The following is a 1,126,333-nucleotide window of genomic DNA, read 5'->3' as shown; positions in this document are numbered from 1 at the left end:
CATGCAGCTTGGACTCTTGGGTGGCTTGGCTCTAGTTATCTATACCAGTAATTAACCATTATTGTCCTCATTTTTTGTTGCCCATTGGTCTCGTGGATCTGCAGAAAAGGAGGGTCAAAACCCAGAATGAGTAAGCATCACCCCTTTCCAATTAAAGAGGCAAAGTAGGAGTAGCAAGTCATAGTTGTGTGGTTCTTCACAGAGATACCAGAGCCACAGTGCAGATGCTTGTCGATAAGCTGACACAGCAAAATGTCACTGATCTTGTCACCTTCCAGTGAGCTGATTGACATCGAAGTGGGTTGGAGAAGGTTAGAGAAGACTCTCAGTGACCTGGCTTTGGCAGGCATTATGCATCAATTTATCCTGCCAAACCATATGAAGAATGATCTTTATGGTTAAGAGGCTGAAGTGTGCAGCTGAATAGTACATTGAATGGGCTGCACAGAAGATCCCTGCTGGTTCAGCTCCGTGCACCAGTCTCACACTGATACTGGCACCAAAAATTATGCAAATAAGCATTGCCAGAAAATGTCCATGTATCTCCCTCTAGAGGTCATAGCAGATGTAACACCTTTTCTTGAGGCAACTGCAGTTGAAATCACCACTAAAGGAATTCTAGGATCAGTCTACTCTGGTCTTACACCAATGCCTGTACTGATGAGTACGTAAATGAGCAGGCCCAGGAAACATCCCCTCTCTAGAGGCCACTGGTGGTTGTGACATTTTTAAATGTGCAACAGTAATGTAAATCACTTTGAGATAACTCTGAACTGCAGTGTTTAGGACATTTCTCCAAACAGTTCTTCTTCATGGTATGGAACTTCTAAGCAAGCCCACATGCAACATGTAGGACCAAGCTGTGAGGTGGATTTCTTTTAAAAGAGAAAGCAGCTGCAGGGAGATCATATCAAACAACTTCATGTACCTTGGAGGAAGAGCTAGCCTCACAGTAAGTGTGCCTCTTTGCCCAAACATGAGACCCAGATTATGCAGGTTGTGATTAAGAAACCTGATATTCATTAGGAAACATAAATGCCTATAACAATCAATAAGTGGCTTGCATGGGGCAGATGGTATCGTGTCATCCTACAATGCCAAAGACAATTGCCTGTCATGTAGTTGAGGAAACTCAGACTTGGAATGACAATGGATGGAAGATATTACCTAGATGCCAAGTGGAGAACATGCACTCATACATCCAGGGTTTGGTGCTTATTGTGACTGGACTGCAAAGGGAATGAGTTGCTGCAGTAGCTCCACACCTGAACTAATGGAAGCAACATTCAAAGGATTATCTGAAACAAAAACAAAAATTGCTGGAAAAACTCAGCAGGTCCGACAGCATCTGTGAAGATAAAGACAGAGTTAACGTTTCTAGACCATATGACTCTTCTTCAGAACTAAAGAGAAGTAGAAAGATAGTGAAATATATGCTGTTTAAGGGGGGTGGGACAGGTGAAGCTGGATAGAAGGCCAGTGATAGGTGGAGGGATTGCTAAAGATGTCATAAACAAAAGGTCCAAGGGGTGTTGATGGTGGTGATAGTGGCTAAAGGAGGTGCTAATGGTAACATTAATGTAGAAGGCAGGATGAGCATGTTACAGATGGCCCAAGTGGGGGTGTGGTTGGGGGAGGGGACAGTGTGGGGAAAAAAGGTTGACTGGGCTAAAATATGGGGATAAAACAATGAATGGAAATAAATTTTAAAGAATAATAATAGAAATAGGTGGGAAAAATATACGTATATAAAAATTTTAAAATAAATATTGAAAAAAGGGGATCAGAAAAGGGTGAGGATGGAGGAGTGAGTTCATGGCCTGAAGTTGTTGAACTCAATGTTAAGTCCAGAAGGCTGCAGAGTGCCTAATCAGAAGATGAGGTGCTGTTCCTCCAGTTTGCATAAAGAAATTTTGCCTTTATTCAAAGGAGTATAGTGTGTCAGAAGAATGGTTGTAATATACCTGCTCACAAAAGTCTTGAGTGCTATTAATAATGGACTAGCTATCTTAGCTCATTAATGGATTCTGGGGGAATGGGCCTAATAATGAAGGTTAAAGATAATTCTGTAAGTCAATCCATTAATGGTAAGGAAGTGAAATGTTTACTTGTCCTGAAAGGTGATGCTACCAAGTGGCTTAAACTCCAGCAGGACAAACTCTGTTCCAAAGCCTTGACTTTGCCAACCTACATCTAAGTTCTCTGGAGTTGAGCATGTGGATGTGCCCACACAGGGAGAATGTAAGCACCATATCAGGCAAACAGAAATATAGATTTCTCTACAACGTGGTTTACTGACTCTTAAAAATCATGAGTTTCCTATGGTTTCAGACACCCAGCTGGTGAGAAAAACCTATTATACCTCTGCAGATGGATCACTTTACAGTCTATAATTTTAAGTTTATGAGATTCTCCAAGTCCCTCTCCTTAATTTTCAGCACTTCACTGCTTTCTTAATTTTCTACCCTTCAGCTCCTTCCCTGTCCTTCTTTCTCCTCGCTCTTCCATCTACCTTCACTTCCTCTTCTTAACCTCCTCCTTATATCTTTCTCTCCTCTCCTAGTACCCCATCTTCACCATCTCTACTTTCTTCCCTCCTACTGCTTTGTAGTTGCAGTACCCTCACAAAGTGTATTTACCCACCAAAGAATAATTCTAAGAAAATAAAAGCAAAATACTGCGGATGCTGGAGATCTGTAATAAAAACAGAAAATGTTAGAAAATTCCAGGTCTCGCCGCATCTGTGGAGGGAGAAGCAAGAGTTAATGTTTCGAGTCCAAAATGGCTGTCCTTTGGAACTCATTCTGTAATTCTAAGAAGTTGTGCTGAAACTCAACAAATGCAAATTTGTCTTACTACAAATTTGTATGCTCAGAAATAAAAGAAAAGGAGTAAGACATCCTTTTACAAATGTGCTTGGAGCTCTAACACATATTTTTCTATGTGTGGTGATTCAGTGTTCAGCCTTAACAAGTACTAAAGAAAATCCCGCAAATATTCAACCACTGCATAGTTGGGCCTTATTCTATGTATCTCAATATTTGAATTGAGAATAGTTGGATATTGAAGGATCTAGTAACCATTTATTAATGCAGTTTACACTACAGTGGCCAGTATCCATGCCAGCCAATCAGCTCTGTTCACCTTTGGATCTGTTTGTACTCAACCTTCACTGAGTTCTTTGGCTTCAGAGAAATAACTTTACATTTTTCAGTAAGCACCATTCTGAATATCAACGTCTGTGGCCTGTTTCCCTTTTAATTGCTTCCCAAATGCCATGCTTATGCTTAACTATTAAACTACTAGCAGTCTTCAAATCTAATAGGATTACACAGTACATATACCCAGCTACTTACTGGCTGGTAAAAGAAAAGGCTAAGGATGATTAAGGACTTATTATGGGAGCCCTAAAGATACATATTACACAGAACAGGCGTTAATGTGCTAAAGAGAAGGATATCAGAGAGGAGTAAACTCTTAATTGATTGAGAGCAATATTGTGATGGGAAAAAGGAAACTGTTAGTCGACTTAAAGGAAGAAAAACCAACAGGGTCCAATGAAATGCATGTTAGAGTGCTGAAGGAATTGAGGGAGAAATTTGCTAGTGTCCTCGATTAGAAATTAGAAATCAACCGAGTGTGGATGAGTGCTGGAGGACTGGAGATTGGCCAAGGTAATACCCATTTTTCAAAATTTGGGTAATTAAAGTCCAAGCAACTTAAGTAAGGAAAATTTTAGAGTCTTTAATTAAAGATGAAATTATGCATCTTAATAACAAGAAAATAGTTAAAAATAGCCAGCACAGATTCCAATAGGGACAATTATACTTGATAAACTTCATAGAATTCTTTGAGGAAGTAACAGGCAGAGTAAATGGATATAGTGCCCATAGACTTTAGGAAATTCTTTACATGGGATTACACACAATAGGATACACAGCATAAAAATGGGCCATTGGGCACAAGCAGTCCATGCTGGCATTTATGCTCCTCTCACTTTTCCTCATCTAAATCTATAATCTCAATCCTCTATTCCTTTTTCCATCATATGCTTGTCTTGCTTTCCCTCAAATGCATCAAAACTATTTGCTTCAACTACTCACTCTGGTAGTGAGTTCCACATTGTCACCAGTTTGGTTAAATAAGTTTCTTCTGAATTCCGTATTGGATTTCTCGGTGACTATCTTATATTGATGGCCTCTAGTTATGCTCTTCCCTACAAGGGGATTCACTCTATCAAAACTTTTATAATTTTAAAGATCTCTGTTAGGTCACCCCTCAGCCCCTTTGACAAAGTACCTCATGTCAGTTTGCCAGAGAAGATTAGGAGATATGAAATTAGGGAGAGGAAAGCAAATGTAATTAAGTTACTGGGGTCTGTGAGTGTGCAGCTGGATTCTATGGCCCAGGAGAAATGGATGAGGACCTGGATTTAGGGCACTGGGGAAGTTTGAGATATGGAAGCATTGAAGTGACGGCCTGGGCCTGACCTTGCCAAGTGGTTGTAGGACCAGGAGAATCCAGTCTGACTCACTCCTGCAAGGTTCCTAGTTGCTACAGCACCCCACAGGTGCATTTAACAGCTGTCAACTGTGTTTAGACCTAAAACTGATTCTTAGCACAAAATGACATTTAAAATTGTGCTTCCCAACAGTATTAACACATACAGTTGGCTAATACAATAGTAAACTGTATTTTTTCAATGCAAATTGCCCTCAAGCTGGAATGGAGTGGCAGGAGAGATGGGTTGCCTTATGAGGAAAGGTTGGATAGGATAGGCACACATCCACTAGAATTTAGAAGAGTAAGAGGTGACTTGATTGAGACATATAAGATCCTGAGGGGTCTTGACAAAGTGGATGTGGAAAGAATGTTTCCTCTTTGGGAAAATCTAGAACTAGGAGTCACTGTTTAAAAATAAGGGGTCGCCCATTTAAGACAGAGATAGAGAGAATTTTTTTCTCTCAGGAGGTCATGAGTCTTTGGAACTCTCTTCCTCAAAAGGCAGTGGAAGCAGAGTCTTTGAATATTTTTAAGGCAGAGCTAGATAGATTCCTGATAAGCATGGTGGTGAAAGGTTATTGGGGGTTGGTGGGAATGTGGATTTGAGGTTACAATCAGATCAGGATCTCATTAAATGGCGGAGCAGGCGGAAGGGGCCAGTGGCCTTCTCCTGCTTCTAATTCATGTTTGCTGAACCTGCCTGTGGGGAATGAACCAGGGGCCGACTGGTAGGGTTTGATGGGTGACAATAATATTGAGTGGTCTGGCAGGTCAGCTAGGATTGCAGAGTGGGTGTAAATCTATACAGTTTGCAGAAGGTAATGATGAGTCAGGAACAGGTAATGAACTGACAAACCTCAAAACATGATGCCCTGTGAAGTTAGGCCTCAAGGCATAGAACTTATAGATGCATTTCTATAAGTATTTATGACATTTTATGGTTAAGTTAAAATGTTCTAGTAATTCTTATTTTTACACATTATAAGTTGTTGCCTTTATTGACATTACATTGTTAGGGCAGAAACGGGCCATTCAGCCCAACAGGTCTACGCTGGTATTTCACACATTTGTTTCCACTGAAGAAAAAAATGGTTGATGAAAACAATTATGTGTTTTTTGAGCAGCTAGTTTGGTCTATATTATCCTTTATTTATTGTCCTAACTAAATATTTGTTTGTTTCATAAGTCCTTAGTAGTTATTCATTGGAAGTTTAGTTGGCCACTTCTTCATGTTCAATTGGGTTTAGTGTCCACATGATCGACCGATTTACTGCTTGTGCTTATCAGGTGCAAGTGTAACCTGGGGTCAGATTTTCATCCCTCTTTATCAGATGTAAGGGGGCAGTAGTACTGGGAAAATGGCTGTGCACTATTTACCTCATGCTTCTGCTGCTGAGCTGCCTGAACTTTTTTCCATGCAGTCCTGGAAGTGTGCTGCCAGAGATTGATTCAGGCAGGTGCCTCAGGAATGTCGAAATATTGAGTTCCTTTGTTGAGGAGTAGTAAGTGAGCCCAAAGGAGGCTCACAGAGTAACATACAAAGCATATGTGGTCACACACAAGCTGGGAATGGGGAGTAATAAGAGCTTCATTGTTTACCAAAGTTGCCAGTTATTTCCCCTACCTTTAGATGAAGAGCTTCAGGAACCAGATGTTTGGGTCCTGCACTTAAAAGAGAGATTCTAGCAAAGCATTAAACTTAACATCCAGGTAATGGAGATGGTGTCCCAATATGTGCCACAGCTGAAGGCTCAATTGGACCAGTCTGCCTCCATGGTTCCATAATGGATTTGAATCCAGAAATGAGGTTTAACTCTGAAGCAAATGAAAACTACAGAACAGCATACACTCAATTTATTCAGGAGAGAAAAGAAGAAAATAAGAGGTAGGAAAAATAGAAAAACCAAAATATGAGGAATACTAGTGTATTGAGAAGTTGGCACATAAAAGAATCTTGTAAAAGCAAATTCCACTAACATGAAGCTGGAGAAATGAAATGTTTTACAAAAAGCAGTTGGTAAGGTAACAAGTGAAATAAACATTTATAACTTAGAAACTCCTCCGTACTGCATGTTAACTATGTTCTTAAGAAAGGAGGGAAAAAGTGTGCCACATTTGTTAGATGAAAATCTTGAAACTCCTCAAAGAATGCAATGATATCTATCATTGTCATTCAACTGTAAATCAAATGAAAAAATAACAAAAACTTTTAATTCACTGCCAAGTGGAATGGGAAGCAAAGTCAGGGAATGAGATAATGGATGAATAAGAAATGTTGATGGATGTTAAATATTATACTGAGTGGTAGGGAAAGTATAATGATTCCCACATAATAAAAAGTAATTGGGATCAGGAGTAGGTCATTCAGCACCTTGAACCTGTTCTGCCATTCAGTTAGATTATAGGTGATCTGTATTTTAACTTAATTTATCCACTTTGGTTACCCAAGATTTAATAATGTATGTTAACATACATATGTTGCTTCTAATTGATGAAAATAAAATAATGTTTCATAGCAATACTGCCCACTTATAATGACAATGGAGTATTAGCCTCATAATGACCATGGAGGATTAAAATAAATTGAATTAAGCAAATGTAGAAGGTTTGAAGCAGAATTTCAATTTGTTGGGTAATTTGTTTCGTTATTGTTCGTCATAATACTGATCTTGTTGAATTGATATGACAATAATAGGAAAACTGCAGCCTTGTCTGGGGTAAATGTGAATTGTGCAGTCACACTGGTCTCAGGGTTCACAGCAGTCTGAAGGAGCCTTAATATTCAGTACTGCATTATGTTTAAGTGAGTCTTGCATGTGAACCTCCAAAAGATGAACTCCTGATCTTCAGAGTCTTGATGCTTTCTGACAAGCATAGCGGGGCAGTTGTATAAGTGAGCTTCCTGTCACCTCTGCCCACACTCTCCAGATGCTGTGGTGGATTCTTTAGAGGTGAGTCACAGTTTGAGAGCAAATTCCCATGGTTAGGGAATGTGGTACATTATAGGTAAGAACCTAAAATAAATGCAAAAAAAGACTTGTGCAATTAAAAAAGATGAAGCAGAATCCCTAGGGCCAACTTTATAGCATAGTATTATGTGTACCATGTGGCTGTTAAGGTGTTATTTCATGCAGCCTCCATGCAGTTTTTACAGTCAGGTCACAATAGAAACTGAAAACTTTGGAACATATGTACAACTCACAGACACTTCCTCCTACCTCTCCCTGGACCATGATCCCACCACTGAACATCAAGCCATTGTTTCCAGGACTGTCACTGACCTCATCTCCTCTGGGGATCTTCCTCCCACAGCTTCCATCCTGATAGTTGCCCAACCTCGGACGGCCTGCTTTTATCTCCTACTCAAAATCCACAAACAGAACTGCCCCGTTAGACCGATCGTCTCAGCTTGCTCCTGCCCCACAGATCTCATTTCTCGTTATCTTGACTCCCTTCTCTCTCCCCTTGTCCAGTCCCTTCCCACCTACATCCATGATTCCTCTGACACCTTATGTCACATCAACAACTTCCAGTTCCCTGGCCCCAACCGCTTCCTCTTCACCATGGACGTCCAATCCCCCTCTACACCTCCATCCCCTACCAGGATGGTCTGAGGGCTCTTAGCTTCTTCCTCGAACAGAGGCCCGAACAATCCCCATCCACCACTACTCTCCTCCGTCTGGCTGAATTTGTTCTCACATTGAACAATTTCTCCTTTAACTCCTCTCACTTCCTCCAAATAAAAGGTGTAGCTATAGGTACCCGCATGGGCCCCAGCTATGCCTGTCTCTTTATGGGGTATGTGGAACATTCCTTGTTCCAGACCTACTCCGGCCCCCTTCCACAACTCTTTCTCTGGTACATCGATGATTACTTCGGTGCTGCTTCATGCTCTCGGTGGGACTTGGAAAAATTTATTAATTTTGCTTCCAATCTCCACCCCTCCATCATTTTCACGTGGTCCATCTCTGACCCTTCCTTGACCTCTCTGTCTCAATCTCTGGTGATAGACTGTCCACCAATATCCATTACAAACCCACCGACTCCCACAGCTACCTCGACCACAGCTCCTCACACCCCGCCTCCTGTAAGGACTCCATCCCATTCTCTCAGTTCCTTCACCTCCGTCGCATCTGTTCCGATGATGCTACCTTCAAAAACAGTTCCTCTGACATGTCCTCCTTCTTCCTTAACCGAGGTTTTCCACCCACAGTCGTTGACAGGGCCCTCAACCGTGTCCGGCCCATCTCCCGCGCATCCGCCCTCACGCCTTCTCCTCCCTCCCAGAAACATGATAGGGTCCCCCTTGTCCTCACTCATCACTCCACCAGCCTCCGCATTCAAAGGATCATCCTCCGCCATTTCCGCCAACTCCAGCATGATGCCACCACCAAACACATCTTCCCTTCACCCCCCCCTATCGGCATTCCATAGGGATCGCTCCCTCCAGGACACCCTGGTCCACTCCTCCATCACCCCCTACTCCTCAACCCCCTCCTATGGCACCACCCCATGCCCATGCAAAAGATGCAACACCTGCCCCTTCACTTCCTCTCTCCTCACTGTCAAAGGGCCCAAACACTCCTTTCAAGTGAAGCAGCATTTCACTTGCATTTCCCCCAACTTAGTCTACTGTATTTGTTGCTCCCAATGCGGTCTCCTCTACATTGGAGAGACCAAACGTAAACTGGGCGACCGCTTTGCAGAACACCTGCGGTCTGTCCGCAAGAATGACCCAAACCTCCCTGTCGCTTGCCATTTTAACACTCCACCCTGCTCTCTTGCCCACATGCCTGTCCTTGGCTTGCTGCATTGTTCCAGTGAAGCCCAACACAAACTGGAGGAACAACACCTCATCTTCCGACTAGGCACTTTGCAGCCTTCCGGACTAAATATTGAATTCAACAACTTTAGGTCTTGATCTCCCCCCTCCATCCCCACCCCCTTTCTGTTTCCCCCTTCCTTTTGTTTTTTTTTCCAATAAATTATATAGATTTTTCTTTTCCCACCTATTTCCATTATTTTTCAATATTTTAAATCTTTTATGCTCCCCCTACCCCCACTAGAGCTATACCTTGAGTGCCCTACCATCCATTCTTAATTAGCACATTCGTTTAGATAATATCACCAACTTTAACACCTATGTGTTCTTTTGTCCTGTTGTTTATGACATCTTTTGATGATCTGCTTCTATCACTGCTTTTGCCTACAACCACACCACCCCCCCTCCACTTCTCTCTCTCTCTCTCTCTCCCCCCACCCCCCAAACACCTTAAACCAGCTTATATTTCAACTCTTTCTTGGACTCGAACTCAAGTTCTGTCGAAGGGTCATGAGGACTCGAAATGTCAACTCTTTTCTTCTCCGCCGATGCTGCCAGACCTGCTGAGTTTTTCCAGGTAATTCTGTTTTTGTTTTGTATAATAATAAAGTTTGTCTCTCAGCCTGTTCAGAAGAAAAAGAAGATAAGTATTAGAAAAATTGTGAAGAAAAAGCCAATAAGTTTACGCTTATTTGACTAATAAGAGATTATTAAACTAAATTAACCACAAACATTCCCGACCGAATATGACTTTGTAAACAGACTGACCTAGCCTTTGGATTGCATAGATAGTTAAACAATAAACCAAAGAAGATGAATAGTACTGAAGTAATGTGAAGCAACATGCATGCAAAGTGAGAAAATATACATTGGTGTTCTTTGGAAGAGTTGAGCACTGCACTCATGCCTAGAAAGGCATTTCTCTCACATTTCTGGATATATTAATGGAAACCCTATTGTACTTGTATCTTTTAACCTTTAGTTTTCTCTCTTTTTCTCCCTTCCTTTCTTCGTCTCTCTTCAGGAATATATTTTCTATCTCTTTAATTTATTAGCATTATTGTAATCAGTACATCTCTGGACTTTCAGGAGTGTTTTTAGCTTTTTGATCCACCAGGAATGGGGGGGACCAGTCATGTTCAGGGAACCCTGAAGCTGGATATTCCCTGCATGCACGCATGTGACATCACTGACAGGTTCTGTGCTGCAAAGTCAGCCTGATTAACAGGCTTGGCTTCCATTTAAGTGGAAATGCTGGAAGAGAGGCAGCATGATCAGGTAACCTCAGTCCTAGCCAGGTATCAGAGGCCTCGGGGGAGAGGTCAACCTGTAATCTCAGAGATGGGGGGAGGGTCAGAGGCTTTGGGGGAATGATGCATTCTGGAGGGGGTGGTTTAGAGGTCAGAGGCCTTGGTTTGGGGTATCATAGGTGTTAGGGGTCCATTTAGAGGCCTTGGGGAGGGTGGCAGAGTGATTTGAGGCCTTAGGAGGTTAGTGTGAGCCTAATATACTATTTAAATTGCCAATCACCTCCTGGGAGCAGGTTGGCTACCAATTCCTGTCCCTCTTCCATTGAAACTGGAAGTGAACGGGTTGGAGGCAGGCTGAGGTGAAGATTCAGATTTTTAACACTTTAACTTCTCAACTGTTGCAAGCCCACCCATATTTCAGGTTGAAAGCAGCCCCCCCCCCACCCCCCAACTTTATCCTTTGTTCCTCATAAACTGCAAAAATGTCATACTTGAAGAACAACTTTGTTACCTCCTCTGTAAGTTGAAATCACATCTTGTTGTGACCCACTTTTCTGCCTAACTTGTTTTTTGCTCCTGACAGAGTGATTTGGGAATTTTTCTGAAGACACCCAGAACTACGGTACTAAAGATAGATGTATTCTATAAAAAATCATGGATAAGAGATGTATGCCTTTAATTGATGGATGCCTTTAACTGCTGCCTGCCCTGTTTATACTTTACATTCATGGTGCTGTGTTCTTGGCTCTGGCAGTACTCCCCTAGAGGGATGATCGCCCTCACTAGGTTGGGGGGTGGGATACACACAGAAAACCCCTGCACTATATATCTGGCCCTGCTTGACTGCCTGACACCCATCCAGGTCCTCTCTGCCAACACACCTTTAAGCTGTGTCATGACCACATCCAGAAATGCAGCCTTGTGGAAAAGATTTATGTCTTTTAGGGAAGAAAATCTGCTGTCACTACCTGTACTGACGTATATGACTCCAGATCCACAGTGATGAGAATGAGTCTTGACTGCACTCCAAAATGGTCTAGAAAGTCACTTCGTTGTATTCAAGACTGTGACTCACCGCCACATTTTCAAGAGCAATTCAGGATGTGCAAAAATGTTGGAGTTGTCAGCAATGCCCACATCCTGTGATTGAGTGAAAAAAAAGCATTGGAATGAACAAGCGCTAACTTAGTGCGTATATATCTGTGTAAATACATATTCTGGGTAAGTATAGCTGTTCTATGTACTTTAATGGTAAATCTGATGGTGAGATTATGGTGCAGCTTTTGGAGAAGCAGGATATGTCAGACAGCAACTTCCTGTTTTATGTACTTAACGGCTGGAAGATGCTGCCTGATTTATGTGTTAATAACTGATAACCTCACAGTTATTTTACTGTAAAATTGAGCCCAAATCTTTGCTATTCTCCTCTAATTCAATAAAGTCCAAAATGAATACAAACTAATTGACTCTTTCCTCACACTCTGCATTCCCTGGGTGAGTAAATGTCTTTTTCTCATAATGCTTTTCCTCTGGTCTCTGGACCTATATTCCCACTGATTAGTTGGGTGAGTGGTCTAATGGTAGCTATCAGATACCGTTTGCCAGTCTTCCTTTTACCTGATCTAACTAAACCATTTTCCCGTCATCCCCAATACTTATTTCCCTTCCCACTGTAGCGATCCATGCAAACAAAGACATAGGGCGGGATTTTCCGCATTCCGCCACTGGGATCTTCCAGTCCCACTGCAAGTCAATGGACTTCTGGCTGGGGTGCCGCCTCGCCCGCGGAGTGTCCCACCCGCGACAGGGCCAGAAAATCCTGGCCATAGTCCGAGTAATTCCAGGCCCGTCAGACCTAACCTCAGTGGTGGCAAAAATATTGCGAGAGATGACATAAATCATCATTTAGAGAGGCAGGGATTAATCAAGGACAGTGTGCATGAATTTATTAAGAGTGTTTCTATCTTAATTGAATTTTTGAGGAGGTGACAAAGAGGGTCAACGGGAGGGTTTGATGTAGTCTATGTAGATTTTAACAAGATTTTTGACAAGGTCCCACACAGCAGACAGATCACTAAATTTAAAGCTCATGGAATCCAAGAGAAATGTGGGAAGCTGGACCCAAAATTGACTCAGTGCAAGGAAGCAAATGGCTATTGTCAACAGGTAATTTTTGTGACTGGAAGGCTGTTTCCAGTGGGGTTTCACAAGGCTCAGCACTGGGCCCTTTGCTACTTATGATATAGATCAATGATTAAGGCATAAATCTCGGGGGCATGATTAAGATGTTTGCAGATGATATGAAAATTGGTGTCCAGTTGAGAGTGAGGAAGAAAGCTGTAGACTGCAGGAAAATATAAATCGACTGCTCTGGTGGGTGGGACAATGGTAAATGGAATTCAATCTGGAGAAGATGAGGCAATGCATTTGGGAGGGCAAACAAGACAAGGGAATATACACTAAATGACAGGATATTGAGCAGTGTAGAAAAGCAGAGACCTTGCAGTGTGCCCTGAAAGTAGCAGGACAGATAGATCAGGTGGTTAAAAATGCATACGGGATACTTTCCTTTATTGGCCGAAGCCTAGAATGTAAGAGCAGGGAAATTGTGCAAGAATTCTATAAAAAACCTGGTTATTCCCAGCCAGAGTATTGCATACAGTTCTGGTCATTACAGGAAGGATGTGATCACACTAGACAGGCTACAGAAGAAATGTACTAGGATGTTTCCAGAAGTGGAGCATTTTAGCTATGAGAAAAGATTGGATAGGCTGGGTTTATTTTCTTTTGGATAGAAGAGGCTGAGGGGAGATTTAATTGAGGTGTATAAAATTATGAGGGACCTAGATAGAATGGATAGGAAGGACCTATTCCCATTAACAGAAAGGTCAATACCCAAGGGCATAGATTTAATGTAATTGGTAAAATGATTAGAGGGGAATTGAGGAATAATATTTTCACCCAGAGGGTGGTGGTATTCGGAACACATTGCCTGAAAGGGCAGTAGCGGCACAGGTCCTTCTTTGCATTTAAGAAACACTTCACTATGCACGAGGTGCTGCAACCTAGAGGGCTACAGACCTAGCGCAGGAAGGTGGGATTAAACTTGATAGCTCTCTTTTAGTTGGTACATGCACAATGGACTAAATGGCCTCCTCCTGTGCTGTAAATGTTTCTATAGCCAGGATTTTACCGTCGGCGAGCGGGGGGCGGGGCCCGCTCACTGACATGTAAAGTGACCCGCATTGACGTCAGGCAGAGCTCCCGACGTCACCGCACCCCATTTAAATTTTTTAGGTAACAGGGGCTCAACAAAATCAGCTGTGCGCCTGTCGACCTGTCAATGGCCAATTGAGGCCATTGACAGAGTCATTTCAGTAATTAATGGAGCTGCCCATCCAACCTTAAGGTTGGCGGGCAGGCCAGGAGCCATGGGCGGGATGAGGTTTCATGTAGGTCTTTAAAAATTTAACTAAAGTGTTTTTAAAAGTTGTGGACATGTCCCAAGTCATGTCACAGTGTCACATGAGGGAACACATCAGGGATTTTTTTTTCTATTTTTAATATTTTTTACAGTAGAGACGATCTCCCTGAGGCAGCACTTAGCCTCAGGGAGATGAATGTGCTCTTTAGTGCGCATGCCCGAAAGAGCGCACTCTCAGGTTTAGGGATTTCCCACCCGCCCGCACATAGCACTTCCTTATTGACATCATGCTGGGCGGGCCTTAATTGGCCCACTCACGTAAAATGGTGGCGCACTCTCAATTGGGGGCGCCGATAGGAGGAGTGCCTCTGCCCGCCCGCTCTTCAACTTCCCCCCCAACAGGGGGAAAATTCTGCCCTATGTTCCAAAGTGAACCAGAAGTGTTTTTACTACAATCCCTTGGTTATGTGGTCATACACATTGATACAAGCTTTACTTAGAAAATTGAATTTAAATTTTTCAACTGCCATTGCTGACAGCCAACACCCTGCTCTTGCCCCCAATTCCCCGCACCCACTCCGGCAACCCCTCCCATGACGCCCATCCCACCTATGTCCAGGAATCCAGTGACACAAAGCCCTTGGAGCATCTGATTGGCTGGCAGCTCTCGGTGGGCAGGATTTCGGCCCCCCACCCCACCCCATCCCCACCAATCCACCCACTCCCCTCCCCTTTCCCGGTCGGCGTGCAGGGAGGGGGGCAGGACCCGCACACCGACACATAAAATGATGTGGGATGACGTTGAGCAGAACTCCCTATGTCACCTCGTATCATTTCAATCTTCAGGTCGGTGGGGGTGCAGCCGAGTCAGCTGTGCGCCCACCGACCTGTCAATGGCCAATTGAGGCCACTTAAAAAGTAATTGCAGGAGTTAACGGACCTGCCTGTCCAACCTTAATGTTGGTGGGCAGGCCAGGAGCCATGGAGGGCTTCAGAAAAAGCATGAAACTTCATCCACGGGCAGGATGAGGTTTCATGTAGGTTTTTTAAAAATTTAACAAATGTTTAATTAAAAGTGATGGACCTGTCAGTGAAATTTTATTTTTCTTTATTTAACATTTTTGAATTTGGCGCCGATCTCCCTGAGGCGGCACTTAGCACTCGCGCATGTGCGAACGAGCGCACTCTCAGCTTAGCACTTCCTGGCGGACGTCACGCTGTGCGGGACTTAATTGGCCCGCCCACGTAAAATGGCAGCCTGCCCCCAATCGGGGGTGCCGATCGGAGGCACGCCTGCATGCACCCGAACATCACCACCACACCACCCCCCCCCTCCCCCGCCAACACCCACAGAAGCAACGCAAGGTTACCACTAGTTCTCCAATTGGGGGAGGGGGTGGTGTTCAGACTCCTGTTGCCCATATTAAGTCACAGTCTATGAGCAAGGGTAGCCTGCATTAAGTATCAAGCAATGCTGTTCATTTGTCGCTGAATGCAAAATCCGGCCCAGCATCGGATTGTGCCCCTGTGAAGCACATTGAGACACTTTATTCTGTTAAAGGCCAGTTATAAATGCATTGCTGTTCAGAATATGCATTTGTCATATCTTGTTGTTTACAGTTATGGAGATTAAAGTCATAGAAGAAAAGGTGTTGCGTTTTTTATCCTGACGTATTCAATCGGATGATCATTGATGGCATGCTCAGGTAAGGGCAAAGATGACTGATGCTTCGGGATGAAAGAAAGATTTACATTTATGTAGCACCTCTCAAACACTTTAAAGCCAATGATTAAATTTTTTGTCACTGTTGAAGTCAATGCGACAGCCAATTTGTGCACAGCAAGCTCCGACATACAGGAATGTGACAGTGACCAAGTCATCTGTTTCTAAGAGTTAGTTGAGAGAGAACTATTGGTTAGGATATTTTATAAAACATAACAAATAATTGAAGATCTAAGAAGGATTCAAAGATTACTTTTTAGAATGGAATCACGTTTTATTATGAATAAACTTCCTAAAGTGTAATTATCCTTCATTCACGTAGCATGTTTTATAACATACTCCTTAAATACCTGACTGCAGCATTTATGATGCTGCCTGCAAGATCTTCGTCAATGTAATTAGCTTCCGGCTACTTTGGATGTTTGTGGCAGACCATTCAACAAACTACTTTGGATCATTACATAAATTGAGGTCTTCCTGAGAGGGACTTATTTAGCATTAAATTATCATGCATGTAATTATTTAATAGACAAAGATATGCTATATACAAAACATTTGATCAATGTTAAGTAAATGAAATGGGGATGTGGGTCAGATTTGATATTTTGTGATGCTATATTGAATGTTGGCACGTACAATGCACATAAGACTGCACTTTGTTGGGTAATCCCTAACTAGGCTGAAGGTCAGGTATTCTGCAGAGGAGACATCTGTAACTGAATGCAGCTTGTTTGACAAACATGCACTGCAACAGCAAGCTTAGTAAGAAATCAGATACGAAGAAATATTATTGTATATATTGAATTACACTCCTCCTTTTCAGTCAGTGACAATTATTGAAACCGATGTCTTTTCAGGGTTTGCCACATTTTTAAAAAAACATTCACCATTTTTCTCCACAAGATTTTGAATGTTATTGTACAGAAAACTAACCCCGTGCAAATACATTGGGCACAGAATTCATTGTCAAGCAGGCCTAGCACTGTTTTTCTGGGGTTTGTTGCATCAATGGTCAATTCCTGTGAATCCCATGCAGCATCCTATAGAAAAAGAGCATAAGTGGAGACAGCCCAATCAGCTGGTGTGGTGCCAGGATACCAAATTTGGACCTCGCACGTCCAGGCATTGAGCTCATCAATCACTTACAGCAAACAACAAACGTGAAATTGCAAGATGGGCCCTGCACTAGTGTTCCTTAAAGCGCTAGGCACTCAAATTGCAGGTAGCCTATTTTTTTGCCAGAGTGTTGCTGCATTCTCGCAGAGATAGCAAGGGAGTAGGTGAACTGTGTAGGTTACAGTGCCTCTGGGACTTCAGCGCAAGAGGGAGATGCAGCAGAGGCTGCAGAGAGGGAAAGTTCTGCCGACCTGGAGCCAGACTTCTCCCTGCTCTTGACAGTGATGGGAGGCTGTCTAGCAGACCAAATAATGCACGTAGCATTTAAGTGTGCATGCCCATGAGCGCTTTCCTGTATGCTGCCCCATTAAGGTTCTCATCTGAGTCCTTTGCAGCAGAATTTGTCTGTGACTTTACCCTGTGGGGACAAGGAAAATGAGCCGCATTTATCCCCTAGCCTGGCTGCAGCCCACTTGATTTCGCATGACTCACTACATACTGATCCCACCTCTATACTAGCCTCCAAGGAATGTAAAGGGCCAGTATCTAAACTGGTGGCTGCAAGTGTCAGACCGAATGATGGAGTCCCTTTATTGGTGCTGTGTCATTGCTCACTCTCCTCAGGCTGCTGTGGCTGGGCAGCTGTCAGTTCTTGGGTGTCTGAAAGCAGGAAATCAGAATGGTGTGGTGAGAAGCAAGAGGTCCATGGCCTCATCATATGCAGCTTGCACTCAGGAAATGCAAACATCCTGCCCCCAAATGGTTCTACTCAGCTTCCTTCTATTTAGTGACACTTTGTCCTGCAAGAGAGAGAGGACGGAATGTCAGTGATTGTGTAGCAGTGTAACTGGGTGACATTGCTGCCATGGCTGAACAGCTAGAGGTATGTGGAGGCAGTGAGATGCGGGTGTGAGGCTGGCAGTATCAGAAGGTGCATGAGGATGAAGTGGAGTATCTGGGGATGTAAGTGTGAGTTCTAAGTGCCAGGGATTGCTGCTGGGTGAGTGCTGTGAGTTTGGTGCATTGAGCAGCGTGAAAGGCTGGTGTTATGGTGAGTTCGAGATGTCATGTGAAGATGTATTCACTAACCTTGATAAGAACTCTTGTAATACTGCTGCCAGGTCCTTGGTCCAATGTCAGGCGTTAACGTCCCTGTCCACTTGCTCTCACTCCATTCTGAGGACGGTCTTTGAGAGCCTCCTGGCCACTTGCAGAACCATGGCTCACTCCTGCTGCCCTGCTCCACAACTAATGCCTCTAGATCCACATCCGTCACCCTGGAACCCTATCTCTGCTATGGTGTTCAATTTTCCCTCAGCTAAGTTCCACCAATATTAATCAATGCAGCTTCCCTTTAAGAGGGACAGCCTGCCTTTAAGCAAAGCAGGCTGACTACATCATGTGTTATCTGCACAACACTGTCTGACCCCCTGCTGCACATAGAGACAGCTGGCAGCACAAAGCAGAAGGAAACAATGCAGAACCCGTCTGGTCACATATCATGTAGATGTAGTTAGTGCACCAAATTTAGGCACTGCCAACCGCGATTGGAATTGATGCAGACAACCATAACCCTAAAAACCAAGCACACAAATTTCTGTGACTTACACTCATTGGATACCGATATTTCCTGTAAGCTGTGCAGTGGTGTGCTTGCACAACAACCTGAAAGTCCCTGTGCAGGCCATGCCTATGTCAGCCCCTTTAGGTCACTGTGGCCACACAAAAAATTTAAAGGGGCCACACATTTAAATAAAATTAGCCACACCTCAAAAAAATTGAAAGGGAACGTTGTTGGCTGCATCCATAACATATCAAGTTACCATATCAGTTGGATTTCCAAGTTTAACCAGTAATCCCATTTAATCAGCCAAATTTGGATTTTATTTATTAACACCGATAAAATCTGGCAAATTGAAATTTGGAAACCTGTATTTCTCTGTCTTGTTGTGTTGGTATTGTGATGTACATTCTATTCTTAATCCAAAATTGTTTAATCCAAATTATCTATTAATTCAAATCATATTAAACATGTTTCTATGCTGTTTTATTTAAACTGCTTAACGCTGCTGGATAATTTGAATGTCTCAAATGACAAGTAATTTTGATTAACATGAGCTGATTGTTGCTCATTAGAACTCAATGTAGTTCAACAGCAATGACATCTTTGCTCTATTCAATCAAATTTTGAAAGCTGAACTTCAAGTGAGCGCAGCAGTATGGAGAGTGAACACCACATTCGTGTTAACCATTTAAGTCTGCAGTTCTGCCTTGACTTCTGAACAGTAAAGGAAGTGGTTTCTGTTGCTCAAAATCCAAAGGACCAATGCCTGAAATCATTGGTCAAGGAGAAGTTTTTGAGGGGCAAATTCATTATGTTATCAAATAAAAATACCAATAAAATTCTGATTTAGTAAAAGTCACACTCATAATAACAGACAAAACATCAAATGGCCCAAAATACATCACATAATAATCAGCATAGAAAGCCTACACATAAATTTACCTGCCTTGGGGAGGAACAACTCATAATATTAACTAAATTAACCAGAGATTATTTCCATTGGAATATAGAAACAGGAGCAGGTCATTTAGTTCCTTAAGCTTGTTCCACCATTCAATGAGATCATGGCTGATCAGTGACCTAATTCCATTGTGTCAGCTCCCCATTAGATGGAATTCAACGTGTTCTGATATTACTAAAATCCCATAGTGTGATATTGCCCTCTACTGGGTAATCTTCAAATAATCTTTTTTTTTATTTTCCAAGGACAAGGACCTGAACTGACTAAATACAAAAGCAGTATTTGTGAAAGTTTTGCAAATATTCTAACTAGGACTGGTTTGAATGCAACCAGTGCATCTCCAACAATGATAAAAGCAAAAAACTGGAAATCCAAAATAAAAATAAAAATAAAAATACCTGGAAAAACTCAGCAGGTCTGGCAGCATCTGCGGAGAGGAACACAGTTAACGTTTCAAGTCTGTATGACTCTTCAACAGAACTAAGTAAAAATAGAAGAGAGATGAAATATAACATCTCCAACAATGTTTTCTCTCCCTGCCGCTACATCATCACTGCCAGCATCTCCTTAAGGTCTACCCTTGCCTCTCCTGCTGTCCCTTGATTACATGCTGCCTCTCAGTTATATCATTCATAGGTACAGCTTGCATGTATATGCTGATGATATCCAATTCTGCCCCCTCTACAATGTCATTAGCTATCTTTCTGCAGTCAGACTGCCTGTTGCATTAAAGGTGCTATATACATATGTAATGTGATGGTGTCAAAAATAAACTTTCCTTCCCCATCCTTCTTGACCTGTGTGTAGCCTTTAACATGGTTGAACACACTATCCTTTACCAACCTCTCCACTAACATCCAGTTAGATGGGACTGCTCTCACCTGGTTCCATTCTTATCTATGTAGTATTGAAGATTGTCACCTGCCATGGCTTTGCTTCCTGCTCCCACATTGTTCCCTCTGGTCTGCCTCAAGGATCTATTCTTGATCCCGTCTTATTTCTCATCTACATTTCTACCCCTTGGTGACATCATCTGAAAGCACAGCATTATTTTTCACATGTATGCTAATGACACTCAATCCTACCTCATCACCGCCATCTCCCTCAATTCTTCAACTGTTACTAGATTACCAGACTGCTTATCCAACATCCAGTATTGGATCAGCAGAAACTTCCTCCAATTAAATATTGGGAAGACTGAAGCCATTGTTTACAGTACCTGTTCTGAACTCCATTCCCTAGCTACTGATTCCATCCCTCTCCCTGGCAACAGTCTGAGATTGAATAGTCTGTTGACAACCTTGGTGTCATATTTGACCCTGAGATGAGATTCCAACCAGTTTGCACCACGACTAAGGATGCCTATTTCCATCTCTGTAACTTCACCAAACTTTGGTACCTCTCATCTCATCTGCCACTGAACCTCTCATGCACACCTTCATTACCTCTAGACTGGACTATTTCAACACAGTCCTAGCTGATCTCCCACATTCTACTTTCCAAAAACTTGAGGTCATCCAAAACTCAGTTGTCCGTGTCTTAACTTGCACCAAGTCCTGTTCCCCTATTACTCCTGTGTTCACTGATCTACATTGGCTCCCAGTCAAGAAATGTCTTGATTTTAAAATTCTCATCCTTGTTTTCAAATCCCTCCATGGCCTCGCCCATCCCTATATCTGTAATCTCCTCTAGCCCCACAATCTTCCAAAATATCTGCGCTCATCTCATTCTGGACTCTTGAATATCCCCAATTTTAACTGCTCCGCTATTGTTGACCATGCCTTCCATTGCCTCAGCTCCAAGCTCCCCCTACAACTCTCTGCCTCTCTACTTCGCTTTCCTCCTTTACAACACTCCTTAAAATGTACATCTTTACCAGGCTTTCAGTCATTTGTCGATGTCATAAAAACTCATCTGGTTCACTAATGTCCTTTAGGGAACAAAACCTGCCATTCTCGCCTCGTCTGGCCTACATGTGACTCCAGACCTGTAGGAATGTGATTGACTCTTAAATGCGCTCTGAAATGGTGTAGCAAGCTACTCAGTTGTATCAAACCGCTTTAAAGTCAATAAAAAGAAATGAAACTGGATGGGCCACCCGGCATCAATCTAGGAATTGGAAACGAAAATAGCAAACCCAGCCCCATCGACCCTGCAGAGGGCTCCTTATTAATATCTGGGGGCTAGTGTCAAAATTGGGAGGGCTGTCTCACAGACTAGTCAAGCAACAGCCTGACATAATCATACTCATCGATCCATACCTTGCAGATCATGTCCCAGACACCATCATCACCATCCCTAGGTATGTCCTGTCCCACCGACAGGGCAGGCCCAGCAGAGGTAGCGGTACAGTGATATACAGATGGGAGGGAGTTGCCCTGGGAGTCTCAACATTGACTCCGGCCACCATGAAGCCTCATGGCATCAGGTCAAAAATGAGCAAGTAAACCTCCTGCTGATTACCACATACTGCCCTCCCTCAGCTGCTGAATCAGTGCTCCTCCATATTGAACACCACTTGGAGGAAGCACTGAGGGTGACAGGGGTGCAGAATGTACTCTGGGTGGGGGACTTCAAAGTATATCACAAAGAGTGGCTCAGTAGCACCACTACTGACCGAGCTGGCTGAGTCCTAAAGGTCATAGATGTTAAACCGGGTCTGCAGAAGGTGGTGAGGGAACCAACAAGAGGGGAAAACATACTTGACCTCATCCTTACCAAGCTGCCTGCTGCCGATGTATCTGTCCATGACAGTATCAGTAGGACTGACCACAGCACAGTCCTTGTGGAGACAAAGTCCCATCTTCACATTGAGGATACCCTCCATCGTGTTTTGTGGCACTACCACATGTTAAATGGGAATGATTTCGAACAGATCTACAACTCATGACTAGGCAAACATGAGGCACTGTGGGCCATCCACAGCATCAGAACTGTACAAAACCTGACACAATCCGTAACCTCACACTCTACAATGACCACCAAGCTAGGCATGCAACCCTAGTTCAATGAAGAGTGCAGGAGGACATGCCCGGAACAGAACCATGCATACCTAAAAATGAGGTGTCAACCTGGTGAAGCTACAGCACAGGACTACTTGTGTGCCAAACAGCATGAGGAGCAAGTGATAAACAGAGCTAAGCGATTCCACGACCAATAGATCTGATCTAAGCTCTGCAGTCCTGCCACATCCAGTCATGAATGGAGGAGGAAGCACCACAAATATCCTCATCCTCAATGATGGAGGAGCCCAGCACATCAGTGCAAAAGATAAGGCTGAAGCATTTGCAAAAATCTTCAGCCAAAAGTGCCGAGTAGATGATCCATCTTGGCCTCCTCCGGAAGTCCCTAGCACCACAGATGCCAGTCTTTAGTCAATTCGATTCACCCCATGTGATATCAAGAAACAGTTGAAGGCACTGGATACTGCAAAGACTGTGGGCCCTAACAATATTCCAGCAATATTACTGAAGACTTGTGCTCCAGAACTTGCCTCACCCCAAGCCAAGCTGTTCCAGTATGGCTACAACACTGGCATCTACCTGGCTATGTGGACAATTGCCCAGGTATGTCCTGCACACAAAAAGCAGGACAAATGCAACCTGGCCAATTACCACCCCATCAGTCTACTCACGATCATCAGTAAAGTGATGGAAGGGGTCATCAACAGTGCTATCAAGCAGTACTTGCTTAGCAATAACCTGCTCACTGACAGTTAGTTTGGGTCCCGCCAGAGCCACTCAGCAGCTGAACCTCATTACAGCCTTCGTTCAAACATGGACAAAAGAGCTGAACTCCTGAGGTGAGGTGAGAATGACTGCCCTTGATATTAAGGCAGCATTTGACCGAGTGTGGCATCAAGGAGCCCTAGCAAAAGTGGAGTCAGTGGGAATTAGGGGGAAAGCTCTCCACTGGTGGAGTCATACCTAGCACAAAGGAAGATGGTTGTGGTTGTTGGAGGTCAATCATCTCCTTTCCAGGACATCACTGCAGGAGTTCCTCGGGGTAGTGTCCTCGGCCCAACCATCTTCAGCAGCTTCATCAATGATCTTCCATCAATCATAAAGTCAGAAGTGAGGATGTTCGCGGATGATTGCACAATGTTCAGCACCATTCACGACCATGTCCAAATGCAGAAAAACTTGGACAATATCCAGGCTTGGGCTGACAAGTGGCAAGTAACATTCACACCACACAAGTTCCGGGCAATGACCATCTCCAACAAGACAGAATCTAACCATCATCCTTGACATCCAATGGCATTACCATCGCTGAATCCCCCACTACCAACATCCTGGGGGTTACCATTGACCAGAAATTGAACTGGACTAGCCATATAAATACTATGGCTACAAGAGCAGGTTAGGGGCTAGGAACAAAAACAGAAATACCTAGCAAAACTCAGCAGGTCTGGCAGCATCGGCAGAGAAGAACAAAGTTGACGTTTCGAGTCCTCATGACCCTTCAACAGAACTAAGTAAAAATAGGAGAGGGGTGAAATATAAGCTGGTTTAAGGTGGGGGGGTTGGGGGAGAAGTAGGGAGGGGTGGTAGTAGGGACAAGCAAGCAGTGATAGGAGCAGATAACCAAAAGATGTCACAGACAAAAGAACAAAGAGGTGTTGAAGGTGATGATATTATCTAAAAGAATGTGCTAATTAAGAATGGATAGCAGGACACGCAAGGTACAGATAGCTTTAGTGGGGGTGGGGTGAAATACGACTAAAGGGGCATAAAAGGTATAGATTTAAAAATAATGGAAATAGGTGGGAAAAGAAAAATCTATATAAATTATTGGAAAAAACAAAAGGGAGAGGGAAGAAACGGAAAGGGGATGGGGGTGGAGGAGGGAGTTCAAGACCTAAAGTTGTTGAACTCAAAGTTCAGTCTGGAAGGCTGTAAATTGCCTAGTCGGAAGATGAGGTGCTGTTCCTCCAATTTGCGTTGAGCTTCACTGGAACAATGCAGCAAGCCAAGGACAGACATGTGGGCAAGAGAGCAGGGTGGAGTGTTAAAATGGCAAGCAACAGGGAGGTCTGGGTCATTCTTGTGGACAGACCGCAGGTGTTCTGCAAAGCAGTCACCCAGTCTGCGTTTGGTCTCTCCAATGTAGAGGAAACTGCATTGGGAGCAACGAATGCAGTAGAATAAGTTGGGGGAAATGCAAGTGAAATGCTGCTTCACTTGAAAGGAGTGTTTGGGCCCTTAGATGGGGATGACAGAGGAAGTCAAAGGGCAGGTGTTGCATATTTTGTGTATGCATGGGGAGGTGCCGTAGGTGGGGGTTGAGGAGTAGGGGATGATGAGGAGTGGACCAGGGTGTCACGGAGGGAATGATCACTATGGAATGCCGACGCGGGGGTGAAGGGAAGATGTGTTTGTTGGTAGTATCATGCTGGAGTTGGCGGAAATGGCGGAGGATGATCGTTTGAATGCGGAGGCTGGTGGGGTGATAAGTGAGGACAAGGGGGACCCTATCATGTTTCTGGGAGGGAGAAGAAGGCGTAAGGGCGGATGCACGGGAGATGGGCCGGACACGGTTGAGGGCCCTGTCAACCACCGTGGGTGGAAAACCTCGCTTAAGGAAGAAGGAGGACATGTCAGAGGAACTGTTTTTGAAGGTAGCATCATCAGAACAGATGTAACGGAGGCGAAGGAACTGAGAGAATGGTATGGAGTCCTTACAGGAAGCGGGGTGTGAGGAGCTGTAGTTAAGGCAGCTGTGGGAGTCGGTAGGCTTGTAATGGATATTGGTAGATAGTCTATCACCAGAAATTGAGACAGAAAGGTCGAGGAAGGGAAGGGCAGTGTCAGAGATGGACTATGTGAAAATAATGGAGGGGTGGAGATTGGAAGCAAAATTAATAAATTTTTCCAGGTCCCGACAAGAGCATGAAGCAGCACCGAAGTAATCATCAATGTACCGGAGAAAGAGTTGTGGGAGGGGGCTGGAGTAGGACTGGAACAAGGAATGTTCCACATACATCATAAAGAGACAGGCATAGCTGGGGCCCATGTAGGTACCCATAGCTACACCTTTTATTTGGAGGAAGTGAGAAGAGTTAAAGGAGAAATTGTTCAATGTGAGAACAAGTTCAGCCAGACGGAGGAGAGTAGTGGTGGATGGGGATTGTTCGGGCCTCTGTTCGAGGAGGAAGCTGAGAGCCCTCAGACCATCCTGGTGGGGGATGGAGGTATAGAGGGATTGGATGTCCATGGTGAACAGGAGGCGGTTGGGGCCAGGGAACTGGACATTGTTGATGTGACGTAAGGTGTCAGAAGAATCACGGATGTAGGTGGGAAGGAACTGGACAAGGGGAGAGAGAAGGGAGTCAAGATAACGAGAAATGAGTTCCGTGGGGCAGGAACAGGCTGACACGATCGGTCTGCCGGGATAGTCCTGTTTGTGGATTTTGCGCAGGAGGTAGAAGCGGGCCGTCCGAGGTTGGGAGACTATCAGGTTGGAAGCTGTGGGAGGAAGATCTCCAGAAGAGATGAAGTCAGTGATAGTCCTGGAAACAATGGCTTGATGTTCAGTGGTGGGGTCATGGTCCAGGGAGAGGTAGGAGGAAGTGTCTGCAAGTTGACGCTCAGCCTCCGCGAGGTAGAGGTCAGTGCGCCAGACAACAACAGCACCACCATTGTCAGCGAGTTTGATGACAATGTTAGGGTTGGACCTGAGAGAACGGAGTGCATTAAGTTCAGAGAGAGACAGGTTAGAATGGGTGAGAGGAACAGAGAAATTGAGACGACTAATGTCACGCCGACAGATCTCAATGAAAAGATCAAGAGAAGGTAAGAATCCAGAGGGAGGGGTCCAGGTGGAGGGAGAATATTGGAGGTGGGTAAAAGGATCCGTTGAACGGGGAGAGGACTCCTGCCCAAAGAAGCGAGCACGGAGAGGAAGACGGTGAAAGAAAAGTTCAGCATCGTGCCAAGCCCGAAATTCATTGAGATGAGGGCTTAAGGGTATGAAACTAAGTCCTTTGCTGAGCACTGAACGTTCAGTGTCGGAGAGGAGAAGATCAGGGGGTATAGTGAATACACGGCCGGGGCTGGGATTGGAAGATGGGGTGGGGACAGATGGACAGGCAGGGGTGGAGGGTCCTAGATGGGTGTTGGTGTCGATGAGTTGTTGGAGCTTGCGTTCCTTAGCACTTGAGAGAAAGAGAAAAAGTTTCTTGTTGAGGCGTCGGATGAGACGAAGAATAAAATGAAACTGGGGGCACGCGCAGCTTTGAAAAAGGGTACGGCGGTGCTGCTGGAGGGAGAGGTCGAGTGTGTTCATATGGTGGCGCATGGCACTGAGTGTGGATCTCAGAATGCGACGGGAACAGCAGTACAAGAAACGTTTTATGTCCCGGAGATACCTGTAATCCTGGGCGGGTTCGAAACATGAGGGATGGAATTTCAGTTGAAATCCACATGGGGTAAGCCGGAGACGGAGACAGTCACTGAGAAAGGAGATATGGCTGTGAAAGCAGGTTTTAGTAAACACCTTGTCAAACACCAGGAGAGAAGTGGAAAGCAATGAAGGTGAACAAGGCAGGAGAGAGATTCGAAAATCCTGACGGAGAGTAGAACAAAACTTCTTCAAGGTAGGCATTTCTTGAAGAGAAGTGGCAGTCAATTAAACACAGAGATAAAAACAAAAAACTGCGGATGCTGGAAATCCAAAACAAAAACAGAATTACCTGGAAAAACTCAGCAGGTCTGGCAGCATCGGCAGAGAAGAACAAAGTTGACGTTTCGAGTCCTCATGACCCTTCAACAGAACTAAGTAAAAATAGGAGAGGGGTGAAATATAAGCTGGTTTAAGGTGGGGGGTGGGGGGAAAAGTGGGGCAGGTGGTTGTAAGGACAAGCAAGCAGTGATAGGAGCAGATAACCAAAAAATGTCACAGACAAAAGAACAAAGGGGTGTTGAAGGTGGTGATATTATCTAAAAGAATGTGCTAATTAAGAATGGATAGCAGGACACGCAAGGTACAGATAGCTCTAGTGGGGGTGGGGTGAAATAAGGCTAAAAAGGCATAAAGGTATAGATTTAAAAATAATGGAAATAGGTGGGAAAAGAAAAATCTATATAAATTATTGGAAAAAACAAAAGGGAAGGCTAGGAATCCTGGGGTGAGTAATTCTCATGACTCTCCAAAGCCTGTCCACCATCTACAAGGCACAAGTCAGGAGTGTGATGGAATATTTTCCACTTACCTGGATGAGTGCAGCTCCCACAACTCTCAAGAAGCTTGACATCATCCAGGACAAAGCAGCCTGTTTGAGTGGCACCACATCCACAAACATTCACTCCCCCCACCATCGATGCACACTAGCAGCAGTGTGTACCATCTACAAGATGCACTGCAGAAACTCACCAAAGCTCCTTAGGCAGCCCCTTCCAAATCCACGACCGCTACCATCTAGAAGGACAAGGGCAGCAGATACTTAGGAACACCACCATTTGGACGTTCCCCTCCAAGCGACACACCATCCTGACTTGGAAATGTGTCACTGTTCCTTCATTGTCGCTGGGTTTAAACCCTGTATCTCCCTCCCTAACAGCATTGTGGGTGTACCTACAGAACAAGGATGGCAGCAGTTCAAGAAGGCACCTTATCATCACCTTCCCAAGGGGAATTAGGGATGGAGAGTACATGCTGGCCTAACCAGCAATGCCCACATCCCATCAATGAATTTAAAAAATCTACTTGTGTGGCTTGGAGTCATATTTTGTTTTACAATGCTCCTTGAAGCACCTTGGGATGTTTCATTATGATAAAGGTGATTTATAAATATAAGTTATTGTTGTATTAGAGAAGTTTTGCAAACATTTGGACTTTCAAGGGGTTTGTGCTAGATTTTGACTAGGAGATCAGAGAAGTTAAAAGCCTTGTCAGGGGAAAGGCTGCTTCACTAATGAAGGCATTAGTTGCAGGAATGTAACTCTTCCTGTGAACCTTAATTATTGTAAGGATTCAGTCTGACTCACAAATTTGTGTTGGTTGGATCAGGGCTTCCTAAACTGTGGGTTGTGACCCCCATTGGAGTCGCAGGATGAGCAACTGGGGTCACAAGCACTGAGATAGAAATGGCGCCAGTGAAGCAGAGATTCAGATTTAACGGTCCTGGGATTGGCTGCGAGGCCTCTTTAAATGTGCACTTTTTTTTTGCCTGTGAATGTGGCCGAATCCAAAAAGCTCTGAAGTCTGATCGCTTATACCAGCAGACCCTGCAACATAGTAGGTATCTTAGTTTTTTTTTAAGCCTGTCTCCCTGTTGTTTGAACCCCCACTTTGCTCAACACTTCTGCCCCAACACCTGCACCCCCCCCCCCTCAATTTTCACACTGGGGGTCGCACCAAGTGTGAAGCATTAAAAAAGGGTCAGAGCAGGAAAAACTTTGGGAAGCACTGGGTTAGATGCTTAAGGTTTTATTGCAACAATCAATACAGAAATTAATCAAAATGCACATAATTGATTAGTAGTAATCAAAATAAAAGCAAAAAACTGCGGATGTTGGAAATCCAAAACAAAAACAAAAATACCTGGAAAAACTCAGCAGATCAGGCAGCATCTGCGGAGAGGAACACAGTTAATGTTTCGAGTCCGAATGACCCTTCAACAGAACAGTAATAATTAACAGTTGGGTTTAGGCACTACCTGCATTTCGACTGGACAGGATAGCATGTGCAGATAAGTTTAGAAGGCGTTAGGCTTCTTTATTAGTCTGCATTAATGACCACCTTACAGAAGCTCGGAGACTCCTCTTGCTGGTGTTGATCTTCTCTGATTCCCCTCTCCTACGCCTTTCGCTAGAAATCCCCTTTTCCTTATTACCTTTTTCTTCGGTCTTTTATCTTGTTTCCCTGTCCTTTTGAGCCTTGTGGTCTTAGCTTGTCCTGGTCTAATGATCACCCATTGTGACAGTTATCAACTTAACTTAGCAAAAATAAAAGCAAAAAACTGCGGTTGCTGGAAATCCAAAACAAAAACAAAAATACCTGGAAAAACTCAGAAGGTCTGGCAGCATCTGTGGATAGGAGCACAGTTAACGTTTCGAGTCTGAATGACCCTTCAACAGAACTAAGTGAAAATAGAAGAGAGGTGAAATATAATCTGGTTTAAGGGGGGGGGGGGGGGGGCGGTGGGACAAAAAGAGCTGGATAGAAGGCCAGTGATAGGTGGAGACTTAACTTAGCAGTTTGTTTGTCACAAACAATGGTAGCTGCTTATAATTTGATCATAAGTACTTCTCTAAAAATAATCAATTTGTTTGAGCAATGGGTTTAAAACAGACCTCTGGTCAGACTGGTAATTCATACTTTGAAAAGATAATTCAAGCTGCTGTACCTTTAAATTTACCCAAACCATAACTTATGCAAACAATAAAACAAACATTATTGAATTGGATAACAAGATTATTTGCAGACAAATTAATTATGATAGCCCCACAGGTAGTCTCAAACTGCAGTTATTGATTTAGTGACCTAACGAGGTCAGGAAAGGCAAGTGCATTTATATATTCCCCTATTACTGTGTGCATCACCCTAACCCTTCACTTTGCCTTGTCAAGCCTATTCCATCACATCACTCCTCATACCCATTTATTTTATTCATTTTTTTAAATTATTTTTATCTCGCACGTGCACCCATCATCTCTTCACATTCCTATCTATTCACTCACCACCGCTACCACTCTTATTGGAACATAGGACTTAGGAACAGGAGTAGGCCATTCAGCCCTTCAAGCCTGTTCCACCACTCAATAAGATCATGGCTCATCAGGTTGTGTCTGAACTCCACTGACCCTTATAACCATTGACTCCCTTGTCTCTCAAAAATCTGTCTAACTCTGCCATGAGTAAATTCAATGACCCAGCCTCCACTGCTTTTTGTGGAAGAGAATTCCATTCATAGATCTGTTCTTTCCCTCAGTGCAAGAGAAGAGAGCACAGAACATGAGGAGAAGGGAGTGAACCAGAGAGAGGCCTCCAAAGATCTTGCTGGTCACAACTACAGTGGAGAAAGCAGTGGAGGTCAGTAGCATTTCAGAGCCCCTGGCCATTGCAGAGGGGATCACCAAGATATCAGGTGACAATTAAATATTGGTGACCAACATGTAATGCAACGCTCAGTCATGTTGACTTGACTTCAACAGCAAGTGAAATATAATCCCTTCATAATGATAAGTTGCACCCTTCTTCTCTTGTCAGTACTAATTCATACCTTTCATCTCTGACAGGGCGTTGAAGTGTGCAGCAGCAGTCATTGGATGTCATGAATGACAATTCCTCAGAGGAGCTAAACCTTTTGAGGGTGCACTGTGACAGAACTCATGCATACCATGCACCAACTCAGCTACTAAGTCAGATAGTTGGAATTTCACCTAATGACTCACACTTCACAAGTGAGCAAGAGCAGGTGGTGGTGGCAGGGACAGCAATGGGATTGGGTGTATGAGAAAATGTGACATTGTGAAGTTTCTGCTCTTTTGTTCAATCGCATACATTTTTTTCCCTTTGCACTACTTGTTCATCTTGCTCATTGTTGGTTGCTGGGTGGCAAGTCCCTATCTAACTTGTTTGATGATGAATGGGGGGACAATAATTGTAGAAGATCAATGGAGTAGAATGTGCAAGGGGTGGTTGATTGTTTGCAGCATTGCTTTATGTTTGTAGCACTGGGGAGTGGGGGTGGCAGGTGCAGAGTGGGCAGTGAATGGTGACAGGCATGGAAAAAATGGCCTTGGCAAGAAGTTCTGACATTGGTCCCCTGGCACAACTTAAGTGAACTTGCGCTAAGTGTTCTAGCATCTTGGAATGCAAGGCGAGCGGCATGTACTGCATTGCCCTTATCACCTTTCTCCTTCTCCTCCTTGAAATCACCTGAAGAGGACCTGATCCTCTATGCCTTGTTCCTCCTGCAGGTCCAAACCTCACTGCTATGCACCATGGCCATTCCGGAGACCCTAGCCACTGCAAACTGAGGGACACTTCCAGGTCTGTCCTTGTGTCTGAAGTACATCTTGAGCAGGCTTGTAGTTTGTTCAATTACACATTTGGTGCTGCAATGTCTTCTATTGTAGTGCTGATGGGATTCATTGGTCAGGTTTCCAACAGATGGCATCAGCCAAATTTGCAGTGCATATCCTTTGTTTCCCAGCATCCACCTCTTATGTGTGTTTCCAGCTCGGAAGATGCCAGGAGCTTGGAATGCCACAGGGTGAGAACATTAGGGCAGCTCCCTGGGAATCGTGTGCACACCAGCATAAATAACTTCTTGCACTTGCACACCAACTGCACTTTGATGGAATGGAAGCCCTTGCGGTTTATGAATAACCCTGGTTGATCTGAGGGGTTGGGGGTGGGGGTGGTTGTCTGGATTGCCATTCGTGTGCAATTAATGATACTTCTACAAAGCCAGCCAGAGACATAAACCCGAGTGTCTGTTATTTCTGAATGGCAGGCAAAGTTCACATATTTGCCAGCCCTGTCAAGCTGTCAGTCACTTATCTTATACATTTGTGGGCTGCTGACTGGGAGATCCTGGATATGTCTTTGACAGAACCCTGGAAGGATCTGAGGCAAAAATGTTGAGACCCGTGGTGGCTTTGACAGCCACTGGTAATGCATGGCCACCAGGTCTAGAAGGGAGGAGGCCTTCTCCCAGTAGGCTGTAGATATCTGTCATCACCTGACACAGTCTGAGCCTCCTGAAACACTGCTGTTTGAACACATCAAGGAAACTCAGCCTCCGTCTCTAGACCCAGTGTCTTGGGTAGTACCTGCTGTGATATGCACCCCTCGGCTGCTCCCCTCTCTGCTGTCCAGCTACATTTTCCTCAAGAGCACACTCCTGTTGCTGGTGCTGGTTCCCCACCTGAACTGCAATTTAAGACAGGCCCGTTCACCATGATGCAATTCAGAAAACCTCCAAAGTGTAGAAAGCAAACTCAGAAAAGATACTGTTAAAGAATCCTTTCCCACTCATAGTTAAGAAAGCAGCTGCGAGTACTGAATATTTATTGCAGTATTTTCCTGAGTTTGAATTAGGCCTCTCAAATATCGTTGTGTTCTCACCTTGCTTTTACTGGCGAGTTTCAGGCTGCCTGGGAAACCAGTGGATGCACTGTTAAATTTGAAAGTGAGGTGAAATCATGTTCTAATTGAGCAATTCGCTGATGCTAATAGGTAACCTGCCTCTCCCGTGCAAGAAACCGAATGTGGAAAGCAGCAGGTTGGAGATTTCTCAATACGTTCTCACTTTCCTCAATTTTCAGCACCAATTGCACTCAAAACCGTGCTCCTCCAGGTTAAAAATACCTGTTGTTTTCAGTCCCTGCCTTAAACAACATTCTCATTTCACTCTATTACACTCTCTGGCTACAATTCAGACCATATGAAGCCTTAACATCCTTTCAAAACAGGGCTCTACACCCTATCCAACGCCAAGACGGCTTACCTCCACCTCGACATCACTTGCACCTGTCCCCTGCCTCATCCCTGCTCCTTCTGATATCTGCACTTTTGTCATCTCCAGATGCAATTTCTCCAAAATCATTCTTCTCAACCTCCCATGCTTCATCTCCCTCACCATATACTCTGTAATACCAAATTGTTCAAAATTCAGCTGCTTATTTCCAGTGGCCCAGTTAGTCCCTCTCACCTATCTCATACATCAGCATTGGCTCCCTGAAAACACAACGCACTGAATCTAAAACCCTTGGGCTCATCAAATCCCTTTGTGGTCTTGCTCTGCCCTAACTTGACAACCTGGCGCTTTACATCAGTCCTGCACCTGTCAGTCCCTGATTCTTGCACCAGGTCCCATTCAGCAATCACTCTTTGGCTCCCTGTTTTGGCAATGCCTCGATTTTAAAATTCTTATCCTTGGGTGGAATTTATTGAGGGTGGCAGGAGCCTAATATCTACCACCAAATCTGGTGGCAACCCTGATGACCAATTTCCGGGAGCCCTGAGGGAATTAAGTCCCGAATAGGCAGCAGAGGCTCCCAGCTCCACAGTAGGCATTTAATTCTAGGACTTCCAGCTATAGGGCAGAAATCTTACCCCCAGAGCTGACAGCCAAGCCTGTAATACACTTGGGCCTTCACCAGGGATCATCATAGAATCCCTGGAGAAAGGTAAGTGAGGGCCATTGAATGTCAAGGGGAGATGATTGGATTCTCTCTTGTTTGAGATGGTCATTGCCTGGCACTTGTGTTACTTGCCACTTATCAGCCCAAGCCTGAATGCTGTTCCGATTTTACTGCATTTGAACATGGATTGATTCAGTGTCTGGGGAGTCACAATTGGCATTGAACATTCTACAATCATCATCAAACATCTCCACTTCTGACCTTATGTTGGTGGGAAGGTCATTGATGAAGCAGTTGAAGATGGTTGGGCATCGTACAGTGCCCTGACGAACTCCTGCAGCAATGTCCTGGGACTAAGATGATTGACCTCCAACAACCACAACCATCTTCCTTTGTGCAAGGAATGACTCCAATCACTAAAAATTCTTCCACTGATTCCCATTAACTTCAGTTTTGCTAGGGCTGCTTGATGCCACTCTCAGTCAAATGCTGCCTTGGTGTCAAGGGGAGTCACTTTCACTACACCCAATCTTATAAAACAGATCCCCCAATTAAGGAAAGACTTTGACCAATCATGACCATTTAGCAAGGTTTTCTTCCCTGGGATACATGAGGCCTATGACTTAAGTTGATTTTGACAGTTATATAAATTTCTTTAAAATTAAACAGAGTTGTCTTTCAAGGGAAATTAAATGATCAGAACCAAATTTGAAGCATAAAGAGGAGGGACCTCATGACAATTGACAAACCACCCTTGTACATAAGAAATTAATTATGCAGTCTCAAAAAACTATTAAGGAGCAAACTGGATGAGTCAGATTCATTTGACAAGCTAGGGGTAATGTTCATGTAACTAGCTTAAAGTATCTCTCACTCACTTAGGGATTAAGGTAAATGTTACTTTAATATTTGATGGATACCCTTGTTAAAATATCTTATTGTAATGATAATTAAAATTTAAAACTGGATTCTCTTTTTCCTAGAACCTATCTAATGTTGCAATTTAGTTTCCACCAAGACTTTGAATTGCATGTTCAATTCTTTAATAAACCTTTTATGTATTTTAGAATTTACATTGTCTTACATAGTCTTCTGTATCATTAACTTAAGAACACAACTCCATACTCTCTTCATTGTGGAATTTTTACTCAGCCATTTATAATTTTGGGAAAATTATAATCTGGCTTTAATTTACTAAAAGATTGTCTAGAGTACAATAATAATCTCAGCTGACATTTTCCTTTGGGACTGCGATAGATCAGTCCTTTGGGCTCATTTAAACATCTCTGGGATCAGTCTTTCTCAATTCTACATTGAAGGGAGTCATCTGAGAGGTATGCCTGATCTCAGATTGTCCAAAAAGAGGCTAAGACTATAACACACCACAACCTCTCACCTTTTCTCACATTCCACACAAACTGTCCAACTAACATTGACAATCACATGTATATTGCTATCACACAAAGCTCACTAACTTCAAGATCACAGTCCACCTCCAGTCATCACTAAATTTACTTCATCATATATGTCACCTGTCTGACCTCTAAGACACCCTCCAGCTCTTTCACTTCTCTTAACTGCTTCACGCACTTAAATTGAAACTTCCATTGATCCACTAAATAACTAATTTAGAGTACTCTTAGGGCAGAATATTGCACTTGTCGGGCGGGCGCGTGCCCAACCCAAATGAGCGTAAAATGATGTGCGATGATATCGGGCAAGCGTCCCAATATCAGCATACACTCACAAGATATTTCGGTTGACGGGCACACGCAGGAGTCGGCAGCATGCCAGCCAACAATGAACAGGCCTATTAAGGCTATTAAAGTAATATTTAAATGAAATTTTTCACTGCCCTTCCAACCTTACAGTTGACAGGTAGGCGAGAAAGCCAAGCGGCCTTTGGATTTTTTAGGAAACCTCATCCATGGGCGGGATAAGGTTTCCAACAGTAAATAAAAATTAAATAAAAATATTTAAATTTCATTCATAACATGTCCTTTGCTCATGTGAGAGAGTCACATGAGGGGACATGTTTTTATCATTGCTTAAGTTTTTAATTTTTAATTTTAAAATTCTCCACAGAGCTGCTTCAGGGAGCTTTTACTGTGTGCACACACATGCATGCGCGAACTTCAGCACTCGCGATCCTCCTGCCCCCCACCCCGGCAGCGCTGCAGCACATGTTTCATGCTGGCTGGCCATTAATTGGCTGGCCAGCGTGAAATCACGGTCGGAGCCCAATGGCGGATGGCAGTCAGCTTCCTGGCCACTCCCGGGTCTGTCCACCGAGTCCGCCTGACCACCTGAAAATCCTGGCCTTACAGATGCTCATGTCCACCAACTTCTAGATGGTCTCTTTCTGGCAGTACCCTTTGGCTAAAAGGCTACGTCTAGAGTCTCAAGCCTGTGAATCACAGACAAGATTGCACATGGCTTATAATCAGCCAGGCTATCCACTATCAAATGTTATTTAACAATCTCAGACACTAGCAACTCTCACTCAAATTCTTCCATGACTATAGGATCATTGCTAAACCACTTTTCAATACCAGGAACATTCTCCTTTAATGTTGTGCTCCCACAGCCTCCATTCTCATCTCTAACTGTAGATGTGAGGAGGATCAAAATATCTAACAGGACCAGAAAAGACCATTGCAGTCTATCTAGCTAGTCCCAGTGCTTAGGAAATACAATATCCCACAATATTCTTCTTCACAAAATTTTTGATAGTTACTTATCCAACTATCTGTTGAAGGTGCTTATACAATTGATTGAGTGAAGTGATTAAATCTTATTTGTCTTTTTACCATCCTTTCTCAAATTTGGAGGAAATGGCCCCTTGTAGACTCTATGCTTATATTAGGTGCACCGAAGTTTATCTTAACTCCTCAACTTTTTCTATCACTGATCATCAAAATGCAAAAATAAAATCCATCACAATATAAATATTCCAAACCAAATTGACAAATCAAAACATGTTATATTATGCACAATGTAAACTAATCACCCATGTGCATTCCCACAAGCCCTGTCTTCTGTGTACCTTTGCCTGTCCTAGCGCTCCTTCGCAGGGCTACACCAGTGCTGCAGCATGGCTGATCATCCTGGAAAGCAAAGGTAAGCCCCCAGCTTCTTCTCTCTACTGAAAACCATCTTCATAAATCCCTCTCCCCTTTTCCCTCCACTCTCACCTCCAATAGTAAGTGCGAGGAGCTCTTGGACTTCTTTGGCACTAGGATTGGGATAATTTGATCAGCTTCCTCTGTCCTTCCTTTTCACTCACCACCTGGCTAAACTTCCTGTAATGCTCCCCACTGTCCTTGCCCTGAACTCGCATCTTTCTCTAGTTTCTTTCCTATCTCCCCTCATGCAATCTCTGAGCTCATCTTGTCCATGAGACTCCTCTCTTGCTTTTTCGATCCTATCCCCATTAAACTGCTGATCATCCAGCTTCCCCTTTTGGTATCATGTTTGGCCCCAAGATGAACTTCTGACCTCATATTCATGCCATCACTATGACCACCCCTTCCACCTCCGGAACATCGCCCGACTTCACTCCTGTCTCAGCTCATCTGCTGCTGAAACCCTCAGTCATGCTTTCATTACCTCAAGACTTGACTATCCCAACGTACACCTGACTAGTCATCCCACACTCTAACCTCCATAAATTTGAGATCACCAAAAACTCCGCTGTCCTTGTCTTAATGCAGACCAAGTCCCATATAGCTGTTACTCTTGTGCTTGCTGATGTATATTGGCTCCTGGTCAGGCAACGTCGATTTAAAATTTTCATCCTTGTTTTCAAATCCTATTGTGGCTTCAGCCTTCTTTATTTCTGTAATCTCCTTCACCCCTCTAAACTCTCTGAGATATCGGCATTCTTCTACTTCTGGCCTCTTGAACACAAGAGCAGAAGGAGATCATTTGGCCTGTCAAGCCTGCTCCAACAGTCAAATGATCCATAGCTGATCTTGGGCTTCAACTCTACTTTCCTGCCTGCTCCCCATAGCCCTTGATACCCTGAGAGACCAACAATCTGTCTATCCCAGCCTTAAATGTATTCAATGATGGTGCATCCACAAAGCTGTAAGGCAGAAAATTCCAATGATTCATAACCCTTTGAGTGAACTAACTTATCCACATCTCAGTCATAAATGACCAGCCCCTTATCCTGAGACTGTGCTCCTGTGTTTTAGATTCTCCGGCCAGTGGAAACAATCTCTCAGTGTCTACTCTATCAAGCCCCTTCAGAATATTGTATGTTTCAATGAGGTTGCCTCTCATTCTTCTAAACTCGAGAGAGTATAGGCCCAATTTACTCAACCTCTCACCATTGGACAGCCCTCTCATCCCAGGGACCAATGTAATGGACCTTCACTGTACCACTTCCTTAAATATGCAGACCAAAGCTGCACACACCATTCCAGGTGTGGTCTCACCAAAGCCCTGTGCCAAGACCTGTAATCCTGTCATGTCCAGTGAAGGCATGTCCTATTCATAGCTTTAAACATGGACTGCATCAGTATGTAATTTTCTGGAACTGTCTTTTATTTAAAAATTGACACTAACAAGACTGTTAAGATGGCTGCTGAAGGTCAGGTGACTTTTGCAATTTCTGCCTCAAGTCTATGGAAAATTTCCAATAGAATAGCCATGGCTGGGAGGCTTCCCCTTTGAATGGACATACCAAGAAGTAACCCATCAGTGGGATTTACATCTGCTATTGTTTGTGGTTTACCCAAAACTCAAGTTCAAAGGCAACTAGAACGACCATCTCTGAGCTTTATATTTAACAAAAGAGAGCTGCAGAAACCAGTTAATCACAAGTAGGCATGAATGGCCATCATCAATCTCCCATAGCCTCGCAATGGTTTCGAAATTCAAAATCATTCTGGGTGGACAATAGCAGTTGATAATGAGACTGAAGCTGACTTTAGATCACAAATTCTTGTATCCCAAGGGCCAGAGAGAAACTGGCCAGTCCACACAGAAAAAGGCAGTAGACCCATGACTTTTTAAACCTGGAGCCTGCCACACGTTAAAATTCTCTTAGCCTGGTTCCTATTCCAAGTCCATTTGTACAGAAACTTGACTTCCTGGTAAGAAAACCACAAGTAACCAACTTCGAGACCTGCTGGAAATATCCATCTCTTCGACAGAATCCTGCAACAACGCTGATATACAACTCCAGCCATTGAAACCACCTACTCTTTCACCCTTTCAGAGTAAAAGCACCATCTTCAATGGGCCCGCAATGACTGTCTTTCCTACAATGAGCCAAGCACATGAACTATGAAATATTCTCTTGTTTACAACTTGTAGAAGTGCACTACCCTCTTTACCTCTAACTTTTCTTGTGTGTGTGTGTGTGTGTGCGTGTGGCTGAGTACTGTGTAATTGAGGTAGTGTTAGTCTTTCCGGGTGACTGTGAGAATAAATAATCCTCTTTATTTAAACCCACAAAAGCTTGCTGCTGATTATTCAAAAATTGACCACAAACTTAAGGGTTGAAAAACATGCACACACCTTCCTTTCCAATAAAACATAATGATTATGGATGGTAAGGGAATTGAAGCCTCAGTTCTCTCTCATACCTATCTGCAATAACTCTAATCCCCTTACAATAAATACCAACATGCCATTCAAAGGTTGACCACAAACTTTTGGTTGAAGAAGAGTCAAACAGACTCAAAACGTTACCTCTGTTTCTCGTGCCACAGATGCTGCCAGACTTGCTGAGTTTTTCCAGCATTTTCTGTTTTTATGCCATTTGCCTTCCTAATTGCTTGCTGTACCTGCATGAAAACTGTCTGGCCAGAATTTTTCCGTCCCTGCACGCCCGTGCATAAAACGGTGCACGGTGATGTCGGGCGAGTGTCCCGACGTCACCGCGCAACATTACGATATTTTGTTGGGCGGGCACGTGATGATATCCGATGCACGCCCACCATTAATTAACGGGCCACTTAAGGCCCTTGAGGCACCAATCGATTGCGATTTTTTTGGCGCCTGTGCACTCTTCGGGTCGGTGCACGGGCGCAACGGGCTAGGCAGGTAGGACACATTTGTATAAGCCTCAGCCATGGGTGGGATAAGAGGGCTCAGTGGGGTCACAAGTGTGCTCTGTCAAATGTTGGTGGTTCAAAGTTACTGATACTTGCCTGTGTGATCTTCAATATCAATCTTTGCGGTATCTCCCAATCAGCTGTCTACACTTGTGTCAAGCAGGTTACAGACACTCTGTTCAGGTGTGCATTGACCTTCATCCACTACTGTTGGGACCAGGCAAGCCAGACACAGTGAGCCAGAGGCTTCGTGGCCATTGCTGGCTTCCCCCACGTCCAGGGTGCAATAGACTGTACACAAGTGCCCATCAAGGCGCCAGCAGGTGAGCCCGGTGCCTTTGTCAACTGGAAGGGCTTCCACTCCATGAATGTGCAGATAGAGTGTGATCACAGGATGCTGATTCTACAAGTCTGTGCAAGGTACCCAGGCAGCGCCCATGATGCCTACATCCTCAGACACTCGCAGGTGCCAGAGCTCTTCAGTGCTCCAGCCCGGCTGGATGGATGGCTGCTGGGTGACAAGGGCTGCGAGGTGGCTCATGAAGCCTCTTTGCCACCCAAGAACAGAAGCTGAGCAGTGGTACAATAAGAGTCACGCCTCCACAAGGGCTGTGGTGGAGAAAGCCATTGGTCTTCTCAAGATGTGCTTCTGATGCCTGGACTGCTCAGGGTTGCACTCCAGTACCCCCAGGTCATGTGTTGCTGATAGTGGTTGCATGCTGCGCTCTCCACAATCTTGCACTGGAAAGAGAGGACGCTGTGGACTAAGAAAATGTAGACACTGTGGCAATGAGTCCAGCAGTGAGACCAAGGATGAGCACACAGAGGGAAATGCTGAGGGGGTAGACGCTGACTCGGGCATACTCCAGGGAGGCAGGGACACCTGGGCGGCTTTAAACCAATGATCCTTCAGCTAGCACACCACATATGGACCTCCAGGACAAGCCTGGGCTGCAGGCTCCATACTCAATACCTAAGTGCAAGATATGCCTGGATAGGAACATTAACTAAGAGCCTTATTAATAAAGCTGAATGTCCCACAACTCACTCATAACATTATTGGTAACCATCCACCTGCAGAAGAAAAGAGGCACTCTTAGCCATGGTGAAATGTCTGAATTTAATATTACAATTTAAGGAACTTAAGAAAACAAAATGACAAAAGTGTTAAATATCACACCAACTCATAAAGACCTCATTGCGGGCCAACACAAAAGCATCAGTGATAAACCCATTGGTGTGCCTACGGTGCCTTATGTTTTCATTTCCGAGTTCTGCATCTTGGTGCCGCCCCTCGCTGGAGTGGCATCTGAGATAGCCTGCAGACTCTGCTGTTCTGTTGGCCTTGATGACCTTGGCGGCCATCCTCTGGCCCATGGAGCCTGTGCTGGCTAAGCCTGGGAGGGATCTGCCAGTTCCACAGTTGGCATCTCCTTGGTCGTTGCAGTCTCACCAGTTGCAACAGTCACTGGCAGAGGGGCGGAGGAGCTGCCGCCCTCATCCAGAGCGTCCTGAGAGGACCCCGCAGAGATGACAGGCAGCTGCTGCGCTGACGTGAGGTCACTTCGGACCTCCCTCCTCACCGTGGATGGATGGGCACCGAGCTGGGAAACTTGGTGCCCAGACCATCTCCCACACTGGCACTGACCAGCTGAGGTCAATGCCAATGTGAGGGCTTGCTGGTCTGAGGGCATCCCCAGGAAGCCCTGATGGGTCTCCTGGAGGAGCCTCTCCATGGAGGGTGCATGGCGCTCGGCCATGAGGCCCATTGCACTGGCAATCATCCGTGTAGGCTCCTCCACCACGGATACCAAGCGAAGCATAGCCTCATGTATCTCCCCCGATGCTCCTGCCTTGAGCGTTCTGAGAAGAGGGCAGCAAGACAATCGTGAGAAAAACGAGGAGCACAGTGCCCCCCTGGCCTACCATGATTTGCAGCCTTTGAAAGGCTGCAGCAGCTTTCTTAAAACAGGCCGCCGGGTCACCATTGGATCTGGTGCTCATTGCAATCCCACCACCGCCTGCCCACTCCCGCTGCCCTCGGGAGCTGCAATTCATGCTGGGGGGGCCTTAATTGGCCTGCCTGCGCAAAATGGTGGCGCGGGCCTGATTGTGGGCAGCGATCAGGTCCGCGCCTCCCGTGCCCACTCCCACACCGCCCATCTGATAGGCAGAAAATTCTGCCCTTTGTGTTCCTTGTACGACCGCACCCAGTTCTCCTTGAACATCAACATTTACAAGTTTCACACCCAATATTTTAATCGCACCAATATTGGTGGCTGTGCCTTCAGTTGCTTAGGCCTTAAGACCTGGAGTATCCTCCTTGTACCTCTCCTTCTCTCTCTCCCTTGCTTTACTCTTAAAAACAATTCTTAAAACCTACCTCTTTGACCAAGCCTTTGGTCATCTAATCTAATATCTGCTTATGTGGTTCACTATCATACTTTGCCTTCCAATGAACATGTGAAGCACCTTGGGATGTTTTATTATGTTAAAGGCGCTATTTAAATTAAGCTGTATTTGTTATTGTTGAGACAACACATAGCCCTGGAGGATGCTGTTGAGCAGTTCTGGACCTTGGTGGCCTGGGTGTGTGTTGTACCTTCTCAGCCTGGGTTGCAGTAGTCTGAGCTGGTTGGCTGAAAGACAGCGGTTTAGTGGCAGAGATGGGAGGACAAATGTTGTCATCCTGAGAGAGGGCAGCAAGCTTCTGCTCCATGAAGCCACTGCCACTTTCACAAGAACACAAGAAATAGGAGCAGGCGTAGGACATTCAGTCCCTGATGCCTGCTCCGCCATTCGATAAGATTATGGCTGATGTGACTACGATCTCAACAACACTTTCCTGTCTGCCCCCTCATAACCCTTGATTCCCTTGTTGATCAAAAATCTATCTAATTCTGCCTTGAATATATTCAATGACCCAGCCTCTGCCGCTCTCTAGGGAAGAGAACACTCTGAGAGAAACAAATTCTCCTAATCTCACTCTTAGCTGGGAGACCCCTAATTTTTAAACAGTTTCCCCTAGGTCTAGACTCTGCCAAAAGGAATATACCCACTTGGCATCCACCCTGTCAAGACCCTCAGGATCTTATATGTTTTGATAAGGTCAACTCTCATTCTAAGTGCCAATGGGTATAGGCCCCCACCTCCTCAACATTTCACATAAGCTAACCCCTTCATACCAGGAATAAATCAAGTGAACTTTCTCTGAAAGGCTTCTAATGCAATTATATCCTTTCTTAAGTAAGAAGACCAAAACTGTACACAATACTCCACATGTGGTCTCACTGAGTCCCTGTACAGCTGTAGCAACACTCCTTACTTTTATACGCCATTCCCTTTGCAATAAACGGCAACATTCAATTTGCTTTTCCAATCACTTCTTGTTCCTGCATACTAACTTTTTATTCATGTACCAGGACACCCAGATCTTGTTCTATCATAGAGTTCTGTACTCTCTCCATTGCTCTTCTATTCTTCCAAACAAAGTGGAATAGTTCACATTTTCCCACATTATAATGCATCTGCTAAATTTTTGCCCACCCATTTAACCTTTCTAAATCCTTTTGTAGACCATTTCCGTCCTCTTGTCAAGTTACTTTGCTACCTATATTTTATGTCATCAGCAAATTTAGCTACCATACTTTCATTCCCTTCATCAAAGTCATTGATATAGATCGTAAACAGTTGACGCCCCAGCACTGATCCCTGTGGCACTACACTTGCTATAGCTTGCCAACCCAAAAATGACCCATTTATTCTTACTTTCTCATTCCTATTAGCTAACCAATCCTCTATCCATGTAAATATGTTACCCCCACCCCCACACCATGGCACTTATTTTGTGTGGTGACCTTTGATGTGGCACATTGAGCCTTTTGTAAATCACCTGGGGCAACACCTCAGCAATCCTAGAAATCTATTGGAGAGCAGATTGCTGGACTACTGTGAGACCCTGCAAGTGGATTTGCACATTGGTATCCACAGCCATGATGGCAGCAATCTGAGTTTTGATAGCAGCAAGCTGACCTTTCATTACAGCAGTCTGAATTTTCACAGCAGTGCTCTATAAGGGGTTCGATCAGTGCTCATTTACCCTTACTGTTGGTTCTTGACTTTAGGATTTTATAAAATACAAACTCACAGGGATACAGGGGTTTAGGCTCAACCACAAACTCTTGTGGGAGACACATCTGGGTATACTGTTGCCCTAAATGTGAACATGTGTTTGTATTGGTCTTCCCATCTTAAAGGGATGGACCAAAACCCATTGGCTATGTGCAACATGGTGAATGTTATCGCCTCCGCAGGGATATTCCCTATTAAATCTGCCACTGCTGCTACAGCGGGTGAGCAGGCAGGGATGTTCTTACTGAGTACCTGGTAGTCCATCGTGGCCCTCCACGGCTGGTCGGGCTTCCTAACTGGCCACAGGGACAGTTTACATGGTTTGCTATCATCCGCTGTATCCCCTGCTCCACCAAGGAGTTTAATGTTATTTCCAAGTCTCTCTCTGCTGCCCTGGGGAAACTGTACTGCTTCTGAAGTTGTGACATCGGATCTCCCTGTATCCACACCACACCCCTGCTACCCTACCGCAGTAATGTCTGTGGGTAGCGAATACAGCGAGATTGTCTCGCACACACTTTTGATAAACGGTCAGGGTGTTTTGGACTAATTGATCCAAATTGTAGCTGCCCCTCAGCTGCATGGAGCAAGCACTACCCATCACCTTGTCCTTGGGAATGACAAAAACCTCTTCTGACTCGTGTGAGTCCAATGCTCCCTGTAGATAGTGGTTTTTCATGTCTACAATGGGCCAGCATGAGGTCGGGCTCCAGGAACCCCCCACCTGTCTGTTCCCATTTCACCAGAACACATTTCCACTTTGTGACAAGGGGTCCTAACTCTATCAGCAAGGGGTTTGATATGGTCCCAGCCTACTCTTTTACCGTGAAGCCCATTAACCTAAACAGACCGGGGAGAAGTGGTTGGGATGGGCACTTGTGCTACTGTGCTGGACGCACTGGTATCCACTAGATACTCCCCCCTAACATCTTGCACCCTCATTTCTACACAGGGCCTCCCCCACTCTTCGTATTTGAGTAGGCACAGATGCTCAGGCTGGGCACGGCTCATTCATTGGGAGGGGGAGGGGGCGGGAGTGCTAGGCTTCTCACTGCCTACAACGGCATCTAGATTCCCCTGTCCCATGCCTATGACCTGCTGTAATGTGGTTACCAGAATTTTTACTTGGTCGTCTGCCTTCTCCCTCTCTGCTTCCTTTTGCTGAGGCTCCACCTCTGTTTCCTGTGGCTTCAACCCTGGGGAACTCCCTCTTCTTGGTTTACCCTCTTTTGGAAACTGACACTCCTTGATTCAGTGTCCCGTCTTCCCACAATTAAAACATGCTTTGTCCATGTTAGTCCCTTCCTGCTTCCATTCCCTTCTGCCCTATTGGCCTCCCTTCATCTCATGCACTTTACCCTTCTGCTTGAAATCTTCCCCCCACTTTAAATGCTGGGGTCAGCTTCCTCAATACCCCTGCCTCTGTATTCGTCAGGTCCTCGGGGTCAAACCATTGTTATAATCTGTGGCAGGCAGTGGGATACCAGGGTCCTCAGCTAATGGTACCTAGCGACCCCTGCTAGTTGTAACTGACTTTGGTTGCTTCCTGTAGCCTTCAGATACACAGGCCATAACCTGTCTGCAAACATGTCCAATGCCTCCCCCACGAGCTGCCAGGTCAGTTCGACCTGCAAGAACGGGTTACCCTGGCCGTGTCCCAATACAATCAAAATCTCATCCATCAATCTGATCGCTTTTCCACTCCCCATCTTAGTAGCTGCCAATAAACTCTGATATAACTTCCTGTCCAGGGAGAACAAAATCTGCTTTTCATCTTGTCCTCATCACAGTTGTTAATTCCCCCTATCTGTTCTATACTCGCGAAGTGAACAGAGGCATCCCCTACGGGTTTTAACTTTGACACGTTGACCAGCATCTCCTGCAACTTGAGGGTTGTATATGGGACAACATAGTCACTTTGCAACGGTGCCGGACCATCGCCTACTGGAGATGGGTCAAACTTTTGCTGTCGCAGAGGGCACATCGGTCTTGGTGGACAAGGTGCTTCAGGAGCCAGTCGACTCATGCTATACCAAGTTCCATTATTAGACTCTTTCCCCACTTCATTCCTGTCTATACCACATTCTCCCAGTGCCATGAGGTTGGCCGGACCACTGACCCCGATAATGTTAGGGTCAACTTCCAGATCTTTTCCCTACAGGGTCTGTGGTCAGCCTCTTCATGTGCCTGACTCTGCGCTACCTTGTCAGCTGTCTTAACATCTTTCAGCTGCCCCTCAGCCTTGTCAGCTCTCTCCAGATTCCTGGCACTGTGTTCCCATTCAGCCTAGCATTCCCTCTTACTTTCTGTAGCCTGGCATTGCAAATATTCCACCATGCTCCTTGAAGCCTCCTCCTGCACTCTCCTCTCCTGCCTTTCACTCCTTAATTCTGCCACCAGCTCATCCACCACTGCCTCCTTGTCGTTTGTCCTGTTCTCTCACTCCTCCTTTTCCTCCTGCACTTGCTTAAGTTTCGCTGTTAGAATTTGGTTTTGTCTCTGCATACACAGCAGCCAAACTGCTTTTTCTTTTGAGTTCTTGTGGGAAGTACTACACACCCACTCCGCTACCTTCTCCTCTGGGCAGGCAGCACTCATCAATTCCTGCACCCACGCTGCAGAAAAGTTCAATTTACCTCCTACATATTCTGTTTCATTGAAGGCTTCTTGCTCTTAGTCCCATCCATAATTTGCCCTTAACCTTAAAACCCTGTCGCAGTAGCCAGATGTGTAAGGGGTTCGATCTGTGCTCGTTTACCCTTACTGTTGGTTCTTGACTTCAAAATTTTATAAAGGACAAACTCACAGGGACACAGGGGTTTAGGCTCAACCACAAACTTATTTATTGACAGAACACCTCCACTGCCCCTAATACAAGAGCTCTAAGCTAGTGTAATAACACTACCCAACACACTAAACCACAAACTAATTTCTAAAACGCCACTGAAAAGTAGAACCACAGGCAAAACCCTACGTTTCTGCCCAAAACTTACTCAGTCCAACTCAAACCCCCATTCAGGATTTAGTTATTACCCTTAAAGCTTTCCTTAATTCTCAGCCCCAAATTCCGTGGATCTGGCTGATACTTACAGCTCCCCACATGGTTGGTTGTTCCGGTGCCAGCTGTAGGTCCATGAATCAGGATGACTGTTCCTGATCCTCCTTGGTGATTGCATTGCCACAGCCTTGGACTTTTTATTACAAACCTTGTTTATAATATCAAAGAACATTTACTAGAGCATATTCTATTTGGATGGTTGGTGCTTAGCACCCCTTAATTTCTTTAGTCTGGCTCCTGCCTTGGTTCAGACAACCCATCCATCGCAATGTTGTTTCCATGACTGAAACAATGGACCCCATCCCAGTGTGATGTCTCTGGATCTCAAGTTAATGTGCATGTGATAAGGTCCATTTCTCCTTATCTGTTGTCAATGTTTGTTTGTGTGATGGTTGTTTGGCTGTTGTCTGGAGCCATTTGCTGTGATGGTTTCCCAGTTTCTTTATTTGGATTGTCTGATGGCACCTGCTTTGTGTCTTTGAGAAGATAATGTCCCAGTAACTTTACACATTATTGATTTGGTTTTGATATTTACATGTTTGAAGATTAACCCCTTGCTGTACAGCCTGGCTCTGTGTTGAGGTTTGGCCTGTTTTGTTTTGCAGCTTTTATATCCATGAAGCGATGCCTCTGGGGTTTTTATATTTAATAAATTCCAGTTGGAGGGGTTTCTTATCCTACAACTCAGATGTTGGGTGACCATTCCAAATGGAAAATGGAATTTGTAATAACAGAATTCAGACACTGCATCATGGTTGAGATTGCAACTGTGAAAACAGAGTTGGTCATCACTCCCATGTTGGGAAAGGAGGGCTCCAAGTGCTGTGCAAATCCCCATGCCAAGTTGGTTCTGGACTTCTCCAGGCTCCTTGACATTGAATGCAAACTTTCTGTCTGGCCTCCCAATGAACCAAGTGTTTTGTTCTGCACATCCATCCACATTCTTCCATCGGCTGCTCCAACAATTTCTTCACCTGAGCCCTCTGCAACAGAACCAGTGTGTGACCTTGCCCTCTGACAAGCTGCTACATGTGCTATCCTTGCTCCCTGCCCTGGTTGCAGCTTATTTGTGCGCTATGCCTCACCAAGTGCAGATCCCACTTCTAATCTATCCTCTAAGATATGTGAACTGTCGGTATATGAAATGGTGGCTGTGAGTGTGAAATCAAGTGACAGTGCTGTGTCTTCATCGTCGTTCTCTTGTTGGTGTTCCCATTCTCTTGTTGGTGTTCCTCCATTGCCAAACCAAGTTGTGCCACTTGGGTATCTGAAAGGAGAAAGGCTTCACAGTAAGGTTGTCAGACGTGGTGGTGGGGAGGGTGTGTGAAAAGTAAGGCAAGCTTGCTTACTTCACCTTGTACATCAGAAGAAATTGTGGGATGAGGAGCAAATGGGATTTGAGAAGGAGGACTGGGAATGAGGATGCCTTAACCCTTGATGGTTTCAGCCCTATCTTGACCATGGCCTCAGCAATAACCTTTCTAACAATGGCCAATACCATCTCCTCCATCAGTGTTAGGGCATGCAGATGTGCTGTCCCCCTCAAGTTAGTTCCTATTGCCTGTGGTTGTGTGTTACCATGTCTTGAAAGAGAGAGGGAAGTGGGTGAGTGAACGTTGTGCAATGTGTTTGATGATGTCGGTGTCTGGTTAAATATTTGGCAGTATCTGCCAACTGGGAGATGGCGGGTATCAGGTTTGCAGCAGTGCTAAGTGGGTTAGGGTGTGTTGAAGCATATGAATGTTAGGTATGATGCTGAATAATAGAGATTGTTGGCAGCCGAGTGAAGTGGGTATGGTAAATTCAGCAGCGGCCAATAGTAGGATATGGCATTTGAAGATGCATCCCTTGACCATGATCACTCATGTGAGATGATGGAGCTTGCGACACTGCATTCAGGTTTTGACTCCTGGCATTGAACCCCATGACTATCTGCTTCCACTGGCTTTTGAACATGGGGTCTGATTTTAACTCACTCAAAATGCATTCACTTACAACATTGTTAAAATTGAGCACCATGTCCTTGGAGTGCCTCCTGGTTCCCTGTAGTAATACAGCAACTAGCCTCCTCTCCTGCCAAGACCTCCAGTGCAGTGTCTGAAAACCATGTAGTCCATGCTATCCCATCTTGTGTCATTTTTTACTGTTTCCCAGAACAGATTCACTTCCTGCAATCAGCACCTCCTTCAGCCAGAATGTACCAACACTTTAAGAGTTACAGGTTAGGTTTAAGTGGTGCTAAGAAGTTAAGATTTTAGGCTCCTTGGTATGTGCAGCCATTCAAAAGTGTGGTTAACATTGGTTGCATGTAGAAATCATTCCAAGGAGCAGGCAGTATGAAGTTGGCCTTCAGTTCTGAAGAAGAGTCATACAGACTCGAAACGTTAACTCTGTCTTTCTCTCCACAGATGCTGTCAGACCTGCTGAGCTTTTCCAGCAAATTTTGTTTTTATTTCAGGTTTCCAGCATCCGCAGTATTAAATTTTTATAAAGTTGGCCTGTTTACTTGTAAGAATAACCTGGCCCTCCAGTTCCTACTGTTATGGAAATATAAAATTTTCATAATATTATTGAGATTTATTGTAAAAGTGGGTTAATAGTGGGGTTTGGATTAGTTTCATTGTGTGGATGTGTGTGTGCGGGGGATTTAATTAAATTGGAGACAGCTGGTCTGGAGGTTTTGAGTTATCAACAAAGAAGCTAAGTTTGAAATGCTAAATATGTAAATGTGGCTGAAGTTTTAGAATGTAAGGTGTGAGGAAAATTTGCATTTATAGATAAATTAGGTTAGTCTGAATTTCAAAGAGATGGTAATATATTACACCTAGCTAAAAGAAACAAAGTCAAACAGTGCATTTATTTTTTCCAAAGGTTATTGATAAAATTAGTACGACGGAAGATTTATATTATGAAAAAAGTAAAATTGCAAAAACATATGGGAACAATGGAATTTGCATTAAAAGGGAGAAACATGTATAAAGCAGAAGAGGATATGTATAAGGTGAAGACATTCTAAGATCTAACACTAGTGTGAAAAGCCTTCAGCCTCTGTGTGTTAAGTTGTTGTCTACAGAAGCTGAAGCTGAGAAAACTAATGTTGAATGTGACTGTCCAGGGTATTGTGTTACTTTGCCCGGGGCTGTTTAAATCTATTTGTTTTTACTGTTGTATTAACATAGGTGTAGCTGGGAGCCAGATTAATTAGGGATTTTAGGAGTTATAGTAGTAATTCGTAGACCTATGTATGTGCTTGAAATATTTTCTTTTGTTCATAAATGTTTAATTTAGTTTTCTAAAAGCCTCTGAAGGTGTGGTATCTTATTATGTCTGAAGTCAAGGCACGCATCTCGAAATAAAATACAAATTGAAAAATAGTTGTGACCGCATGATCGAGTTTCCCTTGTGGATTTGATCTGCCTAGCACACGTCATCTGCCATGTCATAACACTACCTCTTGCCCACATACTTCAAACTGCTCAACTTCTCTACCTAACCACATCCTCATATATTATCACATACACTATTTCTTTCTTGTTTGATTATCCCTGCCTAATTTAGGCAAATGTGCAAGTCAGCACATTCCCCCACCTCTGAACTCCTCAAGACCCTTGACCACTAGCAATCTAGCAGACAGTTCAAGGAAGTTCTAGAATCAGGCAATTCAAGAAAGACGATCTGGGGACGGTCATCAAGTTTGTTCACACAGGAAGATAGTGTTAGAATCAGATGATCTAGTTAGTGGTTAATCTTAATGCAAACTGGTACAATGAGTCAGCCTTGCAAAAGGATGGATTGAAAAATATGTCAGTCCTATCACTCAGGTAAGGGGCATCTGCTCATTTCAGCAGTCAGTATATATAACAGTTTTTGCTATGCTTTTAACCATTGGGGCTGAAATTTCCTGACCCTGTGATATTGGGCTTTTAAAAAAAATTCTTACATGGGATGTGGGTGTCATTGGCAAGGCCAGCATTTGCTGTCCATCCCTAATTGCCCTTGGTCTGAATGGCTTGCCAGGCCATTTCAGAGGCCTGTTAAGAGTCAACCACATTCCTATGGGTCTGGAGTCACATATAGGCAGGGCCAGAGCTGGCAAGGACATTAGATTTCTTTCCCTAAAGGTGAACCAGATAAGTTTTTACAATCAATGGTAGTTGTCGTGGTCACATTACTGAGACTAGCTTTATATTCCAGATTTATTCATTGAATTTAAATTTCACTAGCTACATAGTGGGATTTGAACCCAGAGCATTAGTAAGCCGCTGGGTTACTAGTGCCATGACATTACCATTATGCCATCATCTCCCTCCCTAGCCCCCCATGCCCACCCCATAGTGGGATGGGAATCTTGGAAAATAGAGGGAAGATCGATAATGATAGCTCTCTAATGCATTCCTGTCACCAACGAATTTTTCGAGAAGTGGGCTGGGAATCAGATTGGTGTTCAAAAGTGAAATTCTATGGGCATAGTGTAGACATGTCCCCACAAAGAAACAGGGTGGTACAACCAAATCTAGAGCCCTCTGGTTATCCAGAAGCATACAGGTGAAAATAAAGCAGAAAAGGTAAGCTTATTACATCCATAAAAGGCTTAATACTGAAGAAAGCCTAAAGGAGTATAGAAAGTACAGTGGTGAAGTAAAAATGGAAATGAGGAAAACAAAGAGAGGATTAGAAAAAATATTGGCAGGTAAAATCAAAGAAAATCGTAAAATGTTATACCAGTACATTAAGAGCAAGAGAGTAACTAAGGGAAAGGTAGGGCCTATCAGAGATGTACATGGTAACTTGTGGGTTGATGCAGATGTGGGCAGGGTTTTCAATCAGTATTTTGTCTCTGTCTTCACTAAGGAGAGGGATGCTGCAGACATTCTCGCTAAAGAGGAGGACTACAAGATATTAGATCAATAAGCATAGTGAGAGAGGAAGCACTGGAGGGACTGGCATCATTGAAGGTGGATAAATCACCAGGGCCAGATGGATTGTATCCCAGGCTGTTGAAGGAAGCCAGCCAGGAAGCAGCAGATACTCTGAGGATCATTTTCCAATCCTCAATAGATACAGGTGAGGTCCCAGGGGATTGGAGGTCTGTGAACGTTGTACCGTTATTTAAAAAGGGTGTGCAGGATAGGCCAGAAAATTATATGCTGGTAAGCCTGACTTCGGTGGTGGGAGAGTTATTGGAAACAATTCTGAGAAAGGCATGGATTGATCAGGGATAGCCAGCATGGTTTTGTCAGGGGAAGGTAGTGTCTTACTAACTCAATAGAATTTTTTGAGGAAGTAACAAGGAGCATTGATGAGGGTAGTGCAGTGGATGTTGTCTAGATGGATTTCAGTAAGGCATTTGTCTAGGTCCCACATGGCAGACTGACCAGGAAAGTGAGATCTCATGGGATACAGGGGAAGGTGGCAGGTTGGATCCAAAATTGTCTCAGTGACAGGAAACAAAAGGTAATTGTTGATGGATGTTTTTGCAAATGGAAAGCGGTTTCCAGTGGCGTTCCATAGGGCTCAGTGTTGGGGCCCTTGCTGTTTGTTGTATCTATTAATGATTTAGACTTAAAGGTGGGAGGCATGATTATGAAATTTGCAGATGACACAAAAACTGGCCATATAGTTGATAGTGAAGCGTATACCTGTTGTCTCCAGAATGATATCAATGGTTTGGTTGAGTGGGCGTAAAAGTGGCAGATGAAACTCAATCCAGAGAAGTGTGAGGTAATGCATTTGGGGAGGGCAAAGAAAGGTAGGGAATACACAATAAATGGGAGGATATTGAGAGGAGTAGAGGAAGTGAGAAACCTTGGTGTGCATGCCCACAGGTCCCTGAAGGTAGATAAGGTGGTTAAAAAAAGCATATGGAATGCTTTCCTTTATTGGACGAGGTATAGAATACAAAAGCGGGGATGTAATGCTGGAACTGTATAAAACGCTGGGTAGGCCACTGCTGGAATTTTGTGTACAGTTCTGGTTGCCACGTTACAAGAAAGAAATAATTGCTCTGGAAAGAGCATAGAGGAGATTTACAAGAATATTGCCAGCTATGAGGAAAGATTGCAAACGCTGGGGTTGTTTTCCTTGGAAATGAGAAGGCTAAGGGGTGACCTGCTTGAAATGTACAAGATTATGAGGGCCCTAGATAGAGTAGACAGTGATGCCCTGTTTTCCCTAACAGAGAGGTCAATTACCAGGGGACACAGAGTAAGGTGATTGGTAGAAGGAATAGAGGGGACATGAGGATAAACTTCTTCACCCAGAAGTTGGTGGGTGTTTAGAATTCACTACCTGGTTTGGTGATGGAGGTAGAAACCCTCAACTCATTTATAAGGCTCTTGGATCTGCACCTAAAGTGCTGTAACCTGCAAGGCTACGGACCAGCTGCTGGAAGGTGAAATTAAAATGGACAGCTTGTTTTTTTCTTTTTCGGTCAGCACAGACACGATGGGCTGAATGACCTCTTTCTGTGCTGTAACTTTTCTATGGTTCAATAGTTCTAAAAGCTGTGCTTGATCAAGAATGAACAGCAAGCTGCCTGTTAGTAAAAAAGGACAGCTGATCATTTATGACTTACTACTTAACATCTGTCTATCTAGTTTCATTCAATTGTTAGAGACTTGCAACTACAATGTGACAGGATAAAGATTTTTCCAACATAAAATGTTGGCATGATAATAAGAGTTTTCAACATAACAGTTGACTTTAAAAGCATAACAACAAAAAATAAGAGTTGCAGACACTAGGTGCAAGAACTTTAATGTCATTACAAAGATTCTTATGAAGGACAGATCCTCAAAGCTGTCGCTCAACTGTTAGATTGTTTCTCTTGCAAAATTACTTATTTGGAAAACCCAAAGCTGTAAAGAATCTAAATCAAGGGGTATTAGAAAATCTTTTGCCCCTTTTCTACCACCTACACCAGGAAAATGGGAGATTAACCACTCTTTTAATTGAATTGTTAGAGAAGACACTTCTCCAATATCATCAACTGCAAAAAGCTAACTAAAGCAATCTCCAATGTGGACATAAACAATAAAACCCAAATGATACAAAGCAAGGAAACTTAATAAATTAAAATCATAATATTATTTAGTGCCAAGCAGTGCCTGTCAGGGAACTGTTGTGCTACTATTCAAGTGTTACAATCCTGAATTACATTTTGATGAAGCTGCTGGGCTCTGGTTCTGATGATACCACTCTGATGTTGTAACCTAGATTATTTTCTTTTTGGGAGCTACTTCATCATTTATCTGGTGATATTGTTTTTGTTCTGTTGGTATTATTTTGGTACCTATAATGCCATTTTTTTTGCTAAGTCACTTGTAAATGTCTTTGGATTATTTTCTGATAACTGCTAAATTATTTCTCTGGAGTTGCAAGTCAGGGTCTTTTAAAGAGGGGAAAGTTTATTTTCCAAAAATTTGTAAAAAAAATACATTACAAAACGTTTCAACATGACATTTAAGGGAAGTGCCATGAAACTCGACTTGTCTCCATACACGGTGTTCCAATCTCAGGTGTCTCTATATAATTGTAATTCTTTTGATATTTTCAACATACATTCCCAATAGAGGCAAGACATTCCAAATTGAAAATTACAAAAGGTGCAATTTAATTCGATTTTCCTTTACACAACGTGTTTCTCTCTGAGGTGCCTCAATGCAATTTCAATACTTCTGTATTCATATTCAATGTCAGGCATAGCAAGGGCAAGTTACTTCTTCGCTCCCTGCCTATTTCCATGGTTGTTCAAATAATGACCTCCTTGCGCCAGCCGCCCCTTTTATACGGTGTGCAGCCAGACGCTCGCTGATTGGCTGTCGGGCCGCAGAGGCTCCGCCTCCGTGTGCGCGAGGAGAAGAAGCGGAGGGAGCATGGCGCAGGGAGATTAGAGAAGCGGCAGCACTGTTCACAGATACATATACACAACTGCCTTCACTTGGTTATAAAATGGCTTCTCATAGCGACACTGAGGAGAAAGGGGTCCCGGTTCTGAAAGAGGACGGTCGGGAGAGGCACCCGAGCAGTGAGAGCGGTCTCAGAGCCGGCGGCAGGGCGAAGCCATCGTCTCTCCTCCGAAACGCCTCGAAATCCAAACAACAAAATGGCGAACAAGCAAGCGGCGGCCCCGGGCTGCTCCGAGCCGATATGGCTCCTGCTCCTCACCCATTCGCTGCAGAAAGCGAGGAGCATGGAGCCTCTGCCGTTCAGAAAACCGCCGAAGATCATGTTCGGAAGAGTTTTCAGATCCCCAAGAAGAACAAAGAAAAGAAAGGTGCTTTAATATGTTAACACGCAGCGCAGTTTGCTTCTTGATGCAGCTAGCCAACAATTCATTTGCTCGTTGCTGGGAAGTGGCAGGGAACCATTTTTTTCTTGATAGGGAACGTTAGCAAATAAGAAAATAAATACTCAATCTTTATTTCTACTTCTGGCCCTTGGAACAGGTAAGTGGACCATATAAGGCCAGCATGTGGTCTGTGGTCAGAAATGTGGAATTCGGAACTTAGCATGGTTACCTGGCTACCTGACCTTCATTGCAGCTCCAAGCCTATGGGGCGCTTGTACTTGCCTTTATGCAAGGTCTTCTGGAGAGACTCTGACCTGTTTATTCACGCTTCAGATTTCATCTTCATCCACATTGATGCAGTGGAAAGTGGGGCATTATTGACCCCCTTTCACTCGGTTTTATTTGACGGAACATCCATTTCTTTGTCTTGTTAACCCGACCATATGAGTTGGGATAGTTCGTCCCGGCCTTATGTAGGGTTTTGGGCCAGGTGGAAGACGCTGGAAGTATGTGGTTATTTATTATTATCTTGAAAATAGTTCCTTTTTGCATTTCCAAATGCCGTTGGAATTGACTGAGCTTGGATGGGATGCTACTAGTGGTTTCCTTTATAACAAATATGCACCTTTGAAAAGCTACCAAATTTGGGAGGTCAGCTTCAGTTTTGTAACACACACTGTGGTGTACTGCATAAAGTCTAAGAGGAAGTGCAACTTTCTTATTATTTGGTCTATAAACTACCTCGTCACATCAGTGGTATACAAAATGTAGTTATGCAATCAATGGACTTAAAGCCATAATAAAATGTTTTGTGTACAGTTGACATATTTCACTTGAAGAAATTATGATTACATTCCGTTTCATTATTCTTGAAATCACTGCACGAAGGGAGGCCAATTGTCAACGCCAGCTGTTTGAAGAGTTGCCCAACTCATCTCATACTACTAGTTTTTCCCCATAGCCCCACAAATGTTCCCTTTTCAAATATATATTCAATTCCCTTTCGAAAGGTATATAATCCGTTTCCGCCATCTTTTGTAGTGGAGGCAGTATATTACAGATCATAACAGCTTGCTGTGTCTTAAAAAAAAAACCTCATCTCCTCCCCCTGATCCTTTGCTGTATCTGTTACAATATCATGTATTATCTACTGAACTGTGGTCTTGGACATAGTTGCCTGCACGAGGTTCATTGCTTAGGATCTCCGTGTTGATTTGTGGAGTAAGTAACTGGAACTTTATACTTGACCAATTGATAACTTGCAGCATGTGTACTGCTACTAGTATCTGGACTGATTGGCTTCCATAATTGCTAACTAGTTGGCTGAGACAAAATGTCATGGAGGTTTATTAATTAAAACCTATCATCACCCCCCCATACTCCTGGGAAAAAACTTTGACCCCACACACACTTTGCAAGTTACTGTCCCCAGCTGCAATCTCCCTTTTTTTCTGCTATATTTTCTGGAACTGCATATTTGAATCCTTCAAATCAGGTTTCTCCTGCCATTACCGAATTGGTTCTTAGAGTCATGAATGTGACTGGCAGAGAAACTTTGCTCTCCTCCCCCTTAGCCTGTCTGCAACCTTTGATCACACCATCCTCCCCTGACACCTCTCCTGAGTGGGACTCCTCTCACTGGGTTCTATTAATGATCTAGTCATAGCCAGAGCGTCACTTTCAATGGCTCCTGTTCCTGCCCTTGCAACTCTGGTTGTCAAGGATCTATACTTTGTCCCCTCCTAGTTCTCCTGTACCTCACCATTACTACCTTTTGTGACTCCTCCATTGTTACTAACTTATCAGATTGCTATCCAATATCCAGTACTGAATGAGCAGCAATTTCTCCCAATTAAATATTGGGAAGACTGAAGCTGTTGTTTGGTTCCTGCTCAAAACTTCACTCCCTAGCTACTGACTCCATCCTCCTCCCTGGCAATAGCCTAAGATTAAGCCAGTCTGTTCACAGCATTAGTGTGACATTTGATTCCAAGATGGGCTTCTGACCATCACTAAGACCTCCTATTCCAACCTTCATAGCATAGCCCTGTCTCAGCTCATCTGCTGCAGAATCCTACGTTCGTGTCTTTGTTACCTCTAATCTTGACTATTCCGATATACTTCTGACTGGTCTCCCATATTTTAACCTCTTTAGACTTGGGGCCATACAATCTTGCTGTCATTCAAAACTCAGTTGTCCATTCTTAATTTGCACCAAGATCCATTGCCCTATCATGCCTGGGCTCGCTGACCTACATTGGTTCCTGAATCAAGTAACACCTTGATTTAAAAATTTTAATTCTTGATTTCAAATCCCTCCATGATCTCACCCTCCCTGTCTGTGTAATCTTCTCCAGCCCCACAACCCTCCAAGATAACTGCACTTTAATTCTGGCCCCTTTTGTCATCCAACCTTAATGTAATTCAAAACTCTACTGCTCATTCTCAACTTGCATCAAGCCCATTACCCTGATTTACATTGATCAGCATTAGTGGTTGTTGTCTTCAGTTGCCTATGCTCTAAATTCTGGAGTACCTTCGCAACAACTCTCTGCTTCTCTACATTGCTTTCCTCCTTTATTGTCTTAAAACCTACCTCTTTGACCAAGCTTTAATCATTTTACCTAATATCCCCTATGTGGCTTAATGTTATACTTTGCTTTTTAACGGTCCTATGAAGCACCTTGTGACCTTTTATTACTCAAAAGGCTATGTAAGTGTTATAATCTCATTTTGTCCAAAGCAAATCTGCTTTTGAAGTAAATTATCATTTACCCATAATAGGGTGGGCTGTTAGCTAAGAAATAATGAACGTTCCTATTTCCCCAGTTACCTGATTAAATTCCATAGGATCCAATGGAATTAAATTTTAATGTGTTGCCCAACTCGACAGCAGTGTAATAAATGTGCAAATAAAGGTATGACTTCCACTCATCAACCACATTCCATATCCGCAATGTCCGAGAGCTCTTCAATGAATCATTTTTTTGTAACAAGTAACTTCAAAGCAAGCTTGGCAGTCGGTTTATATGTTGCAACAATGGCCTTGAAATTGGAAAAATAATGATGCGTTCATGGTGCATTTTTTTAAAAAAAACAATGTGGTGAGGAAGAGATGTATGCCATAGGAGTTGTGAATTGCCACAAATCGTTGGCCAATGTGCTACGCTTTGTCATATGTCTGGGTGTACAGGTCCACAGGTTACTGAAAGTGGCAACGCAGGTCGATAAGGTAGTCAGGAAGGCATATGGCATGCTTGCCTTCATCAGCAGGGGTATTGAGGATAAAAGCTGGGAAGTCATGCTGCAGCTGTATAGAACCTTGGTTACGCCACGCTTGGAATATTGCAAGCAATTCTGGTCGCCACATTACCAGAAGGATATGGAGGCATTGGAGAGGGTGCAGAGGAGGTTTACCAGACCAGAGGAGCTCTGGTCTAGAGGTTATTAGCTATGAGGAGAAGTTGGAGAAACTCGGATTGTTCTCAATAGAGCGATGGAGATTGAGGAGCGACTTGATAGATGTTTACAAAATTATGAGTGGCATGGACAGAGTAGATAGTCAGAAGCTTTTTCCCAGGGTGGAAAAGTCAATTACTAGGGGACATAGATTTAAGCTGAGAGGAGAAAACTATAGAGGAGATGTGCGGGGCAAGTTTTTTACGCAAAGGATAGTGTGTGTCTGAAATTCGCTGCCAGAGGAGGTGGTGGAAGCAGTTACGATAGTGATGTTTAAGAGGCAGCTTGACATATACATGAATAGGATGGGAATAGAGGGATATGGACCCTGGAAGTGCAAAATGTTTTAGTTTGACAGGCAATATGATCGGCGCGGGCTTGGAGGGCCGAAGGGCCTGTTCGAGTGCTTTACTTTTCTTTGTTTTCTTTGTTCTTACAAAACTGGGAACTCCGAGTGCTCAGAAATAGCTTGATTTGCATTGTAAATGTAGACGAATCTCATCAGACATTTAGGGCTGGTATTTTATTTCATAAGGACCCTGTTAATAATGGGATTTATGTGTCTCGACGTTTCCAACCTTGGAAGCCTAGAAAACGAATAATTGAAGCGCTAGAATTGCATTCCTGCAGGCAATCACTTAATTCCAGAAGTGCTTTTAAAAAAAATACTTTGTCTCTTTCTCTCAATCCAGTCTTCCTTTCCCTCTTTATTTCTCTTTCTGCATCTAATTTGATTTTAATTTGTCCCGGTTTCTGCTGATATTCAGTTTGTCTATTCTTAAGCTTAATTAGTTACGGAGATGGACAGTTGAATCCAATGCTCATGAGATCCCAAGTGCCCTGTTGACATTGCCATGCCATTATCAATTTGCATTCTTTGCATTTTGTGGCAGAAAAATAACACTATCTGAAAGGTCAGGAAATAAAAATCAAATTCATGGTGCTTTGTGTGAGATATGCTGCTCGAACAAATTCTGGGCCATTGAATGATCAGTTGATTGTCTTTGGTGTTGAAGGATGAATGTTAGCCAGGATACCAGGATAACCCCCTGCTCGTAAACAAATTAGTAAATACAATTTGTGCTTGATTGCTGACTGCAACGAAAGAGGATCATATATTTCAGCTAGCTGCTTGGAATCTGCATAAAACTTGAAGTCTTAATGCTTTTTTGTTTTGATTGCGTGTGAAATGATTATAGACCTTGTAACGTACCCGAGCCAACTTTGATTTTTTGGTTATAATTTGTGTTGTTTGTATGCTGGATAAATTCTGGTGTTTCTAACCAATATTGTATATCTAATTAAATAAAAATAGAAAATGCTGGAAAAACTCAGCAGGCCTGACAGCATCTGTGGAGAGAGAAATAATGTTAATGTTTCGAGTCCGTAACTCTTCAGAAAGAAAAAGAGTCATATGGACTCAATGTTAACTATGTTTCTCTCTCCGCAGATGCTGTCAGACCTGCTAAGTTTTTCCAGCATTTTCTGTTTTTTTAGATTTCCAGCATCCACATCTTGTACATCATCTACTTGATGCAATATTCTTGAAAATATAAAGTTATCTAGCAGCTAGTTTGTTAGCCTTCAAAGTGCTCATGAAATTGTACTGTGGTTATTACCTAACACTCAGTGACTGTTTTTGCTTATCATTCCACTTTTTCAGAGCAATTCTTTAGGTAATTTGATAAGTGTTTGCTAACGTTTGTCACCACTGTCACAATTTGATTATGCAGGGATAGTGTCTCAAATCTGGCTGCCTGAAAACCAGACATTTTTATAAGCTGCCATGCATCAATTTTACTTATTATTAAATTAATAAAATAGCTTAGCAGGACAATTCAGCTAGGTACTACATTGGTGCAGCGCTGCACTGGACTAGTTATCAGCTTTGTGTGCTGGTCTTTTCCCATGTTCCAAGTGATCCTTTACCCCACCCATCCAAAGCTGCGGTTCTATGGTACCTTTACTAGCGCACTCGTACTTTCAATCCAGCACAGCCTGTGAGTCAGCCTTCTTTACCTTATTTAATTTTTTTCAAACGTTATTTCTTCACTGTTATGTATTCCTTCAAACTTTAGTAAAAAGAAACTTATTCATTTGATTTCATATGCCTCCTGCTAATTGAATTAAAGTTCCAATTTTTTTTCTCCAAAAGTGGCAAGATCTGAAATTTAGATGGACTTCGTCCTGAGATTGCTGGTCTGAGACACTACCTATAATTAATGTTCAACATCATGATACCAGCAGTGCATTTAAATTGAGATTGAGGTGTTTCTGAACTTGGTTTAATGTAAATTGCTTGCCATTTGGCTACCATATTTGCCTACAATAAAATGAATGTATTCATTGTAAATATACTTTGGTTGGAAAATGTTTTGGGATGCAATATGAAAGTTGTTGTATAAAAGTGTGTTATTCCTTTATTTCTGTTAGCAGTTGTTGGTGCATGCACTATAGCTTAGTAATATGTGCATTATAAAACAAAGTATGATAGTTAGAGTTACAGGAGGAGATATTAGGTCAGATGATCAAAAGCTTGATCAAAGAGGTAGGTTTTATGGGGTGTATTAAAGGAGGTAGTGAGGCAGAGAGGCGTGGGTAAAGAATTCCAGAGCATAGGGCGTAAGGAACTGAAGGCACGGCCACCAATTGTAGAGCAGTTATAATTGGGAATCCACAAGAGGCAAGAATTAAGAGAAACATTGATATCTCTGAGGGCTGCAGGGCAGGAAGAGATTAGAGATAGGAAGGGGCAAGACCATGGAAGTAGTTGAAAACAAGGATGAGAGTTCTAAAATTAAGATGTTGCCTGCCTGGTGGCCATTGTTGGCCAATGAACACAGGAGGTATAGGGAAACGAGATGCTGTGAGTTAAACACGCAGTAGAGTTTTGGATGACTTCAAGTTTATGGAGGGTAGAATGTGGGAGACCATCCAGGAAAGAATGCGTTGGGATGGTTGAGTCTAGAGGTAACAATGAATAAATGAGGATTTTGGCAACGAATGAGCCGAGACAGGTGAATTTGAGCGATGTTAAGAAATAGGCGGCCTTAGTGATGACATGAATATGAGGTCGGGAGCCGGCCTTGGGTTCAAATGTGACACCAAGGTTGCGAACAGACTGGCTTAATCTCAAACCATGGCCAGGGACTGAAAACAAGTGATTCTCTGGCTGTGATTAGAAAGGAATGGAACTAGGTGAGAACTGTCCCACTGAGCTAGACAACAGTGGAGAGGTGTTGGAGGAGGATGGTGGGGCCAACCAGGTCATCGGCTGCAGACAGGTAAATGAGGACTCCAGTTTCTTTTTATTACGGTCACAGGATGTCACTGTGACTTTCATAAAAGCTGTATTGGTACTGTAGCAGGGGCAAAAGCCAGATTGGAGTGGATTCAAACATGGGAGTTCTGGGAAACCAATTTGGAAGATGACTACACGATTAAGAACGTTGGAGAAGAAAGGGAGGTTGTAGATTGGGATTCAAGGATTATTATTTGGAGGGAAGGGGCAACAATGGCAGATTTAAAGAGGAGAGGAACAACACCTGAAGAGAGAGAACCATTTACAGTATCACCTAACTTGGGGTCTAGAAGAGAAAATTGGATGATCAGTTTAATGGAAAGAGGATTGGGAAGAGGAGTTGGGCGCCGTGGACAAGATGTTCTCTGAGAGAGCATGAGGAAATGGAAGAGAGAATCTAGAGAAAGATTCAAGTTCAGGACTAGGTCAGTAGAGAACATTATTGGAAGTTTGACCAGGTGTGCTGGTGGAAGGGAAGTATATGGCAGAGGGAGCTGATCGGATTATCTCAATCTTGGTGACAAAGAAGCTCGTGAGCTCCTCACACTTTTTGGAAGTGACATTTTAAGAAGTTTTCAGTTGAGAAAAGAATTATCTTTGCATTCTAGGATGACCCTGGAATAATCAATTTTAGCAGACGAGAATAAATGGCACTACAAAAATTGGGGAAAGTATTGCTGTACAATCTACTATATCCACATCATTGTATTAAAAATTTTGTAAGCTGCAACATTTGCAAAATTGTTTTGCACCAATTTCCAAGCTTAAGATGTACCTACTGTGACCAAGACAATTGAGTTGTCACCTGATGTTCAAGCTTTGTAGCTATTTGTAGATGCCTTAGAATTAATTTGAAAAATCGTCTTGTAGAATCTTGCAACACAAGAGTCTATTCGGTCCTTTGAAAGAGCCACCCATTTAACCCCACTCCCTGCTCTTCCCGTAAAGCTATAATCTTTTCTTCATGTATTTATCCAATAACCTTTTGAAAGTTACAATTTGATAACTTGCTGCATTTATTAAAAATGCTCACCTCTGGCTCTCTTACCAATTGTTTTTTTAAATTTATCTTCTGATTACCGATCCTTCTACAGTGGAAACAGTAAACAAAGATATTATCAAAACCTGTCATGGATTTGGATCCCATTATTATATTATCCCACTATTAGTATTGCAAACTATTTGGTTCTCAACGGAACACCCCTGTTTCTCCAGTCTTGTCGCCACCTCCAAAAACAACACACATTACCTTTCAGGCATTTGCATTGCTCCAGAGGGTCTAGATGTATTCAAATATAAATGGCTGTAGCTTACATTTTCAATTCAAGTGGTACAGTAAGGTACAGTTTGATATATTGATACAACCAACCGTAAAGAGAATATCATGATGCATTTTGATTTTGATTTGTGCACTGGAGGCAGCACATGTAAGCAGTTGGCTGTTTGCCTGAGACTTGATGGCTAGATATCTTGCTTGGTAGTCGACTTGAATAGGGCATGAAGGACAGTATGTTGCCCACTATAACTTTTTTCATATATACAGTTACATGGGCACCCTTTTAATATTTATTTTAATTGAGCTGTACTGATGTCAAGTAAGGCATGATTGGATAAATAAAGGTGAAGGCAGACCAAGATCAACAGCATTATCTCAATATAGGCTTTTAAGTACACTTAGCCCTAAATCAAAATGAAAATTAAGAGGGAAACTTCAAAAACTCTTTCAATGCCATGAATGCCAGGTTACATAATGAAGGTTCCCATAGCAAAATTAAAGAGAAATGTTGACCAAAAAAGCATTAAAAAGTCTTGACAACGAAGTTTAAGTTTGTAGATATGAAGTGCTTTGCACAAGAGTTTGAACATTGTATTAAGTGGATGAATATGCTAAAAATAGTAAGCTTGTAAATACAATTTCAGGTAATGTTCATTCAGAAGCGAGCCTTAACTAGAAGCCTGTTGGATTGCACCAGTAATGAGATAGTTTTTGAGTGCTTGGGGGAGGGTCAATTGTGTGGTCAAGTTGAAGGACATCTAGTCAGGCTTCTTTTGTCCAATATCTGGATCAACATGTGCAATGTAGAAGAAATGAAAACATGAAATGGGGCCCAGTTGCATTGTCGGAGCAATGTGGTAACTCCAAATTTCTTTGCACCACACCTGAGTTCTGAGTGAGACTACCAATTATATTAAGTTACAGAATTTGCAGCAACAAGACGTGGGCTAAATTTGTTTGCGTTTTTTAGCATTCTTTACATTTGGCTCAGGAGTGATTGAAATCCATCATTAAACTGTCCTTTTAAAAGTTTGACATATCTTAGCACAGAGTTTCCCAAACCGAGGGTTGCGAGATGAGATTTTGGGGTTGCCATGGAGCTTGGGCTAAGTGGTAACAGCTGCTAGGCCTGTTTAAATCCACACGTTTTTTCCAATGGTGGACATGGCCTAACTGACCATTCTGAGGCCTGATTCGTGCTCAAAAAAAGCCAGTGAAAAGGTAGGTGATTTTGTTTTTAAAGCTCAGTAGTTTAAACTGTGCCCCCATCCCCCCCCATTCTCATACCCACCCCCGCAACTAGTTCACTCACATTCTGGGGTCATGGAACTTTTCAAGCTTCAAAATGTGGTCACTGAGGAAAAAATTTGGGAAGCACTGCCCTAGCAACATCAGGATCTTCATTCCAAAAGGGAGAAGAGATTAGGTGTGTGATTTAAAAACGGAAAATGCTGAAAATACTCGGCAGATCAGACAGCATCTGTGGAGAGAAACAGTTAATGTTTCAGGTTTATGATGATCCTTAATCAGTTCTGATGAAGTCATCATTGACCTAAAATGTTAATATTCTCTCCACAGATGCTGCCTAACCTGCTGAGTATTTCCAGTGTTTTCTGTTTTTATTTCAGATTTCCAGCATCTGCAGTGTTTTGCTTTTTTAGGTGTGAGAGATATGTTCTGCTTAAGATAATTTTGGAGACCAGATCATAGATTATTTTAATAATGGCCTGGTTTTAAATGAGAAATTAATTAGGCAGGATCTGAACTGAAATCTTGGGCTCAGATTTTCTATAATAGGCCACCCCTCTGGTAATCCAAGGAAGACTAGTATTGAACATTGTTTTATGCAACTACTCAAAATTCAGTGGCCTGCATACCATGGCTTCACTTGACAATCTTCATTCCGGTGTTACAGGGAAAAGTGAATAAGTGGATATAGCCAGGCATTTCTTGTTGCCTGTTTCAGGGGCATAATTTGTGGCACTGACTAGTCAAGACTAATGACTTCTGAAGTACAATTTCAGTTTTTGTTGGTTTGTAATTTTGTGACATTACTTGAAAATTCACCGATACTTTCCTCTATTATTTGAAAATATGTCCAAACAACCGCTAGTACAAAAGTACAAAAGATGTGTTTTGCATCAGCTAGGTTGAGGAGGAAGATTTTAGTGTTAGCATTAGTGCTTTTTAACATTTTTAATATGCTGGTACAGAAGGGTTATATAAAGCTGATGTGTGGAATTAAGTAAGCAAGAGTCCCAAGCTGTAGTTTTGTTTTCCAGTTATAGGCTGTGTAGCTAAACCTATCTTTAAACTCATGTCCTTTAAACTTTCAGAGGGAGGCTGATAAAGCAGCAGGCTGCTTTTCAATCTACCTGCTGAAAAGATTTCACTCAAAATAGGTGCCTGAAAAATTGGTTTAAAAGTGACTGTGTTCAAGCTGGATATATTTGTGGATGGTGTTCTGCTTTGGATAATTCCACAGTGGGCAGTGCGGCTTGCATTTGCAGTATAAATTCACTATTGGGCAACATTGAAGAGGTTTAGTAGTGAAACTTTGCATTCCCTAACAGTGAGTAAATTGCAGCTGTTTCACAAATGAGAAGTGCATGGGTGAGAGGGTAATGGAACTTAATACACACCCATCTCAGAATAAGATCTTGAATGCTTGTAACTTCATCATTCAACCCACTTATAATGCACAGTGAAGGTTGTTATATCTGCCCCATAAAAGTAAATTGACCAGAGACATTAAATTTCTGCTTGCTGCACCAATATCTCTAAGGTCTGAGTAAGATTACGAAATTCTATGCTGTAGTCTTATCGCAGCAGCTCTCCAGACTCAAGACAAGATTTGCATAGTCAGCAAAGGAGTTTTTCCTTATGTCATTACTAGATTTGTCCTCTTTCCAAAGATTGTGCTCATCCCATTATTTGAATATTTCTAGAGCAATTGAATGGAACAACTTTGATGTTATGTTAAACCTGTACAGAGCTTTGATTAGACCTGATAGGTGCCTTTAAAATTATAAAAGGGCTTGATGTGGGAGTCATGTTTTCACTTGTTGGGAGGTCAAAACTAGGCATCATAAATATACTGTAACCTCTCCGGTCCAGAAATTTTGAGCAAGGGTTCCTTCTGTCAATGGCATCATTTTAGTATGGTACTTTTTGGGTGGAAATACGAAAGATACAATATTTGGATAATAGAATTGCTACGGTGCAGAAGGAGGCCATTTGGCCCATTGTGTCTGCACCGGCTCTCCAAATGAGCATGATGACTCAGTGCCATTCTCCTGTCCTTTCCCTGTAACCCTGCAAATTATGCCAATTTAACTAATCATCTAATGCCCTCTTGAATGCCTCGATTGAACCTGCCTCCACCACACTTCCAGGCAGTGCATTGCAAACCCGCATCTCTTCCTCTCTTCCTTGATCCTTTTCTCACTATCTACTCTGTCCTGCCCCCGTCATGATTTTGAACACCTCTATCAAATCTCCTCTTGGTCTTCTTCTTTCCAAGGGAGCAGTCCCAACTTCTCCAATCTATCTTTATAACTGAAGTTTCTCACTCCGGAACCATTTTTCAAAACCTCTTCTGCACCCTCTCCAATGCATTCACATCCTTCCTAAAGTGGCGCCCAGAACTGTACACAATACTGCAGCTGAGGTGTAACCAATGTCCTATACATGTTCAACATAACTTCCTTGCTCTTGTGCTCTATGTCCCTATTAATAAAGCCTAGAATACTGTATGCTTTATTAACTGCTCTCTCTACCAGTCCTGCGACCTTTAATGACATGCATGTATGCACCCTGGTCCCTCTACTCCTGCACACCCATTAGAGTTGTACTCTTTATACTGTCTCTCCATATTCTTCCTATCGAAATGAATCACCTCACACCTTCATTGAACTTGATCTGCCATCTATTTGCCCACTCCACCAACTTATTCTATGTCCTTTTAAAGTTCTACACTGTCGTCCTCACAGTTTACAGTGCTTCCAAGTTTTGTATCGTCGCAAACCCCTGCAAACCAAGATCTAGATCACTAATATATATCAGAAAAAGTAAGGGTCCCAATACCGACCCTTTAGGAACTCCACCACAAAACTTAATCCAGCCTGAAAAATGTCCATTAACCATTAGTCGCAATTTCCTATTACTTAGCTAATTTTTTATCCATGGTTGCTACTGTCCCTTTTATTCCATGCGCTAGAGCTGCTCACAGGCCTATTGTGTGGCATTGTATCGAATGCCTTTTGGAAGTCCTATTCACTACATCAACAGCATTACCCTCATCAACCCTCTTTGTTACCTTTTCAAAAAACTCCAAGTTAGCTAAACATGATTCTCCCTTAAATCCATTTCGGCTCTTCCTAATCAACCCATGTTTTTCCATGTGACTTAATTCTAACCTGAATAATTGTTTCTAAAAGCTTCCCCACCACCGAAGTTAAACTGTTTAGTCTGTAATTGCTGGGCTTATCCGTACAACCTTTGATGAACAAAGGCATAATGTTTGCAATTCTCCAGTCCTTTGGCACCTCCCCTGTGTCTAGGGAAGACTGAAAGATTATGGCCAGTGCCCCTGCAATTTCCACTCTCACTTCCTTCAATATCCTTGGATGCGTTTCATTCAGTCTCAATGTCTTGTCAACTTCAAGTAGCTACAGTTTATCCAATACTACCCCCTTATCAATTTTGAACCCTTCTAGTGACCAGAGTTTCCTCCTCTGTCACCATGGTCTGGGTAGCACCTGCTTCCTTTGTAAGGACAGATGCAAAATATTCATTTAACACCTCAGCCATGCCACCTACATCCATGTATAAACCCCCTTTTTGTGCCCTAATTGGCCCGACGACTCCTCATCACCCTTTTACTATTTATGTGCCTATAGAAGACTTAGGGATTCTCCTTTATGTTAGCTGCCGGTCCTTTCTCATAAGCCCTCTTCACTTATCTTATTTGCTTCTTCACCTCTCCTCTGAACTTTCTGCATTCAGCTTGGTTCTCAATTGTGTTTTCTACCTCACACCTGTCATAAGCACTACTTTTTCTTCTTTATCTTAATTTCTACCTATTTTTACATCCAGGGAGCTCAGGATTTGTTTGCTCTACCTTTCCCTTTTTGAGGGAAGATGCCTTGATTGTGCCTGAACATTTCTTCTTTGAAGGTAACCCATTGTTCAGCTACAGTTTTTCCTGCCATTCCCATCGTGCCCATTGCAGTCTACTGTCTCCCCAGTTAATTATTCTTACTCTGGATTGCCCTTTTCTACCATCATCCTAAACCTTAGGACACGATGATCACTGTCTCCTAAATGTTCCCCCATTGACACTTGATCTACTTAGCCCACCTCATTTCCAAGAACCAGATCTAGCAGTACCTCCTTTCTTCTGAACACACTAGAAACTCTTGCCCCTCCCTGCCCTTTATGGTAACACTATCCCAGTTTACAGTTATAATATAAAGTCCCCCAATATAACTATATAATGTTCGCACCTCTCTGTAATCTCCCTGCAGATTTGTTCCTGTACGTTCTTCCCACTAGTTGGTGGCCTATCAATTACACCAAGCAATGTAATTGCACACTTTTTGTTCCTTAGCGCTAGTCAAATTGATTCTGGGACCCTCTGGGATGTCCACTTTCTTCAGCACTGCAGTGCCCTCCTCCTTTCCTTCCTGACCTATCTTTCCTAAACACCTTGTACCTAGGAATATTTAGTACCCAGTATTGCCCTTCCTTGAGCCAGGTCTCTGTTATGGCTACAACGTCATAATTCTGCAAGGCAATCTGTGCCTGTAATTCACCAATCTTATTTACTATACAATTTTTCTCACTGCTTTATAATGCTTTATCAGTAGTTTCAGGTGAGTATTTATATCTACAGTGTTTTCTGGTTCCCACACTGTGGCTAGGCATTCTAATATTCTATAATGCAGAACACTCAATCCAGAAATGATTTGGTCCCAAGATTCTGGATTGGAGACGTTACAGTGTATACGATAGTCACTGATAAATATAAAATTCAGGAGAAACCTCTTTACCTATGGATGGCTAGAATTTGGAATTTGCTATTACGTGGAGTAGTTGAGACAAATAACATCAATGCACTTTAGGGATAAAACGTTTCTCGGACAGCTGTTCCCGTCACATTCTGAGATCCACACTCAGTGCCATGCGCCGTCATATGAACACACTTGACCTCTCCCTCCAGCAGCACCGCCGTACCCTTTTTCAAAGCTGCGCGTGCCCCCAGTTTCATTTGATTCTTCGTCTCATCCGACGCCTCAACAAGAAACTTTTTCTTTCTCTCAAGTGCTAAGGAATGCAAGCTCCAACAACTCATCGACACCAACACCCATCTAGGACCCTCCACCCCTGCCTGTCCCTCCGTCCCCACCCCATCTTCCAATCCCAGCCCCGGCCGTGTATTCACTATACCCCCTGACCTTCCCCTCTCCGACGCTCAATGAATTTCGGGCTTGACACGATGCTGATCTCTTCTTCCGCCGTCTTCATCTCCGGGCTCACTTTGGGCAGGAGTCCTCTCCCCGTTCAATGGATCCTTTTACCCACCTCCAATATTCTCCCTCCACCTGGACCCCTCCCTCTGGATTCTTACCTTCTCGATCTTTTCATTGAGAACTGTCGGCGCGACGTTAGTCGTCTCAATTTCTCTGCTCCTCTCACCCATTCTAATCTCTCTCTCTCTGAACTTACTGCACTCCGTTCTCTCAGGTCCAACCCTAACATTGTCATCAAACCCGCTGACAAGGGTGGTGCTGTTGTTGTCTGGCGCACTGACCGCTACCTCGCGGAGGCTGAGCGTCAACTCGCAGACACTTCCTCCTACCTCTCTCTGGACCATGACCCCACCACTGAACATCAAGCCATTGTTTCCAGGACCATCACTGACCTCATCTCTTCTGGAGATCTTCCTCCCACAGCTTCCAACCTGATAGTCGCCCAACCTCAGACGGCCCGCTTCTATCTCCTACCCAAAATCCACAAACAACACTGTCCCGGCAGACCGATCGTGTCAGCTTGCTCCTGCTCCACAGAACTCATTTCTCGTTATCTTGACTCCCTTCTCTCCCTTTGTCCAGTCCCTTCCCACCTACATCCGTGATTCCTCTGACACCTTACGTCACATCAACAATTTCCAGTTCCCTGGCCTCAACCGCTTCCTCTTCACCATGGAAGTCCAATCCCTCTACACCTCCATCCCCCACCAGGGTGGTCTGAGGACTGTTAGCTTCTTCCTCGAACAGAGGCCCGAACAATCCCCATCCACCACTACTCTCCTCCGTCTGGCTGAATTTGTTCTCACACTGAACAATTTCTCCTTCAACTCCTCTCACTACCTCCAAATAAAAGATGTGGCTATGGGTACCCGCATGGGCCCCAGCTATGCCTGTCTCCTTATGGGGTATGTGGAACATTCCTTGTTCCAGTCCTACTCCGGCCCCCTTCCACAACTCTTTCTCTGGTACATCGATGATTACTTCGGTGCTGCTTCATGCTCTTGTCAGGACTTGGAAAAATTTATTAATTTTGCTTCCAATCTCCACCCCTCCATCATTTTCACGTAGTCCATCTCTGACAATTCCCTTCCCTTCCTTGACCTCTCTGGCTCAATCTCTGGTGATATACTGTCCACCAATATCCATTACAAGCCTACTGACTCCCACAGCTACCTCGACTACAGCTCCTCACACCCCGCTTCCTGTAAGGACTCCATCCCATTCTCTCAGTTCCTTCGCCTCCGTCGCATCTGTTCTGATGATGCTACCTTCAAAAACAGTTCCTCTGACATGTCCTCCTTCTTCCTTAAGCGAGGTTTTCCACCCACGGTCGTTGACAGGGCCCTCAACCGTGTCCGGCCCATCTCCCGCACATACGCCCTCACGCCTTCTCCTCCCTCCCAGAAACATGATAGGGTCCCCCTTGTCCTCACTTATCACCCCACCAGCCTCCGCATTCAAAGGATCATCCTCCGCTATTTCTGCTAACTCCAGCATGATGCCACCACCAAACACATCTTCCTTCACCCCCGCGTCGGCATTCCATAGGGATCGTTCTCTCTGGGACACCCTGGTCCACTCCTCCATCATCCCCTGCTCCTCAACCCCCACCTATGGTACCTCCCCATGCCCACGCAAAAGATTTAACACCTGCCCCTTCACTTCCTCTCTCCTCACCGTCCAAGGGCCCAAACACTCCTTTCAAATGAAGCAGCATTTCACTTGCATTTCCCCCAACTTAGTCTACTGTATTTGTTGCTCCCAATGTGGTCTCCTCTACATTGGAGAGACCAAACGTAAACTGGGCGACCGCTTTGCAGAACACCTGCGGTCTGTCCGCAAGAATGACCCAAACCTCCCTGTCGCTTGCCATTTTAACACTCCACCCTGCTCTCTTGCCCACATGTCTGTCCTTGGCTTGCTGCATTGTTCCAGTGAAGCCCAACGCAAATTGGAGGAACAGCATCTCATCTTCCGACTAGGCACTTTACAGCCTTCCGGACTGAATATTGAATTCAACAACTTTAGATCTTGAGCTCCCTCCTCCATCCCCACCCCCTTTCTGTTTCTTCCCCCTTCCTTTTGTTTTTTCCAATAACTTATATAGATTTTTCTTTTCCCACCTATTTCCGTTATTTTTAAATCTTTTATGCCCCCCCCCCACCCCCACTAAAGCTATACCTTGAGTGCCCTACCATCCATTCTTAATTAGCACATTTGTTTAGATAATATCACCAACTTCAAACACCTGTGTTCTTTTGTCCGTGACATCTTTTGATTATCTGCTCCTATCACTGCTTGCTTATCCCTACAACCACACCCCCCCCTCCACTTCTCTCCCCCACCCAAACCCCCCCTCCCCCACCTTAAACCAGCTTATATTTCACCCCTCTCCTTGGATTCACCTAGTTCTGTTGAAGGGTCATGAGGACTCGAAATGTCAACTCTTTTCTTCTCCGCCGATGCTGCCAGACCTGCTGAGTTTTTCCAGGAAATTCTGTTTTTGTTTTGGATTTCCAGCATCCGCAGTTTTTTTGTTTTTTATCACTTTAAGGATAGCTAGATATCTACAATAGAAGGATATGCTGATTAGTTAGATGAAGTAGGGTGGGAGGAAGCATGTGTGGAGCATAAACACCATCATAAACCGATTGTCTTGTGTTGTAAAATTTATGTAATTTAATAAATCCTAGTTCAGTCATATTTATTAACATCTCAAGGATAAATGCTGATGTGCTACATTTGAAATCTTTAATGCATTTTACATTATGACTAGTAGCGACCAGCTTAAGCCTGCAGGTTCTCCTGTGGATATTAGTTGTGGTTGCTGCAGTCATATGTTCATGGGTACAGATATGGTCAACTAAATTTCACTCAAAGGAAATAAGTACTTGTATTTATGTAGCACCTTTCATGCCGTAAGGATATCTCAAAGTGCTTTGCAGCCATTTAAGCATTTTTGAAGTGTAGTGATTATTTTAAAGCCAAACAAGGTGGCAGATTTTGCACACCCACAGGTCCCAGATCATTTATTAACTGAAGCATAAGAGCAGGGAGGTTTTTTAGAACTGTAATACACCACTAATTAGGCCACAGAACATTGTGTACAGTTCTGGTCACAGCATTACAGGAAGGATGTGATCACAGTAGAGTGTACAGAGGAGTTTTATGAAGATGTTACCAGGAATGGAGAACTTTAGCTCTGAGGAAAGATTGGATTGGCTTGGCTTGTTTTCTTTGGAGCAGAGGAGGCTGTGGGTAGGTTTTTAAAATTGAAGAACCTAGATAGTGGACAGGAGGGACCCATTTTCTTTAGCAAGGAAGCCAATGGGGGCTGGGGGTGGGGGCCACGCATAGATTTAAAGTAATTGGCAGAAGAATTTAGAGGAGAGTTGAGGATGTAAAATGTTTTCACCCAGAAGATGGTGAGGATCTAGAACTTACTGTCTGATAGGCTGGTAGGGACTGAAGCTCTTAGTGCATTTAAGTAGTACTTGGCAAAGACATAATGGGCTAACTGGCCTGCCTAGGCAATGTCAATCTTGGTGTATTTTTTTAATTACGTTTTAACGAAGTAACCAATCCCATCAAAAATTGGATGTATAATACAAGATGAAGGGTAAAGTAAGGTAATTTTGAATTTTGCCTGGTTTTAAACTGGAGGGCCTTGGCTAAATGTTTTCTTTAGAAGATTAACTTTATATGATGGAGCTACAGTTAGATAAAGTGGGCTCTGTGTGGAATAGGCCTTTTCTCCATCTATATTTTAACATCTTTTCTAAAATGCAATTTGTGACAAGCAACAGATTTTTAATATTACAACTTAAAGTCCCTCGAAACAATACAGATTTAAATCAGATTCTGTCTGTTCAGTTGCAAAGTTGACTTAAACGTAGTCACTGAATTTTTTTTAAAATTCAGTGGCTATGTTTAAATCAAAGTCAGTTAAGTTAAAATTCATTCATGAGATGTGGGCATCACTGGCAAGGCAGCACATCCCCAATTTCCCTTGAAGATGGTAGTGTTCTGCTTTCTTGAGCTACTGCAGTCTGTGGTGAAGGTACTCATGCGATCCCGTTAGGGAATTGTAGGATTTTGACCCAGTGATTGTGAAGCAACAATGATATAATTCCAAGTCAGGGTAGTGTGTGACTTTGGGAAATCTGCAAGTGATGAGCTTCTTTCTCTTTTCCTAGGTGGTAGAGGTCGCAGATTTGGAGGTGCTGTTGAAGCAACCTTGAGTTACGCCATATTGCAGTGATGGCGGTGTATGGAGTGAATGCTTAAAGTTGTGGATGAGGTGCCCACTAAGAGGATTGCAATGTCCTGAATGGTCTTTGAACTGCTTGACGAAGCTGCACTTATCTGGGCAGATGGAAAATATTCCATCACATTCCTGACTTGTGGTTTGTAAAAGGTGGACTTTGGGAGCTGTCAATCAACGTATAATACCCAGCTTCTGTTACGAAAGCAAAATACTGCAGATGCTGGAAATCGGAAATAAAAAGTGCTGGAAAAAGTCAGCAGGCCTGGCAGCATCTGTGGAGACAGAAACCGAGTTAACATTTTGAGTCCAAAATGGTGACTTTTCCTTAAATAAAAGTGCAGGGATATTAACTAATATGATTGAACTAGGATTTACTTGCATATTGGACTTGAAGTGTTAACACTGTTTCTCTCCCCACAGATGTTGTTAGACCTACTGAGTTTTTCCAGCACTTTGTTTTTATTTACCCAGCCTCTGACTTCTTGTAGACACAGTATTTATATGGCTGGTCCAGGTAAGTCCCTGTTCACTGGTGACCCAGAGGATGTTGACTGGGGGGGAATTTGCGATGGTGACGGGGTTGAATGTGTGGTGGTTACCATTTTCCTTGTGGAGATGGTCATTGTTTGGCACTGGCAAAGATGTCACTTATTAGTCGAAACCTGAATGTTGTGCAGGTCTTGCTGCATTTCAACATGGGTTGCTTAATTATTTGAGGTGTTGTGAATGGATACTGTAATCGTTAGTGAAATCTTCCCTTTTGACATAATTATGGAGGGAAGATGATTGTAGCAGCAGGAGATGGTTGGGCCTAAGACACCCCCCACCCCGCCTCAGGAATTCTTGCAGCGATATCCTAGAACTGAGATGATTGACCTCCAACAGTTACCAGAGTTATCATCCTGTGTATCTCCAGCCAATGGAGTTTTCCCCCAGTTCACATTGTTGCAGTTTCACTGGGGCACCTTAATGCTATATTTAGTCATGCTTCCTTGATGTCGAGGGCAGTCACTCTCACGTCACCTCTGGAATTCAGCTGTTCTGCACGTAGGCACCTTGGCTGAAATGAGGTCTCAATCTTGGTAAAACCCAAACTGACTATTTGGTTGTTACTGAATGGCGATTAATAGAACTCGAACCTTTTTGCCCTTGGCCTGCTGCAATGTTCCAGTGAAGCTCAGTACAAATTCGAGACTGGCACTTCACAGTCTTCTGGACTCAACATTCAGTTCAGCAATTTTGGATCGTAATTTTTTTGTTCCTGTTTTCCATTTTTCTTTGGTTTCTTTTTCTCTTTCTCTCTCATTTATGGATGTGGGTGTCACTGGCGGGGCCAGCATTTATTGCCTCTTGTTCAGAGGGCATTTAAGAGTCAACCACATTGCTGTGGGTCTGGAGTCACATGTAGGCCAGGTAAGGACATCAGATTTCCTATGAGTTTTCACAACAATCGGCAATGGTTCATGGTCATCAGATTTTTAATTCTAGATTTTTATTGAATTGAAATTCCACCATCTGCCATGGTGGGATTCCAACCCAGGTCCCCAGAGCATTACCCTGGGCCAATGGATTACCAGCCCAGTGACAATACCACTATGCCACCACCTCCTCATTTCCTTTACTTTGCTTTTGGATAGCAACTATTCGGGATCCTGTCATTCACACCGCCTATAGACATGCCTTTGGTTTCTTTTCTTGTCCCATTACTATTTCCATTTCTTTGCAACATTAAAGCTTTTGTCATTAAATCCCTTCTGTCTTCCATCCTATTATAGACTTTCCCTTTTGTTGTTCTTCCTACCCTCCTCTTTCACTTAATTAAAACATATTACATTTCTTGTCCAGTTCTGATGAAGGGTTGCAGATCTGAAATGTTAACTGGTTTCCCCTCTGCAGACGCTGCCAGGCCAGCTGAGTATTTCCAGAATTTTCTGTTTTTATTTCAGAGTTCCAGCATCTGCAGTATTTTGCTTGTGCCATTAATAGCATTTGATGGCATGTTCCATCACAGTTGCTGATTGAGAATAGGCTGATGGAGTGGTAATTGGCTTGGTTGGATTTGTCCTGCATTTTGTGGACAGGGCATATTTAGGCAATTTTCCACCTTGGGCAGATGCCAGTGTTGCATCTGCGCTGGACCAGCCTGGCGAGAGGTCTGACTGGTCCTCAGCACAACAGGTCAGATGTTTTTGGGGTCTATAGTCTTTGCTGTCCACAGTGTGCTTGGCTATTTTGGACATTACGTGGAGTGAATTAAATTGGCTGGAGACATGCCTTTGTTGTGGTTGGGACCTCAAAAGGAGGCTAAGATGGATCATCACTTGGCACTTCTGGCTGTAGATGTTTGCAAATGGTGCTGGGCTCTGAGTTCATGGAGCCTCCGCTTCCTGTTTGTTACGTAATTGTGTGCCACCCTTCAAAATGGATGTGACGGATCTGCAGAGCTTTGATCCATTGATTGTGGGATTGCCTAGCTTGTCTATAGCATATTGCTGCTATTTAGCCCGTGCATAATCCTGCCAGTGTTTGGCATCTACCCAAGTCAGAAAATTGCCTAAATACGCCCTGTCCACAAAATGCAGGACAAATTCAACAAGCCAATTATAACCCCATCAGCTTATTCTCAATCAGCAACTGTGATGGAACGTGGCATTAAATGGCACAAGCAAAATACTGCAGGTGCTGGAAATTTGAAATAAAAACAGAAAATTCAGGAAATACTCAGCTGGCCTGGCAGCATCTGCAGAGAGAGGAACAGTTAACATTTTTAGGTCTGCACCAGGTCAGCACCTCATTTTAAGCCGCACCTGATGCTGCTCCTTCTATACCCTCCTTTACTTCCCGTTGAATTACAGTTGGTCCCATGGCTTAATGGTAATGGTAGTTTGAGGGATTTCTTGAGCTATGAGGTTACAGATTGTGGTGGTATACAGTTCTGCTGTTGGCTCACAGCATCTCACGTTTTGAGCTGCTAAATCTAATCTGAATCTTGTCCTATTTAGCACAGTGGTTGTGCCACACAATACGAGTCTCTGTACTACTTGGGTATGGATGCATAATGTACTGCTAGCTAGTGACTGTTAACTAAAATATCTGGTCTGGTCAGCTTAAACAGTGACTGTCTGCGTGCTCTAATTGTGTAAACTCAGTCATACCAGAATCTGTCTCTAGCAACCCATCTTAAGCTAGGGCTGTTACATAATACTCTAGAACAGATACACTTACAACTTGTTTTCTTGGAGACCTGAGGCTGGATTAAAGATGTCTGTTTGAAATTGGCTAATTCAGCATAGTTTGTGGCTGTTTAAAGCTTTTCTCATGGGTCATCAGATTTTAAAACCGTTTTTAAACTGCTTTCTGAACCTATCATGGTACCAACAGAGATTTATATATATATAGACCTCCAGGTGTTTCTGTTCCTGCACTCTCTTTAAAATTGTCATTTGGTTTATATTGCCTGTCTTCCTACCAAAATATATAATTCCACACTTCTATGCATTAATTTTCATCTGTATGCCTCCCATTTCAATTGGAAATTATACCTTGTAAATACATAAAATAGTGACCCCAATACTGATCTGGGGAATACCACTGTATTTATCCCTCCAGTCTGAAAAGCAATTGTTCACCACTACCTGCTTTCTGTCCCTTAGTCAATTTTGGATCCATACCTTTAACTCCAAGAACTTCAGTTTTGCTAACAAGCCCATTGTACTTTTTGATCAAGTCCATAAATGTCTCAGTCCACTTCATTACATCATCAATGAACTTGATCAAATCAGTCAACAAGATTTGCCTTATGGCATACTTTTCCAAATTGAAGTTAATTTCTGTCTTTGTTATGGCTCAAAACTTTCCACTACTAAAAGTGTTTGAGTAGATATCTATCTTCTCTGTTAAAGGCTTTTGTTCCCCCTGCCTTTGGTTTTAAAAAACCCAACAGGTAACTTATTTACTTCGCATTATTGTGTGCAAAATGAACAATATGACATTTTTTTTCCCCTGTGGCAGTGTGCATCTTTTTGGTAGTATGGCTGATTTTAGGAATTTAGCTTGTGGAGATCTTTGGATGTATGCAGCAGCACATCTTGCATATCGAAGTGCTTTCACGATAACTCAATGATTTGTACATCAAGTCTTTTAGCAAAAAACAAAATACCTACTGATACATTGCAGTCTACAGTAACAAAAATGTTCACAATACAAAGTAACGGAAAAATAAAGTAACACTGAAAATGTGCTGTTGTTGTATTAATTGAATAAATTTGTTTTCAGAGCTTTGTCAACTGGTGCCAGTGGGCTCCAGGGAATTTAAACAAGACATCTTGAAAATTCTCAATTCATCTTGCTTGGATGCTTCATCCAGTTCTAACTTCAACTATGTGAAAGCTAGTATGGTTCACAATGAACGATTAGAAAAAGAGGTTAGTAAATTTCATCATTTTGACTTAATTTGTTACATATGTTCTTTCCAGGTTGCACCCATTTGAGTTAAATGTTTTTTTTAAAATTCCCAGTACATGGAAAAAAGGAAGGAGCTGAGAAATGAGGGTCGAACCGAAAAGGAGTTGGTGGAATCATATGCATTCTTGCTCCTTGATGCTTCACAGGTACATATCACATCTCTATTTTGTGAAATGTTTAAAACTAGCCTGCTGGGTGCTGCTTTTATGTTGCCCATGTTGTCAACTGAGCCACTTATCAACAGTTGATATTTGTGCAACAGGTGCTTTTGCCTATGTTTAGCTTCCAACACATTCATATGAATCATGTTAAATCCAAATATGCCTGAGTCAATGTTGGACTTCAGTCACCATTGGATTGCACCACTCCATAAATTGCACGTGATAGCTTTAACTTAAATTTGAGAATTTTCTTTGTTCTAATTCTGTCCTCTGATGCCAAACGAATTCATAAAAGTATTTGCATATAATTCAAGCAGTGTGACAAAACTGAGTGCAAGTCTGCACATGCCAATTAATGACTGCTGCCAACAAGCTCAAGTGTCCACTCTGGAAATTTTTAACAGTTAACATCCAGGATCTCTATACTTATGTATTTATTGTTGTCTGTTAGTGCAGTGTTATTCACCTAATTGAAAATTTGGAATTGCATACCAATTACTATTCATTTAAGCAGCCCTCACACTTTGTAGGGGTGAAGCCAAATTTGATTGGTTCTGCAGAAGTCAAATGCTAAGCATGTAAAAATGTCATGACATTGCAGTTAAGAGGTGTTAAGAGGTTTACCCATGTTTTATATGAAGTCCAGGTCCAGTGCCGTGATGCCAGCTTGTTCTCCAAGCACAAGTTTACATTTGCTGCTCCTCTTGTTGCTCCCAAATTCCCTCATGTTTGGCAACATCAATCTGTCATAGGCCAATAAAAATATAAATACTTCTTTAAAAATGGATTTTCCACCCTGCTGTTATCTTCCTTCTAAAGTCATAGAAAGCATTTTTGCTTTAATCTCATTCCATTTACTCCCTGTTGTGAGCTTCCAAGATAAACCACCTTCCCCACCCGCAATGCTAAGACCTTGTTGATTGAATTTAGTAATATCCAGAGTGACCTACATTATGAATTGCTGTCCCTTCCCCAAATCTTTGACTTAATTTCAATTGACAACTCCATCCCTTGGTTTCACTGCACAGCAATGACACTGCTGTTTTGTGGTTTCACTCCTCTTGAGTCATAATTACTATATGTCCTCTAGTGCCATCATGTCCACATCTAATATAGCTTTGGAGTCCAAAATTGGAGAACCACTTAGCATCATAATTCAGAAGGGTGGCACCTGAGTTGACCGAATTCTCCATCAACTCCAGGGCTGTTGTCATTCTATAATTGGCTATCTGGCATTAATATATGGATGAGCCAAATGATCCTCTAGTTAATTTTTGTCAAAACTGAATACATCCATTTCAGCTACTGAAAGTACCTGCATTCCTTGATTGACTTCTCTGGCCACCACCTTGCAACAAGCCTAAAGGTGCTCATTCCTAGACTTGACTCCCTGCATTGTTTTCTTTTTCTCCTCTCTCTGTCTCCAAAGGTTTGTTCCTCTCCCTTGCTCCAGTTCTCTATGTGTCATAAAATAGGCTTCAAAATCTTTGTCCTTTCACCTCCTCACCCATAAACTGTCTAATCATGTGTCCCTTTGCTTCCATAAAACTTGCATGTTTCTTTTTCCATTTATGGCTGCTCCCTTAACATCATGCTTCCCCTGCTTTCAAAAGTCTGTTAAACACCCTTAATTTGGCTATGCTTTTACTCCTTCCTAATTGCTCTGCTCTTTCCCTGTTGCTTCTATATTGCTGTGTTAAGTGTTTTGAAGCATGTCTGTGACATACTACAGAAAAGTATTGGTCACTGATCCTTCAGAGGAACAAAATTAATTTCAGCATGCTGCTGGTTCACAGAGAAGGTCAATCGTCACAGCACAGAAGGTCGCCGTTTGGTTTACTGATTTCATGCTGGCTCTTTAAAGCAATCGAGTTGGTGCTCTGCTGTATCCCCTGGCCCTGAAAGTTGATTTCTTTCACGTGCCTGCCCAATTTTCTTTTGAAATCATTGATCATCTCCACTTCTACAACTGTCTGACCTACAGGTCATTACCATGTGTCGCATTTTTTTTTAAAGTTTTTCTCTTATATCCTCTATCTCTTGCTCAAACCTTAATTGGCTTAGCAATGGGAACAGGTTTCTTAGCCTACCTTGTCTAAGCCTGCCATAATCTTGTACGCCTCTAAATCAGTGGTTCTCAAATTTTTTTCATCTGCGGACCATTTAGGCAATGTAAAAGCTCCTGCGGACTGCTTACCAGTCCTACCCCACTGGCTTTCGCTTGTCACAACAACAAAAATCCTTTAGAATTAATGGGAAGAATGGTGCTGCTTTTGATGAGGTGATGTATGGTTCTAAGCTGGAGAACTGGAGTTTCATGTCAGACTCTACATTCAGCCAGTTCTTCCTCTTCGATTTCAATGTCATATTGAAAATTTGATCTTGCAGATGTATGTTGTTAGGAACAGGGGGAGGCGAAGGTGCACTGGCAATGTCACCGGGCTAGTAATCTAGAAGCCCGGGCTAATGTTCTAGGGACATGGGTTCAAATCGCACCACAACAGCTGGTGGAACTTAAATTCAATGAATAAATCTGGAATATAAAGCTAGTCTCAGTAATGATGACCATAACAACTACCATCAGTTGTAAAAAGCTGCCTGGTTCCTTTAGGGAAGGAAGTCTGTCATCCTTACCTGGTCTGGTTGACTGCTATTGCCCTCTGGTTTGCTAAGCCATTTCAATCAGTTCAAGGGCAATTAAGGATGGGGAAACAAATGCTGGCCTTGCCAGTGACACCCACGTCCCATGAAAGATAAAGAGAAAGGCACCCCAGAGATGTGCGCTGAGTCTAGGACACTCGGGCCATATTTAAAACCAAAAATTCATCAAACATTCCTCACCGAGTACTTCAGTGGCTTGCATTTTGTACCAGGCTGTGAACCACACTGAAATGCCCTATCAGATCTGTTTTGCTCCAAGGAGTACAACCCCAGCTTCTCCAAGCTGACCTTGTAGTTAAAATCCCTCATCCCTGGAAACGTCCTGGTAAATCTCCTCTGCACAGAACCAGGGACCTTGACATATTTCCCAAAATATGGTGACCAGAACTGTGCATTACTCCATTTGTGGCCTAATCAGAACTTTTTAAAGATTTCGTATAACTTCCCTGCTCTTGTACACAAAACAAAAATTGCTGGAAAAACTCAGCAGGTCCGACAGTATCTGTGGAGAGAAAGACAGTTAACGTTTTGAGTCTGTATGATGACTCTTCAGAACCTTTGAGTCATACGGACTTGAGGCGTTAACTCTGTCTTTCTCTCCGCAGATGCTGTCAGACCTGCTGAGTTTTTCCAGCAATTTTTGTTTTTATTTTAGATTTCCAGCATCCGTAGTATTTTGCTTTTATTCCCTGCTCTTGTATTTGATAGGTCCATTTGCGAAACATTCATTACAAAAGCAGGTTGGTGGAGAAAGCTAGCAAACCTATAGACCTAATCCTGTGCTTCCTAAACCCTTGAGGGAACATTAACCAGGCAACTATGAGATCACATAAGAGGACAGTAATGCGATGCCATTTAGTACTGATCCACAAATATTTTTTAAAATTTAAATATTTGTCTCCACATTTGGTTCAGCATCTTTCTTCCTCCCTGTACTTGGGATTTATGTAAGTTTGAGGCAATAAGCCTTTCTCATTTTTGTCCAGTGTTTGTGGTTAGTGCAAGTTTTTTATTAATTCATGGGATTTGTACGTCGCAAGGTCAGCAATTGTCCATCTCTAATTGCTCTTGAAGTGGGTGGTGAGCTGCCACCTTAAACTTGTGCAAATCCTTATGTAGACACACCCATGGTGCTGTTAGGGAGGGAATTCTAAAATTTTGACCCAGCGACAGTGAAGGAGTGGCAATAGGACCCTGGACCACATTGAAACAGATACCTTACCTCTCCAAAAGGTACCCTGGCTATCCAAACAAATCCACAAACATCAGAGCTTCTATCAGGTCTAATTTGCACATGTTGGGTTTTAGACACTGCTCACACAAAAACCACACGAGTGGAGGCAGCTTCCTCCGGGAATGGGCATGTGCGAATCCCAACCTGGCCCCATTCCTGCACCTGTGAAAATGATAGGTGCCCTGTTTGGGGGGGGGGGGGAATCGGATGGGCGACTTATGGATTCAGGCCTCTTCTGCCATTTTCGCAATGACAGAGAGGCTCTCTGAGAATGTTACCGTAGCTCACTACATGAACTCCATTCCCTTTGCCAGGATGTATTATGTCCATATGTGATCAAATAATCTTTATGGATTTAAGAATGTCCCAAAATAGATCTGTTTGCACTGTAGACAAAATTTCTGCTTGAAAATGAAGGCTGCCTCAGCTTGTAAACCCAATGGTCTCCTCTATCGTAATGCAGTCCTGTAGGCGAGGTGATAGTGACTGCCTTTGACATCAAGGCAGCATTTGACAGTGTGTGACATCAAGGAGCCCTAGCAAAACTGGAGTCAGTGGGAATCAGGGGCAAACTCTCTGCTGGTTGGAGTCATGCTTAGTGCAAAGGAAGATGTTTATGGATATTGGAGGTCAGTCATCTCAGTTCCAGGGCATCACTGCAGGAGTTTCTCAGTGTAGTGTCCTAGGCCCAACCCTCTTCAGCTGCTTCATCAATGACCTTCCTTCCATCATAAGGAAAAGGTCAGAAGTGGGGATGATTGCACAATGTGCAGCACCATTCACAGTGACTCGATACTGAAGCAATCCATGACCAAATGCAGCAAGACTTGGACAATGCTCAGGCTTGGGCTGACAAATGGCAAGTAACATTTACACTAAACAAGTGCCAGGCAATGACCATCTCCAACAAGAGAGAATCTAACCATCGCCCCTTGACATTCAGTGGCATTACTATCGCTGAAACCCCTACTGTCAACATCCTTTGGGGGGGGTGGGGAGGTGTGCCATTGACCGGAAACTGAACTGGACTAGCCATATAAATACTGTGGCTCCAAGAGCAGTTCAGAGGCTAGGAACCCTGCAGCAAGTAACTCACCACCTGATTTCCCCAAAGCCTGTCTACCATCTACAGGGCACAAATCAGGAGAGTGATGGAATACTCTCAACTTGCCTGGATGAATGCAGCTCTAATGACACTCAAGAAGCTTGACACCATGCAGGACAAAGCAGCCTGCTTGATTGGCACCCCGTCCACAAACTCCTTCCACCACTGACGCACAGTGGCAGCAGCGTGTACCACCTACAAGATGCAACTCCCAAACCCATGCCTGCTACCACCTAGAAGGACAAGAGCAGCAGATGCATGGGAACACCAGCACCTGGAAATTCTCCATCAAGCATCACACCATCCTGTCTTTGAAATGTATTGCTTTTCCTTCACTGCTGTTGGGTCAAAATCTTGGAGCTCCCTCCCTAACAGCACTGTGGGTGTAGTTAAACTACATGGGCTGCCGCGATTCAAGAAGGCAACTCACCATCACCACCTCGATGGCAGTTAGGGATGGGCAATAAATACTGGCCTAGCCAGTGATGCCCACACCCCAAGAATGAATTTTAAAATGGCATTTTCTCTTGTTTCAAATAATAAGACATTTGAAAGATTCACGCAGATGATGCAATTTTGGTTTCCTTGTTTCATTCCTGCAGCGTATCTTGTAACTTGTCTTTCAGTTTCACCTCGGCTCAAAATAGATAGGTGGAGGCCCTGGAGCGTGTGCGCTATAGGAGATCGCATGTGGCCACGCCTACTTACAATGTCATGACAACATTTATATGTGCACCCACAACAGTTAGTGCCCTCAGAATCAGCTAGGGAAGTTTTTTTTCTATATTGTGGAGGATGCATATGGTGAAAAACCTATAAAGTAGGTGCTCTTATTTTTTATTTTATTTATATGTTCAAAAATGAATCGATGACTTTTCAATAACCACTTTTTTTCCTGCTAGATTCCCATTATTTGTGAGAAAGGGTTGCCTGTGGGGCACTCCAAAGTAACAATTCTCGGAAATCCTACAATGGGTAAAAAAAATTTCTTCACTGAAACAGTAATTGGTATTTTTAAAGATGCATAGTGTTGTAAATTACCTTGCTTAATTTCTGACTGAAATTTTTGAACATTGAATTTTTTTCTCATTAACCTAATGAAAGTTTTTAAAACAATGACTGATGATTTGATGATTTCCACCATCCCCCTCCAGGTATTTACCTTTCAAAATACTGTGATGTACTTCAGCCCAATCCTTTGGATAGCGGAAGGAAGGCAGAGATGATAATTTTCAAAATTATAAAGGTAAAGTCTGACTCCATTTCTTCTAAGGCAGCTGTTTTTTCTATTTTGTTTCACTTCTCTTCTCCACCTACCCCAACCTCAGTTCATTCCTTTACAATGAAATACACTTATTCTATCTGTTTTACTGTTAGTTTGCAGGAGATCGAGGAATTAAGATTCCAGAGTTAAAATACAAAATTTTGTAGTGGAATGATCATTTTAATTTCTAATGTGGCACTGAATCTTTACTTGCTGAGGGAAGGCAGTAAGTGGAGGCTAGTTTGCTGGTCCTAGTCCTTGTATAAAGGGCAGGTCTGTGAACAGTTTGGAGCAGCATTGTGAGAGGCTGTGAATTGATCCCTGCCAAATTGCTCATTTGAAAATGATGCACTATATGATGCCTTTAACACACGTCTGATTTTGAATTGTTTACTTTTTCAGGGAAGGGTAAAAGCTGTTTTTGACAACACCACCAAGAATTTCACCCCTCCAACCCCAAAACACGATTGCCACGTTTTTAGAAACCTTAACCGGGTCATTTCGCTGTTCACTTACAGAGCATTTGACCTTACACAGGTACCTTTTGAAAACTTATGTATCTTAAAAGCTATGCATTGTAACTTCCAGTCCTAAAATGATAAATATTTGACTTGATTTGTTAGTACTTTTGGAAGGCTGAGAAATCAGTTTACTGTTGATGCCATGTGATTGAAAGGAACAGACAAATGCTTCATTAGTTTATTAATATTGTCACTTTCATTTTTCAGTTTTATCTCTATGAATTTGGAAATGAAGGCATAAGACAGTATCCAAGACATGTTTGCCCGTATGCCGTGGTATCCTTTGTTTACAAGGAAAATAAAATTCCCAAAATACCCAAACCACTTGTGCTTAGGTAAGGCAAGTGTGTGTGAGTTTTTATACTGTCAATATGAAAAGGGACTTCCTAGAGAGTAAGGCACAGTGTCAGCTCACGTAGTTAGGTATTTTGCAATTTTATTTGCGTGTTTTGGTTTCATCTGTCTGGAAAAATATTGATTTAGATGAGATCAACTGAGTGAGCACAGATGTGAGATTGAATCTTAGATTTCCTTGTGGCTCAATATCTCATAGACTGGTGAATTAACACATTAGGATAGGTTTATGGATCTCCAAATTATACTTCCTTTTATCTTGCATAGCTTCTATTGCCAGTTAGCCTCCTTAGTCTAAAACTAGCATTGCTGTGAAATGAATGATATTTTGGAGTGCAGAATTCTCTGGGTCATAGAATTTAATCTTCCAAAAACACCAATTAGTTCGTAATTTAAACAACAAACACCATTTCTGGTTCACCAGTCTTTACTTAAAGATTCTTACTAACTACTAACTGGCAAGTGATCAGCCTTGCAACAATTTTACAGAAATGGTGGACTAAGACGTTAGTGCTCAGGTTTGTTTTTGTTTAAGTATCAAGGTTATTGATTTGAAATATTTTATTAGCCTAATTTCAAAACTAGTGAGAAATTTCAAGCAGTTTAGCAAATTCGCATACAAAATTCTTTTAGATTTACACGGAAATTGAAGCACTTGTTAAAAATGAATAGTGTGCGCACCAACCAAGTAACTTAAGTGTGAAATGTATTTAAGTCTGTAAATATTTTCATATGCTAATCAGACCCACTTTACATTCTTGGACTGTCGTGAGTATTAATTTTTAATATTAAAACCATAAGTATAAATGAGACAGAACTGGGTGGAAAGTTGAAGATGCTGAATAGTTGGGTTTAGTGACAGTGACGGTGCTGCCTTTAGAAGGGAGGGAAAAAGAGAATCAAGTGCAGAAATGTTCCTAGTTTTGATGAATTTTCTTTTTAAAAAAACTCTTGCAGGGTATCTGATATTCCTTTTATAAGAAGCTTTAGTTGTTTTCAATGTTGGAGTAAGATTAAAGTAGCCCCCACTGCCATTGGAGGTAATAGGTCCAGAAGGCACTTGTAAGTCACAAAATGGCCAGGACAAAGGTAACCCTTCAGGTAACAGGCTACACTGCACAGTATCAACAACTATATGTACATCTGGTACCGGTTTTGGTAAAGTAGATACAGAAAGCCGATCCTCTCTCATGGTTCTGTTTCCTTATGGTTCTGTTTCTCAGCTAGTGAAACCCACATCCTGTGAATGAATTTTAAAAAAAAAAATTTTTTTAAAAAGTGGAACATTTCTCATGTTTCTGAAACCTCCTCTGTGTTCCGACAAAATAATGGAGAATGCAGTTAACTGTGGGACAGATTTTGTGCTGTGGTGAATGAACAATGTTAGCCATTCATTCCACTTTCACTTACTCACTGATTTTTATGGAGTTTTGCATTGTAACTTGCTGTAAATTAAAGAACCAAAATGGTACAGCCCCCTACAGGTGATCTGGGATTTGTGTGAACAAGGCAAGCAACTATGTATCTCCTTAACCAGTCAGATTGAAGAATTGTTAATGAGCATAGTCTAAACGAGGATAAAAGCAAAATACTGCGGATGCTGGAAATCTGAAACAAAAACAGAAAATGATGGAAAAACTCAGTTCTGGCAGCCCCTGTAGAGGGAAAGACAGTTAGCTTTTCAAGTCCCTATGACGACTTCAGTGCTGAAGAGAAGTGGAAATGTGATGAAATTTATACAGTTTGAGGGGGGTGGAGCAGAGATAGATAGGCCAGCGATAGGTGGGGACAGAGGAGAGATTGACAAAAATTCAACAACTTCAGACAATGAACTCTATCCTCACCCCTTTTTTGAGTCCTCCTTTCTACATTCATTTTTATTTTTTATCCTTTTTTATCCACTTATTTTTATTCATGGTCTTATCCCTCCTCCTATCCCATTTTCTATCATTTTTGAGTTGTTTTGTACAACATTAACTGTTTTCTGTAGTCATTCTTTCATAAAATATCAATATCTCCCCTCATACTCCCATACTATAGCTCACCCAAGTGGCCATTACTTATGACAGAAATGTCAGCAACTGCTCTGGTTTCTTCAAACATCAGTATGACCTGTAAAGTTCATAAGACAGGCTGCATTTCTCTTCCAATTCAGGCTATTTGTGAGGTGGGATTGCTAGTTATGTATAGTAATATGCTTTTCTTGCTCTTGCAGCATTGACGGCACCCAATCAGGTATGTTCATTCTCATTTGTATGTTTGGAATGGAAAATATCATATAGCAATATGTACTTGGTGGGTTTCCTTAATTTGGCTAGAACCAAAGTAGAATCAGATTTTTAACTTGAGGGCAGCCATGACCACATAAATCTAATAAATTTTCACAACTCGTAGCTTTGTCTTCAGTGGTAACCAGATTTGTTGTGTTGCATTTAGTGCTGTTCTAGTCACACCGAGCTTGACATGAGTCTTTAGCAGCTGGCAGTGGCACCAAAAGAACATTTCTGGTTTGCTAAGGCCAGGAAGACATTTTTAAAACAATGGATCTTATCAGTGAAATGAACTCAATTCATTTACTTTGTTGCTACTGACTGCAAGGGCCATGTATTGAGCTACTGAGGTGAAGTACAACATAAATGCAACTGTAGAATGGTTCAGTGAGCTTCATTACCATTTGAAAATTACGTCCACATTGGCAGCCTAATTATCAATTATTTAGTTCCTTATCTTGTAAGGCCTATGCTTAAAATTTCCAACTCAAACATCCGACTTGTGTTTCCCTGTCTGATCTTTCTGGTTGAATCTCAGCAGGGCTGCTTTGAGTATTCCATGCAGTGGGTTAGGTTCTGTGAAGAGCATGCTGACTGTGAGCTCATTTGTAAATACAGTCTTGTAATGAGCATTGCGCGCAAGATCTCTGGTGTTTGGTGGAGAATTTCTTTTCTCTGTGTTGTTTTCATTACATTTGTTTTTCAGGCGTTAAATTTGGGACATACATATATGCAGTCTTTAAAGTTTGCAGTCATTTTCTTAGGATATCTAATCTATTCCTTTTATTATTAGTAGTAAGCATTCTTTCTGTGCTTTTGTAATTACAGTAGTGGCAAATCAAGCCATTCTTTGTCTTTTCTCTCTTTCAAAGGCTATTATGGGTTCTTGGTTGCACTTGTTAGGATTCCACATTTCAGAAAGGAAGATTGCAAGATCTCTTGGCATCTTTAAAGTCGCCATCCTATATGCAGCTTTTTCATCTTTTTCAGAGTTAATTTGACATGTTTGGCTGCAGACTTTGGTTTCTTGCAGCATGGTTCTGAAAAGTGGTATACATGGTACACATGCACCTTTTTATTGTGAGACTCTTGAAATAGTTTAATTTAGTTGGTACAAAGGATTTCACACACGAAACTTGAGACCACTCTTTGGTTATAGTCAAATTAATAACATTTAGCACTGCACAGCTATATTATGTTAACTTCATCACTTTTTGCAGCAAGATCACCTTGTCCGTTGTTTACAGGATCGGTCACATTCTACTCGATGCTCTAAATTTTTATTTACTTTGAGTGTGTAATTATCACAGATGTTTGTAACAAAGATAAAATAACTTGCATCTAATATTTGATCACCCATATACTTCTGTACCCAATTTTCATGCTATGATTGATATGTATTTGAATTTGGGTTTAGTCAGCATTTCCATAGCACCTAATATAAAAACAAAATGCTGTGCATGCTGGAAATCTGAAAGAAAATCTGTGCTGGAAATAGCAGTTCTGGCAGCATCTGTGGAGAGAGGAACAGTTAACATTAACTGGTCAATTCTGAAGAAATCATATTTGTCTCAAAAATGTCAACTCTGACAACAGATGCTGCATGACTTGTTAAGTATTTCCAGCACTTTGTTTTTGCTTCTAATGTACCTAACCAGCTAAGCATTTAAGACTGCTCATCTCCTGGGAGATGAGCAATGTTTGAAAGTAACTTTTAGTTATTGGCCCCTCCACTACCTAAAGCAAATCTATTCTTTTATTTACTAGTTTTGTTGATCCTGTGTTTTTCTCATGTCCACCCTTGACCCAGCTTTCTGAAATTATCATTCCTCCTTTTGGTTTTATGAAAGTTTTCCTGGCCATTACAGTTATCGCATTTCAGACACAACCCTTCGTTCTTGAACCTTGATCACTTAAACTCCTCATCATCTCACTTGGGTTTATATCTCTATATTTTTCTGAAATTTGCTTTTTCTCCATGGTTAGCATTAACTAATTGCTCATCAAATGCTTAACTTTATTTTTTAACAGAACTTTTGAGAGTTAAAGGTTTTTGTCTGTTTAGGAAAGTCTTACACCATCTGGAAAGGACAACTAATGAACAAGGGGAGGTTTCTGTGCTTTGGCTTGTTACGATCAGCTACCCAGCCATTTATGCCATTCAAACTGTAAGTAGCAATGCTTTTATGCATTTTAGTTTTTTTTTCAATGGAGAAGTTTATGAATTAACTGAGAATGACCATATAGAATGATGAAGCCTAATTCTGGTCAAAAATAGAGTAGTATTTCAATTTCCTAAGCTGCACTGTTTTTGAAAGGGTTCCCTGGAAAGAGAAACTACAAAGCAGTGAAGTGCAAAGATTTTGTAATGGGTAAGGGCAGAAGAACTTGCTAATATCCTAATTCTGGTATGTTAAGTAATTTGTAGCTCTGAAATGTTAATTTTTAAAAAAGTTTAAAACCTGTCAAGAATGGTGTTTTGAGGGCACCCTATAATGTGCACATTGTAGTCATGGTGAAAAATCAAAATTATACGGTTCTGCAATAATTTATTAAGTCAGTTCAAAATGTGTCACTAAATCCTTTAGGCAATTTGAAGACTTTTACTATAACTGCCATTGTACAATGTGGGTGCACAAAGGTGGGATAATTTAAGTAGAAAAAGTCCTAAGTACTTCGACATAGAGCATACCATGCAGGAAATTGCAGTAATGGTTAAATGAAGCAAAATGGTGAGTGCTTAATAATGGATTGCTTCTGTAATGAGTCACAACGATGCAGCACAGATGGAGGCTGGTTAATTATCTTTTGAATGTTAACTATTGATCTTGTTCCACTGCCACTTAAAGCAGTACATTTTAGATCACAACTCACTCTGTAAAGAAAATGTTTCCTTATGTTGCCTCTGGTTCTTTTGCCAATTGCCATAAAAATGTGACCTCTGGTTACCACTTTTCTGCCTCTGGAAATGGTTTCTTTTCATTTACTGGTACTCTATCAGAACCATACGTGATTCTGAATACCTCTATCAAATTTCCTATTAATCTTCTCTTTTTAAGGAGACCAAACCCAGCTTCTCCAGTATCTTTATCTAACTGAAGTCTCTCATCCCTGGTACCATTCCAGCAAATCTCTTCTGCATCCTTTTCGAAGTCTTGACACCATTCCTAAAGTGTCCAGATTTGAACTCTAGTTGGGGCCTAACCAGTTTGAGGGTTTGGCATAACTTGCTAGCATTTTGTCTTCCAGTAGTAAAGCGAAGGATCCCAATGTCTTAACACTCTTTTCAACTTGCCCTGCCACCTTCAAGGATTTGTGTACATGTAACCTCAGTTCTCTGTCCCTGCATCTTGTTTAATATTATACAGTTTAGTTTTGATTGCATCTCATTCTTCATTCAAAATGCACTGCTTCACACTTGTGTTAAATTTCTTTTTTTAAAATTTGTTCATGGGATGTGGGCATTGCTGGAAAGGCCAGTAGTTTTTGCCCATCCCTAATTGCCCTTGAGAGCATTTGAGAGTCAACTACGTTTGCTGTGGGTCTAGTCACATGTAGACCAGACCAGGTAAGGATGGCAGGTTTCCTTTCCCAAACGTCATAGTGAACCAGATGGATTTTTACAACAATCAGTGGTTAGTTTCATAGTCCCATTAGTGAGACCATTTTTCAATTCCAGATTTTTTAATTAATTGAATTTAAATTCCACCAGCTGGCACGGTGAGATTTGAACCCATGACCCCAGGCCATAAGCCTGGGCCTCAGAATCACTAGTCCAAAGACATTACCACTGCACCCCTGTCTGTCGTGGGTCTGTCTCCTTGAAGTCTGTTACAATCCTCCTCATTGTTTACTGCATTTAAGCTTTATATCATCTGAAATTATTCCCTGTAAACCAGGTCTAGGACATTAATAAATGTCAAAAAGAATAGTATCAATCCTAGGGAACACCTTCCTCCGGTCTGAAAAACTGTTCACCACTACTCTCTGCTTTCTGTTTCCTAACCAATTTTGTATCCAGTGCTTCAATTTTACTAGCAAGCCTATTATGTGGTACTTCTGTCGAAAGCCTTTTATAAGTCCATATACACAGCATCAACTGCGCCACGCTCATCAGACTTCCCTTTTACATCATCAAAGAACTCTATTGTTAATCAAGTACCATTTAGATTAACAAACCTTTGCTGACTTTCATTTGTTAGTCCATACTTTTTTTTAAGTGCCAGTAAAATTTGGCCCAGGTTATTGCCTCTGATGTCAACAGTGGGAAATATTTTAAATTGACCAGTCTGTAGTTGCCAGGTTTATCCCCTCCCCTTTTATAAGCGGCGGTTTTAACATTTGCTGTTCCCCAATACTCTGGCACTGCACTCCTATCCAAGGAAAATTGTGGCCAGTCTCAGCAGTTTTCACCCTTGATATTCTCTAATGTATAGGATGCATCCCTTCTGCAATGGGTGACGTTTTTAATTCGAGGGCTGCCAACCTTTTAAGTTCTTCCTCTATCTGTTTGTATCCTATCTAATATCTGTGATGCCTCCTCCTTTTGCTGCTACATGGGCAACACTCACTTTGTTAATGAAGATGGATATAATGTATTCCTTCCATACCGTAACCATGCCCACTGCCTCCTTGAGAACACCTACTTTTTGGCTCCTAATCAAGTCCACCATCTCTGATTTATCTTTTTACTCTTTGTGTTTATAAAAGATTTTTGTTCCTTTTTATGATAGTTGCTGATCTATTTTGTCCTCTTTTTCATCCTATTCCATCTGTTTAGATCTTCTCTGTACTTTCTGTATTCAGCTTGGTTCTCTGCTGTATAATGAACCATACAATTGTCATACACCTCCGTTTCAGTCACACTCTTAACCTTTTCTATTTAGTCATCCAAGGGTCTCTAGTTTTGGATACCCCACCCCTCATGGGAATGTATCTATCCCTTACTCAAACCACCTTTTGAAGGCCTTACTTCAATGTGGGCATAGACTTCATAGCATGTTCAATTACTGTTGTACTTGATTGTATCTCATCCTTTTCCATTGCTATCTTAACCCGGTATAATGATTATTCTCTTAATGTTCTCATTGAAACATGTCCCACTTCATTTCCCAGGATTGGATCTGGCAGTACTTCCCCATTGGGCTGGAAATACACAGATTGAGAAAGTTCACTTGTACCCATTTCAGGAATTCCTCCTCCTCTTTGCCCTTTACACTGTTACTTACTATAACTATATTAAGATAATTAATGTTCTCTTTATCACGACTCTTAATATTTGCATCTTTCTGCAATTTTCCTACAAATTTGCTCTTTTATCTCCTTCCCACTGTATTGTGGCCTGTATAATATGTAGTTGTGCAGTAGCTCCTCTTAGTTCTAACCCAGTAGACTTTGTTTTTGACCGCTCAACTATATTATTTCCCTCCAGCACTACAATTGTCTTTTAAATCAATACTGTCCTTCTCCTCTTTCCTTCCTGAATATCTTGTAACCAGGAATATTAAGTTGCTAATTTTCTGTCCTTTGAGCCAAGTCTGCTGTTGCTAATGTTTCATATTCCCACATGGCGAATTGTGCCTGCAGCTCACCATCCTTGCTTACCATTACTACCTTTCATTCCCAGACAGGACAAGCTATGATAAATGCCAAATGTTATCTTGGAACTGACAATGTTGGATCTTAATCACTTTTCACAGCCTTGAATGTTGACACCATATACAACCAAATTTAAAGTGATTATCCTTTTATGCTTGTTGTGGTCTGTGTTTATAATGAAGAACTTGTCAGAACATAGTATCTAACTGTTAAACTGGGATAATTTCCATTAATGTAGAACCAAATGGTTAAATGTTTTGTGCTGATTAATTTAATTAAATGGGGCAACTGATATTTATGCAGATATCACTAGTTGAATTTGTAGGTTGTGCTTTTTACCAAGTAGATCCTCTTTCTTTTTTAAGGCCTGAAAAACTTGACATTGCAACTGTTATGAGTGTTGATAGCTTAAAAAACAAGGTACCAATGACAGTGTTCCGGAAAGCAACTTTCGCAGGGACAAGAGAAGGTGAGAGCTTAGCCTGTGATTAAACATTTTATTGACCTTTTATATTGTTAGAATTTACTCTCCTGTCTTTTGTGGATTGCAAATCATTTAAGTAAATAATTTGAGCTGATGTGGCAACTCAGCTGTATTTCTAGACAGTCGCCAGCTCCTCAGTGTGCTGTCTGTTGCTGTGTAATTGGATGTGGAGAGGGAGAGGATAGTTAACCAATGTCTATTTCTTGCTTTTCCCGTTCAAACGCTGCCGGAGTGAAAACTTACATGTTTGCTTTTTCCCTCTCCCTCTCCCCTCTTTCCCCACTCAAAGCAACCCACAATACAGGCACTTCAAATTGCCTGCTCTCCTTGAAGTGAATTCCCTTGTAAATGTGTCTCATTTATTAAAATGTCAGGCTAATAAGTTCTGCTAAATGATGTTTAGAGTCAGTTTATTTGTTTTCTCCAGCACTGAAGAATGGATTGTATTATAGCTTGTATGAGTTTGTGGAACAAGGAAAAACAGGAAGCAATTTGGAGTCTCTGCTTCATAAACTGGAAGAGGAAAAACTAGTGAGTTACAAATTAAATCATTCACCAAACCTCAAGTGCGGAATTCTTTTCAGTAATTCCATTGAATAAAATGCAACCATCATTTGTAAATGTTTGCATCTTGCCTACAAAGTGACCATAATGATTGAAGCTCAGCTCATTTTGGTTAGTTCTTTCAGCTCAAGCATCACTGCTCTTCAGTTACAAACTGAAGATTAATGCTTAAAAGTGTTATGCATGTTTGCTGTCGTTCCTGCTCATGTACTTGCGTGCCCAGCACCCTGGCATTAACACTTCCTCACACCTGCCAGCCCCAGTTCCATTTCCCTTGGGCCAATCCCCTTTTGTTCATATTTGTAGCACTTTAAAGATTTAATATCTTTATGCATAGGTTCTCATCAAACCGTTGGGTGATCGAGGATTTCTGCTTTTATTTTCTCCATTAGAGATGGTCGATAACAGTAAGTGTGATTGCTCAGATTTCTATTAAATATTTTAACTGAATTTGAATTTTTTAAACTTTAGTACAGCTACAGTGTTTCATAATTCTCATTTATGAATGTATTTTTTTTAAATCAGGTTCTCCAAGCTCAAAGCCCAAGTTTCTTCAAGCATTATTTTTGTTTCCAGAGTCTAGACTGATTGGTGGTAAGTTAATTCAGTATGGAGTAGTGGCAAATAAGTCCAGAAGCAATTTATACTATGAATATAATAAGTTAAGTCCTCTTAAGTATGCATGCTGGTTATAATAAATTGTTATTTGAGTGTTATCATACTCCGTACTTATTTTAGTTATCTTTGCATTTTACTCTGTTATCACCATGTCAATGAAAGTAGAAGTTCTGTGGTAGCGTGTAGATGGGCTGAATGCAACAGCAGTAATTGCTTGGCCTGTCTTGGGAATTAATAGGTGAAAATACTTCCCTTTAATTAGATTTTAGATCACCTTTATGCAATTAATCAAATGAGGACAATTTCCATGTTGCACTGTAAATTGACATGCATCTTAAAACTATCTTTTCAATGTAAATATTGCTTCACTTAAGTTTTTAAGCAGGCAGTGTAAAGTGCAATTTTAAAAAAAGCATAATAAAATTTGACACCTTGTGAAAATTGTTTCAAAAGCATTATAAATTTGGAGAAATTGTCCTCAAATTTTCTTTTCCTTTCTTCAGTCCTGCATTTTTAACCTGTTAGCCTGTTATGTAAATGTGCCTAATAAGTTGGTGGCTGTTTGTGTTCCTTTTGTAGATGAGATTAAGAGAAATGCTGAATCTGTGTCAACTGTATACAGTGATCCAGAGGTTATGCCGCAGTTATCCAAGTTTATACCTGCACTGTACTTTGCTCTGGATAAAATTCGAAAAGAGCTGCCTGGTAGTTTAAAGAATTCAACCATGGATGCTGCATTTGAAAATAATGTAATTGGTTACCTGAAGAATTCCCAAGGAAAAGAGTCTTGTGCTGAAAATGGAAAGCCTAGTCAATTTATCATTCCCACTTACGAGGAGAAAAGGTTCTCTTCAGCCAGGCAAAAGAGATCAAATTTATCAAGAATTTTGCGCTCTTACTTTTTTCACCCTCTTCGGTATCAGTTTGAAGTTTCCAAAGCTAGAGAAGTGTTAGACCAATATCCAATTTCTGATACCGAGTTGCTCAGCTCCCCTGCCACATGTGCTGCAGAGGAACAGAAATTTGAGAATCCAATGCCAGAGATCGCTGCTCAGGAACCAGTGGATCCTCAAACGAGTAGCATCATAGCTGATGGTAACTTTGTGATGCCTTCTGATAATATGGCTGATTATGATCCTGATAAAATCCAAGAGCTCATTGACTTGATATACAGCAGGAAAAGGCATGGCCCAGGGGAAGCTAGTGTAATGAATATTGAAGGACTTGCACATTGTATATCTGACAAAAATAACCTTGGATTGAAGAGGAAGTTAGAATCTGTTTCTGAGAGGAGCCACAAGCATATGAAGACAACTCAAGGTAATAGACCACAGTATTTAATTTAAATAGTATTTAATATTAAACTTCATACAGTTGTATGGGTAATATGGTGGGTTAAATGACTTTTCACTTTTGGGCAGAGAGTTAACTTGAATGTAACCCGAACCAGTGAGATGAAAATTCGCTTCCCTGATGAAGGATTCTGTTTGAAATGAGTTTGGCTACTTTCAAAGCCAGTTACTTAAGATATGTGAGGACAAAAAGCACCCACTTGACATGAGTTAGCTGTGATTGGTTTTGTGATGCATAAGGACCATGTACATGCAAAAAAAAAATACTGTTTATACTTCAGATTTCTACCAAACTGCCAGTTTAAGTGAACTGAACTAGCATTGATTGAAGGTTCACTAACCTGAGCTCCTTAAATGTAGAGTACATTGTCCTACATGGGAAAACTTACTACTGCAGTGCCAGCATTTTTGTTGGAAATTGGGACAGATTTTGTTTTTCTCCAGTAGGACTCTTGGCTTTTCTCTTCACCTTATTGCATAGACATGATTATTCATATAGTATTCATTCACCAAGTGTGATGGAGCTAATGGATTGAGTGAAGTGGAACAATCTTAAGATTTACTTGGTGTTTTATTCAAGAGAGCCAATGGTGAAGGATAAAACTGGACCCTTATCTTGACACACTTCGTAAACTTTTATTTACAGAGATGAAAATTGCAAACATGCACCTCCAAACCCAACAGTTTGTCTACTCCTATAGGAGCAGACATAAATGAATTTCCAGTTAATGCCCACTATTGACATATAATTAATGAATATGCAATTAATGCAAGGCTCTTTTTTTTAAAAAAGGTAATCTCTTTGCAGGGTCAGTGGCAGTGGATGAATCAAGGTTACCTGATCCAGCTCCTCAAGTAATAAATGGGCTCGGCTTCAATGAAACCGACATAAGGCAACGTGAGCCTGCCACGACGTTGGCTCCAGATACTGACAAACTGGTTGGCTTGTTGCTTGAAGTATTTAAATCTTCCACTTGTCAGAGCTCTAACTCAGTTTCATTAAACCAGGAAATAAGGATGCCGGTTTGCTCCAGTGGTGATAATCTACAAAGCAACAATATGGGTTTTTGCTGGGACCAAAGTAATGCTTTGATTAATGAGAAATCACAACTGAATCAGAAAAGCATTGATGACCACACCCCACACAATGAACCAACAAAACAAGAGCACTCCCAGGAAAGCTTTGTACCTGGCCTCGAGCAAGAAAGTCCAAGTTTATGTGGAAGTAGTTCTGGTTTAGCATATGTTGATGACATTCATTTCAGAATAAAAACAATTGACCAGCCTTCTGGAGAACATGCATTACAGTACAATTTGAGGGAAGAATACCCAGAGGTAAGGACTGCCTATTCCATGTTTCAGTAGCTGCCTACTGCTAGGAAATTTATGAAGTAAGGAAAGAGTTCAATGATCTGGATTTTGCAGTCAACTGCAAAGCAAGGGTGTTCATTGCTAACCTCCAAGGAGGCTGCCGACAGAGATCTAGCAATCTCTGTGCTAGGGTTTTCTGCTTTATTGACAGCAGATAAAATCTGGTGCAAAGTCAAGGGGATTTTTTGGTGTGGAGAAACAGTGATGTCAGCAAGCAGATAGAGGGCAATCACAATGACATATTCACACAGGAATCTAGCAAGTTAAAACCATTGAATCCCTTTACTTTTAATTTAAATCTTTAGATTGTGAAATAAGTGGCAATGATTGGATTAAGATGGAAGCTAAAACGGAGAAAATGTTTAATATTTTTAAATTGAATTTTTTATGGTTGAAAAATTTGATGTTCCAGAAATAAATAGGTTTTCTCAGCCTATTAGTGTGTTTAGCAGTAATTGTGAAGTTAAAAGCACAATTACAACTCATTCAGCAAAGTGTAACTTTTTCAAGGGTTTTTCCTGCAAGATTGACAGTGTATAAGAGGTGGACATTTTCATGATTACAATGATGATTGTAGTTTGTGGGAACCTTGACAGTGCATCCTTGGAGAAGCATAGACTCACTGATAGTAACTTCTGGGTTTCTTCCTTCAACTGCGCATGTGCAAACTCCTGAAGTTGCTGTCAGTTTTAGTGGAATAATGATTATGAATGCTGTCAGTTTTGCCAAAATCCATGTCATTCTATATGAAAGGAAGATCTAATTTATAATGGGATTTTCAGAATGGTAGGGTTGTAATTTATAAATTGGTGCTAATTTGAAACAGTGTGCGGTGAGAAAAGGAGCAATTGCAGTTGTATCTCATTCTATTTGTTTGATTTTAGTGCTTCAAATCACTGCCACCACTGACAGACCAGTAACCAACGTGTACATGGTCCCTAACATCATACAGATCAACAATCATCATCTTCCAGACACACTAGATGCCAACTTTCAGAGTCATTGTACATGTGAGCCAGACTTGATACTGGGTTACATGTTCTCCACAGTCCTAACATTTGTACAAACTTGCAAATCATTCCCCAATATCATCTGTGTCATTAATAATAGATGGTAAACAGCAAAGGCTTTAACATTGCAAACTGATTTCCGAGCAGTTCCAACTTTCTGCCCATAGAATGCAGCCAATTAATCCATTCTATCAGCTTTTGAATTAGTCTACAAGATTGATAATGCCTTGGGATTTGCTGCCTATGAGAGTGGAGATGATGAATGATTTCATAAGGAAAGTGGATGGGCACTTGAGTGAAATAAACTTACATGACCAAGAGGTTAGAGGGGGTAATAGGGCATATTGAAATACTGTACACAGATGCAGCATGGACTCGGGTGAATGGCCTCCTCTGTTGTAATGATTCTTATGATTCTATCTTGTGGAGTAACCTATTCCAAGGTACCTTTTTTATAAAATGTTTTATGAAAATTCAGTTAGATAATGTAGCTACCCTGATGCATCTACCTAGTGATGAATTCAAAACATTCACTCGAGTTGGTACAGTAGGACTGTATTTTCCGTAAGCAGTGTTGGGTGCCCTAAGTGATGACTGCACTGTCAGGGTGATCATACAGAGAATTTCATGATCCCTTCAGGAATCATTCTTGAGGGCAAAACAATAGCGCCCCAGGACTAATGCCTTGTCTCGCTTGGGTGGATGTCCTTTTGACTAGCAGTTTGATTTGTTTGAAAGTTTAAGATGGTATCCTCACCCATGATAAATCCATGATTGTAAACAGCACAACTGTGTGATAGGTGAGTGTTGTCTTCAATACAAATGGCTAATGCAAAATAGTTATTTAACATTTCTTATCATTTCCTGGGAATTCATTCCGTCCTGTATCTGGGTACGTTCAGTAGCCCTGTACAGTCTTTACAAAACATAAGTCTGTTAATGTAGCTAAAAAAGCTTTTTACCCATGCTTTTGCTGTCTACTATCCTCTTCTTCAGTGACTTAGTTGGTCCAATCGCAGTTTTGTTTTCTTTCAGTGGTGCGCAATGTGTATATTCCTGAGAACTACATATTTTAATCTACGAAAATGCTTTTTAATGTCTAATTTACCAGTCAGGCACCTTGGCTTTATCTTTACATGTGCCTTTGCAACTAATGCACGCATTAGTAGAAATTACTGTATATGATTAGTGTTGGATAATTAATCTGGCATGTAATAAATTGAGAGTAAATGATGGGATCTTTTCATGCCCGCAATTATTTATGGTCTTATTCTGGATTACTACTTCAAACCTTCTGCAGAAAGTTGAGCTGCTAAATTGCGGAGTGGAATCTTCAACTCATCTAGAAAAGAATAAACTCTCCCAAGAACAGTAAAAATGTATTAATGTAATGTCAACTTTAATCCAGATTAGTGAATTTGTTCTAACGCTCATCGTCTCTTGCTAAGGAGCAGAGTTTGGGAAGTGTAGGCAGTGCTGAAAGTTGTAGTCCATGTACAAATGCCTCCCTTGAACAGCTGTACAGCAAGAAGATGACCACTTCCGATTGTCCAAGTGATAGTGAAATTAACTGGAAACTTATTCCCATAACTGGTAAGACATTGTCTAATTGATATTTGAGAAACACTGTATGGTCATTGTGTTTGTGGTGTCTTACTTCAATGTATTAAATGCTTAATGTCAGGGAGGGGAATTAGATTTTTCAAGAATTCTCTTTCCTCCCAAGTTTCCACACTTCTTGATTATCCTGTGAACCTTCTTACTTAATAACAATTTTTCTCATCTCTCTTCATGATAGTTAACTCCTTGAGACTGACGAGATTGGAAGAATTAATATAATCTTTCTGGTGATTAAAAAATAATGTTCCAGCATCATATGATGGAACTCATTGTTTTGAGTTGTTTAAAGGAGTTGAGATGAAGATAATGTACTCCTTTGACTGTAACTGGATTATCAATAATTACACACTGCCATGTTGCTTGCCATTACGGCTTTCTTTAAAATTTACTGGAGTTGTACTACCGCAAAGGTTTTGAGCAAATGAGAAGGTTCTTGGATCCTGAAGGAATTAATTTAGAACTCCTAATGAAACATTGACACCCGTTCAAAGCACAGATGCTGTCTCTTATTCCAGCTTATATTCATTGGGATGTTGATTTTAAAATTATAGTCTGTGCTATTGGTGTTCTGATTGAATAACAGTGATTAACATCAAATCTTAAGACACCTGGTGTGTCTAGTTTATAGAATGTGCGATAATAGTTGTCTTCGTTTGTAGATATGAAATCACGGATTGAACAACTGTTCTATTTACCACCAGAGGATTCATGTCCTGATGATCCACGGGTCATAAATCGACAGTCGAACATTAATCATTATCAGTCGCCTTCAGACTCTGGCACTGGACTAGGCAACATTTTTAAGGATTTCCAACAGTATTTTGCACCTTATGAGACCAATGGCCATCTGTTTGATTTGAAAGGTGATTCAGCTTCAGCAATTGAAAATACTGTTCTGTTGGAGTACAGCAAATTCTCAGACAAAATGAAGCAATTGCTTAAGAAGGAAAAGGTCCGATATGGTCCTGACAACAAACGGCCAATATTTTATGCTCCACGAAAGATTCTGGCACTTTCCAGGTATTCAAATGCCCAGTCACACCAAGTCTCTGTGCAAAGTTATATCCATAAATTACGCAAGAGGATGAACTGTGTAATTGCTGATGCATGTTCTGGTCTGTCTCATACAAATTTGCATCTTTATCCATCACCGCCTCCAGAGCTACTAGTTCAGAGGATACAAGAAGAGATTGTAACCTGCAGTAGAGTCGTACAGGAGCCATTCCTATTCACAGGTTCTCAATTAAATACATTAGTGTGTACAACAGAAGAGTCTAACCACTGTGACAACTCTGTGTATGAAGAACCGATTCCCTGTGAAAAGTCTCGGGGATCTGAAAAGGATTCAAAAACTGGTGCTTCCCTGTCTGAGAGTATAGTGCAATCAGAAACATCTGGACAAATTTTGAGCTCAGTCAATGATTCAGATTCCATAGCTGCAGTAGGGGAGGACAAAAGCTTATCACCAGAGCAAATACCAAGCTTTGGGAACCAGCAGGAGATGATGCATCCATTGCAAGAAACCACTGGAACTGTCGGACTTCCTGGAACACAGCCGTGTTTAACCAACTTAATTCAGCAGTTAAATCCTGAAGTTTTTTGCAGCTTAGTTGAAATTATTAAGGATGTTCAGAAGAACACGGTGAAGTTTTACATTTATGAAGTGGAGAAGACTTCTGTCTGTGCAGAAATAAAGGTACAATGACACTCATTATGTCAAATTAAACTGAAATTGGTTTTCTCATGTTTTCAATAAATGGGTTAACCAAATGTTGACTATCTTAAAAGAATTTTAGATGTTTAATAAGAATTTGTCTCCATTTCTATCATGGGTGTACAGAGTTGTACAAAGCCTTGGCCTAACCCCATCTGGAGTACTGCAGTTAGTTTTGGGCACAACATCTCAGAAGGGGGTATTGTGCATGATCACTCAAATGATACCAGCAGTTAATGGGTTAAGTTATAAGGACTGGTTGCACATATTTGATTTATTTCTCCATACAATGGCAAGTTGTATTTATAGAGATCCTTTAAAGTAATGAAGTGTTTCAGGGTGCTTCGCAGAAGCAATATAAAATAAAACTCGACACTGAGCTAAATGAGGCCAAAAGTTGGCCAAAGAGAGGAAGTTATAAGAAACATCTTAAAGGAGGAAAGAGAGAAGCAGAAAGGTTAATGGAGGGAATTTTTGAGCTTGGGGCTTAGACAGCCACCATGGCAGAGTAGTTAAAATAAAAGCCTAGGGTGCTTTATGCTTTATCTGCTCTTTCAACCTTCAATGTCACCTTCAATGACTTGACGTCCATGTACACTCCCTCTGCTTTTGCATCCTGTGGTCAAAGCTTGGTTTTTTGAGTAGGGTGTGATAATTGCAGGTTTAAGGGATAGAGGGGCTGTAACTGAAGAGTGAATTGTTCAACAATATCAGCCAAAATGGGGTCCAAAAAGGGAAGTTTGGATTGTCAGTAGTTTAGTTGGAATATGGTTGAAGGAGCAGAAGGTAACGAGATAAGGTTGGGAATTGGGGGAATCTAGAGAAAGGTTGGGCTCAGGATTAGGGTATGGGGGAGCTTTAGAGGAAGTTTGACCTGGTGATGACATGGAAGATAGGGCAGCAGAAGGGGCAGTTGATTGTTTGGCCTTAGAGGTGAAAGTGGAAGAGATGGGGACAGAAGAGTTTAAGATGACAATTTACAATAGAGAAAAGAAGCTGGGGGTTATCTTTGCATTCCAAGATGATCCTGGAATAGTGACCAGTTTTAGGAGATGGAAGTAAGACCTGGTGGTGCTTTGTGCTCTAACCAGATCTGGTGGTGAATGACTAAACCAGTTGTTTGCCATATCCATTCAAGTTTCCATCACTTGGACTTGAGGAAGAGGAAAGTAGGGCCATAATGGGGAACAACCAGGATGAGTGGGGGTAATAGTTTTCATTGGGGACTCTGGCATCAAAGGTGGAGGTGAGGGTGTGGTTCTGCAAATCAGTAGTTGCAAAACTGTTGTAGAATGGAGGGCCAAAAGCTAGACAGTTAGGATTTTGGAAGTGTAGTTATACCTGATTTGAGGGATAGTTTTTTTCCCACCCTGGATTGGACATAAACTAGAAGGTGATAGATTTGGGGCATGCAATGGGTATGTGGGTAGAATGATACAAAGAAGTGATCAAAAATGGCTTTACCTTTGATGTGATGGGAGTAGCAAGACCACGTGAGATGGCAAGGCTAAGTAATGGCTGTGGATTGGGGAGTGTACATGGAGATTTAGGGAGGATAAGAGGGCAGTGAATTCTGGTGAGAAAGCATGATGAGTTGAGATGGGGGTTGAAACCACTGAAAATGAAGTTGTTGTTCGGTGCAGAGGCTAGGAACAAAACAATGAAGATATCTCAAAAATTTTATTGTATTTGGGTAGTAGAGAATGAGGATTTTAAATGAAAGGTGAGGGCTGTGGAATAAGGACCCACTGGTTTAGATAGTTGAGGGGTGGTTTAATTAACATGTCAAAATCATGGACGGATTTGATAGGATATGGAGAAACTATTTTCTTTGGATTCCGGGAAGAAAGGAGACTATCTTAAAATTAGAACTCGGCCATTCAGGAGTGAAATTGGGAAGTACTTTTCCCATGCAGTGGATGATGGAAATCTGTTCTCTCCCCGAAAAGTCTGGATTCGGGGTCGTTGGAAATTTAAAATTGATGGATTTTTAGTCGTACGGATATGAAGAGATATGGAACCAAGATGGGTAAGTGGAGTTAAGATAACTAAATAGCCATGATCTAATTGAATGGCAGAATAGGCTAGAGGGGCTGAATGATCTACAAATGTTCATTGGAAGCATTTACTGCATAAAAAGTCTATATAAATACAGGTTCATATTTCCAAATACTGTACATAAGCAGAGTAGACCGCATGGACCCTTTGGTCTGTTCCACCATTATGTATGATCATGGCTAATGTTCTACCAATTCTAATTGTACTTTGGGTTTATCAAAGTTGAAATGGATATGGTATGGAAATACACCGAAATCTTACTGTTAACACTAACTCTTATCTCACTGAGCAAAAAAGCAATTTGCACCATTGTTTCACATTGCTGCTCCATGTAATGGGCTAACTATATCCATTGAAACTTAGAATTGAGGTTCGTTGATTGGCAGATTCACAAGATAGGCAGTCCTGCAACTTGCATCTGCCAAAAACGTTAGTGGGAAGCAGCTGACCTTCCTCCCCTAGGCTGGTTATTCTAGTTTACTTTATTTAATTCAAGTTACTAGCTGTTCTCATAACATAATAATACCTCTTGAAATACACAATATTCTTTAAAAATTTGTTTAAAATCACCTTGTATTTCTGTGTTTAGCAAATAGGTTAGTTGCACTGAAACATAACATTCCTGCAACTACAAGTGATGTTTCTGCAAACTATCTCAATCTGCTGATGTGATATTGTGATGCACTGACTTCCTGTACTGTTAACTAGTGGAAATTATATCCTTCCCCTCAAACTTCTGGTCTTCTCCAAGCTCTCTGGGCAATGCTGGGACATACAAAGTCTTTCCTGGAGAGAACCAATGGGGAGCCTGTAAATAACTCAAGCTCTAACACCTATTTGTGTTCATTTGGGGAATGAGTGTTGAAGTTGGAAGAAAATTGACGAACTTTGGTCACCAAAATGAAATGAAAGGGGAAATAAGTTGCCTCATGCATGCTCCATCTTGAATTTATTGATTGAGAATGTTCTTGTTCTGTTTGTATAACCGTATCATTAGACCTGTTGGTGCTTTTTGTGATTTTTTTATGTACATAGGAGTAGGAAAATTATAACATTCTAATGTTTGCAAAATGTTCACTTTTTAAAGTCAGTGTGCTTATTATTGTAATTAGCTGACATTAGTAAATTGGACTTCTCACATCTCTTTGCCAATGGTATCTGCAGTCAATGTGAACAATACAGAACACCTGGTGTTAGTAAAAGACCACTTTGAGCATAGAGAAAGTGGAAGAATATGCTCACAGGATTTGTTTGTATTGGAATTTCGCTTTAAGGTTTTCTGAATTGTGACACAATGTGAATAACTCTTTAATTCTGAATCATGCAGGAATATTTGACTGGATTGGGTAATAAGGAGTGTCATCCAGAGGAGTTTTTGAAAAAAAAAGATGGTTCGATGGATAAATTACTGATTATAATTCAAAATGAAGACATTGCATCTCACATTCACAAGGTGAAGGCATCCCTTTTCAAAAATCTTTTTGCAGTCAATGGTATTTTCTACTCCACTGAAGAAGTGCAACCAGATATAAATTGTGATCAGTTATCTAGGAAGGTTTTCATTACACAAAAATGAAATACTGAGATGTTCCATGTTTTATATTTTCATATTTCTACATAAGTAATGTACTGTTCTGAGGTATTGAATTTATTGCAGAAAGTCTCCTTCGTCATGTATGTAAATGCCATGCTTGTGATGTACATTTTGATGAAAATGAAACATCTCTTTCTTTAAATGAGTAGAAAACTTCCCGGACTCAATGAACAGACTGGCTTTGTTGGCATACATTTCTAAAGAACTCTTGTAGTATGTGTAGTCTGAGGGAGGTGTGTTTGTTTGAGCACACTTTTTATTTAGGTAATAGAGTTTAGCACTGATGTAAAGAAGCTTCTGTTTCACACAGGTGCTATATTTGCATTGTGTTAACTCAAAGATAATGCTCAGCTTGCAGTAACTCTCATTCATATTGTCCCAGTGTCTGTTCAGTCCCTGATACCAAACTTAGGCTGCATTTACATAACTAAGGTTATTTCAAATTTGCTTTCAGGTTTGTGTTAATATGGAAGTATTCATGCTTGTTTCTGAGAGGTACTTTTTATTTAACGCATTTAATTTAATTGCAGGTCCCATCCTTGATATCTTTAAAGAAGTTGTCTCGTGTCAGTTTTGCTGGAGTGGATAGCTTGGATGATGTACAGAATCACACATACAATGAGCTATTTGTGTCTGGTGGATTTATGGTGTCAGATGAAACCGTCCTGAATCCAGAGTGTATTACGGTTGGTAAGTTGGTCTGCTACAGCTCAATGTTTACTGACAATTTTAATCACTGAATTTTATTATGAGCAGGATTGTAATATAGGACTCTGAAGTAGAGTCATATAGACTTGAAATGTTAACTGTGTTTCTCCCCTCCACAGATGCTGCCAGACCTGTTGAGCTTTTCCAATGTTCTTGTTTTTATTGCACTATAGTATTGCCTGATAAGAGGTTAGGTGATAGTTTTAAATTAGATAGTAAAGAATTATGTTGTCTTCTAAAGGCTTCAGCTTGCAGGGCAAATAATGAAATTGACAAAGGAAAGTTTGAAAATGAATGGTGTGGTTCATTGCCTATCTGTGTCACTCTCCTTCCCTCTGCATCCCCAGCTTTCAAAGTCCTAGATGACATGGCTTGAGAACCTGAATCCTCTCACTCTGCTGTGCTAAGATCTGCGCTGACATTTTAGCATGTTTCTCTGTGGCAATCCCAAATACCTTGTTTTAGTTGCAGAAGTATTATTATTATACTTTGTTTAACAATACAAAACATTTTTTCCAGAAAAACTTCAGGTATTTCTAGAATTTCTTAAAGATTTGAGCACTCCTGAAAGCAAGTGGGTCTGGAAAGTTCACTGCAAAATATACAAAAAGTTGAAGGAGCTGGCAAGGTCAGTGTTGTGTCTTCGTTCATACAGTTGAACAATAACAAATCGATTATACTCCATTTCAATTACCATAGTTGAATATTGATTAAGTTTGACTCTTTTATTGCACAGGCCCTGTGCATCATTGAAATTTGTTAGGTAAACGTTTCCAGTAGGAGTTTTCCTGTTCCCAGGCTGACCCATCCACGCCTCTGTTTGGGCCAACTCTTCCTCCTGACTTCCAGTTTGAACAAGTTGCCCTGCCTCTATCGTAAGCCAGATAGTCCTTCATGGCCTCTCTTGGATCATAAGCAGAACAGCACCATTTCTTGGCCTTTGCTAGTAATTGACTTTTGAAAAATAAGTGGACAGGGCTCTCCCAGGGTATTGGAGAAAGAGCCCTGGTAATCTTTTTTAATAGGGCTTTACTGAATGTTCCGGAGAAGCATGTTAGGCAATCCTACGGATTCCAGTAAAGACTTGGAAGCCACTTCTGAATTATAAAAGGGAAGCTGTTCTCCTGTGGTAGAAATCCTTGTTACTTAAACAACAGAAACTTAAGTAAAAAGTTGTTGCCTATATCTGCAACTGCAAGATAATTTAATATTCTTGCTTTCCCTCCTAATACCTCCACATTTGCATTCTCCTTCATTTTCTCCTATTCTTACCTTAAACACCTGCCCATCCCTGCCTGTATTTCTCTTCTTGCCTTTTCCCTGCTCCCTACCATACCTACTTTAATTTTTGACTGTTACCCCTGGTTCACTGTCATAAAATTCAGCCTTTGGGTTCTTATGTTCTTGGGTTGGATCCCTTCCTAACCTATGAGGCATACACAACCTACCGGCCTGCAACCACTAGTCAGATGTCTTAAACACCATGCCTTGCACACTATCACCAACTACCTCCCAATCTAAAGGACACAATGAAACAGGAAAATATTTTTTAAATGTATTAAAATAACCAAAGTAAGATGTACAATCAGTAGAGGAAATAAAGAAGCTTCAAAATAGGAACTTGTACGAGAGCAAATGGATCTCTGCACAATGGTTGCGAGATCCATTGTGGTAAAATGCTTTGATATAAAGTAGAAGAAAATTGTTATATGTAATCAAGCAAATTTGAATACAAAACTGGCTACGTAAATAAATAACTTTCTTTCCCAATTAACATGTAATTGCTACTGTTCAGGAAAGGTGATTGACACGGCATCTTTCCTTCTAAGGTCAGACTATTTAACTTGTGATATAGTGCCGAATTATAGGTATAAAAGTAAAAATTACCAAACACCAAATGGAACTGGAGATTTTTAAATAAATGTTTTCACCCTTGTGGATGTATGTAACACAACAATGAAACTGAAGATTTTCAATGGTGCACATGGAGGTGCTGTCACAAGAGTCTACTGTCAGTATAAATATAATGTCCTTCATGGTTACTTGTTAGTGTGAACTGATTCAGTGTGATCAAACTATGGTGATACTTAGTAGTGTTTTTACTAGGTATTGTGAATAATGGAGCTATTTGTGCTTACTTATTATTACAGAACAAATACAGCAGCCTTCAATATTCTATCACTTGTGAATAAGTATCAGAAATGTAATTTAGTAGAAGTTCTATCTTACCACGACTGTGACTCCAGATCACGGAACACTATTGAATTAGATTGTTTAGTCAAACTTCAAGCTCAGACAATACAGCACAGACATGCTGTGTTCCTGACTGGTAAGCATTGAGCCCCAGCTATAATTTTTTACCTTTTGTACAAATAGAGTGTTACTAATATAGTATATTAATATAATTTGGTATTTTTCAGAGAAAAATATGGAGCCTCTTTCTAATTACTCAGAGTGTGGAGTGGTCGTGACCAGTATTGATGATCTTGTGAAAAACTTCAAAAACCTTATTGGCTACCATAGTTCAAGCATGGAAGATAAACAGCTGTTAGGATTAGGATCTCAAGATGCCCTGCAAGGCAAGTGAAATGTACTGGAACATCTATTTTAATACTACAGGAAATTGAATGAAATTTCATAAGATTAATCCTCGAACCTGTATTCTAATCTGCATAAATGACCTGAATTTAGATTGCTTGAGTTTACTGAAGACAAAAATAAGGAAAGCCATAGACTTGATGCAAGGCAAAGATTTACAATGGTTGTGAAATTGAGTAATTGTGTAGTGCGTTTTCGGGTGAAAAGTGACTAGTAGTAAATAGTAAATTAAATTCAAGTTATATCAATTATATTGGAAAATACCTGGGAATGCTGGGAAGATTGTTCTCAATGAATTATGTGGAAAATTACTTTGAAAGCTAAAAAGTATTTCATTAGTCTTATAGCACTTAGTATGTTCAGCTTTGATTAGCATGCCACAAAAGCATGTGCTTTAATTAGAATAGAGAAAAAGCAAGACATATCCTGCACAAATGAGGAAAGTTTAGAAAAGATGAGTTTAATATCCTGGATACAGTTAATCTCAAAAAATTACATCATACAATTTATAAAATAGAGCATTTATCTGCAAAACCAAAAGTTTGGTCCCAGCAGAATGAAGTTGCTGAAGCTTAACAACTGTCTGGAAATTTTTTTCCCCTTTAGTTTAAGAACATAACCCTAAACCAGAGAAGACTTCCTTGGAATTATTTCTGTTTAAATGGTATTTGTTTCCTAATTGAGGCAATTGCCTTGGAGTTCTGAGCCTCAACAGGCAACAGAGCTAAAGCAACCAACATGGTTGCTGAAACAGTCCTGAGACTGTTTTGTATCCTCCGGTGTCTATCACAATCAATAGAGTAAACAGGTTCATGTTCCCATAATTAATAGCCCTGTAATCTCAGGTAAGGCCAATTTCTGTAATGTGGAACTGGTTCTGTTTACTTGCATTCGACTTTTAATACAGAAAGCAGTATACCCATAGAGAGCGGCAGGATGCACACACAAGAAATTTTAATATCTGGCTTTGTTAGGTTCTAGTGGTATTGGCATTTCCTATTAAAATTGAAATTTCCCAGTAAATGTTGCAATTCTGTTTTAAAGAGGTACTGATTTAACCCCCATATAGTTGTTCAAATTTTGTTCTAAATAATTTGACATGTTTTCATCAGTAATTTCTACTGGCTAGGTACATTTTCTTCTAAGTCATTGGAATTGACAGAAGTGGAAAGTGTTGATGCAGAAAACTTGGGAAGAAGTGAAGGAAACAATGAAGAGGAAGATATGTCATTGGACTCTGAAGATAATTCACCACAGATAGAAATCTGTAGTAAGAAACCTGAAGATCTGAATATTGCTAATAACTCTCAAACTGAGGTACAGGGAGCAAAAGGAACACTGAGCCATTCAGAGGAGTCCTTACAGCAGGCATCAGGTGATGTTCAAATCACCCCCTCAGTGGATGTTACTTCTGAACTGACTTCAAACAATGTTCCTGCTTCCACTTTGCAATTGGTCAAAGGAGATAAAGATTCGGAAGGAGTAGAAGGATTTACTTACAACAGAAGTCCGTTCTACTCTCATTCACAAATAGAATCAGACTATAGGAACTTTAATGTAATTACTCATCAAAGTTTCCTAACAAGTGGAATTGGGCAATCATACATTCCTCCTCTGAGCCAGAATAGTCAAGACACCAGTAGTTATTTTTCAACTGGATACAATCAAAACTTACCATATAAAAATAACTGGAAAAATTCCTGGAATGCTGGTAGTGCATCAAGCCTGTCTTACCAGCAGCAGCAGCATAAACAACATCAGCAGCGCTATCACTAAATTCCAACTTGTACTACCTTTCATGGAGAACTTCGGAAACTTATGAAGGTGCTAACATTGAAGTGTACCTAGTTCATGTTTCCAGACACCAGTGTATTTCTGGATTTGTTCCTCATCTTTTGTTTGGTGCTGAAAGGACTTCTTCATTGGCTAACACGTGGCATACCCTGTATATGTTGGTTATATTGACTTCTGTTGTTTCAGATGGAAACAGATGGAGTTTGTTCCTTTTCATTTCTGGTATGATGACTACAGTTTCTTCTTGCAGTTTGCTCCTTAAATCATTTAAGACATTTGTTTTACGATTGCTTTTACTTGCTCAAAAGCAAGTTTATTTTGTTTCTGAACCACATTTCTGCTTTTTTTAAAAAAAAAGTCAAATCATTTTCTTGCATATTCTTCCTTTAAGTAAGAAATTCAGATCTAGCAGTCAGAATTATGCAAAGATCTGAATCTTGGCTACAGCTGCTGTGTTGTAACTGTTGGCCATTATACATTTAATTTTTTTTAAAGAGAAACTGAGTAAACTTCAGTACAACTGTACTGTAAGCACTTCTTTGAAGCATGTTACACTGATATACAATCAGTCTGTGTGTAAACTTTAAGTATAATGGTTATTGGCTGTTTGATCCATTTCATGTTAGCAGCCTGATGTATGTTAAGAAAAATCTGAAATGTATCTAAATTAACCTTTTTGGTTAAAAAGATATTTTTAATTTTTCAGAAAAATACCACAAAAATACTCCTGACTTGCAGTTAATCTTTTGATAGATTTAATTTATTTTGTACAAATGTTTCATGAACCATTGCTTTTTTTTATTCAAGTTGTGTGGTTGCTGTCTGGTAATAGTGTTTTATTTAATGGCCTTACAGCAGTACACTGAACTGCTTGTTAACTAAACATATTCATATACCTCATTTTCAAGTGTAGAGCCTATTTTGCCACTTGTTCAATTGAGCATTAAATAAAACACTTGCATACAAATTACTTCAGGATATTTGTGTATGTGTGTAAATATATATATATATAGAGAGAGATTAAAACTGTTTTTCTTACACTGTTGTATATTAAAAATTTAGACCTATCAAGCTAGTCTCATCGGTGTTTTTTCAAACTCTTAGAAATGTCACTAATCTCAAAGACATGAGAACCACAAGTGAAATATAAATTATTCTCTACAGTACTGTGCAATAGCCTTGAATTTGCAAAAATAGCATTTTGGCCCCAAGTGCTAAAAGACTGTTAATTTACCACTGAATGATCAGGGCATTTTTAAGATCAAAATGTTTTGGAGAATTCAGTGTGTGTGCCAAGTCCAGAATGATTCAGAATTCAGATTCTGAAGCAATTCAGCAGTAGTGCTATTTTGATCCTGTGAATTATATCACCATTCACTTTATTTTCAATTTTTAAAATGTGTGTTCGACTCAGTCCTGTTTTACAAGTTACCACAATTGGTTAGATGAACATTAGCAAACAGTACCATTCTGTTTGACTGACAGAAGATGATGATGATGCAGCAGTTGAAGTTGTCTGGGCTGAGGATATGCCCTAAGGAGGTGGTTCTTCTCAGGTCCTGGAATTGGCCTCTGATGATCATAATCATCTTCATTTGCACCGTTTTTCTCTTGCGACTCATGGATTTTGGTCTCCTTTTTACTATGAACACCCAAGCCCCACCAGGAGAGTCTTGAGAGCTCTCACCTTCCTTGAGCAGAGGCCGATCTACTACCACCACCCACCCTCTGTCTGAACTTGTTCTCATATTGAAAAGCTTCAAATCTGCTCTATTCTTCCAAAGAAAATGTGTTGCAGTGGGTAACTTCATGGGCCCTGGAACTCCCTCCCAAATGGCACTGGGACCGTATCTACACCACAGACTGCAGTGGTTCAAGAAGGCAGCTCAGCTACTCAAGGGCAATTAGGGATGGGCAATAAATGCTTGCCCAGCCAGCGACAGCACATCCTATGAATGAAAAAAAAAAATGTCTAGTCATCCATCGTCTAAACACATTTTGTTTCTTATCCCATGGCTCTGAGCCATGAAATCATTTGTCTTTAAATCTGTTCTGCCCCCACTCTTAAAATTGAGCTTTCCCTTTAGTTGTTTCCAAACTCCCCAACGCCACCACACACCCCCCCTCATTTTTCAACCTATTATCATTTCTCACTTTCCTTGACTCTGAAAAGTTACAGACCTGCAAGATTAACTATTTCCAATATTTTGCTTTGATTAATACTGTATTTTGTGCCACTTGTGCTCCAGTTATTTTACTGATGATTGGGAGGTGGTGGATATGGCAATAATTGGCCAGGTGGGTTGTGAATAGAACACACCAGTTTAGTCTTACATGTTACCAGATGTGTGTAGCTCTATTGGAACAGCTTAGCTAGGGGACTGATTAGCTCCAGTGCATGGCTCTTCACTACATGATGGACATTGGGCTCTTAGCCTTTTGTGTCTGTGCACTTAGCCAATTAAGGTCTTGCATGAACAATATTGGCTGTACAGCTATATTAATAATGATAGGAATCATGGAGGACAGAGGCATTCCTGTAGCACCTTTCATATTCACCAGATGTCTGTTTTACAGCCACAAGTAGTTTTGAAATGAAGTCTCATAGCAAATATGGTGGCCAACTTTGTCACAGCCAGCAACTATAGACAGCAATATGATAATTAGTCATTTAATTTTGCACAATGGTAATTGAGGTAAAATATTGATTAGGACACAGCAAATAACTCTAGCTCTTCTCAGCGTTTTTTTACATCCACCTGAGCAGGCAGATAGGGCCTTGGTTTATTTTTTTCCTGAAGCCTGCACCTCTGACAGTGCAGCACTGCCCTTGTCCTGCATTGGAGTACCAACCTTGATTTTTCTAAAGTCTTAGAAGGTTCTGCATGCAAATCCCAGTCCAACAGTAGGATTATCTATTTGATACTTCAGCCATCTCTTGTAATCATGTGTTTATGCTCCATATGGCAGGGCTGCAGACTTTGCTCTGATCTTTGAGCTATTTAGCTGCAGCTTTTACTGTTTAGCATGCAGAACAGCCTCACTCTGATTGCATTTCATTCTAAAGCCTACCTGATACCCTTGGCACACCCTTCTACAATCGCAGGTGTGTCATTGTTGGCCTCCTGGTTTGATTCCACAAAAGGCCAAATGCTTTTATGGAATTTTGTTTGAGACACTAACTAACAAGCCTTCAACATATTGATTTCATATCAGGAATAAAAATCAACTAGACTGGCTATTGTGGTTTCTGCTAGGCAGTTTCATGGGCTAGGCCATTAAGCCCCCCCCACCACCCAACCCACCCACCCCAAAGCTTGATCAGCCATCCATTGAGATCATGGTGATCTGCAACCTAACTCCATCCAGATGCCTTTGCCCCATATAGCATATCATCTTTGGATATCAAAGTCATATCAATCCCAGATTTAAAAATCAGTTGCAATTGCAGAAGAATTCCAAATTTTAATTCATCCTGTGTGTGAATGTGTTTCCTAATTTTGCTTATGAAAGGACTGACTCTAATTTTTAGTATTTCCACGGTCCTAGACTGCCCCCAACAGCAGAAATAATTTTGCTCTACTTACTCTTCCTGTTAATAAATTGAAAACTTCAATTATATCACTTCTAAATTCCAAGGAATACATCGTGAGTTTATATAATCTCTCCTTGTACTTTAACTGATGGAGGCCAGGTACCCTTCTGGTAAATTAATGCTGCACTCCCTCCCAGGCCAGTATACCTTTCCTAAAATGTAATGGCCAGAACTGCTCAAAGTCCTCCTGGTGTGGCCTAGCCAATATTTTGCACAGCTGAAGCAGGACTTCTATCCTCTTGTAATCTAATCTCTAGTTATAAAGGACCGTTTTCTATTAGCCTTTTTGATTACTTTCTGTACCTGCTCATGACATTTTAATGATCTATGTTCTTGGACCCACAAGTCTCTTTGGACCTGTTAGTAACTTAATAAATGGTGAAAAGCATGTTATTCTATCTTTTTTGGATCCAAAGTGGAGATGACCTCTAATTTGCTTACGTTGAAATCCATTTGCCCCAGTTTTTCCCCCATTCACTTTATCCTTCTTTGTAATTTTATGTTTCCATTTCCACTGTTTACAATGCTGCTTTGTGTCTTCAAATTAGGATAAGTGCCTTTCTATCCCATCATCTTAAATCCTTTTGTTTCTCAATTCTACTCGTCGTCTCTCCACTGTCTGCTTACCTTTTGTTAAATCCTCTCTTAACATTGAAGTAATTTCATCCTTAATCAACAAGGCTGCTCCCCTCTGCTATTTTCCTTATTTTTCCTGTTAACCTTAAAACCATATATTTAGTTCCTAACCATCTTGCAACTATGTCTCAGTACTGGCCATCACACTACGCTCTCCAAGTTGGATTTGCACCTGTAATTCATTCAATTTGTCGCTTAGACTTTTTGGGTCATTCACCCTAAGCTGTCCTTCAGCTTTAATGTTTTATACACACATTTCTTAATTCTCTTTCCTACAAACATCTTGTCATTTTCTTTTACTGAGTGTTAATGTTTTAAACTGTTACTTTTACTATCTTATCCACCAGAGCCCTCCCTATACTTCTATAATCCATTCCCCATTTTGATCTAAATTTTATTACCCTATTTTATGGCATAGATTTAATCTGCACGTTGTCACAAATGTTAAGGTTTCTTTTGCTGTTATCCTCCAAATAAATGTCAATGGCATCCATTACAACTTAAACACTATTAAAGAGAAAGTGTTTTAAGAACATAATACTGGAGGGGAAACATGATTCAAGATACACCATTGCTGCAAATCTCACTCCACTGAGATGACCTAATTTCTGCTTTGGAGAGACATTTGCAGAAACTTCTGCACAAAAGCAAATGGGGGGAAAAAAGATATCCTTGGAATAAAACACTAAATAAATAAATGATCCTTAAAGGAGCCTTAAAGAACCTGTTTTAGAGATCATTGGCACAATTTATTTCACTCGGAACAGTTAAAACAATGCTTGTACATAAATAAAACATTTGTAATTGAATCACACAAAATTGAAGTTCCCTTTAAATATAACATTTTATAAAACTGGTCATCAACACACATTTAATGATACCTTAAAAACTTCAAATTACAGGTAGTTAAATTGAAGATTAATGATTGAGGAAATATGCATCTGCCATTTTTATGCTCACCCAGCTCTTCAATCCCTTCATGACAGGCATCACTGCCTGGCTGAAAGAGCAGGTAAGCATCTTGTCCCTGAACTTTACTGATGCTACTCTGTATTTGGCTACTGGAACACAGAAGAATCTGATCCTAAATGATTATTTTCTCCCTGTAAATGCAAACCTTCGCCTTATTACTTCAAATCCACTTTATTTTGCCACTGGGAAACAATGAGTATCAATAATGTTCTAGCAATATATATATACCAATTAAGGGAAACATTTGGTATTTTACAAATTAAGGAGCACACAATAAAAAGAAAAATGGATTTTTGAGGGAACACAATTTTCCACGCTAATGCACTTTCATAGATGGAATCCAGCCATTTTTCAACAAACAGCTCATTCTAATAACATTGTATAAGCATAACACAAGAGCACCAGCAGTTCAAGAAAACAACCTTAGGGAAATCAGAGTTAGGCAATAAATCCTTCCAGTATTGCCCACATCTTGACAACAAGAGTGAAATATTTGGAAGCAATCTAATTAGCAATTCCCTTCAGCCTTTCTCACCACTTTACTCAAATTGGGAAAACAACCCAAGGGTACCTGGAAGCTGCATCCCTCTAAAATACTATCAAATAATGAAGCAGCCTTTCCGTCATTTGCATCAGTAAATGACGTACATGACGCTGGCGAACTTCCTGTTCAGCCTGCAAGTACTTGGTAAAGGTCAACAACATTTGTGTAAATAATTGTATGTGGAGTACTTTGGGACATCCTAAGGTGCTTTGTAAATGCAAGTTTCTTTGTGTAGTTATACCCAAGGGTACACAACTTTCTACATAGCACTCAGTGTACAACTTGACCATGGATACATCCTTTGCATATTGATATTTAAACTTTATAGATAACATCATCAAAGAGAACCTAAAGTAGCAGCCTACAATAATTTCCAACAGGCTACAGATATCTAGTGCTATCAAAGTGCTTTAACTATTTTGTCCATAAACATAAACTTGATTCATTGGAGGATATTATTTTGCAGCCTTGTGGTGGAGGGTGGGGAGAAGGGGAAGTCCATCTAAATGATCATAAATGTTGAGAAGGTACTGAATATTGTTCATCCTGATGTACAGGACTGGATGTTAGACCAGTTTCCAGCTCCCTTTGTTTCTGCATCAGGCCCTAAAAACAAAAAAAAAAATTGATTTCAGGCAATTATGGTCCTTGTACATTAATATTTAAAATGAACACTCTTCTTTGCAGTGTTTGTACCCTTTCATCTTTGCATTGGCATTATGGTCTCCAAACAAAAATACAGCATCTACAGCTCTCTACCATTCTTAAAATCAACACATATCGACCCTTAATTGTTGACTGCCAAAACCACATCTTCAGAATTTGTACCTTTCAAAGCACGTTATTTCATTAGCAGTTCATGTCAACTGGTATCATTAATGCACTCAGTCCTCTGATTCAATTCACTTACCTTTTTGATTAAGACTGCCATCCACTCTCCCGTTCAGCCATCATATCCTGGCCAAAATTAACTGACCTTTTCATGAGTTTTTCAAGAAGAGTCAAGTTTTATATTTTGCATTAATCTCCCAAGTTTGTTCCTGTTATTGGATATATATCACATAATTTCTCTTCCAGTACTTTATGGGTGTCACCAAATGACACAGTAAATCAAAAGAATAATTCTGTATCAATGGTTTTAGTACAAAAACAATCCAGCGGTACATATTTTAAAATAATCTTGCAGTTTAAAATTCTTCTATCATTTCAGTGCTGACTTATAGTCCGGGCTATTTGTTTTATGGAGCTCCCTCAGCTTACTCGTGGACATAGAGGACCTGTGATGGACTTGCCTAGAACCTTGCCCTGAGCCAGGGCTTGGAGTGAGTTACAATTTGTGGAGGGTGGAGGTGAGGAGACATTAAGTTTGTGCCAAGTAGAAGCACAAAAACTGAGAGTCAGGACTGGGAAGCCACAATTGTGGTTGGCTGCAGACACCGAGTAAGATAGTAACTAAAGTGCTGAATCGTGCATCACATCTGATTTTATTTGGTTTGACAGGAACCAATGAACTGGCAGTTACATAAGCAATAAGACTGCCAGAAATAGAAAATTCATACATACAATTTTAAAAATTTATACAGGTGTATCAATAGCTGCTGTATGGAATGAGTTACCTGGCGAAGTTCGGAAAGCCCTTTGAGAATAGCTTGCTGTCGTTCTCGGTTTCTCACCAGATCAGGGTTCAGAAGAGGATCTTTTGGATGGTCTGAACCATAGCTTTGATGCTGTCGGTGATCTGTAACTGAAAAAAGAGTAATAGAAAACTTGGATATGCCTATCAATACTGGACTTAATACAGTTTCCCAGATTCACATCTATCACCTTAAAGATGATTGAATAGTGCAGTGCATTCTTGCTGTAGACATCAATCACTGTGTGTGCACATGAACCCAAAAGGCTTACTCTCCAATTTAAATATGTTCTAAGGTAGAAAAGCCACAACAGCAATAGGCGGGTTGTTAAAAATGATTAATGGGTCCTTCTGAGATCCAGAATTTACTGCAAGTTGTGACAAAACCGTTTATATTTTAATGGATTTGTTGAAAGAATATTAAACTAAGAGGACAATAAGCCAAGAAAGGCACTTCAAACTGCAGCAGTTTTAAGAATGAAAGAGATTGAGAAATGGAAGCCATGACCCTAGCAGGTGTATGTGGCAAACTGTACCAGAGGTACAATACGTTTACCACTTTTTAAATGAGCTCCTAAATTACAAACAAGACTGCATAAATACCATTGCAATGTTTGTACTGTGGGTCATTTGTTGAAGGCCTTGACATTGGGGCATCAGGATCCAAATGGTACACTTCATCTGTACGCACATAAGGAACGAAGTTTGATGATGGTGGTCTGTCATTGTCTGGTTCATTAGCAGATAGAGTCCTTTGGCACCATTCACTTGCATTCATGTTTGGAACTGCATGGAGCTCCTTCCGCTCCATTTGAAGATACTTGTTCCTCAGTGCAGGAACTGGTGGAGATACACACCTAGAGAAAAAAGTTTATATTAAATCTGCTTTTTATTTCATTGTTTATGCTTGCAAAATAGTTTTCATTCATTATATAGTGTTACATGCTTTACTTCTGCTTCAAAATGGTTTTTATTTATTTTAGACATGGTTTAAATGTACTGTAGGCTAGATTACCAAGCAGAAAATATTTTACCATCAGCCCAACACTATACAGTTCAGTTCCTTCATAAATAATCTTAAATATCATGTGGATTGCATTTTTAGGAAAAACCAATCATCCTCACACAAAATGCAAAACTTTCAAGTTTGGAGAAAAAAAAACAGGTTCACCTTGAGTGCCTTTCTGCTATCCTAGTAATCATATTTCTCAATGGTGTTTCTTCTCAAAAGTACTTACCTGATGGTGCCTTCAAATGTCTAAATTACCTCAGTAAACTATCTCAATAACCAATAAAGGCTGCAGACAGGTCGAGAAGAATGAGGGGGACAGTTTACCTTTGTAAGTCACATAGAAATTGTCGTTTGTGACTTCGATAAGAGCCCTTTCAGTACTGAGACAGCTGTAAACTTAAATGGAGGAATTCAAACTTGGAGTTCCAGCAAACATGGGCATAGATTTGGGTCATGTCAACCCAATCAGGGTCTTTGGAGAGGAACAGGAGATTGGAGATGATGGCAGTATCAAGGGTTGCTTTTTGAGAAGAGGACAATGATGGGAGATTTAAAGGGATGAGAGACAGTACCTTAGGAGAAAGGACCATTAATAATATTGAATAAGCAACCAGGAAGAGAAGTTGGATGGTCAGCAGTTCAGAGGAAATAGGGTCAAGGGAGCAGGAGGTGGGTCTCATTGACAAAATGAGCTTGGAGGGAGCAAAAGGGTGGATAGGAGAGAAACTGGCAGTTCAGAGATAGGGTAGGGGAGAACCCTAGAGGAGGTTTGCCCTGGTCCACTAGAGGAAAAAGAGAGAGAAGCTGGTCAGATCGTCTCAATCTTAATGGCGAAAAAGTCCATCAGCCCCTTGCGTTTGTTGGAAGTGAGAGTAAAGGAGATGGGGAGAGGGGTTTAAAGAAGATAGTTTGCAGCAGAGAAAATAAGCCAGCGATTACCTTTGCATTCCAGGATGATCCTGGAAAAGTGAGCAGTTTTGGTGGATGAGAGAAGGACCTGATTAGTGCTTTATGTGGTCCAGCCAGATCAGTGAATAGTTAAACCAGTTGCCTGTCAGTCTGAGTCCCTTGGGCTTAAGGGAGCTAGGTAATCAAAGGTGGAGGTGAGGGTGCAGTTGAGCAGATTGGCAACTGCAGAAACATTGTGGGGAATGGAGAGCTAGTTGAGGTTTTTGAAGTACAACTGTAAGGAGATTTATCAGGGTGAACTCAGAAAGAAGTGGGGTGGGGTGGGGTGGGGTGGGGTGGGGAGGGGAAGGGGGATGTGGGTACAGTGATACAAGGAAGTGATCAATGATTGCCTTAACTGTGATTGACATGATAGGAGTAGCAAAACCATGTGAGATGGGTAGGTCAAGGAATAGTTGTGAATAGGTTGTAGAGTTTATATTAAGAGAGATTGAGAGGGTATAGGAGGACAGTGAACTCAGAGGAGAGGCAGAAAGGTGAACTGAGATGGAGCTTGAAATCAGTGAGGACAAGATATCACTCAGTGCAGAGGCTAAGAGGAGAAAGCAATGAAGATAGATCAGTGAATTAAAATCATTATTCTCTTAAGCCCATCTAAATAACATACATTTTCTCAGAGGTGAGAGGGGCGGAACAAGATGAGATGCTCAAAAGGAGAAGAAAGTGCCAGAGAATTTGGCAACAAACACAGTATGATTTGGTGGTAAAAGCTACATTGTGATGGTGACAGTCTGAGGAAAATGGCAGAAGGAGGCTTCATTTAGGGAGAAGGTGTCATCATCTCTCAGCCAAGTTTCCATTAAGGCCATGATGTTGATAAGACCATAAGACATAGGAGCAGAAATTAGGCCATTCAGCCCATCAAGTCTGCTCCGCCATTCAATCATGGCTGATAAGTTTCTCAACCCCATTCTTCTGTCTTCTCCCCGTAACCTTTGATCCCCTTACCAATCAAGAACCTATCTATCTCGGTCTTAAATACACTCAATGACCTGGACTCCACAGCCTGCTGTGGCAATGAATTCCATAGATTTACCACTCTCTGGCTAAAGAAGTTTCTCCTCATCTCTGTTCTAAAAGGTCTTCCCTTTACTCTGAGGCTGTGCCCTCGGGTCCCAGTCTCTCCTACTAATGGAAACATCTTCCGCACATCCAATCTATCCAGGCCTTTCAGTATTCTAAGTTTCAATCAGATCCCCCCTCATCCTTCTAAACTCCATCGAGTATAGACCCAGAGTCCTCAAATGTTCCTCATATGTTAAGCCTTTCATTCCTGGGATCATTCTTGTGAACCTCCTCTGGACCCTCTCCAGGGCCAGCACATCCTTCCTGAGATACGGGGCCCAAAATTGCTCACAATATTCTAAATGTGGTCTGACCAGAGCCTTATAAAGCCTCAGCAGCACATCCCTGCTTTTATATTCTAGTCCTCTCAAAATAAATGCCAACATTGCATTTGCCTTTCTAACTACCGACTCAACCTGCAAGTTAACCTTAAGAGAATCCTGGGCTAGGACTCCCAAGTCCCTTTGCACTCCAGATTTCTGAATTCTCTCCCCATTTAGAAAATAGTCTATGCCTCTATTCTTCCTACCAAAGTGCATGACCTCACACTCCCCCACGTTGTATTCCATCTGCCACTTCTTTGCCCATTCTCCTAATCTGTCCAAATCCTTCTGCAGCCTCCCCACCTCCTCAATACTACCTGTCCCTCCACCTATCTTTGTATCATCTGCAAACTTAGCCAGGATGCCCTCAGTTCCTTCATCTCGATCATTAATGTATAAAGTGAAAAGTTGATGAAATCATCCACAATAAGTTCATGGAAGGCAAGGGCTTTGTTCACAAGTGAACAATCATTTTGGAGGGAGGTAGGGAGAGGTGCAATGATAGCTGATCCACTGGTCGAGTCCACAGGGTCAACAATCAAAGGAAAGGAGATTGACGAGGTTAGCCCCAATGGACACACTGGGCAGGAAGGTCAACTAGAGAGTAGAATGGGGCCGTTGGGATTGCTGTTGCAAGGAAGCAATGATAAGTGCTTCAATGAGCCCTTTGAAGGATGCCCAGGAAGGAACAGGGGTAAGTTATAGACTTATCTAAAAGTAAGTCAAGACGAGGATGGCTGCAGGAGATTAAAAAGGTTAAGGAGTACTGGAGAGCTGGGTAGGGACTTGGGAGGTCAGAATACCTGACAGGGAAGAAATTAAACATGGGAGAGGGATAAAGCCCACATTTTTACCCTCCTTCAGTTTTGAAGAAGTCATATTGACTCAAAACATTAACCCTGTTTCTCTCTCCACAAATGCTGCTAGTTTTTCCAGTACTTTATTTAATTACAGATTCATGCAGGTGTTATGTTCCATATTAGCCTCCTCCCACAGCACTTCATCTCACCCCATCAACATTCTTTTCCCTCCTCCCTCAATGGTTATTGTACTTACAATAAACCAAATGAGCCAAAGATCACAGGATCGGTTGCATCTCCTCTAGTGTCCATTATGTTTTCACCCTCAGCTGGCATTGTGATCAATTCTGCAGCTCTGCCAACAAGGTGTGGTTTCAATTCATTTTCTGTTTGTTGGGTTTCCCAAGGTCCTTTTCCTTTTAATTCTGGGATCTGCGACAATGGCAGGCTGCAGAGGTGCAATGTCCGCTGTAGGCTGCAGAGAGCATTGTGGGGTGGGTAGAGGGTTGCTAGTAGCACATAAGTAGCTGACATATTGGTAGAATCAGATGCAGTGTTGCAATTCCCAGCTTTTCTTAAATGTGGGGTTATTTAGCATCCATAATGGCTTTCTCTGGGATAATGTAGTCAATCCAAGAGATAGCACCACAGAAACTGCTCTACAGGTGCTGGCCAAAGAACTCAGTTTAAGCTGCAAATCAGCTGCATTGAAGGCTGTCTACAATTTTTAGTTTGTGGTTTCAATTGCAGCTTTTGACTGGTACAATGCAAGCAATTTGGTGGCAGTTTGCACAGATGTTCCTGTCTTGAGAAATAAAGAATAAATACCAGGCTACTTTTTTCCTTAAATGTTTTCTGTATTACATTACTCTTCGCTCCATGGCTGAATAATCACTGTTCTCAAAATCTAAACACAAACTTCAGCAAAACTTACCTGTAACCTTTGTCAGCAGGTAATCTACTGTTTGAGTTGCTTCTTAGTGCAGGGTCATCCTGTAAATAGAGTTATTAGCAATAAAGTTAAACAATTATTTACACAATTTGAAAAATGCATAACTTTTGTTTTTGAACATTTGTGTGTGGACCTTCACAAATAGAGAATAAATTGGAAAACAAATTTACCCAATTGTTCATTTAAGGTTCATTTAATCTCACTGTACAATTCCTCCTTAAACTCCCCTCACTTCCTCCAAATAAAAGGTGCCGTTATAGGTACCTGCATGGGCCCCAGTTATGCCTGTCTCTTTATGGGGTATGTGGAACATTCCTTGTTCCATTCCAATCAGGCCCCCTCCCACAACTCTTTCTCCGGTACATCGATAACTGCTTCAGTGCTGCTTCAGACTCTCGTCTGAACCTGGAAAAATTTATTAATTTTGCTTCCAATTTCCACCCCTCCATCATTTTCACATGGCTCATCTCTGACACTTCCCTTCCCTTCCTTGACCTCTCTGTCTCAACTTCTAGTGACAGACTGTCCACCAATATTCATTACAAGCCTACCGACTCCCACAGCTTCCTTGACTACAGCTCCTCACACCCCGCTTCCTATAAGGACACCATCCCATTCTCTCAGTTCCTTCGCCTCCGTCGCATCTGTTCTGATGATGCCACTTTCAAAAACAGTTCCTCTGACATGTCTTCCTCCTTCCTTAACCGAGGTTTTCCACCCACGGTGGTTGACAGGGCCCTCAACCGTGTCTGGCCCATCTCCCGCGCATTCGCCCTCACACCTTCCTCTCCCTCCCAGAACCATGTAGGGTCCCTCTTGTCCTCACTTATCACCCCACCAACCTCCGCATTCAAAGGATCATCCTCTGCCATTTCCGCCAACTCCAGCATGATGCCACCACCAAACACATCTTCCCTTCACCACCCCCCCGGCGGCATTCCATAGGGATCGTTCCCTCCGGGACACCCTGGTCCACTCCTCCATCACCCCCAACACCTCAAACCCCTCTCACAGCACCTTCCCATGTAACCCCAGTAGGTGCAACACCTGCCCCTTTACTCCCCCCCTCCTCACCGTCCAAGGGCCCAAACACTCCTTTCAAGTGAAGCAATATTTCACTTGCACTTTGCTCTATTTAGACTACTGCATTCCCTGCTCCCAATGTGGTCTCCTCTACATTAGAGACACCAAACGCAATCTGGGTGACTGCTTTGCGGAACACCTTTGGTCTGTCCGCAAGCATGACCCAGACCTCCCTGTCGCTTGCCATTTCAACACTCCACCCTGCTCTCATGCCCACATGTCCATCCTTGGCCTGCTGCAATGTTCCAGTGAAGCTCAACACAAACTGAAGGAACAGCACCTCATCTTCCGACTAGGCACTTAACAGCCTTCTGGACCTAATATTGAGTTCAACAACTTTAGATAATAAACTCTCTCCTCTATCCCCATCCGCTTTCTGATCCCCTTTTTCCAATAATTTATATATAGTTTTCTTTTCCCACCCATTTCCATTATTTTTAAATGTATTCCCATCCATTGTTTTATCTCTACCTTTTACCCTATTTCAATCCCTTCCCCCCACCCCAACCCCACTAGGGCTATCTGTACCTTGCTTGGCCTGCTTTCTACCCTTAATGTCACCATTAACACATTTCTTAGATAATATCACCACCGTCAACACCCTTTTGTCTATGACATCTCTTGGTTATCTCCACCTATCACTGGCCCTCTATCTAGATCTACCTGCGCCCCCCCCCCCCTAGTTAGCCTCCAACAGTATGTACGCGAGGGGGCTGCAGGGCAGCTCAATCTCGCTCCAGCTACCCCTTCTCAAGGCACCCATAGAGAGGAAGATCAGCAGGTGCACACCCCAAGGCCATCCAGCCAGGTGACTCGGGGAGTATTTAGCCCATCCAAATCCCCTCTTCCTCTGACCCCAGCAGCTCCAGCTCTGCAGGCCAAGTAGGGTGCCAGTGCCACATAGCAGGAACCCTAAAGCAGGCCGGGGCCTTCCAGGTTTCGGCCCTCCAGAGGATGCCCACCAAGCTCATCACAGACAGGGCGTTGCAGTCAGCAGGCTGCCTCCACCTCTGCTGTGGATGTCAGGGGAGCACCAAGATATAGCAGCAGGGTTAGGAAGGCTAAGATGATGTAGAGACGGGTGTTAATCACTTGTACGTAATGTTCACTATTGTAAATAAATCCCCAAAAATGTCTCCCTGCCTATGGCTCCTTGTTCTGATGAGCAGTGTAATTGTCAGTCAGGATGTGAAATCTTGGTTCCTGCACAAGACAAAAGCAGGTATCTCAATCCATGGTCTCTTCCCTGTGTTTTGTGCAGCCTTCAGACCAAAGTGATGGTCCGGCCTCTCACTCACTGGTCACATTACTGATGCATCTTGATGGTACTCGTCATGCTGCCAGAATGTTGTGGGCAGGCACCACAGAGTTCTGTCATTCTCTCCATGTGCTCCCAGCACCTTTAAGGTGGGGCTGGCCCGCACCTCGTCAGCATCTGTGACCAGTGACACTGTGCTCCTGAAGGGGTCAAGTGCTGAAGGCTGACAAAGGATCAAGTGAATTTAAAGTTTCAAGGCTGCATCGCCATGATGTGACCCTGATCACAGGGCACAAGCGAGCTGCCCTTGGCCAGACAAGAGTCAGACATTCACAGAGGCTATGCAAAGATCTATGGAGCGTCTTCACTGCATGTCGTCATCATCCTCCTGCAATCGAGCGACTATTAGGCCTCCACTGCGTCTCCATGACAGAAGCCTTATCACACAGTGCACTGCCATCAGCCGGTCTGGACTCAAATGTTCACAGATGCAATGTGAGGGTCTAAGGTGTCTCCTCAGTGCATGTCGTCAACATCTTCCACAAATCTAGCAGCTATGAGGGCCTCCCGAGGGCGATAACCTTGTATGGCCAGTGCAATGGCCTCACTGTCATCATCGTCACCTTCGAGGACCTCCTCACTCTCATCCCTGTTGACGTCCTCCTCATTGGAGCCTTCCAGCTCCTCCATCTCCTCCTCAGCCAGCTACTCTCCCCATTGCAGTGCCAGGTTGTAAAGGGCGCAGCAGGCGACAACATGTGACACCCTCTGTGGACTGTATTGCAGGGCTCCACCAGACCGGTCCAGGCACCGGAACCTCATCTTTAGCATCCCGATGGTTTGCTCCACCAAGTTGCGGGCTGCAGCATGAGCCTTGTTTTACCTTCGCTCTGCTGTGGTCTGGGGCTGCTGCACGGGTGTCATTAGCCACGTCCTCTGCAGGTTGCCCTTGACCCTACCTTGTGGAGCCAACCCTGCAGCCTCTGTGGATCCTGGAAGACGTCAGGGATCTGAGAACGACTGGGAATGCAGGAGTCATCGACGGTCCCTGGGAACTGTGCACAGACCTGCAGGATTCATTTGTGGTGGAGGCACACCAGCTGAACATTCAACAAATGGAAGCCCTTGCGGTTGGCATAGTTTACCGCTTGTGGTGATGAAGATCTGAGAGCCACGTGGGTGGGTGGGGTTATAGGGGCAGAGAGACATAGCACGAGAGCCAATGCATTAAGCTAAATGTCAGAAATGAACAAGTTAGACAGAATGGCCCCAGGGCAGTCTCAGAAAAGTGGGGAGGCCTTTTATGGATGAGGGAGGGGGAGCAACGATGATAGAGCAGTTCCATAACTTCCTAATGGCACAGTAGAATTATTTTTTGGACTGTAGCTACCAAAGCAAACATGATTTAGAATAGAACTTGGTCCTACAGCTGGGTCATGATGTCTAAAAGGAACACAACACTAGCTGAAAAGGCATTTGGGGCACAAAAACACCTTATGAAAGAAAAAGAAATGTGAAAAAAGAACCCAGTGTTTTCTTTGTTGGGGAAAAGCAATCTAGATGACATGGAGAAGTTTCAGAATATTAACTGCACAGTAGAACCACCTGGTTGCCAAAGCCAGCAACTGCATATCAACATTTCTTTCTCATATAACACCAGATGTTATGTCATGTGTGCTCTGTCCAAAGGCACATTGGCTCACTGTCTGCTCATACGTCATCCTGAGCCATTTTCCTGGCAGTTTTTGTCAGTGTTGGTTTGCCATTGCCTTCCACTCTCACAGGCAGGGCAAGAAGATAGATCCCAAGTCAACCTCAGCTCGAACAGGAACTGAACCTGCACTATTGGCATTATTCTCAACAATATGGTAGCAATCTAGCCAACTGAGCTAGCCAGTCCCCACAGGTGTTATGTGGCAGGAAGGAATTAGGTGAGAGCTTTAACATTAAAAATCCTAACACAGTGCCACCAAATGATACAAGAGGAAAATATGGGCATTTATATAATAGAATTTCCCAGACAGATTGACTTGGGAGCTCAGTAGAATTCATGGCTCATGTACCAGATTTGTATATTACCAGTCAACCTCCCATGGAACTGCACACAGAGGGGTGGGGGTTATGTGAAGTAAGAAGAGAACTGGTAAACTTCAGAGTCCAAAATGACCGAATATCAAGATACAGTAGTACCTTTGTGGTGATATATGTCCTTAAGTGATTTATTTAGGTTCTTAGCCTTCTGTCTCCTGGCTTCAAAAATGCCATTTCAGACAGCCCAGTCATTAGGTGCTGCTTGCAGGCTGATTTTTGAAGATGATCTTTAACTTACTGAGGAGCAAAACCTTACAATAGAATTCATCATAAATACAGTAAAGAAGCAACAGGTTATGGCAATTTGACTTGAAATTTTAACCTAGTTGGGAAACAATGAATTGCTCAGTGTCAATATAATGGTGCTTCCATGTAAAGGTAAACAGAGTTCCAGTGAATTATGGGACGGTTTTGTGTGGGAGACTTGATGGCAAACTGTTAGCGTTTGTTATTATTACCCCTCTGAAACTGACCGGACATTCAGGATGTCAGGCCTGTGCAGATTAATGTGGAAATCCTAAAGTTGCAATAGTCACTCAGGTCTTTGCCACAGGTTGCCCTCTAGACTCCCCAGAGTCAAACTTAAACTTTATCGCTCCCACATTGCTGATTGAAATCACTTATTGAAAAATTGTGTTTTAACCATGGAGTGATATTAAAATGATTAATTAGTAGATTTATGTTAATCTTTAAAATAACATATCAAAATAAAGCTTTTTTGGAATACTTTAGCTTTTATTCCCAGGTGTTTAATCTTTAATTTTCTCTAGATAAAAAGTTTTACAATGATTTTCAGGGTGTTGAGAGATGGGACAAGCAGTGATCAGGGCAGGAGAAGATGGAGGTTTCAATGGAAAATGAAGTCAGTTGATGGAAGGACTAGAAGTAGCTTATGAGGGGAAGCTGCAGTCGGCGGGAGGGGGAGGAGAAGGGATGGAAGTAATTGGCAACTAACAGACTGGTTGGAACAAAAATTGGATGGAGGTGGTGGTGTTGGTAGGAGAGATGAATCCAGCAGTGATAATTTGCACTAGCAGACAGGGTCGAGCTCTGACAATGTTACTTGAGGATATTTAGGAGATGTGCTCAGTGTGCTGACTTGCCCCATGGCTAAGAGATGAAAACTTGATTGACAGTGGGTTGAGGGAAGTTAAAGCAGTGGGTGACGTGGCAGACTTGAATTAGAATTAGTTAGGTTTGCGTAAGCTGTTTTTCATTTATGTTGGTTATATTTGATGTTATCAGTTATGTCACCTTCTATTCCTAATTTGAGGATCAATTTAAAATACCGTTTCTACTTTCACATCAGATTGGCCCAAATCTTCTGTCCAGGGTCAGAACTCCTACTTCCAACCCTGATCAGACAAAGAATTACCCACTTATCTTCCTCTGGTTTTTCTGGGCAATCTTCTGATGGAGGATTTTTCCAAACTCACTCAGTGCAGGAAACGTCAGGGGCATCATTGAAGGGAATCCATGCAGAACCACATCCCCTTTTTACGCCACCAGCTGCCGTATTCTGGTAAGGAATGAGTTTAACTGTCCCAAAACTTCTTTGAAAAATTAGAGAGAAAGTAAAGTGGTACAGGGGGCGCAGGGCAGTTAAGGGGCGGAGGGGAGAGAATCAGGGCGGTTAAGGAGGTGAGCTAAGTGGCTAAGTGGGTGACAACTGGGTAGGGTGGTGAGGGCAGGTGAGGGTGGGTGTTATGGGGTTGGATGAATTGGAGGGGAAGTCAGGCGGTAAGGGCTTAATCTGGGGTTTGTGGGAGTCAAGGGGAAAATTGAGGAAGTCAGCGTGAGTGATTGCAGCAGGTGGGGTTACACAGGAGTTAGACGAGGGCTTTTCTATCTAACACTTCCTGGGTAACTACTCCGGTAAGTAAGTCAGAACTGTCCAAAATGTCCAATTCCAGTTCAAGGTTGGAGACTTTTTTGGAGGGTCCCAGGCAGCAGGGGAATTGCCCATCAGGGGTTCAAACTTCCCAGGCAATTCCTACAGAGTCACTGCATTGGGACTTCTGAGGGGTCCTTGGTGAGTGGAGGGGTACATCCATTCTTTTTTAATTCATTCATGGGATGTGGGTATTACTTTTACTGCCCATCCCTAATTGCCCTTGTTCGGAGGACATTTAAGAGTCAGCCATATTGCTGTAGGTCTGGAATCACATGTAGGCCAGACCAGTTAAGGACCCCTAAAGAGGATTAGTGAACCAGATGGGTTTTTACAACAATTGGCAATGGCTTCATGGTCATCATTAGACTTTTAATTCATCATTAGACTTATTGAATTCAAATTCCACCATCTGCCATGGTGGGATTTGAACCCTGGTCCCTGGGACTACTAGTCCATCGCTCCCCACAACTATCGTTCTCCAACTATCTGGAGGCCGGAAGATCTGGGACATTATCTGCTGTCCCCATTGTTTCCAATTTGTCATTTAACACTACATTGCCAACATCATCTAGCTTTGAACCTTTCTCAATTTATTAATTACAGTAATACTGAAACCCTTATGAAGTTCCTAAAGAACAGACATTACATTTATTTATTTCTATTTTTCTTTAGTGGTAGAGTTTTGACTTCAGCATTACTGTTCAACTAAATAAGCCTGAATTTCAACACTTCCAAAAAACAATGTAAACTGGGGTAATCCCCTGACTTTAGAGAGCTTAATGCTGTTTAGAAAATGGAAAAGTTTATGATAAAAAAGCTTCGTTTTCATGTTAAACTCTTCAGATTAGAAGTTACTTTTTTTTAAAAACCAGAAGTAAGGGTACATTGAGTGGCTATAACTGAACTTTTCACTAAGTTTAAAAAGTGATGTGAAAAATTAAATTGCATACAAACCTCATGAAGCCGACAAGATACTTTACCTACAACAGCAAAATTTCTCTATCGACTACAACATGCTTGCTGAGATCAGGTTTTCATTTTCCCTCCACTTTCTTCCCCTACTGCTCTCCTCTTCAGAATGTGTGACTTAGGTCGAGTTAAGCAACCCTCTCGTATACTAACCAAATGGTCATTCCTCAGTTGTGAGCTTGGACAGTGAATACTGGAAGATGGCTAACCTCTCAGTAGTAGGAGTTACTGGATAGTAATTATTAGCTGGAACACTGTCTGATTTTCTCCCACCTTAACCTGAGCATGTCACTAACCATATCCCAAATTTACCTTGGCTTGGCCAGTACTGTATACGTTAAGCATTCAACACAAGAACTTCCTGTTTGAATGTTTCAATTTCATATTGAGCAGTATTTCTCCCCAGCAGGGCATTAGGGGTCTTCAAATCATGTTTAACGTTTTAAAATTATTCTAATATTTATCACATCAGAAGTGCAGAAGCACGGAAATGACCACCAGTTTCTATAGAATGGGTAAAAAGTATCTAATAGTCATCTTAAATTGTTCTGAACATGTTGCTATAAAGCCATAAATTGATTTCATTACCTGTTGCAGAACAGATAGTCCTTGTTTTTCTACAGGCTGAGGTGACACACCAACAGCTACTTTTGCCTGTAGTGCTGGCACCACTGGCGATGGCAATCGCTCTGCTGGCGGCTCTTTTGATGGCTGCTTTTTCTTAGTTCGATGCTCTGGAGCATTCTTTTCCAACAACTGCAACAGTTCCATCTGTCTTTTCATTTTTTTCTCTTCTCTCTCTCTTTGTAACCCTTTAGGATATCGTTCTGAAGCAGGGACATATCGCTTGTTTGTTTTGTTTGTATTCCATTCTGGACGTTTCTCATTTTTCCCTTTCTTAGTTCTTGCAAATTGATTGTATGAGTCATCAGAGAGTAAAACATTTTCTTTTTCAATCACCACAATCTTTTCACTTGGCTTCTCTTTGGGTTTTTTTGTATTTGATAGTGTGTTGCATTCTGCAGCTGTATTCGGTGCATAGAACATCACGATGTGATCTGTAACTTGCGCATTGTCCTTAATTTTCCCAATCAACTCAAAATCCTCTAGAAAAACACAAAAATCATTGCAATTCTCTACTTCAATTAATGATTAAGATGGCATTTCCTATAATTACAAAATTATACTGTGAAAGAAAAGAGAATTGTATTATATGGAAGCACCAAACCAAAGTAAAATGAGCTATCAACAAATGCTAATTTAAAATTTAATTACGAGGCAAATAATTTTTAAAATTGAAATGCGTACCGTTTATGCAGTAAATATGCGGGGCAAGTAATTAGATGAATGAAACAAGTGATCTGCTATTGGTCAGAAGCTGATATCTTCACTCCCGTATGATACTCCGGCAGAAATCAGGCCAACAGTGGCAAGTATACAAATTCACCAGACTTCCTGTATGATGTCGTATTTGTTTATTATTATGAAACCCTACCCTTGAAATGATATTTCCAATAGTAGGGCATTGAGCATTATTTTCACAGGGAGTCTGCTCAATAATCCAGAAATAGATAAAATATTTGGTATTTTGTAAACCATTTTGCTACGCAAGTATCTATCTGAGAGATTTCACAACCATAAGTTAACACAGGTAGTTTCAAACTATATACAGTACGTTGAATTTTTGAATTCACAACCATGTTTCAGTTAGATAAAATTCATTCTGGATTTTATGCCAACACAAAATTTCATAGTGATTGTGTTTTCTTGTAAATATCAGTGTAAATCTGGTTTAATCTGTCATTTTAAAATGTTTTTGAAATTGAAACATTGGTTGACTTTTATAATCCTGTAAAGTTAATCAAGCTTTTTGATTGTGTCTTTTTAAATTCTACTCTGCAAACATGGATTTCGTGGCAATCAATGTCATTTCAAGTTAAATTACTAGAGGGAGCAATTAGTCATAAAATTGGTCTCACTTCAAAATATTAATCCAATTGGTATCCTTTTGTATACTCATTGGTGAAGGTATTAAATTACTAGTTGTCTAGCCATTTTTCAGGAAGTTAATAGCATTTTCTGAGCTTCTCCTTCACTCTCAACTCCACATGGAGAGAGAGAGAAAGAGAGAGAGAAAGCGAGAAAGTGCAGGAGTGGGCACACATCTGATTGGTGCCCCCCATCGGGGTTGGGCTGCCATTTTACGTGGGTGGGCCAATTAAGGCCCATCCAGCATGATATCTGCCAGGAAGTGCTATGTGCTCCCTGTGCGGGCGGGGAGGGGGTGATTCCCTCAGCTGAGCGCACGCTCTTTCGCGCATGCGCACGAAAGAGCGCACTCATCTTCCTGAGGGTAAGTGCTGCCTCAGGGAGATTGTGCATCTTTACCATTTTTAAATTTGGCGCCAAACAAAATTTCCCTGACATGTCCCCTCATGTGACACGGTCACATGAGTTGGGACATGTCCATCACTTTAAATCAAACATTTATAAAATTTTTAAAAACCCTCATGAAACCTCATCCCGCCCGTAGAAGCCCATCAGGGCTTCTGGCCTACCCGCCAACCTTAAGGTTGGACGGGCAGGGCCATTAATTATGTCAATTACTTTTCAAATGGCCTCAATTGACATGTTGGCAGGTACAGCTGATTCAGCTGCGACCCCGCCGAACTGAAAATTGAAGTGACGTGGGGTGACATCGGGAATTCCGCCTGACGTCATCCTGCGTCATTTTATGCATTGGTAAGTGGGCCCCGCCCACCAACCTAAAGGTCCTGGCCTATGATTCTGTGATAATTTGGCCCTTAGTGATGAATAATTAGTAAGTTTAGTAGATTGACTATTGTCAGCCATGGTTCAATGAGTGGTCCTTAGAGGGTTGTGGATTCAAGTCCCAATTAAATCTCACTGCATTGTTCCAGAGGTAGACAGGTGTCGTGGGTGACATTTGGCCCTAAACCAATACTAAAAAAAATTGTCTGATTATTGCTGTTTTGCTGTTTGTGGGATCACAGTTTAAGTGCCACGTTTCCTAAGGCAATGACTACACTTCAAGGGGTACTTTTTTATCAGTGAAACACTTTGGTACATCCCAATGTTCCAAAATGAGTTTTATAAATGCAAGTTCTTTCTTATCTTCAGGATGGTGACAATTATAGTACAAGACATGATTAACACAAAAGGATGCCCATTTCCAATCTGATCAATTGATAGAATATTCTACACTGTCAGATCAACCTTGATATTTGCAAAATTTGCCAAACCCAGCATTGTTGAAACCTACTGTTTCTTTCTATTCTTTCATGGGATGTGGGCATCACAAAGGCCAGCGTTTGTTGCCCACCCCCAATTCCTTTTGAATTGAGTGGCTTGTCAGGCTACTTCAGAGGGTGGTTAAGAGTCAACTATATCACTGTGGGTCTGGAGTTGCATGTAGGCCTGACTGGGTAAGGATGGCAGATTTCCTTCCCTAAAGAACATTAGTGAACCAGATGAGTTTTTAAATGACAAGTGACAATAATTTCATAGTTAACATGACTGATTCCAGTTTTCTATTCCAGATTTTATTAACAGAATTTAAATTCCACCTTGGTGGGATTTGAACAACACATCCTGAGAACACTTGCCTAGGCCTCTGGATAACTAGTCCAGTGACACAGACATTACCATCTTCCCAAAGTGGTGGTTAATCCTTTATATTCAATATAAAAAGACTAATATAACCATTGTTAAACATCCTGTTATTTAAAAAAAGTAAATGGAATGACTTGGAGAGTCCAGGGAAACCTGGCTGAGTGAAAGATGTAGCTCAGGTTGTGCAGTTTATTTTTTGAAAGTGGGTTTTTAAGCAAAATAAGTTACTAGAGGGAGATCATCATCTGGTGTTTAAATTTAAGTGAAAAGGTTCATGCAAGGAGACAAATGACAGTACAGGATTTTTTTTTTCATTCATTCAAGGGATGTGGGCTTCACTGGCTAAGCCAGCATTTAATGCCCATCCCTAATTGCCCTTGAGCTGGTGGTGAGCTACTTTCTTGAACCTCTGCAGTCCATGTGGTGTAGGTACACCCACAGTACTGTTAGGGAGGGAGGGAGCTCCAGGATTCTGACCCAGCGACACTGCAAGGTTCTTAAGAAAATTGATATAGGGAGTGACAAGGTATTGGAGGTGCTGGCAGGCTTAGAAGTGGACAAATCTCCAGGTCTGGATGATTTGTGTCCCAGACTGCTGAGGGAGGCAAGAAAGGAGATCACAGGGGTTCTGACCCAAATTCTTAATTCCTCTCTGGCCACGGGGGAGGTGCCAGAGGACTGGAGAACAGCTAATGTGGTTCCACTATTTAAGAAGGGTTGTAGAGATAAGCCAGGTAACTACAGCCAGTGAGTCTTATGTCAGTGGCAGGGAAACTACTGGAGAAAATTCTGAAGGAGAAAATCTATCTCCACTTGGAGACAAGGTTTGATCAGGGATAGTCAGCATGGCTTTGTCAGAGGGAGGTCATGCCTAACAAATTTGATTGATTTTTTTGAGGAGGTGACCAGGTGTGTAGATGAAGGTAATGCAGTTGATGTAGTTTATATGGATTTCAGCAAAGCCTTTGAAAAGGTCTCACATGGGAGACTTATAAAGAAGGCAAATGAACATGGGATACAGGGTAATTTAATATGGTGGACTCAAAATTGGCTTAGTTGTAGGAGACAGAGGGCAATGACAGAAGGATCCTTTAGTGACTGGAAGCCACTGTCCAACGGCGCACCACAGGGATCTGTGCTTGGTCCTCTATTATTTGTCATTTATAGATGACTATGTGGGAGGAGGATTAATAAGTTTGTGGATGACACAAAGATTGGCCGGGTGGTTAATAGTGAGGTTGAGTGTCTTGGGCCACAGGAAGATATAGATGGGATGGTCAAATGGGCAGATCAGTGGCAGATGGAATTTAACCCTGAAAAGTGTGAGGTGATACACTTTGGAAGGAATAATTTGACAAAGAAGTAGTCAATGAATGGCAAGGCACTAGGAAGTTCTGAGGAACAAAGGGACCTTGGCGTGTGTGTCCATAGATCTCTGAAGGCGGAGGGGCATGTCAGTGGGGTAGCGAAAAAGGCATATGGGACATATACCTTTATCAATCAGCATAGATTACAAAAGTAGGGAGGTCATGTTGGAGTTGTATAGAACCTTGGTGAGGCCATAGCTGGATTTATGTGTGCAGTTCTGGTCGCCACATTATAGGAAGGATGTGATTGCATTGGAGGGGGTGCAGAGGAGATTCACCAGGATGTTGCCTGGGATGAGACATTTAAATTATGAAGAGAGGTTGGATAGACTTTGGTTGTTTTCCTTGGAGCAGAGAAGACTGAGAGGCGACCTGATCGAGGTGTACAAGATTATGAGGGGCATGGACAGGCAGTAGCTGTTCTCCTTAGTTGAAGGGTCAGTCACAAGGGGACATAAGTTCAAGGTGAGGGGCAGGAGGTTTAGGGGGGATGTGAGGAAAAACTTTTTTACCCAGTGGGTGATGACAGCCTGGAATGCGCTGCCTGGGAGGGTGGTGGAGGCAGGTTGCCTCACATCCTTTAAAAAGTACCTGGATGAGCACTTGGCATGTCATAACATTCAAGGCTATGGGCCAAGTGCTGGTAAATGGGGTTAGGCAGGTAGGTCAGGTGTTTCTCACGTGTTGGTGCAGACTCGATGGGCCGAAGGGGCTCTTCTGCACTGTGAGATTCTGTGATACTGAAGAACAGCAATATATTTCCAAGTCAGGAGGTGAGTGCCTTGGAGGGGAACTTCCAGCTGGTGGTGTACACAGGTATCTGCTGCCATTGTCCTTCTAGATGGTAGTCGTTGTTGGTTTGGAAGGTGCTATCAAAAAGCGTTGGTGAATTTCTGCAATGCATCTCGTAAATGGTACATACTGCTGCTACTGTGCGTCAGTGGTGGAGGGAGTGAATGTTTGTGGATGGAGTGCCAATCAAGCAGGCTTTGTCCTGGATGGCGTCAAGCTTCGATGTTGTTGGAGCTGTACTCATCCAGGCAAGTGGGGAGTATTCCAATTCATTCCTGACTTGTGTCTTGCAGATGGCGGAAAGGCTTTGGGGAGTCAGGTGAACAGGCTTTGGGGAGTCAGGTGATGAGTTACTCACTGCAGGATTCCTAGCCTGTGACCTGCTCTTGTAGCCACAGTAATTATGTGGCTAATCCAGTTCAGCTTCTGGTCAATAGTAACCCCCCAGGATGTTGATAGTAGGAGACTCAGCAATGGTAATGCCATTGAATGTCAAGGGATGATGGTTAGATTCTCTCTTGTTGGAGATCGTCATTGTCTGGCACTTCTGTGGTGCGACTGGTACTGTTGCTGGGATATTGTCAGGGTCCATAGCCTTTGCAGTATCCAATGCCTTCAGCTATTTCATAATATCATGTGGAGTGAATCGAATTGGTTGGAAACTGGCATCTGTAATGCTGGGGACCACGGAGGAGGCCGAGATGGATCATCCACTCGGCATTTCTGGCTGAAGATTGTAGCAAATGCTTCAGCTTTATCTTTTACACTGATGTGCTAGGCTCCCCCATCATTGATGATGGAGATATTTGTGGAGCCTTCTTCTCCAATGAGTTATTTAATTTCCACCACCATTCATGACTGGATGTGGCAGGGCTGCAGAGCTTAGATCTGATCCACTGGCTGTGGAATCGCTTAGCTCTGTCCGTCACTTGCTGTTTATGCTGGTTAGCATGCAAGTCGTCCTGTGTTGTAGTTTCACCAGGTTGACACCTTTTTAGGTATGCCTGGTGCTGCTCCTGGCATGCCCTCTTACACTCTTCATTGAACCAGGGTTGATCCACTGGCTTGGTGGTAATGGTAGAAAGGGATATGCCAGGCTATGAGGTTACAGATTGTGGCCAAGCACAATTCGCTGCTGCTGATGGCCCACAGCGCTTCATGGTTGCCCAGTCTTAAGTTGCTAGATCTGTTCTAAATCTGATTTAGCATGGTGGTAGTGCCACACAACATGATGAAGGGTATGCTCAATGTGAAGATGGGATTTTGTCTCCACAAGGACTGTGCGGTGGTCAGTCCTAGCAATACTGTCATGTGAAATAATAATTGGAGTACAGTACTGAGCATTCAGTGCAGTTTCTGAACTGCTCGCTTTATACTGTGACATATGTGAATGCAAGTCTCCTGCAAGTTACCAATGATTAAATGCTTAAATTCTCAAATTCTGAAAATGAACATCATTTTTTTTTCATTTAAGAGGGGAATCGAAGCACTGGTGCACTTTTATGTCAGTGTGCATATTGTACCATTATCCTCGCTATAGCTAAGCTGTATAAGACAAGTATCCCGCGTATCCGCCCTCACGCCTCCTCCTCCCTCCCAGAAACATGATAGGCTCCCCCTTGTCCTCACTTATCACCCCGCCAGCCTCCGCATTCAAAGGATCATGCTCCGCCATTTCCGCCAACTCCAGCATGATGCCACCACCAAACACATCTTCCCTTCACCCCCTTTATCGGCATTCCGTAGGGATCGCTCCCTCCGGGACACCCTGGTCCACTCCTCCATCACCCCCTACTCCTCAACCCCCTCCTATGGCACCACCCCATGCCCATGCAAAAGATGCAACACCTGCCCCTTCACTTCCTCTCTCCTCACCGTCCAAGGACCCAAACACTCCTTTCAAGTGAAGCAGCATTTCACTTGCATTTCCCCCAACTTAGTCTACTGCATTCGTTGCTCCCAATGTGGTCTCCTCTACATCGGAGAGACCAAACGTAAACTGGGTGACCGCTTTGCAGAACACCTGCGGTCTGTCCGCAAGAATGACCCAAACCTCCCTGTCGCTTGCCATTTTAACACTCCACCCTGCTCTCTTGCCCACATGTCTGTCCTTGGCTTGCTGCATTGTTCCAGTGAAGCCCAACGCAAACTGGAGGAACAACACCTCATCTTCCGACTAGGGACTTTACAGCCTTCCGGACTGAATATTGAATTCAACAACTTTAGGTCGTGAGCTCCCTCCCCCATCCCCACCCCCTTTCTGTTTCCCCCTTCCCTTTTTCTTTCCAATAAATTATAAAGATTTTCCTTTTCCCACCTATTTCCATTATATAATAAAAAAAAAAACCCACTAGAGCTATACCTTGAGTGCCCTACCATCCATTCTTAATTAGCACATTCGTTTAGATAATATCACCAACTTTAACTCTAACACCTATGTGTTCTATTGTACTATTATCGTTGACATCTTTTGATGATCTGCTTCTATCACTGCTTGTTTGTCCTTACATCCACACCCCCCCACCTCCACCTCTCTGTCTCTCTATCTCTCCGCCCCCCACACACACACCTTAAACCAGCTTATATTTCAACTCTTTCTTGGACTCGAACTCAAGTTTTGTCGAAGGGTCATGAGGACTCGAAACGTCAACTCTTTTCTTCTCCGCCGATGCTGCCAGACCTGCTGAGTTTTTCCAGGTAATTCTGTTTTTGTTTTGGATTTCCAGCATCCGCAGTTTTTTTGTTTTTAAGACAAGTAGTGACTGGTTACTCATTTCTTTGACAGGAAAGTTACACCACAGTAACAGGCCATTCAGCCCAACCAATCCCTGATGGTGTAAACCCTCCACATGAGCAAACAGTTCTAATCACTTTACCCAACTTGTTAAAAATTCCTTCATCAATCTATCTGATCTAATCTCAAATGTTGATCGTTACTTAGATCTTTACCTTTCTCCCACCCACCTCAGCTAGACCTGTGTCCCCAGTTCTGGGCACCACAGTTTAGGAAGGATGTGAAGGCTTTGGAGAGGATACAGAAGAGATTTACTAGAGGGGGTCCAGGTATGAGAGATTACAGTTATGTGGGTAAACTGGAAAAAACAAGTGGTTAGGATTTGGAATGCAATACCTGACAGGATGGTGGCTACAGTTGCAAAAGTAGTTTTCAAAAGGAAATTGGATAAATACTTATTGGGGGAAGAATTTGCAGAGGTATAGGGAAAGAGCATGGGAGCGAGGTCAACTGGATTGCTCTTTGAAATTGCCAGCATGGACTCAATGGGCCAAATGGTTGCCTTCTGTGCTGTACTACTTTATCATTCTATATTGCCCCTCCTGACATTAACCATGCAACCTTTCTATGCTTGTTGAAAAGGAAAATGGGTACTTCAATATAGTACAGCTGAATATTAACTACAATGTTTAAATCTACAATACAAAAAATGCTAATTTTTGCTTTAAAATGATCAGCATATTGCATTTAGCACAAATAACTTGCAAGCAATGTTTCTACATCTATTACTATAGCAGACCAAGTGGGCTGAAGTACTTAGGAGAGAAAAATTCAGAGTTCTTGTAACCCAACCAGTCTCAGTGTAAAGATGGCATTACAGCATACTGACGCAGTCTTACAGTGTCATAAAATGCACCAATAGTTTTTTGCCAAACAAATACTGACCAGTTTGGATACATCTGTCTTTTCTTGGAGAATCTTTTTCCATCAAGACTTGACCCAGTACCTCACCAACTTCTTCACAAACAAGACTATTAGGTACAGTACAGGGGCTTATGCGACTTATGCTATCTGTCAGTCAAAAATAGTGTGTCAATTAAAAGTGAAAAAATGATGAGAACAGTTTTTGCTACATTTTTTGACAATAGAACAACAACCACAAACTCTAAAAGCTGCCAGCTGTTACGTGCCTTCTACATTCTTCTGAAGATTTGAAATGTCATGTCCTTTGCGAACCAGCTCTCTAATGCGCTGTTCCTGTTTCTGCCTTTGTGCCTCCTCTTGTGCCCTCTGCACAGTTTCATAAAGCAGATTGGTTTTCCGATTATGAAGCTCCTAGAAGATCAAAGATGCCTTAAGATCATATAATTTTCTTTAGTATTGCTAGCAGTGATCAAGGAGTCATTATTCCAACATGTTAACTAGAAATTCATAATTAATCAGTTTTGTCTACCAATTAGTGTTGTCAATGAAGGAAATGAGAACAATATTTTACTGAGGTTTACAATCATATTTTTCAGAAGTAGTGGCACTTCTCAATACATTTAGATTTGGGCTTTGATATAGGATGTACAATCTCAGATATTGCTGACAACACAAAGCACAAGGGAAGTTGTCTGGCACTATTTCCAAAGCACAGAAGCAAACAAATGGACACTTTAGCCTTGATTTTTCAATACTGTGGATGCAAGGTGCATATTTGGTGGATGGGAACTCCATGCGCCTTAAGGCTATATTCCTGACCTCGGCCAATTTATCCATAATCCAGACTATTTGTATATTTTTAGGTCAGCTCTATTCAGTGTTCAACTGGATGAGGGCCAGGATTGGCTGCAGCAGGTGTTAGAGGCCTTCCACACAATAGTGTATTGGTGGCCTGTCCACTACCTGCTCAAATTTTTGTAAAGCCTTTTTTTTAAAAAAAAGAGCTAAGTTCAATGAGCTATGCAAGCAATTACATTGACCTTTTGGTTTTTAACATTTAAATGGCCCAGAGCCTGATGCGCCCCATTACAATCAAAAGAAACATGATTTATTTTGTGCTTTTCATATTCTCAGTACATCTTCAAGTCCCCCGCAGCCAGTGAATTACTTTTAAAGTAGCCACCATTGTTTTGCGGGCACATATACCAACAGCTTTGGATACACTAAGATTCCATGCAAATGAAATGAATGACAGGTTAATCTGTTTTGGTAGTGCTGTTTGGGGGAACAATCTTTGTCAGAACACTAAGCCAACTCTCTCCATCTGAACAGGTATACAGGGCTTTAGTTCCATACCTTATCCTAAAGAAAATACAGCACTCTCACAGGACTGCACTTACGTGTGCACCAAGATTTTGTGCTCAGGTCACAGATTGGGGTTAGAAACCATGGCCATCTGACAGAAAGACAAGTGTTCCACTAACTGAGCCTTAGCTAACATTTGAAAACTGAACACTAAATTAAGTGTTGCAATAACAATACAATTTTAAGTCCGAGTATCAAGATCAGGAGGTGTTTATTACTGAGCAATATAATATTGCGAAAAGGATTAAAATAAGAAGTGTGTTTTGGTTCCAGCCAGGTAGTACCATTTAAACACAGTAAAGATATTGCTCAACTGGAATCTCCTCCAAAACATTAAATTAAATCATTAATAACACCTACTTCTTTTTCCCGTTGTACTCGAGTTTCTTCTTCATATTGTTGTCTCAACCTTTCTCTCTCCTTTGCCAAACGAAGTTCCTCTTTTTGTTCTTCTTTTCGTATCTGATCTTCTTCCAGTTGCTTCTGTCTGCGGCGCTCCTCCACCTGAATGGCTATAGCTTTCTAGAACACAAGATTAAAAGAAATATTAGCTATCATGTTATGAGAAATTGTAATCTTCCAATGATCCTCAAATATCACTGCATTGGTTTACATTTTTTGGATCTTGTGAAAACCTGAGTGATGAGACCTTTTTCCATTGAAATAAAAGGAAAAAATAAGCCATTTTAGTTTATTTCTCATATTGTTGTTTCACCTTTATCTCTTTTGCTAGAATTCCACTTTTTGTACTTTTCAATTGTGATCCCATTTCAGCTGCTGTGATTTGTAACACCCTTGACATGGATGGCTATGACTCTCGAGAGTAACCATGTGGTTTATATGCTCCTTGGTATCAGGAATGAATAGAGTGTACTTCAGATAACAGGGACAGGCACCCAAATGGTCTTTATCAAACCAACTTCCAGAAACTCTGCTCGTCGTAAGTAGGAGGAATGTCAAGGTTGTTTGAGTGGTGAGTCTGAGATATGACCTATAGTATGTAAGATTCAGAAATACCTCTCCAGGTCCAAGTAATGGGCTCAACTGCTGTATGAAGCTTATTGCTTGAAAAGGAGAAAATCATCCAAATGTACAGCCAGCAACATCTTCAGTTACGTGGAGAAACTAGAAGAACTGGGATTGTTTTTCTTAAGAGCAGAGAAAGTTAAGGATAAATTTAATAGAGGTAAACAAAATTCTGAGTGACTTTGATAAAGTAAACAAAATGTGTTTCCAGTGGTGGGTGGATCAGTAACCAGGGGACACAGGTTTGAGACAAATGGCAAAAGAGCCAGAGGGGAGAGGAGGATAACTGATTTTATGCAGTGAGTTGCCAAGCTCTGGAAAGTACTGCTTGAAAAGCTGGTAGAAGTAGATTCAATAATAACTTTCAAAAGAGAATTGAATATATACACCATCAATAACATCTACAAGGCACAAGTCAGGAGGGTGATGGAATAATCTTCATATGCCTGGATGGGGGCAGCTTCAATATCAATCAGGACAAAGCAGCCGATTTAATTGGCACCACATTCACCAAATTAAACATTTGTTCCCTACATCACCAGCACACAGTGGCAGCAGTTTGCACCAACTATAAGACGCACTACAGCAACTCGGCAAGCCTTCTTCCACAGCTTCAACCAAATGCACAACCTCTACCAACAAAGAAGAACAAGGGCAGCAAACCCAAGGGAACACCACCATCCACAAGTACCACTCCAAGCTGCACATCATCATGACTTGGAGATAACCTCACGCACCAATAGTAATACATACTGTTTTGTCTCTGGGATATGGAGATGGGTGCAGCAACCGAAGAAAAGAATGAGGGAAATCTGCTACAAAGTTCGATGCCCATAGCACTTTCCTGAATTCTTGCCCAATTCCGCAAAATGTTATTCTTTAATGTGATGCCATAGAGGAGTAATCAAAAGAAAATTCTACACATTTTGACAGTGGGAAATACTGTGTCAATAAACATTAGCAGAAAAAAAAAAATCAGCCTTAAAAATTTGTATAATTTAAATCATGTACATATGATATTATTGCTTATTAAAAACAAGGAAAATACTGGTTACCTGGTGTTCTCGTTGCTTCTTTCGACGTAAATCTCGCTCCTCAATCTGTGCTGGGTCCAACAAGGCGGTCATGGATCGCAGAAAGCTGAAATGTAATAATAGTGCAAAATTTCTAGTATCCTCTATAGAACATGAAGATGTTGAAACATTGGGAAAACTAACAAATTATATGCACCATCAGATAAATGTAGCACTTGACTGTCAGATTAACTGTGTCATTTTACCAGTAATAAATCTTGAGGCAGTATTTTTTTTAAAATGTCTATATTAACACTAAACCTTTTGGCTCAGTACAGCTGACCATGCTATTATAGTTGTTCTTTTGGTTGGACTAGTTGGATATTTTTGGCTGCAGATTTCTCTATTGCTGTCAGTATTGCCACTTGATGATCTGTCAGGGCTTGGGGGGCTGTGTGGGGGGGGGGGGGGGAGTGCATGTAGGATAAAATAGCCCCTTGCCTCCTCCAACATTGCAAACAGAATCATATTCCAACGTGTGATCTATTTCTAGAACAATAAACCTGATGGCATAGGTAGCTTCAGGATTTTGTCAATTGTTGATTTTGTTATTTCCCAACAATGATAAAGTTGTTGTTTGCACCAAATTCAAATACATTCTATTTTGAAACTAGTCACAAAACCATTGCTGATTTAACAACCAACGTATCTCAAAAAGATAAGGGAACAGCACTACAGATGGATAAATGCTTCTGTTGATCAAAATAACTGGAATAAACAAAAGCAGTATATCATTAAAAACTGAACGCCACCCACTGCCCTCATTTCTGATGCCCCTGCCCATCTCTATCCAGCAATCCCCACACTGCGACCCCAATCCTGCCCTCACTCATCTTTGGTCTGAGGTCCCAAGATGTTCTTGGGCTTCTGGTGGGTGCAGTGCTGCCAGCAGCCACCATTCCCGTTGGCAGCAATGAGCAGCTGTCGGCTTCTGATCGGCCAGCAGCTCTCAGCAGGAGACACTCAATCTTGGGGAGACCTGATAGTGGCCACTTAAGTGCTTGAAGGTCAATTGATTCTGTCAGGCCTCCCCATGGAACCAACAGGGTTTCCCCATCGGTTCTCCACCTGATGGGCAAGACCCCTGAGACCCCACAAAAGCCGGGTCAATAGAGTTTAATTTTCTAAACTGAAGATAGCAGCAGTGGAAATGTTGCAGTGAGAATGTTATGTCTGCCTGAATTAGGTACAGTCAACCTCAATGAATCTTCCAGAGGGAAGCTTTACTATACATTCACAAGCTACTGGTGGGCAATCTGTCAGTGAGTGGGAGCTCAGTTTTTGTACTAAATAATTAGTGGGAATGGATTTTTTCATGACAACAAGATTCACAACACTTGCTGAAAGTCAGCTTTGAGAATGGAGGAACAATAAGCCCACACATCAAAGCTTCCTGTTGCAAGTAGTAGTAAGAGTTACCCTTCTTTGGAACTGCAGGGCATCCTCTCCATAGCACCAAACTTCAAAAAGCCTGGGAAGAGGCGGCATAAAGCAATACTCAAAATGCATAGAACTACAGATGAGACAAGGTCAACCAAAATAAAGCTATCCATCATTATATCAAATAGGTCAGTAGAGTAAGCATACCATAAGGTGTTTCACCCACTCAGAGTCCCAAAGCAGCTATCTGAATTCTTCTGATATGCACTCATGCATTTACAGGGCACAAATTGCAACTAAAAATCTTGGCACCCTGGTTTTTTTAAAATACCTTTACTTAAAATTTTCTTCAACCAAAATTTAGTTTTAGGTGGTACAAATACATGTGTACACACCCATGAAGTGCATTAAAAAAATTACAATATGAGCACCATTATTCCTCAGGTCAATCCCAGTAGGTTCCCACTGAACTCAGCAGCCAAGCAACTCACTTATGCTTGCCATTAAACTTAGAAAAAAAACAAGATTAACAACAATGTGCATCTATGGAATACCTTTCATGCAATGAAACGTCCCAAGGTGCATCACAGGAGCATTATAAAACAAAATTTGACACTGAGCCATATAGAGATATCAGAATAGGTGACCAATGGCTTGGTCAAAGAGGTGGCTTTCAAGAGCGCCTTAATAGAAGAATGCAAGATTATGAGATGGAGAGGTGGGAAGGGAATACTTAAGTTGCAGGCAGGTGAAGGCATGGCCACCAGTGGTTAGCAAATAAAATCAGCGATGCTCAATAGATCAGAATTAGATGAGCATTGTTATCTTGAAGGGTTGTGGGGCTGGAGGAGATTACAGAGACAAAGGATAAAGCCATGGAGGGATTTGAAACCAAGGTTTTGTTCGATAGGGAGAGTGTGCAGGTTAGGGAGATATGGCTGGATGGGACTTATCGTAAATAAAGACATGGGCAGTAGAATTTTGGATGACCTCAATGACCTCAAGTTTACTGAGGGTAGAACGTGGGAGGCCGACCAGGGGTGTGCTAGAATAGTCAAAGTCCAGAGATAACAAAGACATGCAAGCATGTTGGTTTAAACAGATGAGCTGAGGCAGGAGGTGGAGTGAGGCAATGAAATATAAAGAAACTGAAAATGAACCTAACCTGGTCTTGTGTGTGTTAGGCAGCACATCAGATCCCATGTCAACACCTATACTCCCTGTATTTTCTCCAGTGGAAGATGTCGGATGACTGAGTACAGAAACAGCCTGGGAAGGAAACTGCTGCAACTCAGATAATGCACTTTGTTGCTCATGCCCTGATTCAGATGACCTTTTCAGTGTTGGTCCACAAGTGTTCACAAAAACTGGAGTCTGCTGGTCAGGTTTTTTCTGGTAAGAATCAAAGTGCATAGCCCATCTGTTGTGATCATCACCCTATTAAAACAGAAGGCAGGCAATGATTGATAATTAGAAAAGCATGGGAAAATTTTAACCCATCCCAGCTGTCTGTATCAAGGTGGCGCTTAGTTTAAAAAAAACTCAGCAAAGACTTACCGCCCATTCCTACTCTACTTCCCCATGCTGATATTTGAACTGAGCCATGATTTAATGCAGTGAAAGATTCACTCAGTTGGAGCCTCATTAATTGCTGCAAATCAGAATCCTGTGGTGTAATTAGGACTCAAAGAGATAGCAAAATGGCCTTGATCCACTCCCTGATATATTTTACTACCAGTAGATGGACACTGGGCTCTGCAGTTTTGACCTACCTGTAGCTAGCCAGCTGCTTCTTTCTGACCTTTTGAGTGCACAGCTGGCTGACTGGTTGTAAAGGTGACTCAGGAGTTAAAATTATCGAGCCTCAAACTGAAGACATTAAATCCTCCAACACCTTCTCAAAGCTTGGTTTTAGTTCAAATCCCCAATAATTTATTATGTATTAAAGCTGTTTGGTCAGCTATAGATTTATGTCCCAAAATACACTGAAAATTCTTATATAAGGCTTTGTAAACTAAAAATCAATTTTTAAAAATATCAACATTCACCTGTCATACAAATTACACATAGATGGTGCATACACTTATAAACTGTTAAAAGACTGGTCACATAATGTTAGTTTGGAAAATTAAATAGCTGATACTTGTTATGGTATTGTTTTAATGGAATATGTAAATGATGAATGTGCGTCATCACTGAAGGAAGTGATGTCACATAGCATGTGATAGCTGTAGTTGTGTTGATTGCCTGCCTAGTAAGATGTGCATGTAGAGCTCTCCTGTAACTTATTTATAATATTGAGAGTCTTCAGTGAAAAGAACCCAAAGCATTTGTTACCATTCATCCATGTGTGATTGGTAAGTTTGTGTTACCAGCCCAGTAGCACAACATGTGACAGCTGTGCATTTTGAACATTACATAAGTAAAGTTGAAGTACAACAGTGAAGATTGGAATCATGGTGATTGGCTTCCGGGTAGAGATCACCGAATAGAGCCATTACAAAGATTGGGAGAAGCCAGAAGTAAGAAACTGGGACAACACAAGCGGTCTGCTACAAAAGTAGACCTAATACTGTGAGACACTAGGAGATAGAAGTGCCCTTGCAGATTAGTGCTCAAAAAACAGTGAATAATTGTCTAGGAGGATAACTAGATCGGTGCTCAGCAAGAATATTAAGCTGGTTCAGGATCAGCCTGTGAAAGTCAGTTTGGAAATGAGCTGACAGGTTGCAAAGCCATTTGGCTGTCATGTTGCAGTTCTTGGCAAAAATAGATTCATGGGCTAGTCCAAAGAAAAAGCGCATGATACAGGCTACGGTGCCACAGAACCAAGCAATACAAAGCCACAGCCTCAGTACTTCAAAAAAAAAAACTGAACCCACAGTAAATCAAAAAAATCCTTGAGAAGCAAGCAGCATCAGAATGATGACTACTAAATTTCCTGTCATTAATTGGATACCCTATCAAAGTGTAAGCTTTATCACCAGAAAACAGAATTATGTTTTTGGATTTATCGATCGCTGAACCTGACAGACAGGCAGGGAAGATTAAAAAAACCATTGGAAACAAGGGACTCATCAAATTAACACATCAGGACTATCCAATAAGGATCAAAAAGACCTGGTGAAGCTCTGGAATACAACACTGGAAGATGAATTCAGTGTACAGATGAATTTCAGGATCCATTGGTTAGAGCTTAAGGCATTCAGGCAACAACCTAAAGAGTCAACTGATCAGTTTGTAAGCTGTGATAAGGGCAGAGGCTGTGATTTTCTGAAGCCCAGTTGTTAGTGAATTATGGAACTTGTCATTGCTTCAACGCCAATCAAAACCTCCCAGAGAGATCTATTAGAAAGAAAAAGCATGATATCAACACCTTGTTGAAAGACAGTAGGAAGTATGAAGCCATTGTGGCAGGAAAGCAACGTTCACAAGTGGTGGGTGTGGCTGCAAGTATTGGCAAAGTGCCCAAGGTGCCAAAACAGAATAAATCCTGTGGGGTTTGAAAGGCCAGTGGGCACATCTGTGCAGGAAATCTGGCTACGACATTGTGATCAGAGCTGAATAGAAAGCTACCATCAAAAAAAGTGTGTTCAGTGTACTGGCAGCAGCAATAAGAAGTGTACCAAAAGTCAATGCAAGCACAGACACATTAGGTCAGCAATAGGACAGACCAGGTGGAAAACACCATGAAGAAAGCTCTTAAACATTAAAGTGAGCCGGCTTTCTACACCATAAATGTGGCATGATGTGTGGATGTGATCACGTAGCTAGATGTTTTTGTCACAATCAACATTATATATCCGAACAAGAACAGCAAACATATGTTCAAAGCCAATGTAGACACCAGAGCTAGTACCAACATTCTGCCATTAAGAATCTTAAAAGACGTGCATCTTGACAAATGGGATTCAACGGTACAGTCTACAACAGCCAGGTTGACAGCTTACAATGGGTTACCAATCCATTTTATTGGTACACTGACATTAAAATGCAGCTTTGACAAGTCCGCTTTTCTACTTGGTAGACACAAATGCTCCAGCAATAGCAGGATTGACAGCATGTTGGGAGCTCAAAATTGCAACCATATGCGAAATCAACAATGCACCACTGGGGGAAGAAAATATTTTGAAATGACCGTATCTCGTCAGTTCATGACTTACAACTGAAGTCCCCAGGCAGGTTTGATGCTGTGGAGAATTTCAATGGTGATGCTATTTTGCATTTAAGGGAAGATGCAATTCCTTCAATTGAGCCACCTATCAAGTGTAGTGTACCTATTCAGGAAAAGCTAAAGACTGAATTAGATGATAAGGAACGAAATGGCATTGTTCGTCCAGTGCAAAAACACACTGACTGGTATAGCTCTATTACATGTGTAATAATTAAAGATGATACAATTCGGGTGTGTCTGGACCTGAAATGTCTGAATCGTGCACTTGGTGTCCACATAAAATTCCGACAATGGAAGAATTAAACCCAAGTTTTGCTTTATCACAGACAGTGAATAGTGCAGTGCCACAAAGATCAATGCTGGGGCCTCAGCTATTTACAATCTATATTAATGATTTAGATGAAGAGACAGAGAGTAATGTATCAAAGTTTGCTAATGATACAAAGCTAAGTGGGCAGGTGTGGGGGGGAGAGGAACACAGGTGGCAATGAGATATAGAGAGGTTAAATGTGTGGGTAATAAGATGGTGATGGAATATAATGTAGGGAAGTGTGAAGTTATTCGTTTTTGGTTGTAAGAATAGCAAAGCAGAATATTAATTAAAAGGTGAGAAACTTGTACGTGTTGATATCCAAAGAAAAGGGTATGCTTGTACAAGGAATGCAGAAGGTTAGCACACAGATGCAGCAAGCAATTAGGAAGGCAAATGGCATGTTGGCCTTTATTGCAAGGGAGCTGAAGTACAAGAATAAAGAAGTTTTGCTGCAATTTTATATGGTTTTGGTGACACCACATCTGGAATAGAGTGCGCAATTTTGGTCTCCACATTTAAGAAAGGAGATACATACATTAAAGGCAGTACAAGGATATGGGAGCTAGCAGGAAAATGGACTTGAAGCCCAAGATCAGCCATGATCATACTGAATGGTGGAGCAGGCTTGACAGGTGATTATGTCTACTCCTGTTCCTATTTCTTGTGTTCGTGCTGGAGCAAAGCTTTTCTCCAAATTAGATGTGAAACATGCTTATTGGTTCATGCATTTATCAGAAGGATCACAGGAACCAACTACATTTGGAACACCATTTGGAAGGTATTGTTTCCAGAGATTACCATTTGGCTTATCGGTAAATCAAGATTTATTCCAGCAACATATGTATAGTGTCACAACCATGTAAAAGGCATTTCCTTAAAGTGGTCCATGAGCTAAGAATCTGTGTGTGTGTGTGTATGTAGCCCCCTTTCAATTTCCCAGTGATTAAATTTAATAACCCAGCAAGCAAGCTTTATTCTTAAACAGGATACATGAAGTCCTCACTATAAGTTGCCTTGAAGTCATTTTGCTTTAACATCGTTTATTCTTAAGGATTTTTTTTGATTTACGTCGCCATTTTCGACTTTACATCGTCTGCACTCTGGCCCGCACACTAGCAAACACCCCCCTCCCCTCCCAGCACACACTCCCCTACCACCAAAACCCCATGCTGGCTCTGGGCAGCCACGTTCTGATGCCAGAGCCACCGCTGCAGTCACCAGAGGCCCACGATGCAGGAAGGGAGTGAGGCCCCAGATGTGGCAGCAGGAAAGCAAGGCAGTGACAGGAAGCTGCTGGCCAGTGATCAGGCGATGAGCTGTCAGTGACCTGGAGGGGAGGGAGGGATGGAGTCCTAGATGGTGTTGAGCTTCTCGAGTGTTGTTGGAGCTGCACTCATCCAGGCAAGTGGGGAGTATTCCATCTCACTCCTGACTTGTGTCTTGTACTTGGTGGACAGGCTTTAGGTGTCAGGAGGTGAGTTACTCTTCTGCAGAATTCCCAGCCTCTGACCTGCTCTTGTAATCACAGTATTTATATGTCTAGTCCAGTTCAGAATCTGTCCAATGGCAAACCCCAGGATGTTGATAGTGGGACAGTGATGGTAATGCCATTGAATTTCAATGTTAAAAGAAATACAGTTAACAGTAAATGTGTATTTCCTTCACTATCGATGGCATTGTCTGTAATTAAGCTGTTGACCTCTAGAAAGCCTGATAGCATTAGATTGAACATTTTCACGCATTCTGTAATCATATCATTAAAGCAAGGAAGAGGATCTTACGAAGATTGCAAGTGTTCAAATGTGGCTTATGCAAGACTTCATACATTATGTGTAAAAAAAAATGCCCAAGAATCTCATTGTTCTGTGAAGAAAAGTAATATTTTTTCTTCAGGCACCCATTTGTGATTGCAATTTATTGCGACCTAGAACTTAGAAAGTTGGTTGAGGAATAAATTGTAAGGAATTCAGAATTACTTACATCAACACTTCTGAAAACCAAATAACCCAATTCAGGCAGTCAAGCCTGAATATCTGGCAATATCTTTAAACTTACCTAAAAATAAAGTCTACCTAAACATGAAAATACTAAATGGAAATAATAAGCATTAGTAGGAAGGCATATACTACTAAAACGGATTACAAATGAAAGAGAAAAAAATGCTGTGCTTACAAATTGGGAAATCATTTTTATATCCCACTTGAGTGGGAACTAAATATACCAAAGTTGCCTTAACAAAAACTATGAAAAAGTAATAATTTACTTCTCTATGGTATTCCTCTCATACTTGAAGATATCTCAGAGTGTTTTACATTAGGGTCCAAGGACAGCATATAAAAGATGAACTGAGAAATCAGACAAGAGGTGAGGATGAATGGATGATTGTAGGTTATAATTTTGAGATCTTCCAAAGCATGGAGAAAGATGGCAAGATAGAGGGAGGAAGCTTCACTGGGCAGAGGCCTAACCGCTTAAGCAGCAGACACCATTAGTGGATAAGGTGGTGGAAACCACAAGTAAGCTGCTTAAATAATTCAAATTAAGACATGTTTCTAGGTAATATTGTTAAGGTATAGCACATGAAGAGGTCAATAATCAAGGATGGAACCCTGGGGTACATTAGAAAGGACTGTGCAGGGAGGGAAGAAAAAAACTGTTAGAGGTAATGTGTATGATGTATGACAAGAGAGATACTGGAAGAGGACAGAAACTGTCAAAAGTTTCACAGAGATCAAGGAGGATGAAGAGAAGAAATAAACAGAGGGCATAATCACACATGTAATTAATGACTTTGATGTGTTCTTTCAGTGGCATAAATATTGTATTTAGAAGGGAACATTTGGTCTTCAAGAGATGAGAACAAATAGGAATAAAACAAACATGTATACTCTGAAGGTATGTAAGTAGATATTTTCCATTTAAGTTAAATAAAATTCAAGTAGCATAGAATGCCCACATTGCAGCATAGCAAAAAACATCTTATTATTGCTGAAGAGAGAGACATGCTGTCAAAATTTTTCATCTTGCACTCATCAGGACAGATGCAAGAATGCCAAATTTAACAGGAAGCAACAATTTATACTGCATGAGAAAAGGGTGCTGATTGGTTGGCCAGTCAGCTTTGAACCAACCAGAGCTGACTGACCAACCAATCAGCAGACTTTTCTCATGCAGTATAAATTTTTGCTTCCTTTGAAATTGGTATTCATATATCTGTCCTGATGAATGCAAGATGAAAAATTTCAAAAGCATGTCTCTCTTTTCAGCAACACTCAAGTTCTGTACTACAAAGAGGATAGGCAAGATTTTTCCCAGTGTATTACTATGCTTTCCTGAAATATACCTCTGTATATTTTAACTTTTCTTGCAGTTTCCTATTTTTTTCTTCCTCTCTTTGTTTATCCAGTTCTTGGAGCCACTTCTTTTGTTGTTCACGTTTTATTGCGCTGAAAGGATGCTCTAATGGCACAGATTCCTGTGTGACATCAAAATGGAGCACTTCAAAATAACACTCTCGTAAGTTAAATTAACTCAAAGGCAGAAATCATCCTACTTGCAATTTGAATGTTTTAAGCTATCAAACTATATTGGCAATGGGATAACTAGTAGGCTCTCATTCTGCAATGGTTGCACTGATGCATATTTTAGTTCACTCCTGTATACACAACATAAATACACTGGAGCAATAACTTCAAGTAATAAAACTAGCATCTGTTGTTGTCTGAAGACAAGCATGATGGATCAAAGGATGCACTTTGGCATCAGTCCAGATATACATCATATAGGGAGTCATATTTCTGATATATCAATACAAAATATACAACTGTATCCTGAGTCAGAGCAGTGAATTTTCATAACACTTTAGACTGGTAGGTTTACACTGCAATGCAGAATATGCAATGAAATTGTATGGTATACAATGAAATTGTGGTATAAACGTAATAAAATAAACTGTAATATTTGATAGCAATTTGACTAACGACAACAACATGCTTTGATAAATGAAAGTAATGCATTGTTCAAATACTGAAGTAGGGAATAAGCTTTGGCTCCACATCAGAAGGCACAAAGATCAAGTCCCATTCCAGGCAGTTCAGGCAAGTGAAGATCCGCAATCCAACTCTGAACTCTAGCATATTCACATCCATCGGGAGTGAGAATGAGTGCCTCTGCTGCCACCCCAACTCTCCCTGCCAATTTATGGATTGTGGGAGCTCAAACCACTCCCATCATATGGAGCTAACCTGATTTTGAAGAATATTGGAAGTAGTATTCACGTACCTGTATCTCAGACTGTTAATCAGCCTAAAAATCCCTCCACTAATTGACAGTGCTCTCCAAAGAAAGAGTTTGAAAATACCAAAACAGTAACCTTGGTCTACTAGTTGTACTTAATCAAAAGCTCAACATACAATAGCAGGTCTGCTTTTCACTCTTCATAACAGCAGAAATGCTTTCTCAAATAGATTTTTTTTGCTGGCCCAGCTCAAAAATAATGATCTATTCTCATTAAGCAGAATTAGTCATTTGTGATTAATTTCTTCCTAAGTAATACTGTGCACTTCACCATTAGTGTTCTACAGCAAATGATACATTATTTTCTCATGTGACGTCAGGTGCTGGGAGGGAGCATGTGGAGAAAAAGTACTTCTTACCCCAAGCACAAAGGCTGAACGGATAGCAGCAGGTAAATCTGGAGAACTAAAGCTAGAAGCTTTACCAACGTTACGATCTGCAGGAACGGTTGTACTCGCAGTGCTCACCACAGTGGGGGCAGTGCTAATCACTCGACCATCAGTATATGCAGCCGGTAAAGTTGCTCGTGTCTAAGAACAATGAAGGCAACAATCTGCGTATTTAATTTCATTACATATAACAGCACAATACTAGATTAAGTCAGAAAGGTCTTAGTGTTAATGGTTACACAAAACTAAAAGAAAAAGATTCCTTCCAGATTTAAGAGAAATGCTTGACAAATACATTTCCACCTTAGAAGTTTCCACAACGAAGAATCTTTCACACACACTAGTTCAGATCCTGATCCATCAAAGTTTTAATGTATCAGGGGGCTATCTTTTCGTCAGAGCACAATTACAATGTACTTTACTGTTTAAGTTGTAAAAATCATTTTAAACTTCCAAACAAATATGAAATTTGAGCAATTATATAGTAAAAGTACCATCTTGGAAATCCAATTAGTTAAATTTAGGCCTAAAGAAACGGAAGTAGATTATGACATTTAATTATACAAATTTTGCCATCTTTCATATGTCAAAACAACAATACTTCTTCTGAGCCATCCTTCAACATAAGCTAAATCCCTGAAAACAGATGCTTAGTTTTTGTGTAGCAACATTCTACCAGAGTCAAACTAGTCCAGGCCACCTACTGACTGTGGATTGACTGCTGGCCTAAACCTCCTCAATTACAGAAAAACCCACATTATGAATTTTTAGGTCCAGTGTCCCAATCATTGCACTAATTTTTTTTTTTGTTTGTTTACAGGTCTGTCAAGCAAAACCATTGTTGCAGGCTGGCTTGGCTTTCTGATCTGCACGATCAGATGAGTTGGAACTACCTATTTAACTACTGCAAAGAGATGTCAGAGCAAAGGGCATCCATAAAGTATTTTTCAAATTCAGTAATGAGCAATTGCTGCACTGTTATAGCTGCCATATTTTGGGTGAGACGTTATACCAGGGCCCCTTTGTTCTCTTAAGTGAAGGTAACATATCCCCATAATACCATCTGAAGAACATGAGAGTTCACCCCTGTGCCCTAGCCATTATTCATCTGTCATCTATCACTAAAAAGATTATCTGGTCATTTATCTCACTGGTGTTTCTGAGACTTGTTGTGTGAGATCTGGTTGCCATGTTTGCCTATATTATAACAGTGATTACACATCAAAATTATTTAACTTTGTATTCTATCTGTAGATGCTTTGAGATGTCCTGAAGTTATGACAGGTGCTACATAAATGCAAGTTTTTTCTTTCATACATCGATTGACTATCAACTACTTTGAATACCAACAATGGCCAGTCAGTTGTCGAAGACACTTCACTTTGCAATCAGTCAACTTTAGCATGTTAAGCTCTCTACTACGCCAGGCAGCAGGTAAACGATTACTAATTTACATAGTCCATTAACATCCATACGGACAACTTACCTAGGTTCTAGCAACTGCACACTGCCTGGACATTTTCTGTGTGAACCTATTTTAACCCTTCATATGCTGCTACTAGTAATAAAGATTTAAAATTAATAATCTAATATCCACCATTACAAAATTCTTCCAAGTACCTCACCCAAGCAGCCCGGCTTCACAGTGAGTTACTCAACAATAGAGAAGCATCAGTAAAGCCTGATGCTGTCCTTACTTAATGTCTAATAAGTGTACTTTCAGCAGCAGCAGTCTATACAAAAGCAGAAATATGTTTTGTTTTGATGAGAAAAATGATATCATAACACTTTATGGACATGTAGTACCTTTCTCACAATGTTCCTCTTCTACTGTGACTGAAAGACTTCATTTATTTCATTTTTAGACAAACAGGGATCCTGCAAATCCATTTCCTGAACTTCTCAGTGTGACAAATAGGGAAAATATCTAAGAAATTGGGCAAAGTAACATTTTTGTATGTGTGCATGAGCACAACAAAATAGGTGCAGCAACATTATAAATAATATTGTGACCACTTAAGTCTGACTACAGATTTAATTAAAAAATAAGCATTTGCCTATTTTTCTTCAGTTAGAGATAAAACATGAAAAAACACAGGCAGGGAGAGAAAGAAAGAAAGGGGAGGAACAGCATGCAAAGGAGAGTAAAAGTGTAAACTTTTTTTTAAACTCCTACCTTTGCTTCATATGTTGCAAGTATCTTCTCTGTTTTGGATTGAAGGGGTGCCCCTGCACCAGGCCTTCCCCATGGATTCCACTCCAAAAATTCTGAGGCTGCATTATCTTTTTCTAACAGTTTCTTTAAAGCCACCTGTTCATCTGCAGATTTTCAATAACCAAAAATATTGTCAATTATGTCAGACAGTCTTATTGGCAGCAATATTGATTCTGAAAATCAACTTTATGACCATGGAACCACGGTTTAGTCTCCATTTTTTAAGATGGGAAGAGAAAAATATATTTTTCTCTTCAGGACAGTGGATGTAGTAATGGAAAACTTTTATTTAAATATTTTGTGTAAGCACTGATGGATACTATTTAAACCTCTATACAATATTCCAACAACTTGCTTTGGTTGCAGCCTCAAAACAATTAGCACAAATATCAAAGTCTGACATTTCCAGCTCTTAAAAACTTTTAGTAAACTGGCTAAAGTCCCATGATAAAACTATTTCAGTTTGTTAAAAAGGACTTGCATTGATATCACATGTCCCCAGAATATTTTAACAACTTGTATTTATATCATACCGTTCATGTAGAAAAACATCTCAAAGCGAGTCACTAAAACATAATTAAAATGGAATGGACATCAAACAAAGATATGAGGAAGGCTGACTAAAAACTTGAAGAAAGAGGTGGATCTATAAAGGAGATTCTTAGAGGAAAGAGAAGGAGTGCAACAGAGAAGTCAAGGGAGGAGCTTCTAGAGCTTACGGTCCCAATGGCTGAAAGCAATGAGAACAAGGAAATGGGGGATACACAACTCACCACAGTTGAAGGAACAGAGTTTGTGGAGGATTGCAGGGCTATAGGAGGTTCCAGAGGTTGGCAGGGAGTAATTTGAATTAAGGTTATCTTGTACCTTCTAGTCTAATCCTAGAGCAGTGGGTGTTTTATGCAAAGTTTTAAGACCCAGTAGAGCATTTCACAGTCTAGCCAGAACTGCAGGTGGGAAGTTAACTCATTCATTCACCAGGAACATTAAAATTTGCAACTCTTGGACTGGAACAGGTGAAGGTAAAAGTTGTAACAGGAAGGACTGGGGTGGGATACTGATTAAGAAGGAGGATGAAGGTAGAGGCAAAAGAGTCATCAAGTAAGTCAACAGCTGTAGAGTTATCATGGTAAAATCAAGGACCAACAGCAAGGCAGCTGGGAGTTTGAGTGCAACCATAAGCGACTTGGCGTGGAAAAGGAGAAAGATGCCTAAAGAGGTGAGGTTGAACAGATGGCTGGAAATATGTACAGGGGAGTTCATATGGATAAAGAAGTTTAGGAGGTCAGCAAATTCAGAAGACAGAGGGCAAGAGCAGCAGAGTTCAAGAATGAAATCATCAATGATAAAGAGTAATATAGTGCAGATGCTTAGGGAGGAAAGGAGAGTGGTATCCCAGGGAGAAATCAGAGGTTAAGGCCGGGAAGAGGTTGTAAGCAATTAGAATGTTAAAGAAAATGCAAGTACAGAATGAGATGTTCCATGGAAGCGGAAGTATCAGAGGACTGAAGTGGTGGGGATGGAGGTGGGAGAGATAGAGATGGGTAAAAAGGCTAAGGCATGACAATAGAAAACACATCATCAATGTGACAGTTTGGCAGGGAAGATGGTGCAAAGTGTTGGCTTGCAGAGAGGTTTCAGTAAGATGATAGGTGTCGCCACCTGTAAACCAGTTTTCAAAGCCCAGGTGTCAATATGTGCAACTACAAAAGATCATGGATGTCAATAGCCTCATTCACAAGTGAGCAGATAGTTTCCTATTTTTCTTACTGTAGCCCTTTGCCTGCCACAACTCGGTTTTCTATAGCAAATTGAATGGGACAGTATTAGTTGTAGATTATTCTAATCGTATTAGGTCAATATCTCTGATGGAAGATGAAATCAAGCTAACCACTACCATTATTTCCTTCTCCACAACATGAAAAATACAATTACAATCCTTCATAAAGGTTCACTGCTAGCCATTATTTCCAAGGAGTGGCATATGTATGTTACTAGGCCTATGACTGTTTAAGGACTATGGATTAGGATGAAGGACTAGGGACTAGGACTGTACTAAATGGAAGGGAGGCCTCAGGTGGAAAAGGTAACATAAATAACAGGTCAAAAAACAAAACAGAAGAGTGTAACAAGTAGAGTAACAAGTCAGAAATTGTGTTTTTAGGAACTCCAGGTAAAAGGAGGGCTAAAAAATAGTAATTAAGATAAAGTAATTAAACCAAGAGGGAGAAATAAGAAATGCATCAGTAAAAACTGTAGAGCAAAGTGACGGTTACAATGTATGGCCCAAATGAACATTCTTTACACAACTGCACGGAGTACAAGAAACAAAGCGAATAATTTGTGTCTGCAATTCAAATCTCAAGGGTATGACACGGTAGCTATTACTGAAACATGGCTGCAAAATATTTAGAGCTGAGAGCTAAATATACCAGGTTATAAGATCTACAGGAAAAGGAGGGGAAATGGCAGAGGCACAGGAGCAGCCTTTGTGATTAAGGATGAAATCAATTTGATGATAAAAGGTATGATGAGAGGTAAGCAGGAAGTAAAGACTTTATGGATAAAATTAAGAAATCAAAAAGGATTCAAGGCTCTAGTGGGAGTTGCGTTTCGGACTCCAGTAGCAGCTATGAAGTGGTAGATTGTGACACACTTGTAAATTGGGAAAAAATGACAGAAGATCAGTGGGAGATGCCCAAAAAGAATTTGACATGATACAGAACCAAATTACATCCCTAAGGGGCAAGAGCTCTACTTACCAAAAAAGGCAGCCATGGATAACTAAAGAGGAGAGACACCATAAAACTATAAGAAAAAGGATATAAAAATGAAAAAATAGCACAGATCCTGGCAAAAGAGATGGAGCTACAAAAAGGGAGTATGAAAAGAAACTTGCAAGGCATATCAAAATCAACAAAAACATCTTTACAATTACATTAGGGGAAAAAGGTGGTCTGAAGCAATGTTAACCTCTTAAAAACTGCTAACAGTGATATTGTCAATAAAAAAAGAAATTAAAGACAAGCTGAATAATTACTTTGTGCCAATATTTACAGTAGGGGAAGAGGTCAGCATGCCAAACATTCCAAGGACACTAATACTGAATGAGTCAGCGACTCGTCCAAATTAATAGAAGCAAAATGACAGTAATGAAGAAAACAGTGGCATGAAAGAGTGCCAAATCCCTAGGACCAGATGTTTTCCATCCAAGGGCTAAGGAAGTTGGTGAGAATGTTACTGATGCCCTAACTATAATCTTCCAACATTCTCTCAATCCAGGAACTGTTCCTTTAAGCCAGAAAATTTCACATGTCACTCCATTGTTTAAGGAAGGTGAGAGAAGGAAACCAGGAAATTATAGACCAATTACTCTAGTAATTTTCTGACAACAGATGTAGGCTAAGGAAAATTTTCAGCTGATCAGAGAGCCAGCATGGATTTTTATAGGGTAGACCATGCCAGATGCATTGGATTGAATTTCTGAAGTGGTGACTAAAGTAGTGAACAGAGGAATGTCTCTGAAAGTTATTTATATGGACTTCCAGAAGGCATTTGATAAAGACCCGAATACACAACTGTTCGCTAAAGTTGAAGGTCGTGGAATTGAAGGAAAATTCAGCTCCTTTGTCCACATTTGGCCCAACTCTGTGAAGGGGTCTGTAGCAGAGTGGTCCCAGTGTTACCTGAACTGTGCAGTGAGAAGGTTACTGAAACTGCCACTTGGTAGCACAGTCGATGACCCCAATACCTTGTTGATGATTGAGAGTAGGCTGAGGGAATGAACGGTAATTAGCAGAATTGGATTTGTTTGGCTTTTTGTGGACAGGACACAGGTGGGCAATTTTCCACTTTGTCGAGCAGATAGCAGTGTTGTCTTTGTACTGGAATAGCATAGATGGAGCTGCGGCTAGTTCTGCAGTGCAAGACTTCAACACTACAGCAAGGATGTTAATGGGCCTTTGCTGTGCCCAATGCACTTAGCATTTCTTGCTATCACAAGCCGTGAATTTAATTGGCTAAATACTGGCTTCTGTGATAATGGAAATCTCAGGAGGCTGAGATAGATCATCCACTCCGCACTTCTAGCTGAAGGTGGTTGCAAATTCCTCAGCTTTGCCTTTTGCACCCATGTGCTGGGCTCTGCCATCATTGAGGATGAGAGTGTTCTCTTTCGATTAGTTGTTTAATTGTCCATCACATTCACAACTGGGTGTGGCAGGTCCATAGAATCTAATCCAATGGTTCTGGGATCACTTAGCTCTGTCTATAGCATGCTACTTCCAGTGTTTAGCATGCATGTATTCCAGTGTTGTAGAGCTTTACCAGACTGGCACTTCATTTTCCAGTACGCTGGATGTTGCTCCATGCATGCGCTTCTACACTCCTCATTGAGCCTGAGTTAGTCCCCTAGCTTGATGGCAATGGTAGAGTGAGGGATATGCCAGGTCTCAAGGTTGCACATTGTACTGGAATACAATTCTGTAGTGGCTCTTGTGTCAGTGTCCATCAGTGGATGCCCAGTTTTGAGCTGCTGAATCTGTTCCATTTAGCAACATGATGGCAGCTATCCTGAGTGCGAAGGTGAGATATAGTCTCCACAAGGACTGCCAGTCATTACCCCTCGCAATTTCTTCATGGCCAGGTAGGTTAGTGAGGAAAGTATCAAGTAGGTTTTTCCCTCTTGTTGGATCTCTCACCACATCTCACAGGCCCACACTGGCAGCTATGTTCTTCAGGAATCCACCAGCTCAGTCAGTAGTGGTACCATCAAGCCACTCCTGGTGGTGGACGTTAAAGCCCTTACCAAGGCTTATGTCCTTGCTACCCCAAGTGCTTCTTCCAAGGCAACACAGAAGAGAACAGATTCATCATCAGGTGGTAATTAGCAGGAGGTTTCCCTGTCCATGTTTGACCCGAGGCCACGAGACTTCCAGGGCTTTGAGTCAATATTGAGGACCTCCAGGGCCACCATACCGCTGGGTGGATCTATTCTGCCAATGGGGCAGGGCATATCTAGGGATGGTGATGGAGGCATCTGGAACATTGGCTGAAAAGGTTATTCTGCACATATGATTTTGTCAGACTGTCGCTTGTCCGTTTTGAGGGAGAGTTCTACCAATTTTAGCTCAAGGCCTAGATGTTCATGAGGACTTTGCAGGGTTGACTGGGCTGGGGGATGCCTTTGTCCTGTCCGGTGCATAAGTCAATGCCAGGTGATCCATCCAATTCTATGCATTGTTTGTGAATGGCTTGCTTTTCAGTGGATAATTAAAGGCCATCCAGATTGCTGTAGGTCCGGAGTGACACATCGACCAGGGCAGACTTCCTTCCCTTTTATTTTTTATGGCAATCTGGTAGTTTCATGGTCATTTCATTACTGACACTAGCTTTGTTCCAGATTTTATTTAGCTAACTGAATTTAAATTTCCAAGCTGCCATGGTGCAGTTTGAACTCATATCTCTGGATGGTTAGTCCAGATCTTTATACTAGTGGTCCAGTAACTCAACCACTATGATTTCGCACAGTGTCACCATCACATCTTCTACGTGACAAATTCTCTCTGTTCTCTACGTTAACTCTTTTGTATTTAATCTGTATTTATGGTCCCTAGTTCAAACATTGGAAAAAATTTGCTTCTATTGACTCTGCCCTTTCCTTTCATCACTAACATCCTTTCATCACAGATTACAGGCATTGTGAATGAAAATGGACCCAAGTCTTTCTTTGTAATTACTTCCTAGTGAATATGCATTGTACCCCACTAAAGCCCCATTATTCTTCCAATGAAGCTGAGCACATGAGATACACAGCACTCTAACTGAGATCTTAAGATCCTATATAGACTGATACATTTTATACATTATACAACTTGATTTTTATATTTTATACTTCATAAAACCTGCAATTCCATTAGTTGATGCGTTCTGGTAAGTATTTAAAGGTCCAGTCTTTTAATGAATAGGAGTTAAGTGAATGGGCAAGTGAATGGTGACCAAGCGGTAGTTGGGGATTATTGGTGTCAGGTCAGTTGGTGGGTAGAGGATTGATAGTCAATCTGGTCAGTGGGTAGTGGGGTGGTAGTCAGGTCTGTATGGAGTTATAGTCAGGAGGATTGTCAGGGCTGATGGGCAAGTAGTCAGGTCAGGGAGTAGTTGGGTGGTCTGGGCGGGGGTGGGGTGTCAATTGTGGAGTTACCCAGGTGTTAGACCAGACTTTAAACTTTCTAAAATCTCCTGGGTAATTGTTAAGGTAAGTCCCATGGATCTGTTCCATGTCTCCAATACCAGCTCAGTCAGAGACGTTCGTGCAGGGTCCTGGAAAGTAGGGAGTTGCCCATCAGAAGTTTAACTTCCTGGGCAATTTCCACGAGACCACATGTCAAAGCTTCTGTCGGGCCCTGACATGCATCTGTAGACTCTTAAGATTTGGGCCATTATGTCTAAGGCCTCAGCAATTTCTTCTTTCATCTCCCTCAGGATGAATTACATTGGGCCCTGTCTTCCTTTAACCCAACTAATTTATGTAAAAATATCCTTATCTCCATCATAACACTATTCATTTTCCTATCTACCACTTCAGGTTTTACCTCTTTGCTAATCAGAAAAGCCTAATGCAAAGCTGTATTTGTTAAATATCTCCACCTTTTTTTAGACCATCTAAAAAAATCTTCCTCACCACAATGACTTCTATGATATACTAAATGAAATCAATCATAAATTTATCAAAGTAAATTAAAAATCACACCTACAGCACACAGGCTTACAACAGTTTCTTCAATAGATGAAGTTTAAAATATAATTAGCATGATTTTGGGGTCAATGGTGAAGGAATGGCTCTTGCCCTGCATCACGCTGACAGTTTCCCACTGAGTTTTCACAGGCTTTTGAACAGCAACTTGCTGTGATTGGGCACCAAGTCCATTGCGATGCTCTCAACAGGAGGTATGAGGCTCATAGGAGCAGGGCAAGAAGCAGCAGAGTTCTTCAAAGAACCATATTGAGGAATGCTCACTGAGATACACAAGGTGAAATTTTAACTCATTCAAAACTCGCCTACTTGCTCAAAGTTAAAATTGGACCAAAAAGTCTAAACCAGGAGAAATATATTAGGTTTAATTCAATGTAAAATCATGATAGAAAGCAAGCGAGATGTGGAAAGAGAGATAAACGACAGACAGAAAACAGTACAAAAAAATCATTTTTCCCTTAAAATCTCCAACACCAAGTTCTGAAGGAATGATTCTCCAAATTTACAAACTTAACTGTTCAGTGCTAGAAAGACTGCTTTGTAGTAATTACGACATTATAAGTTCACTTATGCCTGCATGCACAATTGCTAACTTTATTTGCATTATTTAATGGTTAACTAGGTACAGCACATACATGTCTCTACATGGATTACTCTCAATAAAGTATTGTTATAACACAACTTGCTTGCTGAGGAACAGAGGAACTTGGACACCAATTTCCACATTTCTGCGTTTAACCATACATGTGGGGAGATGAGAAGTTTCTGTCCTATTTACTTCATAATAATGGTGAAAGCCAATTGCTTCACCATTATTCACAATGGAGACCCCAAGGAAAAAAAAAGAAACAAATTTTTTCAAACATGGAACATCATATACCTAGCTCTTTTTTCCATTGGATTCGCCTGGCTTCCAGCTGATCCTTTTCATTTTCTCGCTCTCCAAGGTGCCTGAAAAGTCCATCTCGGACTTGGTTGGACGCACTATCAAAGTAATGCCGTTCACATAAAAAAGAAGCAGAAGTGTATTTTTTGCTACTTGTTTTAAAGAATTATAAACTTGCAATATAATTCTAAAATCAATGAAATTGCCTCTTTGTGGGCCATAATTGTATCACCATGCTATGTGACTAAATGTACTGAATCCAAAAAGCAATTCAATTTAGATTATTCACAGAACAACCGAATCACAGAAGAAGCCCTTTAGCCCATCGAGTCTGCACCGACACGTGAGAAACACCTGACCTACCTACCTAATCCCATTTACCAGCACTTGGCCCATAGCCTTGAATGTTATGACATACCAAGTGCTCATCCAGGTACTTTTTAAAGGATGAGGCAACCTGTCCCCACCACCCTCCCAGACAGCGCATTCCAGACTGTCACCACCCTCTGGGTAAAAAGGTTTTCCCTCACATCCCCCCTAAACCTCCTGCCCCTCACCTTGAACTTATGCCCCTTTGTGACTGACCCTTCAACTAAGGGGAACAGCTGCTCCCTATCCACACCCCTCATAATCTTGTACACCTCGATCAGGTTACCCCTCAGTCTCCTCTGATCCAAGGAAAATAACCGAAGTCTATCCAACCTCTCATTCATAACTTAACTGTTTCATCCCAGGCAACATCCTGGTGAATCTCCTCTGCACCCCCTCCAGTGCATACACATCCTTCCTATAATGTGGCGACCAGGACTGCACACAGTACTCCAGCTGTGGCCCCACCAAGGTTCTATACAACTCCAACATGACCTCCCTACTTTTGTAATCTATGCCTCGATTGATAAAGGCAAGCGTCCCATATGCCTTTTTCACCGTCCCGCTAACATGCCTCTCCGCCTTCAGAGATCTATGGACACACACGCCAAGGTCCCTTTGTCCCTCAGAACTTCCTAGTGCCATGCCGTTCACTAACTACTTCCTTGTCAAATTACTCCTTCCAAAGTGTATCACCTCACACTTTTCAGGTTTAAATTCCATCTGCCACTTATCTGCCCATTTGACTATCTTGTCTATATCTTCCTGTAGCCCAAGACACTCAACCTCACTGTTAACCACCCGGCCAATCTTTGTGTCATCCACAAACTTACTAATCCTACCCCCCACATAGTCATCTACATAGATTATATAAATGACAAATAATAGGGGAATGAGCACACATCTCTATGGTGCGCCACTGGACACTAGCTTCTAGTCACTAAAGCATCCTTCTGTCATCACCCTCTGCCTCCTACAACTAAGCCAATTTTGAATCCACCTTATCAAACTACCCTGTATCCCGGGTAGAGGCCAGAATTAGATGAGAGCAGACATCCTGGAGGGTGGTGGGGCCAGAGGAGAAAGGGAGGAACAAGGTCACAGCAGGACCCATAAACAAGGATGAGAATTCTAAAATCAAGAGGTTGCTTGTCCAGAGCAAATTTAAATGGGGGACCACAGGAGCAGCTGAACAGAGCCAGACATAGCCAAGACATGGGCAGCAGAGCCTAGGATGATCTCAAGTCTACATTCGGCAGAATGTGGAAGACCAGCCAGGAATGCATTAGAAAAGCCATGTCCAGAGGCAGCAGAGGCATGACTGAGGAAAAGCAATTAGGGATTCCACTCATGATAACTATTCAAGAACAAATTTCTACAGTTGAATAGTCAAAACTCATGACATAACACCACATATGAAAATTTAACAAGAGAGATGAATAACTGCGTACAAGAGAATAAGAGAGACAAGAGGACAGAAGGAATAATGCACAATGTTAATTGTTTACAAAGGACTTCTGAATGGTGTGCAACTCAAAAATAACTACTATTCTGAAATTATATATTTCCATTTATTCCACTGAATTTTACTAAACGAAGCAAACGTGGGCTTCAATTAATTCAATGACAATCAAATGCTGAATATTCCACGGCCAATAAGTTACCATGCATCTTCATCTATAAATGTTTCTAATGAATTTGGCATACTTTACAACTAACACCAGCATTACATTCTTTCCTGTGCAGTACAATCCTCGGATGCTACTTTTATGAGCCTCCTTGCTTCCTCACTCTGCTCCATCATTGGTGGAAAAGTCTTTCGTCATTTCAATCCTAATCCAAAACTCGTTTCCTAAACTCAATGCTTCTTTTGCTGTATTTGAAGGCTTTATGTCCAATCAAACTTTTCTACAATAAAGATACCATGTAATGATTGTTTCTATCAGTTAGATTGTCAGGGACAGGGGGAAGGCAGCTCACGAAAGCAAGCAGGAAAAATATCCCATGTAAGTAGCCAAATGGAGCAATTTTTCAATTCGAATTCTAATTTTCAAACCACTCCATGACCACACCCCTCCCTATTTCTGCAGCCTCCTCTAGCTCTACAACCCTCCCAAGATCTCCAAGTGCTTGCTGTCCTGGCCTCTTCAAAATCCATGATTTTAATCATTCTACCATGGCGTGAAAGGCTCAAGCTCCAGGATTCCCTCCATAAATCTCTATGCCCCTCTCTCCGCTTTAAGATGCTCCTTAAAACATATCTCCATGACCAATTGTGTCAATTTTTGTGCGCTAATGCTCCTGCAAAGTGCCTTAAAATGTTTTCGTACATTAAAGACGCCGCAAGATGACAGCAAGCTGTTGTTGTTGTAGAGCTACTAACAGCTAATTACAAAGCAGTATTGGTAGCACAGGTCACTCACTACAATAATTGGCATCATCAACGTTGCAACTGACCTTACAGGTGTATTATATCATAATACAGATCAATTGTGCAACCTTACACTGCAGATTATTATAATAGAATTGAGATTCTTGATTTATTTAGTGCATTCAAATGGTACTTAATTGCTTTATTTTCAATACCTACCTAATACCCACAGTCTTTTCAGTTTGCACAGGGTTTGATTGTTCAACATTTGCTCTGGATTTATTAGTTGCCTGTGGTTTTTGAGATGAACTTCTGTCCTGTGAGGCCTCATTATTGGCACAGTCAACACCAATTTTCAGGGTGGCATTCTCTTCCCCTTTAAGCTCTTTATGTGTGGCCTCAGCTTCTTTAACTTCTTTACCTATTAAGAAACAAAACATCAGCAGTTCAAAGCAAAAACTCTTGTTTACTACCTTTGTTGCATCTATCTGTCTTTACCAAAGAAGAAGATGCTATCCAAGCCATGGTAAAAGAAAGGTAATTCAGACACCAGATGGGTTTTAAATAGAAATGGTGATGGTATTGGATAGGTTATCTGTAAGTAAAGTTGATAAGGTACCAAGGCCAGATGAAATGCATCCAAAAATACGGAGGAAAGAGAGAGTGAAAATTGCAGAGGCGCTGGCCATAACTTTTCAATCTTCCTTAAACTCAAGGGTGGTTCCAGAGGACTGGAGAATTGCAAACATTACACCCTTGTTCAAAAAGATGTAAAGATAAGCCCAGCAACTACAGGCCAGTTTAACTTCAGTGGTGGGGAAACTTTTAGAAATAATAATTTGGAGCAAAATTTCACATGAACAAATGTGGGTTAATTAAGGAAAGCCAGCATGGATTTCTTAAGGGAAAATCATATTTAACTAGCTTTCTGGAGTTTTTTGAAGAGGTAGCAGAGAGGGTTGAAGAGGTCAATGCTGTTGATGTGTTGTACATGGACTTCAAAAAAGTGTTTGATACAGCGCCACACAACAGACTTGCGAGCAAGGTTTATACCTCATGGAATAAAAAGAACAGTAACAACATGGATACGGAACTGGCTAAACAACAGGAAACAGAAAGCAGTGGTTAATGGATGTTTTCATGCTGGAGGAAGGCATGGAGTTCCCCAAGGGTCAACATTGGGACCCTTGCTTTTCCTGATATACATTAATGACCTAGACCTTGGTGTACAAGGCACAATTTCAAAGCTTGCGGATGATACAAAACTTGGAAATATTGTGAACTATAAGGAGGATAGTGTAAAACTCCAAAGGGACAGAGACAAATTGGTGGGATGGGCGGACAGGTGACAGATGAAATTCAATGCAGAGAAATGAGAAGTAATTCATTGTGGTAGGATCAACACAGAGACAATATACAGGGTACAACTCTCAGAGGAGTGCAGGAGCAGAGAGACCTGTATATGTGCATAAATCATTGAAGGTGGCAAGACCGGTTGAGAGAGCAAATAATTATGCATACAGTATCCTGGGTGTTGTTAATAGGGGCAAGGAGTACAAGAGCAAAGAGGTTATGTTGAATTTTTATAAGTCACTAGTTCGGCCTCAGCTAGAGTATTGTGTCTAGTTCTGGGCACCGCTCTTTAGGAAGAATGTGAAGGTGTTAGACAGGGTGCAGTAAAGATTCACAAGAATGGTTCCAGGGATGAGGCACTTCAGTTATGAAGATAGATTGGAGATGTTAGGACCGTTTTACTTGGAAAAATAAGGTTGAGAGGAGGAGTGCAGCTGACTAACTGAGTGAAGACTTGGAGTTTGATGAGAGGGGAGGTCGGTGAAAGAGAAGAAGGAGTTGTTCGTTTCCTCTTTCTATCTTTTCACCCCATAGAAATTGGTTCTTGCTCTACTACAGGGAAAGGAGATAGTTGTTTGTTGAGTATCTGGTATGTATCCCTAAGGTTTAAAATAGTGCACAATTTGGTGGTAAAAATAAAAAATAAGAAAGCAACATAAATAAGTGATTAATATAATTCAGTAATTATGTAAGACACATTAAGGGTGGCAGGACAGGTGATGTGTCAAGGCTGCAGCCTGTGGGAGCTCCTAGATAACATTGTGATCCAGGGCAAACACATCTACAGTAAATGTTTGCGGCTTGAGGAATTTCGGCTCAGAGTCATTGAGCTGGAGGCTGAGCTGCAGACTCAAACACATCAGGAAGGGGGAAAAGTTACTTGGATGCTTTATACCAGGAGGCAGTCACACCAGTTAGGATAGGGTCTTCTGACTTGGTCAGTGGCCAGGGACAGGAGGATGTGACTGCGAGTGAGGCAGATAAGGGGACCCAGAGGGCAGGAGTGCAGGAGCGTGAGCCTCTGCAATTGTTCAAAAGGCTTGAGGTTCCCTCAGCTAGTTTGGATGAGTGTAGGGGTTGCAGGATGCATGAACAAACTGACCATGGTACAAGAAGCCATCCAAGTGAGGGGAGCAAAATGGAATGTAGAGGTAGTAGTGGACAGTATAGTAAGAGGGATTGACACTGTGCTCTGTAGCAAAGAGCGAGAGTCCAGATGGCTTTGTTGACTGCCAGGGTTCGGAACATCTGCTCAGGGCTGGAGAGGAACTTGCAGTAGGAGGGGGAGGATCCAGTGATCGTGGTCCATGTAATTACCAATGACACAGGCAGGATGAGGAAGGAGGCTCTGCATGGTCAGTATGATGAGCTAGGTGCCAAATTAAGAAGCAGAACCTCAAAGGTAATAGTTTCTGGATTATTACTTCAGCCATGTGCAAACTGGCATAGGACAAATAAGATTAGAGAAATGAATCCGTGGCTCAAAGACTGGTGCGGGAGAAGTGGGTTCTGGTTTATGGGTCACTGGCACCAGTATTGGAGAAAGTGGGATCTGTACTGTTGGGATGGTCTGAACTGTGCTGGAGCTGGTGTCGTGAACCGCCCAACTAGGAAAGTAGAGAGGGTTTTAAACTGAATAATGTGGGCAAGGGAATAAATTTGGGGAAATGTGGTAAACCAAATAATAGAGACAAGGCAAGAGAGACAGGTATTAATATGGGAAATGGTAAACAGACTGTGACAGGAAGGAACAGAGAGTATAAATCTAAGGGTAAATCAAGAGATAAGGCTCGATGCTACAAAAATAATCAAAGGACAAAACTAAAGGCTCTGTATCTAAACACACAGGACATTCGAAAGAAAAAAAGATGAACTTACAGCACAAATAGAAATAAATAAGTACAATCTGATAGCCATTACAGAGACATGGCTACAGGATGACAGATTGGGACCTGAATATTGAAGGATATGTGACATTTAGGAAGGACAGGAAGTTATGAAAAAGTGGATGGGCAGCTCTGTTAACTAATTATGGTATTAGCACATTAGAGAGGGATGACCCAAGTTCAGGAAACCAAGGTCTCGAAGTGGTTTGGCTTGAGATGAGGAATAATAAAGGCAAGAAGTCACTTGTAGGAGAGGTGTGCAGGCCTCCTAATTATAGCTACACAGTAGGATTGGGTATAAAATAAGAGATAATGGGAGCTTGCCAGAAAGGTAAAGCAAAAATCATGGGGGATTTTAATCTACATATAGACTGGAAGAATAAGGTGGGCAAAGGTAGCATAGACGAGGAGTTCATAGAATGCTTCCAGGATAGTTTCTTAGAACAGCGCATTCTGAAGCCAACCAAAGAGCAGGCTATACTAGACCCGGTATGAGCAATGAGATAGGATTAATTGATAAACTCCTAGAGAAGGCACCCCTAGGTAGCAGCAGTCATAATATGATTAAATTTTACGTTCATTTTGAGGGAGAATTGAGTGCAACCAAGACTAGTATTTTAAACTTGAATAAGGGAAATTATGAGGTCATGAAAGCAGAGCTAGCTAAAATGAACTGGCAAATGAGGTTAAGGGATAGGTCAATAGAGGTTTAGTTGCAGACATTTAAAGGGATATTTCAGAATACACAGAACAAATACATTCCAGCAAGAAAGAAAAATTCCAAGAGGAGGGCCCACCATCCGTGGTTAACTAAAAAAATTAAAGACAGTATCAAACTTAAAGAAAAAAAGCATATAATTATGCAAAGATGGGTGGCAGGTCAGGAGATTGGACAAAATGTAAAGAACAGCAAAGAATGGTGACAAGATTAGGCGACAAGGAGAGAAAATTTAGAGTACGATAGAAAGCTAGCTAGTAATATAGAGCTGGATAGTAAGAGTTTCTATAGATATTTAAATAAGAAGAGTTAACAAAACGAGCAATGGTCCAATGCAAAGTGTGTCTGGGGAATTGAGAATGGAAAGTAGGGATTTGGCAGATGAATTACACGGGTATTTTGCTTCGGTCTTCGTTATAGAGGGCACAAGTAGAATCCCAGAAATAGTTGCAAATCAGGAAATGGGAGGGAAGAACTCTGGAAAATGAAAATCACCGGGGAAGTAGTATTGAGCAAATTGTTGGGGGTGCAGGCTGACAAATCCCAAGGTCCGGATGGACTTCACCCTAAGGTCTTGAAAGAAGTGGCTAGTGAAATAGTTGATGCACTGGTTTTAATTTTCCAAAATTCCCTAGATTCAAGGAAGGTTCCATTAGATTGGAAAATAGCAAATATAACTCCTTTATTCAAAAAGGGAGGAGACAGAAAACAGGAAACTATAGGCCAGTTAGCCTAATGTCTGTCATAGGGAAAAAGTTAGAAGCTTTATTAAAGATGTTATAACAGGGAACTTAGGAAAATTCAAGGTCATCAGACAAAATCAACATGGTTCTGCAAAAGGGAAAAATCATGTTTAACCAATTTATTGGAGTTCTTTGAAGGAGTCACATGTGCTATGGATAAAAGGTGGATGTACTGTACTTAGATTTCCAGAAGGCATTTGATAAAGTGCCACATCAAAGGTTATTGCAGAAAATTAAAGCTCATGGTGTAGGCAGTAACATATTGACATGGATAGAAAATTGGATAGCTAATAGGAAGCAGGGAGTTGGCAATGAATGGGTTGTTTTCTGGTTGCCAGGGTGTGATGAGTGGTGTGCCACAGAGATCAATGCTGGGGCCTCAACATTTTACAATTTCTTTAAATGACTTGGATGAAGGGACTGAAGGAATGGTTGCTAAATTTGCTGACAATACAAAGATAGGTGGGAAAGTAAATTGTGAAGAGGATGTAAGGAGGCTACAAAGTGATACTGATAGAATAAGTGAGTGGGAAAAGAACTAGCAAATGGAGTATAATGTGGGCAAATATGAAATTGTTCATTTTGGCAGGGAAACTAAAAAAGAAGCCTATTATCTAAATGGTGAGAGATTGCAGAGCTCTAAGACTCAGAGGGATCTGGGTGTCCTAGTGCATGAATCACAAAAGGTAATTAGGGAAGCTAATAGAATGTTATCATTTATTGCGAGGGGAATTGATTACAAAAATAGGGAGGTTATGCTTCAGTTGTACAGGGCATTGGTGAGACCACATCTGGAATATTGTGTACAGTACTGGTCTCATTTAAAGAAATATGTAAATGCATTAGAATCAGTTCAGAGAAGGTTTACTAGACTAATACGAGGAATGGGCAGGTTGTCTTATGAGGAAAGGCTGGACAGATTAGGCTTGTATCCACTAGAATTTCGAAGAGTAAGAGGCAACTTAATTGAAACCTTTAAGATCCTGTGCGGTCTTGACAGGGTGATGTGGAGAGGATGTTTTCTCTTGTGGGAGAATCTACAACTAGGGGTCACTGTTTAAAAATAAGGGGTCGCTCATTTAAGACAGATGAGGAGAATTTTTTCTCTCAGAGGGGAAAGTGTCTTTGGAACTCTCTTCCTCAAAAGGCGGTAGAAGCAGGGTCTTTGAATATTTGTAAGGCAAAGCTACATAGATTCGTGATTAACAAGGGAGCGAAAGGCTATCTGGGGAAGGCAGGAATATGGGGTTAAGATTACATTCAGATCAGCCATGATTTTATTGAATGGTGGAGCAGGTTTGAGGGGCCGAGTGGCCTACTCCGGCTCGTAGTTCGTATATACTTGATAGAGGTACTCAAAATCACGAGATGTCTGGACAGAATAGATAGGGAGAAACTGTTCCCACTTTTTTTTTTACACTGAGTATTTTAGGTTTGGAATGCAATGCTTGTGAGTGCAGTGGGGGCAGGTTCAATTGAAGCATTGAAAAGGAAATTAGACTCTTATCTGAAAGGAAAGAACATGAAGGGTTAAGGGGAAAGGTGAGGGAATGCACTAGGCGAGTTGCTCATTCGGAGAGCTGGTGCAGGCACGATGGGTCAAATGGCCTCCTTCTGCACCGTAACAATTCTGTGATTGTACTGTTTCACCATCGATTGGTTGGGTAAAAATAAGTGTGATCAGCACAATTAAACTTGGTATTTTTGATTTTTTTGTTTGAAGTATTACATTTGATTAAAGGTCCAACAATTTTAAAAAGAAAATATTGATATTTTATTCTAATCCACAGTAAAGAGCAGCAACTCACTTTAGGACACTACTTTCAAAATCTTGTTTACAAGGATCCTCTACAAACATTGACATTCCTGGGAAACCTTGTCCCACTTCCAGCAACTTTATCAGTTACACAAAATAGAACTATGATTGCACAAAACAACAGGAATAACATGCTAATGAGTCAACAAATACAATAAACTACAAAAATCTGAGACTACATGAAATCCCCTCAGACCAGCTTGAAGAGTTATGCTTACATTTGGACAGTAAAATAATAGTATCAGCTCCTAAAAAGCTCACAGCTCTTTCGTAGTATGATACTGATTAGAAGGATTGCAGGTTTTGACCTGGTTTGTGCTAAGTTACCTCATTTCAGCCAAAGTGCTGATGTTTGGTGTTGCAGTTGGCCTCAGAGATCCTTAACTGGAAGGTAGGACAAACAGAATTCGCTGGGGGTCTTGCATTGAGTGAATCCTTCTCAAAAGGACATGTACCAATCAAGATCAAGTTTGGCAAGGTTTCCTTCCCTACCCGCCCCATAATTGAATTATCTCCTGACCCTCAATGCCCAAGTTCACGTGAAGAATTACCATTTGGAGAAAGTATCAGAGGAAAGCTAATACAAAAGCAAAACACTACGGTTGCTGGAAAACCAAAATTAAAAAATGCTGGAAATATTCAGCAGGTCAGGCAGCAAAGGAAAGCTGTTAATACCAATGCATACAGAAGAGAATTACAAGTGGAAAAAATAAATTGCTATTTAAATCTTTGACTCCAAAGCTATAGAGGCTCCTCCATGACACCTACCTGGCTTTGTACTTTTGACTCTTTGCTGGTTTTGGTTGGAATTTTCATTCACTTGACTTATAGATGCTAAAATTTGCTGGAGTTGCTCTTGGGTCAGGCATACCAAGCTCTCTTTTAACACCTCAGAGATCTTTTGCTTCTTTGGTGGCTGTTGCTTGGTTATGACAAGTGTCTTCACAGTAGCTTTAGTTCCAGGCTGACCATTTTTAGCTGTTTCACCATTATTTTTGGTTTTGTTATCTGTCTTTTTAACTGTAATCAACTGTTCTGCATTTTCTCCTTTCCCAGATGCAACAATAGAATTAGTTACAGTGTGTTTCAATAAAGGCTTCTCAGTCTCAGAATTACTTTCATGGGTTGAAGGAACTTCCTGTAAAACTTGTTTAGATCTCAGCAGCTGTGTTGTTGTCCTGTTCTTGTATTTTATCTGACAAATATTTAAAACTGTCAGCAGATATAGTATTAAAGGCTCCTATTTATGCAAAGTTTGAAAAAGCATTTAGATATTACACTGTAGAATGTCAACAGCTTACAAATTACATTTTCTTCTATAAGGCCAAGGTGAAGAGATAACACATTTCCAAAGTAAAAACACAAAACACTTTGAAGTTATATGCAGTTCAATTAATGTAAAAAAAAAAACTGGCTATTGGTTTCAATCTCTACCAAATCAACCACCCCCTCACCATATCTTTCAATCTATTCACTCTAAAAACACACCTAATTGTCTTTTTAACACATTTATTATCGCCTGTTTCAATATTTTTCCATGGTATCCATATTCCACAGGATTCTTCTGTGCAAAAATTCTGCCAACATACTCATTTTATGTTCCTACTTTTGTACCATTTACCTGGATTAGCTTCTTCAACTTTTCTGCATAATCTGAAAACTTCAATTCAGTCACCTCAATTTTTCTTTGGAAAAGAAAATAAACCTAACTTCCTTTCAACTTGCTCCATAATTTGAAATTCCTGTAGCACTGCCAAAGATTTGTCATCTATGCTCATATAAGTCTATAACTATCAAACCAATCTGTATATTTCCCTCAACACTAATATTGTTTCTGAAAACAATGAAGGGAAATAAAGGAAGGAAGAAAGAAAGAGGTGGAACTGAAGAGGGGGATAGGGAAAAAGGAGAGAAAGGGTGAGGGAGGAAGAGGAAGAACAGGGGAGACTGGAGTCAACATCTTAGTCAGTGGTGCTGCATGGTGCCACGTTTCCCTAATTTTTCGTATGGAGAATTCTGTAGGGGTCTTCTGCATCAACTGTGGTGTGGGGTGGGGTTTGTGTGTGTGAATACTTCTCATCCTGAAGATTTCTTCATTAAATGGGAGAAACTGCTGGGGAGTGACTTTGTCTCAGTTCAAGAGTCATAGAATGATACTGCAGAGAAGGGAGGCAATTGTTGCCTCAGCAGGAGGTAAGTCTCTGTGTCTGAGGCCGGAGGGGCGTAAGGGAGTACACATATTTTTAGATTCAGCAGGGTCAGCGTGTCATTGTGACTTCCAGGGTGGGGAGGTGAGTGGGAGGAATATGTGGGATCCAAATTTTGCCTCAGCTGAGATAATGGCTAATTGCTGTCATAACCAAGTAGGTGGTAGTCAGAACCCAATTTGTGGCATCGATGGAGAGGGAATGGAATGCTGTAATTACAGATCTTTTCTGATACAACAAAAGACAAATTAATTTGGACCACTTACCCTTTTAGCGTCTTTTGATGAAGCATCTGTAATAAGATTAGACCAACCATGAAAATTGTACAATAAAGAGAATGAATTTCCAGCTTAAATATATTCTACTGTAACTACACTCTTTGCAATCATGACACCATATTGTACTATGCAACTCTCCCTAGTTTCTCAATTATGAAAAAATGTTTTTCCCCTGAATTACGACTTTAACTGTTATTTTTCAGAAGAAAAACCATACAAGAGGAGCAAGTTGCATACACAAAACAGTCAAGTTTAACATGCTGACTTGGGAGGGGGCGGGGAAGAGTGTTAAAATATCACTGCCAGGTGTACAAATCAGGGGTGGGTGAATGGGCGGATCAGCCCAGTGTCAGGAAGATATAATAATTTCCATAATGTTATTGGAATTTATTCTAAAATACAGTAATAATGGGATGTGTCTACATGTGTGTGAGATTTAATTGAATTGGAGGCAGCTAGTTTAGGTGTTTTGAGGAGATGTTAGGATTGAAATGATATTAGGTAAACATGGGGAAGCTTAGAAACAGGTGTCAAGGGAATATTTGCATTTTTAAATAAACTAGACTAAATTGTTTTTAAAAGAGGGAGTGAAATATGTCACCTAGCCAGGCGAAGTTTAAAAACAGTGTGTTTCTTTTTCCCCAAGAATACTGGCAAAACTTAGTGCTGTGAGAGATTATCAGAAAGCTAAAGTCCAAAGACATAGTGAAACAATAGGAATTTGCATTCAAAGGGGGAAATATGTATAAAAGGAGAGAAGGCTGTTTGTAAGGGAGGCAGTCTGAGATTCAGCAAGCGTGAAAGGCCTTCAGCATCTATGCCTCAAACTGTTGTCACCGGGGGCTGAAGTTAAGAGAACTCACTTTGAATTCGACTTGTTCAAGGTATTATGTTTCTTTGCCTGGATCTTTTAAAATCTGTGCAACTTACTGTTGCCTTAACAAAAGTGTAACTGGGAGTCAGAACAAGTAGGAGATTTAGAAGTTATAATAGTGAATCTATGTATGTACTTAAAATCATTTCTCTTATGAATAAATGATTAATCTAGTTTTCTAAAAACCTATAAGACTTGGTGGTCTTATTACTACTGAATTCATCGCATCGCGAAATTTATACAAATTGCAAATAAGTTGTGGCAGTTGTTTCAAGTTTCCCTCTGGGATTTGAACAACTCAGCATTTATCATCTGCTGCGTCATAACACCAGGGAGATACCCAAGGTATCCTTTTGGGACTAGGAGGAGCACACCTGTTCCTATGGGTCACAAGAAGCCTTTAAAGCAAAATTAAAACCCATTTACCTGGCTTTCTGTGACCTGAATTTTTGCTGTTACCAGCTTTCACTGTTAAACTGGACACTGTGCAAATCTTAATCAGGCCCACTGTTAAAACAGTGTGCACACCCAATGATGCCACCAGAAGATAAGATTTCCAACTAATTTACACAGCCACTCCTCTGGAATTCAGGCAAGTAAAAATAGTAGGAAGGAAGAAACACGTATGGAATGCACCATGAAACTGGCCAGACCAATCGCACTTAGAAGAGGGTCAAAATTTTGAAAGGAGGAAATAATGGAACAAGGACTAAGGAATAAATCTTTCCCATTGGAGCTTCAATTATCACACAATAGTTGTAAAAGACCCTTTAAATTCTCTCTCCTTGTTAAATATATTGACAAATTTGGTGCCCCAATGGGAATGTCACCATCACCCACAAAGTGAAATAAACCAAAGAAATAGAAGACTTTCGATTGTACCATAATATTTAACAGCAGTAATAAATAAATTACATAGATGAAGTGTATTACTGGTACTGGTGGGTGGAAACAGGGTAATAGTATCCCTACAATGGTGGGGAAAAGCTTACCACCAAAATCCCACTCTGTATTTGGCTGATACCTGTGACGAATAACTAATTCATGGTTCATGTTAATATTTTAGAAGTTATGTTTAATTCTGGGAAGGTTATTTTTGTGAAGGTAGGGTAACCAAAATGCTGGGCTTTAGAGATTGCCAGAACACTTAAAAGAATATGGCAGTTCAGAAAGTTATCCATGTTTGTTTAATAGTGTCAGAGTAAAAGAGATGGAGCCATAAAACAACAGGTGGGCTTATTTAGCTGGAGAATTGGAAACATTATGTCTACACCGCTTGCTAAGAGAGGTATTTTGCAATCCAGAGAGGTATTTTGGTTTGGAAGTTACAGCTAAATTAGTTTAAAAACAAACAGTGAACCCTGAAAGGCTACATCATCATGGAGATGGTTGGAGTTTAACAAAGTTCTCTGGTTTCAATTTAACTGCGTGTTTACTGGGAGAGGGGTTTTGTTGCTGTTTGGAGTTGATGTGGTTTGCACCTCAGAGAAGCTTGGGGGTTCTTCAGTGCAGTTGGAACTGAGAAGCTAAGAAGGTAGCAGAAGGTTGCTGGCCCTGTGACAGGCAGTTAGGACTCAGAGAAGCCCAGGGAACCATATATATTTCGGTGCAGCCAGGGCACTAGAGTTTGGTGAAACCTACAGGCAGTGCCAGCTTAGTCTGCAAAAGAGTTGAAAGTGTGCCAGTAATTAGAAGCAAGAGTGCAGCCTCCCATGGAGCGCAGTCTCAGGAGAGACTGAACCATCAAGAGGTGAGCAGTCAATGAGGCAGTCGGAGTAGCTTTTCAGGAAATTCAGAGGCTAGACCTTCAATCCTCATGAGGGAAACAGAGTTTTAACAAGATTGCATGACCTGCTTGATAGGTACTCCATCCACCACCACAAACATTCACTCCCTCCATGACTGATGCACAGTGGCAATGTATACCATATGCAAGGTATAATGCAGCAACTCAACAAGGCTTCTTTGACAGCACCTTCCAAACCATCTACCACCTAAATGAAAAGAACAGCAGACAGGTGGGAACACCATCTGCAAGTTTCCCCTCCAAACCACACATCAGCCTGACTTGAAACTATATTGCTGTTTCTTCACTGCTGTTGGGTCAAAATCCTAGAACTCACTTCCTAACAGCACTGTCGGTGTAGCTAAACCAGAATTTTTTTTAAAATTCTTTGATGGGATGTGGGCGTCGCTGGTAAGGATGGTGTCAAGCTTCTTGAGTGTTGTTGGAGATGCACTCATCCAGGCTTGTGTCTTGTAGATGGTAGACAGGTTTTGGGGAGTCAGGAGGTGAACTGCTTACAGCAGAATTCCTGGCCTCTGACCTACTCCTGTAGCCACAGTATGTATTTGGCGAATCCAGTTCAGTTTCTGGTCAATGGCGACCTCCAGGATGTAGATACTGGGGGATTCAGCAATAATAATATCTTTGAATGTCAAAGGGAGATGGTTAGATTCTCTCTTATTGGAGATGATCATGGCCTGGCTCTTGTGTGGTACAAATCTTACTTGCCACTTATCAGCCCAAGCCTGAAGTTGTCCAGGTTTTGCTGCATAAGGACACGACTATTTCAATACCTGAGGAATCGTGAATAGTACTGACATTACAATTGAGTGAACATCCCCACTTCTGACTTTATGGAGGGAAGGTCATTGAAGAAGCAGCCAAAAATGGTTGGGCCTAGGACACTACCCTGAGAAGCACCTGCAGTGATGTCCTGGGACTGAGATGATTGACCCCAAATGCCCTCAATCATCTTTCTTTGTGTGAGATGGACTCCAACTAGTGGAGAGTTTTCATCCCTTAGCAAAACTGAAGCCAGTGGGGGCCAAGGCTACTTAATGCCACACTCAGTCAAATGCTGCCATTATGTCAAGGGCAGTCACTCTCACTTTCCCCCCCTGCCTAACTCAATCAGTAGGTCCCTTCACTATGCAAATTGAAAATCTGCCCTCTTCCAAAGCCCTGGGTCCATCTTGATGTGCTATCTTGATATGCAGTCCTGATACTTTGCTGGTCTGGAGCTGCAAAAGCATTCGCGTGGTGCTCACCCACAACATAATAATGAGGCTTAGCCCTCAAAACAGAGACAAGGTTTTCCTTAGCACCATCAGGTCAGCCAACAGGCTCCTCTCACCACCCAATAGTTAAAATCTGCCCAACAGAACAGATCTTTCAATTTCAACGAGGTAATAAAATAGGCAGTGGCAAATATGCCAAACATGATATGGCACACTGATTTCCTTTTCCACAAACTTCCAACAGTGCGTATAATGGGTCACCGATCAGCTTGAAAGTTTTGCCCATAGAAAATACAAGTAACTGGATTGCTCGTGATTGCACTGATTATATGTCAAGCCATTTGAGACTCGTTTGAATGGAGGTAACAGCCTTGAAATCAATTCCTTTACACAAATGTTTTATGCGTAATTTCTGAAATATTCTGTTCTTTTTCCAGGTGGCTTGCCTTTTATTTTCTCTCAGCAGCAAACGTCATGCAGGACATACACCAGGGAATTCCAAGATTTAACACAATAACATTCACATTCGGGTTACTATCAGATTAGTGCCAACAGGACACTTTTATTTGAATTGAATAGGGTCCTCCCTCAGATATCCGTTCAGATGCAGTGACCTAGTTTTTTTTTCTCAATCATCAACTCTAATAACAACCCACTTGAAATGCTCCTGGGATATGGAACAAGAGCTTGGGCTGAAAACTTAACAAAATAAAATGCAAAGTAGACAATCTTTTGCCTAGACTTATCCCACACTGGTTTTTAGCCCATTGCCTTCAGAAATCCACCTGAATTAATGGAACCTTTTTGTCTGGAATCAACTTTTGTGAAGTCTGGATATGGAACTTGGTAACTACAGTGCAAATAGAGCATGTATCTTCATAAATGACATGGGGAGAATGGAAATGAATTACAATTATCCTATTTCAACAAGGAAAATAAGGCCTTAATGAGTCCAAAATGGTGACTTGAATTTTGTAAGAACGGCGTACAATATACTATCAATTACTAAATTATCACTTACCATAAGATGCTAAAATTAACTTAGGTTTTCCATTCAAAAAATGTCTTTCAAGCTTCAAACCATCCCTACAAGCAAGCATAAATTTGTTAGTATGCATAACATTACACATCTACCAAAGCTGTCCTTATTTAGAATATAAAAACAGAAAATGCTGGAAAAACTCAGCAGTTCTGGCAGCATCTGTGGAGAGAAACAGAGTTAATGTTTCAAATGTGTATGACTTCTTCAGAGTTTGCTTTTATCTTAGTTAGAATACGTTCTTTGAAAATAGTTATTTACACTGAAATATCATCCAGGTTTACACAAAGTTATTTGCACACTTTCTGCAAATAATTTTTGTGGACCTGATATGGAGAAGCGTATGGAGCCCCAACCCCAACATTTAGATTTATTTCTTAATTCAAGTTTACACAATGAAGGTATGATTTTTTTGTTCAAAATATGTATTGTCTTCCTCCTGTAGGCTCCGTAATTATTGATCAACTCAGATGATCAGTTGTCTACTGCACCAGAGTTCTGTTGCTCATTTGCAAAGCAACTTGGGGAGAACATGGGGTGCGGGTGTCGCTGGCTAGGCCAGCATTTAGGCCATCCCTAATTGCCCTAGAGAAGGTGGTGGTGAGCTGCCTTCTTGAACCACTGCAAGTCATGCAGTCCATGAGGTATAGGTACACCCACACACAGTGCTGTTGGGGAGTTCCAAGATTTTGACCCAGCGACAGCGAAGGAACGGCAATATATTTCCAAGTCAGGATGGTGAGTGGCTTGGAGGGGGACTTCCAGGTGGTGGTGTTCCCATGCATCTGCTTCACTTGCCCTTCTAGGTGGTAGAGGTCACAGGTTTGAAAGGTGCTGTCAAAGGGGCCTCGGAGAGTTGCTGCAGTGCATCTTGCAGATAGTACACACTGCTGCCGCTGTGCGTTGGTGGTGGAGGGAGTGAATGTTTGTGGATCACGCCGACTGCTTTGTCCTGGATGGTGTCAAGCTTCTTGACTGTTGGAGCTGTACTCATCCAGGCAAGTGGAGAATATTCCATCACACTCTTGACTTGTACCTTGTAGATGGCAGACAGGCTTTGAGGAGTCAGGAGGTGAGTTACTTATCACACAATTCATAGTCTCTGATCTGCTCTTGCAGCCACTGTATTTATTAGGCTAGTTCAGTTCAGTTTCTGGTCAATGGTAACCCCCAGGATTTTAATTCAGTGATAGTAATACCATTGAATGTTAAGCGGTGATGGTCAGATTCTCTCTTACTGGAGAGGTCATTGCCTGGCACTGATGTGACATGAATGTTACTTGCCACTCGTCAGCCCAAGCCTGGATATTGTCCAGGTCTTGCTGCATTTGGACGTGGGCTGCTTCACTATCTGAGGAATTGCGACTGGTGCTGAACATTGCACAATCATCAGCGAACATCCCCACTCCTGACCTTATGGTGGAAGAAAGGTCATTGATGAAGCAGCTGAAGATGGCTGGGCCTAGGACACTATCCAGAGGAATATAAGAACATAAGAATTGGCGGAGTAGGCCATTCAACCCTTCAAGCCAGCTCCACCATTCAATGGATATATGGCTGACCTTCTGCTTTAACACCATTTCCCTTGATGTCTTTAATATGTAGAAATCTATCGATTTCAATCTTCAATATACTCAATAATTGAGCCTCCACATCCCATGGGACAGAGAATTCCAAAGATTCACCAACCTCTGAGTGAAGAAATTTCTCCTCATCTCAGTCCTAAATGGCTTGCCTCTGATTCTGAGACTGTGATCCCTGGTTCTAGAGCCTCAGTCAAGGGAAACATCCTTCCAGCATCTAAACTGTCAAGCCCTGTAAAAATTTACTATGTTTGAATGAGATCACCTCTCATTATTCCAAACACCAGAGAAGAAAGGCCCAATCTATTTAATCTTTCCACACTGACAATCCCTCCATCCCCTGAATTAGTTTAGTGAACCTTCATTGCACTCCCTCTATGCTTGTATATCTTTCTTTAGGTAAGGAGACCAAAACTGCACACAACACACCAGATGCAGTCTCACCAAGGCTCTATATAATTGTAGTACGACATCTTTACTCCTATTCACAAATCCTCTTGTAATAAAGGCCAACATACTATGTGCCTTCTTAATAGCTTGCTGTACCTGCATGTTAGCTTTCAGTGACTCATGAACAAGGACACCCAAGTCTCTTTGAAGTTCAACACTTGCCAGCCTCTTTCCATTTAAGAAATACTCTGTATTTCTGTTTTTCCTACCAAAGTGGGATTGCTTACATTTCACCACATTGTATTCCAAATGCCAAATTTTGCCCCTCACTTAGCATCTCCAAATCCTCTTGAAGCAGCTTTGCATCCTGCTCACAACTGACACTTCCACCTAGTTCTATGCCATCTGCAAACTTGGAAATATTACATTTAATCCCCACATCCAAATCATTGACAAAGATTGTGAATAACTTGGGCCCAAGCACTAATCTCCTTGCAGTACCCCACTAGTCACAGCCTACCAATCTGAAAATGACCCATTTAGTCCTACTCTGTTTTATGTCCGTTAACCAGTTCTCAGTCCATGCCAGGATATTACTCCCAATCCCATGTGCTCTAATCTTGTTTACTAACCTCTTGTGTGAGACCTTATCAAAAGCTGAAAATCTAAATATGCCACATCCACCAGTTTCCCCTCAACTACTCTGCTAGTTACATCCTCAAAAAACTCCCAACAGGCATGTTAAACATGATTTCCCTTTCATAAATTCACGTTGATACTGCCCAACACCGCATTTGTCCTGTTATCACATCCTTTATTAAAGATTCTAGACTTTTCCCTACGACAGATGTCAGGCTAACAGGTCTTTAGTTTGCTGATCTCTCTCTCCCTCCTTTCTTAAATAGTGGGGTTACATTTGCCACCTTCCAATCTGCAGGAACCATACCAGAGTCTGTAGAATTTTGAAAGATGAGCACCAATGCACCTATCATCTTTGCAGCTACCTTTTTGAACACTCTGGGATGTAGATCATCAGGGGATTTATCTATTTTCAAGTCTTTTTCTCTGCCATTTCCTTATTCCCCATTATAAATTCTCCTGACTCTGCTTGTAATGGACCCACATGTTTTTGCTAATCTTTTCCTTTTTACACACCTATAGAAGCTTTTACAGTCTATTTTTATGTTTCTTGCTAGTTTACGCTCATTTTATTTTCCCCTTCTTAAATTTTTTCATGGTCCTTTGCAGAATTCTAAAATTCTCCCAATTCTCAGGCTTACCTTTTTTTGGCAACTTTACATACCTCTTCCTTTGATCTAATGGAACCCTTGATTTCTCTTATTAGCCCTGGTTGGAACACTTTCCTTGCTGGGTTTTTATGCATTAAAGGGATGTATTTTTGCTCTAAACTATGTATTAGTTCTTTAAATGTTAGACATTGCAGTTCTTCCATCATACCTTTTAACAGTTTCCTAATCTACCATAGCCAATTTATTCCGCATACCTTCATAATTTCCTTTGTTTAGATTTAAGAGCCGAGTCGCCAATTGAACTGCATTACTTTCAACTTCAAGGTAAAATTCTATCATATTATGGTCACTCTTTCCGAAAGGCTCCTTTACAATAAGATTAATTAGCCCTTTTTCACTGCACAACACTAGATCTAAAATAGCTCATTCCCTCATTAGTTCCTCGATGTACTGCTCCAGAAGACTATCTTACATGCATTCCAAGAATTCATCCTCCACAACATTAATACTGATTAGGTTTACCCTGTATGTAGATTGAAACCCCCCATGATTACTGAATTAGCCTTGTTACATGCACCTCTAATTTCCTGGGTTATACTGTGATTTACATTATCACTGCTGTTTGGTGGCTATGAACAACTCCCAATGTTTTCTGCCCTTTGCTGTTGCTTAGTTCTATCCAAACTGATTCTACGTCTTGATCTTTAGAACTAAGGTCATCTCTCACTACAGTATTAATGTCTTATTTAATTAACAGAGCTATCCCACCACCTTTTCCCAGCTTCTTGTCCTTCCTGAATGTCAAAATGGGACCTGGATATTTAGGTTCCAGCTTTGGTTTCCTTGTAGCCATGTCTCGAAAATAACTATCAGGTCATATACATGAATTTCTATTTGAGCTGACAATTCATCTGTTTTATTGCAAACGCCGCAGGCATTCAGATATGGAACCCTTAATTGAGGTTTTTTTTAAAAAACTGTTTTGTAAACTCTGGCCCTCTCTGCTGCTGCAGCACTCAAGTTTGCAATCACTGTCCCTTTATGCCATACTCTGATTATCATGACCTTTATTTCTACCTTGATCTATTGCCTCATTTCCCTCTAACTTACTTAATCTTCCCCTACATGATCCCTTCCCCCTCTTAAAGTCCTCTCTACTTCCTTGCAGGAACCAGCACGGTTCAAATGTAGACTGTCCCAATGGCACACTTTCTCCAGTACTGTTGCGAGTGCCCCATGAATCGAAACTCATTTCTCCAACATCAATCTTTAAACCACACATGCATCTCTTCAATCTTATTTGCCCTATGCCAATTTGCGCCTGGCTCAGGTAATAATCCAGATATTCTTACCTTTGAGGTTCTGCTTTTTAATTTAGTGCCTAGCTCCTCATACTCTCTATGCAGAACCTCTTTCCTAGTATTACCTATGTCGTTGGTACCTACATGGACCACAACCACTGGATCCTCCCTCCCACTGCAAGTTCCTCTCCAACCCTGAGCAGACAACACAGCCATCTGGACTCAGGCTCTCAACTGCAGAGAACAATATCTAACCCCCTGACTATACTGTCTCCTATCATTACCGCATTCCTCTTTGCTCCCTCCACTTGAATTACATCCTTCAACATGGTGCCATGGTCAATCTGCTCATCCACCTTGCAGACCTTCTCCTCATCCACTCAAGTAGCAAGCACCTGTTGGAAAAAGTTTGGGGCTGAGGCTCCTCCATCAGTACATGCTGTTTCCCCAAACCCACCTGACTCTATTTTTATTCATTCTGGGATGTGAGCATCGTTAGTTAGGCCAGAATTTATTGCCCATCCCTAATTTCTCTTGTTAAAGAGCATTTAACAGTCAATCACATCGGTGTGGGTCTGGAGTCACTTGTCGGCCAGACCAGGTAAGGATGGCAGATTTCCTTTATTACAGGGCATTAGTGGACATTCATGGTCATCTGACTTTTAATTCCAGATGTTTTTATTGTCTTGGTGGGATTTGAACCCAGGTCCCCAGAGCATTACCCTGGGTCTCTGGAATACTAGTGCAGTGACAATACCACTATGTCTCCGCCTGACCGACGCTAAGGTTCTGCCTAACCCAAGTGGAGTGATTGCTTCCTAGGACAAAATGTCTAGTTAGCTCTTCCCCCCTCTGATGCCCCACAATGTCTACAATTCAACTCCAACTTGGAGCCAAAGTTGCCTAAGCTGTCAGCACTTTTTGCACATAACGTTGCCCGGGATTGCAATGCATTCCACAGGTTCCCACATGATGCAGTCATGGCACACCATCAGCCCAGCCATTTCTGTCCAACCTAATTTATAATTAATTAATAAATAATAATTAATTAATAATTTACACAGCTGATGTAATAGAAGGTTGCATTCGCCTAGCTTGCAGACAAGGAAGGAAATTAACCAACAGCTAGAGAGTGAAAAAAAGTAGAAAAAGGAGCACCTCTTTCCCCCTGTGCACCAAATTTCCAACTCCTCATTCAATGTATGTTTCACTCAGGTGTAGTCTGGTGTCCCTGTCAGGAGGGAGCACTGGCTTTCCTCCCTACTCACTCCCTGCCCTGTAAAATACTTAGGCTGCTTTGGCACCTTTTTACAGGTAACAAGGCCATGTAGCCAAGATCAGAAATAGTAGATTTTGTTAGAAAACAAAATGCTCAGAATTGTAGCTGGACTGCAAAGTTCCCTCACCTTATAGAACATAAGCTTAATTACAACCCCGCAGGAAATCATCTATCTAGAATTAAAAGGATCTAAAACAGCAAGCAATCCCAAAACCAATTCTAAATAGTGCTCCTATGGATCATGTGAAAACCAAAGACCAAAAAAGACCAGCTGGTTCATCGAACCAGTTGAATTTTTTTTGAGGAGGTCACAAATCACAGAATTCTTACAGCACAGGAGGCCATTCAGCCTATTGTGTCTGCACTCGCACCCCAAAGGAGCAATTTACTTAGTCCTATTCCCGAGCCTTCCCCTCACAGTCCTGTACATTATTCCTTTTCAGAAAATAGTCCAATTCCCTTTTGAATACCTCAATTGAACCTGCCTCCATCACACTCAAGCAGTAGACAACAGTAAGGTGGATGTAACTCAACTGGATTTTCAAAAGGCCTTCGATAAGATGTCCCATAGCAGACTAATAAGGTCAGAGAATGTGGAGTTAGGGGAAAATGGAGGAATAGATTGCTGGCTGGCTTCAAGATAGAAAGCAGAGTGGGAAATGAGCGTAGTTATCCAGAGTGGCAAATGGTGCAAAGTGGTGTTCTACAAGGATCAGTGCAGGGATGACTGTTGTTCACAATTTCTGTTAACAATTTGAACTTTGGGATCAAAAATAACATTTCGAAATTTGCAGGTTACACCAATTGGGGGTGTGGGGTTGGGGGGGCATGGAAGGAATCATCAGTACTGATGAGGACCTCAAAAAAATTACAGGATGACATTAACAAACTTGTAGAATGGTCAAATAAATACAGATAAATGTGAGGAAGTACATTTTAGTAGGAAGAATAGGGAGCTCACTTGGCAGGTGCAGTCATTATTCTGCCTGGTTTCAGGTTGAGGGCTTTTTCGCAAGTTCGGCGAACATGATAACCACCACACTACAGAAGAGAAACAAGGGAATCTCAGAGTACAAATACATCAGTCACAAAGTTGCATCACAGGTTAGCAAAACAAACCAAGCACTAGACTTTATTTCTAGAAGGTTAGAATTGAAATACAAGGCTATTATGCTAAATCTGTATCAAACCTTGATTAGGCCACACTCGAGTGCAGTTTTGCTTTATATATAAAAAGGACACAGAGATAATAGAGAAGGTGCAAGAGAATATTTACATGGTCAGGAAAGGGTTGAAGGCTGGGACTCCTCTCTTCAGTAAAATAAGACTTTTGGGTGCCCTAACAGAGGTCTATAAAATTATGAGAGATTTTGATATAGTAGATACAATGTTGCTTCTTGCAGGGAAGAGCAAACTAGAGGCCGTCAATATAAGATAGTACCAAGAAATCCAATCAGGCATTCAGAAAAAATCTCTTCGCCTCAAAAGCGGTAAGAACATGGAACTTGCTACCCACAGGGAGTGGTTCGAGCAATTAGCATAGATGCATTTAAGGGAAATCAGTAGAGTGCATATTTTTGCCATGCTGTGTGAACTCAACATTATTACAATTACTCAGGTCTTTGTTGAGGCTTTTGCCTGCCTGATGCTCTGTAACTAAAAAGGCAAAATAAAATCTTTTTATTCAGAGATTCTAGCTCACTGAGGTGGCTTCAGGCCAATCCACATCTAATAACTTGCCCCAAAAAATCTTCTCACATTTTCTGAAATAATCAACAACATTCTAAATAAAACAATCCACATTCTAAAAGTCATTTTGCCCTATCTTCCAATGTTAACAGATCCTTTAAAAAATTCCAGGATCTAGATCCACAGCTTTGGCAAAAACGAATCAGTTCTTCCTTGGAACATACCCTGTGTACCAAATTTCATTGAAGCCCATCTATTATTTTGAAAAATATGTTGTTTACAGACAAACAAACAAACACTGCTGAAAACAATAACTCTGCCATTGATGGTGGGCAGAGATAACGAGACAAATATATGAGGGAGAAGAGAATAGATAGTCATGATGGTAGGTTTAGGTGAGAAAAAATGGGAGGCGGCTGCATGGAACATAAACAACAGCATAGACTAGTTGGGCCAAATGTCCCTTTTCTGTGTCATATATTCTATGTAACCCTATGTTCCATATTTTCATGCTGCAAGTCACATATAAGATGATTCTCCCACACACAAGACATCTTCACAAAATAATAATTAATTAAACTTACTTTTTTGTGGAAAAGTAAAATGCATTTTGTAGACTCATAGAAAGGTCATATTTAATATCCTGACAAACTGTGCCATATGTCACTGCTCAAAATACTGACTAAATGTTAGCCATGTTAGACGTGCACTAAAGTGGTAATTAAGGGTCAAAGTCACAAAACTCAAAACCTATCAGCCTCCACTCAGTATAACTCTTTCCTCCAGCTCACAAGGTCATGGGTTCAATGCAACTCCAAAATCTTAAGAATATAAATAAGCTGACACTTCATTACATGACTAATGGAGTGCTTCACTATTAGAGTTACTGTCTTTCAGGTGAGACGTTAACCCAAGTTTCATTTGGTCTGAACATAAATGAACCCCTAACATTATCTGAAGAACAACAAGAGTTATCCTGGTGTCCTGCCTAACATTTCCAGTACCTGCAGCCAAACACCAACAAAACAAATAACTAGGTCATTTATCTTATTGTTAGTGGAATCTTGCTGTGCCCAGATTATGTACCGCTTTTCCTATGTTACAACATTGACTACAATTCAAAACTTCTTCACCAGCTGTGTAGTGCTTTGGGAATGCAAGTTCTTCCTTTAAGAGATAAGAACATTTTATTGTCAGGCCACATATTTTCACAGCCAGATAACTCACTGTTACTAGTCTGCTTATATTGTTTATACTAAACTACTGATTGAAGTTTTCTTCTAATGTGCTAATAGTTTTAAAGAGAGGTATACTTGCTCTCTTCCTTAATAGCAAAGTAAGATCCAGCATGATGCCACAGTGTACTGCTCACACCAATTACATCCCAAAATATATTTGGCAATTTTTTGCAGTATCATAAATTTTGCTTATATTTTGGTAACATCTGAATAGTTGCATAAAACTGACAATGGGATGAAGCAATATCTGAACATGACGCTTGACATCACTATTCAGTTGTTTTTTTTTAAATTTAATGTTCTCAAGATGCGAATGATGTTGGAAAGGCTTTATTGATTACTTTCCCTAGTAGTTTTTTTATATTTGTTGATAGGATGTGAACATCACTGGCAAGGCCAGCATCTATAGCCCATCCCTAACTGCCCTTGGTCAGAGGGCAGTTAAGAGTCAACCACATTGCTGTGGGTCTGGAGTCACATGTAGGCCAGACCAAGTAAGGAATGCAGATTTCCTTCCCTACAGGACACAAGTGAACCGGATGGGTTTATACAATAATCAGCAACAGTTTTGTGGTCATCAGTCTTTTAATTCCAGATTTTTATTGATTCTAACCCAGGTCCCCGGAGAAATAATAGTCCAGTGATAATACCACTACGCCACTGTCTCCCCTTCTGAAGTGTGCTGGACCTACATATGAAGCTTTGGTGTTTCAATAATCAAGCCAGTTAGTAAATTACCAAACATATTTATCTCAAAACCACAACTTATAAGTTAAGGAATTTTGACTCTCAAGCTTTGGATAACAAGGTCAGTACAGTAACTACACAACTGTTCCAATGTTAATCCATTGTAGCACAGGCCTGAAGTACCCATCAAGTTCATTATTCTTGCCCATTGCAGATTTCTATACAAATGTTGAAGTAGCTTCTTATTTGTTTCTCCCATAATACAGTCATGCATGGCAATGCTACTTACTTTACAAAGAGATATTTTTGCTTAGTAACACTTGATTCTTGATTTGATAAGTCAAGATCATTTACTTTATGGGACTAGTACCCACAAAACATTTTATTTTATTGCACATCAGAAAGTAGCTTATTGGTAAACTAATTAATAAACAGGCTATAGCGTGACTTAACTCTAATCTCTGAGAACATAATCAAGCTTAAAGAAGTAGTTCATCTTATTAATTTTCCAAAATAGTTCAACAAAGAGCATAAATATGGAAGTAATTATTGTTACCAATCATACCTGATGCCAATTCGTACTTGTTTTTAATCATTTAAAAATTTCAAATTTACTCTGCAGGTAACAGTATGGGAGTGTGGCTGGATTTTGAATGTACCACTATAAAAGCAAAGTCAACCAGTAATTCTTTATTCAGGAAAATTTTGATTAAATAAATTTATATGCATAAAGAACTTATCTGCATAGCAATAATGGCCTTCAGATGGATTCACATTTAACTTACATAGCTGATCATTATTTTTGCTTGAACTCATGATCTAACTAAAAAATAGGTCAATTCCACCTGATCTGCAAGGCCAGACTCCTGATCACACTTTATATATTGTATGACATTCCTTTAAATGTCATACTAAGTGGACAAAATCAACATGTAACTTAGCTGTACAGACCAGGTCATAGATTCAATTCTCAGTTTCATCTGAGTTTGTCAATCTCAGTAAGGAGGACAAGTTAGCTTCAGCAGTCTGACAAGAGGTGAAAAATACCTGTCAACGTTTCCACACCTGATCAGAATCTACAGATTCCTGCTGGGAAACAGGCATTGCCAAATGAGGGCCAGATGAGAACCAGAGTCCACTACCACTTATTGCCTCACATATGAACAATGTATGAGGTACCAGAGAATGTCAACATCCCAGAAATTTACATCATTTGGATTGGCGACAGGGGGTTGCAGAAGGTTTTGGCAGGTCAGAAAATTAACTAAACGAGAACACTTTTCTTTGTATTCTTCAGAAATAGCAATCCAAATGCAGAGGCAAGTTTTTATATGGAACTGTAATGGGAAATTCATAAATATCATTGCTTAATTCTATTCCATTGTAAGACATTGTTCCAGTTAAAACTATTGAAGGAAGTTACAGTAAACCAAATTTTGACAATGCAGATTGATAAATGTTCATGTGATTCTTTTAAAGATGAAAGCAGAAAGCAAATGGCCAGCAGTTTCACTAAACCTATACCTTTTTTTAAAATAGGAAAACTGAAAATAAATTGAGTGTGGCAGCGTCGCCATAATTTCCCAAATTTTGCACAACATATAGAGGGCGGAGCCCTGTCAGTCTCCTAGCTGGTATTCTTCTGCACAATTGGTCATCCATAAGCCTCTGCTCTTACGAAAGTGAACCAAAACTCTCTAAACTTAGGCAAGTGGCATATCCCCAAGACAGAGTGCCCATCAAGCCAGATGGGTTTTTATGACTCTGGATGATGGTTTCATGGTCACAATTACTGAGATTAGCTTTATATTCCAGATTTATTAACTGAATTCAAATTCCATGGTGAGATTTGAATCCATAACCCCAGAGCATTAGCCTGAGTTTCTGGATTACTACTTCAGCAACATTACCACGACACCACCATCTGTCTCCCCTATACTGCTTGATGAGTGTCTCAACAAACACGAAAAATAACTGGCCATTTATCTCCATTCATAGGATCTAGTTGGTGTGAGGCCATGAGTGGCAGGGTCTGAGGGCAGAAGGAGCAGGGGCCAGGCCAGGAGGGGCTGGGACTGAGCAAAGGCAGAACAGGATAAAAAGCAGAGCAGGCCCCAGACTAGGAGGAGTAGAGGCTGTGGGAGCAGAGCAGGATAAAAGGAACAGTAGCACATCAGGCTTGGGCCTGGAGGAGCACAAGCAGAAATTGAAAGAATAACGTCACAGAGCAATTAGACAGTGTGGAGCGGAAGGGGTAGCAGAACTCAAGGGAACTAAGACCAGTATAGAGGTATTGAGTACCAAGCATTGAACTAAGAATCTAAGTTAAGGAACTAGAATAATTAAATCCTGTTTTAAATCTTAAGTTTGTTTTAACAGTCTTAAGTATTATTTCTGAATATAATTTCAATAAATGAAGGGGTGGCAGGGCACCTCAGTCCTGTTATATACACATCCTTCTCCAAGTGGAAACACCAGGACACTTCTAATCTCCTGAACAACTACATGCGCAGGAATTGTCATTAGCTGGAAGAGCCTGAGCAGCATCTGGAGTCACTTCATGCATCCGGGAGGCTGGAAGTTTCGTAGATAGCACATTTTAAGAGGTTGTCACATCACAACTTAAGGACATGCAGGCAGAGAGGGAATGGGTGACTGCCAGACAGTCAAGCAGGACCAGGTAGGTACTGCAGCAGTCCCCAGGGTGTGTCTTGCTCTGAATACTGTTGGAGACGATAATTTTTCTATGGACAGCAGCCAGAACCAAGTGCTTGGCACCACAGAAGGCAGGAAGGAGACTGGGAAAGTAATAGCAATCGGAGATTCTATATTTAGAGGAACAGGTAGAGTGTCTGCAGTTGCAGACATGATTACAGGATGGCAGGTTACCTCCCTGGTGCCAGTGTCGAGGATGTCACTGAGTGGCAACAAAGCACTCTGAGGAGAGAAACGTGGAAGTCTCTGGATTACTCCCAGTGGCACACGTCAGAGTGTGTGGAAATAGGAGGATACAGCAGATGAATGCCTGGCTGGAGAGGTGGTGCAAAACGGAGGGCTTTAAGATTCCTCAGACATTGGGGCTAGTTCTGGGGGAGGTGGAACCTATACAAGCCAGGCGGGTTGCACTGCAACAGAGCTGGGACCAATGTCCTTGCAGGGCAGTTTGCTTGTGCAGTTGGGGAGGGTTTAAATTAAATTGATAGAAAGGTGGGAACCAGGATGCAGCATTAGAAAAGAGAAATAAGGTGCATGAAGAATTGGGAGAAACAGATAGAACTAGGGTAAGAAATAGGAAAGTATCAGGTGGGGTTAGACTAAGAAGGAATGCAATAAGGTCTAAATTTACAGTGCTTATATGTAAACATACAAAGCATGGTTAATAAGGTTGGTGAGCTGCAGGCACAAATATCCATATGGGAATATGATGTGGTGAAGAGAGAGATCTGGCTCAAAACAGGGCAGGACTAGGTACTAAATATTCTTGGATATTTAGGATATTTTTCCCTCTTTAGGAAAGAGAGGGAAGGAAAGGAATGAAGAGAGGTGGTAATATTAAGGAGAATATTAGTATACTGAAGAGAGATGATGCCATGGAAGGGTCAAAGATAGTTTCTATTTGGTTAGAGTTAAGAAACAAGAGAAGTATCATTATATTACTGGGTATACTCTAACATTAAGAAAGATACGATGGAGGAAATTTGGAGGGAAATTACAGAGATGGAAAATCTATAGTGGTAATGGGGGACTTTATTACCACCCCTTTATTAGGATAATTAATGTTAAGAGTGGAGAGGAAGTGAGAGTTTCTGAAGTATATTCAGGATAATTTTCTAGATCAGTATGTTTCCAGTTCAAATAGGGAGGAAACTTGAGAAAGAACAGAAAATGTTGGAAATACTCAACAGGTATGACAGCATCTATGGAGAGAGAAAGAGTTAACATTTCAGTTTGTGACCTCTGTTTCTCTCGCCACAGATGCTGGCCGACCTGAGTATTTCTAACATTTTCTGTTCTCATTTCAGATTTCCAGCATCTGGAAGCATTGTTGGATCTGGTTCTGGGGAATGAGGTGGTCAAACGGATTAAGTGTCAGTGGGGGAACATTTAGGAGACAGCGATCATTGTATTATAAGGTTTAGGTTAGCCATAGAAAAGGACAAGGAGCAATCTAGAGCAAAAATACTTGATTGAAGGAAGGCCAATTTCAGTGGGGTGAAAACTGATCGGTCCCAGGTAAATTGGGATCAAAAATTGGCAGATAAAACTGTAATGGAACAATGGGCATCCTTGAAAGAGGGGATGGTTCAGGTACCATCAAGGTACATTCCCAAAAGAGGGAAGGTAAAGCAACCAAAGCTAGAGCTCCCTGGAAAGTGATAGTGAGTTGGTCAAATGACAGAAAACATCAGTGGTGAATGGTTGATTTTCAGACTGAAGGAAGGTATGCGGTTGGGTTCCCCAGGGGACACTATTTGAACCAGATTTCCTTGATATATATTAATGACCTAGGCTTGGGTGTACAGGACACAATCACACAATTTGCAGATGACAAAACTTGTAAGTGTTGTGAACCGTGAAGAAGATTACGATAGACTTCAAGAGGACACAAACGGCTGATGGGATGGACAGAGACAAGGCAGGTCATATTTAATGCAGAGAACTGTGAAGTGATACATTTTGAAGAGAATAACAAGGAAAGGCAATATAAAGAAAGGATGCAACTCTAAAGGCAGTGCAGGAACAGATGCACTTGTGGGTATATATGCACAAACTGTTGAAGGTGGTAGGGCTGGCTGAGAAAGTAGTGAAAAAGGAATACAGGATTCTGGATTTTATAAATGATGGCATAGGGTGCAAAAACAAGGAAGTTGTGCTAAGCATTTATAAAACATTAGTTTAGCCTCAACTGGAGTATCGAGTCCAATTCTATGCACCACACCTTAGGAAGGATGTAAAGGCTTACTCTATTGTACAGAAAGAATTTTGAGAATGGTTCTAGGGAGGAGGCACTTCAGTTATGTGGGTAGGTTGAAGAAGCTGGGGTTGTTCTCCTGAGAGAAAATTAAGAGATTTGATAGAGATGTTCAAAATCATGATAGATCTAGATAGAAACTGTTTTCATTGGCGTAAGGGTTATGAATCAAAGGACACTAACTTAAAGTTAAATGATCTTTCACCAAAAGGAAAAACATTTTTACACAAGTGGCTAATCCATTGCTGTCCAAAGGGGTGAAGGCAGATTCAATTATGGCTTTTGGTAAGCACCTGAACAGAGAGGATTCGCAGGACTCCAAGGGTGGGAGGCGAGAACCAGACATGTTGTCCTTTTAGTGGGTCAATAGGGATATCATGGGCCAGGTGGCCTCAAACTGCGCTGTTAAGATTCTAGACAGTTAACGTTTCGAGTCCAGATGACTTTTAAGTCATCTGGACTCGAAACTTTAATTCTGTCTTTCTCTCCACAGATGCTGTCAGACCTGCTGTTTTTCCAGCAATTTTTGTTTTTGTTTCAGATTTCCAGCATCCGCAGTATTTTGCTTTTATCTGTTAAGATTCCAGGTGTGCAAACTGCCCACAGCAGTGCCTATGAAAAATAATTCATTTGGAGGCGAGACAGGCAATAAACTAAGCTAATCCATCAGCTGCAATATTATTACATGTCGCGATCCAGTTCATTAACGACAGTGACTCTACTCCCTGATAAGCAGCTCGCAGAATAACCTCGGCTGCCGGCCGCCCCTTAAACTTTCTCCGGCGGTTTTAAATCCCGAGGGCCCGGGGAGGGAAGATCGCTACAACAGGCGAGCTATTTGTTGGTAAGTAACATGATATATATCTTTTTTAAAAAGTCACAAATTACCCCAAATTCATGGCACAATCGACATGGGAGCTGATTGCAGATGGTTGACGACAGTCAGTTGGGTAGCGACTCCCTCAGTCCCGGATCCTGAACTCGGCTCCGTCACAAACTCCGTATCTCCGTTACCGGCCTCACACAACAAACCACCCTTTGATTGGTCATAGTTTCTGCACAACTCCCACCAATCAGCAACCTACTTACTCCCATGTCCAAGCGCGCATGGGCAGAGTTGGGGGTCGTGCTGCAAAGTGTGTGCTTTATATGGTCAGCGATGGCAAGAAGGTTACCAAGAACAGCTTTAATAATTTCCAAATACTTTCACTAGTCGTATTTACCCCCCACCCCTCTCATGTGAATGCTGCTGCTGTTGTTAGGAACTCGAGCATGAAAATCAAGGCAGACTTTCCAGTGCAGTACTGAGGGAATGCTGCACTGTGGGAGGCGCTGGCTTTTGGATGAGACCTTAAACCTAGGCCTCCTACAGTCTCTCGGGTAGCCGTAAAAAAAATCACATGTCACAATTTGAAGGAAGAAAGGGACTTGTCTCTGGTGTCCTTGAAAACACACCATCTGGTAATTATCATATTGCTATTTGTGGGAGCTTGACGTGTGCAAACTGGCTGCCGCATTTCCTACCCTACAGCAGTGTCTGTGCTTCATTGGCTGCAAAGCACATCTGCTGATCGGAGACATCCAGTGGTCCTGAGAGAAGCCATTCAGTCCATTGACTTTGGCTCTCTGGAGAGCAGTCCAACCAGTCCCATTCCCCTGCTCAGTCTCTGGGGCGCTGCAAGTTTATTTCCCTCAAGTGCCTATCCAGTTTCCTTTTGAAATCATTGTTTGCCTATCTTCTTCCACCTCACTCATAGGTAGCAAGTTCAAGGTCATCACTACTCACTGCGTAAAAAAAGTTCCTTCTCATATTCTCTCCACCCCTGCATCTTTCACTCAAAAACCTTAAATCTAACAAAAACAGAAAAATCTGGAAAAACTCAGCAGATCTAACAGCATCTGTGGAGAGAAAAACAGAGTTAACGTTTCCAGTCCATATGATTTCTTCAGAACTAAAGAGAAGTAAAAATGTGATGAAATTTATACTGTTTAAGAGGGTGAAGCAGGTGAAGCTGGATAGAAGGCAAGCGATAGGTGGGGACAAAGGAGTTGACAAAGATGTCATGAACTAAAGGACAAAGGGGGTGTTAATGGTAGTGGTCAGTGCTAATAAAGGTAAGAAAGCAAAATGTGTTAATGGTAGCGGTTAGTGGCATTAAGGTAAGAAAGCAGAATGCGATAATGGCAGGACAACGGTAAACACTCTGGAAAGAACAACATGAACAAGTGACAGATGGCCCTTGAGAGGGAAGGGACAGTGATGGTACAGTGAGCAAGGAGGAGGTAAAGGGGCAGGTGTTGCACCTTCTACAATTGCATGGGAAGGTGCCGTGAGAGGAGGATGAGGTGTTGGTGATGGAGGAGTGGACCAGGGTGTCCTAGATGGAATGGTCCCTATGGAATGCCAACAATCAGGGGTGGGGGGGGAGGGGTACGTGAAGGGAAGATGTGTTTGGTGTCAGCCCTGTTGGCATTCCATAGGGACCGTTCCCTCCGGGACACTCTGGTCCATTCCTCCGCCACCCCCAACACCTCATCCCCCTCCCACGGACCTTCCCGTGCAATAGCAGAAGGTGCAACACCTGCCACTTTACCTCCTCCTTCCTCACTGTCCAAGGGCCCAAACACTCGTTTCAGGTGAAGCAGCACCTCCTTCAGTTTGGTCTACTGCATTCGCTGCTCCCAATGCGGTCTCCTCTACACTGGAGACACCAAACGCAGACACCAAACGCAGACTGAATGACCACTCTGCGGAACACCTTCGGTCTGTCCACAAGCATTACCTAGACCTTCTTGTCGCTTGCCATTTCAACACACCATCCTGTTGTCATGCCCACATGTCAGTCCTTGGCCTGCTGCAATGTTACAGTGAAGCCCAATGCAAACTGGAGCAACTGCACCTCATCTTCCAATTAGGCATTTTACAGCCTTCCGGCCTTAACATTGAGTTCAACAACTTCAGAACATGAACTCTCTCCTCCATCCTCACCCACTTTTTTATCCCTTTTTACAATATTCATTTTTATTTTTTATCCACTTATTTTTATTTTCATTTTTTGTTCATTGTTTTATCCCCTCCTTTTATCCTTTTCTCGATCTTTTTTCCCACCACCATCCCTTCCCCACCCCACAAGGGCCATCTGTCACTTGTTCATCTTGTTCTTTCCAGAGTGCTTACCCTTGCCCTGCTATTGTCACATTCTGCCTTCTTACCTTTATGCCACTATCAGCACATTTTTTTTAACCACTACCATTAATAGCCCATTTGTCCTTTAGATCATGACATGTTTGTCAATCCCAACTTTGTCCCCACCTATCACTGGCCTTCTATCCAACTTCACCTGCTCCACCCCCTTTAACCAATATAAATTTCATCACATTTTTACTTCAGTTTAACTCTGAACAAGAGTCATAAGGACCTGAAACTTTGGGCAGAATTTTCTGCCTGCCAGGTGGGTGGGCCCAACCCAATCTCCAGTGGGTGGGGAGACGATCCCCGCCATAGAAGTGGGTCCCGCTGCCACTTTACGTGGGCGGGCCAATTAAGCCCACACAGTGTGACGACCGGCGGATGCGCTTCCTGTGCAAGCGGGGGGATTCCCCAAAAGCAAGAATGTGCTCTTTCGTGCATGCGCATGAAAGAGCGCACATGTCCCTGAGGCTAAGTGCTGCCTCAGGGAAATCGCTTACACTTTTAAAAAGATTAAAAATAGAAAAAAAATTCCATAACATGTCCCCTTCATATGACAATTCACTGAAACTTTATTAAACTTTTTAGAAACTTGCATGAAACCTCATCCCACTGTGGATGAGGTTTCATGTTTTTTCTATTGCCCGCCGGGGCTCCTGGCCTGCCCACCAACCTTAAGGTTGAACGGGCAGGTCCTTTAATTGTTTCAATGATCAATCGGCCATTGACAGGTCAGCAAGCCCGCAGCTGATTTTGCTGCGCCCCCGCCTTCCTGAAAATTTAAATAGGGCGGGATGGCGTCGGGGTTTCCGCCCGATGTCATCCCACGTCATTTGTCGCCGACGGCAAAATTCTGCCCTTTAACTCTGTTTTTCTCTCTGCAGATGCTGTTCGACCTGCTGAGTTTTTCCAGCATTTTCTATTTTAGTTTCAGATTTCCAGCATCCGCAGTAGTTTGCTTTAACCTTAAATCTGTTTTCCCAAGTCCTAATAGGAACAGCTTTTCTTTGTCTATCTTATAAGCCTTTCATAATAATGTACACCTTTATCAGATCTTTCCTCAAACTGTTTAGCTTCTCTAACCTTACCTTGTCACAAAAATCCCTCATTCCTGGAACCAATCTGGTAAATCCCCTCTGCACCTCCTCAAGGACCTTCACATCATTCTGAAAGTGTGACAAGAACTGGACTCAATACTCTGTAAAAATCTTTCTTTTCCTCGAGCTACAGCCATCTGGTACCTCAAGTGGCTACACACCTGGTTTATAAACAGGATTCGGTTTTGGAGCTAGTAACTTCAGATCTGACAGCTTCAAAACTCCTTGTATATTAAGGAAAATACACACTAATGTTCAAGCAGGTCTGCATGCAGAGACCACATATGCACAATCACCCAAAAGATCTTGGTAAAGACACTGGGGCCTGTTTACGGGCAAACCTAATGGAATGACCCCAATATTTCGCACAAGACTGGCTGAAGTTAATTTAGGGCCAATACATTTGAATAATATTGTTTTGCTTAGTTCTTCCCACTATGACCCTATTTTGAAACTTGAAAATTGCCATGCTCCCAGAGATGAGCAGAGAGGGAGAGGCGAGTACAGCTGTGAGAGCAGGGCAATGGTGGGTAGAGTTGTGAGAAGGTGCAATCCAGACTCATGAGGGCAAATAGGGTTGTGAAAGTGGGGTAGTGTTGGGCAGAGGTAAAAGTGTGAGAGGAGGGGATGTTGAAGAACAGGCAGCAATGTTTTTTCACCGATCGTTTTGCAGGCTCTGTTGACCAGGCCTTGGAGCTGATTTCATTAGGCCATGTACACTGGACCAAGGCAAGTAAAAAATCAAGCGCACGCATGTCAAGGGATCTCGGCACCAATCCCAAGACTGTCCTAACTGAGTCTCCACTCCACAGTCATCATTGCTGCCACGGAGGAGACGGAACTCGCCACCCCAATTGCAGTCACAACCGACAATTTGGGAATCCCTGCTTTAACATTTCCTGTTGTAAGGAGAATGATTGTACATAATATTCCAGCTGAGGCCTAAACAAAGATTTGTAAAGGGCAAGAATGAGTTAGCATGAGTTCCTTGTTTTTATATTCAATGCCATTATTTACAAAGCCAACAATCCCATACGTTTTCTTAACAGCCTTATAAATTCACAGAATCACAGTGCAGAAGAGGCCCTTCAGCCCATCAAGTATGCACCTTCCCGTGAGAAACACCTGACCTACCTACCTAATCCCATTTACCAGCACTTTGGGCCCAGTGACTTGTGATGTGTTGTAGAACTATTTCTTCTTATTGATCATGAATGGGTAATATTTAGAACTGCCACAGCCAAGGAAACCTGTTAAAAGGTATAAAAAATTATCAATTGATGAATTGGTACTTAACCATTTTTTTTTACTTCATTCATGGGATGTGGGCTTTGCTGGCTGGGCCCTTATTTATTGTGCGTACCTAGTTGTCCTTGAGAAGGTGGTGGTGAGCTGCCTACTGAACTGCTGCAGTCCATGTGGTGTAGGTACACCCACAGTGCTGTTAGGAAGGGAGTTCCAGGATTTTGACCCAGCGACAATGAAGGAACGGCGCTATATTTCCAAGTCAGTATGATGAGTGACTTGGAGGGGAACTTCCAGGTGGTGGTGTTCCCATCTATCTGCTGCAATTGTCCATCTAGATGGTAGTGCTCATGGATTTGGAAGGTACTGTCTAATGAAACTTGGTGAATTCCTGCAGTGCATAAGACCAAAGGATGTAGGAGCAGAAGAAGGCCATTCAGCCCATCGAGTCTGCTTCACCATTCAATGAGATCATGACTGATCTGATAATCCTCAACTCCACTTTCTTGCCCTTTCCCCATAACCCTTGATTCCTTTACTGACTAAAAGTCAGTCTACCTCAGCCTTGAATATACTTAACGACCCAGCCTCTGCAGTCCTTGGCAGTAAAGAATTCCACATATTCACTAGCCTCTGAGAGAAGAAATTCCTCCTCATCTCTGTCTTAAATGGCTGACCCCTTACCCTGAGATTATGATGCTAGACTCTCCCACAAGGGGAAACAACCTCTCAGCATCTACCCTGTCATGCCCCCTTAGAATCTTACATGTTTCAATAAGGTTGCCTCTCATTCTTCTAAACTCCAATGAGTACAGGGCCCAACTTACTCAACCTCCCCTCATAAGAAAATCTCTCCATACCCAGGATCAACCTAGTGAACCCTGTCTGGACTGCGTCCATTGGTAGTATATCTTTCCTTAGGTAAGGGGACAAAAACTGTTCACAGTATTCCAGGTGTGGTCTAACTAATGCCTTGTATAGTTTTAGCAAAACTTCCCTATTTTTATACTCCATTCCCTTTGAAATAAAGACCAACATTCCATTTGCCTTCTCTATTACCTGCTGAACTTGTATGTTATCTTTTTGGGATTTATGCACAAGGACTCCCAAATCCCTCTGTGCTGCAGCATTCTGCAGTCTTTCTACATTTAAATAATATCCAGCTCCTCTATTCTTCCTGTCAAAGTGCATAACCTCACATTTTCCTACGCTGTTTTCCATCTGCCAAGTTTTTGCCCACTCACTTAACCTGTCGATATCCCTCTGTAGACTCTGTCATCCTCACCACTTGCCTTCCCACCTATTTTTGTGTCATCCACAAACTCGGCAATAGTACATTCACTTCCCTCATCTAAATCATTAGAATATATTGTAAATAATTGTGGCCCCAGCACTGATCCTTGTGACACTCCACTATTTACTGGTTGCCATCCTGAGAATGCCCCCCCTTACCCCATCTTCTATTAGTTAACCTGTCCTCTATCCATACTAATATACTACCCCCAACACCATGGGCTCTTACCTTATTAAGTAGCCTTAGGTGCATTACCTTATCGAACACCTTTTGGAAATCAAAATATATTACATCTACTGGTTCCCCTTTATCCATCCTGCCTGTTACCTCTTCTAATTCTAATAAACTTGTCAGGCATGATTTCCCATTCATGAAGTCATGCTGACTCTGCTTGATTATATTATGTATTTCTAAATGCTCTGCTATTACATCCTTTATAATAGACTCTAACAATTTCCCAATGACAGATATTAAGCTAACTGGCCTATAGCTACCTGTTTTTTGTCTGCTTTCCGTTTTGAATAAGTGCGTTACATTGGCAGTTTTCCAATCCCCTGGGATTTCTCCAGAATCTAAGGATTCTTGGAAGATTACTACCAGTGCATCCACTAGCTGTGTAGCTACTTCCTTTAATATCCAGGATGCAACCCATCAGGTCCAGGAATTTATCGGCCTTGAGCCCTATTACTTTCCCTAATAATTTTTCTCTAGCAATAGTTATTGTATTTATTTCCTCCCCACCTTTCGCCCCTTGTTTATTTAATATTGTTGGAATACTATTAGTGTCTCCTACTTGAAGACTGATGCAAAGTATTTATTCAACCCCTCTGCCATTTCCTGGTTCCCCAATATTATTTCCCCAGCCTCGCTCTCTAAGTTCCCTTTGGCTTCTCTTTTCCTTTTTATATATTTATAGAAGCTCCTACTGTCTGTTTTTATGTTACTTGCTAGCTTACACTCAAAGTTTATTTTCTCCCTCTTTATTATTTTTTGGTCATCTTTTGTTGATTTTTAAAACTTTCCCAATCCTCTGGCTTACCATTAATCTTTGCCACATTGTATGTTTTTTCTTTCAATTTGATAGCTTCCTTGGTTAACCATGCTTGTTTTATCCCCTTCCTAGAATCTTTCTTCCTCCCTGGAATATATCTTTGTTGTGAGTCATGAACTATTTTCTTAAACATCTGCCATTGTTCATCAACCGTCTTTTCTGCTAAACTCCTTTCCCATCTTGTAGTTGGTACATACTGCTGCTGCTGTGGTGGTGGAGGGCGTGAATGTTTGTGGATGTGGTGCCAACCAAGTGAGCTGCTTTGTCCTGGACGGTGTCAAGCTTCTTGAGTGTTGTGGGAGCTGCGCTCATCCAGGCAAGTGGGGAGTATTCCAACACACTCCTGACTTGTGCCTTGTAGATGGTGGATGGGCTTTGGGGAGTCAGGAGGTGAGTTACTTGCCACAGGATTGCGAGCCTCTGAACTACTCTTGTAGCCACCCTTTTTATATGGTTAGTCCAGTTCAGTTTCTGCTCAATGGTAACCCCTACGATGTTGATAGTGGGCGATTCAGTGATGGTAATGCCATTGAACGTCATGGAGAGATGGTTAGATTCTCTCTTGTTGGAGATGGTCATTGCCTGGCACTTATGTGGCGTGATTGTGATTTGCCACTTCTTAGCCCAAGGCTAGATATTGTCCAGGTCTTGCTGCATTTGGACATGAACTGCTTCAGTATCTGAGGAGTCCCGAATGGTGCTGATCATTGAGAAATCATCAGCAAACATCTCCATTTTTGACCTTATGATGGAAGGCAGGTCATGGAAGAAGCAGCTGAAGATGGTTGGGCCGAGGTCACTATCCTGAAGAACTCCTACAGTGATGTCCTAGAGCTGAGATGACTGACCTCCAACAACCACAACCATCTTCCTTTGTGCTAGGTATGACTCCAACCAGTGGAGAGCTTAGCCCCTGATTCCCACTGACTCCAGTTTTGCTAGGGCTCCTCGATGCCACACTTGGTCAAATGCAGCCTTGATGTCAAGGGCAGTCATTCTCACCTCACCTCTGGAGTTCAGCTCTTTTGTCCATGTTTGAACCAAGGCTATAATGAGGTCAGGAGCTGAGCAGCCCTGGCAGAACCCAAACTGTTCATCAGTGAGCAGGTTATTGCTAAACAAGTGCCACTTGATCATACTGCTGATGACCCCTTCCATCACTTTACTGACTGATATCTGGCCTTTTGTGTACAGGACATACCTGGGCAACTTTCCACATAACTGGGTAAATGCCAATGTTGTTACTGTACTGGAACAGTTTGGCTAGGGGCGTGGCAAGTTCTGGAGCACAAGTCTTCTGTACGATTGCCAGAATATTGTCAGGGCTCATTGCCTTTGCACTATCTAGTGCCTTCAGCCGTTTCTTCATATCTCGTGGAATTAATCGAATTGGCTGAAGACTGGCATCTGTGATGCTGGTGACTTCCGGAGGAGGCCAAGATGGAGCATCCACTCGGCACTTCTGGCTGAAGATTGTAGCAAATGCTTCAGCCTTATCTTTTGCACTGATGTGTTGGGCTCCCCCTCATTGAGGGTGGGGATATTTATGGAGCCTCCTCTACCAGTGAGTTATTTAATTGTCCATCTCCATTCACAACTGGGTGTGGCAGGACTGCAGAGCTTAGATCTGATCCGTTGGTTGTGGGATCGCTTAGCTCTTTCTATCATTTGCTGCTTATACTGTTTGGCACGCAAGTAGTCCTGTGTTGTAGCTTCACCAGGTTGACACCTCATTTTTAGGCATTTTGCCTGGTGTTGTTCTAGGCACGCCCTCCTGCACTCTTCATTGCATATTGAGCCATCACTTGGAAGAAGCATTGAGGGAAGTACAGTCACAGAATATTGTCATGCCCAGTGAAAGCATGTCCTATTCATAACTTTAAAGATAGTCTCCATTCATATATAATTTCCTGGAACTGTCCTTTATTTAAAAATGGACACTAACAAGACAGCTAGGACAGCTGTCAAAGGTCAGGTGACTTTTGCAATTTCTGCCTCAAGTGTCTGGAAAGTTTGTGATTGAATAACCACGAGTGAGAGCAGCCAGACCTGCCAACCCCCAAATGGACATGCCAAGATGAAACCCATCTGAGAGGTTTACACCTGCTATTGTTTGTGGGTTCACCCAAAACTCAGTCTAAAGACCCTAAGACTCCTTGGCTTGGCCCTTGATAATCAACAAAACTGGCTTCAAGGTAGGTGTGAACAGACCCTCTGACCCCATATATTCTCCATTGTATAGTAATGACTGTTACCTTTGAACCATTCTGGGGGATAATGGAAGTATTTGATTAGGTGATCACCTGACTGAAACTGTCTTGGGACAACAAATCTGTTATCCCAAGAACCAGAGTGAAACTGGTCTGTCTACAGAGAACATGGCAAAAAACAGCAGCTGCAGAAAAAAGACAGTAACTTCTATGCCTTTTAAAGCCTGGAGACAGTTACATCTTTAAGTCTCCCAACTGTTCCTTTTCAAAGTCCACTCACGCAGAAACTTGACCTCCTGATGAGGAAACTAAGTGACTCACTTTGTGACCTGCTGAATATCCATCTCTTAGGTGGAATCCTGCAATAATCCCAATATATGTCTCCACCCACATTGAAACCACCTGGACTACCCATAAGGAGTAAAAATGCCTTCCTCAATGGCTCACAATGACTGTTTTTCACACAATGAGCGAAACGCATGAACTATGAACTATTCCTTTGTTTACAACTTATAATATCTTTTCTCCAGCACATGTGTGAGCGCTGAATGAATGACATAGTATTAGACTTTTGGGCAAATGCGAGAATAAATAATCCTCTTTATTAAACCCATGAAAGCTTGCTGCTGATTATTAAAACATTGGCCACAATGTTTTCAGTGGTTCAGAAACACACACATCTTCCTTTCCAAAAAAAAAATACACTGAATACAGAAAGTAAGGGAATAGAATTAGGAGCTCAGTATTCTCTCGTCCCTGTCTGTGACAATATATTCTGGATGGGGACTTCACCAAGAATGGTATGATAGTAGCATCATTGAGTGATTCGGTTGACTCCTGAATTATTTCACAAACCATTCAGTAGAACCTAAATACTCTGGTTACAGTAAAGGCTATAGGCCCTGACAACATCCCAACTGGCATTTTGCCCACCAGAATTAGCTTCTCCAGCTGTTATCTACCTGATGATGTGAAAAATTGCCCAGGGAGGTCCATAAAAAGCAGGATTAATCTATCCTGGCAAATTACTGACATCTCAGCCTGTCTCTATCATCAGCAAATAATCGGAGTCATCAATAGTGCCATCATGTGGCGCTTGCTCATCAATGACCCCAGTAAATTCTGCATCCAATCCAATAAATTTGTTTTATGAAAGATTTTTCCCTAAATTCACAAAAGTATGTAATTTATTTTTAAGGAATGCAAATTAAATAAAAACTCTCTCCTCACTGTCCAAGGGCCCATATGCTCCTTTCAAGTGAAGCAGCATTTCACTTGCATTTCCCCCAACTTAGTCTATTGAATTCGTTGCTCCCAATGTGGTCTCCTCTACATTGGAGAGACCAAACGTAAATTGGGCGACCGCTTTGCAGAACACCTGCGGTCTGTCTGCAAGAATGACCCAAACCTCCCTGTCGCTTGCCATTTTAACACTCCACCCTGTTCTCTTGCCCACATGTATGTCCTTGGCTTGCTGCATTGTTCCAGTGAAGCCCAATGCAAACTGGAGGAACAGCACCTCATCTTCCGACTAGGCACTTTCCAGCCTTCCAGACTGAATATTGAATTCAACAAATTTAGATCTTGACCTCCCTCCTCCATCCCCACCCCCTTTCTGTTTCTTCCCCTTTCCTTTTGTTTTTTCCAATAATTTTTATAGATTTTTTTTCCCACCTATTTCCATTATTTTTAAATCTTTTATGCCCTGCTAGTCTTTCCACCCCACCCCCACTAGAGCTGTACCTTGAGTGCCCTACCATCCATTCTTAATTAGCACATTCATTTAAATAATATCACTACCTCCAACACCTCTGTATTCTTTTGTCTGTGACATCTTTTGATTATCTGCTCCAATCACTGCTTGCTTGTCCCTACAACCACACCACCCACCCCCAACTTCTCTCCCCCCTCCCCCACCACCCTGCCCCCCACCTCTCCCCACCCCCCCCCCCCCCCCCCCCCCCCAACCCCCCACACACACACACACCTTAAACCAGCTTTTTTTAAACCCTCCCCTTATATTCGCTCAGTCCTGTGGAAGGGTCATGAGGACTCGAAACGTCAACTCTTTTCTTCTCCGCCGATGCTGCCAGACCTGCTGAGTTTTTTCAGGTAATTCTGTATTTGTTTTGGATTTACAGCATCTGCAGTTTTTTGTTTTTATCTATGTAATTTATACATTCTTCTAGAAGATTTATTTGGAGCCCTTCTAAGTTTTGTTTGACTGCAGCATATTTCTACCAGACCTTTATCCCCCATAACTAGATGTCGTCCTCATTCCGAGTGGTCTTAACCTCTCTTTAAATGTTAATGTACTTTTAATGTACTTCTAAATCTGTTATTACTTCCTTTTTTATCATCTCCAAGTCCATCTTCATATCATTTTTTACACCTTCAGATCTTCCTTTTCATCTTCCTGCTACATTTTCTATACAATATATCAGTTTAATATTGATCTCTATTTATCTAAGGAATTCTTTATATCTATGCACCTCCTCTTTGCCGAAAGAAATACATTTACTTTGTACTTTGAATCTTATATTTGAAGATTTCCCAGACTGATTTTGCAATGTCTTCTAACTTTTTGCCAAGACAATTAGGACTAAATCCCTTTTTATTTCACTGAACTTTATCCAATATGACACCATTACCTTTGACTTTTAATTATTTTTATATATTTCTTGAATTTAACTATTCGTGGCCATTCATTGCCAATGGTTCTCTAGCTCTCACATGAGTTTTTTACCCACTTCATTTCCAAGAGCAAAATTGAGCAATACTTTCCTTATTGGACAATAATCTAGGAGACATAACTGGATATATTCTAAATAGAATTCTCCACTGTGATTGCATGTATTACCTTTATACATACTTCCATTCATGTCCAGCAAACCTATTCATGTGTTTCAGCCTTAAAGTCGAAGTGAGTCTGAATGATGACAGTTATCTCAATTTATGTACGTTCATTAGAAATTGCGATTCTCAATCTGTATGATACACTTCTAACTGGAATTTTACAGTCACACATTTCCGTGGGAGGATTTACACCTACATCCACTGAAAGTGATTCTTGCAATCTCATGCAGGGAAAAGCAATACCACTGCCACTGATACATGTTACTAATCAACATTGAATGCAAAATAGTTCTGTGGTATTGCCTATATAAAGGCCTTAGTTCATTTTGTATACATTTTTAGTAGGCAAAGCGTGCAGCCACATAAACAAGCATGCTGGAAACCAAATTTCTTGGTATAGCCTACCAGTGGAAGTGGTCTCCTCTTAAGAGCCTGGTTTTGAATATCCACTGCAAATTCTGTTATAGATTATAGCTCAGTTGTTCAGCTTGTATAACTAAAGATTTATCATCTCAGGACACATGTCACTTCTATTCTGCTTTTCGCCAGTACAGACACAGTATGCAGCAGACTTGATAGCATCTGACTCCTAGTGAAGTAGAATTGCTGAAATGGAATGCTGAAGTAGCTTACGTAGGCAACAATACTATGTCTAGAGAAGGATAAATATTTCATTGCAATGCGCCAGAAAATTTTATCTGAATTACACTATCTCAACAATTCCACTTCACTGAGAGAGAACTTTTAATTTTAAGCTACAATTGGTCATACATTCTTTCAATAATTTTAACAAGAATGAAGATGAGATTTTAAAAAGGTGCAACATTGGTCGGAAGTAAAAGCTATTTATTTATATCTGGGGCTGAGGCTAATATTTTCTACTCCAAAAAAGACTAATGGAAACCAATTAATTTTTAATTTTATGCATGCTAATGATGAACTTGTGTAATGTAACATTTTTGAGTTTTTGATGTGGGGACATAGAGCACAAGAATAAACATGTCATGATTGATTAAAGCTAAATATTAGTTAGGCTACAATACAGTAATGTGTACAGTTTTGGATATTCCATTATAGGAAGGACATTGAAGCCATCAAGCACATTTACATTCCACATTCATTAACCAAGATGATGAGCAGAGAAAGCTAGGTGTTGATTTAATGGAAGAATCATGGAGAGTTTTGATAAAATTAATATGGAAATATTATTTCCTCGAGGTGCTCTGTGACTATTTTAAATTATCACTAGGGTGATTGTTGGAGCATGCAATGGTTAAAGCAAGAATTGGGAGGAACACATGGATTTCTTTGTCACTAAAATTGAGACCATCACTTAAGTTGCCTCTGTCACTTCCCTCCCTTCCTGATGCCCATCAAGCCAAACTTCCACTAAGATTCTCCCTGTCCAAGCCCTGAACTCATATCTTTCTGCCATATCCCTCTCATGCCCTCTCTATCTTGTCCATTAGACCCAATTGCTACTCCCTCAACCCTATTCCCATCAAACTGCTGACCATCCAGCTTCCCATCCTGGCCCTTATGTTAATTGGTCATTTTAACAGTTCCTTCTCCACAGGTACTGTCCACATCCCTTTACAACTGTCATCATCATCATCCCCTCCTCCCACTATTAGCTCCCCACCACTCTCTTGATCCTTCCACTGACTCCACTTTGTCACACTGCTTGTTCACTACCTAGTTTTAGATAAGCAGAAATTTCCTTCAACTAAATGTTGGGAAAACCAAATCAATTGTCTGCAGCCTCTGCCACAAATTCTGTTTCTACCCTCTGGCTCCATTCTACTGCCTGACCACTTTCTGAGGCTGAACCAGACTGTTGCAATCTTGGCATTCTATTTGACCCCAAGATGATCTTCTATCCCCATATGTCCTCCACCACCAAGACCACCCATACCCACCTCCATAATATCACATCCTATCCATAACATCACCTCTATCCACTCGTATCACATCTCATCTGCTGCTGAAACCCTCATCTCATCCTTTGTTCCCTCTGGACTCGACTCTTCCTTTGCTCTCCTGGCCAACTATCCACCTTACATTCTCTACAAACTTGAGCTCTTCTAAAACTCTGTCACCCCTATCCTACTTACACCAAGTCCAATTCATCCATGACCACAATATTTGCTGACATTGGTTCCTGCTTCAGCTTTGTCTTAAATTAAAAATTCTTATCCTTGTTTTCAAATCCCTTGATGGTCTAGCCTTTCACTTCCTCCATAACCTTCTCTGGCATTCCTGGCCTACAACCCTCTGAGATATGTGTGCTCCTCCAATCTGGCTTCTTGTGCATTCCTGATTTTTTTTATCACACCATCCATTGGCAGCTGTCCATTCAGCTGTCTAGGCCATAAGCTCTGGAATTGCCTCCCTAAACCACTCCACCTCACCACCTCTCTCTCTCCTCCTTTAAGACACACCTTAAAACTTACCTGTCCAATTCTTTTGACCACCTGTCTTAATGTCTCCTTAAGTGGCTAAAATGTCACATTTAGTTTTATAACGTTCCTGTAAAGTTTATCTATTCTAAAGGCGCTAAATAAATGTTTGTTTTTGTGAAGGGATCTTTGGATAAATATTCAAAGCAAAGATAGGTAGAAGATGATGGGGAGAGAGCAGATCAACAAAATTAGTTTTGGATTGCTTAAAGCAAAAGCCAGCATTGTTGACACAATGGCCTCCTTCTTTGTTGTAAGCTTATATGGTTCCCTAGTAATAACTGATGAACCTACAGTGTTGTCTATACTTGCATCAGTTGTGAATACGTACAACATAATAGCTCAAAGATATTTTAAAGATTCAGACTTTGATACATATATAGGGGAGATGGCATGGGAGGGTGTGGGAGGAGACAGTATGGGATGTGACAGCATTGGGGGGATGGTATGAGAGTGGGGTGGCATGTGGGCAGAATGGCATGAGAGAGGGAGGGCATGGAAAAGGGAAGACGACATGGGAGAACAGCATGGAGGCAAAGGTTTGGGATTTATGGAATGGGGGATGCAGATGTATGGTACTGGAGAGATAGAATGGGGAATAAGGATAGCATTGGAAGAATGGGCGTGATGGAAGATGGGATGGATATGGCACTGGAGGGATTGCATGAGTTGGGGATGTTAAATACTGTTGCAATAAAGATACTAATTGCCCCACAAATGTTTTGTGGGTGCCTGCTGGTATAAATCTATTACAATGAAATGCTATGTGACTTTTACATCATTTCAGTCATGATTTGTGGAAGTCACTTACGTAACCTGTGCAATACATCTTATAAATAAACAATAGCAGATCAGCAGGAAGCATGGTGACATTAAAATTTTAAAACAGCAAATGTTGATGATGGAAACTCAGTTGAAATGCTCTGAGGCATGGTGTGACTAATATATGACTAAAGACTGACTCTGAGGAACAAAATCTTCAATCTGATGGTTTTCCCAAGAGACTGTGAGGCATCTCTGAATATGCTTTTCTGAAGAATACCCTCACACTGTTGTGGGGTCCCAAGACTGTATCAATTGCTTCAAATTGAAAGGGTTTGTTGAACCTCAACAAATGGATTGTTACAAAAAAAGGATAAAAAGAAAGAATTGCATTAAATAGGGTACTCCATGATCACTGGATGTCCCAAAGCGCTTTACAGAAAATAAAGTACTTTTGAAATGTAGTCATGTTGTAATGTAGGAAAGGTGGCAGTCAGTTTGCACACAGTAAACTCCCACAAACAGCAAAGTGATAATGACCAGATAATTTGTCTTATGACGTTGATTGAGGGATAAATATTGGTCAGGACACTGGGGGTAACTTGCCTGCTCTTCCTCAAAATAGTGCCATGGCACCTTTTACATCCACCCGAGCAGGCAGGGGCCACAGTTTAAGTTCTCATTCAAATGGCGATATCTCTGACAGTGCAGCACTCCCTCAGTGAAGTGTCAGCTTAGATTTCTGTGTTTATGATCGAAAAGCTGATGTCCGCTTTTTCTAGATTCATGATAAATTGCAGCACAGTGGATGACCAGATGAAAAGTTTTGCACTTGTTAAGGGCATTTGTGGCAGCCTTTATGTGACTCTTACCCTAAATACAAGAGCAACGTTCTACATTTGGGCACATATGAAGTCAAGGAAGTTCAGATTCAAATATCAATGATCTGATTCATCAGAGCCAGAAGCAAACTGGCTGAATGAAAACGTTTAATTTCCTGAAAACTGACCTTTTAAGTCCTTGAGTTGCTTCCAGATGCGAGGTCAGATTCAGAAGTAAGAGCAACAAGCAGCTGACCCAAATGGCTAGTTTTGAATGTCACATTGATTCTCTTCTGGCTAATTTCTCTGTAATATTTCAGGTAAAAAATATATTTATTCCCAGTTGTTACTTGTAAATTAATAATACATTAAAGATTATAAAACTAGTATCTTCCAAGGTGTCTTTCTGCTGTCATTAACACTATAGTACAACTAATATATCTGCATACAGATGAGCCTACTGTTACATGATCAAGCATAGACATCGGCTGGGATTTTCCGGCCATGTTGTGGGGGGACCCGCCGCAGAAGATTTGGCGGCCCAGCCAAAGTCCACTGACTTTCAGCGGAAACTGATGATCCTGGCAGTGGATGGGGCTGGAAAATCCCACCCTTAGTAAATCAGCTTTCTGATGTGGCCAGAATTTTTACCCCATTGGCCAGTGAGAATAGTGATGCCCATTTTCTATCCCACATCAGTTAAAATTTGAAAATTCTAGTTCTGGGTCCAATCTGCTTTTCATTAGGTAAAAGGCCATTGACCTGAAACACTTACTCTATTTTTCCCTCCACAGATGCCACCAGACCTGCTAAGTATTTCCAGCATTTTCTGCTTTTCATGCTAATGCCAGCCTGATGTAGTTCCCCAGAGGCACAAACCATTTTCATGGTCAGGCCTCATTTAAATGCCAGTGGCAAGCTGCCAGAGCTAAAAGAAATACTGATAGGCAGCTCACCAAGATGGGAAGGAGCAGGAAATCCAGCAGTCCATCCATAGATCTGAGTCGGCAGGAGATACTGATGTGGGAGGACCAGCCTGAACGAGGAGAAAGCAGCACAAGCTTAAGCAATGATCAGCAAGTTTTTGTGGAAGCACAAAAAACAATCCTGCTCTTCCTGCAAAATACTGTGCAGAAAACTTGTTTTTCCCTTTTTTTAAGTGGGCTCCTGCAATGCCTTACAAAGTCTTATTGAACTGTTTGGGATCAATGATTAGGGCTTGCACAATGTAGATACTGGACATTTTAGTTTTAAAAAGACTTTGGGCTCTTTCTATGTTATTGGAGGGCTATATGGGAATGCTAGCCACCTATTTTGAGGCTTGCTTCAAATAAATTTCAATTCATCCAAAACTCTGATGCCCATTTTCTATCCCACATCAGTGCCCAATCAATCAACTACATTTTTCTTAGTCCCTGCAATACCTTTCACCCCTTCCTACCTTTTCCAATCCTACAAGCTTCCGGGAACTCTGTTGCTCCAAGTCTGACCTTTTACACATTCATAATCCCCTGGCCCAACATTGGTTGCCTCATCTTCAACCATCTAGGTCATAAGCTTTTAAATTCCCTCCTACAAATCCAGACCCAAAAGCTATGTTCCTCTGACTCTGGCCTCTTGTGGCATCACCCTTCCCTTTCGCCCAACCATTCATGGTCATGTCCGTTGCCAACTGGGCCATAAAAACTGGAACTCCTTGCTTAAGGAGCTCTGCATCTCCAATGCCCTCTCCATCTTTAAGAACCTCCTTAAAATCTATATTTTGATCAAACTTTTAGTCATCCCTTTTAATACCTCCTTCCTTGCCAATTTTTGCCTGATTTTGCTTCTATGTAACACCTTGGGTTATCCCTATAATTGTGCACATCAGAACAGTGGAAGTAACAAAGCACTTTGAACGTGTTGGTAACTCCTGACATGACATGATGTAATGAATATGCACGTAGGAGTATATTGGCATATTCTGTACAATTTTGCTCAAATCCTGCTAGCTTTCAAAATATGCTGCCTTCAGCCTAAATTGCTAAATACGTGTCAACGAATATAGTTTGACATGTCTTGCTATGTCATCCTAATGCTATATCTCAATAAGGTAATAAATGCAGTTTATGTATTTTGAATCTTTATTAGCTTACCAACATGATATGTTAGCATCCTAGAAGTCTTGACAATGGCATAATAATGTTAATGTAGTTATGAATTATTAACTTAGTCAAATAAATGGAAAAGGCCAATGATTAGGAACAACTGTACAATGATCAATTGCCCTGACAGGTTCATTTAATGGTCATACTGGATTTTATATGTCACAATCAAAGGAGGCGCGAACGCTTCTATGAGTTGTAGCCTCTGGTGATTGGTTGAGATGAAAAGGGCTACCAAAGCAGTACCTCTGACATTGCCCAAGGAGTAACAATCACATCACTGTTCATTTTATAGGAAAAAACAAATGCCTTCACCCCATTTAGATGTATTGCATGGTAACCCTGTCATTTCTTTGGAGACTAAGAATCTCAAACAATAATGATTTGCCTTGTCATTATGTCTATTCATTTACCTATAAAGAATTGCCCATTTAATATTCACCTACAAAACCAATACTAAATAAACCTTTATGCAATGCTTATTTATTCCTAGAGATGGTTGTTTTATTTTATATCTATTATAGCTCAACTGACTTGTCAATAAGTGCATAGCATCCTGCATTTAACACCAGCTATATTCAGTCAGATGGCAAGAAAAAAACAGAAGGCAGTGCAACAAATCCAACAATACAGACAATAGGATAAGATTTCAGCTTATGTTAATTTTTAAATTCCTATTCATCAATATGAATAATGTTAACTTTTGATTAAAAAAACAAGTGCCAGCTTTTCCACCTAATCAAATTTAATTATAATTGTATTCTGTTAATCTGTGCTTCAAAATAAAGCATCTTCCTTATAAATTGTAATTTCCTTTTATGATTCTGTGTTTAGGTATTTAATGAATTTGCATAGACTTATGTATCACTTAGGACATTTGCTTCATGGTTCAAGACCCACTGGTGCTTGACAATTGAATTCTCCAGCCATGTGTGTGATGTGATTTGATGCTGTACAGCCTAGTTGTTGGATCTCATGAAAAAATTGACACTCAGTAAATGAAGCTCCTGACAAATAAATTATAAGGTGGAATGATGTATGGAGGCCATCAGCTTTGATGGAGAAAGGAAAGAGGACAAAGAATAGCAATTAAAGAATAGCTGCAAGTTATATATGATGAAAAGAGAGAAAAATACAAATCAGTTAATTCTAAAAGTGAGAACAACTCCTGTTTGCTATCACTGCACTTTTTTGCTGAATTCCCACTGGAATTTTTTAAAACTTAAGAAAAAATAAGGGCAATTTATTCAACTAGACATCCTGGAGTGACAAGGGTTCGGGCTGTAGGGCAACGATGGGGAGGTGGAAGGTGATACCAGGGGTTTGACTGTGATGGGGAAAAGGACATGGGTGACTAGGGAGGGGGGAAAGGACAGGGGAGCTAATCAAAAACTTAGCGACTACCATGCGGTGCAAATCGAAAGTGAGCAGAGCCTCGTGTTAGACAGGAATAGGTGCTGCATGGGAGTGCAACCAGTGGTTGGGCGGAGATGCAGGTCAGCTCAGATGGAAAACTGAAAACGAGAACTTCAGCAGCCAGCATTAAAATGCTTGGGACAGGGAGATGAGTGTGATGGATGAAGGCTCCACTTGTGTGGGAGAGGGCGTCCATGAGGCTCCGAAAGGCCATACCACACACACACCCCCTCCAGAATCACTCGTATTCAGCTTACATTCCTTAAAGAAGGGATTTATGCTGAAGTATGACTACAGAGGCACTGTAGCTCTCTAATACCTATCTGCTTATGTGTCTGCCCAGTAAATCAGTGCAGCAGATTGGTGAAAGGAGGTGGTGGGTGGGAGGTGGGTGGAGGGGGAAGGTGAGGTTGTCGGAGAGACACTTTGTAGTTGATCTGGATCCTGCCCTGACACAATGTACATTTCTTCTAGCACAATTCCTGAAGAGCAGTCATGAAATAATGGGCTGGAGACTTGTCACCCAAGTGACATCAGGTAGCTCAGTACAACAATGCACTATGTATTCATTCACTAAACTAATCAGGAGTTCAGATAATCAATCCTTAATGATGCACAGGTAATAAAAAGAAAAAATATGCTATCATGAAAATATCTGGGCATAGAAATTCAGGTAAAAAGTGAGTGTCACAGCCATGAATATGATGTGTACCATGTATGCGCTCAGTTCACACTGGATTTGTGTTGCACAAAATATTGCATTGGGTGTCCTGTGGTCATCAAGGACATCTACTTAAAACTGGTATTAGTCCCAAGGCTTAGGATTCAATGGAGAGTAAAAATGGGATGTAAAACTAGTGGTTGACTTGAATCCGTCAGTTTCCTGTTGAATAGATTAGGTTAAAATTATTCCCCAGGCGAGATAGTTGGCCTTCATTTAACACCAGTTCATTTTAAAAAGACACTTGTTGAATGCAGAAGCTATCTAATTACCCTGCTTATGCTGTATTGACAGTTGGAAAAGGTCAATGCTAATGTTTTACACCCATGCAACATCCATCACTATCTAATATGTGTCAGACAGAGATGGGCAAATATAAAAATAAAAGTGTGATTGAAAGAGAGACAGAAAAACACAGTAGGAGAAAAACAGACAGTTTCTGACAATAGCATTTAACTGACAGTGTGGCAAATTATCCAGGTATTTCAGAAAAAAATAAGGATGAATCTAACACAGCAATTACCACTTTATCAGCTTCCTCCCGATCATCAGTAAAATGATGGAAGGATTCATCAGGAGTGCCATCCAATAACACTTATTCCGTAATAACCTGCTCATCAACATCCAGTTTGGTTCCTGTCAGAAACACTATGCTCTAGACTTCATCAAAGTTTTAATTCACATATGGATGCAGGAGCTGAATTCTAATGGAAAGCCCTTGACATCAAAGCAGCATTCAACCAAATATGAAGTCCTAGCAAAACTAAGGCCTACGGACGTTAAAGAGAAAACTGTGACACAAAGGAAGATGATTACAGTTGCCAGAGGCCAATCATTGTAACACCAGGAGATCACTCAGGATTTCCTCAGAAAAACATCCTTGGCCCAGCCACCCTTGGTTGCTTCATCACTGTCTTTCCCACCATCATAGGCTAGATGTAAGACAATTCACTGATGGTTCCAAAGCATTCAATTTTATTCACAACTCATTCAGTTATGATGCAGCCCATTTTAACCTAAAGCAGGACATCAATAACATTTATACTTGAGCTGACAAATGGAGCAGTCATCTCTAAAGTGAGGAAGTCCTGCCCTCTCCTCTTGACCTTCAATGGTATCACTGTCATTTGTTCTCCACCATAAACATCTTGGGGGCTACCATTGACTAGAAGTTGATCTGGACCAGCCATATCAAAATTGCAACTATAAAAGGAGGGCAAAACTTATATGTGCTGCAAGGAATGACTCACCATCTGATCCCTCAAAAGGTCTCCACCATTTGCAGGGCTCAGATAAGCAATGTGACAGAATGTTTACTGATTGTCATGATGGGTATGCAAACAACAATACTCAAGAAGCTTAATATCATTCAAGAATATATATTTACTTGATCAGTGAGTGCTCCTGCAATTAGACCCAATAGCAACCTCTCCATCACTTGGGCACTGTGGCTGTAGTATGTACTAGCTACGGGATGCATGTAGCAACTCACCAAAGTCATTTTGACAGTACATCCTTCCCCTGTGACATCTACTACTGAGAAGGACAAGAGCAGCAATGTCATGGAAACACCTTCATGTCCAGTTCACACATGATCCTGACTTGAACATAAATTGCCAAATCATCATCGCTTGTTCAATATCCTGGAATTTCCTACATTACACCATTGTGGAAGCTCCATTGTAACAAGGACTGCTGCATCAGGGACAGACTCACCACTACCTCCTCAGGACCCTGGAAATGGGCAATAAATACAGCCTTACCTGCATCAATTACATCCTGAGAACAAATTTAAAAGTACTTAATATTTCAGAGTGTTATTAAATTTAAGAATAAAACTGTCTTTTGTATCTTCATTAATGTGTTCATTCTGTGGTTTTTGGAACAGCGAGAAAGACAGAAAGGCTTAGGGAGGGAGATTCAGCTGTCTAAATACTCAGTCATAATAACCTAAATCCCAGGTAGAAAATTTGAAAATGTAGATACCCTAAATATTATGTTCTCTCCATAGACAGATATCTGAATAATTATGCCTATTTTAGTGAGGTGCCAGGAAATGTATGTTGCATGGAAGGTATACTGTTGAAAAATGAATAAATTGACAGTTAAACTTCCCAGTGTTGATTCACTCTGCCTTTTTTTTGTTACAGTATACAATAAACATCTGTGTCTAAGTTAGATCTTTGTGCATTTTTATATGTGAGCTTAGGATAACAGAGGCAGTGAAGTGGTTTGGGGAATAAATAGGAAAAATGAATTAGACCATGCAGAGCCAGATAGTTTATAATTCTCATTTTATTACAGTTGGGTCTATGCTGCACAGATTAGTGCTCAAGACTGTTTACAAAATTACTAAATACTTTCTTTTGCCAGGCTGAATCTCCTCATAGAGTGCATGCTTGACATATTTTTGAATGCAGCTATCGGTAATGATTCAATGTGAATTAGTTCCAGAAGATTTATGAAGAAGACAATTCATTATTTAAGGATGAGTCAGGAATGATACATATCACTATTCAGTCACATGAGATAACTTAGCCTACAAGTTAAATTTGAGTTCATCAGCAGAAGTGAATGTCAAAGATATGCAAACCATTTTAGATAATGTATGAGGAGAAATTGTTTTTGCAACATGGATGACCTTATTAAACTTTTGACTAATTATAAACATTTTTACTTGAATTCTGAAGAATGTACATTCATACAGTTATATATTATGTTTTATATATCCATGCATATTTTATGTATATATATATATATATATGGATATATGATGAAGGTATTCAACATTTTAATTACAGGATTCTTGTGGGAGGAGTGTATAGATACACCTAGGTTTCTTGACATGACTGTGCTTGTGCTTAAAATTAGGTGAGTCAAGGGGTTGAGGCAACTTGTTTGATCTTGGTTTCTGGCAATTAGGTAGGTCTAGGGCCGGGGGGGGGGGGGGGGGGTAGGTAGTGGGGTAAAGACCAGGCTGATTAGTGGCCATGCCAGTTACAAACATTCCCCTTCATGGTCAGTGAGTGGCTGGCTGTGCTGGGAGGTGATTTACAGCTGCACTGGTTGGGATTTCTCCAGTTACAGGAAGAGGCTAGACAACAATCAGTTTGATTGGGAAATACTTCAGCCACATGTTTGTTGTGGTTAACTTGGTGGGATCCACTTTCTTGCAGCTGGTAGTGATTATTACTAGTCTGCTAGTTTGTGAAGTCTTGAAGTGGGTCAACCCAGTAAGTATTGATCTGGGTTGTATTGTTAAAAGGCTAGTCATAGTGCTGTAGTCATCTGGACTATTGCCTGGCATGACCCAGTGTAAGAGCATAACCAGAGCCTTCTGGCCATGCCCTCACTGGTATTTTTCAGATATAGAGAAGGACATTTGTGGAGCTACCATGAGGTGTAATATCTATGATATATGCTCTTGAGCTGGCCTTTGAATTATTTGGTGCAGCCAATGGTTTTGCTGGTCTGTTTGCATATCTTGTGCCAATTTATATCATTTAACAGATGGGTTATGTCTCATTGCTAGGCTTCCAGTGTCATCTTGATTCAATGTAAAACTCTTGCCTCTGAATCAGAGGTTATTTGTTCAAGCACTATTTCAGAAGTTGAACAAGCGATAGTTCAGTGCAACACTGAAAGAATGTTATATTGTCTGAAGCGATGCCCTGCATCTTCCTGATCTTCCTGTTCAAGTGCAAATAAAGCATTAGCAGGGACTTCTTCTGGGCCTGAATTTTCAATCAGCATGCATGCACGATTGGCGGGCCCAGAAGTGGATAAAGACTCCGTTCCCACCTGAGTTCGACAGTCGACAGCAATCACACGCTGGCTGGCCATTAACAGCTACCAGCGTGAAACTCGCTCCCTGAGAAGGCCAGTGCTGCCAGGCGAAGAGCGGTGTGCACGAACAGGGTGAGGTCCACCAACAAGTCAGCTGCAGGTGGGGTTTTAAAAGGCCACCAGGAAGGACGCTGTGAAGACTGTGGTGAAGAGCTTTGGGAGTTTGTTCAATGGCAGGAGGCTGTCAATTCTCAGTATCCGGAATCAAAGGCAGGACCAACTTGACCAAGGATTTGAATCATGTCACCCAGAGGACTGAGCCAAGAGAGTAGTGAAGGAAACGGCCACATCCAAGCAATTCCTCGTTTTTCTTTGTGGACCCTTCTGCAGGCAATAAGTGAGCGACAGGAGATACTGCTGCCACATGATGGCAATAGAAGCCTCCACATATCAGCTAGAAAGCCTGGACAGAGGTGGCAGCTATAGTCAGCAGCCTTGGGGTTATCTGCAGCACCTGGATGCAATGCCGTGTAAGATTTTAGGGTTTCGAGATATAAAACCATTCTAATTAAAATCTCAAAGTTCTGAATTCTTAATTTCTAACTTTAGGGTCCTCAGTTGTGCCTGGCCTAACAAAGTATGAATAAGTAGTATTTATGAATCAAGTAGAATTTATTAAGCAAGATTTTACATATATTTAACAAAAAACAGTGAAGACAACATGCAAGTTTCTTATCCCTCAGGTTCCTAGGATTCCTTGAGCTTTGTCAGCACAGGCAATATCTTTCTCTTCCTCTGTCTCTGAAGTGATGTTGAACTGTGTCTTGGAAGAATCATACTATGGTAGCCATGGTAAAATTGCACCAACAAAGACTCCGATTTTTCAACTTTTATCCCCACTTCTCATTATACCAGAATCCCTTATTTGGAAATAGTCCAAATTCACCTCTTCCATTGGCTTAGGGTGTGGGTCATCTGGTGTCACCCCGCCTCTGTAACTACAGTCATGTAGACTGAAAACAAATGTCCATCCCTTGGTCCCTGGACCCAGAATTTACATTCCATTGTGAACAAATCACACATTTCCTTTAGCTACAGAACAGTTACAAGCAATGTCATATTCTCTGCAACATATTTTAACCCAAGTTCCACAGATAATAAAGCCAAATGTTAGTAACAATACCTACTATAATGTCAAAACAAAAAGAAAAGTTTCCTGCTAATACAGATGTTCTGCCTTACAAATATGGTTAATCAACTGAATCATGCATGGGTATTGTTAAAGATAGTGTCATTCTATCAGCCATTTCATCAGAGCTTTTAAAAAGACTCTTACTTGCCCACAATACATTTAAGACAACACACAACTGCTGAACCCAGACTCTCAGGCAACTCAAAGTCATAAATCCATTAAGTGTAGCTTCTCACATGCAACAACTGTTATCTTGTAAAGTTCCCAACTAGCAGAAATTCAATCTGAACTATTTAAAAAGTGGTTAAAATAAAACCCATAGATGTTTCTTCAGACCAACAACAGACCCTAAAAATTAGCAGTATTGTCAAAATCTTACAGTTGGAAGAGGGTAAATGACTATTTCCATGCTGCAAGGGTGAGTAAGGAAGCCCCACTGCATCTTGAATGAATGTATGTGTATGGGCATGCATTTGGTGGGACTAGAAAGTGATAAGCAATCAGCTTCAGCCACCAAGTTGACCTGTGCCCAAAAAGACTATCTAGGACTAGATAGGATGGTAGGCATGCCTTGAGGGCAATGTCCTGCAATGTGTTGGGCACATGGAACAGTGATGCTGGGGAGGAGCATGTAAACGTTAGCGATATCAAAGAGGGACTCATGAAATCGTTCTTGCCATCACAGGAGAAGAGGAAGCATAATGTGATCAAACAAAGCCGTGCGGGTGGTGGTATCCTGAATCTGGCTGTGCTGACACCAATGGAGAAGGACATTTTAGAGTTGGCTTGGGATCATGGTTGATCTATTGGTTGAGGAGAGACAGGGGTTTCAGAGGAGGGTAAGAGTGAAGGGGACACACTTTCGATGGGGGGCAGGGTGCTCAGAAATGGAGGGCAATGGGTCAAGGAGTGCAGGGTTATGCCCACTGTTCCTCTAAGTTCTTGCATCAGTATATGTTTGAATGGCGCAATGACCGTTTGCAGAATGCAGCAGCAGCTACTTTCTCTGCTTCTTTAATGCTCATTATTGCTATTTTTCATCATCAGATGGATCATTGTTCAGACCAGTAGAGAATCTGGATGTTCCACCATTAACCTTGGAGGAGGAGGGACCCTCAGATGCTGTCGCTTCACATCCTCACTCCACACTTTGCACCACCTCAGATACTGGCAACTCGGTGGGGTTGAGCGCAGTACAGATGGTGGCACATACTGGGGAAATCATGTCACATTCACCTGATGTGCTGTTGGAGACAGATAGTTCCCAGGCCTCTGACAATCGGAGGGATGCTGGAGACCAGGAGGATGCTGAGCCCCAGGCAGATGATGAGCCTCTGGAGTCATCCATTAGGCGGCAAATGCTGAATGCCCAGAGGGATGTACATGGAGGTTTGGCAGAGATTCCTGAGGGTTTGCGTGCCATGGTTCATGCAATGGAAGAGTCCATGTGTAGCATGAGTACTGCGGTCACCCTTGATTGTGAACACACAACATCCTCCATTGAGAGGTTGGCGGCTCTCATGAAGAGCCTGCTCCAGGAGTTCAGTCATGGGTTTCTGGAGTTGCATTCAGACCTGCAAGCCCACATACTGGCAGTGACTTCAGCAGGGCATTGTCTGTGTGGGAGATGGATGAGGTACCTAGTGTCTCTGCTAGCTGCTTGTCCATCTATGGTGAGCAGGGAGGTACAAACAAGCCCCATGCTGGCAGATGAGCAGCAGTTATCTGCATCTGGGGGCTCCTCTCAGGGCATTCCTGATGATGACAGCAGCTTCTCCACCCCTCTGCCAGTGACTGTTTCGTCTGAAGAGACTGCAATGACTGAGGAGTGTCCCATCATTGTGCAGGACTCCCCGGTTGAGGCCCTCACAGTCTCCGGCAACCAGGGGTCATCCAGCCTGAGTCAGCAGCCTGAGTCAGTAGCCTGCCTCCAATACAGCTGCCACTGACGGGGGTGCACCAAAATGAAGCACTCGTAAATGGTTTTAGAAATCATTGTAAATACAATAGGGCAATCACAGGCAAAATCTTTATCTGTGTGACTTATGTATTGTTGTGTATTGTTGATCCACATCACTTTATTAAAATCTCACTTCATGTCACATATCCTTCTTGTGCTATGAGCGGCATTAAGAATAGGAGGCCTGCAACTCAAAGCAAAACTGCAACTGAGCATGGTAGATTCTTTCAGGAAAAGGCGCAGGAGAAAGAGGGTGTCAGGAGGGCTTTATGAGCTCTGAGCGATAATGTAACTGCAGCTTTTCAATGATATAGAATGTAGACTTTGAAAGCCTACTTTAAGCTCCTTTGAATGAGAGCTTCCCTCACCTCCCTGGCCCCCAAAATCTGCTGCCTTGCTGGGTCTTCAGCCTGAGCCTACGGCTGTGCAGGTTCTTCCTTGGAGTCTGTGTTAGTATCATCCTCAAATGTTTGTGGCTGCATGTCACAGTCTTCACCCTCCATCTGATATCCCCGAGAGTTAGCTAGATTTTGCAGGGCACAGCACACAACCACAGTGAGCGACATGCACGCCGAAGGATATTGAAGAGATCCTCCAGTCCAGCCCAGGCAACAGAACCCTACTTTGAGGAGGTTGTGAGGGCCCTCATGGCTCTCATGGAGCCATGACTTCTGTTGTACCTCTCTTCAGCGGGTGTCCGTGGATGTCTTATTGGTGACATCAGCCATCTTTTCAGAGGCTATCCTTTAACCCCCACCAGCCAGCAATCCAGTCGGGCAGGGGGATGAAAAGCCTTGGAACCTGGGAGTGTTGGAGAATATATGAGTCATGGAAACTCCCAGGATACATTGCACAAACCTTGAGGATCTGTTGCTGGTGATCTCACATGAGCTGGACATTAGGGAAAGCCGCCAGCTCTCCAGCAGGTGCCTTGATCACCACATGGGTGCAATCAGTTGCACCCTGAATCTTTGGGAAGCCTGCAATAGCTGCAAATCCTATTGCACACTCTGCCTGGCTATCCTCATCTGTTTTGAAATGCATAGAGGTGCTCACCCACCTGAAGAGTGCGTCCATGAAAGTTTTATGCAGCTGTGTGCTGCGGATTGTGACACTCCACAGAGATCTCCTAAAGGTACCTGGGAGGAGCCTGAAGCATAAAGATTGAGGGCAACAGTCACTTTCAGCACGACAGGCATTGGATGCCCACCCACATAGTTGGATATGATCTCAGCCCAATCGTAATACAGATGGAAGTCACTGTCTCCCGAGAGAGGCAAATTCACCTCGGTCATATCCAGAGAGCTGGATCTAACACTGTACACTCTTCCAGCAGGCTAGTGGCACATCTGCTGCCCCCTTCTCCCTTGAAAGCCTTGCTGGCCTTCAACCCCTTCAGGGCGTGCTGCTTGGTCTTGTAGGCAGACACGCTGATGGTGTCTCTGGGCAGCTGGCCTCCTCTCCCTTCTTCCCCTCTCCTCCTCAGCTGAGGAAGAGCCTCCACCTGACACACCAATTCCTATTTTTAAGCTTTTGGATTGCTGAGGAGCTGATTTAATGATGCTATGGCCAGTATGTAAATACTCCTTTAAGGACAGAAACCTCCTTACCTCCTGAAAATATGAGTTTTGTGGTTCACAAGCAATCAAGGGAGTCCAGACTTACACAAGAAATGTTTACTCCACACTCTTTGCTCCATCCTCAGCCTTATATCCCACCATGAATTGAGAAAATGCAAATTGTGTGACCCCACCACCCAATTCAGCACCAACTGTAAAAATGCACGGCCTCTTCAAGCTGCTATGCACTGCCTACTTAATTGCCTCAATTGGTCCTTTAATTGTTGTTGGCCGGGTCACCAACATTCGGAGATGGCCATCCACTGAACCATCGTGATGTGGCATGATGGCATCAGGAATCCCTCCTGATGTCATCACGCTCTATTTCACGGCACATCGGGAGTGCCATGCGCCCACACCTATACCATAAAATTCAGGTTCTGGTGTCCTGGCCAATATCTCTCCCTCAACTAACATCACCAAAAGAGATTACCTGGTAACGATCTCATTTGTTGTTGGTTACACCTTGCTGTGAGCTAATTGGCTGCTGCATTTGCACATGAAACAACAATGGTTATATTTCAGAAGTAACTCATTGGTCATGAAGAATTCTGGGACATCCTTCCCTCAGGTGATTCTATTCTGTCTCTTTGATCATGGAGGTGATAAGTACAGGGTCTTGGAGATATTGCCTCAGCTAGAAATCTTTGTCATGCAGTAGGAGATGGCATTTGTTTGGTGAATGAACCTTATCTTCCCTTCATGAAAGAGTCTAGTATTCTGTTTCTCTTCCTAGGCTCTAATTCCACCTGAAGTGAATCTCCCTGTGAGCTCCTGTGGGTTGGTAAGGAGTCTCTGATCTCCATTGCCAGCCATGATTTAATCAGGAGGCTAGGGGTCAAGCCTTAATCACTTGGATTTAGCTGTCAAGCAACAGTGTCTGAAACTTGGAAGGACAAGTCACTCCTAAGTTGTCATACAGCTCAGTATTGGATGGTGTAGATAATCTCTTGATCATAATGGACATTGCATCTGCTTACAGGAGAGAACTGAGACAAAATTTAGTGCAAACCTGAGATCTGTAAAACAAATTTTGACAGACCTAAGTAGAAAGTAGAACAACATGCATTAATTATCTTTGGTAATGAAAAAGCAAAATCAATAACTTGAGGAAAATGGTCTATAATTTTGTTCACCAATCTCTACAAGGAAAGCAAGCTCCCTTTCATTACAATCATTCAACAACTCGCATTGTTAACAATACCTGATTTATTCTAGAGTAAGCAGTTGGCAAGTGGAACAGGCAAAGCTGTTAGGAATACTTAAGAAATCTTAACCCTATATGTCACCATTACCAATTTCAGCAAATTCTACAAAGCCAACATTTGCCTCATGATGAAATGTTGCAGCCATGCTTACCAAACTGCAGAGAAAAGACATTTTTTTTGCTCCAAGAATGAGTACAGTCAAATATTCACCATAGGAGTTGATAAGGAGGGATTGTTCAGTGTCAGAACTACAATATTGGTGGAGCCATCTCTCACAGATTGAGAGTAGTGCACATTGATATTCATTTTCATTGCAGTGATGCAGCATTAACCTGAGGAAAATATGAATTCAAATTAAGAACAAATACATGCTTTAGAGAGGTTGCAGAAAAGATTTATAAGAATGGTTCCAGGGATGAGTCTCAATGAGAAGGGTGGCGGCCACCTAGGAGACCCAGGTCCAACATTTTCTGCCAGATTTGTGCTCAAACCTGCACACAGTCGCTCTAGCCATGGGTGCTTTCCAGCAGCCACTAGGCGAGAGGGTGAAGGGGCACCACAACCTTCCTCCAGGAGCTCCTCCTCCTCAAGGAAACAGGGAGGGGTCCTTGGACACCTAAAGGGAGGAGGAGTGCCAGCCAGACAACATGGGAGCATCCATTCTGGACATTTCCAGGCTCAGTATCAAGATGCAGCCTCTGCATTAATCATGCTTGAGAGCTGGTGTTTGGAGCAATGGTAATGTCTGGATGTAACTCCCTCTTGAGATGATCCAGCACTAACTGCTGACAAATGTTTTTCCTTTTAGAGCCATCTTGATATGCTTCTGGAATGAGTGCATGGGTGCTTTTCTATGTGCGATCATGTTTTGGCCTCAATAAGGATATCATAGCCATTGACTTGTTGAAGCCATGGTTGAAAGGACTGCACTATTTGCAGTTGCTTGAGGATGTGCACTTGTGAAATACCAAGTACATTATTCAGTGGCCATATAGTCCTTAGGCTACGGTGCCTTCCAAGGATGACTCCATCTTTAGGGCTGAAGGTGACTTATGCTTTCTCAGTGTTAATTGTGAGATTGTTGACCTTTAGTGGCATGCTGAAGATGACAATGAAGGTATTGTAGTGTCCCCTGCATTGAAGCATGAAGAGAACGACATTCATAACAATGGGTACGTCTTCCACATTGTGCCCATGCAATGGCATCTCCACCTTCTTCAGATTCATCCCCTTCATTGTCCTTCTCATCAGAGAACATCCTCCCTTTGCAGCACAATTTTATGCAGGGCGCAGCAAACAACAATGATGTGGGACACCCTCTGTGGTGAGTAATGGAGACCCCACCTGGTCAGTCCAAACATCTGAAATGTATTTTTAAGAGGCCAATAGTTTGTTCTATTAAGGACCTTGTGGCTGAATGTGCAGCATTGTATCTCTCCTCAGATGCACTCTGTGGACAACAAACGGGCATCATCGGTCATGTCTTTAGGGGGTGCCCTTTATCACCAAGGAGGCAACCCTCTAAGCACCAAGCTCCCTCAAATACCTCTGACACCTGGGAGTGACTCAAAATGTACAAGCTCTCTGGGTACCGAACACAAACATACATGATTTTTCTTCTGTGATCACAAATTAGCTGGACATTCAGAGTGAATTCCTTTTCTATTAATGAATCTCTCAGGCTGCTTCAGGAGCTCTCAAGTCTACATGTGTGCAGTCGATGGTGCCCTGTACTTGCAGAAAGCCTGAGATCACAGTGAATCCACAGCTCCAGTAGCCTGGCTTGCTTCATTCATGAGGAACTGCACGTAGTGGTGAGTTTTATTGAAAAGGGCATCGGTCACCTCCCTTATGCAGTTGTGCATCGCTGATTGTTAGATTCCACAAGGGTCCCCAGTGGAGCCCTGCGAGGATCCACAGGCTAAAAAGTTCAATGCAGCAGTAACCTTCAAATCTGTGTGGCGTCAGTTCCTCATGGAGTATGGCAAATATAAGCTACCACATCCCTAGACAAGCGAAGGCATCTATAGCACTGTCTTTCACTCATCTCCATGTATGGGCTGCATCTTCTGCAGACCCTTGGCTGTACCAAATGTTTTCATGGATTTGGTCTCTCTTCATCAGTATCTGGGTCTTCCCGGGGCCCTGTGGTGCTTGTTCAAGAAAGCAGCATTGCCTGCAGCCTGCATTCTCCACTCCTCCTTGTTTCTGTGAATGGATATAATTGAGCAATCACTGTTAGTTCCTGTTGATTTGTCTCCCTCCATATACAGGGCAGCTATGCAGTCTCCATCCATTGACTTTCCCTTAGTCTGCACATGGCATATCAAGGCCATCCCTTCCAGGATGATGTCATCCTGGAGGATGACAGGTGGCTGAGCTTTCCCCTCACAGATGACTGCGCCTTCAAAATGAGGGTCTTCATTAGGATCAAAAGACTCAAGCCCTAGGAGCCACAGTCGACCTTGTGTTGGTTGTCCTCCAGTGGCCTTTACTACAACTATGAACACCCAGTCCTTTCACTTATGCCTTGGCTGCAAGCATGGTGCCTTGAATGTCATGACCAGTGCATTGGGAACATGGAGGCTTGTAGAGCCCATGCTGCCTCTGTGCAGCAGACGTGTGCATTGATTCTTGAACCTGGCATCCATTCTGACATGCCTCTGTAAGGGTCAGATGCCATTTAAGACCATATGTACGACAGGACTAAACTTAATGGATTGTCGCCTGCATGTGCATCATTAGTAAAGGAGCCAAGCTCATTCATTGTGCATGACATCCTCAGGTCCAGCACTCAGCTGGGTCATGCTCTCCACGGTTTGAGCAAGACAGTTATAGGTTACTCCTTCAATCTGCCAAGGTTTGCTGTACTGAACTCCTCCCAACTGCTCTGAGACCCCTCCATAACCGATTTTTTTTAGCTTGGTTTTCGAACTGCATCATTGCAAAGTGATTTTGACAATGATGCTACTGACCTTTGTCTGGGAGACCAGCTTCCAAGCACCCCCCCACAAATCACCCAGCAAGTTCCTCCCATCATCTTCCATCCTCACTGCCTCCTAATTCCCCTTACTTCTATCACTATCCAGCCTCCCCTATTAAACTTGAACCCATCATGTTGATATTCCTGTCTTCCTCCTGAACCTTTTAATGCTGATGTCCCCATGCACTTTTTTGATCTGACCACTCCCCTTCTCAAGTCCACATGCACCCTTACTTTCTGAGACCCCTCCCATGAGACCATCCAATACCCACCATGACTTTTCAGCTACCTACAGGATGCAGGTGCCTCCCCTAAACATGACTGTGCCATCTGCCTCACAGTACCATGATCCTAGCCCCCAGGACCAAAATCCTTAGTTGACTGACCATGCCCTGCACACCATTCTGCCATGACTGTCATTGCCCAGGGAGGCCTTCCCCTGCCCAAGACCGGGACAAAGACATGACTGCCATGCAGAGCCCTCTAGCCTGGCCCACACAGGCCCAGGACAGTCCATTCAAAATCCCCCCACATCATGGCCTTGGCCCAAGCACAGTTCCTTACTCATCTCTGGACAGTCTTATAACTTTGGTCTCTTCATTGACCAGCCCCTAGTCCTGCCTTTGTCTTCCCCCTTCCCTCCCATGTTCCATCCCCACCAGTCCAGTCCTGCCTCTGCCTTCCTCCTTCTTTCCCGTGTTCCACATCACCAACCCCCACGCCCAAATCCTGCCTTGGTCTTCCCCCTCCCCTCCCGTGTTTCCACCGCCCAAAGTCCTGCCTTCACCCTCCCCTCCCATGTTCCACCACCCCCCGCTCCCCCAATCCTGCCTTAATCTTCCCCCTCCTCTCCCATGATCACTCCTCCCCCAACAAGTCCTGTTGCCCCCTCCCCCCTCCCAACTGATGTTGCATCCAGCACTTAGCCTTGGTGCAGCTTGTGATACAGGCATCCGAAATCTCACAGGGACCACTCTTAAAGGTAGGTGAAAACAGTGTCTACTGACCTCAAAGTTGTTGATAAACTGAGGCTCGCCAGGTGCATGCCATTTATATACAGTTGGGAAACAGGTCATTCTAAGTATCTGCTAGCTGGGCACTATATTTGGAGAGGGAACGTGATTCTGGTGATTTGGCCTTTTAATGAGCATTCATGAGATGCAAATGAACGCAAATGCGGTTCCCATTAGTGGGAAACTCAACCCACCTTTAACCTGCCATCAAAGTTGGGAGAACAAAATTCCAAACTAATTTCCCACTGGCGGGAAACTGACTTTTTCCATCACGCCAAATTTTGTGCCCCTGCTCACCATGATTCCCAATGCTGGCAGGAATGGAAAATTCTGCACATAGCCTTCTGTATAAAGCCCCAAACTCCTCTCAGTTTTAACAAGATCTCTTCTTCCTGCCCCACCAGGGTGAATCTTCCAGTGTCCTTTCAAACAAAGTCCCTTTACTCATTCCTCAAAGCATAATCAAATGGACTTCCACTAGCAAATGCGCCCTCACCCTCTGGCAGCTTCTCACTCTTTAACTTTCCACAAGCCTCAGTTCTTTGAAGTGAGAACCTGTCCTCACTAGCACTCTGCTTGGTAGTTAACCCAAAAAGCAGTCTATTTCTTCTGCCTGGCATAGCAGCTTCTGTTGTGGATGTTCTTCCCCAAACTCTTGGTCTGATTGACTATGAGAGTCTGTCATTATGTGCACTGCAAGACCAGCTGGCTCCCCCTTTGTGTCCAGGTGTTACAACTTGCACCCTACTTCCGATAGGTTTAGATTTGAATTTCTGTCTCCATAACAAGTAGGTTTATCTCCAGGCAGATTTTGTAGGAGGTTGCACCCCCTCTCCAAACTACTTCATGTTACCTTGAATTAAAGGAGCATGTTTGAAACATAACCACCTTATAAAGTTCAGCATTCGTACTAAATTCAATAAGGATACTGAGTTGGATTTTCCACTGATAATGTTATAAGTAACAAAGCTATGCAGCACTGACTAGAAACACGGAGCCAATGTGGGTCCATTATAACATTCACAATAGCAATGTACAAATTTTTTCCTGTTAACTTCAAAGGCATAATTTTGTGTTAGCAACTCCTGTTATAATGCATTGTGGAAAAGATGTAGAACTAAAAGATTGGTAACTAATTTACCTTTGGCAAATAACCACTAAATATTTTTGAAGCAAAATTTGTATGACTTTAACAAAACAAGATAATGTATTTTTCCGTTTGTGACATTTCCTTTCTGCAGTAAGAGAAGCACCACTTTTGTTTCTTTTATTCTTTCGCAGTGTGTGGGCTTCACTGGCTAGGCCAGCATTTATTGCCCATCCCAATTGCCCCTGGGAAGGTGGTGGTAAGCTGTGCTTTCGTGAACCGTTGCAGCCATGTGGCATAAGTACATCCACAGTGTTGTTAGGAAGGGAGTTCCAGGATTTTGAACCAGTGACAGTGAAGGAATGGCGATACAGTTCCAAGTCAGGATGGTGAGTGGCTTGGAGGGAAACTTCCAGGTGGTGGTGTTCCCATGTATCTGCTGCCCTTGTCCTTCTAGGTGATATAGATCGCAGGTTTGGAAGCTGCAATTGAAGGATTCTTGGTGAGTTGCTGCAGTGCATTTTGTAGATGGTACACACTGTTGCCACTGCAAGTGGTGGAGGAGGGAGTGAATGTTTAAGTTGTTTTGTAAAGGCCAATGTGGAAAAATGTTTCTGATAATAGTTTCATGTTTAAAATGTAACTTTTTTGTTATTTGATAGTCTGAACAATCTTATGAACTAGCAAAATGTAAACACACACTTGGTACATAACTACTAATTTCATAGCAGCAGGAATACGTGGCTTTGTGCATACAAGAATACATAGTTTTGCAGATTGGAATTTTTATTTCAGATATTTTCAATTAATTTTATCTGATATAAAGATAAAATTCTAAGGTGTCCTCCAAATAACCCATCCTCATCATTATGCAGAGTGTCTTGAGACTTCCACAAATAAATAGGTTTCATAACCACAAGCGTAGAGTACTTTCTGCCTGTTCATAATTACAGTACAGTCGACATTAGAGAAGCCCTTAATTACATGTATTTCATGTTTCCTCAAAGATTAAAATCTGTAGTCCATGCAGTGTTTTTCATTTCAGCTGAGTTACAAAATAATTCAGCATATTGATTACATAAGCATTATGAGATGTTTGATTTAGGGAGGTGAGAATTTTGGGTTCAGTAGGAATTTCTGTGTTGGGAATGAAATATTTTATCATTTTCACATCTAACATTGAAATCAAGCTCAGCATGGTTAGAATGCAAGACAAAACCCTCGACATTGATCAACAACATGCATTAACCCAACCTCAGCCCATCAGTGCAATATTTTCATTTTGTTCACTATTTTGTTTCTCTAAATAAAACTACCAATCAGCATTAGCTTATACACTGTGAAAGCTCCTGTGTGATTTCTGTGTGAGAATTTTCTGATTTTATATGGCTATACTTTACCAGCTGTCTGATCTATTATATAAGCCAATCAGTCCCAGTATCAATGGGAACTGGCCCCTTAATTCTGTCAATCAGTTTGTTCAGCTTCTCTCAGTGGGCCTGTTGTGGCTTTAGCTGAAACTCATGACTCATCTTACCCAGATAAAATTGTGTTTAAGGCAGAGTGGCAGGAGAATTACATCACCAGCAATTAAAACAAATATAATAATTATTTTAATGTTATGTAAGTTTGCTGATTCTTAAATTAATACATTTAGCTTCTTTAAACAAGAATTGTTATCTGGCAAATTGACTTGCAACGTCACTTATATTTGTTTGAAAACATAAGTATCCATAAGTGAACGAATAATTGGAAAGTATTTTCTAACATACCAGAAAGGTTTCTCTAATGGTAGACATATCCTTTGCGCCAAAAATACTTAAACTGGTGATCAACAGTATGCATAGTTGCAAATGAGTGTAGACCTGGCCATTCCTCATCCTTGCTTGGACTTGCTATGCCCCAATACTTTAAATTTGCTGACAATGTCCTTTCAAGCAGTGCATTACATTTTAGAAGTTCATAAACCATATATTTCAATATAGCAGCTTTGAATTATGCACATATTTAAATGACATCAAGGAGATGTATTTTTTTCTTTTTTATTCATTTATGGGATGTGGGTGTCGCTGGCTAAGCCAACATTTATTGCCCATCTCTAATTGCCTTTGAGAAGGTGGTGGTGAGCTGTGTCCTTGAACCGCTGCAGTCCATGTGATGTAGGTACACCCAAAGTGCTGTTAGGGAGGGAGTTCCAGGATTTTGACCCAGTGACAGTAAAGGAACAGCAATATATTTCCAAGTCAGGATGGTGAGTGGCTTGGAGGGGAACTTCCAGGTGGTCGTCTTATAATTAATTTTTTGCTGTTTGAAAGTTAGAACTGGCTCCAAATAAACATGAGTTAAAAACAATGAACTATCCTTTTTCTGCAGCCTCCAAAATTGTTTATCCTTTAAAAATTGCTTTTAGACTGCGAAAGAACTGGAAAAATTAGTTGGCACATCTACAGTGCATGCTCTGTCTTGTTTTTGCAGAATTCTGCAGAAGGGTTGTGAAATGTGAATGGTCTGTTATGACCACATGAGCAGGGGCCAAATGTCTCCCCTTTCATTCCTCTCCTTGTTTCAATGCAACAGGTTTTTGTTAGGAAAGGATATTTGCCTGTAACTCTTTCCTGTACAAACCTGTTTCCAATGAAGTTATGTTGTTTCATAGTTTGCCATTGTGAGATTTGAACTCTTGATACTCTTTTGAGTAAACCTGTTTCCAACTGTTTCAGATGAAGTTACATTGTTTCATAGTTTGCCATTGTGAGATTTGAACTCTTGATCTTGGGGTTACAAACCCAGTACCATAACCACTTGGCCATTTAGGCCAAGCATATTTGGCTGTAATTCAAACATGATCTTGTATTCCAATTACAACTCAATTAGCTCATAGTCTGGAAATTATACTAAACCAGGGATCCATTGTTTAAACAATTAGCCTTTAATGGTCCACATCCAACAGGTGAATCCCTCAGGTGATCCCATTGGTGCCTCGCTAATGAGGCAAAAATGTGGGGTCTTTCACACTTAGGGGGTCATTGCCTTTGATGGGTTTTGTAGACTCATGTCTTCATTCCAATGAGGTTGAGGTTAGAACATGGGATGTATCGGAATGCAGATTAGGTGGCCATCTTGTCTGTGTGCAAGTCATTTTTGGTTTGTTTTTAAAAAGTCCAATTTCATGTTTCCAGCTGGTGGATTGAAAATCATTGTTTGGCATCAAGAGTATCTTCATGACAGTCCTAAGATGTAGAAGGGTCCTGTGATAGGATTAAAGCCCTTCATTACATATTTAAATTGGTTGCATTCAGGCACCTAACAACAATGAGGACCAATATAGCAGTGGCCATGCTGGTGGCACAGATTGGGTGCAAGACCACCTGCCCAGATATTGGAATACATTGTGCCTATTTTATGCCTGAAAAAATAGTACAAAGCATACTAATTTCTTCCAGAATTATTTTAATCAAAGATTTTTCCACTAAAGAAAGGACAGTTCAATCACGCACTACAGTCATCATCAGCAGGATTAGTTTAGAACATGTCCTCTGTTTCTCCAGTATTTTGGATAAATATTAACTCTTTCAGTGCTGTGAATTTGTTTTTAATTGTGGTGATCCATAGCTTGAACGTGGCACTTCAAATTGATCACTCCAAATCAATCAATGCACCTATTTTATTGCTTTTCTGCCAAATGCAGCCATAAAGTTGATTACAAACCAGAAACAATGGCTGTGCCAAAGGAGATAATTTTGGCCTGTGCCTCCAATAGCAACATGACATTAATCCGAACAGCAACGTCAATCCCAGTGATTTGTCATTGAGGCAGAAGTGGTTTTTTTATTGACCATCACTGGGATGATTGGCTGAATCTTTCATGAGCACAGTTTTAATATAGGTCTGAAGGATACATATGTTCCCAGGCGCATAACCAGGCCAATTTCTACAGCAACAATAGCAGCAGTTGGTTTTGCAGAATTACTTCCTGAAGTTTGAATTATGGGGTTTGCCCAGCCATCAGCTGTAACGTATGTTCCAGTGTTATAAGCTGGAGTCAGAGAAACAACTAATACACAAGAAAGAAAAGTATTTTAATAAGCTTTCTGTCCTTGAATCAAACGTGAAACATATTACAATATTCATTATTACCATTAGTAGGTAACAGCCTTAACAGGGATAAGGAAGGATGTAAATGCATTAGAAGCAGTGCAGAGAGGTTTACTAGATTAATACCAAGAACAGTATGTCTTGAGGAAAGATTGGGCAGGTTAGGCTTGTATCCACTGGAGCTTAGAAGAGTAAGAGGAATTCTTTAAGGTCCTGAGGGGTCTTGACAAAGTGGAAGTGGAGAGGATGTTTCCTCTTGCGGGAGAATCTAGAACTAGGGGTCACAGTTTAAAAATAAAGGGATGCTCACTTAAGAAGAGATGAGGAGAATTTTTTTTCTCAGAGGGTCATGAATCTTTGGAACTCTCTTCCTCAAAAGGCATGGAAGCAGAGTCTTTGAATATTTTTAAGGCAGAGCTACATAGAATTTTGATAAATGGGAGGTGGGGGAAGGGTGGTGAAAGGTTATTGAGGGTAGGCAGGAGTGTGGAGTGGAGTTTGCAATCAGATCAGCCATGATCATGTTCAATGGCAGTGCAGGCTTGAAGGCCCGAGTTGCCTACTTTTTTTTTATTCATTCACTGGATGTGGACATCACTGACTAGGCCAGGATTTATTGCCCATTCCTAATTGCCCTTGTGAAGGTTGTGGGTAGCTGCCTTCTAGAACCGCCATAGCCCATGTGGTGTAGGTATACTCACAGTGCTGTAAGGGAGGGAGTTTCAGGATTTTGACCCAGCGACAGTGAAGGAATGGTGATATATTTCCAAGTCAGGATATTGAGTGGCTTGGAGGGGAACTTCCAGGTGGTGGTGTTCCCATGTATCTGCTGCCCTTGTCCTTCTCTAGGTGGTAGTGGTCATGGGTTTGGAAGGTGCTGTTGAACGAATGTTGGTGAGTTCCTGCAGTGCATCTTGTAGATGGTACACATTGTTGCCACTATGCTTCGGTGGTGGAGGGGGTGAATGTTTGTGGACAGTGTGCCAATCAAGCAGGCTTCTTTGCCCTGGAGGGTGTCAAGCTTCTTGAGTGCTGTTGAAGCTACACTCATCCAAGTAAGTGGAGAGTATTCCATCACACTCCTGACTTCTTACTATGTCGCTGTTTTTTGGAATGCAAATTCATTTCAAGTTGCAGTTGACCGTACAGTTCTGTCATGGCCTTCTTGATAAATTTTCATCTCCACATGAAGACCTTGTCAGACATAAGCTAGGCCAAATATTTTAACCTTTCTATGGGATTGTCTCTTTCTGAGCAACTGAAGTGTAAATACACCTGAGTTGCATGCCTCTGATGATCCACTAACTGTGCTGGTATTTGTGCTGGCGGGCACGCTTGTGGCCTGCATATTTTCTAAGCTGATGTATACAGTGATTTTCCAGAATGCTGTTCCCTTGTGCATCAATAGATTCTTGTTAGGTAAGGACGTCAAGGGATATGGAAAAAATGTGAGTAAATGGAGTTGCGGCATAGATCAAGCACAATCTAATAGAATGGTGGAACAGTTTTGAGAGACTGAATGGTTCTTGTTTTTATATTCTACTAATCCATAAAATAACCATTGATCTGGTGAGATTGGAAGAAAACACTGCCATATGGTTCCTAAGTTTTCCATGAATAGTTCTCTTGTCACATGTGCAATTATGTATCTTGGATTGCTATTCAACTGTAGTAGGTGGAACATCCATGAGAGAAATATGGGGGGCTCTTATTGCACTATTTGTTCTTGCAGACTTCATTCCAGATTCTATTACCATTGATAATTTAGAAATGGCAGTGTGCGTGTCAAACCTGTGCTCTATGATGATAAAACTAAGGCTGGTCATAGCATTAGTGGGATGTGTGCAGGACTGATATACACAACAGATAACCACTTTGCAGCAGGTTCTGCCTGGAGTTATTTATTCATTACTCTACTGTTGCTGCTGGTAACATCCACTTTTCAAAGCAGTACAATGGGAGCCAATCTCCAAAATCGCTGTGTGGCTGTTGGACTTGTAGGGCCTCCACTTTGACTTGGTTGTATTTTCTTATGATTTCCATTTTGCAGATCCCTCTCACATGCTCGGCAACAGACCCTGGCAGTGGAATTGTTTTCTCCTGACAGCTTCAGGAAGCGTGGCAGGCAGGGTCACTTAATTTGGCAAAAAGTCTTTTCCCAATGGCTGGATAAACTGTTGGAATTCTGTTCTCCCGACTTTCATGGCAGGTTTAAGGCGGCTCAAGCTTCCCATCAGGAAACCCATTTGCATCTATCAGCATCTCATGCACGCTCATTAAAAGGCCACCTCACTAGAATTAAGTCATCTCTCCAAATTAAGTTCCCTGCCAGCGAAAATTTAGAACATTCAGTGTTATGAACGTATACAAGTGGCGTGCACCAGGTGAGCTTCACTTCTTCCATGACTTTGAGGTCCAAAGATGTTGCTTTCTCCTTCCTGGGGACCTCGCATAACTTCACTCAAGTGCTGTTAGCAAACACGCACTGAGGCTGGACAGGGAGACAGGCGAAGGCTGGAAGGGGGATTAGGGTGGAAGGGTTGAGTGAAGGCTAGACAGGGGAGGCAAATGTAAGGGCGAAGAGGGTGGGGAGAGTGCTCGGGGAAGGGAGTGGGGAGAATTGTTCAGGGAAGGATGGGGAGAATGTTTAGGGAATGGGTCGGGAAGGAATGTCTGAGAAAGTGGGGGGGGGGGGTATATCTTAGAGTGCGGGGTCAGTGGTGTTGACAGTGGGGTCCTAAGGATAGAACTCGGGGTACTGGTGATAGGAGGGAACAGTCACAGTCAGAGGTGGGGTTAGGATGTGGTAGGCTGGCAGGTCCAGGGTGAGGGTCTGGTAGCTGGAAGTCTCATGAGGATGTGGGTCACAGAGAGGGACTAGACAGGTGGCTCGTATAACGGTAGAAGGCACAGCCAGGGTGGAAATGGGAGCGGTAAAGGGTGTTGGCTCTGAGAAGAGGGAAGGCATGTGGAGGTGGACCGTGATAGGGTTCAGCGTAATGAGGAAAGCTTCAAGGGTGACAGAGGGAAGAGGAATGGTGATATTGGATGGGTCTATGTTGATGGGGAAAGTTACTGGGTAAGAAGGGGAGGGTAGAAGGCAGTGGACTGAGTTTGAAACGTTATACATACCATTTTTCCAAACTGACTGTGACCATACAGTTAGTCAGGCAGTGAGATCCCTCAGGTGGGAGTAGGGCCTTTTCTGGTGGGTCAGCACAACTGGCAGACTAAAGAGACACAGTAATAATTATGAGGTAACTGGGTGTCAAATGTGCTCACTTGTGTTCTCCTCTCTATGATGAAACCCACATTGCAACAGCTTTTTTCCTGACTCATGGGTCTCATAATATCGAGATCCCAGCTGCTGTTCATTCTGTGTCATTTGCCATCGCTGCAGTCAGAGGCAGAGATAAAGGGAGGGAGGGTGGTGGAATGACTCGAAGGGGCACAGCTGGTTGACGGCAGCCAACTCGCAACTTCAAACCTCCATCCTCCTGGGCGAATGGTCATGGCTGACAAGGGCTCATCAGGTGGGTCTTGTATACTGCCAAAGCAATGGTCTCTCTACAGAGTTTAGAGGATAGTGGAGACAAATGGGTGAATGTCCAAGTGAGGCTTCTTACTCCTGGCTCTCATCACCCTGGTAAAAGAACAATGTACCCATATATATTAGTGTATGAATGGGAGAAACACCGATCTCTGGTCCTCCAGGATGTCCTTTATCTGGAAGGGGTGGGGATGCCACAACTAGATGGAGGCCAGGTGACGAACTTAGCACTTACCTGCTGACTTTCAGATGGAGGAAAACCTGTAAAAGACATGCTTACTCACTGTATCACTTAAATTTGTTCACACATCTACTGAAGCATTGATGATGCAGGGAACCCTGCGTTGGTAATGGCTCTCATCGAGATGAGGAGCAGGAGGGCACATCATCCGTTGGCACAGGGCCAAGAGGAACAAGGCCCTGAGCAGCAAGAGGCAGCGGGGCCTCTAGAAGGTCAGGAGGCTGGTGAACATGGACCTCTGCAATGGTGAGCATTGGCCTGACCATGGGTGTATCGCTGGCAATGCTTTTATTTAGGGATGAGTGAAAAGCAATGCTGGAGACACCCATGTATGTTCCAGGATGTGGTTGCTCACATCTGCCTGCTTCTCAAGTCAAGCTGCGGCTGCAAGGACTCTGGAGGAGTAGTGCAGAGCTCTGGCCTGTAATCGGTGAATGTCTGTCTGGATGTCCTTTAAAAATGGTGCCAGGACCTTCAACCCCATGAGGTAACAGCGGAGTGGCTGACTTCCTACCTGCCCCACTGTTATTCACTGATCACCTCACTGATGCATAATTTATGAGCTCAAAAGCAAAATATCACGTGTGTTCACCTGCCCCACCACCCAGCAGGAATCATGCCAACTTTCCTGCCTGCCACCAGCCTTCGTCTCCAGAATGAAAATTCCACCCAGGTGTCAATCTGTGTGGGAAAGTTTGACTGTGTCTCATCAGAAGATTCTCCTCATCTGAGGGGTCTTCTTCTGCTGATTGTGCTTGTTGAGAAAGACCTAGAGGAAAGAAAAGAGGGACAATAATTAGGGCGACACAGAGAGGCTGGAGAGGAGCAGATGACAGGCATCATAATTAATTGAGCATTTTTTTGAGGTTTATGAATAATAACAAGGTAATAATCAGGGACTATGACCTGGCCTCGATCTCCTATTTTCACAGATCACGAGTGACCACTGAATTTCTAATGCTTGCTGCTCTAGCTCGGAGGTTCATAATATTAGTTGATCCTCTCCTGGTCTTATTTCTTTCCCTTGTGTTGTGTATCATTTAATCTTGCAGCAAGAGGGGGCGTGAATTAATGAGTAACTACTACAAAGGAGAATGCACATCTGTGGGACTTCTGCTTCCATGCTGAGAGGAAGAAGATGTAAGCACGTGGGGAAGTTTTGAATGGAAAGTACTGGAGGAATTTTAACTTGCCCAGAATATGCAGGAAAATTCATAGGGGGAGAGGGGGTAAAAATATGATAACTGACCCCAACCTACTGCAAATATGCCTCCTAACCATGATGGGTTTGGAGGCATTTGAGTAACCTGCTTTCAAGAAACTTGTCTTTAATCCTATTTTTTAATTGAGGCTGTGTTCTCCAGATTTTCAGAGCATAATTAATGAGCTCATTTGAATTTAATGATTGTGGAGGAAGATTGTGCAGGGTTATGGGGACAGTTGTAGGGGAATAGCAGTAGGTGCATTGTTCATTCAGAAAGCTGTCACATCTAATGTTCTTGTGTTCGAGGTGTTGTGCGCTTGATGGCTGAAGAACATCTCACTCCAGCCACAGTTCAGTGTCAGAAGGAACTAAAACTCGTGCAGCAATGTCCAGCTTAAAACATGTTTTATGTCTGATGACAAAAATTTCAGCACTCCAACAACTTCCTGTTGACCCTTTAATCTTGCCCAGGAATGGCATCTTTAAATTATTAATATGTTTAACTTGTTGGATTTTGCTAGTGTGGCAATCTGACATGTAATATACCTTTAAGAAGAACGTTATAATGGAAGATCTTAGTATTCAAAAGCAGACTAGTGTGGGCTACCTTAGTAGTCAGTGGTGAACAGTCTAGAGTTAGAGTCTGTAAGGTAGAGACAAGGTTTGAGTTGTAAGCACCCAAGTGTAGCTGCCGAGTTCCTTTGTAAATAAATAGAATTTGTTCTACATAAAAATTGTCTGCTGATCCACTCTGCCTTTGGTACCAACTCAGCCATCCTTAAACAAGCATGCAACACGGATCCATTAGTCCAACTAAACTAGTGACCAGGATCCAACAGCGAGAGTTTTTTTCTTTTTGTTTCTGGAGAGTAAACTCCTTGCCACAACACTGCTTTAAAATTATCTATCTTGTTCCAAAAATTACACTCGGCAGTTTTGGTGGGGTAATCTCCACATCGATGCTGCCTTTTCCCACCACACCAATAACACTTGGTTATGGCAGTTGCCATGCTCTCTTCAGGCTTCCCCTGTTACTCTGAAACTTAAAGATTTTGGTCATTCTTTGCAAATGAGTCTCCCTGTCACCTCGAAGTACTGAACGCTTCTGTTTCTTAACCTCAACTTACCTGGTCAACTGAACAAAGTCTGGCTAATGTTAAGTAATCCCTTGACTGCAAGAAGTCCAACAAGTTTTTGCCTAAGATTCCAATAACTCTTCTATCTTGAATGAATCCTTCCTTTAAGTTGCATACTCGCATTCTGCCAGTCGGTATAGATCATTACCAAACAATGCTTTCCCCCAGTTCCTTGGTGCACTGTTAAACTTTGCCCACTCAACAATGGTATTTATCCTGAGATTGAAGTAAGCATTGACTGACCTGCTCCTGGCTCAGCTTTTTAGTGAGTCCCGATGTGATGCAGTACTTGCAAATCTTTTGTGCCAGTTTAGCCACGCTTCAGCTTGGTTTGGACCTGCAACTTGTGCAAAGCAACCTGGTAATGGCAATGACTTCTCCATTTTTCTTCTTTTTAATCTGCTGCTTGTCCACGTGCTATTCAGTCACTGGCTGTTCATTTTCCTGCTCTCTGTTTACCTTCTGCTGCCATTTAATGTTGTTGCATTTGAGGTGTTGTTACTGACTATTGTTGTAGTCCTCTGAGGTCGGGTTTAACATCAAGTCTCTTCAAAACATAACAATCTATGATGAAACTTCATCTATGCCATGAGGCTACAAGAGAGAACCAGATCATGATAATCATGTGATCTAACACCACTTCCCAAGAAGTGAATTGTGAATTGTAACATTTATATATGCACATTAATCCTTTACAATACAGCACATACACGATGGGCCAAGTGGACTCCTGCCGTGCTGTAATGAGTCTGTAGGCTACATTTCCCAGGGCTGTCAGCTCCAGCAGTTAATTGCTTCTTAAGCACTGCTTATGGGACAGGAGGAGCAGGAGTGACCCCTATCCTCAAAAACAAACCTGCCATGATTTCTCCCTTCCATGTAATTGGCTAACCCCAACCATGATTGATAGACTCCTTCTACAATCTCTCCATCCATAATCTCTCTCTGTGAGCTCCACTTATGATCTCTCGATCCCTCCTCGCTGCTGTGTTCTGAGCCCCATCATTCAAGCCCCAAACTCCTCTGTCCCAGTGATGTTTGGCTGTAACTTGCTGCTGATTTTCCCACCCATAACTCAGCCAATCTCTCATTCTGGCCAACTGCTGGGTGGGAAACAGGGTTAAAAATAATGCTAATGAGGTGCTGCTGTTAAATTTGGCATGGCTTCCATGTGCCTGGCATTTTGGGGTTTCCCAGCCACAAACACATGCTCCACATCCTCCCTACCTACCCATAAACATCAGAATCTAGGTGTCTGGAATGTGAATAGAGAAAGGTACGTTGTTGATCCTGCAAAGATTACAAAGTAAGAAAATTCTGCAAGTAAGTTGCTTTGAAAGAAGCAAGAGAGAGGAGAGGGTACATTTGTAATGATGCTAAGAGGTGATACAATATATTCTTATGATAGATGGTGATGGACGTGATGGAAGGAATTATTAAGCATTTTGGAGGTGGGGAAAAGGACTGTTGCCATGTGAAATTGACATTTATGGAGTAGCAGTAAGTTGTACTCACCCCTCCATACCAAATGGTGAGTAGTGGTGCAAGTGGTGGGGATTTACAAAGATTATTAAAATTAGGCTGACATCAGGAACTGTCGTGAGGTTAAATGGTGTCTTATTATTATTCCACTTGGCATTTTCCCCAAATAAAAATTCTTGGTTCTGTAACTTAGGCTCTGCCTCTACTTTTGGAACTATATGTCAACATGTCCCAAATTTGAAAAAAGGAATAGGATGGCTGGGGGTGGGGGGAAACAAAAGAAATTTGGAGGATGAAAATAGCACCGCCAGGAAAAAGTAATGGAAAGAACTTACATCTTTAAAGAATCTTTTCAAATCTCTCTCCATAAAAATAGTTACTTTGAATAGATTTTTTTTGATGTTGATGATCATGGCAACCATTTTTCATATAGACAAATGTTACAAGCAACAAGGAGATGAAGGACTAATTAAACAGTTTTTGGTGACATTGCTTGAAAAAAGATTGCTGGCCAGGACAGTGCTGGGGCTCCCTTTATTTTTAAATAGTGCCTTGGAATCTTTACCATCCACCTGAACAGAAGGCATGTCCTCACTATAACATCTCTGCCATTGGACAGCAACTCCAACAATATGTGGCTCTCTCAGACCTGCGATGTCAGCCTGGATAATGCACTGAAGCCTGGGGTGTGCTCTCACTCCACAAATTATTCAATTTGAAAGTGAGTGTACCATCAAGTGAACCAAGAGGAAACATAATATCTGTGTGGATTTCTCAGTAGCTTCATTTTGAAATTTTTATGCCTGGCATTTTTGTGTGTCGGATATTCATGTGCATAAAAAGTAAATCTCTACGAAAGAAAAACAATAGATCTATTAAATTATACCTGATCTATTTTGCTTGTCATTCTGCCATAGACAGGCTTGAGAGTAGTAGCCATCCCATCCTCATTCCTCATTTATAATGGTAGTAGTAGTGACCTGCCTAAGGTCAGGTCCTTTGTTCATTTTTCCATGCCATATGCTTTCCTCTTCAGTTGCTCTCATTTTCAATTTCAGTGAGCAATGTGATTAGGGAAAAGAATATATGAGGTGGGTTTCTGGTTGCCTTCCTCATGTGTGCATAAGGAAACACAAGTCGTCTTCCCCGAAGGTCCTCTGCCTGTAAGCAGCTGTTGTCCCTTGAGATTCTAGATGGTCTACCATCACTGCCAAAAAATTCACTTGTTCCATCATTGCCCATGGCTTGTAATGCTGAGAATGGGTCTCGTACCTGGGCCTCGGGCAACTCACAAAAGAGCAGGGATGACCATCTTCTGAGGTCTCAAATGACCCTGTGATTCTACCAATTACCGTGTTGGTGGGTGCTAGAAAGCCAAAAAATTGGCTGGAGAACAAGGATTTTTTTTCATTGATAATATGCAAATGCATGTTAGGGCAGAGTGTAATACTGTTTTCCCATGAGTGAAGAGACGTGCTAAAATCGTCAGGTGACTAAAATTGGGTAATAAAAAAAATCTTAATTGTTATTTTCGAGCAGTACAAATATATATCAGGGCGGAATGTAATACTGTAGCTCTACCTCTATTTCATAATGCCAGCCCACGCCCTCTAACTGTGTCAAAACTTCAACCAAGGAGAATAAAAGGCGACTGCAGCTTGTGAAGACAGCACGAGATTTTAAAAAGGAGTGGATCATAGTGTACTTGCACTGTGTTGTCAAATTTTACTGCCGATTCGCTCTGAATTGGAACTATAGCGCCGCAAAAAAAAAACACAAGTGCATTCAATAACATACAACGTGAATAATTATAGTAAAAATAGAATTTAGGAAAGATCGAGGTCAGACACCAGAAATGTGACTGTCTCTTTAAATTTTCTGGCTGGATGGTGCGGTTCCAGCCAATTGTAGAGAAGGTGTAGAATGCTGGGAATGTTAAGTCAAGCCTGGCTGGGATAAGCTGAATGGTGAAGGAGTGAGGAGGGATTCCCGAGGTAAAAAAAAATTCTCTGAAGAACCGGTTCTTATTTTGTGCTCGTTTTTTTTCTCTCTGCCCCTCAAGGGGATGACCACATTCGGGTTCAATGCGGCTATTGCTGAGTTTCTTTTAAGCAACTAGAATCCTGGTGTGTGACAGAGCTGAGGGTTTTTTTTACATTTTGAACTGGGCTTGTAGTGTGTGACGAGACAGATGCAATGATTGGAGGTGAGCGACTGGCTTTCATTCTTGCAGCTTCCAGGGAAGGCGAGACATCTTTTGTAAATCAAGGCAGCGGAAACGTGACATTTTTGCTTTTGTGCTAAATACAGTTTCACCAACGTTTCAGTGCGTATTTTTCTTCAGCAGAAGGCCTCAAAATGCCATTTATGTTAGATATATAGTGCAATGCCAGGCTAAAAGGAGTGCAGCAAACGCCCATTGTCAGAATAAATGGTTGGACATCGCGGTGCTTTTTAACGTGTCTGGGGTCGCCGTTGCTATATCTCTTTTCTTCCGTTTTTTTGGGGGGGGAAAAAATCATTTGCTTAAAAGTAACTAAGGTTTAATGAACGTATTGATTTCTAGGCGGTTTCCCGGGCACAGCCCTCTCCATCGACTATGGTGTTTGATGGGTCCGTAGAATCTGCTGCCTCTACCTAACCTGGTAATGTGGCTGGTGGGAGATATTCTGATTGACGTTTTCATGGACAATTCAGCAAGTTTAAAAAATAGAGATCCAGCTTGTTTTGGCCAATCGACGAGGTCGGGGTTGGCCATGTCAAGTTTGGCTGCAATCTCGATTTTTTTTTTGGGTGAGCCCTCCTTTTTTTGAAAAAAAGGCATTCCAGTCAATGTTGGCTTTAACCCATTGAAGTCTTTCCCTTTTTAGCAACATTTATGGACTGTCATTCCAATATCGCCTAATCGATCAAAGATGCTTTGTATTTTTTTTCAAATGTGCCTTTACGTATAGGGGATGTTAAATCAAACATGAGACTCTTCCTCGTTTAGCAAGTGGTCGCTGTTTAACATTTTGCCGTGGAAATATTTCCCGAGTCTATTTTTATTAAGTATTTCACTGACGTGATTTTTTTTCTTAGGCATGTGAAAATCTTGTGATGCCAGAAGAATGGCTGGCAGTCATTGGGAGCCTGGATGTTCATACTGCATCACTCATAAAAATCACTATTGGTTGTATACAAATAATTTTAGTTGTTAGTGTTTTTAAAATAATATAATTTCATGATTTTATAACAGCCCAGTTTACTGGCGCACAATGGCATCTGTTTCAGTTGTGAGTCCTTACTTTGGGCATGACTGACCCTAGCGTCAACATATGCCAAATAATTAAATGCTGCTAGTGCAGTATCTTAAATTGTGATACCACAACCACTTGAATTAAAGTTACAAAAACATTAAAGTTATTTGGGTTGGCAGGATTGTATGCAGTTTTTTTTTTAATGTACTGGGATCTGGACTTGTATCTACTCCCAAATAGGTAGAGTGAAAATCTCTCCTAATGACTGTAAAGTCCTAAAATACAAGTCTGATCAATTCCATTCTACTTCATAGTGATGAATCTATAATGCACAACTTTCCATTTTTTAGTGTTAATTGCCAGCCTGGCTCAGAGCTTGTAGAAGCTATGGGGTGCCGGAGATGGAACAGTGGGACTGTGTGCCATGCTGCGTAAAAGAAGCTGTACCTTGTATCTAATTTATACTTACTTGTGGGGATATATATTTTGGGGGCTAACGATAAAAAAAATTCAATACCCCATCACTGTTGTTAAGCTCAAAAATCATCAAACAAATTGCATAAAATCTACCACAGCGCCAGATATACTCGTAACCAAGGCAACATTGTGTGCACTGCTGTCACAGCCCGACATATTGTTCTTGAAAATTGCAATGTGAGTTCTCACTATTGCCACGCAACTTAACCTTCTGTCTTTTTTTTTAAAACAAATGCTACAAGGCATAGAAAGTGAGCTTTTATTTCAAAGAACTAACTGAAGAAATATACAACATTGGAAAGTTAATTTTGCTAACTTTGGCTCATGGGAACTTTCCAACTCAAAGCAATACCACTGGATGCAAACACAACCATATAAATATATTAAATGACAAATCCACTGACATTATCGATATAAAATAATTCTGAATGAATACAGGTCTTGCATAATCACAATATCATTCAGATTTGTACTTGTAGCTTTCATTCCCATTGCAAACTGAATTGGGATATGTTATCCAGGAGAGATGCTGAAATTAAGCTAAAAGTATTTTTAAAAACGGAAACGGACAACTCCTTGAGGGTGAGTCAGCCTTTGCTGGTTAAAGTGGCATCGATGAATGCCTAGTGCAGATTTTGTATACGCCCCTTGGAGAAATATTAAATGGTCGGGAGGACACTTAAGAGAATGAAGTAATCATAACAGATACAAAAGTGGTAAACTTGAGCAGGAACCCTTTACAAAGTGAGTTTGGATTGGCTTATATTTTTGAGTTTTTTTTGCTACCTATAGTAGGTGAGTGACAGTGACATGAAATAACTTGTCCCCTGTTGCATACCTTACCTGTCCCACTCATGGAGAATTGCCTGACATCCATCTGTTTCAGATGTATGTCATTCAAAAATGTTAGGTTAAGATTTCCCAGATGAGTAATTGGGTAAAAGCAGGAAATGGTTTCGTACTGAGCCATGCTGACAAATAAAGTTCCAGGGTTCATCTTGGGCCTTCCTGTACAAATACGGTTAATCTCAGCTGGGTCAGTGATTGGACACTGCAGTTGGTCACAATATTTCCAGTTAGAAAGGTAAAGAGGCAGCCAATGTTCTCAACCTTGATTGCGATCTGCTATTTTGTATATACTATGAAAGTATGTGGCTGTGTAACTGTGTAAGGACAGGATTGGGCTTTGCTGTGATGATGCACTTTGTTCAAATGTCTGCTGTTTGTCACTGGGTAAGTTCGTGGATGAGGAATGGTCAAACTAGGGGTTTTGGCTGTGTATCCAGTATTCCTCTTAACCTTAATCTGCTCATTTTTCCTACACTGTTCTGCTGCTGTTTCTATAACAACAGCAAAATGGATACACCCGTGTTTGTGTTGCTATGGGTATCACTGCTAGTTCAGTGTGCAGGGCCATACGAAGAAGGCTATCTGCATTGAGCACGTCAATTGACTCACACCCGGCCATTAGCACTGTGTAAACAGTCCCTAGGAGAATGAATGAGTGTTCAATGTTGATTGGCTAACCATTTTCTATTATTCCCTTCATCTGTGTGAGGTGCTGGGCTTCCACCAAATATTCCTTAGCAGTTGTGATCAGGAGCTAGCTGTGCAAGGAATCATTTCATGTACAAAGACACATATGATGTAAATATTGTTTTAAAGGTACATAATGCAAGACAATTTGAGAAAAATACTAATGCTGCCATTGAAGCAGCTGAAAGATAAATGGGAAATTGTGGTAGTGATGGGAAAAGTTTTTGGGAACAAGTTTAGGTCTTTTAACACCTTTTGGCCTGCTGCATCATTGACTTAGACCATGGCTGATCTGCGTCTCAACCCAATTTTCCTACCTTTTGCTTCATATCAGTTTTCTCAGTCTTGAAAACTGAATTTTTTGGGAGCAAGTACTAAATTTCTACTCTGAGGGAAAAAGTGCTTCCTGATTTCACTTCTGAACGATCCAGCTCTAATTTCAAGATGTTCCCTTGTTCTGGATTTCCCCCAACTAGAGGAAATAATTTCTCTGTCAGACATGATTTGACCTTTAACAAAGCCTTGTGTTCTCTCTTTGATCAGCTCATTTGTTCAAATGCCTACTCACTCTATCCCTAATGATAGATTCAAGTAGCTTCCCCAGAACTGATGTTTTACTGTCAGGTCTATACTTAATGGTTTCTCTCCCACTCTTTTTTAAAATAATGGAGTGCCTTTAGCAAATGTCCAATCTAACAATTCCCAAATCAAGAGGTCTTTGAAAGATTATGACTAATACTTCTGTAATTCTCTCAACTACTTTTGATACGCTAGGGATGGAAACCATCAGGTTCTGGAGATTTATCTGCTTGAAGTTCCATTATTTTCCCCATTAGCATGTTGTTACTTAAAATATAAGTTCCTCTCCTTGACTTATTTTTAGTTTCCCCTATCACTGGTATTTTATTCTCTTTTGGTTTTCACAATAGTGGTAAACTATTTGTTTAAGAAATCTGTCATTCCCTTGTTGTCTATTCAGTATCAGCTAATGAGCCCACATCTCTCTTGGTCACTTTCTTACTCTTATATTTATGCTTTTATAATATTGCTAAGTTTTTTTTGTATTCCTTTATTACAGCTCTTTATATTTTCTTTGTGTTCCTTTGTTTTCTGTGTTTTCCCAGTCCAGTGGATTACACTGGCATAGGTGTGAGCCATTTCAATCAGTTTTACGCTCCACTGTATCTTGCCATGAGTTGACAATGATGACACATTAAAAATGTATTTAATTGATGATAAAGTGCTTTGGGTCATGAAAGGCACCACATAAAAGTTTTTTTTCTTTCTTTAGAAGTATTTTTCAACTATGTAAATTGTTTGTCCATCACGAAGAAACTATGACAGTCATTTTTAATATGTCGGTAATGATTGTGTAGATCTGTGTCTCAACACTTTGCTGCTTGTGTCTTTTGTGTTGATCTGTACAAGTGGTTTTTGGATGTACAGATAAACTATATGATTGAAAATTAAAAGATGAATAGCTTCATGTTTTGTGGCTTTTGCCCACATGTTGGGCTATGTTTCAGAATAGTTTGGAACCTGATTTGAGTAATGGCTTGCAGAATGTTAGACCTTTGTTGTACCCCTGGGGTTTTGTTCCCAGTTAAGATGAATACCTTCATAACTCCGAAGCCCTGTGAACACCAGTTATGAGCGTGTTGCTTTAGTGATTGCTGGCATTTCACAAATGTGCTGCATTATTTTAGATAACTGAAACAAACTGCTGTTTTGACTAGTGATAGTTTGAAACTGTTTATGCAGAAATAAAATAATTCCATTCCTTTTGTGCAACCCACTGGCACTGAATGGAACACCATTTGCATGTTCATGGAAAACTAGTAGAAACAGTGGAGCAATTTGCTTATATGGATTATAAAAATATTTTGAGACAATATCGTAGTCCTTTTTTTGAATGGATGGATGCATGTTGAAGAAATCAGTAACTTTTAACTTTACATTTACTACTTGCTTCGGCCTTTGCCAGATGTAGGATATTCTGAAATTGTGTCACACTTATTGTACTTGATTTTTCATTGGCTTCCAATCATCTCTGCGATTTTTCTCGGTAGTGGAAGGTAGAGGCTCGATTTCAGTGTTGTTGCCATCATCATTGTTTTGAGAGTTTGGATTCGTTACAATTGTTAATAGGATCCAAGCTGGGTGGTGGAGCAGAAAACAAGGCATAGAGCTTTTCTTTATTGACAGTTTATTCACTTGTTAATTCTCACAGCTATCTCCCATTTATAGACTTTTTTTTTGAATAAAACAGATGATCAAACTTACAAAAAAGTTGGGGTAAACAGGCCCTAATGGGGCACTGTAACTAACACAAAACATCAAAGGGAACTTAACAAAATCAAATCAAAACATAATTTTCAGGGATGATGCAATCCAGCCCCTGTGGTGCCCACTGATCACAGAAGGCCTCTGACATACCAGTGGACATTGTGTGCTCTCTCTCCAGTGCTACCAGGCTGTGAACAAAGCAGTGGTAGAGGAGCAGACAGTTGGGTCAGACGACCCCTCCCCGACAGCCCACTGCCTGGACGTGTTGATGGCTCAGGAGCAGGCTTACAAGGAGGTCCTCCTTCCTCTCCGCCCTCCTCCGCACCGGATGGCCAAAGATCAGGAGCGTGGGGCTGAAGTGCAACCAGAAATTGAGGAACAGCCCATCAAATAGTGAAAAAGGGGCTGCAACTTCCGACAATCTACATACATGTGGAACACGGACTCGCCTTGGCTGCAGGAAACACACGTGGCCTGAGATTCCGTGAACCATCTTAACCTACGGTTGCGTGGTACTGCTTCATGTCAGGTCCCCGATGGAAAGCAGGAGGACTCCCATGTAAAGAGCCCTCTACTGGGACCTCCCCCACTGCCAGGTTGCAGATCCCCAAGTTATAGCCTCTTTTAAAAGGATGGATGATCAAATAATAATCAAAGGGGGTGACAGCCCTGGTAGGGTCCCCTAGTTATGTGCTCAAAGACAGTACCCATCACCTGTTTCTCCTGGCCTTAACAATGTAATTGACAAGACATTAACATCATTGGCCTATATTTCTTCATCTGTCATCTTATTATTGCCCCATTGGTTATCGATATTTAGCTATGCATTGATGGTATCAGTATCTAACTCTACTCCAAGGAGGATTTTTTGTCACTGTTTGCCAGGCACGGCTGGATATGTAGATTCCCTCTTTCACGTTGAGTTTTTTCGGGCAAATTGTCATGTTGCCTTTACTGTCCATCCATTCTCTTGATCGGTTCTCTTAAGTTAAGCTTTGAAGGTTGGTATGATCCCTTGGTCAAAGAGTTGAATTTTTGAGGTCATTTTTTTCAGTAGATAGGAACATTAAATGGGTCTGGCTCATGATACCAGGTTGTATGGGGGTGGGTGTGCAGAGCAGTTGCCAAGCAGCCTTTGGTAGTTGGTTCTGAAGATGTTTTCTGAAGTTTGGTATGAAATTATGTTGGAACCAGTCTTCAAAAATTGATAAGGTCATCTAGGCTTTGGTGTTAGGAGTATTGGCATGGTAGTGATTTTCAACTCAAACTATGAAGGGAATCAGCTTGTCGACCAGTTTTGTTGCAATGAGGGAGGAATGTCAAGCTTGTCTTTATCTGTTTAAAGCTGGGCCTTTTGTTGGTGTTCTTTGTTGACACTGTTGTCTTTGGTAATATTTTGTAGTATAAGGCCATCCAATCACAGTTAAAGATTTGTTCTTTCATGGATCCTCCTACGTTTAACACCTCTAACTTGGCAAAAAGTCATGTTACTGCTAGGTTGCTTACAGACCATTGTTCTGTTATAGCAACTTACAAAATGCTGTGCCAGTTCTTAAATATTTCTAACCATCCTTTGCAGGCTTAACATTGTACTGGGATGCTGGTACCTATATTTTTCATGGCAAAACTTCCTACCCTGAGCTTGAACACCAGGATTGGATATGGATACGCCTTTGGCTCTCTGGGTGAACTATGTGTACATGGCCTAGCTGAGACATGTGTTGTCAACATTTCAGACTTTCTTTCTTGGCCATCTTTGTCCATCTCAATCAACACCCTTCTCTACTTCTCTTCATCTTTAACCCATCCACAGAAGTGTTGATTCAATGATCCTCATTCTTTTGGAAACAACAGATAATTGCTTAGCTCCTTCCTTTATTGGGTTGATGATTTTCAGCTTCTTGGGGAAGGTATAAAATATTTTCTTTTGTGAGTCAGTAGAGGTGATATTGCGTTGATCATTATATAGAGATCAATAAAGTACAGAGAGCCCTATCCTAAATTTGACTCATATTTACACGGATAAAAATGATGTTCACTTGCAATGAGAAAAATTTCACAGACTAAGCCCCTCTAATTAGTCACAAGGCTGCCATCTCATGTAGTTAGATTTAGAATCAATGTTTAATTGTCAAAAAGTTATTAAAATAACAATGAAAGTTTAGTTGGTAATCCAGCAGTTAGTAAAGAACACGGTTTGTGAAATTAAATATATTTATTTGAATTAATTTTTTCATGTGAAGTGTGACCTGAAATTATTAAATTTAAGTTTAATTTTATTGATTTGCTTGTTGGGTGGTGATATTTTGAAAGGGAAATTTTTGGGGTCCCAGACGTTATACATATTTTGTGTTATAGTGGGGTCCAGTGTATCTGATCTGTAGGTAGCTAATTTTTCTTACCTTATATTCTGTGTGATGGTATGATGCTGCCCTTTGTACCTGGCAGCCCTACCATTGATCTGTCGTGGTGTTCCTCAGTTGTCAATGCTATAGTACTGTCTCTCTGGCCTCTTCTGGCCTGTGGATTATTTAAAGAGGGTGGGTGGAGTGGTGCCTGGGATCTCAGATCTCATCAGTGGGGAGAGGATTGCAATGTCTAGTGGAATCATTGCTACTCATTCATCTTTTAGACAGATCCATCCTTAAGATTTAAACGCTGCTGTTCATTAATCACCTCAACTGGTGCCGTAACTGAAATTGATAATATCGACATTGATGTAGGCACCGATTTATCCCACAGCTCCTGTCAATTTGCTGTTTTGGACTATGCATCGAGACTGTCGTTTGAGAAATTCTTCAGTCTCTGGCTAGTCTCTTTCAAAACTCAAACAGTGGTTTGAACAATGGTTTTGATGTACTGTTTTGACAGTTGAAGAATATGGCGCCTTGTTACTTCAACTATCAGATTTATCTGCAGTGTTTCCTGAGGGACTCATTTGCAGGCACCAGTGGAAGTGATGGCTCCAGCAAAAGTTATTCCAATACAGACATAGAAAATATTTAAGTTTTTTGGAAATATATGCCTTGTTGTTCGATGGATCGAATTGCAACTTTCCACTTAGCTGTGTCAGCACCTGGTCTTCAGCTCGTTGCTGGTCTCACTACATCAATTTTATATACCTATTGACTTTACAGGTCTTGTTTTTACCCACATGTTAGCGCCTCTCCCCATGTATTTCAAAGCTTAGCTATCTTGATCTAATTTATGACCTTGCTGTTTAACTAGCTTAGTTTTCCCCTTTACCTGTTCATGCATGTTTTGGCTGATGTTTAAAATCTGAGTCCATCACTTCCCTCCCTTCTCCCCTTTTTTATTTTACTCTTTTTTGTTATCATACCCCCTTTCTTTTCCCTGCCCTCGGGCATTTCATTCTCACAAATTCAAAACTGTAATTCTTTAGCACTCATCAATTTTCTGCTTTAATGCCGTCGTCCCAGATTTGATTCCCTCCTAAGTAACCCTACAGTTTCCCTCTGTGTATATCTCTCTTGATATCCTCAGAAAGACCCATTGAGGCACTTATTCTTGCCTCCCAATGAGCAGTAACTTGAATTGTCTCATCATATTCTCTATTCCATCCCCAGACCTACCTGTCTGCCAGAGGCTAATCTTCTCGCCTCTCTCATTGCTCCCAGCTCTGTCACTGTGGACTCTGCCAGCAGACTAGCTATCACTGCTCTTCTCTGTATTCCCCTCCAGAATGTATCTTCATTTGGTAATCAAGTTCTTGCTATCCATGAGCTTATTGTGGATGGTCACATTAACATGATGGCCTTCTCAGAGACATGTCTGAGGGGTGATGTCATCTTTTCTGCTTAATGAAACTTCCCTGCCCAACATACTCATTCTACTCAAAGTAGTGGCGTCACCCTTATCTCTAAATCTTTCTGATATTTCTCCCTACTCCCCTGGCATCTTCTCGTTCAAGTATCTTGCCTTGTTCCATCCTCCACACCTTCCATTTCAAATCCTTGTTTTGTACAGCCCACCCAAATATCACTCCAAATTTCTCAGTGATACCTTTTCTGCTTGTGTCCATGGAGCTACTTCTCATCTTCAGTGATTTCAAATCCAACCTTGGTTATTCTTTCTCCTGAGTTTACTGCCCTCCATTCCTCTATAAATTCTTGAACCCACAGAGATGACTACCCACTTGATCTTGTCGTTTTACGAGATCTTGCTACCCCTATCATCACTATCACTTATGGGGCAATCTGTGATTATTTCCTTGTATTTCTCTCTACCCACGTTCCCCTCTTCCCAGCTTCACCAATCCCTCACAAGCCCACTTCTGTGTCTGTCCCGGGGCAGAAAACTTGAGTCACTTAGCACTGAACTCTCAAATTCCCAATTACCTAGCATTTGGCCTTTGATTCATCGTGACACTTTGGTAACTAATGATTTGTTAAATCACACTCTTGCCACCATGTTACCACTAGAACTATTCCTCTTTCTCACCTTTTTCTCACCTTAATCATTCCCCTGATATACCCTTCATCTCCATCTCCACTCCTTTAAGTCCAACTTGGATGTCTTTGAAAACTGGTTTAATCATTCATCACCAAATCTGTTGAGGCTACTTAAGGCATTACCAGCCAATGCTCTCCATCTCTAACTATCCACTGTTCAACGATCATCCAGGAAGGCAAAGATAACAAATCACCCTTGCCTCTAGCAAGAAGTGCAAAAAGCTCATGGAATTTTTTTTGTTCAACAAGTTAAGACACATGTTCGGCTGTCTCTGCTACTTCTTACCCTAACCCTGAATTCTCTCTTTCTGTGCCCTTTGTTCTCTCTGCTCATCTTGTCCATGACACCCAACTCATGCCTCTCTTGAATCTCTTGCTACTAAACCGTTAACTATTCAGCTTCCCTTTCTGACTCCCATGTTAGCTGATATAATTAATGGTGTCCACCACTCCCCCCCCATCTTAAAAACCAACCCGTGACTATGACCCTATCTCCAACTTCCCTTTCCTCTCTGAAGGCATTGAATGTATTGCTGCCTTCCAAATCCATGCCCCACTTTCTCGCAACTTCCTGTTTGAATCTCTCAACTTCCTGTTTGAATCTCTCTGGTCAGGCTTTTGCTCCTGTTGTAGTACTGAAATGGCTCTTTGCAAAGTCACAAATGACACCCAAGTTGGTGACAAAGATAAAGCATCCCTCCTTTGTCCTCTTGATCTGTCTTCAGTCGTTGGAGCAGAATATCACGGTCAATTGTATCAATGCCTCTCTCTACTGTCATCTGGCTTGGTGGGACTGCACTTGCCTGGTTTCATTTTTATCTATCTACATGTAGTCAGAAAATCACTTGTGATGGCTTCTCTTTTCCTTCTGCACCATTACCTTTCTTGTCTCCCAAGGATCTATCCTGGGCATTGTCCTATTTCTCATCTCCATGTTATCCCTTGCCAACATCATCCGAAAACACAGCACTAGTTTTCATGTGTACGCTGACGACACCAGGCTCTACCTTGCCACTTCTCATGACTGCCCCTCTGTTTCTAAGTGATCACATTGCTTGTCTAACATTCAGTATTGGATGTGCAGAAATTTCCCTCCAGCTGATATTGGGAAGATGAAGCTATTGCCTTCAGACCTGTTACAAATGACTTTCTCTTGCCACTGATCCCATCCCTCTTACTGTGGCTGCACGACTGTTACCAGTCTTGGTGTTATTTGACCCGGAGCTGAGTTTCCATCATACCCCTGCAAAATAGCTAAGACCACCTATTTCCACCTCCATAACACAACACAATTCGATTGTCCCCATTCCCCAACTTGTCTGTTGTTGAAATCCTCACCCAAGCCTTTGTTAGCTATAGACTTGACTATTCCAATGCATTCTTGGCGCCCCATAGTCTACCCTCTGCAAACTTGATGTCATTCAAAATTCTGCTGCCCTTTTCCGAACTTGCACCAATTTCTGCTCGCGCATCTCCTCTGTACTTGCAAATCTGTGTTGGCCCTGTCAACCAACACCTTGATTATAAAATTTTGATCCTTGTTTTCAAATTTCACTGGCCTCACCACTCCCTATCTCTGGCATCACCTCGAGCTCTGCAGTACCCTTAGATCTCTCTGCTGCACCAATTCAGGCCTTGCGCACATTCCTGTTTTTTAAATCCCTCTTCCACTGGTGGGCATGCCTTCAAATACTGAGGCCCTAAGTGCTGGAATTCCATCCTTAAATCTGTCTATCCTCTCTTTTTTAGTTGCTCCTTAAAATTCTTTATCCAATTTACCTGACCCAGTATCTCCTCATGTGGTTCAGTGTTAATTTTTGTTTTATAATACTACTGGAACATTTTTAGATTAAAGATGCCATAAATGTAAGTTATTGATTGTTGTATATCCCTCTCACTAGTCCATGTGGTGTAATGTTTACCAAAAATCTGAATAATGCCTGCATTTATTTAAGATGTAGTATTGACTCCTAATTAAAATTATCATCCCAGCATTATTCATTTTACATATGTGTGAAATGTATATAATTTGAAATTAGATTAAAATACAAGAACATTTTAAAATACTCCTAAGTCTTCACAATAGATTTTTTATTGTTGACCATTCCTGCAAATCCACCCCATGTATTTAATTTTTAAAAAATACTTAAGATCACACATGGTGGCCATTATTACAAAATTTCTCAAGCTAAGGCGCTGAAATATATTTTGTTGCCCAGCCACTATTGCTAACACATTCCCATTCTCCTCATTGAGTGGGTATTGGGAATAGAGGACGCACACTGAGATATAATCTTTTAGTTGCCTTATCTTGGAATTTTGAAGTTGGCTTTCACTGTGACGTTTTAAGTTATAGCTAAATAGTTGAACCTATATTGAATTAACAAGGGACTGTTGCAATTGCAGTATGGCTATCTTCAATCTCTTGCTGCAGTATGTGGTGGGATGTTGGATTCCAAGCATTTATACAGTTCTTATTGTGCTCCTTCAGCGTTCTAACTTGTTGCTTTTTTAGAAAGTCCCTAATAAGGTATAATAAGGTCAGTGCGAAGCCTGATTTTGTATAAAGTTGGTTATTGGCTATAAAAGCTGTTGTTTATATCTAAAAAAAAATCTTGTAATATTAGCCCTTTTTGCTTCTAACTCTTGTAATGAGCTAAACTAGCAAATTGCTTTCACTGACAGGCCCAAAAAATTGTATGTCATTTGGCTGCTTATCCCTTCCTTCTCATATTAATTCACATATTGTACATATTCAGTATTGGTGTCTTGGTTACCTGTGAAACTGGTAATTTTTTGGACAGCGTAGATCAAATAAGGTTACTTCCCACAATTACCCTGTACATTTCCTTCTCATTTTTGATGTTGGCTTAATATTTCCTTTTAATAACAGCACTTTTTTACCTAATATGGAGCAAATTGCTTGGGAAATTTATGCAATAACCCAAATATTTCCAGCAAAACAGCACAGACCACAACCACTGTTGGGTTGGCAGCAGCTTCACATTTTGTTTTTGTTTTTGATACATTGTACTCAATAGTGAATCTACATTTATATTGTATATCTATTAGTATTTCAGCAGTACATCATTGTTGGAGATGTTTAATTTACTCTCTAAGTTACATTCTTCCCTGCTTAATGAAATATTTGAGAAAAAGATGTAGTGAAAGGGGCAGTTGTTGAATGGATTAGAATATAGTGTATTTGCCTCAGGAACCTGAGATCAATGGCTTGATCAAAGTCTTGTCTCTATTGACTGTGATTGCCTATGAAATTAGCTTGGGAGACCGTCATCTAGTTCCCGGTAGGTATTGGTCTGAAGAACAAAACTGTCAGAAATCTCTAGCAAAGATGTCAGAAGCAAAATAGTACGTACTTGGATGGAGAGGGAAGGGATTGCAAGTTCACTTGAATACTGTACTTTTGAGGCTGTAATTAAAATACATTATTGGAGCAGAGGAGGAGTTTCTGCTTCTTCTGCTTTGGCTGTGTCGGTATCACAGACTAACATGCGTATTCCGCCAACATTTATGTGGTTAGTGCCAGCTGAACCAAATATGGCCTGATATGGTAATCATGATAAGGAAAACTTATAAATGAAAATAACCAATAGATGTGTCTTCAAAATTTCAAGTTTTAATGTCCATCTAAGCTTTATCTGACATAGAAAAGTGGTTGAAGTCAAAAGTAGAGAAGAGTATTATTCCTTGGCAGTAACATTTTTTTATTTTCAATCTTCAGATAACAATCAGGAGGCAGATTTTTCCACTGCTTTATTCCCTGAGAACACCTATTCTCTGGCACAAAAAAGTCAAAAAGAACAACCTTTTATGCTGGATCTGTGCACTTCAGAGGGATTCCCTGAAAGGATGTTCATGAGGCAGGAATCATACCTATGTGCCTCCTCCCTCATTTTATTGGGTCTTCACTTGGCTGAGGCTGCCAACAGCAGATTGCACGTTGCAGCATTCTCTGAATAAACTAAGGGTGGAATTTAGTGTTGGTGACGGCTGTCTTGCCAAGCGCTATGAGGACTGGCAGGAGCCCTGCTTCACCTCTATTGGGGAAGGCCTGCTGGAGTTAAGTGCCCACCCTCATCAAGGTTTATGACCCCAGAATTGGAGGCCAGCAGCTCTCCATTCCCTGTCAGCACAAATGGGAGCAGTGACAGCTGCCAGTAATGCATCCACCAGAGGCCTAAGATTGCCAAGGGACCCGGGCCACAGTTGAGGGAAGGCAGGATGGGAGCTGTGGGGATGAGTTTGTCACCTAGGGGTGGGTAGGGTGTTGGAAGAAAGGAGAGGGATTTCACTCTCTGTGGGTCCCCTCTCCTGATGATGGGGTCCCTCAATAAACCAGTGAGTGCCTTTTGAATGAGGGTCCCCCCCAGAAGCCCTCAAACAAACCCAATGAAGTTTGCTTTTTGGGCTTTGATTGGTGGAATGAGGCTCTTAATTGGGCATTAATTGCCCACTCAAGAATCTTAATTAGCATCCTCTGGTAATGAAGCAGTTTGGTCCCCATGGAAGAGGACCTGGCAACATCCAGCTTGGGCTAAGTAGGAAGTAACATTTATGCCACACAGCTGCCGAGCTTTGACCATCACCGAAGGAGTGAGTCTAACCATTTCTCCTTGACGTTTGGTGGCATGCCTGTCATTGGGCCACCACTCACTAGAACCATTACTGGACCAGCCATAAAAAGTGTGGCTACAAGAGCGGGTAAGAGACTGGGCATTCTGCAGCAAGTGACTCAATCTGATCCACACCCCAACCCACAAACTTTTACACCACTTAGAAGGCACATGTTGTGATGGTATACTCTCCACTTGTCTGGATGAGTGCAGCTCCAACAACACTCGTGAAGCTTGGCACATCCCGGGCAAAGCAGTACGCTTGATCACCCCATCCACCATCTTAAACATTCATTTCCTCCGCCACTGGCACAGCATGGCTACAATAGGTACCATCTACAAGGTATGCTTGCACAACTCCCCTTCAAGTCACATACCATCCGGAGTTGGAAATATATTGGGTTAAAATCCTGGAATTCCTAATCTAACAGCACTGTGGAAGTACCTATACCACATGAACTGCACAGTTTGAAGAAGGAGGCTCATCACCACCTGCTTGAGTGATTGAGGATGGGCTGTAAATGCTGGCTCTGCCAGCAACGTTCGCATCCCATGAATGAATGAATAAGAAACAGCCAGAAGGCCTCCAGTGAACCATCTGCTGTCACAACAAAATAGACTTCATGAAGAAAGGCTTTGGAATTGTAAAAATTTTATTGGAAACGGCCTTTAGCTATTGACACATTGTATTCTGGAACACTTTGCCTCCTTTCTGTTAGGAGTGCCATTGGAGCTGTAGAAATAATGTAGGGGGCAGAGAGTGACCCTTTGCTTGTGTCAAGTGGCAGTGTTTTTTTTTTAAATGGAGAAAATGTCAAATAATGTTTTTGGTGGCCTAATCTTGTCAGAAAAGTTTTAAGCTGTGAATTGGGGGAAAATATATTGTATGGCAACTGATAGAGGATGTGTTACAAACCATTTTAATATTTGTATAGCTAATTTCTATGTTTCCTCCTTTTTAATATTGGACAGTTTGTCTCTAGTTCCCTGCCTTGTTTTTACCTAGTCAGGTGGTACCAGGAGCTAACTTTGACAGTGTTTCCTACAAATTAAAATAACTACTCCTGGAAGTTGAGAGTACTTTCAGTAGATACTAGATTTGAAAGGATTGTCTGTAGTTCATGATCTTTCAGCGAGAAATGTCCTTTACTCTTGAGTCAATTTCATCAGCGCTGAAGTGTGTAAAATGTGATTGTCTTCAATTGGTAACACAGAGTACATCAGAAGAGTGATCACTGTCTGGAGGTAGTGATTCTTTTAGGCTCAAAGCTGGCAGTGGATTGAATTCAACATTTTATTGCAGTACAAATATTAAGATTTTAGAATCATGCTTGGAGCTATAAGTGGCATTTTTTATATAGTTTTTTTAATATCATTTGGCTACCATGTAATTGCAACAAAGGCCAGATTCTGTAATGTGCCTACTCTCTTGTCCTTTTATTGTCTCAATTATGGTTAAATAAGACGCTGGCATAAGTTGGATATAGATTGGAAGAATGCAATCTTTCTTTCACCCTCAATGTCCATCAGTGCCAGATCATGAATAGTTCTGTTATTGTATTGCATGTTTTTGGGGGTTGAGTAGAAGAGAATATTGTTCTAAAATTTTTAAAGATCTGTCTCAAAGCCCTCTTTATTTTCATCATTTTTTTTTTGTCCCTCCAGAGAATAAAATCCCAGGATAGACAACTCTGCTGTCTTAATTTTGGGGGAATTGTCCTCAAAGCAGTCATCTGGAATTTCTCCAATAAATCAGCATTTACCTGCAATTCCCGAATCCTGACTTTGAAGTGTTGTTCAGCCTCGTCAATGCCAGATATAACTTCTGTATAACATCCTCGGACTTGTAAGTTGTGCTCTATACTATACATCTCAACATTGTATTCACTTTCTTCATCACCTTGAACACTTAACTAATATTTTAAATGACTTATCTACCAAAACCTTTGATCTCCTTCCTGCTCTCACCTCCGACATGTTGCCTTTTTTAAAATGTATTCCACTGGTTTTTTTAATCTAATGTGATACATTTGCACGTTCAACTATTGAATTCTGCCTGCCAATTCTCTACTCTTTAATTTAGCCTGCCCATGCTCCTCGGGACTGCCACACATTGGTGGAGTAACCAGTGCTGCTAACCAAACACGTCTTGCTCTCCCCTTGCACATTCCGAAGGGACTGTTCCCTCTGTGACACCCTGAAACGTGGTAACTTTACCATGCAAGTGCAGGAGATACGATACCTGTTCTTCTCATCATCCATGGCCCCAAATGTTTCTTTAAGGTGAAACAGCAATTTACTCTCATTTCGTTCAACTTAGTATACCGTTTTCGCTTCTCTCAATGCAGTCTGCACTACATTGGAGAAACCGGAAGCACATTGGGTGGCCGCTTTGTAGAGCACCTCCATTCAGTCTGCAGAGGTGACCTGAGTTTTGGTTGTCTGCCATTTTAATCCTCCACCTTGCTCCCAAGCCGACCTCTCTGCTTTTCTGAAGTGTTCCAATAAACCTCAATGCAAGCTTGAGGAACAGCATCTCATCTTTTGATCAGGTGCTTTGCAGCCTTCTGCACTCAACACTGAGTTCAACCATTCCAGAATGTAATCTCTTGTCCCATTTCTTGGCTGGTTTTGATTCAAGTCTCTCTTGTTTTCCCTCACTTTTTTGCTTTCAGGCAGCAGCTTTTCATTATTCTACCATTCACACATCCTCTAGACACATATTTTGTTTATTTACTTGCCACATTACCCCTCTTTTCGGCATTGCACCATGAATGCTTTTGTCCTTTAATCTCTTCTGCCTTCCACCCTATCACAGACCCACCCTTTTGTTCTTTCTCCCATCCACTAACCCCTTCACTTTCTTAGAACCTGTTGCATTTCTAACTTTTTACCCAGTTCTAATGAAAAATCATCTATCTGAAATGTTAACTCGGCTGGTCCACCGAATCTCCTGTGGCAGGTCCCACCAAGATAAGGCCGGAAAATCCCATCCTATTTCTCCATCTACAGATGCTGACTGACCTATGAGTATTACCAGCATTTTCTGGTTTTATTTCAGTTTTCCAGAATCTGCTGTATTTTGCTTTTGAATAGATTATTAACGTGGCCATTGACATGTCCATTAAGTATTGGAGTTGTAAGAAACATTAAGGACTACAGTTAATGATTTCTGGAAGTGCTTAAATGACAACTGTTTTAGAAGAATATTTTAGGCTGTCAAAATGAAAATACAATAACCTTGTTAGCTCCAAATAGCTATTTAAGCATGAGCTTTCTAATGGTAACTTTTAGATAATTTGACTTGGGCAAAAACAAGTTTGCATTTATATAGTGCCATTAATAACCCAAGCCACTCAGAGGAGTAATAGAAAAAAATTAACTTTACATCCTTCTGCAAATTTGCTAACCCATGAATTGAATTACAGGCACAGTCACTCCCCTCCCCTCCCCTCCATTATTTATTCAGCTAAACTAATTCATGCTGTAAGAGCTTTTTGTCTTGCGTTTGTTAGGAGAGAATCACAATAATATCAAATTTCAAAGCGAAGAACAAAACGTAAGTAAACCACGTTTGTGAGCTTGACTGATAATCTTAAGTTGGCTGTTAATGTAATTTTCAGCACACTCGATTGTTCAGTAAGTGTTGTCCAATTACGGAAGCAACAAAAGCTTGGGCAACAACTGTTCTCTGAAGCATTCCCCATGGCAATGTCTTGACTAATCAATCAGCACCCTTTTCTCACGCAGTCTGAACTTGTTCCCCTTGAAATGTAGTATTTTTGCTGTTCTATCCTGATAGGTGCAAGATGAAAAGCTTCAGCATGTCTCTTTTTTCAGCAATACACTGAGTTCTGTACTATCAAGCATAATATCAACCTAATTCACTTGTTCAATTGTGCACATGTAGAAGCAGCATTACTTTTTATTTCCTTTTTTAAAGGAAATTCCCAAGTTTAACTTCATAATAAGCCTAGAAATGTGAATTTTGTTTGCTGGAAAGTCTGAAGTAATGACTGATAACTTGGACTCGCTCCATCCTGTAACAATGTCTGTGGGATGTTGATATGGCCTGTAACTTTGGAGCAAGTAATCAGTTCATGTACAACAACAAACCCTTTCAATATGCCCAGACATAAAAGCAATTTCAGACCAATGATTAATCTAAAATTTGGACCTGTCCTAGTAATTAACTTCCTTTTTGCAATGAGCTTGCATGCTAGAACAAAAATAAACTGGAATGCAAAACAATTAATTTGATGGCAAAACATGGATATTCCAGTTGCTATCATTGTACATTGCACACACACTGGCCTTTTTCTTTGCAGAAGAAATATATAATAACTACACTTATGTATTGTGGTCATGATTTAAAAAATAAATTTTAATTCAGACATTTAGCTGTTAAAGTTAACAAGTTAGTGATCAAAAATGTGTGATTTATTTCCTGGGAAACAGATATATTTCATAAACTCAGTTTGATAAAATATCTTGGACAACTGCTACTGCAAGAAAATGCTACACAATGGGGAAAATGCAACACCTACTCGAGTGTTAATAGATTAGCGTTTGTGATTCAATATGTGCCGTTTACTATTTTTAAAAGTGCAAAACTGGGTTATTAGTAAGTTGTCAAGTCAGACAATGCATTGTCTTCATGATTGGGAAGAAAGTAGCAAATAAAAGCTGGACAGATCCCTGTAGAGAGGATTCAAAAGGTGTGTTGCCCTTGGAGATATTGACAGAAGCTAACAAGGATGTTCTGTGTCCAGAAAATGACATATTGGTTGGAATGTCTTGTGAATTGAATGAGGCCCAATTTTGCTATTCCCTGAATTTGTATCTAATTAATCCCTCCTGGACTGTGCAGAGAAAAGCTTTTGACCACGATTAATGAACAGTGCTCTGGAAAAATGTCACAACTGAAATTTGTGGAGTAATGAGAAGGAGAAAAAAAATCAGATTGTGTTGTTAGTTTCTCCTAACTGACACGTGGTGCTCTCCCAACAGCTCCCTTCCTCTCAGGTTCTAACCAGGAATTAACTATATTTCTTCAGAGTCTGACCTGAGATGGTGTGTAGCAATATTGGAAGCATTTGCTTATGTCAGACAACAAAAACAGAAAATGCTGGAAAAACTCAGCAGGTCTAACAGCATAAGGCCTCAAAACGTTAACTTTTTTTTTCTCCAAAGATGCTGTTAGACCTGCTGAAATTTTCCAGCATTTTCTGTTGTTTCAGATTTCCAGCATCTGCAGTATTTTGCTTATGTCAGGTTGTTCTTCTCCTGTTAAAGACATCACCTATTTATTTTTTCAATAAATCACTATTTATGACCACACAAGTAGAGCATTTTTTGCCAGTAGGCTTTTCTGGAGATGAGCATTTTCATTAATAGCTCATATTTTGCATTGCTTATTTTTGACACAGTGCAAAAGGAATCGATTTGGCAGAGCTATGTGATTTAGATGCTGTTAGGAAGCAGGTGAGATTCTAACCATGAACTAAGGATTAGGCACACCCATTTGCATGCTGTATGCTCCCGTCCCTTCCATAATTCCAAAATGTGTTTCTTCAAGTCATAAGTGACATTCTGTGTGATTGGGAGAAAGGTAAATATCCCTCCTTGACTTTCTAAGCTTGCCTGTAGTCTAATTGACATGTTGGACTATGCCACCTTCCTCAAATACCCCTCCACTCACTGTCATCTATCTGGGTGGGACTGCAGTTGCCCGGTTCCATTCTTATCTATCTAACCATAGCTAGAATGTTATTTGCAATGACTTCTCTTCCTGCTGCTGAATTAATATCTTTGATGTTCCTTGAAGATTTGTCCTTGGTCCCCTCCTATTTCTCATCTACATGCTGCCCATTGGTGATGTGCAAAAACACAGTGTTAGTTTTCACATGCACACTGACAACACCCATTATACCTCACCACCATCTCTCAAGTCTTCCCTTGTTACTAAATTATCAAGCTGTTTGGTTGTCCAGTAATGGTTGAGCAGAAATTTCTTCCAGCTAAATATTGAGAAGACCAAAGTCATTGTCTTCAGTCTCAGCTAGAAAACAGTTTGTAGTGTATTAACGCAATCCCTCTTCTTTGCAATTGTCCTGAGGCTGAACCAGTCTATTTGCAACCTTGATATCATATGTGACTCAGTCACATAACTGTGCCATCATTAAAACAGCTTATTTCCACCATTGTAATGTTGCCTGACTCCACCCTGCCTCAGCTCACCTGCTACTGAAACCCTCAGTCATGTCTTTGTTCCAGGTTCTACCCTCCATAAACTTGTCACCCAAAACTCTGCTGCCCATGTACTAACTTACATCAAATCCTTCTTACCTATCACCCCTCTGCTGAGTAATCTGCCATGACTCCCAGTTAAGCAATGCCTTGATTTCTTTCAAAATTCTCATCTTTGTTTTCAAGCAGCCTTATGCCTCCCTTTCATTGTAGTCTCCTCCTGCCCAACAACCGATATTCCTTGATAAGCCGTGTGGGTGCAGCATAGATTCCTCTACTCCTCTCTTCTACTTTTCAGATGCTCCTTAAAACCTACTTCTGACCAAGCTTTTGGTCATCTGCCCTAATGTCATCTTATGCGGCTTGGTATTGGCCTTATAATACTGCTGTCAAGTGCCATGGGATGCTCTACCATCTTTAGAGGTGCTATACGAATAAAAGTTACTTTTGTAAGAGTATCGAAGCTGCTGTATCTTTTTTCCTGTGGGAGAGGAAATTAAAAGATAGTATAATCAGTTAAACTAAGCGGGAAGAGAAAATTAAGGAGCTGGGGAAGACATAAAGATTAGAACCATAGAAAAGTTACAGCACAGAAGGAGGCTATTCGGCCCATCTTGTCCATGCCAGTTGGAGGTGGGGGTGAAATGAGAGGAAATGCATTCCTCCACGGATTGCAAATTAGACTGGAAGTAGGATGTCACTTTTACTTGACTAACTCAAACCACAATTTAAGCGGACTACTCATGACTAATGCTGTAAAGATCTCACCCACTGCTCCTTTTAACACTTCCATTTTAACCGATTGCATACTTCAATATTTGTAAATCATGAAGTCTCTGTTTTTGCCTCACCTAAACAATAATTAAATGAAATGAGTCAGCTTGACACTGGCTTTATTGGATGTGAAAGCGCTCCTTTGTGAACTTTCAGCTGATAAACGATCAAGTACTAAGGCTGTTCACTCTCTAGATAAGGTGTTAGTTTTAAAATGCACATGGACACGTTACCTGTGTTGAACGCTCTCTCTCTCTCTCTACAAAAAATGTAGTATAGGATAAATTTTGAAGGGGATTTCAGTTTTTGTTTCCGCCTATAAGTTTTGATTGAATCTACCCCTAAATGTTTCATCTGTTCGTTTTGTCAGGAAAAATTATTTCATGCGTTGTCTTTTTAATGTTTTCTAGATCTGCAGAGTAGGGCAAACCCTTGTCTCTCGGCCCTAATGGAAATACAGTAACAGGCTCGAACAGGCAGCACAAGCAAAGGCATCGACTGACGGCGAGTCCTGTAACATTACCGCCTTTGATTCAGACACACGAACCATGTACGGAAGTTCCAGAGCAGTGGGCCACGTGGAAGGCAGCCCATCGCGGTCTCCCCGGCTTCCCCGGTCCCCTCGCCTGGGACACCGGCGAACAAACAGCAGCGGAACGGGCGGAGCTGGCAAAACCCTGTCCATGGAGAACATCCAGTCCCTGAATGCAGCCTACGCCACATCGGGGCCCATGTACCTGAGTGACCATGAAGGGGTCGCCTCCACCAGCTTTCCCAAAGGAACCATGACTCTGGGCAGGGCGACGAACCGAGCAACCTACGGGGGACGGGTTACGGCCATGGGCAGCAGTCCAAACATCGCCTCGGCTGGGCTTCCTCCCGGCGGAGATGCCCTGTCATTCAGCGATCACCACCAGCACAGCGGCATGGTGACCCCGTCATCTCACCACCACCACCACCAAGTGCCCGCCACCTTGAGGCAGGGCCGTGATAACACCATGGTCGACATGCAAGCGCAGCTCAAGGATCTGCAGAGGGAGAACGAGATCCTCCGGAAGGAGCTGGAAATTAAAGACACCAAGCTGGGATCATCCATGAACAGCATCAAAACTTTCTGGAGCCCCGAGTTGAAGAAGGAACGGGTGCTGAGGAAAGAGGAGGCGGCCAGGATGTCCGTGCTTAAGGAACAGATGAGAGTGTCCCATGAGGAAAGCCAGGTATCTATTTTTTATGATTTGATCAAATCTTCCTAAGACAGTTGATGCTTTGACATGTTTAAATCATGGTTTGTGCCAGTTTTTGTTAAACCTTTTTTAGAACAAGAAGGATAATTCACCTTGGAGCAACTGACTCAGATGGACATCAGCCAAGAGACTGGATCCACTGCTAGCTGATGAGTAACCTTTCTCACCATGCCCAGACAGATGGCATGGATGCTGTCATCTTTTATCCTGCTCACCCACCTGAGCTCTCTACCCATTGCTCGAGTTCCCAACTGTTACTGCCTCTAATTTAGCCACACATTTCAATATCTACGTTGTCTCTAAACCTTTCATTGTCTGAAGTTGTAGAGCCAGAGAGGTGGGTGAAAACGGGAGAGCAAGAATTGGAAAGAGAAAAAGTGAAGAAATATTGGGGACGTGGGGTGGGAATGAAGAGAATAGATGGTGGCAGTAGAGAGAAATTAACTTAGGGGAAGGAAGAATGATATGAAGAAGGGGAAACAGAAGAGAAGATGAGGAAAGGAGGGCAAAGCAAACAGAACACAATTTAGTGTGTTTGCAATGCACTTTCGTCTTTGTTTCACCTTGTATGCCACCTTGAGACTCACCGTAGAGGTATGAAACATACTTGGTTTATTACTTGTCCCCAGCTGTTTTTACTGCCCTCCAATTGAACAAAAACCAACACTTTTTGCTCACCTTTACTCCTACCTCTCTTCCAAAGCCAAAACCTCGATCCATGCTATTGCGATTTTGCAATGTTCATCTTGCTGTTTCCTTGTTCCGATGATATTCAAACGATGCCATCCGGAGTGCTATACTTGCCTATACGCATACTTGGGTCCCCTTTACCATTGTCCAGGTCATACCCCACTAACTACCCAAGTTGTTGTTATGGCACACTGATGGTAAACACTGAGCTGCTCAAATCCCAAAGGGAAACTTGAAACAACTGCCACAACTGTTTTGCAATTTGTATAAATTTCAAGATGCATGCCTTGAATTCAGTAGTAATAAGACCACCAAGTCTTATAGGTTTCTTAGGAAACTAAATTAAACTTCTACTAATGGAAGAAATGATTTTAAATACATCTACAAACTACTACTATGATAACTTCTAAATCCCCTAGTTAATCAACTCCCAGTTACACTTTCTTTAAGGAAACAGTAAGACACACAGATTTTAAAAAGACCAAGGCAAAGAAACATGATACCTTGAACAATCCAATTCAAAGTGAGTTCCCTTAACTTCAGTTCGTTGTAGACAGCAGCTTGAGGCATAGGTGCTGAAGGATTTTAACACTTCTTAGATCTTAAAATGCCTGCCCTTACACACAACCTCTGCTGCTTTATACATACTTTCCCCTTTGAATGCAAATTCCCATTGTTTCACTCTGTCTTTGGACCTCTCTGATAATAAAAATCTCTCACAGCACTAATTTTACTGGTAATATTTGGGAAAAATAAACACACTGTTTCTGAACTTCACCTGGCTAGGTGACACATTTCACCCCTCCTTTGAAAACAATCTAGACTGGTTTATTTAAAAATGTAAATGTTCCCTTTACCCCAATGTTTACCTACTTAACATTTCAAACCTAGCTTATCTTCTAATACATCAAAGCCTTCAGACCAGCTGCCTTTAATTCAATTAAGTCACACACAGGCATAGACCCATAGACACAGATCCCACTGTTACTCTACTTAACAATAAATTACAATAACATTATGATAATTATTATATCTTCCTCACCATTATCTAAGACTGAGTTCATCCTCATCTTCAGTTCCCTACTTCCAGCTCTGTCTCCGAGTGCTGGTCCTCCAGTGCTGGCTTGTCTTTTGTTTGGAGTGCTTTCTCCATTCCACCATCAATGACTACTCATTCAGCCACCTTGCTTCCACCTGGAGATTTCTTCTTGACCTTGAGAAACCTCTTGAGACTCATTTCTTTGTGCTTTTGCTTTCCTACAAACCCTCTTCTTTCCAACTTCTCCTAAATCCTCACTGTCCGCCTTTTTTCTGCTGAGCTGTAAAGTGCTGCCATGCATCTTATGTAGGCAATAGGAGTGCAGAAATCAAAAGTTGTTGAACAAAATATTTTTTAAATTTCTTTTTGTTTTGGAGTTGTAATAAATTGCCAACAATAAAAGAACACAATTACTTTCGGTAGCTGCTTGGAGCTTTAAATGCTTGACTATTCGATGCCAACAAAATCTTTTGTTAGATGGTGGTGGAGTGAATGTAAGCATTTAAGATGGTAATTCATTGAGCCATTTTGAATCTGACATCCAACTAAACTACTTGTTTTCACTTCAGCTGCAATGGAATCTGTCTGCAAAAGCCTTCTGCTTCTCTACTAATTCCAGGTGTTCTAATGCAGATTGAAGCCTGAAATTAATCTAATTATTAGTAAGGTCTAACCAGTGGGGAAGTCAAAACTGTGATTAGTGCTGTACAGGTACAGAAATGACTATGAATTCCAAACTATTGACAAGAATTTGGAATTTGATGTTGATGCTGTGTAACTTGAATGTGGTGTCAGCTACAACGGCTTTTTTTGACTTCCATGGCAAGCTTTATTCTAAGTGGGTTGCTTCCCATTGGGCAGCTTTAATGAATCCAACAAGTTACAAGTTGCGTAGGAGCTCCAAGTCTACACCCAGCTATCATAGAATAATAGAAAATGTTGCTTTTATATTACAAACCAGCTCTTGGGAGAGTGATCAAAGTATGCTATTGCTCTGCATTAACATTTGTATAGTGCATCTTATCATTGCTGATTCCTGTAAAAAGTGGATGTGCAGACTGTCTATGATAGAACACTGGACAGACTAACATGAAGTATCGACTTCTGTTTCCACATTGGGATGGTTTTGCTTCCAAAACAAAATGATTAATGGAGTTTGGAAAACCCAATAAAACAAGATTTTCTTGGCTGTTGCTCTTAAATATAACAAAAATCTGGTGTGTTTACTTCAATATGTTGCTGGCTGTGCAAGACCTGTAGCACATTCAGAGCTAGCAGCACTAGATCAATAGAAAAATCATAGTTTTATTTCCAGATAAACATAAATTTGGTCATTGAGATTGTGTGGCTAATTTGATAATACCCTGCTCTATATTAGAGTTGAATTTCATTCCAAGGTTATTCACTGTTTGCCCCAAGTTGAACAATTTAAATAAGCATGTTGAACCTGAAGATCCAAGTATGTGGATACCTCTAATGAAATTGTTCTATTCCTCCCAATTTTGATACTAAAAATAACTTTTCCCCTTGTAGCATTTTGACATGAATAAATATATACTTATTATATTTGCACTTGATTATCACAAAATTTTTCCTTAATTTCTAACAACTTTTGCTAGTATTTTAATGCAAAGCTACTATATTTTAATTTGTGATATCAATTGAACTGATTTGTTAAAATTAACTTGATGCAAATGTCATCATTTTAATAGAAAGTTTAAATTTGATTTCACAAGTCATTTTACAGAATTGAAACTTTTTGCTATATTATTTCCTAATATGGTATTGTTTAACATTGTGTTTGGAATCACATGACTTGGCCACAAATTTATCTGGACACGTTAACATTTTGAACTGATAGCATGAGTTTACCATACAGATAAAGGTAAATGGGATATTTTTATATTTTTGTAGTGGTATTGTAAGAGCATTAGAAATAAGAGTAGGAGGAGGCCATATGGCCCCTTGAGCCTGCTTTGCCATTCAATAAGATTGTGGTTGATTTCATTCATAAACTCGTGCCCTATCTCCAGCTTAAATATATTCAACAGCTGAACATCCATAACTCTCTTGGGTAGAAAATTCTAAAGTTTCAGGAGCTTGAGTGAAGAAATTTCTCCTTATCTCAGTCCTAAAAGGCCAATGCCTTTTCCTGAGACTATGGTCATTAGTTCTAGATGCTCCATCCAGGGAAAACAGCTTGTTAGAATCTAAGATTCTAAGAAGTCCTGCATTAAGTATTTTTCTGAACTTGAGTACTGCTGAAAAAAAGAGACATGTTGAAGCTTTTCATCTTGAACTCATCAGGACGCCTCAAGAATACCAATTTTAAGGGGAAAAGAACAATTTATACTTTGAGAAGAGAGTGTTTATTGGTTGGTGAGTGGACTCTGGTAGAGGCATTGCCATGGTAAATGCACCAGTGATAGTGACTGACAGTTAACTGCCAAGCATTGTTTGAAATTTAAACCAGGCAACTTGACTCTAATTGGTCAAGGCATTGCCATGAGGAATGAGTCAGCAAATGGCTGTCACTTACTTTGTTTAGCTGAAACAGGCACATTGTGTGTACATGTTCTTTCTGTCTGCGAAGAACAGGGCCCTGTGCATTAATATATGTGGCTTACAGTACACACGCATGCACCACAGTGCAAACCCAATTTACATTCCCAAGTTGGTTGCAAATGTTGTCCAATCACAGAATCGCATCTGATGTTGGACACTGTTTTCAGTTTTGCAAGTACTGGCTGGTTGGGTACAGTCCGTACCTTGACAACCAATTTAAGATTGTCAGTCGGGTTTGCAGTGTGGTGCATTTGTGTGTACTGGCTGCTACATATATTAATACACACAGCCCTGTTCTTTGCAACAGAAAGAACATGTACACGCATTGGGCCTGTTTCAGCTAAATAAAATTGGTGACAGCCATTCGCTGAGTCATTCCTCATGGCAATGTCTTTACCAATCAGTCAAGCTGCCTAGTTTAAATTTCAAACAATGCTTGGCAGTTCACTGTCCATCACCATCACTGGCACATTATCCATGACAATGCCTCTACCACTAAGAATCCACTTGCCAACCAATCAGCACACTCTTCACAAAATTGTTGTTTTCCGCTTATTCTTGTGAAGTGTCCTGATGAGTAAAAGACAAAAAGCTTTTGATATGTCTCTTTTTTCAGTAAAACTTTAGTTTTCCTGTTTTGTGGCAGTGATGTAATCTTGTTCTGAGAGTTAAATATTTATAAGCAATTTCACAATTTAAAAAACTATTGAATTTGACATCATTACATTGAAAGATTAGAAGAGGTCATTTGTCCATTTATGCTTGTACTTGCACTTTGAAAGAACAGTCGTGATTAGTTCCATACTATTTTTCCATAACTCTGTAAGCACCTCGAGTTGCCCAAAATTCCTTTAAAATTATTTGCAACATGAACTACTACTACCTCTATCAAGTAGTGTGTCCCAGATCCCAATAACTGAAAGTTTTTCCCTAATCTCCCCTCTAGATCATTTGCCAATGTTTTAAAATCAATTATATTTGATAGAGCATATAGAAAAAAACGATCAAAACCTCTCATTGAAAATTGCTGTCAGGTCATCTCTTAACCTCCTCTGTTCCAAGAAGAACAGTCCTCACTTTCTTCCAACCTCTCGGACCTAGGGTTGAATTTTATGGCCCCTCCCGCTAGTGGGAGTTAGCGGTCCTGCCGAAGTCGATGGACTTTTGAATGGCTCGCCACATTTTCAGGTCCAGCCCCCGCCGCAATGGGGCTGTAAAATTTCCCCTCCAACCCCCCAATGTTCCTCATCCCTGGTAGACTCCTCTGTTCTCTCTTTTTAAGACCTTTGCATCTCTTTTGGTGTACGCCCAGAATTGTCTACAATACTTCAGCTGAGGACTAATTGAAAATGTATATCTTAAAATCTCTGATACAGTCTAGGCACTTTCTAATGCTGTCGTGTTCCTGTATAAAGTAATTGTAGAAAGATTATAGTTATACATTATCAGAAATATGAACCATGTTACAAATAACAGTGGGATATGTTTCATATTTTAGTTACTGATCATTGTTCTCAGAATACTGCTTGTGAATTATCAAATTTAATGAATGTAAAGAAGATTCTAATGTATCCTTTACCCTGATACCAAGTTTGGGTTTTCAAAACTATCTTTTTTTTATTTGTTGAAACAGACAAATAACAGGTTTCATAAGTGGGATGCATGCCGTATGATCTCTAATCTTTGGTTTCTGGACTTCTGAACTAATCATAGCCTATATTTAACATTTAAGTCTGTTTGAGTTAAGTTCCTTAGTGGAATTTACATAGGATTTTCACCACATTCTTATTTAATCTTCGAAGACAGAAAATGTCAGCTGGACAACCAGTTTCTTACAAGTTTAAAAAACATCAGTTTTTTTTTACAGTTAAATAATTGAAGCAAAACTGCCAATTGTTCCTTTTTTGTGTTTTTGCATGTTTGCAAGGCCCCTTTTTTATAGGGAAGGATGCTTTGTGAATTTGACCAATCAGAATAATGGTGGGTCATTGTGGGTTTATCAATCAATTGGAAGATGACAATTGATGGTTGGTCAGTCATAAAAAGATCCCAGGCAATTGAAAGTTGCTAGGAGGGGGTGATTGATCACTTCCAATTGTTAATTGGGAGGAGCTGGCAGGTGACTGGTATATCGCACTCAGAAGGTTGGTGGGCATGGGTGAATATACAGGAGACTGCTGAATGGGATGACTTCTGCGATAGCAAGAATGACTTGCATTTATCTAGCGCCTTTCATGCACTCTGGATGTTCCAAAGTGCTTTACAGCCAGTAATGTAGTTTTGAAGTGCAGTCACATGTAATGTTGGAAACAAATCAGCCAATTTATGCACAGGAGAGTCCTACAAACAATAATGTGATAATGACAAAATCATTTGGTTTTTAGCATTGTTAGCTGAGGGATAAATATTGGCCACTGCTTTTCTTTGAAATTGACGATTTGATAATCAGTGTTACAGTTGCATGGCAGAAGCAAAATACTGCACATGCTGGAAATCAGACATGAAAACAGAAAATGCTGGCAATACTCTGGACCGGTGGCACCTGTGGAAAGAGAAAGCTAATGCTTCCGACCAGTGACCTTTTATCAGAACTGGGAAAAGTTGTAAACGTAATAGATTTTAAACACATGATAAGGGGGTGGAGGGAGGGTGGGAAAAAGAACAAAAGGGAAAGTGTGTGATAGAGTGGAGGACAGGAAAGATTAAGAGGTTGTGGTGCCTGGCCAATGAATGTACAAACATATGAATGAGGAGCAGGAGTATGCCATTTGGGCCATTGAGCCTGCTCTACTACTCGATAAGATCATGGCTAATTTCATTGTGGCCTCAATACCACATTCTGTCTACCCCTGATAATCTCTGACTCCCTTGTTTAGTCAAGAATCCGTCTATCTCTACTTAAAAATATTCAGTGCCCCTGCCTCCTCCGGTTTCTGGGGAAGATAGTTCCAAAGATTCACAACACTCGGAGGAAAAAAAAATTCTCATCCCCATCTTAAATGGGAGACCCATTAGTTAAAAACTGTCCCCTAGCTCTAGTCTTTCCCACAAGGGTGAACATCCTTTTAGCATCCACCCTGTCAAGTACTTCAAGATCTTGTGTTTCAATAAGATCACGTCTCATTCTTTTAAACTCCAATGGTACAGGCCCAGCCTGTCCAACATTTCCTCATAAGATAACACCCCCAACCCAAGTATCAGTTGAGTGAACCTTCTCTGAAGTGCTTCTAAAGTATTTATATCCTTCCTTAAATAAGCAGACCAAAACTGTACACAGTACTCCAGATGTGGTCTCGCCAATATTTTGTACAACTACAGTAAGACATCGCTACTTTTATATTCCATTCCCCTTGCAATAAACAACAACATTTTTAATACCTCCCTAATCACTTGCTGTACCTGCATATTAGCTTTCCAGGATTTGTGTACCAGAACACCCAAAACCCTCTGTACTGCAGAATTCTACAATCCCTCTCTTTAAATAATATGCTGCTTTTCTATTCTTCCTGCCAAAGTGGACAAGTTCACATTTTCCTACATTATACTCCATTTTCCAGATCTTTGTCCACTCACATAACCTATGTAAGTCCCCTTGCAGACCCCTTATGCCCGCTTCACAGCTTACTTTCCTACCTATCTTTCTGTTGTTGGCAAATTTGGAAACAGTGCATTCGGTTCCTTCATCCAAGTCATTGATATAGAGACCGGTAATGGGGCAAGTAAAGAAACAAAACATGTGTCTAGGAGAGGCAGACAGATGAACAGTTGCGTTCTGAAAGCACACAGAAAAATGAAACAAAAAAACCTGCAGAGATAATGGAAACAAAATGGTGGCAGATTACAGACTGAAATTGTTGAACTCAGTGTTGAATCTGGAAGGTTGTAGAGTGCCTTATCGAAGGTTGAGGTGCTGTTCCTCAAGCTCATGTTGAACTTCATTGGAACACTGTGGGGTGGGGGGTGTTGGCATGAACAGCAATCGGAATGAGAGGAAGTTGGATAATTAAAGTGGCAAATGAGCAGAAACATGAGTTTCAACTGCTTGCGGCTGGAATGCAGGTGTCCCGCAAAACTGAGACCCAATCTACATTTGACCTCGCCAGTAGAGAAGACTGCATTGTGAGCAGCGAATACAATATACTAAATTGAAAGAAGTACATGTAAATCGCTATTTGGCCTGGAAGGAGTGTTTGGGAGCTTGGACAGTCAAAAAATGGGAGACAAAATTTGTTGCATATGCTGCTCTTACATGAAAAGGTACTGGTGGGAAGGTGTTGTTGGGGTAAGCGAGGAATGGGCTCTTTGGAATACTGAGAGGGAGGGGAAGAAATGCTCGATAGCATCATGCTGGAGGATGACAGCAGCTGGTGGGTTGAAAGGTAGGAACTGTATCATGGTTCTGGGAGGAAGGAGAAAGAGCGAGAGCTGAAGCATGGGAAATGGGGCAGATGCAGTTGAAGGCCCTGTTAACCATGGTGGGTTGTAACCTTCTTTGAGGAAAAATGAAGACATCAGAAGTACTGGTGTGGAAAGTTGCATCATAAGAGCAGATGAAATGGAGACTAAGACAATGGAATGGAGTCCTTACAGGAAGCAGGGTGTGAGAAAGTGTAGTCTAGGTAGCTATGGGAGCAGTGAGCTCAGTGCCCAGAAATGGAGACTGAGAAGTCAAGGAATGAAGGGAAAATTTTAAGAGATGGACCATGTGAAGGTTAGAGAAGGCTGGAAATTGAAAGGAAAGTTGGTGATACCCAGTTCAGAGCGATAGCAGGAAATGGCATTGATACAGTTATTTACTAGAAAAAGAGTTGAGGGAGGGGACCTTAGATTGGATGAGTGAATGTTCAAGACAGGCAGGCATGGCTAGGAAATGATGGTACCCATAACAACACTTCTTATTTGGAGGAAGTGAATAAAGTTGAGAAGTTGTGAAAACAAGTTCATCCAGTCGGGGGAGGGTGGTGGTGGATGGGGACTGAGTGGGCTGTTCTTGAAGAAAGCAGAGAGCCCTCGAACCATCCTGGTTAGGGGTGCAGGTGTAGAGAGCTGGATGTCTGATCGAATGAAGTGTGTTGACTGATGTAACTCAGCTCCTCTCCTCTAAAATCTGTTTGTAATGTTGAGCCATTCTTGTTTTTTTTTTTGAACACTGTCAGCAGTCAATTAACTTACTTAATATATTGTAGTATATGGTGGAGAAAGTAATAATTAGCTTGTTCAATTCACCACTTCATTGAAGAGGTCGATTTGGTTATTTGAACTAATTTTTGTAGAGAGTTTTGAATCTGGAATGGAGTGCATCACATTGAAGTGTAAAAGAAATAAACTAGGTGCAAAATATTGTGTAACTAGCTGGTATTATGTAGCAGTGCAAAGAGGGAGTGACAAAATGTCAAGTGGAGCTAGAGGCTGGGAATAGCTGGAGTGGCTATGTGTAACGTGATTCAGTCCACAGTTTGAAGTCATATATCCTGTTCTTATTAGTCATTTCAGTCAATATAAAAGTGAAGGTAATAGAAGATGCACAAAACAATGTGGATAAATGTAATTGCTTTTGTGAAATATGAACTTGAAGGTTTTATTTACATCCCTATTTCAGACATTAGGAGCTGGATTTTGCAGTCCTGAAATGGGATCACTGGGCAGCAGGATGGAAAAAAAATGGCCACTGAGCAATGCAGATGTAAGTTGTTCCGCTGTTTCAGCCAACAGCATTTTGAGGGTGTGGGAAAGGATGCAGTGTAGGAAGCTGGCCCACCCCTATTGAAAGGCCTAAGGTCAAGCTTTGTAAGAATTTCACTGGGGCAGGAGGTCTTTGGAAGCCCTGCAGACTCCACTGAGTGAACAGGTGGGAAAGGCCATGCAGGCCGAACAGGAAGTCAGAAAATTTCTTAAGTTGAGTTGGAGGAGTTATAGAGGCTTAAGGGTGGCATTTGAGGCAAGTTTAATGTTGAGGGAGGTCAGTAAGGGTGGTGGCAGAGGCAGGGGGACGACTCCATACAAGGGTCAAATTTTGGGCAAACCTCTATTTATTTTATTTATTTATTTATTTTTTGGACCAGGAGGCTCGTATCTGCATTTTTAAGTGCAAGCAACTGGAGTTCATATCTGTTGTCCAGCTCATTGGAACTCTTTTTTTAAAAAAAAAAAATCAAGATGGGCCCTTCAGCGGTCCCGCTCCAAGGGTATGCTGTTTCAGTCGAAGCCAACAAGAATCATGATGGCAGGTTTGGTCCCACCTCCAACATGAAAATCTGGCCCTAGAGCTTTTAGTTACTGAGGAAAAAAATAATGATTTTTTTTGCACATAAGTATTGCTATGGTTGTAACATGGGAGGAAAAATGTTTCTCAGATGGTTGTCAGCCTACAATAACTCACTTAAATGGCCATTATTCACGTGCAAGTTGTAATGATTCTCAGCAGGTTTTGACCGGTGATTCTGGATGATGCTGATCGTTTCCTCACACATATGCTTTCAGGAGGAATTGGAACATGGGAACTTAGTTGATAATTTTTGCTTCTCTGCCACATTGTTAACGGAGGCGAGTTTGTTAAGCACCATCTGCCTGAAATCTGTGGTGGCTGCTTCTAATTATGTTTGTTTATCAAGATATTTAGTAATTTCATTTTTTTTAAAACTGAAGATGCCAAAATTTTCTCATTCACTGAAACTTTAATTATCCATGTTGTTTCTGCCTTTCTTTCTGAAAATGGTATTACATTGGCCGCTCTTATTTTATCTTTCTCAGGATGTGGGTGTCACTAGCAAGGCCAGTAATTGTAGCCCATCCCTAACGGCCCTTGGGAAGGTGGTGATGAGCTGCTGCCTTGAACTGCTGAAGTTCATATGATATACATACATCCACAGTGCTGTTAGGAAGGGAGTTCCAGGATTTTGACTGAATAACGTTGAAGGAACAGTGATGTAGTTCCATGTCAGGCTGGTGTGTAGTTTAGAGGGGAAACTTGTAGGTGATGGTGTTCCCATGCACCTGCTGCCCTTGCCCTTCTCGGTGATAGAGGTCGCAGGTTTGGAAGGTGCTGTCAAAGGAGCCTTGGTGAGTTGTTGCAGTGTATCTTGTACATAATACACATTTTTGCCATTATGTCTCAGTGGTGAAGGGAGTGAATGTTTAAGGAGGTGGATGGGTTGCTGATCAAGCAGACTGCTTTGTCCTGGATGCTGTCCAGCTCCTAGAGTGTTGTTGGAGCCACATTCATCCAGGCAAGTGGTGAGTGTTCCATCAAACTCCTCCTCACTTGTGTCTTGTAGAGGGTGGACAGGCTTTGGAGAGTCAGGAGGTGGGTTACTTGCTGCAGAATTCCTAGCCTTTGATCTGCTCTACAGGCACAGTATTTGTATAGTTGACCCAATTCTGTTTCTGGTCAATGGTAACCTCCAGGATGTAGAAAATGGGGGGATTCAGCAATGATAATGCCATTGAATGTCAAGTGAAGATGGTTAGATTCTCTCTTGTTGGAGATGGTCATTGCCTGGCACTTATGGCATGAATGTTACTTACCACTTAGCAGCCAAAGCCTGAATGTTGTCTAGGTTACTGCATATTGGCACAGGCTGCTTCATTATTTGAGGAGTCTTGAATGGTGCTGAACATTGTGCAATCATCAGCGAACATCCCCACTTCTGACCTTTATGATGGAAGGAAAGTCATTGATGAAGCAGATGAAGATGGCTGGGCCTGAGGAACTCCTATAGCAATGTCATGGGACTGAGATCATTGACCTCCCACAGCCATTTTCCTTTGCACCAGCTATGACTCCAACCAGAAGCAAGCTTTCTCTCTGATTCCCATTGACTTTCAGTTCAAGGGTAGTCACACTCACCTCACCTCCTGGAGTTCAGCTCTTTTGTCCATGTTTGAACCAAGGCTGTAATGAGGTCATGAGCTGAGTGGCCCTGGCGGAACCCAAACTTAGCATCAATGAACAGGTTATTGCTAAGTAAGTGCCGCTTGATCGCACTGTTGATGATTCCTTCCATTATTTTACTGATGATCGAGAGTAGACTGATGGGGTGATAATTGGCTGGGTTGGATTTGTCCTGCTTTTTGTACAGGTCATAGCTGAGCAACATTCCATGTTGTCGGGTAGATGCTAGTGTTCTAGCACCACTGGAGCAGCTTGGCTAGGGGCACAACTAGTTCTGACGCACAAGTCTTCAGTTCTACTGCAAGAATGTTTTCAGGGCCCATAGCCTTTGCAGTATCCAGAACCTTCAGCCGTTTCATGATATCATGTGAAGTGATGCAAATTGGCTGAAGACTGGCATCCATGATATTGCAGACTCAGGAGGTGGCTGAGATGGATTGTCCACTTGGTACTTCTGGCTTAATATGGTTACAAATGTTTCAGCCTCATTTTTGCATTGATGTGCTAGGCTCCCTCATCATTGAGGATGTGGATATTTGTGATGCCTCCTCCCCTGGTTAGCTGTTTAATTGTCTACTACCATTCACCACTGGATGTGGCAGGACTGCAGAACTTTGATCTAATCTGTTGGCTGGGGGATTGCTTAGCTCTATTCTGAAAAACTTGTAATCTTCTGTTTTTAAATTAAATCCACTATTGATCTACAGCCCTGTGTGCTAATTTCTTCTTGCACCTCGCCTCAGCTAGATTATCCATCTTCTTAAATTCTTCCCTATACCAATCTGTTCCCTTACTATTCAACAGTGATCACTACTCTTGAAGTGTACCCACATTTAATTCTGTTACTTGATCTTTTTAATCACCCACAACCAGATGTTTTCCCCCTTTAGGCATATAAGTATGCTGCACATGTTTTAGGAATTCCATTTTCTCATTCAGTTTATTCCTTTCCTGTCACATGCAATGAGTGGGTAATTTGAACCCCCAGAATTATCCTCTTCTATTTCTCTCCTGCAGAGGACCTTCTGAGTCTTGAGCTATCAGGGAGCTTTGAGTGGTAAATTTATTAGGCTGTAATGAATAATACAAAAAAATTCTAATTTTGTTCCATGTAAGCGATTACAGAAACAATCTTATATAAAAACAAAAAACTGTGGATGCTGGAAATCGAAAACAAAAATACCTGAAAAAACTCAGCAGGTCTGGCAGCATCTGTGGCAGGGAGCACAGTTAACGTTTCGGGTCCGCAGATGCTGCCAGACCTGCTGAGTTTTTTCGTGTTTTTGAAAAAAACAATCTTGGCTGCTTACAATCAACTTGTACAACTGGACAATGGTGTAAGTTGAATTGCTTTGTGTTTTCTTTGTTCTGTACTGTCGTGGGAACATTATGTGTAAAGCAAACTCAGTTGCTGGTCTTAAAAATATGTTGTACGATTTTGTTTAGTTTATTGGATGAAGTGAAGTGAGTATTGTAGCTAAATTTGCTGATGATGCAAAGATAGGAGGGAAAGCAAGTTATGAGGACGACAGAGTTATTACAGTCTGCAAAGAGATATGGATAAATTAAGTAAGTGGGCAAAAATTTGACAGATGGAGTATAATGTAGGAAAATGTGAGGTTGCTCAATTTGGCAGGAAAAATAGATAAGCAGTGATTTGTAGTACAGAGAGATCTGGGTGCCCTCATACATGAATCACAAAGTTAGCCCGTAGCTGCAGCAATTAATTAGGAAAGTAAATGGACTGTTAGCCTTTTATTGTAAGGGGGATGGAACAGAGAAGTAGGAATGTCTTGTTACAACTGTATAGAACATTTGTGAGATCGTACCTGGAATACTGCATACAGTTTTGATCTCCTGACTAAAAGAGGGATGTACTTGCATTGGAGGCAGTTCAGAGAAAGTTTATTAGGTTGATTCCTGTGATGAAAGAGTTGTTCTGTTAGGAAAGATTGAGCGGGTTAGGCCGATACTCTTTGGAGTTTGGAAGAATGAGAGGTGACCTTGAAATACGTAAGATTCTGAGGGGGCTTGACAGCATAGGTGCTGAGAGGCTGTTTTCCCTCGTGCGGGAATCTGGAACTAGGGGGCACAGTTTGATTATAAGGGGTCTCCCATTTTAAGACTGAAATGAGGAAGAATTTATTTTCTAAGAGTCATTATTCTTTGGAATTCTTGACTCCAGGGAGCAGTAGAGGCTGGTTCATTGAATATCTTCAAGGCTAAATTAGACAGACTTTTGATCTACAAGGGAGTTGAGAGTTCTAGGGGGCAGGCAGGAAAGTGGATTTAAGGTCACAAACAGTTCAACCATGATCTTACTGAATGGCAGAGCAGGGTTGAGGGGCCAGATGGCCTCCTCCTATTTCTTTTGTTCATATGTTGGCTTTTGGGATGTGGCTGTCGCTGGCATTTATTGCCCATCCTTAATTGCCCTTGAGAATGTGGTGGTTGTGCTGCAGTACATGTCATGTAGGCACTTCCACAGTGCCTTCCAGGATTTTAGCCTGAAGGAAATGTGTTGTATTTCCAAGCAAGGGCGGTGTGTGACTTGAAGGGTACCTTGCAGGTAATGGTGTTCCCGTATGCCTGCTGCCCTTTTAGACATACGAGTAGAAGTTGGCCATTCCACCCATTGAGTCTGCTCTGCCATTCAATGAGATCATGGCTGATCTGATAATCCTCAATTCCACTTTCCTGCCTTTTCCCCATAACCTTTGATTTCCTTAAAAATTAAAAATCTGCCTATCTCCGCCTTGAATATACTTAATGACCCAGCCTCTACAGCCCTCCGCAGTAAAGAATTTCACAAATTCACTAGCATCTGAAAGAAGAAAATCCCCCTCATCTCTGTCTAAAATGGGCGACCCCTTACTCTGAGATTATGGTCCTAGACTCTCCCACAGGGGAAACAACCTCTCAGCATCTACCCTGTCAAGCCCCCAAGAATCTTGTATGATTCAATAAGGTCGCTTCTCATTCTTCTAAACTCCAATGAGTACAAGCCCATCCTACTCAACCTCTCCTCATTAAGAAAATCCCTCTGTACCTGGGATCAACCTAGTGAACCTTCTCTGGATTGTTTCAAATGCCAGTATATCTTTCCTTAGGAAAGGGGACCAAAACAGTTCACAGTATTCTAGGTGTGGTCCAACTGGTGCCTTGTATAGTTTTAGCAAGACTTTCCCATTTTTAGATGCCATTCCCTTTGAAATAAAGGCCAATATTCCATTTGCCTTCTCTATTACCTGCTGAGCTTGTCTGCATGCGTTTTGGGATTCATGCACGACATCCCCCAAATCCCTCTATGCTGCAGCTTTTTTTTTTGGATGGTGGAAGCTGTGGGTTTCTTTCAATATCAGAATAAACAAAAACACAATGTATGTTGTCTAGTTTTGTTTCACGTATTCGAGGGATGTGGCATTTTTGGTAAGGCCAGCATTTATTGCCCATTCTTAATTGCCCTTGGAGAGGTGTTCAGGCGCTGCCTTGAATATACCTGAGTGACTTGCCAGGCTATTTCAGAGGGCAGTAAAAAGTCAACCATGTTGCTGTAGGTTTGAAGTCCTATACAGGCCTGGCTGGGTAAGGACATTAATGAACCAGGCGGGTTTTCACAAGAATCTGGTGGTTTCGTGGTCACCATTGTTGATCTCACTCTCCCGTGCTTGCTCTTTTCTTGGACACTAGCTTCATGTGAAGGTGACAACTCTGAACTGGGGGTCTCAGTCAGAGCTGATCTGTACTTGGACTTCATAGATCAAAACAGGGTGGCACAGGCCAACCTGAACCTGACCAAGAGATTACATAAAGGTCATGCAGGCTCAGAGTTTGGGGCACTTATCATAGGGCATACCTCGGTCACCATGTGAAGTATGTTGTGTTCTAATCACCCTCCAGAACTTTCCTGCTCCCTTCCAGTGATAATTATTGTTTTCCATGCTTGCCTATGGAATTCTTTCACTATTCACCCACAGTTTCACTTACCCACTTTAAGTTGCTGCTCACCTTTCAGTGCTGCGTCCATTCACCATCTTGCTGCTGCTTTAGGCTCTGTGGGAAATGCTGATCTCCACTCTCAACCCCAACCCATTTTCCTATCCCATATAGACAGGTTCTGAGTAGGGAAGAACATGGCAGATGGAGTATAATGTGGGGAAGTGTGAAGTTATGCACCTCAGTAGAAAAAATAGAAAAGCAGAATATTTTTTTAATTGGTGAGAGATTAGTAAATGTTGATATTTAGAGGGACCTGGGTGTCCTTGTACACAAATCATGGAAAGTTAATATGCAGATGCAACAAGTAATTGGGCAAATGTTATGTTAGCTTTTGGAGTATGTGATAAAACCTTCCTGCAGTTATATACGACCTTGGTGAGATCACACCTGGAGTACTACCTAGAATTTTGGTCTCCTTACCTAAAGAAGGATATACTTAAAGGAAGAGAAACAAAAGTTCCCTACACTAATTCCTTCGATGAAGGGACTGGATTGTTTTATGAAGCCAAATTAAGTAGACAAGGCCTATATTTCCTCGAGTTTAGAAGAATGAGGATGATCTCTTTGAGCCATATAATATTCTTAAGGGGCTTTAGAGTAAATGCTGGAAGGATGTTTTCCCTCGTTGAGGAGCCTAGAACTATGGGTTCAACAAGGATTCAGCCATTTAGAACTATGAGAAATTTCTTCACTCAAAGGATTAAGAATCTTTGAAATCCTTTACCCCAGAGAGCTGTTGTTGATTATATTCAAGACGGAGGTTGATAGAGTTTAGGAAATTGGGAAATATGGGGATAGTGCAGGGAGGTAGAAGATTCTGTTATTGCGGGTTGGCCTTGCGATTCCTTGGTTTCTTAGTCAAGAAGTGGTCTTGCTGGAGATGATGGTCTTTCATTCAAACCACCTATTACTTATCACTAACTATTTACAAGGTTATAGAACAGCAGGACGTAACTACAGCTCCTCTCTGAGGTGCTTCTCACTCATGTCTCAGTGAGTGACATCACTATGGCTTAGCTCCTTATGCATATGCTCAGTGCCTATTATTAGAGTTAACCCTTTACTCTACAAAGATAAGTCATGATCTTGTTGAATGGCAGAGTAGACTCTAAGACAAAATGGCTTACTCCTAGTTCTTAGGTTCCTGTGTTCATTCCCCAGTCTTGATCTTTCTCCTGATCCCCAATCTCCAGCCTCCCTTGATCCTCCAGTGTCTATCTCTTGCCCTGCTTCCACTTTCAAACCTCCTGTGATTTCAGGAATGTAGACAGAGAAGATGGGATTGATGGGGAAGCTTGATGGTGGCTGATTAATTCTCTTTGGAAAGAAAACATGGGGAGTGCAGCCTTGAGATAATAAAATTGTCATGTTTCCTGCCTTTTTTAAACATGCCTGAATGCAGGACAAACAAAACGGAATCTGTGGTGAATGGAATGGGAAATGGAAGTGGAGATGCTGAAAGTATATTTAAAGAAGAATTTCAGGAGGTTCTATAATTTAGACCAACTTTGCAGGTTGAAGGAATTAAGAGTTCTAGAGGGCTGAAGTTCTATGGTGAATCAACTGACCACTGATGACAGAATGGAGGAAGCAAGGAGGATAAGGAATGAAAGGAGTGGATTTTGATCTAATACCTGTGTTGTCAGAGTTCGTTCATTCAGAAGCGTTATGTATATTTTATATGCATGTATTATATTGTTTCTCATATTTGAGTTTCATATGTACCTGTGTAATTTACTACAGTTTCTTTTAATTCTTGGAAATTTTTCAGTCAGGATGACGTCACAGGCACATCCCACAAAATCAATATTGGTATATTATTAGGCAGCTGTGGCTTTTATTAGCTGAGAGATAGTGTAACAGGATAGTTGAATGAACACGAGCAAGGTCATTTGCAATGAAATAAATAAATCAAGCAGCAGCCATTTAAACTATGGGCATAAAACTAGTTAAAGTTGTTCTAACAGTTTCAGTACAGAAATAATTTAATTTTGAAAGCCTCTTAAACAGATATAACCAAGTTTCCATCATGTGTATCTAGTTACCACAACTTTGAATGAGATAACATGGTCTCAGGGTAGCCGTGAATATGCAGTGTAGAATTTCCATGGTAGAAAAAAGGGCAAGATTAATTGAGATGGCGAATGAAATTACTGAGGACAAAGACTGAAGGAAGAAAGAGGTAAGGGTAGCTGGGCTGGTGGGGTGGGACCGGTGATGGGCTGGGAGGGTTGCAGAGAGCAAAGATTTTCAATTATAGCTACAGAACTGCAAAAGGTAGGAGCTCAGACAAGAGTGGGAGAGTCAAAAGGAAAGAGTTTTTCCTGATACTTTAAAAAAAACCCCTCAAAATAGGAAATTAAATATTGAAAGCTGGCAAAGCTGATTTGAGGGCAACAGATAGGAAGGAGAATGAGAGAAATTGGAAGAGTGAGAGGGAGAGGTCTCTTGGAAGTAATAAGTATGTGTACATTGAGGATGAACAGTAAGAAATGTCAGTGCAAGAAGGAGAGAAGTTTGAAGGAGAAGAGACATGTATAATTAGGGATGGGATGCTGAGAAAAGTAAGAGGATGCACTAGTGATTTGGGGATGGATGGGTAGGGAGTCATTGAGAGCCACATTATTGTCTTACCCTAATGATGGCTGATAGCTGACCCCGACCTGGCACACTGTGCTTTACCTCACATTTGAAACTGAAGGAGAAAAATGCAGAGGGAGAAGTGCCAGAGCACTGAGATAGAACAAAGTGTTAAAGCAAGAGAAGGCAAGAAACAGAGGTAGAAAAGGAATGGCACCAAATGATGCAAATGCACAGGTGGGAATGACGATCTTCCCCAACATACTGTGGACAGAGCCAAGGGAAATTGGCAAGTACTTGAATGATTGTATCTGTTTTTAAAATATTAAAACCATTTCTTCAAATGGTGAATATGAAACGAAACATTAAATAAAACAGAACAATTTTGTACATTTAATAAATAGATTTTTATTGACTGCATCTCTTGCATATAAAGGGGAGCTGAAATGTGCATCAAAAGTGGTTTTATTGCACTATGCTCCTCCAAATGTGCTGACTTTACTGGGCTATTAAAATTTGTGCTGCCTTTTTTTATTATTGGGTTAGTTGGTGACTTAAATTGATATTTAATTTGTGCAATTGATTCACTGGCAGTTGAATTAATGAAATTTGTCTAATTTCTATTAATTACCAACAGTGGAAGATCTGTAGTATAAAATTTCAGTTCAGTTATCTACATTGTATACAGTTTTAACTTTTACTATTGTCAGTCTTTGCACTAATTCACCCATTCAAAGTTATCCCCATCATCTTTTCATTTTGGGTTGTGGATGACATTTAAAGGTTGCACATATAGTCTAGGCCTAGCAGGCATAAATAATGGCAAATAAGAGATCTGCATATAATTTTTCTTTAAGGAAGTCAACTGAAGTTTAAGTCTTCATTATAATCGAGTACTTTAGTAATGATGGTGTTAATTAAAAAAACCTAGATATAAAGTACTTATTTGTTTAAGAAGGTAATGGATTTGTTTTACATTTAAATATCAATTGCATTGTAATAAGTGATTCTTGTATGGCAATAAAAATATTTATTAGCTTCTTTTAAAGACTTGATCTTCAAAATGCTTTTCAAATAAAAAATGCACAGGAAAGGTTGTAGTAAAATAAAACTTGCCTTATCTTACAGAAAAATAGAATAAAGAGCTGTTAACACCAATATTATAGTGTAATATGATGGATGTTCCTGGCTTATATCGTTAAGTAACTCATTGAAAATTTAGGTTAAAAAAAATCAACTGATATTTGAAATTAAAATACAATATTTTAAGAAAATTATATGTGAAATGAAGGAATTAAAATGTAAAGCACATTATTATAATAACTGATTTATATAACAAAGTACCAACTACACTTTTAAAAGTACATTGTGCTTGGAATTATAAGGCTTTCATACATATTTGTAGACATCATCCTCCATTATAATTCACAAGCAGCTAACACCGTGAATAACAGCTCAAATATTAAGCCACTCAATTGAAAACTTTTATATCCACTGTGAGTTCAGGATTAAATTGATTCCGATAAACTAATTGCGATCTTGGTTACATTTTTAATATGCTATCTTAATTGAAAATTTAAATTAAAACTTTGAAATTAAATCTAAAATCTTTCCTTGCTGATTTTGTTTTCTTTATTCCCCCTTTTCTTCCCCCTCACGCCTATCATTCGAAGTATTAATTAAGTACATTAGCTACACAGGTGCCCAAAAATAACACGTGGAAATACTCAGCAAGTTGATCAGAATCCAGGGGCCAAAATAGAGTTCACTCAGGATAAAATATACACATTTTCTCCAGTGTACTCTATATTTGTACATCGCTGACGCTTTATGGTATGTTGTACAACATATTTCTGCCATTGCCTTTTGGTTCACTGACTGATCTCTTGTACACCCTCCCAGCCTTCAGTGGCAGCACAGCATAAGCCAATTTCTGCAGCTCTTTCCCTAAACCATGCTACATCTGCTGCACCTTTTTAAAAAGCTCTCCTTTTGACTGAGCGATCAGTGATCCTACTAAATTTTCCCATTTACTGATCAATTGCACAAATTAATTTAAGTCACCAACTAACCCAATAATAAAAAAAAGCAGCACAAATTTTAATAGCCCAGTAAAGTCAGCACATTTGGAGGAGCATAGTGCAACAAAACCACTTTTGATGCACATTTCAGCTCCCCTTTATATGCAAGAGATGCAGTCAATAAAAATCTATTAAATGTACAAAATTGTTCTGTTTTATTCAATGTTTGGTTTCATATTCACCATTTGAATATTTTAAAAACAGATACAATCATTCAAGTACTTTACTGGATCAATTTAGTCGCTAAAAGTGCCTTTGGATACTGCTGTATTTTACATTTCAAGGTGCCATACAAATGCAAGTTGATTTAGCTTCAGACAGTGATTTGAATTCCTGAGTCATTTGGAGTAATTGAGGTATTTTGGCATGGAACGGAAGATGACTTCCAACAACCACAACCACCTTTCTTTGTGCTAGGTATGACTCCAGCCAGTGGAGAGTTTTCCCCCAATTCCCATTGACTCCGATTTTGCTAGGGCTCCTTGATGCCAAACTCAGTCAAATGCTGCCTTGATGTCAAGGGCTGTCGCACTCGCCTCGCCTCGGGAGTTCAGCTCTTTTGTCCATGTTTGAACCAAGGCTGTAATGAGGTCAGAAGCTGAGTGACCCTGGCAGAACACAAACTGGGCATCAGTGAGCAGGTGATTGCTAAGCAAGTGTTGCTGATAGCCCTGTTGATGACCCCTTCCATCACTTTATTATTGATGTAGAGTAGACTGATGGGGTGGTAATTGGCCTGGTTGGATTTGTCCTTTTTGTGTACAGGGGGCACATGGTCAATTTTACAGTTGCAGGGAGGATGCCAGTGTTGTAGCTGTTCTGCAGCAACTTGGCGAGGGGTGTGGTGTTATGATCCCAGCTGAGGTTACCCTGAGACAAGCCTGATCCCAGGGTGGAACCCAGCTTGATAGATCTTAACTTTTTTATTTGTTTGTTTAGATACATGGAGAGGGGCTACTGAACAGAGGCACAGGAGTCAGTTGATGAACTTATAACAAAAGAATAAAACATTTATTAAACAAGAAAAGATGAACTATATTACAATACTCCTTCACCCACAACTATACATTCACTGATGTATACAGATTTGTAAGGATAACACAAGCTACAAAAACTATCTTATACTTTAATGTCCACAGTAAGCACACAGTCCCTGTAAACCTATGGCACCCTGTGGTCACACACACCACACTCTGAAACCAAGTGACAGATGCCACCTCATACGGATGCTATGGATGTCTCCTCAACTCCCCCCCAGACGCTTATCAGACCGTGAGCCAACCAGTCTCACTGAACTCCATCCTTCACACAAGGGATTCCAATCTCCAATCTCCCAAGACCTCACCTTGGAATCTTCTCCCAACCCAACACTTTCTCTCAGATTCCTTCCAAAATGGTTCAACTCCAGGGATTCGAACTCTCCTTCTGATGTCCCTCTTCCCTGGGTCACCACATGCATTCACACACTCTGTGTCTCTAACTCAGCCTTCAACATTACACCAAGGCTTCACATGCCCATAGCAAAGGGCTACAGACCTACAGTTGTCTCTTTGGACCTTCTTACCTCTTGCAATCTGTTCTCACTTTAAATCTGCTTTTTGCAGCTTTTGTCTCTGAAGCATGGAGCCTTTCCCTCTGCCCCACACTCTTAACTTCACTTAAAAGGACCTCTCCCAGGTTCCTGTCCTTCTTTTGACTAGACAGTCATCTTTGGACTTCCCCCTCTTCCGCTCCCCTGGACTTTTGGGGGTTTTTCTTTAGCTTGGGACTGGCTTATCTGTCCACTTTGCTCCAGCTTCTCCTGACAGCAACTTTCAGAACCAACTGCACCCAAACAACTTCCAAAACAACTGCTGTTTCTCTTCTGTCTGTGTGTCTATGGGAGGGACCTGCTTCTCTGGCTCCCTGTTACTAGGCAACATTCCAATCCTTCTATCCTTGTATGTTTACCTTTTCTTTAGGGGTCATAAAACTCCTCATTAGAAATGCAAGCATCTTTTAAAAATGAAATTAGTACTCCATTTGACCTTTCTTAATACACAGATACAGAAATATAAATCAAACTTAAACTTTAAAGCTAAAACTCATTCCTAACACCCACAAATACAAATAACTTAATTAAACTATCTGTTTCCTAACATGTGGAAAGTTCTGGGGCACAAGTCTTCAGTACTATTGTTGGAATATTGTCAGGGCCCATAACCTTTGCAGTATCCAATGCCTTCAGCTGGTTCTTGGTATCATGTGGAATGAATCGAATTGGCTGGAGACTGGCATCTGTGATGCTGGGGACCTCTCGAGGCCAAGATGGACCATCCACTCGGGACTCCTGGCTGAAGATTGTTGCAAATGCTTCAGCCTGATCTTTTGCACTGATGTGTTGGGCTCCCCCATCATTGAGAATGGGGACATTTGTGGAGTCACCTCCTCCAGTGAGTTGTTTAATTGTCCACCACCATTCACGACTGTTTGTGGCAGGGCAGCAGAGCTTAGATCCGATCCATTGGTTGTGGAATCGCTCAGCTCTGTCTATTGCTTGATGTTTATGCTGTTTGGCACGCAAGTAGTCCTGTGATGTAGCTTCACCAGGTTGATACCTAATTTTTAGGTGTGTTTGGTGCTGCTTCTGGCATGCCCTCCTGCACTCTTCATTGAACCAGGGTTGATCCCCTGGCTTGGTGGTAATGGTAGAGTGGGGGATGTGCTGCGCCATGAGGTTACAGATGGTGGTTGAGTACAGTTCTGCTGATGGTCCACAGCACCTCATGGATGTCCAGTCTTAAGTTGTTAGATCTGTTTGAAATCTACCCTGTTTAGCATCGTGGTAGTGCTACACAACATGCAGGGTATCCTCAGAGTACATTATCACTCCTAATGATAATGTACTGTCATGGACAGATGCATCTGTGGCTGGCAGATTGGTGAGGATATGGTCAAGTATGTTTTTTCTCTTTTGTTGGGTCCCTCACCACCTGCTGCAGATTATGTCCTTTAGCACTCTGCCAGTTCGATCTGTAGTGGTGCTACCGAGCTGCTCTTGGCAGTAGACATTGAAGTTCCCCACCCAGAGTACATTCTGCAACCTTGCCACCCTCGGTGCTGCCTCCAAATGGTATTCAACATGGAGGAGTACTAATTCATCAGCTGAGGGAGGGCAGAGTGGAGTTGGGGGGGGGGGCAGTGGCAGTATGTAATCAGGAGATTTCCTTGCCCGCGTTTGATCTGAGGTCATTTCAGAGAGCAGTTAAGAGTCAGCCACATTGCTGTGGATCTGGAGTCACAGGTTGGCTAGGCCAGGTTAGGGAAGGAAATCTGGAATCCTTAGGAATATTAGTGAACCAGATGGGTTTACAACAATTGATTCATGGTGCAGTGGTCCTAACGATACTCTATTGTCATGTGTACTCTTAATTCCAGATTTTTATTGAATTCAAATTCCACCATCTTCCGTGGTGGGATTCGAACCTGGATGCCCAGATCATTACTCTTGGTCTCTGGATTACTTGTCCAGTGATGATACCACTATTTCACCGCCTCCCCACAAACACATAGAATATTTAAAAATTCTCGCACCAACCTACTGCTAAATTGGCATTAGCAGTTGCAGTCCCTTTACCCTACTATGACTGACAATTCACAGATAGTATGGTGGAATTGAATGCTCTGAAATCCCTAAGTAATCTAATTTCCAAGGCATTAGTTGCTAAACGTTTCCTAAAATATTAAGATATGAATTGTTAAGACTGAATCACAGTGCAGAAGAGGCCCTTTGGCCCATCGAGTCTGCACCGACACGTGAGAAACACCTGACCTACCTATCTAATCTCATTTACCAGCACTTGGCCCATAGCCTTGAATGTTATGATGTACCAAGTGATCATCCAGGTACTTTTTAAAGGATGAGGCAATCCGCCTCCACCACCCTCCCAGGCAGTGTGTTCCAGACCGTCGCCACCCTCTGAGTAAAAAGGTTTTTCCTCACATCCCCCCCCCCCCCCCCCCCCCCCCCCCCGCCAAACTTCCTGCCCCTCACCTTGAACTTATGCCCCCTTGTGACTGACCCTTCAACTAAGGGGAACAGCTGCTCCCTATCCACCCTGTCCATGCCCCTCATAATCTTGTACACCTCAGTCTTCTCTGCTCCAACGAAAACAACGCAAATCTATCCAACCTCTCTTCATAACTTAAATATTTAATCCTAGGCAACATCCTGGTGAATCTCCTCTGCACCCCCTCCAGTGCAATCACATCCTTCCTATAATGTGGCAACCATAACTGCACACAGTACTCCAGCTGTGGCCTCACCAACGTTCTATACAACTCCAACATGACCTCCCTACTTTTGTAATCTATGCCTTGATTGATAAAGGCAAGTGCCCCATATGCCTTTTTTGCCACTGCACTAACATGCCCCTCCGCCTTCAGAGATCTATGGACACACACACTAAGGTCCCTTTGTTCCTCAGAACTTCCTAGTGCCATGCCGTTCATTGAATACTACTTTGTCAAATTACTCCTTCCACAGTGTATCACCTCACACTTTTCAGGTTTAAATTCCATCTGCCACTTATCTGCCCATTTAACCATCCTGTCTATATCTTCCTGTAGCCCAAGACACTCAACCTCACTGTTAACCACCTGGCCAATCTTGTGTCATCCGCAAACTTACTAATCCTACCCCCCACATAGTCATCTATGTCGTTTATATATATGACAAATAATAGAGGACTGAGCACTGATCCCTGTGCTGCGCCACTGGACACTGGCTTCCAGTCACTAAAGCATCCTTCTGTCATCACCCTCTCTCCTGCAACTAAGCCAATTTTGAATCCACCTTATGAAATTACTGTATCCCATGTGCTTTTGCCTTCTCAAGTCTCCCATGTGAGACCTTGTCAAAAGCTTTGCTGAAATCCATATAAACTACATCAGCTGCACAACTGCACTACCCTCATCTACACACCTGGTCATGTCCTCAAAAAATTCAAGTTATAGTATTGTTAAGATTAAGCTTTTTTTCTATATAACCTGTCAGTCAAATCCCTGGGTTATTGAAAGCCATGTTTACAGCCTTTCTGGTAGATTTGCCTCTGGGTGTGTTCTGGTTAGATTCATTATGTAACTAGTCCTTAACAAGTACAACTTAGTTATATAGTGATCTCAACATAGTAAAATGTCCAGGAACATTATCAAACAAAATTCGTTAATGGACCACATAAAGGGATGGGAGGGCAGATGGCCAAAAGCTTGATCTGAGAGTTTAAGTTTTCGGGAGTGTTTTAAGAGGAAAGAGGGGCAGAGGGGTTTAGGCAGGGAATTCCAGAGCTTGGGCATTGGCAGCTGAAGGTACGGCTGCCAGTGGTGGAGAGATTAAAATTGGGGATCATTGAGGCCAAAACTTGAGGAGTGCAGATATCTCAGGATTGTGAGAGAAATGGATGTTAATTTAAAAATATTTTTGGGGAATGTGTGTGTGATTTAATTAAGCTGTGGGGATTAAAAACATGAATAGGATAGACGTGTAATGTTTGAGATACAAATGAATCGATTAGATCCAACGTTTGCATTTTTAGATAAGTGGAGAGTTTGAAGGTCAGAGGTGCCAAGAAACATGTTTGCATCTTGCAGTAGTTCCATAGGTAAAGAGGAGTGGGAATATTATATTTTATTGACCTGAAAGCAAAGACAAAATGGAAGCATGATGGATCTTATATTTGGAAGGATTTGAGTTTCAAAGATGTGTGAGAACAATGAAACCTGAGATGAAAAAATGATATTTTAATACTGGAGTGGTGAGATGTAGCAGCAGGAGCTGTGGCTGAGAGAAGATGCACTTTGAATCAACCATCCAGTCAAGCCAGAAAAGTATTGGGCTGCAAAAAGCAGGTTTATTCTGAAGTTTGGATTTTCATAGCAGAGTGGAAGAGAGTTACAGGTCTTGTGGTATGCCTTTACTGAAGTTTATCTTGGGTAATATTACTGGATTTTTTTCATAGTTCAGCATCTATAAGGGAGCTCTGCCTAGTAAGTGTTTACTTGTGGGTCTGACCAAGTAGAGAGTCTTTTTGGGGGAATATTGTGTAAGACTAAGTTTAACTGTGGATCTGTAATCTTGTGTGCTTAAGTTTTATTTTACTGTTAATAAAAGCTTTACTTTTAACTTTTAAAACCCCAGAAGTGTTACTGCGCTACTTACTGCTGAGATCAGTATGTCCTCTTCTAATTTTCAGAATACAAAATAAAAGGCTATGCCCCGTAAGCAAAGTTTTTTTTCATCTGGGATTTGGTTTGCGCAGCAAATAACTTCGGCAGTGGTCATAACAATTGTAGATTGGAGATTATGGAAATAAGGAGAGGTGAGGCTATGGAGGGATTAAAGATGAAGATGAAGATGAAATTTTTAAACTGAGGGGAGCCCATATAGGTCAGTGACCACAGAAATGATAGGTGAATGTGTGGGTTAGGATATGGTATAAGAACTTTGGATGATCTCAAGTTCACAGAGGGTGGAATTTGAGAGGCCAAGCCAGGAATGCATTTAAATAGTCCAGAGTAACAAAATGTATGAATGAGGGTTTTGGCAACAGATGAGCTGATGCAGGAGCAGTGTTAGGTGATATTCGAGGTGGAAATAATGTAGTTTTAGTGGTGGTGTGGATGTGTAATCAGAAGCTCATCTTGGGGCCAAGTATGGTTCAGCCTCAGTTGCCGGAGAGAAGGATGGAGCCTGTGGCTGGGGAACAGATCCTCAAATCCGATTAAGGAGGAATTTCAAATCAGTCCCTGGATTTCTTTTCCGTGATAATTTTCCAATTGAAGCATGTCATTTTTCATATGTACAAGGTATCCACAGTTTGTTTCTAAACAATGTTTAATGATTTTGTGTTCATCAAGATGAGGAGTGTTGGCATTGGTGAATTGGAACACTTGTTCAATATTGAGCACTCAGTATCTGCAGCAAACATTGGTCGAATATTTCATGGTTTTATGCAGAATACAGTTAACTCTGGCTGCTGCACCAGTGAGATATTTTCCCTTAGCTCCCATTCTGTGACCTTTTGAGTGAGATTAATTTAATGCTGAACTAGGAGTTTATTTTCCAAGCCCATGCTCAATAGGGAATAGATTAAGATTGCCCAAACTTGTTTCTTTTGAACAGTTACAAGCTGCAGAAAAAAGCAAGACTTTCAGTCCAACAGTTTGCGTCAGTTCATATCCAGGGTTTGAACGTACATCCCAACAATTGATTGATTAAATCAAACAACAACTCTGGCTGTTCGTAATAGGCAGAGTACAGACCATACTCAACCAGCTTGCGCTTGCAAAGCCCGAAGCAAAATGTCTACCAATTAGATTGTGGTTCTATGATTGGGCAGCACTTGCTGAACAATCCTGAGCACTTATTAACTACACCAGCAACCAATTTAAGACAAACAGTTTAAGTCGTAACATGGCTCATCTACGCTTGCGAGAAGCAACATACATTCATATGCAAAAAACAGGAATATGTTTAAGCCTTGCACCTTTTTTGAATTACCCGGAAGCATAGGAGGCTGAAAGGGTGTGGAAACCCTTTGTACTGGAAACCAGAAGTGCCCCGAGAGTTGAATGACTTGTACAAACACGTGATCTTTATTTTGTGTATGCGAGGAGATCACGGATGATCGTAGGGGTTCAGCAGTACAATGTTTAAGCAGTCAATTTAAACTGTTAGAAAAAGTTCACTTGACCAGCTGCCTCATCTTTAACTAGATCTCTTCATCTGAGCTTGTCCTCTCTTGATCATTGTCTTCTTGTATATGCCTCTCTCTCTCTTCCCCTGATCTCGTTTCCTTCTGTCTCTTCCCCTGATCTCGTTTCCTTCTGTCTCTTCCCCTGATCTCGTTGCTTCTTGATTAGATCTTCTCATATGACACTGCCTCACAGATATTATACAAGGTTTAGCTGTTTACAGTTTTAAGCCAAGTATCCCATTATTCCCACATGCCATACGTCACTCCCCCTTCTAGGAACCTTTTGGTCCCTGTTGCTTTCTCCTGGCAGTGCCTCAACCAGGGTTGACTTGCCAACCAATCAGCACCCCTTTTCCCTGTGGTATAAATTGTTGTGATCGTTTGAAATTTGGCATTCTTGTTTGTCCTGATGAATGCTGGATGAAAATCTTTGGCAGCATGACTTTTTTTCAGCAATATTCAAATATGAAATTGTAATCACATTGACATTTATAACTTATTGCAATCATGCACAAAGCAATGGTGTTTGTAACTCCTTTACGGTTTTATTGCATGTAACAAATCTCATTTGTCACTTAAAATTGATATATCCTTCCTAATGTTCAAATGTTAGTTTTATTTTACATAATCTGTGTTGTTTCCTGAGGGTATCAAATTGGCTAAAACCAGATGGTAGCTCGGCAGGGCATCCACAGCACAAATGACAATTATTGGTTTTGCTGTTAAATAAAGCAACTCATTTTTATGCATGCTCTGATGTCATAATGATCTCAATTTAATACAGATCTGAAAATCCAATGTATAGGTCACCATTACATTTAAATCTGTCTAGCCTTTCAAAACACTAAATCTTGCTATCTTGTTGGCTTGACTTTTCTATCTGACTTTCCTATAATATGATGTACTTGAAAACCAGGCATTAACTACTGAAACTGCAACTTTTTGCTGCATCAGTTTTGTTATTCAGTCTTGTTTGAAATGAGTTTACTGATCTGCCCCATGTGGCAATCACATTGTAATTTGCATATTGGTAACATCTTGTGTTCTGCAACAAGTATGCACTGTCAGTAGTTGTGAAGTGGCATAGTAATGGGGAAGTAAACATCTGGTGCAAAAAGTAAGAGTTTGAGAGTTTTCCGTTCATGTTTCATTACTTGCATAGCAATTTTCAAGGCAGTGAATGAGTAGTACAGCTACTTGAAGCCTGTGTAAACGGATACAATGATGGAAAATGGAACATTCCTCTGGAATTTCATCAAAGATGGGGAATTATGGATGGATGGATGAATAAATCAATGTGATTTAAAATGTTACAAAATGCAAAATATATTCAGATCTCATCCCATTATGCTGGGCAAATGCAATTTTATTTTATCTTTTAGCACCTTGTTTTTCTGTTTTTCAAGTGTCAAATCCACTAAAAGCTGAGACTATAGAAATGGGAAAGCTGCTGGTTTCTAAATTAATGTGTGGATCAGCACATTGTTTGTGTAAACCAGATGCTGGTTCAGAGAAGTTGAGCCATGGAAAGCCCATAAATTCCTGCTTCCAGCCTGCCCAGATGTTGGCACTGGCTCAGTGCTAGCACCCTCAGCTCTGAGTCAGAAGGTTGTGAGTTCAAGTCCTAGACCAGAGGTTTGAATACAAAATTCTAGATTGACACGTCAGTGCAGGATTGAGATTAGCATTTGAAGCAACGAGACATTCTGGTGTAGTACCGAGGGTGTGCTGCTTTGGTGGTGCCATCTTTTGGATGGAATGTAAGACTGAGTCTTCATCTGCCCTCTTGGGAGGATGTAAAAGATTGCTTGATGCTATTTGAAGAAGAGCACAGGCATTCCCCTGGTGTCCTGGCCAATATTTAACACTCAATGAACACATTAAAACAAATCACCTATTTATATCATTGCTGAGTGCAAAATGGCTGCTGTGTTTCCCAATGTTACAACAATGACTGCACTTCAAAAGTATTTTGTTGGATGTAGCGAAATTTTTGGTCTTCGAAGGTTTGTTCTGTCAACCAAGTCAATCCTGCTAATGGCCTGTATAGTTACTAATCAGGCTGCCAAGACTACCATTATTATGTGTCAAGAACTGATACACATTTGGAATGTATATATAGTAACTTCCTGTTTTTGATAGTGTCCCACACTGTTGTGTTCTTAATATGTCAGAGACTGGGATTGGTTAGTGGTAGAGTTGTTGTCAATAACTAAGATGCTTATGTAATTTAATTGTGGTGTTAAGCTTGTCGCAGCAAGTGAAAGCAGCATGTTTTTAAGAAAGCAGTGATTTTTCATACAGGTCAATTGTTCAGACTGATTTGAGTAAGCATAAATCTTTTACTGCTATTGTATTTGGAAAAGCCTGTAGTTTTAGACAGCTGGTTAACTACTCTCTTACAATCACCATTTTCTAGAATTACTAGCCACTAGAATCTGAAGGAAGTGACCTTGGATGATGGAATTACGGTTTGAATTTTGTAGTCACCTTAGAAATATTCATTTTTAAAATCAGTCAAGTTCTGACCTAATGTAATGTTTAAAGTTATTCTGGATCTGCTTTTGGTTTCGTTTAAATACTTTGGAATGAGTGATTTGAATAGAAATTCCCAAGTTTTTTTTTAGATTTCAGGTTTTGGTTCCTTGCAACAGTGCTTTAAATGTTTATGCAGCCACGTATTTATCTACTTTCCCACACAATCATGTAAGCAAAATTATTTTAATAGGTCAGAAAAAAATCTTGCCGTAGAAAGCTACGGATAGTAATTACTAGATACAGGAAATAATAGGAGAAAAAGAGTCACGTTTACTCTAATTTGAAAAGTAAAATTATGCCTATTTGGAAGATTTAAATTGAAAAAACATTGTTTTTTGTGTTCTAATAAGTCTAGGGATGTCATTACTGGAGGACTAGATTCTTTGGGCTGAATTTTGTTGTCATGGCCAGGGTCCCAATGATGGGCCAGAAAACTGGCAGTGACGCCATCTCAGTGATTTGTGGGAAATTTGGCTGTGTTTTTTGGGGGTCAGGCAAAAAAATTAGTTCCCCTCAGGGCCCCATCATCCCTTTTTAAAGGATGGCTGGAACTGTGCCTGGAAGGGGGATGCCATGGAAGGACACCATCCTCCCAACCAGGTAAGTGGGGTATGGAGGTGCCAGGGCCAGTCGGGCATCCCCGGGAAGGCTGAATGTATTAAGGATGTGTTGGGGTATGGGGGGTGCCGGGGGAGGTGTGATTGAATGCGGGTTGCCAGGGATACCCTCTGTGGACCAAGGAGTGCCCAAAAAGGAGGGCTTCCCAAACCTGCAGGGAAGCAATGTCACCAAGGCTCACCAGGCATTCTCTTCATGTGGCTGAGGGCCTACCCACCACTGGTAAAATGCCAGCGGTGGCAGGACGAGACCCTTAATTGGCCACTTAAGTGGCTGATTTGGCCTCTAGGCAGAAAGACTGTCCTCCACCTTCTCTGCCATTGGTAAAATGGCATGGTGGCAAAAAGATGATGGCAGTGCCCTTTCTGCCTTCCTTCACCATTTTACAGCCGCCACCCCCTATGTTTTCCAGCCCTTTGTCCTCAATTCACGCATCTGTTGTCCATATTTAGTAGTCTGGGTAAGATTTTGCTCAGGCTGTATGCTTGCACTTACTAATATACAGTTTCAACCAAAACTGAGTGGCATTACGTTTGGCTTACGTTTTTTTCCCCTGATATGTGTTCAAGCTACTTGAAATATAATTGAGCAATGGGTGGCCTTTAAAGAAGAGATGATTTGAGCACCATCTAGATACATTCCTACAGGGAGGAAAGGAGGGCAACCAAATCAGAACTCTCTGGATGTTGAAGAGTAGGGTGAAGCGGACAAAGGAAAGCATGTGACAGCTATCTGCTTGATGATCCAAGGGAGAATCAGACTGAATAAAGAAGAACTTATACAGAGGACAAGTGAAATAGGAACATAGGACTTAAGAGTATGAGTAAGCCATTCGGCCCTTTGAGCCTGCTCTGTCATTCGCTGATCTGTTTGGTTTCAATTCCACTTTGCAGTTTGCCCAGTCCCCATGACCCTTGACTCCCTTGTCTATCAAAAATCTGTCTAACTCTGCCTTGAGTAAATTCAGTGACCCAGCCTCCACTGCTTTCTGGGAAAGAGAATTCCATATACGAACAGCTGTCCGAGAGAATTTTTCTCCATTTTAAAAAGAAGACCTCTTATTCTTAAACTGTGCCCCCATGAAAGGAAACATCCTCCCATTATCTATGTTATCAAGTCTCCTCAAGACCTTTTATGTTTCAGTAAGATCACCTCTCTCTTCTGAGTGCCAATGGGTATAGATTCAACCTTTCTTCATAAGGTCATCATCCTAGGAATGAGTCGCATGAACTTTCTCTGGACAGCTTCGAACACAAAGATATCCTTTTTGTTTCAAACAAGACAAAGCTTTACATAGTATGCCAGATGTAGTCTCACACTGTGCAGCTGCAGTAAAACTTCCCTACTTTTATATTCCTTTGCGTTTTGCATTAAATGCCAACATTCCATTTGCCACCTTAATCACTTGCTGTACCTGCATACCAACTTTTTATGATTCATGTACCAGGACACCAAGATCCCACTGTATCACTGAGCTCTACTATCTCTCCATTTAAGTAGTATACTACTTTTCTATTCTTCCTGCCAAAGTGGACAAGTTCACATTTTCCCACATTGCACGCCATCTGCCAAACGTTTGCCCACTCACCTAACCTATCTCTATTCCTTTGTAGATTTTTTATGTCGTCTTGACAACTTACTGTCCAAACTATCTTGGTGCCATCAGCAAATTTAGCTGCCAGATGATTCAGTCCCCTCATTCAAGATTGTAATAGCTGAGGCCCCAGCATTGATCCCTGTGGGACTACACTAGTTACAGCTTGCCAACCTGAAATAGACCCATTTACCCCTATTCTCTGCTTCCTGTGAGCTAACCAATTCTTTATTCAAGCTAATATGTTTCCCCCTACACCATGTAACCTTATTTTGTGGACTAACCTTAGATGTGGCACTTTGTTAAATGCATTTTGGAAATCCAAATACAACACATCTACAGTTTCCCCTTTTATCCACCTTCAAAAAAACTGTAATAAATAAGCACCATTTCTCTTTCAAAAGTCGTGTTGACTCTGCCTGATCCCATTATGATTTTCCAAGTATCCTGCAATAGCCTTCTTAATAATGGATTCTAGCAATTTCCCTGTGACTGATATTAGGGTAACTGGTTGATAGTTTCCTGCTTTGTCTCCCTCCTTTCTTGAATAAAGGTTTTTGTTACATTTGCTATTTCCATCCCCTGGAACCCTTCCAGAATCTAAGGAATTTTGGAAGCTTATAAGCAATGCATCTACTATTTCTGCAGCCACTTCTTCTAAGACCCTAGGATGCAGGCCATCTGGTCCTGTGGACTTGTCAGCCTTTAGGCCTACTAGTTTTCCCTGCCCCTTTTTTCCTGGTGATGGTGATTATTTTAAGTTCCTCCCTTCCACCTCTTGAATTTCAAGTATCTTTGGGAAGTTTTCTAATGCTTCCACAGTGAAGACACACACAATAGCTGTTAATCACCTCTGCCATTTCCTTGTTTTCCATGACCCATTCCCCAGACTCATTCTCTGGAAGACTGACGTGAGCTTTAGTTACTTTTTCCTACTTAAATACTTCTAGATTTCTCCCATACTCTACTTCCTCTCTCTCTATTATTTTTTTAAATCATTCTTTGCTGGTTCTTAAAATCTGATCAGTCTTCTGACCCACCAGTATTCTTTGCAGATTTGTACAGTGTTTCTTTCAATTTGACACAATCTTTAACTTCCTTATTTAGCCACAGATGATGCATCCTGCTGAGCCTCTTTTTCTCACTGGGATAAATCTTTTTTTTGCAAAAATATACTTTATTCATAAAATATCTGGAAGAACATTACAAAACTTTTTTAAATTGCCATCACAAAAAGTGCAATCGTATTCAACTTTTACACATGGATCACGAGGTGCTTCAATACAATCAATGAATATTACAATCATTTCAATATGGTCATTACAGACAGCCAGACAGTAACATGGTATTGGAGTTATCGACATACATCATATTGCACTTTGAGGCACTTCAATGCAATTGCTATACGTTTAGTGTTCACAACATACATTCTTTGTGAGTCGTATAGCCTGAGGAGTCTGTACAATTCTCAGTCCCTCGGTGCACTGTGGCAGAAAGGTCTTAGACAGCCACCCTTCCCCATTGTGCCTTTGTGGCGGCTGCCCCAAGCTTTAGTGCATCCCTCAGCATGTAGTCCTAGACCTTGGAATGTGCCAGTCTGCAACACTTGTCGGGGACAACTCTTTGCACTGGAAGTTTTGGGCAGACCAAAGAGTGTCTTTCACCAAGTTGATGATCCTCCAGCTGTAGTTGATGTTTGCCTCGGTGCGTCCCTGGGAACAGCCCGTAGAGCACAGAGATGTTGCTGTCTTCTGCTCGGATCTGCTGTCAGTGTGCAGACTGATCAATATCTGCGACCATTTCGAATTGGCTTCAGGAGCCAAGGTAAATCATGGCAAGAGCAAGGACATGTTCTTTGTGAACTGTGCTGACCGATCCTTTGTCCCCTTCACCGTTAGGGCTGATAGCCTGAAGGTGCTGAGGTTATGGTTCGGAGGGACTGGGGCATGTGTTAGAAACTGGAAGGAACGAGTGGCTATGGTGGAAAGAAAACTGGGCATGTGGGAGTGATGCTCCCTCTCCATTGCGGATAAGAACCTGGTCATCAGGTGTGAGGCACACTCGGTGTTGCAGGTCTGGCCCATTCCTGACTCCTGCGCGATGTCGATCACCCGAACCATCTTTTGCTCTATCTGGAGGTCGAAAATGGATCCTGTCCGCAGGGACGCAATGTATAAACCTCTAGATAAAGGAAGAGAAGCCCGAGAGGAGCCGGGAGTTGAGGAGAAGCCCGAGAGGAGCCGGGAGTTGAGGAGAAGCGCGAGAGGAGCCGGGAGTTGAGGAGAAGCGCGAGAGGAGCCGGGAGAGCAGGTGTGACTGAGGGATTTTGGTGAGAAGGGAAGGAGGTGATCCTTTGAGGACTGTGAGTACAGCCGGTGTTTCCATCCCTCCCTCCTCCTCAAACCTAAAAAAACAGAAGAGATAGGAAGAGGCAATGCCTTCAGGAATGCACCAGACCTGCGAGGGACACTCTTTTGAAAGTGGATTTTAAAGAAAAAGCAGCTGATTGGTGAGTAAATCCTGAGAGCAGACTTGGAGGGAGGAGCACCGGAGCGGTCAGTATAAATCTATCTTACATTGGGGATTTGCGGCTTTGTTTCCAGGGAGCAGACTTGGAGGGAGGAGCACTGGAGCGGTGACCTCGGGGCACAGAGTAACTAAAGCCAAAACTGAAAAAGTGACGTCACAGGAAAGCTGTGACCTGATTGGTTGGTAGGAAATCACCAAATTTGAAAAAAACCACTGCAAAGCTAATTAATAAATTAATTAACTAGGTCGAGATGGCTGGGCAGGTGATGTGATGTAGCTGTATGACGTGGGAGCTAGCAGATCCCATTGCAAGCTGCAGTGACCATATCTGCAGCAAGTGTTGGTTGCTGGAGGAACTCTGGCTGAGAATTGATGAGCTGGAGTCTGAGCTCCGGACGCTGCGGCACATCCGGGAGGGGGAGAGTTACCTGGACACTTTGTTTCAGGAGGCGGTCACACGCGGTAGATTAAGTACCTTGAATTCGGTCAGTGGTCAGGGTCAGCAGGATGTGACTGCAAGTGAGGCAGGTAGAGGGATCCTGTGTTCAGGAACAGAGGAGCATCAGCTCTTGACCTTGTGCAACAGGTACGAAGTACTTGCTCCCTGTGTGGATGAGGAACAGGGCTGTAGGGAGGATGAGCCAGCTGACCACGGCACCATGGCACAGGAGGCCATTCAAGAGGGGGGAGCAAAAAGACAAGTGGTAGTTGTAGGGGATTCTATAATTAGGGGAATTGATAACATCTTTTGTAAGCAGGATCGAGAGTCCTGCATGGTATGTTGCCTGCCCGGTGCCAGGGTGAGGGACATCTCTGATCTGCTTGAAAGGATTTTGGAGAGGGAGGGGGAGGATCCAGTTACTGTGGTCCACATCAGGACAAATAACATAGGTAAGACTAGGAAAGAGGACCTGTTTGGGGATTATCAGGAACTAGGAACTAAATTAAAGAACAAGTCCTCAAGGGTTATAAACTCCGGATTACTACCCGAGCCACGTGCAAATTGGCATAGGGACATGAGAATAAGGGAAGTAAACATGTGGCTGAAGGAGTGGCACGGGAAAGAGGGGTTCCATTTCGTGGGGCACTGGCATCTGTATTGGAACAGGAGGGATCTATACTGTCGGGACGGTCTCCACCTAAACCGTTCTGGGACCAATGTTCTAGTGAAAAGGGTAAATAGGGTGGTCAACAGGACTTTAAACTAGAAAGTGGGGGGGAAGGGAAGGGTAAAACTCCAAGAAGTATGACTAATGGGAAACGAAGCAGCAAGTTAGCGTCTGGAGGGGTGGATTCAACTTCATGGAAAATTATGGAAAAACTGAAAAGAAAGGAGAGCCCAAGAGAGGCTATTAAATTCTCCAAAACACAAAATAGGACAGAGTGTTTGGAAAGGGCTAGGAATCTAACTTCACGCACATCAGATAAAGGGACAACAATGAGAAAGGGGGCAGGAAGTACAGGACTGAAGGTGTTGTAAGTGAATGCACGCAGTATACGAAATAAGGTAAATGAGCTTGTGTCGCAGATTGAAATTGGCAGGTATGATGTGGTGGGCATCACGGAGACATGGCTGCAAGGAGATCAGGACTGGGAGCTAAATATCCAAGGATGTACATCCTATCGAAAAGATAGGCAGGTTGGCAGAGGGGGTGGGGTTGCTTTGTTAGAAATTAATTTATATCGATAGCAAGAAATGACATAGGGTCGGATGATGTAGAATCTGTGTGGGTAGAGTTGAGGAACCGCAAAGTTTAAAAAAAACCATAATGGGAGTTATGTGTTATGTACAGGCCTCTGAACAGCAGTCAGGATGTGGCGCACAGGATAGACCAGGAGATAGAAAAGATGTGTAAGAAAGGCAAGGTTACAGAGATCATGGGGGATTTCAATATGCAGGTAGACTGGGAAAATCAGGTTGGTAGTAGATCCCAAGAAAAGGAATTTGTAGAATGTCTACGAGATGACTTTTTGGAGCAGCTTGTGGTGGAGCCCACTAGGGAACAGGCAATTCTAGATTTAGTGATGTGTAATGAGGCAGATTTGATAAGGGAGCTGAAGGTGAAGGAACCCTTAGGAGGAATTGAGCATAATATGATAGAATTTACCCTGCAATTTTAAAGGAAAAGGCTGGAAACAGATGTAACGGTATTACAGTTGAATAAAGGCAACTACAGAGGCATGAGGGAGGAGCTGGCCAGAATTGACTGGGAGATGCGCCTAGCAGGAAAGACAGTGGAACAGCAATGGCAGGAGTTTCTGGGAGTAATTTGGGAGACACAGCAAAAATTCATCCCTAGGAAGAAGAAGCATACTAAAGGGAGGACTAGGCAACCATGGCTGACAAGGGAAGTCAGGGACAGCATAAAAGCTAAAGAGAAAGCATACAATGCGGTGAAGAGCAGTGGGAAACGAGGGGATTGGGAAGCCAACAAAGACCAACAGAGGACAACTAAAAAAGAAATAAGGAGGGAGAAGATTAAATATGAGGGTAAACTAGCCAGTAATATAAAAGAAGACTGCAAGGGTTTTTTTTTTAGATATATAAAGGGTAAGAGAGAGGCAAAAGTGGACATTGGGCCACTGGAAAATGACACTGGAGAAGTAGTAGTGGGGAACAAAGAAATGGCGGAGGAACTGAATAGGTACTTTGCGTCAGTCTTCACGGTGGAAGACACGAGTAACATCCCCAAAATTCAAGAGAGGGACAGAAGTGAATATGGTGGCCATTACCAAGGAGAAGGTGCTAAGAAAACTGAAAGGTCTGAAGGTGGATAAATCACCTGGACCAGATGGATTACACCCCAGAGTTCTGAAGGAGATAGCTGAAGAGATAGTGGAGGCATTAGTGGTGATCTTTCAGGAATCACTGGAGTCAGAGGACTGGAAAATCTCTAATGTAACCCCCCTGTTTAAGAAGGGAGTGAGGCAAAAGACGGGAAGTTACAGGGCGATTAGCCTGACCTCAGTTGTTGGTAAGATTTTAGAGTCCATTATTAAGGATAAGATTTCAGAATACTTGGAAGTGCATGATAAAATTGGGCAAAGTCAGCATGGTTTCATCAAGGGGAGGTCATGCCTGACAAATCTGTTAGAATTCTTTTGAGGAGGTAATGAGTAGGTTAGACCATGGAAAGCCAATGGATGTTATCTACTTGGACTTCCAGAAGGCCTCTGACAAGGTGCTGCACAGGAGGCTGGCAGGAGGCACAGAGTGGGGATAAGGGGGTCCTTCTCAGGATGGCGGCCGGTGACTAGTGGAATTCCGCAGGGGTCAGTGTTGGGACCACAACTTTTCACTTTATACATTAATGATCGAGATGAAGGAACTGAGGGGCATTCTGGCTAAGTTTGCAGATGATACAAAGATAGGTGGAGGGACAGGTAGTATTGAGGAGGCAGGGAGGCTGCAGAAGGATTTGGACAGATTAGGAGAATGGGCAAAGAAGTGGCAGATGGAATAAGACGTGGGGAAGTGTGAGGTCATGCACTTTGGTAGGAAGAATAGAGGCATAGACTATTTTCTAACTGGGGAGAGAATTCAGAAATCTGGAGTGCAAAAGGACTTGGGAGTCCTAGTCCAGGATTCTCTTAAGGTTAACTTGCAGGTTGAGTCGGTAGTTAAGAAGGCAAATGCAATGTTGGCATTTATTTTGAGAGGACTAGAATATAAAAGCAGGGATGTGCTGCTGAGGCTTTATAAGGCTCTGGTCAGACCACATTTAGAATATTGTGAGCAATTGTGGGCTCCGTATCTCAGGAAGGATATTCTGGCCCTGGAGAGGGTCCAGAGGAGGTTCACAAGAACAATCCCAGGAATGAAAGGCTTAACATAGGAGCATTTGAGGACTCTGGGTCTATACTCGATGGAGTTTAGAAGGATGAGGGGGGATCTGATTGAAACTTACAGAATACTGAAAGGCCTGGATAGGGTGGATGTGGGGAAGATGTTTCCATTAGTAGAAGAGACTGGGACCCGAGGGCACAGCCTCAGAGTAAAGGGAAGGCCTTTTAGAACAGAGATGAGGAGAAACTTCTTTAGCTAGAGAGTGGTGAATCTATGGAATTCATTGCCACAGAAGGCTGTGGAGGCCAGGTCATTGAGTGTATTTAAAACTGAGGTAGATAGGTTCTTGATTGGTAAGGGGAGCAAAGGTTATGGGGAGACGGTGGGAGAATGGGATTGAGAAACTTATCAGCCATGATTGAATGGTGGAGCAGACTCGATGGGCCGAATGGCCTAATTTCTGCTCCTATGTCTTATGGTCTTATGGGGAAAAAACGTGCCCAATAGTGCCCTCATCCTGATGGCCACCTTTGCGTGCGGCTGCATCAAGCTGTGCGTAGACCCTCGGTACGCAAACATCAAGTGTCATGATGTGTTGAGGTTCTACCTGTCCCTGGTGTTGCAAAGGATGGGTCTGGCCATGCTGCCACGGAACGCTCCAAGTAGTTGGATCGTGCTGTACCACTTGCCCCTCATGGAAACATTTATGCAGAGATACACCTTTGACCACGAGTGCATCAGGCAGTGTTTGGCACGTAACGTCCTAGAGGCCCTGAGGGAAAAGGAGATGGTGGATCCTGTTGGATGGTTCCCCGAGCAGACTGTCAAGTAATTTGGCAGAATGCATCATCGCCAGAACTTTCCAACAAGCACCAAGATGTAGCTTGGCTGGTGGTGAGAAAGGCCCTCCCCGTTAGATCCTTCCAACACGCCAGGAGTCTCACCCCCTCTGCATGTTGCTCTCGAGGTGGCTGTGGTGGGGGTGAGACTGTTCACCTCCTTGTGGATTGTGCCTTTGCAAAGAAGGTCCGGAGACAGATGCATTGGTTTCTGTCGAAGTTCATCCCGAGCAGCGTGGTGACACAGGACTCACTGGGATAAATCTTTGCTGAGAGTTATTAAATATCTCCTTAAAAGTCTGCCACTTCATCTCTTCTCTCCTACCTTTCAACCTAATTTTCTAATTTACGTTTCACATGTAAGTACTATGTTTGTTCTCTCCCTCCCTCCCTCACAGGCCTGACTTGTTTCTGTCACATTTAGTGATATGTTAGAAAATCCTGTAAGCCGATACTACAATGGTTTGCTTTGAAACATGAGCCTTTTTTTTCCCTCCGGTAGAATTAATAATTGGCTATCCTCTGGACCCCTACCTTGGAATTAAGTTGTTTAAAGTGTAACCATTTATAAAACCTGACATTTCTCACACCTCCCTGTGAGACTCAGAGACCAACAGTTTACCTGCACTATTACAATCATCTTCAGGTGTGAACATCTTGGACCTTTTTCCCAGTAAAACAACCCCCCCCCCCCCCCCCCCCCCCCGCCAAAACCTTTAACAACCAAGCCACCCAAGCTTGTGCAGAATTTAGAACAGGTCACAAGGCCCCCCAGCCCCATCGTCAATTCATTCCTCCATTTTCCCATCAATTAAAGAATAGTTCCCAAAACATAACAATTTTATAAACTTGTTTTTATAAACTTTGTTTTTGTAACAAATGTCCAGTGTGAGGAAGCTTTTGGAAACAACAGCCTTTTGGTCACGCATACACATACAAACCCAGACTTGGGCTCCTTTATAAAGAACAAATGGTGTTTGACTAACTATTGAGTTTTCTGCTCAGGTAACAGAAGGTGGATGAGGGTAGTGTAGTTAAGATGTGCTGTGTGTTGACTTTCAAATGGTATTTGATAAAGTATCACGTAGACTTGTTGACTCCCCTAAAGTGCCTGTTATTTCCACTTGGAATTTTTTTTCACTTCAGCTTCCTCCACTATGATATAGTATTTTGGCTTTATTTCTCTTGCTACACACTGAAGATGAACCGTTAATGGGAAATAATTGTAATGGATTTTCTGAGAACATTGGAAGATACATGTGGGGACTGTGAAATAATGAGAGTATAGGAGCCGGATGTTGCAATCGGTTAGACTTTGGCCTTTCGTGCTTAAAACTGTGATTCAAATCCAAGCCTAAACGATGAGACAAAAACCTGATGTCTGTTGGTCTTACATGAAATTAGTTTGGGTAGTCTTTTTCCAGTTCCTTGTGAGCATGGGCCCAAAGCACATAGCTATCAGCTGCTACTACTTTATCATTTATTTGCATTTTCACTCAGAACATTGGATGGCTGGCCTGGGAAATCGGGAGTAGGATTAGAAGAAATACTGGGGCAGTGAGGGGTGAATTATTATGGTCATACGATACGGTGTATGATGCACTTTGGTTTTAGCACTCGGGTTTTTGACAAGAAAAAGAAACAAATCCCATTTTTCCAAGTATTTGTAACCTATGAAAATCAAATAGTTGTTTGGTAGTACAGAACTTGAATATTGCTGGAAAAAAAGAGACATGTCAAAGCTTTTTATCTCTGCACTTATTGGTATTCTTGCCAAGTGTCCTGGTATAAGGGGAAAACAATTTATACTGTATGAGAAGAGTGCTGATTGGTTGGCAAGTGGATTCTGATTGGTAGAAGCATTGTCATGGAGAATGTACCAGTGATGGTGACTGACGGTGAACTGTCAAGCATCGTTAGAAATTTAAACCAGGCAGCTTAACCCTGAGGAATGAGTCAGTGAATGGCTGTCACTTATTTTATTTAGCTGAAACAGGTCCAGTGTGTGTACATGTTCTTCCTGTCTGCAAAGAACAGGTCAAGGTCAGCAGTCCTAGGAAAATCAGTTGAATCTCCACATTGATGAATTGCTATCATTCTCTTAAACTTGTAGATATTTTTGTTTCCCTGTTTGGCATTGTGTAACCTGTGGAGTTCTTTGCTGCCATCTACTGGAGAGGTGACACTTTGAGATATCTTGTTCAGGAAACCCACTATCAGCTATAAAGCTACCAAGTAATGCTATTTATGCCTCATCTTTTGAGTATAAGCAGTCACAGCCACACTTGTTTTTCAAATTGATGTCTTTTTCTGATTATAAATTATGCCTGCTGTTTTAAACAGGATCTCAAATCAAGGCTGAATTTGAACAGCAGTGCACTGATTAAGAAAGAAATGCAGTGCTCGTTCTGTCTGAAATGACAAACAGCTATTTGACTTGTCAGATTCTGCTCCTGTGAAGCACCTTGGGATGGTTTCCTGTATAAGTGTAAGAAATGATTGTTCAGTGGGAAAAACACACTACACTAAGCTATGTAAAAGGAGCTATTGTTTATTAACTGTAAGTTTTGTGGGGAATCAGACAGCCTGTTACTGTTTTGCTTGATCAGAATCTCTTCAGGTCAAACTTGTTTGTGACATTTAATTGCTTGGAATATTAAAGTTGTGAAAATACGCCATGTAAGGACAAACATTTGAAATATTTTCTGCTGCAGCTAAGTGCTATAAGCAAATTACTCAACAGGATACCAAGAGGCTGCTGGTCACACCTTATCTCTTGAGTGGCAGAAATAGGTAATTTTCTACCTGACATTTCATGAGAACTTTGATCTTTGGGGGGGGCGGGACACCTGTTTCTTTGGAGACCCTCAAAACTTTCACTTCCCTCGTTTTAACGGTTTCCATTCACAGGTGATGAAAAGGGTCTTGTGTCATCAATTACCTGTAATATTTCATCGGTGACTCTATTCGAGTTGTTTTGAATGAACGTTTAAAGATTCAACTTTTATTGTGTTGAAACAGTTACTTAGGTCGTTGGATATGGTGAGAAGGACCTCTTGTTTCTTGTGCTGAAAGACTGATTAAAAAGATAACTTCTGGTTCTGTTCCAAGTTATCTTGTTCAGGTTATGCATTGAGTTGCCATTATCTAGGACATGCAGGTCTGTTTGAGGAAACTACCTTGCACTACCCTACCACAACCCTCTGGGATAGAGAATTCCAAAGATTTGCACCCTTTTGAATGACAACATCTCCTCATCTCAGTCCTAAATTATCAACTCCTTATCCTGAAACTGTGCCCCTGTGTTCTAGATTCCACAGTCGAGGGAAACAGCCTCTGTGTCTACCCTGTCAAGTCTGTTCAGAATCTTGTGATCAATGAGATCAAATCATATTCTTCTAAACTCCAGAGAGTATAGGCCTAATTTACTCAGATTCTCTTCATAGGACAACCCTGTCATTCTGGGAACCAATCTTGTGAATCTTTTGCTGTATTATCTCCAGGGCAAGTATATTTTTAGACATGGAGATGAGAACTGTGCATATTGCTTCAGGTTGTGATATCACCAAAGACCAATACAACTGTCACCAGATTTCCTTGTTCCTGTACTCCAATCACCTGGCAGTAAAAGCTAACATGATATTTGCCTTCCTAATTGTGTCCTGTGCCTTTGTGCTAATTTACTGTATTGTGGCATCTTTCAAATGCCTTTTGGAAATTAAGTATACTACATACACTAGCCCTCCTTTATGTACCCTACTAGTTGCATCCTCAAAAAATGCTAATAAATTTGTCAAGTACTATTTTCCTTTTGTAAAACCAATTTGGCTATATCTGATCATACTATGATATTTTAAGTGCATTGTTAAGATTTCCTTAATAATTGATTCCGACATTGCCAGAGACTGATGTGAGGCTAAATGGCCTATAGTTCCTGGGTTTGTTTTCTCTCTCTCCTTTCTACCTCCTTTGCTACCTTCCATTCACTGGCATCATTCTAGAAAGGGAATTTTGGAAAATCCTAACTAGTGTGTCGATTATCTCTGCAGCTACCTCTTTTAGAACCTGAGGATGCAGGTCATCAAGTCCTGGGGATTTGGCAGCTTTTTGACCCTTAAGCTTCTGTCTCTTTCTGTCTCCCTTTTCTGCTGATTTTCTCACTGTCATTAGCTCTTTGGTTACCCTCTATTTCTGGTATGTAATTTGTAGCCTTCTAATATCAGCATAAAATAACCCATTCTCTCAGTTCCTTCACCTCCGTCGCATCTGTTCTGATGATGCCGCTTTCAAAAACAGTTCCTCTGACATGTCCTCCTTCTTCCTTAACCGAGGTTTTCCACCCATGGTGGTTGACAGGACCCTCAACTGTGTCTGGCCCATCTCCCGCGCATCCGCCCTCACACCTTCCTCTCCCTCCCAGAACCATGATAGGGTCTCCCTTGTCCTCATTTGTCACCCCACTAGCCTCCGCATTCAAAGGATCATCCTCCGCCATTTCCGCCAACTCCAGCATGATGCCACCACCAAAGATATCTTCCCTTCACTCTCACACACACACACACACACACACACACACACACACACACACACACACACACACACACACACACACACACACACACACACACACACACACACACACACACACACACACACACACACACACACACACACACCCCCCCCCCCCCCCCCCCCCGGCGGCATTCTGTAGGGATCGTTCCCTCCGGAACACCCTGGTCAACTACTCCATCACCTCCTACACCTCAACCCCCTCCCACGGCACCTTCCCATGCAAGTGCAGAAGGTGCAACACCTGCCTCTTTACTTCCCCCCTCCTCACTGTCCAAGGGCCCAAACACTCCTTTCAAGTGAAGCAGCATTTCACTTGCACTTCCCTCAATTTAGTCTACCGCATTCGCTGCTCCCAATGTGGTTTCCTCTATACTGGAGAGACCAAACTCAGACTGGGTGACCGCTTTGTGGAACACCTTCGGTCTGTCTGCAAGCATGACCCAGACCCCCCTGTTGCTTGCCATTTCAACACACCACCCTGCTCTCATGCCCACTTGTCTGTCCTTGGCCTGCCGCAATGTTGCAGTGAAGCCCAACGCAAACTGGAGGATCAGCACCTCATCTTCCGACTAGGCACTTTACAGCCTTCCGGACTGAATATTGAGTTCAACAATTTTAGATCATGAACTCTCTCTTTCATCCCTAGCCCCTTTCCAATCCCCCTTTTTTCCAATAATTTATATAGATTTTTCTTTTCCCACCTATTTCCATTATTTTTAACTGTATTTCCATCCATTGTTTTATCTCTACCTTTTAGTCTATTTCGATCCCTTCCCCCCCACCCCCACTAGGGCTATTTTTACCTTGCTCGTCCTGCTCTCTACCCTTAATGTCACCTATTAGCACATTCCTTAGATAATATCACCACCTTCAACACCTCTTTGTCCTTTTGTCTGTGACATCTTTTGGCAATCTCCACCTATCACTGGCCCTCTATCCAGCTTTACTTGCTCCCCCCCCCCAACCAGCTTATATTTCACCTCTTTTCTATTTTTCCTTAGTCTTGTTGAAGAGTCATACGGACTCGAAACATTAACTGTATTTCTCTTTGCAGATGCTGTCAGACCTGCTGAGTTTTTCCAGGTATTTTTATTTTTGTTTTAGCATAAAATATTTGTTCAATGTTTAAGCGAATTCCTCATAAGTTCTGTCTCTGCGTCTAAGGGACCAGTGTTTACTGTGGTTACACTCGTTTTTATATGTTAGAGAAAAATAGATTGAGAAGAAGCATTTAGGTTTTGGCAGGAAGGGCATATTTTTCTTGCCTATTAAGTAGGTTTAGATGGACTGTATGGTAGAGCAAATTGCATGTGCTCAGTGAAGAAATGAGCCTGCTAAACCAAATGTTCACTTATTCCATGATTCTATGTTGAGATAAGGCATACTTGCATGCAAGAATATTTCTATTTGAAGTGATTTTAGAATAAAGTTGAGTCTAGTAATCTGGGTGTAATGAAAATGAAGTTTGATTGTATGTTGCTAATTCTAAGAAAAAGGGTTAATTTAAAACAAAGTAATACTGGGAACATTGCAAATATATACGAAAAATTTTATTTGCATACTACCTTTTTGGAAATGCAGCAACTCTTGCGTGATGAATATTAAGTGCAATTCTTATGACTGAAAAAGAGCTCCTTGTGCCACTGTGGTAAATTACAATGTGGGTGTTACGTTTGTATAATGTGAAGAGGAAGCATTATTAAGGTAATTGCTAGCAGATTTTAATTGTTTGCTTTCATAACACCTAAATTTAGTGATGTCTTGTTACTACTGATGCCCTTTCAAAATATGCATAATTGATTATTTGGCTAATGGGAAAAGTGAGGTTAAATGCCAGATGGTGGATATTCTATGAAGTATTGTTCTAACTTTGATTAATACGAAAGGGAACTGGAAGCTTATTTGGCAAAGTCCAAATTGATCCTGAGTGATGGAGGGGCAGAATTTTTTTTTAAAGTTATCTGTTTTGGAAAATGCAATATTGTGGAATTTGGCAATGTGCATCATAAAGTAGCAACTTTGTGACTTTTAATTATTGATGTCTCTTGTGTGAGGTGATTAGTACTGCAATGCTTAATTTTGAAATTTGGCAAGCACTGTAAAACAATTACTTTGGCTTTCACAATAGTCAAAGCTAATATTAATTAGTGTGTGTTTTGATTTATTAAAATAATCCTTTACAGCGAGTTTCAGAAAAGCAGTAAATACTCATTGTTATTTAAAAATAATTTGAGTCCTGCTTCTTTCTCTTCCCATTTTTTCAAATATGAAGTTTTGTAAGATTAAGCTTCTGCCCTGTGTCTTTAATTTGGGGTAAAATGAAGGGGGTCATGTAACCTGTTTGGAAGTCTGCCTGTCATAGGCCTGGCTCAGGGGCTGTTAAAGATTAGAGAGAGGTCTGGGTTGTTTTCCTGGGAAGAAGGTGTAAGGTGTTTGTACTTGGAGACGATGGCAGCAGCATCTGTGTTTGCAGTGGTTCGACTGGTAGTCTCCATAATCCCAGGAATATGTTGAAAATGTCAGGTTGCAAACAGTTATACTTTATGCTTTAGGGTGTGAGCTCATGCTTGGATTGAAAAGACCAACTTTGTGACGATTTGAAATAAGGTCGGAAGATTCACTCTCTTGCGCTCGATGGAGAATTGAGTCGTAGGAGAGAAGCGCTCGGCTACCTGTGCAGGCGGGGGGAGGAGGGAGAGCCGGGGCCTGCGCGAAAGAGTGCAGAAATCTCCCTGACGCAGCTCCGTGCCTCGGAGATTAATTTAAGAATAAAACATTGCGAAAAAGAAAAAAAAATACTTGGACATGTCACCTGAGTGTCACATGAGCTGGGACATGTTTATGTATTTTAATAATTTTTATTTAATTTGTAAACCCTTCATGAAACCTCATCCTGCCCGTGGATAAGGTTTCATGAGAAATGTGAAAACCGTCCGGGCTCTTCACTTGCCTGCCAACCTTCAGGTTGGATGGGCAGGCTAGACAGTTAGTTGATAAATAGCCTTAATAGGTCTTTTGACAGTTCGGCAGGCATGCAGCCGAATCCAGTGCATGCCCGCCGAACTGAAGATCGGAATGACGCTCTGTGACGTGGGGACGCATGCCCGACGTCACCATGTGTCATTTTACACGTCGGAGTGCGGGGCCCACCCCCGCATGCCAACCAGAAGATTCTGCCTATAAAGTATTGCCAGGATCCCTTACTAAAACACATTTGGGTGGTTAGAAGCTACCAGGTTGGAAAGAAACAACTTGAAAGTAAATTCTTGGGAGCTAGGAATCACTTTGGACTGGGTCTTGAAAATTGAATGACTACTTAGGTGACAGTATAAAGTATGTCTGTAAAGTGGGTTTTATAGTTTTTAAAATTAATAGGGGAAAGTTCTGTTCTGTAGTTTGAAGCATAAGTTGCCCACAAAAATTGTTCAGTCAATAGTGCTTTTAGTCTGGTTGTTACAGTAAAGGTCTTAAAATGTAAAGTCTTTTTGTGTCACCCTTTCAGCTATTAATTGGAAAGTTGAATTCTTTTTAAGTTAGCTGACTCCACAGGGACCAGAACACCTCACCCCCTTCATTTCTCTTTATTTGCTCTCCAATTCTCTTACTTAGGGGTACCGGGGGCATGTGCTTTAAATGTTGTCATTGTTGCTCTAGTCAACTGCAAAAATATATCTTGCAGTACTCTGCCTTGAGTTCTCTGACAAGAAGTGGTTCATTTCTTGAGAGAAATTGTGCCCCTCTCAAACTTAAAACCTTAATCTATTATTCCATAGCGCTATGTACAGGGTGTTTGGAGAGAGAGCTCAATGGTGTTCTAGAAATTTTGTCAATCCAAATTTGAGAGTGCTCTTAGTGTATTAGCTCATCTGCACCAGTGTTATCAAAAACTGGTGGAGCCATTTCACTTCCCCAAAGATAACAAAATCTATGGGGGTTCTGGACATGCAGGAAAGCAGGGGCAGTGGACAATACATGACCCATGTATCATCAAAAATTTAATGAAAATTTGCAGGGCTATGGAGGAAGAGTGGGACTGATTAAATACCTCTTTCAAAGAACCAACAGAGGCACAGTGGCCTGAATGGCTTCTTTCTGTGCTGTGTAAACATTCTTCAGGGATGAGAAATATCCACCTTTTGGCAGAATTCTAACTTTTCAGTTATGGAATTCCATCCTTTAAAATGTTTTGTCGACCTCCGCCTCCCACTCTTCGTAGATCTTTGCTTTGCTTTGCATGTACATCATCCAGCAATGTCATGTTCTGTTGTAAATATGGACTTCGTCTGTGTTACTTGTGCTAACTGCATTAAATGCTGAACTTTTGAAATGCTGAGGTCACCAGTGAATTTATACAAATGCATTGGTCCACAGTCTTGACGGTAATAGAAAGTAAACAAAGGGAAAACTAATGTTTCGACCTACTTAAAGTCTAATAATTCCACCCATTTGAAGTGACCTAGAAGCATTTGAGCATTTACATTTCACTACCGATCATAAAAAGTGCTATAATTTTCAGGCCCCTCATGCTGTGGTGACTTCGCCGCCTTGCATTTATAATGTGTGCGTGATTCCTTGTGTCTCAATTTTCAGACCTTTTTTGTCTTCACCCACACTCGTCCCTGATTCTATGATTCTAGGTTGAGGCATATTGTCTTCAACCTTACACCAACCAATACCACTACAATATTGTATTAATTCTTAATATATTCATCTCAAGGCTGTTGCATGAAGTCATGTGACAGTTATTAATTTGTGAAGCAGTGAAGTATCTTATGATAAAAACAAAAAAACTGCGGATGCTGGAGATCCAAAACAAAAACAGAATTACCTGGAAAAACTCAGCAGGTCTGGCAGCATCGGCGGAAAAGAAAAGAGTTGACGTTTCGAGTCCTCATGACCCTTCGACAGAACTTGAGTTTGAGTCCAAGAAAGAGTTGAAATATAAGCTGGTTTAATGTGTGTGTGTGTGTGTGTGTGTGTGTGTGTGTGTGTGTGTGTGTGTGTGTGTGTGTGTGTGTGTGTGTGTGTGTGTGTGTGTGTGTGTGTGTGTGTGTGTGTGTGTGTGTGTGTGTGTGTGTGTGTGTGGGGGGGGTGCGGAGCGGAGAGAGAGAGAGAAGTGGAGGGGGTTGGTGTGGTTGTAGGGACAAACAAGCAGTGATAGAAGCAGATCATGAAAAGATGTCAACAACAATAGAACAAAAGAACACATGGGTGTTAATGTTGGTGATATTATCTAAACGAATGTGCTAATTAAGAACGGATGGTAGGGCACTCAAGGTATAGCTCTAGTGGGGGTGGGGAGAGCATAAAAGATTTTAAAAATATTTAAAAATAATGGAAATAGGTGGGAAAAGAAAAATCTATATAATTTATTGGAAAAAAAAGGAAGGGGGAAACAGAAAGGGGGTGGGGATGGGGGAGGGAGCTCAAGACCTAAAGTTGTTGAATTCAATATTCAGTCCGGAAGGCTGTAAAGTGCCTAGTCGGAAGATGAGGTGTTGTTCCTCCAGTTTGCGTTGGGCTTCACCGGAACAATGCAGCAAGCCAAGGACAGACATGTGGGCAAGAGAGCAGGGTGGAGTGTTAAAATGGCAAGCGACAGGGAGGTTTAGGTCATTCTTGTGGACAGACGGCAGGTGTTCTGCAAAGCGGTCGCCCAGTTTACGTTTGGTGTCTCCAATGTAGAGGAGACCACATTGGGAGCAACGAATGCAGTAGACTAAGTTGGGGGAAATGCAAGTGAAATGCTGCTTCACTTGAAAAGAGTGTTTGGGCCCTTGGACGGTGAAGGGGCAGGTGTTGCATCTTTTGCGTGGGCATGGGGTGGTGCCATAGGAGGGGGTTGAGGAGTAGGGGGTGATGGAGGAGTGGACCAGGGTATCCTGGAGGGAGCGATCCCTACGGAATGCCAATAGGGGTGGGTGAAGGGAAGATGTGTTTGGTGGTGGCATCATGCTGGAGTTGGCGGAAATGGCGAAGGATGATCTCTGTCTCAATCTCTGGTGATAGACTGTCCACCAATATCCATTACAAACCCACCGACTCCCACAGCTACCTTGACTACAGCTCCTCACACCCCGCTTCCTGTAAGGACTCCATCCCATTCTCTCAGTTCCTTCGCCTCCGTCGCATCTGTTCCGATGATGCTACCTTCAAAAACAGTTCCTCTGACATGTCCTCCTTCTTCCATAACCGAGGTTTTCCACCCGCGGTCGTTGACAGGGCCCTCAACCTTGTCCGGCCCATCTCCCGCACATCCGCCCTCACGCCTTCTCCTCCCTCCCAGAAACATGATAGGGTCCCCCTTGTCCTCACTTATCACCCCACCAGCCTCCGCATTCAAAGGATCATCCTCCGCCATTTCCGCCAACTCCAGCATGATGCCACCACCAAACACATCTTCCCTTCACCCCCCCTATCGGCATTCCGTAGGAATCGCTCCCTCCGGGACACCCTGGTCCACTCCTCCATCACCCCCTACTCCTCAACCCCCTCCTATGGCACCACCCCATGCCCATGCAAAAGATGCAACACCTGTCCCTTCACTTCCTCTCTCCTCACTGTCCAAGGGCCCAAACACTCCTTTCAAGTGAAGCAGCATTTCACTTGCATTTCCCCCAACTTAAGTCTACTGCATTCGTTGCTCCCAATGTGGTCTCCTCTACATTGGAGAGACCAAACGTAAACTGGGCGACCGCTTTGCAGAACACCTGCGGTCTGTCCGCAAGAATGACCCAAACCTCCCTGTCGCTTGCCATTTTAACACTCCACCCTGCTCTCTTGCCCACATGTCTGTCCTTGGCTTGCTGCATTGTTCCAGTGAAGCCAACGCAAACTGGAGGAACAACACCTCATCTTCCGACTAGGGACTTTACAGCCTTCCGGACTGAATATTGAATTCAACAACTTTAGGTCTTGAGCTCCCTCCCCCATCCCCACCCCCTTTCTGTTTCCCCCTTCCTTTTTTTTCCAATAAATTATATAGATTTTTCTTTTCCCACCTATTTCCATTATTTTTAAATATTTTTAAAATCTTTTATGCTCTCCCCACCCCCACTAGAGCTATACCTTGAGTGCCCTACCATCCATTCTTAATTAGCACATTCATTTAGATAATATCACCAACTTTAACACCTATGTGTTCTTTTGTTCTATTGTTGTTGACATCTTTTCATGATCTGCTTCTATCACTGCTTGTTTGTCCCTACAACCACACCAACCCCCTCCACTTCTCTCTCTCTCTCTCTCTCTCCCCCCCCACCCCCAACACCCACCCACACACACACACACACACACACACACACACACACACACACCTTAAACCAGCTTATATTTCAACTCTTTCTTGGACTCGAACTCAAGTTCTGTCGAAGGGTCATGAGGACTCGAAAAGTCAACTCTTTTCTTCGCCGATGCTGCCAGACCTGCTGAGTTTTTCCAAGTATCTTATGATATTGGCTATATAAATGCATTTAAATTACGTCAATAAAATGTCTTCATTATTTGCTTATTCTGTATTTCAATGGATTGGTTTGTTTGCTGTCAGTCTACATAAGTTTTGTGTACATTTCAGTGCACATTTCCTGTGAATATGATACTTATGTCTGGTCACATCTGTCCATCCATGTTTAATGTGCCAATTAATTTTATTTACCTTCATTTGAGTGATCCAACCTTGTACGTGGTGTTGCTATATAGTCACACTTTGAGACCTCCCAACTCCATCTGGGAGTCTACAGTATATCCATTTTGAAACTGTTACAGTTAGGTGTGTATGGCAAAACAATTACCTGCCTTTCCCTGCTGCCATCTCTCATGTATGCTGTTCTCCCCACTGCTCTCAGCTCCTTCACTGCAGCTGTTGCCAGAAACTGACTTAGAGCTTTTTATAACAAAAACAAAATTACCTGGAAAAACTCAGCAGGTCTGGCAGCATCGGCGGAGAAGAAAAGAGTTGACGTTTCGAGTCCTCATGACCCTTCGACAGAACTTGAGTTCGAGTCCAGGAAAGAGCTGAAATATAAGCTGGTTTAAGGTGTGTGTGTGGGGGGCGGAGAGATAGAGAGACAGAGAGGTGGAGGGGGTTGGTGTGGTTGTAGCGACAAACAAGCAGTGATAGAAGCAGATCATCAAAAGATGTCAACAACAATAGTACAATAGAACACATAGGTGTTAAAGTTAAAGTTGGTGATATTATCTAAACGAATGTGCTAATTAAGAATGGATGGTAGGGCACTCAAGGTATAGCTCTAGTGGGTTTTTTTTTATATAATGGAAATAGGTGGGAAAAGGAAAATCTTTATAATTTATTGGGAAAAAAAAAGAAGGGGGAAACAGAAAGGGGGTGGGGATGGGGGAGGGGACTCACGACCTAAAGTTGTTGAATTCAATATTCAGTCCGGAAGGCTGTAAAGTCCCTAGTCGGAAGATGAGGTGTTGTTCCTCCAGTTTGCGTTGGGCTTCACTGGAACAATGCAGCAAGCCAAGGACAGACATGTGGGCAAGAGAGCAGGGTGGAGTGTTAAAATGGCAAGCGACAGGGAGGTTTGGGTCATTCTTGCGGACAGACCGCAGGTGTTCTGCAAAGCGGTCGCCCAGTTTACGTTTGGTCTCTCCAATGTAGAGGAGACCACATTGGGAGCAACGAATGCAGTAGACTAAGTTGGGGGAAATGCAAGTGAAATGCTGCTTCACTTGAAAGGAGTGTTTGGGTCCTTGGACGGTGAGGAGAGAGGAAGTGAAGGGGCAGGTGTTGCATCTTTTGCGTGGGAACTGTCGGCGCGACATTAGTCGTCTCAATTTCTCTGCTCCTCTCACCCATTCTAACCTGTCTCTCTCTGAACTTACTGCACTCCATTCTCTCAGGTCCAACCCTGACATTGTCATCAAACCCGCTGACAAGGGTGGTGCTGTTGTTGTCTGGCGCACTGACCTCTACCACGCGGAGGCTGAGCGTCAACTCGCAGACACTTCCTCCTACCTCTCCCTGGACCATGACCCCACCACTGAACATCAAGCCATTGTTTCCAGGACTGTCACTGACCTCATCTCCTCTGGGGATCTCCCTCCCACAGCTTCCAACCTGATAGTTGCCCAACCTCGGACGGCCCGCTTCTATCTCCTACCCAAAATCCACAAACAGAACTGCCCCGGTAGACCGATCGTCTCAGCCTGCTCCTGCCCCACAGAACTCATTTCTCGTTATCTTGACTCCCTTCTCTCTCCCCTTGTCCAGTCCCTTCCCACCTACATCCGTGATTCCTCTGACACCTTACGTCACATCAACAATTTCCAGTTCCCTGGCCCCTACCGCTTCCTCTTCACCATGGACGTCCAATCCCTCTACACCTCCATCCCCCACCAGGATGGTCTGAGGGCCCTTAGCTTCTTCCTCGAACAGAGGCCCGAACAATCCCCATCCACCACTACTCTCCTCCGTCTGGCTGAACTTGTTCTCACGCTGAACAATTTCTCCTTCAACTCCTCTCACTTCCTCCAAATAAAAGGTGTGGCTATGGGTACCCGCATGGGCCCCAGCTATGCCTGTCTCTTTATGGGGTATGTGGAACATTCCTTGTTGCAGTCCTACTCCGGCCCCCTTCCACAACTCTTTCTCCGGTACATCGATGATTATTTCGGTGCTGCTTCATGCTCTCGTCAGGACTTGGAAAAATTTATTAATTTTGCTTCCAATCTCCACCCCTCCATCATTTTCACGTGGTCCATCTCTGACACTTCCCTTCCCTTCCTTGACCTCTCTGTCTCAATCTCTGGTGATAGACTGTCCACCAATATCCATTACAAACCCACCGACACCCACAGCTATCTCGACTACAGCTCCTCACACCCCACTTCCTGTAAGGACTCCATCCCATTCTCTCAGTTCCTTCGCCTCCGTCGCATCTGTTCCGATGATGCTACATTCAAAAACAGTTCCTCTGACATGTCCTCCTTCTTCCTTAACCGAGGTTTTCCACCCACGGTCGTTGACAGGGCCCTCAACCGTGTCCGGCCCATCTCCCGCGCATCCGCCCTCACTCCTTCTCCTCCCTCCCAGAAACATGATAGGGTCCCCCTTGTCCTCACTTATCACCCCACCAGCCTCCGCATTCAAAGGATCATCCTCCGCCATTTCCGCCAACTCCAGCATGATGCCACTACCAAACACATCTTCCCTTCACCCCCCTTATCGGCATTCCGTAGGGATCGCTCCCTCCGGGACACCCTGGTCCACTCCTCCATCAACCCCTACTCCTCAACCCCCTCCTATGGCACAACCCCTTGCCCACGCAAAAGATGCAACACCTGCCCCTTCACTTCCTCTCTCCTCACCGTCCAAGGACCCAAACACTCCTTTCAAGTGAAGCAGCATTTCACTTGCATTTCCCCCAACTTAGTCTACTGCATTCGTTGCTCCCAATGTGGTCTCCTCTACATTGGAGAGACCAAACGTAAACTGGGCGACCGCTTTGCAGAACACCTGCGGTCTGTCCGCAAGAATGACCCAAACCTCCCTGTCGCTTGCCATTTTAACACTCCACCCTGCTCTCTTGCCCACATGTCTGTCCTTGGCTTGCTGCATTGTTCCAGTGAAGCCCAACGCAAACTGGAGGAACAACACCTCATCTTCCGACTAGGCACTTTACAGCCTTCCGGACTGAATATTGAATTCAACAACTTTAGGTCGTGAGTCCCCTCCCCCATCCCCACCCCCTTTCTGTTTCCCCCTTCTTTTTTTTTTCCCAATAAATTATAAAGATTTTCCTTTTCCCACCTATTTCCATTATATAAAAAAAAAACCCACTAGAGCTATACCTTGAGTGCCCTACCATCCATTCTTAATTAGCACATTCGTTTAGATAATATCACCAACTTTAACTTTAACACCTATGTGTTCTATTGTACTATTGTTGTTGACATCTTTTGATGATCTGCTTCTATCACTGCTTGTTTGTCGCTACAACCACACCAACCCCCTCCACCTCTCTGTCTCTCTATCTCTCCGCCCCCCACACACACACCTTAAACCAGCTTATATTTCAGCTCTTTCCTGGACTCGAACTCAAGTTCTGTCGAAGGGTCATGAGGACTCGAAACGTCAACTCTTTTCTTCTCCGCCGATGCTGCCAGACCTGCTGAGTTTTTCCAGGTAATTCTGCTTTTGTTTTGGATTTCCAGCATCCGCAGTTTTTTTGTTTTTTTTAGAGCTTTTTATACCCTTTTTAAAAAAAAATCTATATTTTACATAGCATAACTGGATCCACTTTTTTTGACCAGAGGACTCCTCTTCCCATTCACACCCTGCTATCCGTTTGCCTTTGCATTAGGCTCTGAAGCCATATTCCATACACCTACTCCTCCATTCCCTCCAGAAACCTCTTTCAACATGCGATACCCAAATGGCAACTTCCCCATCTTTCCAGTGCAGTTACACAGTTCATATAACCAATTCCTTATTAACCTGCAATGTTATTCTCTGTATTCTAGACTATTTTCAAAAAAGCTGCCCAATTAATACCCCTCTCACCATGAGTGAGAAGCCATGAAGAATTGCAAAGACTGATGTGTTGTCCTGTTGCTTGATCCCAGTGGTGTACTTTGAATAAAGCACTGCATCAGGTCTATTTTTAAAATTTATCCACACATGCTTTCAGTTTTGTCAACTGAGCTAACTTAGGTCTGTATTTATAGCCACGACCTTATTGAATAACAGAGCTGGCTCGAGGGGCTGAGTGGACTATTCCTCCTCCTAATTCGTATGTAAGTGAATATAAGCCTGGAAATGATGGCAGAAAGCCTTTTGGTAGGTTTAAATGTTTGTCATTCAGCGGTTTGATGCCCTATGATGAGAGTTATCCACAGGTTGACCTTGCATCTCATCCTGTGGCCAGTTCAAAGTGCTGACAGTGGCTGGGCTGCAAGTGCAGTTTTGCTGCCATTTTATGCCTGAAGGAAACAAATGGGGCAAAATGGAGGAACAAGTAGAGGGATATACGTATAAATCAAGTTAAGACGCTAATGCAAATAATAGAAAATAGATATTAGCGAATTTGTTGATTTGAAATCTCTTTACACCAGAAACTTCAAGTTAATTAGTAATTTGATTTATTGTAATAACACATCACAGGAAGTTTTGAAGCACCCCAAAAAAACTCAAATGGCCCGGTGATGCGAGTTAAGTGAATTTGGATTAAGGAAAACTGTACAAATTGCAATCACAATGGAACATGTATATTTTGAACTAAAGAGATCCTGTTATACCATTCAATTTTGTGTTTATTCCTCAAGTAGAAATGTTATATTTATCTGGCTGCCTTGAAGGAGGGCGAATCCATCTTGCTTGGAATTTAGCATTACAAGTTGAAACTGAGCGCACAGCATGATGTCCAAATGACCTGGTTATAGTTACATTAGTGTAGTATATAGATTAAGCGTTTTTTTTTCAACGCTTCTCTTTTCTAAACTTCTACTTATTAATTTGGAAAATATTTCCAGTTGAAATTTTGCTCCTAGTTAGAAATGTTTTCATCCTTTTTACTATTGGAACATGTATGCCATATGTGAGCAGAAACACTTGCATAAGCATCCTTTTATAAGCAGAGATAATGTTTCTGGTATCCTTATCTACTTTTGTATTAGAATGGCTATGAAATATATACTGACCAGTGGATTTTTATTTAATACATTTGTTGGAATATTCATTCAGTTGGACAGAAATCTAGCAAACTGTCCAATAAATGCATTGTACAAGTTGGCACAGCTAAATTGAATTTTTATTTTTTTCCTAGTTTTATGAGGTGAAGGTACTTGACCTTTACCTGCCGCTCCATCGGTATATATTTTACCACATGCAAGTTTGGTATTGCAATCTTGGTGTGAATGAATGTAATATAAATTTCAACATTTTCACATAGCATTGAAAATTTCTGGTTTTAATCTTCAGCTGCACTAACTAAATAAATGTCATTTTGTGTGATTACTCATTCATAGAGTATGTAAGAAGAAGTGTGGAAATGTCCTGCTGTGACAGTTCTTAACTTGACCAAGCCTTAGGAAGACTAGAAGGAAACAAAATATTTTACAAACTCATCCAAAAAAAAAGCAAACACAATTATTTACTCCTTAGAGTACAATTTTATTGGCATCTTAATATGATAAGGTCCCTCATCAAAGTTGCTACACAAAATAAGAACTCACTTTATAGAGGATAATGTATCAGCATGGATAAAGGATTGGTTCGCTAACAGGAAGCACAGAGAAGGGATAAGTGGGTCTTTTTTAGGTTGGCAAGCTATAACTAGTGGGGTACCACACGGATCAGTGCTGGGGTCTCAACTATTTACAATCTATATCAATGACTTGGATGAGGGGACAGAAGTAAGGTAGCTAAATTTGCTGATGACACCAAGATAGGTAAGTAAGTTGTCAAGCGGAGGTAGAAAGTCTACAAAGGGATATAGGTTAAGTTGAGTGGGCAAAAATTTGGCAGTTGGAGTATAATGTGGAAAAATATGAAATTGTCCACTCTGGCAGGAAGAGTAGGAAAGCAGTATACTGTTTAAATGGAGAGAGATTGCAGAACCTGGTGGTACAGAGGGATCTGTGTGTTCTGAATCACAAGTTTTAGTATGCAGATACAGCAAGTGATTAGGAAGGCCATAGGAATGTTGCCGTTTATTGCAAAGGGAACGGAATATGAAAACAGGAATTTTATTGCAGCTGCCCAGGTCCTTGCTAAGATCACATCTGGAGCATTCTGTATGGTTTCCTTACTTGAAAAAGGACATAATTGCATTAGAAGCAGTTCAGAGAAGGTTAACTCGACTCATTCCTGGGATGAAGGGCTTAGCTTATGAAGGAAGGTTGAACAGATTGGGCCTGTACACATTTGCGTTTAGAAGAATGAGAGGTGATCTTATTGAAACATGTGATCCTGAGGGGATTTGATAGGGTGGATACTGGGAGGATGTTTCCACTAGAACAAGGGGACACAGTTTAAAAATAAGAGGTTTCCCTTTTAAGGTGGAGGTGCAGATAATTTTTTTTTTGAGGGTGGTTAGTCTGCAGAATTCCCTTCCCCAGAAGCAGTGGAGGCCTGGCTATTGAATTTATTCAAGGCTGAGTTAGTTAGCTTTTTTTGATAGACAAGGGAGTCAAAGGTTATGGGGAACAGACAGGGAAGTGGAGTTGAGGCCATAATCAGATCAGCTATAATCTTATTGAATGGCGGAGCAGGCTCGAAGGGCCGAATGGCCTACTCCCTAGTCCTGTGTTTCTATGTATATTGCCCATGTCTTTTATATTAACGTCACTGTCTTGGCTTTATTATAAAGTGCAATTTGTTAAAGGACTCGATCATTTTTCAAGGTGAAATATTTGAAAAACTGGCTGATTTGTACACTCTTGCAGAAGGTCTGCAAATCTCAGGTGATTGTGCCTGTTTCACCTTGAAGGAGTAACATTCTCTATTAGGATTCAATCCAAGTAATTGTAACCATAATGATTGATGACCTAGATCATTGGAATACTCCTGTTTTCTCTCTAAACTGTCAAATTAATGTTCATTACCATTGTATGTCTCTCACATTCTTTTTATTCCCAGTGGTGCATATTTTTAACCCAATTATGAAATACTTTTTCATGTGAAGTGCAAAGGATTTTGGCATATCAGATGAATAAAAAAGTGATGGTTGAATCTGCACAAGTTTATTAGAGACATTAGTTCTGCCAGAATATGTGACTGATATTTCCGATACAATGCTAATTGCTTTGGATTGTCTACCTCTTTTGCTGTTTATATCTTATTTCCTGTTTACCTTAATTTAAATTTTTTCATTTCTGCTGAAAGGGTTGCTACTCGACCTCCTGTTCAACTTCTGTCACGCTGCCACGGAACTATGTTTTGCTAACCGTTGTATAAATATGGCTAAGGTTGACTTCTGTGGAGGTATTTAGTGTCCATTCTCTTATTCTCACCCTTGGATAGAACCACAGAAAAGTTACAGCATAGAAAGAGGCCATTCAGTCCATCTGTTTCTGCACCAGCCGAAAGTGAAAAAATAAGAAATGTAGCTGCCCATTTTAATCCCACCTTCCAGCATCTGGTCCGTAGCCTTGCAGGTTACAGCACTTTAGATGCAGATCCAGGTACCTTTTTTAAAATGAGTCGAAGGTCTCTGCCTCCACCATCAAACCAGGTAGTGAATTCCAAACACCCACCACCCTCCTGGGTGAAGAAGATTTTCCTCATTAATCCTTCTACCAGTCGTCTTACATCTAGGGATGACCGAGTCAACATTGAAACTTGTTTAAATGAGAGTCCAAGGTCAAAATTCAAATGCGCTACAATACTGTTACCCTAACGGACTTTTTTGGTGCAGTACACTATTGTACTCGATAGTGTTTGTGAGGAGATTATGTCGGCCAGTAAAGTGTCCAGAAATGTTGTTGGTGTGTTCAGTTTTAAATTTTATATGCTAAATTTTATTCAAAACCAGAAGTAATTATTCTAATGGCCATTATAATGCAAGAAATAATATTGAACCTCCCAGCTGCTCTGAACTAAGATTTTATCTTCAATGATCCAACACCTAAAAATCTGGAATTTCTGAGCCTGATGAGCCATTATTTTATGATTGATCCATTGGCAAAGCTTAACTTTGAATCCTGCTTATAATCAATCGTTTGCTATTAATCTCTTGCTGAGCTGCTTTAGCACTCATGCTGTTGCTGTGCAGTATTCCTGCTTGCATTCTCTGTATCCATTTGTTGATTTTGCTACATTCTTTTTTATTTGCCATGCTGTTCAGCCTTTGGATGCAAGGAGATCAAAGGTTTGTGCTATGTTTGCAACAATTCAGTTTGCACAACATAAAATAGTGCGATTTGCTTTTTTACTTGTTCTAGTGATGTGTGGAGCATTGTGATTAATTTGTATTTTATTTTATACAAGATTAAATGTTGAAGTTTTAATTGGTGAGCATATTAGATTACGCCTTTTAATAACAGAGTCCACACTACAAAAGATCTTAAAGCACTTGTAAAACAGTGCTAGAAATTTTTGTATTTAACATTTAATTGGTGGTTATGGAGAACTAATGCGCTAATGGATCCTTATTTACAAATATAATTTTCTTAATTATAAATTCTGCATTGAAGATTTTAGGTGTAATCTAACATTGCATCATTTATGTGTCCCAAGAAAACATCATATTTGATGGACAGTGACATTAGAATTTTTTCATCCTTTATTATAATTGTAAGGCTAATAAGGTAGAAAAATTCTCTCTATTTGGAAACCTTTTTTGAAAATTTCTTCAAATTTTCAGACCAAAACAAAAACATGCAGTCTATACTTGGAATGTGAAGGAGAAATTTTTTTGGCAAAGGTTATGCATCTGCTGTCAAATATGGTACAATGAATTGCAATATTTCAAATCAGATGTGAGAATTCTTCGTTTGTTTTTAAATGTTTATATTTGGTTTTACAGTGAACTGACATTAATATTCAATAAATCTACAAGAAATTTGAAGGATTTTCTTGGTTGTAGCATTTTTTTACCCGAAAAGAATCTTAAAACAGTAATTAAGGCATTCACATTTGATCTTGTAGCAAACAGTCGTGACAGTCTGTTAATAATTGTGCAGTGTTTCTTAAGATAAGCCACCTGCTGGAGATGACTTAAATATTGTATTTTAGATGTATTATGTGAAGTAGTGGTTAAGTTTCTGTTTGCTTTAGCATACTAAAGTTGGAAATCATTCTGCCCCATGTAAAAGTAAATGAATTCTTTTGGTAGTGTGACGTTTTTAGTGATCAACTCCCAACCAAAAGTCTGCTAATCCCGTAACTCTCTTTTTGCTTTGCTAACCTCAGTTACACTGTTGAATTTTCTTATTTTTAAGCTTGTTTATTAGATGGCGCACCAAAATAGAGAAGTGATTGACTTGTGTTGGGAAAGGGGAGAGTTGATCTCAGTCAATTAGACCCTTGTGAATTATGGCTTCTTTGAATGAATTAGCTAGTCCCACTGATGATAATTGTGGAAAAAGTTAACTTTGGACCAGAAGATTTGATCTAAGGTTGCCTCCAAAGAGGAGAAATTCCCCTGTGGAGGAAAGTTGCATTCTGAGTATAGAATTGAGAGAGAGAGTATAGTTGGATGTATAGATGCTTTTAAAGTTTATTGATGTAACCTGTATCTCCAGAGCATTTTATTCACCAGTCTGTCTGTTCTCCAAAAAAAAAAGTTGCTTTTTGTGCTAAGATTAGGAAATGAAGAGGATAGAGATGATATTTAGAGTTTGTTCTGATTAGTAAGAATTGGTCATGCATAGGGGACCTAAGGAATCCTCTTTTGGTACAAACTGCTGAAAGTGATTTTTGACAAGGAAATGATTTTGCAGATAGTTTAGAAATGGATTTAAGTTAACAGTATTATGCTTTGGTTTGTGGTACAATCTATACAGTGTGGTTTTGTATGAATTATTTGTATAAACTTTGAGCAACCTGTTTTCATTACTTCTGCAGCACCTACAATTGACCATCCAAGCATTGCAAGATGAACTTCGAACCCAGCGAGATCTTAATCATCTTCTTCAGCAGGAGAATGTTAACCGAGGTGCCGAGCATTATACCATTGAGCTCACTGAGGAGAACTTTCGCAGGCTGCAGGCAGAACACGAACGTCAGGCCAAAGAGCTCTTTCTGTTGAGGAAGACTTTAGAGGAAATGGAGCTAAGGATTGAAACACAGAAGCAGACGTTGAATGCAAGGGATGAATCAATTAAGAAACTATTAGAAATGTTGCAGAGCAAAGGATTGCCTTCTAAATCCATGGAAGAGGAACATGAAAGAAGCCGGAGAATATCTGAGGCAGAATCTCAAGTTAATCATCTGGAGGTCCTACTGGACCAGAAAGAGAAAGAAAACAATCATCTTAAAGAGGTACGATTTATTTTTGAATAGTATTGTGTTTCAACAGAAGTTTTTCATTTGAAGCTTTTACTTTTCATCTTTTGGTAAATCAATCTCTTTTGGTAGTAAATTGGTTAAATCACATTCAGCATAATTCAGAAGCCAAGTACCAAAGCCAAATATTCTAGTGATTACCAAAGTAACTTCTGCAATATTTGGGATATTGATGACGCTTGCAAAAGCAGAACATTTCCAGGCACTGGGTGGTGCACTGGGTTAAAAAGAGACTTTTTGCCTCTGTGACCTAGATAAAAGTTTGCTCGTGACACGGAAATAATTTGGGCACTCAGTCAAGTTGCTGATTGGAATAAGTTATACAAATGTTGTCCCATAATTCAGCAATAACTGGCATTCCTACTGATGCCACAGGATAGCTGTTGTGAAAATTTCAAAAACTGCCCCACTGGTACAATACTGGATGCTTTTCTGAGAAGAAGGTTTGGGGCATGTTAAGGAAGAGTGGGGTGTTTAACTGTATCTGGTTGCACTATCTATGACTTGGGAATGCTAAATGCTGATACTGTGCCTGAAATTGGAAGAGTTCTGTTCCCTAGCGTTAACATCTCAAAAAGAAAACAAAAATCTAACTGTTAGTAGGTGCGGCATATGTTTGTACTTCTGTCAAGTAACACTTTTTTGTGATAACTATTTCTGTTGCACCTTCAGTGAATGTTTTGCGTAACATATGTAATTGCTGAGATTGTGTTAAGGTCGCAGAGGAGCTGGGAAATCGAGTAGGATTCAGGCAAAGCATCTGGCCATGTCTTAGTGAAACCTTTTCATTTGATTGGAGGAGCATACATGAAAGATGTGACATATCACACTGCCACACTATTGTTATCTATTTGGTCACACTATTGCAGGAGTTTGCAAACTGTGGGTTGCGATCCCCAGTGTGGTCATGGGGTGAGCAGTTGGGGTTGCGAGCTCCGAGGCAGTAATGGCGGCTGTGGAGCAGAGACTCTGATTTGACAGTCCTGGGATCGTCTGCAAGACTCCTTTAAAATGTGCGTGATTTATTTTGCCTGTGGGCTTGGCCTAACCCAATGAGCTTTGAGGCCCAATCGCTGGCACCAGTAGAGTCTGCAAAAATTGTAGCTGTCTTGTTTGTTGTTGCTATAACAACGACTAAAAAACTAGTGCTGCTGTTTGAAACCGCAACCTGCTTAACAACTCCGTTTTCACTCTGGGGTCTCACCAAGTGTGAAGCAATAAAATGGGGTTACAGCAAAAACATGTTTTGGAGGCACTGCATTATTTCATGATGAGATGTTTTGCTGTGTTGGCACATTCCTGAAAGTAAGACATAAAGACCGTTTACAGCAGTTACTGCTGAAGCTGAGGAAATGACGAAGACAGGCCTGAAATTTTTAACAATTCTCCTTCCATTATTTCTGCATCCTAGATCTGTTTCCTTTCCATAACCCTCGTCAGCCCTGTTCCCAATGCAGCTGCATGTAGCAGCTGCAGCCGGCCTCTTACTCTGCTATTTCTTGGGAGATATTTCCTACCAACTATTTACAAAAAAATCTTGAAAATAATTTTGGGAGGGGCCAGGCTTTTTCAAGTAAAATACAATTCTCCCATAGGTTTTGCTTTGAATGTAACTTTAATTGGCAGCAGTATTTGAGATTTGCTTTGTCCTGGTCAGATTTGGAATATATCTCTATCATGTCTTGCTCATGTTGTGTGTGTCTGAGATTTTATTTTATTTTCTAATTTTGATATTGAATAAAGCCCAACATTTTAAAATGTTGTTTTGGAAACCATAAAAAATTTTGTTTAAGTAAAATCTGTTTATATATTGCAGTCATGCTGAATGTGCCCCAAATTCCTTCAACAACACAAATCTATGGATCAGTTAGCCTGTAATACACAAGATCAAAACTAACTTATAAGTGTGTTAGTTTTCTGTAAGTTGGTGTTTGAAAACCAGTTTATAGTACGTAGTTTATGTCATGTGCCATCATGTTTTGCTTTGTTCAATTATTTAGGATAATATGCCCACAGGTCTGACTTTTGCATGTATAGGATGGAGCCAAAGATCTGTTACAGGCATAAACACTTTGACACATGCAATTTTTCTGTCTTTCTGCCAGTTGCAGGTCTAGCACTTGAGTGGGGTTTCGTAACAGTGGCTTGCAAGCCGTACCTTTCTCTAACCTCCATTTATAAAAGCTTGCAAGTCTCCCAAACGAATGGTGCAAGATGTTGTTTTATTTGTTGAAAATCTGTACTCTTTCTAGCCTATGCACTTGTTGCTAAATTGTGATATGAATGCGGACCACTAGAGCTTTAATTTTTCAGTTGTATTTTTTGACTGTTTCATTGGCCGAGATTTACTGATGAATGTTCAAGCTTTAGATCACTTGGTGGTACTAATGCATGATTATCCAGTTACATTTTCAAAGCCAAGAGTAATTGATTTGGACAGTGTCCAAATCTTATACACTCCCAATTGGTAATTCATTGTCAGAGTACAGTATTTTCCTGTTTGCGTTAACATTTTTTGCATGCAAAGAATGTGTTCTGAGCATTTTTTTCTGTCCTTTTCCTTATTTTGCAAAGTGATACTTTACATTATCAGAAAAATACCTGCATCCTTTAGCTGTAACGTGAATTATAGTTTAAATGGATTGCAGAATTCCTTAAATTCAGTTTGTTCTAGCTCCAGGATCAATATTTGACTTAGTTCAAGCTTAAAATGTTTCAAGGGAGGCATAAGAGTTTTTCATAAACTTTTAGTTAAAGTTGAAGCTCATGGAATCGGGGCACATAATTGGCCTGGTTAGGAAATTGGCTGTATGGTAGGAAACCAAAAGAGTAGCGATAATGGGCAGGTAGTTCAATTGGCAGGATGTGACTCATGGTGTCCCTCAGGGATCTACTTTGCGGCTTCCAACTAATCACTATTTATTAAAAACTTTGGGATATAGAGCCACATTTGCAAGTTTACTGATGACACAAAGGCAGTAATGTAAACAGTGGAGATGGAAGTATAAAATTAGAAACTAGATGACTAGCCGATACTGTGGCAAATGGATTTCAGCACGTGCAAATCTATGGCCATCCACTTTGGACCTAAAAAAGTTATATCAGAGTATTTCCAAGTGGTGGAAAGTTAGAAACAGTGGAGACCCATAGAAATTTTGGGTTCCATGAGCATTGATGATTAAAATGTCATCAATAGGTACAAAAGACGATCAGAAAGGCAAATGTAATGCTGGCCTTAATATCGGGAAGAGCAGAATACAAGAGGTTAGAAATCATGCTGCAGCTATACAAAGGCCTGGTTAGATCACACGTGCCTTGCCACCTTTAATGATTTTTTACAGATTTACCTCCAGGTATTTCTGTTCCAGAACCCCCTATAGAATTGCAAACTTGATTTTTTTTTATTGCCTCTCCTTGCTCTTCCTACCAAGATGTATCAGCTGCACTTCTTTTATATAGAAATTCATTTGCTATGTGTCCACTCATTCCTCTAGCCTGTCTGTGTCCCCTTGAAGCCCTATCCTCGTCACAGTTCATAATACTTCCAAGTTTTGTCATCTGCAAAATTTGAAAATGTGCCCTGCACACCTAAGTCTAGGCCATTAATATAAATAAAGAAAAGCAGTTCTGAACCCTGGGAAACCCAACTGTATACCTTCCTCCAGCCTGAAAAACAACTGTTCACCACTTATGTTTTGTGTCACTCAGCCAACTTCATATCCATGCTGCCACTTTTATTTCATGAACTTAACTTTGCTGACAAGCCTGTTATATTTTTTTATTCGTTCATGGGATGTGGGCGTCGCTGATTAGGCCAGCATTTATTGCCCACCCCTAATTGCCCTTGTTCAGATGGCATTTTAATGGTCAACCACATTGCTGTGGGTCTGGAGTCACATGTAGGCCAGACCAGATAAGCATGGCAGACTTCCTTCCCTAAAGGGCACTAATGAACCAGATGGCTTTTTATGACAGTTGACAATGATTTCACGGTCATCAACAGACTTATAATTCCAGATTTTTTTTATTGATATCAAATTTCACCATCTGCCATGGTGGGATTCGAACCCAGGTCCCCAGAGTATTACCCTGGGTCTCAGGAATACCAGTCCAGTAACAATAGCCCATCAGTGTCTCAACTGCTCATCCTTCACTGACTGCGGCAGCATCTCCCCTGCTAAAGAGGGATGCAAAGTACTCATTTACCTATGTCTCCATGTGTATACTCCCTTTTTGGCTGCTAGTCAGCTGCAACCCTACTCTTACTACACTTTTACTCCTTAAATATACTGTAGGGGACTTTGGATTCATTTTTAAGTTAGCTATCAGCCTCCTCTTATGCTTTCTTGCCTGTCTGATTTCCTTTTTCACTTATTTTCTGAACTTTCTCTACATTCAGCCTGGTTTTCAATTGTATTATGAACTTGACATCTGTCACTCGTACCTTTTTTCTGCTTTATTTTGTGCTCCATCCCCTCTGCAATTGGCTTTGCTTACCCTACCTTTTCTCTCTCCTGTACCTCAACTACACCTGAACATTTCCTCTATAAAGGTAGCCCATTTGCTGATTATTGAAAGTAGACTGATGGGGCAGTAATTGGCCAAATTGAATTTGTTTGCTTTTTGTGAACAAAATTTACCTGGGCAATTTCCCACATTGTCAGGAGATGCCTGTGTTGCAGTTGTACTGAAACTGCTCGAGTTGGAGCTAGTTCTGGAGGATAAGTGCTTAGTATTGCAGCTGGAATGCTATTGCGTCTCATAGCTTTGCAGTACCTAGTGCACTCGGTCATTTCTTGATATCATGTGGAGTGAATCGAATTGGCTGAGGAATGGCATCTGTGATGCTGGGGGCCTCTAGAAGAGGCCAAGAAGCATTTGTTAAAGTATTGCATAAACATGGTTTGCATTGTTACTACTGGTTTAGTTATTGAAGAGTCGCAGTGCATTTGAGAGTCTCTAATCCTTTCCTGATCCAGGTTGCCTTTGCTTGGGTTTTTGCACACTATCCAACGGTGCAACGAAAGCCATCAAGTCATCCTTAAGGTTTCAGCGTGAGTCTTTCTCAGCTATTGATCTAAGTTACCCCTGTGGCAGTTTGTCTTGCCTCTTTATAGCATGCAGTTTCTTCAGGGAAAACCAGCCTATTGAAGCACAACAGCAACCCTGCTTTCACGCACTGAAAATATGTGATGTATATAAGAACAAGGATTGTAGGAGCATAATTTTTAAAAATTTCTTCATGGGACGTGGGCGTCGCTAGCTAGGCCAGCATTTATTGCCCATCCCTAATTGCTGTTGTTCAGAGGGCATTTAAGAGTCAACCACATTGCTGTGGGTCTGGAGTCACATCTAGGTCAGAGCAGGTAAGGACAGCAAATTTCCTTCCCTAAAGGACATGAGTGAACCAGATGGGTTTTTACAACAATCTGCAATGTTTCATGGTAATCATCACAGAATCACAGAATCTCACAAGCACAGAATTGTTACAGCGCAGAAGTAGGCCATTCGGCCCATTGTGTCTACACTGGCTCTCCAAATGAACATCATGACTTAGTGTCATTCTATTGGTTTTTCCTTGTACCCTCGCACAATGTTTCTATTCAAATAACCATTTAATCCCCTCTTGAATGCCTCAATTGAAACTGCCTCCACCATGTTTCCAGACAGTGCCTTCCCGGCTCAAACCACTCACTGTGTGAAAAGAGTTTTTCCTCGCAAAACAATTTGTTTCTTTTGCAAATCACTTTAAAACCTGTGCCCCCTTGTTCATGATTTCTTGGCGAGCGGGACAGTTTCTGCCTTTATACTCTATCCAGCCCCCTCATGATTTTGAACACCTATCAAATCTCATCTTAACCTTCCCCTCTCCAAGGAGAACAGTCCCAACCTCTCCAACCTATCTTCCTAACTGAAGTTTCTCATTCATATCACACTATAAGAAGGATGTGATCACACATTGGAAAGAGTGCAGAAGAGGTTTACATCCTTCCTATGCCAGCTGAGGTCTAACTAGTGTCTTATATAAATGCAGCATTACCTCCCTGCTCTTGTACTCAGGATACTGTATGTTTTATAAGCTGCTCTCTCCACTTGGCCTGCCACCTTCAATGATCTAGGAAACACCTAGGTGTCTCTGCTTTTAATTCCAGATTTTTTTTATTGAATTCAAATGTCACTGTTGGTTGCGGTGGGACTTGAACCCAGGGCATTACCCTTGGAGTTGGAATACCAGTCCAGTGACAATACCACTTTGCCACTGTCTCATTATGCATGATGCCACAGGACCATGGAACCAGAAGAAAGAAATTATCATGTTAAGAGAAGAGTCCCCTCTAATTATTGTTTCCTGTCAGTAGTTCAGAAAATTTTTTGATTGGATTCTTGATTCATTTTGACTGAGAAGACATCAAAAGCAGCTCCTAAGGTGGATTAACCCTAAATATAGTCAATGGTATACTGGATCTTATGGCAAGAATATAGAACATAAAAGTTAAAGTATAATGATGAATCTATCTGAAATCTTAGTAAGAGCACAGTTGGAGTACATTGTACAGTTTTGGGCTTCACCATCAGAAGAATGTTGGGGCAAAGGCACTGCACAGATTCTCTAATATGATAAAAAGCCAATGCAAAGAAAGCCTTGTAAGTTTCAGACTGCTTTTATTAGAACAATAACTGCAACTTGTGACTTGAGACCCAAAGCAATGTGGTTGAACAGGGCAATTAGGGATGGACAATAAATGCAGGTCCTCATCCCATGGATGAAAAAAAAACTTAATTCCAATCTGAAAAGGAACCATTTATCACTACTGTTTTCTGTCACTCAGCCAATTTCTTATCCAAGTGTCTACTTTCCCTTTTATTTCATGAGCTATAATTTTGCCCACAAGTCTGAGTGGCACTGTATCAAATGCCTTTTGAAAATCCATTGTTCTTATCAATCTTCTGTTACTTCCTCAAAAAAACTCCACCTTAATGAATCCATGCTGCCTTTCCTTAATTATCCTACACTTGCCTAAGTGGTTATTGATTCTGTCCTGAATTATAGTTTCCAGAAGTTCCCCTATCACTGAAGTCAGATTGACTGGTCTGTAGTTGCCAGCTTTATCCTTGCACACCTTTTTGAGCAAGGGTGTAACATTCACAATTCACCAGTCCTCTGATACCACCCCTGTGTCTAAGGAAGATTGGAAGATTATCACTCGTGCCTCTGAAATTTCCACTCTCATTTCCCTCAGTACCCTTGGAGGCATCTCATCCAGTCCTGGTACCGTATCTATTTTAAGTAAAGATAACCTTTCTAACACCACCTCCTTCTCAATTATAAATTCCTTGAGGTGGTGAGAGAACCAACAAGAGGAAAAAACCTACTTGACCTCAACCTCACCAATCGCAGAAGCATCTGTCCCTGACGGTATTGGTAGGAGTGACCACCTCACAGTCCTTGTGGAGACAAAGTCCCGTCTTATTGAGGATACCCTCCATTGTGTTGTGTGGCATTACCACTGTGCTAAATGAGACAGATTTAGCAACTCGAGGACTAGGCATCCATGAGGAGCTGTGGGCCATCAGCAGCAGCAGAATTGGATACAGCCAAAATCTGTAACCTCATGGCGCAACATATTCCCCGCTCTATCATTACTACCAAGCCAGGGGATCAAACGTGGTTAAATAGTGCAGGAGGGCACACCAGGAGCAGCACCAGTTGTAACTTAAAAATGAGGTGTCAATCTACAGAAGCAATAACACTGGACTCCTTCCATGCCAAACCGAGAAAACAGCAAGTGATAGACAGCTAAGCGACCCCATAAACAACGGATCAGATCTAAGCTGTGCAGTCCTGCCATGCCCATTCGCGAATGTTGCTGGGCAATTAAACAACTCACTGGAGGAGGTGGCTCCACAAATATCCCCATTCTCCACGAGGGGGGAGCCCAGCACATCAGTGCAAAAGATAAGGCTGAGTATTTGCAACAATCTTCAGCCAGAAGTGCCGAGTGAATGATCAATCTCTGCCTTCCCCGGAAGCCCCGAGCATCTCAGATGCCAGTCTTCAGCCAATTCAATTCATTTCAAGTAAATCAAGAAATAACTGAAGGCACTGGATACAGCAAAAACTGTGGGCCCTGACAACATTCCAGCAATAGTACTGAATACTCGTGCTCCAGAACTAGCTGTGCCCTTAGCCCAGCTGTTTCAGTACAGCTGCAACCCTGGCATCTCCCCAGCAATGTGGACAACTGCCCAGATATGTCCTGTCTACAAAAAGCAGGACAAATCTAACCCAGACAGTTACTGCCCCGTTAACAAGATCATCAGCAAAGTGATGAAAGGTGTCATCGACTGTGCTATCAAGGAGTACTTACTCAGCAATAACCTGTTCACTGCTCAGTTTGGGTTCTTCCAGGGCATTCAGCTCCTGACCTCAGTACAGCCTTAGTCCAAACATGGACGAAGGAGCTGAACTGCCGAGGTGAGGAAAGAGTGGCTGCTCTTCATATCTGCATTTGACTGACTATGGCATCAAGGAGCCTCAGCAAAACTGGAGTCAATGCAAATCAGGGAGAAAATTCCCCACTGGTTGGAGTCATACCGAGCACAAAGGAAGATTGTTGCGATTGTTGGATGTCAATCATCTTAGTCCCAGGACATCACTGCAGGAATTCCTTAGGGAGTGCCCTAGGCCCAACCATCTTCAGCTTCATCAATGATCTTCCTTTTATCATAAAGTCAGAAGTGGGGATGTTCACTGATGATTGCACAATGTTTAGCACCATTTGCGACTCCTGAGATACTGAAGCAGTCTGTGCACATATGCAGCAAGACCTTGACAACATTGAGGTTTGGGCTGCTAAGTGCAAGTGACATTCTTGCCTGGCACTTGTGTGGCAAGAATGACCATCTCCAACAAGAGAGAATCTAACCATCTTCCCTTGACATTCAATGGTATTACCATCACTGATTTTTTTTTTTGCAAAAATATACTTTATTCATAAAATATCTTCAAGAACATCCCAAACCATTTCAAAATCACCATCACAAAGGTACAATCAGGTTCAACTTTTACAATATGTATCACGAGGTGCATCAATGCAATAAATGAATAGTACAATCATTTGCAGACATTCATTTTGAGCAATACAGCCTGAGGGGCTCTAAATAGTTCCCAGCCCCTCGGTGCACTGTGGCAGAAAGGTCTTAGACAGCGACCCTTCCCCATTGCGCATTTGCGGTGGCTGCCCCAAGCTTTGGTGCGTCCCTCAGCACACAGTCCTGGACTTTGGAATGTGCCAGTCTGCAACACTCGGTTGGGGACAACTCTTTGCACTGGAAGACCAACAAGTTTCGGGCAGACCAAAGAGCGTCTTTCACTGAGTTGATGATCCTCTAGCTCAATGCTATTACTATCACTGATTCCTCTACTATCAACACCCTGAGGGCTACCATTGACCAGAAACGGAACTGGACCAGCCATATTAATACTATGGCTACAAGAGCAGGGCAGAGGCTTTAATCCACTTCACAACGCTTCATCTTATGTAAATAAACACACAGGCATTTTAAAAATCTCTTCAAAGAAAGATCAGGTTATTACAAGATAATAAAGATATCAGTCAAACAAAGCTAGCACTCCCTTGTAAGCTGATCTTTCTTTGGAGAATTTTTGAATGCCTGTGAGTTTATCATAGAATCATAAAAAGTTTATGGCACAGAAAGAGGCGACTTGGCCCATTGTGTCTGTGCCAGCCAAAAAATGAGTCACCCAGCCTAATCCCACATTCTGGCATTTGGTCCATAGCCCTGCATATTACGGCACTTCAGGTGCATATCCAGACACCTTTTAGATGAGTTGGGGGCTTCTGCCTCTACTATCCTTTCAGACAGTGAGTTCCAGACTCCTTACTCCCTCTGGGTGAAAAGATTTTTCCTCATCTCCCCTCTAATCTTTCTACAATCACTTTAAATCTATGCCCCCTAGTCACTGACCTCCCTGCTAAGGTAAATAGGCCCTTCCTATTCACTCTCTATTCAGGGCCCTCACAATTTTATACATCTCAACCAAATCTTCCCTCATCCTCCTTTGTTCGAAAATTAAGAGGTGTAAAGTGGATTAAAGTTTTTAGTCATTGATACGATGGATGTTTGAGATTCCCCTTTTACCTTCACATAAATCTGTGAATGTATTTCAAAGAGAATGTTGAATGGCTGTTGTTTTTGGTTCCTGACTCAAGACTAGGCACCACCCCACCCCACCATATGGTTCACAACTGAGGTTTACAAACAAAATGGGTCTGACTCCATCAAAATTACACAGGATTTAAAATGCACACCCAGAAATGGAGCCTGTAAAGATTATGTGTGGGTGCACTACCTGCACTTTTGTCCTGCGTCGACAAAAATGGGGCTCGATTAGAGTTTTGCCTGACATTTTTAAAGGTCTTCCGACTCGGCCAAACTCCTTGAAAATCTGGGCCTATATCTTTTTGTCTGAATTCGCCACCAGACAAAATAGTTTTATTCCTCCCTTTTTGTCATCTTAAACTTCCCTATTAGATGACTCCTCAACTGTCCTGAAATGGAGTCGATACAAACCAAGTTTATGCAACCTGTCCTCATAATAACCTTTTTAGCCCTGTTACTATCCTTGTGAATCTGTGCTATATCCCCTGAAAAACCACCATAATTTTCATGAAATCCAGTGCCCAAGAATGAACCTAGTCCTCCTGATGAAATCTGAACAAGATTCTTTACAAGCGAAGCATCACTTCCTCACTTTTGTATTCCAATCCACTTGAAATGAATGCCAACATTGTTAGCTTTTCTACTTTTTGATTTTTAGTGTTTCACGGACGTAGATACTTAAATCGCTTCGCTCATTCACAATCCTGACTCAATTGTAAAAAATATTTCTCTGCTTTTTTGTATATAAACTGGATGCCCTCTTGCTTTCCTACATTTGACTTCCATCTGCTGCAATTTTACCCACTTAATTTGTCCATGTCCTTTTGTAGTTTCCTGCTCCCATCTATGCAGTTTACTACGTTCCTAACTTTAGTGTCATCTGTCGAATTGGATGTACACCTCTCTGTCCTTCATCCAAATGACTTTTTCACATGTTTTGGAATAGAATACCACTTGTCACATTTCGCCAATTGGAAAGCCCCTTATCCCTATTTTGTTTCATTTCATCTACAGGTATACTGAGCCATGAAAAAGTTTGAAATTGGGAATCGTTTGAGGATATTGTAGCAAATTTTTGAATGAAACAGCACAGTAATGTATTTTGTAATGAGATTCTTTGGGACAGGAACCCAATTAAATTAATGTATTAAACAGTTTTCACTTTAGAATTCACCTTTAAATCTAAGCTCTTTAATGTTGTGGGTTACTTTGCGAATATAAATCATTTTTTGCATGTAAAAATGTGGAGAGGCTGAAATCTTGCATGAATAAAGATTAGAAATAGATTAATGAGCAGCTATTTCTAGATGCCAGCTGTTGTTGCAGTTTGTGCAAACTGCTCTTCACATGACTCTGTACTGATTGATATCCCTTTATAGAGTTTTTATGCATAAAAAATTGGAATTTGCTAGATTAATTGTAAAAAAAAACCCAACAGTTTGATCTATTCTATGTATCAATCATTATTTCACCATGTACAATGTATTGGCAAATGAGTATTAATCTAAACAGAGAGCACATTTTAATACTTGACTGTGAGAGATGAGGGTGAAATATGCATCCAAGTGAATATCAAGCTGGTATAGTGTGAATTTCTTACTGATTCATAGGCATTGTGTTTCTAGTATATAAAAGACTTGGCTTAACTGAGAACCTTGGGTCTGTTTCAGTTGTTTTTACCTTTAACTTGCCATGTCCAATTGAAACTAAGCAATGCACCAATTTACAGTGTGATTGCTGAACTTCGTATTCCTCCATTCACATGGGATTAATTGTAATCAATGAATAGCTTCCTTCTCTGATGTTGGCCCTCATCCTATGGAAGCAAACTTACTTTTTGTCCTGGAATTTTATCTGAACAGGGGTTTGTACATTTCCTTAAAGTTGCCTCAGCAGTGGGGAAAATAAATTTTGTTGAGGCAACTTTGTGTTATTTTGAAAATTGAATTGTGGGAACTTGTGTGATTGAATTTTGTACAAAGGAAATTGATTTTGTCAGTTTTCAGAAAGACACTAGATGGCACTTATGTTCGTATTTAGACTTGTGTTTCATGGATTTCAGAATACAGAATTCCTTAACCTGCGTAGTGAGGTCCAATGTTTGCAGCTTTTAAAATATTATATTTTTATTTTTGGCGTTTGCTATCAATCATCAATTGTCAGTCAGTTTGAATTAGGATTTTGAGAAAATCTGCTCCTCTTTTTGCTCACATTTAAGTATGTCAAATTCTCTGTTTCTTTTATCATGAATAACTAGATGCAAGAGCTGATTGCCAAAGGAGATTTGAGAGTAGCTGCCCTTAATATCAAAGCCAAGTTTGACTGAGTACAGCACCAACCAGCAAAACTGATGTCAGTGGGGTCAGGGATATATCCTCTAGTACATAGTGTTGTACCTGAGACAGAATAGATGGGTTTAGAAACAGAAAATACTCAACACATTTGGCAGCATCTGTGGGAAGAGAAGCAGAGTTAATGTTTCCGGTCGATGACATTTCATCCACCTGAAATGTAAACTCTGTTTCTCTCACTGAGATGCTGCCAGACCTGAATATTTTCAGCATTTTCTGATTTTTTAATTCGATTTCCAGCGTCCACAATATTTTGCTTTTGTAGAAATATAGGTTTGGATGTCAGAGGCCAGTCATTGTAGACACAAAGGATCCTTGGGAAAATGTACTTAACCAAACCATTGTCGGGCTGTTTTGTCCTAAGGTCTGGAGTAGACCTGTTGGGTGACATTTCTACAGAATTGAACTCTTCTTGACTCTTCTGTTATGAAGTAGCCCTTGCCAGTCTACAGCAGGAACTGAACATCTAGACTTGGGCTAGTAAGTGCAAGAAAGGTGCCAGACAGTGACCATCTCTAAGAAGAAAAGGCCCACTTATGTCCTTCTGGTCTTTCATGGTATTACAATGGCTGAGTTCCCTATCATAAACATTTTGGACATGAGAACTTATCAGTACCTTAACTGGAACAACCATGTTAAAGATGTGGTACAAATGCATACAAGAAGCTTGATAATCTGCGATGAGTGGCTGAAGGAGTCATGCCATCTTTTGGGTCTGCCTTGTGGCCTCTTTTGTTTTTGTGGTACTGGTATTGTCAGACACAGGGCAACGCTTGACATGTCCAACCAGAGGAGTTGTTGATAATCAGCCACCATAACAGCAGTGGCAGATAGCCAAGTTGTCTAGTTTATCATTTTGGCTGAGGCTTAACATTTCATGTAGTGTGCAAAGTGATCTAGAATCGAATCCATTGTGTTTTTATTCATATTGAACAATTTTCTGGAATCCCACTTGGTTATACTGTTGGATCACATCTAAACTGCCTTTTCTTTCCACGAGTATAAATATCAATTTCCCTATAGCTCATAGTTCGTGTTTTTTTTCTAAAAAATCCAAGTTACTGTATGCTGAGAAAGCTAAGGAGTGGTTTAACTGAAGCCTGAAATGGTTATGATAATATCAATAGATTGTTTCCACTGGTTAAATGGCTTAGGTGGCACAAATTTAAGTTGTTCACAAACAATTAAAGGCAATGTTGTATGTTAGCAAAGGCCACTTTGTACAGTGTGTGGATTGCTCACTAATGGCTGACGGCAGCACAAATTACTTTGAAAGGGAATTAGAAAAAGAAATGTTGAAGGAAATGGGAAGCAGGATTAGCCTGGATGGCTTTTGTACAAATGAAAAAGCCTCCTGGCTGAATGGCCTATTTCTGTCGTATATCATGCTTTGATTCTTGGTGCTTATTTCCATTTGCAAAGGTAGTTGCTATCTTTTCTACTTCCTACAGGACCAGGATGTCCCTCTAGGTGCCATGTCTTGTATTGTTTGCAATATTTATATGGAATCTACAACAATGCAATAGGCATTCGGCTCAACTGCTCTATGCCAGTGTTTATGCTCCACAGGAGTCTGCCAGGTAAATCTCCTGTTCTGATTTAATTTGTATTTACACTTTCCTTTCTGCAGTATCATGAGTTTAATTTCTATATTAAACAATATCTTTCCCTTTTTTGGATCACATTTCCAACCTATCTATTGGCAAATTTGGAGAACTTTCTTAGTGTCTTCACTTCCAAATCAGCAAGAACAATACTGGTCCCTGCACTACCCCTCTAATCACTTCATGCTGATGTTGCTCTGGTTAGAATGACCCTTTGTGCCTTCTCTTTCTAAACATTTAAATATTCACCTCAAAAGCTTCCCTCCAATTTCATACCTTTTCTGCATTGTATGGTGCAAAAGGTTTTGCTATCAATAAGGTGTATTAAATCTACTCAGCTCCTCTTGTCAGCTGACACCATTGTATTCTCAAACCATATTACATTTGTCAAGCAAGATCTAACAACTGCAAAGCCAAGTAGACTGCTTAGACTGTGTTTTTCACTTAATGCCTTGTACTCTGTTTTGGGTTACTTTCTATTGTCCATTATCGATACTGAACTTAGTACTTCATTCCCTGGGTTATCCTTCCACCTCATTTTATAAACTGGCCTGTTAGTGGTTCCTCTCTAGTCCCTTAAAATGTAACAGCTTCATTGACACTTACTATGACTATTTTACTTCTAAATTCATCAGGATTGGGTACTTTTATTATCTTTAGTACCTTTTTGTCTATGAGCTCTTGGTGGGAAATTTCTAAATCAACTTTTTTTCATTTGTCTTGTTTGGGTAGGAAGTCTTCAAATTCATTTGCGAACAGCTGCACAAGATGTTAAAACATCTGTGTGGGTTTCTACTTTTTATTATGTGGCATAAACAGTACATTTTGTCATTGCTTAATTTTGTCAGGGAATACTTTCGGAGATTGCAGTAATATCTTAGTTTTTGCCCCAAAATACTTATGTCTTTGACTCATTTATACACTTCCTTGATTTGTCTGCAAAATTCCAAATATTATGTCAATAGTGGATCACAGAAACTTTTTTTTTTGCTTCAAATGAGTGAAGCCAAAGAAACTACTTTTAAAAACCTTTCCTTTGCTAAAATGATTATTTTGAAATTTGACTTGTTTGGAATTCATCTTCTACAAAAATGAATAATTCAGTGCTGCACTAAGGAAGACTGTGTATAATATACTTCAACTTTATATTTGTGTAGGACATTAATTACATTTAAAGTAAATTGTTTGACCTTTCTGTGATGAAACCCAGTTGTAATTTTGTAATGCTGAGGAGCACTATGCAATCTATATATGAATTGGCTGAACTTTCTGTGAGTGAATTAAATAATTGATGATAGAAATGTTGTCTTTTTAAAAAAAAAAGTCCCAAATGTTCAAAACCAAGTCTGAATTCTCAAGGCCGATTTTGATTCAACATGTTAATATTTAAAAACAACAATCATTGCCTTAATTCATTATAAGTCTTACTTTTGTTGATTCACTGCATCATGCTCTGTCAGTTACCTAATTTATCTGTTGCTGCTTTTTTGCTGAACTCTTATTCCTCTGTTGTTCAAAGTTTTTGTCTCAGCTTGACAAGGTGAGAATGCCCAGAACAAAGTATGCATCAATTATGGCATTCCCGTGGTGGTCAAACTTCCCTACCAGCCCTTCCATGGTCCATTGATTAAAAGCATAATTGGACTGCTCCATAACTTGGTGCTGCACCCAACAAACCTCACTGCCCTCCAGGAGAGTGGTGTCATTTCCTGACTTGTCCAGCTCCTAGTTTCCCTTTTCATTGACCTGGCCATCCTTGATTAAACCACTTCTACTCTTGCACTTTATCTGTCTCACTTGCAAGCTTTCACATACCCATGTTCCACTGACCCCATTCCAAAGCCCAAGCACACTTGTGTATTGCTCGCAAGCTTAGGCACTCTCAATTGCCTCAAATTACTTAAGGTATATTATGAGTATTGATTCTATTTCCAGTCTAGATTAGGGTTTCCAACTCTGGTTTGCTGTATTCCTATAGATTCGATCATGTGAAATATGTCCACTGGTTGCAGATGTTATTGCATTTATCTTAGTTGAGTGTTTCAGTAATATTAAGCCCCCAAAACAAATTGGCATTTTCTTTAAGAATAAAGTAAATGACATAATTTATAAATGAAAGAACCAAATGGAATAAAACATTTTAAGGATGAAGTAATGTTTAATTAAAAACTACTTCACTGGTGTTCCTACATATCAAAGGCAATGTGAAACACCAGCTAAATTTCAATGATTCAGCAAAAACATCATCCATATAAGTACTTGTAACTACAATTTTATAACGTTCTGTTACACATGGCAAGTTATTTTAAAAAAAACAAACCTATTTCAATTCACTGACTCCAAGCCACATGGCTTAAGCCCAGGAGGGGTTTAGGGAAGTGGGACTCAATCCTCAGAGAGCAGAACCAAACTTATCTAACTCCTGTAATGAAACCCTTTAAGCAACAGAGCACATCACAGGCTGACGTGAGTCTATCCTTGCCTATCCAGTTTGTGCTGCGTCTCATTCTCATCCACCCCAGTTTATTTTGCATTCTCTTTCCCCCTGCTTCCACAGGTTCTGTTGTTCACTCACTCCCTTCCTCTCCAAGATAAAAGCAGAATATTGTGGATGTTGGAAATCTGAAATAAAAACAGAAAATGCTGTAAAAACTCAGCAGGTCTAACAGCATCTGTGTAGAGAAAAAGAGAGTTAAAATTTTGAGTCCATATGACTCTTCTTCAGAGTTAAAGAGAAGTAAAAATGTGATGAAATTTATACTGTTAAGGGGGTGAAGCAGGTGAAGCTGGATAGAAGGCCAGTGAAAGCTGGGGGCAAAGGAGAGATTAGCAAAGATGTCCTGAAAAAGGGACAAAGGGGTGTTAATGGTAGTGGTACTGGCTAAAGGAGTATTGGCTAAATGCCGATAGTAGCATTAAGGTAAGAAAGCAGAATGTGATAATAGCAGAACAAGGGTAAGTACTCAAAAAGAACAACATGAACAAGTGACAGATAGCCCTTGTGGGGGTGGGGTGGTGGTAAGGGAGGCTGGTGGGGAAAAAAAATCAAAAATAGGATAAAAGATGGGGATAAAATAATGAATAAAAATTAAAATAAAAATAATAAGTGGATTAAAAAAAATAAAAATAAATATTGAAAAAAGCGGATAAAAAAGGGGTGAGGATAGAGGAGAGAATTCATGGTCTGAAGTTGTTGACCTCAATGTTAAGTCCAGAAGGCTGTAAAGTGCCTAGTCGGAAGATGAGGTGCTGTTCCTCCAGTTTGCGTTGGGCTCCACTGGAACATTGTAGCAGGCCAAGGATGGGCATGTGGGCATGAGAGCAGGATGGTGTGTTGAAATGGCAAGCGACAGGAGGGCCTGGGTCATGCTTGCGGACAGACCAAAGGTGTTCCGCAAAGCAGTCACCCAGTCTGTCTTTAATCTCTCCAATGTAGTGGAGACTGCAATGAGAGCAGCGAATGCAGTAGACTAAATTGAGGGAAGTAAAAGTGAAGTGCTGCTTTAACTGAAAGGAATGTTTGGGCCCTTGGACGGTGAGGAGGGGGGGAAGTAAACGGGCAGGTGTTGCACCTTCTGCGATTGGTGGGAAGGTGCTGTGGGAGGGGGGTGATGGAGGAGTGGATCAGGGTGTCCCAGAGGGAATGGTCCCTACAGAATGCTGATGGGGGGGGTGAGAGAAAGATGTGTTTAGTAGTGGCATCATGCTGGAGTTGGCAGAAATGGCAGAGGACCATCCTTTGAATGCAGAGGTTGGTGGAGGCCGGAGGCAAAGTGAGGACAAGGGGGACCCTATCATGGTTCTGGGATGGAGAGGAAGATGTGAGAGCAGAGGTGCAGGAGATGGGTTGGACAGAGTTGAAGGACTGTCAACCACAGTGGGGGGGAAACCTTGGTTAGGGAAGAATGAAGACATGCCAGAAGCGCTGTTTTGGAAAGTGGCATCATCGGAACAGATGCGACGGAGGAAAAGTAACTGAGAAGATGGGATGGAGCCTTTACAGGTAGCAGGGTGTGAAGAGCTGTAGTCGAGGTAGCTGTGGGAGTTGGTGGGCTGGTAATGAGTATTGGTAGACAGTCTATCACCAGAAATTGAGACAGGGGTCAAGGAAGGGAAGGGAAGTGTCAGAGATGAACCATGTAAAAGTGCTGGAGGGGTGGAAATTGGAAGCAAAAGTTATATATTTTTCCAGGTCCAGATGAGAGCATGAAGCTGCACTGAAACCGGCATCAATGTACCATAGAAACTAGAAGCAGGAGTAGGCCATTCAGCCCTTCAAACCTGCTCCGCCATTCAATATGATCATCATTGCTAATCCTCCATCTCAATACCATATCCCCACTTTCTCTCCATACCCCTTGATTCCCTTAATATCCCAAAAATTATCAATTTCTTTCGTGAATATACTTAGTGACTCGGACTCCACAGCCTTCTGTGGTAGAGAATTCCACAGGTAGACCACCCTCTGAGTGAAAAGATATTTCCTCATCTCATTCCTAAAAGGCCTGCCCCCTATCCTGAGACTGTGGCCCCTGGTTCTAGATTCCCCAACCAGGGGAAACATCCTCTCTGCATCTAGTCTGTCTAGCCCTGTTACAATTTTTACGTTTCGATCAGGTCATCTCTCATTCTTCAAAACTCTAGTGAACACAGGCTTAGTCGAACTAACCTTTCCTCATATCACAGTCATGCCATCCCTGGTATCAGCCTGGTAACCTTTGCTGCACTCCCCCTATGGCAAGTATATCCTTTCTTAGATAGAGAGACCAAAACTGCTTGCAATGCTCCAGGTGCAGTCTCAACAAGGCCTTGTATAACTGCAGTAAGACATCCCTACTTCTGAACTCAAATCCTCTTGCAATGAAGGCCAACATGCCATTTGCCTTCCTAACTGCTTGCTGCACCTGTCTGTTTGCTTTCATTGACTGGTGTACAAGGACACCTAGATCCCTTTGTATATCCACATTTCCCAATATATCACCATTAAAATAATACTCTGCCTTTCTGTTTTTCACACCGAAGTGTTTAACATCACATTTGTCAATGTTATACTGCATCTACCATGTGTTTGCCCACAAACACACAACTTGTCTAAATCTTCCTGAAACCTCCTTGCATCCTTCTCACAACTCTCAACCCCACCCAGTTTTGTATTGTCAGGAAACTTGGAAATATTGCATTTGGTTTCCTCAACCAAGTCATTTATATATAGCTGGGGCGCAAGCAATGATCCCAGTGGTACATAACTAGTCGCTGCCTGCCACCTGGAAAAAGACCCATTTATTCCCACTCTCTGTTTCCAGTCTGTCAACCAATTCTCAATCCATGCCAATATGTTAGCCTCAATCCCATGTGCTTTAGTTTTGCCCACTAGCCTCTTATGTGGGACCTTATCAAAAGCCTTCTTGAAATCCAAATGCACCACACCCACTGGTTCTCCCTTACCTATTCTACTAGTTACATCCTTAAAAAAACTCCAGTAGGTTATTTAAGCATGATTTCCTTTTCATAAACCCATGCTGACTTTGTCTAATCACGTTAATGCTTTCCATGAGTTTTGTGACCATGCCTTTTTTAATAGACTCTAGCATTTCCGAACAAAGAGTTGTGGGAGGGCGCCTGAGTAGGACTGGAACAATGAATGTTCCACATACCCCGTAAAGAGACAGGCATAACTGGGGCCCATTGGGTACCCATAGCCACATCTTTTATTTGGAGGAAGCGAGACAAGTTTAAGGAGAAACTATTCAGTGAGAGAACAAGTTCAGCCAGACGGAGGAGAGTGGTGGTGAATGGGGATTGTTCGGGCCTCTGTTCAAGGAAGAAGTGGAGAGCTATCAGACCATCCTGGTGGGGTTGGAGGTGTAGAGGGATTGGGCATCCATGGTGAAGAGGAGGCGGTTGGGTTCAGGGAACTGGAAATTGTTGATATGACGTAGGGCATCAGAGGAATCACGGATGTAGGTGGGAAAAGACTGGACAAGGGAGAGAGAATGGAGTCAAGATAGGAAGACATTAGTTCCGTGGGGCAGGAACAGGCTGACACAATTGGTCTACCGGGACAGTCCTGTTTGTAGATTTTAGGGAGGAGGTAGAAGCGGGCAGTGTGAGCTTGGGAGACTGAGGTTGGAAGCTGTGGAGGGAAGGTCTCCAGAGAGATGAGGTCTGTGACAGTCCTGGAAACAATGGCTTGATGTTCGATGGTGGGGTCATGGTCCAGGGGGAGGTTGCAGGAAGTGTCTGAGAGTTGGCGCTCAGCCTCTGTGAGGTAGAGGTCAGTATGCCAGACAACAACAGCACCATCCTTGTTGACAGGTTTGATAAAGTCAGGGTTGAACCTAAGAGAGTGGAGCACGGCAAATTCAGAAGGCGACTTGTTAGAGTGGGTGTGAAGAGCAGAGAAATTGAGACGGTTGATGTCACGCTGACAGTTCTCAATGAAAAGATCAAGAGCGGATAAGAGGTCAGAGGAAGGGGTCCAGGTGGAGGGAGAATACTGGAGGCAGGTGAAAGGATCCGTAGAACGGGGGGGGAGGACTCCTGCCCAAAGAAGTGAGCACGGAGACAAAGGCAGCGGAAGAAGAGTTCAGCATTGTGCCGAGCCCGATATTCATTGAAGTGAGGGTGTAAGGGTATGAAACTGAGTCCTTTGTTGAGTACTGAATGTTCAGCATCAGAGAGGGGAAAGCCACAGGGTATGGTGAATACACAACAAGGGCTGGGATTAGAAGACGGGTTGGGGTCAAAGGGATGGGAAGGGGTGGAGAGACCTGGACGGGCATTGGTATCAATAAGTTGTTGGAGCTTGCGTTCCTTAGCATCTGAAAGGAAGAGACAAAGTTTCTTGTTAAGGCGTCTTCTGATTAGGCACTTTACAGCCTTCCAGATTTAACATTGAGTTCAACAACTTCAGACCATGAACTCTCTCTCCTACCCTCACCCCCTTTTTTTTCAATCCCTTTTTTTTTTCAATATTCATTTTTAATTTTTATTTTTACCCACTTTATTTATTTTCATTTTTATTCATTTATTCATTGTTTTATCCCCACCTTTTATTCTATTTTTGATCTTTTTCCCCCACCGCCGTCCCCTCCACCCACCTCTCCCCACAAGGACATCTGCCACTTGTTCATAAAAAAAAAAGACATCTGCCACTTGTTCGTGTTGTTCTTTCCAAAGTACTTGTCTTTGTCCTGCTATTATCACATTCTGCTTTCTTACTTTAATGCCACTATCAGCACCTCCTTTAGCCCTTACCACTACCATTAACACCATCTTTGTCCTTTTTGTTCATGACATCTTTGTCAATCTCTCCTTTGCCCCCACCTATCGCTGGCCTTCTACCCAGCTTCATCTGCTCCACCCCCCTTAAACAGTATAAATTTCATCACGTTTTTACTTCTCTTTAGCTCTGAAGAAGAGTCATATGGACTCGAAACGTTAACTTTGTTTTTCTCTCCACAGATGCTGTTAGACCTGCTGAGTTTTTACAGTATTTTCTGTTCTTGTTCCTTCCTTCCCCAAATTGTTTTAGTAGGGCTAGTGCAGATTCCAGGAATTTTTTTTTTCCACCTGTGATCAGTCATCTTCACAAGTTCAATGAAGCAATATGTTTTGAACAATGGTGGGCCCAGCAGGGCTTAGGCAACTTGGTTTGCTTGCCAGCCACGATGGCTAGGGTACTGCACATGTGCAAACTGTGCATACAAGGCTTGTCTCTCCTGAGCTGCCAGCTTGAATGGCCAATCGCCCATTCCAGTAAACTCCAGTTGAAAGCGGGAGGGTTGTGAACCCAAGTTTTGTTACACTGCAATTGCATATTGATTAAGCATAAAAGATAAAAGTAACTTAGTGACAAAGGGTAACATTCAAAATTTTTTTATCACTCCAGCAAATATGTTACTAAGATTGGATGCGTTGCATCAAACAATGGCTTAATGCTTTTGGTACATGCCTGAGAACACACGAATGGTGGCACTGATGTAATTGCTGTCAATGGATATAAGAACGGAAGGCCAAGTTGGGCACAGGATACAAGACTCTGCAGATGTCAAATGTGCTTCTTGAACCATAACTTTGTCATTAAAAATGTAGCTCGTATAGACATGAATGATTTATGCTGGGTTACATGTGGTGTCGCCTGAATAAACTCATATTTTTCAACCAGCAATCTGTAACATTACTGTACTTGATCTGTCCCTGAAGAGTATTAAATAAAACATAGAAAAAGAAAAATACAGAAAAGGGTCATTTAAAGTTTAGGCAGATTGTGTCATTACTCCCTGAAGCCATTGTGAAACGATAATATTTTAATAACTGCTGCAGTTTGTGTGCGTTTGTGTATATATAAGACTTAGGCATTTGGTAATATTCGTGTTTTTTTCACTTTTTTGCCCTTGAATTGTTCCACCATATCCACACCTCATGTCTTGGCTGTCAAGTTTTTCATAGTGCTTCATAATCCCCAGATTCGCTGCTTCTTGAAACCAGACTGACTTTTCTTTCTTTTAAAGTTTTGCACCTACAGTCTGGCTGATATCATGTGAATCTCTATAATTGAATGCAATTTAATCTTAATAGTTGAGACTGATTTTAAACAAATAGTATTGAGCTTTATTGTAAATTTTCAAATTTTGCCCTCACACCTTCAGTATGCCGAGTAACCTTTTACTCTACCAGGTGCAATATGAAGACAATATTGTGAAAGAAAGTGAATTCTAATCAAAGGCCTTTTTCATCCTCATCTCCTCTCTTCTGAGTTTGTTTTCTCAGGTATTGACCAGCCTTTCACTCTGCCCGGTGGCCAATATTGACATCAAATTTTGTTTGCTGCTGTGATGTTCGAGGATTATTAGTTCGAGGTTACAATCTTAATATAAGATACATGATGTCACCATTCTTATTGCTAACTCTGAAGAGAAACTGCAAAATCTTTTGGATAGAGTAGTGAGTGAAAATGAGAAGAGGGGGCTGAGCGTACATTGTAAGGGAACAAAATGTCCAGTCATGTCCACAAAGAGAATTGTACCAGAATGTAAGATCACAGTGAAGAATGAAAATATCAAACAGGTAGACAAATTTTGTTACCTAGGAAGTATGTTAACATTGGACGGAAAGTGCAACTAAGAAAGAAAGTGAAGGATTGGAATGGCCAAAAGTGCATTTCAAAAAATGAACAAGATTATGATCAACTCAAACTTAACCATGAAAACAAGACTGAGAATCCTGCAATGTTACATCACACCAATTTTGTGTGTTGGATGATCAGTGAAGCAATGCAAAGAAAAATTGAGGCTGCAGTGTTGTGGTTTTTGAGGCAAATAATGAAGATATTTTGGTTAAGTCACATGACCGTTGAAGCAGTGCTAGTAAAATCTGAGAGTAAAAGAACTTGCTGACCAAGATTAGGAAGAGACAGTTGGAATTTCTTGGACAAGTAATAAGGAATCATTATTAGAAGGTCTGACGCTGATGGGAAATAGCAGTGGTAAAAGAGAGGTAAACAAAGAACGATCTTTTTAAAGAGGCTTGCAAACTGGATGAATGTACCACCACCAAAGATGATCCACGCCTCTTGAGCAAGATTAACATGGAGGTCTATGGTTGCCAAAGCCCTTTTAGGGCATGGTACCTGGAGAGATGTTAGAGGTGCTATATAAGTGCAAGTTGTTGCTCTCTTGACTCTGTTGATGGCACATTATTGCAGAATCATATCCTCACCTGATGTCAGAACACTTGCACTTTCATCAGGGGTTGGTGCGTAGAGATTAGGAGTGGGAAGGTGGTTGATTTTCTCTGAGCCTAGGATACTGAGGCCAGTAGTAGCATCTCTCTTGTAGCACCAGTTTTTGATAAACTGTTCCTAATTTAGATTGAGGACAGTAGAGTAAAGCACTATTTTGGTATCATAACAAATGCGAAGTAATGGAAGATTTCTTAACTTTAGGTCAAGTTATACCGTGACACTAAAATACTTTCCTACACGTACAAAGGCAATGTACTCAAAATCGTTGGGTGTGACTAATGGTATCTCCCAGGGTTTATAATGGAAGTCTGTTTTTCAGTGTATTTGTAAATAACTTGGATGATGGCACAGACAGCATTTATCCAAGTTTGCTGACAATAAATTAAGTGGCACGGTAAATAACATAGATTAGAGCAGGAAATTGCAAAAAGCTATTGAGTATTGCGGAAAAAATTGAGACTTTTTTGTCCAAGCTTTTCGTCTTGCACTCATCAGGACATTTCGCAAGAATACCAAATGTACAACAATTTATTCTGTATGAGAAGAGAGTATGGATTGGTTGGCAAGTGAACTCTGGTAGAGGCTTTGCAAGATGAAAAGCTTTGACAAAAATATACTTTTTTTCAGCAATACGCGAGTTCTGTACTACCAAATGGCTAACTAGTTATTGACTAAGTGAACGGGCAAACCTGCTAGATTGAATTCGATGTGGGGACGTCGGAGGCCATCTATTTTGGACCTAAGAAAGTTAAATCAGGATTTTTCCCTAAATGATAAGAAACTAGGAAATGAGTGAGCAGAGAGTTCGGGGGTCTAGATACTGAAATCACTAAAAGTTAGCCAACAAGTTAAAACAAATGTTGACAAGTGAAAAGGGCACTCAGTAGAGCACATACTTCCGCCACGCTATGTTAACTTGACGTTTATTACAACTGCGCAACTCTTGCTTGAATCTTATCTCTGCCTGGTTGATGCTCTGTAACTACAAAGTTGAAAAAAGAAATCTTTCTATTAAGAGCTTCTATCTCATTGAGAAGTCTTCAGGTCAATCCACATCCGACAATCTGCTCACATGTTGACAGCTGTGACAAATTCCAACACAGTAGCAGAAATAATTCATAACATTCTAAAACAACAACATTCTAAAATAAAAGAACCCACATCATTCTTAAAAAGAAAAGTCAACTTGCCCTATCTTTCATTGTTAATGGATCCTTTTTTAAAAAAAACCTGGATCCACAGCTTCATCAAAAACTGAACAGTTCTTCCTTGTATCAAGTTTTGTTGAAATCTGGCCAATAGGTTTTGAGATATATTGTTTACTAACAGACAAACAGACTAACAAACAGAGATGACAACATTATCATTGCCCACTTTAAGTGGTGGAGATAAAAAGGCTAATGGAATGTTGACCTTCACCTCAAGGAGGTGGAAGATGTGTTACAGCTGTACAGAGCCCTAGTTAGACCACATCTGGAAGACTATAATCAGTTGTGGACACTGCACCTCAGGAAAGAGATGTGCATTGCTGATTCACTAGAATGATAGAGTAAAAAGGGTTAAATTACAATGACAGGTCACATAAACTAGGTGCTTGGTCCTTTTATTAATGTCCTCCTGTAATTTGTTGCTGTCCTCAGATTTGACTATCCCTGTCTGATTGGTGTCATCTGTGAACTTAGAAATTGTGTTTTAGCTTCCAGTGTCCAAATTATTAATGCAAATTGTGAACAGCGGTGGTCTCAGCACTGATCTTTCTGTACTTTGAATAACTGCCCGTTACTCCCACTCTCTGCTTTCTACTTGAACCTAGCTAGCAATTCATTCTGTTGCTTGTCCCCTGACTCTGACCTTATTCATTCATCTATTGTGGGGCACCTTATCAAAGGCTGTTTGAAAAATCTATACAAATGATATTTACTGCGTTACCGTTGTCTACTCTTTCTGTTATCCCCTGCAAAATGCAATAAGGTCGGTCAAGCAAGATTTTCCCTTTTGAAATACATGCTGACTATTAAGGTTTTTGTTTCTAGCCGTTTTTCTATTCTCTGCTTTAGTAGGGATCACATTTTTTTTTCTACCACCGATGTGAAGCTGACCGGTCTATAATTCCCTAGACATGTTCATACCCACTCTTAAACATTAGAATTACTTTAGCTATCTACCAGTACTCTGGCACTATACCTTTTTCCCAAATTATTAAATATGAGTAGTAGTGCCTTTGCTTTGCTATCTTTCCCTCGATCCTTTTAAAATACATAGGTGCAATCCATCCCTGGGGTTTTATACTTTTTGAAGTTGTTAGTTTATTCAGTACAATCCTTTTTATATTTTAAATGCACTTATCTCATTGCTCATCTCATCATTCAATGTCATGTCTATCTGTTCTATCTCTCCAGTAAATATTGAAGTAAAATAAATATTTAATATATCTGCCATCTCTCTGTTGTTACCTGTGGTATTGCCCTTAATAGTCCTATTCCCATCATAGCCTTCCTTTTTTCTCTTAATGTGCCTGTAAAATATTTTACCATTTCATTTTATCTTCCTTGATGATTTAATTATATAGTTCCTCTTTACCTTAATTGCTTTTTTTGACTTTTCTCTTAATCTCTTTGTATTCTCTCTTATCATGCACTCCTCTGCTATGTACTTAATGCATGTCTCTTTCCTAACCTTAAATTGTTCCCAAATGTCTTTATTCATCCATGGAGTTCCACGAGTGTTGAGTTTGTTCTTTCCTTCTAGTGGGATACATTTTTCCTGCGCCATGGACAATGTTTTAAATGTTTCCCATTGTTATCTACATCATTTTTGCCAATATATTTGCATTTTTTATCTCCCCAAGTTCTATTCACAGCCTCTCAAAATCAGCTTTTGTCCAATCTAGTTTTTGTCATTTTTATGTCCCCTTCTATCGTCATCTTAAGAGCATTATGTTATGGGCACAATTGCCTGGTGTTTCTCTACTTTTGACAAAAGCCAAATACTACAGGTGCTGGAAATCCAAAATTAAAGCAGGAAATGCTGGAAATATTTAGGTCAGGCAGCATCTGTGCAGTTAAACAGTTAAGGTTTCAGATTTTGTTGACCTTTCATCAAAACTTTGAAGGGTCATCATTGATCTGAGAAGTTAATGCTGCTTCTCCCCACAGGTGCTGCCTGACATGCTGAGTATTTCCAACATTTTTTTTGTTATCACCCTTCTTCTACTTACCTGCTCTAGTTCTTTCCCCATTACTAGGCCCATTAATGAATCATCCCATGAGAAACAAAATGCTGGAAAAACTCAGCAGGTCTGACAGCATCTGTGGAGAGAAAAACAGAGTTGATGTTTCGAGTTCTTCAGAAGAATAGGATTGCCTCTTACTTTATGTTGAACCCTCTTTTTAGATTCCTGTTCTACAATTCTTATTTATTCCCTTGCCATCAATGTTCTCTCTCTTACTTTATTCTTTCCTTATCTCTCCTGTTTTATTTTGTTTACATTTAGGATGCTTATGTTTCTTATGGATCCACCCCCCTTGCCCCTGCCCCATCTTTCTACTTTAAAGCCTTTGCTACCTTCCTTATAACCCTTTCTGCTGGGACACGTGCTATCCTGTTTCAGGTGGAACTCATCCCATCAGTATAGCTCCTTCCTTTTCCAAAGCTGGTGCCAGTGTTCCAAGCAAAGAAATCCCTCTTTTCCCCCACCAGTCCTTTAGCCATGCAGTAATTCTGAACTGTCTGCTTCAAAGCCAATCTGCATGTGGCTGGGGCAGTAATCCAGAGATTATTACCCTCAAGATTCTGCTTCTTAATTTAGTGCCCAATCCTGATACTACTTCAGCAGTCCTCTTCCATGCCCATACCTATAATGTTTGTTCCAACATGGATCATAACAATTGGATTTATCCCCTTCTTTTCCAAGTTCCTCTCCAGCCGCTGTGAGAAATCCCTTAACCTGGCACTGGGCAGGGAAAACACCCTTTGGGATTCTCAACCTTGGCTGCAGAGAACACTATCTATTCCCATAATTACAGAGTTCCCTATTATTATTACATTTCTATTCTGCCCCCAACCCCCATCCCTGGACAGTCTTCTGAGCCATGGTACCTTGGTCTGCATTGTGACTGTCCTTTCTGCAATCTTTCTTGTTGTCTTCACAGGCAGTGAGTACATTGCACCCGGTAGACAGAATTAGTGTCTTGCGGGACCTCTTTTCAACCTTTCCTAAATCCCCACTACTGAGCTCCTTATCGGTCACACCCTCCATTTCCTGCACTTTCCCCTGGGGTGTGACCATTCTGGATAAACTGCCCTGAAATTCCTCACCTTCCCTTATATGTAAGAATCTCTCCAACTCGCACTACAACTCAATAACTCTGAACTGGAGGGATTAAGAGTTGAAGACCCCTCCTGCAGACATGTTTGCTCATGATAGTCTCACAGTCCACAAACTCCCATATCCTGCAATCCAGGCACACAATCCATCTGCCATGATTCAGATTAGCCGCCTTTTACCTATTTAATTAATTAAACTATCTTTCTTCAGTGATTAGTTTTAGTTCTATCAAGCAGTTTAACTAATTAAGCTATAAATTTAATACTGGTACTGACACTTTCCTGATCCTAGTTTAAATGACTGCCCCCGTTTGGAGGGGGAAAAAGCCCATAAAAGTCAGCAACTAATCACCTGCCTGCTTACCTAAATTATGCCTCTGGACTTTAGCTCTCAGGCCTCGCTGTCTCCCACTCCCTCTCCCAGACCACTCCTTGCCTTGTAAAAGACCAGAACAGTGTCTCTTCCCTCATTTGCCAAATTTGCTTAATTGAACATGTACTCCGTCAAGCTAGATTTCATCTGTAAGCAAAAACCTCCACTGCTACTACTACCTGATCTCTCAGCCTGAAGGCAGGTCTGACCCACAACACTATGACCTCCACTACAGGTAGGACAAGGAGGCAGATCCCGAATCCATCCCAACTAGAATGGGGATTGACCCCCATGCTGTTGGCACCAATCTGATCCACACTGGTCATCCAGCCAGATAAGTGAACCAGCACGTCCAAGGAGTCTTGAGTTGTTGTGGCAACATACACTTGATATGCGTGTTGTAACCGGCAGCTATGGACAATGATGGTTGAGGCTGCAATTTTTTTCCATCACATGACTTAACCAAGCATCTCTTCCGCTCTTGCCACCTGCCATTGGTGTATGGTGGAAGAATTTACAAGTTGATACTCGACCTGTTTGGCTGTGTTATGAACGCACTTTGGCTATGAAGTCCAAGAGTGGGACTTGAACCCAGACCCTCTGGCTCTGAGGCAAGGACACTATCCACTGCACCACAGGACGACCTCCTCCAGTATTTATGCTAGCAAAAAATCCAAAGACCTGAGTCAGCCCCTGTTGACCAGATAGCCAGTTCTAACTAGCTACCAAATTAACTAACTGTGCAGCTGACACTATCAGGCATCTTGTTTACCACTGAGTTAGATTAATCTGTATTCCATTGTTTTATTATATTTAAGACAATTAATTTAAGGTTTCTGTTATCCTTATTTTACAAATGTTGAACTTTATCTGATATGTTGCTCATAGTTTAAGTTAAGAGAGCGTAATGTAGAAAATTCTAGGAAAAGCATTGCTCTTACACAGGACTTGCTCAGACTTTGTCGTTAATCATTGCACTCAATTAATTTTAACTAATTCATTAACTTAATTGTTACAAGGACAACTTAAAAAGTGAGGAATCATCCTGATGCTTTAAGTCCTTCCTTGTATAAACTGGAAGTGATATGGAAAACCTCTTGAACCTCCAAAGCAACTTCCTGGTGCTAGGTTTTGTAACAATAAAAAATGTTACTATTGACATTTTCTACTGAAGGATCCTCTAGCAACTTGAAAACCTGTTATGGAGTGTAATGCATAGTTTGAGGATTTTTAGGTCATAGCTTGAGGGTAAATCACTAATATAGGAACTGTACTGTGGCAGACAGCTTTAGCAGTCTTTAATGTTACCAGTTATGATGGTGAGACAGCTGCAGACGCTGGCCTGTTTCTACACTTCACTGTAGAAAGTATAGTTCTATGTTATGTCTGGGTTTGTGTAGGCTAAGGTAATGCAAGTACTACAAATGGGATAAATTATCTGCAGATTGTACGAGTGAGTTTGAGGCCATTGAAAGGGGAAGGAAATTTGATTTGAATTGAGCAAATGTGAGCTTTTGCTGCTTTTAGTATGATCTGGCTAGCTTTAGTTTTGCATGTCTAAGGTTCCAAATAAACAGTGTTAATGCACAGGACATTGCAAGAGATTGAAAAATGCCAACTTGTCTTAAGGTTGTAGTTTTGCATTGGAAATCTCATTTTCGTCTTTTTTGTGTGTTTCTCTTTGACTTTATCCTCCTGTTTTTCTCATCTAGTTGCACATTCCTGCAGTGTAGGGAATAGATGTGTGTTAAATTCCCTATTTTATACTACTCTGAGAGAGGCACCAGCAGTTGCACAAAAACATTTTTGTTGACGCTACCAGTTTTCCCTTTCTATTAGGTAGCAGCTAACTTAGCGATTCCCACTGCAGCATAGCTTGAGATTGTGGAATCGGTGGAGGGGAAGGATCCCAGCACTCCGTGGCACTGTGTTTTAACAATAGGCTGCATCATAATACTGCTCATTGAATTATTCTTGCAATGGGAAAGTGAGCATTAAGGCGAAAAGCATACATCTGAGTTGATTCATTTCTTTATGCAAAGTTTTTAATTACAAATCATCTTGTGTAAGTGTTTCATGTTTGTGTAAAATGCATATTTGAAGTCACTGCTTCACATCATTTAATAGAAATTGCAAGTGTTAGACTAGTATTCTATTTGAGCTAGAAACTTATATACAATTAGCAGATGGAATCATTTGTAAAACTTTTTCATAACGTTGTAGTAAAGCCCTGAATACAGGGATTCTTTCTTAAAATCTGCCTCTGCACCATGCTCCTTTAAGGTACTCCTTTAAAACTTGTCTTTTCAACAAAGCTTTTGCTCGTCTGTCCTAATGTTGCTTTCTTAGGCTTGGTGTAATTTTTTGGTCAGAATATGTTCCTGTGAAACAGCTTGGGATGTTATACTACATTTAAAAGGCTCTATAAATGCAAGTTGTTGGTGGTGGTGGTGGTGTCACACTTTATGTGGACGTTTTTCAAAAGTTCAAAGTGTTAAGTTCAACTATTTATGGGTTGGTAGTGAGGTGCTTTGAAACTCCAATGTGTTGCAATGTTATGCAAATTGATAGGTATATGCTTGCTTGTACACAGTAAGCAGGAATCCAGAATGTAGGGGATGAAGTGCGTAGCACGTTGTAGGGCCATCTGGAGCGCAAGGTCAGGGAGTTTCCTCCTTTACATGCCCCAGCTCTGAACTGGTGGAATGGCATCAGTAAGTGGGTGGGACAAGCCTGGGGTCAGGTCTGCAGGGAACCTTTGGAAAGAACCCCTGACAAATTAAGTATGGATTGGGAGTGGGGCTGGCCATCTTGCCCCCAACACCCACATTACTCCTGGATAAAAGTAAAATACTGCAGACGCTGGAAATCTAGAACAAAAACAAAAATACCTAGAAAAACTCAGCAGGTCTGACAGCATCTGTGGAGAGGGATACAGTTGACGTTTCGAGTCCGTATGACCCTTCATCAGAACTAAAAAATATAGAAACGAGATGAAATATAAGCTGGTTGGGGGGGGGGGGGGGAGCAGGAGGAGCTTGATAGGGGCCCAGTTTAGGTGGAGGCCAGGAAGAGACTGCCAAAGACATCATAGACAAAAGGATAAAGGGGTGTTGACGGTGATGATATTATCTAAAGGATGTGCTAATGGGGACATTAAGGGTAGCAAGCAGGACAAGCTAGTGGCAGATGGTCCTAGTTGGGGTGGGGGGAAGGGATCGAAACAGGCTAAAAGGTGGACATGAAACAATAGATCGAAATAAATTTAAAAATAGGTGGGAAAAGAAAAATATATATGTAAAAAAAATTATAAATTATTGGAAAAGGGGGGATCGGAAGGGGGTGGGGATGGAGGAGAGAGTTCATGATCTGAAATTGTTGAACTCGATATTAAGTCCGGAAGGCTGTAAAGTGCCTGGTCAGAAGATGAGGTGTCTTCCTCCAGTTTGTGTTGAGCTTCACTGCTGCAATGTTCCAGCTCAACACAAACTGGAGGAAGGCACCTCATCTTCCGACCAGGCACTTTACAGCCTTCCGGACTTAATATCGAGTTCAACAAATTTCAGATCATGAACTCTCTCCTCCATCCCCACCCCCTTCCGATCCCCCTTTTTCCAATAATTTATAATTTTTTTTACATATATATTTTTCTTTTCCCACCTATTTTTAAATTTATTTCGATCTATTGTTTCATCCCGACCTTTTGGCCCGTTTCGATCCCTTCCCCTCCACCCCACCCCCACTAGGACCATCTGCCACTAGCTTGTCCTGCTTGCTACCCTTAATGTCCCCATTAGCACATCATTTAGATAATATCACCACTGTCAACACCCCTTTATCCTTTTGTCTATGATGTCTTTGGCAGTCTCTTCCTGGCCTCCACCTATCACTGGCCCCCCTATCAAGCTCCTCCTGTCCCACCCCCCTCTACCAGCTTATATGTCATCTCACTTCTATATTTTTTAGTTCTGATGAAGGGTCATACGGACTCAAAACGTCAACTGTATCCCTCTGCAGAAACTGTCAGACCTGCACAGTTTTTCCAGGTATTTTTGTTTTTGTCCCACATTACTCCTGCTTGGCACGCTGGGGCTTTACCAATGGCTCTAGAGTTCCTGATTTCAACTGTGCTGGTGGGAGCAATTAACTGGAAGTACTTCTTGAAGCAAAAGCTGGAAGGAAAATTATCCCAGTTACCTTGCTTTTCACTCTTTTGGATTTTCTTTCCCCATCTCTGGAAGAAATTGATTTCCTAAAGTTGGGTTTAGTCTACCTCAAACGTGGGGAAGAATTATAATGTTATCCTTTCTATAAATGCATGAATAGGATATTTCAGTTATACATTCTAGGTATTTAATGCCCAGGTGCTGATATTCCACTTAAGTTTTGGATGTAGGTGAATCAACTTTATAGAATTAATTTTCTTCTGTGAAGAAATATGAGTAGTATGGACACTTCACTGCCACAGGATCAAGTTCCCCGTCAAAAAAAGTTATTTTGCAGTATCTGTTGACCTTGAAATCTTGTGACCTGTTTTCTTTGGGTTCATCTCATTCCCATAAGCAGATACATCTATAGGACATGATAGTCAAAACAGAGACTGACGTTCCTGATTTTCAGACTGCTGTTGTGAAATTGAGTTTTCAGAATGGATCTGTAGAAATGTGAAATGTTGCCTGAGGCAATTTGTTTGACACAGGAGTTAGAAGCCAGCTGCCTTTGGTCAGAACAATAAAAGCCAACATTAAGTGCCTCTTTTTTTTAAATCCACCCCCCTCTCCATTTTTAAATTTTAAGCTGTAGTGTAAAAATGTAGCAGATTTTCCTAATATCAGTTCTGTTTTAATTAACCATTTAACATTCAGTGTAGGCATGCCTTAAACGAGCGAACGCTTCATTAAGGAGGCCGTTCCACTGCAGTTCCCCTTGTATAAGTATTGTATGTTGCTAATGATATGTAGAAGATTTTCAGATACATGAGTGTCCAATAACTCAAGTAATTCTTTATATATTCAGTTATAAATGTTATAGACTATTGAAATTACATTCATGACCACCAAATAAAGAATGGTTGAAAAGTTAATGTTGTGCCAGTAGTTAGAACAAGGAATAGTAGAGACCAGTTCAAGTTCAAAGTAAACCCTTTGGACCAAATATGCTTAGCTTGTACACCACTGTTTATAGGTAGTTACCATTGTGGTGTTATTCTTCCAAAAGAGATCCAACTTACTTAGGTTTTAAACAAGCATCACAATACTCTTTGAAGATTGAATATTCAAAATCAGTAACTTTTTTGGTTGCTTTTTATGGTTGTATATGTGGCTATGGAAAAATACAACTGGGACTTCCTGTTGGAATTTGTTGAAGTCGTAACTCCATATAGAGCAGCTTACAGTGCTAACCTATTGGTATTCCTGAAATTCTACATCATGAGTAATTTTTTGTTGCGCTGTGCCATTGTTCACGTGGATATTTTGCAAATTAAAAACAAGATTAATCTGACTTCACGTTAATACAAAATCAGTTTTACTAAGTATTACATTATTATTAGCTTAATGGCTGTGAACTTTTGGCAAGATATGGTTTAAAGTTAATTAATTCTGGCTATTTTCAAATTTGTTTAGCATTGGGAATGGTGATGTGATCTTGAATGTATTTCTTAACTTTACTTTTTTAAACTTATTTAGAATATATAAATAGCCTGTACAAATAAGATTGTTGAACATTGGTTATGTTATAGCATGGTACAGCATAGTTCATTGCATTTACTAAACCTTTCCATTGTCTTATGTTTCAAGTCTTTCTAGATATGTTGTTAGAAAGTCACCTCAATATTAATGGGAAGGAGATTTATAAGTTTTACCTTTCTGCTGAGGTGAATTAGAATATTGTAAAAAAAATTACGTGAAATTGTTAATATTAAGAATGATGTATTTGAGCTATATAGTTTGACGATACAGGTTTGGTTATCATGACATTCTGGCTGTGGATGATTAACAGTCTGGTACTCTATAAGTTGAAAGGTATTCAGACATCCACAAGTTGATGGCTGAAATCACTTCCTGCAATTGTGAATTTTTAAGATGGCAACAGCAGCTGTTACAAATGTGTTTTTTAAATGCAGGTTCTGAAAGTTGACTTTTAATATGTCTACATACTGATAGGAGTGTGAGAGTACCACATGTTTGACGCATTTGTGGTTATTAGTCACTAGACTAAGCTAGAGAAATAGTGGTGGCTATTTACTGTATATCCAAATTGGTTTGCCTTTAAGCAGTATTTGGAGGTTAACGTTCTTCTCTCAAAATGGTTTGATTGTGAATGTCAAAAATGGGCTGAGTTTCTGCACCTGCTTTGAAGGGAAACTGTTGATTACAAGCAGCTGTCGAGCAAGAGGCAGATGACAAAGTGCGTCATTTAGCCTACATGTTTGTGTGAAAAGTGGCTGGAGGCTGCTAGTGTATTTTGTTTGGACCATGAAGGGTTTGTAAGAACCTGGGAACAAGTTTTCCAGTTTTTTAACTCCGTATAAAGTGCAGTGTTTACAATATAACAAAATCTGTTCTTTTTGCAGTTGGTTGAAATGAATATTTTTCTTCTTTATAGCACAATTTATTAAGTGATTCAAAATACAAATTTGAATCAGAAGTAGAAATATAGTTCTGTCTTTAACAGTGTTAGTTCACTAGATGGCAGTGTTTATTATAAACTTTGGCATAGGTATATGATTGAATAGATGTGGATTTTTTTTAGTTCCTGCATTAAACTTAAATAATTAGTGTGAACACATTACCTGGAATTAATTTTTATTGTCAGTATTATTGTTAAGTATTAAGTAGTGGGCTTAACAGTGCATCCTACTGAAAACAGTTAAATTCAACTTGCACAGAGCTATGTTATCTACTTGTTGTTCATAACATATAAATGAGTTTGAGTGTGTGTGTATGTGTGTGTGTGTGTTATTTATCTTTGTCACCATTTCCCTTAATTCCTTGCTGCTGTTTTTAAAACAGCTTTTCACATTCATAACCAATTTCTCTTGCTTGATAAAAGCAAAATACTACGGATGCTGGAAATTTGAAATAAAATCAGAAAATGCTGGAATAACTTAGCAGGTGTGGCAGCATCTGTGGAGAGAGAAACAGAGTTAACGTTTCGACTCCACTAAGACACTTTTTTTCAGAACTGGAGCGAGGTAGCAATGTGATGGGTTTTATGCTGTTGAGAAAGGGGGAGGGGCAAGTGGAGCAAAATAAAAGGACAGGGATAGGTTAGAGGGCGGGGGAGATTAAATGATAAAAGATGTCATGGAACACAACAAAGGGAGTGATAATAATATTAAAGACTAAATTTTTAGTCCAGGGTAGGCGTTAATGTCGGAATAAAGGTCAGCACTGTCTGAAAGCAAAATAGCAGAATGTGTTAATAGCAGAAAAAGTGTCAGTGCTGTCTGAAAGCAAAATAGCAGAATGTGTTAATAGCAGAAAAAGTGTCAGTGCTGTCTGAAAACAAAAACATAAGAGCAAGGTACATACTGGCAGTTGGAGAAAAAAATTCAAAATGAAATTTTGAAATTTTAAAACTGTCCTCATCACATTTCTACCTCTCCAGTTGCTTGATACCTACTTTCATTTTTTATGTACTTTAAAAAAACAAAATTAAGTATTTTATTTACTTTTTTAGCTTGCTTCCTGCTGTTGAGTTTCTTGGGACTGATTCTAATTAGAAGTGAATTTGGGAAGGTCAGAAATGGGTATGTGCGATCTAGCAGGAGAGGTTGTATACAGTTTGGCTATGTTGCTGGTATAGTTGTAGTTTGCCACATTGTCTTGTGGATGCTATTTTCACTTGTGATGCTATTCATTAATTAAAATACTGTGTTTTGCTATTGTCCCAACACTCCTGGCTGTTGCGCAAGTTAGTTTGCAGCTTTTTGGCAGTATCATTGCAAAACTGTAATTATAACTTAGTTATCTTTAAAATGTTTTATGGTAATTTCCCTAAATATCTTTGCATATGCTGATCAGTAAATATGAGAACACCCCCGCAATTTATTTCTCTGGCGCCTTGTGGGAAAATGGAGATTCATATGCTTCATTTATCCAGGGATAATTATAAAACATGAATAAACCTATCTGAATTTGGAGGCTTCCTTTAGTCATGGACGAAACTGAAAATTATTTTGATTGCCTACAAATTTCCCTCTCATTTTTGTATTAAACTTGATGCAAGACCATTTGAGGTGCACCTTTAAGAAAGCTGGCTTTACTGAAAATTGCGTACTCCAAGTGATTGTTAGTTGGCTGTTTTTCTAGTAAGGAGATGTCTGCTAGCGTTCTAGACATGGCTCTTTAGTGTAGGCAAACTATCATAATCTCTTACAGCCTGCAATATGCCCAAGACTCCTGATGTAAGTGGGAGACACCCAATTTGCAAGCTGAGTCATACCCTTCAAGTTGATGGGTAAACTGGGTGTGGTACTGTAACAACTTTTTAAACAAAAAATCAAGGTTGGCAACATCAACACTGCTCAAATTATAGCTCAGCAAGACTTCAAAATACTGTTTTTGAAATGTGTATGAAAATAATATGTTCCTAATTATTGTCATTGGGTTTTTAAATGTCTTGGCAGAGGCATTTCAATAAAGCAATGCTATATTATTTTATAATTTCTCAGAAGTTCAGATGCAGTGCAAGTTATTTTTGATTTTTCATGCTCTGGCTTACTAACGCCAATATAGTCATTGTGTGCACTTAGAGTAATTTATTTATGATCTTTGCTTCACCAATTTTTTTTTTAAACATTTCCTTTCTGGAAATCATCAGATTCTTTCCGATTTTCAAAAAACTTGTGGTCTCATCTGGGACTTTACCAAAGAAGGCCTGTTGTTGGTCTTGTATTCTCACTGGAAAGTTTTATTGTTCAATCGACTTTGGCCAACATTGGGAGGTCTTGAGGAACTTGCCAATGCAAATAAGCCCTTGGGTGCTCCTGATTCAAAGAAGCTTGGAATGACAATTGGGTGCCTTTCTTTTTTAGCAGCATTTTATCCCTGAAGCTCTTTCCTGTTGAATTAAATGTCTGTTTTAGGTGGTGTTTTCCCTTTTGTTGCTTACATTTCAGGTCATCATTCAATCCTGGGTCTGTTGGAAGAGCTGGTCAACATGGCTTGCCTTTCTACATTTCTCTATTCCTAGGGTTGTTTATGGCCTTAATTTGAAAGGATCTGATTTAATATTTTTGATGGAAGGAAAAATACGTCAAACCCATTGAACTTTTACTGTTGCATTGGATTGTTCCAGTTCTACTTATTTTCAGGATGACTCGGGTCTATATGAAAGACAGCAACACAGTTGGGTGAAACTAAAGCAATGCCATTGATGCCCTTGAGATTGAGAACGCTCTATTGTCCAAGACATTGAATTATGCACTTGGAGAATAGGGACTTGAAAGTCGATAAGGTTACCTTCTGAGAAAATAATTCCTCTTTGGGATGTGAGTTGAAGAAGTGCTGTAATTTTGTTTCAGGAAAGATTAAAACCTGCTTAATAAATGGTTCACTTAGTCATACAGACCATAAAATCCTAAATTTGTTTATTGATCTGTATAGTTAGTTCATCTAAATTGTGAGCTGGGATGGGAAAAACCAACCTTATCTGATCTCTAATCAATTATTGGAAATTTTATCTGCCTGGATAAAGGTTAAGTTAGGATACGTTGGGATGTCCTTGTGATGGATCAGTCTGCCAATACTCTCTGTCTAAGTTTACATGAAGAATGGCCACTGGGAAAAGTAGTGGATGGCATCAGCAGCCAAATACATGTCATCCAGTGTATGCTAATGTCTCAAGTGAGGGAGAAGTTGGTGGAGAAAAGTTAATGCTATAATTCAGCTCTTCCTACACCACCCCCCCCCCCCAACCCAACCCAACCCAACCCAACCCAACCCAACCCAACACACCACCTGCAAAATGTGCAACACACAATTCTCTGAAGCAAAAGAAACTCTTTTGTGCATCTGGGTCAACAAAATGGCAAGAGAAAATTCAACATTTTCAAACTCACTGCAATAACATTTTATATGTAGCTATCAGCTGCTACTTTGTTTTTTAACCAGCAATATGATATTTCATTTTAGTGTAATGTTAGTTTCTTTTCCTGAGTTGGTTTATGATAGCTCAGCTTGGTCTTGTCTTAATTTTTAAAATGAAATATTCTTTATACCGAAGAACCTTGTCCTTTTTCCTGTTAGTACTGGGGAATAATTACAAACTAACATAAATTATCATTAATAAATGACTGGCTTTTCCTGTTCTCTTTAAAAAGGCAATCAGTGTACCTGATAATTCATTTTGACCTAAGTTAGACTATTTGGAGATAGTATGTTGTAAGTTTTAAAGCCTTTGGGATTTGATATGAGGAATGCTTACCAAGATAGTGGATTTGTTTTTCTTTTCATTCTCTATACATTGCAGGAAGATGATAAAGTGCGAAAATCTAGTAGGCTGAAGGCTTTGAATGATATTTCAGCACCGGCTTATAAGGACAGATCTGCCAAACTTTAGATTCTGGGAATCTGTCACAACGCTGTTTTGCAAAGGAGTGAATTTTTCCAGCTCTCCAAATATGTTCATTTGGCATATGATTCAGTGAAGTCCAAGACGAGGCCTAGAACTTGTGGTTTGGGCCTCCACTCATTTTTTGGGTTCATTATCCCCTAGGCTGCAACAGAGAATACGTGCTATTATTCATTTGGCTATACATTGCTTGGTTTAATGGCCTACCTGTGGTTTTACTCCCATAAGAAATGAATAATTGTCGTGGCTTATAAAAGAGTTCTATACGTTAAGATAGAATTATAAAGCCCTACAGGCATCTACTAAGTGGAGTTGGTGATGCAACTTCAGTTTGTAAGGAGGAAGAAGAAATGAAGGAATAATCTATTGTCCTAAATAGAAAACAGGAGGCTACTTTAGTGTTGAAATTAAAACGAGTTTTGAGAACTACAGGGTCTGGAAGCCATAGCAAATGTGGTTTCTCTATAATGAGAGCTTGTAAGTCACTAATTCAGTCTTTGGAAACCAATGTTAGCAGAAAGGCATTTTTCCAAGTCGTATGAATTCATCGGTTTAAATGGCGTATTCATCATTTTTGGTAAAACACAGTTAATGTGCCAGGTTTGAACATACTGAGAAGTCTGAGGGGGCAAATTCACACGTCGTCTATATGAAAAATGACCCCAGTAGCTAAACTGCTAATGAAACAGGCAAAAGAAGTTCATGAGGAGCTGAAAAAAAAGGAACATAAACTTGAATAATGCTGAGTTTCAGCTCCAAATGTTGTGAAAATAGTTTAGTTCTAGTAACTGAGTCAGTATGGGCATGATGGGCTGAATGGCTTCCTGCACTGTTTTAATTCATGCAATATTGTAGAATCACATTAACACTTTGCTTGAAGTGTCAAACAATAAGTACTTTAAACTTACTGTTATAAGTTTTGATCATGGAAACTCTGGAGGAGTTTCTTGCAAATTACAATCATTGTTGAAAAGCTTTGGTAAATTAGGCCTGTGCCTTTTTAATAAATAGTCTTGAGCAGTGGGGTTTGGTGAGGGTCGGGTGGGAGGGTGGGGTTGTGGGTGGGTGTGCATGAGAAATGATTTTAACTTTGAGATCTTATAAGTTACCCAGGTTATTCTCCAGGACCAATACTCCTGTGGCCTGTGTGCAGTACAGAATGACAAAAAAAACCCTTCAATTTCACACACAAAGGAAGATCCCAATTTGGGGGAGATTATGTGACCATGTGTTTCTGCATCTAGAAATAAGAAAATTAGAGTGTGGTGAACTTGTGGAATGAACTGAAAGAAGGCTTTGGAGTTGGACAGAGTGGAAAATTTTAATAGGGACTTGGACAATATTTGAGATAATAGGCTTTTGAGAGTTTTGTTTAATGTTAGCCAGATGGACTGTGTGGCCTTTGCTAGGCCTATACTTTCCTACGTTCCTGGTGTGAAGGAGTCCTTTCTTTTGATCACTCAAACTAAGACACTTGTTAGCTTTGGAATTATTTTACAAATATTTGATATATTTCCAAGAACCTTAATTATATTATAAATAGAAATGTAATTTAAGGCCACGTAAATTCTTCCTTTTATTTGAGACTGGGTCAGACAGGGCCTGGCGATTGGAGGTGGGTGCACCCTCCAGCAATGGGAAGTAGTCCTTAGCTGATGGTTTAATTACCCCCTCCCCTTCAGTTAGTGGGCTGAGACTTCCTGCCTGAACATTTCGCTGCCATTTTACGAGGCATTCTGCCTCTCAGCCATCTCCAGACCACTGATAAAATCCAGCTAATTATCATTTGTCAAATAAGCTATTTTTTCCCCCTATATTAGAGAGTCAGTTAGGGGTTCAGTATAAAACCTGATTATCTGATCTCAAGTAGTTGCGTGAGATGTGATCTCCCTGAATCTTACAAGATTCTGAGTGGACTTTACAGGTTAGATCCTGAGAGGTTATTTCCTCTGGCTGGAAGTCTAAAACCGCGCTTCCCAAACTGTGGGTCAAGAGCCAAATCGGGTCCCAAAGTGAGATTTTGGGGTTGCCAACTCCAAGGCAGTAATAACTACAGTGGAGTTCGGACTAAATTCTAATAGCCGTGATCCCCATTTTAATTCCTTGCTTTTTGTTTCTTGGGTGTTGCCAAATGGACAAATCTTTTGAGGCCTGATTACTGCTGCTGCAAAAAAAAGCCTATGAAAAGGTAAATTTTTTTTTAAAAAACCCTGCAGTTGAAACAATTCCCACCACAGTGAACTTCTTCCCTCCCACCCCACTCAGCAGCTGAAGCTACTCACCTCCCCCTCTTCTCCGGTTGCTTCCTGGGGTCACACAAAGTCTCAGGCATTAAAATGTGGTCACACCAGTGTGGTAAAGTGGAGTGCTATATACCTTATAAGTGAATGTAGTTAATTGGCCATGTGACTGTATCGACCAATCACATACAATGTGGTCTATGTAGGTCATTATAAGTCTAGAGCTGGAGGTGATTGAAGAAGCACACATTGTGTTAGCGTTCTGTTCTTAATTCCAATAAACCACCAGTTTAAGTAAATCAGTCTCTCTCTGCCTATGTTGTTTCAAGCACTGGCTAGTGAGTTGATATCAAGGGTATGGCTCGCGTTCACAGGACACAACGAACCCGATAGCCCAAAACATAAAAACCAGGAAAAGGTTTGGGATATACTGGTCTAGAATGATGGGGCATTGTCTCAGAATAAGGGGTTGATCATTTAAAACTGAGATGAGGTGGAATTTCTTAACTTGGAGGTTTGTGAATCTTTGGAATTCCCTACCCCAGTGGGCTGTGGGTGTTTAGTCATTGAGCATCCTCAAGGCTGAGATAGATTTTTGGACTCTAAAGGAATGTAGGGGTATTAGGATTAGGTGGGAAAATGGGATTGAGGTCAAAGATCAGCCATCTTATTCAATGATGGAGCAGGCTTAAGGGGCCATATGACCGTCTCCTGCCACAAATTCTTATGTAAGGAAGTTCAAGTTCCAAATCTTACACTGTCGCCGAATTTGAATGTTTCAGGAAAAATTGAAATCAAACACGTTACTGCACAGGTGAGGCCACTGACCTGATTCTGTCTATTCTGCTGAGTTTTCCCTTCATTTTCTGTTTTTATTTTAGATTTCCAGCAACCACAGTACTTTGCTTCAAATTTCCTAGGAAATGTAGAGTTAATTTGTTAGAACTAGATATGGTTTGGTTGCTTTACTTGCAACATTTCGTTGATTGGCACGTCAAACCTAATTCTACAAGGGTTCGTTTAGTGGTCACTGCAGCTTTTTATCCTCTCTTCTAAATTAAAAATTCTGAGTTCATTATTTGGTTTTTGGTTATGATAGGGTTCAGTGGTAAAGAAAATCAAGGGCTTGGTGTAAAATGGGATGCTGATTGACTATGCGTCACTTTTGCACTATCAGTGGAGGACAGTTTCGCCCCCGGCAGCTTTTTTTGCAAATATTGTTGCCATTTTGAGATCTTGTGGCATTAAGTGTGTTCTGTTTAAGAGTCTCGCTTCTGTTACTAGTTTGGGTGCACTGAGCCGGCAACTTCAGGTGTTCGTAGACCATCATATTTTATTTGTCATTCTGATAGACTTTTCTCTGACCTCCGAATAGTCCCATCATACCTAAAATTGTTTTCTGAATTCTTTTCTCTCAACAGATTATATTGAGCTTTCAGTCAAAGCATTCTTTCAAGATTAAGTGTAGATATCTTTGAAGTTCTGATGTACTATTCAAATAGCACTGAAGTTTATGATTAAGAATAATTAGTTTGGTAACGGTTTAGAGACACTCATTATAAATAATTACATACCTCAGCCAATAGGAGTGTAAGGTATGAACTGTTAATTCAGCAATCACCAGGTAAATTGAGCTCACTTGATTTGAACAGTGATCATTTCAGCATCCTTTGTCAAAAGTTGCTGTAGATTCCATTTTGTAACAATACAAATGGAGTAACACTCACTGCTCTACTAAGTACCATTGTTAGATCAGGTCTTGCAAAGTGTTTATACTTGTTAAAATATCACTTTTAAGCACACCATTAAACCATAGTTAAGAAACCATGTTTAGCATATTTAAGGTACTTGGAATATTAAAGAGTAAAGAATGAGTTAAGTATGGTTTCTAATCATTATTTGGAAGCGCTTTACCCTCTTTACCTTGCTTCTATTGTTTTATTTCAGAGGTTTGGGAAATTAACTCTGCATAGTTATTTGCATGCATGGAGAGCTGCTTCTATCGAGGGCTGGGCGGTGGGTGAAGTGGGGGGTGATCTATTGACTAGATGTTAATGTCTCACTATTACTAGCTATATTTGTTGGAACTTAGAGTAATGGAGCATAAATGACAAAAATACATGGAATGAGTAATGGCAGAAAACTTGATGAACATGTGCTGAAACACACACATTTGAATCTTTCAAGATGGGGAATAATGATGATGGCCTTGAGATATCTGATATAAGATACCTGGTGTAATTATGATGTTGAAGTGAAGATCAGGACTGATAGAATTTTGACCACATCTAGAAAGCAATCCTCATGCAAATTACATACATTGCACATAAAGGCAGGATAAGTTTAGAAGTGGCCGTGAGGGAAGCGTGAGGCATGTATTCTTGAAATAATGAACTGTCGTTAATATATTTCTGCAAGCTTTCATTCTTTTTCCGGCCAACCTGACAAGAAATTGCAAATAGACTGAGTAATTGATTCTGTTCCTCTTTGAAAAGTTACTTTATGTTCTTGATTAATCTGTAATGATGTTTGATTTTAGTGCAGAGAAACATGTGGTTTACAGTACTAATACCAGTTTTTAAGTTGAAGTTCATGTCATAGTTAGATTGAATATTTTAATGATGTGTCATCTTGAAAGAAGCTACTGTACTTAATGCTCTCTCCCCTGAAAAAGCATAAAAAGTGGTGACTGTTTGATCTGCTTTTACCATCTGTGAATCCCTCTAGAGACGAAACAACTTTCTAGGGCGAATGTTATACAATTCATATTGGTAGATTTTTAGGAATGAAGCTCTGGAAAGTCAATTGTTTGAATTGCCATTGTTGAGACACATTGAACCTCGTGCTGTGAGAGACATCTTATCTTATTCTTCAAAAGTTAGACTGCTTGATCTATGTTCCAGTATAACGAACGATAAGATATCGATTCTTGGGAAGAAACTGTACATGCATCAGAACACTTCTGAAAATGTTTTAATATATGTAAATAGACATTATACACTGTGAAAATTATATATACAGTACCATTGACTATGTAATTATATATGCTTAGGCCTGAATTGTATATTGAAGATAAAAGCAAAATACTGCGAATGCTGGAAATCTGAAACAAAAATAAAAATAGCTGGAAAAACTCAGCAGGTCTGACAGTACCTGCGGAGAGGAATACAACCCCCCACCCCCCTCAACCAGCTTATATTTCACCTCATTTCTATTTTTCCTCAGTCCTGATGAAGAGTCATACGGACTCGAAATGTTATCTGTATTCCTCTCTGCAGATGCTGTCAGACCTGTTGAGTTTTTCCAGCTATTTTTATTTTTGTATATTGAAGAATTGGGTCAGTTTTGGAAGGACTGAATAATTAATTGACAATTGTCAATTATGAGTTGAAAAAGCAATAAGAAATTAATTTGAGAGTTTACATAAAATTAGAACATAACCTGTACAAAGTTTACATCTATGGTCTGGGAAAATAATATGTAAATTTTTAATTTATTCTAATCTTTAATGTTTTCCCCATCCTGCTCATCCCACACCCTCTTGCCCTTTCCCCCACCCCATCCCCTGACCCCAGCCTATGATTTCATTTTAATTAAACAATTGCCTTTAACTTAGACAATTCTGGGTAATTGGGAATTGTGCTTTTTTTTTCCTACAGCCCTTCCATAAAAAAAATGCATCTGAGTATGTTCCAAGGTGTTAATGCATCTTGGTTTTGATGTATATTTAAGTTATGATAATTACTTGATGTATTGCTTGCATGTCTCTTTAATGTTATAATATGAATATAAATTTGAGCATCTTTAAGTACAGAAACAAGAAATAAATCAAAAATGTGTGAAGATTACCTAACTGGAAAAATTACTTTATAGCTTTCAAAACACTATCATTATTTGCAACTCATCCGAAGTGAGTGCCTGGCATCCTTCAGTTTGTTTTGGCTAAGATTGTGTTTTGGTTATTTATTTGCAGAAGACTGAGACAATCTAAAGCCTAAAATATTACAGGGAAAAGAATTGCTTCCTGCCCTTTTCCAATTATGAGATTTTTTTTGGCTTTAAATATGAAATTTGAATTTAAAACGCAGAATGTTACTATCCTGTGAGTAACTCTGCCTACTACTGTCTGGAAAGGTTTGAACATGGCAACATCTGTTTTTCTTTGCTAGTGGTAGGACCATCAATAAAGTATTTTAGATGGTCACCTGTAGTATTATTGCCAAGTTTCCAAAGTAGAAAAACAGTGGCTGAATTTAACAGAAACTAATGACCCAAAATGCCGTCTTAAACTCCCGCATACATTGTGTCTTACTGCAAATAAAACACCAGCTGCGAGTAAGGGGAAACAAGTTCAAAGTAAATATTTCTATTGTTAGAGCGTACTGAACATTGGTGTTTTCTAACCTTCATTCCCCAGAATTGGGAAGGGTGCATAAAAATGGCAGCTCAGAAGCTTTGGTACATGATCAGCACACTGATAGTAAACACCACTGTTGGTCAGTGGCGGAGTGTATATCTATACTGTCTATTAGGATTTAATCTCCTTGGGAGCATTGTTGCATAGATTTACATAAAATGTACAGCATGGACACAGGCAATTTGGCCCAACTGGTCCATGCCAGTATTTATGCTGAGTCTCCACATCTAATTCTTATTAGCATAGCCTTGTATTTTTTTCTCTCTTGTGTATTTGTCTAGCATCCCCTTAAATGCTTCCAATCTATTTGCCTCAACTATTCTTGTGGTAGGCAGTTCCACATTCTCACCACTCTATGGGTAAAGAGGTTTCTCCTGAATTCTCTGCTGCTGCCTCGCTTGCATTTTTGGCCATTAATTTTTGTCTCCTACACCTATCCAGTCAAACCCATCTACAATTTTTAGAGTCCAATCAGATTATACCTTGGTCTTTTTTTCTAGGGGGGGAAAAACCCAACCCGTTCAATATTTCCTGATAGGTGTAAACCTCTCAGTTGTGGTATCATATTTTTTTTCGCCTGCCCCAATCCTTTTTATAATATGGGAGTCAGAACTCCAATACTCAGTTCACAGTACCCTAAAGGTGGTTGAATAAAGTTTAACATAGCTTCTCTGCTTTTCAGCTTTATCCTTCTAGAAATGGACTTCAGTGCTTTGCTGTTTTCATAGCTCTGCAGCCAACCTGCAGCTGTATACATTACAAAAATTATTTCTTCTCTCTTTGTGTTGTGCTAAAGGTTCCATCAGCATTGACACTGACACTCTCAAACTCCAACAGGCATGCTGGACACCAGAGTCAGGTTTATTTGTATTCCCCCCACAACATTGTAATTTCAGGGCCACTGTGGCCATTTACCCCCTGACACAACTAAGCAAGGCCCAGAGCTTTTTTCAGTGTGAGTGTATTACACGCTGTGCGATGGGGATCATTGATTTTTGAGTGGCTTGCACAAGCTGGAGCTCAGATTTTATCAGAGTTGGAGGGGAAGAAGGTTAGAGGGCAGAACAGTGATGTCACTGGCATAGCAAAACCTTTGTTACTGGTCACAGACCCTAGGCTGGGTGTTTATATCCTGTAGGGGTTGGGAACCAAGGTGGGAAAACACCGTCAAACATCTCTGCACCACCAACGCCACTGAATGGTCAAAGTTCAAAGTGTGACGTACAGTCTGTGGCTGAGTGTGGAGTTCCTGCATGTACTCCAAGCTGCCACATAGCGCTCTCCGTGAGGTTGACCACTTTCTCAGTGGAGCTCATGTGCTCGAAGCCCTGAGCCATGGTGGTGCACGTGAGCCAAATGGACTCTTCCATTCTCAGGTGATGACCCCACACTGCTTCTGGGAACTCATCATGTGGGAGCACATCTGTTGCTGCTGGTCTAGGTAGAGCCTCCTTTCCTGTGGCTGCTGAGGTCCTTCATCTGTGCCCAGCTGAGCAGGGCCGTCTCTGTTCTCCCCCCTCTGAGGGAAACTGTTCATAGCTGCTTTTGCCTCTGTCACCACCTCCTGCACACACCTGACGTGGTCATCACATAATGCCACCTTTTTCTGAGCACGTTTGAGGATCTATGAAGGGACTGTATCTTAGCTGGTGGAGGGTGTGCTTCCTGATATGACAGTGCTGTCTCTGATCTCCTCTGGCAAAGATTGGCATGGTGATGGTACAGAATTTTGCACCACAATGTGAGAACCTGTGGGAGAAGCAAGAAGAGGTTGAGAACTAGTCTTAGAGAGCTGAAACTTTGGCATGCTGCGAGATGGGTTGGAATGCAATGCACCTTCTTAATCTATGCACTGCAATATCAATTCACTCTCTCCACCAGGGATGCCCATCTTGCCTTCCCCGACATGCTTGTGATCAGCAACACTGGCAATCTCCGTGGCTCCGTCTTTCATGGTGGTGATAATCTGTAAGAAGGGTGCCCCATCTCCTGTCAGAGCCCTTTCACAGGCATTGTGAGCCTGTTTCTCCAGCAAGGACAAAAGGGAGAGAGAGTTAAGGCACTGCTGGCCCTCATGGCCAGTGGCAGCAGTTCATTTTCATAAGCTGCATGTATCAGTGCTGGTAGGTCCTGAACAGCATTTAAAACCTTGCTGAGGGGTCATAGGTACCTTAGGCACACGTTACTCCAATGTTCAACAGCAACATGCACCCACAAGCTCCTCAGCTGGTGTGTCTGCTGGAGAGTGAATATCCAGAGGTCTGGCCTGAGTGTCTGGCATTGCACTCATCTTGCCAGAGTAAATAAGGTCAGTGAACCTTTTCTTGAATTGGACCCAGTTCTTATGGACCACACTCCATCTGCTCGTGACCTCTGCCACATCAACCCAGGCCTGCTTTGTCTTGGAGAGTGGCCTTCTCCAAACACCATCCGGAAAGAGAACCTCTCTCCTCTCCTCCACCACCTCCTGGGGACCTGCAAGTCTGTGTCAGCAAAGGGAGGGCAGACCTGCTCTGGGTTCCAGCCCTCAGCCTTTCTCGTTTCATGTTTAATCATGAAAACACCAGCCACAGTAGTACCTGCCATGGTGGCTTTAAGTCAGCTCCTGACTCTGTTCCTGCCCCCATGGCTGCTAATTGGCCATCCAAACTACCCTCCAGCCCATGAACAGTCTGCCCCCAATAAGAATTTGAGGGGGGTGACTGCTTTTCCCCGGGGCAGGATCGGGACTCTGTAATGGTTCTGATGTCAGTTTCCTCCCCCGGAAGGAAAATCCTGCCCCGCCTCTGGAGATCTGCTTTAACCACGTCTCTTCACAGTCATCCTCTGCTCCTTGTGTCATCGGCGCTGGATTTTACAAGACAATAATCTTTTAAAATGCCTCCTTTAGCATAAAGTGAAACAGAACATTCTGACAAGGGAGATAACTTGGAAACATGCTTATATGATCTGGTTGCTATATAGTGGGGGTTGGGGACTCTAACAGAAACCACTGAAATGTCAAATGACAATCTTAATACCTTTGCAAGTGCCTCACAGAAAAAAGACTGTTCCTTTTTGAGAAGCAGAGAGACAAAGAAGATACTGCTGTGGAGAAGATGAGAGGAATTGTTTTATGTTAACAACCAACATATATTTTCTGTTCGACAGGAAGGGAACAGAATAGATAAGGCTCTTGGGGATTTAAAGAATGGGGAGTCACCAAGGTGGGCTTTGTTGGTGAAAATTGGTTCCAGGAAACTCTGGCTGAGCAGAACGATTTTCAAAGGACATGCAGTTTTGATCTAGCATGGTGGGGACAAATGAGCCTGCTGGAGAGCTGGGAGTTACTTTGGAGCTGTTCCTGTAATGCAAGAAGTGTAGTGCTCAGTGAAATGGGTTGTAAGGCTTATCTCAATGCCGTTAGTTAACGCAAAGTAACTTTTCTGGGCTTCCAACAGCTTCCAACCTCAGCCGCCCAACCTCGGACAACCCACTTCTTCCTCCTCCCCAAAATCCACAAAGAAGACTAACCTGGTAAACCGATCATGTCAGCCTGTTCCTGCCCCACGGAACTCATTTCTTCCTATCTTGATTCCGTTCTCTCTCTCACCTTGTCCAGTCTCTTCCCACCTACGTCCTTGATTCCTCTGATGCCCTACATCATATCAACAATTTCTAGTTCCCTGGCCCTAAATGCCGCCTCTTCACCATAGACATCCAATCCCTCTGCACCTCCATCCCCCACCAGGATGGTCTGAGGGCTCTCCGCTTCTTCCTTGAACAGAGGCCCGATCAACCCCCACTCACCACCACTCTCCTCCGTCTGGCTGAACATGTTCTCTCACTGAACAATTTCTCCTTAAACTTGTCTCACTTCCTCCAAATAAAAGGTGTGGCTATGGGTACCCGTATGGGCCCCAGCTATGCCTGTCTCTTTATGGGGTATGTGGAACATTCCTTGTTCCAGTCCTACTCAGGACCCCTTCCACAACTCTCTTTTTCGGCATATCGATGACTGTTTCGGTGCTGCTTCATGCTCTCGTCTGGACCTGGAAAAACTTAGCGAGTTTGCTTCCAATTTCCACCCCTCTATCACCTTCAAATGGTCCATCTCTGACACTTCCCTTCCCTTCCTTGACCTCTCTGTCTCAATTTCTGGTCATAGACGATCCACCAACATTCATTACAAGCCCACCGACTCCCACAGCTACCTCGACTACAGCTCTTCACACCCTTCTTCCTGTAAGGACTCCATCCCATTCTCTCAGTTCCTTTGTCTCTGTCGCATCTGTTCCAATTATATCACTTTCCAAAACGGCGCTTCCAACATGTCTTCCTTCTTCTTTAACCAAAGTTTCCCACCCACGATGGTTGACAGGGCACTCAACGGTGTCCAACCCATCTCCTGCACCTCCGCCCTCACACCTTCCTCTCCCTCCCAGGACCATGATAGGGTCCCCCTTGTCTTCACTTTTCACCCCACCAGCCTCTGCATTCAAAGGATCATCCTCCGCCATTTCCACCAACTCCAGCATGATGCCACCATCAAATACATCTTCCCTTCGCCCACCTCTGTCAGCATTCCATAGGGACTGTCCCCTCCTGGACACCCTGGTCCACTCCTCCATCACCTCAACCCCCTCCCATGGCATCTTCCCACGCAATTGCAGAAGGTGCAACGCCTGCCCCTTTACTTCCCCCCTCCTCACCGTCCAAGGGCCCAAACACTCCTTTCAAAGTGAAGCAGCATTTCACTTGCACTTCCCTCAATTTGGTCGACTGCATTCGCTGCTCCCAATGCGGTCTCCTCTACATTGGAGAGACCAAATGCAGACTGGGCGACAGCTTTGAGGAACACCTTTGGTCTGTCAGCAAGTATGACCCAGACCTCCCTGTTGCTTGCCATTCCAACACACCACCCTGCTCTCATGCCCACATGTCTGTCCTTGGCCTGCTGCAATGTTCCAGTGAAGCTCAATGAAAACTGGAGGAACAGCACCTCATCTTCCGACTAGGCACTTTACAGCCTTCCGGACTGAACATTGAGTTCAACAACTTCAGATCATGAACTCTCTCCTCCAAGCCCACCCATTTTTAATCCCCCTTTTTATATTTACATTTATTTTTAAATTTTTATCTTCCACTTTTATTTTCATTATTTTTATTTTCAAAGTTTAGTTCCATTTTTATTCATTGTTTCATCCCCAGCTTTTAGCCTCTTTTCGATCTTTCTTTTTTCCCACCCCTCCCCCGCTAGCCCACCCCCACTAGGGTCATCTGTCACTTTCCAGAGTGCTTACCCTGGTCTGGCCATTATCACACTCTGCTTTCCATTCCTAATGTCACCATTAGCACCTCCTTTAGCCAATACCACCACTATTAACAATCCTTTGACCTTCTGTTTATGACATCTTTTGCATTCTCCCTTTTGCCTCCACCTATCGCTGGCCTTCTATCCAGCTTCACCTGTTCCACCCACCCACCCACCCCCAAAACAGAATATAATTCACCATCTTTCTACTTCCCTTTACCTCTGAAGAAGTCATACAGACTCGAAACGTTAACTCTGTCTTTCTCTTCACAGATGCTGTCAGACCTGCTGAGATTTTCCAGCATTTTTGTTTTTATTTCAGATTTCCAGCATCTGCAGTATTTCGCCTGTACGTTTTTCTTTAGTTTGATGTATTTGTTGCCTGTTAAGTAATGTTTCATCTAATGTTAACTCCAGTTTGTTGGTTACAATAAAAATCTTGCAATGTGAAATCTTGTCCTTCAGTTGTTTCCATAGCTGGACAATTCATCTCTTTTGAAAAGTTACTTATCTCTATGTAACGTAACATTTGTTCATGATTACTGTCTGCTTCATAGTTAGTAGCCACTTTTGGTAATGTTGCACTTGGCTTTTAGATCTCTCCTTAAGTACTATCATCCAACTTTTTCAAAAGCCCACTGAAAATTCTTACCTTTGGCTCAGCTAACTCTGATTTTATTTTGTTCCTCTTTCTTGTCATCCACTTTTCCTCACCCTTCCTGTCCCCTTCCTGTAAGTCACATGGTGTTTTGTACCTTATTGCTTTGAAAATGTAAAGTATTGGTCAGCTTTCTAATTGCAGCGGATATGTATTTTTTTCCCTCTACTTCACCCAATTACATGCTTGTTTGTAGCCATGGTGAGACACTTCCTGTAATTACAAGTAGGGCTGACTTGTGATGAGACAATGCACAGATGGTCAATTTTTATTTGTTATCTTGGTAACTCAAAGAGGCTGTCAGTTTTGATTGGCACCATTCTTACAAGTACCTGGAATAAATCTTGTTTCATGAGCTATTGTGTCCCATACTATTCTGGTGGCAGTTGTACAAATTTATAATGGGGCAGAGCTTGCTATCATTGTAATAGTGAGGTCAACGATATCCCCATTATTAATGAATAAATTGTACAACAACTACAGACTGGGAGCAGATATGTAGTTCAGTATGAATGCCCAAAAGATGCTGAGTTGTGCTGCTGCACCGTTGGCTCATGAAAACGTTTAGCTGCCTGCCTCAGTGTTGGCCTGCATTAAATGTCATCAAGTTGTTGTGGTCGTAGGCACAAACTAAATCTGCTGCAGAAATCTAGAGCTAGTAATTATTAGTCATGGTCTTCATTCCTTGACCACAGACCCCGTTCCTTGACCACAGACCCCGTTCCTTGACCACAGACCCCGTTCCTTGACCACAGACCCCGTTCCTTGACCACAGACGCCGTTGCTTGACCACAGACGCCGTTGCTTGACCACAGACGCCGTTGCTTGACCACAGACCCCGTTCCTTGACCACAGACCCCGTTCCTTGACCACCGACCCCGTTGCTTGACCACCGACCCCGTTGCTTGACCACCGACCCCGTTGCTTGACCACCGACCCCGTTGCTTGACCACCGACCCCGTTCCTTGACCACCGACCCCGTTCTCCTCCCTGGCAGCTGCCTGAGCCTCGGTGGCTCTGCGTGCTTTCAACTCTAACATCATCCAACTTGGTGTAGTATAAATACCCTTTAATATTTGAAAATTAACTATTACAAGTGTGGAGTCTCATTACTTCAGGATTTGAGATTTTCGAGGAGATTTTAAAGATGTCGAATTTCAAACGTCGGGTTCTGTTTATTGTGTTCCCTTTCTGTCTTTCATTCTCTCTCTTTATCCATTTTGAAAATGCCTTTGGGGTTGAAAAATTGAACTTGGAGCAACTAAAATGGATTGTATTACAGGTAGAGTACCTCAAATCCGGCGACCTTGGGACAGAGTCTGTGTCGGATTTCAGAACTTGTCAGTTTTTGGGAGGACAAAAAAATTGGAGCTCCATCGTTCCCTTAGCACCCCGATTCATATGATTGCAAAGCACTTTAGGTTAATGGCCTTGTCACTGCTGATATTAAATCCAGTGCGTAAGAAGTGAATTCGTAACTCTTTCATTGCTCCCCCATTTCCCTACGTTAGTTGCTTAAAATGAGAAAAGATCAATCAAACTGCAGTGGCGTTTAAAAATACCCCGTAGTTGTAACTGAAAATGAATGTTTTTTTTTTTTATTCATGCTAGATTGTATGATACATTTTAAGAACTCTCTTGGGCCAGCTGCACGAAGGCTCAGATTGGGCGGATCAATCTGAGCTGGATCGGGCGGACTCAAGGTTGGCCAAGCCACTCTGAGTACGGGAGAAAAAATGTCTGATTTTCAGATACCGTTGGTTTTTGTGTAGCCAGATTTGAGGTACTCTACCTGTATAACAGTCAATCATGAAACAAGCTAAATTATTTTAGTTGTGTAACGTGATTTCAGAACAGAAAGGAGTAATATATTTGGATCAAAAACAAAAATTAAAATACCTGGAAAATCTCAGCAGGTCTGGCAGCATCTGCAGAGAGGAACACAGTTAACGTTTCGAGTCCATATGACTCTTCAACAGAACTAAGGAAAAATAGACAAGAGGTGAAATATAAGCTGGTTTAAGGGGGGGTGGGACAGGTAGAGCTGGATAGAGGGTCAGTGATAGGTGGAGATTGCCAAAAGATGTCAAAGACAAAAGGACAAAGAGGTGTTGACGGTGATGATATTAGCTAAGAAATGTGCTAATAGGTGACATTTAAGGGTAGAAAGCAGGACAAGCAAGGTTCAGATAGTCCTAGTGGGAGTGGGGTGGGGGGAAGGGATCGAAATAGGCTAAAAGGTAGAGATAAGACAATGGATGGAAATACATTTAAAAATAATGGAAATAGGTGGAAAAGAAAAATCTATATAAATTATTGGAAAAAAGGGGATCGGAAAGGGGGTGGGGATGGAGGAGAGAGTTCATGATCTAAAGTTGTTGAACTCAGTATTCAGTCTGGAAGGCTGTAAAGTGCCTAATCGGAAGATGAGGTGATGTTCCTCCAGTTTGTGTGAGCTTCACTGGAACATTGCAGCAGGCCAAGGACGGACATATGGGCATGAGAGCAGGGTGGTGTGTTGAAATGGCAAGCGACAGGGAAGTCTGGGTCATGCTTGCTGACAGACTGAAGATGTTCCGCAAAGTGGTCACCCAGTCTGCGTTTGGTCTCTCCAATGTAGAGGAAACCGCATTGGGAGCAGCGAATGCAGTAGACTAAATTGAGGGAAGTACAAGTGAAATGCTGCTTCATTTGAAAGGAGTGTTTGGGCCCTTGGACGGTGAGGAGAGGGAAAGTAAAGGGACAGGTGTTGCACCTTCTGCGGTTGCATGGGAAGGTGCTGTGGGAGGGGGGGGTTGAGATGTTGGGGGTGATGGAGGAGTGGACCAGGGTGTCCTGGAGGGAATGATCCCCGTGAAATGCTGCCGGGGCGGGGGGTGAAGGGAAGATATGTTTAGTGGTGGCATCATGCTGGAATTGGCGGAGGATGATCCTTTGAATGCGGAGGCTGGTGGGTTGAAAAGTGAGGACCCTATCATGTTTCTGGGAGGGAGGAGAAGGCGTGAGGGCGGATGCACGGGAGATGGGCCGGACATGGTTGAGGGCCCTTTCAACCACTGTGGGTGGAAAATCTCGGTTAAGGAAGAAGGAAGACATGTCAGAGGAACTGTTTTTGAAAGTGGCATCATCAGAACAGATGTGACAGAGGCGAAGTAACTGAGAGAATGGGATAGAGTCCCATAATATATAACGTATTTGGATTTTGGCTATTCTACAGAATTAGTCTGCTTTGACCCGTCAGTACTGTACTTTTTTTTAGATTTTATAATGAGCAGATAAACCTTATTTGATGATGTAATGTATATGTTTTGACATTAGTGGTCCATGATTTTCTCATCCTTCCTTAGGAAATTATAAAATGTCAACTGGTAACTGGGCTGATAGAAATTTCTAGTTTGACAATTGGAGATGTAAATTGTCATGTTCTCTCAAAAGCAGAATAAATTCTCTCTCTGTCCCATTTGTACAAAAATAAATTTGATGTTCTCAGCAGCCACATCTAATAAGTAGATTTTTATTTATAAATAATATTTAGCTTTTACTTTAATTATTATTTTTGGCTGCATCCAAAGTTCCCTTTGGTCGAGAATTAAGTGTAACCTGAGTGGAAGAATTAAACTGCTTCTCTCAAGATTCTGAAGTCCCTAATATACAGTTCATTTAAAATTTCAAAGAACAAAGCTGTCAATATTTTACTAATGTTGAACTACATTTGATTTTTCAGATATTCCATTGAGCTTTCCCATATTTTTGATTGAAGGAACATTTCATTAATTTTAAACAATTTCAGTTAGTATCAGATTTTCTGGGTACTTTTTAAAAAAAAAAAGTTAATTCTTGGGATATAACCATTGAGTAGTGCTGAAAAAAAAGAGATGTTGAAGCTTTTCATCTTGCACTCATCAGGGCACTTGCAAGAATACTAAATGTAAAGGGAACAACAATTTATACTTCATGAGAAGAGATTGCAGTTTGCAAGTGGACTCTGGTAGATGTGTTGCCATGGAGAATGCATCAATTAACTGTTGACTGACAGTTACCTGCCAAGCTTTGCTTAAATTCAAACCAGGCACGTTGGCGCTGATTGGCCAAGAGAATTGGCCAGGGAATGAACCAAAGAATGGCTGTTGCCTATTTTGTTCAGTTGAAACAGGCACAATGTGTGTAAATGTTCTTTCTGTCTGCAATGAACAGGGCTCTGTGTATTAATATATGTAGCTTATAGCTTGTGTAAGTGTGCCACACTGTGAGACCGACTGATAATCTTAAATTGGTTGTTAGTGTAATTCTTAGAACCCTCAGGATTGTTTAACAAATATTGTACAATTGTGAAATCACATCTAATGTTGGACACCTGGGTTTTGAGTTTTGCAAGCAGGTTGGGCCTGGTCAGTACCTTGCCTGCTGTGAACAGCTGAAGCTGTTTTGCATGATCCGTCAGTCTTTGGAACGTAAGGCCTACACACCTAGCTTCACACTGGCACTGAAATTCATATATATCACATTACTCATTTGTGAGATTAGCAGAGCAGTTCTGTGCCGTGCCGTCAGCATCCTGTTAGTGGTGAATACCACTTGTGTTGCTACAGCATAGTAACAGTGTGAAATGACTAGCTTCACCTGTTGCTCAAATATTTGAGATACCTTACCCTTCCAGGGTAACCTGATGTAGATGGGGTGCTTTACAGGACTGAAAATGGTGGCCTTAGGCCCATTCATTTGTTTCCGCAATATACAATGAGTAGGGTAGCCATTACCTTGCAGGATAGCTTTGCATCCTATTTCAGCATCAAGCTTGCATAGTAAGCAAATGGCTTGGGCCCTATTCATGGCAATAGCCATTCTCTGGTTCATTCCTCACAGCAATGCCTTGACCAATCAGAGTCTACCTGCCTGGTTTGAATTTAAACAAAGCTTGGCAGTTAACTGTCAGTCATCAGTTAACTGGTGCATTCTCCATGGCAATACCTATACCAGGCAGAGTCCACTTGCCAACCAATAAGCACTGTCTTCTCATGAAGTATGAACTGTTGTTTCCTTTACGTTTGGTGTTCTTGAGAATGGCCTTATGAGTGCAAGACAAAAAGCTTCAACATGTCTCTTTGCTCAGTGACACTCAAGTTCTGTATGACCAAATGACTATTTGACATAGCCATTACTCGAAAGAGTTGCATTTATTGTTCATCCTAGGTGGCCCTTGAGAAGGTGGTGGTGGGTCTTGAACCACTGCACTTTGCTTAGTGAAGGTGCTTATATATAGATAGGAAATTCCAGGAATTTGGCACAGCAGTGATGCACAGCAATATATAATAAAGTTAGGATGCTGTGTGACTTAACAGCAACTTGGAAGTGATGGTCCTCCCAAGCACATTTGTTCATTTTCGAATGTGTAATCTGTAATGAACTGAGCTGTTCAGTTAAAACTGGAGAGATGCAAGAATTATGACACCCAATTGACTGTTTTGTTTACTAATTCATAGTAGTAATAAGCCTTTGACAATTTAATAACTGTTACTTGTTACAAAACTAAGTGATATTGTTATTAGGGTGGTTGATTATTTGTGTATAGTATTCAATATTATGAAGCATTATTGCAGTTGATACATTTGGTTCAGTATGTTTTATTGTGATTTTATAAGCCAGTATTTACACTTGCATCTGGGAACAGTTTGCTCACCTGTACCAGGATTTTCAATCATAATTGGCTCTTTGCCACCTCTATTGTATGGGTGAGCAAATTTACAGAGTTGAAGTTTGTTCAACTGCATGGGTTGTCAGCCATTGTCTGGAACTGACATCCAAGCTCCTTTGAACTTTTGAACTTCTAAGAATCTAGAAGCTGGCACCCGGCTGTTGTGTACTGCATCGAGAAAAGGGTCACCATGTGGACTTGGAGCAAGCAACCACTATTGACCTAGCTTTGTTTACACCTCCTCAGCAGAGAGGACAGAATCACAAAGCACTGAACCAGCAATGGCTGGAACATTAATTCAGTCGCTAGATGAAAGGCTGGCAATATTTGTGTCTTGAAACTCTTAGGTCAAAGCCATAACACAGGCTTCCGTGCTGCAAGGGAGCACCTTCAACCCTTCCCACCTCTTGCCTATTCCATTCCTTTTGAGCCAGGATTGGATTCTTGTTGCCACTACCTGTTATGACTGGAATGTTCCTACCCTGAGCAACTGCACCTGCTTCTCTTTTTTTGCCCTCCACCACCTTACTCGTTTCTTTCTGCCATTTCACCAATCCAAAGCCATGAAGCTGAACAACCATGACTTTCCTTACACTGCTGTTCTGTTTCCCAGAAAACTGCTTTCACTGAACTTTGAGTGCCCTCCCTCCCACCACACCTTCCAACTCCAATGTTCCCAAAATCTGCCTCTGCCATCCTCATGCAGCCAAACTCCATGTCCACCCTTCCCTGATTGCCCCACACAAACTCTTCCCAGTGTTCAGATTTCCTGGGACCTTCACTTAGCTTGGATTCAGTGGTAACATTTCATCTCCAAGTCAGAGAAATGTTGGCTCAAGCCCCACTCCAGAGACCTAACCACATAATCAAGGCTGACACTTCATTGCTGTAGTGAGGTCTGCTACATTGTCAGAAGAGCTGCTAAAACCAAAGTCCTTCCTGATTTTTCGAGTGAACCGAAGAGATCTCCTGACTTTTGTTTTGAAGAGGAGAAGAAGAGTTCTCCTTAGTACTAAAATCATAAGATAGTCAATATGTGTTCACAAAGGGGAAGTCTTGCTAATATAACTTAGTGCTTTTCTTTGAAAGTGTGATGAAGGATTTTGGAGGTAAAACAGTGGGTGTGGTATAGTTAGATTTCAGCAAGGCCTTTAATACAGCTCCTCTAAATGTTGGCACTGAAAATGACCAATGTGGAAATCAGTGACAATATCTTACAATGGATCTGCATTTGGATAACCAATAGAACTCCTAGGATAGTGGTAGAGGGATTGTCATCAGCTGTGGAGAATTGTACTTGTCGTGTTCCATGGGTCTGATTTGGGACCTCTTTGTTTAATACCCTTATGAATGATCCGAAGCTAATACTAAGAAGCATAGTGTCTAAATTTTCACAAAATTAATGAAAGGAACAGATAAGATCGAGGAAGATTTGAATATATCTGGGAATTGGGCAAGCAGGTAGCAGTTGAAATTCAATGCAGAGAAATGCAAAATGCTTCACATGGGGGCAGTAACAATCTAAGAAGGGATTATTTGATTATTACTTAAATCAAAAAGTAGTGTGCATGGAAAATGAAAGAGATCGGGGGGTCCTGGTTGGCAATAAATTGCAGCTATTAATTCTCTATTACAGTGAATAAACAAATCAGATGTTGGAAAGTATTAAAAGATCAGTATAGAGCCAAAATAGTGAGCTAATCCTGTTGCTTTATAAGTCGGTAGTGAGACTGCACTTGGAATACACTAGCTGCTACAGTACAAAAACAATGTTGTCACTGCTGGAATGATACAGAAAAAATGCAGCCAATGGTTGAGGGGATGGAGCAATTAAATTATGAGGAGCAATTATGTAAATTGGTCTTTTTTTTGCTGCAAATAGATTGTGGAGAGATGATATAATGGCTGTGTTTAAGATTCTAAAGGGGCTAGGTAATGTGGACCCTGCTGAGCTATTTTAACTTGTCCAGAACAATAGAACCAAAGGAGATGACACTTGAAGGGGAGGTGAATTCAAAACTAATCTGCAGAGCATTATTTTAGTGAGCGACTGGTCAATCTATGGAACAGCTCCCTAAAGAAATAAGAAAAAAGTGCTCTACCACTCTTTCTTGTGTCATGCCAGAGTGTGCTCCAGATTGTTTGGTAGGGCAAAAATAAAAATACCTGGAAAAACTCAGTAGGTCTGGCAGAACTGTTGAAGAGTCATACGGACTCGAAACATTAATTGTGTTCCTCTCCGCAGATGCTGCCAGACCTGAGTTTTTCCAGGTATTTTTGCTTTGGATTTCCAGCATCCACAGTTTTTTGCTTTTATCTTGGTGTTTGGTAGAACAGTTAGTTTTGTCAATCTTGATAATTGTGCAAGATTGTTTGTAGGGCAAAGATTATAGAACTTTATGATTGGCCATGCCTTCAGCATTTAAGGTGGTTTTGTAAACCAATCCAAGATAGATCTACTTGACCACAAAACTGACATAAGAAAGACACACCGATTGATGAAGATGCTGCACACAAACAATCTGTATTCTGTGTTTATCGTCTTTGGAATTTGTAGCTTCTTCAAAACCATTAACGTGCTATGTGTGCATGAATCGTCACAGTGGGTGGTTTCCATGCTTTGATTTCAATAGCCAGCGTTGCTTCTGGTTGGAAGCAGTGGTATTGATAAATTAAAATGTAGGTTAGATTTCTTGCAGAAAAGAACATTTTGGGAAATCGTATGTGAGCAATTTGAGACCTAGAATGTGGGAAATATAGTATGCTGGAAGGAACAGGTGACTTTGGACATATGGTTCTCAAAGTGCTCTACCACTCTGGTTTTTCTTGTCATGCCAGAGTGTGCTCCAGATTGTTTGGTAGAGATTAATTGCTGTAGTTAGTCAACAACTCCATTATTGTATCTTGCCACTCTTTTCTTTCTTAGAAGTTCCCTCAGGATCAAGAATGACTTGCTTTCATTCCAATTCAATGGGTTCTGAAATAACTGCTAAGTTCAATGTGTAATCTGCATCCTATGCCACATACAGGGTTGGTGGTGCTTGAAGGGTTGGGTAGGTGGGTTGTTTGAAGGCGCTCTCTGACATTTTGACTTCACCCCTGCATATTCCCAGCAAAGTCTCCAGGTGTGTTTAGTGTCTTCCCGAATGAACCTTCTCCATTTTGGTCGGTCACATGCCCAGTGCTCCCATAAGTTGCTGTATATATCTGACCTCTTCAGGGATGCTTTGAGGACATCCCTAAAGCGTTTCCACTGTCTCCTGTGAGTTTCCTGCCATGACCAAGTTACGAGTAGAGCAATTGCTTCGGAAGTTTGGTGTCGTGCTAAGGACAATAAATCTCACCCAGTGGAGCTGGTTTTGAGTGATTAATGCCTTGATGCTGGGCAAGTTGGTTTGAGAGTGGATGCTGCTATTGGATTGCCTTTCTTTCCACTGGAGTTGGAGGTACTGCTGATGGTACTTCTCCAGTGCTTTGAGGTGCCTGCTGTAAGTTGTCCAAATCTCCAAAACATGTAGGGGCACACTGCTGCTTGGTGAATCATGGCATTAGTCTCAGGTTTGAGATTCTGGTCCTCAAATACTGTTTTCCTCAGTTGGCCGATGGCTGAGCTGACACATTAGAGGTGATTATAAATTTCACTTTTTGTCTGCCTTCGTCGAGAAGAGGTTCCCAAGATATCGTGCGACTAACTGAATTTTATATGACAAACGAGATGGTGTTCCAATCCCCATAGAGTTTGCCAACTTTTAAAGAGATTTGAGTTCCCAGTGACCAACCCAAATGATCACATGGCCAGATTTCACATTTTAAGACTTCTATTGTAAAAAACAAAGTTAAATCAACAAACTAAAATCAACATCAACTAAACATTACTTGGTAGGCAGCTAATACACTATAAACTACAGAAAAGATACCCCCCCCTTAGCTTCCTAACACGTCCGAAAAACCCACACCACATTTGTAAGTTACACTGTGCTCCCTGCAGAATTGTAGTCTTTACAGGAACCAGTCCAAAGTTATTCCCAGCTTCCAACAGGCTCGCTTCTCCTGTTTTGCTGGGAACATCCAGTGTCTATCGAAAGTAATTTCCCTTAGTCTATTAAGAATCCCTGAACCGCGTTCCAGCAGCAAGGCCCCCTCCAACGATGACGACTCCTGGCCATGCCAGGGTAAACTGTCCAATGCCCCTAAGTTTCCACCTGCCCCACCTCTTTGGTCAGTGAGCAAGCTCCCACCAGCATTCTGCCTAGTGGCTATTTACAGCAGTGTGGTTCCCCTGTCTCTTTTTCTCTCCCCAGGACTCTATCTCTCAGTCCATGGTCCCTGCAAGCAGTAAGAACAGCTGCCCCTCTCCTTTCACATTCAGCTGTTAAATCTGGCACTTGAATATGTTTTGACCTGGGCCCCTGTTGCCATGGCGACCAGTTTACACAAGCTTTTTTTTATTCGTTCATGGGATGTGGGTGTCGCTGGCTAGGTCAGTATTTATTACCCATCCCTAATTGCCCTTGTTCAGAGGGCATTTAAGGGTCAACCACATAGCTGTGGTCAGGAGTCACATGTAGGCCAGGCCAGTTAAGGACAGCAGAAATTTAAAAATAAAGAATTTTAAGATGTTAAAAAACTTCCTCATGTGACTCTGTCATATGAGCAGGGACATGTTAGAAATTAGCATGAAAACTTTTTTTTTAATGATGGATCGAAATCTCATCCTGCTCGTGGATGAGGTTTCGCAAAAAATGCAAAGACCGCTTGGCTTTCTTGCTTGCCTGCCAACCGTAAGGTTGTTCGGGCAGCGAAAAATTTAATTCAATTAGATTGTTAATGGCCTTAATAGGCCTTTTAATTGTCGCCGGGTGCTCTGTTGACCGAAATATTGCACGAGTGCGCGATGATGTCGGGCCACTCACCCAACGTCGTCATGCGTCATTTTACGCTTGTTCGGGTTGGACATGTGCCCGCCTGACGAGCTAACAATTCTGGTCTAAGTATTTACCAAGAGAATAAAACCACAAGATTCCACGGTTTTTGAACAAACAAAATAAACGTTACTATACACAGTCAGAAATGTAAACAATAGGTAACATCTGTCTTATAGTCTAACATTCAGAATTATCGTGAAGTACATGTGAATTAATAGGCAAACTGTGGTTGAATACACAGCACTACACAATAAGCGACAAACGTGACTAAGCTAGATCCCATGAAATTCTCAGCAACCCATCTACTGTGAGTTATAGAATCTTGTTAAAACTGTCTCCCTCATGAGGGATTGCAAACTTTTCACTTGTGGAGACCAAATCTCCGAATTCCTTCCAAAAGTTGCTCTGACTTGGACTTCCTCAGCGACTGCTCAGGTCTCGGTTGAGATTACTTTCCCTGGATTCTTGAGCCTGCACTCAACTCCAACTCTTCAGCCACACGAGTAGAACACCAAAGGGCTACCATTTCCCCAATGGCCCGCAGCATGGAGTCACCAGCCTTTTGACCTTTCTGTTCTCCAGAGCCTCTCCCGAGTGCTCATTATTTGGAGCCCGGCAACCGCAGCACTTGTATTGTGTGGAGACACCTCCTTTGCCCCTCTCCCAGGTGGCCTCCCCAGTGATGATGTCCTCCCGGTGGCTCCTTCCCTGGTGCACTCTCGCTCCTTATCCTGTTCCTTTGACCTCTCTGGACCTCTCCCTGTCCTGGTACCTCCTTTGTTATGGTGCCCCACCTTTGGTTCTATGATTTGGCTTGTCTATCTATACAGGCCCCCTGGGCACTTGTGCCCAGCCTGACGATCTCACAACGCTGAACTACGCATGCGCAGCCCATTCTGGTTTCGCGCATCTGTGGCATGTTGGGACTTGAAGCTCCTGAACTTTGCTCGGCAATCAGGTAAGCTCCTATTTCTTGACACATGCAAGGGGTTGTAGTTTTCTGCCTAAGTCTGTGGAATTATTGTACTACTGTGACAAATTGTGAAAGGCACAAGTAAGTGTGAGGGATGGTAACTGTGAGGAGGACTGATATCCTCCTCAGTACAAATATTTGCGTGCTTAGATGATGAGCTCGAGTATTTTGTTCAAGGTGCTGATTTTGGAAGATTTGATGGTGGGAAAAGTCTCCTTGGTTCAGCACTATGTCAACAATGGGTTCAGCAAAGAGTTAGAAATCCCCTGTGGGAAATAAACAGGAGGTGTGTGCGGTGGAGGGAAGTCGTTTTAAAAAAAGGCAGTTTTCAGGAGAGGAGGGTAGAATTAGTGAGAAGATTGGTATCTGAAGCCAATAAAAAAACTATATTTAAAAAAAAACCAGGCAACAGAATGAGAGATTTTAGGGAAGGAAGAACTAGCAAAATCTCTAACCAAGTTCTTTAAAGTAAAAGTTTATCTAAGATTATTTTTATTGGGTGTGAAGGATGTAAGATATGTAATGTCAGTCATGTTATCTATTACTTCATTTTAATTTGCTATATTACAGTGATGTTTTCGGCTGCTTGAGACCATGGTAAACATCAAACACTGTACTGGTCCCAAACATAACCATGTGGAATGCCATGGGCAATCTACTAGTGTTCAGTAGAAATTTGTCCTGTGGTCTCCAGTATAATGAAACTTGTAATAAAGCATTTTCTTTCTGTCCGGCTAATCTGCTTAACAAATTTATTCCATAGGTGGTTTTAATTAGTAAGCTGTTTAAAGGCTAAGGAGATGGGAAGCTCATTCTTGAAGTGTAGCAATTACAGAAAATTATCAGACAGCAATTATTTTAAATGTTATTTTTGATAGTACATCTGGGGTTTATAGGAATTAGAACATTACAAACTCTAGGCCTTTGTTTTCTTGAGACCGAAAGCAGAGAATATTGAGTTATACTGGAAACACATTTTTCCCTGAAGCCTTGTATGCAGTCACATTTCTGAAGCAAATTGAATTGATTAACATCACTGTATGTCTGAATTTCTTCCTCAATTTACGCAGCTAGTTACAGGAAAACACTGTAGGGATTAAAAATTTGCAAAAGTTCTTTTTCTCGGCATAGTTATTAGTGGACTGTTTCTAATTATCTTGCCATCTTTTTCCCCAGTATCTGAGTTGCCTCGGTTTTATATCTTGCTAAAGGGAATGTTAGTGGTTTTGTTTAAGCATGATAATTGGGAAAAGGCATGCTGTCTAGAAAGGAGAGAAAGAAAAAGCTCATGTCTTTTTCAGAACTCGTCATTCTTCCTGTTGGTTCAAAATGCAACATCAGGCAATAATTGGCCTACAGAAAGCTGTGAATGAGTGGCCTTCTGTGTGGCGTTATGGCATACTTTTACTGATTTGTTCGTGTAGCATATGCCTTACAAGAGCCAAACCAGGAGCAGTGTTTTACATGGGCAAGGCCATAGCAATATTTTGAGCCCATGCTGACTTTTAATAAAGGCAGTCAAAGCTTTAAGAACAAATTAGTGGCAGTGCATAGTGGCTTATGAAGACCATGCTTCAAACTGAGGATGTGAAACAAACCCATAATGACAGGAGATATTAAAGCCCACTTGGAGGTGCTGATTAATCTAACTTGAGCCTGAGGTTTAAATTTATTTTTTGTCAAGCATCTTACTGTTGAGGATGTTATTAATTAGTGTATGAATGGATGTAAATTAAGTTGGTGTATTATTTTTATATAATCCACTTTGTCCTGGGATTTCCAAATTTATTTCCTAATTATTTGATCTGTTTTGTATAATGACAAGTAATTATTTAGAGCTAAATACACGCAATTACTTTCATGAATTTTTTTGAGGGATGGACAGTTTCAGGCAGCTGAAAGTAAAGGCTATCCAAATCTGCTGTAACCAGTGTTTCTTTACTGACTCTGTAGTCGTAGTTTGTGCTTGTTATATTCATTCCCACTTTTTAGACCTATTTTTGAAAGGCTGTCTTTGATCTTGCAGTATGGTATACTGGATGCTAGATTTTCAAATAGTGTGTAGTGATAATGGGATTTTTGGATGGGGAGCCTGTGCCATTTTTGCAGCACCTACATCTACAAAGACATTAAGTGTGGAAGCCTTTAAAGCGCAAAGTCCATGAGTGATTTTTGTCCTAAACTACATCCATTGGGTTTTGTTGACTTCCATACTGTCCACGTTTCATAGGTGGGAGTACGAATTGGCAGTATCTAGCATACAAGGACAACATGCTATATATATGTTATATACAGGGAGACAGACACACACACCACTATATATATGTTCCTTCTGTCTCTGTGGGAGGTCTGACTGTCTAGTAGATGTCATCTCAGAAATTGGAATCATTGAAAGTTGGTGCTTCTGTTTTCCATGTTACTTTCATCCACTGCTATCTATGTGCAAATGGGACAGTAAAATATGAAAATGCCCCCATTATATTGACATTACTTCACTAATTGACTAAGTTTAATTAGTGAGCCTCCACAATATACTTAACTAGGAGGAGGAAAATCCAATGAAGGCACAGGATTGAAGCCACATTTCGGATAATTTGAAAGAGCCTATGCAATGAATGTAATGTTAACTGGGATATTTTCTCACTGTACAGAGAAAATTGAAATATTCTTTGGAAGACCTTAAGTAACCACCGAGCTAGTCTCATCCAGTATTTTTTTACCTGAAAAACATACAAAACCTTATCACTGAACATCTTGAGCTTTCTCTCATTCAAAAATCATTGTTCTCTATCCCCTCCCAAGAATTAAAAAAAAATGATCACCAAGATATCTTCACTGCTTTCCTTCCTCAGCTTCTGCATTGAATGACTTCTCATCCTTCGTGATTTCAACCTTCATTTCAACTTATCATGTTTTCTCTCCTCGAGTTCACTGCCCTTTTATCCTCCCTAAATCTCTCCCTCTATGTAAATTCCCCAACCCATATTCATGGCCACCCCCTCCATCTTGCCATCTCATGTGGTCTTGCTAACCCCATCTCCTTAATCACAGATAAGATCATCTCTAATATCTTCCTTGTATCAGTCTCCACCCACATCCCCCTTCCATGCTTGGACTCTACTTCCTTCTGTATCCAAGTTATTTATAACTGCACTTCAAAAATCCCAACTATCTAGTCTTTGGCCCTATGCTTGTCATAACATTTCTACAGAGGTTAGTTTGCTCAACTCCATCCATGCCCCCATCTTTAATGCACTCGTTCTCAATAAAACCCTTGCTTTTTCTCACCTGGGCCATTGTTTTTGGTAAGTTGCTCATCTCCTTAAGCGTAAAGGACAGAAACTTGAAAGGATGTGCTGGACAACTGGTTTAACAATTCACCACCAAATTTGGCTGCACCACATAAAACAGTATCGGGTCCTGCTCTCTTCTGTTAAAACTGCTCACTATCCCAGGATCATCCTGGCTTAAAAAAAAACCCTGACTTCTTTTACTGCACATAAGCTTTTTAAGCCCCTCTCCCCTGTCCCCTCCACCCTCACCTCCAACAATGAGTGCAAGGAGCTCATGGTCTTTTTTTTACTAAGATTGAAACCATTCTATCAACTTCCTCTACTGCTTCTCTTCCTTCCATTAGCCTGCCTGACCAAACTTGCTCTAAAGCTCCCCCCTGCCCTAGACTTGAACTTTGTTCTTTCTCTAGTTTCTCTCCTATCCCTCCTCATGCCCTCTGAGCCCATCTTGCCTATGAGATACACCTCCCGCTCCTTTGACACTATTCCCACTAAACTGCTGACCACCTAACTTAGCCTTCTGGGCCCCATGTTCGCTGACATTTTTAACGATTCTCTCTCATCAGGTTCTGTCCCCCTCTCCTTTTAAATCTGCTGTCATCACTCGTCTCCTCAAAAATCCAACTCTTGATCCCACCGCCTTTGCAATCTACTGCTCATTTCCAACCTCCCTTTCCTCTCCAAAGCTCTTGAATGTGTTACCACCTCCCATATCCATGCCTATCTTTCTTGGGATTCTATATGTGAATCTCCCCGTCAGGATTCTGCCCCTGCCAAAGTACCGAAAAGGCTCTCATAAGATGGCAACCTGTGTGGCTATGATGAAAGTAAGCTATCCTTCCTCGCCCTTCTCAATCTGCCTGCAACCTTTGACACTGTTGACCACACCATCTTTTTCCAATGCCTCTGTATTGGCCCGTAGCTGGGTGGGACTGCTCCCACCTGGTTTCATTCTTATGTAATTGTGGCCAGAGTATCGTTTGCAATGGCTTCTATTCTCACTCCTGCAGAGTTACCTCTGCTGTCTCCCAAGGATCTATCCTTGGAGCCCTTTCTATTTCTCATCTTCATGTTGCCCTTTTTGATATCATCTGAAAGCACAGAGTTAGTTTTCACATGCACGCTGACGATACTCTGCTCTACCTCACCACCATCGCCTTCTACTCTGCCATTGTTAGTAAATTATCAGACAGCTTATCCTACATTCAGTACTGAGTGAACTGAAAACTTGCTCCAATTAAATATTAAGCAGACTGAAGTCATTGTTTTGAGTCCTCACTCCAAACTCTGTTCCCTAGCGACTGACTGCATCCTTTTCCCAGGCAACTGGCTTAATCGCAGACTGTCTGGAACCTTTGTCATATTTCAGCCTGAGATCAACTTCCAACCACACATTAACACCATCACTAAGACCACCTATTTCCACCTCCGTAATATTGCCGGACTTTACCACTATCTCAACTTATCTATTGAAACATGCCTTTGTTGCCTCTGGATTTGACTATTCCAAAACACCCCTAGCTGGTCTCTCTCATTCTATCCTCTATAAACCCAAGTTCATCCAAAATTGGTGCCCGTGTCTTAATTTGCACCATGTCCTGTTTCCCTGTAACCCCTGTGCTCATTGACTTATATTGGTTCTCAGTCAAGCAATGCCTTGATTTTAAATTTTTCTTCCTTGTTTTCAATTCCTTCCAAGGCCTGGCCCCTCCCTACCTCTATTCTCCTCCAGCTACACAGCACTCCTAGGTATTGGCACTCATCTCATTCTGGCCTCTGCACATCCCTGGTTTTAATACTCCTCCATTGGTGGCTGTGCCTTCAGGTGCCTAGGCTCTGAACTCTGCAATTCCCTCCCTACAGCTCTCCACCTCGCTTTCCTTGTGTAAGACAATCCCTGAAAATTACCTCTTTGACCAAATGCCTCCATACATGACTGAGTGTTATTTTATATTGCTCCTGTGAAGCATCTTGGGTTGTTTTATTATGTTAAGGACCCTTTCTAAATATCAGTGGTTGCCATTTCCTGAAAGATGATGTGATGTTTGAAAAGGGACAGAAACAAAATGGCTGGAATGCATGCTATGACCATTATAATAGGACGAACCTACACTTTTTAAGCACTCCAAATGAAAATGCGTAATGCAACTTTGGAGAACATGTGTTTATTTTACTGTGGTGAATGGGGAAGATATGTCGATTGGACTATGGGCAGAGTCGTACAGTGGTTGCGCAGCAGGAGGCTGTATTGATGCACTTGATGGCCGAGGAAAAGTGTGAGCGTGGAGCTGTCACATGATGGATTCAGATAGTAGGAGGTGTTTTTGCAGTATTTATTAGCTTGTGAAAAAATGTGAGCTTGAAGCTGTTGTGTGGTCGGTTCTGGCAATGGGAGGCTGCATTGCGCTAATCAGGACTGGGCTGAAATGTTTGTCATGATAAAAGTCAGGGGCAATAGGCTGGAAGTGAAGCTGGAAACCAGAATCTGAATGTCGACAGCTAGTCAAGCAGTGAGCAGCAGCAGGGTAAGGAGAATTGCTTGCAGGTGGAAAGAGTCAAGGTTGGGAAACAGGGGAAAAGGAAATTAAACAATTCAAAATTAAATTTGAGTTGAATTTTTTTATATATAAAATTGAAACTGTAAAGGTTTTGAAGGATCACCAGATGCTCTTTGGTGATTGTGCAGATAATCATTTCAAATGAAGTTGGGAACTTCAACCAGGTCGCCATCTACTGGTAGAGCAAGGACATGCAATGGCTAAATGTAACACTTTAATTTGGGAATTCCCATAGATATTGTTTACATAGCAGTTTTAATTTAAGTTTGTGACTCCCAAGACTTTTTAGCTATTATTGATTGGGGGAGGTGGGGGAGGGGGGGGTGCGGTGCTGGGATAGTGAAATGTGATGGTGTATTGGCCATAAATTCCAAATTAAGTTATTGCTCAATGAACAAGGCTAAAAGCTTCCTGAAATGTTGAACATGCATTACAACAGTGACCTTTTGATATGCTGTAGTTTATTTAAGTTAAATTCCTTTTGTTGTTTTACCCTTTCTTGCATTGTTTTTTCTATATTTTTTCCTGTTTAATTTTTCCTCCTTGCAACTCCTGACTACTGAGACCCTGAGCTTGTCAAAAGGTCATGTTAGCATTGCATTGTGGCCAGCCATTGAAGTCCTTATGCCGTAACTGTTTGACTGCATTTCATTTTTGTTTGTTCTATTTAACCTGACTAATTTAGGTTATCCGGAGCAAGAAAAAGCACTTAATGCCAAATTTTGTTCTTACTCATGTCCTCCATTCTCCCACCATTAAACAAAACATCAACATTTTTTTTTGTCAAAAATAATGTACAAATTCTAATTGTTACTGAACTTCTACCCATAAAATCGTTTCCTTTTCTACCCATGCAGGCAACAAAAATTCTTAATTTTTAATTATTTTGTTGCAACTCCTTGCAGTCAAGCAGAAACCAGAAGCTACATATTTGAAAGTGGGGTACTATTTTGATAGTTTTAATGAAATTAAACAAGTTAAAGCCTGAGTTCAAGTTTTCACACTTAATTCGTTCCCCAGTAGTTAAAAGTAATTTTTGCTCCCGATTTATTTGTTCAAATCCATCTAATAATCTATTGACAAGTATTGCAAAAATTCACAACTGCGTTGACATCGCCAATCATTCCTTGAAGACGCAATATTGTTTCTGTACAAAAATCTATAAATGTTGAATCATAAAACGTACTCACCGAGCCATTGATTTAGTACTAGGAACTCATGAGAAAGTCTGTCTCTTTCGTCTCTCAACACCTGATGCAAAATAAAGCAGTTGCTTACTTTATGCTTTTAATGTTCCTGAGGCATTGAGAAATCCATAGCATTCTTTGGAGAGTTGCCATAAGAGAGCAAATGGACTTTACAAAGCAACAGCAATTATTTTGAGGAAGAGCCATTTGTAGAATATTTTGTATATTTCAATCTGGTACATGCATGTCAAGGGCAAGACTGGTGTTAACCTTTAGTTGCCATTGAGAAGGGGTGGTGAGCTGCCAGATACTGAAGTTACTCCCACAGTGCTGTTGGGAAGGAAGTTCCAGAATTTTGATCCAGCTTTGATGGAGGAATGCTGATATATTTCCAAGACAATATGGTGTGACTTGTAGGGTGACTTGGAGATGATGGTGTTTCCACACATCTGCCGCTCTTGCTCTTCCAGGTGGTGGAGACTATGGGGTTGGGATGTGTGGCTGAAGAAGACATGGTGGGTTGTTGCAGATCATACCCATTACAGCCATATCATGATAGTGAGGAAAGAGTGAATGTTGAGGCTGGTTGATAGGGTGTTCATCAACCAGACAACTTGTGTTGAATGGTGTTGTAGCTTCTTGAATGGTGTTGTAACTTCAACCATCCAAGCAAGTGAGGAGAATGCCATCGCACTCCTGACGAGCTTGTACTTTGGGAGTGTTTGTTTGGCTGAAACAGTTGAATTGTGAGTCAATGAGGACCTGCAAGATACTGATGATGAAGAATTTTTTTATTCTTTCACGGCGAGGCCAGCATTTATTGTCCATTCCTAATTTCTCTTGAAGCCTGGGGTAAACCACCACTTTGAACCGCTGCAGTCCATGTGGTGTAGGTACACCCACAGTGCTGTTAAGGGAGTTCCAGGATTTTGACCCAGTGACAGTGAAGGGATGGAGATATAGTTCTAAGTCAGGATGGTGAGTGGCCTGGAGGAGAACTTTCAAGAGGTGTTGGTCCCAAGCATCAGCTGCCATTGTCCTCCTAGTTCGTAAAGATTGTGGGTTTGGAAGATGTTGTCCCTTGGTGAGTTGCTGCAGTGCATCTTGGAGGTGGTACATACTGCTACCACTGTGTGTTGGTGGTGGGGGGAGTCAATGTTTTGTGTGGATGGGGTGCCAATCAACCAGGCTGCTTTGTCCTAGATGGTGTCAAGCTTCTTGAGTGTTGTGGGAGCTGCACTCATCCAGGCAAGTGGAGAATATTCCACCACACTTCTGACTGGTGCCTTGAAGATGGTGGACAGGTTTGGGGGAGTCGAGAGGTGAGAGGTGAGAATTTCCAGCCTCTGACCTGTTCTTGTACTCACAGTATTTACATGGCTAGTCCAGTTCAGTTTCTGGTCAATGTTAACTTCCAGGATGTTGACAGTGGGAGATTCAGCAATGGTAATGCAATTGTCTGTCAAGGGGAGATGGCTAGATTCTCTCTTGTTGGAGATGGTCATTGACTGACACTTGTGTGGTGCAAATGTTACGTGCCACTTGTCAGCCTGAACTTGGATGTTATCCAGGTGTTGTTGGGTATGGACACTGCTTCAGTGCCTGAGGAGTCGTGAATGGCGCTATACTGATCTTGCGCTATCTGGTGCATTTAGTGATGGTGATGCTATTGAATGTGAAAGAAAGGTAGTTAGACTGTTTCTTGTTTAAAGCTGTGGAACGCTGCCCTGAGGAACTCTTGCAATGATGTTGTGGGGCTAAGATGATAGGCCTCCAATAACCAAAGCCATCTTCCTTCGTGTGGAGTATGCTTCCAGCTTCCTGTTTTACCTGGTACCTGTTGCTTTAGTTTTCCTCTGGCTTTTTGGTGCCATTTTCTGTTGAGTGCTGCCTTAATATTAAGGTCAGTCACTCAACTTATCTCACCTCAATAAGTGATAATGTTTCTTTTTGATGAGTTCACAGTGGCTCTTTGGGCCTTTTCAGTATTGGACATTTAGGGTGCTCAACATAAAGCTTAGTTTGCTTCATTTGTTTCAGCTTCATATTGAGTTCCCCCAGTGCATGGAATTTAAAATCCACCCCCCCCGCCGCCTCATTTACAAGTGCTTCTATGCCCTCATATTTGTCATATGTATCAACATACTCTACTCGTTTCACAACCTGAGCAAGCCCAAAAATGCTTTGTGGTCAATTAAGTACTTTTGACACATCTTCACTGTTGTAATTTTTGTCTGATTTCTAAGCATTGTGAATTATTCTGAGACTGAACAAATTTCAGAAGTGTTATGGCTTCTTTTTTGGCCAAACTGCTCTCTACTTTTTTTTGGAAACATACTGCACAGGCAGTCAGGTAGTGAAGGGCTGTAGGAAGGTTGAAAAAAATAAAAGGCTTCTGAGAGTGAGGTTTTGCACAGGAGTGCAGGATAGGAGGCAGAGAAGTTATTCTGTTTAAGTAAGATGAACCGCCACAGTGGGCAGAGTGTTGCTCGTTCACCATTTTGTATTGTACAAGCTGTAGTGCTTGTGGACTAAGTGACTCTGAATATTTTACCTTAATGATTCGAACTGATCTTGTACTATCTGTTTTCTCTTGATCCACCTTCAGAGAGACTGAGAAAATACATGTGCTGGAGACAAAAAAAATCTGGTTCAAGTTGGAAGGGGCTTTATTGTTACTCCCTGGGGTTTTATTGTTACTCCCCAAGATTTTTGCTACCTTATTGTAAGATGGTACACTAGCATTATGGTTATGTTACTGAACTAGTAATGCAGAGGCCTCAACTAATGATAAGGAGACATAAATTCAATCCCACCGTTGCAACTGTGGAGTTCAAATTCACTTTCTTTATTGCAAGCTTTATTTAATTATCAATAAGGGTAACGTGAAACTAGCAGATTGCCTTAATGTTATTGACTAATATTTTTAAGGAAGGAGATATTCTGTCCTTACTTTACCTGGTCTTTGTAAGACTCTAGACACACAGCAATGTGGTTGACCCTTAACTATCCACTGAAATGACCTAGCAAGCCATTCAGTTGCATCAGATCACAATGAGAAAGCACAATATGAAGAAAACTGGACCGGCATTGACCAACTCAAGACCAAGACACACCCAGCCCAGTCAACCCTGCAAAGCTCTCCTCACTAACACTAACCACAAATGATGGCACAGTGTTGTACAATCAAGGATGGGGGGATCGTCATAGGAGTCCTCAACATTGAATCAACTCCATGAAGTCTCCTGGTATTAGGTAGGTATCAGCTAATACCCTCCCTCAGCTGAAAAATCAGTATTGCTCCATAGTGAACAACATTTGGAAGAAGCACTGAGGGTAACAAGTGCACGGAATGTTCTCTGGAAGAGCAAGTTCAATGTCCATTACCAAGAGTGGTCAATAGTGGTGCTAATGAGCCAATGTGTCTAAAGCTGGAAGGAGCCAATTTGACCTCATGCTCACTATTCTCATGATAATATTGGTAGGAGTGCCACTGCATAGCTCTTTGAAGGCAAAGACTCATCTGATGACACCATCAGTAAAGTGATGGATAGGTTCATCAACAGTGCTATCAAGCGGCACTAGTTTCACAATAACATGCTCACTGATGGTCAGTTTGGGTTCCACCAGGGCCTCTCAGCTGCTGGCCTCATTACACCCTTGGTTAAAACATGGACAAAAGAGCTGAACTCGTGAGGTGAGAGTGACTACCCTTGACATCAAGGTCGCATTTGGCCAAGTACGGCATCAAGGAGCTCTAGCAAAACTGGAGACAATAGGAATCGGGGAATATTCTCCACTGGTTGGAGTCATACCTAGCACAAAGGAAGATAGTTGTGGTTGTTGGAGGTCAGTCACCTCAGCTTCAGGACATCACTGCAAGAGTTCCTCAGGGTAGTGTTGTAAGCCCAACCATCTTCAGCTGCTTCATCAATTACCTTCTTTCCATCATAAGGTCAGAAGTGGGGATGTTCGCTGATCATTGCACCATGTTCACCATTCACGATGCCTCAGATACTGAAGCAGTCCATATCCAAATGCAGCAAGACCTCAACAATATCCAGGCTTGGGCTGACAAGAGGCAAGTAACATTTGTGCCACACAAGTGCTGGGCAATGATCATCTCCAGCAAGAGAGAATCTAACCATTGCCTCTTGACATTCAATAGCATTACCATCGCTGAATCTCCCACTATCAACATCCTGGGGGGTTACCATTGACCAGAAACTGAACTGGACTAGCCATATAAATGCTGTGGCTACAAGAGCAGGTCAGAGGCTAGGAACCCTGTGGCAAGTAACTCGCTTCCTGATTCCCCAAAATCTGTCCACCATCTAGAAGGCACAAGTCAGGAGTCTGATGGAATACTCTCCACTTGCCTGGATGAGTGCAGCTCCAACAATGCTCGAATCACCATCCAGGACAAAGCAGCCTGCTTGATTGGCACCTCCTTCCACAAATATTCATTCCAACCAACACCAATGCACAGTAGCATCAGTGCGTACCATCTACAAGATGCACTGCAGGAATTCACCAACGCTCCTTAGGCAGCACCTTCCAAACCCACAACCACGACCATCTAGAAGGACAAGGGCAGCAGATAGATGGGAACACCACCGCCTGCAAGTTCCCCTCAAAGCCATTCACTATCCTGACTTGGAAATATATCGCTGTTCCTTCACTGCTGCTGGATCAAAATCCTGGAATTCTCTCCCTATCAGCACTGTAGGTGTACCTACACCACATGGACTGCAGCGGTTCAAGAAAGCAGCTCACCACCTCCTTCTCAAGGGCAATTAGGGATGGGCAATAAATGCTGGCCTGGCCAGCGAAACCCACATCCCTTGAATGAATTTTTTAAAAAACCCTCCATGAGTATGCGGTGCTACCACTGTGCTAAATGTGATAGAATCTGAACAGATCTAGCAATTCAAAGCTGGGTATCCATGCGGTGCTGTGGGCCATCAGCAACAGCAGCAGTATTGTGAAGCAAAAACAGAAAATGCTGGAAAAACTCAGCAGTTCTGTCAGCACCTGTGGAGGGAGAAAAACAGAGTTAATGTTTTGAGTCCATATGACAGTCATATGGACTCAAAACATTAACTCTGTCTCTCTCTCAGCATTTTCTGTTTTTGTTTCAGATTTCCAGCATCTGCAGTATTTTGCTTTTATATTATAGCAGCAGCATTGGATTCCACCACAACATTTAACCTCATGGACTGATAGATACCTCAGTCTACAATTATCAAGCTAAGGGACCAGCTGGTTGAATGAGCAGTGCTTGAGAGCATGTCACATGCAGCACCAGGCATGCCTAAAACTGAGGTGTCAACTTGGTGACGCTACAATACGAGATTGCACACATGGTAAACAGTGGGAGCAGGATGCTATTGACAGTTTTAAAAAAACCCACAACCAGCAGATCAGATTAAATCTGCACAGTCCTGCCATGTCCAGCCCTACCAACGGGAGGAGGCAGCTCTATGAACATCCCCATCCGCAAAGATGCATGTCAGTGCAAAAAAAACAAGGGTAAAAGTTTTGAAACCATCTTCAGCCAGAAATGCTGAGTGGATGAACCGTCTTGTCCACGCCCTAAGGCCTCTAACATCACAGATGCCACTCTTCATCCTAGTCAATTCACTCCACATGATATTGATGAGTGACTGAGCGCAATGGCTACAGGCCCTGACAACATCCTGGCTGCGGTGTCGAATACTTATGCTACAGAACTGGCCAAGCTGTTCTAGTACAGCTATAACACTAGCATGTACTCAACAATGTGGAAAATTGCCCTGGTGTATCCTGTCCACAGGACCAATTATTGATCCTTCAATCTAGTCTTGATCATCAGTAAAATGAAAGAAGATGTTGTGAACAGTGCTGTTAAGCAGCAGTTACTCGTGAATAACCTGCTCCTTGATGCTCAATTTGTGTTCTGCCAGGACCACTCGGTTCCAGACCTCATTACAGCCTTGGACCACACGTGGATAGAAAAGCTAAATTCCAGAGGTGAGGTATGAATGATTACCTTTGACATCAACGTAGCATTTGACTTTGGCATACAAGAGCTCTATCTGTAATCTCTAGCTGTAATCAATGAGAATTCGGATTGGTGGGGTGATGAGTGGAGAAGAATCTCCACTGGTTGTGAGTTGTACACGGGTCATTGGAAGAGGGTTGTGGTTATTGGAGAACAATCACCTCAGCCCCAGGACATTGCTGCAGGAAATGCTCAGGCCAGTGTCCTAAACTGCTACCTCGATCAACTACCTGCCATTGTAAGGTCAAGATTGGCAACGTTTGCTAATGATTGCACAGTGTTCAGTCCCATTCTTAACTCCTCAGTTGATGTACTCCTGTCCACATGCAGCAAGACCTGGTAAACATTCAGGCTTAGCTTCATTTGTGACATGGATGTTACTTGTCACTTAAGTGCTTGGCAATGAATATCTATGAGTTTGTCTTCCCTTGACTTTGAATGGCATTACCATTGCTGAATCCCTACCATCAACATCCTTTGGGTCACCATTGACCAGCAACTTAACTGGATCAGCCACAGAAAATATTGTGGCTACACGAGCATGAGCAGCCAGAACCTTGGCATTCTGTGATGAGTGACTCGCCTCACCTCACTTCACTTCTTGACTTCCCAAAGTCTTTCCACATCTACGTGGCCCAGATGAGGAGTGCAATGGAATATTATCCACACATCTAGATGAATGCTGCTCCACAACAGTCAAGTAGCGCGACACAATCATGAAAGAGCAGCTTTCGTAGTTGGTACGTCCACTACCGGCACAATGGCTGCAGTGTTTATCATCTACAAGACTCATTGAAGCAACTCTCCTAATATCACCTTGCAAATCTGCAACTTCTACTGCTTAGAAGGAAAAAGGCAACACGCACATGGTAACGCTGCCACCAACAAGTTCCCCTCCAAAACAAAAACAAAAATACCTGGAAAAACTCAGCAGGTCTGACAGTATCTGCGGAGAGGAATAAAGTTAACGCTTCGAGTCTGAATGACTCCTCATCAGAACTAAGGAAAAATAGAAGAGAGGTAAAATATAAGCTGGTTTAAGGGGGTGTTGGGACAGGTAGAGCTGGGTAGAGGTCCAGTGATAGGTGGCGATTGCCAAAAGATGTCAAAGACAAAAGGACAAAGAGGTGTTGACGGTGGTGATATTAGCTAAGAAATGTGCTAATGGGGACATTAAGGGTAGAAAGCAGGACGAGCAAGGTACAGATAGCCCTAGTGGTGGTGGGGTGGGGGCAAGGGATCGAAATAGGCTAAAAGGTAGAGATAAAACAATGGATGGAAATACATTTAAAAATAATGGAAATAGGTGGGAAAAGAAAAATAAATTATTGGAAAAAGGGGAAAGGGGGTGGGGATGGAGGAGAGAGTTCATGATCTAAAGTTGCTGAACTTGATATTCAGTCCGGAAGGCTGTAAAGTGCCTAGTCGGAAGATGAGGTGCTGTTCCTGCAGTTTGTGTTGAGCTTCACTGGAACATTACAGCAGGCCAAGGACGGACATGTGGGCATGAGAGCAGGGTGGTGTGTTGAAATGGCAGGGAGGTCTGGGTCATGCTTGCGGACAGACCGAAGGTGTTCCGCAAAGCGGTCACCCAGTCTGCAAGTCCCAGTTCCCTCCAAGTTGCACATCATTCTGACTTGGAACTAATGGCCCAAATCTTCTGACGTAGTGAGAGGTAAATGACTCAACTTAATCCTCTGATGCACCCTTGGGACCCTGAAGAAGTCCCGACATGTGCGGTACTTAAGCTGTCTTACCTTGCCCACGTTGCTTCGTGATCCCCTATGACAGTGGAATCAGATGATCAGAACTACAGAGACTTACCCTATACTTATGCTGGTTTTTACAAGAATTTAGAGGTTTTCATGGCAGGTGTAAAGCCTGCTGAACAGTGTAACTTGGTGAGTAAATCAGTGGCAGTGTGTTAGCGCAATGGCAACCACAACCATATTCATCCTTATCCTGACTGTTCAGCACCCACCCAACAGTGTTCACAGCCCCCACACCTGGCTCATCTTCCACCCAACCCCCTTGCTTCTGGACAGTAGTTGCCCGCACCAATTCACCACCTGGAATCCCTAGCTCCTGTCTGGCTGATGCCTGAAGAAGCAGCAATGTTGGGGAGTATAAGGGGTGAAGGAGGGTGAGCACTGTTGGGATGAAGGGAGCATTGAACTTTTTCATTGGGTGAGTATTTTTGGGGGTTGGTGGGTGAGGGAAGGAGTGAACACTGTCAGGAATGAGAGGAGGAGTGAGTACTGTCAGTGAGGAGGAGACAGTGTTGTGTTGGGTTGATGGGTCCATTTCAAACAGTGCAAGTCAATGAACTGAAGACTACCTTCAGTTCATGATGTAAAAAGGGGAGTGGCTGTGCTGGAATTATGCTTGCTGCTTGGCATCCTGAATCAGTTCATCGCTGCATCTCTGGAGCTGGCAACAGAAGGTGCAAATGCTCCGATGTAAAATGGTAAGTGGGCAGATTAACTTGCAGTCATGGGTGGGCAGACTCTCTCTGATGCTAACCATGAGACGTGGGCCAATATTATTGTTCTTTCATCCAATTTCTGGAAGTCCTCCTACCTCACAGGATTCTGGGAGTAACTTCAATACACAAGACTGCAGCATTCAAGGAGCTGGCTCACCACTCCCTTCTCAAGACCATGGATGGGCAATGTATGCTGGCCTCGGACAACTCCAATTGTGGTTCACATGGGCTTGGCTAGCAATGCCCATGTGAACAAATAAGAAAAAGATTGATTCTAATTCTGTTACAACTTAGAGTGCCTGATTCCACTGAATCCGAATAGGTTTTTATGGCAGACCCAAATTTCTAAACCTTCAATTTGACATCAGAAGGATGTTGAACGAGTAGAGGGAGATAATATTCCTTGTTTACATTGAGTAATTTTTAAATGAGACTTGTTTATACAGTTGATCTGGGTGAGTGTAATTCACATTATTTGCTGTGGTGTGGAAGATACCAAAAATTCTGTAAAATCTTTAATGTACCAACCTGATAATGTAAACCATTTGCTTCTCTGGTTTTCAATCCAAAAAGTGTTTTAGGCCTCTTATCGGGTTGTGGCATTCAATTGCCAAAAGACTGATTAAAAATTCTAAAAAGCCATCCAATGAAAACAGAATTTTACTTGTACAGTCTTTCAAAAAATAATTTCATTTACCCAGCAGTGATATTCATCATCCCCATAAACGCAAAATCAGCCAGATCAATACGTAAGGGTACAAATTTAAAAGAACAAAAACTTCAAATGCTGAAAATTGGAACTCAAACAAATTGCTGAAAAGACAGAGCAGTCCTAGGAGCATTTGTAATGAAGAAGGACGTGAAGCTTTCAGACTGTTCTGATGAATATCCTATCCCCATAATAGCATATTTTCTCTTCATGGATGCTAGTTAATCCTCTGAACATTTCCAGCAGCCTGGCCTTTCTTCCTTGTGCTATGAATTGGAGATGCATGGAAAATTTGAACAGCTAATCTAAGAGACTTGGTAAGCTAAAAGCTAACCAATTTAAATAATTCATACAAGTGGGACAATTTTTTTTTGTTTGTTGCTGAAATTAGGATATCTGGGAGGTATGTTCCTGCCTAAGTTGGACTAATCTTCCTCTAGTTTCCCAAGTTTGGGAGCGGAAAAGTTAGGCTGGGCTCCCATTCCTGAAAGCAACTAAGTACCCCTCAGGATATTGGGAAATGTATGCACCTATGCTCAGTTGAGGCTCGCATAAAGAAACCCGTGTATTTTTATACAGATACAGTACCTTAAATCTGGCTGTCCAGAACTGCAGTTGACTGAAAACTGGACATTTTTTTAGAAATTACCATGCATCAATTTTAATTGAGTAAAATTTGAAAAAACTAACTCACCTGGACAATTTGTCTAGGTACTGTCTTGGCGTGGTGTGGCACTGGACTAGTTGTCCGCTTTGCAGATTGCATGCCAGTCTATTCCTGCGCTCCAAGTGACCTTTGGCCTGAACCATCTGATCTGAAATCCAGCACAGCCTCGGTCTGGAGGTTGTTGGTTTTCCAACTTTCACTACTTCAGGATGTTCCAAAGTGCTTAACAGCCAATAAAATACTTTTAAAATGTAATCAATGTTGTAACATAAAAAATGTAGCAGCAAGGTTGGGCATGGCAATGCCAAATGAACCTCTGATCAGATAGTATGTTCTTGGTGTTGGTTGGCGAATAAATATTGGCCAGGAATCCAGTGGTGAAATCTCTGAAATTGTGAGAGGGCTGCAGTCCCTCAGTACTGCATTGGAATGTCGACCTAGATTGTGTGCTTAAATCTTTGGAGGAGGACTTGTACTCTCAACCTTCTGACTCAGTGATAGCAATCTTGCCTGAGCCACTTACTGACACTTGGAATTATGAATATTATGCTCCCATGATGGAATAGCCTGCTACTGCTCACAGTCCAGGTTTGTACATCAAGAAACTATTTCAGGTGTCAGACAGATGCCAGTGTGAGTTATTGCCCTCATTGTCAGCTTGGCTCAGTTGATAGACTTAGAATAGACCTCAGCAGATGATCCACGCTGACAATTCAGTGTAATACTGTGGACATGCTGCATTGTCAGAGGTGCTGTCTTTCTGAGGAAATATTAAAAGAAGAATTCATCTGCCTGCTCAGGTGGAAGTGCAAGATCCCATGGCCCTACTTGCAGAACAGCATCAAGTACTTCTGAAGCTGAGGTCACCATTATTCCCTCAACCAGTGCCACCAAAAACAGATTGCCTGGTCAAACTTTTGGTGGTACTTCCAAGTGGAAATTACGTGTTTATGTTGCAACATAAATGCCTGTCATATTCATTTGTTTCAAAGAACTTTGAGGCACAGAGATGTGACGAGGTGTTTATAAATACAATTTACTTCTTTTTGTACTTCACTTTTTTTGATCCTTCAGAGGAGGAGGTGGATAATCAACAGTTACAGGAGCAGCTATTAAAACACAGAAGGGGAAGGGGAAACAACAGGTTGAAGACCAAATAGAATTGCAGTTTTGTTTGCAGTGTTCTACAGATTGAGCCACTCCAGATTTAAGTTGTAAACAAGTCTGGCTGTCTATGACACCCAGAAGAAAAGTAGAACCCAACATGCTAACATATTATTGACCTGGTTTCAGTGTAAAAACAGAAGAGTGGTGCATTGCATTCTCTCACACTCTTGCTCTCTCCTCTGACCTGGTCTGCTAAGTGTCACAAATACCAAGTGTCATCTCTCGAAAGCCCAATACAACCAAGAGCCTTGTCACTTTAGGGTGGAGTCCAACCATGCAATAGTGTAAGTCTCAATACTGTGGGAAAGAAATTCCTCAGTGGGTGGCCTGCTGGTTCATTGCAGCATGTAAACTTCATTGGGTTGATATCTATAATTCAATCCTGCGGTTGTGGGAAGCAGTGAATCTTTTCAGTTCTAAGTGTACCACAAAATCTATTGCTGCCTGTGAGGGAGATTAACACACCCACGTTTCAATTTGTAGCCTGAACAAAAGCCACATTCAGTGCTGGAAATATTGGAAGTCCTTTTTGCATAAAGTCACTTAGAATTACATAGAATCTATATCTTGGAAACAGGCCATTTGGCCCAGCAACCTATGTGCTTTGTATCCATAACAGCCTCCTTGCACTCCAATTACTACTTCCCACCCAGTGTCCATATCTCTTCAGCCTTTTGTATGTATTCTCCCCACTCTTTTTATGAAGAAGTCCCTCCTGAATTCTGTCATATTGTTAGCTGTCTTTTCACTCACAGTAAACAAAAATTCTCTAAATTGACCTAAATGAATCCCTTCAGAATTTTAAAGACCTCCATCAGATTGTCTGCTGATCTTCTATCTTCCAGAGAAAAGAGCTCTATTTTTTCTGATGGTAGCATTCTCTCAATTGCAGGTTTTTGCATTTTCTCTAGTTCTTCAAGATCATTTTCTATAGAATAAAGATCAAATTGCACAAAGTTGGAGCAGATTTTGCATCACAATAATGGCACAGCTAATGGCATTCATTACTTGTGTAAGTGCTATAGAGCAACTTCAGATGAGCAGAGGATTCACCTTAAATGCCAATATTGAGAAGTTACTATCTGACTTGTTCAACTCTGCCATTAGCTTTGTAAAAATAGCATCTGTCTCTCCGTTAACATACAGTGTCATGAATTTGTTGTACTTGCATGGTAGATATGAACTAAACCTGCCACAGATATTTAGGACTAGTAATTTGTAATGCAAGTACCCTCTTAATGTAAAAATTAGCAAATGCAGAGTCTTATTCCTTTAGGTTTTGAATTTTTGGGGTAGATTTTAAAAATGTAAATTAAAATTTTAGCATTTCTTTTTGCCTCTCTTCCCAACTAACCGTTTCCTCTTTTGGTTCTTCTTTCAATACCTGATTGACAGTGGACTTCACCTACTTTAATTCGCCCTTGTTCTCAGTTCTCCTTCCACCATTTATTTTCTAATGCCTAAACCTCATTGTTTAAATTGATGCTTTTTTGATTGCCCTGTATCTGTCACTGTGCTGTTAGCAGTTCTGGCTTCCTGCAACTTAGTGGGCAAATATTTTTTGAACTGGGGATTGCAAGGGCAAACCTAATGCCAGATGCAGTTAGGTGGCCTGTTTCTGAAAAACTTGGCCCATTGTGATCATGATTCCCTTGATTTTCTCTATCTCTTCCTATCTTGGGAGAAGATTTCCCGATGCTGAATCATTTGAAGGTCTAGCAGCGCTTCTATCTTGAGCTTCTTGCATGTTGGATCGGAAAGGAGTCTTGTGTACACGAGTGAAAAATTCACTCCATCTCTTTTATTCCCTTTCGCTTCCCCTCTCTGATCATTTATTTTGATGGTAGTTGTTAGCAATTAAGTAATACAGCTGTTCAGATGTTTCAACAAGTTTTGTTATTATGAATGCGAAATGTAATTTTAAAAAAACAAGTCTTTATATATTCACACGATTCTGTTTATCCTCCCCTCTTTGCCCTATTCTTTGTCCTACAGCATTTACAGCACAGAGGCATGCAGGCCATTTGACTCAACCATCCGTTAGTGTTTAAGCTCCACTTTAGCCTTCTATTCCTTTTCTTCTAACTCTTATTAGTATCACCCTCTGTTACCTTCTCCCTCATGCTTATCTAACCTCCCCTTAAATGCATCTATGCTATTCACCTCAACCACTCCCAGTGATGCAGAGTTTTACATCTTTGCCATTCTCTAGGTAAAGAATACTCTCTATTTGATTTCTTGGTCACTTTCTTAAACTGATGACCTTCAGGTTTGCTCTTCCCACAAGTGGGAACACTATCTATTCTATCAAAATCTTTCATAATGTTAAAGACCAATTAAGTCACCCCCCCATCTTTCTCTTTTCACCTATGCCTTTCTGATAGGTATAATTTCACATTTCTGGTATCATCCTTGTAAATCTTTTGCACTCATTCCCCCAGTGCTTTTTAATAATATGGTGATCAGAGCTGTACCCAGTACTGTGTGGTCGAAGGTTTGATACAAGTTTACCATAACTTCTCTACTTTTATATCCCTCCTGAAATATACCCTAGTTTGCTTGGTTTACCTTTTTATGGCCTTATTAACCTGAGTTGCTACTTCTGGTGATTTGTGTGTTTGTACTCCCAGATCCCTTTACTCCTCCATGCCATTTACACATACTTAACTAGATATCTAGTTTCCCCTTAAATGGATCTATGCTGTTTGCCTCAACCACTCCATGTGGTAGCAAGTTCCACATTCTAACCACTCTTTGCATTAAGAAGTTTCTCTTGAATTTACTGTTAGATTTATTAATAACTCTTATTTACAGCTCCTAATATTGGATTCCCCCACAAGTGGGAGCAGCTTTTCTATGTTTACTTTATCAAAACTCTTCTTGACTTTAAAGACCTCTACTATATTTTATATTTGCTTTGGCATTTCATTTTTTTAAGCAAACCTATTTCTTGCATGGTTTAATATTTCTACAAAGCCAGACTTTAGCCCATCTTTACCTTCACTTTCCTCCTTGCAAGCTATCCTGTGTCCTTGGATTTGGAAGTTTTTTTGGGCACAATAAAAATGTAGACTTTTGTTTATTTCACTAATAACGAAAATTCTACTTGCAAGCAGTACAATGTGCAAATTATTAAAACCCCAAGTTGTGTTCCTTACACTAGGAAATGGTATGGTAAATCATTTGAATTGTTTATGAATAGTGTGTATACCATAACGGAGCTCCACTGAGCAGTACATGTCAGGTGAAGTATTAAAATGCCTACTGAAAAGTTAATCATTGTGTTGAGTGCTAGATGTAGATGTTGAGTAAAGTAACTATTTAGCCCTTTAAGAGCTCAATGAGGCGGGAGTTACTTTTACTACATCAGTGGGGTTAGGGACACTTAAAGTAACCCTTGAGCCAAAGGTCAGCAACTGATGTGCAGGACAAAGCAGTTTTGTTTTACCCTGAGTTTACTGAGGCTTTAGAGACTGGATGTTCATAAACCTTTCAGTATACAGTTACTGTCTGTTACACTTTGGATCTTTGTAGCATATCTTGACACTTTAATGAACTAAATGAGGGGGCATTGGATGATCTTATCCTGATGAACAATGATAAGCTGTTAATGGACAAGAGCATCTTCCATCTGAGGGTTAAGTTTCCCAGCCACAAAGCAGCCTATGGTTTGTCTTTGTTGGATTGTCAGCCTAATGACAATGCTGACTTGTCTGTAATGTAAATGGAATCTTGGTAAGCATTATGCAGATCTGCTTGGTTGAAGAGTTCCAAGTATTTTTAGTATGAAAATTGACCACAGCAGAGTATAAAAATTATGTAGTAAATTATTTTATCATGTATGCTTTGAGGTAATGAAATATGCATCTGATGTTTTATCATAGCAACACATCTGATGTTTTATCATAGCTGAATGAATATAATACAGTAAAGCTATCAAATGGCTTGATTGAAAACATTTTAAAATCCCACCAACAGTTTACTCTTGGGCCTGCATGTTCCAAGGGTATCACCAGCAAAATTGGGAATATTGCACTGGTAAGGACCAGGAAAAGTAAGATCTAATGCTGAATTTGTATCGTTACAAATATCCATCTCTGTATTTCTCCTCACTTTCTACTCTTTTCCCTGTACCATTTGCTGCCCTCTCTCCTTTTCAGTCACTTTTGCCCTTTCCACTTCACTTTTCTCCTCTCTTCATTTATTTCAGTTTCTTCAATCTTTCCATTACAATCTCCAGCACTACTCCCTCATTCTCACCTTTTTGCTGCTCCCCTTTTTACTCCTCCCATTTTCTCTTTCCGCTACCTTTTTTGCTTATTACATCTGGCTATATTTCTCTCTATCCCTACGTGACTCTGCCTGTTATTATCTCTGTCTGCCTCTTATTATCTCTGCCCATTCTCTGTCTTTTTGCCTTTCTCTTCCCTCTGCTCCTTCCTGCTTCCTTTCTCTGCTGTCCAGCCCCCTTTCCCTTACCTCAAATCACCCCCAGCTGTTTGCTTTGCCACTCAGAGTCTTGCACACACAAATCTAGGCTGACACTGTGGTGCAGTACTGAGGGAATGCTGTTTTGTCAGAGGTGCAGTGTTTTGGATGAGACATAAAACCGGGGCTCCATCTGCTCTTTCAGGTGGATGTAAAAGATTCCAAGGCCACTAGTTTGAAGAAGAGCAGGGAGTTATTCCCAATGTCTTGACAAATATTTATCCCTAAGATCTACATCACAAAAGCAGATTAGCTAATCATCGTTGCATTGCTGTTTGTGGGTCTACGTGCATAAATTGCCTGCTGTGTTTCCAACATTTTGACAGTGACAACACTCAAAATTTCTTAATGGCTGTGAAGTGTCTTTGGAGGCCTTGAAGACATGCAAGGTGCTTTATAAATGTTTGTCATTTTGCACTTCCATCTGTGGGTTTTGCCCCTTTTCCCAATTCTTTTCTCTCTCTCTCTGCCCTCTGTTTGCATCCTTGCCTCTCATTCTGCTTCTCTCTCTTTCTGTCTCCCTGCCCCATAGCCGCTGCCCCCCCCCCCCCCCCCCCCCCCCCCCGACCCCCTGCTTCCACTCTCTCGCGTGGTCTCCCTCAGGCCCCCTGGGGCTCCCTCCTTGGGCTCTTGGACACTCCCACCCAAAGCCTTCTGCCCCCCCCCCCCCCCCCCCCCCCCCTCCCCCCCACCCCTGCCTCCCTGCCATGAGCTCTCAAGGTCTCCCTCTCGGACTGTTGCTCCAACCCCTTACCTATTGGTCTCTCGGCTCCCCCTCCCTCTCAGGCTCTCAGGACTCTCCCGCCTTGCTCGCTCTCTATCCAGCTCCCCCTCACGCTCTCTTTCTCGGCCCCCTCCCCCTCTCCGTGACTCTTAAACCTGCTTACGCTCAATTCAATTCACCATAAAACAAAGCATATCATTTTGTCTTTGTTCATGGTCTTGATTTTGCTTCTATTGGAATATGGTGTTATGTTTTGGTGGCCCCACATGGTAGTTTTGATTGAAGTTTTGGGAAGGCACAAACGAGGGCCCCAGGATTAATTTCTAGTCCAAGGGTAACTAGAGGCTGTGTTTTTATACTTCAGAGAATCAGAGACAGGGAAAAAAGGGGCAATATTTGTGTTGAGAACAAAGAATTACCATCAAATCTCCTGTATTTTACTTGGATTTATGGTGTCATTTAGGAAGAATTAATTATATTAATGGTGTAGGGTTCCCAAAGTGTGGTATGTATATCCCTGGCATACAGCAGATGTCTCCACTTATCTCTTAATTGTGTAATGGCGAATTTTCAGGTATGAGAATTTTTTTCTGATCTCCGCCTACCCTTCTGTGTAGTTCACGCTGTCCCAAATGCAAGTGTCTCTGCTGCTTAGGCTAATGCCCTGCCCCACACCTTGCTCGCTGCTCCTCCAATCACAGGTGGCTCCTCTCCTGTGCTTGCTCCTAATGGGCACACTAGTGAGATGCAGTTGTGCCTGTTAGCAGCAAACATAGAAGAGAAACAACCTATGATTGGAGGAGCAGTAAGATGATGAGTGATGGTGCACGAGCTTGATCACTGGTGCAGCGTTGGTGTCAGAGCAGCTGTTGAAACACTGTCCAATTGGGAGAGGCTGCTGCTTGACCAGCAGGTCAGCGGACTGCTGGGCGGATATGGCCTGCTTGGCCGAGGCCATCACCTTGGCTGAGCTGTCCCGCACAGTTACAAAGGAGTGAATGGGGCTAGGGGTTTTGGGAAGAGGGGCTGCTAAGTGGTAAGTAAAAAAAGACATTAGAGACCTAAGTTTACCTGTAATGTGCAATCATAATGATTTTCAAAATTTGTTGTCATTAGAGGGGCAGTTTAAAAGAGAGAAACTGCTTGTAGAGGTATGCAAAAAGTTGGTAAGTCTGAATGGGCTTACATGACCAAAAACTTTGGGAACCACTGCCACTTTTCTTATCACAAATCTTTGAGTGCCTGCAGGTACTTAAATAGTCATTTTTGCATTAAGCTTGCCCAAGGATCTTCCAACAATTAATGCAGTTCCTACGTTAGCTATCAATAGATAATTGATTTTAATATGTATGGTAGGATCAGGTAAACATGGTTTTTAATAATTAAAGGGACAGTGAGTTGTAACTGAAGGTTTGCATTCATTCCTAGAATAATTTAGAAGTTTTCAACAACCTTTAGCGATTTGACATTTTCATATGTTAATTAAATTGTGAATTGCACTAGGAACAATACAATGGAAGATTAACAGTCATTACTTGATTTGATTTTAATATTATGTTGCAGCATAATATATGACCCTGTTGGTTATGTTGGAAATGACCTCAATATGACCACACTATAAGCAACAGATTTGGGAGCTGTGCAGTCCCATTCATTTTGGAAGTTGATGCAGTTTTCTAGAAGAGCAGTACCCAAGGTTTGACAATGGAAGCGAAGATGTTAAAACAGAATAACCTCACACTTTTTCTTCATAATTTGCATTTCGAATTCTTGTCAAACTTAGGTTTTCTTGAAAAATAGGTTTCATTACTAGGTCTCTTCATGGGCATGAAATCAACTAACTGCAATATACTGCATTTCAAAAAGTAGTTTTTGCAAAAAGAAATGAAAGCCTTTCATATCCTCATTCAAATTGGTAGAACGCTCGCCCTCTTAAACTTGAAGGTTTTGGGTTGAAGGTCTAATCCAGAGATTTCAGCACAAAACGTAGGGTAACACTCCAATGCAGTGTCAAGTGAATGCTGCAGTGTCAGAGGTGTCATCTTTCAGATGAGATGCTAGACCTGTCTTCTCCTTCAGTTGATTGTAAAAGATCCAATGGCACTATTTGAGAAGAGCAAGAAGCTCTCCCCAGTGTCTTAACCAATGTTTATCAACCAAAATCACTTGATTTAAAAAAAAGCATGGATTACCTGGTTGTAATCTCATTGCTGTTTGTACAGCCTTACTGTGTGGCAGTTGACTGCTGCAATTCTTACATCAGTGATGTGCTTCATTGGCTGTAAAGCGCTTTGGGATGTTTTGAGGTTGTGAAAGTGTTTATATAAATGTAAGAGAGACAATTCATTAACTGTGGGGAAAAAATGTAAGTGTTTTATAGGCAAAAACAAGGCAAGCAGCAATGAGCACATTTTTTTGAGGCATACATGCTGGTCAGGTGACCAGAGCTGCACACAGTCCTCAACTTGTGGCCTAACTAATGTTTTATACAGTTCAAGCATAACCTCCCCGCTCTTATATTCTGTGTCGCGGCTAATAAATGAAAGGATTCCACCTTATCAACCTGTCCTGCTACCTTCAGGGATCCGTGGACATCCACTCCAAGGTTCCTCACTTTCTCTATACCTTTCAGTATCCTTCCATTTATTTTGCATGTTGTGACCTTCTGACTCGAACAAGAGAACTACTACTTTGTGAAGCTGACACTGTGGATTTTAGAAGTAGATCAAGTAAATACAACCCTGTGAGCTGTATAATAAAATAATTCTTTAAGTGGCATTTAACTTAATTTTTAAGGGGGGGGGGAGAATTGGGAATGTTTTCTTACCAGTTTTCTGCTGAAGGGTAGCAGTTTTTGACATTGCAGATTCTTGACGAGGATGTGCAACTTTAAATCCTATTTTAGTGAGCCTTTTTTTAGTGTTCCATGTGATAAAAGGGAAAACCAGCTATGCAGATCTTCCTTATTTGAATTGTTTAGATTGACTTCTTGGTGGGTTGGTCATGAGCAATACTGGTATAACTGTGAGATAGTCATCCAACATGATCAAGGAAATTATAATGTGGATTTGAAGTTTAGGGAATTTATGATGCCTGTGTGATGCAGTGCTCTTAATTTACTAGAATTTCTAAAGGTTTCTGATTTATACCAGCTAACTCAATTGTGATTACGAATATTTCCATTAATGACCAGAACCATGTATACTACAATGTTAAATACAATTCTTGATGTCTCCTTACAACATCTTAAGTGTTTTTCTGTATTGCTGCATGTGCAAAATGAAGGCCTGGATGCGAGCTATTATGCATCGTAATGGGTGACTCAGGAATTGCATTGGTAGAGCCCTGGGCATAACTTGCTTGCTGCGCCGCTTAGCCATTTGCTGTGTGCATATTGAACAAGAGCAAAGAGTTGCACATGTATATTCTTTTAAACTAATTCAAAGCTATCTTCTCTTGATGACAGTGAATGAAGTTAATCCATCATGTACAGGTTATTGATGATGGGTCTCAACAGAATTTTCCAACTTGGTGCAATACCATTGAAAATCCAAAATAATTCCCAAACTTAAGCAAGATTACAAATGAGTCGGGAGAACTTCAAAAACTCTCACTTTTTTTAAAAGAAAATTAGCTGCAGTATGTGAAGATTTTTTTATTTGCACCAAAAGCTGCAGTGATTTGTGTTTTTTTTGATAGCAATGGTTTAACATGCATTTCAGGAACTTTGATCTACAAATTATGATAGGTAATCATATTTGATGGGGGAGGAATGCAAAATGAATAGAGTGCTGCTAAATCAGTACAACATACCAGTGACTCATTGTTCTTTAACCCGTTTTATTAGAATATTAGCTTTGCAGAGATAAAACAGGTTCTCAAATGATTCCCTGCACAGTGCAGTTTTAAGTCCACTTGGAAACCCATTAAAGAAACACAGCCTGGAATGTTTGTAACTGCTCCTCCAGTTAAAGAGGTAATTAACATATTGTGGAGTTTTGTGGTGACCTCGCTTCGTGAAACGTCCAGGAACAATTGGTGTTGCAAATCCATACCGAGAGTTACTGGGAAAGTACGCCATTATAGCTGCTGCAGCGAGAACTTTTCTCGAGCGTTTCCACAGATGTATTTTCTTAAATTTGAAACAGATGTGCTCACACATTGATACAAGACGTCAGTCACTGGAGGATCTCATTAGGTACATTGTCTTTTTGAATGGCGTTTGTTGCACAACATTACAACAGGATGATTTGGCCCCTTTAAAATGGCAGTGTGCTTTTTCCTTGAACTTATGAAATATTACACCCTATTACAAAAATTATATGCTCCAATTGATTTGTTTTACGTGTTTACTTGCAGATGCATTTTATTGTAATGGCTGGTCTGATCTTCAAAGGGTTGTCACTTCATTTGTTCTTATGTTTGTTGGATTAAAAGTATTTCTGCTTCACTAAGTTTTATTGGATACATAGGGTTTACAGTATAGTTACATAGAATCATATAAAATTTACAGCACAGAAACAGACTGTTTGGCCCAACTGGCCTGTGCTGGTGTTTATATGCTCCATACTAGCTTCCTTCCACTCTCCTTCATCTAACCCCTAACTGCATAGCCGTCTATTCTTTTCTCCCTCATGTACCTATCTAACTTCCCAATCAATGCTGTTTGCCAGTTGAAAGACAAATTATGGTAATATGGGGAGCAATGGTTTAAAAGCAATTAATGCTCTGTCAAATGAGTTGTAACATGAGCCAAAGTAAAAGGCTGATGTGCAGTTTTGAATAACATCTTTTATATTTCTGAGCACTTAATAAGAATTATTGCAAATAAAATGGTAGCTTTGATAGCACTGACTAAAATTTCAGTTGCCTTTTTTTTGCATACATTTAATTTTCTGCCAGGAGCCTTTACAGAGCTGTATCAGTAGTTTGTTGCTATCCGAAGAACGGTGCTTCAACTATTTTAGCAGTCACTGCTGTTTTGAAACAAAGTAAAACCAAATAGATTTTTCTGTGATGACTAGCTTTTGTATGATTTGGAAGAGCTGGGCAGTATTAATATCATAAATTTTAAAATGTATTTATCCAATATTAACTTCATGCTTTTTAATTCCCACTTTCTCTTGAGTGCCTAATTTCCACTAGCGAAAGTTAGTTTTCTAGAGTAAATATGTTTGTGACATTTTGGATTTGTCGTATGTTTAAGTATTGACATGTTTAATAAGCATCAATTAGCTGTCAAGAATGCAATGAAGTATGGCTCAATGACTATGAAGAAGCTGTGCTTTTAGATTAAATGGTCTGAGCGTTTGCTTGCTGTCATTGTCACAATTGACATTAATTATTGATGGAAGCTGACATAGCGCATGTGCTAGTAGCAATGACTGTAATATAAGCTAGAAACTGCAGTGTGTTGGGGAGGTTAACAAAGGCTGAACCTGTGGCATGTAGGCCATTTAATTTCTCCATTTTTAAAAATAGTTGATTTATATCTGTAGGGGTACATTGTTCCATTACTTAAATGAGTCGTCAAGTTTCCTTTCATCGTGTACCTCCACAGGAACTGCACAGGAGAACACCAATCCAGTCAGAGTCCGCAAAGACGAAGGCTCTTCAGACAGTTATTGAAATGAAGGTAAGGCTGTTTACAATACATCAACAGGTTACTGTAGCGTGATGCTGAAAAAAAAATTCATGATTTCTGTAAACTAATTGAGTTGAAACTGTGGTAGCAGTCCTGTGCAAGTTTCATGTTTAGTTGAACTTGTGAATTGATAATTTGCTTTTAAAGACAAATTAATACACTGTATGCCTGAAACTTACTAGGAAGCAGTGGTGACATTTGTCAAACACTTCAATATTGCAGTACAGGCAGTGTTTTTTTTTCTGATTAATGTCTAGGATTTTACTTATGCTAAAAGTTTGTTCCAATCCAAAAGGCCAGCAGGTGTACAATTTTTCACTGAATGTGGGGAAAAATTAGAATTCTCAACTTAAAATATTAATTATAGAAAAAGACTCCCACAACATTAACAGATCAGGCAATTTCTGTTAGCACATTAATGTGAAAATGCGATCAAAAGTGAAATGCACACAAAAAATAACCCAACAATGGAAATATTTGTTATATACTTCATACAATAAAAGTTATATGTCTGGCTGAAATAATACAGGATGTAACCTCACTATCACTGTGCCTTTTATTGGAAAGTTGGCATCCATTAAACGTTCAATTAAAGCTGAAATGGTGGAAAGATGTTCCTATTTTATTTAATAACCTAATCAGTTTAAAATGGTTGCTTAATTTCTGGATGTTGTCAGATATTGATAACCTATAGCTAGCAATATATTAAGCTTTGAAGAAATGCTTGGCAGGTTTTCTTGTTTTTTGGAATTTCTTACCAATTTCCTCAAGGCTTAGTGGTCTTTTAATCTGAAATTATAGCCCCCCAATTTGTTTTTTGCTTCTATTGGATTTTGCACTTCTGGGTTTTTAAAGTGCCATTTCTCTCTCGCTCAGCAGTTTCTGTAAGTGAAATGTGTTCCCAGAAGCTGCACTTTTTTTTTAAGCCTTTCCAGGTGGAGGAACCACAATTACCCTATTTGAAGCCATTTATCAACTAGGTTAATCATAAATTGACCACTATCGTGCTACTTGCTTGCACATCTGAAGCAACTATATGTTTTTTATAAAGCAAATTAAATGGAAACCTGAAGGATAAAACCATGAGAAATTAATCAAATAATAAACAGTGCAATAAGTAAACAAAAAGAAACTGCTCCTGTTGGGTAATTAGCCTTTTCAAGAAATGTCTTACAAAAAGTGTTTGATTTTTGGAGATTTATACTGGATATTTCACTTGGGGCGCAGCATCAATGGTCACTTTCATAAGTGGATCTCAAGTTTCTTACAAATGAGAATCTGCCTTTATATGCCCAATATATCTAAATAACTGTAGCATAGGCTCTGGATTAAATACAGAGAACCCATGTCATTCTAATTCAATTTATTGTAATCCTTTGGGTAAGTCAGCTATCTGTACCACCTTAAGTTTCTTAAAGGGCAATATACAGCCTTCCAAAGGAATTCTGATCCCAAAAGAACTAAATCTTTGTGTTTGCACTATTGCGCTTGGAACTGAAATAGTTGGTAAACTGCTGGCCCTGGACTCCTTTTTCTAATAGATGAAGCACAGAACCCTGTCCCATGCTAACAGCAACCACTTAGCTAGCTATCCAGGGCTCACTTGTGCTTTATTTCCCAGTCTTGGCTGCATCCTATTGTGTAGTCTGACCATAACACCTTCGGTATGCCCATTTAAAGCCATTAATTTACAGTTGCTGAAACCAGGTAGCATATCTCAGCTGAACCACAGGTACGTCTGATTCCTCTAACACCTCGAATCTGACCAATTCCATCTTTTTTACACACTGGTATCCCCACATATGTGTTTGCTCTAAAGAAAAGGCCACCATATATCACCCAACCCCTGTGTTTGCCTCACATTTACCATCTCTGAGGGTGGATATAGTCATCACGATGCCTCTTCTGTGTCCAAACACACTTATATTATGGCTGCACTTGGTTCCTGCAATTGTACTGCAACCCTTTGTAGAATCAGCAGTTGTTGATTTGTGACCCCCTGCCGCATTTAAGAAGTATCAGCTTTGGGTTTAGGTCACTGGAAGTGGCCTCATTGCCCACATGAATCCCAAGTAATTTTAAGGGCAGAACCTTACTTAAATGCTTTATGCTGATTCGCGAGCTGCAAGCATCCTCTACAACTCCTTGAGGTTGTGGGAGGGTATGAAATCAGCGGGCGTTCATTCTGGGCCAGCAGTTAGGTTGGGTTGGGGAAGGACTCTGAATGAGCTTAGTTTTTTTGGCCTTCCTTATGGCTTAGCCACACAAAAATGCTGTGCTCCTTAGGCTGTTCAGTGCATGCTCTGCGGTGAATCCTTTTGAGGCCTGGTGGTTAGGCTGCTGCTGCCTGAAAATTGCAGTTGAGACCCTACAATTAGTGTAAAACATAAATTTCCAAATGATGTTTTATGTTACTTTTTCATTTATAAGCCCCCTACATCAGGCAGGCCTTGGGTGTCAATAGGATGCTAAAGCCCATTGTTTTCCTTGCTGGTTCCCTATTTTTTTGAGGTGAGAACTGGGCAGCTGGCAGTTGAAAATAACAGCACCTCCCCAACCCCCCACTAAAATCTCTTCAAATATCCCTGTCATGGTATTTTTGTGTCATGTTTTAATGTAAGCAGATCTGCTGAGTCAGTGGGCCTGATGGACCATTTGATTTCCCACCTGTGGAATCGTTTGCTGGCATTCAAAAGGCCAGAAAATAATCATGTAATTGCTTGAGAGTCTTGCATTCCTTATTGAGCAACCAAGCTCTTAGATCATCTGGGACTGGTATCCAGAATCAATCATTTAACATTAATTAATGTAGTGCTTTTCTAATAATGCATTCAATGGACGCAATCACAATTTCTAAGCACTCTGCAGCTCCAACATCCGTATTCTGCATATACTAAAAGGAGAATTACACAAATCATAAGCAGTTAGGATAGCAAGGTTGATTCATAATCTGTGTTAATACTTTGAGCGGTTACTGGTAAATAATGCAAATTGCTATGCCCAAACTTCTTTGAATTACTAAACTATAAGTGCAACAAAGGCTCACAAAAATTCACCCATGCCATTTCTGGTATACACATAGTTGTTTGGTAGTACAGAACTTGAGTATTGCTGGAAAAAAATATTTTTTTGGTTGAACCTTTTCATCTTGCACTCATCAGGACAATTCGCAAATGGAAAGGGAACAACGATTTATACTTTGAGAAGAGACTGCTGATTGGTTGGCAAGTGGACTCATTAGTAGAGGTGTTGCCATGGAGAGTACACCAGTTGATGGTGACTGACTTAACTGCTAAGCATTATTTGAAATTTAAACCAGGTGGCTTGATTCTGATTGGTCAAGGCATTGCCCTGGGGAATGAAGCAGCAAATGGCTGTCACTTATTTTGTTTGGCTGAAACGGGCGTAATGTGTGTACATGTTCTTTCTGTCTGCATAGAACATGGCCCTGTGTATTAATACATGTAGCTTTCAGAACACACATGTGCCACTTTGCGAGCCCCACTGACTATACTAAATTGGTTGTCAGTGTAATTCTTAGCACACTGAGGATAAATTAGCAAATGTTGTTGAATCACGGAATCACATTTAATGTTGGACCTTGTGTCTTGAGGTTTGCATGCACAGGCTGGTTGGGTATGGGCTGTACCTTGCCCATTGTGAACAGCAGAATGGGCTTGCTGTTTGATATGATCTGCCAGTCTTTGGGATGTACAACCTACATACCTAGCATCACAGTGGCACTGAAATGCATATACCACATTACTCATTTGTGTGATAGAGCGTCTTTTTGGTTTGACGCCAGCATCCTGTTAATGGCGAATACCACTCGTGTTGCTACTGCATAGTAGCAGCGTGAAACAGCTAGCTTCATCTGTTGCTCAGATTTTTGAGTTAGCTTGCCCTTGCAGGGTAATCTGAGGTAGGCTGGGCACTTTTCAGGGCCAAAAGTGATGGTCTTAGGCCCATTCGTGAGTCACCGCGATATACAGCAATACAGCATGAAATGACCTGATCAGGGTAGCCATTATCCTGTAAGGATGCCTTTGATTCGCTATATTTCGGCATCAAGCTTGCAGAGTGATAAAATAGCTCATGCCCTCTTTACAAGGTTGCTGATAAGGCCATTCTTATAGCATGTGGAAGTATAAGAATCCCAACGCTTATATTGACCAGTGAAGGTAGACTTGCGGTTGACTGTGATAGAGATTTCTCAACTAGTATGGTAAGGAAAGGGAGTTCATTTGACTGCTCCATTCCAAAGGTGAATTTGAGCACAGGATGGAGCCCATTAAGACATGTAAAGAAATTATTACATGCAGCTGCAGATTTAAATATAGCAAATGTATTATCCACATATCAAAAATATGCAAGGGGTAGAAGGTTAGAAGACATGTTTCTCGTGGAACCCAACAAAGATGTTTGCAAGAGCTGGCCCCAGAGGGGATCCCATGGCAAGACCATATATTTGGGCCTACACTGATTCATTAAAGCTGAACTCAACTGCGCGAGTTGCCGAGTTCATACAATTTAAGTTATTGTTCCCTTTACATTTGGCATTCTTGTGAAATGTCCTGATGAGTGCAAGGTGAAAAGCTTTGACAAGCAATGTCTCTCTTTTTTAGTTTCACAATACTCATGCCATTTCTGTTATCAGATTGGATTTAACCGATTATCCTGTACCAAGTTATTGGCTGGTTCAATTATATCCTTGTGCCAGACTTGCTGATGCTGCGGCATTCTATGCCTGTTCAAATTGAAGACAATGTTCTTTTTCCTTTTTCACTTGTTACTTGCCATTTTCCTCTTGAATTTATGTAGAACTTCTCCAACTCAAATCTTTGCTGGTGTTCTTATCTGCCCCATGTTTGTGTCATTTAATCTCTTCCTTTGTTTCTCCATGTGTTGTTGCCTTGTAGCTTCCAATTTTTGACATTTTTTGTGCACACCCATGCCTTTCGACAGCAGCCAGTTGGGCCAGTTTAGTTTTACAAGTCCTCTCCAACCCTTTGTGTATCTTTCACTTATGTGCTTTGAAAAGCCTTTCCTTTTATGTTGAACATGCTTTTTCTCTCTTCTTTAAGCCTTTCTAATTTCACTCCTTGCTTCCCTTTTATGTTTTTATATCTTCCATGAAGGGGAGATAATGCTGAAGAAAACTATTTTTAGCATATATTTTACACTTTTTAAAATAAAACTCATTTTTACTCTGACTCAGTCAGTACTATAGTGGCTTTGACAGTGTGGTTTTGCCTGCCAGAGGCAACATTTCCTTGGAACAAGTAGCTGTTGGTACCAGTCCCAGGGTAAAGTTATTTACTGATGAATTATTATTTCGGCCCCTGGCTTGTTGGATCTGAAAGCCTTAAGTATTAAGTAACTTAAAAATGTAGAACTGAAATGTTTTAAGTGCCTCCCATTACTGGATGGAAATTGAATATTGCAGCATTTCTAATGGTACGCTTATTACAGCGCTCAGCATCGTATGATTTTGGACCCGATAAGATATGGCAGGTATGTTAACTTGAATTTCCAGACCGTGTGTGTGTGCGTGTGTCCCAGTTCTTCAGTGGAAATCCTTGCGGAGAAATGTAAGTATTGCCACCATAGGGATATTCTGCTGCTGAGTTAATACACCATTGCTGTTAGATTTGTTCAAGACCAGGTTCAAGGTTCATTAACTCTCTGGCACTTTTCAATATTTTCCTGTTGTGATTTGTAAATATGTTTTGTGTGGCATGTGGAAGCCCATTGTAAATGCATTGTTGTGGTATGCTTCAGTATTAGTATCCACTGCTGTATTTTTATTGTGGCATCCCTTACCTAAAGACAAGCTTTGTTTTTAAATATAAGCTTTGTTTTATTTCTTTCCATAACTGTGTGAAGAGATGTTGAGTTTGTTTTGCATTTGTGTGCAACAATTCATAATTTAATTAAAAACAGTAAATTAAACTTGATAAAATTGCTGATTAAAAATCTATTCATTTGGTGCATGCCAGCTGTGTGTTTTGTGCTGTCTGCTCTGATGATGACTTAGCATTAATGTAGCATGGTATCAAAGTTGAAGCATCCTTGATGAAAATTGTGCCAAATTACATTGAACAATCCCTGCCCAAAAAGTGTAATTTCTAAATAGTTCCAATTGTAATTTTCCTTTTTCAAGGGAAATGGAACACTAAGATCTAACACCTATTGCAATGAAAACCAGAGAATGTTGGAAATATTCAACAGATCATGCAGCATCTGTGGAGGGAGCCACTGTTACTGTTTAAGGTCAATGACCTTTGGTCAGAACTGGAAGAAGTTAGATATCTAATATGTTTTAAAGAAGTACAGAGATGGGGGTAGGTGTGGGGAGAGGTACAAAAGGGAAGCCTTTGACAGGGTGGAAAGCAAGATTAAATGTCAAGGTAAAAGGAGATGGTACTGGGACAAGTAAAGAAACAAAATAATTATCTAGAGGAGGTGTAAATGGGAATAGCCCATGAGAATCAGCAACAGCTGTTGTTTGAAGAAATGAGGGCAGAGGTTATGATCTGAAATTGTTCAACTCTGTGCTGAGCGTGGAAGACTGTAAAGTTCTTAATTGACAGATGTGTTCCTCGAGCTTGTGTTGAATTTTGTTGAAACAGTGCTTGAGTGTAAGAGTAAGAGGTTAGGTCAGAGTGGAAATGGGGTGGAGAATTAAAATAACAGGCGGCTGGAAGCTCAGTATCACGCTTGTGGACTGAAAGAGGTGTTCTGTAAAGTGATCACTCAATCTGCATTTGGGCTCCCGGTGTAAAGGAGACTGCATTGTGAGTAGAATACAGTATACTAAAAAGAAATACAAGCAAATCACTGATTAACCTGGACAGTTGGAAAGCAGGGGGTAAAAGAGTGGGTGTTGCTTCTTCTGTGCTTGCACTGGAAAGTGCTGTTACAAGGAATGATTGAAGAGTGGACAAAGGTGTTGTGGAAGGAGTGGTCCCTTTGGAATGCTGGGAGCAGAAGGGTAGATGTGTTTAGTGGCGGAAATGGCATGGGATGACCTGTTGAATGTGGAAGCTGGTTGGGTGGAAAGTGAGGACAAGGGGAATCATTTTTTTTTGTGGCCAGGGGGTGTAGTGGGTGCAGAAGGAATGAGAGCAGAAGTGTGGGCGATGGAATGGACAGAGTTGAGGACACTGTCATCTACAGTGAAGGAGAAACCTCAGTTGAGGAAAGAGACATATCGGAAGCACTGGTATCGAAGCTGGCACCACCAGAACAAATGTGATTGAGACTGAGAAACTGGGAGAATAGAATAGAGAGCTTACAAGAAATGGGGTGTGAGCATGTGTAGTCAAAGTAGCTGTCGACTTATTGTAGACATGTTGCATCTCTACATTTTTCCAGTTCTGACCAATGGCCATCAGCCCGAAACGTTAACTCTGTTTCTCTCTCCACTGTGTGCTTTGTGACCTGCTGGGTCTTTCCTGCATTTACAATTTGTATTTCTGGTTTCCAGTCTTTGTAATATTTTGGTTTTGTATTTAGGATTTCTTATTTTTGTTTGCATGTTTTATTGAGCCAAAGGAGATATTAGAAGGGATGATGAGCAGCTTGCTCATGGAGAGGGAATGGTAGACCCTGGAGCTTGAAAGGCTTAGCCACCAATAGCAGGGCAAAAGGAGTAGGGGATGGAAGAGTTGGGGAATGCAGAGCTTTTGGAAGATTGTCGGGCTGGAGAAGGTAGCCATAGCAGTTACAAAAACAGAAAACGTTTGAAATGCCCAGCAGGTCTGGGAGCATCTGTGGAGAGAGAATGGCGTTAACATTTTAGATTGGAGATGTCTTGTCATCTCCATAAATGCTGCCGGTTACGCTGAGCATTTCTAGCGTATTCTGAAGAAGAGCCATATTGGATTCGAAACATTGGGTGCAATTGTCCCAGGTTTGCATTAATTGTGGTAGTGGGTGGGTAAAATGACATTTTACCCGCAGGCCGTGATGGTGGGTTGTATCGTCCCACACCTTCCGCGTTACTTATGCATTCCTGGGAAACACGCTATTTACATGGTGGGCAGACTCTCAGTCGCCCACCACACCATCACCTCGCTGCTTCAGCGCGCCGGGCGCCATATTTAAAGTCCAGCCGCGCAGACAAATCTCAGTACTTCCAGCCCACGACTGCTGGAAAGAAGACAAAAAATAAAAAATACCTGGAAAAACTCAGCAGGTCTGGCAGCATCAGTGGAGAAGAGTACAGTTGACGTTTCGAGTCCTCATGACCCTTCAGCAGAACTAAGTAAAAATAGGAGAGGGGTGAAATATAAGCTGGTTTAAGGTGGGGGGGAGATAACCAAAAGATGTCACAGACAAAAGAACAAAGAGGTGGTGATATTATCTAAAAGAATGTGCTAATTAAGAATGGATAGCAGGACACACAAGGTGCAGATAGCTCTAGTGGGGGTGGGGTGAAATAAGACTAAAAGGGCATAAAAGGTATAGATAAATGATCGGTGGAGTACATTAAAAATAATAGAAATAGGTGGGAAAAGAAAAATCTATATAATTTATTGGAAAAAACAAGGAGGAGGGGGAAGAAACGGAAAGGGGGTGGGGATGGAGGAGGGAGTTTAAGATCTAAAATTGTTGAACTCAGTATTCAGTCCGGAAGGCTGTAAAGTGCCTAGTCGGAAGATGAGGTGCGGTTCCTCCAGTTTGCGTTGAGCTTCACTGGAACGATGTAGCAAGCCAAGGACAGACATGTGGGCAAGAGAGCAGGGTGGAGTGTTAAAATGGCAAGCGACAGGGAGGTCTGGGTGATACTTGCGGACAGACCGAAGGTGTTCCGCAAAGTGGTCACCCAGTCTGCGTTTTGTCTCTCCAATGTAGAGGAAACCGCATTGGGAGCAACGAATGCAGTAGACTAAGTTGGGGGAAATGCAAGTGAAATGCTGCTTCACTTGAAAGGAGTGTTTGGGCCCTTAGATGGTGAGGAGAGAGGAAGTGAAGGGGCAGGTGTTGCATATCTTGCGTTCTCATGGGAAGGTGCCGTAGGTGGGGGTTAAGGAGTAGAGAGTTATGGAGGAGTGGACCAGGGTGTCCCAGAGGGAACGATTCCAATGGAATGCTGCCGGAGGGTGGGGGTGGGTGGGGGTGGGTGGGGGCGGGGGGTGAATGGAAGATGTGTTTGGTGGTGGTATCATGCTGGAGTTGGCGGAAATGGCGGAGGATGATCCTTTGAATGCGGAGGCTGGTGGGGTGATAAGTGAGGATAAGGGGGACCCTATCATGTTTCTGGGAGGGAGGAGAAGGCGTGAGGGCAGATGCGCGGGAGATGGGCTGGACATGGTTGAGGGCCCTGTCAACTACTGCGGGTGGAAAACCTTGGTTAAGGAAGAAGGAGGACATGTCAGAGGAACTGTTTTTGAAGGTAGCATCATCAGAACAGATGCGACAGAGGCGAAGGAACTGAGAGAATGGGATGGAGTCCTTACAGGAAGCGGGGTGTGAGGAACTGTAGTCAGGGTAGCTGTGGGAGTCGGTAGGCTTGTAATGGATTTGGTGGACAGTCTATCATCAGAAATTGAGACAGGGAGGTCAGGGAAGGGAAGTGTCAGAGATGGACCACGTGAAAATGATGGAGGGATGGAGATTGGAAGCAAAATTAATAAATTTTTACAAGTCCCAACGAGAGCATGAAGCAGCACCGAAGTAATCGTCGATGTACCGGAGAAAGAGTTGTGGGAGGGGTCTGGAGTAGGACTGGAGCAAGGAATGTTCCACATACCCCATAAAGAGACAGGCATAGCTGGGGCCCATGCGGGTACCCATAGCCACACCTTTTATTTGGAGGAAGTGAGAGGAGTTGAAGGAGAAATTGTTCAGTGTGTGAACAAGTTCACCCAGATGGAGGAGAGTAGTGGTGGATGGAGATTGTTCGGGCCTCTGTTCGAGGAGGAAGCTGAGAGCCCTCAGACCATCCTGATGGGGAATGGAGGTGTCGAGGGATTGGACGTCCACGGTGAAGAGGAGGCGGTTGGGGCTAGGGAACTGGAAATTGTTGATGTGACGTAAGGTGTCAGAGGAATCACGGATGTAGGTGGGAAAGAAGACATTGCCCTGAAAGGCAAAAAGACTGCAGCCCTGAGGTTCAGTGATACATCCCTCGAGCAGCTTTTGGACGCAGTGGAGGCCTGCTGCGATGCCCACTATCCCGCTCTGGCTGCAGGATGGGCAGCAGAGTGATCAGCCAGGCTTGGAAGGTGGTGGCAGCTGTGGTTATCTCCAAGACCCTTCAAAGGATGACAGCCACTCAGTGCCACAAGAGGATGAATGATCACCTCCATTCCTCCAGGGTAAGTCACTCTGCTCTCATTCAACGCTCACACTCTCAAACCCATCACACATTCACAGGGACCTCACTCACTGCCAGTTGAAGGGACATCACCTTCACTCTTTCATACACCACTTCATTGCCCTCATCCCATACATGGGACCACTCACCACCCGCACATGCCCAGGCATACTTATCATCTAACCTGGCAGGCATCCTGCTTATACCTTTTCCATCTCTATTCATGCAGGACAAGCTGACACCCAGCAACGGGAAGAGGTTGCAGACCGTTGGAGGAATGCCTGAAATCAAGGTGCTCATGGACTTTGAAAACAGAGTCATCTAGCTGGCCAGTGAGGATCTGGACCAGTCCTGTGCTCACGTTGAGGTTGGCGCTGCTCTACCAAGTGAGGACCCAGCAGTGCAACATCCATCAGACAGCTACGCTGTGAATGATGTGTCGTGTTTCACAGGCCACTGCCATGCAGTAATTATCTCCATTGCTTCCAGAGGCACATCTGCCAAACAGCCGACTGAGTCCATGACCCAGGGCCTCCAATCAAGTCCCGAAGAAACCTCTGAAGAGGAATCTGAAGGCACCCTCCTTGAAGTCCCATCACAGCGCTCACCCACACTCTACCAACGCAGGGAGACTCACCTCGGTGGGACCTAGCTTTAGAATAGCCTCGAGATCACAATCTGGTGAGCAATTTGCACTGTCTGATCCACAGCAGGCAGCACAGGGACTTCGCAGGTGTCTGGCACTTGGAGGACTGCTGAAGACCAGAAACTTGCTGAATCCAAGCCAGATGATGAGCCCCTGGACTCGATCATGTCACAGTTGCTGGAGCTGGAACATCAGGAAGGAATGTCCATTGCATTCCTCAGATTGCAAGGCACAATAGAGGATTTCATCTGCCTTCAGGCTGAGGTGATAGCGTCAGCATGCCAATGCACTGAGGTCAATAGTAGTAGGATTGCGGCTGCCATGGAGACCTTGATCCAGGGTGCTGCTCATGCACTGCTGTGTGGGCTCAACTCCATTGCTGATGCCATAATTGGCCTCCAACAGTGTGTATGCGAGAGGGGTGCAGGGCAGCTCGATCTCACTCTATCTGCCCCTTCTCAGGGAGTCAGCCCGGTGATACATTAATGCTAAAAGATTAGTTAAGGAAAAAGTGGAACCTATCAGAGATGAAGATGGAAACTTGTGTGTAGATACAGAGGCTGTGGGAAGGATTTTGAATGAATGTTTTGTCTCTGTGTTTACAAAGGCAAGGGAGTACGTAGATATAGTAGTCCAGGAGGAACACTGCGAGATATTGGACTGGATAGTCATAAAGAGAGATGAAGTACTTGAAGGGTTGAAATCCTTGAAAGTTGATAAGTCACCAGGGCCAGATGGATTGTTTCTGAGTCTGCTGCAGGAAGTCGGGGAGGAGATAGTAGAATCATCTGAGGATGATTTTCCAATCTTCACTAGATATAGGGGGAGATACCAGAGGACTGGAGAAATGCAAACCTAGTTCCATTGTTTAAAAAGGGATCAAAGGAAATGCCAAAAAAATTATCGGCCAATTAGTCTTACATAAGTGGTGAGCAAATTAGTAGAATCAATCCTGAGAGATAGGATTAACTGTCATGCGGAAAGACATGGACTAGTCAGGGATGGTCAGCATGGATTTGTTAAAGGAAGGTCTTGCCTCACAAATTTGATTGAATTCTTTGAGGAAGTGACAAGAAGGTTGATGAAGGTAGTGCAGTGGATGTTGTGTACGTGGATTTTAGCAAGGCATTTGACAAGGTCCCACATGGCAGATTGGTCAGGAAAGTAAAAGCCCATAGGGTTCAGGGTAATGTGGCAAAATGGATAAAAGGTTGGCTTTGTAACAGGAAACAAAGGGTAATGCCCTTGTGAATGGAAAGTTGTCTCAAGTGGTGTTCCACAGGGCTCGGTGTTGGGACCCTTGCTGTTTGTGTTATATATTAATGATTTGGACGTGAATGTGGGGGACATGATTGGGAAATTTGCAGATGACACAAAGATTGGCTGAGTAGTTGATAGTGTGGAGGATAGCCATAATCTCCAAAGCGATATAGATGGGTTGGTGGAGTGGGCGGTAAAGTGGCAGATGGATTTTAACATAGAGAAGTGTGAGCTCATACATTTAGGGAGGTCAAACAGTTACAGGGATTACACAATAAATGGGAATATACTAAGAGGAGTAGATGAAGTGAGAGATCTTGGCATACAAGTACACAGGTCCCTGAGGCAGCAGTTCAAGTAGACAAAATTGTAAAGAAGGCACGTGGAATGCTCTCCTTCATTGGCAGAGGTATAGAATATAAAAGTAAGGATATAATGTTGGAATTGTATAAAACACTGGTGAGGCCACAACTGGAGTATTGTGTGCAGTTCTGGTCATCACATTACAGGAAGGACGTAATAGCTCTGGAGAGAGTGCAGAGGAAGTTTACAAGAATGTCGCCAGGGTTAGAAAAGTGTAGCTACGAGGAGAGATTGAATAAGTTGGGGTTATTCTCCTTGGAACAAAGAAGGCTGAGAGGTGACTTGATTGAAGTGTACAAAATTATGAGATGAATTGATAGCGTGGACAGGATAAAATTGTTTCCCTTGATGATGGAGAATTCTAGAACCGGGGACATAGATTCAAGATAAGTAGACAAGTGGCAGAAGGTGTAGGGGGGAAAATGAGGAAGAACTTTTTCATGCAGAGGGTAGTGGGTGTCTGGAATTTGCTGCCCAAATTGGAGGTAGAGGCAGAAACTTTAAACTCTTTTAAGAAGTACCTGGATCTGCACCTAAAGTGCTGTAAGCTGCAGGGCTATGGGCTGGGTGCAAGAAGGTGGGATTAGAAAGGGCACCTGGGTGTCCTCGGGCTGGCATAGGCAAGATAGGGTGAAAGGCCTCCTTCTGTGCTGTAACTTTTCTATGGTTCTATGGTGCCCTTGGGCATCCTTAGGAGGGAAGATCAGCAGGTGTGCCCCCTGGGGCCACCCACCCAGGTGTCTTCGGGAGTGTCGGGCTCATCGAATCTTCCTGTGACCTCAGCAGCTCCAGCTCCACAGGCCAAGGAGGCTGCCACTGCCACTGCCACACGTCAGGACCCCGAAAGCAGGCCTGGGCTTTCCAGGTCTCGGCTCTCCAGAAGGCGCCTGCCAAGGTCATCACAGACAGGGCCTAGCAGTCAGCAGGCTGCCTCCACCTCCGCTGTGGATGTCCAGGGAGCACCAAGACATAGTGGCAGTGTTAGGAAAATTAAGATGATGTAACTCTTTCGAGTACAAACACGTTTCCATCTGTTTCAGATGAAGTTACATTGTTTCATAGTTTGCCATTGTGAGATTTGAACGCTTGATCTTGGGGTTACAAACCCAGTACCATAACCACTTGGCTATTTAGGCAGTTGCGCAGCCTGGGCACGGGTGTTAATTACTTGTATGTAATGTTCACTATTGTAAATAAACTCCCAAGAATGTCTGAAACAAAAAGTGCTGGAAAAACTCAGCAGGTCTGACAGCATCTGTGGAGAGAAAGAGTTAATGTTTCAAGTCCATATGACTCTTCAGAGCTCTGAAGAAGAGTCTTATGGACTCAAAATGTTAACTCTGTTTAAGATTTCCAGCATCCGCAGTATTTTGCCTTTATCCCAAGAATGTCTCCCTGCCTTTGGCTCTTTGTTCTGATGAGCAAAGTTCATATCACTTGGATGTGAAATCTTTCTGTGCAAGATAAAGGCAGGTGTCTCAGTCCAGGGCCTCTTCCCTGTGCTTTGTGCAGCCTTCAGACCAAAATGATGGTCTGGCCTCTCTCTGCCTGGGCACATTACTGCTGCCTGCGTTTTGGTGCTTGCCATTGCCAGAGTGTACTGGGCTGGCTTAACCGAGTTCTGTCATTCTCTCAGTGCCCTCAGCACCTTTTTAAAGGTGGGGCTGGCCCCCATCTCTTCAGCATTTGTGACCAGTGACACTGTGCTCCTGAAGGGGTCAGGTGCTGAAGGCAGACAAAGGATCTGGTGATTCTAAAGTTTCATGGCTGCGTCTCTATGATATGACCCTGATCATAGTGCAAGCGAGCTGCCCTCGGCCAGACAGGAGTCAGACATTCACAGAGACTGAGAAAATATATGGAGTGTCCTCCCTGCATCCTGCAATCAAATGACTATTAGGGCCTCCAATGTGTCTCCATGTCAGGAGCATTATCACAGAGGTATGCATACTACCATAAGCCAGACTGGAGTCAAATGTTCACAGATTCAATGTGAGGATATATGGAATGTCCTCACTGCATGTTGTCGTCATTGTCCTCCACAAATCAGCAGCTATGAAGGCTTCCCGAGTGCACCTGCCTCATCGATCCAGTATGAGGGCCTCATCCACGCCATCTCTGCCTTCGTGGACATCCTCATCCCCATCGCCTTCCTCCCCACCCAAGGAGACCTCTAGCTCCTTCATCTCCTCAACCAGCTCCTCTCCCCATTGCAGCGCCAGGTTGTAAAGGGTGTAGCAGACGACGACAACGACAATGTGTGACTATGTTGCAGGGTTCCAACCAGACCTGTCCAGGCATCGGAACCTCATTTTCAGTACCCCGATGGTTTGCTCCACCAAGTTGTGAGTTGCAGCATGAGCCTCGTTATACCTTCGCTTTGCTGCAGTATGAAGGCTACCGCACAGGTGTCCTCTGTGGGTAGCCCTTAACCCTGAGAAGCCATCGCTGCACCTTTTGTGGACCCTGGAATACGTCAGTGATCTGTGACTGAACTGAGAATGTAGGAGTTGTGCACACTCCCTGGAAACTGTGCAGACCTGCAGGAGCGTATCTGGTGGTCACACACCAGCTGCATATTCAGCGAGTGGAATCCCTTGTGGTTGATTTAGTTGACTGCATGTTGTGATGGAGACTGAGCGCCACGTGATTTCTGTCGATGGTACCTTGCATCTATGGGAAACCCGAGATCTAGGCAAATCCAATTGTTCTTGCATCCTGGCTGTCTTGGTCCCGGGTGAAATGCGCAAAGTTGTACGCCTCCACGAAGATAGCATCTGTTACCTCATGGATGAAATTGTGGGTGGAGGCTTGCGATACCCTACAGAGGTCACCGGTGGAGCCCTGAAAGGAGCCACTGGTATAGAAACTGAGTGCCGCTGTCACTTTCACTGGCAGTGGATGCCCTCCGTGCCCCCGTGGTGCCAAATCCTGAAGCAGGTGACAGATGTGACTGACCAGTTTCCTAGACGTGTGCAGTCTTCGGTGATGCTGGTTCTTGGTCATCTGCAGGAATGAAAGGTGGCGTCAATAGACCCCGGGTGTCGCTAAGCGCCGACCAGTGATGGCTCGCTGTGGCTCTACGGCATGTGCGGGAGCCCTAGCTGCCTCTCTTCTTGAGGGTGCAGCTCCTCGCTCTGCGCAGCGAGGTGCATGAGTTGTTGCCTCCTCCATTGTCTTTTATCTCTGTATGCCACAAGGCACACAGTTCACCATGATCCATGATCCTGAAGATGTACTCCTGCAGGATGAAATGTTAGTTAGCACGGGTGTACTAAGAACCTGTCCTGGTTAAGTGTGAAGGCCCCTTAATGCATCCCAGAGAGTGCCGGCCACCACTTGGATGGCCAGAGTTTAGTGAGCTGCGTGGCTGCCTGAAACCCCACCCACCCCCGCCCCACTGTACCCGACCGATTGGCGGCAGCTTTACCCATTGGACTGCATGCTGTGCTCTCAGCTCAGGCGCAGGCATTCTCCTAATCCAGACTGCAAGGCAGCACTGTTAGCTTGAATCAAGGGAGAGACTAGTCCAAATCTGAATGATGACATTGCAAGGGGCTGTGAGCGTCTCCACCAGTGACTGCTGCATGGCCAGCTTTAGCAAGGAGATTGTACAACGTATACAGTTGTCCAACTGTTCTGCAGTCCACTAAAATGCTCATGAGTTTACAGTCTGTGCCGGAGGTGGGGAAAAGCTCTGGAGCACTTGGTGGTAGTTTGATGCCTCTGCATTGCTTGAGTGAGCAGATAACTCAGAAGCCCGACTCCAATCATATCAATGGCTGCGCTTGAACTGTCTCAGTTGCAGAGGAATGGTCACTTTACTTAAGGTGCCCCTAAAGCGTGGCCGCCTCTCACGCCCACCCTTCCCCCCCCACCCCAAATGCTTGTGTGCTACATTCAACGGCAGGGCTGTCCTTGCCCTCCTCCTCAAGAGCCTCAAGCTTGAAGTCCAACAGGCGACCCTGGTGAGCATTGCACAATGTTACTGTGTGCTCACTTTCGAGTTCCTCACAAAGTGCAGCCCGCCAAGTGGACACCTTTCATATGCTGTTGTGAAACACGCTGGCATGCTTTCCCGTCCCATGTGGGTTGACAATCCAGCGGGGAGTGGACAATTCCAGCAGGTAGGCTTAATAGTGATGTGCAGATGTATTACAGTGAGGTTCCTGATGTCCGATGTTGGGGAACACGCTGAGTGGATGATCACAAACTGGTTTAACGCCGTCACGAAACCCATAGTGCCATATTGTCTGCTGATGCCACCCAACATGCCTGAAGCCGGTGGACACGGAAAATCCTGGCCATTCGTTCTGTTTCTCTCTCCACAGATGCTGTCAGACCTGCTGCGTTTTTCCAGCATTTTCTGCTTTTATTTTGGATTTCTGGCATTCAGTGTTTTGCTTTTGTGGCACTGTAGTGTGATGGGTCTGACCGGATGAGTAATCCGGAAGACGGGACTAATAATACAGAGAATGTGAGCTCAAATCTCACCCTGGCAGTTAAGAAAATTTGAGATAAAACTAGTATCAATTAAAACAAAAATTACCATGAAACTATCCTATATGTAATTGCAATCTAGAGTTCCCAAACCCATCCAGGTTTAGGTGGGAGTTTCTCAGAATTGGAGATTCCTCCCCTTAAGCATTGCCTCCAGCAGCCTAAAAGACCAGCTCATTAAAGTTACAATGGATCCTCAGTGCACCATGACATTACCAGCTGCTGTTCAGAGTAGCCTCTGGCTCAGCAGCATCAGCTGATATCGATACAGGGAGCTGTGACTGGCTGGTGTGCTGGGAAATGTTGAGGCAGGGCAGCTGAAGAGTCTAGAATTTGGGCATGTTGGGGATAATTGGAGGAGAGTTGGGGGACTAGCGGTGTGGGGGTGCTCTGGAGGAGAAATGGAGGGAACTGGGTGCTCTGGAGGAGAGATGGGGGGAACTGGGGGCTCTGGAGGAGAGATGGGGAACTGGGGGCTCTGGAGGAGAGATGGGGGAACTGGAGGCTCTGGAGGAGAGATGGGGGAACGGGGGGCTCTGGAGGAGAGATGGGGGGACGGGGGGCTCTGGAGGAGAGATGGGGGGAACTGGGGGCTCTGGAGGAGAGATGGGGGGGAACTGGGGGCTCTGGAGGAGAGATGGGGGGAACTGGGGGCTCTGGAGGAGAGATGGGGAACTTGGGGCTCTGGAGGAGAGATGGGGAACTGGGGGCGATCTCTGGGGGAAGAGATGGGGATGAGGGGTGTCTGGGAGGGAGTGACAGGTACTGGGGCGCTCTGGAGGAGAGATGGGGGGAACTGGGGGCTTAGGAGGAGAGATGGGGGGAACTGGGGGCTTAGGAGGAGAGATGGGGGGAATTGGGGGCTTAGGAGGAGAGATGGGGGGGACTGGGGCTGAGCTCTGGGGGGGGAGATGGGGAACTAGGGGGTCTCTGGAGGAAGAGATGGGGTCGAGGGGTGTCTGTGGGGGGGGAGAGACAGGTGTTGGGGGGGCTCTGGAGGAGAGACGGGTACTCTGGGTACTGTGAAGGAGAGATGGGACTGGAGGAGAATTTAGGACTTGAGGGCTCTGTGGGAGAGATGGGGACTACGGAATGCGGACTTATGGAGCAAGAAAGAGTAGGAATGGGGCATCTGTGAATGAGAGATGAGGAGAGAGGGAATAAGGATTGAGAAAACGAGGGGGAACACAGTCAATGAATTGGGACTTGAGGGGTGGAGTGTGGCAATGGGACTAGGGGTGGAAAATCGTCAGCAGATGGTTATGTAGACTGACTTGTTCTGCAAAACTGGGAGCAGTAACAATGTGGTGAGTGGGAATGGCACAGAGAGGAGTAGCTGGTAAAAAGGCGAGTCAAACCTTTGAGGACTTAACTGTGGGTAAATAATGAGATTTTTTATCTATTAATGGGCGAATTGAGACCTAGGGAATGGAGGCTAATGATTATTACTAGAAGAAATCGAGGAAAGGAGGAAGATGGCTCTTGAATTGAGGGCTTTTAAACTATAGGATCCACATATGGCTATCGATAGGAAGAAATAAAACTCCATTGAAAGGGAATGGGATAGATATTTGAGCAAGAGGAATATAAAGAAACTGATGGGGGTGAGATAGGGAAATGGGGTTACTTAAGAGCTGCCTGTACTTGGGGCCAAATGGCCTCATCCTGTGCTGTACTTTCCATAATTTTATGCCAATCCTCCTTTCTTGGATCTGGGCTTAGTGAGTACTTTAGTTTAAAAATGCTGGTGCTGAACTGAGTTTAAGTCAATGCGTCCAGTGAGAACCATCCCAAGCACTTAGCCTGTTGCTCTTTGTGCAGTCTCCCAGTTTGGTTCTGTCAGTTCAAGTACAGGGCAACTCTGGCTGAGGTTCCCAGTTGCCACCACTGAGTGGAATTTCAGTGAGTTACCACTCGTTCCTTCCACTTCTAGTTTCCCCCCCCTGTGAATTGTGGCCCCGCTCCCTCAGGGCTAACCCCACAGTTCTGGGAACTTGTTGCACGAAACCACTCACAAAACAACACTCCGTTACAGGAGACCTAACCTTTGGAAGGTAAATACAGGAACATTTGTAGAATCCCTGTGATTGGACATCACATATTCAGATGCCATGTGATCAGAATGTCATTTGACATCCAGGTATGCCTCCTGCCAGAGTTTGCAAAGCTTCTTCAGTCCTACACAATTTTGATTTTAATTGCCTCAGAAAAGATGTAGCCAGCCACTCTGATGGCAATAACTGCTGGCCTTACCAGACACCCATACAATGAAAATGGGAAGAAGAATTGCCGTGCCCCACTGAATTAGGGAATGCTGCAGTCTTGCTTTTCGGGAGAGAACGAAAAGACTTGCATTTTCAGGATTTTGATGTTTGTGTGCAATGTATGTAATATGCACCTCTCTAATGGTTAAATCACAATTATTTTGAAGTCAGTAGGCTTTGCACATGCTTAATAATCTCTTGTATACTTGTGATTTTCCTTAATTACAAAGGAATTAAAATAACTTCAGTTTTAAAAAATTCCCAAATCTCACTTCGTGTACAGTACATGATTTATACAGAGGTAATTCCCACGGACTGATTTAAAGATTATTGCTTCCAACTAGAACAAACCCTTGTATAATGTTCGATCATAACTGATTTTTAATTGATTTTTATCCAAGCCACTCTCTCTCCAGCTTTGTTATACAATTATATGAAGAAAATGCTGGTCCCAGATGTGCAGCTGCATTAGCATATGACATGTTCTGTTAGATGTTGCTGGACTTTATTAGGTTCAAAGAATACAAACAGTGCTTTTAGGATCATGTGATTAGTTGCTGCCAGCAGTTCCCGATTTCTGCTCTAGCCCTGGGGAAGGTACAGAGCCCGGGTGATACTTGGATTAAGTTGCCCCAGGCTACTTAGGCCTTTTGTAGACACCTAGGAATAGAACTTGTGCTAGTGTTCTTCAAGAAGCTGTACGTGGGTCAGACATAAGGGGGAAATAAAGTTAATTATCTTTTCTAAATCGAGAAGTAATTCTTTCTCTTTCTCCTCAAGCTGAGACATTAGGTTTCCTGGGGTACTATTCCCTGGACACTAGTCTCCTCCTGGTACATTATCTAAGTGACTATTCCTCCTGTAGGAACCTGTAATTCTGCCACAGGGTCATAAAGGCTGTGTCTGATCCTTTCTTCACATTTCACACATGTATGCTGCCACCAGTGGTTTCTGGATAACAATCAGAAGCAGCAATCCTGCCCCATTTCCTCACCCCTGGATCAATGGCGCTAAGGTCAAATGCAACCCCTCAACTACTATCTTGGTCAAAACTAGATAACTTAGGCACAGATCCGGAGTGCAACTTTGGACCTCCTGATCTATGTGGGAGAATTACTTTCAATGAATGCAGTAAGTGTTATTGTACACATTTTAAAAGGAAAATTTCCCCAGGTACACGAAAGCTACAGAAAAATCTCTAGAAAATAATTTTAATACTTAAAAATGAAAAATCTAGAACATGCTTGAACTGGGCTATGGTCTACATAACCAAGTTAGCTTTTTGACCTGCTGGATACAATAATTGTGACCATATGCAAATTCCATTGAAATCTTGTCATGGAACTGTGCAGCATGTTGATAGAAAAGTGACGTAGCCATATGTAATTCTGCATCATTATTGAATGTTAATATTTGGCATTCCCATGTTCTGTAGCAATCATTCCGGTTGCACAAATAAACATACAGTCCTCCCTGTGTGGTGGTAAACAGGTGAGATGGGCAGCTAAAGTAGACTTACTCCCTCAATCGGGCAGACTGCAAATTTAGGTTAGAGGTGGGAAAGATACTCCTGAAGCCATTGGGCTTGGAAAGCTCATCCAAGGGCGGGATAAAAAAGATCTGCAGCATTGCCATTTAGAGCAGCGAGGAGTTTAAATATGCAGATAGTGGTCTGATGATATTCAATCTGTTATTTTAACCTGAGGTTTGAGTGGGTGAGCAATGATGGCTTTGCCGACAGGCCCTTGGTCCCACAGGAATCCTTTTGGCTATCCCTCAGTTAGCAAGTATTCCCCTTTTGTAACACTTAACTTGTGCCTGGAATCATTCCCATGGGTCTTCAGCAGCACCTTTAGGCTGCCCAATTTTAGTTGCTTGGCAACCACTTTCCGCTGACTTCTTAGCCCTTTTGCTCAATGTAAGCAAACAGTACTGTTGACGAGGCCTGACCATTGAAGTAGGCTGAACCTGCCTCCTGCCGCTCCTGTATGAGCACAGGTTTGTTTTGTTGTGCTCCAGCTGGGAATAAAAATTAATTGCACACAATCATGATATGCCAGGACTTTTTCATGGCAATGCAATTTTATTATTTGTTAAAATAAGTCAGTTGTGGGGCTGTATAAGTATTGCATTCTTTAAACTGCAATACTTTATTTGCTTCATTTAACTCTGTTGTAATTGAGAATTATAGAATATCCTATAAACTAGAAATTTAAGTGTTAACCAGCTAATGCGTTGTCATGGTCTTAGGCTCAGCAATATTGATAGCATATGCTTATCTGAAGCCAGCCACCATGGCAACAAGGCCTATCAGTTTTCAGGAAAGAATTGCCTACAGACTTTCCTCTACTGTGCGAGCTCTGTCAAATATCTTCTGTTCTTTTATGCAACCAAGCATTTTTAAAGGCCCAAAAGTGAATTCGCACAAACTCTTGATTGAGCAGTTCCCCTGTCCAGTTTTTATATGTCAAATTGTACGCTATTGGGCAATAATTTTTCACATCGCTGTTGAAATCTGTTCAGCAATAATGTGGGACCATGTTTTTCTGCTTTGAAATCAAGTTTGCTTTTGAATTTGTAGCTGGCCATTTGTACAATTAAAAGCAACGTGGTAAAATACAGAGGCTACGGGGAGATGGTTGTGCAGTGGTAATGTCACTGGACTGTTAATCCAGAGGCCTAGGCTAATGCTGCGGGGGCATGGGCTCATATCCCACCCTAGCAGCTGGTGGAATTTAAATAAATTAATCAAATGCAATTTAAAAATGAAAGCTGGATGGGCGCTCACCTGACCTGAGCGGACATGAAATAGCGCAAGCTGACACCGGGCGAGCGTCTCAAAGTCATCCCGCAAGCGAGCAGTCTTCAGGTCAGCAGGCACGTGGGTGTCGGAGCCGTGCCCACCAGTAATTCAAGAGCCACTTAAGGCCATTAAAAAGGCAATTGATCCTGATTTTACGCTGCCCATGCGGTTTTGCGCTTGTCGCACAGGCAAAACGGGCAGGCTGCTTTTAAGAAAACTCATCCAAGGGCGGTACAAAAAAGATCTGCAGCATTGCCATTTAGAGCAGCGAGGAGTTTTGGAGATTTAGTTGCTTATTTGAACTTGACAGTTTCATCTCTGGTCTGAGCTTCAATCTTAGCATTTCTAGGCTTCATTTGAGGGCTCATTGGCATCTCCAAAGTCCTCAGAGTATTTTGATCATGTGGACCCTTCCAGGTACCAGACAGCCTTCCCTTACCCTGGGAATGGGGATTGTGGTCTTTGCTGCTGGCACCTCCTCTGAGGAGGAAGAGAGGGGCAAAAAGGAGAGGAGGCCAGATGTCCCTATGCAGCTACCAGGGGAGCAACCTGTGGGAGGAGAGGCGCAGGCACAAGGGGTGCAGGGCCAGCAGGTAGTCCAAGGCTGAAGGGGCTGCAGAAGATGCCAGTATCCTGCTGCCAGGGTTTACAGGCGGTGATGTAGCTACCTCAATATGTCCGAGGTGTAATGCCAAAGGAGGCTCTGCCTTTGCAGGGAGACTGTGACCTCCATTGGTCAGATGATTGGGCCTGAGATCACCTCCAATTGTGTAGGTGGACATCCCATGCCAATGGCTCTGAAGGTCACAACTTCTATGACTCTGGCTCTTTTCCAGGGGTCAGTGGGGGGATCTTTGTGGAGTGTCCTAAACAGCTGTCCACAATCGCGTCAAGCTGGTGACTGATGCTCTGTTCAGATGGGTAATGACATTTATTTACTTTCGTATGGATGAGGCTGAGCAAGCCAGAGGTTTTGCAGCGATTGTTGGGTTCCTCTGCATCCAGGGTCCAATCGACTGCACACATGTAGCCATCGAGGTGCCAGTGTATCAGCCAGGTGCCTTTATCAGCAGGAAGGTCTTCCACTCGATGAACGTCCAGATAATTTGTGACCACAAGGTGCAGATTCTGAGAGTCTGTACAAGGTACTCTGGCAGCTCCCATGACGCTTACATCCTGAGATGCTTCCAGATGCTGAGGCTCTTAAGTGCTCCAGCCCGACTAGATGGATGGCTGCTGGGTGACAAGGGCTATTTGTTCAAAAGGTGGCTCATGATGCCTCTCTGCCACCCATGAACAGAGGCAGTTCAGCGTTATAATAGGTGTCATGCCTCCACAAGGGTGGTGATAGAGAGGACCATAGGTCGTCTGAACATGCACTTCCGATGCCTGAACTGTTCGGAGGGGGAGTGGCTTGGGGGGGGGTGCGCAGGGGGAAATGGCACTACAATACTCTTAAGAGCAGGTGTTACTGATATTGGTTGCATGCTGTGCTCTCCACAATCTGGCTCTAGCAAGGGGCTCATGGTGCCTTAAACTTAGGTTTGTGAATGACGCATCTTGTTGCCTGCCCGCATTGGAGACAGTCTGCTGACTATGCTGCCCTGTTGGCCTTGATGACCACGCCGGTCGTCCTCTGGCCAGTGGAACCTGTACTGGCCCTGCCTGGGAAGGAGTGGCCAGTGCCATAACTGGCCTCTCCCTCATCAGATACCACAGTCACTGGCAGAGGGGCGGAGGAGCTGCTGCTGTCATCTGGAGTGCCATGAGAGGAGCCCGCAGAGACGACAAGCAGCTCATGTGCCAACGTGAGGTCGCTTTGGACCTCCCTGCTCGCCATTGATGGACGGGCACCTAGCCTGGATGCTGGGCGTCTCATTCATCTCCCACAGAGGCACTGACCTCCTCAGCTAATTGTCTGTGTGAGGGCTTGCCGGTCTGAGCGCAACCCCAGGAACCCCTGATTCTGTCCCTGGAGTTGCATCTCCATAAGAGTTGCCACTCTCTCAATGGAGGAGGCAGAGTGCTCGCTTATGAGGATCAACACAGTGCTCATGCTCTGCATGGACCTCTTCACAACAGAGACCATGACATGTGTAACCTCATGGATCTCTGCCAGATCCTCCCACACATCCCAGTGGACATCCACCATATACTGCCTAATGGATGACTCCAGAGACTTATCATCTGCCTTTGAATCGGCATTGTCCCGGTTTCCAGTAGTCCTCTGACCATTGGTGCCCTGGGCACCCTCTGCCACCGCTATGCACTGACATTCTAGCTGATAATCTAATGCCCACCAAGGTGCTGGTATCTGCACTGGTGCCTGGTTCAGAGAGCAGGTGTGACGCAGGTGCATCTAAAGCCCAGTGGTCCCCTGGTGCCAAAGGTGGCTCTTCGGGTTCCTGCATTTGTGGGTGAGCTGGCATTCTAGGGGAGAACAATGACATGGTTCATTAGTTAAAGTCATCACACTGTCACTGTGCATGCCAGCGCCCTGGTGAGACAATGGTGATCTGCATCATGATGTCATTGTCTTTCAGTGATTAATGTGGACTCTAGGTTTGAGGCTCCCATTAATGATGTGATTACACAAGAATGTTTGCACATTCCGACGCGCACCTCTGCGCACTGCACTCTTACCTTCGTCAGAGACCCCTGCCTCCTCACAACTGACCGAGGTGGGTTGTGGCATTCCATCTTGTACCTCGCCAAATTGAGGAGGTTTGGGGGGGCCCTCCGCCTGTCTTAGTTCTTTCGTTGGTGTTATGGCTTCTCTTCTCTTGAAATGACAGAGGAGCATTGATTTGTCTACTCGCTACTTGTAGCGCCATTGCAGCCTGGCAAACATGACCCGCACCTAGGAGTCAGTGTGGTGTTGGATCGAGCAGTGTGTAGAAGCAATCGTGGAGACAACTCCTAGTTTGGACCTTTACTGTACCCATGTATGTAGTTTCTAGTAGTTAATAAATACTTATTGTTGAACTACCTAAGACTACGAATACCTTAAGACCTACCACACTACACCCATAACCTTACAACATGGTGGCAGTGAATGGAACAACTCAAAGCCTCGCAGAGACTACAGAAGAAAATTAAAATCCTGGAAAACTGAAGGAAAAATTGAAGAAGTACTCTGACCTGAAGAAGAGTTCAAGAACTGAAAGTGCAGAAGGAAATTGTGAAAGAAAAGCTCCAAAGAAAGACCTGGAAGCTGAAGGCGTAAATTAAATTTCTCATTACAGAAGGACACTCCATTGAATCCCATGCACGTCCAGTGTCAATACCCAGAGTGTGCAGAGTCAGGAGACCTAGCAGGGGTGAGCTAAAAATGTAAAATCCCTGGACAACACAAGTCCGGAAAAAAGTAACTACAATAGTGAAATTGACATTTAAATTGCAGTCCGAGAAAACTGATTCCCGAGTCGGTGCCTAAACGCATAGCAGCCGAGCTGGCTTCAAAAGAAAAAAATAATTAACTAAAAATTAATTGTGACTAAATAGGCAGCTTTGAAAACACAGCAAAAGCTTGGATTTGATGCTTCCCAGACGTGAGAACCTTGCGCTAATGTGGGGATCACTCTAATCAGTCAATCCAGGCAGCCATTGTTGAAAAAATTTAAATGCTGAGATCACGAATGTCATTACTGCAGGAGCCTGTCAAAACTGGCAATCACGGGAAACCCTTTTTGAAGAAGCATATGGTGGCACCTGAATTTTTGGCAACTTCCTAAAGCTGAACCTGCAATTTAAATATTTTAACCATGGATTGAAATCCATTCTTGGTGTTCAATTTGGACTTATCCAAAGCCCAGATCAATTACAAATTAGGGACTTTGGGGAAGGTGATTCCTTGGATACATAATTGCTTCAGGCCTGGATAAAAAGACATATGCTGAGCAAGTTAACACACTGCTTTATTCGGTAGGTTTGATAGCCAATGATATAATAGCCAGATAAGGAATCAATGAATTGTCTGCAAAATGTAATGAAGTTTTAAAATCATTCTACGCTGAATTAACCTCAAGAGTAACAAAATCCTTGAAAAGGCTAAATTTAATAAATTTGTCCAGCAGCCAGGAGAACCTGCTGACTCCTTCGTTAATGAGCTGTACAGAATGGTTGAAGGCTGTGATTATGGTGACCTGAAATCTGAGTTAATCAAGGGCAGAATAGTAGTAGGAGTGGCAGACAACACACTGAGACATGCTTCAAGCGAAGGAAGACCTAACCCTTGAGGGAGCCACCCAGATTGTCAGGCAAGCAGAAATCCATTTGCAGCACAGATCCATATTAAGGGGAGAAAGCAAACCATGGTACAAGGTAAACCCCGTTGTCCAGTTAGTTCAACAGCACTGGAACAGGGACACTCCGGGCCAAGGGAAACAATGCCCTAACTGACTGGTAGAGTGATCATGCCAGTGCCTCCACAGGCATGATCAATGTCCAGCAATTTCAGGCCAGTATTTTCAATGTAACTGAATAGGATACTTCGGGAAGCTGTGCAAAGTCAAACCACCAAAACGCACAGAAGATCCCAAGAGGATTCACAAGGTCAAGACAGCAGACTGAGAGGACACACACAACCATGCTTCTTTGGTGAGGTCAACGATCCTAGATTTTCCTTTTGGAATGCTCACACCTATATTAATGGCCATCTCACAAACTTTAAATAGGACCGCAACACTGGCTCTTGTGCCCAGTTGGACAAAGAACTGTGGCTGGGAGACCTCTGGCTATGGACAGCAGACACACTGCTTTATGGGCCTGGAGGAACCTGACTTCCAGTCATAGGCGTGATCCTGGAACCATTGCGGTACGCTGGCAAACAAATCCTCGAGCTGATGCATGTCATCGTAACCGGTCTTTTTCTCTCTTGAGCAGAGGAATCTGTGCAGCCCTGAATCGCCTCAAAACTGCAGAAGATGTCAAGACAACCTCTGTCGTAAATTATGTAGAACTGCAAGTTCCTGAGAGCTCCAACAAGAAAGATTCTCTTGACTGGGACTCCAGCTCCAAATTGTCTTCTCTCTTTGCAGAGCAAGCTTGTCCACTATCGTTACAGGTGCCAGCAGCCCCTCATTGGTCAGACCAACCAACCACTCAGATGGTTACCATGACACCTCGAGTAGATGACAGTCGAGAGAGGAACCAGTAACGAGAAGAGCCTTGACCTCCAGCTGTGACACCAGTTGGAGAGATAAACCCCGAGGCCGCTGAGGAATCCCAGCCAGCCTGATAGTGCCACAAACAGCGCTGGATCTGAGTAGCAACCATCCATTGATGACAGCGCACCACACAGCCAAATGCAAAGGTGAACTTACTGCCAGGTCACACCTTCACAACAGGAAGAGCCATTTTGCATCCCAGTGTGCGTCATGGGCAAGCTGCACGAAGGAAGAGGAGAAAAAAACACTTTCGAGACAAGCCCAGAAGTCATCTGCCCCATATAGAGTGGGATAAACCAACCCCCATCTCAGTACAATTGGGAAATCGGCAAAGAGCAATTCAGTGCCAAAGAAAGGAAAAAGAGAAATTGAGGAAGATCCCCAGATGCCGGAAGACCCACCTATTCAACAAATTTTACCTGGCGCAACAAATCCTCCAACTCCTCCAACAAGATGTGGAAGGGTTATAAGGCCTTCAGTCTCCCTTAACCTATGAACTCAGACTTGAGGGAGGGAGACCGGGTAGTGTCATGATGTAAATACATGGGGTAAACTGGGATAACTTGTAAATACATTGGATCAAGACTTGGGGAGGTGTAGTATAAGGGTGTGGCCCATAAAAGGGTTAACATGGGACTGAGTACAGCCTACGCAGTGATATAAGAACAAATGACCTGCACCTAGGAGTCAGAGTCAGGCTGGACGGAGCCATGTGTAGAAGTAAGAATGGAGACAGCTCCGGGCTTAGACCTTTACTGTACCTTTAGTAGTTAATAAACACTTATTGTTGAACTTAAGTCTACAAATAAATTGAGACCTACCAAACTAATCCCAATACTTCCCAGCACCTATCACCCTCTCTCAGCTGATGAATCAGTTCTCCTCCATGTTGAACACCAGTTAGAGGAAGCACTAAGAATGCAATGGCACAAAATGTGCTCTGGTTGGGGACTACAATGTTGAAGGTCAAGAGTGGTTTGGTAGCACCACTACTGCCTGAGCAGGCTGAATCCTGAAGGACATAACTGCCAGAATGGGCCTGGGACAGCTGGCGAGGAAACCCTACTAGCCCTGGCACTCGCCAATGTTGCAGATACAACTGTCCTTGATATAGGTAGGAGTGACTATCACAGTCTTTGTGGAGATAAAAGCCCACTCTTTGCACTGAGCAGATCCTCCGTTGTGTTGTGTGGCAGTACCACCGTACTGAATGGGATAGATTCAGAACAGATTTACCAGCTCAAAACTGTGCATCCATAAGGCACTGCAGGTCATCAGCAGCAGTTTTGTTTTCAACCACAATCTGTAACCTCGTTACATATTCCTCACTCTGCTATTAGCATCAAGCCAAGGGATCAACCCTGGTTCAACAAAGTGTACAGGAGGGTATGCCAGGAGCAGCACCAGGCACACCGAAAAATAAGGTGGCAACCATAGCGCTACTTTGATGCCAAACAGTGGAAGCAGCGTGTGATAGACAGAGATAAGCGAACCCACAAGCAACAGATCAGATCTAAGATCTGCAATCTGCCACATCCGGTCATGAACGGTGGTGGACAATTAAACAACTCAATGGAGGAGGCTCCATCAATATCCCCATCCCTAATGATGGGGAAGCCGGGCATGTCAGTGCAAAAGGCAAAGCTGAAGCATTTTTAAAATTCATTTACAGGATGTGGGAGTCACTGGCTAGGCCAGCATTTATTGCCTGTCCAGAATTGCCCGCGAGAAGGAGGTGGTGAGCTGCCTTTTGGAACTGCTGCAGTTGCTGTGACGTGGGTACACCCACAGTGCTGTTAGGGAGGGAGTTCCAGAATTTTGACTCAGCGACAGTGAAAGAACGGTGATATATTTCTAAGTCAGGCTGGTGAGTGGCTTGGAGGGGAACTTCCCAGTGGTGGTGTTCCCATGGGCAGGAGTTTGCTATTGGCTGGGGTGCTTGGTGGTGGCGGCTGGGAAGCCGGCTGTCACCTGCGATCAGCTCCGCACCACGATTTTATGCGGGAGGGCCAATTAAGGCCCGCGCAGCGTGGATCGTGAGTGGCAGCGCACAGCGCTGCCTGTGTGGGCGTGGGGAGGAGGGCGAGCGGGCTGAGTGTGAACTTCGCACATGCGTGAGAAAGCACTTCAATCTCCCTGAGGCACAGATCTGCCTTGGAAATGAAGCGCTGTTTTAAAAAAATAAAATAAAAGAAAATAAAATTGTCATAAAACACGTCCCCTCGTGTGACTCTGTCACATGAGCTGGGACATGTTTTAATTCAAAAATAACATTTTTATTTGATGTTTATTTGCTTTAGGGAACCTCATCACTTCCGTGGATGAGGCTTTTTAAAAAATGTAAAGGCCACTTGGCCTTTTCGCCTGCTCACCAACCATTAAGTTGGACAGGCATGGTAAATTTGAATTTAATTAGCTCCTGAATGGCCTTAATAGGCCTTTTAATTGTCAATGGGCGCGCAACCGGCTCTGGTAAGTGCCCGCTGAACGAAATATCGGGAGACTGCGCGATAATGTTGGGACGCTCACCCGACGTCACTGCGGGTCATTTTATGCTTGGGCGTGTCGGGTGCACGCCCACACACCGAGCGTAATATTCTGCCCCATGTGTCTGCTGCCCTTGTCCTTTGCAACCATCTTCAGCCACTAGTGCCGCATGGATGATCCATCTTGGCCTCCTGCGCAGGTCTGCAGCACTACTGGACGCCAGTCTTCAGCAATTCACTTAACTCCACGTAATCTGAAGAATCGGCTGAAGGCACTAGATACTGCAAAAGCCACGGGCCCTGACAACATCCCAGCAAAAGTACCGAAGGTTTGTGCTCCTGAACTAGCTGCACCATTAGCCGAGCTATTCCAGTACAGCTACTACACTGGCATCTGCCCAGCAATATGGACACCGCCTCAGATATGCTTTGTCCACAGAAAAGAGGACAAGTCCAATTGGCCACTTACCACCCCATTAGCTAGCATTGGGGGGCATGCTGTCTTTCCTGCTACAAGCATCAAAATCAGTGACCTATCTGATTTTCGGTGGTCAGCATTGATGACACATACTTGGAAGATCTTTGAATTATGTATAGGTTGAACTTTTTTAAGCGTCAAAGAACATCAGTGAGTTTCTGATTTGTGTAATGCACGCAATTTTAACTTCAGGTCACTAAGTATAGTAATCTGCCATTCCTAAGGATTTGAGCATGTCTTAATTTTGAGTTGGTCCTTGAAAACTAGTTAACATCAATACATGACCCTAGGTTTTCAGGCATAGGTATGGTTTACTTACAACTAGAAACGAGTGCAAAATGTATTCTAATATGCTGATGTCACACACTTTTCAGTTGTAAACTAATTAACATAATTAATTAGCTCTATGTACTACTTTGACCTTGTGAAGGATGGTAGCCCAATGATGGAAAATTTCAGTGAAATCTAATGGGATTTTTAAAATTCTTTCATGGGATGTGGGCATAGCTGACAAGGCCTGCATTTGTTGCCCAGCCCTAATTGTCCTTGAACTGAGTGGCTTGCTATGCCATTTCAGAAGGCAGTTAAGAGTCAATCACATTGCTGTGGGTCTGGAGTCACATGTAGGCCAGACCAGATTTCCTCCCCTAAAGGACATTAGTGAAGCAGTTGGATTTTTACGACAATCAACAATGGTTTCATGGTCACCGTTACTGATTTAATTCCACCAGCTGCCGTGATGGGATTTGAACCCTTGCTCCCAGAACTTTAGTCTGGTCCTCTGGATTACTAGTCCAGTGATGTTACCAGGATGCCACCGTCTCCCCCACAAACTTTGGAAAGGCTTAAAAAAACATTTTGATGTATTAATAGCCTTTGTGAAGGTTGAAAGGAATGTGAAAAGATGTGTTGGTCTAATAAAGAGTAGGTCTGGAGTCACATGTAGGCCAGACCAGCTAAAGACGGCAGATTTTCTTCCCTAAAGGGGCATTAGTGAACCAATGGGTTTTTATGAACATTGGCAATGTCATCATCAGATTTTTATTATATTTAAATTTCACCTTCGAACCGGGATTCAAATCCAGTTCCCCAGAGCATTACCCTGGGTCTTTTGAATACTAAACCAGTGGCAAAACAGCCATGCTACCGCTCCCCTTTGGGGGCTTCCAAAAAACAACCCATTCCTCACTCAGTGCAAATACAAAACATTTGGTAATTTGCATGCACTAACCTCAAATTCACTTGCTCACTTTTCCAGAACCCCTTTACCCAATTCAGGGTAGTGGGGAGTCGGAGCCTATCCCAACAGGCAATAAGGGCTAGGCGGGTTGCAGCAGTCCATCACACTGCGTGCACGCACACATACCCCTCACACACACACCACACGGGCAATTTAACTGTAGCCAGTCCACCTAACCAGCCCGTCTTTGGATGGGGGGAGAGGAAACCGGAGCACCTGGCAGTAACCCATGCAGGCACTGGGAGGATGTGCAAACTCCACACATACAGACACACCCAAGGTCGGAATGAACCCAGGTCCTTAGAGCTGTGAGGCAGCAGCACTAACCACTGTGCCACCCATTAACCTCTAATAAAGTGAGGGAATGTGCATCCTTTTGCGTAAGCACAGGTATGAGTGTCAAGTGGCACAGGTCACCCCTAGTGCAGACTTATAAACTTGGTACATCTCTGCTCCCTTGCTTCGACCAAAAGGTTTGTTCATAATGGATTTACCAAAAAGAATTCCCCTTTGATGCCAGTGGAACTGTCGTAGGACAACAGTTGACACTAAGGCTTTTAGAACTTAAAGTGACTGTGAAAATAAGATGGTAGACATATCCTAAAAACTGTTTACAGAATCTTCATATCATGCCTTTTAAACAAACACGAGTGTCATGGTCATTTTTCAGTAATCCTAGATGCCTGTGTAATATGAGCAGGTATGTCACTCAGTGTAAATGGCTGCATAAGTGCCAGAAAATCACAAGCTAGATTGTGTCAATGTACTTTAATTTAAGCTTTACTGTGAAACTTTTACCTCCATTCATTGCCAAAAATGCATGTGATACAAAAAATGGATTGAGATTCAGATCTCTGCTCCGTTTTCAGACTGGGTTTGTCCAATTTATACCTTTAATTGAGGAAGTCAAATCAGAGTGTGTCATCTTGTGTGAGCAGTGTGGATTCACGTGTCAATTGACTGCAAAATGTACTGTGCTGGGTTATTGATTATGAAAAATAATGTGCATAAGGACTTAAAAAATTAACTACTAGTTGCATTTTTAAAGTTGAATATTTCTAAATCTTCGGATTGAATTTAAGTCTTTCATTTATGTTGGTATAAATTGACAGGTGCATTGAATTGTCTAAATGTTTTGGAATTCAACACCATTTTAAAAAAAAAAGCATCTGATGTTTTAGAAGGTTTTTCCCCAAACGATTACTGTCTATGAAGTTCTATTGAAAGAAGAGCCTTGGGCCGAGACTTATTGGAGAAACAGCAAAGAAAACACGGAGACTCATGCAATGCATTGCTTACTACTCTTTCTTGTGGCCTTCCTGCCAAATGCTGTCCTCAAGGTTACCGTTGAACTTTGAGCCTTAGCCTGTCTTCAGTTGCCTGAAGTTGGACTGCAGTCCAGTTCAATCTTACATCTGATTTTCTCTCATGTCTGAGTTTCTCACACCAGTTAACAATTATGGCCTTGGTGCCTTGTTTCCACATCAAACCTGAGTACATAATTAAGCCACCTCTGATTCATGTATCTAGCTGTGTAACTGAAGTGCCTCACTTTGGTGAATGAAGTGTAAAGTGGGGCATTTTAAATTTGTTCTTCCTTCAAATTGGGTATGAGTGTGGTTTCATGGAGAAACCTGGGAACCAGACTGTTATTAATCTTGTTTGGAGAAAGATGCACGAGTGTTGAGAAACTGTAGCATACATCAGCTTGTCCTTTGAAATAAAATCAGAACCTGAGGATTTCCAGCATTTTATATTGGCATTTGTGCAGAGAAACAGTTAATTGGTTGAGTTAACGTTTAAGGTCTGTGACCCTTTCATCAGAACTGGGAAAAGTTAGATGAGTAATAGGTTTTGAGCAAGGTTTGGGTGGGACAAGGAGAAAAGGAAGGTCTGTGATGGGGTAGAAGACAGGACAGATTGAATGACAGAAGAGTTAGTCTTTCAGGTCCAAAGGGAATGGTGATGGGGCAAGGAAAGAAACAAAAGATGTGCCTAGAGCAGGTGTGCTGCTGACTACAAACAAAAATTAAGAAGAAAACTGACACGTGCAAAGAAAAGGAATCAAAATAGGTACTGAGATTATGACCCGAAATTGTTGAATTCAGTGTTAAGCCTGGAAGGCTGCAAAGTGCCATTTGAAAGATGAGGTGATTTTCCTCAAGCTTATGTTGAGCTTCATTGTAACAGTGCAGCAGGCCAAGGACAGAGATATTCAAGGAGAAGAAGGTGGAGAATTAAAAAGTACAGGCTACCCGAAGCTTGGGGTCATAGTTGTGGACTGAACTGAGGTGTTCTGCAAAGTGGTCACCCAATCTATGTTTGGTCTCCACATTGTAGAGGAGACCACTTTTGAGCAGTGAATTCAGTACACTTGATTGAAAGAAGTACGCTTAAAATCACCACTTTGCCCAGAAGGAGTGTTTGGGGCCTTAGATGTAGGAGATTAAAAGGCTAGGGGTTCATTTATTACATCTACGTTTTAATGAAAGGATGCCATGGGAAGAGGATAGAGTGTTGGGGTTTGATTGAGGAGTGGACCAAGGTGTCACAGAGGGAACAGTCTCTTCGGAATGCCTGAAAGGGGAGAGGAGGGGAAGATATGTTTGGTGGTGGCATCATGCTGGAGGTGGCGGAAATGACAACAAATAATCTGTTGACTATGGAAGCTGGTAGCATGGAAGGGGAACCCTATAATGGTTGTGGAGGGAGGGGAAGGGGTTGAGAGCAGAAGTGCAGGAAATGTGGCAGACATGGTTGATGTCTCTGTCAACCACGGTGGGTGGGGGGAGGAAATTATTGGTTGAGCAAGAAGGAAGGCATCCCAGAAGTGCTTTTGTGGAAGGAGTTAAAAGGGCAGTCAAAACAGGTGCAATGAAAATGGAGGAACTGGGAATGGAATGGAATCTTTACAGAGTGTGAGTTGCATGTAAGTGCAATGGAGGCAACTATGGGAGTCAATGGGCTTATAATGAATATTAGTTTCCCCAGTTTGATGAAAGGTCACAGACCTGAAACATTAACTCTGTTTCTTTCCACAGATGGTGCCATAGCCTGCTGAGTATTTTCTGTTTTTATTTCAGATTCCCAGAATCCACAGTATTCTGTTTTTTGATTAGCTTGTCCTTTGAGCCTGTCCCATCTTGGCTTAGTGTAGCTTCTGCACACCATCACCTCCGTTCCTCTCCATATGACCACTTGGTCAAGGCCAAAGTACGGAGAAATCATAGGTCAATTTACGAAAGAAGCTCTGGGAAATTTCCTGTCCAATTGCCACTGATAATCAAATAAGTTCCTAGAGACCACTGTGACACAAACCTCAATGACCTGCTGTCCTTGTTTTTGCAGATATGTTTGCTCCAGATGTTGTGTTGCAAATAGTGTTTTGCTGTTTTAACTTCAACGGCTGATAGAATTATTGCACATTTTTTTCTGTTTTGTGGTATATAACAATAACAGTAATAGCTTAAAATTGTAATTTTGTTTTCTGTGTTAGGATACCAAGATTGCCTCACTGGAGAGAAATATTAGGGATTTAGAGGATGAAATTCAAATGCTGAAAACTAATGGAGCTCTGAGCACTGAAGACCGGGAAGAAGAGCTTAAGCAGATGGAAGTTTACAAGAGTCATTCAAAGTTCATGAAAAATAAGGTGACATTTTGTTTTTAGTTAGGTGTAAGATTCGTAAGTAATCACATAGGTATCCTGTTGAGGCTTCTTGCTTTTGCTTTTTCATGCACTAATGATTGTGTGCTGTTAAACTTTCTACAGCCAGGTGGTGAAGGAGGAGACGAGAAGTCAACCTTTACTCGGTTTTAGATTTATCCACAAAGTGAAATGTTACAAATGTAAAACTCCTAACCCTAAAATAACCCCCTCCTCACCAGTGTCAATAAGTGTCTCTTCATATATGCACAAGTAATTATCCAAGAATGCCCCCCGAATTGTAGATAATTTAAATAATAAAATATTACCAGTTTATTTATGACTTCCGGAAATGGTCACTTGTTTTTGGAGAGCTGTGTGTATTGATAACATTCTTTACAGGCTAGCCCTAATGGGGCAGGCTTGATGGAACAAATGGTCTTTCCCTGTCTCTCATTTTCATTAGTTTGTTCAAGGATTTTGGCTCAAAATTATATGTAATGTAAATGTTACTGCATTAGTAAGGTTGGACAGATATGTTAGGGCTTGTGGTGTGCTGTGACTGCAGCATATGGAGAGTTTGTGGAAAGCATTGCAATCCTGGGCAACCATATTTGTGCCAAGTGTCTTGCAGCTTGAGCAACTTCAGCTCAGATTTGTGGAGCTGGTGTCTGAGCTACTGATATTATGGGGTATCAGGAAGGGGAGAGTTACCCAGGCATTTTTGTTCCAGGAAACAGTCACATTACCCTTAGGTTAAATAGAATTAGGGTTTAAATGAAAAGGCAGAACCTCAAAAGCTAATAGCTTCTGGATTGTTACCTTAGCCACGTGCCAATTGGATGGGATCAAGCATGTTAGAGAATTAAAAGCATGGCTCAAGGAGCAGTGTGGAAAGAAGGGGTTTCGATTTCTGGAGCACAAGACGAGAACTGGGGAAAGGGGGAACTGATCTGATGGGATGGACTTGGCTTAAACCAGGCTGGGATCAGTGTCCTGGTAAATTTTATGACTAGAGCTGTGGATAGGGCTTTAAACTAAAAGGGTGGGGTGACGGTGGGAAGAGTTACGTGAAGGGTGAATTTGAAATCTAAAGAGAAAAGTCAAGGCGATAGAGCAGTATAGTGATTTGGGTAAAGCCATGCAGAGTGCTACAGGGAGGAACAGATTTTAATGGTTATAGTGTAGCACCGAATGAAGTCCATGTAAAGCATAGTAGTAAAGAAAAATTAAAGGCCTTTTATCTCATTACGTGCGAAACATTTTCAATAAGATAGTTGAACTAATGGCACAAGATAAATTATTTAGGTATAATTTCCATTATAGAGACATGGTTACGAGGTGACCAACATTTGGAGATAAATATTCCTGAATGACAACATCTAGAAAAGACAGAATGGAAAGGAGGAGAGTCGCCCTGAAAGTAAAGGATCTCAAATGAACAGTGGTGAGAAAGACTTTCAGCTCAGAAGATAGGAAGTAGTTCATGATGAGTGGAGATTAGGAATAACCAGGGTCAGAAAAAGCTGGTGGAATTAATTTATAGGCCCAATAACAGTAGTTAGACTGTTGGACGGAACATTAAGCAAGAAACAATTAGAGCTTGTAACAAAGGCAATGTAATAATTGTGGAGGACTTCATATGAATCAAGATTGCCTGGAGGATGAGTTCATAGAATGCATTCATGACAGTTTCCTGGGATAATTTGCTGTGAAACCAAATAGTTTGAAGCTATTTTAGATCTAGTATTGTGTAATGAGGTAAATTTAATTATAAGGGGAGAGCTGCCTCAGGTTCATTGAGTAAATCGACTAAAAGATATGGCAGTAAATAAACAGTGGAAAATATTTAAAGAGAGAATTTAATAAGTTTAATAAAAATATCTTCCATTAAAAACAAAACTCAGCAAGGAAGATCTATCCAGCGTTTACTAGGGAAGTTAAAGATGGTATGAGATTAAAAGAAGAGGCTTACTGTTGCAAAGAATAGTAGTAAGCCTGAGGATTGGAAGAGATTTAGAAACCTACAAGGGTGACTAAAACGTTGATTAAAAATAAGTAAAATAGAATATGAGAGGAAATTAGCTAGGAATATAAAAACTGATTGTAAGAGATTTTGCAGGCGTTAAAAATGGAATACAGCAGCTCAAGTAAATGTTGGTACCTTAGAAATAGAGTCAGAAGAAATTATCGGGGAAATGGCAGAGACATTAAATAAATCTCATATCTGCCTTCACAGTGGAAGTCACAAGTTAAATCTAGAAGTATAAGGTAATCTAGGGGCTAATAAAAATGAGAAAGTTAAGGTAATTATTATCAGCAGAGAATAAGTACTGGAGAAATTTAAGGGACTAAAATCTGACAAATCCCCAGGACCTGATGGCCTACATCCTAGGTTTCTAAAGGAGGTAGCTGCAGAGGTAGTGGATGCTCTGTTTATGATTTTCAAAATTCCCTAGATTCTTAAATAGTTAACAAATGTAACATCACTGTTCAAGAAAGGAGGGAGAGGGAAAACAGGGAACTACAGGCCTGACATCAGTTGTCTGGGAAATGCTGCAATCTATTATTAAAGAAATCTTACTAATGCACTTAGTCAAGTCAACATGGTTTTACAAAAGGGAAATAGTGTTTGATATATTTATTAAGAGTTTTTTGAGGATGTAACTGGTAGACGAGAACTATAGATGTAGTGTAATAAAAACAGAAAATGCTGGGAAAACTCAGCAGGTCTGACAGCATCTGTGGAGAGAGAAACAGAGTTAACGTTTCGTGTCCGTATGACCCTTCAGAGCTCTGAAGAAGGATCATATGGACTCAAAACGTTAACTCTGTTTCTCTCTCCACAGATGCTGTCAGACCTGCTGAGTTTTTCCAGCATGTTCTGTTTTTATTTCAGATTTCCAGCATTCGCAGTATTTTGCTTTTAATATAGATGTAGTGTACTTGGATTTCTGAAAGGCATTCAATAAGGTGCCACACAAAAGTTTAATATGGAAGATAAATTCATGTGGAGTTGGACTTGTTGGCTATGAAAGAATCCAGCTGCTAATGTAGATCAGCCTGTGTGTATCAGTGCTGGTCTCCAGCTTGGATAAATGGTGGTGGTGGTGGGGGGTTAGTGGCAGGAAGGGCATCTGGTTGTTTTTAAAAGAAAAACCTGCCAAATCCAAAAAAAAAAGGAGGGTTGGTATGAAGGTGATCAACCAGCATTGTGGTGACCCTATGTCACATGGGAAAAGCTGAAAGAGGAACTATAAGGACATGTGGAGTTGGGGATAATATATTAGCATGGTTAGAGAATTGGTTAATGGACAGGAAGCAGAGAATAGGGATAAATGGGGCATTTTCAAGTTGGCAGGCTGTAACTAATGGAGTGCTGCAAGAATCACTGCTGGGGCCTCCGCTATTTATAATCTATGTTAATGATTTAGACCAAGTAACTGAGAGTAATTTATTGAAGTTTGCTGATGATGTAACGTTAGGTGGGAATGTACACTGTGAGGCAGACACAGAGGCTGCAAAAGGGCATAGACAGGTTAAATGAATGGGCAACAAGATGGCAGATGGTGTAAAATGTCGCTAAGTGTGAAGTTATTCACTACGGTAGTAAAAACAGAAAAATACAATTTTTTTTGAAAGCGACAACTTCTAAATGTTAATCATCAGAGAGACTTGGTGGGGTGGAGGGGTACTCATACAAGGAACACAGCATAAGCATGCAGATACAGCCAGCAATTTGGAAGGCAAATGGCATGTTGGTCTTTATTACAAAAAAAAATTGGACTTCATGAATAAGGAAGTCTTGCTACATATAGGGCTTGTGTGAGACCACATGTGGACTACTGTGCGCAGTTTTGATCTCCATATTTAAGGAAGGATATACTTGCATTGAAGATGCTGCACTGAAGGTTCACTAGATTGATTGCTGGGGTTGTCCTATGATGAGAGCTGAGTTAGTTGGGCCTATACTCTCTGGAGTTTACTGGAATGTGATGTTAATCTCATTGATATGTACAAGATTCTGAAGAGACTTAACAGGGTTGACAGACTTGACAGACACAGAGGTTGTTCCTCCTGGCTGGGACATCTATAACACTAGGCACAGTCTCAGGATAATGGATTGATCATTTAGGACTGAGAGGAGAATTCCCTTCGCTCAAAGGGTTTGAATCTTTGTAATTCTCTACACCAGAGAGTTGTGTATGCTTCATCGTTAAGTATACTGAAGTCTGAGATGGACAGATTTTTTTGAAGGGATATGGAGAGTTGGCGGGAAAGTGGAATTGAGGCAGAAGATCAGCCATGATCATATTGAATGGCAGAGCAAGCTTGAGGGTCCATGTGGTCTACTCCTATTTTTTTTAAATATTCTTCATCAGAACAGGGAGGTTGCATTGTTTGAAGGTTAAAATGGATGAGCTTCCTGGTGTCTGGAAAATACGACTTATCAGTTATTGCCCTGGGACAGCATCATTTTATCATTAGATCTTTTACAAAAGCCATATTTATTTATTTTTTAGCACTGATGACAAGACAACTAAAATAAAAGTGAAATTTGGAATGGTTCACTTTTTAATTGGAGAATCATAGCTCGTGAGTTAAAATTGCTTATGTGCTAACAGTCAAATGTAATATTCGCTAAGTTTGTTATCACCTTATAACTGGGGTTAGAAATGGCATTTCAAAATAATATATTCATTTATCAATAATATTTGAATGTAGGAAAATGAACATTACTTATGCTCACAACATTGTAAATGGGATGCTGAGGTTGCAGATGGTCGGTAGCAAAGGCTTGGAGTTTAACCAGGTGCTGAAAATGTTGGTTTTGTTCCCAGTATTTAACTGGAGGAAATTGTGATGCATCCAAGAAAAAAAATCAGACATGCAAGTTGACACTGGAATGGGAAAGAGTGCAGTAGTTGTTGTCCATGTACATATGGAACATGGTCCCATGCTTTCGGATGATGTTGCCATGGGACAGCAAACAGATGAGGAAGAGGCGCATGGTAAGAAAAGATCCTTGAGGGATTTTGGAATTAAGGGTGGGAAGATGAGCAATGTTTGGAGACTCTCTGGCTGTGATCCAATAGGTAAGAGTGGGACCAAAATGCTGAACTACACAATGGAGGAAAAGCTGCTTGAAGAAGTTGGTGTCATTGACTGTGTCAGAGGTGCATAAAGGATGAGAACAGTGTACTGCAGTCACACAGAATGTCCTCTTGTGATGTTGATTAAAGCCGTAACAATTCTGTAGCAGGGTTGGAAACCTGATTCAAACATGGAGTTGTGAGAAAAATTATTGTGAATTCTGAGGAGGATTGTGATGGTCTTCAAGAGGACATAGACTGGCTGGTGGAATGGGCAGGTACATGCAGATGAAATTTAATGCAGACAAGTCTGAAGTGATACATTTTTGTAGGAAGAATGAGGAGAAGCAATATAAAATAAAGGGTACAATTCTAAAGGGGTGCAGGAGCGGGGGACCTGGGGATATATGTGCATAAAATTGTGAAGTGTTTTAAAAATATATATTTGGGGTCCTGGGTTTTGTAAATAGAGGAAATTAAAAGTTATAAACCTGTATAAAATACTGATTTGGCCCCAACTGAAGTAGTGTGTCCAATTTTGGCACTGCACCCTAGGAAGGATGTGAAGGCATTAGAGAGGGTGTGCAAAAGACTCATGAGAATGTTTCTAGGGTGAGGAGCTTTAGTTATGTAGATAGATTGGAGAAGCTGGGGCTGTTCTCCTTGGAGAAGAGAAGTTGAGAGGCAATTTGAAAGAATTCAAAATCATGAGGGGTCTGGACAGAGTAGGCGTGGGGAAAATGTTACCATTGGTAAAGGGGCGTGGACCAGAGGCCACCAATTTAAGGTGAATGGCAAAAAGGTCAAAGGTCACGTGAAAAGAAAATGGCTAGGATCTGGAATGCCCTGTGTAAGTGTGGTGGAGGTTGATTCAGTCATAGCTTTTAAGAAGGAATTGGATAATTATCTGAAGAGAGAAAATTTGCAGGGCTACAGGGTAAGGGTGAGCAGATGGGACCAGCTGAGTTGATCTTGCGGTGCGCTGGCACAGACATGATGGGCTGAATGGGCTCCTTCTGTGCTGTAATGATTCTGAGATTGTCTGATTCTATAAAAATGTGCGTGGATTTGGGAAGATAAGAACTTTCCCGATGTAAGGAAGATTGAAGATGAGGTGACAGTTGCAATAATAGAGAGATTGAGAGCCTGTTTTGGAAGTGAGTGATTATGGTGGTTTTCAAAGGGAGGTGAATAACTTCTGAGATGAGGCACCCATTTATAATGACATAACCACATGAGAAAGGAGGGGAATTGGAATGGAGAATGGTGTCGAAAGCAGGATGTGGGTCTTGTGAGAAAGGAGAGCTTGGAGATGGATTGAAATTAGAGAAATTTGTAGAGCAAGCTTGGCGTGGGGGTTGTAGGGAAAGTGGTGTGGGGGTTGTAGGGGAAGTGGCGGGGGTGTTGTTCAGAAGTGACAAACAGCTGAATGTATGTTCTCCATCTAAGTGACTTGTTGGAGATGAGGGGTGGAAGCAGGTGAGAGAGGGTTTAAGGTGATGGTTGGCAGTGGAGAAGAGAAACCAGATGTCATCTTCGCATTCCAGAATGATTCTAGAATAGTGAGCAGCTTTGGCAGAGGAGGGCAAGGCCCAAAGATGCTTGATCTTACTCGGACAAATCTGCTGAGGGGCGGCTAAATGAGGTGCGTGCCCCTTGGATTGGAAGGAATTATATTGGGACCATAGTCGGTCTAAGTGAGAGAGGAGTGTGGAAATATTAATAGCCTGCTGCACTGGGATCATTGAGTTGTGCATCCATGGTTACCAAAACACAAAATGGATTGTTCTCTCAAGAAAGGAAGCACCAGGAAAGGAACAAAAAGCAGGTTAGGAGAGAGGGTAGGTAAGTTTCTGAAGCAAAACTTACAGGTTTCCAACTGTCAGCAATTTTATGCATAAGTTTCTAAATATTTGGACCATAAGACATAGGAGCAGAAGTTGACCGTTCGGCCCATTGAGGGTGCTCTGCCATTCGATGAGATCATGGCTGATCTGATAATCCTCAACTCTACTTTCCTGCTTTTACCCCGTAACCCTTGATTCCCTTACTTTGGTAACTTAAGTTTTTATGTTTGCCTCATAAAATAAATTTTAACTTGTGATGTATATAGCCAGGTACCAGAGGAAATAATATGGTTGCTCAAGCAAATTGGCGAAAAAATGTTTGAAGAATTTGTTCTTTTATGGTAAATGTCATTTCCAGATTAGTAGATTTCAAAACATTTTGTTTTGATTGCTTGGCCTTGAGTGTTGTAGATTTCTGATTAGGAATGGTAACTTTTGCTAGATTTTCCTTTTTTTTTCTTTATTCTTTCATGTGATGTGGGTGTCACTAGCAAGGCCAGTGTCCCATGATGTCAAATGATCAGATATTTGAGCAAATCCACACACACGCACCTGAACAGAGAATGATTATTTAAGACCATTGTTAAAGTATCACAAATATAACTTGCATGCTTAAGGTATAATATTACTTAGGTGCAATGTTCTTTCTAATTTTTCTTTGTGCGTGGCTTCTTTATTGCTCTGCCCAGGATGTTGTGGATTGCAGTTAAGTTGCTCGTGCAAATCCTGTTTATTGCACTTAGCAGCGCAGCAATTGGCAATGTACTGCTATGCACCTGCACAGCCAAGAGAGAACATTGCCTGCTTATATGACTTTTAATTACATCGATAAATCACTTTTAATTAATAAATACATTTAAAAACAGGAGAAATTGGAGTATGAGAGTAAATGAGCAAGAAATATAAAAACGGACAGAAAGAGTTTCTTCAAGTAAATAAAAGAGAAGGGAGTAACTGAAGTGAGCATTGGTCCCTTAGAGGATGAGACTGGGGAAAAGTACCAGGCAAGCTAATGGAACTAAAGGCTGACAAGCTCCCTGGATGTGATGGCCTGCATTCTAGGGTCTTAAAAGAAGTCGCTGAAGAGCTAGTGGATGGATTGGTTGTAATGTTCCAAAATTCCCTACATTTTAGAAAGGTTCCAGCTGATTGAAAAGCAGCAAATGTAACCCCTCCATTCAAGAAAGGAGGGGGACAAAATGGAGGAAACTTTAAGCTAGTCTGCCTCGCACCTGTGATTGGAAAATGCCAGAATCCATTGTTAAGGAAGTAGCAGGACATTTAGAAAATTATCCTAATATCAAGCAGAGTTGATGTGCTTTTATGAAAGGGAAATCATGTTTGGCAAACGTATTGGTGTCATTTGAAAATGTAACAAGCATCATGGATAAAGAGGAATCAGTAGATGTAGCGTTTTTGGATTTCCAAAAGTTATTTGATGAGGTGCACATAAAGGGTTACTATACAAGATAAATATTCATGGTGTTGTGGGTAATAAATTAGCATGGATAGAGGATTGGCTAATGAAAAGGAAACTGAGTTTGAATAAATGGGTCATTTTTGATTGGCAAACTGTAACTAGTGGGGTGCCATGGGATCAATGCTGGTGCCTCAACTATTTACACTCTGTCCTTTCATCCAAGTCATTAATATAAACTGCATCATAGCCAAATTTACTGACAATACAAAAGTAGTGGGAAAGCAAGTTTGAGGAGGACACGAGGAGGACACAAGGAGTTTGAAAGGGATATAGATAGCTGAAAGGAGACACATGTTGCTGAAGCTTTTCATCTTGCACTTAGGACAAATGCAAGAATGCCAAGTTTCAAACAATTATAACAATTTATACAACAGAAGAAAAGGGCGCTAATTAGTTGGGAAGTTGACTGAATGGCCGAGGCATTGCCAACGATAAAGCAACAGGGAACTATAGACTCCCCAAGTTCCCAGGTAACTCAAAGGCACAAGGCTTGAACATGTTCATTTTGTTTGCAGAGAACGGGTGTCTGCAAATGAATGTATTTCACTTCTGGCAAGCGTAAATAAGCTATGTTTCGAGCTTGACTGATTATCTTAAATTGGTTGTTAATGTAGCTGTTAGTGCACTCGGGAGCGTTCAGCAAGTGCCGCCCAATCGTGAAATCACATCTAACAGTAGACATTTTTGTTTTGGGTTTTGCAAGCATGGAATGCTTGAGTTTGGTCTGTACATTTCTTATTATGAACAATCAACGGAACATACTGTTTGATTCGATCAGCCATTCGTTGAGACGTATGACCTACGTACCTGCCATCACACTGGCACAGAGATTCATGCCCAATGTTACTCAGTTGTGTGGTTTGCAAAATGTCTTTTGCTGTCAGTCCTGCTACAACTATACAGGGCGTTGGTGTGATCATAGCTAGAGTAAAGTTTTGAATATTTAAGGAGAGATGTACCTGCATTGGAAGCAGTTCAGAGAAGGTTCAACAGTTTGATTCTTGGGATGAGAGAGTTGTCTTATGAGTAAAGGTTGAGCAGATTGGCCTATACTCATTGGAGTTTAGAAGAATGTGAGGTGATCCTATTGAAAACTGGTATTCTGAGGAGGTTTGACAGGGTATCTGCTGAGAGGATGTTTGCCCTTCTGGGGAATCCAGAACTTGGGGCGGTGTGGGTGGTGATGTGGAATAGTTTCAGAATAAGGAGTCTCCCATTTAAAATGGAGGCAAAGAGGAATTTTCTCTCCCAGACTGTCATTCATATTTACAATTTTCTACTCCAGAAAGCAGTGGAGGCTGGACTATTGAATATTCAAGTCTGAGTGGAAAGATTTTTGATCTCTGAGGTGTAGAGGGCTCTGCCAGCATCAGATCATCCACGATCTTATTGAATGGTGAAACAGGCTTGAGGGGCTGAATGGCCTATTGCACCCATTTAAATGTTCTTGTGCTTTTAATATGTAGTCTGCAGAAGGCAAATAGACTAATGTTGATTTGTTGAGTTGTCATGTTTGTTATTCTTTAGTGGAGAATGAGAAAATCACTTGATGTTTCTCTACTTCCATTTTTCATTTTCATTGCTGCTTAAACTGGCATGGTATACTTTGAAGTAACACTAAAAACAAATACTGTCCTTGCGAATGCCTCACTGATTCTAAACAGATTATGTGAATTTGCCCATTTGTATGTCAGTTATAAAGTCATTAACCTTGGCAAGGTAAAAATATAAACAAGCTAACTGGATTGTAATTTGGGCTTTGAATTTTTTGTTAACAGAATTTGAATACTGTGTTCATAAAATAAATGCTGGACAAAATGGCAAGATTGTGACAGATAAATGACAATGAGGCCCATGAAAACATTGCTTCAGGCTGTGCATTTTTGTCGTTCTTTATATGCTATCTCTGAATCAAAAAATGCTCAGCGTTATTAACCTTTGAACTGCGCTAACTGAGCAAAATAACCCAACAGAAAGACTTAGTATTTCTTAGATTTTTAAATTAGTTTTCAGAAAGCAAGTATTCTATTAAGCTTGTCATTGCCTACTTAAAAATTTATAAGAAGGACTTTCAACAAAATGAGCCTATCTTGTCCCTTGTCAACGCAGTAACATTTTGATGAATCTCCACAAGGTTCTTTCACCAGATCCATCCATAATTAATTTTGTGTTATGTGGGTTCTTAAATGTGTTACAAATCCCTCCATTCAACTGGTGACCTTTTGAGGTGGAAGTAGTATTTATTTATCTGCCCTTAATGTTTTCCCTCATAAAAGGCCTATGTTCAGATTGTATGAAAAGAATAGATAAAAAAGTAGAAACCTGATTGTTGGCCAATATTTGTACAATAAAGGTCTTTTCATTGAATTTGAATTTTGGGTGCAAATAATCTCTTGGTGCGTCAGTCTGAATATCTTCTTGAGGAATTGAGAGTCTTATGTTCTACTGTTTTGTTCCTTAAGTCCTCTTCACACTAATTAGGTGTACAAGGGATTTTTAGATATATTTCAAAATAAATTTTGCATACGTGTGCAGATCCTGTCAACTTTTCTGATTATAACTACATATGTCCACCTTTATAATGGGAACCGGCTGTGTAAACTTGTCATGTTTAATTGCCTCTTCAAGCCAATGGAAACACTGCAGTGCCAGCAGTAGAGGCAATGTGTAATTACTGTCACAGAGTTATGTAGGCAGTTTTCATTGTCCATCTGGACAATTACACAGGAGGAGGACGCTCCATGAAAGTTCCCATCTTCAACAATGGTGAACCGTAGCATGTGAGCGCAAAGGAGCAAGACTGAAGCACTCACAACCATCTTCAGCTAGAAGAGCAGATGACCCATCTCACCTACTTCTGAGGACCCAAGCATCACTGATGTCTGTTTTCAAACAATTTGATTCACTCTGATATCAAGAAACAGCTGAGTGCACTGAATATAGCAAAGGCTACGGACCCTGACAGCACCCCGGATGTAGTGTTGAAGATTTGTGTTCCAGAACTAGCCGCACCCCTAGTCGAGCTGTTCCAGTACAGCTATAACACTAACATCTACCTGACAAAATAAGAAATTGCCCAGATATGTCCTGTTCACAAAAAGCAGGGTGTCCATTACCGCCCCATCAGCTGACTCTCAATCATCAGCAAAGTGATGGAAGACATTATTGACAGTGCTCACCAATGCTCATTTTGTGTTCTTCCAGGGCCAGTGTGCTCCAAATCTAGTTGCAGTCTTGGTCCAAACATGGACAAAAAAGCTGAATTCCAGAAGTGAGGGGTGAGAGATTGCACTTGCCATCAAAGCAGCATTCCACGGAGTGTGACACCAAAGAACCTTAGGAAAATTAAAATCAATGGGGATCAGGAGGAAAACTCTCTACAGGCTTGAGTCCTACCTAGCACAAAGGAAGATGGTTGTGATTGTTGGAAACCAATCATCTCAGCCCAGGACAATGTTACAGGAGTTTCTCAGGAAAGTGTCCTAGGCCAACCACCTTCAGCTGCTTCATCTATGAACTTTCCATCTTCATAAGATCAGAAGTGGGGATGTCTCCTGATAATTGCATACTGTTCAGTTCCATTCATAATTTCTCAGATAATCAACATCCTCGGGTTCACCATTGACCAGAAACTTAACTTGCCCAGCCACATAGATACTGTGGCTGCAAGAGCAGGTCAGAGGCTGGGTGTTCTCAGGCGACTAACTCACTTCCTGACTCGCCAAAACATTTTCCATCCACAGTAGAATACTGATGAATCAAATCCCAGCATCCACCCACAAATTAGTGTTAAGCAGAGCGTTGTGATAACTGAGGAAACCCCATTCTCACATGAATGCATCTTTGTGTAACCTGATATGCCTACAAACATGGTTCATGTCAAAAATAACAGATCCAAATTTCAAATGAAAATACAGTAAAGCAGTAGATGTATGAAAAGGTCTTTATTCAATTTGTTCACACCTTGCAATGGCCTGACCTCGTAAAAGGCTGGAGCTTTGGATTGAAGAATGTTGGGAGTTAGCTCCAGTGAAAACTGGATAATCTTTTTTTGCTCAATATCCTGTCTTCGGATGTGCGCGATACCGTCCGCCATGTTGTCAATGCAGTCAAACATGTTTTTGGTGTTTTCGTGCTGTAGCGCGAAATCCCTAGAGCATTTCTACAGCTTTTGTGGCATTGGCTAGGGAAACAAGTGGGTGAGTGGGCGGGTATTCATCGGATTCTTCAAGGTCATTGGCTTCCCCAGCACCTCAGCTGAAGAAAGTATTACATCTATTATTGCATCATCTGTCAGTTCAGTTGTGCGGTGTACAGCATTGTCCGCCTCCGTAAGTTTCCATGGTTGTTTCTGCTGGAATTTCCATGTTGATCTCCCACAGGCGAACAAAAAGTGCCTTATCGTCGGGTTGGTGGCCTCACCCTGCTCTTCCTCACTCTTGATGTCTTGTGCAGTCTTAACATGCCCAGCGTGGTGGAAGCAGTTGACAATTGTGGCTTCTGTCACCATCTTCTACACCTTCCCCATCAAGAACATGGCCTCTGAACAGTTAGACTGTACCCTTGCTTCTTATTGATGGTCTTGATAATCTGAGAGAGTGCCTGCTTGTTGAACTTCACAATGGTGGGCAAACCTGATGGGGAATCTCCCACTCTTTCGCAGTGTCTGCTTTCCACTTCATGCCACGGTTCTCCACTTGATGTATCAACTTCACCTTCTCTCCGATTGTCAATACATTTACTTTTTTCACAAATTTAGCCATACTCCGAGGCTTTGCATGTTCTTCCACAGGGTGATCTCTATGTTAAATGATGGTTTGCACAGTGCCCTATGATGTTGTGCATTTGTGTGGTCTAACTCTGCTCTGGCCAGAGAGTCATTTGACAAAATTAGACAAATTTGGCTCATCCAGAGTTGCCAGATTGTAATTTCTGCTCATTACAGGCATCCTTCTATGGGATTTGCTATTCTGTCAGTGGGAATAGTTGACGACTTCGACATAACTGGAATTTTGTGTCATCCAAGTTTGACGCATCGTGATTTCACTGCATCTACAAGGCACAAGTCAGGAATGTGATGGAATAATCTCCACTTGCCTGGATGAGTGCAGCCCCAACAACACCCAAGAAGTCTGACACTATCCAGGACAAAACAATCTATTTCATTGGCACCCCATCCACCACCCAAACATTAACTACCTCCACCATGAGCGCAACATGACTGCAAGGTGTATAACCTACAAGACGAACTGCAGCATCTTGCCAAGACATCTTCACAGCACCTCCTAAAATCAGGAATCTCTGCCACAAGGACACCAGGTGCATGGGTACACTGCCATATGAAGGTTCTTTTCCTAGCCACATACTATCCTGATTTGGAAAAATATCACTGTTCCTCCATCGTCCTTAAGTCAGAACCCCAGGTCACCCTACCTAGCAGCTCGATGGGAGAACCTACACCACATGGACTGCAGCAGTTCGACAAGGCGGTTCATCACCACTTCAAGGGCAGTTAGGGATGGGCAATAAGTGCTGGCTTGGTCAATGCCACTGGCATCCCATGAGCAAATAAAAAGTATGAATTTATAGTATATTAATGGATCTTGTATTTGTGTGTAGATCCTGTCTGTACTGCTTGGTTTCCTGTTGTAATGTCTTTGTCACACTATTTGTGTCACTTTTTACCATCATAAATTCTGATGTTGCATTTCTAATGGGAAATGCCAAGATAAACTTGTCACTCACAAGTTGGCCATTTGTGTTCTTAAAATTATCTTTTTTTTCACCAATTGCCCATTACTGTTCTCAGCAGTTGAAATTTCTAATGTCAGAAAACGTTGTTTACTCCACAATTGTGTTTAATTTCATCCATTAAATCATCTGTTGTGGTTTTACATGCCTCCAGTATGGTTTCTAGTTGAATGTCTCAGCGCCTGTAAAAAGTAATGACTGATGTGATATTTTTATGCAAAACTTTGACTTTGTCAGGTGAATTTGCATTTTATAGCCTGAGTGTACTAGGGATCCTAATTTTCCAGGATGCATTAGTATGGTTGAGTCACTGAGATTTAGGGTTTTTTTTAGCACTTTTGCTTTGCAGTTTCTCAAGTTCTCAAGTTTTTTCGAGAAAATCCACAGGTAAAATTCTGATTGTTTATGGGAGGCAGGGGGGAGGCAATGATTGTTCTGAATTCACACCTGCTGTAACTCAGGTCATTTTGCAGATCCTGAAGTATTTGAAATAGCAATTGTGCTGAGCCACAAACTCCAACAAACAGCAATGAGTTCAATGATGAGTTGATTTTTGAGTGTTTCATAGAAAGACCGACTTAACCAGTATACACTGAGAAGTTTTTGTATCTCTCTCCTACCCTCCTGTTTAATCTTAAATTTTATTATTTTGTGTTCACTCTACCATGGCTTCTCTTAGCTCCTTATTTTGGTTTGCGGTAACTGCCTTTGAAAATCGATTTGAAGCTTTCTACTTGCATATTTCAAAGTCTGGGTTTTCCACCCTATTCATTTTAATAGGCAAGGAACATTTAGAGTTGGGAAGGCAGAAAACCATGGCTTTTTTTTTCTCTTTTTGCAGTTATTTTTGTTGCTTTTGTTTGGGTGTGTTCATATTTTAACAAAGGCATTGCTGCAACATAGTTCAGCTTCACAGCAATACTAAAATTTCAATATAAGTTCAGGGTTTGGTCTTGACCTGACTGCAGGGATAGCTGGAGGAGGTGGTTTCACACTTTGTGGGCTTGAAATTGCAAGGATTATAACCATGGGGTGCATGTGTTTGTTCACTTTTGGTCCCACTGATTTACAGTAACTAATTAAGCCAAATTCCATTTTCATTAAATGGCATTCTGAGATTTTTTACTGGTCCTTTGAGGCTTGAATTCCACAACATTTCCCATTATTCTGTGAAAGCCATAATTGTCAGCTTTTATTTATAAAACGGAGCAGTTTTTTTGACCAGGAAGTAACTTTGATGGACAAAAGTGGGACGTGGGCCAGTTTGTTTTTTCAAGTGGAACAAACAAGGAAAATAGAGTTGCAAGTATTTTAAATTTAGCAGCAGAGGTGGGCAGAGTGAAACCAAGCAAGCAGCAGAAACTAGAAGATTGTCTTAGCAAGAAGACAGTGTGGGACCCAAGTGTGACAGAACCAGTGAATTTGTTGCACACCAACTGGTGAGCCCATAGATCCTGGAAACTGGTGTGCCCAAGTTAAATGTTGCAAAAGCTGAATACTAATGACATCAAGGGATATGGAGGTAGTGGTAAAAATGGTGTAAGAAATAGATGATCAGCCATGGTCTGATTGAATGAATGGTGGAGCAGGCTTGATGGATTGAATGGCCTACTTCTGCTGCTATGTTCCAAAAGCAAATTTAGTTGATTGATGCAGCCATATTGTGGAATGCATAATTTTTGAATGTTTTCAATTTGTTCACGACCCTGTAAATTCCAGTTTCTGAGAATAACATGATAGTCAAAATTGTTTGAAGAACTATTTTGAGCGAGTCAGTTTGTATATCAAGAACCAGAATGGTGAAAGTTGACAAAACAAAATTGAATGGTAAACATCAGTGCATCAGTTAAAAATGGGACAAGTTAACACAGAAGTACAATCAAAAATTTCAATATCAGAAAGTAAGGTTTGAGAGTAGCATTTTGTGCAGGATTTTTAATAAGATGTAGATTTTAATATATTGTGATAAATGGTCCCAAGGATTTCAAGTCAGTACAGAAGCTCTTGCCACACTGTCTAAATGTTTACATTTTAACTGCTGAATAGAATATATACAGTTCCAGTCTGGTATTATGAACTGAATGCTGCCTGACTAAATCTATATTGTGATTCCAGACCTGCATTTACTATAGCTTTTCAGTTCACTTGCATTACTGTCTGCCACCTAGACTCAGAAATAAGCAGTTTGCGCCATCATTTTTTTTTTCATGGGATGAGAGTGTCATTGGCGTGGCCAACACTTGTTGCCCATCCCTAATTGCCCTAGTGGGATTCTAGAAGTATACAGTCTGGGTGAGTCTAGTTTGTAAATATACATTTCAGTCAAGTGGCTTGGAAATGTCTTGCTGATCATTTACAACTGGCAATTGCAATGGAAATGGGATCATTGTTGTAATTTTTACATGAGCAAAAAATACATTCCTATTTTCTTCAAAACCAATTATTTGATATGAGCAGTTTCAAAGCAGAGTCTTTAATCATCTTTCCCAATTCAATAAAAGAACAGGGGTTTTGTTTGCTAGCACTAACTTGAGATCTTTTGACCACTCAAAATACTTAAAGCATTTGACTATAATTTGTTTAAGTGGAGTTTTCTCCAAAAGTTACACATTTGGTGCTTTTGTATCATGCAGCTACCAGGGTGGCAGAGGTAAATTAGAAGGACTATGGCATTATCTATGGGTTGCTATGTTTCTTTGGTGCCACTTATAATTTCATTGGCTTCAGTATTAAGAACAAAGTATGGAAATACTGTACCTGATTTTTTTTTTACTAAATGCGTTCAGTATATTTGTGTAAGTGTTGTTGTATGTTTGGATCTTAATGCCATTTGACTAAAGCCCACTGTTGTAAATATAATGTAGTGACTTATTAATAAATTCACGTTGTTTCTGCACCTTTAAGAGCTAACAGTGATTGGGGAGGCATTGACACAGTGGTATTGTCAATGGACTAGTAATCCAGAGAACCAGGGGACCTGGGTTCAAATCTCACCACGGCAGATAGTGAAATTTGAATTCAATAAAAATTTGGCCATGAAAACATTGTCGAATGTCGTAAAAACCCATTTGGTTCACTAATGTCCTTTAGGGAAGGAAATCTACCACCCTTACCTGACTCCAGATCCACAGCAGTGTGGTTGACTCTTAAATGCCCTCTGAAATGGCAAGCCACTCAGTTGTATCAAACACACCTCACGGACAACATCATCACCATCCCTGGATATGTCCTGTCCCACTGGCAGGACATACCCAGCAGGGTGGCGGCACAGTGGTATACAGGCGGGAGGGAGTTGCCCTGGGAATCTTCAAATCGACTCCAGACTCCATGAAGTCTCATGGCATCAGGTCAGACGTGGGCAAGGAAACTCTCCTGCTGATTACCACGTACCATGAATCAGTGCTCCTTCTTGGAGGAAGCACTGAGGATGGCAAGGGTGCTGAATGTATCCTTGGTGGGGGACTGCAATGTCCATCACCAAGAGTGGCTCGATGGCATCACAACTGATTGGCTGGGGACTTGGCTGCTAGATTGGGTCTGCGGCAAGTGTTGAGGGAACCAACAAGAGGAAAAAACATACTTAAGCCGCCTGCTGCAGATGCGTCTGTCCATGATGGTATTGGTAGGAGTGACCATTGCTATGTCCTTGTGGACAAAGTCCTGTCTTCACATTGAGGATACCCTTCATAATGTCATGTGGCACTGCCACTGTGCTAAATGGGATAGATTTTGAACAGATCTAGCTCAAAACTGGGCATCCATGATCCATGCTGTGGGCCATCAGCAGCAACAGAATTGTGCTCAACCGCAATCTATAACCTCATGGCCTGGCATATCCCCCACTCTACCATTACCATCAAGCCCGGGGATCAACCCTAGTTTAATGAAGAGTGCAGGAGGGTATGCCAGGAGCAGCACCAGACACCTAAAAATGAGGTGTCAACCTGGTGAAGCTACAACACAGGACTACTTGCATGCCGACTGGCGTAAACAGCAAGTAGTAGACAGAACTAAGTGATTCCACAAGCAACGGGTCAGATCTAAGCTCTGCAGTCCTGCCACATACTCACATTAAATTAAACAGCTCACTGGAGGAGGAGGAGGCTCCACAACTATCCCCATCCTCAATGATGGGGGACCCTAGCGCATCAGTGCAAAAGATAAGGCTGAAGCATTCACAACAATCTTTAGTCAGACGTGCCAATTTGGATGATCCATCTCTGTCTCCTCCGGAGTTCTGTAGCATCATAGATGCCAGTCTTCAGCCAATTTGATTCACCCCATGTGACATCGAGAAACCGCTGAAGGCACTGGATACTGCAAAGGCTTTGGGTCCTGACAGTATTCTGGCAATAGTACTGAAGACTTGTATTTCAGAACTTGCTGCGTCCCTAGCCAAGCAGGTACAACTCTGGCATCTATCCAGCAATGTGGAAAATTGCCCAGGTATGTCCTGTCCACAAAAAGTAGGACAAATCCAACCTAGCCAATTACTGCCTCAGCAGTAAAGTGATGGAAGGGGTCATTGACAGTGCTATCAAGCGACACTTGTTTAGCAATAACCTGCTCACTGGTGCTCAGTTTGGGTTCCACCAGGGCCACTCAGCTCCTGACCTCATTACAGCCTTGGTCCAAACTTGGACTAAAGAGCTGAACTCCAGAGGTGAGGTGAGTGACTGCCCTTGACATCAAGACAGTATTTGACCGAGTATGGCATTAGGAGCCCTAGCAAAACTGGAGTCAATGGGAATCGGGGAAAACTCTCCACTGGTTGGAGTCATACCTACCACAAAAGAAGCCTCATTTTTTTGTGGTTGTTGGAGGTCAATCATCTCAGCTCCAGGACATCACTGCAGGAGTTCCTCAGGGTAGTATCCTAGGCGTAACCACCTTCAGCTGCTTCATCAATGACCTTCCCTCCACATTAAGGTCAGAAGTAGAGATGTTCGCTGATGATTGCACAATGTTCAGCACCATTTGCGACTCCTCAGATACTGAAGCAGTCCATGTGCAAATGCAGCATGTCCGGGACAATATCCAGGTTTGGGCTGACAAGTGGCAACTGAGATTCGCACCACCGAAGTGCCAGCCAATGACCATCTCCAACAAGGGAGAATCTAACCATTGCTCCTTGATATTCAATTTCATTACCATCGCTGAATCCCCACTGTCAACAGCCTGGGCATTACCGTTGACCAGAAACTGAACTGGACTATCCATATAAATACTGTGGTTACAAGAGCAGGTCAGAGGTTAGGAATCCTGTGACATGTAATTCACCTTCAGACTCCCCAAAGCCTGTCCACCATCTACAAGACACAAGTCAGGAATGTGATGGAATACTCCCCACTTGCCTAGATGAGTGCAGCTCCCACAACACTCAAGAAGCTTGGCACCATCCAGGACAAAGCAGTCCACTTGTTTGGCACCCCATCCACAAAAATTCACTCCCTGCACCTTTGACGCACAGTAGCAGCAGTGTGAACCATCAACAAGATCCACTGCAGGAATTCACCAAGGCTGCTTAGACGGCACCTTCCAAACCCACAACCTCTACCGCCTAGAAAGACAAGCGCAGCAGACACATGGGAACACCACCACCTGGAAGTTCCCCTCCAAGCCACTCACCACCCTGACTTGGAAATATGTTAGTGCTCCTTCATTGCCACTGGGACAAATCCTGTAACTCCCTCCCTAACAGCACTGTGGGTGTACCCACAGCACATGGACTACAGCGATTGAAAAAGGCAGCTTGCCATCACCTTCTCGATGGCAATTGGAGATGGGCAATAAATGCTGACTGAGCCAGCGATGCCCACATCCGATAAATGAATCAATTTTAAAATAAAATTCTCATTAACCTACTGCGGTTTGGTTTATAAACAAGGTACTGGATGCTTGTGTACTTTAGTAATTTTGAACTATGTTGTGTATAATTTCTGAAGCATTGGCTAAATCTCTTTGCTGAAAGATTAAACTACAGATCGTTTGAAAATATTCTTTTTAGCTTCTTTGTCAGATAATGAAAACAAGTGACTATTGGATTGAATAAGCTGTAACACTGGTAGGTGAAGGGGTCACACTGACTTAAGTTATATCATTAGAGAAATGCTGTTTAATTTAGAAATTGCCTTTTTCATAGTTTTTTTATGATGGTGTGTTTGATTTCAATTACAGATTGATCAATTAAAACAGGATTTGTCCAAGAAGGAATCTGAACTCCTTGCCTTACAAACCAAGCTTGAAACATTGAACAATCAGAATTCTGATTGTAAACAACACATTGAGGTTCTCAAAGAATCACTCACTGCCAAAGAACAGCGAGCTGCCATACTTCAAACAGAGGTAAGCTAAGGACACTCGCACTTAGTTTTCGATAGGTGAATTTGATATAACCCCTGACCATTATTTTGTCAAAACTGTAAATCAATGACTTTTATATGTGGTTAATCTCTATTAGAATTGCATAGGGGAATCAAGGCCAAATGGCATCCTTAGGTGTGGTAGGATTATAGATCAATAGTTTCCATTATACATGGATATAAGAATTTATAGTAGGAAAAGCTGAAAGGAAATGTGCATTCATACAAGATTTCTATTATTATAGATATGTGGGTATGCTGCTATTATGTGCTGCATGAAATGGTTTTGTGTTCGCCAAATAACGTGGAAGGTGTTACGAGAAGGTGATGGATAAATCTTTCAAAGAAGGAAAAAATGTAGGCATTGAAGTGGTGACGAAATCACCCTCTAGAAAGTTTCCAGGACTTAATTTTCCAGAACCTTTTAAAAATTATTAAAGATATCGTTAAATTACTTTAAACAATTATGTTCCATGAATCACTGCATTGCTTTCTTAGCGAACTGAAACTTTTACTGACATGACACTCTTACAGGACTCACATTTACTTCGATTGTTAGAAGGAAATTTCAGCGTGTAAAAAGTTTGTGGTTAATTCCTAGCTAACTTTACTGAGACTTGGTGCATTTCAGTGAATTTTATAATTAACAATGAGGTTCAGAGGATGAACCCACAGTGCTGCATATCATCTCTTCTTAATTGTGATGACACTTAGACTTAGATGCCATCTGTATTGTTCAAGATGTTTCTAGTAGACACCAGTCAAGCAGAAACAGAAAATGGGGAGACTAACTACTTTTTTCTCTCTAAGCTTATGCTTATAAAGCTAATGAACACCTGTGGAGACTGAGAACATAAAATAATACTCTTTGCAATCGCCTTGCAGTATATTGGCACATTGATGTCAATTTAAAAAGTAGATGTGGTTACTGTTGTTTGTACCACTTCACATCAATACATAGAATTGTGAGTGTGCAAGACTCTACAAGGGAACAGAACTGAGAATATTTTGTTTTAAAACTAATTTTACATGGAAGGAAAAACAATCATGATACTAATTTGGAGTAAACACTTGAGGTGGGTAGCACTTTTTCCCCCTATTATAGTAATTCAACATTATTCTAATGAAAGATTCCCTCCCTCTGCCGTTCACATTTTGTTGCATTTTTAGAGGCTGTCTATCATCTCTGTTACATGATTGGATGTACTGGATGGTACAATCAGAATTGTAAACAACACATTGAAGTTGTCAAAGAATCACTCACTGCCAAAGAACAGCGAGCTGCCATACTTCAAATGCTAGCTGAGAACTTGTGATGTGGAATCATGATACACATATTGTTAATAAATGCAAAATTAAAACTTTTTTTGAAGGTGTTAAACTTGATATTGAATATGTATTTGAATATAGCCCATTTCACCTATTACATTGCACCATAATAGATACATTTCTGCGGTTGAACATATGCATTTTTTGTGCTTATTTTCCTGCCCCTTCCTCTTTACCATTTGTTGAGTTCTTGCTGATGAATTGAGAACCCTCTGGGAGATGGGCAGGGCCTGGAGCAATTTGTGGTCAATTTGGAAAAAAAAACTAAGACTTATTTTGGCACATGAAAAACAGGTAGATAGTTCGAGAAGGGATGGGCTCATAGATAACCAAGGTGATGTTCTGATAGCAGAAAGTAAAAGAATGATGGGGATGCTTAACAAATATATGCCACTGTATTTATGAAGGAGGATGGCAGGAAAATATGGAGGAATGGTTAAGAAATGTGTATGAAGAAAGAAAAGAGTTGCATTAAAGGTTGACTGGAATTAGAATTGAATTGATAAGTTTGTGGGGAGGTAATAGATGTAACCAGATGTTTTTGAAATGGAAGCTGTATCAAAAGATTGAAGATAGTGAATTTTCATAGAATCATAGAGCACACAACAAGGCAATTTGGCTCATTATGCCTGTGGTGGCTCTTTGAACGAGTTAACAGTTAACTGGTTAGGATCACTGTTGGTGAGAAAAGTGTTGGAGGCAATAGTATGGAATATATTGGTGAGCCCTTTCATAAGATAGGGCTTGGGGGGAACTCCGTATCACAGTGGGTCAAGAACATTGGTATTTCAATTCTGGGACTTCGTCTGAAGTGTAATTCGAGATGATGGGTTGAAAGTCTCTTTTGTGGAATGAGGTTGAGCAGCCTAGGAAAACCTCCTAATTGGCATTGACCTAGCAAAACTGTCTTTAATTTGACTCTAATTGGTAATCTTATTCAGAAAATTTACAAGATGTGGGAATTGAAAAATGCCATAATGAATGTTGTGGGGTACTCTAATGGGGTTGGAGCTGAGGAACATTGCTGGGCAGAACAGGGCTATTTCAATCTGCATCTAGCTATGTCATAAACAATCTGAAAGAGTTTGAAATTAAAAATGTTCATTCTGGAACATTTAACATGCCACCCTTGGTGGGAAAAATTGACCAAAAGAAGTGAGGAAGCAAGGACTGATTAGGGACTGTAATCATAGATTTCTCGAGACCAGATTATGCTTGACTAATTTAATGGAACGCTTTTAGAAAATTACTGAACAAAGATGATGTGATACATTTGGTGATTTTTTTTTTAATACATTTGTAAGAGGTTAAAATCCACAGTATTAAAGGTAAAACAGTATTGTGGATAAAGGAAAAGCTGAAGGATTGAAGGCAGAGAATTGGAATAATGAATGTTTCCCAGATTGGCAATATCCAGCTAAGGAGTTTGCCTCAGACTTGAAAAATGTTACTGAAGCAGAGGAGGTTGAGGGATACTGTAAGTAAGGGTTTCAAAATTATGAGAAGATTCATTTGCTAAATAAGATGGATAGGATAAGACCCACTGGTCCATAAAGTATTTATTGCCACTTTTGAGAGATGGTGAAAAATTATTTCAACTAATTGGTGAATCACTCATGAGAGAGTAGAAACTTCGAATCGACAAGGGGAAGGTTGGAAGGAATATTTTCACGTTGGTTTATTAGTATATGAAATACATAATCTCACGTGGCTGTAGAAGATAATTCAATTACTGTTTGAACCAATTAGATAAAGAGTTGAAGGAAAAATGTTAAAGGTATGGGAATGGAGCAGGAAAATAAGATCGCAGTACACAGCAGTGGCACCAGCACGATAATTCACTCCTGTGCTTAAATGTCTCTGATTTGATGGATAGAGGACCCTGCCCTACATTTTAATTTATTTCTGTCCCTGTCTAACCCACGTGCTCAGGGCAGTTATATTGCCTCATTTTATTATGTTTAGAATCTGATTTATCCAATGACAAACATGTTTCAAAGTAGATACTTAACTGTCTTGGAGGGATTGTTCATAATTCTTCCTCTGTGTCTCTCTCTCTCACTCCCTCTCTTTCTCCCCTCCCTCCCTCCGACTTGAAAACGTTTAGGATTTTCACCAAACTTGACAAAGCGTGTTTCTTGTCTGACTCTTGATTTCTGTATACAGTGGTCAGTGCAATCTTTCGACAATCCCCAAAAGATGAATATTTCTGTTAGGATGGAGTTTTCAGCTTTTCTTTCAATCAAATTTGGAAAATTGGTGGAAAAACACTGCAGGATTTACTCATTTTCATAATAAAATTTAAAAGCTATACTAGAATTATATTCTTGCTCTGACCCATATTAGTTTGGACGGTGAGAAGAAATAAATTTCAAGCAACAGTTGGAATCGAAGTACAAAATCGACATATTTGAGTATTGAAAGAATCAGTGCTTCTTGAAAGTTGATACGTTTACATGTTTCAAGTGAGAATGGATTTTCTGATTTTCATTACAAAAAGTGTATTAGCAATTTATTTGCATGATTGATTTGCAAAGATTACTTGTGGCCCATTTGTGGCAGAAATGGAGAATGCTAGTGTGTGTCCACTCTTCACTACAGCCAGAAATTTTGGGGAAAAAATTAGGACAAGGATTTATGGCCCCCATTGTGCTGCAGCAAGATATAATGGTCCCCCTGAACTGAATGGAAATTTAGATGGCTCGCTGTGTCCGCCGGGGGTAGACACACTGCGGCGGGGCCAAAAAATCCTAGCCTAGGTGTAATTGTGTCTCTGTGTATGCAAATTATTTTGGCAGTATGGAGGCCACATATGTTCAAAGCTATTAGTTGGATATTTTCTGGAAATGGAAGTCTCAATGCCTGATGGGTTAAATATAAGGGTGGGTGAACTTTACAGCCTGAGGTCCACATCTGGGTGTGGGAATAGTATGCTGGACCATAAATACTCCAAAGAAGAATTTATGTTGAAACAGGGACAACATAATTGTGTTTTAAATTCGACACTGTTAAAGTAATACAGTTAATCAATGCACTGTAAGAAAATTGCATCATTGAGTTGGTTGTTGATTTTATCACAGCTGCATTGCTCCTCTAGGAACATACATTTTATTACATCTAAAACCTTTCAGTGCACTGCACTAAGTAAAGGTTTCATAGTTTTCCCATTTATTGATGACTTCTTTATAATTAAATCTGTAATTCTTCCTCCGGTAGCATCCTTGATTATTCGAGGGTCCCCAAACTATGGCTTATGCCGTGATCTGAGCCAGGGCTCAAATTTACCTCAGCTGGAATGGGAATCGATCCCAACACTGTTGGCGTTATTCTGGACCACACACTGACCATCTAGCCACCTGAATTAACCGGCCTCCACTAAATCTTCAGTTAGCTTTGTTGAATTATCAGTAATTCTCCATTTCAGGAGCTATCATCTGGAAAAAACCTCTTACCTCCAACAGCCCTGCCCACATCACAAAGATCATTTATACTTATAAAAAAAAGCATTCAGAAAAAACTGAAACCAAAATTCTAGTTCTTAAGCGACTGAAATTACCTTTCTAAGCTTTGTTGGCAGCAGAGCCGGGAGATTGGTGACTTCCAGGCAATCAGACAGGGTTGGCAACTCAGGTCCAATATTTAGTAGCCGTTTCCTATACAAAAGAAAGAATACAGACAGGGGCTGCTGCTAAAATAAACTAACCATGTATAATCATCATGGGCAGAACCTTGTGAAAGTGATGGGGACTTGGCCATTGGTTGGAGAGCTCTCAAGACCTCTATCACCTTTTCTTTCAGGAGAGCCTGAAATCTTGCATCTTGTGCCACTCAGGCAGTCAGCAGGCCAATGTTGGGCCTTCCCACTCCCCCAGTGCATTGCTGGGGATGGAAGTCATGACTATCAAGAGCTGCTGGCCAGTCAGAAGCTGCTAGCTCTTCTCTATTCAGCTGCACCAGTGGGGAGGCAGTGCCCACCACTGGTACGACGCCCACCCAAGGCCTAGGACTGAGGAGGGACCCAGGCAAAAGTGAGTGATAGCAGGGAGTCATGAAGGAGGTGGGTCCACAGTAAGGGCGGGGGCTGGCTCTCATTGGGTCCCCGCTTCCTGAAGCTGGGTGCCTTGAGTACCTTTGAATGAGTGACCACCCCACTCTCCAACCCCCAGCATCCTGCAAGCAAGCATGCCAAGGCTCCACCTTTGACTTTGCAAATATGGCTTTTCACTGTCTACCTTACCATTGACATGCCTTAAATGTTATGAAGTTTATGTATTTACATAGTAGATACAAATTAAACACTCCACAGAATGTCAAGTTTATTGTTTCAAGCATATTGTAATAATTGTTAATTATTGTCAATCAGCCATTCTGTTCCTGAAAGTTGGCAATCATGTCTGGAATTTCATTCCATAATAGATATTGATGATTTTAAAAATGTCAAATTTAAAATGTAATTTTTCAAAACATTTTGTTTCTGTTTTTCCACCTCTTTCGATCCGATTTTTCTTGATCTATGTCAGAGGCACCTATATCTCTGGAGTTGGGGGGCACAAAGTAAAATGAGATTAAACTGGTGAACTGACCATGTCCAAAAACCAACCAGGCTCTTTCTCTCTTCAGGTACCATGCCCTAAGAGGGCGTTGGCAACCATGGACTTCTATGTGTTGGCCTATGATTATGCTCGGCAAGGTAGTGCAGTGGTTTGCTGTTGCCTTCTGCAGGTTCTGGCTGACCAGGAGACTGGCCTGCTCTAACCGCCTGCCATAGACATATTTGAAGGATTTATAGGTTGACAATCAACCTATTGGATCACATCGTGGATGCGCCTTCCATGGGCATCAAGTTCCGTAGTGGGACTTGAACCCGGAGCTTCTGGGTCAGAGGTAGGGAAGCCCCCCACCTCAATCAACCCACAGCAGTAATATTTTTATAGATATAAAGAAAATTGAGATGCTCAAAGATAGGTATCAAACTCAACTGAAGGCAACAAAAGCTGCTTCAGAGCAGCCAACGGAACACTGGAGAGAAGGATTGTGAGAAGGCATGATAATAGCAAGGCCCCTTTTTTAAATTATGTCCGAATTCAGGGAGTCATTAAGGAATGTGTAGGGCCATCATTCAGAGTAAATTCAAGTTAACTTCAAGGATTTGGTAATAATTTTAAATGTATTAGTTTTCAGTGCTCGAGATGATGCTGGGTTTATCAGTAATGCAGCATAAGATTGATGCTCTAATTAAACATGCTAAGTAGATGCAAATTGGGGAAAAAAGATAGGGGTGCATTCACCTGTGTATATTTTAAAAAGGGGACTCTGTGCTCGGTGAGCCATTTCCTCCTATTTACTTAATCATTGGGAGCCGGGATTGTTCCCATAGACTGGAGGGAAGCCCATGAGCCACCAGTGTTTTAACTCTTTTGAGTACAAACACGTTTCCATCTGTTCCTATTCAGATGAAGTTACATTGTTTCATAGTTTGCCATTGTGAGATTTGAACTCCTGATACTCTTTCGAGTATAAACCTGTTTCCATCTGTTTCAGATGAAGTCACATTGTTCCATAGTTTGCCATTGTGAGATTTGAACTCTTGATACTCTTTCGAGTACAAACCTGTTTCCATCTGTTTCAGATGAAGTCACATTGTTCCATAGTTTGCCATTGTGAGATTTGAACTCTTGATACTCTTTTGAGTAAACCCGTTTCCATCTGTTTCAGATGAAGTTATATTGTTTCATAGTTTGCCATTGTGAGATTTGAACTCTTGATCTTGGGGTTACAAACCCAGTACCATAACCACTTGGCCATTTAGGCCAAGCCTACCAGTGTTTTAAAATGCACTAAGTGCTATAACCAGGCAATTACGAGTCCATTAGTTTGACTTTGGTTGTTAACACTGTTGCTAGAAGGGATCATTAAAGATGCACTTAGTACCAGTTGGAAGAGATTATTCGGGAATCTGAGCATGGTTTCTGGAGAAGGTCCTGTCCCTTGGTTGAATTTTTTGTATAGGCTACAAAGTTGTGAATTAAAAATCTATTCAATATTCAACACCTGGATCTTGAAAAACCCTTTGACAAGGTATCACCCAAAATATATTGAATAAAATCGAGCCATGTGGATTGGCAGGCACATGTTCAGTTGGAAAAGGAAACAGTTTACATTTTATGACAAAACTAGTTATTAACAGTAGTTAGTAATGGTAGTTATTTTGCATGGGGACTGTCAGCTAATGGACTCCAACAGGAATCAGTATTAGAATTGCTGCAGTTAGTGATCTGGACGAAGGCTTTGGGGAACTGTTTTCAGATTTGAGGATGATACAAAGATATATGCAGGTGTAAGGATCTTTTTTGAGAAAAAGAGAATGCAAGCAGAGCTAGATGTATGGGGAATGATTCTATATCTGGCAGGTATCTTTGGATAAAATAGTTTGATGCATTTGACTAGAGCCTCATTTTTATGAGCATATTTATCATTTTGTAAATGATCCACTCTGACTAGGTGAACTTAAATGTTAATTATACACTTTCAAGAGTTGCATGTTTAAAAACTGCCGAGTGTGAGAAGCACATAGCTTTTACAATGCATGGCCAGCGCTTTTACAATGCATGGCTAGCGTGTTAAAGTTATTGTAAAAACAAATAGGGTCTTATGATATATTGGCGGAAAATTAAATCTAAAATTAAATTAAATCTATTTAAATCTGTTATTTGTCTAAGGCCTTGGTAAATCCACATCTAGAATTGTGTATCCAGTTCTGGTCTCGAACAACAACAGTAACTTGCACTCACTTTTAATATTGATGTAGAGCCCTAAGAAAGATTTAAAGAATGGAAACTAGATTAATGCTTTGTTTGAGGACCCTCCCTTGCCACAATAGTCTAAAAGAACTGGGGCTTTTTACTTAATGTAGACTTCAAGAAGAATTGATTTAAGGCCTTAGACATGTGGGGAGCTATTCCAGCTGGATAGTTTGGGAAGGGGCAAGGCATGCAAGCACAGAATTAGATTAGATGCTAGTGGGTACTTCTCACTAAATCGATGAGGTCCTTGCATTTGTTAGAGGTGGGCATGGAGGCAGAGAGGCTTAGGAATTTGTTGGTAGTTGAGAAAAGAAGTTTGTGGTTATCTTTTCTGTGTAGGACAGCCCTAGAATAGTTGGTGGCTTAGGAAAAGATAGAATTTCTGAATTCCAATGCAACATTAAACCAAACATTTAAAACAATGGATTGTTTTATATTGTGAGGTGTGTTTAGATGTGGGTAAACGGATTACATTTTAAGCACTGTTTGTGTACCTTGGACTGTGCTTGTGTAATCTTGGATTTGGAGAAGTTTGGAAGATAGTTGTCCAATGAGCATTGTCAGACTGCCTTTGTACTGGTAAGTTATCTTTTTATTACTTCACTAAATTACAGCTAAGTAGTTTTGTCTCAGCAGATGCATGCTGTGACAATCCATGTGACGATTTGTGCATTTGCACATGGTCACTTTTAAATAATGTTTGGCCAAATTCTCAAACTTCATAAATGTTTTCCTTTTACCAGGATGATGGTTGGAAAGTGAAAGCTAGAGCTTTTAGGTAAACAAAGAAAGAATGTAACACTTAGGTTAATCAGTGAGTTCAGCAAGTAACAGAGAGTTGGGGGAGTTGGGAGGAATACTGGAGTCATGGATGCTGTAACAAATAAATGTAGAAAATACCAGAAACTGCTCTCAGTTGAATTGAAACCAGCGAAATAGCCCAATAAATGTCTGATGATCCTAATCACAGATAAGCGGAATAAAAGTGAATTAATTCTACTGCAACTATATATTCAAGTGTATTGTTTTAATTTCCATGAAAACTTAAATGATTTGTTTACCTTAAATGTTTGCGCTGGGGTTTAAGGCAATTATAGTTTTAAGTTTATGGAATAGACTATTAACTTTTAGACAAGGTAAAGGCAATTGAGTTACGTTAAGTGGATCATAGCTTCCTCATGATGAATAAATTTGTGTTTTGGTAAACTATGATGCACTGTAAGCTTGCCACATATTGTCATTTAATCCATATTTAATTTTTTGGCATGGTCCAAATAGATAGTTGTCTTAAAATATGGGACCAACCTGCTTTTTGCTTTTGCTTAAGACCGAATTTCAGTTGTAAGTGGTGTATGATTATACCAAATGACTCGTGACCCCGGTCAACAAATGTGTATTACTTTATATCCGTACATTTTACTGTGTGCTTGAAGAATAGCAAATTGTTTCAGCAGATTTCAGAGGGTTAAATGAAGCTATGTAAACTTTTCTTGTACCAATATATGTAGTCTCTGTTTAGATTCTTTCTTTATTAATGATGTGAAAACATTGGGGTCAGATAAAAATGAGCTTAGGTCAGATTGCAAGAACTGCCTAACATTATAAAATTGTAGTAACTCTACAAAGATGTTGTTTGAATAGGATGAAAGGAGATACAATGAATGTTTCAATGTTTTGCAGCTGTTGGATATGCCTTCCCATATAAAACTACTTCATGTGGCTTATAGCCCTCCAAATATCAATGTATTTCTCAGTCTGTTTGCAGCTCTCATCCTCCCTTCGTAAAAGGAAAATATTCATTAATGTTTGAAAAATGCAATCCTATTTTATTGCATCCTTTCCAGACTAAATAGTCAATCTCAATGACTGATATAATCAGAATGAAATTCTGTCTTTGTAAATGTTTTGGAAATCTTAACTGTTAAAAGTCTCGTGGAAATAAATCAGCATAATTGCATGGAAATACAGTCAAAGCCCAACAACATTTCTTTGGTAGAATTTTCCATTCTCTGTGTTGACTCTACTGATACTAAAATGAGCATCCCTTAAAACGGAAAATTGGCCATGAATTAGCTACTCATCCGGGGTTTAAGGCAATTGTAGTTTTCTGATAGAAATTGGCCCATTAAGATCTTCTTTTGCAGTTTAAAGTTCCAGGGGAATGTAACGTGGTTCTACTTTTATCAGTGTTTTTTTTCCTTGATTTAAAAATTGATCACTGAATATTACTCTGCTGTCATGCACCTGTGCTGTAGAACCCTCCAGTCACCAACTAAAGTTGTTAATGCATGACCAGCCTGCTGACTTGCAATACGACATAAAGGGACTGAAAAATGTGTAACAGGATTTTTCAGAGTTGCGTCAAAAATCTCAGAATTTTATTTGGCACTGATAGATAAACATGTCCATGTTACTTATAATATCATATAATAGATACGTATAATGTTCAGGTATATTTTATGCAGTTGCATAAACATTGCATTTTTATCAATAATTTTATATTACGCTTACTGTTGAATGAATATTACCTGAAGGCTTGATTTTATGTTGAGTATTTTTAGTAAAAATTTGATGGCTATAAGTTACACATATATTTGATGGAATTAGAAAGTGGGAGAAAAAGTATTTTGCTGTGCGACCACCATGACTTTTTGGTTGCATACTACATAAAGAGATCTAATAATTGCAAGTAACCTGGTTAATAGGGCTGTTTAGTGGAGTGCCAATAAATCAGGGTGTCAAAAATGTAAACGAACTGACAAAATGATTACCATCTGTGAAAGAAGTATTTATAAAACATTAATGTACGTGAGTATGCTGTGGTTTCAACAGGAAATGGAGTAACATTAGATGTGCTTTAGTACCGGTTACAATTATGAGTCTTAAGATGATCCTGTGTTGCGGCTGAATGCTGATTAACCCCTAACCTCCAACCTCACCCCCACCCACAGCTACCAGTGCACCACATTATAGAATAAGTGCTTCAGCAAAACTTATTTTTGTCCCTTTTGACGGTTTCAGTGGTCCCTATCAAATTATACAATATACTAAATTTTACTTGTGTTTCATGAAAGCAGTGTTTTATCCTGAGATAATGTTTTTAAAAAAGTATTTGTTCATCACTTAACATAGTTTAAATGACATTTTTTCTTATTTTACTGCTTTGCTTGATTTGGAAAAAGAACCTACTGTAAGTTTTCTGCTTCAGTAACCCTATTTCAGCCGCTGTTAGCATTTCCTCAGTCAATGGGACAAACTGATCACCTGATTCCTATGTCTGATTTTATTTGCTTGGTGACTATGGAGCAGGGGGTGTGATTTCATGGTACATGATAGGATGCTTAACAATCTTTTTCCTTCCTACTTTCCCTTAGCTAGAGTTAGATGCTTGAAAATGATGCAGCATTTTAACTAGCAGAATGAACAACCAAGACTGAATTTCATAAATGATCCACCCTGGCTAGATGAAGTTAAATATCATTGAAGCTTGGAATTTAAACTTGGGACTTGGAAAAAGGAATCCATTATTTTACCTCTACATGTGCTAGGCCAATTCTTCTGCAAGGCATTGCCTGTAATGGCAAAGGATTGCTGATCAGGATACACTGGCATGAAAAGATTAGTAAGGATCCTATCACGTATGTCCTGCTGAGGAGTGACTTGTAAGAAGCTTAGTATATCTGAGGGAAATAAGGGAGCACAGACTTACTTCGAATATGTCTGGATATCAACAACAGATGTGGTGTGAAATGGATTTAAAATTCCAATATGTGTTTGAGCTGAAGTGTGGAAATGCTGAAATGAACTCTCTTGCTGATAGCAAAATGAAGTAGATGGACTAGATTGTTTGCATTCCTTGTAGTTGTATTGCTGTCATCTAAAAGGATACTTTTTGATTGCAAAACATTTTGAATCCAAGTAGCCTTTATACTGTTTGTTTTCTTCTCCTTACCAACTTCTCTTTCATCTTGAACATTAGATCATTGCTTGGATTTGATTCTTTGGGAACCTATTGCCTTGCTGTAGCATGCAAGTGCATTTGTTTAATACTTGAACCTTGACGATATTGGCTGGCTATTCAACTGTGAGAAGCTGTGCAAACAAGCTCTGAAATATTCACCTGATATCCATACACTAACACTTCTAATGGGGACCATTAGATGGTGATTAGGTCAAAGAGACCAATTTGGTGTTCCTGCCACTTCTGGTTGAAATGATTAAACTCAGCAGATTAGGAACCAAACCCAGTACTGATTTGTTTCTTATGTCTCAGCTGTGTAATGGACAAACTAGCTGAGGTGTTGGGGGCAGGGTCATTGAACAGCATTTTCTCTTGGATGTGCACCATTTTCTTTCTTTAAAGTTCGCACAGCTAGAATTTTAAAATTTCTATTTACTTTAGGAATAATCCATATTTTTGGAAAAAATATTCTGACTATTGAGGTGAAAAATGACTCCAGTTTTCAAGCTATCTTAATTCAAAATAAAATAGTCAATGTCTAAGTTTCCATCTGGACAGAAGGGCTGGGAGTTAACTAAGGATTATTTATATGCTGAAGGGTAATTCTCCACGTCCTGATCTCAATCATCTCTGCTGTACATGTCACGAATAAAGTTGGAATATGGAACACTTGATCATTCACACGTATTGCATCCAGTTCATTGTGTTTACTGAACTGAGAGATTAGTTTAACTTTGAGGTCTGTTAGCAACACAATGTTTGCTGTTATTTCTTTAAAGAAGCATTTTCTATTTCAACAGCCATCATGCTTGTTTTAAAATTCTGATTATAGCAATTCAAAAGTAAATTGTTTTCAAATTTCCAAAATATGGGCCAGGATTTTACCAACCCGGCAGTTAATGCCCAGGAAGTGGTTGAACTGGTAAAATGCCAGGGAGCTGTGGCGACACCTCGACTTGAGGTGAGTGACTGATTTGAATAATTGAAGACCTAATTAAGGGCCGCTTTCCCAGGGCCACTGGAGACACCTTAGCCCAAGGAGGAAACTCTGATAGGTTGGACCAGCAGGATGGAAGAACCACCTTCCTTAATTGGCAGCCTCCTCCCCTACATGCCATTTGCTATTTGGATGGCCCTAATAATACAACTGACACTTCCGCCGCTGTGTCCTGGCCCCCCCATTTGACAATTTGAGTTAGCAAATAGTGAATCAGTATTGTTTAGTTTTGAAATAAGAATTGTGATTGGGAATATTTATCTAAGTTCAGAGTTTTAATGTACTGCCCAAATTTTAATTGATATTAGCTTCTAAGTTTTAAACTTTATGTGAACCTCAATGTTGATTTGAGCTTACTAACCCCTTCACTGGACTTCCTTCAGTAGTATTTTTTTCATTTTTCTTGTAAAACAGGCAACAAAACTGAACTCCCTATTCCAGATGCAGCCTCGCCAAGGCCAGATAGAACTTTTATGCCACCTCACAATTTAGCTATGCTTCGCAACAGAGTTTATTAAATTTTGTCACCACCTGCAAATACTAAAGTAATAATTTTAATGATCTCTCTACCAAATCCCCAAATCCTTTCCTGCTACTTCAAGCATACCAGCATTTTCTATGTAATCTATGTTCACATTTTTATCCAATGCAGTGACTTTTCACATCCATGTTGATTCTGTATGACATCTCTTCATCCAATGACCTAGCCTTTCCAGATTCTTCTGAATATCTCAGATCATTGCCACAGTGCCCAATTTGATGCTGGCCTCAAACTTGGGGACCTTTCATCTCTCATTGACTGTAGTAGTGACTTAATGGTTCTGAATAAGCTGTGGCTCTTTTCTCCTGAAAAGGAGAATGCTGAGCGGGTGGCTTGATGGAGATCTTTAAATTCAGCCTATGATGGTGGGACAAGATTTACATCCTCCTCAAATCCAGATAGGTAACACCTATGCCTTACTCTTGCCCTCCATATCTCTTAAACCCGTCAAGAAATGCATTAAGTTGGTCTGACCCCTTAAAACTCATGCTGGCTGTATCTAAATCAGACACTTACAGCTAATTTTTTATGCTATTCTCTTATCAAATTTTTGAAGTTTTTGCACTATCTAGTAAGGCTGACAGGTTTATAAACTGACAGCTTACTATTTGCCCGATTTTTAATAACATTTCGTAATTACTGAAATCTAATCCATTGGGGTGTCATCTGATTCCATTGAGTTTTGCAAGAGCATTGGGAAAGAAATTGCAATCTCCTTAGCTACCTGTACCAGCATTGTTAACTGAATATTGCCAGAGTCCAGAATCTTGTTTACTCTTAGCTTCCGAAACCTTTCGACTATTCCCTTCTAATACTAACAGTTTCAGAATTACTTCAATAAACATCCTCACACATACAGATCACCCTCACTGTAACTCCCAGACTCTTTCGGAAAGATTGAAGTTCCTCTGATTACAACCGAGGCCTTAGCATAACAGTACATCCACTCAATGTTTATTTTGTGGTGGCCTGTAATATAGTTTTATCATTATCCCCCAGATCTCGCTCTACAAACTTTTGTGCTAATTCCTACTTCCTTCCTCTTGGCAACTTCCCCTGATAAACAATGGCACCCCATCCCCTTTGTTTCCTTAAACTTTCTTGGTGTATATACAGCCCTATAAATAAGGGGCTGGATATTATGGTCAGACCTCTTTTCGGTGGGGTGAGGGGGGGGCATGTTAAATGAAGGGTGGCAGGCCTATCATCTCACCCCCAACTGGTCCTCATAATATGGAAATCGGCAGCCCACCCACCTTTTTAAAAAAAAATTAATGGACAATTGAGCTTCTTATAAAGCCAGTTGACCCATATTTCATGCAGCTCACACCATTAAAATGGTTGGTGTGAGCAGGCAGGTTGGAATGGGGATCCCACTTTTGGAATAATTATTTTGGAAGGGGCATTCAGGGCTCTTTGCTCATCAGGGGCACCCCCTTGGTCCTCCCAGCTTGACATCCAAACAACACACCCCCAACACCCTGACCTTTACACCTGCTGAACCCCCTCCTTTGGTGGCCTAATCCCTCCTTGCCATGAAAGCCTGGGACTTGCCTGGCTCCAGGATCCATCACAGTTCTTCGTATGCATCTACTATTCAGTTCTGAGGGATGAAAGCCCATCCTAAGCCCGTTTGGCCTTCAGGCAGTGCATTATCACTGTGGGGTGGGCTGTTTTTAGGTATGTCACTTGCAATGGGCAGAGTAGAGAGGGGGAACAATACACCCCTCCCTGTGAAATTTAGTCCAAGGTTTCACTGATCCCTAGAATGTTGTTTACTAACTCTCAACTTAAAATCACTTCTAACTCATCAGTTTTTCTCTCTCGCGCTGCTGATTTAATGTATGTACGTCGTAGTTCATTCCTTGTCCCTGCAGTTTACATTGAGTCTTCGTAATAATTGGTCCACATTCGTATTCCTCCCCTAGATTCCCTAGCTTATCCTTCCTAACTGTTTTTATTTTATCCTAATTAAACCAAGCTGAATGTGTGTATTTGGTTTAGTTGAAAGCCATCTTGATATAAAACCTTACTTTTCCCCTGAAGTGTTTTCAGTGGGCCAAGAATTTGAAGATCTCACTTCCACAGTATGTGTTTAGCTATACATTCACCTACCTAGTTTAATCTCTTATAGGCCCAATGTGCATCCCAGAATAATTCAATAACTCTGTGATAATATCTTTAATGTTTCCTCTAAGTTCCTTGCGTAGGACTTCCATCCTATACCAATCTATATTATTGGCTGTATTGTGAACCTCAATGCCTTAGTGCATCCCTTTTGTTGTTGGGCCTTACCTACTCACTTGCTAAATGTGCAAACCTTAGGGAAGCACTGCGTCATTTGAGGCTAGTAGTCATATTTGCAGATGATTCGATTGTTAGTTCTTAGTGCAGAATTCAATACAACTGAAATATCAATGCCGTTGTACTCATCTGAACATTTTGTAGATCCAGGGTGATCTGTATCCTGAATGTAGTGCATACAATAAGTATAACATCAACAGCAATCCAGTTCAGGTGTTTGGCAAAGTCTTTGATTCTAACTATTTTACATCGTACCTTCAGAGATTAACGGCTCTTCAGCTCTAAGTTCCTCAGTTCTGCTCCTTTAAGTATGGAAATATGCTCTTGTGTAAGTTTTCAAATATAATTAAATTTATAACAAAAACAGAATTACCTGGAAAAACTCAGCAGGTCTGGCAGCATCAGTGGAGAAGAGCAAAGTTGACATTTCGAGTCCTCATGACCCTTCAACAGAACAGAGTAAAATTAGGAGAGGGGTGAAATATAAGCTGGTTTAAGATGGGGGGAGAGAAGTTGGGGGGTGGGGGGGGTGTGTGGTTGTAGGGACAAGCAAGCAGTGATAGGAGCAGATAATCAATAGATGTCACAGAATCAATAGATGTCACAGACAAAAGAGCAAAGAGGTGTTGATGGTGGTGATATTATCTAAGAGAATGTGCTAATTAAGAATGGATGGCAGGATACACAAGGTACAGCTCTAGTGGGGGTGGGGTGAAATGAGACTAACAGGGCATAAGAGGTATAGATTTAAAAATAATGAAAATAGGTGGGAAAAGAAAAATCTATGTAAATTATTGAAAAAAACAAAAGGGAGGGTGAAGAAACGGAAAGGGGGTGGGGAAGGAGTTCAAGATCTAAAGTTGTTGAATTCAATATTCAGTCCGGAAGGCTGTAAAGTGCCTAGTCGGAAGATGAGGTGCCGTTCTTCCACTTTGCATTGAGCTTCATTGGAACAATGCAGCAAACTCGGCACGATGCTGAACTCTTCTTCCGTCGCCTTCGTCTCCGTGCTCACTACTTTGGGCAGGAGTCCTCTCCACGTTCAACGGATCCTTTTACCCACCTCCAATATTCTCCCTCCACCTGGACCCCTCCCTCTGGATTGTTACCTTCTCTTGATCTTTTCATTGAGAACTGTCGGCGTGACATTAGTCATCTCAATTTCTCTGCTCCTCTCACCCATTCTAATCTGTCTCTCTCTGAACTTACTGTACTCTGTTCTCTCAGGTCCAACCCTGACATTGTCATCAAACCTGCTGACAAGGGTGGTGCTGTTGTTGTCTGGCACACTGACCTCTACCTCGCGGAGGCTGAGCATCAACTCGCAGATACTTCCTCCTACCTCTCCCTGGACCATGACCCCACCACTGAACATCAAGCCATTGTTTCCAGGACTATTATTGACCTCACCTCCTCTGGAGATCTTTCTCCCACAGCTTCCAACCTGATAGCCGCCCAACCTCGGACGGCCCGCCTCTACCTCCTACCCAAAATCCAAAACAGGACTGACCCGGCAGACCGATCGTGTCAGCCTGTTTCTGCCCCATGCACTCATTTCTCGTTATCTTGACTCCCTTCTCTCTCCCCTTGTCCAGTCCTTTCCCACCTACATCCGTGATTCCTCTGGCACCTTACGTCACATCAACAATTTTCAGTTCCCTGGCCCCAACTGTCTCCTCTTCACCATGGATGTCCAATCCCTCTACACCTCCATCCCCCACCAGGATGGTCTGAGGGCCCTTAGCTGCTTCCTCGAACAGAGGCCCGAACAATCCCCATCCACCACTGCTCTCCTCCGACTGGCTGAACTTGTTCTCACACTGAACAATTTCCCCTTTAACTCTTCTCTCTTCCTCCAAATAAAAGGTGTGGCTATGGGTACCCACATGGGCCCCAGCTATGCCTGTCTCTTTATGGGGTATGTGGAACATTCCTTGTTGCAGTCCTACTCCGGCCCCCTCTCACAACTCTTTCTCTGGTACATCGATGATTACTTCGGTGCTGCCTCATGCTCTTGTCGGGACTTGGAAAAATTTATTAATTTTGCTTCCAATCTCCATCCCTCCATCATTTTCACATGGTCCATCTCTGACACTTCCTTTCCCTTCCTTGACCTCTCTGTCTCAATTTCTGGTGATAGACTGTCTATCAATATCCATTACAAGCCTACCGACTCCCACAGCTACCTCGATTACAGCTCCTCACACCCTGCTTCCTATAAGGACTCCATCCCATTCTCTCGGTTCCTTTGCCTCCATCGCTTCTGTTCTGATGATGCTACCTTCAAAAACAGTTCCTCTGACATGTCCTCCTTCTTCCTTAGCCGAGGTTTTCCACCCACGGTTGACAGGGCCCTCAACCGTATCCGGCCCATCTCCTGCGCAACTGCCCTTACGCCTTCTCCTCCCTCCCAGAAACATGATAGGGTCCCCCTTATCCTCACTTATCACCCCACCAGCCTCCGCATTCAAAGGATCATCCTCCGCCATTTCCGCCAACTCCAGCATGATGCCACCACCAAACACATCTTCCCTTCACCCCCCCTGGCAGCATTCCTTAAGGATCGTTCCCTCCGGGACACCCTGGTCCACTCCTCCATCACTCCCTACTCCTCAACCCCCACCTACGGCACGTTCCGATGCATACGCAAAAGATGCAACACCTGCCCCTTCACTTCCTCTCTCCTCACCGTCCAAGGGCCCAAACACTCCTTTCAAGTGAAGCAGCATTTCACTTGCATTTCCCCCAACTTAGTCTGCTGCATTTGTTGCTGCCAATGCGGTCTCCTCTACATTGGAGAGACCAAACGCAAACTGGGCGACCACTTTGCAGAACACCTGCGGTCTGTCCGCAAGAATGACCCAAACCTCCCTGTCGCTTGCCATTTTAACACTCTACCCTGCTCTCTTGCCCACATGTCTGTCCTTGGCTTGCTGCATTGTTCCAATGAAGCTCAACGCAAACTGGAGGAACAGCACCTCATCATCTGACTAGGCGCTTTACAGCCTTCCGGACTGAATATTGAGTTCAACAACTTTAGATCTTGAACTCCCTCCTCCATCCCTACCCTCTTTCCGTTTCTTCCCCCTCCCTTTTGTTTTTTCCAACAATTTATATAATTTTTTCTTTTCCCACCTATTTCCACTATTTTCAAATCTATACCTCTTATGCCTTGTTAGTCTCATTTCACCCCACCCCCACTAGAGCTGTACCTTGTGTATCCTGCCATCCATTCTTAATTAGCACATTCTCTTAGATAATATCACCACCTTCAACACCTCTTTGTTCTTCTGTCTTTGACATCTTTTGGTTATCTGCTCCTATCACTGCTTGCTTGTCCCTACAATCACCCCCCCAACTTCTCTCCCCCCACACACACACCACCCCCCCCACCTTAAACCAGCTTATATTTCATCCCTCTCCTAATTTTACTAATTTACAGAAACTTTGAAGAAATCTGCCCACAAAGATCTGCTGATCTGTGGCATGGATTTCACCTTTCCCAATGTCAATTTAGTTATAGTGCCAGATATAGGGGATTTCTAAATTCTAAATGGCAAGATTAATGAGTTATTAACGAAAAAGTAATTCATAATTTTGTTTACAGCATTATCATTCTTTGCGTCTCTACATGAGTCAAAACAAAAATGGGCATCAACACTATTAGAATTGGTTATCTTTAGAGCTATGCTATTTGAAGCTAAGGTACCCATTGACTTTTCAATTTTTGGCCAATTTTTGAAATAGCCTTTTGGACTCAACTTTTTATGCAGAGCCTTTGTGTAGGATTACTGCAGTATTTGTAATAAATCAGTTGTGCAGCATTTAACTTTACAACCAGCGCTAGGTTTACTGTAAAACAAAAAGCAACATGCTGCAGGTGCTGAAAATATGAAATAAAAGTAGAAATGGTGGATTCCAGGCAGCCGCTCAGGCAGTACCTGTAGGGAACCAAAACTTAGGGTTAATGTTTCAGGCTGATGACTTTGCATTCAAACTTTTTTTTGCAATGCCTGAATCATAAAGCGTATTTCTGTTCTTAAGTCATTAGTAATATTTTTATTTGTTTACTTGTGGCAAAATTATTAACCTATCAATTAATAGATTTTTGTACAGTGCCATAGATTTTAGCAGTGCTTGTCACTGGACTGTGTTTGGTGTTTTATCTTTGAACACAATAGATATGTTGAGTATCAGCCTGTGTGACCATGTAGACAGATGGATCACTTGATCGTGGCAGGAAAACCCATTTTTGGTCTGTTAAAAATGTAACTGTTCTAAGTTTGAAAGAAGCTTAAACAAAAAAAAAAGTCATCCCTTGCATGTGCGTTTTTAAGAAAATTAACTGGGTATAATTATGGAACATTTTCTCGCGGCTTGATTTTAAATCCACAGACCAAGCTTCACCTACAGCAGGTATCTTTACCTATATCTATATCAAATGTGACATGAGGCACATAAATTAATGATTTACAAATTGACTGGAAAAGTTGTGAAGGTTTTTTTTAGAAGGGTTCAGAAATAAAAATTGATAGCTTTGTTTTTTTTTTGCCCAACCTGTGAAATTGCTGTAAAATGCTGGTGGAATGTTTTAAATCTTTTAACTGCTGCAAGGTTTAATCCATTAGAATATGATAATTTATGGATAGCTCAGTGAAATGCATGATTTATTGGTACAAAATATGTTTGCTTGCCTGAAGGGGGTAGTAATGCTTGGTAGGAAAATCCATTGAAAATCAAGTATTTGCTGCATGTTTTTCTGCTGTTTAACACGTTTACCAATCTTTTTTGCACTAATTTTACCATTTCAGAACGTTTTGCCTTGAGATTTTGGAATTTACACCTATCCAAAGCCTTGAATGAATAATGAACAAAATATATTGCCTAGACTAATAGCTGGTATGGGAGGGTTGCCTTTTGAGGAAAGGTTGGACAGGCTAGACTTGTAACCTGGAGCTTAGAAGAGTGAGAGGCAACTTGATTGGAACATATTAGATCCTGAGGGGTCTTGGCAGGGTGGATGTGGAAAGGATGTTTGCTCATTCAGAGAGCTGGTGCAGATATAATGGGCCGAATGGCCTCCTTCCACACCATAACAATTCTGTGATTCTGATAGGACAAGCTAGAACTAGGGGGTCACTGTTTAAAAAATAAGGGATTGCTCATTTAGGACAGACATGAGAAATATTTTCACTTAGCGGGTCATGAGCCTTTGGAACTCTCTTTCTCAAAAGGTGGCAACAGAGTCTTTGAATGTTTTTAAGGCGGAGGTAGATAGGTTCTTGATAAATAAAGGGGTGAAAGGTTATCGGGGCTAGGTGGGAATGTGGAATTGAGCTTACAATTAGATTAGCCATGATCTTATTGAATGGCAGAGCAGGCTTGAGGGGCCGAATGGCCTACATCTGCCCCTATTTCGTATGTACATTCGTCCATCAAAGCATGCTATACACAATCTAATCAGAGATCTGATTTGCAGGATTTTGAAAGGAAAAACTTAATTATTGCAAAATTATCAGCACTGTTAAGAGATTAATGTTTATCGTGAAATATACGAACATAAGAACCTGTTTGTATTTTGAGTTCCACATTCCCATCTACCCACAATAACCTTAGATTCTTGCTAGGCAAGGGAATCAATCTACCTCTGCTTTAAAAAATATTCAATGACCCTGCCTTAACCGCTTTCTGAGGTAGTGTGTTCCAAAGTCGCACAACTCTGAGAGAAAAAAATTCTCCTCATCCCTGTCCTATAAGGGTGATCCCTGGCTCTGGACTCACCCAAAAGAGGAAACATCCTTGCATGTCCACCTTGTCAAGACCATTTAGGATCTTGTATACTTCAATCAAGTCACCCTTCACTCTTCTAAACTCCAGTGGAAACAAGCCCAGCTTGTCTGACCTATCCTCAGAAGACAACTTGCTCATTCTAGGTATCAATCTAATAAACCACCTCTGAACTGTCTCCAAAGCATTTACATCCCTCCTTAAATAAAGAGACCAAAACTGCACACAGTTTTGAGATTCAGTCTTGCCATGCCCTGTACAACTGAAGCATAACATACTTACTTTTATGTTTAATTCCCCTCGTAATAAAGAATAACATCCATTAGCCTTCTTGATTACATGCTGTACCTGCATTCCAACTGTTTGTGACTCATGTACGAGAACACCTAAATCCCTCTGCAACTTGGAATTCTAAGGGTGTTCTTTGTTTAAGTAATACTCTGCTCTTTTATTCTTCCTGCCAAAGTGAACAACTTCACATTTTCCCACATTGTACTCCATCTGCCATATTTTTGCCCACTTACCCTATCTATATCTGTCTGTAAACTCATTATGTCTTCACAGCATGCTTACCTAACTATCTTTCTGTTGGCTGCAAATTTAGCTACCATGCCTTCGTTCCCCTCGTTCTGGATTCCACACTTTTCTCATTCCTGTATTATTTTGCCTTTACGCAAAGGAGAACTTGTGAATATTTTGTTGTCTCTACAATTGATGACTAACCCATATGATATTTATACAATGAGGCAAAATATAATAAATGAGAATGACGGTCACTTGAGTCTACAAATTATGAATTTTGCATCCTCCCAAATTGTTAGGGGTGTAGGATACACCATGAAAAAGTTGAAAAATGCTGAGAATACACACACTGCACTTCAAGATGGCACATGTGTATATTCATTGATGTTGGATATTTATGCAGCTATTCACTGCCATGGGGGTGAATCATTGCCCAATGCACTTTTTGGGATGCAGTCCAACATGTAATATTTATGGCACATTGTAATTCCATTGGTTACCAGGTGAACCTTGCCTTTTTAACTTGAAGGCTAATGTTCCTGATTTGGCCAGCTTTCCTGACGGTAGCTTTTGAAATTTGAGTATTTGAGTTTCGTGTGAGCACTAAGATAATTGTTATTGATCTCCACCAAAGTGAAGCCCTCATATGAAGGAAAGCAGATATTGAGATGGGGGTGAGAACATTCCTTACATGGATTGAGAGGAAATAAAAGTTGCAGTGCTAAGGAAATTTAAGCCCAGTAGTTCAAATGAATTGTTTGGGAAATTACCTGAATATCTGTCATTCTGGTACCTGGTGATTAAGTCTGGTCTGATCAGATAACTTTCTAGCTTGGAAGTCATGCTCTAAAACCTTATCTGACATTCCTACTTTAATAATATTAAGAGAGACATGTTGCCAAAGCTTTTCACCCTGCATTCATCAGGGCAAATGCAAGAGTGTCAAATTTCAAATGTTCACAACAATTTATACCACAGGAGGAAAAGAATGTTAATTGGTTGGCAAGTCAACTTTGTCCAAGGTGTTGCCATGAAGGAAGCAACGGGGAACAGGCTCCCCATACTTCCAGTTAATTTGAAAAAGGTGTAAGGCTTGAATGTACCCCTTTTATGTGCATTGAATGGATCTCTGCATATGAATTTAAGTAGTGTCTGGCAAGCATAAGTAAAGTGTGTTATGAGCTCGAGTTACTGGGGCAGTAACTTCTGAACTCCCCAGCATCGGATTGGTGAGGGGTACCCCAAAGATGTGCTGGGGTATCCCTCTCTGAACTTCACAAGTAAGCATTTGCATGGCAATTGCCCAGCAGTGCACACTTCCTCTGGGCAATTGCCCTGTGCTGGGAACCATCCGAAAATGCAGTTTAAAACGCCAGCTTCAGATGGTTCCAACAGGATTACACCAATAGTTATCAAGACAAAGTTAGAAGAATTAAAACCTCTTGTAACTTCTGGGTAACAGTTGTAAAGACCCAACTCTCACCCCCTACCCCCCTCTCCCCCACAGCTAGTGCCATATAAAATGGGGGTGTGTCCCCTTTCAATTTGACGGTGCTGGACTGCAATGCTGGGCTTCGGAGACAGCTATGCTGCCTGGATCTCACCTGGCCTGAGGTGGAAGGTCGGGTGAGACAGGCACAGAAGAAATTTGGCATAGGTAAGTGGACATGGAGTGGCAATCCAACGTTAATTGCCACTCCAAGGAAGTTATGGCCTATTATGTTGGTTGTTAGTGTAATCATAAGCGCACTCAGGATTGTTCAGCCAGTACTGCCAAATCGCGGAATCACATCTAACAGTAGATGTTTTGGATTTTGCAAGTACGGGCTGGTTGAGTATGGTCTGTACTCTGCCTATTGTAAACAGCTGGAGAAAGATGTTGTTTAATTCAGGCAGCCATTCATTGAGATGTACGACCTACATACTGCGCACCGTACCAGCACTGAAATTCATACACAACATTGTTAAATTGTGTGGTAGGCAGAATGTTTTTTTGGACTTACAGGAGCATCCTATTGTACCACTTGCATCACCAGTGCATAGTAGCAGTGTGAAGTGGCTTGCTTAATCTTTTGTCAAAATTTTAGACCTACTTTGCCTTTGCAGGATAATTTAAGGTAGACTGGGCATTTTTCAGGTCCAAAGTTGGTGACCTTTAGCCCATTTGCGAGTTCGTGTAATACATCAGCGTATTTCCTGCCACTGCACTGGAACAGGAAGTTGGTGCCACTGACATCAGCGTTGTGTGCCTAGAACAGGAAGTTGGCACCCACTTCGCCCATAGGTGATGTGCAGTGCTGCTGGCACCAATGTTGTGCGCCTGTTGAATGTTTGCTACCCACTTGCTCAGCACACTTGCTGCCCCTCTCATTGCAGGACCCCATTTGCTGCTTCGCTCACCATCTGCCTTGCGGCACCCTTCACTGCTTCATTTGCCCCACCCCCCACCATCACTTCACTCGTCGCCCTTCCTCCTCACTTCACTCGCCGCCTCCTTCGCCACCCCATCTCCTGCTTCATTCGCTGCTCCACTCCCTGGTGACTTGTTAACCCCCCTCCCCACTTCACTCGTCACTTCATGTGCCACCCTGCTTGCTGCCTGTAGACCGTGAAGGAGCAAGGTGGCAAATAGAGGGAGGCACTAAGCAGTTGGGATCGGGGCAGCTATCTGAGGCAGCGAGCAGGGCAGTGAGCAAATTGTAGTCCCAGGTTTTTTTAACTGGTTGGGGTTCAGTGTCCTATGAAAACTGCAGTCCTTAACCCTGGTGAAAGTAAAATACATTTCATTGCTGCTGCACTTGTTAAAGTATATTTACATTGCTCAATCTTAAGGTTGGTCCTATCCTTTGCTGCAGTGACGTCACAGGCATTGAGACTGCAAATCTGGTGAATGCACTTCCTGTAGTTGATGTGGCAGCAAACTCAGCAATGGTTCTTGGCAAACAATGACCTGATCAGAAAAGCTGTTGCTTCCTCTATGGCAGCACCACAGCCAATCAGAGTCATCTTGCCAATCAATCAGCACTCTTTGCTCCTATAGTATAAATTGTTGTGATCGTTTGTAATTTGACATTCTTGAGTTTGTCCTGATGAGGGCAAGACGAAAATCTTTGGCAACATGTCTCTCTTTTCAGCAATATTGAAGTTCCTACTTGAATTACAGGTGTTTCTGTTAGACTCAAGAATATAAATGTGGTGACATAGAAAAAATGAATATGCAGTGGTGTATGACATCATTGCAAGTTTACAAATCAGGTTTCCCCCAGTTGAATCTTCTGTAATAATGCAAGACATTTCAAGATGACATCTGGATAGATGTGATATTGCTAGAAATAGCTGTTTTGTTTTTGAATGCAAGCTCTGCCATTTTTTGTAAAGCTAATTCATTTTGGAGAGATATTTGTGAGCTTCACACGCTTAAATATGTGCAGGAATCTCTGGTGTTTCTCAATGTTTGCACCTTAGATGAAATCTTACATTTCGTAATTGTTGTGACTGATGCAGTTGGTACAGCTGAGTTATTTAAAAATCCCAGAGGGAAACTTTAAACAACTGCCATAACCTATAATTTTAAGTGTTATGTTTGAGATGCGACTCTAAATTCAGGAATCAGACCACCAGTTCTCAAGGTTTTACATTAAACTAAATGAAACATTTTATTAATTTACGTGGATTAAAATATATATACACATGGCTACAAACTACTACTATCATAACTTTTAACAAATTCCCAAACTAATCTCCATTAAAGCAATAACAACCCATAGACTTAACCAAACACCAGGCAAAGCATTTTCACCTTACGAATTCAAAATGAGGTTCTTTTCACTTTGGTCCCAGTGCAGGCACAGTGGTAGGCTTACAGGCTTTGACCTTATATTGCCTCTGCTCTGCATACCCAAAAACTGCTAAAGTTATACCTACCACCACTGATTGAATGCAAATTTTCATTGTCTCACCAGCCTCTTTGAACTTCACCTTTTAACAATGAAACCCCTATCATAGCACCAATTTTATTAATAATACAAACATATTGCTTGGTAGCTGCTAGATAGATGTCCGTTTCCACCTTACTTCTTGAGTGCTCTATTGAAAAATGCAAATACACACTACTTCTCTTACATATCAAAACTAGTGTACACCAAAGCACCCAGAGTAGCTGGTTTTAATCCATTGAGGACACACCCACAGACTAAACCTCATTTTAAAAGAAAAATATTTTCCAAAATATTATATACATTAATAGCTTCATGACAATAATTACGAAGCACAATTGTATATACAGTACTTAACTGTGCTTTCAGCTAGAACAATTTTACTGATGGTATATGGGAAGCACGCTATGCTCCCATAATACATCAATGAATCAATCCACTGCTAAAATTTCTCAATTTGAATCTTACTGCTGGTTCCGTGTTCTGATTGGTTGATATAGTGCAAGACAGCATCCACATTCTCATTTGGTTACTTTTTTGATGTTGAGGATTAAATCTTACTTTACTGCTAACTCTATAGAACACAACTGACACTTATTTGATATCTTTAGCCTTGAGTGATTTGGCAAGAAGTGTGCACACACACTGAAAACACAAACTGATTTTAGTATTGGCGCTCTTTGCAGTTAAGTGTGGGGCCTCACATTGCCCTGACTCCACAAACCATGCCTGACTGTTGATGACTGGCCATGACAATGACAATTCAATTTCTAGCATTCAAGCATAATAATAAGTACAAAATAATCTAGAAACATTCTGTAACAGATGAAATGTATTTGAACAAAACAATAGAGTATAAATTCCTAAACCTGTTCAATAAAAACACTGGTTTTGTTTTCTCGTAATTGGCCTGAACTGTATTCCGTCATACTATGTTTGAATCCTGCTAAATGTAGAATTAGTTTAACAATGCTATGATTGGATTCCATAACTTGCACAGAATTTTTTTCTTGAAGAATGTAATATTAATAACTCTGCCTGTTTCATCGCAGTGCAATAGAAGGAGTTAAATCAAACATGATTATTTCGTCTCTGGAAGCAAATAGAAGTTTGCTTGAAGTCATGGTAATTTTGTAAAATTATCTCGATTTTGTTTGGAGAATGTGTAAAAACATTGTTCTCTTTGTAGCACTTGCCTGGTACCAGCATTAGAAGTCTTTTGAAGATGCAGGATTACATCTCCGTGAGCAAACTTGATAAAAAGGAGTTCAGATCATGCATTGTTTGAAGTAGAAACATCAGATTTTTAATTTTAGATGTTTAAAATGAGGCCTTTTAACAAGACTTTGATTATACACAAAGTTGAGGCATATCCTGATGTAAGTCCACTGCGTGGGACTGCTTTGCCATGGTGGGCCATTGCAGGGATTTATTTCTGTTGCCCAAGGCTTCCGCAGAATGAAGTAAAACCAATGTGCATCAGTGTTTGTTGACATGTGTTAACAATTTTACCATTTTCTGTTGCTTCAGGGAGGAATTAAATCAGAGGTACACTCTTAGTCATGAAAGCTATAGTTGTGTGAGATGTATGTCATTCAGCACTGCCTCAAAAGTGAAATAACTATCACGGTCTGTAATAATGTCTGGCAAAAAATTCCATTGATTTTTGCTTGGTGAAACCTGGTGTTTCAAAGCAGCTATCTGCATTGAATTTGAGACTGGGAGTACAGAGTGACTCTCTGTACAGACTGAAAGTGACACTATCAGTTTCAGATTGCATTTAGTGAACCAATCAAACAAAAGCATTTACATATATTTTACTTAGATCCTAGATATTGTCATCTTCTTTGAAAAAAACCCAAAGAAAAATAGAATGCATACATTTGCCTTTTTAAAAAATATTCAGGCTATTTCACCACAGGAAAGGCAGCATTTTTTGAGTTATTTAGCTAAAACCATGTGTTTTTCAATTCTATGAAACATTTCTACTTTTGGAATAACGTTTCAATTTCTGTATTTATGAGCATTTTTTTCTGGGAAGAAGCCACGAGTATAGTTTTTCTTTCAGAAGATGGACAAAGTGTGAACAAATAATTGCCCTTCCGGTCATGGGTGGAGCTTTCAACCCTGGAAGGGGCTTAAAAGTGACACACGAGATCAGCCGCTTGTTGGACACCCTGCCAAATTTCCTTTTCAATTCGCCTCGATGGACCAGAAAACCAGGTGCTGTGATACCAGGCAGCAGATCCATTACCTCTCAAAGTTGAAATTTTTTCATAGATTTCTGGATATAATTAAACATTTCATGTTCTTTTGTAATATGGTATTTTTCAAAGTACTTTAAAGGCAGCATTTTCTGAAGGGAATCTTAGCTCTTGCTTTTAGGAGTAATCTATAAAAAGAAGCACTCAAAATGGAATCTGCAAAGTCAGGACACTGATGTCTATGCCACACTCCAGCATGTGTGAGATCTACCAGTATCAACATTTTGTACAGGTCTGACAGCATCTGTGGAGAGGAACACAGTTAACGTTTCGAGTCTGTATGACTCTTCAACAGAGCTGATGCTGTCAGACCTGCTGAGTTTTTCCAGATATTTTTATTTTTGTTTTGGATTTCCAGGATCTGCAGTTTTTTGCTTTCATCAACATTTGGTACAATGGAGACACTGTTAATGATAAACCTGTAAGCGAAATTCTTTTCTTTTCAATTTTTAAGTCCTATACAGGAAATTTAGTTACTCCTGAGGATAATTGCTATGGTAGATATGGTGAAATATCTATGCAGTTCTATGCATTAATGTGAGAGATATTATGGATAGTGGGGGATGAGGCACTACAGGTAGACATTAAGCGTTGCAATGTTTGCCTCCTCAGCAAATAATCTGAGGTTGATTGGATTAATGTATTTGTGTTTGATTTGGGGAAGATTTTTGACCCACATGAAGGGATGTTGATTGTACCACAATAGTGCAATGCAGTTTCTGCTAGGAGTGAAATCTCTGGGAGCTTCTGAATATTAGAAGTTCTTTGCCCTCTTGGTAATGGACTGAGTATGCAAGATGGGTCCGGCAGAGTATGTTTAAGCGAAACCCAGCTTCTCTACAGAAAAAATTTGTTACCCAACTGCTGAAAGGATATGACCTGATGCAGTAGTTTGTTTAACCCCATGATGCTCTTCTCATTTGAAGTTGCAGGTTGGGACCTTTCAGAAGGCCACTGTGGGGAGAGGGTTCATGGATCCACTGGCACTTTATATGGTACTAGCTTCCCTCCAGGATGTCAGAATCAGGGTTATGATTGAATGTTTCTGTGCATCAGCTGGTCTTGTACGGGGACTTGTGAAGAAGGGAGTGTGCAGCAGAGTTAGGTGGCATTTGTCTCCTGTACCATGCTAGAGGTTTGGTGAATGCTCTTGGGTTGTACTGCACAGTAGCGGCACTTGATCCAATATATCAAAAGGATAATGGTCCATTTCAGGCATAGTTTTGATTCTATTACTGCCCAGAGATGTCTGTCAAAGTCGTAGGACTGTTGAACTAGGATCTGGCTGGGCACTGATCAGTCCATGTTAAGGAAGCAGGGGGAAGCACTGTCATCTTTTTGTTGTCTGCTCCCACGAGGTGAGAGGGAGAGGCTGTAAATGGAATTTTCAAGATGAATTACATGAGCAGCGTCAAAATGATCAAAAGAAACATGAAATGTTATTTTCCAATATTAGATGCTGCTGTTGATCATTTACTTTATGCCAGTAAATATTCTTAAAGGTGATAAATAAAACTTTTTGTGCGATGAGATCCCTGTGTCCAAAAAATATGCTATCAGACATTTACTGTGTACAGTCCAAGACTCTTGAAGTAATAAGTGGAATTTATGAAGTATCTGCATCTTTTCCCATTGTTATTGTCAGCCCAGTGTTTAGTAGTACTCCCTTTTCTAGTTGATCATTTTTCTCATTGTTTGTTTTCCATTGCTGAAAACAAAAGTAATTAATGCACAAAAGCATTTTGAGATCTTTTGAGGCTCTGTTCTGGCATTGTGTGAGTACCTAGGGATGGAGTTTCCACTTTGGGCACAAAAGCGAAATTGGATGGAATTGGTGCTGGCTACGTCATCATTCAAGTTTCTGCTAAGATGCTTTTGTTAAGTCACAAATGTATCCCATGAACCAGCTTAATAAGATGACATTGTTTATTTCCTCTGCATAAAAACATATTCATTGATCTATTAAGCTGGCACAGTCTTATTCATACATTATTTATATGGTTGAAGGTGCATTTATCACAAAACGTAGGCATTTCTAGTAAGTGTCTAGCTCTCCACTTGTGAGTAACTTAATTTTAAATCACTGAAAATGACTTTAAACGTACTATACAGGTCATTTACTATTTCCAGTGGCGTACACTAGCCAACTTCTTAGTAAATTTAATATTTTTATTACATGGAAGCTTTAAAATGTTCCTGCTAGTGCTTGTGTGTCTAAGAAAAACAAGCTCAAGTTGAAGGATTCTCCAAGAACAGCCAAAAACAGGCGCAATAGGTGGAAACTCAGCATTCTCCATTATTTTTATAACTGGGAGCATGGTCAGTTTTGTGGAAGTGGCTGGCTCCTAGCAAAGTTATTTTTAAAACAGTTTTGAAGATTGTGTGAACTCAGTTTGCACTTGAAGTGACTTGTGCTTGAATTTCTGTGATCTTTTGTGCTGGTTTGGCTGATATCACCCTATTGCACTGATAAAACTAGCAGAAACTCTACCCCTTGGGTATTTTTCTTTTGCAGTTATAATTAGTATTTTGTATGCTTTGTTTGTATCTCTTATTTTTAATAGAATATTTTGAAAACTATTTTCTAAAACCCTTAAGTTACAGGAAGGAGGAAACAACAGTTGCCTATCTTAATTCTGCACTCTTTAACCATGCATATGACTGGCTTTAATCTTGATCTTTTTCGGGTTTTGTGAAGAATAAGGCTGCGATTTCATTGGACAAAAAATAAATGAGGTACTGTGGAAGAAAAGGTTGTTTTTAATTATTTTCAGAGGATAAATATGATTGTACAATTGCCCTTTTAACAGCTAGAAACAATAATAACAAAGGGAACCAAGCCATTTTAGATACGGTAGGGTGACTGGTGGGCAAACTGAACATTTTGAGAAAATTTCTGCTCTGCATCTCGTACAACCAGCCTCAAGCTTTTTGGTGGATTGGGCATACAAGTGGCAGATGAAGTTCAGTACAGAGAAGTGTGAGGTGATTCATTTTGGCAGGAAAAATACAGCGAGACAGTATAAAAGAGAACCTTTTAAAGGAGGTGCAGGAACAGAGGGACTTCAGTGTATGCGTACATATGTCATTAAAGATGGCAGAGCATGTTGAGAGAGCGGTTAGTAAAGCATATAGTATCGTAGCCTTTATTAATAGGGGCACTGAGTACAAGATTAAGGAGGTCATGTTGAACTTGTATAAGACACTAGCTAGACCTCACCTGGAGTGCTGTGTCCAGTTCTGGGTGCCATACTTGAGGAAGGATGTGAAGGTATTGGAGAGAGTCACAAGAGGAGATTCACAAGAATGATTCATGGGATGAAGAACTTGTAGCTATGAGGATAGATTGGAGAGGTTGGGACTGTTGGAGAAAAGGCTGAGAGGAGACTTGATAGAGGCATCTATGATACTGAGGGGTATGGACAAACAGTGAGAAACTGTTCCCACTAGAACTAGAGGACACAGATTCGAAATAATTGGCAAAAGAAGTAAAAGTGGTGAGGAAACATTTTTTCACCCAGAGGGTGGTTGGAGTCTGGAATGAACTTCCTGAAAGGGTGGTGGAGGCAGGTTTGACTGAGGAATTCAAAAGGGAATTGGATCGCTACCTGAAAAGGGAGAATGTGCAAGGTTACAGGGATAAGGCAGGGGAGCGGGACTAGGTGGAATGTTCTTTCAAAGAGCCAGTGCAGACTTGATGGTCCAAATGGCCTCCTTTTGCACTGTCAGGATACTGTGACATTTCATTGTAACACTTGAAGTGCCGCACAGTTACTGGTATTCTTTGGTTAAGATATTAAACTGAGGTCTCTTTTGCTTGTTGCAGTAGCTCAGTGGGACAGCAAAGTCCCTATGCTACTTTTTGAAGCAAGTCAGTGAGCTGCTCCTCTTCTGCTTGCCAACATTTCTCCCACAATGAAAAGGGAATAACTTAAAGTATAACAGCATTTTTCACCTCAGACCACCCCAAAGCATTTTACAGTCAGGGAATTTTAAAGTGTGGCCACTATTGTTATGTGGGTAATGTGACAGCTAATTTGTGCACAGTAAAGACCCACCAACAACAATGATATAAATAACTAGATTTGTTTTTGTGGTGTTAGTTGAAGGACAAATGCTGGTCAGGTCATGAGAGGAATGATGAAAGAGATGGAGATTAATCTGAAGAAAAAGTGTGCCTATGACAGATGTTAGATGGATAATACAGTTGAGAACTAGGCTGAATATAGAAGGTTCAGAGGGGAAGAGATAAAGCAAATAACAAAAGAGACAGCTATCTAACATAAAACGGAATCCAAAAGCCTTTTATATGCATTTAAAGAGTAAAAGTGGCAGCAGAAGGAGAAATGGGGCGGATTAGGGGCCAAAAAAGAGATTTATGCATGGTGGCCAGGTGAATAGCTGAAATATTAAATGAATACTTTGTATCTGGCTTTACCAAGGAAGAAGATGTTGTGCAGGTCATAGAGAAAGAGGAGGTAATTCAGACACTAGAAATGTTTTACAATTGATAAGGTGGAAGTATTTGGATAGACTGCCTGTATTTAAAGTTGATAAGGCACCAGGACCGGATGAGATACATCCAAGAATATTGACAGAAGTGAGAATGGAATTGCAGGGGCACAGGCCATAATTTTCCAGTCTTCCTTAGATTCTGGAGTGGTGCTAGAGGACTGGAGATTTGCAAATGTTGCACCCTTGTTCAAAAAGGAGAGTAAAGATAAGCCCAACAACTACAGGTCAATCAGTTTAACTTCAGTGAAGCTTATTGAAATGATAATTCGGGACAAAATTATTAGTCTCTTGGGCAAATGTGGTTTAATTAAGGAAAGCCAGCATGCATTTGTTAAGGACAAATCATGTTTAACTAAATTGCTGATATTTGATGAGGTAACAAAGCAGGTTGTTGAGGGCCATGCTGTTGATTGGTGTACATGCACTTCCAAAAGGCATTTGAAGAAGTGCTGCACAACAGACTTGAGTAAAGTTTTAACTCATGGAATAAAAGGGATGTGATGTGAAATTGATTGAGTGACAGGAAAGAGAGCTGTGGTCAGTGGATGTCTTTCAGACTGGAGGAAGGTCTGTAGTGGAGTTCCCCAGGGATCGGCGTTCGGACCCTTGACCTTCCTGATATATATTAATGGTCCAGACCTTTGGTGTATAGGGCACAATTTCAAAGTTTGAGGAGTATGCAAACTCGGAAGCACTCTGAACAGTGAGGAAAATAGTGTAGAACTTCAAAAGGACATAGACGAGTTGGTGGAATGGGCAGACAAGTGGCAGATGAAAATTAATGCAGAGAAATGTGGAGTGATGTGTTTTGGTAGACAGGACATGGAGAGACAACATAAAGTGTACAATTCCAAAAGGGGTATAAAGGGGTACGGAAGCAGAGGGACCTAGTGTAGATCTATGTAAGTCATTAAAGGTGGCTGAACAGGTTGAGAGCATGGTTAATGAAGGATACAGAATCGTACAGTGCAGAAGAGGCCCTTCGGCCCATCGAGAATGCACCGACACATGAGAAACACCTGACCTACCTACCTAATCCCATTTACCAGCACTTGGCCCATGGCCTTGAGTGTTATAATGTGCCAAGTGCTTATCCAGGTAGTTTTTAAAGGATGTGAGGCAACCCACCTCCACCACCCTTCCAGGCAGCACATTCCAGACCGTCACCACCCTCTGGGTAAAAAGTTTTTCCTCTCATTCCCCCACTAAACCTCCTGCCCCTCATCTTGAACTTATGCCCTCTTGTGACTGACAATGGGAACAGCTGCTCCCTATCCACCTTGTCCATGCCCCTCATAATCTTGTACACCTCGATCAGGTCGCCCCTCAGTCTTCTCTTCTCCAATGAAAACATCTCAAGTCTATCGAGCCTCCCTTCACAACTTAAATGTTTCATCCCAGGCAACATCCTGGTGAATTTCCTCTGCATCCTCTCCAGTGCAATCACATCCTTCCTATAATGTGGTGACCAGAACTGCACACAGTACTCCAGCTGTGGCCTCACCAAGGTTCTATACAACTCCAACATGACCTCCCTACTTCTGTAATCTGTGCCTCAATTGATAAAGGCAAGTGTCCCATTTGCCTTTTTCACCACCCCACCAACATGCCCCTCCACCTTCAGAGATCTATAGGCATATACGCCAAGATCCCTTTATTCCTCAGAACTTCCCTGGTTATCATGCTGTTCATTGAATACTTCCTTGTCAAATCACTCCTTCCAAAGTATATCACCTCAGGTGATAACTTTTCAGGGTTAAATTCCATCTGCCACTTATTTGGCCATTTGACCATCCTGTCTATATCCTCCTGTAGCCCATGACACTCAACCTCACTGTTAACCACCCAGACAATCTTGGTGTCATCCACAAACTTACTAATCCTATCCCCTACATAGTCATGTATGTCATTTATATAAATGATGAATAATAGGGGACCCAGCACAGATCCCTGTGGTACACCACTGGACACTGGCTTCCAGTCACTAAAGCATCCTTCTGTCATCACCCTCTGTTTCCTCCAACTAAGCCAATTTTGAATCCACTTTATCAAATTACCTTGTATCCCATGTGCATTTGCCTTCTTTATAAGTCTCCCATGTGGGACCATGTCAAAGGCTTTTGCTGATATCCATATAAACTACATCAACTGCACTACCCTCATCTACACACCTGGTCACCTCCTCAAAAAATTCAATCAAATTTGTTAGGCATGACCTCCCTCTGACAAAGTCATGCTGACTATCCCTGATCAAACCTTGCCTCTCCAAGTGAAGATAGATTCTCTCCTTCAGAATTTTCTCCAATAGTTTCCCTACCACTGACGTGAGACTTACTGGTCTGTAGTTCCCTGGCTTATCTCTACAACCCTTCTTAAATAGCGGAACCACATTAGCTGTTCTCCAGTCCTCTGGCACCTCCCCCGTGGCCAGAGAGGTATTAAAAATTTGGATCAGAGCCCCTGCGATCCCCTCCCTTGCCTCCCTCAGCAGTCTGGGACACAAATCATCTGGACCTGGAGATTTGTCCACTTTTAAGCCTGCGAACACCTCCAATACCTTGTCACTCCCTATATCAATTAGCTCAAGCCTTGCTATCCCTCTCCTCGAGTTCCATACCTTCATCCTCATTCTCTTGGGTGAAGACGGATGTGAACTATTTGTTCAACACTTAACGATGTCCTCTGGCTCCACTCATAGATTGCCCCCTTGGTCCCTCATGGGCCCTACTCTTTCCCTGGTTATCCCCTTCCCATTGATATACTTATAGAATATCTTGGGATTTTCCCTACTTTTACCAGCCAGAGCTTTCTCATATCCCCTCTTTGCTCTCCTAATTGCTTTCTGAAGCTCCACCCTGCACTTTCTGTACTCCGCTAATACCTCTGCTGATTTGCTCCCCTTGTACCTGCTAAAAGCCTCTTTTCCTTCTCATCGTATCCTGAAAACTCTGGTCAGCCATGCTTCTCTGGGCTTGTTACGCCTTCCAATCTCCCTAGAGGGAACATGTTGAGCCTGTACCCTCCCCATTTCCTTTTTGAATGCCCCCCCCCACTGCTCTCCTGTAGATTTCCCCACAAGTAACTGTTCCTAGTCTAGCTTGGCCAGATCCTGCCTTATTTTACTAAAATCCACTCTCCCCCCCCAATCCCAATCCAAAACATTGTTTTGCAACTTGTCTATTACTTTGTCCATAACAAGCTTAAATTGTTACAGAATTGATACAGAATCCTAGGCTTTATTAATAGAGGCATAAGAGCTCAAAATCATTAGGGAAAAAAATCAACAAGGAAGGAATAAAAACACCTTCAAAATTTTAGTCATTATTACTTTTAATTGAATTTCATTCAGTGCAAGAAAAATGGAACAAACTGCAAAATGCTTTGATAGAAGCCCTTGATAAATATGTACCATCCAAGTTTTCATCCAACAGAGGAAACCTTCCATGATACCATTGAGAACACCATAGGCAATGCAGAAAGACAGAGTGTCTTTTCAATAAGACTAAGACATCTGGTGAAGGGGAGAACAGGAAGGAATTCAAAACCTGCCAGAGGAAAGTAAAGAAAGCTCTCAATAAAGCAAGGAAAAATTATTTCTGTGTATTTTGTAATCTCTATTAAGGAGAATTCTAAGAGCTTCTGGTTATTCACTAAGAAAATCAAAAAGGAAGAAGTGGTGTTTCAGATATCAAAATAGACAATTAAGTTATATGTGGTCCTAAGGGTAAAGCAGAAGCAGTAAGTGATCAATTTTCCAGTGTATTTAGCAGAGAAAATTTATCCAGCGTAGCGAGTGACCACTTAAAGCACACTGAACCTCATTATAAGTGAAGAGGATGTTTTGAAGTTATTGCAAGAAATAAATCAAAATAAAGTTCCAGGTCCAGATGAAATACATCCCCGGATTTTAATGTTAGCATCTGTGTCCAATTTTGATCAATCTCTGTTAAGAGTCAAATACCACTGGCTGCCTACCAGGCCTCTGGAAACAAGCTAACATCTATGGCACATTCAAAAAAAAGGATAAAAAAGTCAGCCAGAAAACTACAGACTAGTATCCCCCACCAGCGTCATTTGCAAATTGCTTGAACATATTGTTCATTCTCATGTCATGAAGCACTTTGATGCTCACAATATCCTGGTAGATATTCAGCATGGCTTTCAGGCGAATCAGGGGGACGTTATTAAATTGGATCCAGCAATTCCTTACCAACAGTGATGCGTGGCGTGTCATGGTAATCAACCTCTGCTAGAGATGTCCTTTTAGGAGTGCCCTAGGGAACTGTGTTGGGGCCTTTACTCTTCCCAGCACGTTTTTAAAAAACAGGGTATGACTATTTGCAGATGACTGTGGTTTATGCAGCAGTGAAAACTCAAGATCATATCAATTCACTGCAAGACAATCTTCTGGTATTGCAAAAATGGCAGAACTATTGAGAGATAGCATGTTTTTGGCATTGAATGCCATGTCATGTACATGACAAAAAGGATCCATCAACAGATAGCTTTAAGTTCTGTACTCAAATTCTGCAACGGATAGATACGTAACCATGCCTGGGGTTCATCTTAAAAAGCAATACTCAATGGGGAATTCCACATTCAGCAGCTAACATCTAAAGCAAACCGGGTTCTTGGATTTCGGAGAAAGAATCTTTGGTATTGCAACAAAGGGTATCAGCTATAGCTTACCAAACATTTGTTCAGCCAGCCCTGGAATGGGCATGTTTTGTTGGGGTCCTTTATATGGCAAGAGATATAAATTCGATTGAAGAAAACCAAAGACATGTTGCATGATTCTGCACTAAGCAGTATGGGAAATACACCAGTGTCACAACCTTGATCAAAGATTTAGAATGGGAATCACTACAGTGAAGGAGGGAGAAAAATAGACCGACCATATTCTATAAAATATGGAATGGACTGCAGGGAATTGACAGAAAGAAGTACCTGGTGCTCTCGGACAGTGACAAAATATGAGGTAACCATCCACATAAGCTACAAAGACCATTTGTTTCCAAGACAAGTGCACCAAAAATCTTTTTTTTTCTCCCAAGAACAATCCGACAATGGAACAAGCTGCCAAAGGAAATAGTCACAGCCCCATCACTTGAAATATTCGAGATCCATCTTTAGATTCTTTCCATTTAAAAGTTTTCATTATCAAGGTTACCATCTCAGCAGGTCATGCCTGGCTTAGCTAGCACAACCCATATAAATGCTGGTGGAATCTGGATATCAGTCTGTGATGCCAATGCAACTAAAGCAGAAAAGTGTTATACCTGCAGCTGATGGTAATGTTGAGCAAGCCAGATCTCAGATTGACATCTGGCTTGACTGTTTGTAAAGGAGGGATAGCTTCTGGACTCAAAAGCATGAAACTTCAGTGATAACTTCTAAAACTTGAAGAATTAAAATATGTTAATTAAAAGAAAATATAAAAATTCGATGCACAAAATACACAATTAGAAACGATCTTACAAAATAGCCTCCAAAAAAGTCTTACCAAAGGTACACAATGAGACTATATTTTCAGCAACAGCCCTTATAGATTCTTAACTGTAAAATCCAGGAAATATTATCCGAACCAAGAAATTGCTTTACACTACAACCAGAAGTATTATCCACGAATTTCCAGAACCAAAACACGCTAATGTGGTTTTCCAAAGGCAGATTCAAAACAATCTGTTTCACAGGATAAATATTCTCCTGGCCTAAGACTGAGTTGCTTTCTTCAGTTAAACAATCTTTCACAGCCACAAACAAAAGGAGCTGGCCTTCAGTGAAACCTCCCCCACAGCAACTCCCACCAGCTGAAAAACTGTTCCCAGAAATACTTTTTCCCCCTTTCATCTTCATTCTCTATTGTCTTCACAAATCCCGTTAAACTTAGGTTCCCCAAAAATTAAAACCTTTTATGTTCCTGTGTTACCTACATTTTGGATCAATAAAATTTAAAATGCCTGCCCTTGTTTACTCACGAATCTCCTGTAAGATGCAAATGTTCCTTGTGACCTTTGAACCTCCTTTGAAATGCAACACATCAAATTCAACACTTGACCCCAAATGTAAATTTCAGATCTACTCTGTTTACTTGTAAATTAAAACACACCATAAGGCCTCATTACAAATGCAAAGAAATACCACCTTTTACTCTTTCATCACTTAAATTCCACAGACAATTTGACTCCAAAAGCCTCTCCTTTGATTAACCCTGGATGTACACAGCTTCCCTTACCTACTCAGAATATATACATAACATATACATTACATAAGAAAGTGAAAATATATACACATCATCACAGAAGCAAGGAGGTTATGTTAAGTTTATGTAGAAAGCTAATTCGGCCTCAACTGGAGAATTGTCCAATTCTGGGTGCCACACTTTAGGAAAGATGTGAAAGCATCAGAGAATGCAGAAAAGGTTCATGAAAATGGTTCTGGGCGTGAGGAACTCTGGTTATGTAGATAGATTGGAACTAGAGAAGAGAAAGCTGGTGGAAGGATCAAGAACATAAGGGCACTGATCTAAGGTAATTGGCAAAAGAAGCAATGGAGACGTGGGGAATACTTTTTCATACAGCAAGTGCTTGGGATCTGGAATGCCTGAGAGTGTGGTGGAGGCAAGTTCCATTGAGGCATTCAAGAGGCAATTGGATTATTATCTGAAAAGGAAAAATGTGCTGGGCTACAAGGAGAAAGCCAGGTAAATTGCTTCTTCGGAGAGTGAACGCTGACATGATGAGCTGAATGATCTCCTCCTATACTGTAACCATCCTGTGATCTCAAATCCCATGGCACTATTAAATGGAGGAACAATTACATCTTATGGAACCTTGAGTTAACGTGTCTCTAGAAGGAAGGAACCTCTAAAGGTGCAGGACTACTCAATATACTGAATACCATCAGAACAGATTAACTAGGCATTTGCTTGATTGCTGTTGAGGAACCTTTGTGCAAAATAGTCGTGTCTTGTTTTGCAGTGGCAATTGCCCTTCAAAGTAATTAATTTTATTTCAACCTCCTGCAACCCTGGCCACGGAACTTATGACAAACAGAGAATGCTTATGATCCTCCGCTGTTGTTCCCAGTTTTTAAAAGATGAACACTCAGAGTAAAAGTGGATAAAGCAATTCAGTGTGTAGCACCAAATAAATATTCTGCATTAATTTGACTTTTTTTCCTCCTTGTTTTTCTATTGAGATGTTGAATAACAGTAAATAAAAATTTATTATATCGTAGATGATGGGGGAAGAAAAAGTGAAACTGTAACTTAATTGGCCAGATTTCTGCAAGATCAGATCTACATGGATTGAAGGAAGCAGGAAAAGTTTGTAATTTTTGCAGTGCCAATTCCAGGTTAGATGTTTGAGTAAATAAGTATGGGAACTGACTGACAGTAAAGGTTGGTTGTGTAAAAGTTAGGTCACCACCTTATGTCTGTGAAGGTCGACTAATAAGTAGAAGTAGCTTTGGAGGGGGACAGATGTATGTTGCAGTAAGTAGACATTTACATTTTTACATAGTTACGCATAATGCCATTGATTTCTAATATAGAGATACAACAGGATGAAGTATGTACATTTAACTGATGGAGGACAGACCTATATTTATACAGCTATGATGCACAGAGAGTTGGGCACATTTTTACTTGCAGTAGGTTAGAACACACTTCATTTAATCATTTTATTATCCATAAGCAGTTCTGCAGGAGATCCTCTAATAGATCAAAAATATCATGATTCACAAGACTATAAACCTTTAATCTTACTCCATATCTCTTTTAGAACTCTTAGGTGCAAGTTGCTTGGAGTAAGTATTTTGACTATTTTGAGAATAATTAACCTTTTCATAATAAGGTCATTTATTTGCATTATACCTTTCTGCTTTGTGTGGAAATCTAAAATCTGATTCTGTCCGTTCTTGGGTAAAGGAAAATGTGAAGTAACTATTTCCCATACTATGGGAACCAGATTCTAGCTTCCCCTGACTAATTTAAGTTGTTGAGCATAAGAACTCTTTAACCCATTTTTACATCTGTATTTGCTTGTTTTATAATTTATCAAACTCTCAGCTCCAGCCGACTGGATTTCTTTTTTTTAAAAAAGTATTTTTATACTTCGGTGTTGTAGTAATTTTAGTATTCTGGACATTATGAAAGGAAGGTTCCCCTGGAGCCTGGGCATGCCTCTGAGTAATTTTTGTCATTTTATTTGAAGCGTTTCCAATGGCTTTGGTATGTGCTTTCTCTAATCCAAACACACTTAAAGATGTAAATATTACTTCATGATGTCTGAAAGCTCACCAAGCAGTTAAAATGCACAAAACATGTCCTCTTGATGACTCATTGCCACAAATATAGGCCTATCATAGATATCTTCTTGGGCTCACTGGCAACAGTTGTTTCCAGAAGTGGATCCCAACCCCACTTACATTCCAGACTAGATTTGTACGGTGCAGTACCTACTTGTTTGATAGTTACCAAGGAATGTACCCCTTGTGAGCTGAACCGGATATATGTATCTTTCTCATGTATTCCCCATGTTTGAAATCTTTTTGAAGGTGGACTAAGAAAGCACCTGGTGAGGTGAGTCGACAAATTAAGTGCCAAGCTGTATTACTTCATAGCAAGTGAATATACAGGACAACATTTATACCTGACTCCATTTCAAACAGCAAGAATGGTCTGCAGTACAACATTTTCATATAAAATAATGAACACAAGCTTCCCCACACCAGAAAGTCATCTAAATTGAGTGAAGCAAAATAATTAAAACTATCTTCCTACATTCTCCTTCTGAGTTTGTTGAAAGATTGCTCTCTCAGCTTTGTTTTCAAACTTGACTGACTTTTCAGCCTTTGCTGAACCTTACAGTCAGTGTGTGTTCCTCGCGGTTATTAACCGTGTGTTCACAGCCAGAAGTGCAGGCCTGCCAGGCAGTCTCTGCTGAAGGCCTGGAACAAGAGACTTCGCAAAGACATGGCCATGAGGTGTTTAATAATTACCGTGATAGCTATAAAAAAAAAATCCTAATTTAGGTTCTTTGCAAAATCAACATTAAAGTTTTCAGCTCAGTAGAGTTTTATCAGTTTTTCATCTTGGTATCTTAATTCATTTCACCTCAAAACATAGCTCTTTAATGTAACTCTCTTCAAATCCTTTCTATGGAAAAAGTTTTTAAAAGACCCCAAAATGTGAATCATACTATGCAGCTAGTGTGCACAAATCAAGTGAGTTTAAGCACCTGAGCCATACAAATCAGGGAAAACTTGCCCACCAGCTTAACCATCTAGAAAAGAACACTGTTGATGAGAATTATGGTTGTTTGAGAAGAGCAGTAGCCACTACTTGAGTGAAATCTGTAGAGTCTGAGGGTATTTGTGAGCTCAGTACAAACTTTATTTATTCATTCATGGGAAGTGGGCTTCGCTGGCTAGGCCAGCATTTATTGCCCATCCCTAGTTCCCCTTGAGAAGATGGTGGCGAGCTGCCTTCTTGAACCGCTGCAGTCCATGTGGTGTAGGTACACCCACAGTGCTGTTAGGAAGGGAGTTTCAGGATTTTGACCCAGCGACAGTAGAGGAATGGCGATATATTTCTAAGTCAGGATGGTGAGTGACTTGGAGGGGAACTTCCAGGTGGTGGTGTCCTTGTCCTTCCAGAAATTAGTGGTCGTGGGTTTGGAAGGTGCTGTCGAAGGAGCCTTGGTAAATTCCGGCAATGCATCTTGTAGATGGTACAAGCTGCTGCTGTTGTGCGTTGGTGGTGGAGGGAGTGAATATTTATGGATGTGGTGCCAGTCAGTTGGGCTGCTTTGTCCTGGACGGTGTCAAGCTCCTTAAGTGTTGTGGGAGCTGCACTCATCCAGGCAAGTGGGGAGTATTCCATCACATTCCTGACTTGTGCCTTGTAGATGGGTGGACAGGCTTTGGGGAGTCAGGAGGTGAGTTACTTGTTGCACGATTCCTAGCCTCTAATCTGCTCTTGTAGCCACAATATTTATATGGCTAGCCCAGTTCAGTTTCTGGTCCATGGTAACCCCCAGGATGTTGATAGTGGGGGATCCAGTGATGGTAATGCCAAGGGGCGATGGCTGGATTATCTCTTGTTAGAGATGGTCATTGCCTGACATTTGTGTGGCGCGAATGTTACTTGCCACTTGTCAGCCCAAGCCTGGATATTGTCCAGTACTTGCTGCATTTAGACATGGACTGCTTCAGTATCTGACACTGAACATTGTGCAATCCTCAGCGAATCCCCACTTCAGACCTTATGATGGAAGGAAGGTCACTGATGAAGTAGCTGAAGATGTTTGGGCCTAGGACACTACCTTGAGGAACTCCTGCAGTGATGTCCTGGAGCTGAGATGACTGACCTCCAACAGCCATAACATCTTCTTTTGTGCTAGATATGACTTCAACCTGTGGAAAGTTTTCCCCCTGATTCCCATTGACTCCAATTTTGCTAGGGCTCCTTGATGCCACCCTCGGTCAAATAGTACCTTGATGTCAAGGGCAGTCACTTTCACCTCATTCCGAAGTTCAGCTCTTTTGTCTATGTTTGAACCAAGGCTGTAATTAGGTCAGGAACCGAGTGGCCTTGGCAGAACCCAAACTGGGTGTCAGTGAGCAGCTTATAGCTAAACAAGTGCTGCTTGATTGCTCTGTTGAGGATCCCTTATATTACTTTACTGATGGTGGAGAGTAGCCCGATGGGGCGGTAATTGGCCTGTTTTTTGTGTACAGGTATACCAGGACAATTTTCCACATAGCCGGGTAATGCCAATGTTATAGCTGTACTGGAACAGCTTGGCAAGGGGTGAGCACAAATCTTCAGTACTATTGCCGGAATGTTGTCAGGGCCCATAGCCTTTGCAGTATCCAGTGCCTTCAGCCGTTTCCTGATATCATGTGGAGTGAATCAAATTGGCTGAAGACTGGCATCTGTGAGGCTGCGGATCTCCAGAGGAGGATGAGATGGATCATCCGCTCGGCACTTCAGGCTGAAGATTGTAACAAATGCTTAACTTTTGCCCTGATGTGCTGGGTTTTCTATCATTTGAAGATGAGGCTATTTGTGGAGTCCCCTCCTCCAGTGAGTTGTTTAATTGTCCACCATCATTCACGATTGGATGTGGCAGAATTGCAGAGCTTAGATCTGATCCATTGGTTGTGGGATTGCTTAGCTCTGTCTATCACTTGCTGCTTATGGTGTTTGGAATGCAAGTAGTCCTGTGTTTTGGCTTCACCAGGTTCACACATCATTTTTATGTATGCCTGGTGCTGCTCCTGGCATGTCCTTCACCCTTGAACCAGGTTTGATCCACTGGCTTGATGACAATGGTAGAGTAGGGGATATGCTGGGACATGAGGTTATAGATTGTGTTCGAGTTCAATTCTGCTGCTGCTAATGGCCCACAGCGCCTCATGGAAGCCCAGTCTTGAGTTGCTAGATTTTTTTGAAATCTATCCTATTTAGCATGGTGGTAGTGCCACACAACACGCTGGAGGGTATCGTCAATGTGAAAGCGGGACTTTGTCTCTACCGTGACTGTGCAGTGGTCACTCCTGAAATTGTCATCTATGGCAGGTAGGTTGGTGAGGATGAGGTCAAGTATGTTTTTCCCTCTTGTTGGTTCCCTCACCACCTGCCTCAGACCCAGTCTAGCAGCAATGTCATTTAGGACACGGCCAGCTTGGTCAGTAGTGGTGCTACCGAGAAACTCTTGGTGATGCACATTGAAGTCCCCCACCCAGAGTACATTTTGCACCCTTGCCTCAGTGCTTCCTCCAAGTGATGTTTAACATGGAAGAACACTTATACATCAGCTGAGGCAGCAGGGTGTGGGTGGGTGGTGGTATGTGGTAATCAGCAAGAAGTTTCCTTGTCCATGATTGACCTGATGCCATGAGACCTCATGGGGTCCGGAATTGATGTTGAGGATTCCCAGGGCAACTCCCTCCTGACTGTGTACCACTGTGCCGCCACGTCTGCTGGCCCTGTCCTGCCGGTGGGAGAGGACATACCCAGGGATGGTGATGTGGTGCTTGGGACATGATCTGTAAGGCATGATTCCATGAGGATGACTATGTCAAGCTGTTGCTTGACTAGTCTGTGCGACAGCTCTCCCAATTTTGGCACTAGCCCCGAGGTGTTAGTAAGGAAGACTATGCCAGGTTGACAGGGCTGAGATTGCTGTTGTTTCCGGTGCCTAGGTCAATGCTGGGTGGTTCGTCCGGTCATTACTTTTTTGTGACTTTGTAGCAGTTTGTTAGAACTGAGTGACTTGCTAGGCCATTTCAGAGGGCAATTTAACAGATCCATTCTGTGGGCCTGGGGTCACGTGTAGGCCAGACCAGGTAAGGATGACAGATTTCCTTCCCCAAAGGACATTAGTGAACCAGATAGGTTTTTACAACAATTGACAATGGTTCCATGGCCATTGTTAGATTTTTATTGAATTCAAATTCCACCATCTGCCGTGGGATTCGAACCTGGGTCCCCAGAGTGTTACCCTGGGGCTCTGGGTTACTAGTCCAGTGACAATACCTCTACGTTATTGCCTCCCCCAAATTGTTTACTTTCATTGATAATTATTTAGTTTTGGCTTTAAATAAAAGGATAGACTTTGGCAAAGGGATGGTTCCCACTGTTCAGGATTTTGTAGATTAGTATTTCCGCCTTTTTATACCCTATTTATAATGCATGTTCAGCAGTGGTGTAACCGTCTTTTGTACTCATTGAGAACAAAATCTAGGCTAACATTACAGTGCCCTAGTGAGACAGTGCTGTACTGTTGGAGGTGCCACCTTTCAGATGAGAAGCTAAACAAAGATGCCTATTCCCTTGTGGATGTAAAAATCCCTTTTAGCTGGACATAAGTGAATGTATGGAACTATTTTGATGAGCAAGTGAGTTCTCCTTGGTGCCCTGGTTAATATTTATCCTTCTACCAACATCAAAAACAGATGATCTGGTTAATATCACATTGCTGTTTATGGGCCTTGATGTACACACATTGGTTGCAATGTTTCCTACAGTAAAACAGTGAATACACTTCAAAAGGACCTCATTAGCTGTGAAATGCTTTGGGATGCCCTGAGGTCATGAAAGGCATCATATAAATGTAAGTCCTTTTTTATAATGCTACTTGTTTCACACACATTAGCAGCTTATTGGGAGTGAGGCTGTATGAGAAAGACCCTACAAGAAGGGTTTACCATCTGTGGCTAACTAAGGAAGGTATCAAATTGAAACATAAGGCATACAATACTGCAAAGATTAGTGGTTCGCCAGAAGATTGATTAAAAAATCAGAAACCATCAAATAATGGAGAAATTAGTTTAACAGTTATGAGATTAGTTATATTTAGAGACCATGGCCGAGATTTTCTGGCCCCATCGCGGGCGGGGTCTGCCGCGGGCGAGGCGGTGCCCCAGCCAGAAGTCCATTGACTTGCGGCGAGACCGGAAGATCCTGGTGGCAGGCGGATGCGGACAATCCCGCACCACGACTTTAACATTAAAATGAAGGGGGTCTTGTGACCTGTTTTGAAGTTGCTCGACAGCAAACCTGGGTTTTTTGATTGTTAGATGTTAAAGGGGGCCCAGATTATTTTACTGGGAAGAAGGTGCAAGGTATTTACACTTGGAGACAATGGCAGAGGACTGTGCGCTAATAGAGGATGTACTGTGAGTCTCCAAAGTCCAATAATAGTGTTGAGAATGTTGGGTATAAACAGTTGTGCTTTAAGTCATCCATTTACTTCCAGGATAGAGTTGGAGTCTCAAGGATAGCTAATCAGCATTTCTACCTGAATATTAGGCCCATGTTATTCACGTCATGAAGATGGGCATTGAGAGAGAAAAGGTTTCTGAGATATTGCTGGAAACTCTGAGACAAGGTTAGTCTGCCAGGATCCTGGAAAGGGAGAGCAGCTCCAGGCAGCAAGGTTCTATAGTTCACCACACAGGAATGCATGTGGTAGCTTGCGCCTGAATGAAAAGATGGAACTCGTGAGAAGTTAAAACACGCTGGAAGATTTGCCTAGCTTATGCTGGAGGAAGAATCTCAGGAGGAAAAACCTCACTGAAAGGCCATTCTGAGATTAAAAGTTCCCAGGCTGAGAAAGGACAGGAGTAAACCCTCAGGAGCTCAGAATCACCTTGGGTTCTGGGAGGATTGAATATCTACTTAAAGGACAGTGTACGGTATTTCTGTGAAGTATGTTTTTGGTTGTGCATTTTGAGGTATAAGTTGCCTAGAAAGGTAGTGTTTAGTCATTAGTGCTTTTAGTTTTCTTTATTATAGTAAAAGTCTTGAAATGTGTAACCTTGTTGTGTCATCCTACCAGCTATTGACCAGGAGTTCAAGGTTATCGGTTCTTACAGAGAATGGAACATTAGAATATAAGAGTAAACTAGCAAGAAATATAAAAAAGGACAGTAAGAGCTTCTACAAGTGTATAAAGAGGAAGAGGGTAGCTAAAGTGAGTATTGGCCCCTTGGAGGGTGGGGCTGGGGATTTAAAGGGGAAAACAGGGAACTGGCAGAGGTTTTGAACAAGTATTTTGTATCTGTTGTCTTGGTAAAAGACATTAAAAGCATCCTGAGAATAGAAGAAAATCAGGGGGATAAAGGGAGGGTGGGATTTAAACCATCAATAGAGGGAAAGATACTAGGAAAACTAATGGAACTAAAGGCTGACAATTCCCCTGGACATAATGTCTTTCACCCTAGGGTCTTAAAAGAAGTGATTGCAGAGGTTGTGGATGCATTGGTTGTATTCTTATCCCCAGATTCTGAAAAATCCCAGCACGTTGGTAAACTGCAAATGTATGGCCTCTATTTAAGGAAGGAGTGAGACCAAAAGCAGGAAACTATTGATCAGTTAGCCTAGCATTTGGTATTGGGAAAATGCTGGAATCCATGATAAAGGAAGTAATGGCAGGACATTCAGAAAATCATCATGCAATCAGAGACAACATGGTTTTATGAAAGGGAAATCGTGTTTGACAAATTTATTAGTTCATCAAGGATGTAACAAATGGGCTGGACAAATGGGAACCAGTAGGTCCAGTGTATTTGGATTTCCAAAAGCATTCAACAAGGTGCCACATAAAATGTTACGACACAGGAGCTCTTGAATTTGGGGTAATATGTTTGCATGGATAGAGGATTAGCTAACTAACAGGAAGCAGAGTGTTGGGATAAATGGGTCATTTTCCGGCTAATAAACTGTTGCTGGTGGGGTACCACAGGGATCAATGTTGGGGCCTTGACTATTTACAATCTATTTCATGAAACTTAAACACCTTAATGTTGAGCACGGAGGTTGAGAACTCTGAGTCCTGAGAAACCTTGGAGTTCCCGCACATGTGCGGATCGGGAGTAGGCTGCACATGTGCAATTCAGCACACCTATGACAAAAAGATTAATAAGGAGGGGAAAATTTATAGTATGAGAGAAAGCTAGTTGGAAATATAAAGACAAATATTAAGAGTTTCTGTAGATATTTAAATGAGAAAGGAGTTAACAAAGTGAGTGCTGGTCCTTTAGAAAGTGAGCCTGGGAAATTAATAATGGAAAGTAAGGACATGGCAGATGAATTTATCAGGTATTTTGCATTGGTTTTCACTATAGAAAGTACGAGTACCATCCCAGAAATAGCTGTAAATCAGGAAATGGAAGGGAGGAACTCAGGAAAATTATAATCACCAGAGAAGTGGTATTGAGCAAATTGTTGGAGTTTGGGCTGACAAATTCCCGGGCCCTGATGGAGTTCATCCTCGGGTCTTGAAATAAATGGCTAGTGAAATAATTGATGTGTTGGTTTGTATTTTCCAAAATTCCCTAGATTTGGGCAAGATTCCATTAGATTGGAAAATAGCAAATGTAACTCCTTTATTCAAATAGGGAGGGACACAGAAAGCTGGAAACTACAGGCCAGTTAGCTTAATATCCGTCGTAGGGAAAATGTTAGAAGCTATAATTAAAGGTGTTATAGCAGGGCACATAGAAACGTTTAAGTCAATGATGCAGAGTCAGCATGGTTTTGTGAAAGGGCAATCATGTTTAACTAATTTTTTGGAATTCTTTGAAAGAGTTAAGTGCTGTGGATAAAGGGGAACCGGTGGATATACTGTACCTAGATTTCCAGAAGGTACTTGATAAGGTGCCACATCAAAGGTTATTGCAGAAAATACAAGCTCATGGGTGTAGGGGGTAACATATTGGCATGGATAGGAGATTGGTTAGCTAACAGGGAACAGAGGGTCTTTTCCTACTTGGTGGGATGTAACAAGTAGTGTGCCACAGGGATCAGTGCTGGGGCCTCAAATTTTTTACAGTTTATTTAAATGACTTGGGTGAAGGGACAGATAGTATGGTTGCTCAATTTGCTGTCAACACACAGATAGGCAGGAACATAAGTTATGAGGAGGACGTAAGGAGGCTATAAAGGGACGTAGGTTAACTGAGTGGGCAAGATTTGGCAAACGGAGTATAATGTGGGCAAATGTGAAATCGTCCGTTTTGGCAGGTAGAATTAAAAAGAAGCATTTAACTAAATGGTGAGAGAGTGCAGAGCTCTGAGATTCAGAGGGATCTGGGTGTACTAGTGCATGAATCACGAAAGGTTATTATGTGGGTACAACAAGTAATTAGGAAAGCTAATAGAATGTTATTGTTTACTGCGAGGGGAATTGAATACACAAGTAGGAAGGTTATGCTTCAGTTGTACAGGGCACTGATAAGACCACATCTGGAGTACTGTATACATACAGTATACTGTATTGGTCTCGTTAAAGGAAAGATGTAAATGCATTAGAAACAATTCAGAGAAGGTTGACGAGGCTATACCAGGAATGGGCTTATGAGGAAAGGTTGAACAGGTTGGGCTTGTATCTTCTGGAGCTTAGAAGAGTAAGAGGTGACTTGATTGAAACCTTTAAGATTCTGAAGGGTCTTGATGGAGTGAATGTGGAGAGGATGTTTCCTCTTGTGGAAGAATCTATAACTAGGGCCATGGTTTAAACATAAGGGGTCGCTCATTTAGGACAAAGATAAGAAATTTTTCCTCTGAGGGTTGAGTGTGTTTGGAACGCTTCCTGAAAAGGCAGTGGAAGCAAGTTCTTTGAATGTTTTTAAGACAGAGCTTGATAGATTCTTGTTAAACAAGTTGTGAAAGGTTATTGGGGTAGGTGGGAAGTTACAGTCAGATCAGCCATGATCTTATTGAATGACGGAGCAGGCTTGAAGGACCAAGTGGCCTACTCCTGCCCCTAGTTTGTATCTGACTCTAAGTTCTTGGGCCCAGGACAGGCCCAGCGTATGTGTGCTTAAAGAGAGAAAAAAGGTACGAAAATCCGTGCCAGGTGACCAAGAGCGGAGCACCATGAAGGACTAGTGCCCCGGGCAGGGGACAAGGAGATGAGAAAGGGAGAGGTCCCCAAAGGAAGCCCCACTTCAGGAACGGAGATGGGACCAAAACAGGTCCCAGTTGAGTTAAGGAAAAAGAGAGGAGCAGAAAGACCATAAGACATAGGAGCAGAAATTAGGCCATTCGGCCCATCGAGTCTGCTCTGCAGGCTCTAAACAGGATGAGGGCTGCTGGGAGCAGATTTTAAGTGAAAAAGGCTGCCTGAGGTTGGTGATCCCATGCTGTGGGCCAATGGGGCAACGAGTATCACTTTAGCATTCTGCGCAGTGGCCGAAGACCTGAAGCTGTGCCTTTAACTTGATGTTCGAGTGTGCACTCAGGAATCCCGGGGAACAGAATCCCTGAAGCCGAGATTGAAACCCTGCGAGAAGGGCCATTGTTGATGCCATCTTGTTGATGCTCTAAGCCTGGTAATTGAAGAAGGCTTAAGAGGATCCCTGAAGATCCAAGAAGGCAGCTAAAGGTTAGTGACTCTGTGCTGTGAGCCGTTGCTGTGAGGGTACCCCTTTTGGAGCAGTAGTGTTCTTGTTGGCATGGCTGAAGAACAGAAATAGTACTTGAGTTAGTGCCCGAGCACAGACTCGAGAATCCAGGGGAACGGAGTCTCGGGATGCAAGACTGAAACCCTACGAGGTGGGCTGTCATTCAAGCCATCTGAGTTGGGGCGATGTTTGGAGAGAATTCCAAGGCGAGATCTTTGAAGGTGAAGATTGGAATCTCTCATGAGGGAGACAGAGTTTCAGTGTGATTGGTTGACTCGGTGCTCTTCTGTGTGGTTTGTTGAGAAATTTGTGGAATCTGTTTTGTTACATCTGACATTTATTGGGTAGTGTGGTGTGTTTGATCACAGTTTGTCTGGTGATACTTATGTACATCATATGAACCCTGAATGTCAGAAAAAAGATAAATATTGTAAATTGTTTTATATTTCTGTCCTTATATAGCCAAGTTTATTTTTGTTTCTGCACAGCCCGTGGAATCTTGTGGCTTTCTTCACTGAGCAATTGTTTTGAACCTTTGTCTACTTCAAACATAACGTTATTGGTCCTAGCTGAATATTACCAAAGACTTGGAGGCCTTTTGGGATTTTAAATCCACAAACAAATAAGAGTGCTGGTACTTGCTGAGGTTAAGGTTGATAACATTTCCGCAGTGAATTTTATTGTAGTGATTGAAAAGCAGAATGACTTTGACAATTGTTATGACTTTTCTGGAGTGGGAGGCTTTATCCCTGAGTGTTTTGCAACAATTAACCAAGGGCAGTTTAATTGCATTAGCAGAAAAGTTGAAGTTGGAATTAATAGCAGGGCCTAAGAAGCAGAAAATTTGAGGTAATAGCATAGCATCTGGGATTGGAAGAAGAAAAAAATTAATCCAGATAGATTAAAAATGAAAAAGCTCAAAAAGGAGGAAATAAAAAAAACAAAGGAAATGGAAAGGCAAAAGCTTGAACTTGAACTCCAGAGGGAGAAAGAAATTAAGCAGCATGAATTGGCTAAAGGAAAGCTTATGTTACCTGGTTTAAGAGAAGCTGTTGCAGTCAATAAAAATGGTAGTGTAGAGAATAAAAGGGATGTAAAGAAACTAATATGTATTTGTTGCCGTAAGATGGGGCATGTAAAAGCAAATTGCTGGGAGCTGAATGGTAAATCAGTGTCAGTAATAGGAACTCTTAAGGAGTCTTTAGAAAAGGCTGTAGCAGAAAAGGAAATAGGTATTAAGAGTGTCAATGGTACAAATGAAACGTGTTCTCTGAGAACCTACTAGAATGGGGAATGCGGCCAAGGATAGCCATGGTGATTCATCCTTAAATACTGCTAATTGTCGGCAGGTTAATGAAGGATGTAGAGGTTTTGTCTCACAGGGAGATGTGTTCCCTTACTTCTCCAACAAAACATGTAAACAAATTAATATCTTGAGAGCTACTAGGCAGATCAGTCATTGATGATAGTTGATTATATGATTTGTTCCAAGATGGCTTGTGGAAAGAACAAGTATTAATAGGGGATCTTTGTGTAAATTATGAATCTGTTCCCTTATACAAAGTTAATTTATGAAATGACTTAGTAAACTGAATTGTTATGGTGGGAATTGTTCCAAGTTTACCAATGGAAGGAATAGATTTTATACTGGGTGATGATTTGGCAGGTTTGAGATTCTTACCATCTCCGTGTCTCGAGAGCCAGTGGAGGTGAGAGAAACAGAGCTTTTGCAGGAGGAAAGTCCTGGGCTGTTCCCCTATTGCACAGTAGATAGAGCCCAAGCTGGCAAAGCTAGACAGGATGAAGTGAAAAAACCACTAGCCTAGGACCAAGAAAAGTTAGTATCAGAAATGCAGGAATGTCAAAGGCTGAGAGAGGAATTAGGCTTTGCTAAGGAAAAACTGATTAGTGTAGAGAACCAGCTTTCATGTATGAAAGATGAGTTTGCTAATGAAAAATGAGAACTGGTGAGAATACTTGTGTGTCGGTCACAGGAAGTTGAACACTTGAATGAGGACTTGAAATGTCTGAATGATAAACTTGTGGAAGCAAATTCAGCAAAAATAGATCTTCAAGTAAAACTTGATGAACTTCAAGTATCACAAGTCGCTGTAAGTATTGTGAAAAATGCCTTGAACAGGAAAAGGAATTGCTGATAAATCAGGACTGTTGATTGAATGAAAAATTAAAAAAACCAAGACTGATGAACTGTTGGAACTTCACCTTGAAAAGAGCAGTGAGATTCTTGAGCTTCGATGCAATCTGGAGAACATGAAAGATGAAATGTGTGTTATGGAAGAGCAAATCCAGACTTCAAAAGCGGATAAGAAAAATATCAAAGAAACAGCTTGAGGATCTAACAAGTAAATTGAAAAAGTCTAAGGAGCAGTCATCAACCATGGAAGAAAGATTTCGAAATGAACCGAATGCCCAGGCCAAATTGTTAAACTTGTATAAGGGTTCCTCAGGTAACTCTGAAACAAAGACAACTGAACTCACCAGAGTGGATGCTGAGCTGAATTAAAAGATTAATAAGCTTGAAAAAGAATTGGAAAATAAGAGACTAAACAAATATTTGATATAATTGTGAAAGAAATGGTGATGAAGGTTCCATTTCTCAATCATCAACGGGAAGATTGTGAATGTGTGCAGAAGACTGAAGCATGCCTCTTGGGAAAACTACAAAATTACTAGGGGAGGAAATTCCCATTGTCAGGCGGGCCTGGGACCAGTGATCAGGCCCTGACTGCAATTTCGCACTGGCTGGCCAATTAACAGCCAGCCAGCATGTAACTCGAGCTGGGAGCCTCAGTGCTGCTGGGGTTGGGTGGCAGGAGCGTGAGCGCTGAAGTTTGTGCATGCACGGGTGTGTGCTCATTGAAAGCTCCCTGAAGACAAAGAGCTGCCTCAGGGAGCTGAAGGTTTTTAAAATGAAAAATAAAGATTCAGATAATAAGGAAAACATGTCCCCACTTGTGACTCTGTCACATGAATAGGGACATGTGAAAAATGAGTTTAAATAATTTTATTGTGTTTTCAGTCATTGTTGAAGACCACATTCTGTCCGTGGGTGAGGTTTCGCAAAAAGGTGGCCTTTTTGCCCACCCACCAACCGTAAGGTTAGGCGGGCAGCGCAAAATTCAACTTATTTGATTGATTACCAGGTTTAATCGCCCTCTTAATTGTCGGTGGGGACGCTGCTGACTCTTGTGTGTGCCCACCGACTGAAATATTGTGTGAATGCACGATGACTTCGGGACGCTCGCCCAACATCATCGCACGCTATTTCACACTCATGCTGTTGGGCACACTGAGCTGAAAATCCTACCCTAGAGTAAAGAGAGGGAAGCTCCCTCCGTGCAAGATAATACATCTGGTTAATCAAATTAATTCATCTGGTGTTGATCAAAGAAGGCTTCCTCTTTTCATTATTATGGAGGGAGTTAATGAAGAAGACAAATTTGAAGCTGGTTGCCAATCAGACATACATGGTTTCTGTTGCAAACTTGAAGGGCCTGTTGAAGGAAGGCATGCTTCCATTAAGAGAAGAGTAAGAAATATACCATGTTCTTCTGCATTAAAGTTGGGAAACCCATGCGAAAGTCATTTGTAGCATATAACGTGAATAATTCGCATCTGCATATGAAGAGGGAAAACCATCAGAATATGGGTTTGCTGTCACATCAGTGAAATTGAAAAGCCTGGTTTAAAATAGAGATATAAGCTGGCCTTTTTTTTTTGCTAAAGAAAACTTTAATGTATCTTCATTACCTTTGGTTGACCATGAAAAGACTATGGCCAAAAAAACATGTAATTGTTGGTGTTCTATTCAGAGCTTAAAGAAAGGCTGTTAGAGAAAAGGCAGATTCTGAGTTAGGACAATTCTATGATTTTTAAATCCTGCTAATCCTACTTGTTACACGTACTGGCTTTTGTTTTCGCTAAACCATTATTACTTTGGAACATGATATGTGTAATTGTGAAACAAAATGAAAAGAGCATCTGTATAGTATTTAATAAGCAATTTGTTAGAAGTTTATGATAAGTGCTTGTGAAGCAAGTTTTATATATTTTTTTATTTATTCACGGGATGTGGGCTTCGCTGACTGGGCCAGCATTTATTGCCCAGCCCTAGTTGCCCTTGAGAAGGTGTTGGTGAGCTGCCTTCTTGAACCGCTGCAGTCCATGTGGTGTAGGCACACCCACAGTGCTGTTAGGAAGGGGGATCCAGGATTTTGACCCAGCCACAGTAAAGGAACAGCGATATATTTCCAAGTCAGGATGGTGAGTGATTTGGAGGGGAACTTCCAGATGGTGGTGTTCCCATCTATCTACTGCCCTTGTCCTTCTAGGTGGTAGTGATCGTGGGTTTGGAAGGTGCTGTCGAAGGACCCTTGGTAAATTCCTGCAGTACATCTTGTAGATGGTACACACTGCTACTCCTGTGCATCGGTGGTGGAGGGAGTGAATGTTTATGGATGTGGTGCCAATAAATTGGACTGCTTTGTCCTGGACGATGTCCAGCTTCTTGAGTATTGTAGGAGCTGCACTCATCCAGGCAAGTGGGAAGTAGTCCATCACATTCCTGACTTGTACCTTAGGTGGTGGACAGGCTTTGGGGAGTGAGGAGATGAGTAACTTGTCACACGATTCCTAGCCTCTGACCTGCTCTTGTAGCCACAATATTTATATGGCTAGTCCAGTTCAGTTTCTGGTCAATGGTAACCCCCAGGATGTTGTTAGTGGCGGATTTAGTGATGGTAATGCCATTGAACATTAAGGGACGATGGTTGGATTCTCTCATGTTGGAGGTGGTCATTGCCTGACACTTGTGTGGCGCGAATGTGACTTGCCACTTGTCAGCCCAAGCCTGGGTATTGTCCAGGTCTTGCTGCATTTGGACGTGCACTGCTTCAGTTTCTGAGGAACCGCAAATAGTGCTGAACATTGTGCAATCATCAGTGAACATCTCCACTTCAGACCTATATGATAGAAGTAAGGTCATCGATGAAGCAGCTGAAAATGATTGGGCCTAGGATACTACCCTGAGGAACTCCTGCAGTGATGTCCTGAAGCTGAGATGACTGACCTCCAACAGCCACAGCCACTTTTTTTTGTGCCAACCAGCAGAGAGTTTTCCCCCTGATTCCCATTGACTCCAGTTTTGCTGGGGCTCCTTGATGCCACACTCGGTCAAATGCTGCCTTGGTGTCAAAGGCAGTCACACTCAATTCACCTTGGGAGTTCAGCTCTTTTACCCAAGTTTGAACCAAGGCTGTATTGAAGTAAGGAGTTGAGCAACCTTGGTGGAATCCAAACTAAGCATCAGTGAGCAATTTATTACTAAGCAAGTGCCGCTTGATAGCACTATTGATGACACCTTCCATTACTTTACTGATGATTGAGAGTGGACTGATGGGGCAGTAATTGGCTGTGTTGGATTTGTCCTGCTTTTGTTTTGTGTACAGGATATACCTGGGCAATTTTCCACATAACCAGGTAGATGCCAGTGTTGTAGCTGTCCTGGAACAGCATGTCTAGGGGCACGGCAAGTTCTGGAGCACAAGTCTTCAGTACTATTGCTGGAATATTGTCAGAGCCAATAGCCTTTGCAGTATCCAGTGCCTTCAGCCATTTCTTGATATCACATGGAGTGAATTGAATTGGCTGAAGACTGGTATCTGTGATGCTGAGGACCTCTGGAGGAGGCTGAGATGGATCATCCACTCCGCACTTCTCACTGCAGATTGTTACGAATGCTTTAGCCTTATCATTTGCACTGCTGTACTGGGCTCCTACATCATTGAGAATGGGGATATTTATGGAGCCACCTCCTCCATTGAGTTGTTTAATTGTGTATCACCATTCATGACTGGATGTGGCAGGACTGCAGAGCTTAGATCTGATTTGTTGGTTGTGGGCTCGCTTAGCCCTGTCTATCACTTGCTGCTTATGCTGTTTGGCACGCAAGTAGCCCTGTTTTATAGCTTCACCAGGTTGACATGTCATTTTTAGGTATGCCTGGTACTGCACCTAGCATGCCTTCCTGTACTCCTCATTGAACCAAGGTTGATCCCCTGGTTTGATGGTAATGGTAGAGCGTGGGATATGCTGGGCCATGTGGTTACAGATTGTGTTCGAGAGCAATTCTGCTGCTGCTGATGGCCTACAGCGCTTCAGGGATGCCCAGTCATGAGTTGCTAGATCTGTTTGAAATCTACCCCATTTGTAAAGATATCTCCACTGTAGTGAAGTTTCCTTTCTTCCAAGGGAATGGGTGTTATGAAATCCAAACTTAATGTTGAGCGCTGTGGTCAGGATCTCCAAGTTCTGACTAATCTCAGACCTCCCACGCATGCGCAATCAGGGAGCAGGCTGCACTGTGCTATTCAGCAGATCTGCCTCCTTAAATTTTTCAGGCCCAGGACTTGCCCTGGGCGCCTGGGCATAAAGAGAGGAGAAAAAAATTGCAGGAGCACAGGCCAGGTTACTGGGAGTGGTGTGCCATGAAAGACAGGCAGGGGATGAGGAGAGGCCCCAAAAGGAAGCCCAGGCTGGGGGCAGAGACGGGACAGAAACAGGTCCCAGTTGAGTTAAGAAAAAAAGAGAGGAGCAGAGAAACAGGCCCCAAACAAGACAAGAGCTGCGGGTAGCAGACTTTAAGTGAAGAAGGCCGATGAAGGTTAGTGACTCCATGCTGTGGGCCACTGGGGCAAAGGTACCTCTTTGGAGCAGTAATGTCCTGCCCGGGTGTGGTCAATGACCTCTAATTGTGCCTGTAAATTACTGTCCCGAGTGCATACTCGGGAATCCAGGGGAACGGAATCTCTGAAGGCAAGATTGAAATCCTGTGAGGTGGGCCACTGTTGATGCCATCTTGTTGATTCCGTCTGAGTGTGGTAATTGAAGAAGGCTTAAGAGGATCCCTGAAGATTGAAGAAGGCAGCCAAAAGTTAGTGACTCCATGCTGTGAGCCAGTGGGGCAAGGGTACCCCTTTGGAGCAGTAGCAATCTACTTGGCATGGCTGAAGAGCTGAAATTGTGCTTGAGAGTCGGTGCCCGACTTTAGACTTGGGAATCCAGGTCAATGGAATCTCGGGAGATGAGATTGAAACCCTGCAAGGTAGGTGTTGTTGAAGCCATCTGAGTTGGAGTGACTTTTGGAGAGAATTCCAAGGCGAGATCTTCAAAGGTGAGACCTTTTGAGAGAGATGGAGTTTCAGTGAGATTGGTTGACTCACAATGTTACTGGCGCCTGGGTGGGTTGCTGAGAAATCTGTGGAATCTGTTTTGGTCACATCTGTCATTTATTGTGCAATGTGGTGTGTTTGCCCACAGATTGTCTGTTGGTTCATATGTACCTCATTAACCCTGAATGTTGGCATATAAGATAGATATTGTAAATTGCTTTATCTTTCCAACCTTGTATTGTAAAGTTCATTTTTGTTCACTCAACCTGCAGGATCTTGCGGCTTTCTTTGCTGATCAAGTATCTTGAATCTTAAACTTTGTCTACTTCAAACAAAACATCATTGGCCCCTTGCCGAATCTTACAAAAGACTTGGGGGATCTGATCAAGGATCATTACAATATTAATGGCTTGGATGAAGGACCAAGTGTATTGTAGCCAAATTTGCTGCTGATACAAAGATACGTAGGACATCAAGTTGTGAGGAGTACACTGAGTCTGCAAAGGGATATAGATAAGTTAAGTATTTGGGCAAAATTTGCAGATGGCATTTAATGTGGGAATATGTGCGGTTGTACAATTTGATGAGAAGAATGGAACAGCAGGATATTATTTAAATTGGGAGTGACTGCATAATTCTGCGATACAGAGGGACCTTGGTGTCCTCGTAGATAAATCACAAAATGTTAGCGTGCAGGTGCAACAAGTAATTAAGAGGGCAAATGGAATGTTGACCTTTATTTCCAGGGGGATGGAGAATAAAAGCAGAGAAATCTTGCTACAGCTGTACAAGACATTGATGAGACCACACCTAGAGTACTGTGTACAGTTTTGGTCTACTTAAGGAGTAATATACTTGCATTAGAGACAGTTCAGCAAAGGTTCACTAGGCTGACTCTTGGGATGAAGGGATTAGTTTATGATGAAAGATTGAGCAGGTTGAGCTGATACTCATTGGTCTCCCTTTTCAGATGGGGATGAGGAGAGAAGGAATTTATGAGGGTCGTTAATCTTTGGAATTCTCTGTTCCTGAGAGTGGGGGAGGCTGGATCATTGAATATATTCAAGGCTGAGTTGGACCGATTTTTAATCTACAAGGGAATTGAGGGTTATTGGGGGCAGATAGGAAAGTGGAGTCAAGGCCACAACCAGATCAGTCATTATCTTATTGAATGGCAGGGCAGGGTCCAGAGGCCAAATGGCCTACTCCTGCTCCTGTTTCATATGCCTCCTGAAAAAGTTACTCTTGCATTTCATTTAATATGACTGCAGTTGCTGTGAAACCAGATGTTTAAGTTTTAGAATCTGAACTGGAAAACCATACCAGCCATTCCATTTCTCGTGATCAAAGTATTCATTATCTTGGCATCTCCCTTCTGTCAGTGGAAATGTCACTAATGTGGAGGCCAGTGATTGTGTGAATTTCAGCATGTTTGTACAGAGCTCAGTGTTCTTGTCTTAACACTCCCTCAATGTTGATGGTCAATAAAATTATGGCTTGCCTCATTTTAAAAAACGCACTATGTGACACAGTAAAACCGAAACCCCAGAAAGTTACTACTTAGGTATAACTATCTATTTATTCTCCATATATGACAGATAAATAAAGGTGCAAGAGAGATTTCTTAAACTTAATTTGAGCTGTTTTTACAGAAATCAAAGCTATTTCCTTGTGACGTAGTTTTGTGTGAATAGGTTTTCCACTCTTTAGTGCACAGTACACATTCATTGACGGCATGAATGTAACCACAGAAAGCTAAGAATAAAAATAATCTGCAGAATTTTGCTTGTCAAGCAGTTGCACAGACTTGATGGTGGTGTCAAAATCGTTAACAAAGTTCATTAGTTTGAAACCTCATTTCCATTGACTTGCTTATGGAAGATTTCAGCTTAGATCAGGCTGTAAGTGGACAGTAATTTTGTTGCAACCAGGCTGGTTACACCTGAAAGTTATTAGTATTGACCTTTACTGTAAACCGTAAAAACCTCATTTAGTTATGTAATTGAATGTTATATGTTTCACAGCTTGGTTTTTTGCTCATCTGATGAATGTGGCCAATATTACTGACGGAATCAAAACCATAATGAACTGTAAAACATTCTTTATCTCTTGTTTCTAAATAGGTTAGATTAACTGGCAAAACAACTGTAAACATTTAAGGCATCTGCAGACTTCTGTTAAACTAACATATGCTAAACTGTTCCTGTTAGTTCCATTAAAGCAAATTTTTGTTTAAGTTTTTTTTAAGTAGTATTGAAGGTATAAGGAGCAGGATATTTTTCAGATTGACAGATGGTTAGAAGCGACTAATCTCTGTATACTTGGAACAAGGTTTGTTTACTCTCCTTTTCAGTCTAAATAATGATAAATGCCTCCAAAACATTTTTTATCTTTGGATGAAAATATTGCATAACTATACAGATTGGACAACTAAGTTTTCTGGAGTTGAACTATAATTGTTAGAATCACTGCAGTTTTTGCAACCAACTCCATTTTAGATCCAAAGGGCCCAATTTTAACCCACTTGAAACCCTAATGATCAGAGTTAAAATTGGGCCCAAAATCTTCAAAGGTTCCCACCAATTTTAGCAGAAATGATGTTATTCGACACTCCTCTAATCTGTGAATTAAATGTGTTCCATGCGCAGTGTACTTGAGTGTTGAATGCAAAGATTTCTGCATTCAGCAGTGTGAAATTTCAGGGAGTGTTAATGAGATTGGAAAGAAATATCAGTTTGTAGTCTTTTAGACTTGAGATTGCATTGATGTTCACAGAGATAAGTTTAGAAGCTTGCGGCTACAGCATTTTTCAGTTGAAGCTGTTATGAAACATAATTTCACTAAAAATTTAACAAAATATTTTCTTAACCATATCAGTCCTATAAAATACCATTTTGCAGCATCCCTTTTCTGGGGTCTACCCAAGGAATTAGATTTTTTTTCAGTAACATTTTTTATTAATTCATGGGATGTGTGCATTGTTGCAAAGTCCATCCTTAATAACCGTTGAGAAGGTGGTGTGAGCTGCATTCTTGAACCACTGTGATGCAGGAACAGCACTCCCACTGTGTTGTTTTGGAGAGGATTCCAGATTTTTGACCCAGTAATGATGAAATAGTGATATAGTTCCAAGTCAGGATGGTGTATGACTTGGAGGGAACTTGCATGTGGTGGTTTTCTCATGTGCCTGCTGCCCTTGTTCTTCTAGTTGGTAGAGGTCACATGTTTGGAAGGTGCTGTCTAAGGGGCCTTGGTGTGTTGCTGCAGTACATACTGTAACCATTGTGAGCCTGTGGTGGAGAGAGTGAATACTTAAGGTGGTGGATGAGGTGCCAATCAAATAGGTTGCTTCGCCCTGAAGATGTTGAAATTCTTGCTGGAACTGCACTCATCCAGGTAAGTGGAGAGCATTTTATCATACTTCTGATTTGTGCCTTGTAGATGCTGGACAGACTTTGGGGAGTCGGGAGCAATGTTTCCTTGAAGTCACACGGCCACACAGCAAACCAAATGTCCCATGCAGGTCATGCGCAATTTGGCACCTTGTTACGGTGTGAAATGTAAAGAGCCTGTGCATGACAAAGAAAATTTAGTGGCTATGTGGTCAGGGGCTGAGCTACTCGCTGCAGAATTCCAAGTCTGTGACATGTTCCTATAGTCACAGTATTTGTGTGACTGGCCCAGTTAAGTTTCAGTCAGTGGCAACCCCCAGGATGTTGATGGTGGGGATTTGATGATGGTGATGATGTTGAATGTCAAGGGGGATTGTTAATGCTCCGTGTTCTTAATTCTTCAAAGTGATGTTCAGCATGGGCGTGGATTGATTCATCAGCTGAGGAAAGGCGGTATGTGGTAATGAGCAGAATGCTTCATTTCCTGTGATTGACCTGATCTCACGAGACATCACAGAGTCCAGAGTCAATGTTAAGAACTCCTAGGGGCTGCCCCTGCCATTGTGCTGCCACCTGCGGGGAGGAGACAACAAGTTGGTGTAGGAGGATGTTTGAAGATTGTGGAGCGGTGGAGCCATATGTAAGAAAGTGCACTTGCAGCTTGAAGGACTGACCCAAAGCCAAGAAAAACACTAGATGAAACACTAGACGAAAGATTGAGGGAGGTTAAAGATCCTTGAAGTCTTTTTTTTTAAATCCTGAAATATGAATGCCCCTGGGAAGGCCAGCATTTGTTGTCCATCCCTAATTGACCTTGAGTAAGAGCCAGTGAGCCCCTTCTCTGATATTTCGCCAGCCATTTCAGAGGGCAGTTTACAGTTAACAACATTGCTGAGAGTTTGGAGCCATATTTAGGTCAAACTGGATAAGGATGGCAGTTTTTGTTTCCTAAAGAACATTAATTAGTGAACCAGATGGAATTTTATGATGTCATGATCACAAATACTGATCTTTTATTTCAGATTTTATTTAATTAACTGAATTTAAATTTCCCAGCTGCCATGGTGAGATTTGAACCACTCTTCAAATTAGGAGGCCTGGCCCCTGCCTCACTCATCCAGCAGCATCACCATTATGCTACCATAAATTAACTTACAATTATCTATGATTTTAAAATTAAATTCAATCCCCAGTTTATTTAGTCTTTCTTGGATGCTCTACTGACCTTTACAATACTTAACTGAAGCAATATAATTATTTTAGTGATTTTGAAATTTTAAAATACTTTGCAGATTTGCAACTTCATCTTTTTGTTAATTTTATGATTTTATTCAGAAGTATCTTTATTTTGCTGCAAAAATGTTGCTGTATTCTATGACTTCAGAAAAGATGCCTGGTGAGTCTGCATGGACGCTTTGGAAATAGTTGACAAAGGCATGTATCATCAGCATTAGGATTGCCATTGTATCATAGTTTCCCTGTTATGAGGTGATCATCAGATGAGTCATTCAGCCATTCATATGGCATACCATGTGATAAAATGTGTTTGCAATGGTTGTAAGTTGAATGAAAAATAGACGGCCTTTTCACTCTAACCCATAGCTGTCTGGTTAAAATAGGCACTCTTATTGGTAGACTAGACCATACATAAATTTTTATTTGCTGTAGCGATAGCTTATATACATTAAATGAGCGTAGTGTATCCCTGTTATAGTAGACGAAGTGTGCTGAGGATAATTTTTGAAGGTCATATGCAGAACTTTGGAATACTAACAAATCTTACTGTTCTCTGAAGAAAGTTGATATTTTGATCATGAATTTTGACTTCTATAGATTTAAATACTTCAGAGTTGCTTAATGTAATAGTGACAACCTATGTATTTAAGTTGACATACTTGCAAATTGACAGTTTTCTGAAAGTTTGAGATGGTTTGCAGTTGGGTGTAATCTAATAGGCTGCGATTGTCACTTTTATTGTAATTTGCTAACATCTTAGCCCTGGGACATTGCCGCAGGAGTTCCACTGGGCACTGCCCTAGGCCCAACCAACTTCAACTGGTTCATCAATCACTTTCCCTCTGATGTAATGGCTGCTTGCTGATAGCATATTGTTTAGTTCTATTTGCAACTCAGCAGAAAATGGAGCATGGTGACCCACCTTGTATACCTGAGATACTGCCTGGCCCGCCAGGGGAATGCATTAGTCCATTCATGGCCCCCAACTGCTGGGTCATCGGGCGGCGGTGGCGAGGACAGCCTCTCCGATCCCTCCCAGCCTTCAGCACCGGGCTCCTCCGTCCTAGGCCTGGAGATTTTTACAGACTCGCTGGGCGACCCAATGCCTAACAGGGAGCGGGGATCAGAGCTGCCATCACCCTTTGGCCCCTATCTCCCAGAGGAGACCAGAGAGGACCCGTCTGCCCTTGATCCTGACGGAGGAATCGAGGTGGGGGTGGAGCCGACCGGGCCCTCTCCGGGGGTGTCCTTCCATTTTCCATCAGGGGCCTGGGATAGATGGTGTTGCACGCAGCAGCCCCGTAGGATGTGTTGGTTTACGAACTCGCAAGATACCTGCGCCTTTTGCTGCCTTGTGGAATCCATGGACCATGTTTATATAGGGTGTCTTAGGCTGCATTCCTTTTTCAGTTATTTGAAAAACCTTTTACTGTCTTGTTTGCACTTCAGTCCCATGCTCCTGATCTATGGGCACCTGATGCAGAGGGGGACCGGAAGGGAGAAGGACCTCCTTGTGAACCTGTTCCTGGGCCTGGCAAGTTGGCCATTAACAGGTCCAGGCAGCGGGCGATCGAGGGGGTTGTCCGACCTGACTGTCTGCCCCTCTTCCATGGCAATTTATGCGGCCGGGTGTCCTGGAGAGGGAGCACGCAGTGCCTGCCGGCACTGTGGAGGCCTTCTATGCTCAGTGGGCACCTCGGGGACTGGGGTGCTTTATAGGCCCTTTTGATTACATTTTGATTTAATGTTGGTAAATTTCCTTTGAATTTTACAGTTTCCCTTTAAGGAGCTGCTTTTACTTTATCCTTGATTTTGTTAATTTAATTGTTTGACTCCAAAAGAATTACAGCAAGGTCTGGACAAGTACTAAATGATGAGCATCTACTGCAAGAGAGAGTCTTAACCATCTACCCTTGATGTTCAATGACATTACTAGTGTTGAATTCCCAACCATCAAAATCCTGGGGGCCGCCATAAACCAGGAACTGAATTGGACCAGCTACATAAATACTGTGGCTACAAGAACAGGTCAGAGGATGGGAATACTTTGGCACAAGTCAGAAGTGATATGCAATATTCTCCACTTGCTTGAATCCATGCAGCTCTAACAACACTCAAAAGGCTTGACATCATCCAAACCCATAGCCTCTACAGCTTAGAACAACAAGGGCAGCAGTCACACAGGAACACCATCACTCGGAAGTTCTTTGAGTTATGCATAATCCTGATTTGGAAATATATCGCAGTTCCTTCACTGACTGGGTCAAAATCCTGGAAACCTTTCCCTATGTGGCTGTACCCTACAGCACATGGACTGCAGTGGTTCAAGAAGGTGACTCACCACCACTACCTTAAATGCAATTAGGAATGGACAACACGTGCGGGCCTCGCCAGTGATGCCCATATCTTGCTAACTAGTGATAAATAAAACTATATTAGATAATTTTCCTGCTCATTTTAAGAATAAACATCACCTTTCCTTGATGCTTTTGCATCTGAAATTATTTGTGATATGACATTCATCCTTATAAATTAAAAAGGCTTAAGTTCAATTCTGGCCCTTGTGTTGGGTTGTGTTGAGGAAAAAATTCCCTTTTGGAAAGTTCAGACTTCCGTGTTCAAGATCGTGTATTCTGAATGATCACTTATGATGACTTAAGTGCATGGGGTAGGTGAATCCCCACCCTACTATTTTTGCAAGAGACGAGCTAAAGCAGAAAATTATGAAGGAAAGTCAGCTTGGTTTAGTATGTTCCAGAAGTAAAGGGATGCAGGAAAGGTGAGGATGTAACCTGTAGGTGAAATGAACAAAATCGGGAAGTTAGGATCAAGTTTAAAAGAGAAATTTAAGAGGTCGCATATAATGGTGTCGCCAGTGAACAAATATGTAATATCTCATGCTTGCAATTCATGTATACAGTGTATATAGTCTATCATTGAGATCTAAACACCAGATGACTGCTCTGCATAGTGTTACCAGAGAATTTGACAGAGCATTAGTTTGTCAGTATACAGTGAAATTCAGTTTGCAAGATGAAAGGGTGCAAAATCGTAGCGATATAATTTATTTTTGGCAGTGTAGAATATATTAAGTTATTTATATTTTGTTGTCCACCATCAGTTTTTGCCACTTATGACTCACCTCAGTCAAGGTTGGGTAGGTAATCTATCACCAGATCTCTGACAGTCTACTCATATATTCATACATCTACAAGAGTGGAGTTGGTCATGCACCTTGGTTTTTCTCCCTCCTTGGTTCCACTGATTGCCTAGGGAGCACCTATCTGTGAAATTGTAGGTATGAACGCATGTTCTGTAATTCTACTTTGGCAAGTCAAAGCCCCAGAGCATTGTGCAGCTGAGCTGTCCAGATGATGGAAGTAATATTAATGCATTATAGTTAATATTTGCTGTATTGAAGAAAAGATGATAGGTATTTAGGATTTATTTTTCAACAAATGTATTTTTATAAATATAATTTATTTTAATTTTTTAAAACCTGTTGGAGTAGGGTGTCTGCTACTGAATTGGTTGGTTGACTTTCTACTCCCAGCATTCCCCAGAACTTTCCATAACTATCTGTTAGGCACAAGTACTACACAGAGATTTTCATTCAGTGCTTCTTCCTGTAAGAAGTTGCTGCCCCCTCTGCTTGGTGAATCCTTGTTCAAAGTGATAGAAGGCAGGGATTTACATCTTCCGACTCAGTTTCACTCCGTTATCTCATTGCCCAATGTTCTGGATATGCTATTTCAAATTATTTTTTCTTGGTTTTATCCTATACCATTAAGACTTTTTAAATAGATTTTAGTAATGTGTAGGACATTTGAATCCAATGCCACAACTGGACTTGTAGCTATTTGTGGCTATTGGAAATATCACAAGGAACGTTTAGATTGTTCCCACCAACTATTGTATACTATTTAACATTTACATTGGTTCTGCATAATTCTTCTGTCTTTCAAAATAAGTTTTTCAAATAATATTGTCAAGTTGACAGCACTCATTGGTTCAGGTGGTTAGGCAGTTAAAACCTTATTCCTGGACTAAGTGATTTTGGCTGATACTGTCAGAGGTGCCATCCTTCAGCTGTGACATTAACCTGAGGCCCTGTCTACCTGTTCTGGTGGCTCAGGTAGATGCTAAAGATCCTATGGCATGATTTAAAGAAGCACTCCTGGTTCAGTAGGCAATGTTGCTTCTGATAGTGTTGATTGAGGAAGCAAATTAATTCTGCTGTTGAACTAATTTGTGTGTGCAAAATGGTTGTCACATGTGCCCAGATAATAGTCACTGAAAGTAATGTTGAAGTGCTTTGAGGTTGGAGATATCATTTAAAATTCCAGTCTTTTTTCCAGAGCACCTTGGAATTGATTTGGATCTTCCAGAAACTTAACTTTCACTTGCTAGTATTTGCGTATTACTAAAAAGAGGCAAGTTGGCAAAGATTTTCGTCTTGCATTCATCAAGACAAATGCAAGAATGCCAAATTTCAAATGATTATAACAGCTTATACTACATGAGAAAAGAGTGCTAATTGGTTGGCAAGTTGATTCTGATTGGACGAGGTGTTACCATGACGAAAGCAATAGGCTCCCCAAGCTCCCAGGTAATTCAAAAAAGGTGCAAGGCTTGAACATATTCTTTTTGTTTGCAGAGAATTGTTCCCTGTTTATGATTGGATGTTGCTTCTAACCCAGTGTAAATGAACCATAATACCAATTCAACTGACCAAAAAAAGCCGTTTTGCCTGTCATACAATTAAGCAATGTCGTGTATTAATTTCAATGCTGGTGTGATGCTAGGTACATAGGCCAAAGGTCCCAGCGACTGACTGAAATTAAACAGCATGTTCCTTTGGTTGTTTGTTTTAGGTTAAGTACAGACCATACTCAACCAGCCCATGGTTGCAAAACTCGAAACAAAACGCCTACTCTCAGATGTGATTTCGTGACTGTGCAGCACTTGTTGAACAAACCTGAGTATGTGAATAGCTACACTAACAACCAATTTAAGATAATCAGTCAAGCACATAATGTGGCTCATTTAGGCTACATTTATAGACGGAACCCGTTCTCTGCAAACAAAAGGAATATGTTCAAGCCCTGTGCATTATTTGAACTACCCAGAGGCATAGGGAGCCTATTGTTCCCCATTGCTTTCTCCATGGCAATGCCTTGGCCAGTCAGAGTTGACTTGTCAACTAATCAATACCCTTTTATCATGTAGTATAAATTATTGTGATTGTTTGAAATTTGGCATTCTTGCATTTACCTTTGAGTGCAACACAAAAAGCTTCTGAAATATGTCCTGCATTTCAGCAATATTCAAACTTAACTTTAAGATTAAATTCATTTGTAATTTATAATGTTCAGTTAACATTCAGCAGGTTTTATTAGCGGGGCAGGGAATGTTTGTTTCTTTATCAAAGTTTAGTCCATTGAAGATAAAAGAACACTTCCTCAGTGTAACATTTGATCCACCATTTTGGAAAATATCCTGTTTGGGGATATGTGAAATACAGCTAGTTACCTTCTATAAGGAGATGCTGATTATTATTATTGGCCACAGTACAATTGAAAGATATTTACATAGACCAAGGATGTTTTCTGATTTGGAATCACTAAGTAAGAATGCAGTGAGGTCCATGCTTAAGCTGGAGTGTCCACAATCGTGAGGTGCCGAAGCAGAATTGAAGGGTCACTGAGTAAGATGCTAGTGGATGGACCCCAAGAAATTTCATACCTCGGAGAAGAATGGGAACACTGAGGAAAATAAAAATGAATTCCTGATGCCTGTGGCACACTTTGGTTTGGTCTGAGGAGAAGTGGTGGAACCCTCAAGATCCTGGAAGTTTTGGAGAACTTTTCGATTGAAATAAAAGTAGAACAAAGATCGCGATTTTTGAGTGTAACGTATAAGTGTTTACAAAATGTTTTAAGTTAGTAGCACTTTCTTTGTATAAATGTGGTACAAGAAAAGATTTTTTTGTTCAAAATGAGAAACCTTGTGATGTAATTCTTTCAATTAATAACTAGGAGTTTGAATTTCTTTTTAAAAGTTACTGGCCTCTACTGAGATCATAACAATACTCATCTTTGGAATAGATTGTACTGCAGCTGGGATATGCAGCATTGAAATTTTTTCAGGGTCTGGGGAAAAGTGGAAGAATGTACACTAGATCCAATCGCTCCTAAACTCTGCAATCATGGAACCGTATCTATTCCAGTGAATTTGATAAGGCATAATAATGAACATTTTAGCAAAAGTCTTCCTTCAAACTGTTCATCATAGACTTTTCCAAAATCAAAGAACATTTCAGAATATATATTTTTATACATTTTCTAAATAAGGGCTAATATTTTTGGAAGGAATTTGTTTTAACTGCTCTACTGAACCACAGAGTGAAATATTGTTGTTACTTAACAATCTTAATAGTAAAAATGAATGATTGATTATTTAGACCAAACTTGTCCTGCATTTATGCACCTACAGTCATGACCTGTTCATGGATTTTACTGTTATGTAGAACATTATTGAATTACTTTAGATTGTAAATGAACTTACTGAAGAGAATGAATGGAAGGAAAGAGCTTAGTATTAGATGGATGTCACTGTGCGTGTATTGGAGCAACTTAAGTCTGAACTTGGCAGCTTCAATGTACCTCCCTCTGAATGGATATTTAAGACTTAGTTACAGGGATGCCAGCATGTTATTACTGTCATTTGTTGCCTGTGGGTCTTAACTAGTTGCTTTTGTCATTGGGTCTGGTGCCATGGTAAGGACTCAGTAAAGGATGCCAGACTCATTTCTGAGATTTAGGGGAATAAGATAACTTCATCTCTAAGTTGTCAATGTAGTATCTGTTTTTTTTAATAAAACCATTGTTCTAACTAGCTGCCACAGTCAGCATTCAAATGATAATCCTTAATGTTCCTTAAAGGACTGCCAAGTATTCAAGGTACAGTAGCTAATATCAGGAGACTTCTTTGTGACCCTTAAAATTATATGGTGTTGATTGAAACATTGAAACAAAGATTTCTATTCAGGTGTGAATCTGTAATATGACCAGTGCCACATTTTATTTCAACATCATATTAAAAATAGATTAGAACAAACTTTAAAAAGCCACTTTGAATATCAGTATACAAGTAATGAAGAGTACGCAAACAAACTGCAATGCAAAACAAAGCAGAAAGAACAATACAGAAAGAGATTACATTTTTTATTATTTTGTAATTTCAGAACTTTATATCCTGTTCAAAGCTAATTTACAGTGAATAAGAATACCACAATTAGTGTGATTATTATTTCAGTCTCCCCTCAATATGCTATCTGAAAATAAGATGCTTTTACTAGAATTTATTACTAGTTTAATGAGAAACCATGTTCTCACAGTACAAAGGTTCTTGAAGTCCTAAAACCATGTACTGTTTGTATTTAAGCCTCATCTACCCTTAGCAGTTGCGATCTCTCTTCTACACAACTGGACCAAAGCAATGCTAATGACATTAAGTGAGTATGTCATGGGATTTGTAACAGGTCATTGTCATTTACTGGACAGGCATCAAAAGGGATACAAATTTCCAAGGTAATCAAAAGGCTCCTAAAGAATTTGTGCATAGATGTTCCCCATTAGTATAATCTTGTAGGGCTGCAAAACCCTAGCAACCTTGTTTTCTCGAATTAATTGTGTTGAATATAAACCTACCTGAAATAACCCAGTATTGCCTGGATGGAGTCATGAATTGGAAGTGAATATCAGATGCACAACAAACAATGGTGAATGCAGTGCAAGGCATGAGATATGTTAATTGGATGATTGGCATCTGAAAATGTCATCTGTTTGGTATTTGGAGTGAAATCATGCCCTTAATGTTTATATTCATCTTTCTTATTCACTAGAGATATTAAATGGTGAAATCATTTTAGATCAAGTAAAAAGAAACTGCTGTTGCCTAGCATCAGGGGTCCAGAGAGGGGGGCCCCATGCATATGCACACGGGCGCGTGCGCACAGAAAACTAAAAGCAGCAGTTTGAGTTCAGTTGGAAGCATCTGCCAGAGAGATGGGGCAGATAGCAAGTCCCAAACTGAAGTTGAAGTTAGGGTTCCAGAGAGACTGGATACTGGGGAGGGAGCTGCAGAGAGAACAGATTTCCCAAAAGAACTGAAAGGTCCCAAGGCCAAGGAGTGAGACAGAAAGGAGGGGTCCCAAGAAGACCTTCTTGTCCAAGGAAGCCAGGAGTCTGGAAAAGGTTCTGATTTGTGGAAGTGAAAGTAAAGAGCAGAGAGGAAGGCTTCAAGCTTAAAGAAAAGCTACAGGAAGCAGATTTAAAGCAAAAACAGCTAGAGAAGCCAGAGGATCCAAAGAGACAGCTGAAGGTCTGTATCTCTTTGCCATGGGCATGTGAAGCAATGGTGTTCTGTTGGCACAGCTGAGTCAAGAGAGACTGCGTGGAAGAAAAACTTGAATGCGCGTGGCGATCCAGGGGAGAGCAACATTGGAAGGAGAGTTTGAAACCCTGGAGGTGGACCCTTGTGGAAGGCGTCTGGGAGAAAGCATCGGTTTGGGAGAAGATTTTAAAGCGAGTTCTTTGAGAGTGGAGATTGGAAACCCTCGTGTGAAAGATGGAGTTCAGTGAGACTGGTTGGCTCACGGCCTGAAAAGCATCTGGGGGGAGTTGAGGAGAGATCCATCGCGTTTGTTTGGGGTGGCATCTGTCACTTTGTTTTAGTGTCGTGGGTCTGACCACAGGTTGCCGATTGGTTTACATGGACTGTGTACTTACTGTGAACATGAGAGTATAAGATAGCCTTTGTAACTTAGGTTATCCTTACAAATCAGTATATATCTGTGAAGGTATAGTTGTGGGTGAAGGGGTATTGTAATATAGCTACCTTGTTTAATAAATGTTTTGTTCTTTTGTTAAAAGTTTATCAGCTGACTTTTGTGGCTCTGTTCAATAGCCACTCTCTACGTATCTAAACAAAAAATAAAAGATAGGAACTATCAAGCTGGGTTCCACTCTGGGGTTTGGCTTGTCCAATTGTAACATGAGCTGGGATCATAACACTCCTTCCACCTTTTCCCCCTCGACCATCAGAATATCTACTTTTTTCTCCATCATTCTTATCTGGCTTGCCCTAAAATGCATCAATGTGTTATGATCTTGGTAGAGACTTGTAACAATTTTATTATATTATTTTGAACATCCAAAAACCTAGGTATTTAGTAAAAGAATAAAGCCACAAGGTTATGCTTTAAATCAAACAAATTTCACTGAACAAAAATTAAACAGGAATATTAATAACTATACTTTAAAATGTGCATAATTGACTAATACAAAGTAAATTAACAGTTACCTTGTTCTCTAAACCAAACATTTTAACTCAAATTCTCTTAAACACTTGCATTTGACTTGCACCTGAAAGGTTAAGGCATATATTTACTAGAAACTGGAAGATTAACCACTTGGTCTGAGTACTACTTTGAACATTCATAAAAGGGTTGAGCTTCCTTGGGTCTGCTACTTACTCCCAGAAAGGTTGTTCATTCAAATCTCTTCCAATCGTCTTACAATTCTAGACTCCCAGTTCAACATGGGCATCGCTAGCATCTTAAGTGTATCTACATCGGGTCAGAACTCTCCTGGCTCTAATATTCTTTAACTCTGGAGTTTTGCATCCAAACCTTTCTCTCTCCCTCTCTCGCTCGCTCACTCTCTGTCTGTCTCTCTCTCTCGCACGCTTGCTCTCTTTCTCTCTCTCTCTTTGGCCCTTTTATTGGTCCCTCATGCTCTCCCACACCCCACTCCTTGTCCTTGCACCCAGCCCCTCCCTGCCTCCTGCCTCCCCCCCTTCCCTGCCCTTCTCCCCCCCCGGCCCCCCTCTGTCCTTCTCCCCCCGACCCCTTCCCATCCAAGTCCCGTGTTCCCCTTGCTCTCTCACGCTCCTCCTCACACCCCCTCACTTGTGTACCCTCTCATGCCGTTGCTTGTGCACCCCCTCACCCATGCTCCCCAGCTCCTTATCGTTCGGCCACCCGTGTGTGATCTTTTGCTTCCTCCCCTCAACTTGGCTATTTCAGAAGTCTGACTTTTTATTCCTGGAGTCCTTCGGTTAACAAGATGTTTAATCTCTTTAACCAGCACATAGAATTTCAACTGAATTCTATTTGAAAGGATGTTTTCCTGCTGCAAGCTTGTTCTGAACTAAAAACTGAAACCCTGCTTGAGAGCAGAGCCACCACCGCTATCCACTCTGCTCTATTAACCGCTTGTTGACCCTTTTCCTAATGTTCATCTCCCAGGCAGCTTGTCACATGATCAGTTGCTAGAAGTAAGGTGCTTTACCAAAAACTATCTCCTAGGGAAGCTAAATTCTTAAAGAAACCATCACCCCAAGGTAAACATAGGTTTTTCCTCAAAAGCACATTGGCCATCACAAATGCTGTTCAAATGCTTGTGGTAGCATGTTCCACATTTTGATCACTCTCAAATAATTTCTCATGAATTTCCTATTAGATTTATTAGTGACCTTATATTGCCCTCTAGTTTTAGAATTACCCACAGATGGAAACATTTTTACCATTGACCCTATGAAACCCTTTCAGAGTATTAAAGGTTCCCATCAAATGTTCTTCAGTCTTCTATTTCCAGAGAAAAGAGTCCAGCCAGTTTAGACTTTCCTGATGAGTATGTTCTCTCGTTTCTGGAATCATCCTTATGAATTTGATTTGCACCTTTTGTAAAGCTTCTATTGAATTGTGTGCAATACTCAAGTGTAGCCTCAGCAAGATTCAGTACAAGTTTTGTATTATCATATCCCTTTATTAAATAATCTCAGTACATCATTTGCTTTTTTAAATGGCCTTGTTAACCTGCATTGTTACTTTTAGTGATTTGTAAATATTGTTGCGTTGCCCGTGGAGACTGATATTTAGGAGATGAATTTCCCAACCAACTACAGTAGGAACCAAAGGACAAGATTTCATTTTTTAAGACTTTTACTATAACAAAAAATTAAAATCAACAAAGATTTAACAGGCAGCTAACACATCAAAGTAAAGGAAAGGTACTTGCGCACTAATTACCGCATCTGAAATATGCCTTATGAAACTCTTTTAGCTTCTGGCAGATTGTATAGTGTTAACAGAACAGTCTTAAAGTCACCCCCAGCTCTTCAGCATAGATTCACTTCACCCTCCCAGGTCAGGTTGAAAATTAGTGTCTTTGGACAATAGTCCTGCTCCACCTGAGTTTTCCTTGAGACGATTATCACCAGCAAGGCTTCCGCGCTGACTTCCTGTTCCTTAAAACTTTAAGCATGCTGCCTGTTCTGTTCACTTTTTTTTGAACAGGAACCGAACTCTTAAGAGCATCCCTTGGTCATTAACACAAAACTGTTCTCTCTGCTTTTCCACAGCAGTAGTTTCTTTGTCCTGTGTCTTACTGCCGCTGTCCTTGTGCTGTGAGATTATGTGATAGGTGTAAAAACTTGCACTCCATCTTAATGAGTTTCTATTTCGGTCTCTGTCTGCATGGCAACAGGATCACCTGGGCATTTCTCTGAACTGAGGTGTTTATCAGAAATTTTAATTATGCATCCCTTTCCAGAATTCTCTATTTTACTTTGAATTAAAGGGGACATTTCAAAGCATAATCATCTTGTAAAGTTCAGCATTCATGACAATGCGTACTCTTAGATCTCCTTGTTCGTCTACCCCATTTAACCTGAGCCTCTTATTCTTACCAAAAGGCACCACCTCGCACTTGTCTTTGTTTGAAAGTATTTGTGAATTACATGCCCATTTTGGTTGTTCGGGTCAGAAAGGTTGAAAGATTTTACTGAGCTGCCTCAAGCAAGAACAGGAAACCTCTCCTACTTTAATGCAGACTTCAGTAATCTTGGTCCAGCAAATGATGAATTAGCATTTGGATTTTGGCACACACACGTGAGGGTTTAGACAACAACACAATCTGGACAGTGTTTAATAGACAGAAGAAATGTACAAACCTTCATTGTAGCATTTCATGCAGACGTTTGGAATGCAGAATCCTTTTTTATTTGTTTTAGCCATAAATGCAGGTGCCTGTTATTCCCTAACCACTTCTGTAATAATGTTGTAACCCTGCTCCTGTAGCTGAGTATGATCAAATCATGTATAATTGATTAATAGAGTGAGCCATTTATGTCTATTTATCTGCCATTTGAACATCCAGTGATGAGATGTATTTTCTGTATTGCATTCTTCTTAAGTTCCCTTCTCGCACTAAATAGCACATGAGGCAGACAAAGAATGTCCTTGTGCCTGGTTCCAAGGCTAGTTTTTGCTGGAACAGGTCGTCAGCCTGTCACCAAAGGCTATAGCTTGAGGGGCGCCACTTTGCATCGAGCATAGCTAACCAGGAGACTATCCTGTTGTTACGGCATAGGAAGGATTTGCAGGCTGATAATCAACCTTTTTGGTGATGTTATGAATGCACCTTCCATGGCTGTCAAGCCCTTGAGTGGGACTCAAACCAGAACTGCCCAGAGGCAGGCTCTACCCACTGTACCACAAGACCTCCCATTGCATTATTGACAGATGTACATTTGATATATTATTGAACCCATATTTGTCTAAATTACCCATTTTATAACTCTCACTTGACTACGATGTTTCTTCTTGCCAGAACTAAGAATGGTGTAACTGCAACTTTTCTTTGGTAAATTTCAACACGTCCAACCTGAAGGCATTAGTTTTGTGCAAGGTTCATTAAAGGCATTTGGTGTAATAACAGATGAGCTAATGTAGCTGCAGGTTTGCTGCTGAAATTTTTAGCTTAACAAACCAAATTAACTCATCCTCTTAAATGCACCTTGGGCTAATAAACATATCTCAGTGGTGATGAGTTTTGTTAATTTACCTGTTGGTCTCTGATCAGTTTTCTGTAATGACGTCAGGCATACTTATTATTTGCAACAAAAATAGAATTACCTGGAAAACCTCAGCAGGTCTGGCAGCATCGGCGGAGAAGAAAAGAGTTGATGTTTCGAGTCCTCATGACCCTTCGACAGAACTTGAGTGAGTCCAAGAAAGAGTTGAAATATAAGCTGGTTTAAGGTGTGTGGGGGGGGAGAGAGAGAGAGAGAGAAGTGGAGGGGGTTGGTGTGGTTGTAGGGACAAACAAGCAGTGATAGAAGCAGATCATCAAAAGATGTCACAAACAACAGAACAAAAGAACACATAGGTGTTAAAGTTGGTGATATTATCTAAACGAATGTGCTAATTAAGAATAGATGGTAGGGCACTAGACCTGCTGAGTTTTTCCAGGTAATTCTGTTTTTGTTTTGGATTTCCAGCATCCGCAGTTTTTTTGTTTTTTTGTTTTTATACTTATTATTTGAACCAATATGGTGGAAAAAATCCCCCCAAATAAACATAAATTTAAAATTGAACTCTTTCTACCTTTGGATTCTAAAGTTAAGTTCTGTTGGTCACGTTGTTATTTTGTGTCCAAATATTACATTTAAATCGTTACTATACATTACATTTAGGACCACCTTTTAAAGCAGAAGTTTCTATTTCACACCATAAATGAAACTTATAAGAAAAGCAAACACTGGTTGCAAGGAAATCAAGGGTTTCACAGTAGTTGGTAGGTATTGAGTGAGTTCGAATGCTAACCACAGCAGTGAAATGCAAACATGAGCTCCATGTAGCAACTAAAACTTTGGAAAAAGTTGGCTTAAGCATTGATGTGGAAGTCCAATGTTCTTCACCTAAGCTTCATTCTGTTTGCAGAATTCACAGCTCAGAAAGCTTTTTGCACACTTTGCACTCAGTTTGAGTGACAGCCCAAATATTTTATTCTGAAAGGTAGAAGTATTTTTTCTCCAGCCCCATGCTGAATGAAAAAACTTAATTTTTCTTTTTCTGAGTAGCTGTAGTGACCAGCTGGTTTTATCTTTTGCAGAAAAATGGTGAAATATAGCAGACTAAGTATAATGTTGCAAGTAGTGAAGATGCTGTGATTTTTGCAGATACAGTTAAGAGTGAAACCATATAAGGGAATGTTTGTTTTGTTCTTACGTTGATTGTCTTGTAATCTTTAAATCAAAATAAGTGGATTCATGATGTAGAAATTGGGTCACAAGGATGCTGACAGTAATCTTTCCCAAAAGCAGCATTTAGTACTCTCTTTAAATAAATAATAGTGGTTGAACTTGGTTCACATTGGCTGGTATGCACAGATTGTGATGCAAAAGGAGATATGCATAAGCCCGGCAAGAAAAATAGAAGCAAATTGACAGGCCAAGATGATAAACCTGTGCCTTTAACTTGAAAGGTGTTATTAAATTGGCAATTGGCGACAAGCAGCACCATTGCTCCCTTGAAGTAAGAAAAATGATTAAAACGGCTAGTATATCCAAATAAACTTTTGGACTGGCTTGGAGGAGGCAGAAGGAAAATGTTTCAGGAATCTGATTTTGGTCGCAGCACTTGGAGTGAGAAAGTGATCAGGAGTAGACAATCCAGCAATTATTAATTGAAGGTTTCTATGTTGAAAATGTTCAATTGGGATGGTATTTCAGTTTGGTGAGAGTCAGTAAAGCATCCACCCCCAAATGCAGTTACAGTGTGGATCTAGGCTATGTGACAAAAAATAGAAGTCATTGCTGCAATTTGGATGCATCTTAAGGGTGCTATAAGATTATGCGGTCTGCCTGACAGCTGTTGAAATTTCAATATCACAGTTGTTGGGAAGGAATATCCTATTTTAGGTGGGAGAAGGACAAATCTAAATCTAAAATTCATTTTTAGATCCTATTGGAAACAGAGGAGTGCCATTTGGACATCTTAGCTGGTGAGCTTAGTTAAGATCCGTTCATATCGATTAATGAAGAGTTGCTGAGACGCATCGTTCCTTTCCAATTAGTAGGAATTCATAGCCCACAGCATCATCCAAGTTCTTGAAAGTTTAAAAATCAAATTAACATTTGTGACTCTTTCAGATGGCGTTATGTCAGTGGGGGCTTATGGTATTAATACATCAAAAGTGTCTAAATTGCACAGATGAGAAAGATATGATTAAATTACAGAACTAGGGAACCAAGGTGAACAAGAAGATAAAGTGGCATGTAGAACAATGCTGTATCTATTGCTTGTGTTTGGAGGCTGTGCTTCTTATGATTATCCGTATTTATAAATCACCATATTGGTGTGTGTGAGTTGACAGTTGATGTATGGGATTAGACTCATGATTATTTGTACCAATAGGAATGCTAAGGAACATTTCAAGATGTTGTGATGATCATAATGAGCATTGAGCCCTGAGGTGGTGTATGTGTTGGGCTGTTATGTTGGCACTGACCTGGTGCTACTCCACCTATTTGGGTTGATTTTGAGTAAATTTTAAAGTTGGAAGAACTGATGTGCTAAAAAAAAAAGTGTTTCAAATGAAGCTAATAAGCTTAGAGATACAAGGTCAACAAGGGTTGTTGTATTTGTGGAGTTGTACTACAGACCCCTTAATTGTGGTAGGGAAACAAATGAGGAAATCTGTGGCAATATCAAGGAGATGAGTAGCAAGATCAAAACTATTGTTCTAGGAGATTTTCGCTATCCACTTATTATTTGGGGCTCACTGTAAAAGGAGACAAAGTATTTGAATGCCTATACCTGCAGGATTCCATGCTGCAGTTATGTTAGCTGACAAAGATAAGGACGTTGCTAGATGTAGATGAGGGTTTAAAAAAAATCAGGTGAATAGATTAGATGTGGGTAAGCATTTTGGAAGATTTTAAGGTTCAAATAGAATGGGAAAGTATTAATAGAAGTACAAAGAGTTTAGATTGGAATAGGAAAAAGAAAAAGGAATAAAATAGATGAGGTGAAGTGAAGCGGAAAACAGGACTCCAAATCAACACTGTGATCTTTCGCAAAAGCTTGCAAAGATGAATGATGAATGGTCCAGGTTTTGTTTTCAAGGGTGAAGGAATGGTGCTCACCATTGACATTGCTGACAGCGGCACAAGGGCCTCTGGTTTTGTTATTGGCAATTCCCCTGAATTGTGTTGGTTCAGCATGGCATCCTCCACAGGGGATCTTTGGAATGTGTGAACAAGGCAAGCCATAGCGAGGCTCTTCAATCAATCCGAGTGAAGGATCTTCACTGAAATATGCATAGTCCAATTCAAGGAAGTACAAAATAGGAAATACAAATTAGATTTAAATGATATATATGTTACAGACAGGAGGGGTGTTTAATTTAGAACAGCTCTGATTTCTCCACTTACTCTCCATCTATAAATAGAAAGGTGTTTTTGATTTTTGACTTCCCCCTTCATAAGTGGTGGCATATTTTCCCCAATCCTTCAGGTTTGGAGTGATCCAATCCTCTATTAATAACCCCACACCAAACCTGAGATAAGGTACAAGTAAGAGGAATAGTTTATTTTTCATACACACAAAACGCGGAAAGGGGTCTTGCAATGTCTGCCCTTTTTGCATTCATACAATAAAGTAGGAATAAGGGAAAGAAAGGGGATCAGGGCAAAGACCACGATAATAATAAGAATTATGGTTTCCCGTGAGTCTACAGTGCATAATCAAAGTCCAATGAGGAATTCTTTCAGAGAGTTTGGCTGGCTGAAGACCGTGGTGTAAGATTCACTTTTCCGGTGGTGTTTATGACCCAAGACGAAGTAGGCACACAGAGATTGAATCAGTTCTGTAGGTGATAGTACAGATCTACCCAGCAGAGTCAGATTAGATGCTGGCCAGTTGCCAAACTTGGCCAGAGCTTGCTTCTGTATGGCCTGCCCGTCATATGTTAAACAGCAAACTGAAGATGGAATCCAAAAGCTGTATAATTAAAGCAATTCAAACAGCTCAAGTCTCGGTTATGTGACAGGGTGGTTTTAGGTCGAGCTATTCGGCTAATGAAGCCTCTTGTTAAAACCCATTGTGTTTTGTGCAGGTAACTGCAGAACATTAGCATCGACCCAGATCCCATGAAGTCTCATGGCATCAGGTCAAACATGGGCAAAGAAACCTCCAATTGATTACCATGTGCCATCCTCCCCAACCACCCAGCTGATGAATCAATACTGGTCCATCTTGAACACCACTTGGAGGAAGCACTGAGGATGGCAAGGGCGCAGAATGCACTCTGGGTGGGGGACTTCCATGTCCATCATCAAGAGTGACTCGGTAGCACCATTACTGACTGAGCTGGCTGAGTCCTAAAGGACATAGCAACTAGACTGGATCTGTGGCAGTTGTTGAGGGAACCAACAAGAGGGAAACCATATTTGACCTCATCCTCACCAACCTGCCTGCCACAAAGACATCTGTCCATGACAATATCTGGGGGAGTGACCACTGCACAGCCCTTGTCAAATCGAAGCGTCGCCTTCACATTGGGGATACCCTCCATCGTGTCGTGTGGCACCACCACCATACTAACTGGCATCGATTTTGAACAGATCTAATAACTCAAGACAGGGCAACCATGAGACGCTGTGAGCTGTCAGCAGCAAAATTGTACTTGATCACAATCTGTAAGCTCATGCCTTGGCATATCTCTCGCTCTACCATTACCATCAAGCCAAGGGATCAACCCTGGTTCAATGAAGAGTGCAGGGGGACATGCCAGAAGCAGCACCAGGCATACCTAAAAATGAGGTGTCAACCTGGTGAAGCTACAACACAGGACCACTTGCCTGCCAAACAGCATAAGCAGCAAGTGATAGACAGAGCTAAGTGATCCCACAACCATTGGATCAGACCTAAACTCTGCAGTCCTGGCACATCCAGTTGTGAATGGTGGTGGACAATTAAACAACTCACTGAAAGAGGAAACTCCACAAATATCTGCATCCTCAATGTTAGGGGAGCCCAGGACATTAGTGCAAAAGATAAGGCTGAAGCAATTACACCAATCTTCAGCCAGAAGTGCCAAGTGGATGATCCATCTTGGCCTCCCCTGGTGATCTCCAGCATCACAGATGCCAGTCTTCAGTCAATTCAATTCACTCCACTTGATATCAAGAAACAGTTGGTGGCACTTACTTGATATTGCAAAGCCTATGGGCCCTGACAACATTCCGGCAATAGTACTAGAGACTTGTGCTCAAGAACTTGCTGCGCCCCTAGCTAAGCTGTTCCAGTACAGCTACAGCACTGGCATCTACCTGACAATGTGGAAAATTGCCCAGGTATGCCCTGTACACAAAAAGCAGGACAAATCCAGCCAGGCCAATTACCATGCCATCTTGATCATCAGTAAAGTAATGGAAGGGGTCATCAACAGTGCTATTAAGCGGCACTTGCTTAGCAATAACCTGCTCACTGACACTCAGTCTGAGTTGTGCCAGGGCCATTCAGCTCCTGACCTCATTACAGCCTTGGTTAAACACGGACAAAAGAGCAGAACTCCAGAGGTGAGGAAAGAGTGACTGCCCATGACATCAAGGCAGCATTTGACCGGGTGTGGCATCAAGGTGCCCTCGCAAAACTGGAGTCAGTGGGAATTATGGAGAAAACTCTTCACTGGTTGGAGTCATACCTAACACAAGGGAAGGTGGTTGTGGTTGTTGGAGGTCAATTATCTGAGTTCCAGGATATCACTGCAGGAGTTCTTAATGGTAGTGTCCTAGGCTCAGCCATCTTCAGCTGCTTCATCAATGACCTTCCTGCCATCATAAAGTCAGAAGCGGGGATGTTTGCTGATGATTGCACAATGTTCAGCACCATTCGTAACTACTCAGATACTAAAGCAGTCCATGTGCAAACGCAGCAAGACTTGGACAATATCCAGGCTTGGGCTGACAATTGGCAAGTAACATTTGCGTCACATCAGTGCCAGGCAATGACCATCTCCAACAAGAGAGAATCTAACCATCGCCCCTTAACATTCAATGTCATTACCATTGCTGAATCCTCTACTATCAACATCCTGGGGGTTCCATTGACCAGAAACTGAACTGGACTAGCCATATAAGTACTGTGGCTGTACGAACAAATCAGATGCTAGGAATCCTAAGATGTATAACTCACCTTCTGACTACCCAAAGCCTGTCCACCGTTTACAAGGCACAAGTCAGGAGTGTGATGGAATTCTCTCCATTTGCGTGGATTAGTGCAGCTCCAACAACAGTCAAGAAGCTTGATACCATCCAGGACAAAGCAGCCCATTTGATTGGCACTCTATCCACAAATATTCACTCCTTCCACCACCGATGCACAGTGGCAGTAGTGTGTACCATCTACAAAATGCACTGCAGGAACTCACCACGACTCCTTAGACAGCACCTTCCAAACTACAACCGCTACCATCTAGAAGGACAACCGCAGCAGATACATGGGAACACCACCACCTGGAAGTTTGCCTCCAAGACACTCACTATCCTGGCTTGGAAATATATTGTAATTCCTTCACTGTTGCTGGGTTAAAATCCTGGAACTCCCTCCTTGACAGCACTGTGGGTGTACTTACATCACATGGACTGCAATGGCTCAAGGTGGCAGCTCACCACCACCTTCTCAAGGGCAACTAGGGATGAGTAATAAGTGCTGGCCTAGTCAGTGATGTTCACATCCCATGAACGAATTTTTAAAAATTAACGCAGATGAGTCACAAATAACTCTGCCCTTGTCCATCACTGGCTAGTGCAGACACCTCGGTCTACTACCCTTTGTGTTGGCTTAGCTGGAATGTTTATACAAAGCAAGGAGTGTTCCATTCTAGGGGTTTGATGTCTTAGTCTTTGTCCGTTTTTAAACTACTCAGAAACATCCAGAGCTACCATCATGTGTCAGCTGCAGCCATTTTATCAGTCCTGCCATGTATATGTACACACCTGGAAAGCAGAAAGCAGTTTGAGAAATACAGGTTGGATTAAGAGGGAAATGAGAGACAGAAAAGCTCAAATAAAAATTTAAATCTTTTAACACTAATTTTCTTGAATAGGAGCAAGCCTCCACACTTATAATATTTTCAGAGCTAGCGAGGTTTTTCAGTAATAATTGTCGCTTTTATGCCATTAAAAATTCACTCATTTCTGAAAGAAACAGCCCTAACATTTCGAGCCATTTTTAGTGCAGTTAGTGAACAAGTACAACAACTTCAAACTGAGAGTCATTTCAGTACTTCCTCGAACAGTAAGGACTGCAACACTGCACCATGTGGAAGCTTCATCAGCAACTTCTAGATTAAATTCTTAACAGTGCATGTGCCTACTCCAGAAATTATTTCCGGATTTCCTTCATTATAATAGTGAACGCTGTTGTGAAGATCTAGTCAATGGTTCATGTTATGTAGAATATAACTTTTAGTTTTAGGAATTAAAGTTTAAACTGAAGAAAATGGAGATCTGGTTGAGAAACTGGTGAAAGCAGCCTTGAAGTGAATGCAATTAAAACGAACTTGGAGTCTATTAAACTTAAAAAGTTGGGGGCCATGTTGACTTGAGCTTAATGGCTAGAATGGGAAGATCTTAAAACAGCTGGTGGGCTAAAGACCTGGAGACATGATGTCTACAATCCTTGCGGTAGGGGCAGTCCAGAAAAAATAGATTACAGCTAAATTAGTTTAAAGGCATTTGGTAAACCCTGAAGGGCTGTAAAATCCATTTCTTTCTTCAGATCCAAGAAGGAATTTTAAATGAGGATACTTAACCTAAAGGTCTGTTTGATAACATCCCAGAGCATGCTACATCGTCATGGAGATTGAGGAGCTTAAGGAGGTTCTCTGGTTTCAATTTGTCTAGCTGTTTGCTGAGACAGTTAGTTGCAGTTTGGACCTGGCTGTGCAGTTTGCAGCTTACTGATAGAGAATAGCTAAAGTAAATGATAGTTAGTAGGCCTGCACTGTAAGCAGAGAAAAAGCTAACTTCGCATTCGCCACTTGGAATGTGGGTAGGGCTGAATCTCAATTTGGATTTCATGAGGGAAAAGAAGGTGGAAGATTGCCTTGTTTGAAGCTAGTTCAAAAATCTGCAGTGGTCCTCTGAGTCTGTGGCATAATAAAAACACCCAACAGATTAGCGTGGAAGTATTGAGAAGGCAGCCAGAACAGGAATTGAGGCATTTGCAGTCAAGGGGTAGTAATTGAAAGTGTTACCTCTGAGAATAGCTGGAAATGAGAATTAAAATAGTTTCCAGAGGACTATGTCATACTTTTGGGTGGTTCCGACAGAAGTGAATAACTTTTAAGATATCATAAAGTACAAGAGAATTCTTGGGGGAAGTAAGTAAAACTGGGTGCATAACACATGTAGTTATAAGCAATATTGTTAAGTTAATACTTGTTTAGTTTTAAGTCTTTAAGTCTTTCATAAGTTCTTTTGCTTTAAAACTATGAAATCTTGTGGCATTGTTTGATAAATTAAAACGAAGTGTTCGTATTTTTCTTTAAATGTTAACAGCCCCTGACAGTATTGTAACAATGCTGATTGTTCACTGTTATTCACATTACAAATTTCAAGCCACCCCATATTAAAGAAGAGCTTCCAAATGGGGTAGATAAATAGATTCAAAACAAATCAAATTAAAGTGAACATATAATGTATAAATATGATGGAAATGATAAAACTAAGAACAAATATGACAACAAAAAAGTTGACAGGGAAAGCAGGTAAGAAGAGAGAATTTCAAAGTATTTATTAATAAATCTACAAATATCAGTAACAAGAGAATTTGTTAAATATGGGGTAGACCCCATGAGGGAAAGGTAATGAGTTACAGCAGATAAACAGAAATTGGCAAGATTGACAATTACAAGCTGTTTGCCAAATTGTTTATGAAAGAGAAAGATAGTGGGGAGGAGGAAAATAGTGAATTGGTTAATAGTGCGAAGCAACATAGAATACAAAAAAGTAAGAACAAATGTTTCCACTTTTTAAAATTCGTTCATTCGCTGACTAGACCAGCATTTATTGCCCATCCCTAATTGCCCTTGAGAAGGTGGTGGTGAGCTGCCTTCTTGAACTGCTGCAGTTCCTGTGGTGTAGGTACACCCACAGTGCTGTTAGGAAGGGATTTTCACCTAGCGACAGTGAACTGAGGAAAGAAATACCAGAGGCCTCACAAATTTAACGTATTGAGAGCGGATATGTGCTGAAGGACTGAGAATGGGCAATATAAACATTTTCAAAAAGGATAGAAAAGTTGAAATGTAATGGTGAATCTGCATAAAGCTCATTAAGATCACAGTTGGACTTCTGGCTACAATTTTGGGATTCATTCTATAAGAAGGATGTTGTGATGTAAGAGAGAGAGATCAGCACAGATTTACTATGCCTACCTTGAAGAAGTCCTGCTCTTCTCACCAGGATTTTTGTCTCTTTTACCTCATTCTCCTTCACTGCTTTTCATTTCCCTCTTGGTGCTTGATAAGACATCTACCGATACTTGCTTTCACAGCCACATCTTCTTCTTCAGCAACTGTCTCTGGCTCTGAATTATTCCGTGTGGATTCCAACTGAAATTCCATCCTTCATGTTTCAATTCCAACAAGGATCATATCCATCCCCAAGACATTAAATGTTCTCAACTGCTGTTCTCGCTGCATCCTGAGATCTACACTCGGTGCCATGTGCTGCTATGTGTACACACTTGACTTCTCTCTCCAGCAGCAATAACTCACCATATCTCAAGGCTGTCCTGATCCACAGTTTCATTTCATCCTTCGTTTGACCTGACACTTCAAGAAAAAACTCTTCCTTTCATGTGTTGAGGAATGCAAGCTCCAACAACTTGAGGCTACCAATACCCTCCCAGATCTATCTTCCCCTTAACTTCCCTCTGACCTCACCTCCTCCTCTGGAGATCTTCTCTCCACAGTTTCCCACCTCATAGTCTCTCAACTCCGTACAACCCATTTTTGCCTCCTTTTGAAAATCCACAAACAGGATTGTCCTGGTAGACCCATTGTTTCAGCCTGTTCCTGCCCCACTGAACTATTTATTCCTATCTTGACTCTTTTTTTCCCACCTTGTCCAGTTTCTTCCTACCCATGACAGTTATTGTTCTAACACCCTAGATATTTTCAACAGCTTCCAGTTTCCTGACCTGAACCACCAGTTCTTCACTATGGGCATCCAATTTCTCTACACCTCCATCCCTGAACAGGACGGTCTTGGGGCTCTCTGCTTATCCCTTGAATAGCGAGTGTCTGTCCACCACCACCCTCCTCCACCTGGCTGAATTTGTTCTCATGATGGTGATGGTGGCATTATGGTAATGTCACTGGATTAATAATCCAGAAGCTCAGGCTAATGCTCTGGGGACATGGGTTTAAATCTCACCATGGCAGTTAGTGGAATTTAAATTAAATTAATAAATATGGAATTGAAAGCTTGTCTCAATAATGGTGACTATGAAACCATTATTGATTGTTGTTAAATCCCATCTGGTTCACTAATGTCCTTTAGGGAAGGAAATGTGCTGACCCTACCTGGTCTGGCCTACATGTGACTCCAGCACTACAGCAATGTGGTTGACACTTAATTGCCCTCTGAAATGGTCTAGCAAGCTAATCAGTTTAAGGGCAAGTAGGGGTGGGCAACAAATGCTGGCCTTGTCAGTGAAGCTCACATCCCATGAGCAAATAAAGAAAAAACTTGAATTGTCCGACTTCCTGCAAATAAAAGATGATTCAGTGGTTACCCGCATGGACCCCTAGTTATGCCTGCCTTTTTGGGGGCATGTGGAATATTCCTTGTTCCAGTCCTGCTCTAGCTCCCTCCCCTAACACCTTTTCCATAGATGACCATATCAGTATTGTTTCCTGCTCTCACCCAGAAGTTATTTAATCAACTTTGTTTCCAATTTGCACCCTTCTCTCACCTCCACATGGTCCATCTCCAACACTTGACTTCTCTTCCTCAACTTCTATGTTGCCATTTCTGGTGATAGGCTGTCTACTAGCATTCATTAGAAGCCCACGGCTCCCATAGCTACCTCGACTTACACTTCCTCATACCCTACTTCCTGTAAGGACTCCATTCCGTTCTCCTGGTTTCTCCATCTCTGTTGCATCTGCTCTGATAATGCAACCTTCCATAGCAGCACTTTTAATATATCTTACTTTTTTCTCAACTAAGCATTCCCCCCCACTGTAGTTGACTTGACCTTCAACTATGCCCAATCCATTTTCCACACTTCTGCTGTCATTCCTTCCTCTTCCTTCCAGAACCATGATAGGGTTTCCTTTGTCCTCACTTTCCACTCCACCAGCATCCACATTCAAAGGACCATCCTCCACCATTTCTGCCACCTCCAGCATGATGCCACCACTAAACACATCCTTTCCTCCCCTCCCTGTCAGCTTTCCAAAGGGACCATGTCCTCTGCAACACCCTGGTCCACTCTTCACTTGTCCCAAGACCTCACCTTTTGGCATGGCACCTTCCCATGCAATTGTAAAAGGTGTAAAACCTGCCTCTTTACCTCCTCTCTCCTCACTCCTCACTGCCCAAGGCCTCAAACATTTCTTTCAAGTGAAGCAATGATTTACTTGTACTTCTTTTAATTTAGCATACTATTGTCGCTGCTCACAATGTGCTCTCCTCTACATTGAGGAGACCGCACAAGATTGGGTGACCACTTTGCTGAGCACTTCCGCTCAGCCCGCAAACCTGGCTCCGAGCTTCCACTTGTTTGCCATTTTAGTTCACCACCTTGATCTCAAGCTTACATTTCTGTTGTCGGCCTGCTGTGATGTTCCAGTGAACTCAACGCAAGCTCGAGGAACAGTGCCTCACCTTCTGATTAGGTGTTTTATAGCCTTCTGAACTCAACATTGAGTTCAACCATTTCGGATCATGAACCCTCGTCCCCCATTTTGATTTTTTTTTGCCATGTGCTGATATGATTCTTGTTTGTCATGTTTTTGGTTTTGGACAGAGATGTTCATCATTCTGGCATTTATACTCACTCTAGACAAATAACTTTGTCCATTTACTGCAACCATTACCACTCCCTTTGCCTTTTGTTCTATGAGATTTTTGTCATTTAAACTCTCCCACCCTCTGCCCTATCCCAGACCTTCCCTTTTGTTCTTCCCTGTCCACCCATTTTGATGGCATATGACCCATTCCACCCTCCTTCCAATCCTAAAGAAGGATGGTATTGGACTTGAAACATTAACTCTTCTTCTGTCTACACAGATGCTGCCAGACCTTCTGTGTATTTCCAGCACTTTGTTTTTATTTCACTACGATGCTCCTGATATGAGGTGTTAGGAAATAGAGACAGTTTAAGTAAGTTATATTGGTATTTGTAGGTGTTAGGAATGAGTTTTAGCTTTAAAGTTTAAGATTGATTTGCATTTCTGTATCTGTGTGTTAAGAAAGGTCAAATGGAGTTTTAGTTTCACTTTAAAAAGGTGCTTGCATTTCTAATGAGAGTTTCAGACTTAAGCAAACACAACAGTAGAAGAATTGAGTTGTTGCCTAGCAACTGGGGCCCAGAGAGCCAGATCCCACCGACAGACACACAGAAAAGCTAGAGGCCGCAGTTTTGATTTGAAGCTCCTAGAGTTCAGTTTTGAAGATAGCTGCCGGGGAGGAGCAGCCTAGAAGGGGACAGATAGCCAACTTCAAGCTAAAGTTGGTTGAAAGTAGCTGCCAGGAGAGATTGGAGCAAAAGGGACAGATAGAAAGTCCCAAGCTATAGGAAAGATCCAAAAAATCCAGGTGAGTGGAACAAGGGAAAGTCCCAAGAAGACCTTCTAGTCAAAGGAAGGACAGGAACCTGGAAAAAGACCTATTAGGCGAAGTTAAGAGTGTGGGGCAGTGAGAAAGGCTCCAAGCTTCAGATTTAAAGACACAAAAGCTGCAGAAATCAGACTTAAAGCAAGAACAGCTTGCAAGAAGGAAGGTGGTCCAAAGAAACAGCTGAAAGTCTGTAATTCTTTGCTATGGGCATGTGAAGCAGTGGTACTGTTGACTGAGAGATAATGTGTGGAAGGAAGCTTGAATACATGTGGTGACCCAGGGAAGAGGAACATCAGAAGGAGAGTTAGAAATCCTGGAGGGGAACCCTTAAGGGAAGCGCCTGAAAGGAAGCATCAGTTTGGGAGAAGATTCCAAATTGGGTCCTTGGAGAATGGAGATTGGAAACCCTCGTGTGATGGAATTCAGTGAGACTGATTGGCTCACGGTGTGAAAAACATCTGGGGGGAGTTCAAGAGAGATCCATCGCATCTCTTTGAGGTGGCATCTGTCACTTGGTTTCAGAGTGTGTTGTTTCTGACCACAGGGTGCCATAGGTTTACATTGACTGTGTACTTGCTGTGGACAATAGAGAATAAGATAGCTTTTGTAACTTGTGTTCAAATCTGTATATATTTCTGATGGTATAGTTGTGGGTGAAGGAGTATTGTAATAGATTTCATCTTTTCTTAATAAATGTTTTATTCTTTTGTTAAAAGTTCATTAGCTGACTCCAGTGACACTGTTCAGTAGCCACTCTCCACATATCTAAACAAGCAAATAAAAGTTAGGATCTATCAAGCTGCATCTGCCCTGGGATCAGGCTTGTGCAAGGATAACCTCAATGGGGATCATAAGAGGAAATACAAATTGGACAAAGGACTTGGTAAAATTGTGACTGCTTTCATTAGAACAGAGGAAAGCAATCACAAAGCAATTTAATCATGGTGTTTAAAATTCTGAAACGATGGGATGATGCGGATAGAAATTGACTGACTGTATCTGATACTTTATGGGACCAGGATGAAGGGATGTAGATATGAGATTAAATGAAAGCAATTTAGTGCAGAAAATAGGAGAAACGATTCTCCACAGAGGGGTGCAAGGCTGTAGGAAGCAGAACCTGATTTTGGAGTTAAAGTAGGGGACATTTCACTTTTTAAGAATGAGTTAAATAACTGGCCGAAGGAAAAAGAGATAAAAGGATAGTAGATCTATGCAAACACCTGGAATTGGGACTAGTGCTCACCTGGAGGATAAACACTAATCAAACTGGTTGGATCAAACGGTCTGCTTCCAGGTGGTAATTTCTATGTAACTGAAGTGTAGTGCAATATAGTCATTCCATTTGAGGATATTGAAATTGTAATTATGCTTTAAATACAGGATAAGATCCTTAGTATATCAAAAATGGTAGGCATTGTTTTTCTTTTGCCAGAGCAGTAAATTTGCTTGTGAGACCTCAACTATTTTCAGATTGGATTCTCTGTCAATGTCTTATTATTTATTTTGTTAAGGTTTGTTAATGTCAATTACATTGAGGGAAAAATTGTAATTGGTATTTGAACACAATTAGGGGATAGCTGGGACACTGGGTAGAGGTGAGGTGTGTTGATGCTGAACAAAGTCAATAAACTATCAGCAAGGAAAGGCTCTGTGTCTTAGTTTTGACTTTAACAACTTGTGTGGATCCAGTTAACATGATATGTTTTCTTCTCCAGGTAGATGCATTGAGGTTGCGACTTGAGGAAAAAGAAAGCTTCCTTAACAAAAAGACAAAACAGCTCCAAGATCTTACAGAAGAAAAAGGAACACTAGCAGGAGAGATACGTGATATGAAAGATATGCTGGAAGTAAAAGAGAGAAAGATCAATGTCCTCCAGAAAAAGGTAGGCCTTGAACATAAAAGCATAGGAAAAGCATGTAGGACATACCAACGGCATATTAAACGGACATATCAAAGCCTTGAGCTTACTGATGCTGATAGCTAAATAACCTTTAGTCATCATCCTTATCCCACTACTGTACTATGGATGTTATTCTGACCACTGGTGCAAACCAATCAAGATGACATGTTTATTATGGTCCTTGACATAATTGTGCCATATGTGCAAGTCTGATTTTATTGCTTTAATTCCATTTACCTATTTCCAATTTGTAGTGAGTTGATTTGAAGTCAGTGATTATTACAATAACATTGATTTTAAAAATTCTCATCTCTTATAGTGGATCATACTTTTTATATTAATTCTGTTTTTTGCGGTTAACTGGAGCCAGGCAATTTTTGCTGTGATAAAAGCAAAATACTGCGGAAGCTGTAAATCTGAAACAAAAACAGAAAATACTGAAAAAACACAGCAGGGTCTGACAGCATCTGTGGAGAGAGGAACAGAGTTAATGTTTTGAGTCCAAATGACTTTTCAGAGCAAAATTTTGTGGCTTCTCTTGGGAGGTCAATTCACTTTATTTAATTTTCCAGTTTCACTGGAAAATTACCCGTCCCTTTTGCATCTTTCTGGATTGATTAACTCTTTTGCTGTCCACAGGTGCTGCCTGACCTGAGTATTTCCAGAATTTTCTGTTCTTATTTCAGATTTCCAGCATCTGCTGTATTTTTCACTTGCTATAAACTGTATTTTCTACAACATAATTCCCTACTGCCATATGTAGATCTTTAAGTCAAGCATTTTGGATGCTTAACCATGCCCTACATTTTTGTTTGAATCTTTAGTCCATTTATGTTTGATTTCTTTGCCTGGATTTAGTCTCTCCCTTGTTATCTATTTTTTTTAACAATGTTACATTACTTCTTTGCATCTCGTTTCAATGCAGCATATTTTCTAACTCTATTGAAAGCCTATCCCTATGGCGATGCTCACTTAGATTCAGCCCATCTCTTCTGTATCAATTTAATTTAGTCCAAAATCTAGTTCTCCAGATGTTGGAGTGCCAGCATTGCCAAAGACTGCACCTGAGAGGCCTAGACCATGTGTTATGATAGTCGAGGTGGTAAGCTCCAATTGTATTGCTGGCCATCCAATGCCAATGGTTCTCAAGATCACTACGGCTCTGAATTTCTATGCCTCCGCTTCACTCCATGGACCCACTTGAGGCATGTTCTTCTCGTAGGATGTGGGTGTCGCTGGCAAAGCCAGCATTTGTTGGCCACCTCTAATTGCCCTTGAACTGAATGACCTAGCAAGCCATTTCATTGGGCAGTTAAGAGTCAACCACACTGCTGAGGGCCTGGAGTCAGATGTACCTGACTGGGTAAGGGCAGCAGATTTCCTTCCCTACAGGGCATTAGTGAACCAAATGGGTCTTTATGACATGTGATGATAATTTCATGGTCACCATTACTGAGTCCAGCTTTAAATTCCAGATTTATTAATTGAATTTAAATTCCACCAGCTGTGATGGTGGGATTTGAACCCATGTCCCCAGAGGATGAGCTTGGGCCTCTGGATTACTAGTCCAGTGACATTACCACTATGTCACCTAGTTCTCCCCCTGGCTGATTTTTCAATGAGCTGCACAAATCTGCAGCCAGGGAGCGACAAATGCCCTCTTCAGGAGAACCAGCCAATGCATCAATGCATCGATGTGGACAGTGAGACTGAGAGAGCCAGAGAGTTCAGCGCCCTTGCTAGATTTCCCCAGGCTCTCACCAAGGCTCCCACTGGCCAACCATTGGCCTCCATTAAGAGGAAGGGATTTCATTCTCTGAACATTCAACTCTTCTGCAGCCACTGCCAGCAGACCCTACACGTGTGTGCAAGTTACCCTGGGAGCAGCCACCATGTTTACATTCTCAGGCACTCCCAAGTGCTGCAACTTTTCCACTAACCACCCCCCCCTCCTCCCCCACCTCCCACCTCACCCCACCACATCCTTGTAATCCTGCAATGATGGATGCTTGCTGACTCTTGATGTCTTCAAGGTGAGATTCAGGTGCCTGGATCAATCAGATAGCACTCTTCAATGTGCTCAGCGAAGGTGGCTTGGGTAGTGGTGGTCTGTGGCACTCGCCACAACTTGGCACTGCAGTGGGGGGAGGCCCTGGCTGCTGAAAACACGGTGAAGCGTTCGGCAACTAGGAGGAAGATCAGGAAGCTGCGCCTGTCAGACATGAGGGGCCAATTGGAGGGCGTAAAGGTATATGAGCAAGGGCGGACCTGGAGGCACTTACACTTTCAAGTTTCAGCTGACACTTCAGACATCCAGCCAAATATAGATCCACACTCCAAGCATGTGCAAGCCCCTCACCTCTGCTGTAAGTCCTGACCCCCTTGCCCACTAAAACCTGTTGCTCCTGTAATATGCGAATGATAAACAAGCAAGTCATGATCGACCCCAGCCAGCCCTTGGGTCGCCCAATGCTGCTCCTGTACTGCTGGAAGGTCACCGACACTGAATGGAAGCTTTCATAAACCAAATCAGATATTTATTACATTAATCAGAACACAAAAGCAGAGAGTCCTTAGCTGTCTAATCACCTGTGAGATCCAAGTGCATCTAATGTGCTTTCTTAATTCTTTTCTGAGCGGTCCTATCTGGTGCTCCCCCTTTGCCAGTTGCCCTGCAGCCTGGACTGATCTTGACAGCTGTCCTCTGGCTGCTTGAGGCCGGGTGGGCTTGGCATGCTGAGGGGGTCCTACATGAGTACTGGAGTCGCCTCTGTTTTTCATGGTAACTTCAGGTACTGGTGTCACTGGCAGAGAGGTTGAGGAACTGCTGTCTGCATTAGGAAAGTGCCCAGATGCACAGGGCAGCTGCTCTTTCTCCCTTTCAAGACACGCTTGAACCACCCCTGCTGTGCCTCCCTGCAAACCTGAGAAGGATGAGGACCTGGTGGACACTCCAGGCGCTTTGCCCATCTCTCGTCTTACCACTGCTCCCTTGTGCTTAGACACAGGCGATGGTATGCAGGTCTGTGTGTATCTCTGGTAGCCACTGACTGGTCTGCTGACTCTGGGCCTTCATGACAGTCACCAATCTCTCAGTGAAGTAGGCCATGTGTGCAGATGAAGCGGAGATTTCAGCACTCATGGCCTGGATGGACTCTTCCACTCTCCAAACCTGGGCACAGATACCCACTGGAAGCTCTGTCAGATCATCTCTCACATCTCATGCTGGACTTCCAGCCTCACGGATGAGTCCAGAAATGTGTCATCAGCCGGGGGATCAGCATGGGCCTGGCCTCCCACATCCCTGCCGAGTGTCAGTGGCCTCAATTGTTACAGCCTCACTATTTCAATTCTGACTATACCTATAGTGCATGTATTAGCCATATTCAGTAGTGAAGCAAATAAATTGATTTTTAAGGCTGTTGTTCAGAATTTTTATTTTTACTTTATCTGAGTTACGTTAATGTTGAATATTTTCTTCCTACCTCACGTCTCATATGATCATGGATAGAAACACTAATTGGTTGCAAAACAACATATTTCCAAAGTGAAATATGGTATAAGACCCTTATTAAGAACACCTTTGTAGTAGCAGGCTAAACATTCCTTTACTGAGTTGTCCGCATTTCACACAAAAAGTGCAACTGAACATGTGCCTCAGTAAGCATTGCATTTACTGTATATGAATTTCCCAATACTTTGGGGCCCCTTTAGTAGTGTGTACACTACCATACTGCACTGCTAATCGCATTATGTGCACATGTATTAATTTGAAAATATATAGATCAATCAAGTGTTGCATAATAATCTTTCTGTCTTGAAAGCACTGGAAGACACAGCTTACAAAAAAAAAAATCACAAGCAAAAGCTCTCTGTTTCCAATTTAGGTTATGTATTGATTTTTCTGAGCACCTGTGGCTCACTGGTATCTTATGTGACCTTCTCCATATGTGTATAATGTGGCCTTTTGTTCCTGATGACATAAATCTGTTCTTCGCATGATAGTTGTTCCAGCTAAATGCTATTTCCTGTGATTTCATAGCAGAACATATTTAGTTTAATTATTTCCTTCCTGCTCTATGGTGAATATAAAACAGTGTATTACATATATCCAAATTTATCTCGCTGACCACTTCATTAGAGGTGACTGAGTCATTTATAATTACTGGTAATGCTAAAATACTGGTGTTACACATTTTGAACCAGAAGCTAAAGAGTGCTTTGGAACTGTGAGCATTTTAACCAACTTGTGTTTCCAGTGATACTTAGTTTTGTGTAGTGTTTAAGATTCAGAATGGAGATTTTCCTTTCAAAATACTTTCCTCTAGGTACTGGAATCTTCTGTGGTGTTCTTTGAATTTGCTCTGATATGTGCCCATTGTTGAAATTGTAAGTAGAAATTTCACTTCACATTCATTTTTGTGGGTTTGATGTTCAACCATACCTGAAGATTTAATTGAGCACAATGAAATCGTGATGAGTCAAACTCGGACGACACGAAATTCCGGTTCCATTGAAGCTGTCGTACATTCGCGTTGACAGAATAGGAAATCCCATAGAATGGTGCCCGTGATGAGCCAACATTCAGAATTAGCCAAACTTACCCAATCCTGTCATGTCACCACACCGACCAATCAGAGCAGAGTTACACTGCGCAAGCATATAATCATGGACTGTTGGTCAAGCCGTCGTTTGACATCGAGATCTCCCTGTGAAAGGATGTGCAAAGCCTGCAAGTATGGCCAAACTTGTGAGAAAGTTAAAAGTATTGTCAGCCTGAGAGAAGGGGAAGTTGATAGAGAAAGTGGAAAACAGTGAAGTAGAAAGTGGACATCGCAAAAGAGTGGGAGATTCAACCATCGAGTTTGTCCACGATTATGTAACACAAGGTGAACATCTTGGAACAGTTCGACAGACGGGCATTCTCTGCAGCAAGGAAGAGGAAAGAACGGCTGCTTATCGTGACATTGAAGGAGCTCTGCTAATGTGGTTCAAGACAGCCCAAGCAACAAACATGCCCATCTCCAGTCCAATCCTGCAGGAAAGGGGAGCTGCCCTGGCAAAGATACTGGGCCACATGGGGTTTACCTGCAGCGACAGATGGCTGGACTGATTCAAGACTAGGCACAACATCATCTTCCACATGGTAAGAGGTGAGGGTGTGGTAGTTGCGGCAGAAATGATAGATTATTAGATCCAAAGTGGCCTCACCCACATCTTGAACCAGTATGCATCACTGGACGTTTTTAATGTGGATGCAACCAGACTGTTTTACTGTCTTTTGCCAGACCGCTCTTTGATGTTTGAAGGTGAAAGATGTAACGTTGGAAAGTGGAGGAAGGAACATGTCACAGCTGTGGTCTGTGCCAACGTGGATAGCATCAAAAAACTGCCACTTCTTGTGATTGGAGAGTCCAAGAGCCGCATTGCTTCGGGAATGTCAAGACAGTACCCCACAGTAAAAGGCTAATGAAACCGCTTGGATGACCTCAGGCATTTTTGAGGCATGGATCCGGAAAGTGGACAAAATGTATCAGCAAAAGAAGATTGTCATCATTACAGACAACTGCCTTGCACACCCCAATATCGCTGGCCTCAAGAGCTTCAAGCTCATGTTCTTGCCTCTCAGCAGCATGGCCAAGTTCCAGCCAATGGATTGAGTGGGCAATTAGGAACCCGAAACCCACTACCGACAGCAGTTGATCTCTCCGATTATCAAGGTCATCGATAAGAAGCAGGAGGACAATGTAACTGTTCTGGATGCCATGTTCATGATGAAGAAGGCATAGAAGATGGTGACAGAAGCCACAATCACCAGCTGCTTCCACCACGCTGGATTCAAACAAGTTACAACTGGACAAGACATCGAGAATGAGGAGAAGCAGGGTGAGGGCAACCAACCTGATAACGAGGCATTTTTTTGCTTACACCTAGGAGGCTGGCATGGAAATTGCAACAGAGACAACCATGGAAACTTATGTGGAGGTGAGCAATGCTATGCCGTGCACGAAGGAACTGATAGATGATGCAATACCTTATTCAACTGAGGAGGCCAATGAACCTGAACAGCCTGATCAATTAAGATTTGAATCTGTTGTTTTTGACATAGACTGTGTTTGTAGGCATTGGGTTACACAGAAATGCACTCGTGTGTGGTTGGGGCCTCCTCGACTATTGCGAAGGCCCACTTAACACACACTTGTGGGTGGTTCCTCTAGGATTTGACTCATCAGGATTTACTGTACACATTGAGTTTTACCTTTTTTCTTTCCACTGAGGTTTTGGAAGTTGAATTCTTGATTGAATTTTAGGGCTTTGTCTTTTTTTGAATTTTCTCCATTTTATGCCTTTAACAATTGGCAGTTCATGGTATTCCAAATTCCCCAAACCCATTGAAGGTTTAGATTTCAACTTGTACCTTGTGATGCTGAACCAAATCTTAATATATACAGTAATATATTTGCTCCAACATTTGTTGTTCTGACTGAAGTGTTATGTTTGTATATTAAAATAAACACTTCAAAACTTTTTGATTTATAATTATTTTAATAATTTTGCTCTGTCTTTGCTGTCTCCTGTTATATGCTTGTTGTGATTTTAATTTAATTTTGAATTTTTTTTCCCTTGGTTACTCCCACTAATTTTCTTTTCCCTATTTTCCTAATGCAACTGGATTTCTACATCCATTTTAAACTTCGGACCCTTCAGAAGTTTTGCTTCTGGGAAAATGTGATACAGCGTCACTACTTTGAAAGCCTGCTGCAAGGGCCATTTATTTAGCCAATCAAAACTCATGATTTGCATTGCTAAAGTAGACAAATCTTTAATGTTAATTCTTATTTATGTTCTCTCCAACCTTTTCTTGTATGCATTTTAAAATGGACTAATAACACTGTTTCTTTACTCTGGGAAATAATATTGAGAATGTATGGCACACGTGGCACCTTGTGGGAATATTTTTTTCCTCAGCACACTTTCATTAAGTTCTTCAACTAAATAGTGATAAACATAAGGGGGGAACTTAACTCGATCAACCTGATAGAAACTAGATGGAACAGAAATTAAAATCAACATAGTCCTCTTAACACTTCTTTCTGGTCCTGTAGTCCATTTTTTTTTTTGCAGGAGCCTCAAATATGTGCAAATTAGGGTTGTATCACTTAGATTAGACCTTGACACATTTGTAACTGCCTACTGTGGAGAGGGTCTGCCGCAAATGCCCTAAGTGTAAAATCTTGGAGACGCCCTGCCCTGTTAGGGTATTTGGAAGATGTATTTTTGTGGAGTCCCACAAAGAAACTTTGGCCAGCTGCAACCCTGGGCTCCAACCTCCCCATTCCAATCCATGGGTCTGGAGTCTGTTTACTGTTTCATTTTGTTGCTAATAAGTTGTAGCATAGCATAATGAAGTAACTGTTGTTCAAAATCAACATCCCATCCTCCCATCTAGTGACTTGCTCTTCAGGCCAACTGCCCTGGAGAGTTCTGGATTGACTGACTTTGAAGCCAAGCTGGTAAGCTACCTGTGGATGGACAGTTGACTGACTGGAATTTTGAGTTTAAACGTTAAAATGGGTCAAGCATCCCATTGCTGCACCTGCCCCTGGGCAGACAGTCTATGTGACCTGCAGACTTCCCCCACAAATCCTCTCTTTTTTTCCTCCCATTGTAGTTTTATGCTTCAATCTTCTGAAGGGATTATAAGAAAACTTCTTAAATGTTGCTGAAGTAAATTGTCGCTGTGTAGTTGTAAGCTTTGCAATAGTTTCTCAAGTGATAGCATTTGACAATGAGAAATTACCCTGCTTTAGGGAGTGTATAGACGATAACAGATGCGTCCCATATGATACAACAGTTAATACAATGAACAAAACAGGTCACAACACACTAGCAGTGATTTCAAGTATCTGTTGTTTCATATGCGAAGCTCTATGGTGGTCTGTTTATGTAATGTTTTAGTGACTAAGAGTTCAAATAAAAGCAAATAAATAAATTGTCATATAAAGGAAATATATGAACTGACATAGAGTCAGATGTGATATTTAGATGCTGAGTTGCCTGAAATGAGTAAGTTTCTTTGTAGTCAATTGACTTTGGATCCCTGTTATGTGCAGCTGTTGCAGAAACTCTTTTGGTTCATGGGCCTGGAGCCTGCACCAATTGTTTAAATGTTCCAATTTGTTGTTGATAGGTTGTAGCATAGCATAATCAGTCTCAAGTAACTGTTGTAAGATGTGTGTAGTTCGGGTAGGTCTAATGAAGAGGTTCTGAGTCTTGTATAGTTTATTAGGAAGTGTGAATGAACTACTTATACATATATACAGTATAAGGTCTAAGCTAGGACCTGTCTCCATGTTTGCCTCCCTGCACACCCCTATCTAATAGACTCAGGGTACTGTGTTCCTTTACATCAGCGTGGGCAGCACTGTACCCAGTCCCTATTCTATGCCAGACCCTTATACTAAGTCTCCCAACAACCACCGTTCCCCCGCCAAGTCTATTCAATGTATTTAAAATACATTCCTATTTACCCAGCATATTGACATTACTTCTAGGGTCATGAGGACTCGAAACGTCAACTCTTTTCTTCTCCGCCGATGCTGCCAGACCTGCTGAGTTTTTCCAGGTAATTCTGTGTTTGTTTTTACTTCTACTACTGTTACGATCCCAGCTGATAATACTGGAAAAGGCAGATCCCAGAGTGAAACCTGGCTCAATAGATCCTAACTTTTATCTTTTTTTGAAACCCTGAAAGTAAGTTACTGAACAAATTCATAGGATTCTGCTGATGAGCTTTTAACACACAGAATATAACATTTATTAAACAAGATAAATTAACTATATTACACCAGATAATATGGTTGGAAAGACCTCAATACAATCACAAGAAAATGATTCAAATATTCACTATTCTTTCACCCCAGCTATCCCTTTACAAACACAAACACTTTCGGAAAGATAGAACAATTTACCATATCTATCTATACGCTAATATTTAGGGTAAGTATGCGGTTCATGTGAATTGACAGGCCAACTGTGGTCAGACACATCACATTCCAAAGTAAATGACAGATGCGACCCAGGCAGATTCCATGGATTCCTCGACAGCCCACCCAGACGTTTGTCACCCCATGAGCCAACTGGTCTCTCAGAAACTCTGTCTTATGAGGGTTTCCAATCTCCATGTTTGAAGAGCTCACCTTCGAATTCTCTCCAAACATTACTCCCACTCAGACAGCTTCAACCAGGATTGGTCTCCAGGGTTTCAATCTTGCCTCCCGAGATTCCTGGATCTCTGAATGCACTTAAGCTTCACCTTCCAAGTACACTTTCAGATCTTTGGCCGTGCCAAGCAGAACATCACTAGTCCAAAAGGTTACCTTTGTCTCAACTGCCCACAGCACGAGTTACCAACCTTCGGCTGCCACCTCAGATCTTCAGAGCTCTCTTTCAATCTGACCCCATAGCTCTTCCTTCAACTTGGAGCCGTTTTCTCTGCTCCTATTGCTTATCTTGACTCAGTGGGATCTATCTCTGATCCCTGTCATTTTCCTATGTCCAGCACGTTCTCCTGGGACCTCTTTCTGCCCCACTCCTCAGTTTGGGACCACCTTCTTGGTTTGTGACCTTCCCCGTGTCCTGCTTCCTGGGATATCTTCTCTCTAAAGGCGCTCTGGTTCTGGGTCACCTGACTTGCTTTTTGCACTCTTTCACTTTCATCTTTGCTGCACAGGCATAAAGGGCCAGGTCTCGGCCTAAAGAACGTGAAATCAATGAAGTGCGCATGTGCGGCAATTTCCTGGCTGGCACGTGCACAGAATTCCTGAGGCCCGCAGGGAACTGTCTCTCCTGAACTGCAACTTCAATTTACACTTAAGGTAAATGTCGGGGTTCATTACACTGCCCCTTCTCCACTCCTCAAGTCTCTGTGTTTACAGGTTCGGATGGTCTGGAGGCTTTATAATTCTTCCAGATCTTGTCTTTACAAAACTTGGGGGAGCACTAGACTCTGTTATACTTGGTCAACCCTGATGATTAGGAAGTTGTTTTGGATGTGGTCGTTTTGGTGGTTAATTGGCTGACCTTAATTCCTGAAGTATGCTGCTGTCGGGTGATGGCTGTTTCTATTCCAGCATCATCTGGTTAATGGTTCTACTGGCTGGACATTGCAGAGTCTGTGTTGTGGTGATTTGAGGCATCTTACTGTCCCATCCAGGAGACAGGAATTATTTTTTTTCTGTTTTTCAAAATAGACAGTTGCTGGGCTGATAAAATGGCTGCTGCTGATCACATGCTTGTACTTCTGGAAGATTCCAAGCTATTCCAACAGGCAAACATCACCTCATCATCCTCCTGGGATGTGACTTGTATTCTGCAAACATTCCAGCCAAGCCAACACAAAGGATTCGTAGACAATATGTCTGCACCAGCCAGCTCTGGACAAAGGCATCTCCAACATTGTAATAATGGTTCTTCAGTTAGCTGAACAGCTTGACCTAAAACCATCCTGTCACATGACTGAGACTTGAGCAGTTTGAATTCCTTTAATTATACCGCTTTTGAATTTTATTTTCAGTTGCCCCATAACCTCCAAAGAGAACCTGACTCTAGGCTAGGAGCCTACCTTTGACGTCCATCTCTCTCCAAATCTGATTTCTGGAAAGAACCCTGTATTTCACCTACAGAGTGAACTAATACCCAGGATACAAGAACACTTTACTGCATTTTCAATGGATTCACCCTGCAACTGAGTTCCGAGGACCAAGACCAGGAATTCTGCCAAACAAAGCCAACTAAAAGAACCTTCCTTGGACAATGATTCTGAACTCTGGATTCCCATTAAACCATAATTCTTATTTTTATTGTGGTCTTTGCCTGAACCCCTTTCTTTTCCCTTATTCCTCTTTTATTGTATGAATGCAAAAGGGCAGGATATTGTGAAATCCCTTCTGGTGTGTTGTGCGTGTGTGTAAAATAAACTGTCCCCCTTATTTTACCTTATTTTGAGTTTGCTGTGGGGCTATTAATAGAGGATTGGATCATTCCAAAACTGAAGGGTTGGGGAAAATACACCGCCTCTTACAAAGGGAGAAATCAAAAACAAAAAATGCCTTTCTGTTTACGGATGGGTAGCGAGAGGAGAAATCCAAGCTGTTTAAATTAATCTCCCTCCTGTCCGTAACATTCCCAGCAGATGTCGGAGCTGGAGACTGAGGCTCTTCTTGCTGCTGGTTCATTTCTTGGCTGTCTTCCACTTGAGGCCTCATGGTAACCATCTGAGTGGTTGGTTGGTCTGACCAATGAGGAGTTTCTGGCCTCTGCAAAGAAAATGGACAAACTGGTTCTGCAAATAGTGAAGACAATTCCCAGTTGAAGTCCCAGTGGAGAGTACCTTTTCTGTTGGGGCTCTCGGGAAGTTGCAGTTTGGTATAATTGATGACGGAGGTTGTTCTGATGCCTTCTGCCATTTTAAAAAAGCTCATGATATCACATGCATCTCTGCTCAGAAGACTGGTTATGGATGATGTACGTGACTTCAAAGATTTGTTTGCTGCCATATCTTAATGGTTCCAGAATCAAGCCTATAAGCTGGAAGTCAGATTCCTGCAGGCCATAGTGATGTGTCTGACTTTCATAGCCAGAGGTGTCTCAGCCACTGTTCCTTGTCTGCGAGAACCATAACACTGGCTCTCATGTGCAATTTAAAGTTTGCGAGATGACCATTAACTGAGCAGTCCGTGTTCTAGAATGAAAATCCCTGATCTTTGACCTCACCTAAGAAACATGGTTGTGTTTCCTTATGGCTTTCCTACCTAGGACCAGAGCAGAGGCAGGTCGGGAGCCAGGAGCAGCATAAATAGAGCCTGGGATTGGAGAATGTCCTTTCCTACCTGGGACCGGAGCAGAGACTGGTTAGGAACTGGGAACATTTCAGCTTCTGAAGAGACTGAATGGTAGTGGTAGTGGTGACGGTGGTGATGGAGGAGCAGGAGGAGGACTATGACCACAGGAGGAGGAGGAGGACTGTGACATCACAGGAGGAGGAGGAGGACTGTGACATCACAGGAGGAGGAGGAGGACTGTGACATCACAGGAGGAGGAGGAGGAGGACTGTGACATCACAGGAGGAGGAGGAGGACTGTGACATCACAGGAGGAGGAGGAGGAGGACTGTGACATCACAGGAGGAGGAGGAGGACTGTGACATCACAGGAGGAGGAGGAGGACTGTGACATCACAGGAGGAGGAGGAGGACTGTGACATCACAGGAGGAGGAGGAGGACTGTGACATCACAGGAGGAGGAGGAGGACTGTGACATCACAGGAGGAGGAGGAGGACTGTGACATCACAGGAGGAGGAGGAGGACTGTGACATCACAGGAGGAGGAGGAGGACTGTGACATCACAGGAGGAGGAGGAGGACTGTGACATCACAGGAGGAGGAGGAGGACTGTGACATCACAGGAGGAGGAGGAGGAGGACTGTGACATCACAGGAGGAGGAGGAGGAGGAGGAGGACTGTGACATCACAGGAGGAGGAGGAGGAGGAGGACTGTGACATCACAGGAGGAGGAGGAGGAGGAGGACTGTGACATCACAGGAGGAGGAGGAGGAGGAGGACTGTGACATCACAGGAGGAGGAGGAGGTGGAGGACTGTGACATCACAGGAGGAGGAGGAGGAGGAGGACTGTGACATCACAGGAGGAGGAGGAGGAGGAGGACTGTGACATCACAGGAGGAGGAGGAGGAGGAGGACTGTGACATCACAGGAGGAGGAGGAGGAGGAGGACTGTGACATCACAGGAGGAGGAGGAGGAGGACTGTGACATCACAGGAGGAGGAGGAGGAGGAGGACTGTGACATCACAGGAGGAGGAGGAGGAGGACTGTGACATCACAGGAGGAGGAGGAGGAGGAGGACTGTGACATCACAGGATGAGGAGGACTGTGACATCACAGGAGGAGGAGGAGGAGGAGGACTGTGACATCACAGGAGGAGGAGGAGGAGGAGGACTGTGACATCACAGGAGGAGGAGGAGGAGGACTGTGACATCACAGGAGGAGGAGGAGGAGGAGGAGGACTGTGACATCACAGGAGGAGGAGGAGGAGGAGGACTGTGACATCACAGGAGGAGGAGGAGGAGGAGGACTGTGACATCACAGGAGGAGGAGGAGGAGGAGGACTGTGACATCACAGGAGGAGGAGGAGGAGGAGGACTGTGACATCACAGGAGGAGGAGGAGGAGGAGGACTGTGACATCACAGGAGGAGGAGGAGGAGGAGGACTGTGACATCACAGGAGGAGGAGGAGGAGGAGGACTGTGACATCACAGGAGGAGGAGGAGGAGGAATTAAGAAAATAATTAAAGGAATGTACATCTTGTGGGATGTGGGAAGTCTTGCAGGCCCTCAATGACTACATCTGCAGGAATTGGCACTAGCTGCAGAAACTTGAGCTTCCGAGCTGCGGAGCTTCAGCAGCGGCTGGGAGTCTCTGTGGCACATCAGCAAGGCTATGGATTATGTGAATTGCACATTTAGAGAGTTGGTCACACCAGTTTATAAAGTACATGAGCAGAGAAGGAATGGGTGACCGCCAGAGTTTCTAAGAGAAATGGGCAGGTAGTGTAGGAATCCGTTGAGACTATCTCTCTCCCTCTAACTGCTTTTCCATTTTGGATACTGGTGAATGAGATGGTTCCTCAGAGGACTATATAAGAACCAGGTTCGTGGCACCACTGGTGGCTCAGCTGCACAGGATGGGAGGAGGAAGAAAGGAAGTGCTATAGTGGTAGGGGATTCCATAGTTAGGGGAGCAGACAGTTGTTTCTGTGGCCATAGACGTGAATCCAGGATGGTTTGTTGCCTCCGAGGCGCCAGGGTCAAGGATGTCACAGAGCGGCTGTAGGACAGTCTTTTGGGAGAGGGTGAACAGCCAGAGGCTGTGGTCCACATTGGGACCAATGACATAGGTAGGAAAAGGGATGAAGTCCTGAAAGCAGATTTTAGGGAGTTAGGAAGGGAACTATAAAGTAGGACCTCAAGAGCAGTAATCTCAAGATTACTCCCAGTGCCATATGCTAGTGGACATAAGAATAGGAAGATTGAGCAGTTAAACACATGGTTGGAGAAATGGAGTAGAAGGGAGGGTTTTAGATTTTTTTTGAGGGCATTGGGATCGGTTCTGGGACAGGTGGGACCTGTACAAGGACAGGTTGCACCTTAACAGGACTGGGACAAATGTCTTCATGGGGAGGTTTGCTAGTGCTGTTGGGGAGGTTTGAAACTAGACTGGCAGGGGTGTGGGAACCCTGAGCAGAAAGGAGAAATCTGGCAGAGAGAAGTAGCGAAGTTTCAACTGATAACGAGGATGTATCAGAGAGTAGTATCAAGATAGACAGAATACCTCGAGAGTTTGGTAGAATTAGAATAGGCAATACTAAGTCATTAGATGGGGCCAGAATAAGGGGAAAAGTAAAAAAAAGTCTAAATTGGGGCTAATATGAATATATGTGAATGCACAGAGAGTGGTTAATAAGATTGGTGAACTGCAGGCACAGGTTGATAAATGGAATTAAGATATTATTGCTATAACAGAGACCTGGCTCAAAGAAGGGCAGGACTGGTCATTAAATATTCCTGGGGACAAGGTGTTTAGGAGAGACAGGAAAGGAGGAAAGGGGGGTGGCGGTGTGGAGTAGCAGAATTATAAGGATGGTATTATAGTACTGGAGAGAGAGGATGCTGCAGAGGGTTCAAAGAAGGAATCTCTCTGACTAGATGTAAGGAATGAAAAAGGTGCAATAACTGCAATGGACTAGCCATATAAATACTGTGGCTACAAGAGCAGGTCAGAGGCTGGGAATCATGTGACGAGTAACCCACCTCCTGACTCTCCAAAGCCTGTCTACCATCTACACTGCACAAGTCAGGAGTGCAATGGAATACCCCCCACCTGCCTGGATGAACGCAGCTCCCACAACACTCAAGAAGCTTGACACTGTCCAGGACAAAGCAGCCCACGTGATTAGCACCACATCCACAAACATTCACTTCCTCCACTACTGACGCACAGTAGTAGCAGTGTGCACCATCTACAAGATGCACTGCAGGGATTAACCAAGGCTCCTTTGACAGCACCTTCCAAACCCATGACCACGACCACCTAGAAGGACAAGGGCAGCAGATAGATGGGAACACCACCTGGAAGTTCCCCTCCATATCACTCACCATCCTGACTTGGAAATATATGGCTGTTCCTTCTTGTCACTGGGTCAAAATCCTGGAACTCCTTCCCTAACAGCACTGTGGGTGTACCTACACCACATGGACTTCAGCGGTTCAAGAAGGCAGCTCACCACCACCTTCTCAAGGGCAACTAGGGACATGCAATAAGTGCTGGCCCAGCCAGCAAAGCCCACATCCCATGAATGAATAAAAATACATTGATTGGTGTAGCATATAGACCACCAACTAGAGAAACAAATTTGTCAAGAAATTACGGAAAGGTGCAAGAATTGTGGAGTAATTATAATGGGGGAATTCAATTATCCAAATATAGACTCGGATAGGAATAATACAAAAGGACAAGAGGGGCAAGAGTTCCTGGAACAACACTAGTTAGGCCTCATCTGGAGCACTGCATCCAGTTCTGGGCGCCAGACTTGAGGAAGGATGTGAAGACATTGTAGAGAGTACAGAGGAGATTCACAAGAATGATTCCAGGGATAAAGAACTGTAGTTATGAGGATAGATTGGAGAGGTTGAGACTGTTTTCCTTGCAGAAAAGAAGGCTGAGAGGAGACTCGATAGAGGTATTCAAGACCCTGAGGAGAATGGACAGGGTAAGTAGTGAGAAACTTCCAAACTAGAGTGCACAGATTCAAAATAATTGGCAAAAGGGGTGAATGTGATGTGAGCAAAAATGTTTTCACCCAGAGGGTGGTTGGAGCCTGGAACAAACTTCCTGAAAAGGTGGCAGAGGCGGATTCGATCGAGGTATTCAAAAGGGAATTGGATTGCTACCTGAAAAGAGAGAATGTGCAAGATTATGGGGATAAGGCAGGGGAGTGGGACTAAGTGGAATGCTTCTTCATGAAGACTAGTTGGGCCAAATGGCCTCCTGCACTGTAAAGATACTGTGGTGTGTACCTCGACCTCATGAATCACTTTGGGATCATCTGTGCACCTGGTCGTGTTAGCTTTGCATAACTTCCCGAAGTGTTCCAAGTGGTTGCTATTAAACCACTGTGTTGAGACTGCCGGACATTGATCACGCCCGTGGGGTTGCTTGGCTGCACAGCGCTAGTATGGTCATGCACCCTCTAGTGGTCAGTTAGGGTATTGCTTCCCTTGGCCTAGAGTGTCCTTGCTCCTCTCCTGTTTTACTAACTGGACAATGGGGGTTGCTCTGTACCTGATTTGCCTTTTCTCCTTAAGATGGATCTGTGTTGTAAACAGATTTTAGATTGCCTGACAATCTGAATAGCCTTTCCAAGAGTAAAATCTTCCTTAGCTTGAAGCATGTCTGAGGGTGCACTGTCCAGCACTCCAACAACAATTCTGCCCCTGATTAGCTTTGATTTTCGTCAACATAGTCATAGCCTTCACCCAATCTGTACAGTTCATTAATGACAGAGTCAACAGGTTGTCCTGGCTGTTGGACATGTTTGCTAAATGTTCGTCTTTCAAGAATCTTGTTACTACTCAGATTAAAGTACGTGTCAAAGGATTTTAAAAATTTGTCAAATTTTGCTGCGGATTCATTGATTGCTTGTCGAGCTATTATATCATCAGCTATTAGGCCTACCAAATAAAGCAGTGTGTTAACCTGTTCAGCTGTGTTTTTGTATAGACCTGAAGCAGTCATGTATCAAAGTAATCTCTTTCTCTAGTGTCCCCAATTTTGTGACTGGCCTGGGCCTTGGATGAGTCCAAATTGGTCCGGTAGGGTAGATATTTGATGCATGGTCATTTAAAATTAAACGTGTGTATTGCTTTAAATGCTGTTAGGAAATCCAAGATTGAGCTTCTGTACACTTCTTAGCGAGGTTTCCCGCACTTATGCATTTCGGCGGGCTCCCTCAGTAATGGCTTTCACGATTTCTGAGTTTTAAAATTTTCAGCAACGACTCCCTGGATTGACAATTCCGAGTCTTTCCCACAGTGTCTAAGTATTTTGGGGTCATGCAACTGCTGGTTCCTTTTGAAACTGCTGATTATTTGTTTCATTGTATTTTTTTTGATTGGGGCGAGCTAGGCAGCCACATGATCATGCACTGATTTGGGACTTGTGCTCTTCACAGTATATTTTAAAATGGCATTTCTGACTGCTGCTGACTTCGGAGCTTTACAAAACTCATTGTGGCCAAGAACTCAAGTTTTTAGCTCAATCCTGCTTGGTCTTCTGACTCTGCACTCTCTGGGTGTTGAACCTGGACATATGCAGGATTCAATGGCGTCTTCTGCTGCAGCACAGAGCCCCACTTCTGCCCTCTGCCTCCAGCCCTGCTTTGGATTTTTTCTCTGTCAATCTCCTTCTGAGCTTTTGCTTCTGGTGTTTTTTGACAGGTCAGAATGCTGCTTTTTCAATCTTCCAGGTTTTGAATCTCTGCTCCAGCTTCTGTAAGGTTCTTGGTTGTTTCAGTAGCTGCCTCCATGTTATAAGATGTCTTGTGTAGTTTTGTAGGTCTCACAGAGGTTCTGAGTCCTGTATAGTTTAACAGTAAGTATTTATCAATTACTTATAACTATTTACATGTATACAGTTACAAGGCCTAAGCTAGTAACTGCCTCCATGCTTGCTTCTACACATGTCTCTGTCCAGTACAAGATTGCACTCTAGACTTGGTCATATGTTCCTTTACATTGCAGTGTGGGCAGTACCGTACCCAGTCCCATGTTAACCCTTTCTATGCTGGACCCTTACATTGCAGTAACTATTATTCAGATCTTTAGTAAAGGCTAACTACCTGATGCCATAATTGTATATTGTGTTTTTAATTGCATTTTCATATTGATTTTGGTCTCTAAGGCAGATTACGTGCTGTGCAGCTTTCAATGGCTCATGCAAGCCCTTGAAAATGTTTTGTCCTGTTGCTGAGAAAAGCAATTGATATGAATGCATTTTTGATCATGCAAAAGTGGCTAACATTTTAATAAAAATCCTTCTGGCCATTTTAATAAAAATCCTTCTGACCAATGCAGCTTGTTCCATACAGTAAATTTTGTAATATGTCCAGTCTATAATACACCAGAAGAAATGTAATCTCCTGGAAGAGGTGTAAAGCCAAATAAAATCTCAGTCCAATTAAGGGGAGAAATCCAGAAATAGTTTCCCCAAATGCTGCCTGTTATTTGCTAATAATTTGTCACTGCATTGCAGCATGATCCAATTGTAAATTGTAACACTGAGTGAATCTAGTATATTATAAATGCTGCAATGTATAGCAAGAATATTGTGCTTGAATCAAGCAATCTTGTATCCCTCCTCGGTGCTTGTTGGGCATGCGCGATTGGCAGGCCTGGAATCAGATGGGAAATGAACTCCCCACCGCGACTGAACCCGGACCGCGATTTCACGCTTGGTCAGCCAACCTGAAAGGTGCGCTGAGAAAGGCTCAGCACTAGCAGTGGGGGCGGGAAGAAGGTGGGTGCCGACGTCACCACGGGTGCTGTTGAGCACTTCCAGTGAGCTCCCTGAGGGCAGACAGCTGCCTCAGGGAGCTGCAGACCCGCACACAATAAACGAAACAACAGAAATTGCTGCAAAATATGTCCGTGCAGCACAATCAAGACCTGAAAGCGTACCTCGTTTTAAAAAAAAAACAGTCCCCGGATATTTTTTTTTGTTTTATTTCCCCATGGAGATTTCATCCCGCCCTGGATCGAGGTTTGAGCAAAACTGTAAAGGCCGCCTGGCCGATTGGCCCATCCGTCAACCGTAAAAGTGGACGGACCACGAAAAATCACTTTCAATTGCCTCCTTAATGGGCTTAATTGTCAGCAAGCTCGCTTTCGACTGCTGCGCATGCCTGCCAAGTGAGATATCCCGCGAGTGCGCAATGACATTGGGACACTCACCCTACGTCATTGCGCACTATTTTGCAGTCGGACTCGTGCCTGCCTGTGGGACATGAAACTCATGGGTACCATTGCCACTCCAGATCCTCCTCCTCCCTTCACTTTCCTCTGACTCCATCCCTGTTCCTAATAACCATTGCCACCTATTTACAATACCCTCCGACCTTCCCTCCTCTGACCCTGAACAATCTATCCTCCGCAAAGGCCCAGCTTCATGCTCTTACCTTCCCACATCAATGAATTTCAAGCTTGGCTAATATCTTCTTCCATAGCCTTCGCTTCTGTGCCCACTTTGTTGGCGAGGAGTCTTCCCACACCAGTCCTCCCCCGCCTTCCTGCACAGCAGACCCTTTTACCCAACTTCAGTATTCTCCTACTGCCTGGACCCCCCTCTCCTTTCTCAATCTGAATCTGAGAACTGCTGGTGTGACTTTGGCCATCTTAATTTCTCTTCCACCCTCTGAACTTGCAGTACTCTGCTCGCTTAGGTCTAACCCTAACATTGTCATCAAATCCAATGACAATGTTGGTGATGTTGTTGCCTTGTGAACTGACCTTTAAATCCTACCTCTGACCTCTCAGTGGGCTGAGGCCACCGCTGATATTCCAGGGCTTTCACTGATGTCATCTCTCCTGGAGATCTTCCCACCAGAGCCTCCTACCCAAACAGCCCACTTCTACCTCCTTCCCAAGATCCACAAACAGGGCTGCGTTTGTAGACCTATCATTTCAGCCTGTTTCTGCCACATGGATTTCCATTTCCTCCCCTTTTCCAACTTGCTACCTGTTTTTGTGATTCTTCCGATGCCCTTCCATCACTCTAGCAGTTGCCAGTTCTCTGGTCCTAACCATCTCCTCCTCACCATGGACATGCAATCTTTCTACACTTCCAACCAATCACCCACCACACCTCCACCATGCCCAGGACAGAATGAAGACTCTCTGCTTCTTCCTTAACCGGAGGCCAAATCCCTCCCCTGCCAGACTGAACTTATTCTCACATTGAACAACTTCTCCTTTAACTCCGCTCTTTTCCTCCAAATAAAAGATGTTGCTATGTGTATTTATGCAAATCCTAGCTATGCCTATTTTTTTTGCAATACATGGAACATTCCTTGTTCCAGTGCTACTTAGGCCCCTTCCTTCACCTCTTTTTCCTAGTACATTGATAACGGTATCAGTGCAGTTTCCTGCTGTCTCCCTAAAATGGAAATTTTCAATAACTTTGCTTCCAATTTCCACCCTTCTCTCACCTTCACATGGCCCACCTTTGACTCTATGCCTTTCCTTCCTCAACTTCTCTGTCTCCATTTCTGGGGATAGGCTATCAACTAGTATTCACAATAAGCCCATAGACTCTCTTAGCTTCCACGACTACACTCTATTACACTCCCCATTTTATTCTCCCAGTTTCTTTACCTCGTTGCATCTGTTCTGATGATTCTGTCTTCCATACCAGTGTTTCTGATATGTCTTCCCTTCTCCTCAGTTGAAGATTTCCCCTCACCATGGTTGTCAGGGCTCTTAACCATATCTGTCTCATTTCCTGCACTTCTGCTGTTAACCTTTTCCCTTCCCATCCAGAATCAAGATAGGATCCCCCTTGTCCTCACCTTTCACCCCATCGGTCTCGTATTAAACAGATCACCTTCCTCCATTTGCACCACCAGCAAACGCATCTTCCCCCCTTCAGGATTATGAAGTGACCGTTCCTTCAATGACACCCTGGTCTACTCCTCAGTCATCCCCAAAATTCCCTCTCCTTCATATGGCACTTTCCATGTAAGTGCAGGAGGTACAACACATATACTTCTTCCTTTTTCACCATCCAAGGCCCTAAACACACTTTCGAGGTGAAGCAGTGATTTGCTTGTGCTGCTTTCAATTTAGTGTATTGTATTTGCTGGTAATAACCTGGTCTGTTCTACATTGGGGAAACCAAACACAGATTGGGTGATCGCTTTGTTGAATACCTCCATTCAGTGTACAAGCATGACCTGAACTTTTGGTCACTTCATTTTAATTCTCTGCCTTACTCCTATTCTGACCACCCCTGTCTTCTGCCTCCAAGCTTGAGGAATTAGCCCCTCAACTTTCAAGTTAGGCACTTGACAGCCTTCCAGACTCAACATTGAGATCCAGAATTTCAGACCATAACCTCTGTTTCCAATTTGTGCCCTTTTTCATTGCTGGTTTTGCTTTTACTCACTCTTTCTCATTTTTCTTTTTGCTTCAGCACAGAAGCTGTTCATTCTGCCATTCACACCTCTTCCAGATGCATACTTTGTTTCTTGACATGTCCCATTACCACTTCCTTTGGCCTTGCACCAGCAACTATTTTATCATTTAATCCATGCTGTCTTCTGCACTATCACAGAGCTTCCTTTGTATTCTTCTCTAACCTCCCCCCCGCCCCCACCGCATCACTTGCTTAAAACTTCTTATATTTCTAACTGTTCCCAGTTCTAATGAAAGCTCATTGATCTGAAATGTTAACTCTGTTTATCCCTTGGCAGGTGCTGCCTGACCTGCTGACTATTGCCAGCATTTTGTGTTTTTATTTATTTTTCTTATTGGCTTTTACGTGGAAATTAGCGTTTTCTCATAGCCTGTTTTTATATCTCTCCAGAGTCAGAGCAGGCAAGTGTCGTACCACTTGTTTGTGATGATTCAGTAACTGTAGCTTTTTCTAGTCAATATTACAAGCAGATAGTAATTTAATTCCAAAATAGAATGACAAGTTCTAAGTTAGCCAAGGAATTAACAGCATAAAAAAGCACTATCAGAACACCAATATTAAGTTGCAGCCTTTCACTTACTGTGATTTTATAGAACTTGAGTTAAATTTATCATGAATGTTCCAGCATATGGGGCTATTTTGACAATCGTTTCAGTGCAGATAATGTTCAAAGAAGGTTATTGCATTCCTCTGTAAAGCCAGTACTAGTTCAGAATTTGTTTTCTTCATTCTCTCACCTGTCCTAAAAGTGTTGGCTTCTTGTTCGTGTTGGATTCCAAGCCATCAGCTGCCCTTTCTGGTACTTTGCCCCAGTGTCAGTTTTTAATCTGCAAGGCTAGGTGTGTCAGCAGGTTATTTTACATAGGGGCACCAGAGCAAGGTTTGATCTCGCCCTTATTTTATGTCTGTTAAAACATATTTCTATCAGCAGCCCCTGGATAGTGATAAGCCAGAAGCCTGGCAATTTTCTCCCTCCTTTAATCTAGGCATGCTGAGGCTAATTCTGATGCTCTCTAAAGCTGTTCCACCACAAAGCAAGAATGAAGCATAAAATTTGGCTTGTCTGTAGGACTCTGTGACTCACTGGATAACTCATGATTGGTGAAAAATTGTGAAAAAGTTTGAGAGAAAATAGTTTACAGCAGCTAACCTGAAATACCCTGTACTGAATATAATGGTTTGTAAAAGTTAAATTGTTTCAGCTATGCTGTGCCAATGCCTGTGTTTAAAGTAAGCTTTTTGCATGTCGTAAAATAGTATGTTAATCTTTTTGTGGAGGGCTGTAAACAGCTAATCACTGTTCTTTAAAAAAGAAAACAGCTAGAGATAGATTTTAATTTTCTCCGAAGTGCAGAAAACTGACTGTTGTAGATTGGCTGCCAATTATACACCCTGCCCTATTTTCCTTTTTATGGAAGTCCATCTGCTACTCCTCCACCTGGCAGTGAAATTTATAATACACCCCCTGTATTTTTAAGGGTTGAAAATCGCACCTGATGTGCTCATGTAAATTAATTTTAAAACATTATTAATTGAAACGACATTCCAATGTTTAGCAGAAGTCATAAACAGTAGCTTAGTAAAAGATCGCATTACTTCATTTCAGAGGACGTTTGGTCATCTGTAGCTATGTGTCCCCATTTGTCTTGGTGTCAATTTTTATTCTGGTTTTGCTCCTATGAAATGCCTTTGGATGTTTTACTGTGATAAAGGTGCATTTTTAAGAGCAAGTTAGGGTTGATGCTATTGTTGAATTTGTGTCTGATCCTGAGTTGTTTCACAGAGACAATGGGCAGAATTTTGCCCTTGGTGGGTGTGCAGGCTCCACTGGCTCGGTGGCGGGCAGACAGCCAACCCCCGCCACCGAAACGAGCCCCGCCGCCATTTTGGGTGTGCGGGCCAATCAAGGCCCGCCCAGCAGCCTGTCCGACAGGATGCGCTATGCGCTTCCTTTGTGTGCATGTGTGTGTTGTGTGTGTGTGTGTGTGTGTGTGTGTGGGGGGTGGGGGGGGTGGAAGAAGAGGAGAGAAGAGGGAATCCCCAGCTGTCAAAGTGTGCCCTTTCATGCTTGCACGCGAGAGAGCACACTGCTCCCTGAGACCAAGTGCTGTCTCAGGGAGATTACTGACAGTCCCAAAGACTTTAAAAATAGAAAAATTAAAAATTTATTCACATATCCCCCTCATGTGACAATGTCACACAAGATGGGACATGTTAATAAATATCACATAAAATGTATTAAAGTTTTTAAAAATGGACCAGTGGATGAGGTTTCATGTTTTTTCAGAAGCCCGCTGGGCCTCCTGGACCTTTAGTTATCTTAATTACTCTTTCGATGGCCTCAATTGGCCGTTGACAGGTCGGCGGGTGGACAGCTGATTTCACTGTCCACCTGCCTTCCTAAAGATTTAAAGGGACCGGGATGACGTTGGGGGTTCCTCCCTGCGTCATCCCTAGTCATTTTCCTGTCAGCGGGCGGGCCCTGCCCCCAAATCGCCGATGGAAAAATTCAGGCCAATGCATTCTTTACTAATCATTTCATTGGATATCAGTTTAATTGAAATATCTAAGTAAGCAGAAGTTACCAGTTTAAGTTATTGGCAGTTTTCAGAGGTCTCTCTTTGCTGCCCCTAAGTTAAAAAGAAGATTGTTGAGCTTAGTTGATGGCTCTTTCTTTCCCTACTCTCTTCCACAAACCACCACTGAACTCTAACTTAAGTGCATAAAGTAGAGATGTGTACAAATTTTAAGTGCAAATCGAGGCTCAATCCAGCCACATCTATTAATGTCAGCAACAACAACTTATGCAAACCATTCAACGTAATAAAATCTCCCAAGCTGCTTCATAGGAACATTATAAAACAAAGTGTGATGCTGAGCCAGTTTAGGAGATATTAAGGCAGATGACCAAAAGCTTGGTTAAAGAGACAGGTTTAAAGAATGTCTTCAAGGAGCAAAGTGGGGTGGAGAGGGGCAGGGAGTGAATTGCAGAGCATGGGGCCTTTGGCAACTGAAGACACGGCCAACAATGGTAGAGCAATTAAAATTGGGGATGCAAAGAGGCCAGAATTAAAGGCGTGCAGATATCTCGAGTGTTGTGGGGCTGGAGGAGATGCAGAGATAAAGAAAGCAAGGCCATGTAGGGATTTGAAAACTGGGTTGAAAATTTTAAAACCAAGATGTTGGACGCCTGGGAGGCATTGAAGGTCGGGGGAACGGAACTTACTGCAAGTAGATGACCTCAAGTCGAAACTAAAGGTAATGAAGACATGAATGAGGCTTACGGTAGCAAGTAAGCTGAGGCGGGGTGAAGTTGGGTTATGTTATGGAGGTGGAAATAGGTGGTCTTTGTGATGGCATGAATAGGAGGTCGGAAGTTCAGCTCGGTGTCAAATGTGACACCAAGGCGGCGTACAGACTGATTTAATCTCAAACTGTTGCCAGGGAGATGGATGGAGTCGGTAGCTAAAGAATGGGGTTTTGAGCAGAGACGGAAAACAATGGCTTCAGTCTGTCTAACATTTAATTGGAGGACATTTTTGCCTGTCCAGTACTGAACGTCAGATAAGCAGTCTGATAATTTAGCAACATTGTTGGGGTCAAGAGAAGTGGTGGTGTAGTCACAGTGTACATGTGAAAACTAATGCTGTGCCTTCAGATGCTGTCACCATGGGGCAGCATAGCATGTAAATGAGAAATAGGAGGGGGCCAAGAGTATATTCCTCGGGGCACCAGAGGTAACAGTGCAGAAACAGGAAGAGAAGCCACTGCAAGTGATTCCCTGACTACGTTTAGATAGCTAAGAATGTAACCATGTGAGAGCAGTCCTGCTCAATTGGATGACAGTGGAGAAGCCTTGAAGCAGGATCGTGTGGTCAGCTGTGTCAAAGGTTGCGTACAGGTTGAGAAGGATCAGGAGGGAAAACCTACCTTTATTGCAGTTACACAGTGATATGGGGGAGGCGATGATATAGTGGTAACATCACTGGACTAGTAATCCGGAAGCCCAGACTAATGTCCAGGGGACATGGGTTAAAATCCTACCATGGTAGCTGGTAGAATTTAAATTCAATTAATGAAATGTGGGATTGAAAACTAGACTCAGTAATGGTGACCAAGAAACTATTGATTGTTGTAAAAACTCATCTGGTTCACTAATGTCCTTTTTAAGGAAGGAAATCTACCATCGTTGCCTGGTCTGGCCTACATGTGACTCCAGATCCTCAGCAATGTGGTTGACTCTTAACTGCTCCCTGAAATGGTCTAACTATCCACTCAGTTCAAGGGCAATTATGGATGGGCAACAAATGCTGGCTTTGCCAGCGACGCCCACATCCCATGAAAGAATATAGAGAAGAAAGATGTCATTTGTGAATTTTATAAGAGGTGTTTCTGTATTGTGGTAGGTATTATGGCCTCATTGAAGGGATTCAAACATAAACCAAGTTTCTTTGATAATCATTTAAAATCTCAGTTCTGAACAAAAAGAACAGTAGATATTTTTCTGCTTTCTGGACAGTGTTTGTATTACAAAGTGGATTTGAATTGTCAAGACGAACTGAAGAATGTCAATTGGGTCATTGGTATCCTTTGTCCCTGTAGCACCCAATTTTGCACTGTGTTCTACCCTACCTTGAAGACCATTGCTGGATAAAATTCCGCAATAGTAAAATTCATTGAATCATTGTTGATGTTCTGCCTGTCTGTAATAAGAGGCTGAACTTACAAAGATAACAGCATTAGTAATTTTTAATAAAAATTTTGCTTTTGACACTAGTTAAACTATGTAGCACATGTATGTTTTGCCGAGAGAGCTATGGAATTCAGCTTTCAGCTTATCCAAAGGAGATTGAAGCCTGAGATGGTGTTAGGAGAGTAGGAAGGTCAAGGTATAATAAGTGTTGGGGTAAGTTTTTAAAGGAGTACGGTACTTGAGAGGGGAGAAATGAAGAAACATGATTGGGTCAGAGAAAGAGGAGGAGATGTGAATGAGGGGCCCAAGAAGCTACAAGAGAATGGAGGGTGGGGAAGGGAGATAGAGGTAATGAGCTTGTATGGAATAGAAACCATAATTTCCAGTAATAGGTTTGTATTTAGTAAGTGCAATGCTTTTAAGTCTTGCTAACTCATCTATTTCTAACCAAGTTGCATTTTATTTTGTGTTCTTGTTTGGATCCTGGAAACATTTCTGCCGCTGCTTTAATTATGCAGTATAATTTTTGTCCTGCTTGCATGTTCACTGCATCATTTTTGAATATGAAATGCCAATCTTTATTTTTCCAAGTAATGCCCCCATTACATTTAACAGACCCAATAGCCCCAACAAAACCCTACAGATAAATGACCTTTTTTACATTCCAAATCTCACCACTTCCTACTGAATCATAAAATTCAACTCTGCTAAAGAGCTTCTGGCAAGTTAAAAATTTAATTCTCTCTCCACACATTGTTTTTATTTACAGCAACAAGCAACATGTCTTATCTGCAGCCAAGCAACTATCCAAATGCCAGAACCTTTGTGAGCATGTGGGGGTTTCATGTCACCCAGCCAATCAAAAACTGCAGCTGAGCACATGTAACCACACAGTGAGACCCTACGTGAGAAAGTCCAGCCACACGCATGACCCCAATGCATTTCACTGGGGAGGGGGAATGCTTAAGCAAGAATTTAAAGCTTTCCAAAACCTAAATGTGAAGCAGATGAAACTCAGATTTTTCTGAAGTGGCTGGATTTGAATGGCACTAAGTTTCAACTTCAGATTTGGATTCAACTCTAGGGAATGGAATTGTGTGAGCGTGCAACAAGATAATTTCCCATAATTCTTTGCAGGAGGAAAAATGTCAATGCAACCTGCATGACATGAATCAGTTAGTACAAAGTGCTCTGACCATGCAGTAGAATAAGAAACAGCTGAAAAACAATAATTGAAAAGAAAGAAATGTGACTCAAGTTTTGAAAGGAACTACTTTTACTGGAGGAGTTCAGTTCCCTTTTTCAATAAATACTTCAAAGATTAAAGAAAGAAACTTTTGCTTGATGGCCAAGTAACTGCTTGCATCAAAACTAATGTCTTTCTATGACTTACAAGCCTTATGTAGTTTGAAAGTTAGAAAGCATTTCATTAGCTACCCTAGTTGTAAAAGGATAGATGTAAAAGACTGTTCTAAAATGTTCAGATCATGGCCTCCCTGCAGGGCAAAAATGCACTGATCTACATTTTGGGACATTAGCATTAATTATTTTTTTTAAATGTATCATTTTTCTGGAACTTAACCTTGCATGTCCAAAAGATCTCAGATTTGATTTGGCATTTGCAAAGCAGGTGGTGACGGTGCTATAGTTTACTTCAGCAGCATTGGGTAAAGCAGGAGAAAAATTCTGCCCTAATTGCTGCTAGAGAGTACTTGTGTGCATGGTCACTGTAACTGGGCTCAGCTCAGATGCCTCAGCAAAGGGATTAACCAGGTAACTAGACCAGTCACCTGAACTTTTCCACACAATGATATAGGGTAAAATTAATTGTCATTTAGACCTGGATTAATTAAAGACAGCTAGTAAGGATTTGTAAAGGACAAGTTATGTTTGATAAATTTAGCGTATTGACATAGGCAAAACAGTGGACATCGTGTATGTACATTTTCAAAGAGTTACTGGCTGGTGAATGATGATATTTAAGGGCTATGGTAGCATACAAAGGTAGTTTGCTAACGTGTAGGAACAGAGTAGAGGTTAATGCATATTTTTCCAAACTACTAATTTAGCAGTATAAGTACATATCTTCCACTGTTAAACAGCAGATAAATAACCCTAAGTGGTGCATCTTGGATGTGTCTTGCTGTGTATTTTGAAACCTTTAAAATAAAAATGAAATGCATTGATCAAGGAATACAATATGCAATGTGCAACCCATTTATGGTTGTCACTGTATAATGGGCAGAATCATAGAATTTGTTCCTGAAAGCACCAGCAAAAATCCCAGGATGCCATTTAATAAATGAAATGGATTATTCAGCCACTGTAAATCAGTGCCTCTGATGTTATTGCACAGATGACAAAACCAGCTCCATTGTTATGAAAAGTGCACGTCCTCCAAAACACTGTGGACAACATCACAGGAAATCTGGTGTTAGGACATTAGAGGTGTCAAATACTTAAAATACACCTAATTTGCTGTTTGGCTTCCCTTGTATAAATGAGCAGAATGCCATATATTTGACTTGGCCACATACTGGTTATGTGTTATGCCTAATGTGTTGCTGATGTTTGCAGGTCTATTTCTAGCTGAATGTATTGATTTTACTCCCAGTCTCTCTAGCGCATTTCTAACTGGATTTTGGTGAAAAGTGTAAAACTTGCTTGTGGAGATTTTTGGGTTAGTGTCCATCTCTATGGACCACGTGGTGCCAAGTGTTGCCTTACCAGTGCCATGTGCCATTCATTGTTTATGCATTTCAGACAATTGTTCAAATAGTTTTTCATTTTATTTTGCTATGCTGCAACAATTTTCTTCCAAAATTCCCAGGCATGTTCTCCATTTTTCTTTTAAAAGAGAAGATAACTGCAGTGGGTAAGTGCTATGGTGTTAAATTGTTTCTTCTTGGGTGGATTCCATGCTATTGTAAATAAGCCATTTCCAAAGTGCAAAGTATTGATGACATCAACTAAAAAAGCTTTGGTATACCTCTGCTATTCAGCATTCATCTGAACACATCCAACTTGTTATCAGACTGATAAGAGGCAACCTTTTTTGTCTTAGGTGTTTTACTGCTATGTATAATAACATTCATGGTATTTCCCTTAGATTTTTTGTCCTCAAATGTCCTAGAATGAGCATTTGAATATTGAGACTTGGAAAATTGTGTCCAAAAATCTAATCCCAGTAATTCCAGTTTATCCTACAACCCTTATCCTTCCTGTCAAGACCACCAAAGTAAATGCTTATACACTAACTATGTAATGGCCAAAGTTTGTAAGAAGTGCAAGACCCTAATTTAAATAAATTATTTATTCCTTTCAAAGTTGTTGACAAAATGACATGATAACAGCGCAACCTCTTTTCCTAATGAGGGAATGATGCAATTGCAACCAGAAACATGTCTATGCTTTCTGCCTGCCATGTTAGACATTTAGTAGGCTAGTCAGTGCCTGAAAATGGGCACTGCCCAGCTGAACTCATAGGCTGTTTTGCTTTATTTTGATTTCATTCATAGATACTGTGATAGTGATGCAAGATGGAAAATCATTTTCCATGCCACAAAAGAGTTTTGGATTTTTTTTAGATTTCTTCACAATTTGCTTCATCTTCTCTCTCCATCCCATGTAAATGGACTTTTCAAAATTGAAACCTTGCGTTAAATAGATGCTGGCAGTGACTGGGGAGAGGTGTATGTCCACAAGCAATTTACTTGACAACATTATGTGATTGACCAAATAAAACAGTGGCCTGTTATTGTATTTTTCCCTAGGTCCAAGTATGTCGATATAGATATCCTTTTAATGACACGTATGGAACAAAACCAATGGGTTTTGGGTTTTTCTTGTCTTATTATGCTCCTCTGAAGCACATTGGGCTGCTTTACTATGCTGAAGGTCCTATATAAATGCAAGCTATTGTTGGATTTGAATGGGTAAATGTTGTACTTGTGAAAGCTAAGGATGATGTCACTGCTAGTCCTTCCACCTCCCAAGTCAGATAAATGTTACCTTGTTCAAATAAAGTTGAAAGAATAAGCCCAGCAATTACTGACCAGTCAGTTTAGCTTCAGTGGTGGGCAAGATTCTAGAAACAATAAGATAGAATTAGTAGTCACATGAAAAAATATGGGTTGATAAGGCAGAGCCAGCATGGATTTCTAAAGGTGAAATCATGCTTAACAAACTTACTGGAATTTTTTGAAGAGGTAGCAGAAAATATTGATGAGGGTAATGCTGTTGTTGTGGTGTACATGGACTTTCAAAAGGCATTTGACACAGTGCCACACAATAGACTTGAGAAAAGTCATTGCTCATGGCATAAAAGGGATGGTAGCAACGTGGATACAAAATTGGCTGAAAAATAGGAAGCAAAGAATAATGGTTAATGGATATTTTTCGGGCTGGTAGAAGGTTTGTAGTGGAGTTCCCCAGGGGTCAGTATTGGAACACTTGTTTTTCCAGATATATATTAATGATCTATATCTGGGTGTGCAGGGGACAGTTTCAAAGTTTGTGAATGATACAAAGCTTGGGGATGTTGTAGACTGCAAGGAGGACAGTGTGGAACTTCAAGAGGACATAGACAAGTTCGTGGAGTGGGCAGATAGGTGGCAGATGAAGTTCAATGCAGAAAAGTGAGGCAATGCATTTGGTAGGAAGAACGTGGGCAGACAATATAAAATAAGGGGTGAAATTTTGAAGGGGTGCAGGAACAGAAAGACTTGGGTGTTTATGTGCATAGCTCATTGAAGGTGGCAGGACAGGTGGAGAGAGCAGTTAATGAAGCATTTGGTATCCTGGGCTTTATTAATAGGGGCATAGGGTACAAGAACAGGGAGGTTATAAAAACAAAAAAACTGTGGATGCTGGAAATCCAAACCAAAAACAGAATTACCTGGAAAAACTCAGCAGGTCTGGCAGCATCGGCGGAGAAGAAAACAGTTGACGTTTCGAGTCCTCATGACCCTTTGACAGAACTAAGGGTCATGAGGACTCGAAACGTCAACTCTTTTCTTCTCCGCCGATGCTGCCAGACCTGCTGAGTTTTTCCAGGTAATTCTGTTTTTGTAACAGGGAGGTTATGTTGAATTTATACACGTTAGACCTCAGCTAGCACAGTTTTGGGTGCTACTTTATAAGAAGGATGTGAACACATTGGAGAGAGTGCAGAAGAGGTTTACAAGAATGGTTCCAGGGATGAGAAACTTCAGCTATGAGGATAGATTGGAGAGGTTGGGACTGTTCTCCTTGGAGAGAAGGCGGCTAAGAGGAGATTTATAGAGATGTTCAAAATCATGAGGGGCCTGGACAGAGTAGATAGGGAGAAGCTGTTCCTGCTCATAAAAAGATCAAGAATGAGAGGGCACAGATCAAGAATGAGAGGGCACAGATTTTAAGTGATTTGCAAAAGAAGCAAATGTGATGTGAGAAAAAAAGGTTTTAAACAAGTGGTTCAGGTCTGGAATGCACTGCCTGGAAGTCTGGTGGAGGCAGGTTCAATCGAGCCATTCAAGAGGACATTAGAAGATTATTTGAATAGAAACAATGTGCAAGGGTACAGGGAAAAGACAGGGCAATGGCACTGGGTCTTAATGCTCATTTGGAGAGCTGGTGCAGACACAATGGGCTAAATGGCCTCCTGTGCCGTTAAAATTTTGAGATTCTGTGAAATGTGCAGTGTATAGCTCCTTTCCCACTGATTGATATTATAAAATGCCACGACATTCTAGAACATTTCAATTTTACTTCAGCTGACCCCTGAGGGTGATTGCCCAACTAATGCTTAATTATGATGAACTGTATATGTCCCTAGAATCCATACAAATCAGATTTATTTATCTTTTTTATATCAGAAGAAGCTTTTGTTTCATTAATGTAAGCTATATTGCTATACACATTCTATCGGTGAAATAATACTATTTTAATCCACTGTAGTTTTTTAAATACACACATTCTAACTTTCAAATAATACCTCATGCAGGGCCTGATGAGGGCTCAGCCAAATAGCTATTATAACGTAACATAATCCCTCTGGTGATCTGGTCAATCATCTGTGTTCTGTAAGGATCAACATTGGGTTTCGCTTTTCTTGACATCTTCACAGCTTTTTTCAAAGTGGTTCTGAAGCAAGCCTTTCTATTTCCTAAAATAGGTTTTGGTTATGCCAAACAACCATCTTCAGCTGCTTCATCAATGACTTTCCCTCCATTATAAGGTCAAGGGTGGGGATGTTTGCCGATGATTGCATAATGTTTAGCATCATTTGCAGCTCCTCAGATACTGAAGCAGTCTGTGTCCATATGCAGCAAGACCTGGATAACATTCAGGCTTGGGCTGATAAGTGGCAAGAAACATTGATGCCACATAAATACCTGGCAATGACCAATTCTCCAACAAGACAGAATCTAACCATCTTCCCTTGACATTCAATGGCATTACCATTGCTGAATTTCCCACTATCAACATCCTGGGGGTAACCATTGACCAGAAACGGAACTGGACTCGCCTTACAAATACTGTGGCTACAAGAGCAGGTCAGAGGCTGGGAATTCTGCAGCGAGTAACTCGCACCCTAACTCCCAAAAGCCTGTCTGCCATCTACAAGACATCAGGAATGTGATGGATTACTGTCCACTTGCCTGGATGATTATAGCTCCAACAACACTCAGAATCTCAACATCATCCAGGACAAAGCAGCCTGCATGATTGGCACCTGATCGACCACCTTAAACATTCACTCTCTCCTCCACTGATGCACAGTGGCAGCAGTGTATACCATCTACAAGGTGCATTGCAGCAACTCACCAAGGCTCCATCGACAGCGCCTTCGAAACCCATGATCTCTACCACCTAGAAGGACAAGGGCAGCAGATGCATGGGAACAGCACAATCTGCAAGTTCCCCTCCAATCTATACACTATCCTGACTTGGAACTATGTTGCCATTCCTTTGCTGTCGTTGGGTCAAAATCTTGGAGCCCCTTTGCCAACCACACTGTGGGTGTACCTACACCACATGACCTGCAGCTGCTTAAAAAGGCAGCTCACCATCACCTTAAAGTTAATTAAGGATGGGCAATAAATGCTGGCCTGGCCAGCAACACTCACCTTCTGTGAATGAACAAATAAAAACAAAATTCCTTCATGCCCTCCAACTCTGGTCCTTTCTCCGTAGTCTTTATATTAAATTATTTGTAAACTTATGACTAAATTGTCAACAACACTGACTTGATTGGATTTAAAAATAGGACATTTTGGCAGTACGTCAAGATTGATCAATGATGTGTATTTGTTCAACATTATAATTAATGGCCATGAAGTGTATATCCTAAATAATGTCGGGGGAGTTTTGAACTGCTGTGAATGTTTGAAATTTACTCAAGTTTTGTTAAAACACAATTATATGTAATTTATCCCTAAAATTATCAGCTGTGATTTTAGATTTAGCGTCTTAGATTTAAATCTGTTTCCTTCTCTGTATGTAATAGTATTTGGACTCAACAACATTTTTAAAGCAAAACAGAAAATACTGGAAATGCTCATCAGGTCAGGCTCCATCTATGGAGAGAGAATCCAAGTTAGTGGCCCAGATTTTCATCTTTCTTGACATAATTTGAACCTGGAACTGAGTTGAGGGGACTTCCAGGTATCCAGAAACAGTGATGTCATCGAGAAGGATAAGCAGCCAGTCACATTGAAGAATTCTCTATGACAGCAAACCAGGAAGTCAACTGCACTGATTATCCTTACAAATTTTATAGAAAACCCCAAATGAAGATTGGCGGGGGGGGCCACATTAAAAACTGAAATAGCATCAAGATATTTTTTCTTAAAATGAAATTTGTTGAAATAAATTTACCACGATGAAAAAATTTGACATTACGTAAATATAAAATGAGTTTTCTGGAGCAAGAAAGGTTGCTTAGCAGTATTTGTGAGTTAGTACACTTCTTAAAAAAAAACCCAGTTAAACATCATTAATGAAGTGTAACTTTTCCTGGGATTTTTATTAGCGATATTACAGTGTAAAAAGGGAAGGTCTTGTTCAGTGATTACACTCTGATTCCCATCTGTGGAGACTTCAGCAACACACCCTACGGAGAAGTGCGAATTACTGAAAGCAACTTCTGGATTTCCACGTGGGCTCCTACAATTGTTTTCAGTTTCAAAGGAGTATCGACAGTGATGCTGACAGCGCTGCTATCAGTATGACTGCAAATCTAGGCCATTATTCCAGGTCACCAGTCTTTCATTAGAACTGGTAAAGGTTAGAGATGTAAGAGGGTTTAAGCCACTACAGATACATTGAAAGAATGGAGGGGAGGAAAGAACAAAAGGGAAAGGTGTATGATAGGGTGGAAACCAGGAGATATTAAATGACAAAATGGATGATAGGGTAAGGCAAAAGAGGATGGTAATGCGGACAAGTAAAGAAACAAAAGATGGGTCCAGAGGAGGTGTAAATAGGGACAGCAAAATCATTACCAACAGCTGCTGTCCAGAAAAATTATAGTAGTTGTTAGATTCTGAAATTGTTGAACTCAATGTTGAGTTTGGAGGGCTGTAAAGTACGTAAAATAAAAATATGCTGCTCTTGAGTTTTTATGAAGAAGTAAGAGTCTGAGGACAGAGAGGTTAGAATAGGACAGAGAATTGAAATGACGGATGACCAGGTGCCCTGGATCATGCTTTCAAACTGACTGCGATGTTCTGCAACCCAAAAGTTTTGGTACAGCATTTGCTAACTGCATTTTTATCTATACTAAAAACATTTTTAGAAGTTCAGGGCAAATGTGCTGTACTTGTGCATTGCAGTAATTAAGAGGCTAGATTTGATATTTGGAGGTAAGTTGTTCCATGTTGCTGTAGTAATGATTTGCTGGTATAATGCATTAGTTTTCTTCAGATAGAGTAAAAGGAAAGGTCACACAGAGAAAATAGTGTTCGTCATTCAAAAGCTGATCTTAGTTTTAATTTTCTTTCTCGTTTTTGACATTCAAGCCACCAGAGAGGCTACATTCAGTGCCTTACTGGCATTGGACTGAGTAGCGGATGAAGTGACAGATGGTTGCTAAATATGCTGTCAACACGAAGATAAATAGGAAAATAAATTGTGTAGAGGGCGTAAGGAGGCTACAAACTGACATACGTTAAGTGAGTGGGCAAAGACCTGGCAAATAGAGTATAATGTGGTCAAATGTGAAATTGTTCATTTTGGCAGGAAGAATAAAAAGAAGCATACTATCTAAATGCTGAGAAATTGCAGAGCTCAGATACAGAGGGACCTGGGTGTCCTGGTGCATGAATCACAAAATATGGTATGTGGGTACAGCAAGTAATTAGGAAAGCTGGTAGAATGTTATTGTTTATTGCAAGGGGAATTGAATAAAAATGTAGGGAGGTTATGCTTCAGCTGTACAGGGCACTGGTGAGACCACACCTGGAGTATTGTGTACAGGAGTGGTCTCCTAATTTACGGAAAAGTGTAAATGTGTTACAAGCAGTTCAGAGAAGGTTTACTAGACTAATACGAGGAATGGGCAGGTTATCTTATGAGGAAAGGTTGGACAGTTTGGGCTTGTATCCACTAGAATTTAGGAGAGTGAGGGGTGACTTGATTGAAACCTTTAAAATCCTGAGGGGCCTTGACGGAGAGGATGTTTCCTCCTGTGGGAGAGTCTAGAATTACGGGGTCGCGGTTTAAAAATAAGGGGTCGCTCATTTAAGACACAGATGAGGAGAAATTCTTTCTCTCAGAAGATCCTGAGTGTTTGGAACTCTTCCTCAAAAGGCAGTGGAAGCAGGGTCTTTGAATATTTTTAAGGCAGAACTAGATAAATTCTTGATAAACATGGGAGGGGTGAAAGGTTATCAAGGGTAGGCAGGAGGTTACAATCAGATCAGTCATGATATTATTGAATGGTAGAGCAGGCTTTGAAGGCCGAGTGGCCTACTCCTGCACCTAGTTCGTATACAGAACATGCAAGAGCAGTAAAGAGCTGCCTGTGTCAGGCAGCAAATGTCGTGGACTGATACGTTCCATCACTTGATTATATTGGGGTCTCCTATACGAGGTAGAATTACTTGGTGATGTGGGATATGTCTAAGTGGCTGAAATTTTACAGGGATTCATTGGCAGAGCTGTGCCACCTCCTTTATAAAGATCTTAGCAACATGTGTAACATCTGTACAGCAGTGCCATCATTTCTCAAAGTCATTATGGCTCTCAATATTTATGTATCAAGCTCCCTCCAGGCTATCACTGGGGAAATATCTGTTGTGTAAACTTTTTTGGTGCCCACAGGTATTTTCAAAAAGACTGCCAGCTTTCAGAGTTCAGAGGGTCTGTAATTGTGCCCATTGTTGCTATTGGTTTCTGGGCACAAGACTATGAATGGTTTAATTAAAATGTGAGCATGTTGTGCAAGTGGCAGTGCATAGCCATACATGAAATATGTATTTTTAAATTTTTTTCATTTAGTCTCTGGATGTAGGCAAGGATGCTTTTATCCATTTAATATGGTGGAACTTCCAGAACGGTTACACTGAACAGGATTTAATGGATAAAAACAAAAATAAAAACAAAAAAACTGCAGATGCTGGAAATCCAAAACAAAAAATAAAAAATACCTGGAAAAACTCAGCAGGTCTGGCAGCATCGGCGGAGAAGAGTACAGTTGACGCTTCGAGTCCTCAACAGTTCTGTTGAAGGGTCATGCCAGACCTGCTGAGTTTTTCCAGGTATTTTTTAGGATTTAATGGAACCTGTTAGAGTGGGCTAGGTGGCGGGTGGGCCCACATAATTGTGGGGGAAGCTGCACATCCCATTCCTGTCAGCAGGAAAACTGATCTCGATTAAATCAACGGTGAGAATGGGGTGGTGTGAGGTACCTGCCACTAACTAGTTAGCTCATTACCAAGCCACTTAAGGTAATTATCCCTGAGCCCAACGAATTTTAGTGGGGGCTCGGGATTCTTCCCAACGCCACATGGGTTTCCTGTGACTTCTGAAGGTCACCCAGCAAACCCCATTAGTGCTGCTAATGGCCCTCTGAACGAGGTCCGTTGCCTCTTTGGTGCCTGATTGAGGAACTTGGCAAAGGGGGTGGTACCCACCGAGAGTCTCTCCCCTGCTCTTGCATTAGATTCCCCTCCCTCCCCTTGCTGGGAACTCAATGCTTGCGACCACCAACCTGACCACTCGCCCTTCTCCAGGAATCCCACAATGAGTTCTGGTGAAATTTTTACTGTAGTACCTGCAGCAGCCATTGCTCCTGGTGGTGCTACTTCGAATGGAGAACTGCCAGCCTCTAATTGGCCGGCAGTTCTTGCCGGGCAGGATTTCTGCCTCCCAGGTCCTTAAACCTGGGAAAGGGCTGACACTAGCCACTTAAGGACTTGATAGACACTTAATTCGATCGTATCTCCCCCCAACCAGTGAGCAGGACCTGCATTGGGAGCACTAAATCTAGCCCATTGTTTTTGTGGCTGTTGTTTACAGGTTGCAAACTCAGTTTCCCAACTTGCCACAGAGGAATTTGCGTTGTTGACCTCGAGGTTACAACTCCAGTACCAATAACCACTGTACGACTATATACACGCTATATGACAATCACCCGTGATGCCCTTATTTGAAGCAGAATGAAGACCGGAAAGATGACACCAAGGAGCTAGAAGCTTCCCTCTGTGATCATACCACCCATGCAGTAACCTTAGAAATAGAATAGAAGTGCAATAAAGTTCTTTACTTTTGAAGCAGTATTTCACAGGTGTCGGCCATTTGGGGCAGCCTTGCAGTGCAAATGCCCCTGCACCCACGTGTTCGGAAGGATTCCCAGCAGAACTTGCCGTTTGCTGCATACTTCATAATTTCCCCCTCAATAAAGGCCTCAGCATACATGTTGATGGCTGTAAAAGCTGTAATAGATTAAGATGGTGAAAATGCCTGAGAAGAATTAGCATTCTGAAGGGGAAATTGGTGCTTTCTAAGGGCTGGCAGACTATTTGTTAAAGGGGAAGCTATGTCTTCCAGGTAACTATGCTCAAGGTGCCATGTCTTATACTTTCATACTCAGTTTTTCAAATACAATCTCTTGCTAAGATTGGAACAAGAGTTAGCCATTCAGCTCTTATGTCCTGTTCCACCAACTGATTACATTGTGGTTGATCTGTATCTTAACTCCCAACAACCCGTTTTGATTCTGTAACCCTTAATAGCCTTGCCTGACAAAAATCGAACAATCTGTTTTAAAATTTTCAGTTGACCTGGTGTCACCGCTTTGAGGCATGGATTCCAGATTTCCACTACTGTGTCAAGAAATGCTTTCTGACATCACCCTTGAACTATCTGGCTAATTTAATAGTTATGCCCCCTTGTTCTGCACTCTCCCACCAGAGGAAATGGTTGTTCCATATCTATCCTATCAAATCCCTTAATTATCTTAAACACCTCAATTATAACACTCCTTGATCTTCTATATTCTAGGGAATACAGGCCTGGTCTATGCAACCTTTCCTCATAATTTAACCCTTTAGCTCCAGTGCTGTCCTGGTGAATCTGCTCTGCACCCTCAAAGACCAGTATATCCTTCCTGAGGAACAGTGTCCAGAACTGAATGCAGTACTCCAGATGGGATCGAGTAGAGTTTTGTACAGCTGTAACAAAGCATTCCTCCCACTTTGTGTTCCAGCCCCCTCCAATTAAACATTCCATTAGCCTTCTATTTTTTTCTTGTGCCCGTCTGACAGCTTTTGATAATTTATACACTCCCCCACCCTCCAGCTTTTAAACCTATCTTTTGTTAGGCTTCTACTACATTATAACCAATGACAAATAAAACATCAACACAATGCATTTATTTTCTCAACTACATGATGCATGAAAATAGGCTGTTTGCTTTGGCACAGAATAGGATTCTAATGCCTCATTCCTGATGTGCACCACTTAACCAACTGCTCCATCTCAGAAATTGCCTTGTGAAGGCTGGCTTTATGGTTTCAGAGCTCTGGCTTCCGTGGGCTCCATGTTTTGAGGATTAAGCATTGTATGTCATGTGCATGTCCAAAAATATGATTGACTGGTAATTTTACTGTTAAGTTACCTGCTTCTTTGTCTGATGCATTAGGTGCCTTTGGGAAAATTAGCTTCTCAGTCCTTTAAATTGCATGCATTCTCTCCCTGAGTTCCTGCAAGTTCATTTGCAGGCTCTTGATATGCTAAATTGGCTTTTCTCATTTGGCAACACATTGAATAAGCAGCTGGCTTTGGTTTCCCAGTACAATTTCAGATGATTAACTGGCTTTTCAGTGCAGTTTACAGCTGACTTTAGAGGATTAATGTTGTCACATTTTCACTGCCTTAGCCCACTGTACGCCCACAGATAAAGGAAATCAATACTGTTCGTAAATGAGCAAATTTAGATTCTCCCAAAAGTTGGCTTGAGATCTGAATTTTACCTATGTGACTAACGTCACTTATGATGGCATTGTGGTGATGTTACTGGGCTAGTAATCCAGCAGTCTGGAGACACATGTTCAAATTCCACTTTGAGTAGTTTACAAATTTGAATTGTCAATTAAGTATATCTGGAATTAAAAGCTATTAATGGTGACCATGAAGTTATCAGATTGTTCACCAAGATTTTTTAGGGGTGGAAATCTGTAGCCCTTTCCAGGTCTGGCCTATATGTGACTTTAGATCTAAATCAATGTGATTGGCTCTTAATTGTTGTACCAGACTGCTACAGAGAAGTACAATATTGCAATATTGTAAGAATAAAACTGGACAGATCACTGGCCATGACTTAGACTTTGGATTTGGACACAACAAAGGCATATGCAGTCCAGTAAAACCTTCAATGCCCTTCTCACTAACACCGGGGAACTTGGTGTCAAAATTGGAAGACCTCATAGTCATACTCATAGAATCATACCTTTCAATCAACGTTCCAGATCCCTCTCTCACCATCTCTGGGTATATACTTTCCCACCAAAATATAGAAATAGCAGTACAGTAGTAAACTTTTATGTAAGAGTGGCCCCGGGAGTTCTCAAAATTGACTCGCAACCCAATGAAGCCTCATGACATCTGGTCAGACATGTGTAAGGAAGCCTCCTGTTGATTACTACCTACCTACCTCCCTCCCTTAGTTATTGAGTCATTGTTCTGCTACGTTGAACATGACTTGGAAGAAGCACTGAGACAAACAAGGGCATCGCCAAGAATAGCTTGGAGCGCCACAACTGATGAAGCTGGACAAGTTATGAAGGAAATAGCTGCCTGACTGGATGGTGAGAGAACCTACCCTAGAGAAAAACCTACTTGACCTCATCCTCTTCAACCCACCTATTGCAGAGAACACAAGAACGGTAGCAGGAGTAGGCCATTTGAAGAGCCAAATAGTCTACTCCTGCTCTTAAGTCCTTTGTTCCTGTTCAGCCCCTCAAGCCTACTCCATCATTCAATAATATCATGGTTGACCTGATTGTGGCCTTAATTCCACTTTCCTGTCCATCCATCCCCCATAACCATTGACTTCCTTGTCATTCAAAAATCTAACTCAGCCTTGAATATATTCATTGACCCAGCCTCCACTGCTCTCTAGGAAAGAGAATTCCACAGACTAACGACTGCCTTCACATTGAGGACAACATTTTCTATGTTGTATTAAATGGGATAATTTCAGAACAGATCTAGCAGCTTAAAACTGGGCACCCATAAATCATGGAACCATCAGCAGCAGCAGAATTGTATCCTGCCATCTCTGGCCTAGCATATGCCTTTCTCTATCATTACCATCAAGCCAGCAGACTAATCCTATTTCTGTGAGGAGCAAGCCAGGAGCAGCACCAGGCATACCTAAAAAAGTGATGCCAACCTGGGTGAAGCTACAACACAGAACAACATGCATGCTAAACAGGGGAAGTCCCATGCTGTAAGTAGCTAAGCAATCTCACAACCGACAGATCAGATCACTCTCCCATCTTTCCATACCCTGGCATACGGCAATTAAACAATCAACTGGAGGAGGTGGTTCCATTAACATTCCCATCCTCAATGATAGCATAGTAAAGACAAGGCTGAAATGTTTGCAGCCACATCCAGTCAGAATTGCTGAGTGGCTGATCTACCTCTGCCTGCTGCTGAGGTCCCCTTTACCACAGAAACTGGTGTTTGACCAATTTGATTCACTCTACATGGTATCAAGAAATGGCTGAGTGCTCTGGATAAGACAAAGTTAATGGGCCCTGACCACATCCTGGTTGTCATGGTGAAGACTTGTGCTTCTGTGCTGGCTGTACGTTTAGCCAAGCTGTTTCAATACATTTACAACGCTGGCATCTACCTGACAAAAGTGACAAATCCTCCAGGTTTGTCCTGTCCCACAAGAAGCAGGACAAATCCAATCTAACCAATTACCACCCATAAGTCCAGTTTCAATCATCAGCAAAGTGATGGAAGGTGTCGTTAACAGTTCTATCAAGTAGCATTTATCCAGGAATAACCTACTTAGCGATGTTCAGTTTGGATTTTGTATCTTAAGCTGTTTCATCAGTGACCTTCCCTCCATCATGAGGATAGGTGTGTGGAGGTTTATTGATGATTGCAGTGCTTCGCCCCATTTTCAGTTCCTCAGATATTGAAGCAGTGCATGTACACGTACAACAGGACCTGGACACTGATCAGACTTGGGCTAGTACATGGTAATTAACATTTGTGCCACTTAAGTGCCAGGCAGTGACTGCCTCCAACAAGAGTGAATTTAACCAGCTTCCCTTGACATTTAATGGCATCGCCATTGTTTACTTCAATCCATTAACATCCTGGCAGTTAGCATTGACCAGAAACTTAACTGGACAAGTTACAAGCACTTTGGCTGTAAGAGCAGGTCAGAGGCCGGATATTGTGTGGAGTGTGGCTCACCAGCTGACTCCCCAAAGCCTGACAACCGTGTATAGGGCACAAGTCAGGAATATAATGGAATACTCTCCACTTGCCTGGATGAGTGCAGCTCTAACAGCACTCAAGAAACTTGACACCATCCAGGACAAAGCAGATTACTTGATTGGCATCCAATCCACTGTCTGTATCACCTGTACACAGTGGCAGCAATGTGTACCACCCACAAGATGCCCTGCAGCAACTCACCAAGGCTTCTTTGACAACACCTCCCAAACCCATGACTTTATCACCTAGAAGGACAAGATCAGCGAGTGCATCACCTTCAGGTTCCCCTCCAAGCCACAAACCATCCTTCATTGGAAATACATCGCCATTCTTTTATCGTCACTGGCCAAAATGCTGAAACTCCTACCTAATACCACCTGTACCTTCACTACAGGAACTGCAGACATTCATGAAAGCAGCTCACCAGCACCTTCTCACTTCTCGAGGATAATTAGAAATGGGTGATAAATGCTGGCCTTGCCAGCATCATCCATCCACAATTGCCTGGAAGAAAGCAATTGTGAATATTGGAAAAGTATCTGCATTTAAAAGTGAAAGCAATTTTGAGAGGAATTCCATTTAAAATGTTAACTTATTCATCTTTTATAATTGCTGACTGACCAGGTGGACATTTGAAGCACTTTTTTATTGTTTACTTTCACTGCTGACTTTGATAATGAGAACTTGTCACACTCGAGGCTAAGAAATAATGTCTCTTTTGCAGCATTGTGACATTTTGAAGTGCTTTACAACAAATTAAGTACTTTTGAAGTGTAGACTCTTAAGGTATGGAGACGTGGCAGCCAATGTACATACAACATTCCACAAATAGAAGTGAGGTATGTGACCCATTGGTCTACTTTAATCATGGCGGTGGAGGGATAAATTTTGGCCAGGGCACCCAGAAAATGGTGCTGCTCTTCAGCTAATGTCATGGAATCTTTTATGTCCACCAGAGAGGGAAAATATCAAATGTTTTGGAGGTGGCAGTAGGCAGTCCCTGTGACGGAAGAAGTTTGAGGCTAAAAGCTCAGCTTCGGGTGGAAAAGAACGCCAAGGTTGCAAAATTCAACTACTTTGCAAACAAAATCCAATTCCCTTATTCATTGCAGATAATTAGTCGCTTCTCATTTTTAAGGGACTATATATAGTTAATTATGAACAATCTAAGTGATGACTTATGTTCCTGAACCATGTTAACCAGGTACGGGAAAATATTATTTTTCTGACTTCCGAGTATAAGCATGTCTTATCCCAAATGTAAGCACCTCCAACGATGCAGCAGTTCTTTGCCACTGCACTGAAATGCCTGGACAATATGCTCAAATGTCTAGAGTTCGACTTGAGCCCATAAACTTCTGCCAAGAATGTTATCACTAAGTCAAAGCTGACACCAAATGCAAAACAATAATAAAAATAGCTGGAAAATCTCAGTAGCTCTGACAGCATTTGCGGAGAGGAACACAGTTAACGTTTCGAGTCTGTGTGACTCTTCAACAGGACTAACACCAAATGATTGCTAATCACTTGTGTATTCCGAGATAATTAAATAAAGATGCTTGTTGTTTGTCACGTCATTCACTAAGCAGGGTGGCAAGAGAGTGAGACTCCTGTATTATATATTAAAGGCAATGGCACTAGCAATGCACTGCGGTTCACCACGAAACCTGACAGCATTGATTTTGTTTCTCCTTTACCAAAAGTTTTTCATGACATGTGTCATTCTTTTGATTCTCTCTGCCATTTGAAATCTTTTGCTGTCATAACCTGGTTGGCTTGGCTTAGCTAGAAGTGTGTTATGTTAAACTTCTTTGCATATGAAAAACTGGGCAACTGGAAGATTTTTGCAAAAGCAAAAAACTGCAGATGCTGGAAATCCAAAACAAAAATAAAAATACCTGGAAAAACTCAGCAGGTCTGACTCTATCCAACTCTACCTGTCCCAACCCCCCTTAAACCAGCTTATATTTCACCTCTTTTCTGTTTTTCCTTAGTTCTCGAAATGTTAACTGTGTTCCTCTCCGCAGATGCTGTCAGATCTGCTGAGTTTTTCCAGGTATTTTTATTTTTGTTTTGGAAGATTTTTGCAGTTCTGTTTTGCTTTTAGAAGATGTCAGAGTTTTGGAAAGGTTTTATTTTTTCCTTTATCCTTGGCTTCTTATGATTAGCCTTTTTAACTTATTCGATGAGTGAAAATGTTTAAGATGAGCAAGTTTCTGCGTATATTCGAGATTCAGAAGAGTAATATTTTCTCGTACTTGGTTAATGTGGATCAGGAACATAAGTCATTACTTAGATTGCTTATAATTAATCATATATAGCCTCTTAAAAGTAAGAAGTGACTGACCAGTTATCTGCAATGTGTAAGAGAATTGAACTTTGTCACAAAGTAGTTGAATTTTGCAACGTTGTCGTTCATCCAAAGCTGAGTTTTCAATCCCATATTCCCTCCATCGTGAGGGCCTCCTATTGCCACCTCCACAACAGCGGCTGTCACCATCCATGTCTTCATCTACTGAAACCCAGAGCCGTGCTTTTGTCACCTGCTGACTCTACACCTCCACTGCTCTCCTGGCTGGCCTCCCATCATCTGTGAACTTTATAGACCATGGGTGAAAGCCCGTTTTGATGTGTTTGAATTCCGTGGTCCTTTTTGTGAAGTACCTAGAACCAGTGTAAATTTATTTAAAATATGTACCTTAAGTAACAACTGCATGTTCCAAAGTCTTAAAATGGAGTGTTACAGATAAATTATCAAAAAAAATCAGTGAAAAACAAACATTCCAGGACTTTCTTTGCCTGCGATGGTGACACATCACCACTACTAAATTTTGAACACTGGTAGCATAAGAAATGGTTAAAAGAAGTATAACTGAGGACATCTGAGATGTGGAATTTTCCTAAGGTGCACTTATACATAAACCGAAGTTGTTTTCATATCTGTTGCTAAGGAATAAAGCTACCATAACAACCATTTCTTCCATGTAAGATTGTTTAAACTTCAGAAGGACTCTTGTGCTAATTTATCATTCAACACACCCATATTCGTCCATTTAGCTGAATATAGTCTTCTGGTCATAAAGTGTGAAGAGGTTGAGATTGGTGGCCAAGGTGGGCCACCATTCCACATTTTTTTCCTCATTCATGATTACTTCTTTACATATTTTGACTAACATTTTCATCTATGAATCATTATCCGAGTTGAGGGTATCCACTTCCTGAGCTCTAGAAGTCTCAGGCAAAGACGTATCATTCTCAATCTACACGTGAGCCGATGTCGGTGTGAGGTAATTTGCTGAGAAGACAAAAGCATTGTCTTTGTGCACACGATCTTTTTGCATGAACAGTGTGCCATCTCCATTACACTTACTGGTGCTTGGAGTGTCATCCAGACTCTGACAATTACAGTATTTTCTAGTTTCAAACCATGGTCCTTGGAAATATGATTTCTGGTATGTTTTGAAGACATCACTTGTGTATTACAAGAACTCTCAGTGCTTTGCCAGCAAACTGTGCAGATGTTGATTGTGCTTTCATGACTTTAATCAGTGCCATAGGAGCCCACACAAATGTACCACTTAGGATCACGTCAATGGATGGAGATGGGTTGACTGACTCCCCATGAAAGTGTAAGAGCTTTGCTTTGTTTGTCTTGATGAGGGATCCATCATGATTAGCTGGAGGCACCAATACATGTAAGTTGCCCTTCAAGCCACACACCATCTTGAATTGGAACTATATCTCTGTTCCTTCACTGTCACTTAGCCAAAACCCTGGAACTCCATCCCTAACAGCACTGTGGGTGTATCTACACCAATTGGACTGCAGCAGTTCCAGAACAAATAACAAACAAAAGTACAGCACAGGAACAGGCCCTTCGGCCCTCCAAGCCTGCACCAATCATATCACATTAAAATACATTTAAAGAAAAAAGGGCAAGGCTATTGTTCCCGATGAATGAACTGACATCTCATCATTGTCCACTTTTCCCACTGCTCCAACAACTAATATTCTGACAGGCAAGTTTTGATCATCTTTCTGAGCCATCTCCCCACCCTTAATTTTGGTTATTGTACATTTTCCTGTGTCCTTGAAAGTTGTCAGTTCCATCATGACAGGATCGTGAAAGTTGACATCTTGGTGTTATAGTCATTTCTAACAAAATGTCATGAATTGTTCCTCTCCCTTTTCTTTGGCCTTTATAAGGTCCTTGACTACAAGTGCTGGTGAAACTTGCCTTACGTGATGTAACTTGATACAACTGATCTGTCTCCGTGGAAGAATCACAAGTTTTAACCATATTTTGAATGGTGTCCATGAAATACCATGCATCCTTTTCATTGTGCACCCTTCTTGTCCAAGTCAATGTGAGATCTCATTGACATTCTGTGACCAGATATCCCTTAACCGTTCCTGCTTATAGCAGCCCCCTCATGCTGTGACAAGGTCCAGGGATTTCCTCTCTACACTTTTCCTGTCTGCTTTCGAAGGAGGCAGCATCATTTTTTATTTGGTTGCACAGGTACAGCACTCCTGGGTGAACTTCTCCCAAGACTCAAAGTCAATGTCAAAGCTCTGAAGTGAAGCCTTCAAAGTGACCTTACAATGCTTTCACTGTCCTCCATGAGAGCATACCCCAGATTCAAGTTCTCAAAGTGAAGAAGATTTGCTTTGGTAAATGAGTGTCAGGGGTTCTGGCTGCATGACCAGTCCAACTCAGTTGTGACTGTCTCAATATGATGTTCATGCTTGGCATGCCAGCTCAGGTGAGCATCTGATATTTTGTCCAGCCATCTGATCTTCAGAAACTCCCAAAGGCCGCTCAAGTGAAAGTGATTGAGTTTCTTGCCATGATGTTTGGTACACAGTTCAAGTCTTACATGCATAGAGCAGAGTGGGAAGGACTATTGCTCTATAGACTTTTTAGTTTGGTGGGCAGACTTACTCCTCTTTGTTTCCAGACTTATGTTTGAAGTCTGTCAAAAGCTGCATTTGCTTTTGCAATTGTCACATGCCTCATTGTGCGAGTAGACATCTCGAGAGAGTGAGATGCTGAAATAATTAACTTTTCCATTGCTGAAGGGTTCTGGTCACGGACTGAATCCTTGGGGCTTTCCTGGAACAGGCTGGTACATTACTTCAGTTTCCTTTATGCTGATCATAGGGCCAAAGTTTTCTCCTGCATTGGAGAACAAGTCCATGCTACATTGCGCTCTGAACCAGCAGCTAGTGCACAGTCATTGGCAAACAGGAAATTGCAAAGTATGTCCTTGGAGACTTTAGGCTTTGCCTGGAGTCAGCTCAGATTGAGTAGCTTCCTGTCCACATGAAACTTATTTCAATGCCAGGATCACCACCCATTATGGAAGGCATTGGAGAGCATGATGGAGAAAAACATGCAGAAAAGGTTGGTGCTAGCACACAGCCCTGTTTAACTCTGTTAGTGATTGGAAATGTGTTAGAAGACTCCCCAACATCAAGGACAATTGTGAGCATGCTGTCATGGAACTGTCAAACCATTGTGATGAATTTCTCGGGCAACCGACTTTCTCCATTACCTTCCAAAGGCTTAATCAGGTCAGTAAACATCGTGTAAAGGTCCATGTTCTGTTCCTGGCATTTTTCTTGGAGCTGTCTAACTACAAACACCATATTAGTGGTTCCTCAGCCTTTTCTGAAATAGCACTGACTTTGGCAGCAAATCCTGGTTGAATGTTGCACTAAGTGGTTCAGAAGGATTCTGACAAAGATTTTGCCGGTGATAGAGATTGTCACAGGATTGGTAAATTCCTTTCCACTTGTATAGATGGACAATGGAGGCAGCATTAGGTGATAGGGATTTGATTTTTCAGCTGCTAAATTTCAAAGGAAGTTTAAGGGACTTTTACAACTTATAAAGGTTTCATAAGTAAATAAGGGAAAGTTATTAAATTTTATTGGACCCGAAAGTGGAGGCAAAGGTTTTTGTATTTTGGAAAAGTTGAGTTCAAAGAGGCGCTAAGAACATTGGTGGGGGCCGGGGGGAGAACGTCTTTTATGACTGTTTTAAGTGTGTAATTTTAATCTTGTGTGCTTAAGTTGTTTTTTCTTGTTAATAAGTGTTACTGGGATTCTGAAGAATGAAAGTCACCATTGTCCCAGAGCTGTTGCTCTCATCAGAGAGGGACGACTGGTAGTGAGTTTAACCGGAGGGTCACCATGCCTCAGTTGAGGGGCAAGGTTGAGAAGGTGGGACCTTCATGGATGACCTCAGCTGGTGCAGGAATTGAACCTGCTCTGTTGGCATCACTCTGCATGATAAACCAGCCATCCAGCCAACTGAGCTAACTGACCCCCACTGGGATTCTATGCTTCTGGGATCAGTAGTTTTTCCCTCTTTTTCAAAATACAAAAATAAAGTTTATGACCAGTAAGGCAAGTTTCCCTCTAGGATTTGGCTTTCTCAGCAAATAACATCCGCTGTGGTCGTAACACTATCTTTTTATCTTTGGGCTCTTCCTGTGAGCAATGTTGACCTGTTGGCATAAGGATTGGTAATGAACTAGTAGACTACAGCCCATAGACAGATTTCAGAGCATCGTAGAATCTTTTCCAGTCTTTATGGATGCACGAAGCTGAAGTTTGTCTGCTTTCTGATTCAGACAAATGCCTTGCATCCCTCTGAGCTTGCATTGGACAGTCCTGTAGATGTCTTGGTAGGCATAATTCATGAATAGTGATGAATTGTCACTGAGCAAAGCTCTGTAGAGACGATTTTTCTTCTCCAGTGGTTTCTGGATTACCTCACTGTTTTCAGCAAAACAGTCTTGGTGCTTGTGAGAGGTAGGGCCAAGGGCCTCTAGAGCATTTGAGTACACTGTATCACTGAAGGTCACTTGGTCATCCTCAATACAAAGTCCATTTTTGCTGTACACAGGCAACTTTAAGTTTGTCTGAGAAAGATTTCTTCATGACTACCTGTTTGAACCTTAAGACAATGAGATGCTTCTTGACCTTCCTGCTTTGCGGGCATCCAGCAGGGAGAGATCTTGATGGTTAGCTTTGAAATGATAAGATTACAGAGAGAGAGAAGGATGAGGCCATGGTAAAGTAAGGATGAGAAATTTAAAACCATAATATTGTCAGAGCTGAAGCCAGTGCAGGTCAGCAAGCACAGGTGATGGGTGAACCAGCTTGGTGCAATTAAGGACATGGGCAGCAGAGGTTTGGATGACCTCAAGTTTACAGAGGGTAGAATGTGGGAGACCAGGCAGGAGTTTGTTGCAGTAACCTAGTCTGGAGGTAACAACTGCATGTATGAGGGTTTCAGCAGCAGATGAGCTGAGGAAGGAGCGGAGTCGGGCAATGAAACAGAAGTGAAAATAGGCAGTATAGGTGATGGCATGAATGTATGGTCAAAAGCTCACTTCAGGATCAATTGCAACACCATGACTATGAACAGAATGGCTTAATCTCCCAGGGAGAGGAATGGAGTTGGTGGCTATGGAACAGAGCTTGGAGCTGGGACTGGAAACAATGGCCTCTATTTTCCCAATAGTTAATTGGAGGGGGAAATTTCTGCTCATCCAATACTGAATGTCGGATAAGCAGTCAGATAGCTTAGCAACAGTGTAGGAGTGCATAAATAAGCAGACAACATTTTTTTTTATCTGAGTTAGAACTGTATTAAAGCATATATATGTTAATGCTAGAAGCAATAGAGGCCAGACCAGGAGACTAATGTGAAATAAGGATCTATGATCTCTAGGAATATTTTTAAAATGGCTAAAGGTTTCCTTATCATTAGATTAATGACAATTTCAAGTACATTACTCATTACTAAAACTAATATAGCCTGTTGGTTAACACTGAGTATTTTAAATTAAACTGCGGAATAGAACTGGGGCATGGGTTCAAACTAATAATGGGTCACTTTAAGGCCCAAAAGGCAGGGCGGTAAGAGGAGCCATTGCTTGAGTTGATGACAAAGAGTTGGAAAGCGAGGAATAAGCCAATTGTCTGCTGCATCTGTTCACGACTATGCCTGTTGGATTCAGGCAGCAACAAAGGGATTGTACTGGGGCAACAGCTGGCATTGCAGACAGTGAGGGCTTTGCAGAGGACAAGTATAATCAACACAGGTCAAGGTGAGGGAGTGAGTTTGGAGCTAAATGCATCATTTATGCCATTGTATTAAAAATAGATTAAAGGAAGGGAATTAATTGCAACATCTGTAGTAGTTTTAGTCATGTAATTTTCCACACTTGATTATCCATGAGCTGTTTTATGTATTCATAGTAACAGATAACCCACGCAACTGATTAAATGTCATCAAGTAATTCATTGGATTTAAAATGTTATGAGCCTGTGCAGACCGATAATATTTTAAAAAGATATTTGAATTTCCAGTGACAGACTGGAAGGATCATGCAACAAGGTTTCTAGTTTAAAGACTTTTGCTATAACAAGCAAACTGAAAGCAATATTGACTAAACACTATGACTTATACACTAAACTACAATAAAGTTTGCCCATTTAACTTTTAAAATTACTGAAAATCCCCCTCCACAGTTTTACTGTCTCCCTTAAGTGGATACTTCATTCTCCAGGAAGTAGTCCAAAGCTATTCTTGGATCCTGATAACTTTAGTTTTCCTTTTCCAACAAGATAACTTCAAATCCCCGAACTGACTACACGGTGAGTGTTACTCTGGAAATTCCTCCCTCTAGCCGAAGCTAGGTGAACCTTCCAGCCGAGTTTAAATCCTCATGACCTTGATCTCTTCAACCTGAACAAGCTCCCACCTGCATTCTGCAGGTTACCAATAGAGACCGGCTGCCTCTATCTCTACTCTCTCTCTGATTCTTGCGGACTGACCTACTTCTCTTAGGTTCAGTGATACCTTAAGAAAACCTTATAATTCAACACTACAATGGCTTGCAATGGACTCTTCCCCTCTTAAAGCTGATCCCCTTGGCAGCATTTAAAAAAAATTCTTTTATGGGATGTAGGCATCGCTGGCTTCACCAGCATTTAATGCCCATCCCTAATTGCCCTTGGGAAGGTGGTGGTGAGCTGCTTTCTTGAACCGCTGCAGTCCATGTGGTGTAGGCACACCTACAGTGCTGTTAGGGAGGGAGTTCCATGATTTTGACTCAGCAACAGTGAAGGAACAGCAATATATTTCCAAGTCTGGATGGTGTGTGACTTGGAGGGGAATTTCCAGGTGGTGGTGTTCCCTTGTCCTTTTACATGATAGCAGTCATGGTTTGGAAGGTGCTGTCTAAGGAGTCGTGGTGAATTCCTGTGGTGCATCTTATATATGGTACACACTACTGCCACTGTGCATCGGTGGTGGAGGGAGTGAATACTTGTGGTTAGAGTGCCAGTCAAGCGGTCTGCTTTGTCCTGGATGGTGTCAGGCTTCTTGATTGCTGTTGGAGCTGCACTCATCGACGCAAATGGAGAGAATGTCATCACACCCCTGACTTGTGCCTTGTGAAGATGGACAGCCTTTGGGGAGTCAGGACGTGAGTTATGTGCCACAGAATTCCTAGCATCTGACCTGCTCTTGTAGCCACAGTATTTATATGTCTAGTCCAGTTCAGTTCAGTAACCCCCAGGATGTTGATAGTGGGGTTTCAACGATGGTAATTGCATTGAATGTCAAGGGGCGACGTGAATAACATGAGCTTTGTATCCAAGTTGAAATGCTAATTAGCTATCCTCTGGACCCCCAACTGTATTCTGTCTTGGAATTAAATAGACAGTTTAAAGCATAACTATCTGTCAGTCCCTCACCTCCCTGTGAGATTTGGAGACCAGCAGCACACCCACCATCAGCACAGCTGCTCAGGTCATTGTTTCTAGCTGCGAACATCTTGCATCTTCTTCCTGATAAATCAATCTAGGCCTCACTGTACCCATAGCAACCAAGCCACCTAAGCTTCTTGTCAAACAGGATTTGGAGCAGGTCACATGATCCCCTTCAATACTCCATTTTACCTTAAATTAAACAGACATTCTCAAAACGTAACACAAATTTACAAACTTCATATTTGTAACAAAAGTGCTTAAAATGTTTTGAGGGTGTGAAATAAATACATAATTGTAATATTGCTACCCTCTCTGCTCAGGGGTGTAAATAAAGTTCAATAATGGCTGCTTGTAGTTGAGCACGTGTTACTCTTATGTAATACACAACAGAAAGCAGATGAGGGAAGAATGGAATTTTCTTGAACATTTCATTTGAGAAATTAAGGAATATTTTTGGAACTCCTAAACAATTTGAAAGATTCCTCTGTATGAATATTGTATTCAGGTAGACAGTCAGCCCAATAACTGAAAATGGTCAGCCTTAAAGAGAACTGGCATAATTATGAGTGAAGGTTACACCTTTGACTGAAAGCAAATAAAATAAGAATTGAGAATAAGGTAAATATTTTCCTCACCATGCTGGGGCCTGATGCTTTTGAGGTGATGTCGAACCAATGTGGCTCGCAAGAACTCAGTACTATGGACTATTCTGAACATAACAAAATTTAGGACTCTTATTATGGCACAACTTTTTTTTAAAAAAAGCAGTTGCCAAGTGAGACTGTTGCAGATACAATTTTCGAATTAATGAAACCCTCTCGTCTCTGTGTGTATGACACAAACTTAGAAATTGAACTTGGAGACTCTGTACGCAGTACTACATCACACCATTCCTTTGGTCAAGATCTGCAGTGAGACCTTAGAAAATGTGGGCCATTTTCTGTATTTCAGGAGTCTCCTCTCAATGAAGGCAAACAAAGATGACTGTCTCCAATGTGCCATATCAACCTTGAGTGAACTGAGGACTAGGACCTCAAATCTAGGACTAAGATCATGGTGTGCTGAGCAGCAGTGATATCCTTGCTCCTATATGCTTCAGAGGCTTGAATAAATTACAGCAGGAACCTCAAGGGATTGGACAAATGTCTCCCCAAAATTCTTCAAATTTGTTGGCAGGATAGACAATCTAATGTCCTCATCCTTTGCCAAGCCAACATTTATAGCATTGAGGCACTAATCACCCAAAATGAGCTTTGCTGGGTGGCTCACGAGACAACTGCTATATTCTGAACTTCTCGCGGTAAGAGACTTAGGACGGCAGAGGGAATGCGTTAGGGATGTTCTCAAAGAATCCCCAAAGAGGTCCAAAATCTCCACCAATTTGTGAGAATCCCTGGCCCGCAACTGCCCAAAATGGGGAAAGAGCATTTAGGAAGCACACTGAAAGACTTCGGGTGCATGTGGAGGCCTAGTCCAGGAGTGGAAGAGGCTCACCGATCCCCCTCCCCCACCCCCAGCAACTCATTTAACCCCTCCTTCAATCTCTGCCTGCCCCACATGGTAGAGTCAACAGATGACGCAACAGACTGCATTGAACCAGAGTGGAAGCAAGTCATCCTCGATCCTGAGGGAAGGCCTAAGAAGAAAGAGGTACTTGCTGAAACTAAAGAAAAAATGCACAAAAGTTAGGATTGAATTAGTGTACTTCTGCCTCCTCTCTGTTAACGATACACTTGAGTATGAATGTTTATGCACATGTTTATTCTGCCTGTGTGTGCGCACACATATTTCCATTACAATCTTCTTGGCCAATAGAATGGGAAAGGAATGGCCAATACACAAATGTCTTCTGTGCTGTTACTTTTAACCTTGGTGGATCTCTGCAGAATCGACGAGTGATGTGTTTCTCTTCCTTTGCCCTTGTGAAACCCAGCCAAGATTAGCAAAGTTAACTACCGATGCATGTTCAAGATGAATGCCGGTGGAAGTCTGGATTCAAGTTTCATAACTTGAGTGTTCAGTTAAAGAATACTCTTAATTTAGCACTCTTTACTGAATGCTGCAGAGGGAGTGCAGCGAAGGTTCACCAGACTGATTCCTGATATGGCAGGACTGTTGTTTGAGAAGAGATTGGGCTGACTAGGCCTGTATTCACTGGAGTTTAGAAGAATGAGAGAGTATCTCATTGAAACGTATAAAATTCTGACAGGGATGGACAGACAGGATGCAGGGATAATGTTTCCTCTGGCTGGGGGGTCGAGAACAAGTGGTCACAGCCTCAGGATACGGGGTAGGCTATTTCGGATTGAGATGAGGAGCAACCTCTTCACTCAGAGGGTGGTGAACCTGTGGAATTCTCTACCACAAAGGGTTGTGGAGGCCAAATCATTGAATATATTTATGAAGGAAATAGATTTCCTTATTAAGGTGTCTGAAGCTGACAAAAGGTATGGGGAGAGAGCAGAAGTATGGTGTTGAAATAGAAGATCAGCCATGATCATATTGAATAACGGAGCAGGCTCGAAGGGCCAATTGAGCTATTCTTCCTATTTTCTATATTTCTATGTTACACGGGTATGGAAGGCATGTATATTTTCAGAGTTCGAAGTGTTCCCACTGAAGGACTCTTATTGGCTGAGTGTTTCCCAGTGATTATGTAGACTAAGTAGGCCTCCACTTAGATCACAACTCAGTGCTGAGTTATTTGATTTTTGGGCAGAGGAGTCAAAAGGGCATTACAAGGGTTTGAACTTTCTGTGCTCAACAGAAGGGAAAATTTCCACTGCTAATTGTTATCTTCTGATCCTAGTAGAAGTATTCATGCCTGAATATCAGTTAAGGAGCAGATCTTGTGTAAATTTACAACCATTTTTAGTTGAACAGCCAGCTGGCAATAACTGTAGAGACTCCCGGATGAAGAATGATTCTTGGGGTGGACTGAAGGGTGTTCAGGCTTTTAAAACTGCGCTCAAGCAGGGTAAGTCTTCAGAGATAGAGGAGAGACTTTTGACAAGTGCTACAAAAAAGTTAAAGAGCAAAAAAAAAGTACTCAAGGTTTAAATAAGCATCCATCAAATTCACTGTAATATGTTCAAATTTTGTCAGGATAAAATTTGCACTTTTATATTGTTTCTCACTTTCATCTCACGGGTCAAATCTCTCCTTTATAGTTACAATCTTAAAAGAATGTTAACTGTACTACTCAAGAATTAAGAAACTGAAAACCACAGTTGAGAAAGTTTGATGACTGAAAAGGGAAAAGTAATTTTTCATGTTTTCGCCCCAGGTGCTTTTAAAAGTGTCAGTCTTGCAGAGATGAATTATTTAACTTTAACAGAAAAATGAACTGCAACATTGTGCTTTTGTCCTTTGCCAAGTATATTTATGTGCGAGGAAATGTTTCAGTACATCGGAGTAATTCCAGCTGATACAATTTGTGTTGCTTGGTCCGTATATCTCGTTATCAAGACAACGTCCTGTTTTCTGATCCTTATTAGGGTAAGAGTTTGGGGTGCTGAAAAGATTTTTTTTTTAAAAATGTGCTTCAAAACATCAGAAGCTTTACCAGAATAGCTGCAGTACAAGGCCAGTGACACCAGTACATATCTCAGTGTTACATTGATGATGCTTTAAACCATGGGTGGCCTTCCCACACTTAAATGTGCTAATTACCATTTATGCTTTTTCATATCCTTTGCACAAATACCTTTACATCCTCTCCCTCTGGATAAATATTCAGATTCTGACCACAGCCTTTATATTTAAGCACTAACCAGTATGTGCAAAGCAAAATACGGCTGATGCTGGAAATCTGAAACAAAAACAAAAATTGCTGGAAAAACTCAGCAGGCCTGACAGCCTCTGTGGATCCACAGATGCCGTCAGACCTGCTGAGTTCTTCTAGCAATTTTTACTTTTATTTCTAACCAGTATGTATCAGTTTACCAGTTTTAAGTTAGGTCCAGAGGTGGGCTGCACTGTTGAGGGAGGTTGGAGGCATTGCAGATGTGGGTGGGGCAAAGGGAGGGAGGAAGGCAAGGAGGAGACGACCTGATTCATTGCCACATAAGAGCAGTTCCCATTATTTGCTCGCAATCAATGAAGCAGCTGCAATGAGGAAACCAGGACCGGCATTTTCTGGCCCCATCCGCGACACAATGCACCACGGGAGATTCTGAGGCCCAGTCAAAAGTTCATTGGCTTTCAGTGGGACTGGATGATCTGCGGTGGGTGGGATCAGAAGATCCCACCCTAGGAGCGGAAGAATATATCAGAAGTCAGTTGTCTGTTCCGCAAAACAAGACCAGTACTAGTGCCTGCACGGATCAATATTGTTAACCTACTCTAAAGATTAGTAGTGAACTAACTGCTGGAGGGATGTTTGTCTTGCATTTTCAAGTTGCCTGCTCCTTTGTATTTCAAGTTTCAACCAGATCAGAATACTTTGTCCCATTGAAATATTGTGAACATACTGTTGATTTTTGCAATGTTTCACTTGTTCAAAGCCAGCTATGTTTGTTTATATATATGATGATACCCAATGGTAAAGATATTAAATGAAGATATTAAATAAATACTTGAAATGATAAGCATATGCCTTTAAAATTGTGTTATGCAATAAATACTTGGAACTTCACCGCTTTTAATATAATGTGGCCTTTTAGATAACGTGCATTATTTATGGTTCACACATCATTAGCTAACCTTTGTAAAATATCTTTGTGGTGCTGCCTTTGTCATCTTGCTTTGAGTACAATTCAGCATAAGTAAGGTGGTATATAGGAACTTAGCGGTTTTTTAGTGAGTAAGAAATTTATAATTTTTCAACTCCCCTTCAACCTCTCTGGTATGGGTTCCAGAGGTGCACTATTTCAATTGTGTTGCCATGTAGCTGCATTTGCTGCAGAGACTTCCACAACATTTGGCCATAAGGAGGACATGTCTTAATGAATGCCTTCAACATTGACGAACTAGAATTGTGATGGGGACATTTCTCGGTATTGAGGGAAGTTTTAAAGAAATCTAGTTGGCTACCTAAGGGACAGTAGAATCCAATCCTTAAGTGGAAGAGCTGGCTCAATATTTCAAAGACAAAAAAATTGATGAACGTTCACCAACTCCAATTAGTGAAAATGTGCATGGAGAAACAAAGGAAAGACATGTTTCAACTAGTATTTCTCAGTTTAAACCGGCCAACCGATGTTTGATGAAATGCTGAAGCATTTAAGGAAGGGTGCAGAAAAAATATTGAATGCTCCCAAAATTTGCATAAGAACATCTCGAAGATATTAGTTAAGGGTGAGGGGAGGTAGATGTTGGTTGTAATGAAAGCTTTTTACAAACTGATTTAATTTTGTAGCCAAAATTCAGCTTCAACGTTATTCGCCTGTACCATTTTAAAATGAAAACCCTTTGGAATCACAGAAATACAGAACTTTCAAAGCAGGAGGCCATTCAGCCCACTGTGTCTGCACTGGATCTCCAAATGAACAATATATTTTGTGTCATTCACCCGCCTTCTCCCATAACCCTGCAATTTGTTCTTCTTCAAATAATTGTCTAGTTCCCTTGTGAATGCCTCAATTGAACCTGCCTCCACCACACACTCAGGCAGTACATTCCAGAGTTCAACCACACTCTGCATGAAAAAGATTTTTCTTATATTACTTTTGCTTCTTTTGCCAATTACTTTAAATCCGTACCCTCTTGTTCTCGATCTTTTCAAGATTGGGAACAGTTTCTCCCCATCAACTCTGTCCAGACCCTTCCTGATTTTGAATATCTCTAACAAATCTTCTCCCAACATTCCTTTCTCCAAGGAAAATAGTCCTAACCTCTCCAATCTATCTTCAGATGAAGTTCCTCATCCCTAGAACCATTCTCGTGAATCTTTCTGCACTCTTTCCAATGCCTTCACATCCTTCTTAAAGTGCGGTGCCCAGAACTGGATCCAGCTGAGGCCGAACTAGTGACTTATACAAGTTCAGCATAACCTTGCACTTGCACTGTAAGCCCCTATTAATAAAGTTTGAGATACTGTATGTTTTTAACCACCCTCTCAACCTGATCTATTAGCTTCAATGACTTTTATGCATATATACATCCAGGCCCCTCTGCTCCTGCACCCCCTTTAAAGCTGTACCCTTTATTTTACATTGTTTTTCCTACCTAAATGAATCACTTCATATTTCCCTGCATTGGGCTTCAACTGCCTCCTGTCTGCCCATACCCACAAATTTTCTTTGTCCTTTTGAAATTCTGCAATACCCTTGTCACAGTTCACAATGCTTCCAAGTTTTATATTATCTGCAAATTTTGAAATTGTGACCTTTAGTTCATTAATATACGTCAGGAAAAGCAAAGGTGCCAGCACTGGGGAGCTCCACTACAAGCCTTCCTTCAGTGCGAAAAACATCCGTTACCTACTACTTGCTGTTTCCTTTCACTCAGCCAATTTGATGTCCATGTTGCTACTTACCCTTTTATTCCACAAGCAATAACTTTGCTCATAAGTCTGCTGTGCAGCACTGTATCAAATGCCTTTTGGAAGTCCATATGTACCACATCACATGCATTGCATTCATCAACCCTCTCTGATAGCTCTTCAACAAGTTAATTGAATACAATTTCCCCTTAAAAAATCCCTGCTGACTTTCCTTAATTAATCTGCATTTGTCCATGTGACTATAAATTTTGTCCCTGATTATTGTTTGTAGAAGTTTCCTGCTACTGAATATAAAACTAAACAAATCCTAGATTTTGGAAGATTTTCATGATATAAAAGAAAAATGCATCTACATTAAAAAATAAAGTTTGGCTTACACTGTTTTTCCAGAAGGTATAAAACGTCAGATAGCTTACAATCCGATGACAATCTGAAAAATGCAACCTTCCAGAACCCTGTTCATTTGGGAAACCTCAGGGGCATCTGTCTCTAAGTACTAAAATAAAAACAAAAAACTGCGGATGCCGGAAATCCAAAACAAAAACAGAACTACCTGGAAAAACTCAGCATGTCTGGCAGCATCGGCGGAGAAGAAAAGAGTTGACGTTTCGAGTCCTCATGACCCTTCGACAGAACTAAGTAGAAATAGGCTATTTCTACTTAGTTCTGTCGAAGGGTCGTGAGGACTCGCAACGTCAACTCTTTTCTTCTCTGTCTCTAAGTACTGCTTGGTTGAAACCCATGGCCAGAATTTTGCAGCCCCCTCCCCCGATCCACAGGTTTCCATGCGGCCTGCAGTTGCTGGGCTTATCTTTACACCCTATTTTGAGCAAGGGTGTAATGTTTGCAATTTTCCAGTCCCCTGGCACCACCCCAAATCTAAGGAAGGCTGAAAAGTTATGTTTAGCGCCTCCACAATTGCCAGTCTCTATATGTCAGTATCCTTGGATAGCATCTCATCCAGTCCTGGTGTCTTATCAACTTTAAATACAGGTAGAAGCTCTGAAGAAGCCATATGGACTCGAAATGTTAACCCTGTTTCTCTCTCCACAGATGCTGCCAGACTGAGTTTTTCCAGCATTTTCTGTTTTTATTTTATATTATGTACAGAAAGCCTGTCCAGTGCCACCTCCTTATCAGTTTTAAACCCTTCTAGCATCTGAATTACCTCCTCTTTCACCATGGCTTGGGGAACACTGTCTTCTTTGGTACTTTCTGGAAAAACAGTGTAAGCAGAACTTTACTTTTTAATATGGATGCATTTTTCTTCTATACCATGAAAATCTTTGTTTAGTTTTATATTGTATTTTTGCCAAAGGAGTTTGTGTGATTACATCAATAAAATTCGGCCATTTGAAAGTATTCCTGTTTCCCATTATATTAAATGGATGTTGTTCAACAGGGTCCAGATCCACTTTCAATACAATATACAATACTTTAAAGAAAAGTATGCATTTTGAAAGTAGGTTTGCAATTTATTTTTCAAAATAAAATGAAGTCAAAATTCTGCAGCTATTTTGTCAGTCAGAAAATGGAGCACTTTGATATGTGAATATTGCTGTTCCCGCTCCCTTTGAAGGAAAGTGGGTACGATCTGAGCAATGGAATCCTGATAAAATATAAATCTGTTTTAGTCTTTTTTTAAAAAAGGAAAGAATGCCTATGAAGCAAATACCATTTCTGAAAAGTAGAAAAAAAATTACTGAAGAACAGTGTGCAGAACAATAAGATTCCTGTGTACAGAAGGGCTTTGCTGATCTGTAGCCAGAGGTCAAAGTAAGAACACAACTTGGGAAGATCATAGAAGTTTTTAATTCTTTCATCTTAATGGTTTCCATCTGAGTTCTGAGGATCAGATATAAGGAGCATAAGTAGAACATTCTGGAGCATCGGGTTATCTGATAACCTAATGTGGCCAGGTTATGGCAAGGTTGTGGTATTATATACATATTATTAGTTGTATTCTAAATGCTGTATAGAGGGTGGTGTTGGGTGGGTGGGCTGTGATTTTTTTTTCTTGCATATTCTTTTAAAGATGGTATCTAACTCCTGGCTGAATGTCTCCAAATTAGCCTTAATAGCTTTCCAAAATTTTGGTGGTAGAAAAATAATGTTTCCAGATGCATGTATGTTTAATTTGCTGACTTTTACTTTGAGTGAGTAAGGAAGCATCTAGTTAATTAATATTTTAATTACTTCAGATATGACAACTTGTGCTTGTTATTTGATTTTTTAATAATGTTGAATTATTCAAATTGATAAAGAAACATTTATAATTGACATAAGTGATGCTACGTGTAAGAGAGCCAATTTAAATGATTTTGGTAGTACTTCGACCTATGACGGCTACTTAATAATTATTTAGAGCTCAATCAGCTTTACTAATGATTTTGTAAAGTCTCCTATTAACCCTTTTGTAGTGTAGCCAACTCAGATCTACGAGCTTCTTGAACGAAGCCAGCAATCTTTCATTTAAGAAACGTTCAAAATGGTATGATCTGTAAAAGAACCAAAGGTTGTGGATAGATCATTACACATTTGTGTGAATGTTGGATTTCCTACTGCTGTCTGGCAATTAGATAATAACAAAAAAGGCACTTCAGAAAATTCCAGGTCACAAAGTAGCAGCTGTTTCTGTTCCTTCGTTTGGCAGCGATGATGAAAATTCTTTGTTGTCTAAGTATTATTTTTCCTAATCCCTCCGAGTCCAAATAATTTGACAGCTCTTGAAAACCACTTTTACCACTATGCTAAAAGAATTGAAAAAATCTATATCAGACGTCTGTCCTGACCTAACAACAGGTTCTGTATGAAGAATAGGATGAATTAATGCATGGAAACCTGTAATTCTAAAAAATAGGTTCAGTGTTGCTACAGATGCTCTTCCTGTGGCACAGATGTATGTATTTGAGACAGAAATGTGACAATGGGACAGCAAAGTAATGAATGTTTTTTTACACAGTTAAACTTGTAAAAGTTGAGCTCATTGTTTGAAAGAAAAATAGGTTGATCTAATCTTAAGATAATTGAAATTGATTATCTGTTATGCTTGGATGAATGTTAAGTATATATTTATTTAAGGAGGTTAAATCTTTTTCGCACACTAGAGTATTTCCAGTAAATGTAAAGGCCTTGATTTAATTGGTCAAAATAAGTATGTAAGTATGAAGGTATTGTTCAGAAAATATTCACTGTAGCCTTAATTTTTTTGCACAATGGGCAGAACTCAGGTATTGGGGTCAGTTTGTCTATATTACTTTCTATGGGTTTGACTGAGAAAAGGAGTATTTTGAGGATCAGGACCTCAAACCTGAGACCAAGATCATGGTTTACCGAGCAGCAGTGATCCCATTGCTCCTATCGCTTTGGAGACTTGGACAACCTACAGCTGACACCTCAAAGCACTGGAGAATTAACATCAGCAGTGCTTTTGCAAGATCCTCCAAATCCAATGGCAAGAAAGATGGCCCAACTGCAGCATCCTCTCACAAGCCAACTTGCCCAACATTAAGGACCTAATCATTCAAAATCAGCTCCACTGCGTGAGACATGTCAATCATGCCTGACACTAGTCTCTCAAACCTTCTGCTCTACCCTGAACTTAGTCGTGGCAGGAGATTCCCCAGAGGACAGTGGAAACGCTTTAGGGATGTCCTCAAAGCATCCCTGAAGAGGTCAGACATACCCACCAGCTCTTGGGAGATCTAAGTTTGTGACTCACCAAAATGGAGAAGGCTCACTCGGGAAGTAACTGAACACTTTGAGAGACTTTGTTGAGAATCTGCAGAGGTGAAGTCAAGGAGAAAGAGGGAGTGCACAAACCTCCAAACAACTCACTTACTCAACCCTTCAAGCACCAGCTACCCCAAGTTTGGCTGAGTCTGCCGATCGTGCATTGGACTTACCAGACATCTCTGAACCCATCAAACTTGGAGTGGAAAATCGTCATCCTCGATCCAGAGCACCTAAGAAGGAGGTTACAGTCTATGGCGCAAAATCAGTCAATGTCTCAGCAACTTTTATAAGTTTACAAACTAGAAGTTATTTTGATCTGACATTGGAATTCTTTCAGGTTAAATGAGTGTCTTTATGTTCATCAGCGCTTCACTAAGTTTAACTGTTAGCAAGATGGGTAGGTACAAACCTACTTAGCACTGTCAGAAATTTGTGCATGTATTGGCAGAGATGGTGGCATAGTGGTAATGTCACTGGACTAATAATCCAGAGGCCCTGGCTAATGTTCTGGGGACATGGGTTCAAATCCCCACCACGACAGCTGGTAGAATTTAAATTCAATTAACAAGTTTAGAATTGTAAACTAGTCTCTGTAATGAAACTACCATCACTTGTTGTAAAAATCCACCTGGTTCACTGATGTCCTTCAGGGAAGGAAATCTGCCAATGCTACCTGGTCTAGCCTACATGTGACTCCAGACCCACAGCAATGATTCTTAACTTCTCTCTGAAGTGACGTATATAATAACAAGATAATAACAGATAAAATAACTCCATGCACTAACTTATTTTCTTAGTCTTTATATTGTTTCCATTATTAATTCCCCAGGATGAAGAAATAATTGGCTTTCCAACAGAGTTCAAAACATTTCTCCACAAATTTCAAAAATACCACTTTCCATCACTCAGGTCTTTTTTTGAAGGTTTGGAAGGTTGCCTACATACTAGGTCTCTTAACAATTGATTAACAATAGTATATTTGAAGTATTTTCACAACGGGAACTGTATTTCCCTGCAACAAATAAAGAACTCCCTTTTATCATAAAGCAGTAAATGAATTAGTATTAGCAAATCTTGACTTGGGATTGCCTCTGCATTTTTAGTTAGTTACACATTTCACAGTATCAAAATTTAACTCACGAACATTCTCAAAATGACCACAACTAACTTAACCAAAGATTTAATATTGATCAATATGCTTCACCTCTCAACTAAAAATAGGTTGCATTAAAATAAATATAGATAGTATTTCTTAAAGATGTCTTATAGCTGCAAAAATATATATTTCAGCAGGCTGGCCTGGCCCAGTTGAGAGCTCTTGAAAGAATGGATGGGTAGGATTTATTCGAAAATAAATCAATAACGTCTAACACCAAGCCCCATTTGAGGTAGATTTCCCAGAGAAATATTGGAATTTCATGAGTCGAATTTTATACCAGTGGGATTTATGGTCCTGCAAAAGTCAATGGATTTTTGAACAGCTTGCCACATTTTGTGGCCCTGTCCCACTGCAACAGGGCGGTAACATTCCGCCCCATCTATCCGATGATTTTCATGCTGGCATCTTTCATGACTTTTTTGTGACGAAAGTATATTAACACCTTCTTTGCAGTGTAATTCGTGAGACATGTCCCTTGAGCTGGGACAAATTAGTCAATTGCAGGTGATTTTAACTTTGTGTGGAAACTGATATTTCAATTAAGTTAGTACTATGACAACCCATTGTAATGCCCTGGAGCATTTTACTTGCCTGCAGAGAAATGTTGTTGACTGTTATCGGTATATTACAGATATTTCACTTGTGCAGTAGTCAGAGAACATTGCAAGCTCCAGACTAAAGCTTTCTTGCCCCAGTTCATTAGATAAGTTTGAGTTCACTGTATGAGCCATTATCAAATAGAAAACTTGATAACTTCTTTGCAATTCAATATCTCCCTTGATGCAATAATTTCAGTTCAATGTGAGATTAAATCATTTCCTGCATTGAACCTGTCAGCATAAATTTAAATTGGCAGAGATTTAGTTTAATCTTTTTAACTTATGCAGCAAGTTACCTGTAGTTAAAAACCTGATTTTTTTTTTTAACCAAGCCATATCCCTCGATATTTTGAAATAGTATTTCAAGTCAGTGTTGTTAGTGCGTTGAGTTTCAGTTCAGAATGATTACATGGTACAAGCTTGATTCTGTTTATTTGCAAAGAGTATTAAACAGTGCAGTAAAACAACAGATATTTTAATCATCTAGCCTTTTTTAATCTCAGTAAGAACAGGAGTATATTACATATATGTAACATTGTTAAGATGATGATGCACATTGTGTTTATGCTATAATCCAGGTTAACCAATGTAAGTAAAAACAAAGTGCTGGAAAAGCTCAGCAGGTGTGGCAGCATCTTTGGAGAGAGAAACAGAGTTGAAACATTTTGTGTCCAATGTGAATACTTATGTAAAGCAGAAGATTGTCATATTTGATTAATTGTTTAACTTCATTTCTAAATGTACACAAATTCTTGATGCATCAAAAAGCTACAGTCGTAATCTAAATGTGTGGTAGTATGATCATGGAGACAAATGAATGGAGAAGTGATGAATTGCACAACCAGTTATGCGAGAGGAAGCAAAGTGGAACATGAGTATTTATTCAGTCTCAAATTATGCATTTTTCAAGCTCTAGAGGAGTTTAGAACAAATGGTTATTACACCAAAATATTGTGGCCAATGGAAAAATGAGAAATTATGAAAATTTCTTAATTTTAAAAAAAAACTACGTAAGCTTTATTCACCTGAAGGAAATCGGGAATATTTGAGTTTGACACTCGTTGCACTCAAGTAACCAATATGGCGGTCAGAACATCACCAGCAGAGTTTGAGTACAATGCAGTCAGGCTTGGCCTAAATAGCCAAGTGGTTATGGTACTGGATTTGTAACCCCAAGATCAAGAGTTCAAATCTCACAATGGTAAACTATGAAACAATGTAACTTCATCTGAAACAGATGGAAACGTGTTTGTACTCGAAAGAGTTACAATGCAGTCAGAAGTGTAATTCAGTTCTGTTGGTTTACATCGTTGTTAAATTAGTAATGATGTCAAGCCACTACTTTTAATAAAAAGGGCTCAAAAATGTATCTGGATTGTAGATCTATTGTAAGTTATGTACTGTGTACAAATTTCAATTTTTAACTTCAAAACATGTACTGCAGTCAGATATCCGGTATGGATATGTACATTATTAAGAATAATAAGCCTTACATTTATATGCCGCCTTTCACAAAGTCTGGGTGCCACAAAGCAATTTGCAGCCAATTCACTACTTACAGATTTTTTAAAAAATTAATTTATAGGATCTGGGCGCCACTGGTTAGGTCAGCATTCATTGTCCTTGTTGAAGGTGGTGGTGAGCTGCCTTCTTGAACTGCTGCAGTCCCTGTGGTGTGGGTCCACCTACAGTGCTGTTAGGGAAGGATTGTAGTCACTGTTGTAGGAATATGTACGTATGTGGATAGAATCCCACCAAAACTTACTGGTGTGCTTATTAACCCATTAAAAAAATCAGCTGATTAGAGGTAAGCATAAGTATACATATTTAGGCCAGATAATCACAGTATCACAGTATTTTACAGTGCAGAAGGAGGCCAAGCAGCCCCACAGGCGTGAGCAATGTCTACCAGTCCAGCACAGTGTTTTAATTGCAACCACTTAGGACACTTTGGGAAGTTGTGCAAAGCTAACACAACCAGATGCACAGATGATCCCAAGATGATTCACAAGGTTGAGGTACCACACCACAGTATCTTTACAGTGCAGAAGGAGGCCATTCAGCCTATCAAATTTGCACTGACTTTCTAAAAACGCATTCCACCCAGTCCCACTCCCGTGCCTTATCTCTGTACCCTTGCACATTCTTTATTTTCGGGTAGCAATCCAATTGCCTTTTGAATATGTCGATCGAACCTGCCTTCACCACCCTTTCAGAAAGTTTGTTCCAAATTCCAACCACCCTCTGCGTTGAAAACATTTTTTTATCACATCACTGCTGCTCCTTTTGCCAATTATTTTGATTCTGTGCACTTTAGTTCTTGATGTTCTCTTGCATGGGAACAGTTTCTCACTATTTACCCTGTCCATACCCCTCAGGATCTTGAATACCTCTGTCAAGTCTCCCCTCAGCCTTCTTTTCTCCAAGGAAAAGAGTCTCATCCTCTCCAATCTATCCTCGTAGCTACAGTTCTTTATTCGTGGAATCATTCTTGAATCTCCTCTGTACTCTCTCCAATGCCTTCACATCCTTCCTCAAGTATGGCACCCAGAACTGGACACAATACTCCAGATGAGGCCTAACTAGTACCTTATCCAAGTTCAACATGATCTCCTTACTCTTGTACTCAATGCCCCTATTAATAAAGGCTAAGATACAATATGCTTTATTAACTGCTCTCTCAACATGCCCTGCCATCTTCTCAGTGAATTATATACGTATACACCGAGGTCCCTCTGTTCCTCCACATCCTGTAGAGGCTCTCCCTTTATTTTATACTGTCTCCCTGTATTTTTCCTGTCAAAATGAATCACCTCACTCTCTTCTGCATTGAACATCATCTGACACTTGCCTGCCCAATCCAGCAACATGCCTATGTCCTCTTGAAGTTCAAGACTATCCCCTTCACAATGGACGTTTCCAATCTTCGCATCATCTGCAAATTTTGAAATCATGCCCTGTACACCACAGTCTAGGTCATTAATATATGTGAAGAGCAAGGGTCCCAACACTGACCCCTGAGGAACTCCGCTACAAACCCTCCTCCAATCTGAAAAACAACCATTTATCACTATTCTCTGTTAATGAGGAAAAATTGTCCTTTTTTTTGTGCAAGGCTTTGCTTATATTCATGTCTCTAAATTAGTATGGTCATTTGTCGGTTTTATACTAGACATCAGGTGTTCAGGTGGGCTGTGCCCTGTCCAGTGCCCAATTTGAACTGAACATCTTATTGTCCAGTATTTTTAAAGCACTTACCACCTCAGCCTCTAGGGAACCGTTTAAAGTTGAAATTATTGTCTCTTGAACACTATCAGCCCTGCAAAGATCCTCAGGCTTATCAGGCAGGTGGGAGGGGGAAAACCTGGATGCATTCAGGAGAAGGGAGCTCTGGCTGTGTTTGTGGGGAGGGTGGGAACTGGCCACATCAGTGTTTACATCCATTATGATGTACTAACACTGTGTCATACAGGCACACTGATGCATATAGCATGTTGCATTCGACAGAGTAGTTACCATGAGGTCTGAGGAGAGAATGTGAGGGGTACAATGACAGCTTGGTAAAAACTGATTAAAAACTTTATTTGGTTTTTGTTTTTAACCTGCTTTAGCTCCTCCAAAATGCATCATAAGCTAGAATAAGCTCTTCAAGTTTAGCTCTTTCTAAGACACATTGTGTGGTATTTTAATTTTAAAAAAGGTCCGCATGTATGATTGAGTGTTGGCAGGGGTGTCCAGTATTCCTGAGGCCCATCAGTGGCCACCCTACCCTAAATCAGTTAAATAATGGACCATCCATGATACCATACATGGTCCATGAAAATGTGACCTCATATATCCAGGCTGGATACTGTTAGCATTCATTCCCCCCAAAAAAGTATAAGAACTGTCAAATTCATGATATTTCCATTTGAATTTTGATAATGAGGTTCAATATTTCTCTCAAACACGCTTACCCTGATGAAAATGAGCACCTGGTACAAACAGGCTGCTGAGGATTGTACGTTAGTAATCAATCTTAACTGGAAACCCAAAATAAGTTGTATTTGCCATATTGAGTGAGGGTTACTTGGTAACAATGAAGTTGGACTGATCATAAATACTTTTTAAACAGTAGCTGGTCTTATTTTAGCTATGATAGACTATGTAGCCACAAATTATTCCAATACTCTTGGTAAGCATAGGTTTTCAAATGAATTCCTTGGTGAAATTACTCAAATGTTTATTGCTGGAGCTGCTCTTGTTCTTTTTCTCAAACCACCTACTCTAACTTCTGCTGCACCAGTGAAGTGTTTGCTGCTTGGGGGGATAAAATCTCTCTTGCTACAGTTCTTTAAACCATGGGCTTCATGGCAAATGATACATTCTAAGTCATTTGTCATTATATGGTGTAGAATAGATGCCAATCTTATAACTCTGTGTGTAATTTTATTTGGAATACTGCTTATATTATCTGTAATCTGATAAACCAGTTCAATGCTGTTTCTTAATAAAAGTAAATAACCTACCTGATTTTAAAAAAATAGATTAAACATATACACCGTTAAGGATGAAATTGGTGCCTTTATTGATGTTTTGATGAGCTGTAGTTGTTTGAGAGCTTTCCCAACTATGACCGAAGTCCAAATTCCATCCTGATCGAGTATTCTTTTCTATGTACAGCTCAAGCTTTGTATTGAAATTTGTTTACAAAAATATACAGTCAGGAGGATTAATGATTTCTTCATTTGAAGTAGCATTGCTGGTCAGCTTGCCTCCATTTCATTGGAAGTCTTGTCTAGAGAGCAGCAAAAATATTTGGAAAATTGTTGAGGGAGCATATATCATGTGCTAGTATTAAATATTTTACCCTATACAGATTTAAGATGTAAACATCTCCGCATGTTGGGTACAACATGCCAATTGTATATTTGGCAAAGGAGGCTGCTAATTATCCATTTTATTAATTGGTCATGACTTTAATATGCAGATCCTGATAAAACATCATTCAGAAATTTTTCTAGCAAGAATAGGTTTGTATGAAAGTCAGGATTCCAGCAAGCTATTCATCAATACAAGGTTCATTTCTTACTAACAGCACCAAAAAAGTAAAGATCATATTAGAAATATATATAGATGCTGTGGGTAATATTGATGCTGTGGATAATTTAGTCACTGTAGGCCAGGAAGTTTGGGAATGAGATCGGGGCCAAAAGATGAGTGGAAGGAGATTAGAATCTTGGGTCACAAGCAGGTCAGGAGAAATCAAATTCCATCGTGGAAAGTATTGCATATGACACCAATTACATAAAATGTGGAGGAGTAGACCTTCTGTAGTTTGGAATGAAGTGCAGCACTGCTGGAAAGAAAGTAACAACTGCATATATTTTAGGCATTCAGAGAAGCAAACATACACTGTATACAATATTATTTCACATAGATCAGAATCTCCATGTCAAACTCCTGACCGACTTGACCTCATGTTCCAGTGAGCTTGATAAGATGCATCTTATAAGCATCTGTTCGTTATAATACTAGGAAATGCCAAATACTGTTCTTGCTAAAAACTGAACCAGCATCTTCAGCACTGTGGTAAATGTTGTTTTCTTTGGGGGGAGAAATGTGTTCCCATAATTGTATCTCCAGAACACCATGGGATTTAAGCTGTGCCTTTTTAATATATAATTTCACAAGATGATATGTTATGTTGTGCATGAGAAACCAAGCCCAAATGTGGTTTTCAGGTGAAGTGGGGTTAAAGGCTCGAGATGATAGGCATGAAGATACAATTCAATCCCATTTTAAAGTTCTGCATGAAGACCTTATAAATTAAAGTTCTTTTAACCACACGTTTGCAAACTGCTAACATAACCTTGCTTCATTGCAATTAAACCCTCCCACCAGTGATGCTACTGTGCTAGCAAATGGCTAAAAACAGTAGTAGGACCTGGAGACGTGCAGGAGAATGCACAGCAATTTAGGAGATGGGGAAAGGAGAAATTGTCAATTCTCATGGCACAGAATTTTTTTTGGATAGAGTTTGATCTTTTAAAGGATCAGTCAAAAATTGCATTAGAGGTGTGGTTTCCACCTATGCTTTGATTCCTGATTCTGCAATCTGATTAGTTGATGGGGAACTCATCATAAGTTCCTACTCTCACTAATCCCTTAAAAAAAAACCTGTATTCTTGCAGCTACAAATAATATAGATATACCCACACTTGCCTGATTTGTTTTAATTATCCTGAGCCATCTTGATATAATGGTACTTGCAAATCATCAAAGCTTCAGTTGAAAATCCACGTTGTATTCATGATTGACCATAGACTGGTCAACCAGTTTGACTGAACATTTTGGAATATACATTTAGGAATGCCTAAGTGTTGCACATTTTTTGTTGATTTTTAAAAACAATTACTTGATCTCCTGTAGAATTGGACATGGGGAATTGCATTCAAGTAGCGACCAAGCAAGGTTAGAGGAGGGAGATAACAACATAGGTGGGAGAAGGTTAAAGGGAGGGGAGGAGATAGATGGGATAGGGACCAGGAAGTAAGGAAGGCAGATAGTGAAATCAGTGGAGGGGAAGGGTGAAAGAAGAGTGAAAAAGAGAATAGAAGGAAGAGCAGGGAAGTGGGTGCAGGATGCAGGGAGTTGCCAAAGCTAGTACTCTAAAGGCTGGTCACTGCAAGGGAGAGATAATGCTGTGCAGGGGGTGAGAGGGAGAAGTTGGCAGAGCAAGAGAGGAGGGGTTTGCAAAGGCAAAAAAAGGCAAGTGTGGAAATGAGTCAAAATGTTGATCAGAAGTGGGGAGCAATATCACTCAGGCCGCTTGATGTGATAAGTGAAACAATTTGGTAATAAAAACAAAAAACAAAAAAACTGCGGATGCTGGAAATCCAAAACAAAAACAGAATTACCTGGAAAAACTCAGCAGGTCTGGCAGCATCGGCGGAGAAGAAAAGAGTTGACGTTTCGAGTCCTCATGACCCTTCGACAGAACTTGCGTTCGAGTCCAAGAAAGAGTTGAAATATAAGCTGGTTTAAGGTGTGTGGGGGGGGGGGTGAAGAGAGAGAGAGAGAAGTGGAGGGGGGGTGTGGTTGTAGGGACAAACAAGCAGTGATAGAAGCAGATCATCAAAAGATGTCAACAACAATAGAACACATAGGTGTTAAAGTTGGTGATATTATCTAAACGAATGTGCTAATTAAGAATGGATGGTAGGGCACTCAAGGTATAGCTCTAGTGGGCGTGGGGAGAGCATAAAAGATTTTAAAATATTTAAAAATAATGGAAATAGGTGGGAAAAGAAAAATCTATATAATTTATTGGAAGAAAAAGGAAGGGGGAAACAGAAAGGGGGTGGGGATGGGGGAGGGAGCTCACGACCTAAAGTTGTTGAATTCAGTATTCAGTCCGGAAGGCTGTAAAGTGCCTAGTCGGAAGATGAGGTGTTGTTCCTCCAGTTTGTGTTGGGCTTCACTGGAACAATGCAGCAAGCCAAGGACAGACATGTGGGCAAGAGAGCAGGGTGGAGTGTTAAAATGGCAAGCGACAGGGAGGTTTGGGTCATTCTTGCGGACAGACCGCAGGTGTTCTGCAAAGCGGTCGCCCAGTTTACGTTTGGTCTCTCCAATGTAGAGGAGACCACATTGGGAGCAACGAATGCAGTAGACTAAGTTGGGGGAAATGCAAGTGAAATGCTGCTTCACTTGAAAGGAGTGTTTGGGCCCTTGGACGGTGAGGAGAGAGGAAGTGAAGGGGCAGGTGTTGCATCTTTTGCGTGGGCATGGGGTGGTGCCATAGGAGGGGGTTGAGGAGTAGGGGGTGATGGAGGAGTGGACCAGGGTGTCCCGGAGGGAGCGATCCCTACGGAATGCTGATAGGGGGGGTGAAGGGGAGATGTGTTTGGTGGTGGCATCATGCTGGAATTGGCGGAAATGGCGGAGGATGATCCTTTGAATGCGGAGGCTGGTGGGGTGATAAGTGAGGACAAGGGGGACCCTATCATGTTTCTGGGAGGGAGGAGAAGGCGTGAGGGCGGATGCGCGGGAGATGGGCCGGACACGGTTGAGGGCCCTGTCAACGACTGTGGGTGGAAAACCTCGGTTAAGGAAGAAGGAGGACATGTCAGAGGAACTGTTTTTGAAGGTAGCATCATCGGAACAGATGCGACGGAGGCGATGGAACTGAGAGAATGGGATGGAGTCCTTACAGGAAGCGGGGTGTGAGGAGCTGTAGTCGAGGTAGCTGTGGGAGTCGGTGTTGGGAGTTGGTGATTGAGTAACTAGGTGGTTGATTGCACACGCTTTAAGGGCATGTGCTGGGTAGTGTGATGGATCTCACAAGTGGATAGGACCAGACAAAATTATTTAATCAGGGGAAGGGTGCTAGGGGAGCCACAAAGTGTGATCAGGGGACTGGAGGTGCGGTTTAAGCAGCAATAAACTTTACAAGAACCTTCAAATCTAATTGTATATTTTAATAGTTACCACCTTTATTTAACTTGGCCAACATGGCTGCTGGCTGAATCAGTAGAGCTTGAAAAACTCAAGTTTCTACGTGGAAACATTCAAAGTTCACAGTCTGTGACTATATGCAGGTCAATTGGTTTCTTTACTTTAACACTGAACATAAAATCTGGCTCCTTGTTGCCCAATCTTTTGGTGCTGAGTGTCATTTTGCTTCCAAAATGGTGCCTGCAGTGCATGCTTTTACCTCTGGTGCTATCTATGCTGGGTACCATTTTGTTGAGGGTATTCCTGTGCATGCAGGGAGTGTCTGCCAGAAGTATGCAGAGTAGCAAGATTGCAGCATCACTCAACATGTAATGCTGATTTGATGCTAGTGCTGCTATTTTGGAGTTCAACCCCATCAGCTAATACCCTCATAACCTCGCACAACTGTATATGCATTCAGTAGCAGGAAGGAGCACTCCTCCAGTGCAATTTAAATGAATTATTAATTAGTTTTTGGCTTGTTACTGATTGATTTATACTGGCTGTTGTTGTGATTGCATATGTGATTGGTGGTTTCCAGGGTAGTTTTAAGTTGCTGAAGCCTATAGGATGTGATGTAGCATGTGCTTTGTCCTGACTTCACAGATTCTGCAGGAATCACTTGCTCCTAGACATGGTTGTCAGTAGAATGCATTCTCCCTTGGAGTACTGCATGATGGGAAGAATGAACAGAGGTGACACAGAGCATGACAAGCTGCTGGAAGAGGAGGAGGGGAGAAGAAGGGTCTCAGTAGGAGTCCATATCCACCCAGGGTATCTGCAAGTTTGCTACTTGAACCTCAGTGGGGACTAGCTTGTCAGAATTCTCCACTTCCCTAAGGATGACCTCACTGAAATCTGTCACCCGCTACATTCAAAACTGCAGCCTCAGTAGGAGGCCATAAACTTTTATGGGTCTGGGTCCGTGTAGCAGGTGATATTTGCACCATCCCTCAGTTTCCTGCCCACTGTTGCATTACAAAGGTTCATGAGGCTTTGCACATAAAGAGAGCTGGATACATTTAATTCTATCCTGCCAGAGAGAAGGCTGAGCGAGCACATGGCTTCGAGAGGATTACATGCTTCCCTATAGTGCAGGGTGCCATTGACCGCACACACTTCGCTTTGCAGGTGTGCATGACAAGTCTGAGTTGTGCCTCGACCAAAAAGGATTCTACAATGTCCAACTGGTGTGCAACTATAGAAAGTGTGTTTTGCCAGTTAATGTTTAATGTCTTGAAAGCAGTCATGATGCCTTCATTCTGTGGCAGTCCACTATGCCATTTGCTTTTGAGCCACCATGCCAATCCCACAGGGATGTTGGTGATGGGGCTTATTCTTGATGGCATGATTTATGCTTCTAGGGTGCAATGCATGCACGCAAGGACAGCATGCATAAAGGGAGAACCATGCTGCCACTCAAAATGTAATCGAGCAGATCGTTGGCAGGTTGAAACAATATTGCTGCCTGGATGGCTCTGGAGGAACTCAGCAGTACTCAGCAGAGCAACATATTGTAACTATTTGTATACTGAAATGATCATATTTGTGCAGTTCTTTTATTATTTTATACTTTAATTTTATTTTAATTATCTATATCTGTTATGAGTCAATTACTTGCCTTAATTGTATTGTCATCACAATGTGGTACCTGCTGCCTTGATGATTTTTCAATAAACCGATTTTCTCACTCCGTCTCTCTTCCCCCTCCCCCTCTCTCCCTCCCCCTCTCTCCCTCCCCCTCTCTCCCTCCCCCTCTCTCCCTCCCCCTCTCTCCCTCCCCCTCTCTCCCTCCCCCTCTCTCCCTCCCCCTCTCTCCCTCCCCCTCTCTCCCTCCCCTTCTCTCCCTCCCCCTCTCTCCCTCCCCCTCTCTCTCCCTATTCATTTCCATCATTCTCTCTTTGTTTGCCTCTCTTTCTCTTTCATGCTCTCTCTCTATCTTGCTCTCACCCTCCCTCGCTCTCTATCTCACTCTCTCTCTTGCTCGCTCTATTTATTTCTCTCTCTCCCTCTTACACTCATTCTCTCCACATTGCTCTCTTCCTCGCTTGTTCTCTGTCTGCCGCCCCCTCTGACTCTGTCTCTGTAGTCTCACACATTACCTTCTCTCTGATACTGACAATCACTATCTGCTTAGACACAATGCAAAAGTAAAAGCTACCAGAAAATAAACATACCAAACCATACCATTATTGCATATAACAGCCAACTAATCAATCTTGTGTATTTCCTTTAGTGCCTGGCTTGTGGTTGTCTTTGCATGTCCTAATCCTACCCCAGTGGCTGAGGCATGGCTGCTGGAAGGTTGCTGGTTTTCAATGGGGAGGCTGCAGATGTCCATGGATGGTGACCTTGCACAGCTCTGGGTATACAATGCCTACACCATCTCAATATTGAAAGCAGCAGCTTTTTTTCATTCTTTCACGGGATGTGGCACTGCTGGCTATTTCAGTATTGGAGGAGTTGCGAGTGGTGCTGAACGTTGTGCAATCAGCATACTTCCCCACTTCTGACCTCCTGCTGGAGAGAAGGTCATTGAAGCAGGTGAAGATAGTTGGGCCTAGGACACTACTCTGAGGAACTCCTGCAGTGATGTCCTGAAGCTGAGATGATTGACCTCCAACAACCACAAACATCTTCCTTTGTGCTAGGTATGACTCCAACCAGTGGAAAGTTTTCCTCCTGATTTCTATTGACTCAAATTTTGCTAGGGCTCCTTGATGCCTCGCTTCGTCAAATGCTACTTTGATGTCAAGGTAGTCATTCTCACTTCACCTCTGCAGTTCAGCTCTTTTTTTCATGTTTGAACCAAGGCTCTGGTTCTGGCACTGAGTGTCAGTGAGCAGGTTATTGTTAAGCAAGTGCTGCTCAGTAGCACAGTTGATGACCCCTTCTATCAGTTTACTGATGATGGAAAGCAGACTGATGAGGTGGTAATTGGCTGGGTTGGATTTGTTCTTTTTGTGGACAGGGCATAACTGGGCAATTTTCCACATTGTTGGGTGTCGTAGCTGTATTGGAACAGTTTGGCTGGGGGCGCGGCAAGTTCTGGAGCATAAGTTGTCATTACTATTGCCAGAATGTTGTCAAGGCCCATTGCCTTCGCGGCATCCAGTGCCCTAAGCTGTTTCTTGATATCATGTGGAGTGAATCGAATTGGCTGAAGACTGGCATCTGTGATGCTGGGGGCTTCAGGAGGAGGGTGATTCATCAGTTGTGGGGGAAGTAGGTGGTCCTCAGGAGGAGGTTTCCTTGCCAGTGTTTGATCTGATGCCATGAGACTACTTAGGTTCAGCATCAATATTGAGGGCTCCCACAGCAACTTTCTGTTGGCTGTATACCATTTTGCCACCTCATCTGGTGAGTCTGTCCAGTCGGTGCACAGGTGATGGGGAGGCGATAATGTAGTGGTATTGTCACTGGACTAGTAATCCAGAGACCCGGGGTAATGCTCTGGGGACCCAGACCCAATTTGAATTCAATAAATATCTGGAATTAAAAGTCTAATAATGACCATGAAAGCAGTGTTGATTATCGTAAAAAACCAGCTGGTTCACTAATCCCCTTTAGGGAAGGAAATTTTCTGTCCTTACCTGGTCTGGCCTACATGTGACTCCAGACCCACAGCAATGTGGTAGATTCTTAAGTGCCCTCTGAAATGCCTAGCCAGCTACTCTGTTGTATCAAACCACTAAATCCTAGTAACGTGTTGGAAGAAAGATTATCAGACTGCTGTGACACCTTGCAACACCCTTTGGACGCTGGCATTCACTACCATGATAGTAGCAGTCTGAGTTTTGTGGCTTCATTCTGAGCTACCGCTGCAACACCCAGACATTGGATGGCTTGTGATCCTGCTTCAGTATAAGCTTACACCTCAGTCACCAAATGCTGGATTAAGGTCATCGAGTGTTAATGTAGTTGGCCATCACCTCCATGCTGGGAATGATGATAGATCAAGGCCCTGTGCAAAGCTCTGTGTCAATTTGGTGCTGCTGCTGCCTCTGTGCTCCTTGATATTGGCAGACTGTCAGAAAGTCTGACATAGCCTTCAATCTTTGCCTGGGTCCCTGCAGCAGAGCTCATGTGTGACCCTGCCCTATGGTGGGCTGGCACATGTGCTACTCTTCTTCTGGCTGCAGGTCATTTGTGCCCAGTGACCTGCCACTTGCTGATCCAACCTCACCGTTATCCTCTCAACTATGTGGAGTGCCAGTATCTGAGCACAAGTGAGAGGCTGAGTGTTTCTTTTCAATCGCCTTACTCCTCTCTACCTATTGCTTTTCTACCACTCTCACCCCAGTTGGATAGTTCTTGGGTACCTGAAAGGAAAAAAGTACAAGAGTAAGGTTGAGGTGTGATGAGGTGAGTGTGCAGCTGAGGGGTGGCCAGGGAAACCAGAGATGCTTAAACCAAATGGATTTTGTCATTCAGAAGACATTGTGGAATGTGAAGAGGAGGATTAGGTATGAGAATATAGACATCTGACATAGTTTTAATCCTGCCACTGGCCACAATCTCAATCATGGCCATTCCAGCAGTGGCAGCCACCACCTCCTTCATTTTGGTAAGGGCATGCAGCTGTGCCTGTCCCCGGTCGGGTAAATGCTCCTGCCTCCAGTTTTGTGCCATTATGTACTGCAAGAGAGCATGAAGTGTGTTGATGAGTGTTGGGCAATGCATTTAGGTGATGTGGCTTTCATAGTTATATAACTGGCAGTGCATGCAAGCTGATAAATATGGGTGTGAGGTTTGCAACAGTACTAAGTGAATGAGGGTGAGGTGAAGCTATGAATGTTTGGTAAGAGTTATGATTGATAGAGATTGTGGGTAAGTGGATGTTAGGCATATGGCACATTCAGCAGTGTTTGAGGCTAGCAGTGTATTGATGGGGTATGACATTTGAAGTTACAAATACTTCACTGGATGTGTGCATTGCTGGCGAAGCCAGCATTTGTTGCCCATCTCTAATTGCCCTTGAGAAGGTGTTGGTTGTTTTGTTGTGTGGTCGGAATTTAGACGGGTGTTTTTTAGATTGTCTATTCTCCCAAAGTATGCTGCCCGAGTCTGGAATTTCTCAAAACTATTACCCTTTACTTGCAGCAAAGAATTTACACATTTGGACCTTTACACGAGATTGGAGCTTCTCCTTCCAGACTTTTCTCACTTCTCTGTCATGTGACCTGACATCATTATTACATCAGTATCATGTACATTCCTGATGTTAACCCTTTACACTACACTGGTGAGCCGCTGTACTCCATGGTATAGGTACACCCACAGTGCAGTTAGGAAGGGAGTTCCAGAATTTTGACCCAGCAGCAGTGAATGAATAGCAATGTAGTTCCAAGTCAGGATGGTGTGTGTCTTGGAGGGGAATTTGCAGTTGGTGACGTTCCCATGCACCTGATGCCCTTGTCCTTCCAGGTGGTACAGATTGTGGGTTTGGAAGGTGCTGTTGAAGGAGGCTTGACAAGTTGCTGCAGTGCATCTTGTATTTCGTGCACGCTGTTGCCATGGTGAGCTGCTGTTGGAAGGAGCAAATGTTTAACGTGGTGGATGGGATGCCAGTCGAGCAGGCTACTTTTTCCTGGATGGTGTCAAGCTTCTCGAGTTGTTAGAGCTGCACTCATCCAGGCGAGTGGAGAGTATTCCATCACACTCCTGACTTGTGCCTTTTAAGTGGTGTAAAGACTTTGGGGAATCATGAGGTGAGTCACTCTTCACAGAATTCCCAGCTCTGACCTACTCATAGCCACAGTATTTATGTGGCTGTTCCGCATAAATATTGTGGCTACAAGGGCTGGTCAGAGGGCTGCTTTAAGTCAAATTCACTCCAAGTTTGCCTTGATATCAAAAGCTGTCATTCTCACTTCGTCTCTTAAATTCAGCTCCTTTATGCAATGTACAATTTTCACTTGTTCAATAAGTGTGTAGAATTTTTCGTGTTACAGAAAGTTTTGATATATAAACCATGTAAAGGGCTGTATGGTCATTTAGGATAATATTTCTCAACCACCAATTTATAGATTTGATTTTTTAATGCTGGACAGTAAGCTCATTTGGAGCGAAATGCTTAAATTTTCCTGGAATCTGGTTCGAAAAGGAACTGGTGCCATCTAGCATAAAGAACACCTGAGCATCATTTTTTATGTTGCACCTTGTAAGCTTGTACAAAGTTCAGTAGAAATCAGAAACAGATAAATAGTGTGTATGCTGGTACTGAGAAAAAAGCTTCTGTTCCACAGCTGGAACATAAAGTTTGAAGTGTGCTTTCAGAATTTGTTCTTCCCCCATTTTCATTTTTTTTGGTTCACCTAGACATGCAGAATACAGTTGAGTGCAAAAGCTTAGTGTATAGCAATGCAGCCTGTTTATAGGTAAGATTTACTGTAATCCCCAGAGTACTTAAGGGGCATTCAGCATCCAGTCACTAAAACAACAAGATTAGCACATTCAGTTTATTGACAGAATAGATAACGTGAAAGAATGCTTGGAGTTGACCTGATTTTTGTACGATGCAAAAAGAATATTAAAAGTTGGCTTGGTGTTTAAAATCTTTTTATATCTTGCCCTGTAATATTTTTAAAAATGTGTTTGGAGAAATCAGGGCTGCATTTAATATAATTGGGTCGGTATGAAGAATTGAATGGGCATTTGAAGTGTTATGGTGTGAAAAGCATATATCTTTTCTTTAAGCACTCATCTAAAATCAACTGTGGTATTTATTTGAAAATATTCTAGTGTAAAAGTTAACGGATACAAAACAAGGAAGCTAGAATATTCTATTAGAACAGCAGTTAAAACTGAACATCCACATATATTTCCAATATGTTGTATCATCTTAATACTGTTAATGATTGATGCCTAGTAATGTTTAAAACTGGCAAATGTCGAATGTATGTTGATCAGATGCAAATGGAAATAATGAACCCTAAAAATGTTGACTGTAAATTTAACTCACGAGGTTGTATTGTAGTTTCTGATTCATCTCCCTCCACTTCCAAATAAATAGGTCTTTTTATATTCTTTGTCAGAATTTACAACTACTTTTTAATAATTCTACACCTCTGGTATCATAAACCCATTGCAATGTATCTCTCTGATTAGTAATCTCACCTGTGCAGTCATGTTTCTTTGGCACTGCATTAGCCTTTTTGCACAAGCTAGGCATGTAAACATACCTGTATATGTTATGGTGGGTAGCAGGGAAATGATTTGTAGATCTGTTAGTTTTGGGCTTGTGTGTGCAAGTGTGACATGCTCAGCAGACGCTGGCCCTAAGCCAGCATAGGAGTTCAGTCATGACTGTAATTTATTATGATTCTACATGTACTGTGTTTGCATTTATAAGAAATGTACCCATTTTATGCACAGAAATTTTAGAATTATGTAGTGAGAACGCTCAATTGAATGCAAACTTATTGGAGCTGCCTTCAATGTTGAAATTTTTTTGGCGGTAGAAAAATATGTGACTACTGAATATGTAGTAGCTCTGACCAACCACAGGGTGGCAGATTTAAAGTTTCCAAATGAACATTTCAGAACTGTACTTCAAACTAATTTATTGCGTTTTTCAATCGTAAAAATTTTGATTGAAACAGGCAAGCAATTAAAATATGTACTTTTTGTCACCAAACATGTTGTTATAGCCTTTTCCTCAGGCTGCTTTTAAATGTTATTGAGATGATCCATTTTCTAATGTTTTTTGCTCATATAGATCTTTAACCCCGATTTCCCCTTCAGTCATGTCCTTCCCAGGTCTCTTACATTTTACAGTTGCGGGAAAGGGTTACATACCTCTCTGCAGCTTTCATCATAACTATCCTTTTGCTTTAGCTGTTAAAGTGCACTTGCTGCAGGCAAGACACAATATGACAGATCTCCCTTCCCCTCCCTCAGATGAAACTCTACTTTTGTGAGGCAGTCCAGCTGGCAGGCTAGGTTATAACTAATAAAATGTAATATGTATGTGAAAAGTAGATCTGAATGTCTGGGAATGCTGTAATTTAAATCTATGACCGCAATGGTGGGAGACGAGTATCACTTAAGTTAATGTGCCACCGTATTGCTGGTGGTCATTTTATATTAGCAAAATGCTGAGACTTTGCATGCAATTATTTAGCCTTAACAATGAAAGTTCAAGTCCTTAAATATTCTAAAAATCAGACTTTTTAAAATCATCAAACCAAGTGCTAAACAATATCTTGACTTTGGACTTCAGATAAAGTCCAAATGAAGCTTTAATTGAATTTCTCTTTTGAAGCACTGTGGGCTTTGTTACTATGTTAAAAGTGTCTTATAAATGCAAGTTGTTGATTAGTAAATGAGTGGCATTTGTTTTACACATACTAATCAATCTCTCATTGTTTCATGCACAAGGGATCAAACCAAATGTAGTCTTCAGGTGAAATTGAGTTAAAACGCACAGATAATTGGACCAGAATATCCAATCATAATTTTAAAATGAGATATTCTGTCCATTTTTTAAATATTTCTAAGATACATTTCTATATCCACATGTATAATGGAAGCTGGTTACATAAACTTGTAATTATAGACTTCTGCCAATGGTGGTGGTGTGCTATGAAGTGTTAGCCTAATGGAAAAAGTTGTCAGGAAATATGGCATAAAATTTTAAAAATATATATATAGGATCATTTGACTCTAATTTTTATCTGTTACTAGATTTAAAGGATACATAACTAAAAATACATAATACGATGGTATGTAATATGTACCAGTTGGAATGAAATGTTTGGTATTTCATAGTATAGGGATGGGTGAGCTTGGGCTGAGCTGTTCTGAAGGCAGTCTACCTTGATGGCCTTAGGGACATGCTTTGAAGCACTGGAGAATAGGACTGGATTTTAGTAGAACAAGAGCGAAGGCCTGGCAGCACTCTGTTGGGGATGCTAGGATTTGACCGGATGTGAGGAAGGATCCTTTTGCTTGACTATGAAGGGGAAGACTGGATTTTGGCAAAACTGGTGGAAAAGGCAATGGTGAATTTTACTTGCAAATGGATTGCTGCTGTCAACATTGTGGAGAGGGAATCCCAAACCTGATTCTGGTTGGGAGAGTGGGTGGAAACAGTGGGGCTGGGGGGATAATGCAGTGACTGATATCTGGCAGCACTGGTTTGCAGCACTGAGGGGGTGTGGAACTATAGGAGGTGCTGTCTTTTGGGTGAGAGGTTAAACCAAGGTTCCATGCACTTGTTCAGGTGAACATAAAAAATCCCATGACATTTTAAAGAAGAGCAGAGAGAGTGGTTGCTGGTGCCCTGCGATATTTATCCTTCCACCAGCACTATGGAAAAGGGATCGTCTAGTCATTATCACATGTCTATTTTTGGGAGATTGCTTTGTGCAAACTGGCTGTCACATTCCCAAGATTACAACAGGGACTGCAGTTCAAAAGTACAACATCAGCTGTCAAATACTATGGGAATTGTGGTTTTGTAAAGTATGCTACATCAATGAAGCTTTTTCTTGTTTGTAGCAGTTGCTTAACAAAAAGTAAAACTGCTGTCTTGAGATTGTTATTGTTCCCTGGGAATGTAACTTTGTAACCCTGTTCTTTCCTCCTGTCACTCTCTGCTGCGCCCCTCCCCGCCCCTCTGTCGCACCCCCTCCCCGCCCCTCTGTCGCGCCCCCTCCCCGCCCCTCTGCCGCGCCCCCTCCCCGCCCCTCTGCCGTGCCCCCTCCCCGCCCCTCTGCCGCGCCCCTCCCCGCCCCTCTGCCGCGCCCCTCCCCGCCCCTCTGCCGCGGCCCCTCCCCGCCCCTCTGCCGCGGCCCCTCCCCGCCCCTCTGCCGCGGCCCCTCCCCGCCCCTCTGCCGCGGCCCCTCCCCGCCCCTCTGCCGCGGCCCCTCCCCGCCCCTCTGCCGTGGCCCCTCCCCGCCCCTCTGCCGCGGCCCCTCCCCGCCCCTCTGCCGCGGCCCCTCCCCGCCCCTCTGCCGCGGCCCCTCCCCGCCCCTCTGCCGCGGCCCCTCCCCGCCCCTCTGCCGCGCCCCCCTCCCTGCCCCTCTGCCGCGCCCCCCTCCCCGCCCCTCTGCCTCCCCGCCCCTCTGCCTCCCCGCCCCTCTGCCTCCCCGCCCCTCTGCCTCCCCGCTCCTCTGCCTCCCCGCCCCTCTGCCGCGCCCCCCTCCCCGCCCCTCTGCCGCGCCCCCCTCCCCGCCCCTCTGCCGCGCCCCCCTCCCCGCCCCTCTGCCGCGCCCCATCCCCGCCCCTCTGCCGCGGCCCCTCCCCGCCCCTCTGCCGCGCCCCCTCCCCGCCTCTCTGCCGCATTTTCTACCTTTCCCCACAATGCAGAAATTGGTTCTTATTCTGCTACAGTGAAAGAAGCTCGTTGTTTGTTGGGTATCTGGGAAGTGGTTAAGGTCTGCTCCAGCCCTAAGGTTTAAAATAGTATATAAACTGCTGTTAAAGCTAATAAAATATATAAAAACAACATAAATAAGTGAAATAATTAAAACACATTAATGTTGGCAGGACAGATGATGTGTCAAGGCTGCAGCATATGGGAGCTCCTGGATGCCGGTGTGATCCAGGGCAAACACGTCTGCATTAAGTGTTTGTGGCTCGAGGAGCTTCGGCTCAGAGTCATTGAGCTGGAGGCTGAGCTGCAGACATTGCAACACATCAGGCAAGGGAAAAGTTACCTGGATGCTTTATACCAGGAGGCACTCACGCGACTTAGGATAGGGTTTTCTGATTTGGTCACAGACAGGAGGATGTGACTGTGAGTGAGGCAGGTAAGGGGACCCGGAGTGCAGGAGTGGCAGCCTCTGCAATTATCCAAAGGTTTGAGGTTCTCAGCTTGTTTGGATGAGCGTGGACCCTGCAGGGTGGATGAGCAAACTGACCGTGGCACCGTGGTGCAGGAAGCCATTCAAATTGATGGAGCAAAAAGCAATGTGGTAATAGAGAGCAGTGTAGTGAAGGGGATTGACACTGTTTTCTGCAGCAAAGAGAGAGTCCAGGTGGCTGCGTTGCCTGGCCAGCCCTGAGCAGATGTCCTGAACCCTAGCACCAGAGAGGAGCTTGCACTGTAAGGGGGAGGATCCAATTGTCATGGTCCATGTAGGTGCCAACGACATAGATAGAACTAGGAAAGAGGTTCTGCATAGAGAGTATGAAGAGCTAGACAATAAATTGAGATTGAGGGTTGAGGTATAGATAGGGTAGACAGGAAGGAACTTTTCCCATTGGTGGAGAGATCAATAACCAGGGGGCATAGATTTAAGGTAAGGGGCAGGAGGTTTAGAGGGGTTGTGAGGAAGAATTTTTTCACCCAGAGGGTGGTGGGAATCTGGAACCCGCTGCCTGAATAGAGGCAGAAACCCTCATAACGTTTAAGAAGTATTTGGATATGCACATGCAATGCCATGACATACAAGACATATGGGTCTAGTGCTGGAAAATGAGATTAGAATAGTTAGGTACTTGTTTGATCGGTGCAGACTCGATGGGTTGAAGGGCCTTTTTTTGTTCTGTAGACCTCTATAACTCTAAAATGCAGAACCTCAAAGGTTATAATCTCTGGATTATTACCTCAGCCACCTGCAAATTGACATAGAGTACATAAAATTGGAGAGATAAATACATAGTTTAGAAACTGGTGTGGGAGAAGTTGGTTCTGGTTTGTGGGGCACTGGCGTCAGTACTGGGGAAAGTGGGGGCCGTACAGTTGGAAAAGTCTACACTTGAACCGTGCTAGGACCAGTGTTCTTGCAAACGACATAACTAGGGAAGTAGAGCAGGTTTTAAATTAAATAGTTTGGGCAAGGGGTCAAATGTGGGCAGATGTGGTATATCAAAGAATAGAAACAAGGGAAGAGAGGAAGGTATTAATATGGGAAATGATAAACAGATTGTGACAGGAAGGGACAGAGCATACATGTCTGAGTAAATAAACAGATAAGAGGTTACTAGAGGTTACAAAAATAATAAAAGGACAAAACTTAAGGCTCTGTATTTGAATGCACATAGCATTCGAAACAAAACAGATGAAATGATAGATCATGCTTATTAATTGGTATTAGCACTGATAGCCATTACAGAGACTTAGCTACAGGATGGCATAGATTTGAACCTGAATATTGAAGGATATGTGACTTTTAGGAAGGATACGAAATTAGGAAAAGGTGGAGGGGTGATTCTGTTAATTAAAGACAGCATTAGCACAATAGAGAGCAATGACCTAAGTTTAGGAAATAAGGATGTAGAGATGAAATTATAAAGGCAAGAAGTCACTTGTGGGAATGGTGTACAGGCCCCTGAACAGTAATCATATGGTAGGACAAGGTATCAAAAGAGAAATGGTGGGAGCTTGTCAAAAAAAAAACTATGGCGATTGTCATGGGGGATTTTAATCTACACATAGACTGGAATAATCAGATGGGCAAAGGTAATGTAGCTGACAAATTCATAGAATGTTTTCAGGTTAACTTTTTAGATCAGCACTTCCTGGAGCCAATGAGGGTTAGGCTATGATGTTGTGCAATGAGATAGGATTAATTAATGACCTCATAGCGAAGGTGCCCCTAGGTAGCGGTGATCATAATATAGAATTTTACATTCAGTTTGAGGGAGAAAAGAATGGGTCTCAGACTAGTATTTTAAACTTAAAGCAGAGCTAGCGAAAGTGAACTGACAATTTAGGTGAAGCAGTAGGTCAATAGAAATGCAGTGGCAGAAATTTAAGAGAATATTTCAGAGTACACAGAATAGATGCAGCAGGTATCTATCCACCAACAAAGAAAAATTCCAAGAGGAGAACTCGCCATCAGTGATTAACTAAAAAAGTTAAAGGTAGCATCAAACTTAAAGAAAAAGCCTTTATTGTGCAAAGATGGGTGGTGGGTCAGAAGATCAGGCAGAATATGAAAGAACAACAAAGAATGTCTAAAAGATTGATTTAGGAGGGAAAAATTAGAGTACAAGAGAAAGCTGGCTAGAAATATAAAGACAGATACTAAGAGTTTCTATAAATATTTTAAAAAAGAAGAGTTAACAATGTGATTGGTCTTATAGAAAGTGAGTCTGGGGAATTAATAATGGAAAATAAAGAAATGGCAGATGAATTCAACTGGTATTTTGCATTGGTCTTCACTATAGAGGATAAGAATAACACCCCAGAAATAGCTGTAAATCAGGAATTGGGGAGGGGAGGAACTCAAAAAAATGACAATCACCAGCGATGCTAGGGTAATTAACAAATTGTTAGAACTGTGGGCTGACAACTCCCTGAGTCCTGATGGATTTCATCCTAGGTGATTAAAAAAAGTGGCTCGTTGATGTATTGGTTTTCATTTTCCAAAATTCACTAGATTTGGGGAAGTTTCCATTAGATTGAAAAATAGCAAACGTAACTCCTTTATTCAAAAATGGAGGGAAACAAAAAGCAAGAAACTACAGGCCAGTTAGCCTAACATCTGTCATAGGAAAATGTTAGAAGCTAATATTAAAGATGTTATAACAGGGCACTTAGATAAATTCAAGGTAATGAGGCAGAGCTAACATGGGTTTTCTGAAAGGGAAATCATGTTTAACCAATTTATGGGAGTTATTTGAAGAAGTAACAGGTGCTGTGGATAAAGGGAAACCTGTGGATGTACTGTACTTAGATTTCCAGAAGACATTTGATAAGGTGCCTCATCAAAGGTTGCGGAAAATAAAATCTCATGGTGTAGGGGGTAACATTGGCTTGGATAGAAGATTGGCTAGCTAACAGGAAACAGAGGCCAGGCATAAATGGGTAATTTTCTGGTTAGCAGGATGTGGTGAGTGGTGTGCCACAGGGATCAGTGCAGGGGCCTCAACTTATACAATTTATATAAATGATTTTGATGAACGGACTGGTTCATAAATTTGCTGATGACACGAAGATTGAAGAAAAGTAAGTTGTGAAGAGCCTACAAAAGGATATAGATTGCTTAGGTGAGTGAGCAAAGACTTGGCAAATGGAGCTTAATGTGGGAAAATGTGAGGTAGTCCATTTTGGCAAGATGAATAAAAACAAAAGCATATTATCTGAATTATCTGATTGTTCTGAGATGCAGAGGGATCTGGGTGTCCTAGTGCATGAATCGCAAAGGGTTAGTATGCAGATGCAGCAAAGCTCATAGAACGTTATCCTTTATTGCAAGGGGAATTGAATATAAGAGTAGGGACATTATGCTTCAGGTTATGTAGCTCTCGCTCCCCCTACCGTCTTTCCCTCTCCCCTCTCCCTCCCTCTACCGTCTGTTGATTTCACTCCCCCGCGCACACACACACACACCCCCCCTCCTCCCCCAGCCCTGGCTCCCCCCCACCTCTGCCTGTCACTCTAGCTCCCCCCAACCTCCACCTGTCGCTCTGTCCCTTCCCCCCAAGCCCTCCGTCGCTTTCCCTCTCCCCCACCCTCCATCGCTTCCTCCTCCTCCCCCTCACCACACCCCCCCCCCCCCCCCACCCCACTGCCATCAGTTGCTCTCCCTGTCTCCCTCTCCCTCACTGTCTCTCACACACATGCCTAAACACACGACCAGTTTATGCTTTCTGAAGTTCATAGTGTTATTATAATTTGAAACCAACAAAAGATCTAACAGGCATGTAATTAGTATATGGTTTCCTGTGTTCCCTTTCTCTTCCAATCAGTTCAAGCAAGCTCACCACAAGTTTTTAAAAAAGAACTCAGCTCAACGTGCACCTGAATAAAATTTGTCCTCCAGGTTTGCTTCAAATAATTTCGAAAAACAACCGAATAGATTTTGATAGTATATTACTCTTACCCACACTCTCTCACTCTGTTTCTCGCATTTGGCTAATTAAATACTACTGATATATCCTGGGAATTTGCATACTACACTTGCTCAGATTGCAGGATTCTCATTCAGCCAATAGAGTCTCCACTCTAGGCAGAATTATCACATCTAAATCTAAGCTTTGAGATGCCAAGGTCTGTAGTAAAGATGAGGATTAATAGATACGAAAAAAATTAATGTTAGTCATGTAATTGTGAATATACATTTTTATTGTTAAAAATGTTTAAAATCTTATTTCGTACATTAAAAACTACAACTTCTGAGAGGAACAAAAAGGCAAACAAATTTAATTTAAAAAATATTTTGAGTGATTAGATTGGCTCATCAACAAGGCATTACAGTGAACTGTAGGCATTAAGCATAATACAGACGCCTGGATTTCCACTATGAGCATTGGCCTAAATGTTTAAACAAGAGTGCTTGCTGCTGACATCAAAGCAAGTTGCTCACAAAGTGATCTCTGTGGTGTGGTTTTCCCCTCTCCTCAAAGCAATTTAAATCTGGTGCCAAATCAAAGGATCTCCCAACACAGGTGATGTCAGTAAACAGGTAGACAACCAAATTTGAAGTATTTAGACAGCAATTCAGGAAGTTAGAAGCACTTAAAATCCTTCACTTTAATTTAAATTTTAAGGCAGCATAATAAATAATTGACTGTATTAAGATAGAAGCTAAATTGAAGGTAAACCGATTTTTAAGAATGGGGGATTTTTAATCATTGTGGAGAAATTTGACATTTCCCAATTGTAACTTTTCAGGGCCAGTCAGCATGTTTGGTAGTAATTATGAAGTTAGTACACTGTTTAAAAATGCAGCCACACATCATTCAACAAGGTGTAACTTTTTCCATGGTTTTTCCAGAGAAACTACCAGCATAAGAGTGAAAGTTCTCGTCAATTCCTGATTGCAATGGAGGTTGCACTGTGTGGGATCCTCTACAGTACACTCAGTGAAGGAGTATAGACTCACCTGACATTAACTTTGGATTTCTACATTATTCTACACATATCCTAATGCCTGAAGTTGCTGTCAATTTCAGTGGAGTAATGACATCATTCCCACAGCAAAATCTGGGCCTTTGAAATTGGCATAAGAAGCATGACTGAAAATTGTAATTCAAGAAGTAAGATAGATGTGCACACTGTTGACCATATTTTGAATGAAATACATAATATTTTGCAGAGTGGTGAAGATATAAAATAGCATAAAGTGTTCACCTTTCCAATCTATGTTCAGAACATTTTGGAGCATGATTCAATTGGGTTGGACTCAATTGTAGAAATGTGGGTGTTGGAATCTCTGCATACCATCACTGCAATCTGTGGATTATACTTGATGTTGCATTTTAGACAAGCTATAGATTGGATTTATTAGGATTCGTGGAGAAATTATGCAGATTTTATAAAAAGAACTCTGTCTGGTAAATTTGCATCATATTATTGCTTTAATTTTTCTGAAGGTATAGAACTTTGAACTTGTAACACAAAAAGCTGCGGTACTTCAGTGGAACTTCATTTTAGCCAATAAACATGTATTTTTAAATGATTGGATGATCTTCTGGTGCTACAACATGTATTCCAAAGTTGTAGAATGCAGGTTTGTGCTATCAGGCTGCTAATCCTTGATCAATGGGAAATTGGGAGAAACATTTCCATCGGCAGGAGTCACAGCTGGCACAAAGGAAGCTGGTTACCAAGTATCTCAGCTCTAGGACATCGCTACAGAATTTCCTCAGGGCAATGTCTGAGGCTAAACCACCTTGGCTGCCTTATCAATCACCTTTCTTCCATCATAAGGTTAAAGTGCTGCTTGCTGATGATTGCACAGTGTTCAGTTCCATTTGCACCTCCTCAGATAATAAGTTAGCCCATGCCTGTGTGTAGAAAGATCTGAACAATATTTAGGCTTCAGCTGATAACATTTGTGCCACACAATAACTAATTATGAGAGAGAGTGCCATGCCACCTTCCCTTGATATTCAATAACATTGCTATTGTCAAATCCTCCACCATCAAGTATTCTGTGGGAGGTCATTATTGATTAGACACTTAACTGGACAAACCACATAGATAATATGGCAAGAGCAGGTCAAAAGCTGGGTATTCGGCAGTGAGTGATTCACCTCCTGACCTCCCAAAGCCAGTCCACCATCTGCAAGGCACAATTCAGGATTGTGATGGAATACTTTCCACTTGTTTGGATGAGAGCAGCTCCAACAATACTCGAAGTTCAACACTATTCAGGAAAAGCAGCCCATATGATTGGCACCCCTTCCACCACCTTAAACATACATTCCCTCCACTGGTGGTGCACCAGGGCTACAGTGTGTACTATCTATAAGATGCACTGTAACAACTTGTCGAAGCTTCTTCGACAGCATCTTCCAAACCTGCGACCTCCAGAAGGACAAAGGCAATAGATGAATGGGAATGCATCACCACTGCCACGTCACACACCATCTAGACTTGGAAAACATCTGCCGTTCCTTCATTGTTGCTGTGATATAATCGTGAAACTCCACCTCTAACAATGTTGTAGGAAAGCCATCCCCACGTGGATTGCTCCAGATCACAAATTACCACCATCTTTCTGAGGATAATTTGGGATGGGCAATAAATGCTGACTTTGCTGTTGATAGTCACATTCTGTGAATGACTGAAAAAAAACTTAACTCTGTAATTTGGGGAGAAGGATGGCAGGCAGGTATCTCTTCTCATCCAACTTACACTCTTTTTGTTGTGAAGTCACCTCCTGGCAACTGATTCTTGGGCGCATTCGCACAGACCTCAAAGCAACAGGCCAGCTTGCTGTGTTTTTTTACATTGTACATGAAAACTTAGAAAAGAAGAGACTTTTTAAAAGTATGAGAACAATGGAAAATTCTTAACAACTGGTGTGCAACTATTATATCCTGCAAATTAGCTACTGTAATTTTTCATTGCTGCTTGCACAACAGTTTGCGATTACAAGGTTCCATAAATGGGTTTGCATTTTTTTTGTTGGTAAATTGTCAATTATTGTTGCCTACATTTAAAGTGATATAAAGAAAGGTGATCCAAAAATATGGACATGTTAACCTTATTCACAAGACTCAACAGTCCTAGATCCTAAAAATGTATTTTGTTCAAAGATTGCCTAAAGTGCTCAATTAAATTTATTTAATTGCCCCAGGAAATTATTTCAAATGAAGAAAGGAAATAACAAAAAATATCATAACTGTAATCAAAATTGTTCTGTGACTTAATAATATAAATTGAATTGTTATATATTTACAAGATAAAAACAAAAAACTGCGGATGCTGGAAATCCAAAACAAAAACAGAAATACTTGCCAGACCTGCTGAGTTTTTCCAGGTATTTCTGATTTTGTTTTATATTTACAAGAAATGCATCTATGAAGCATTGAAACAAACCTTGCCCTTATTTAAGTGATAGAACCAAGTTAATCATTTTTGTAAATGCAAGCTTCATTGGTCCGGATTTCATCCCAGTACACATCTCCAACCTGCCAGTTTAATCAATTGTTATAAAAATATATTATTCCTATGAATTATTATATTTTGGAGGTGATTTGTAATTTCTAATATTTATGGTTAATACATAAGGTAACAGAATAGATTTAAAAAAAAAAATTTTAGGTGCCTGTGGCCCAGTTGACTCCTAATTATGTTGATGATAAATGGCAGGAAATAATCTATTGGTGTTTCAGATGCACATATTGTGTATACATTGTGAAACGGAAGGAAATACATATTTAAACTAAGATGCATTATTTGTTTTCTCCAACAGATAGAAAATCTTCAGGAACAACTTAAAGACAAAGATAAACAACTTAACAATTTGAAAGACCGTGTTAAGTCATTGCAGACAGATTCCAGCAATACAGATACAGCTTTGGCAACATTAGAAGAAGCTTTATCAGAGAAGGTAATGGATTATGTTGTAACCCTTGAAGCAATACTCATATTTATTATGGCATTTGTGCATCAAACAAAATTAACATTTTACAATAAGCATTTCTGAAACATCTACTTTTCAGATGAAACATATCTAATGGAAGAATATTTGCTATATTTTATTGAAGCATTTAAATTTTTCTTCCAATAAAAAATAATGAAAGTTTAGTGACGCTTTCCCTCTTCACATTGTTTCAGGATGGATTGGAAGGGATACGTTAGCCAATATTTTCTGTCTCACTTTGGCAAAATAAGATTGAAAATTGAAGTAAGTTTAGCTGCCATCCTTTAGTCAAAGGATCATAGAATGATTAAGGCAGAGAAGGAGGCCATTTTGCCCGCTGTGTCCCTGTTGGCTCTCTGAAAGAACAACTCGGTTAATCTACTTCCTTGCCCTTTCCCTGTAGTCCTTTTAACTTTGTTACCAATAAGTAGATACAAAATAAATTCAAAATTGTGAATAGTCTGATTTAGCTTGATGTCGGCCAGGAAAGGAGATGGAATCCGTGGCAGATGTATGGTGATTTGTGGAAATCTATCAATATCCATCTTGAAATTTATTCAATGACTGAGCATTCACAGCCCTCTGGTGTAGAGAATTCCAGAGATTCACAGTTCTTTGTGTGAGAAATTTTTCCTCATCTCTGCACTAAATGGGGAGAAATTACTTTGCTCCTTCCAGCCCTCCGACCACATTCCCTAACCTACCCCCACCCAACTATGACACTGCCAATTTACCACTCTCATAACAAATTACAAGATGACCCCAACCTCCCTGAGAATTCTTTGACACACCCACTGTCATATACTCACCAAAAATAAACACGACCTTCTATCCAGCACAGGAAGTGACACTTGTACAAATATAAAATTCAATAAATATGATTTTATTGCAGTGCACAAAATGCTTAAGGGCAGTTTTTATCACCAATTTAAAAATCTGGTTTGTTTCCAGCTTTTATTTTGAACATTCCTAAACTCAAGCAATTAAGCAAGAGATTAAAAAATATAAATTTAAGCTAAATGACATCCTGTAATTATTAATGCTGTTCGCAGACACCACTTTTATGGGGTTCACCATAAGGTTCTCATTTAGCCCCTAGAAAGCTGTAAAATGAAAAAAGAAGCTAAGTGGTGCAATTCAATCCCCAAAGGGCCAGGAAAAATCCAAGAATTACATTTAATAAAAATGGAATTTTATTTATTTAGTCGCTAAGCTAGCAGCACTGGTGTTAGACCTGTAAGACACCCCTATTGTTATGAAATAACAAATGAGCATAACTGTAGACTGTCAGGGAATTGCAGAATGTCTACATGACTTCTATGTTTTAGGAGATGGTAAAAATGGGACTAGCGATGATGGGGAATATTTCTGTGGTGCTGCTGGGGGTGGCTAGGGGTGCTTTCCTGCTTCTTTTGGCCTCACAGTAGTACAAGTGGAAAGTTTCTTTAGTTTTTGGAGCAGCATCTAGCTGTTCCTTTAAGGATTATTGTTTAAGCTTCTCAACGCTAGTACGACTGGGTTGAGTGTTGGCACCACGCACTTTGCCTATTTCTACCTCAGAATTATAATTGGGATCTCATGTTCTAAACCCTAATTTGCACCTTTAAAGGTAGCTTCATACCTGAATTAGGTGATCATTCTCACAGCCCTGCAAGGACTGCTACCCAAGCAGCCTGCCAGTGTAAATGGGTCAGTGAGTAACCCAAGCCATTTTTAGGCTTCCGTTGCTGCATTTACAGTGAAAAATGTTAAAATTGGCCCCAGTGGATTGTAGAGAAACCACAGTGCACCTACACCACATGGACTGCAGCAGTTCAAGAAGGCAGCTCACCACCACCTTCTCAAGGGCAACTAGGGGTGGACATTAAATGCTGGCCCAGTCAGCGAAGCCCATATCCCATGAATGAATAAAAAAAAATAGTAATTTAGATTACCACGAGGCATCTTTGATAAAGTTATAGATTTTTCAATATATGAATTTCAAGAATCAGCACCAAATTTGGAAATCCTGATTGGAGCTTTGAATTGAAAAATAGTGATGCTGAGAACGGAGAGTGGATCCACTAGATTGCTAAAGATTGGAGCATGTACCTATCAGTAGATGGCCTTTATCTCTCTCTCTGGCCCTACCTATTCCAAGCAACCATACCATGCACAAGATATATGCATTACATCAAGAACCAAAATATCTTTGAAAAATGTTGTTCTTTATAGCTACCCACATTTGCCTTTGCTAAACAATTGACAATAAAGTGGCAGATGTAGAAGTATGCAATTTATTAATATTTTAGATGAGGGTGGAGTGGGAAGACTGTAAATAGCTGAAGAAATGGCTGTGACCAAATAAAAAAAACAAACGGTATTATCACTTGCTACCACCAATATACTAATCATGGTCATTCACAATTTGAAGATTGAGGCCTTAATTCTGATTGAAATACTTTAAGGGGCTAATGAAATAATGGCTGTGTTGTCGTGCTGATTTAAATCTCGTTTCCAAAAGCAGCTTTTCATTGCATTGTACAAAAATGAATTATTGACTGAGAGTATGCATTCCTTAAAACAGCTATTGCGATTGACAGGGGAGCCACTTTTTTAACAATCTCTGACTGATGGCTGAGAAGATGTGTGGTGCAAATATTTACAACTTCATAAATGTTAGCTCTTCAGTGATGTGCTAACCTTGGTTATTGCCCCTCCCACTCTGACAATTTGAACACATATGTACATACTTGACCTCCACTAGCAAAAATTTCTGTACAGCTGTGCACTCAATAGAATATTGTACTATCTTAGTGTGCAATGAGCTCCATTTATTCATTTTCTCTAGTGATGCATTACCAATTCTACCTTTTTGTTTATTTTTGCATTTTCAGAGCTGACAGCATGGAAGAAGTAACATGTTCTATTTTAGGCTGGGCTATCTAGTTACAGTATCTTAACATTCTGTTAGTTTCAAATAGAAAATTTGCAAATATTTTGGATTATTCTGGCTTTAAAATTGATTTTAGTTACAGACACACTTTCTCTGTCACATAGTTGGAATTGGTGCCTTCCACTGGAATACAAATATGTATTTGTACATTTTTATCAACATTTTTCCTTGAAGGAGATTTGAAAATGCAAGTTGGCTGAAACAGTAATGTCGAACATCCGTCAGGCTGCCAGTGTCAATATTTTACAATTATTTCCTGAAGCATCAGTCATCAAAATATCGACAGAAATGTGCATCTGTTTTATGAACTTTCCTCTAAAGACCTCTTCCTATAAGTGGCAAAGAAAATCCCATTCAATGGTGATAGAGAGCCCTTCATTCCCCCAACAAATATATAATGATGGCTTGGTAGACTACTGTCAAAACAATACATATCTTACCAGTTAATTATCCCAGACTGGTAGGACGCGGGTCCACACCTATGATTTCTAGTGATTTTCTTAGCACTGTGTATCCCATCAGCGTTCCCTGATCTTGGCAAGATTGTAAACTGTAGGTCTTCAGCATTATCTCCCTATTGTAACAACGAACAGACCAGTTGTACAGAATTAGGACTTGCATCGGTGATTTCCCACTCTAATCTTTGTTATTTTGTCTGGCAATGATGCTTGTCATCACTCGAAAGAGTATGTGTGACACAGACAACTGTATCAAAAAGTTACACTTCTGCAAACCATCAGAGAAGCCACAGAAAGGTTCTAAATAAAAACAAAAAAACTGCGGATGCTGGAAATCCAAAACAAAAACAAAAACAGAATTACCTGGAAAAATTCAGCAGGTCTGGCAGCATCGGCGGAGAAGAACAGAGTTGACGTTTCGAGTCCTCATGACCCTTCGACAGAACTTGAGATCAAGTCCAAGAAAGAGTTGAAATATAAGCTGGTTTAAGGTGTGTGTGTGGGGGGCGGAGAGAGAGAGAGAGAGAGAGAGGTGGAGTGGGGGTGTGGTTGTAGAAAGGTTCTTATGGTTCAAAATAATTCTGTGTGTATAACTATTCAAGGTATTATTACTACACCTCAGGGTAAAATCAGATCCATAGTCTTCAATTAGAGCACTTTGTCTAATCAGCGTTCTTCAATTTTATATGTTTGTTCAGATCTGTGAATCAGGCATCTTTGAGCTCCTTTTTCAGGACTGTGGGTCAAAACAGAAATTTTCTTAAAAAGAAATTAGGGCACATGCACGGTAAGTCAAATGGCCACCTCCTGTGTTCAATCAATTTGATCATCATCATGGGAACTGAGCTTCAGTGTGTTAGTGCAGTTTCCTGTTTGAGAAATACTTCCAAGACATTGCTGTAGTGGTTCCTCAGGGTATTGTCCTAGGCGCAACCATCTTCAGCTACTACATCAATGACCTTCCCACCATCATAAGGTCAGAAGTGGGGATGTTTGCTGCTGATGGCACAATGTTCAGCACCATTCACAACTCCTCAGATACGCAAGCAGCCTGTGTCCATATAACAACAAGACTTGGACTGATGTGGCAAGTAACATTCATGCCACACCATTGCCAGGCACGACCATCTCCAACAAGAGAGAATTTAACTGTCTACCCTTGATATTAAATGGCATTACGGTCGCTGACTCTCCCACTTCAACATCCTGGGGGTTACCATTGACCAGAAACTGAACTGGACTAGTCGTAGAAAAACTGCGGCTACAAGAGCAGCTCAGAATCTGGGAATTATGCAGCAAGTAACTCACCACCTGACTCCCCAAAGCTTACCCACCATCTACAAGGCACAAGTCAGGAGTATCATGGAATGCTCTCCATTTGCCTGGATGAGAGCAGCTCCAACAACACTCAAGAAGCTCGACACTATCCAGGACAAAGCAGCGGTTGACACCCCATCCACCACCTTCAACATCCACTCCCTTTACCACCGACGCACAGTAGCAGCAGTGTGTGCTGTCTACAAGATGCACCGCAGCAACTCACCAAGGGTCCTCCGACAGCACCTTTCAAACCAGCAACCCCTACCACCTAGAAGACAAGGGTAGCAGATACATTGGAATAACGCCACTGCAAGTCATACAATCTTGACTTGGAATTACATCGCCGTTCCTTCACTGTCACTGGGTCAAAATCTTGGAACTCCCTTCCTAACTGTGGGTGTTCCTACAACACATGGACTGCAGCAGTTCAAGAAGGCAGCTCATCACCACCATCTCAAGGGCCATTGGGAATGTGCAATAAATGCTGGCTTGGCCAGTGACAATCACATCCCACGAACAAATACAAAAAAGTTCTAGAGCATACTACTGTGGGTTACAGCAGCTGTCTGGCAATGTACCCAAGTATCGTTGTTGACTTGCGAATTTATTAAGCAAATTATCAGGGAAAGCATCTGAGCCTGACCTTGTACATTCCCATCATCCAAATATGTTGGGCTGATGTTTAATGGTCCTGGAAAAGCAGGGTAGGAGGCGGGTGAGATGAAAAATTGCGAGGGGACATTCTCGTCTGGAACCCCGCATTTCACGACCAGAGGGAAAGATGGGGGGCAGAATTCCCCGGGCATCAATCTGGCAAGTTGAGAAGGTAATTTAGCTGAATTTGCATGCACTTGAATATAACTTTATGGGGCATCATGCATATAATGAACAATGCACAGAGATCATGGCTTCATATCCCTGACTAGTTAAAGGTGGTGGCAGTGAGGTGTGACGTCAGTGCCGTCTCTGGAAGCCAGCCAATGTGAAAATATTCACTGGTAAGAAAGAGTGGAAGGCAGACACCAGTGACCTTGAAGAATGGAAGCTGCATCGTGTGGTGGGGGGCCTGCAAGGGATGCAGAGGGCCATCGGCACGTCATTAAAAGGGAGTGGCAAGGAGAAGGCTCTGGGGAGGTCAACTGCGAGAATAGCACATGAGAGGGAAAGAGAACAAGTGACGTGGGAATGATACACGCAGTCTTTGTGGGACCATCCTGTGCCGAGGAGGAGCAGTACAGTGGGAAGGAGGACCAAGCATCAACAGCTCCACAGCAGAAACAAGAGGAGCAGCAAGAAGGCCAGTTGAAGAAGTGCAGAGTGGAGGGCCAACAGCCTGCCATGCAAAGAAGGGACTATCTGTAGCAGACAGTGTATTGAACATGACTCAACTATCTGCAGATGCCCAAGCAGCAATGTCAGTGAAGACTGAGGCTCGCTAAGGAGTCTGTAACTGACTTTGGCAAAACGCTGCAGAATGAGGTGAGACACTGGCTTTGGCAGACATCGAATGCCCATGGCCCTGAAGAGACATGTGTGGGATCTCCCAGGCATGGCCCCTTGCTGCAGCAAGGAGATAACCAATTCCATGCTCGGGCGGGACGATGACTATCCGCTCTACTGGACCAGTCCAGACAGTCAGGAGTGAGGCCTATTGGAGTGGGGACCATTGCTGGATTCCTCCAGGTGTAGGGTGTCATCAGCTATCAAAACTCCCATGAACAGGCCAGCCATCCATTGATGTATAACTAGTCTGCAACCACTGATGATCCTTCAGGTGTTTCCATGGTTCTTGGGAAGTAGGCTCAACACCTACATACTTCGATAGTCCCAGACGCCACAGCTTTTTCAGACCCCTTGTGCACCTTCAGCGATGGATTCTCTGGGACTAGGGCTACCCATTGAAGGCATGGCTCCTCGTGAATTTGAGGAACCTTTGTACTGCAGCAGAGATAATGTACATTACCTGCCATGGGGCCACCTGAGCAACCGTTGAGCTGTTGAAGATGAGAGTCTTGTGCTTTAGCCTATCTGGTGGAGCCCTTCGGTATTCGCCAGCATGGGGCTCATGTATTGTGATTGTGCAGAGCATAGCAGACCATCTAGTATTGCAAAGGGGGAGAGGCCTTGCAGAATGAGGACATCATTGATTGTCACTCTTCATCCAACGAGGAGGATGTGGAGGAGGCTGCTGAGTAGGCAGTACAGGATGAGGAACCCCTTGCACCAGAGATGAGGGACAACGACAGACATGAAAAGAGGTTCTCATACATACCCAGTTCCTGTGACCCTGATGCACTTTAGTGCAATAAAGACTTATTTTAATGCGGACTGCTGTCACCTCATTCATCTCACATCCATTTACTAGTGTGTGGGTACATAGCATGCATTGATGCAGCTGAGGAGCTGGTCAAACACTGAGGGAGCAAGGGTGTGGATGACATCTGACAAGGCAGCAGGAAACGCAGGGATGACTAACTACAGTAACTGTGACACAGATTTATTCGCACTACTCTACCAGGGCTTAAGTGCAAAGTTTAAACACCCATGAATCCTCAGTGCATCTAAGTATTCTTCTGAACAAGTGCTCCTAGGAGGTGCGACCCCTGTCTCACAGTTGAATTGGAGGTAGACAGCTGATCGGGCTGCCCCATCGACTAGGATAAACTTGGCGGCACAGGTGGAGGACCCTCCCCTGTCATTGCAGCCACTGGACTGAGGGGTTGAGGACCTGCCGTTATCACTGCTAGCACCTTGAGAGGAGCCCCCAGAAGCCAAATGCAGCCACCCCTCCTCCCTTTAAAGGTACACTTGCACCTCCCTGCTGACCAGAGAAGGACAAAGAACTGATGTAGACTTGCTTCTTCTCCTTCTCAGCTTGCCACCACTGGGTTGAGTTCATGGGCAAGGTGATGGGATGCAGGTCGGCCTGCAGATTTGGCATCCACTAATTAATCTGCTAGATCTGACTCTTAATGAAGGTCACCAGCCTCATCATGGAGGAAGCCATGCATGCACACATCTGAGACATGGCAGTACTCCTGACTCTTTCATCATCGGCACATGGATGTGCTTAGCATCTGGCAGTATCACCTTGCGTTCCCTCACCTCACACTGCAGCTCCAGCAGGTGCCATTTTGCTGAAATCAGAGCATGTCACCAGCCTGGAAGTCAGTATGAGTTTGGTGTCCCACAGTGCTCTGACTGTCAGCGACCTCTACTGTCACTGCCTTTGTCCACTGCTTTGACACGCCTATGATGGGCTCAACAGCTTGTGATCCTGAATCTAATCATGTGCAGTCCCACCAACATGAAAGTACATGTGCCAGTGAAGGGTGTGGGGGAAATGATGTGACAGTGCACCCGTTGGATATTGCCTCTTCCTCACAGGTGGATAGATGACACCCACGCTTTCCAGCTGCACATCCTTCAGGATTGCCTAGACCTGCATGAGAGAACACAAAAATATGTAGTGTTAAAAGGCTTCACGTCTCCTCATCCCAACGATGCCTGATGTGGAGCTCCATGTGTCCAGTGGTGAATACGGGTGCTATGCTTCCTCACTCTGTTGGGCTGACACTCATGTCTCGCCATCAGCAATTGTGCAATTCCTCCAAGCGAGCCAGCTCCAGGGCTGCCTCCTCTGTCAACATCAGAGATTGAATATTGTGGATGCCTCCTCCAACCTTGGGCTGTCCCTTTGTTATTTTGGGCCTGTTTTTCTTGCAAGCAGAAGGAGGACACTGAAGTTTCCCACGAAGCCTAGCACAACACTGAAGCAAGTGGCATCCCCTTGGCCCATGATGAAGGCTCCTGAACACCTCTGACATACATCCACACTCATGGTGTTTCAAAGGCAGACAGCTGCCTCCTGTTGAGAGGCAGCCAAGCATTTGAAGGGATCTGCTATTGCTGCACTCCCTTGCCACCCTCTGGGTGGTCATTCCTCCCCCAACTTGTGTTGCCATGTGCAAGAGTGGTATGGAGAACTCACCCTGAGGGAGCGAAGGTGGGGGGTGGGTGACCCTAAAGCTGCTCATCTCATCTCTGTAGACTCTGTCCACACTTGCTTGGTCAGATGGCAAGGTCTCTTCTTGCCGTCCCCTTGGGAAAAGGCCCTCCTGCCTTGCCCTTGCAGCCTGGGAGAGAACCTGCAGGGAGGCATCAAGGAGGCCACCTGATTGCTGCCCACATTGCCTCCTGGTTTGCATCTCTGAGTTCTCGTTTGAGCCTGTAGGATTCTTCAGGGGTCTTGACCTCAGTGACAGAGGTGCAGACTAGAGGCAGAAGCTTCCTAAGGACTGCTGCTGTGGTGGTCCGATTAAGCATGGCAGGACTGGTAGGCCTTTAAAGTTGTGCCTTTCTGTCAGGTGTCGACAAGTTCGGTGCCCTGTGGCTCGCCCTCACTTGTCCATTGGATGGGCCCTGCACCCCCAGGTTGTTGACCAGACAGCTGCTGCGTGATTGTGGTTGGCTGGCTGCATTTTGCTCATGCAGCAATGACACCGTTCCAATGCTGCCATCGATACCCACCCATGTGCACAAAAATAAGTCAAATTTTCTCTGTGGAATTTGGTGGAAAGTGATCATGGCAAGATTTTTATCCAACGTTTAACTGAGCACGGAGGCCAATTTTAGTGTCTATGGAGATTAGAAATTAAATTGGGGACCTTTCTGGTCTTTGTGCATCAGCTGTACACCTTGAAGTGAATTTATTCAGTAAAACATTTGAGGGAGCCCCAGATGAAAAATTTTCAAAGGTTGACGTTGCAGGGCCTTAGCTCTTGACAGCCTGCTAATTCCCTGGTTGGGAAAATCACTGAATGAAGTTCCTCCCTTTCCTCTCAGGTCTCTGGAAACTGAAGGAATTGGGTTCAGGAAAACCACTCTGATAGCCCCTTTGTGGCCATGCAGGCTTAGATTCTTGTACCAGCTGTCGCAGTTAAAAACTCGATCCTTTTCTTTACCATACGATGAACATTTAAAGTCCCATATGGGAGGGAGGTTCTGAACTCTCCACACGCCAACCCAACTGACTGCATGCTAATTGAGTGAGAGGGGTTAAGTGCTAGTGGCCTACAGAAAGAGGAATTCTGATTGTTATTACATAAAGAAAACCTACCACCCAAGTGGTATTTGACAGCAAGAAGCATAGGTTTTCTGACAAAATGTGACACCAGAAAAAATGTCCTGCTATATGGGGAAAATCCTTAAAATTCTTTTTTGTCTTCAGAACATATTAGACTTGAGTCAGAGCGGTTTAGTAACTATAGCAAAAGAGTATATTCCTACAGGAACTGTTGCAGTAAGGTAATGGTCTTCATGTGAGTTCAAATATGTGACCTGAAAGTAACAATTTTTCCTCACTTTGTGGACAAATGAATTGTCCATTATCCACTTGAAAGAATTGAGAAATGCCAGCTCTTCACTGTCATTGTCATCTCACATGTGAAGGGACTTCATCTGTGTCTCTGCTGGGATCCCCTCTCCAGTCCTCTTTTATATTGCAACAGCTATATTCTACTCTGTTTCCATGTTTTGCTTTCATCTTCAGTTACTGGTTAAAGTACAAACATTCCAAATAAAATAGAAAAAGGAATACCATCTTATTAAATCCTTGGGCAATGCTAGTTGAAATGCAGTGCTGTATGCTCGTGCAGAAGAAATCATCAAGTTACTCTGGAAATCACAGACCTTGCTCAATCTGACATTTTGAACTTCTAACATTTGCTATCCAGGCTAAAGCAAAAGTTCCTTTGTTCTTGAAGCACGGGCTTATGTATGAATCAATTTTTCTACATCTGCCAGGTAGAACTAGCTTACTTTATAGCTTGATATCAACTTCATGAAGCATATTGAAATAAAAGAAAATTATTCATCATCAAATGTCTTGAGCCGATACTGCACCCAGTTACACCAGCTATAGTATAAAGCAATAGGATGCAGCTTTGTGTTTGCAGTTTCCCACACAGTTGATCTCGATTATGCCACAGGGGAGAAGAACCAAGCAGAAAGTGGATACTTTCCCAACGGGAGTGAGGAAAAATGAAATCAATCTTGGAATGAAATTGATCTTGCACACCTTTGAGCTGCCAAATTATAAGCAGCATTGCTGGAGATCTGAGGGTGTTGTATGATAGTTATTTCAGCATTTTGAGGAGTCTTAACACACACAATCAAATCAGTAAACACCAGAATAATAACTGTTTTCTTACAGCTACAAGGATCTTTAAAATTTGATTTGTTGTGGCCTGCCATCATCAATGGTAGTTTCACACTGCTATTTTATATAAAGTGCTACTACAGTATAAATACAAGTACATTGTTTTACACTTTAGCATATATATCCACTAGCGATTGTGGCTGCCAATTTGCAATATAATTATGTCATAAGTTCTACCTGATTTATTTACCTGATTTGTTTAGTTGATTTATTTAACCTTCCCGAGGGAAAGGTTTGCGATTCCTGTTGTAGGATGTTGTCAACTTTGTCTTATTATTCTATATTGGACTTATGATCTTGGTAGAGATCAGTAGCATTTTTATTTGTTTAGAATCTGAAAACGCAGGTATTTACTAAAAGAATGAAACCAGAAGGTTCATGGTTTAAATCAAAAGAATTTTATTTCACCGAATTCAAAGAATTTGAATGGTTAGTTACGTTAAAGATAATAAAAGTACAATGAACTCAATTATGTATAATCTAAACCAAATTCCTTAATCACATTCCCTTCTACACCCATTAGACTTACATCCCCAGTAAACTCAAGTCAGATACTTAGCAAAAATTGGAAGAGTAAGTGAATACTCGTATAAGGTTTAAGATCCTTGGGCCTTCCGCTTTCTTCTGGCAAGGTTTTTCTTTAAAATCACCTCCAACCATCCTATGATTGCAAATTCCCCCTTCAACATAGGCACCACTAGCATCTTAAGTGTTGTCTTTGCTCCCTCGTTCTCTTGATTTAAAACTCTTTCAGCCAACACACAATTTCAACTGAACTTTGTTTCAAAGATATTTTCACTTCTGCAACCAGCTTGTTCTTGAACATGGAATCACACTCTTGTAATGAATTTATGTCGGCCTTTTATTCCTGTATTGCTTCTCTCCCAGGCAAACTGGTCACATGATCATTTAATGGCAGCTGGGTACTTTACCAGAAATCTCATCCTAGAGAAATCTAGCTCTTAAAGGGACCATCACTACAATACAAAATAGAGGCTTTTTTCCCCCCCAAGAGCACATCAGCTATCATAGGCTGCATTTTTTTTAAAAATAACAATAAAGCTAACAGCACTCATTGATTTCAAATTATAAATCAGATAGCAGCTTCTGGCAACCATGCATGTGCAGTTAAATGTGAAATCAGGAAGTTTTGGTCTAAGTTGCCCTGTTATTCCAGAAGCTGCACTGTAACAGTATCTCGCCAAGAGACTCAGCATTGAAATACATGGAATGGCATAGAGTTGCTCTGCTAATACACACTTAAAAATGCACACTAAACTCACCAGGATATTTTGGGTTTGTCCATTCCAGCAGAAGTAAATTTTTAATATCTTGAATGAAGTCCTTATTACTGCCAGATGACCTCTGCAACATTGAAAATTAACTTCTATAATTGCTAAGTCTCATTCCTTCAGGTTTTAATTATTGTTGGAGGTTTTAAAAAATAATTTAAGTAATTATTTTTGAACTTTTTATTTTTGCTTCTTGTATCTTTCTGAATCCCATCCTTGTTTTCCTTGCTTTAATTTCCTTTCTGTATGTACTTTGGCATTGATTTAGAAAGTTCCTCGTTCGGGATCTGTGCTGCCCATTAGTGATTCCTCAGTCTGATTGGTTAAGGAGGTACTATTGCTTGCTCTGTTAACACGTGTGCTAAATCCCCTGTAGAGGGTGCCATACTATTTTGGACCCCTAATGACAGTAAATTCACGTGCAAAACCCCATAGAAAGTATGTGGGCAAGTGTAGTGAATGGTTGCTGCCATTTGTTTGTCACTGAGCACCAGTTGGAAATATTGAGAACGAATCTCCCTTCTGAAGTAATGAGGTCAAGAGAAAATTAGTCTTTAAAAACAAGCAGGTGGCTAAATCTTCAGTGTATAATGAAATACTTTGTAATATTATTTGATTTATAAATCATTACTGTCTTGTGTTCTGTCAATCCATGGGCTACATTCCATTTGATATCATCTACCTGAATTCAACAACATATCTTTGAAGAGGCATTTTAAAAATACATTTTGAAAAATCCACACAAGCATCCATACAAACATCCACTGCAAGTTTCAAAGAAGGATCATATTGGACTCAAAATGTTGGCTTAGTTTCTCTCTCCACGGAGGCTGCCAGACCTGCTGAGTTTTTCCAGCATTTTCTGATTTTATTTTAATCCACTGCATTTTCTTTATGAATACACTGTTACTTCCTCAAAGAGCTCTTAAACATGATTTGCCTTTCTCAAATCTGTGCTGACTCCCCTTCACCTATTTGATTCACACCTCCCAAAAAACTCATCAGATACTCATTCGAAATTGGAAGATTAACCACTTAGCCTGAGTACTATTTCAATGATTCCAATGAGGATTGAGATTTCTTGGGCCCCTGCTTGCTTCTGCAAGGTTATCCCTTCAAGTCTCCTTCACACACCCCATGGTTGTAGACTCCAAGTTCAGCATGAGCATCGTGAGTGCCTTAAGTGTAGACACTTAGGGGAAAAAACTATCTAGGTTGTAATGTTCTTTAACTCTGGAATCTTGTAAGATGTATCTAGGAGCTCTCTCCTCTCTCCTCTGCCTCCCTTTCTCCCTCTCTCTCTCCCTTTCTCTCTCTCTCTCTCTCTCTCCACTTGGCTTTCTCAGAAGTTCAACTCACTGTTACTAGAGTCCTTCGGTTATCAAAAGATTTAAACCCTTTTAGCCAATACACAGAATTTCAGCTGAATTTAGCTTGAAGGAAATGTTCTCTGCAGCCATCTTGTTCTGAACTAAATTGCTTCAAAACAGAACCATACCTACAGGAATCTATTCCCCCTGTAATTAACTCCTTGTTTACCATTTTTACTGTTGTTTACATTGTTTTTCTCTAAGGCAGCTTCGTCACATGATCAATTACTAGCAGCAAGTTGCCTTTTACCAGAAATCATCTTCCAGTGATGCGTCATTCTTAAAGGGACCATCACCCCAACATAAAATATAGGCTTTTCCCAAAAGCTCATGGGCCATCATAACGATGAGGGTAAAGATGCAATGAAATCGTAAAATTTTAAAAGGAACGGATATGCAAAATGACTTAAGGGCTCAAGTACAAATCAAGGATATGTTACTAAAGTTTTATTTTACAGACAGCCTGGGTGATTCTAGGGTTTGTAAATAGAAGGATAGAATATAAAAGCAAAGGTAGAATGTTAAACTATACAAATCACCGGCTAAACGGTCTTGGTATTTTGTATCCATTTTGGATGCATAATTTAGGAAGGATGCCAAGGAGATAGAGAAGGCAATAGAGATTTGTTAAGATTATATCGAGAATGGGAAGTTTTTGTTATGAAGGGAACATCTGGGCATTTATAATAGAAGCTAAGAGGAAGTATTTGATCAATTGAATGGAGAAAACTGTTTTATTTAGTTCATGAATTGGAAATAGGTAACTTAAAGGCATAAATTTAAGATCATCATCAAAAGGTTAAAGGGAAAGGTTCAGAGATTTATTTTCAGCAGTGGTTTGTTAGGACATGGTCAAGCCTTTTTAGACCCATATTGATTTTGACTAGGCACTCTAGTTTTTACATAAATCTTTATTTGGCATCAGTAGGACACTTCAATCAACGTGTATCCTTCTGCATGCATCACACAGAAAAGTATTGCTATTATTTCTTAGCAGTACCAGATTTATGGACTGGATGTTATTTTGAAGATATTTTTAATGTAGTCAGTGCTTCTACTGCAGTTCTTATGTTGTTCTTATGGTGATTTTGTGTATTGGAATTGGACAATTCTCATAGTGGTGCTGTCTGGCATTTTCATTTGCAGAACAGGTTACCTATCTTACGATGGTAGATTGAAGAAATTATGTTTCTAAGTCACTGGCTTTTTGTTTGGCTTTCTGGATTTAGGGAATCCCAAATTATAGACCTGAATTGCCCAAATAGCTATTAAGACTGTCTGTCTCCAATTCTTGAGTTATTATCATTTTGTTTCTTTTAGGGGAACTGAGTTCCTATACTGTTTTTTGAGTCAGATTTGTTGTAAGTTTTGCCAAATGTGGATGGATGTATGCGGGTTCCACTCATGGGTATAATGCTATCTTGTTGAACCTATAACGTAGTTTTGTGGGAAAGCGGAAAAATGTTGCTGAGGAAGTATTAGATTGTAAATATGAATAAATTAGCTTTATCTTTGCTTAAGTTAGCTTTAGCAAAGAACTTTACAAAGTAAAACTCACATAGCTGATAAGCATTGCGACGAGCCTTATAATAAACTGCATATTGGTTTAATTCAGTTCCTGCTCCCATGATGAATGGGATTGGATTAATGTGCAAGTTAAATGTTGCCAATGCAAATAAGATGGATAAAAGAGCATACTGTTGCGATTACTGCCTCTGAAATATGGAGTAGAATGTAGTATAACACAATATTAGAGTCATTTAGCATAGGCTGTTTAGATTACTTTTGACATCTGTCCTATACGTAACCAGATTTCAAATTAGTCTATTCTCTGGTGTTCTGAAATGTTTTCAATGTAATTAACTATGTAAGATATTCATTTTAATGTTTTGGTTTTATAATTTATTTTTAGAGAGCCAATCTAAATGACTTGTGCCATTTATTATATAAAAAAGTAATCTTTTAAAAGTAATCTGAGTTATTAATAAAGAACAGTTATTGACTCTCTGAAAAGTGTGATTGTCCTAAAATTGAGCTAGTTGCTTTGGAGAAAAATAGCAGTTGAGAACATTATCCCAAACATCAATAATCATTGTGAATGTTATTTTTAAAATTTAATTAGTTAGTTGTTTTTGAATATTTCAGAAACCCATTTTCCCCCTCTACCAATTGAAACACGTTTAATATATGATCTGCTAAAGCATTAGTTGTGTATGTAACGTTTTGATATTTTTACATATTTCTGATGTCAAATTCAGGTGGCAAAGCAATAATTTCCAGAATTCCAGCGTATTTTTCTGATTTGATTGCGAAAATAAAATCTCAAGCTGCAGCCAAACTACAATTCTGTGGCCTCAGAATGTTCATGGCTTCCCAAGAAGAAACGGCTTAGCCATTGAAACTGTTATCCATACTGGTTTTGAGACAAGGGGCGGAATGGGGAGGGACAGATTGTTATTAGCACATTCCAGAGAGCTTTGCAGCTGTAAAGTTGGTTTAGTTTTCTTTCAGAGTTACCACCAGGGAGCTTAGCTAAAAGCAGCAACAACTTGCATTTAATTAGCACCTTTAACATAGAAAAACTTCCTAATGTGCTTCATAAAACTGCAAGAAGAATAAAAGCAGGCATTGTACGTTGCCATGGCTATAACACCAAGCCGGGATAGTTATTCAAGGTTGTCACTTTGATTGGCAGCTTGGCAAACCAATCCTCGATAGTGAGAGCTAAGGGGAGGGGCTGGAGTGGTTTGAACAGAAGTGTTCCTAGAACGGTTAGTTTCCAGCAGGTCGGAGTCTGGAAAGTTGAAGAGAGGCAAAGGGATTGTGCTTTCTAAATTAGTGAACTTAAATTTGGCGATACTCATTTATAAAATGAAATATACATATTTCAAAGGGCAAGTTTGTGTAATTTATTGTGATATGGAGAGCAGCAGTGAACAGGTAAATTTTGCAGATTCTATAACAAGGAGAATTGTTCTTGAATGAGCAGGGCGGCGTTTATTGTTGGCAGGTGACGTTGCACAACCTTTGACTCAGTTTTGTAAAAAGTTCAGATTTTAGAGAAGGAGGTGATATTCGTGATTTTATTCAGTTATTTCAGTTCTTAGTTTTCATCACAATGGTGTAGGGGGTAACATATTAGCATGGATAAAGGATTGGTTAGCTAACATGAAGCAGAGAGGGATAAGTACATATTTTTTGGGTTGGCAGGTTGAAATAATTGGAGTGCCACAAGGATCAGTGTTGGGCCTCATTGTTTACAATTTATATCAAGGATTGGATGAAGGGACTAAATGTATGGCAGCTAAGTTTCCCGATGACACCAAGATAGATAGGAAAGTAAGTTAGGCATATAGATAGGTTAAGTGAGTGGACAAAAAATTGACAGATGGAGTATAAATGTGGGAAAATGTGAACTTGTTCACTTTAGCAGGAAGAATAGAAGAGCAGTATATTATTTAAATGGAGAGAACATGCAGAACTCTGTGGTACAGAGGGATCTGGGTGTCCTAGTACATGAATCATAAAAAGTTAGTATGCAGATACAGCAAATGATTAGGAAGGTAATTGGAATGTTGGCCTTTATTCCAAGGGGAACAGAATATAAAAGTAGCAAAGTTTTATTGCAGGGCCTTAGTCAAACCAAATCTGGAGTACTATGTAAAGTTTTGGCTTCCTTATTTGAATAAGGATATAATTGCATTAGAAGCAGTTCAGAGAAGGTTCACTCAACTCATTCCTGGGATGAAGGGTTTATTTTATGAAGAAAGATTGAACAGGTTGGGCCTATATCCATTGGTGTTTAGAAGAATGAGAGGTGACCTCCTTGAACTATATAAGATCCTGAGGGGACTTGATAAGTTGGATACCAGGTGGGTGTTTCCCCTTGTGGGAGAGACCAGAATTAGGGGACACAGTTTAAAAATAAGAGGTCACCCATTTAAGACGGAGATGAGGAAAAAGATTTTCTCTCAGCAGGTCATTGGTCTGTGGACTTCTCTTCCATAGAAAGCAATGGAAGCTGCTGGGTCTTTGAATTCTTTCAAGGCTAAGTTAGATAGATTTTTGAAAGACAAGGGAGTCAAGGATTAAGGGGCAGACAGGAAGGTGGAGTTGAAACCATAATCAAAAGAACCATGATCTTATCGAATGGTGGAACAGGTTTTAAGGGCAGAATGGCCCATTCCTGTGTTCCTATGTAAGAAAAGCATATGGTTAATTATCTACAATCAGTAAACAGAAAAGTACTATATTTCCTAGTGTTGATCTAGTGAAGAATTATTTTGCCAAATGTGCTATTGGAAAGCAAAAGGATGTGGCAACCTTGCAGGGCAGCTATTTAGGTAATGATACCCAGAGCATGACAGGAAGGGACAGAGTGTACAAACATAAAAAACAGCAACAAATAGGGTCAAAGGGGGAAAAAAATTGTTAAAAGGCAAAATTAATGGCCCTTTACTTAAATGCATGTAGTATTCAAAACAAGCTAAATGAATTAAGGGCAAAAATAGAGGTTAATGGGCATGATCTTATAGCCATTATGGAGATGTGGTTACAAGGAGATCAAAGCTGGGAACTAAATATTCAGAGGTAAGTGACTTTTTGAAAGGACATGCAAGAGGAAATGATGGTGGGGTAGGGTAGCTTTGTTAGTACGGGATGGAATAAGTATGATAGCAAGAAATGATCTTTGATCGGAAGATGTAGGATCCATATGGGTGGAGTTAAGAAATAACAAGGTAAAGAAGACACTGGTGGGGGTAGTCTATAGGTCCCCTGACAGTAGCTATACTGTAGGACAGAGAATAAATCAGAAGATAATGAGGGTGTGTGAAAAAAGGCAGTACATTAATCATGGCTGACTTTAACCATCATGTAGACTGAGAAAATCAAATTAGCAGAGGTAGACATGAGCAAGAATTCATAGTGTATTCAGGACAGTTTCTTAGAACAATATGTTGTGAATCCAACCAGGCATCAAGCTATTTTGGATCTGACAATATGCAATGAGGCAGGTTTAATAAATGATCTCAGAGTAAAGGATCCCCTAGGAAACAGTAACCATAATATGGTAGAATTTGGCATTCAGTTTGAGAGTGAGAAACTTGGGTCGGAAACAACTATGCTAAACTTAAATAAGGGTAATTACAATGGAACAGAGTTCGCTGGAGTGGATTGGGAAAGGAGTTTAGCAGAAAAGACGGTTGATAAACAATGGCTGACGTTTAAGAAAATAGTTCCTGACTCACAACAAAGATATATCCCAGTGAGGAAGAAGGATTCAAGGAAGGGGATAAACAACCATGGTTAACCAAGAAAGTTAAGGAAAGTATCAAATTGATAGGAAAAACATACAATGTGGCAAAGATTAATGGTAAACCAAAGGATTGGGAAAGCTTTAAAAGCCAACAAAAGGTGACCAAAAAATAATAGAGGGAGAAAATAAACTTTGAAGGTAAGCTAGCAAGTAATAGAAATACCCTATCAAAAGAGCTTCTTTAAATATATAAAAAGGAAGAGAGATGCCAAAGTGAACATAAGCCCCTTAGAGAATGAGGCTGGGGAAATAATAATGGGGAACCAGGAAATGGCAGAGGAGTTGAATAAACACATTGCTTCAGTCTTCACAGTAGAAGATACTAATAGCATTCCAAAAATGCTAAATGATCAAGAGGGAAAGGCGGGGAGGTGGGGGCGGAAGGAAATAAATACAATAACTATCAGTAGAGAAAAAGTACCAGGGAAATTAATGGAGCTAAAGGCCGATAAGTCCCCTGGAACTGATGGGTTGCATCCTAAGATATTAAAGGAAATAGCTACAGAGATAGTGGGTACACTGGTAGTAATCTTCCAAGAATCGTTAGATTCTGGAAAAGTCCCAGAGGATTGGAGAACGACCAGTGTAACACCCTTATTTAAAAAAGGAGGGAGACAAAAAGCAGGTAACAATAGGCCAGTTAGTTTAACATCTGTCATTGGGAAAATGTTAAAGTCTATTATAAATGATGTAATAGCAGAGCATTTAGAAATACATAATCTAATCAAGCAGAGTCAGCATGGCTTCATGAAGGGGAAATCATGCCTAACAAATTTATTAGAATTCTTTGAGATAATAAGCAAGATAGATCCAGGGGAATGAGTAGATGTAATATATTTTGATTTCCAGAAGGCGTTCGGTAAGGAATTGCACATAAAACTACTATTAAAGATAAGAGCCCATGGTGTTGAGGGTAGTATATTAGCATGGATAGAGGATTGACTAACTAATAGACGATCGAGAGTTGGGATAAGGGGGAGTTTTTGGGATGGCAACCTGTAAATAATGGAGGTTGAGTAGGTTGGACCTGTACTCATTGGTGTTTAGAAGAATGAGAGGTGACCTTATTGAAACATATAAGATTCTCAGGGGCTTGACAGGGTAGATGCTGAGAGGCTATTTCCCCTTGTGGGAGAGTCTAGGACCAGAGGGCATAATCTCAGAGTAAGGGGCTGCCCATTTAAGACAGACGAGGAGGAATTTCTTCTCTGAGGGTAGTCAATCTGCGGAATTCTTTACCGCAGAAGGCTGTAGAGGCTAGGTTGTTAAGCATATTCAAGGCAGAGATAGACAGATTTTTAATCAGTAAGGGGGTCAAGGGCTATGGAGAAAAGGCAGGAAAGTAGAGTTGAGGATTATCAGACCAGCCATGATCTCATTGAATGGCAGAGCAAACTCGATGGGCCGAATGGCCTACTTCTGCTCCTACGTCTTATGGTCTTATTATAGTTACAATTATCATTAATGCCAGAAGCTCGCAAGTGAAAATTTAGGAAACTGGAAGAATCTGATTGGTGTACACAGACTTGGTTGTTGAATTGGAACACATTGGAAGCTTTGACTAGCGAATGAAAACATAAGACTATAACATGTGTGTCACCTTATGTTAAGTGATAGATTTTTGGAAATAGATTCAGACAATTTAAGAATATGCTTACTTGATCATGAACATAAAGCACTTTGCAGCTGAACAGGTGTGCTATTTGTTTTATGGCCTGAAGCATATCAGAATGAAAAGTCAAATGTCCCACAGGCAAGCCTTTTATTAAGCCATCTATTCAGCCCAAATAAAGTTAGCCCAGATTAGGACAGCTTAACAGGACTCAGAAGGCAGAGAATAATGCGATAAATTGATCTACCTTATATTTAAGTGCTTGGTCATGACGTAATTTTACTGTGAGGAAAGCCAATTCAATTAATATCCTGAACCTCATCCTCGTGGCATATGCATTTTTCCAGAAGTGTTCCCATGTTCAACATTTGGATGATTGTGTTTTGTAATTTACATTTTGGTGAAGAAAGGTAAAAATATAACATTGGAAGATTGTCGGTGTTACATAATATAACTTGTAACAGTTGAAAGTATCCCAGGAAAATAAATAGTATCATAAAGGCATTAATATGTTACTCAAGAGAATTTGATAATTTTGTAAAGCAATCAAATGCCCAAGTTCCAAGTTACATTTAGCCACCTTAAAAAGTCATGTTGATGTATGATTCTGCTTTATGTATTTATTTTTTTTACACGTTCTGTTATCTTAATAGCTGTAGAATTGGTTTGGTGGAATGTTATGGTTATTTACTTTCGTATAGGGCTGAGTGAGATTTAGTTGCTTCTGTGTTCTGATTTGTGCATTTAAAATGACTGATTATAATTTGATTCTGTTATTTGCCATTTGGCGTGATTTGTATCATTGCCTTTCCATTAGAGCCATGATATTAACAGTGCACCATCTTATCATCCTTGGATGTTTGCAGTTTATCTTGCATACGTTTAGTAGTGCAATTTCCAGGAACTGTACTTGCTTAAATTTCAGTCAGTACAATGAAATACTAAAATTATTTATCTTCAGCTTAAGTATATTTTGTTATTCCACCCCCCCACCCCCACCAAAACACCCCATTTCAATCAATATGGTCCTGCCAAAGACAAGCGTTGCTTGGGTGTAAGCCAGAGACCATTGAAAGGTGTAAAGGCCACGCTTTTTCTGCTGTTGGTTAGTTAAAGATGTCTTATGATCATGAAAAGCGAATGAACTAGGCTTCTTTTAAATTCTAGGATGCTTTTATTTCGCTTATAATTGAGGAAACACAGACTTGTTTAGAACATAAATTACTTTCCTCTCTTGACTGTAATGGAGCTTGCTACATTTAATGTTGACTTAATATGCAGTTATTTGTGCAATATAGAGACCACAGATCAAAAGTTCATAAAATGCAAGTTGCATTAATGTTTTATTTTTGTTTAGCTTGCAACACTCATAATCAGAAAAGGCAAAAATAAAAGCAAAAAACTGTGGATGCTGGAAATCCAAAACAAAAACAAAAATACCTGGAAAAACTCAGCATCTGACCTGCTGAGTTTTTCCAAGTATTTTTGTTTTTGTTCTGAAAAAGCATATTGCAAAGAAAATTGTTAAATGTGATCTTAATTCATAAAGGAGATCTTTACATCTTCTCAAATTCAGGTTCCAACCTCTTTTCTAAGTGAAGTAGCTATTGCATTTGATAGTACCTTGAGCAGTATTCATACTGAGTACATGTTTATTTTATAAACATCTGTTAAAAACTGAGCAAAGGTGTTAGTGTAGTATCTTTACTGATGGCATTGTTGTGTCACACCAATAGTAAAATAAAATAAATAAATAACAGTGGCAACTGGTATATTCTCAGCTGCTGTTTGTTTCAGCACTACTTGTAGAGTTCCAGGTATTTGTCTTTTTGCTTTTGGACCAATGTGACCCATCCAGTAATTGTACGCTATAAACGACACTTTCTACACACCCTTCAAATTCAGAACAATCACTAGCCTATGTTTTTTAATCAACGTGATTAAAATAAATAGGTTGCCAATGATAAGTAATTTTTATGTAAAAAAAAATTGAGACTACAATTCAAAAAGCATTAAAAAATACAACAAAGAAGTGAGATTCTGCAATCAACAGAACTGAGACACCAAATTTAGGATGTCAAAAGTTTTGAACTCGCACAATGTAAACCAACTGTTTTTTCTCATCCAACTTATTGTATTTAAGCACTTGTTCAACTGATCCTATCTGACTTCTGGCACTGTTACCTATCCTCCTCCATCTGGATCAATTAGTTCTTTTCAACATATGATTGGCTTTATGATTTTCTTTCATATAAAGAATAGCAGTGAGATTACTGGCTTCCCTGATATGTTAGTTGCTAATAACAGTAAATCAGCTCAGATTCAGAATGCAAAATAGTTACTTTGAAAAGCCAATTTATAGGCTGTCAATACTGAGTTTCCCGGCACTTGTGTTGCAGCATAGAATGTAAGCAATTTTCAACCAGTTAATATCATCACAATTGCATAAACTGCAACAGGATACCTTGATGTAGTACCTGAGGAATATGTCTTATCAATTCACCTGGTCACTCCTGTTACTCCACAAGACTAAGCTGGTCTCAGACGTTTTGGTATCAAGAAGCTAGTTGTGCAATAAGAACAAAGATGGAACCTGCACAAGATCCTCAGTTCTGCCCTTGACTCTAGATTATAAGGATGGTGCTTGTTTATTGTATTACGACTTGCTAGGTCAAGGGTGGATTGAGAATCTTGCTGTGCTTTTACTAGCAGCATTTTCAAGAATTACCAATCAACAGGATTCCGCTCATAGAATATTGCAATAGCTTATTGCGTATACCTCATATTTTGGGAAGTAATTGGTTAGTTATTTATTTCAATTTTGACACAGTAACAGTTTAAGATTAGAGGACCTGGCCTGAACTAACTTTTCCAGAGCCGCTCCTGCAGACAAGGAATCAAAGATGTTGGACAGAATTTTACAGCCCCTCCCGCCGTCAGGATTTTCCAGACCTGCCAAAGTCAATGGACTTTTCAATGGCTCACCGCATTTTACGGCCCCGCCCTTGCACAATGGGGCTGTAAAATCCCGCCTGTTCAGTTCAGATTGCAAAGGGAGCACCTCTAATTGCCAAATGTATCCGCAAATCATGTTATTGAAAGAGTACTATGTAGACATCTCAATTCACTTTGGAGCAGAAAGAGCTTCTTGCTTCCACTTGAATCTGCAGCCGGAATAGATGAAATTTTACAGTTTCCTTCGATACATGCATGCCTCGAGCATTTTTGGATGCCCTGGCTGAATTAGTGGGGAGTGAGTGGCATTCCTTGAGAACTCAGTTGATGGTAGCATTGTCAGAAATGAAGGACACTTAACACCCAATCACTTGCGAAGTTTATTTCCCCTTTAGCCAAGTGCCTTGCTATAGCAAGTCTGGCATAGGCAGACCTAAGTTGACCAGTCCTGGCGAAAGTTCAGGGAGTAACGGAGCTTGCCAAGAAGCAAGCTTGCCTCAGAGATCATTCCCCATCTGTGCTGCCTCTTTAAACATTCAAAGTCCCTAGAGGCTCAAAACCAACTGCTTGATTACATTTTTTTAAACAACAAAAATTTTTGTGGTTGAGTTATAGAAGCTGTGGCCTATCGTAGAACCTTATTATAATAAACTCTGTTACTGCATTCTTTGTTCCCCTCCCCCCTCTCCCCCATGGTTCTGCTTAAGGCTCCATTACAGTCAAGAGAGGATTTCAAACCTCAATTACATGAATCCATGATTAGAATTGATATTTCCCGGGTCCCCACAAGTTTATAATGATGAGATTCAGTTGTTTCTCAATGAGGTGTTTTGCTAAAAGCTGTTAGTACTACATTGTTGTAATTTGGCAGTTATTGGCTCCAATCTTTGATTTGACTGTTGCAAGAGATACGGTCACTTTGAAAGGATGCAATTTTTCCTATGACTAAAATAATCTGGATATCAAAGGTGTTTGTATTATATCTAACCAGAAATATTTTTCAAGCACTTTTAGCAAACTAGACAAATATTTTCTGAAAGTATGCTAACTGAAAATTCAATCTCTCCAATGCAAAATAATAGTTCGTTATTCAAGTTTTATGACTTGATAGCAGCATATAAATGCGTACACCATTCAAAACAATGTTTTATGAAGTAGTTACTACAGGGTTATAAATTCTAGAAACTTTTGCACTCTGAAATTATTTATAATACCAGATTTAAAGATGTATCAAATGCCTATTACATTGTAAGCTCTCCAGTCTGGAATCCTTGGGAACAAGTCATTTCTGGACTTCGGAATTTTTTGAAGTATGGAATGACATAGGATTGCCTAACCACATGTGTGGAACCAGAAGTGCCATGGGCCACGATTTTACAGCCCCGCCCACCCAGCAGGATATTACGGTCTTGCCGAAGTGAATGGAGATTTAAATGGCTCACCGCATCCACCAGGGGGAGACATGCTGCGTTGGGACCATAAAATCCTGGCCATAGATATATTTACCTGAAACATAAAACCATGATAAAATGTTATAAAGCAGTAATAAAACTTGATTTGCTTATCCAAATATTGTATCTTCCATGTTTCTGTTCCCAAAGTACTGCACCAAAATGATGCCAATGACATTGATGGTTTGCTGAAAGTTTTTTTCGGACAGCTAGTATTTCAATAGATTTCTGAACTGGATAGGTTCCAATGTATAGCTTGTTATAGCATTCATAAATACTAATATTGATAAACTTATAGTGGATAAAAACCATATATCTTTCATACACATGTTGTGATTGAAAATTTGAAATGACTTTGCCTTTAATTGCCTGGTTCACTTTTGGCACTTATAGGAAAGAATTATAGAACGTCTCAAGGAACAACGTGAAAGAGATGATCGTGAAAGACTGGAAGAGGTTGAGTCATATAAAAAAGAAAATAAGGACCTTAAAGAGAAGATTAACAATTTGCAAGCTGAGCTAGCAGAAAAAGAGGTTAGTTAGTAACCTGAGATTATATTTTGAATTTCAAGAGTTGTCACAGTAGCCCTTCTACAATGGCCGAGATTTCATGGTTATAATGAAACTCAGTTTTCACCATCATTACTCTGTGAAATTGCCACTGATTTCTGGTGCCCCCACATGCATAATTAAAAGTAGAAATCAAGAAGTTGCTGTCAATGATTTCTTGGTTCTGCCAAGTGCTGTTGAAGCTCCTGCAGATGGAAATAAATTAGAAATCACTAATTTGATGTGAACTTTTACTTTTAATGCTATTAGCCTAACTGTAAAAATTCTTGAAAAAGTCTTGTTGATGAGGTGTAACTAGGTTTTTAACAGTGCAATAACTCATAATTACTGATGGCTCTAAGAAACTAGTTCTGTATTTATGGAATGTCAAATATTTCAATTCTATCCTAAATCTTACATAACTTTTTTTTAAAAAAAGTTTCTGATATTTCAGCTTCTATCTTAATCCCATTAGCATATCCCAATCTTTATTTCACTTTCTGTAAGATTATAAAAAGTGAATGATAAGACTTCCTGGTTTGCTGTTTGTGGTAGCCCTTCACTGAGATTGGCTGTTTAATCTGCTTGATGGCACCATTGTTGCTGGATGCCAGAGATTCCCGATAACTGATGCCAGAATGAAATTAACATCGGGATTGGTGAAATCCATGCCATTAAGCTTGCTAAATCTTTGTGGGCAGTTTTCTTTGAGGTCAGCAGTGAGCACCGTCACTTTGTCACTGCAAAATCTGGGCATGGGGTAAAACCTTGTTTTTAAAGAAAATCTTTAAATCTAGCACTGCTGGATGAATTTCTGTTGTGTTGAAGCTACATTTTAGTGAGCTAAATATTGATAAATTTTAACAGCCTAGCGTAGTTTTATTGCAATCCACTTCAGCTGATTAGAGTTTCCCTAATACTTTGCAAGGTTCAACAATTTTACTCCACTCAGTTGGAAGCTACACTCAAAGGCAGTGAAATTCAGAGAATCAGGGCTGCAATGTTATAGCCTTCTCTCATTGTCACTCCCTTCAAATGCAGTTTTGCCACTGGGAATGCTAACCTATCCTATAGAGTTCTGTATAAAACAATTTATTACTACTGATTTAAAAGGAAAATGCTTTAAATATATATGCAGAATTGAATACTATTAAATAATACACTTGAGAAAATATTTTTGTAAAAATCAATCGTAATCAACGGGACATTACTTTCAATAATAATTATTTGTTTTCTCTCAGTCTAGTTTGATTGACTTGAAGGAACATGCATCCTCATTGGCTTCAACAGGTTTAAAGAAAGATTCCAAATTAAAATCTCTAGAAATAGCCATAGAGCAAAAAAAAGAAGAATGTAGTAAGTTGGAAGCACAATTAAAGAAGGTAAGTGTCAAATTGGGGGAAAAAACGTTCTCTTGGTTAATACTTGTACGGACTGGTGCTAATCCGAAATTTTTTCATGACTTAATCTTGGATCACTGAAGACTTCCTACTAGGATATAATCAAAAAAATTAAGACCTTGACATTGAATCAGTGTGGGTCACATTTCTTAAAGACCATGAATTTCCTCTCCCCCAAATTATATTGCATTAACCAAATATTTAGATTGCCTTTGCATTTAAGGAAATGACACTGTAACTCTCTGCATATTCACCTATACTTCTCCTTGACCCTGGTATAAATGGAATTTCTACTTTTCTATGTAAAGTACCTTTCTTTCACTCTGGATTTCTTGTAACTTTCTCACTGTTTTGCTCAGAGGAACTCTTCCTCAGGTTTCTCACGCTCCTTTTCCTGGTGGGAAGGAGGCTTTTTCCATGATTTTTCAACAAATAATTCAAGAGATTTGAGTTGTTTGCCCTTTCATGATTAATTATATAGGATTGTTGCTTTGTCTTTTGTTTTTGAACATATTTATTAAGAATGTCAAAAATTATTGGAAGTAGAAAAATAGTTTTGGTAAGTTAATGTGCAACAAATTTCCAGTTAGCTTGATAATTGTACTTTAGCAAGCAAAAACTCAAATTCTCATGTGACCTCCACATGATGCATACATAGTTATATTACGAGTCCTGAATTACTGATTATTCAAGAGATAGGATTTCTGAAATCCATCTGGAGATAGACCTGCTACCGTGCAAATTACCTTCTAGAAATATAAATTTATTGGATGCAATTACACATTTTTGTAACCTGGAACTAAAGCTAATGAATGTGGTTTTATTGCAAGGTTTCAACTATAATTTTGGAAATTATCCAATAAATTTTTAATAAAAGAAGGATTGCTATAGACATTGATGAATATTCAGAATAGCTTAAACGGAAAGAAACCCTTGAAATTCAGATGTGCGTGAGGTTTGAATAAAACTCAGATTAGATTTTTTCTAATGCAATTTGTTTTAAAATAATGTATTTGATGTTTTTACTGTGGATGCTACAAATATGTTAAATTATCCAAGATGCACCTCAAGCTTGCTTGTTGATGTAGCTCTTAGAATTTCAGGAGAGAGAGGTCACTCGCAACTGGTTAGACGAGTCATTTTCCAGAAAGCAATTGATAATAGGGTTCTTTACAGTCATGGTTTCATATTATATGTGTTTTTCTTCTCCAACCCCTGATCTAACCAGATTCCTCAGTGTGAGGATATTATTGTTCCTTTTGTGGAGCAGCACTTATGCACATAAAGAAGTGATTTTGTGAAGCTGAACTCTGTTTGGTCATTAGCTGATACCCAAATGCCTTAAATAGCTTTCATTCTGTTTTTTGCTATGTCATAGCGTATAGAAGTATCTTTTACACTACTAAAAATTGCCGCCTCTTGTCTAGTCTCTGCAGAACAGTGGACGGTCTCTTCAGGAGTTGTGTCACTCAGTATAGGGAGGATAGCGTCTTAGCATAGGAGAGAGCAATAAAACCTAACTTTTGTTTAGTTCTGATCTCCAAAATGTCTAACTGAATCCCAGCATGAAAATACCTTTTCCCCGTTGAAAGAATGAATTTCCCCTCTGTAACATGATTTTGTGGATTTACAAGAGGTAAATTGGATCTTTAACATGTTGGGGTGAGACTCTTGTTGAAAAATTGTAAAATGCAGTTTTTACCACTGTAATTAGCAAAAATTGCATTCCCAGAAATAGCACGTTCTGAAATTGCACATTCCTGCAATTTCTTTGGCAAGGCATTAGTTGCAGAGAGAACCATGCATTCTCTCATTGCTCATTAAAAGAGGAACTTTCAGACCATACAATTTTATTTAAAGTAAACATTGCAAAGATCCACAATACTTCGCAATTTCTTACTTTCTGGAATCCAAACTGATTGTTATCAAAACAGGCAAAGTACAAAGAGAGTTTGTAAAGCAACAACTGAAACATGTGAATTTTCACGTAAACACTTGGCAAATGCTCATTACCAAATGAAGACAAATAACAAATACAAGCAAACTATTTTCAATCTGCTCTGGAAGAACCTTTAGAAAGCTGAATACCATTCACCTAGAGCATATGAATCACTGTGCTGATTTTCAGTGAAGTGATACTTATCTTAGAAATGTAAAATAATGTGATGATAAGCATTCCATTGGCCCTGTGATTTTTGCTGGCTCCTTTTGTGATGTAACTTAGTTTATTTTGGCTGAAAGTCATGTAGACAGAATCCAAATGTCTGCTGTTTGATGTTTTATTATTGTTGGTTTTCAGCTCAGTTATGAGCATTTTTAAAGAAAATCCCTATTCAAATGGCCAATTGATTTTTATAATGTATCTATATTAATTTAAAAACGTTTGAACTTGTCCAATAAGAAAGTCTGCAATAAGAATATCAAAACACATGAATAAAATAAAATACAAAAATACATTAACACGGATGAGAAACTTCTTTAAATAATTTGGTGCTTACTTCCTTAGTGCTGGATACATTAGATTTCAGAAAATCCTTTTCACTTATCAAGTGGTTTTTGTAGCAATTTGTTATTACATGTAACCTTTTCTTGAAAAAAAAATCATGTGGAGCCAATAGGGTCTGCTTAATTTTTAAAAATACTTTTCATAGAGCTGTCATCACATAGCATTCATTTTTCTCCATTTCCAATCACTGCCCCCACCCCACCCCAAGAAAAAAGGTGGAGAATGTTAGAAAATGTCTGAGCAATTTATGTAATCATTAGTCAGACTGTCATTAAAATAGTTTTGCACCCTTTTGTTAAAAAAACTGAAATTTGAAGTTCTTCCTGCACAGCATTCCATAATTGTATAGCATTAATTCCAGAAGTTCTGCCGTACCCACATTTTCAGAAGAATCAGATTTTATTAATGCAACAAAGCTCGAATGTTCCCATTATCACTCTTAAAACTCTTAAATGAATTCGGAAACTAGAACATTTGTTTTTAAAAAAAAAAAAAGCAAATATTACAAACAAACAATTAGTATGAGCATTCAAACTTTGAAATTTTTGGAGGCTGAACCTGGTGTGTACTGCTTTTTATACTGTACACAATATGGTTACTTTTACATCATTTTGTTGACACAGTTAAAGCTATAAAATGTTTTAATAATTTACATTTTAACAACATTTATGTCATACCCAAACGCAGTTTATTGCTTAAAGTAATTACATTCAATTGTTTTTTAAGTTATGGAAGGAAAGTTACTTAGTATCCAAACCTTACCACCTATTCCCCCCCCACCGCCTCTGCCTATCTTTTGCAGTACATCCCTGGGGCTGCTATTATGTCACAGACCTTCCTTATGCCAATCCTCTAAGTGTACCATGGTAGTACCAATACTGCAATGACCTTTGTAAAAGTGCATCCTACAGTTGAGTTCACTTTATCTTGTAGAAAATTCTCTTTCAGTGTCATGCATACTGGCTGAATGTTTGTAAAATTAATAGAAAAGGCAACTCTGAATCAGAAAGCAATAGAATGGCAATACAACATAAATCACAGTCCCATGCATGTGCTTGACAGTGTTTGCATTGAACATGTATCCATTTCCTATTCCGCACAGTGGAGTGAATGGTGGTATAGCCAAATAGTTCACAGTTGCACTGGTGCATAGCTAGAAGCAGTGCTATGATAATGAGGACGAACTGTTTAATATACTCCTTTAGACTGAAAATAACAATGAAATGTATTTCATTAAAATCTCAAATGATGACTCATTTTGTGAACAAGTTATATCCTACATCCAGACAATGCTGGCACAAATACAGTTACCATGTAAATGTAACACAAATTTTATTAGAACAATAACATAAACTTGCTTTTAATTGTGTAGTCAATCAAACTGTCATATTTTACCATAAAATCTGCAGTCCTGTTTGTTACAATCCTGGCATTTTCTTCTCTGACCAAATGTGCCACTGAATTTTCACCAAATTAATTTGATTTCAGCAAGAAATCGTGATGTTGTTTATTAAAAATTGTATGTTTTTTTTTGTAATGTGCAATTTGTTTTGAAACACTTTACATGATATAATCCCATTGTTTTATGGAGTTGACCTGACAAAATGGGCCTTTCTATTAGAAGAGCTGCCCTTTTGACTTTTAGAGAGTTTTAAAATGTAAAATTTAAGTATCAGAATTGAATGAATGCAAACTTATTGTAGAAGTAAACGGACACTTTAAAGAAGTAGCATGTTGATGATGAATTCCAAAGTTAATCGGGTTGAGAACAATCAACATCTATTGTTGTCCTGCCAAGATTGCACTTCCTTTGAAATCTGTTAAATAAATTACCTTTGCATTAAAAATAATATACTTCAAATTTAATAACCTGATTTAATCAAGCTTATCTCCACAACCAACTTTGAAGCCTTCTGATTAATTATAACCTTTATAAACCAATAGTGCTTTTAGTGATTCATCACTTGAGCAGAACGCTTAAATGTATCATCAGTGGTTGGAAGCTTGCTTTATTTCATGGAATATTTAGCTCTGGGAGGAGAAAAGAGTAAAGTAACACTAAGCTAAAAATTCTTACTCTAGCTATTCTTTTTATGAGCCAAAACCAACATTTATGTTTCCTTAGTGCCTCTCACTTTCACTGTGGAATGTTTGGAAACTTAAATTTCTACTTTTAAGAGACATTTTCTGTGTAAATTCATTGGATTTGTTGAGCTAATGCTGTTTTCCTGAATCTTTCCTTCTTCCTGTCTGTGCTTCATTCCTTCCCAACTTTGCAATGTAGCAAGCTGAGCAGTTGTTCAATCAGATGTACATACCAGTAAGTGGTTCTAAAATGCCCTCTGTAACATTTGAAAGCATGAGGACCCATTGACCTAATATTGTGCTTATACCAAAGTGCAGCTCTGCAAACATTTCAAACGATTGCAATTTTCTGTCATACTGGAATAAGTAAGCTATGTAGACTTCAAGGTTTTGGTTGTAGATGCTTAAATGCTAACTATTTAGAATCTGGCATAGTGAAACCATGGTATTGTTTCTTGCAGTACTGCCTTTAAGTCTACAAAGCCTTGGCAGACTGACAGTTTATGCACAGACCAAATTTAGTTCTATTTTGGCATGCCCTAATATTTTCAACTTGTTAGGATGTGATAATTGGCAAATTGGTAACACTGGCAAATTTTATAGTAAAGGTTTACATTCAAAATTCTTGTTAATGAAATCCTTGATTGTCATGAAGAACCATAATGAGGAACACAGACACCTTTTGTTCTGTGCCTAGACTGTTGTAAGACATAGGAATTCATTGCAGAATTGGGAGCACTTAGAGGGTTAACTTTTTATAATCAAATTAAATTAGTTCAAGTTTGCATGTTTCAGTTTCTTTGTTTTTCAATTACTTAAACTCCTGTTTTTCTGCATTTGACTGATTTATTTTCACAAAATTATTCAGAACCTTAATATTTTAAGTAGCTAATTTTGTTCATCAGCTTTAACGATTTGTATTTACTTTTCTTGCTGTTTTTGTGAACTTCATGTGCAAATTTGTGAATGCTACACAAATATCACTTTTTAGGTTCTTGTAAATTCAAATTGTGATCTCTTATGTCTGGGCATGTGCTTTCTCATAAACATACAACAACTTTTGAGATTAGACAGTAATTGAAGAATTAGCTTAAGTCAATTAATTCTTAAACTGAATCCATGTACTGCTGGCATCTGAATGAACTAGTATATGTTAACTATGCTCTCTTGAGACTCAGATCATGGAATTAATACTGTTAACAGTAACTCGTTTCATTGTGTTCATTACCTTTTGGAAAGCTGGTCAATCTGCTTTTCTTCATCCTGCCATTCTAATATAAATAAAGGACAATAAATGAAGAACACTTCAATGCTGAACCCAGACATTAAGATGTTTTATTGCTGGCGTGTCTGTAGTGCCACAAAATCTACTTTGCATTTTCTTTTCTGGATTTATTTCAGTTGTATTTAAATTGGTAATGAATGATGAATTTGTTCTCGTCTCCTCTCTCTCAATCAGTTACTACATACCTAATAAATAAGAGGTAATAAACCACTGGTTTTAATGGCACATGTTTAGATAGCTCTGAATGATAATACACAACAGAATGTTGCTTAGTTTGGCCGTAAAATTTACAACAGAATCAAGTTTACTGAAAAAAATGCACATAATTAGTAACAGTGCTCCTAAATTATCCTCATGTTTAGGAATGTGTTAACAAAGCCCAGCAGTTTCTATCCAACACATAAAAATGTTTAAAGTAACTAACAATATTTGATTGGATCATGCACTTACCCTTTTGGTCATTTTAGCATCTAATACAATTTAATAATACAAAACATCACCACAAAGAAATTTAGCATCCTCAGAAGAATAATGCTATACTTTTCTCATCCTGTAAGTTGCAATTTGTTTTAGTTTGCTTTCTGTTTTCATCCTTGTTTGTCTTATGTGCTTGGTTTTATTTTCAAGATACCAATTAGGAATTATGAGGAACATAGGGTAGGCCAAATACTGCAGTGCTTTTTTTTGGTTTTGTTATTTTGTGTGTGCTTGCTTGAAGTCTAAAATACCAAAAAACCTTGGCTGCAAATGTTCCTGCACTGTCATTCATAGTAATCCAGTCTCCATCCAAAATAATGTATTTGAATTCTTTTCTTGGTAAAACTGTGCTCGACTTTAAAGCATGTGTGGTAGGCTTGTTATGAAATTCATAGAGTTTGTGTGTGTGCGTGTGTGTTTTCAATGAATTTTGAAGTGTTGTGCTATAGCATCATTTCAGAAATTAAAATGTATTTATTTTTATGGTGTCACTTTCATTTTTCTTTACTTTTCCATACAAAGGCTCATGATGCTGAAGAGGATGCTCATTTGAACCCAGAGCTGGGTGAGAAAATGAGACAACTTGAGAAGGATGTGGCATACTACAAAGAGGAGTCTGGTAAATCCCAGGCTGAAGTTGACAGACTCTTAGAGATCTTGAAGGAAGTAGAGACTGAGAAAAATGAGAGAGATAAGAAAATAGCAGAGCTTGAGAGGTAAGCATCAGCTTTTTAATTAACATGATAATGGAACTTAAGTAAACCTGATATCAGGGCAAGTAGTTTTACTGCAGTTGGAAGTTAATGTTCTATTGTTAAAATTATTAAGTGGAGGGAGTACAATGAAAATTAAAACTGAGCTGTTGCTATATCTAAAGCATGACTATTGTAATGCCATTCTCAATTTATACAAGAATTTGTGCAAGAAGATAAATAAAGCATAAGATCTTTCAAATGTCACTTAAATTTACTGTCTCTCTCTCTCTTTGAAACCTGTTTGTTTTCTTGCGTGATTATCAGTTCCCCTTGCATGCCCTGCTCCCTCGCTCGCTAATGAGATGGACTGGAGATCTGTTCGTCAACCTCTGTCAAGACTGTTCTTATGCTCACCATAAGCAACAGCCTGCTGTTTCTCCACTTGACCCAACAGTTGGTTTCTTGAATAATCATTTCTCTTCCCCCACCGTCCTGTTTTTCTGGGACACCAGTGGGCTGGGGTGTTGACAATATGTAGGAAATCACTACAATGAATCATGCCATGCCACTTGGCACAAAGTATATTTTATTTTTTATTTTATGTTATGTCGAATTATGTTTTCTGAAGCAGGTTGTCTTGAAGTAATATTGAATGATTTTCCAGGGAAACACTTGCAACCTTTTTGGTAACAACAACTTGCATGTATGTACTGCCTTTAACATAGGAAAGCAAACCAAGGGGCTTCACAGCAGCCTAAACAGACAAGTTGACACCAAGCCAAAAATGGAGCTAATAGGAGAGGTGATTAAAAGCTTTGTCATGGAAGTAGGCTTTAAAGAGCTTTATAAAATAAAGAGAGGCAGAGAAGTTTATGGAAGAAATTCAGGTGCCTGGCTGCAAGTGGCAAGAAACAACGTGGGGGAAAATGCATAATAGGCCAGATTTGGAGGAACGCAGAGGTTTCAGATTGTTGTAGAGTTGCAGGAGGTTACAGAGTTATGGATGGGGGCGAAGCTGTGAAGGGATTTAAACACAAAGATAATTTTAAAATCGAGGCATTGGTGGACAAGGACCCAATATAGGTCAGCAAGCATGGGCGTGGGAGGCTGGGGGTGATGGGCGAATGGGTTGGTGTGGAGCTGGATAGGGGAACCAAGTTTTCTATGATCTTTAGAGTGGAAGATGCGGGGTTGGCCAGGATAGCATTGAATTGGTCAAGTCTGGAGGTGAGAAACAATCTGGTTCGTTGGAGACAGTGGTACGGGAGTGGAATGGATTCAATAGCTGGGGAATAGGTTTTGTTACTGGGACTGCTGGACAATGATGACACCTAGGCCCTAAGCTCTGGAATTCCAACCTGCTGCCCCCCCCCCCCGCCCCCCCCAACCCCAACTTCCTAAACCATTCTGCATCGCCGCCTCCCTCTCCTTTGAGGTTCTCTTTAAAAGCCTAACTCCATGACTTAGCTTTTGGCCACCTATTCTCATGTTTCCTCTTTTGGTTTGATGCAAACTTGTTTCATTACATGCTGTGAAGTGCTTTGGCAAGTTTTACTGCATTAAATGTGCGTTATAAAGGCAAGTAATTCAGTTTTCTCAGTGTTTTATTGGCACATCCAGGGCTGCATGTCAGATGAGCAATATTATAACATAAAGGCAGGTTCAGGGGGGCACAGATGAGATGGACCTTGGTGTCATCAGTGTACATGTGGAAAATGAAGCTTTTTTTCAGGTGATGTGCTAAGGGGCAGCGTGAAGATCAGAAATAAGAGGGGGCCAAGGATAGATCATTGGTGTTCTCCAGAAGTAATTGTGCAGGGGTAGAAAGAGAAGCCACTGCAGGAGAATCTCTGAAATAGTATTTTAATAGTAATGATTTTACTTAGACTTTAGTGCAATGAACAAACATTTATATTGTTAAAATAAAAGCAAAATGCCGAGGATGCTGGAAACCTGAACTAAAAACATATTGCTGGGAAAGCTCAGCAGGTCAGGCAGCATCTGTGGAGAGAGAAATAGTTAATGTTTCGGGTCGAATATGACTCGTTTACTTTCTGTCTCTATGGATGCTGCCAGACCTGCTGAGTTTTTCCAGCGCTTTCTGTTTTTATTTAACTTTTTCAATGTATTTAATTAGTAAAATGTTTTACCTGTGAAAGATTAATATTTTGAGTTGAAGAAAAATGCTATATATGCAGTCCTCAGGAGGAATGTTGCCTCCATTTATAACTCCAAGTAGAACGCCAACATTTCCTCTTATGTATTTAGAACCTTACATACATATTATAATAGCTGCAGCTATTAACAAATATTACAAGCACACAATTCTGTTGAAATCTGTTGTAAATTCATAGTTTGCAGTTGATCAGTTCACTCACTGTGCCACTTGTAATCTCAGGACAAAGTTAATTAATACTACATAACATTATGTGCTTTCGTAAATTTTGGGATGTTTTTTGAGATGTGAACTACAGCAGCGTTAATTCTGGATTTTTTGCTAAATGAAGTATTTGGGACGGAGGCAATGGTGTACTGGTGTTGTCGCTGGATTAATAATCCAGAGACCCAGGGTAATGCTCTGGGGACCTGGGTTTGAATCCCGCCACGGCAAATGGTGGAATTTGAATCGAATAAAAATCTGGAATTAGAAGATTGTAGATTGTTGTAATGTCCTTCAGGGAAGGAAATCTGTGGATGACTGTTACACGCCCTTTCAAATGGCCTAGCAAGCCAGGAGTTGTAACAAACTGCGACAAAGTTACCCGGCATCGACAACGGCAGTTTCAGCCCTGCAAAGTCTTCTGGGGTTAGTGCCAAAATTGGGAGCAACAGCCTGACATGGTCATCCTCACAGAATCATACCTTACAGATAATATCCCAGACACACCATCACCTGGGTATGTCCTGTCTCACCAGCAGGATAGGCTCAGCTGAGGTGGCAGCACTGTGGTATGTAGTCAGGAGGGAGTCCTCAACATCGACTCCGGACATGGGCAAGGAAACCTCCTGCTGATTACCACCCTTCCTCGGCTGAGGGAAAAACATACTATACCTCGTCCTCAGCCTGCCGCAGATCAATAACAGTATCGGTAGGAGTGACCACAGCACAGCCATTGAGGATACCCTCCATCGTGTTGTGTGGCACTTCCAAATGGGATAAATTTCGAGAAGATCTAGCAACTCAACACTGGGCATCCATGAGCTGCTGTGGGCCATCAGCAGCAGCAGAATTGAACTTGAGCACAATCTGTAACCTCATGGCCCGGCATATCCCCAACTCTAGCCCCCCCCCCCCCCCAAACTCTACCATTACCATCAAGCTAGGGGATGAACCCTGGTTCAATGAAGAGTGCAGGAGGGCATGCCAGGAGCAGCACCAGGCATACCTTAAAATGAGGGTCACCCTAGTGAAGCTACAACACAGGATTACTTGCATGCCAAACAGCATAATAAGCCAGTGGTAGACAGTGCTAAGTGATCCCACAACCAAAGGGTCAGTTCTAAGCTCTGCAGTCCTGCCACATCCAGTCATGAATGGTGGTGCACAATTAAACAACTCACTGAAAAAGGAGGCTCCACAAATATCCCCATCCTCAATGATGGAGGAGCCCAGCACATCAGCGCAAAAAATAAGACTGAAGCAGGTCCTGCAATCTTCAGCCAGAAGTGCCGAGTGGATGATCCATCTCGGCCTCCTCTGGAGGTCCCCAGCATCATAGATGCCAATTCGATTCACTCCATATGATATCAAAAAACAGCTGAAGGCACTGGATACTGCAAAGGCTATGGGCCTTGGCCAATATTCTGGCAATAGTACTGAAGACTTATGCTCCAGAACTTGCTGCGCCCATAGCCAAGCTGTTCCAGTACAGCTACAACATTGGCATCTACCTGGTTATGTGGAAAATTGCCCAGGTATGTCCTGTACACAAAAAGCAGGACAAATCCAAGCTGGCCAATTACCACCCCATCAGTCTATTCTCGATCATCAGTAAAGTAATGGAAAGGGTCATCAATAGTGCTATCAAGCGGCACTTGCTTAGCAATAACCTGCTCGTTAATGCTCAGTTTGGGTTCCGCCAAGGCCACTGAGCTCCTGACCTCATTACAGCCTTGGTTCAGATATGGGCAAGAGAGCTGAACTCCTGCGGTGAGGTGAGAGTGACTGCCCTTGACATCAAGGCCACATTTGACAGAGTGTGGCATCAAGGAGACCCAGCAAAACTGGAGTCAGTGGGAATCGGGGAAAACTCTGCAGTGGCTGGAGTCATACCTAGCACAAAGGAAGATGGTTGTGGTTGTTGGGGTCAGTCATCTCAGTTCCACGACATCACCGCAGGATTTCCTCAGGGTAGTGTACTCGGCCTAACCATCTTCAGCTGCTTCATCAATGACCTTCCTCCCATCATAAGGTCAGAAGTGGGGATGTTTGCTGATGATTGCACAATGTTCAGCACCATTTGTGCCTCCTCAGGCACTGAAGCAGGCCATGTCCAAATGCAGCAAGACCTGGACAACATCCAAGCTTGGGCTGACAAGTGGCAAGTAATATTTTTACCACACAATTGTCAGGCAATGACCATGTCCAACAAGAGGTAATCTAACCATCGCCTCTTGATGTTCAATGGCATTACCATCACTGAATCCCCCAATATCAACATTCTGGGGGTTACCATTGACCAGAAACTGAACTGGACTTGCCATATAAGTACTGTGGCTACAAGAGCAAGTCAGAGGCTAGGAATTGTGTGACGAGTAACCCACCTCCTGACTCCCCAAAGCCTGTCCATCATCTACAAGGTACAAGTCAGGAGTGTGATGCAATACTCCCCACTTGCCTGGATGAATGCAGCTCCCACAACGCTCAAGAAGCTTGACACCATCCAGGATAAAGCAGCCCGCTTAATTGACACCACATCCACAAACATTCACTCCCTCCACCACTGACACACAGTAGCAGCAGCGTGTACCATCTACAAGATGTACTGCAGGAATTTACCAAGGTTCCTTCAACAGCACCTTCCAAACTAAATAGTGGCAGGGAAGATTCAGTTGCATGGAAATATAAAAAATTAAAGTTTAAGGAGAGGGTAAGAGTGCAGTTGAGTGGCGAGGCTGATTGTTACCAAAAAGTGAAAGGAAGGGACAGAGTTTATGAACGCCATATTGCACCAAAGAAACATATAAGAGTAGGGAAAATTGACAATAGGGCAAACTTAAAGGCTTTGTATCTGAATGCACATAGCATTCAGAATAAAACTAATGAATTAACAGCGCAAATAGAGATAAATAGGTTTGATTTGGTGGCGATTACTGAGACGTGGTTACAGGGAGAACAGGTTTGGGAGTTGAATATCCAAGGGTACTCAGTGTTTTGGAAGGATGGGCAGGAAGGAAAATGAGGTGGTGTAGCTTTGTTAGTAAAGGAAGAGATCAGTGGTATAGCGAGGAATGATATAGGCACTATAGGTGTAGAGTCTGTCCGGGTAGAAATAAAAAATAGCAAGGGAAAGAAGGCCCTGGTGGGAGTAATCTATATGTTCCCAAACCGTAGTTCAGCTATAGGGCACAGGAAATACTGGGAACATGTAAGAAAGGCATGGCAATAATCATGGGTGATTTTAATATGCATATAGACTGGACTAATAAAATTAGCAAGGGTAGTCTCGAGGGACAGTTCATAGACTGTATTAGAGATTGTTTCTTGGAGCAATATATTGTGGAACTGCCCAGGGAGGAAGCTATTCTGGATTTGGTTTAGTGTAATGAGATGGGATTAGTTAATGATCTCACAGTAAAGGATCCTCTAGGGAAGAGTGATCATTGCATGCTAGAATTTCAAGTTCAGTTTAAGAGCGAGAAACTTGAATCCCACACTAGTTCTGGAGTTAAACAAAGGTAACTACATTGGCATGAGGGCAGATTTGGCGCTAGTGGACTGGGCAGGAAGACTATAAGGTAGGACAGTTGATGAACAGTGGCAGATATTTAAGGAGATATTCAATTCCTCCCAAATAAAATATATTCCAAAGAGGAAGAAAGATGGTAAAAGGGAGATAAAGCATCCATGGCAAAGCAAGGAAGTTAAAGATAACATAGAGGCAAAAACTAAGGCATACCAAATTGCAAAGGTCAGTGGCAGGCTCGAAGATTGGGAAACTTTTAAAGATCAACAACGGGTTACTAAAAAAATAATAAAAAGAGCAAAGGTAAATTATGAAAGAAAACTAGTGCAAAATGTATAAACTGATAGCAAAAGCTTCTACAAGTATATAAAAGGAAAGAAACTAGCTAAAGTGAATGTTGGCCCCTTGGAGGATGGGACTGTGGAGTTAACAGTGGGGAACGCTGAAACGGCAGAGACACTTAATCAATATTTTGCCTCAGTTTTCACGGAGGAGGACACTAGTACCACCCCAAAAGTAACAGGTAGTGCAGAAGGTATAGAGAAGGAGGAACTTAAAACAATCACCATCACTACAGAAAAAGTACTGAACAAACTATTGGGATTAAAGGGTGACAAGTCCCCAGGACCTGATGGCCTACATCCCAGGGTCTTGCAGGAAGTGGCAGTAGCGATAGTGGATGCATTGGCTATAATATTCCAAAATTCCCTGGATTCTGGAAAGGTTCCAGTGAATTGGAAAAATGCTAATATAATGCTCTTATTCAAAAAGGGGGGAAGGCAGAAAGTAGGAAAATATAGGCCAGTTAGTTTAACGTCTGTCGTTGGGAAATTTTTGGAATCCATTATTAAGGAAGTAGTAATGGGGTATTTGGAAAGTCAAAATGCAATCCATCAGAGTCAGCATGTTTTTATGAAGTGCTAATTGTGTTTGACTAATTTGCTAGAGTTCTTTGAAGATGTGACATGCAAAGTGGATAATGGGGATCCTGTAGATGTGGTATATCTGGACTTCCAGAAGGCCTTGATAAGGTGCCACACAAAAAGATTAATACACAAGATAAGATCACTTGGAGTTAGGGGTAATATATTAGCTTGGATAGAGGATTGGCTAACTAACTGAAAACAGAGAGTCGGGATAAATAGGTATTTTACTGGATGGCAAGCTGTAACTAGTGGGGTGCCACAGGGTTCGGTCCTTGGGCCCCAACTATTTACAATCTATATTAATGACTTGGATTCAGGGATGGAAGCTACTATAGCTAAATTTGCAGATGACACCAAAAGAGGTGGCAAAGTAAATTGCAATGAAGAAATAAGAAATTTACAAATGGATATGGACAGGTTAGGTGAATGGGCCAAAATCTGGCAGATGGAGTTTAACGTGGATAAGTGTGAGGTTGTCTATCTTGGTCGGAAGAATAAAAAGGCAACTTATTATTTAAGTGGAGAGAAACTTCAGAATGCTTCAGTGCAGAGGGATCTGGGTGTCCTCGTGCATGAATCGCTGAAAGTTAGTATACAGGTACAGCAGATAATAAGGAAGGCAAATGGAATTTTGGCATTTATTGCTAAAGGAATAGAGTATAAAAATAGGGAAGTGTTGTTGCAAATGTACAATGCATTGGTGAGACCGCATCTGGAGTACTGTGCACAGTTTTAGTCCCCTTACTTGAGGAAGGATGTAGTTGCTTTGGAGGCAGTTCAGAGGAGGTTTACTAGGTTGATTCCAGAGATGTGGGGCTTGTCTTATGAGGAGAGATTGAGCAGTTTAGGCCTATACTCGCTAGAGTTTAGAAGGATGAGAGGAGATCTAATTGAGGTATATATGATGCTAAAGGAGATAGACAAAGTGGACGGAGCAGATGTTTCCCCTTCTGGGGCATTCTAGAAAGAGAGGACATAGTTTTAGGCTAAGGGGTGGTAGATTTAAATCAGGGATGAGGAGAAATTACTTTTCTCAAAGGGTTGTGAATCTGTGGAATTCACTGCCTCAGAGTGCAGTGGATGTCAGGACACTGAATAAATTTAAGGACGAGATAGACAAATTTTTAATTAGTAACAGGTTGAAAGGTTATGGGGAGAGGGCGGGAAATTGGAGTTGAGGCCAAAATGAGATCAACCAAGATTGTATTGAATGGCGCGGCAGGCTCAAGGGGCTCAATTGCCTACTCCTGCTCCTAGTTCTTATGTAAGCCCTCGACCACTACAACCTAGAAGGACAGGGGCAGCAGATAGATGGGAACAGCACCACCTGGAAGAAGCTCACCAAGTCACTCACCATTCTGACTTGGAAATATATGGCCATTCCTTCACTGTCGCTGGGTCAAAATCCTGGAACTCTCTTCCTTTCAGCACTTTGGGGGTAACTACACCACGTGGACTGCAGCGGATCAAGAAGGCAGCTCATCGCCACCTTCTCAAGGGCAGCCAGCCAAGCCCACATCCCGTGAATGAATAAAAAAAAATTGAAGTTTCTAGTGGTTTGAGCAATTTTGATGCAATTTTTTTCTATTCAGTTCTGTTAGAGACATAACAAATATAACTATAGAATATGACAAAGTCATATAACCTGTTTATAGACCTCAGGCTCAACTGAATACTGTTCCCAAAGGTTATTTGGTGATAATTGGTCAACCACATAGACCTGCCTTGGCTTTGGTTATTTCTCAATTGTAATTAATTTTTTAAGCCATTCATGAGCTGTTGCCATTGCTGGCAAAACTAGCATTTATTGCCAATTCCAAATTACTCTTGAAAAGGTGGTGCTGAACTGCTGCAGTCTGTGTGGTGGAAGTACTCCCACAGTGCTGTTAGGGAGGGAATTAGAGGATTCTGACCCAGCAACAGTGAAGGAATAGTGGTATCATTTCAGGTCAGGATGGTGTGTGACTTGGAGGGGAACTTGAAGGTGGTGGTGTTCCATGCATCCATTACCCTTGTTCTTCCAGGTGGTAGAAATTATGGGTTTGGGACCTGCTGTTGAAAATGTCTTGGCAAGTTGCTGGCGTGGATCTTGTAGGTGGTATGTACTGAAGTATGCTGATGGTGGAGGGGGCTTACAATTTAAGGTGGAGGATGGGGTGCAGATCAAGTGGGCTGCTTTGTGCTGGATGATATCGATCGACCTTGATTGTTGGAACTGCGCTCATCCAGGCAGATGAAGAGTGTTGACTTGTCCCTTGCACTTTTTGGAAAGGCATTGGAGAGTCAAGTGGCGAGTGATTTGCTGCCCAATACTCAGCTTCTGACCTGCTCCCTAGGTCCAGTATTTATATAGCCAGCTCAATTAAACTTTTGGTCAATTGGGACTTGTTAGGGTGTATGTTGTAGGGAATTCAATGACGGCAATGCTATTGAATGATAAATGGAGATGGTTAGATGCCCTCTTGGCAAAGATGGTCATTGCCTGGCACTTATGTGGCATGAATGTTATTTGCCATTTACCAGCCTGACTGTGGTCCAGGTCTTGCTGCATGTGGGTACAAACTGCTTCATTGTCTGAAAGAGTTGTGAGTGGAACTGAATAATATGCAATTATCAGCAAACATTCCCACCTTTAACCTTCTGATGGAGGGATGGTCGGTGATGAAGTAGCTAAAGATTGTTGGGCCTAGGAACTACCCTGAGAAACTGCTGCAGCGATATCCTGAGGCTGAGATGATTGGCCCCCTGATAATCATAACTATTTTCCTTTATGCACTATATGACAGCAGCCAGTGGAGAGTTTTCTCCCTGACTTGACTCCCTTTGACTTCAATTTTTCTAGGGCACTTTGATGCCACAGTTGGCCAGCTGATGCCATAACATGGAGGGCAGTCATGCTCATCTCTTGAATTCAACTCTTTTGTCCATGTTTGGATCAAGGCTGTAATGAGGTCTGAGGCAAAGTGAATTGATGTTTTTCAGAAATGTTAATTGACTTGTATAGCTTATAGGAAAATGTTACCATTGAGTCAGCAAGCCAATTGGGAACTACCAATTCTTTGTGAATTCCAACTTTTATTTTTAAAAAAAAATTGGCTTACATAATATTTATTCCTACAAGACCATGCCTTAACTTTTGAAATTTCATAGACTGTTAACTTGTAGATATTAAGACATTTTGCTACAGCATTGAAAAGCAATGTAATATTGAAACTTGTTCTTACTGAGTCATACAAATCAGTCTGGTCTGAAAAAATAGTTATATGACCAACTGAGTGAGTGAAAAATAATTGGCCTATATCCATTTATAGAAGATTATACTACACAATTAAAATGTTGAAAATGTCTGGCCATACAATACGTTGAGGCAGATAAGGATTTTGTTTTATTGATGTTAGTTACACTTGTAATGGGCATCAGAGACAATTAGTGTGGAAGGCCTAATAGATGTTTAGTCAATATGCGAATAAGAACAAATTTGAAAGAATGGATTAGATAATCAACATTTTGACTTCCTGAAAGAATGAAGGCAAAGAAGGTACTTAATATCTTTGAATACACAAGAGAGTGCAATATTCAGTTTTCAGGGTTACGTTTACAGCTAAACCAGAAATAAGTTTATGAAATCATTCACCATCGTCCATCGTCACAGGGTTTACATATGAAGGTAATTGCCAAACATAGCATTTATGGAAACCAAAATTAGAGGCAGTAGATTCTGATTTATTTGCAACTGCAATTTGTTTGAGACACCAAAATATATGGAAATTTGTATAAATTGTTCTGCCACTCTTCTAAGGATACAATTCATGGAGATTCGCAGAACAGTATTGCTGATATGTTATGTGTAGTATTGTATAAAGTTGATAAGTATGTTGATGAGATCTGTCTTGCTATTTTTATCTCTTCCTGTTCAGTAGCAGAGCACGCACTCAGCAGCACCTCTCGGTCTCAGCCCAACAGCAGATAGGGGGGTTGGCCTGGGATTTCTTGGGAAAGTGAGTGCTTTGCCCCAGCATGCATTGCAAATGTACGATATGCTGTGCTGTTTATGCAAATCCCCTTATGACTTCCTTGTGGTTTTCCTACACTTTGCATTTTGTTAAACATGCAGTGTCCAGTTTTTGTTGGCCTACAACAACCATTAATTCACGACAAAAAAATGAACAGCTCTTTAGTAATATGCCAAATGGGAACTTTTAATTGGCACCTGCACTGTATTAAGATTTCAAATGATAGACAATGTTGGATACAGTAGCAAACATCTAAAGACATGAATTCTTCCTTTTCTATTGATTGCTTTAACCTTGATACATCAACAACAGCTAATAATCAACACTATTATAAACAAAAGCAAAGTAATATGATGCTCCTATTGTTGAAACTGAAAAACTTTATGCTTTGGCTGAAACTTGCACTTCCTAATCTAACGCATTAAAGCTGAGATCAATTACCTTGGTCCAGAATGATCCTTGGTATAAGTGCTTTGGCTAGGATAGAATCCAGGTCCCAGTCATTGAATAGCTTGCTGACGCTTGACAGTAAGGTGCACACATGAATTGAGGCTACTTAGTTCAGTTATCAGAGTGTACCAGCCATGGTTCAATCGTTGTACTTTTGCCTCTGAGCCAAAGTATTGTGGGATTGAAATCCCACTCTAATGTAGTGTTGAGGAAGTGCAATGCTGCTGGAGGTACCATCTTTTGAATGAGACCTTAAATGGAGGCCATTAAATGGAGACCTTCTGAGATGGACATAAAAGATCCCAAGGCACAATTCAAAGAGCAGGAGGGGAGTTTCCCCACTGTCTTGGCCTATATTTACCCCTCAAACAACATCACTGAAACAGATAATCTGGCCATTTTCATATTACTGTTTTTGGAACTTTGCTGTGCGTACATTGGCTGCTGTGATTCATATGTTACATTAGTGACTCTACTTCAAAAGTACTTTGTTGATAGTACAGCACAACAACACTTCAAGATGTATTGAGGTCTATATAAATGCAAGTTCTTTCTCTTGCCTATGGAATTTATCCCAAGATCTTTAGATTAGGAGTGCAAAATTGATTAACACCATTGTGAAAAAAAATTAATGAGGAAATACTGCTTAAAGGTGGATAGATCCTCACTCCTGTGTTCTCATTCTTGCATCTATCAAGAGTTGCTATATGTCAAATTTCTATTACATATTGAGCCATCTGAGAAAAAGGACAGTCCAGAATTAGGAAGAACAGGAGATAGAGACATTTCCTTCATATTTCCCCACCTTCTGCCCTCCACCGCTGCCACAATTTGTAACGATAGGCAACAATCAATTCACCAAATCATTTTGAAGACCCATCAAAGGTTTGTTGATGAGCTTTTGGAGAAATGTGACATTTTTCAGTTGAGGGAAATTAAAACAATCATGTACAATTCAGCTTACAGTATAAATTAGAGTTATTTCAGTGATGGAGCAGCTAACCTCTTTGGTAGAGTATCTATTCCAGGTGAATTTTGCTGCAATTATTGTATTAATTGTATGTTGCTGTTGATGGATGCAAGGTGGCACCCACCAGAACTAAAGCACCCACTCCACCAACTACTATCAGGGCTTCCAAGCATTCTGCTATGTTGAAGTCACTACCATTTTAATTAGCTGGGCAGTGATTTACCCATGGGCACTTTAAACTGATGAATGGCAAACTGTTTAAAAGCTCTTTAAACTGTTTGGTACGCTGCTCAGCTACATTTTCTTTATCCAAAAATCTTGAGATTTGGGTGTTTGAATAAATCATTGCAAGACAAAGATGACCAGAACTAACCAAATGAACAAATATAATTTTCAGTACAAACTTACCAAACAGATGATTCAGAGGAGATGATTCACACAGTTTTAAAACCTAAATTCTAATTTATTTCGTGTCCCTGATTTCAGAGCTCAGTGGTTGATCGTATGCAGAAGAACAAATATTTTGGTTCAAGTGCCATATATTTATAAAATATTCTTTCAAAATCTGGGAATGACCATGTCATTAAATTGGACTCCCTGATTTTTCAACTGTTAATTCTGTATATTTCCCTGAGCTGAATTGACCTTTTGAAGCATTTACACAGCTGTTAAGGCTCTTGAGGCATGAACAATATTATTGAATTCTGATTGCCTAGGTATCTGTTAGTACAGCCTTTATGACTTTACCCTCCAAAAAAACTGAATATTTCTAGCCACTGCCATTAAAATGACAGTGATGAGATTAACATCTCGGTTTCTAAAAGCAGAAAACATCCCTTCTAAGATTTAAAATTGTGCATTTAGACTTTACCAAGTCTTATGTGACTATCAATCCCTGAAATCTTGCTTCCTTTTGAAAGGGAAGGATAATCAGATGAGGCATTATATAACCATGACTGGTCCATTATATTTTTGTGACTGCTGCAAATAGTACATCACACTTTTGTTTGACTTTCTACCATCAGAAGTTATCTTCATTTTAAAACTGTATTTGATCTGGTGCAGTAAAATATAACCAACAATCGTGCTTTGATCTTTAAGGGAATTTAGTATGTTTGCCTTAATGTTTTTAAATAGGAGCAAATGTTATGCTGCGTCCTTCTGCCACAAATTATTTCTTTATATCATAGTTGGGTAAAACTAAAGATTGTCCTTAATGGTAGCTTCACTTTCCTGGTGATAATAGTGTGTCTATTCCTTTCTGATCAAACATTTCCCGGAGATTCATTACTTTGATTAGTATTTCCCTGGTGGGATCAGTGTTTATTTTCTCATTCACACAATAGTGAGCTTACACCAAGTATGGAAGTAATTAACTTGTGTACATGTGTAGCAAAGATCACCAACAAAATACAGGAAAAATATCATGTCGTACTAGAACTGAACTTTAAAAAGTTAACACTTTTCTATAGAGTTATTGGTTTACCTATTTTCTCTATCGTTGATTTCTCCCTCTTTGTTCTTTCCTTTCCTCTTTCATTCTCATCCTCATGCTCTCCCACTATCTCAGCTTTGATGCTCTTTTCCCCATTCCACGTTACTCACTGCCCCTCTCTTTCCTGTGCTCTTACACTCTTTCCTTCTTGTGCAATTTCACTCCCTTTTTCCTACTTTTTGGCTTTGTTGCCTTTTCGAAGGAGCTTCTTGTGCTGTTTTTCGCTTTTTGCTGCTGCTCTTTTCAGCCATGTTTCTGTCGTGCTTCCATCAAATCGTACTTGCAATTCAGTTAAAATAACCATGTGGATTCCTGAAGTATGCAGTTTCTGTAGTTCTAGGAATGCTGCAGTTTTCAGTGACCGGGATGCTATGGTCAATGGCAAACATTACACTTGCACTTGCCCATAGAATTCATATGGGCTTTGACATGGCAGTTTGCTATTATCAGACTATGTAAACAGCACAGCACCCTTTATAGGGGATCTGAGATCTGTTTGAGTAGGGCAAGCAATAGAAATGTATCTTCGACCAATCAGATTGAAGAATTCTTACTCAGGCATGCAGAGCCTAAAACAGGGAGTATAAATTTGAATATCTGATGTAAAATCATGTACAGAAATCAAAATTAAGAGGAGGAAAGTAAGATGCAATTGGGAGAGAGATAAGAGACAAAGCTTAAAAAAAACTTTTTTCTATTCAAATCTCCAACAATAATTCACAACTAAAGGAATAAAACTCCACACATCTAAAGTAACTTTTCAATGCCAGAGATTGTTTGGCAGTGGTTAAGACTTAGAGCTAAAAATTCACTTATACTTTAATGGACAAACCCTAACTTTTTTTGGTGTATTCAGTGACCATTTTTTGAATAAGTACATCAACTTCACACCTTTGCATATTTTTTGATGCCGAACCTCTTTGTGAGGTACTGTCAGAGCACAGCTTGTGGAAAAGCAGCATTAATTGGGCAACCAGTTTCTGGTTTCTGCGTTTAACTGCATATGTTGGACGGCGGAAATTTCTGTCCAATTAGTTCAATAACCTTGATCAATGGCTGCCTCAAGACTTACCATAAAATCTGGACCAGAATGTTCATTTTGGAGGTAAAAATACCAAATGTGGTTTCAATATTTTCTTAACACTTCCCTTTGAAAGGAGAGGTGAGATAACCAGTGAGTGCATTTATTTCTTTCCTTGTTTTATTTTTTAGATTTTTAATTAAGGAAACAAAATCCCTGGATATTCTGGCACTTTTCTGTTTTCTGTGATGTTTTTAAACTTTTCTCTTGAAGGTGGTGACATGGGCATTGGCTATCTGCACTACTGTACCCAATTGGGCTTTCTTCATGCATGGGCCAAGGCAGTGAGTGTTGGCAGGTTATTGAACCTTAGCTTTCAAATTCAAACATAATACTAGTCAGTGCCCAAGACTATAATCTGCTGGATGGACAGACATCTTCCCACTGTGCCGAAAATAAATAATACCACTCTCTGCAACATTAAGGGTTGAAATAAGACTGTTTAGTCCCCGCTACTCTTGGGATGCCATATTATTAGGATCAATGAGTGTCCGAATGTATAATTTTCTTCAGACCAATACAATCTGTTTTGTCTTGAAATTGAACTGCCAAAGAAAAATGCAACCTCACCCTTGATCTAAATTACATCACATGGGGAAACAGTCACAACTGCATCACCAGTGAATTTCTCTATAGTGCAGGCTCAGAATCTAACTGTGTAAAACAAGGCATGGTTGCATCTTCACTAGTGAAAAGGTGCAATTATATCATGACAAGTTTACTAAGATAGTTTCCATTATAACTGTATATACGAAAGTATGATAGGAAAATTGACAATAGGAAATAAGATCCAGCTGACAGGAAATTCATGCAGGTGTAAAAGTTTGGGTGTCTTATATCTGCACATTTCCTGTCAACTTTTTCCTACTGTAACGCCTTATGTCCATATTTATAATCAAACTGCCTATGTGATGAGATCTGCCTGCTAGTGGAGATGATGAATTGTATTTTCAAGCCTTAGTCCAATTATTCTACGCCATGTTACATCATCTCACCTGAAAGACCAATCGTGACATTTTGTCTACGCTGCAACAATTATTTTGAAAACATGTACAAATAAACTTAAATGCTATTTTAAAAAGTCCTTGTCTCATTCATTCTTTCATCAAGAGAATTTATTAGGATTAGGAAAATGGCACTGTGCACAAAGAGATATTAACATTGCCCTTTAAACTTACTTTGAGAAGAAACCCTATAAATCTCTGTGGGCTGAGATGGGGGTGAAATTCTCACATCAGACCTCTATTAATGTTGTTCTGTTCCAGTCACTAGGAGATATTTAAGAGTGTAAGAGCATTCATTTCTATGATGAAGCATCTATTGTGCATTTGGTAGAGTTTGAGTTTGCAACTCAGATGAGAATGTGGGAAACATGGGAGTCAAATCTTGGAGCCCTGCCATTGCGAATATGCCACATGATGTGGTTGCAGCATGCTAGTTTTTAAGGGATAAGGCTAGACCTAATTTAGTCTCAAATGTGTCAAAATTAGGTATGTGTACTCTTGTAAATTTAATTTAAAAATTACGAAAGTTCTTCTGATGCCACAACTCCTTACAACAGTAAGTAGTCATGTCTTGGATTAGAGAAGGCAAAGTTTAATTCCTGGTGTGTGCAGTGTTAGCTAGTTTGAGTGCATCTGGGTTACAAGAGGAAAGCAAGTCTTAAGTAACAACAAGACAACTTGCGTTTATATTGTACATCATTAACAAAAGGGAAAAAAAGTCCCAAGATATTTCACCAAAGTATAACCAGGCAATAACTGGCATTGAGTTAAAGGAGGTATTATGAGGTGTGACTAACCTGGTCTGTATGAGTTTTAAAGGAGGAGAGAGAGGCAGAGACATTAAGAAAATTCCAGAATTTAGGGCCTAGATGACTCAAGGAATGACTGCCAGTGGTGAAGGTAAAGAGTGAGGAATGCATAACGGGCCAGAGTTTAAGGAACACGAGCTGTTGGAGGGTTGTAGAGCAAGGAACTGTGTTACAATCCCTGTAGAGACTGATAACTTTTAAAAAGAGATGTGAATTTCCCAGTGACCGACGAAAAGGATCACAGGACAAGATTTATCATTTTAAGATTTTTACGATAGCAAACTAAAATCAACAGCATCGACTAAACTTTACTTAGTAGACAACTAAACTACTGAAGAGATCCAAATCCCTCCCGGCATTTTGGCAAGCTCTCTTCTCCCTGCCACATCGGAGTGAATCTTCACTGTCAAATGCAAGTCCGCTTCGCTCAATCTTCAGGGCATAATCGAACATAAGGTCCACTTTTCTGCTTTCACAGCTGTAATTCCCCGCTTTGCGCATGCACACGCTCTCGCCCTCCCTTTCACAAACTTTCAAGCAGAGATCAGTACAACTCCATACCATCCCCCATTCCAGGACTTTCTGTTTTACCTGAACTTAAAAACGACAGTTTAAAACATAACCGTCCTATAAAGCCTAGCAGTCATATCAAAGGTTATAGAGATAGGGTGATGTCATGAAGAGATTTAAATTATGGTCCACTGTGGCCATAATCACAGAGGATGTCATTTGTAACTTTGATTCAAGATGTTTTAGTGGGGATGGGAGGCTGATTGGAGCAATTCATGCAGATGGTTGCAGGAAAAATGGGCACAGATTTTGGAGACATTAACATGTTCAAAGCCTTTGGAGAGAAAAAAAAAATCTCAGATGGGGCAATGATTTGATAGATTATATTTTTTGCTAAGGAGTGGTGCTGGTTTTGAAAGGTAGTGCACAGTGCATGTGGTGGGGGAACTATTTACAATGCTGGCAAATATTGTGGTCAGAAGGCGATCAGAAGCTCATTTGAAATGGGGCATGACATGAGTCTCATGAATGAGACGAGATTTGTAAAGGCATGAGGGGAGTTGGCAGAAATGAGTGAAATATACTGGTTCAGGGCTTTAGCAGGAAAAACCTCAGAAAATTTGGAATGGGGAAGAAGGATTTGGCAGAGGCAGTTGAATAGATATTCTTGATCTTGGTCACAAAGAAGCTCATGAACTCCTCACACCTTGGAGATGAGTGTGAGGGGGTCGAAGGAGACACATGGGTATTTGCAAGTGAGGTTGCAAGTGATATGAGGGAAGCTTTTTTCTGGTGTTGAAGAAGGAAGTGGGGTTGAAGTGAGGTAGGTAAGGGATTCAAGGAAGTGTTCAGAGATAACCTCATGTAATTGAGATAGTGGGAGTAAAGAGACCACTTAAGATAGCGAGGCCAAGGAATGGCCATGAATGTGGATAGAAGAGCGTATGTGAGGGGAGAGACTAAGGGAGGATAAGAAAGCCGTGAAATCATAGCAGAGAGGGCAAGATGAGTTGAGATGGAGATTCCAATCTTTCAGGATGAGAAATAATAGTGCAGAGGCTGAGAAAGGAAATAAGATGTTGCTAAGAAGCTCAGGTAGGGTTCATAGGGAGTGATAGAGATTGAGGATTTTGGAGGAATTGTGCCACTGGAAAAGGGAGAGAGAGGAAAGTGTGATTTGATGATAAAAACTCAACCGATACCCATGCAGTTTTGGAGGAATAGGCAGTAGGGAGGCTTCAACAAAGGGGTGACTTCATGGTTCAAAGCCAGGATGTTAATGCAGTGTTGAAGAATACAATTGAAAAGACACTCTGGAGAGAAATGTGAAGAGGCTTGGTGATTTTCAATGGGCTGGCAAAAGCTCAAAAGATGGGTGGAGGGAGCTCAGCAGTGGAAAAAATATGCAGGATGGGAAGGAGATTTGCCACTCAACAGGGTGCATGGGACAGACAGGTTGTTGAGAATAGAATGGAGCAGTTGGGTTTGCTACTTGCAAGAAAGCTATAGGTGCCATGATGGGCTCTTCAGAAAATGCTGTGGGAGGCAGCAGAGGGTCACAGTGGTCTTATTGAAAACAAATTCAAGTCTCAGATGGCAGCAAGAGGTTAGAAAGGTAGAGGGCTAGTGATGGAAGGGAGCTGGGATTGGCTGGCAAAGTGTTCTACCAGGCTGCCACTTAGTCACACTACTGGAAGTGTACTTGTGCCCACAGATATGAAAGATAGGTAAGGACAGACTCGGCTCGGATTGTCCTGTGGTTGAATAGTTTCCTGGAAGGCGCATGTGAGAAAGGACCAGTTAAATGAATTACCAATGGAAGTTTATTGCAGCAAAGAGTCAATGTCTTCAGGAGGGGAAAGGAGGAAAAAATACATCTTTGCACTGTTTGATTAAAGTTTACATTCTCAACTTGGCTGCTGGATGGGGCACCATACAGAAGCATGGAATTTTATCTTAGGAGGGGGAAGGGTGAATTGGCAGATCCTGTCTACCCCCTTTTTAAGTTATGCTTCACATAACTGATTACAGAGTAGTACCAACAGCAACCAGCCCAAACGATTAACCCTTTCCAACTGGAATTAAGACTTTCAGGGACATAGAGAAGATAGTTTTGTTTCCTTTTTAAAAAAAACTTTTCATAGTGGCATTTTGAAATCTTATGAATGTGAATTGATTGTGTATTGGTAAATTTGCTTAATGGAACAGTCAGTTGGAAAATAACCTCTGGAGGGTTTAAACTTTGACCTGTTAAATATTGCTAATCAAAATGAGACATTGCATTGATTTTTAAATTCTTACTGAGCTTGATTTTTTGTTTAAAAAGCTTTTTTTTGCTTCTGTATTTCTTTGTTCCATGACCGCATGGATCAGTGGCATAAATACAAATATATCTCTGCAGTCCTGATTCAGTAAAGCCAGTTGTAAAACACTGAAAGTTTGCACTGCAATCTTTTGCTGTTCATCTGCCAAGTGAGCAGTTCATTCCATACTGATAGAATGAACCTACACCAGTCCTTTCTTTAATATTGGTCATTGCAACCACTTGACCAGAATGTATATATTTTCAGGACATCAAACAAATGGCCGCATTAAAGAATTGGTCACCTAACTCAGCTTAGTTTACAATTACACATTATCGATTGTACCGTAGTAAATATTTCTGCTCCTGCAATTATATAAAACATATTTTTAAAATGATGCAGCTACTTACTATCGTCCTTTCCTGTTGGGGAAAAAAAAATGAAGGCCAACAAAAAATCCTAAATTTTTTTTTTTAAAAAACGCACTGAGCAAGTTAAATTGAGTCAAACATTCAACCACTTTATCTTTGTTACTCTCCTAACCACTGTGGGAAGAACCAGAGACTGGATGACCCTCATCTGTCACAACTTCCACCCTCATTTTTGCTGTACAATAAACATAAATCAGAGAAATGAGCATTGAGTATGGGGGTCAGTAATTTTTAAAAATCTGTTACCTCCATGGCTCTTTGCAACATTTACTTTACATAAAATAGTGTATAAAAAAAAAGAATGTGCATATATGACAGCTGTGGAAAATTTTCATGCCTTAAGTTATAGAATTTTGTGTTGTTTAATTTGAAAAGCATGTTAGATATTATTGTACTGATCAGTTATCAAGCATCTGGATATTTTCAATGACCAAATATTTATCAAAATCTTAGTGACTATTATAAAAGTTGCTCTAAATTTCTGAACTTAATCTGACCTGTTTGGTTATATTGACTTTGCCAGGTCCTTTAGAATATTTGAATGCTTCTTAGTTGCTTATGTTTGCATAATTATGTTGAGTAATCCTAAACTAATCTTTTCCTACATTATTCTCAACTTTCTCTGATATCTTCTGTCTATACTCCAACCTCCTATCTTCCTTGCTTCAACCAGCTTGGCTTCCAGGTCAGTACCTTCTGCTATCTTCACTTTTGTGCCATTCCCTGTCTAGCTAGTGTTTGATAAGTGTTGTACTACTTGGTTCCAACACATTTTTTTAGACTGCAGTAATAAAATAAACTAGAAAATCTAACTGACAACTTAGGGATGAAATTGCTTGCTGAATATTATAATTTTGCTGATATTTAGCCTATTACTTTTACAAGTAAACAAGTTCTCATAAGATTTAGAGCATGAATCATTTAATCTAATTAAATGAATAAATTATGGCATTAATTAAGTGATAATGTACAACACTTTACAGTATAGTTACAGCAACTTGTAGTAGTGAAGGTTGCTCACTTTCCAGACTTTTATAAGTAAGTTTATATGGTCTGCATATATGAAATGATCTTATTTATTTTGTATCGAGAGATTCATTCGATTTTTTTTTTATTCATTCATGGAATTTGGGTGTTGCTGGCAAGGCCAGCATTTATCGCCCGTCCTGAATTGCTCTTGGAAAAAAACAGTGGTGAGCCACCTTCTGGAATTGCCAAATTCCTGTGTGGTTAAGGTACTCCCCACACCGCTGCTTGGGACAGAGTTCCAGGATTTTGACCTAGTGACGATAAAGGAACATGTATATTTCCAAGTAAAGATATGCATGACTTGGAGAGGAACTTTTCAGTGGTGGTGTTCCCATTTGCCTGCTGCCCTGTCCTTCTAGGTGATAGAGATTGTGGGTTTGTGGGGTTCTGCTGAAGAAACCTAAGTGAGTTTCTGGTGGAGGGAGTGAACGTGTCAGTCACATGTGGTTGGGTGCCAATCAAGTGTCCTGGATGGTGTTGAGCTTGAGCGCTGTTGGAGCTGTACTCCTCCAGTCAAGTGGGGAGTATTCCATCACAATCCTGACTTATGCTTTGAAGATGGTGGAAGGCCTTTGGGATGTCCAGTGGTGAGTTGCTCATTGTTGAATACCCAGCCTCTGACCTGCTCTTGTAGCTACAGTATTTATGTGGCTGGTCCCCTTAAGCTTTGGTCATGATGACCCCAGGATGTTGATGATCGATTCAACAAAGGTTTTGCTGTTGAATGTCATGGAGGTTGCAGGGGGTTGGTTACATTATCTCTCTCTCTTGTTGGAGATGATCATTGTCTGGCGCATGTGTGGTGTGCATGTGACTTGCCACTTATCCGTGCAAGCCTGAATGTTGTCCTGGTCTTGCTTCATTATCTGAAGTTGCAAATGAAACTAACTTTTGTTCAGTCATCAGCAAACATCCCAGTTTAACCTTGTGGGAAGGTGGAGTTGAGGTGTATGATCAATTCATGATCTTATGAATGTTGGAGCAGGCTTAATGGGCCAAATGGCTTACCACTTGCTCCTATTTTTTATGATGGAGAGGAGTTCATTGAAGAAGCAGCTGAAGATGGTTGGCCCCAGGATACTGCTCTGAAGATGTCCTGCATCAATGTCCAGGGGTTGAGATAATTGCCCATTAACAAACATAACCACCCCCCTTTGTGCTATGTATGACTTCAAACGGTATAGAGCTTTTCCCCCGATTCCCATTGACTTAAATTTTACAAGTGTTCCTTGATACCACACTGAGTCAAATGCTGCCTTGATGTCCAGGGCTGTCACTTTCACCTCCCCTCTCAAATTCACCTGTTTCTTTGTTTGAGCCAAGGCTGCAATGAGGTCAAGAGCTGAATGATCTAGACAGAGCTCAAACCGAGAATTGTTTAAAGGTAAAGCCTACTTACGTTTAATTCCAGTTTAACACAAAACTTCCTGTGTTATTGTGGAGCCTGTGAATTAAACCAACACTTTTAAGGATTTCAAAAATAGGCAATAATTGGGGGACAAAATTGATTTTTTTTTGTTGTGTATGCCCTGTGGTTTTATACATGGTAACCTTTGCACCATTGTGGGAATTATAAGCTACAGAGGTACCCCTGCATGCCTCATACTCACCCACCAAGGGAGGAAAGATAGCTCAAATATTAAATCTGTCATTCCTGAAGTTTCATTATTTGTTTTATGATAAGACCAGAAATTTTCCATTTCATTACAATTGTGAAAAATAGGTAGTAGGAGGGGTTGACATTCCTGCAATTAATTTTGAACATGTACTCCTTAACTCATAGACAGAAATTGTACTATTTCTACACATACCTAATAGAGTGGGTTTTACATATTATGCTTTCTCGTTACATGCTATAAAATAAACATGCCTGTCTCTTCTCAGTAAAATACTCTTTGTGTGCATATGCTTTTGGTGTCAGGAGACAGGAAATTGGTTATTGTAGTGTCTGCATTCTACAATTACGTATTTGTTAATTTGTTTCTTTGAGGTGTCATAAGATTGAAAAAACTTCAATTATTTCATGCATTAGGAATAAATATCAATTTTCTGAAACTATTTCACTAATACAAAACTGTGAAAAATGACGGGTTGCCATTTGATACATACTTTGAAAAGCATTTTTTATTTTGATGCTGAATAATTGTTTCCTTAACCACTGTTCAGAAAAATGGAGCTACCTGTAAAGCCAGAAATAAATTTGGAATAGTTGCTTTTGAATCAGCAATAGATGGTGTGATAATTTCCTGTCTGAATTAGTAGATATATCGGTGTAATGAATACCATAGTAAATTACTTTATTAAGTAATCAAAAGCTAAGCAACCTATGTTGTATTTTTTCCATTAAGAATTTAAACTGATTGCCACATTTTCATTAAATCAATTCAAATAGGTCACCAATTTCTGTAGCCACACATTCTTTTCTGTTTGCAATTAATCCTGTTATTGACCAGGCATTATGCAACAAGAATTTGCAAGTTAATATTTTCTTGTAGTTGTCAAGAGTGTTGTTTTTTCTTAAGTTCATGACTTTTTCTCATGCACGTGTGAAATAATTATTTAAGGGAAAAATTGAGTGGAAAAAAACAGGCACTTTTTCTATATATTTCAATAAATCTTGGGTTGTGATGGTGAAAGGGTTAAACTTCACCTACAGTAGCTGGATTTCAGAATGAGTGTGCAGCCATCCTTGGCTTTAGTTTTATGGAATGTAGTTTTTGGGGAGGTGAAAAGAGACTGCAAAGACTCATGTTAACTCAGCCCTTGAAGAGAATTTAGTAGCCTTCGGCTTTAGACCAAATGTAGCATTGACAAATGACAGCTTTGTAGTTTCAAGAGCAGATTGAATGTGTTGATTGAAGATAATTTCCTTGGAGAAAAAAAGGTGCGAGCCTGACTTGTAACATGAGCTCAAAATTGAAAATAGACTTTTTAGCAAGGGTCCAAAGAGGCCTTGATAATATTTATTGACCTAGCATTTCCTTAATGGTAAATGGTTTTCCACTCTTTCTGTCTCTGATTAGAAGTGTATGACAAAACTAGCCCTTTATAAATGTATTGTTATCTGTAGCTTTTTGTTTTCCTTTCTCTTGTCCTATCATGCTGGAATATAATTCTGCAAGTGGCAGTAGCTCTCTACAATCTTACTGATGTCCATTCTTCATGGTTACGCCAGCAAGCTGTGCAACCTTGGAAGCATTATGCATGCCTTGCTCTGTACATGTATTTGCACTTCCAACAGATATTTAATGAATATCAAGCAGGAGTAGGAATCCTTTCTGTAATTTTCTTCATATCTCAAAAACACAGCCTATTTTACCCTGGCTGGCTCAACTAATAACATGGATGAACCCTGAGACATTCCTGAGACATTCCTGACCCCTATCAGCAGACCACCATTTAGTGGCTTCAGCTATTGAGATGTCAAGGAAGCTACATCTATGATCTTTTAATCCATTGTTCTCTGTCAACCAAAAATTTTGTTTGTTTCCATGCAGTCGTCTTTCACAAAGGGGAAAGAGTCTGAATCATGGATTTCTGTACAACAACATGGCCGCACCCCATAATCAAATAACTAGAGATTCAGCTTTAGTGATCAGAGCATCACTCCCAAAAGAAAACAAAATATTCCACTGTTGTGAAGTTGGGCACAAGGTGGCAGAGATGCAGATTTCCCGGTTGGACTACTACCATTCTTAATTGCCATTAGATGGTAAAAAATGTGCTTCCATAACGCAGGACTGGTTCTAATTTTGCCCCCTGTCAGAGACTCAAGCCTTGCAGCTCCAAGTAATGGTCTGAGTGAGAGGTGTTAAAGCTGTCCCAGAGAGTTTATGCTGATGTTTCAACCGAAGAGAAAACTTGATTTGTACATCTGATATGTGATAGGAAAATCAGTGTGTCTTATTACCGCAATAATTATCCAGGTAGTGAAACAGTTGCAAGTAAAATGTAGACTAACTTATTATGGAGAACAGATTTTCCAGAAGTGGCCCAATGGTGATAAACCATTAGAACAATTTTCAGCTTGCCAGATGTTAAAGAAAACCCCTTAAATCAGAAAGTGGAGGCTGTTTAATCTAGCAGTTTCATTTTGAAATTACTTAAATGTTTTATTTAATTGCTTTGAATTTATCTTTATAGTTCAAATTACAACAGACCCAATTAAGATAATAGCATGTACAATAGTACAATAGTTTTTTTTTCAATCTTGTAAATTCACAGCTCAAACATTTAAACTCTGCTTAATTTTGAGCCTATTCTGCATAGCAAGAGCTGTTTCGTGCCTCTCCTTTTAAGAATTTAACTTAATTGTGACTCTAGATCAAATGTATCGAGCTGCATGTTGCACTTTCTCAGTTCTGTTTGTCTGTCAGTGGCAATTTCGTTCCATTGTGCAATAACCAGAGAGAAACTAGACTTTACTCTCAGACATTTAATATATTTCTTTATGTGCACAAGGTTTGTTGATATCTAAACATGGCACACAAACTTGAGATTGACTTATTTGCTTTTGATTGTGGTTTACCAGAGAATGGGCAGAATACAGTGCACCCTTTATAACAAAGGTATTGGACCAAGCACTTATCTTTTGTAAAGCCCAGAATATGTACTGGAGTACTTACATGGTATCTTTCAGAACCATACTTGGTAGAATTAATCAGAACCACTACAGACAAATGGATAACTATTTAATAGCTTCTAGTTCCAATTATGTTGGATGGTACTCAGTAGGTTAAGTACAAATTACTGTATCAGTTTTTTTTCACACAATATGTTAGGATTCCAATCAAAAATGTTGTACCTTGGGTAGGAAGGATGTAGCAAACCTTTCCAAAAAAAATACTCAACCAAACTATAAGATGAAGCTAAACTAAAAGCTAGTACAAAAGGGCAAGTCAGCTGCCTCAGCAAACTTCAACACAATAATGCCAGGAAGCAGATTGGCCCCTATAATTATACACTTGACCAAACTACCAATATCAGCTGAATTTTTAGAATGAAGCAGTAAATTGATGCAAGCCTCATGTCACTTAAGACCTGGAAGCCTTGGGCTCCAAAGACCATTGCAGGTCTTCAGCTGAAAAGATTAGCATGGAGGAGCTCATGCTAGGATGATCTCTTGGGAAAGGATGATTTCCTCTTTTCCTGGATGGGATTACAGTGTTATTGTTTTGGGCCAAGTTGGGCAGTAAGTTAGATAGTGAGCTTTCGCTGTATTCAAATCATTTAAGCATTCCACCATCTCTGGGCTGTAAAGGTCCTATGTGAAATGACTGTCTTAATCCAATTGTCCCAATGGACATCAGTGTGCAGCATCACAATACCTCTGATTTAGCTGTAAATTGACAATCTCACTTGTACGTAACATGATGAATATAATGGAAAGTGTCACTCAACTAGCAGTACAAGAGAAGTATTTGCCTAATTTATGAGCATGACTTTTCTGGATCCAAGTCATTGCTGTTCAAAAAGGAATGAATTTTGTGAAGTACTTTGAAGAATTTTAACATAACACACAATATAAGTGCAAATACTTTTTAGTAGTGAGGGTTTCATGCTACATGTAATTGTGCTATACTTAACCTAAGTGCTTGCTGGTAGAATGATGCCATGATTAAATGTTCTACTTTATATCACAAACCTCCCTTTATGTGCACAGCATTCATGGAGATCTTTAAAAAAATAATTTGGGAGGATTTTGCAGATTCTTCTGGTTTCCTGTGAACTAAGACTTATAAAAGACTGAAACAAATTGCCTGTAGAAAACCAAATAGACTACAACAACAAATTGGCCCAAATCTTCCAGTCTCTGGGCGGTCATAACCCAGAGGTGCCCTGGAAGATGTGCAAGGAGATCCTTTGGAAGTCCCAACACACAGACTCCGTGAGAATTGCCCAGGAAGTTTCAACTTCTGTTGGGCAATTACCCTGTGTCTGGAACCCACTGAAACTCTGAATTAGAGTCGAAGACTTTGGATGATTCTGACTTAGTTACCAGAATAGTTACCCAGGAAAGGTTAGAATGAGTAAAATCAGTTCTAACTTTTGGATTAGTATACTATGGAACTGTCGCGCTCCACCACCACTACAGCCCCTGACAACCTGACTACCCTCCAGACCTAGCCTACCCACTTAACCACCCATCTGCTATCCTACCTCCTCACCCACTTCCAACACTAACAATCATGTCCTCAGTGTGCATGTTATGACCGATCCCCAGGGCAAGGTTCCCCCCCAATTTGTTGTGATCCTGGATGAGATATCCCAAATTGTTATGCTTCCCGGGTGAGGAGGGTGAACTGGCTTCTTTTCTTTTTTCAATCCCCTCAGTTGGTCGCAACAGGTTAATTTAAAAAGGATCTCTTCCCTCATTGATATCTTTTCCCAGTCCAAATGTACTTATGTTTTAGAAGGAGCCAATTTAACCAGGCTTTGAGTCAAAGAGAGTGAGTTTATTAGTTACTAAAATGTTCTAAAAAATAAGAAAAATGCAACACACATGCACACAGATTAGAAATGAGAAATTGAGTCCAAAAATGTAAGTTTAAAAAAAATATACAGATCAGTATTTGGCTTGACTGCGAGGAGCAGATGGCGAAACGTTGTGACCGTTAAGTTGAGTGATTCTGGTAGAGCTGGCTTTGGCAGTTGAGCAGTTGGTTTAGAGATTCTTGGTTCTGCAGGTTAGATGAATGGAGTTGTCCTGTTTCCTTTTCAACTGTGGTTTTGATGACTTGTAACTTGCTTACAGTAATCAGAGAGAGGAGAGATTTAACCTGCAGCTGCAGGGATGCCACTTGATGTTCTTCAGCTATGACCTTCATAGCACACATAGCATCAGAACAAAACACTAGACTAGCACACAGAAACCAGGGTTAAAGTTAGCTTTTAATCCCTTTTCTTGTGTATTCCTGGAAGGAAAAAACAAATGTCTTTCGTCAGAAACTGCTTTCTATCAACTCGGATCATGTCCACAGTCTGGGATATAACTCAACAAGTGATGGTTCCTGCTGTGATGGTAATCATTTTTTTTTTGCATTGCATCTCTTCCTTTGAAGTTTCTCTATCTCAAGGAGGCCTTGACACCTTTTTAGGTATGACGTTCCATTCTCTCTGGACTAGTTGGTCACGTGTAATCCACATAGGAATTTTCCAGCAAGTGGTTACTTTACAGTCTCAGTCAGCTTTTGCTTGCAGACCTTTTTTAAAATAACAAATGTCTTACTTAAAAGTTCAATGTGTCCAAAAGTAATTCAGGGCTATGATCAATGGTCATGACACAAGGCAAAACAAAGCTTAAGAGGATGGGAGGGTCAGAGGAACAGAGATTCGGGGAAAATGTTCAAGGACCAGGGAGGTTACAGTGATATGAATGGGCAACACTATGGACTGATTTAAACATAAGATAATTTTGAAATTTAAGTGGGGTCTAGGAACACACGTAGGTCAATGCGCGTGCATGAAATGACCATGTAATACATGGTGCAGAAGAGAATATGGGGAGCACAGTTTTGAATAATTTGTGGCGGGTGTTGAATGGCAAGAAGATTAAGAGTGCACTGAAGTAACCTGTAAGTGACAAAGGCAGGAATGAGATTTTCGTTGACAGTGAACTAGCTTGCAGGAGTGTCTCATCAGTTCAGACTTACACTTTTTACTTGCTACTGTTAGTTTCATATAGTGGGATAAGCTTATAATTGAATGGCTATCTATTTCATGGCCTTGTGAGACTTTCCTAGTTACTTAATTCAAGCGAATGGCTAATTTTGTTTTAAGTGCAAAATTACTTTAGCAGTAGACTGGAATAAAAAGAGAAAATGCCAGAAATACAGTACGCAGCATGGCTGGCTACATCTGTGGAGGAGAGAAATATAGATAATATTACAGGTCCTGATGAAAGGTCATCAACCTGGAACATTATTTTGCTTTTGTATCAGGCATTGTATGTACCACCTCATTATACCTCTGAGAAATATGTCAAGGCTTCAAAGAAACCATTTTTGATTTCCAGCCACTAGGTAATTGTGACACAATGGAATCACTCAAACCGTAGTGAGATAATTACCTATTCTGTGTTATTCTGTGTTTATTTTGATGGTGTTGGTTGAAGAATGATCTGCTGGCCAGAGAACTCCTTGCCATTCTTTAAATATTGCCCACAGGATTTTTCATATCAAGCAGCCAGAGGCAGGGTTTAACATTTCATCTTGTCTTATGATCACAGTAGAGACCGATAACTTTTAAAGAGATTTGAATTCCCAGTCATCAACTTAAATGATCACACAACATTAAGTTTTAAAACTTTTACTGTAACAAATGAACTAAAATCAGCTACATTAAACACTATTTAGTATGTAACTAATACCCTAAACTATGGAAAATATTTCCTTTCTCTAACTTTTTAACATGACCAATAATTCCACATCACATTTAACTGCCTGCGCTCCACAGAATTGCAGTTTTCACAGTAATCAGTCCAACATTGTTCCCAACTTCCAACGGGTAGTCCTCTCCCCATTTTGCCAAGTGATAACATTGAGTGACTGTCAAAAGGCGCTTCTCTCAGTTTCCTGAAAAGTCCCAAACCAAATATCAGCAGTAAGGCCCAATCCGGCTATTCTTCCCTCCACCACCTCCTTGCTCCCTCTCTGTGACCCCCACCCCCAAACCACCACCTTCTAAATTCTTTAGATTACCACAGTATATGGCTCTTTGACCAGAGACGTCTTCCATCCCGATTCTGCTTAAGAGTTCACAGAAAAGCAGCATCCTCCTCTCTGCTGACCACACTAGCTGTAGCCTTTTGTCTCTGAGACCCCATCTCTTTCTCTCACTTTATCTTTCTTTTTAAAATGTCAGGGACAGAAAGTCTGCCCACAGTCAGCCTCAGTTGCTCTTGCCTTTGTTTCAGTTGTGAACATTTTGCAGCTTGCTCTTAGTAACTCTTGACTTGTCTCATCCCCTGTGTTCCTGTCCACATGGTAACTGAGCCAACCAGACTTGTTGTCAGGCAGAATTCTGAACAGATCATATGACTTTCTTCACTACCCCATTTTACCTTAAATTAAAAAGAGTCCCAAAACATAATCATCATATAAAATTTCACATTCATAATACTTGCAACATAGCACACCCTTAGTGCAGTTCTTAAAGATCAGCTTAGATTGTGTGTTGAGTTCCTGGAAACCTGGAATGGGATCTCAAGCCACAACCTTCTATATCAGAGGTAAGGGTTCTACCAACTGAACCAAGCCGACCCTGCAGTTCAGATGGTGCCATTCAATTGCAAGACCCTGTTTGCTGTGCCATCTAATGCAGTTTGAAAAAACCCTCAATGGATATGAAATAAAACCACCTCACAAATGTTTTATACTCCACAAATAGAACAATTTATAGCATTTCCAGTGTAAGCCCTTTTCTGGAGTGAGTTGTGTTGTTCATGTAGTCAAATATCACTTTCTTCATTTTGCGTTTCATAAAATCTCCTGATTTGTTTACTAGCTTTCAATGCAGTCCATCGTACGTGATCATGCTAAATAAATAGTGTGTATAGTATCTTACACTTGTACCTTTTTTCCCCAGAACCTACCCAGCAATTGTTTAGAAAAAAAGTTTACTAAGTGTATGTTTAACAACGGTGTTAAGACAGTTCCTGGGGAACTATTAAAGTAGTTTTGAATTGGTTACACCTGATTAATGGATGTAAATTGGGTGCAATTGATCAAAAAATTGGTGGAGTTCCATAATGCCAAATTTCCATCCATTTATAGCACCCAATTAGTTTTCTGGCTGGCAGCAGAAATATACCCTACTTTACAGTTCATTAGATTAAAATTGGACTCTAATTCTGTCATTTAGAAGTCCACACAATTTCTCAATGTTTCCACTGATATAGCCCTCTGTTGTCTACCAGCCCATAAAAATAAGTATCCTGGCTCCTAAAGTGTGCTCTATGAAAGTGCATTTAAAGAGCCCTATAAGAATTGTAGCACCAGTTGAGATTCTTTCCAAGCTGTCACCTTGCTTTTTTTCTGTTTCTTTTCACGTAGTTGATCAGAAGGCTTTGTTCCAAGTATTCTGACACTAGTGTTTTTCTAATTTCCTCAGTGTTGGGATAATGGGCTTCTCAGTGGGAAATCCCCTTTCTTCATTTCAAGTATATGACCTGCTTCTATTTGCTTTTGCAGGCTGAGGTTCTCCTCCACCACTGAAATTTTGCACTCACAGCTGGCTTAAGCAATATAGATAAAAGGTGAATAAATGGAGTTGAGGGTATGCTTCAGTTGTAAACTTATTTAATAGCAAAACTCACTTGAGAAACTGAATGGCCTACTTCTGTTTTTCTGACTTCTGCTGGCACCCATCCTGCTGTGACTGTTGGTCCCTTCATACTGACAGGGCAAAAACAATTTCAGTATCAGTCACTATCCCATGGCCGCTTAATATGCTTTGTGCCATGTCTCCTGCACCCCTCCATCAATTTTGGCTATACTGATTCACGTGCTGATACTACTGCTTCCGATTTTGCATGCTTCTCATTGTTCCTTGGACTTGACTCTTGGATTCAAGTTTTACCTGTAGATTTACATTTTATCTTACCCTGGCTCCATGATCTTCGTGGCCCCTAGTCTGTAGATTTCACTCCTACTGCTTTACACTGCTGGAGGGAATTCTGAGTAACTGAGACCACCATACCTCTCCAATGGACCTCAGAATCATCCTTTCCTGACTCTTGTCCTCCTTAATTCCCTCAACCCACTAGACAACCTTCCACAAATGTGTCAGTTATTATTCTCCTCCTGTCAACTGTTTATTTGATCTAACCACTCTCCACTATTGATTCCAGTCATTGTTTGGTGGCTGCTCCAAGTTGATCTTGTGTTGCCTGTAGTCAGGTTTCACCCCTTACTGTCTCCTGGCTTTCAGACTTTGGACTGTTTCATATAGTCTTTTCCATGTTCTCAGTTTACAACTGCCACATATCTTGTCTAATCTCTGTCATGCCTGTGCAACCAAAATTTTCTTTATATTAATTTGTTTGCACGTTTTGGTTGCCATTCACAAACAATAATGTGCTTCCTACAATCTTGTCATAGGTTGTTGTACTAAACAGCTGGTTATTTTGGTTTTTAACAAGAAAAGTTCAGCTTCATCAGTACATGCAGCTTGAAGCACTGAAGTATTTCTAATTGTAAACCATTCCAATAAAGTGCAAATCTCCAATGTATACTGTATCTACAAAACAACTTTTGTTTTTTTTGTGTGCAGTATTGTGGTTATTGTATGGCTGTTCAGACAGGGTATTCCTCCAAACCAGGCACTGAAATAAAAAAAATGATCCTGCCCTGCAGTCAGTCCTTTTGTGTTCAAACAAAATACAGTTGCTCATATAGGCTGGTGACTTGGACTTGGCACCAGCTCTGAAACAAACACTTGAGAAGGTGGCTAAGGTGCCTAACTTATTATTTTTCTCTCTTTCCTATGCTCATTACATTTCCTTTGCTCAATGTCTTTCTTAATGACATGCTCAAGATTAGGAGCCTGATGTAATTCATGCTGCAATGCATTGGTTTATCCTAGTGCTGTATCATTGTATCTCCTGTCTAGGATTATGTAGATAAGACTATAATTACATAGTGTTATTGTCCATGACACTGTAGAGAATTAAGAATATTTACTTTTCTCATGAATCCAAGTTTTGTGTTACAATCATTGTGCAACACTCTGACTCAGTGTGCATTCTGGTTAATGTTTAAAGTTCATTCTGCAGACAGCTTTTTTGATAAATAATGTTATCCAGAACTCTGATGCACGGTAACAAATGGCAAGCCATACAGAAATAAAATGGAAGAGATACATAATGCAGAAGTCACATTTTTGTTTCTTGGCCATTATAAGCAATGTACACATCACTTGAATATTCAGCATGACCTGGTTAATGTTTAGGTTCTTTACCAACAATCTCGTCTTAATAACTGCGTACAAAATATGTGATGGTGGAAGATTATGCTGAAATTTATATTCAAGATGGAGCTTTATTTTTCAGTTATGGCTAAAACCAAAATCCAGGAGTTAATTTAATAGCAGAATGCAGCAATTTTGCAGATTTCGCAGCTATGCTTGAGAAGTTGGACAGATTTGGAATAACATGTAGATACAGAAGGAGTGAATAGACTACAAGGCAATCTTAGTGAAATTCAGATCATATGAGTGAAATGCAAAAATTTGTGTATGTAATCTGAGCCCGAATTTTTCACTCGTCAAGCACATGTGATCAGTGGGCCCGGAAGTGGATGGGAAATGGGCCCCTGACTGCAATTGGCCCCTGACCGTGATTTCACACTGGCTAGCCAATTAACGGCCAGCCAGTGTGAAACACGCTCTGAGAGGGGCTCAGCATTGCTGGAAGGGGCAGGTGCCAATGTCATCATGGGTGCTGGTGAGTGCTTCCAATGAGCTCCCTGAAGGCAGACAGCTGCCTCAGGGAGCTGCAGACCTCCACAAAATAAACGAAACAACCAAAATGCTGCAAAATATATCCATGCAGCACAGCCAAGCACCTGAAAGCATACCTCCATTTTTAAAAAAAGTCCCCAAATATCTCTCTATTTTGTTTTCCCACAGAGATTTCATTCCGCCCTGGATCGAGGTTTGAGGAAATAATGTGAAGGCAGCCTGGCCGATTGGCCAGGAAAAATCGCTTTCAATGGCCTTCTTAATGGGCTTAATTGCCCATTTAATTGTCGGCAGGCACAGTTGCAACTGCCGCATGCACCCATAGAACGAGATATCGTGCAAGTGCACGATCATGTTGGGATACTCGCCCGACGTCAGGTGTTATTTCACGGCTGCGCGGGTCGGACACATTTCCACCCACGGGATGTAAAATTCTGGCCCTGAATTTCAGGATTATACTACTTCCATATATATATTTTAAGAAGCTCGCTGTGAAATTCTTCTGTACTATAGAGCACAAGGCAAGGTGTATGAAGTGCGTTTGTGAGATTTAAACAATATTCTGCTAATTAATATAAAGACATCTGGCCCCACACTACCAGGGAAGCATCTCAAGCATTCATTTGCCAGAGAGGCTGAAAATTGTGGCCAAACGTGCCATGGGGTTGAGATGTGAGTCAAGGTTCATCATCCCTCTAAACCTCACAAAACATCTCTTTAACACCTATTGGTCCCCTTTATAAGGAAACAGAAAAATAGTGGCATTATTTTCATAATCTTTCACCATGAACCCATGCCTGTAACCCTAGGTTGGCCTTGTTCTGTCAATCAGGCCACTGTGCCTACCATCCTTGTCTCCAGCCAACCAGATCTTTGAAAGGCTGCTAGGCTGGAGACAGTGGAGCTGCTGGTCTGGGAGACTTCTCCAGTTACATTCCACTTAACAAGAGCATATGGTATCTATTGGAGAAAGTAGGATCTGGCCAAATTTGCATACTCACTAGTATCATAACAGGAGTGCATTGGGAGGGTTGTAGGTTTTCAGTCCCTCAGCTTTACATGAAATTTTAGATTTTTTTGCCATTCTGTTAAGCTGCAGAACAATAGGGAAGACACTTATGCCCAAGCTCTGTACAGGATTTTTCTTCCCTCACCTATTCTGTCTAAAAGCTTGCAGAGACAGCGTTGCAGTTGAGCTGATGTACGCCCAGAACATCTCTATTGAAATCCTAGGTAATTCAGGCTAGATTGGGGTATTGAAGCTGGGACTCGTGTTTTGAAATTAGTTTCAAGTGGCTGTACGTTTAAGAGTTATTTTGTCTTTGTGTTCTAAGAATATTTACAGAACTCAGAAGTGTCAAATATTTTGTGCTAATGCAGGAAGATTCTTTACAGTTGATTAGTCAGGATGCTATTGCTTAGCAAAAACAGAATTACCTGGAAAAACTCAGCAGGTCTGGCAGCATCGGCGGAGAAGAAAAGAGTTGACGTTTCGAGTCCTATGACCCTTTGACAGGACTAGGTGAATCCAAGAAAGGGGTGAAATATAAGCTGGTTTAAGGTGTGTGTGTGTGGGGTGGGGGGGGTGGGGGGTTGGTTTGGGTGGGGGGAGAGAAGAGGAGGGGGTTGGTGTGGTTGTAGGGACAAACAAGCAGTGATAGAAGCAGATCATCAAAAGATGTCACAGGCAACAGAACAAAAGAACACATAGGTGTTAAAGTTGGTGATATTATCTAAACGAATGTGCTAATTAAGAATGGATGGTAGGGCACTCAAGGTATAGCTCTAGTGGGGGTGGGGGGAGCATAAAAGATTTAAAAATAATTAAAAATAATGGAAATAGGTGGGAAAAAGTAAAATCTATATAATTTATTGGAAAAAACAAAAGGAAGGGGGAAGAAGCAGAAAGTGGGTGGGGATGGTCATCCCCACCCCCTTTCTGCTTCTTCCTCCTTCCTTTTGCTTTTTCCAATAAATTATATAGATTTTACTTTTTCCCACCTATTTCCATTATTTGTAATTATTTTTAAATCTTTTATGCTCCCCCCACCCCCACTAGAGCTATACCTTGAGTGCCCTACCATCCATTCTTAATTAGCACATTCGTTTAGATAATATCACCAACTTTAACACCTATGTGTTCTTTTGTTCTGTTGCCTGTGACATCTTTTGATGATCTGCTTCTATCACTGCTTGTTTGTCCCTACAACCACACCAACCCCCTCCACTTCTCTCCCCCCACCCAAACCAACCCCCCCCCCCACACACACACCTTAAACCAGCTTATATTTCACCCCTTTCTTGGATTCACCTAGTTCTGTCAAAGGGTCATAGGACTCGAAACGTCAACTCTTTTCTTCTCCGCCGATGCTGCCAGACCTGCTGAGTTTTTCCAGGTAATTCTGTTTTTGTTTTGGATTTCCAGCATCCACAGTTTTTTTGTTTTTATGCTATTGCTTAGTACTAGATACAAATCTTCAATATATAGTAAGCATAGCAGCGTGATGTGTGGTTTAAATATTAAAAGATGCGAGGTTTGGACAAAATGAGAACTACTACTGTAGTTATGTGATTCTATGCACAAAACGCGCTTTTGTAACTTTGAATGTGATTGAGAGAGCTTAAGGTTCATTTGGCTTTTGGGCTGACATATGTATTGGCTTGCTGCAGTGTTTCAGTTCTGTTCTTTAGCAGTTAACCCTGTCAGTTACTGTAACTGTCACTTGGACTCTGTGCTGAACAGGAGCATCACTTGACTAATGTGCAAAGATTGAATCAGTCTGTGATGGATTGTGTCCTTGCAAAACCTTGCAAACTATTGGATTGTGCAATAAATAAGACATATGGAAGATGATGCTTAACCTTATGTAAACAGATTTCAAGTTATGTTTTCAAAGTAGGTGTGCAATTAATAAATTGATATTTTTATTCTGCCTGACTAAAATTATCTAACTTACAAGTAAATTTGACTCTTCATTTTAGCCTAAGTATGAATTCTGACAGTGAAATGGATAGGAAAATATGATGGTATATAAATCCTCTGATATTTCAGGGGAGGTAGGGAGGTGCACGGTAGGGTGAAGGAAAGGTCAAGGAGGCAATATAATTTTCTTTGTGTTTCCTGCCCAGCAGGCAAGCTGAATTGACAGGTTGTCTGCCAGGTGGAAAAGCCAGTGACAGGAGGGCTGCAGCTGGAGGGGGCCCTTGGGAACGGTCCCAGCGATTGGGAAGGGAGCAGTCCACAGATTGGAGCTTTAGTTGGTTTGGGGGGCGTATCATCGCAAGCATGGTCTGCAGATTGGTGCTTGTGCAGTGGTGTCAACTGTGATCATAGGCCCCGGTTCCGGGTTGTAGGGGTCCAGATTGGGCACAGTTGTGCTCACAGGCTGCATATTGGAGGGCGTGGGGGAGTTGGTGATTGTGGCAGGAGCTAGAAAGAGGCAGCAATTTGCAGAGGCGAGGACAAAGTCTGTTTTGAAGGCTGGGGGATCATTCGTGGCATGTCTTGCCCACAAGAGGCACTATCAAATGCATTTAACGTCTGGAGCCAGCAACGCCAGCCTCCATTTCACTGCTGTGTTTCTCAAACCTTAGGAAACCCACACAGCATGAGTTGAATTTAAATTAAGGTTCCAGTTGTGCTATTGGAGCCAGCTTTGAATATGTTATTGAAGTATCCTGCCTTCAATCCTGAACACTCGAATGTCTCACTGTGTGAAAATGTTGGCAGGCTCATATGCATTGGGTTGGAGTCACAGAAAACATATTTCAATGTTTAACTAACCATGCCCATCATAGGGGCAGGAGACGGGAGTGGTGTTGTGTCGGTGTTCTAAAGAACAGGAGTGATTTGGGTAGAATATGCTCCATTTATCTGTGGAATATTTTTGCAAAACAATAGAAGAATGTGCCTTCTCGCTTAGTGTACCTAAAAAAGTGGTTTCTGTAGAGACTTTCCAGGGGTCTGCCAAAATAATCCATCATTACAGGAATGAGTGGTGACTGGAGGCATGCTTGGTGTGAACTGGGTACCTGGAATGGAGTGCAGCCACCATGTGCAGTGCAGAGCATGCTAGTGGTCTCACCTCAGAGGGCAGTGTGAATGGAGAAGTGCTGAGAGCAACAAGGAGATTGCCAGGTAGACATGTTGGCACCAGACTTATTTAGGAAAATTACATGTAACTCAGCATGTTTTCATGTGTCTAAGTCAGAATTCATTGCACTTCAAATTTCATTCATTAAAAAATTGTGTTTACATATATATGTTGTATGATATATACATGCTTATATAATCTCATATTTCACTTTATGAATGACTTCAGAACACTATTCTATAAACAAATGTTGGACAGCAAGATTCCGTAGACAGCAATGTAGTGTATGACTGGCTAATCAATTTGATGGTGTTAGCTGAGGGAGGAAGATTGGCTGGCGGAGCTGCCTGTTTTGAATATTGGAATGGGATCTTCAATGTTCATCTGAACTATCTGGAGCATTAGAAAGGGCCTTCGTTTAAAATAAAAGAAGCAATTAGGAAGGCAAATAGTATATTGGCCTTTATTACAAGAGGATTTGAGTATAGAAGTAAAGATTTCTTACTGCAATTATATAGAGCCTTGGTGAGACCACACCTGGAGAATTGTGTGCAGTTTTGGTCTCCTTGTCTAAGCAAAGATACACTTGCCACAGAGGGAGATCAGCTAAGGTTTACCAAACTAATTCCAGGGATGGAGGGATTGTCCTATGAGGAACAATTAAATAGACTGGGCCTTTATGTTTGAATGAGACCACCTCTCATTTTTCTGAACTCCAGAGAATAGAAAATTCTTACAGGGCTTGACAGGACAGATGCAGGAAGGATGTTTCCTCTCTGACTAGGGATCTAGAACTAGGAGTCACAGTCTCAGAAAAAGGAGCAGGCCATTTAGGACAGAGATGAGGAGGAATCTTTTCACTCGGTGGTGAATCATTGGAATTCTCTGTCCCAGAGAGCTGTGGAGGCTCAGCCATTGAGTGTGTTCGAAACTGAGATCAATAGATTTCTACATATTAAAAGCATCAAGGGATACAGGGAAAATGGTGTTGAAGTAGAAGATCAGACATGATCTAATTGAATGGCAGAGTGGGCTCAAATGGCTGAAGGGCCCACCCCTGCTCCTATTTCTTATGCTCTTGGACTGCCATGGTTAACAAGGCTGCTGGTGAGCGCCAGGTGAGTTGATTGTTAAAGAAAGGGGAGTTTCTTTTTAAATGTCAAAGCACTACCCGGTACTACATATGACTTAAACCCAAAGAAAGGACATAATATCTGGACGATCTTGTTTTTTTATGTATTATATAGTATAATTTAGATGGTGGGCCTGTGATTACTAATGCATTTGAAAAGGGGTCCTTCGCTTAAAAAAAATATTGAGAACCACTGCCCTAGCTGCTGGTAGATAATTGAAATTGCAAATCACCTGAGTTGCTCCAATGGGTCTTCTGACATAATGTCCCAAAAGACATTCACAAGTAGTATGATAGGTTTATTCCTGTAAATATTCATCTCTGACAGCTCTTCTGGTTGCTTTGAATATTGCCCAGAGGTTCTTTGACTTGGCAGGTTAGCACCACCTAGATGAAGCATCAGAACATAAAGCTACTTTAATTGTGGTTAAATTGGTGCCTCATTTACAAATCACTAATTAATATCAGAAGGAACAATTATTCACCAGTCTTGCAAATAGCTATAGTTACCAACATAAACTGTTCTATGATTTAAGAAAAAAACCTTCAGTTTGTAAATTACTTGATTGGCAAGTCGAATTAAAACTGCATACTGTTGAACTCCATCAGCTGTCCATGGAGAATTCTAGTTTCATGTTTCTTTCAAGTTTGTTTTTGGCTGCATTCCCTATATTTCTGTCATTTAGTTTTGGCTTCCCAGGAGGATTTACTGCTAAAGATTGGGAACCTTGACTTCTATGACTTCACATACTATTGTGATGAATAGGGAATATTTTTTTTTCAAGATGCATTATTTTGATACGTTTCCATTCAGAAGTTCAAGAAAATATTAAACTGTTTATGTATAAAGTTTTCTGTAATTAGTTCCGGAAAGAAGTAGTAATTGTGTTGGATTCAGTAAGTTGCAGTATCCTCGTGGTTGATGATAAGCAAGGATTTTAAAACAGCCTGAAGTAACTTCTTGAGAACTGCCATCTCGGAAGCATCTCTGCATTCACTTAAAACGTGTAATGATTTAAAACTGTATTGCACCACCACAATAGGGCACATCCCAGATTCAACCAAGATCATGACATTTGTGATAGCATTACCTTAGAAATGAATGGGTGGAATTGGGAGAGGGTTAGTACAAGACATTAACACATTAATCATGCATGTATTCTTGGTCTTTGTACTCTAATTTGTATGTAATAGTTACAATAGTAACAGGAATGGAACCTATCTTGCCTTGTGTCTTCTGGGGGGTTTCTTGGGTAAAATATGTTATTCCAAATGTTAAAATTCCTGAGCACTAATTGATTCCATATTGAAATGGTGTCCTGAGATCATCTAGTTCACTTTGTTTGCTCTGCTGTTAGTGAAATAGCACCCTGAGGATGTTATGAGTTGAATCTCAGTTAATTACCATCTAGTGTCTTAACTCCAGTGATGCAACAAACTGGGGCATCATAACTTCATTAATTCAGTAGAGTTGCAATACGTATTTTAATTTTTAACATGATGGCTCAACAGGAGACCTATTAATCATGATTATTTTTGAAAGTAAACTTTAAGGTAAAATTTATTTTAATCTTTTTATTTCTTGCCTTGTACTGTATGTAAGGCTTTTATCTTTGTTGATAGAAACAGAAAATAGAAGCAAGAGTAGGTCATTCAGCCCTTTGAGCCTTCTCTGTTATTCGATATGATCATGGCTGATCCTCTATCTCAACACCATACTCCAGCTCTCTCCCCATACCCATTGACACCTTTAGAGTCTAGAAATCTATCTATTTCCTCATTAAATAGATTCAGTGACTTGGCCTCCACAGCCCTCTGTTGTAGAGAATTCCGCAAGTTCACAACCCTCTGAGTGAAGAAGTTTCTCCTCATCTCAGTTCTAAAAAGTCTAACCCCTATCCTGAGGTTGTGACCCCTTGTTCGAGACGCCCCAGCCAGAGGAAATATCATCCCTTCATCCAGCTCTGTCAGAGCTTTGTATGTTTCGATGCGATCCCCTCTCATTCTTCTAAACTCCAGTGAATACAGGTCTAGTCAGCCCAATCTCTCCTCATATGACAATCCTGCCATCCCAGGAATCAGTCTCGTGAACTTTCGCTGCACTCCCTCTATGGCGAGTATATCCTTTCTTGGGTAAGGAGACCAAAACTACACACAAAAATCCAGGTGTGGTCTCACCAAGGCCCTGTATAGCCGCAGTAAGACATCTTTGCTCCTGTACTCAATTCCTTTTGCAATGAGGGTCAACACACCATTTGCTTTCTTAACGGCTTGCTGCACCTGCATGCTTGCTTTCAGCGATTGGTGTACAAGGACATCCAGGTCCCTTTGTACATCAACATTTCCCAATCTATCACCATTTAAATAATACTCTTCTATTCTGTTTTTTTTCTACTAAAGTGGATAACTTCACACTTATTCATCTTATAATGCATCCTCCATGTATTTGCCTATTCACTCAATTTGTCTAAAACGCCTTGAAGCCTCTGAACCTCCTGCTCACCGCTCACGTTCTCATCTAGTTTTGTGTCGTCAGCAAACTTGGAAATATTACATTTGGTTCCCTCATCCAAATCATTGATACATATTATGAATACCTGGAGCCCAAGCACTGATCTCTGTGGTACCCCACTGCCTGCCATTCTGAAAAAGACGCATTTATTCCTACTCTCTGTCTCCTGTCTGCTAACCAATTCTCAATCCATGCCAATATATTATCTCCAATCCCATGTGCTTTAATTTTGCACACTAACCCCTTGTGTGAGACTTTATCTAAAGTTTTCTGAAAATCCAAATACACCACATCCACTAGTTCTCCCTTATCTATTCTGCTAGTTACATCCTCAAAAAACTCCAGTAGGTTTGACAAACACTGTTTTCCTTTCATAAATCCATGTTGACTTTGCCTAATCCCGTTGATATTTTCTAAGTGTCTTGTTATCAAATTCTTTTTAACAGACTCTGGCATTTTCCCTACTACTGATATTAGGCTAATTGGTCTGTATTTCCCTGTTTTTTCCTTCCCTACTTTTTTAAATAGTGAGGTTACATTTGCCACCCTCCAATCTGCCAGGACTGTTCCAGAACCTACAGAATTTTGGAAGATGACAACCAACGCATCCACTAGTTCCATGGCCGCCTCCTTTAGTACCCCGGGATGTAGATTATCCGACCCTGGGAATTTATCGGCTTTCAGTCCCATTAATTTCTCCAGCACTGTTTTCTTGGTAATACTAATTTCCTTCAATTCCCCCTTCCTCATTAAACTCTTTATTCCCTACTATTTCTGGGAAGTTATTTGTATCTTCCTCTGTGAAGGCAGAACTAAAATAGTTGTTTGATTGCTGTGCCATTTTCTTGTTCTCTATTATAAATTCTCCCGTTTTGGACTGTCAGGGAGCAACATTCGTCTTCACCAATCTTTTTCTTTTTACATACTTATAGAAGCTTTTACAATCCACTTTTACGTTCCTTGTAAGTTTACACTCATACTCAATTTTTCCCTTATTTATTAATCTCTTGGTTCTCCTTTGCTGAATTCCAAACTGTTCCTAATCCTCAGTCTTGCTACTTTTTCTAGAAACTTTATATGACTCCTCTTTGGATCTAATGCTATTCTTAATTTCTTTTGTTAGCCATGGTTGGGCCACTTATCCTGTTGTGTTTTTGCACTAGAAAAGAATATATGACTGTTGCAATGCATACATTTGTTCCTTAAATATTAGCCATTGCCTATCTACCATTGTGCCTTTTAATGAAGTTCCCCAATCTATTTTAGCTTCCTCAAGCCCTATACCTTTGTAGTTTCCTTTGTTTAGATTTAGGATCCGAATTTCGGATTGCACTACTTTACTTTCCAACCTAAGGAAAAATTCTGTCATGTTATGGTCACTGTTCCCTAAAGGACCTGCACACAAGATTATTAATTAAGCCATTCTCATTGCAACAAACCAAATTTAGGATAGCCTGTTCCCTAGTTGGTTCCTTGATGTACTGGTCTAAAAACCATCTCGTGTACACTCCAGGAATTCATCCGCCACAGTATTATTGCTAATTTGGTTTACCTAATCTATATGTAGATTAAAGTCCTACATCATCTATACAGCAACACATTCATCCAGCCTATTCTCCTAACCCTGATCTCACTGGCATGTAGCACTGGGAGTAATGCTGTGATTACTACCTTTGAGGTCCTGCTTTTTAATTTATTTCCTAGCTCCCTATATTCCGCTTGCAGGACCTCATCCCTCTTTTTACCTATGTCATTGGTAATGTTGACCTCTAGCTATTCACCCTCCCGCTTCAGAATGTCCTGTAGCAGTTCAGTGATATCCTTGACCGTGGCACCAGGGAGGCAATGTACCACCCTGGCGTCATGTCTGCTGCTGCAGAAGCATCTATCTGTTGCCCTTAAGATAGAATTCCCATTCACTATTGCTCAGCCACTCGCCCCTGCTCCCAAAAAAACGTGCAGCTGAGCCACTCACGGTGTGGCGGACTTGGTTGTTGCTGCATCTCCCCCAGTAGTATCCAAAACAGAAAATCTGTTAGAGAGGGAGATGGACCCAGGAGACTCCTGCACTACCTGCCTAGTGCCTTTACTCTGTCTGGCGGTCACTCATTCCCACTCTGCCTGTGCACTCATTACCTGCGGTGTGACCAGCTCTTTGTACATGCTATTCATGAAGATCCCAGCCTTGCAGATGCTCCACAGTGACTCAAGCTACTGCTCCAGATCCGAAATGCAAATTTCAAGTAACTGCAGCTGGAGACACTTCCTGCACATGTGGTGACCATGGACACTGGAAGAGCCCCTGACTTCCCACATTGCACAGGAGGAGCATTCCATGTCACCGAGCTGCCCTGCCATGACTTACCCTTAAATTACTCCCTTTACTTTTACTTCCTCTAGTTTAGAGAATATTAAGGACAGTAGAAATACTGAGCAAGTCCTACTTAGCAAGGCCACTACTCTTTTTTTCTGGCAAGGTAGAAAATGAAAGTATCACCTCCCCTTTTCCCTGAACCCTATTACTCACCAAACTCCAACTGAAGCACTCAAATGCAGCCCTAGGCAGCACTCTGTGCATCCAAGGCAGCACTGTAGATGGCCTGCTTTTATGGCCCCTGCATCTAGCTTCTGAAAACCTGTTTAAACCAATTAACTAGCTGCAAGCAGAGCCTGAATGAGTCATGTTTTAAGGCTGGGCTAAAACTCTCCTCCTCCCAACCCAAAGAGCAACTTTTAGTTAATTACTTAAAGAAAGGCTAAGCTATAGATAGAAATTAACTCTTAAATTTTTACCTGAGGCTAGTGCTGTGAGCTCAAATTGATGGTCAAGAGTTTCTATGTTGCATACCTATTAGTATTTAAGTACCGTAATAGCATATTGCCACCACCTGGAAGTTTCCCTTGAAGCCACCATCCCAACTTTGAACTATATCCCTGTTCCTTCATTGTCGCTGGGTCAAAATCCTTCATCTGCCTTCCTAACAGCACTGTGGGTGTACTTGCACCACATGGACTGCAGTTGCAGTGGTTCAAGAAAGGCAAATTCAAGGGCAATTCAGGATGGGCAAGGAATGCTGGTCAGCCAGCAACATCCACATTCCATGAAACAATAACAATAAATTTGCATTTATACTTGTTAATGCATACATTTTGATTTTGTTGAGATGATAATTATATGATCTCAAATCCAGCAGAGTAATTTATATTTCTTTTGTAAAAAAAAAATCTATTTTTCACATATATAAAAATCCTGTTAACTATAGTTTCTCAAAAAAATTGTCTTAATCATATGGTTGGCCATTGGTACCATTTTGTGTTATCTCCTCTTCAGTATATTTCTTCAATGTACCCATAATGGCTTCAACAATTTCTTAGATTTAAGAAAATTGGCCTCTTGATGTAAAAGCAATATGTTCGAACTTGGCCATATCTAATAACACTGACCCACTCTTAATTTTCCATTTGGAGCTGTGCTTTTCCAATGCTATAGGACTTAATTCCTTGCCAGTGTCAACACTAAGTGTAGTACTCTGCCACATTTAAGCATTCTCCATTCCATGTCTCTGTCAATGATCCCGAGTCTAGGGAGCCTAAGAATTTCACAATTCAAAAAAGACTGTCTGGAATGATCACTCTCTGGAATGAGTGATGACTGGGCACTTCAAGAACCTTCACTAACCCAGGGTTGGATCATCTATAAGATCTCTTTTTTCCCATTTCCCCCTATTTAGAATTATCCATATTCTTTTCCCTTAGGGCTTAGTCGAGTAATATTTAACAACTAGCAAATCACTCCCACTCTTACACACTTATGCTGTGTTGATGAGCAGATTTTACATGGGCCTGATAAAAAGTAACCATTCTTTGTCCTTGGTGAGGAAATGACATGAGAATACAGCATGGATACTGTTTTGATCCCAGTTGATGTTGATACTGGACATGTCCGATCCCAGAGTGAAACCTGGCTTGATAGATCCTAACATTTTTTTTAAACCATGGAGGAAAGTTACTGCACAAGTTCACAGAAGTTTGTTAATGAACTTTTAACACACAGAATAAAATATTTATTAAAACAAGAAAAATAAACTATATTACACCAGACAAAAAGGTTGGGAAAATCTCAATACAAGGTGATTCAATTTTCCAATATTCCTTTACCCAGCAATATCTTTACAGATGCACAAACAAGTGAATTTACCATTAGCTTGACACAAAGGCTCATTGCTTGCGACTGGTACATGTGCATTCACTTGATGCCTCTCACCCAATTTGTATCTTTCTCCGAGACACCCAGAGCTGTACTTTACACTCACTATTGCTTCAACTGTAGAGCAAACGCATGAGTTCCCTAAACTCAGTCTCTCAGAAGCCTTGTAGCATTTCTTATTTCACAGCTGAAAATTCCTGTCTTCACTCTCTGACAAGCACTGAACTTTCCACACACCACCAATTTCGGCCGACTAACAAAACAAGATGGAAAAACAAGAACTGACTTGTAGAACCAAATGCTTATCTACAAGGCCTATATCCTCAGCACATTGCTGTACGGCAGTGAAGTTGGATAGCTTGTACCTATCATGATAAAAGGCTCAATAACTTCCGTCTCTGGTGTCTATGATGCATCCTTGGCATCAAAGGGCCAGATTTTTGCGGGGTTGGGAAGACTTTGCCCATCTTTTAAAAATGGTGGACCGGACACAGATGGGGAAGGCCCCCCCCCCCGCCATCATTTCTGACAGACCCAATTTTTGCCAGTTGGGGAAAGGGTGATTCACATGGCAGGAAACCCAACATCAGCTGGGCCATTTGAACTTAGTGCTGAGTTCAAACAGACCCCATTTTGGCTGTTGCAAGGGGCTTAACCGACAGTGTGGGTGTCTCAGTTTGGTAGAGTCAATGTGAACGTTCTTGGTAGCAGATAAGGTCTGTTTAAGTGTTATGATTTGAAGTTTTTAAAAATGTCCTGCTCTTTAAACATTAAAAAAAGGCTGAAGCTGTCACTAACAGTTTGAAAAAAACATTTGTGCTGAACTGCTTTTATTGACAGACCATCTGGTATAGGTTAGGAAAAAACAATAGCATCTGGTTGGGCAGTTTCAGAAGGGTTCTTTAAACATCCCCCAAAGCTATTATTATGTCATGAATGCTTGGCTGAGTTTCAAAAAGCTATAACTGTTTCAGTAGGGGTTTTGAGTTCACAGTTTGACAGTTTAAAGAGGTTATAGAAGAATTAGCTGTCTTTGAAATGGAGTCTGAGTAGAAGTTTGTTTTTATAAGAGATTAAGTACTTGAGAATTAAAAGCTTTGAATGGATTTTATGAATGGGAGTTTTTCACTATCAAGTGTGTATGAGTGAAAGCTAGATTGTTGAAAGCTTTTTTTAAAATCTTCACATGGTCTCCCATGGCAGATACTGGGTGAGTGGCATTGAGTTGGTATGGGGGCTATTTGGTGGCATGGTGGGTGGGAAGCATAAACTGGCATTAAGATGGTATGGGGGCTATGATGGGACATGGGGGGAGTTGGTGACTAGTTGGAGGTCATGAGTTGGTATTGGATTGGCATGGGAACTATGCAGGGCCATGGTGGGGGAGGTTGGGTGAGGGGTGAGCACCAGAGGGCCTAACAGCTTGTAAAACAACTGGGACCAAGTCCCAGAGAACTGAGGCCAGCCTTCTAACCAGTACCTCTTAGCACTCATCCACCCCCATAGCTGCCTATGCTCTGCTTCCGGGCTCGGCAGCACCCCCCGCACAACCAACACATGCACACCAAGACACACACACAAATTGTGTTTCTCAGGGTACTCTTTACCGAGGTGGGTTTCGGCTTTGGCAAGTAGGGAAATTTCCTGATTCGAACTACCCCCTCGCTCGTAAAAAAAATAGCCCCAAGTCACCAAGGAAGCATGTGAAGCATGCTAGCGCTGATCAAGCAAATAAGGCTCTGCTGGCTTCGACATGTGCACAGGATGGAAGGTGGCCACAGCCCCAAGAATATGCTATATGTGAAGGTAGAGTGTGCCAAGAGGGTGCACAAAGCTGCAGTTTAAGGATTCTATCAAAGGAGGCGTGAAAACCATCGACATCAATCATGACCAGTGGGAACCGCTAGTTGATGGTTAATACGAATGGTAACAATAACAGGAATTCACCATCACCACCACACGTGGATTCAGAAGCTCCAAAGCAGATGCCATACTGCAAACAGAGGTCAGCAGAGATTATCCTGTGCCACCGGCAACAGAAAACTTCATGTGTGGCACTGGTGGCAGACTTTGCCTTTCCAGAACCGGCTTGTTCAGCAATCAAGAGAAGTGCAGCAGATGATCTCATTTTACCTCACCAAAGCTCTGAAGTTGTGTTCCCATCATCTCTCACAGATGGAAGCATGACAGTCACCAAAATTTTAAGCAATCTCATTAACATGGTGTCATTAGTTGAGCCAAATGTCCTTATGTTGAGCATTTTGCTTGCTATTGGGGATTGGGAGCACATTTTAATTTCATATTATGGCAGCTAAGCAGACTGGATGTGGGGGTTGATCTGAAAGTTAGATGAATGGTGATGTATGTTGAATAAACTTTAATGGCTTTAATTTGGCCATGGAAAACTCATTAAGTGTATCAAAATGAAGCAATAACATATTTGGTGTTTACTCTCACTGGTGCAGGTAAGTGGACCAATCACTAGTACTGCAAGTGGAGGTAGTGTTCATCCAAGTGCCTATTTAATTGATTCGAATCCACATGTTTGATTTTGGTATTAAACATCTACAGTTTTTAGCTGTACATATTACTCATCACTACCTACTTTATTCAGAACCAATCAATTGTTTTCAGTTACATACAATATACTGCACAGAAACAAACCATTCAGCCACCTTGCCAGTGATGGTTTTTATACACCACCAAGTCTTCTCCCATCCCATCTACCTCAGCTCAATCTTCCAGCATAACTTTCTATTTCCTTTACTCATGTTCTCATCTTATTTCCTTTTGAAATAAGCTAAGCTGTTTGTTTGCCCCAATCACTTCCTGTAGTAGTGAGTTCCACAATTCAGCCACTCTGAGTAAAGAAATTCCTTTTTATTCCCCTATTGGATTTATTAGTAAGTACTTTACAGTTATGGTCCCTAGTTTTGGATTCTCACACAAATGGAAATATTCTCTCCATATTGCCACATCGAATGCATTCATAATTTTAAAGATCTCTCTTCTCTAAGCTTTCTCTTTTCTAAAAAAAAAAGGTCCTAACTTGATCAATCTTTCCCGATGGCTGTGATCTCTTAGTTCTGGTATTATTCTTGTTGATTGTTTTTGCACTTTCTCCAGTGCTTCCATGTCCTTTTTAAAGTTTGGAGACAAGAACAGTGTACAGTATTCATGTGACCTGACTAGACTCCTATGCAGTTTTAATATAACGTCACTAGTTTTTGAATTCTATACCGCTGGAAATAAATCTGGCGCTTTGTTAATATTTTTATTCAATTGCTTTGCTGCCCTGCGATGCAACTTTTAATGATTTGTTTACCAGTATCCCTAGATTCATTTGCTCCCCTATTCCATTCAGTTTTTCATTTTTTAAAGGTATAGGTTATGATTCAATTTTTCTTAATAAAGTGCAACACCTCACACTTATTGATGTGAAGGTTCAGTTGCTGGTTAACTGTCCAGTCTGAAACTTTTCTGTCATCTTGTATAATGTTGCAATCTTTCTCAGCGTCAGCTATATATCCACAGTTTGGGAATCACATCTGCAAATTTTGATACTGAGTTTCTTTACTAAGTCCAAATTATTAATGTAAATTATAAACGATGGTACCAGGAATAATCATTGTGCACTGCTTTCTACCTTCCTCCAAACTGAATGATACACTTTACCCCTACTCTGCTTTTTTAAAAGCCAATTTGCTATCCGTTTGGCCATTTGTCCACCGTAAATTCGCCTGCTGCCCCCCCCCAGTGTATTTTGAATCCTGATGTATGTCATTAGGGACAGTGTGCAATGACAAATCGCTTTGAAGTGCACTTTGATGTCCCCGTTCACACGTAATGTCCTTGTGACGAAATGTCATAGAGCTCTGGCGTATTCTCAAATAGTACAAAAGAGCTGTGGTGCTTTGAAAGTGAGTGTACACAATGTCAATATGAAAACAAATGCATTTTTGCACCCAGGTACATTTGAACAGCTATCACATATTTTTCTATTGCTACACACTTGGCAGATTATTGCAAACATTTAGCACTTTCTGAGTAAGGAAGTCCTTCCTAATATATCTGTTTTCAAATTTTCTTTTCACCAATTTAAATTCATGTCCTATTGGCCCTCCGTTTATTTCTGGCATTGTGACCAGAATTAAATGTGATACTCCAAGTGAGGCCTGGTAAATGCAATGTAAATGCATAACGTAACCTCTAAACAATTGTCCTCTGCTTTACAGCACAACATTCTATTTACATTTATAATTACATGCTACTTTCAATGGGTATTGAAATTGATAATAGCACACTTTCTTCCAGGTTCCTTTCTAAATCTCCCTCTTCCATTATTTATTGTATACTTATTGTTATGCTTAAAAAACGTTTTGTTTTATTTTAGATTTTTTTTATAACCAGCTTGTCTCAGACTGATATGCGGATGAGCTCTAGCACTCTTGTTTCCCAGTGAAAATTTTCATTCTAGATAGGCAAGACCAGGGATTGAACAGTGAACTGCCTTTTGTTTGTCAGCTACTGATTTTTAATTAGCTTACCACTAAAAGGAAACTCACTAACATTGTTCACTAACAGTGAATTTTGATTTGGGCTTTAATAGCAATTAAGCTTTATTTAATAGTAAAATATCAAGTGAGTAGTAGTAACATGATTTTTTTTAACAATAATTAATATGCTTAACTAGCTCTTAGCTTGTTCGAAGTAGAGCATAGATATTTTAGAACCGCTGTTCTAAACTATGCTTTAGCAATATTTTTGCAAAGCAGTTTGCTTCTGTTTCTGACTGGTTATAAGACCATAAGATATAGAAGCAGAAGTAGGCCATTTGGCCCATTGGGTCTGCTCCACCATTCAATGAGATCTTGGCTGACCTGATAATCCACAAAGCTTTTCTGCCCTGACTCTCTCTCTCTCTCTCTCTCTCTCTCTCTCTCTTCTGAGCTAAAGCTTCAAACAAGACTTTCTGGTTTGAATAGGACAGCTTCTGAAATACCTACAAAAAAGTGTCTCAGTCCAAACAGATTTAAATAACTCTTAATTCAAAAAAGCTGCCAAACACACAAAACAGATGTTTATATTTGAATTTAGTCACCCGGCCCCTCCTTCTGAATATCAGGAACAGACTGAAATCAATTGTATCAGGTTAAGTTGGAACATGATTTCTATGAGTGAAGCTGGTTTTAAATCCCTCGGGTACTGTTTCAGAACTAAAACTAATATCATTATCTTGGACAAAAATGCTTTGTTACATTGCTGTGTACTTTTTTGACTGAAATGCAATAATTATCAGTGTTAATTTTTGTTTGCCGCTAGGCAGACAAATGCCATACTGAATCTAAATCTAACTTTATTCACTATTTCACCACACTTCCTGTTTTGGTGTAGTTGGCAAATTGGATAAGTCTGTAATTAGTTTTGGTGTTTAGTTCATTGATATAGTTCAGAAATTATAGGGACCAACCACTGGTCCTGTGGATGTTGAGCCAACTTCACTGTTAGTCCAATATTTTCTTGCTCATTAGTACTGTTGTTTCTTCATACCAAGTTAATTCGCAATTAAATTAACTGCCTTTTTTTCAGAAATCCTCCTTATGACAGTTTGAATTTTGTTTTGTACGCACATCAGCATTGAGAATCCATCTGTTTAACAAATGGTACATACCTGACATTTATATATTTATGCTATTAAACTGCTAAATAATAGAACTGGATTTCTGGGTGTGGATCATTTATCTCTTCTGGGAAAAATATGTGTTAGTTTAAAGGAAATCTTGTCCGTGTCCTTGTAGTTTGCTGATTGCTTTAGAAATCTGTCTGGTTCCTAGAAGTCCTATCAACACCTCCATGGATGCTTAGTGGAACATTGAATCAAATCAACAACACCCACAAACCAAGTTCCTGATATCAGCAATACTGCCAGGCAGGTGCCAAGTCAAGGACACATCCTACTCAAGGGAAAAGGGGGAAGAATGGGAGTGTAAGGTGCTTTAGCACCTTTCTTGACATAAACCAACTACTAAAGTTTTAATCAGTGAAGTGCAGCAGTTGAGAAACACATAAATCAACTTCAAAATTAAAACAAAAAAAAAGTTGTTAAACATCATTTTTGAGCTATTTGATCTTCTATGGCATCGCACATGCCAAGTTAAGGCAAAGCATAATCTTGAGGCGAAACAGGCTCAAAATCAGGACAGTTGCTCCAAAGTGTGCATAAGCAATTCCCACCCTATTTCAAAGTCATACAATATGTCCTTATTTTTATATTTCCATCATAAATTCCTACATCCACGTTTATAATGGAAACATTTACGCAAACGTAACACACCATTATTACACCCTCCTGTGAGTGTAGAATTTACAATGGAAAAAAATTTGCAGGAAATTTGTAATAGCTTTTAATATATTACTAATTAACATCCTGTGGTTGTACATGGTAAGTCAGAGAATACAGTCTCCTGCTTACCGGTTTCTGTTGTCTTAATGCTGTTTTATTCTCTGTCTCCTTTTCTGGTTCTGTCTGTTTCTTTTTCTTTGCCCTGAACTGATCTTTCTGAGCCATCTACAGCTACAGATTGTATTAGAGATGGGAGAAAATATGGTTCTCAGCATCTATCCTTTCATTTTCTTGCACCCCACCCCCTCCCCCACCACCCATCACAAATACTTCACTCTCTACTTCTCAATCTCATTTAATTTCTTACCTATGCACATTCCTAATGCCCATCTCCTTTCTACCACATCCTCATCCCATCGCTACCCCATACCTCTTTCCCTTCAAGCTACCTGCTGAATTTATTTTTCCTTTCGCCCCCACCCTTTTATCTTCCCCTCCTCATCGTTATTCACCTCAGCATTAAGCTTCCATCCACTTATTCTCTCCAAATATTGCTGCCGAGAGACCATAGGTCCATTAATCCCCAACCAGCGTCCTCCTTCTGCTTCCACCCCCTGTCACAATTCAACTTTGTTTTTTTTAAAGTAACTTGTACTTAGGTAGCACCTTTAACATAGTAACATGTCCCAAGGCATTTCACAGGAGTGCTAGAGAACAAAAATTTGACACTGAGCCACACAGTGAACTATTAGGACAGATGGGCAAAAGCTTGGTCAAATAGATATGTTTTAGACAGCATCTTGCAGCAGGAAAGCGAAAAAGAGAGGTTTAGAGGGAAATTCCAGAGCTTAGGTCTTTTGCAGCTAAAGCACAGCCGCCAGTGGTGAAACGATTTAAAAATCAGGGATGCTCGAGGCCAGAATTTTTTTTTAAATGATGTAAGCATGATTTTATGCTTCTATCAGAGTTTTATATGTCTATATATAAATCAATACAACATTTTTAAATTTATTAATATCAATAAAGGCATTCCAGACAAATCACAGCTTAAACTAAAAAATATTTCCAAATCAGTATGTTACAGGAAAATGTATTAGACAGTTTATATATGTGGTCTTTGTTTCTCCCTCCTTTTCCTGATGATTTTCTTCCATTGCATTATGGAAAAATAACCAATAAATGTTAATGCTGATGCATTTCTTTTTGTCACTATGTACCACAATACCAGATAAATACTATTCTGTCAAACTGAAAAATTGCAGTTTCTGCCCCATTGGAAAGCACTTTTGTGTGACACAACTTGTTTTATTTTTCTGAGTTGCTTGTTGAGTGATGATTGAGCAAGGAAAAGTGTGACGGGGAAGTGGATAGAACAAAAATGTTGATTACAAAATAATAAAAGATACACCGAAATATCTGATGTATTCTGTGATGCTGCCAGGAGAATATTGAATTGAGGTTGAATATCTCCACTTTGCAAGTTTTCAATCATAATGCCAACATCATTGGACATAAACTAGAGCATGACTTAGAGTGTCCTTGGTGGATTATATAGGAGTAAATTGCTTGTTGTCCTCTTGCAGAGCTGAGGCAAGTCAAAGGGACTGAGGAGGAAATTCGGATTTTCTTTTTCTCACAAAAAAGTGTGAAAACGTTAAGCCCAAAAGTTCCATCTTGATTTGCTACTAAGAGCCTACAGAATATTTTGGGGTATCCTGAAAACCTTATGTTTTTATTCTTCAGATGTTATGGGATAGTGAGAAGAGATGGTAGTTTTTCCACATGATAAGTAGATGATCTTCGTGAATGGAGAGAGTTTATATTAGGGAATTTTCAAGATATTCCACTAATGGAAGTCAGATTTCTGATAAAAGTTCAGAGAATGTTCTTGCATGAAAACTTATTTCTAAAGCATCAAAATCATCGGATTAATTTCCAGAAGGGCAGAAGAGTTTTGGCTAATTTCTACATCAGAGCATTGGAGGTGTACCTGGCTACAGATTCCATACTTTTACATGTCTGTGTCTGAGGATATCACTGCAGTTTAAGCTTTGACATGCTGATCATCCATATTTATATTCATCACATGTTATAGACTCTCTTAACAGAAGTTCTTGTGATTGATTTTTAGAAGTAATACTTATGGCAGGAATCTCTGTCAACATTTCATGCTCGTTGGACTTATGATGAATATTTGTGCTTCTTTTGGGTAACAAGTTAAGTGATAGCTTTATTCTGTGCCAGGCCAGATAGCATGCCAATAAACTGAAAATCACTTACAATTCTGCTTCAGGGCACCTAGCCCTCCTTGGGGTAGACAGTACTTCCACGGTAAATTATGCCAATTAAGTTGACGAGGCTTTGTTGAGATACTTTGAAAATCGAGCTGTGATTTTATTATAGTATCCTAGTTAACATCATCAAACATTCTAGTAAATTTGATAGCTTGCTTATGTAGGATAATGATTATGTAAATAAGAAATATGTGTTTAAGGTTATTTGAAGCCTATCTAATTTATCCTTTAGCAAACCTTGGAAAGCTAGGTTATAAAGCAAATTTAGACAATTTAAGAAAAAGTTTTCACCAACTGAACTATTCACTGTTCAAAGTTACCCTGTTATTAGTTTCGTGTGTCTTGAATAGGCATTAAACTGTGCAAAAAGCATGCATTTGTGCATTTTGCATTATATTTTTTAAAACTTCCATTGAAACTAGAGTTGATATCCACTTCTAGTTCAAAAGTAGGTTAATGAGCCAATGGCCACTCAGTTGATGGCCATTCAATGGCTAAGCCTAGGTGCTTAATTCTGTAGAAAGGCCTTTCTTTGTTTTTTGTATGAACAGGAAATTATTTACAGCCTTGAAGTGCATGGTGAAAGGAAAACTTTTTCTCAGGTCAACCACACACCAATGATGGCAAGATAGTAAACTGGTTTTAAAAGAAAAACAAGCATGCTTTTTGAAGTTTTCTATCTAAAACCGGAATATTTTTTGTGCCTCATTTAGATGCTATCACTTAAATAGTCCAAAAAACAGTGAAAAAAACACTTCCCTTTGAAAAAGATTTCTTGCACCAACTTACTGCTGATATGAAATTTTAGCAAAATGGATAAGCAATACTTCGTATTTCTGTATCTATTTGTAAAAAGAATGTTTCCACTTTTTATTTATGCTAATAATTAAATACTTAAATGAATCTTGTGTGAATGGTTCATGATTCAGATCATTGTGTTACATAACCTTTACATTATTCATTCAGGTTTATATGCCACGTAATATATCAAATGTTTTGTGGGTTCAGGATGGTAGGACTGATGTATTAAAAAAATGAAGTGGAATGTGTAGATTATAGATTTGGCAATTTTAGCAAGAGCTTTCTTTAAATAATTATGGATTGTTCAGTTTCATTATGAACAGTTAAAGTTAAATTGCTAAGTTCAGCATTTCTTTATTTTGATGCAGCATGGATAGCGCAAATCTGTTTATTGGAAAACTGTTCTCTAACGTTGCTTGAAATATGGTGTAGGTGTGGCAGGAGAACTATTGTGTAGTCTCCGAATTTCACCTTTCTGTTTGGTGAGCAACAGATTTCAAGAACTTCTGCGTGGATCTAGTCCTCGTAAGAACATTTACTTCAAGTGATGCAAGCCTATTTTTAAAAATGACAATGATGTTTTTGTTACTACTGAAGTTACAGCTTTAAAGAGAGTACTGGTTTTGTTCATGGTTGGGTAACATAGATGTGCAAATGGAAACTACAGCTCTGAACTTGCCAAGTGCAAACACAGACACTGGGCTTATTGTATTTTTCTTATTTTTTAAAAATTTGTCCTTGATGTGAGCATTGCTGACAAAGCTAACATTTAATGCACATCCCTAATTGCCCTTGAGAATTGTTATGACAGTGCATATTAATTTAGTGATAGCTTTGCTTAAATTTAATAATTGTCTGTAAAACCTTTTAAGTCAAACTGGCATATTATTAAAAATAATTTTATGTGGAGGAAAATACAAATGCTGTTTGTACACATATGCATCAATTTATTCCTCCATTTATAGTACTGGAGGATTTTGTTAAATGCAGTGCAAGTGGTGTGAACCCCTCTTAAAGGGTTTTTAAATTACAGTTAATTAACCATAATTTAGAATGTTCATCATCTTTATCATTCATTTGCTTAGAATATTCTGTTCATTGTTTAGTATGATAAGCTTAACAGTTAAATTATGTGCTCTTATCGGAATATTACAATTGCATGAGCATTTCTACAAGTATATTCCAATATTCAACATTGAGCATAAAAATTATAAAGCGCTGCTATTTGAACATGGAAATGACACTTCGCTGGAGATTTTGGCCTTTTCGGGTACTCTTGGTGCCATGTTTGATGACGAACATGGAGAAATAGCGGCAAGGCCCTCTCAAACTAGTCAGAGCACATGGTATAATTGAAAGTAATTCCTGAAATTTTTACGTGTTGGGTGGGTGTCGTTGTGGTTGGGGGTAAAAGTTTAAGAATAAAATAAGATAGCATTTTATCATTAACCTATAATTACTTGAGTGACTCCTCTTTGAAATTCTCAGACAAGTAAAGGACCAGAATAAAAAAGTCGCCAACTTGAAACACAAAGAGCAGATGGAAAAGAAGAAGAATGCGCAATTATTGGAGGAAGCTCGCAAACGGGAAGACAACTTGACCGATAACTCGCAGCAAATGGAGGTGGGTTGATTGATCTCCTTTTTGTGTAAGATTGTCAGTCCGCCTCAGTGCTTCTTATCTTCGCTATCTATATACGCACACCCTTGAATTCCAAATGTACATTTAAAAGCTCAAGATGAACAGGCGATATTTTGTATGGATATAGATTAGAGTTCTAACCTCAGAAAAGTAGTGATAACAATAAGCAAGTTTTCATTTATATACAAACTTACCTAAAGAATCTAAAGTCAACTCAGGACAATTTAATCTTAAAACGCTGATCAAATACATAACTTAAATTTTCAAAGCATTGTGAAGAAAATGAATGATTAATCATTTTTTCAAATGTTAGATGTCAAGTCGTTCTTGTCTCTGCTCTCTACAATGACCCATGATTTATTTGTGTAGCTAAACGGCTATAAAACTCAGCTATTCTGTCGACCAGGTCTCCAGTCATCATTTGCTAATCTGATGTTCCCTGGCATACCACAGTGTTTGAACTAGGAAATGTCATTGGATATTGGTGCACAGTTGGAAATGGGTTCAGGAACAAGATCTTCAAAATAACAGATAACCCTACCGAGTTTTAATGCAAGTATTATGAAGCTTAACTTTTTTGTATCAGTGGATAGAATTTTTTAAAACTATTGGATATTGTTTTGCAGTAAAATTGTTATAACAGCAAATTAGAAACTATTTTCCGGTGATAGCCTTATCCAGTGAAGTAGAAGGAGGAAAATCAGAAAGCTGGATATTTGTAATGTTGACTGATGAATTCCTTTGCATTGTGGCAGGACAGCCAGTGTGGGAGTTCCCTGGATGCTGCCGCTTTACTAGATTTTCATTTGTGACTGCAGTGTGGAAATGTCCTTTAGATAAGCTGGGTCAAATAGCCAATTTTTGTGCTGTAAATTCTGTGCAAGTTGACTGCTGAGGCAAAATTAGGCCCAAATGGTTTACTAAAGTTGCTTGTTCATATTTGTATTTTGTTTCCTTTAGTGAAACAAATTGTAGATATCAGAGAGAATTTCCATGTTGATCATAAGTGTAATGTCAATATAGGAAAGTGGTTCAGAGGACCTTTTCCCATTTTAGCCACTTTAGATACAGTCTGGCAAATCATGAAGCAGTCTGAACATGAAATCACAGTGGACAACATTATTCTCAGAAAGTTGCAAGATCTGATGATTATAATATACATAACATCTGTCGTGCTAGATTGCTTTTGTTTCAGTGCTTGATAGATTTGCACATTTTTGGCGTGTTATGTGCCAAGAAAATAGAAGTGTGTACCTGGCTAATGGTTAATTTAAACATCTGGATTTAAAATATATCAGAAATTGTAGTATTCTCAATTTCAACCCTTGACTTACCTACTTAAGCTTTGCTAATATCTGCTCCCTTTCATTTATATAATATGATTTACTTTTTCTTTTCCACTGAAAATCAGTCTACTTGTGTTAGCTTGTAGATATTCAACTGCTGGACAGTCATTGTAGAACTTGCATTTTTCTCCACTATTTAAAATATGTCTATCAGACTGCAAGACTTTCAACGCTGGCTTCACCCCCAAATTTCACACTCTTCATTGTTTGCTGTAGTTTTCTGCCCAAACATTTGCATGCCACAAAGGCTTTCCAAATGAGGATAACAAAAATTAACATGTGGGCATATCTTAAAATGCATTAATATGGCTGTTGTGCTACAGGACCTCTCAGTTTCAGCTTGTTTAATTTCTGGCTATCTTATGAGATGGTCTAAGGTTATTTCAAACAGAGTCCTGAAAGTTCTGTTAGATTAGCTGCATAGATCTCTATGGATGATACAGCTGAAAACTGATTTAGATGGTTTTGCTTAATTACAATGCAAGGCAAAGGGTGAAGGTGAGAATTGGTGCATCAGACTTCCAAATTTCTCTCTCAGAAAATATTTTTCTTCAATCTAATTTTGCTTTATAAGGATTTAGAAACAACCTCAGCATCTTCTCTGTAAAAGGATATTTTTCTGCCTTGCCACATGATATGGAGTAAGCCTAGTCCCAAACGTGACATCCTAAAGCAATGAAGGAAAATTAGACCAACATCTATAAATGATTAATATGCGATGGAATATAATTCACTGTGGCCGCATTTTAAATCAATCACTGTTTGAAACCAATTGGCCTTTATCTAGTTACTAACTAAAATATTAATATTTCAGGATTGTTAACTCTGATGAGCTTGTATGCATTTGTCTTCACTTGACCAGTGGGGGTTCTATTAAGTAGTGGATAAATTCCATATGTGCTGCTGAAATGTGTTTTGAACTACAGCCAAAGTTTTAAACCTCTGCTCAGGAGAAAAACTGTACCATTGTTGAAAGAATTTAATTTGAAGAAATCTGCAGCTGAGGGGAAAACTCAGGAAGGTTATAAAAGCCAAGTTTGCACAGGTCATTAAAGTCAGTGCAGAGCAAACTAATGTACAAATATTGACTTCCACAGAGGCAGCTACAAAGTGATATTTATCCCTTTGTAAATAGTGCTGACTTCATAAATTCAGATGTTACAAATGGAAAATGTTTCAACGTACAAAGCTGTCTGGTATTAAATGCAACAATCTGGAGAAAATTCTGCACATGGGTAATCTGTAGTAATTTTAACAGACTAATTACATAAATATGTACCAACAGTAATAGAATCTACTTCAAGTAACTGATTATTTTAGTCATTCTTAAGAGAAAAATAACTAGCCATTTATATAAAGTGGCATTGCAATATGAAGACACATGCATGCATATGAAATGATTTATGATTTATGTTAACGTTTCTATAAATAGGCATAACCAAAAAGTAATTATCACCTTTAGAAGTGGATTGAGTTGGCTCCAAGGCTACATGTCTACCAATAGAAAATGAACTAACCTTCAAGTATTTCAGAGTTTCATTGATACCTGACCAATTAGCTAATAACTACCTTGTTAATCAGAAATAGTGATAGGCTAGCCACTGGAATTTTTACCATTTGACTTCCGATAGCCCTGTAAACTATTAGCCTAACAGGTAGAAATGTCCTAGCTGGACAAGCAGCAGGAAACTTATCAGTGCTGTGTGCTTATTTATAGCTTACTGGCATATAACACTGATAAACTCCCTGCTGCTCATTTGAATCTGGCCTCTGCTCTCTTAACTTGGGTAAGTGAGATGTATTACTGTTGGGATAGAATGTGCACTCCAAATCAGGCCAATCGAAATTTTGCCTATCTGAATTTTTCAGCATCTAGGTTTGGAGACTCTAAAGCATGATGATGAGACCCCACATCAGCAGATGCCAGCAGAGCCAAAAAAAATGGAACTGTTCAAAATCATGTTCTTTTGTGCTTGTTTTCCTTGTCTGAGTGCAAAATACTCCATGGTGTGGCTTGGCTTACCAGCATGTAACAGGTGAAAATGCACGTAGACAGATGTGATTTCCCAAACGACTTGCCTTTCTGTGTGCATGTTAGGTATTTTACGTGGTCTGGATAAACAAGACCTGGATCCTGATTTTTCACAGCTAATACTAAGACTACACTTTCAATTGCATATTGCTGTTTTAAATTAAAACAGCCAAACAACTAGAGCACATGGAGATTAAAAACAATATCATCTTTAGGTGCTTAAGTTAAAAGTGTATGGTACACCCATTTCAATCATGTAATAGTAATCCATGCCATACTTAAAGGGCTGAGTTTTGTGGTGAAAATAATGGTGAGGTTATCAGTGTTCACCATTATTCAAGAGTCAAGCAGACAGCAACTTCCGGCAACCACATATGTGCAGTTAAATGTCAAAATCAGGAGGTTTCTGTCCCAGTTGCCCATTCTTCCAGAAGCTTTGCTACACCAGTATCTTGTCAAGGGACTCTGCATTAAAACATATGGAACATTCCTAAATTGCTATACTTACGTGATAATCCATGAAGCTTGCCAGAAAAGGCTAGGGCTTGTCCATTCAAGTGAAGGTTAATTTCTAATGGTGTGTTAAGTCTTAATTACTGTCAAACAACATTTCTAACACAGAAAATTAACTTCCATAATTGTGAAATTTCTCTCCTTCAGGTTTTAGTTATTGTTGGAGATCTCAAAACTTAACAAAAATTATTTTCTTTTTCTTTGTCCCTTATCTCTCACTTAATCCCATTTTTCTGACTCTCTCATTGTTTTGCTTTCTCTACTTGATTTGTAATTGAATTAAATATTTTAACTTCTACTTCCTGGTTCAGACTCTGCACCGCTCAGTAACAGTTCTTCAGTCTGATTCGTTAAGGAGATCAACAGTGGTTTGTCCTATTCACACAGGTCATATATCCTCTCGGATTCTGTGCTTAAATGACTTTCCAATTATAGCAGGTTCCAGTGCAAAACCTCAGCCTGTGGACAAGTGTAAGTGTTTGGAACAGCTGGTGCCGTTCATTCTCCACCGACCACAAAATGCAAGCCAATGCTTCTGTGCCACAAATATTAAATGCAGGAAGAGATAATCTAATCAGACTTTACAGGGAACGACTGAGCTACAGTCAGACATTAAGTGCCAATCGGAATTTTTAAAGCCCATTTTTTAAGTATTAAAACAGCATGACCACCTTATTTGTGAGCGAGACAACGGTTAGCAGATGTACCTTACTATAGTAGTTGAAGATGGAAACAAAAATGCTAGCTGTCTTAAATGAAGAAAATAATGCATGTTAAGCTAATTGGCACAGTTTTTATGGTACAACTAGATCATTGAGGAATTTGAAAGATTTTTTTTCTCATGTTATACAATGGCCTGAATCTGCGGCTCGGTAAGTGGGGGCGGGGCCCGTTCGCCGAGGCATAAAATGACGTGCGGTGACATCAGGCGGGCGTCCCAACATCACCATGCATCATTTAGGTTTTCAGTCCGGCAGGCGTGCAGCTAACTCGGCTGTGCGCCTGCCGAACTGTCAAAGGCCTATTAAGGCCATTAAGAAAGTAATTAAAGTAGTTCGGAATGCTGCCCGTCCGACCTTAAGGTTGGCGGGCAGGTGAAGAGCCCCAGGCGGCCTTCACATTTTTCATGAAACCTCATCCACAGGCGGGATGAGGTTTCATGAAGGGTTTATTAATTAAATAAAAAAATTTCAAACATTTGATAAACATGTCCCAGCTCATGTGACACTGTCACATGAGGGGGGACATGTCTAAATAATTTTTCTTTGTCTTTAATAAAAACTTTCATTCTGAACCTAATCTCCCTGAGGCAGCTCCGTGCAGGCCCCGACTCAGGGAATCCCCCCACCGCCCGCACAAAGAGCGCTTAGCGCTTCCGGGCGTGCGTCACGCTGGGCAGGCCTTAATTGGCCTGCCCATGTAAAATGGTGGCATGGCCCCGATCAGGTTCACGCCCGCCCCTGCACAACCCCCCCAGTGGGGGGAAATTTCTGCCCCATATTTTCTATTGTGAATGTGTAAATGCTGCACAAGTATTTCTCCACAGTTCCAGGCAATGCTACATGCATTTTGTTCATTGCAATGAATTTTAAATTAATTCAAATTCAATGCAGTGCATTGGCTTATAGTGATGTAATGGGGGAAACTTATTCCTGATTCACTGAGTTTAGAATGTCAGAGTGACATTGACATTTGTTATTTAATTTTAGTATACTTGATTGACCTGATGTGGTAGAGCTATCATCATTATTACAGTGTATATCTGACAGCAACTTCTGGTGTCCAAACATGCGCAGTTACGGAGTGCATTGCTGCCGTCCTGGGCAATGGACTCAGCACTAAAATCCCTGAAATGTCCTGAACGTGCTGTATTTCTCACTAGTTCCACAATAAAGCGGTTAAAAAAGTTAGGGCTAATGCATTCAGCAACAAGCGAGTTCGTAATAAGAGATAATTACTTACACATAACTCCTTTGGCTCTGAAAAATTAATTTAACAAATGTGGAATATCATTCTCTCAAAAGAAAATTAATGTTATAAATTAAATTTTTTTTAACTTTTCTTGTTTCTCTTTCGACTACCTTCTTGATCCCTCCTGCATTTTCCAATCTTTATTTCACTTTCTGTACATGCTTTAAATGTAACTTATATTCCCTGTGTTTTACTTCATGGTTTAGTCTTTGTGGCTCAGTGAGGATTCTTCAGTCTGGTTGAAGAACGTTGCCGTTGCTTGCCCTGTTCAGACACCACAGGTTGTTTCAGTGCGATGTCTTCTAAAAGGAATCACTGGAGATCTAGAAGTTTCCACTGGCGAGTCTGGGTAACTGTATGCGAGGTGAACAGTGAAAGCTATCCCTTGCCATTGACAGCAAAATCCAGGCTAATGTGTGGCTTTGAAAAACTGAGAAATCTTTGCAAATCTTGAATGCGGTCTCACAATCTACTAAGGAATTAGACAAAAAAATACAATGTTTTGAAATTAGAACCCTGATTTCCATGCCATATTTATAACCAAGATTGACAGAGATTATGACTAATGAAATATCCAATAATGCAGCTCCTCAATCCAAGTGTGCAGTGGAAGCATGCTCTATTTCTGAGAACCATCACCTTACCTTGATGAGCACACAGATATGTAATAATTTTCTTTTGGGTCAAGCTAGGTTCTGTTTTGAGATTAATCTAGCAATTCACACCAATATATTTAAATTTGTAATGACATAACATCTTTAAAGTGTAAAAAAACTTTGATTTGCAACACCAGGAATGTTGCAAATCAGCTTGTGGATATAACCCATGGTCCTGTATAGCTGCAGAGACTCCAGTCACTAAATTAAAGAGGTGCTGTTTTGTGTAAAATTGTGTGTTAGAAAATCCTTTTCATTTTTTATACGAATAGAGCATGATAGCATAAATTGCATTGCAATATTTCAACATGATGCCATTTTGATAAATAATGTGTAAGTCTTCACACTCACTATACAAGGAGACATGCTGCTGGAACGATAATAATTCACCCATTACCTATTTTAATTTTACAGCTTTACCAAGGATTCATTTTAAAATTTGCTGAAATAAGCACATAAACAAATCTTCTAGGCTAAGCAATCAAAGCTTTATGGTATAAGTGCATTTGAGAGCTGAGTTTACCATACATTTAGTCCATAATGTGGAATACACCTATGTTTTAATTTGTGTGTAACTTTATTTTTAATCGATTTAGTGTGGGCAATTATTGTTTACTGCTTTTAATTAAATTATGAATGTCTCTGTCCTACAGCAAACAGCAAAATGCTTCCTCCATGTTGAGTGAACAAGGACACATGGAATCTGAAGCAATTCTTCAGTTTGAAATATCCTGTAATCACACCAAAATGCATAATATAATTTATTTCAGTGTGCATGTGCAAACTTAAATATTTAATAAAAGTTCTTTTGAAGGAGAGACTAGTAGATAAAAATAATGGAATAGGTGTGTTAAGAAATGTAGCACATGGATAGAAAGGTGCTTGAGGGGCAAAAAGTAAGGAGTTCATGGATTGTTGATGGATTGGAAGTGTGATTGAAAGTATGATAACCCCATGGTTCATGGTTCTTGCTATAGATGGTGATTTTGATTTGGGTATGAGCAGCATAAGACGGGCAGTTGCTGACAATGGGGGGAAAAAAGAACTTAAATCTACTGCAATGTTTTCTAGAGAACATGGATAGTTTAAAGGAAATCGTGGATAATTGGCAAATACAATTTAATACTAAGTATGATTTTCGGAGGAAAAACAAAGAATGGAAGTACCCACTTAGAAAGATGCTGAAGGGTGTGGATAAATGGAGACCTAGGGCAGAATCATCGGCTCAGCAAGTGGGGGCGGGGCTGAGGCGTATAATGACGTGCGATGACATTGGGCGTGCATCCCAACGTCACCACAAGTCATTCAGATTTTCAGTTTGGCGGGCGCGCACCCGAGTCGGCTGCGCAACTGCCGAAATGTCAAAGGTCTATTAAGGCCAGTTAACTATTAATTAAAACAATAGACAGAGCTGCCTGTCCAACATGAAGGTTGGCGGGCAGGTGAAGAGCTCAGGCAGCCTTCACGTTTTTCATGGAACCTCATCCACAGGTGGGATGAGGTTTCATGAAGGTTTTTAAAGGTTTGAAGAAAATATTAATAAAATTCGTAGACATGTCCCAGCTCATGTGACAGTTTCACATGAGGGGACATGTCCTAAATTATTTTTACCTTTATTAAAATGTTTTTAAACTTAAACTAAATCACCCTGAGGCAAGAAAGAGCGCAGGCCCTGACTCAGGCAACCCTCCCTGCCCACACAGGGAGCACTCCGTGCTTCCGGGCGCGCGTCACGCTGAGCGTGCCTTAATTGGCCCCCCCAACGTAAAATGGCGGCGATCGGCTGCGCACATGGCTGCTCCTGCACAACCCCCCGGACGGGGAGAAAACTCTCCCCCTAGAGATTTTAAATACTCAATTGTCTAAAAATGCGGGCGTAAGTAGATATTGCCACTTAAAAGGCCAGTAGTATTTTGTGTTTTAAATCCAGGGGTACAGAGTGTAAGGATGACAAGTTAGGAACAATACATTTGTTGCAAGGCAATGACTATGTCATAGAGTGCTGTGTACATTTTGGGCACCCCACTATAGGAAATGTATGGTGTACATTAATTAAAATGGATGGCCACAGGCGAATAAATGTACAGTGATAAGATGAAATCCGAGGTAGTTCCAGTGGGGCAGAGATGTTGAGAGGAAATTTAATGGAGACTTTTAAAATTATGATGGGGTGAATGGTATCTCTCTTTTTTGTTTGGGAATTAAGTGAAGAGGAATCATCACTTCAAAATCCTCATGAAGTGATGGAGGATTTGGGTTAAAAATAAAATTAAAGCTGGGCTACGGAGAGAAAGTAGCATAGTGGAATTTATTTTGGATTGTTCTAGCGAAGAGTTGGTATGGACACAGTGGTTAAGTACCCTCATCCCGTGCTGCTTTCTTTGTGAGGTTGAATTTACTTGAGCATCAGGCAGAAGAGCATTTTTAAAAATGTATATATTGTTAAGAGTAGTTTAAAGGTGTATGATGCATTCTTTAAATATGAAATAACACTATAAGATTTTAATGACCTATAGCATAAAATCTTAATACTAAATTTTGTTTGCATAATATTTTTGCTAAGTATATAATTAGTTTATCTTGAAAGGTAACATTTATGAAGTACATCACTGTTCCATCATATAATTTGGTTCGACTTTGAAATCATAATTGCACTTCTTTCTCCAAGTACAATGCTTACTAGCACTAAGCTTGCATAATTTGTCTCTGCTTTTGTTATTCTGTTTTTGACTGCACTTAAATATCTCAGTTAAAAGCAGTCTGTTGAAAAGCCTTTATTTGTTTCACCAATGTGCTACAAAACTCTGAAAATACCACCATTGTCAGGTTCCACATATGGGTTTAAAATTGGCCCTTCAGTACTGAGATGGATAACACGTTCACTGTTGATTTTGGTGAATTAAATTGCTAGCCTGCTGTCAAATTCAATTTGTATGTTGGATAACCAGCACACAGCGTCCCTGTGTGACCAGCCAGTTCCAACAACAGCTTATGTATCTTTTATTTGTTTTTGTTTTGTTTTCACTTATAGTTGTGAAAAGAACCATTTTCAGAAATTAGAAGTCTACAGCTCCTTACCGTTTCATGACTTGATTAACTTTCGTCTTATGTGTACCATTTTTCAATGTCTAGCCTATAAACCAACAGTTCCATACTTTGGACTGAATTGGCCCTCTCTTAACCTTTTTTAATTACAGGTTTACCTTTATACTCATCTTACATTTACAGATGAGCGGTAGAAAGTTGAAAATTCCAGGGCAGAACCATTAATCAGTGCTGTGTTTAATGCATATAAAATAACTTTTTGGTAGATTGTGATAATTTACCTTTTTTACCATTTCAGATTTGATCCTGATATTTTAATGAGTAGCGTTGCACCATGGAAAATGTTTGGAGAACCTACTAACAATCTATTACAGTTATCCATTGGAATAATATTCCATAGTTTTCCTGCTTTTTCCCAGGAATCAGTACAACAGAAGGACGAGAGAATTGAGGAGCTGGAAGAAGCCCTGCGTGAGAGTGTGCAGATAACTGCAGAGAGAGAGGTGATTCTCGCCCAGGAAGAAGCTTCTAGATCTTCTGCAGAGAAACAGGTCTGCATGAGAGAACTTGCTTTCACTCTTTGCCCTTGATGGTTTAATGTCAGGGGACATTCAGTGGCTCTTAAACTCCCCCCACACACCTTTCCATTGTGTGATTTTTTTTTATTATTAAGAAAATTGCTTCATTAATTTTAAATACCTGTAACATCTTTCATTTCTGAAAAAGGGTTCCAAATCTCAAGTGCAACTTGCGTTGGCTAGAAAAATGCCATCTGACTTGCTCAGTATTTACAGCATTTTCGGTTTGCTTCTTCCAGGTTTCCAGCCTCTGCAATATTTTACTTTTTGACCCTCCTAAAAAAAAATTAGGAGTACGTATCTCATTAGGTTGAATACTATAGTTAGATTAAAACTTAATTTTAAAGACTTTATAAATGTCCCTTTGTAAGAGTTCAGCTTAATTGTTCCTTTTTTGACATCATGCAAATAATTTGCAATGATATAGACAGCATTAAATGTGCAGTGCTAGATTTCCTTTTCATAATGTATCCTTTTTTTCAGTAAATTGCTGTGCTTAATGTCGTTCTAAAATCCTGTCACTAGACAAAGAATGCAGACTGCGGATTTGCTCTGTAAATGACTGACAGAGCACAAGATGGCAATCTGGAGGTGTTTGCCTCTCTTATAAATTCCACATTAAGGATGTGCCTGCCCTCTGCTCCAAGCCTTCCCGCAGTAGCATAGCGAGAGTTGCAATTCTCTCTCAGAGAACTCATGCTCTACTACCCACAGGCAGAATCCTTTCAGGCTCGTGAAAGTGCCATTTTTGTTCATCTTTAGTTGAATCGTACATTGTGCTTTAATTTGAACAACCAACCAAAATGCTTCAGTTTCAGAGTATTTCAGCTAGATTATGGCTTTGTTTTAAAACTGCAATAATCCTTACATGTTAATCATGTAAATATTTTTTATTGTTTGTGTATTTTCTCTATTGTTATGGTCTGAACTCAGAATCATGGAAACATAGGTCACAGGTATTTTCATGAGATCCCATACCTTCAATGTCGCCATATTTGTCATCCATCATAAAACCAGTGATTGTTCCCTGACAGAAGCCTAAAAGTTCTTTCATGTCCTGTATTTTTCATTCTCTGTACCTTTCAGCCAGGCTTCATGTAATAATTGTAAGCATGGAGCCAGGCAGATAACTTGTTCAAGATGAATGCTACTAGGTCTTGGCCAGTGCCACTAGATTCACTAGCTCTTCTTCTGCTCCTCTCTTTACAGAAACACTGTAAAGAGTGTAAGCTATTGGTAAACTTCTACACAAGGATTGATCAAAACGTATATGAATACTATTAAGGAAATATTTCCGTTGCACAGCTTTAGTTTGTGAAGTGGAAGTATGGCTCTTATTGTTTATTCAGTTTAATAACAATTTCATGATTTTCACATGAGGAAACGTACTTATGTCATATAAGCATGTCTCAATTTTTTTTTCAAATGAAGTGAAATTCACTCTTCTTAATGGCTCTAAGCAGCCAAATTACATAGCATAAATCTTGATATAGTCTCAGACCAGCTTAGATCACTAAAGAAAGTGTTGATTCTAAGAGTGGAAGATGGTCATATTCAGAATAAAACTAAATTGAAAATGTTACAACAGTTTAGGCTAAATGACCGATTGTAAAACAATTTCACTATTTTTGAGAGCTATTAGATTGACACAGATGGCTAAAATGGCAATTGTAGTAATGAATCTCTTGCCTAGAAACATGTAGTATATGCTGTTGGAGTGAATCAGCTGCATACCTACTAAAGCAAGTTTCTAACCTCTTATTACTGTTTGTGCTTTTTTCCTTGTAATTCTATTTCTGTTTTTTGCATCAAGCACCTGTTACTTTTATCACGTGATTGTATGATTACAACATGTAATCACACATTTCTGTTCTTGATTCTATCTATCTACAATTGCATGTCCTCTCTAAAGCTAACGGTATCAGAGTTGTATTGTGACTGTTGATGTAATTTATCTGGATATCTTGACCAAAGCCAAACGTGTATTGGAGCCCCACTGTGTTCCAGGTAGCTCTTTGACTCTTGCACTTTTTGGTCTTTTGTTTATCTTCGTCCACGTGAAAATGACTGTAGGACTGCTAAAGAAACCTTAACTAACCTCTTGATTTCTTCCAGTTGCCTTAAATACCTTTTCTATTTTCTTCTTATTTTATTCCATTGATGTGTAGCTCATCAATACTGTGGGGTTAACTTTAATTACTTTATTCTCTTTCTGCACATTTACTTGCTAAGCAGTTAAATCCAAAATGAAGTAATGATTTTGCAATTGCTTCATATGCTAATGAGGCCATTTACTTAATTAAGAAATGTATGCAACTGTCATTCCTTTTACTGCTTTGTGAACAGTTTTCTTGTCATGTTTGCTTTAGCTGCGGCTTTTTGGTAGAGGTGTTCAAGTAATAAGGGATTTTTTTTATTCCAATTTGACAATTCAGGAAATAGCATCTTTAAGTCAAGCCAAAGACCAATGTTTTATCATTGTGATTGAATTATGCTGTGTTATGTTCTAAGACTTGAAGTAAGGTGGGTACTTCTGGTAGGTGTTCTTACTGGCCAGTAGAGCTGGTATGTTTCAGGATGGGGGAGAGGTGGGGAGCGGGGTAAGTAGTACTGATTAACAGGGTGTGGAGGGAGACAAATAGATTGCCAAACCTGCTGCTGCTTGAGGCCCAGAGGAATGGAGGGATTTCAGCTCCTGGACTACATCTCCATATTGGAGGTTAGACTTTTGCCATGCCTTGGTGGGATTCGCTTCCTGGCCAGCGTGCATGAGCAGGATTCTATAGACAGAGGTTGCTACCAAGGGCATGAAAGAATGGTTGCAGACACGCAGGGCTGGGGGCATGAGTTCTGATGAGACCATGTTCAGGGATAGGGAGGATGGAGACAGAAGCAGGGAAGGCACACCTTCTGCTTCTGGTCCACAAGGAGTCCTAATTTTTTTAAATAATTATTTTTCCGGGCCTTTTCTGATCTGGATTCACTTCACGATAGATTTGGCCTTGTTGACTAGGGCATTTATTGTTGTTATGATTTGAGTTGAGCTCAATGACATAATTATACAATCAGTCCAAATTAACCAACACCTCCACTGGAGAGGGAGCAGGAATGGGGGTGAGGGGGTAGTGGTGGAGAGAGCAGGGTGCTTTCCTTGGTCCCTGCAGTTTAAAATTGCAGATGGTTAACTTGTGGCAGCAGACTTTAGAGGGATGTGCCTTGGTCCATTTTAACCACCCCAATCCCCTCCCCCCCACTCCGATTTCCATGTTGGGGGAAGGAGCTAAAATTCCTTAATTAGTATTTATGACAAAGATGAGTTGCATAGGTTCATGAAAAAGTAGAGTTAATTGCAGATTCTCATCCTTGCATCAGTGCTTCAGGACTTATTGGAGTTGAGGTAGGCTTACTGCTTTCAGAGGCACTACTGCCTCTTCTCCAGGACTATGTGATGACAAGGAACTGTCACATAGATGAGTATCCACTGAGCACTCCTCTGCTAGTCTACATTTGCCACCGGTTTCTTGAGCATAGAATCATGCATGTCCGAGGATTTTGGTTAATTTTCCTACCTGGCCAGAGCGGGGGGGGGCGGGCGGTTGGTGGGTGGGGGGGTGGCTAAAGAATTAAGCAGTGCTACTACTAATATCTCTACAACTCTCAACCCTCCTTTTCAAGTAATATCAAAACAGTTCTTTAAAGTGTCATATCAACACATGAAGCATTTGATCTATCCCATCTGCACAGGCTCTCGCAAAGCTATGTACTCAGTCCCATTTTCTTTCATTCTCTTTTCAAAATAATTATCTAATTCCATTTTAAAAACTGTTATAAATTTAATTTCCAGCAACATTTCTGATAAGGCATTCCATGCCCTAACAAATTCCCTCCATAAAACGAAACAAAAAATCTCTTAATGTTTCCCTTTGTTATTTTGGTGATAATCTTAAATTCTTGCCTTCTCATTACTGACTCCATAACCAGTGAAAATTGTTTTTCCGGATTTACCTTGTCAAAACCTCATAATTTTGAACTTCTCTATCTGATCACATTTTAACCTTCTTATGAAAAGAACCCTAGTTTCTCTGGTTTCTCATCATAATTGAAACCTCTCAACCCATAATATCATCATAGTAAATCTCTTCTATGTCCTTTCCATGGCCTTGATGAATAACTTAAATTAAACCACTCAAAACCTGATGCAACATCCTCACTGTGGACAAACCAATGATATGTAAATGTTTAGCTTTAGTTCTGTGCTTTTATACTCTGTACCCCTTTTGTAAAATTTAGGACCTCGTGCATTTTAACAGCTTTTGTAACTTGTCCTTCAACTTTTAAATGTTTATCTGAACACCTAACACTGTCCTTTATAAGGTGAACTAATTAGTGCTCTTATTCTTCAGAAATCTATCAGTTGAAATTTTTCTGCATTTTTGTTTGATATCTGTCCAATCTGCTAACTTTTGTTTGCCTCCCTGAAGTTGCTTACAGTCTCCTTCACAGTTAAGTTTGCGTGCTATTTTTCTGTCCTCTGTATGGTTTTATATTGTGCCTTCTACTCACAAACTCGGAATGTTTATTTTTGTGCATATAGAGATGAACAGTGGTCCGAATGCTGAACTAAGGAGCACAACTGCTTTCACCCTTTCAGTTTAGAAAATATCCATTAACCATGACTTCTATTTCATTCCTTTAACCACCTTCCTGCTCATGCAACATCTGCTACATTTTCTTCATCAATTTTTCAGTAAAGTACCATGATCTCTGACTGTTGCCTCCCTTTTTAATATTGATGTTGAACCTATTTACTAATGAACTCACTGTGAAGGGCTTTAGGATATCTGAGGACATAAAAAGCTCTTTTTAAGTGCGAATTATTTCTTTCAGTCATCTGCTTAATGTCCAATTTAAATAACTTGTTGACTTTAACTGAATATGAAGCTTTCACTATTCTAAAGATCTTACCTTTGTACTCTTTAAGTCATGTAACTTCTGTACGTTCTGGCAGGTCTCCTGTGTATCTGACAAGGATTCTTTTACAGTATGAATTGACAAACCTGTTAGCTCATTGACATATTTCAGCACTGTCCTCTCTTGCCAAAATCCGATTATGATAATACATTACAGAGGTTACCTATATGTATGGGAGGTAATACTACATCAGACTTTTCTCAGTTTTCCATGTCAGAGATTACCAGTGGCTGCTGCAAAATTGGGTTTTTCACAATTTTCGTTGAGCAGAATGTTACACACTCTGCAGCTGGATTAATGAGCTTCTCACCATCTATACCAGTTAAGCGACTGCTTAACTGCTTGAAAAGGGTTACAGGATCGCTATCATAATTAATAATTTTCCTTTACTGCTAATGAAGTTGTACTCTCAGGAATCATGTTTCAGAAATGTAGGTTTCACTAATTTTGTTAGAGGCTCATAACTTAAAATGATAAGCAAGTGTTTTTACCCATTTTTAAAGTAATGGACAGTCTAGCCCATGATTGATTTAATGTTTTGAAGAAATGAATGATTAATTGCAAACAAAATCTATTTGCTACAATTTTTACAAAGGACATAGAAAAAATCCAAATCTCTTCACATTGTATAGTTGATAATTGGATGCATTGAATTAAATATTCTGAATTGAAGTAAGGTTTTCCCTAATATCATAAATTTTACATCCACTAGAGGGTTGGGGGTAGGGGGATGGGTGGCGGGATGGGTTCAGTACCTACCAGCATCCAGTAATTTTGCACACAGGTGTTGATGATCATTTTACCTCAGGCAAGAGCTCCGTTGTGCAGCTGTTCCATGCATTCTGGCAGCATGACACAATCATAACCAAAGAGTATTTAATATTGCAGTATTTCTTTAAGTGCAGAAGAATCCAGGTGGCTTTCATTGAAAAAAAAATGACAGCTCTAGAGGCACCAAAATTCACTGCTTTTAACATAAAGTTTATACCTTACCTCTGCATTATTGCCATCCAAATGAAGCCATCATCTTTAATCAGTCAATTATCTTGCATAATTTTTCCTTAATTCACCCTGGTTTACTATGGCCATGTTATAAGAGAGACAAAAACTGTGCCATATTATTTGAAGCATTTTCTATAGCTCAGCAGCGGTGCACCCCTTAGTTAAGGTCTGCACTTAGTGCTGCTGACATTGTGCAGAGTGATCAGATTGACGGTACTGTATAATTGTATGGTGTAAAATCCAGCTCCTCACTCTGGCACTCACATGCTGCCAATTCCCTATGTTTTAAAGGGGGATGTTAAACTAAATGATTTCACATAAAGTTAATATTGTTTGTTTAATCTTTGTATGCAGAAAGGAGTAGCTGTGTCTATTTTCCCCCCATTTTTGCAAACCTGGTGGATTGACATATAAACATGACTTTTTGGTAAAAGTAAAATAAAAATTTGCTTGTTACTCGACAGCAGAAAAGCTAAGAGACAGAAGGAACCAAGTTATCTTATTCAAATTGTCATTTGCCTATTTTATAATTGTTAATATCTCTCATAAGCAATTTTCACTTAATATGAAGGCTATGTCAGTACAAGATCAGAAGAATTTGTTTCTGTGTGAGCTTTTCCAGACAATTCTTTATAATGGGGGTGGATTGATAATTCCAGTCACACACTGTTACATAAACAAATGTGCATCACAGAACAGCTTCAGATAATCTCTCTTTACTGACAGGGTTAAAAATGCAGTGCAAATGGGCATTAATGGCTAGCTAAGTTGCAATAAAAGCTCGTAAATTCCTAGAGTAACAGTGCAATGGAATAAAAAAAAACTTGGCGAGTACAGAATCAAGACCAGAGTTTCACATTGAGTAAATGCAACATTTGGCACTCTGCTTAAAAGTATGGGTGCATTTTCTCTGGCATTTATAGGATTATATACTTGAATTATTTAAAATATATACCTGTGATATAGCAAAATAAGTGTCAGCAAACTGAACATAGTTCCCTGTGGAAAGATCATTCCAGCATAAGACTGCTCAAATTCCTCACTATTTCTAGAATCTGATTCCAAAATAGATAAGAATGGAAGTGCCAACACAAATGCAATAGGAAGTAATTTTCTAAGACCCTTAATTGAAGCATTTGTGGCTATTTTTGTTGTCCTTTATCTGACTTTGAATGTCAGCACACAAATCTTAAGTAGAAAAAGTTTTCATTCACCGGACAGTCGTCAGTCATCTTACTTAGTGTATAAATAATAAAACAAGGCCTGGTTTGTTCTGTCCTTAGTCCTTTACTATTTTGTGTGAATATAAGCAAAGTATATGACACATTTGATCTAAACCCACTGGAAAACAACAGATCTTAGTTTTATTTTATTCAGCTATGTCACTTACCTCTCCCTTTCCTCCTTCCTCCACCTCGCTACTCCCCTGGCTTCTTGCCCAGTGTGTTTTTCAGAGAGAATAAATTTGTAAGCCAAGACACTTCTTCTCTGAGTTTAGGGCACAAAGTGCCTTCCCTTCCCCAACTCCACCTGATGGCAGAGCATTCAGTGTCCTTGACCTTTCCATTCTCCCTGACTCCTTGCTTCACTATTCACCTTTCAAAACTTTCTTCAAAGCTTTCCCCCTCCCTAATCCTTCTCCTGTTACTTCTTGCCTCAGTGAAGCATTTTAGGTCACTTGCTATGTCATCTTGAAATTATGATGTCCTGCAAGTTAACCGCCTCAAAATTAACTTGAAATTCCAGACAAAAATGGCTGCTGAAATTTAGTTGTCCTCTACTTAAAATCTTCAACCTGAGAGTTGGATAATGCCTGCAGTATGTACATTATTTAAATGAATTAACTTGTTAAAAGAAGCTGGGTAGCACAGCATCTGAGGCTCTTAAACTGCCAACCACATGTGCGCTGAGGTTTTATTAGCACTGAACTGTACTGTTAAGTCGCCTTTGTGGAAAAAGTGACACAGTATCATTTAATATTTAGAAATCTCTTTCCTGCCCCTCAGTTGAGAATGCTGAATTGGGACCAGAAGCTGTAGTGGATTATTATCTAAATTTCTAATCCATAGATAAGAGGAGAGATGTAAGTGTGGAAAAATGCCAAATTCTTGAGCAGCTTTCTTGCCCAGGCAACTGCCTTATGTAAACACAAGTCAGGTGAATGTTGACATGCTCTTTGACCATATGCACTCTTTTAGCTGAGCCCTATGCACCTTCCAGCATGGTCAAGTCATAGCAACCAGCAGTGGCAAATCTGACTTTTTTGGCCTCCCTATCCCAAGGTAGTAAAGTTAATTTTAGTTTCACAATTGATATCCTGACTGAGACCAACAGACTCCTCACAAAATGAAAATCAGTACCTGGAAGATATACTGAGCAGTACTTTAACCCAGTAGGTGACCGTTGGAGGAAATTTGTGTGCTTTAGTAATAACCCAATGGACTGGATTTTACAGTCTCTGACAAAGCCACTGACCTCCAAGAAAGTTTTCCACAAAACTCTAGTGATTTCTGTAGAGCAGGCTTCTCCTTTCCTGACCTCACTTATCAAGGATCTCCAGGTGTCCAGCAACAATGATGTCATGAAGAGGGTAAGTAGCCAGTCACATCAAAGTAGTCTCACATAAGGCAAACCAGGAGTGAAAAACCACTATTTTTTCACTTATAAATTCTACAGATAACAAAATAAATGATTGAAGTATACATATGGGATTTAGGTAGAAGCTAAAGTATCAAACTTTTTAAAAATATGAAACTTCTTATATTGGAGAAATTTGATAGTCATCAAATATAAAATCACTCCTTAAGTTCAGTGAAGCTGTTTAGCAGTAATTATGAACTTAGTTCCCCAGTTACACTGCATTCAATAAGGTGTAAATTTTTCAAAGATTTTTACAGTGAGACAAAGAGCATAAGAGTGAAAGTTCTCATCAGTTCAATGAGTTCCAATTAATTACGGTGGGGCGCACCCTCTGAAAGCATAGACTCATTGACAGCAACTTCTGGCGTTTTGCGTTTAACTGCGCATGTGTGGACTCCAGAAGTAGCTGTCATTTTCAGGGAGTAAGGACAGCAAACACTGACAGTTTTGCTGTCATTACTCCTGCAAAACCTGGACCAGTATTTTTATAATTGTGTTAAACATGTGATCTGGTTTCCCACGTCCTAGAGCTAAATTATGCTAGCATGAGTTGATTTGAATCCAATAAAGAATTTTAAACACTCTATTATAGGAAACTGATTTTGTTGAACTACAAACCTGATTTAGGTTAACTGTTTTCTATCCATTGGGTTATACATTTTTCTTTTCTTTTTCAATAATTAATGGATTTCTTTTTTTAAAAAAATCAGTTTTTACAGAATAAAGAAAATTTTAAAACAGTCCACTTTTTTAAGAGTTTACAATTTAGGTCAGGAGGTGGCATACTAAAGCTGAATGCCCCCTAGGTGGTGCGTGCTATGTTGCCAGCTGATTCCGATGTGGTCTGTGTGGTGCTCCAGCTTGAGAAAGGCACTGGCGTGGGCGTCCACTTCGAGTGCTGGAAGCAACGGAACTGGTGTAATTGTGACATGGCATAGCCATACCAACTCATGTGCCACCTGTTTCCCAAATTTGGACTACGCAGAGCATTCAGCAAATTTCATTGCCACTCAACAAAGATCAAGCATTCATCTGCAAGGTGGTCCTGCAGCAGCACTGTTTACAGGGCCAGTCAACAAGCTCCAGTTGAGGTGCTTTTGACAGAAGTCTGCTTAGGCTGAGTTTGTGGAATCCTCTGATTTTTGTTTGGAGTTGGTTTTTGAGGGCTGGGGGACAAAGGAATATCTGATCTAGGTTCTGGCATGGGCGGTGGTCCATGGTGACGCTGTCTCTTGGTCTGCAACATGAGTAGGAAATGAAACCAACGATGCAGAGAGGGGAAGCTCAATGATGTGGAGGAGAAGAAGGGCTCTAGTCAGAAGGTCCTACTCACCAAGAGTTTCTTGAGAACACGCCTGGGACCTAAACCTTTGCAGGAGCAGTGTCTGAGGTGACCTGGGTTCAACAAGGAGATAGTCACTACAACTCAACCTGGAGCCTCACAGCAGGACGAGGTGCTGGTGGCCATGAAGGTCACTGTCACCTTCCATCTTTACGTCTCTGGAGAGGAGTGGGAGGCATTGGCAACATTTCATAGTATCCCGTCCATCACAGCATCTTGAAAGTCATGGAGACAAGTCAAAGATGGTTCACGTCTTTTCATTGAGCCAGGGCAAGCAGGATGAGAGGGCATGTGGCTTTGCCAAGATTCTTGACGGTGTAGGATACTGCATGTACCACGCTTTGCAGGCCCCACATGTCAACAGATAAAGGTTTAAGAACCAGAAGGGCTTTCATTCCATAAATGGATGGTTGGTGTCTGTGGCCTTGTTAAGACCATCATTTTGGTGGATGCCGATCATCCTGGCAGCAGCCACATTGGAAGCAGCCTGCACCAATCAGCCCTATCAAAGTTCTTCAGTGCCCCTAGAGGAACCAGAGGGTGGCTGCTCGAGGAGAAGGGCAATCCTTTCTGTACAAGGCTGATCGTCCACTTTCAGCCCATCACATGAACAGTGCGGGGCTATTGGAGCCACAGAGCCACTCAGAACATTGTCAAGAAGGCAGCCAGCTTCCTCAGACAATAGTCCTATTGCCTTAACTGCTTGGGGAGGGGCACTGGGGTACATGTCAGAGTGAGACTTGAGCAGTTTGTGCTGCTCTGCTGTTTTCCACAAATTTAGCATTATGAGAGTGCAGTCATTACCTCCAGGAATTCAGAGTCCATCTCTGGAGGGATGAGGAGAAGGAGTTAGTGGGGAAGAGGCATCCTAGGTCCCTTGTAACCAGAGGAACAGAGATCGGATGAACTTTTGCACTCCAACATGGAACTGTTGCCACAATTACATCCATTGGAGACACCCCATCGCAGCAACCCCTTGGCCAACATCCAACAATAAAAGCCATTATACATTTTATTCTACAACACATCCAATTGTACAAAGAAAAATTAACTATCCCCTTTTGTCTGTGCCTTTAGTGCCGGTTTTGCAAGTGCTTGTTCTTGTGCTACCCAGTGGCTATATCAAAGCTGGTGGATGGCTGCTGGCTTTCAGTGGGATAGGCTGTAGATAGCTTTGCAGCATGCTTTTCCTTGAGTAGTCCTGGTCCCTGGGGGCACAGCTTCAGACTGCCCCACCTCAGCATAGGTGGCAGCAGTCCTGACTGGCTGTCTGAACGGCAAGGGCACAGGCAGAGTGGCAGTGGTGGACCATGAATGTTGTTATCCTGAGAAAGGACAGCAGATTTGTGCACCTTGTTGCCCTTGCCATTCCACTAGACCACACCTCAGCAATCCTAATAACCTGTTGCAGTACGGTTTTTTTGGACTTCTGTGAGAGTCTGCATGTCTCTTTGAGCACTGCAATCTTTAGCCACAAAGCAGCAGTCTGAGGCTGAATGGCAACAAACTGGGCTTGCATGCATCTCATGATCTCTGCATGAACTGCCACTGCAGCATTGTGGAAGCTGTGATAGCAACCACCAAACCATAAGACCATAAGATGTAGGCTATTCGGCCCATCGAGTCTGCTCCACCATTCAATTAGGTCATGGCTGATCTAATAATTCTCAACTCCACTTTCCTGCCTTTTCCTCATAACCTTTGATTCCCTTACTGATTAAAAACCTGTACATTTCAGCCTTGAATATACTTGATGACCCAGCCTCTACAACCCTCTGCGGTAAAGAATTCCACAAATTCACTACCCTCTGAGAGAAGAAATTCCTCCTCATCTTTGTCTTGAATGGGCTTACTCTGAAATTATGCTTTCTGGTCCTAGAATCTCCATAAGGGAAAAGCAACCTCTCAGCATCTACCCTGTCAAGCCTCCTAAGAATCTTATATGTTTCAATAAGGTTGCCTGTCATTCTTCTAAACTCCAATGAGTACAGGCCCAACCTACTCAACCTCTCCTCATAAGAAAATCCCCCCATACCCAGGATCAACCTAGTGAACCTTCTCTGGACTGCCTCCAATGCCAGTACATCCTTCCTTAGATAAGGGGACCAAAACTGTTCACAGTATTCTAGTTGTGGTCTAACTAGTGCCTTGTATAATTTTAGCAGGACTTTCCTATTTTTATACTCCATTCCCTTTGAAATAAAGGCCAACATTCCATTTGCCTTACCTGTTACCTGCTGAACTTGTATGCTAGCTTTTTGGGATTCATGCATGAGGACCCCCAATCCCTCTGTGCTGCAGCTTTCATTTAAATAATATTTAGCTCTTCTATTCTTCCTGCCAAAGTACATAACCTTACATTTTCCCACATTATATTCCATCTGCTAAGTTTTTGCCCACTCACTTAACCCATCTATATCCCTCTGTAGACTCTTTCTGTCATCCTCACCACTTGCCTTCGTACTTATTTTCGTGTCATCCACAAACTTGGTGATAGTGCATTCATTTTCTTCATTCAAGTCATTAGTATATATTGTAAATAATTGTGGCCCCAGCACTGATCCCTGTGGCACACTACTGGTTACAGGTTGCCATTCTGAAAATGCCCCACTTATCCCAACTCTGCCTTCTATTAGTTAGCCAATTCTCTATCCATGCTAATATAGTACTCCCAACACCATGAGCTCTTATCTTATTGCCTTATGTGCGGTACCTTATTGAATGCCTTTTGGAAATCCAAATATATTACATCTACTGGTTCCCCTTTATCTATCCTGCATGTTACCTCCTGAAAGAATGCTAATAAATTTCAGGCAAGATTTCCCCTTCATGAACAGTCAATCATAGTTAGTTCTGTTAGCGCAGCCATGGGGTTGACCTCTAGTTTCACACTGGAAAGGATGGGCTTCACGCTCTCCTCCATGTTCCTTGACCATGACAGGCTATCTAACGGACTTGCCATCTTGTGCCTGCTCATCGGCATTCTTGTGTATGCTGCTTCATCAAGGTCCTCATTTGAGTCCCCTGTAGCAGAACTTGTCTTTAACCTCATTCTCTGGTGAACTGATACACAAACTATTTTTTCCCCTGCTCTGGTTCACTTATATCCATTGACACAAAACATCGGATCCCAACTCCATACTTGCTCTAAGCCTCTCTCAGTGCCAGTATCTGAGCTGATGGCCAAGAGTGTCAGACCAATTGCTGTTACTACCTCATTTCTGGCATGGGGTTGTTCTCTTTCCTCCTCCTGGGTCTGCTGTGGCTGGCCAGGCAGCAGTCATTGGGTATTTAAAAGTATAAGGGGAGGGTTGGGGCAAGTGAGGAGGCTGGAGAGAAAAGCACAAGTCCCATTGTCATACCATCTGCACCTTCACTTTTTTCCAAATCTCAGACTGAGGAGAAAGCTGGGAAGGCAGTAATTTACTGTCATCCTCAATGGTCCCAGTGACACAGGATATCTCCCTGGCCACTTCTTTGGTTCTCCCTGCAGTTATGGGCCAACTTGCCCTGCGAAAAAGGTCAGAATGGCAGTGATTGTATGGCACTTTGTTTAGGTGATGTGCCTGCCATAGTCAAATAGCTAGGGTTATGTGTCGGCTCGCATCAATGGATGGTGTGGATGAGGTGGAGTTTGTGAATGTTAGGTGTGAGTCCTGAGTGCTAGTAAGTATTGATGGGGGTTAATGACCATGCATGTGAGGCCATTAAATTTTTTCCGGCGCTGCTGAATACCCTGTCACTTTGAGTGCACTTCTGAGACTAGTGCCTCTCCAGCATGGATCCCTGCATCCTCGAACCCTCTCCTTCGCCTTCATTTTTTTTCACCTTCGATCTTCAACATTCTATTTTTTTCAGCCTTCTTCTCCAGCGTAGCTTCCCTTTAAGAAGGACAGACTGCCTTTAAGCACTGGTGGCTAGTTAAAACACAGGTTAGCCTCACACTCTCTTAGACCTCCCCCGCCATCCGCTGCCAAACACACACTACATAATCCAGACAATTTGCTGATCCCTATTGTGATCAAAGCACAGATTTTCCAGAGATCCGGGTCATTTCTCTCCTAACCCCTTGATAGCTGCGCCAAAGTGACGCAAAAGGTGGATAAAATCCAATATCCCAGGCTCCTGTTTATCTTGATGTTGTTGGGCCAGTCTGCCAAACACCAGACTAAGAAAGTAAAAACTACTCGCTCAATGCTTTATCAGCTATTTTTATAAATTAGAGGATAAATTATACTATATTAAATCACTTAACTTATGTGAATTTAATTTCCTTCAAAATGTGCAATTAGCCAATACCAACTGCATTCTTGTCTTGGGTTCAGTGGGCGAAATTCCCAAGAACAGAAAATGGGATGCGCATGCTAGAGATGAAAAGTTATAGAGATAATACCAAGGGTGCTAAAAACAAACCTATATAACATAATGATGTGTAATTGTTGCCCTTTTGCAAGAGCATATATTATATGTCACTATTATATGGATATGGCTCATGTTTGCACAAGCATTCTTTTTCTTGATATACCAACCTATATTTTCCAATCAGCATTATTTTAATGTCATAGTAACTACTTATTTTAAATGGTTCACCATCAGTGTCAATGCTGATCAGAAAATCTAGGCTATTTTGCTTTTAATTCAAGAAAATGGGAGACTACTATAATGCTACAATGAAGATATTGATAGTATTATTGTACAAAGGCACATTTCTCCCTCCCCAATCACCACAGGTCTGGAATTTATGCCAGTATGAGCATGGAATAAAAACCTAGTCGATCCACGTGAGCTATGACCCTCTTTATTCAGTTGTTGATTTTTCTATTGATTTGGGACACAGTGCAACCTATTTATGATCTAATTAGAAGATTCTGATCTGGAAAGTTCTGAATAGGATTTAATCAATCAATACTAGTTTATCTCCGTCACATGTCAGGTATCAAATATTCAAATTTTATGCCATATGTTTCTAAAAACAAATGCAAGAGAGCTGGCCTTGTCTCACTGTTCTAAGCAATGCATGCTGATTACACCTGTGGCCTTAAAGGGGTACAGCAAACTGCACATAGATTGCTCATTAAATCATATAATTCTCCTTTACTTATAAAACATCATATCCTCTGACCCAATATTAGTTCAAAAGGAGACCTGCCAACAGTCAATGACCTGATTGCTATTCTTGGATCATTGCCTCAATTCTTTATGAATTTGCAATCTTCTCAATGTCTAAAATTCAAATATAGATGAGTTTAAATGAAAAGATTGGGTCATTTGAACATGGTTAAATAACTTCAGTTATCTGCCAACAAGCTTTGGTATGCTCCACTGTTGTTAGACACCGTCAGAAATTTCAGATAAGCAAATGTCACAACATCATTGCTTTTGATATAGATCACAGAACTATTTCTAGCTTGTGAATTTAAGATGTTATTTGAAGTCTTACTGTGCTTCTGCTTACAGTTAGAAGAATTAATGGCCACTCTAGAGAAGACTAGACAGGAACTGGATTCCACCAAGGTCAGGTTGACCTCAACACAGCAATCTCTTGCTGAGAGGGAGGCACACCTTGCGAATCTACGGATAGAGCGGAGAAAACAACTAGAAGAGGTGCTAGAGATGAAGTAAGTACTAACTGAAAAAATTGTTTGCTTTAATTGCTTTAATTCTTTATAGATTTCATGTAAATGGAATGAAAGATGCTTACAAAATAAGAATAGTGCTCTTTTGAACATAAATTGACGATAATTTTTCAAGTTGTGATATTTTTCAGTTTTATTTTACGAGGAATTCATAGTATCACTAGAAGTGTAAGATCATGGTCGTCCTTGTCACTAAGATCAAGACTATCTGGTCAGCTGCCTCCGCTGCTTCCCTTCTATCTCCTAGCCCATTGGATCAAACTTCCCTGAAAGTTCCCCTCTACCCTGGTCCTGCACTTGTATCTTTATCCAGTTTTTCTCCTGTATTTCCTCATGCCATATCTGGTTTCTTCTTGTGCATGAAACCCACATCCTGCTCTCTCGATTCTATTCCCATCAAACCATTGACCACCCAACCTCCGATCCTGGCTTCATGTTAGTTGATATTGTTAATGGTTCCTTCTCTTCTGGTCATGCGCCTCTCCACTTAAAATCTTCTGTCATCACCTCTCATCAAAAAAAACCCCATGACCTTGCAAACTACCACCCATCTCCAACCTCTTTTCAATCAAAAGTCCTTAAATGTGCTGCCGTCTTCCAAATATATGGCCATCTTTCCTGGAACTCCATGTTTTAATCTCTCCTATCAAATTTCATCCTTTGTTACATTACTGAAATGGCCTTTATAAAAGTCATAAATCATCACATGTGACTGTGACAAAGGTAAAGTATCTTTCCTTATCTGTCTCCTTTGTCAATCTTGATCGCACCATCCTCCTCCAAAAGCTCCCCTGCAGCTGAGTGGGACTGCCCTTGCCTGTTTTCATTCTTATCTCTCTAAGAATCATGTACAATGATTTCTCTTTCCATTCTTAAACCGTTGCCTTTGGTGAGCCCAGGGATCTACTTTTGACCGCCTTCCTATTTCTCATTTACATGCTGCCCCTTGGTGACATCATCCAAAAAAATAGAAGTTTGGTTTTGCATATCTGGTGACAATTACATCCAACACTAATTTACCACCACCTCCCTTGCCCCTTCCGTTGACCCTAATTTGTCACATTACTTGTCCAACAAGAAGTTCTGGGTGAGCAGAAATTTCCTCCAACTAAATATTGAGAAGACTGAAGCAATTTCCTTGGTCCCAGACTCTGCTCCTCTGTTGCTTAAACCCTCATCTGTGCCTTGGTTACTTCTGAACTTGGTATTCCAATGCGTTCCTGGATGGCCTCCCATTTCCACCCTCCATAAATTTGAACTCATCCAAGACTCTGCCCCAACTCTCTCCAATTCCCATTCACCCATTACCACTGTAGTCACTACATTGGCTCATAGTCTGGCAACGTCTCCATTTTAAAACTCTCAACCTTGTTTTCAAATCCTTCCATGGCATTGCCCCTCTTAACCTCTAATCTCCTCCATCCATATAACTCTTTGAGATCTCTGAGCTCCTCCACTTGCAGCCCCTTGCACATCCACCACTGGTGGCTGTGTCTTTAGCTGCTTCGAATTCCCTGCTTTGACCTCTCCTCCTTTAGTTCCACCACCTAAGTTTCTTCAAACCTACCTCTTTGATCAAGCTTTTTCTCATCTGTCTAATGTTGTCTTCTATGTATCAGTATCAAATTTTATTTAGTTAACACTCCGGTGAAGTGTCTTGGGATGTTTCACTACATCAGTACTGTTATATAACTGAATGTTGTTTATTCTATTTATTGTTTTTACATTGGTTAGAATGCTTTCATTATTATGCCCATTATAGTGCTGGTGTTGTTAATTTTGCACCTTATGGAGTTGTGGCAGAAAGAGCCCTGTGGAACAACATATTCACACTTACTGCAAAGTGCGTGAGTCAGTTGTTGGGTTTGGCTCAATTTAGTAGATAGCTTTCTTAGTTGATGTTGGAGTTACAACTTAAATGCTTATGCCACTATTCTATTTGGGTTAAGAGTAAACCAGTGTAGCCATGAATGATTAGAGACAGCCCTACTGACTTAAGTTCAATGATAAAGCACTTCTACCAAGGTCAAATGTGCGTTAAAATTCTTATTGTGATTTATCTTAAGCAATATTACCTTCAGCGATTGCCATCATTGCAAAGATTTTCTTCATGAGTGTTCTCTAACAAAATTAAATGAGTTGTCATTGTAGTTGTATTGGTCAAAATGACATTCTTTGATGAGATTACATGAATAGTCAGTTGCTATACGAAGCTTGAACATGTTGTCAACATCAGTTGTTGTCAACCAGCCAGTTTTTCATAGATTGGGATTATAAGATTTGTCATCATATTGTCATCATATTGGGTAATTTTCAAATTATTTGGTTGTGAAAGGAATGGAACAGACTAGCAAATTCTCTCTTTTCAAACCTGAACAGGCTCAGTGAAAGTGTGGAACAAGTAAGATTTTTAAGTCACAAAAGCTTCTTAAAATTGATCTGTTAGCTGATTAAAAGGTTTGTGGAATGAGTTACATTTCACTGTTTTATTATTGAGGCCTTATAATTTGTAAAATAAAGCTTTGAGTCAGAGCAAACTATATTCAATGGCTGGGTAAGGTTGTTGAGAAATCCCAGCTAAGGATCAGTGCAAATGAAATTAATTTGCAAATATTAGTTTCAACTATTAACACATTGAGGCTTCAGTAAGTATCAATATTTATTGCTCTTGTAAAAAAGCACAAAAACTTAAAATACATGCTTTAATGTCAAAACCATATTGCATTTTTGCCTCAGATACATGCTCCTCTTCTCAATTAGCAAATGTTCGTTCATCTGCAAGTACAGGTGGAAATGGTCAGACTTCTTTAATATTAAGAAGACTTTACAGTAAATTCATAAAGTGTCCATAAAGTCTAATGGACTGAGCATTTTCTTTTACTCTGGCTTCATATCCTACTTGGTTTTAGCATATTCCAGGTCAGAGTGTGAGATTGAGGTAAAATCACAAAAGTGACAACGTAATTGCATCTCGAGTTAGTCTTAATAAAGGTACCAATAATGTGTTAAAAAGAACGTCTTATTAAAATCTGTATTTTTTTATTTACCTGATTTTAAATTCATGTTTTTATTTGCCCGTCATCTTCCTGTTCTGGTCATTGAAGCACACTGACAGATGCTGAAATGATGCATCTTGAAAGCTGTATTTTGAAGAGGCAACAGGGAACTCTGATACACACTCGTTCCAGCTCATTATTCAACCTAGGGTTTCATTTTTGTACTGTATTATCATCACCTTAGAGCACTCTGACTATCAGCATAGAAAACAGATAATGCTACACTAACTGAATTCCAGCTCAGTTTAGTACTTTTCCAAAATATCCCTGGGTAGTACTAAGCAATCTCTGTGTATTTTCCTGTAAACTATCAAAAACTATGAACATAGCTTGTAAAAAGAAATACTTGCAATTAGACTATTTTGTGGTATAAAAAAATGTTGTCTGGTTTTTAGCTGGTTCATTTATAAGGCCATATGTAGCCCTATTGCTCTCAAGTTTGAAGTGCTTACATTAGCTATGAGTGGCCTGATCCAGACTGAAGTATGCATTTGTTCTTTTATTCTTTTTTCATGGGATGTGAGGATCAGTCGCAAGGCCAGCATTTGTTGCCCATCTGTAATTGTCCTTGAACTGAGTGGCTTGCTAGACCATTTCAGAGGGCAGTTTAGACTGTCACTTGTAGGCCAGACCAGGTAAGAATAGCAGATTTCCTTCCCTAAAGGGCATCAATGAACCAGATGTATTTATACGACAATCGATGATAGTTTCATGGTCGTCATTACTGAGATCAGCTTTCAATTCCAGATTTCTTTATTAATTGAATTTAACTTACACCATCTGCCATGATTTGCATCCATGTCCCCAGAGCATCAGCCTGGGCCTCTCTCTGGATTACTAGTCCAGTGGCAGTACCTCTATGCCACCATCACATCACATTCTATTGTTTCTGTGCAAAGAAAATTTTCAGTAGAATTTTCCTGTTCACTGGGCTATTTGTGAGCAATGCTTCAGTCTACGTTGGAGTTAAAATTTGCTGGAATGTTTGACTTTGGCACAGCCCAGATTCTTGAAACTTTCTGTTTCAGCCAGTGCTTGTACTCGATTCACAGACAAATCCTGTTCAGTTGCTATGTTTTCAACAACTGTCAGGTGCTAATATTTTGTACTGGCCTGCAGGCAAGTTGATGGACATGGTGAATGTTAGTCCTGACTTGACCCACCAGGTGGTGTACTTCAGAAGTGACTTCCTCCCCTAAATGGATTTTCTCTCCTTCCTCATATAATAAAGCCAAAACTATTAAAATGTTCCTTCTAAAGAACTGCTAAGTATGAGACTGTGATTTGAACTTGGTTTATTTAACACTGTAGCCGCCTAGCTATAAGACTCATTACTTTCACTGAGACTGAAAATGGATGAAACCATGAGGAGACAGACAGAAATCAGTTGTAGCCAGCTGGTTTGTAGGGGGTCAAGAAGTAAAGAAAACCCATGAACACTAACACAGTGGAGGTCAGTTGTACTAAATGATACATATTTTGAAAAACAGCACTTATGAATTTAGCATCTTTATAAGTACGGCTGAGCAATACAGCTACAGCTAACATTTTACTTATTATTTCGGATAATATTTGGAATATGCAAGTTTTGTACAATAAATTAACTACTGTGACACCTACAAAGAATTTTGAATAGTTGTCCTGTGCACATGGGAAGTAAAGTCCAAAAATATTGCACTGATTCACTTTGGATGTCATTGTGATGTCGCTGAAATATCAATTTAAATTTGAGTAATTCCTGAAACCTGTTTACCATGGTACATGTCATGTTACAAAATCAGCTTGTGGCTGAATGTTTTGAAGATAGATTTGCATAATAAATTGATCAAGAAAACATATTAATGCACATGTATAAAATTCCTAATTATTTTCTTTTGGATTTTCCATCTGGAACTGGAATACGCTCTACAGAAAGGGAATTGCCCTCAAGTAGTTCGTTTGTAGAATTCATGCTGGGAACATAAAGTCATATCCACAGTTAAATACTTCATGACACACAAAACAGCAGGATGTTGATACAACTGTGACTTCCACAGGAAGTTATTTGAATTGTAGCAGACGTTCTTAAAAAACCACCTACTTGGTGGAAAGTCTATGACAGTGTTTGCACCTAAGCAGGCCTGCCTGTAAGACAACAGTCCTTGACCAACTCTTTTCACACAAGCTTGTAAACATTGTAAAGATTAGAGGAAACCCAAACAAAGGCTTTGTTCACAGTGTAGATGAAATATATTGGAGTAAGGTGAGGCAATTCTTACGTGAAAGGATCTAGCAAATGGGCAGAAAGCAGTAAACTCCTGTGAATAAGAACGTATCCAAGGATAGTGGTCATTTATTTGGCAGTAAAAACTCAAATCAATTCAAAACAAAGTGTGGTTGCTATGACATTGTTGCAGTGTTTATTGGCCCACAATTTGCGGGGGTTTTGACGGTGTAGTGTCAGGGTTCATCGCCATTACTGCTTTGAATCTGACCGCAACTTCAGGATTTGGCACAAACACAGATGAATGCCATAGGCTGCACAGTGTAGTCCCACCCTGAGCCAGCAAATCAGTTAAATCAATTGGCCTAGTCAGAACTTCCCCTATTCTGCGCTCGTATCACTGTTAGAAACTCCATAAAAAGTTAAGTCTTATTCAATAGCTGTAGCCAGGTCTTAATAGCGAGCTGACCCTGAAACAATATATGGAATATTGTTAAATGCTTCCTTTTTGATTAATTGCTGGATATTTTACATTTTAAAAAAATGTTTGTTTCATGATATTTCAACCTCTACCTTCTCCCTTTGTGTATGTCCCAGTCTCTCCTTTGTCCTATATAAAACTTTTAAAAAGTGATTTGATCTTAGAGTTTTTCATTTCCCGATTTGCTGTCTGTGAGAATTCTTTAATGTGATTGGCTGTTTGGACAGCTTGATGACATCATTGCAGCTCTTTGCTGAGAATTCACCTAAAGAACATTACAATGAAACAAAGAGGTAAAGTTCTCAACACAAAGATGGCCAGATCTCTGTGAGGCTTTCTTTAAGTTCAGTGATAAGGGCTCTTGCTTCACGAGTAATAGCAAAAATCGAGGCTATGTTTGGAACACATTCCCAATGTATGCCATGGATCTATAGTCATACAATGCCAGTATATTGTTGTTTTGGTGATGAATTGTTGTATTTTGAGGAATGCAACACAGTAATGAAGTACTACATAATAAAATGGTACAAAAGCAAAATGTTACCCTCTGTTACATAAATTATATAATGACTTAAATTAGCTTTCGAAATAAGAATGGCCTTTTTGTCAAGTGTTGAAAAGTTGTAGATTACATCCACTAACTGAATCCATTGTTTAATGCAAACTTAAGGCAAATAAGTTCTTGTTTGTAAAGAAATTGAAATCTTGAAGGTTGTAGTGGGAATGCAATTTTAACTTCTGTTTTGAAAAATATGTGAAAGTGTTAGCTTCATGTGTACAGGGCTCTGAAAAGTGCTGTTTGATTGCATTTTTGAACTCTTGAGAAACATATTTGATCAGATTTTAATGGACAACAATTTATCCCATCATCTGGTTACAAATTCTGCCATAGTACCACCTTGGGTTCACTGATGTCTTTCCTTTTAAAAAGTTTGAATGTCTCTGGAAGTTGGCTCATGTTGCCCTAAATCTACTTGTAAAAGAACATAACCCTGTGATATACTAATAGTATCTCTTGTAATCTGAACTGGATCTTTGTTGCTTTTGCACATGGATTTGACCAGTTCCTTTGAAGCAAGACCAAATTAAAATGATATCAGGCAATGCTTGGTTTGAACCATTAAGCAACTTTATATTGCCAGAAGGGGAATATACGAAGCAATAACTGTGTCCACACCCACGTTGTGCAACTGTTGCATCATAATCAGTATCCCAGTTTTGACTCTCTCTAAGATAAGTTTGCAGCTTTCCTCTGTGTCTTTCTCTTGGCATCCTTCCAAAGGCCTACGAGGCATTGTCACTGTCTTCTGACATGCAGCTGTTCGAAATGCCCCATCCTCCTCTCTTGCTGATCTTCCCATCTAACACACTTGCTGGGAGCTGATCTTTCCAACCATCTCCCTGTCTAACACTCACCTGCCCCTGTTGTCCCTGTGGTCTCTGCCAGTGATCAGCTATCATCGCCCTTCTCCATACCTCTCCCCAGCATTCCATTTATTTGTGAACAAGACCTTTGAAATTCATGAGTTTATTGTGGATTATTGAATTGACGTCATGGCCCTGATGGAAACTTAGCTGAGGGGTGCTGACACCTTCCCCCTAGATGAAACCTCCCTACTTGGCTATAATTTACACTACTTAACCAACCCAGACCGTTGCTGTGGAAGGATGACTCTTATCCACAAATCACACTTTGGTCTATCCCCCTGCTCCCCTGGCACTTCTCTTTTGAGCATTGCACCTAGTTCCGCCCCTTTGCCTTTTATCTAAAATCGTTATTCTTTACTGCCCTCTAAGTATCATAAAAACAATTTCTCACCAAAATGTCTTCATTCCTTTTTCTTCCTCAGCCTCTGCATCATGTGACTTCTCATTCTTTGTGATTTTAACCTCCATTTTAATTCATCCTGCTCTCTCTCCTGAGCTCACCCCCCTCCTAACTTCTCTTAAACCCTCCGTCCATATAAGCTCCCCAACCCAAATTCACAGCTACTCCCAAATCACCATCTCACATGGCCTCACTGCACCAGTCGCAAATTGGGCCATATCTGATCACTCTTTATACTGACACTTCGAACCCGCTCGTTCTGCGAACCTCCTGTGTTGGTGGCTTCTCTATTGTAGCAACTGGGCTGCCTTTTAGATATAGTTGCTTTGCTCTTTTTCTTGACTGTACACAGACTAAGAGCAAATCTAACAGAATCCATTATCAAATACAGAAATAAGTGACCAAATTAATTACTATTTATAATCTGAGAAAATATCACCAAAGTCAGCTCACTAGCATTATATCTTCTAAAAGACAACATATAAACATACAGAGAAATATTTGATAGAAATAAAAATGGTCGGCTTGCTAATCACCCAGAAACCATGTGTTGCATGGAAAACTGCTCGAGGACATGCAGTCCCTTTTCCTTCTGTCCCTTATCCCTTGCAGTAACTTATTGTGTGATGGGGTATGTCTGCACCATCTTGCAACCTCCAAATTGCCATTGTTGCTCGTTTCGTCATTTTCCCACACAACCCCAGCTTTATTCCAGAATAGTAACTGGGTGCAGCTCCTAGGTCCTGACTTGCTTTATCTCCATCTACCTATACACCAGCTAGATAAATTAGATGCACGTAGTCATTGGGTCTCCCTGCCCCCAACTAGAGAAGCACATGGCCTACCGTGTCTTTCACTTGAGTTGTCAAGACAGAACACACTATGTCTTCCTGCACAAGATACAGTGCAAACATGCTGCCTGAAAACCCATGTTTCACTGTGTGACAACAATCTATTGTCACAGACTGAGATTGTGTGTTTTACTTTTGCCTGTGATCAAAGTGTTTGTATGTGAGGTATGTGTGTTTCTCACCCTCAGAGTGGTTGTCCCAATCTAAATAATTCCCACAGCAAGATTTTTTGCGAATTTTAAAATAAGGAATGTTATTTATTATCCCATGCTTGCTTGCAGATTGAAAAGCATCTCACCTCGTGCACACTATTTCTCATACAAAGATTAGATATAGATGAAGAAAAAAGCAATACAGTTTCAATTTAGGATTATTTCAGTCCCTTTCGTAGCAGGCCTGTAGATTCTTATATGAGTTGATGCTTTGGCTGGAGTGAACATCTTGAAAAACTGAGCATTCTCAGTAAGCTGTGAGGCTTCTTGTAGTTAATCGCCAGGAGGTTGGTTTTAAAGTGAACTTGAAGTTGGAACAGGTTGGAGTGAGCCCTCCTTCCATTTTCAAAGTATTTGTTTATTACCATGGCTGTTTACTTGACTGCAGTCAGCTTGATTGTTTTCTGCTCATCTCTCTGTCTCTGCAGAGCTGATTCTTGTTGTTTTAAAAGCAGCCAACAAACATGGCTGTCTCACCCTTGTGACCTGTTACAAGTCCAAACTCCTTTTCCAAATAAGGTGGCGCATTAGGCTAATGAACTCCTGTGTTGGGGCTTTTCCCACTTTGAGAGTTTGAGACAGCCGAGGTCTTTGTGTTTGGTAAGGCACCAGCTCAATACAATGAAAGGTCAATGGGATCCATTTCACGTTCGTTTGATGTTTCAGTGTTCCTGGTGAAACATTGAGACAAGTTGTCTGTGAACCCCGTTGCCTGTAGGTTTTGGTCCATATTTAATGAGGCATTGGCTACAGACTCTACTATCTATAGTTCAAATGCCAAAAGTCACATGGTATGCTGCAGCCATGTTAATAGCTTTTGTGTTCGCTTTTTTAAAATATAGTTTTAAAATTTTTAATACCTTCATATCTGTACTGGACATGACACTATCCTCTGATATATTGACTTTGAAATCACTGGAATCATTTTGTCCTGCTTGCTGCTTCCCTGTCCACCTCCATGCTGCTTGAAGTTGATCCAGCAAGCCTTCCAATTGAAATTGCCTTAAGTCCCTGAAGGTCTAGAGTTGTAGGAAAGTTGTGAAACCTAGTCAGCACCTTCTGAGGTAGCCTGTGCTAGGTTCATTAGGCCAACTCTACACAACATCACCAAACTCTCCTCCTCCTGGAGGTGTTTGTCAATAATCCTTTTTCTAACTTCTTCACTTCTTATTAAAACATAAAATAAAATGGATAAGTGATCTCCTCTTGCCATGGCCCCCACATAACCAAAATATTACAGTCAGTCTTTGGCCATGTGTATGTCTGTGTCATCTACAGTGCCCAAATAAAAACTTTTCCATTTATGTAGCGGTAGCCCTTCAGCATTCTGCCATATACAACTGTGAATGAGCAGTCAGTGACTTGCAGCTTCCCCTGGTGCATTGCGTTTGGGTGAAGGTAGAATCAACCCGGCTATATCAGCAGTCACTGTTTAACTCACTGCCTTAGTACCATTCGAGCAACCAAGAGACCACCCGTGGTTGTTCTCCTTTTCCTGAGCAGTTTATTGGTAGGATATCATGAGGTATCTGATCTCCAACTTGTGCGATCTTTTGTGAGGCTGTAAAGTAATCAGCATGTATGCCTAGCTACTCAAGAGTTTTATAGACATATCAAGTGACCATATTCGTAAATTGTTCTGAATTATCTCCAGAAAGCTACTCCTTAACGTGAAACAATTTGGCCATTTGTAGTCTGTTATACTTTCGCTACCGGCCATATCTGCCACCTGAGATTGGTGGCCATTTCTCTTCAAGTACAGCCTGAGTTCTTATCATACAGAATAATTTTAAGTCACTGAGGGAGGCAGTGATGTGGTGGTAATGTCACTGGACTAGTATTATGGGCTAAGGCTCAGGGGACGTGGGTTCAAGTCCCGCCATGGCAGCTGGTGGAATTTAAATTCAATTAATAAAGATCTGGAATTAAAAGCTATTCTCAGTAATGGTGACCATGAAACCATGGTTGATTGTCGTAAAAACCCATCTGGCTCACTAATGTCTTTCCTGGCCTGCCTACGTGTGACCCCAGACCTATAGTAAAGTGGCTGACTGCCCTCTGAAATTGCCCTCTGTAATGGCCCAGCAAGCCCACTCAGCACTATCAAACAGCTACAAAGTCTAAACTGAATGAAACCAGACAGAGCTTCCGGCATAGACTTCAGCACTGGAAACGACAACAGCAGACTCAGCCCTGTCAACCTTGCGATGTCCTCCTTACTCCTTACTAACGTCAGGGGGCTTGTGCCAGAATTGGAAGAACTGTCTCACAGACTAGTCAAGCAACAGCTTGACATTGTCATACTCATGGAATCATACCTTATGTCCCAGACACAGCATCGTCATCTCTGGGTGCGTCCAGTCCCACCAGCAGGACAGATCTTTCAGAGATGGTGACAGAGGGGTATGTAGTTGGAAAGGAGATGTCCAGGGAGTCTCTATTGACTCCGGATCCCATGAAGTCTCATGGCATCAGGTCGAATATGGGCAAGGAATCTGGCTGATTAGCATCTACCACCCCTGTCACTACCATCCCCCCTCCCCAACCTACTGCCCTCAGCTGATGAATCAGTGCTCCCCCATGTTGGACACCACTTGGGAGAAACACTCCAAGGGCACAGAATGTCTTTGGGTGGGGTCCATCACCAAAAGTAGCACCACTACTGACCAAGCTAGCTGAATCCTACATGAATGGGCCTGCGGCAGGTGGTGAGGGAACCAACAAGAGTGAAAAACCTCCTTGATCTCATCCTCACCAATCTACCTGCCACAGATGCATCTATCCATAACAGTATTAGTATGACTGACCACTGCATAGTCCTTGTGGAGACAAAGTCCAATCATCACATTGAGGATACCCTCCATTGTGTTGTGTGGCACCACCACAGTACTAAATGGGATAGATCTGGAACAGATCTAGCAGCTTAAAACTAGGCATCCATTACGTACTCCGTATGACTTGAAATGTTAACCTGTATGTCCATATACAGACTCGAAACGTTAACTCTGTTTCTCTCTCCACAGATACTGCCAAACCTGCTGAGTTTTTCCAGAAATTTTCGTTTTTATTTACGAAAAGAGACTGTCAGCCAACATAAAATGGAATCCCGACTCTCCTGTAGGCGTTGAATAGTAAAAAGGCGATAAAAGGAGAAGTAGGGCCAATTAGGGACCAAAAAAGGCACTTACACAAGGGCATAGCTGAGGTATTAAATGAACACTTTGCATCTGACTTTACCAAGGACGAAGATGCTACCCAGGCTACGGTGAAAGAGGAGGTAATTCAGACACTAGGAGGGTTTAAAATTGTTCAAGAATATGTTTTAGATTGGCTGTCTGTAGTTAAATTTGATAAGATTGGATGAGATGCATCTAAGGATACTGAACAAAGTGAGAGTGGAAATTGCGGAGGCACTGGCCATAATTTTTCGGCCTTCCTTAGCCACGGGGTTGGTGCCAAAGGACTGGAGAATTGCAAATGTTATACCCTTGTTCAAAAAAGGGTATAAAGGTAAGCCCAGCAACTACAGGCCTTTGGTGATAGGGAAACTTCTAAAAACATTAATTCAGAACAAAATTAATAGTCACATGGACAAAAGCGGGTTAGTTAAGGAAAGCCAGCAGGGATTTCTTAAGAGAAAATAGTGTTTGGTTCACTTGCAGAAGAGATATCAGAGAAGGTTGATGAGGGCAATGCTGCTGATGTGCTGTACATGGACTTACGAAAGGCATTTGATACAATGCCACACAAAAGAGTTGTGAGCAAAATTATAGCTCATGGAATAAAAGGGACAGTAGCAACGTCGATACGAAATTGGCTGAGTGACATTACAGAGATTAGTGGTTTTTCAGGCCGAAGGAAGATTTATAGTGGAGTTCCCCAGGGTCAGTGTAGGGATCCTTGCTTTTCCTGATGTATATTAATGACTTAGACCTTGGTTTGTAGGACACAGTTTCAAAATTTGTGGATGATATGAAACTATGAAGCATTGTGAACTGTGAGGAGGATGGTGCAGAACTTCAAAAGGACATAGACAAATTGGTGGATTGGATGGACAGGTGGTAATTGAAGTTCAATGCAGAGAAATGTGAAGTGATTCATTTTGGCAGGAAGAAAATGGAGGGATAATATAAAATAAAGGATACAATTCTAAACGGGGTGCAGGAGCAGAGCAATGTGGGTTTATATGTGCATAAGTCATTGAAAGTGGCTGTACAGGTTAAAAGGGGGTTAATAAAGTACACAATATCCTAGGCTTTATTTATAGGGCCATAGATTACAAGAGCAAGGAGGTTATGTTGAACTTGTATAAGATACTAGTTTGGCCTCAGCTTGAGTATTGCGTCCAATTCTGAGCACCGCACTTTAGGAAGGATGTGTAGGCATTAGAAACAGTGCAGAAAAGGTTTAGAAAGATGGCTCCAGGGATGAGGAACTTCAGTTCTGAAGATAGATTGGGGAAGTTGCATCTGTTTTCCTTGGAGAAAATGAGGCTGAGAGGAGATTTAACAGAGGTATTCAAAATCATGAGGGGTCTGGACACAGTAGATAGGGATAAACTGTTCCCACTCAAAGGTTCAAGAACGAGAGGGCACAGGTTTAAAGTAATTGTCAAAAGAAGCAAAAGCGATATGAGAAAAAGTGAGTGGTTAAGGCCTGGGAAGCATTGCCTGAGACTGTGATGGAGGCAGGTTCAATTGAAGCATGCAGAAGGGAATTGGACTGTTATCTGAAAAGGAAGAATGTGCAGGGAGAAGGAAGGAGAATGGAACTAAGTGAATTGCTCATTTGGAGAGCTGGTGCAGGTGAGGTGGGCACCCTTCTGCACTGTAACAGTAATGTGATTCTGAATAATCTGCTCACTGATACTCAGTGGTTGCGCAAGGGCCTCTCAGTTCCTGACCTCTTTACACCTTAATGCAACCATGGACAAAAGAGCTGAACTCAAGCTAAGGTGAGATTAACCTCCCTTGATGTCAAGGCAACATTTGACCGAGTCTGCCATCAAGAAGCCCTAGGAATGGGAATCAGGGAAAAAACTCTTCATTAGTTAGAATCATACTTAGAACAAAGAAAGATGGTTGTGGTTGTTGGAGGTCAATCATCCCAGCCCCATGACATTGCTTGTTTCTCAGGGTGGTGTCCTAGACCCAACCATCTTCAGCCTCTTCATCAGTGATCTTCCCTCCATCATAGGGTCAGAAATGGGGATGGCCACAGATGATTGCACAATGTTCACCATTTTTAACTTCACCGGTACTGAAGCAGTGTGTGCCAATTTACTTAAAGACCTGGGCAACATTCCGGATTGGGCTGCTAAGTGACAAGTAACATTCGTGCCACACGAGTGCCAGGCAACGACCATCTCCAGCAAGAGAGAACCATCTCCCCATGACATTCAATCGCCTTACCGTCATTGAATCCCCCACTAATGATATGCTACTTTACCCTATCTAATTGGATCATCTGACTCAGGGAAGGATGTTAAAGACTTTAGAAATGGTACAGAAAAGAATGATTCCAGTGCTGAGGGACTTCAATTACACGGGTTGGAGAAAATGGGGTTGTTATCCTTAGACAAGAAAAGGTTGAGAGGAGATTTGATTGAGGTGTTCAAAATCATGAGGGATATAGACAGAGTAGAAGTAGAGGAACTGATCCCATTGGCAGAAGGGTTGAGAATCAGAATACACAGATTTAAAGTGATTGGCTGGAGCACCAAGAGAAAAATTATTTTATGCCGCAAGAGGTTATGATCTGGAATGCACTGCCTGAAAGGGAAATTAAGGCAGCTTCAATCATGGCTTTCAAAAGGAAATTGGGTAAACATCTTGAAAGGAAAAAAATTGCAAGGCTGAGAGGAAAGAGCAGAGGAATGGGATTAGATAAATTTCACTTGTGAAGAATTGGCATTGGCTCGGTGGACCAAATGACCTCCTGTGCTGGAGCATTCTATGATTCTATAATTTAAAATGTACTAACTTTTCTGCATTCTGAGTTAGTTATTTAATATCTCAGATCCAATTTTTAAACTTGCTCAAATACACTATTCCTTTAAAAAATTGCATTTAGATGAACTCTTTTGTTTCAAATCCTACCTCTGGAAAAATGGTCAAAAATCAAAGATACATTAAATTGCTCCCACCCCTTGTGTGGGTCCCTTGCTTGTGAGCCATACAACATATCATCTCCACTAGTACACCCCCTTGCTCACTGAGCTGCTCTCACTATGGGAGCCAAATTGCATGGTTTGCCTTGAATTGGCAGTATTGTATCTTGCATTTAATTCCAGCTGACACCCATCTTCATCCCAGATGGGTGCTCTTCTGGGTTCCATTACAAGTTTCCTCCACCTTTTCATAAACCATTTGGATGAGGTAGCTGTGTGCAGTGAGTGGCTGTCCTTAGCAAGGGAGTGAGCTGTATGACTTACCATGTCTTCTCTCATATAGGCAAGGGCTGTGACTCCCTGCATGGGGTATAGTGCATTCCTGCTGCAAAACTCCCATATGCCTCTGTGTAACTGAACACTCTCTCTCTTTATACTTTTACAAAACAACAGTTGAATAACTTATTCCTTTCAAATCCTTTCTGTGGAAAAATAGTCAAAAGATCCTAAATCAAGATACTTATAATGAAATTGATACTGTAGTCATCCTGCCACCTACCCTTGCTTTGGGATAATGTATAGTCTTTAAAGGATACCCTAGTATTGGACTCATACTTAAACATTTATTTGAAAATGTGGCCATATCAATGTTTTTATATGTTACTAAGTGTATCTCCTTTCTGAAAACCCATTCTGAAATGGTTTGTGTTCTTTTTTACATTTTTGTGGCATTTCCAAAGCTGTATACAACAACATGACATTTTTTTAATAGCATTGTCATGCTGAGGCGACTCACCCTACACATGCATGAACAAAATTAACAGGCATCAGTAATATCCTCAAGTGTTCCTTTAAGGACCGTTTCCTTTTTTCAATGTGAAATTATACCTTTTCTTTCATTTAGCACTTCCCCTCAAAATAAAAGGTTATATACTGTTGTAAATTTAGGTTTTTCTCCCCAAGTGGCAACAATTTGGGAAAATTGATATAAGTACTAAGCAGTAAAATTTATAGACTTGGACAGAACCATATTCACAGCAAGGTTCCCAAAATGTCATTTAGAGACTCATGCATCAGATTGAGCAATTGTAGTTTTCACTTTTGGGATTTGTTTTTTTCTAGAGGTTCTTCTTGTGTACTTGCGTTGCCTCTGAAAACCCAACCGAGTATTTTAATTGAGAATGTTTCCAAGTCATACATCTTCTCCTGGCTGAAATCTATTCATAGTGAGATAGCAGCAGCAGCAACACATCAAAATAATCAAGACTCTCCTTAAAATTAAATTCAGTGAGAACTTGAGAAATATAGAGTTTAAACATGGCTTGGGGCATTTCTAATAATTTTGCTTGGAATGTGGTTATGTCAGAGCTTATACAGCAAATTAAAATGAATAGTTTGCAGGATCTCAAATTTCAACACACCAGTGCTATGTTTTTACGGAACAGTATAGTTTTGTTTAACCTTCCTTTTGTACCTCCAAATTTCTTACCCAAAGGCAATAACATTCTAATAGTGATAGTCCTCAATTATTTTCCGCAAGTACCCACTTTACATGTACAGACTTAGTGAATGTCAGGAAGCTATTTGACTATGGAGGCTTCACTGTTGCAGTTTTCCTTCAGTCTACACACCTGCAGTTCCAAGTAGGGATCAATGGATAGTGATCAGGAAGAGAAAACATGGTTGATTTTGTTTGCTGGTGCACCAGGACTACAATATGGCTCAATCTTTTTTAATGCTAGAGGGAGCGTTAAAATAACATGTTCAAAAAGCCTGTCATTTTAAGATATTTTAAAACTAAATTTTGACCTTTCAAAACAATCGCATTTTATGTATGGTGCCACTTATCTTCCCATAATGTCCGACAAGGTTTCAACCTTAAATTGTAGGCTCCATTTTAAAAAGGGGCACATTAAGTCTTGACTGTTCATGTAATTTCTTAGCTCTAATATTTTTTATATTTTACCAGCTATAATGCCTCTCTGACTTTTTGGATGCATTTTAACATTATGCATGGAGCCATACTTCATAATATTTCAATAACTCAAAATGCTGAACTTTGCACCCATGTTGATGTGGCACTTCCATTTTTAAGATTCAGGGCCCCTTCGACTTCCTTCCTTTCCCTTGTTTTGCACAACATAATATTTTAATTTTCCTCTTGTCTTTTGGTGTCTCAGTTTATGTATTATAGCTCCAGCTAAAAAAGGATACTGAAGTAGTGATTAGAAGGTCCAAAAGGGTGGATGACTCCATCATTAATTGTTGTTCTGTTCTTTATGTGGTGAACCTGGTTTCTGTCGATTGCTTCACCCACCACCTCTCTCCACCCTGAAATCAACAATTCACTGTGTAAGACATTGAAGATGTAACCCATTCCCCACCACTTCACCACAGCATTGTAGCTTTAGTCTGTTTTGGCAGCCCACAGCCACTCTCTCTTTCTCTCTGTACATTTTTTGAATGCTACTTAAACTTCAGTTTATGGGGCAATCATGCAATAGTTTTGAAAACCCTCTTAATATCAATTTACTGTAGAAAAATCACAAATAGCTTATTCTTTTAGGGTCAAAGGATTTTTTAAAAAAGCTTGTCATTGGATTGGATAATATGATATCCATAATAAAAATGGAAAAATTAAGCAAAATTCATTGATTTCTTGTCTTTATTAATGCCACATTTAATGAAAATTTATTCAGTGTACATGCATGAAAATGAAACGAGGATGCGTGACTGTACATTTTGACAGATCTCTCGCTACCTTGCCCAAATAATGACTATTGTTATTTATCTATATATGGTTACCTCTCATTGGAAACTTAGTTGCAGTGAATATAACCTATGGACATAAATCAGGTACAATATTTTGTCACCATGTTCTCCCTTTAAACGTTGAATTACGCCAAGGGTGAAATTATATTGGAACTTTTGCCTTTGTACAAAAGCAGTTTTAAGATTGCATTGATACAAAAGTGGCCGTGTATGTCAGGAGTCACCAATGAGTCATTCCCGCCAAAATTAGCAGATCAACTCCCAAGAAAGGATCAGCTAATACTCCTCAGACCTGAATGCCTGCGTTTGCTACAATCACATTTCACGAAAAAGGTAATTATTATACAGCGTGGACTTTGTAATGACTGTCACTTTTTAAGGTCAGTTCAACTGAGTAGGGGGGTCACGTGATTTGTTAACCAATGCGCGGCTAGTGCGGAGGAATAAACTCTAGCGAGCAGTTTCTTGGGGAAGATGTCTGTAAAGGGCTGGCTGTATGCAAGCACCCACGGAAGCTCTCATGTAAATAAAGTTTGTTTTGTTTGACTAAGTAGCCTCCCAGAGCGTGTTTCTACAGAATTGACAGCAACAATTCCAGTAGCACTCTTGTCCTGGCCAGATACATGGAGCACCAGATAACCCTCACCTACACTATGTTTAAACAAACACAAGGCACTTTCCTCATTTTGTCCACTGGCACCTTACTGTACCGCACTATTGTGTGCCAGTGCAACATTCAGGCTGTTGGAATAAATCATGTATTGCATGGTTCTAATTGCTGGTCTGACCAGATGATCATTCTCATGGTGCACCTTTCGTTTAAAGTAATTCCAGTACCACTGAACACAGGTTGCATTCACTGTGAAATACATTTCCAATGAATAGCAATATGGATAAATACAATAGTCATTATTTGGGGCAGGTACAGATTTGTCAAAACCAATGGTTATGCATTTTCACTTCGCCTTCCGATAATGCAAAGCACACTGAATAAATTTTCATTAAATGTAGCATTGGGAAAGACAAGAGACCAATAAAGCTTCCATTACTATTCATTCAGTGTCCATTCCCCAAAGATCACCAAACCTGTGTTAAGCTAATTAGTAAGGTGGAGAAAGTCCTGTAATCAAGTGAGCTATAGAGTGACACATCTGAGTAACAAATGAGTGATGTTGAAAGCAGATAGACAATCATCAAGAAAGCTGTATACGCAAAATCCACAGAAGCATTTGGCTTTGTTAAATGTAAAAGATTGGATTGATGACAATGACCAGGAATTCTGGATTCTACGCACACAGCTCCCCTTTCCTGGATTAATGACAAAAGCTGCTCGTTGAAGATGACTACATACCAGCAGTTAATGCAGCAAGCTCAAACTAACCTTTGCTCTCTGAAGGAAGATGAATGCTGAGGTATTGTATGCAACCACTGACTAAAACAGCTTGAAAGGTTACAACAATGAACTAAAGATTGTGTTTGGACTGAAAACAAGTGGCATGCTCTCTGTTCTGAGTAAAAATGCCTCAAAGTTGCTAAGTTACCAAGCAGAAACCTTGGAGTGTTGAGCACCAAACCTTTGGATAGATATATTGACATTGAAGGGAGTGCATCATAGATTTAATAAAATGGTAATCTTAACTCTAAGGGTTAAATTACAGGAAGAGATTACACAAACTGGGATTCTATTCCATGGAATTTATAAGGTTAAGGGGTGATTTGTTTAAAGTATTAAAGGGAACTGGTAGGGTAGATAAAGGGAAGCTAATTCTGCTGGTTGGCTACTTTAGGACCCAGGGCATAACCTAAAAAATAGAGCCAGGCCTTTAGGCAGTGAGGTTAGGAAACCTTTCCATATGCATGGGATGGTATAAGTTTGGAGTTCCATTCTGTGTATGGCAGTTAATGCTGGGTAAATTTTAAATTTGGGTTTGATAGATTATTGTTAAAAAAAGAAAACAGATTTGCATTTATATAGTGCCTTTGGCAGCAGGACATCCCAGAATGCTTTACAACCAATGTGGTACTTTTAAAATGTGGTCACTGTTGTAATGTAAGCAACACAACAACTAATTTGTGCATTGCCAACTTCCACAATTAGCAGTGTGACAATGACTTAACACTGTCTTTTTCATATTAATTGAAGGATAAATAATGACCAAAACACCGGGGATAATTCCCTTGCTCTTCTTTGGAATCCTGTAATAAGATATTTTATGTCCACTTGAAAGGGAAGACAGGGCCTTGGTTTAACATCTCATCTGAAAGTTGGCACTTCCGACAGTGAGGCACTCCTTCAGTAATGCATTAGTGTATCGACTTTGATCTCTGTGTTCATGTTCTAGAGTAGAACTTGAACTCATAACCACCTGAGAGGCAAGAATACTACTAGCTATGGCTGTTAACCAAAGCTATTAAAGGATATGTGGCAAATGCACCTCTGCATGATAGTTTGATTGACATGTTATGGCCAATTTATGATCCACATATTCTCTAGGCGCTGCAGGTCATCAGTAACTACAGAATTGTATTTCATCACAATCTGTAACTACACCAGGCATATCCCTTGCTCTATCATTACCATCGACCAGGGGGTTGACCCTGGCTCAGTGAAAGATATAGAAGAGTATGGGAGTAACAGCAATAGGCGTACATAGAAATGAGATGCCAACCTGGTGAAAGTACAACACAGGGCTAGATGCATGCTAAACAGTGGAAGCAGCATGTTGTAGACTGAGCTAAGTGTCAGGGGCTAAGATCTCACACTATATTTGTATTTTTTATATATATATATATAATCCTCATGGCTAATTTCTAAAATTTAAAAAAAACTATACAATGATCTTTTAAAATGGCTGAAGCTATGTCTGTCTGTGAGCCTGGACAAAAGGAGCTTTTTGGCAGGTTTGAAGAAGCTCACACCTCATTATCTCTGAAGAGACCCTAACAACGCCCTGTGGGCTGCAGAGACCAAATCAAAAGGAACCGTACAAGGCCATCTACATTTCATAAGCCAGCCATGGCTAACTGAAGCCGATTCATCTGCTAAGACAAAGAATCCTACGAGCTCCCTTTGAGTTAAAGGTTAGAACATTAACAGTCTCATGGACCCAGACAAAAGGACGCACACCTGTTGTCAAAGCCAGAGTGGAGAGATGGGAGTCATGTGACATGGCCCCCTAGCTGGTGAAACCTGCAATATTGCCTTGTGGAGCTGCAAAGCTCAGTTTGCTGCCTTTCCATCTACCTAGCAGCAGCAGCACAAAAAAGGGGATTTGTCCAGGTTTGAATGCCTAGCCCCATCTACACTGTTTTGACTGGAACTCCTGTACCATCGCCTTCAAAACTGATTCACCTCTGCGTACCTACCTCATCGTGGAAGCCAACCAACAAAAGTGAATTATCAATCATCAGTTAAGCCTGCTGACCTCTGTGAAGGAATACACCATTGGACTTTGATTTTGTACTCTGGGTACACATGAGTCCATAATTCATTTCTCTGTGGTCTTTGCCTGGTAAAACTTTCTTTCCCTATCCCTCTGTTGCTGTATGAGTGCGCCAGGGGTTAAGTTGCGACCCCCCCCCCCCCCATGCAAAATAAACTAGCCCTCTGAGTTTATCCTATCTCAAGTTTGCTGTGGGGTTATTCATAGAAATTGGATCACACCAAAACTGAGGGGTTGGGAAATACGTCATCACTTATAGAGGGGGAAGCGAATTAAAACACCTTTCTGTTTACGGACGGGTGGTGAAAGGAGATATCAGGCATTTAAATTAACTCCCCTCCCGTAGTGATTCGAGAACCAATGGATCAGGTCAAAACTCTGCAGCCCTACCACACCCAGTCATGATTAGTGTGGGTAATTAAATAACTAATGGGAGGAGGAAACTACATAAGCATCCAGATCCTCAATCATGGAGGAGCCCAACATGAGTGCAACCGATAAGGCTGAAGCCTTTGCAACCATCTTCAGCCAGAGTACATAATCCAACGTAGCCTCCTCTTCACCAGCATCGAAGTTAATCATTAGCCAATTTGTCTCATTCCGTGTGATATCAGGAAATGGCTGAGTGCGCTGTATCACTGTATACAGCAAAGGCTATGGGCCCTGACAGCATCTCGGCTGCAGGTGCTGAAAACTTGTACTGCAGAACTAGCTGTGCCTCTAGTCAATCTGTTTCTGTACATCTACAACACCATAACCTACGTCACAAAGTGGAAAATTGCCCAGATATATCCTATCTAGAAAAAGCAGGATAAATCCAGCTTGGTTAATTACCATTCTGTCAGTCTACTCTGTCATCAATGAGGTAATGGAAAATGTTATCAACAGTGCGATCAAGCAACAATTATTCACCTATAACCTACTCACCATTGCTTAGTTAAGGTTCCACCAGGAACCAAGCTAATTTGGCTTCAAATGTCACTACAGCCTTGATTCAGACATGAATGAATTTGAGAGGTGAAGTGAGAATAACTGCCCTTGATATTAAGGCAGCATTTGACTGGCTGTAAATCAAGGAACTCTAGAAAAATTAAAGTCAATACGATTAAGCGGAAGAGTTTCCACTGACTGTCAGCCATACCTAACAGAAAGGAAGATGCTTCTTGTTGTTGGAGGCCCATTATCTCAGCTCCAGAAAATCATTGCAGGAGTTTCTCAGGACTATGTTCTAGGCCCGACTGTCTTCAGCTGGTTCATCAATGACTTTCCCTCCAACATAAGACCAGAAATGGGGATGCTTGCTGATGATTGTAGAGTGTTCAGTACCTTGAATAGTGAAAGAGTCTATGTCCATATGTGGCAAAACCTGGACAATATTCAGGCTTGGGCTGATAAGTGGCAAGTGCCATTCATGATACACAAGTGCTAGGCAATGACCATCTCCAGCAAGAGAGTATAATGATCTCTCCTTGATGTTCAATTATGTTACCAGCCTTAAACCCCCACCCCCATCATCAACATCCTGGGGTTACCATTGACCAGAAACTTAAACTGAACCAGTCACATAGATATTGTGGCTATAAGAGCAGGTCAAAGGTTGGGAATTCTGCAGTGGATAACACATCTCACTCTCCAAAGCTTATCCAACATCTACGAAACAACAGTCAGGAGTGTGGAATACTCTCCGCTTACATGGATGAATGCAGCTCCAACAACACTCAAGAAGCTTGACACCGTCCAGGACAAACCAGCCTGCCTGATTGACACCCCATCCACCTACTAGACCAAATGTTCATTCCCTCCAACAGCACATCATGGTTGCCATATGTACCATCTTCAGGATGGACTGCAGCAATGCACTGAGGCATCTGTGACCTCCATCACTTAGAAAAACGTGGACAGCAAGTGCATGGGCACACCACCGCCTGCAAGTTCTTCTCTAAGTTGCACACCATGCTGTCTTGAAAATATATTGCTGTTCCTTCAACTTCACTGCTTCAAAATCCTGGATGTGTTACAGTTACTGGATGACACCCTTTATAGCATCAGAGTCCAGAATCTTTACAATGTATACGTTTCAGTGAGATGTCAGTGCCAGAAGGAGTTGAGTGCGTATTTGGCTGATGATAACACACTCTAAGCAATGAAAGCTGTTGGCAAATTATTTCCACTTTAAGGCAGTTTGTTTTCTTGGTAAATTGGCCAAATCCCAGATGGAATTTATGTTATATAACCTGCATGGAACCCGGATTCCTGTCTCCCTGCCAGAGGAATGTTGGCCATGCAAAATGTGGTTCTCAAACTTCCTTTTCCTCCTGGAGTTTCACCTCTTTGTTAAACCAGGCTAGGAAGAGCAACTTTTCATAAGTAGGAGAGGTTTGGCACTTTGCATTGGCTATAGGCTTTGTTTGAATAGCTAACAAAAGAGATTAACTGTTTGTAGGCTACTCTATAGGTGACATACTTTTTTTTGATTTTAGAAAACATGGGTATACTGAGGAAAAAAAGTTACTTGATGGCAGGATAAAGTGTATAATCTCATTATATGTGATTAGAGTTTCTTCCTATCTGGAAAGTTTACTAAATAAAGGATTAAAATCCAGTTCTTTTGAGTTACTTGCCTTGGCGATTTGGGTATTAGGAAGAAGCGGTATTCAGATTTTATTCTGAATATCTGCTGGAGATCATACTTGAATTTTCCCTTGGGAAAGCAGTATTTCTCATTCAGATGAATCTGGGGTGTGGACATGAAAAGGCAACTGCTATGTTGACGGAATGAAGTGTTGGGAAATTACTTCAATTGCGTACGATCTATAAAAATAAGGCATTAAATAAACCTGGTGTAACATACTTGGTCTTTAGATGGTAGAATGTATCTGCCACCGCTGCCAAATGGAAATTGTGGGCGGAATTTCACAGCCCCTCACCCCGGCAGGATTTTCCAGTCCTGCAGAAGCCAATGAACTTTTGAACGGCTCGCCGCATTTTCCAGCCCTTCCTCTGCCGCAACAGGGCTGTAACATTCCACCCAGTAGATCAGTTTAAGTAATTAAAAGAATGCTGAATTGGAGGACATTTTGCATTGCAGCACAGCTAATACTCACTTCCTTAAAGCATTATTATTTTGATCATCACCATTTAAGGATATTTACTTTAGGGGTGCTCATTTGGAATAAGAATGAACTGTTCTCGAGAGGAGTTTTCCTTTCACCTATAAAACATAAAGGGTAATCGAGGGACTTAATTTTATTCTGATTTATACTGTCATTCCGTTTATCATATTCACTTTGTTGATGTTGTCGAGAAAGAAGTAGCACTCCTACCTGCAGTATGTAGGAAAGAAATGTACATAGCTATAGCAAAACCAAATGTTAATTTGCAGTTGCATTCATTAAATTATTTTTAAAAATCCTATTTTAAAAATTGTGTAAGTGTTAACTACATATTCTATAGACTGCTTCATGTAACCCTTGTTTGTTCAAAAAAAATGTACATTTCACACAAGATCTGTTTAAGTGGTAGAATTTCCACAAGGCAGTTAGAGGATGATTTAAATGCATCACTTAAAGATAAAAAAAGTGTCCTTTTTGTAAATGGGCCTTGCTAACTAACCATAAAATGTCTTTATTCACTAGTTGCTACCAAATAATATTGTGCTAGATTTTTAATTTATTTTGTTGCATTTTTAAATAAATAATCTATAAGTAAAACAAAGATACTACTGTAGGAGTTGATGAAAATAGTGATACTATGGTTCAGTTGCAAACATGTCATCTTCCTGACATGGACTGGGATGTATATTGGTGGACGTCATTATGTGTGAAGGAGTTTATTGTAGCACTTAAAGCACTTTTTAAAAAATAATTAGTGAGTTCTTAAATGACAGGTGATGGAATCCACAAGGATTTTTAGATATGGGTTGATGCCTTGCTATCCAGCTATTAGTTGCTCAACTCCTATGATGATTTTATGTCGATGGCCATAAGCATTTATTCCAATTTCTTTAAGCTCTTTATGTCCCATTTCAACCAGTACAACTAATGTGATCTGTTCTCCTTCAAATACACCACATTGATGTTTGAGGCTCAGATTCCTCAAAAACTGATTAATGGTCATATCTAATCCTGGAACCTCTCTTTTTCTCTAAACTAGCAATTCCTTCTGCACCACACAAACTGCTGCTCGAAACCAGTTCAGAGAAACTAGTTGTAAGGTTCCCTTACTCAATGAGAAAGGCAATACTAAAGAAGGGAATAATGAGACCAATTGGGTGGCTTTGTGGGGGGGTGGTGGTGCGTGGGCTGCTGGAGGGGTGGTCAGGTGATCAGTGATCATAAAGTTGTCAATATTTAAAATTCTAATTAAAGTAGAACAAATAAAATCAACAGTGAAGCCATTCAGTTTCAGAAGAGCAAATCTTGATGCACTGTAATGTTTTACAAAGATGAAATGGAAGGATGTTTAAGGAAAATGGGAGTGTTCCCATCAGCAAGAAACAAGTTCAGGACCAAACAAAAGAGAAAAACTGGATGAAAGGATGAAAGCTGAATCTACGGAAAGCAATAATTATGAAGAAGGGAAGGTAATTTAAAGCAATAGGTTAAAGGGAGCTATAAATGAAGTATGGAGCAGTAAAGGTCAAGAAACTAATGAGATACTTAGAGGCAACATGTGCAGAATATAGCGCAAAAAAATAAAGAATTTTAAGTTTGTCTGGGGCAAAAGAATGGTTTAAGATATTTTTCACTAGTTTACTAGTGAAGAAGTATGCCCTGTTTTTAACTCCCTGACAGTTGTCTTTGGGTGTGGGGGCAAGTTGGCAATGACCTGAATTAGAAACCTAGTCACTGCTCCAGAAATGAGGATCTCAAGAATGGAAAGGTATTATCAGTCCGTGGGTATAGGAGATCAAAGTTTTCCTTGTTGATCCTAGGCAAGGAAAGCTAAAGAAAAGGAAAGAGGAAAATATTTTTATTTTTCAGTCCATTCTGGTCTCAATCAACTTCACTGCTGGATTGGCCTGGTGGGAAACCCACTGCTGGTACCCACTCAAGTTACCGAGTTAATTTTAGATCCCAGTTATTGGGAATTAACATCGGGGCCCAACAAGCATATGCTATATTTAGAAAAAAAGGGCCCTGTTGACTTTGCCATTTGCTCAATTGAGTAGGTTAAAATTGCAACTGACTGTCCTGGAACTGGTGGAAGCCAATTAACCTGAGAGATTTTAGATCCTTTGCTTGGTTCCTGGCAAGCAGATAGAATTAAAACTTCTTTTGTGTCTGAACCCAGGGAACTTGAAGAAGTACTTTGTTACTGTCATTATCATTGGAAAGTGGTGTTAGTGAAAGCCAGTGGGGTGTGGGGGAGGAAATATAATGTCACTGGATTAGTAATCTAGTGGCCCATGCTAATGTCTTGGGGGACAGGGGTTCAAATCCCACCGTGGCAGCTGGTGGAATTTAAATTCAATTAATAAATCTGGAATTGAAAGCTTGTATCAGCAATGGTAACCGTGGAACTATCGTCAATCGTTTAAAAAACCCGTCTAATTCACTAATGTCCTTTAGGGAAAGAAATCTGCCAACATTACCTGGTATGGCTTACATGTGATTCCAGACCAGAGCAATGTGGTTGACTCTTAACTATTTTCTCAAATGGTCTAGCAAGCCACTCAGTTCAAGGACAATTGAGGATGGACAGCAAATGCTGGCCTTGCCAGCAACGCTCATATCCCATGAAAGATTAAATCATGAAATGCCTGATTTAAGAAAGGAATATAAAAGGGAGAGCTGACTATTAGTATCACAAGGAAAAACATTGTATTGTGGCTCAGGAAACTGATAAACAAGGCCCCAGGCTCATGACATTCCATCCAAGGATGTTGGTGTAGTTGGATAAAGCAATTCACCGATATCTTTCAAAGCGTGTTGGATACGATAATTCCTAATTGATCAGCAAATTGCATTTTTGACTCCATTATTTAAAAAGGGGGCGTGTATGAACCCTCAATTTCCAGGTCTGAGTCTTACCTTGATAATGCAGATCATACAACCAGGGGATAGCATTGGTTAAGAAATGGGAGGTCACGGCAAGCAGGTAGAATTAAAACTACTTTTGTGTCTGAACCCAGGGAACTTGAAGAATTATTTTGTGACTGTCATTATCATTGGAAAGTGGTGTCAATGAAAGCCGGTGGGGTGGGGGGAAGGAAATATAGTGTCACTGGATTAGTAATCTAGTGGCCCATGCTAATGTCCTGGGTGATATTAATTTATGTTAATTCATTGGATGACTTTTGCATTGGTTTGGTGGTTAATGATAGACAGTGGGTATTATCTACCTGGATTTCAGGGGGGCTGTTTAACACCAAGCTACATAACAATGTGAATGAAAAGCTTTGTAGTGATACATAGCTGAAAGATAAGCATCCAAGGTTGAGATGTTTGGAGGCATATCAGATTGCAAACTAGCTGCCAGTGAAAGCTCCCAGGGGTATTGTTGTGGCCACAGTTGCTTATAACTTTCATAACTTAGAATTTTGTCCCATATGTTTTTGTTTACAGATGATGCTAAATTGGGTGCATTGGTCAGTGATGTTAATTCATGTATGAAAATCTAAAGGGATCTGAAGAGCCTGGGTCAGTGGCCAAAGAGGTGACAGTTCTCACACATCTAAGTGTAAAGCCATGAGATTAAGTAGAGGAAGCAAAGATATAGTTTACATATTATATGGTAATGTGCTTAAAGTAGCAGATAGGTCAAGGTTTGGGGATTTTGGTGGGTAGATCATTATAACTATTGTTGGTGTTTGAAGAAAACATGTGAACATAGGTACAAACATGCGGATTAGGAGCAGGAGTAGGCCATTTGGCCCCACTGGCTTGCTCTGCCATTTAATAAGATCATGGCTGATCTAATTGTGGCTTCAACTCTACTTTCTTGTCTACTCCCTATAAACTAACTAACAAACCAATGAAAGAAAAAAATTCTCCTCTTCTCTGTCTTAAATGGGAGACCCATTATTTTTAAACTGTGTCCTCTAGTTATAATCTCTATCATAAGGGGAAATACTCTCTCAGCATCCACCATGTCATGTCCCCTCAGGATCTTATATGTTTCAATAAGATCATCTCTGATTCTTCTAAACTCCAGTGGATAACTGGCCCAACTTATCCAACCTTTTCTCATAAGATAACTTCTTCATCCTGGGAATCAGTTGAGTGTGCTTTCTCTGAACTGCTTCAAATGCAGTTATATCCTTCCTTAAGGAGACCAAAACTGTACACAGTAGTCCAGATGTGGTCTCACCAATGCTCTGTACAACTGTAACAAAACTCCCCTACTTTTATATTCCATTCTCCTTGCAATAAATGCCAACATGCCATTTGCCTTCTCAAGCACTTGCTGCAACTGCACACTAACATTTTGTGGTTCATGTACCAGGCCACCCAGATTCTTATGCATAGCAGAGTTCTGCAATTTCTCTCCATTTAAATAACGTACTGCTTTTCTATTCCTTCTACCAAAGTGGACAAGTTCACATTCCCCCACATTATATTCCAAATTTTTGCCCACTCACTTGACCTATCTATAATCCCTTTGCAGAATCCTTATATTCTCTTCACAATTTGCTCTCCTACCTATATATCTTTGTGTCATCAGCAAATTTAGCAACCATGCATTCGGTCCCTTCATCCAAGTCATTGATACAGATTGTAAATAGTTGTGGCCCCAGCACTGATCCCTGTGACACTCCATTAGTTAAAGCTTGCCAACCCAAAAATGACCCATTTATCCCTTGTCTCTGCTTCTGTTCTCTAACCAATCCTCCATTCGTGCTAATATATTACTCCATACACCACGAGCTCTTATTTTGTGTTGTAACCATGCTGCATGCCACTTCCTCAAGGAACTCTAATACATTAATCAAACATGATTTCCATTTCACAAAACGATGTTGACCCTGTCTGTGTGCTTTAAGATTTTCTAAGTCCCCTGCTATAACCTTCTTAATAGTAGATTCTGGCATTATCCTTATGACAGATGTTAGGCTAACTGGCCTGTAGTCTCCTGTTTTCATCTCTCTTCTTTCTTGAATGACGGAGTAACATTCGCTATTTTCCAATCTGTTGGAATCTTCCAGAATCTAGGGCATTTTGAAAGATTACAATCAATGCATTTGTTATCTGAGTAGCTATTTCTTTTAAGACCCTTGGATACAGACCTTCAGGTTGTGGGGATTCGTCAGATTTGTCAAAGGAAATCAAATTTTGTAATGTATAGCCAAGGGTGTGTCTTACAAACTTAAGGATTGTGCTGTTGAAGTTACATATGCCTTTGGTAAAGCTCCATCTGGAGTAACAGGTATGATGTAGAGTTAGTGGAGGGTGTCCAGAGGAAAGCTCAAGAGGAGGCTGCATCGTGAAGAAAAATTGTTTACTTGGGGGCATCACTTACTGGCGAAGAGAAGGATGAGTGGAATTTGGTAGAGGCTTCAAGATGTTTTCTGTTTGGACATTTTTAGATCTAGACAATTTCTGGACAGCGCAAGATTTCAAGAAATGAGGGTGCAGTTTAAAAATTGGGAGTGTTGGGTGAAATTTAGGTAAATTCTTTTTAGCAGTAAGGAATATTAGTTGAAGGAATAGAAAAACCATGGCAGGTTTTAAATTAGAACAGGATAATTTATGATTCTGGTTGTATTAAAGTAAAATATACTTCCTCAAAGTACTAAAATAGATTTCACTTAGCATGTACTTGAAAATTATAAAATGGGTTGGTTGAGTTTGGTGTTCCCTTGAGTTCCGCATGAGTCATGTGGTTTTGATAGTCTGAATTGTTGAGAACAAAGTTCGTTCTATCTCATTTTGAGCTAGTGCAATATGTTCTTGAGTTGTAACTTGGATTGTTTTAAATGTCTGTGGCTATGGCTACTAATAGGTATGGGTATGAATAGTTTAAAAACGAATCATTTTGACTATGTATGAAATGAATTACAATGCATTCCTAAGATTTAAGCCTTTGTGCTTGTTTTAAGGACGTTTTCTTGTACGCAGGTAACCTTTTCAGCTGTGTACAGCATTCTGTGTGGTCTTTAAAAAGGGGAAATGAGTTACATATAAGTCTATGGGGCTTCATGCAGTATTGAGTGCTGGAGCTGTAATAGGCTTCACATTCAACAGCAGGAAAGCAAGCTTAGATTAGAACCGCATGCCAGCAGTAGAGCCACCTATAGCGTGCCATATTTCTCATACTGACATCCAACAGTCTAATACATTTAATACAGGAGAAATGGCTCTACCATTTATAAGGACAAGAAATTCAACCTCTGAAAAACTGCAAATATTAGACGGTGCAAGTGAAAGATGAATGCTTTCCAAGTTTTTGGAATGTGACCTTCAATGGAGAAAGGCTTAAAAGAAAGCACTTGAAATAAAACATGGCTTTACTTTTAGAATCCGTAATTTGAAAATGCTGCATTTTTTTTAGCAACCTCACTTAACTGTTTGACTGAAAAACAGTTAATTTGTATTTCATGCCAACAAAATGATTTGTTAATTCTGCTGAAATTTAACATGTGGGCAGTTGCTGGCATTCTTTCTTGCAACACCTGTGTGCCTAGTCATCATGTTGTGCTGTTGCAAATTGTTGGTAGTAATGATGATATTCATATTTTAAATGAGGTTATTTTTTGTTAACAAAGGTATATTAACAGACCAACTCCAAAAAGGTTTCCCATGTAGTGTAAGTGTTCCTATTCTACACCATATGATTCCACTTATTTCTTAATTGCTTGTCTGTATGAATCTAGAATTAGGTTATGATGGGACAATTTCAATATGTTTACGATAGGATTCTTGACAGTCTTTTCCTCTTTCATGTAATTTGGCTCAGCTCCATGTTCAGAATGGCATTAAATAATCCTGTTTTGTTACTTTAAGAAATCTGTAACATCACTGAGCTAGTTATTCAGCTAGAGGGTTAGACCTAAATAGTTGTACCACAGGGTATAGAACCCTGGTGGGACTTCTGAAGGCAAGAGAGAGTAAAGTCAAACTGTCAAGCTAAAATTACAAAGGTATTGTTCTGCAGAATTTGGATTCTTTTAAAAGAGAGCAAAAGCATTTAATTTGTGTTTTTACAAGTACTTGTACCTGTTAAACACTCAAACTAATTTTTAGCTGATGAAATCGAACATAGTTGTCACCCGAGGAAATTGCGCTCAGGATTTTATGCTTAATGTTGAAATCAGTGCTTTTACATAATTTGCAGTGACAATTTAGAATTGCAATACATTACCAAAGTTGTTTTTATCGTATACTATGATATTTATGGTTATTTATGGCATGGTTAACTACCAGGACATAACAGATAACAAGAGTGATTAAAAAGCTGTCATCTAATTTAAAATTTGGGTGATGTCAAGGGCCAAAATCTCTCAGTTTATAACTGGTATCTGAATCTCAAGTTTAGATTACAGTCTCAAAATCCCTGTCTGATGTTATTGTACTAGACCGAGATGTGAGTGCATTCCGTGGCCTTGATGCACAATAATGTCCTTTCAAAACTACCACTTTTATAACTATTGACTGCACATCCATATTGGCTGTATAGCTTCATTCAAAACATCTGTAAAATAAAGTTGTTCAGCCCATGGATAAATAATTGTTCTGTCCAGCACTTGCCACTTCTCATCCAATACCAGCTTTTCGTGCTGCAATATTCATCCCTCATCCTTTTCTCAACTTCCTATTCAGTGGTATATCACAGAGCTGGTTCACCTATGGAAATAGTTGGAAGAGAAGGCCAGGCATATGTTCTATTGTGACTAGTGAACAAAGCATCTGCACTGTTGGAGGTGCTGCTTTTAACTTTGGCTGCCCTCTCAGGTGGGCATAAAAATGGTACTATATGAAAAAGAGCAGGAAGTTGCCCCTGTGTTCTGACTGATTTTTAACCCTCAAACAGCATTGCAAATACAGATTATTCTACATTAGGGTGAGCTTGTTCCACTGTTCATTCAGATCATAGTTGAGGTGAGAGTGACTGCCCTTGACTTCAAGGCTGCATTTGACTGAGTGTATCATCAAAGAACCCTAGCAAAACTGGAGTCACTGGGAATTGGGGCAAAACTCTCCACCTTGTTGGAATCATACCTAGCACAGGGCGAGATAGTTGTGGTTGCTGAGGTCAATCGGCTCAATTCCAGGACATCATTGCAGGAGTTTCTCAAGGTTGTGTCTGAGGACCAACCATCTTCAGCTGCTTCATCAATGACCTTCCTTCCATCCTAAAGTCAGAAGTGGCGAATTTCGCTGATGATTGCACAATGTTCAGCACCATTCACAACTCCTCAGATATTGAAGCAGTCCATGTCCAAATGCAGCAAGACCTGGACAATATCCAGACTTGGGCTGACAAGTTGCAAGTAACCTTCGCATCACACAAGTGCCAGGCAATGACCATCTCCAATGAGTATCTAACCATCGCCCCTTAACGTTCAATCGTATTACCATCACTGAATCCTCCAGTATCAACATCTTGGAGGTTACCATTGACCAGAAACTGAACTGGACTAGCCATGTAAATAGGGTGGCTACAAGAGCAGTTCAGAGGCTAGGAATCCTGCAGTGAGTAACTCACCTCCTGACTCCCCAAAGCCTGTCCACCATCTGCAAGGCACAAGTCAGGAGTGTGATGGAATACTCTTCACTTGCCTGGATGAGTGCAGCTCCAACAACACTCAAGAAGATTGACACCATTCAGGACAAAGCAGCCCTCTTGAATTGCACCTCTTCGACAAACATTCACTCTCTCCACCACCGACGAACGGTGGTTAGGTATGGGCAATAAATATTGGCCTAGCCAGCGATGCCCACATCCTGCAAATAAATTTTTAAAAATTGACCTATACCTCAATTCCATTTTAGCTTCCTTTCCATATCTTTTGATACCTTTTCCTAATAAAATTCTATTGACCTTGTCTAGTTTTATTTTATTCTTTCATGGGATGTGGACATCACCTGCATGGTCAGCTTTGTTGCCTCTCCTTAATTGTCCTTAAGAAGGTGCTGGTGAGCTGCCGTGTTGAACAGCTGCAGTCCAACTGGCGTGGGTACTCCTACAGTGCTGTTAGGACTTTGATCCAGTGATGGTGAAGGATTGGCACTAAAATTCCAAGTCAAGATGGTGAGTGGCTTGGAGGCGAATTGCAGGTGGTGGTGTTCCCATGCTTCTGCTGCCCTTGTCCCTCTAGGTGGTAGAGGCTGCGTGTTTGGAAGGTGCTGTTGAAGGAGCCTTGATGAGTTGCTGCACTACATCTTGTATGTCGTATACACTGCTGCCACTGTGCATTGGTGGTGGGAGGAGTGAATGTTTAACATGGTGGTTGGAGTGCCAGTCAAGTGAGACGCTTTGTCCAGGGTAGTGTAAGGTGTAAAGGAAGCGTAAAGCTTCTTGAGGGTTGAGTTAGTTGTTGCAGAATTCCCAGCTTCTGCCCTGCTCTTGTGGCCACAGTATTTCTGTGGCTAGTTCAGTTCAGTGTCTGGTCAATGGTAACCCCCCCAGGATGTTGATAGTGGAGATCCAACAATGTTAATGCAGTTCAGTGTTAGTGGGAGATGGCTAAATTCTCTCTCATTGGAGAGAAAGTACTTGTGTGGCATGAGTCTTACTCGCCCAAGCCTGAATGTTGACCAGGTTCTGCTGCATTTGGACATGGACTACTTCAATACCTGAGGTGTTGTGAATGGCATTGAACACTGCAATCATCAGTGAACATCCCCAGCTCTGACCTTTGATGGAGGGAAGGCAGTTGATGAAGCAGTTGAAGATGCGTGTACCTAAAACACCACCCTGAGGAACTCCTGCAATGATACCCTGGGACTGAGATAATTGACCTCCAAGAACCACAGCCACCTTCCTTTGTGTTAGATATTACTCCAACCAGTGGACCATTTTCCCTCTGATTGCCATTAACTTCAATTTTGCCAGGGCTCCTTGATGCCACACTCAGTCAAATGCTACTTTGATATAGCAGTCACTTACACCTTCCCTAAATTACAATTGATCCAGCATCCACAATCTTTTGGGAGTGAGAATTCTGCATTTCCACTTCCCTTTGAGACAAAAATCAGGAAGCATTTTTCACAAAGCAGCATAATGTTTATGCCCTCTTGTTCTGGATTTTCTCACTGAAGGAAATAGTTTCAGTATATCTACCTTATCGAGTCCATTAATCACTTTAAGTATTTTGATATGGACATCCCTCAATTTTCTAAACTCAAAAAAGTTCAAGCCAAGCTTATGCAATCTGTCACCATAGTTTAACCCCTTAAACCTTGGTATTATTCTGGTGAATTTTTGCTGTATATCTTCTAAAGCCAATATAAATTTTCAGAGGCTGAGTGCCCAGAACTAAATGCAATAATCCAGATGGGACCTGACCATCTCTATGCAGCAATCACTTCTGAATTCCAGACCCCTTGCCAACATTCCATTTTTGGTTACTCATCTTATTGCTGTGTGGGACCTTATGTGTAAATTGGCCATTGTGCTTTCCTACATTACAATAGTGGTTACATTTCAAAAGCACTTCATTGGCTGGGCAGCACTTTTAAGACTTTATGAGCTTGTGAATGGGCCATGCAAGTCCGCTCTATTTAGGAATGCGGTCTTGTGAGCCTACAATAACTTTATTGTAAAAGCAAATGCACTTGGTTGATTTAAACATTTTAATTGGGGTTCAGATGATGTCAGCAGTATAGTTTCCTGTAAAAGGTGTGCTAAAGTAACTATGTCTTTTAATATGATTTTGTATTAATACAAATTCCAGTAGTGAGCATGATTTAATAAAGATGCCTTACAGGTCTATTAGTAAGTACAACCTTTTAAATATCTTTGCATTATAAATTCTGAATTACTTTGCAAAGTTTCAGATCTGTTTCCACTTCTATGAACAAATCTCAGCAGATTGTGGAACAAAGGCAACATTAATTTTAGGTTCTATTTTTTCCCCATTATATTTGCATGTTCTGTGTAGGATTTGCACTGTAGCTCACTCATAGTACAATAATGTGTGGCAAAATGTTGCATTACAATTGAAAATTACTTTGATGAGAGTGTGCCAGAAATAAGCTGCTTGTTAAAATTTGTTTTTTCATCCATAACATACTATTAAAAAAAAGTTTATTTCATTTTTTTGCTTTGGATAATAGTGAAATATTCTTTCTGTCGATCTTTATTTAGTTCTAGTGTGGAAAATGCGTCTAGACAATTTGCATTTTACAGGCATGCTTGTAGTTGGCAAGCTACTCCGTCTCGTGGGAAAGCCTAAGTTCTAACAGCTAAATAGTTGTTTGAAAGAAAAAAAAGATAATTTTTTATCTGTGGCCAGCAGGCATTGCATTCTAGCAAAGCTATTTCTTATATCCATAACGAATGAGTACAACTTGAAGTAGAGCATTCATTGATCTTTGGAATGCAAACTGAGTCCAGACATTTAGATGTATACTTGGGGACATGTATCGTGAACTGCACTCTCCCTAAATTGTTCCAAGTATAATTTGGTTAATGTGACTGCTGTGCAGTCATTCACCAGAAGTTTGGTTATTCATTTGAAAACTGCACTGAGTAAAGTGACTGGGAACCTGAGTTAACTTAAGATTGCTGTAAATTGCAAAAGAAAGATTCTTGATAGCCACGAGAACATTTATCCCGATATTTGCATTTTTGAACCAACATGTGGAGCTTGTGGTCATCCCTGTACACCACCAGGCTTGCCTTACTGTCATTAGGACCTTGTGGAAGAAGCATTTATTCATTTTAACTGTGCACCACATCATCCAATTAGAGCCAGAGGCTTACAGTGGTCTCATGGCTAGCTGGCAGAACTGGCCTATTATCAGATATACCCTGTAATTTTAAAATGGGAAATAGTGTATAGGAAGTTGTGGACACAGGTATTAATTGTTATTTGATTTGCTTATTGCACAGCTAACAAGTGTTCTTTAGAACAAGTGACTTCAGAGTAATGCTCTGAATTCTGACGATACAAAAGAAATAGATTAACATAATGAAGAAGTGGTCTTGCACCTTGAAACATGTCTCTGGCGATCCAACTTTTCCTGTAAGATAAACTTCTTCAAGCACAAAAGCAACTTTTGTTAATTCATTCATGGGATGTGAGTGTAGCTGGCATGTGACCTAATATCTCCTTATGTGGCTCAGTATCATTAAGTTTTATAATGCTCCCTTGGGACATTTGATTATGTTAAAGGTACTACATAAATTTAAGTTGCTGTTATATTATGAAACACTTGATATTAACCAAGCTTTGTTCGTGTCTTCAGTTTGTTAAATGCTGCACGCCTTTCAGAACTGGTTATGCATTCCACTATCCCTGAGCAATGTTCTCTCTAACTACTGTTTGCTGTACATGGACAGCATTTTGTACTGCGCAAATCTTTAAGATTGATCTGTGGCTGAGCATGCATGTACTCAAAAGGGAATGATGCTTGTATGTAGCTTATTTATTCTCTTCATGGCACTTTCCCAGTTGTTGCATGTCTGTGAAGCTTAGAGGGAACATTGCTCTTGAGTCAGGTTTGAAAACCTGTAAGGAGTCATCTCAACTGAAAATGCTTCACTATCTTTTAAACAACTTGACTAATGTCTCTGTGTTTTACTCTCTCCTGAAAATGGACTGGTAGGTGTGTGACTGTGTATGTGTCCAAAAACACTGAAATGTACTCAAACAGACCTGCACTTTTATTGCAAAGCAAACAGAACCAGCCATAAAAATATATTGCCCTAGCGTTGCCTTCAAAATGTTGCTTTTAGAGAATTGAAGAACATTTTGCTGCGTTATTGAAAGCTAGTAGTGAGAAAGGACCTGAAATCCACAGACTCAAAATAATATTTTTACTTTAAGTTTTATTTTACATGAAACTGTTATGGTACTAAATTTTTTTTAGCATTTGAAAAAAATCCATATAATTTGAAAAAAAATTGCTTTTTTCTAGGCTTACTTACAGTTCTGTTAGTATAATTTGAAAAACAGCAGTTAATAAGTTTTATAAAATAAACTTATGTAAATCAACTCAAATGTCAAGCCTACCCATGGAAATTGCAAATGTAGAGAATAACAGTATATATTAAAGTTACAAAATACTATACACCTTGGCTTGTTTTGTTTCAAAATAATTTTTGTAACTCTTTTCTAAATGGATGCCTGTGGCACATCAGTTCAACATTCGCAGTCTAAACTTTAAATTTGATGTTTTCCAATATTAAAAGAAAAGGCTCACACTTATATAATTCCATTCACCAACTTAGTATATCCAAAAGGATTTTACAATCAATGAAGTACTTTTGAAATGCCATCACTGTTATGGTATAGGGCAAGATGGCAGCCAATTTATGAACAGCAAGGTTCGGCAAATGGCAATGAGCTACGTGATCAGATCATCTGTTTTAGGTGTTGGCTGAGGGATAAATATTGGTCAGGACACTTGGAGAACTTTTCTGTACTTCCTTGAATAGTGTGATAGGGGATCGGAGGTCCCAACTCTAAATGAGATCACTCCAAGTGATGAGAGCGACTCTTGGGGCATTGGGGTCAGAGAGAGCAACTCTTGGGGCATTGGGGTCAGAGAGAGCAACCCTTGGGGCATTGGGGTCAGAGAGAGCAACTCTTGGGGCACTGGGGTCAGAGAGAACAACCCTTGGGGCACTGGGGTCAGAGAGAACAACCCTCAGGGCACCAAGGGGTGAGCGAGAGCAACTCTTAAGGCACTTGTGGTCCAAGGGAGTAACTCTTGGGGTGTCTGGGGTCAGCAAGATCAACTCTTAGAGGAATGCTCAAAGTTCTCTAAAACTCAATTTGCCCCGCTAGTGAATAAATACAATTTTCAGAGGATCACTGGGAATAAAGGCTCTCATCCATGGAAGATCCAACCATTATAAAGTAAATGTATTAGTGCATGCAAGCTAAAGACAAATGCCACAGAATTAAATCCCCAGGTATATGTCCAATGATAACTTGCAACCTTAACCGACAAGAACTTAGAAAGAGAAAGATGACTATATACTGACTGAGAGTTGAACACCAAGGTGCCTTTACCCAATAAAATTAAAACAGACAAGCAATCAGGCTCTTTGCCCATTGACCTCACAGAGAGAATCTGACTGAACTTTACTTTGTTGAGTGCTTTAATGTTTGGTGAGGCTGTTGATCCAGGGAAGTTGTGGACTTACAGGCTGATGGTTGTAACATTTTATTGTAACATTCAGGAAACAAATTTTTGACCCATTCAATACAGGGCAGCTGGAGTAAAAGGGAAGGTCCTATATTTACAACCTGAATATCTCTTTCTGATCTCCACCAAGCAAGTTGTTGCTGGTTGAAATAGCATATGCCATTATTCAATCTTTTGTTAATGGTGACTATATATTTGCATCACACGAGACAACGTGGAACATTAGACTAATGATAACATTATATGCCTTTTAACTATATGTGAACACATCAAGCCTATTCAGAGCCAGTCACTAGTGTAATATTATGAGAATTGTAACATGTGGATTCTAACAATCGATGACTTAACATTATAAATACTTGGTTATAATATCTAACTGCCCCTGCCCCTTTTCTTAAGTCTTTTTCTGGGACTCACTACTTCATTGTTTTCTAGGGATTTAAAAAAAACTGCCTGCACAACATCCTGTTTGAGTCCCTGACTCCATTTTGTATCTCTCACTGTTCACAGCAACAAAACGGAACCAAAATCTTAATAAAATGGATATGAAGTGTTTCTCTATTAACCAGGCAAGTTGTGAATTGCTTATTATTCACACTTTTTGAAGAAATGTGAAAACTATTACCTCAGATCTCTGGTTTTCTTGAATACACCAAGCTTCAGAGCACAACAATTAGTTATTTTTCCATTTTCCAAATCTTTCCTGAGGGCAATTGCTCAAAAAATCTCAAAATGTGACTATGTTATTAATTTAATATTTTGATCCCAATATTGAATATACACATGCACTTTGCACCTTGATATATTGCTAAATGTTGACATTCTATAGAAATGATGTGTAAATATTGTGTTGAAGAAAGTCTGTGTATACTTTGGGAGCTGGGTATACATTCACTAAAAGTTCATTTAAAAGCAGAAGTATCAAGAAACAACAAAATAAAGTTTTTGAAGAAATTTTGAACACATTATTCATGTTTTGTTCCAATTTCCTGAAACACTTAAACAGATAGATAAGAGATTTTGAGAACTGTCAACATAGTCCGCGAGCTATTAAAAATCGTGAAATAAAAGCAAAGTACTACAAACCCTGAAAATCTGAAATTAGAACAGAAAGTGCTGAAAAACCCAGCAGGCCTAGCAGCATCTGCGGAGAGAGAAACAAAGTTATTGTTTCCAGTCAAATATGACGCTTCTTCAAGTCTTCATTTGACTTGAAACGTTACCTCTGTTCCCCTCTCTACAGGTGCAGCCAGACTAGCATGAGTTTTTCAGCAGTTTGTTTTTATAATGAAAATTGAGATTGCATTCAGGGCATATCCCAATTGAGAATACATTTCATCTCATGCTTAATAGAATTTTGTTGCAGATGAATCAAACATGATGCCATAAATCAGTGACAGGGTGGAGGACTCACCATACCTCTCCCCACTGGATGTTAATCCAATATTGAGAGGACAGAGTCTGGTCTCCTGTTTGCCAGAGCTAAGATTGTGGGGAAGGCAGAGTGTGTGGTGGTGGCATCAGCTCAGGCCTTGAGGTGAGAATATGGCTGGATGTCAACGCAGTCTTCTTGTATCCGTTCTCCAGGTACAGAATAATTGAATTATTCTATTATAAATTATGACACACACATCCAATAAATAAATCAGTAAATATTATAAATTCTGAGCTTCAAAATACATTGCCAGCAGCAAAATAAACTTGGCTATGAAGAATGTAAACATAGTCATAAAGAAATAAAAAAAAATACTGCAATTTTAATAGTTAACAGTCCAATGCTGACGAAAGTAAATTCCAGGTGGAGTAGGGTTTCCCAGGGACTGATCGTGATTAGGTTGAGCCAGTGGGGGTGGTGGGGGTGCTCTGCCAACTGCAATGGAGCTGACAGTGGTTCTGCTGGGTAACTGGTTCCTGCTCAAGCTTTTTGGTTGGGCAGTACCTGGTTCACTGTTCTCCAAGTACACAGCGATGATCTTGGTGGGAGGGAGGGGGCTTGCAATGATAAGGTAGCGTGGATTTATGTAAAAAGAAGGGGAGGGGATCTAAAAAGAAAGACAGTAGAGGCTGGGTAAAAGGTTCAAGGGAGACTCTTTATGGAGAGAGGGATAGGCTGATTTCTTTTAGTCTGTGGTGGTATGTGGTTGGCATTGACTAATTTTGGGATCCATTTGGAATCATGTCATTGGCATAAATCAGAGATTAATGTTATATGGCTTAACATTATGTGGTTCATTGCAGTATCAATATTACAGATGCAAGACTTTAAATCTAGATTTACAGTATGAGGATTTATTTGAAAAGTTTAAACTACCTTTTGCATTGCTATATACATTTTACTATGAAATAGTTTTAATGCAATGAAATTGCTTGTACAACTAGCTCATGGGCTTGTATAGTGTAGCCTGGACATATCAGCTGAGAGGCAAAAAGAACGTGAAATTCACTGAGCTTTGCACTTAAATCTATTGTCCTTAGATTTTAATCTGGGGACCCTGTGCCTCTGGGAGTCACCAGACTAATCTACCATGAAGGTGTTTCTTCACCTGCCTGAAATGCACAACAAACATGTTAGCTGTTGGTTCCTTTTGGGGTTTATTTATGTTTGACACGGTAAAAGAGGCCTGGAGTTTCTCATCCCTCTACAGTATTTGCATAACCTTTCTGAGCTAATGGCTGCCACCTTGACAAGTTAAATTGGTTTCCTATGTCTTTATGGAGTAAAATCCCTCAGACAAGCCTGCCCCTGCCCCATTTCAAATGGTGGATGTTATTGAGCAGATGTCATTAACAAATTGGTTACAGGTTCCCATTATACCAGTAGATGAAGTTCATGAGGAAGATAATTGTCTTAAAAGTTTTGAAAGCACCATAGATACATTTAATCATACGTCATAGAATTGTTATTCAGAGAAGCCAGCCCAAGAAGCCTACCTTAATTACTACATTATTGTTATACAAATTAGGTGCTGCTGGGACATTGTAAACTTGACTTGTTAAGCAGCGCCTTAAAATTAATAACTGAGAAAATAACAACAGAATTCCGTACTATCATACCTAATGTTGTCAGTTATTGACTGGTGTCAGCATACAGCGCATGCCCATTACACTCTCCTCACATAATTTGGGAATAGCAAAACTGTGTGTTTTAGAGATCTATCCGTGCAATTTCACTAAAGTTGTGACTTAATTTTTGCTTATGGACAGTAAAAAAAATATTGAAAGATATATGGTACACAAAGCAAATATCTAACATAATTTCAGGATCGCTGAATGTAATTAGCGGAGACTGCTGTGGCGAAGTGAAATATGAGTTAAATGCTTACTTACTGTCACTTACTTGGTAATTGCTTTTGTGAAGCTCCAGTTAGAGGCTTCTCTGAGAAATGAGAGCTGTGAAGAAAATCATGAATGAATTGTGCTCCTGAAGAGCCAGCATGGTGAAATTAGAATGTTTTGCAACTGGCACTTCAGTGAGTTAAGATGCACTTTCAACCGAAGCTATTTTGACAGCACCTTCCCAACCTACGACCTTTACCACCTAGGAGGACAAGGACATCAGATGCATGGGAACACCACCACCTGCAAGTTTCCCTCCAAGCCAAACACCATCCTGACGTGGAAATATATCGCTGTTCCTTCACCGTCACTGGGTCAAAGTCCTGGAACTCCTTTCCTAACAGCACTGTGGGTGTTCCCACAAGACATGGACTGAAGCAGTTCAAGAAGGCAGCTTACCACCACCTTCTCAAGGGCAATTAGAAATGGGCAATAAATGCTGGCCTAGCCAGCGACGCCCACATCCCATAAACAAATAAAAAAAGTTAAGAGCCTGCTGTTTGGGTTACAGAGACAGGTGTTAATGATGCCATCTGTGTGATCAGTGGAGGCTGTGGCTTCAGTATTCACTCCGATGCTTGGTCTAGTTGATAATTTAACCTTGCTATATATCTGTTCTCACAACCCCACTAGATGTGGGATGAGAGTTTATTCAAAGTGACAGTAATTAGGGAAATAAGTAAGCAGGAAAGGTCATGCTTCAATTAAGTAAATGTAGAAAAAAAGGCCAGCAAATAAATAAAAAGGCGGTAAGACTGTTCTGCCAACAAAAGTCACAATTAATGAACTTATTAATAAGAAAACAAAGTTGTAATAACTTGATTTTCCAAAGCCACTAATGTTTGTCAAAGCTTGGGATTTAAGAGATTCAGGGCTGGTGATCACTGATGTGATAAAATGACCTAACCAGAGGAAGGAATTTATAGATTAAGACATTTGGGCATATCTATAATAGCTAGAATCAATTTGCCTATGCTTGGGTGTGAAATGTTACAAGGAAGCAATGCAGAAGGTATGATACAAAATGTCAACAAGTGTGTGTGGCAATGGGCATAATTATAATGTAAAGAAATATAACAGAAATAATGTACAGAGATTATCTTCAGTGTGCATAAACAGATGCATGCTCTACTCAACATACTGCGCAGATGCCAGAAACAAAATATGACAGATGCAGGAAATCTGATATACAGAAAATGCTGGAAATACTCAACAGCTCAGCCAGCACCTGGGGAGAGAGAAAGCTAATGACAGTTCAGGCTGGTGATCTTTTGCCACAACTGGAAAATGTTACAGATGTAGCACGTTTTAAGTAGGCACAGAGGCAGAGAAAGATGGAGGGAGAAAGGGAAGAAAGAATCAAATAGAAGAAGAGAATAAAAGCTTCAAGTGGGTCAGTCCTGGAAGAGAAGTGGCAGTGATGAAAAATTTGTGAAGAGAGAAACAGAGTTAACATTGTCCGGTTCTGGCTGCAACATTTTCTGTTTGTAGCACAGATGCAAGACATTTTTCTTAGACCTCAATAGGAGCTGTTAAGGTATTTAAGATGCTGAAAGGTATTCTTGATCATTCATTCTAGAAATTGACATTTTTGGTTGCACATTTTTTTTTAAATCTACTCTTTAACTTTTCTTACAGTTGATCACAAATTTTAGGAGTTTACAAACTTTTTTTCTACTATTTTAATGCCAAGCAACTTCTTTAGAGGATTTTATTTATTAATTTTAGCTTTTACTCCCACCCTTGACAATTTTTCTCACCCTCTTGACAAGTTTTGCTTGTGGTGCACTTGGTTTTGTTTCATGACATCTAAATAATTCCTCCCCCTCCCTCCCTCAATAAAACTTTGATCACAATGCCTTACATTTCCTTAAATTTGTTTTTTAAAGTGTATTGCTCAGTGGCCTTCATTTCTTACATTGCACCAAGAGCTATCTCACATAACTTAAATGGTTCCAGGGATGACAGATTATAGTTACATGGATAAACTTAGAGGGATTGTTCTCCTGAGAGCAGAGAAGATTAAGAGATTTGATGGAGCTGTTTAAAATCATGAAGATTTCAGGTACAGTGAATGAAGAAGTGGTTTCCAATGGCTGAGGGATCAATAATCAGAGAAGACAGATTTTAAGGTGACTGGCAAAAGAACCAGAGGTGACATGCAGAAAAAGATTTTTACGTAACACGTATTTAGGATTTGGAATGCAGTCCCTGACAGAGTGGGGGGAACATTTTAAATAGTAGCTTTTAAAAAGGAATCTGATACATATTTGAAGGACAAAAAAAATGCAGGAATATGGGGAAAGAGCGAGCAAGTGTGACTAACTGGTGGCTGTTCAAAAGCGCAGACCCAGGGCCGAGTGATGGCCTTCTCTGCTGTACATGTTTGTTCTTCAATTCAAGTACTTGAAATTCATTCAAAAGCTGACAAAAGCACCAAATACATATTTGGGAAAGGGTTGGTCGACTTCCTTTCCCAATAACCTTGAGGTAAATGGCATGAATAAAAATTCCCTAGTTTTTAATTTTAAAAAATCTCTGTTCATCTTCAATGTTGTCTTTCTTTGTCCTGAATTAGAAGCAAAATGGAAAATAAATAAAAAGGGAGCCATCAGAACTGTTTTTACAGTGAACAAAATTCTGAAAGTTAATAAAAAGGAACTATTTAGTCAGTATATATATTTTAAATGAATTTACGGGATGTGGGTGTCACTGGGCCAGCATTTACTGCCCATCCCTAATTGCCTTTGAGGAGGAGGTGGTGAGCTGCTGTCTTGAACCACTGCACCCATGTGGTGTAGGTACACGCACAGTGCCGTTAGGATGAGAGTTCCAAGATTTTGACCCAACAGCAGTGAAGGAATGTTGTTATAGTTCCAAGTCAGGATGGTGTTTGGCTTGAAGGGGAACTTGCAGGTGGTAGTGTTCTCATGCATCTGCTGCCCTTGTCCTTCTAGGTGGTAGTGATCACTGATTTGGAAGGTGCCGTTGAAGGAGCTTTAGTGAGTTACTGCAGTGCATCCTGTAGATGGCACACACTGCTGCCCTTGTGCATCGGTGATGGAGAGAGTGAATATTTAAGGTGGTGGATGGGGTGCCAATCAAGTGGTCTTCTTTGTCCTGGATGGTGTCGAACTTCTTGAGTGTTGTTGTTGGAGCTGTACTCGCAACCACCATTTATATGCCTCTCACATTCACACACACATCGGTACAGATGACGGAGTTAAAGAATAGGCCTATAGGATTTTTTGCAGTTCGTGAAAAATAAAATAAAGACTTATATGGTTGGTTGTTCCTTGGCTGATCTCAATGCGGTGATTCCACGTTGCTGCTGTCTTGTTCAGTTGTCTTCCTGGGTGTAGTTGAATGGAGCCAGATTTTATTGCCAAAAGCTCTCGGTTCATGGTAGATTTCTCTTCTCAGGATAACTACTTTGCAAAAATAGACTCACCACTTCTGAAAGAGAGAGGCAGACAAGGCACACAGCTTCAGCAACCTAGGTTCAGTCCTTCTTGGTAAAGGGTCCTTAAAGTACTTTGCTGGCTGTATATTCTAGTGTTCATGTCTGCTGCAGTTATTATTTCAGAGCAGGTAATTGCATTATGATGTTTCATCTCAGAAACATTTGTAAAGTCTCAGGAAGTCAACAGGGGGTGGGGTCTTTCATGGTCCCAGAGGAGTTGAGTGTGTTTTTTCATCCCACTTGGTGGAATGCAAAATTTTCTGCATTGTAGCAGCCTTGGCAGTTTCATCACTGTCTCTTAGAGGGTTCCAGTTTTTTTTCAAATCCAGCCAGAAAAAGTAAACATTAGAAATTGTATCTTTAAAAAGCACATCCCTGTAACACTAATACAAACTTGAGCTATAGAAAACACAGAAATGTACTCCACATCTGAAGCTCTGTGTACAGTATTAGCCTCCTTATATGATGAAGGATGTAAATGAATTGGAAGCAGTTCAGAGAAGGTTTACTAAACTAATACCTGGATTGGTTGGCTTATGAGGAAAAGTTGGACAGGCTAGGCTTGTATCCACTAGAGTTTAGCAGAGTAAGAGGTAACTTGATTGAAACCTTTAAGATCCTGAGGGGTCTTGATAGGATTGATGGGGTCAGGATGTTTTCTGTTGTGGGAGAATCTAGCACTGGCAGCCATTACTTCAAAAATAATGGGTTGCCCATTTAAGGCAGAAATGAGGAGAAATATTTTCTGAGGGTTGACTCTTTGGAAATCGCTCCCTCAAAAGGCAGTAGAAGCAGAGCCTTTAAATGTTTTTAAGGCAGAGGTAGATGGGTTATTGATAAGCAAGGGTGTGAAAGGTTATCAAGGGTAGGTGGGAGTGTGGAGTTTAGGTTGCATTCAGATCAGCCATGACCTCATTGATTGATGGAACAGGCTTGAAGGGCCTAGTGGCCTACTGCTGCTTCTAATTCCTATGTTGGTATGTTCATCTAGGCAAGTGGAGAGTATAACATCACACTGCTGACTAGTGCCTTGCAGATGGTAAACAGGCTTTTTTGGGGAATTAGGAGGTGAATTACTCGCTGCAGAATTTCCAGCCTCTGACCTGCTCTGGCAGCCACAGTATTTATATGGCTCGTCCAGTTCCATTTCCGGTCAATAGTAACCCCCAGGATGATAGTGGGGGATTCAGCAAAGGTCATACCTTTAAATGTCAAGGGGAGATGGTTAGATTTTCTTTTGTTGGAGATGGTCATTGGCCGGCACTTGTGTGGCGTGAATATTACTTGCCACTTATCAGCCCAAGCCTGGATATTGTCCAGGTCTTGCTGCATATGGGCATGGACTGCTTCAGTGTCCGAGGAGTCATAAATGATGCTGAACGTTTTGCAATAATCAGCAGGCATCCCAGTCCTAACCTTATGATGGAGGGAAGTTCATTGATGAAGCAGCTGAAGATGGCTGGGCCTAAGACACTACCCTGAAGAAATCCTGCAGTCACGTCCTGGGACTGAGATGATTGACTTTCAAAAACCACAGCCATCTTCTCTTGTGCTAGTTATGACTTCAACCAGCGGAGACTTTTCGCCCGATTCTCATTAACTTTGGTTTTGCTAAGGCTCCTTGACGCCACACTCAGTCAAATGCTGCCTTGACGTCAGGTGTCGTTACTCTCACATCACTTCTGGAGTTCACCTCTTTTGACCATGTTTGGACCAAGGCCGAGGTCAGGAGCTGAGTGACCCTGGCGGAACCCAAACTGTGCAGGTTATTGCTGAGCATGTGCTGCTTGATAACACTGTTGACAACCCCTTCCATCACTTTGCTGATATTTGGGAGTAGACTGATGGGGCAGGAATTGGCCGTGTTGGATTTGACCTGCTATTGTGTACAGGACATACCTGGGCAATTTTCCACATAACTGGGTAGATGCCAGTGTTGTAGCTGTACTGGACCAGCTTGGCTAGGGGCGCGGGTAGTTCTGGAGCACAAGTCTTTGTCAATGTCTTATCAATTGCATTGTTTGGGTTTAATGTCAATTACATTGTTAAATGGGTGATGGGCATTGGAACAACTATAACTGGGAATAGCTGGGACACTGGGGGAGTAATGTTGACTGTGAATTGCGTCAATAAACTCTCTACAGCAAAGAAAGGTGCTATGCCTCAGGTTTAACTTCACCAAACAGCGTGGTTAACAGTCTTCAGTACTATTGCCGGAATGTTATCAGGGCCCTTGGCCTTTGCAGTATCCTGTGCCTTCAGCCATTTCTTGATAACACATGGAGCAAATAGAATTGGCAGAAAACTGGCATCTGATGTTGGGGATCTCAGGAGGAGACTTGGCATTTCTGGTTGAAGATGATTACAAAAACTATATCAGAAGTAAATCAAAAACTGAAGTAATGGAGAAGAAACAGAGGACCCCCAGAAACCTGAATTTTCTCACATGCTGAACTTAGGAACTTTATGAAGAGAGAAAGGCAAAAAGAACTTGTACTTATATAGATGTTTTCTTTCTTTCTTTCTTTCTTCACAGTATCTCAAAGCGTTTCACGAGTTTGTTGAAGAGCAATTACAGGTTTCATGCGAATAAATATGACAGCCAGTTTGCACAGAGCCAAGTACCAAAAACAGCAATAAGACAAATGACTGGCTATTCTGTGGAGATTTCTGTGGCGTTGGTTGCTTATGGTGTTGACTGAGGGATTAATTTTGGCAGGACATTGGAAGATCTTTCCGAAATGATTCAGTGCGATCTTTATTGTTCATCTGAACAAGGGATCCATGATATTGAATATCTGTCAGGGGGCCTAAAACAGATATCAGCCCTCTCACTTACATATGTAAAGAGTCTGACACCATTCTTTGGCCATCGTCTGCGAAATGGTCTGACATAATTTTGGTTTGGACATGTCTCCTTGGAACACAGGACTTTGTTCCAAAAAAAGCCCATGTTGTGCCCATTTTACTTGTGTTAAAGGGCACAGTGAGATCCAATTTCTACCCCATAAAAAAATTCTGATTGTTCACCAGGTCAACCACAGTTTTTTTTATCCTTTCACAGGGGGCAGTATTCTCCAGTTGGCAAGCGGACGCAGGGCCCGCTCACTGACGCGTAAAATGACGCGGGGTGACATCGGGTGTGCGTCCCAACATCACGCCGCGTCATTTAGGTTTTCAGTTTGGCGACATGCCAATGGCCTATCAAGGCCATTAAAAAAGTAATTAAAATGATTAATGGACCTGCCCGTCCAACCTTAAGATTGGCGGGCAGGCGAAGAGCCCAGGTGGCTTTCCGAAAAAGCATGAAACCTCATCCACGGGCAGGATGAGGTTTCATGAGGGATTTAAAATGTTCAAAAAATTTTTAAATAAAAGTAATGGACATGTCTCAGCTTGTGTACAGTGTCACAGGAGGGGACATGTAGGAAAATTTTTTCTTACCTTTTTAATAAATTTTTTAAAGTTCGACCGATCTCCTTGAGGCAGCACTTTGCCTTCAGAAGATCTGTGCACTCTTCCGCGCGCATGCTCAGGGAATCTCCCCTGCCCGAGCAGGGAGCATACAGCACTTCCGGGCGGACATAAAATGGCGGCGCGCCCCCAACCGGGGGCACCGATCGGGAACCCAGCCGCTCCCGCACAACCCCCCCGATGGGAGCAAAATGCTGCCCAGGATGTGGGCATTGCTGGCTGGGCCAGCATTTGTAGCCCATACCTAATTACTCTTGAGAAGGTGGGGCAATTAAGGATGGGCAATAAATGCTGGCCTAGCCAGCGATGTCCACATCCTGTGAAAGAATTTTTTAAAAATTACCCCAAAGATTATCTCTGATTTTTATTTTAATTCTATCGTTTCATAAAATTCTCACACTTCCTTTGAGCATAGAATACCATCCTCAAATATGTATTGAATTTTTTTCCTTCTGGTGTTCTCTCTAGGTACAAGCATACTCTCAGCTCTGATATTGCATGAGTAAAATGCTTTCACCTATAATCAGTTCACTAAAATCTCAGTTTTAGAAGGGTACCTGCTGTTTTGTGATTATCATCTTTCAATTTCCTGGAGTTACTATTCTAAGGATTGTTGAAATGTAGCACAATTAGTGGCAAATACAGTAGCTTTGTTTCTTCGATATTAGAAAATGAAAGATCGTTATTCAGAACCTTTGATCTTCACTATCTTCATTAACATCAGTAGGCGTTCATTCCATGGTGGTGTAATGTTTTCTTGTGTTAATGCATGTACCCAATCACTTGCCCCATTTCCACTCAACACCTTGCAGTATATCCTTATTAATGTTTCATTGTCACTAATGATCATCATGTTCTTATTGTAGAAAGTTAGAATTTCCAGAGATAAGAATTCCAGTTGTTTTTCTTGAATGTTGCATTCTTGGCCTTCATGACAGAAAAATTGACAGAAGATTGTGCCTGTGGCCTCTTCTGTAGTTGTTTCACTAAACTTGCAGCTATTTGGTTCATTAAATTCAAGTAAAGGAGGAATATGTTCAAATAAGATTGTTCAGTAGACCTTTGAAAAAACTAAGGTAGAACCTTAATTTATATCTTTCAAGCACTGACCTGTGCACCAGCAGTGAAACAGTTATACTGCTCTTTTCCATTTTACGTGCATGAGCTCTTAGGAAATTCATTTTCTGGCAGAAGAGTAGAACACCTGCTCCTTCTAGCAGATATGATTCTTGAAATTGCAAGACTGTTTATCTGTAGCATTCCTGTTGAGAATTGAGAGCATTGTGTGGAGTCCAGTTTAAACTCTTCAATCATTCAACCCTTGGCATCAAAACATGAACAAAAATTAGAAAACTTAAGGCAGTTTGAATGAAAAACATCATGAAGTGCACATGCCTTCATGAAATCTAGGACTGAGATTAAAGAGAGTAGCTGTATTGCTTTAAGGATTATGTTTTAGAAGCATTGTTGGTTCATATAGATTAGGTCCTGACCTATGTAACTTTCCTGTCAGCTTGGCGTAAAGGTCAAAGTATGTTAAATAAGTTTATGCAGGGTAAGTTACAGCATTACTGAACTTGGCCATGCCTTTAAAGGAATGTTAGACCAAATGCATTTTATCAATCGTATAAACTGTATACTTTGTGTTCAACTTGACATATTTTCATTGAATAATTAAACAATATTTACATTTATACATAGGTATGTAAATATGTTTTTCAAGAGTATTGCATTTGGTCTTTTAGAGACATATCATAAGTGCTTGATCCTATTAGTATTATTGTTTGTGAAACCAGGATTCACCAATATGCACCAAATTTCTAATATCAGCAAAATATAGACAATTCTAAAAAAATATTTATTATGGAATAAAATATTTTGGATAGGCCCGTGAAAGAGGATACTGTCTCTTTAAAAGAATTCCATGGTAAGTAGGGTAGAGGTGAACTTTAGTCTGAAAATTGTAATCCTGATTTTGCTGACATAATGTTTCCTTTATAAAAGCTGAGGTTTTTAATATTGAGTAGTAAAACCATCATTATCAGATTGTACATGGAATCCAGTGTGGTTGTTAATCAAACCCATTGCAGCATCTGGTAAAACTTAGTCGGTATGGACTTGTTACAATTAGAGGTTTGCCATGTCAAAGACATCATTCACTCATTGCAACGACCCATGTTGTGCTGAACAAACACATGAGTTTTTAATACAAAACAATAGTCTAACAAACTCTTTCCCAGCACCCTTGAAGGGAAGGTATTTGCCTGAGGCAAATCTGGCCTTAAGTCATGTTTTTATGATTCTGCTTATTTGAAACTTTGGCCCACTATTGAGTAAAATTAAATATGCAAACAATTCTTACAAATGGGACTAAGTTGTAATGACTATGTAAGCACAAACGTCAGTACGACATTAAGTTAAAATAAACACATAAACAGTACTTGCATAGTAACCTTAGAAAAATAAAAAAAAATTGTGCAGAATGACTACAGAGCAAAATATGTTTGTGAATATAAAACTTAATTCATGGTACAATTAAATAATATAAACAGTTCAGATTTGCTAAGGAAAGTTCCTATATTAGCAATTTTGTTTTAATAAAAGTCAACGTGGGATGATTATAGAATGCAATAATAACTACACAGTTCTTTAAGCAATACCCTTAACGTTATACCCAAAAAAACTATTAGTTACAATTACAAAAAGAAACAATGTTATGTATGTGTGTACATGAATATAATTTGAATAATATTTTAAAAATCCAAGATTTTGAGGAACTGCTTTTTAAAAATGGCATTGTAATGAAATAAGTACCTGAATAATACAGCTACTGGCCTGGCAGTAGTTGGAGGAAATGATGCAAATAACTTGGAGGCAGTGATCTGTGCAAGCAGCATCAGTTCTTTTTCTAATTGTGTCATTACTGTCTTCTATGATGGATTTAAGAAAAAGTCGCTACATTTAAAGTGAGTGTTTGCTCTGTAAATTGAGATTACAGCAGTGACTTCACTTCAAAAGCGCCTCATTGCTTTACCTACACCACATGGACTGCAGCGGTTCAAAAAGTCAGCTCACCACCATCTTCTCAAGGAATTAGGGGTGGGCAACAAATGCTGGCCTAGCCAGCGGCACCCACATCCCTAGAAAGAATTTTAAACAAGCACTTTGGGGACGGCCTATATTTATATATATATATATATATATATATATGAAATGCAAATTTTTCTTTCTCAACTGATGTAATTACACCAATTTGAAAATTGCATCATTTTATGTGGAGGTAATGACTACAATTATAATTCTGTATTCTGAAACTTGGATTTATATTTGCATCAGTACATTATATATGCTTTTCTGTTTATACACTTTCTTATCTTGAACATTGCTACCCTGGGGTTTTCGGAATACAGAATTACAGTTGTTGTCATTATATACACATAACAGGCATGGTAGCAGAGTGGTAATGCTCCAGACGCATGTGTTCAGATCTTACCATGGCAGCTGGGAGAGTTTAAATTCAATTAATAAGCCTGGAATAATAAGAATTAATAATGATCATGAAACTACCGGATTGATGTAAAACCATCTAGTTCACTAATGTCTTTCAAGGAAGGAAATCTGCCATCCTACCTGGTCTGGTCTACGTGTGACTCCAGACCCACAGTAATGTGTTGACCCATAGCTGCCCTCTGAAGTGGATTGGAAAGCTACTCAGTTATATTAAACCACTAGAGAAAAGTTGAATAAGAATAAAGCGTGATGAAGCGCTAAACATCAACCTGACACCAGAAATGACAAAGGAACACCTACCCAGTTGATCCTGCAAAGTCCTCCTCCTGGGAGCGTGTGCCAAAATTGGGAGAGCTGGTCTTGCACTCAAGTCAAGCAACAGCCTGTGACTTGCAGCCAATATTCCAGACTCCTCCATCATCATCCCTAGGTATCTCCTACCCTACTGGCAGAACAGACCCAGCAAAGTGGTATGTAGTCAGATGGGAGTGGCCCTGGAAGTCTTCAACATTGATTCCGGACCCCACGAGATCTCATGGTATCAGATCAAACATGGACAAGGAAAATTACTGTTGATTACCACCTACTACCCTCCCTTAACTGAGGAATCATGCTCCATTTTGAATTCCACCTGGAAGGAGCACTGAGGATAAAATGGGCATATCTTACCCACATATGCTGGATAGGTGACATCAATGTCCATCACCAAGAGTAGTGCCCGGTAGCACCACTCCTGACCAAACTTGCTGAGCTCTGAAAGATATATCTGCCAGACTGGGCCTGCAGCAGGTTTAGCAGGACAATAGGGAAAAACCTAATTGACCTCACCCTCACCAATCTACCTGTTACAGATACACCTGTCCATGACAATATTGGTAGGAGTGACCACTGCACAGTCCTTGTAGAGACAAAGTGCCGTCTTCACATAGGCATTCTCCATTATGTTGTATGACACTGCTACTATGCTAAATGGGTTAGACCCAAAACCAATCTCACAGTTGGCATACATGAGGCACTATGTGCCATCATCAGCAGAAATGTATTTAACCAGCATGTGCAACCTCATAGCCTGGCATATCCCCTCACTCTTCCAATATTATCAAGCTGGGGGGAGGGGGGGAGGTGCAAACCTGGTTTTGAAGAGTGTAGGAGAGCATGCCAAGAACAGCACCAGGCCCACCTGAAGCTATGATCCAGGACTGCATGTAGAAACAGCATGCTACAGTCAGAGCTAAGCAATCCCACAGATCAAATTTCTACAGTCCTTCCACATTCAGTCATGAAAAGTGGTGGGCAATGAAACAACTAACTTGGAGGAAGAGACATTAAAAACATCTCCATCCTCAATGATGGCAGAGTCCAATACCTCAGTGCAAAAGATGAGGCTGAAAAATTTGCAACACCTTCAGCTAGAAGTGCCAAGTGGATGATCCATCTTGGCCTCCTCCTGATGTCCCCATCATCACAGACGTCAGTTTTCTTTCAGCCAATTCAGTTTGTTTCATGTGATATCCAGTGCCTTCAGCTGTTTCTTTATATTGCAAAGGCAATGAGACCTGACAAGATCCAAGCAGCATTACTGAAGACTCGTGCTCCATATTAGATGTGTCCTTAGATAAGCTGTTCCAGTACAGCAACAAAGCTAGCATCTACCTTACCATGTGGAATGTTGTTCCAATCTATCCCAACCATAAAAAAAAAATGACCAGTCCAACTTGGTCAATTGCCGCCGTATTTGAGTTCTGCTGAAGGATCATGAGGACTCGAAACGTCAACTCTTTTCTTCTCCGCCGATGCTGCCAGACCTGCTGAGTTTTTCCAGGTAATTCTGTTTTTGTTTTTTATTATTTTATGCCGCCATGTCAGTCTAATTTCAATCATCAGCACAGTGATGGAAAGTATCGTTAACAGTGCTATCAAGTGCTGCACATTGCACGTTTTTGGCCCCAGCAGGATCATTCCGCTCCACTCCATTCCACGGCCTTGATCCAAACATGAATAAAAGAGTTAAACTCAAGGTAAGATGAGAGTGATAGCCCTTGACATCAAGGCAGCTTTGGACCAAATGTTGCATTAAGGGGCAGTAGCAAAATTGAAGCCAGTGGGAATTAGAGGGCTCTCCATTGGTTGGAATCATACCTAACACAAACAAAGATGGCTATGTTTGTGGTTGTTGGAAACCAATCATCTCCTCCCCGAGATATTACTGCAGGAGTTCGCCAGGAGAGTGCCCGAGGCCCAACCATCTTTAGCTGCTTCATCAATGACCCTTCTTTCAACATGAGGTCAGAAGTGGGGATATTCACAGATGATTGTACAATGTTCAGTGCCATTCACAACTCCTCACATATTGAAGCAGTTCTTGCTAGCATGCGTCAAGACCTGGACAACATTCAGGCTTGGGCTGATAAGATAAGTGGCAAGTAAGATTCATGCCACACAATTGCCAAGCAGTGATCACGTCCTTTAAAAAAAAGAGAATCCAACCTCCTTCCCTTAATTTTATAGCATTACCATTTCTGAATTCCACATTATTAACATCCTTTGGGGGGGGAGGTGGTCACCATTGATCAGATACTTAACTTTTTTTTTGAAAAATATACTTTATTCATAAAATATCTGGAAGAACATTCCAAAACATGTCAAAATCACCATCACAAAAGTACAATCAGATTCAACTTTTACACATGTATCACGAGGTGCATCAATACAATCAATGAATATTACAATCATTTCAATATGGTCAATGCAGACAATCAGACAAAGGTATTGGAGTTATCAACATACATCATGTTGCATTCTGAGGTGCTTCAATACATTTTTAATACACTTAGTATTTACTGCATACATTCATTTTGAGCTGTACAGCCCGAGGGGCTCTCAACAGTTCCCAGCCCCTCAGTGCACTGTGGCAGAAAGATCTTAGACAGCGACCTTTCCCCATTGTGCCTTCGCGGCGGCTGCCCCAAGCTTTAGTGCATCCCTCAGCACGTGGTCCTGGACTTTGGAATGTGCCAGTCTGCAATACTCGGTCGGGGACAACTCTTTGCACTGGAAGACCAACAAGTTACCATTGATCAGATACTTAACTGGACCAACTATGTAAATACTGGAACAGCACCTCATCTTCCGACTAGGCACTTTACAGCCTTCCGGACTGAATATTGAATTCAATAACTTTAGATCTTGAACTCCCTCCTCCATCCCCACCCCCTTTCTGTTTCTTCCCCCTTCCTTTTGTTTTTTCCAATAATTTATATAGATTTTTCTTTTCCCACCTATTTCCATTATTTTTAAATCTATACCTTTTATGCCCTGTTAGTCTTTCCACCCCACCCCCACTAGAGCTGTACCTTGGGTGTCCTGCTATCCATTCTTAATTAGCACATTTATTTAGATAATATCACCACCTTCAACACCTCTTTGTTCTTTTGTCTGTGACATATTTTGATTATCTGCTCCTATCACTGCTTGCTTATCCCTACAAACCACCACCCCGCCCCCACCTTAAACCAACTTATATTTCACCCCTCTCCTAATATTACTTAGTTCTGCTGAAGGGTCATGAGGACTCGAAACGTCAACTCTTTTCTTCTCCGCCAATGCTGCCAGACCTGCTGAGTTTTTCCAGGTAATTCTGTTTTTGTTATGGATTTCCAGCATCCACAGTTCTTTGTTTTTATATATTTATATATAAATACTGTGGCTACAAGAGCAGGTCAGAGGCTGGGAACTCTGTGGCAACTCTCTCACCTCCTGACTCCTGAAGATCTGTCTACCATCTACAAAGCACAAGTCAGGAATGTGATGGAATACTCCCCACTTGCCTGGATGAGTGCAGCTCCAACAACATTCAAGATGCTCAGCGCCATTAAAGATGAAGCAGCCCACTTGATTGGCATGCCATCCACCCCCTAAAATATTCACTCCCTCCATCACTGCATGTAGTGACAGCAGTGTGTACCATCTACAAGATGCACTCACCATGGCTCCTTTGACAGCATCTTCTAGACCTGTCGCCTCTGCCATCTAGAAGAGCAAGTAAAGACCACCACCTGTAAGTTCCCTCCAAATCACACACTGTCCTGACTTGGAACTATATCAGCACACACCTTCTGGTCTCCATATCGTCGGAGATTTGACCTAAGTTGGGAGATGAGCATCAAGACTCTGCAGAAGTTCTGACGCAAGCATTTGCACAGAAATTGCCTGGGAGGTTTAAACTTCTGATGGTCTGATTTCTGCCACCCAGGAACCCCCCAACTAGTGTCTCCCGATGCTGAACTCAGTGCCAGAGACTTGAGCCAGATATGTGGGGCTTACCTGGATACTTACCCAGGAAATGTTACGCTGATTAATACCTGGCCTAACTTGGTGATTAGCCAGTGTAACTGTATTGAACACCACAACCGAATCTATAGCCCACCCAAACCCACTAGCCCACCAGCCTGACTACTCCCTGACCTGACAACTGGGGTGTGGGGGGTGGTGGGGGGGGGGTCCAACTAACACCGACCTGACTACCCAACAATATCTCCCAACTAGCCCCCAACCCAACTATTCCCCAACCTGGATAGACCCCGATCCAACTCGCCCATGACCTGACTATCTCACGACCCAACGCGGCTACCCCCACCCTGATCTGATTACTCACTCAGTCACTCATCCCCTCACCCACCCATGCCCTCACCCACGCCCTCCTCAGTCACCCGCATTCGAAGACTTGAGACTCTTAAAATTTGAGCTGAATAGGGTAGCAATGTCGTGAAAACATAGAAACATAGAAAAGGGTGTGTGCTCTCTTCACCAGTCTAACCTTGCACATGATGGTCTTCTCCATGGATGTCTGCGCCGACCCACCAATACTTCAGCCGGGTTTGGAAGTCCTGGCTGAAAAATCGCAAAAGGGCTGGGTTGCGGAAATTCACACTAACATTAACATTAACCAGAAGATCTGGGCCATTATCATTCTTTTACCGTTGCTGGGTCAAAATCCTGAAACTCCTTTCCTAACAGCGTTGTCAATGTACATGGATTGTAGCTGTCAACGAAGGCGGCTCATCACCATCCTCTCGAGGGCAATCAAGGATGATCAGTAACTGCTGATCTCACCAGTGACATTCACACCCTGAAGAACAAATAAATAAAAAAAACTGCTTCAGGCAATTTAAGGGAAATTGATTAAAATACACCTTTTCGAAACAACAAAACACACATTGAAATTCTTGAATAATTTATGCACATTGTGGTCCTAAAAACTTATTGTTTTGAGTACCTGGTTTGTTTTCTGTACTCAGCGCTGTGAATAGATCCCTGAAAACTGATCAATAGGTAAAAGTTAGAAATTGAACTTTGTTGTGCTCATTTTATAGGTCGATAAAGGACGCAATGAGGTTTAATTATGAGCATCAACATTTTGCAATGCAAGGATGCCTTTAAAAAAGAAAGTCCAACCTAAAATTGGTCGAGGCCATTTTTCAGGCACGAAAACAGGCGTTCAGTCGCTTCATTAAGTAAAACAAGGGCTGAAGGACCTGCTTCACTAAGGAGTCTTCAGCAGCTGCTGTGACTTCAGCATTCTCCAAGTAAAGGTAGATTTTTGATTTTTTTATTAAACAACTTCCTATACAGCCAAGTGGAGAAGGAGAGCACCCCCAACTCCTTCTTAACAATCAATCTCTTTGCAATCCTCCTCCCTGCCCCCACTTTGTTGCCCACTCAAAACCTTGGGCCTCAAGTTCAGGCCACTGGTGGCAATATTCTTGTAAGTAAATGGCTGAGCTGCTTGTGGAAGTGTCACAGGTGCCAGTAGCTTACTCAAAAAATTTTGAATCCAAAATCCAACTTCGAGCCAATTGCGTGCCTCCTGGTTGGGCTGCATGCTGTCTACACAACTGTAATTGTAGGCCCAGAAATAGACGATTTTCCATTCCATTGTATCTGGAAATATGCCTGTGGTTACTTTTTTGAGATCAAGTAAAACTGAATGTTACGTGATGATTAATACAGTTCTGTCACAGTGTTGGAGTTGTACTCGGACTGAGAGATAAAATTAATAGCAAAATATATTTATTGTGACCTTAAAGAAGTTATAAATTTAAAATGATTTTGTAAAACAGTTTTCATGGCTTGTACGTGTGTATAATTTTGAACATTAGTTCCTATTTTCAAAATGGTAATCATAATTTTCTGTTGAGCAATAAAATACACTTCACATAAAGGCATGAGAGATCCCTCTGTTTAGAAGATGCCTGGATGCTAATTATCACCTGGGTGGAACCCAGAAAGGTAAATGTGGTGAAGATCACACGTTAGTGTCAGAACGTGCCTGATTTTCCTTGCGTTGAAATTCATAGAGGAAAATTGGGCTGGCTCTGTAAATGCTAGAAATCCCGACGGCCAGATTTTCCTTTCTGCACTTCCTCCAGGCAATTATTAGTATCCAAGCAGTAAAGACAAAAGCCTATCCCAGTGACACACTTCACCTCTGGAACCTTGGCGTGAAGTGCAGCTGCGGTGTTGGGATATGTCTGTTCTTCTGGCATAATGTCCTTCCAAAACAAGGTTGAGCTACCTAGAATCAGTTCTCAATGGTGATGAAATCAGGTCAAGATATCCATAATTTTATACCAATTAGCACTAAGTTGAAAACTTCACTCAAAATGACAGCATGGGCGGCTGCTGTGGAATATGAAATATGTATTAGCACATTGGTGCAGTGCTGAGGTTGGATTTACAGCATGTTGTTTGTGTAAAAGGTCTTGAAATGCCAAACCTAAGGGCACTTGATGCTGACATTGGTAGACTAATGTAGGAAAATGTTCTATACTTCAGTGCAGACATCTCTCTCCTTAATCAGAAAATCGTGGTTGCCTCTTTACTGATTTTTTTTTTTAACTTAATCGCTTTATCATATTTTGTATCACATTTGCACTGAAAACTCATTATTGTGTGTTTAAATGCAGCGCAATTTAAATGAGCTCAAGCTGCATAGTCAACTCATGCTTTTTTGCCTCTTGCATTTTTGAGAGCACTTTTATATCCAGTTATCTCTGACTACTCTTTGAATGATAATTGGCACAGAATTTGCTTGGAAAATAAGTGAGTTTAATGCACACCATTATTAAAGTGTAAATCATCCAACTATTATGTAGAGAGTAAGTGATATTCTGTGAACTGTGAATCATCACAAATTACTGAACGATTTTGTGCCACTCTACTGTTAAGACTCGGGGACATTGCAGCTGGCCGTCAACCTTGTTGTCAGCGTCAAGAAATTATTGTATTTGTGCAGTGAATGTGGATTAAATTCATTGCAAAGCATTGGAGCTGAGAGTTAACAGCTTAAGAAACCTTTTAATGATGATATTTATGATCCTGCAATGCCACTCAACCGCTACGCCCTGAAAGGGAGCAGTTGAAATATGGAGTCTGTCCTGCAAGTTGGAAATTGTATTTAGAGATCTTTCCCATTTTTATTTTCTTTCTTGCTTTTCCTTTCTCTTTTATTCTCTGCCTCATAATCCAATGTTTCTTTCCCCATTTATTTCTCCTTTTATACCTAATTTGACTCTTAATTCCACATATTTCTGTAGTAATCTGAGGTGTAACGCACCTTTAAGAGAATGTGAGCCAATTGACCATGTGACTGTAGGACCCAATTGCTGTGGAACTTGGGCTACCTTGTTAATGTTAGTCGAGAGTAGGGTCTGGTTGGAGAAGCGCACATCATGTTAGTGCTCTGTTGTTTGTAAATAAATAGTACATGCTTCATTTCATATTGATCTCTGCGTCTGCAGTATATTGTAATCAACTCACCTGCCGGTAGATAAGCATGCAACCGGTTCGCGAGCAAAGCCACCCCATAGTAAAACATAACAACTAGTGACGAGGCAAAACACGACCAGTCGACGACACCAAGGAAAGCCACAAAAACTCAACTGTGCTGAATTAGCCATGCTCTACAGGCCGATTGTAAGTACATTACAGTTGTAAACCCTCACCGTAGTTGTCAAAGTTATCGCCCTCCAGTATGCTACGGTTTGTCCGCATCAAACTGTTTGATCAGACCACTGATGACTGGTCACATTATATTGAATGCCTTGCGTTTTTCTTTTTGGCCAGCGACACATTGGAGGAGGTGAAGAGGCGAGTGATCCTCTTATCAACATGTGGCAGTAAAACATGCAGCCTAATCCATAGCCTAATGGCACCCAACACTCTAGATTCCAAAAGCTTTGATGAGTTGGTGAATCTAGTGAAAGGCCACTTTCAGCCGAAACCCTGGGTAACAATGCAGCGTTTTAAATTCAATTCAAGGTGTCGTGCCCCTGGAGAAACAGTCACTTGTTATGTAGTAGCCTTAAAACAATTGACAGAGCACTGAGAGTTCGGGATGTCGATTAATGACATGTTAAGAGTGTGTGGGATTAACGAAGACGCCATTCAAAAAATGCTGCTATCAGAGACAAGTTTGGATTTCAGTAAGGCACTGGCGTTGGTGCTCGCAATGGAAAGCGCAGTCAGGGACTCAGGAGAAATCAAGGGAGCTCAAAATTATGCCGTTCAACACATCAGGAGGGAGGCACCAGCTAGAAATGGCACGGATGCGCAGGGCTCCGCGGAAAGGCGAGAAACAGACGCCACTAACAGACCAGCAAACAGCAATGGTTTAACGGATAAAAACCACATCCATAATAGCAGGATTGGAACCGGACAGCCTACAAACGAACGACAATTTAAAAGAACCGAGTTCTTCTACTGCCATCGCACATTATGTAATATTGTAAAGAAAGATTGAGGCCAAATTTTAAACAAAAAGACAGAAGGCATAAAATTTACATAATGGAGGAGCCAGAAGAAACAGAGTCAGATATTTACTCACTACACAATTTAAAAATGGGTAAAACAGAGCCAATCTATGTGACAGTAGAAGCCAGCAGAAAACCCCTTTGAATGGAGGTGGATATGCACCCACGACAGTCATAGGGGAACACACGTTTAAATATCCGAATGGAGTAGGCCACTCACTAAAGCTGGAAAACTCAGATGCCAGGCTAAAAACATATACTGGCAAATTCATATGAGTGAAAGATATATGCAAGGTTCCAGTACAATATGGAAGCCAGTCTGCTAATCTATCCCCGATAATGGTAGCAGGGAGGGTCCAATTCTGCTTGTTCGGAACTGGTTTAAGGAAATAAAGTTGGAATGGACTGAGATTTTTCAAATCAGGATGAAGGATCTGCAAAAATTATTACAGAAATATACCCGTGTTCAGGGAAGAGCTCGGAAAGATTCGGAGACTGCAAGCTAAAATCCACATGGATCCCGGAGCAACCCCCAGGTATTTGAAGGCGAGGCCAGTCCCCTATGTGTTATGAGAAAAAGTGGATATTGAATTAAACAGGCTGGAAAGGTTGGGAGTCTTACAGCCTGTACAATTTTCCGAATGGGCAGCGCCCATTGTTCCAGTACTAAAGCCTAACCAGAGTGTGCGAATATGTAGGGACTACAAGTGGATCATTAACAAAGTAACCAGACTTGACAGGCACCCTATACCAAAAATTAATGAGTTGTACTCCAAGTTAGCAGGGAGGATCCGCATATGCGAAACTCGACATGAGCCAAGCTTACCAGCAAGTCGAGCTAGAAAAGGGATTTTGAGACTATCAACACACACAGGAGGTTATACCAGTATTGACCAGGTTACCCTTCGGAGGCCTCATCATCTTGTGACATTTTCCAACGGACTATGGAAAATTTGCTCCAAGATCTACCCCATGTAGTGGTTTATCTCGATAATCTCCTAGTAACAGGACTAACTGATGAAGACCACCTGGCTAACTTGGAAGAGGTTTTGAAGCATTTCTCACAGACCAGAGTAGGCTTGAAAAGGTAAAAACCTAGGTCATAGGGTTAACTCGCAGGGCCTTCACCCAGTAGAAGAAGGTGAAAGCTATTCATGAGGTGCCAGCCCTGAAAAATGCCACAGAACTCAAGTCCTACTACGCTCGTTTTCTCCCAAATTTGTCGACAGTACTGGTTCCATTATACGGGTTACTCAAGAAAAACCACGGATGGACTTGGCAAGCCCCACAACAACAGACTTTTATGGCAGTAAAGCAGTTACTACATTCATCAGCCCTGTTGGTACATTTCGACCCAAAGAAGCAATTAATTTTAACCTGCGATGCTTCCCCTAACGTACAGGGGCAGTGCTCTCCCACCGGATGGCGGATAGCTCCGAACGGCCCATTGGCTACGTTGCAAGAAAACGCAGTGTGGCAGAACAAAGATAATCGCAAATAGAGAAAGAAGGCTTATCCATTGTATTTGGAGTTAAGAAATTCCACCAATGCATCCATGGTCGCCACTCCACCATAGTGTCCGACCACAAGCCACTACTAGGCTTGTTGGGAGAAGATAAGGCAGTGCCCCCAATTGCCTCAACACGCATCCAAAGGTGGGCTCTGATTCTAGCCACTTATGAATATACTTTTACCCACCGGTCGGGAAGCCAGATTGCCAATGGCGATGCACTGAGCCAATTGCCTCTAAAGGACAGCAATGCAAACATCCCCAACCCTCAAGAACTTGTCGTTATTAAACTGTCTGAATTCTTCACCAGTGAATGCCAAACAAATCAGAGAATGGACAAACCGCGATCCAGTTTTGCCTCACGTCAGGGAGCTATTCTTGCAGGGATGGTCTAATTAGCCAAAGTCGGACAAAATGAAGCCCTATTTTAACAAGAGATATGAACTCACCTGTCAGGATGGCATCTTACTGTGGGGAGCGAGAGTCATTTGCCTCCCAGAGGAAGACAACCATTATTGATGGAATGGCATAGCGCTCACCCCAGCATTTCCAGTATGAAAATGTTGGCGCGCAGCTACTTATGGTGGCCAGGGATGGACACTGAAATTGAAAACATGGCCAAGAGCTGCAGGCAGTGCCAATTGGTGCAGAAATAGCCTCCTCCTGCTCCACTGCATCCTTGGGAATGGCCAGGAAGGCCATGGGTCTGCCTCCACTTTGACCAGGTGGGGCCTTTTTCGGGTACAATGTTTCTCTTACTTATCAACTCCCACGCCGAATGGATGGATGTATATGAGGTGAGATCACCCACATCTGCCACCATCGACAGATTGCGTCAGAGTTTCACAATACATGGGTTTACCAGAGATAATAGTGTCTGATGGCATTCACTAGCAGGGAATTCCAAACATTTACAACTCTCAATGGTATAACATATCAAGACCTTGCCATACCACCCTGCATCCAATGGGTTGGCCAAGAGGGCAGACCTCCAAGGCCGGAATGAAGAAACTAGAAGGGAATTCTAGCAACAAAGTTATCACGCTTTCTGCTCAGCCACAGGACTACGCCACATACAACCACCAGCATTGCCCCTGCAGAGTTATTAATGAAGAGACATCTCAGGACACGGTTAAGCTTCATAAGGCCAAATGTAGCGGGGAGGATAAAGAGAAGTCAGGAGGCCCAGAAAAATGAACACGATTACCACAGTCGTGAAAGAAACTTCACTGTAGGAGAAGCAGTTTTTGCAAAGAACTTTTTAGATGGGTCCAAATGGCTATCAGGTGATAGTGCAGTAACCGGACCCCTGACCTACCATATATCGGTTGAAAGTTGGATAATCAGGCGACATGTAGATCACCTCAGGAAACGGGCAACAGATCCACAAGAAAAGGTGCACCAAACATTCTTGATGGAGTCTACACTACAGGTTGATGGAATTCCTCTTGCTTTGGAAGTACCTGTAGAACTCGAGCCTAAAAGAGTCGAAAAGGCAAACTAGCAGGTTCTTTCTGGGGAGCCCAGAGCTCCCCAAAGGGAGGCCTCAGATAAACCATCCGAAGTCGTAGAACTACGATGGTCGACACGTTTGAAAAAGCCTCCTGACAGACTAAATTTGTAAACAGTTCATTTTTGTAAATAGTTAATATTTTGTAAAATGTACTTTTAGGCAAAGGGCAAGGGCTGTGCTAATCTGAGGTGTAATATTCACCTTTAAGTGAAGGTGAGCCGGTTGACCATGTGACTGTAAGACCCAAAAGCTGTGAAGCGCGGGCCACCATGTTAATGTTAGTCTACAGCAGGGTCTGGTTGGAGAAGCACACATCATGTTAGTGCTCTGTTGTTTGTATAAATAAATAGTATGCGCTTCATTTCATATTGGTCTCTGCGTCTGCAGTATAGTATTATCAACTCACCCGCAGACAGATTAGCTTGCAACCAGTTCACAAGCAAAGCGACCCCATAGTAAACATAACAATTTCCTTTTCCAGTGTTCTTCTATTGCCCTGCTCCAGTGAATTTTGTATCCATTATGCACTGTTTTTCTTCCTCCTCATTTATTAAGTACCTGCAAAGTTTCCACTGCTATGTATAGATGGGAATATTATCTTGCTTGGGATGATTAGTTTTATAAAAGAATTAATTTCTCTATTTCGGATGTTACCCAGCAGAATCTTGATTTAAATAATTAAACCCTTGACCAGAGATGTTCTACATTTCTGAGAGGTTTTAAAATAAAATGTTTGGTTAAACTACAAACATTTCAGCTACAAAGAAGACATGACGGTAGGTCTTTACTTCGCTATTAATCGATGTTAAATGTTTAGTGTTTTGCATCAGAAGTTGCACTTGTTTTCACTCTGCCAATAAAGTTTTCACCCCATGTGGATTCATCCAAGCTGTCAAGAGACAACTACTTACTGCTTCATCCAGTTCCCCAGGTGTCAGTATTAGGACCAACCCTCTTCCTGACATATATTAATGACCAAGACCTTAGTGTATAGGGCACAATTTCAAAAATTGTGGATGATAGGAAACTTGGAAGCATTGTTGTGAAGAACAGTGTAGAACTTTAAAAGGACATAGACAAATTGGTTGAATGGGCAAGCAAATGGCAGATGAAATTTAATACAGAAGTGAGAAGCAATTCATTTTGATAGGAAGAACATGGGGAGACAATATAAAGGTAATAATTCTGAAGGGGCTACAGCAGGGGAACCTGGGTGTATATGTGCGTAAGTCACTGAAGATGAAAGGACAGGTTGAGAAAGCTGTTGATAAAGCATACAGCATCCTAGCCTTTATTAATAGGTGCATAGAGCACAAAAGCAGGGAGGTTATGTTAAACATCTGTAGAACACTGGTTCAGCGTCAACTGGAGTATTGTGTTCAGTTCTAGGTGTTACACTTAAAAATGTGAAGGCGTTAGAGGTACAGAAAAGATTCATGAAAATTGTTCCAGGGCTGAGGAACTTCAGTTGCATCGATAGTTTGGAGAAATTGGAACTGTTTTCTTTGGAAAAGAGAGGGTAGCAAGGAGGTTTGATAGAGATATACAAAGTCATGAGGGGTCTGAACAGAGTAGATAAGGAAAAAAATTGTTCCCATTGGCAGAAGGGTCAAGAACAAGAGGGGACAGATTAAAGGTAATTGCCAAAAGAAGCAATGGAGACATGAGGAAAAACGTTTTCACACAGCAAGTGGTTGGGATCTGGAACACACTGTCTGAGTGATGGAAACAGTTTCGATCGAGGCATTCAAGGGAGAATTGAGTTATTATCTGAAAAGGAAGAATATTCAGGGCTATGGGGAGAAGACAGAACCAAATGGCCGCCTCCTGTGCTGTAGGAATTCTGTGAACAAATTAATATCTCAAAATTAACACCAGTTTATGTTCATGAAGATTCTTTAACTAACATCAGACATTTAGATACGAGGAATTTAATTGCTTTGCAGAATTGTTAATGGACATAATTAACAAATCTTTTACACACAGCTAAACGATGAACTTGAAATTGTTAATTAACTGCCACTGTTTCCAGATGTCTCAATTTTTCTGTTTTCTCATCATCCCTGCTTTGATTTCCATTCAGGCCAGTAAATACCATTTCGAAACAATTAGTACCAATTGGAATTTAGAATATGAGCCAGCCTTATGATGTGGCAGATGATGTGCACCAGGTGGACCAAATCCACGAGGGAAACTTGGTCATGCTATCACAACGGTTTTGAAATTTGTATTTAATACAAGATGTGTACACTGAATTCAGAAATAATAAGTCCACCAAGACCTTTAGAGATTTTAAAAATTAAATTAAAATATTTATTAACAAAATATAAGAATTCAAGTACATACATAAGACAATTACTGCTATAGCAACACCTAAGATTCCAAATTAACCTGAGCCCCAGTTACACTCGCTTTAAGACAATGGTCTAAAAATAGATCCTAGATTTAAAACAAACTCAGCAAGTTAACACAGTATACTGGACAATGGAATTCCAAATAGCTTTTCTCCAGCTTCAGGTTCGTTATATAGCAGACTTATGCACAAATGCTGGAGGCTTCATTAAGGCTATTTCACACACACCTGTTAGATCTTACATGGCCTTCTCACACATAACCTTTAATTCTCCTTTATATATGTTTCTCTCTTTTTAATGTGCAAATTATATTATTCCATATGTCTTTGAAACTGCATCTTCTTCATAATATAAAAACTTTAATGTTGCCAATATTATCAGTAGCCTTTGGGAAAAATAAAAGCATACCTTAGCCTTGCTTATCTGGCTAGTTGTAAACAGATTAAAATCCCTTTGAAATCCAAATCTCCCTTCATTTATCTAAAAATGTAAATTCCCTTTACACCTTACATGTTAAGCCAGCATTCATGTTTACTTATTAGCATGTCAAGCACCTAGCTTCTTTTGATGATTTAAAGCTTGCTGTCCACTTGACTACAAATGTAATTAAATCGCACACAGACCCAACTATTTTTACCCCCATGAACCTAACTTCACAATAAACCAGAAAACTATTTTTAAAAAAATGTTAGTTTCATGACACCAGTCTGAGATTTAGTTACCCATGCACATTGCAAGTGAAGAACAAAGAAAGGTGGCCTTATTTTGTTCCTGTTTTGTTACTGATTTGCAAAAAATCTGAACAAGCCCATGGGTTAATGCCTACTTTAAATAAAAATAGGACAGAGGAAGAACAAATCAATATGTTGAAATGTTCATCACCAAGAATAATTTCTAACCTTGTGCTTTATAACATTTTAAAAATATAAATGCATGAATTGTGCAGTAGATTGAACAGTTTCTTAAAGAGAGAAAGGTGGGTTCATGTTCAGGTGTGGCCTTGATTGGAAGTCAGCTCAAAGATTTTTGTTTTGGTATTCACTTACCTTACTACCTGAAAGTAGTTATTTATTTAAAGCAATTAGATCGGCAAACTAATAATCTAGGTAATCTCTCATCTGGCTGCCGTGGGGTCCAGGACAGGGACAGATGTGATAATGAACAAATTTTGCCTTGTGACTGTAGAATGCATGGTTGATTAGAATTGGTGTAGGTGCATGTTGTCAAAGATTTTGGTTCATGCAATTTTTGAGGTTAGATCACCAACAAAAGAAATGAAGCCCATGTAACTACTTTTGTTTCCTTAATTAACATACCTATAAATTGACAATCAACATTTGAACTCATAAGAAAAATGTACTTTTTCTCATTGGGATTATAGATTGTCAGTATCAAACAATTGGATCAGTTGGATGTCAAAACTGGAGACTGCCAGAAGTGATAGATTAGATGTTCCTTCCACAGTTATCTCACACAAACTTCAGCTTAAAAAGTTTTGAAATAAGCCTACATTTTCTGAGTTCCCAACTGCAGCAGTGTTTATTTTGTGTTTGTTGCCAAAGAGGTTACCTATAACATAAACGTTGCTAAAGAACAACTTTGATGAACATTTCATCAAAGAAGAATTCTGGAGCATTGTTCTAGCCTACCATTTATCTTCTGTGCAGACTTATTTTGTTCATATCTCGGTACAGTGCTTTTTGTGATAAGGTGGGTGGTCCATGGTAAAAAAAATGCATTGGTTGGTTTTATTTGAGTATTACTTCTGCACAGTCAAATTTCCAGTGTTAGAAATAAAATGTAGAGTGGGCATGGAGTGGTCATGAGGTACATTGAGTTCACATTCAGGATTTCATTATAGTGCACTTTTGTGATACGTGATTAAGCCCCAATCTTAACGCTGCCCACCCAATGAGAATGGGATGGGCAGGTGGTTAAAATAATGGCACAGTGCATGCTGCTGCATTTCCAACATTCTCCCATCCACTGCCATTTTAACTATAAATCACACAATACCTTCCCAATGCCCAAACTTCAGTGAAGGCTGGCGGGACTGCTCTGAGTCACAGAAACTTTAATTGGATATTCACCTGTGACTAGTTGGATTGCAGGATCGGTGGCGATTTATATTGTCACGACTTATATTCTCAGCTTTCAAAACACTCCTATCTCCTCTTTTTTTTGATGTGTAAGCCTTATCTTGTTTAGGGTGCTATTATTGCTAGTTTAATTTGGATGGAGGAACATTGGGAGAAAAAATGCAGCCTCAGCAACCTGTGTTAGTAGCAGCTGGGCTTCTGTAACTATTGCTTATAGGAGGCCCCACCAGTACACATGATGTACATGCCAAGACTTATTTTCTTCTGAAGAGCAATGCATCAGAAAGGTGCTCAGATCTCTGCAGCCTCCTGCAGCAGGAATTTCTACTGGTTGGACCAGAGATCATGCTTTGCCAGTGACTATGAAAATTACTGTAGTCATTAGCTTCTTTACCACCAGCTCCTTCTAGTCTTCTTCAAGGGCCATCAGTCATATCTTCCATTCTGCAGTACACAGCTGCATTAAGCAGGCCACCATGCGCTGTTGGCAGGCTTGGCCAATGCTTTCCCTGGAGATAAGGAAGTTCAAGGATGGTTTGATTATGTGATGCAAATAATGGAAGTCCTTAATGAGGATAATTAGAAAAAAATATTCATTAGGAAATCCAGAGTATGAGTACATTACCTTTAAATTTCAAGGTAAGTTAGTTAAAATCCAGGAAAACTTGGTTCATATGATGAACATTCATTCATGAATTTGAACACCTATTTAAAATCTCCCCTTAACCTTCGCTGCTTTAAGGAGCTCAACCCCAGCTTATCCACATAATTGAAACTGCGTATTATTGTACCATTCCAGTAAATCTCTCCTGCATCGTCTCTAACACTCTATTCCTGCACCACCTTTAAAGTTGTGTCGTTTAGTCTTATTATGAGAATACAAATTCTCTGGCTCTGTAGATTATAGACCCAAAGCCAACTGCAGTGCTTAGAAGGGAGCTAGAAGGGAATAAAAGTATTACAGGTTGGAGAAAAGGAAGACAATTGGGATTAAAGAGTGCTGATATAAACGAAGAAACTGTAGGACAGATTGGTGGGCTGAATGACTTACTGCTCAAACTATGTTTCAGACCAATGGGTTAAACAAAAACAGAAAAATGCTGGAAAAACTAAGCAGGTCTAACAGTATCCGTGGAAAGAAAACAGAGTTAACGTTTCAAGTCCATGATGACTCCCCTTCAGGCCAATGGGTTAAAAGTCTTTTCTCTGCAATATTCCAATGAGTTTCAACAGTCTTGACCTGTTTTTTAGGCAACCTGATTCATAACACGCAAACAGTTACTAAACTGACTATCTGACTTAAAAGATTTAAAGGAATGATTGGTGTGAGAAATAAAATGCACATCTGTACATTAGGTGTGCTTTTTCGGATGTTGTGGCTGAGGCATATTTTTATCTGATTACAAATTCTATTCTATAACTATGTATGCTATATTTGGCTTGGGAGTTTGTGCCTGAAGAAGGGAATAGGCAGTTCCACACCTTGATGTCAGAAAAAAACTTGCTTCCTTTTGCTACAGACATAGGCTAAATTATTTTATATGAAAGTCCAAGAACTGATATAAGTATGTTTGTAAATCCAGTAGCTGTAATGGCTGGTTCTGAACCAGTGTTATTTTTCTATTTGTATAAGCCTGTCCTCAATCTCTACCTCCTTGATGTTCTCCACTTCCGTTGTGCCCTAATTTTCTGCACTTTTCAGACATCACTGACTTTTTCTCGTCTGTATATTTTGTATTCTTTTGATGTGTTGCTTTCTTGTTTTGTATTCTCTGTCTGCTGTGATAATGAAAACTGCCCTCATTCCTACATTGTTGCTGGGTCAAAATCCTGGAAAACCCTCCCTAAAAGCAGTGTTTTTTTTTAATTCATTCATGGGATGTGGGCTTCATTGGTTGGGCTGGCATTTCTTGCCCATCCCTAATTGCCATTGAGAAGGTGGAGGTGAGCTGCCTTCTTGAACCGCTGCAGTCCATGTGGTGTAGGTACACCCACAGTGCTGATAGGAAGGAAGTTCCAAGATTTTGACCCAGCGACATTGAAGGAAGTGTGAGTGTACCTATACCAGAAGGCCTGCAGCAGGTTTGGAAGGCAGCTCACCATCACCTTCTCCAGGATGACTAGGGATGGGCAATAAATACTTGCCAGTGATGTCTCATGTACAAATAAATAAAAGTAAATTTGACATGCTGTAATTATATGTTTTCACCATTATGGTGCTGAACAAATCTAGTTTTGCATTTCCCAGGTTCTGAGCCTTTGCTGCAGAAAATAATCCTATGCTGCAATAAGCTCTACTTCTTTAAGTTGCCATAAATTTGATCAAAATATTACATAAAATGAATATATTTAATCACTTACATAGTGACTAATTTCAAGCTCTTTAAACCTACCTTACAAGCTTGCCAAAAAGAAGAGGCTACTTGAAAAAAAAGTTCCCCCGCAGCAAAAGGATAATATACCATGCGTTACCTTCCTGTCATAAAGCAGCATACCATCAGAATGCTCTTAGCAATGATGAGGAAAGTCTACTAATGAATATTTTATATTTAAAATGCATCATAATACACCAACATATATGTATAAAAGGGATTTTTTGTAACTGATTCACTCGAAGTTTGTGTGCAAAAAAAGCAACACATTGCAATTGAAGAAGAAAACATATGAATTAAATACAAGGAAAATAGGTAGAAAATGAAAATAGCGCAATTATTAAGGATATTTAAAAACTAACCAAAGTAGGAGTTGTTATCAAAATCTATCATTAAATGAAAAAGAAGAACCATTGTTGGTCAGCAAGCACAGGAGTTATTGGTAAGTGGGACAGTTTTGGATGGGATCCCTCCAATAGTCTTTTGGATGAGCTAAAGTTCACAGAATGTGGAGAAAAGCAGCCTGGCCAGGAGAGAATTGGCAGATTCGAGACTGGAGATGATAAAAAACTTGACGAGAGGTTCAGCGACAGATGGGCTGATGCAGGAGCAGATATGATGATATGAAGGTTGAAATAGGTGTTCTTTATAACTGGGAAGATATGGGATCAGAAACAAAGCTCAGGGTTGCATAGGGTCAAATTTGTTTACTCTTGTTTAAAGGTCAAAGCCTGGAAAATAAATTGAGCTGTAATGGTGCAAACATTGGTTTTTGGTCATACTGCCTACTCTGGTCAGCATTCTTCTTGGGTTCAGAAAACACTGCAGCCACTGGCCTTTCCTGAATCCCCTCTGTTCATTTTATACCTCTTATAAAGATCAGTTTTATGCACTTCTTTATTATCAAAATCCACACCCTGGATATTAAAGGTAAAGAAAAGGAGCCCTAGTAAAATTGAAGTCAGTGGAAATCGGCGGGGGGGGGAGCTTTCCACTGGTTGGAGTCATTCCTAGCACAAAGGAAAATGGTTGTGGTTGTTGGAGATCAACCATCTCAGTCTCAGGACATCTTAGCAAGAGTTCCTCAGGGTAGTGTCCTAGGCCCAACCATCTTCAGCCGCTTCATCAATGACTTTCCCTCCAATATAAGGTCAGAAGTGGGGATGTTCGCTGAGAATTACACAGGATTCAGTACCTTTCGCAAATCCTCAGAACACTGAAGCAGTCCACGCCCAGATACAGCAAAATCTGCACAACATTCGGGCTTGGGCTGTTTAGGGACATGTAACATTTGTGACAGACAAGTGCCAGGCAATGACCATCCCCAACAAGAGAGAATCTAACTATCGCCCCTTGACATTCTATGACGTTACCATCACTGAATCTCCCACTATCAACACCCTGAGGTTTGCCATTGACCAGAAACTGAACTGGACCAGCCGTATAAATATTGTGGCTATAAGAGTAGATCAGAGGCTTGGAATTCTGTGGCAATTAAGTCACCTTGCGACCCCCTGACGTCTGCCCATTATCTACAAGGCACAAATCTGAAATGTGCTGGAATACACTGTACTTGTTTAGATGAGTGCAGTTCCAGGAACACTTAAGGAGCTCAACACCATCCAAGACAAGACAGCCCACTTGATCAGCATCACATTTGCCACCTTGAACATTCAGCCCCTCTACCGCCAGCACACAGTGACAGCAATGTGTACCATATACAATATGTACTGCAACAGCTTGCCAAAGCTCCTTTAACAGCTCCTTCCAAACTTACGGCCTCTGGCTCCTAGAAGAACAAGGGTAGCAGAGGCATGGGAACACTACATCCTGCAACTTCCCCACCAAGTCACCCACCATCCTGAATTGGAACTATATCACCATTCCTTCACTGTTGCTGGGTCAAAATCCTATTAGCACTGTGGGTATACCAACACCATATAGATGTCAGTAGTTCAAGAAGGCAGCTCACTGCCACCTTCTCAGGTGCAATTAGGGCTGGGCAATAAATTCTGGCTTTGCCAGCAACTCACAGCAACAAGCATATAAAAATAAAATGCTCCCCCAAGATACTTGCAGGTATTTATTTATTTTGATATGATATGAGAAGGGTATAAGGGCATTTTTTACGAGCTGCACCAGGCACAGGAAGTTTCAAGAACCGATCAAAAACATTTCTTAAAAAGAAGAAAATGAAAAATACTGAAATTCTGAAATTGAACTTAAAATGCTAAAAGTGCACATCAGATCCATCACATCTTGAAAGACAAAACAGATTAATATTTGGAGTGTAAACCCATTGTCAGAACTAGAACTTAGTTAAGATAAATCAGTCTCTTGGGCTGATCTTTTGCAAACCTTCCCAAAGACTTGCAGTATAGCTATGCATCCTTGATTAAAAAGAAGCAATTGTTGACAATACTCAAACAGTCAGGCAGCATCTGTGGAGGGAGAAACAGATTTGATGTTTCAGGTCAATGACCTCTCATCAGAACAGATGTGTACGTATAAATTAGTTTTGTACCCTAGCAACCTATGTCTACGTAACAACAAATGCTTATGTAAACTGACATAAAACCACTCTCCAAGTGCTTTTATTAAAATAAAGTCTGCTGCCCCCAAAAGTTATAAAATAAACTAAATCTACAGTAACGTATCAAGTCAAACCACAATAAACCATTCTCCATCTCTCATTTTTCTCGTCTACATAAGAGTTCTTCTTTGTTCTTAGAGGAAAGATAATGGAACAAAAGAATGCAGTGTAAAAATATAGCACTTTTAGGTGCACAGGATTGACAGAAAACACTGAAATACCAGCATTAAGTGCCCATTAAACAGGCCTGTCAAATTCAAGTTCTTTGCTCATCTTTATCTGTCCGTCTCCTATTGCCCATTACCTAATGCACAGAAACCTCTTAATAATGCGTCTAAAACTGTTGTAAGTATGTCTAATTAATTTCAGCATACTTATGGAAGCATTAGCAGCAGGAAAAAGTAAACTTGGCTAGAATCCATTCCAAGCGATTCAACTGTGAAGGTTCCCTAAATACTAACACCAACCAATACTTCAGAGTGATCAAACAGAGTTGCACTGATTGATGAATGAGGCTCATCAGTTACTGTAGATTAAATGCTGATGTTCAGAGCTTCTCACACACACAAATATTTAATGCAGTCTGGTAATGGATTTAGGAGGAGGTATGACTTTACATTTTTGGAGTATTAAGATTTCCGTGCCATTGCAAAAATGTGACAGCTAGTTACTGCAATTTTTACCATGTTTTGCTGCAGAGAGCAGTAATTATAACTGATTGATGGCTTCCTTTTCTTTACGTGCAATGTGAGATTAGTCATTATGCTTATAGCTTGGTAGCAGATACAAAAGTTGATGCTAATTTTAAATGCACACTCCTTTCCAATTGAACGTCATTCGTGAAAACAATGTTCAATTATTTTAATTATGTGCAGCGTGAATCTACCCTAATGTATTGATTTGGTATGTTTAATTTAAAATAATGAAATTTGATAGGCAACTGGAATGTGTTGAAACAACCGTGGATTATGCTCTGCTCATTTTATGACTATGTGGCTTTAATTAATGGTGAGATGGTCAACTATACTGAAAACTTGCATTACTGTTAAAATGAAATTTGGTCTCGATGTTTTTATTCTTAATTCTTTCATGTGATGTAGGCATTGCTGACAAGGCCAACATTTGTTGCCCATCCCTAATTGCCCTCAAACTGAATGGCTTGCTAGGCCATTTCAGAGGGCAGTGTTATGGATCTGCATGTTTTTTTGAATCACTTCTTTGAATTTTACAATATTGCTGTAAGGGCATTGTTTTCTTTAACATTTATTTGTATTGCCAATGCTTTTCATCCAACAAACCACTTCAAGGATATAGATTTTAAAGTCATTTCCATTCTTTAAATCTGTCAAAAGGTGCCAATTAAAAGCAGGACACGAGTTACAGTAGCCATTGAAGTTAACCTGAATAAATAAATAGGAATAGAAAACCTTTTCTGTTTATATGTATTGAAAAAGAATTTTGACCTGAATAATTTGTAATGCATGCTGCCTCTCATTTAAAATATAAAGAGCCAAAAAAAAAAACCTCAATGTAAGTACAAGTCCAGTGCCTATTGCTGTCATATCATTAAATACACTTAATAATGTTTTGTTCTGTTAATGTGTCTTGGTAGCTTAATACAAAGAAAACACAACCAAGACTCATCTGTTTTCTTAAGAATATCACATGGCCTATATTTACTTAACACTTTGTTAATTGACCTCATTTGTTGCTTTACACAACTTTGGAAATCTTTCAGAAGTGAATGCGAGGTTTAAAATATTTTATTCGCACAAATAATTTACAGGAGTAGTGTAGTTGATATTTAGCTTTTTTGAAATAATTATTGTAATGAGGGTTTTGTAGTTTCACAGTTATTGTCACTTTTAAGATCAGTGGAAAATATATCTTTTAAAAATTGCTGGTCACATTATTACGTCATTAGGTAATTACGTCGTATTCCCTGCTCTATAAATGATGGTCGGTTTTTCAGCTGCTGTGTCCCAAACCTTTAGACTTCTCTTCCAAAAGATCTTCATTCACCTTGCTGCCTCTCTTCCTGCTTTCAAAGGTGTCCTAAGTATCCATTTTCTTCACCATGTCTTTGGTGTCTCTTGCTCACTTCAAATTCCCCAACTTTTGCGAAAGGCAATGCTCTAAGACGTTTCTCTGAATAGGGAAAACTATTTGGTGCAAGTTGTTACTCTTTAATGTTGGCCCCAATAGGGTTGGGGGGGGTGGGGGGGGGGGGGAGTCACACCGTGAAGAAACAGGGTAAAAACAAAACTAAATGTTTGAAATTTTGTGTTGAATTTTTGATTTTATTTGTTTCATTTGATCACGTATCTTTAAGCCTGTCCTAAACTTCTGTGGTAAGGCAACATGTTGATGATATCTGCAATGCCACTATTGAGTTGTATAATAGGAAGTGTATGAGAATAGCCTAGGGAGGTAGTCCCTCCCTCTGTTTGAAGTGCAGTAATCCTCTTCATGGATTGCCTAACATTATCAGTATATGAAATGACAGTACAAGTGCACTTGTGTGGTCACGTGCTCTGATTTAAAACATTGAGAGCATGTTTTGCAGCATTTTAATAGAACTGTTTTTCACCATATGATCCTTGTAAGTCTTTGAGGATGAAATTCAAATTTGTTGTGGTATAAAATGGGCAATAGCAAATCTGCTGCCCGTATTGGACTTTGTCCGTTTTTCATCAGCAGATAAGAATATCAGGCAGGATTTAAAGTTGATTGCTAATTTACTATCACCCGTTTTTTGCTACCACCAAAGTTGAATTTCACCCTCTTTTTTTTGCACGCCAGTGCTTACCTATTAACTTCTATCTTGAATATTTCTCTGAGAAGCACTTTGCTTTTTATTTGAGTGAAATACTATTTTATTTGTCACCCGCTTGTCATTTCTTTGGTTGACATCTAGAGCATGACTGCTACAAGAATCCCCTGTTTTGAAAGGGTTCATGTCTATTATCTTTGTACAAGTGAATTGTAAAGTAGTTACACAATTCAAGGGGTCAGATGATATGAAGATTGAAAGAACAAAGCTGGAGGGCAGTCTAAGCACCAAGATTTTGTGTAACAATCTATCATCGCTTGCTGTTTTATATAATACAGTCACCCCCCTCTCCATATGGAGGTGTCAGTAGCCATGGTAACTGTCATGACTTGGCTTGACCTGCTGCATAGTGAAATCACCACTGTTTGTAAAGGCAAGTGCTATTTTTTTTAAACCACCTAGTGCTCCTGTAGTAATAGACTGTGAATTGAGAAGTATAAAATATAACTTGGCTCATGTCATTTCACTGTTAGGCAATCTCCCCTAAGGAATCTAGAAAAATGATTGCCAGTATCGAAAATCAGGAGGAAAAATAAAGCCAGATGACCTCAGCTCGCCAGCTCCCTCACAAGCATCTATCTCTTCCAGTGTTCTGCTTTCCTAGAATTAATCTAATGCTGCAGGCTCTCAGCCCATGAGGCATTGAACATCTGACTCACTGGGGCTTTTCAGCAGAGGGTGAAGAAAACCAGGGTAAAAAAGAGTGCTAAAAGTGTGTGCATCTAAATGTTTCAATCTGAGATCGCTTGCCATTTACCTTTAGTGCTAAGCTGTGGAATTGGAGATATGAAAGAAGAGAATGAAAAACCCCTGTTGAATCTATCCTCACTTGTGCTTACAGCCTGCAGATGTTTGGGACTATTGTGAGCTATACCCCATCCCATATCTTGCCCAAATTACCACTTACTGCCATCCTTAAAGTAGCACTGAGTAACACATTCTATTACATAAATCTGTGTTTAACTGACATTTTTGAGAGAGCTTTCTTTTCTTCTCCCCTCCGCGCACTCCCCCCCCCCCACCCTGCTGCTCCCTGTGTTTAGCTGGTGGACCATGCTATTGCCACCTAAAGGAAAAGGGATGACTTGGTGTCAGGTAGTCATTTAAAAAGTGCATGTCCTCTCTGCCACCAGAACTGGGAAAATTAAGCAGAATTTACTAAAGATTTCACAGAATGCCGTGGTTGAAGGGGTATTGTGGAGAACTCAATGCACTGTTGTCCATGATGCTGCATGTTATGGCTCTAGCGCACAGGAGTTGATGTGATTTGTTCGCATTATTTGTTCACTATTACATAAGTTGATTCAAGACATGTTTTATTGTAAGAAAGGTTAAACTGCACAATCACATATTTGGTAGAAAGCATTCAAGACTGTTTTCTGAGATGTTGGATTCTCTATATTAAAAAGGTTTCCAGTCTGTGTTCTAGATAAAATTTCACAGTAACAATTAAGCTTAAGTTCTGTCAGTGTTGTTTTTGCAGGATGCAGTATAAATTTAATTTCCTTGTGACTATTCGATTTCTTTGGTACTGACACTGAAATGATACTTGGCAGTGTGTTCTAAATCTGCCAGAAGGTTTAAAACAGGATGGGATAGTTATTTTTACCTCTTGCGTGTCTGAGGATAAAAGGACCAAAGTTGCTATGGATTTTTATTAAAAAATAAACTCTTCCTGCTACTTTGTTTTTCACAGCCGCAAACTCTTCCATCCATGCAACTGTGGTATCAAATAAACCAGGCATGCCATAATTGGCACCAACAACAAAGACACACACATTTGTAGCCTCCAGGCAGTTTAAAACCCAGACTCTTCTCTTCACATCCTCTTAAGTAACAGATGCAGTGGTGAACATTTTTTTAAAGTGTTAATGTTTTATTTAAACTAATAATTTCAAAATGTCTAAGTGTGGCTTCATCTGCTTTACTTTTATACATGAAGCACGGACATTAACGTTTGAGACCAGTATCAGCAAAAAGTACTAATAATGTTTTCCTTTGATGTTATTTATTTTTTACTGGTACCTTATAAATGTAAACAGACCTAATGCTCACGTATATCTGGCTCCTTAACTTTTGCATTACGTTCCTGAATTGTGGTTTCTAGGGCTGAAAATGAGTCCTGGATCTTTTGTTGGTTGAAGGTATGTGTTTGTTGGTAACCATTAATTATTTTGTGGCAGGGTGAACACATCTTTTGTGCAAGATGTAGTAATTATTATTATATTTATTATAGCAAACAGTCTGTGATCCATTTATAGTTCTCAAAGGGCAATCCATTTGTAGCCCACTCTTTTAAGGTGACTCATAAGAAATGCAATTAATAAATCATAAAATAATTACAGCATGTTTTTTTTTAGCAATAAAAAATTGGAATAAAAACAGAAAAACTCGAAAGCTTTTTTTTATTTCAAAAGCTGTCTGAAGTGATAGGACATGGGCTTATTTTGTATTTCTGCCACAGCACTTCATTCTTGATCTCAGCCCTATTGCTGCAGGCAAGTGAGCAGAAAACAAGTATATCCCACAGAAGAAGAGTAGGGAGATTCAAAGTTAGAGCCACCTCCATATTTGTGTCTCAGGTTTTGAGTGAAGATTTGGTCTCAGCTGAATAGTGTATGGACTCAGGAATTCCACCTGGAAAACAGTTAATTGCTTTATAAATTAAGAAGAGATCTGAAATTTTCATTTTCCTAAATCACTTGTAAGTTACTATTGTTAAGGTGTTCTCTGCCTTATTTGACCATTCCCTGATTCTCAAAATCAGGTCCCTGTTTTTTCAGGGCCCATGACTACTTGTTCCATTTACCATTCCAATATTGTGTCTGGAAGAAGTCTTCATTCAGTTACATCCTTTATAGGCTTCACATAGTTCCGTGATAAACTGAAGTCACTCATAAAAACTGCATGAGTTCTTAGGCAAGGTCCACAACAACAACAACAGACCTATGTTTATATAGCACCTTTGACATAATAAAACATACCAAGGTGCTTTTAGGCATTATAAACAAAATATGACATGCAACCACATAAGGAGATATTAGGGCAGATGACCACAAAGATGTAGGTTTAAAGGAGTGCCTTAAAGAAGGAAAGCAAGGTAGAGAGGTTTAGAAAGAGAATTCCAGAGCGTAGGGCCCAGGCAGCTGAAGGCACTGACACCACTGTTGGGTTGATTAAAATTGGGAATGCTCAAAAGGCCATAATTAGAGGTGTTCAAATATGTTGGAAGGTTGCGAGGCTGGAGGAGAACTGACATAGGAGGGAGCGAGGCCATGGAGGGATTTGAAAATAAGGATGAGAATTTTAAAATCAATGTGTTGCTTGACTGGGAATCAGTCAGTGTAGGCCAGCAAGCATGGGGGGAATGGGCAAACTGTATTTGCTGTGTGTTAGGACACTAACTATGTTTTTCTTGGTGCCCATATGCCTGTTATATTTATACTCCTTATGCTGTACCAAAATTTTGTATCAGATTCTTCTCTCTTAAATAATGTCTAGCTTCTGGATCTTCTTTTACATTCATCACCTTTTGTTTTCCATCTTTCTAGATTTGTGCACTTTGCTCCTCCCTCCTGCCATGGTTATGTAAATCCTAAGATATTGCTACTATTTGATTTAAGTAAAGCCCATTACATCTGTATAGTTTGTTTCTGCCAGAACATGTCTTGTTTGTTCGTTGTCACCATAGCCTAGGTTGGACAATTGGCATCATCTTGTTTCTTCTCTGGCTTTCTTCAAGCCTCCCTCAGTCAATATCACAATGTTATCCACTCATCTGATTTTTCTTCTTCCTGCTCTGTTTTTACCCTCAATCTCCCCTTCAGTTGTTGCCAGGACAAGGCTGTCAGCTTTTCATTTCCAGTGTCCCTACATGTCACATGAACTGATCCTTCGACAGCATTTTTACAGGCACATGGGAACATGGGACTTAGAAACAGGAGTTGGCCATTCAACCCATCGAACCTAGTCCACCATTCAGTAAGATCATAGCTGATCTGGTTGTAGTCTCAACTCCACTTTCCTGTCTGCTCCCCGTAACTCTCGACTCCCTTGTCTATCAAAAATCTGTCTAACTCTGCCTTGAATAGATTCAATGACCCAGCCTCCACTGCTCTCTGGGGAAGAAAATTCCACATATTAACGACCCCCTGAGAGAGAAAATTTCTCCTCATCTCCATCTTAAAAGGGAGACCTCTTATTCTTGGACTGCATCCTCTAGTTTTAGTCTCTCCCACAAGTGGAAACATCAAGTCACAGAATTGTTACAGTGCAGAAGGAGGCCATTTAGCCCACCATAACTGCACAGGTTCTCTGAATGAGCAATTCACTTAGTGCCATTCTGCTGCCTTCTCCCCATAACTCTTCATATTCTTCAGTTTCAGTTAACAATCGAATTCCTTTTTGAATGCTTCAGTTGAATCTGCCTGCACCACACTCTCAGGACTTAACCACATGTTGCATGAAAAAGTATTTTCTTGTATCGCTTTTGCTTCTTTTTACCAATTACTTTTATGTGTGCCCTCTCATTCTTGAACCTTCAGGAGTGGGAACAGTTCCTCCCTATCTACTCTATCCAGACCCTTCATGATTTTGAATATCTTTATTAAATCTCCTCTCAGCCTTTTTTTCTTCAAGGAAAACAGACCCAACTTCTCCAAACTGTCTTCAGACCTCAAGTTCCTCATCCCTGTAACCATTTTCATGAATCTTTTCTGTGCTCTCTCCAATGCCTTCACATCCTTCCTAAAGTATGGCCCCCACAGTACTCCAGCTGAGGCTGAACTAGTGACTTATACAAGTTCAACATAACCTCCTTGCTCTTGTAATCTATGCCCTTATCAATAAAGCCTAGGATACTGGATATTTTATTAACCCCTTTCTCAATCTGTCCCGCCACCACCAATGACTTACGCACATATACACCCAGGTTGCTCTGCTCCTGGGTGTTTATTGTATCATTTATTTTCTATTGTCTCTCCATGTGCCTCAGGAACTTAAGATCACCTCTCATTCTCCTAAACTCCAATGGACATAAGCCTAACCTGTTCAACCTTTCTTCATAAGATAAGCCCTCATCCCAGGAATGAGTCAAGTGAACCTTCTCTGAACTGCCTCTAATGCAATTATATCTTTTTTCAAATAAGTAGACCAAAACTGAACACAGTATCTTTGATGTGGTCTCACCAAGGCCATGTATAGCTGCAGTAAAACTTCCCTACTTTTATATTCCATTCCCCTTGCAATAAAATTCAACATTCCATTTACCTTCCTAATCACTTGCTGTACCTGCATATTAACTTTTTATGATTCATGTACCAGGACACCTAGATCCCTTTGTATCAACGAGTTTTGCAATCTCTCTCCATTTGAATAGTACACTGCTTTTCTGTTCTTCTTGCCAAAGCAGACAAGTCCACATTTTTTCACATTATACTCTGCCAAATTTTTGCCCACCCACTTAACCTGTCTATATCCCTTTACAGATTCTCTACCTCTTACTTACTTTCCTATCTATCTTTGTGTCATCGGCAACTTTAGCTACCATACGTTCAACATATGTTATGATCCTAGACTGGACCCCTAAGTTTTTGGTAAGATCTGGATAGGGTCCAGAAACATTTTTTTTAAAGTTGACAAGGTTTGAGATTCAAGACACTTGCTAAGAGAATAAAGTCACAAAATTCCACAGGTTTTGAATAAACAAAAATGAACTTTACTATGAAATGTCAGAAAGATAAAATAATTGACAATATCTACCTTATACGCTAACATTCAGGATTAATATGAGGCACACATGAATTAACGGACAGACTGCAGTTGAACATCTCGCAGTGTACAATAAATAACTAATATGACCAAGACAGATCCCAAGGATTTCTCAGCAACCCACCCAGACATCAGAAAACACTGTGAGTCAACTAATCTCACTGAAATTCTGTCTCATTCATGAGAGACTCCAGACTTTTCCTTTTCAAAAATCAAACCTCTGATTTCCCTCAAAGCTGCTCCAATTTGAACTGCCTCGATGACTGCATCTCCCAGGATTTCAACCTCGTCTCCTGAACCGTCGTTCCTCTGGATTTCTGAGTCTGCATTGCAGCCTTGACTTAATGGTGCAATTTTAGCCCTTTGATAGCTTCACTGGGCTGGTACTGCCCCTGAATTTCACCAAGGTCCAATTTCCCCCAGCGACACCAAACTATAAAAAGCTCTATAAAAAGTTCTGCTTTGGTTTTGCTTTGCTGGTTTCTAAAGTTCTCCTAGTCCTCAAGTTTATTGCAATTCTCCACAATGTTATAAGTCTCTTCTTTTAATATTCAACTGTCCTTAACTTCTTAGTAAGCCAGGAATGGATCTTTCGTGCTGTTTTTTTATGGAAGGTATTTTTGTTTAAAGTTTTGAATAATTTCTTTAAATGTTTCCCACTGTCTATTTACCACCATTCCTTTTGCTCTATTTACCAGCTTCCCCCTCATACCTTTGTAATTGACTTTGTTTAAGTTTAAGATTTTTGCTTTGGATTTGAGTATCTTGCTGTCAAAATCGAAGTAAAATTCAGTTGTATTATGATGACCTTTTCCCAAAGGTTCTTTTACTATGGGAGTACTAATTAAACTTGCCTCATTACACAATAGTAGATCTAAAATAGCTTTGCCCTGAGTTGGTTCCACAGTGTATTGTTCCAGGAAACTGTCATGAAAACATTCCAGAATCTCATCTTTCAGATTTCCTTTGCCCAGTCTATATGATGATTCAAGTCCCCCATGATTATTGCATTGCCCTTGTTACAACTTAATGCTTTGTACAATGGTATAACTACCAATCATTTGGCCTATAAACTATCCTATCACTGTTTTCTGACCATCCCCACCCATACTGATTCTGCTTCCTGAACTTCTGAGCCAAGATCCTTTTTCATTAATGTTCTTATGTTGTCTTTTATTATCAGGCGGCTGCTCTTTTTACATTCTGCCTGTCTTTATGAAATGTTGTGCACCTGGCATATTAATTTCCCAACCCTGGTCAGCTTGTAACCATGGGCTGAATTTTATGTTCACAGAGCCCCGCGCATGTGTAAAATCCGGTATCATGACGTCAAATTGTGAACCCAACCTCCTCATACTGGTGCATGTATCTGCACCATTGCTAGGTGCGGAGCACCCTCTGAGGCTTCCTCTTCCTCCACAGAGGTAAGACTCAGTCCCTCAGGGCTATAAACTGCAGCTGCCAATGCTGCACCAAAAACAAAAAGGAGAAACAGGGGCACCTTCATCCTTTTGAAGTGAGTTTGCAGAGAGACACTTCCTCATTGCAAATGCTGGAACCATTGGGCGATGTTAACCAGTGTTTGAACCCTAGACCCTTCAACATAGAAGCATACCTTCCTCCCTGAATTCTGCAAGCCTTCAACGTCACAAGATATCAATGCTACCTTCCTGACAGCTTCCCAGTTTCCAACACCCTCACCATCCCAGCCCCTTCAGCACTGTTTGCAAGAATTATATATATACATCTTTAGAATCTCACCACCTTCCTCCATCTTGCCTCGACCTATGGCTCAGCTCTAATCATTGGCAATCAATTCCAGGACCTCTCCCTCAATGGTTGTCAAAATGGCCACATTTGGTATGCCACCTCTGGTCCTGTTCCTCTTCCTGTCATTGTGCGCCCTCTTCTCCTGCAAATAAAGAGGGAAATTGTAATGTTAATGCTCTGCTACAATCATGACTTCAAAAGTGTGGCCATTATGTATTTTTTTGTCAGCGCACATTTCTCAGTGCTCTCTACCAACTTAACAGGTGTTGCAGTTTCCCCATCCAAGACCCCTGTTGCCATGCAACATGGCAGGGCTGCATCATGCCGCCTTACACACTTGGGCAACACACAAGACAATCCCGTAACTGACCCACATCACACCCTTACATATATGTCCATCTCCAGAATGGTGACACACTCACCCTTGCAGATCCCAAAAGACTATTGAGCCTTTTCTATACTGCAGCCAGGTTTGCTGACTGACTGCAAGGCTGCTGACCTCTCCTGTAACCTCTGTCCAGGCTGCTTTTGTCTGGCTGGGAGGTCTCCTCTTCCCATAGATGGTCCAGGGCCCTCGCCAGCTCCTGATTTCATTTTTCTGGCCATCTGTGGAGAGACAAAAATTTAAATAACTCCCTAAACACTTGCTATTCATCAGGTGAATGAGTCAGCCGCAGTTAAAAAGGAATTTCTTCCCTGGCAAAGGTCTGAATGCTTTAAACCTAGCAAAACAATCATCCATACTTAGAACTCTTAACTACTGCAGTAGATTACTGGAATTCATATTCTTTCATACAAAAAACTTACTCCTCCAAAGAATGCTTTCTAGCGCATCTGCCACAGTCCCGTGCCAGGGGTGCCTTTAAATGGTTGGCGGTAACTGACTTCCGATTCACCATCTGCCTCTTCTGTTGCTTCCGATCGTCGATTGGGCGTGCTTGCTCACCCCTCCTGCACGCAGTTTGCCGGCTTCCCACCAGGTACCTTTTAATTGGCCCGTACATCCATTATCCAATATCTTTCAAAGGCAGGGGTGGGAGTTGGTGATCCATGTACTTCTGGGTCAGACTCCCGCCCACTGCTGAGGTACGTAAAACTCAGCCTCATGTCTGTGTAATGGCAATTATGTCAAATCCATTTATCTCTATTTGTGCTGCTACCTTATCTACCTTATTATGATTGCTTTGTACATTCAATAAAGGAAGCTTTGATTTTATGTTTTTAACCAGTTTTTTTGCATGGGCCTTATTTGCTGATGCACCATTGCCATTAAACCCTTCGTCCCTAACTGTCCCACTCTACTTATCTTTACCCAAATCACTACACTGCTCTAATGCCTTGATTTTTCTCTTTAGATTTCTAAATCTCCATTCACCTGACCCCTTGCACTTGCCCCCACTTTTTAGTTTAAATCCGTATCCTCAGCCCTAATTATATGATTCGCCAGGACACTGTTTAAGTTGAACCCATCTCACTGGAACAGCTTCCTCTTTCCCCAGTGCTGGCGCCAGTGCCCATGAATCAAAACCCCTTCTTCTCACATCACTCTTTGAGTCATATTTTTAATTGTCTAATCTGCTTCACCCTATGCTAATTGATGCGTAACTCAGTTAACAATCTATAGAATATTACCTCTGAGGTTCTGTGTTTTTAATTTGGACTCTAACTCCTCAAACTCTCTCAGCAGAACATCATTCTTAGTTCTACCTATTCCTTTGATTCCTACGTGGACCAAGATAGCTGAGTCCTTCCCCTCCAATTCAAAGTTCATCTCCAACTAAAAGGAGATGTCTTTAGCCCTGGTACTGGGTAGGCAACATAACCTACAAACTCCAGTTGCAGCTGCAGAGGACAGTATCTATCTCCCTGACTTTAACTGTTCCCTATCACTCCCATATTCTTTATAACTCTCTCCACTTGAATGGCATCCTGCACCATGGCCAACTTGCCCATTCACAGAAGTTGTAAGTACCTTGTGTTTATAGTCAAAGTCTAGGGCTGAGGCTCCCCCATCACTACATCCTGGGTCCCAATACCAACAGTCACACCCTCCTATCCCTGACCATTGACCAACTCTAAAAGTTCCATTTAACCTAAGGGGTGTGACTGCTTCCTGGAGCAAAGTGTCCAGGTAGCTCTTTAATTCCCCACAATGTTTGCAGTTCCGACTCCAGTTCAGCAACTTTGAAATGAACTTGTTCATACTGCAGACACTTAAGGCAGATATGGTTGTCCAGGATTTGAGCGCTGTCCACAAACTCCCACAGTTAAGCACTCCACGTGCCTGACCGTGTCTGTCTATTTATTTTTTCAGTTGATTAGTTACTAATTTAGTAAAGTAACAGCAAGTTACAGTTTCCCAGCCTAGAGACAAAAGGAAAACATTCAACAGCTATTAGATGTAAAACAAAAAGAATAAAACAAAGTATTTCTTCCCCCTTTGCACTAAACTTCCACCAGCACCAAATCCGCACCTTCACTCTGTTTATAAAGTGCTGCTTTCACAAAAACTCTAGTTCAGCCTCATGATACCATAAGACATAGGATCAGAAATTAGGCCATTTGGCCCATCGAGTCTGCTCCGCCATTCAATCATGGCTGATAAGTTTCTCAACCCCATTCTCCCACCTTCTCCCCGGAACCTTTGATCCCCTTACCACTCAAGAACCTACCTATCTTGGTCTTAAATATACTCAATGACCTGGCCTCCACAGCCTTCTGTGGCAATGAATTCCATAGATTCACCACTCTCTGGCTAAAGAAGTTTCTCCTCATCTCTGTTCTAAAAGGTCTTCCCTTTACTCTGAGGCTGTGCCCTTGGATCCTAGTCTCTCCTACTAATGGAAACATCTTCCCCACGTCCACTCTATCTAGGCCTTTCAGTATTCTGTAAGTTTTAATCAGATCCCCCCTCATCCTTCTAAACTCCATCGTATAGACCCAGAGTCCTCAAACGTTCCTCATATGTTAAGACTTTCATTCCTGGGATCATTCTCATGAACTTCCTCTGGACCTTCTCCAGGGCCAGAACATGCTTCCTGAGATATGGGGCCCAAAATTGCTCACAATATTCTAAATGTGGTCTGAGCAGAGCCTTATAAAGCCTCAGCAGCACATCCCTGCTTTTATATTCTAGTCCTCTCGAAATAAATGCCAACATTGCATTTGCCTTCCTAACTACGACCCAACCTGCAAGTTAACCTTAAGAGAATCCTGGACTAGGACTCCCAAGTCCCTTTGCACTCCAGATGCTAGCAAATATTGTCTGCTTATAGAGCGAGCTTATGACTCACACCAAAATTGTTACATCCTTCCTGCTGTTCAATATTTATATATCACCTTTTAAGTATTAAAATATACCAAGGCACTTTAAAGGAGCATTATAAAATAAAATATGATACTGTGCCACATAGAGATATTAGGTCAGATGACCAAAAGCTTACTTAAAGAGGCTTTAAGGAGTATCTTAATGAGGGAAATCCAGGTATGAGAGGCATAGAAGTGTAGGAAGGATATTCCAGAGCTTAGGGTCTATGCACAGCTATCAATGATGGAGCGATTAAAATTGGGGATGCTGAAGATCCCAGATTTAGAGGAGCACAGATATTAGAAGGGTTGTGGGACGGAGATTACAGGGATAGAGAGACACGAGGCCATGGAATGATTTCAAAACAAGAATAAGAATTTTAAAACCCTTCCTTGTCTGGAAGCCAGTGTAGGTCAGTAAGCAAAGGAGTGATAGGTATATGAGATATTGGTACAAGCTAAAACATAGCAGAGCTTTGGATGATCTGAAGTTTATGGAGGATGTAAGGTGGGAGACCAGCCAGGAGTGCATATGAATAGTCAAGTCTAGAGGTAATGAAGAAATAAATGAGAGTTTCAGTAGTCATGGGCAAAGCTGATGTTACAGAGGTGAAGATAGGTGGTCTTTGTGATGATGCCAATATGAGGTTCAAAGCTCACCTTAGTGTGAAATATGACACCAAGTTTGCAAACGTACTGTTGCCAGGGAGAGGGATGGAGTTGGTAGGTATGGAATAGAGTTTGGAAGGGAACTGAAACCCGTGCTTTCAGTCCTCCCAATAATTAATTGAAATAATAAGAAAATTTCTGCTCTTCTAATACTGGATGTCGGATAAACAAACTGATAGTCTAGCAATTGTGGAGGAGAGAGAGAGAGAGGTGGTGGTGAGCGAGTGCTGGGTGTCATCAGCGTACATGTGAAAACTAATGCTGTGCTTTCAAATAATGTCACTGCAGGGAAGCATGTAGATGAGAAATAGAAGGGGCCCAAGAAAAGATCGTTGGCAGACAAGCAGGAAATGGAGCCACTGCAAATGATTCTCTGGCTACAATTAGATAGATAAGAATGGAACCAGGGGAGAACAGTCGCACCCAGCTGGACATAATGGTGAGGCATTGGAGGAGGATGGTGTGATCAACCCTGTCAAAGGCTGCAGGCAGCCAAGAAGGATGAGCCACAGTCATGTAGGATGTCATTTGTGACTTTGCTAAGAACTGTTTCAGCACTGTGCCAGGGGCAGAAACCTGATTGGAGAGATTCAAACATAGAGTTCCAGGAAAGATGACAACAGATTTGGAAGACAATACATTCAAAGACTTTGGAGAGGAATGGGAGCATTGGACAGTGAACAGTAGTTACCAACAACAGCGGAGTTGAGAGGATTGGGATTTTTTGAGGAGGGGTGATGATGGCAGATTTAAAGGAGAAAGGGACAACATTTGAAGAGAGAACCGTTAACAATGTCAGCTAACATGGGGACCAGGAGGGGAAGTTGGACAGTCAGCAGTTTAGTGGGAATAGGATCAAGGGAGGTAGATCTGATGGACAAAAAGAGCTGAGAGAGGGCTTGAGGGGAGATAGGGGTGAAAATGGAGGGCTAGTGGAAGGGCAGAGACAGCTGATTGGATTGTCTCAAAGAAATTTCATTTATATGACATGTTATTATTTCCTCATGCCTCCTCAAAGTACTTTCCAACAGGTTAATTACTTTGAAGTGAAATCGCTTGGTATGTAAGACAACGTAGGGTCAGTTGCATGTAAGGCCCCACCAAATGGAAAAGAATAGGTGAATGGTAAGTTAATCTGGAGCCTTTGATGATGTTGGTTGAAAGAGAAATTTTGGTCAGGACAACTTATTATAATAAAAAAAAGTGCTGCAAATACTCAGTAGATCTGGAGCATCAGCACTTAGTGTTCTGTTTAAGATTGTGTCATGGAATCTTTCCATCCATTTGAGCAGGTTGGCAGGCTCCTAGTGTAATGTCTCATTAAAAAGAGAGCATTTCTGGTACAAGTGTCAGTTTAGATTATTTTCTGAAATCTTGGAGTGGGGCTTGAATACACAACTTTTAGGCTCTGAGGTGAGATTTGCAGCAACTAAGGCAAATGGACACTTGTCAGCTCTCTGACTCTCTCACGCCTCTGTCAAGTGCTTGAAGGTGTTTTTCTGTGTTAACATTGCTATATAGATGTAAGTTGTATTAGCGTTAGAAAGTTTCCAGCAACCATTAAGAAGTATTCCAGCAAAAAGTCAGTGCCTTCTGAAGATGAAGGGAGGAATTGGAGAAAACTTTCGGAACAAAACAAAAGCAAATGTGCCTCCCTCATTAAAGGCTTGCATTTCCCATTATTAAAGCACTAAAATGTAGCCTGCAAAGCAGATGGCTGAGTTGGCTGAAGGATATCTGTTTCCTGAAAAGTAGATCAAATAATAGAGGTCACAAACAAAAGAGACCTCTTCGTGTTGGAGACTGACACTTCTAAAACCAAGTGCAGACAAGAGACTGGGATTAGTAATTGTGGTTGAGCAGGAGACAGAATAAAGTCAGGACAGCGCTATTGTTGCTATACCTACAGCAACTCATTCCTCAAATCTTAGATAGTACCATTCCCAATCCCAGAACAGCATTGCAATTATCGCTGACTCCTCACACATGACAGATATTCATGTTGCTAGGAAACTCTTCAAATAACTTAACGATCGTCAGAAGTTTGATTCTGACTCAAACTGTTAGGTTGGCTAGACTATTGATTTCAATTTTTTTGACATTAAGTTGAAGTCCTGAAATTGTAAGTCCTGAAAAGTTATACTTTTTTCAATTTAATGAAATTACTGGTTCATCCTGTGGATTGAATAGAAACAATGAGTTGATAGCAAGAGAGTTCGGATTTTTTGGAGCATATATTCTGCCTGAAGTCTATAATATTTCAAGTTTAGTTTCATTCAACTATAACAGATCCTGTCACTTTTCAGGTTATATACAATTCCATTCCTAGCCTCTACTGACCTGGAGTAATTTGTAATTTTTTGTGCTTAGCTGAATAAAATTAGTACTGAATCTTAATTTTCACATTGCATTGATAGGACTATAGATAATATTGTAATAAACAACATCTGAAACTTTACCACATTTTGGAAATGGGCTTAAATTATATTTTTTTAAGAATTAAATCATGCCCAGCTCTGTCCCTGAAGCACTTATATAACTTTTGTTACTCATTCGACTTAACTACTCTAACATTCTCCTTAGAGACTTTCCATCCTGCCCATCCAAAGACACCAATTTTTTGAAATTTGCTGTATATAGCTTATCCTATGCAAAATCATGCTCACCCATCATCCTTGACGTTGCTGGCCTGTGTTATTTCCCAATGCCCCAACAAATTATCCTGATTTCATTCTGTTTCTACAATCACTTTCAACCCCATGACTCCTGTTGAACACATCATTCCTCTGACTTGAGCCCACCATTGATGCAGAAACTTCAGCCACTTTGGTCTTATTCTCAATTTCCCTCCCAAATTCTTTCCTCTTTCAGCTCACACTCCTCCTTTGAAATCACCCACCACACCCATCTCTTTAGCTAAGTTTTTGGTCATCTCTTCTAATCTCTACCTTCTTAATGTCATTCCCATTTTCCTTTAGCCTATATATTGGGAATATTTTTTATGCTGAAAGGACAATATAAATGCAAGAAGTTGTTTCGTGATTTATACTACTTCACCTTAAAAAAAATTTAAAAATGAGAGAAAGGAGCAATTTTTCTTTTTTCCTTTTGGGTGGAGGGGTGTAAGGATGGCGGTGGCAGGGGTGGTTCTAAATCACACAGCTTAATATTAGCAAAATAACTGCTTGGCTCTAATTTTACAAACTGTCACCAGGCAAAACAAATTTCATTTGGGCAAACGTTGCTCCAACTTGAATTCATTTAATTCTGGTTAATTCTGCATTTGTATTTCTGTATATAAAGGTTAGAAACATTTTTCAGCACAACACTGACATGTAACATTATGAGATTATTTGCAGGACGAAGATACTTGGATTTTTTTCCCTTTGCACCATTTGTTATCTCTATCTCTGTCTACCTTTTTTTTCTCTCTGAAGCTGCAGATTTGTTACAGCAACAATCATGTTTCCTCTTTAAAAAATAACAACCACTCTGGATAAAGCTTTTACTCTAAATAAAATAAAGTTAAAGCAAATATGTTCCTTTGGAGGTTTACCACGCACACTTCTTATAGTAGTCCTATCGCTCAGTTAACTATAAAAATACCTGGAAAAACTTAGCAGGTCTGGCAGCATCTGTGGAGAGGAACACAGTTAATGTTTCGAGTCTGTATGACTCTTCAGTTCTGTTGAAGAGTCATACAGACTCAACGTTAACTGTGTTCCTTTCCGCAGATGCTGCCAGACCTGCTGAGTTTTTCCTGGTATTTTTATTTTTGTTTTGGATTTCCAGCATCTGCAGTTTTTTGCTTTTAATTCAGTTAACTATCTTTGTGACAGAGCAGTTTTGCTTAGCCTTTAGAGTCAACATAGAAACAGCTTCTTTGAACCTTGTGGGTTTTATTTGATCATCACTATTTGGGGAAAATAAATGGGCTGCAGTTTTATTTGGACAAAATCCAGGATATGCTCTGTTCTTTAAAGAAAGAAAGACTTGCATTTGTATCACACTTTTCATTACCACTGGACATCCCAAAGGACTTCACAACCAATAAAATAATTTTGAACTGTAGTCAGTGTTGTAATGTGTGAAATGTGCCAACCAATTTGTGCACAGCAAGCTCCCACAAACAGTGATGTGATAATGATCAGATCTGTCTTTGTAATATTGATTGAGGGATAAATATTGGCCATAACACCAAGGATAAATCCCCTCACTCTTCTTTGAAATAGCACCATGGGATCTTTTATATTTACCTGAAAGGACAGACAGAGCCTCAGTTTAACATCTCACCCAAAAGATGGCACCTTCCTAAGTGTTGCACTGGAGTGTGAGCATAGATTTTTGTGCTCAAGTCCTGGAGTGGAACTTGAACCCACTACCTTCTGACTCAGAGGTGAGAGTACTACCAACTGAGCCACAGCTGACACAAAGATTTAAAATAGGTTAAAGTAGTATTTGGTATCACTAGATCAGATAAAATGATTCCAGTACATTGATAATGTGAGTTTGCATCTCATCCGTGCTTAAGTTGCAACTTGGAAAGCTCCTAATTGTGGTTTTCCTCAAACTTAGATTTAGCTTGCTGAGCCTGGATCCGATGTTCACTTGGGTTTTCTTTTGTAGTTACGCATTTACTTTTGTAAGCTGACATGGGTACTAGTGTTAACTATTCTCAACTTGTCTCATTTCCTGAGAAATGTGTCATACTGGAGAATAAACATAAACCATGCACAGTATCGATAGTATGTTTTTTATACTTGACATTAAATTCTCTATGGCAAGCCAAGCTTTGGAATAAGAAGAAACTAATGAATAAAAAATATGTTTGGAGGACTTCCAACTAATAAATCATGTTATATCCACTACAGATTGCATTTCTCTCTCTTCTGATGCTACTTGTCATGGATATAAAACAGTTAATAAATTAGACTGCAACTTGTGCATGGGTTTCCTGACAAAAAGAAGAAGCATTTAAGTATTTTTCAGTCTGTTGGGGATATATCCAGAAACTAATGGTGATGGCTGAATCAAGAAGAATGGGCCACTTATGATTGTGCCAACTGGCATTTCTCCACATGTTAGCAGTATGGAACTCATTCACAGTGTTTAGCTGTAGAAGACTTTAGTTAGCGCCTTAACAAATAATTTTTCATTAAAAGTGGACCAGGATAATAAAACTGCAACAAAGTCTGAAGGTGGTCAAGGTACAGAATCTAAACCTAATAGAAATTAAATACTTGAACATGTATGCCATCCTTCAAGGGTCATAGTCCATGACTAAAACCTTTTATGTATAAGTCATTGTAGGATTAATTGCATTTTACTCTTATAAAGAGGAAAGAATTCAGAATTCCACTCCACTATATTGTGAACAGAAATTTAAAATATTTTATCAATAATTTAGGCACTTGCCCTGTTCCAGTTTTAAAAATAAGTTTGTTTATATGCCTTTCAAATTTTGAAAAGTAAGTAGTTCACACTTAGTAATATCTTCTTTGAAGAAATCCACAGAATCAATAATATAATACAATAATTTGACATACTGAAAAAGCACATTCCTCACTTGATGGACATTCACACAATTTTAAAACTGGAATGGAATAGGCTCTTCTGTCCTGTCCTTCTTTCAGGATTTGAACTTTGAACTTAAGACTACATGTCCACAGCGAGTGTGTTATAATATATAAACAGGGCATGGGTTTTCTGTTGTGTTTATAAGTTAAGGGGGATACCTTTTAATTTGGTGTATTGGTTGCCTGTGGTTAAGTATATTGGTTGCCAAATAAGTAATGTTTAGTCGTTCTTGATTTTAGTTTGTTACAGTAAAAGTCTTAACGCATGAAATCTTGTCGTGTGATTCCCTGAGTTGGTCACTGGGAAATTCGTATCTCTTTATAAAAGTTATTGATCTCCATGAGGATCCTAACACATGAATGAGAGTTTGAACAGTTGATGAGCTGAGGCAGGGGCAGAGTTGGCGATGTTATGCAGGTGGAAATAGGCAGTCATACGGATGGCATGGGTGTATGGTTGGAAGCTCATATCGAGATCAAATGTGAGATTAAGGTTACAGTCTGGTTCAGCCTCAGATGGTTGCCAGGGAGAAGGATGGAGTCAGTACCTAGGGAATGGAGTTTGTAGCAGAGAGCTAAGACAATGCCTTCTATCTTTCCAATATTTAATTGGAGGAAATTTCTGATCATCCAGTACTGGAGATCTGGCAGCAGTAAGATAGTTTAGCAAAAGTGGGACAGTCGGAAGAGATGTTGTGGTAGAGCTGGGTGGCGACAGCATACATGTGAAAACTGATGCTGTGTTTTTGATGCTGTGGAAGGATAGCATCTAAATGAGAAATGAGTGAGAGCCAAGGATAGATCCATGGACACAAGGGGTAACTATGCACGAGTGGGAAGAGAAACCATCTGAGGTGATATTCTGGCTACGGTTAGATGGATAAGAATGGACCCAGGCAAATCGAACAGATGCTGGGCAACACGGGATTTCTTTAACTCCATTATGTTTGAAAATCACACTAATTATCTCTAAGTTTTGGTGTAGTGCATTGTGGTGCTAATGAGACATCTATATATTACTTAACAAAATTTTATTGCATCCAAGTAACTGGAGTGGTCTGGTTCTTGCATGTGTTTTGTATTCTTATTTTAGGTTTTAAATGGCTGTATTAAGAACTGGAATTAATTATCACGGACCATGAGGTAAAAATGATCTTTTGACTTTTTTAAAAAAAGAAACATGAAGGATATTGGCTATTGTTAGTGCACCTTAAAACAGCATTAGCCTGGCAAACTTAAGTCAGCATTACTTTGCCCCCAAAAGTAAAGGGGATTAAAGCTAGGCACCTTGATTTTATATTTGATTACTTTCATATATTGACTTTGCCTATTCAAAAGAAACAAGTTCTGAATGTCTATTTTAATTCATCAGATTTTATTAAATGTATTCCATATGAACAAAATGCATTATGGTGGCCTTTGGGAATCAGAATTAATTCTGTAAACTGTCAAGTGAGCTGAGGTCATAATCACTAGTTGAGCAAATTTTGTATTCGGTGGTCTCCCGTGTATATTCTGGTTATACCACACAGGGATTGAACAAACTGAAATAGTTTTGATTTCAACTGTTCTCTTTTCAGTGTATTGTACCAGATGTCTGTTGCATTATGATAGAGTAATATTTGGATGTGATTATATCAATACTTTGTTTAAAAAGATCAGTAGAGATGGCATTTCATTAGTATAGATTATGTGATAATGATTTAGAAAGAAAACACTGTCATACTTGGAAAATAAAAATCCCTTCTAAAGTCAGTGTCATGAATTAAGTTGTTAGATAACCCCAAAAAAAATTTGTGTCAGAAATCTCCTGCAAATATTGACACAATCCTGGGTTTCCTGTCTTTACTTAGAAAAGACAATGTCAGTTACCTAAAGGAAAACTGCTATGTTGCAAAAAAAGTCCTAACACCATACAGGAAGGAAATAACATCCTAATAAGTCAACAAATGCAGACAAATATAGAAACCTGATAGCAGATGGGTAGAAATCTGCCCTTGTGGGAACCTTGGCATCTCTTCATTGATCTCTTCCCCTAGAGCCCAGGGTTTCCAAATTGAAACTTATGTTATAAACCAATCCTTTCCAACTAGTATTTTTATGTCATGTGCTTTGTTTCCATACACATTGTGGACCAAAACTCAGATATTCTCAATGATATTGAATGATCAGTTTAGGAACAGAAAGCAATATTTCAAATGTATGAGATATCGAAAAGTCATCGGGTACAAGCAGTGAAGCAGTTACGATCTGCTTTCAAGCAACTTACTGATTTTTGCTTTTGGTTCACTTAATAGTATGCACATGTGGCAAGAATAGCAACTCTGGAATAACTTACTGGAACGTTTCACTTCTCTGCATGGCCCGGATTTTGCAGTAAGAATAATGGCAAGGCTATCAGTGCTCACCATTATTATGGAGTAAATCAGACAGCAAGATCTGGCGTTCACCCACGCACAATTAAATGCAAAAACTCAGGAAGTTGCTAACCGATTTTCCCTGTCCCATCATGAGCTTTGCTACACCAGTAGCTTGCCAATAGGTTTGGCATTAAAATAAATGATGAGTGTGACGTTGCAATATTTACCCACTAAATGCACCAGAAAAAAATTAAGGCTGGTATATTCCGGTGTAAATGATGTTTTAACACAATAATAAGTCTTAATTTACTCTGGCACTGAATATGTAACTTTACAAGTGTGGACCTTATTCCCTCTGAATTTAATTCTTAAGAGATTTATTTCTCCTTTATCTCTTGTTTAATCCCATCCTTGTTTCCCTCTCTGTATTTTGCTTTAAGCACTTGATTGTACATTGAGTTAAGCATTCTATCTTATGCTTTAGACCACTTTAGACTTTAGACCACCCTCAGTGATACCTGATGTCATAGGCTTCCTTGCAGCTAGTCCCATGGTGCAGCGAATCATCTCCTCCCAAGGGGTCAGGAGATGGGGGCATCATTGTCACTCACTGGTCCTGTTCTGCTGCCCTCTGTTGTGAGAAACCTCGTCCTGCATGAGAGAGGGTAGAATGTCATTGATTATGTGGCATTGTGTTTGTGCTCTTTTATTATCCCCTCATGGAATGTTGTCGCCACTGGCAAGGCCAGTATTTATTTCCCATCCTTCAGTGCCCTTGAGAAGGTGGTGGTGAGCTGCCTTCTTGAACTGCTGCAGTCCATGAGGTGTAAGTACACTCCCTGTGTACAATCAAGCGACATTGAAGGAACAACGATTTATTTCCAAGTCAGGATGGTGAGTGGCTCACAGGGGAACTTCCAGGTGGTGGTGTTCCCATGTGTCTGCGGCCCTTGTCTTTCGAGATGGTAGCGGTTGTGGGTTTGGAAGGTGCCATCTAAGGAGCATCGGTGAGTTCCTGCAGTGCATCTTGTAAGTGGTACACACTGCTGCCACTGTGCATCGATGGTGGAGGGAGTGCCAGTCAAGCGGGCTGCTTTGTTCTGGATGGTGTCAAGCTTCTCGAGTGTTGTTGGAGCTGCACTTAACCAGGCATGTGGAGAGTATTCCATTACACTCCTGACTTATGCTTTGTAGATGGTAGACAGGCTTTGGGGAATCAGGAGGTGAGTTAGTCACTACAGTTTTCCTAGCCTCTGACCTTTTGTAGCCACAGTATTTATATGGCTAATCCAATTCAGTTTCTGGTCAATGGTAACCTCCAGGATGTTGCGAGTGGGGGATTCGGAAATGGTAATGCCATTGAATGTCAAAGGACGATGGTTAGATTCTCTCTTCTTGGCCATGGTCATTGCCTGGCACATGTGTGGTGTGAATGTTACTTGCCACTTATCAGCCCAAGCCTGGATATTGTCCAGGTCTTGCTGCATTTGGACATGGACTGCTTCAATATCTGAGGAGTCATGAATGATGCTGAACATCATGCAATCATCAGCGAACATCCCCACTTCTGACTTTATGACGGAAGGAAGGTCATTGATGAAGCAGCTGAAGATAAGTTGGCCCCAGGACACTGCCCTGAGGAACTCCTGCAGTGATGTCCTCGAACTGAGAAGTTCCTCCAAAAACCACAACCATCTTCCTTTGTTCCAGGTGTGACTCCAACCAACAGAAAGTTTCCCCCATGCTTCCCATTGACTCCAGTTTTGCTAGGACTGCCTGATGCCACACTCAGTCAAATGCTGCCTCAAGTGCACCTCACATCGGGAGTTTAGCTCTTTTGCCCCTGTATGAACCAAGGCTGTAATGAGGTCAGGAGCTGAATGATGCTGGTGGAACCCAAACTGCGCGTCAGTGAGTAAATTGTTGCTAAGCAAGTGCCGCTTGATAGCCCTGTTGATGATCCCTGCGATCACTTTACTGATGATGGAGAGTAGACTGATGGAGCAATAATTAGCTAGGTTGGATTTGTCCTGCTTTATATGTACAGGACATACCTGGGCAATTTTCCACATAGCCTGGTAGATGCCAGTGTTGTAGCTGTACTGGAACAGCTTGGCTAAAGGCACGGCAAATTCTGGAGCACAAGCCTTCAGTGCTATTGCAGGAATATTGTCAGAGCCTATAGTCTTTGCAGTATCCAGTGCCTTCAGCAGTTTCTTGATATCAATGGAGTGAATCGAATTGGCTGAAGACTGGCATGAGTGATGCTGGGGACCTCTGGAGGAGGCCAAGATGGATCATCCACTCGGCACTTCTGGCTGAAGATTGTAGCAAATGCTTCAGCCTTACCTTCAGCTGGTGTGGGCTCCCCCGTTATTGAGGGTGGGGATATTTATGGAGCCTTCTCCTCCAGTGAGTTGTTTAATTGTCTGCCACCATTCACACCTGTGATGTGGCAGAACTGCAGAGCTTAGATCTGATCCGCTGGTTGTGGGATTGCTTAGATCTGTCTATCACTTGCTACTTATGCTGTTTAGCACGCATGTAGTCCTGTGTTGTAGCTTCACCAGGTTGGCACCTCATTTTTAGGTATGCCTGGTGTTGCTCCTGGCATACACTCCTGCACATCATTGAATCAGTATTGCTCCCCTGGCTTGGTGGTAATGGTAGAGTGGGGGATATGCCAAGGCATGAGGTTACAGGTTGTGGTTGAGTGCAATTCTGCTGCTGCTGATGGCCCTCAGCACCTCATGGATGCCCAGTGTTGAGCTGCAAGACCTGTGTGAAATCTATCCCATTTAGCACGAGGGTAGTGCCACAGAACATGATTGGGGAATCCTCATGTGAAGACGGGACTTTGTCTCCACAGGGACTGTGCAGTGGTCACTCCTACCGATACTGCCATGGACAGATGCATCTGCAACAGGCAGGTTGGTGAGAATGAGGTCTAGGATGTTTTTCCCTCTTGTTGGCTCCCTAACCACCTATCGCAGACCCAGTCTAGCAGCTATGTTCTTTAGGGCTCGGTCAGTAGTGGTGCTTTTGGCGATGGAAGTTGAAGTCCCCCCAGAGCACTTTCCATACCCTTGCCACCCTCAGTGCTTCCTCCAAGTGGTGTTCAACATGGAGGAATACTGATTCATCAGCTGAGGGACAGTAGAGTAATCAGTAGGTGGTTTCCTTGCCCATATTTGACCTGATGCCATGAGACTTCATGGGGTCCAGAGTCGATGCTGAGGACTCCAAGGGCAACTCCCTCCTGACTCTATACTAGTGCTCCGCCTCTTCTGCCGGGTCTGTCCTGCCAGTGGGACAGGACATACGCAGGAATGCTGATGGTGGTGCCTGGGACATTGTCTGTCAGATATGATTCCATGAGTATGACTATGCGAGGCTGTTGCTTGACTAGTCTGCACAAGCTCCCAGATGTTTGTAAGGAGGGTTTGTCAGGAGGACTTTACAGGGTCAACCGGGCTGAGGTTGCCATTGTCTTTTCCAATGCCTAGGTCAATACCAGTTGATCCTTCCAGTTTCGTTCCTTATTGACTTGTTTTTAGCGGTTTGATACAACTGAGTGGCTTGCTAGGCCATTTTTCAGAGGGCAGTTAAGAGTCAACCACATTTCTGTGGGTCTGGAGTCACATGTAGGCCAGACCAGGTGAGGACAGCAGATTCTCTTCTCTAAAGAACATTAGTGAACCAGTTGGGTTTTTACGGCAATTCACAATAGTTTCATGGTCATTATTAGATTTTTAATTCCAAATATTTATTGAATTCAAATTCCACCATTTGCTGTGGGTTTCAAACCAGGGTTCCCAGACCATTACCCTGGGTGTCTGGATTATTAGTTCCAGTGACAATACTACTATACCATCACCTCCCCCTGTGAATGAAATAACTGAATAGCTGGAAGTGCTTGGAGGCAATGAGAGATAGGTGTGAACCTGGCATTATTAAAGGGTGTGTGAGATGGAGATGAAGCATCTGGATGTTAGGCATAGTGTTGGGCAATATTGTCTGTAAGCTATGCATGTGTATGGCCATGTAGCAATCCAGAAGGCATCAAGCACTTGGCCCCTTTAATACACCGCACAAAAAAATTTAAAAGTACCATGCATTGAAATGAGCAGGCTATGCCAAATGGAAAAGAAATAGAGGAGACATTGGCCCTGAGCGCTAAGGACTGCTGCTGGGTTAGTGATATGGAGCTGTGTTGCATTGAGCAATGTGAGAGGTGTGAATGAGATGTCATGTGGAGATGCATTCACTGACCTTAACCACCCACATGAGATCATTAGACTTCACGTGGCACCGCTGCCAGCTCCTTGGGTCCAGCTGCTGGGAATTGACCTACTGGCCACTTGCTCCCATTTCCTCCAGAGGCTGGTACTTGGGGGCCTTCTGGCTCTCCTTGGGAATATGGCCTCTCTCCTCATGTCCATTTCCATCACTAAGGCCCCCAGTGTCGCACGTCTGAACTTGGGAAGGCTATCTGCCCTGGTGTTCCAGTTTTAACAATAACTTGCAGTTATGAAACGTCTTTAACATGATAAAATGCCTCAAGATGCTTTACCAAGACATTACAAAACAAATTATGGCACCAAGCCACATAAGGAGATATTAGGCAGATAACCAAAAGCTAAGCCAACGTGGTAGGTTTTAAGGTGCGTCTTATAGGAGGAAAGCATGGTAGAGAAGTGGGGAAATTTACGGAGGGAATTCCAGAACTTAGGATCTAGGCAGCTGAAGGCACAGCCACCAATGGTGGAGTGATGAAGTTCAGGGATGCTCGAGAACAGAATTAGAGGGGTGCAGATAGCTTGGAGGGTTCTAGGACGAAAAGATGTTACAGAAATAGTGCGGGAAACAGGCCATGGAAGGATTCAAAAATCAAAATGAGAATCTTAAAATTCAGGCCTTGCTTAACTGAGACCCAGTGTAGGTCAGTGAACACAGGATTGATGGGTGAATGTTATTTGGTATAAATAAGGACACAGGTCAGCAGAATTTTGAATGTCCTCAAGTTTACAGAGGATATATCTGGGAGGCTGGTCAAGACCGCTTTAGAATCGTCAAGTCCAGAAGTAACAAAGGCAGGGTACGGTATTGGAATTAGGCAGTCTTAATGACAGCATGGCTACATGGTCAGAATGTCATGTTAGGATCAAATGTGACATCAAAATTTCACCCAATCTGGTTCAGCCTCAGGTAGTTGCATGGGAGCAAGCTGGAGTCAGTGGCCAGAGAACCAGGTCTGTGTAGGAAGCAAAGACAAAGGCTTCAGTCTTTAATGGAGGAAATTTCTGTTTAATCAGAACTGGATGCCAAACAAGCAGTCTGTTAATTTAGAGATAATGGAGGGATCGAGAGAAATGGTGGGAGGAAAGCTGGGTTATATTGGTATACATAGGGAAACTGACATTGTGTTTTCAGATGATCCCACGAGGGGCAGCCGGTAGATGAAAAATAGGAGGGAACCAAGGGTAGGTCCTTGGTGGTAGCAGTCCCACCCAGCTGGACAATGGTGGAGAGGGGTTGGAGCAAGGTGGTGTGATAAATTATTTCAATTGCCAACAGCCTTTGGGGAGGCGGTGGCGTAGTGGTATTCTCACTGGACTGGAAATCCAGAGATCCAGGATAATCCTGTAGGGACGAGGGTTCAAATCCCACCATGGCAGATGGTGAAATTTGAATTCAATAGAAATCTGGAATTATAAGTCAAATTATGACCATGATACTGTTGCCGATTGTTGTAAAAACCCACCTGGTTCACTAATGCCCTTTAGGGAAGGAATCTGCTGTCCTTACCTGGTTTGTCCTACATGTGACTCCAGAACCACAGCAATGTGGTTGGCTCTTAAAATGCCCTTTGAAGGGCAATTAGGGATGAGCAATAAATGCTGGTCTTGTCAGCGACGCCCAATCCCATGAACAAATATAAAAAAAAGCAGATTGAGAAGGACAAGGAGGGATAATTTGCCTTTGTCACAGTCTCGAGGATGTCATTTGTGTCTTTTGATGAGAGCCTTTTGGTACGGTGGCAGGGGGAGAAACCTGAGTGGAGAGATTCAAACGTGGAGTTCTGGGAAAGATGGGCACAAATTCTTGAGGTGAAAACACGTTCAAGGACTTTGGAGAGAAAAGGAAGCTTGGGGATGGTGGTTTGCAAGGACAGAGGGGTCACAGGTCATTTTTTTGAAGAGAGAGGTGTTGCCACCACATCTGAAGGATGGAGGCTCAGAATCTGAGAATAGAGAACCATTAACAATGTCAGATAACATGGGAGCCAGAGAGAGAGAAGTCAAGTGGTTAGTAAATTAGTGGGAATACAGTTAAGAGAACAGAAGGTGGGCTCAGGTGCACATGGTGAGTTCAGAGGGGGCATGAGGGGATTTAGGAGAGAAACTAGAGAAAGATGTGAGGGCTAGGCAAGGGTGAAGCGTTATAGATGGCCAGGGAGGCTAGGGGAATGGAGGGAACTAGCAGAAGCAGTTGATTGGATTATCTCAATCTCCCTGTCAAAAAAGTCCCTGAGCTCCTCTCACTAGTTGGAGGTGAGGCTGCAGAGGACCGGGGTTTAAGAAGGTGGGTTGCAGTAAAGAAAAGAAGCTGGGGAGGGGGGTCACTTTTGCTTCCAGGATGATCTTAGGATAGCCGTCAGTTTTCACAGGCAAGAGCAAAACCTGATAGTTCTTTAAGTGGTCCAGCCAGATCTAGAAGGGAATGGCTAAAGTAGCTGTCCGTCACATCCTTTCAAGTCTGTGTATCTTTGTCTTAAGGGAGCAGAGGTGAGGGCCATTCCAGGGACATGGTCAGGGTCAGAGAGAGTAATGGCTTTAACATGGAAGAGAGCATGAAAGGTGGAGTGAGGGTTTGGTTGAGCAAACTGGTAACTGCAGAAATGTCGAGGTGAAAAAAGGGCCAAAGACTAGGAAGTTAGGGTTTTGAGAGTGCAGTTGTAGGTGAATTTTGTATAGTTTTTCCGAAGGCGGTTACAAAAGGGAGAAAGGTTTGGAGGGGAAGCTGCACATGGGTGGAGAGCGAAATGAGGAAGTTATTGGACGTGGCCTTATCTGTAATTGATGTTATGGAAGTAACGAGGCCATGGGTATGGGTTGGGGGGTATACATGAAGAGATAGAAATATCTGAACTCAGATATTTAGCATTGCAGCACTGGCACTTAGCAGCAGCTTTCTATGATTCAGTGCAGGTTCCCTCTAAGAAGAACATGCTGTTTTTAAGAGGAGCACGCTGGTTACACCATTTTCCATCAGCGCACACTGTTAGGCCCCTATTTAGAGCTTTCAGATCAATTCAGACCATGGAAGAATTTGTAAACAAGAATGAGAATTTTAAAACCATGGCCTTGCTTAACCAAGAGCCAGCTTAGGCCATTGAGTATAGACCAATATTACAGGCACGTCCAGACCAATGTTACAATCAGGCAAATGAGGAGGCAGCACCAAGTGTGAATGCCACCCACTGAATGGAAATGGGCACTTGCAGTTCACAAACCATGACTCCCCACGCCTGACATGGGCCATAACCAAATTTTAGCTCTGTGTCTCAGTGAGAATTTTTCAAGCTGAAGAAACATGCCCAGGTTGTCCAGCTCATACATGCAACAGATGCCCTATAGATGACTCAGTGCTGAAAATAATCTCTAGTAATGGTAAGCTGCTGGGTAAAAGCTTATGAAAAGGATATAGACAGCTGTAAACATGATGAATGGCGATGCCATTCCTTCACCACTGACTTCAAAATCTGTGTTAATTTTACTCTACAGCCAGTAAATTCTGGTGGTGTTGATTGCAATGTTTCATCTACGACCTGAAACTCTCCAATATTTTTTAAGTTGAATTAGTGAAATAAAAGTGCCACTTATATTTGGTAATTGGGTTGTGGGTTAATGTAGCTTGTGTTTGCTGGTATAAATGGTCAGAAGTTTGTTTCTTTTGTCCCCTGGAACAGTTCTCTCTTTCAATTGTTGGAAAAATGCAACAAAAGCTTCAACCAAAGATAAAAAGCAGATTTTTAGTGATACTGGATTTTGAAACACATTGAAAATATTGTGCTATATCTGAAGAATAGGCATATGATTGGGGTTATTCCTGTTACACAGCAATGTGTAAAAGATACCTTTAGTTTAATAAGTTAAAGGTTTTAAAGAAGTGAGACTTTTAAAACATTTTTCAAGGTGCTATTAATGAAAGTTAAATAAATGGTTTTCTTAGCAGTACGATTGGTGCACTGCAAATTTAAGCTAAATCGTGATTCCTGGTCGGAGACTATTATAATTGAATTGACCTGAGTTAAACACTTTTAATTCATTTCAGGTTATCTGTAAGGTTTATGATTTTTGAGATTAAAAATTTAAAAGATTTCCACTGTTACGACTATAATTTCTTCCTCTGCTACACAAAGTATAAAAACTAAAATGTAGTTTTCCCTTTTGCTTTTGGGGGCTGAGCCAGTTATCACATTTATTTAAAAGCATATTACTGTGGACGCTGAAGATCTGGAATATAAAACAGAAAATGCTGGAAATGCTCGGTAGGTCTAGCAGCACAGAGAAACGGTTAACATTTCAGGTTGTTGTCATTTTGACAGATTTATGAATTTATTTATCTTTAAATGAAATTGATATCACGTCATGATGTGTAATTTAGGAACTCATGCCATACGTCTTACCATCATGCATTATTGATTTTACATTAAGTTTTAACTTTCTTTTTCAATGACACTACTATGACACAACTCAACATTGTGATCATTTGCAAGCCATGTCAAGAATATCTTTCCCCTTTTCACCAAATTAAAATATACTGTATGATCTAATTGTAAGTAACAGTCAAAAATGGTAGCAAATGGTGTGGCTTTGTAGTGATCATTCCCCATAAATACACTTTGTTCTGAATTCTGCCTCTGATGGAGGCAGGATACATTGCTCGGTTGAATGGTGAGTCAAGCTGACTATTGACCACACAGCAATCAGGAGCCCAAAACAATGTAGTATTAGTAAGAGACCTTGGAAAAAGTTGTCATCCTGCTCTTCCCCTCCATGAAGCTGGTCTACTCATGACCTTGTTGTGAAGCTTGTATTTTTTTTAACCTTCTGGATTTATTAAAATGCCACTTGTAAAAACACATTCCAAGAATTTCTAGCTGTAAGCAGCAAACACACTAATCAAAGAAAGTAGAAAAGGCAGAATTTAATGTTTGAGGTGGTGTTCTAGCCCACAGGCTGGAAACCCGCTGGGAACTCACCAGGAACATTTTCATGAGCCCCAGTGCAATTTAGTAAGAAGCAGCCACTTACCTGGGCAGTGTTGGATCTTCCATTGAATTAAGCCTGGTGTGGGATAGAAATCCTACCTCCAATCCCCAAGAGCTGTGGGCCAATCAGAGGTCAGCAGCTTTCCAGCAGCGGCACAGCCACCAGGAGCGGTGCCAAATGCCAGGATGAGACTCTGCATTCAGGGATCGCCAATGGAACCCTGCAGAGATGTAAATGGGGCAGGATGTGGGTACCAGTGAGGAGAGGGATGGGGGTCCTGGTCAACAGCTAGAGCAGGGGGTTCGTTCCCCTCTTCCTGATGCCAGGTCCCTCAATTGGACACAGTGACTGAGTACAAGAAACCGCCCAAGTAGGCCATAGGCACATCCTATGCAGTTGTCTCGCCTGGTGAGTTACCCACTAGCTGCTAGTAGAATTCCAGTCGCAGCAGCACGAGGCTCTTAAGTGGTTACTTAAGGGGCTCAGTTGTCCTGCAGCAGGAAGGCCACCATTCCCTCCCAGACCTTGACCAGGGGAAGGTGACAGGGTCAAACGACATCCTCTGCCCTTCACTGCCCCCGAACTCTCCTCTGGGAGGGGAGACAGAAAATTGCACCTGTCCTGTGTAAGTGCATGCATGATCCCAACATTGAGGTGCAAGGTGGCAGATCACAGCTTCTTTAGTCTCTTAATAAAAAATAATTTATGATATGTATTTTATAAAGATCTGCAAGCTAAGTATGATTCAAACATTGTCAAATTTCACTTGGAGGCAACAACACGTTTGTGAAGTCTTAAATTATTTTTGTACAGAGTACTTTTTTTATTGTTGCTTTTGTTTTGATTAACTGGCATGACAGATGACTAATAAGCTCTGGTACAAAGATCCAAAAGTTGGCCCTTTCATCTGCAGTTTACAGAAATCCTGATCCAAGCATAAAATATTCTGCAAACGTGCCAAATATTTAGCAGAATTCAGCCAGGGAGCACTGGGTTCCTATTGCTGTCACTTCCAGTTTAGCAGCCAAAAAAGTGATGAGCATGAAGTGGCACTATCATGGTTTCACTGTGAAAAGCTTTCAAGCATGAATCGTAAAAATGCTGTGTTACTGTTTTCAGTTTTCATGTTTGTGAAGATTTTTATTGTGCAGGTCTTTGAACAGAACTTTTAACAACCACTATTTCTGAGTACACAAAGTGTAAAACGGGACAAAATTTGGAATGAATTACAGTGGAACCTGGATTAAAGGTCCACATCCCTCACCCAGATAGATAATTAAAATAACCACGGATCCAGTGTGTAGTTTAATGCAGTATATGTTGCATTTCATTCATGCTTAAGTCTATGTTTCAGTTAACCAGTGTTAGAGTTTAAAAGCTTTACTGTGGTTTGATTTCATTTTTATAGTTAAAGATCATGTCACCTGAATTCAATAGCCCCTCGTGCTGAATTGAAGGTACTATTGCCACATCAGATAAACAGCCTAAGTTCCTCAAAAGCGGCAATCCCTCTGACTATATCACCCCTGCAGAATTTAATTGTTACAAATTGGATGAAGTAAATATACCTGACAACCACTGGTATTCTGGTTCTCACTACACTCAGAACTAACTGGTATGAAGATTTGGAATGAGAATAATGGGATGGGATGTTGGCAATTAACCAACTTCATACTATAGCATTTTGAGAAACCAATCATATGTTGAACAGCAAGAAGTAATCAAAGCACAATCTCTTGAGTCAAATTCAGTTTGGAAAGCAAATTACACACAGCATGGTATTTGAGGAATTCCATATTTCTTGTCAATATAACATGTCAATTTACACACAGGATTTAAATTACTGGTATTTCTTTGACAATAGCACATAGCCAGAGAAGAGAGGCAATCTACTGGGAAATTCACAATTTCCACAACACAATTCCTTTATTTCAATTTTATTTTTCCTTCTGTTCAGAGATTCTTCTATTTTGTCTCTTTCATTGTGTATTATTGATTACTGCCATTCTCTGATTTAAAGATCATTTATAAAAAGATAATTGTGAATTCATGTTTTGGAAAAGATCCAGTAGTGGAGTAAGAATTTTTGTTCCAAGTCTGCAATCATATAAGCATTGATATAAGACAGTTTTAGGGACAAGTTGACACAAATGGCAGTACAACTTGGGAGTTAGGGCAGTAGCGCACTGAGACAAAGTTTCGTGAGCCCACCTGCAGAAGAACATATCAAGCCATTGGGCCTAGGAGCAGTATTACATTCCATCCAATTTCAAAAGCATTCAGATTGTCTGTTGGATTTCCTGTGTTCTTTTTAAACTTTTTTCATGTTTATGAGAAAACAGATGCTCCCACCTCTTTCTCCCAAAGTATAACATAATAGCCATGGGGAAACAGAGCTCCCCACATGTGTGTCAATATTCATGCACAGAGCTTTCCACTCTTGACAAAGAGTGGGTTGCAGGCCATATTATAACTTGGGTATTGCCAGCAACTTTTCACACACTTCAGCTACTAGTTTTAACCTGGCATTCCTATATAGCTGAGCCCAAGTATGTCATTGTGTACTAATTTTCTGATCTCTACACTCTTTTAACATAACAGCCTCAACAAGTCATGTAAGGCTCTTGTATCTAACTCCTCTTAAAAACATGTTGGAATTCTAGTATCAGTATGTTAACCATATCTTGTTTCTGAAATGGCCACTAACATCTGCAAATCCATTTTGAAATGCTGAAAGCCAGAGCGTGAGTACTAAAACTTCTTACAATCTCCAAGTCTTTTAACTATTTTGTGAGGCTTTTTAATGAATATAGAAACAAGCATTTTTAATTATTGTTTAAGAAATCTTTGATTTAAAAATTCTCAGTTTGTAAATTACTTTCCTGTCTACCAGTTCTAATGCTTTTGAAAGGCAAATTTTAATTAGCAGTGGCAGTGGGGGAGGGGCAAGGTTGGGAAACAGCACGAGTGGCCAATGCGCCCGATGTTGGCTTTGTAAGGCCCAGGTGATTTTAACTCTAGAGCAACTGTTTCATGCCACTGATCAGATTCTTGCCCTAAACAGTTGGAAAATGGCAGGTGAGAGCAGTGGTTTGGGTGGCAGGAGGCTCATTGGCAATGTGGCAAGCCGTAGGAGGGTTTCCAGGTTTGTCTCATGGCAAGAAAGGGGAAGGCCTATTCTTTTGTGTGGCCGGGCAGAGCGCTACAGCTCTGGCCTTCAAAGGAACATTAAAAAGAAAACGCACCTGAGGGGAAAGTTGGGGTTGCTTGCCCCCTCTGACAAGAGAGAAAATTCCAGTGGCAGCCCAATGATGTTTGCATGTTTAGGGAAGGATTCCGTTGGCTTTACTGCCTGCTGAGAAATGCAGGTTAGAATGGAAGAGTGCAGGATCCAGGAGGGACATCAGTGGTTAAGTCAGTCGATTTTAACTGCCTACCTGGCTTTTTTTCCTCTGGGCAAGCAGAGTTAAAATTGCCCCTGTTTGGGTTTTCAAAACTAGATCCATAGCTGGCATGTGTCCACAGTGCATAACATTCCATATTTATTTATTTTTAATCTGTGAAGCTTTGTTCAATCGATCTGAGCTTCAGATGCTTAAAGTGAGCTATTCTTATTAAGTTGACTGATTAATTTGCCAGATTTATGACTACTACTTGTTCGTACATACAAATAGAGTCTTGTGCTTGGTATGAAAGCCCTTATACTGAGAATTTCAGCAATGGCTATTCATTTTCATATTGTACTAAGTCCCTATTTTCATCATCATATATGTTGTTTGATGTGCTCTGACTTGGTGGTCTGCATCATTCCCTGCGTGCTTTCTTTGGGTTTCATGGCACTCCTTTAATTTTGCGCTGACCCTGTTATTTTCTTCTGAACTCTCACTCTTTTATCAGCTGCTTTCGTCAATGTTCCTTACCCCCATTTATATTTTCTTGGTTTTTCTCTTCACTTTTCTTGTTCTCTTCTACCCCTGCTCCCATTTGTATTCTTTCGCAGTGCTCTGGTTTCCTTCTCTATTCCCCTTTTGTTTCTATCACACTACCTTGATGAATAGGAAGTGAAAGAATTTGAATGCCAGTGAGAAGAATTAAAGTGAAATGAAAATTCATGAAATGTTGAGGGGAAGCTGCGCTGCTGACAAAAGAAGAAAATTGGACACAAGACAAGAGGACAGAACATGAGATAGTTGATGATTTACAGAATAATTGTTGCAAAACCATGTTAAGTATGAGTGAAATGTCCAATACGGTGAATTAACTTTTCTTTTTTTAAGCTTCAATTGGCTGGCTGTATCACTTAATTTATCGCCATTACTTTGGATGTTGACTATCAAGTGTCTCTGGTATGTCCTGCAGCTTTTTGGTGCTGAAGTAATGGAAAAATATGGCATCCTTCAATACAGTACTGTAGGCAGTTACTCAGTGTCTCCACAACTTTGAATAACAATTTGATGATATTGTCACCGATTATCCTACAATGGAAGAGTACACACCTCCCTGTGCAGTATTTCAAATTGTTAGTTTATAGTATGTTACTCTGTTTCTCATGGGTAATTTGATGACGTATACATGTTCATCCTATGAATTCTTGAAAGTTTTCCCATCACACTTGCTAAATTTGAGCAGACGACCCTACTTCAAATTAGTTTAGACGTTCTCCTTTATAATGTGGTCTGAGTGCCTGAGTCCAAATTTATTCTGAGGACAGCTGGTAGCATCACCAAGTAGTAGAAGAACTAGAAAGTTGACTAAAAGATGTGCTTTTAGGAGATGTTTAAAGGTAGATAGAGAATTAGAAAGACCAAGATTTAGGGAGTGTTTTGGACAGTAAGACTGTTGAGCACTTTGCCACTGAATAAGTAAGGCTGAAAGAAAGAGAAGCACATATTGAAAGATTGAGAGTACTGTAGGCGTGGCCTCAGACATAGAATTGGAGGAGGGGCTAGAATCAAACAAACAAAGCCGTAGAAGGATTTGGAAAAGTAGGCAGGCTTTTGACTTGTCAGGGAGTAGAGAGCCAATGGATATTGGTGAGGAGTAGAGAAAAGGCAGCGGTCAGAATGCAGAGTTTGTATGACCCTGGACATTTTGCACAATTATAGAAGAATCATTTGCGTACTAGGTTGCTTAATCAAAAGCAATATTAAGTTCAAGTATTGAGTAATTTAATGCATTGTCAGAATATTTCCAAGAATTGGCTGAGTGCCTGAGTGTTGAAAAAAGTGTTAGGTATCAGCGATGCAAAGAAAGGGTGCAAAACATTTCCAGTTATGATTGAAATAGTGACTTGGCCATACACCTAAATAAATTAGTTTGAGCTGTTGAGCAGAACTGTTGACTGTTAAACCACTGTTTTAGGAATGGACAATAATAATCAAAGCAAGTACTTGAAAGCTGCGACCATTTTAACTTGTGGGTAATCTTAATCTTGTTCAATCCAATTCTGTATTCTTGTCCTTTTTCAGGTAACTGAACCTCACACATTTCCAGTTTCCTGATTATTTTCTGTTCTGATTATAATGGCAATTGTAATGATGGAATTTGCACAGTAAATTATATTTCATGCTGATTGCATCATTTCCCAGCCTGACAATTCTCTGTGTTTCCGTGATTGTCATTTTGTGGAAACCTGTTCACAAATCCTTGAAATTATCCTGTAATTAGTGGGTCTGTCCAAATAATTAGTAAATAAGTGCAGTAGGGGTAAGAGCTAAACATAGTTAACCTGTAACAACTAAAGATATGTGTTTTTGTTTCAAATAAATCATGAGTCTGGCAAAATCATTACAGCTGGTAAGGTAGCATTAGTGAAGTTTAATTTCAATGTAAAATATTTCTGAATGGTTAAAGGATGACCTTGCCTTACTTTGCATCTATGTTGACAGTGTACAACAGACCCTGGCTGTCACTGGATATCATACGGCTGTGTTCCTTCTGGTTCTTTGTAACCTGTGCCATCTATGTTTTTTCCAGCTCACTCAGCACATTACTATCCATGTTTTTCGATGTTCCATTCCAAACAGGAGCTTAACTCATTTTCAGTCTGATCTTTTGGAAGGGGAAGCTGTTATTTGGAAGGAAAGCTGAGTGAGCTCATATTTAGAGCTAGATTCCACAATAACATCAGTTAGCATCCAAGAATTTACCTCCAAAATGCTATTAAAAATTTGGTGCAAGGCCTGGTAATTATTGCTATATTTTAATATTTGGCAAGAGTTCTGTTTGATACATGTGGACAGACCCAATATAGTAAAATAAATGAACATTTCAAATTACTTGAAAAATATCACAATTGATGGAATTCAGTGGATTGAAATGCATGCCTTCAGGCTATTTATTTTGTGCTTCAGTTTTTTTGTTACTATTGTGCTGATTAATTGTCTGTTGTTTCCCTTTCACTTGTCCTACATATGATTTTGATAAACAGTATACCATTTTTTTACACAAGCCAGTTTGTGATGTTGTCGAAAAACTATTTTTTTTCCAGCATACAAGTGTCCTGTGTAGTGTGCCATGATTGTTTTTCTCTTACACACAGATTGCTCTTATTAGGAGTTGTCATTCTTTTCAACCCACTCTTAAACCTAAGAATGTGGTACAGAGTCTGAGTATTTAAATGTGGCTGTTCCTTTTGAGTACATCAAAGCCTTAATGTAGGATATAACTTGACCACTCTGTGAACTAGATTGGGTCTCATTGTGTAATATTTAGCCTATTTTGTTTGCTTATCCCCAGTAAATCTATTAAAAATAATTTTACTGCAGGATTTCTTCGAGGGCAAAGAGCTTCACTAAACGTGAACTACTGGTTCTAGACTAAATATTGTTGGTGGCCACCCTGGTGGCTTAGTAAACTTTAGAGAGAATAGCTGAGCTGTAGAACCCAGAAAGGCCCCAGGATCAATCTTTGGTCCGTGTTAAATTAGCAACTCTCGGTCATGGCTTCATTAGGGACGCAACAATTAACTCCAGTGCCTTTTGGGGTAGGAAGGGGAAAATCAACCATGAGTCTCGTTATATGTTATCAGCAACCGCTGTTTGGAGAGCACTAAGAATACATTGGAAATGAATAGAATTCATAATGCCAACCCCCCCTCCCCACTCCCACAACTGGCTGAATAGCATCCTGTGAAACTGGCTGTGAAAGCTCACACATGAACAATGGCTACATAGATGAAGTACCAGTGGGTAATTGTTGTTAGTGGAACTATAAGGAGACACTGTTTTCAGAGAAAAGAAAAATGGATGATAATTTTTTTTAAAATAACATTGATGGTGATGCAGCATTTTTGAATTGCATTAAATTTGACCTGTACAATTGTTAAAGTTTTTCAATAACTTTCTTACTATTTACCAATTAGTTCTCTCTACCTTTCTTTTTCATTATTTTTGACAGCTATTAACTTGACAATTCTGACATTTGTTATAAGCTGATGGTGCACTACACACCATCTTCCATTTTTGCCCATATTTGCTTAAGAACTATTCCTTTGACAGCTGTTTAGGCTAGAGTTTGATAAAATAATACACTGTACTCCTTTTTATCAGTATTCAGCAGCCCAGTTTTCTGGAGTTTTGCCCTTTGGTCGTGTGTCGTCTTATCTGTTTTTTTGTGGTATTGGGTTTCCCCATTATTTCCCTATCATTTACCAGCTGCCCCAAGAATTGTGTTTTGCATGAGTATACCTTTTCTGTCTTATAGCCTTCTTAAGCTAAGTACATATTCTGTAACCCCAGACATTATTTTGTGGATTTATATTCCACTACTCTCAAGTTGCTTGTTTATTCTGGTTCATTCTTTTTGAGTAAACTAAGAATGAAAGGATTTGGAGACAGAGCAATATTAAGTTGAGGCAGTTGAATCAAATGATTAATGTTGCGATTAGGCATAGAATCAGAGCCAGGATTCTGTGCTAGACATAGTTAATTGAATATACTAGCCAAGTCCAGATGTTTTCTTCAGATAATTGTACCCAAAAACGTGAGTGCTGAATTCCAGAAGAGTAATGTTGTTTATTTTCAAAGTTACAGTATGGATTAAAATGTGAAAACTGACCTTTATTTTTAAAGAAGAAATTTTGGATGGCTGATATTTTTAATTGAAGAGCCACTTCAAATGAGGGTGGAGTGCACCAGAAGTGTTGTGTAGCTGTTGTTTCCCGTGTTCTATCAGCCAAAGTTTACTTGGATGGCCAACAGCAAATGGATGCTTCTCATGTCTTTTTAGAGTGTTAGTAGAATGCAGACAAGAAACCCAAGCCTTATATTTAAAAAAAACTAGTGCCTATCCTTGGATGTTTTCAATGTTCAGTGGACTAGATGAACCAGGGTGCATATCCCTTTTGAAACCGCATGGATCCATTTTGAACTGACTCTTGAAACTGCTATATGGTAAACAAAACATTCAATATGGATTTAACTTCACTCTTTTATTTAAACTCCGAGTAATAGTAGAAAATGTGTGGAAACCACGTGCTTTGTTTAGACTAGAAACGGTTTAAAATGGCATCAGTCAGATTTGACTTTAACAGTTAATAAAAAGTCAATGTAGGCTCCAACAAAGCTTTAATGTCTTAATGAGCTGTGCATTAAGTAGACCAAGGGCTGAATTTTATACTCCACTTCCAGCAGGTCTGAAGACAGGGGAGCTTGTTACATCTAGTGGGCTGCCTGCCTGTCACCTACCCTCTTGCCCCTGACCCTACTGCAGTTATACAAGTGATCAGGGTGGCATCAGGTGGCTTGCCTGCCAGTGGGCCAATTGAGGCACCCAGCAAGACCCCCAAACTCTTACCCAAATCCTGATCCAACACCGTGTATCTCTATCCCAAAGTACCAGAGAGCTGCTAGACTCTGATGGGCTGGCAGCTCTCTGAGGCAGGACTTCCTGTTACTGAGGGATGGAAATCTCACCTTCAGCCTATTAACAAGCCAATGACTTTTTAGCCAGGGGTTGGGGGATGGGGAGGATGGAATTTGGCATCTCATTTAGTTCAGCCCCGATTCCTTAGTCTAGATTTTGTTTTTGAAAAGAAGATGAAGCCTCCCCAAAGTCATATTGGTCTAGATTTCGTATGGGAGCAAGGGGTTGATGACAGACTGTCAGCATTCACTGACAGTACCCTTCTGAAAATAACCATAACTTCCAGTTGCTGAGCATGTGCAGGTTAGCGTGGTCACCTGGAAGTTGCAGTCTGTGACTTGGTTCTGACATCGGTTGCTCTGTGGGACCCAGTAATCATTGAAATTAGTGAGAATTTCAACTTCCCCACTTACATATCACTGTTAGAAACCCCATAAAAAGATTATACCTTGTTCAGTCAGGTGCAACGGGCTTTTTAACAATAATGTGATTAATAAGATTTGATGAACAACATCACTGGTCCTGAAAACTTAATTTTATGCTCATGGAGTGCTGATAGTAGATCAATTAGCAGAATTATTTAAAACTGAGTTGTTCTAATATTTTTATAAACATTTTATTCAGAATATTTTAGCATCGTCCCATTTGTATGTCCCAATCTTTAATTTAAAAAAGATGAAGGATTTTATTGCACTGCTTTTATTTCCTGATTGTATGTCTGTGAAAATGTTTTAATGTGATTGGCTCCCTGGGCAGGTTAATGACATCACTCCTGTTCCATGCTGGGAATTCCCCAACTAAGAACACTGCCATTAGTGCAGTACCACAATCCGGTTCATTATCTGCTGACCACTGAAAGGATTCCCAACTGCTTTGAGTGCATAACCTTTCAAGCCAAAAGTCTATTATCCAGAGTAATACAGCCTGTACAGGATAAATTATTCAATAAAATTCAATCATCCTAATTCAATAGACTGCTTGATTTGAAGTTGAAACAGCTAACTACTCCTTTGTGCAGAGAGCAAAACTATACAAATGTAGAAACACAATAAGAAAAATACTGGCGTTTTTTTTTTGGAAAACATTGTTCTTTATCAAAGCTTTGTAATATGAGGCTTTTTAAAAATGTTTTCAATGGATGTTAGTGTCTTAGCATTTGTTACCCATCGTTAACTGCCCTTGAGAAGGTAGTGGTGAGTGCCGCCTTGAACTATTGCTCAGTAATTACTCTGGCACCTAGGAGAACATTGATGAAATGGCCAGAAAAATGTTTCTAATTTAACAGAAAATTTAAAGCAAATGTATCTCATGCCTTTTAAAAACAAATTATATTACTCAAAGTGAGGGGTACGGAATAGTAGTGTTGGGGAATTGGTGTCAGACACCAAGGGCAGAAATTTTCATTTAAAGAATTAAGTGCGGTGGCAGACAGTTTTGGCAGCGCCTACCCCCGCTGACCAGAATGGTGGGAACTCACTTCGAATTCCACACCTGGATGCTCATTAATTATTCACAGGTAAGTATCGTGCCGAATCACCTGGCGGGTCGGGAGCCGATTCACCTGCCCGCCGTCAGCTGGCGAGGTCAAAGATCCAAGCCCCATTCCAACACACATCTCACTCTCCAGCCCACCTGTCTTCAGAACACAGGCAGAGATGTCTTCCAGCCACAAGAAGAAGGCAGCACCTGCTTCACCCACCAGGCCCTCAAGGCCTTGATCAGAGGAGTGCGGGCACACAGGCATGTCCTGTAACTCAGAGATGGCCACAGGAAGCGCAGCAAGCCTCACGTCTCTGGCCTGGGAGGCTGTTGCAGAGCAGGTCAGCGCAGTTGGCAACCGCACCCAAAACGCCATCCAATGCAGGAACAGGCTGAATGATCTCATCCACTTCGCCAGGGTTAATCGTCCTTCAACCCTCCAATATCAAATTCTCATCATGGCATCATGCACTCAAATGGCTACTTGCTTCAGGGATCTCACACAACCGTTAGCGGGGGGCACATATCAACGCTAATTCTTTCACCAAGACTTCCACATCACCACCATCCCATCTATCATGTTGCTCACACTCCATCCACTGCCCTTCTGGGGAGGGCTCACCATACACGGGACATGCAACTTACCCCAATCTCTGCTCCACCCTGTCTCATCACATGCCTTTCACATTCACACAGACCAAGTTGTTGCACAAGACACGAGAGATCATAGACTGGAGGGAGGGACAACTGACATCATTGCTGTCAATGAGTTTGAGGAGGCTGCAGCCGAGCTGGTTGGGGAGGACAGGGTTCGCTCCTGTGGGGAAGGAGAGATCGGCCACTCCCACCAACCTAGTATGGATTACAGCTCCATCACTTCATCAAATCCTGACAATCACAGTTACTCACAGGCAGTCTTATATAGCTCATGCTCATTAACTGAAACTCTATTTTCTAGGCACCAGCAGATGGAGGTCCCAAGGCAGTTGAGCACCAATCCGATGCCTCAGACCATGTCCAAAGAGGAAACTCTGGAAGAACCGCCGCAGCACTCACACGCACCCTCCACCAACTCAGAGACATACATGTCGGTGGGGCACAGATGTAGATTAGGCTCACACTCACTTTCTCGAGAACACCTCACTGACATATCCCCGTAGCAGTCAGAGTCAGGGACAGCCCAAGTGGGCATTTGGAGGGCTGCTAGAGACCAACCATCCACTCAGTCCAAGTCAGATGATGAGCCTCTGGAAGTGACCACCAACCTAATGTTGGAGATGCAACAGCAGACAGAACATCAGGCAGCGATTCACCAGTCAGTCAGCAGACTAGAGTGAATGACGTTCTGTCTGATGTCGTGGCTCTGACATGCGAGCACCTCAAGGTCACCGTGGGAAGGCTGGCAACACTATGGAGACCTTGGTCCAGTGGGTCCTGCTGGATTTGTGCTTGGCCTTGCACTCCATGGCCACATGCCCTGGTTGGCACCATCAAGGTATAGGCAACACGAGGACAAGGCACCTTGACCTCCCTCTAAGTGCACCATCTCCTGCATGAGTTAGAGCGGGCCTCTCGGTCACATACGGAGATTGAACATCATCTGGACACCTTGGGGGACCTCCATTCAGGACATTGCAAAGGTATGTAGCCGCTCACAGTCCCCTCTGCCTGTGACCCCATCCACACCAGGCTGCTGAGGGCGCTCCTGCCCCTGAGATCCTTATCAGGTCAGTGCCCTCCAGGCCTCAGGCCACCAGCAGACGTCTACCAAGGTCATCACAGACATCAGGACGTTGCAGTCAGCAGGGTCTCTCCAATTTTGCTGCCGATGTCAGGGCTACACCCAGGTGTATAGCGGTAGGATTAGGAAAGTTAAGAAAATATGATGTCACTTTTGGGTCACTGGTGTTCTAGACATGTAAAGAAATTGCACTCCTGTGAATACATTTGATTGTTTTGTAAATGTTTTGGTCAACTGAAGGCCTTGTGAATTTGTACATTGGAATTCTCTTATGTCGAGGTTTAGCCATCCTCCCACTCCGTGATAGTGTCCCACTTAGCAATTAACATTCCTGTGATGGCAATGTCGGTTAACTGGTCTCCGCACCCCTTGTGTGAATCAGGGAAATGTGTTTAAATCTTTATTGGAAGTGTGTGATGTAAGTGTTTCTAACCCTTCTTCCTCAAGGAACACCATTAAGTGAGGGCAGCTCATCAGTATTGATATTCTAGCAGCATTTGTGTCTCCTCAGTGGTAGTGGCAGAAGAAAAGACATGCAGAGGAGGAGGAGATCCCCAGGCATGTCCACATCTGTCGTAGCAGTGTTTGCATCATTAGATGGCAGCGAAGGTTTCAAGTGTTCTCTTGCATCGCTGTTGCTCCTAAGTGGACTCTCAGTTCCCAGAGTGCGCTCACTCGCAAGGCATCGCGGACCAAAGCAGAGATCATGGCCTGGCGATTCATGAGGCCAGAACGCACAAGTGATTGGACATCCCCTGAGTTGAAAGTAAATGGCATTTAGGGCTACGAGAGATGTGGCCATGTTCCCTCACTTAACTTTACTCCTGCTGGAACCTGTCAGCAATTAAAATTATCACGGGCAAGTCTCCCTTCTTTCATGGCATGATCGTGCTCATACTGACCCTCAGCAGCCTCCTGAGGTTCCTGGATCTCCTGATCTTCATTCTCCGATGAGCTTTCATCCTCCTCCAGGTCATTCTCTCGCAGTGGGGTCACCTCTTTGCATTGCCGGATTGTGAAGGGAGCAACACACTGCGATGATGCAGGGAACCCTGTTGGAAATGTATTGGAGTGAGCCACCTGAGCAAACATCTGGAGTGCATCTTCAGAAGCCCTTTGATCTGCTCTATAAGGGAGCGTGTGGCCGTGCGCGCAGCGTCGTACCTCTCCTCGGAATGACACAGTGGACGATGCACTGGTGTCATCAGCCAGCATTTCAGTGGGTACCCCTTATCCCCAAGCAGCTATCCCTGCAGATGTAATAGCCCCTCGAAAATCTCAGGCACCTGGGAGTGACTCAGGATGTAGGAGTCATGGCAACTCCTAGGGTACCATGCACAGAGGTGCAATATCTGCTTCCGGTGATCACACACCAGGTGTACATTGATGGAATGATAGCCCTTGCAGTTTATAAACATTTAGAGCCTGCTGGCGTGGAACCCATATAGCTACATGGGTGCAGTCTATTCCACCCTGCACTTTTGGGAGGCCTGAGAAGGTGGCAAAGCCAGTCAATCTCGCACTCTAGCTATCTTCATCCAGAGCAAACCTGCCATAGACCTTCCTGTAAAGGGTATCTGTGACTGCCTTCATGCATCGAGGTGTTGCGGACTGAGAGGTAGTGTACAGGTCACCTGCTGATCCTTGGAAAGACCCAGAGGCAAAGACATTGAGTGCTGCAGTCACCTTCAAAGCCACTGGCAGGGAATACCCTCCAACTCCAAGTGGCGACAGGTCTTCCACGAGGTTTGTGACGTACCAAAGCTTGGGAAAGGTGCAGACATGCACAGCATTGCCTCTCACTCATTTGTAAATAGGAAGTTCTTCTATGATAAACTTTAGGTCTGGCGATTTGTCTCCATTGTCTGAGTCTCACCCCTTGACCCTCCTGTCCATGCTCTGGCTCCGCTTGACCATATCCCTCATGGCGTCCTGCTGGAGCTGCACATGGTGTCACCTCTCCCTCCTTCACTTCCCTCATTGTATTAGGACCCTGACAAAGGCAACATCGAGCCCTGGATCCATTTGTGCTTTTGCCTTCTCTCAAAAAGGAAACATTGAAGACATTAATGATTCAAGGAGTAAGAAAGTGAAGCTCAGAAGATGAAACATAAGCCAACTGTAAGGGTCCATAGTTTTTCCTGACCTACTTGCATGGTGGCTGTTGCTGCCTTGTCCCTGAGACACTTGCACACACATTGAGGTGCCCAAGATGGCGTCACAGATATGTAACATCTTGAGCTCTGCGTGGGATGATGAGGTTTAATTGAGATGAGTGACCCAATTTAGCTCTGTGCTCCAATACCTGGTCATTGATTGGATGTCCTTTGGCCCTTTAGGATAGTCAAATCTGGTGAACATGTGACAGGCCTTCATTGACAGGATGCCATATATGATACAGCTGTGCCTCCTTCACTATTTCCTGCATTCCCAAGTTTAAATTCCTGTGTGTTACTCTTGAGATGCAATAATTGTGATGTGAAGCCACTGAGCTCTGAGTAGCCCTTTAACAGTGTTAATGAAGTCATTGGCTTTCATCGCAAGGAGGTCTTCCTCCTTTCTTTCTAAGCAGACTCCTGTTCACTCTTGCGGCAACAAGTTAGAGAGCGACCCCAGAAAGGCTCACTTCTGTTTGCCCTTCCCCTTCCCTGCCATTCCACAGCTTCCCTTTCCCATTGCCCACCTTGTGTTTGTCATCCCCACTCTCGCCACACAGCCCGTTGAAGTGCTAGCTTCTGAAAGTGAAGTTCTGCCTGACTACCACTGCACAGTGGTGTCCTTGTGGACAATGGTCTCAGCCACTGGGAGTAGAAGAACTCTGCAGTCCCCAACCCCGGCTGCAGTACTGGTCACTGTCTGAAAGTGGAGGCCTGCATGAGTACCACAACACAGTGATGTTCTTTGGGACAATGTAGGCAAAGAGCAGGAGCAAACCAACCCTGCAGCCCCAGTGGTGTGGCGTTCATCTCAGTGCTATGGCTAGTTGGCTATGTATGTTGCACTTACTTCGACGTTATAAGCGAGCTGAAGTCTGACTTGTGCACACCCACCCCTTTTCAAATTGGTTTGAGGCTGATGTAATTTCCCAATGGCATGAGGTGAGACTGGAAGGTGCGGCAAGATTCCGGTGGGCAGCTGTTTTGGTGAGCATTTGTGAAATGTTAATGAATGCAAATGGAGATTACGCCACTAGTCGGTGGGATAACCGACCCACCATTAACCCGCCATCGGAAGAATTGCAGACTGTTTTTACACCGGCAGGTTTCTGACTTTTTGCCTGCCGCTGGTACCCGCCACAAAACCCACCATTGACAGGATGGGGAAATTCTGCCCCAAGGGCCAGATTTTTCACTACTGAGGAGGGCAGCTCGAGTCAGGAAATTTCCCAACTCAGCAGACTCGCCTCAGTAGGAAGTGCCCTCTCAGACCCAATTTTCACATCAGGGAGACCGGGCTAGAATAGAGTCAGTCCCGCTGCCCCTGGAAGCAGATCAGGGGCAGTCAGGTGCTGAGGTGGGCTGGTTAACAGGCCTGCCTCGGTTCTCTGGGACAGTACCACAGTTGTTTGCTTCTATTTTAGGCCATCTAGCCCTCACACCCATCACAACCCCTCACCCCCCCCCCGCCAAAACCTACTTCCATGCCACCCTCCATGCCTGCTTATGCATAATCAGGATTCGCTGAGAGCCCCAGACTCCTAGAAAAGGATTAATTTTGTTGACACAGATGCAGAGAAAGGAAACCTTTGCTGGATTGAAAGCTTTATCATTTTTTTTTCTATGATCTCTTTTGCACAGGATAAAGAAGTGCTTGCAACTTCTGTAATTGAAATCTTAAAGGTCTGGTTGATTGATACCTTTATAAAGCTGTAGCAACAGCAGTTTTTTAAAGAAAATTATGAACGGGTGTTTTTTAAAACACTTTCCATCCTATTGTCACCATAGGGTTCATTGGTTCTGTGGGTGAATGGGCATGGAGTGGGCATGGGTGGGGAGCATGGGTTGGCATGGAGGGTATGAAGGGCCTTGGGGTTGGGTGGGGGCATGAGTTGGTTTGGTGGGGGCATGGGGCATTTGACTTTGCCTTTCAAAAGGTTTCAAAATCCAGACAATGACTTACGGCTCCTCTGAGGGCAGGAGTCCTCCTCATGGGCAAACTGGTCAACTGCATGAAAATTGCAGGGGCCCAGGAGATGTCTACCCCTGCAATGGACCCAGCCAGGTTTGGGAGTGCAGGGTATGGGCTCGCCATGCATAATCTTAATCCACAACACCAAAAATTGGGATGCTGGGAACGGGGATGGGAATCCTGGAACTGGGTCCTGCCCGACATTTTTAAATTGCCCTTGATTCCCTATGACTCCACAAAAATTTGGCCTCAAGTGTCCATTTCAAACCTTTCCAGTTCATGTGCAGCATAGCTAAATGCAGAGACATATTCCCTCCATACTGCCTCAACAAAGTGCTTCAGACTCTCACAGGGCGTCTCCTACTACACCAGGGTAATACTTTTACAATTGCCTACAGCAGCCTCCTTTGATCCGTCAGGGACAAAATTAGTTACAGATTAGTGCCCATGTTTGCAAGACTCTAGTGGGCATGGGCCTACAGCACAACACTACATTTAAGTTGGCATTGACTGAGCTAGTATAATTGCCATGGATATAATATGCCACTCTGGTTTATAGGGAGTGGTCTTTTGAGTTTGTAGCTGAAGTACCTTGTTGGAGCAAAGCTGATGAAGTATTGCTGTGCATTTGGGGACAAGAATTATGAAATTAACAAACATTATTTTCCCCTCACTCCAAAAATGAACATGTTTGTAGAAATCTGAATATTAATAGGAACTTTCTGTGTGAATGGTGAAATTTATAAACAGACAATGCTGGCTCCTCATTGCCAATGTCAGATAATGGTGATGATTCTTTAACCAGACTAATTTTTGTTGCAGGCAAGAAGCACTGCTTGCAGCCATCAGTGAGAAGGATGCAAACATCGCCTTATTAGAATTGTCTGCCTCTAAAAAGAAAAAGACACAAGATGAAGTGATAGCTCTTAAACGTGAGAAGGACCGACTAGTACAACAGCTGAAACAGCAGGCAAGTTCCATTGTGCTTGGTGTTGTGCTAAACCATTCTACAAAAGCAACAAAAATACACACTTTAATTCTACAATTTTATGACCAACTATCATTCAATAGATTCTGAGTCATATATTTATTGAATAAAACATACACAGAATGACTAAAATATAAGGGACAATTGCACAAATAAACATGAATATGCAGTAAAGATGCCTTGATGGTCCTTTTGAAATCAGAAAGAACTATATGGTGATGGAAAAAAGCAACTGTCCTGTAAAAGAAGCCTTGCTAATTACCTTAGCTTATTAATGTTTTAAAAGATTATGTTTTAAATTCCTTCTATCTTTTAAAAAAAGTATCATTAATGCAGGCTCTTCAGATCATGTAGTTTTGTCACAAGCCTTCAAAGAACCTGTCAGATATAAAGGAGACAAATTAATGATGCAGGAATTCTTCACTTTCTTTCATGTGTAAGAGTTTGTTAATACATGAATGGTTGACTATAATGTAAAACTTTCATATGGACCAAAATTTTAATTGTTGGCCTGTAGTTTTTTGTAATTTTTTTTTTAACTTCTGGTTGAGTATTCAAATATTTGAATCTCGCTGAGAAACAAGCATGTTTGTTTTTAAGTGATTGGATGTGCGTAGTATTGTGTGAAGATACTGCTGGCTATTACAGAATAGAATATAAAAAGAAATATGGAAACAGTGTGCTGTGGAAAAGTTTGGTTTTGTATCATTATCAGATGTTGCAGTCTCAAAGGGTAAGCATAGTAAATTATAAACATTCAATTCCAATCTTTTTAAACAACATTAGTGTACCAGAATGCGCACCAAAGGTGAAAGTAATTTGCATGCTGAGAGGTTTGACTTGTTTGATGTTGTCATTATATTCAACACACTAAGTTATTCCAACAAAGTAGATCTTCTGTAGACAGGCCAGATATATTAGTTGCTGGAATAATAACAGAAAACGCTGGAAATACTCAGCAGGTCAGGCAGTATCTGTGGAGGGAAAACGCCTGATGAAAGGTCATCAGCCTGAAGCATTGACTCTCTCTTTCTCCACAGCCGCTGCTTAATTTGTTGAGTGTTTCCAGCATTTTCTGCTTTTATTAGAGATTTGCAGAATCTGCAGTATTTTACTTTTAGACTAGTTGCTGGAAGTAATAGCAGCACTCCACATGTGCAGGATCTTTCCTTTCTGGGTGACTCTTGGCTACTCTAGAGATCATTTGAAAATCACAGCTTTATTCTAGCAAAATTGGAGAGCATTTATTTATTCATATTTTGAAATCTATATTATGTGGTAGGCCCCACATAGTGGAATTTGTGAAATACCATATTGGCTTTTAAATCTGAATTCAGATTTTTCACTTCTGGGTGCAGTTTTTGTGAAAATAGTATGATAGGGTATAAGTTCAGCCATTGATAGGTATAAAATCAGAAATTTCTGCAAATGCAAAGGTCTGCCAGTATTTGAAGGAGAAATGTGGGTTCATGTTTTAAGTGCTCCCTAACTAGCACAAGCTTATCAGCATAAGGTTTGTTTTCAGCCTGTATTCCGTAGTGTAGCTAGATTCAATTTCAAGTTTTTCTACTATACTGCATTCCAAAAGATCAAAAGTTTATCAGGAATCTCCACCTGGCAGTGCTTTCCACTAGGATTCCTAGAAGTGGTGGGTGATACTGCTGGTATCCTGTGAAGTTCCAGCAGCATCAGCCATCTACTTGGTCATTTCTGCGCATTCCTGGTTTTAATGTCCCAGCCATGATGCTGCCTCTTAGCACATTATCCAGAGGCGAGCCAAAATTCCATTACCATTAAATTCAGGTTTAATGTTCACCACTTGTTATGACCATTCGACTCCACAGATCAAATCTTACTTTATGAATTCATTCCTATTTGTGCAAGTTTGTTTGACCTTGCTTATGATGATCATGAGGATTTCAGTGAGATTAGCAGTGACTTTTTTTTCAGTGTTTCACAGACAAGCAAGATTTTTTGCACCTTGTTGAGCACAGCTCTGCTGTGGGTGAAGAATGTAACAACTCATGGGAATGCCAGTTAGAATTGCCTTGGCAATAAAATCTGGCTTTGCCAATTTGATGTGGAATGCCTTTTTCTCCTGCCTTCTGAAGTTTCTCCTCACTGATTTAAAATGCGTGGCGTTACTTACTCTGTGCTTCCCTTGCTAAGCAAGGTGGAGGTTTTGTGAAACACTGAGAGAATCCTGAAAACTGCCCTAAGGGATCTAGTGGAACATTTTCACATCCCATAGTAAACTGATAGAGAACAAGGATGAACACAAAAGACTAGCCATCCAATCAGAACCCAGTTTGTAAATAGAGATATAATAGTAAATCACCAGATGTTGAAAATGCACGTCTACAGATATACATTGCCAACATTTTTATCTTGTTCCTAGTGTTTGTACTACTCACTGTACCGATGTTTTCTTTGTTACTAAAATCAATAAAATTAGTCCCCTGTACTCTGATTAGTGAAGTGCAGTCCTGTATGAATTGAATGGATTTGGTTGCAGAAATCAATAGAACGTAACAGGAGTTGAATTGTGGTTTAAGAGTTAGGAGCCCTAGAATGGTTCATCTGCTAACAAATTTTTACTCTTGCATTCTTATCAAGTACTTTAGTGAAGAACCTTCTTTTGAAAATGTTCCACTCCACTGAACTCGCCCTGGTTTGTTGCTGCTGGCTTTCATCTTATCTGGTTTCTGTTTCATAACTGCCAAGTTACCTTTGCTTTGTCACTTAATACAACAACAGCAACAACTTGCATTTATATAAAAACTTCTAACATAGTAAAATATCCCAAGGTGCTTCACTGGAGCATTATCAAACAAAGGACAGAATTGTCCCAAATTTGCACTACGTGCAGTAGTGAGCGGGTAAAACAATGCCAGGCCCCACATTTAAAGTACAGCCATGCTCAATGCTTCCAGCCCAGGACTGCATCAAGAAAGACATGGTCCTGAAAAGCAAGAAGACTGCAGCCCTCGAGCGTCTTTTGGATGCCATGGAGGCCTTCTGTGTCCTTTAGCCCTGCACTGGCCACAGGAGGGGCAACTATAAGACCACTCTGACTTGGTATATGATGGCAGCGGTGGTCAGTACCAATGCTGCACAGAAGAAGTAGGCCATCCAATGCAGAGAGAGAATGAACAGTCTCATCCGTGCAGCCAGGGTATGGCAACCATCTCATCACTCTAAACCCTCACACTCAAGCCCATCACACATTCACTGGCATCTCACTCACTGCCAGCTCAAGGGACATCACCACCCATTCTCTCTCACATACCCTCACAAGGCCACCTGGCCTCATCTCCTCTGGAGACTGCCTCCTCAGCCCTCACCATTTTGAGGTCACTTGCACAGATCAACATGTGTCCCCCACATATCCTGGGATACCCTCCTCCCCAGAATAGCCCTCACCCGGCAGCCTCTTCCCTTGCCTGAGGCCACTTCTCCTCCTTCCCCAAGCAAGACCTTGCCCTGCAGCCATTAAAAAGCCACCCACTTTTGGCTGATCTTGTATGTAGAGACCTATCCATGAGCCCCCCTAAAATGATGTGGTGCTGTTTGTGAAGCCTGGCGCTGATATACGAACAAGGAGCAGGAGTAGGCCATTCAGCCCCTTGAGCCTGCTCCACCATTTAATAAGATCATGGCTGATCTGATAGTAACCTGAAATCTGCATCCCACCTACCGCTGATAACTTATCACCCCCTTGCTTACCAAGAATCTATCCACCTCTGCCTTTAAATATTCAAAGACTCTGCTTCCACCACCTTTTCAGGAGGAGAGTTCCAAAGACTTACGACCCTCTGAGTGAAAAAATGTCGCCTGTTCTCTGTTTTAAATGGATTATTTTTAAACAGTGACCCCTTGTTCTAGATTCTTCCACAAGAGGAAACATCCTCTCCACATCCACCGTGTCAAGACCCCTCAGGATCTTATATGTTTCAATCAAGTCGCCTTTTACTCTTCTAAACTCCAACAAATACAAGCTTAGTCTGTCCAATCTTTCTTAAAAGACATCGCACCCATTCTGGGGTATTAGTCTGGTAAATCTTCTCTGAACTGCTTCCAACGCTTTATCTCCTTACTTAAAACATGTGACCAATACTGTACACAGTTCTCCAAATGTGGTCTCACTAGTGTCCTGTAGAACTGAAGCATAACCTCCCTACTTTTGTATTCAATTCCCTTCACAAATTATAACATTCTGTTAGCTTTCCTAATTACTTGCTGTACTTGCATACTAGCCTTTTGTGATTCATGCACTAGGACACCCATATCCCTGTGCACCTCAGAGCTCTGCAATCTCTCACCATTTATGCTCGTCTTTTGTTCTTCTTGCCAAAATGGACAATTTTGCATTTTCCTACACTATACTCCATCTGCCAGATTTTTGTCCAGTCACTTAATCTATCTGTGTCACTTTGTAGTCTCCTTATATCCTCTTAACAAATTAATTTCTCACCTATCTTTGTGTCATCAGCAAATTTGGCAACAATCACTTCAATCCCTTCATCCAAGTCATTGATATAAATTGTAAACCATTGAGGTCCCAGCATTGATCCCTATGGCACACCACTCGTTACATCTTGCCAACCTGAAAAAGACCAATTTATGCCTCCTCTCTGCTTCCTGTTAGCCAAGCAATCTTCTATCCATGCCAATATGTTGCCCCGACACCATGGGCTTTATTTTTCGCAATAACCTTTGATGTGGCACCTTATCAAATACCTCTGGAAATCTAAGTGCAATACAACCACCGGTTCCCCTATATCCACAGCACATGTTACTTCTTCAAAGAACTCCAATAAGTTGGTTAAACACAATTTCCCTTTCATAAAACCATGTTGACTCTGCTTGATGACCTTGAGCTTATCCAAGTTCCCTGTTATAACTTCTTTAATAATAGCTTCTAAAGTTTTCCCTGCGACAGATGTTAAGCTAACTGGGCCTGTAGTTTCCCTCTTTTTGACTGTGAGTGCTGACGGAAGCAAGGTAGGAAAACGAACCTCGACGTCTTGAGCGATGTGCACCTGGCGGGCTGCTCATCGCTTATGTGCTGTTGTGAAACACATCGGCGTGTTTTCCCGCCAATGTGGGGGAGATGTGTCCAGCGGGCTGGCCTTATAATGATATGCAGATGTATTACAATAAGGTTCCTGACATCTGATGGTGGGCTGAGCGAACCATCGCAAACTGGTTTCATGCTGTTGTGATGCTGATCACGCCATATTGTCTGCTCACACCACCAAACACACCCAACACCAGCGGGCATGGAAAATCCTGGCCAAAGTTTGACACCCACCCACATAAGGAGAAATTAGGGCAGATGACGAAAAGATTGGTCAAATAGGTGGATTTAAGGAATATTTCAAAAGAGGAAAGAGTGACAGAGGGTCAGAGAGATTTGGGAAGAGAATTCCAGAGCTTAAGTCCTCAGCAGTTGAAGGCATGGCCAGCAATAATGGAGAGATTAAAATTGGGGATGCGCAAGAGGCCTGAATTTTAGGAGCACAGGATCTCAAAGGGTTGTAGAGCTGGACGAAATTACACAGATAGGGAGGAGCAAGGCATGTAGGACATGGTAAAACAAAAACAGAATTACCTGGAAAAATTCAGCAGGTCTGGCAGCATCGGCGGAGAAGAAAAGAGTTGACGTAGTGAGTGTTTGGATGTGGGCAGCAGAGTTTTGGGTGAGCCTAAGTTTATGGAGGGTGGAAAATGGGAAGCCTGCCTGGAATGTGTTGTAATACACACGATTAGCGCCATCAAAGGCATGGATGAGGGTATTAGCTCAGCTGAGATGGGGCAGAGTCGGACATTGTTGCGGTGGTGGAAATAGTCTGCCTTAGTGACAGCACAGATATGAGGGGGACACTCATCTTGAGGTGAAATGCAACACAAAAGTTGCAAACAGTCTGGCTCAGCCTCCAGATAGTTGCTAGGCGGAGGGATGGAATTGATGGCTAGGGGACAGAAACTGTGGCAAGAACCCTGCCAACCCTGACAAACATGTCATTGGTCACTTGTGTTGATGTACTTGTGGGCAGCAGGTTGAAAGATGCAACAAATATCACAAGCAGCTTCCTGGAAGGAGCGGAGGTGAAGAAATTAAGGGCTGTGGGAACCTTGCTGGTTACTGACAATGCATGCCCACCCGGTCCACTGGGCAGGAGATCCTCTTGCAGGAGGCTGCAAAGTCAACAACTGCCTGACAAAAAAAAAGTCTCGGCCTCCTGAGGCACAGTTGTTTAGTCATGTCCAGGAAACTGATCTTCTGCCTGTATACTGGAGGAACAGCACCTCATCCTCCGACTAGGCACTTTACAGTCTTCCGGTCTGAATATTGAGTTGAACAATTTTAGATCATGAGCTCTCTCCTCCATTCCCACCCCCTTTCCAATCCCCCCCCCCCTTTTCTCCAATAATTTATATAGATTTTTCTTCTCCCACCTATTTCCGTTATTTTTAAATGTTTTTCCATCCATTCTTTTATCTCTACCTTTTAGCCTATTTCAATTCCTTCACCCCACCCCCACTAGGGTTATCTGTACCTTGCTTGTCCTGCTTTCTACCCTTAATCAGCACATTCCTTAGCTAATATCACCACCTTCAACACCTCTTTGTCCTTTTGTCTATGACATCTTTTAGCTATCTCCACCTATCACTGGCCCTCTATCCAGCTCTACCCTCTGCCCCCGCCCCCCCCCCACCCCCACACTTAAACTAGCTTATATTTCACCTCTTTTCTATTTTTACTTAGTTCTGTTGAAGAGTCATACGGACTTGAAACGTTAACTGTGTTCCTCTCCGCAGATGCTGCCAGACCTGCTGTGTTTTTCCAGGTATTTTTATTTTTGTTTTACCTGCACATCTTTGTTGGAGCTGCAGCTCCGTGCTGAGCCCCTCTGTCCTATGGAGTGGCAGGTGATTGAGCAGCAGGTTACTGCTGCTGATCCTGTTGGTGGTTTTGCTGCGATTTCTCATCTTGTTCCTCGTCAGTGGTTCAGGATAGAGATGTCCAAGTAGCTGATGTGAAGGCTGACAGTTGTGAAGTGCAGTTCAAATGTAAAAACACCAACGTAACAGAGATTAGCTCCATGATCTTGGAAATCACCTTCAAAACATCGAAAGTACACTCTCAGGAGCAAAAAGCTTTCACTTAGGCAAGGAAACTGCTGGCAGATCTCAGTATTTAAAGCCTTTCCTGTCTTAGTTGCTTAGCCCGATGAATTCTCACTGTCCTCCCGCCTTGTTTTACCTAGCGAGTTCCAGAAAGCTCAGGAAACCCATCCACATAAAGTCAGAATCTTGGGTTCAAATTGCAGTTCATTACCACTGGACATAGTTAAGTGTCAGACCCACATGTACCTTGGTGAAGAATGTGCTCAGATTCCTGAAGCCTTCTTGACACACTGTTTCTGGTGTTTTAACCTGCCGTCCACAGAGGAACTCAGCCACCTGGCAGATTAAAATTCTGCCCACCACCTTACTATCTCATCTCCATCTTCTGTTTACAGCAGGCACATATCTATCCTAATCTTTGACATGCTTATGTAACTTGAATTTTCTCCATCTCCATTTACATGCAGATCTGAGTGCATATTCGAATAGGACTCCATTTCTTCCGTCTCCCCTTTTTCTCTTTTCTTTATACCTCTTGGGTCCCTCTCTCCTGTCTTCTCCCCTTCCTGTCCACATACTCATGTCATTTCTCCCCACCCAGGTACTTCACCTTCTACCCACCCCCACCCTCAAACCCCTGGCCAAACCCTTATACCACTGCCCTACCCCTGATCTTCACTATTCCTCTGCTGCCCTACACTCTGTACAATCTCAGATTTGAAACCATCTTAGATAAGCCCACAGCTACTTTCAGTGTCTTTCTCAATATCCTTATACCTTATTATGAGCAACAATTGTCCATCCTTGTTGCCTATCTTCCTGCACAGAGCACACTCACCCTTCCCATCACCGATACCTTAGACCAGATTGGCCCAACCTTGTTGCATACGGGCCCATATTTCCATTTTTTTTCTCACTCAAGGGGCTGATGAGCAAATTTTGGAAAGATACGTGAATTTTTTAAAAAGTCGAGTATGAAGAAAATAAACAACTTGCTGAGCAAAAATAAAGCAATGTCAAAGCAATAAATTGATAATATTAAAAAAAATTAAGAAGATGACCACTAGCTGGTCAGAGTGTGTGCATCCAGCTCTTTCTCATACTCTTTCTCTCGCTCTCTCTCTCTCTCTCTCTCTCAATCTCTCTCTCTCCCCCCCACCTCAATTTCTCTTCCCCCCTCTTTCTTACTCTCATTCACTTTCTCCCTCCATCTCTCACACTCTCTATCTCTTACTCTCACTCACTCTCTCTCATTCACTCCACTCTCACACTTCCTCTCTCTCTATCTCTCTCTCTCACACTCATCCTCTCTCTTCCTCTCACTCACTCACTATGAGCCTATCAGCAGCAAACGCAGAAGTACAGCCTGTAATTGGAGGAGCAGCCCCTTGCAGAACTTTCAACTTCACTTACCTGTCTTACTGGCATTTTGAACAGTGGCTCCAGGGCCCACATAGAATGGCTTTGGGGGCCACAATCCAGCTTTCAGGCTGTCATTTGGTGCTTGCAAATCAGCAGTTTTACCCCTTTCTGCATGTCCTTCCAGAATATCTGTTCATTTGTGAACAAGACCTGCACCATCCAGGATCTTATTATGGATGGTTGCAGTTACGTCATGGCCTTGACAGAAACTTGTCCCCCGGCTGACACCACTGACTCTAACTGAAGACTTCTGACCTATCTGTACTTTCTACCATGTGCCCTGCTGTGGAGATAATGTGACCATTAACACCGAATCTTACCTTGGTCTCTTCCCCACTACTCTTCTGGCATCTTCCTTCCCTAACACCTCACATTGTTGCACCCCTCTTGCCTTTCCTTTAAAATCCCAATTTTCTTCTACTTATCCAAGCCTCATCCAGAATTTCTCACCAAGATATATTCACTCCTTACTTCCCTCAGCCTCTGTAATGGTCAATTCCTTATCCTTGGTAATCTGAATTGCAATCTCAACTTACTTGCCCTCCCTCCCTTCCTTCCCTGAACTCATTACCTCCATATACTCTAGTAACCTCTCCCTTCATTTAAACTCCTGCTCATATTAACAGCTACCCCCCTCAACCTTGCCTTCTCTATTTGCATCATTTCAAACACAGTCAAGACCATCCTTGATTTCTTCCTTGTTTCAGTGAACACACACATCCCCCCCCACCGCCTTAGCCTATCATCCTTTCTGTGTCCACCCTGAAAAATCTCCCTCAAGTGGTTTACAATTGCATTTTCAAACTCCCAAACTTTGGCCCTCTGTTGGCCAGAAGACTAATCTGTCAATCTACTTTATCACTCCCTCACCGGTCTTTGTCTTCATCCTCAGTAGTACCCTAACTCTCTCCACCCTGGCCATTTTCTGGTATGGCTTCTATCTTTGCTTCCTCACAGACTTAAATGTACCTTGTTCAAAATTTAGCCATTCATTCCCAGATCTGGCTGAACCAAATAAGCACTATCAGGCCCTGCTTGCCTCTACTAAAACTGCTCATTATTCCAGAGTCATCCTGGGATGCAAGTATAAACCCTGTCTTCTTTTCTCACTGACAAACCCCTCTAAAATGACTGGGCACTTTGTGGGAAAGATTGAGAACTTGCCGAATCTGCAGTTGCATTTCTGTAACAGATGGTAACCTGGTATTCCAGGATCCTGCATCACTGTCTCAACTTCAGTTGCACCTTTGAAGTTGCTTGAAAACACACACGCTACATCCTGTGACAGTCCAGCTGCAAGTAGTATTATAGTTTAATGTTATTTCAGAAAGCTGTCTTTGTTAAATTTCTTTCTTTGATTTTGTTGTGGAAGCATAAGGGACTTGGCAAAACTACTTGAAAATGATGGTTTGGTACCTTGTGATCACAGCTGGATACCCATTATTCTCCATGTAGTTTGGATGATTATTAGTAATATATCATTTTTAAAAGGCATTTAGCTGCCCAATCAAATGATTAGTTAAAATTCTGGTATTATGTTCCAATCTATGTAGTTTGGGTACTCCTTACATAATATTAACCCGGTATGCAACTATTTTCTATTAAGTTCTTTCAGTGATTAAGAGCAAATTAAGTTTGTGAAAAAACAGTTTCTCTGTTCGGAGATTGCCTCATCAGTAGTTGATAATTTGTTGCTAACTGATCACTCAAAACATTAGGTAGAGATAAACTGTCTCGGAACAAATTGAGAAATAAATCCACGTACGCTGGATTTAATTTCTAAGAGCCATGCACAGCCTATCAGACAGCTTTTTAGGTGCTCCATCCATGGAACTGAAGAGAGAGAAAGAGGAGCTATTTACTGTTGGCAGACATTAAGTCCTATTTAAAATGGGGGAAGTTCAGGCATGCAGAAAATCAGCTATAAGTGGCACTTGATTCCTATGAGAATTGCTATTAAATGTTGTTTCTTGTAGCTTGTTACAATTATTTCCTCCACAGGAAGAGATTTTATTTCTTGCCTCTCCTTTGTTCTGAATTTGCTGGTCAAATTCATGAGGCAGGATTTTCCATATGGTGGGCGGGCGGGCTCGGCGATTGCCGCCCACGATCGGCTCCACGCCGCCATTTTACACAGTGTAATACGCAGCCTGTAGCGCTCAGCGCTACCTGTGTGGGTGGTGGGGAGGAGGGAGAGTCGGGGCCAGCACTCTTTCCCCATGCATGATAAAGAGCACAACAATTTCCCTGAGACATGGAGCTGCCTCAGAGAGGTTGAATTGATAATAAAATTATTAAATAAAAGGTGCAAAAATGTACTTAAACATGTACTCTCATGTCACTGTGTCACATGGGTTGGGACATGTTTTTAAATGTATGAATTTTAAAACATTTATTTAATAAACGCTTCAGGAAACCTCATTCCGCTCGTGGACGAGGTTTCCTAAAAAACGTAAAGGCGGCCTTTTCGCCTGTCTGCCAACCTTAAGGTTGGACTGGCAGTGTTTAGAATAACTTTAATTAGATCCTTAATGGCTTTAATAGGTCGTTTGCATATTGGCAGGCACACAGCCGACTCTGGTGCACGCCCGCCAAACGAAACTTCGCTACTGAGCACGATGATGTCGGGACGCATGTCCGACATCATTGCGTGTCATTTTACATGTCAGCATGTTGGCCCAGCCCCCGCAGGCCAACCGGAAAATTCTGCCCTTGGATAGCCCAGATCAATTTGAATTTTCAGGTCCATCAAAGTTAGAGTGTGTAATAAATAAGGGAAATAATAGAACATGTGTGGGGTAGGAGGAGGAGACAAATAGGAAAGAGGGAGAAAGGGGAGATGGAGGAAGAGAGGAAGTGGGGAAAGGAGATAAAGGGAAAGGTGGAGGAAGGGGGAAGGGATGAAAGTAGTATATAGTGGAGCTACCCTCACTATTCTGTTGGGGAGGTGTAAATAAATTTAGTTCAATAATGGCGGCCTGCAATTGAGCATGTATTTCTCAGTGCAATACACAGCAGAAAGATGACAATGAGGCTGGGATAGAATTCTTTTAAACACTTACTTTGAGAAATTAAGGACTGAAGAACATTGTGTCACACTTTTTGACACTCTGACTTTGGGAAGTTTGAGCGGGATGTGAAAGGCTATTCTATGTGCACATCATATTTAGGTACACGGTGAGGTAGCATAGTGTGTTATTGAAAAAATGGCACTAAAGACATATTTGGAGACAATGGGGGAATTCAACCCTAACAATGAGGACTGGTGTAATTACGAACAAAGATTACACATTTAGTTGAAAGTGAATAAAATAGGAGATAAGGATAAAGTAAATGTTTTTCTCAGCATGATGGGCCCAGGTGCTTTTGAGGTGGTGTCTAATCAGTGTTGCCCATGATGCCCCAGTATGATGAACTATTCTGAAATTAGTGAGATTCTGGATTCCTGTTATAGCGTGACTAAGAAAGAGATTGCACTGAGAATTGTATTCTATAAAAGGAAACAGTTGCCAAGTGAGACTTGCAGATTACATTTTTGAGTTACTGGAGCTCTCTCATCACTGTGGGTATGGCATGAACTTGGGATTCAACCTTAGGCTTCCTGCAAATGTGTCAGTAAAGAAAAACAAAATCTAGGCCAAGCTTTTGTGCAAAGGCAATAAGTTGACATGAAAGGAATCCTGCAAAGAGGCCATAGCCATGGAAATGGCAGAAAGAGAGAGTTGCAAATTGCAGGGGAGGTCTTTTCCTGATTCTTCTATTCCAGTATGCCATCTGGATGTAATCAAGTTATTTTCCTGGGCCAGCAGGGAAATCTCTTTCCTAGTCATGCTGTAAGAGGAATCCAGAATCTCACTAATTTCAGAATAGTCCATCATACTGGGGCATCATGGGCAACACTGGTTAGACACCACCTCAAAAGCACCTGGGCCCATCATGCTGAGAAAAACATTTACTTTATCCTTATCTCTCATTTTATTCACTTTCAACTAAATGTGTAATCTTTGTTTGTAATTACACCAGTCCTCGTTGTTAGGGTTGAATTCTCCCATTGTCTCCAAATATGTCTTCTGTGCCATTTTTTCAATAACACACTATGCTACCTCACCGTGTACCTGAATATGATGTGCACACAGAAATCTACCTGATTTCAGTGGGATCCAGGCCACGGCAGCCAGGTTCACAGTCTCAGACAGAAATTTAGATACTACTATTGCCATGGTAGTTACCAACCATTTAAATGCCCCATTTCCAGTCAAAGTGCTATGCCTGTGGGAGGGTTGATCATATCCAGATGACATGCAGGAAAAGAGGAAGCATCAATGCTGCACGTCATGGTTAAGCTCCAGATCACAGCCGTGCACCAGGTTGAGGTCGTGGTAGAATTAAATCCAGTTCAGGAGTCTGGAAATCTTCAAATGCGCATATGGAAGATGTGGAAACAAAAGTTGATGTTATCAAGCAGGAAGATCAAGAGTTGTATTCAGTCCGAGAGCAAGGAAAACAGCACGTGAAGATGAGAGTAATAGAGATGAAGATATAGTTCCAGCTTCTACAGTGGAAATAAAAGTCAGAGATTCACAACTTTAGTTCATCGTTGGTAATGCTGCAGCAGTGTCTGTTATCTTGGAAGAATACAAAATTCCCTAAATTACATTGCCTTAGGCAAAGCTGGTGTGAAACTGACTAGTTATTCCAATAACAGTATTCCAGTGTTAGGTGTAGATAGTGTTAGGCTGGAATATGAAGATGCAACCTATTACTTGCCATTGGTAGTAGTAGAATGGAACAATGTTTCCTTGATGGCAAGGAATTGGCTTAAGAAGATACAGTTAAACTGGACCAAGTTAGTTACAGTTTACAGTTGAGATCAGTAAGAATATGTCTGACAGTGAGAAAGTGCGAAGAGCACAAAGTTGTCTTTCAGCAAGGAAGGCCAAATAATAAGGTTAGGTATCACAAGGGCAATAGACAGCTAACATTTTGCAAGGCTAGGCCAGTGCCTTGTACACAGTTAGAAGCAGTAAATAAAGGAGCTGAATAGATCAGAAAGAACTGAGCAATTAAGAAGATGAACAGCTGTGAATGGGCTCATCCATTGCGGTTGTTCAAAAAGCAGACAGGTCTGTTCGAATTTGTGGAGATTATTAACAAACAATAAATAAGGTGATCAAGAATGATACTTACCCACTGCTTGCTTACCAGTGAAGATTTATTTTCTAATTTAGCCAATGGAAAGATGCTCAGTAAGGTAGATTTGTCAAATGCGTATTTTCAATTAGAGTTAACTGACAAGAGCAAGGAAATGTTTACCATTCATATGCACAGAGCTGTACCTGTACGCAAATTTACCATTTGGGGTGTCTGCAGTGTTCCAGAGCGTCATGGATCAGGTATAAAGTGGGATGAAAGGATTGTGCTCCTTAGGTGACATTCTAATTAGCGGTAAAACAGAGAACGAGCACATTGTAATGTTGAACAAAGTCCTAGATTGACTTTGAAAGTATGACATCGAAACTAAAAAGTACAAGCATTGCTTCATGGTGTCACGTGCAACATACTTGGGTCACCAAATAAATGGTGAAGGTAACCATCCAACATAGGGGAAGGTTGAGTAGATTTTGTTCAAAGAGACCAGAGAATGAAGAATTTAGACCATTCATTGGGAGTATTGTGTATTATTCTAAGTTCATCCCCGAGTTAGCTAATACATTTGCTCCACTGTATCAACTGCTGAAAGATGGAATAGATTAAGAGTGAGCTGTGGAGTGTCAGGAAGCATATGAAGAAGTGAAGAAAGTACTGACTAGTGAGGTTGTTTTGACTCACCATGATCCCAAGAAAAAAATGATTTTAGCGTGCAATGTTTTACCACAGGGGTTAGGTGTGGTGTTATCTCACACAATGGAAGACAGTGTGGAGAAGCCTGTAGCATACACTTAATGATTTTAATGAAGTAAGAGCAGGGTTTAGGAGCCATTATTCTGCCAAGATTTAGAGAGAGATTGTTAGAGCAACTTTATTCAGAGCACACAGGAATAATCTGTATGAAAGCAGTAACAAAAAGCTATTTTTAGTATCCAAAGGTAGATGCAGATATTGAAGAGTTGGTGAAAAGTTATGAAGTGTGTCTCAGAATAAGAAATGATCCAAACAAGGCTTCTTTCATTCCATGGTCAAACACAAAACCATGGGAACATATACAATATCTACTGATTTCCTTGACTTGGAAGGGAAAGAGTACTTTGTTTTGGTTGATAGCTTTAGCAAGTGCGTTAATGGTGAGTCTATGCCCAGTACTATAAGTGCCAAAATTATTAAGGCTTTGAGAAGTTGGTTTGCACTTTATGGGTTGCCTGAGGTGTTGGTGTCAGATAATGGTCCACAGTTTACAACAGAAGAGTTTGAAATATTTTTGAGCAAGAAGGGAGTCAAACACTCTCCAGTGAAGCCCAACGCAAACTGGAGGAACAGCACCTCATCTTCTGACCAGGCACTTTACAGCCTTCCAGACTGAATATTGAATTCAACAAATTTAGATCGTGAACTCCCACCCCCTTTCCGTTTCTTCCCCCTTCCTTTAGTTTTTTCCAATAATTTATATAGATTTTTCTTTTCCACCTATTTCCATTATTTTTAAATCTTGTATGCCCTGCTAGTCTTTCCCCACTAGAGCAGTACCTTGAATGCCCTGCCATCCATTCTTAATTAGCACATTCGTTTAGATAATATCACCACCTTCAACACCTCTTTGTTCCTTTGTCTGTGACATCTTTTGATTATCTGCTCCTATCACTGCTTGCTTGTCCCTACAACCACACCACCCCCCCTTCCACTGTCCCCCCCCCACCAACCTTAAACCAGCTTATATTTCACCCCTGTCCTATTATTCACTCATTCATTCAGTTCTGTTGAAGGGTCACGAGGACTCGAAATGTCAACTCTTTTCTTCTCCGCCGATGCTTCCAGACCTGCTGAGTTTTTCCAGGTAATTCTGTTTTTGTTTTGGATTTCCAGCATACGCAGTTTTTTGTTTTTACATTCTAATGCCTCCGTGACACCCAGTATTGAATGGCACTTCGAAGGAAGTGTATAGATTGTGAAGGCATCTTTACAGAAGTATTTGCTGAGTGACAAGCTAGGCAGCAATTTCCATGTTTCTCTTCAACACAGGCCAGACAATTTTCTGTTCTCTTACAGAATAGCCCCTATAGTCTACAACAGGTTGCTTACCTTACAAGTCAGTGTTTAAACATGCTCCTGCGACAAGGTTTAGTTTGCTTAAACCTGACATCAATAGCAAAATAAGAGAAAAGCAAGACAAAGCGAAGATAAATCATGATACACCAGACACAAAACGTCGAGAGTTCAGAGCTGGTCAGAAGGTCATGGTGAAAAATCACCGAGGTGTTATGTGATTGGGGTTATTGTCAAGAGACTGGGTGCATTTACGTATCTAGTGGAGATTGGAGAGACACTCCATCAGCATCATGTAGATCATTTGCTTGAAAGAGGAAATCTGACAAAGGGAGAAAAGAGAAACCTATTAGTTCAAGTAGTCCTAATTCCTCCTACAGCCCAAAGTGAATGTCAAAAAGGAACAAAAAGTTTGTCAGTATTACAGAATCCACCGGTAGAGCAGAGTAAGTTCAGGTTTTTGATTAAGGCAAATCAATCAATATCATAGTCGCAAAGTTCAGATTTGACATAGAGATGTTAAGAGAGCAGAGTCAAGCTAATGGAAATGGAAAGAGATACGTAGACAGAAAGAGAACAAAGCCAGATAGGTTAATTGAAAGTATGTAGAAAGAAAGAAGAAAAAATTTGTTCTTTTCATTATTTCTTGTCAGATTATAATTTTAGCAAACACACAGTAGTGTTAAGGAAATTTTTTTTACGCATAAATTACTCTGGCAGTATTGGTCATATTTATTTCGGTTACAGTAGCAAAAATATGCAACCCAATCTTTTAAATTTTCAGGTATTGTTGATATTGGTTTAATCATATTATATTCTGGGAAACTATGTACATGTACCATTTTACATTTTAATGTATAAGTTTTTTTTAAAGTGGGGAAAGGGTGTAATATATTGTAGAGCTGTCCTCCCTGCTTTGTTGAGGCGGTGTAAATAAAGTTAGTTCAATAATGGTGGCCTGCAGTTGAACATGTTAGTTTTTCTCAGTGCAATATACAACAGTGGTGGGAATGTCTCTACCTGGGAAATCCTGTCCATGCAACTGGAAGGGTATTGCCAGTGACTGGAACTTGTGTCCAGCTGTGAAGGTGAAGTGCTGAGGAAAGGGAACTCAGACCATTGGGTAAGGAATTGAGTACAGCCCAATACTTTTGGATCATTGTTTGGGGGGGGAGTGGGTGGATGGATGGAACCCAAAAATCTCAATTTTGGCAGAAGCTTCTTATCCTCATTCCAAATGCTGGCAGTTTCACTGTTTCCGAGTTTCTGTGTCACTGTCTTTTCCACAACATTTATCATGGCCAGGATTTTACAGCCCCGCCGCAGCGTGTCTCTCTCCGGCAGATGCGGCGAGCCATTTAAATCTCCATTCAGTTCGGCGCAACATTAATACCCCACTGGGCAGAAGGGGTCGTAAAATCCCAGCCCATGAGTTTTTAATGACACTTTGTCCCCATTTTGGTTGAGGTAGAGTGGATATTTGTCATGTATGGGCCTAAGGACTTTCTCAGCTTCATCACATCTCTCATCCTCTTCATCAATCACTAGTGGGACCAGCTCTGACCACTGCTCACTTCCCGGACCACCCTGAATTTCAGCTTTTCTCCACCTCCATTTTGTTCATTCTTTATCATTGAATAGAACTGTCCTTGATTCCTCATTAACTCTCAACTTCCCAAACCCCTTTCCTCTTATATTGCACACATTATGACACCTGTACCATTGTCAACCTACTCACTTGCTTTCTTAATCTATGCTTTCAACACCCTTGCCTCATCTACATTGCATTTGTGGCTATTAGACTTAAGGAAAACACATTCAAAAAAGAGCTGACCTAATCATTCATTACAAGATTTGGCTTCATCATAATGAGGTCAGCCATATCTGGAATAAAAAAAGAAAATGCTGGAAACTTGCAACAGGTCAGGAAACTTCTCTGGAGAGAGAAAGGTAACATTAACGTCTCAGCTCTATGATCCTCCTTCAGAACCCCCCCCCCACCCCCCAAACGAAAGCTCATCAGCCAGAAACATTAACACTACCTCCCTTTCTCCACAGTAGCTGCCTGGCCTTCTGAGAGTTTCCATCATTTTCTGTTTTTTTTTAATTAGTTGAAAATGGTAGGTGAGTTTTCCAGTACTTTAATATGGGACCATGCAATCTTAATTGGTCTTTAAAGGTGCTTTCAAGTAAACCTTGACTTTGGGTCTAAATAGCGGAAAGCAGGTTTCCTGAATTAAAATATGCTATTGACATTAGAGTAGAATGTTACTTAAAGGTTCAAATATTTTATTATTGATGACCTGACCATTCAGGATGAAACAACAATTGGGAAGAATAAATGCAGTGAGAGACACTGTACATTTTATTTCTAATGGTAGGTAGCATTGAATCTAGTGTTAATATTAGCTGTATCCTGTTTCCAGATGGAGGAAGGCATACAATTGATTGATGCCCTGGACACACAGCCCAGGCTTATGGTAGAAGCCATCATTGTATGTTGTAACTATCTGAATGAATGAACTATGCCATATTATTTTCTTGCTAATATTTTCTAGGATTAATTTTAATTAACCAGGTTAATCTTTACTTGTGAAAGTAGGATGTTCTAATTCCTCTAGGATTTTCTTTTGAATGTGATTAAATGAAAGCTTTGTCTATTGTGAATCAGATGTTGCTTTTCTTCAAGTATCTACTAATGTTTAAAAATATTGTTAATTTCTGCATGACTACCTGGAAATCAAGTGCACTGCCATAACTTGGAGGAGATGCGTTGGCTGTTTTCTTCTCTCTTCAATGACACGCTTAGAGAATGAAAGCCCAAATTAAAGCAGAATTCCAGCATGCAGCTCTTTTCCTAATTTAATTTGTTTTAGTAATTGGCTCTGCTTTGAATCAGCCTCAATATTAAAAGCATTTTTGTTTTTATCCTATAAAAGTCTTTGAAAGATTAGACCATTTAATTAGTCGCTTTTCTTTCCTTAGACACAGAATCGGATGAAACTTATGGCAGACAATTATGATGATGATCATCATCACCACCATCACCATCACCACCATCACCATCGTTCACCTGCAAGATCACAGCACAGTAACCATAGACCCTCTCCTGATCAGGTGAGTCTTCAGCAGTCTTATCTATAAACTGTTGTAATCTTCTATTGGGTCAGTTTGTAACAACCGTTTAATAAATTCCATTTTGCATCCATGACAAATTAGAACAAGAAGCGCCAGCCACTGAGGACACAAGCTCAATCTATGTCACAATTGTTTTCTAGTTCAGTCAACAAGCCAAATATGTTACACGAACTAAAAGTGCTTGCTGCAAGTACTCATCTGCCATCTGAATATTGCTGTTATTTAAGTTTCAGAAAGGGGAAAACTAATCTTTGTGAATAATGGTGTTTAGCTTTGCACACACATGTAATGTACATTAATCTGATTTTAACATGCCTTTTACTTTTCTATTATTCACAGCAAAATACAAATCATTCTTTATAGTTTTGGATATATTTACATCAAATTGAATGAGGTTAGGCATTCCTAGTTTACTATGGAATAGCATATTTGAAGGACTATTCCCTAATCCTCGTTAACCAGAAAGTAATTGCTCTACGTGCTGCATGATGGGATTATGAACATCTGCTCTAATATGAAATTTGGTTCACAAAGGAATGATAATATTTTCCTTATCTGGATGCTTCAGAGATTATTTTACCAATAAAAGGATTGCGCAACAGATGCCAGGTTTATATGGATCTATCTGTGATAATCAAATGTTCATTTTATTAATGATAACATTCAGTGATTTGTTATTTAAAGACATATTTTCAATCAAAATTATGACAGGTTTTCCATTATTTTGTGGAAATGCCTTGTCTTTGCCATCCTTTATCAGAAGATATCTTTCCTTGTAGGCATGGTCACTGAGTCAAAAACTTAGGCATGGATTATCTTCATCGCTGCTTGGTGGTTCAGACAATAATTTATATTTTTATCCAAGACTGTTTTATAACAAGTGTTAATCGGAGCTGAAGTTATGTTTTTAATGAATGTGCCTTGAACAAAAGTTTAACCAAAGAGCTTTTGAGCAGTATTTTTAATGGTCAGTAAAGTGCATGCTGGTTGACAAGTACAAATACAATTAGATTTAGTGATATATTACTGTTTATGAATTGAATCAAGTGAGATACTTATATAGCGTTCATAAGGTCACTAGTCCAGCTCATAAGAAGGCTCTTCATGCCTATATAGTCTTATCATCTGAGAATACCAACTGAATAATCTTCCCAACATAGAACCCAGCTGTTGCCCAGATGAACCTAATTCCTAGTTCCTTGCATTGTCCTAATTTTGCCCTCCAAAACCTTATACCTGGATTTTCTTGCCATGCTTCTTCATCTGTAAAAACAGTTTCCTTCCCTCTTTCTCATTCAGTACTTATAGAGTCATAGAGGGGTAGAGCACAGAAAAAGGCCCTTCAGCCCATTGAGTCTGCGCCGGTAAAACAAGTACCTAACTATTCTACTTCCATTTTCCAGCACTAGGCCCATAGCCTTGTATGCCATGGCATCGTAAGTGCACATCCAAATACTTCTCAAATGTTATGAGGGTTTCTGCTTCTACCACCCTTTCAGGCAATGAGTTCCAGATTCCCACCACCCTCTGGGTGAAAAAATTCTTCCTCACATCCCCTCCAAACCTCCTGCTCCTTACCTTAAATCTATGCCCCCTTGGTTATTGATCCTTCCACCAAGGGGAAAAGTTCCTTCCTGTCTACCCTATCTATGCCCCTCATAATTTTATACACCTCAATCATGTCCCCCTTCAATCTCCTCTGCTCAAGGGAAAGTAACCCCAGTCAATCCAATCTCTTCTCATAACTAAAACTTTCCAACCCAGGCAACATCCTGGTAAATCTCCTCTGCACTCTCTCTAGTGCAATCACATCCTTCCTATAATGCAGATTCCAGAACTGCACACAATACTGTTTTATACAGTTCCAGCATAACCTCCCTGCTGTTATATTCTGTGCCTCAGCTAATAAAGGCAAGTATCCCACATGCCTTCTTAACCACCTTATCTACCTGTCCCGCTACCTTAAGGGACTGGTGGACATGCACACCAAGGTCCCTCTGATCCTCGGTACTTCCCAGGGTCCTACCATTCATCGTCTATATCCGTGCCTTCTTCAGCCTGCCCAAGTGCATCATTTCACACTTATCTGGATTAAATTCCATTTGCCACTGATCAGCCCATCTGACCAGCCCGTCTATATCCCCCTGTAATCTAAGGCTATCCTCCTCAATATTTACCCCCCCACCAATTTTCGTGTCATCCGCAAACTTGCTGAACAACCCTCCTACTTTATGTACAAGATCCACTTTGAGTAGCCTCCTTGCAAGTCAGTGATCCTTAGATTATTAGCTCATTCTTCTTAGCTCTTTCCTTTCACACCAAGGATCAGCTTTCCTGCTCCCTGCACTATCTCCAGGGCCTGGTTGATAGAGACCAGATCTTAAATAGTTGTAGTGATCAGCTAAAAATCTGTATTGGTGCCTCTGGTTAAATACTGGCTCTTTATTTTTATATAAATGTGATTAGTTTGTCTGTCCATCACTATATCTGACTGAACCATCATTGTGCTGTAATTTCCCCTGCGAAACCAAAGCACACCATGACTTCAGAGTCATACTGGAGATTAAAGATAACTCCAGCTCTTGTCTCCTTTGTGCCTTCACCCATGCCAGTTAACTCTCACCTCCAGTACTCAGAATGTGACTAACCATTTAGCTGATCTGCTTCTTCCCTCCTCTTCATCTCTTCCCTTTCCCTTTGCCCACCAACCTCCCACCAGGCTCATTGACCTGGGTAGGTGTGGCAGGGTTGAATAGCGCCTAGTGCAGACCACACACCCTTCTTTAGTTTCTGTCCCACCTTTCCGTATGCCCTCTGTGGCTCATATTTTGTTCCACACCCACCTCCTGCTCTGTTGACTCAACTCCCATTCAATTACTGACTCTTTCCTTACAGACCCCAATACTAGTTGACATTCAAAATAGTTCCCTATTTTTGAACACTGCCTCTCCCACTCTTTAATCTGCCATCGTAAACACATGCTCAAATAAAAACTTTCAGCCCCTATCTCACCTTAAAATACATTCCCTTCTCCAAACTCCATTTTCTTTACAGAGTCTTTGAACATGATGTCATCTCCCAAATCTATGTGCATCTCTCCCTTGACTCCATATTTGAGTCTCTCCAGTTAGAGAGGACTGATGCAATAGGAAAGAAACTACCCTAATCAATGTTACAAAGTTACATTGTCTGTAACCCTGATCATGTACTTTTCTCCCTTGCTCTTGAACTCAGTGCAGCCTTTGGCATGGTTAACCACACCATATTCCTCAATAACTCTTCTCTATTATCCAGTCAGTAGAATTGCCTTTGCTTGGTTCCACTCTTACCTATTCAATCATACCCAAAGCATCTGTAGTAATGGTTTACACCACTGCCTCTGGAGTCCCCCAAGAGCTTATCCTTACCGCCATCTCTTCTAACACATGCCGCTCCATGGCAACATTATCCACAGCAACGGGTCAGCTTTCATCTGTACATTGACAACACCTTGCTCTACTTCTTCATCATCTTTCTCAACCACATCATGGCCTGTGTGTTGTTATTCTGCTTATCTGACATAAAGTCTTGGCTGAGTAGCAGTTTTGTCCAGTTAAACTTTGGGAATATAGAAACCATTGTCTCATCCTCTATCCAAACTTGCCATCGAGCCCACTCTCTCCCCAGCTACTGCCTCTGGCTGAACCAATCTCAGTATTCTATTTGACACATCCTCTCCATCACAAAGGCCGCCTCCATCACCTCCTTCTATCTTCTTAATATCAACCACCTCTGCCCCTTGTCAATCTTTACTGATACATCATCCATATATTTGTCAACTCTGAACATGATTATTTCAACACTCTCCAATCCTGGCACGCATCCTTCTTCCTCCATCCTCCACTTGCGATCACCCAAATTCTGCTCAACTAACAATCTTGCCCTTGCTGACTTGCATTGATTTGGGTTCCCCCAATGCCTCCAATTTAAAATTCTCCTCAATGCCTCTTCTCTCCCTATTCCTATGACTTCCGGCAACCCCATTCCTCTGACATTGGCCTCATGCATTTTCCCTTCTATTTATCCCACCATTGGCACTGAATTTTAAGCTACCTAGCCCTCAGGCTTCTGAATTCCCTCCCTAAGCTCCTACATTTTCCTCTGCTCATCAAAACCTACCTCTTTGACGAAACATTCTGTACAATCTGCTATCTAATTTAGATTGCTTTTAAAGTCTTTCTTTCTCACTGGGATAAATCTTTGCTGAGATTTTTTAAATATCTCCTTAAAAGTCTCCCACTGCATCTCTACTGTCCTACTCTTTAACCTAGTTTCCCACTTCACTTTAGCCAGCTCTGCCTTCATACCCTTATAATTGCCTTTAAATGTTAGTCTTAGACCCACACTTCTCACCTTCAAACTGAACATGAAATTCTATCATGTATGATTGTTGTTGCCTAGCGGCTCTTTTACTATGAGGCTATCGATTAATCCTGTCTCATTGCACATTACCAGGTCTAGAATAGCCTGCTCCCTGGTTGGTGCTAGAACACACTAGTCTGAGAAATTGTCCCGATTTTACTCTATGAACTCATTTTCTAGGCTACCCTTGCCAATCTACTTCTTCTAATCCATATGCAGATTAAAGTCACCCGTGATTATTGTACTATCTTTCTTACACGCCCCATTTATTTCTTCCTGTATACTCTGACCTACATTCTAACTACCGTATAAACATAGGAACATACAAAATAGGAGCAGAAGTAGGTCGTTTGGCCCCTCGAACCCGCTCTGCCATTCACCAAGTTCATGACCGATCTGTTTGTGTTTTGGTTCCACATTCCCATCTACCCCTGATAATCTGTGGTTCCCTTGCCTAACAAGAATCTATCTCCCTCCACCTTAAAAATATTCATTGACCCTGCCTCCATTGCCTTCTGAGGCAAAGGGTTCCAAAGTCTCTCAGCCCTCTGAGAGAAAAATTTCCTCCTCATCTCTGTTCTATAGGGCTGATCCCTAATTTTAAAACAGTGCCCCTAGTTCTGGACTCACCCACAAGAGGAAACATCTTTACCATGCACCTTGTCAGGATCTTATATACTTCAATCAAGTCACCCTTCATTCTTCTTAAACTCCAGTGGAAACAAGCCCAGCCTGTCCAATCTCCAAAGACAACCGGCTCATTCCAGGTATCAATCTAGTAAACCTCCTCTGCACTACCTCCAACACATTTATATCCTTCCATAAATAAGGAGACCAAAACTGCACACAGTATTGGAGACGTGTCTCACCAATGCCCTGTCTAACTGAAGCGGCACCTAGAGGAGAGTGAGAGAGGAGGACCCTGGGACAAGCAGGCAGCAGCACCTAGAGGAGAGTGCAAGAGAAGGACCTGTTTCTACCTGTCAGAATCGAAGTGTGATTTCAAAGGAAAACAGGTAGGTGATTGGTGGGTATCTCTTCTGTGTCTCTTTTGATTGGCCAAGTGGTTTAAATCAGGAGATGTTATTACAGCTGAAGAATACATTTAAGACATTCACTTTTAAAATATTTAACACCCAAATTAATTAATTAAATCGAATAGAGATGGCTGGGCAGGCGAAGTGTTGCAGCTGTAGTACGTGGGTACTGGTGGACACTGGTACTATCCATGGTGACCATATCGGCAGCAAGTGTTGGCTGCTCAAGGATCTTCAGCTCAGAGTTGATGAGCTGGAGTCCGACCTGCGGACACCGACACATCAGGGAGGGGGAGAGTTACCTGTACACTGTGTTTCAGGAGACAGTCACACCCCTTAGATTAATTACATCAAATTTGGACCGTGGTCAGGGACTGCAAGTGAAGCAGGTATGGGGATCCAAAACTAACATTGGAGGAGCCTCAGCCAGTGCCCTTGTCCAATAGGTACAAGGTTCTTGCTCCTGGTGTGGTTGAGGGTACAGACTGCAGGGAGGATGAGCGAGCTGACCACAGCACCAGAGCACCTTTCAAGTGGGGGGAGAAAAGAGAAATGTAGTAGTAATAGGGGATAGCATAGTTAGGGAAATAAGATACTGTTCTCTGCAGCAAAGACAGAGACTCCTGAAGGCTGTGTTGCCTACCTGGTGCCAAGGGTAAGGACATCTTTTCAGGGCTGGAGAGGAACTTGGAGTGGGAGGGGAAGGATCCAGTTGTCGTGGTCCATGTAGGTACCATCGACATGGGTAGGACTAGGAAAGAGGTTCTGCTGAGGGACTCCCAGCACCTTGAGGCTAAATTAAAAAAAAAAACCACAAAGGTAATAATCTCTGGATTACAATCTGAGCCATGTGCAAATTGGGGTAGGGTCAATAAGATTAGAGAGGTAAATGTGTGGCTTCAAAATTGGAGTGGGAGAAATGGGTTCTGATTCATGGGACTGACACCAGTACTGGGGAAGGAGAGCTGTTCCGTTGGGACAGGCTTCATTTGAACCAAGCCGAGACCAGTATCCTGGCAAATTGTATAACTAGGGTTGTAGATAGGGCTTCAAGCTAATTGGTGGGGGGAGGGTTCAATTGAAGGGAAGTTTAAAAAATTCAAAAAGAAGTGAGAGAGCAGAGGTGCAGGGTAGTGAAGAGGCAAACGATAATCAAAGTGTGACTGGAAAGGGCAGAAAGTATAAGAGTGCAGCAAAAATCAGAACCAGAATGAGCAATAATGGTAAAAAGTCAAAGTTTAAGGCTCTTTGTCTGAATGCACGCAGCATTTGTAACTAGATAGATGAGTTGATGGCTCAAATAGAAATAAATGAATATGACTTGATAGCTATTACAGAGACGTGATTGCAGGGTGACCAGGACTGGGAGTAGTGTGTGCAGTTTTGGTCCCCATATTTAAGAAAGGATATACTGGCATTGGAGGCAGTTCAAAAGAGATTCACTAGGCTGTTTCCTGGGATGAAGGGGTAGACTTATCAAGAACAGCTAAACAGGCTAGGCCTTTATTCGTTAGAGTTGGAAGAATGAGGGGTGATCTTATTGAAATGTAGAAGATTCTGAGGAGGCTTGACAGGGTAGATGTTGAGATGTTTCCACTAGTGGGGGAATCTCAAACTAGGGGACATAGTTACAGAATAAGGGGGCATTCGTTTAAAACTTGAGATGCAAAGGAATTTTTTCACTTAGAAGGTACTGAATGTCTAGAATTCTCTACCCCAGCATGTTGTGGAGGCTAGATCACTGAAAGTATTTAAAGATGAGGTAGCTAAATTTTTGAAATATTAGGGAGTTGAGGGCTATGAGGAGCTGGCATGAAAGAAGAGTTGAGGCCCGGGGCAGATCAGCCATGATCTTATGAATGGCGGGGAAGGCTTGAGGGGCTGAATGAGCTACTCCTGCTCCTATTCTCATGTTCTTATAACATCCTTACTTTTATGTTCAATTCTTCTCATAATAAAGGATAGCATTCCATTAGCCTTCTTAATTACTTGCTGTACCTGCATTCTAACTTTTTGTGATTCGTGCATAAGGACACCTAACTCTGCAGCCATTCTCCGTTTAAGTAATACTTTGCTTTTTTATTCTTCCTGCCAAAGTGAGCACCTTTACATTTTCCCACATTATACTCTATCTGCCAGATCTTTGCCCACTCACTCAGCTTATCTAACTCCTCACTGCAAACTCCTCATGTCTTTATCACAACATATTTTCCTACCTATCTTTGTGTCATCTGCAAATTTAGCTGCCATGTCTTTTCTCCCCTCGTCTAAATCATTAATGTAAATTGTAACAAATTGAGGCCCCAGCAAAGACCCCTGCGGGACTCCACTCTTTACATCCTGCCAATTAGACAAAGACCCATTTATGCATACTCTCTGTTTTCTGCCAGCCAGCCAATCTTCTATCCAGGCTAATATGCTACAGCCTAAACCATGAGCTTTTAAAACTAGTCCCACAAGTGACATCTTATCTTTCCGAATCCCTGCCCAAGTTGGTTCTACATCTGGGTCTTTCAAGTTAAGGTCATCTATCACAGTATCACAGAACAGAATCACAGAATTGTTACAGTGCAGAGGAGGCCATTCGGCCCATCATGTCTGCATCGGCTCTTCAAATGAGCATTGTGACTTAGTGCCATTCTCCTGCTTTTTCTCCATAACCCTGCACACTGTTTCTATTCAAATAATCATCTAATGCCCTTTGTGTCGATTGAACCTGCCTCCACCACACTTCCAGACAGTGCACTCCAGACCCAAACCACTTGCTGTATGGAAGAAGTTTTTTCTCACATCACATTTGCTTCTTTTGTAAATCACTTTAAATCTGTGCCCTCTCATTCTTGATCCTTTTACCAGCAGGAACGGTTTCTCCCTATCTACTCTGTCCAGCCTCTTCATGATTTTGAGCACCTCTATCAAATCTCCTCTTAGCCTTCTCCCCTCCATGCAGAACAGTCCCAACTTCTCCAATCTATCTTCATAACTGGAGTTTCTCATCCCTGGAACCATTCATGTAAACCTCTTCTGCGCTCTCTCCAACGCGTTCATTACACCATCACTCCTGTACTAATGGCATACTTAATTAACAGAGCAACCCCATCACCTTTTCCTAGCTTCCTGCCTTTTTGAAATGTCAAATACTCTTCAAAATTCAGGTCTCAGCCTTGGTCACCCTGCAGCCATATCTCTGTAATGGATATCAGGTCATACATATTTATTTCTATCTGTGCTAACAATTCATTCATTTTGTTATGAATACTGTGCGCATTCAGATATAGCACCTTTAACTTTGTCTTTTACCATTTTTGCAACTTCTAATTCAAAATAAGCACACTTCAAAACATTTGACTTGGGGATAATGTAACAGTTTTATAATGTCACAGTGGCCTTTATGAAAGAGCGTAGCTTCACTAAAAAAAAGATCCTGAGAAGCATGGAATCAGAACTAAATGGTTCAAAAGTATATAGATTGTAAGGATTTTATAGTGAAAATACAACTTTGATTTGTACTCGGATAATAAATGGAAATAGGATATTTTAAGCTGCCATTATTGTCTTTGTGTTTGCATTGATGTGAGATGTTTCCAGGTATGTATAAATCAAAAAATTGGATTGCCCTGAAGTCAGGAGTCATTTTCCAGTCTGATTCCTAAGTGCACTGAACCAATATGTGACACCCTCTTTTAAGTCATTTCATACCACTTGGATGGAGTATTTTATAACTCCAGCCTAATGCAACACCATTTAAAAAAATTATCCAGGTCTGTGGAACCTCCCTTGAACTTTATAAACTTGGTATTGAATACTTTTACCCATACTGTGATAACATAGGAAATTAGCTGCCCCATGAACAGAGAGCTGTGTGCATCCAAGTGGGCAGACGCAGAACTCAATGTGACCTGTAATGTGGCTCTGCTGGATGAACATCACACTGTACAGATCGTGGTATGATTACTTTATGATTACCTTTTGTGCCTGAGCACTAGCTTTTAGTGAATTGTGTAAGTGGACACCCAAATCTTTTTACTCCTCCACAGTTCATAGTCTCTCACCATTAAGAAAAATGAAGATCTGAATCCAAGCATAACATTTAATGGCAAACTGGTTACCTGTTTATTAGCACTCACATAAATACAAACTCTCAAGTGCCACATATTTGAATTTTATAAAGAAGAACTGTCTTCTCCCACCATTATCTCCCTCCCACTGAGAAAACCGACAGGCAATTGGAGAAACCATACAATCATCAAAATGTGGAGTCATTGTAAACTTTTTACTTCTAAAAAGTGTCCATTTCTTTATATCTGTAACAATTTTTTGCCATAAAATATTGTGCATAGTTTTACTGCTTGTGTTGTGTTTTTAAATGTGCATTTTGTGCTGTTTCAAAGGTGTTGGTACATCTTAGCATTGAATACATTTGATATAACATTTGAGAGTTCCCAAGTAAATGATCTGCTTTATTCAGGTCTCTAAAATATTCTGTTTGGTATTCTTCATTTCAGCTAATGAACAAGATATAAAGGTCTAACTTCACAAGAAAATTGCAATTGGTTTAAGGATTTTAATTAATCCATTTAAGTGGGTTAGATCTAATTTTCCCTCCCAGAATCGCTTTGCCTCTTGATCTCCCTATGCCCCTTTAAGGCCTTTGTTATAAAGGAATGGCAAAAGATAGATGACTGTGGTAAGAACTTTCAACAGACTTCCTGATAATACTGATGTATTTGGGAGATGTATAAATATGGAGATCAGGTAAACACATAGCAAAAACAAGGTAATTACATCTGGCGATTTTAGTTATTATACGGACTGGTAGAAACCAAATAGCTCTCATAGAAAGACATTGAATTTCCAGAATGTATATGTAACAGTTTGCTAGAACAATATGTTTTAAAATTAACAAGAAATCAGCCATACTGTATTTAGTGATGGGTAATGAGCCAGAATTTGTTAATGATCTGACTGTAAGGGAGCATCTTGTGAAAAGTGACGACAGTATGTTTGATTTTGATTTTGGGTTTAAGGGGCAGAGGGGAGAGTAACAAACCAAGGTTTTAAATTTAATTAAGGTGAACTTTGAAGGGTGAGAAATTAATTGAGCACAGTAAACTGGTCTGAACAGGCAAACAGAGGGAAGTCATCAAGAAGGAATTTGGTACAATACAAAACGAATACATAGCACTTAAAAGGCAAAAGCTTGACTTGTGCTGTTAAACAAACATGGTCAATAAAAGAGGAAAGCAGTCAGTATTAAAAAGAAAAAGCTTACACAAATGCAAGGAGCCTTTGGGAGCACCTAAAAAGCAAGAACAGGTACAAAGAAAGTAATAAAAGGTGCAAACAAGGAATGTGATATCAAGGTTCACAGCAAATATTTTTATAAACATAGTAAGAGGAATAGAATGGTAAATACAGTGGGCCTATTAAAGACAGATACAGCTGGACTATAATGGATAATGAGGAAATGGTCGACTTGTTAAATCTGTACTTTGTATCCATTTCCACAGTGGAGGAGAAGGACAAAATGTCATTGGCATAAGAGAACCTAAAAATGCATCAAGGGTTGGAATGTAATATGTTTTTTAAATGGTAATGGGGAAAATAATGGGAATCAATGTAGACAAATCTACAGCATCTGATCTTCATTCCAGGTTATGAAAAGAAATTGATGAGGTAGAAAAGGAAATTGTAGAGACATCCATAATTTTTCAAAGCTCTCTATAGACTCTTTTGCTTTGGAAAATTGCAAATGTCATGGTTGATGTCTACATATACTTTCGGAAGGCATTTGACGTAATTCTGTGTTGGGAGGTAGGAGTGTTGGTGAGTATTGGTCAAGGGAATGTACTCTGATTGTCAGGTTGTGATAAGTGACCTTCCTCTGGGAACTAAATTGAAACATTAGCGTTTCACCAACTATAAATGACTTGGTTAAAGGAATAATGTATCCAGGTTTGCAGATGTCACTAAATAAGAATGCACAATAAAGTGTGTAGATGGCAACAGGAAGTTACAAAGGAATATAGTCTAAGTAAGCAGGTATAACTTGCTGATGAAGTTCAGTGTGGGGAAGTTGAGGTCATCTACTGTGGATCTGAGAAAGACAACTCAAAATACTTTAATGGTGTGAGACTAGGAGCTGTGCTGGAGCCAGAGGGATTTGTGTATCCATGCACACACACAGTTTTCAATATCTGAGATTGATGATTTTTTTTTGTCTATTAAGGATATTGAAGAATATGGAGCAAAGGCAGGTGAATGAAGTTCAGGTGCAGATCTTCCATTATCTGATAGAATGGTTGGACTGACTTGAAAGAATGATTGGCTTACTCATGTTCTGTGCCTTTAACCTGCAGATGAAAACAATCACATTGCAGATCATTTGACCATAGCCTATTTAATCATACATTCAACAATTCAACCTAAATGGAAATCGGTTAAAAAAAAGTCATATATGTTTTTTGCAGAAGAGTGACCAGCCTCTTACCATATCTCATCCAGGTAGATAATTTAGTAGGATTAAAGGTGAAACAATCAATTTTGTTAGAAATTGGAACTGAAAACAACCAGAGCCTTTGAAAGAGCTATCTCATCCAGGTAGATAATTTAGTAGGATTAAAGGTGAAACAATCAATTTTGTTAGAAATTGGAACTGAAAACAACCAGAGCCTTTGAAAGAGCTATCTGATGTCTGATTTTAAACCTGCATCCCAGCTTTTTCCCCATATCCCCCCAAATTGATCATCTTCAAGTACATGTCTACTTGCCTTTTGAAATTTCCTATGAAATCTGCCTCTACCACCCTTTCAGATCTTAACTACCTGTGTAAAAAAAAATTCTCCTAATTTTCCCCCTCGCTCTTTTGTCAGTTATTTTAAATCTATGACCTCTTGTTACTGACCTATTTGCCAGAGGAAACCGTTTCTCCCTACTTTCTCTGTCTAAACCCATCGTAACTTTGAATATCTCAATTAGGTCTCAATAATCTTCTCCACTCTAAGTAGAACAATCCCCGCTTCTCTAATCTCACCATGAAACTGAAGTCCCTCATTCCTGGAATCATCCTGGTAAGCCTCATCAGTGCCCTCTCCTAGGCCTTGACATCCTTCCTAAAGTGTGGGCCCAGAAATGTACATAATACTCCAGCTGAGGCCTAACCAGTGATTTGTAAATGTTTAGCATGACTCCCTTGTTTTTGTACTCATGCTCCTATTTACAACCAAGTATCCCATATGCTTTTTTGTAACCATCTTGCCCTGTCATCTTTAACGATATGTGAATATGCAACTTGCTCACAATCATACTATTTAGATTATGCTGCCTCTCCATCTTTTTCCTCCCAAAGTGCATCACATCACACTTACTGGCATTAAATTGCATCTGTCATGTGTCTGTCCATCTAACTGGTCTATCTTCGTCTTCCTGAAGCCTGTTCCTATTCTCCTCACTATTATGTTGACGAACTTTGTATCATCCTCAGACTTTAAAGTTTAGTCCCCAAGTCCAAGTTTTATATAACAGGAAAAGCAATAATCCTAGTAACGATCTCTTTGTTGGACCCCACAGCATATGCCTTTCCAGTCAGAAATACATCAGTTCATCACTACTCTCTATGCCCCATCCCTTATCCAATTAAGTACCCATTACAGTCATCCCCTTAATCCTGAATAAGATGGTTATGTGGTACTTTGTCAAATGCCTTTTGATAATCAGATTGATTGGGCAGCAAGTTTTTGTGTGCTGTAAGATTGTTTTTGTAGGCTGTGTCAACTTTATTGTAATTGTCAGCTTTTTCTAGTTTTCTCAGTAGATTTGACATTTCTATTGAAAATATTGAAAGTTCTTCCTTTATCTTTTAACTTGTTTTAGCTGAAGCCTCGCTGCATCAATCATAGTAAAATGTTTTCAGAATGAAGTGGTTTGAAACATTGCGTTTGCAGAGAGAATTTGAGCTAATCAGAACTTCAAAATAAGAAAGCTAAGGAATCTGAAAAACATCACATACATGTATTTTTAAAAGAGCAATATGACATTTCCTGGGCCGTACCATTTCCTCCAGTGTTCAGATTGACGGCAGGCAAATTTTAGCAGGGAGTACCAAGGATTTTCTGGTACACCTTAATAGTTGCAGCATTAGTTCATTTCATTTTGACTTACTTAGAAAGGATAACTGGTTCTGCGACCAAGTACAAAAGATTATTTTGCACTCCTGCTGTTTCAAAATAAAACATCCCCCTGTTTTTTTTTAAAAAAAAGGGTTGACTCTGACTTGTAATCACCAAAGCCAAGAGAAGATCTATTGCAATTTCTGAGTGGAGATTAAAGCAAACTGATCTGAGGCTGTAACAAGGTAGGTATTAGTGTGTGAAATGGGCAGTACTTGTTTCACTAGAAGCAAGTGATTAACTTACCAATCCATGCTAAGTGGCAGAAGTAGATAATTGCAGTTGGTGTTCATAGAGGCATCTAGCTGGGTCATCTGTTTCCTAATGCTGCTGTGATTAAGCCTGTATGTGTTTATCTTCATTTTTTTGGTGAAATACTAGAAGTACCAAAGTTCTCATAGTCTACCGCTAAAGACAATTAACATGGCTCCTTGTTGAATCTGTTGAGCTGCATATTCAAATTGGTTTCTCCATTCTTGCAATGATATAACCAATTCACACCTAAAACTCCACCTGAATTTCTGGGTGTCCTTTTTATGTTATTCACCTTTGACCCAGGTGCCACGGGTACACAACTATCTAAATTTTCAAAGTGCAAGATGTGTTAATTATATGTCGGAGTGAATAAGATTGGTGTGTCTATTTTAAATCTATTTTTAAGGCACTGTTACAGCATGTTAGAACTTTATTGGTGTGTTGAATTTTGAGTGTACAAGAATATCTTGATTTCAAGTCATTGTTTCTATTAGAAATTAAAAGATACCATCTTTATTTTACAGGGATATTTTCCAATCGGTACTCTTCCCCTACAAATACCTAATGATTGCATTCTTTTTAACATGTGCTAAACTATTTACTTTAAACAGGTAAACACCAGAATTTAAAAAGCATATAAAGGAATTTAGTACACATCTAGCCTGGCCAAGGCATATACCAAGATGTTCCACTGTCCAGGTTATTTATTTTAATCTCTGGCTTTTCAGATGCAGTAACATGTTTCCAAATGGCTGAAGCTTAAGTTTCCCTAATTGCTGGGAAGACCAAAATCAGCAACAAAAAAAAGCATTTTTAATACAGTTCTGGACCTGCAATCTATCTTTCACATTAATTATTAAGTATGGCCCATCACTCCTCTATTATAATAGTTGGTAAAATCCATTTGGATTTGAAATTTGTTTTATATGATTCCAAAGAAATTACGTTGAAAATGAAGTTGCACAATATGATATTTTTTAATTGAATGACTTGCAGCAGATGTCTGACAGCATCTTGAAAATGCACAGTCTAACCTATACTGTTTTATGAGGATAATATTTGTTTATTATAGAATGTATAGAGATTACAAAAGTTAAGAGGCAGCTTTAAACTGATAAACTCTTAAACTGGGTAAGCACTTCCAAAAAATGGATTCTGGTTACTCTTTGCTTGTTTTTGCTTTGGCTTCTATTTTGTAGGTTCCAGTGGGGTGAAATTGTCTCTGTAGACAATCTGTATGTTTGTTTGTCTTTGTGCTGAAGCTGCAGGCTGTCTATTTTAAACAAACTCACATTTCTACCAACAGAGATAAAAATGTTCTAATGCACCAAACTGACTAACCCTTTCTTTGTTTCATTCCAATGCTGCCATGCATGTCCTCAAACATATCGACCAATAGGATGATGAGGAGGGCATATGGGCGTAACAGTACACATGAACCAAAGCTACAGTTTTGTTCTGAGGGGTGAGAGCCTGGATTTTCTCTTCTCAGATCAGATTGCACTGGATGCTGTAATGCTCAAATGTTCTGCTCTTTGTGCAGTGTTTCTTTGTGTGTGTTCTACTTACTGTTTGTTGTTCCTGTGTCACTGTTTCTGTCTCTCTGTCCACATTGCCTTTGAAAGAAACATCAATTAGAAACTGATTTTGTAGCAGCGCATGTGAGAAATTATTCACAACAGTAGATTTTTGCATCAGTTCTGGTGATGTTAAAAGAAGTAATACTTAAGACCTTGGTAACATAACAATTAAGTGACATACCACAATTATGCATTCTAGTGAAGATATATACATAAAATTTACTTTAATGTCAAATAAATTGTTAATTGTTATACTTGCATCTGCTAACAGATAATTCCACAAAGCAGTTTTTTTAAATCAGGGATTGAATTCATGGCCATTTTTTCACTGGAGGAATGTGAGGAAACAGGTTTAGAAGAATGAAGTGAAGGTCAAGGAAAAGGAAGGAAAATTGGGCTTATACTTTGAAAACTAGGTTGTTAACATACTACTTCATAGTGGAGGTTCTCCCATGAACTTTTAATCCTAACCTGATCAAGACATGGACAGTTTCCCTCACAGACTTGTGCCAGGATAATTGCTTTTGTTCTTTACTTGATTAGCAGAGGCCATATTGAGATACTATGTGAACCTAGCAGATTTTCCCTAATGTCATTTAGAGGGCAAATGCTAAAGGTAGTTAACTGCTATAATTTCTGTGAAATCATGTATTGAGTTAAGATATCTGCACTTTTAAAAATAGTGATCTACTAAATCAAGAAAGTTGATGTTCGCATCCCTTTTACACACCTGTGTTCAAAAGACAATGCAAATCATTCCTTAGCAGCTTTCACATTGACCCGAAGTGGTGGAAATTAAGTTAAACTAACTTTGGCTCAACGAAAACTGGAATGTTTGAACAAAATAGCATGGCGATGATCTGAGCTACTTAACTGTTAATTGATAATTGTTTTGCATGAAAATAAAGACTGCACTATTGCAAAAATCACTAATAAATTCTAATATCCTGTGAATCTAGATGGAAGGAAACACAAATGAAGAACCAAGGTTTCTATCGATACCTGCCTCTGTACTCTGCAAGAGTTTTAATACAAATTTGTTTTGACAGTTTTATGTTGCTTGTGCAGGAATTTTTATGGTCTGTGAAACTAGAGATTCTTGTAGAGAATCATTTTGAATCAGTGTGTCATCTTGTTGTATGAACAGTTGAGCTCTCATCTGATCTTGAAATTCCATTCTTATGTCTGGAGGTGTCAGTTACAGAGTTTTGTTGAGTTTCGTTCCTTACATCAACATGTTACCAGAAATAATTTTACTGCTGGGTAATGATGCTCCTTCAAGCTTACCTTTTTTTATATATATATATATTTGGCAAATTTTCATTTGGAATAAATTGGGTATTGAACACAGATTACAGCACTTTCACATTGTGAGGATGGATGCTGATGGGAGTTAAAGTTAATGCACAGTTAAAATGCCCCTCGTGGTTGATGCCTTCTGATTCCACCATCTCCCTATAGAATCCACTATTAACCAGTTCGTTTTAGCAGGAGTGCAGGGCACCTGCTGGAAGACAGCAAGGCCTTGCCATAAATATTGTTATGATCCCCTTTGAGACTAATAACTATATAAAAAAACACTTGAATTTCCAGTGACAGACTGGAAGAATCACACAAGTGTTTCAAGTTTTATGGCTTTGACTGTAATAAGCAAACTAAAAGCAAAATTATCTAAACACTATTCAGTAAGCAACTTATACTCTAAACTACAGACAAGATCAAGATCCCTATTTAACTTTAAAAATGACTGAAAATCCCCTGAAAATACTTTACTCTGCCAATTAGGTGGGCACTTAATTCTCCAGGAATCAATCCAAGGCTATTTTCAGCTCCTGATAGCTTGCCCCCTTTTTCCAGCTAGATAACTTCTATGTCTATTGTGTTCTCTCTCCCTTCTCCTTCTCATTCTCTCTCCCTTCCCCTTGGCCTCCCTTCCCCTTGCCCTCCCTTCCCCTTGCCCTCCCTTCCCCTCGCCCTCCCTTCCCCTCCCCCTCCCTTCCCCTCCCCTCCCTTTCTTTCCCCCTCCCTAGCCCCCTTCTCCCCTCCCTTTCCCTCCATCCCTCCTCTCTCTCTCCCCTTCCCCACTCTCTCAATTTTTTTACAAACTGACCTCTTTGTCAGGTGCAGTGATATTGTTATTAATACCTAGTTCATAATTCATGTTTTAAAATATAACTTTTAGTTTTAGTAAGTCGAAGTGTTCAATGTAAGGTAAATGCAAAATCCTAGTTGAGAAACTAGTAATAATTCTTAAATGAATGAAATTCAAACAAACTGGGAATAATTGCAGTTAAAATTTATCCTGTGTTATCCTACAAGGTCAGAGGGGGAGGATGTCTTCGTAGAGCCAGGGTAGCTATCATTATCTCCATTTTAAAAAAAGCTAAAATTAAACAATTCTGGGAAAAAGGGTCATAAAACTCTGTTAGATATAGAAATTATTCATATGGTTTCCCAGAATCAAGGAAAGCTTTGGAATTAAAAGGTAATTCATTTACATTTCTATCTAGGAACAGGTTGTGTGTCATGTTGTTATAGAAATAGTGATTCGGGGTATAGCCTTGCTTAAGAGGTTCTTATGTTTAATTTGCCTGTGTATGTTTGCTGACAGAAGCAGGTAGTTAGTTCAGTTCAGTTTGGGAACAGACAGAGGCAGTTGTAGCTTTGCTATGCTGAAGACTGAAGCTCACTGGATTGAGAGAGCCAACAGGAGGTGATAGTCAGTTAGACCTGCATTTCAAGCAGAGAAAATACTAACTCCATTGTTAACTGCATAGAATGCAGCTGAGGCTCTATCTTGGTTTGGATTTCATAAGGAAAAAGAAATTGGAAGTTTGGCTTTAGCTTGCAGCTAACAGAAATAATCTACAGTGGTCCTCACAGAGCCTTATGGCAGAAAACAATCAGCAGAGTTAGCTTGGGAAGCTGTGAGAAGGGATGTTGATCTGCCAACAGCCTGAACAAGGAGCTATGGCACCCACAGTCATGAGGTTGGTAAGGGAAAAAGTTTAAGGTCATGTAACCAGTAAGCTAATTGAAGAACCCCCATAGAATCCTACCTCAGAAGAATAGCTGGAATACCAAGGAGAATTAATGTAAATTCTGAGAGGCTGTGTTGTACCTTTTAGTTTGGTCCCAAAGAAAGTGAATGAATCTTAAAAATGTCACAAGGGAACTCTTTGGGGGGTGGTGGGGAGTAAAAAGTAGAACTGTAGTATAAGTTTATAAGCTATTGTGTTATGCTGGTGGTGCTTGCCTTGTTTTTTTTGCTATACAATGAACTTTGTTCTTGTTTAAAACTGTGAAGTCACATGGTGTAGTTCTCTCAGATGATTGCTGGACATTTGGATGCTTTTTTGGACGTTGGTAGTTCTAACAGGATTGTAACAAAAATCTTAGAAAACCTTGTAAGCCCATACTATTATGGGTTGCTATGGACACTTCTCCTCTCAAATCCCATGTCTATGGCAATGTGAATTGCATGTATCCAGGTAGAAATGCAAATGAGCTATCCTCCAGACCCCCAATTCATGGAATTAAATAGACTGTTTTAAAGTCTAACGGGTTATAAAATCTAACACTCCTCACACCTACCTGTGAGACCTGGAGACCAAAAGTCTCCGCCATCAGCAAGGTTACTGTGGCCATTGTTTACAAGTGTGAATATCTCATACCTTCGTCCCATTAAGACAACCTGGGCCCTTTGTTAACTTTTAACAACCAAGCTGCCCAAGCTTCTTGTTAGGCAGAATTCAGAGCAGGTCACATGACCCCCTTCATTTCTCCATTGTACCCTAAATAAAAAGAGTCAATCCTAAACCATAACAATCTTACAAAATCCATATTTGTAACAATATGTAGATCAAGTTTCAATGATGTTAATTGGGACCCACAGCAGTCTTAAACCATCAGCCTGCACAGGGAAACACTTGTGGCTTGACTGTTGGGCCAGGCCTATTGGGAAACGGATCCAGGACCACAAGGGGCCCAAAAAGGTAGATTTTTTTCTTAAAACCTGTTTCCTTGTGGACCAGCAAGAATAGGAGTGCTTCTCTATGTTCCACGAAAAAATATTGCAACTCCCCCACTCCTGCTCCAGGCTTCACTCTCTGCCCAACCACTTGCCCCAAGCACTTCACTTAGAGTTGGAGACCATTCGATTTGAAGGACAGCCTTCTGCTGTCTGAAATCCATTCCCTCTTAGCAGCCATGGGGTTTATTCCACTGGGTTCATGTTGGAAATGGACTTCTATCAAAAGCTGAGGCCTGGAAGTTAAAATCTCTCCGGTTTCACACTCCTGAGGAGTGAACAACTTCTGTCCATCTTGGCTCCCAGCCACACCAATCCATTTCTCTTCAATATCATCCACATTGCGCGTCTATTTTTTTGCCTTTCCCCATACAATGCTTAAGCTGAACTATGCAACCAAAATATCAGAGCTAACTGTTATTAACAACTGTTTAGATGAACCTTTATTTTTCATCCTCTTGGTCACCTATCTGTTACTTTCACACAATCAGTATTGTGCCTAGTTTTGGACTAGTTTGGAGATTTTGTTGAGTTGTATTAATAGTTTAGTGGTTAGGCTGCTCACCGTTACCTTCTCAAGTGTGATTAGGGATGGGCAATAAATGATGGCCTAGACAGCGATGCCCACATCCTGTGAATGAATAAAAAAAAATTCAAGTCAATACTTTCGAACAATTTACAAATTATCAACAGCTTACATAACTCTGCAAGCTCTTTCCTGCACCTGATAAACAACATTCCCTGTGCTCTTTTGAATCATTCACATTTTCTTATGTACTTCTTAAGGAAATTAAGAAACGGTCATTCCACCATCTCCAATATGCCATCAGGCCTCAGGTGGGTGAGGTTTTAAATCCCAAGCGCTGAGAGTCACATTCCATAAATGCATTTTCACTCTCCTGCCTAATGCAGGCCAGTGAGAAGCACTAGAAATTCATAGCATTATCCTCCTCCTTGTGGTGTCAACCTTTCTTGGTCTCTGCATCATAGTACTTATGAAACAAACATAAAATTAATTTCTTCAAAAAAGAGACTTACCTTTGTTATTTTGTGCGTTCATCTCACACTTGGTCAGCATGAGGAAATTAACCTCTAAAAGGAAATGCATTGAGGTAAACCTGTTTTCAGATGCCAAGGCACCTACCCTTGATTTGGTAGACAACCATCCATCAAATATTCTCTGTAATCAGACAATTAAACTGGATTCCTTTGGACACCTATCAGGGATACTGTCATAGCACCAAAAGTTTACATCTGCCAGTTGCTGAAATAGGATTGTGCTAATCGTGGTAATGCCCAGACATGATGTGTTTCGAACTTTAATCACTCTTACTGCCTGACCAAAAATTTTAAGAAGATTATTGCCTTTACTCGTGACATTAAAAACTTGCAAGCCACCTCAATTATGCGATCTATTTTAGGAATTGAGGTTGTACCAGGTGCTACTGTCTGTCTTGTTTGCAACTTGCTACAGTTCTATTTTGGCTGTATATATAAGTACACAAATGGTTGAGAGTGAGATGCATTGTTGTCATTAAACATAAAAATCATAGCAAGTTGGATATTTATCTGTATTAATGTCAATATTGACATTGATGATTGATGTGAAGGAGTGTGTGAATGTGGCTTAACACCAACAGCAAGTGCATGAAGTCCCTGGGGTCCTTTGTCATCAATTGATTGTGCTGGACCACTGGTACAAGTCTGCCTCCTGGATATTAGCTGACTTTTAAAATGCTTTTCTCTCCTCTGGTACTGTGCCCTTTTCTTTTCAAGGCACCGTTATTGCCTCCTTGCTCAAAAAAAAATGCTCCTGATCTCTCACCCACCACCCCCCCCCCCACCCCACCCCACCGCCTTTGCATACTACTGTTATATTTGCAATCTCTCTTTCCTGTTCAACATTTTCAAACGTGTTGTCACTCTCCAGTTGGTGCCCGTGTCTATCACAAAGCTTGCCATTTCCACCTGCATAAAATTACCCACTTCTTATATTCAATTTTTCTTCATTTTACATTCTTACATATTTAGTGACTACACTTCAATAAGTAATTCATTGATTGTAAAGTGCTTTATAACATCCCATAGTGAAAGGCGCTATATAAATTTTAGTCTTCCTTTTCTACCTTAACTTGTACCCCGACTGTCAGTGAAACCTTCTTCCATGCCTTTATGTTCAGATTCAACTGTTCCAATGTTTTATCCAGCCTCCTAGTCTAGACACTCTGTAAACTTTAGCTCATCCGCAATTGTACTGCTCACATCCTATGCTCAAATGTCCACTCACCCATCACCACCGTCCTCATTGACCTACACTGACCCCTGATGCTTCTTTTGCCATGTGAAAAGAAATTCTTCTTTTACCAGGTCCTTGCTTGGCTTGGGAAATCAGGGTAAGATTGTCCTGTCTAATTAGGAAGAAGGAATGTTATGGCTGATGCAGTTGGTACAGCCAAGTTATTTAAAAATCCCAGAGGGAAACTTTAAACAACTGTCATAACCTATAATTTTAAGTGTTATGTTTGAGATGCGACTCTAAATTCAGGAATCAGACCACCAGTTCTGGAGGTTTTACATTAAACTAAATGAAACATTTTATTAATTTACAGAGGTTAAAATATACATACACATGGCTATAAATCACTACCATCATAACTTTTAACAAATTCCTAAACTAATCTCCATTAAGGCAACAGCAACCCATAGACGTAACCAGACACCAGGCAAAGTATTTTCACCTTACGAATTCAAATGAGGTTCTTTTCACTTTGGTTTCTGTGGAAACAGTTGGAGGCTTGCAGCTGCCTTATGATCTCACATTGCCTCTGCCCTGTACACACAAAACTGCTGAAGTTATACCTACCACTGCCTGTTGAATGTAAATTCTCATTGTATCACTGGCCTCTTCTAACAGTAAAACCCCTTTCATAGCACCAATGTTATTAGTAATATAAACATATTGCTTGGTATCTGCTAGATAGGTGTCAGTTTTCACCCCACTTGAATGCTCTATTCAAAAAAAGTGCAAATGCACACTATCTCTCTTACATATCAAAACTAGTACACATCAAAGCACCCAAACGAGCTGGCTTTAACCCAGTTAAGACACGCCCACAGACTAAACCTCTATTTTAAAAAAAGAATATTTTCCAATAATGTATACATTAATAGCTTCACGACAAGGATGAACACCAACTTAGCGTTGTGGGAGGATTTTTCACACACTGTTTACTTAGATATGTTGAAAGAGTTATTATGACAGTTAAGTGGTAAAAACCACTTTGTGCTGTAATGTTTTGGGAGTCTTTGCACCCCTTGAAGTCAGGAACAGACTTGGCAAGAAAGCTTTGTTGTGAATTGACTTTATTGAGACAAAACCTGGACAAGTTTACTAAGTTCTCAGATAAACTATGTTAACGAACTTGGGTGATGATTTATAGTTTAACATGGAATCGACTCCCATGTCAAGATCTGGACAGCAGAGCGCACAAAAAAGTTTCTCTCTCAGTTTTGGTCTTTGAGCTTTTCTTTCTCTCTTCTTTGTCTCTTGTCTTGTTTTGTTCTTTTCTCTAGTGTTATGATATAGCAGGTGATAATACTGGGCTGAACAAATCCCAAAGGGAAACCTGACCACGCTAACACAACAATTTGCAATTTGTATTTTTATTATGAGAAGGTATGTGTACTGAAGTCAGAAGTAAAGATTCCACTAGCAGTTTTTGAGTTTTTAATATTAAATTAAAACATTTATTAACAAAAGAAAATAAAACCTAAACACATAAGATTGCAGTTACACAGTTAAACTTGGCCTTACAACATTTCCCAAAAGATTACCACTTAACTAGACTCCCAAATATACACCTTTTTCCAGGCAACAATCCAAAAAGATTCTTAATCTGTAAAACATATGGTAATATTACCGCAAAGCACCCACGGTTGCTATAAGAGGGGTATCTCACAGCTTATCTCTCCCTCTCACTCGATAATGGAAACCCAAGGCTTTTAACAAAACCTTGCTTTCTGAAACAAACAAGCACTTCTCTGGGGTGACTAGAGGCTGCATTTCCCAGGCCTGTCTTCACACAGCCCACCTATCACGATCCCACATGGCCGCACCCCCATGCAGCTTTCAATCTTTCCTTAAATATATTTATCCCCTTTGAACTGTAAATCCATTGTTCTAAACTTTCCTTGGAAGTTACCTTTCCCAGAATATAAAAATCTTTCATGTTATCATTATGGCCAGCACTTTTGGGGAAAAATAAACTTAATGAGCAGAATTTTGCCATCAGCGAGCAGGGGTCAGGGCCCGCTCGCCAATGCATAAAATGACGCAGGATGACGTTGGGCGGAACCCCCGATGTCATCCCGCCCCGTTTAAATTTTCAGGAAGGCGGGGGCACAGCAAAATCAGCTGTGTGCCCACCGACCTGTCAATGGCCAGTTGAGGCCATTGACAGGATCATTTAAACAATTAAAGGACCTGCCGTCCAACATTAAGGTTGGCGGGCAGGCCAGGAATCCCGGCGGCAAATAGATAAAACATGAAACCTCATCCACTGGCTGGATGAGGTTTCATGCAAGGTTCTAAAAAGTTTAATAAAGTTTTACTGTAATTTATGAATATGTCACATGAGAGGGGGGCATATTAAGGAATTATTTTTTCTATTTTTAATTTTTTTTAAAACTGTAAGTGATCTCCCTGAGACAGCACTTAGCCTCAGGGAGATGTGCGCTCTTTTGTGCATATGCGCGAAAGAGTGCATTCTCGCTTTTGGGGACCCCCCCCCTGCACAGGGAGCACATAGCGCTTCCTGCTGGACATCATGCTGGGCGAGCCTTAGTTGGCCTGCCCACATAAAATGGCGGCGGAGATCGGCTCCCCGCCCACCAGAGATTGGGTCGGGTCCCGCCGCCCGACAAGCAGAAAATTCTGCCCAATAACTTTGTGTTATTTATTTACGATTTTGCCAGTTGTAAAACTTCTGGTCATGTCTCTGAAATTCAAACAATTCTCAACTTATCTACAAATGCAAATGTAAGCTCATCTATTTCCATTTGAAAATGCCTGCTTTTACACCTAATCGCTTTGATGATTTAAATCTTGCAGTGGGACTGTCTTCAGTTTAATTAAATTAGCCACACACACACACAAGCCTGCTTCAGTATCCCACAGTAATACTAGGACAAAACATTTCCTTTACACGAGATGGTCTTCCTCTCTACCACCAAAAAGACAAACTCAGGTCATCCTTTATCTTGGCTGCTATCCAATTAATTCCCCACTCAACCCAATCATCTTCAGCCCCATGTGTGAGGACACTTCCCTTGACCAACCAAATCTACCTGGTTACCTGGCTGTTGCTAACCTTACATAGTTACTTTGTATCCCAATGCTTTTACATGCCATGATTCCTTCCCTGGTAAAGAGAGACATCTACATTCCAATCTCACACACAAGCAGTTTTCCACAGACAACCTTCAAGCTCTTGTTCTTTTGCTGCAAATAAATTATTTTCAAATTTGACACAAGCACCCAGAATTCCTCTGCCTTGGCACCTTTGTTATATTGTGTCCAACTTCTAAGTTTTCCCACTTTACTATTCCACAAAGAATATTCCATAAAATCTAGATTTTAGTTTCTAATAATAAAGTTAGATTATAACAAATAGTATTTCTCGTTAGTAATTTTACAGTGGATGCAACCGCAGTGACCCCCATCACCTCCCTTTGGGAATGGGTTGGGTACAAGTCCTAGACTACAACTTTTTCCATGGTCTTTGAGAGCATCCAGAAGGTTATCTTCAGTAACATACCTAGGGATTTTGTTCATCACTCCAGGAAGGGAACAAGTGAATGTATAACTTTTCTGGATCAATTTTAGATTGAGTGGTTCAGCCAGCTTGTCCATGTCATCTTGGAAGAACACAGTGAAATCATTACTTGTGACATGTGACTAGAAAGCAACAGTATCATGTTGTAAGAACTGACAGTTAATAGCAATTTATGCCAGAGTCAAGAAGAACCTCCAAATAGCATCCTATACAGCGATATTCCTCACCATTTGTGTCCATGCCTTCAACTGCCAAAGTCCTAAGCTCTGAAACTCTCTCTCTCTCTCTCTCTCTCTCTCTCCCTCTCTCCAACTCTCCCCACCTTTCTTTCATCCCATAAGATGCTTCTTAAATCCTACCTTATCGGCTTAGTATTTCCTTTTGTGGCTTGATGCCAAATTGTGTTTTATAACACTCCTGTGAAGTCCATTGGGGTGTTTTATTACGTTAAATAAGTCATAAAAGGGCATTTTGTTATTTATGTTTATTTCAACAGACATGTTTTTATTTTTGTGTAGTTTGATACACAGGGATATCCCTAAGATATGGAACAGGCTTCTAGTTCCCCCTGTAACACTATAACAATTCAACTGATGGGCCCTGTACCAGGGTCCAGCGTGCACCTTGTAGATTTTTATCTGCCCTCCACAATATAGACTGAAATATATACTGCTGCAGTTGTTCATCTAGCATTCCATGTTAAGTTATTATACAAAACCTTTTTAATTTTGTTGACATAAAATGGTCATATTAAGCTGGGGATCAAATGTCTGAGGGACCAGAGTACATGAAGCCTTTTAGGACCAAGAGCTGGATGACTTTTGCATATCCCCATCCGGCAATAATAAAGAGCTGTGTGGGTAAACATCCAGCTCTCATCAATATGGAATCTGAAAAAAAGAATAAAATTGAATCCTGAAACGTGTACAATGAGAAATATGAATGAACAGTATGTGAAATTTAGCAATATGATGCTGAATTATAATGTTTGCTAATCTAGCAAAGTTTACTGTTTTGGCAAATAGTTAATATGCAAATATAAATATACAAATGGTTTTAATATCTGTTAAATTGTATCATAGTTTTGCAGGTAACTCTTTTACAAACATAACTTATATCATCACCACCTGGTAATTTGCACTTAACGAACAAAAACTTCATTTAAATACACTATCACTTGCTCTGGGTATACTGAAAACAACACTACCCGCCAACACAAGCTGCTTTACAATGCTCAGTTTATCTCTGTAGGTACATAATTTTGTGTTCATAGTTCATAATAACCTGTTTTTACATATGAATGCATTCTTAGCCATATCCACCCTTGTCAGGAACTGTTTGTTATTTAATTAGAAGCTGGGCCCTGGCAGCCTGCTGAAAAATGTTTTGACTATAACCCATCTCCACGTATCATTATAACCACATTTGAACTCTATAAAATAAATATAACTGCACATTTTTCAATAAGCAGCAGGTTTTGAACAGCCACTGATTTACAGTTTTAAAATATTAAAATTAAGTGCATATTTGCAGTGTAAAACTTGTAACTCATGCTCGGGATTAACTAGACTATCCTTTTACCACTGCGTTAGCGTGAAATGCAGACTCATGGCATGAGAAATTTCCTTTCTCTACTGCCCATAAGGATCCTACCTGAATTAAGTTTTTAGCAAGTCTCAACAACTTGCATTTATATTACATAAAATGTCTCATGGCACTTCACAGGAACATTATCAACACTTATTAGTGGGGAAAAGGGCTGCAGCACAAAATTATCATATAAACTCTACTAATTAAGCACGTAAATGCAATTTCTGTAGGTCTACAGTTGGCAGAAAGAGGGGACCTTTTCCCATCATCGTTTACTGCTTAAAAATCCAGTTTACAGAGCTAAAGGGACAGTATACTTCATTCACTGTGCCATTCTGTCTTCAGCAAAATGTAACATTTAAACTTAGCAGGACTGCAGGTGAGAGAATCAGGGCACGAATACTGTGGACCCTGTCTCAGACCTTTGCTCACTTTCAGCATGGCTTCCCCAGTTGGAGTACAGAATCATGGAGTTGATCATCTTTGTTGTGGGATGGAATAGATTTAAGGAAATGGGATATCATGCATAGAGAAGTTTACTATATGCGCTGTTAGAGGTGCCGTCCTTCAGATGAAACTTTAAACCAAGGGCCCATCTGCCTTTGGGTGCATGCTAAAGATCCCATTAGCACTATTTTGAGGAAGAGCAGGGGAATTATCCCTGGTGGCTTGGCCAATATTTATCCCTTGATCACCATCACACAAAAAGCAGATTATCTGGTCATTATTTATGACATTGTTTGTGGGTGTTTGCTGTATGCATATTGACTACCACATTTCCTACATTAGAACAGTGACTATGCTCCAAATATAACTTAATTAGCAGTAAAATGCTTTGAGATGGCTGGTGGTCGTGAAAAACAATATATAAATGCAAGTCTTCCTTTTAGGCAATAATTGGAGCTTGATTTTTCTTACTTCCTGCTTGCTCTTCACTTCTATTTATCTATTTCAGTTCTTGAACATATCCAATGCCACTTGTGACTTACTGCAACTGGTGGTGGTGGGTGAGAGGTGTGCGGGGGGGGCGGGGGCTGGTATGTTTTGAAAAAAACAAGTTTTCTTTGCATGTGGCAACACTTGGTTTGAAATATAATCAATGCAAAGAAGTAATTTGAACTAACTAGGTTATGAGCGAGGCCGGGATAGAACCGAGTCAGTGATGTTTTTTTGTATGTTTATAGCATTCCTTACATAGAGAAACGTGATTCCTTTACAAATGGCAGAAGTGCAGTGTTCAGATTAATTTGTTGTGTATTCTTAAAGTTCATGGCCAGGAGTAGGGATGGCAAATGGAAGCCCAAAATGTAAAGTGCCTATGAAAATGAGTTGAATTATTTTGATTAGCATCACTGAAGATTACTTTTTGAATAGATAATTTACTAATTCATCTCAAATGTTTTTATGTGTAATATCCCTAATATGTGTTAATAAGCTTTCACTATTCATTGAAAGTTTTCTTTATTGGATGTTTTGAGTTTTGTCTAGTTTATAAAATCCTGATATAAGCAAATGCAAGGACATGGAACTTTGATGTGCAACAAATACATCCGTTGAAGACTCTAGTTTAACAGCTGCTGTAGATTTTTATAATCTGATGCATCCGGTCTACATGGTTTATATTTCATAGCGTGGTTTATCAAAGTTTGCACAAAAAACATTGAGCAGATCTCTTGGAGAAAAATGGCTAGTAATTATATAGCATAAAAAATTCAAAGTAAAGTTAGAATATTTATTAATCAACATCTCTGAGGCCTTCACTTTCATGTCAATGCAACATACCTGATCATTTGGTCTAGCTCAGTTTTGCTGCCTTTGCAGGTCAGACTGCATATCAGAATATCTGGATCATTGAAACCACCAGATTATAAATAATCCTTAGTTCACACGTTGGGGTTCAGCAGCTGCACTTGTTTCCTTTTAAAAAATCACAAAAACTTTTTTGTCTAATGTTGCTAGTGAACCTCTGGTTTTAAATCAGACCAGCAAAACTGGATTGTTTGAGTAATAAATGCAATTTCTTGCATGTCAACTGACAAAAATTGACTTTTGCTATTGAACACTGCCAGAGTTCTTTGCAGTATTTATTCATATGATAGGGACAGTTAATCATTAAACCGACTGAATTACTTTGGGTTTTAATTTTGTTTCAATGAATGAACTTGTTAAGTATTGTTCCTTTACCAGTATGCTAAGTTCCATGTAACCTTCTAAGGCAGGTAGAATTGCTGCAGTTCAAATATTGTTATAGTTAAAAACTGATAAACCAAACAGAAAGGGATCTGGATGAATTGGACTCATAAGTGGAAACCAGCATTTAACATGGGCGAGTACAAGCTAACAAGACTTGGAAAGGGAAATATATATTGTGGGAATATGAACTCGGTGGCTCATGTACCATCTTGCTTAGACCACACTTGGAGTACTGTGTGCTGTCTGGTATTCATACCACAAAAAATACATTGCAGCACTGAAGAAAGTGTGCAAGAGATTTAGAAGGACAATGCCAGGATTGAAGGGATATGCTATCAGGAATGTTTGATCAGGCTGTGAATTTTTGCTTTTGGCAAAGAGACCAAGAGGAGTCCTGATGGAGTCTTCACCATTATGAAGAGGTTTGATATGATGCATTTGGGGGAAAAAAGTCATTTCCACTTGTGGGGGAGCCTGGAATCAAAGGATATAAATGGAAGATAGCCACTTGGAGGTTAAATAAAGAATTTAGAATAAGTGTTCTTACAGTAGTGAGAATGAAGAATTCATGGCCACACAGACTGTTTGAAATAGATAGCATTGATGTATTTGAAGGGAAGATGATGCATTGTAAGGGATAAAGGGGCCAATGGGGTGAATAACTGAATTGGCTGAAGCCTTGGGTTGACTGTAAACATCAGCATTGACCAGTTGGGCTAAATGGCCTGTTTCTGCACTATAGATTCTGTGTAGTTAATTCTCAATAGAAATAGATAAGTTGAACCCTGATGGTATATTTGAGATTGCCTCAAACACTAGAACCAGGGAACAAGGATATATTTGGAAGTGGGAACGTGCCCAGGAAGTTTCTCTTTAAATCCACAGCAGATGGTAAACCAATGGAACAGACTGCAGAGCGAAAAAATTGAGGGAATTGGAAATATATCTGAGGAAATGGGCATAGAAGAGTTATTTCTTTTTTTTAGGACTGAACAGGTGGACTAGGTAATCATTTCTGAAAACAGAAATAAATGATGACTTGCATTTATATTGGGTCTTTTACAATCTGTACGTATTTTGAAGAGCTATACAGCCAATGAAGTACTGTTGAAGTATTATTACTATTGTAATGTCGGAAATGCAGCAGCTAATTCATACATTCTCAAAGTTCCTAGAATATAGAAGGTGAAGAGGGGTAAATTGATTGTGCTTTTTTAGGATTTTTAAAGGAATTGATAGAATAGATTGAGAGAAATCTTTTCTACTGATGGGGTATACTAGGACAAGGGGATATATACCCTTACAATCAGAGTCAGGTCATTCCGGAGAGATGTCTTCATACAAAGGGTGGTAAAAGTGTGGAGCTCTCCCCCAAAAAGCAATAGATGTTAGCTCAATTGATTTTAAATCTGAGATCAATAGATTTTTAGTATCCAAAAATATAAAATGATATACAGCCAAGGCAGATGTTGGAGTTAAGGTACAAATCAACCATTATCTAATTGAATGGATGAACAAGCTGAAGAGCTGAATGGTTCTGCTTCTGTTTGCATGTTCCACAGACAGCAATGCAATAATGACCAGATTTTCCATTTCAGTAAGGGTTCTGTTGAAGGGTCATTTGGACTCGAAACGTTAACTGTGCTCCTCTCCTCAGATGCTGCCAGACCTGCTGAGTTTTTCCAGGTATTTTGGTATTTTTGTTTTTGTTTTCCGTTTCAGTAATGTTGATTGGGGGATAAATGTTGGCCAGGACACGGGGGGGGATCTCCCTTGTTCTACTTTGCATAGTGCCCTGAGAGCTTTTGTATCTATCTAAGAGGGCAGATGGAGCCTAAGTTTAACAATTAATTTGAAAGGCGCTACTCCAGCAGTACAGTATTCCCTCAGTACTGTGATGATGTGTTAGCCTAGGTTTTATGTTCAAGTCTCTGGAGTGCAACTTCTCCTCACAACTTTCAGTTTATGTATAGACTTATAATCCATGCCACACTGACATTTCCTGTACTGCAAATTCTGATCATTTCACAAAATGGTCTTGAATAGTGAACTTAAAAGGACCTGAATATGTTTATCTAATTTTAGGCACTCCAAGAATATGATAATATGTAAGATGAGAAAAATAAATTGAAACCTGTTAAATGGGTCATCCCATTGAAAATTATCTTTTTTTCAGATCAGTTTTCCAAATCAAGATAGATTAATACAGATTCTGAATAAACTGAGATCCAAAGTTAACTAATTTCTTGGACCATGGAGTCCCATTTCAACAACTTGAGTATTCAAGCTGGTTCGTCTATGCTTGAAGTAAACAAAAATAATCATCACAAACACTTATGTGAAGCAGTGAGATTTTGCAAGTATTGAAAGCTGGGGTGCTCTTAAATGCAAAACTTATTGTTAGAATCATATCCCTCAAGACTGAAGTTTTCTTTTACAGAATTGAAGAACTTGGCATGATCTTGATGCTAACCTGGGATTTTTTAAAAAGAAGTTCATACCTTGGAACTGTAAACAAGTAGACCTCTTCCAAAAAAAATAACCTGACCTATATGGTACTTGAGAAGGAGTTGTTTGTTTGTGTTGAGCTGCAAAGAACTTTAATTAATGAAAAGCTGGGAGACAAAAGGGCAATCACATGGCAGAGGATAAAAACTTAAGTTGTGAATCTGCTTGTTTGGAAGGTAGTCTTGTTGGAGAACAAGCTGACGAAAGAAGGCTACCTTGACTGGCTCCCTCTCTCTACCTTGTCAAAAATTGTGTGTGATTATCAACTGTAGCCAGAAAACGCTCATCTGAGTGTAACCAATCTTCACTTGAACCTGCAAAGCGAGACCAGTGGTGAGAACGTCCAGGCGTCCACTGGGACCAGCAGCCTGTCTTCACACGAGAGCACTCCAGGTCGCCACACCCTGCGGTCTTTATCCTTTATTTTATAATGCCCATCCTCGAAAGCCCATCTCTGCAGAGAGACCCTATTTGTTTGTCCTTTGTTTGTCTGTGTGCGTGCACACGCGTGCTGGGGGAATTCTTTAGGAAGAGATAGATAGTTACACTTCCCGATTACAATTGTGTGTTAACCAGTACATGCAACTTGCCAAAAGAAGTTTTGTTTCAAAATAAATTAATCATTCTGAGTTTTTGAAAGAAGTCTGGCCAGAGTCTCTTTTATTCTGGGTACTAGAGGTATAGGTACATAATTGGCCATTTTGGTGAAAAATAATTAAACATTTAAATTAATGGTATGGCCTGCAGAGTAGTGAAGCTTGATAATTCACGCACTCCTCCCATCCCAGTGGTATAACACTATACTTGTTTTGTGAAGCATAGTCCTAGATGACTGTGCCTTGTTATTGGTTTCATTTGTCTTGAATATTATATCTATGTAGTTTTACTGCAGGTGTAGCTTTTAGTATTTTCTCTGTAATTTCATTGAAACCATCAGCAATAAATGCTTAACCAATTTGACTGTTACTCGATTTAAACATGGCAATGGTAGACATGAATTTTGGATGACATAAACAAAAGAGAAACAAATTTCTAAGCAAACATTTACAATTTGGTCAATGAAAGGAGTTAGTCCTTTTTCAGTATTTGAAATCCTTTAAGGTTGATTTGAATTGGTAAGGTTTTGGTGGCCATCATGTGAAAGGACCACAAACAGTGTTTGGATTATACCCTGATGCCTTGAGTGATGGTATGCAATAAGTAACAAAATACTCAGTATAAAGAGAGATCCTGAAATTTATCCCTGCAGCAATGGGTCATTTTAAAGAGAGACAGGATGTAAAGTAAAACCATCACTTGTCCCTTTGATCAAAGGACAGGTTACCTACCTCCACCCAGCAGGCGATTAACACACAAGTACATTCCACATTAAACAACAGTGACAAGGCAGTGTTAACTATTTGAAGTTTGTCATCTTACGCATACAAGGAAGTATGTAGATAATTTAAGATTTTCCTGGAGTATTTGTCCTCATTGTAGCACAGTTTTCATGTTAATTTTTAATACCCTATTATACTTAAAGATTATTTTTTCACCATACACATATATTTGATTGGGACATGGTGTTAAAAGAGTACAGATTAGACATGCTTTAGTACAGAAACTTATTTAGAAACCTATTGCTCCACATCAAAAGTGGCATAATTTACTGAATAATGAAGTCTTAAACTGACCCCTTAATGAACAATTAGCAAATTTGCAATAGCAAAGGTGAGAGCCAAATTTGTCAACCTGATGCTTAAAGATTTAAGTTTCAGTCAAGGTTTATAGCAAAACTATATAATGAAAAGAGAAATTTGGCCCTTTTTTAAAATAACTTTAACCAGGGTGAACACTTAATAAACTATTTTTTTATTTGCTCTCCTGCTCTAGAATCATACCTATACTAATATCACACACACACATGTCCACAAACAAAAGGCCAGGTGCTTAGCATGCTCCTGCCAATTTTGCAGCATAGCTGTCCATAAGAAGTTCTATAAGCGCCCTGAGGTGACTTATGCCACCAACTTTTCTTGCCTAGTTAAGTGTTGGATCTACAATTTGTGGAACTCATCCAAATAAGCATTGAGAAGCAAATGTTAATGTTTTTTAAACAGCAGGACAACTTGTATTTATGTAATCAGAAACATTGACAAACATTCAAAGACACTTTACAGAAAGTAAAATGGATCAGAAACTAAAATATGGCATCCAGAGTAGGAGAGATGATCATAAATAAGAGATGTGTTGCAAGAAAGCTTTTAAAAATGGAGGGATAAGTAGGTAGATGATAGTTTTTGGAAGGGAGTTCCAGAAAGCAGGGCTGAAGCAGCTACAAGTTCTACCAATGGCAGGGTTAAGAAGGGTTGGAGGACCTAAGCGTACTGCAGGGATGCAAGACTTGAGGGGTTTGCATATGAGGGTGGGGCAGGATCATGCAGAGACTTGACAATGAGGATAAGGTTTTGATGCATTAGAGAATAGAAGCCAACATTGTTGGAGATGTTGAGCACACAGGATAGGAGGTAAAAACAAAAAAACTGCGGATGCTGGAAATCCAAAACAAAAACAGAATTACCTGGAAAAACTCAGCAGGTCTGGCAGCATCGGCGGAGAAGAAAAGAGTTGACGTTTCGAGTCCTCATGACCCTTGGTTGGTGGAGTTTTGCAATTGTTGAAATTTATGGAGGTTCAAGAATGGGAATTCAACAAAGAGAAATCAAGCCTACAGGTGGAAAAGGTATGTTTAAGGGTTTTGGCAGCACTGGGAGCGAGTTAGGGCGGAGGTGAAAGATTTTGCAGAGTTGAGTCAGCAGTCTTGGTGATTGATGGAATAAGTCTGTACATGAACGTATGCTGTGTTGCAACACCAGTTTACAATATTCATTTTAACTAATGAAAGTAAAGGTTAAAAAGAAAGTACAGAATTAGTATCAGGCAACACAACTGACTTGTTTCTTTAAAAACTAATTGTGCATTTAGACTAGAGTCTACTTTGGATTTAAACCTGAGAACTTAAACCTGCATGAAATGAGGGTAATATTTCAGGTCTTTATTATTATCTAGTAGTTGTACTTAAAGCTGCCCCAGTGATGTAAGTTATTTAATAAGAGCATCATGTTTCCATGAATAGTGTGTGGTTACAGCTGCAGTGCCCCATAATTACAGTTTCTCAATGTATAAGTGGCAATTTTTTTATTTAAACTTTCAGGTTTTCTTAGCAAAGTTCAGTTAGAGGAGCGCTTGGTCAGACACTGCCAAAGTCCATGACAGTGCAATTAGGACTTGTAGTCCAATGCAGTTTTAATCCTGAAGTTGGAATATCTGCAGAATAAACTGGCATTACAAAGAAAATTTCAAGTTTAAGAATTGTTTATTCCTGTATTGAAAAATGTAATTATGCAGCATTGCAAATTTGCTGTTTTTCAGTCTGCAGGGTAATATATAGTAGTGTCCCAAGGGTTCAGTACCAGAAACACTGCTTTTTGTTTGGTGTGTGTTAAAGTTTTGGACTTGGGGGCACAGGACACAATGTCAGCATTTTCAGATGACACAAAATTTGAAGGTGCAGAAAAAAGTGAGCAAGGTAATAACAGAATTCAAGGGGGTAGACTCGCTGGTGGAATGTGAGGGCACATTGCAAATGAAATTCAATGCAAAGTGTGAGGTGATACATTTTGGTAGGTTGAATGCGGAGAAACAATACATGCTAGAGGGCACAATATCAAAGGATGGGCAAGAAGACAGAGATCTGGGGGGTCCTTGGCACAAATAATTGAAGGCGACAGCATGCGCTAACAAAGTAGTTAATAATGCATATGGAATCCTGAACTTCATGAATAGAGACATAGGCTGGGATTTTCCGGCCTTAGCACAGCAGGTACCACCACAGTGGATGCGGCAAGCCAGCCGAAGGTCCATTGACTTCGGTGAGACCGGGAGATCCCACCAGCAGGAGGGGCTGGAAAATTCCAACCATAGAGGACAAATATAAAATACTTGTGTGGCCCCAGCTGGAGTATTATGTCCAATCCTTTGCACCACAAATCAGGAAGGGCTTGAAAGTTTGGAGATGGTACAGAAGAGATTTATTAAAAAAAATTTCCAGGGAGAAGGGGATTCAGTTTTGTGGATAGACTGGGAAGCTGGGGTTGTTTTCCTTAGAGCGGAGAATGTTAAGAGGAGATTTGATAGGGGTGTTTAAAATCATAAGGGTTTATATAGAATAAATAAAGAGAAATTATTTCCAGTGTCTGAAATGTCAGTAATGAGCGGGCACAGATTTGAGGTGAATAGCAAAAGAACCAGAAGTGACATAAGGAAGAGTTTTCTTACACAACAAGTAGTTAGGATTTGGAATGCAGTTTCTAATAATGTGGGTAAATGTAGATTCAAAAATTGTCTTCAAAAAGGAGCTGGATCAATAACTGAAGAAAAAAATGCAGAAATGTGACGAGTGTGGGAGAGGAAATATCTGGGTTGCTCTGATGCATACTCAGTGAGCAAATGTCTGCTTTCTATGCTGTATTATTGTATGTTTCTATGATTTTACTTTACAGTACTGATTGGAAGATTAATAAATGCTAATTATATGTATATAGTTTTGCTGTGACATTTGGTCCAATATTTAAGCCTCATTTCTTTGTGGAAATTACTTAAGATTAATGACAAAGGAGTTAGGAGTAAGCAGGGGAGCAAGTGTGTTAGAATGATTTAATGAGCTAGGCAAGTATAGCCGTTTTTAACTTTTATCAGGGTTCAAGTGTCAAGTGAATGCTTACACAGTAAATTACTTTTGACCTCTGTGTAACCAGTTATATAAATGTGCTGTCCTGAGCATGTATGGTTCCCTTATATTGGTGCAGTGACATTTGTCCTGCACATGAGCTACACATATTGCAGTGTCATCAAGATGGTGCCTTATATTTGCAACCTTGTGTCCTGATGATGCACGACATCTGAATGATGCATGAATTCTGAATTTAGGAGCTCAGTAGGCAAAAGTTCTGGTTCCAATGGTAAATTAAGAGAACTACAAAAAGTGAGTTTTTATTTGTATCATTTATGTAGAGGTCTGTAGATTTACCTTTGTAGATGCTATTGATTGCAGGGGACTGATTCTGGAATCAACGACACAACAGCTTGTGTTTGTATAAAGTCTTTAACATTATAAAATGTCCCAAGGCACTTCATAGGAGCATTATAAAACAACATTTGACACTGAATCATCTAAGGTGATTTTTGGGCAGATAGGCAATTGTTTGGCCAAAGAGGTAGATTTTAAGGAGCAACTTAAAGGAGGAAAGAGAGGCAAAGTTAGTTAAGTGAAGGAATTCCAGAGCTTGGGGCCTGGTTCGCTGAACCAGTGGTTGAGCAGTTAAAATCATGATGCTCAGAGGGTAGAATTAGAGGAGCACAGAGATTTGTGAGGCTGAAGCCGGTTCCAGAAATAGCGAAGGGAATTGAAAACAAAGATGAGAATTGTAAAATTGAGGCATTGCTGAATTAGGATCCATTGTAGGTGAGTGAGCACAGAGGTGATACATGAAAGAAACTTGGTGTAAGTAAGGACATAGGCAGCAGGGTTTCCGATGACTTCAAGTTTATGGAGGGTAGAATGTGAGAGGCCAGCCTGGATTGTGTTGAAACAGCCAAATCTAGAGGTGACAAATGCATAAATGAGGGCTTCAGTAACAGCTAAGCTGAGGCAGGGGTGGAATTGGGAGAAGTTATGGAGGTGGAAATAAGCAATCTTTTTGTTGGCACAGCAATGTGGTGTGAAGCTCATCTCATTTGACACCAAGGTTTCAAACAGTCTAATTCAGCCTTAGACAGTTTTCAGAGAGAGGGTTGGAGTCAGTAGCTAGGGAACAGTGTTTGTAACACAGATTGAAGACGAGGCTTCTGTCTTCCCACTATTTAATTGGAGGAAATTTCTGCTCATCCAGTACTGGATGTCAGACAAGCAATCTGACAATTTAGCAACAGTGAAAGAGTCGAGAGGGATGGTGGTGAGGTACTGCTGGGCATCATCAGCAAACATGTGCAAACTGATGCTTTGCTTTCAGATGATGTCACCCAAGGGCAGCATGTAGAAGGAGCTGAGGATGGGTGGACACCAGAAGTCACTGGAGAGAACCACGACCTGCAAAGCAATTCTTACCGTAGCCATTATTCATTGAATTTTTTAAATATAATTAACTGAATTGGGAACACTTTATAATATTTATGTTCTGGAGAATCCAGAAAACTAGATGTATGCTTCAAATGGAAACTATATAATGTCAGTCTTAATGTTCTGGTAATATGCGTGCGCTTTAAACATTTCATCCAACCTAACTGAAAGAATGTTAATGCCATTTTTAAAAATAAATTTGCCCCTAAGCCACCAGGTAATGCAGAATTTTTAATCAATCAATAAATGTTAGCTAGTGGATGCATTGATTGTCATCTTCCACAATTCTGTAGACTCTGGAACAGTCCCAGCAGATTGGAGGTTGGCAAATGTAACCCCACGATTTTAAAAAGTATATTTAAAAAAAAAGGAGGGGGGGAGAAAATAGTGAATTACAGACCGGTTTGCCTAACCTCAGTAGTAGGAAAAATGCTAGTCTGTTATAAAGGATGTGACAACAGGAAACATAGAAAATATCAATGGGATTAGACAAAGTCAATATGGATTTATTAAAGGGAAATCATGTTTGACAAATTGCTGGTGTCTTTTGAGGACATAGCTAGCAGAATAGATAAGGGAGAACCAGTGGATGTGGTTTATTTGGATTTTCAGAAAGCTTTTGCTAAAGTCCCACATGAGAGGTTAGTGTGTAAAATTAAAGCACATGGGATTGGGGATAATATATAGGCATGGATTGAGAATTGGTTAGCAGACAAGAGAGTTGGAATAAATGGGTCTTTTTTGGAGTGGCAGGTGGTAACTAGTGGGGTACTGCAGGGATCAGTGCTTGGGCCCCAGCTATTCACAATATATATCAATAATTTGGATGATGGAACCAAGTGTAACGGAAAATTTCCAAGTTTGCCGATGATACGAAACTTGGTGGGAATGTGAGGAGGGTGTTAAGAGGCTTCAAGGCAATTTAGACAGGTTGTGTGAGTTGGGAAATATATGACAGATGCAGTGTAACATGGATAAGTGTGAAGTTGTCTACTTTGGTAGGGAAAAACAGAATGATGGAGCGTTATTTAAATGGTATGGATTGGAAATGTTGATGTACGAAGGACCTGGGTGTCCTTGTACACAAACCATTGAACGCAAACATCAGGTGCAGCAAGCTGTTAAGAAGTCAAATGATACATTGGCCTTCATTACGAGAGGACTTGAGTACAAGGGCAAGGATGCCTTACTGCAGCTGTACAGGACCTTGGTGAGACCACACCTGGGGTATTGTGTGCAGTTTTGCTCTCCTTACCTAAGAAGGAATATACTTGCCATAGAGGGAGTGCAGCGAAGGTTTACCAAACTGATTCCTGGGATGGCAGGAGTGTCGTAAGAGGAGAGATTGGGCCGACTAGGCCTGTATTCACTGGAGTTTAGAAGAATGAGAGGAGATCTCATTGAAACATATAAAATTCTGACAGGGATGATCAGCCTGGATGCAGGGATGATATTTCCTCTGGCTGGGAGGCCTAGAACAAGGAGTCACAGCCTCAGGATACGGGGCAGATCGTTTACGACTGAGACGAGGAGAAATGTCTTCACTCAGAGGGTGGTGAACCTACGGAATTCTGTACCACAGAAGGCTGTGGAGGTCAAGTCACTGAATATATTTAAGAAGGAAATAGATATATTTCAGGACTTGAAAGGTGTCAAGGGGAATAGGGAGAGTGCAGGAGTACAGCGTTGAGATAGATGACCAGCCATGGTCATATCAAATGGCAGAGCAGACGCAAAGGACCGAAAGACCTACTCCTGATCCTATTTCCTATGTTTCTAAAGTTGTCTTGTGTTAGTTTGAAACAAGTAATAAATGGTCTAATGTTACTTTAAAAGTGAAACAATGTTATTTTGAGTATATGATATTTGCAAATATATTATAAATGGCTAATAAATCCTTTAAAATTTTCTATTGCCGCAGTAGCCCACATTATAGATGTTAGGCAAATAATGTTGGGAACCAGTCCACAGTACGTTCAATTCTTGAATGAGTGAAGTCCTAATATCTTGTCCTTATATTGAACAAATTTGTAAGAAACTTAGATAATATCTCCATAAACTACCTTCTCTGACCTTCTTTCCCCATACCTTCCATCATTACCTTTAATATCAATGTGAGAGACTCTCATAATGTGTCCAAAATTATGGCCATTCATATGGCTGTTTCAGTACCCTCTGCCTGCTCCTTTCCCTATACCCCACTTCTATCAACCATGTAGTTTCCCTCTTATCTTCCCAGGTCCTCTTGGAACTTATTACATTCATGAAGCTTAGCATCTGCTCCCTTGACCTATCCCAACTCACTTTCCACCTTCTCCATTCTTGGCCCCATAAGTGGCAATATCGTTATCACATCTCTATCTGAAATTGTCCCTGTCCTTTACACAACTCTCTTCCCTTTCCACCTTCTTAAAAATCCCACTGTCAGTTCCACTATTTTCTGCAGCTGCATCTCCAATCTACCTTCTACAACATGCCTGGAAATACTGTTATCACCCAGTTACGGCCTCACCTCTCCCATAGTTCCCTGTTCAAGTCCACTCAATGCAATTTCCAATCACCGACATCCTGTGTAATTGTGATTATGGATCACCAGCATTCCTTACATTCCTCACCCTTTCTACAATCTTCCCCACCATTGCCTACCCCATTTTCAATTGCAGCCTATCTCCTTGGCACTGCTCTGTCTTGGTCAGCAGTTATGTGTCCCTTCTTGTATCCTTCCTTTCTTTTTACTTCACTGTCTAGAAATTACCTTCTACCAAGATCACCTTGCTTGACTCTGAGCTTAACTTCCTCCCCCAATTCGAATTTGGCACCAAGACTGTCATCTTTTCTGCACAGTATGTAACATGTGCATACATAAGATAAATTATCACTTTGCTCTGTTTTAAAAGAATGAACTTGCATTTATATAGTACCTTTCACGTAATTGGGATGTCCCAAATGAAATACTTTTGGAGTGTAATCACTCCAGGGAAACAAAGCAGTAATTTGCCTTGTCCAATAAACAGCAGTGAAATGAATGATCAAACTATCTGTTTGTAATGTTGGGTATGGGATAGATATTGGACAAGACAGCAGAAGAATTCCTCTGTTGTTCTTTGAATGGTGTCACTGGCTCTCTTGCACCCACCTGAGAAGGCAAGCGGACCTCGGTTTAATGTCTCATTTGAAAGGCAGCACCCCTAACAGTGCAGCATTCACTCAGAACTGCATGATTCAACTCTAGTCTCTCGAGTGTCATTTCAGAAGCAAGAGTGCTGTACTGAGCTGAGACAGACAGTTTAAGATACATTTTTTTCTTTATTCTTCAATGGGATGTAGCATTGCTGGTAAGGCCAGCATTTGTTGCTTATCCTTAATTGCACTTGGACTGAGTGACTTGCTAGCCTATTTCAGAGGACAGTTAAGAGTCAACCACATTGCTGTGGGTCTGGAGTCACATGTAGGCCAGACTGGGTAAAGATGGCAAATTTCCTTCACCAAAGGGCATTAATGAACTAGATGGCATTAGTTTCATGGTCACCATTACTGAAATCAGATTTCAATTCCAGATTTATTAATTGAATTTATATTCCACCAGCTGTCATGGCGGGGAATTTGAACCCATGTCCCTAGAACAATGGCCTAGGCCTATGGATTTCTAGTCCAATGCTATTACCATGATGCCAGAGTGTACCCTTAACATTTGAGGTGTTAAATTTGCACAATTATCAGAATAACTTAAATTACAAATGTACATCATTTAAAATGAAAAAGATAAAGGTTTGATAACATATTTATTTTGTGAATGTTAGTAATTTTGTGTATAATTAATATTCAATCAGAGTAGCTTATAGAAGATATTCAGTTTTTCCTTATCATAAAGAATGATTTTAAGAGTTTTAGGAGACTTCTGCATCCTGTACAGAAACCAGAGTAGATCACCCTGTGCAAGGAGACCAGTCAGCCAATTACATTTGTGCTGAATCTTTGCTAGGTCAATCTAAACCCTAGTGCCATGCATTCTCTCAATAGTGCTGTATTTTCTTTTATTCCAAATGTTTCTCTATTAGCCCCTTAAAAGATGCAGTGGTTCCTGCATTAACTATTCCCACTGACATAGCATTCCATGCTGAAATAACTTCCTGTGTAACAAAAATTTCTCCAAACCCCTATCTTCACTCCCTTTGTGACAATTTTAAATTGACAGCCCTTTGTCACTGATTCTCCAACCAGAGGAAATAGTCTTTCCCTATACAACCTATCAAAAACCCTACAGTTTTTTTAAAAAACCTCTGTTTGTTATTCTTTAGCATCAGTTAACAAAGCTCTGAATCTAAGGTATCACAACACATCTTGGAGCTCCTCAGGCAAGAGTAAAAAAAAATGCTAAAAGTGCCATTAAATTTGGTTTCGTCCTATAACTTTGTAACTTGAGGTGGGGAGGGTTTGGTCACTTTGTGTAATTGTATTCCCATTGCTGAGTCAATTGATAGCTTGTGTTCTTAATTAGATTGGATTATTACATTAAAAAGTATGTGATTTCATTCTAAATTAATAAATTAGTCTGAAATTGATAGCTTGATAGTTCTTAAAGAAACATAATCAAAAAATGAGCTTTGCTATCATTTGAAGATTTTTTTTAACCCCAAATGCAGTTTTCCACATATACTAAGTGTATATGTTGCCATTTTTAAATAATTAACTTCTATTGTACTCTGTACACCATCTAAACAATTAGTAAATGTCAGTATGCACTAGAATCCTTTTATGTTGTGAAACAGACAAGCTAAAACTATTTAAAAAGTACACTCCCAAAACAGGTGCTGAGATCAGAACTAAGTGATCTGTTTTGTGCTGTCACCTCATGTGAAACTAGAGGGCTCAAAGGCTATTCATTGTTCTGTTTACATGTTAACTTGCTGTGTTAAATAAAAGATCAATTCCACTATGTTGCTGTTTAAACCATTCTTATCTGGGTGCTTTGTGGAGTACTGACAAGTGTCCTTCCCTAGCCAGCCCTTGACATAATGCCACAACTGCCAATCACATAGAGCCTTAAGTAAGCGGACAGTGCCTGGGGTGACTATTTGTTTGCTTTTCTGTGTTTCCTGTCAGAAAGGCCACTGGGCTTTGTTACACCTGTAGGTCATAAATGTCACTGACCTATCACCTTTCACTAGCATCAAGTGTGAACTTTAGTTAGAGCAGCATGTTTTAGCATCTACTCTTCAATAGAAGTCACTAATTAAAGAAAGTCCCTTGTCTGCAGTCCATACTTCTCGATTTGATACTGTTTTAAAGGTGGTATTTGTAACAAGAGTAGGTATTTAGCAAGTGGGAAATGTTTGTTTGACGAGCTGTAATCTGAGATGATTTCCATTGATTTTTATTTAAATGTATTTGTACATTTCTCACGAGACTACATGGGAATGTCGCTGCAGTTGCATCATGTTATCATGAAAAGGCATTTTCAGAAACATTTTACTTTTTTCAGTTGATGTATTTTATGGGCAGGATTTTCCCCTGAGAGTGCGTTCTTCCACGCATGCGCACAAAAGAGCGCATTCATCCCCCTGAGGCTAAGTGCTGCCTCAGGGAGATCGCCTCTACTGTCAAAAACATTAAAAATAGAAACAAAAAATTTCCCTGACATGTCCCCTAATGTGACACTGACATGTCCATAACTTTTAAAAACACTTTAATTAAATTTTTAAAAACCTGCATGACACCTCATCCACAGTCGGGATGAGGTTTCATGCTTTTCTAATGCCTGCCAGGGCTCCTGGCCTGCCCGCCAACCTTATGGTTGGACGGGCAGGTCCATTAATTGCTTCAATGACTCTGGCCTTTGACAGGTCGGCAGGCGCACAGCTGATTTTGCTGCGCCCCCGCCTACCTGAAAATTTAAATGGGGCGCAGTGACATTGGGAGTTCCGCCCGAAGTCACCACGCATCATTTTACGCGTCGGTGAGCAAGCCCCGCTCCCGCTCACCGATGGGAAAATCCTGCCCTATGTTTCTGTCAGAGAAAGATACCTAACTTGAGTTGTTGCTCATTAGTATTGTGACTTATGCTGCATTGATTTAATGCTAACTGTACAATATTTAAAAATAGAGAAAAATCAAGTGTTGAAAAATGTAACACCTTCAGTTACATCAGTTCCAGCTTATTTTTGATAAGATCCTATCCATATTGTACCTATGTATGGATTGGTTACATGGTCTTGCAGGGTCCTAGTCCAGCTGCAGCCCTCTAAATCCCAACCCTTTGATCTGTCACATGATTTCAATATTGACAGGCATAAAAGAAAGAAAATTGGAGGAGGAAGAAATTAAAGGAGACAAAAAATAAAAGTAATTATTGGAATTCCAAGTTTGATTAATGGGATTCCAGTGTATTAGGATGCAGTTTAGATCTCATAAAATCTGTTAGTGGCTGGACATAACAAAGGCTTTGGCAGCAATTGACTGTAATGCTGAAGACCTGTTCACGAGAGCCATATGCTTCCCTAGCCAAGTCACTCCTAGATGTATAAAACACTGGCATCAGCTTGCTCAATATGTCCTATTCACATAATACAGGATACTGAAGATGTCAGCATACAAGTTGACCAGTTAAGCCTTGAAAAATCCCTCTAAATATGGGGGTCGGCTTATACACGGAGTATAAAATCGTTATGCCAGTATAGATGGTCAGCATTTTGAAAAGTCATCTGCTTCCAATGCAGAGTGGGCATATCTTAAACTCTCGCACAGCTTTACAACACAGCTCGTATCGCCTGCTTGACCCTTTACACTGGTACCGGTAAGTAAAAGATGCATTTGTGGGGAGAAAAATTAAAGGTGACTACTAATGCAAGTATAGTATGCATGACAGAAAAAGCAGGGAGGGTCGAATTATATGCCAAGTATATGAAAAGCATGATTTTTAGGGAAGAAAGATGAGGTCGTCTTATATGCTGTGATTATCAGTAAATCTAATCCAGCCAATATCTGCTCATTCTTCCAATAATCAATATAGTAATGAAAGGAGTCATTGATATTTCCAGCAAGGGATCACTACTGATCAATGACCTGATCACCATTGTTCAATTCACAGAATCTCACAGTGCAGAAGAGGCCCTTTGGTCCATCGAATCTGTACTGACACATGAGAAACACCTGACCTACCTACCTAATCCCATTTACCAGCACTTGGCCCATAGCCTTGAATGTTAAGACATGCCAAGTGCTCATCCAGGTACTTTTTAGAGGATGTGAGGCAACCCGCCTCCACCACCCTCCCAGGCAGTGCATTCCAGACCGTCACCACCCCCTGGGTAAAAAGGTTTTTCCTCACATCCCCCACTAAACCTCCTGCCCCTCACCTTGAACTTGTATCCCCTGGTGACTGACCCTTCAACTAAGGGAACAGCTGCTCCCTATCCACCATGTCCAAGCCCCTCATAATCTTGTACACCTCGATCAGGTCGCCCCTCAGTCTTCTCTGCTCCAACGAAAACAACCCAAGTCTATCCAACCTCTCTTCTTAACTTAAAGTATGACAGAATTATTCAGCTCAAGATTTTGTCACAGCCTTGAAGCAGATGTGGATACAAGAATGGACTGAAAGTAGAAAGGTGAGAGTAGCTGCCTCTGACATCAAATCAACATTGAAGCGAGACCTAGGAAAACTGAAATCAATGGGGATCGAAGGAAAACCCTCCAATGGCTGCAATCATGCCTGACACAAAGGGTAATGGTTGTCAAAGACCAGTTGTTAAGGCCTTAGCACATTAGTACAGGAGTTGGAGAAATTTCTCAACTAACATCTGTTTGTTATTCTTTAGCATCAGTTAACAAAGCTCTGAATCTAAGGTATCACAACACGTCTTGGAGCTCCTCAGGCAAGAGTAAAAAAAAATGCTAAAAGTGCCATTAAATTTGGTTTCCCCTGCTGTTAGCATTGAGCATTACCATTGACTAGAAACTTAACTGGATCAACACCATTCCTGCAAGACCAGGACAGATGTTAGTTACCCTGTGAGAAATGGCTCATTGTAAAGCCAGTGCACCATCTATACAATTTAAGCAAGGAGTGTATTGGAATATTCAACATTTGCCTGAGTAGGTGCAGCTACTGCAATACTTCGCAGTACCATCCAACCTATAGCAGTTCACTTTAATTGTGTCCTTGCCACTGGGCACAACATCCACTCTATCCACTACTGGCATAGTGTGGCTGAAGTAAGTACAGTCTCCAGTGCAGCAACATCATGGTTACTTTGATCTATACCAGAAGGGCAAGAGCAGCCATATTATGGGAACATTACCTCCAAGTTGTCTTCTAAGCAGCACACCATCCTGATTTAGACTTATATCACCATTCTTCTTTATCGCCATTCAATCAATATCTTGAACTTTCCTACCTAGTGTCACACGGTGTCTATGTCCTAAGAACAAATATTGAAAAAATATCTTGCTGAATCATTCTTGCTTTCTCCCTTTCAGACACAGAGCCACATGATTGTATGTGGCTACTGTAAAACCCCTCCCGAGTAAATGTATGTTAATTGTAGAATAATTTATTTTCTGCCTTTTGACACAATTTGGGGTCACTTTTTAATGTTTTATCATTGAAAGGATTCAGAAAGAGAGTTATTTAAACATTGGGCTTTTAAAATCCTAGTGCATTCACTTGAGTTTAAAAACTAGGGTGTGGACAATACGTAGTTAAGATGCTAATAAGCTAGTGCTGATTTAGACTAAGAATAGTAAGCAATTCTTTCACCTTTCAGAGTAATCAAAAAAAAACTCACACCCATTGTACCTTTGAACCCCTTTTCTGCTATTAATAATTAAAGATCAAGCACAGGCAGGCAGTCAGCCAGGTTTCTGAAATGGAATGTTGTGAGGCCGTCAGGCCACAAATGTTTCAAGAAGGTAATACCACAGGGGAGAATAATCAGACATCATCTTCAATCAAGAAAGATGACCCACGAATGTGGGTATGTATGGCATGTTCTTTATTTTGTGTTATTATGCAAAGTTAAGTTACCGATGGAATTGAATGCACACGATTAATGCTGATATTCTGTATTTTCCCCCTAGTGTGAAATATCAATTCATATCAGCCTTAATCTCACAAATGTATTTGCTTAGTCCAATTTCCAAGAAATAGAAGAAGCACAATTGTGAAAGAAATGAATGTCTAATTCAGATCACAATAGGATGCTATTGCAAAGTTCTGGGGTTACACTATCTTTCAAATAGATTTAGAGTGTGTGACTCACCTTCCATAAAAGCTGCTCAGCCACTAATGGAGATGACTGGCACCATTGGTCACAATGCTTAAGCACATATTCTTTCTATATATTATTTTCTAGAAAACTGATTACAAACTAATTCAGACATGTCCCTCATGTCTAATATGATTGAAAGCAATATGCTTCAGAGATATATTGCAGAAGAGTCTTTCACTGAGATGAAATCATCATTAACGAGTCTGTAACATGTTAGATTTGAAGTTTATTGTACTTAAGAACAATGACATTAAGATTACATAGAGCGGATGTCTTTTGTTGGTGGATTAAAATAAGTGGTCAAGGAGAGGTGTTTTGAGTGTTTGCTAGTTTGGAGTTTGCATAGGATATTCCCTAGTGTACTGCTGACTGGTCTTGTGAGCAGACTGAGTGTTTTTTGTTTACAGATGTGCATCTAACTGTGCAATAGTGTAAGGGAGTAAGAAAAAGACTCACTTCATAATTGGAACTAGATATCATTTCTTTCGCATGTGCCCTCAGGTAGTGCTCCAATCTTCCCAAAGGAGGATTGAGAAACACTAAGTGAGATGAAGCCAAATGTAAATTGTTGTGCTGCTCGATTTCACAGACAGCAGATGAAGAGGCAAGGCAAATTCCCTTTACGTAGCTGATTTTCAATTCTCTCCTTGTAAACATAGAAAAGTAATAAAACACATACCCTTGAGGGCTGACTTATTTGCATAACCTTTCTTTCAGACCATGACCAAATGCAAACACTGACTGACCTGTATTTCTTTTAGGATTCAGCACCAAGCCTTGGTTTGTGAGCTGCAGTCTCCTGTTTAAAACCTGTATTTCCAATCTCTCTTCTCTGTTAATTCTGTTCTCAGGACATGGAGGGGTGGTGTTGTTAATACAACTTATATAGATAATAAAATAATCACCTTCCCACACCATAACCATATCTATTATAAAATTGATTTCCTCCTCTCTCAGGATTTTAACCTCTATACTTAGGTAATGTCATGTCCACATAAATAAAATCACCCTCGCCACAAATGTATAATTGTTTATCATGAGATAACATTCATGGTTATTCTCTATCATCAACTGTGAATACACATTCTCCAATGCCTGTAGATTTTTTTTAAATATGCATATTAACTTTATTTTAAAATTAATCTCAAATATAACTCAATCTCAAAATCAGTTCCATAAAGCAAGAAAAACCACACTTCAGCAAAAATTGCTCTTGTGTTGTTCAAATATTACTACCACCAAAAATGTTACATTTAGCTTTAATAAAAAAAAAGCAAAAAACTGCGGATGCTGGAAATCCAAAACAGAAACAAAAATACCTGGAAAAACTCAGCAGGTCTGGCAGCATCTGCGGAGAGGAGCACAGTTAACTTTTCGAGTCCGAATGACCCTTCAACAGAACTAAGTAAAAATAGAATTTAGCTTTAAGCTGAGCACGCTTAATTGGTCAGAAAGGGGCAAAAGTAGTTTCTTCTCAGACATTCTGTTCCTTAATGAATTCTGAAATAACATGATTGACGTGAAATCACCTTTTTCTTAAATTGTGCTAACATGCACAATTTTTTTTAAGTCGTCTTGGAATTAATCTGAAATTATGGGTGGAGTTTCCTGGCCTGGCTGTGGCGGGGTGGGGCCGGAAAATATAGCGAGCCATTCAAAAGTCCATTGACTTCAATGGAACTGGAAAATCCCGCTGGCGGGAGGGGCTGTAAAACTCCACCCTATATTTTTGCTGGCAAACAGTGACTATACTTCAGAAGTTATCACTACAAACACTAGTTGATGCTAGATCAATTGTAAATTTTAAATCTGAGATTGATAGAATTTTATTAGCCAAAGGTGTGAAGGGATATGGGGCAAAGAAATTTGTAGATAGATTGCAGAGCAGCCATGAACACGTTGAATAGTGGAATAAGTGCAAGGGACTAAATGTCTATTCTTGCTCTCATGTTACTATTAGTTGTAATGCTCCTTGGTTGTCCTAGGGACAAAAATGTATGTATGTTCTTTTTTGCTTTTTCTTGTGCAAGTAGTACCAATAGTCTGAAAAGCAGAAACTGTGTGGATGGAGGAAGCCTGGTTGATTTAGACTCAGTATAGATAGATAAAAGGCAGATTTAAAATTATTGAAACTCATGAAATTGAAAGAAACTTTTCTCTAGAGTAGTATGTGGAAGTCTCCCACAAAAGCAATTCAAACAAAGACGATTAGATACTCCAAAAAGATGTTAGGTAAAGCCAGGGAAGGAGGTTTGGTAGAAGGTTCTTTTCTGATGTAGCATGCTAGGGCATACTGATGGGTGAATATTCTGCAGTTTTGCTTGATAACCTTTTAGGATCAGGGAATATGTAAGCAGGACTTACCCTGAGGAGATTAAAAGGATAGAATGGAATCCACAAATGCTCAGATTACTAAATAGTGTCAATCACCGAGGGGACAGAAGAGTTGAGCAAAATCTCTATTGGGTAGAGGTGGCTCCCAGATGATACATCACTCAATGCAAATTCAGGACAAAGTCAACCTTTTGACAAATTTGGTAATCTGATACTTGAACCAGGCAGGTGTGCAGTAATCCAAGAGGTGTTTGGCTTTTAGAAGACAAAAATCAACAGAAGTTATTTTATTATCCACATTTCAACAAAATTGGTCAGTTGATGATTGACCAGCCACTGTGGGTCACTGATAGATGTGGAGCGAAAAATCTTGTTATTTGGGGATTGGAGTCCTCCCACTAAGCAATTGATAGTAGACCTGCACATTAATGCAGTATCAGAATAGGTGGTCCTACCTGAAAGCTTACTGGTACTTTTCTGATAATGGGTGATATAGAGGGACTAGAAAAGAAGAGGGCCACCTGATTTTATGACCACAATAGATTTAAAGAGTTCATTCTTTATACTCTAGAAAAATGTAGACATCAAGGAAATTTATTTGCCTCTTTACAGTAATGAAAAGATTAAATTCTGCCAATGTGGTCAGGCTATTTCAATTAGACAGATTAGAAAAGACCAGAAGACATGAGTATATGTTACAGCTTTTAAGCTGAAATGTCATTCACAAACCATAATTTCAGCTTTGGAAGTTTTTTTTAACTGAAACAAATTGGAAGAAATTGTGCTGAAGTGACTTCAGTCAGATATGTTGTATAATGTTTTCCAAAGATGTGCCAATTGGGTTTTTCTTCCATTGAAAACTTCAGTTGCATGTCCTCAGAAAAACTAAAATGCCTTTTTTTTTTAAAAAAAAAAGAGTATAAATTGTCCAACCACAAATGTAGACTGTGCACTGATCCAATTCCAGTCAGCTCTTCTTTTGGCCATGCGCTTTTCAGGCAACATACATGGCAATCTGCAAACTGCAGAAAAGCTGACGTAATACTTCAAAAAGCCTAACAGTTTTAATAGAAGTTGACAACTTAAAAGAACAACATGCTACTGAAAAATAATCAGACCCATGCTTTGAGGTAACTGAATTAGTTAAAAAGATTTGTTCTTTGCTTAGATTTCTAAATATCCTGAAAACTTCATACAAAATCCAGAAGGGTCAAAATTTCTTTGAATCATTATATAGCATATATTGGTACTGATTTTGAGTGAGTCATCTATGAAAATGATACTCCAGCATTGCTAGCCTCATAGTTACTAGCTGAAACTCCAGGATGAGCAAAATGCCAATGTTGACATCATTTTATCTGAACAGTTACAGTTGGAACCTAACAGTATGAATGTGAAAACAAGGTGTGGAACAAAGGGGTAAGATTCTGGAGTGAGTCGCTGATACAGCTCCGGAGGTAGTTCCTCATCCCACCATTTCAGCCTGGCTAAGGTAGAAAATTTTACAACAGCTAGAATTTTCCTCTTTGCCCCCAACACATAGGGTAAATAAATACAGCAAAAGGGCTACTTTCTCTCTCTTCCCAATATTGACTTGAAAACTTGGCATTTCCCTATAATGGCACAACAGGGAAGGTCTTGAGGTCTTGCATAGTGCAAGAATTCTGGAAAAATTGTTTTTATACTTTTAAAATCATATATGCACTTTTCAGCCTTGATTCATTATTTCCTCTCTCCACAAACACACATATCATGTTTGTTTGGGTAGGTGACCAGGGTGATGTGGGATATATTTTATTCATCACCTGCTAGCATTTTTCCCTTTTTCCCACTATTATGCCTTAGGAATATGGCTTAGAATCAGGAAAACTCACCCACTACAGTAACAAAATTCAAATGTAAGTTAAGCTTCAGATAAAAAATTAGGTCCCCAGAATGAGAGCTAGCTATGTATTGTTGAAACTATTAATTTACAAATATTTTATATGAGTGGTTTGTGAAATATACATTGACATATATTCTTCTGAACAGAAGTTGATGGTAATTAAGAAAAAAATCCAACTTTAGGTGTAACTGACTGATTAAGTTAGATGTGCAGAGACGAGTGTAGTTATCTGAACCTAAGTAAAAAAGAACCCTGAGCTCTCACTTTTTGAATCCTTTTTTCATACAGTTATTTATATTGCTTCAATGATTCGTTTTTGTTTTAGGCAGCTAATGAAATGCATATATTTTAAATATTGGAAAATATACATTTTCTGGACTGACAGATTCAATATGAATCCATGCCCAGGACAGCATTTAGACTGGCTATGTCATCCAGCTCTGGATTTGTCGCCTACTTTACACACCAATTTTTTACAGAGATAATGAAGCCATCAAATTTCATTGGTCTATAGCTCCTGGCCATCTGAATGATGGCTTTGAAAACTTCCCGAGACGTACGGTTACTGGCTAATTTCTCTTGGGCTGTAACCATGACTTTTTGAAATGACCTATGGGCCAGGACTTTCCGGCCCCCTTGGAGGTGGGACCTGCTGCTGGCAAGGTGACGCCCCAGCCAGAAGTCCATTGACATGTGGCGGGATTGGAAGATCACGGCAGCGGGTGGGTGTGGAAAATCCTGCCCATGGTGATAACTATGATAGTTTCTATGGTTGTCTCTCAATAAGTACAACTTGGCATTGTACATTTAGCTATAATTAGTGAATGCCAAAATTAATCCTGATCCGATATTTTATTTGTAGCCTTATTAGATGGTTAGCCTACCAAAATATTCTGTTTTCTCCTTCTTGGCAAGAAATTCTTAAAAGCAATGTGCAAAATAAGGAAACAACATTACCTTACATTGTGATTTTTCCCTTTTTGGTGGGTTATAAAAGACCTGGCATCAAACATGATTTGCGGCAGAATGGCTTTATGAACTCTGTTGCACTTGCAAAACCCATCCAAACCTGCACTTGTAAAACCAAATTCTAGATAGAACTAGATTAATTCCTCAAATAATTCAGTTTTCAGTTGCTGTCAAGTAGTGCTTTAATTCATTGGCTATTCTGTGCTTCATGAAAGGCTCTTACTTTGCAATTATTTATGGTGAGCATCTTTGTATAATATGTAATGAGTGTGTGCTTTATGCTGTCTCACAGATATTCACCTTGGTTAATGGGTGAGCGTCCACTCTAATACAATGAAGTGTGAACAGTTGATGCCTTTTTGATAAGTCTACAATTTGAGAATCAATATCTTATTACTATAAACAATGCCTATGAAATCACAAAAAGTGATGTACAAGTTTACACTAGCTCCAGCTGTTACAGGCATCTAGGTAACATTTACCTGCACTCCTACATTACAACAATAACTACACTTAGAAAATACTTAATCGGCTGTAAAATGCTTTGGCATGTCCTGAAAGGTTGTGAAAGGTGCTGGATACATGCAAGTTCTTTCTTCACCAAAATTAAAATTACATAATCACACTTGGCATTTTCTCAAATCATAAGCCATGTCAAGTTGCAAAAGCCACATTTGTGAAAAACAATTAAATCACATAAACTACTTTACTCCACGGCTATTTTTCACTAAACTACCGAGTTGTATATTTTCTCTCCAATTGTCTCCTTTTCTGCCTTCTCACCGTAGATATTGAATAGCAGTTTCATGTGTATCTAGTCATTGTACAGCATCTCACCCAAGTAGTTATTGATCATGTGTTACTCTTGATTTAAAAAATCAGCAGCCATTTAATCTATGTACATTATAGTCTTGTGATAAGAACATAGGATCATGACCAATGTTCCCTGTGGGCTGCGTGGCCATGTAGCCACCTGAAAGTCCCCATGCAGGCTACATGCAACAAAGCATGATGCCACACAAAAAGATTTAAAGGGGCCACGTTCTTAAATAAGTCAGCCACAGATTCCAAAAGGAGAATTAGAGGAAGCGTTGAACATGTGTAGGCTATTCAAACCTTCAGGCCTGTTCTGCCATTTGTTTAGACCTCAGCTGATCTGTACATCTGTTTACCTGCCTTTGCTCCGTATCCCTAGATGCACTTAACTAACAAAATCCTACTGACCTGCTTTGAAAATTTAATTGACCTGGAACCCACACCGTTGTAGGGGAGTGAGTTCCAAATTTCCAGTACTCTTTTCTGGAAAAGTGTTGCTTGATTTCACCCCTAAAAGGCCTAGCTCCAAAAGACATTGACCATTATTTCCCCTTGTTCCCTTGCCAGAGGAAATAGCTTCTCCATGTCTACCCTATTGAACTCCTTTATCATTTTAAAGACTTTGATTAGAACAGCCCTCAGCCTTCTGACCCAAAGGAGTACAAGCTAAGTTAATGAAACCCATTCTGATAATTCTCAGAATTTAATCCTTTAGGTGAATTGTGGTGAATCTCTGCTATGTCCATTCCAGGACTCTCCTGAGGTACAGTGCCAAAAGTGGTAGTACTCCAGATGGGCTATAAATAAAGTCCTGTACAACTTCACTTTTGTATTCCTATCCTCTTAGATAACATTTTATCAACTTTTTTTTGATCATCAAATGTCGATACACCCACACCAAGAGAGTCCAAATGTCTTCTTCATGCCACAACTATTTTGTAATTAGTTCCACGACACTACTTTTAACATTTTTGGGTCCATTTTGAAAATAATGTCAGGTGGAGTGGGACAGAAAAGGACATATTGCAGGCTTTAGGTCAACTTAAGTAATCCAAGTGCTGCAATCATCATTCTCAGTCATGGGATTGTTTAAGTCAAGCCAGGAACGCGGACTTCTAAGAAAAGGAAAGAGTGTAAATAGATTAAAGAATAGTATAAAGAAAGGACAAGGTAAAAACTCACAAAAATCAATTGGAAAGCCCGAAAAAAATAAAAGCTGTGATGCGATTGTACCTCTTTTAAGGGAAAGTAAATTAGGAAGAAGGATTGTTGAAAGGATGGGAGTTTTTGCAACAAATTAAAATAAATATATATGAGCATGCAAGGGTAATTTAAATACATTTAAGTTTGAAACAAGATTTTTTTTCTGATATGGAGAGTGATGAAAATGAGCTTTCATTGTTAAAGTGAGATTTTCAGCCCAGGACAATGAAAATAACCTCAACTAAGAAATCCACAATGGGCAACTCACTTTTAAAATCTGACATGGTACCTTGCATTACTGACAACGCATTTAAAAATGATCACTCATGCAGCAATAAGGTATTTTTCTTATGATGAAGAACAAGGAACATACCTTTTCAGTACCATATTTTATCTATTGCATAAGTGAATGTTTCTAGGCTTTGGAATGCGCTCTTGAACTCTGATTGTAAACTGTTAAATGATACTTGCTTCAACAAAACATGGTTTTTGACTTCACGGTACTGAATTAGCAGCTTAATCACACGAGTGAAACAATTTCTGCATTCTTTCAGGTGTCTACAGAAATTAGAACTGATTTAGTTTTGTTACTGAAAAGCAAAATATTCAAAATATCCAATGATTTGATTATTTTTCCTTCAGTAACTATTTACAGTGATGGTTTGATTTTACAATCCTGAGCTGAGATGTCAGTATTAATGGATTAAGTGGCTGTGTCATTCATATTCATTCTTTCTAACGAATGTTTGTACATATTTTAGATCAGTTCCAGGTAACTCATGAAGACCACATCTTGCATTTTAAAATCACTTGGGTTGTTACAGTTTACGTTGCCAGTATTTGAACTATAAAATCAAGGTGGGCTGCAAACTTCCTAATACGTGAACATGAAATCAGAACATTCCTATTTGCTGGTGGATTTTATTTTTCTAGTACCCTACTGTTTCAACAATAAATCCTCCACAAATTATTCTGGCTATAATACACTACCAAACTACCTCTAATTTCCATTTCCCTTCAAGTCCTTAAACCTGTTGCCGCCTCCCAAATCCAGGACCATCTTTCCAAAAATTCCATGGGCAGAATTTGTCCTTGGCAGGGGTGCTCAGCGGGGGCGGTCAGGAAGCTGACTGCCACCCACGATTGGCACCGCACCATGATTTTGCACAAGCAGGCCAATTAAGGCCCGCCCACCGCCTCAGCGCTGCCTGTGCGGGCGGGTGGGGGGGTGAGCAGGCCGAGCGCAAACTTTGCGCATGCATGTGAAAGAACGCTTCCATGCCTCAGGGAGATGAAGCACTTTAAAAACACTAATGAACAAAATAAAAATGTCGTGAAATGGGGACATGTTTTTAATTCAAGTATAAAATGTTTATTTTTTTTATTTGCTTTAGGAAAGCTCATCCCGCCTGTGGATGAGGCTTCCTAGAAAACGCAAAGGCTGCTTGGCCTTTTTGTCTGCCAGTCAACCATTAAGTTTAACGGGCAATGAAAAGTTCAGCACAATTGATAACTTGAAGGCCTTAATAGGCCTTTTAATTGTCAGCGGGCATGCTGCCAACTCCGGCCCCGCGCCCATCAACCTAACTTCGCGAGAGTGCACGTTGACGCCAGCACACTCGGCCGACGTCAACACGCTTTATTTCACACTCGGGCGTGTCGGGCGCGCACCCGCACGCTGAGCAAAAGATCCTGCCCCACGTTTGAACCTCTCTAATCAGGTATTTGCCCCGCCAGAGCATTGCAACGGTCCTAGTCAAAGTCACAAATTACATCCTGTGTGACTGAAACCATGTACTCTCTTCCTTCACCCTTGTAACTCCTGTGACTACGATTCCTGCATTGGTTCATTTGTTAAACATGTTTTAGAGGCTTACTTCTTGAGAGAAGGTTGGAGTAGAGAGATTGGTTTAGGTTAAATTGCTGAAAAAAATTAAAATAATAATAGATTGGGAGAAGGGAAGTTTAGGCAAGGTAAGCTAAATGTTTGAAATCATTTTTATTTAAAACTTTATTTTGTGGTTTAGAGTTCTTAATCCAGTCACAAGGCTACACCTTAATAGTATTTTGAATAACATTATTTCCAGAGCATTAGTGTTTGTTTAGTATCACGTAAACTGGAAACAATTTTTTAAATGACTAGTCTCACCTGCAGTGAAACAGATAAACGTAGCCTTTTAACTTAGAAAAGAAACATTCACATGTTCTGACACATTGGACTAATAATATGGTCCCGGTGGTGCCAAAACCTCTGTTCGTCAGATGCTCTGTGCTGACCTTGCCCTATAACGTGAGCTTGACTAATCAGCATAGTTTGCTGGCACCCTGCACATAATGATGCACTAGGAGCTCAGCAAGATCACAGAGGGTGGTATTTCAGGCACCTGTAGGTATGGAAGGGCTGCTGGCTGCCCTTTGAGCGTTTATGTTTTCTCTTGGCCCTAACTGTTTTGGTGCATATCAACTCTTCAACCATCGGCCTATGTAAATAAAGAATTGGAGGGGAATCAAAGCCGTGCAGATCAAAAAAAGACCAACTTTCCCTTACAGAGCCGATAATAGATGATAATTAGAAAATAGCTAGAGTGCTGCCTTTACATGATTGGCTCCATTGTATGCCATCTAGTTCTTTGAACATTTTTAAAGTGTCCTCTTAGGGTAGCTATGTTTTAAGATTGATTAACAAGTTTAATGACATTGTGTAATATTTGTCACGCTGAAATAATGGTCTTGAAAGCAAAGGTAGTGTTTATAAGCAAACTAAGTTGAAACATTTTTTAAAGGGATTAATTTTTTAAACTTTATTTAGTTTGTATCACTTTTATAGAGTATATGAAGTAATGTGAAAGCAATGCAGTTGTAGAAGATTCATCTGGAACATTAATGAAAACTCCCTACAGTCCTTTGAGTGCGCAGGCCCCAAAATGCCACATAGATTCTAAACGTCTCCAGCCTTCATTTCGGTAGGAGACCAGCAAAGTTCTCAAAGGAGACAGCACCCAGGTTTTTTCAGGTCTTCAGTGTTTTGATCCGTTTCCATTTTGAATTGTAGGGGACGGGACTTCAACCCACCGCTTAGAAGGCAAATGACAGACCAGCAGCCTTAAAGAAAATTGCTTTCTGGATTAATGCAGTGATTGAGGTGATGGGCAAATCCAGGTAGTTTACCCTCAACTGCAGATAGGTGGCTGTTTCAGTTTCTTGTTGTAGGGAGTAGGAGGTGTCAAAAGGTGTTCCCCAAGTGTTATTTTCACCCACCAGCCCCATATAAATGAGGTGATCTCTTACTGACCTGGAAGCTCCGGTGGGGTCAGAGTTGCAGGGCACCAGGAAGTACGATCCTTGTGCAGTCTTTTTGAAAAAACAAACCAAGCACTAGGGTTTAGTTTTAGAGGGATAGAATTGAAAAGTAGAGGCATTATGCTAAATTTGTATCAACTTGGTTAGACTGTGTACATTTCTGGTTATATTAATTTCATATTATATGTTTACAGAGGCACTGGAAAGGATGCAAAAAAGCCTTGCAAGGATGATCCCAGAAATGAAAAGCCATACTTATCAGGAAATGTTGAATAGGTTGGGTTTCTTTTCTCTTGAAAGGAGAAGGTTGCGGGGGTAACCTAATGTAACCTATAAATTTCTGGAAGGTTTTGGTAAGATAGACAAGAGGCCAGATTTTTCCCATGAGGTGAGATGAGTTTCCCCAAAGTTGTGCAGGAATGTGGATTGGCTGCTTGCTGCAAGGCAATGTGCAGCCAATCTGTATATGTAAGACCCTAGTAAAAAGTTATTTGGCATGCTTGCCAGAATTTTGCCAGCAGCAGTACAGCCCACTGCCATGTGGGGAGGCTGCCACCTCAATGGAAGCAGCCTCCCTGCAATAGTCTAGCACACCATCAGAGCCAGAGATGCCATTTCTCAAAGTGGGAGCTGCTGGCAGCAAAGGCCTGACTCGTGCTACAATTGCTGCCACTGCAGGGGTTTCCCCTCAGATTGGAGGGGCCTACTTACTTGGTCCCTCTTAAAAGAAATAGCAATTATTTTCACTCTTCTGACGGTGCCTCTGTTTTGAAGCACCCTTGCTTTCTCCTACCTGCCTCAGCATTGTCCATCTCTCTCGGTGGGGCTGCTGAGGCATCAGAGCTGCCAACTCTCTGATTTGACTGGAAGCAGCTAAACAGGAAGCCACTTCTGGGAAAATACCTTCCCTGCTTTGATTCTCAGCAAGTGCAGGCTCAAGACTTCCATTTGGTCCCCATGGCACGGAAAAATCCTGCTCAAAGTGTTTCCACTCTTGGGAAGGAGCAATCTAGAGGCATCAAAAAAACAGAGTGACCAAGAAATCAAACAGGGAATTTAGAAGAAACTTATTTACTCAGGGAGTGGTGAGAATGCAGAACTCGGTGCCACAGGGAGTGGTTGAAGCAAATGGTTTAGATGCACTTAAAGGAAGTTAAATAAGCATATGAGGGAGAAAGGAATAGAGGATTATGTCGATAGAGTGAGAATTCAGGTTAGAATAGGAAGGATGAAAGTAGGCTCAAGCGGAGCATAAATCCTGACATGGCTGGTTCTGTGTTGTATGTTCTATGTATCCACCACCCATGGAATTTCAGGGTCTCGGTGTCACTTATAGACAAATTTACTTTGAAATTTAAAAACAATGGGGATAAATTTCCTCAGGTTCTTCCGTTTTGTTGCAGTAACTTGGCTGGAAATGTGATTGAAACTCCATTTACCTGCATAAACGGTGTTTCTGCCAAATTTCCAGTGAAGTTATGGCAACAGAGCAGAGAAACACTGAGGAAATTTACTTCCTGTAAGTATATCTTTCAAGTTGAGCAGGCTGTCTCAAGAACTTTGTTTGATAAAATGGACTTCTAAGTTCCTGACCTAAAATAAACAGCAGCAGATGCTTGTCAAATCAAGGTATCTTTTGACCTGCCCTAGCTTGTGCTGAATCCTGGCCGCACCCCATCCCTCATTTTGAATTCAGCCATTAAGTCACTACTACCCCTTTTTGTTTTTTTTAAACAGTTTTCTAGTCTGCTTACCAAACTCATGCCTTGCCATTAGCTCTCAGATGTCTGCACTGGGCCCAGAATTAGTGGAGTCAGCTGCAGAAGTAAAACTTAAAATTATCCACACCACCTGTAAACTCACTGACTTTAGAGATGTCTGCACCGTCAGTACTTATCATTCTCCTTCAACATGTTCAGAATTTTTGCACTGCTTTAAGTTAGGTTCCCCATTTTTGTTTTGCCATCTAAGTAGAATTTACAATTCAAATGTCTGATGTGTGTAAAGTGCAGATTCTGTGTTATAATGTGAAGAGAATGTATTATGTTTACAGAGAAACAATCTTATGTAGAGTTTAAAGTTGGATGCCAACTTAGTCAATTTCTTTTGTCAGCATTTGTAAGGGATATGTACTGTAGGAGCGATGGCTTTGTAATATTCTTCATGAATAAAAGTGTTACAGACATTTTATTTACAGGTTAGAATGTCAATGAAAAAGAGTGAAAGTTATACTTTTGAAAAAAAACCCTCATTTTTGCTGCTTAAAAGATTATAGATTTCTATGTAAATCTACTAAATGTGTTGGCCTGTGCCATAGCCTTTCACGTTCTGAAAGATCCCATTCAAACCTAAGATGGGTGATTTGCCTTTCATATTTCACGAGGCTTTATTTTTAAACACTGGGGAGGAAAAGCCCTAATGTTGACACCTGACTTGATAGCAGATGCTTTGTATATATTTACCAGATGAAGAGGATTCTCCATTCAACAAGATTGTCTACAGTGTGTCTCCAGCAATGTTGTAATTCAGCTTTGAATTGTCTGCTAGCTAAATAAGTGGGTTGGCTTTGCAGATTGACTTCAAAGGTTTAGGTCTTCAGCTGCTTTTATCAAACATTGGTGTCAGCTTAGGGTTTTTTGTGATGTATCTGGACGTCTGGCCATTTGACATCATGTTCACAGGGTATATAGCATTAAAAGGAATGGTGATGGAGCATGGGTACCCTAGATAACCTGCCTGTTTGACATGTCATTTATAACTAACAGACATATAAAATACAAATATAAATATGACAACTGGTAGAAAAGCTGAATTTCTTAATCAAGTACCCGTATTTTACTAAATCATTATTATGAAACCCCACAACCTATTAATTCAGTTGCTTTGGGTTTTTATAGTTGTACCATACACAAAGGACCCAGCAGTTGTAGGGCAAAAGTTTCAAATGGAGCCTATACAGTATTCTAATATAAATTAATCTTTTCCAAATTTTTGCTATGTTCAAAAATGAAGACTAAAAGCCTTAACGAAAAAATTAACATTTTGGATTTTAAACAGTTATTTTAATTTTTAGACTGCTGTAAACAAACGACCTGTAGTTTTGGGATATATTTGAATATACCTTTTCAAGGGCAATTATGATGGGCAATAAATGCTGGCCTAGTCAGTGATGCTCACATCCCATGATTGAATTTAAAAAACTCAAGATAGTTTGCTTGTGTTATTCAGCTCATTGGCCATAGTCAAGCAATGTGCCTAAAAGAGTCTTAAATTAGTTGTTTATCATGCATGACTGATCGTGATTATTTTGGACTTTGAGTGGTCTGGTTAGTGGTCGATGCTTATGATTATTTTAGACTCTGAGTGGTCTGGTTAGTGGCTGATCTTGTGCTTCAGCAGTCATCAGCAGTCAGTAATTTAGGCTGATCCTATTTAATTTCATGGGTGTCCTGGAAAGTTTTCCTGTCCTCATTCACTCAGCTTAGCTCTGGTACAGATGCTTTCTGTCTGACATCTTTTTACTCAACATCAAGGGATGTTTTGCAAAAGGGGCAGGAATGTTTTGTAAAGGCTAGGGGAATGTTGCAGACACGAATGCAATAGTTATTCTAAGATCTTTGCTTTGTAAATGTGATATGCTGTCCATGTGCAAGGACTTGCATTCGCAGCTAGTTAATAGTTTGAGATATTTGTGTCTTGCATGTTTTTTTCTGATTCATGAAAATTGAAGACAGTGAACAGAAATGTCCAGAATTAGCACAACACTTAGTACATCGGTTAAACCTCAGGTTACGCAGGCTAACCAGATGACAAAATGTCTGGATATTCCGGCACATAAATTCCTCCCTCATTTAAAAAAAAACTGCAAGGAAGTGGAACTTTTATATGTATTGGACCTTATAGTTACAAACTTCAGAATGCTAAGAAAAGGGCAGACACTTGGGAATGGAGAAGAATCCTCAGTATGCAAAGAAAAATCGATGCATTATGAGGAGAGAAAGTTAAAAGGAGATTTGATAGAGATATTCATCATAATGAATGGCTTAGAGTAAATAAAGAGAAACTGTTTCCAGTTGCAGAAGGGTCAATAACCAAAGGACTCAGATTTAAGGCAAAAGAACCAACGGTAGAACCAGTTGTTGTGATCTACCTGGAATGCACTGCCTGAAAGGGTGGTAGAATCAGATTCAATAGTAATCTTCAAGAAAGAATTGAATGAATACTTCAAGGGGGAAAACAATACAAGGTTATAGGGAAAGAGTAGGGTAATGGGATTAACTGGATAACTCTATCAAAGAGCCAGTACAGTTACAATGAGTCGAATGGTCGTCTTCTGTGCTATATGATTCTTTGTAAAATCAGAGGTTAAGTGTCTCATTGTACCTATTGTCATTGCCAGTTCCTTCTCCTGTCTTCAAAAGTTATTACAGTAAAAGTGGCATATGAAAGAAAATGCTTCGAATCTAGATGCTTCCAAAAAATTGTCTGACCTTGGTTGTTTTGCTCCCACAGATGGGTTTCCATTTTTGGTTCAAATTGATTTCCAAGTTTTCACAGAATCACACAGTACAGAAGAGGCCCTTCAGCCCAAAGAGTCTGCACTGACACATGAGAAACACCTGACCTACCTACCTAATCCCATTTACCAGCACTTGGCCCATAGCCTTGAATGTTATGAAGTGCCAAGTGCTCATCCAGGTACTTTTTAAAGGATGTGAGGCAATGCGCCTCCACCACCCTCCCAGCAGCTCATTCCAGACCGTCACCACCCTCAGGGTAAAAAGTTTTTCCTCACATCCCCCCCAAACCTCCTGCCCCTCACCTTGAACTTGTGTCCCCTCGTAACTCACCCTTCAACTAAGGGGAACAGCTGCTCCCTATCCACCCTGTCCATGCCCCTCATAATCTTGTACACCTCGATCAGGTCGCCTCTCAGTCTTCTCTGCTCCAACGAAAACAACTGAAGTCTATCCAACCTCTCTTCATAACTTAAATGTTTCATCCCAGGCAACATCCTGGAGAATCTCCTCTGCACCCCCTCCAGTGCAATCACATCCTTCCTATAATGTGACGACCAGAACTGCACACAGTACTCCAACTGTGGCCTCACCAAGGTTCTATACAACTCCAACAGGACCTCCCTACTTTTGTAATCTATGCCTCGCTTGATAAAGGCAAGTGTCCAATATGCGTTTTTCACCACCCCACTAACATGCCCCTCTGCCTTCAGAAATCTATGGACACAAACACCAAGGTCCCTTTGTTCCTCAAAACTTCCTAGTGTCATACCATTCATTAACTACTTCCTTGTCAAATTACTCCTTCCAAAGTGTATCACCTCACACTTTTCAGGGTTAAATGCCACCTGCCACTCATCTGCCCATTTGACCATCCCGTCTATATCTTCCTGTAGCCCAAGAGACTCAACCTCACTGTTAACCACCCGGCCAATCTTTGTATCATCTGCAAACTTACTAATCCTACCCCCCACATAGTTATCTATGTCATTTATATAAATGACAAATAATATGGGACCCAGCACATATCCCTGTAGTATGCCACTGGACACTGGCTTCCAGTCACTAAAGCAGCCTTCTGTCATCACCCTCTGTCTCCTAGAACTAAGCCAGTTTTGAATCCACTTTATCAAATTACCCTGTAATCCATGTGCATTCGCCTTCTTTGTAAGTCTCTCATGTGGGACCTTGTCAAAGGCTTTGCTAAATCCATACAAACTACATCAACTGCACTACCCTCATCTACACACCTGGTCACCTGCTCAAAAAATTCAATCAAATTTGTTAGGCATGACCTCCCTCTGACAAAGCCATGCTGACTATCCCTGATCAAACCTTGTGTCTCCAAGTGGAGATAGATTCTCTCCTTCAGAATTTTTTCCAATAGTTTCCCTACCACTGACGTGAGACTCACTGGCCTGTAGTTCCCTGGCTTATCTCTACCACCCTTCTTAAATAGTGGAACCACATTAGCTGTTCTCCAGTCCTCTGGCACCTCTGCCGTGGCCGGAGAGGAATTAAAGATTTGGGTCAGAGCCCCTGCGATCTCCTCCCTTGCCTCCCTCAGCAGTCTGGGACACGAATCATCCGGACCTGGAGATTTGTCCACTCTTAAGCCTGCCAAAACCTCCAATACTTTGTCACTCCCTATATTAATTTGCTCAAGAACCTCGGAGTCTCTCTCTCTAAGTTCAAAACCTTCATCCTCATTCTCTTGGGTGAAGACGGATGTGGAGTATTCATTCAACACTCTAGTGATGTCCTCTGGCTCCACCCATAGATTGCCTCTTTGGTCCCTCCTCTTTCCCTGGCTATCCTCTTCCCATTGATATATTTATAGAATATCTTGGGATTTTCCCTACTTTTACCAGCCAGAGCTTTCTCATATCCCCTCTTTGCTCTCTTAATTTTCAGTGGTTAAATGTTCCCACTCTGTGCCGTTTCACAATAGAACAGTTTGAAACTTGAATATTGCTTTCTACACTTTCATAAAGATTTAATTGTATTGATGCATTTAATATAATGCCTAAAGGACTTAAAGTCACCACAATGAGACCATTCCTTGTTTGAAATTTTCAAGGATTGAAATTAACATGACAATTATGAAAAGACTTCTAAAGTGTAGGCCTATCTTCAGTTGAGATATGGCAGCTTGGTTTGACACATGTTACAGCAGGAAGAAATCAAAAACACATTTGACAAATTTGAACTGGGTCTAAGAACAACGAGAACTGAAAAATTGTTTTCTATTAGTTATGTGAGACAAGAATTATACTGTACGACCATTGCAGTATTTTTTTACAATCCATTCTGTTTTGCCAACAATTTACGAATTCAGTTTTTTTTATAAAAAACACGTCATTTGTAGTTGTAGTCAGAAATGCTTCTTTTCTCATTTGTATGCAAATCTGGAAATCGGATACTTGGATGTTAAGTGCAGTAGGTTGTCTACAATATTTAATCCTTTTAAGCCTTTAAATAAAGATGCATATTTGAAGGATTGTGGTATTCATGAGGTAAACCAATAACTGAGGAAAAAAAAACTGATAACAGAGCCAGAGCTGTCGTAAATCTGTGCTTATACCCAAGGGAAAACTTGTTTTGGGCTTTTTCCATTTTGTTTACAACATGCATTCTACTTCAATCTTTTGTGAAATCTGTTAAAGCTAGGTGACAGGAAGGAGATCAGTTTCTCTATGACTTTTTAATCAGTTTGGTATTTACTCACTAGTCTGGATAGAAGCTTGGCTTTGTGATGACAGACTTTGCACTGAGATAAAGATCTAAGATTCCTATTACAGAGCTTTGTCTTCCACCAGAGAAATTCATGCCACTATTACTTACATTGCTTTTAATTACAGTTAGCTTTTTAAGGGCTATTCATTTGATACAGTTAATTTTCTTGGCTTATCTTGGTCTTCAAAAATTGAAAGGCCAAGGTTCCTCAGCAGATGTTTTATTCAGAAATACATGTATTTTGAATAGCAGCTAAATAATATGATAATAAAATAATAAATGACCGGAGATGATTGATATAAGGGCTGATAAATGAATTGTCAAAATATTGAATGGTACTCTTGAGGAAATTCAGTGTATTCAGGATTGTTAACCCTTGGATCATTTTAAATATATTTAAGTCCGTTATGCACCTCTGAAATAATAATCATCAATTATAAGAAAATAGTTGAATCGTCGCTTAGTGGTACAGAAAGTGAGTATTGCTGAAAAAAGATACATTTTTTGTCAAAGCTTTGAGTTTTTCACTTATCAGGACAACTCGCAAGAAAACCAAATGTAAAGGGAACAACAATTTATACTATATGAGAAGGGTTGGCAAGTGGACTCTTATTAGTAGAGGTGTTGCCATGGAGAGTGCACCAGTTGATGGTGACTGACAGGTAACTGCAAAGCATTGTTTGTAATTTAAATCAGGCAGCTTGACTCTGATTGATCAAGGCATTGTGCTCCATCTGGTATTCTTGTGAATTGCCCTGATGAGTGCAAGATGAAAAGCTTCGACAAAAAATATCTCTCTCTCTACAACAATACTCAGGATATTTGAAGTGGGGAAATTTACCTTAAAATATGTACAAGGAGCTTTGGAAGAGAATTTCCTCACATACATGCATACCTTAACCCCCCCCCTCCGCCAAACACACCTGCCTTTCACCCCACCTCTGCCTTAGTGTGGACAGTGTTACGACCCACCCCCAGTTGCAGCTCTGTTACTTCTGAGTCAAACTTTCAGCACTTGCTCTCTCTCAGAACACTCACCAACAGATAGACACTGGGGCAGCTTTTCAGCTCACTTTTAACCCCTTCTTTGTGTATTCCAAGTGGGAAGCAAATTCACAAATCTGTCTGGACATTGCCCAAAGGATTTCTTGATGAGGTGATACTCATCTCCTATCGTGTCCCATTGTCTCTATCAGAGGGAGCAATTAGCTTCTGGATGTCTTTAGAAGTGCCTTGTCTGGCAATAGGATGGAGTTCCATTGCCTCTGAGGGAGTCGGCCTGTAGTATTCCAGCCAGTGGCTTTTGTGCATTTTAACAACCCCAGTTGTATTTTTAAAGTCCAATATTTTGGGACACAATTTGGTGTTTTTGCTTCATTATCATGACAACAGGCAGGCTGAGTTTGGTGGGCTGGGTCATTGAAATGGCTCAGTCACAGGCCAGCCTCCTGGAAGAACTGTTTAGCTGGAAACAGTCAGAAAATGATCATTCTGAAAGGTCATAGCAGCTTACCCTGGAAAACGGCAGAAAGATCCCAAAACACTGGTTGGTCATTGTTTTAAAAAAAAACATTGAACCCACTTTTGAAGCCCTTGCTGGCAACATCCTTATGTGCCCCAGACTGAGAGAGGCCCCAGCACAAAGTTTTTGAGGCACACCTAGGGTGCAATGCAGGAAATTGATACAGGAGGTTGTAAATTTCCCCTCACCACATCTACATATTGCAGGCACTGCCTCAACCCTTAGAAGAAACTCTGGAAATCCAAGGACCGTTTAAAAGGAATGGAGATCTGGTGTTATCAATATCTGTCCACTTTTACTTAAGATCAGGAAAATTAGCCCCTTTATGTTTGTTTGAAATATTTTATTACAGCAGGGATTTCCGGTTGGGGCTACAAACATTTTATTAAGCACAGAGAAATCATACCATGGGAACAGCAACAGAGGATTATATTGTCCCAAAGGCATGTTGTTCAAAGTTTGTGACAATGAGAGAGTTAATATTACTGTAAAGCAGACTATCAGACTATCATAACTAATGCAACACTTTAAAAATCAATTACATTTTTATAACATGAAAATTGCAATAACTAACCAAGATTTGTTTAATGAACCTGAGGGCAGGTCTTCAAAGCAAAGCCTATGATTTAACCATTGCTGGGGCCATTGCCTTTGAACTGAGGAGAAGTAGTTGATCCTAAATTAGGTTGATCTTTCAGCTGTCTTCCTAATCTCGTGAAAAAGGCCTGAACATCAAGTGTTGCCCCCATGTGAAAGTGACAGGTTTGGATAAAAGTGATATATAGTTACAAATATGGCTCCTTTAAGTATGCGTACCTGAATAAAAGCCGATAAACCCATGGATTAACTGTATGCAGTGAATCTTAACCCATGAACAGTCCTTTTGAGCCTACTTTATGGAGCAGTCAATCAGATTAGAATGGATTAAATAATTTTCCTTTGCTGAGTAAACTGAAAAGGCAGATTTCGTGTTTTGGATCTTTCAGACTCATGATATATTCTAGACTTAAGAACAAATTGAACTGAGCTGCTAATGTTGATTTTAACCAGTTGCTGTCATCAGTCTTCCTTTTCCCCAAAAATGAGACTAAAGTTTGAAATACTGTTGAAAATATTGAGTGCACAGGGTTAAAGAGATTATTGTGATAGATTGTGAAGTAAATGTGTGATAATGTGCACATACTTCATCATGAGTGTACAGACAAGGTAGGGTTACACTAGACATAAACCATTTCTTACATTGTCAGTTTCTTTGTCTTGTGAGTGGTGTTCTGTGAATACAACACACAAGTTTTCACACTTTCCAGTCACTTTCTAATATGTCATTAAAAGCAGCTAAGCACAATGCTCTCACTGGTCAAAGTATCCTCTTGTTCTCAGACAATGATTACATAGCAATCTAACCTGTGATGATGGTGTTAGAAGAATAACCCTTACTGAGAAGAAAATATTGAACAATTCGTGGCTCTGTAGTCCTCAAAAATCGAATCAATCACCTGAAGTACAATATCCTGGAGGACTTGCGTTTTCAAACAGATTTAACTTCAGACAAAGCTTTCAGCCACTTCTATGTAAATGCAACAGCCTTAAAATGAATTAATAGAATATATTATACAGTTATGATTCACAGAACACATTAGAAATGTAAAAGGAAAATTTAATAAGTTTATTCGAGTACTATATGGCAAGCCAGTACTTGACAGGATTTATTTAGTGTATCCACACTGTCTGCTGTTTACAGTGACTCTCTTTATCAGAATTAATCACATGTTTGAAGAACCTTTGTATCCTTGACCTTTAATTAAATTCAGCTGTTCTGCAATTTCTACTTTTTTTTATCAAAAAAATTCTTAACTTAGAATGCGAGTCAAGCCTTTGATAATGGGTTGTCACAAAACAGTTTGATGTTTGAAGAATAGAACCAAGTATTTTGTCAGGTGCATACAAATGCAGTATTTTTAACCTTTTGCATTTGATCTGTCTTTGGATAAGAAAAGCGTGATGGACATGGGTTTATTTCTGTGTCATCTATTAAAATTTTTCTGTTATCTGAAATTGTAGCTGAATACACTGGGATTTTTAATAGAATTACATATACTGTTGGTGTAGAAATTTCTATTATCTTGACACAAAGCCCTGGGTATACGTAATTGTCAACAGTGGACCAGAAGCTGAATTCTGATACAAAGAGGAAAGCCTGCCTCTATTTATGGTATGCCCTGTATTCGAGACCCGACCAGATTGAAATTGTTTAACTAAATCCTTAGGCAGCAAATGCAATTTTGTCACTGTGAGTGGAGAAACAGTCATTATCTGCAAGGGCTTACTTAGGAGTATCTTGCTGGAGAAGGTGGTTGTTGGCTCAAAATTAACACCTGTGACAGGAAAAGCCTGCTCTAATCTGGCGAAAGTGTTTTCTCAAAGATCATGGCCTTCACATCAAAGGAAATGAAGAGCTTATCTGAGCGGCAATCCTAGGTCCCTAGGTTTACTCAATCCAACTGTATTTTGATGTCACAGTGGTGAAATAGAACTTTGTGGGGGGAAATACCATGCTCTATATATAAAGATCAGCAGGCTCAATTTAAAGACTGCGAAAAAAGTATGCAGATGCTTTTGTTGCTTTGCCTTTCCCCATTTATTGAAGAGGACAAGAGTGAGTTGTCAGCAACCTACATGGAACATTGGCGTGATATAACTCATTAAAAGGCTATTAGTTAATCCTATGACTTGTGAGGCCATTCACTCTATGCATAAAGTTATAAGTTTTGGATCATAGAAGGCATGAGTCTGCCAAGGAAGTTGCATTTTGAATTGGACATGTATAAAGAGTATTGGAAGAGTGCCCAACTTGTAATTGTTTGCATCTGTGTAGGATAAGTTTCAACTGCAGACCTAAAATAGGCTATTCAAAGTAAAGTAAATTACCAGAAGCAAACACCAGCAAAAATGAGGCCAGAGCTCAGAAACATGGGGATGGAAAATTGGAATTAGCTCATTTAGAGGAGGTAAAAAAGGACAGCACATGCAAGAAGAGGCTCAGCACAAGTGTAAGGAAGAAGGAAATGAATGATGCTGTTAAAGTGAGAAAAACCAAAAATAAGTGTTGTAGAAACATAATGCTGCTTGGAAAAAATTGAAAAGTAATGTATGTTTATATAGCACCTATAGTATATAGAAATGTCTATAGTACAGAAGAATGTGGAAAGAAATGATTGCTGAGCCAAAAACAGATATTAGGAGGGTTCAACAATAGCTTGGTCAAAGAGATGGGTTTTAAAGGAAGTGGAAAGGCAGTGAGAATACCAAACCAAGAGGCCCAGGGTGCTGAAGATACTGATGCTAATGATGGAGCAAAAGAAGGGGAGATGCACAAAAGTCCAGAATCAGAGGAATGAAGAGTTGGAAAGAATGAAAGATTTATTTTTCTGTAAGCACTTGTCATGACCACTGGACATCTCAATGCGCTTTACAACCAATTAAATACTTTTGATGAGTAGTCACTGATGTAATGTAGGAAATGGGAGGGAGTTGTAGAGCTTGGATAATAGATTGGAGATTTTTAAAATTCGTTCATGGGATATGGCCATCACTGGCTAGACCAGCATTTATTGCTCATCCCTAATTACCCTCAAGAAGGTGGTGGTGAGCCACCTCCTTGAACAGCTGCAGTCCATATTGTGTAGGTAACTCACAGTACTGCTAGGAAGGGAGTTCCAGGCTTTTGGTCCAGCAATAATGAAGGAACATGGAAATATTTCCAAGTCACAATGGTGATGGAGGGGCACCTTCAAGTGGTGGTGTTCCATGCAACTGCTACGCTTGTCCTTCTACATGGCAGAGGTTGTGGCTTGTAAAGTGCTGTTGAAGGAACTTTGACAAGTTGCTGTGGTGCATTTTGTAGATGGTGTACACTGTTGCCATGGTGTGTTAGTGGTGGAGAAATTGAATGTTTAAGGTGAAATATTTTGGAGGAAGATTGTGTCAACCATATAAAATTCTGTGACAAAGTTCAACAGGATGAACAAGAGTAATACACCATGGTCACAGCCACAGTAAGTGCAATTTTAGTGGTGTGGCAGCAGCAGAAACTTTGAGAGTTTCAAACAGGGATTTGACACATGTGGTCATGACATCATGCTCAGTGACTTTGGAGAGGAAAGGGAGGTTGTATAAGCAGTTGTTGTTTGCAAAGACAGAGAGATCAAGGAAATGTTTTTTAAGGAGAGGCAGAGGTTTTCCCTCAATCGTGCAGTGCTTCTGATCAAAGATGGATATTTATATTCTAAAACACCTAAGCAGTTTGCATACGGGGCAATGATATTTATTTAAAAGTGAATTTCATTCCTACTGTGATATATGTGATACTATTTAAGGTGTACAGAAAGGAAGATTAGATGATCCAAAATGCAATCTCAAATCACCCTTTCCAAAAAAAAATCACAAGTATGTATACAAATACATGTGTGTACATGCAGAATTTATATAAAGATTTTCATGCATCACCTATCCCCAAACCACTTCAGTCAGCTTAAAATTGATAGATGTGTGGTCATGACCCTTTTTGTAGTACTAACCAGGCCAACAAATTAGCAGTATTTTTCAATCACAATTTACAGCACTTGTTTAGTTGTGTACCCCAACAACTAACTGAAATAAATGCATTTGCATTGTCTGTCATTTATATATTACTTTTAACCACCAAAGGTTAGGGGGTAGAGCATTAAAGTAAGAGAGGATGATTAAAAAATTAAGTGCTGTTACTTGAATTTGAATAACCTTCATTTATAATTTTCTTCATACCATACATTGCCAGTTATATAAAACCACCTACAGCTGTCTGGCTGGATAAAATGGGCAGTGAAAAATGACTAGGCATGTTTCATGCTTGAATACTCTCTAATCACAACTTCAGATCGTATTGATAATAATTTAGTCTGCATGCTCCATTTTTTTTAAAGTGTTTCCTAAAATAATTTTTAAATCAAAATTTACCCTTTTTCCTTCAGAGAACATAGCTTTTCAATGGCTCTCGCTATTCATACCAGTTTCCTTCAGACATGTAGATACATCTTTAATAAATTGTGGCATGTAATAAGAAAAAAACTTGCATTTACAAGCACCTTTCACAACCTCAGGATATTCCAAAGTATCTCTCACTTTTGAACTAGTTCTTGACTACTTGACTACTTTTGAAGTATAGCCACTGTTGTAATGGAGGGGAATGAACATGTCCCTAACCTGCAACATCCCTTTTTCAAAGATATTTATATAATTTCAAAATCAAAAAATACTTTTCGGATCACACAGACATGGTTGTGGAAGTAGTTAAGCTAGACAATGATGTATAACCTATCAAGTTTGATTAGAAATAATTATAATTTTCCAAAAGGATGCTAGTTATTCCACGTCACATGATGTCAAACTAATGTAATCTGCCTATCTCTTTGACCACTCTGCCATCCTTAACACAATCAACCATACCATGCTCCTGCAACATCTTTGTTTCATTGTCCGCCTCAGGAGCACTTATCCAGAACATCCAGAGCAGTGGCTTCTCTTCCCTTTCGCCTCTTCCTAGACATTGGCCAGAATTTTATGCTCCCCCACTGGCGGGTTTTTAGGCGGGTATGGTGTGGAGCATGAAACTGAAAGGACGGGATTCCCTCTGGGTTCCCACCTGCCACTCAAAGATTTTACGCTGAGCCTGGTAAGGCCTTGGACACTTAAGGGCCGTTTCCCACCCAGCCTTAATTTTTAGACTGGCAGGAGGATTGAACGTCTGTGGGGGAAGCCCAGAAAAGAACAGAGTTGGATCCTTGGGTGGAGGGGAGCCTCCATCAAGAGCCCCGCCTCTGACATGGGGTGCCCCCATTCCAGGTACGGTGGCCTCCGGACCTCCCTCCCCCTGAAGACATTTCCCCAAGTCCCCAATCGTCCTCTTTGTGACAACCCCCCCCCCCGACCCCTTGAACTCTCTTGGGCCTGCATTTAGGCTCTGACATCCTCCTGCATTTCTTCTTCTGTCCACTGCATCGCTGTGCTTCAGGGACTGGAGAGCTGCCAGCCAATCAGATTGGTCGGCAAATCTCTAAGGCAGGACTTCCCGGGCACAAGTCCGGCCTGCAGCCATTGCAGGGCACTCGGAATCGGCAGGGATGTGCAGGCTCTTTGGATAGCGGGAAACGAGACCCCACCATCCAAAAAATTCAGGCCATTATGTTTGGAGTCTTTCGAGTATGTATCTTCATTCCTTTCCCGTTTATATGCTGCCCCTCAACCACATCATCTAAAGACAATGGATGAGAAATTTGCTTGGTGTGCAAAATGGGTGGCAAGCTGGCACAATGTTTCACACCTGCTGGCCTGACACTGCAAGCAAAATTTGGCAACTTTTCATTTGGATGAAGCTGGAGAGTTGAAGGCATTAATTGTGTGTGGTAAAGGGAATCAGCAGTCAGGGTTTGACAAATTCTGCCTGGCTCCAGGAAGAGCAGAAATGGACGGGAATAAATCTCTACCTGGGCAGCAACCAGTGCTATTTTTGTGCAGCCAGGAGAAGTATGAGTGCCCCTCCTGCCTCCAAAGAATTGACTGATAAAAATTGGCCTGGCCATTTCTTGAGCAGCTTTTAAAGACTGCAGGTTAGACCACTCCAGACCTGGTGCAACCAGATATGTCCATTTGTGTACCCAAATTCTGTGTTGCAGATCCACAACCAGTATTAGGATCCTGATTTCCAACAGTAAGGTTTTTACTTATTGTAGGGTGTTGGTTACAGTTCGGTGGGTCTGCAGAAGCTTTGTAGTCATACGTAGGTTAACTCTAAGTCTTTATGGACTCTTGGAACTATTTACAAATATACAGTTAGGAGTACGACCTAGGAACTGTCTCCATGCTTGCTGGTACACACGTCTCTGACAAACATTCAAATGTGTGGACAGGATTGTACTCAGTCCCGCATTAACCCTATATGTGCCAGATCCTTATACTACACCAACTGAATGGAGCCTCCTTCTAATATAGTGACTGATATACTTGTAGAATGGACACGAGAAATCAGAATCCAAAATGCATTTCCCAATCATTCATTTTACATTCAGAAAGTGGGCAAAGCATGGTGGCAGAATTCACGTGTATACAAACAACGCCCAGGTCCACCTCTCTTACCTCTCCGCCCTATCAGTGATGTAATTGCTTAATTGACATCCAGCCTTGGATGAATCAGAATTTGTAGCCATTGAACATTGGGAAGATGAAAAATATTGTTTTCAGCCATTGCCACAAACTCTATACCTTGTCACTGATTCCAGCATCCTCACCAGCCACTGTCCCAGTTTGAACCCAACTGTTTGCAAATTAAGTGTTCTGTTTAACCCTGGGCTGAGCTTTGAGCTACAGGGCCACTTACTTCCAGACCCATAACTTACTATACCTTTGACCACCTGCTGCTGAAACTGTCATCCATGCCTTTGTTAACTCTTGATTCAACATTGCAATGCTTTCCCATCCTCCATGCTCTAAACTTAAGTTCAAACAAAACTTTGCACATATTCCTATCCCGCACCTAGTTCCAATCAGTTAACAGTTCTGTCTTTGCTGATTTGTGTTGGCTTCCAGTCCCCAACACATCCAATTTAAAGTTCTCATCCTTCTGCTTAAATCCCTTCACGGGATCACCCTTACCTCTGTCTTTAAACCGGCCCATCCCTAAAAGTATCTAGGAACTTTCCATTCCTCTGACTCTGTCATCTTGTGCATTCCTCTCCCTTCAGGCAACATTGGTGGCTGTGCCTTCAGCCCTTCTGATTTCCTCAGACCCTCATTAAAAACCTCTTTAACTAAGCTTTTGGCCACTTCTAATATCTCCTCCTTTGATTGTGTCTGATTCTGCATCTGTGCAGCACATAGGAATAAAAACAAAAAAACTGCGGATGCTGGAAATCCAAAACGAAAACAAAAACAGAATTACCTGCAAAAACTCAGCAGGTCTGGCAGCATCGGCGGAGAAGAAAAAAGTTGACGTTTCGAGTCCTCATGACCCTTCGACAGAACTTGAGTTCGAGTCCAAGAAAGAGTTGAAATATGAGCTGGTATAAGGTGTGTGTGTGGGGGGCAGAGAGAGAGAGAGAGGTGGAGTGTGGTTGTAGGGACAAACAAGCAGTGATAGAAGCAGATCATCAATAGATGTCAACAACAATGGTACAAAAGAACACATAGGTGTTAAAGTTAAAGTTGGTGATATTATCTAAACGAATGTGCTAATTAAGAATGGATGGAAGGGCACTCAAGGTATAGCTCTAGTGGGGGTGTTTTTTTTTAAAATAATGGAAAAAGGTGGGAAAAGGAAAATCTTTATAATTTATTGGAAGAAAAAGGAAGGGGGAAACAGAAAGGGGGTGGGGATGGGGGAGGGAGCTCACGACCTAAAGTTGTTGAATTCAATATTCAGTCCGGAAGGCTGTAAAGTGCCTAGTCGGAAGATGAGGTGTTGTTCCTCCAGTTTGCGTTGGGCTTCACTGGAACAATGCAGCAAGCCAGGGACAGACATGTGGGCAAGAGAGCAGGGTGGAGTGTTAAAATGGCAAGCGACAGGGAGGTTTGGGTCATTCTTGCGGACAGACCGCAGGTGTTCTGCAAAGCGGTCGCCCAGTTTACGTTTGGTCTCTCCAATGTAGAAGAGACCACATTGGGAGCAACGAATGCAGTAGCAGCATTTCACTTGCATTTCCCCCAACTTAGTCTACTGCATTTGTTGCTCCCAATGTGGTCTCCTCTACATTGGAGACACCAAACATAAACTGGGTGACCGCTTTGCAGAACACCTGCGGTCTGTCCGCAAGAATGACCCAAACCTCCCTGTCGCTTGCCATTTTAACACTCCACCCTGCTCTCTTGCCCACATGTCTGTCCTTGGCTTGCTGCATTGTTCCAGTGAAGCCCAACGCAAACTGGAGGAACAACACCTCATCTTCCGACTAGGCACTTTACAGCCTTCCGGACTGAATATCGAATTCAACAACTTTAGGTCGTGAGCTCCCTCCCCCATCCCCACCCCCTTTCTGTTTCCCCCTTCCTTTTTTTTTCCAATAAATTATAAAGATTTTCCTTTTCCCACCTATTTCCATTATTTTTAAAACAAAAAACACCCCCACTAGAGCTATACCTTGAGTGCCCTACCATCCATTCTTAATTAGCACATTCGTTTAGGTAATATCACCAACTTTAACTTTAACACCTATGTGTTCTTTTGTACCATTGTTGTTGACATCTTTTGATGATCTGCTTCTATCACTGCTTGTTTGTCCCTACAACCACAACCCCCCCACTCCACCTCTCTCTCTCTCTCTCTCTCTCTCCGCCCCCCACACACATACCTTACACCAGCTTATATTTCAACTCTTTCTTGGACTCGCACTCAAGTTCTGTCGAAGGGTCATGAGGACTCGAAACGTCAACTCTTTTCTTCTCCGCCGATGCTGCCAGACCTGCTGAGTTTTTCCAGGTAATTCTGTTTTTGTTTTCGTGCAGCACATAGGAATGTTGTTTTTATACTAAAGGCATTGTATAAAGTTGCACATCTTTAATTAGCAATTATTTCCAAATACGTTTTTTCTAGAACACTTAGAGATTTATTTGTATTCAGCTAGGCCTTATGATTAGTTGCAATTTTAAGGGTTTATTAAGCTGATGCTTTTTTAGCGTGGTACAAATCAGCTTTATCCAGACGATAAAATCATAAACATCTAAAGCAAAAAATGGGCCTGTGATTCTACCTTCAGGAACAAGTACATGGGCATCACCCTTTTCTGATTGGGAAAGTCACTAATTATAAATATAAAAGTGTCTATACCTCCATTTGTCATTGTGGTGGTGTAAGTAGACAGTGCAAAAGTACAGCGAATTTGCATAACTTGAAGAGCGACTGAAGACGATTGTTCACCTCAAGAATATCATGAAGATTATAGATGTTGGAAATAGAAATATTACGGTCTTTAGGATTCATTGTTCGAATGCAAAAAGTCCTGTGCAAAACACCTGTTTTTCTGCATGATCTGGGCTCTTGATGGTGGAACTTGACCTGTGTTAACTATACAATAGCGGCGCTTAATTAGTTGAAATTTATGGTTGTTTGAAAGTCACATCAGGATTATAAAATGTACATAAGTGGATTTGTCATACTCAAAGCAATCATGTGCCCATGATATTTTGTTTACAATCTCTTTTACATCTGATGTTTAAGAAAAAATATTGTAGCTCAAACCCCTCTCTTTTCAAGAATATTTAGCATGTTTTTTGTACAAACAAAAGAGTATAGTCAGTTTTTTTTTTGTTTCATAAGAGTGGCAGTGATATTAACTTGGATCACTTTTATATGGTAATCAGCATTAAAAAAAACATAATGCTCCAAAATTGCGAGGGATCCTAAGTGGTATATTTGCCTTTTTCATACTCCAGCTAATTCGAAGCACTCTGACAAACTTTGATTGTTATGTTTACGAAGAAATATAGAAAAATATTGTCTTTGAAAATTGATAAAACAGTATAAAGTACAAACTAATTGCCTTTATAAAGAAACAGTTGTGAACAATTACTGGCACTCCCTTGTACCTTATTTCAAATGCCTATTCTTTATTGTGTAAAATATAGTCTTACAGTAGCTGCTGGTATAAATTGCATTTGAAGATTAATCATGTTGACCTAAGGTAGTTCCAGATTCCAGCGTAAATGGTTTGCTATTTGTTTATCATTTCTGATATAATTTATCAGTATCTTACCAGGGAAATGGTGCTTTTTATAATTGAACATAATTAAGTTTACAAAAGCTCTGTCAGTTCACTAATTGTTGCCATCATGCTTAATTACACCAATAATGTAGAAACTCTAAATTTTTTAATGTGCGACAAATGTGAACAGCCAAATTTTGCAAATATTTCAGATTAGCTAAAATTTAAATTTGTGTTCCTCATATTTGTAGTTTTAAATTTGAGTGTAATAGTTAAGATGAGAAACCAACTTTATTCTGCCCTTCAATGACAACTAATCACAAAATAAATGCTTGCACAAGAGTGATGAGGAGTGATATCACATAATTGAGAAGCCCAAAATTGTTTGAGACATGTGATGAAGAATTGTACTTCTCCTTAGTTCTCTGTTGTAATTCAATCCTATTTTATGTTAAGATGATCCAGTCACTGTTGGAAGCATTCAACCACCGCATCAAATTAAAACTGTACATCGATCACCTGACCACACTTTGCCTGGAGCGGAATCCACAAGTCTTGGCAGGATTGCCATCATTACCAGTCAACGAGGAAGAAGAGGATGAGGTTTCCCGGGAGCGTCACTTGCAAAGTTTGACACCTGAACAGGTAAGATATTCTAATTACATCCTTCACAGAATTGCCTTGTGTGTTGTAGAATTGCTTGAGACCCTGCAGCTGGGGAAAGCAAGATGTTAAAGTATTTCATCTGCTGGTAGAAATGTTAATTTTTCTTAAAATCAAGGATGACAAAGACTGATCACTGTGCTCTTCGCAATTGATTGTACTTTATTAGCTTAAAATTTGGTCGCTTCAGAGTGAATAAGCGAGCAACGTGCGCTTGTGCTATTAAGGAATATTTATCTGTGATTAACCTGAATTATTTGTAGATAAAAGAATGAGAATGGTATTTCCATTGAACTTATGGATACTGAGAATGAGAAGATGTTGGAGAATTTGCTATATAGGTATTTGACCTCTTCACCCAAGCCATGCTGAGTAGTATCAGTAAATCGCAAAGAATCCATTGAAGTACTGGACCATTGAAAATAAAGAGAGGTTTTCAGATTTTGCTGCTTCACAATAATAAAAGTTAAGCAATCTGAACATATGCACCAGTGGGTACACAAAGCAACTTGAGCTATTAAATAGCTCATTATGTAGCTTTTAATCCAGTCACATGGGAAACTACAAACTGTAACAACAGCTCATGAAATGTGAAACTATGGGAACAGCTGAGTAACTGCAAGCACATTCTGATTTCAGAAAGCTGATAATATGAAAGATAACTGTGAGAGAACCCCTCTGTTATGGTAACGTTGAAAAGTAGCTGTGTTTTTTAAAAAAATGTGCAACATTCTTTTTTATGTTCTAGAAAGAAGCACAGATTTTTTTTTTAAGTGGTGTTTTTAAGTAACCTTCTACATTCTCATCTGTGTTTGAGCCTTATGTACTATTTACATCAGTAGGTCAGCATCAACGAGAGATTTTGCTGCCCATGGAAAACCGACAATGTGAATAGCACACCTTTGCAACAATCCATCCACTACTGATAGCAAGGTTTCTGCCGTTGCTTTATTGGCAACAAAAGCAGAATGTGTGCTTGCAGATGGGAGCAGCTATTTTTGTAACTGCTGACAGGCTGAGCATTGTCCTGCCCATACATGATAGTGAAATAGTTAAAGTGCTCATTGTTCTGCACAGACCTTCCCAGCCATTGCAAAAAGATGCATTTTTTAGCAATATATTAGCACATCAAAACATTTAACAACTACCTGTGTACAGTTGGAAAGCACAACTGGCTGCTATAAAACCATAATTTGTACAAAATCCAGGACCTGGAGCATTGTATTATCTTATTGCTTCCTGATGCAGCAATTGTCTTTTTTTTCCAAGTAAAGCATGTAGAGAACTCAAACCCAAAAATAAAGAAATGCAGACATTATTCTGTGGTTCTGATATTTCTTGAGATTGCAATGGATTGGGTTCTTACTCAGATACATGGGCTGGGATTTGCAATTTCCTGTGGGGGCCAGAACAGGAGTGGTCATGCTTTAAAATTTCTGCTCCCATGTGGCATGCCATTGTCCCAACACCTCTGGGAATATGCTAGAATTTTCAAAGTGAGGCTGGGCAGAAGGGAGTGGAGAACCTGCTTGCCTCCAATTAAAGGGCTGTTAAGCTCCTTAAGGAGCTTGTTAACAGGACGGGGAGGACGAGAAGGCGATTTTCAATTTGTAAATTGCCTAACCCAAATAGTCTGGTGCACATTAGTGCACAGCTGTCGAATTCAATGCAGGCAGAAGTTAGCTTTGTTATGCTGAAAAATTTCAAGACCTGGGGAATCTTGCACCAGATCGAGCACATTACCTTTCATTTGGCAATTTTGGCTGCTTTTGTTTTGAGCACATTGAGGCTGCAGGCCCTCCGAGGTGCTGCCTCCACTTTTGCAAGGCAGCAGCAGGTCCCCTCATGGCTGCCGTCTGCTTTTGCCCCTCATGGTCTGCAGGCAGCTCCCACCTCCTGGAAACATCCAGCGCCACGCTAATTGGGCATTGAGCTCACTGCCGGCCCAATATGGCCACTTACTTTTGAAGATAGCATGGTTGGGTTGGGACTTGGAAATTATCCGGACATCAGATTCCCGACCCCGAATTGAAAATTAAGCCCATGGTGTCTGATATTACAGACGCAAAGGTCCAAGTTAATATTTCTTGAAGTATTTATTTGAAAACACTAACTTATTGATCTTGTGTTGAATCTGTCAACAAGAAATAATTGCATTGTTTTAACCCCTGACCTTCACAGGATATGAATCCTAGCTAGTCCGAGATAATAGAATCCATACTGTTGCCTGACACGAAGATTGACAGGTGAAGGAAACATTCCCACTGTATCCACAAAACGTCAGGGTTCCCAATGATCAAAATTATTTTCATACACTAAAAGTCTAAAAGAATGTGCAAGGCTGTGTGAAATCCTGTTTGAATTTATTCCCTAATATTTGTCAGTTTCTTCTGGAAAGCAAAGTCAAATTCTGTTTGTAATCCATATCCAGCTATGCCCGGTTGATAACAACCATCAGCCCATTCCTGGGTTAATTTTATGATTGCTGCAGAATTGTAGTATGATGTAGGAATGTTCAAAAGTAAATTCAGTCCTCCTCCATCTTCAACCAAGCATTTCCAGCAATCATCCAACTTCAGAGTTGAATCAAAGGTTTAACTGAAATAAAAAACTTCATGGTGACAATATACTGCTCTCCCACTGAAAACAGCCTTTTGACACTTCCCATCACATGAAGGGGGTGAAAGAGCTGACCACCGAGGGAGCATCATGTAATGAAGTTTTTGTTTCAGTTAAGTCCTTGACTCAGCACTGAACTTGAAGTGTGCTGGGCTCAGCAGTTGCTTTTCCCATTTTATTTCATGTTATTTTAAGGTACCATAACGCTCTGAAAATCAGCACTAGAGCAAACTAATAACTACAATCCTTCTGTAATATGGTTTAACAGTTTGTAGATTAAAAAGTCTAATACATAATATGAGCAAGTTTGAACTTTAACTTGTTACACAGTGAAACGGTAGATACATGGGGTAAAACTTCAAATAAGAATTTTGTCAGCCTTCTATGGAGTATTCCTTCAAAAGGATAGGAATTATGGATAACACATTGTGATTCTTTAGCATTAAGAGCAGCGTTGACTTCGAAGATTTTAATTAGGTTATAAGTAAATAAATAATCAATTCTACAAGTTACCTTGGGCAAACATAGTTGTATGCTAACTTGCACATTATCAGACATTCAATTCAAATTCTCCCTCACTACTCTGGTGCCTCTCCCCTGGACCAAAAAGCTTGCCAGCACCCCCACAGTAATTGTACAAATATTCTGCCATTAGTCGAATGGTGGTTAAATGCTGTTCTTACTCCTCATTAAAAAAAAATGGATGCATGCTTACCATTAAAGTACCAGAGAACAAATGACCTGCCTAGATTATCAACTGTTAGTGTCACGACATGTGAAAGGTGTTTCCTCATTGGTCCATGAGCTAAGAATTTGTGTATGTTTGAATGTAGCCCCTTTTTAATTTATAAGTGGTTCAATTTAATAATAACCAGCAGCAAAGCTTTATTCTTAAACACGGTAAAGGCCAGCTTATTAACTACTGCTGTAAACTACTTAAGTAAAAGTGATAAAGTTATTAACTAAAATACAGATACAAGGATTAAAATGCAGAGAAAGAAAAGAAGATACTTAAAGGTGAGATTTCAAATCAGTCTCTGAGAGATGCTGTTGCGGGCCAGTTGTTCGAACTCCTTCTTTCCGAAGTGAAGGAGTTGAAATGAGGTTTTGTTTAGCAACTGTGATGGCTTGTGAAGTTGGAGTCAGAGTTTTCCATCGTAGGTGGACTTGTGAGGCAGAGCAGATGCTGAAAGAGTGTAAAGGCCCCTTTCCTTACTGGAGACTGCAGTTCCAACACTGGAAGATTGCCTGGTTTCTTCTCAGCAGCTCGGGGATGATTTTCTGGATACTTTATTCTGTAACTCCCGATGGCAGGGAACCCCAGGTCTCTCATGTGATTCATGGCTATTTAAATTGATAACTGTGCGCTGCTTTTGTCTCTCACACTACCACACAAAATGGCTTCTTTCAGCCTCCTTTATGCAATCTAAAAACACAAAATGGCAACTATCCCAAACTTTTGAATCATGCTTCCATATTAGGTTAAAGGCAAAATGCTGCGGATACTGGAAATCTGAAGCAAAAACAAGAAATGCTGGAAAAACTCAGCAAGTCTGACAGCATCTGTGGAGAGAAGGATAGAGTTAATGTTTTGAGTCCGTATGACTCTTCTTAATACTCGAATCGTTAACTCTGTCTTTCTCGCCACAGATGCTGTCAGATCTGCTGAGTTTTTCCAGCATTTTTTTGTTTTTCTTCCATTTTAGATATTGGGTTAACCCTGTCCTTAGGAGCATTGTCCCATCCATTGTCTTTTTAGCCAAGGTAATTAACCTTATAAATACTGCATCCATTAACATGAATGGTTCCCATTCTCCCAGGTTTGGTGAGATAGGAAAGAGCTATTCACACCTCTAGAGAAGTCATTGTCAATGAGTTTCTGTTTACCCCTGTGGCGATGCACGTTGAATTTCAAATATCTTCACATTTCTGGACATGTCCACTTGCAATCCACTTGGAGCCTTCTAGAAGCTTGACCACATTGCAATTGTAAAAGGTCGGATGACTTTTGGCAACCATCTTTAAGGGTTCTTGCATCCATTTAAAAGGAAGATTAGCGTTTTTACAAAATCTATAATATCACAACTATACATTCGTGGCATTAGTGTCTTCTGCATAATACCAAGTAATAATTTATTGAAGTGGCATTATTTGAGAAGCTCCAGCTATGAAAGGCAGTGGCTTGATCATTACTAACCAGGATGATGAATACAGGCAATGGTAGCATTTTCACATAGTGAATGGATTATTTTCCTGCTTGCTTACTCCAACATTATTTACTTAAAAGCCTGTTCTAACCTGAAATTAAGGAGATTGGGCTGTGGTTTTTGGGCTCAAACGGCTCCATTCTGGTCCTTTTATTGCTTACATTGTATTGCATTTTTATCTCAAGTGATAACGGAAAATAAATTAAAATGATTTCAGAATGATAACTATTTTTACAAATACCGTTTTTGTGTATCAATAGGATGGAAATTAAACTACTTGTATAAATATATTATAAACCCGATACTGTTTGTTGGACACTCCGTCTTGGGAAAGCAGCATAATCCTTCATTTTACCAATGGGAGCAGTCACCTTTGGTACCTCACATAAACTTTGCACCCTTGCCACCAATTTCAGCCCCTTCCCTGTCTTCAGTTAATCTAGACCCATGGTTGAGTTTCCAATCCCACACCCTCTCCATTACAAAGACCTTCACCTCCATAACGTTGCCTTTCTCCACCCTAACTTAAAGCTTTATCCATGGGGTCAATTTTACTGAGAGGTGGTGGGGGTGGTTGTGGGGAAGGAACATATTGTTTGCCCTGGTAGCAAACCGACTGACTTTTAAAAAAAAGACTGCCCCCGCAGTGATATTACATTGTGGGGAGCCTTAAGAAGCTTTGAGTGGGACTTCCACCCTTCACTGGAAGGAGGTCCTGCCCTCAAGAGCTGCACGGCCAACCGATCAGATGCAAGGACTCAAGGAGGAACATAACAAAGATCAATGGGGACTGAACCTAGATAAATCCTGGGCTTTTGGGGCTGGGAAGGATTGGGCACCCAAGGGAGAGAGGGATTTTGGAAGTGGATAGGCATAAAGTGGGGGATATGATCTTAGAGGAGGTCTCCCTGTGATGCTCACAGGACACCTGCAAAGGAGGTACCCACCCTCCTTCTTGCCTTTCTACCAACATTGGTGAAAAAAACAGCTTCATACTCTTATAATAACAAAAAAAACTGCGGATGCTGGAAATCCAAAACAAAAACAGAATTACCTGGAAACACTCAGCAGGTCTGGCAGCATCGGCGGAGAAGAAAAGAGTTGACGTTTCGAGTCCTCATGACCCTTCGACAGAACTTGAGCTCGAGTCCAAGAAAGAGTTGAAATATAAGCTGGTTTAAGGTGTGTGTGTGGGGGGCGGAGAGATAGAGAGAGAGAGAGGTGGGGGGGGGGTGGTGTGGTTGTAGGGACAAACAAGCAGTGATAGAAGCAGATCATCAAAAGATGTCAACGACAATAGTACAATAGAACACATAGGTGTTAAAATTAAAGTTGGTGATATTATCTAAACGAATTAAGAATGGATGGTAGGGCACTCAAGGTATAGCTCTAGTGGGGGGTTTTTTTTATATAATGGAAATAGGTGGGAAAAGGAAAATCTTTATAATTTATTGGAAAAAAAAGGGAAGGGGGAAAACAGAAAGGGGGTGGGGATGGGGTAGGGAGCTCACGACCTAAAGTTGTTGAATTCAATATTCAGTCCGGAAGGCTGTAAAGTCCCTAGTCGGAAGATGAGGTGTTGTTCCTCCAGTTTACGTTGGGCTTCACTGGAACAATGCAGCAAGCCAAGGACAGACATGTGGGCAAGAGAGCAGGGTGGAGTGTTAAAATGGCAAGCGACAGGGAGGTTTGGGTCATTCTTGCGGACAGACCGCAGGTGTTCTGCAAAGCGGTCGCCCAGTTTACGTTTGGTCTCTCCAATGTAGAGGAGACCACATTGGGAGCAACGAATGCAGTAGACTAAGTTGGGGGAAATGCAAGTGAAATGCTGCTTCACTTGAAAGGAGTGTTTGGGTCCTTGGACGGTGAGGAGAGAGGAAGTGAAGGGGCAGGTGTTGCATCTTTTGCATGGGCATGGGGTGGTGCCATAGGAGGGGGTAGAGGAGTAGGGGGTGATGGAGGAGTGGACCAGGGTGTCCTGGAGGGAGCGATCCCTACGGAATGCCGATAAGGGGGGTGAAGGGAAGATGTGTTTGGTGGTGGCATCATGCTGGAGTTGGCGGAAATGGCGGAGGATGATCCTTTGAATGCGGAGGCTGGTGGGGTGATAAGTGAGGACAAGGGGGACCCTACCATGTTTCTGGGAGGGAGGAGAAGGCGTGAGGGCGGATGCGCGGGAGATGGGCCGGACACGGTTGAGGGCCCTGTCAACGACCGTGGGTGGAAAACCTCGGTTAAGGAAGAAGGAGAACATGTCAGAGGAACTGTTTTTGAATGTAGCATCATCGGAACAGATGCGATGGAAGCGAAGGAACTGAGAGAATGGGATGGAGTCCTTACAGGAAGCGGGGTGTGAGGAGCTGTAGTCGAGATAGCTGTGGGAGTCGGTGGGTTTGTAATGGATATTGGTGGACAGTCTATCACCAGAGATTGAGACAGAGAGGTCAAGGAAGGGAAGGGAAGTGTCAGAGATGGACCACGTGAAAATGATGGAGGGGTGGAGATTGGAAGCAAAATTAATAAATTTTTCCAAGTCCTGACGAGAGCATGAAGCGGCACCGAAGTAATCATCGATGTACCGGAGAAAGAGTTGTGGAAGGGGGCTGGAGTAGGACTGCAACAAGGAATGTTCCACATACCCCATAAAGAGACAGGCATAGCTGGGGCCCATGCGGGTACCCATAGCCACACCTTTTATTTGGAGGAAGTGAAAGGAGTTGAAGGAGAAATTGTTCAGCGTGAGAACAAGTTCAGCCAGACGGAGGAGAGTAGTGGTGGATGGGGATTGTTCGGGCCTCTGTTTGAGGAAGAAGCTAAGGGCCCTCAGACCATCCTGGTGGGGGATGGAGGTGTAGAGGGATTGGACGTCCATGGTGAAGAGGAAGCGGTTGGCGCCAGGGAACTGGAAATTGTTGATGTGACGTAAGGTGTCAGAGGAATCACGGATGTAGGTGGGAAGGGACTGGACAAGGGGAGAGAGAAGGGAGTCAAGATAATGAGAAATGAGTGGGGCAGGAGCAAGCTGAGACGATCGGTCTACCGGGGCAGTTCTGTTTGTGGATTTTGGGTAGGAGATAGAAGCGGGCCGTCCGAGGTTGGGCGACTATCAGGTTGGAAGCTGTGGGAGGAAGATCCCCAGAGGAGATGAGGTCAGTGACAGTCCTGGAAACAATGGCTTGATGTTCAGTGGTGGGGTCATGGTCCAGGGAGAGGTAGAAGGAAGTGTCTGCGAGTTGACGTTCAGCCTCCGCGAGGTAGAGGTCAGTGCGCCAGACTGACCTCTGCAGTCTGTCCGCAAGGACACCTGCGGTCTGTCCGCAAGAATGACCCAAACTTCCCTGTCGCTTGCCATTTTAACACTCCACCCTGCTCTCTTGCCCACATGTCTGTCCTTGGCTTGCTGCATTGTTCCAGTGAAGCCCAATGTAAACTGGAGGAACAACACCTCATCTTCCGACTAGGGACTTTACAGCTTCCGGACTGAATATTGAATTCAACAACTTTAGGTCGTGAGCTCCCTCCCCCATCCCCACCCCCTTTCTGTTTTCCCCCTTCCCTTTTTTTTTTCCAATAAATTATAAAGATTTTCCTTTTCCCACCTATTTCCATTATATAAAAAAAAAACCCCACTAGAGCTATACCTTGAGTGCCCTACCATCCATTCTTAATTAGCACATTCGTTTAGATAATATCACCAACTTTAACTTTAACACCTATGTGTTCTATTGTACTATTGTCGTTGACATCTTTTGATGATCTGCTTCTATCACTGCTTGTTTGTCCCTACAACCACACCCCGCCCCCCAACCTCTCTCTCTCTCTCTATCTCTCCGCCCCCCACACACACACACACACCTTAAACTAGCTTATATTTCAGCTCTTTCTTGGACTCGAACTCAAGTTCTGTCGAAGGGTCATGAGGACACGAAACGTCAACTCTTTTCTTCTCCGCCGATGCTGCCAGACCTGCTGAGTTTTTCCAGGTAATTCTAGCCTTCATACTCTTGCCCACTTTCCACTGCCCAGTGTGTAATGGCAGTCCAGGCGGATTGGGCAGTTAAGGATCACAATAGGCCTGAGGGCAAGCAGGCTGGTGGGCACCTTACACATCCTCCCATATTTTAGGGACTGGGTTGGGGATGTGCGGGAAAGAAGGGCACTACCCACCCGTCATATTTTCCGTACCGCTCCTACCAAAATCAGGCCCGGTGGGGCACCATAAAATCCAGCCCCATATCTTTGTCACCTCCAGATTCGACTATTCCAATGCTCTTCCAACCAGCTTCTGTCCTCTGATCTCCATAAACTTCAGCTCATCCAAAATTCTACTAGTCATATTCCATCCCACACCTCGTCCCTCTTACCCTGTGCTCACTAGCCTGATGCCTCCAATTTAATATTCTCATCCTCAGATTCAAATCCTTTTAGCCTCACCTGATGTAACATCCTCCAGTCCTACAACCATCCCAGGTGACACTGGTTCTAGATTCCTTCTCTACCTCTTTTAGGACCTTCTTTAAAACACTTCTTTGATGAAGCCTTTGGTTATCCCATCTAATGTCTCCTTTAGCTCCATATGGAATCTTACCTGATTATGCTTCATCATCTTGAGATGTTTTTCTATGTTAAAGGCACCATAAAATGCAAGTTAAGAACATAAAATAAGAAATAGCAGTAGGAGGAGACCATACAGTCCCTCAAGCCTCCTTCACCATTCAACACAATCATGGCTGATCTTCTGCCTCAATTCCACTTTCCTGCCTGCTCCCCATCGTCCCATAGGTAAAGATGTGGCATCTTTCCACTGGAGGTTGAGGAGAAGGTTGCCTTTAACATCAGAATCATGAGACCCGATACTTGTTTGAAAAGAAGGATTTTCGACAAGCATCCTACCTCCATGCAGGTTCTGAAGTCAGTCTCCAAGGAAATGCAGCAACTTGACAGTATGACTCTTGAGTGTACAGATTTTGGTTGTGGCAACATCTGGGAAGCTTTTTCTTTTTTTCAGATATTTGCTTTCCTGAGAGATCAAAAATCTATGAATCTCAGTCTTGAAGGATGGAGCATCCACAACCCTCTGGCGTAAACAATTCCAAAAGTCCTGAGACTATGCCCTAATATTTTATATTCCCCAGCCAGGGAAAATGCCTCTTTGTCTGCCCTGTCAAGCCCTGTTAGAATTTTTAGGTTTCAATGAGATTAACTCTCATTCTTCTAAACTCCAGAGAGTATAAGCACAATTTACTCAGCCTCTCATCATAGGAAAACCCTCTCACCCCAGGGACCAATCTAGCGAATCTTCATGCTAACAACTCCAATGCAAGTATGTCACTCCTTAGATATGGAGACCTATAACTATGCATCGTACTCCATGTATGCTGTAATGACCACAAAACTGCCTCATTTTGTAATCCATCCACTAGCATTAAAGGACAACATGCCATTTACCTTCCTAACTGCTTGCTGTACCTGCATACTGTTTTTCTCTATTTCTTTTATGAGTACATCCAAGTTTTTCTGAACATCAACATTAAAAGGTTTCAAGCCTTTTAAAAAAACAATTCTACCTTTCTATTCTAATACCAAAATGAATAATCTCATGCTACCCATATTGTATTCCATCTGCCACCTTGTTGTCCACTCGCTTAATCTGTTGGCAGCCAGGATTTTCAGCCACCTGTGGTGATGGGGTCGGGCGTGGGCACGTTTTGAAAATTGTGCTCCTGAATGGCATGTCAAAGTCTTGATACCTCTGGGTGGCGCTGGAATTTTCAAAGCAAGAATGGATGAGGTTGGAATCAAGAACACTCCAATTAACTGTCCATTAAGCTTCTTGGAAGAGTTTTTCAGAGCCAGAAGGAAATCATCAAACCTGAACAGCCTGGTGTGGAACAATTACATAACGTTCTTTATGATGAAGATTTTTTGCCACGGGACTTTTGTTGTGTATTGGACCTTAAATGGCCACTTTCGTGATGAGGCTGCTGGCCCTCTGATGTGCTGCCTCCTCTCTTCTGCAAGGCAGAGAGGCAGGTGCCATCATGACTGCCTGTCTCCCAGATGCTTTTGCTCTGCAGGCAGTTCCAGACAGAGCTCAGTGCCACTAATTGGGTACTGAGCTCGCTGCCAGCCCAGTTAGGGCATTAACGTTTTGAAGATTGCGTCGCAGGGTCAAGACCTGAAAATTTTCCAGGCATGGGGTTCCCAGCCCCGGATTGAAAATCGAACCCTAAATTTTTTTCAGCCTCTGTCTTCAGAGCTTACATTCCCACTTAAATGTGTATCATCAGTAAGCTTAGATATCTTGCTCTTAATCTCATGATCGAAGCCAGTAATATAGATTATAATCAGCTGAAGCCACTGCGCTGATCCTTGTGGCACTCAATGAGCCCCTTATCGTGGACATTAACTTTTTGTGTGGCATCTTATCAAATAACTTCTACCGCAAGAAAAAAAAGGAAATCTGGTGGCAAAAGGGGAAAAGTAGATATTAATAATCATCCAATATTTCCCTTAAAAGATTAATGGTTTTGTTCTCAACCCTGTAATAAAGCATTTCATGCTCCACTAGTCTTCTGTGTGAAGAGATTGCTCCTCTCCTCACTCTCTTAATGGTAGCTTTAAAGTTAAACTCTCTTGTTATTAACTATGTAACAAGAAGGAGCAGATTTTTTCTTATTCCCTCCTTAATAATTTAAAAACTTTCCATTAAATTTCCTGCCTTTGATGCACCAGCGGAAATAGTTTCAGCATCTCAAATCTCTCCTCTTAACTATAGTTTCCTGTCCCTTGCATAATCCTGCTAAATCTACACTGGGCACTGTCAGTTTAACATCCTTTCTATAATGGGGCAACCAAACTGCACACAGCACTGTAAACTAACCAATATTTTATACAAATTAATCATTACTCTTCCATTTTGTGTTCTCTGCTCCTATCTATAAAACATAAAATTCTATTGCTCATATGGCTTTATTTACTTGTACTTAGCGCTTAAGAGAATTATGTCTTAATACAGTGTATTTCACAGTGTATTTCGGACGTCTCAAAGCACTTCTGAAGTGTAGTCATTGATGTTATGTAGGAAACATGGCAGCCAATTTGCACACAGTAAACTCCCACAAACAGCAATGTGATAATGGCCAAATAACCATGCTACAGACAGGGGAGGGAGGTAAAACTGAATTCCTTTAATTTTCTTGCCGTCTGTCCATTAGCAGAGGTGTTTTAATTTTTGAAATAGTCTGTGGTGTGATTCCCCAAACTGTTTTGTGAAGTCAATTTTTAAAGTGACTGGCAGCAAGCTCTCTTTAGGGTTAAATCAGAAGTAAAGTTTATTCACAAATTTAAACCTGGGGAATGGTCGCAACTTCATACACACACACACACACAAGCACAGAATAAGAGGATAAGAAAGAAGACTTCTTACAACTATGAATAACTTAAAAGAAAAAGCACCACAGATATGGTTATCGGTTCACGTGATTGCTAGAGTCCAAGAAGTCAGAGACAGGTGAGGGTTCCTTCACAGAGGAAGCAGGATTTTGCAGAATTCCTTTAAAGTTGGTGGTGACGCAGCGAGATGAGGTTGGTGTACAGAGACTTGGTCTGCTCAGCAGATGATGGCAGGAATCTTCCAAAGAAACAGGGTTCAAGAAAGTTTAGACTTGATGCAGACTGTTGGTCAGCCTGGAACCCTGCTTTGATGTTTGCAAGCTGAAGTTTAGACAGCAGGCTGAGTTGCGAGTCTCGAAGTGTATTTTACGACTTTTCAAAGGCCAGAAGTGTATGTCATGTGATGTGGCCCATTAATGAGTCAGTTGCAGGCTAACAAACAGGTTCTGTGCCTCTGGTCAAAATCCATTGTTTACTATAGGTGATGGTGGCATTTAGTGCCTATGCAGGTATAACAAGTTTTGATGGCTCTCCCTTTGTTATAGTCCAGGCTGGGGAGGCAAGTTGTCTTCTGGTCCCTAGTTTTATTGATTTTCATGTGTCCTCACAACAAGAGATGTGAGTTTCCACAAGGATGAGGGTTACGTTTTTTGTCCTGTAACTACTGTTGGAAATTTCCAGAAACTGCAGCCAACTTGTGAATTATATGACCTGTAGCAGCCATCTTTTGGTTCAGCAAAGCCAACTTTTATGATAAGCAAAAAGATAAGGTTTGATTTAATAGTTTATGATCTCTTTCATGTCTTAGGGACATGACAATCTGTTTTTGTGAAGCCGATTGAGGATAAACAGTGGCCAGGACACCGGTGATAACTCTCATGCTCTTTTCCAAATAGAGCCATCTTTTTATGACCACTTTAGAGAGCAGAAAGGAATTTGCATTAACGTCTCATTTGAAAGATAGCACCTCCCTCAGTGTTGCACTGGAGTGTCAGCTGAGATTTCTGTACGTAAGTCTCTGAAGTAGGGCTTGAACCCACAGTCTTCAGATTCAACGGTGAGTTGAGCCACCGAGCTGATACTAATCCCTATGTTTCTCTGTTCATTCACGTCCTTCAGTGCTTTTACATTTTTCTCACAAAAAAGAATCACCTCAAACTTTCCATTAAATCTGGGGGAAATGGTGGCGTGGTAAATTCACTGGACTAGTAATGCAGAGGCCCAGGCTAATGCTCTGGGATATGGGTTCAAATCCCACCATAGCAGCTGGTGGAACTTGAATTCAATTAATTAATAAACCTAGAATTGAAAGCTAGTCTTGGTAATGGTGGCCATGAAACTATCATTGATTGTTGTAAAACCCAACTTGTTCACTGATGTCCTTTAGGGGAGGAAATCTGCCATCTTTACCTGGTCCAACCTACGTGTAACTCCAGACCCACAGGGATGTGGTTGACTCTTAACTGCCCTCTGAAATGGCCTAGCAAGCCACTCAGTTAAAGGGTAATTAAGGATGGGCAACAAATGCTGGCCTTACAAGTGACATCCCATGAAAATTTTTTAAAAAATTTACCATCTACTTGGCCATCCCATTAGCCTGCATGCCCCCAAATTACTTTATAGTCCTTGTCACTGTTGCACTAATGAGCATTTCGGTTATCACCAACAAATTTTAAGATTGTGTTCCCTACAGCCAAGTACAAATCATCTTTGTATAGAGTCCAAAAGTGGATTGAAGCACTAATCTGGGGTTCAGTGTTTACAATCCTTCTCCAACTTGAACTCCACCAATTTTGCCTATCTGCTTCCCCTCTATAAGACTACCTTTTACCCATAGTGCAAATTTCTTATTGTAACACACAGTTGAATTTATTGAACGCCTGTTGAAAATACCTGTACATGAAAGGGATTTCCTCACTGTCTTTCCATTTCATAATCAGGGCGAGTAAATTTTTGTGAAAGCAAATTTGAGCAGAAGTAATTTCTGCCAGATTTCCCTCATTAGCTTACTTCTGTCATCTTCCCCTGAACCAGCCAAGTGCCCTCATTTAAATATATAGTAATGAAGGTCAATGGCTTTTGCATTCTCAAAGCACTCAGGATAACTCAGGCTGAGATTTATCTGACCCACCAGTTGCCAAGATCAGCTGAGACATGCAGCAATAAGCTTGAAGAGTCTAGAGAATCTGATTAGTGATTCTTGCACTAAAAACACATTTCAGAATGATTTTTGGTATTCTACCTTTACACACCTGAAAATTGTTTCCCACCACATATGACGGCACTGCCAAATTACCCCAAATCTCTGTCCATATGAAAGATTTCTGGAGCAAGTATGGCATTCCCTATAGGCATACCCTTGTATGCAATTATCATGGAAGAGGAGGATCAGAAATACAAAGGAGAACAGGCAGCGTTAAAGTGCAAGAATCCAAAATCAAGTCTCTCCGTCCACCCCCACCAATCCCCATAACCAGAATTCATTATGAATGGTTGGATGTACAAGTATTCTTCTTTTAAAATGTTGAAGAATGTGCTGGTGCCCAAAGTGAGCAAGGAAAGAAAAGTATAGCCAACTGGTGTGTTACCTTGCCTCCGCTGGTGAGGCTATTGAAGTTGTTCTGCTTTGGTTGTGTCAGCCTCACAGGCTAACATCCGTAGTTCTTGTGGCATTGGCCTGCTGCTCTGAGGGTGAGACAATCAGTGCTCTATCCAGGTGGCAAATTTACTGGCACAATACCAGATGGTCTGTGTCTTCTTATTACCTCCAGAAGTGTTTGGATATACAACGCTGTAAAATACTGGATGGTATGCCCATGTCCTGCTGCCATATTTAGCTGATTGTTCCAATGTTCCTGCTATTCTTCAAAATATCAGTCGAGTGATGAGGCATGTAGTGAAATTTTCTGAGGTCAGCTGACTGAGCCAAGTATTGCACCATCCTACCTGCTGCTGAAATGTTCAGACAGAAGTGAATTTTAAAAGGCTTCACTTTAATTTCTATGCAGATTATACCAGTCCTACACAAGATTTATGCCAATCACAACTCTAATGAAAACACAAATGAGTTAACTCAATTCACACCTACATCAGTTACATTCCTTTTATCTGTCTAATTTGTCACGTCTTCAGAAAAATTAAATTTGCCTTGCCTTTCAAAATTCCATGTGGACCATCCTTGCTTTTGAACTGCTTATTGATTTTATCTCGAATAATGCGCTTTAATAGTTTTCCCACAATTCACGTTAGACTAACTAGTTGATAGTTTCTCAGTTTATTTTTCTCTCCCTTTTTAAACAACTCTACTCTACAATGCTATGACACAATTTTCCTATTTACAATGACAAATTTAGCTAGTGCCTTTGTTGTCTTCTCTCTGATATAACAGTCTCAGGTACAGTCCACCTGAGTTCTGCTTTTCTTTAAATTGATTGATTTACTTTGCACTGTTAACACTACTAATTGTGCCATATTATCCTCCAGTACATTTTTGTTCTTGCCTCCACCATCATTTATAAAAGCTAAAGCAAAATATTTATTTAATATCCCTGTCATATCTTCATCCTGTAGATTAAACTCCTTCCTTCATTCATTCCTGAGTGGTCCAACTGTCCCCCTCAATTTTCTTTTATGTTTTACAATCTTATAAAAATCATTACTATTTACTCATATATTTTTTCCTTACTTTTAACGCATTTAATCTTCTCTCTACCCCTACCTCTATTCCTCATAATTATATTTAATATTGTTAGCCATAACTATCACATGCCTTCTTTTTAAGCCTGATTTTAATCTCTATTACTCCTGAAACCCTAAATTTTAATGCAGCCTCTATTCACCATAAAGGAATATATTTACTTTAACAGTAGCAATAAGACAAAGAGCACAGATTCAAACAGATGAAGGGCAAAGTTAGAATTGACATCAGGAAGCTCTTCACAGAAAATGAACAGTGGATACAATGGATTTCTAAGTCACGTAGTAGAGGCAATGACCTTTCAATCATGTAAGAACCATTTAGAAAATGTTACGACAGGGTGTTAGAATCTCTGTAAAGACTAAAAACTTTTAAAAAGAAATTCGTACTTCCGGTTAACAGCTGAAAGAATGAACATGTTAAGATCTCAAGTTTTAACACATGACTTGAAAAAAACTGTTGACTAAACACTATTTTCTTCTTTAGGCAACTTGTATTTTAAACTACAGAAAGTGACATTCCCCTTGTATACTTATTACCTATAGCACTCTCCATTGTATCACAGGCCTCTTAACTAGCAGACCACAGTTGCTCCCAGCTTCTAGTGGCTTTCTGGATCCCTGCTTTACTGAGTAGTAACTTTGCGTGACCATCTCTAGGCACTTTACTTGGCTTTCAGATACATTCTTAAATCCCCCATCAGCACTATTCAGATGATTATTCTTCCCCCGACATGCCAGAACAAATCTCCTGGAATCCATAAAAGCTACAGAATGTGTCCCTTTGACTAGCGACCATCTCCCTCCCACGTCTGACTGTAGTAGCTCGCAAAGCCAAAACAGCCTTTTCTCTCTGCTAACCACACAGAACCTCTGGTGTTTCCCTGTGATAGTCATTGATTTGTAGGGAAGCCTGTAGCCTGATCTCAAAAAACGGCTTCCTCTGCCCTCTTCCCTGTGGCAACATGAAACACATTAACCTTGCATTCAGGTAGAAATGTTAATTAGCTATTTTGACCCCAATGCCCCTTTCATCTTGAAAGTAAATTGGCAGTTCACAGCACAACTGTTTACAACCCAATACCTTTAACACCTTTCTGGAACTTTGAGATGCTCAGAGTCTACTCATTGCAAACTCAGAGACTGTTGCTATTGTCTTTAAGCATAAATATCTTGCATCATCTTCACAGTAAAATAATCCAAGTCTTCCATTGATCTCTAACAAAACTACCCAGGCTTACTGTCAAACAGACTTCAGAATAGGTTTTATGACCCCCTTCATTTATTGTAAATTTAAGTTGTAGTCCCAAAATATAATAATCTTGTAATTGTAATAACAGGTCTATGTCTTTTCCGGGCATGAACTAAGATGGGCCAAGTAGTGTCTCCTATTCCCATTTATCTTGTCCATGTTTATGTGACCCTAGTGGGAAGGATGATTGTGCCTCCAAATTCATCTGTATTGTTGGTTCCCATTATACACAACCTTAAGAATATAACCTGCAACATTGTTTCTGAATTAGCATTGTAACTACTTTACCATAGTATCATTGTTTATATCAGTAATAAGTTCAAAATTGCAAAGATCTATCCTTGCCCCCCTCCTATTTCTCATACTGCCCCATGACAACAACATCTGAAAGCACAGCATTGGTTTTCTGTGAAATTATCAGATTGCTTATCCAATATCCAGTTCTGGCTGAGCAGAAATTTCCTTACTTAAATATTGGTAAGACTGAAGCCATTGTTTCCTGTCCCCACTCCAACCTCCATTCCTTGGCTAATGACTCCATCCAATTCTCTGTCACCAGCCTGAGATTAAACTAGTCTGTATGCCACCTTGGTGTCACATTTGACCCCAAGATGAGCTTCCGACCTCATATTCATACCATCACTAAGACCAGCTATTTATACCTCTGTAACATTGTCCAATTTTGCCCTGTCTCAGCTCATCTGCTGTTGAAACCCTCATTCATGCTTTTGTTAACTCCAGACTTCACTATTCCAATGCACTCCTGGCTGGTCTCCTACATTCTACTCTTCGTAAACCTGAGGTCATCCAAAACTCTGCTCCCCTTGTCTTAACTTGAATCAAGTAAGATTCACCTATCAACCCTGTGATTGCTGAACTACACTGGCCAGTTCAAGCAACGCCTTGATTTTAAAATTCTCATCCTTGTTTTTAAATCCTTCCATGGGCTCACCCTCCCCTATGTTTGTAATCTGTGCCAGCCCCACAACTCTCCAAGACATCTGCACTCCTCTAATCCTGCTTTCTTGAGATCACAGATTTGAATTATTCCCTCATTGGTGGTAGCATCTTCAGTTCCCTAGGCCCTTATCTCTGGAATACCCTCCATGCTCCTCTTGGCCTCTTTACAGATTTTCTCTCTCATTTTTTCCCATGTTGGACAGAATGAATTTTGTTATGTGCACCAATATCAAAGTGATGTGCAGATGTGCTCCACCAGTAGAGGCAAAAAAAAACTATTTGTAATATATTAACTATCTGACCTATATGTAACTCCGGACACACAGCAATGTGGTTAACTGTTAACTGCCTTCTGAAACGGTCTAGCAAGCCACTCACTTGTCAAGAAGGTGGCTGACCACCACCTTCTCAAGAGCAATTAGGGATGAACAATAAATGCTGACTTTACCAGCAATGCCCACATCCCATGAATGGAGAAAAGTACTGAATTGTCTTTGGGACATCCTGAGGTTATGAAAGGTACTACATATGCCATAGAATGGTTACAGCGCAGAAGGAAACCATTCATCCTGTCATGTCCGTGCTGGCTCTCTGCAAGAGCAGCTCAGCTAATCCTACTCTCCTGCCTTTTCCCTGTAGTCCTGGGCCTGAATCTGCTGGTCGGCGTGCAGGAGCGGGCCCTGCTCACCGACGCGTAAAATGACGTGGATTCACGTTGGATGTGCATCCCGATGTCACCGCGTGTCATTCAGATCTTCAGTTCGGCGGGCACACACCAGAGTCGGCTGCCGAACTATCAAATGCCTATTAAGGCCATTAAATGACCAGTTGAAACAATTAACAGGGCTTCCCGTCCAACTTTAAGGCTGGCGGGAGGCAAGCAGCCCAGGCGGCCTTCACATTTATCATGAAACCTCATCCACAGGCGGGATGAGGTTTCATGAAGGCTTTATAAATTAGATAAAGATTTTTATTGAAATACATAAACATGTCCCAGCTCATGTGAAGCTAATTTTTTTTCTCTTTTTATTTCAAAGTTTAAATATGGAATTAATCTCCTTGAGGCCTCGGAGATTTCTGCGCTCTTTCGCATGCCCTGACTCTCCCTCCTCCCCCCACCCACACAGGTAGCACTGAGCGCTTCCAGGTGCGCATCATACTGGGCGGGCCTAAATTGGTCCACCCACATAAAATGGTGGCGTGCAGCCCAATGATGGACAGTGATTGGCTGCGCGCCAGCCCGCTCCCGCCCAGCCCACACGATGGGCAGAAAGTTCTCCCCCTACTGTTTTTTTTCTCTTCAGATAATGATCCAATTCACTTTTGAAAACCACGATTAAATCTGCTTCCACCACACTCTCAGGCAGTACATTCCAGATCCTAATCACTCACTGCGTAAAAGTTTTTTCCTCATGCTACCGCTGGTACTTTGGCCAATCAACTTAAATCAGTGTTTTCTGATTCTCAGTCCTTCTGCAATGGGAACAGTTTCACGGTATCTATTCTGTCCTGACGAGTAAATTGTTTCTGTACCCTCTCTACTGCCTACGTACAGTCTAATTTGCAGTGGAACGCCTGTTATCGACTTGTCAGGATTTTTGCAGGTTGTAACGTTGTGTGATGCAGCATTGTGTGATACTAGCCTGCACTGTTAGTATTCCTTATGTAATTCACATTTCAGCTTCTCATATTGAGTAGAATGTTGTTTCTTGTTGAGGGGGTTGTTTATTGTTGTGCTTTATGCTTGAAGAGTAATTGCCAAAGAGTCTTGATTATTTTCAATTGAGGAGAAGGATGTCCCATATAGTCGAATTAAAATAATGGAATGACGTTTACCTTCCACCAACTCCCCGCACCCCCACCCCACCCATAAAAAAAACAAAATTAAAGTGCAATCAGAAGAGAAAATGTCTCATTCATTTTGACAACTCTCACTTGATGAAGCTTATTGTCTTCAATTGTCAGGCTTAAGAGCAAGTAAATAAATCTAGTATTTTCTGGCAACCATTTGATTCTCTACTGAATGCCTGAGAGAGCTGAAACAATATATGGAAAAAAAACATAGATGTATCTTTTGGGTTTTATTGTTTCTGTTGGGTTCATTACACAGAGCTACTTTTTCTTGTTACTCTTCTTGAATGAAGCCATTTGTTTTTGTGAAAAAAAAAGTTAAGCTTTACTCCCTAAAAACCACTCAACTGCGAAGAAGGTAGCACAACGAAAGCAAACCAGGAAAACCCTAACGCTGTCACTAGTCTGGGCCAAGTTATCTGATCTCAGCCACTGCAGTTAGCTGGGAATACAACTATATTCATAGAGTAGAGAGAAGGAAAGTCAACCAAAGTCTCCATTTGTGATTGGTAGAGAAACAGGATTAGGCTGATCTGAGCACTCCTGATCACAGGTCCCAACACCTTCATTCAGTTCAAGCCTGCCCCCCCTTTACTCTCCTCACAGGCTGACCGACACTGGGGCATTTTCTTGAACCTCCCCATGCCACAACCTTGACCTATGAATCTGGAGCACTCTCACCTTCTTAAACTCAGTCTATCGTGGGTCTTTGAGACTTTGTCCAGCTTTCACTTCAGGACATATCTGCTCTCTCCTCGAACTTGCTGCTTATCCAGTCAAAGCTATACTACTTCACGCTTTTCCATCCTCTCCAATCAGATACCTCTCTCCCACACTTGAAGCTCCTCTAATCGCAGCTGCATTTATCCTACTCTTTCCAGTTGCTTGAGTTTTTGCATTTGGGACTCAACTTTCAGCCCCTGCGCATGCACCTTAGAGGGACCAGAGCCCCCTCCCTCACTTTCCTCCTTTTAAACAACTCCATAAAACCTACCTCATTAACCAAATTTTGGTCATTTGACCTAATATCTCTTATGTGGCTCGGTGTCATACTTTGTTTTATAATGCTCCTATGAAGCTCCTTAGGATATTTTATTATTTTAAAGGCACTTTATAAATATAAGTTGTTGTATTAATACATGGACAAACCTAAATGAATCAGCTGTTGAACAATGTAATATAGTGTTGAGTATAGGGCTTTAAGAGACCACACAAAAAGAAAATTGTATTAAACTGAGGATTTTAAAAAGAATAAATGAGATAGGATGAGAGATTTGAACAAGAGGTGAAGATGGTAAATATATTACATGGCCAAGTTAAATTTGTTTAGCCTAAAGCGGAATGTCATGAAAAATAAAATAGTTTCCGTTTAATTCCTCTGTTTTCTTGCCTAAAGAACCACAGTTGTATTTGTGTTGTCTTTGCTATTATTAAAACAGGATTATTGCCCTCATACTTTCAATGAACCAAGGTAGTTGACCCCGAGTATCGTTAAACCAAACATTCATAAATACACTGGGAATATTGGCTGCTGATTATCCATGACCATGCAGTAGATTTCTCTCCTGTTTTGACCAGTAATTGAGCCTGGGGGTATACTCGAACAGTGACTGCATTAGTTTCTGGCAGAGGTAGAAAAATTATTTCTCCCTCTTGGTTTCAAGTTGCCTCTCGTGTACAATAATGCTTGTTATAACACCCTCTGCACACTCTTTCAGTTCACTTGAGGCAATATTCTTTTATTTATGACATTTTTCTACTGTGAAACAGATACTAAATTAAGCATTGAAGCTTAGTTGAGAATTTGTAGATCACTAAACTGGATTTGAAAGCCATCCATGGTATCCTGGAAGGAATGCTGTTGCATGAAATAGTGCGCAAGTTATTAAATCCCTTGTTTGTCTGTGCTAATTGATGGAGAAGATTGCATAGAATTGTGCATGTTTAGTTCTGCTGATGTTTAACATATTTGTTGAATCCTTCACTAAAAGTAAAACTAAAATCGACTAAATGTTCTGTGACTGCACATCTCAGCAGCTGAAGAATGAATTGATGCAGTAAGATATCTTAATGGATGAAGGTTTATGTGATTATATATTGTTCAAGCCCTCCCCGTGAGCGAGAAAATTATGCAATTTCCCTATTGAGTAATCTCATGCAAAATGTGTTCATAGAATAGCGGAAGAAACCCGGAAGTATTGTATACTGTGAGGACAGTGATAGACTTGAAGAGCACATAGACAAGCTGGTGGAATGGGCTGACACATGCCAGATGAAATTTAATGCAGAGAAATGTGAAGGGGCTGCAGATACAAGGAGACCTATATGCACAAATCATTGAAGATGACAGGGCAGGTTTAGAAACTGCTTTAAAAGGCATATGGGATCCTGAGCTTTATAAGTAGGGGCATAGACGGAAGGGTGTAATGATGAACCTTCATAAAACACTGTTCCAGCCTTAACTGGGTATTGTTCACTAATGGCAGATGGAGTTTAATCCGGACAAATGCGAGGTAATGCATTTTGGAAGGGCTAATACAGGCAGGAATTATACGGTAAATGGCAGAACCCTTAAGTGCATCGACGGGCAGAGGGATCTGGGTGTACAGGTCCACAGGTCACTGAAAATGGCAATGCAGGTGGATAAGGTAGTCAGGAAGGCATATGGCATGCTTGCCTTCATTGGCAGGGGTATTGAGTATAAAAGCTGGGAAGTCATGCTGCAACTGTATAGAACCTTTGTTAGGTCACACTTGGAATATTGCATGCAATTCTGGTCGCCACATTACCAGATGGAAAGAGACATTGGAGAGGGTGCAGAGGAGGTTTACCAGGATGCTGCCTGGTCTGGAGGTTATTAGCTATGAGGAGAGGTTGGAGAAACTTGGATTGTTCTCACTAGAGCGACGGAGATTGAGGGGTGACTTGATAGAAGTTTACAAAATTATGAGTGGCATGGACAGAGCAGATAGTCAGAAGCTTTTTCCCAGGGTGGAAGAGTCAATTACTAGGGGATATAGATTTAAGGTGAGAGGAGAAAACTATAGAGGAGATGTGCGGGGGCAAGTTTTTTACGCAGAGGGTAGTGAGTGTCTGGAATTCGGTGCCAGAGGAGGTGGTGGAAGCAGGCACGATAGTGATGTTTAAGAGGCAGCTTGACAAATACATGAACAGGATGGGAATAGAGGGATATGGACCCCGGACGTGCAAAATGTTTTAGTTGATGGGCAATATGATCGGCGCAAACTTGGAGGGCAGAAGGGCCTGTTCCTGTGCTGTACTTTTCTTTGTTCTTTGTTCTATATAAATACTGCGGCTCCAAAAGCAGGTTAGAGGCTAGGAATCCTTCGACGAGTAACTCACTTCCTGACCCCGCAAAGCCTGTCCACCATCTACAAGGCACAAGTCAGGAGTGTGATAGAATACTCCCCACTTGCTTGAGTGAGTGCAGTCCCCACAACACTCAAGAAGCTTGACACCGTCCAGGACAAAGCAGCCCGTTTGATTGGCACCACATCCAGAAACATTCACTCCCTCTACCGCCAATGCATAATAGCAGCAGTGTGTACCATCTACAAGATGCATTGCAGGAATTCACCATGGCTCCTTCAACAGCATGTTCCAAATCCGCGACCACTACCATCTAGAAGGACAAGGGCAGCAGATAGATGGGAACACCACCATCTGGAAGTTTCCCTCCAAGTCACTAACCATCCTGACTTGGAAATATATTGCCGTTCCTTCGCTGTCACTGGGTCAAAATCCTGGAACTACCTTCCTAACAGCACTGTGGATGTACCTACACCATATAGACTGCAGTGGTCCAAGAAGGTAGTTCGCCACCACCTTCTCAAGGACAGCTAGGGATGGGCAATAAATGTTGGCCCAATTTTGGGCACTTCACTTTAGGAAGGATGTGAAAACTTTAGAGAGGGTGCAGAAAAGATTTACAAGAATGTTTCCAGGGATGATCTGTTACAAGAATAGATCTGAGAAGCTGGGGCTGTTCTCTTTCTGAAAGGTTGAGAGGAAATTTAAAAGAAATGTTCAAAATCGTGAGGGGTGCTGACAGAGTAGCTTGAGAGAAACTCTTTGCTTTAGTGGAAGGTTTGAGAACCAGAGGATGTAAGGTGATTGGAAAAAAAAACCAAAGGCAATATGAGAAAGCATTTATTGAATGCAGCAAGTAGTTAGGATCTGAAAAGCAATTCTTGAGAGGACAGCGGGAGCTTTCGAAAAGGACTTGTATAAGAACCTGAAGATAAAAATTGCAGGGTTATGAGAAAAGGGCAGGGGACTGGGACTAGCTCTTACTGGGAATTGCTCTTACACAGAAGCAGCAAGGACTTGATGGGCTGAATGGCCTGTGCTGTAACCATTCTATGATTCTAACCCACATTTATGTAGCACCATTCACAACCTCAGACTTCACCATTGTAATATAGAAAATACAGAACCTAATTTGATTTTTTTTAAATTAAAAGCCCAGCAGAGTTAAATCTCTTGGTAGCTTTGATAGTTCCAATGAGTTTTGACAGTTTCAATGAGTTTTGACAGTTCTTTGACAGCTTTGACAGTTCTTTGGCAGTTCCAATGAGTTCATGCACTTTTTGCATACAGTCGTGTCTACGTTTAATAATCCCAAAGGGTGCCTTACGTACCCCAAAGGATGCCGTATCTTTCCCAAAAGTGTCCTGGGACCGTATCCGAAGGAGTACCTTACTTCCCCAATGGGGTACCCTGGCTATCCAAACAATAGCCTGCAGTTCTGCTTTTCATTCCGGGGAAATGGGCTCTATTAGCACTTGGACCAGCCCCCCCCCTGGAAAAATTGCATAGGCTGCTGAGGTGGGTTGGGCAGAAGGCATGCCTTTGTGCTCTGGCGCCTTGTTGAATTTAATGAAGAAAATGATTAAAACAACAAAAAGCCCTCATCCCTACCCACACATTCACCATGCCCCATCCATGCCAATCTAAGCCACATCATGCCCCCACCCAACCCAGTATGGCACCTCACATTCTGCATGCCATCCTATGCCCTCATACCCCTATATTAACCCATACCTCTCCATCTACTCCCATGGCCACTCAGACCCCCTATGGCCCACACTCAACCCAATAGCTCATTATAGCCCCTATGCTAATTTAGTGTCAACGCATGACTACCACTCACCACACTGTTCCCTTACCCTCTCCAGGCCAACTCATCTAGTTTCCACCATGGACAAACATCAGGAGCTATGCTGACATAAGATAAAGTTGTTTCTATTGATGGTGTCATTATTTAAAAGAAAATTCTCTCATTGATTAAAAAACATTCAATACATTGAAATTCCTTGTGAAATCTCTTACGAAAACACATTTTTACTCTATAACCACTTGGGGCTGTCAATCAAACTGATGATTTAACAAGTACCCCATTGATGATGATAGGTTGTGAAATCAGTCATGCCGCACAAAAACCAATAATGATAACCCTCAGGTTATGTCAACAGAGAGAATAAAATATCAAGCACCGATTTTTTAAAAAGCTCCACACTTGTTTCAAAATTCAAAGCCCAGCAGAGTTAAATCCCGTAACAGATCTGAGGAGTTTTTGTTGTTTTCTTGACAGCATTGAGAATTCTTCGACAATTCCAGTAAGTTCGTGCAATTTTTGTGCACAATCATGTATACTTTTAACAATTCCAAATGATGCCTTACCTACCCGCAAAGGGTACCTTACCTCTCCCAAAAGTGTCCTGGGGCAATATTTAAAGGGGTACCTTACCTCTCCAAAGGGGTACCCTGGCTATCCAAACAAACCAAGTTCAGACCAGCTCTCACCTAGCCCAATCGGCAGACATCGGGTTTCACACTCCTACCAGAATCCCACTTCAGTGGAGGCAGCTGATGGTTTAAATGGCCAGCTGTCTCCATAAGTCTCTCTTGCGTGAACCTTGGCCCAATTCCAGTCCCGCCACTGCGATAATAGGAAGTACCATGTTTGGGGGCGGAACTTAGGACTTCTGAGCTCGTCTGCCATTTTTGGCACAATGGAGAGGCCCTCCGTCACGGTGAGAATTCAGGCCAAGGTCTCACAGCCAGAAATAAGAAAATGGCCAGATAATTTCTGTTAGCGATAGTGGTTGAAGGATACTTTTTTGCCAGGGCACTGGGGAGTCTTTGAGTAGTGCATAGGTTCTTTAATGTCCATTTGAGAGGGCATTTAGGGTTTCAGTTTAACTTGTCATCCGAAAGTGGCAGCCCTGACAGTGCAGCACTCTCTCGGTGCTACATTGGAGTATCAGTCTCGATTTTCTGCTCTAACCTCCAAAATGAGATTTGAACTACAGCTTTCGGACTCAGAGGTGAAAGTACTGCCCCATGAGCTATGCCTGAAACCTAATGCAGTATATGATATGGCACTGAACCATACAAGCCAGGAGTTTTGAGGCATAAATCTTGGCAGTGTTGATTCAGCTGATCACAATGGAGGTGGCATGGGCATAACAGTTGATGTCAACACCCTGACTGAGGAGAAATGGAAAAAATGGGTAAAGTTCCTGCTTTCAGATTATTCTCTGATGTTTATGTTGGAAGTGGCATGTGTGAATACAGTGAGGATCTATGAAGGCGCCACTGTTGAATAACTTCCTGACTGTGTTCAGGTTCACACATGACTACCCATTTTGGCAATGTGCTGTCAAGCTGCTTCTGCTACCACTACGTATGGAAGTGAATTCAAACATTTATCAGGAGAGTAAGGCTAAGGAGAGAAAATCAGAATGAATATTGGAGGAGAAAAAATATTTTGCCACGGGGAAATTACAAGTACTTCTAGTCTTTTATAGAACTTATGAGCTGATCTTCACCTTTTGCTAGGAGAAGTAGCTGCCTTCTTGAAAATCTCATCCCAATGAAGAGTCCAACTGCCCTTTGTGGTCAACTTACATTAAAAAGAAACTGATCTTTGGATTACATCTCACAAGGCATTACTGTGCAGTGCCATGGAATTGAAAGATACTATAGTAACTTTCTGTAAGATTCAGGAGAGTCATTGAATGGCCTGGGTCCCCCATATTCTGAAGCAACATTTGAGAGATCTAAGAGCAAGCCATCCTTTCACTTTGGCGGCCACGGTTATTGGCCTTAATAGTAAATCCCCCATACCAGGCTGGAGTGGGATATTACAGTAAAAGATAGGAAATTCTTTCTCTATCTGCCACGTGTGCACCCATTGGAGTCTACAGCATGGATGGTGAAGTCTGTAAGTGTCTCAGCACTGAGAAGCGGTACACTTCGTTAACGTAATTAATTCAGTGTTATTAGGAGTCTGATTTAAATTTTACAGTAGCAAAATAGTGCTGGGAGCTGTTGGCTCAAGAATATTTTTGTAGCGCACTCTATGGGCCAGGGGAGCAGGAGTCCTGTCTTCAGCCCCTTAGGGAAGATTTCAAAACTCCTTCTGATCATGGCCTCTCTTCAGCCCCTGCTGTGATTGGCAACCCACTGCTCTATCTTGCTAGCTCAGATTTGCAGCCAATCATTCTCAAGAGCACCTAGCTGAGGCCTCCTGCCACTGGTTTTGGTTAGCTGCCAAAAATGACGAGGTCTTCCTGTTAATTTCAGCAGGACTTCTGCGTCTCTAGCCTAATCAGAAGATGAGTTGCTGTTCCTCCAGTTTGCGTTGGGCTTCACTGGAACATTGCAGCAGGCCAAGGACAGACATATGGGCATGAGAGCAGGATGACATGTTGAAATGGCATGCAACCGGAAGGTCTGGGTCATGCTTGCGGACAGACCAAAGGTGTTTCACAAAGTGGTCACCCAGTTTGTGTTTGGTCTCCTCGATGTAGAGAAGACCACATTGGGAGCAGTGAATGCAGTAGACCAAATTGAAGGAGGTACAAGTGAAGTGCTGCCTCACCTGAAAGGTTTAGGCCCTTGGACGGCAAGGAGGGAGAAGATAAAGGGGCAGGTGTTGCACCTTCTGTGTTGCACCTTCTGTGATTGCATAGGAAGGTGCTGTGGGAAGGGGCTGAGATGTTGAGGGTGATGGAGGAATGGACCATGGTGTCTCGGAGGGAAGGGTCCCTACGGAATGCTGACGGGGTGAGGGGAAGATATGTTTGATGGTGGCATCATGATGGAGTTAGCAGAAATGGTGGAGGATGATCTTTGAATGCGGAGGCTGGTGGGGTGAAAAGTGAGGACAAGGGGGACCTGAGAGGGGGTGGAAGGTGAGAGAAATGGGAGATGGGTCAGACACAGCTGAGGGCCCTGTCAACTACAGGGGGTGGGGGGGTGCGGGGACTTCAATTAAGGAAGAAGGCAGGCCAGAAGCGCCGTTTTGGAGAGTGGCATCGGAGGCGAAGGAACTGAGAGAATGGGATGGAGTCCTTGCAGGAAGCGGGGTCTGAGGAGCTGTAGTCAAGGTAGCTGTGGGAGTCGATGGGCTTGTAATGAATATTGGTGGACAGTCTATCACCAGAAATTAAGACAGAGGGGTCAAGGAAGGGAAGTGTCAGTGATGGACCATATGAAGGTGCTAAAGGGGTGGAAATTGGAAGCAAAATTGGTAAATTTGTTCACGTCCAGACCAGAGCATGAAATGGCACCAAAACAGTCACCGACATACTGAGAAAAAAGTGGGAAGGGGCCTGAGTAGGACTGGAACAAGGAATGTTCCACATACCCAGTGAAGAGACAGGCATAACTGGGACCCATGTGCATACCCATAGCTACACCTTTTATTTGGAGGAAGTGAGACTAGTTTAAGGAGAAATTAGTTTATTGAGAGAACAAGTTCAGCCAGCGGAGGAGAGTGGTGGTGGATGGTGATTGTTCGGGCCTATGTTCAAGGAAGAAGCAGAAAGCCCTCAGACCATCTTGGCAGGGGATGGAGATGTAGAAGGAATGGACGTCCAATGTGAAGAGGAAGTGGTTAGGGCCAAGGAACTGGAAATTGTTGATATGACCTAGGGCATCAGAGGAATCGAGGATGTAGGTGGGAAGTGACTAGACAAGGGGAGAGAGAAAGGAGTCAAGTTAGGAAGAAATGAGTTTCATGGGGCAGGAACAGACTGACACAATCAGTCTACCGGGACAGTCTTGTTTGTGGATTTTGGGAAGAAGGTAGAAGTGGGCTGTCCGGGGGTGGCCGACTATGAGGTGCGAAGCTGTGGAGGGAAGATTTCCAGAGGAGATGAGGTCAGTTACAGTCCTGGAAACAATGGCTTGATTTTCGGAAGTACCACCTGACAAGGGTGGTGTGGTTGTTGTCTGGCATACTGACCTCTACCTCGCAGAGGTTGAGCACCAACTCTCAGATACTTCTTCTTACCTTCCCCTGGACCATGACCCCACCACTGCAATTTCTGTTTTTGTTTAATGCTCTGGGGACCTGGATTTGAATCTAATTGAATTAAAAATCTGGAATTTAAAAGTCTGATGATGACCATGAAACCATTGCCAATTGTCATAAAAACCCATCTGGTTCACTAATGTCCTTAGGGAAGGAAATCTGTCATCCTTACCTTGTCTGGCCTACCTGTGATTCCAGACCCAAATAGTGTGGTTGACTCTTAACTGCCCTCTGAACAAGGGTAATGAGGGATGGGCAATCAATGATGGCCTAGCCAGCGACGCCCACATCCCATGAACAAAATTAAAAAAAACATGTCCTATCCTGCGACTTTGCTATGCACGGTAGGAACAATTGCACTATAGAATTGTACATTGTAGAATATTAATAAGGGTACTATAGAATTGAAGATATGCTAGGCTGCATTCCGACTTTCATTGTAAATTTAATACTAATGCAGTTGGCAATACTTTTCAAACTTCAATATAGGAGCAGGGTCATCTTGATCATCATTAAACTATCTTTTAAAATTAAATTAGTCTCACATTTTGTCAGTCCCAGATAAACTTCTGCTCCAAAACAGTGCCCTACAGTATTTGGCCTTCCAACAATGTTTGCTTCTAATATGGATTGCGCAAACTGCTAGGTTCACAGCTGTTTTTAGGTTTTAAAATGAATGTCTCTGCATGTCCTGAAGCAACAGCACTCTATTGGCATTTTTCCTCTGATAGACAGATGTTAAGTCCCACAGAAACACCATTACGTGTGTTGTATTAGTCTAGGTGAAGTCTCTGACTTCAACATTATTTGAACTGTGCCAGTCAAAAAATGGCATATGCACCAAATACATGCAGGTCTTGCATGAAGTGTTAGTGTACAGACAGGGGCTCCTCTGTATATAGAGTTAAATTAGAACATCTTTTACTGCTGTCAGGTTTGTATCTGTCCAGAAATGGACTAGTGGTGAGTGCTTTGTTGCACAGTCTACCTGGAATGTTCAATAATTACTGACAGTCAGCTAAAACCTTGCTACACAAATATTACTTCCACTCAAATTTCCTCCACCAGCACCTGTAGTGCGTGCCATTCCTTGGCTGGCTGCAAAAAAATAGCATATCATTTAACAAGTTAAATGATGATCAATGTCAAGGTGCCAGGTGTGCTGGAGTCATGGTACAGAGGCCTGGGCCATTCACTTGGGGTTTTATTTCAAGTCGCCTGCACGCTCACCAGAAAGGTTTCATGTTATCCTTTTGGCACTTTTACATTGAATTACAGCTGACGGGAGCTCTTGAACATTACCTGTACACATATAGTATGTGTGTACCAATGGTGATTATGAATTCTCAATTCTTGGTCATATGGCCAATAACCAATTAATTCAGACTAAGTAACTGTTTTCACTCTGGTCCAACAACTTTGTACAGTGATTTGTGGCCTTTTTAAAAAAGATATAACTCAAGTATTTTTATGTTTTGGCTTAATGCCATTTTTAGATTATTTCCAGTATTCACCTTCTGTAATACAAAGCTAAGCTGTGTTTTTAATGGTTTGGGGATAAATAAGATGGTTATATTTATAAATTCTATTATCTTTCAGTTTCTTTTTCAAATAAAAGAAAGACAGAATTGCATTTATATATTGCCTTTCACAAACAAAGAGCATCAAAGTGCTTTACAACCAATGGAGTACTTTTTGTTGTAATATACGAAATGCTGCAGCCAATTTGCGCACATCAAGCTCCCACACACAGCAGATAATCTGCTTTTGTTGATTGAGAGTTAAGTAGCCAGGATACTGAGGATAACTCCCTTGCTCTTCTTCAAAATATTGCCATGGGACATTTTCCATTCACTTGAAAGCGCATCTGGGGCCTCAGCGCAATGTCTCAACTGAAAGATAGCACCTCTGATAGTCCAGCACCCCCTTAGAACTGCTGTGGAGTATCAGCTTTGATTTTTGTGCTCAAGTCCTGCAGGGGGACTTGAACCCATAGCCTTCTGAGTTACCCTATACTAACTGTTAATTTTTTAAAATTCACTTTGTAATGTTAAATACCATTGCATGATTTTTGAGTAATTGAATTTCAGTAAGAGTTAATATTACTATTTTTAAGCTTTATTTGAAATATAATTTATTCAACAATGTACTCAGTAATGCTTTCCATTTTTCATCACATTTATGCAGTAAATGAATACAGAGCATTACTACCTGTTCCATACAATTTATGGGTTATTGAATTTGTGCAATTGAACTGTGAATCATCACCTCCTAAGATCGAGCCCACATGTAGGATTAACTGATCAGAAACTGGCTTAGTTTAAATTAGAAAAAAGTAATATAAATATTCATAAATAAATGGCTGCTGCTTTTAATTTTATAACCTAAAATTTGAACTATTCTGAATTTCAACAGTTGTTGCAAAACATTAAGAACCTGTATAATCACTGACTTTAGGTGCCAACTGTCATTGTGGATGCACTCTCACTGCATAGTCATAGGGCGGAATTTTATGCCGGTGAGATTTTATGATCCCGCTGAAGTCAATGGACTTTTGAACAGCTTGCTGCCCCTGCCACAATGGGGCTACAAAATTCCGCCCATGGAGTCAGGAGTACATTCCCATCCCAGAGATATGGGGCAGAATTTTTTACTTGGCGTGCAGGCGTGCGCCCAACACGCTTGAGCATAAAATGACTCGTGATAACATCGGGCAAGCATCCCAAATTCATCATACACTCGCATGATATTTTGGTCAGCGGGCATGTGCAGGTGTCGGCAGTGCGCCTGCCAACAATTAAGTGGCCTATTAAAGCCCTTAATCAACTAATTGATTGGAATTTTTCACTGCCCGTCCAACCATTCAGTTGGCGCGCGGGCGAAAAGGCCAAGCAGCCTTTTCATTTTTGGTGAAACCTCATCAAGGGGTGGGATGAGGTTTCAACCAGTGATTTTAAAAAAAATAAAAACTTTTTACACTCATTTAACATGTTCCTGTTCATTATTTTAAAAATCTCTATTTTTATTGATAAAAATCTTCAGGTCCCTGATGCAGCTCTGTGCCTCAGAGAGCTTTTACCGTGTGCATGCGCGAACTTCGGTGCTCGTGTGTTTCACGCTGGCTGGCTGTTAAATGGCCAGCCAGCATGAAATCCCAGTTGGGGCCGATCGCAAGCAGCAGCCGGTTTCTCGGCTACTCCCGGGCCGGCCCAACAAAGGCAAAATTCGGTCCATAGCCACTTAACCTAGTCTGACGCTTCAAGGCAGTACTGAGGGAGTACTGCATTGCCTGACTTGCCAAGACATGAAGCCAAAGCCCTTTCAGGTGGCCATAAAAGATTCCATTACCTTTTTTTTGAAGCGGAGCAGGAAATTTCTTTATTGACCTGACCAATATTTATTCCTCAACCGATATCTCTAAAACAGAATAATTTATCTTGTTTGTAGGACTCTGCTAAGTATAAATTGGCTGCTATGCTTCCTATGTCACAACATTGTCTACATTGTAAAGTGTGTTGGGATGTATTGATGTTATGATGTGTTATTTAAATACAAGTTCTTTTATTTTCTTTAAGAAAAAAATCTTATTTCAAGTAATCAGTTGTTTTTGGCATTATGCTTGGTGTATTTTAAATGAGATGAATATTTACTGAAAAGCTTCAAATCCAGACTCGTTAGAGACCCATACCCATGATATATATCTAGGTGTGACAGACACTCTCGATGGCCTTTTCCATCTGCTTCATCTTTTGCAGCTATAATCAGAGAATGAAATAAATGTTATCAAAATAATAAATATAGGCTCCCCAAAGTTTCAGCAATTTTATCTTGAGAAGCTGAACCATACAAACTATGAAAGTTGCAGGTTTGATCTCAACCAATGCAATAGCAGAGGCAGTATTATTGTCCTCAGTCCCCCAAGGCGGCACTGAATGCATAATTTCAAAATTTTAGCTCAAAGCAATAACAGCATTATCTTTGGTTTGTGTCATTGAGAACTGCCGTTCACAGGTTCACTGCTAGATGCCTATTGATTGTGCATCAAAACACCTCTATCGAGAATTACATCTGTTCCGCGCTCCAATATTATTTGTGGTATGGTGCTAGTTGCTGCAAAGCTTTTTTTCCGTATTAGGAATGCAAGTTCCAAACTTGGAGCCAAACTGAAGTAAAACAAGCCATGTACAAATGTTAATTGAGCTGTAAGGGTTCACCAAATGTTTTTTTTGGCAGATTGGGGACCGTGTTTGAGGGTCAGCTCTAATATTTAATTTAAATGCTTGTTTTCACTCATTTAGAGCCATGCAAAGGAGCACGAGACCAGTAGCTGCAGTTCAAATTTCATACAGGCAGGACCCTATTTACACTGATTGGCTCCTATCTGGCTGGAGCTCTAAATCATCCTGCCCAGGAGAGAGTTCTACATTTACATATACAGAACTTTCACCTAACATTTTAAAAATATAATTGTGCAAAGGGCATAGAGAGAAAAATTCAGTCTGTATGCATTTAAATTATAAGAGTTGGTTGGTTTACAAAGTGTTCAGTGGTCCAGCGTAACTCATGATTTTGTAAGCCAGGTTTGACACAACACTGAATTTATACTTCATTTGATATCTAACCCAAGAGGTATGAGACTGCCTCCTCCCCAGGGAATCTCATTTCACTTTTCTTGCAAGTAAAGTTAAACCCCGACTCTTAGCGGATGCTTGCTATTGGTGTACAGCAGAAATCGATTCACATTCCTACCCTTACCTTATAAATGTACCTGTTGAATATCAGTAGCTGTCTCTTCATGGCAATTAAATAATACAATCCTAACCTTAACCATATATAACAAATTTCTATAAATAAAAATAACTCCCTGTGATTAGTTGTACTATTTCATTCATTAACAACAAGAACCAAAGAGAAGATTAGGAAAATTGGAACAGTACAATTAAAGAAATTCTATAGTTTAGCAGTGAATGTAAAAAAATTAAGATGCAAAATAAGTGCATAATCCTCTTTTTTCAAGATCGGCCATTATGTTAAGCACTAATCACTAATCTGGCACTCTGAGCTTGCTCTTCTTTGTGAATCTATTCCATGAGCAATGCATGGTCTTTACCTATAAATGCAGTACAACAGCTGGTGCTTAGTTACTAACACCTCAGAATCATGAATAACTCTTGCATATATGTTGTACCTTGTTTGAGGATCAGCACTATAGGTACAAAAGTTATTTAAGTGATGTTTGGCATCATATATATAAGGCTGGCTTAATTTAAGATTCAGTCTGTGGAACATAGAACTGTTGCATCTTTAAGGGAGTAGCCATTATTTAGGTTTGGATCCAACATCCTGCCATGAAGGATATAAGACATTGGGCAGAATTTTCTGCCTGCCAGGCAGGCTGGGTAGGAGCAGGCGCAGGCGGGCCTGTACCCACTTGGGTCTGCGCTGCCATTTTACGTGGGTGGGCCAATTAAGGCCCGCCCAGCGTGAGATGCACCAGGAATCGCTGTGTGCTCCCTGTGCGGGGGAGGGGGTGGGGAGGGTGGCAGCGTGGTTGCCGAGTTGGGAGTGTGCTCTTTTGCGCATGTGAAAGTCCAAAAAGTTTAATAAATTGGGAGAAAATTTTTATGACGTGCCCTCATGTGAAACTGTCACATGAGCCGAGACATGTGCATTAGTTTCAATAAAAATTTTTATCAAAATTTAAAATCATTCATGAAACCTCATCCCACCCGTGGATGAGTTTCCATGAAAAATGCGAAGGCCGTCTGGGCTCTTCACCTGCCCGCCAACCTTAAGGTTGGACGGGCAGGTCCATTAATTAGGTTAATGACTTTTTAAATGGCCTTAATAGGCTGTTAACAGGTCGGCGGGCGCACAGATGATTCGGCTGCATCCCCACTGACCTGAAAATGGAGATGACGCAGGGTGATGTTGGGAGTTCTGCCCGAGGTCATCCCGCATCGGCAAGCGGGCACCGCCCACCCACCTAAAGATCCTGCCCCATGTGTCTTACTGTTGCCTTAACGAAAGTGTAACTTGGAGTCAGATTAAGTAGGGGATTTAGAAGTTATCATTGTCGTAATTTGTAGATCTATGTACGTGTTTAAAATCATTTCTTTTATTAATAAATGCTTAATCTGGTTTGTAAAAACCTATAAGACTTGGTGGTCTTATTACTACTGAATTCAAGGCACGCATCTTGAAATTTATACAAATTGTAAAACAAGTTGTGGCAGTTGCTTCAAGTTTCCCTTTGGGATTTGAACAACTCAGCATTTACCATCGGCTGTGCCATAACAATCCCTGTGTGCCTTTCTCCTTCAGGTATTTACTGAGCTCCCCCTTACATGCACCCATGACAGTCGCCTCAACTAGTCCTTGTGATATAGTTTCACATTTTATTCATTTCTGGGCAATTATTTCTCCTGAATTCCCTATTGGGTTTCTTTGTAACTAATATATATTTATGGCTATAGTTTTGGTCTCCCTGCAAATGGAAGCATCTTCTTTATTTTTGATCAAACCCTTTCAATACCTTAAAGACCTCTCTAAGCTCACCCCTCAGACTTTTTCTGAAGAAAGATCCCCAGCCTGTTCAATCATTCCTGATGGGTATAACCTCTTAGTTCTAGTATCTTTATAGTAAATCTTCTTTGCACCTTCTCCATGCCTCTATATTTCTTCCCTAATATAGAGACTAGAACTGTTGATGATTTAAGTGTGGTCTAACCAAGGTCCTGTACAAATTTTACTTAATGTCTCTGTTTTTCAATTCTATCCCTCTATAAATGAATCTAATGCTTTGTTTGCTTTTTATATGGCCTTATTAACCTATACCACTACTATTAGTGATTTGTCCACCTATACTCTCTATCCTCTTAGACACTTATTTTCCAACAATAACAAGAACTTGTATTTATAATGCCTTTAGTATAATAGAGCATTCTAAGGTCCTTCAACTGGGGTATTATGAAGCAAAATTTGACACCAAGTCACATAAGGGGAAAGTAGGGCAGAAGACCAAAAGCTTTGTCACAGAGGTAGCTTTTAAGGAACACCTTAAAGGAGAAAAGAGTGGTTTAGGGAGCAAATTCTAGAGCTTAGGGCCTAGGCAGCTGAAGGCAAAACCTCCAATGTTGGGGCAACCAAAATTGAGAATGCTCAAGAGACCAGAATTAAATGAGCACAGAAATCTTGGAGGGCTGTGGAGATGGAGGGGTACACAACGATAGGGAGGGGTAAGGGCATGGAAGGATTTGAAAACAAGGATGAGGCTTTTAAATAGAGGCATTGTTGAACCAGGAACCAACGTAGGCCAGCAAGTATGGGGTGATGGGTAAATGGGATTTGGTGTGAGTAAGGACATGGGTGCAAGCAGTTTCGGGTGACCTCATATTTATAAAGGGTGGACTGTGGAAAGCCAGCCAGGAGTGCATTGGAATAGTCACGTCTACAGGTAACGGAGGCATGGATGAGGGTTTTAACAGCAGATGAGCTGAAGCAGGAGCAGAGCCAGGCAATGTTACTGAGGTAGAAATAGGTCACCTTAGTGATAGCATGGGCATCCCAGAGTCAGATATGTCATCAAGGTCACAAACAGTCTGGTTCAAACTCAGACAGTTGCCAGAGAGAAGGATGGAGTCGCTGAATAGGGAATGGAGTTTGTAGTGGAGATTGGAAACGATGACATTGGTCATTCCATTATTTAATTGGAGGAAATTTTTGTTCAAGCAGCACTGGATGGCAGACAAGCAGCCTTTCTTTAAATTCATTTTTGAAGGGATATTTGTGTTTCTGGCAAGGCCAACATTTGTTGCTCATCCCTAGTTGCCCTTGAACTGAGTGGCTTGCTCGACCATTTCACTGGATAGTTAAGAGTCAACCATATCGCTGTGGGTCTGGAGTCACATGTAGGCCAGACCAGGTAAGGATGGCAGATTTCCTTCCCTAAAGGGCATTAGTGAACCAGATTGGTTTTTGCGACAATCGATGTTAGTCATCATGGTTACCATTACTGAGAGTAGCTTTATGTTCCAGATTTTTTTTAATTAATTGAATTTAAATTACACCAGCTGCCATGGTGGGATTTGAACCCATGTCCTCTGAGCTTTAGCTTGGGCCTTCTGGATTACTAGTCCATTGACATTACCACTATACCACCATCTCCACAATCATTCACTCCCTCCACCACCGACACACAGTGCCGGCGTGCATACTATCTACAAGGTGCACTGCAGGAACTCACCAATCCTCCTTAGACAACATCTTCCAAACGCACGACTGCTACCATCTAGAAGGACATTGGCAGCGGGTGCATGGGAGCACCACTACCTGGAAGTTCCCTGCCAAGCCACACACATCCTGACTTGGAAGTATATTGCCGTTCTTTAACTGTCACTGGGTCAAAACCCTGGAACTCCTTCCCTAACAGCACAGTGGGCATACCTACACCACATGGGCTACAGCAGTTCAAGAATGCAGCTCACCACCACCTTCCCAAAGGCAATTAGGGATGGGCAATAAATGCTAGCCTCACCAGTGATACCCACATCCCATGAATGAATAAAAAAAAAACTCCCAATTTAGCAACAGTGGAGAAGTGAGAAAAGTGATGGAGAGGTAGAGCTGGGTATCGTCAGCCTGCATGTGAAAACAAGCATTATGTTTTTGGATGATGTTGCCAAGGAACAGCATATTGATGATAAGTAGGAAGGAACAAAGGGTAGATCCTTGGGGAATACCAGAGATAATGGTGCAGGAATAGGAAGCGAAGCCATTTCGGGTGATACTCAAGCTAAGATGGAATCAGGAGAGTGCAGCCCTAACCAGCTGGATGACAGTTGAGAGGATTTGGAGGAGCACGATGTGGTCAACCAAGTCAAAGACTGCAAACAGGACAAGGAAGAATAGATTGCCTTTGTCACAGTCACACAGGATGTAATTTATGACTTTCATAAGAGCTATTTTGGTACTTTGGCAGGACTGGAAACCTGATTGAAGGATTCTTTTTTATTCTTTCACGGAATGTGGGCATTGTTGGCTAGGCCAGCATTTATTGCCCATTCCTATTTGACTTTCAGAAGGTGGTTGTGAGCCACCTTCTTGAACCGCAGCAGTCCATGTAGTGTAAGTACAACCACAATTGTACTTGCACTACTGAAGGGAGTACCAGGATTTTGACCCAACAGCAATGAAGAAGCAGAGACATAGTTCCAAGTCAGGATGACGTTTGGCTTGGAGAGGAACTTGAAGCTGGGGTTCCAAGAAAGATGAGTATGAATTTGGAAGCTGACAATGTGTTCAAGAACTTTGGAGAGGACAGCGAAGTTAGAGATGGAGCGGTAATTTCCAAGGAATAGGTGGCATCCTTATTTTTCCTGTCAAAATGTATACCTCACAATTATCTATATTGAAGTTCATTTGCCAATTCCATACCTCTTCTGCAAGTATATTAATCTCTTGTGTTTTGTTGCCATCCTTCTCTATATTAACTACATCACCCAAATTGGTGTTATTCATAAATCTTTCATATTGTACTTCTGATTCCAGAGTCCAAATTGTTTATGAAAATCATGAACATTAGTGGCCCCAGTACTAATCCTGTGGCACACCATTTCCACCTTTGTGCCAGCCTGAGTAACTTCCTTTAACCCCTATAGCCTGATTTCCTGTTTTGTAGCCAGCTTGTTACATTTCGCTACTTGCCCCTGACTCAGCATGTCCTGATCTTAGTCATGAACCTGCCATTCAGCACCTTATCAAAATCCTTGCGAAAACCCAAATATATTCGGCCTACTGCATTATTCTTATCTACCCTTTCTGTCACTCCTTCAAAGAATTTAGTAAGTTTGGTCAAATGTGACCTTCCCCTTGGAATCCATACAGATAACTATAATTTTTTGTTTCTAGATTCTTTAAATTACATCTTTGAGTAAGGATGCCATTATCTTTCATACCACCTACTTGAACCTAATTGGTCAATAGTTCCCTGAATTTGTTCGTTCTCCTTTTCCAAATATGGGAATCAAATTAGCTGTCTGATAGTCCTCTGACACAATTTCCTTTTCTAATGATCTTTTATATATTTCTAATAGTGCCTCTGCTGTCTTCCCTAACTTCTTTTAATGTGTGGACGCAAACCATCCAGCCCCAGTGTCTTATTCCCTCTTCCATCATTTGAGTCACTAACAGTGATTCAGCTACTAACCTCTAAGAGCTAAGCACATCACACTTAATGTTTTTAAAAAAAGCAAACACTTCTTCTGCCAGGGCTACCAATCTAAATCCCCATTAGTGTGGAGAATTCAATTTGTGCATTCTAGTCCCCTGCAGCCTGGCATCATGCCCATAACAGCGTGCGAAGCACTGTACCTAACCAAGCATAATGTCTAAAGTTCTTGAGACTGCCTGTCAGAAATGGACAACCTAAAACACTTTCAAATGTATATTTCAAAAAAAAATTTGTAAAGTTACATAACAACAAACATAATTATTATTTACTCGTCAGTTGGGGCATTAACAAGTGGATGTGCGCTGTCTGACAATCAGAAGGGAGAAAAAATCCTCATGGACCATATTTTATTGCCATGAGTGGCAGGTACAGTTTTGGAGGCCATTGCGGTCAACAATTCACCTACCAGAAAATGCTTTTATTCAAGGCAAAGTGCAAATTCTTTAACGTTCTTCAGTCATTCAGCCAAATTCCATGGAAATATTTCATTTGATAAACTCTCCTTCCCCAAGTAAAGCAGAAAATAATCTCTGTAATAATGATAAGGCCAGAAGAGAAAATGTTGCCTTCATATATTTTATTTCTAAGTAATTCACTGCCAAAAATGCTTGTAATTTTATAGTCTATGCTATTTATCTTCAACTCAGAATCACAGTGCAGAAGAGGCCCTTTGGCCCATCGAGTCTGCACCGGCACTTGAAAAACACCTGACCTACCTACCTAATCCCATTTACCAGCACTTGGCCCGTAGCCTTGAATGTTATGACATGCCAAATGCTCATCCAGGTACTTTTTAAAGGCAACCCGCCTCCACCACCCTCCAAGGCAGTGCATTCTAGACCGTCACCACCCTCTGGGTAAAAAGGTTTTTCCTCACATCCCCCCCTAAACCTCCTGCCCCTCACCTTGAACTTATGCCCCCTTGTGATTGACCCTTCAGCTAAGGGGAATAGTTGCTCCCTGTCCATGCCCCTCATAATCTTGTACAACTCGATCAGGTCACCCCTCAGTCTTCTCTGCTCCAACGAAAACAACGCAAGTCTATCCAACCTCTCTTCATAACTTAAATGTTTCATCCTAGGCAACATCCTGGTGAATCTCCTCTGCAACCTCTCCAGTGCAATCACATCCTTCCTGTAATGTGGTGACCAGAACACACAGTACTCCAGCTGTGGCCTCACTAAGGTTCTATACAACTCCAACACGATCTCCCTACTTTTGTAATCTATGCCTCGATTGATAAAGGCAAGTGTCCCATATGCCTTTTTCACCACCCCACAAACATGCCCCTCTGCCTTCAGAGATCTATGGACACACACACCAAGGTCCCTTTGTTCCTCAGAATTTCCTAGTGCCATGCCGTTCATTGAATATTTCCTTGACAAATTACTCCTTCCAAAGTGTATCACCTCACACTTTTCAGGGTTAAATTCCATCTGCCACTTATCTGTCCATTTGACCATCCCATCTATATCTTCCTGGAGCCCAAGACACTCAACCTCACTGTTAACCACCCAGCTAATCTTTGTGTCATCCGCAAACTTACTAATCCTACCCCCCACATTGTCATCTATGTCGTTGAGATAAATGACAAATAATAGGGGACGTAGCACAGATCCCTGTGGTATGCCACTAGACACTGGCTTCCAGTCACTAAAGCATCCTTCTGTCATCACACTCTGTCTCCTACAACTAAGCCAATTTTGAATCCACCTTACCAAATTCACCTGTATCCCATGTGCATTTGCCTTCTTTATAACTCTCCCATGTGGGACCTTGTCAAAGGCTTTGCTGAAATCCATATAAACTACATCAACTGCACTACCCTCATCTACACACCTGGTCACCTCCTCAAAAAATTCAATCAAATTTGTTAGGCATGACCTCCCTCTAACAAAGCCATGCTAACTATTCCTGATCAAACCTTGTCTCTCCAAGTGGAGATAGATTCTCTCCTTCAGAACTTTCTCCAATAGTTTCGCTACCACTGACGTAAGACTCACTGGCCTATATAGTTCCCTGGCTTATCTCTACAACCCTTCTTAAATAGTGGAACCACATTAGCTGTTCTCCAGTCCTCTGGCACTGCCACTGTGGCCAGAGACGAATTAAAAATTTGGGTCAGAGCCCCTGCGATCTCCTCCCTTGCCTCCCTCAGCAGTCTGGGACACAAGTCATCCAGACCTGGAGATTTGTCCACTTTTAAGCCTGCCAACACCTCCCAATACCTTGTCACTCACTATATCAATTTGCTTAAGAACCTCGCAGTCTCTCTCCCTGAGTTCGATACCTTCATCCTCATTCTCTGGGGTGAAGACGGATGTGAAGTATTCATTCAACACTCTAGCGATGTCCTCTGGCTCCACCCATAGATTGCCCCATTGGTCCCTAATGGGCCCTACTCTTTCCCTGGTTATCCTCTTCCCATTGATATACTTACAGAATATCTTGGGGTTTTCCCTACTTTTACCAGCCAAAACTTTCTCATATACCCTCTTTGCTCTCCTAATTGCTTTCTTAAGCTCCACCCTGTCTGTACTCCACTAATGCCTCTGCTCATTTGCTCCCCTTTTACCTGCTAAAAGCCTCTCTTTTTCTTCTCATCGTAACCTGAATATCTCTGGTCATTCATGGTTTTCTGGGTTTGTTACTCCTTCCTATCACCCTAGAGGGAACATGTTGAGCCTGTACCCTCCCCATTTCCTTTTTGAACACTCCCACTGTTCCTCTGTATATTTCCCCACAAGTAACTGTTCCCAGTCTACCTTGGCCAGATCCTGCCTTATTTTACTAAAATCCACTCTCCCCCAATCCAAAACATTTTTTTGCAACTTGTCGATTTCTTTGTGTATAACAATCTTAAACTGTACCATAACAAAAACAGAATTACCTGGAAAAACTCAGCAGGTCTGGCAGCATCGGCGGAGAAGAAAAGAGTTGACGTTTCGAGTCCTCATGACCCTTCGACAGAACTTGAGTTCGAGTCCAGGAAAGAGCTGAAATATAAGCTGATTTAAGGTGTGTGTGTCCGGACTGAATATTGAATTCAACAACTTTAGGTCGTGAGCTCCCTCCCCCATCCCCACCCCCTTTCTGTTTCCCCCTTCCTTTTTTTTTTCCATTAAATTATAAAGATTTTCCTTTTCCCACCTATTTCCATTATATAAAAAAAAAACCCCACTAGAGCTATACCTTGAGTGCCCTACCATCCATTCTTAATTAGCACATTCGTTTAGATAATATCACCAACTTTAACTTTAACACCTATGTGTTCTATTGTACTATTGTCGTTGACATCTTTTGATGATCTGCTTCTATCACTGCTTGTTTGTCCCTACAACCACACCCCCCCCCCCTCCACCTCTCTGTCTCTCTATCTCTCTGCCCCCCACACACACACCTTAAATCAGCTTATATTTCAGCTCTTTCCTGGACTCGAACTCAAGTTCTGTCGAAGGGTCATGAGGACTCGAAACGTCAACTCTTTTCTTCTCCGCCGATGCTGCCAGACCTGCTGAGTTTTTCCAGGTAATTCTGTTTTTGTTTTGGATTTCCAGCATCCGCAGTTTTTTTGTTTTTAAACTGTACCATGTTGTGGTCACTATTACTAAAATGCTCACCCACCACCACCTCAGCCACCTGTCTGGCTTCATTCCACAGAATTAGGTCCAGCGATGTACTGTCCCTTTTTGGACCCTCTACATATTGAGCTAAAATGTTCTGCTGTGCACATTTCAAGAAATCCACTCCATCAAAGACACTTTGTCTATCCCAATTAATGTTGGGAAAGTTGAAATCACCTAATATAATTACCCTATTGTTATTGTTTTTACACACCTCCACAAATTGTGCACATATTTGCTCCTCAATTTCCCGCTGACTATCTGGGTGTCTATAATAAACACCTAATAATGTGGTTGCCCCTTTTTTATTCCTAAGCTCTACCCACAAAGCTTCATTTGATGCCCTCTCCAAGATATCATCTCTCCTTACTGCAGTAACTGACTCCTTAACTAATAATGCAGCGCCTCCTCCTCTTTTAGCCCCTCCCCTGTCTCGCCTGAAGATTCTATATCCCAGAATGTTGAGCTGCCAATCCTGCCCTTCCCTCAACCATGTCTCTGTAATGGCTACTATATCACAATTCCATGTGTCAATCCTCACCCTTAACTCATCTGTTTTACCTGTAATACTCTTGGTATTAAAGTAGAGGCCATCCAACCTTGCCTTATTCCCTTGAAGCTCATTGCAGCTGTACTCGCTCTGACTTGATTGTTTTACTGTATTATGATGTGCCCCTACTCTGTTAACAATCTGTGTCCCCTCCCCCTGCCGAATTAGTTTAAACTCCTCTCAACAGCACTAGCAAACCCGCCCCCAAGGATGTTAGTCCCGCTTTGGTTCAGATGTTGACCGTTCTGCTTGTACGGGTCCCACCTTCCCCAGAAACAGTCCCAGTGATCCAGGAATCTAAAACCCTCCCTCCTGCACCAACTCTTAAGCCATGCATTCATCTGTGCTATTCTCCTATTTCTGATCTCACTAGCACATGGCACTGGGAGTAATCCAGAGATTAGAACCCGAGAGGCCTTGCTTTTTAGTCTACTGCCTAACTCCCTGAATTCTTGATGCAAGACCTCATCACTCTTTCTACCTATATCATAAATCATGAGGCGATATTTTAATCCCAATCTCACGCAGGATCAGAAGATATGGCTGAAATATCATAAAAAGGGGTAAGTCACAGAAATCTTTGTGAGTAACAAGTAAACTTTTTCAAATTGTAACTAAGAGCTATAAGTGGCGAGCAAAGACATAAGGTCATGTGTGCTAGACAATTATGGCTTCATTGAATTACCCCTAAGTCGCTACCAGCCATCAGTAATACTGCGCATCACATTTGTATGGCGATGTATGTCACATTACACAAAATTTGTTAGTACAAATTGCACCGGAAAGTCAGCGCTTCAGATAATCAATCAGATTTTTCAAAGCAATATTATGAGATAATATTTCTTTGAAGACCAACATAAGCTGTGTTGAAATTTGTGCTTTATGCATCCTCAAAGATGGTTCGGCAAGCACGAGTTTTGATTTGCTAGATTCCTAGTGCTAGATGCACATGCAGCACTTGTTATGGGGGCTTCTTATGTGTAGTAAATATTTTAAGTACTTACCTTATCACAATATCCAAATATTCTTACATTCTCTTGCCAGATTTTACTAAAATAATCTACAGCTGGATGTTAACCTAATTTGTTTTCTTTAATCAAGCCACATACAAATTTGTGACCATGATCTGTTGAGAGTTTTCATTGTTGAGGGGTGGGGGTGCAGGCCTCATGACTTGTTTACCAGATACTCTTTTGATTACCTTTTAATGTCTCCTCATATTTCTGTTGTTTGTTCTGTGAACTGAGTGCTGATAATGTTTTCTATGACCAACCTGGCAGAGAAAGCCAAATGATCAGATTATGATTGATGGAACAACAAGTTAGGCAGAAAAGTCACCTGTTCTTCTTAGCACGTAACAAAGGTTTCAAAAACAAGCTGGCAAAATTCTTTTTTTCCGGTTGAACACCAAAACACTGGCTTTCTTTTGTTTAACTACTTACAACTTAATGTCTGAGATTTTAGAATAGTTCTATTGTAAAAATCCTAAACCACATGCAGTAGATTGTGTATTGTGAGATAAATGATAACATTTCCCACATGTGGGCTTGTAAGACATAAATCTTTAACCATAGTAGAAAGGAGTGTGCTTTTTTTTTGACTTTCATAAGCTGTTAATAAAAGTTACATTTGCACACTTCAGCCACCACTGATACCTCCTCCAGTAGTTTAAACATGTTGATGCACTTCTCACGCCTTGTTTTTCTCCTGCTTTCTTCAAAAAAAAATAACCAAATGCGACTGAAGGATTTGGACAGTAGCGCAATCTGTAATTTTAGCAAATACACAAAAGATTTAATGGCCAGGTGTAGTACTTCATTTCTTTAAACAACACCTTTTAAGCATTCAGTGAACTGAACAACGGGAAAAAACCTGAAATCTCAGCGCATTGAAATATATATTTATAAAATTTCACCTCCATCATTAACAAACTTCCATTTTCTATCTTATAATTACTTTTTCACCTCAAAAACAATTATGCAAGTATTACAGCAAATACATACTGTTGATAATCAACAGCATTTTCAAACATCCAAACAGTTGCTGCATTGTGTCTCTTTAAAAAGTGTCACTATTAAAAAAAATTAAACAAAACCACTCTAAAAATTCAACAATTTCTAATTGTTATTTTTTTCCTCATATTCATATCCTGACTTTGGTTTTCTCTCTTCTACAATATGGTTACCTCTCTTCTGTCCTAGTGCTCAATACACGTGACAGGCGGGTGATATGCTTTCCAAGCATCAGTATTTTTTTTACTTAACTGCCTTAAGGTTCATGAAAGATCCTCTTGCTGCCTTGCCCTTCAATTTTCAGCTGATAGACAAATGACTTAACTCTGCACATCTTCCCAACAGCTGAAAACAAGAATTTGTAATATCAGGGAAGACTGTCAGCGCAAAATTCAGGTGCATAATGCCTGTTTTTTGGTCGCTACGAGTGACCTTAGAGATGCAAAATGGTGCCAGTGGAGCACTCATCCACACTCCGGTGCAAGTTGCGCTGGATGCCAAAATGTTAAGGGTGTCAGTTTGCACGTAGTAAGCATCCACCAGAGTAGGAAGGTTATGATGTCAATCAGCATGAAACACTGACTTTCCTGTGCAGTGCAATGCAGCACTGCCATATTGGAGCTCAGTGCTTCAGCTAATGCCTTTTCTTGACCATGCACGGCTGACTGCACATTCAGCAACCAGAAAGTATCCCCATACCATCACTATTTAAAAGGAATAATCAACTAATTTGGGGTTAGTTTCTGCATTTTTCTTTCTGGTGTTTCTACAATTCTACAAGTCTTTAGTGCTTTCTAGAGTTATTTTAAGCTGTAGAAGTTTATAGGCAATAATATGGCAGGTGTTAAAAATGTTGTGAAGAAGAATCATATTGGACTTGAAACATTAACTCTGCTTCTCTTTCCACAGATGCTGCCAGACCTGCTGAGTTTTTCCAGCTCTTTCTGTTTTTATTTCAGATCTCCAGCATCCGCTGCATTATACTTTTATTATGCTGTTTAGAAAGTTGGCCCTGACTTCAAGGCTTATGCACAAACCAGTTGCTCCCAGGATACAGTATGTGTGAATTAGCAGAGGGCACGCAGCAGAGCAATCTGCTAGAAGAGGGGGGAGAAGTGCTCTCAGCAGGAGGCAATATCTGTGCAGCGTGAAATATGTGCTTCATTAAGGACATCCTCCCAGAAATCTACCACCTGTTGCAGCTGCAACTGCAACCAAAGAGCAGGGCAAGAATCACTTTGCTAGTGGCTATGAAGGTGATTGTGGCCATCAACTTATATGTACTGGGCTCCTTGCAGTCTGGAGCAGACAATATTTATAACATCATGCAGATTGCTTTTCACTGTTGCATAAAGGAGGTCATCGACATGCTCTGTTCAAAGAGAGCTGACTACATTTTCTTCTGTTTTGCCAGAGAGAAGCAGGCAAAGTGAGCACATGGCTTTGCGAATATTGCAGGCCTTCCCATGATGTAGGGCGCCACTGTTTGCATGTGCATTGCTTTGTGGGTGCTGCATGTTAACTTTGAGCTGGCGTGTGACCATATACAGCAAATCTTGCAAATCAATGCCTGCTATCCTGGAGCAATCATAATGCCTTCATTCTGTGACAGTCTGCTATGCCATCTACATGTGAGCCACTACAATAAACCAAAGGGTGGCTACTGTGTGACTAAAGTTATCTGTGGATGGCGTGGCGAATTATTCTGGTGTGCTACCCACAGATACATGGACAGCATGCTTACAATGAAAACCCCTCTGTCACATAAAATGTGATAGGGCAGACCATTGGTGTCCATCATGGCTGTGGAAATCAGTGTTCAAAAGGGGCTTCCAGTGTATCACAGTAGCTCAGCAATCTGTCTTCCAAGTGGTTACTAAAATTGTTGATGTGCTGGCACAGGGGAATATCAGGGGCTTTGTGCAGCATGATCCATTGCCCTCTCCAAGGATGACAGTATTCACCCTTCCACTACCGTTTCTCTGCCAGAATCCGCAGCCTGGACTGCTCTGAAGAAGGCCTCCTGTACTTACAGACTATGTCAAGGTTCATGCTGGCCTGCTGTGTAAGGCACAGTCCTGCTACCAGCTATTTAGTGAGCAGCTGAGGAGGAGGAAGAAAGGAGGACGCAACTGAAACAGCCCCACTCTGGCCGTGATGCCAGTGAATGACTCACTTGACTGTAATACCAATAAACACAACCCCACTTTCCTTTTCACTAATAGTCCCTCAATTTATCCTTCCCTCTGTTACTGACCATCACCACATATGCTTAATCACAATACGAAATAAACATTCCAAACCAAATTTATAAAACAAAACATGCCATTTAACATACAAATGTCATCCTATCATCCTTCTATTAGTGCCTGTCTTCCATGTGCCTTTGCCTGTCTGAGTGCTATTGTGCGCTGTTAGCCCAGTGGCTGCAGAGTGGTTGCTGGGAGGCTGCCTGACTTTCAATCAAGGAGACTGTAGATGAACTTGGAGAATATCCTTGAGCAGCTGAGTGAACTACACAATCTCGGCATGTGCAGTGGTCTGCAGGCTAGCTAACCAAAAGCAGCAAGGGTATTGGCAGAGAAACAGTAGTGGGAGGGTGAATGCTGTCATCCTTGGAGAGGATAATGGATGATACTGCACAAAGCCCCTGATATTCCCCTGTGCCAGCACATCAACAGTCATCTCTTGGAAGACAGATTGCTGAACTACTGTGATACACTGGAAGCCCCTTTTGAATACTGATTTCCACAGCCATGATGGCAGCAGTCTCAGCTTCCACTGCAGTAGTCTGAGCTTCCACAGTAAAACCCAGACATTTGGTGGCTTCTGCTTGTGCCGCAATGGAGGGAAGGATAGGGAGAAGTAAGAGGCACATGCTTTTATCATCTGCAGCTTCTAAATCAGAAGAGATTGTGGGATGAGGGTAAGTGAGATATGAAAAGAAGGATTAGGTATGAGGATACCATCTTTTCAGTAGTGTTGTAGGGTGGTTGAATTGTACTATTGGTGATAGAGTTGATCTGCAGACACTTCTTGGGTGGAAACTTTAAGTTTATTTACAATATATTCAGCAGCAACTACACACATGCTTTCAACTCTATTTCTACACTGCCTGCTGAGGTAGGCCAAGCTACTCTCCTATTGGTTACTACAGATCATGTGATCTTGCTTAACAAGTATTTTTCTTAAAGGCACATTTCACACTGAATAAAACCATAATTACTACATTCCTCCCCCTTTAACTCAGCTATCCATATTATATTTACAAGTACACGTTTTTCAAGACAACATAATATTTACACTGGGTAAGGAATTTACAGGTTCAGTCTTTCAGGTGGTTTCCTGGTACATGTGGAATGTCGCAGCTCCACAGCGTCAGGTTCTTTGTCCAGAAACTCCTTTTCCAGAGTTGCCTGAGCATCAGGTGCTTCGGTGGGCACTTCAGTTCTGTAGCAACTCTTACAGGAGCATCAGACTTGTCAGTCCTGGGTTGAGTATCCTCAACAGGAAACACAGACCTGGTCATGATCACTGGTGGAACCAAATCTTGGTGATTTGTGTCTCTTTTCCTTAAATAGTCCACATGTTTATGGATGATCTGGCCTTCCACCTCCATGTGGTAAGATAGAAGTCCAGTCACCGTGCTTCTTTCACCCAGTAATCACTTTGGTCCTTCCCCGAAATTCTTCACATATACCGGCTCTCCCATGGTAAGTTTTCTCTCACGACTATGCCAGTCATTAGTTTCTTGGCTTCCCTGACTCCTTTCCACCTCCCACCTTTAAATTCAGCATTACTGTAACAACCGACGTTGGTGACTTCACCTCATGTACGTCCAACCATTTTGAATAGGCATAAACAATGAGCAGAAACATTGCTTCCAGGTAAGGTCCAGCATAGTCAATGTGTAACTGCCCCCAGGGTCTACCTGGCCACTCCCATGGGTGTGACGGAGCTGTCACTGGCAACCTTTGCAGTTGCTGTCAGTGCACACAGTGCTTTACTAAACTCTCTATTTCGCCATCCATTCCAGGCCACCATGGATAGCTGTGTGCTATGGTCTTCATTCGGGACATTCCTGGATGGGCAATGTGTAGTTCAATTAAAAGTGGCTTCCTTCCCTTTGGAGGAACTCTCACTTGTGCTCTTCACAATAAGCTGCCATCCTGCCTGGCATTTTTCATGTCGCCAATGAAGTATGGTTTCATTTGGTCAGATATGGGCTCCTGTGACCAACCATGTAGCATTGGCCTTGTGTTTGATATAGGACTGGGTCCTAACTTGTTCAGTCTCTGATCTGTCGAGCACATACCAATGAGGAATCTAAGAAATTTGACAGTAAAACAAGTTCCTGTGGAACTGAGACGTGCTCATCATTTTCTTATAAAGGCAAACAACTAAGGGCATCTGTATTTGTGATTTGATTGCCAGGCCTATGTACGAAAGTGTATTTGTATGCTGCCAGAATTAAAGCCCACCGTTGTATTCTTGCTGAGGCTATGGGTGACATAGCCTTGTCCTCATTAAACAGTCCTAGCAATAGTTTGTGGTCTGAAACGATTGTAAAATGGCAGCAGTGTATGTACTGGTGAAATTTCTTGACACCAAAAAAGATGGAGAGGCCTTCTTTTTCTATCTGCGAGTATCCCTTTTCTGCTGTGGTGAGCTTTCTTGATACGTAACCTGTTGGCCGTTCTATGCTGTCATCCATCCAGTGAGAGAGCACTGCTCCCACTTCGTAGGGAGATGCATCACATGTCAGCACCAATTCTTTCGTCTGATCATAATGCACCAATAGATTGGACGAGTGCAACAATTGTTTCACCTTTATGAAAGCTTCTTTCTGAGGTGCCTCCCAAGACCAACACTGGTTCTTTTTGAGTAGAGAATGCAGGGGGGCCAGCACTGTAGACAAATTGGGTAAGAACCACCCATAATAGCTGATCATTCCTAGGAATGATTTGAGCTCTGAGGCATTCTTTGGTGCAGGTGCCTCTCTCATGGCTCTCACTTCTCCTCAACTGGGTGGAGGCCCTGTGACCCAAATAGATTACCTCCCTCACATGGAATGGGCACTTTTTTTTTTAAATGCACTCCAGCCTGCAAGAAACGTCTTAAGACTTCCAAATTTGCCAGATGCTCTTTTTCAGTGAATCCTATCACCAATACATTGTCTAAATAGACTATAACCTGGGACAGTCCCTGCAGTAAGCTTTCCATTGTTCTGTGAAAGACGGCACAAGCGGAGGAGACAGTAAAAGGCAGTTGTGTATATTGATTGGTACAACCCTTTGTGGGTATTAATTGTGACAAATTCCCAGGAGGCATTATCCAATTCTAGTTGTTGATAAGCATGACTCATGTCAAGCTTTGTGTACGTTGTCCCTCCTGCCAGCTTAGCATGCTGGTCTTCGATTTTTGGAATGGGGTGCCTGTCTACGTTAGCTACTTTATTAACCGTCAGTTTGTAGTCTCCACAAATTTGGATGCTTTGGTTGGGTTTAAGGGCAGGGACTATGTGTTGCCCATTCTGAGAACTGAACAGGTTGTATAACACCCAATTTCTCTAGTCTGTTCAGCTCAATGTCGACTTTTTCTCGCAGGGCATATGGCACTGGTCTCGCCTTCATGAAGCAAAGGGTTGCTTCCGAATCCACATGAATCTTGGCCTGCAGGTCCTGGATTTTCCCCAGTTTGTCCTTGAAAACGGTGGAGTACTTCTTAAGTAGCTCTGGTAACCCACTTGGTCTCGACTGGAAAATTTCAGTCCATTCTAACTTAATTTCCTTTAACCAGTTTCGCCCCAAGGAGGCTTGATCCTTCACCTGCTACCACCATCAAGGATAGCTTTGTCGATTGGCTTCCATAATGGACAGTTACTCTGCTTATGCCTTTTACTTGAATGTCTTCATCCGTTTATGTTTTTAACTTGGCAGCTGTTTCTTCTAAACTTAACCGATCTTCACCATTATTCAAATATCTGAAGGTATGTTGCCCAATTATTGTAGTGGAAGCTCCTGTGTCCACTTCCATTCTAACAGGCTTGCCATTTACTTTCACTACGACAAATATTGGTTCTGTCTTTCCAACTTTCAGATTAAACGAGTAAATACCTGACTTACTGTTTCAAGCTCTTCTACGTTGTAGATTTCATTGGGCTTCTTCTTTTCGTTACAAGCCAGCTTGAATCTTTCCTTGCACTGCCTCTGTCATATGTCCATTTCTGTGACAATAGTAGCATTCGATTTTTTTTAAACTGCCAATCGCTAAAAGACTGACTGTTTCCACCTCTATTAAAATTATTCTTTGATCTCACTGCTAAGTTATTTTTCTTTATTCTTTGGCTGGAAGGGGCTGTTTCCCGCTTTTTGGTAAAGTCTCACTTTCTTGCATCTTTTTCAGCTGAGATTTCCTACCTGATGTAGAGGATGGCACCATTTTGCGCATCCTGTATTGCTTTTGAATCTCTTACTGCATTTTCAATGGCTAGTGCTATCTTTAGCATCTTCTTGAAATCCACATTCACTTCAGACAATTATCTTTTCTCAACAGTGTCCTCTTTCACACTACATACTAACCGATCTCTGAGCATGTCATTCAGAATCGTACCGAACTCTGTGTTCTGTTAGCTGCTTCAAATTTGTGATGTAGCATGCAATTGTCTCACCCAGGGCTCTATTTCGCGAGTTAAACCTGAACCTCTGCATAAGGGCTTGGGTTGAAAGTGACCCTTCACAAGGTCCGTCAATTCTTCAAAATTTTTTGAATCTGGGGCACTGAGTGCCGTCAAACTTTGAATCAAACCGTAGATTTTGCTCCCATAATTACTGAAGAGGATCTCTCATTTCTTCTCTTCCTCTGTAATCTTGTTCGCTTGGAAAAAGAACGAGAGGTGTTCTATGTTATGAGACCAATCGTGTGTGACTGGTTGAAAAGGATCAGTTCTCACAAATTGAGGCATTTGGAGAGAGGGTAACTTCTTCAATTCTAATGGAGCTTGCTACCTACAGTCACTGGTACAGTGCCGATTTCTTTTTAACTTGATCTGTTCAATCCTGTTTTATCCTCGTCGCCAGTTTGTTGTAGGGTGGCCAAGTTGTACTATTAGTGATACAGTTGATCTGCAGACATTTCTTGGATAGAAACATTAATTTTATTTACAATATAGTCAGCAGCAACAACACATGTGCTTTCAAGTCCAACTCTATCTCTGCACTGACTGCCGAGGTAGCCCACGCTACTCTCCTATTGGTTGCTACAAATCATATGATCTTGCCTAACAAATATTATTCTTAAACATACATTTCATATTAAATAAAACCATAATTACTATAAATAATTTCAGCTCTGTCGTTGGCCAACGTAAGTCCAAACAGCTGTGCCTGTTCCTTACTGGGCAGCTTCTGATGCCTCTAGTTTTGCACCACCTTGCCCTGCAAGAGAGAGGGAAGTGTGCCAGTGAGGGCTTTGCATTTGTTTAGGTAGTCGTACTGTAGATTTGTGTTCCATAACTTGCCACGCCCCTAGCCAAGCTATTCCAGCACAGCTGCAACACTGGCATCTAGCCAGCTATGTGGAAAATTGCCCAGGTACGTCCTGTACACACAAAGCAGGACAAATCCAACCTGGCCAATTACTGCCCCATTAGTTTACTGTTGATCATCAGTAACGTGATGGAAGGGATCATCAACAGTGCTATCAAGCGGCAATTGCTTAGCAATAACCTGCTCGCTGATGCCCAGTTTAGTTTCTGCCAGGGCCACTCAGCTCTTGACCTCATTACAGCCTTGGTTCAAACATGGATAAAAGAACTGAACTCCCGAAGTGAGGTGAGAGTGGCTGTCCTTGACATCAAGGCAGCATTTGATCAAGCGTGGCATCAAGGAGCCCCTAGCAAAACTGGAGTCAAAGGGAATCGGGGGGGAAACTCTGCACTGGCTGGAGTCATTTCTAGCACAAAGGAAGATAGTTGTGATTGTTGGAGGTCAGTCATCTCAGCTTCAGGGCATCACTACAGGAGTTCCTCAGGATAGTGTCCTAGGCCCAACCATCTTCAAATAATTCATCAATGACCTTCCTTTGGTCATAAGATCAGAAGTGGGGACATTCGCTGATGATTTCACAATGTCCAACACCATTCGTAACTCCTCAGATATTGAAGCGGTCCATGTCCAAATACAGCAAGACCTGGACAATACCCAGGCTTGGGCTGACAAGTGGCAAGTGACATTTGTGCCACACGAGTCAGCAATGACCATCTGCAACAAGAAAGAATCCAAGCATCACCCCTTGATGTTCAATGGCATTACCATCACTGAATCCCCCACTATCGATATCTTGGGGGTTGCCATTGACCAGAAACTGAACTGGACTAGCCATATAAATACTGTAGCTACAAGAGCAGGTCAGAGGCTAGGAATCGTGTGACGAGTAACTCACCTCCTGACTCCCCAAAGTCTGACCACCACCTACAAGGCACAAGTCAGGAGTGTGATGGAATACACCCCATTTGCCTGGATGGGTGCAGCTCCCACAACACTCAAGAAGCTCAACACCATCCAGGGCAACCTGATTGGCACCACATCCACAAACATTCACTCCCTCCACCACCAACGCACAGTAGCAGCAGTGTGTACCTACAAGATGCACTGCAGGACTTCACCAAGGCTCCTTCAACAGCACCTTCCAAACCCACCACCACTACCACCTAGAAGGACAGGGCAGCAGATAGATGGGAACAACACCACCTGGAAGTCCCCCTCCAAGTCATTCACCATCCCGACTTGGGAATATATCGCCGTTTCTTCACTGTCCTGGGGTCAAAATCCTGGAACTCCCTTCCTAACAGCACTGTGGGTGTACCTACACCATATGGACTGTGATTCAAGAAGGCAGCTCACCATCACCTTCTCAAGGGCAGCTAGGGATGGACAATAAATGTTGGCCCAGCCCGCGAAGCCCACATCTTGTGAATGAATTAAAAAAAAGTGATATGGCTGTCATGGTTGAATGGCTGGCAATGTGTGCAAGATATGAGATGGGGCTGAGAAGCTTGCAGCAGTGCTAAGTCTGTGAGGGTGAAGTGAAGCTATAAATATTGCGCATGAATCCTGATTGATAAAGATTGTTGGTGGGTAAGTGATGGGGGTGCAGTGCATCAAGCAGTGTATGAGGCTAGTGATGTAGTTGGTGCAAAATGGCATTTGAAGATTCATTCACTGACCTTGAAAATTTGTGTGGAAGCATTGAACATTGTGTTGCACAGCATCCAGGTGAACGGGGCTTGACTGTCACAGCTATCAGCTCCCACTGCCTTCTAGGAATTTGCCTGGAGACCCTCCCAACCTCCTCTGCGTAGACCACATTTCCCTTCCTCTGTCCCCCTCGACCAAGGCCTCCAGCGCAGTCTCGGAAAATCTTGGAACAGGCTCTCCCCCATATTATCTCCTTTCTCTGTCTTCTCCAGGTCAAAATCAGTTGTAAAATCACTTCCAGCATCTACTGCAGTCACAATGTACCTTTCCTTTAAAAGGTGAAGGCTGGCTTTAAGTAATGCAAACTAGCTGTAAGTCATGACAGCCACTCTCAATTTTGGACCCCCTGCTGAGACATGCAGCCACTCACTAGCTCAGTTAGTGCTGACTACATCCTGTAAATGCATAATTAGCAGTCAGCATAAAGTTAGTTTGCAGTGTGCATCAGAAGCAACAGGCTTGGGTTCATCATGCATTGCAACCCCCACCCCCATTTTCAGAGGCCATCAAATTTAACCCTCTAATTTTGGGGATGGGAAAAGCATGTTATCTAAAGATTTTTTTTCTTTATTTGTATCTTTGTATTTAGAAAATGACATTTTCCTATCTGCTGAATTATTTAATTCAGTAGTGTAATTTGACCTATGCGTTAATTAGGACTTCACTTGGTTCACATAATATACTTGGATGAAAAAGGCTCTTCAGCCCACTTGACTTCACACTTGCAAAATAAAATAGCAGCTTTAACATCTTGCCATTACAGCATCTTACTGCTTCTTAAATGAGTTGAGTGTCCTGGCCTCAACCGCCAATTCTGGCAATCCATTCCAGCTGTTGATCACACTCTATTGAAAAGAGTGCTTCCTGATGTCTGTCCTGAATTTGCCATTGAAAACTCTGAGTATCCGTTCTATTGTCCTGTTGCCTGACATATCTGAAAGTTGCTGAAAAGAGATACAAGTTGCTGAAGCAACATATCTGAGAGTAGTGGTTCACTCCACTTTCTTTATCCTGTTTAGTTGTTTACCACTTCAGGGCCCCTTCTGACATCTTTTTTCAAGCCTAATGAGTACAAGGTTATCAAGTTGTTTTTCATAGCTCCTTCTCTGACACCAGAGATCAGCCTTATTGTTCTCCTCTGTGCTGCCTCTACAACCTGAATGGGCCCCTTAAGTCACAGCAACCAGAGCTGTGCATAGTTCATTGCGACAAGAATCATAAGCTATATTCTCAACTGACAAGATGCTGGAATATTTTCAGCACCATGATGCTTGACCTCTGAACCAATCTTGCATAAGTAATAGAATTTTATTTTCAGAGAGGAGCAACAGTGAAATTGGGGGATGTGGAAGTCTCTGAATAACGTTCAAAGAATATTTGTACACTGCTGGAGGGCAGAAGTCAAGAAATAACGTAGACAATAGAGGGGTGTGTGACAGAGTTCCTATGAGAGAAAAGGGACGGAAAAAGTAAAAGATCAAAAGACTTAGGCTCAGTTTTGAAAAAAAGCTGAAGTAAAATCAATGAGGATTTATTTCCAGTTGATAGATCTCATAGATTTTTAGTTTCAAAGCAATTATTTCCTCATTTCCAGCAGAGTTTTACTTGTTGTACGCCTGCCTTCCTTAAATGGTTATCATATTCCCAGCTATTGTTGACACCGCCCCAGCTTGGTAAAGTATCACTGATTCGCTTCTGCTTCAGAGCACAAATATGCATTGCAACCAACAAATCAATGGCTGATCCTCACTTGACAAGATGTTAAGGCCAAATTTCCTTCCAATTTATAATACACAAAGATCTCAATATCTTTAGGCTCAGAGGGAGATTTATAGAAATTCCCAAACTGTTCAGCAGGTGCCCGATGTTACAAATGGTTCCAGATTTCCTCCAACATTGCTCCTTCATCGTCTAGCTGATTGAGACTCAGACATTGGTTCTATTCTTATTAATCCAGTCATAACCAGGGAATCGCTGGCTTCTCTTCCTACTCCTGCACCATTACCTCTGGTGTCACCCAGAATCTATTCTTGGGGCCCCCCCCACCCCTCCTCTTTCTTGTCTACATGCCGATCCTTGCTGACACATCTGAAAACACATCAGGTTCAACACGTAAATTAATAACGCCCAGCTTTACCTCACCACCACCTCTTTGACCCCTCCACTTTCTCTGCTTCATTACACTGCTTGTCCAATATCCAGTACTGGATGAACAAAAATTAAACCAAATAGTGAGAAGATTGAATCCATTGTGCATTGTCCCTGCTATAAGTTCCATCCCTTAGCCATTGACTCCGTGCCCCTCCCCAGCAACTTTCTGAAGCTTAACCAGGTTATTCACAACTCTGGTGTTGCATTTGATCCCAAGATGAGTTTGCAACCAAATATTGTCACAACTGATCCTGTACAAGGTCCCCCCCACTCCCCAGATTCACTATGATCTCGGACGAGGTACCCCAAACTGTTATGCTCCCAGGTGAGGAAGGATGAACTGGCTCCCTTATTCAACCCCGTCAGTTGATCGCAACAAGGTTAACTTAAAAAGGAGCCCTTCCCTCATGGATACCTTTTCCTGGTCCAAATGTATTTGCTTTAAAAGGAGCCAATTTAACCAGGCTTTCTGGAGTTAAAGAAAGAGTGAGTTTATTAGTTACTAAAAGATGAGAAAAAAATAATAAAAATACAACACGTACATACAGATTAAAAATGAGAAGTGAGTCTAGAAATTGAAGTTTAAAAGATATACAAATCAGCCTTTGGCTTGTCCATGGGGAATAGTTGATGAAGCGTTATGGCCGTTAAGTTGGATAATCCCAGCTGACTTTGGGCAGTTGAGCCATTGGTTTGGAAATTCTTGGTTCTGCAGGTTCATTGAAAGGAGTTGTCCTGTTTCATTTTCGACTGTGGCTTTGCTGCCTTGTGACTTGCTTCCAGCAATCAATTTTACCTGCAAGTGCAAGGATTCCGAGTTGATGATCTTCAGCTGTGACCTTCACAGCACACACCAGTATTGTAGAACTAGAACACTGGACTAGCATACCGAGACCAGGGTTACAGTTGGCTTTTAACCCCTTTTCTTGTGTATTCCTGGAAGAGAAAAACAGCCATGTCTTTCGGCTAGAAGCTGCTTTCTTTCGACTCAAATCATGACCTTAGTCTATGGTGTAACTCAACAGGAGATGACTTCTGCTGAGATGGTAATCAGTTTTTTAGCATTGCATTGTCTTCCTTTGAAGTGCCTCTGTCTGAAGGAGGCCTTGACACCTTTATAGGTGCGACATTCCATTCTCTCTGGACTAGTTGGTCACATGTAATCCACATAGGAATTTTCCAGCAAATGGTTACTTTATAGTCTCAGTCAGCTTTTGCTTGTAGGCCCTTTTTTCAAAAACACATATCTTAAAGTCCAGTAAGTAATTCGGGACTATGATCCGTGGTCATGACAATATCCACCCCATTATCAAGACTACCCATTTCCACCTCCATAACGCCATCCAACTCTGCTGAAATCCTCGTACATGCCTTTATTTCCTGTAGACTTGACCATTCTAATACATTCCTGGCTGGTCTCCCATCTTGCACACATCATAAACTTGAGCTCATCCAAAACTCTGCTTTCCATATTCTAATTCGCACCAAGTCCCATTCACCTATAACCTCTGTGCTTGCTGACATATGTTGCTTCCCATCCAGCAAAACCTCAATTTTAAAATTCTCATCCTTATTTCCAAACCCTTCCATAACTTCACCCCCCCGCCAATCTCTGTTGCCTCCAGCCCTCTATCTTCCCTAGAGCTCAGTGCTCCTCCAATTCTAACCTCTTGTGCATCTCCAATTTAATCACTTTATCATTCATTAGGGGCCATGCCTTCAGCTGCCTTGATCTTAAGTTCTGGAATTCGCCCCCCCCCCCCCCCCAAACCTCTCCACCTTTCTACCCCTCTCCTCTTTTTAAGATGCACCTTAAAATCTTTTAATTATCTATCCTACTATCTCCTTGTATGGTTTGGTGTCAACATTTGTTCAGTAACGTTCCTGTGAAGTGCCTGGCATATTTTACACATTAAAGGCTTTATTTCAACGCAAGTTGTCATTATTGTAGGAATATAGCCTATGACTAGATCTTAAAGACTATGCTTTGCCTGTTAGCAAAGGACTTTTACAAGTGCTACTGGTAAACTGCTGCAATGTGTAAATAAATATTTGACCCCACAAAAGATGTGTACTTCAAAGACCATGGGAAAGAAAGCACCCAACCTCAGCATTAGTGTTACATGGGTAATTATGAGACAAATAAACTCAGTTCTTATCCTTTGTTTCTTTTTGTACATACAAGATCAACTTTATTGGGATTAATCCAAAATACAAAGAAAATTCCCTGTATCCAGAAGGTAAAACTATACAAAAAAAAGCAATTCATTGCAGAGATATCACACAGCTCTTAATCCTACCCCCCTAACATTGTTATAACAGTGATCAGTTCTTATCCTTTGTATTTTCACAAACTTTTGGAATTAATTTCAAAGGCCTCAGAACAAGTTCACCTTAAAGACTGGGTGGGTAAATTTAGCACCTAATACTACCTTACTGCACAGAGAGGCTGCAGACTTGATGTCTAGTCTGTGCTGTGTAAGCTGATTGAGCTTAGTTGTTGGGTCTGGCATTGTTTAAATACCCTGCTCGTGCTCACTATCAAAGCTCACATATGAAGAATGGCCATTTAGCAATACGTTAGAGGGCAGATGATGTTGAGAAATAATCTCTAGAAAAAAAAGAGAACCAAGCTATCATCATCGTTGTGGGTCTTGTCTTAGGTTGAGACTGTGAGTGGCAACATTGTTGGTAAACTTTACCTTTTATAAAACATTCTTCTAATCCTACACAGGATAAGGCTTAGCACGAAGCTTCACGTAGAACTATCTCTCAGCATACTTTATATGTGATCTTACATCACTGATCATGTAGACTATCTATTTACATTGTTAACATTAACCCTTAACACCACACCTACTCCCTGACTCTGTTGAATATATTATTTGCTTCATTATCTTGGTAGAATACCATGTAAATCATCAGAGACTGCCAGCTCTCTATTCGGGCTGCCTTCCTGAACTTCTGGGTAACTGGTTCATTCCATTGAAGGTTGTCTTGTGCTTCTGTTTCTTCTCACTATTCCATTTTCTGCCTCCATAAGACAAGATCGTATATGTAGTATTTTTTCCAAAACCTGACCTTCAGAATTCTGATCATGAATCTGTACTGATTCCCCTGGCTGGAGTTCTGGTAAGTCATGTACTCTGTAGTGTTGATTATAGTTTCTGATTTGATTTGCACGATAATCCTCCTCCTCCCTTACTCTCTCTATGTCTGCTGCTTTGAGGAACAGCATTATTGTCTGCCGAAGAACAGGAAGTTGAGTCTGCAGTCATCTTCCCACTAGAAGTACGGACACAGCCAGACTATCCTGGAGTGGTGTGGAAAGGCAGCTCAATAAGGCCAAGTTGATATCTTCATTTTTCTTCAACAAAACATGTGGACTAATCCATTGGCTTCTGTGAACTACTTAAAACATTCATTGGCAAACTGTGCACTATGTGATTCTATGATCGTCTGAAATGACTAGGCCGGGAATGCCATGTATCGTAATGACAACTTCCAACGTGGGACCATGAAGACACTTAACCTGGAGTAACAGTCAACAACTATGAGGCATCTCTTCCCTTTGAGCTTGAAAAATATCCATTCTGAGATGTTTCCACAGCCTGGCTGGAAATAAGGATACCATCAGTGGTTCTCTTTGCTCCTGACAATCGATCGCAGAGGTGATTCAGTTTGAAATCACTTCTCCTAATGACTTTGAGATCCCTGGCTACAAAATGTAATTTTGCGCTCTAGCATGACACTTTGTAATGCCCAGGTGTCCCTGGTGTATTCTCTAGAGGACTCTAGGTATAACCAATCTCTCATCATAAATCAGCATGTCATCCACGACACTTGAGATGTCTTCATTGCTCAAAGTGTTGCTTCAGGATGAAATTATTGGGAACATATTCTAGCCATCTTTAATGCAGTATTCCCAAATTGTAGCATGTTCTTCATCTGCTCCTTGTGTCTTTCGAACTTCATTTAGCCTCTGTGCTGTTGTTGGTAGAAATTTTGGGGTCAGTGAAGTATAGGACTCCACATCTTCGACAAATTTTATGTCCTCTTGTTCAGGCTTGTCTCTCTTCTCGTGTTCAGGTTTGTCCATCCGTTTCTTACTTGATGCAAGCTGCCCTTCCCAGTAATTAACATGTGATTCCTTCACCTACGGCTCACAGGAAATCTTCTGCCTGATTTTCTCGAGGTTTTCACTTGATCCTATTAGGTTCTGGCAATCCCACTTCAGAGCACTTGTTTCAGTCTTCTCAAGACCTCGAAATAAGTTTGGAAATTCTTTCCTGAATTCTTTCAGTTTGTCTTGGCTCCCCAGTATGTCAGCTTTGTAGGTGAGTTGTAGATCTATGCAAGCTTTTCAGGTTATTAGTGAGCACTCTTGGTTTTGGACCGTATACAAAGTTCCTGCGATTTCTATTCCTTTGTACTGGAGTATAGCAGTCAACTGTCCCTTGACTTTCAGTTGAATGCCTCCTGGTCCATGGAGTTGTATGATCGATGGCTGAATTCAGTCTTACTTTAGCCACTGTTCTGCATTAGAAAGAATTGAAACTTCTGCTCCAGTGTCTAACTTAAAGTTAGTTCTATATCCATTGACAATAATGTTTGCACTCCAATAGGTCCCATTAGATCCTATAATTTCTTCCAAGAATGGCACTTCATTGTCTTTCACACTTTCAATTTCATGAATGTTACATGCCTTAATTGGTTCCTCCTTAAATTTCTATGTTCGGAGCTTTTTGTTGCAGCACACATTTAAAATATCACTCCTCTTACCGGAATGGAACTCCACATTTCTAGTGGGACACTCTTTGTGCCTATGCAGCCTTTTCCCACTGCAGCGAGAACACTGAGTAATGGCGGTTCCCACGCCCTCTTTGCTACTTACCTGTTTTTGCATAGGTGTGCTGCTACTTCCGTGTTCTAGAAACTGCAGTGTCAATTTTTTTCTCTCCACAGAATCTCCCTGTCACCTTGAATAAATATACAATTTTGCTTTCTCAATTTTGCCTGCCTTGTCAACTGCACAGCCTCTGCTAATGTTAAATCTTCCCTTGATAATAGAAAATCTGATAGTCTCCTCTAAGTCTCCTACAACAATGTGATCCTAAATTAATTCATCTTTCAGGCTCTATATTCACATTTCCCAGCTAGTTGGTATAAACCATTAATGAGGGAATCTATGCTCTTTCCCAGTCTTTGGGTGTGTCTATTGAGGTTTATCCTTTCTATGATTGTGTTCCTTCTAAGGCTGAAAAATGCATCAAAAGCTTTTATAACATCTTTGTATGTCACTGCTTCTTCATTTATGCCTTGTCTGACCATTAAACCATCTGCACTATTTCCTGTGGTGTAGAGAAGGGTGCTGCCCTCTTTTTTGCTAGGTTTCTCTGTTAGTCCCGAAGCAGTTCTGTACCTGATAAACTTATGGCACCAGTTCTGCCATCTCTAGGCTTGATCCAAGCCTTCCATGTGTTCAAAGCACTCTGATAAGGGGAAGATTTTCTCCATGGCTTTTCAGCACTCTAGCTATTCTTTGAACACTGTTGGACATTTGTCCCCACACTGTCCTTTCCTTGCAGTTGTTTTTCTTGCTACATTTTCCAGTCACTGGACTCTTTACTTGTTGGTTTTTCCATTGTCTTTTCTGCTGTCACCATCTGTTATCGCTGTGGTTCTTAGCTTTGGTTTCCTTGGTTAGGATTGATAGAGACTGTGGGAGGCAAGGCTGTTGGTAAAAGTTATCTTTTATTAAACATCCTAACTGTATACAGGATAAGGCTTGGCACAAGGCTTCCCATAAAACTATCTCTCACCACGCTTTGTTGTCATGTAATCTTACATCACTGATGATGTAGTCTGTCTATTTACATATTTAACATTAACCCTTTGCACTACAGCTATTGATATTATTCAGGAAATAATACAAGGTTTTTGCTAATTAAGGAATATATTTCTGTTCATTGCATGATTAGATTTTAATTGGATCTGCTCTATTACTATAGAAAACACAGCATTATGCAAATCTGTGCTGTTCATTAAGACTAATGTTGTCAAGCTGCCTTTATCATTGGATGGCATTTTGTTCATGGTTTACATATCTCAGCTTGAGCAGGTAGCAACCACTGCAACAAGTGGTAAATACTTTTTGTTTCTGTGTCTGTATTGAGGTTGTTGGGTTCAGTAAATATGTTCATCTTTTGCAGAGCAATAATCATGCCTTCAAGGTTCCAAGATGAGAAGGTTTATAGTCTATACTTGCACAAGACGCAGATAAGAAAAGTGTGCAGTATATTCTCAGATAATTTAATTTCACTTGTAGGATTGTGTCTATTGGCAGGGTATTCAACAGATGCTTGGTATTATCCACGGCAAAGTTTTTTTTTGCTGCAATCAGAGGAATTGAAGATGACATCAAAATCTGGTTACAATTCTTGGATCATTTCAGTGGAGCCACCTACAACTCTTTAAATAGTTATTTTATAAAGTAAGTGCACCCAGATGTTGTAGTCTGTAGTTGGCAGCATTTCTTCAAGGATGCAGCCACAATATTGGAGGGAGCAGCAAACCTGGAGCCCTCCATGACATCACTAGTCATATATGTAATAGAATAAGAGCTATTGCTTATTCCATTCACCAAGTACTGACAATAATCATGCAAGTTTTACATAAACACTCCAAAAAGACATTGGAGCTATTCCAGACTAAAGAATACCTTTTGCCAGTATAGCACTGTTTATGCATCTGTTTGTTTGCAATTTTTATGCAGGAGAGAAAGAACTTGCATTTATTTGATGTATTTCAGATTCTCAAGATATTCCAAATAACATTGCAACCAATGGAAAACTTTTGAAGTGTAGTCAATGTTTTATAGGTAAAGTCACGCAAAGAATAAATGAATGAATTACCAGCTAATCTTCTTGCTCACATTGTTTGTCGGAGGAATGTTTGCCAGGAAAACCCACTGCTTTTTTGCAATTGCTGAAAAAAGAGACATGTCTAAGCTTTTTGTCTTGCACTCATTAGGACACTTTGCAAGAATACCAATATAAGGGGAAAACAACAATTTATACTGTATGCGAAGAGAGTGCTGATTGGTTGGCAAGTGAACTGAGATTGGTAGAGGCGTTGCCATGGACAATGCACCAGCGATGGTGACTAACAGTTAACTGCCAAGCATTGTTTGAAATTTAAACCAGGTAGCTTGACCCTGATTGGTCAAGGCATTGCCCTGAGGAATGAGTTAGTGAATGGCTGTCACTTATTTTGATAATGGCTACCCTGTTCAGATCATTTCATGCTGCATGCCATGCAAACTCATGAGCAGACCTAAGGCCGTTGCCTTCAGCCCTGAAAAGTGCCCAGATTACCCTGGAAGGGCAAGGTAACTCAAAAATTTGAGCAACAGGTGAAGCTAGATGTTTCACACTGCTATTATACAGTGGCAACATGAGTGGTATTTGCCACTAACAGGATGCTTCCGTCAAGCCAAAAAGATGTCACAAATGAGTAATGAGGTATATGGATTTTAATGACTGTGTGATATTAGGTATGTAGGCTGTATGTCCCAAAGACTGATGGATCATATAAAACAGCATGTCCTAGCCGCTGTTCACAGACTGTACCCAACCAGCCCATGCTTGCAAAACACAAACCACAGTGTCCAACATTAGCTGTGATTCCGCAATTGGACAACATTTGCTAAATAATCGTCATTGTGCTAAGAATTACACTGACAACCAACTTAAGATTATCAGTCGGGCTCGCAATGTGGTGCATTTGTGTGTACTGGAAGTTATATATATTAATACATGGGGCCCTGTTCTTTGCAGACAGAAAGAACACGTACACACGTTGCACCTGTTTCAGCTAAACAAAATGAGTGACAGCATTTTCCAACTCATCCCTGAGGACAATGCTTTGACCAATCAGGGTCAAGCTGCCTGGTTAAACAATGCTTGGCAGTTAACTGTCAGTCACCATCACAGTGCATTCTCCATGGCCACACCTCCGCTGATCTCACACGCTTGCCAACCAATCAGCACTCTTCACATACAGTATAAATTGTTGTTTTCCCCTTGTATTGGTATTCTTGCGAAGTGTCCTGATGAATGCAAGACGAAAACTCTTTTTTCAGCAATACTCAAGTCCTGTACTACCTAAGTACATTTTTTTGATGTTTTGTGTCTGTCTGAGCAGATAGATAGGACCTCAGATTAACATCTCCTCACAGCACCTCTGCCAACTCAGCACTCCCTTCTTACTGCACTAAACTCTCTGCCTCAATTATGTGCTACCAGATGAGTTAAATTGCCATGACAGGGTACACTTGGATGTGGGCACACAAGCTGATGATAAGGACATAAGAAATAGAAGCAGGAGTCGGCGATTTCGCCCTTCGAGCCTGTTCCACCATTCAGTAACATCATGGCTACTCTAATTGTGGTCTTAAATCCCACTTTTCTGCCTGTCCCCGTAACCTTTTACTCCCTTAAAGTTTGTCTGACTCTTGAATATATTCAAAGGACCAGCCTTCATTGCTCTCTGGGGTCAAGAACTCCAAAGATTAATGAGCTCTGAGGAAATAAATTCCTCCTCATCTACCTCTTAAATGGGAGACCCCTTATTTTGAAATTCTGCCCCATAGTTCTAGATTGCCTCATGAGGTGAAACATCATCTCAGCATTTACCTTGTCAAGCCCCCTCAGAATCTTATATATTTCAATAAAATCATCCTTCATTCTTCGAAACTCCAACAAGTGGAGGCACAACTTGCTCAACTTTTCCCCATTAGGCAACTCTTTCATCCAGGAATCCATCTACTGAACACTCACTGAACTGCCCCCAATACAAATATATCCCTCCTATATAAAAGGAGACCAAAACCACGCAATACTCCAGGTGCAGTCTCATCAAAGCGAGTACAGCTGTAGCAAGACTTCCCTACTTTTATACGGCATTCCTCTTGCAATAAAGGCCAAAATTCCATTTGCCTTGCTAAATACTTGCAGTACCTGCATGTTAACTTTTTGTGATTCGTGTAGGAGGACACCCAGATCCCTCTGTACCACAACATTCTACAGTCTCTCTCCAAAAACACTGACCAGTACGCTAGTGAGAATTCTATTCACTTTAGGTTTGTTGCTCAAAAGTATATTTACTCTCTTTATGGAACTGGAAGGATGACTGAGAGCACTATTTGGCAGTTCAGAACTGTTTGGATCTAACACAATATTTTTTTCATTCATAGCAATATCAATAATTTACAAATAATTGTTCTGGCATAAAATGGGTTTATAAAATGCATGCATGCCACAAAGCACTACATTTAACTGTAAAGAATTTCCTGTATTTTTTCAAAATTTAACAATTGCCTGCAGCAACAATAAAAGGAAAATGTGAACAATAATTTCAGTACAATTTAAGCCAGACTCTCAACCAGTGAAATATTGTTATACTTGCATATCCGTTTTACAGTGCATCAATTTCTGTTTTTGGAGTAAAGTGACAGTGGATTTTCCAAACATGGTCAGTGCCAATCAGCATAGCTAAACTGGCTTCTCTGTTGGGTCTTGTGCAAACCACATCAGCAGATCAACAGTTCTTGTTGCCAAACTCTGGCATATACTGTTTGTATGTTCACCACCGAAAACAGATTAACTGGTCATTCACTCATTTATTATTTTGCATAAATTGGCTGCTGTGTTTGCCTACATAGTATTGGCGGTTGCACTTGATAAAAACTCTGGTGACATGAAAAGTGTTATATAAAAGCAAGTTCATTTTGTTTCATAGAGTTATTTGTTTGACACATAAGCTTGGATTTTCATCTGGATTTGGCAAGGAGCTTGAGGTATTTAGGCCTGCCTGATACTATTCAGAGGCCGGACTGTTTATTCTCAAACTCAAAATGGGTGATTGTAACCCTTATGAAGTAAGGCATTTTACTAAGCATTATAGCTTGGAGAATTGTCTCAAAATCAATAATGTATTTTAATAGCAATTTTCAGTATGTGTTTAATACTTTGGCAGGAGGTATGGTTGTGCAGCATTGCACCCCTTTCTTTATAAATGAGATGGTAAGAAAAGCATGTTTTTATCTTTTAAATGGCCTACAATAACACTACATCAAATATATGTCACTTATTTATGCTTCTTTCCTCGTACTCCAAATATATATACTTGAATATACCTCCTTCTAACTCCCTGATTTTCCTGTGTCCTCATAACTTTCTCTTCTTCCCAAACTCAGTCATTTATTTTCTATGTCTCCCCACCTCTTGATTTATCATGGCCACCTAACTTTATCCATTTTCACTTCCTTTTCTAGTTGCTGGTGTTCCAATGCACACTAGCAACAGTGCTTGCTGTGAGTTGGGGGTGCCTTTCTCTCACCTGTCACTATCATCTTTGTGTTTCTGCTTCTCTGTCTACTGTTCTCATCTTCTGTTCTCCTCCTCTTGGTCTTGTACTTCTCTCTCGCTCTCTGCCTCTTCCATTGAGTTGGTCTTGTTCTGTTACTGTTGGGTCCAAATCTGGTTCTTTGTTTCTGTTCTGTTTTGCTGGGCTCTGTGCTCTTATGTTTCCCTATTGCATTTTCTTTTCTCTTCATTCCTTCTACCTGATTTGGTCTCTCTTTTTACTACTTCAGTCTGGTTCTTTTCTTTTTTCATTTTAACTAGGACATTATTGGCGGGATGTAACTAATGAGGGGACAGATCCAACCAGGACCCAGGCCAGTGAAGCATAGTAGGATTGCATGGTTGTCAATCTTTATAGATATATATATATATGTTAACGTTAATGTCATTTGGCCTTCTCCACCAACTGCACTCCTCATAATTTAATTTCAATGCATGGTTCTCACCACATTTGCAGCCTCTAATAAACATAATCATAAACAAAGAAAACCCTAACGTTACAAACATAAAAACATAGTAACAGTACATCCAACCTTCACACAACAAAAACAGAAGATACAAACATAACAATCTGGAGCCAACTTTTTTAAGTCCACTAAGTGCAACCCACTCTCAAATCCAAAATTCCCATCTGCCATTGACCTTTGCTTCATAATTGTTTCCCACCCAGAAACCCCCAGCTTCCAAATTCCACAACTTTCTTCCATTGTTCTCAGATCCCAACATAAGTGCCATATCTCATCATTCATGCTAGAAGACTCTAGGACCTGTTCTCAGTGGTGCCAAGTCGATCACTCCTCAGCAGTACTAAAATATATCAGAAATCCACTGGCTAGATTCCAGGGGCCATTCCCCAATGTTTCTAGGCCCAGGAAAACCTTTTCAAAAATGCTCCGACACTGTGGAATACTCTTTATGTTGTTGTTTGGAGAACCTATCACCACCTCCTGATACACCCAAGCCCCCTGCCTTCCCTCTTGCTGAGTACAGACATACCCAAGACCAAGCTCTGACGAACAGTCATATGGACTCGAAACGTTAACTCAGTCTTTCCACAGATGCTGTCAAACCTTCTGAGTTTTTCCAGCATTGTTTGTCTTTGTTTACTTCAGGACCAGTGTTCCTTGTAGGCTATGTAGGAACCCGAAAGTCCATGCTCAAGCTGGCCCCTTTAAGTTGCTGTGCAAATAGAAAATGAAAGGGGCCATGCACTTAAATAAATCATTTGCGCACTCCCCCAAAAAAATTAGAGAGTCCCCTGCCCAAGGCCTGACTCTAAATTGCTGCCAATCCTTAGTATCACTCCGCTTTTGACACACCATAGGAAACCTATCATGATGCTGGACCCAGTATCCTCTCCAATATTGCGCTTTTGGCCTACAGGTGGTGGTACTTACTCCCACCCAGCAACCCCCACCCCACCCAGGGCTGCCATACCTGATATTCACATTAATGCCAAACTCCAGGAATCTCCGAGTAAACTCCATCTCCGTTGCATCCCTAAGCACTATTGAACTTCTGTGCAATTCTGTTAGCACTCTGCTATTAAAGTCCAGCACTCCCAATTACCAGTCTTAAATCACCACAGTACCTCTCCCCCTGTCTTTTTGTCTATTATGTGTGGAGTACCATCTTCCTCTGTATGTACTGCTTTAAAAAATTAAATACATAGGTACAGGAAGCTTAGTTCACTCTCTCTTGAGTCAGAAGGTCATGGCAGGATTTTTTTACTGCCAAAAACAGCCTTTTGCAAATTGGGCAATGTGAATGGGAGCAGTGCTTTGTGGAGCACTCCTTAGTTATGATTTCATTGGAATGGAACTTAGCGATATCAAATATAAAGCAGCAGTTTATAGCATTAACCATTGTAACAAGGACAAAGGAGAGAGCGAGACAATGAGTAATGAAACTAGGGGTGTTACTAGGTTTTATGGAGCTGCAGATGGAGGCTTGTTGCTGTCTGTAATGGGGTAATTGAAATAAAGTAAAATAAATTGCTATCAAGCCCAGTTGTGACTATCTGAACACCAAGATTTGAGTCATGCCTCACAAACACTTCCAGTAAATAAAGTCTCTAACATTTTCGGGGCAGTTTTATTCTCGTTTGGCAAAGGAGGCTCCTGCATCCCTGCGACATTTCTTTCAAGCAGTCTTGTCGACAGTTTATACCATAGAGATGACTTTGCCTATGGGTGTGAAGATAGCCACTGCGTGAAACTTTACACCACTGAATTCTTCGAGCCACTAGTCTGTGACCTATATTTAATCGGCCAATCAGCTGTCCACAGGGGTGTCAAGCTAACGTTGTAGCTTCATCATTTCCAGGTTAAAAGTTAGCATCAGTTCACCTAACCGTAGAACTTTTCAAGGTTCCAGAGTCCCCATAGTTCAGAGAGTAATTGATAGCGCCCATAAACTGGACAGACAGTTTAGGCTGTCCTGTGCTTCATTATAGTCAAGATGCAATAGTTTATTGTAACATATGATATATTAGCTGATTTGTTCCTAGATGTTGGCAGATCCGAAGACGCATTCAATTTGGATGTGTGCGTTTTTTGATTCTCTGCATTTATATCTAAATTGTATTTCACTGGAAATCTAGACACAGCAATCATGAGGAAGCTAGAATAAATCCAAATCCTTATTTTTCTGAAGTGTTGTAGGATTGGAATTCCACATTTTATGCTCCAATCTAGGAACATGAACAGATTTTTTCATGGTTTAATGGTTTGCGTAGCATTGGTGAGAAGGTGTTACAGATTATGTTTCCCAAGGAAGCTTGCCACATACATTCCAGGGAAACAGGAAGTTGTGTAGCAATATTTTACATCTGTTCAATGACTATTTAAAGCAAATTGTTGCTAATGCGAACACACAAATTGCTTTTGCCACAAATAGTTGTTCTCCTAAGCAGAAATTCAATTCAAAGAACTGACATGTTGCAGTTAATAAATGTAGCAAAATCTTAATTGCATAATAACATCATAATTTTCTCAACTTCTAATTTATTTGTTTCCTTTGTCCCTTGAGGACAAAGGATGCACTGCTGAATTAGATGTGTTTGATGTTATGCAGATGTGCAGTTCAATGAAGTCTCCACCCACTACCTCCTCCAGGCAACAAGAAAGCATACATTTATTAGGCCTGTTGCACTTTGTCAATGATTTTACTGAAAATATAAATTGCCGTGAGTTTTCTCTTTCTCCTGCTCCTCAGCATAGTGGTCTTATAAGTAAGTTTGTTCTGTATCTCAATTTTGATTTAATGTTATTTACCTGATGCTTTGTAGTACAAATGGTGTGTAATTACAATGATCTACAAGAATGTTATTTAACATCCTTTAAATGCTAAATATAATAATGAGATGCAAAATGATATTCCAAAGATTTTTATAATATAAATGTAGAAAGGGTATTATGTATTGGAGAAATCACAAATTTATAATGTTATATCCTTTTTAATGTTGAGTTTTGGAGTAATCCAAGAATAACATTTAAACAAAATTTAAATGTATGAAGCTATTGAATATTTTAAAAACAAAAATGCATTTTGCTAAAACCTTCACTGTAGTTCAGAGGCAGCGACCGAGATCACAATTCATGTACTTCATCCCATCATTCTGTGTGGTACTGTTTGCATTCTCTCAGCTTCTGTTTTCTCAGATGAAGAAAATTATGTAATTAGTAGTGGGATCTTTCCATATTATTTGAGAGATGTTTTTCATTTACCTTAGAGCCCACTCCCTTCCTCAATTAATTAATGACTCAATCACCAAAATCTTTTCAGCTTGATTTGATTGTCAGACATTAGTTTTATCTGAAACGTCTAACGCTTCAAAGAGAGAAAAATATAAGAGATCAAATTAGTAATCATCAAATAAAGGCAAAAATATTTTTCTCCTATCTAAAGCTTGCAGTGATTTGCGCCTATCTGAAAAGCAAACATAGCTCTCTTTTACTCATAAGTTGTATGGATGCTGTCTTTTTTAAAGCAATTCTTTCTTGGTACTAGAAGCTTGTTGCTCTGTCACTTTCCATCGGCTGTAAAAACAATACTTAAATAATTCGAAGAATGTGGAAATGTGAATGTTTGAAGAATGTTATGAAAAGATTAGTTTAAAATAGGATCCAGAGGGAGTTAACACTGGTAACTTACAGCTGTAACTGAGTACACAAACTAAAAGAATTATCTCAGAATCAAACTATTCCAACTTTCAGTCTTCTCCAAATAAATGTCAGCACCGTTGGAGAAACGCAGATCGACCCTTCCCGAAACGTCAGCAAAATCTATTCCCTGCTGTAACACTACATCATACCTCAAGCGGTGATCTGACTCTGAGTAAACAAAAAAAAGAAATCAGGATTGCAATGCTGATTTTTCATTCTCGGATCTATTATGCAGAATCTAGGCTGCTCACTGGTCATTTTTGTGCTGTTTGAGTAATAAAAAAAATGAAAGAAGACAGCATAGCCTTTGATGTTGATAAACTCGCACTTTTGTTGGAGACTGGACTCTGTCAGTAACACCTAAGTTAACAGTGACAGTAAAATCAGAAGAGAAGGAGGGCACTAATTTAACCCCTTAGGTAATCCATGTTGTAGTTTGTAGCCACTTAACTTCTAAATACATTATCAATTGATAAAGAGCTCAATGTAGAGCTCTTTATTACTCCTGTCCAAAGCTAATAATATTCCAACTTTTATCACTTTATTGTTTTCCAATTTCATAAATTAATCAATTTTGAACTTTGTTAATGCAATACAGTTTGTTCCTTTCCTGCTGAGTACTTAACCAGAGCCTGATTTTAGCAGAACAGATTTTTTTCAGAGCTGTCATTTTTTTTACCTGACACTGTAATCATTGGAGTATTGGGATTTCTTGTAGCTTGCAAAATATTTGCTCTTCGTGCCATATGACCTGAATGCCCGTTAATGAATTTTAACAGCTGACTAATAACCAGTAGAACTAAATTAACTAGAATTAAAGACAGATAAAAGCCAACATCCCATTCATCTTTTTGATTATCTTTTATATATATTTTAGCTAGCTTTTAGTGATTTGGGTTCATGGACACCTAAATCCCTTTGCTCCTCCACCACCTCTCATCTCTCTTGATTAAGAAAACATTCTGCGTTGTCTTTCTCAAGTCAGAGTGGATCTCTCTTGATTAAGAAAACATTCTGCGTTGTCTTTCTCAAGTCAGAGTGGATAATCTCATGCTAACCCACATGAGAATCCACCTTCCGTAGGTTTGCCCACTCACTTAATTTGTCTATGTCTCTTTGCAACTTTCTGTTCCCGAACAAAAACTTACTGTTCCTCTGAAAAGAGTGTCATCTGCAAACTTGGATACACAACTCTCTATTCCTTTGTACAAGTCAGTAATATGAATAGTTGACACTGCAGTACAGATTTCCAGCGAACACCACCTGCCACCTACACCAATCAGCGAACAAACCCTTTATCACTACTTTCTGTCTCCTTCCTCCAATCAATTAATAACTCATGTCATAAGGTACCTCCAATTCTGTGCACTCTTATTTTCAGCAATAATTTCTTGTGCAGAACCGCCTGAAATACATTCTGGAATTCCATATTAATCGTATCGTTAGACACTTCCCTATCCGCCCATGTTAATGACTGCCTCAAAGAATTCATGCACATTAGTCAGACATGGCATACCCTTCACAAATAAATGCTGACCCTCTTCGATCAGCTATTTCTTGTCCAAGTATTCTGTCACACTTACACTGAAGATAGGTTTCAGTAATTTTCCCATTATTGATGTTAAGCTGGCAGGTTTGTAGCTTTCTAGTTTCCTCTTCCCACACTTCTTAAATAATGAAATGTCATTTGCAATTTTGCAATCCAACAGCACAATCCTCGAATCCAAAGAATTTTGGAAAATTATGACTATTGCAGCTACAGTTTCCTTAAGACAAAAACAAAAAACTGCGGATGCTGGAAATCCAAAACAAAAACAGAATTACCTGCAAAAACTCAGCAGGTCTGGCAGCATCAGCGGAGAAGAAAAGATTTGACGTTTCAAGTCCTCATGACCCTTCAACAGAACTGTTCTTTGAAGGGTCATGAGGACTCGAAACGTCAACTCTTTTCTTCTCCACCGATGCTGCCAGACCTGCTGAGTTTTTCCAGGTAATTCTGTTTTTGTTACAGTTTCCTTAGCTAATTCCTTTAGTAGCCTATAGTGGAAACCATTTATCAAAACAATCAGGTCCTAAAGATGAGTATATTTGATATCCCATCATTTTCTCCGTTACTTTTTTAAGCTCTAAATACGCTAGATTCTTCCCCTTGACTTATCTTTAGGTTCCCTTGTACCATCTCTTGTACTATTTTGTCCTATTCCTCCACGATGAGAAAAGATGCGACATGCTAATTTAACAGATCTGCCATTTCCCTGTTGCACATTAAAGTTTTGTCTGCATCTATATCTTTAATGTGGCAACGTTTCCCTTCCTCACTTTTCTATTTTATTTATTCAAAAAAGTGTTTACTGTTAACTTTAATATCATTTAAAAGTTTTTTGTCATGTTCCCATAATGCACCTCATTACTTTACTTGTATCTTTTTAATTCTCCTAGTCACTTATCCTTGCCTTCGTGTAAGCCTTTTACTTTAGCTTGATACTCATTTGTTGACCATACTTAAAATAAAATAAAAAGTGCAAGGTGACAATTCTCTTATATTTAAAATTCAACTCCAGAAACAACTGGATATTAAATAATTCATAAGTAATGTAAGACTGGGTTTGTAAGCCTTCGCATACAGCCAAAGCTAAGCCAGAAAATTAGGCACCAGATCTCACAACTAATTTTTCAACTAGCTTTTTGGATGTACGGCTTCATTTTAATATACTGCAATCTTATTCCATTGGGCAGACTGTGGCTCAAAATGCAAATCTCTCGCAGATAAAGTGGTCCTTGTACTGGGCTGTTGATGCAGAGGTGTGACAATATAATTAAGATGAGGAAGAGTTGCAGTGACCCCTGAATCATTTTGGCCATACCCATTACTATCCCAGAATGGTACCTGGACATTTCAACAGAGCTCTGTTTTTGCTAGATTCCCTTCATAAGATGTCTAGAAGGACAAGGGCAGCAAGCACATGGGAACACCACCACCTCCAAGTTCCACTCCAGGTCACACATCATCCTAACTTGGAAATATAATCCCATTCTTTCATTGTCACTGGGTCAAAATCCTGGCACTCCCTACCTTACAGCACTGTGGGAGCACCTTCACTGCATAGAATGCAGCAGTTTAAGAAGGCAGCTCACCACAAACTTCTTAAGGGTAATTAGGGATGGGCAATAAATGCTGGCTTTGCCAGCAACTCCCACATCTCAAGATTGAATAAATGAAAAAGGCTACCACAGAGTCGTACCATCTGTTCAAAAATGGTTTACATAAAACATCTGGATCAGACCTGACTCTAACCAAATAAATAACTATTACCACAGTATAAAGCTTTCATGCTACCACATCCTTCCAAGCCACCCCAAGAGACATCTACCACAGCGGACAGTCTGCAGTGCACACGTGGTTCAGGGAACTGAGAAATGCTATGGCAAGATCTTCACTTTTTATGGAAAAGGAATCGTTAGTTGGATAGGATATAAGATTTTCTATGTGATAAGATTCCCTCAAGCGTAAAGACTCCACATGGGTATTGGGGCTATTCATATCACAATTATGGCGAAAAGAAAGAGAGAGGATTTACACTCAATAATATTTGGCTTTTGACTAGGAAATCCTACATTCAATCAACTGCCTGCACTGAATTAACTAAGTTTAGCTGAGGCAACAATAGAGATGCTACAGTTGGCCTCAGTCTCCTTGGTTAAGTATGGAAATATCAGCTAGGGTTCCTACTCTTGATCACTAATGTGGACATTGAGTGAGGACTGAATTTGACATGGCTGTGAAATCCCCTGTGAATAAAAAGCCTGTAATATTCACTGTCTTGGCTCTAGGCTTCTTCTATCAACATTATGGTGCTCTCCAAAAAAGGGCTGACCCTTGAACCAAACTACTGCCTATCCCCAATTGTCCTATCTTTTCTAAAGTCCTTGCCTATGTTGTCACCCCCTTAATCCATGCCCAACTTTCCCAAAATTCCATGTTTGAAGCCCTCCAGTCAAGTTTCTGGTCTTGCTATGGTACTGAAGCAGCTTTTATCAAAATTACAAATGTAGTTATTTGTGATCATGATTGCGGTAAACTATTCCTCCTCATCCTCTTGACCAATCGGCAGCCTTTGCCATAATTGACCATGCCATCCTCCTCCAAAGCCTCTTCACATTATCCAATTAGGTGGAAATCCCCTTGCTTGGTTCCATTATTACCGATCGAATTGTAGCCAGAGAATCACCTGCACTGGCTTCTCTTCCCATTCCTGCACCATTTTTTAATTCATTCATGGGATGTGGGCGTCGGTGGCTCGGCCAGAATTTATTGCCCATCCCTAATTGCCCTTGTTCAGAGGACCTTTAAGAGTCAACCACATTACTGTGGGTCTGGAGTCACATGTAAGCCAGACCAGGTAAGGATGGTAGATTTCCTTCCCTAACCAGACAGGTTTTTACAACAATCAGCAATGGTTTTGTGGTCATCAGCAGACTTTTAATTCCACCATCTGCCCTGGTGGATTTGAACCTGGGCCCCCAGAGCATTTCCCTGGGTCTCTAGAATACTAGCCCAGTGACAATGCCACTATTCCACCACCTTCCCTTGTCCAGTTCAGCTTCTGGTCAATGGTAACCCTCAGGATGTTGACAGTGGGGGATTCAGTGATGGTAGTGCCATTGAATGTCAAGGAGCGATGGTTAGATTCTGTCTTGTTGGAAATGGTCATTGCCTGACACTTGTGTGGCATGAATGTTACTTGCTGCTTGTCATCCCAAGCCTGGATATTGTCCAGGTCTTGCTGCCTTTGGACATTGACTGCTTCAGGATATGAGGAATCGTGAATGGTGCTGAACATTGTGCAATCACCAGCGAACATCCCCACTTCTGGCCTTATAGAGAGAAGGTCATTGATGAAACAGCTGAAGATGGTTGGGCCTAGGACACTACCCTGAGGAATTCTGTGATATCCCAGAATTAAGGTGATTGACATCCAACAACCACAATCATTTTCCTTTGTGCTAGGTATGACTCCAACCAGTTGAGAACTTTCCCCCTGATTTCCATTGACTCAAGTTTTGCCAGGACTCCTTGATCCACACTTGGTCAAATGTTGCCTTGATGTCAAAGGCAGTCACTCTCACCTCTCAAGTTCAGCTCTTTTGTCTATGTTCGAACCAAGGCTGTAATGAGGTCAGGAGCTGAGTGGCCGTAGCAGAACCAGAACTGAGTGTCAGTGAGCAAGTTATGCTGAGTAAGTGCTACTTGATTGCACTGTTGATGACACCTTCCATCGCCTTGCTAATGATCTTGAGTAGACTGATAGGGCAGTAAATGGCCAGGTTGAATTTGTCCTTTTTTTTGTGGACAGGACGCACCTGAGCAATTTTCCACATTGCCGGGTAGATGCCAGTGTTGTAGCTGTATGGGAACAATATGGCTATGGGCACGGCTAGTTCTGGACCATAAATCTTCAGTACTATTGCCAAAATGTTGTCAGGACCCATAGCCTTTGCAGTATTCAGTGCCTGAAGCCGTTTCTTGATATCACGTGGAATGAATCAGATTGGCTGAAGACTGGCATCTGTGATGCTGGGAACCTCAGGAGGAGGCCGAGAAGCCAGCACATTGGGCTGAAGATGGCTGCAAATCCTTCAGCCTTGTTTTTTACACTGAAATGCTGGGCTCCCCTATCATTGAGGATGGACATATTTGTGGAGCCTCCCCCTCCAGTTAGTTGTTTAACTGTCCACCACCATTCGCGACTAGATCTGGCAGGACTTGCAGACCTTAGATCTGATTCGTTGGTTGTGGGATCGCATAGCTCTGTCTATCACGTATTTCCACTGTTTGGCATACAAGTAGTCCTGTGTTGTAGCTTCACCAGGTTGACACCTCAGTTTTAGGTATGCCTGGTGTTGCTCCAGGCATGCCCTCCTGCAATCTTCATTGAACGAGGGTTAACCCTCAGCTTGATAGTAATGATAGATTTGGGTATATGCCAGGCTATGAGATTACAGATTGTGGTTGAATACAGTTCTGCTGCTGCTGATGGCCCATAGCGCCTTGTGGATGCTCAGTTTTGAGTTGCTAGATCTGTTCGAAATCTATCCCATTTAGCACGGTGGTAGTGCCATACAACACAATGGAGGGTATCCTCAATGTGAAGACGGGACTTTGTCTGCACAAGGACTGGGTGGTAGTTACTTCTGCCAACAATGTCATGGACACATGCATTTGCAACTAGTAGATTGGTGAGGACGAGGTGAAGTAGGTTTTTCCCTGTTGTTAGTTCCCTCACCACCTGCTGAAGACCCTTCAAGCAGCTATTTCCTTCAGGACTCTGCCAGCTCAGTCTGTAGTGGTGCCACTGAGCCACTCTTGGTGATGGACATTGAAGTCCCCCACCCAGAGCACATTCTACACTCTTGCCACCCTCAGTGCTTCCTCCAAGTGGTGTTCAACATGGAAGAGTACTGATTCATCACCTCGGGTCTGCTCCGCCATTCAGTACGATCACTGCTGATCTTATGCTTCAACTCCAGTTTCCTGGCTGCTCCCCGTATCCCTTGAGTCCCTGAGACACCAAAAATGTGTCTATCTCAGATTTAAATATACTCAATGATGGAGCATTCGCAACCCTCTGGGGTACAGAATTCCAATATTCACAACCCTCTGAGTGGTGAAATTTCTCATCTCAGTCGTAAATGATCGACCCCTTATCCTGAGACTATGCCCTGAGTTCTCAATTCCCCAGCCATGGGAAACAACCTCTCCATGTCTACCCTGTCGAGCCCCTTCAGAATCTTTTGTGCGTCAGTGAGATACCTCCCATTCTTCTGAACTCCAGAGAATATGGGCCCAACTTACTCAGTGTTTCAACATGGGACAACACACTAATCCCAGAAACCAAACTAGTGAACCTTTGCTGTACCGCCTCCATTGCATGTATATCCTTCCTACGCACAGTACTGCAGGTGTGGTCTCACCAATGCCCAATACAATTGTAGCAAAAGTTCCTTATTCTTGTACTCTAGCCCCCTTGCAATAAAGGCCAGTATGCCATTTGCCTTCCTATTTGCTGTACCTGCATGCTAACTTTCTATGTTCCTTGAAGAGTGCACCCAAGCTGCTCTGAACATCAACATTTAGAAGTTATACATCTTTTAAAACAAATTCTATTCTTCTATTTTAGTGTGAGTAACCTCACACTTTTTAGTCCACATTATACTCCATCTGCCACCTTGTTGCTCACTCATTTAACCTGTCTATATCTCTTTGCAGCCTCTTTGTCCACTTTACAATTGCTACTCAGCTTTGTATTGTCAGCAAACCTAAATACATTACTCTCAGTCTTTTTGTTTAAGTAATTAATATAGATTATAAGGCCCCCACTTTGACCCGTGCAGCACAGCACTAGTTACAGCTTGCCATCTTGAAAATGCCCCATTTAGCTCTACTCTGTTTCCTGTCCATTAACCAACCATCCATATATGCAGATATGTTACCCACAACTCAGTGAGCCTAATCTTAACCTTTTTGTGTGGCACCTTAGCGAAGTCCAAGTCTACAACATCTACTGGTTCCTCTTTATCCACCCTACTAGTTGCAGCTTCAAAAAACTCATAAATTTATTTCACACTATTTCCCTTTTGTAAAATCATGTTGAGTCTGTCAGATCACACTATGCTTTTCTAAGTGCACTGTCAAGAGCACCTTAGTAGTAGATTCCAGCATTTTCCCTATAACTGACATCAGGCTAATTGGCCTGTAGGTCCCTGTTTTCGCTCTCCTTCCTTTCTTGAATAGTGATGGTACGTTTTCAACTTCCAATCTGCTGGGACCATTATAGGATTGAGGGAATTTTGGAAAATCATAACCATCCATAGCCTCTGCAGCTATCTCTTTTAGAACCCAAGGAAATGGGCCATCCATCCTGGGTTTTGTTGACCTTTAGTCCAGGAGTTTCTCTAATACTTTTTCTCTGCTGATATTAATTACCTTAATTAATTACCTTGACTGTTATTAGCCCCTTGCTTACCCTCTTTGGTGGGGCTTGGCCTAAATAGCCAAGTGGTTATGGTACTGGATTTGTAACCCCAAGATCAAGAGTTCAAATCTCACAATGGCAAACTATGAAACAGTGTAACTTCATCTGAAACAGATGGAAATGGGTTTGTACTCGAAAGAGTTACCCTCTTTGGTACATAATTTGTGTCGTCTTCTGTGAGGGCAGATACAAAATATACAGCCCTGGCATTTCCTCATTCCACATAATTGCTCTTATCTCTGCCTCTGAGTGACCAGTTTAGCAATTCTTCTTTTTATATACTTGTGGTATACTACTTCTGTTGTCTATTGTAAATAAAAAGTTATTTATTTTTCCGAATTACATCAGCCCCCTGATTATCTTTTGCTCCAGTCCTTTTTTATCTTCCGATTGCAATTATATTTCTATGATGCCAATACTTTTGCGAAATGCAATCGTTTTCAGTAGTTAATTATTGCTCCTTGCATTGGTACATTAGAATTTTAGCTTATCCTTCCAGCACTGTTACCCCTGATTGCATCTTTTAATATATTTGCATTTCTTTCATTATACAAAACAATGTTATTTCCCCTTAGTCAGCAATAACCCTTGTGTTCAATCTTTCCTTTATCTTTACTGCTCCCCTCCAAATCTGGATTAAATTACTCCAGCTCACTTTCTATGAATTATGTCAACAGCCTAGTTTGCCATTTTATGTATATGCAGAACATCCTTCTCACGCACGATTATTCTTCCCAAGTGAGCTCTCCAATTGTCTGCAATATTGGTAGCCTTCTATAAGCACCACTCCAATAACATCTTGTTCAAGTCAAATATTATGCTCATTCTTTGCATGCTGATACTGAAAACAATTCAAATTCTAGCAGCACCTTCTATTTTTATTTATCCACAATACATTTATATTCATAGTCGTTTGGTAGTACAGAACTTGAGGATTGCTGAAAAAGAGACATGTCTAAGCTTTTCGTCTTGGACTCATCAGGACATGCAAGAATACCAATATAAGTTGTTGTCTTTCCCCTTATATTGGTATTCCTGCAAGTGTCCTGATGAGTGCAAGACGAAAAGCTTAGGCATGTCTCTTTTTTTCGCAATACACATTTATATTCCTTCTTTGGAAAGCATGCTATATTATATTAACAGTGCCCTATATGAATGCTTTATCCAGGGACATAACAGCCCTAATTCAAATGTACAAGTTCAATCTAGTTGCTTCCCCCTTATTTGTTTAAGTTATCTTTCCCTCCTTTGGGGTATTGGTTTTGGCATTATTTTAATCTGTCTGAAATGAAGTATTGTGTGCTTGTTAATCACCACTGCCGCATTGTGTTTCAAGTATACTCATCATCCTGGCCTCTAACAAGTTCTATGATCCTTTGGCCGGGATTTTGCAGCCCTGTTGTGGGCGGGACCGCCACGGGCGAGGCGAGGCGATGCCCCAGCCAGAAGTCTATTGACTTGCGGCGGGACCAGAAAGCTGTGGCGGCAGGCGGATGTGGAAAATCCCGCCCTTTGTGTTTTACAAGTTTTTTTCGCTTCTTGATATTTAGTCACTTTAATTTCCAACTGCTTGAATTGAAAATAATGTAACTGTGACTTTTTAAAACTGATTTCTCAAAAGTGTACATTCACGTTAAATCTTAGTAGCATTATACATTTTGATTGTTTGATACTTGTGGGAAAATTGCACCGATATATGTGCATTCCTTGGCATGTATTGGGAACATGCAGAGACGGAGGCACCTTGTTTGAACTTGGTTTCTGGGAACTAGGTCTCGGGCTGGGAGGCAGTTCTGATTACTCGTCATCATAGCCAATGGAATCATTGTCTTCCATTGTCAGTAGGTGAATTGCTATGTTGGTGAGTGGTGGGAAAGAGAGAATAGCTTATGTTGTTTGAATCCAGGTGTTCTGTATTTATTCAGTTTTAGGCAAGGCTGGGCGTCGTCATTCTTTTTAGGATATGTCTTACATGTTCTTCATATATTTGTTTTGGGCAGCGGTGTTCTTCAATACAGAAAGAGGATGAAGCCTCTTGTAGCTAATTGCAAGATTTACACAAACTTGTTCATTGTAGGGGCTGTCAGTGTCCAGGGTTCAAGCAAGCACTGAGCTGTGTTCTCTGGAATTGAAAACTTCAACATGGCCTTTGTGATCTCCTAGATAGCTGTACAGGATGGCTGAAAAGAGGGATAACGTTTGTGGATCTTGTTGGGTGCAGCAGTACATAAGATATATGAATTTAGTCCTTGCTCATTTTTCTGTAGGTATGGGAAAGGGACCTCTATACATTTTGCCATTCCTCCTCCCTTACTGGTGGGTGGAGGGGGGTGGGGTGGGGGGTCAGGTTCTTGTTTTCAGATATTGTATCATCTTTAGCCATAGAGATGAACATGGTACAGAAGATGGCAATCATGGGTCATGCACACTTACAGGGTACTGGAGTTGGTTCACCATCTGTGGACTATGGCATTATTCATAACCACACCCATTCAGTTAGATTGTGGTTGATCTATACCTCAACTCTGTGTACTGGGCTTTGATCCATATCCTTCGATACTCTTACCTAATCAGAATCTATCAAGCTCAGTCTTGAAAATCTCAGTTTACCCAGCATTCACTATGTTGGGGGGAGAACATTCCAGATTTCCACCACCCTTTATGTGAAGAGGCCCTTTCTAATTTTGCTTCTTAACAGCTTAGCTCCAAAGAATGTGATTTCTTGCTCTGGATTTCCCCATCAGAGGAAATTGGTTACTTTGGTGCAAAGAAAACATGAATTGAACATCAAATCAAGTTCTAAATTTTGTGGCGGCACACACCTGGCATGGAATTCTCAGAACAGAGGGAGCCACAACATTGTAGTCTAATTTCCCTTGATGAAGCTTCACACCAGGAGTGGGCCCTTGCAAAATTATCCCACAGTGCTTTTTTTTTAAACAGTTGATGGATGATTTTTCTTGCTCAGCCAGCACTGCTACTGTCGAGGTTATTGGTGATTTATGTCCGAGTGGTGATGGTACTTCCATAATACTGCTCAGCATGCAATTGTCCAATATCTCCGAGAGCTGGAAATAAGGAACTCACTGACAGTGCTTTGGTCAGACAGTAGGCTGGTGGCCAATTCTATTAATAACCAGTTATCTGATACTTTTTTTGTTTTACGGCATTGTTACCAGTGGCAGAATTAAGACCAGATGGAAGCTGATCTTAACCCGTCCACACAGGAATGTAGATGACAGTGATTTTTGCCTACATCGCGCATCCCCTCCCCCAACTTCCTGAAAATTTATGCAAAGAAAGATTAGTATATTTTTTTAAAAGGTACATTTCTGATCTATTATGCATCTCTTACACCTGATAAAAATGATTGCCTTGTTTATGAATATTAAAAAGACATTTATTGGTGATGTGAAAATAAAATTGTTGACCTGTCTTCCAGTATTCATGAGTTAGATCAGAAAAATAACTATAAAAGCTGCCAGATTGTCACTGACATCAAACTTATTCACTAATGTCCTTTAAGGAAAGGAAACTACCGCTCCCACCCAGCCTAACCTACATATGACTCAAGCCGCAGAATATGTGGTTGCCTATTATTGTCCTTTGAAGTGGCCTAGCTAGCCACTCAGTTGCAGCACAAATAGGGATGGGCAATGTCAATGGGTTAGATTCTGCATCCACATCCCAAGAAAATACATTCCTTGAAAAAGCTTCCAATAAATCCTTTTACTTTCCCAAAAGAAGCACTCTTTGGAGTCGAATATTCGTTAAACGGCATCTGCAACATTTTGGAGCCAGCTATTTGAAAAGAAGGAAGATTAAATGTTTAATGCTTGGAGTTAGATGTTTTGTGTTTATAGAGTTAAATATTAGAAATCTCAAATCCTCATTATTGCAAGTAAAAGTTTTGATAGAGTAGCTTTGTTCTAGAGAAAATCATTTCCTTATAAAGTGGGAACATTCATGTTTCTAACACATAGTTTTCTGCTATATTAATGTGGTAATGATTATAAGTTTTGGACATTTCAACATGATTAGTTGAATGTATAGTAGAAAAACTTCAAAAGTATGGTACAGTATCTCCTCGGGCAGTTAACTGTAAAGGTTTTAATTGCTGCATTTAAGGTGCTTGGCCAAGATTGTAAGTAACAATTTACCACATTCCTGAAGGTTTTTACAGAAAAAATTTAATTTAAAAGATTTAAATTGTTGCAGACAAAAGCTGAGTTTTGTATTTTCATGTGAGAAGGAAGGGGCTCAGTATTTGTTATGGTGTCTTTCTTCCATTTCATAGACTTGTAGGGTGTCGTTTCACAAAAATATATTGTTGAAAATGTGTTCAGTCACTTAAACATGTTGAAAACACATTGAAGTAGTTGCTACCACATTGTTGCTTTAATAGGCTCAATGATCACAACTCACAGACTCTAAAATATGTCAGCAGAGAGGAGGTATAGCTCATTTGCACTTAGCAGTTAAAGCTGTGTCATTGTAAGCTACAATTTTGGAAACTCAGCATCAAGTTTGCCAGTCCATTTGAAGATGCAGCTCATGTATTGTGACCATCTATAACCACAAATGTCCCAGCAGGAGTCGAGTAAAGTAGACAAGCCACAGGCAAGGGCAAATAGAGCATAACAACTTCCTAATAAGATTCCTGCCATTTGATTAGAAATCTGGGAGAGCATGGCTCACTGTGTATAGGGTCACACATGCAGCAGTGTTCACATCTTGGACTTCCTGTCTGCACTTGCTTTTGCCCTAGGGCAGTGCCTGCTGTTGGAGAGAACCTGGGCCACTCCCAGATGGCAGACAGGCACACTATGTTATTAAAAACCAGAGATTTTGAAACCTTGATGTTCTCGTAGACTCCTAATTAGTCCCTTGCATAAGGGTAAATGGCATGCCACGCTAATAAGAAAAAAGTCTTGGCCAACTATTTATTACCAGGTCTCCTCATTTACTAATTTTCAAACTGCGCTGGCAGCTTGAAGAATCAGAACAGCAATTTCCATCTTTTTTTCATTTAGCCATTATATTTGTTACATTGTCATTGTGTTAGGACAGTTTAAAGAAAAAAGCAAGGGGGATTTTATAATTCCTGGTACACTTAAAGATGTTTTACTGATTAACATTTTATGTGAAACTTTTATGAAAAGCAGTTTCAGGTGACATGGGGTGCATTTTGATGGACTGCAGTTACATAAAAGCTGGACTTTTCACATGCACATGGCCCAACGTTGTTAAAATGCCAATTGTCAAGTCACGAAATTAAGCATGTTTGCTCTCATTAGTCTGAAGAGTGCAGACACAGATTTTAATGCTGTTTTAGGTATTTGCCGTGGTTGCTTATTGTGTAAGGTTCTGGAAGCAAACAGCAGATGCTTTAGTTTCTTTTCAGATTGCTGTCCTTTTGGTATGAACCAGAGGCACTGAAGGGAAGCTTGTGGCTTCTTTTATGGATTGTATGTTGTGGTGAAACAATGTTTGGGGTCACAAATTCAGCAAAAAAAACTTTCATTAAGAACCCTGCTCCCAGAAAAACATATAAATTTGGTTAATAGAATGACCTATCTTCTTTTATATTAGTATGTTTAAATACGCAAAGCAGATCAGAAGATTGGAAAGAATATAAAGAAAGCAAAGAATGACAAAAATATTAGTAAGGATGGAAAAATTGGAGGATGAGAGAAAGCTAGCTAGTAATATAAAGAAAGAGTTTAGTAAGAGTAAGAGGATATTGAGAGTTTCTATAGATATTTAAATAAGAAAAGAGTTAAAGTGAGCATTGGTCCTCTGGAGTGTGCATCTGGGGAATTGATAATGGAAAGCAGGGAGATGGTAGATGAATTAAACAGGTATTTTGCTTCTCTTCACTATAGAAGACACAAGTAACATCTCGGAAATAACTGTAAATCAGGAAATTGAAGGAAGGGAAAAACTCAGGGAAAATTATAATCACCAGCAAAGTGGTATTGAGCAAATTGTTGGGGTTGAGGGCTGACAAATCCCCAAGTCCAGGTGAACTTCACCCTAAGGCCTTGAAAGAAGTGGCCAGTAAAATAATTGAGGAACTGGTTTTAATTTTCCAAAATTTCCTAGACTACGGGAAGGTTCCATTAGATTGGAAAATAGCAAATATAATTCCTTTATTCTAAAAGGGAGGCAGACAGAAAACAGGAAACTATAGGTCAGTTAGCCTGACATCTGTCATAGGGAAAATGTTAGAAACTATTATTAAAGTTGTTGTAGCAGGGCACTTATTCAAGGCAATCAGGCAGAGTCAACATGGTTTAGAAGAAGGGAAACCATGTTTAACCAATATTAGAGTTCTTTGAAGGAGTCACATATGCTGTGGATAAAGGGGAACCAATTGGATGTACTGTACTTAGATTTCCAGACGGCATTGATAAAGTGCCACATCAAAGGTTATTGCAGAAGATAAAAGTTCATGGTGTAGGGAGTAATATATTGGCATGGATAGAAGATTGGCTAGCTAACAGGAAGCAGAGTTGGCATAAATGGGTCTTTTCCTGGTTGGCTGGATGTGATGAATAGTGTGCCACAAGGATCAGTGCTGGGCCTCAACTTCTTACAATTTATGTAAATGACTTGGATGAAGGGACCGAAGGAATATTGCTAAATTTGCTGGCGATGCAAAGATAGGTAGGAATGTAAATTGTAAAGAGGAGGTAAGGAGGCAACAAAGGGGCATAGATAGGTTAAGTGAGTGGGCAAAGATGTTGCAAATGGGGTAAAATGTGGCCAAATGTGAAATCGTTCATTTTGGCAGGAAGAACAAGAAAGAAGCTTATTATCTAAATGGTGAGAGATTGCAGAGGGATCTGGGTGCCCTTGTGTATGAATCTCAAAAGGTTAGTATGCAGGTACTGCAGGTAATTAGGAAAACTAATAGAATGTTATGATTTATTGTGAGGGGAATTGACTACAAAAGTAGGAAGGTTATGCTTCATTTGTACAGGGCATTGGTAAGACCATATCTGGAGTATTATGTACAGTACTGGTCACCTTATTTAAAGAAAGAGTAAACGCATTAGAAGCAGTTCAGAGAAGGTTTACTAGACTAATATCAGGAATGAGCAGATTGTCTTATGAGGAAAGGCTAGACAGGTTAGGCTTGTATCCACTGGAATTTAGAGGAGTAAGAGGCGACTTAATTGAAACCTTTAAGATCCTTGACAGGTTGGATGTGGAGCGGATGTTTTCTCTTGTGCAAGAATCTAGAACTAGGCGTCACTGTTTAAAAATAAGGGATCGCTAATTTAAGACAGAGATGAGGTGAAATTTTTTCTCTTTGAGGGTTGTGAGTCTTTGGAACTCTCTTCCTCAAAAGGCAGTGGAAGCAGAGTCTGAATATTTTTAAGGCAGAGCTAGATAGATTCTTGATTAACAAGGGGATGAAAGGCTATCAAGGGTAGGCAGGAATGTGGGGTTGAGGTTACATTCAGATTAGCCATAATCTTACTGAATGGCGGAGCAGGCTTCAGGGGCCGAGTGGCCTACTCCTGCTCCTAATTCGTATGTTATGAAAGCCAGGTTTTTTTTTAACACATTTGTCCAGTTCCACAAGCAAACTAGATGATCTTCACCTTGCATTGTTCTCCAGTTTGTTGCCTAGAGTTTAACTACCTATGGCTGAACCTTTCATAAATATTAAGTAAAGTTTGGTATGATTTAACAAATGTATATTAAATGAATGTTGATTCTTTGGTTTACATACTGGATATTAAACCCAGGAACCTTAACTAAGCTGTGCAATAATTTAAAGCCTTGTTGCTTTTCTTCCAGAACTGCTGCTTTCAGATTTGAGGGAAAGCAGAAAAAGTGAAAACATCTTTTATACTGGCTTATACTTTTTTCTTAGCTGAAAACCAAATTTGGCAGGAAATAATCCTCTTATGAAATACCAGGAATGCACTTACTTGCCATGGCACTCCCAGCAGAAGATGGGCCAAAAAAATTCCACTTCAATCTTGCCACATATATATGCCTCCCTAAACCTAAATCTCTGATCAGTACTCCCCACTGCCAAATATTGGATTTACAGGACCACCTTAGAGGTTTGGTCTGCTTTCAAAACCTCAATACTCTTATAATCCCTTTCCCCCATACCCTGTATAAAATCACTCACTTAAAATTGTACTCCATGTCCTTGCTCTTGCTGAACATTTGGAAGATTGATGGTTTTATGTCACTTTGCCTTGATCCACATTATTAGAATTTTAGTGTCCTTAGCAACCAGCGTCTGGATTTTTGACACAGTAGCACAGAGAGTTGAAAAATAGTAACAATGGTATTTTACAATTGTGAATGAATGAAGTGCTAGATGGTAAACGTGCTCATGCTGTGTGGGAGTACTTAAAAGTAGCTGGATTAAGCAATTGCAACTAACAAGGACTTGTGAGGCCAAAAAAATAAAAAGTTTCTTTGGCTCTGATTCTGCAAAGTGACCCAATTGGAACAGAGAATTAGAAGTGTGCTAATTGTGGCAATTCCTAAGGCAAAGGCCTGGAGTATTATATGGCCTAAAATAAAAGGGTAATTCTGTTTTTTTTTAAAAAATGCTCAAACCAGTGCATGAACATGCAAAATACACCAGAAAAATCCATTGGACCCATTTGCAATATCAACCCATGATCCTCCGCTAAACACCCCCACCAATTGCCTCCTGGCCCACGTCATATCTTCTATTGGAAGACGCAACAAACCACACAGACACAACTTGTGCTGCTTGAATATTATTCTGCTAGACGAGTTCTGGACATGTATTAGTCATTGCACAATATGATGTGGAGGCAATTACCTCCTTTCCCTTTGCTCCCATCATATTTTGAAAGTTGTCGCTCTTACTGACGTAAATAGTATTGTTACCATGTTGCATAGAGGTTAAGTTACTTGAGTATTCATCCAGAGGTTGCATTAATGATTCAGAAACATGAGCTCATATCCCACTATGGCATTTGGAGAATTTAAATTTAGTTAATTAAATAAATCTGGAATAAAAAAGCTAGATCTGTAATGCTGGCCATCAAATTAGTGGATTATTGTAAAAAAAAAAACCCATCTGGGCATGAATGTCCTTTAGGCAAGGAAATCTGCCGTGCTTATCCATTCTAGCCCATATGTCATTTCAAATTGACGGCAATGTGGTTGACTCTTAACTGCCCTCTGAAGTGGCCTAGTAAGCCACTCAGTTGTATCAAACTGCTATATAAAAAAAAATAAAAAAGGATGGATCACCTGCATCGTCTTAGGCACTGAGTATGATAAAGATACATCAAGCCCAGTTAGCCCTGCAGAGTTCTCTTCCATTTCATTGGGGAACTTTCGCTAAAATTGGGAGAGCTGTCCCACAGACTAGGCAGGCAATAGTCATGCTTACAGAATCTTACAATTCAGGTAATGTCCCATACTCCTTCATTACCATCCCTGAATATGATCTGTCTCACTGGCAGGACAGGCCCACAAGAGGCAGTAGCACAGTTGTATACAGTCTGGAGGGAGTTGTCATAGGAGTTCTCACATTGACTCCACTACCATAAAGTCTCATCGGCAAGGAATCTACCAATTGACCTTTCTCAGCTGATAAATCTGTACCGTCCTTTTGAATGCCACTTGGAAGAAGTACTGAGGGCAGAACACCACACCCTGTACTCTGTGTGTGGAACTTCAACTCTACTGAATGAGCCTTGAAGAACATAGCTGCTAGACTAGGACTGTGGTGGGTGGTGAGAGAACCAACACAAGGGGGAAAAGACCTACTTGACCTCATTCGCGCTAATCTCCCTGCCACAGATGCATCTGTCTATGACAATATTGGTACGAGTGACCACTGCATAGTCCTTGTGGAAACAAAGTGCCAACTTCACACTGATGGCACCCTCCATCTTGTTTTGTGCACTACCACTGTACTAAATAGGATAAGTTCAGAACAGATCTAGCAGCTGGAAAATGGCATTCCACCACACTCTATAATCTTGAGGCTTAGCATATGCCTCACTCTGCCATTACCATCAACCCTGAGGACCAACTATGGTTCAATGAGGCACATTCAAGAGCATGCTAAGAGCAACACCAGACATACTGAAAAATATAGTGCTAAACTGGTGAAGCTACAGCACAGGAAAACATGCAATAAACAGAACTAAGCAATCCCACAACCAGTGGATCAGATCAAAACTCTGCAGTCCTGTCACATCCAGTCATAAATGTTGTTGTATAATTAAACAACTAATGGGAGGAAGATGCTTCATGAACGTCATCATCCTCAGTGATAGGAAGCCCAACACATGAATGCAAATGACAGAGCTGAAGTTTGTACCAACCTCAACCAGAAGTACTGAGTGGATTGTCCACCTCAGTCTCCTCCTGAACTCCCAATCATCACAGAAGCGATTATTCAGTCAATCCACTGTACGTGATAGCAAAAAAGCAGCTGAGTGCACTGAATGCAGCAAAGGCTTGTGCTCCAGAACTAACCATGCCTCTACACAAATTATTCAAGTAGAGCTACAGCGCTGGCATCTACCCAAAGTTGAATATTGTCCAGGCATGTCCTGTCCACAAATCAGCTTGACCAGTTAACATCCCAGCTTTCTATTCTCAGTCATGGGCAAAGTGATGGAATGTGTCATCGACAGGGCTATTCAGTGGCACTTACTAATAACCTGTGCACTGCTTAGGTTCCCTTTGGGTCCAGACATCATTACAATCTTGGTCCAACCAGAGATAAAAGAGCTGAGTTCCAGAATTAAGGTGACGTCATGGCAGCATTTTGCCGAGTATAGCTTCAGGGAACTCTAGTAAAATTGAAGTTGATAGCAATCGGGGGGAAAACTCTCCACTAGCTGGTGTCATACCAAGCACAAACAAAGATGGCTGTGGTTGTTGAAAGTAAATCATTTAAGCCCTAGGACATGAGTCCCTGGGCAAGGTCCTTGGCCTCACTATCTTCAGCTGCTTCATCAGTGACCTTCTGCCCATCATAAACTCATATCGGTGGATGTTCACTGATGGTTGCACTGTGTTCGGTTCCGTTCGTAATTCCTCAGATAATTAAGCAATCTATGTCCACATGCAGTAAGACCTGGGCAATGTCCAGGCTTGGTCTTCTAAGTGACAAGCAATATTTGCACCACACAAGTGCCAGACATTGACCATTTCCAACTAGAGAGTGTCTAGCCACCTCCCCTTGACATTCAATGGAATTGCCATCATTGAATCCTCTGCTGTCAATATCCTTGGGGTCACCATTGGCTAGAAAATTTAACCAGACTAGCTACATAAGTATTGCTGCTACAAGCACAGGTCAGAGGTTGGGTATTCTGGGGCAAGAGACTCTTAACATGATTCCCCAAAACCTTTCCACCATCTACAAGGCACTGGTCAGGCATGTGATAGCATATTCTCCACTTTCCTAGATGAGTACAACACCAACAATATTCAAGAATCTCAACACCATCCAGAACAAAGCAACTCAATTAATTGATACCCCATCTTAAACATTCATTAAACATCTTAGCAGCTATGTGTACCATCTTCAAAATGCACTGCAGCAACTCACTAAGGTTTCTTTGACAGCACCTCCCAAACCTGCCACCTCTATCACCTAGAAGGACACTGATAGCAGGTGTATAGGAACACTATCACCTGCAAGACCTCTTCCAAGTCACCACCCTGACATGGAAATACATCACAGTTTCTGGGTGAAATTTCCAGAAATCCCCCTCTAACTAATAGCAATATAGGAGTACCTATAATTCAAGAAGGCTGCTCAGCACTATCTTTTCAAAGGCAATTAAGGATGGTCAATAACTCATCACCCACATCCCATGAGTTAATAAAAAAATGATTTCGGCAACCTCTTGGTAGCTTGACTAAGTACCCATTGTTCATGTGTAAAACCTGTAAAAGAGTAACATTAAAGTAAGATCATAAGATCATTAGATATAGGAGCAAGTGTAGGACATTCAGCCTTTTGTGCCTGCTTCCTCATTCAATAGGAGTATGGCTAATCAGATTGTGGCCTTAACCCCACTTTCCTGCCTGTCCCCATAACCCTTGACTCCCTTGTAGATCAACTTAGCCTTGAATATATCCTATGGGCAGAAATTTCCCGCCATTGGGGGGATTGTGCGCTTCCTGTATTGTGGGGGGTTCCCTGAGTCAGGGCCTGCGCCCCATACGCGGGAAAGAGCGCAGAAATCTCTGAGCCACAGGGAGATTGCTTTCATTTATGACACATTGAAGAAAGGTTTAAAAAAAAATGTAAGGACATGTCCCCTCATGTGAAACTGTCACATGAGCTGGGACATGTCCATTAATTTTTTCAAAAATTTTTATTTAATTAATAAACCGTTCATGAAACCTCATCCCACCCGTGAAGGAGGTTTCATGAAAAATGTGAAGGCCGCCTGGGCTCTTCGCCTGCCCGCCAACCTTAAGGCTGGACGGGCAACATTCTTAACAACTTTGATTACTTTCTTAATGGCCTTAATAGGCCTTAGACAGTTCAGCAGGCACGCAGCTGACTCGACTGCGCGCCCGCCGCCCTGACAATATAAATGATGTGTGGTGCCGTCGGGGTGCATGCCCTGTGTTGGCAAGCGGGCCCCACCCCTGTTCACCGACCCGAAAATTCTTCCCTATGGCTCAGCCTCCAATGCTCTCTTTGGAAGAATAAGCATTTGATCAAAGTGGGAGAAGACACATTGGCCAAGCCAAACCTTTCCCTAACCATTCTTTCAGGTAGGATCACAGAAATAGTGATAATGTACAGGAACCCTGGCCAACAATCCCTTGTCCACATCTTCTGGTCAGTGCCAATGATTGGTGCGTTCCCGCTGCCTGTGCAGTTTTCTCCAACCCGACGATGCTACTTATTTTCAGCTGGGATTTCCATCCTGATTGAAGTAGAAATGGACCAGCAAAGCTTTTCACGCAGAAGACTGACCAGCATAGGAGAGTTGGGGGAAGAAGAGAGTATGGCCCCTTTTTATGACGGTAGCTGCCGCATTCAGTTAAGTCTTAAAGGTCTCATGTCTTTTAATGAATGAGTGGATGAGCGAATGGGTAAGTAGGTGAGTCAATGGATGGGTGGGTGAATAGGTGGGTAGTTGGTTGGGGATGGTTAGTCTGGTTAGGTCAGGATGATAGTCTAACCTGTCAGGGAGGTTGTCAAATGGTTGGGGGGAGGGTTAATCAGGTGGTCAGAGGGATAGTCGGGGGTCGGGGGCTGCTGCTTGTGGTGGTCACTTCAGTTACCTAGCTAACCACTGAGTTAAACCAGGTATTAAACTATGTAACAGGTGAGTATCCAGGAAAGTCCCACGTATCCGAGCCTGAGCTCAATGTTGGAGACATTTATGGAGGGTGCCGGGGAGTGCAAATCAGCCCGTGTTCCTACCTTGGTGCAAGGCTCAGATATTCAAACCAGGATCATCTTGGTCTATTTGACTTGCTACATCTCGTGCAGTGCATTTACCCATTAAACACTTTAATAGTCTCTACATTTTGCATTTTAATCTAGTTAGGTTTAATATAGAAGTGAATTTTGCCCTGTCCACACCACTAAAATCTTGAATATTAATTGAAATTCAACCAACCAATATGTTGAACATATCTGAAACAGTTTAATGCTGCTGTGGTTTACAAGCTTTCACCCCTGAGACATTCTAGGAATTTCCATTACTTTCAGTGGGATTTGGTTGACCACTTTGGGAATTTTCAGTAGGATTTGATAGACCAATTTTGGGTTGGAAAGGGTGAGTCACAGGTTTAAACATTGGCAAAGTCAAAATAAATGTGTAGTCATCCCCCTGTGAACTATGTGGCCGGGCTCCCATTAGTATTAAAGCCACATGTTGTCTTTTGTCAAGGTGCATGGAAAAGCAGAACAAATCATTTGATCTTTTGTCTTAATAAATTGAGGGCCAGTAAATATTGTAAACTACTTACAAAATCTGAAAGAGAAGTGTCAAAAACAATGTCTAAACATGTGTACCTGGAACTCTGCTTAATAAGAGTGATCTTATCTAGGAAATAAAAACTAATCAGATAGATAAGGAATGAGGTACTTAGGACTTACAAAAAGTTTTAAGCACCACGATTTGTTGATTTAACTTTTCTAGTGCAAATACAGAGATTACTCAATGGGCATGATGTGATACAGTATTGTGCATCTGATTGGGTCAACATGTTACTTAAATGCCAGTTATAATGCTTGCATTAGTACATGAATAGAGATGCAGCCTTCTCATTTTCCAGTTGAATTACATGCAGTGTGTGAAGTGACATAAGGAGGAAAGGTATTTAAAACTCGGCATTAATTGCAGGTAACCTTTCCACATCACTGACAGGCACAATGACTTGCTATTAATTCCTTGTTTTTGCTGCCTACAAATTTCGCCAGCAGCTTTGGCAACAATATTAAAAAAATACAAAACTTCAGTATTTATTAAGGTAACAATAACCAATATCAGCATTCTAGGCTTTTAATCTACTTGTTTTTCTTGGATTCAGGATCTCGGATCTCTCCCATCGGCAAGCACTCGTTCCCTGTGGCTCAGAGTGTTCCTTTACTTCTCATATCAAAACCATTTGTTGTGAGCCCAGGGATCGAATGCAAAAACCATATTATAGTGTTTTGGCTTGCTAGCCATATCATGTGTCTTCATGATCTTTTTCAGTTCTGGAAGGCAGTAGAATAAACTTGAATAGATCAGGACTCTGGCTATAAACTGTCAAACAGATTGAATTGGATTTCCAGTAGTTAAAGGCTTAATATCCCCCCCTCAGAAGACAAAAAAAAAGAAAGTTGTATTGACTGCATAAAACTGCAGCGTAAGCTGGACTGGACACAAGGGGGTTGAAATTTGGCTTGTGAGGCAGTGCCAAGTTGGTGACATCCCTGAAGCTGAATATCAGGCAGGCTGTAAAGTGGGGTGCCAAAGCAATACGTTTTGTGCTACTGTCCAAGATGAACTTTGAGCCCATGGTTTTGAATATTACCTTTACTTCATGGGGAGGATTTTCCCCTGGTCGGGCGGGGCCAGTGGGCAGGCCTGGGAGTGGCCACGCAACAGTCTGCCACTCACAATCGGACCCTGACTGCAATTTCACACTGGCTAGCCAATTAACAGCCAGCCAGTGTGAATTGTGCACTGAAACACTCAGCACTGCCTGGGTCGGCGGGGAGGGGGGCAAGCGCGGACGTCAGTGGGTGCGCTCACAGAAAGCTCCCTGAAGGCACAGAGCTGCCTCGGAGCTGAAAATTTTCCCCATTAAAGTAAAGACCGAAAAAATAAGAAAAACATGTCCCCTCATGTGACTCTGTCACATGACCAGGAACACGTTGCTAATGAGTTTTAAAAGTTGTTTTTAATCACTGGTTGAAACCTCATCCCGCCCGTGGTTGAGGTTTCGCAAAAAATGCAAAGGCCGTTTGGCCTATTCGCTCACCCACCAACCAAACAATTGGACGGGCAGCAAAAATTCCATTTAATTTATTGATTAATGGCCTTAACAGGCCTCTTGAGCGCATCTGCCGAGTGAAACATTGCAAGAGTCCACGATGATGTTGGGATGCTCGCCTGGCGTCATCGCCCCCGTCCGATGAGGGAAATTCTGCCCCATGATTTATTGCTTACTGCCAGCAGATTCTCTCTGACCTATCTCTCTGTCACTGCTACCTTCAGAATGATTCTTTAATTTAAGCAAGACAGCCTAAGAATAAATTTTTAAATGACAAGGACAAAGGAAATCTACTTGCTTTCTTTGAACTCAAAAAGATCCTCCAATCAAACATTCATACTGGTACTTGTATTTGAATTGACTGGCTTTATCCCTTCCTCTGTTACCTAAAAAGACATAACATCTGTTTTCAAGGTTTTGTATATCAAAACAAGCTGGGCCATTTTCTGTGATTGAATCTGGTTTCTAACTTTGTGTACCATGACAGGAAGAAAGAAACTAATACCCCAATGAACCATGAACAAAAATGCTTAGTTTTTTTTCGCAATGAGTTCTGGGCACAATGATTATAATCAGAGGTCCAACTGTTCTCTTGAGCAGTCCATTTGACATCATATGATTGCCAGTTTGGCAGAAATGATGATCCTAAGAAGAGAGCAGTGTAAGGTTCAAGATCTGGATCCTACACCTGAACCTGATGTATTGCTATGTTTTATCAGGAATAAGCTTTTTTCCAAAATACAGCATATTGAGGAAAGCACCAACTTCATAAGTTTTGTGGATTCCCCCAGACACACTGCTTATATACTAGGGAAATTAATAAAATGAAAGTAAAGGATCATGCAGAATCGGGGACACCATTAGTGAGTCATTCCCAGAGGAGGATGGATTTAATGCCAAATTATTATTTTCCTCAAAACTCCCAAGTAGCTAAAGCAAGATTACAAGTCATTTTCTGCTACTTGTATCCAAAGAGATTAAAAGTACAAAATGCCTGAAGTTTCAGTGGAAATATTGCAAATATTAATGTTAAACTGTTGTTATCAGAGTTTTTAAAATGTATTTTTGTTGTTTGTAGAAGGAAGTTGTTCTCTGGATTATAGATATAGCTAGGAATTGAATGATTTTTGACCTTTTGTGCATGGTTTAGATACAAGCTCAGTCTTCCACAAAAAGACCTAGCCACTACTCCTCAACTCCTGTTACACCAGTATAGTGGTTTTATTTCTACATGTGACCACTTCGAGTAAGATCCAAAAATATCATTAACTAAGGCAGATTTTATTGTAGGGTCATGTCACTGGGAGCTAGATTAAAATTTCCAAACTCAATTCATAAAGGCATTTGATGTTTATGCCATCAGTCTAGGCTGGAATCAAACTCAGGTCCTAGAGGTGAAAGGACAGTGCATTAACCTACCGTGTCATCATGTCCTCCAAAGTACACAGTTCTGTAAAACCTAGGTTTAACTGTGCCGTTGTACTATATTAGAATGTGATGAAAAACATATTGGCAGAATTTTTGTTATTCATGGCTGTCAAAAGCATCAGATATAAATCCACATCAAAAACATGAGTTTTGGATATGCTTCCCAGTTTCAGTATGTTGCATTATTAAATTAAATACCACAGGGCTAGCTTAAGGTGACACAAAGAATAATAGTTAGAAGTCAAATCTTTGAATTACTACTTTCGCAGTAATCTAATCACATCAAGAAAAATAAGTAATTGAGAAAAAGCATTTTTCCTTTGATCACAGACACAACAAATAAACCTCGAGGGAAGAAAGAATTGCATTGAGGCAGTATTTCTAAGATGTCAAGTTATGATACGATCATTTAGTTCTGGAATTCATACAGAGAGAATGCCTGCTGGGACCTTTAGATAGAGACATCCTTAATACCATAGCTCGGCTGGAAACTCCATTTTAAACAATAAAATAATACTATTCTGTTTTGTTAAGCTAATTTATCCTATCAATATTTAGTCTTTTCTTCAGGTACCATGTGTGTCTTATTAGAAATAGGGTAAGCTGTTTCTTCAAATACTGTTCCTGGATTTTTTGATATCTGGACACATGTTCAAAGCAACATTTGTTGGCCACATGTAACAGGGGAGGGGTTTTTGCTTCAGATCTGAGGTCATCACAAAACAGATACTTTATGGAACGTGACGTATGTAGAAATGGAAGTGTGCTTAAATGTGCCCAGTTTAAGCTGACCGTGCCTGTTGAAGTATAGATAAATTATTTTAATTCATACTTCATTTTTAGGACCAAAATACTGAATCTTTATTAAAAACAAGCATGATTACTGTGGTTTTTTTTAAAGACATAATTAGATTTGTCAGGAGATCCTTAATTATCTTGGATTCACAAATATGTGGGCGAAAATTTAGTAGGGCTAGCAGTTGTTCCTGGTAAATGGTCCACTTGGTATTTCAATACAAATTTATTATTTAACATTTTGAAATGCAGTGGTGTAATTTGAATATTGGAAAATAGGTAATGTGACTTCAGAACATTGTAATGTTGTAGCTGAACCAAAGAAAAGTAAAGACTCCAATTGCAATCATAACTGTGTCCCATTTCTCTGTATTATATACTTTTTAAAAGTTTACATTCTGGAGAGGAGTAGATCTACATGTATGCAAGACCTTTATCTCTGCAGGGACGCAAGTACTTTCAGTGTGGAGAAATATTAAAATGAAATTTGACAAAACAGACTCATTAAAAACCTAGCAAATTGGGTAGAGAAATTGTTTGTTAATGAGGTCATAAAAAATAAATAGTCACAAGTACTATTGGCCTTGCAATTCAGTTGGGTTATTGAGATCATTAATCATTGGATTCCTCCCTTTAATGAAGGTTAAAATGTTCAATAAAGCCATGTGTTGAAGAGAGAGTTTTCATTAGTACCCTTTTAATTATTTCGTTTTGTAGATAGCTTTGAAATGTCATGCTGGGCATTAACATTTATTGGCAAGTTTTCTTTCTAAATTAATTATTCTTCCTGCATCGGTATCAAAGTAAATTTTGAAAGGATGAAACCTGAATGCACAATAAATTAATTTAAAAGTTCTTGAAAAGGACTGAGGCTGGGATTTTCCAGCCCTGCCCACCGCCGGAATCTTCCGGCTCCTCCAAAAGTCAGTGGACTTTTGGCTGGCCCACCACATCCCCTGTGGCGGATCTCGGCACAGTGGGGCTGGAAAATCCCAGCCTGAGTTTCAACAGTGATGGAATGTCATTTTATTTGGTAACAGTATCCACATTTCTCAGAGAAGTGAAGGTGATGTTAAAGTAGTGTGGAGACAACTGTTTTAAAACCATAGACGCACAGCAAAGATTGTATTTCCCTTTGGAAATGCCACATTAGAGTACATATATTAATCCTTATCCCTGCTGTGTTATTTATGTTTTGTCATTTTTACTCAGGTGGCAACTTTGCATCACATAGTGATATAAGAACTGTGTTTAATGATCTCACTTGCACCAGTACACTCCTCGCCTCTGAAACATTTTGCTCATGCCTATTATCAATAACAGAATTGACATTCTGAGACTTGATGTTGCATCTTGATGTTGAGGACATTTTTATATTTGGATTTAAAATACCATTACTCCCATTCTATCAATAATTACTGGACTCTTGACCACTGTTTTATATTCTTCCTCCTGGAATATATTCCATTCTGCATACGACTTCCATCTTTATTCACATTATATTGTCAATCGTTTAAATCCTTGCCTGTGGCAAAATACTTGGCCAGCTGACAGTGTGAGTCAGAAAATCACAGGTTGTGGACCCATGATTTTCTCACCTGAATATGCAGTGGGTCTGGTACCTTGCCATGGGCAAGAACTCGCAAGTCAACCAACTGGAATAGCCTTTGAGAATTTTTCATATTTTTGCCTAGCCAGCTACTTTTTTCTTTCTTCTGATCCACTTGTCTGTGCTTGTAAGGTAACTAATGTTGCTCTGGCTGGCACAGAATTTGTTGTACCCTACTCTTTTCCTGGGCTGGGGGGGGTGGTGGTGGGGGCGGGGTTGGGGGGCATTTGTGTGGACTTGGGCCTGCTGAGTTGGGAAATTTCCCAGCTTGAGCTTCCTGCCTTGTGAGCAAAATTTGGCCCCTAATGTCTTGATCGGTCTGCAGCATTCAAAGCTAAATTTATCTTTGCTCGTAATTTCTAGAAATTTGCTGTTACCGCTGCCAGATAAACTTTACTGAGAAGAAGCATGAACTGCAGTCTTCCTGTCACAACAGCACGTGCTTCTTGTACTTTCTATTCTTCTTTTGCAGCTTTCTCCTGCCTTGATGGCCCAGTTGTTAACTTTCCCAAAGAGGAAAGCTAACATTTTTTGGTTTTCTTCTCCTCCACCAACACTAATCTTCATGACTTTGGCAAATAATTTCCTTCCTATGTCTCACTCTTCCATTATGACTGATAACAGGTTTACTTTTCCCCATCTGTTGGACGTTCTCTGTGCTCCAATAAAATATCTCCAAGCATACCTGTCAAAGTCATGATATGCCCTCCAAACTGAACCGTATGTTACACAAACTTGTCAATTATTTTGTACTCCAAACCCAGTTGTCTTTGAAAGTTTGCCTGCCTTCGCTAATCCCTGAGCAGAGCGATGCATCTTACTCTTCAAACCACTCTAATATTATTATTACATCTGTTCTTTTTATTGTTATGGAAATCTATGTGGATTTATTAAATTCTTGTAGGGCTTAAAAGAAGTGGCTGCAGAGATGGAGGATGCATTGGTTGTAATCTTCCAAAATTCCTGAGATTCTGGAAAAAACCCAACTTGGATTGGATGTAACACCTTTATTCAAGTGAGAAGGGAGACAAAAAGCAGGAAATTATAGGCCGGTTAGCTTAACACCTGTCTTTGGGAAAATGCTGGAACCATTGTTAAGGAAGAGTAGCAGGACGTTTAGAAAATCATAATACAGTCACACAGAATCAACATGGTTTTATGAAAGGAAAATAGTGATTGACAAATGTATTAGCTCTTTGAGGATATAACAAGGGGAACCAATCGTTGTCAGCTGTCCCGTCGATCTGGGGATGAGTTCTACTCAGGGTCACGAGTTTCAGCCATGGGTCTTGTGACTGATCAGGCCAATTCTCGACCCACAGAACTTCGAGCATTTGGGACAGCATGTCCCACTAAGCAGTGGGATCCAGAGCGTAGGATTTGCTTCCTTTTTTCCCTTCCCTGCCTCATCATTGTGACTCAGAGCGTGATGCAGCTTGAACCATTTTGAACGATTAGTAGTGAGCTCCTCCCAGTCAATGCCAATGCTGTTGTGCTTTTAGGAGAGCTTCAGAGTCTCTCTGTCATGTTTTCTTTGTCCTCCTCTGAGCGTTGGCCATTTGAGAACTGAGAAAACAGGACCTGGCGAGGGAGATGTTTTTTGGCTCTCTGGATGCAGTCCAGTCCACCATAGTTGATTTTGCCAGAGTTTTGCCTGAATGCTTGTGGAGCCGTCTTCAAGATGGTCACTAGCATTTGTTTGATGGTCCTCCCACTGAATCCGGAGGAGTGGTGGAAGCATTGCTGCTGGAATTTCTCCCGCTCTTATGTATCACTGATACACAGTCCAGGACTCACTGCAGTACCAGAAGTGTGCTGACAGCAATTACTCTGTACATCAAGATTTTGTTGACTTGCAGAGATCTTTGTTGTCAAACACTTGCTGCCATAATTTGTAGAAGGCTGAGCTGGCGCAGCCGACCCAGTGTTGGATCTCCTTGTCAATGGTTGCCTTTTAAGAGAAGTAGCTGCCAAGGCATGCGGAGTGCTCAACATATTCCAGAATGTCTCCTTCAGCATATATGGGAGGTGGAATACTTAGCTGACCAGGTGTGGATTGATATGAGTTTTGTTTTGGCAACATTCAAGGACAGGCCAAGTTCCATGTAATCTAGAATTGGAGAGTGGTTTGCAGATCTGGTGCAGAGTGGGCAATGACACTGCAGTCATCCACAAACTGTAGATCGTGTATATCTATGGTGGTGGGTTTAGTTTTGGCATGAAGATAACTGAGGTTAAAGAGTTTTCCATCTCGGCAGTATTTAATACTGGCACAGAGGGCAGTTGATAAAGTAAGGCAGTGTGATAGCCCACATGCCACTTACAATCAACCTGACAGTGGTTATTTACTTCATCAAAAGGAACAAGTAGATGTAATACATTTGAATTTCCAAATGGCATTCAATAACGTGCCACGTAAAATAGTTACTACATGAGAGCTCATGGTGTCTGGGGTAATACATTAATGTGGATAGTGGATTGGCTAACTAACAGCAGAGTGTCAGGATAAATGGGCCAGTTTTAGATTGGCGAACTGTAACTAGTGGAGTGCCACAGGGATCAGTGCTGGGGTGTCAGCTATTTACAATCTATACTAATGACTTGGATGAAGGGATCAAGTGTTTTGTAGCCAAATTTGCTGCTGATACAAAGGCAGATAGGAAGCAAGCTGTGAGGAGGACACAAAGGGATATAGATAGATTAAGTAAAGGCAAAAAATTGGAATAATGTGGGAAAATCTGAGGTTGTCCACTTTGGTGGGAAGAATAGAAAAGCAAAATATTATTTAAATGGAGAGAAACTGCAGAATGCTGCGCTATAGAAGGATCTGAGTATCCTCATACATTAATCACAAAAGGTTAGCATGCAGATACAGCAAGTAATTAAGAAGGCAAATGGAATGTTGGCCTTTATTACAAGAGGAATGGAGCATAAAAGTAGGGAAGTCTTGCTACAGCTGCACAGGGCATTAGTGAGACTGCACATGGAGCACTGCATACAATTTTAGTCTCCTTATTTAAGGATGGACACGCTTGCATTGGAGGCAGTTCAGAGGAGATTCACTAGCTTGATTTCTAGGATGAAAGGGTTTTCTTAGGTAAGATGGTTGAGCAGATTGGGCCCATACTTATTGGAGTCCGGAAGGATGATAGGTGATCTAATTGAAGCATGTAAGGTTCGAGGGGACTTGACAGAGCAGATGCTGAGAGGTTCTTTCCCCTCGTGGGGGAATCCAAAACCGGGAGTGGGTTGGGGGGTGGGGGGGACAGTTTCAGAACAAGGTGACTCCCATCTAAAACGTAGATGAGGAATTCCTTCTATGAGGGTCATTAATCTTTAGACTTCACTACCCCAGGGAACAGCGGTGGTTGCGTCATTAATATATTCAAGGCTGAGTTAGATTGGTTTTTCATCTAAGAGGTGTCAAAGATTATGGGGACAGGCAGTAAAGTTAAGGCCACAATCAACCAGCCATGATCTTACTGAATAGCAGGGCAGATCTGGGGCCATTGACCTACTCCTGCTCCCATTTCTTATCCGTCATTTGGAAAGTTTTGGCATCATCAGTAAAGATTTTCTGCATGACTGTTCCGCTGATCTGGCTGGTTATGCTGACACTCTGGCCCAAATCTTCTGGTCCCCAGATCATCAGAGACCGGACGTACAAATGAAGGTATGTGCCAGGACACTGCGGAGGTCCTGACACATGACCTACCTGGGTATTACCCAAGAAATTTAAACTTCTGATGGGCAATTCTCCTGCTCCCTGGAACCCTCTGCGAAAATGTCCACCTCTGAGCTAAAGTCGGGACTTGAGGCATTTCCATGGTACTTATCTGGATAATTATCCAGGAAATGTTAGACAGACTAAAACCTGATCTAACACCTGGGTAACTTCACAACTGATGCCAACCAATCAGTTACCCCCACTATCCACTCCAACCTGACCTGACTACCTTCAACCAGCTGGCTACCCACTCTCCCATCTACTCACTCACCCACCCACCCACTCAGACCCATATACCCACTCACCCATTCACCTATCCTCACCCACCTACCCGCTCATCCGCCTACTCACCTCAGCACATATTCACTAATTCACCTACCCAATTCACCCACTCACCATCCCAAACTCAAAGCCTGGACCTTTAAACTTACCAGACAAAATATGGCAGCAAGTACCATAAAAAGGGGGCATGTCCTATCTCCTTCCAGAAGATCCTGGAAGAAATGCACAGCAGCATTGCCGCTGCTCAGAACATTTGGGTCTCTGATTCCAAACAGTGGTAAAGTGTCCATTGTTGTCTTGAATATTGGAAAAGCCTCTCAGGCATCTGGCACTTTGCATTCATATTTGCTATAATATGGCCCCATACCCATTCTACATGCTTGATTTACTCCGCTTCCTCTCAATCGCTGTTTTGATGCAGTAATTGATGGCCCATCCTCTGACTTTTATCACGGCTTTATCCTTTCTCCTGCACCTCTTATTACATCAGTGATGATGTCCACTTATCACTGTGTTATCTTTACCTGTCATAATGACTATGGTTTACATTTGTCAACTTTCTTCACGCTTTAGACCTATAGATGCCGGCCTTATCAGCATCGCCCACATCCCGTGTGAATAAAAATATCTTTAGGCACTTCTAGCCATTAACCACTCTCAGCCTTTAGTGGCTCTCAGTTTCATTAAGACTGCTACATGTGGTGTTTTTCTCAACTTTGAGTCATCCCTCCTAAGCTGCAAGAACACTTGCCCCCACACTACTTCACCTCTCCACAAGTCACACAATGATGAAATCAAGACTTATCATGCAACCTCCTACTTTAACTTGATCTTCCTCAGAACTTTAAAACTTTGGAACGCCTTACTTACCTTAGATTTTCCTTCTTTGTTCCATCTTAAAGCTTACGAAACATGAGCTTTGTATCACCTGTCCACAGCTGTTGATTTATCTCATGACTTAGGATATATGGCACAGAACCAGGCAATTTGGCCCAACTAGACCATGTGGTGTTTGTGCTCCACCTGAACCTCCTCTCATCTTTTCTCATCTAAATCTACAAGCGTAACACTCTATTCCTCGTACCCTCATATGCTTGTCTAGTTTCCCCTTAAATTAATCATACCTTTTGCTTCAATCACTTCCTGTGGTAGCCAGTTCCACATTCTCAATGCACTTTAGGTAGAGAAGTTTCTTTGAACTCCCTCTTGGATTTCTTGGTGACTATCTTATATTGACGGCCTCTAATTATGCTCTTACCTACAAGAGGAAACATTCTCTTTGTATCCACTCTATCAATACCTTTCATAATTTTTAAGACCTCTATTGGGCCACCCCTTGGCCTACTCCTTTCATAAGAAAAGAGACCCAGCATGTCAATCCTTTCCTATGTGTGTAGCCCTATATTTCTAGTATCATCCTTGTAAATCTTCTTTGCACTCTCTCCAGTACTTCTATACTCTTTTTATAATATGGTAGGCAGAACTTCACACACTACTCTTCAGTGTGGTCTAATCAGGTTTCAATACAGTTTTAGCATAACTTCCCTTGTTTTCAATTCTATCCCTCTAGAAATAAAATCTAGTGCTTTCTTTTTTTTTCATGGCCTTGCTAATCTGTGGTGCAACCTTTAGTGATTGGTGTAGTTGTAATCTGTGATCTCTTTGTTCCTCTAACCTACCTAGACTTGCACCTTCCTACCAGAATATTGTACCTTATATTTAACTGTCCATTTGCCCATTCTGCAATTTTATTAATGTCCTGCTATAATTTGTTGCAGTCCTCCTCAGTATTGACGATCCTCAACCATTTTGGTGTTATCTACAAAATTAGAAATTGTGTTTTTGATTCCAAAGTCCAACTTGTTGTAAATTGTGATCAGCAGTGACCTCAGCATGATCCTTGTAGAACATCACTTCCCACCTTCTGCCACTCTGAATAATTGCCCTTTACTCCCACTCTCTGCTTACTGTCATGAAACCAGCTAGAAATTTGTTCTGCCACTTATCCCCTGACTGCACATAGCGAAGGTCTTTTGAAAATCCAGATAAATTACATGCACTGCATTGCCATTGTCTACTCTGTAACCATCTCAAAATGTTCAATAAAGTTGGTCAAGCAAAATTTTCCTTTTTGAAATCCATGCTGACTATTCATTATTATATTTCTCATTTCTAGATGTTCTTATATTCTTTGTTTTAGTAAGAATGCCATCACTTTTCCTACAACTCCCTGGACATTTCTATCTATCCTCTTTCTTAAATATAGGAATTACCTTAGCTATATTTTCTAACAAATTATTAGACATGAGTAGTAACGCTTCTGCTATCTCTTCCTTAGATTCTTTTAAAATACATGGATGTAATCCACCCAAACCAGGGGCTGAATTTTACATTCATCAGGTGGGCGCCCACCCAACCTGACCGAGCATGAAATCACGTGAGATGACGTCGAGTGGGCGTCCTGACGTCATCGCACATTTGCATGATTTTTGCTCGGTGGATGCGCGTGCACAAAAGTCGGAAGTGCACCCACCGATGAGGGCAATCAAGCCCACTAACTGCACCATTGTCTGCTGTTTTTCATTGCCCATCCAACCTTACAGCTGGCTGATGGGCAAATTGGCCTGGCGGCCTTTACATTTATCATGAAACCTCATCCAAGGGTGGGATGAGAGTTTCTGTTATGAAATAAAGTAAAAATCTGTGGGGTAGCGTATTTATCATCTATATTTTCAGGTGCCTGATTGTGATGCTCGGACGTTTTTTTCCGCTTTTTGAAAATTTATTGGAATTTTTTCGAATCTGCAGCTCCCTGAGGCAGCTCTCAGCGCTCACCCACAAAGGCCAGCGTGAAATCACGGTCAGGGGCCAATGGTGGTCGGTGGTCTGTTTCCCATCTAATCCCAGGCCCACCGATCACACCCACCCGCTGAGCTAAAAATTCAGGCCTAGGGGTTTTGTCTTCTTGAGTTTGTTTAGTTTATTCAATATATCCCCTTTTTAAATTGGAAATGCACTTATCTTATCACTCATTTCATTATTCAAATACATGTGTGCCTATTTCTATCTTCCTGGTAATATTAAAGCAAAATAATTAATATTTCTGCTTATTAACTATTGGTGATTTTGAAGGCCTTGGTGTCTCATGAAAATAAATGCCAAAAGTACCTATCATTCTTAAAATTACAACACACATTGCACCTGTATGCCATTTCTTTCTTTGCTTGAACATACCTGAATAACCTTCAGGTAATTAAAATTCCATACATAATGAAAAGAAACAAAATATACAACCTACATTAATTTCCACTTTGAACACATTAAGGAATTTGGAGTGGAATCTACATAAACTCTTGGGGTGTTTGTTGTAAAAGAAATTCAATAGCACAGAAATGTTGGCTGGGATTTTTCAAGACCTGTCCTGGGTGGTACGGAAAATTTGGTGACCCAGCAAAACATCCCTTGATTTTTGGTGGGACCAGAAAATCCCAAGCATTATTTACTTTTGATTATTCATTATTATGAATGACATTGCTCATTAGCAGCATAAGACAATAAAGGTCAACCTGTTCTAAATAGCCATTTATGTACAAAATCTAAACTGTCTATTGTTGTTTTTACTAGCTAGCAGAGGAGTTGGAGAGAGGAGAAAAGGAAAACCTGGCACTACAGGAATACACAGACAACTTGCTTCAACGAATCTCCGATCTATGTCCTGATGTCCTGGAGCAAGTCATCAAAATGCTGGAAGAAGCAGCCTGATGTAGCAGAAAGGGAGGCAGTATTGAAATTGTGCTAGCTCATTGTGAAATGATTAAAAGGGAAAAACCCATTCAGCATTTGCACCACTAAACACTGCACCATTGTTTCAAAGCCAATTTTCATCCAACTATATTTGTGTATACCTTAACAGTATTTGGAATATCATTCCGGAAATAATAGGATGCTCAGTTACTATCAAGAAAGATGGAAATAATCTGTACTCTGGAAAGCCTTTATTATGATTAGGTGGGTGTTCAGCTTTGCCTTGACTACCTTCTTGAGATTCCTATTGTTTGCAGTTTTTATACCCAGCTTTAGCATTTAACCCATTATTGTCAACTCCTGCTGGCTCAGCAACTACAATGGGTTCAGGGAATTCCACGGGTAATCTTTCCTTGCTCTCTTGTACCTTAGCTACACTCACATCTAAATTTCTAGGTGGGTAGGAAAGTGACAAGAACTTTTATAATCTTAACATTTTAGTGGATAATACATTAAATATAAAACTTGTTTTTGTGCGATGAAAAGTTCACTTTTAAAGGTGAAAGCATTATCAAACAGTTGACAAGGATTATCCTTCTGAACAAAGAAACCTGTGCCTCTCAAAATGTACTGTACGTCTGAATATGTTCATTAGATGATCAATTTACAAGAGGCGTTGTTAAAATGGAAGAGTATTTAAAATTCTCGAACTGGCCCACTAGCTTGGGATTGTTATTTGTAAAGCACATGTCAGCAAGTAGGAAGAAGAAGCAGAATTTGTTGTGCAATTCTTTCTTGCTGATGTAGCAAAGTGCTCTGATGGGAATGGTTGTACTTTATGCCATTATTAAAGATTCCAGAAGAAATTTAACAGCATCTTGCAGCTGATTTCTACGTATGGCAACTTGTGCATTTGTATAATTTTGAGTTCTTAATGCATAATCATACTCAGTGGCAGAGGAACTTTACTGCTTTGAGTGGAAATGCAATAGAAAACTTTTTACTGCTTAAGTGAAACCAAACCTCAGAGCTTTCTTCAGTAAAGGGGGCAAAGTTCTTTGGAATATGTTCAGCACATCTGGCATATTTTGCACTCCTGGAGAACGCAGGCAACAAGAAGTAGTATGTAACATTGTTGTCACATTGGGGTTGTGATCCTTTGAGTGCCCTAACAAGCAGTTCTCTCTGTTCTATAGTACAACTGAATACTTGAAGTAGGAAATTCTTACCACAAGGACCTAATGTTAAGTAAATGTCATAGTAAAAGCATAAAAGCAATGATGTTTAGCTGTTAGATCATTTATATGTAATGTGCCAATTTGGAACAGTTATTGTATTGGGGGAAATTATGTTGTTCCCAGATTATAGAAATATGGATCATAAATCAGGGCATCAAAACAAGACTTTTTGGGCAAAAGAAAACTGTTCTACCAAATGAAAAAGGACATTTCTCGTTACATGTTTTACAGAATTTCAAGATATTTTCTTTTGATACTTTGGCATAGAACTCTGGTTAAAATAAACACTGTGACAAACTGACAGTAATGTTTTATTTATGCGTCATTGGTAGACATCTCGCTTTGAGTGTTAAAAAATGATTACCATTAACACAAATTCTCTTGGCTTGTTTTCAAATAATTAACTTGACTGGTGTTCTGATTGTTATTACTCCTGTATTATATACCGTGTCAATTTCTGTACAGTAATTTTTGTATTTGAGATTTGTGTATCAAAAAGCACGCAATTTCAGTTTGACTTTCATTTGAAAGTGGATTAAAGATTTAATTTTCAAATAGTGCGAACAAGCAGATCATAAAAATGTTGACACAATGCTTATCTGCAATGTAATTGTGTAGAATGGTGTTTGAATGTGATGTGTTGGAATATGTAGATCAGTAATACCCTAGGTAGCCCCTTTTAAATGTCCTGTCAGATTTTAGTAACACCTCTGGTCCTATTATTTTCAAGTTTGTGGCATGTCATGGGTTCTGCTGTTGATATATAGTGAAGATGTTGACATGGTACCAAAAGGAATCCTTGAGTATGGTTAACCACCATGGGCATGATTTAAAACTGTTACTGTACATCATTATCTCGTGGACATTTAGAGGTATATAAAGTACAAAACATTGTTATCAATGTGCAAGAAATATTTAGCGTTGCCCAGCTTGTTTATATATTCATTAAATAAAGATTTCTTTCTGATATCACCATTGCTGTTTAATAAAGAAAACTTTTTTTGTGGAATACAGCTTTTTTTAATGTTTATTTTGAGAAATCCAAAGCTATCATTGTATGAAAATTAACATACAATAGCTTTCAATAGCTTCTCTGCTTAACTGGTTTCCCCTTTCATATATAAAAACAAAAAACCTGCGGATGCTTGAAATCCAAAACAAAAACAGAATTACCTGGAAAAACTCAGCAGGTCGGGCAGCATCGGCGGAGAAGAAAAGAGTTGACATTTCGAGTCCTCATGACCCTTTGACAGAACTTGAGTTCAAGTCCAAGAAAGAGTTGAAATATAAGCTGGTTTAAGGTGTGTCGGGGTGGGGGGGCGGAGAGAGAGAGAGAAGTGGAGGGGGGGGGTGTGGTTGTAGGGACAAACAAGCAGTGATAGAAGCAGATCATTAAAAGATGTCAACAACAATAGAACAAAAGAACACATAGGTGTTAAAGTTGGTGATATTATCTAAACGAATGTGCTAATTAAGAATGGATGGTAGGGCACTCAAGGTATAGCTCTAGTGGGGGTGGGGAGAGCATAAAAGATTTTAAAATATTTAAAAATAATGGAAATAGGTGGGAAAAGAAAAATCTATATAATTTATTGGAAAAAAAAGGAAGGGGGAAACAGAAAGGGGGTGGGGATGGGGGAGGGAGCTCACGACCTAAAGTTGTTGAATTCAATATTCAGTCCGGAAGGCTGTAAAGTGCCTAGTCGGAAGATGAGGTGTTGTTCCTCCAGTTTGCATTGGGCTTCACTGGAACAACGCAGCAAGCCAAGGACAGACATGTGGGCAAGAGAGCAGGGTGGAGTGTTAAAAAGGCAAGCGACGGAGGTTTGGGTCATTCTTGCGGACGGACTGCAGGTGTTCTGCAAAGCGGTCGCCCAGTTTACATTTGGTCTCTCCGATGTAGAGGAGACCACATTGGGAGCAACGAATGCAGTAGACTAAGTTGGGGGAAATGCAAGTGAAATGCTGCTTCACTTGAAAGGAGTGTTTGGGCCCTTGGACGGTGAGGAGAGAGGAAGTGAAGAGGCAGGTGTTGCATCTTTTGCGTGGGCATGGGGTGGTGCCATAGGAGGGGGTTGAGGAGTAGGGGGTGATGGAGGAGTGGACCAGGGTGTCCCGGAGGGAGCGATCCCTACGGAATGCTGATGGGGGTGAAGGGAAGATGTGTTTGGTGGTGGCATCATGCTGGAGTTGGCAGAAATGGCAGAGGATGATCCTTTGAATGCGGAGGCTGGTGGGGTGATAAGTATCACATTTCTGGGAGGGAGGAGAAGGCGTGAGGGCGGATGCGCGGGAGATGGGCCGGACACGGTTGAGGGCCCTGTCAACGACCGTGGGTGGAAAACCTCGGTTAAGGAAGAAGGAGGACATGTCAGGGGAACTGTTTTTGAAGGTAGCATCATCGGAACGGATGCAACGGAGGCGAAGGAACTGAGAGAATGGGATGGAGTCCTTACAGGAAGCGGGGTGTGAGGAGCTGTAGTCGAGGTAGCTGTGGGAGTCGGTGGGTTTGTAATGGATATTGGTGGACAGTCTATCACCAGAGATTGAGGCAGAGAGGTCAAGGAAGGGAAGGGAAGTGTCAGAGATGGACCACGTGAAAATGATGGAGGGGTGGAGATTGGAAGCAAAATTAATAAACTTTTCTATGTCCCGACGAGATCATGAAGCAGCACCGAAGTAATCATCGATGTACCGGAGAAAAAGTTGTGGAAGGGGGCCGGAGTAGGACTGGAACAAGGAATGTTCCACACACCCCATAAAGAGACAGGCATAGCTGGGGCCCATGCAGGTACCCATAGCCACACCTTTTATTTGGAGGAAGTGAGAGGAGTTGAAGGAGAAATCGTTCAGCGTGAGAACAAGTTCAGCCAGACGGAGGAGAGTAGTGGTGGATGGGGATTGTTCGGGCCTCTGTTCGAGGAAGAAGCTAAGGGCCCTCAGACCATCCTGGTGGGGGATGGAGGTGTAGAGGGATTGGACGTCCATGGTGAAGAGGAAGCGGTTGGGGCCAGGGAACTGGAAATTGTTGATGTGGCACCACCCCATGCCCACGCAAAAGATGCAACACCTGCCCCTTCACTTCCTCTCTCCTCACCGTCCAAAGGCCCAAACACTCCTTTCAAGTGAAGCAGCATTTCACTTGCATTTCCCCCAACTTAGTCTACTGCATTCATTGCTCCCAATGTGGTCTCCTCTACATCGGAGAGACCAAATGTAAACTGGGCGACCGCTTTGCAGAACACCTGCAGTCCGTCCGCAAGAATGACCCAAACCTCCCTGTCGCTTGCCATTTTAACACTCCACCCTGCTCTCTTGCCCACATGTCTGTCCTTGGCTTGCTGCATTGTTCCAGTGAAGCCCAACGCAAACTGGAGGAACAACACCTCGTCATCCGACTAGGCACTTTACAGCCTTCCGGACTGAATATTGAATTCAACAACTTTAGGTCGTGAGCTCCCTCCCCCATCCCCACCCCCTTTCTGTTTCCCCCTTCCTTTTTTTTCCAATAAATTATATAGATTTTTCTTTTCCCACCTATTTCCATTATTTTTAAATATTTTAAAATCTTTTATGCTCTCCCCACCCCCACTAGAGCTATACCTTGAGTGCCCTACCATCCATTCTTAATTAGCACATTCGTTTAGATAATATCACCAACTTTAACACCTATGTGTTCTTTTGTTCTATTGTTGTTGACATCTTTTGATGATCTGCTTCTATCACTGCTTGTTTGTCCCTACAACCATATCCCCCCCTCCACTTCTCTCTCTCTCTCTCTCTCTCTATCCGCCCCCCCACCCCCACACACCTTAAACCAGCTTATATTTCAACTCTTTCTTGGACTTGAACTCAAGTTCTGTCGAAGGGTCATGAGGACTCGAAACGTCAACTCTTTTCTTCTCCGCTGATGCTGCCAGACCTGCTGAGTTTTTCCAGGTAATTCTGTTTTTGTTTCCCCTTTCATATACTGCTTATTGTCCATATAATGACCTTTACTCAGGACTGCTTTCTCCACAGTGGGCATTAATATAACTGCGATTTGCCAGCAGTAATGAATTTCAAGCTGAGTGAGCCAGAAGACGTCAATTTTTCCCTTCTCAAAGCTGTAACTTGGCTTTCACTTAGCACTCCATCACCTTGGCCAGCCAACTGAGAACTGTCAAAAACTCACCAAAGTTAAGCAACTGAATTTGAGTAACAAGTAACACTGGGTCCTGATCTGGCAAACTTGCTGGAAGTCAATCATCCAGTTGCTTGAGTGGCTTGATTCTAGCAACATGTTTTGTGCTATATATAGGGAAATGATTTACTGGAACATAATCATTTTGAGACTTCAAAAAGATCAGAATGGAAAATGAGAACATATTTCTCCACTATTTTCTCCAGTTTAGCTGTTTCTCTTGTAGAGGTCATGTTGATTTTTATAAACAAAAGAAATCTGAAAATATTTATGTAGTTTGATGTTCTGTTTTAATTTTGCATGTGCCAGGTATTGAAATTATATGTAAAATGTGTCAGTAATTTTTATTTTCCATGTCATCTCATTTTTGGCTGCTAGTCTGTAAAGGATTTATAGGCTCGAAATATAAATGGAAAGATCACGGTAGAATTTAAGTAGAACTAAATAGATACAGGCCAATAAAAATCAAGGGGTAGCTGAATGAAAGCTTGACTAAGTAATTATAGGAGCAAAGAAGTTCTGTAAAACAATGAGGAAAACACATTTTTAATGTGCTGAATATTTGAAAGCTCCACACGCAGTCCAATAGTGTAGTTATGCTATAATAACTGTGGAAAAACATTATACAGCGTAGTTTAGCAAACATCATATTCAGCAAAATATATTTTTACTAAGTGATTCATTAATATATTATTAATAGATAATATGAGACCATGTAAATTTATTAAATTGACAAATAATGTGCAACTTATCCAAGCATAATAGATCAATGTTAAAAACAGAAGTATTCTCTTGTGGTCTTTATGGACCTAATTGGCAAAATGATACATTGGTTCATGTCTGAATTTCATTGATCAACCCCTTCTTTATAGTTATCTTTATGTTTGAACCTCTTAATTAGCATATCTGTATATCCATTTCATTGAAGATATATTTTTGGGTACGGTAACATCAAAATTATAGGACTAGTCCAATGATTCCAGTGTTCATGAGTTCTAATCCCACTTTGGCAAGTTATTAATTTGAGCTAGTTAAATCTAGTAATTTGTGAACTGGACACCAGAAAAAAATGACCATAAAAACTACCAATTCTTGAAAACTTAAATTGTTTACTAATGTGCTACCCACTCGAGCCTACATGTGATTTCAGTCCCCGGTGGGTAATAAATAAGGTGACCTTGCCAATGTTGCAATGCCATTAACCCATAGAAAGCATTTTTAAAAACTCTACGTAAATATACATAAAAACCTTTCAAGCTTCTTTTTCACGGCAGTGGTATAAACAAGCAACAATGCAAATAGTATCATGAAGAGTCACATTCTGCGTTATGTCCTAGAAAGTGGAGCCTGCTGAATCTATTTTAGCAGTATAAAACAGAGACCTTAAGGTCCAGCATAGTGAGCAATGTTTGTGTGTCCATCATTCGGCAGATATTCATATTCACCTTCAGCCATATATTTGCCTTCTTCAGTTCACTGCCTGGACTAGGGCCTTTAACACTGTGTCAGAGGACCTAGGTGCCATCTTGGAAAGGTCTTGGAGCCATTTTACCACCTCTGAAGTTACTCTGCTTGACTACGGGAGAAGCCAGGCCCTCCCCCCACCCACCCCCAACTTTTAAAAGATGTTGGCTGCCTTATGATGGTGTCAGAGACCCATGATTTTCCAATATGTAGCTCTGGCTGCACAGCTGACTCATTATGAGCTGCCTAAATGAGTTTCACATTGTCTGTGCACCCACATGAACAAGCATAGGCATTGCACGACCTAGCCCCAGCATAATCATTTAAGGTGCAATTGAATTTCTATGTCAATGTCTCTTAAGTTGGGAATTCCATGCAGGTAAAGGAATTTCTTCTTAAAAGTAATATTCTGCATCATCTACAGAATTCTAATTTTCAGGATGTTTAAAGCTACATCGGTTTAGAACACTGCAAATAAGATTTTCATCAACTGGCTCAATTTCTATTTGGCTCAATGAATATCAACCCTACAAAGGAGACATGCACAATTGGACTCCCATGGTGCAGACTTTAGAGGAATTTGACTATGCATTCCAGAATACTGATGCGTAAGTCATTGATGAGACCACATTTGGAATAGTGCCCATTAAAAGAAAAATATTATACATGGAATGGATACATTGAAGATTCACTGGAATAATGCAAGCCTAAATTAATTGTCTGAGAGAAACTAGTACTTTGTGAGTTTAAGCAGTTGAATACAAGGGATCAGAAACTGAAGGACAGCATGTTGCTTAATTGACATTAAGAAGGAAAGAGCCAATGAAAGTTGATGTAGGGTGTTGGTTACAGTATGCTAGGCCTAAAGAAGTCTTTGAAGTCATACGTAGGTTAACTGTAAGTCTTCATTAACTTAGGACTATGTACAAATATACAGTAAGGAGCTCAAACTAGGAGCAGTCTATGCTTGCTGGTACACATGGCCCAGTCCAACACTGGACTGATCTTGGATGTAGGTCATGTGCTTTTTTACATCACTCTGTGGACGGTAAGGCACTCAGTCCCACATTAACCCAATATGTGCCAGATCCTATACTACACCTCCCCCAAGTCTTTATCCAATGCATTTTATGTGATTATAGTTTGCCTTATGTCTTATTATTACTTTCATACATTTATGTTATTACTACATTATCCCTTACCCATTTCCTCCATCAAACCCTTGAATTCAAAGGTTCAGGCGGTCTGGAGGCCTTATAATCCTTCCATATCTCATTCACATTACTGTCAGAGGAGTGGTAGGCTCTGTCACTGCTGGTTCTTCCTGTAGGTTTGAAGGTTGTTCTGGCATCTGGGTATGTTTGCATCCTTTTCATCTATTCTTTCGTGTTGAATCGCATTTGGTTGTTTCAGCTGTTGTGCTGGTCAGTGGTTGCTACTCCAACTCGTTTCTTGTGGGGTGACCGAACATTGTGCTTGTCTCCTTGTTGTTTTTCTCACTTCTTCCATCGTCGTGTGGTTCGTCACAATATATGTGGAAATTTGCATTTCAAAAGCTGAACCCTCATTCCCACTTATTTCACAGTTTTACCAAATTTTTGAGCACTTTCTTTTCTAGTTGTTTTTCGAACTTACAAATCAGCAACTACTCTGGTAAGCTGTGTTGTCTTTGTTTCAGAGTTATCTGCAGAACTCATATAAGTTTGACAAATTCACCTGGGCATTCAGTTCTGTTCAGAATCTTTCTTCCATGGTCACTGCTCCTCGGGCTCTTTCAATTCACTTGTTAGATCGTCAATCTGTTTTGTAAAATTTCCCTTATCTGCTTTCAAAGTCTGGGTTTGCTCTTCCATATTGCATATCTCATCCTTCATGTTATTCAGATTGGACCAAAGTTCAAGAAGTTAATCAGTTTTGGTCGTTAATTCTGCAATCGATTAATTGTTCTGATGCATCAGCAATTCTTTCTCCTTTTCCAGGCATTTTTCACTATGCTTACAAGAGACTTCTGATGTTTGAAATTCATCAAGTTTTAATTGAAGATCCATCTTTATTGAATGTGCTTCTACAAGTTTGTCATTTAAGCATTTCAAATCCTCTTTCAAGTGTTCTATTTCCTATGAGCAACATTCCAGTGTTCTCATCATTTCTCATTTTTCCTTTACAAACTCATCTTTCATACGTGAAAGTTGGTTCTTTACGCAGATCAGTTTTTCTTTAACCCAGCTTAATTACTCTGTGCTATCCTTCAAGCTCTCATTCTGTAATTGCACTTCTGCCAATTGTTTCTGAGACTCTTCACGCTCTTCTGTGAGAAGCGCTGTTTCCGCTTACCATTATAGGTTCTTAATTTTCATCTCTTCGTATATATCTTTGGAAATGTAATGTTTTCCTAAGTTTTCTTCCAAATTCTAACCATTTTTTTCAGTTCTGTAGTCTCTTTTTTATACCTCTTAGCTTCTTCCTGGAATGTAGAATACTCCTGAGTCTTTTCTGCCGACTGGTTCATCAGTTCTTTCAAGGCCGCAACTTCTTTGAGTACATTTTATGCCTGCAATTATGCTTGGCTGTATTTCTGGTTGCGTTTTCCTAACTCTAGCTTCGATTTGTCAACAATGGAATTCAGAATTGTTATTTATTCCTGGTACTTTTGTGACAACTCCAAAATTTGTCCAGATCTCGAACAGTTTGCATCATTGAAGCTTATCATGCATTTTCAATGCTATAAACTCAACTTGAATTTTGTGTTTCAAATCTTCCAATTCAGCTTTGATGCAAACATTTTCCAACCTTATTTCATTTTTCTCTTTGAAGGGTTTTGTGTATTTTGGACTTCATCTGATGGTTTTCCTTCATTCACAGTCAGCTGCTCATTTTGCACTGCCACCTGCTATTGCAGTTCCAGTAATGTGTCAGGGTTTCCAAAAAGGTATATTTTTGGGACATCCAGAAAATTCTTTGCTTCTCTGATGGCCACATGTGGTTTGCTCGGGTATTGTCTTTTTACCTCTCATAGCTTTATTGGGGGTTTTCTCTCCCTCTTTTTAAGCTCTGCGTACTCCACAACTTGAAGGTGAAAGATTTGTCAAAGGTGTTTGATATTTCATCAAAGCCAGTTGAGGACTCATCAATGCACTGCATTAGGATTACTTCACCAGGAAGTCCACCAAACCGGTATAAAAATCTGGACTTTTTCTTACTTCATACTTAGACCTGATGTACTCCAGTGATTTGGAAATTCTCTTCTCCAGGATGCCCAATTTTTTGTTAGGTTTAGCCCCTGGATAAGTCTAAATTGTTCTAGAAGAGTGGAATTCTGATCCATGGTTAAATTTTTTAAAGTATAGGTTCTGCTTTAAGAGCTTTCTGGATTTCAAGATGGCATCGCCGTTCACTTGGAGACAAAGCGACTTCCCACACTTGACAGTTTTGGCAGGCTCCACTATAATGGCAATCGCACTCAGCTTGGAAAAAAAAATTCAACAATGGCTGCTTGGATTGGCTGTCTGCAGCATTCTCTTGCTCAGTGTTTTACTTTAAAGTCATGAATTTGTTGAAACATGACTTTTGCTTGCTCTTAGCTGAGTTTAGAAGTTGTGATTCTCCCGGATTTTTAAACTATTTGTTTTTCCCGTTTCGGAGTGAGTTCATGTGCCAACTGGTTCATCAGTTCTTTCAAGGCCACAACTTCTTTGAGCACATTTTCTGCCTGCAGTTATGCTTGGCTGTATTTCTGGTTGAGTTTTCCTAACTCCCACTTCGATTTGTCAACAATGGAATTCAGAATTCGGGGATCGGGTTTTAGCAACGGGTTTTTTCAAACTGCACTTCTGACTCTGAATTATTTAAAGATTTCTCAGGTCTTGCTGTAGCCTGGAGTTTTAAAGGTGTTAGCTTACCCCTGCTTGCACCGCTGATTGCACTCTGGGATTGGAAGCTGGACTTCCAAAGGAGATTCAATGGAGTTTTGTGCTGTAGTAAGGAATTTTAAATTTTTGCCTCCAGCTTCCAAATCTTTATTCGGATCTTTTTCCTGGCGAATGTTCCTCTGCAGCTCTGCTTCTGAATCTTACTTACAGGTCAGACTGCTTTGTTGAATTTTTTTTCTGCCTTCCAGCATCTTAGCTTTTCTCTGCACTTTCAGGGAGGTCTTGGGGTTTTTTTTTCCACAAGCTGCCCCCATGTTGTAGGGTGTTGGTTATAGTTCGGTAATTCTGAAGAATAAAATGTAGGTTGACTGTAAATCCAGGATTTTCCACTGCTGTTTGTGGCAGACGTCATAGCAGCTGGGAGCGGAAAATATCGGGTGATCACAAAATCAGTTTCTCGTCGTTGTAAAATCAGTTTTCAATCGTCCACTCCACCCATCAATGGGGAGGAGTGGTGTTTCCTGCCGCCGCATGCCGGGGACCTAATTTCAATACTTTAGCATCTCATTATAAGCCCTGCTCAATGGAATCAAACCCCCCATGCTGGATCATCCAGATACGTTGGTGTGATTGCACACCGAAGTGTTTCACAACTATACATAAGTGACGTGCACCTGGCGAGCTGCATTTTGCTTGGGGCTTCAAGGTTTGTTTGCCTATCTTGCCCATGAGCTCTCTAAAAGTGATGTGGTGCTGCCCCCAAAGCAAGTCTGTACCTACCAGACCAGGGTGGCTTTTCAGCAGCTGCAGGGCTAGGGCTAGCTTGGGGAAGGGAGAATTGGCCTCAGGCAAGGGAAGAGGCTGCAGGGCGAGGGCTGTATTGGGGATGGGGGTTATCCCAGGGTGTGTGTGGGCACATGTTGATCTGTGCAAGTAGCCTCAGGATGGTATGGGCTGAGGAGGCAGTCTCCAGAGGAGATGAGGCCAGATGGAGATGTGCGGGTGCATGAGAGAATGAGAGTGGTGATGTCCCTTGAGCTGGCAGTGAGTGAGATGCCAGTGACTGTGTGATGGCCTTGTGAGTGTGAGGGTTTAGAGTGATGAGATGGTTGACTTACCCTGATGGCACAGATGAGATCATTTATCCTCTTTCGGCACTGGATGGCCAACCTCTTCTGTACAGCGCCGGCACTGACCACCACTTCCACTGCCTCCCAAGCCGGAGTGGTGAGTTGGTGGACCTCCTGCATCTAGAGCGGGGGTAGAGGACATCACGGCGAGCCTCCAAAAGGCATTCCAGTGAACACTTCTTTGCTTTCAGGGCCATGTCTTCACTGGAGCAGTCCGGTGCTGGAAGCATTGAGAACTGAGAGTGTGGCTACAGTTTAGACACAGCACCTGAAGTGAGGAAACAGTGAGGTAACGATGTGGTGGGCGATTTAGAGGCCACACGCCAGCGATACAGCATGTTTCCTGTGACTGCATAATTAATGAGGCAGGAAAAGGACATTATGGTGCAAAAACCCGCCCTTACAGCTGGTGGGAAGAACGTCTTTTCTCACGCCTGCCACCGCACTTGGTGCAATTCAGGGAAAATTCTGGCCTAAGTCTATTTTAACCCTTAGAACTATGTACAAATATACAGTGAAGGGTTTGGCCAGGAGCTGTCTCTATGCTTGCTGGTATAGACAGCTCGGTCCAACACTAAACTGGCCTTGGATGCAGGTCATGTGCTCTTACGTCACTGTGTGGGCGGTCTGTACTCAGCCCCACATTAACCCTAAATGTGTCAGATCCCTATATTACAAAAGTCACCCACATATCTAATAATCTGCATTTTAAGTGGTTCTGTTGGGTTGCGCACCGAGAATAAAATATGAAAATGCAGCTTTGTGATGCTGAATTTGGGGATCCTTTCAGGTTCAATTTGGGGTGAGCGGTTTGTTTTATGGAAAGATTAAAATTTTGCAGTGAATGTTTTTAATACAGTGTGATTGGAGTAGGGTGGCATGATTAAGGATATTTGGTGTGTGGGGTAACTGATTTCCTGTTCGGCAACTTGTTAACATAAGAGCTTGTAACCGATTTACAGTGCAGTCTGAGGATCTGTTTGTCAGCTGGTATTTGTTTCTAAGTAACCATTACATAAGAACTATCGGTGGAATTTTTGTTACTTGGATTGTGCAGCTGTGACTTCTAAATGTTAACAAAAATATATTTAATACATAGCATTTGCGCGTGTACATTCAGACTACACTTACTGCAAATAGAACAAGGTTGATGTGTTCCAAACCTGTACGATTCAGGTTAGGATTTCCAATCATGCCCTGAACAGCAGCACCAAGACTCAATTGGTTTTTATAAATTTCTCAGAACAGAAGTCAAAGTCAGGCCCTTCATGTCAGTCTGTAACATTTTTTTCAGTTAGCTGGTTTGTACAATACAGTGAAATTGTGTTTCCAATTCATTGGAGAAAGCTGCATATTATGGAACTCAAGTTACAGTATTATTATTTCCTGTTCAAGGAGCGCAAATGGGGGAAGGCTAACAATTTGCAAATACTGTGTAGCATCTTTCCAGAATATGTTCATTTTAGGATTTTCACTTTGTGTACATATGATACTGACCCAGTTTTAATATTTGCTGTTGTGAAATTTTGCCGGAGTTTTGGAACTTTCTCCACTGTTGCCATCATTTGCAATTTGAGATTTTGTACAATCACAGCTGATTTTTGTTGTTATGATCTTTATCATCTGTTGCAACCACCAAATGATGACTACTAGATGAGAAGTCAAGATAAAGAGTGAAATATCAGACCATAAAATAGAAAGCATTGAATCAGTTGATATTAGGGTCTTATAGGTTTATAGTTTAATTTTTCAGGAATTAATCTGTTTGGGAAATACAGTGTTACAAGTTTGCAATAGAATTCAAATTGTTCTCATTACTGCAGCTCTGCTTATCCGTCATTAAGTCCTGGGTGAGTCACAACCTTCTCCAGCTCAACATCAAGAAAGCCAAAGAATTGACTTCATCCCGCACCACAAACTTCATTCTTTTGCTATTGCTTCCATCCTCACTCCAGCCACTATGAAACAGGTCATGCACAATCTTGCTGTTCTGTTCAACACCAAGCTGATCTTGAAACCCGGCAACCTGTTTATCAGCCACACTGCTTCCTATTCTGTGTCAACACAAATCCTTTGCCACTAAAATATCACCATGCCTTTGTCATCCCCACACTAGACAACACTGCATTATTTTGCTGGCCTCCCATCCTTCAAAATTCAAACTTTCAAAGAACTCTGTCCACCTCTATCTTGTTTCTTATCCAGTCCCTTTCATCCAGCACCCTAATCCTTGTTGATCTACATTGGCTCTCCACAAATTTAATTTAAAATCCTTGTCCTCACCTACAAATTCATCCTCCAAAATCTATCCTTTCCCACATCTGTCTTGTCCTTACCATGCCATTGTGTACCTTCGTTTGCCTCACCAGCGCTGGCATTGGAACCTGCCATGATCCTTCTTCCTGGAAATCTCTCCAAAGACACCTCCATCTCTAATAATCTCCTAAAAATCCAGTTTCTCAATCACACTTTCAAGCATGCTCTTCTATGGTTGATGTCCATTTCCCTAAGCCCTATTAATGAATGTCTTGGGAATTTTTTGCTAATATGAATACATATTCTCGGTAACAAATCTGTGCAGCTTTACAGGTCATCAGAACTCTGGAAAGCTTGAAACTGCCAATGTCTTTATAATTTGGCCCTGGCAGCCAGTGAAAGAGAGGCTTTCACCATTTCATTTTGAGCAGATTCATCCCAGTTGTGAGTTCCATCTGAACATAGCCCTGTAAAACATTGAAATAATTTTCATTCATATAGTTCATTCATCGCATCCTGAAGACACCCAAGGTCCTTCACATAATTACTCTGTTAAGTATTGTTATTTGGATAATATGGCAACAAATTTCTGCCTAGCAAGTTCCTGCAAATGCAATAAATTGATGTTTTCAGCAGTGTCAGATAGACAGAATTTTTGTCTGAGTGAATCAAGGGATATGGGGAGAGGGGCAGGAAAGTAAAATTGAGGCAGAAGATCAGCCATGATTATACCATATGGCGGAGCAGGCATGAGGGAATATATAGTCTATTCTTGCTCCTATTTCTTATGTTCTTATATCAGAGAGAAATTTTGGTCAGGACTCTAGTTTTCAAATGTGTTTGAATCATATCTCTCAAGACTGAAATTTTCTTTTACGAAATGGAAGGGCATGGTATTATCTGGATGTTAACCTGGGATTTTTTTTAACAAGGTTATAAGTTCACCTTGGAACTGTTAACAAGCAGGCCTCTTCCAAGAAATCACCTGACCTATATGATACTTGAGAAGGAGTTGTTTTATTTGTGTTGAGCTGCAAAGTAATTTTATTAATGAAGCTGGGAGACAAAAAAAGCACTCACGTGGGGAGAGAGAAGAAAAGCTTAAGTTGTAAACCTGCTTTTTTGAAAGGTAGTCTTGTTGGAGAACAAGCTGAGGAAAGAAGGCTCCCTCTCTCTACTTTGCTAAAATTGTGTGTGGCTATGAACCTGTAGTCAGAGAACCCTCATTTGAGTGTAACCAGTCTGCATTCAGACCTGCAAAGCTGAGATCAACTGGTAGAAACTTCCAGGCTTCTACCAGGACCAGCGGCCTGTCTGCTTACGGCAGAACTCCAGGTCAACAGCGTCAAGACCCTGTGGACTTTATCCTTTATTTTATAATGCCCATCCTCCAAAGCCCATCTCTGCAGAGAGACTCTATCTGTTTATCCTTTATTTGTCTGTGTGTATGCTGGGGGAATTCTTTAGGAAGAGATAGATAATTATACTTCCTGATTACAATTGTGTGTTAACCAATGTGTTAACTTGCAACTTGTTAAAAGAAGTTTGGTTTTAAAAATAAATTAATCATTCTGAGTTTTTGAAAGGAGCCTGGTCAGAGTCCCTTTTCTTTTGGGTGCTAGAGGTATAGGTACACAATTGGGCTTTTCAGTGAGAAAATTAAACATGTAAATTAATGGTATGGCCTGTGGAGTTGTGGGGCTTGATAATTCATGTACTCCTCCCACCCCAGTCATAACAAACGATGCCATAGAATTTTTATGTTCATTGGAAGAGGCAGATCAGATCTCATCCAAAAAGTGATAACTTTGGCAATGCTGTAGCCCTGAACTTAAATGACATGTCAGATTATGTATGCAAGCAGATGTTGACCTGACAGCTTAAGAGTTTTACCAACTGAACCTTGCTGAAACCAGCAAAATGCTATTTGAGGTAGCAATATCATTCAATAGTAACTTTATATTGGTCACCACTGCAAAAAATGTTCCAAAATGACAATTTACAAATAAGGTTTCAAAATTAAAAATACTTTATGCAAAGGTAGACATGACTGGTCATCAAACTGTCTAATAGGAATGATGGAAGTGTTATGGCACAGCCAATGGTAAATACTGAGCTGCTCAAATCCCAGAGGGAAACTTAAAATAGCTTCCAATATTTTGCAATTTGTATAAATTTTGAGATGCATGTCTTGAATTCAGTAGCAATAAGACCACCAAGTCTTATAGGTTTCTTACAAAACTAAATTAAACCTTTGTTAATAGAAGAAATTATTTTAAATGCATACATAGATCTACAAATTGCTACTATCATAACTTCTAAATCCCTTAATCAATCTAATTCCCAGTTATACTTTTGTTAAGACAATGGTAAGACACTCACATTTTACAGGACCAAGGCAAAGAAATATGATAGCCTGAACAATCCAATTCAAAATGAGTTTCCTTAACTTCAGTACTTGATAGACAGCAGCTTGAGGCATAGATGCTGAAGGCTTTCCCCATTTGTTAGATCTTAGAATGCCCCTCCTTACACACAATTCACGCCTTTATACATATATTCCCCTTTGAATGCAAATTCCCATTGTTCGACCATGTCTTTAGACTTTAGCTCTCTGTTAATAAAAATCTCATAGCACTAATTTTACCAGTAATCTTTGGGAAAAATAAACACACTCTGCAGAATTTTCTGTGCCCACTGGCAGCGGGCGAGATAAGTGGAGTGCGCGGACAGTTTGGCGCGATCGGTTTCACAACGGTGTGAAGGCAGGTCTTGATCGTCCGCTCAGCCTGTCAATGGTGTGTCATGTTTCACACCAACAGTCGTCAGGGAGCTCACTGTAATACATCAGCATAACATTAAAAGTCCATCCTGCCAGGCTCTTGCACCCCCACTGAATTGCATGTCTACACTGGCAGGAAAGCATATCGACGTGTTTCACAACAGCACACAGGCGACATGCACTTCACGGCCTTCGCTTTAGGGGAACTGGAGATGAATGAACAGCATTGTTCTGCAGAGCTCGCCAGGGTCGCCTGTTGCTTTGCAGGCTTCAGGGGCACTGGGGAGCAGGGGTGAAGTGCCGCGCTGCCACGGAAGCAACTGTTGTCAGGGAGGGTATCCGGGGGCAACTGCTGCCCTGCCTCGGAGGGTACTGTTGTGGGTGGGGGGGGGGGTGGCTGCGTTGGATCCTGCGCACAAGAAATCAAGGTAGGGGGCAGGGTAAGTGAGAGAAGTGGCTGCGCAATAGGGACATCTGAACAAACCAACAATGCCTCTGCAGCTGAGACAGTTCAGGTGCAGCCACAGTGATATGATTGGGGTCGGGCTCCTAGACTGCCCACCCACACAAGCAATGTGCCACCAAGCATTCCAGACTTTACCCCACACCCTGCCCAGCATAGACTGCGAGTCCACCACCACTTTACTGGACAGTGGAGCAGTTGGACTGCAAATGTACAATCTCCTCGCCAACACTGGCAATGCAGTAGTCACAGCCCTGTGCAATCTGAACATCCTGGTTAGAGGCAGCCTCTCCCATGTCGCAGGCTGACAGGGCAGCCATGCAGCACACTCATCTGTGGCCATCTGAGGGGTGACCTGCACTTTCCAGGAAGCGTTAAGGGACCGTCACACAGGGCCAGGAAAGGTGTTAAGTTCACCCATGCTAAATATGTCTCTTTCATGCTGCAGGAAGACCATATCAGGAGCATGGATCCTGGTGACCTAGCTGTATGCCTGATGGTCTACAGAAATGGTAGAAGACAGAGGAGAGAGTGGCTGAGGCTCCTGGCTGCACAAAGGCAGGAGCAGCAACCTCATGAAGAAGGGGCAGTAGGTGCTCCCTCACACGCTGCCCAGGAGTGACAGTGAGCTGTGGCTGGTCAGCACCTAGCGACACCCAGGGTCTATAGGTGCCACTTACCATTCCCATAGATGTCTGAGAACCAGTGTTGCCAATGACTGCACATGTCTAGGGACCTGGTGACTCACATCTGCCACTTACTGCAGGACTTAGTGCCAAGGAGACATGGAAGGCATCCACTGCCAGTGGCTGTGAAAGTGACCGTGGTGCTCAATTTCTGTGCCAGTGGCTCCTTTCAGGGCTCCACAGGTGACCTCTGTGGGATTTCACAATCTGCCACCCACAAAAGCATCCATGAGGTCACGGATGCCATCTTCTGCACAGCACACAACTTTGTGCATTTTGCCCGGGACCAGGACAGCCAGGATGCAAAGGCCATTGGATTCACCCTGATCTCGGGATTCCCACAGGTGCAGGGTGTGATTGACTACACTCGTGTGGTGCTCAGGTCTCCATCGCTACACTCAGTGGACTCCATCAACCGCAAGGGCTTCCACTCACTGAACATGCAGCTGGTGTGCAACCACCAGAAATGCATCCTGCAGGAGTGTACATGGTTTCCAGGAAGTGTGCATGACTCCTACATCCACAGTCAGTCACAGATCCCTGGAGTCTTTCAGGGTCCACAGAGGCTGCAGGGTTGGCTCCTCGGGGACAAGGGCTACCTGCAGAGGCCGTGGCTGGACACCTGTGCAGCGGCCACAGACTGCAACAGAGCGACGCTATAAAGAGGTTCATACAGCAGCTCACAACTTGGTGGAGCAGACAATCGGGATGCTGAAGATAAGGTCCCAGTGCCTGGACTGGTCTGGTGGAGCCCTGCAATACAGTCCACAGGGGGTGTCATGTATCGTCGTCATCTGCTGAACCCTTTACAACTTGACACTGCAACAGGGAGAGGAGCTGTCTGAGAAGATGAAGGAGCTGGAGGTCTCCTCCAAAGAGGAGGATGCCGATGGGGATGAGGGTGAGGAGGTTCTTGGAGGTGACAATGATGGGGATGAGGCCCATGCACTGGCTAGACGAGGCAGGTGCACTCGGGAGGCCCTCATAGCAGCTGATTTGTGGAGGATGTTGAAGACATGTAGTGAGGTGACCCCATAGACCCTCATTGCATTTGTGAATTTTTGACTCCAGTCTGGCTTATGGCAGCGCAAATACCCTCTGTGAGAATGCTCCTGTCATGGAGACACAGTGGAGGCCCTAATAGTCGCTTGATTGCAGGAGGATGATGACGACATGCAGTGAGGACACCCTACAAATCTTCACATAGCCTCTGAGAATGTCTGAATCCAGTCTGGCCAAGGGCAGCTCACTTGCGTTCTATGATCAGGGTCATATCATAGAGACGCAGCCATGAAACCTTAGAAGCATCTGATGTCTTGTCCGCCTTCAGCACCTGAGCCCTTCAGGAGCCAGAGCACAGCATCAGTGGCCACAGATACTGAAGAGGTGGGGGACAGCCCCGCCCTACCGGCACTGAGAGCACATCGAGAGAATGACGGAACTCTGTGACGCCTACCCACATCTTCTGGCAGCAATGACCAGCACCACCGAGGTACAGGCATCAGTAATGTTTCCAAGAAGTGTGAGGCTGGACCATCACTTTGGTCTGAAGGTTGCACAGAGCACAGGTAAGAGGTCCTGGACTGAGACACCTGCCTTTATCTTGTGCAGAAAGGTTTCACATCTGAGTGACATGAACTCTGCTCATCAGGACAAGGAGCCATAGGCAGGGATACATTCTTGGGAGTTTATTGACAATAGTGAACAGTATGTACAAGTGATTAACACCCATGCCCAGGCCGTGCAACTAATTCTCCTTACCTGCATCTTTTGTGGTCTTGTGGAGTCCGTGGACCATGTTTATATAGGGTGTTGTAGGCTGCACTCCCTTTTCAGTTATTCGAAAAACCCTTCATTAATGTTTTGTTTGCACTTCAGTCCCACGCTCCTGATCTATGGACCCCCAGTGCGGAGGAGGGCCAGGAGGGAGGAGGACCTCCTCGTGAACCTGCACCTGGGCCTGGCCAAGTTGGCCATTAACAGGTCCAGGCAGCGGGCAATTGAGGGGGTTGACCGACCCGACTGTCTGCCCCTCTTCCACGGCTACATTCGCAGCTGGGTGTCCCTGGAGAGGGAGCACGTGGTGTCTGCCGGCACCATTGAGGCCTTCCATGCCCGGTGGGCACCGTGGGGGCTGAGATGCTTATCGATCCTCTTAATCACATTTTGGTTTGATGTTTGTAAGTTTTCTTTTAACTTTGTCTTTGGTTTCATAGCTATCCTAATTTAGGGGCTGTATTTACTTTATCCCTCATTTTGTTGATTTAGTTTATTTGGTTTACTCCAAAAGAGTTAATTCTCCTGTCCTGCGTCTTTTGCGGCCTTGTGGAGTCCGTGGACCATGAATATATAGGGGGTTGTAGGCTGCACTCCCTTTTCAGTTATCTAAAAGATCCTTTACTGATGTTTTATTTGCACTTCAGTCCCACACTCTTGATCTATGGGCACCCGGTGTGGAGGGGGGCCAGGAGGGAGGAGGACCTCCTTGTGAACTTGCTTCTGGGCCTGACCAAGTTATCCATTAACAGGTAAAGACAGCGGGCAATCAAGGGGGTCGTCCAACCTGACTTACTGTGCCACTCTTCCACGGCTATGTTCATGGCCGGATGCCTCTGGAGACAGAGCACACGGTGTCTGCCGGCACTGTCGAGGCCTTCCATGCCTGGTGGGCACCGTGGGGACTGGAGTGCTTTACTGACCCTGTTAATTACATTTTGGTTTAATGTTTGCAAGTTTCGTTTAAACTTTGTCTTTGGTTTTTCGGTTTCCCTAATTTAGGGGCTGCATTTATTTTGTCCCTTATTTTGTTAATTTAGTTTATTTGGTTGATTCAAAAGAATTAATTCTCCTTAACTTTCCTCTCTGGACATCCACAGCGGAGGTGGAGGCAACTTGCTGACTGCGACGCCCTATCTGTGATGACTTTGGTGGGCGTCCTCTGGAGGGCCGAGACTTGGAAGGCCCCGGCCTGCTTTCAGGGTCCTGCTGTGTGGCAGTGGCACCCACCTCAGCCTGTGGAGCTGGAGCTACTGAGGTCACAGGAAGAGGGGAGTTGGATGGGCTGGACAATCAGAGTCACCTGGATGAATGGGCCTGGAGGGTGCACCTGCTGATCCTCCTCCCTCTGAGTGCCCAGGGGTCCCAGGCTGACTCCTTGAGGAGCAGGGGTAGCTGGAGTGAGATCGGGCTGCCCGGCACCCCTCTTGCATACATACTGTTGGAGGCCAACTATGGCATCAGTGATAGAGTTGAGCCCACACAGCAATACAGGAACAAAGCCCTGGACCAAGGTCTCCATGGCAGCCGCCACACTACCAGTGTTGAACTCAGTGCGTTGGCATGCCAGTGCTATCACCTCAGCCTGAAGGCGGACAGACTCCACCATTGTGCCTTGCAATCTGAGGAGTGCAGCGGACATCCCTTCCTGATGTTCCCGAGCTTGCCTTTGCAGCTCCAGCAACTGTGACATGACCGAGTTCAGAGGCTCGTCATCTGACTCGGACTCAGCCAATATTCTGGGCTGCAGCAGTCCTCTGAGTTCCGGAGGCCAGGGAAGTCCCTGCCTCCGCCTGCTGTGGATCAGACAGTGTGATGTACTCATCAGATTGTGATCCGGAGACTACTCTAAAGCTAGGTCCCACTGAGGTGTGTCTCTCTGCACTGGTGGAGGGTGTGGGTGAGCGCTGTGATGGGACTTCAGGGAGGGTGCCTCCAGATTCCTCTCCAGACATTTCTTCAGGACTTGGTTGGAGGCCCTGGGTTATGGGCTCTGTCAGCTCTTTGGCAGATGTGCCTTTTTAAAAAAAATTCATTCATGGGATGTGGGCGTTAGCGTTTATTGCCCATCCCTAATTGCCCTTGTCCAGAGTCAACCACTTGCTGTGGGTCTGGAGTCACATGTAGGCCAGACCAGGTAAGGGCAGCAGATTTCCTGAACCAGACGGGTTTTTTTTATGACGATCGGCAATGGTTTCATGGCTGTCATTAGACTTTAAATTCCTCATTTTTTATTGAATTTAAATTCCCCCATCTGCCATGGAGGGATTCAAACCTGGGGCCCCTGAGAGTGGCTCTCTGGATTATCAGCCCAGCGACAATACCACTACGCCATCACCTCCCTTACAAAAGCAAGGAGAGATAATTAGTGCATGGCAGTGGCCTGTGAAACAGGACAAATCACTCACAGCATGGTTGTCTGATGGATGTTGCACTGCTGGATCCTCACTTAGTAGAGCAGTGCCGACTTCACCGTCAGCACAGGACCAGTCCGGACCGTGGCCAGCCAGCTAGATGCCTCTGTTTTCAAAGTCCATGATGACCTTGACTGTGGGCATTCCACCAATGGTCTGCAACCACTCTCTCTTGTTGTGTGCCAGCAGTCCTGAATGGATAGAGGTGGAGAGAGTGCAAGCAGGATGTCTGCCAGGCCAGGTGATAAGTATGACTGGCATGTGTGGGTGGTGTGTGGTATCATGGACAGGATGGTAACAATGACGGTGAGAGTGAGAGAGTGAATGGTGATGTCCCTTGAACTGACAGGGAGTGAGCACCCTGTGGATGTGTGATGGGTTTGTGAGTGTGTGAGTTGAGAGTGATGAGTAGAGTGACTTACCTGGAGGAGATCATTCATCCTCTTGCAGCACTGGGTGGCTGTTTTCTTCTGAAGGGCATTGGCACTGACCACCGCTGCCCCACTTCCCAAGCCGGATCGGTCACGTTGCTGCCCATCCTGCGGCCACAGCAGGGGTACAGGACATCCCCATGGGCCTCCACAGCATCCAGCAGTCGCTCAAGAGATCCATCATTGAAGCGAGGATGCTGCAGTCTTTTTCTTTTTGCTGGCCATGTCTCCCAGGCAGCAGTGGTGAGCTGGAAGCAGTGAACCCTGTGCTTGCTGCTGGACTTCAAACATGGCGCCCGGCGTGATGCAGTGGTGAGGTGATGACCGGCAGGCAAATGAGAGCCCTCCTGCCATGGAAACGGCGTGTTTCCCAGGAGTGCATAAATAATGAGGTGCATTTGTGACGATACGGCGTGAAAACCCACCATCGCGGCCGACGGGTAATTCGTCATTTTACCCGTCTGCAGCCGCACTTAATGCAAATCTGGGAAAATTCCACCCACTGTTTCTGAACTTCACCTGGCTAGGTGACACATTTCACCCCACCTTCGAAAACAATCTAGTCTGGTTTATTTAAAAATGCAAATGTTCCCTTTACCCCACTGTTTACCTATTTAACATTTCAAACCTAGCTTATCTTCTAATACATCAAAGCTTTCAGACCAGCTGCCTTTAATTCAATTAAGTCACACACACACAGACATAGACACAAGCCCAACTATTACTCTGCTTAACAATAAATTCCAATAACATGATGACAATTATTATATCTTCCTGACAGGAAGCCACAGCCCAAGATTCAGTAATGGGATTGGAATCAAAGCTGATGAATGTTATGGATTTAAGCTTCCCCAAAATGGTAAACCTTGGCTCAAGCACAAAAAAATACAAAGGAATGCTAACTGTTTAACAGATAGCATCAGGGGGTATGGGGAGAGCACAGGAGTATGGCGTTCACAAAGATGATCAGCCATGATCATATTAAATGGTGGAGCAGGCTCCAAAGGCCAAAAGACCTACTCCTGCTATTATTTTCTATGTTTCTAATTCCAAGATATCTGGGGTCCAGAAATGGAATAACACATGTTTTCTCAACAACCACCCTTCCACATCCAATCCGACAACACCCCAATTAGCAAAAGCAAAAGTCTTTCTTATCTGTAACTATCTTATGAGAAATTATTTTCTTCAAACCTTCCAGATCACATGGGCACTTTTATTCCACTCCCTCAATTCAACCTCGCACTCTTCTCCCCATCCACCTGAAATAATTTGGTACTTTTCTTACTCATTTCTCTGTTCAAATTGACATTCTTACCACCACCTTGCCCCCAACCCCCCAACCCCAACCACCAGCTCCACCTTCCTGTGTTCTTGCCGACGTCTCTAATTTAAGCTGGAATTCTCTCTCTCTCTGTTAATGCTGGCAGACTCCTTCCTTACCCACCCTGAAGTGCAACACGAGCCTCTCCCCTCTTCCCCATCCTCACACCAAAACCCTGCTGCGAATTCTGCCCCTTCCCTTCATTACCAAAAATTCCCCCTTCCCTTTACTGCCGTAGATTTACCTCCCCTCTATTTCTATCTTTACTTCTTTTCTCAGCCCTTCATTTTACTTTCCTCTCTCCCCTTCACTGCTATCTATTTCACTACTACTTCACTGCCATCCACTACCCTCTTGCGCTAGCATCTGGCCTTGTCCTTATTTCATAGTCATTCACTCCTTCCTTCCCCTCCCTTCTTGCTATCTATTCTGCCTCCTCTAAGCCTTACCATAATTCTGCTCATTCCCCTTGACATACGTCTGCCTCTGTAGCCCTGCCTTACTATGCATGGCCCCATCTCTTCGCCATGCATTCACCGGGCTGAACAGCACAAAGAGGCTAGGAAAGTCTGGTTTTGCTGATTTGTGTCAGCAAATACTGATA

At 41.1% G+C, this 1,126,333-nt stretch overlaps 3 protein-coding genes across 18 annotated transcripts; 2 read left to right on the top strand and 1 right to left on the bottom strand.

Annotated features, from left to right (window-relative positions):
* Nucleotides 1-54,573: 54,573 nt before the first annotated feature.
* tasora (transcription activation suppressor a) lies at nucleotides 54,574-112,030 on the top strand. 6 transcript variants are annotated; one of them, XM_041191153.1, is made up of 23 exons: nucleotides 54,574-54,991; nucleotides 78,118-78,266; nucleotides 78,360-78,452; nucleotides 84,370-84,442; nucleotides 84,622-84,713; nucleotides 85,134-85,268; nucleotides 85,460-85,587; nucleotides 87,822-87,841; nucleotides 89,942-90,044; nucleotides 93,840-93,943; nucleotides 94,386-94,489; nucleotides 94,860-94,929; nucleotides 95,048-95,116; nucleotides 95,720-96,460; nucleotides 97,301-97,827; nucleotides 100,322-100,466; nucleotides 101,153-102,189; nucleotides 105,593-105,718; nucleotides 106,390-106,549; nucleotides 107,087-107,195; nucleotides 108,718-108,896; nucleotides 108,988-109,146; nucleotides 110,295-112,030. In XM_041191153.1, the coding sequence occupies exons 1-23, from the start codon at nucleotides 54,667-54,669 to the stop codon at nucleotides 110,939-110,941; spliced, it is 5,295 nt and encodes a 1,764-aa protein (XP_041047087.1). In that variant the 5' UTR covers nucleotides 54,574-54,666; the 3' UTR covers nucleotides 110,942-112,030. The 6 variants fall into 6 exon arrangements, with proteins under 6 accessions (XP_041047087.1, XP_041047086.1, XP_041047088.1 ...); XM_041191152.1 differs by having other exon boundaries at nucleotides 97,286-97,827; nucleotides 100,328-100,466; XM_041191154.1 differs by having other exon boundaries at nucleotides 97,286-97,827; nucleotides 101,195-102,189.
* Nucleotides 112,031-115,917: 3,887 nt separating this feature from the next.
* Nucleotides 115,918-196,166, bottom strand: ccdc66 (coiled-coil domain containing 66). 7 transcript variants are annotated; one of them, XR_005943570.1, is made up of 22 exons: nucleotides 196,029-196,159; nucleotides 187,516-187,595; nucleotides 180,734-180,798; nucleotides 175,803-175,828; nucleotides 174,098-174,524; nucleotides 167,033-167,234; nucleotides 164,068-164,171; nucleotides 156,398-156,540; nucleotides 154,192-154,362; nucleotides 152,880-153,011; nucleotides 146,215-146,486; nucleotides 143,652-143,736; nucleotides 141,931-142,092; nucleotides 140,472-140,616; nucleotides 140,227-140,352; nucleotides 131,344-131,861; nucleotides 123,443-123,501; nucleotides 122,765-122,983; nucleotides 118,943-119,196; nucleotides 118,323-118,450; nucleotides 117,617-117,746; nucleotides 115,918-117,312 (listed from the first exon to the last, which is right to left on the bottom strand). XR_005943570.1 is itself a non-coding variant. In XM_041192035.1 (21 exons), the coding sequence occupies exons 2-21, from the start codon at nucleotides 187,530-187,532 to the stop codon at nucleotides 117,217-117,219; spliced, it is 3,351 nt and encodes a 1,116-aa protein (XP_041047969.1). In that variant the 5' UTR covers nucleotides 187,533-187,595; nucleotides 196,029-196,159; the 3' UTR covers nucleotides 115,918-117,216. The 7 variants fall into 7 exon arrangements, 6 of the variants coding, with proteins under 6 accessions (XP_041047969.1, XP_041047970.1, XP_041047974.1 ...); XM_041192035.1 differs by lacking the exon at nucleotides 117,617-117,746; XM_041192036.1 differs by lacking the exons at nucleotides 117,617-117,746; nucleotides 187,516-187,595 and having other exon boundaries at nucleotides 196,029-196,166.
* A 48,749-nt stretch (nucleotides 196,167-244,915) lies between these two features.
* On the top strand, nucleotides 244,916-1,103,957 carry LOC121280155 (ERC protein 2). Of its 5 annotated transcripts, none has more exons than XM_041191850.1 (19): nucleotides 244,916-244,956; nucleotides 261,272-261,452; nucleotides 267,040-267,846; nucleotides 330,459-330,875; nucleotides 423,141-423,215; nucleotides 458,253-458,408; nucleotides 478,751-478,918; nucleotides 569,059-569,226; nucleotides 660,020-660,157; nucleotides 685,514-685,654; nucleotides 686,911-687,051; nucleotides 693,945-694,138; nucleotides 750,375-750,510; nucleotides 760,511-760,642; nucleotides 776,082-776,242; nucleotides 898,107-898,254; nucleotides 917,011-917,142; nucleotides 994,651-994,839; nucleotides 1,101,594-1,103,957. In XM_041191850.1, exons 3-19 carry the CDS (start codon nucleotides 267,178-267,180, stop codon nucleotides 1,101,729-1,101,731), a joined length of 3,303 nt encoding a protein of 1,100 aa, XP_041047784.1. In that variant the 5' UTR covers nucleotides 244,916-244,956; nucleotides 261,272-261,452; nucleotides 267,040-267,177; the 3' UTR covers nucleotides 1,101,732-1,103,957. The 5 variants fall into 5 exon arrangements, with proteins under 5 accessions (XP_041047784.1, XP_041047789.1, XP_041047786.1 ...); XM_041191855.1 differs by lacking the exon at nucleotides 1,101,594-1,103,957 and adding an exon at nucleotides 932,424-932,489 and having other exon boundaries at nucleotides 994,651-994,744; XM_041191851.1 differs by lacking the exon at nucleotides 244,916-244,956 and adding an exon at nucleotides 245,137-245,168.
* Nucleotides 1,103,958-1,126,333: the final 22,376 nt, after the last annotated feature.

Source organism: Carcharodon carcharias, chromosome 7 (genome assembly GCF_017639515.1).
Source record: "Carcharodon carcharias isolate sCarCar2 chromosome 7, sCarCar2.pri, whole genome shotgun sequence".
Lineage (NCBI taxonomy): Eukaryota > Metazoa > Chordata > Chondrichthyes > Lamniformes > Lamnidae > Carcharodon > Carcharodon carcharias.
The sequence above is the reverse complement of the archived record's forward strand: the minus strand, read 5'-3'. Positions and strand labels throughout refer to the sequence as shown.

Coding starts and splice junctions, on each gene's coding strand:
- tasora (XM_041191150.1), top strand. CDS start 54,667: ATGGCTTCTCATAGCGACACTGAGGAGAAAGGGGTCCCGGTTCTGAAA. Junction 84,443..84,621: donor TCTCGGAAATCCTACAATGG/GTAAAAAAAATT, acceptor ATCCCCCTCCAG/GTATTTACCTTTCAAAATAC. Junction 106,550..107,086: donor TCCAGAGTGTATTACGGTTG/GTAAGTTGGTCT, acceptor CATTTTTTCCAG/AAAAACTTCAGGTATTTCTA.
- ccdc66 (XM_041192035.1), bottom strand. Junction 175,829..180,733: donor GTTAATTTTAGCATCTTATG/GTAAGTGATAAT, acceptor ATCTTATTACAG/ATGCTTCATCAAAAGACGCT. Junction 122,984..123,442: donor CCTGCTGACAAAGGTTACAG/GTAAGTTTTGCT, acceptor TGCTCTCTGCAG/CCTACAGCGGACATTGCACC.
- LOC121280155 (XM_041191850.1), top strand. CDS start 267,178: ATGTACGGAAGTTCCAGAGCAGTGGGCCACGTGGAAGGCAGCCCATCG. Junction 478,919..569,058: donor CTGCCATACTTCAAACAGAG/GTAAGCTAAGGA, acceptor TTTCTTCTCCAG/GTAGATGCATTGAGGTTGCG. Junction 760,643..776,081: donor GATCTTCTGCAGAGAAACAG/GTCTGCATGAGA, acceptor TTCTGCTTACAG/TTAGAAGAATTAATGGCCAC.